Genomic DNA, 1,153,433 nt, shown 5'->3' with positions numbered 1-1,153,433 from the left:
TCCTATATTAAGAGCTTGAATAATATAAGCAGCTTCATCTAACATGGCTTATAATGTACATACATTTATCAGACTTATTGTGAACACAGTATGGGCTTAACATTTGTGGGATTCAAAGTGAATATCGCAAAAGTTCCTAACTGAGGGAGATTGGTGATTTTCTTTGACCAAGATGTAGTTAGAATTTTCTTTGGGCTGCCAATTAGCTCCCAAATTATGAATGCTTGGCCTTAGCTTAGGCTTGTCCCGCTAGCTCTTTTAACTCAATTTAACCTGTTTCTATTCATCTATGTTTTGCCTTGGGGCTTTTTACCTTCCTTTCATTCTATATGTGATACTTTCCTGCTTCCTCCATATATGTCTGTCTGTCTGGCCCTTGGTGTCTCCCTGGCATCTCCCTCTCTCCTTTTGTCTCCCTCTGACTCTGTTGAGCCTAGATTCCTCCTCCTACTTACTCTTTCTGCCTGGAAGTCATGCCTATACTTCCTCATTCACTATTGGAAATTCAGCTTTATATTAGACCAATCAGGTGCCTTAGGCAGGCAAGGTAAACAAATGCAACATATCTTTACATAGTTAAACCAGTATTCCCCAACACAAGACGCCTGTCCACCAAGTATAATTTGAAACTCCTTGAAAATATATTCAATATTGACCCAAGGTGTGCTAGAAATTTTATAAACTGAAAAAAAATCATCCTTCATTGTAAAATGTTTTAATTTGTCTAAATTGACCACCATGGGTCATTCAGTTAGAGATAAGAAATCATAGCCACACCTTGAAATACAAAATAAATTGAAATAAAAAGAAATCATATAGTATGTAGATGTAAAGACAATGCTTAAATGATGTTAAATTTCTAAGAGAAGGCTTTTTCTCTAGTTAATAAAATGTTTATTTTATATTCTTATTATGTTTCTGTGATATGTGCCTGTTAAGGACTGTGAGGAATGAATAAATCTCCATTTAGCAATCAAGTGATTGAGGGAATGAATAAACATATGGATTGTTTTGCTAAATATCCTTTAATAGATATTCTATTTATGAACAGTATAGTAAGAGCCCATCCAACTTTCTAGGGTGGAGACAGCCAGCTTCCTTTCAGCCCTGGTTAGAAGCAGAGCAGAGAGAGCACCTGATAAACTGGAAGCAGCAAGGTACACAGGCCTGAGATGCTGGCTCATCAACAAGACAGATGAAGCCAAACATGGAAACCTGTTTGCAAACTTCCCTGAGTAGTAAGTAGCCTTAGTGCCACCCCCACCACAGCACTGATGCCATCTTTCTGGGCTCCTCTTACCCTCTGTGTCTTTGAATATATAGCTTGCTATGAGAATTGATTGCTTTTCAAAATCAATGTAGATTTTACAGCATAGTATACATTGCAGTATTTGCTTATTACATATTGAAAATTCATTTTTTAATAAATATTTTATTTTATAATTAATTTAATTTTACATATCAGTCATGCATGCCCCCCTCCTTCCTTCTCCCACCCCTCAGCCCTCCCCCCCAACCCAACCCCCACTTCCACCTCCTCCAAGGCAAGGTCTCCCCCAGGGAGTCAGCCCAGCCAGGCAGCTTCAGCTGTGGCAGGTCCAGTCTCCTCCTCCCTGCATCAAGGCTGAGCAAAGTGTCTCAGCATAGGCCCTAGGTTCCAAAAAGCCAGCTCATGCACCAAGGACAGGCCCCATTTCCACCACCGGGGGGCCTCCTAAACAGTTGAAGCTCATCGACTCTCTCACTTATCCAACTTCCCATCCAGTCAGGTACATTTTATTTTCATAGTAGGTTTAACATAAAATTGATGTTAATATACTGTTCATACTTAAGAACTAAGACTTCTATGTACACCTTCTCCATACCCCCATATACCTGCACAATATGGCCATATTTTTAGTCTCTGTAATAATTGATAAAATATCTTTGATTCAATGAAAGGCCTTGGTTTATGCTCTACCATTACTTTTGTGTCTCTCATATTTTCAAGGATGCCATTCCCCTGTACTCTTTTCTGTTCTATACTGAATCTGTTCTTCCCATCAACCCTCATTCCATCCTAAGGACATCAAGTAAGTCAGAAAATCTCATCAGCCTTTTCCAGGTTTTTGTTGTTGTTCACTGTAGAAAAATTATCATTAAATGCTTTAGAATTCCATTGTGTTAAAAAAATACATTCTGTAGTTTGAACACCCCCCCCCCCCCCCACACACACACCAAGCACCAATTGGGAAAAAGTAAGGCCTTGATCTCCTGTCTGGATAGCCCAGTTCTCTACCCCCTAGGCCCCTCCTGTACTGACTGGGAAAAAGAGTGACCACTGGAGCCAAAAAACAACAAAAAAAAAATCAGGACAAACAAAACAATCCTGCACAATAAAGGATCTTCTGGAGGCATCATCATTCCTGACTTCAAGCTCTACTATAGAGCTATAGTAATAAAAACAACTTGGTATTGGCATAAAAACAGACATGTTGATCAATGGAACCAAATCAAAGACCCTGACATTAATCTACACACCTATGAACACCTGATTTTTGACAAAGAAGCCAAAATTATACAATGGAAAAAAGAAAGCATCTTAAACAAATGGTACTGGCATAACTGGATGTCAACATGTAGAAGATTGCAAATAGATTCATATCTATCACCATGCACAAAACTCAAGTCCAAATGGATCAAAGAACTCAACATAAATCCAGTGACACTGAACCTCATAGAAGAGAAAGTAGGAAGTAGTCTTGAACACATTGGCACAGGAGACTACTTCCTAAATATAACACCTGTAGCACAGACACTGAGAGCAACAATTAATAAATGGGACCTCCTGAAACTAAGAAGCTTCTGTAAGGTGAAGGACACCATCAATAAGACAAAACGTCAGCCTAAAGAATGGGAAAAGATCTTTACCAACCCCACATCTGACAGAGGGCTGATCTCCAAAATATATAAAAAAAACTCAAGAAACTAGACATAAAAAAATCAAATAAGCAAATTAAAAATGGGATGCAGATCTAAAAAGAGAATTCTCAGCAGGAGAATATCAAATGGCTGAAAGACATTTAAGGAAGTGTTTAACATCCTTAGCCATCAGGGAAATGAAAATCAAAACAACTCTGAGATACCATCTTAAGCCTGTCAGAATGGCTAAGATCAAAAACACTAATGACAGCTAATGTTGGAGAGGATATGGAGAAAGGGGAACACTCCTCCACTGCCAATGAGAATGCAGTCTTGTACAGCCACTCTGGAAATCAGTATGACATTATCTTAGAAAATTGGGAACCAATTTACCTCAAGACCCAGCTATACCACTCTTGGGCATATATGCAAAATATGTTCAACCACACTGCAAGGACACAGGCTCAACTGTGTTTATAGCGGCATTATTTGTAATAGCCAGAACCTGGATGCCCCTCAACTGAAGAAAGGATAAAGACGATATGGTACATATACACAATGGAGTATTACACAGCAGTAAAAAAACAATGTCATCATGAAATTTGTCAGCAAATTGATAGAACTAGAAAAAAATCATCCTGGGTGAGGTAACCCAGACCAAGAAAGACAAACATGGTATGTACTCACTTATAAGTGAATATTAGACACAAAGCAAAGTATAATCAGGCTACAATCCACAACCCAGAGAAGCTAGGTAAAGAGGAAGACCCTAAGAGGGACATGCATGGATCACCTCAGGAAGGGGGAAAGGGTTAAGATCTCCTGGGTAAACTGGGAGCGGGAAGTAAAGGGTAGGGGATGAAGGGTGGGAACATAAGGGTTTGAGATGTCCGACTTGGGGGGAGGGATGGAGAGGGAGAGCAATTAAAGAGATATCTTGACAGAGTGAACCATTAAGGAGTTAGTGAGAAATCTGGAGCTAGGAAAATCCCCAGGAACTCACAAGGATGTCCTCAGCCAAGAGTCAGAGGAATGGTGAAGAGGTGCTTGAACTAGCCTTCCCTTGTATTCAGATTGGTATCTACCCTAATTGTCATGGTAGAACCTACATCCAGTGACTGATGGAAGCAGATGCAGAGACCCACAGCCAAGCAGTTGGCCAGGCTCCTGTAGTTCAATTCAAAAGAGCAAGGAGGGGTTATAGGAGCAAGGTGGGGGGGTCAGGATTATGATGGAAAAAACCACAGAGGTAGCTGACACAAGCTAGTGGGAGCTCATGGACTCTGGACTGACAGCAGGGGAACCTTCATGGTACCACATTAGGCCCTCTAACATGGGTTACAGTTGTATGGCTTGATGTGTTTGTAAGTCCCCTGGCAATGGAACAAGGACATATCCTGGGTACAGAAACTGGTTTTTTAGAGATCATTCGCTATGGTGTGATGCCTACTCAGCCATGTTGCAGGGGGGAGGGACTTGACTCTGCCCCAACCTGGTATGCCAGCATATGTTAACTACCCAAGGGAGGCCTAATCCCCTATGAGAAGGGGATGGGGTTAGGAAAGGGGGAGGTGGGGGGAGTGGGAGAAGGGGAGGGAGAGGGAGCAGGGGTTGGTATGTAAAGTGAAAAAATTAAATAATAAAATAAATCCTATAAAAAGGAATATATATGTATATACAAATGCATATATGAATGCAATGACAATTGATTAAAAAGATCATGAATCTGAAGAAGAGCAGGGAGGGATATATGGGAGAACTTGGAGAGAGGAAAGGGAAGGAAAAGTGTTATTATATTATAATCTCAAAAATAAAGAAAAAAGTTACAAAAAAAAAGAAAAGGCATTTTTTTCTACATTGAAAGGTTGAATATACAAATACAATAATTCAGTTTTAACTGATGGCTAATGTTATGATACTTTATAGTAGCTTAAGGAAAGAAAATAAAACTTTATTCTATTTGTCTGAGAAAACTCATCAAACAAAGAAGTAAGTGGTGTTTCTTGTGTGGGGAGGCTGAGAAGATGATCCATAGAATGTGTGGATTGAGCTGTCACCGAGGGTGGATATTTGACACCAGAACCTGCTTCACACCTGCAGGCAGGGCTGCCAATTCCTATCATGTTTTATTTCTAAAACACTTAGCCAGGAAAGCTCAACATGGCAGCCAGGAGATTAGTGTCCTGTCAGCTGTGGGATTATAGACAGCTTTGTGGTCCATTCAAGAACGTTAATTGATAAAAAGTGTCATGGATGAATATGTATTTCTAGGGATGTTTGTCTTTATTCTGAGTTGGCACTGTGAGTGGGAACTGATCAGTGTCAGAGCTGTCTCCAGTGTTTCACAGTTCCATTATCTTTCAGAGAAGATTAATGCCCTAATCAGCTCTTGTTCACATGCTGATTCCTGGGAGATAACTGGTGGTTTGCGATGTGTGTTGTCAGTAGCAGATATGACCATCTCCCCTTTATATGCCACCCTTCATAGAACAACCAATGGAATCTTCCAACTTTCCATCAAAAGACCTCTGGTGAGTCCTCAGGCTAAAGCTGCAATCACTGATGATTTCATAAAGAAATTTAGGTTTTCAGCTAGTGAGTGACAAAGGTTCCCTTACAGGCCATGTGGAATTCTTCTTGATTCAGATACTTTCCTTTGCAACCTCTACATAGAACAGCTAGACAGACCTTGTCAAAACTAAATTTAATCATCTCATCCTTTTTAAATGATTGTCTACTTCAACTCTAGGTGCTTTATCACAAAATTCAAGGTAGTATATAAATTGACTTTGGCCTTCTTATCTGCACTCATCTGTCTCTCCTTCATTACACTTGAGAATTAAAACTTTGCAAAATGTCTACAATGTTGACAAGACAGCCAAGATTATTTTTAAAGCCCCCCCCCCCAGGGACACTAAAGAGTTTTCATGACCAGGAATTCCAGCACAGAAGCCTGGGACACAGACACATGCCTTAAGGACTCAGTACACATATCTCCATTCATCTATGAATAGTTTACACCACACTATTGGAACTTGGCAATTTGGAAGGTCTGCCAGAATGCCATGGCTTGTCTTTCTGTTTTCCTGGTGTTCCAGGCTTCTTCTCTCGTTAACATAATCATAGATGCTGACTCTTATGCCTTAGATGCTAACATTCAAGGTCTGTGCTGAGTTCTCTACTAAATCCCACCTCCGGTGGGATCTCAGCTTGATAGAAAATATGTCAGACTCTTAGTGTAAAAGCCCACAGTCACTCTCAGCTAAATGCAGTGTCCTGCCTCATCCTGTTCCTAGTAGTTCTGGCACCAAGTCCATCTTGTGTGTCCTGTTTCTCCATTTGTCATCTTTCTTGTGTACAATCTAATGTGATGAAAGATGGGATATGCCTTGGTCTCTGGTAGAGTCTCAATGTCTACTATAGTTTTTCATTTAAAAGGTATGCAGCCTTTGATGAATACCACTACAAGACTCTTTAAAATTATTTTCTTCAGGTACAGTTTCCAGTCTTTTCTAATTAAAGTGCCAGAAGAAAGCTGTAGCTGCTCCACTGAGTCATAATCTGTATGGTCGATTATCTGTCTGGACTAGGATGGATTTTTTTTTTTTTTTACAATGCCATAGTATTGGAGATCAGAGAGATCTTACCAAAGAAAATCCAGGCAAACTGACTTTATCTGGGAAACAAATGTACCAATTCTCCTGAAAAAAATTACCACCTTTTTTTGAAGTCCTCACACATGTGTCCAATGTTTTAAAAGATGTTACCATTACAGATTTCAAGTTTCAAACTACCCAATTAAGCTGCAAACAAAAAAGTCACACTTTCCAAATAGGTTTCTAATTCATGGTGGTTGTCACTCAATCTGCTTGTGTGTTGGTCCACATTCATCATGCTTGGTTGCATGTAATCCACTGACTGCAGGTTGGGTGTGTCTATCCCAGTCCCTAAAGCAACACTTCACTCACAGGATCTTCATACACTAACTTATTAAATGACTGGACTGAAGTAGTGGATTGCAGCCTCACTCCGCTTCTCTAAGATCTAGTCAGTTTTAAGATGACAAGCATTTGTGCTAGCATTGTGCAGCATTGACAGGAAGCTTTCTACAATTGTAGTCAAGATATTCAGGTATTCATCCTGATTTTATTCTATCTTCCACACAGGCACTCTCTAGCCCATCACTGCAATTGAACTCAGATTATCAGCCTTGTTGGCATGTTCCTTTATCTACTCAGCCATCTCCTAGCTTCAGTAGGTCAACTTGAAATGCAGCTGTTAATATTCTTGAAGTGAGAGTTGGGGTAGTAAGAAATGAAAATCTATAGGTGTAAATGAATGCAATATTGTCCCAATGCAAATAATTAAATTTTTAAGTAAATCAGGCTTGCGCTGCCCTTAGGACTGCTATCACCGGTAGGTATACTGTATCAGGCTCAGTTTTGTTCTGATTTGATTCACAGCTTCATTTTCTAAGATATGATGTGTTTTCAAAATGATTCAAATAGGAGATTATTTCACCAAATCTTAACAGATTAAATAATTGTCAAATTATTTCCTAAGACTAATTGAGAGTGTTAAACAATGTTAATGACAAATGCCTATAAGATATCTTCTTTAGTACCCCATTACTATATTGATATCTTGAATATTATATCTGGCCTTCACTGATAGAGAATTTGCTGGTGATGACATACTCTCCATGGATATTAGTGTATTGCTATGTTTATAATAATTAATTTGAATAAGATTAATATGCTGAATATGAATTTAGATTATACACTTACAGTATGATTGGACCTATTATTTAAACTTGACCATATCATATTCTTCAGCTGCACATGTATGCAATAACTGTAACTCTATATTTTATTCTGCTTAGCTGAGTTAATAAATTTATATTATTTATGATTGTACCACTTGTTATTAGCCTTGAATTAGTGGTTGTAGCTGCAATATTAGTATTTCAGTTAGAGACTCACATACATCCCCTTATATAAACATCATCCTTCAAGTCAACCAGACCATCTTAGTTAGGATTTCTATTGCTGTGAGGAAACACCACGTACATGGCAACCCTTTATAAAGATCAGTGCATTATCATCATGATGGGACATGGAAGCATGCAGGCAGACATGGTGCTGGAGAAGGAGCTGAGAGATCTACATCTTGATATGCAGGACAACTGTAAGTGATATGAGACACTGGGCATATCTTGAGCATATATGAGACCTCAAAGCCCTCCTCCAGAGTGACACACTTCTTCTAACAAGGCTATACCCACTCCCACAAAGCCACATCTTCTAAAAGTGCCACTCCCTTTGGGGGCCATTTTTTAGAACTACCACATTCCATTCTCTAGCCCCCAAAAGTTTATAGCCATATCATAATGCAAAAAAAAAAATGCATTCAGTTCAACTTCAAAAGTCTCCATAGTCTGTAACAGTCTCAATCTTACTTAAAAGTCTAAAGTTCAAAGTTTCTTCTGAGAGTCACACAATCTCTTAACTGTAATCCCCTGTAAAATCAAAATAAAAAAAACAGATTATATACTTGCAACATATAATGGCAAAAGGCATACATTACTCTTGAAAAACATGGAGAAGGGAGCATAGTGAAGAAATAACAGAAGAAAGCAAGACCAAAAGCCAGCTCTGCATCTCTATGTTGATGTCAAAATGCTCTTCAGATCTCCAATTCCTTTCACTATTGTTGATTGCAACACATTTCTTTCTCTTGAGCTGTTTCCACTCCCTGTTAGAAGCTTTCCTTGGCAGGATTGTCTCCAAGACAATCCAGATTTCACCTTCATAACTGTATGCAGTGGCCTCTTTAGACCTCCATTCAGGACACCCCTGACACATGTTTGACATCTGTGAACTTCCACAACCCCTTTCTTCTAGGCTTGACTATAAAGCCAGAACCATGTGGCCAAAGCTGCCAAGTTCTGCAGCTTGCTGAGGCTGGAACATGGGCCTCTCATGCAATTAAATATTCACCAGCTTTCTGTTTCCAATGGTTTCCTTCACCACCTAACCTTGGTTGTCCTGAAACTAGATTTGTAGACCAGGCTGACCTCAAACTCAGAGATCCACCAGCCTCTGCCTTCCAAGTGCTGGGATTAAAGGCGTGCACCACCACTCCATGTCTTAAGCTTTTCTTTAATTACTTTTTACAAGTAGGACACTTAGTTTGGTGGGATATTGCCCTAAAGTCACCATTCTCTTTATTCCATTTCTAATATGTTTACCTCCTTGAATACAGAACTTAGCTTTATTTTCTACCCAGTGCTCCTTTTCCCCTCAAATTTTACATTTTCTATTTTTCCTTGCTCAACTTACTACTTTTCATCATGAATCTTTATAAGCATGAACACTAGTACCCACACAACAGAGCCTATACTTGGCTCTTTTGAGATTTCCTCTGCCAAAAGAATTAATCTAATTCTCTTCACTTTAGCCACAGGAAGACTCTTTGGAAAAGGACAAAAGGTAGCCACATTCTTCACCAAAATATCCCAAGGATGATCTCTAGACCACTTATTAATATTCTCCTGTGTAAACTCTTGAGATTGCTCCTCACAGTTCAAATAACTCTTAGCACTTCTATTTTCCATGGCCCTTCTAGTATGGCCCATTAAGCAGTGCTTAATGCATTCCACTGCTTTCCTAACCCAAATTCCTGTAGTCCAAATTCCTCCAAACAATAACATGGTCTGGCATATCACAGTAATACCCCAGTCCCTGGTTCCAACTTTTGTCTTAGTTAGGGTTTCTATTGCTGTGAAGAGACACTATGACCATGGCGACTCTTCTAAAGGAAAATATTTAATTATGTGGCTCACTTATAGTTCAGTTTCAGCCCATTATTATCATGGTTGGACATGGCAGTATGCAGGCAGACATGGTGCTAGAGAGGTAGTTAAGAGTTTTACATCTTGTGCAGACAACAGGAAATGGTCTGAGACACTGGGCATGGCTTGAGCCTTCAAAGCCCACTTCCACAGTGACATACTTCCTCCAACAAGGCTGTACCTATTACAACAAAGCCACATTTTCTAATAGTGCCACTCCTTTTGTGGGGCATATTCTTTCAAACCAACACATAGACCTAGCACTTGATTAAATTTATTTTCTTATTTATAATATAATTAGTCATCATTTTAACAAGCTGTAAACTGAATACATTACCCTTCTCCTAAAACTTTTATGCATTTTTTCACTTCAACCCAACCACCCTCTTTCCTTCTCTTTTTCTCCATTCTGTATTATTTGTTATAATTATAAGGAAAGTAGGAGATATTTGATGAAGTTTTCCTTCATAAATTTCCAAAAAATGATTATAAATTCAATGAACTATGTGATTGTTCCTCCAAGTAATTCATTGGAGTTCTTCCTAGGGAGTATCATTCTGGCGTCCCCAAGCCTCTTTTATTCTGGTGATGCTTTCAAATTGTTGCACAGCTTTAAGCTTGGTTCTGCTAATATGACTTCTATGTTACCAGTATTCTTTACTTGATTATTCTTTCCTGGGTCTTGCCTTGTTTATCTCCACTTTTTTATTCTCTTAATTTTTATTGGAGTGTATAATCTGTCAGATAAACTGGTTAGTAAATTTTCTTTTCCTTTTTTTAAAAAATGTCCTTAAAATGGGTACACCAAGTTCAAGAGAGTTTAGCATCAATATTCCTGCAGTGGCTGCCTCACTTCATTTCAGATTATTCTTGAGGTGAAGTAAAAGGCCACTTTGTTTTATCACCACCATCCTCTGCATAGGCAGGGCTTGTGGCTTTTCTGTTCCATAGTAAGCTTCTGAAAACCCCTGGTCCCTTTGTATATTTCATATCATATCTAAGCCCATTTGTAAGTGTTTTAGGTTACTTAATTTTTGTCATGTTGCCTCCTGTTATCCTCCATTGAACACATGTTTATTAAAAAAAAAAGAAGAAGAAGAAAGAAATGTGAAAGCCAGACGTAGCTACATACTTCCTTAATTCATTGTACTGGCTGGTTTTGTGGGTCAACTTGACACAAGCGAGAGTCATCAGAGGAAGGAGTCTCAGCTGAGAAATTCTCTGATGAGATCCAGCTGTAAGGCATTTTCTCATTTAGTGAACGATGCAGGAGGTCCCAGCCCATGGTGAGTGGTCCCAGGTTCTATAAGAAAGCAGGCTGAGCAAGTCATGGAAAGCAAGCCAGTAAGCAGCCACCCTCCATGGCCTCTGCATCAGCTCTTGCCTTCAGGATTCTGCCCTGTTTGAGTTCCTGTCCTGATGTCCTTCATTGATGAACAACAATGCTGCAGTGTAAACTGAATAAACCTTTTCCTCCCCAACTTGCTTTTTTGGTCATGGTGTTTCATCATAGCAATAGAAACCCTAAGACAAATCCCATCAACCAAGAAACAAAGGCAGGTTAAGTATGATTTTGAGTTCTAGATGACACAATAAGACCTTGTCAACAAACTATTAATCAAGCAGTAGCAACAATACCCTGATAGGCCATATGTGCATGCACATGTTTATGTATAAATCAAGGTTTTATAGATAGACTCTCATTCTGTGGTATGGGCTAACCTGGAACTTGCTCTATAGATCAAGATGGCCTTAAACTTACTGAAAGCCTCTTGTCTCCACTTCTTAGTGATTAGATTATAAAAGTGAATGCCATATTTAGCTTGAATCAATTTTCCTAAGGCATACTGAGAGAGTGGAAGAGGTCCACAGGTGGGCTGCCCATCTGAGGTTCTGGGGGTAGCATGGCCTCTGGTCCAGCAGTGAATCTCTGCCTGAGTTTACTTATCTGCTTTTCTGGCTGATGTGGCTTGTACCTGTTCTTCTGACTGGTGTGATATGCTACAGTATGGGCCATGTATACCATCATAGCCCTTAGCAATAGCACAAGCCAAGGACATGAACATGCATCCAAGATACCATGGGCAAAGGACACCAAGACGGTCCCTGTGGCAGCATGGATCAGGGATATCAATATGGCTTTAGGCAGTAGCACAAATCATAGACATATGCATGGCTTTCAGTGGTAACATGGGTCACAGACATCAACAGGGTCCCTGGATGCAGCAGTCATGGATATCAACATGGATTCAAGTGGCAGCATAGAGCACAGGCATCCACATGGTCCTTGGTAGAGTTCTGCCTCTCCACTGCACACACCTCTCCATTCATCCATCTTTCCTACTTCCCTTTGCATATTTGTTCATTATAGTAGCACTGGAAACTGCAGTGTGTCACATAGTATTTACTTTTTCCCAAACTGCTTTACGTGCAAATCTTTATTGCAATGAGTTGCTGATCTGGTTCAAGGTTTCTGATTTCTGATGCACTATAAATCCTGGACCATTGAAGGAACTTGTCTTGGATTTCCTGCTGTTGTCAGAGTCAGGGTGATCTTGTGGCTAGGCAAGGCATCTGCGGACAAGTTTTGTGGAAGCTCCAGGCTACTGCATACCTCCCCAAACTTGATGTCAGCCTTCCTGAGGCTTTCTGGGGTCTACCTTTCTGTTTGTAGCCTTCAGGAAGTACTATTACTTATGGAATTCCCCACTAGTACCTGCCTGGTAGATATTTCTCCCAGGGTCCAGAAAAGATGCTTCCAGCAGCAGAGAATTACTCTGAGAGATATCAAATGAGTCTATGCACACTGAGCTCTTCAGTCCATTCACTTTATTCTTCTAAGTCAATTCTCTCTACACAGCTTTTTTTCTGCTCCTTACTTAGCTTCTCTTGCCTGATTCTCTGTACTTTCTTTTGCTGTTATCTCATTGTTCTAGCTTAGTTCTCTCTTTCTTCATCCCCCCACCCAGAGTCTCTGAGGTTTCCAGTTTATATACCTATACAATCAACAATTCTCTGGCAAAGCAAGTCACAAGACTTGAATTCAATTAGGTCATAAAAAGAGGTGATAAGATCCACATAATGAGCAGTGATTATCAGCTATCATTTGCAATCCAAAAGGAAAGTGACTAAAGGAGGTAGGGTCAACTAAGGGCTGGAATTGGTAAAGAGATCTAAAGAAGAAATTTATGTCTTCAGACTGTATTCTCAGAGTGGCTAGGAAAAATGTTAGGAGTCAACAATGTCAGTATAAGTCATGAATAAAATAAAACTGCCTTTTTTTCTCCAGTGCCCATATCTGTCTCAGCATATCTCTGCTGTGCGATTTTCTGGTAGGGTAGGGGAAATGTACTCAGTAGCTAGGCAACCTGCATTACAACAAGTAGCATTTGATTCATAAAGGTACTTTCCCTCTGAGTTAATAACTAAAAGGGGAATCTTTAGAATTAAGGATAACATTTGGGCTATGGGAAAAAGGAGGAATTAAGCTTAATTTGCACCAGAAACAAAGCTTTGTATCTATCATCCACCTTGCCTTGGTGGTTGTCTCAGTGGAAATATTTACCTTATCTCAAGAACTAGCAGATAGTCTGAATGATTATCTATCTGCATTCTGTCCTTAGAAGTTTGAAAATTATCTCAGATAAAATACTTTTGTCTGGAGATGGCTCTGGTCAGAAGTTTGCTAATAAAGATAATTACAGAAAGACAAACTTCTGAGTTTAATGCTAAAATGGAGAACAAAGGCCTGAAAAAGGGGTCTTGACTGTGTGAATGTTGTCAACACAGTTGGAGGATGCTATCCAAATACCCCAATTGTATAGGGGAATTGTGCCCAATGGATGATTAACCACACTATTAGAAGTTTTTGGCAAAAGCATCAAATGGTAAAGCTACAATTACACACAAGAGACTCACTTCAGGAAATAGCTAATATATTCAAAATCCAGTATCACCAAGACTCCTTGAGTTTTGACTTTCCTCTGGAAAAGCTCTTGACTCTTCCAGGTAATAGCTTTTGCCACTGTAAGCTTCCTACTTCATATTTCTGTAGCATGCAACAATTATCTCATGATGTCTGTCTCCCAGCAGGACAAGCAGCCTGTGCTGCAGCCAAAGCAGCTCCAAGCTGGGGGCCAGCCAAGCAGCCAAGAACTGGCCCTGGTCAGTGATGACAGGACTGGCTCCTCCATGAGCTCCAGCAGCTTCATAGTGGAGTAGCTTTCAGGGTGGATAGACTCAAAGAGCTGGATCTGGGCTTGGAGGGCAGCAGCATTGCTCAGCCTGGGCTTTCAGCCACCCACAAGGGGCTTCTGTTGCCTGAAGTTGAATAAGGTGAATTCTTAATTTATTAACAATTCTAAAAAGCCAGAAGTAATTTTAGAATTATAACATGCTCCTCATATAAACTGTTGTATTACATATAACCTCATATGAGCTTTACTCTTATATTAAGTAATCTAGCTCACAATAATTTTTAGAAGAAACAAGAATCATAGGGATATTTTGTATTCTGAAAGGCTTAAATAGCACAACACATTTTAAAAATGCTTGAGATTATAATTACATTTCCTCTGTCTTTTCCTCCTCCTAATCCTCCCAAATACCCCTTCCCAATCTGTAAGGAACATGTAAGGCCTAGGGTGAACAACCCTGGTCAGGAGTGATAAGCAATAGAATGACGTAAGTAAACCACAAATGAAGTAGTGATAAGCTATAAGCTATGTGTGGAAGTAGGGATAAGACTAGAAGCCTAGCCAGGAAAGAATATAAAAGATGAAGCCTCAGACACGACCAACAGAGCTCATCAGACCCTCGAGTGAGACGACTCTCCTCTGCCAGAGATGTGAGATCCTGTCCCCAGTGCAGATGTGGCTGACCTGAGGAAGGCTGACCCAAGATCCAGAGGAACAGACGTGGCGAGTCCAGACCTGTACCCCTGGAGAGGTACTCCTGCTTCCATTTCCATTTGGAAGACAGGATGAATATTGCTTGTAATCTTACTGCGTGAATAAATGAGTGTTATACCAAGCCTGAATCAAGAGTGATTATTCCTCCCGTGTAACTGGGGTATGTGCTCGCTACAGTTGGCATCATCCGCAGGATTTGGGGCTTAAAGCCTCCTTGACCACTGAGCACTGAGGAATGTAAAATAAGTAGATCTCGCTTAAATACAAAAGAATTGGCTATTACTTGGTGGAGTAACAAATTACAGGAAACTAAATAAAATAGCAAGTGACCTCGAAGCCGCTCTGAGAAATCAACTCCTCGAAGTCAACTCTGAGGACCTAAGGAAAATCTGAAGTTCCAAGGATGAAGAACTGGTAGGAGAGAGAGTATCAGAAGCAGACGGGAAACACCACCCTCCCTAAGGATGCGGAGTACCAAAAGAATACCAGAAACCTTGATGCCAACCCAGACCCCTGGGGAAGAACGGAAGGTGCTGGGAAAGAGCTAAATGAGGCGCTGGCTGGCCAAAAGGATAGAAAGGATTACGGATTTAAAATTTGAAAAATTGATAACTGATTCCTTGAATCAGTCTAGATGAATTAGTAACTGGGAGTGGTACCGTAGGAAAAAATTAATTAAATTTTTGTACAGCTTGGTATACCACTTACAAAGAATAGATTAATTAAAAAATTTAAGAAGACTAACATCTCCCCAGTGACAGGTAGAGAATACCAAGATAAGGTTGAAGAACAGTGGGGGAAAGTAGCCTCCAAGGTTAAAAATAAGGCTGGCATGAAATCAGTAAATGTGACTAACACATTAACAAATCCGGATGTGGTAGAACAATAATTAGAGGGATGTAGCAAGGCACAAACTACTGCACTGCTTATGAAAACGGTGCAGGATATTGATAAGGACAGATTAATGGGCAAAAGGCTAGCCTTAAACATAGTGAGGAAGGAACAGGAGCGTAGCGCTACTCCTGGATGGAACGGACGTAACACCATACCATCATTTCCTGTCTCTACCCAAAGTAAGAGAACTCCTATTAGAAGTACTATATCAGCTCTGAACCCCTTCAGCACTGGAGGAGGTAGTAATCATCCCAAATTTGAAATGGGAATGCAGTTTGAGGAAATCAGGCCATATACTACTCAGGAGATCTCAGAATTATGGAAAGATTATGCCCAAAATGGACAGAAAGACGCAGAATATATGTGCCGACTATGGGAAAAGGGAGCTGACACAGTCATGTTAACTGATCTAGAAATGAGGAAGATCAGAAACATAGTAGAGAACCCCTCAGTATTGGAAGCTCTAGAGCATGTAATTGAGACAACAAAAGGCGATACACATCCACTATTAGATTGGATTACTGCAGCTTGGAGATTTGCATTTCCAACACTAGACCTCACTCAATTTGAATCATCAGCACAGTGGACAACATACACACAAGCCATAAAACAATGTAGAAAATTAGGTATATTATATTTCATATACAACCAGGTACCCACACCTCAAGCCTCACCTTTTACACCACAATTTAAAAAGATCATTATTAAAGGAGCTCCAGCACACCTTAAAATGAGCCTAGATGGACCCCTGCAGGCATTTCAAACCATCTCAGAAGCCATGGAATTCTTTAAATCTTACAGGGAAATGGATATAGACAAGGTAGTATCATTTAATGTTAATAAGAAACAGGATAAGAAGAAAACTACACTATGATTTTCGAACATAAGACCATTTGGGAAAGCTAATCAAATGCCCATAAGACAGAATGCAAACAAACCATGGAACCCGATTAGTAGGTTGACAGGAAGGAAAAATATCCCATGGAAAGAGATACAGAGCAACCCATGAAGACAGACATAACAACCAAAACCTTTTTTAGGCAATCGAAATTTCAAACCAAAATTTTTCAATCAGAACAACCACAGGCCCCCAAGAGCAGGACCCCCTAGACACTACATACCAAGGCAGACTTGATCAACCCAGCTGGTAGACCATTTGTAGCTATACCTATAATAACTAACAAAGGGCCAAGAATACTAAAATGGTTAATAGATACAGTTTCTGAAATTAGTTTAATAACGGAATTTACAGAACATTTTAAAACCAACAAAAGGATTATAATACAGGGAGTAGCAGCAGAAACAGAAGTACCAGTAATAAAATTGAGACTCAAATTATATAATAAGGAATATGAAATTGAAGCAGCTAGCTTCAATGCACCCTGTAATATCCTAGGCATTAAAGAAATAAGAAAATTATTCCCAGACTTTCTAAATAATAAGAGAATAGCTAAGGTCAGATGTAATCTAGCAGAAGTAAAAATACAACCTATAAAATTACTACACACACCCCTGACCTTCACAGCACAATACCCTATCAAAGGAGGTATTAAGGAAATAATAGAGACTATACAAATGTTGCTAAGAGAAGCCAATATAGAGAAATCCCAATCATTCAATTATAACAGCCCGGTATGGCCGGTGTTGGAGATTTATGGTTGACTTCAGGAGAATAAATGAAAAAAACACCCAAACTTCCAGGACAACTTCCTGATGTGGAAGACATCTTTCTTAGAATTAAAAATTCGGCTCCAAAGGCAATGGCAACTATAGACTTAAGTGATATGTTCTTTGGAATCCCATTACACCCAACATCTAGGGAACTTACTATATTTACATGGCAAAGACAGCAATATCAATTCTTGAGACTCCCTCAAGGGTATTTGAACAGTCCTATTATTGTACACAACACCTTAACAACTACATTAAAGAACTTCGAACCAGAATCAGAATGTAACATATACACTTATGTAGATGATATAATGACAGTAGGACAAGCCATTGAAAAAGTACAAAGTACATTAGAGAAATTAATTTAACATTTAAGAAATGAAGGATGGACTATAAACCTAGAAAAAGTAAATAAAGCAGGAACAGAAGTAAAATTCTTAGGGGTACATTACAGAAGGACCAACAATACCCGAAACAGTAATAGACAAATTAAAACAACTTAAGCGACCCCAGAATAAAACTGAGGTACAACATCTAATTGGCCTATTTGCATATTGGAGGCAACACATCTCATACCTACAGATCATATTACAGCCTTTATATAAAATAACAAAGAAAGCACAGGATTTCAAATGGGACCAAAACTGCGAAAATGCCGTTAAACTGGTACTGGAATATATAAACCAGTACAGCCACCTATATTATATACAGCCCGGTGACCACGTATTTGGGGACATCTTGTATATGCAGGGCTATGGTAATTGGAATATATTTTCAAAAATAAAGACAGGGAAACGCCAATAGGCTTCTACTGCAAGAAATTCCCATGGTCAGAGAACAAATATTCGCTGTTTGAAAGAACCATATGGACAGCCTACGAGGCATTCAGGACAATCCACTCACTGCTCAAAGAGAACCATGTGACTCTCCAATCACATATACCCATTTTGGACTGGGTAAAGGCACCAGGAGAGGCATGGGCTGGACTACCCAAGAAAGGAAAGGTACTCCAATACCTCTGTCAGCAAAGGGGTCAGTATGGGCCATTGGGAGACTAGAGAGTATGATCCCTCTCTGGTTAATGCCTGGTTCACCGATGGATCAGCAACCATGGTGAACAACAAAGTGAGATGGAAAGCAGCCGCTTATAGACCTTGGAATGGAATGGTCATTACAGACCAGGGCACTGATAAATTAGCCCAACATGCAGAAGTTATAGCCGCACTACTGGCGATAAGACAAACTATAAAGGACAATTATAAACAAATTTATTTATACACCGATTCATGGTGTGTGGCAAATGGCATAGCAGTATGGTCAGGTAAATGGAGAAATAACGGATGGAAAATTAATGGTAAAGACATATGGTCAAAGGCAGCATAGCAGGAATTGGATGAAGCAAGTAGACTAATCAAAATCATAGTATACCATGTAGATGCACATACCAAGAAACAGGATGAGACAAGTAAAAACAATGAAGTAGTAGACAAACTAGCTTCAGCGTTAAGTATAAAATTACAAGGTACATGGAAGGCAAACATTGATCCAGAAACAGGAAAAGGTAAAATACAGAAAGAATGGATACAGGTAAGACCATCAACTAAGGACATACCTATAAGTACAGAAGAGATACTGAAAATCCATGAGCAGTTAGGACATATAGGTACTCATGCACTAAAAAGTTGGTTTGATAAAAGAAATCTTAAAATAACATGGCAGACAATAAGGAAAGCAATCAATAGTTGCAACAATTGCCCAAAGGCTATGACAAGATTAACACACAATTACCAAGGAATAATAGGACACTGAATGGATTTTAATATAATCTTACAAATAGACTTCATAGGACCATTAAACAGCTTCAAGGGAAAATATTGCTGTACCCTAGTAGACATAACGCCAGGGGTCCAGATGGCCCGAGAAAGCACACACCCAGACCAAAACACGACAATACTTACAGTCTGGGAATGGTGTGCAGCATGTGGAACACCTGATATAATACAATCAGACCAAGGAACTCATTTCACAGGAGCCAAAACACAAAGAATGGCTAGAAACTTAAACATTCAATGGGACTTACATAGAGCCTATACACGGACGGCAGCCAGAGCAATAGAAAGATGGAACGGAATGATTAAAAAACAGCTAGAGATGCATAAGGGAATGCCACTGTCATTAGCAATAAAAATAGCAACTTATGAATTCAATACCAGACCCAGAATAAACAGGAAGTCACCAACAGAAGAAGCTATACAAAAACAACATACAATAGATTATCCTACAGTTATAGATAGAGAAGTAGTAAGGAATTCTAATTTCCTTTACAGGAACCAGAAGAATAACAAATTATCCCCAGCAGAAATAATAGCACCAGGAACAGGAAACAACGTGTGGATAACTCAAGGTAAAAAGAACTTGAAATTAGCCAGGCTGGAGGATATAGCATAAATGTGTGTCAGGGAAGTGAGATTCATAAGGGCAACCCTCCTGACGATTTGGCTAATAGCCACTGCAGTATACACAGTACTGCTAATCTTAGAATTTGCTTTTCCCTTTTGTAACATTGTTTACTGAAGATATGACTCACACAATACAGTCAACAATACCAATCCTGGATACGCTTCTGCAGCATCCAGAGCAACCAACTTCACAGTATGCTGGATACACTATCTGCACAGGAGGCAATAAGAATAGCAAATATGATGTACACACTAAAGGCAAGTGAGCTATACGCTATTGGGGCCTTTGTGTGCTCATTTTTCTGTCTCAGGTTAGCAGATGCAATGGCAATAACAGCACACCAATGCCAGCACCATTGGACAGTACACCCACAACAAACAGACCCACCACCACACCACTTGTTATACAAGTGGGCACTAGGAAACAGAATACCATTGCTACACCAACAATTTATGATCTAGAAGGCAAATTACCACTATATTGGTCAGTAGAGCGAAGATTTACACATTATATAGGAAAAACACATAGTTTTTGGCAAAAATATGCAGCATGTTTAACATATGCCTGGTATAAGGATTGTGATCAATATAGAATGGCACTTAGCATATACCATCCAAAGAATATATGTTAGAATCAAGAGATGGTGTTAATACCTACATACATGAGCGGAACCCATTAAAATGCCATTACAATGAATTGTGGACCAACATTACCAATCATGCAGCCATATACAACATGTATTGGACAAAGAATTCACATATCAGAACAAACACATTAAGGGTAAACTCATAATATAGAACCAATACAATGGGAATAGAGACAGAACCAGAATTTGACTGTGAACTAGGCATGAATAGCTCCTTTGTGAGATAATATTTTGCACCAGTAATAGCACAGCAAATGGAGGAGATAGGTATGCTGTATAATAAGACATCAGAAAGGTGGGAAGAACAAGTGTATAATTACAATGATGATTATTATGATGGTGATTACCCTACTGGCACATATTCAACAACACCTAAAGTAACTACAACACCTATAAACCCATGCAACCCTATGAATTGGACAGTATGCAATGATGGTGAAATGGTAAAACCATGGCCAATAGTATCTGGAATAATACCATTACCCAAACCCTGAGGAAATAGATGTCCCAATAACTTATGGAGACACATTAAAAAATATAAATTAGATGTACCAGGACAAAATAATACTAACTGGTTATGTGTAGCAGACTATCCCAATTTACCATTCTATGGTAACTTCTCTGTATTATATAGCACAGATAATCCATCAGTAAAAGGAAAAGAATGGAAATGGGATGACTGGACAAAGATATTGCAATTAGGAGTAGAACATTGGAGATTTCCAATCATAAATATAGATATTATACAACAACCTTGGGCTTCAATGAGACACACAATGAACCCTAAATATGATTGCAATACAGACGCCATAACACACATCTGCATACTTACAGTAAATTCCACATTACACAGGGAAAAACACTCTTTTGCATATGCATGTATAAACATGTCCAAAGCAAATAAAAACATTAGACAAAACAACAGTACGAAAACCATAGTGGACCTACATGTAGGACCTTTATTTACTGGGAGAACATCAAGGTCAGTACAAGATTTAATAGCAATCACAGATACAATAGGCCAGGAAATACCATGGCTAGGAGTTTTTGTGGACAGTACTGCAAATATAACAGCTGCTAAACAGATCCAGGCAATAATAAGATTCAATGATGACCAACAGCCATATCCAACATATTTTACACAACCTTATGTACATATGTGGGATATATTCTTCCTCCCTTATACCTGTGAAATTGTATGTCTTTTGTTCAATTGCTCTGTTAAATATGAAGATATTTTTTGCTGCTACTTCATCTGTAGTAACATTGGCACTGACTTCCCAGGGTATGGGCATATCCAGTAAGTCTTTAGATTCGTAAAACCAGTAAATTGATATCTTACTGCCACCTAGCATGTTATGTATTTTATGTTTTGGTTCATGTATCATGCCTATGGTTAATATTGGTGTGCTATCAAATTTTTTAACCTAACCTTAGCAAAATCACTAACACAAGGTGCCACGAGCTTGAGAAAAAAATGATCATGCTTTACCGAAACAAATAATACAGCAGTATGGACTAACTGTACCACAAATAAAGCAACAACAATAATAAATTTGAATATATATGGTAAAATTACCATAATAAACAAACATATGTCACTAGTAAAATTTGATAGCACACCAATATTAACCATAGGCATGATACATGAACCAAAACATAAAATACATAACATGCTAGGTGGCAGTAAGATATCAATTTACTGGTTTTACGAATCTAAAGACTTACTGGATATGCCCATACCCTGGGAAGTCAGTGCCAATGTTACTACAGATGAAGTAGCAGCAAAAAATATCTTCATATTTAACAGAGCAATTGAACAAAAGACATACAATTTCACAGGTATAAGGGAGGAAGAATATATCCCACATATGTACAAATGACAAAAGCTATGAGAGTGAATAAGGTTTTTTTTATTGATCTGGATGACCTAATGGTACATTATAAAAATGGGATAACTAGATCAGGTAGTTTTTGGCAAACTTTGGATTATGAAATGGATAGAGTAGTTGAATTACAGCACCATAATCTCCCATATTATTTCTACATGTTAATGCCAAACCCACAATATAAAGAATGGAATAAGGCTGAATGGGTAGCACACAAACCTAGAGGATCAATGAAATCACATACACAATATTGGGATAAAATATATTATCTCCCGATATCAAGAAGTAAGGATTTTCTCAGCCAACATTCCAACACACCATTAATTATATTTAGAGGAAATATGACCAGACCAAAAAGGATACCTAATACCACCAGAAGGAACCCCAACAGTAGTCAAGGCACCAGCTATCATACCAGACTTAAAATATCCAGCTAAATTAATTTTATACCCTAGGATTAGAAAAATCGAAATTACAATAGATTTGACAGCACTGAAACCACCTATAGAATATTGTAGTGATGTGAATTTTAGACTATAACGTGATGATGTGTCAAATGTATTGAACTCAAATCAGTAACATGAATAATGAATTAAATAGTTTATTTAGCACAGGGTTAGGGAGAAGAACAAGAGAATATCAAAGTATACTAAACCTTGAATATGAAAGCTCACACACAGATGGATTATCCAATATACATAAGTACAGATCTTTCTACAAAATTCATTTTCAACATATCATTCCAAGGCGATACCACAGCTATAAACTGAAAGAACAGGAGTATCAGAATGGAACCACCAATACTTAGTACCCATAGACCATTACTTATGGACCAATATGAATGACCCACCGGTACACATACCATTAGAAGTCTCCATATCATTAGGAGCAAATACATACATTTATCCACATCTACCAGAAAGCACACTTGAAACTAGTCAATTAGCAGTATCCCCATAAGATACAGCACCCCCCTCCAGCAGGAAGTAGTAAGAGAAGCTACGCCCAAATTCCCAAATATACCAAGCTGACTTTGGAGATGTGTAAAGGTTAAAACCTTCCTTTTTAAGAAAAGAAAAGGGAAAGTGCTGTGGGATGGTCTGTATGTCAAGTGTGTTGCTGATTGGTCAATAAATAAATCACTGATTGGCCAGTGGCCAGGCAGGAAGTATAGGCAGGACTAACAGAGAGGAGAATTGAGAGAACAGGAAGCTGGGTGGGAAAGACACTGCCAGCTGCCACCATGACAAGCCGCATGTGAAGATCCCGGTAAGCCACGAGCCATGTGGCAAGGTATAGATTAATGGAAATGGATTAATTTAAGATATAAGAACAGTTAGCAAGAAACCTGCCACGGCCATACAGTTTGTAACTAACATAAGTCTCTGTGTTTACTTGGGCGGGTCTGAGTGGCTGTGGGACTGGCAGGTGAGAGAGATTTGCCCTGACCGTGGGCCAGGCAGGAAAACTCTAGCTACATGGATGAATGAGACTTTTGAAGAGGACATTATTCCATGCTCAAGCCCAACACTGGGAATTGTAAGATGAACCTGATTTTGGAGAGAAAGCTCCTGTCTATTCTTAGTTACTTGTAATGAAAACATTCACTTAGTTTCTAGATTATAATGTAGATAGATGCTACTGCCAGCTCTTCAGTGTTATTCAGAAGAGACTCTCAGAATCAAGAAAACTCCAGATGCAGCATGGAAGCCAGTACCTTCAGGCAAATTAATTTCATAGAATGAAAATCTAACAGGTAAATGCACAGAATGCTTCATCAGTGCAAATTCACAGGATCAGATCAAAATAGAATCCATCCTTCAAACTGAGCTCTGTCTAGAGAGTGTTTGAAGTAATGTTAGCAGAATGATTAGCATCCTGAATTGACAACTGTTGTTTGTTTTTTTAATAATAACTTTCTAATGTTAGTATGTACTAATTTGTACACACTAATGTGTACAGTGACACAATTTGTACTGGGTTCAAATTTTTCCCAGAAAGCTTCATGTGTTATATATTAGCTTGGCTTATACTGCAGTCATGTTGAGAGATGGAGGGACCCTTTGAAGGGTGTCTAGAAGGACATAATTAGATAGATAATTAAGGGCATCTCTTCAGGAAAATATTAATAATGGAGTCTTTTTCTAGCTTCCTGGTGTATTAATAGTTACAAGAGAAAAGGCTAACTGTACTGATTCTCCTTCTGGTATCTTTTCTCAACAAAGTGATCTGCATTCTTGCCCTTGGTATTTGGGAAGCCATCATCCTTGGGCTTTTACTGGAGAGGGATGGAAGGTGGAGATGAATGAGTCTCTTCCCATTACACATGACCCATCCTCAACTGTTCCATTTTTCCCTGAGAAGTAGACTATCATTCCTAGTGAGTAAAAAAAAATTCTGATGAATTTATTATAAAATTATAGAAAATAGTCAACATCTGTGTGATCATGTAAAATGAAATAGCACATGTAAGATTTTCAAATTCCTTATGTTCCCACGGTTGCTTTTGATTTTAACTTGTTTTCTGTCTTGTGTTTGAGTAACACAACTTTCCCAAATTTTATTACACAATCCTTTCATTTATGTTCTCAGTAGTTAAAATTCATGTGCTTAAATTATTGGCTGACAAATTTGGCATCTCATTTTACAATCACTCAGTAATATGTTATTGCTATTTTAAAATCTGGACACATAAATTGAATTTTATGTTTCAATTTTCCCCTGCTTATTTATTAAATGAAATGAATATAATTCTAGTTATCAGCTAGCATGATGATTCTGAATTTTTTGTGAGGTATATAAAACCTTGTTCTAGACATGCTGGCCTCCACCTACTACCCAGTGCTTGTGTGATGTGAGGTGGGGAAATTGGGGCTTTAGGAAAAGAATCCTGACTCAAAAGAACCAAGAAAACAAAGCAGAACTCAAATAAAATGAACAAAAATGGAAGGTAATTTATTCACATTTTTTGAGATCTGGAAGTGGGGCAAGAGGAGGAGTCCACAAAAAAGAAAAAGAAGTGAAGTACATATCTCTAGATGTCTATTCAATCTTCAGAGGAAAATCCCATACAATATATAATGCATTCCTTACACTAGTATAGGATGGCCATGTGATATGATGACTCATGTTGCTTTTGATATTTCTAAATGTACTCCTCTGCCATCATATAATTAGCAATATCATCTAATTTAATGCTCAAATGTGCCCCAGTTGTAATGAAATTTTAAATATTAATTTTCAGAAGTGTTTAAAAGTATTTGAATTTGTGCTTTGAAATTCAAGGGATTTTTGAGAATGATACTTAACATATAAAGTATACCCATGTGCAGGTGAGTAATGTGTCCATAGTAATAGAGCTTAATGAGGAAACTACTTTTAACTATTCCCACTGTTTAAATATTGTCTGGCTGGAGTGAGTTTTGATATGCATTGTGATTGCTACTAGATTCAAAGACCACGTTTCTTTATTTCCTGGCGTTACTCGAGATACTTAAATTACCATATATTGAGGAAAAGTCTATATGTAAAATGAAGCTAATTTTATAATGAACTTCCATGCAGCTAACACATCTCTCAATCTTTTTATCACTGGTCCAGCATTTCCCAGTTTGCTTATTCTTCTTGCTCTATCGTATCCTTTATTCATGGGATCATTATAATAATAATAAAAAAACCTGCACTTGATGTAAATTTGTGTGTAAATAGCTGAATACTCATCACTCTATAACAATTTCATATACAAGTAAAATAATGAGACTATAAAATGAGATCTTAATTGAATTTGCATAATTTCAATGTATGAGATTTTACTCTATAAAATATTCTCTTATACAACAATTAGGTGCTTACCAAGCAACACTTGATCAAATGTTTATTCTTTAGTCTGTCTAAAAAGCTAGAAGGCAAATATTATATCCACATTATATTAAAGGTGAGGGAAACTACTGTGATTTTAATTTCAAATTTTTGTCCCTCCAATGTTTCCTTCATCACCTTTGTAAATCAAGACTCAAAAAGGCACATTAATTCAGAAGACATATATTTTCCTTAAATAAACATTTCCAGATGTCTTTTGATCATTGTTGATAGCTACAGTCTACAATATCTGGTTGTCCTTATAAAAACTTAAGCATATATTATCATATTTATCTTTAACTTCCCTTTTTGAATTGAGTATTGTATCTTTATTTCATAAATGTTAAAAGCTAAGGCCAGAGATTCCACTTCCTGGATGTTAAATTCAGGAGCTCTACCCAGTAGCATAAATAAAGATGACAAAAATGTTTTCCAAAACTAATCTGTTTATAATTTTCTTAAGAGTACTCAGTAATTAGATATTTTATTTGTTTTTTACTCATTACATTTATGTATGAGTTTATGTACACAGTATTCATTTAGAAACCTTCAGAGTTCAGAAGAGGGCATAGGAGTCCCTAGAACTGGAGTTACAGGTGTTTTCAAGCTAAGATGTGGGTTATGAGAACCAATCTCACGCCCCCTGCAAGAGCAGCAAGAGGTCTCAATTTATGAGCCAACTCTCCAATCCCGGAAAATCCAGCAATTAAGAAAATGATTATTGCATAAAATAAAATAAACTTTAGTAAAAGATCAAGTTTGTGTAGCATTGAGCTTTGACCCATGCACCGCTGACACTTCTAAACTCCACAAAGCCTGGACTCCTACTCAGCGGATGCTGCCAAAGAGACCATTCCCCTCTTCACAGTTTTAAACCAAGCTCTGGATGTGACCCTAAGGGGCCAGCCAGTGTCAAATTCTTCCCCTCCAAGCTGAAAAGGCTAAGCTCCTGACACAGCACGTGACAAGTGACACATGGTCCTCAAGTCCCCAGCCTCTACACTGTGGGTCCTGCTGATTTGGGGGGTTCCACAACTAAAAGTGGGGAATATTAAAGGTTTGGTAACAGTAAATGGTTTCTGTACACAAAATGACCAAAATTAATTAAAAATCAAATAAGCATCAGATCTGGAGTGTATCTGGCCGTGCTGCTGGTGTTGTACACATAACTACACTGTGCTCTCAGTAGGGACCATGCATCTGCATTGCAGTGTGCATGCTCTCATGCCACCTGATGCCTGTGAACACCTTCCAAAAGTTTTCAGCTCAGATTCCAGGCTGCTGTTCAAACTGAACTGCAGTGTTCTTACCACACAAACATTTCTCCTTTTACAGCAACATCATGGTTTACTTATATGACTCTCAGCATATATGTATTAAATTACTACATCTTTGAACTCTATTGTATTAGAATGTTTAACTATGAGACAGCTATTTAAGTTGTTGACTTCATTATAAAAATGTTATATAAATTTTGACCTGGTATTAAAAACAGAATTTTCAACAATTTCAAAATGGTCCTAAATATATTTCTACCATTTTATGTATGCATTTATATAAGATGACATCGTCACCATTGACAATCATAAAGTGAAAATACTAATCAAATATAAAAAATGATTTGGTCATTTACATATAAAGACAGTCACACTCATTGTATTAATATGGAAATTTGCTTTCATATTTAGTAAATGATAAAATTAAATGTGTAACAAAGAACTCTTTACAAGTAAATTTCTTATAATAAGGAACAGTGGTGTGTAATCCCAGCAGGTGCAGAAGGATCAGAAATTTCAAGGTCATCCTCAGCTACATTGTGAATTAGAGGCCAGCCTAGACTACGGAGATGCCATTTCAAAATAAATGAAAGAAGAGTGAAAAGAAAAGCAATGTCCTTATGTTTTCAAGTAGTTTCAAAAACAATTTGATGTATATACATATATTACATGCTTGTTTACCTTGGATCATTAAAAAAAATATTTGGAACATTTGATTGGAAAATTGTTTCTAATGGTTTACCCTCAGGTAATGCCTATCTTTGGTCCTGAGGTGTGTTTCTTCATCTCAGAGATGCAGGGATGGTCCAACATATGAAAAACTGTCAATGTAATTCACCAGATAAACCGAAAGAAAGAAAAAAAACATGATTATATCATTAGATGTTGAAAAAGCCTTTGACAAAAATCCAAAACTACTTCATGATAAAAGTCTTGGAGAGATCTGAGGTAGAAGGAACATTCCTAAACATAATAAAGGAAATATACAGCAAGCCAACAGCCAACATCAAATTAAACAGAGATAAACTTAAAGCAATTCTACTAAAATCAGGGACAAGGCAAGGTTGTCTACTCTCTGCATTTTTATTCAAAATAGTACTTGAAGTTCTAACTCGAGCAATAAGACAACTAAATAAGTTCAACAGGATACAAATTGGGAAGGAAGAAGTCAAAGTATTACTATTTGTAGATGCTATGATAGCATACATAAGCAACCAAAACTATTCTACCAGTTAACATCTACAGCTAATAAACACCTTCAATGAAGTGGTCTGATACAAAATAAACTTAAAAAATATAAGTCAGGGGGCTGGTGAGCTATCTCAGTGGTTAAGAGCACTGGCTGCTCTTCCAAAGGACTTGGGTTCAATTCCCAACACCCACATGGCAGCTCACAACTGTCTATAACTCCAATTCCAGTATATCCAACACCCTCATATTGATATACATGCAGGAAAAAACACAAATACACATGAAATAAAAATAAATAATTAAGAAAATCAGGAACCTTCTTATACACAAATGATAAATGGACTGAGAAAGAAATTAGGGAAACACTATTCTCACAATAGCCACAAATATTATAAAATATCTTGGTGTAACTCTAACCAAACAAATGAAAGACCTGTGTGGCAAAACCTTCAAGTCATTGAGGAAAAAAATTGAAGAAGGTATCAGAAGATGGAAAGATCACCCATTCTCATGGATAGGTACAACTAGCATAGTAATGGTCATCTTATCAAAATGAATCTACATATTTAATGCAATTCCCATCAAAATTCCAACACAATTCTTCTCAGAACTTGAATGAACATAACTAAACTTCATATGAAAAAACAAAAAACCCAGGATAGCTAAAACAATCCTGTACAATAAAAGAAATTCTAAAGGTATCACCATCCCTGATTTTAACTCTACTACTGAGCTATAGTAATAAAAACCACATGACATTGGCATAAAAATGGACAAGTTGATCAATGGAACTGAATTGAAGACCGACCTAGACATAAATCCACATACATATGGACACATGACTTTTGATAATAAGCCAGAAATATACAATGGACAAAAGAAAGCATCTATAACAAATGGTGTTGGCATAACTGGATGTCTACATGTAGAAGATTGCAAATAGATCCATATCTATCACCATGCACAAAACTCAAGTCCAAATGGTCAAAGACCTCAACATAAAATCATATACACTGAACCTGATAGAAGAGAATGTAGAGAATAGCCTTAAAGACACAGGCACAGAGACAACTTCCTGAACAGAACACCAACAGCACAGGCACTAAGATCAACAATTAATAAATGGGACCTACTGAAATTGAAAATCTTCTGTAAGGTAAAGGATGCCATCAAAAGGACAAAATGACAGCCTCAGAATTGGAAAAGATCTTCACCAACTCCACATTTGACAGACAGCTATTCCAAATATATATATATATATATATATATATAAATATATACACAACTCAAGATGCTAGACATCAACAAACCAAATAATCCAATTAATAGAGAATTCTCAACAAAGGAATCTCAAATGGCTGCAAAAGACTTAAATGTTCAACGTCCTTATCCATCAGGAAAATGCAAACCAAGCTGCTGGGTACCAGCCCTGTTGGTTGACAGGTCTCAGAGAGGAGGTATGGAGTAAGTGAGTGAAGGATAAACCAGGCATGATGGTGGAGAGAATCTTGCTGCCCGAGAGACTAGCAGCTAGAGTGTTTCTTTATTTATACAGAATTTAGTAAGCAGGGAAAAATTCTTGTTGTTCTAAAACATGGATCTATCATTTTTGTTTTTGGACATGTGTTTCATTTCCTCTTACATATCTTTTAGTCATCATTGATAAACCATGACGGAACAAAGTTGTCTTTGATAATCATTTTCCATCAAGTTTAATCATCATTTATCTGTTAAAGTCATTTTTACTCATGAACCCTATAACCCAATTTTTAAGAATGTAGAGGCGTATGACAGCCTGCTCTCACGCTAAAAACTTTTGTGGCTACAAGGACACTAGACGAAAACAAAAATCTTACAGCCTGCCTGGGCAGATTGCTGTAGCTGAAGGTTTGCTGTGGCCTTAAGGTCCCGCAGCTGCTAAGACCCAAATGAACACACAAAGGCTTATATTAATTAAAACTGCATGGCCATGGCTCAAGCCTTTTGCTAACTAGCTCTTATATCTTAAATTAGCCCATAACTATTAATCTATGTATCACCACATGTTCTGTGGCTTTACCTGTGTCCCATTACGTGTAGCTTCTTGGGCAGCTTGCTGGCGGCTCACTGGTGTCTCTCCCCACTTTCCTCCTGTCTTTCTTTTTTTGGATTTGCCGCCTGCCTCTAAGCTGTCTTGCCATAGGCCAAACAGCTTTGTTTATCAACCAATCAGAGCTACACATATTCATAGTATACAGAAAGAAATCTACAACAGATTGCCATGGTCTAGTGTGTTATTAACTCTTAACAGCCAGAGTACTCAAGAAAATCCTCAGGCCAAAGCTGCTGCAGTTATTATTCAAATTATGGCATAATTCAATGTTCATATTTTATCTATTTATAAAATTTGTATGTCTAATACTGGCCTTCTGTTGTTCCTCAGTCATATGACACCACGGTGGCTCTGCATGTGCTAACTTTTCTAAGAAGGGAGGTCTTGACTTCTCATTCTTTTACCATCTTCCTACATCATTCTTTTCTTATCAATATAAGTCTGTGTGTTAGGCAGAGGAAACTTCAGCTAATCTAACTTGGTTGTTGATTATGCCATGTAATTGCCTGAGTATATAGTGGGAAGAGGCTTGCAATCTGATCCGTGGCCAACTTCTCTAGCCCACCAAATTGTTGACCTTTTAAAGTTTACTTTGTTTTGATTATCTTTTTCCTGACTAAGTACAGAGACAGGTGTTTCAAGAATATCTCACAGCCTTATAAAGAGACCTCTGGCTTCTTTATGTGTGTCACAACCTCCAAGGCATAAGAAAGACCTTCAAATAGATAAGTATAGCTGGAGGGGTGGTATGTTTAGTACTTTCCTGGAGAACCTTCAAGGCAATACTCCTGGGAGAAGGAATAAAAGATTTATAAGAAATTATCCATAAATCCAATATCCCCAAACTGTGCAAATATTAAAAGTCACCCAAGTATGCAACAGGGGGATGTCAAAATCAAAGGTGGCATGGTGGCCATCACACAGCTCAGCTTTTCTGAATCTTTGTCAAGCAGCTATGCTGGCTTTAGGACTTTTGTAGTTCTCATCAGGTGTGGCTGTGCCACAAACCAACTCTGAGATTCCATCTTATACTTGTCAGAATGGCTAAGACCAAAACAAGTGATATCTCATGCTGGTAAGGATGTGGCACAAGGGGAATACTCCTCCATTGTTAGTGGGAGTATAAACTTGTACAGCCACTTTGGAAGTCACTGAGAATCAATCTACCACAGACCCATACCTTGAGGGGAGCCCACCCCTGCCACTGCCTGGAGAGACAGGACCCAGGAGCCCAATAGCCCAGAGACCTAGGATAGAACCAAACATGACTGGCAAAAAAGAAAAAAAAGTCAATGAAATGATTTCTAATGACAGTCTGCTATACTCATAGATTGTTGTATAGGGGCTCACAGAGACTGAACTGCCAACCAGAGAGTTTGTATAGGACTGACCCAGGCTCTCTCTACTTATATTACAGTGGTGTAGTTTGGTCTTCTTGTGGGACCCCAACAGTGGAAGCAGGGGCTATCTCTGACTCTGGTACCTGGTTTTGGGACCCTTTGTTTCTATTTGGTTTCCTTGTCCATCCTTTATAGGTGGAGGGGGTGCCTAGTCTTACTGCAACTTGATATGCCATGACTGACTTATATACATGGAAGGCCTGTACTTTTCTAAAGAGAAAGGAGTGGGATCATGGTTGGGAGGGAGTGGGAGGACAGGAGAGGGGAAACTGTGATCTGGCTAGCAAAAAATTAATTAATTAATAAAAAATCCAAAAGATCAAGAAAGTACATTTTGAAATAAAATTTAAGCACAGCCCAAAGACCTAAGAAAAAACCAAACATGACTGGCAAAAAAAGAAAAAAAAAAAAGATTCCTAATGATATTCTGCTATACTCATAGATTGTTACCTAGCCCAATTGTCATCAGAGGCTTCACCTAACAACTGATGGAAACAGATGCATAGACCCACAGCCAAACATTAGATACACCTTGGGAAATCCTGTGGAAGAGGAGGAGGAAGGATTATAAGAGCCAGAGGGGCCAAGGAGAAAACACAGAGTCAACTGACCTGGGATCATGAGGGCTCCCAGAGACTGAACTGCCAACCAGAGAACTTGCATGGAACTAACCTGGGCCTTTTGCAAGTGTGTTGCAGTTGTGTGGCTTTATCACCTTGTGAGACTCTTGGCAGAGGGAGCAGGGGCTGTCTCTGACTCAGTTACCTGCTCTTGGTTCCCTTTTCTCCTGCTGGGTTGCCTCATCCAACCTAAATAGGAGAGAAGATGCCTAATCTTGCTGCAACTTGATATGCCATGGCTGGCTGTTATACACTGAAGGCCTGCACTTTTCAGAAGGGAAGGGAGAGGACACAGATGGGTGGAGGGGGGAGACTGGGAGGAGCAAAGGGAATGCAGGGAAAATGGGATCAGGTGGGGAAAAATGACTAATGATTAAAAAATAAGAAATAAAAAAATTTGGCAAGAAGGAATCATGAGTGTAAAATCATTAAGAAGCGTTAGTGTAGCCCACACATCCAATACTATGCCTGGCAAGATGAGATTGGTGGAGAATTGGTGACCTCACTCTGGCTCCCTCATGGAGCACAGCTTTATGGAGAACAAGAACATCACAGCTCACCCATTGGTCTGCACCTACAGTACTGTCAAAGGGATTTGTAGAAAGAAAAACAAAGGAAGAAGTGGACAGAGACACAAAACACATCCTCCTTTGAAGCATGGAAAATGCACATAGCAGGAGTTACAGAAAGCAAGACATAAGAGAAAGGGGAAAACAAACAAAAACTCGGGGGCAATAAATCACTGAAAAATTATCAATTTTTCTGAGGAATATTAACTTATATATCCAAGAAGTTATGAGGCTTTCAAGCAGAATAGATCACACACCTTGTAACAAAAAACCTGAAAGCAATAGAGAGGAAAAAATTGGTCACACAGAGGAAAACAAATGACATCATCAACTGATTTTGCATCCTGAGTAGCAGAGACCAGAGGCAGCTGGGCAGCACCAAGTGGCTATTTGACTTGACACAATGGTACTGTGAACCTGAGAAATGGGAGTTAAAGCTAGACCCTGCATTACACTCCTCTAAGCCTAGAATTTAGGAATGGAAGCAAGAGAATCCAGAATTCAAGGCCAGTCCTGATAGTATCAGACACTGGTTCAAAGAGCGAAATAAAAACAGAAAACAATGAGAGAAGTCCATGGATAAGAGGACTTACTAAGTTCAAGGACCTGAAATGGAATCCCCAGGACCCTTGAGGAAAGCTGGCAGGACTGTGCATCCTGTAACTGTAGCCCTGGGGAGGGGATAGGGGAGCCTGTGAGAGACAAATCCAGACAACTTGCCTGATTGCCCATCCTCATATGTGAGCCTAGGCTTAGTAGGAGAGGGAGACACACATGATGTCCTCCTCTCATCTGCATACACACACACACACACACACACACACACACACACACACACACACACACATGAACAGATTAACAAAAGCAGGGGATTGCGCCTAAATTTCTTTTCTGAAGTTGGTCTCAGAACCTAACCTACATAAAATTTACCACAGCGCTATTTCAAATGCTGATTTCCGAACTACAAATGTGAAAACTCTAGATTCAGGGAAGCATTAGGAATCCCTTTTAGTGGGCTCTGGAAGCAGCTGAAACGGTGGCTTTCAGATTCCAGGAAGTAACACAAGGGGAGAAGAAGGAGCCAGCCTGAGCTAAGCTATGACCCAGAGCCTGCACCAGCACCCTCCTTCTTAACTAGTGCCTGCAAGTCAGCATCGAGACGCAGAGTCCCTGAGGTTTCACTTGGATTTGAGTAAAAATTAAAAATTATGGTAGATGTAATGTGTAAGACTTAAGCAAATTACTATACATCATAACTGCCAGATCAGTAAGGCCAGGTTCCCCACCCTCCAGCTCTGGCATTACACTTTACCAGTCCCCTGTTCTGATGGTTCTTCCTCCAAACATGTGCTTATTTTTATTTCAAGTTAAAATTTGTCATTCAGTTCTTATGTCTAGTCTCAGCGTAAGAAAACATTAACTAATATTTCTCTCATTTGTTTATTGATTTGGTGTTTTGCTTTGCTTTGTTAACACATTTCTTTTATGTAGCCCAGGCTTACCTGGACATGCTACGTAAGCAAGCATGACTTCAAACTCATCACTCTTTGGAGATGATCTCCTGAATGCTGGGTTTATAGGTATGTGTCACCATGTCCAACAACAACAAAACATTTTCAAAATGAGATGTGTGCTTAGATTATTAGAAGGAGGAGTACAGGTATGAAATTCAGTTGGAAGTACAGAGAACTTCGAATGATAATGCTTCTATAGAAATGTAAATGTCTTAGTTCTTATAGTAAATCTAATATTGACAAATCTCTCAGGCAATAAATGACAAGTTTTTGTATTGAATAATGAAATACCTTCGGTAATTGTTTTTGTACTCAATGTGAACAGGATCTTTCTGTGGGTGTGCCTGCATGTGTCTGGATGTGAATGAGCATCACTCATGCTCAAACACTGTCATAGACACTGTTGTCATTAAGACAATCTAACTTGCATCCCTAAGGACAGAAAAAGCAATCAAAATTCTCTGTTAAGAGAGGCTACCCACAATCGAAAGTTTCTTCCATGACAAAATCAGCAAGAACAGTACTGAGCATACAGCCCACTCTCAAGTCTGAGGAGCTAGCTCCTCAGGTTTATATCCTCAGCCCTGGCATAAACACCTTCTGTGATTCTTGCTACTTGCTTTTAAATGTGTGGGTATTTATGATGTGTTATGATAACAAAAATATAATAAATATTTATATTTATAATAAACATATGATAAATAAATATACGCAATAATAAATAAAATGTAATAAACAACCTTTTTTGCTATGTAGAGTAAGACTTTCATAGGAATACTATGGTATATTTATTTACTTCTGCTTCTTTAAAAGAATCAATGCACAATACTGTGATTTGCAAAGGTGGGAAGCTATGATATGAGGAGCTATAAAAGGCATTCCATGGATTACTGCCAAGAGGCATCAGAGCTCTATATGACTGAAGTTGTATGAGACAGATTTTGCTAACAACCTGAATTATCTTGGGAGGAGACGTATCCTCAAAGGAGACTATCAGGTCATCTTCCCAACTAACACCTTGACAGCAGTATTTGGAAATACCATTTGGAGAGATCATCTAGACCACATAACTTCTAACCCCAGAAAAAATGGAAAATAAATGTAAGGCAAGTTAAGCTGCTTCATTTGTTGTAACTTTACAGCAACAGAAAATTAATATATTTCATTTCTGTGGTTTATATTCTCTTTTCTTCCTTGATTGCATGATCACATGTATTTTGAAGACTGGACAAATTCTTCATTACTTGAACTGTTTTTAAAAGGTTTTTCAAAATATCAGAAAAAAGATATAGCAATGCATATACAAATATATCCATGCAGTTTTAATTTCTAAGTACTTCAGTGTACATTATCTGACATATGGAATATATTAGATCTCTCTGTCTCTGTCTTTGTCTCTGTCTCTCTCTCTCTCTCTCTCTCTCTCTATATATATATATATATATATATATATCACACACACACACACACACACACACACACACACACACCAGTATAAGCAGAAAGAATTATACTTCTTTCACAGATAAGTAAGATAAAGTTTAGAAGTTAAAAATAATCACATTAACATGACCTAGGAATTAAAACGTTGGTAACAAGATTCAAGAGTCAGCTCAGGTAACAACCCTATGCTCTCACCAAGGGGTGGATTTAAAGAACATGTTACACATCCTTAAAATGGTGACACTCTGCTTTGCCTATGCAACTCAGGAAAGAAATTTAAAAAGTGAAGGAAAAATATTGGCGAGCAAAATTCTCTGCAACCTCTCTCACTCCACCAAATGCACAGACTGATTTGATTGTCCAACAGGTAGCTGCTGTGGATGTTGCCTTTTATGCTGTGAATGTGTTGCTCTGATTGGTTAATCAATGAAGTGCTGATTGGCCAGTAGCCAGGCAGGAAGTATAGGCAGGACAAGCTGAGAGGAGAATTCTGGGAAGAGTCAGGAGTCACCAGACAGACACAGAGGAAGCAAGATGTGAAGGCAGAACTGAGAAAAGGTACCAAGCCACGTGGCTAAACATAAATAAGAATTATGGGTTAACTTAAGTGTACAAGCTAGTCAGTGGTAGGCCTGAGCTAATGGTCAAGCAATTCAATTAATATAAGCCTCTGTGTGTTTACTCAGGTCCAATCGGCTACAGGAATGGCAGGTGAGAGAGATTTTTCCTGACCATTGGCCAGGTGGGACACAGGAGAACTTTAGCTACAGGTAGCATGTCAACTGAGTGAGGGACCTGTTAGGCCAGTGAAGTGCAGCACTGAGGCTTCTGCCTCTGGAGTTTCTCTCCAGCTCCCGCCAAGCCCGGCCAGTCCCGGAGCCCATTTATAAAATAAACACACCAACTCTTATATTATTTAAACTGCTCGGCCATTAGCTCAGGCCTACCATTGTCTAGCTCTTACTCTTATACTAAGCCCATTTTTGTTAATCTATATGTCACCACGTGTTCCGTGGCTTTACCTGTTGCCTCTACATGATGCTCCCCGGATGGCAGCTGGTGTCTCCCCTCCCTACCTTCCTGTCCTTTCCTTTCCTCTCTCTGTTAGTCCTGCCTATACTTCCTGTTGGCTACTGGCCAATCAGTGTTTTATTTATCAAACAATCATCCACAGCAATGTCCTATCAGCATCAACACCTCATGTTCACCCTTATAAAGGTCCTTTCTCTACCATGTTATGTTCTGTATAGGTGATACATCCCTGGTACAAGGTGGCAAGGGCTGCCACACAGCCTTCCTAGCAGATTATCTAAATTCTGGTTTGTGCTATCTCAGTTTTACTCTTTATATTAACAGAAGCCTGTAACTTTATAAAAAGCAATGGAACGTAAATTCAAAATCAGTACCTTCTTACTTGCCTGCACTCCATTATTGAGCCATAAGGTGAATGTCACTTATTTTCCTAAGTCGTCTTTCTGCACTTAACTGTTTACTCTTCACAATAAAAAAAAAGGCAGAAAAGAGTAATAAGATTCAGAAATTTTAATTATATAATAAATATATTTTATTTGGCTTCATTATTTTAGAGATACTTGAGTAGAAGTAAGTGCAGCTTTCATGTGACTTTTTCTCTCCCTAAGCTAAGCAAGCACAATGACACAGAAGGACTTCTGTGTGCTTTGTCATGGATCGCCTTCAGTGTTTGTGGTTTGTACATGGCCTTCTATATCCTCTCAGTAAGAAAGCAACTATACTCCTAACAGAGGCTGCTATTCAGTGTGTTGGGTCAGCATGAGGCCATTTTAAAGGGTGTGCACACAATGTGTGGGCTTGTTATTATCCAGAAAAGGAGTCTAGTGCACAGGGGGTAATGGTAATTTTCTCACCATGTCTTTGCTGAAGTTACATGGCCGAGGAGAGGATAAAGGAAGACAAAATATCTCAAATATCGAGAGTTACTAAGGACTTTTTGAATGGCCTAGGCTTTATTTCTCTATCCATGGCTTGTGCTTAAAAGAAAGTACCAGGAGCATTGTTGTCCTAAAATAATATTTTTAAGATATATATTTTATTTTTAGTTCCCTGTCTGCATGTTTCATTTTTCTTGTAAGTCCTGTTGTCCATGGAGGCCAGAAGAAAGTGTTGTGTCTAATAGAATTGAAGTGACAGGCTGCTCTGAGCTGCTAGTATTGGTACTGGCAACTCAAATCCTCTGCAAGATCATTCTAGGCCCTTAACTACTGAACCATGTCTCTGGTCTTGGAGGTAATCACCAATCTGTTCAGCACTGGAGCCTGGTGACTAAGATCGGGATCTTGTCACTGCCCAGTCACTTGCAATCCTTTCACTTTTGAGCACCAAACAGCTGTTTCTTCTAAATGAGGAGAAGGTGCTGAAAACAGACTGTGTAGATGTTGGTGCTGATCTGTAAGAACTTTAAGTCCTTGTTCAGGGAGATAAGGGGGGAAAACAAGAGAAGAAATTGTAGAAGCACTTAAGATCATGAAATGCAGATGAGATAAATCACAAATAGCTTTTTTACAGGCTGCTGTGGGGAAAAAAGACACATGGGGAAGTCTGCCATTCCCAAGTGCTGTTCCCAGGTTGCTATCTCAGGTTCCTGCCTGCAGCCTGAGGTATTATGCCTTTCAGAAGGTTCAATAAATGTTTCACTGTGGTAGAGAAGACAAAAAAATTAGTTTTAATTATGCAGCCATTTCCAAGTACTGGACTAATAACAATGCTTATGAATCCCAGTCTGTGTTCTTCTGTTCAAAGAAAGACTTGGCATTCACAGTTTTATGATTAGTCCTTTCATTTCCTTACTAGCAGTATTTACTGAAATCCTTTCAATCTGGAAGAAATCCAAAAAATATTACTACTTCCATTATATTCAGTGAATGTATTTTCAGTTTCACCATGTACATGTGCAAATCATTCTTGAAGAAACAACTTGGGGCTGGAGAGATGGCTAGCAGTTAAGAGCACTGGCTTCTGTTTCAGAGGTCCTCAGTTTAATCCCCAGCACTCACCTGGTGGCTAACAACCATTTATAGAACTTCACCTAGAACTATCACTTCACTGGCACAAACTCTATCCCTGACCCAGAAACTATCTCCAATTGATAACCACATGTAAATGAAATTTAGTTTTCTCCAAGGGAGAAACACTGGAGAAACAAACCACTCGTAGTGGTAGAGTGAATACCCAGCAGTAGATGGCTAACACAAAATGGATTCAATGAAATCTCTGGAAATTCCTTGTCTCATAATGTCATGTCAAGGCTTTGTGCCTTTCTTTTTCTTTTGATTTTTTATTATATATTATTTTAAAATTTATTCATTTAACATTTAGGTCCTTTCTATTTATATATTGTGGTTTCTGGGTTTGTTGGTTTATGGGATTCTTGAATGTGCCTAGTTTTTTCCCTCGTCTAAAGCGTCTGCCTGAGCCTAAAGTGAAGAGATTTGGATTAATTCCATTGGCATAGGAAATTTCAAAATAGCCTTTGTCCTGTGGTTATTAGTGTTAACTCTAATGAAGATATATAATGAAAAGAAGCAAGCTGAGAAAGGAAAAATAGAAAATGTACAATTTGAGAAGAAAGACAGTAAGTACCAGGAAGTGGAATGGAGTTAAGTCCTGTGTTCAAGGAGATAAACAGATTAAGAAATGGAATAAAGTGAGTGGTGGCAGCAGGACAAGATGGTGTAAGTTTCCAATCTGAGAAAAGGAATTCAAGAAAAGCTTAGTGCCCAGTGTGATGGACCACACCTTTAATCCCAGCATTTGGAAGGCAGATTGGTGGATCTCTGAGTTTAAGGCTAACCTTATCTACAGTTCCAGTTTTAGGACATCAAAGCTAAGGCAGTGAAGAAAATCATCAAAAACAGAAAGCTGGTTCAGATGTAATTGAATGAGGTAGCCATGTTCTAGCCCCAGCAAGCAGCAGAGCTTGGCAGCTTTGGCCACATGGTTCTGGCTTTAGAGTCAAGGATAGAAGAAGTGGGTTACAAGATTTGCCACAGATACTAAGAAAAGCCACTGAGGCTGGCCAGGCATGTGTCAGGGGTGTCCCTGGATGGAAGTCTAGAGAAGCCATTGCATGAAGCTATGAAGTTAAAGCCTGAATTGTCTTGAGGACCCCAAAGCAAAGTTGGAGATGCCCAGAGTCATGGGGTACCTGCCAAGGAAAGCTTCTAACAGGGAGTGGAGCCAACCCAAGAGAAAGAAGTATGTTGCAGTGAACAAAGCTGAAAGGAGTTTGAGATCTGAAGATCACTTTGACATCAGACATGCAGATGTAGTGTAGAGTTTGCCTAGCTGGTTTTTGGTCTTGCTTTGGTCCAGTATTTCCTCACTATGCTCCATTCTCTATATTTTGGAATGGCAATACATATCCTGTGCTATTATATGTTGGAAGTATGTGATCTGCTTTTTGATTTTGATTTTACAGGGGATGACAGATAATAGAATGCATGAATCTCAGAAGAGACTTTGAACTTTAGACTTTTAAATACACTTGAGGTATTTAAGACTATGGGGACTTTTGATGTCGTGCTGAATGCATCTTTTCATTATATGGCTACAAGCCTAGGGGGACCATGGAGTGGAATGTGGTAGTTTGAAAGAAAATGGACCCCATAGGGAGTGGCATAATTAGGAGGTATAGCTTTGTTGGAATAAGTATGACCTTGTTGGAGGAAGTGTGTTACTCTGTGGGTGGGCTTTGAGGTCATATATTTGCTCAAGCTATGCCCAATGATACAGCTCACCTATATTGTCTGCATATCAAGATGTAAAACTCTTAGCTGTTTTTCCAGCACAGTGTCTGCCTGCACACCACCATGCTTCCCACCATGATGATTATGGAGTAAACCACTGAAACTGTAAGCCACCCCAATTAAGTGTTTTCCTTTATAAGAGTTTCCATGGTCATGGCGTCTCTTAATAGCAATAGAAACCCTAACTAAGACATCCATAATTGGGAATTTTAGATGAAGAGTGAGTGGGTAAATTAAAGAATATTGGGTAGCAAAGCAAAAATCCAGCCCATGTTCTGACACAGAGCATGTGTTGGGGAGGTTTGTCCTTCACAGATCTCTTTAAGATGTTTCATCCTCAAACTTTGTCCTAACAGAAGGAAAAGCAGGATGGTTAGGATGTTCAGTACAAAGCACTTGTTTAGATCTGTAATTTCTGAAGGCCTTTATACTCCCTCCCTAATCACGAGTTCTGGTAATCTGTGCTTTTAAGAAGAAATAGAAGGTGTAGCCATAGGAAGTGAAGATTCCTCAGCATATTCTAGAGAAGATAAAAAAGAACTGCCTTTCTTCCCATCTTCGGTAGCACTTCCTTCTTCTGTGAACAAGATTGAAAATATGCTCCATTATTTTTATGACAAGGACCCCATGAGCTGCAGTTCTGATAATGTCCCTGACCTGTCAGCAGCTCTGTTCTTGATGCAGGTTGATAGTGCCACAAATTGGATCCTGGTTTCTGGTTCCTTGGTACCGCTCCTCTGAAATGAACAGCAGTGACCGAAAGCTATACACAGCACATAACTGAATGTGAGAGACACCTGGATACCTCACAGTAGCCAACTAGACTAACTCACTCCCCATCTCTCACCCCAGTTCCTGCCATCTGCCTTTCCTTCTTGTGTTCTTTCCTTTATGTATCTGTGGCTGATGGCCTTGTGTTTGGAGGTGCAGCACTAAATTTAACTTCCTACCTCTTGTCCTTGAGCGAGAATCCCTCTTTTCTCCTTCACCATCCCCATTCCTCACAGCCAGAGTAACCTCTGCTCAAATTCAGAGGCAAGGTAGAGATGAGAGCTGCACATTGTTCATAGCACTGTGCTCTCAGAAGAGTGCATGACCCCTTCCCAACACAGTGTCACAGATTTGCTTGGTCTCAGCCCAAGCCATGTTCAGATGAGGCTATGGAATACATGCACTTGAATATTTTCTCCTCAAGTTCTTCATGTGTCAACAAAGTGGCAGTGCCACCTAGGGCCACTGAGCACACTTCCACATTCTAGCTTCATTCATGAGCTCCAGTCCCAGCAGCAGCATGTTTGTATCTAAGAGCTGAGCAGTACAAAATCAGGACATATCCTCTGGTGTCCCTGGAAAGACAACTTGACTCCCTCTTTAGGATTGAAACCTTGGAATTTCTACTATCTTTCTTTTTCCTTGCTTTGCTGTTTCAAGTCACTTATTCCTTTTCCACCATCCCTCATCCTCTTTCAACTGATACACTGATTCTACCCTAACTCAGGATTTACCTCACTTTTTTTAATTCAAAATTTGGCAGCAATGCTTAAGCAATGTTTTGTGGTGTCCCTATTGCTGTGCAGTAAGTCCAATGTATTTCTTATATCAGATTAAGCAGGCAATACCACAGCTCCAGTGTGGCTTCTTTTAGTTTTAAGGATTATTTCACATGCATAATGTTATCTGTGGTGTTCTAAATTGAACTTGAGAGACTACTGTGAAACACACTTCACTTTTTAGGTTCTCTATCAATCATTCCAGATCCTTACAGGAAAGAAAGTATGAACAGATCTGAGAGACATAATCATTTATTTATTTTTATGGCCAAGGTAACTTGTGGGTCCTGACACTCACTAACCAGGAAACTTAATCTGTGTTGGGAATGGGTAAACTCACCCTATCAAAATTCCACAGAGTTTTTAGGCCTTGGTTCTAGCTAACCAAAGTAACTGTAGAATTTAACAGTGCATGCTGTTGCTGCATCCAGTTCTATAGATTTTCCTCTGACCTGTTTTCCACCCATGGTTTATTTTGAGTAAATTAAGAAAAATGAAGAATACAAGTCATGGGTAGAAAGGTCTACATAAAGGTGACAAAATTCAAAAGGTGTAACCTTCCTCCATGGTCACAAGGGGAGGGAACAGATATCAGGGTCATGTGAGTAAGTATGGATAAACTCCAAACGCCCTGTCTTTCCTCATGGTCACTAATAGGAGAAGAGAAAAAGAGAATCATCAGAGAACACTATGATTGGGTGGGGATAAGAAGGAATCAGGAGATACCTTAACATTCCCTTTTACTTGTGTAGATAGAGAGTCCTTTCTTTGACCCTCAGACCTTAACAAAAATGCCTGGCATATTTCTGCATTAAACCTGGCCTCAACATAAATAAGAGGATGAAGTAAAACTGACTCCAGAAGAAAATGTCAACTATAGTATTATAGGAAGCTACAATCTGATCTTTTGTAGAAAGGGGGACTGTAATATATTAAGTTGTCAGGTTTCCAGCTTCCACATTGCAAGCACATGCTGCTTGTGGATGGAGGCTTCCAAGCAGTCATCTGAAGTCTGGCCATAGAGGATCTGGCCCTCCTTGATCAGCACCAGCTGCCACATATCCATGGCCATATAAAATTTAAAGTTATCAGAAAGTGGCCTTTCCAAAGCAAATGTTCTTTCTCTGGTAGGAGCAAAAGTGAGACAAGGCTGTTCGCTGCCTCTTGTCTTTAACCAGTGTACATAACACTTAATGCAGAGAAAAATGTCCTCAGCTATTGCAAGGGAAGCAGCATGGTCAGCACACGTTAAATCATCCCAACAGATGGCACAAACAGTAAATAGTGAAGTTTAATGGGCCAGGGGCCAGATCCCAAGGAACTTCTGAGAACGGGTCCTTCAACAGGCTTTAATTGTTCTTAAAAATTTTGGCTAAATTTGGCCACCTATGTATCTTAAACACCCAATAGAAAAGTACAGCCAATGATTGAAATGATTCTTATTTTTCATATAGTCCGTGCAATCACACTCTCTAGACATTTGGACTCGTCTATATTAGATGCAATATGAGTAACTATTTCTCTCTCATGATTTTCTTTTTGGTGAAAGAACTGTTGTCTAGATACTGGACCTCATGGCTTTGTCTCAACTTTGACACTACAGCCAAGAGCAAGGCATAGTATTGTTTTAACCTCCAGCTCAAATGATAGTTAAATCTTCTCTTTCTCTTTACCTTCCCCAAGCCTACCTGGACAGGACTTCACACTGCCATTCTAGACAATGCAATCAAAATGCCTGAATGCCTGAAAGCAGATCATGGGCTCATCACTCTTGAATCAAGACTTAGAGGACAAAGAAATTAAAAAAAAAAAATCAAACAAACAAAACAAAAATACAAAGCAACCTAAAAAGCTAGGTATGGGTGGATGTCCTTCAGAGCCTATAGAGGGAATCTGATGGCTTTGGTATGGGCATATTTAAATGTTCTTTGTTCTGGCTTCTCCTAGTTCTTGGCTAGAGTTTGTAATGTTAAGGTTTTGCAAAAACTCATGCCTGCTTCCAGAAGGATGGAATTGTTTCCTCTGCCCAAAGGGTTCCAATTTCACCCCACCTTTCATCCTTCTCTTGCCTTTACCCTTTTCCCTGTATTTATTAAGACACCTGCCAAAAACTTCCTTGGAAATGGCTTTGGAATTGGTCTCTGGATTTTCATAGTAGAGGTGGGTTAATCCACTATAATCTTAGTAGTGATGACATGAATCTTTGGATTTTGTGAACCTGACCTTTGGCTTAGCTTTATTTTCTCTCCTTTATAGTATTCCCCATTCAGAAGGTCCTGCTGAAATCGAACACCATTTACCTGGGTCTCTCTGATAACCCTCAAAGTCCTGAAAGGCAGCAAGAGTAGAGACACCAAACCCTTCTATACATTTCAGCTCCTATCCTAAATGATTTTAGGTCTTAACTTTTTTTGTCTTTTATTGAACCTTGATTTTTTTTTCATACAGTACATCCTGATCATGTTTCATCCCACTCTACTTCTCCTAGATCTTCCACACCTCCCCTTGCATCTGAATCCATTCCCTTTCTATTTCTCATTAGAAAACAAACAGGTTTCTAAGGGATAATAATGAGATAAAATACAACAAAAACAAATACATAAGAATAGGACAAACAAACAGAAGGAAAGCAGTCCAAGAAAAAGGAAACCTTGTTCAGTTTTCATGAATTTGTAAGCTTCCTGTTGTTTATATTATTGTTGACTTCCAGTTTTAATTCACTGTAGTCTGATAGGACACAAGGAGTTATTTTAATTTTCTTGAATCTGTTGAGACTTGCTTTGCGTCTGAGTATGTGGTCAATTTTGGAGAAAGTTCCATGAACTGCTGAAAACTTTATTCTTCTGTGCTTGGGTCAAATGTTCTGTAAATAATTAGGTTCATTTGGTTTATGACATCAGGTAGCTCCAGAATTTTTCTGTTTAGTTTTTTGTCTGGATGACGTGTCTATTGGCAAGAGTGGGGAACTGAAGTCTTCTACTATCAGTGTGGGGGATCAATAAATGATTTAAGTTGTCATGTTTCTTTTATGAACTTGGGTATCCTTGTGTTTGGTATATTGATATTAAGAATTGCAATATCCTCTTGATAGATTTTTCCTTTGATGAGTATGTAGTGTCCTTCCCTACCCCTTTAGATTAATTTTGATTAAAGTTTATAATTGTCACATATTAAAATAGCTACACTGGTTTGCTTCTAAGATGCATTGCTTGAAATCACTCTTTCCAACCTTTCACCCTGCTGTGATGCCTATCCTTGAAGCTAAAGTGTGTTTCTTAGGTGCAGCAGAAGCATGGATCCTGTTTGTATATCCATTCTCTTAGTCTGTGTCTTTTTATTTTGGAATCAAGTCCATTGATATTGAGACATGGTTCATATTGCCCTCTCTGATTCTTAGGAGGGTGGCAATGTGTTACTTGGTTGAGTATTCTTCTGGGATACTGTCGGGTATGTTCACTGAGGGTTCCATGTAGAATGCATTTCTAGTTATAGGGAGCTTGTACTTAGGAATGGTGATAAGGGGTTAAGGAGGTCCACAGGAAGAAGGAAAGCAGGGTGTTCCACCATGGTATGCTTAGTTCCCTGGGAAGAAGGTTAGAGAATGCACAGAGGACACAATAGGTAGTCTTCTCCAGAGCTAGGGATGAAGCTGTGGGGTTGGATTTGGAGGAGAGGAGAGAAAGAGAAGATCTAAAGCTAGCCTACCTGCTTCTCAGGCCTACTTGGTAGGCTTGGCTGGCAAGTTCCTAGGGAATTCCTGCTGGAGTTAGGGCCTGAGACAAAGGGATAAGTGGGGAGTATGGCTGGAGGAGAAGGTCTGAGTGACCTGCTGGAAATGGGGGCTGAGGAGAGTGGACCCCAGCAGGTTGTTGCTACAGAGCTGGGGATTAGAGTGGTAGATTGGTTTTGGAGAAGAGTGGGGAGAGGTGAAGACCTGTAGTTAGCCTATCCGATCCCCTGGAAAGCTTGCTAGGTCAGTTTCCAGGGAACATTTGCTGTAGTTGGGGTCTGGGACAAGGGGAAGAGTTGGAGGAAGGGGAGTGAGAAGAGAAGAGCTGTGGGATTCCCTGATGATGAGGTGTGTGTGTGGTGGGGGTGCTGCAGCAGGTGCTATTTTATAGAGATGGGGATGCAACTGGGGAAATGGATATGAACGGGAGTAGGGAGAGGAAAAGAATCTGAAGTTAATCTACCTGTTACAGGCCGCCAGATGTTATGGGCCGGACCGTCTGAGCACCTCTTGGGGGAGGGGGAGAGAAGGTGCGGAGTCAAAGATAGAGACACCTGGAGTCAGGTGAGAAGCAAAAGACAGACTCATTTATAGTGGATATGAGGCAGGTCTAAATACCCCCTCCCGGCACCCTATTGGCTGTTGGCAATTTCCTTGGCTGTGTTGGCTTTTTCTCATTGACCCCATCAATCTGAAGTTCGCAGGTCACCAGTCATCAAGTGCAACAGCAGACTCCAGGTTGTCTTAAGGGAAGTTGTTATTGTGCATGCTTATACGCACTGCCAAGGCAGCCCCAGCCCAGCAGCCTGCCTGGCTCCTTTTCTCCCCACATCTACCTGCTGCCCTGGCTGTCTATTTCTCTGGCAACATCAGGAAGACTAAGATTACAATTACCGCTCCTTAAAAGTTAAAACTCTGTGTAGCTTTGCGCCTTTCCTGGATCTCGCTCTATAGATCAGGCCGGCCTCGAACTCACAAAGATCCGCCTGGTTCTGCCTCCCGAGTGCTGGGATTAAAGGCGGCGTGTGCCACCACTGCGGCGCAAAGCTACACAGAGAAACCCTGTCTCGAAAAACCAAAAATAAATAAATAAATAAATAAATAAATAAATAAATAAAGTTAAAACTCTCTGTACAAATTTAGCGATACCAGCTCTCATCTATCAAGAACAGTGAACTAAGTCACCAAGAGATTAATACTACCAGTCCTTGAAGCTTGCTTGCTATGTGATCTTGACATCTAGGTAGCTGTCAGGATCTGCTTTGATTATATTCTTAGATATTAATTATGTAAGTTCATCTCAGAATGATGGAGACCTCAAAACACAAAACCATCTATATGTCAATAACTTCTATTAATATTTAAGATAATATGTGTACATAGCTACCTTAATATAAACTTCACATATATCTAGCTACACAAAATAACTGTTATTCTATAGACAATTCCTAAATAATTATCTTTGATACTTTTTTCTGGGAAGCCCAAAAACTATAAATACATTATTGTTCATTTCAGAAACTTGTAGAAAAATAATTTTGTATGAAAATCAAGCTATTAGGCGTTTGAACAGAGAGCAATGTACTACCACTGACTGCCTATATTAGTTACTTTTCTTTCCGCAACAGAATACCTAACAAAAACATATTAATGCAGAAAATGCTTAATTTGGCTTGCAGTATTCCTACAGTTCTTCATGGCATTGTGGCCGGCCTGGAAGGCATGTTGGTACAAGCATAATGCAGCTGGTCACATTTTATGGTCAGGAACTACAGGGAGACAAATGTCAGCACTCAGCTTCCTTTTCTTTTATAGTCAGTCCACAACCTCAGGTCATGGGATGGTGGCACCCAGACTCAGGGTAGGTCTTCCCTCATGAATTAACCCGGTCTGGAAAACCCCCTACAGACAGACCTAGAGTCTTTTCTCATGGGTGAGTCTAGATCTTGTCAAGGTGGCCATCAGTATTAATGAATACAACTCTCAAGACTCTTAGGGACCTTTATTTCAACACTTCCACCTTGATATTCGCATTACTCCATCTTTATCTTAATCAAGACAGATTAAAGACAAATCTTATATAAGAATGTAAATCTTATAAAATATTCTGACAGTTCATTCCACATTTTGAGACACTAATAAGATTATCATTTATTCTCCTTAAACATCACAAGTGTCATCCCCATTGTCTTAGAGATGGGCTGTGTTTCCAGGGAACTGGAATCTGACAGTATTATCACGTTAGTTTTTTTTTTATGATGGCACAGGCCTACAATTACAAACTCTTGGTAGCTGATGCCAGAGGATTTGTGAGTTCAAAACTGTAGCCTATAGAGGAAGTTCAAGGCCATGTTAAAGGAAATTATGGAGGCTTGTCTCAAAATGAATAGGTTAAAAAAGAAATTCTAAGGGTATAGGTCAGTGGCAAAACATGCCTAGAATGTCAAAGGCCCTTGGTTCACTACATACTGTGACAAGAAACAAACCCTGAAAGTCATATCTGGATTGTGTTTGTTTATGCCCTTCTACAATCTAAAACTTAGAATTTTGAAGAAGATAATAGGCAGCATATGGTTATCTTACACACATTTTATACACACAGCTTCATTTTAAGAATGAAAGGACAAATGCATAGACACTGTGGGATTTCTTCTCCTTTTTTTTTTTTTTTTTTTACAGGGTTTCTCTGTGTAGCCCCGACTGTCTGGAACTCTCTCTGTAGACCAGGCTGGCCTTGAACTCACAGAGATCTGTCTGCCTCTGCATCCCAAGTGCTGAGATTAAAGGCATGCACCACCACCACCTGGCAACACTATGGAATTTAAATGTCTTGGCTTGTATACCGGTTCAAGACTATGTAACTACAATTTGAGGAACCCTGTCCTTTGGTTCCTGGGATATTGATCCTATGGGAAGTCAGAGTTTGTGAAAGAGATTTTGAAAATTAGGCATTTTGATCATCATCAATGTAATCCACTCATTCTGTTTATATATTTTACATGGCTATTATAACTTTTGCAAATTTAATTACTTCACTCCAATATATGAATTTTTAGAGAAAGGAAAAAGTGGTCTTCATATTTACATAATATTTAGCATGGACTCAGCACAATTAAGTATTCAGTAACCGTTTCAACTCAGGAGATGAATACAGGGGAGGAAATACAAGGGTTGAATTATGGTACACACTCCCTAATAAAGATGCACTCTGTATGCAAAGCTCTAAAGCCTATGATCTGTCAGTTTTCACTTACCAGAAGGAAAGTGTTGAAATATTTCTACAAGGGATGACAAAACGAACCGTAAAATGTTTTGGTTATCACTGATGCTTTCAGGGTTGTTTACTCAGAAAGCACTTTTGACATTACAGCAAAATTGAGCAATTATCATTACAAAGGAGAAAGACACACTGCCTTGATATTACAAGTGATTGCTGCCCTCAAACTGTGTTCTGATAGTTAACTCTTAAATATGCATATGCAAATCAATTCAGAAGAAAAATTTTAATACAGAGGTTAGGAAAGAAATTTTACTAATTTATTTTTAAAAATGATTTTATTATTTAAAACAATATATCAACATAAATAAAAAATTACAATATATCAATTAGTTTTTATTGTAGAAATTATTGGCTGGCTTTTTTGGCTACAGAGCAGTCAGAAATCATTTCTAAGCAGCAAGCCTGTCAACTTCAGTGCCCAATTGAGAACGTTTTATTTAAAATGGGTAACAGCAGGCTAATTGTCCCACCGAATACAGAAATTATTATGTCGTTGCAGAAATATTGTCAATGAATACTTATTGAGCATGAACATCCACAGTGTCATATAGAATAGAATTATAGATACTGCTCTCCCAAAATCTATGACTTATTTTTTCTGAAATAGCTGTTATGCAAGTCTATGCAGATGTATAAACCTTATGGTTTAATGTTCAGATAGATTTAAGTGTATGTTATTAAGCAAACCATCTTCCCTTTCACAATTACTCCCAATGAGTCTATTTTCATGTAGAAACTTTATGAATTTTATTTATTTGTGTCTTTTTCATAAGCTTTGAACTCTCTACTTGATTATCAAGTGTGGCATCTTAGATATGAAATAAATTCATACCATTGAAAGATTCAGAAATGAAAAATGTCTTGATGTTGCTTTACTGTGAAATAATATTTTTCAATTTTACATTAAATTATTAGAAAAACAAAGTCATTTTTCCTCAATAATCTGTTTCAAGTCAGGTCTTATCAATTTTCAAAATTATTTTGCTAAATTTGTAAGGCTTATGTAGATGTGGAAAATATGGTCAAAACTAAGTGGATAAGAGATACAGAGAAAATGGATTTCTACTCTGGATTAAAATAATGTAATTGTTTTAAACTGAAAATGGAAAAGCTCATAATTTATAGCTTTACAACAGGCATTAGGAACACAGCTGTCTGCTAGCACGTTGTATCTAACACGTGATAGAAGCTAACGTGTTAGGATTATCTCATATTTACCTAGTTTTCATGTGTGTGATATATTTGTGTGCTGATGTTTGTGTGTATCTGCATGGATGTGTGTACAGCTGCATGTACACATGTGTGAAGACCAGAGGGCACTGTCACTCTCTACCTTCTTTTTGGACAGGGTCTGTCATGTAACTTGGCATTCACAGAGTCACTTAAACCTACTGGACATTGAGTTCAAGTGATCTGCCTGTCTCTGACTCTCCAGGACTAAGATTAGAAGCATATTGCACAGGTTCTATTTTGGGTTGTTTGTTTAAGATTTATTTATATTTATTTGTGTTGCTGAGTACTCTACTTGCCTATATGTATTCATACCATGTGCATGCTTGTTGCCCTGGGAGGCCAGAATACAATATTGGATCACCTAGAACTGTTTGTGAGTATATTCCCTTGGGTGCTGGGAAATGAATGCAAGTCCTCTGCAAGAGCAGCAAGTGCTCTGAACCACTGAGCCCCCTCACCAGCCTCTACATGCCCAGTTTGTTTCTTTCTTTTGTTTTTTCGGTTGTTGTTGTTATGAGAATGCTGATAATTCAACTTAGGTCCTCATGTTGAATGTTAAGTACATTTCAACTGAGCCATCTTCTCAGCCCTAAATATGTTCCTGTATTTATAAATTGTCTCACCTAATCATGTGCAGGCATTATTCATTATATAAATGGAATGATTTCTAATCTCTAAGACTTGATTTTTCAAAACAAAGCAGATTGTATCAGGAACCTAAGTCTAAGCCATGGCATTTTCCAGCTTTTAAAGTATGAACACCAGGGAACAAGGATGTAGCACAGTTCACAATCCTTTCCTGAATGCATGAGGATCTGGGGTTGGTGCTTTTCACTGCAGGAACTGGACATAGTGATGCACACTGCAATCCTAGCCCTGGCAAGATGTGTACTTGAGGATCAGGAAGTCAAGGACAGCTTCAGCTATATAATGAGTTCAAGGCCAAGTTAAGCAACATTAGACTCTGTATAACAAACAAAAAACAATAAGTAAATAATAGAAGCCTTATTTTTAGATCAGTTTTATGGTCATAGAAATATTAGGAAGTAGGGAGAATTCTTTGGTTCTCTCAATAGCCCCACAGGTATTGTTCCCCTCTATCAGTACCAGTCAGAGAGTCATGCCTTTGCTATAACTGATCTATCCAAATCAACCCATCACTATTGTTCAACACCTTTAGATTCAGCAGTTCTTTTCCTGGTCATGTGCATGCTGCTGGTTTTGAAGAATGTAAGAAAGAATGTATACTCTGCTACATGTCACAGTTGGTCCTCTTACTTCCTCAGCTCTTCCCTGTAGTCACATTCTATCTATTTGTATAGCCCTCTTCTGTAGTCTATCAATTTGTCTTTAAAATCTGAACCTTCCAAATTGACATATATAGACTTCTAAAACACACACAAGATCTACATAGGTTCAAACCAGCCAAAATCCAAGTAATGAGAAGCAGAAGTGGACACAGAAACACCCCTAATCAATAAATTATTTGCAACTGATGCCCGCTGGGAAGGGGAAAATCAGTTTTCTCCAATGGAGTTCTGGACTCCAGGGTAGGCCAGTACTAAACAGACTCTAGGGTATTGATGGACATTTTGTTTCATTTTGGTTTGTTTCTGTATTTTTGTTTATTGTGATATTCTTCTTTTGCTGTTGTTGTTTTGAGAGGGAGAGAAAGAGAAGTCATGAAGTTAGGTATAAGAGAGGATCTGGGTAAAGTCTGGAGAGGGGAAAGGACACAATCAAAATACATTGCATGAAAAAAAACTTAAGTAGAAAAAAGAAGAAAGGATTTGCCTCAGGTTTATCTCATTGCATAAGCTGTTTTGAGATCTTGGATGGTGTATTCATTACTTTTCCATTGCTGTGATAAAACACTATGACCAAGACAATTTGTAGAAGAGTTTATTTTGCTCTACCATTCCAGATGTGTGAGTCCATCATAATGGGGAGGCACAGTAACAAGAGGTACACATGGTAGCAGAAGCTGAGAACTCACGTCCTAAAACACAGCATGAGGCAGAAAGAGTAAATTGAAACAAGGCAAGATTTTTTACTCTCAAACCCTGCCCTCAATGTCATATTTCCTCCACCAAGGTTGTAATAGCTAAACCTCCTCATGCAATGCCACCTACTTGGAAGCAAGTGGTCAAGTGCCACAGGCTATGGAGGACATTTCCACTCAAAACAGCACAGACAGATGGGTGGTATTGGAGGTATGCTGCCATCCTGAATTCTTTTTTATGTACTCCAACTCAGGAAAGTTCCACAGAGACTGTGAATAAAATAACTTTTCATTTTACATACAAATGTAACTGATTATTTGTCTTGAACGTAAGATAGAACCAAATCTCAATTCCTCTGCATCTCACTGTTATGTTCAAAAAAGACAGTTTGAATTTTAATTCAGGAACATTTTTTTGTGAGAAGGTTTGATAGTCATTAAATGTGTACCATTACAGTAATGCTTCTAATTGCCTTATGTAGCCATTCTACTCAACCACCAAGATGACACAGTATAATTATTCACATGATGAAATTAGAATGTACAATTGTGAGTGAATCATAATGATGTGTATGAATATATACACATGTATAGATACACTGTATTATTTGAAAAGTGTATTTTTATAGTTTGGGTTTTAGCTAGCGAATGAGTAGTACAGAGGTGATAGACACAACAGGAAAAATATCTGTAACATGTCAATCAAAAATGTAAAAAGAATGGATATGAAAACAAGATAAGAACAATGAAGGAGTCCTTTCAAGGTCAGGACCTCCAAACTGCCAAACCCTTAAAAGCTACTTTATAGTATGAGAATAAATTGAAATGCTTAGTGTAAAATTATTAATATGGTTCATTGAATGAAAATGTTCATTTCACTTAGTAGTGTTGTTACTGTTTCATCTATTTACACAGTAAACATCATCAAGTGACTAGGGTGTTGGCAATATTTAACCCTTATTGGAGCATTGGATGTGAGAGACATAGACACAGGACTATAAGCAACATTGAAACTGTCTAGGAGAAATCCACGTATCTATGCAAAACAAAGATGGACATCAGTCCTCAGACACACCCTAATCTTAAAAATATTTTTAAAAAATGATCATGGGTAGGTAGGGTTAAGGTTGACGGACACTTAATCAGTGGAGTTCGCTGATGTGATCAATACCAGATATAAAGTTATATTCATGTTGGCAAATACTTTATACATGTTTGATGGTTCCATAAGATTGAAGTGAAGCCAAAATTTCTTATGTTGTGCAAAAGATTCATGGGTCACATCACATGTTCATGATAATGTTGATGTAAAGATACTGCAGTTCCCTCAATTATGAAAATGCTTAGCACACAAAATCATGCATGTTATATAATACTTGACAATAAACCATTTTACTGACCCTTGTAAGTGCTATGCTATTTTTTATTAGATTGCACTGTGTATGTGTGTGTGTGTGTGTGTATGAGTCTAAGTATACAACAGCCCTAGTCAAGCTAAGATTGTACAGAAGAAGACACTATGACAGGATATGGCACAACCCCAATGACCATGAGCAGATATGGAAGACAGATAAACATGATTCTGATTCTCAGAGTCCTAGACTAATATCTATGCTTGTGTCTCCATTTTTATAAAAAAAGAAAACAACTTAAAAGTAAGATGTCTATGTGGAAAAAAAAGGTATAATAAAAGAATAAATATATAAAGTATTTTGTTATGGCTGTACACTGTGTTTCTTTCAATCTAAGAATTACTAATTGGACTCAGCAGGCTAAAAAAGTATATCCTGTTAGGAGGTAAGGTGTGTGGTGAGCCAGGGTGGTGGTGGGTATAATCAAAATTAATTATATACATCTATGAAATTCTCAAAAGCAAAATTATTTAAAAAAATATCTGAAGTATCAAGGACTGTATATAGTTATATAAATAAAAATCTACTCTAGGCTAAAATCAAAACACTAAGAATATAGTTAAAATTATTTTGAAGTAATTTTACAGTAATCTAAACATGCAATATTGATTGTCTTCAGTGTATGGCAGTGACTTGGGCTCTACTTTTTTTAATACCCCATCATTTATTAACCCAGTACTACTTCCAGACCAGTTTCTGCTTCTTAAGCTGCATTTCAGAGTCACTGACCTATACAGGGACACAATTTTTATCTTGTTATTTTATTGATGCCACACATCTTCTATATTTGCATGTACTTGCTTACACAGGTCCTACTGTGTTATTATTGTCAATACTACTCCTGACAGTAGTGTGTAGCTTAGGAAGGATCAACCAGACTGCAGTGGAGTGTTTGTGAAGCAATAATGTCACAGGTAAGTATATTTTCCCAGAACATATCCCAATGGTTAAATGGCACATGAATTTATATATGCGTTATGTGGAATGATAGATATCTGTACCTGTACATGTATGATTTATCTTGGTATGTATGTTGTGGTCTAAGATATAACATTCATGAGAATATTTATATCTAATAATGATACAGAAATTATTATGTAATTTATACAAATGCCCCATTGGGTAATGAATATTCACCTAAACAGAAAAAATGTTATTGAATATGGACAAATAACAGGTTTGAGCACCATCTTTAAATAAATCCCCTCCTGCTAACCAGTTCAAAAGAAAGCTTATTGGTGCTTTGATTGTCTCCAGTAATATAAAAGAACTTACACATGTTACTTTGGAAGAGGGTAGTTTCACAGAGCCCATCTCTTGAATTAAACCACTACAAGAAACTACAGGCTGTGGAAAGAGAAGTAAGCCCCATGGATGAACCCTTAATTGGTTATCCAATTCCAAGTGGTTGGCAATGAACTCAAGCACACATAAGCAATACTAAAAAGATTCAGTAGATAGACTGTATTTATATATTTATCTATTTAGACATATGTATAACAATAGCAGTTAGAGAAAAAGAGGCCATAAATTTGAGAGGGAGCAAGGGGTGGGGTAGGTGGCAGTGTTTGGTGAGAGGAAAATGTAAGAAAGAAATATGTAATATTAATTTAACTGTAAAAACTATATTATATAAAAAATGAAATTATAAACTGTTTAGGCAATTTTAATTTTGTTTTGGTTGGTAGTAAGACCATTTCAAACAGAATTATTTACAAATTATGTTGATATTTAAAAGAGATGAAGTAGATAAAAATAAAGATGAGTGTGGTGGAATTCCTCTCTTATTCCAGTAAATTAGAAACCTAGGCAGAAGAATATGGGGTTTGAAGTCAGCCTAGAAAACAGAAGTATTGAGGCAAGACTGGGATATATATTGAGAGTTTGTCTCTAAGAAAAACGTGAGCCTAGACTCCCATACTCACTGAATTAACAAATGAGAAATGTGAGCTGTGATCAGTTGAAAAGTCTTGCTACATTAAATTCTCATACAAATATGATGGGTTAAATACTTGAAGGCTAAAATTCTTATTCTAAAATGCTGCTATTATCACTTTATTTTCTCATTTTTAGTGTTCTAATTCTTGACACGCAGCAAAAATTGTTTCCCAGACTAATTAACTAAGAGGATAAATCAAAAGGTTATTTCCTTAGAAACACTAAAAATGTAAAATTAAAGTAAGGTATAATGTAATATAGATGTTATTTAAGTCACATGATTAAAATAAAAAATAGAAGTGAAAGTAAGAGAATTTTAAGAAGGAAGCAGGACCGACATGACAATGTGAAGACCTTCTATGGCCATACCACCATAAATGCACCTGATCTCATTTGTTTAAATCTTCAATAAATTGAGTTAGAGAATTGCAACAGTGACTCAAATACAGAAGCTCCCCATATTAAATATAATGGCTATATGACCTGGAAAATCCCAAGACACAGTTCGTTTATTCACTACAGAAAGCAATACCACAGTAAGAAAGTACTCAGCCCTCAGACACAGAGGGTCTAGCACTATGTTTCATGATAATAATGGTGGACATAAGTTTGTCTGGGAAAAAGTCATCAATATTTCTAATGCATTAATGTGTACATTGCTGTATTAACATAGTATTTCAATTTTTGTTTAATTATTTAAGCATGCAGTCAATGGTTACACTGGAAAGCATTAATAACATTGGTAATATAAAACACTCACTAAAATTATAGAGATGAAGTGTGGATTAGCTGCCAGATAGAAGACAATTGAAAGACTAAAACTTTAGAACTAAGGATTTACAAGGCCTTTTCTAGGTACCAGAAAAATTTCTAAATACTTTAGTCAGTAACTGGCATGACTATGCTTCTATCTGTCTGTCTGTCTATCTATCTATCTATCTATCTATCTATCTATCTATCTATCTATCTCTATTGTCTATCCATGCATCCAAAGATAAGGAAACACAAGTTAGAAAATGTTCCACCAGCCAAAGCAACAACATCAAAATCCACTTGTTTTAGTTTGAGAGGTTCCTAAAGACCAACCTGCATTTACTGATTTAGATTGAGAAATGACTGGAAAATTTACAAGAGCACTGGGAGGCCACAGCACACATCTTCTCTTTCAGCAAAGACTTGCTGAGCACTTGGAGTATATTCACTACCATTTCATCAATGGGCTGGATAAGCTTTGTGGGGGAGGGTAGGTCAACAATGGGAACCTGAAGAAGACAAACATCTCTCTCCTTGTGGGATGCTCTGTGGGAACTTGACAGCTAAAAATGTGGAGAATAGTGCAGAGGATGGAGGCCTGGTTGTGAAGTTTCAAGACACTATCAGACCATTTGTTATTTTGATTTAAGATTCTGTGGTTCTGGTTAGTTGAAGCTGAAGAATCAGTTGTGATTAACAAGATGCCAGAACCACTAAAATGAAACATTTGCATTTCTGTGACAATTGATGCTAGTGAGCTGGAGCTAATAAATTATTTGTGATTAAGAAGAGACCAGCATCACTGAGGTGATCTTCTGAGAAGTATTTCCTGAGAGCACAGAGAAGTTATGTTCCAGAGGCAGCTGAGAGGGCCAGAAAAATGTCATGACAGCCTGCCCTAATAACTCAGTTAAAAATTAGGCCTTAGTCCCTGCTTCTTGGAACTGAGCAGGCAGTTTATGAGGAAGCCACAAAGGACAATCAATCTCCAATACCCCCAACACCAAAATGAGGAGGCCTGGTACTATATGTATGAGGCCTGAGCCACAACAGTTCAAAGTGATAACCAAAAAAGGACAAAGCCTGGAACTTGTCCAGGCCTACCCAAAACTGGAAAAGCTGTAGCCTTAACCAGCCCCCAACTAACCCTAGCCAATTAGAATGTTCTAATATGATTGCTACTTGTTTAAGCCCATCATATCTGAAATGACCTAATTGCCCTAGGAACTCCACTTGGCTGTGCTTAAAAGGAGCCTGAAAGCTCCTCTTGGGGTTATCAGCATTTTGCCTTTATGTAGAATAGGTGGCCCCAGCATAATGGAATAATAAATGTTCTTGTTGATTGCATGCATGAATGGTGGTCTTTTGTGGGACTTCTTCAGCACCATAACAATGGCCAAGGTTGTACCTCATGCTGGCATCCAGACTTGGTAATGTGTAAGTGTTAGGCAGGTGGTACTAGTTTTGAAGACATGAAGGGGTTATGAAGAGCAGCTGAGGCTTGGCACTGTGAGACACCAGGAGTCACTATTGGTGAAAGTGCAGCCCAGTTGCAGTAGAAGATCCCAACTGTTTTGGAGATGCCAGTACCATGGAATGACCACCAAGAACAGCCGCAGGAGTGGAGTGGGGCCAGTTGGAGCCTAAAAGACAAGCCCTATGTGCTGCAGAGTGTAGAGCCAGAGAAAAAATTCAGAAGATTTTGAATGGATCCCAGACATTGGACAGTTGAAATTTGGTTTTGATTTGATTTTATTGTGATTGTGGTCTGGTTTTTCCCTCAAGTAAGAAAGTATTTTGCTGGAGACCACAGTTGAGAGACTTTTAATTTTAAAAGACTTTGGATTTTGAAAGAGATTGACTATTTTAAAGGGACTGAAATTTTAATGTGTTTGAATTCATAAAGACTGTGGGACTTTTAAAGTTATTTATGTTTTTCATGTGAGATCTTGGGGAAGAATAAGAAAGGAAGGGTTATGGCTTAATAGTGATGTGTCAAGTTGACAAGGGGTCAGTTGTACTGAATGGTTTTGTGTGTCAACTTGACACAAATGAGTCATCAGAGAGGAAGGAGTTTCAGTTGAGGAAATGCCTCATTGAGATCCAGCTGTAAGGTATTTTCTCAATTAGTGATCAACAAGGGAGGGCCTAGTCCACTGTGGATAGTGCCATCCCTGGGCTGTTGTCCTGGGTTCTATAAGTAAGCATGCTGAGCAAGTTAGGGGAAGCAGGCCAGTAAGCAGCACCCATCTATGGCCTTTACATCAGCTCATGCCTCCAGGATCCTGCACTGTTTGAATTCCTATCCTGACTTATTTCAGTGGTGAATAGCAATGTGGAAGTGTAAGCTAAAGTGTAAACCCTTTCCTCCTAATTTGCTTTATGGTCATGGTGTGTCCTTGTAGTAATAGAAACCCCAAGATATGGGGATTTTGTGGTTTAATACAAAATATTAGAGAAATATAAAAAGTCAGAGATTGGATAACTCTATCAAGTAAGAAATCAAAGCATAGATGCTCCACTGAAAATCTACTGGTGTTTGCAGAAAGAGAAGGACATGGATGCTAAACTTGAATTGCCTGAATAGAAAATCTGTTAGAACTGAAGAAAACAATTAATGGATAATTTGTGAATGACAGAATCAGTGAACATATTATACTTTCATGATCACTTTTATAGTTCTCTCACTAAAATTGAAAATACTTTCCTTTTATAAGTTGACAAGAGTTCCATATAGTTATGGGGTGCACTATGGTGTCTTGAAGTGGGATAATCAACCAAACTAACTAGTTTATCATTTTACTGGTTTACCAGTAATCTGTAGCATGAATTGTTAGAAGTCTTATTAACAAAAACAAACCTGGGACCAGGTATTGGGGTGAATGCTGAGAGATCAGAGAAACAGAACAAGCCACAGCTAACTTCACCTCCGCCAACTTCTCTGCTGATCTTGTTTCCTCAAACTGGAAGCCTCTGAGTCCTCACCTGAATGGATTTCAGCTGAACTGCTGCCCAAAAGCCTAAAAGCTTAAAAAGGCATTAGTTCCTAGTCCTCGTGCCTTATATACCTTTCTGCTTCCTGCCATTACTTCCTGGGATTAAAGGTGTGTGTCACCATGCCTGGCTGTTTCCAGTGTGGTTTTGAACTCACAAAGATCCAGATGGCTCTCTGCCTCCTGAATGCTAGGATTAAAGGTGTGTGCTACTACTGCCTAAACCTAGGTTTAATGTAGTGGCTGTTCTGTTTTCTGACCCCAGATAAGTTTATTAGGTTGCACAATATATTGGGACACAATATCACCACAGTAATCCCCATCACATTGATAAAATAATTCATATTTTTCAGACATTATTCTCATCTCAGTCAGATTTCAGGGACATGAATTATTCTCTACAGACTATAAAATAAAATTAAAACATAATAGTATAATCTTAAATGTAATTTATATAACTATATATGCAATTCAAAATAATACAACAGCATAATTTATTTTTAGTTCACAAGCCGTTTGTACTGTTGAACACAACATAAAGTGGTTGGACTGTCACTGTCTTCTCATTAAAGTGTCAAGCAGCTCAGGCATGGAGTCTCACACCTGCAGTCCTAGGCTATGTAAAGAGTTCTGGGGCAGCTTGGGTTACAATGTGAGACTCTTGTCTAAAAACAAAACAACAGCAACAGCAACAACAACAAAACACCCACAAAAAAAAATAAAGAATTAAGTGTATTCGGGATTCGGTATGCTAAGTGGGGAGAATACATGGATTTAGTCACAGAAAAGTGTATATGTGTGTGTGTGCATATGTGTGTGTGTGTGTGTGTATGTGTGTGTGTGTGTGTGTGTGAGAGAGAGAGAGAGAGAGAGAGAGAGAGAGAGAGAGAGAGAGAGAGGAGAAAAAATAGTTTGTTATGTAATAAAAGAAAATATTAAGAATAAAGCCTTAATATTGTCAACACATTGTTTACATAAACTACAAAAACCATTCTTTACTCCATGCTGATATCAATTTTAATTAGCTATTATCTGGTTCCTCCTTATTGACTTCTCTATACAATATTATTGATCCAGCCAACAATTATTTTATTTTTATTGAATTGCTCTTATTTTACCATAATTTTACTGAACAATTATTAAAATATTTATTTTACTTAAATGTATTTGTGCATGTGCTCATGCCTGCATAGGCCAGATGAAGTGTCAGATGCCTGGAGCTGGAATTATAGGCAGTTCTGAGCTGTCCATCCTAGGTGCTGGAAACAGAGCCTAGGTCCTCTGAAGCAGCAGTAAGTGTTCTTCATTGCTGAGCTGTCTTGTCTGCCTCTTACTATTATTGTTTGTAAGAAAATATAAGCAGGACTTAGTAAGTTAACTGTTGGTTTCATGTGCTGGGAAGATCCAGGGTAGCCAGAAGCTCCACCCTGAGAAACATGACCCCAAAGGAAGAGTGGATCAAGTTAAAAAGCAGGTCAGAAATGGTAGCAATCACAGCATTTATGAATGAAATAAAAAGACACAAGAATTCATTCACAAGTAAAACCTCCACAAGAAAACCAAATATTGCTTCTTTAGAGTAATCAAAACAATTGACAAATTACAGGGAGTTGAACCACCAAAAAAGAAAACAATGTGAAGAACCAACAAATGAAAGACATCATTACATTATTTTCAAGAGAATAAATTGTAATGAAAGAGACTATGAACAACTCTGTGCCCATGAATATAAAGTATCAATTAAAGTGGAAACTGTCTTTGAAAGGAATTTCAGGGAAAATGTTCACAGAGAAGTGTAGACTCTTATAGGCTAATGTGTACAAAGTAACTATTTTAATATATATGATACTCCCAAATAAAGTAAGCCAGATAGACTTGCTGTTAACTTTTTGCAAATGTTTAATCACATATGCCACTGTGTTATACTCATTCCAAACCATGGAATCACCAGGAAAACACTGTAACGTAATTGGTTGTTTTTACTCTTTGGCTCTTTGGGCTCTTTTGCCCTTTGCTCTTTGGGGGGCCTGCCACCTAGCTCCCAAATAAATACACGGAAGCTTATTTTTACTTAAAAATGCCTGCCTTAGCTTGGCTTGTTTCTTGCCAGCTTTTCTTAAATTATCTCATCTATCTTTTGCCTCCAGGCTTCTTCCCTTTCTTACTTCCATAATCTTACTTTCACACTTACTCTGTGGTGGGCTATGTGGCTGGCCTCTAATGACCTCCTCTCTTTGTTCTCTTGTTCTTTCATCTTTTTCTCCAAGATTTCTCCTTCTATTTATTATCTCTACCTACCAGCCCCACATATCCTTTCTCCTGCCACACTATTGGCTATTCAGCTCTTCATTAGATCATCAGGTGTTTTAGACAAGCAAAGTAACACAGCTTCACAGAGTTAAACAAATGTAACATAAAAGAATGCAACACATTTTTGCATCATTAAACTAATGTTTCATGGCATAAACAAATGTAACACATCTTAAAATAATATTCTTCAACACCCTAACTCATTCTGGAAGGACAGGATTACCTCTGTTCTAGATGCAGAATAAGATGACAGATTCTCTCAATTGTGCTGTGATTACCTAGCATGCAAAAGGTCCTGGAAAATTCATATAATATATTGTTACTTTGTAAAATGAATGGGTGATGAAACCATCTAAGCACTGAGTGGGATTTAAAAATTCATACTGCTTAGGAAATCTAAACAGTCTGAGTAGCTATGTACTTGATGAATCAAAGCCGATGACCTGCTGGAAAGCCAAAGCAATGGAAGCACTAAAATGGTTGCTTTACCCCAAACACTCTAAGGAACGGGTCAAGGCTGAACATGTAAAGCATCAGGCATGTGTTCAGGGCAGTGGAGATGATCTGCATTCTATTGTAATGGGGCTGCATGACTGTAGGCTGACATTTCTCTCCTGTCTGCCTGTTCCCAAATACCTGGCATCCACTTTCCACACAATTGACTCAGAGGCTTAATATTACTTACAAATGCTTGGCCTGTAGCTCAGGCTTATTAACCAACTAGGTCTTACACTTAAATTAGCCCATAAAACTTACCTATGTTTAGCCAAACGGCTTGGTACCTTTTCTCAGTATGACATTCTCATCTTGCTTCATCTGTATCTAGCTGTTGACTCCTGACTCCTCTCTTCCTCTTCCCAGCATTCTTAGTTTGATTATTCCACCTATACTTCCTGCCTGGCTACTGGCCAATCAGGGTTTTATTAAATCAATTTGAGTGACAAATCTTTATAGTGTACAAGAGGATTGTTCAGCACATGGCCATGGCACATTACTCAGTGAGCTGCACTGTACTCTAAAGGTCTTTCTGTGTCCTGCCTAATCCACAGCTGCTCAGAGTAAGTAAACACACAGTAAACACAAGTAAACACACAGAGGCTTACATTAATTAAAACTGCTCAGCCATTAGCTCAGGCTTACTGCTGACTAGCTCTTACACTTAAACTCAGCCTATTTCTGTTAATCTATATGTTGTCACATGTTCTGTGGCTTTACCTGTGTGCCATTACATGCTGCTTCCCAGACGACAGGCTGGCATCTCCTCACTCAGCCTTCCTCTTCTCAGAATTCTCCTTGTCTGCTTTTCCCACCTATACTTCCTGCCTTGCTACAGCATTTTATGAAGCCAGTGTACAAAAGCATTTTTCCACAGCACTGCACAGCAAAGGGGATGGTGTAGTTGGAATTTTCTTTGGACTGCTAACCAGCACCCAAATAAATAAATAGAGATTTATTATGAATGCTCAGCCTTAGCTTAGGCTTGTCTCACTAGCTCTTTTAATTCAGTTTAACCTGTTTCTATTCTTCTACATTTTGTCTTGGGCTTTTTACCTTTCATTCTATATGTCCTACTTTTCTGCTTCCTCCATGTCTGTCTGTCTGGCTCCTGACATCTCCTTTCATCTCCTTTTTCTTTCTTCCTTTTAGCCTAAATTCCTCCTCCTACTTACTCTCCCTGCCTGGAAGCTCTTCCTATACCTCTTCCCCCACTATTTTCCATTCAGCTTTTTATTAGACCAATCAGGTGCCTTAGGCAGGCAAGATAACACAACAACACATCTTTACATGGTTAAACAACTATTCTGCATTATAAACAAATACAGCACATCTTCACATAGTTAAACAAATGGAATACATTTTTGCATAGTTAAACAAATATTCTGCAACAGGATGGACTTGATATTGAATTAAAACAAAAATATTTAAGTAGCTTGAGGACTCCAGAATTTACTATCTTAATAGTAGCAATAACAATAACAACAAAAAATCTGCTGTTAACTAATCTAGCTTTCTAAAGAGATGTACAGACAAAAGCAATACTCACAGAAATGAAATAAAGTGAATGTGAAACCTAAACATAAAATTATAAACTAAAAGTTCCTAAAGTACAAAATAGCAGAAAATCAAGATAATACAATAAATACTTTTAGAAACATTTTGCCCAAAGAGCATCTAATGGGCAATCAAGATCTAGAAAAAGAGGGGATTGTTGTAGTGGGTAGCCATTCCAGCTTTGATCTGGAAGTTCCAACCCCCATTGAGACTTCGGCAACTGTCACGCCTATAAGGCAGGGACAAGAGAGGCGCCGGGAGACTCGAGATCTGAATGAGCAGCTCTCTCTGTTCCTGGACCCTGGACGGTGCAGGTGGACCGAACAGAGCTCCGGAGAACACTGTTGGACTGCAATACACCTTTCCCAGACCCTGCGACCTACCTATCCCTTCATTTGTAAGTTACCCACTAAATAAATCTTCCTTTTAACTATGTGGAATGGCCTTAATAATTGCACCAATAGATTGTAATCTCTATTTAACATAGAATGAAACCCTTATTGGTGTTAGAAAAAGAGGAAGGAGTCTTCATGTTTGATGTTTGATGTTTAGTGGGAATCTATGCCTGTTAAATGTCAAGATTTCAGACTTTACTGTCACCTTGCACACTGTGCCATGCATTTTTTGAAATGATTTAGTGAATTTTGGCTCTTCCTCAAAGAATCACATTTGCCATCCTCATCATCCTCACATCCTCACCATCCTCACATCCTCACCATCCTCACATCCTCACCATCCTCACCATCCTTACATCCTTACATCCTCACATCATCACCATCATCATCATCCTCACAATCATCACCATCCTCACCATCCTCACTATCCTCTCTTTATCACCACACTCATATCCTCACAATCCTCACATCCTCACATCCTCACCATCATCATCCTCACATCATCACCATCCTCATATCCTCACCATCATCCTCCTCCTCACCATCCTCACATTATCACCATCCTCATATCCTCACCATCATCACCATCCTCACATCATAACCATCCTCATATCCTCACCAAACTCACCATCATCATCATCACCACCATCACCTCCTCACCATCCTCACCATCATCATCATTCTCACCATCCTCATATCTTCACCATCATCACCATCCTCACCATCCCTACCATAGTCTTCATCATCATTATTCTAGGCCTCAGACATGGGTTTCTTGTCCTATATGTTGGCTCTGTTATTAAAATTGCATTCTGTACAAGTAGACAAGTTTTAAATGATATTTGGTTATTTTTGCAGTTGAGAATATTCTTTCAATAGTGAGGGTTGCAGGATGGGGCTCAAATTCACAGTCTGGCTTTCCAATTTGGGCTTATATAGAGTGACAGCACAAGAGGAAAAACAAAGCATACTGACCACCAGCATGAAGATGTATATTGTAGATATTTCATGTCAACTTTGATTTTAAAGTGTCTAGGATTTTATATGTCACATCTAATCTTTTCCAGAATAAGAACTATGGTGCATTATATTAACACTGAGTAAAAATGTGTCTTCCCTGGAGTTTCTGTCTGCCATTCTTTCATACTTAATTGAAAGTGATATAATGTCACATTCTTGACTGTTTGTTGTCAGCAAATCAAATAATACAATGTATTGTGGGAACACATTGAATTGAAGAGCAAGGGTTAGTGTCTTGATAACATCAGCCAGTGTTGACATGGAAATACATATTATCAACTGATGTAGGAAAATATTAATTGTGGCTGTGAAAAAAGCAGGGGAAATAATTTCTTTGTACAAAACTTTAAGAGTATTTAACTTTTTCTTCATAGGAAATGTGGAGGGTGATCAGTAATCTCCATTGAATAAGAAAAAGCAATTTGTAATGCAAAATAATCATTATAAACAAGCCTTGATTTTTTTTCAAATATGTAACACAATACTTTATTAATCCTTTGATTATTTCCATGCATGAGTGCAATATATTTTGATCAGATTCACTCCCTTTAGCCCCCTATAACTCCTCCTTGGACCTTACCCCCTGTATCATCACCCTAAATTCATGGCCTTTTTTTTTTATAATTCAATGAATCCAGTTAATGTCACTCATACACATGTATGGGGCCATCCCTTGGAGTATGGTCAATGTACCAGGGACCACATCCTTGAAGAAACCAGAATCTCCTTTTTTTTAGCAGCCATCAACTGTCAGTAGCCTCTCAGTCAGAGAGAGGTCCTCCATCTTCCAGGCTGTAACATTGAATGGCTTGATGCTGTGTGGGAATACAGATTCTTGATTTGACTCCAGAAATTATTTTTATTGATAATATGAAATTGACACGGCTGGCTTCTTACAGTCAAATAGCAGTGAAGGCTGAAAAATTAAATTATGTATATGTAGAGAGGTATATATGTGTGTTCTCTTCATATCATAACAAGTTAATATGAGTTTTATACTAATTTCAAAGCCATATATATATATATATATATATATATATATATATATATATATATATATTAGCTATATCTAAAGGAACATGTGAAAAAATAAAACTCTACAATAAGATATGAATCCTCGTAATGATTGAGTGAAATCTTTGTTAGATGCTTCTTTTTGTGTCTCCAAACTTGATGCAACTATATCATGGTGACAACTTGCAGGTGACTTTTTCTTCTTGCTTTTGGAAAATTAAGTTTGTGTGTGTATGTTTGTGTTGCAATCTTTACATCGTTTTCAAACTTGATGTAAGTACTCTCCATGGAATCCAGCTAGTTTAAAATGGTGACATTTCAAAATCACCCAGCTTTGTTTTTCTAGGTCTGAGCATTATCCTCCCAATAATAGAATTCTAGTGAGCTCGAACAATCTCCCACTGCTGATGTTTCAGCAGACACACTTTTCCCTAAAGCACAGTTGGAATTGCTTCTACCTGTCAAGGAAATCCAAAGAGATTATGTCTAAAGGTCTGTATTGTCTGTGCATAAGCAGGAGGGCTTAAGACATCCTTCTGTTTCTACTTGGTAACTGAACTTCCACACAGTGGTTGGGAAAGTAGAAGTTGAGTAATAAGTTTGTTAGATATGAATTTAGCATGCTATGTTAATGGGGATTTTTACTCAATTATTTTGGGAGACTGAATTGACTGAATTGTCAATGGGCCAAGAGTCTAGCTCTAAGACAGAAGATGTCAGAGGCCCAGGCTGTCATGTAAAGAGGTGTTATATCTGAAATGCTAGCATTAAATCCAGAACTAGACTAGTTTTATGTTTTCATTGCATTGAACAGGAAACCTTTCTATACCTGGTTATTCAAAATATAATTGTCTTATTCTAAAAAAAGTTCAATGAGATTTGCTGTTTATTGTGTAATATTTGTGGCATTAGCCTTCTGTCTATAATGTAATACTCATTGTACAAAACATCGTGTATTAATAGGTTATCAATGATGAATAATACTGATTTTAGAGAATTTTATAACCAGTCAGTCATACTTGTGTTAACAAAAATAAAAAGCATGGTTTATGAGCACACATTAACTTGGTTTCTTGGGAATTGAAACAAGTTTTTACTGAAGGAATAATATTTAAAACAAGTACCAAATTAGGATTTAGGAATATCAAGATAAATGAGAGAGCAATACTTCATATAAGAAGGACAGATTAGTCAAAGAAAATGTTATAGTTAGAAAGGAAGAAAACAACAGGGGGCAGATTGGAGTGCAGGATTCACAGATGAGGATGCTGTAGAACTGGGGGCATCAAGGTCAACACATCCACATGGATTCCACAGTTGCATCAGTAAAATACTAACAATGCCTTTTTGAAATCAGACTTATGTATATTTGAACTTTGCCTCTTTGCCTTGTTAATTCTCTTACACTGGGAAACAGTCATATTTTCTCATCCTTTTTAGGTTAAATAATCACAGACTGCTTGCAGAGCTTTTAGGAAGGTTACAAAGAATTTGAAAGAGTCTTTTTGAAGGAAAGAGGTTTTATTAAGAGTTGATACCATGAACTATTAGTAACTCTCTGAATGCCAAGGGATGATGTTACCTCAGAGCTCTTCAGCAAACTGAATACCAGAGACACAGTTTGTAGCTCTTCTGTTATGAAGAAACATTTAGTAATGTGTTTTTTGTATTTGAAACTGCTTCTTCCATTCTCCTCTGCATAAACTCCATGTTCTTATTCTTGCTGGATCTGATGCTTCCTGTTATTGTTCGAATTGCTCTGTTAAATCTTGACAGGGAGCATATTCCCACTTTCTGGAACACATGCAGAAAGGAAGAAAGAAAAAAATCCCAGAGGCTTCCAGAACAGTTGTGACTTTTGTAAAAAATTTACCTTCTGATACAGCTGATATTCTGTGATTTATTTGGGAAATGTAAGGTTTTGCTTCAAAATGCACACATGCAATGTACCACTAGAGGCCATGAGACACCTCTGCAAACAAATGACTGTATAACAATTAGAACCTTAATTACAGGCAAAAGTTTGTAGTCCGAGCAAGCACAGAGGAATTTTTCAGTGATGGTTCCAAACTTGAATGAGTGGAAATGAAATGCCATACTTTGTACTGTTTTCTCTGCTTAATGGCATGCATTGAATCCTCTGCATTCAATTGGCAAAAATAATGTACAAAAGCAGTTTGAAAATATTGAATGAGGATATTGTTTTTCTAATGAAGTATTGAGAGATTATTTGATTTTATTGTACATGAAAATGGGTAATGGAACTATGCTCAGATTTCAACTACTGACAAGCCAGGTCATAATACAGTTGTTGGGCAAAAGCCCAATTATGTAAGATAGAAAAATCATATTTGTGTAAACTATCAATTTAATGTTTGAAATCCTGTTAATCTATTTTATAAGTTTTAATGGACTATGAGTATACATAGATACAATATATTTATGGAGAAATGTGAAAATTTAAGTATGAGCTGTTGACATTGAGTTTTGAGTCTCGTAATATTAATCTGAAGGAGAAAAACATATGCTTTAACCATGAAGATCATAATTCAGTGGTATCACTATGAATTCTCTTCTAAATGAAATAAAGAAACTTATTGAGAAGTACACTCATTAAATTTACTGTAGCAGGTAGAACAGAATTTAGTGACTTTGTCAGAGAAGTAGGAAGAAGGTCATTCACAGTTGCTTGCTGTGGGATGTCTTTCTGTATGCTCTGAATATATGTTACTATCATTGGTTAGTAAAGAAGCTGCTCTGGCCTATGGCAAGACAGGTCATAGCCAGGCAAGAAATTCAAGCAAAGATACAGGGAGAATTAAGACAGAATCAAGAGAAATGCTGTGACCTGCCCAGAGGAGCAAGATATAATAGAATACAGATAAAGCCATGAGACACATGGTGATACATAGATTAATAGAAATGGGTTAATTTGCCGGGCGGTGGTGGCGCATGCCTTTAATCCCAGCACTCGGGAGGCAGAGCCAGGCGGATCTCTGTGAGTTCGAGGCCAGCCTGGGCTACCAAGTGAGTTCCAGGAAAGGCACAAAGCTACACAGAGAAACCCTGTCTCGAAAAACCAAAAAAAAAAAAAAAAAAAAAAAAAGAAAAAGAAATGGGTTAATTTAAGATGTAATAGCAAGCTAGGAATAAGCCTGAACCATAGATCAAAGAGTTTGTAATTAATATTAAGCCTCTGAGTGATTATTATAAAAAATGGATACTGTCCAGGTAGGACCAGGTGGGACTGAGAAATATCTGACTACAATTGGTGCCCACATATAGTGGCAAGAGATTCCACCTAAAACCTGAGAGAGCTTAAGAAGAGATTCTAGAACAGAGCCAAGAGCAGCTTCCTAGTTCATGTCGCTCAGTGCAGCTGCAGTACAGAGATGTTTACCACCACCACACAGAATCCCTCCCCTCCCACCCCATGGAGGGCTTCAGTGGCAACATGGTGGATTCCTGCTGTCTCTTACAGGCCATGATACAGAGAGACTTCTCTCAGCCACTGCCTGCAGGCTTGAGAGCACACCCTCGGGCTTAAGAAAACAGTTGCAGGCTACTTAATTCTGCTTCCCAGAATTGGGGAGGTAAGTGTGACTTGTTGGTACTTCTGCCATGTTGGAAAGCCAAGTGGAGTGGAACCAGCAGTCAGGGCTGCTGCTTCGGTCCTCTTCATGCCGTTTAACAGTTTAAAAACTCTCCTGGTCAGAAAAGAATTAAAGATATACAATAAAACAGATTCAGATGGAAAAAAATCTTTAAATGGGTTATAGTGTGTTTAAAATTATGTAGGCTTAGGAGAGAAAAAAAAAAGGATAGAGAAAGTCCTTAAAAAAGAAATATAGTAATAAAAAAAAGCCACATAAAGATGGAAAATACACAGAGAGTCTGGATACTGTATATTATTGTGTTGTCTTTGAGATTTTTTTAATGGTAGAGAGACATTTGGTTATAGGGGCTACTAAGTTAAACCAACATATGTATCTTAAAGGTATTTTGACTTCAAAATTTGGGTCTAAGGATATGTTGCTTTAGATATGTTCTGCTTTTGTTTCCATAGAAAACAAGAAGCTGTGGATTCCTTCCAGATTAACATGGTTCCATTAAGGAAGACCCCCTGAGAGGTCTCCAGACAATCCAACATCCAGAACAGCTTCAAGCCAACTGACTGAGATGATGCAGCCTCACAGACTACCCCAGTCAGGACTTGACTATAAACCTAAATTTTCTCAGGATACCCATAAGATTGCCATCAGCAGGAAGTAGTATAGAAAGCTACACCCAAATTCCCAAAATGCTGTTTATGAATGTTTGTTTTTATTTAAAGGAGGATATGATATAGAAATGATAAAAAGGTATATTATTGAATCTACTTTATTCCAAAAAACAACTGTTAATCGCAAAAATACTTTATATAATATGGAATTTTGGTTTATTAATGCAAATTTAAGGTCTATTTTGTTATACTATATGCGTATTTCTACTCTTGTTTAAGGTATTATGTTTATGCAACTCATTATGATTGTAATATATCATTAAGAAATATAAATTAATAGTCATCTATGATAATCAAACTTATAGTCATGTTAGTTAAGTTTTAGGTATAAAAAGATACATTTCAATTAGATAGGATATCTTCAAACACTTCAAATATCTACAGAATATGGCATTTAAAATGTTTTAAGAACTTAGACTTTTCTGGACAGTGAGACATGTCTGCTCCTGGCAGCACCAATTACTTCAAGGAGGATGATGGGCATTAAAGAAACTCGTTATGGAGTTTGCTTACAGTATAGAAAAGGCTAGCCATTTTGGGCAAGAATCTGCTCTTGCCTGGACTGCTTTACATTATGCTATATAAACTGGACATACAGGACCCATGGGAAAATGACCACTGAACTTTGTCAAAACAGGACAAGATGGTCCTTCAGTTTCCTGCTTCACAGAAGAAACTGCCAGACATTCTGCAGGACACAGAGAAAAGCAACTGATAAACCTTGCCAAAATAGGCAAATAGTACTCCAAATTTCCTGCTTCACCAAAAAATACGCTGCAGACTCTAGGCCTATAGGCTGAAGATTGATGTCTCAATATTACAGAGGAACTTTGGGTGACTGTCCAGACAGCCAGTTGTCTCTGTCATTTCTAGAATTTTGGAACTTGCTTACAATGTACTTCCTGTTTACTTAGGTAATATTATATCTTTCTGGGGTCTTTGATAAAGTTGAAGACTATATAGTTATAATTATAGTTTTCTTTAATCATGATTAAAGGTAAATTAGAGAAGAAACTTTTGTCTCACAAAAATAGGATAGATGATAGAATATTTTCTTTAATTTTATCAAATACAAAGACTAGATATTGTAACTGTAATTCTTGCTTGGTAACTGTTTTATATATATAGTTTTACTATGTTAAAGTTAAAACTTTCCTTTTGGTTAGATAGAAAATGGGAAGTACTGTGGGATGGTCTTTCTGTATGCTGTGAATATGTGTTGCTACCGCTGGTTAATAAAGAAGCTGCTCTGGCCTATGGCAAGACAGATTATAGCCAGGCAAGAAATCCAAGCAAAGATACAGGGAGAAGGAAGGTGGAGTCAGGGAAGATGCTGTGACCAGGCAGAGGAGCAAGATGGCAGTACATAAGTTAAAAGATATGGGTTAATTTGAGATGTAATCGCTAGCTAGAAATAAGCCTGAACCATAGACCAAACAGTTTTTAATTAATATTGAGTCCCTGAGTGATTATTATAAAAATGGCTGCTGCCCGGGTAGACCAGGTGAGACAGAGAAATTTACAACTACAGATACTTGTGTTTGTGTGTATGTAATGGACACCTAAGGATTAGGTTTAAAAATTGGCTATTTTATATCCTCCTGTGTACATCTTTGAATACAGATGATTTTATAGTTATAGTTACATCCAGTTTTCTTTCAGTTGGTGGTTGTGTCTCCGGGCAAGTTTTCATCTGTGCAGGTGAGGGGTGTGTGTGTGTGTGTGTGTGTATGTGTGTGTGTGTTTATATGTGCTGTGTGAGTATGTGTGTGTTAGTGTAGTATGTGGTATGTGTGTATGTATAAATGTGTACACTATAGTAAACATGTGGAGATGAGAAAACAAATTTAAATGTTTGTGCCTTATTTTTTTTCCAATTTCACACTCATTTGTTGGATTTCCCACATGTATGAGGAATTTACTCATTTTCCCACCTCTCTCCTCTTTCTCATCCCTCTCTCTTTCTCACTGAAGCCCATTTCTTCAAACAAGCCTCAGTCCTACCTCCATGTCATCCTTTTGTTTATAATCCACCAAGGTTCATGGAAGTTGCTTGAATGAGTCTTATTTGCATCTATCTATGTTAGGCTTGATGGCTGAGGCTTCCTGGGATTTCTCTCACTGTGCCTTCCTTATCCCTGAAGAAACCTTGGGGAATCTGTCGTTAACTTGGTTCTGAGACCTGAAGTCAGGTCTTAATACTTCATTGCAAGCAGTTTAGCCACTGAGACATCTCCCCAGGAAGTTATTTTGTTTCCTCACCCACAGCATTTCTGGGGTAGTCAGATGGCTCAATGGGTAATACCATTTGCTGAGGAAGCTTGATGTCCAGAGTTAAATCCTGAATCCTACATATTTGTCAAAGGAAAAAGCAGACTCCCCAAAGTTGTCCTTTGACCTCCAAACTCATTCCAACACACACACATCACACACTAATGAACAAATAATAAATTAAGTTAATCACAGCATTGTATTTTATTTTGGTGCCTGAGTAAATTAGGTGGACTTGGCAGAGATTTGTTTTGTTTGTTGGTTGGTATTTCTTCAAAGCATTTCATGGAAAAACTTGAAGTCTTTGGCTTGGCAGTAATGTCTCTCACTAACTAAACCTTGCTGAACACTTTGGTAAACATTTTGTGATTTATGAGGATTTTTGTAGAAACAAGGTCTAATTGTCTCCTCATATGGCCTCAGGTAACTTGGCTGATTTGGGGCTGTTTCTTTCTCCAGAGTCATACAGTTTAATTTTCCACATGCTTTGAATGATAACCAAGTGGAAGCAGCTGGGGGACCCTCTTCATATCCCTGGAGCCTCTCTCTGGATTCTCTGCTCCCTGCACTAACCACACACCCTTCTTTCACAGCTCTTCCCCCATTACCTCTGCTGAATGACTTTTTTCATGCTTACGTTTAGGAATCTTGCTGTTCTAATTTTCTCAACTTAAAGGGGATTTCAATTCATGATATTATATAGTGATCTTTATATCTCTAAACAGAGGACCTTGAGAACCCACCTATGAAGCAACTGTGCCTTCCTGGCATGAGACACAAATGATATTCTTCAGGCCAGACTCCAGATCATGCAATCTCACTTACCTCATTGTTTCTGTGCAATGTGTACTTTCTGTTTTCTAAATTCTGGCAAGTTCTGTTACTTCCTTGGTCAAGTAAAAAATATAAGCTTTGGCTTTCTATCAGCAATTCTTTGTATGACAAACCACTCTCAATAATAGGTTCTACAACTGAATCTGTAAGCCACAGGAATTCAGTTACTAGTTCTCTTTTGAAACTTCTAGAATTATGTGCCTTTGACCTTGTAATTAATTTGTCTGTAGAGAAATGAATAACATTAAGAAAACAATTGGTGAAGTGATTCTTACCAGATAGAGTGCCCTGTGATTTTCAACCTTAACAGTTTTCTTCTCTGTATTTCCTCTACTTAAGAATTACTTCTAAGAATAATTGCTAAGCTTTGCCAAATTCCGCAATTCAAGTCTGGTTGACTCTCTTACCTGTGTTTCTTTTAATAAAAAAAGTCTGTATTTGAGTCAAACATAGATTAATTTAGTTGTGTATTTCATTGTAAAACTAGTTTATTTGATTCAAGTGACTATAATTGGAATAATATGTTTTCACATTTATATAAAAATACATATAAATTTTTTATTCCTGATCCAGAGAAGGTAAGGAGAGAGTTCAACCATACAATATTGATGCTTCTGAATGCTTCAGTCAGATGAGTATAGGTCCCTTGTGAAGGAGCTACACTCCATTACATATTAAAGCAAGATGTACCATACTTATGTGAATGCTATAAGCTGTCATTGCTGCCAGAAGAACTGTCAGGTAACCACAACAAACATATTAAACTAATATTTCAGAGCCCAGGCCAGCTGAGGAGGCTCAGGTAACTAAAGCACTAGCCATGTCCAAATAAAAGACTTAGCAAGACAGATCACAGTTACTCAGTGTAACACTGGCACTCCCCACTCTATACGATGCTGGAAAGCCTTTATCTTGATGAGTTTCAAGTCGAAATCTCTAAGCACAACTCAGACTCAGAACATGTGGACTCAGATCTCTCTACCTAACCTGGCCAAATGCATGAAAACAAAGTTACTTTCTCTTTTTGACAGTGGCAAAACAAGTGTTCCCCACAAAGAGATGGGGAGACTGTAGGGTGATTCCCAAATTACATGGGAATAGTACCTTGACTGACCGATCTGTATATGGCATAACTTCTGAATTTGAGTATTTAAACTAGTTAGGAATGCAGACATTAAATACAGTGTCAAGGTGTACTACTGTGAGCTAACAAAATCACACTATGAAAGAGTTGTTCGAAAATGATGAACATCGTTTTTTGACATCAAGAGAGGATTAGATCTGAAGGACTGTAGAACTTAGGTGACATGTTTGTAAGCAAGCCTAGAAGGCAAAGATGCAGCCACATAAGATGCCAGATTGGGTCACTAGGTAGGGCTTAAAATTGAAGAAGGGAAAACAGGAGACACTAGAGGCATGAAGATGGTGAGGCTGACAGGAACTGTACCTCCGAGATAGACTCAGCAGTTTGGTGTCTTTATGGTTTTTTTTTTTTTGGTTGTTTTGTTTTTGTTTTTGTTTTGTTTGTTTGTTTGTTTTTTCCAGCTGGTATTGAATATGGGGTGAGGGAGGAACGGTGCGGCATCATCACTAACATGATCCCAGCACAGAGGAAGAGCACTGGGTCTGGACAGGAAGTGTGTTAATTTAGACAATAAGCTAGTGGCAATTGGTACATTAACCCAGGAGACTGTCAGTAAAACCTCATGTTCCTTCTAACATATCTGGCTATTTTGAGGTAACACAATCACAAAGCTTTTGTAGAACCAACCAATGCACCTGTATAGTTTCCTAAAACTCAACCCAGATGACAAGGAGCTACTTTAAAAGTTACACACAAACTTCTTGCAAGTGTCCATACCTTCCAAGGACATGTTTCTAAGGGAAACTTTGTCTGTGGTTCAAGATGTATCACCTTAAAATGACCAGAGGCCTGAATATGCCATTCCAAGTACTCCTCTGAGATTCTGTTTATTTCAAGATGGTCATTTAGCACAGTGCAGCACAGCTCTACTGAACTGTCCTCTCACAGAAGAAATTTCCATTAATAAAGGAACCTTTGCTTGTTAAAGGATCCGGATCTGGGAGAGGGATGCTCAGAAACCACTCACTAGAAAGAGCTTCCTTGCAGGATGTGACCTTCCTTCATCAAACATCGCTCTGCTCGTCTTCCAGCCATTTGCTCTCACCACTTTTGAGGAGTCCTGACCACCTTTCTCATTTGTACAGTTCCAGGTGCTCTTTGAGCTCCAACTACTTGGCTCTGCTCTCAGTCTTATACTTTTGGGATATTTTGTGGGAGTCTTTAGTATACACACTAGAATTGAAAGGTACTTTCTCTGTTGTTAGTTTTATGATGGTGTCATTTGTAGTTCAAGCAAAGAACTTAGAGGAGTAGAGAGAATCCATCTCCTCTGCACAGCACTCCCAGCATATCGTGTTTCTATTGTAATGTTTTCTGATTACATGTTCCATATCACCATCAGAGAAACCCAGTCACTAAGAACTGAAGCTTCCTGGTTATCTGTTCTCTGCACTTATTCCTCACCAACACATACTGTAGCCTTTTTATGAAACCTCTGTCTTCATTTTACAAATGATGGCATTTCCTTTGAAGCAAATTATTTTATATAATATGTAGCATTCATATCTTTCATGTCTTTAAAATCACCTCCCAGAAAAACCTCCCTTAATTCGTCCACACATTCTGTTGTATCTAGTATTTAATGCACGTGGCTGAACAGTCAACAAGGTCCTTGAAAACTCTTGCTTAGTTCTTTCATTTCCAAAACACCTCCATTTTGTAATGAGTCTAAATGCTGACAGGAACATCAAGGGAATAATGACCCAAATTCAAAAGGCAGCTAGATCTCTGGTGTACTACTAACCCAGTGTTCACCATTTTATCCTTTGATGAAGAAAACACAACAGATACAAGGAAAACCTGGGAAAGGTGTGGCTTGGTGGATACACTGGTCCAGGAAAGGTGTGGCTTGGAAGATACACTGGTCCAGGAAAGGTGTGGCTTGGAGGATACACTGGTCCAGGAAAGATGTGGCTTACTGGAGCCAAAGCTGCTAGAGCCATTCCTGGCAAGATCACTGGAAATGCCAGAGATGGATGGTGGAGCAGGACAATATGATACTCCAGGGGCCACAGTTGCCATGCCTTCCTTGCAATTTTGTGACTTTCACTTTCAGGAATCTTGCAGAGTTAGCAAAAGCCACCCCCATCCCAATAAAATACCACAGAGTTCTATTGGAGGGCCTAGCCAGGTGTGAGGTAAAACTACCATTTTTAAAATATGTTCCGTAGATTCAAAACACTTGATTTCTGGGTAATAAAAACTCTTTATTGCCTCACTCCCTCAGAGTGCAAGGTATTTATCTAAAAGAACTTGAATATCTTTGCTCTGACAAATAGATGCAGTAAGAGAGGATTAGATACATGTGTGTCTGTCCAACACTTGGATACAAGATCTCCACCATTTGCTTTAGTGATAAAACTCCATGAGCCTTGGGCTGGCTAATTTTGTGTCAGCCTGACATGAGGTGTAGTTATCTGAAAGCTGGGAACTTCAATTGAGAAAAATGTTCCATAATATCCAGCTGTAGGGCATTGTCTTAAATTAGTGATTGATGGAAGAGGGCCCAGCCCATTGTGGGTGGTGCCATTGTTGGGCTGGTGGTCCTGGCTTATATAAGAAAGCAGGCTGAGCAAGCCTTGGAGAGCAATCCAGTAAGCAACCCTTCCATGAACTCTGAAATCAGCTCCTGCTTCCTGTTTGAGTTCCTTCCCTGCTTGAGTTCCTGTGTTGGCTTTTCCCATTGTTGTATGGAGCATTGTGGAAGGACTTTGGAGAATCTGAGAGTCACTTAAAGACTCCTTGGAGGATTTGCATATTTTTGAGTTAAGAATCTATGGTTCTGCTTAGGCGGGGCTGAAGAATCTACTGTGACTATCAAGATAAAACAACCACTAAAGTAAAACCTTCGCTCTGCTGGGATAATTGATGCTGGTCAGTTGGAGCTGAGAATTCAGGAGTGTTTGAGAAGAGATCAGAATCACTGAGATGAAATCCTCTGGGAAGTGTTTCCTCAGAGTTACCTCACAGATGTTGTTTTCCATAGGTGGCAACACTGGATTTTGTGCTGGCAGCCAAACTTGGTAATGTATAAAAGTCTCCCAGGTGATACTGGTATTAAAGGCATGACACGGTCATGAAGAACAGCTGAAGCCTGGCACTGTGAGAGGCCAAGAGAAGCCATTAGTGAAGGTGTAGACTCAGTAGCAGTGTGAGCTCCAGGATTGCAGGGAACATGAAGAGAAGTTGGAGCTTGGCATCATGGAAAGAGTCCAGTAGAAGCTATTAACGGAAGTGCAGACCAGTTTCAGTAAAAAATGCCAGTACCATGGCATGTTCTTCAAGATCAGCAGTGGTGATGGAGTGGAGATGGCCTAAGCCTAAAAGACAAGCTATGTGTGTTGCAGAAGGCAGAGCCATGTAAGTGGCCCCAGCCATTTGCAAGAGACCAGAAAATTATAAGTGAATCACAGACTTTAAACATTGAGTTGTTTACACTTGGTTTTGCTCTGTTCAGATTGTGACTGTACCCCAGTTCTTCCACTTGAAGTATGAAAGTTTTCAACATGGTTTTGATTATATAGGAACCAATGGTTGAGAGACTTTGAACTTTTTAAAGTGATTTTGGATTTTAAAAGAGACTTTGGATTTTTAAAGAAAATGAATTAAAATTCGGTGTGTGTGAAAGAGTGGGACATTTTATGTTTGTAAAATGTCTTATATTATGATATGAAAATTAATGTATAATCTTGAGAATGAACAAGAAAGGAAAGGTTGTGGCTTAACAGCGACAAGCATTTAATTATGCTGGCAAGTTTTATGTCAACTTGACACAAGCTAAAGTCGTTGCAGAGGAAGAAACCTCAACTGAGATAATATCTTTATAATATCGGACTGTACTAAGCCTGTAGGACATTTTCTTAATTAGTGATTGATGGGAAAGGGCTCATCCCTTTGTGGGTGGTGCTACCCCTGGGACGGCGGCCCTGGGTGCTATAAGAAAGCTGGGCGAACAGGCCATGAAGAGCAAGCCAGTAAGTAGTATTCCCTCATGGCCTCCAGATTCCTGCGCAGTTTGAGTTTCTGCCTTGTCTTCTGTCAATGGATTGTAATTGAAAAGGCCACATAAAGCTGTTTCCCATAGTTGCTTTTTGTTCATGGTGTTTCATCACAGCAACACTAACCCTAACTAAGGCAAGCCTCTTCTTGTTCACATTATCCCACCACATCTAAAGTTCTCTGTAATGCTAACGATACATCCTAGCTAGAGAGCTACAAGATCTAGTACTTCTGAAAACATTCTGAGGAAAGCACAGAAATCAGCTGTGCTCCAGAACAAAAGTGTTGAAGTTACATTGACAGCAATCATTAAACAAGCCTATGTCCATAAAGTTAAACTGTCATTTTCAAAATACCTCAAATAACATATGTGTCCTTAATTCACCATAGATAATAAATCATAGATTGAGTGGGCCCTGAGATTACAAGGTAAGAATGCTCAGTAAAATAGGCAGTGTATCCCTCTCATGTAGCTAGTCAGCAACTACATCAGAGGCCATCTGAGCTGGACCCTTCCTTTACAACACCTTATCAGACCAAAGACATAGTCTGCAAGGTTCTAATTCCTGGTAGAAGAATGAGATCCAGGAACATCTCTCACCTGGGAATGAAATGAAATTTGAACTCTATGACAGGTACTTTATTTGCATCAGATTGACAAGAAATATAAACATCTGTCAGATGTTTGACACAAACTTGTCCAATAATTTTATTTTTAAAAATTATAAGATATTATATTACCCTTTGTGCCAGTTATATAAAATTACCTAAAGCAATTACAGCTTAAATCAAGAAAATAACCACTTCATAAAAATATTTGCTAAAACCAAAACAAACATCAGAAAAACTGTGAACTGCTATGTGATTAGAATCAACTGGGGAGGTTTAGTCTATAGTAAAAATGGTTGACTCCTGGGTTATTTATAGAAATAGCAGGAACTGGAAGGAAGCACAGAGGAGAATTCTGGACTGTCAGTTGCATTCCTTACATCCATCATAGAAGAAAGCAAGAAGAGCTATCATTGTATCCACATTTTTCAAGTAAACCCAATGTCATAGCCAGTATGTCATTTATTTAGGTTAAGAACTATTAGTGAACTAATGCAGGAAGTTGGAAACCTCAATTTTCCCAAGTTATTGGGCATCTATAAATAGAAGCCAAGGGCATCTGGGAAATGGTAGGAAGGCTGTGTGGTGGTTTAAATAAGAATGGCCCCATAAGCTCATATATTTGAATGCTTAGTGATCAAGGAGTGACACTATTTGGGAAGGATTAGGAGGTATGGCTGTGTTGGAGTGCATGTTGCCTTGTTGGAGGAATTGTGTAACTATGGGTTGGAATTTGATATTTCAAAACCCAAGTCAGGCCCAGCGTCTCTCTCTCTCTCTCTCTCTCTCTCTCTCTCTCTCTCTCTCTCTCTCTCTCTCTCTCTCTCTCTCCTACCTTTAGATCCATATGTAGAACCTTCAGCTAATTCTCCTGTGCCATGCCTGTCTGCACATGGCCATGCTCCCCACCATGATGATAATAGACTAAACCTCTGAAACTGTAAGCAATCCCACAAGTAAATGTTTTCTCTTATAAGAGTTGCCGTGGTCATGGTGTCTCTTCACAGCAATGGAGCACTGACTAAGATGGGCTGTTTTCTCTTATAAGAGTTGCCGTGGTCATGGTGTCTCTTCACAGCAATGGAGCACTGACTAAGATGGGCTGAGAGGCTGATTTGCAAAGAGAAAAATAGAACAGTGTAAGACTATTTGATTAGCCAGCACACCCGTCCTAAGCTCATATGGGAGAACAGATCTTCACCCATCAAGAACAATGAAAGCATGTAACTTGATATTTACTGGATTCCAAGTCATAGATTTGCAGAGACAGAATCACATGGATTCTCTTCATTACCTCCCAATAACAGAGCATGTACACCACGACACACACAATGAGGACAACAGCCCTCACTATTCCTCAGGATGCAGAGGAGGAAACCTGGAAGCCTGTGCTGAACAAGTACCCTATTTCTGAGAAGAATCTTTCCTAACAAAGGCTAACTGAGTTAACAATTATCCTTTTAATCACAAGGTCAGCTGTCATTTCCAGATCCCTGCAGAGGTTTTGAATTGCAAGAATGCAAGCCTGAAAAACTGCTACACTGCAGAAGTAAACACTTTCTCAAAAATATTCTTTTTCACCTTTCCTAGAGCTCAGCTTTTATCTTGGTCTATCTCCACCACTTTTATTCCTTTTGCAATATGTCATCTATATCAAAAGAGTAATCACATTCAATAGGGAGAAAGACCTATTGAATCCCAAACTCATCTTCTATGATCTATGCCTCTCATTTTTAAATTTCTATGCATTTAAGTTTCCTGGAACTATGAACCAGCTTGATTTGTGTTTCACACAGTAATTTTGATTTTCTATGATTGAATTGAGAATCAGAAGAAAATAAATATTTTGGCTCAATTTTCATTTAAATTTGAATGCCCTGTTGTCTCTTATAGATCTTCTGGCCTCTCTGTTGTCACAGCACATTTAACACAATATTAAGAATGTACCCATGGTGTCACAATTCATTGGATATGTACAAACTTTAATCATAATTTCCCTTGAGGCAGTATTTTGCCCTTCTACATCTCTAGTTTCTACAACAATTCCTAATTTATACAGAAGTTCATTCTGAAAGAGTTGAATACATGAATGAGGGACCATTGTCTTCAAAATGCCTATTGGGCAAAATATAACCAAATACTGAAAGTAAATTAATATTTTAGGACCACCAAGATGGTTTTATGCATACTTGCTTGCCACACAGGCTCAATGATATGAGTTCTACCTCTGGGATCAAAATGTGAAAGGAAAGAACTGGATCCGCCACGTTGTCTGCCCATCTCCATATGTGGCACCTGTGCCCACAAAGAATAATAATAACTAAAATAGTTTTAAAGAAATGAATATTTCAATTACAATGAGTCAGTCAGTCATTGGACAATGATATCTGAAGATAAGAGAGACTTAATAATAAGCTCAAGATGGACTGGTTCCCAACCAGAACCCACACAGTGCTCCCTTTAATAGCTACTTGACACAAACCTTTCTAATAGTTTTATTTCTAAAACTTCCAAGACATCTTACTTTATTGCCCTTTTAACAATCATTTTAGTTCAGTTTTACTAAAGTTCATTTAAAATAGATTTCTTCAGTGAAAACATTGACATTACATAGGGAGAATGTTAAATTTTAAGGTAGCAAGGTTTTAAAATTATGAAAATTATAGCATCGATTTCTATATATAGTACAATGCATTTAATATTACAGTTATAATATCATCATGGTTTAGAATGAATCAGACAACAAAGCCTGAAGTAATGACAGCATGTGTCTAAAGCCAAAGAGCATTTCAAATATCCAGCTAAGGTTATCAAGAGCTCTTGATGCCCTTTCAGCCTGAGGAGCCTCCTTTCTCCTGGGATTTCTGGTCCAGCTGTTAGGCTGTTACTTCTTCCTTCCTTGGCCTTTACATCTTGTTGGCTCAACAATGCCTCTCAGGATCACTGAATGATATTCAAGTGCTCCATGTCAGAACATTAGTGAAACAGATGATTTTTACCATAGTCAAGAATAAACATAAAAAACTGTATAATAATAAAAAGAATAACTTATGTGTTTATATGATAGTACCACTTCAAAATGCAAAATAATTGACCTGCAAGAATTTCTATTATCTCAGAAAAACACACAGCAGAGACTAGTCAGGAAGGAATGTAAAGAGAATAGAGAAGAAATTAACCTAAAAACAGGATATTGCTGTGAATTTCCTGTCACTATTCTTCAACCTTTATGCATTGAGGATTTGAGAATTTGTGTCTCTGACTGTCATGTATTTCACTATTTGAGCCTCTCAGCCAGTCAATTGTAACATTGCTGTAGGACATATATTTGACAGGTTTGAGGCTTCTGTGTATTTAAATATTTTTTTTAAATTGTATCTGATCTGGGCTAGTCTATGTCTATTAGTATTCTTGTTGACAATAATAGCCAAATTTACCAATTTTTAGACCCACAAACCTCCATTTAAAGAGGCCTATAGCTATTGTTTTATTAAATTATTCTAATAAACATGGGAAATGAATTACTTTTATTTCTATTTTAGAAATGAAAATAAAACTTTGGGTGATGAGAACACTTGCCCAGAGCTACACACTTAAGTAGCATCTTAAATTTGAAGTATGGATGTTTGTTATACTCTTTTTATCAAATGCATTTGTTTGTTTTAGATAAATAGACACATATAGTAAATACCAAATATGATCTTAAAAAGTGAACATTTTTAATAAGCAAAAAAGAAGAGACATAATCTTCTCACTAAAATATAAAAACGAAAAGCACAGAAACATTAAAAATTGTATTTTTTTCTCCATATTGTGTATGTGATGTATTTTGATACTCTCTAAAATAGCAAAAGAGCCCGAAAGCAAAAACACTCAGTCCTTGAGAACAGCAAGAAAGTGAACCATTTCCAACAGAGATTCCTTTGTTTAACCCATGATATAAAAACTCTTTTAGTGAGAAAGAAAAGCCAGAAGTTTAGTCACATAGAGCTCATCCATGTAGAGAAATTTTTAATGAGAATCCCAGCTCAACCTCCCCAAAAGGTGAATGCTAAATGTTGTGGGAATACAATTTAATGATTTTATTTCTCTGTGTTGGTGTCTGTTCCTCCACTTTGAAGCCTTATCCAAGGAGATACTCTGCTCACCTAGGACACTCCAGGACCTCCAGCAGCCTTCCTTAATGAAACTTCCTTAGCTATTTGCTACTGGACGTTTTAAGCCCTCAATTTGATGATGTCATCTTTCTGCGGTTACTTGTTCATTTACTTGAAAGGGGATGATTTGCTCTGCTCTGGACTTTCTAGATTGGGAAGTCCAGGTGGCTACTTTAAACTACTTTAAAGGAGCTTCTTCTGTTGGTTTCTGCTGGATGTTGTGAGATCCAATTAGATGATTTTTTTGTTACCTTCTTATCTATCTATCTATCTATCTATCTATCTATCTATCTATCTATCTATCTATCTGTCTGTCTGTCTGTCTTTCTGCCTATCATCTATCTAGATATAGATATCATCTATCTATATCCATAATTTATCATCTATCTATCTATCTATCTGTCCGTCTGTCTTTCTGCCTATCATCTATCTAGATATAGATATCATCTATCTATATCCATAATTTATCATCTATCTATCTATCTATCTATCTGTCTGTCTATCAATCAGCTATCTATTCTGTATCTATATATCTACCTATCATATATCTATCATTCATCTACTATCATCTATCTCTTGCTATTTATTTTTTTGTTCTGTCTTGCTACAGACATAATGCACTCACCAATTCAAAATCAAAAGTATGGCCATCATAGATCATTCTCTGGACCATAGAAGACAACATCAGTATGTGTATACTCAGTGTGAAGTAGTGACTATGGCTCCAGCACATTATATCTTATTAACCTATTTGTATCTTACTGACCTATAAGTTTCTATGCATTCATTTGCTAGTTTCCCATTGAGTCACTAAAGGAAACTGCCCTGTATACCACAAAGCATGAAGCCTAGTATTCTTCACTGCATTACTTTCCAGATTCTCCCTCTTTTTCCTTCTCTCCCCCTATCTCTCTCTTCCTCATTGTATGTATACAAGAAAGGCACAGAAAAGAAAAAGAGTGAAATTTCTTTGGAAAATATGAAGAAAAAGACAAAATTTGGATATATGTTTTCTAAACACACACACTCTCTTATATACAACACACTATTTACAACATATTGAATTATATTTGTTAAACATAATGGAAGAAAAATTGGTAAGGAAGTTCATGTCAGGGTTTGAGCAAACTAAAACAGAATAAGAAGAATAAATATTCACGCCAATCATCTTTACATTGTAAACATTGAGAAGCACCAAACTTTTACTCCCTCAACTTTTGGTGAGTATCACACCTACTGTTTACACTCACTTTTCCTTTCATTACCTGTTTCTGATTTTAGCACACACTCCAATTTATTGTAAATGTGTCTTAAGCATATCTTGCCAAACTCTGTAGAGCTAAGCACACTCCTACTTCAGCACACACGTCCCAGCATGAAACCATGTGATAGTGGAGAGAAACCACAGATTTCAGCGGCGTCCTCTCATAGCTTGCACAGATGGCATGTTCTTTCTGAGACATAATTGGGCCAAACTCAGTGACCTAACTGCCTCCCCCAACTCTGCTATAAAATTACCCATGATATCCTGTAAAAAAGCTTACACCACTGAAAATCATAAGGCCAAAACAAAGACCATATGTTACAGAATGGAATGAAGATCCTGAAGGTCTCACCTAGGGGAATTATTTTATTGTTGCCAGCCAAAAATAGCACGGAATCCTTGAACATGGAAACAGTGCCCATCTGGATCCACTTGGAAAGTGACACAATTTTCTGGAACTTTCCCCATGACAAAGGTGACCTAGCTCTTAAAACGAGATGTAGCATGCCACTAAATGTCTCTTTAGATTCCGGACACTCTGTTTAGAGAAGAAAGAAAATGTGTGACTGGAATGAGAGAAGATTCATGTGGGTGAGCTGTGTAGAGCAGTGATTGTATTAGTACAGTTTGCAACTCTCAGTTACCATTAGTGACATGAAGGAGCTGCAGGGTTTGGTCCTTTACAGAAAGATCTCAGGGCTGAGTTCACAGTCCCCAAGTCTGCTGATTGCTTGGTATACCAGCACAGGATGTTTAGGGAACTGAAGATTCTTTTGGGCTGTCAGCCCAGCAAGGTATACATACTCCAAGTCTACACACATACAGATCCCTCTCCCAAACCCAGCACAAATAGGGATGCATTGACATATTACTGATACACTTCTTAAATTTACCAAAAGCAAAAAAAAAAAAAAAAAAAAAAAAAAAAGTTAAGGGAAAGAGATATAAGTACTGATCTCTCAGAGGCAAGAGCTTGTATCTTCAGTGAAATTGCTGAGTGGAAGCACACAGGTAGTAGACAGTCTGCTCATAATACACCATTTCCAGCTCCTATGCCCACTGGATTGGAGTTGGGTTGGAGCTGGTCAGTGCGTTCTCAGACTATGTTTGTTTTCCACTATACTTAGAAATAAATCATTTTTCAGGACACTTGGTGCTTACTTTGTGGCTTCATCCTATGGGAAATCACCAGTGCTTAGAAATTTACTATTTTTCTTTTATTTCCTTGCTGGATTCCTTTCTCTCCAATATGTGGAGAAGACTGACAGAACAGGGAGAAACTGGATTATTTAGCATCTACAAACCCAGGCTTCTCTATTCAGAAACCGTTTTTTTTTTTTTTTCCTATACAGCTATCTTGCTACGAAGAACAGAAACAGCTTCATCCTCTCCCTTTTTTTAAAAACATGTGCTTAACATTTGCAATCCTCAAAATAGAACACCCGAGGTACTTTCATATAAAGTTTATCAATTCATTTGAACATTGATTATTGTAAACTTATCAGAATGCAAAAGACCCAGAATAAATGAATGGCTCCGAATGAATAAATAAATAAATAATCCACGACACTCTTCGTAGCAGACAATATAGTTTGGGAAATTATATCTCAGTAACATGATAAAAAAGCATGGTGTTCTTAGTTGCTGTAAGGATATAGGACATCTGAGAAACAGGAATGAAGTGCACCTTCCCCAGGGACCTATCTCATTACCCTTGACATGGTCTTCTCTGAGTCCCTGGAGTGGCCTTCTGGGTGGACAAGGTAAAGGTTAGTGCTTGAACCTGATGCATTTTTCATAGCAGCAACCCAGAGATACCTCATGGCAGAAACAGCAACTGATGCCAAGATGATTTGCATACGTTCCAGCTGCAGCCAGACCTTCTGCTGATTTCCCCAATGAACTGTGAACCTCAGAAGTGTTTTGCTGACCTTGTGTTGAATGTGCTTTTCCAGAATTCCCACATGGAAAGTGAGAAAATCTTTTTAACTCACACTGGCAGCTGTCTTTTGCTCACTGGTTAACCTGGCCAGTGATGGCATCTGGATCTGTTTCATTAGAACATCCTACTGGATAGAAAACGCCGGTGAAATTCTTAGAGAGAGGAAGAGAAGGAGGGCTGAGGTAATGGCATACATTAATACTGGAACTTTAAAAACTATAAGAACTTCACTAAACACTGTGGATTTGTTTAAAACAGTTATCTGAAATACTGTTTAATTGTCCCAAAGCTTCTACCATTCATAAAAACTGTTTTGCAACATTGAATTTTATTGTAAAATTCTTTATATACCTAGATAAATTACTTCTATTCATTTATTTCTTCTGTTGCACTGAGTATTAAGCTCAATGATAATGCATTAACACTATTGGAATTGCAAGGTGTTGCCATCATGAAGTCACAGCCATGGACTTTAAAATTATTTTCATGAAAGCTTAGCTTTAAAGCCCCTCAAAGGAAATTTCTGAAAGTTTATATATGCCATATCCTTCTGATAAAATCAAATCACCCCAAAGGGCACACTAGGAAAATCTACAGCTTCCATTAATATACTATTCTGAGATTCTTGGCTAAGATGATGGCAGACATAATGAAAATTTCCATTTGACATTTCCATCATTTGGAGGGAAATCTTTCCCCAAAGCCCTGTTCCAAACAAAATTCATCTGGAAAAACGTATCTCACAGTGTGAAAGTAAATAGATCTTGAAGTGTAAATTTTGATTTTACATAAGGTTATATTGTAAAGGGAGAATGGTGGTCATGCCTGTCTTGAGAGGTCTTTCATTAGCTGGTGCGGTCACTTAGCAAAATGCTAATTAGATTACCAATGCAGATAAGTTATGCATAGAAAGATTTGTAAAGATATGGATCAGCATGACATGATAATTTGAAAGAAGGCAGATTAACCCAGAGTAGAGATGAAGAAATAATTCATGTTCTGATCAACAAACATTCACTCAAGACTGGAAACTGTGGACAGAACTAACTGGGTCTAACAACTCACATGTATTTCATGGAATAAAAGACAGATTGAGTGGATAAGTGATGAATGAATGGGAGTCATTAACTGCATGAATGAAACCACATCAATGGAACACGTTCACAGCTGAGGAGGCTAAAGGTCAGTTAAGAATCTGCTTAATGGGGCTGCAGACAGGTCTCAGAGCTAAAGATCACAGGATTTTCTTCCAGAAGACCCGAGTTCAGTTCCAAGCACTCACAGTGTGCCTCATAACTGCTTGGAACTGCAGTTCCAGGGGACTGAAAATCTCTTGTCAACTCTGTGAGTACCAGACATGTATACAGTGCACAGATACAGATGCAGGCAAAACATCTAGACACATAAAATATCAAAAATACAAATGTGGAGTCATGAAGATAATAGACATCATTCCCTGACTCCACACACAAAATGCCTCCAAGCTAAATACATGCATGAATCTAAGAAGCATTTTAAACATATACAATAATGTGTGGCTGTAGGTGCCATTGTTAAGATTTATTAAACATGAGGAAACAAGTAAATACTGAGTAGAGTACATTAATTACCTCCAGTAGAAACTATTGTTGATAATCATAAGATTGACAGAAGGGAAGGTTAATGAAAATTCAAAGACTTTTGCTGTCTTGGAGTTTATACTATAGCAAGAGATAGACTGAAAAAATAAAAGTACATACCATAAATATATTATCACATATGTGAAGAGTCTGTGCATACTACAATAAAAAATTTAAAGTAGACAAAATATTTCTGCTGTAATATTTTTTAGACTAACAAGATTTCAAAAAGGGCAGCATGGATAGGTATTGTTGAATGCTGAGTTTTATCAAAGACTACAAAGAAACATTCACCATGAGGGTAACTCAGGGAAAAGAATTTCTGAGAAAAGTTATAGGCTGTGCAAAAGTCCTGAGGTATGACTATATTCTTGTGTCTCTGTGTGTCTATGTATGTGTGTGTTTTACTATGTGCCTATGCATGTTTATGTGTCTATGTGTATCTGTATATGACTATGGGTCTCGGGTATCTGTGTATATATCTGTTTATGTGTGTATCTATGTATAACTATATGTGCCTGTGCATTTATGTGTGTGTCTGTGTATCTATATATGCTTGTATGTATGTGTCTGTCTGCCCCCCCCCACATACTGTGTATGTCTATATGTGTCTCTGTGTCTCTGTGTGTGTGTTTGGGTGTTTGAGCAACTCTGTGAATGTCAATGCTGATGAAGCCGAGTGGCAGAAGGAAAGCTAATATCTCAGGTGCCATAGGAGGGACAGCTCTCATCAGGTAAAGTCAACCATTGTTTCTCAGGCTCACAGAGATCGTTTCTTATTTAAGCTAGTAAAGATACCAAGATATACTTTCTCCTCAAAGTTTAAAGTTTTGAGTTCTACAGGGATGTTTAGTCACTTGACATTAACAACTCTTCATGATAAAATTAAAAAGTAGATAAAATATAAACATAGAATAATTTTCTTAATGAAAGTCAACTATGCCATTACTGGGCTTCTGATCACCCTTCACTCCCTCTGACTTTGAAGGCCTGCTCCTGCTCCGTCAGGTCTTCATGGCCACCACCACCTCGCCAAGCCTTCCTGGCCATGTTTGACTTGTTGTCCATATATGCAGGATTATTTATTCTCTGTCATAATCTTGTTGTTGCCTTATATACAAAACAACTGCTCTTCTGTATCCTTGACTTTCTTTAAACACAGATGGTTTGAAGAGTCTGGGCGAACTGTCAGTTTCTTTGTTACAGTCTTGGTGACAGTAACTAAAGAGCTTTGTTCTAATCACTAACTCACACATTGGTTTGTTTTACTTTCACAGAGCAGTTTTGCCTCACAGGACAGAAAGAATATTCCCCTCTGAACATCCCTTGCCACAGAGCTCTGAGCAGAGGAGTTTCTCAAATACCCATTGAATTATTACTTTGATGTAGTTGAACATATTATACTCTGGTAATTCTCTCAGCAGAATAAAATCAACTTTTAAAATTTGTAGAAAAATTTAAAGTTAAAACTAAACTTATTTATGAGCTCTTTGCCTTTGGCTATTTTTGTTAATATTTCACACACTCAAATCCTCCAACATTCCCAGAAAATAATTCACATTGTTTGGTACTAGAGGAAATTATTTAAAAATATTTGTGTATGTATTTATATAAAATTCTATTAATGTTGATTACTGTGTAAAGGATTGCCCAGCAGGTAGAAGAGAAAGAAGAAAAATGGGCCTTTGATTTTTAAACTTAATAAATACAACATGGTACAGAGTGAGATGTGACTAAGAGAGACTTGATAAGCTAATTGTTTATTTGGGGTTTAATACTTGTAATCATTGTATGCTTACAGCATGTGATTAAAACGAGCAAATGTCACAATAACAAAATCAAGCACATGCAGAATGTGCAGCTGTCGACATCCATCATCAGTTGCCCATTCCTAAGCACTCCAGCATGACACCTCATGCAGGTGAACATCATTTACTTTCCTAGGCAAGCTCATTGCTTAACTCAGTCATCCCATCCCCCACCTCCAAGAGCTCCTTTGACGCTCTCCAAACTCCCCTGTGCTAACCAACAATCCAGATGTGTTCTCAAAGTACTCTTATGGAGACAGACTGTTTTTCTAAAGCCACATCTTCAGACCACATTCTCTCCAAGGGAATGAAAGAATTTGCCCCAAGTTTTGACTTATATTCCTCTTTTTTATATGTATGTAGAATCATAAGTAGAAATAGGAGTAATATTGAATTAACACAATTATTTACTAATAAAAATGAACTAAATGTACTAATATATTTTTATAATATCACCTCATAAAGAGTAAAGAGCCAGGTATAATGCAGCAATTACATAAATTTCTGGAGTCAGTTTTGTTTCTGGAGTCAAGTATTTCTGTGTGAAATATGGCTTCTCTCTCTGTCTCTCTCTCACTTAACCCATACTGTTGTGATTTAAAGGGGACAGTCAACCTCTTTGAGAACAATTCAGCTGATGATATAGTTAGGAAAATACAAAAGGTACAAATAAGTGTAGTGGAAAATAAAATACAGCAATGCGATACATGTTTTTGGCTAGTGTTAGAAGAACGGTGCTACTGTTTTCCAGTTCTTTTGACCCAAGGCCATTCCTGCAACTTTGTCTGGTACTTATCTCCTCTCTTTTCCATTTCATTCTCTCCTGTGCGTATCACCATCTAGTACTGCCATTCCTCTCTTCTCTTAAACAACCACAAACGCAGGGAGGTAACTTTTAACCGAAGAAGAGAGTAATGATTTCAGGTATTTATAATGTAACACAGTTCTTTGTACGTATGAAATAGAATATGGGGTTTTCATTATTCATATCATTCACAGGCAACCATATTGTTGAGACTTGATGGGAAGACTTTCCATGTGTGGTCTAGAAATCACTATCTAGCAGTAGGAATTTTGGCCTTCTAACACTTAGAATTTTCCCACCCTATCTTCTGTGACATTTCTTGGGTCTTGGGTGTTGTAGGAATGTCATTTGGGTCTAGGCACTCCACAATCACATATTCTCTATCTTCTAACAAGTTTTGACTCTCTGTACCAAGGTACCACCCAAGATAAAAAACTATAGACAGTCAAGGCTGCTGAGAGAGGGAAACCCTTTCCCTAATGGGTTATGTAATCCCAACTGGTCAGCTCTAAACACACGAATGCATGATCAAGAATAACAATGCTAACTAAGGAAGACATCATAAATGTGAAAGGGAATGTGAAGAAACATGGAAGGAGAAGGAATGGAGAAAATGATGAAAACACAATAGTTACACATGAGATTCTCAAAAAATAAAAAAAAAGTAAAAACCATAAAAACCAACATGGGTTTTTAATAGTCTTTGTTCAGCTCCTACCATTGGTAACAAATCCATTGTTTCCTCTAGTATGATATAATAAACTAGTCCAGGAAGCCCTACTATTACTCAATGTGAGTCAATGGTTTACCAGGGAAACATGAGATAGAAGTGGGATGAGAGAGAGCAGATGTAGGAGTAATAATGTATGAAACACATTTAATTTAATAAAAAACACAATTAATAAGCCAGTCCTAGGTTTCAAAAAGTTCTAATAATTGTACCATATACAAATACAGAGGCTCAGAGGGAGGTGAAAGTATAGTTCAGAATGAGCATCATGTATCATGACAACAATCTAAGTTCAGAAGCCAAGAGGAAATCTGGGAGGGAATAGGAACCACCAGGCATGGGCACTGCTTGGATTTAGACTTTCTGTATCCTACTCTCTGCTCCTTTGTCCTCTCTAGGTCCTCAGCTAACTCAGTTTACTTTGTTGCTGGGTGACCCAAAGCTTCTTCCCTAAAGTGCTCGGGCATCTGTACTGTAGGCATCACTAGGTGGCTTAGTTCTCACCTGGCTTTCACTGTAGAACATGTAAGTATTATGAGGGCCTGTCCCTGTAGTCTCCTTGACACTGTGGGCACAGCCAAAGGAAGCCACATGCTTAGCAAATGAGGGTTCTTGGCTTCAGTTAAGCCCTTCAAAACCACTAAAACAAAATAGAACAATTCTAAACTTGCCAGTTCCCAGAAGTTCCAGCTTTAATCATCATCATCTCCAGTCTAGAAACAAATACTGCACCATTAGGACTACAGGAAATTGTGTAGGTCCCTAGAGCACTCATATAAGTCCAAGCTAAATGCTAATCCCTATAGAACAGAGAGTATTAATGTTTTTCATTCCCAAACTTACATGGTGTGGCAGACAGCTCAAGTGTATTACACACATCCTATAATGGTTGTATAAACAAAAATAATAAATAAAAAATAAAACAAAGCATGGATCTTTGTTCCTGTGACAGCCTCTCTGCTCTGTGGTTACAGGAGTGTGGAATCATGCCCAGGCCCAATTAGTTTCTATATCAAAATATAAAGCATTCAAAATAGAGTTAGTTTTACGTCTCAATGCTGTTTGAAGAGAAATAAAATAAAAAAGTATCAACAACTCTACAGTTTATTTTTCAAACTACACATGATTTCCTGAGGCTTTCACTCTTCTTTCTAGTCTATCTCTCACCATCCCTAAATTGTAATAATGACAAAAATAATAGAACCACGTGTGGTGCCATGACATTTCACTATTGTGACTAAGAATGTCTATACACTTTACCTCTGTAAAAGTTGACAAAATGTTAAGCCAATTATTCAATAACACTACTTTTTTAAAGAATTAAGATAAAAGAGAAATTCTCTTGTCTTCCTCTCTGAATAAATAATACACATTTTAAATAATTAATCTTGAGCAGTTTGACATTTGTGGAATATATAGGAAATACAATTAACTTTCAGAGAATAAAGAAAGGTCTTGAACTAAAAGACAATATATGAGTCTCTAAAACATTTTAAAATCCATATATGGCTTTAATATGTAAAAGTCATGAAAATCTTTATTTTATGTTGCTTCATTATATGATACTCTGGTGTTGCCAATTAGTCTTATATAGATGTCATTAAATTTCTAAGCTTATGACATTTTAACACCTAAGAGAGTAAAGCTTCAGCACTGATGTGTATAAGTAGGACAATATATTTGATTTACAATAGATTCCTTGTATCATTTAAATATTTCTTTTTCTTATTCTTTTAAGCAGTGTGGGCCTGTATTGGGGGAGAAAGTCCATGTGGGTGAGAAGTCTTTGCAAGAATTGGAGGCCAACATCTGCTTACAAACTGGGGTAGTTATAGGGCATAAGGAGTGGGGATGAGAAAAATCTGTATTGAAACTAGTGCCTGTAATTTTTTAATCCAATAACAAATCAAGAGAATATGTGGGATTAGTCAACCCTGCAGAGTCCCTGATAAATCAACGAAGCAGTTCATGATGGCTATGTATATCAGTGTCCATAGAATTCAAATATTTCTGCTCTTCAGAGATTGTTAGCCATGGAATGATGCTCATTAGCTGGTCATGTTGGAAATGGAAGTACCCACCTACGGAAGAGTGAATGAGAACACTAAAGACTTAATCAATAAAAGAAAGCAGACTGGAGCCATGCTTGTGACTGACTCTATCTGCAGACCATATACAAAGACAGTCTTAGGAATTTTATTTTAAACCATAAATATCACTGGAACTAGACACACATTACCAGGTTTTCCAAGTATGTGAACTTGAAACTCTCCACCTTTAGCTTCTGAGGATGTTAAGGATTTTCTTGGTAAAATAAAAAATGGGAAAATGATTGTGATACACCAAAATAAATGACATTGTAATATTTTAAACTTTCTTTATGCAAATTCATGAGATCTGTGATATTTAAACTAATATAGGAAAAGCACAATATTTTAAAAGATGAATCCTTGGGTATTTTTTCACAAATACATTTTGATACTAAAGTAGAAATCACTCACTTTTACTTACAGCCTCCTTAGCTCTTTTGTAGAGATTTTCTGAAATTCATCCATGCCACTGAATCAAAACATCTCGGTAAAAGCACTCCGTAGCTGCACAGATTACAGTTTTATCCTGAATTCAGGTTGGACGCTCCTTGTAGAAGAATGCCAGATCTATTCACAGAACCACACTGATACCATTAATCATGAACCTTTTGGTGTGTACAGCCTTTCTCATTACCAGGCTCAAATTGCATTGCCTACTATAGCCCTGAGGTCTTTTCTGTTCTTTCTGAATTCCACCTCCATTGATGGCTATGAAAAGCCGACTCAATTGTAAACATTTCCTTCTGTAGAAGGTGTTTTACTCGAAGTCTTAAGGTCACTGTCTTTAGATATGCAAATAATGCTTGATGCTGTGAATAAATACAGCAACATTCTTTTTAGACAAACAGAAAAATAGAGGCAAGATAGCTATGTGTATTCTAGTTTCTAAACTCTGGGCTGATAAGGCAATAATCTGTTCTACTTATTTTTAAATTTTTATTACATTTTTAACTTATTATTTAGTGTGTGGGTGTGTGGAGATGTGTCCATCCCACATGGTGAATGCTTATGGGGAGATCCGAGAACTAGTTTCCTAGTCAAGCCCCTGCCCCTCCCACTACCAGGAAGGATTTTGTTGCTATTTTATTCATTTGCGTGTTTTGAATAAAGATAAAATAGGACATAATCCTGGTAAAATGGTTTAGATTAACTACAATAAAGATGTTATCTCATCTTTGGCAGTTTCTCTTGGGAAGATCCTCCTAATATTTGAAATTTCTCTAGTAACTATGCAACTTTTGGCATGTGAAACAGTGCCTTCAAATCACATCAGGGGCTGTGCTACCAAGATGGTTCCCATAGGGGCTGGTCAAAGAAGAAAGGCCAACTATGTGTTGAAAGGAGGAGAAACTTAAGTCTCAGTGTGGGAAAGCTGGACTTCTTTGTGAGCCAAGTGTGCTAGACACAATCAGTCCGGCCTGCGGAACAGACTCCTAGTAAACTCTCCAAAGCCAGATAGGCTAGATAGGCTTTCTGAGTAACAACACCCTTCAGGGTGTTTCACTTAAATTGGATCCCCTGGGGCTGGAATTAAAAGCATTTGTGTCTCCTGATATGGGTCCTGAGAATTGAACTCAGGTCCTTTGTGAGAGCAGCACCCAACCTTAACAGGTGAGCCATCTCAGCAACCCAAGTAGGGTGATATTTTAAAATCAATTAAAATGTATTTTCTATAACAATTCAATGCTTCAATTTTAGGCATACCTTAATTTTGTCCACAAACATTTTCTTCAATATGTGAGCAGATAAATCATCTTTATACACTGAAATACTGCTCAGCTATCCAAGAATAAATTCTTGCTGTAGCATGAATCTTAACAGGTCTTATTAATAAAAACAAACCTGAAGCCAGGTATTGGGATGAATGCTGGAAGATCAGAGAAGCAGAACAAGCCACAGCTTCTTCACCTTGCCAATTCCTCAGCTGATCCTGTTTCCTCAGACTGGAAGCTTCTGAGTCCTCATCCAAATGGATCTCAGCTGAAAGTCTAAAAGCTTAACCAGCTCTAGTGCCTGGTCCTCACACCTTAAGTACCTTTCTGCTTCCTGCCATCACTTCCTGGGATTAAAGGCTCTTGTTATCATGCCTGGCTGTTTCCAGTGTGGCCTTGAACTCACAGAGATCTAGATAGATCTTTGCCTCTGGAATGCTAGGATTAAAGGCATATGTGCCACCATTTTCTGGCCTCTATATCTAGTGGCTGTTCTGTTCTCTGACCCCAGATAAGTTCATTAGGGTACACAATATTTTAAGGAACACAATGCCACCACATCTTGCTTCATGAAAGATAAAATAATTTGAAACATGCTTTACTAAGGTTTTCAGAAAGAAAGCAAAATTCTATAAGAATAGATTAGATTACCCCCAAAACCCTTACAACACACATATATATTCACCCATGTGTATACTTACAGTACTAGGTGGACTCTTTGGGTTTAAAACAATATGAAAAAGAAGAGAGAGCATAAAATTGGTAAGTAGTAAAGGTAGTACGAATGGGGAGGAGCTGGGGGGTACAGGGTGATTTGATAAAAGTTTGTATGCATGTATGAAATATGCCATCAATAAAAAAGTAAGGAAAGAGCTGGACTCTTGTTTGCATTGCAATTTATAAAGGAAAAGCTGATAGATTCACAACACGCCCCCACAGTCGGGCATGTCCGGCAGACCTAGACACTTCCACCTAGCCAGTTCTGGGTCAAAATAGCCATTTCCGGGCCAAGGCGTCTCACGTGACCAGGACCCCATGGCTTTGCATGGTTGCATAAGAGCACACAACTCAACCATGTGATCTGCGCGCATGCATGGAGTAGCCACATGGACCTTTGTATGCATGCGCCACCCAGCCTTTATAAGCCAGCCGGTGCCATATTCCTGGCCTTCTTCTTCTCCACACAGGTGTCTCTTCCACAGGCCTGAATACTTGTCTGTCTCTCTTATCTTAATAAAGCTCTTGTTAGTGGATTCTGTCATGTTTCGTGACATTTCCTTGCAGGGTAAGAGCACCGCAAAATAACTAACATCTGGTAGCAGCTCCTAATGACCCATTTTGTCTCACAGAGCTTCCCCGACATTAGGGATAAACTTAAACATTTAGAGAACAGCCCTCTGACTCCACAGGCAGATGTGCTGGTGATAGCATTTAAGGTGTACCGTGGGAGAGATGAAAAGGCCCAGAAAAGGAACTGCAGACGCTGGCAAGCACCATCCGACTGGCTCCCTGAAAGACGTCTGGTCCCTGTTTCAAGTGCAGGAAAGAAGGCCATTGGGCCCGGGCTTGCACCACCACCCCACCAAGGGCACCAACAAGGCCTTGTCCAAAATGTTGCCAAAAGTGTCACTGGTCAGCTGACTGTCCTAATGTCCCAAGCAACATAGGAACGCCAGACGAAGACCACCCTCCAGATGACTTTCTAGGCTTGGCCTACAGCGAGGACTGATGCTGCCCAGTTTCCGCCCCAGCCACTCCCATCTCACACAGGGAACCTAGGGTAATAATAAAAGTAAATGGGCACCCCATCTCGTTCCCTTTGGACACCGGAGCTACCTGCTCTGTCCTGAGAGAGTTTTGGGGGCCCACCTCTCCTGCTCATCTCCCTATTGTTGGGGTTGGGGGACAGCCTTACCTGCTTCATCAGACACTACCACTTAATTGCATTTTCAGAGGCATCCCTCTCACACACACATTCTTAGTGGTGCCAAGCTGCCCTGTACCTTTAATGGGGAGGGACCTTCTAGCTAAGGTAGGAACATCCATTTCTTTCACTCCACACATTCGCCTCATCCCAGACACTCCAGCAGCTCCTCTTCTTCTTCTCCTAGCCACTCACTCTACTGACTCTAACAGTTCTTTTCCCTTGCCAGCCTCTCAGGTAGACCCAAAAGTCTGGGACACCCAGAACCCTTCTATCACTAGGCACCATCAGCCCATTACTATCCAGCTACAGGACCTACCAGATATATCACCCAAGCTCAGTACCCTCTCTCACTCCAGAACCTAAGAGGACTTAAGCCTATCATTTCTGACCTTCTCAGGAAAAAGCTGCTCCGCCTAACCTCTTCACCTTTTAACACCCCCATACTTGCAGTTAAAAAGTCTAATGGAACCTACCGCCTGGTTGAAGACCTCCAGCTCATTAACTCTGCAGTGGTCCCCCTCCATCCTGTAGTGCCTAATCCTTATACTCTCTTGTCCACTATCCCTTCAGAAACCTCTCACTTCTCAGTTCTAGATCTCAAAGACGCCTTCTTTTCGATTCCTTTCAGCCCTCAGCCTCAAAATATCTTTGCTTTCACCTGGACTGACACTCACCAGTCCACACAGCTGACCTGGACTGTTCTGCCACAGGCATTCAGAGACAGCCCACACCTATTTAGTCAGGCTCTGGCCTCTGACCTGCTTTCTCTGTCTCTCCCTGGCTCTAAACTAATACAGTATGTAGATGATATTTTACTCTGTAGCCCATCCTTACAGGTTAGCCAAACTAATACCTCTGCTCTCCTAAATTTCTTATCCAGCCGAGGTTACAGGGTATCTCCTTTTAAAGTTCAGCTGTCAACTCCCCAGGTCACCTATTTGGGTCTATCCATTACTCCAACTCACAAGGCTATTACTGTAGACAGAAAGCATCTAATCCAGTCTCTTACAGTCCCTTCTACTAAACAGGAGATTCTGTCTTTCCTAGGAACAGCTGGCTTCCTACGGTCTTGGGTTCCATCTTTTTCTCTTTTTGCTCACCCCTTATATGAGGCAGCTCAGGGCTCACCACATGAGCCCCTCCTCCTTCCTGTCACTAAACCTTTCCAAAAGCTCCAATAGGCTCTTCTTCAGGCCGCAGCACTTCATCTCCCAGACCTAACCCATCCCATCTCCCTCTATGTAGTAGAGAAAGAGGGATTTGCCCTGGGAACTCTAGGGCATCAGCTGGGACCCTCCTTTGCACCTGTAGCCTATCTGTCAAAGAAGCTAGACCTTACCAGTCAGGGCTGGGCACCTTGCATCCGTGCCTTAGCAGCTGCAGAGCTCCCTATTTGGGAATCAAAGAAGCTAAGCTTTGGGTCATCCATTACTGTTTTCTCTCATCATAATCTGTCCCATCTCTTAACTTATAAAGGTTTACAAACTTTACCTCCTTCCCAGGTTCTTTCTCTCCAGGTGGCATTATTAGAGGATGCCACACTTACTTTCCATACTTGTCTACCTCTTAATATTTCAAGCCTCCTCCCACAACCTAATGCTGACTATTCTCCTCATTTCTGCACTGAAACCTTAGAGGAACTGTTACCTCACCCTTCACACATATAGGAGGGCACATTGCCTCAGGCTACTTATACCTGGTACACAGATGGCAGCTCCTTTTTATATGAAGGGACCCGTAAAGTGGGTTATGCCATAGTGTCAGATACTGAGATAATAGAGGCACAGGCATTACCCACACACACCACTAACTAACAGGCTGAGCTGATAGCTCTCACCTGTGCCTTCCAATTGGCACAGGGACAATCTCTAAATGTTTACACAGACTCCAAATATGCTTTTCATATCCTCCTGTCCCACACTGCTATTTGGAGGGAGCGTGGCCTTCTTATAGCAAAAGGGGGATCCATATCTAACTCAGGCCAAATAATGGCCATGCTGGAGGCTTCCCACTTACCTCCCCAAGGCTATAGGAATTGTCCACTGCCGGGCTCATCAGACCGATAGCTCCATCATCTCTAGCAGAAACTGGGCTGACCAGGCAGCCAGGACAGCGGCCCTCCAGGGCCAAGTCTCACCTCACCCACCACAGGGAATCCATACAGTACAGCCTACACCCTCACAGGGATCTCCAGACACTAGACAAATTCTTTCCTATCTACACCAGCTCTTTCATCCTAATAATCTTGCTCAGTCTCAATTCACAAAAGCTCACCTGCAGCCCACTTCTGAGGACTTACAGTTCTTAAGAACTATTACTGCCTCTTGTGAGATCTGCCAAAAAAACAGATCCCAATACCAAATATAGAAGTCAGCCTTTTCCTACCCACCAGGCTAGAGGTTCCCTTCCAGGGACTGACGGCAGCTGCATTTTACCTATATGCCCACCGTCAGGAAAGTTAAATATCTCCTCGTGATGGTGGACTCATTTTCAAATTGGGTGGAGGCATACCTGGTCTCTAATAAGCGGGCTCAGACAGTTGCAGACCTCCTTCTCCGAGAAATTATTCCTCGGTTCAGAGTCCCTGCTTCTCTTCAGTCTGACAATGGCCCGGAGTTCACCTCTCAGATTTTCCCAGACATTAGCTAAGGCTCTTAACTTTCTTTGGCATTTCCATATCCCATACCATCCTCAATCCTCAGGAAAGGTGGAGCACACCAACCGGTCTTTAAAAACTATTCTTACTAAGATGTCACAGGAACTTCATCTCGACTGGGTAAGACTATTGCCTCTAGCTCTTCTCAGGCTCAGGGCTCTTCCTAAAAAGCCTCTTTCAGTTTCTCCATTTGAACTAATGTATGGAAAGCCAGTTCTAACACCAGGTCTTTTATCCAACCCTCCAACTGTTCCAGACAGGCTGTTAACTCCTCTTTTATGTCACCTAAGGTCTATCCTATGGAGCTACGCAGACTGTTCATGTGACAATAATTGTCCACCTCCAATCCACATTGGGGATCAGGTTCTTCTCTTCCCTCCAGGCCAGTGCCCTTCACCCCTTTCCCCTAAGTGGCAGGGACCCTTCAAGGTAATTCTTATGACTCCTACAGCTGCTAAACTCTAGGGCTTTCCTCACTGGGTCCACCTGTCTCATCTAAAACCTTTAACCTCACCTCCATCCCAGAAAAATCTCTCTTCATATAGTGAAACAAACAGGGCCTTGTACTCTCAAGCTCCAGAGGACATCAGGATCCACTGCCTTGTCACCAATTCCAGAGGAATAAGGTATCACCCCTTCTTTTCCCAACTAGGGCCACACAGAGCCGGAGACAAAAAGGACCATCAAAAATATCCAGGCGGTAAGGAAAAATGTAATACAATAATCTATCATTGTTCAATACTCAGCAACTGATCACCTGCATTTCCTAAATGCTAAACTAATGAAGGAAACAGGTGCCTTAAATAAACTACCTCTAATAAGGCTTGTCTCAGACAAAAATTAAGCAGAGTACTAAGGCCAGATCTACCTCAGATAAATGTCACATGTTTCCATCTGGGCAGGCTCGATCTACCTCAGATAAATGCCAACTCCAAAAATAAAATAATAATGATTCTTTTTTCTCTAAGCTTTTTCTATGTCACCAGCATCTTTTCAGACAAAAGGTTCCCAGCCACAGCACAGAGGATGGACAGCTGAAGAACAAGGGGACAGCAGAACTTCATGACCCACCCCCATCATCCCAGGACTTCACAAGCTACCCTCCCCATTTCCCCCAAGAGCCAACCGACACCCACTATTCAGCTGGAAGCAGTCTTTGAGAGAAACGTCGCCCCATACTCACTCAACCACAATTTTTTTTTTCCTTTTTAAAAAAGAGGAGTCAGGGATGATAGATTCACAACATGCCCCCACGGTCGGGCACATCTTGTGGACTTAGACACTTCTGCCTAGCCAGTTCTGGGTCAAAATAGCCATTTCCGGGCCAAGGCGTCTCATGTGACCAGGACCCCGTGGCTTTGCATGGTTGCATAAGAGTGTGCAATGCAACCATGTGATCTGTGCGCATGTGTGGAGTAGGACGTGGACCTTTGAATGCATGCGCCACCCAGCCTTTATAAGCCGGCGCCATATTCCCAGCTTCCTTCTTCTTCTCCACACAAGTGTCTCTTCCACAGGTCTGAGCACTTGTCTGTCTCTCTTACCTTAATAAAGCTCTTGTTAGTGGATTCTGTCATGTTTCATGACATTTCCTTGCAGGGTAAGAGCGCTGCAAAATAACTAACAAAAGCCACATATACAGGGATGCTCATCTAGAAGGCAGGAATGCCAAAAGACATGTCATTATATAAAGCATAAATGTTACAATAAAAGCAAAGAAAAACACAAAATAAAATATTTGGTTTTCTAAAAAAAACAAGAACATATCTAACTATAGTTTATCAGTATTTTAAACTATACTATAACTATAATTTATCTAGTTTTTAAACTAGAAAAGTAATAAAAAGCTTTGTGTTTTATGGCTGTGCAAGGTTATAAATTGAAATAAGAGTACTTACCCTTAGGGAATTTATTACTTTAGGATCTACAGCGAGTCAAAGGCTAAGCAGTTTCATGACCTCTGGTGTGCAAAGTATTGACCCAAGATAACTAACTGGGCAGTCTGAAAAGTAGGGAAGCTGATAACTGCAACAGGGGTCCAACAGCCAGAGAAGATAGAGTAAGATTTCCTACTGAGATTGACAGGAAGGAAACAGAAGAGGTGGTGAATGCAGGCAGGATCTGATGATGCCCAGGCACGTTAGAAGGGTGACTACCTCACTGTATCAATCAGTTCAATGGCCAATGGCATCTGACCACACCCTCACACACTTACACAGAAAGGATCTTTACCCTGGGAACCATGTAGCAGTCTAGTCCACATATCAAATTATCCATTACAGAAAGTCACCTCTGAAAGATGAGTATGTTCTAGTTTTATTTTTAGAAAGCCTTTGCTGCTATTTCATATAACACGTTGTTGGTTTCCTTATTATTTGAGGAGGAACTATAATACATGGTTTAAAATATTATGTGTTACATTGGCATCTGATAGTAAAGTTTGTAATTTAGATTTTGGAGCATGATTATAAGCTTTGATGCCACTTTTTAGTATTGGTGATTTGATCTTTTCAACTTCAAAGTGGGTTATCACATTTAACCACCAATAATAACAAATTTCCCAATTGAGCATGTAATACTGATGTTTTATTAAATCACACTGTGTTTAAACTGCTTCCCAAACATTACTTAAGAGCTGGAGCATGGAGAAGAGAATTATGAAATGCTCTTTGGGGGACATAAGGTGGCCATCGCAATCATGAAGACACAGCACCTGTGGCCACGGTCACCTTTACAAGACCTGTGCACACAAAAGGACATGGGTGCAGGTTGGTGACTACTCAGGATGAGGGGAGTCAGTAAGAGTAAATGAAGAGATGGTAATAGGGGCAATTTTGAAAACAGATACAAGATGGTAATTAAATCACAAAGAAATTAAAAAATAATGCCCCCTTTTGTCCCTTCTAAGTATTAAATAAATACTCCTAGTGCAATGGTTCTCAATCTCCCTAATGCTGTGACCCTTTAATTCAGTTCCTCACATTGTGATGACCCTCCCCCAACCAAAAAATATTTTTGTTGCTATTTCTTTATTATAATTTTGCTACTGTTACAAACTGTAATGTAAATACCTGTGTTTTCTGATGGTCTTAGGTGACCCCTGTGAAAGAGTCATTCAACCCTCAAAGGCATTTTCATCTACAAGTTGAGAACCACTGCTTTAGTGTTTTTGTTAGAGTTTCTATTTCTGTGGAGAGACACCATGATCACAGCAACTCTTAAAGAGGAATGCCTTTAATTGGGGCTTGCTTACAGTTTCATAGGTTTAGTCCATTATCAACATGGCAAGAAGCATGGTGGTGGGCAGGCAGACTGATGCTGGAGAAGGAGCTAAGAGTTCTACATAAGGATTGACAGGCAGCAGGAACAGAGAGTGAGCCATGAAGCCTAGCTTAAGCTTCGGAAACTTAAAAGCCCATCCTGCAGTGACACACTTCCTCCAACAAGGCCCCGCCTATTCTAACAAGGCCACACCTATTCTAACAAGGCCACATCTCCTAATAGTGCCATTCCTTAGTAACAAAGCACTCAAATCTGTGAGCCTATAGGAACCATTCCTATTCAAACCACCACACTTAGTATTATTGTACTGATTAGACATACAAGTTCAAAATTGAACTTTATGTATATACAACTTATTATGGTTGTTAGCATAAATAAAAACATTACAGGGTTCTGATCAGTAGCAATTTGAACTGTATAGCAGGATTTTTCATCCTGAAAATGCTTAGATTCAGTTTATTTCCATGATATTACAATGTCTGATATTTATCACCTCAAATTGCTAATAGAAATTATTTCTTTATAGCCATATAGTCAATAACTTCCCATATATTGCATTTAAACTGCAAAATATATGTGGTTTTATTTTCCTGATAAGAATAAAATGATGTTTATGTATTATACACTAGTTTATTATCATTATAATTTTAGCATATATATGGAAAAACAACAGTAATATAAAAGTTATAATGAGTATTTGAGTAAAGCATGATGAAATTTTATCTCCTCAAATGTATGCATGCATCTAACAAAGATAGCTAATCTCTTTTCTTATTTTGGTTTCAGGCATATCATAGTTAATAATGTGTGGGTATGTGTGCTTTTTGTCTATTACCAGTTCCATATACAAATTTAAAACAATGAGGCAACCTACCTCTGTTTATGTTATGTGAGTAGCAAGTATATATAACAAATATACAATCTGACTTTCTTATTGGTAAAACTAATTCATTCAGTCAATGAATGTATATTGCATTTGGTTAAATAGAATAGGATAAAGACAAAACCTTCCATTAAAAAAATAATCCAGTGTTTTGTGCAATTTTCTCTAATAGGTGAATGAAGAAGAAATACTTAACTTTTTGATTCCCCCTGTAAAAGACAGAGAAAATACAAACAATGTTCTTGGGTTTTTTTAAACACATGCAGAAGTAAAATGCATGATAACTACAGTGGACAAGCTGAAAAATAGAGCAAAATTAAATTATTGTGACTAGTTTTACAATATAGTTGAATTAATATATAACACCTAAAAGTATAATTAAAATATGTTCAAACTAAGGTAATATAAAGATACAATAAATCATCACTAAATTATAAATTAATACCTATATTTAAATTTAAACATAGAAAAAGAAAGCACTTTTTCAATTAATTCATTTTAGTTTCAATATGAGTGTCTAAACAGTGTGATCTAAAATTACCAAATGTAATTTTGTTTAAAAAAGGAAACAATAAAAATGTCTATAATAAACTGATTTTATAGGTATTTTCAAGGGTGGAAAAAGAGACTTTACTAAAGTCAAAGAAAAATAAATCAAAGAACTTGTGTGTAAGAAAATTACCCAAGGAAAATATTGTGAATTATAATCAGTTATTAAAATGTATTTAAGATTTATAAACATTTTTCTTCATAATTCCTTTCTTCATAGTACATGAATCAAAATGATAGAATTAAATAAAGAAATAAATCCGCCGGGCGGTGGTGGCGCATGCCTTTAATCCCAGCACTCAGGAGGCAGAGCCAGGCGGATCTCTGTGAGTTCGAGGCCAGCCTGGGCTACCACGTGAGTCCTAGGAAAGGCGCAAAGCTACACAGAGAAACCCTGTCTCGAAAAACAAAAGAAACAAAAAAACAAAAAAACAACAAAAAAAAAAACAAAGAAATAAATCCATAACTATAGTTAGTTATTTAATAGTTGATGAAAACCTTAAATTTACAAAATCACAGATTACTACTACTAATCTCATGAAAACTCACCACAATTAAAAAAAAAGAAATTCAACAATATGTACAGAGACTTTTATCTCATGATGAAACAATTTCAGCTAAAAATGCAAGGCTTTGTAGTTTAGCCACTCACAGTTTCACAGTTAATATTCACTATCAACCATGGTCACAATCTCACCAATGCAAAACTGTGATAGAAAAAATATACTAAATGTAACCTTGATTTCCATTGAAAATCTAACACCAGTTTAGGATTACAAAAGTACTTCCTCAACTTAATAAAGAGGATCTAGAAAACAACACTCTATCTACTCAGCTTAATGGGTGCTAGATCCATTATCTTCCGTCAAGAGGTGAGAACTTCTTTTCTTCGGGTTGCATAGTACCACACTTTGTATGTATAAGTGCATAGTCTGTTGATCCACTCCTAGACATTCAGACTGCAATTTTTAGCAAAAGTGCATGATGTCACAAAGAACATGTCAGCACTGGATCTTGTCGTTGGTTCCTTAGGATTAATAGTGAATTGAGTCTGCTAAGGACATGGTAGTTAAAAGTTAGGAGCAGTAAAAAAATATCTAGTGAGGCTCAGACGGAGAAACAAATTTTTCCTTTGCAAGTGGTTGTCAACAGGAGAGAGGTTCTGGGTTAGGGATGGGGTCTTGTGTCCACTTCCCCTCGCAGTGCTGGGACCCCATCTGGCTTGGCCCTGTGCAGGCTTTGTGTATGCTGACACAATCTCTCTGAGTTTCCATGTGTGTCAGCCCTGGAGTCTCAATGGTATACAAACCACACTGACGGGCAGGCCTCCTGTCCAGAATTAGATATTCAACAAAATGAACCCGATGTAATTTTTGGAGGTTTTTGTCTCATAATGCTTCATCTGAGAACTTGTTTTTAACCTTCCGGTTCTTTTGCTTTTATGTTGTGGTATTCCGACTTCATGTTTTTATGGGATTTTTGTGTGTGTTTGAGTGTGTCTGTGTCTGTGTGTGTTTCTTGTGCTTTTTCTTTGGCACTTTTTCTTTTTCTATTCTGTATTACTTTTAGTTGCTTATTTGTATTTTAATGAGAGATAGAAAAGGGTGTAGTCTTGGGTGGTGAGGAGATGAGAAAGATCTGGGAGGAGTTGGGAGAAGGGAAACAGTAATTGAATATATTGTACAAAAATCTATTTTCAATAAAAATAAAAATTGTGAATAAAAATGTACTTTTAAAATGTTGCATTTGTCTTTTAGCTTTTTCATGTGCTACCAATATCTGTATACAGATGATCTGTGTTTTTAAAAACTATATAGCTGAGTATTTTCAATTGAGCATAATTTTTAAGTGTCCCATTATGTGGTTCTAATTTATCCTATATTATTTTGAAAATCTATTGTTTATGTGTGATTTTAGCTGGTGCTGTGATTTTTTTAAAGACTGTCAATTGCCCACTATTCCTGAAAAAAAAAAGTAAAATATATCCACAGTCAGAATAGCTGTACTCATGAGTTAGAAGTATTCCATTGCAAAGGAAATAGTTGGTTCTCAGCACTCACGTGGCAGTTTACAATCATCTGTAACCCTAGTTCCAGGGAGTCCACTGGTTTTTTTCTCGCTTCTGTACCTACCAAGCATGCATGCAATACACTTGTATATATGCAGGCAAAATACTCATATGCATAAAATAAAAATAAATATTTTAAAAGAAAAAAATAATGAAAATATCTGTGAGATCATATCATGTTTGCTCACTCATCAATCACAAGGGAAGAGATTTCGTGATTCGGTTTCAGCTTCCAAAAAAATAAATAAACAGGCATCCACATTATTCTGGCAGAGCCTATAAAAGTGACTGTTTTGGAGTTAGACATCTCAGAGAACATTGCCTACAGTTCGGCCTTAAGCACACAATCATTCTTTGGCTGCTTTCTGTAAGAAACATCAGCTTACCCGGGATTTAGGCAGTCTTTATATTCAGAGATGAACATAGCAGATTGGGTGAAAATGGATACACAGAGAAATCTGGCCAACAGAGAAGAAAAATGACAAGCCTAAAAGGCTTAAGCATTAACTAACATTTAATCCAAGAGAGTGCTCTTCTTACTTATAGAAAAGCATCCCCAATTTTTGGAGTCCAGCTCCGACCTGTCAAAGGGTTCTTGGGGGGAGGAATGATGAATGAGGAAATATTAGGTAGAAATATAGACTGAAATGAAAAGAAGGACAGAGACACAGGATAGCTTCAGGAGGGCCCTGGGTCAATACCCTGACTTCTTCATGATGAACTTTTTATCCATCAGCAAGGGAAGGTGCAAAAGACCTCCCCCTTGTAGTAGAATATTATTTTAAGGTGTGTTACTTTTGTTTTTGTTACATTTGTTTAACTCTATGAGGCTGTGTTAGTGTGCCTGTGTAAAACACCTGATGGTCTAAAAAGAACTGGTCAATAGCAAGGCAGGAGAAAGGGTAGGTGGGGCTGGCAGGAGAGAGAATATATAGGGGGAGAACTCAGGGAGGAAGGAGATCTAGCAGCCAGAAAGGGACGAGGACTCCAGAGGCCAGCCACCCAGCTACGCAACCAGCAAGTCAAGGTGTAAAAGTAAGATTTACTAAGTAAGAGAACAAGAAAAGCCCAGAGGCAAAAGGTAGATGGGATAATTTAAGTAAAGAAAAGTTGGCCAGAAACTAAACCAAGCTAAGGCCAGGCACTTATAGTTAAGACTAAGCCTCCTTGTGTGATTTATTTGGGAGCTAGGTGGCAGGCTTCCCAAAAAAGTAAAATAATAACAACACCTCATTTAAGGTCAAGGTATAAAGTACCAACAAGTGTAGATGCTTCAAAACACCTAATAACCACACCCTTGGCCAAATCATCCCATTATGCAGCCCTGCTGAGCAAAGCAAGCTCAGACTTTCTGACCTTGAGAAAAGCCTTACTAGGGAGCCTCTGTGGGCCACCACACCCAACAATCCTAAATCACTGTAATTGAGTGAAAACCAACCCCACCAGTGAACATGCAATCTGGGTGAACTAGGCTAGAACATATAAACTCTATAATAGATGGAAGATTAGGGCAAAAATTGGCCCAACCTTTTCTTCCCTGGATGTGCTAATCATGTCTTGTTAGACTCACACTCCTAAATCTTCTTCCAACTCCCCGAATATGCATGCTAGGGGAGTACCCACATGCAGGATAGCCAGGAAAATCCTGACCATGTCCGTTGTGTCAGTTGTCAGCCATGCCCAAGTTCAATAATGTCCAGTCCTCAGACAACTTTACTGTGGTTCTTGGATATGAAACCAAACCTTGCATTTGATATCATTAAGCAGTACTTAGATTAGGAAATTCTTTTATATATGCTCTCTTGAAACCCAAGCATATAATAGGATTTTAGCTTTGAGACTTACACTGTCTCTCTATTGAACTGGGGAAACAGCCGTTTCCCGATCACTCCATGCCATCTCAGCACTTTGAAGAGTTAAGTTTATTTCTTTAAGCCACCCTACAATGTGAACTGACCCAAGTGAGTACCTGACAATGGACAGAATCTACCATTCCTGATGATCCACTAATTTCCCTGAAGCTGATAATTTCCATGCCTTATTTTATGTCTTTAAGTTAAATTTTAGTTTGTTGTATGAGTAGATGGATACTTATGTGTTCATATGTAAAAATCCAAGGATAGATTGCTGGCAACATTTCTGTTCATCATTTATTTACAAAATACTATTGAAATTCACCATTATGGTTTTCTTTCTCAGAGAGGCTCTTGCTACATACCCCAGGTTGGCCTTAAACTCTCCTACTTTAGGCTCTAAAAGCTTGCATTATAGGTGTGAACCGCCACACCCAACTGGTTGTTTATTATTATTATTATTATTATTATTATTATTATTATTATTATTATTATTGTTACTATTAGTGTCTTTAGTATATAAATTTGTGGGAAGGCTTTAAAAAATACCCTAAAACTTAAGTACAACAGATAGTTGAATAATTTACTTTTAGTGGCATAACAGGGTTCAAGCTCACCGACAGAGTTCCTTAGGAAATGTGTTGTTCAACTCATTTATTGTTGAGTAGAGTTTCCAGCTTTAATGAAGTTACTTGCTGTAGAATAATTTTAGTTTAAAACGTGCACACAAATTTTGCCTAGTTGAAAAGATAACAGTAAATGTTAAAGATTACTTCTCAGTAGGACATGACTCAGTTTTAAAAGTAATCCTAAAGCATTAATTTATCATCATTAATTTTTAAATTAAAACATAACCCCTCAAATGCAATTAGAATCAGTCTTAACATCTTGTAGTTTCTCCGTATTAACTAGTGATCTCAATAAAGTGACTGACCAGTGGCGTTTTACATTTGAAAAAAGTAATAATTTTATCTGCAGAAAATTATATATTAGCAGTTTTGAAGCCTCAACAAAATACCCAGAGGAACAGGCTTAAAGCACCCAATGAAAGCATGCCATTTGCCTAATGAGGCTGAACTTCTGAAATATTCTAGTGATCAAATAAACCACTATTATATGGCACTTATGAATATGGAATTATAAATTTGTGATAGAATACATGGAGTACTTAGGAGTACTTATGTAAAAATATTTATAATGGTATTATACTTTATATGTTCTAAATTTGAAAATAATTTCATGGTTTATAGATAATTTAAAGGATAAATTCAGGCTGGTATTCATCAAGCTACTTAAGGGATAATCATTGGTTATTTAAGTAATTTCAAAGTAAAATATGATGTTAAAATTGATTACTAAGCAGGCTTGAAGTTTACATTCCTTTACTTCTATATTTTACAAGGTACATCTCTGAGTGGCTCTTAATGACATGTTAATTTTTTTGGTATTCAAAGTTGAGAAAATAATATGGGTAGATGCAGAAATGTTGCATGTATTCATGACTTTCAGCTTTACTTACAATTGTACATATGTCTCTAGTTTATAACTACCTATGTTTCTCATAAAATACAAGTTGGTCACATTGTTACATTACGATTACTATCAGTCTTTCTGATGAGTGCAATAAGAGGCAGAGATTTTTTTTTCATAGTAAATACAAGATCACTTGGGAGGAAGATGCAAGGGGATTAGGAATTCAAAGTTAGGATCAGTTAATAGCAGTTCTGGGGCCAGCCAGGGTTACCTGAGACCCTGCCCTAAGAACAACTATAAACACTGAAAACAGCATAATAAATTTCCCTAACCGAAGAAAACTTGCAGATCAGAGGTTAGATCAGAGGAACACAGATTAGAGAGTTCACAAATTTTATCAGAAACTATATGCAAAGTGGAAGGCAATGGAACAGGATTTTGCAAGTTTGGGGAAAGAACAACAGCATGAAATATTTCTGGAATTAAAGGTAAAGTAAGATGATTTCTGACATAGTTGAGTAAACCCTCACCTGAGCTGAAGTAAAAGTATTCAAAAGAAGTTCTGTCAGATGAGAAAAACAAAAACCAAAAAACATTACAAAGAAAAATGATGTTGGAGTAAGCTCCTAGAATATGGCATGATAACAGAGGATCCTGAAGTTTCAAGTTTCAAATTATTTAGACGATAGAGTGTATAGCTTGAGAATCATGGATAAAGCCATGAGGGTTTACACTTGTAATTCAAGAGATAGGATAGTCTGGCAATGGTGGTGCATGCCTTTAATACTAACGCTTGGGAAGTGGAGGCAGGCAGGTCTCTGCAAGGTCTAGGCCAGCCTGGTCTACAGAGTGCGTTCCAGGACAGCCAGAGATACACAGAGAAATCCTATCTCGAAAAACAAACAAACAAACAAACAGATAAGTTGGAAAAGGAATGCCTCCCACAGGGAGTGGCACTAATAGGAGGTGTGGCTTTCCTGGATTAGGTATGGCTTTGTTGAAGGAAGTGTGCCACTGTGAGGGTGGGCTTTGTGTAAGACAAATTGTCTTATTTATAAAAACCCAGAGCCAGATATTGGAGTAAATTCTGAAAGATTAGAGAGACAGAACAAGCCACATCCAACTTCACCTCACCATCTCCTCAGCTGATCTTGTTTCCTCAGAATGGATCTCAGCTCAACTGCTGCTAAAGGCCTCTAGTTCCTGGTCCTCATGCCTTATATACCTTTCTGCTTCCTGCCATCACTTCCTGGGATTAAAGGCATGTGTTCTTCCCAAGCAAAGACATGAGATCTCAAGTGCTGGGATTAAAAGTGTGTGCCATCACGCCTGACTCTGTTCCCAGTGTGACCTTGAACTCACAGAGATCCAGACAGATCTCTGCCTCCCAAGTAATAGGATTAAAGGCGTGTACTATCTTTGCCTGATGGCTATGTTTAATACAGTAGTTGTTCTGTTCTCTAACCCCTAGATAAGTTTATTAGGGTGCACAATATACAAACCACAGCTTTGAGGTCTCCTATGCTCAAGCTATGGCTCAATGTGATACATAGTTCACTTCCTGTTGCTTGCAGATCAAAATGTAGAACTCTCAGCTCCTTCGCCAGCATCATTTTGGCCTGCATGCTGCTATGTTTCCTGCCATGACAATAATGGACTAAACCTCTAAACTGTAAGATAGCCCCAATTTATGTTTTCCTTAATAAGAGTTGCCATGGTCATGGTGTCTCTTCACAGCAGTAGAAATCCTAAGACAGGATAACCTACAGTTTGAGGCCAGGTTAGTTTATATAGTATATATCAACCATAACTGTATACTGAAACCCTGTCTTAAACAAACAAACAAACAAGCAAACAATCCCTGCACAAAATAAATAAGTAAAGAAAGAAAATAGAGAAAGGGTTTTAACTATGGAATAATGTTTGGGAAGTTACATGAATGAATTCATAATTTTCATTCTGAATATAGTTTTTCCTATCATTGCAACTCCAGTCAAGATAAATGGTGCTAATATCTAAGAATATGAAGCAACAAATAGTATTTTATGTGTATATGGTAAGATACATGAAATATAAATAAGTAAACAGAAGTTGGCTCATGTAATTAAACAGTTAGTGCTAAACCAACATGGAAAATGGAAAAGCCAAATATTTTTAAGAGCATATTTAATGTGATAAGAACACTGGGGAAGAACATAATAGAATGTATCTTAATTCTTAAAAAAATCTAGAAATTCTATTCTCTTTAGGGACATAGATGGTAGTGCATTGTTTTGTTTGTGCAACAAGGGAACTGGTCAGATCCGGATGGTGCACACACAGGAGTATTTACCCCCAGAAAGGAATCGTCTCTCTGGAGTCTGGGAACGACATCTGCTCCAGCTTGCTGCTGACATGGGACTTCACCCAGGGGAGAAACCCTGAGGGGATGGCAAGCTGCAGAGACAGGCTCCCCTCACATCAGCACAGCAGCTTTTGTGCAATGAGGCTTTGAAGCTTCAAAATCTCCTATCTGAAATTAAGATGGTCTTCCTAAGGCTACAAGGAAAATCTGCTTGTGTTTTATGAAGGATTGTGGCTCAAAATCTTCAACATATATTGTTTATTATGATCTAAGGTCTCAACTTCTGCAAAGCTCTCTTATGTCTCTCTCCATATATATGCAATTCAATACCCAGTATAGAATATATGGAGAGCAATGAATATGTTTTGAGAGTCTTCTTTAATTTTCCCATTTGTCGAGTTGCATCTATAACCTTAATGACAAAAATTAAAATTCAATCCAAAATTCATTCTCACTGTGTGAAGTTACTTTTTGTAGTTGCTTTGACAAAAGTGACTTAAGAAAGGAATGAAGGGTTAATGGTGCCTCACTGTTTGAAAGGGGTTCAGTCAGTCATGGAAGGGAAGCCTTGGAAGTCCAATGGGTGGATCCATGTTGCTTGGAGCCCACAGCTGGGACCACTCATTTCATATTCTGGAAGAACAGGTAGACAGGAAGTGGGGCTGGGCTTGTGAAACCTCAGAGCCCTCCAACATTGGTCCAGCTCCTCAGTGAGGCCTCACCTCCCAACAGCTCCACACTTGTCTAAAACAGAAGCATTAGCTGGTGGCCAACTGTGCAATCCCAGAGCCTGGGGGAGGGCTTTCTCTTCCTACTTTCCTTTGTGTAGCTAATCTTAAACATGCCCAAACCATGAAAGCTTTTGCATTAATGCATTTTCTCCAATGGAAACATATCAGTGTGCTTCTGAAGATCCTAATTCAATTCCCAGTGAATGAATAAATCACCCAAATAAATTTAAATTCTCAGTGTGGACACACCATATTTGAGAAATGACAATAGCACAAGAGTCCCATGTGTCTGTCATCTATTGCTAATAGCACACATTCCGAAAAGACAAAATTACACTGCCTTTTGTTTTCATTCACATACTCTCGAAAATAATCTTGCCACATAGCATAATACTTTCATTTTTTAAGATTTCATGCTTCATAAACAATTTTTGGCAGTTCAGCCTCTAGGTAGCACATGCAGTTATGCAACATATTCTTATTAACTGAACTAAGAAGTGTACCTAGAAATAAAATAGTCTCCCTTTCATCATGATACAGTTGATGTGGAAAATGTTTATATTACTAATTTAAGAGGTTTGTTTTATTTAAAATCTAAATGATTCATTCTTCCTCTAATTTTCCACTATTTAACTGCATAGTTTCTGATTATCTTTGAAAGATCTAGCTAATTTTAAGCAAGTACATGTGAATGTGGAAAAATATATATCTTATTTTGAAACACTTTGAAATAATTTTCCAGATATAGCCCATTGCTCCTTTTCAGTGAGAGTGTCTTGTTGTGTTGTTGTAGTTCAAGACAAGCAATACTGTTACAGACTAAAGTAAACACTGACACAGACACACCCACCCTCAATTTATTCTTTGAGAACTTGAAGTGCATGTATTAAGTGATAGGTGGTATGCATTTTTAATAAGTCATAAAGGGTTCTGTGAAACTCTGTGTGTGCTGTTATTAAGATTTGGTATTGTAGCTTTAAACCTATCCCTTCATGAATCACTTTGTGATGCTGGAGTTAGGACTCTGCAAGCCGCATAGCTTTGTCTGGTGGTTCCCAGTTAGACCCTGCCTAGTGGAGGACATGACATGGAAGGCAAGACGGGAGAGTTAGGAGGACTGAGGAATTCATCTGGTTCCTTCTGTTTGCTTCCTGTCCTTGCATGTGTCACAGAAGCAACAGCTAGTCACCAAAGTGGAAGTGGTTCTCAGTGTCAGAAGCAGCAACTGATTCCATTCACTTCGGCTATTGTTTGTGGCTCCTGGACCCCCAAGGACCACAACCAGGCTGTACTCCAGAATCCCAAATCCATGCCCAGTTCCAGTGGCTTCTCCTCCAACCACCTATGTTGTTAGTGCAGCCAACAGGATCCACTCTGCGAAGACCTCAATCCTAGTTTTGTCCTTCTTCCAAAACTCCTGGTTCCCTGAGTTCCGTGGAGGTGGCTGCAGTGTGTCACTGTCACCTGTGGAGCACCTCAGTGATGCACTTTCACATTTGGTGCATGACTAGACCATTTCATATTATGTCTATTAAAACACTCAGTGTGGCTTTGCTTTTGAGAGAAATTTAGCTGATATAACATGGCCAGAAATTAAGAGGGTAGTCTTCCACAGGAACATGGTTTTAAGACAATTTTTCATTAACTATATTTTAATAATGAATAAAAACTGCTATTTTAGATATTCAGACCACCTACACCACTTTAATATTTTAAAATAACTTTTTAAAATTTATATGTGTTTCTAAGAATGAATCTTTGAATGTATGATCTCTTTTCTCAAATCTCAAGGTCGTATCCAAAATTTCAGAGACACAAAAGGATAAAATCATCAACTCCTCAGTGGTAGTCAGGCCATCGATGTATGTATGTTCCAAAACCATTACACTGTAGGCTTCAGTTTGTTCACTTAACCATATATGTTAGGATTTTAAATGAGAAGTACACAGACTAAAACACTTGTTCAGAGAAATTGAAAAAAAAATCTTAAAATTCCTTTGGAGACAGTACAGACCAGGATACTCTAAACAATCCTTCAATAAATGTACTTTTCAGATTTTTTCCATTTCAGGAATATCAATCATTGTTATCAGTGAATCTACTGCGCATGTTGTGAAACAGTCATTTTATAGAAGTTCTCATTTTTTCTGGGTACCTTAATGTGACTTTCTAGGTTACTAAGAAACTGTAGTTTTGACTTAGTTAGACCTGCACAGAGAGGGGGCCAGATGTCTGTCCATAAACTGAGGGTAAAGGAAAAACATTAGTTGGATGCTACTGTGTGTTCCTTGACATCCTTTCTAGAGCTTTTAATCTTCTTGTAACTTTTTACATGATGAATAACTTATTAGTTGGGAGTAATAAAAGTTGAGGCAATTCTCTTTACAATTCAAGAAAGGAGACTATAACGTAAATGATTCTGATTGACTCTGCTGACTGCTTGATCATAATAAATAACTGTTACCTATCACATTTCTTAGATCAAAGAGAAATCTTCATTTTACTATTATGTATGAATCCTGTAGCTTTTATTACCTGACCCAAAAAAACATCAAGGAAACATAGGAGGCATTTTGCATATGTACATATCAGTACTCATCCACTCATAGAATGAATTAAAATTTTACTTAAAGTCATTAAATAAGATGTGGGAATTACCAGTTTAAGGGAAATTAGTGGATCATTAGGAGTGGTAGGTTCTGTCTGTTGTCAGGTACTTGCTTGGGTCATTTCCTATGGTCTGGTGCTTAAAGAAATAAACTTAACTCTTCTATTTTAAAAGTTCTGTGAGACAGCATGGGAAATTGTTTCCAAGTTCAATAGAGAGAATAGAGAATGTAAATCTCAAAAGCAAAATCTTATTTTGTGCCTGGATTTAAGGGGGACATATGAGAGCTTTCTTTAATCCAGACACTACCTAATTATGTTAAGTGCTAACAAGTCAAGTGGTGGATTTGAATAAAACACAAGTAATTTATTAATATATAATGATATATAATATAATAATTATAATAATATATTATATAATATATAAAATATATATTTATATACTTCAGAATCAGAGAATTTTGTATTCTCACTTTTATCGTTTATGGACCTAGCTAATTTTGATATAATGGTAGTTAGTATAATGAGGGAAAACAATAAGCACTCATCACATTTGGAATTTGGCTATGTCATACAGCAGCAGTTATGTAGTACAATTAAAATAAGAATGCATTTTTCTTTTTTCTGTTTAAGAATTTGTTACTGGTACCTGGATTTCTTTTTGGTCATTTTGCTCCAAAGACCCTGAGGACAAGGTGATACTGGTTGATAAGGAACAGAAATTTGTCTCTCACCATTTGAAATGGAAGTCCAACAAGGTCCTAGCATCTGGCTGGCTTAGGACCCCCTCACTGTGCTCTTCCTACACAGCAGAAGTCAAAGGGCAACTAGCCCAGTGCTGCATTCAAGGCCCTTTCATGAGGTGGCAACCTCACTAGCAATAGCTTCAGTTCTCACTCTCCAATAATTAACTTATCACTTTGACCAAACTGACACATTTATACAGTACATTCGAGACACGGCAGAATCTTCCAGGGTCCGTCCTATAGCAGCTTTCCTGTGGGTAATTTTTTGCATATTTGTATTATGATGGAGAGCATGTGAAAATAACTTGAGACAGAAGAGGGATTTTTAACCTGTTCATGGATCAGTGGCCTGCTGGAGTGAATCCCTGTTTAATGGGCCATACGTTCATGTTATATTCCCCACTCTCGCCATAAATAACACAAAATTACCGAATTAAAAATGACCCGTCTTATTGGCATTTTTGTCTTTTGTCCATGTTAGTCAGGAAAATATGCATTTGTACATTGTGAGTCTGTGCGACAATTAACAGAAGATTCGTCTATCAGGAGAAAAGAGCCTTAAAATTTTCAAGCACAGCATTCTGCCAGCCTCCCACCCCACCCCCCAACATAGGCGTGCATGCGCTACTTTCAAAGGCAACTGCTTTTCATCTCCACACAAGTATAGAGATTTCAAATACGGAATATATAATCTGACTTCAAAGGAATCACAGCAAAACATTAGTGAGTGACAGACATACCCTCATATAAAAAGCACAGGATATAATTTTAAGAACTTGAAGAGAATGAAATCAATTCTATCCCAAATAGTTTTTATGTAACTTTAGCATTTAATTTCTTGGCACTTGAGTATTTATATATGTACTTAACATTCAACAATAAAAATTATGCTCTATAAATAATATCATGAGAAAAATGATACTTGTCATTTATGTAGAAATTTATGCATAACAGGGCTTTTCATATAGTATTTCTATAAAGAATCAAATTAACTTTTAAATACTCTCCTTTAGTTTTTTTTAAAGGAAAAAGAAACTGGACATTATAATATTTAGTCACATTATTGCTAAGTGTGGTCTGCTATAAGTTCCAAGATTTGCCTTGAGCTTGAGTTAAGACACTGAGGGCACATCTCAGACACATTAATACTGAATGCATGCACTGAGGGATGAGAGAAAAAGCCTGGGATAAGAATTCACCTTTGTAGACTTCAAATGAAATGTTAGAGGCTGGAGAGATGGTTATGTAGTTAAGAGCACTTGGGTGCAAAAGGTTGATAACTTGAGGGCAACCAACAGTCTTTCCTGGCCTCTACTGGTTCTCTCTCTCTCTCTCTCTCTCTCTCTCTCTCTCTCTCTCTCTCTCTCTCTCTCTCTCTCTCTCTCTTTCTCTATCTCTCATACACTAGCACACACCAATGTATAGGAAGATACACAAAGGCAATGCTAACATTCCTGTATGATTGCATGGTGTCAAGCTGCCTCTGATGTGACCGCTTGAAAACACCACAGTCACCAGCAGATATGTGGATTACTCACATTGAAGATGTGGGTGTTTTTTTTGTTTTGTTTTGTTTTTATGAGGAGCTTGCTTAGTGGACAATGTTAAAGAGAGAGGTCATGTGTACAGTTCTGCTACTAGAATCTCAGCCTTAAATTTAGCTTCCTATAAATGAATACTAAAAGAAGCAGAGGGAGAATTAGCATAAATTAGAGCCAGAATTCTGAGTGCCTTTCAGAACCCATAATATGATGTCTCATATCCAAGCTAAAGTGAAGGTTCGTGGTGAACAAATGACTAAGGTTTTCTAGTCACTGAATATGTAAAAGTTTGCTGGGTTTAGGTGTTGAGGAATAAGTATATTCTGTGACTTCTCTATCAAATGATAGCTTACCTTTATGTAATTCTATCTTATAAATGGAATTTAGAAGATTATATCTAACATTTAGTGGTACCTTCTCAATCTAAGTTGTTGGAGCATTGAGAGAAGAAGCGAGACAAAGAGTTTGTTGGTGTCTTGCTGAGGGTTGGTGTTTTAGGCTCCTTCACAATTTTTGTGCTTATTTAGTCAGAATCCCTGGGCTACGTGTAACAAACACATATTAAATAGTACCAATGTCACACCAGCCCACTGTGCATTCCCATGCTTATTCAAAGACACACATTCCTATTCCTCTACCACATAGTCATTGACACACTGTGTTTACATAAGATAGTACTTTCTTAAAGTGTTTGGGCAGATCCTTGGATCAAGTTAATATGTCTTAAACTTAACATAAACATATGCATTCTAGTCAGAAGAAGAAACATACCTACATATATGCCTAAATATATACATATTTAATCCATGTGATATATACACATATGTACTACAGTTATATATTATAGATTTCCATGGAGTTATAGGATAGTAAATACACTCAAAAGTAGAATATGGGCAGAGCCTTGTTTCAGGCAGTTACATCCTAAGAGATGGATTTCCTATGTTAATAAGCAGTTGTGATAGATCCCTGCAAAGGTTGAACATGCCTTCCCTTAAGAGAGCTACAGCTGGTAGCAGAGAGGGTGTTTGGGTGAAGGATGGTCTTTATCTAGTAACTGACACAGGATATACAGCAGAGAAGTCTGCTTGTGAGGTGGCATTGACATCTGGAAGGAAACTGAAAGTCCGTGACAAGGATAATTCAAAATTGTGTCTGAAATACCTGGCAAAAGATCAGCTGCTGTTATAACAGGGACTAGCATAAGTGATTGGCTTCGGGGAATTGGTAAGCTGAGAGACTCTGTATGGGTCCTGGGTGCCTGAGAAAGTCATCTTCCTTCCACCCTCCAGAGGAGAGAAACAAAGCCACTCCTGTGCTTGACTTTTCTTAGGAAAGCCTTCTGAATTCTGAAGATATTTCATGAAAATGGCTTGAAAATCAGAATGCAGAAAGACATATTCACAGAAAAAATTTGAATTCTATGTGGTAGATTTTTTTGTTTGCATAACATAATTTGATTAGATAAACTATTAAGTCAACAAAACTATTGATATAGTACTACAATGAGATATATCATCTGTAGACATCAGTCTTTCTTATATTTGAATATTACTCTATCCTATAAATGGCTGAAGGCTGCTAACTAGCATTAATTGAAAATCAGGACCAGGAATGATGATGAAAACAGAGATCCCTATATCACTGTGAACCATTGATCCCCATATATGTCAGGTTTTCTCTATCTCAGAGAATGACCAAGAGAAAATTCTAATTGGGCTTCAGACCAATGGGTGGGCTTACAACTTCCAGAGGAATAACCACTGTAATGTCTACACTGTTGTTCTGTCATTCCAAGTGCACTCTGATTATTTGATCCTGAGAAATATTAATTATAAAATGTATGGTTTTGAGCCTTCTCACACAGTCTATATTCTTTACATTAGCAGAGTTTTTGCCTAAGCAGGTCAAAGAACAGAAACACTTTACATGCCATTAATTAAATGTGCATTTTGTCATGCTACTGAGTTCACACCCCAGTGATTGTGAAATAAATAATAGTTTCCTCAAATATTAGTAATTCTCAATTGGATGGCATTTCCATGAACAGTATACAACTAATGGAGAAATTAAAAATGTTCTAAGTCCCTTTTATTTGGTGATGCTTTTGCATTGCTATTGAAACAAATCACAAATCTAAGTAAAGATGAATTTATTAGTTTTAGAAAATGGGATGATATTACTATAATGAAGACTCTGGTGTATTCTGGTATGAAAGAATATAAGGACATTGATGAGAGACTTAGGAAAGTACATCTTTCATGTATACTGTGGCAAAAAGCCTCGTGGTCTGCAGCTGCCCATCTTTGTTTTCATCAGTCTTTGACCTCAACTGTGGTCTTTACTGAAATCCTTTCCTCTGGCTACTTAACAGAGGGGCTGAAATATTGTTGGAGACTATCCTTGAGTGCATTTCCCTTGCAGCTTTCATTTCCATTTTGCACCTGGATGTTGAGATTTCTTCCCCACCTCATCATTTACATTCTGTGAGGGATCATGTAAAACTATAGCAAAAAAAACCAAAAAACCAAAAAACAAAAAAATATAAAAACATAGTAAATAACAAAAGCATTAAAGATAACTTGAATTCCCTGCTTGGAATAGGCCAGCAATACTTCTCTGTAATATTTCATTAAATTGCCAAGGTGGTGTTGTATGTCTACAGGGAAATGAAGAAGATAAGGTTATGAAGAGGCTAAATGTCATACTTTTTACATATGTGAGTGTGTTTGTGTACATGTGGGCTGGGGCACATGCACCATGGCATATATATGGAGGCTAGAAGACAAGGTTGGGGTGTCAATTCTCACCTTTCCAGATTATGACAGTGTGTCTTTACTGCTGTGTAAGTCAGGCCAAGCTAGCTGCCTGACAAGATCTCCATCTCACAGCTCCTCCATGGACACACTGAGATCTCATAGGCCTGGCTTACTGTGCTCTGATTTCACGTGGAGTCTAGGAATCTGATCGTCAGAATGGGAAAAGTGCTTTACCCACTGATATGTTTCCCCAGAACTCAATAATTTTTTTTATCTCAGAAATGAAAAATAGCAGAGTGAGATTTTGTATCCACATGATCCACATGTGAAGATTAATATTGATTATCAATTTGACAGAATCATCCAGGAGACAAGCTTCTGAGCATGCCTATGAGAGGTTGCTTAGATTAGGTTAACTGACAGGGGAAGACCCACTCTAAATGAGATCAGTGACACTTGAAATCCTAGAGTGAATAAAAGGAGAAAAGCTGGAATAGCACAGCATTATTCCATCACTCAGTCTGTCCTGACTGCAGATTCCATGTGACTAGCCATATCCACTTGCTCCTAATACAGTCACTCCCTTCCCTGCCTTGAGAGACTGTGCTTCTTAGAACTGTCAGCCAAATAAACCTTTTCCTCCTTATGTGGCTTCTGTCAGGTCATGAAAACAAAACAAATAGCCGATAACACCATACTGCAAAGAAGACGTCCCTACTCTTCTTTAATTAAAAAAAATTAATTTTTATTACTCTTCCGATGGGAGGAACAAAACTCGGTATTTTACATTTAGGATACTTTCAAGCCATACCCCTCTTTGTGTTCATTTTCAAAGTCTCAGTTTTCTTCAGTCCCACCCCCTCACTCTACTCACTCTAGGAAAACATGATTTCATTTCACAGAACACATGGGAATCTCCTGCTAAGCCATCAGCTTAGGTCCTGTGATGGTTATCACATTGAGATTAAGGAATGTCAAGGCGTACCTTTGTGGCTATCTGAGGGGTGTTTCCTGTGAGAATCAACCGAGGAAGGAGATGCACGCTGAGTCGAGGCTGAAGCTGGTGCACTAACTCCATCTGTAGACAGGTAGCACCATCTGAGTGGGAAAGAACTAGAGAAGCCCTGGTGAGTATCATCTGCCATCTCTCTGCTCCCTGACTCCCCCTGATGTGAGCAACAGCCATATAACTCTATGGCTCCCTTGCCTCTCGAACCAGGAGCCAAATGAAATCTTCTCTCCCTTAAGTTATTCTGTCACATGTTTGGTCATGATAGCAAGATAAATAACCAGTGCAGGTTGTGGGACAACATTGGATCATTCATAATGTGCAAATTTTAAGAGATTACTCTCTCTCTCTCTCTCTCTCTCTCTCTCTCTCTCTCTCTCTCTCTCTCTCTCTCTGGGTGCTGTGCACCAAACCATAAAATATTTCAGTCATCTCTTAATCTTATAAAGCAAAAATGGTAGATAAGTTCTAGATAATAAGATGGATGCTAGCTGTCATTCTTAGAGTTTTATTGCTGTTTAGAGACACCATGACCACAGCAAATCTTACAAATAAAAATGTTTAATTGGGGCTGGCTTATCCTTCAGAGGTTTAGTCAACTATCATTATGATGGGAAGCACAGTATCACACAGGCAGACACTGCACTGGAGAAGGAGCCTAGAGTTCTATATCTGGATTCACAGGCAGCTGGATGAGAATGAGCCACTGAGCCTGGCTTAAGCTTCTGAAACCTCAAGGCCAGCCCCCAGTGACACACTTCCTCCAGTAAGGGGACACCTACTCTAACAAGGCCAGATATCCTAATCCTTTCTAATATTGTGACTCCCTATGAGCCTATGGGGCCATTTTCATTCAAACTACCACACTAAGTTCGTTGAAATCCCTTCACCATTCTAAATTTACTAAGAATATTGTTTTCAGGGCTGGAGAGAGGCCTGCACAGTTATAATTACTGGCTGTTTTGCACAGTACTGGGGTTTGGTTCCCATCACGCACATGGTGGCTCACAACCACTTCTAACTTCAGTTCCAAGTATCAGATGCCCTTTTCTGGCTTCTCTTCACACCAGGCATACAAGTACCACATAAACATACCTGCAGGAAAATGCTCATACACAGACAATGAAAAATTCAAAAGCATAGTATTTTGTGTTCAAGGGAGAAAGACATGAGAGGGGTAGGCCAAATGGGACCTGTGGGAACTGCCTAATTGTATACTCCTCAAATCCGTTACAAATTTTAAAGATATGTATGGTAAACAAAGCTGGTAAAGGTCATCTAAATTTCAATAGTTTTTCTTTGCAAAGCAAGAACTTTATGTCTGAAACTCTGTTTTTAGAGATGCTACATCTAGTAGCTACTTTTCATGTCCTTGATACTCCCATTTTTAAGTACCTTCGTGGCTCCTGTTCTATTCAAATTTCCTTTTTTTATGTAATATGCTTTATCTTTTCATGAGATCAACAGACTCCTGTAAATTCTTTTGGTATTATAAATTCTTAATTTATCCTCTCATTGTGGGATATTTTCTTATGGCTTTATTATAATTAATAATTAAGTTTAAAAAGACCCCCTTTTGAGTCTCACATTAAAAATACACTACAGTTAAAAACATAATAAAATAAACATTAAAATGGAATGAAATATTTAAAAGCTCAGCAAATGCATCAATAAACCAATGGGAAGAAACTTTCTTCACTGAGGCTGCTGAGAAGAGAAACCTGTAATCACATTTGGTGGGGCCTTATTTCAAAGGCAGTTTCTTTTTTTTTTAATCACCTCCTGATCTTGTGCCTTTTACTTTCTTGATTATTATTGGTTGACCTGTCATTTTGAAGGATGAATGGAAAAAAATATAAGGGACTTTGAACTATCTGAATGGAGACCTGGCTCCTCAAACAAAGTAACATTAGTAAATGTACTTAACAATCTTTTAATAGCTGAATTGGATGACTCTATGTCTGGCTTGATTTGACTAGATCTAATTTATATGATGCCTTCGGCATAATTAATTAGACAGTGTACTTTACTTAATGCCATCATTAGTTGCTGAAGACAATGATAACAAGAGTGGTATTCAGATTTTGGTTCTCCTTTGCCATTCAAATCAAATCAAGTTTTACTTTTCCAATATGTAAAATGAGAGAATACATCCTCTATAAATTGATAGTCACAAAGTTTGAACTGGTCTATGAACTAATGCCTGATGCTACCTCAAGATCTCTGAAAGGAGCAATCATCTCAGAAATCATTGAATATCAATATAGAACAAAAATTCCTAGATAAGAAACAATGATATTTTGTGTTGTCTCTAAAAATAATTGATGCAGTAATTTGTGATGGAAATCATAATTAAAGACTGAGCACACAGTTATAAGGATGTCTGTTTATAACTGTAGCCAATGGTATTTGTTTCACTTAGGGGGAAAATTACCCCATAAAGCTGACTCAAATATCTAGAAACCAGAGCCTTCATATGTTCAGTTAGACACTTCTCTAGTTCAGCAGCCAGAGTACGTACAGTCTCAGTCTTCCATTTATTCCCTAGTCTCCATTTTTACTCATCCTGGAATTTTATCAATATTTGTCCTGTTATTCAGTAATAAGGAAATCCAGGAAGTTAGCATTATTATCAAATAACCTGGCAAATTTTGATGTACATGTTTATATTAATACTATTAGTAATTAGTTGATTAATAATCAATAATATTAGTAGTTATTGTTTGGTTAATAATTGGTGCTGATATAATTATACTGTTTCTTTGGTGAAAATGTATCAACTGAAACAAGCCAAATAAAATAGCAGTGTTGCATTGACTGCACCGTAACAAGACACAGAGCAACGTATAATCTGGGTCTTGAAAGCATCAAGAAAATGTGAGAAAGTGGAAAGCTGAGGCTGCCTTTGGTAAAGACATTACACATCAGAGGTGAATGTGGGTCTCTGGTTGTTCTCTGAGGGGCAGAAGTGATACCTGGCTCACAGCCCCCTCGAAGTCAGGCTGTGCAAAGGGTGTTCACCTTTATTCTTCCACAGATGTATTTAATAAAGAAAACTACACCTCCATTTCGCTATTATCTCACAGTCAGCTCTTTGCGTAGGAAAGAGATTAGTTTCCTGAAAGGCTACCTAGTCATTAAGCCAATCTCTCCAACCAATTCAAGTGTCACAAATCAACTGAGCATCAGCTTCTCTGTAAAGTGACTATTAGAAATGTGGATATACCTCATCTATAGCATCTATATGAAACTACTTTTTAAACTGACAGTTGCACACTCTGTAGAGTGACAGACTTATGGAAGGAATCTCTCTCTCTCTGTCTCTCTCTGTCTCTGTCTCTCTGTCTCTGTCTCTGTCTCTCTCTCTCTCTCTCTCTCTCTCTCTCTCTCTCTCTCTCTCTCTCTCTCTCTCGGAATTTAGTGGAGTGACTTACAGGCTGCAGTTCAGCAGTGGATATTTATGAATGGAAAATTCAAGAATCTAGTAGCTGCTCAGTCCCATGAGGCTGGATGTCTCAGCTGGTCTTCTGTACACGCTGGAATCCTAAAGAAGTAGACTCCATCCATTTGTCTGCAAGCCTCATGATGTCATTGTTTTTCTCTGCTGAGTAGTATTCCATTGTGCATATGTACCACATTTTGTTTATTCATTCTTCAGTTGAAGGGCATCTAGGTTGTTTCCATGTTCTGGCTATTACAAACAACGCTGATATGAACATAGCTGAACAAGTGCTCTTGTGGTGTGGTTGAGCATTCCTTGGGTATATGCCCAAGAGTGGTATAGCTGGATCTTGGGGGAGATGGATTCCCAATTTTCTAAGAAATCGCCATATTGATTTCCAAAGTGGTTGTACAAGCTTGCATTCCCACCAGCAGTGGAGGAGAGTTCCCCTAGCTCCACATCCTCTCCAGCATAAGGTGTCTTCAGTGTTTTTTATCTTAGCCATTCTGACAGGCGTAAGGTGGTATCTCAGAGTTGTTTTGATTTGCATTTCCCTGATGATTAGGGATGTTGAGCAATTCCTTAAATGTCTTTCAGCCATTTGAGTTTCCTCTGTTGAGAATTCTCTGTTTAGTTCTATAGCCCATTTCTTAATTGGACTGTTGGGCATTTTGATGTCTAATTTCTTGAGTTCCTTATATATTCTGGATATCAGTCCTCTGTCAGATGTGGGATTGGTGAAGATCTTTTCCCATTCTGTAGGCTGTCGCTTTGCTTTGAGGTATCCCAGACTCAGAAAGACAAACATGGTATGTACTCACTCATAACAGGATACTAGATGTGGAACAAGGATGACTGGACTGCTACTCACATCAACAAGCAGGCTACCTGGAAAACAGGACCCCAAGAAAGACACAGGGATCGCCCAATGACAGAGAAATGGAATGAGATCAACATGAACAGCCTGGACATGAGTGGGGGTAGTGAAGGGCGAGGGTCGAGGGAAAGAGAGCTTGGGTGAGTGGGAGATCCCAGCTGGATCAACAACAGAGAGGGAGAACAAGGAATAGGAGACCATGGTAAATGAAGACCACATGAGAATAGGAAGAAAGAAAGTGCTAGAGAGGCCCACAGAAATCCACAAAGATACCCCCACAACAGACTGCTGGCAATGGTCAAGAGACAGTCCGAACTGACCTACTCTGGTGATGGGATGGCCAAACACCCTAATTGTCGTGCTAGAAACCTCATCCAACTACTGAGGGATCTGGATGCAGAGATCCATGACTAGGCCCCAGGTCGATCTCTGGGAGTCCAATTAACGAGAATGAGGAGGGTTTATATGAGCGAGAATTGTTGAGACCAAGGTCGGATAAAGCACAGAGACAAATAGCCAAACAAACGGAAACACATGAAATATGAACCAATGGCTGAGGGGTCACCAACTGGATCAGGCCCTCTGAGTGGGTGAGACAGTTGATTGGCCTGATCTGTTTGGGAGGCATCCAGGCAGTGGCACCGGGTCCTGTGCTCACTGCATGAGTCGGCTGTTTGAAACCTGGGGCCTATGCAGGGTCCCTTGGCTCGGCCTGGGAGGAGGGGACTGGACCTACCTGGACTGTGTCCACCAGGTTGATCTCAGTCTGTGGGGAAGGCTTTGCCCTGGAGGAGATTGGAATGGGGGGCGGGCTGGGGGTAAGGTGAGGGGGGCAAGGGGGGAGAACAAGGGAATCTGTGGCTGATATGTAGAACTGAATTGTATTGCAAAATAAAAATTAAAAAAAAAAGAAAAAAAAAGAAAAAAAATAGCAACAGAGCCAAAAAAAAAAAAAAAAAAAAAAAAAAGAAGTAGACTCCAATGCCAGTGAAAGAATAGATGTGCTGACAAGGTGAGGGCAAGCAGATAAAGAATAAACACACCTCCTTCCATCTTCCATTGTCCTTATGAAGGCTTCCAGCAGAAGGTGTGGCCCAGATTAACAGTGTGCCTTCCAGCCTCCAGGGCTGGATTAAAGGTGTTTCTTCCAGCCTCAATATCCAGATCAAGGGCATGTTGTCTTCTTGCATCAAAATCCAGATCACAAGTGTGCCTTCCATTTCTGGACTATAGTTCATTCCAGATATAGTAAAGTTGACAACCAAGAATAGCCATCATATAAACTATCAGTGTATTCTCTTGCTGAGTGAAGTAAAATTATTATTTTCTTCTTTCTTTGTAATTGAATATAGATTCTTCTCCAATACAATACATCCCTACCACAGTCCTCTACTTCTACTCCTCCCAGCTCTCCCCCATCTCCCATCTCCCCTCTCCCCTGAACCCACACCCCCTCCATCTCCCTTCAAAGAAGAGCAGGCCTCTAAGAGACAACAACTAAATAAAATACAATAAGACAATGCAGAAGCCCTTGCACTGAGGCAGGGGCAAAACAACCCAGCAGGAGGAAAAGAGTCCCAGGAGCAGACAAATGAGTCAAACATACACTTGCTCCCACTGATAGTAGTCTCACAAAGACACCACGCTAACAGCCACAGCCTGTTCATAGAGGACCTGGTGCAGACCCATGCAGGCCTTGTGCTTGCTGCTTGAGTCTCTTTGAGCCTGCATGTCCCCTGCTTAGCTGATTCAGTGGGCCAGTTCAGTTCTCCTGGTGTCTTCCATTCTCTCTGACTCCTATAATCTTTCTACCCTATCTTCCAAGGTCCCTGAGCTCCAAGGGGAGGGGCCCAATGGAGACTTCGAGTTTAGACTCTCTCTGCATAATGTCTGAGAGTGGGTCTCTGCATCTGCTCCCGTCTGATGCCAGAGGAAGCCTCTCTGACAACTACTTGTCAAAGCACTCCTCTATGAGTACAGCAGGAGTATCATAAGGAATCATTTCTTTTTTTTTTTTTTGGACTAGTTGTACTTGGTTCCACCTGAGGTTTCTGGGTTATCCAGTCCAGTTCTTGACCATCCAAGCGGTGTCAGGCATGGGCTCCTTCTCATGGCATGGGTCTCAAGTTAAACCAAACATTGGTTGGCCTCTTCCACAAGTTCTGTGCCTCAATTATCTCAGCACATCTTGTAGGAAGGAAAGATTTTAGATAAAGGTTTTGTGGCTGGGTTAATGTCCACATTTGTCTTTTGGTAGCCTATAGAGTGTCTTCCAGCACCAAACAGATTGGAACATAGGGATGAGGTTCCATGTTGGCACCAGCTCAACCTCTCTATGTCAATTTAGCTATGTGGATGTTGCCCCAGCAACGGAGTCCCACTGTGCATTTGTGCAGAGCAACCCACAATTCTAGCATCAGCCTGGAATGTTTGGGGATCTCCTTGGGACCCCCTCTGCCAATAACTTAACCGAATGCAGTCTAGTGCTGCCACTGGGAGCATTGCCTAGCTACAAGAGATGGCCAGGTCAGCCTCTGTGTCTCCCATAGCTGAAAGTCCTTACTAGGACCACCCTCATATATTTCAGGAAGTTTCCACTGCACTAGGTTTCCAAATGCGCCCCATTCCAACTTTCTCTCCCCATACTCTCTCCCACCATCCCATCTCTCTCCCACATGGGCCCTCCCATTCCTATCCCCATTTGCCCCCAGTCTACCCACAAAACATATTCTACTTTCTCCTCCCCAAGAGATTCATGCCTTCTCCTAGACCCCTCCTCTTTACTTAACCTCTCTGGGTCTACAGACTGTATCTTGATTATCAATCATTCACTTAAGAACTAATAACCACTTATAAGTGAATAAGTACCTAGTCTTGCTGGGTCTGGGTTTCCTTACTCAGAAAGATTTTTCTAGTTCTGTTTCCCTGCAAATTTTATAATGTCATTTTTTAACAGCTGAATAATAACCTATTGTGTAAATATACCACATTTTCTTTATCCATCTTTAGTTGAGCAACATCTAGGTTGTTTCCAGTTTCTGGCTATTAAGAATAAAGCTACAATGGACATAGGTCAGCAAGTATCCTTTTGATAGGATGGAGTATCTTTTGGGTATATGCCCAAGACTGGTATAGCTGGGTCTTGAAGCAGATCAATACTCAATTTTCTGAGGAACCACCATAATGATTTCCATAGTGGCTGTACAAGTTTGCATTTATACCAGCAATAGAGGAGTATTCCCTTACTCCACATCCTTGCCAGCATGAGCTGACATTTGTGTTGTTGATCTTAGCCATTCTGACAGGTGTAAGATAGAATCTCAAAGTAGTTTTGATTTGCATTTCCCTGATGACTAAGGACGTTGAACATTTCTTTAAGTGTTTTTAAGCCATTTGATATTCTTCCATTGAGAATTTTCTGTTTAGGTCAGTATTTCATTTTTTAATTGTATTATTTTTGATATCTAGTTTCTTGAGCTCTTCATATACTTTAGATGTTAGTTCTTTATCAGATATGGAGTTGTTCAAAAATATTTTCCATTCTGTAGTCTGGCACTTTTCCAAATAACTGTGTGCTTTTCCTTAGAGAAGCTTTTCAGTTTCATGAGGTCCCATTTATTAGTCGCCAGTCTTAGTGTCTATGGTATCGGTATTTTGTTCAGAAAGTCATCTATTGTTGAAATTATTAAGGCCACTCCACGTAGTTAAAAGGGAGATTTATTTAGTGGCATAACTTACAAATGAAGGGATAGGTAGGTTACACGGTCTGGCGAAGACGTAGCGCAGTCCGGCGGTGCTCTCTGGAGAATTCTGCTTGGTCTACCTCTAGCGTCCAGGGTCCAGGAACCAAGAGAGCGTGGCACATCTGGATCTTGGGTCTTCAGGGCCCTCTCTTGGCCCCGCCTTGTAGGTGTGACAGTTACCGAAGCCTCAATGGGGGTTGGAACTTCCAGATCAAAGTTGGAATGGCTACCTACTACAGTCATCTCCTGTGCCAAAACATTCAAGCTATTCCAAATGTTCTTTTCTATCAGGTTCCGTGTGTCTGGTTTGATGTTGAAGTCTTTGATTCACTTGGACTTGAGTGTTATGCAGGGTGATGAGTATGGATCCATTTGCATTCTTCCACATGCAGATCAGTTTGAGCAGCACCATTTGTTGATGACATCTTTTTTTTTTTTTTTTCCAGTGTGTGTTTCTGGCTTCTTTATTAAAAATCAGGTGTGTATTGATAGGTATGTGGATTCATGCCTAGATCTTCAAGTCCATTGCATTGATCAATGTATTAGTTTTTAGGCCAATACCATGTTGTTTTTATTACTAAAGTTTTATAGTACAGCTTGAAGTTAGGGATGGTGATACCTCAGGATGTTCTTGTATTGTTTAGTATTGTTATAGCTATTCTGGGTTTTTTTCCATATGAAGTTAAGAATTGTCCTTTCAAGATCTTTGAAGAATTGAGTTGGAATTTTGATGGGGATTGCACTGAATCTGTAGATTGCTTTTGATGTGATAGACATTTTTACTATATTAATCTTGTCAATCCTTGAGCATGGGAGATCTTTCTATCTTCTGACATCTTCTTGAATTTCTTTCTTCAAAGACTTGGAGGTTTTATCATACAAGTCTTTCACTTGCTTGGTTATAGTTATACCAAGATATTTTATATTATTTGAAGCTACTGTTAAATATGTTGCTTTCCTAATTTCTTTCTCAGTCCATTTGTTGTTTGTATATAGTAGGGTTATTGATTTCTTTGAGTTAGTCTTGTATTCATCCACTTCACTGAAGGTGTTAATCAGCTGTAGAAGTTCCCTGATAATATTTTTAGGGTCACTTATGTACAGTATTGTAGCCTCTGCTAATGATTCTTTGGCCTCTTCCTTTCCAATTTGTATTCCTTATCCACTTGATCTCCTTCACTTGTCTAATTGCTCTAGCTAGAACTTCAAGTACTATTTTGAATAGCAATGCAAGGAGTAGACAACCTTGTCTTATTGCTGATTTTAGTGGAGTTGCTTTGAGAGTCTTTCCATTTAATTTGATATTGGCTATAGACATTCTGTAAATTGCCTTTATTGTATTTAGGTAAGTTTGTTGTATCATTGATCTCTCCAAGGCTTCTATCATGAATTGATGTTGGATTTTGTCAAAGGAATTTTCTGCATCTAATGAGATGATCATATAGTTTTTTTTCTTTCAGTTTTTTTATATGATGGATTATACTTACTGATTTTTATATATTGAATCATACTTGCATCTGTGAGACAAAGCCTACTTCATCATGGTGGATGATCTTTTTGATGTGTTCCTAGATTTAGTATGCAAGTATTTTATTGAGTATTTGTGATGATGTTTTATTTGTGCTCTAACAAGTAAAGCTTGCCTGGGGAATCTGAGGACAAAGCCACACACTATTAAACATAGAAGTCAGGCAGTGGTAGCACATGCCTTTAATCTTAGCATTCAGGAGGCAGAGCTTCATCCAAAACTCTGTGAGTTCAAGGCCATACTGGGAATAGAGCCAGACGTGGTGGCACATACCTTTAAACCCAGCACTAGCTAACCATAGAGGTCTGGAGGTCTGTACAGACCGACAGGTAGTGAAAGAGCTTGGTGAAAAGTGAAAGTGATGTAGCTGGGTAGAGAAATAAACTAAGATGGCAGGGCACAGAAAAGTATATAGGCATGAGTATACAGGAAGTAGCTCTCTTGGGCTGAGGATTTCCTAGTGGTAATAACTTGTGACTGGCTTGTTCTATTCCTCTGATCTTTCAGCATTCAGCCCTATGTCTGGCTCCAGGTTTTTTTTTTATTAATAAGACCATTTAGCAATTCATGTTACAAGTATTTTTTCATGTATATTTATAAGGGAAATTGGTCTGCAATTCTCTTTCTTTGTTGAGACATTAGGTAGATGATTAGGTATCAGAGTAACTACAGCCTCATAAAATGAATTGGGGACTGTTCTTTCTATTCCTATTTTCTGGCATAATTTGAGGAGGATTGTTAGCTGTTCTCTGAAAGTATGTCAGAATTATGAACTAAAGCCATGTGGCCCTGTGCTTTTTTTGGTTGGGAGACTTTTAATGACAACTTCTATTTCACTAAGGGGGTTATAGGTCTATTTGAATTGTTTATCTGATCTTGATTTAACCTTGGTAAATGGTATATATCCAGAAAATTATTCATTTCTTTTGCGTTTTTCCAATTTGGTAGAGCACAGGTTTTTAAAGTATGTCCTTATGAGTCTCTGGATTTCCTTGATGTCTGTTGTTATGTCTCCTTTTCCTGATTTTGTGAATTTTGGTATTCTTTCTTGGTCTTTGAGCTAGTTTGAATAACAGTTTTCTCTGTGTCTTTTAGTTAGTTTGGATAAGGGTTTGTCTATGTTGTTGATCTTCTCAAAGAACCAACTCTGTTTCATTGATTCTTTGTGTTGTTCTCTGCTTCTCTTTTATTCAGCCCTCAGTTTGCTTATCACTTCTTGTCTCCTCCTCTTGGATGTGTTTGCTTCTTTTTGTTCTAGAGCTTTCAGGTGTACTGTTAAGTTAGTAGTATGAGATCTCTCTTTCTTTTTTTATGTATGTACTTGGTGCTATGAACTTTTCTCTTAGCACTTCTTTCATTGTGTCCCACAAGTTTGGGTATGTGGTGTATTCATTTTCATTGAATTCTAGGAAGGCTTTTCTTTTTTTCTTTCTTTCTTTCTTTCTTTCTTTCTTTCTTTCTTTCTTTCTTTCTTTCTTTCTTTTTTCTTTCTTTCTTTCTGTCTTGACTCATTTTTTCAGTAAAGAGTTTTTCAGTTTCCATTAGTTTGGAAGCTTTCTGTTGGATCTCTTGTTATTTATATGTAGCTTTAATCCATGGTGATCAGATAGGATGCAAGGAATTATTTCAATTTTCTTGTTATCTATTGCTTTGTGTCTAAGTATATGGCTGATTTTGGAGAAAGTTCCATGAGGTGCTGAAAGGAATGTATATTCTTTTCTGTTTGGGTGAAATGATCTGTAAATATCTTTTTGGTAGAATTTGGTTTATAATGTCTGTAAGCTCTAGAATTTCTATGTTTGTTTTTTTGTCTGGATGGCTTGTCTATTGTTGAGAGTTGGATAAGGATCAATATGTGTTTTAAGTTGTAGTAATGTTTCTTTTACAAAAGTGGGTGCCCTTGTGTTTGGGGAATAGATGCTAAGAATTGAAATGTCATCTTTGTGGATTTTTTTTCTTTGATGAGTGTGTGATATCTTTCCCTATCTCTTTGATTAGTTTTGGTTTGATGCTGAGATGTGTTTCTCGGATGCAGCAGAAAAACAGATCCTGTTTTTGCATCAATTCTGTTAGTCTGTGTCTTTTTATTGTGGAATTGAGACCATTGATATTGAGATATCAATGACCAATGTGTATTAATTACTATTATTTCATTGTTTGTTGTGGTGGTGATAGATGTGGTGTTGGTGGAGTTGGTGGTGGTGGTGGAGGTGGTGGTGGAGGTGGTGGTGGTGGTGGTGGTGTGTGTATATGTGTATTTTTGTGGTTCCCTTCTTTGATTTGCTTGTGTGACAATATTTCCTATATTTTCATAGGTGTAGTTAACCTCTTTGGGTTAGCGTTTTCCTTCTAGAACCTTTTGAGGGAGTGGATTTGTAGACAGATACTGTTTACATTTGATTTTTATCATAGAATATCTTAGTTTTTTTGACCCATGGAATTTTCAATCACCATTTCAGAATGTTCCAGATTTCCTGGATGTTTTGGGTCAGGAATATTTTAGATTTAACCTTTTTTTTGAGGGATGTTTCCATTTCCATTTCTTCAATATCTGTGATTCTCTTTTCCATTTCTTGTGTTCTGCTGCTGAATCTTCCTGTAGTTCCTGATTGAATTTCTAAGTTTTTCATTTCCAGAATTCCCTTTGTATTTTCTTTATTACTTTATTTCCATTTATAGATTTGAACAGTTTTATTCATTTCCTTCAAATGCCCCTCCTCTGGCTTTCTTTCAGGGATTTATTCATTTCTTCCAATTCTTTGTTTCTGTTTTCCTGGGTTTCTTTAAGGGATTTATTCATTTTCTCTTTAAGAACCTCTGCCATCTTCATATAGGTGATTTTAATGTCTTTTTTCTTGTGCTTCAGTTATGGTGGAATATTCAGAGCCTGCTGTGGTAATATAGCAGGAGTTGGTGGTGGCTGGGTACACTGATTCTGCAGTCTGGAGACAGAAAGAGACGAATGGTCATACCCAGCTAGCACTCTCCTTTTACACAGTTTAGGATACCAGACAAGGGAGTGGTGCCACCCACACTGAGGGAAATGCTTTCTTCCTCACGTCACCTAATCTCAATAATCTCTCACAGGAATGTTTGGAAATTTGTCCCTTTGGTAATTATATCTATCATTATTTGACAACTAATATTAACTATCATATACATGTTCCCTGTCAACACCTTTGACTGTTTATTCATACTTAGTAAAATAAAGCACACACACACACACACACACACACACACACACACACACACACGAAATAAACTACTTTCTACATCATGTCCCCAAAAGAGCTATTATAAAAATTTTGGCCAGTTTCCTCATTTAAACTTTATCTACAGGAGATTACAGTGAGCACATAATTTGTGTATTTTTACTTTCTTCTTAGACAGATCTCAGTTTGGCCTCAAATTCACGCTCTTTCTGTTTCATCCTAATATTTTTTCATTTTATTACCTAATATTATGAGAAATTATTTTTATAATATTTTATAAATTAAATTTTAATGATGTATGTGGTGATATTTTAATTGTGCTGAAATGTGATTTTACTTGTATGTTAATAAATAAAGTTTGCCTGGAGATCAGAGGTCATTAGCGAGCCAGGAATAGAAGTCAGGTGGTGGTAGCCCATGTCCTTAATCCCATCACATGGCAGGCAGAGTCTCTGTGTAGTCAAGGACACATCCAAGCATGGTGACCCTTGAGTCTTTAATTCTAGTACCAGCCATAGAGACCTGGAGGTCTGTATAGACAGGCAGTGACGAGAAAGTCATGTGACTGGGCTTAGAGCCAAATGAGAAGGCAGAACATTAAAGCAATAAAACATAAGAAACACGGGAAGAAGGTCTGTCTCACAGGGGAAGGACAACAGCCAGCGGTAAGCTAAAGGGAGTCATGGCTCTTGATCTTATCACTTAAGCTTTAACTCTGTATTTGGCTCTGTGTTTAGATATTTGTCTACAGGTGTAAAATATTTTATTGTATCTAATAACATTGTGATGTACTTTAGGCATTTTATTTAATATTGAATTTATTTTTACTAACATATTCCTTCTACATTGAATATATCTGTGTATTCATATCATAGGGAAAACCTTTATAGGAAATGACATAGAATTGAGCTAATTTTCAAAGTGATAATCAGTTCCTATTCCCTTACATCTAATCACCAATACATATACCTTTCCATGAAAATGCTTTGATGAAAGCAACTTCAGGAACATGGAGTCCTTCACCAGTATCCTATTCCTTCTATTATGGAATAAATTGTGTTAAATAAGAGGTATCTTGAAACTCTAACCTTGGGGATCTCAGAATGTGATGCTATTTGTAAATGGGTGGGGCTGCTGATGATCTAAAGAATTTAGTGAAAGGCACTTTGAAGTAGGGTAGAGATGTTAGCAACATGGCTATCTTATAAGAGAAGGAAATAAACAGATGGCCAGATAGGAGAGGAGCTGCAGAATACATGTAAAAATACCAAAGATTACAGTAAAGTCATGAAGAATGAGGAGACTTGAAAATATTCCTGTTTATTAATTACACAGCCAAGCATGTCCTTGCTGAATTCTTAGTTTCAGATTCCTGGCACCCAGAAATAAAAGATAGGTTGCCTTTTGTAGTTTATTATAGCAACTCTGGAGACTCTCTGCCATGTAAAACACATTCTTAAATACATGCTGTCCACTTCTTACACTGCTTACAAACACTCATGGATAAAAATGAATTTGGGTTCCTTATAAAGGATCCTACTATTTGACTTTAACTGATTTCCTCGTTAACCTCCAGATTTTAATAAGCCTTCATGCCAACCTATCAATCATTTTCATTGCCAAAATCTCTGTTGTAATTTTATTTAAACCATTCAGTGAAACATATTCTAAAAACATCTAGCCTCCTTCTAACAAAAATAATAAAATTTACATGAAGTTAGAAAGGATGGGAGGTTCTGGTGTGTTTACTATGAAAAGATCTGTTTTATGTATAGAGGGGAAATATCTCATAGCTACTATGGATGAGAACTGAACATATTCAGTGAGTTACAGTTTAGATTAACTTGTTATTTACATTGAAGTTTTCATTTTTTTTTCAGCTGAGATGTTTAAAAATGAATTTAAAAAAAATTCCCACTTATTCATTTCCATTGATTTATAGCCATGCTTAGGGAACTGAGAAACTTGATTAAAATTACTTGCTGTTTTATTTGTCATCTCGAACTATAAATTTTGTAGGAGTTTAATACTTCCTTTTGCTTTAATATAAGCCGAGCCTTTCATTTGCTTTAATTCACAAGTGGAGTTGAGCAGAAGGAGCAGGTACCCCATGTACACTTTATCAATTCCACTGGATCAAATTGTGAGCTTCATGAAGGGTGCTGCTTCCAGGCGCCTTCCACCCTCAGGCGCCTTCCGCTTCCAGGTGTTTTCCACACCAGAAAGAGCCTCTTGGTCTTTGAGCCACATCATTGTCCTTGCATTCTTTGAGTGACCAAAATTCCATCCAGCCTTTCTGAGCATTTTTTTTAAAGCAACTCTCAATCTGGGCTCTGTATCTTCCCTTGTGGAATATAAATTTAGATATGGGTGTGGTAGTGCAGGGTTATAATCACAGCAACCGGGCAGCTCAGCCAGGACAGTCATGAATTCAAGGTCAGCCTCTGCTCTGTAGTTAGTTTAAAGCCATCCTGAGCTACCTAGAAAAAAACCTGTTTCAAAAGAAGTAAACCAAACAAACAATGAATCAAAATCACACTATTAGCAACTATCCTTGTAAAACAATTTACTCTCCAGCCGCCTATTTCTGAAGAAGTTTCTCAGTCCAACTCTGGTCCCTCTTTCAGCAGCAACACTGTGGAGATAAAGGAGTTCAAAGCCTGCCTCACTCTCCCTCTGAGTAGTTGCCATCCATGTATACTCACTGTGCCTTTTTGCTGCATCCATGCTGACTTTGACACTAGACTAATTTTACGTGAGACCCTTTTTGCACAGTTGCAATAGCTTTTCCTTTCTTTCTTTTTAGAATTATTTATTTTGTCACTTTAGGATAAAGCATCTCACTCTATCTTTTTTAAAAGGTATAAAAATATTACTTTTTTTTTCATGTGAACAACTAAATTGGCACTCTGAAAGCTGATTTTCCATAGCAATTCTGCACAGTCTAGCTAAATCATAAATAAAGACACTTATGAGTAAGTCAATGATGTTTACATACAAAGACAATAGGGAGAGTCAGCTTTTTTGAGGGCGTAGCTCCTGAGAGACTTCCCAAGCCCCAGTCTTTGGCCCATGTCCATAATGGCAGCACTAAGTAGACACAACAAATTTGAAAAAGAAGAAAGCATAATCTTTGGAGGGAAAGAGGTAGTGGAGCAGGGACATGGGAGGAATTGAAGGGAAGGGAATAGGACGTGAACTTGAACAAAAACCGTTACATACATGTGTGACGTTCCTAATTTTAAAAGAACCTTGCAAAGGGAGAGGCTATGTGAGTCCGTGTCTCTGGGGAAGACTCAGAACCAAGCATATAGAGTTCTGCAGCCCCAAGTGGACTCAGAATAACGCCATCTTCAGTCCCTCTTCAGGAGGGATCATTCTCTGACAGTGTGTTCCACTGCATGTGGAAGTGCCATCTGTCCCATACTACATTATGTTGTTGAGATTGAAGGCTGGGGCACCAGTGCAAGCTGTTACTTTGGCTGCTGACTCTGTGATCTTAATGAACTATCTGTCATTGATCCACAGACAATATGAATTATAAACATACCTACTTACATGTAAACATCATGAATATGATCATATATGAATATTTAAATATGCAGTCATATCTTTGAACATACACATTTTCAAATCTATGAAGTATGTGTTTTTCCCAGTGATAGGCTTAGTGGTCCATATGGAAGTTAAAAATCCAAATATTCCTTATTTGACAATTTTGATTTACTCTATTTCTATTACACATCTTTAATTGTGATACAGGTTTAATATTGCTTGAAAAAAATGTTGATATATAAAATAGATATCAAATAAGCATTCGATTATAATGTTTATGTAACTAATATATTGATTTGATTTTTAAAGCTTTTTTTGTTTTATGTATATGAATGTTGTGCCTGCATGTTCAGATATGTACCATATGCATGCCACATATTTGCAGAGGCCAGAGGAGGGTATCAAACACATTGGAACTGGAGCTACAGGTAATTGTGAGCTGCTTTCTGGGCGCTGGGAACAAGGTTCACTCCACCTTCAGCAGGTACTCTTAGCTGTTGAGCCATCTTTCCCAGCCTCATTTTTGGGATTTGAGATATAGTGTGGTTATGTCACAGGCTGCCCTGCAAATTTGAAGAGTAGAGAAACATGAGGTCTGGGATTACAAGGAATTTAAAAAACTAGAGAAAAGAGATTTCTGAAGTAGCAAATAATCACTAGGAGAAAATCTATGGGGATTATACAGAAGTCTGTAGCTTGAGTTTTCTTACCTGGCCCACGGTCAGGGCAAATCTCTCTCACCTGCCAGTCCCACAGCCTCAGACCCAACCAAGTAAACACAGAGACTTATATTGGTTACAAACTGTATGGCCGTGGCAGGCTTCCTGCTAACTGTTCTTACAGCTTAAATTAATCCATTTCTATTAATCTATACCTTGCCACATGGCTCGTGGCTTACCGGCATCTTCACATGCTGTTTGTTATCGTGGCGGCTGGCAGTGTCTCTCTCACTCAGCCTTCCACTTCCCAGCTTTATTCTCCTCCTTGTCCCGCCTACACTTCCTGCCTAGCCAATGGCCAATCAGTGTTTTATTTATTGACTAATCAGCAACACATTTGCCATACAGCACATCCCACAGCAGAAGTCCCCAAAGATCATCAGGAAAACTTTTTGATGAGACATTTCTAAGTTCACTAGACTTTCCGTACTAATAGTGAATACCACTTGACACTCTTACTAGTGTTTCAAATTGGGTGAATTAAAGGATAATGAAGCATTCTAGTTTTGTTTCCATTGCTGTGATAAAACACTCTGATTAAAAGCTTGAGACACAAAGGATTTATTTGCTTTATACCTCTAGATAATAGTCAATAATTATGGAGTGTGAAGGCAAGAACTTAAGAAGAAGCTTGAGTTAGAAATCATGGGATAATGGTACTTGCTGGTTTACTCAGGGGTTTCATGCTTAGCTAGCTTTCTTATTCAACCCAGGACCGCACATCTAGGAGTAGTTCCACCTAAACTGGACTGCACCCTTCTCCATCAATTAACAAACAAGTCAATCACCCACAGACATGCCTGTATGTCAGTCTAGGCCAGTGTTTCTCAACTGTGAGTTGAAACCCCTTTGTGGGTCTAACAACCCTTTCACATGTGTTGCCATCAGAATACACAACTATTTATATTATCATTCATAGCAGTAGCAAAATCACAGTTATGAAGTAGCAATAAACTAATTTTATGGTTGGGGATCACCATAAGATGAGGAACTGTATTAAAGGGTCACACTATTAGGAAAGTTGAAGAACACTGCTCTAGACAATTCCTCAAGAGACTTTCTTCCCTGATAGATCTAGGCTGTATCAAGTTGATAAAGCTAACTACAACACAATTTAGAGTTGAGGACATACAAAGCTAGCATGTTTTAGGATTGATAAACAGAGAAAGAAGAAAGCCTGGACACCATTCCTGCTGAAGAAGCTGTCTGTCTTTAGTTTCACAGTCTTCTTTCTCAAGTGGGCATTTAACTGGAAAAACAGATACCATGTTTTCCTTACATGCAGTGATAACCCTGGGATGGAGAATTAGGTTAGTTTCATGTCTCTTCTTGCACATGTTGGGAAGTTTTAATTATGCAAGCATACAAACAGGAAAATTCATATTATTTTCAGCTACTAATTCAGTCATTAGGGACTGAATACATAATAATTGGCAAGGCTGCCTAAAATAGACTGGAGGAGGCAAGGAGATGACTCAGTTGGTAAAATATTAACCACACAAGCCTCATGATCTGAACTTAGAAAGAAAAAGGAGGAGAGAGAGAAGCAAAAGTTGTCCTCTGGCTTCAACAAATGCAACATGGCATATGCATAGCTGCAACACACATGCATGCATGCACATATAACAACAATAACAAAGTCAATAATAATAACATTAACAAATTTAAAAATACAAGTCAATGGTCTCACCCAGCGTTGGATCAGGCATGCTAAAATACGGACTTGCCAAGTGAAGAAGAAGCCCACATAGTTCAAGAAAATCTATGCCAGTTATACATCTGACAGAAGATTAATATCAGAATATATATACATATATATATATATATATATATATATATATATATATATATATATATATATATATATATAAAACCAACGAATCAAGAAAACAAATTACCCAACTTAAAAATAGGTTATACATCTGAACATACAAAAAAGAGGAAAAGGTGGCTATAAAATACTTAATGTTTAAAAGCCTTAGCAACTAGTGAAATGTAAAATAAAATTACATTTGCAATTCACTCATCCTGTCTGAATGGCTAAGATGAAGAAAACAGCTGATAACAAAGACTGGTGAGGATGGAGGAGAGAGGAATTCTCATTCCTCATTCACTAGTGATGGAATGTAGATCTGTGCAGCCACTATGGAAATCAATGTGGAAAAGTCTCCAAAATCAAAAAGATGTATCACTTCTCCCATGTGTACTACTCATCTTCATATGCCCAAGGGACATCCTGTTCTACAGAGCCTTTCTCAGCCATTTTTATTGCTATGCCATTCACATTAGCTAAGAAATGAAAGCAGGCTAACTGCCTTTTAACAGATGAATGGATGATGAAAATGTGATACATGTACACTATGGAATATTATTAAGTTGCAAAGAAAAATGAAATTTGCAGCTAAATAAATGGAAATAAAATATATTATACTTAGTGAAGTATCCCAGAAGAAGAAATGTAGGTGTTGCTGTGCTCCCTAATTTGTGGATTCTACCTAGTTTAAAATCTTTAGATGTGAGTATATAACCTGGAGTAAGCACAGAAATCAGGAAAATAAAAAGTGACCATCATGGTGGGCACAGAGGAGGAGCTCTAGAGAGGACATCCAGATGGGGGTGAAACAAAAGGGGGATGGAAAAAATTGGGAGAGGGACCTCAGCAGTGGAGGAAAGACTGAAGGCAACACTCAGGGTGAGGGATAGAGGAGCGATAAATAACACTGAGGATGTTTGAAAATGACATAGGGAACATCATTTTTTAAAACCTTTATTGATTCTATGTAGATTTCACAGCATGCACCCCAGTCCCACTCATTGCCCTGTCCCTTCATATCTGCCCTCTGCCCTTGCAACCTCCCCCTCAACTTAAAATAAAATTAAAAAACAATCTCATTGTGGAAGTTGTAGTGAGTCATACAGTATACCCTTTAGTCCATTCATCTACACTTGCAAATGTTTGTTGCAGTGAGTCCTTGGACTGGTTTGAGGCCTCTGGCTTCTGCTACACTATCAAACTGGATCCTCCCTGGGACTCCTCTTAGATATCCTGCTGCTGCCCCATGGCATAGACATCCTGCAGCTTTGGATCTGTAGGACCAGCTCCTTCACATGCTCCAGAAGTTCATAGAAAGGGTGCATGTTGGGATATTCCAACTCACAGCCCTAGATCCTGACCTGGATGATAGCTGAGTTGGTTAGCTTGCCAATTCTCCCACATCCTCAACACCAGGGCGAGCTCTCCAGTACTGGGCCAGATAGCTCACTCAATGCTGCAGGCATCAAGAGGTGGGGTCAGTTTCCTAGCTCTCATGCCCTCAGGGCTGACTCACCTGCACCCACATCACCAGGGCCAGCTCTACTGTGTTACTCAGGCAGGTGCATGAGGTGAAGGACCCACTCTCCTGAGTGCTGCAGCTCATTAGGGGCCGAGCCTACTTTCCTGCTCTCATGTCTCCAAGTCTAGCTCTCCCACATAGCCCAAAAAGAAGATGAATGCCTGCAGAATGGAGACCCACATCTGACTGGACCTGCCCTACTGTGTTTATTTCTCATCATTGGCCTTCCTGCTAATCTCTCAACTGAATGTGGTGACAGTTCAGCCATGAGACTGGACAACTCTATGTTGAATTATAGTTTTACCCATGATGTGTCTAACTTTGGCCAGAGTTTTATTACTTTTGGAAACTTTGGCTTGGACAAACACTTGAAGACACCCAGAGGTCCTGCCTGTCACCATGCAGAGTAGGCAGGAAGAGGACACCAGAGACCCCGCCCAAATGCATGGCCAGCCCACAATACAAGCCGCTACAACGTGAAAGTATAGGGTGGAGAGACCGGAGAGAAAGAGAAGTCCTGCAGCTTGAGTGTAATGAAGAGAGGTGGATCTGGAGAGGGTAGAAAGGAACAGCATGATATTAGCATCTTGCGAAGCCACCTGAGGTCATGGTGAAGTCCTGGCCTGCGCAGCCACTGAGGGCCATGTCTGGTCTGTGGCCATGCAGCAGCAGGGGTCGGTGTCGATGTCCATGGCCCATGTTACTGTTAAAGGACATGTGGATGTCGCTGTTTTGGACTGCTGCCTGATGTCTAAGGGCTACACAGAGTTGGTCCCATTTCTCACTGGCTGCAGCAGAAAGGAAAGCTGCCCCTGTTCCTCAGAAATCATGTCATTTTATATTTACCTAAAAGTGACCACTTGGAATGATAATGCTCCTTCCAGAGCCATAAACTAACAGAAACCCTAATGCCAAGCATGGAAAACCTCCCTGAAGTTCTTCATCAGGGGACTCCCAAGACACTCAAAACCATAGAATGCATTGTTGTTACCCTTGCTTGACTCTCAGAACTTGAAATTAATCCCCTATTGTTGAAAACACTACACACGTCAGACACAGGACTCGGAGGACTACAATTGGCACTGGCCCGAAAACTTCCTTCCTCAGAACTAGCTCTGGTAGTACCTGAGGGTGCTGTACAGGCTGCCATGGAGAAGAGCAACACAGCTGCAAAACCCAAGAAGCAGAGCCATGACCAGCTCAGGATGATGTCTTCAAGGATTCAATAGTAGCACTTATACATTGAGAACAACCAGAAACTGTCTAATTGGACTTAAGGATAGATCAATAGAAGAGAATTCGTGCCTGTTACTGTAAACTAGCCAACGATCAGTTCCTGGTGAGGTCATGTACTCTAGAGGAGAACCTACTACTACCACATTCTTAAAACCACCCCAACTGCATCTGAAATACTTGGTTTTTTTGTCTTGTTTTATATTTTACCTAAAGATCTGTGTATCTCTTATCCCTCACCAAGGAAGCTTCTTCTACAACAGACAGTAAACACTGTGTCAGCTCTTATAACGAAAATATTCAATTGGGGTAGCTCACTTACAGTTTCAGAGGTTCAGTCCATTATTACTGTGATGGAGAGCATGGCAGAGTGCAGGCAGATGTAGTGCTGGAAGAGTAGTTGAGAGTACTACATATTGTAGGTAACAGAAAGTTGACTGAGACACTGGTCTGTATTTTGAGCATAGAAAAGTTCAAAGCCCACCCCCACAAGTGACACACTTCCTCCAACAAAGCCATATCCACTTCAACAAAGCCACACTTCCTAATAGTGCCACTCCCTGAGATTATGGGGGCCAATTACTTTCAAGCTACCACAATATGGTTGTCTAACCAAGACCTGAAAGACCAACATCAGTTGATGTACCAACATAGATAGGGAAATCTCACAAGTCATTACCCAAAGAAGAAGAACTACAGCTACAGGCAGTTAAAGCTGCTGAGAAAGAAAGAGTCAGTCTTCTCCAGGGATGAGCCCCCGATAAGTTATGAAGTTCCAAGTGGTCAGCCATAAACACATACACATATGAACAACTCTAAAGTGACCAGTAGGGATGTGGGATATGTGTGTATAAAATATATGTGAGTGTATATATATATATATACATATATATGTATATATATACATATATATACATATATGTGTGTGTATTACTACCAATATATGTATCAGTATGTAAATGCTTCCAGTATTTCATATAATATACAATACAATATGTAATAATGCAAACTCAAAATATTTGTGTGCTTACAGTTGAGGAAAAGCAAGTTGTCAAACCCATTATATACCATTTCCCCTGTCTTTCTATCAATAATACACATAATACAGGTATACACTGTTTGAATGCTCACTTTTGAAGTCCTGTTTTCTGTGTTTAGTTCCTCATCAGAAGTCAAAGAACCTGTTCTCAACTTCCTAGATATTTTCTGAGTTACATGGAAAACAAGTACAGTGCTGTATAAGACAAGCTCACTTAAGCTTTTGCTATGGCGGGGCAAGGATTAGAGAAACTCATTTGCATTTTTTAAAATTACATTTTCACATTTTCCTGTGGCATGAGTCTGAAGTGACATATTGTTATCACACTTCTGAAAGCATGGTCACAAAAACATGTTTATGAGAAATTGAGATAAATAAAATGACCATACATACATAACTACAATTCAAAATATACACAAGTCAATTCTTCTGAGTTTATGACTTCCTGTTGGAGAATCATATTAAATTTGTAACTGTCATATTGATGTTAGCTCTGATCAGTACACGTGATACATTTGTTCATTCGTCCTCATGTGTTAGACAGCTTATTTTTATAGTCTTCATTGATGGTATTGAGTCTTCTGCCACACTCTACTTGAAAAAAATTGAAAATATCGAACTTGATTTTGCCTAATCCACTTGAAGATGGAGGGCACCATTTCACTTTGTGAAATTGGATATAACATTTTATTTTCTGCAGTGATCATTTTCATCTTCAAATCAAATTCCATCACAACAGCAGAACAGAGTTGGAGTGAAAGATGCTGTTGGGACAGGCTGGGTTAAAAATCTCTGCTTTGCTTTAGACCATTATCCTTATGACACCTTTATCTATCTTATGTCCCAGGACCTCATATGAGAAAGGAGTCTCTGTCCCATAGCAGGATGAAGAATTAACAAAAGTAAATCATATTAAACATTGAAAATTTTAACTTTTATTGAATTTAACACATAAAATAGTTAAGAACTGGATTAAGAACAATGCTGCTATACAATATTCCTTAGAGGATGGAACCAGGGACTCATTGCTGTCAGTAGAAACCACTTTCAAAATGTAACATTTTTTTAGTTTTCAACTTTATCATTATTATTAGTGTGTGTGCCCATGTGTATGTTTACGTGCATATTTAAAATTTTGAGAACAATTTTGTGAAGATGATTCTGTCCTTCTACCCTTATGTGAATTTCAGAGACTAAATACATGTTATCAAGTTCTTTTATTTCTTTGTTTTTGTTTTTGTTTTGTTTTGTTTTAGAGAAAGGCTTTCGCTATATAGCCCTGGCTGTTCTGGAACTCACTATGGAGACCAGGCTGGTTGCAAACCTGGAGATCCTCCTGCCTCTGCCTCCCAAGTGCTAGGATTAAAGGTGTGTGATACCACCACCTGGCAAGTTCTTTTTCTTAATTGTTTCATGTATGTATATGTCATGCTGGTGATCGTAGTGCTGACCACTTGGTCTTAGTAAAAACTCAGGAGTTTGAACCTGCAGAAAACTGATTGTCCTCACTGAACCACCTTCTCTCAGTAACAACTGATGGCTTGGGACACTTCTTTTAGGGAAAGAGACTTGTGAAGTTTCCTCAATTCAAATTGGTTTGTTGACTTGTGATCATTATTCATGCCTATTGTGATATCATGGGTTCAGCCTTCCTGTCATGTCTAGAAGACACTACCTTACAGAAGATGTTCTGTTTCTGTTTCTTATCCCCTCTCTACCCCCGCTGCCATGATGTTCCCTTGAGACTTACTTATAGGGTTATATGGTATATATACCCATTGAGGCTTGGCATCCACATGGTCATTTATTCTCTGCAGCTCTTTATATAATTATATACATATATCCATAGTCACTTTACAATATGAAAATGCAACATCTGAGGCATCTAACTTTATAAAGACCAAAGTTTGCTTAGATAACAACCTGGGCATTCCTTCATCAATCATTAATCAAGAATGTGCACCACAGACTTACCATAGGAAAATCTGAGGTTCCCTCTTCCAAAATAACTCTCGCTTTGTCAAGATGCTATGAACCAGCCAGCATGGACCTGCAGTGCTAAGCTGCCTACTTGCTGGTTTCTAGCTGAGAGTTTGACCTCTCCCAACTCCCCAGTGGAGTTTTTTGCAGCCTGACTTTAGTGACTCTAACTCAGAAATTAACTTTTTCTGTTTTCCCTCTTTACAGCTCTGTTTACAGATGCCAGACAATACCTTGAACCTGATTGGGCTGATCTTCAAGAGCCCTTGTGCTCTCTGAACCACTTCCAAATATAAGATAGACATTCTATGCAAACTTCTGTTGCTGAGCCTACCTGATTTGCTATTTGTTTGATTATGTTGGATTCCACAATGTCACTTTATGCAAGCATGTAACACACTCCCTGCATAGTTCCCACACACTCTGTCGCTCTCCCTGTTTCTCTGCTTCTCATTAGTTCTCTTTGTTTCCCCAGATAGTTTGCTTCCACCTTCAGATCAGCTAAACGTCTGTGATGTGCGCATCCAGATGAAATCTATGATCCCCAAATGAGCAGCACCATGATAGAATGTCTTTCTGAGACCGACTTAATTAATTTAATATGATTATCTCTATTTGTATCCATTTCTCAGGAAATAACATAATTTTATTCTTCTTTGTGGATGAAAAAAAATCCATTGTGTATAAAATAAATCCCCTTTGTCCCATGCTCTGTTGATGGACACCTAAGCTGGTTCCATCACTGTTGTAAACAGTGATATGATAGACATTGGCATGCAGTATCCCTGTGACAGGTTGGCTTAGGTTGGTGTCACTGCATCATGGGGTAGATAAGTTTTGATTTTTGAGGAACCGTCACACTGATTTTCAAAGTGGTTCGACCACTTTACAAAGCCAAAGCCTGCTTGTATTTCTGCATCCTTGCCAGCATCTGTATGTGTTTCTTGCTAAGTACTTCCCAGACCGGGTTGGATGGAATCTCAGTGTAGTTTTTACCTGTAGTTCTCAGATGGATGGTGATGCTGAACATTTTTGCAGCTTGCCTGCTTTTTTCACTTCTAACTCAAAAAGCACATCATTTTCCTTGTGTCTTTCCACTCCCTCCTCCTCATAGCTGCCAACATTGCCAGAGTGGCGACCCTGTTGTTTTCCCTTTAGGCTGCCCTAAATTTGTCCTTGAGTTTCTTTCCAAGTCTGTTTTTAAATCCTTTCATCTCTAAGATTAAGAACTTGCAAAAGAAATCTTGTCCCATTATGTTAAGTGGAAATCGGGACCCATTTGAACCATGGCATTTATTCTCCATTAACTATTATTTTGATGACGTGTTTACTAAAATCATTTTCCTTGTAAGAACACCACTATTCACAGTAAAAGGTGCTTCCTTAGTTGTCTGGTAAAGTAATTATAAATTGAATAGGATAATAACCATATTTAGTTAATTTTTACACACTTTAAAAATATTTCCAAAATCAATTCCTTAGAAATTTTATGAACTTCCATTGCTTAAATAAAAGTAGACTAAGATCCGTATCTAAAGGAAAAAACTTGTGAAGGCATTTTCACAGAGTGCTTACAGAGAAAGAGACTTTGTCTGTTCTCTAAAAAGTACCTGAAACACAAGCAATCAAGGGACCAGAGGAGAACCATACTTCACAGCCTAGTTTTACTTGCAGTAGTAGCTTAGTGGGAGTTCTAGCGGGCATTATTGTCTGTAGGCAAGGTTGACTTGTTATTTTTTAAATGGATTTTGAATGCATATTTAATTCTAAATATTTTTCTTTGTGGAGGAAGCACTTAAGAAAATGGATTATACAAATGTTTTTACTGGATGGATCAACATTTGTACCAATTCTTAAACTTCAGGAAGCAATAATATATCCTGTAAGTATCACGGATTACCACGACTGTGTGTTGTTTTCTGGGGAGACATGAGAATTATCTATGCATCTGGGAGAAGGCACTGAAACACAGAGAGAGAGAGAGAGAGAGAGAGAGAGAGAGAGAGAGAGAGAGAGAGAGAGAGAGAGAGAGAGAGAGAGAGAAAGAAAGAAAGAAAGAAAGAAAGAAAGAAAGAAAGAAAGAAAGAAAGAAAGAAAGAACCCACTTCCATCAATAAACTAGGTTCACCTAAGTTGAGAGTAGTGAACCAGTGAGTTTACAGGTATTATTTAAAGGAGCATGAGCAATTGAAAGACAGTTGTAGTACTGAGAAGTCCATCCTAACATGGGTGAAGACTCACAAGAGCTGAACACTGGGACTCCTATGTTAACTTCAGACAACTAAGCTGTCTAGAGAATGTCTTCTCCCCTGCAGTTGTAGTGCTCATATAACCTTCTGGTAAGTTCTTGGGGTTTTCTGGGTCCTGCACGCTGTTTTTACTTTCTAAGACATAAGTTTCACTGGCTTTCTGAGTCATATGAGATTCCTCCCTTCCTCCAGGAAGAGGTAACTCAATTCAGATAAAATAGATATGTAACAGGAAATAATGCATGTACCATAAGAACAAATTCACTTAAATATGACATAGAAACTTTATGCAAGGCATCAGCAACTTATAATGATAGGTGTTCTGAACCTGTGAGCACATAATATACCTAAAAAAATAATTTCAGACAATTGCAGGAATTAAATGAATGAAACAGAAGTGTTGGGAGCCACGCTGATCACAGCTTTCTCAGAGGCCCTGTGAAAGGACAGCGGGAACACTAGTTCTGTGTCCTTGCCCAGACTTGTCAGTGTGATGTCTGGGGCTGTGGCTAGGGTCTCAAAGGAGTTAAGGTTTTGTTTGCTGGACATCAAACTTTCCCATTCAATAGATACTGGAGTTACCAGTTCCAAGGCTGCTGAGCACTCGCTCTGTCTGACATGCTTGAGATATCCCATGTTTCCTTTATACAACATTGCTTGATTAGCTTCCTGCTGACTTTATCCCATTCTATGGTAGCTTTCTGTTGGCTTTGTCCCATTTTGCCCTGCAAACTGTGTAGAAGATGCTGTACTTCTAAATAAACTTTCTTGGCATAAGACGTAGCTTGTGCCAGAATTCCTGACCCTAGCTTTGTCTTATTTATTATTTCTCATTTCTTGGTTCTCTTTCTCAGTAACCTGTCACTGAAGAACAACCTGCTGATCCAGATCAAAGTGGAAAATCTAAAACTGCAGAAGTCACTCATAGAATCAGTTAAATAAATATCTTGATCATGAAAACTTCTTGTCTCTAGTCAAATTCATTGACACATAATGAGAAGAAGTTGATAAGTTGTGTCTATTTTAGGAATAAAAAATAAAGTTCTGAAAGTCTAAGAAAAAATAATAATATGATTCATTTCTTCTAATTTATGTTATCTCAATGTATAGATGAAAGTTACTGAACTCACCAAAATTTTCAACCAGAAGACCACTAACATGGTAAAACTAAATTAATTAGGGCTTATATAGAAACACAGATATAGGATGAAGTGCTAAACAGTCTTGTTAATAAAAAACCCAGAGCCAGGTAATAGGGTGAAAAACTGAGAGATCAGAAAAGCAGAAAGAACCTAGCCACGTTCTTACCACTTGGAGATCCTCTGTCAAAGAGACCTACTTCTTGTATACCCATGCCTATGTGCTTTTCTGTTCTGCATTTCACTTCCTCTCTCTGCCCAGCTACATTACTACCTCTTTCTGCCAAACTCTGTCACTTCCTATCTGTCTGAACAGACCTCCAGACCTTTATGGTTAGTATTGGAATTCAAGGTATGTGCCACTACACCTGACTCTGTTCCCAGGGTTGCCTTGCACTCAGAAATCCAGACAGATCCCTACCTCCCAAGTGATAGGATTAAAGGTGTGTGCTACCATTGCCTGCCTTCTATGTTTAATATATAGTGGTTGGCTTTTTCCTCTGATTCTTAGATAAACTTTATTGGGGGACATAGATAAAATATCACCATATTTCCCTTTTTTGTCTAATAGAAAAATAAAAAAATATAACTAATATAAGAAAAACTACATACAATAAGTACAATAACTATATACAATATATGCAAACAATAAATACATCAACAAAGTCTAGTCCATTTGCGTTTGACAAATTCAGAGAAAATATTCCATTATCTATCCTATTTTGATGAGTCCAAAATGTACCTAATTTTTTTTCCTATCCTAACTCATATTACCAACTGAAAACTATCTTTTGATGTCTTTCAAACATCTACACTTTTCACCTCTTACTGAGTTTCTTTTCTGATACTGTTAACGAGGAAAATTGTAACTACAACTATCTAATCTTCAACTCCCTCAGAGACCCGAGAAGGACTAAATATTACCTAGTAAAACAGGAAGTGCAAACAAGTGACTTCCAAAAAAGTATGAGTTATGACAGAAACAGCCAGCTGCTTGGACAGTCACCCAAGGTTTCTCTGCAATTTGGGGGCATCATTTTTGGCCTACAGGTTTAGCATATCTGATGGACTCATTTGTGAAGCAGGATTTTCTAAAAAGTCTTCCTACCTTGTCTCGGCAAGGATGGGCAGTCCTTTGTTTTTTTGTCCTGCTTGTCCATTTTGGACAGCATACAGTCAGCAGTCAATGTGAGGGCACTTTCTTTCCCAGTGGCTAACTTTTGCCACAATGAAAGTAAACTTCATAAGGAGTTTCTTCAATGCCCATCACTTTCTCTGAAGTAGATTGGTGCTGTCAGGAGCAGATATGTGTCATAGTCATAAAAAGAGAAAAAGTCTATGTCATTAAAACATCTTAAATATCGTATTCTGTAGATTTCTAAAGGGTTTGAAGATGACCTGTCTTTCTAAAATATATTTCTACTTGACCTTGAAAACATACCTAACATGACTACAAGTTCAATTGTGATGACTAACTACTAATTTTCATTTTTTTATATCCTAATAGTTTGTAATAATAACTTTCAAGGATTAGCAAATTGCATTACATTGTTAAATGAACTGTATAGGTACAATACCTTGAACAAGATTAGAAATATATGTAAATATATTCTAACAAATCAATCTCAAATTGGTATCAATATACATAATTCGTATACAATATACAAAAGTCCAATCTAATATAAAATATTTAAAACTAGCAATTGCCTTCTAAAAGTAGATTCAATAATCTACCTTTTTATCTATATCATATCTATATCTTTTTCTTTTTTCTTTTCATAGTAGATTCAATAATCTACCTTTTATCTTATTATTTCTATATCTTCCCCTTTTTTCAGAGTAGATTCAATAATCTAACCTTTTATCCTATTATTTCTATATCTCTTTTTTCAGAGTGGATTCAATCATCTACCTTTTATCTATATCTTCTTTTTTCTTTTTCTTTTTTTTAAAACAAGAACCCTGAATCTAATCTCCTTTGTTTAGCCTTTTTTCCTGACCATTAACAATTAACAACTTGTAACCAACCATTGTAAACAATAACAATATCCATAACTCATTAAAAGACCAAAACCCACCCACACCACCTCCTGGGAATGCGGGCATCATGTTCTTAAAATTACTTTCTGCTGTCTAGGGGTGAAGGTATCTTTAGGGAATCCTGAAAAGAAAAATTTTGGGTTAATTGTCAAGTCCTGGGTGAGGTAGCTGTATCATTTGTCCAGTCTCTGCATTATGGGAAAGTGCAGGGCTTGTCTCAAGTCCTTGCTCGAGTAGTCTGTGAGGCTGGATCATCTCAGCTAGCCATCTTGAAATTGTCTGAGCAGTTTGCAGTCCAAAGCCAATCTTTGGATGGTGTTTGTCAACTTAGTGGTTTTATTATCATTCCTGTGAAGTCATCATTGTAGGGACCCATCATCTTTCTGGCGACTTTGTAGCTAGAGTTTTCCTGCTTGCCCACAGTCAGGACAAATCTCTCTCATTTGCCAGTCCCACAGCCGCTCAGACCCGACCAAGTAAACACAGAGACTTATATTGGTTACAAACTGTATGGCCGTGGCAGGCTTCTAGCTAACTGTTCTTACAGATTAAATTAATCCATGTCCATTAATCTATACCTTGCCACGTGGCTCGTGGCTTACTGGCATCTTCACATGCTGTTTGTCATCGTGGCGGCTGGCAGTGTCTCTCTGACTCAGCCTTCCACTTCCCAGCTTTATTCTCCTCCTTGTCCAGCCTATACTTCCTGCCTGGCCACTGGCCAATCAGTGATTTATTTATTGACCAATCAGCAACACACTTGACATACAGACCATCCCACAGCAAGACTTCAATTTTGCTTTCAGGCATGGACATGATTCCCTGCCAAAATGGATACAGGCTAAAACATGAAAACATATACAGGCAGCTAGATGAAGCCTTTATTCCAGAATTAATTAGTACTCTATATGACCTTAATATCATAACAAAAGTTTAAAATATATGTATAATAAAATTCATACCTTAAGAAAAGTTTTAAAGAATCAAAATAGAATCAAAGAATTAGGAGATTAGTGACAATAGAATAGTCCTTTAATTTTGATTTTCTTCTGTCCCATATAAGATGACTCTTCTGACATGATAAAGAGATTTTGCATTTTCCTTTTAACAACCATGCTTAGATTTAGAGAAGGAGAGAGCCATTATCCAACTCCAAAGCCAGCTTTAATTTTTAACTGAACTGGGACTACATACAGATCATTTGTGTTAAGTGTCTGTAGAGAAGAGCAGAAACAAACATTAAGGAAGACTTATGAGAGTTCTATCATTATGGTTAGGGGATCACCAGAGTAGGTAAGTTCAGGCACTCTCTCAACCATTGCCAATAGTCTATAGTGGAGGTATCTTGGTGGATTTCTGGGGACCTCTCTAGCACTCTGCTTCTCCCTATTCCCATGGGGTCTTCATTTATCATGGTATCTCTTTCCTTGTTCTCCCCCTCTGTTCCTGATCCAGCTGGGACTTCCTGCTCCCCTAAGCTCTCTTTCCCTCAACCCTTGCCCTCCATTACCTGCCTCACTTCCAGTTTGCTCATATAGATCTCATCCATTTCTTTGTCATTGGGTGATCCCTGTGTCTTTCTTAGGGTCCTCTTTACTAGGTAGTTTCCCCAGAGTTGTGAGTTGCAGTCTGGTTATCCATTGCTTTACATCTAGTATCCACTTATGAGTGAATACATACCATGTTTGTCTTTCTGAGTCTGGGTTACCTCACTCAGGATGACTTTTTCTAGTTTTATCCATTTGCCTGCAAACCTCATGATGTCATTGTTTTTCTCTGTTGAATAGTACTCCATTGTGTATATGTACCACATTTTATTTATTCATTCTTCAGTTGAAGGGCATCTAGGTTGTTTCCAGGTTCTGGCTGTTACGAATAATGCTGCTATGAACATAGTTGATCATGTGTCCTTGTGGTATGATTGAGCATTCCTTGGGTATATGCCCAAGAGTGGTATAGCTGGGTCTTGAGGGAGGTTGTTTCCCAATTTTCTAAGAAAGCGCCATATTGATTTCCACAGTGGCTGTACAAGTTTGCATTCCCACCAACAGTGGAGGAGTGTTCCCTTTGCTCCACATCCTGTCTAACAGATTGGTGGAAGCAGATGCAGAGATCGATGGTCAAACCCCGGATGGAACTCCAGGAGTACAGCCAATGAGAGAGAGGAGGGATTATATGAGCAAGAGATATTGAGACCATGACTGGAGAAAGCACAGGGACAAATAGCCAAACTAGCAGAAACACATGAACTGTGAACCAATAGCTGAGGAGCCCCCATAGAACTGGATCAGGCCCTCTGGATAAGTGAGACAGTTGATGATCTTGAACTGTTTAGGAGGCCCCCAGACAGTGGGACTGGGATCTGTCCTTGGTGCATGAGCTGGCTTTTTGGAACCTAGGGCCTATGCTGAGACACTTTGCTCAGCCTTGGTGCAGGAAAGAGGGGACTGGACTTGCCTCAACTGAATCTACCAGGCTGGGCTGAATTCTCAGCCTTGGAGGAGGTAGGAATCGGGGGTGAATTGGGGGGAAGGCTTTGATGATGAGCTGTTGCAAGCTAGTATGAATCTGAAATCTTTCTATGTGGATTTTGTTTTCCAGGCAAGAATGGTTATGGCCCCCTTTTAAGTGTTCAGGAATGTGAGAATGCCATTGTCTATGAGAGCTGATGGGAGTATTTTAGATTTTCTCCTAGTAAACAACTCTGGGAATTTATCTCTTCATAGAATTCTGTCTGACTAAATCATCGATTATTTGGAAATATTGCCTCATCTGACCAATAATCAGAATCAATACAGATTTTTGCCTTCATCAAGTCTAACACTTTACAGAAATCTTGACTTTGGCCTTGAATAGGACACAAAGGATATAGGCAGTGTTTAAATAAGCTGCAGCGTGATGAATAAGGGGAACTTAGAAATCCCCAAAATATCATTTAGGAGAAGATAAACTTGACAATTCAATTGGCATAGCAATTCCCTGCTTACTGTGTAATTGGTAGTATAGTGGCACAAAAATGAAAACCTGTTTTCCTTTGTTCAGGATTGGGGGTGACAGTGATGAAGGAAGATTGGAGAAAATTCTGTGGACTGTTAGAAATACCTGCTGCATCCATAATAGATGCTGTTGGAGATGTGCACAATTTTCAGCTTTGTGGTGGACATTGTGTGCCAATATCAACATATATCTTCAAGATTTTTTTGGCTACTCAGAAAATTCTGTTTATGCATTTCACAGTACAAAAAATAGTAATAATCATTTTCCACTTCAAACAACTTTATTATTGCCCACTTCACTTTTTCAGCTTCCGTTTTGCTAACAGAAAACAACTGTTCATACAAAGGTGGTTGTGCCTGTGGGATCAGCTAGAATTCCCACAGAAGGACTTCATCCACGCTGCTTTGGATGACAAAGAACCAGCGGATTGACAAAAACACCCAATGGATTTTGAAGTGCACATGTTTGGCTCATGTTTGGTCAAGTGCACATGCTTGTGTTCTTTCTAAATGCTCTGCATAGCATTGAGGACCTGGCAGAAGGGACTACACAACACAGGATTCAGAAATAAACCTAAGAGAACAGAGCAGAATAATGTGTCAAGAAGCAAGGAAATACCGACTATAATGGTAGTAAAAAATGTTAAAATGTCACTAAATTCTAAAGAGTCACAAATAAGCTAAAGCTGTATAAAGTCCTTGCAGAAAAAAAAAAAAATGTTTCCTATAATCTAATGTTTCCTTTAGAACTGGCATTTAAAATATTTTCTTTGTCAAAAAAATCATACAACAGACAATATCATCTTAGTGATCTGTATGCAATCCTCTTAAGTGATGTCAAGGGTATTCAAATTGATTTGAAACTAATATCCACATTTTTAGACTTTGGAAACTGGCAAGCTGTATTTATTAAACACAGCTTTGTATTTATCTCTCTACCCCCGATACCAAGAATAGAGTGTGAAGAAAATTTAATTTATGGCAACAAGACAGAATTTTATTTTATTACAAAAATAATAACACTTTTATCCGTGGCTCTTAATATTGACAATACAAGATTCCAATTAGACAAAATTCCTAGAAAAAATGAGGTGTGGAGTTTGTGTGTAATGGAATATACCTCAACCAACAAGGGAACGCTGTTTAAAGATCATGGCCTGAATGTTTTATGTTCAAACATCAATAGCAATCTTGTATATCAACGCTGTGGTAAATAACTTTAAAGCTCTTTATAGAACCATGTCAAAATCCACTAAGAAATAGTTATCATGTTGTACTAAGGCATTTTGAGGCCAAAATCTATTCTTTCCTAGTTTGCCTATAGCAAACTAGGTAATGCACAAAACTCACTTTTTTTTTGTTCTTGTTACTAAAAGCTTTTTTTTTTCACCTAAATACTGTCTACTTCTTCTATTCTCCTCCCCACATTACCTTGAATCTTAATTTCCTTACTGTCCCCTACTGAGTATATTGACCTGCATTTAAGTCTTAATTGTGTCAAACACATTTAAACCCTAACTCTTTCTGACAGTCCATGGTGTTATGGGTGTGGAGTCAAGCTCCATACTTTCTCCTCTTGGGAAGCTGAACTCTAGTCTCACCAAGCACAATATCCTGATTTTGCACTGCCCCCAACCCAGGCAACTACTATTTGCTTTGTATTTCCATGAATTTGACTTTTACCACCATCTTTGACATTGGCTTCTACCATGTACATGAAGTATTTAGGATTTACTCAAGCCATGGTAAGTGAGAAGGTCTTCTTCCTTCTTGATGCTGAATATCATTCTTTTGTACATACATTTCACAATTTTTATTTTTAAACCATTAATATACACTTGGCTTGATTCCAAACTTTTACTATTGAAAACACAACTATTATGAATTTAGCATATCTTTGAAAAAATCTTGCATTCGATTTTTAAAGGAAATTCCTCATACTTTCCAGGGATCACACCATTTGCAATCCTTGTATGTAAAAATACATAATAACAAGACAACAGATACCAAATTTGTGGAAGCAACATTTTGTACACAGTCAATACTTAACTTGGGTTGCTTTGCAATTAACCCATGTTTGTCATTCTTAGTTTTATAGTGAAATTAACATTAAACTAGTTTAAAATTAAAGCAACCCAAATCCTCAAGGCAGACCTGCCTGGTATTTGCCTTTGTCTTGTGAATGATAGATACTACTCCCTGTCTGTACACTGTGCAAATGGTGATGTTTCAGCCTCATTCTTCTCTTGTTAAATCCTAATGAGAAGGATAAATTGTGCCCTCAATATTTTTTCTGTATGAAAGTTAAGATTATTTAATGCTAAAAAAATGTCATTTTCTTCTTTTTTACAATATGGAAATCCATTAACCATAGGAATCAAAGCATCGATCAAACTTGCACATATATTATTATAACCTTCCATTTTCATGTGACATAGATAAGCTTATACAATGCTCTCCAAAGCCTTTCTTATAATTGGACTTCAATACAAGAACATTTGTTTCAAACTTGTAGTAGGTGATTATGTTTGTAATAACACTTGGTAAATAAGTCTAATAAAATTACTTTTTTTAAAAAATTTTTTATTTTGCAATACAATTAAGTTCTACATACAAGCACAGATTCCCTTGTTCTCCCCCCTCCCACCCCCCTCACCTTCCCCCCAGCCCACCCCCATTCCAATCTCCTCCAGGGCAAAGCCTTCCCCACAGACTGAGATCAACCTGGTGGACTCAGTCCAGGTAGGTCCAGTCCCCTCCTCCCAGGCCGAGCCAAGCGACCCTGCATAGGCCCCAGGTTTCAAACAGCCGACTCATGCAATGAGCACAGGACCCAGTGCCACTGCCTGGATGCCTCCCAAACAGATCAGGCCAATCAACTGTCTCACCCACTCAGAGGGCCTGATCCAGTTGGTGACCCCTCAGCCATTGGTTCATATTTCATGTGTTTCCGTTTGTTTGGCTATTTGTCTCTGTGCTTTATCCGACCTTGGTCTCAACAATTCTCTCTCATATAAACCCTCCTCATTCTCGCTAATTGGACTCCCAGAGATCGACCTGGGGCCTAGTCATGGATCTCTGCATCCAGATCCCTCAGTAGTTGGATGAGGTTTCTAGCACGACAATTAGGGTGTTTGGCCATCCCATCACCAGAGTAGGTCAATTCGGACTGTCTCTCGACCATTGCCAGCAGTCTGTGGTGGGGGTATCTTTGTGGATTTCTGTGGGCCTCTATGGATGGACCTAGAAAAAATCATCCCGAGTGAGGTATCCCAGACTCAGAAAGACAAACATGGTATGTACTCACTCATAACAGGATACTAGATGTGGAACAAGGATGACTGGACTGCTACTCACATCACCAGGCAGGCTACCTGGAAAACAGGACCCCAAGAAAGACACAGGGATCGCCCAATGACAGAGAAATGGAATGAGATCTACATGAACAGCCTGGACATGAGTGGGGGTAGTGAAGGGCGAGGGTCGAGGGAAAGAGAGCTTGGGTGAGTGGGAGATCCCAGCTGGATCAACAACAGAGAGGGAGAACAAGGAATAGGAGACCATGGTAAATGAAGACCACATGAAGATAATAAAATTACTTAATGCTATCTGAGTTCACATTTTTAGGTAGTATTGGTTTCTTGCATGCCAAGAATCAAGTGGCATTCTCTGTGCTTATATTTTAACTTAAGAAAATATTTATTTGTCTCCCTTCCTCCTTTTTATTTTTTTGGCTAAAGTTAGCAAAGAAAGGGGAAAAAAGATGTTCATTTCTTTCCCAAATGTTATTATTAGAAATCAGCAAGTTATTATCTTTGAATTGGGGCAGAACAGAACAACAAACTCTTATATTTTGGGAGATAAATCACAAATGTGTCAATCATATGATAAACATAATTATGTAATTATTCTACCATTATTATGAAGAGTATTTTGTCCTTAATTGGGATGAGATTATTTCTGGAGGCTTTGTGGGAGAAAAAAGCTCAATCCTTGTATGAAGTATGGAAATAAAATGGGGGTCCCAGTTAGTCATCAAAAAGGATGTAGTGTTGTGACAAAGAACAAAAGAGGAGGGGATTTTTTTCTACCTTAGGAATACATATTTCTTTAGACCAAAGCAAAATGAAAATTTATCCTAGGTAATGATAAATAGTGTTAAATGTGTCTAAATCACAGTAGGAGCCAATAGGCACTGTCATAACCCTGTGGTGTGACACACTAGAGTGACAGCTTAGGAAAGAGTTTAGCAGTCTACTCATGTTGACTATTCATGAGTCATGGAAACTATATTCATACTTTACAAATATCCAACGCTTTCAATCTAAAGAATAGGTGGTTTATATAATATTAAAGACCTTGCTGGGTTCATATATACGCAAAAGTGGTTATTCACATGCACTGTGAGGTATGTGAGCTAGATGTCATGGTGAAAGTTTCTAATCTCAGCACTGGGAGGATGAAATAGGAACAGTACCCAAACTTTGAGTGCAACTAGGTCTCTAAAGTAAGACTGTTGTCTCAAGTAAATAAATAAAAACTAAAGATGCTTAAGGTGAGTCAAAGTAAAGAAGGGGATATATACTGATGAAAGGGTCAGCCAAAGAGGTGAATTTATACAACAATGACAAGCATGTCCACTCCTAGCACTGTTTATTCCATCCCCACCGCTCTCCAAGTTTTAGCTATTTCCAGATTTGCTCAAAAGTATAAGACAATAGACCTCTCCTCGAGACTCAAGGACTACTGCTTTCAGTTGTGAGACACTGCGAATTAAAATATACACATTTCTAAGGTTCTATGGCATGTTATTGATTTGGAGAAAACATTCTTATTTTAAAAGGAAGAAATAAAAAACGTAAAAAGAAATAATTGGCCCAGAGAAAATTGACACCCAGCTTGGCAGACATGACACCCTAATCTCTTAGTTTGGAATTGTTTTACTTCAGAAAAGAGTCTTACTGGACACCAGAGGCAGCCTGACCCTATGCCTTTGCTGTTGGGCACTCACATACCTCCTCCATAGTGTGGAACACTGGGATTTGTGGCTTTTGAAGGCTGGAATGCTATGCTGCTGCCTACTGTAACTCTACTCTCAGCTTCACAAGGTGACATTCTCTGCAAGGACTCCATCATGTGACTGATGTCTGTTGGTTTTCTCTGGCTTCACTTTGAAGTCAAAGTGAAAGTCCCCTTCACCTCACAACTCTGTTATTCTGTGTCCCTGAAAACTCAGTGCCACATGGATTTCACTAGGGCACTAGAGTGAGCTGTGCCTGTGACCGCTAGAACCCTGGAGCAGACACAGGAATTGTAGACAGCTCAATGAAAAGAATTGATTTTTGAAGCTTCCCAGTCTGTGAGCCCATGGAATATGTCCGTGGGTTCTAAGAATGAGTTTTGTTCTTGCAAACCTCTGGGAAACTGGTCGAAGTTATAACTTTGAAGATTTCCGAAATGCTTTACAGCACTTCCTCCAGCTGTCTTGATGTAAAGTGTTTGGCCTCTTATATCCACATACTTTCAATAGCAAACTGTCTATCCATATACGTGCCCCTTATCATGATTTCCTGCCCCCACTATAATCAATATAAGCACGTTTAAGAACTTAAAAAGGGGGAGATTCATTTGCTAAAATGGGTAAGGGGCATATGGGTGTCATTTCCTTCTTCTGGGGAGCTTATCCATATTTGTAAAAGACAACATTGTATGGGTAGGCACAATCCTTGCCATCTTCCAGTTAAGTTCCTAGAGCAAGTAGGAAAGCAGATGTACTTCTGTGCATGCTTTACCTCAGGCTCACAAAGCCTGTGTGAGAAGGGAAATGTCAGACAGCAATGCTTCTGACCAGCTTGCTTATGTTCTGAAGATGTCCGTGAGAAATATCCCTGAGCTCCACACCTTTCTTCCAATGCTCATGTGAAAAGCAGGAACACACACTTTGTCCACAGCCTTCTCTAAATGCTCACATGAAAAGCAGGAACACACACTTTGTCCACAGCCTTCTCTAAATGCTCACATGAAAAGCAGGAACACACACTTTGTCCACACTTTCTCCAAATGCTCACATGAAAAGCAGGAACACACACTTTGTCCACAGCCTTCTCTAAATGCTCACATGAAAAGCAGGAACACACACTTTGGGTGGTGCAGAGAGCAGTTTACAGTAAAGGTCCAGGCTGTCCTGAGCAGCTAGCACTTTCTGGATAGGCTTCACAGGGTTTGTCACTTTAAGTATGCTTAGAGAAACAGCCCCTCAGAGCCAAGTTTCTATCTCAATCACCTTTTAATGAAATAAAAAAAGTCTGAGGAAAGATAATTATGAATAAAAAGAGTTTCAGGTTAGAATTCTGGAGTCTGACACCCAAACAGAATAGCCCTGATTTTGGTGAAGTTCCCATGGTGAAACGTATATTGGGGTATCATTTGGAAGGAAGACATTGAATCATGAAGCAGGAAGCCAGAAGAACCAGCATGGGCAAAATCTCAGGCTATGATAATCTGTGGAAAGAGATAATGTTGCTATGAGAAATACCTCCATCCTTTTTTAGGTACATCCCCAACTCAGCTAAAGAAACTCTAGTAGGCTTCACCTTGTCTTGAAAAACAATTATATCATGAACATGGAATAATTCATTAAACTTTGGAATCAAATAAACAAGTTGTGTCACAATATTTCTGAATTGTATGTGCATTAGCAATAATTTAGGAGGTGCTTAGAGGCATGGATATGCCAAATAATATTTTGCTCAATGAAAGAAATCATATTTGATGTACTTCTACAACTCTATCCCCTGCTGCTGGTATAGCCAACATATTCTAAAGTTCATTCTGTGATGTTCACATAAGGATAGACTCAAACATCAACACATCACTATTAAGATGCTACTACCATTCAATTATGTGTGATTATATTTAAATAATATAAGAGATAATTTCATTCTGATTTTCTCTACAAATACCATGTATCACTTAAAGCTTCCAGAGCATTTCACTAATATTGTCACCTTAAATACTAAGCTCCCCAAACATAAATCTTTGAGGGGACAATAACACTTAACCTATAGTACCCCATTAAATTATGGACAAAGGATTTGAATGGATATTTTTTCCAAAGATGTTATAAAAATGACTAATATACATATTCTCATATTGTATCCAGGTCTTCACTATGTCTTGCAAAGGTATCCTGCCTTTGGCCCAATTTTCTACAAAATATTCCCTTCCTATTCCCATCAGTGTTATATTTACTGTCCTTCCCTCTGCTAGCCTTCTGCTCACTGCTGTCTAGTGACCTCTAAGATAGCCCACCCACCCAGCCCCAGCACTGAACATTAGAACTCACTACAAAACACAGATGTATGCCACCATGTAAAGCCTTTTCCTCATCACTAGGATTGTAAACTATCAGATGAGCAATGTGATGTACAGAGAAACAGAGGTACATCCATGCACCATTGCACACACGTGAAGTGTTGTGGCAACTTTGGAAAGAATCTGGTTGGTCCTCAGATAAGTTTCCACAGATGGAGCAATTCTACTCACATATTTATGATACACATGTTCACAAGTATGTCTGTATTAATGACTAGTAGTATCCCAAAGGAAGAAGCAATTAAGTATTAATCATTGAATGATGTGTATGAAAATTATAGTATATCGATATTATGAAAAAGAATAGAACACAGAAATACGGATCAATCTTGAAGCCATATGACAGCATAAAAAGAGAACAAAATTTTTCATAGTGTATATAATGCTATTCACATGAAATCCCAGAATGTAAGAAATATATAGACAAGGAAAATAATTTAGTGGTTGCTTATCTAGAAGGCTATGGAAGGGTACAAAGAGCCAAAGGATACCAGATTTCCTTTGGAAGTGATGGAATGTTCTAAATTAGACCACAGTAATGTTTGTCTCCACCTGTGGATATGGTAAAATTCATTAATTATATATTTTAAATATGTGAGTTGTCTCTCAATAGAGCTAGCAAACAGGAAGTCACTGCCACTTTTGCTGCTTAGAGTGTCTGTATCCAGAGGGTTTTTTTTCCATGCTGCCAACTATTCCAGTTTAATTGCCAACTTTACCTTTAACAGAAAAACAAGAAAGCAAATCCCACAAGAACAAGGCAGCAGATTGATTACATTAAAGAAAAGTATGTTTAGCAAACCCGTGATTGGTTAGAAATCATGATGTTTTGGAATGAAGCAAATAAGATGGGAACTCATCTTACACAGAGAACATTTATTCCTCACACATTTGAATTTTCCTGCTTCCTCTGACACTTGTGTTTCCTACCTCTGTTGACTTAAAACAAACAAGTTTTGACTTAAAACATCAAATGGGAGTATAATAGGAAGAAAGCATCCTTGAGACTAGGTACAGTCAATGCAAGCTTTCATATCCTGACATAATCAGCAATGATACAACAGCACAACAACAGCTTGGAAACAAACAGTAGTGTTTGGTATTGAATTTAATGTTATTAAAGATTATTACTTGTCAGCCGGGCGGTGGTGGCGCACGCCTTTAATCCCAGCACTCGGGAGGCAGAGCCAGGTGGATCTCTGTGAGTTCGAGGCCAGCCTGGGCTACCGAGTGAGTTCCAGGAAAGGCGCAAAGCTACACAGAGAAATCCTGTCTCGAAAAACCAAAAATAAAAATTAAAAAAAATAAATAAAAATAAAAAAAAGATTATTACTTGTCAAGTGTAAAAGAAACATACTTGTATATCAAACAAACATGTACATATATTCATATGCATATATACATGTAGGCATGCACAGTAAAGCATATTCAGTTACATATTAATATGTATGATTTATGTAGGAAATTGTATACCTGATTATGCAAATCTGGAGAGAGAAATGTGAAATGTGATTAGTAGGTATTCACATTGGAATCTGAGCCTTAAGTATAAGATATTTCATTTTTATATCTTTCTACTCTTGACCACATTTGAAATTTTCTATAATAATGTATTTTATAAAAATGTTCATGTATTGTCAATTTTAATGATATTTATAGATATATTTTTATTAGATTGGATTAGACACATTTAAATATAGCACAATTAGTTTCAAGAGCTTGAAATGGTATTTATAACTCTAATCAGCTCATATATGTGTCTTTTAAAATGCTATTTTGAGTAAAATAATTCTTCACATAAATCCATTTTCACATTATATGGCAGCTGCTTTTTGTATAGCTATCTGGTATAAATCAACATGGAAAAGGGACAAAATTTGGCTAGTCGTGGGCTAAAGGTGAATGTGTTTTGTTATTAATTAATGAGTGCTTGTATAATTATAATTAATCCTGTACCTTTAGTCACACTGATAGTTTTTAATTACCCTGATATGCCAAGTACCTGTCTAATACTACTTGATGAGTATTTTCTAACACATATTGCCACTTTACTATCATATCATTTGTGCTTCTTTGCGCTACTCTTTGTGAATAAACTAGGAATACATTTCCTACTCTCTCCTCTCTAAAGGGAGTGCCGTGATGCATTTTCCCGTGCTAGATGCAAGCATCAGTTGCAGCTTTCCTGGTGATAAAACAAGCAGAAAATCTGTTTTCAAGCCCTATGCTGCCATAGTGACAGGAAACGCATCCCAAACAGAAAGCCTCCCGAATGATGACACAGAGCTGTGCACTGGAATCAGAAAATGCTGGCAACAAGAAACCAAGTATTTACTGTGGCTAAATTAAAAGTGAAATAAAGTGCTGTCTTCTGAACCATTTAATGTAAGTCAGCATATTGGTCTTTATGTGTCTGTCCTTGTTAGGAGAGCATTTCCCTGGCAGTGGCAAAGACCTTGGGTGCCTCGGGCAATGCTTGGGGTGCTTCATTTCTCACTTGGTTAAATCCCTACTTTCAGAGGCAAAAAGCCTTGGGAAACTAATACACTGGTCTTATCTGTTCTAATATTTTTGTTTGGTTACAGCAAATTGTCTGATACTTTTTTTTTTTGTTTGTTTGTTTGTTTTTTCGAGACAGGGTTTCTCTGTGTAGCTTTGCGCCTTTCCTGGAACTCACTTGGTAGTCCAGGCTGGCCTCGAACTCACAGAGATCCGCCTGGCTCTGCCTCCCGAGTGCTGGGATTAAAGGCGTGCGCCACCACCGCCCGGCAAATTGTCTGATACTTATTATAGGAGTTAAATAACATTTTCCCTTGCTTTCTTCACACATCAATTTGCGTTTTCTATGATAGCAGAGGTCTTTAGTTTCTGCTCAAACAATAGTGAAAAATGCATTTTGGCTCAAAAAGGAAAGTATGTGCATTAATTAACATTAGCTGATGGACCAAATAACTGCAAAGCTATGCAATAGTCAGACTACATAGATATTTGTTTTGTAGTCTGGGAAATCTAAGAAGCTATTTTACAGTCAGGTATGATGCCATACAAAGAGCATATAGTCACCCAGACTGCTTCCACTGTGTCCACTGTGGCAGGTAGACCAGATAGCTGCTTTTATAGTTGCTTTCAGTGGCAGGAAGAAGCTGAAACCAGAAGGTCATGTGCAAAAAATACTTAGGAGTATTTGAATTACCTCTTCCCAAGAGTGTGCATTTAACTTTCGTTTACATAACATTAGTGAAGCCTTACAAGGCTCAGCTTAAGACCAAGGGGTGATGGATAATAAAGTCTTTGAGTAGATTCCTAACTCCTAGATAGAGCTCTGCAATTCAGAAGGTAACCAGAGCAGGTCAGTGGTGGTGCATGCCTTTAATTCCAGCACTCTAGAGGCAGAGGCAGGTGGAACTCTGTGAGTTCTAGGCCAGCCTGGTCTAGAGAGCAAGTTCCAAGACATCCAGGGCTACACAGAGAAACCCTGTCTTGAAAACCAGAAGATAATCAGATGGCTTTGTGGTATCTTTCTATTTCTTACCCAAGTTAATTCTCTCAAGATAGTAATGTGTGTTCGTTTGTGTCCATATCTGTAGATAGAGAACATCCATTTTTGAGCAAAGAGTATATATTTTCTGTGACTCACTTGACATAAACTGGAAACAATATTTTTCATAAGAGGATAATGCTTAGTTTCAGGGAGAGAAAATTCAGGATGAGGCTTGAGAGGGGACATCTTCAGTTTTGACAATACTCCTTTTAGGAAAAAAAACTCAAGGTAATGAGTTATATCTTTAATATATATTTGACCAACATATTTTATTTTAAAATTAAATTACTTTCTTATAAATAAAAATTTACTAGCTATATTAATACTGATTAGGAAAACAAAATATAGTATAGGTAAAATATTTAGTTGCAACATTACAAGACTCCAGCTGTTCACATAAAGGCACCTATGGAAAAATTTATTGCTGAGTGGAAAATTAATTTAAATAGGTGGCAGAGAACATTCTAACCCAGAATATGGCTAAGAGGGTAATTAATTAGTTCTGATAAGTAATAAATTTTGAAAAAACACAGAAAACTAGTAAAATAGAATGGTAGAGAAACAAAATGTCTTTAATACATGCTGAGCCTCAGCTTCATGGTGCCACTAAAGGATGGATAGGCTGTCAAATGAAAACGCACAAGTGATAGAGATGATGCAGCTGGTGAATGTTGCAATACTACCTCAACCTACCCACACGTATTTCTCCAGAAAAAAAAGAAACTGCAATTGCTTTCTATCATTGGGAAAAGCTTGGAATCCTTAAACTGTACACGTTGGTGTATACAGCACAGGAAACCACAGCCATTGTGCCCAGTGACAAAATATGATTTGCAGCTTATCAATTCTAAGTGCATATTACAGAGACAATCCATTATAATAAAAACAATCAGGAAAGAGCTCAAAATTACTTTCTTTAAACAAGAAAGTTCAATGAAATTTACACAGATTTAGAAAGTTAAGTGATTTATCATTTTTAAATTTTATACTGTTTTGAAATACGTAAGTCATATCTGCCTCTGGGGGAGAAAAAAAATGACTGTAGATTGAAGGTCCTTATCTTACTTGGGACTATAAGCTTTTTATATTTTTGAGTGTTTGAATATTTCATACAAGATTTTCTGTGACTGGGCAGGACCTATACCTGAAATGCATTGTTACTTCATGTATATGCATTATGAACCTACACAGATGGTCAGTTCATACAGTAATTTTAGTTCTTCTGTACCAAGACCAGTCACATGGGTAAAAATACAGAATTTTCCAGCTGTGGGGTTATAGTAGTACTCAGAGAGTTTCAGATTTTAGAGAGTTCAGACTTAGATATTTTGATTAAGGGTGCTCAAACTGTGCCAGTATGGGTAAGTGTTAAAAACAAAACAAAACAAAACAAAACAAAACAAAAAAAACCCCAAGAAACAAAATATGTGAGTCAAGTGACATAAAGCGTTCAGTCCTAACACAACAAACTCTTACAGACCATACCATTGCACCAGAATGCATTGCTACAGCACGGGAACCATATAATAAATTATATGCAATGTTTGAAAAGACTGAAGGGACGGTAAAAAGTACCTGGTAAAAGCACCTGGTGCACAAACGCAAAGCTGAGTTTACATCCCCAGAATCTGTGTCAAACAGGCATAGCACATGTGCAATCCCAGTGCTCCTACAGGGAGAGGGGAGGTGGAGACTAGTGGTGCCCAGAAGTGCAAGTTAACTTGGTATATGTAGCAGTGACCAACAAGGAGAAAATGTCAAAGAAAAGGTGAAATATGAAAACCACCTTCCAAGGTTCTCCTTGGACCCACATGAATGAACTGTCACATGCACACCCCACAGTAACTCATTTGACTGTATGCACCCCAGTATTCCTACATGATACACACATATACAGTAGAACACACATTACACAAAATGATAAAAAAAAATCTGTCTAAATTAAATTCCTCATTTATTATCTCAATAATAACCCATAAATATGCAAATTTAAATTTATTCATAGTTTATTTTATACCTAAGTGAGCAAGTGGATTTTTTCTGCTCTTTGGGTTACACCCATATCTCATACAATCCATATTTAGATTCTTATTTTTGTGGTTTCATTTATAGTCAGTTTAAATTATTTATTTCCTTTTTGTCTCTTTCTTGAAGAATAGGGTACTTTGATATATACTGTTTAATATTTAAAATGTTTATATTATTTTCTCCAATTTTCTGCTATTATTATTTCTAATTTAGTTACTTTATGGTCTGAGAATGCTCTAGGAGTTTAAGTTGTCAATTTTTCACTCAGTTATTTTTCATAACTCAGAGTTTAATCTGTAAATGCACTGTATGCACCCAACAAAAGTACATGTTTTCCTGTTGTTCGGTCCACTGCTCTATAAGTGTCAATCAAATTGACTGGCTGGTGTTGAGTACGACCTACCAGCCTCAGTGGCTTGCACATTACCTGTGTAGTTCACTGATGCAGAGATTGAAATCACACATCCCTAGAACTATAGATCAGTTCTGTCAATACCTGTTTTATATATGTTTTTTTGTGTCTTGTCTTGTAGGCTCTTGTTCCACTTATTGAGCAATAATCAAAATCCATACTATGCTTTTCTACCTTATGTCATTTTTCTAATATTTATATATTTGTTTAGATTCCATTGGCTATATATATATATATATCATGCCCCGTGCAATTCCTTTCATGCTTTCAAAAGTTCATTACAGATGTCTATCTATCATTTTTCTATCATCTATATACCGATTAATCTATCATATATATATATATATATCCATCTTTGTTACCTATCACCTGTCCATCTATCTGTCTATCTATCTATCTAATCTATCTATCTATCTATCTATCTATCTAGCTAGCTAGCTAGCTAGCTATCATCTCTCTGTCATCTATATCTATCTATCACATATCTATTGTATATCTGTCTATCATCTATCTATCTCTGTCATTCATCATCTGTCTAATCTGTCTGTCTGTACAATGTATTGGATCATATTCTCTCTCATTATCATTTCTTATCCAATCCCTACAGAATACCTTCCTGTTTTCAGTTTCCTGCTCCCATTTTCACGCCTTGTTTGTAGCCTGTTGCTCTTAATTAGGTTTGCTGTCATGAGCAAGCATGAAGTTTATTTACTAATTAACAAGAACAGCCTACCAGTGGCTACACATCTGAGAATACAGCTCTCCTTGCTCCAACAAGGATTAACTGCATATAGATTCCCAGGGAAGAGCAGGAGCTTGTGCATCCCCCTTCCCTCCATGGTGGGATGCTCAGTCATTTGCTTTTGACTGGTATTTGTCTTTTTGTGTACAATGTATTTCTTCCATGTAGTATAGAGTTACATTGTTCATTGTAATTGTGGCCTTTAATTGTAGTGTTTAAACTATGAATATCGTAAAGTTTAAATCTATTACTTTGTTCTTTATTTATATCATGAATGTTCTTTGTCACCCATACACTGTTTTTCTACATTTCTTTGGATTTATTAACTACTTTAATGTTTCCATGTTGGTTCTTCCACATAATGGACATTACTTCAGTTGTGGATTTAAACTCATCCACATAGCTGCTTATATAAATAACTTTATCTGTATTTATGGATGTATACACATATATAGTATATGGAGATGTTTTATATATACATGTATATATATATTTATAATACATATTTATACATGTCAAATAGCACAAAATGGCATATCAATACTCTGCATAATAATACATAAAGATCATACAAAATTATTGTGTAGAAGAAACTCTTGATCTCTTAATTATAAGCACTTACGTTACATACATTCTGTATTAGATCACTGTATTGTGTATAGATATTTGGATTGTATTGATCTTTAATATCAGAAACAATGTTTCAGAGAATATCGCTGTATACAAAATTTGTGCTCTTCTCCTCTCCTCCTGTGGTGGTTTGGATGAGAATGTCCCCGATAGGCTCTGGCATTGGACTATTTGATTCTCAGTTGATAGAGTTGTTGGGTAAGTTTTGGAGGTGTGCCTTGCTGGAAAATGTCTGTAGCCGTGGCTGAGATTTGAGGTGTAAAAAGCCCAGCAGCATCCCCAGTTCAGTCCCTGTGCTGCTTCCAGATGTGAGTACCCAGCTGTTTCTATCTCTTTTTCTGTGGCTTGCCTTCATTGACAGACTCCTATCCCTGGAACTCTAAGCCCAAACAAACCCTTCCCTCTATGAGCTACTGTTAGGTCATGGTGTTTTATCAAAGCAACAGAAAAGTAACTGATACACTTCCTTTCCCCTCCCCTCTCTTTTCTCTACTTCTGTTTCTTTTACTCTGTTGTTTTTTCCCCCTTGGCAGTCCCAATAATTTAAAACTTTAAAGTGCATTCTAGCCTCCAGTTATTACTTCCCCATGCAGCACTACTGGTCCTCTATTGTATCTTCTTTGAAGTTCCAATCTTTGGTCTCTAGTTTTGAAAGTACAAGTTAATCAGCTAGCATACCTTAGAAGTAATTTGCTAAGTTCTATATACAGCCAGTCGGCATGAGAGGTGATTACTGAGAGACACAAAGGAAGTGTCTTGCTAGGTTATGAAATTAAAAGCAAGAGCTCTGATTTTGCAAGGCTTCCTAAAGTCTGAAGCACATTTGAAGAAAAGTAGGCAGCCACTAAGATGGAGGCTCTATTTAACCCACAGTGTGCACAGCACTGACTGGAATAGGATGTGAACAGAGATGCAGCAGCTCTCTCAATGCTACTCACATTTAATATTTCAAAACCAGAATACTTTACTGTTTTCTTGATTTAATTTACACTGTGTCAGATATCTGACACTCAGATACATAGAGAAATTCCACAGAGATTTCAGAGTTGTTTGTAATATTGAAATCATGAGCTAGCTAGAGCATAGCAAACATGACATTTATTCTTACTCTGAAGGATTCAGCCCATTGAAAGTGAGATGACCCTCACAGCTCCAATCTGAATGGAAGGCTCCCCAAGGAAACATCAGTGACACTGGCTCTATCCTCCATACTCATTCAACTTCTTTGTTCATGTCACTGTGGTTCTAGCTCCGTGACAAGGTCTCCTGATGCTGTTTGTCATATGGTGACACCATCTTTCTGTGTCCTTACAGCTTCCCAGCTGTAGCTCACGAAGTTTCCTTCACAAATCTTCAAAAACAAATCTTTTACCAGAATGAGTTGACAACTCATCTGAGGCTGCGTGGCTGGACAGTGGGCTTGTCTTCCTATACACGGCCGTTGACTGTTCCCAGCGGTGCATCAAATGTCTCTACAGCACTTTTTCTCTTCCTACGCTCTCAAAGCAAACTTATCATGGTATGTGAGCATGTGAACACAGGGACTTAGAGTGAAAAGTGACTAGGAACGTCATTCTGAGCAGACTAGCACCTAGCATGCTGAATTAAATGAATTTAGAGGGAGTTAATTCGCTTTCCGCCGTGCCTGGGCACCAGGGACATGCTTTGTTGAAATGACTGAGAAGACAGGGTTTCCGTGAGTTTTCATCTAAGCAGCAGGACTTGCTGAATGCAGAACAGACACAGAGTCTTGTTAGTGGGAGATTAAGCTCTGACAAGCTGCTCGCCAATACATTTCAAATCCAGCATTGTAAGTCATTCAAAGGCAGCAGAAGCAATTAAAGTCAGCCCTTCCTGCCTTTCCTTTTGAATGGTAACTTCAAAAAACCAGGGACGCCCCCCAGGTCAGAGTGAACACCTGAGCCTGTCCACAGGAGATTTTTATTTTTTTAAGGAATGTGGAGTTGACAGAACTTTATATGTAGGGAAATCAAAACAGGAAAACCTATATTCAACAGAGCCACCTTTCAAGACAAAGCCAGGAATTTGCTTATCACCTCTAACCACCGGGTTTTAAGGAATTTTAATTGATTATGAAGCAATGCTGCAGTCATAGTCACATGAAGGGCAGTGAATAGTTTCATCAGGCATAAATACTATTTTTCCAGATAGAGTTCTGTCTTTCTTCTCTTTATACCAATTTACTTTTCCAGTGGTTTAGTCTGTTTTTTTGTTGTTTACTTCTCACTGTTGAACTGGGTATGCAGCAGGATAAATTGTTTTTGAAGGTATAATTCTTAGTCTCATAGGCTTACAACACTGAAATACTAAATATTCAAATAGGCAAGCTAGTCAACAACTCAGAATTTGCTGTGTATATTCTGAGATTTACCTTTTGTTATCTCTCTCTATATTTGCTGTGTACAGTTGACAGGTTGTTAGATGTATGAACTTGAGGATGGCGAGATGACTTAGTAGATAAGAACATTGCTGTTCTTCCAGAGGATATGAGTTCAATTCTCAGTATTCACAGCAGTCAACTCACAACCACTTATAACTCCAGCTTCAGGAGATACTATTACTTTTCTGGCCTCTGTGGGTCCAGCAAGAGCACACATGCTTACTTTCTTTCTCTCTCTCTCTCTCTCTCTCTCTCTCTCTCTCTCTCTCTCTCTCTCTCTCTCTCTCTCACTCTCTCTCACCATTTTAAACTTTAAGAAGCATACATTTTTCTCAATAACTCTCCTTTACTTTCAGAACTAGTTCTGCAAAAAGTTTATTTGTGCACAAAACTTAGCACATTGCCATTTTGTTTAGCTTCAGATTAACATCCTAAATAAACAATGGGTGCTTATAAAGCGCTTGTCTGTTTCAGAGTTTGTCCTGAATATATCATTATGCAAATATCTTCATACATAATTACTATTTAAAAACAATGGAGTCATTGGATATAGATAGATAGATAGAGAGAGAGAGAGAGAGAGAGAGATATGATGGACTAATTCATCATATGATATATGGATGACCATTTGAAATAATCTGAATACAGTATACAACATAATAAATTTTATTTTCTGTAATAATTTTATGCATCTGTTTAATATTTCAATACTTGAATTTCTCTAATTATTTAACAATCTTTTTGTGATGACTGCATCTGCTATCTCCATTACTTATTACAATGTACCTTTGACAACTATAATATTACATCTTTACCTACTATAATATGCATCTTTAACCTCTAATACTACTTATTATTATCATTATTATTATTATTTCTTATTGAAAATGAAGAATAGATTTTTTCAAAAAATTTATTTCCCCTCCCTCAACTTCTTCCCAGATCCTCTCCATCTCCTTATCCGCCCAAATCCACACCCTTTATTGCTCTCTCTTATCAGTAAGCAAACAGGCATCTAAAACATATTATTTTTGATGTATTAATATATAATAGCAAAATAAAATTTGGGAATAAAAATTCTAGATAAAATAAGAATTTTATAAAAAATCTTTCCAATATCATTCAAAACAGATGCATGAATTCCTGATTAATCAAGAGTTTGTCAGAGTATAAATTTAAATGTCATTTTCTTACTTCCTGGCAACAGTATCCATAATAATAAGGACTATGAAAAAAAATCTGAAATGTTCTTGTGAACCTGACTGTACTAGTAAGACATGTGAAGTTGTTCATCTCACACAGAAAAACTAAAATATTTATTTCCTACTACTGTTCATATTTTGTATTTTCCTATAGATATAAATATATTATTTTAAGATAATTGATCATTAAAAATAAATGATATCAGAGCTGAAAAATCATTTAATGACGTGCTTGTCTCCCAAGTCTGTGGACCTGACCTCAACCTCTAGTATCCATGTAGAAATGCCAGACACTGTGGCACTGACGTGCAGACCAGCACTGGGGAGATGGTGGCGGGAGGATCTCTGGGGCCCATTGTCACCACTGTCCCTGCTGCTGAGCTCTAACCCACTGAGAGAGCCTGTCCCAAAGGAGGTGAATGCTGTTCCTGAGGATGACACATGAGGTTCTCCTCCAATCTTTCTTTACATGCATATGTACATGTATATATCTACCTTCACACATTGCTGAGTGCGTGCATACATATAAACATTAATTTTTTAAAAAGCAAAGTGAAAATAAATAATATCATCTAAGCATATCTTCTTACATTCTTGAATATACTAAGTGTATTAACAGAAGTGGTAAATGTAAGGATGCAGTATTGGCGAAATTATTAAGGCCACTCCAGGTAGTTAAAAGGAAGATTTATTTAGTGGGTAACTTACAAATGAAGGGATAGGTAGGTTGCGGGGTCTGGGGAAGGTGTATCGCAGTCCAGCGGTGTTCTCTGGAGCTCTGCTCGGTCAACCTCTGCTGTCCATGATCCTGGAACAGAGAGAGCTCTGGCCCATCCAGATCTCGGGTCTCTCGGTGCCTCCCTTGGCCCTGTCTTGTAGGCGTGGCAGTTGCCGAAGCCTCAATGGGGGTTGGAACTTTCAGATCAAAGCTGGAATGGCTACCCACTACAATGCAGAATAGTAAGATATTTAATTTTTTATGGTATTTTTAGGATTGCCTTATTATGCTGTATGCCATTGCCTTTGTTATGTTGAGATATGTCCCATGTATCCCTAGAGTCTCCAGGACGTTTATCATGAAGGAAGATCAGAGGTCTTTTCCTTACCAAATGAGGTGATCACACATTTTCTGCCCTTTAATACACTTGCATGGTGGATTACATTTATTGATTTGTGTGTGTTGAACCATCCTTTCACAGCTTGCAGACAGCTCCACAGTCTGATCACTCACACTTTAAATGGTTTGGCTGCTCAGAATCTCTACCCCCAGCAACAATTTACTCCCTTAAGAATCTTAGAAGTTTTCATGTTCCCTGTCATGTGACCTTTTGTTTCTGTCTGTGACTGTGAGCCTCTTCTTTCCTCCTGGAGGAAATGTTTCAATTTGGAGAGAATGTTGTGTTTTTTGTTTTTGCTTTTTTTGGGGGGCAGGCTACCCAGCTCCCAAATAAATCACACACAGAGGCTTATTATTGCTTATGAATGCCCGGCCTTAGCTTGGCTTGTTTCTTGCCAGCTTTCCTTAACTTTAAATTATCCCATCTACGTTTTGCCTCTGGGCTTTTTCCATTCTCTTACTTCTGTAAATCTTACTCCATGGTTTGCTGTGTAGCTGGGTGGCTGGCCCCTGGAGTCTTCCTCCTCTTGCTCCTTCTTTTTCCTTCTAGATTTCTCTCCTTCTATCTATTCTCTATGCCTGCCATCCCTGCCTGTCCTTTCTCCTCCCTCACTATTGGCTGTTCAGTTCTTTATTAGACCATTAGGTGTTTTAGACAGGCACAGTAACACAGCTTCACACAGTTAAACAAACAAATGCAACATAAACAAAAGTAACATACCTTAAAATAATATTCTACAATAGTGTTGCCTTGCAGCACCTTGTGATCCAGCCCAATCACTCCTGGGTATGTACCAAGAAAAACTCACTGGGCCATTCTACAGCAACATCTATACACTCCTTTAATTGTGAGTTTTCATTCTGTTCAAATTATGAGGCAGGGCATGGTGGCTTACACTTTCAACCTCAGCACTCGGGAGGCAGGCAGATCTTGAGTTTCAGACCATTCCGGTATATATAGTAAGCTGGTTCCAGGCCAAACAGGGCTACACAGGTCTGACACAAACAATTCCAGAATGGGTCTCTAGGATCCTCAGCACCCAAACACTTTGCTGGAGATAGGCAAGCACCTGGAGTGGTTCAGGCAGCAGCTGGTAAATGCAGTCAGAGAAGAACAGGAAGGAAAGTTGAATCAGGTGGACAGCAGAATGGAGAGCCAAGGAAAGCCTGAGGCAGAGAAGTAGACGCTGGTCAGCAGAGACTTCCAGAGGAGTGTCGGCTTTTCAAAGACAACCTGAGAGCATGCAGGACTCAGGAGTGCTCTACTGCAACATTAAAGAGTGCCACTTGCCACCACCCCTCCAGCCTTTACTGCGCCTCTTTCTGATACTGAGGGGAAGGCATGAAGCCAGAGACCAGCTGCAAGAGCTTCCTGCCTACCAAGGATTTCTAAGCAGCAACAGCAAAAGAACCCTCAGCTGTCTGCTTTGTAACACATTTATTTAGTCAGCATCCGCTAAATTGTGTGGTAATTAATTAATTGCAAAGCACTATGTATCATTAATTTGGTAAAAGCACTCCTTTCTCTTGAGCCCAATACCTTGTTCTTGTAAACATCAGTCACTCTAGACCCCAAGACAAGCCTAGAAGCAAACTAAACCCAAACTTAAAAGCCTTATTCCCTTTTGGCAAAACAACGCAATTTATTTTATTTGGTCTTTATTTGGACAAGAAAACAGCTGGAAGTCAATGTGGAATATTCCATCCTCTCTCTCACTGGTCAACTGCCATTTTGCACTGTTTTTTTTTTTTTTTTTTAACTCTGCCCTGTCATGTCCTGGTCCATTCAGGGTACCCCAGCCTCCATTATCTGAGTGATGTGCTCAATAGGGAAGCTCCCCTGCTGTAGTCCTGCTGGGACCTCAATTGCTGCACAGGTCTGTTTATTTTCACTTCTGAACAGGTTAACAAAGTCTCACTGAACAATTTTGAAAATGATAAACTGTGTATGTTTCTCTTGGTTTTGAATCAATTGTACCTTCCAATATGCTTATCCTGAGTTTAAATGTGCCAGACAGTTTCAGAATTTATCAGAAAAGTATAAAACTAATTTACAAAGTTATTATCTGGTGACTTTAAAGACTGATTCCACAAAATAGGCTAAATTAAGATTAGTAACATTAACAGTCTAGTAGAAATCAGTGACATCAAGTGTAAATGCGGAGATTGTTTCCAGAACAAACACATGCACAGGCGCAACAGTCATATTTATTATCATTTCACCCCCATTTCTGTACTTGGTATTTATACCAGGACTTCACATACTCTTCCACTGAACTGCATCACCAGCCCTAGAAACAAATATAGAAAAAAGTGATTTCCAGCCTCCAATCAGTGGTTAGTATACATTTAAGCCCAGATTAACTAAAATTCACTGAAGTATTTCCAACACTGCTGGCTATCAAGAAGAACCCCGAGTGAAAGGATTAGTCCACTGCTGGCCTGAACCTCCTTCCAGGGTGGAAAGTCCTGTCAGTTTTCACATGCAGTGGAGAAAGAGCTGTGGTGAAATGTGATCGGAGAATTCATTTACGTTCTTTAAAAATATCCTTAAATTTTTAATTAAAAAAAGAGATTTTTTTCCTTGGAGATAATTTCATTTTCTGACATACCTTCCTGTTATTTCAGAATCAAGCTTTTATCTTCTTTATTTTGTGAGTGTGTCCTCACGTGTGTTCACCACCGTGGTGTTCACACAATGACAGTGGACAGTGGAGGTCAGTTCTTTCCTTCTGTCCTGTGAGTCCAGGGAAGTAAACTCAGGGTGGTCAGCAAGCACCTTTATCCATTGACCCATATGGCTAGCCCTAGAATTTGACTTAAAATATTAATATCATTGCTTACATTGTCATAGGAAATGTTTTCTAAAAGATTGAACATATGACAACAAAGCTACACGGCTGAATAATAAAACACCTTACATAAATACAATTCCTGTTCAACTCCCAGTGTTCCTCTCACAGCAATAAAGTCCATTTTCTCATCTTCATTGCAGAAGAAACTACCGACCTGGGCTCATGGCAGCATATCTCCAACACCTGGACTTAAATGCTTTTTGTTTGTTACTTTGTTTTGTTTTAACCTTTTATCCATTCTCATTCTGAGAGCTACAGGAGGTCATGACCTCTCCAGGAGAAGCTTATTTAAATGAGTCCTCTAGAAAAAATCTCTCTAACTATTCATATGTGTTTGTTTTCATGTTATACCCTGGAAATCTGTTCTGCTGAAGCAGGAAACCTGTGTCTGTTCCTCGGGGATGGTGTACTCGGGGCGTGCTTCTCATCTGCGTGGGGTTGGAGTGCTCTGTACTATGGTACCCACTGGCGCTGCATTCAGCATCTGTCCTGCATGCTCTCTGCAGTCGTTTTTCAAAGTTTGTTTTTTCTCATTAGCCGTGAATTTCTGACAAATCCTAACATTCTCTGGACTTAGCTGCCACCTCGACCTCACTGAGTACCAGTGATGGATAGGATCAAGGCAAGTCAGAAGAGCTCCATTCCCCCCAGTGCCATGACTTCCAATTTCACTTTTTCAAAACTATGTTCACACCATTGCCTCTGCTTCTCCCCTCAATGAAGAGAAATTTTATTTAACTTGTTTCTGAAGGACACTCAGTTTCAGTTAGAATCTGCTTCTCCTTGCTGAAATCAGTAAACATTTTATTCCTCTTTCATCTTAAAATGTCCTTTCATTTCCACTGTGGGGGTAGTACTAATTTGTGCATTTTTAATGATTTAATTTATTTTATTTATTTATGTGTGCACTTACATATGCGTGTACATACGTATGTTCACATGAGTGTACAGTGCTCACAGAGGCCCCTGGGAAGTGGTGTTACAGGCTTCTGCTGGGAACCAAACACGGGTCCTTGTAGAACCGTCAGTTCTTTGAACTGCTCAGCTGTCCCTCCAGCCTTGTACTTTACTCACAACAGATAATTTACCGCCACCAAACTGTCTTCTTCATCTTTGTCTAAATAAGGTTCAACTTACCAGTAAAATAATGCACAGTCATGTAGATTCAATAAGGGAATTGGTACAATATGTATAAAGCACATGCTTTTTAGGGGTGATCATGAAGGTGGATTCAGTAAAGCGGCAACTGTCAGTTTCAGGTAAACTATGGGGACCCTAATCAAATACATACACTTTGATACTCAGACGCATGGGGTCTTCATGTGCTTTATATACAGCTTTAATGTCTGTAACTGGAAGCTATACTTCAGATAATACTACTACACCTCTACTTTCTATTCCATTAACCACTCTTAAGTTTAAGGACTGCGACAGTAGTGTGTTATTTAACAGTAACTTAGGAGAATTTTCACTCATGTTACAAAATTATTGTGGCATTTACAAAGACTTCCCCAGAACTAAGAACTAATTTATGGTCCTGACATTTCCACTTCCTTTTAAATACTCCTGTGACTAGTTAGTCATATACAAAGTTTTAACTGCATCTTTTTTTAAAATTCTAGCTTTTTGCTTTTTAAATGATTTTATGGTCTGACCCTTTTAGATAGATGGCAACATTACACCAGAAAGGTATGAATTAGTACAGAAATCCTCAAACACTATGGGAACCCTTTATATTATGAAAGATCTTTTTTTTTTTTAACCAATGACTTGCTTTATCTCTTGTTACTCTGCCTCTGGGGTGTATATGATATAATGACTTTCATCACCAGTAGAACTTGGTTTAACCTTGTAATACTTTGTCTGTCCAGCACATTATATATATATATATATGATTGCTCTGGGAAGAGAATCATACAAGTATTATCTAGTGTCTCCTGAACTCTGGTGAGGATGATAAAGATGAGACACGTTTAGAGTAAGCAACAACCCCTGAAAAGATGGAGTAGGAGAGAATGTTCTTTCAAAACAACCAAAGTAAGGAAGTTCATAACGTGGATTATCAGGACACAAGAGGCTCTCATTTCACAGGCTGGAATTTATCCCTAGAGCAAACATTGCCTGGATTCTGCCTAAAACGCCTGTATAATTGTGCATAGAAGGTCCAAAATGATTTCAAGTACATCAACTTGATCAACTCCAACTAGAAAACTAAATTTATTCTCAAGAACGAAAGACAACACAAAGATTCTGATATCCAAAATGGTGAGATTTATGGGTTTTGACAGAAAAATAACAAAAACAGAAATGGCACTAGTAATTTAGGCTGCCATTCTAAGGGTCAGGGGGCAGGACAAAAGGTTAGATACATAGACAGATGACAGATGGATAGATGGGTAAATAGGTAGGTAGATAGATAGGTAGATAGGTAGGTAGGTACATAGATAGATAGATATGTGATAAGTACATAGTAACTCAAATCCTGTCCTAAAGTAACTTACTACGTCCCACAAAATCCATCTCCTAAAGGTTTTACAACCTGTGAGTGACATTTCACATTCAAATCACAACACTCTCAACCTTAGGAACTAAGATCACAGTGACAGCCATGAACAGCAGCACTGAGTGATCTGCCTGTGTCATCATGCTCTCTGAAAGCTCACTGAGCCCAACCTTTCATCCACACATGACATATCAACAGCTTGAGATAGCAAGTATGTAAAGAACTACTGTGAAGAAAGGTCCATGTTAAAATAAAACCTTTTATCTCTTGCAAGGAACCAGTTCAATGCTGGCTAGAACCCCTCCAGTCATGGGACTCTGATGTAAGTCACCTTAACATCAGTTATTAGGTTCCAAGAAATACCCCCAGAAATTAGATTCCTGCTCTAATTACACAAGATTGCTCTGGGATATTTTGATAGGACTCTGACAATCCAGAGAGTGCCCAATAAAGTTAGACCTTGAACCCGGGGACAGAGCTTGTGAAAAGCTGACCTAAATTGGCTATAGAAAAGCCAGCAATTTGGAGAGAGAAGACACACAGGAAGGAAAGGGCGGGGACTAGAGTTTGAGCTCACTTCCTTTCGGGATGAGGGAAGAGACGCACCTCTTTGGGGGGCTCTGCCAAAAAGCGGGTCAGCTAGTTGCTACTCAGCTTGTCTGAGCCAGCAGGTTTTACCCCAGCTTTTGACCCGAGTCTTATTGATAAATAGAATGACAGAGACGTAATTTAAACCTAAACATCGTGGCTGCAGCAGAGCCAGAGCTGCGGGACTGGAAGCCCCGCCAGGCTGTGGCCTGAGTGGACAGTGGAGTGCTGACTGAGGGGCTGTGGGTACAGAGACAATAATTAAAATATAAGTAGATTCATGTGTAGCCACTAATCCGACAGAAAGGAATCACAAAATAATGTATGTATCTGCATTTGATAGTTTGTGTGTTTCACACCAGTTTCTAAGAGTTTTGTAAACAAGAACACATGAGACTCTACAAAACAGTTACAATAGATAGAAGTATGAAATCCAATAATTGTGATGCATTAAGACATATTCTTGTTTCTCTTTACTCTTCTAAACATTGAAGATATCAGAACATCTGTGATCAATGTGAAATGCCCCAGCCATAGAGATAAGGAGGCATGTTTCATTATGGCAATGCACCAATTGTAGAAGAGGATTATTAACAAATTTCTGTCTTTTCCCCTAGAATGATATTGACTTGCCTGACAGAACCCCCTTCCTCTTTTAATCAAGAAGGACAGAGGCCTTACATGAGCTATGAGCTATAGAGAGGATGACAAGCAAGGATGGCAAGCTGCCTCTGCTTAGAGAACTAAGTAGTTTGTTCTGCAGATTAATCTGGCTAGTGCTCAAAATCCAACGTTGCTGCAGAGGTTCACAAACTGATATCAGTATGAGAAACAGTCGAAAAAGTTGGTTTTTGTATTATAGCTTGGCCATTTATATAGCTGATAAAAACATGGAGGTGGGTTTTATAATGTTTCAGATGTTTTCATTCTCCTATACATGAATGTTTCCAATTCATTTTCATGATTCATGTACATTTGGTTTGTATTCACAGAGTGTTGAAATTATGCTGAAATATATAAAATATAGTTTCTTGTCCTCAAAGCCAATTTAGGATTTGGAGAAGAAATGTATGGCTGAAAGTAACAACAAGATATTATTTTAAAAAAGAATGTAGTTAATTATATGTGTTTACCCAGAGGAAGGAGCCTAGATAATGAACTGTGAGTTGTTTAATTAGCACCTATTAGACACCTGCCATAGGGTATCAGATAAATACAGTTAAGATGAAAATGATTGGCCCCAGGCATGAATGAATTATAACTATTGTCACACACCTTAATGGAGACAAGTGTTCCTGAAATATGCTGCCAATACTTATGCTGATGCATCAAGCAAGTGAGGTCATTCAGCTAGTTCCAGAGAATTCTAACCACATCTCTAGCCAAACACATAGGTTTTGACTTAAAGCCTAACTATGTGGTTCTTTCCATCACGACGCTCTCTACAGTCATGCCATGCCATTCATCAGACACTCAGCCCAATCCCGAGGCTTGTTATGATGGAGTTCCATGTACTCTCTGTATTCCATCCACACAGCCTGTGAGCTATGACTTGGAAAATGAATCCTGATTTCAGTTCTGAGACATCTGCTCCAGTTCCTGCATCCTCATGCATCCCCAAAATGTTTGCTTTCTGGGCTACCAGAAGAGCCACCTGGATGGTTCCCTGTTTTTGTTCTTATACAGCATCCTTTAAATTTAACTTCCCTCATGATGTCCATGAATAATGTTAAATACATTTTTAAATGTTAAACAGCCTCTAATATCTGTAATAGTGTCCACAGCAACACAACCCTTCCTCACTTGAAACCGCTCACCTCTTTCTGCATAACTGTGGCCTCCTTCATAAAATCCCCTTGGTCACTCTGTCCTCATACTTGACATTCTTCATCTGCTTTCTGCATTTATTGCTCTCAGAAATTCTATTTGTGAACTTTCTTTATCTGTTACCATGGGTATTTGTCACTCAAAAGCAGATGTTTCATTAGCCGTGTCAGTGGTTATTTCCTCAGCACAAACATAAAAATGAGTTGGACATAGAACAAGATAACAAGTGTAAATGTTTCAGAAATCAGAATACATATGTGTTGAATAAAGAGAGAAGCAAGCTACAAACTTATTTTGGGGACTGAGATATATTTCATTAAATGAAAGAAATTAAAATTAAAATTCAGGCTTAAAAAGTCAAGTTTTAAATAGTATTTCAAGATGCATTACATTGATAATTTCTGATATCACTGATGCTTATTTGTAACATATTTAACTACTGAGTATCCTTTAAAAAGAAAGGTAGTTTAATAAAATAAGATTCTGTCATAAACTAAATTATCTGAATTAATAAATACAAATCGGACATAAAATTAAATTCAGAAAAGTAAATATAAATGTTTAATTATTGCATAAGATATACTTATGCTAAAATATTCATTATTAATCATAAACATCTACTTTATGGGCAATTTAGTTGTTAATTCATGATATTTTCATTTAACTGGATGTCTCACATTTTAGTGTAAAATCTTATTATAGACACATTTAAAATTCTCTGGATTTTCTCTCTCTGTCTCTCTTTCTCTCTTTCTCTCTCTCTCTCTCTCTCTCTCTCTCTCTCTCTCTCTCTCTTCACTCTTTGTTGTAGTTGTTTTTTGAGACAGGGTTTTTCCTGTGTAGCAGCCCTGGCTTTCCTGGAACTTACATTGTGGACCTGGCCTCAAACTCAAAGAGATCCACCTGCCTCTGCCTCCCACGTGCTGGGATTAAAGGCTTTTAGCATCATGCGTGGCTGGAATTAACTTCTTTAACAAAAATACCAGGGAAATGTAGCTCATTGGTAAAGTGTTTTTTAACATGTTCAAGGACCTGAGTTTAATCCTTGCACTGCAAATGATAGCAAGAAGAAACTCTCTACCATGGAGTAACATGGTATGGCAGGGCTAGAAATGTACAGAGAAAACGAAAGTCCTAGCTGGCTGTGGAGTCACACATCTGTGCTGCATGATGTTGGTTGGGGATATATAAATAGATACCCATTCACTCTAAACAGAGCACAAACAACTGACTGAAGAAACTATTCCATCCAAGACAGCTTAAAGAACTTATTTATTATTTGTTTATTGAGGTGACTTACAGGAGTGTGGATGAGAGGTTTCTTAAGAGTATGGGTGACTCAAAGTCAGCTGCATCACTGAAAATAAAATCATAAAACCCACCTTGGTTTGGGTGACAAAGCAATTTTGAAGATCAATGTACTGCTTGCAAGCAGCTCAACCAGAGCTGACTAGTCTCCCCAGCAATTGTTACTGCTTTGATAGCCTTGAAGCCATGCCTTGCTGTAGAACATTATTTTAAGATGTGTTACATTTGTTTGTGCTGTGGCATTTGTTCAATGATGCAAATATATGTTCCATTCTTTTATGTTGCATTTGTTTAACTCTGTGAAGCTGTGTTACTTTGTCTACCTAAAACACCTGATGGTCTAATAAAGAGCTGAATAGCCAATAGCAAGGCAGGAGAAAGGATAGGTGGGGTTGGCAGACAGAGAGAATAGATAGGAAAAAAGGAGAGAGGGAGGAACAAGAAAAGGAGGAGGAAAGAGGACATCAGGAGCCAGCCACTCAGGCACACTGCCAGACACAGAGTGAGAAGTAACGAAATGTGTACAGAAATAGAGAAAGATAAAAGTCCAGAGGCATACGGTAGTTGGGATAATTTAAGAAAAGCTGGCAAGAAACAAGCCAAGCTAAGGCCAGGCATTTGTAAGAACGAATAAAACTCTGTGTATTTATTTGGGAGCTGGGTGGCAGGCCTGGAAAGGAGTGAAGAATAAAAAGCCAACTACAAGGCCTTGTGATTCTTACAAGTTTAATTCACTGAGTCAACCTGTGAACCTATATTTACCTACGGAACATTAGGAATCTCCTACCTTCCTTCAGAAGAAACTGCTTCATTGACCTAGCATTTGGGAGGGTGATGCATGAAGACTACCATGGGTGACTGGCTAGCCTGATATGTAACCAGAGTAGCAGCCCACCACCTAGAGATATATAGAGGAATCCTGCCTCTTCCCCACCCCCAAATAGCAAGGAGGCTGGAGAGATTACTCAATGGTTAAGCATACTTATTACTTTTCCAAACAACTTGAGTTCTCTTCCCATTATCCTCATGGTGGCTCACAACCATCTGTAACTCCAATTCCAGAGGATTCCATGTCCCTTTATGGCCTCTGTTGACATTTGATGCATATGGTAGATGTGCATGCAGACAATAATGAACTCAACTTCAGTTCCTTTATTGTAATGACTTTATCTTGTAAAAATGGTAATATTTAAGAACTAACCCAGAAATATGACATCTTCTTTACGAGTAACCAGAATTTCAGTTAATATAAATCCAACAGAAGTGAAGAAAGAAGGACGTTTACAAAGCCAGTAGAGGATGCAGCTAACCTTTGAATACTATATAAGAAGAATAGATCAAACTACAAATTAAAAATGAGAAAGATGATCCTGAAACTTTCAGAGGGTCAGAAGCTCCTAGAAACTGACAAAGTTGATGAATAAAATATTTCCAAGAATACCATATGCAAATGTTTGTCATTGAAAAACTGTGGTTGTATACGTTCATTGGCTTTTGTGAAGTCATCAATGAAGGCCCATTAGGTCACAGAGCCAAAATCTGTTTTGAAAAGGGCAGAGTAAAAGTGGATCAGATGCTTGAGAAAAATCTGTGATAAGAGCCAAGAGCAACAATTCAACAATTAGAAAGTAATGTCTCTCTCTCTCTGAAAATGGGAATTCACAGGGCTTGTGCAGGTGCTATAAATCAAGCCCAGGAGTAACAAAACAGCATAGGAAGGAAAGATTACGTTTAAAAAAATGTAAAAGCATACAACATCCACATTACACAAAATGGAATAAAGTAAGTCCCAGATAAAGGAAAGAACTGGGTTGAGGTGGAGAACTCAAATATCAACACAGAGCACTTTTGAATACAGAATAAATTATCCTCTACATTGATAATAAAAAAATGGCTTTCAAAATTTTAGACTTGGGGGCATTTCAAAAGTAGACAAGAGTCAGTCAGGTAAATAAAATCAGATACTAGGCTTGACTCTGAGTTTGATATTTCTAGGAAGATAATTTTTTAAACTTATTTGTAATTTTCAGAGCAGGTAGCACTATGTAACCCAGCCTGGAGGCACAGTTTCTAGGTTTATGTCTTAGTCATGTGAATGCTATAGCGACATGCATGCAACAGGTTTCCCATGGCATCTTTTAGATAGTCATCTACATTGGTAACACCCACACACTGACTTTCAGACAATGAGAAATGCTATGTTCCGACAGAGGAAATTCAACTGCGATTGAATGTTGCTTCTTAACTGCCCAGCTCAGGTGTGCATTTCAAACACTATTTTCATCATTATTCCTTAATCCTTAGGAGATGATACTGATGTAGTTTTCTCCTTTCATATGAAATGCAATGTATAGGCATTGTGTGTGTATACACATGAGTGTAGATGCCCATGGAGGCTACAGGGTGTCAGATCCCCTGGTGCTGGAGTTACAGGAAATTGTGTGTATATATAGGTACTAGGAACTGAACTCAAGTCCTCTGTAAGAACAGCAAGCACCCTAACCACTCTGCCATTGCTCCAGCCCCCAACTGCTTTTCTTGTGCAGGTAGCATTATCCTGATGCTGGGAGGATATAAACTCCCTGAATTTCCTATGGTTTCTTTCACATGAAGATTAAAGTATGTTTTATCTATTTATCTCTAGAATGCAAAGGAAAGTTATGAAATCTTATGTGACTTCATTAAAAAGAAACAATTGCTAAGACTTTGGAGAAGGGTCTCCATGTCAATCACCAGCAATCTCTCTGGGGACATTTAAGGATCTTGACTTTGCTTATATTTAACCACTCTGTGCACTGGCCTGAGATGAAGAAGAAAAAAAAAATGCCTGAAATAATGAGCTGGCTCTCCCCTGAAGCCCAGCGTACATGATGCTCTGCAGAGCAAGTATATATTTGTATCTATGTATAGCTGTGTATGTGTGTATGTTTCTTTGACTACAGAATGTTCTTTGTGTAAAGGCTAGCAGGAAACTTTCAGATGTCAGTTGCTATGGAGACTACCTTTGTAAAAAAGTGAATTGTAGATTAAATAGCTTCATAAAACATACATACATGGTTAGCAGATAAACTACAGGTGCCCCGCAGCCACAGTAATTTAAACAAGGCCTTCAGAAACTTTTAAAAACTTCACCTCTGAAAGGCACATCTAATAATAAACTCTCAGTCGCTGCCCCTATCATCAGCTGAAGACCACACACTTCCCTCAGGGGAAAATCGTCCTTGCTAGATTCCACTGGAAATTAGAGGCAGAAAGCACAAAGGCTTTGCAGCAAAAGTTGTCATTGCCCTTCTCAAATTCTGAGAGCTCGCAGCTTTGCACTTATGTCCCCAGGGCAACACCCCGAACACTGTCCCTTTGCATTCCAGATGTCACGTTGCAACTGAAAGACTATACTCTCAGGCATTGAACACCTGGGCTAATTGTATTCAACGTTCACATTTTAGGAGACAGAGGAGTGTGCATGTATTATATGATGGCTTGAAAAGTCATGGACACATTTTTAACTACTAATTGATGTCAAACAGTTGAGAATGGAGAAAGGCAGACTTCTAGGAAATAGCAGTCAGTCAATTTTTTAGCGTAGTGCCGCTAAACTTTCCAGAACATCTTAGCTGTGTCTACTTACTTTTTTATTAGCAAGAGGAAAGTTTGTTTCTTTCCACTTCCATTGGCTCCTAAAGTAGGAAATACAAACACTGCACACATAAACATGCATAGAGTTGTACACCATAGCGCCTCTCTCTCTCTCTCTCTCTCTCTCTCTCTCTCTCTCTCTCTCTCTCTCTCTCTGTCTCTCTCTCTCTCTGTCTCTCTCTCTCTCTCTCTCTCTCTCTCTCTCTCTCTCTCTCTCTCTCTCTCTCTCTCTCTGTGTGTGTGTGTGTGTGTGTGTGTGTGTGTGTGTGTGGTTTTTACAGGTTTTTCATGTCTCCTCTTTCTTGGGCATTTTTTTCCTTCTTTAACCCAAACTCAGCTCCATGCTACATAATATCTACTCCTAGTGCTGCTGCATTTTGGATAAGTAAGCTTCCTTCTACAGGAACATCTCTCAACTCATTGTTCAAGTGTGTAGTCCCACATCTGCCAGATTTAACTGCATTCACATCTGAGTTGAAACCCCTAGCCTAAAACCTGGAATCACTGAGGGGGTCAGCAGCATGCATGCTATTTTCTCTAAGCTTTGTGTCTATGTCTTGTAATTTCAACTTAATGAAATGAACTAAACTACATAGTCTTACTTGTTAACTCCTCTTTAAGATACAATGGCAGCCTCTGGTATCTGCAGTTCCTGTTTTCCTGACGGGTTCTTCTGTGCCTCAAACCTCCCTTGTAAGACTATTGTGAATGTTAAATCGGATTATAAATATGAGAAACAATCTTTCACTTGCTAATAATTTTCAGTTGCTAGGCACAGTGTGTGAAGCCATGCAGTTACTATGCTGGCGAGACAGGTAGACATAGAGACCCTGCACACAGATGATCCTTTCGGGAATGCACTTTCCATCTGTAACACCTGGATCAATAAGCTGACAGCCTTGAGCTCTTTCCTCTTGTGGGGTTTGCTGTTGCTGCAGAGAAGCCCCTTGCCCAAGGCTACGCCTGTAGGAGAAGCTGTCACACAGTGATATAGAGAGGAAAGGCCTGTCCGCCCTATTCCAAGGCAGAAAGTTTAGATGAGCAGATTCATGACAGAATCTCCACAAATGGGCTGAGGACTCATCAGTTCTGTTTGAGAGTTTGACAACCCTCTGCCCAATTCCCAGCTTTCTCATGAATGATGGGCACTGATGTTGAGTGAGCATCTTGTGTCCATATTGTACATACCTAATGTGTAACACGGACCTCTCACAAGTTTTAGCAGCCATGAACCCAAAGTAAAGCAATGACATGCATTTGAAGCTGCTACCCTGGCTAGCATCAGCATAGCCGGATCCCATCATCTGAGTGCATATGAATTTCTGACCACAAAAACCTGGTCATCCCAAACTCACAGGTGACACGGAGCAACAGGGCAATAACCAACTGTTTATAGTACTTAGTTTTAAATGTTTGCTTATGATACATTGTTTGCACTTTCATGTAAATATTAGAATATGTTGGTAAATTGCTATTTACGAAAATCCTGCTGAGGCTTTTGATGCCCATCATAGTCAATCAATGAGATAATTTAGGAGTACTAAAAATGAGGTAATGGTGATGTTTTTCAAATTAGTTTTTGTTCCTAACTGAATGAAAAAGGAAAAACAACCCTATTTTAAACTCAGAGGCTGGGCCTGAAAATAAACTGGCCAAAGTCATACTATTAGGATAAAATCATATAAGTATTTCTCTGTTTTAAGTTTTACATGAAATAACACACTTATTTCAGGTCATACAGAAAAGACAGTCCTTAACGAAATTGTTTTAGGTATTTACAGCAACTGGAGAAGGATGCCTTAGAGGAAAGGAAAGGGCCTTCTGGGATTTCACGGCAGGAAAGAGGTTCTGTTACTGTTTGGTTTGTGTTTATACCTCTTGGCTATGTCTGTCTGTCTGTCTGCCTGTCTCTCTCTCTCTCTCTCTCTCTCTCTCTCTCTCTCTCTGTTCTCTCTCTCTCTCTCTGTGTCTGTCTCTCTCTCTCTGTCTCTGTCTCACTCTGCCTCTGTCTCTGTCTCTCTCTCTCTGATGAAACTATTTCTTGCCCATTACTTCTAGAAGTACAAGAGGAGGAATTATTGCTCCTTTTCTGGCAGATGGAAGAAACAGAGTTATTCCAACGGCTATAATTCCTCAATTGTCTTCAGCTCAAAATAATCCAGAAGCCATAGTGACATGATTAGGGTTAACACAGTTAAATTCCCCAAATTTCTTTCAGCAATATTTGTAGCTTGAGTGAGCAGGTTTTGCACTTATTTTGAAAAATTTATCCCTAAATATTTCATGCTTAGGGGTGGTAGCATAGCACAGTGGAACTGTCTTTTATTCCATTTTACTCTTTATTGCTGATTTTAGAGAGCAAGCATACTTATGTTTTCTTTACTACTAAGCAAATTAATTCTAACAGCTTTCCTTACTTGTTGAGGTAAGGCCCGCGCTACCACCACCCGTTCACCATGTCCGAGTGAGAGGCTGTGGATTAAAAAATAGAGACGAGAAACACCGAGTCATTCACCACAGCAGAATACCGAATGCCCTTTATTGAAGGAGGGAGGGACCCTTAAATACAGGCTTACAGCAAAATGGAGGATCCCGGAGAGCAGAAGTTCGCTACCCAATGTTCTACATTCTTGCATCTAAGCTGTTTACACCAAATGCAGGATACACAAACAAAGAACCTCCAGTGAGTGTTCAGGAAGAAGGAAACTGGCAGGGAATCAGCATAGGGAGGACATCTGGTCAAGGTCGGCAAGCAGGCAACAGTTTACCCAAGATGGAAGGGCCAGGGCCCTACACTTACTATTTTAAATTATTTATATTTTTCTATATTGTTGATATAATTCATGCAAATAACTAACTTTTAAGATTTTATGACTTAAATGCTTGTGTCTTTTTCTTCCTTCCTAGCCTGCCTCACTCCCTCCCTCTCTCCATCCCTCCTTCCTCCCCTCCCTCCCTCCCTCTTTCTCTCTTTCTCTTTCCTTCTCTATTGAACTGGCTAGACTTCCACAGATTATTGCATGATGTATTGGGAGAAGAGTGCTCTCATAAATAATAAAAACAGGTATCAGACTTTAACTTTCCATCTACAATCTGTCCTGCCTACAAGATGTGCTGGGGCAATGGTGATTTCTGAATTATGGGAGCAGCCAACCAGTGACTGGTCTAAGTCGAGGCCAATACCAGGAAAGGGAGCCTGTGCCTGACACTGCTTGGATGGTCAGTAATCAGAAACTGGATGGCCCAAAGACCTAGGGCAGAACGAAGCAGGACTGGCTAAAAAATAAAATAAAATAATTAAAAAAAAGAAAGAAAAGGAAAAGGAATGGTATGTCCTGAAAGTTGACACAGCAGGAGAATATGCTTGCCACTAAGCCTCATACCTCAGTCAAACCCTGAGAACTTCTGTGGTAGAAGAAGTGAAACAATTCCTAACGCTGTCCTCTGACCACTACATGTACACATACACAACATGCATAAGCACACACTCACATGCATGCATGTGTGCACAGCACAAAATAAGTGAATGAATAAATAAAAATGTAATAAATGTTCTGTAGAAGAGTGTCAGTGCCTGCATATTTCTTAGAGGCTCTTCCTCTGTATGAACTGCTCTCATCATTATGTATTATGAATTCTTACATCTTATTCCTAGATGTTGTTAAACATATCTTTGTTATCTATTGGTACTATAATACAATTTTTCCTAATTCCTTTATTTATATTTATCTTTTATTTTTCAATACTTTGGCATAATTTGATTAAGGACTTGGTTTGTATTGTTTAAAATTTTAGTATTTTATATAGTCATCTTGGTTTGGATGATACTGTATAGGACTGATATCACCTTCTACTAAGTTTTTAAGAAAATGAGCAGCAATTTAAACATCCACTTGGAAATTTTATGCAAGGAAGTTTTACTATTATAGGTAGATCTAGTTTTGTTTTGTTTATTTTGTTTGTTTGTATTTGATGTTGCCTGTGTGTGCACAAGCACATTCATATATGCTCTTGTGGAGGCTGGAGGTCAACATCAAATGTCGCTCTTAATCATTATCCTCCTAACTTTTGAGGTAGGGTCTCTCACCAAGTATGGAGCTTGCCATTTGGTCTAGACCGGCTAGCTAACAAGTCACAAGGCTCCATGTGTCTCTGCCAGCTAAAAGTGAAGGCAAATTATAGTTAAATGCTGAGGTTATCAAGCTGGGTGCTGGAGGTGGAGCTAATACCTCCATGCAGAGAATATATTTCACTGGTTGAGTCATCTTCCCAGCTCCTAGATGTAAGTTTTAAATAGAATACTGATCAGATTTTCTAGATCTTATATTAGTTTTAAGCTGAATTCTTAAAATAAATTAGGAGATGTCTTAGTCAGGGTTTCTATTGCTGTGATAAACACCATGGCCAAAAGCAACATGGGATGGAATTGAGATTACTTCTTCCAGAATGATCCTATCTTGTACCAAATTATCACGCATTGGCCTGAACAATTGCTCCATTATCAACTTGAAACACTAACACATCACTATTCTACTGAAACCTTTCTTTTCTCAGTTGTTTCCAAGATGGCATTTTAATATTAGCGCCACAATAGAAAACATTCCAGCTTTGAAAAATCCTACAGCCTTTAATATTTAATACTTTATATTTTCCATCTCTTTAAGACATCCAAAGTCTCTCTAAGATACCAAAGTTCCTCTAAAATTGCAAAGTTTCTCTCAAATATCCAAGGTCTCAAAACACTGTGTTCCCATAAAATTGAAATAAATTAAGTACTCTTATTCCAAGAGAGAAGAGCCAGGGGAAAATCAACACCAAAGACCAAGACCATAAAGACCAAAGACCAACAGCATAAAAACCTCAGTGGGATTCTCCTACTGTCCTCTGGTCTCAAAAGGGCCTTGTCTCCCTAGTTTCAGGATGATACATGCTACAACTCTTTTATCTGTGGTGGCCATGCCATGGTACTGTTATTGCCAATATTCTGGAAATCCTGCACTCAGTGGGCTGCACCTTCATCTGAGACTCTGACCCTGCCACATCTCAATTTCTTACCATGACCACTTAAAACTATAGTCTCAATTTCTTACCATGACCTCTTCAGTCCTGGACTTCTGCAGCAACTGAGGCTGAACATTGACCAATGACCTCTCCCAGCCTGTCGGAGCAGAAGCAGAGGCCAGGGAGGAGTGCTGCTTACTGAATGGCTCAGCTTGTTTTCTTGTAAATTTCAGGACCACCCGCTCAGGGTGGTCCTGAATTGGCCCACAATTGGCTGAACCTTCCCACATCAAACATTATCATGAAAATATTGGACAGTTGCTTACATATCAATCTAATCTAGGCATTTTCTCAATTAGCTGACAGAAAACCTTTTTAAGTTATCAGTTTAGTGGGCACAATGTTATTCTCAATAACTTCCTGGTGTTATTTCACACTCAAGAAAATGTTGAACTTTTTACCCATAATTAAAATACTACATTTTTTTCTTCACAAATATTTTACTATTGAAACGATGAGTCTGGTAAAAACCAATAAGCTGAACCTTGTCGCTTTATAGAAAATTGGCACCACAATTTATTCATACCACCAATCTTGAAATAGAGTTTTTCCCAAAGGCCATAATCCACTTATTCACCACAAATGATCATTATTAAGGTCATTTCAGAAACTACTCTCCTATAACATCAGAGAATTTGCGAACCGAAATAACTATTTGCATTTTCATATATTAGGATGTAATTGCCTCCACTTAAGCAAGAACACATAAAAAGAGCACTCAAGTGTAAATTATGACTTTGAATAGTTGTACAATAGTGATTATTTCCATTCTATCACCTTACATATACTCCTGTAATTAACATACTGATGAAGGTGTCTAATTGTTCTAATGAATCTTCCCAGCATAATTATCTTTTTATATGAATTAAGTTGTAGCCGTCCTGCAAAAACATCAACATGCTTAAAGAATTGTACAATCTTTCTGATGAAAGAAATAAACCACATATCTGGGCTCTGATTTATTTTAATTATGAAAAGCTGCTTTATAAACCTAGAACTAATTTCCTCAATGGTCAATTTTAATACATATTTAATATATGCCAATAATTTTAATGTTAAGTCAGTTGTGAGAAGGAAGCATTGGTCCTGTGATTTTTCCAAACAGAATATCTACATCTGTACCATTGTTTTGACAGAGAAATCACTTGTGAAGAATCTGAGCAGTTCCCATGACTTAAAACTACAGAGACATATGGACAGTTCTCATTTTTTAAATTCATTTCTACTCCCAAGTTGAGTGAACAAGGCAAAAACTTTCAGTCAAATGTTTTTTTTTTTTTGTATTTTATTTTTGTGTGCCCTGTTCAAAACAAATGTCCTTAATTGACTTGCAATGGTAGCAAATCGATTCTAGAATGTCAGAGATGTCGGCGAACAGATGGCTGTGTGGAAACCATTCCTCCCAGGGGTTATGCAGAGTTCCAGCTGTCCAGGGCTATGTGTAACATGTGCTGTGCTGCTCTCTGTTAGCTGGCAACTTCAGTGATGGATGTGTGTGCCGACCACCCTTTCCCTAGGAGAGCACTGCCCCCTTTACACACCATCTATATTGATGATATAGATGATATAGAGAACTGCATGAATTCAGGGAATACTAATGGGTTTTATTTAAAATGTGAGGGCATGCAAATAAACCCAATGTCTCAATTGATAAGCACACTTATTCTCTCTCCAGACTGTATCTGATACTTACAAGAATATCATTATCCTCTATTTTATTGCACAAAAGGGATAAACTGGAAGATAATAAATAAGAAACTTCTTCATGAATCCCGACCAAAAATTTTTGTTTACCATTGAGAACAGTGTATGAAACTTCAAGTGATCCTTGTTTGAAGAATAGGAAAATGATCTCACAAAACAAAAACATTGGCTGCCCATTAACATAATCATATGTTGCCTTCTATAAACATATATTATGCATAAAAACAACAAAATTCAAACCTGTTGTGTGCTAAGATGTTAGTGACAAGAGATATCTTGAAATTAAATAAATTACATGCTATATGCTTGTATACTCTTCTTGGAACAAATGTGTACATACAGAACTATGTTTAAAGTATACCGTGGATATTTATATGGGGTGATAACTTCAAGGGAAATTGTCTTGGGTTTCACTTTTGCTTTTCATTCTGTTCTCTGGAACTTCATATGTGTACCCTCTGAATACTCTTCCTCTCTCAGATTCTAGTTTGCTCGCATGACCACACTGATGGCTGACTCCTTATCTAGTCAGCACTTCCGTCTACTGGCATTTCAAAGACAGCTTCATCTCATTTCCTAACCTTGTTTGTTTGTTCAGAATTCCAAGATAGGGAAAAGTGAGAAGAGGGGGCTGCAAAGCTGGCCCAGTGGTCAAGAGCACTTGTTGCTCTTGGAGAGGGCTCTGTTCCTAGCACCCATGTGGCAGCTCACAACTGACTCCAGTTTCAGAATATCTGATACTATCCTGTGACCCCTGAGGATACCAGTTATGCATGTGATGCACACAGGCAAGTCTCTCATACACATAAAATAAATAAAATTAATAATTTTTAACAAGAATAGAAATGTGTATCTTTATGAATAGTCTGTCTTTTCTGCTACACTCTTCCTCACAACAAAGTCCCTTGATTTTCCATTTTCTTTTTGTAGCTATGTGTCTGAAGTACAAACCATATAACTGTCACAGGACTTTGGACATTCAAATGTGCAAAGTGAGAAATTCTGTTCATTCCTAATTACTGGTTCAGGAAATTCAGAGATAAAACCAGGTTAGCCACATCCTTCAAGGCCATATAACTATAAACTTTATACCAAGAAATGAATCACTCACACTTAACAAGCTTGCTGGAACTGATAAACCACAACATTATTTTTTTTCAAAATTATGAGCATTAAAAAAAACTTTACGTATAGCTATTTGTGGAAAAGCTGTGGAAATGACACATCAAATACGGTCTACCTAGGAAATAATTTAAATTGTGATCTTATGGGGGGAATACAACATTGACTCTTTAATTCTCCCTACCTAGAAAGCACATAAGACATGTAAATAAATCAGATCCAATTAACAAACAGAAAGTGGGTGTGCCCACTTCCCAGTGGATTAAACTCAAACCCTAAGGTTTCTTGCAAAAGAAAACCACATCATTTTGAGAATAAAATGAAGAGTCAAATTGTGGTTTTGGTTGTATAGACTGGGTTACTCACAGTATAAGCCAGTTCCTTAATGAGAGAAATGGGTGTCAGGCTCCTGACTGTGTGTGCCCTACATACAGACCACCTGGACACTGGCATAAGTTCATTATATAATGGACATAGCAACATATTCATCAACATAGATTGGTAAAAAACACAGAGACTCTGCACACACACATACATGCATACACACATAAACATATATATACACATATACATACAAACACATACAGATACACACATAAAGACACATAGGCACAACCATATATATATATATATATATATACACATACACACACACATATATATACATACATAGACAAACATATAAAATATGCTAAAAACACATATACACATATATGTGTAAATATACAAACATATATATATACACACATATGTGTACCTATATATCCCACAGCACAAATACATGAAAACACAACACAACATACACACACACACACACACACACACACACACACACACACACACATCTCTGGTGCATAGCCACACATGCAAACTCATTTGTGAATTCTTCCCAAAGCTGCAAGTTGGGCAAACCAGTGTCCATGGAACATGGCTATCTGTGCACACCATACTGAGGCATGATGATATCAATTTCCAGAGACAACACTGGTGCTATTTGTGGCATTTACAATGTCCACCCACCCATTACTCATCAGTTGGTTACAGGCATATTGATATGAAAATTGAAATCAATATTTCTTGTTTTTCACTTTCTGGTTGAATTAAGTTCTCCAAACTATGACTTTTATGTCAGATGACACTTCATTAGCACATATTCTAACTCTCTACATCTTTACAACCGTTTGGAAAGATGTCACCTCTTGACTTCTGCTTGTGTACCTACGTGGAGAAAGTGGAGGATGCCACATAGACTGGCTTTTCACCCTGGGCTTAATTCCATGCAGGGAGCCTGGTGTGGTGTTTGGGTAGCAGTCGTCATAAAGAGATTAGGAGACACAAATAAAATCTGACTTAACTTCTGGATTTTTCTTGTATTGGCATTGTTTCATATAATTTCGATAGGGTTGCTGAGATAACTTCTCAGCAATAACAACAGATCCAGGAGTTGTGATATCCCAAGGCTTGTATGTTCCTGGAGGAGAATCTTAGAGGAACTCTCTAGGAAGAATTTATATTTTTTCTGCAGAAGGACATGAGTTTTACTGAGAAAACTAAATAAAGAAATCCTGAGGACAGCTGATAAGAGACTCTGTCCTGTTTCCACCTGCCATATCTCTCCACATTCAAATACTGAATTTCATACTCATAAGATAGTTTTAGTAATCCATCAACCCTGCTTGACCCATCCACATTTAGCAGTTCAAAGCGCCAAAGTTATCACACTTCCTATAAATAATGGAAACTTGAACTGTAATATATTAAACCATCTCCAAATCATTTGGGTCTGTTTTTCATGAGTTTGAAAACTGTTTACCTGGATTTTGAAACTCTGACCTTTACAAATGCCTTGAAGCTTCAGGACTCTGGCCTCATTCTCTACCAGGTGAGACATTAAAAAGTGCTGCTTCTCAGTGGTAGAGGAATGTTCACAGCAGTGGGAGGTGACAGAGAAAAGGAGTTTGGAAAAAGTTACCAGAGGTGGGAAAGTAAAGTGAGAGAGGAATGACTTCAAACACAGGTGTTCCAAAAGGATGCAAAAGGAACAGAGGAAATAAATTCCTTATTTTAAAGTGTTTTAATCATTTTATATGTTACTAAATCCTTAATTTCTGAATAAATGGCAGTTTCAAATTTTAAATGAAATTCAACTTCTCAATTTTTTCTGAAGAATTCTTCTTAGAGATAATCTTGGAGTTTGCATGTTCAAGGCTCTTCAGGCCAATCAAAGATAGGCAGTTACTGAATATTTATAGTCTTCAATCCTTTTATTCTCAGCCACGATGTGTATAGTTAATTTTGTTAATATGCTGAAGTTTCAGAATAAATGCCCAAATTCAGTGTCCTTAATTTAAGTCCATACTGCTTCAAATATTTCAGGGTAACTGCTTGGTGCCATTGGTACCATAAAGCCTGTGCACAAAAGGTAAGTGGCACAGTGTAGGTATGTTAAGTGGTGGATGACTGCTTGTGTTCAAAGAAAATCAGCAAATGAGAGGCAAATACTCATATAGTCTTGTCACTATGACCGCATATCACTCATGAGAAGCCTGTGTCATGACACACATCAAAGACTATACCAAGCACATTTCAAAGGAACAGATAGTCATGTGGAACATTGGTGTACTGGCTGATGGGAGCAGAACTTGCCCTCTGACCTGTTCCTGGGACCCTGCCATGTTGGAGTGCTTGACCTGAGGAGCAGGGGACATTGTCTTTTTTAAGACACTACAGTGGAAAATGTGCAAGAAAGTGAGTCTGAGATTGCTAATTGTGAGAAATCCTGACGATGAAATGATCAAGAAAGTGTTTTGTCTTGGGAACAACAACAACAACAACAACAACAACAACAACCTTCATCAGATGAACTGAGAACTCAGTTGGTTTCAAGACACAGTAGTATAAAAATATGTTTTGAATGAAAGAAATGATTCTTGTGACTTCGTAGCTCTTGATTGGATAAACTGGGTTTATCTGGATAAGTACAGAGAAGAAGTTACGTTGGCAGGACTATGGCCTTTGGGATCTCCAATTTAATATTTTTAATACTAAAGACACAAGACTAATAGTCATTTAAAAAGATTAGACTAGGCTGGGCGGTGGTGGCGCACGCCTTTAATCCCAGCACTCGGGAGGCAGAGCCAGGCGGATCTCTGTGAGTTCGAGGCCAGCCTGGGCTACCAAGTGAGTTCCAGGAAAGGCGCAAAGCTACACAGAGAAACCCTGTCTCGAAAAACCAAAAACAAATAAAAATAAAAATAAAAAAGATTAGACTGCTTTCCAATGCTTAGGGCAACTCAAAAGCATATAATTCATATTACTGAAAAATGTTCACAGGAAACTTACAAAGCATGAATGGAATTTGAGTATGGCAATAGCATTTCCGTTTTAAGAAGCAGGATTTGAATCTATATCTAAGTCTTCCTTAAAACACCATGCTGCATATAGAATTAGGACAGTGGAGGAGGCACGTCCTCATACCAAGGAGAAAAGCATAATCCTTTGAAAAGGTATTAAAAGTAATCACGGCAGCAATGCCTCAACTTCATAGTTTAGGAAAAATCAGCATGAACTGTGGACTGTATAAGCTAAAAGAACAACAGCTAACTCAATGGATGTTGCATGAGAGAGACAAAGTACTAAAACTGTGAAGCATTTGGATGGAAAGAACATTCTAATATATCATTTCTTTTGCTTTTTGGTTAAAATGAGTATCACATGAAGGTGCTATTCCAAGTATTTAGGGAAGATGTAGAGGTAGATATGTTTCTGGGCTCCTATCTGTACAAGTTCAAACGTGGGAAGATAACAGATGTTTTCTGTCAATAATAATTGGATTGATCCAATCAACCACATGAACAATTTAAACAAAGGGAGACAAGATCGTTAGAATTCTATGAAAAGAAAAGGACAAAACAATTGAGTAGAGCAAAGAGGGTGTGGAGAAGCCACATTGCTATCCTGTTAATGTCTGTGTGTCTAACAGTATGTGCCAGAGTGGAAGAGGCACTCTTACCAAATAATGAGAGGACACTATTGTTGAGTCACTGAGATTCTGTGATGAGGAATTTATGCATGATACTGTTGACCCTGGTGAACCAAAGCCTGGCCAGGGTCTTGGTTCATCCCTAGACAGAGATCTCACTTTGCACTGCATGACACATACAGAAGCTGCAGTACATCCAGCAAATTTCCAAGATATTTTCTTTGCTAAATAATGGCAGTTTGATTGTCTTTCCATCACACATCTTATTACTGTGTGTGTGTGTGTGTGTGTGTGTGTGTGTGTGTGTGTGTGTGTGTGTGTAGTTGTATGTATGGATCTGCCTACCCACTCAGACACATATGGAGGCTAAAAACTGGCTTGGAATGTCTTTTTAATAGCTCTCCAGTCTATTTTTGAGCTGAGGTCTCTCACTGAACCTGGTTGCTTGAACTCTGGCTAGACTATCTAATCAGCAAGTGCCTGGATCCACTTGTCTCTGCCCCTAAACACTGAGATTGCAAATACTTGCAGACATGTCCAGGTTTCTCCTGGGTTCTGGGTACCTGAATTCTTCCTCATATTTGCTCAGCAAGTACTTTCCCCCATTAAAACATCTCCCCAGTCCCTTATCTCTTATTTTGTAATCCTTCAATTGTATTTTCTAATCTTCTTTAATTCCCATGCTCTTGGCACTGTGTTGCCAATACCAAGAATTGCATTAGCATACAGAGAAAGCTTTGTCCATTGTTGAACATGGAATTGGATCGGTGGTTCTTACGGCTCCTGAGACATTCACATTTATGTAAATGCATGTAAATTTATATGCTGTAGTTTCACACATTATCAAAAATTCCTACCATTTTCCTTTTCTTAACAGTGACTTGGGATGATATCAAAGCAATAACATTCATTCGACTGGGTTTAGTTTTTTCTTGTCAAGTATTAGGTCATCACTAAAAATCACATTATTAGAAAATAAAAATCGATGCACTCATGAACAGCTGCACTTGCTACCACTTAAATGTGCAGTAGTTTTGGGGGTGATATATGCCCATTTGTCACCCTCTGTAAGCTGATTTTAGTATTGCAAGCTGTCATTCTGAGAAAAAAAACAGGAAGAATGAGTGAAAGCCTTGCAATTCACAAATCATTAGAGTACAAATAATCTAAGAAAACAACAGTTCAAAAGAAGCATTTTGGATTTTATCTCCATAAGAACTTCCTGCTATGAATAAATACTGATAAGACACACAAACCTGTGTGTCTTCAGCATGGACATTAAAATAACAACTGTGTCCACCTGCAAGGTGGAATTAAGACGCTGAGCTATGAATAGCACACTTCTTTGTCCACTGAATTTTTGTCTCCAGTACATTTACATTTCTGAATATTAAGGAAGCATCAATGTGGTTCAGTGCAAATAATAGCATCTCTGCTTTGGGATTGAGTGTGGTGGGATGACTGTGATGGGAACTGGACTGATTCTCAAGTATAATACAAATTCTGAGCCTTCATTAGCATATTATAGAAACTACGCATGCATTCTTTTATTCAACAGAAGGTCCAGAGACCCTCAGAACATATTCAGAAATTCATCAACCTCTCCCCAGAAGGCTATAGAAAACCTGAAGACTTGATAAAAAGCGATCAGCTTTCTTCAAATTCGAATATCTACATGAACAGTCTAGGCTACCAATGGCATCTGTTAATGTTCTCTTGTCTGTGTTTCCTACTGAGCCCCCATACACATTTTTACCAGGATCTCTTGGTTTCCTTTAGCAGGACAGAGCTGTTATTAGAATGGAATGTTCAATTTTCCAAATGCAAATAGAATAATTAGAACCTAAATGATCTAATGCTATTCTAAGTGCATCTCTAGAAGCATTCTTTTAAGATTATCCAGTACCTTTAAGAACAGAATATAAACCTGGATGGTTAAATAACAGATTTTATGTTTTCATATTAAGAGGAGACAGCTTGATTTCATTCTTCCACTGGGCAGCATCTCATGGACATGGACTAGAAATTGTACAATGTGTCATTTCTCTAGGAGAATTCTTAAGGTAAAGTATATTTCAGCAATATTTCAAGAAACATTCTGTTGGTGAAGAAGTCACCATCATGTTTCTTATGAAATGTCATACATTAAGTCATTACTTCCCAGATTACCTTTTCTTACTGGCCCCCAAGTTGTTCAATCTGTTTTCATCAGCTCCTCAACAAATCCTACGTGGAGATCCTGGCTATTGAATATGAGCAAACTGAACTAGTTAGCCCCCCCAGCTTTGTCTTCAGAAGCTAATGATGATGATTGCTTGAGAACTTTTCAAGACCATGGTAAGCCATGGGAGACTGCACTTCTTTAGGCTACCTTCAGCCTGCCAGTTCCTAAGTACATCATTAGCATTCAGGACGAATGTTTAAAAAGATAATGATGAGAGAAAATAACCTTTCAAATGATGGCTGCTATATTTTTAAAGAATGATTCATTGGCAATAAAGCTTTCAAAAGATGCTGTGGTGCATATTGTGGGGAGCATGGACTTCCATATTAGAGAGTTGTAAGAATATTTCCCAGGAATGTGGACTCCACCTGACAGGGAACTCAAGTCATTACCGCCAGAGTGATCAATAACCACGGCTAATGTGTGCAGCTGGCGACACAGATCTGATCAATAAAACCTGCCACATGCTTTTGTTTTAGGAAATGAAGCCTTTTAGTTCTTAATTAAGGGAAAGACCTCACATCCGTGATGATGTCTGCAATGAATATTACCACAAGGCACAAGGGGAGGAATATGAGTTTCCTATTAAAGAGCTGTGTAAGGAAGGGAGAAAGCAAGAGCATAAAATAGAAGGCCTTGTTATTGTTTCCTTTCTCTGCTAAATTGTTATCCCATACAAAATCCTATTCCGCTCAAAGTGAGAAAATGATGAAGATTCAGTGTTAGAAGTTCAGGAAAAGAAAGCAAAGCTAATTTGCTTAACAGATTTCTTGTTTGCTTGTTTTTATTTTGTTGTTGTTTTCCTTTTATTGAAAATAGATTTGGTTTTTTTTCTCACATAATGTATTGTGACTATGGTTTTCCCTCTTTCTACTATTCTCTGTTCCTGCCCATTTCCCTTATCATCTCGGCCCACTCTCTTTCTGTGTCACATCACCAAAAAAAAAGAAAGAAAGAAATGGTTTCTAAGTGATAATAACAAAATAAAATAAAATACAAGATTTAAAAATAAACAATCAAATAAAAAAAAACAACCTAACACAGCAGAATGAGACATAACCAACTAACAGAAGGAAAAGAGCCCAAGAAGGCACAAGAACCAGATACAGAGACTGATCCACTTGTTCTTACACTCTTCTAAAAACAATAAACTGGAAGGCACAATATATATGCAAGGGACCTCTTGGTCCCTTGGTATATTTGTATATATTTCTGTGTATATATTAAAAATAAAAATAAGGTAACATTTTTACAAAGGGAAAGGCCCCGATCCAACATTATAAGGAACAAAGAACCTCCAAAGTTTCCCTTGAGTTCATTTTCTGATGTCCATCTACTGGACACGCAGCCTACACAGAAGAAGATTTTGTTTTCCCAGTGAGGCTCCCTTAGAGAAAACAAATATTTCATTTGAAAGTGGTCATCAGTTGGAAATAGCTTCTGGGTTAGAGATGGGAGCATGTTTCCACTTCTCCTTTCAGCTCACGGACTCCATCTGGCACATACCCATGCAGGCCCTGTTCATGCTGCCTCGGTCTCTGTGAGTTCAGATGTGTATTGATCCGATTGATTTAAAGAGTGTTGGATTCTTGGGGTCCTCCACCCCTTCTGACTCTTACACTTTTCTGTCTCCTCTTCCCCAGGGTCGTTTCTCTGAGCCCCGAGAGAGAGGGATTTGATGGAAACATCCCCTATAGGACTGAGTGTTCTAAGATCTCTCATTTTCTGCATAATTTTTTGCTGTGGGTCTCTGTATCTATTCCCATATGCTGCAAGAGGAAGCTTCTCTGATGATGGCAGAGTAAGGCCCTATGTGAGCATAGAATGTCATTTTGAGTCATTTTGTTCCTATGGATTAAAAAAAATCAAAAGCAAAACAGTAGTGTGGTGATATATTATATACCTTAATAAAATTTGCCTGAAGATCAGAGAACAGAACAAGCCACTAGATTAAACATAGAGGCCAGGCAGAGGTGGCACACACCTTTAATCCTAGCACCCAGGAGGCAGAGAGTCATCTGGATCTCTGTGAGTTCAAAGCCACCCTGGATTATATGAGATTGATTCAGTCTAGGAGAGAAGAGAAACAGAACCAGGCAGTGATGGCACACACATTTAATCCCAGAATTTGAGATCTCACACTTCTGTTACCAGTATTTGGGAAGCACACATGCCTTTAATTCCAGCACTAGGAAGGAAGTAATATGGCGGGGTGGAGAAAGTATATAAGGCAAGCATGAGGAGACAGGAACTAAAGCCCTTTTCGGCTGAGAGTCTTTTTTGGCTGGACCCCTTTTGGCTGAGGACTCAAAGACATTCGGTCAGAAGATTCATGGAGTTGGTGAAGTGAGAAGTAGTTGTAGCTTGTTCCTTTGTCTCTCTGATTGATCTTCCAGCATTTACCCCAATATCTGGTACTGGGTGTTATTAAAAGACCATTTAGCAATTCCTGTTACACAGCAGTATTTGGTTTTACCCTAGGTCTCTGGTCTATCTAGTCTCAAGTTTTTTGGTCACCATGTAGTGTCAGGTATCATGCAGTGGGCCTTAAGTCCAATAAGATATTGGTTGGTTACTCCCACAAAGTTGGTGACACCATTTCACAAGCGTATCTTACAGGCAGGAGAACATTATTGATCAAAGACTGTATAACTGGATTGGTGTTTACTTTTCTCCTTTGGTAGCATTCAGAGTGCCTTCCTGTACCAGAGTCTAGCAGTGGAGGGAAGGGTTCATGTGGGCACTTGCCCAATTTCTCCAGGTTCAGTGAGCTATGTAGGTGTTGTCTTCAGCAACAGGGCCTTGCCATCAGTTTGTGGAGAACAACCTATAGTCCTGGCAACAGCCTAGGTTGTTTGGAGGTGTACATGGAACACCTTTGGCCAAAAATGTAACCTATTCCTGGTACTAGAAGGTTCATTTGGTTACAAGAGATGTCCAGTTGGAGCTCTGTCTCCCCCGTTATTAGGAGATTTCATTTAGATTGCCTTCACATATGTATATTAACATATCTAAGAAGCTTCTACTGCATTGTTTCCATACTACCCCACAAATGGCCCTTAATTTTAGAAGTCTCTGCCAATTGTACCCCTCTTCCTTCCCAATCCTGACTAGCCACTGACTCCCCACATCCATACAGAAATATTCTATTTCCCTTTTCTAGGGAGATTTATCTCTCCCCACACCCCAGTTCCTTATCTAACCTCTGTGATTCTAGGGATAGAAGCTTGACTATCATTGATTAATAGCTAATATCCATATATAAGTGAATACATACTATTTTTGTCTTTCTGGGTCTGGGTTACCTCTCAGACGATTTTTTCTGGTTCCATCCATTTATCTAAGAATTCCATGACTTTTTTAACAGTTGAATAATACTCCTTAGTGGAAATGTGCCACATTTTTTTTGTTTGCTCTTCAGTTGAGCAACATCTAGGTTGTTTCCAGTTTCTGCCTATTGTTAATAGTACAGCAATCAGCATGGATGATCAAGTGTCTCTATGGTAGGATGAAGTGTTCTGTTGTATATGCCCAGGAGTCGTAGAACCTAGTCTTAAGGAAGATCAATTCCCAACATCTGAAGAGCTGCCACACTGATTTCTATATGGCTGTACAAATTTGCACTCTCACTAGCAATGGAGGAGTGTCCCACTTGCTCCATATCTTCAGCAGCATGAGCTGCCAGTTCTAATTTTGGTCTTAGCCATTCTGACAGGTATAAGATAAAATCTTAAAGTAGTTTTGATTTGCCTTTCTCTGATGACTAGGGATGTTGAACATTTCTTTAACTGCTTCTCAGCCATTTGGGTTTCCTCTTTTGAGAATTATCTGTGTTTTAAGTCGATTACTTGTTTTCTTGTTATCTAGATTTTTTAGTTCTTTATATATTTTTGATATTAGCCCTCTATTGTACATGTGGTTGGTAAAAATATTTTCCTATTCCATAGGCTGCTGCTTTGTCTGAATGACTGGGCCTTTGCTGTATGATGCTTTTTAGTTTTGTAAAGCATCATTTATTTATAGGTGATATCAGATTTAGAGGGCCTTGAACTCTTGAAGTGCCTATGCTAATGGTGTTCTATTCATAAAGCTGTCTCCTGTAGCTAGAGTTTTTCTGCCTGGCCCACAGTCAGGACAAATCTCTGTCACCTGCCAGTCCCAAAGCCGCTCAGACCCAACCAAGTAAACACAGAGACTTATATTGCTTACAAACTGTATGACCATGCCAGGCTTCTTGCTAACTGTTCTTATAGCTTAAATTAATCCATTTCTGTAAATCTATACCTTGCCACGTGGCTCATGCCTTACCGGCATCTTCTCATGCTACTTGTCATGGCGGTGGCTGGCAGTGTCTCCTTCCGCCTTCCACTTCCCAGAATTCTCCTCTCTCCTGGTCCTGCCTATACTTCCTGCCTGGCCACTGGCCAATCAGTGTTTTATTTATTGACCAATCAGAGCAACAGATTTGACATACAGACCATCCCACAGCAGTCTCCTGTGCCAATGCATGTAAGGTTATTCCCCATTTTCTATTCTATAAGCTTCAGTGTATCAGATTTTATCAGAGGTATTTGATCCACTTAGAGTTGAGTTTTGCACATGGTAACAAGTGTGGATGCATTTTGATTTTTCTACATGAAGCCATCCAATTTGACCAGCACCATTTGTTGAAGATGCTGTTTTTATTTCCAGTGTGTGTTTTTTGGCTTCTTTATCGAAATCTGGTTTTTAGATTCATGTCTAGGTCTTTGATTCTAATCCATTGATCATTCAATTCTATTCCATTGATCAACATGTCTGATTTTGTGCCAATACCATGCTGTTTTTACTACTATAAGTCTATAATATCATTTGAAGTTAAGGATAGTAATACTTTGAGGTTTTTTTTTTATTATTTAGGATTATTTTAGTTATCCTGGGTTTATTGTAATTCCACATGAAACTGAAAATTGTCCTTTCAAGGCCTGTAAAGAATTGTGTTGAAATTTTGATAGAGATTGCATTGAATCTAGAGACTGATTTTGTTAAGATGGCCATTTTTACTATGTTAATCTTACTGATCCTTGAGCATGGGAGATCTTTCCATTTTCTGATATATTCTTGAATTTTTTTTCTTCAATGACTTGAAGTTTTTAATCATACAGGTCTTTCACTTGCTTGGTTAGATTTACCCAAGGTACTTTATACTATTTGAAGCTATTGTGAAAGGTGTTATTTCTCTGATTTCTTTCTCAGTCCATTTGTCATTTGTATGTAGAAGAGCTACTGATTTTTTGTGAGTTAATATTGTACCCAGCTACTCTGCTCAAACTGTTTATTACCTGTGGGAGTTCCCTGGTAGAATTTTTTAGAATCACTTACATATACTATCATATCATCTACAAATAATGATACTTTGAATCCTTCCTTTCCAATTTCTATCCCTTTGATCTCCACAGTTGTTATTGCTATAGCTAAGAGTTCAAGTACTGTATTGAATAGGTATAGAGAGAGTGGACAACCTTGTCTTGTTTCTGATTTTAGTGAAATTGCTTTAGGTGTCTCTCTATTTAATTTGAAGTTGGTTATAGGTTTGCTTTAAAATGACTTCATAATTTTGAGATATGTCTCTTGTATCCCTATTTGTCTTTTAGTTTGTTTATATGGTGGAATATGTCTATTAATTTATGAATGTTGAACCATCTCTGCATCTCTGGGATTAAGCCTACTTGATTATGGTAGATGAGCTTTTTGATGTGTTCTTGGATTCAGTTTGGAAATCTTTTATTGAGATTTGCAAATAATTTATTGAATTTTTTATATCTAGGTTCATAAGGAAAATTGGCTTGCAATTCTTTTCCTTTTGGGGGTCTTTATGTGCTTTGGACATCAGGGTAACTGTGGCCTTGTCAAATGAATTGGGCAATGCTCCTTCTCTATCTATTTTGTGGAATAATTTGAGGAGTATTGACATTAACTATTCCTCAAAAGTCTGGTAGAATTCTTTGCTAAAACCGTTGGCCCATGGAATTTTTTTGTTAACAGACTTTTAACAACTGCTCTATTTCACTAAGAGATATAGATCTGCTTTAGTTGTTTATCTGATGTTAATTTAACTTTGATAAGTGGTATAAATCAAGAAAATTATCCATTTCTTTTAAATTTTCCAATTTTATGGAGTAGTAATTTTTAAAGTATGTCCTTAAGATTCTCTGGATTTCCTCTGTGCCTGTTGTTATGTCTTCTCTTTCATTTCTAATTTTGCTAATTTGTATGTTGTCTCTCTGCCTTTTAGTTAATTTGAATAGGGTTTCTCAATCTTATTGATTTTTTCAAAGAACCAACTCTTTTTTTAATTGAGTATTTGTTTTGTTTTGTTTTGTTGTTTGTTTATCTCTGTTTATTTATTTTTCCCCTGAGACTGATTATTTCTTGCAGTCTACTTATTTTATATGTGCATTCTTCTTTTTGTTCTAGAGCTTTCAGGTATACAGTTAAGTTAGTAGTATGAGAGCTCACTAATTTTTCATTGTAGGCACTTAGTACTATGAACTTGCCTCTTAGATTTCCATCATTGTTTCCAATAATTTTGGTTATGGTGCATATTCATTTTCATTCAATTCTGAAACATTATTAATTTCTTTCTTAACCCATTTTTCATTCAATATTGAGTTGTTTAATTTCTATGAGTTTGTAAGCTTTCTGTTGTTCTTGTTATTCAACTCTAATCCACGGTGGTCAGATAGGATGCAGGGTATTGTTTGAATTTTCTTGTCTCTGTTGAAACTTTCTTTGTGTCTGAGTATGTGGTCAATTTTGGAGAAAGTTCCATGATGGGCAGAAAAGAAGTACATTATTTTGTGCTCAGGTGTAATGCTCTGTAAATATCTATTAGATTTATTTGCTTTATGACTTCAGTTAGCTCCAGCCCTTTTCTGTTTAGTTTTTGTCTAGATGATGTGTCTTTGGACATAATGGGATATTGGAAACTCTCATTATTAGTGTTTCAAGATCAAGTCACAATTTAAGCTATAGTAGTGTTTCTTATCCCCTCTGAAAGGCCAAGTTCAGGTATGTAACTCCAGTTCTCTGAAAGTTGAAGCTTCCATGATCACAAATTCAAAGACAGTCTGACCAACTTTGTCTTACTGTATATTATGTAGTAATTTCTTTGAAGCCAAAATATTACATCCAGAGGAAAAACTTTTTTCGAGTCTGGGAGGAAACAATCCACTAAGCTAGGGAAATCTCTGAATCTTATCAGGTTCACTAGGTCCCTCCTTCCCCAAGTTTATCTAAGCAGTAAGAGGCTAGGCAGAGAGGAAATTCCCAGAGCAGCCAAAGTTCCAGAAGGAATATTATGACTTGTCTAGCTGTCTGTGTGGCATGAAAAAGACTCTGGGGATGCAGCTTCCATGAGATTTCACTCATGCTGGTGTGGGACTTTTGGTAATGTGGCTGCCTTGGAGTCATCCATGTTCCTGTATATAACTCTTCCATTACACTACAGTGAGTATGCTCAATAAAGCATTATTCATCAAATTTGACTATGGCGATATTATTATTTTGATCTGTGTTTGGTCCCCTACATTACGTGAGTAGGCATTTATTCACATGCCCAAGCTAAATTCATGTAATACAATACTTACTCTCAAAACAAAACAAAGAAACAACAAAAACTACTTTTCTTAACAGTCCTAGAACACTTGTTCAGTAGTAAAACACTTGCCTAGCTATACCCCAGGTTTAATTGCTATTTCAAGGGATTGTAGGGGGAAGTAAGGAAAAGAAAAGAGATTTAAGAACTTAATTAAGTTTTGGAGATTTTCCAAAGAAAGAATGCTGAGGAGGAAGGGGATGGAATTTCAACAGCTAATACGTCTTTTCCAGAGCCCTGGAATTTATCAGAATCTATCATATTCATATTATATAGTTTAACAGAGTTTAACTTATAATACAACCATATCTTTTAGAATATTAACAATTATGTACCCCAAGAACAAATAGGAAAAACAGAATTAGAATACATATTCTGTATGCACGCACGCGCGCGCGCGTGCGCACACACACACACACACACACCACTGAAATGGTACTGGGTTCAGCATCTGACATATATCATCATTAGCATCATCATTCTTATTATTATTATTTTGAACAAGAGGCTCTATTCTGATGAGCATAATTCTTATTTACTTCAAATATTTTATATGTACTGTGTTATCTGGATTGAACATGTTTCACAGTAGAAACACTGAGATCATGTACATCCATCTGTTTTATAAAGTGAGGTATTTAGAGGACTTATTTCAACTCAGAGTTCACATCTGTTCCTCCTTCCCTGGCATTTTCATAAAGTTATATATTGATTCTGGCTACATATGAGAGACACCCCTATTCATTTATTTATAAGCTGTAAGTTCGGGCTCAAGTCTTTATAAACAATTAATAATTGCATAGATGTGATGAAACATGTTTATCTAGGCATATTTCTTATTTTTTTGAAAAATATTTTCTGCTTATAAGTTACTTTAATTCTTGAGCTATTTTAAATGACCTATTAGGAGCCCAAGGACTTTGCTTTTTCCTTTTATTTGTTTTTTATTTTCTTGGCTTGTTACAGATTTAGATCAAATTCTGCCTTTGGAAGTTTACCTTTTTATCTACATGAAAGGCAAGGACAGATATTTTGAATGTTTCATCTACCTTTAAAAATCTTCCAGGCCCCTATTTTTCTATCAATGTGTAAATTCTTTTGCTTGCATGGTGTATTTTTAATCCTAATGACCACATATCAGCCACGCTGCCCAAACCACTACATTGTCACCACAGATGCTAACAAAGGAAAATGGGGGACAACGGAAGCCAATCACCAGGCTCAGAATATCATCCAGTAAACAGCACTTTTCTGCAAATGTATCCCTAGAATTGGAAAATATAATAATGATACTGCTATGATAATTCATGAGTCATGCATTTGCTCATATTTTGGAAAAAAATAATTATTTAATTTATTAAATAAATTAATATAACATGATAAATTTTATAGTGTGTATTTATATGTGGATAAATGGGGAAGGCATTAGAGAAAGGAGAAAAGGAAAGCCAAGAGGGTACTAAAATATAGGTAGAAATTTTTCTTAAAATATGACAATTTTAGGAAAAGCCTTTTGGGATCCATTTTGCCCATTCTTTTAAAACTCTGCCTCTGGCAAGTTAGGCAGTATTCTGCATCTCCCATCAATTGTCTCCTGTTGCCAAATTTTGACCAAAATGTCTTTTATTGTCATAGAAATTGGAGGTTTATAAGTGTTTTCACACACCTCTATCAGATGAACATATAAAATATGACTTAACCTATGATTGTTTCAAAAAATAGATTAGGGGTAAGCATGAACTAATCCTTTTATCAGTCAGCCTTCAGGGTTTTGGTGGTCACTCAACAGACCTCACAAGAAAGACTACTTTATATCACCCAGGATGTGTAGCAGGTTCTAGGAATTTCTTTAATTTGAAAATGTTGCAAAGTAAGTGAATCATATTACTTATGATGTGCATTTCCTCTTCCCACTCCTGTACATCCCAGTAGCTGACTTCAGAATGCAGAGACACAAAAGTGGAAGGAAAACAAACAACTTGCAAGAGATTTGCCTGAACTGTGCTACATAAGAGTTTGTTCAAGTATGTGATCTAACGATGTTCGGTTCACTTTGTAAGGAAAGGGGCTGGCTAAAGAAACCTACCCTAACCCTAGAGCCCAGAACGAGGGAAAGATGGCTCAGATCAGGGCAGAAAGAAACAGTTTGGCTCAGATCACAGCCATCTCTGCCCCTGGCCAACTGACCTGTGAAACCAACCAATCACAGCACGAAAGTAGCACCCTGGCCCTGGAACCCAGGACCAGGGAAAGAAACATAGCCTGGGTTTGGGACCTAAGCCAGAGAAATGAACACTTTATCCTCAAACCCAGAACCAAGGAAACATGCTCTGACTCTGAAACCAGTACCAAAGAAACACCCTTGGTCCCTAGAATCAGTCAGTGAAAGAAATATGCCCTGGCCTAAGAATTGGTGTCAAAAAGCCAAGAAATGCCAGTGAAAGAAACACAGTTTGGCTCTGAAACGAGGGCCATCTCTGCCCCTAGCACACAAAACTGATCAATCCCTGGTCAAGAAACAAAACAAAAACAAACAAACAAAAACAAACTAACAAAAAAACTAGCCAATCACTGGTTGACTCCACTCCCAAGACCTCCTATATAAATCACGCTGCCTGGTTAGTTGTGGGCTGTTCTCTCCACTGTGATAGAGGCAGCTACTCTCCTGGACTCTTTCCTTCCCAAATAAATCTCTTCCTTGAAAGAGTTTTGGGTGTGAAGATCTTCATTCACTGGTGCAGAGAAGAACCTTGCTGAGATGTCCCATAGTGGACAAAGCAAGGAGGAGCTGAAAAAGTAACACTTTTATCCAGAGCTTAAGGAGATTGTTACATTTCTGCAGGGGTTTCCCCCTTTGTAGAGTGAAGCAAAAGAAGCAACATCTTAGACTGGAGAAGAAGCAGAGCTCTGCTTTAAGTGGGGGCTGAGCAAAGCTCAGCTGTAGTGGCTCTTTGGGAGAGGAGCAGGATTGCTCTATGCTTCGGTGAAACCATCCCCCACCACACCAGGTATAGCCTGACTCCCAAACAGTCAGGATATCCTCCCTGGCTGAACTGTACTGGCAGTTCCAGGCCTAATTCTTCCAAACAGTCAGGATATCCTTCCCGGCTGAACTGTCCTAGTAGCTCTAGGCCTGACTCTCCCAAGCAGTCAGAGTAACTTCCCCTCCAGGGCAGAGTTGTCCTAAACAGCTCCAGGTATCTGGGATACCTCGCCCTCTAGAGCTGCTGTCTCACCACAGCTCCAGCTACCGCCTCTTGCCTGACTCCCCAAGTGGTCAGGATACCTCTCCCTCAAAGCTGCAAAACGTACACACTTTCTGTGCATGGTCTCTGTTAGGATCAGGATGGTATTATGGGATGTGCCAGAGAAGCTAGATGAAGCCTTTTTCTACAGTTAGTTAGTTAGTACTCTATATGACCATTAATATCATGACAAAAAGTTTAAAATATATATGTATATTAATCTTATAAATTTTGATATAATATTCATACCTTAAGAAAAGTTCTAAAAAATCAAAATAAAACCAAAGGATCATGAGATTAGTAGCAATAGAATAGTCTCTTAATTTTGGTGTTTCTTCTGTCACATATCAGGTGGCTCTTTTGATATAAGACAGAGATTTTGGAATTTCCTTTTAACAAGCATGCTTGGGTTTAGAGAAGGAGAAAGCTATACTCCATTTCCAAAGTCAGCTTTAATTTTTAATTGAACTGGGACAACAACAACAACAACAAAAAAAAAACATTTGCATTATGCACCTGTAGAGAACAGCAGAAACAAACATTTTGGAAGTTTTATGAAATTTTATCCTGTTGGAAATGTGATTTACCAATAGGCAATTTACTCTTTTTCTTGAGATATTTTCTTTGGATGATTCACTTTTTTTCTTCAGATGTCTCATTTGTCCAGTGATCTTCAGATTCCTTAGCTGGTTGCCTTCATTCTACTGGAAAGAAAAAAACAAAACCCTGCTCCAACCTTAGTTTTGGGAAGTTGCCATTTTGACAAGTTATATCTGATCAAATAAAAAACATTTGTTAGTCTGATAAGTTAGTTTAGACTAAATGGTCACTCTGGTTGATGAACTATCACCTTTCCTAATCAAGAGGTCTATTTTGTTTGAATCTAATCTTTATCAATTTTGATGGCATCCATAGCTTTTCTTCTCCTTTGGAAACAAAAGCAAAAGCTCTTCCTCAACATAACACATATCCTAGTTTCCATTCTGAGGTCATCACATTTTTAAAGTACACAGGTTGATTTAATTCAGTAGTATTTTTTTTCTGTTATCCAATGTCTCTCTGCAGCTGTTGTTCCTTTCTTGCTAGCATTTAGAAAATTTAAAGTTAATATGGATTGTGTAATCTATCTTGCGGGTCTTTATTGCACCTTTCTGTTTATTAAGCATATCTTTTAGAGTTTAATTAGATCTCTCTATAACTGCTTTCCCTGTATGATTGAGTGGTATACCTGTAATAAGTTTAATGTTGTAATATGCAAAAAACTTTTTCATTTTACTAGAGACATATACTGGAGCATTGCCAGTCTTCATTTATACAGATATACCAATGATGGCCATAACTTCTAACAAATGTGTGATTACAGAATCAGCCTTTTTAGAATTCAAAGCAATTGCCCATTGAAATCCTGAATATGTATCTATGGTGTGGTATACATACTTTACTTTTCCAAACCCTGTGAAATGAAATGTGTCCATTTGCCAAATTCATTTATTTGAGTACCCTTTGGGTCACTTCCTACATGTAGTGGAGTTTGGTTATATAAGGAAAAAGTAGAACATTTTCTTATCATTTCCTTGGCTGCTGTCAAGTGCTGGAAAAATCTTTTTTCAAACCTTTGCTATTGACTTGGTGTTATTGTTTTATGAAATTCTGAGGCTTCTAGCACATTTTCTACCAATAGTCGATCTATTTCATCACTACCTTGTGCTAGAGGGCCTGGTAAACCTATATGGCATCTAATATGTGTTATGTATTGTGAGGGTTTCTATTTCTGATAATTTCTTGTAATGGAATAAATAACAAAGTCAATTCTGTATCATCTGGAATAAATTCAGTGGTTTCAATATGTAAAACAACTCTCCACATATTATATATTAAAAGGTTCTGGAAAATCTAATAATATCATGAGAATAGCAGATAATTCTGATTTTTAAACAGAATCATAAGGACTTTGAGCCAATTTATTCAAATTTCCTGATTTATAACCTGCCTTTACTAATTTGTTTTAATCAGTATACAATTTAGGGACTCCAGAAATTGGTGTTTCCCATACAATGTGAGGAAGGATTCAGTTAGTTCTCTTTACAAACTGAATTCTCTTGATTTGGGGATATTTGTTGCTAATCTCTCCCAAAAAAATTACTTCAAGCTCTTTTCCAATGTTGATTTTCTGACCATAAAGAGGAAATTTCAGCATTAGTAAAAGGCAGTGAAATTTCTGCTGGGTCTATTCCTGATATTTGATGAAGTCTCAGTTTTCCATTTAGAATCAACTCAGAAAACTTTTCTACAAAGATCTTTAGTTTTTTACTCTGTGTGGTAAAAATATCTATTCTAAGATATTATTTTTTCTGTGTACTAAAATTCCTGTAGGGGATTGTATAGAAGGTAAAATAACCAGAGTACAATCAAGCTCTGGATCCAAACAATCTACATGTGCATCCTTTAATTTCATTTTTAGCAAAACCAATTCTCTCTCAGCTTCAGCTCATAGTTTTCATGGGCTACTTAAGTCCTTGTCACCTTGTAAGGTTTGCAACAAATTGCTCAGTTCTTGAGTTTTAATCCAATTGTGGGCCAGTTAATGTCTCCCAGTAATTTTTGAAAGTCATTACATGTCTACAATTGATCTCTTCTGATTAGTATTTTGGAGTTTGAATTTTTTTGTAAACCCTTTTTATATCCTAGGTAAGTAATAGAATCTCCTCTTTGTATTTTTTCAGGAGCAATTTATAATCCCCAACAAGGCAAAATTTTCTTTACTTCTTCAAATATTTTCTCTAAAGTATCTACATTTGAATCAGCTATTAAGATATCATCCGTATAATGGTATTTTATAGATTGAGGAAGTTGTACATGAATTATTGCTAGCTGTTGTAGAAAGTATTGGCACAGTGTGGGGCTGTTTAACATTTCTTGTGGAGAACCTTCCATCGGTATTTCTTAAGATGCTGAGAATTATTATAAATAAGCACCAAGAAGGCAATTTTTTCTTTATCCTATTCTTCTAAAACTATAGTAAAGAAGCAATCTTTTAAATCAACTATAATAAATTATCCTTTACATAATAGAGAAGGCAGGGGGAATTCCAGGCTGTAAAGAGTCCATTTGCTGAATTAACTTATTAATAGCTCTTAGATCTGTTATCATTCTCCATTTTCTAGATTTCTCTTTAATAACAAATACAGGAGAATTCCAAGGACTGTTGAATTCCTCAATATGTTGAGCAATTAGCTGATCCTGTACCAGTGATTTTAAGGACTGAAATTTTTCTGATATTAAAGGCCACTGTTCCACCCAGACAGGTTTGTCAGTCAACCATTTTAAAGGTAGGGTTGTTGGTATCTTTGATAGATCAACAGCTGTGTGGCCTCTTTTTGTACAACCTGAGTAGTCAGTGATTGTTCTTTATAATACCTTTTAATATTTTTCCCAGGAACATATGTTAGTTTATGGTTTATTTCTGAAACTGGAGGAATATTATTCTAAGTGTTACATTGCTGTAACAAATCAGGCTCCCATAAATTCATTGCTATATTAGCCAGATATGCCTTTACTTTTACTTTGTCCTTCTGGCCCTATATATTCCAGCCATCTTGCATTTTGTTTTATCTGAGATAAAGTTCCCATCCCTAAATACTGAATATTTACCTCCTAAAGAGGCCAATTTGGATGCCAAAATTCAGGTGCAATTATTGTTACATCTGCCCCTATATTTACGAGACCTTCAATTATAATGTCATTTATTAGTACCTTCAGCTTTGGTCTTTGACCATTTATAGAAGTCTGACAAAAATTCACTTTATGGTTTCTCCTGAAATTTTTGTTTTATCTTCTAAAGCTGTTCTATCATGCAGAGCAGTATTTTTTTTTTTTTTTTTTACAATAGGCTTTAGGTCATTTAATTGCTCTGGGGAGGAGTTTCCCCCATGGTGACTGAATGACTAAACCAAATTTACCGTGGGGGCTGCAGAAGCCCCCACCAAGGCATTTCCCAATGGAAAAGAGTTACCCTGTCTGTACCTGGTTGATCTGCTTTCATTGATCCAATGTCAGCCTTTGCCACACCTTCTACATACCACAGAAGACAAGGGTATTTGTTTGGATTATTACTCGAAAAAATATTGCTTCTTGAAATGCTCTTTCTACAAACTCTTTTTAGGTGACCTTGTTTGCTACAATTAAAACACATGACATTTTGATTTTTCTTCAAGCCTCTGGAAATCACCTCTCCTATCCAAGCACCATCATGGTTATGAGACTCAATATTGACTGTATCTTGGATCCATTCCTCTATTGGTGCTGATCTTGCCTTTAAAGGCCTAATTACCCTTTTACATTGTGAATTAGTATTTTCAAAAGCCAAGGTTTCAATTGTTATTTTTCTAGCTTCTGAATTTGGTGTTATTCTATTTACAGCTGAAGTCAGTCTTTTCAAAAAATCAGTCAAGGTTTCTTTGGGGCCCTGTATAACTTCAGTAAATGACTCAGTTCTCTTTCTGACCTCCAGTTCTCTCCCAAACATTCAAAGCTGCTGCACAGCAGAGAGTCAGGGTGTGATCATCATGTATAGACTGTCTTTGTATATCTGCATAATTATCTTCTACAAGAAGTTGGTCTTGGGAGATTTCAGTACCTCTAGTTCTACTTCAATGGTCCTAGCCTCATTTTTCCAACAGGTCCTCCATTGTAATTGAGGACCAGGTTCCAATACAGTGGTAATCAAGTCTTTCCAGTCTTGTTGGAAAATTCTGTTACTAGTTGATCATGAGTTTAACATCTGCTTCACAAAATGTGAATTCATACCATAGGAGACTATCACTTCCTTAAATCTCCTCAAATCTTACATTTCCACAGGATTCTAGTGAGTGCATCCATAGCCTTGGGGACACCTGCCATTTAGTGGTTATTCCTGTAGGGTTACTGGATAAATTAAAATGGATTGTTTGATAACCTTGGGCTGTTCCTCTCTAATTTCATAATGTAATGGTGAAGTTGGTTCTCCTTTAAAGTCATCTGTCTGTGTCTGAATATCTCTGTTATCAGTTTTAGTAAGTTTTTCTAAGTTTTGTAACTTTTGAATAGTAAGTTTTTCTAAGGTTTGCATGTTACCAGTCACCTTTTTGCCCTCTTCACCAGTAAATATTTCTAGAGCTTTCATCTTATCCGTAAAAAATTGTTAATCTTCTTAGTAATTATTTATAGGGCTTGTATATTATCACTAGTAGCCTTTTCTAAGGTTTGTATCTTTTGAACTGTTACTTTTTCTGAGGTTTGCATATTATAGTAACCTTTTTGCTCTCTTTATCAGTAAATATTCCTAAAGCTTTTATGTTGTCAGTCAAAATTGTATTATCCTCCTTATTAATTATTTGTAAGACTTGCGTATTATCAGTAGTAGCCTTTTTGAAGGCCTGTCTGTGTCTTGGCATTCATATCAACTAATCTTTTTAGGGATAAAACAAGAATTATCAAACTGATATTGTTAATAAATGATGTTACATAAATCCCACATAAGTTAATTATTCCCTCATTTAATTGTTTCATTTGAGGAACATCCAATGAGTAATCATACAGAGCCCTAACTCCCTCCATCATAATATTGTTTCCATTTTTTAACATGGGAAAAGACTCTTTTTTTAAAATCGAATTCCCCCTTTAAGAATTCCCAGTTGTCTCGACAAATCTGCTTCTGCTGCTGCTGATGGTGAAATGTGATGCATAGCACATCTGAGCTGAGAACACATGTGACTCAGCCTGACTGAGGACACCTGCCACTAATCTTGTGTCAGTAGCCTGAGGAGGGGGTCTGGGGAAAGCCCATAGACCATGGAGGGAAAAGAAGCCAAAAATATAGCCATCTGCATGGAGAACATGTAAAAATAGCTAACTCCAGCAATATTTGAAGCCTAACTACCTGTGACATTTGCTGTGGAGAGGCAGCAGCAGAAAAATCCCAGACTCGCTCAGAGGACTTGGGGGTGGGGAGAAAAAGGGAAAACCTAACCATGAAGGAGGTGCCTCTGGTGAGAGCCCTGACATGCAGCTCCAACATGTATCCATGGCTGCAAAGCCACTGGCAAGCAGCTTTTTCATGAATTCACGCCCCCAAAATTGAATGGCAGATGAAGCATGAACCTAATTGTCTTATCAATAAAAACCAGGAGTTGACTATCTAGATAAAAGATCTATAAAAGATCAGAGAAGCAGAGGTGCAGCCACCAGTGACTTCTTTCCTCTCTGGATCCTCTGACCAAAAGGGGCTGAAATGCTGTCTCCACCTCACCTCATTACTTTCTCTCTCCACCTTACAAGTGCTGGGATTAAAGGCACAAGCCTCCTGAGTGCTATGATTATAGGTATGAGCCTCTCAAGTGCTGGGATTAAAGGCATGAACCACCACAGCCCAGATTCTATAGTTAACTAGTGGCTAGCTCCACCCTCTGGTCTCCAGGCAAGCTTTGTTTGTCAGAACACAAACAAATATTGCACAACAGGCCTCTATCAACTTTATAAGTCTGTTTGGACTATGTAACCAAATCTCTATCCATGCCATATAAAAGGATGGCATGTAATAATAAATCATGCCGGGCGGTGGTGGCGCACGCCTTTAATCCCAGCACTTGGGAGGCAGAGCCAGGCGGATTTCTGTGAGTTCGAGGCCAGCCTGGACTACCAAGTGAGTCCCAGGAAAGGCGCAAACCTACACAGAGAAACCCTGTCTCAAAAAAAACCAAAAAAAAAAAAAAATAATAAATAAATAAATAAATAAATAAATAAATAAATCATGACAACTCTGTAGCCAACAAGATTCATCATGTCTCATTCAGTCTCAGAGCTGTTCACACATAGAGAGATTAACATATATGTTACCTGTTCTATAGTCTTTCTTGGTTTCATTTTTTTTATATGTGTAGCCAAGATTTCCAGGAGATGTGCCCTGTTCAAATATGATCTTCATTAATTTTGAAAAGAACCATAACTTACTTGTTCCTATGGAAACAAAGACAACCTCTCCCCCAACACAACGATTTTCTAACTTCAATTTTGAAGTTAAGACATTTTAAAAACATATAGGTTGGTTCAATTTAGCAATTTCCATAATCCAATATCTCTCAGCAGCTATTTTTACATTAGCATTTAAAAAATTTAAAGTCAACAAAACACCACATAGGATCCAGATACTCTGTGTATTTCCCAACTTTATGTGGCTTATTTTTTAATGTTACTTTAATTTTCCTTTAAAGACTTTATTACTTTTAAACTTTTTTCTATGACTGTCTATAAGCATTTTCTTTTCTTTCTTTAGCATCTAAGCACATTTTTAAACATATTGTACCATTTTAGAGATTTTTCTGTCTCTGGACCTGGCGTTACTGCAGTGTTCTTTGACCATGTGAGACAAATCTTAAACTGCCACATCAGCTGCTACATGGATCATCTTAGCACATAGTGCTGGTGCATGGTGCTAGGGGCTTGCTCTAGTCTGCAGCCAGTGGCTGGGAGCCCTATCTCTGTACACTGCAGATCACTGGCCTGCCTGAGAGAATGCACAACTAAGAATCCACATCCAGCTCCTTGTCCAGAACTTTTCTTATCTCTCTCAGGCCCTATGTTTGGATATTTGAGTCTCCAGGTTGGATACCATATGTAACAAGTCTTTCTCTGTCCCACCAGCCAGCTCCCAAATAATGGAGACTTCTTATTAATTGAGAAAGCTTGACCTGTAGCTTAGGCTTGTTCCTAAATATCTCTTATAACTCAAATTAACCCATTTATTGTTTGTTTGTTTGTTTATTTGTTTATTTATTTATTTTGGTTTTTCGAGATAGGATTTCTCTGTGTAGTTTTGGTGCCTGTCCTGGATCTCGCTCTGTAGTCCAGGCTGGCCTCGAACTCAGAAATCTACCTGGATCTGCCTCTGGAGTGCTGGGATTAAAGGTGCGTGCCACTGCTGCCCAGCTCCCATATTTTTATTAATCTGTGTTCTACAACATGGGTTTTTACCTGTATCACAGTCTATATGTCCAACTCATTCAGGATCTGGCTGGCTTCTCTTCCCTTCTTCTTCCCAGAGTCCTCTTTGTCCCTAGAAGTCCCTCCCAACCTCTTCCTAGCTATTAGCTGTTTAGCTTTTTATTACACCAATCACAGCAATACATTTTCACTAAGTGTACAAATATCTCACAACAGACAATGAACTAAACCTCTAAACTGTAAACCAGCCCCAATTAAAGGTTTTCTTTTATAAGAGTTATGGTAATAATGGTGTCTGTTTACAGCAATAAAGCCCTAATACAGTCTTTATGCTCAGTCCAAAAAATTTATTTACCATTTCAATACTTTAATGTGGATTTTATAAAATCTGTTTTTATTGCAGATTTACACTACTTTATAAATTTTATGAAATAAGATTAAATTCATGATCATCTGAGACCAATGAAAAGTATGCAAATTTTAACTTCTTTTTTTTAATATACTGGAACCTGTGATTGGCAGCTGAGAACAATAGATCATCAGGATATGAAGCTGTGATCTATGGAATTAGTATTTACTTTTTCTAGAAAAACACCAGCAACATAACCCAGAGGTACTGGGAATCTCTGCTTAGATATAGTTCATTACCATATTTTCAGATGGCCTATAAGAAAATGGTATATTTTTAAGATATTACAGCAATTGGTTTTTAATGGCCTTATTTTTTGGTGGCCAGCTGGAGCTGGAAAAATGCTTATGCCTTTATTTTAGGAAACAGACTCTCTCATCTTGTTACAAGCCTTGTCCTTCACTCCCATTTCAGCTCAACAGACAAGTTGGCATGCTAAAGTGGAGAGGAGAGTGACCTTAGGTTCAATATATGGTGACTATATCCATATAATATCTAGGACACATTGATTATTATATGCATTCCTGAAAACCTCATGAGAAAATAGCCTAACCTCAAATTAGGAAATTACTAAGCACAGTAGATACTGTCTCTTTTCAGCATTAGTTAACTTTAATTATCTGACTTTGAGATATGGAAAATCTAGACCGAAAACTGAAAACATTAATTTTCTTCCAAATTATAGGAAACCTACACAGCTCCTTGTGTTTCTCTGTGTGCACTAGCTAAATATGCTATTTTTAAAGTATGCCATTGAAGCTAATCTATTAAATTGTATGCTTTGTAAACTATATGTAACATTTTTGGAATAAGGAGTTATGCTGCAACTGTTTGTGCTGGTTAATGGCCATTTATTTACTCATTAAAGAGCCTTATTTCTTCTTGAATCCAGTATATTCTTTCTTGTAACTTCTAGGTATCATAATTAAGTGGGTAGCAGCTAATGTCAGTTGTTAAGGCTTACCCATTTAAGACTACTATGATTGGAAGGAGAAAATGAGACTTATACAAGACAAACTTCACAGCTAAGAAGTATTATAAACCTTTAGGAATTATTCCATTCTTAAGAAAAATATTTATGAGTTTATATGAACTTTACCTGATTTCAATGACCTGAAAGAGAAGTTAAAGAAAATGAACACTAAACCTTTAATAAAAGGTTAATAATTTCATATGTTTTGAAATCTATTTTAATTTTACAAATTTATGTAGCACAATGACGTACAACCAGATCAGGGTAATTTTGAGGTTAACCTCCTCTCATTGAGTCAACAGTGGTTACAGAAGACATGTCCAACACATAGTTGCAAATATTTACTGTACTTGAAATATTTCATAAATTCTCATTGGAAGCCTGAAATTTTCAGATACTTACAACATTTAAATGAAGTTCAATAGATCAATGACAATATTTTTATTGACCAGGATGTTTTACTTCTAACCTCAGAAATAAGTTGAATTTCCATGACATTATAACACAACCAAATGGTCTATTTCTATAACCCAGTGCCTTCAAGGCCCTCATAACTGCTACCATATTGAATTTTAAACATTGTGTAAAAACTGCATACACCACCAAATTAAAAAAAAAAACAAACATTGAATATCAAGAACTTTCATGAATGAGTATCAATCCATACATAGTTATAAGGGAAAAGTTGTCAACTGAAGTGTTGCATTAGGGCACTGGGGCCATGCAACAGAAAGTTTTAAAAGAAAAAGAAAAATGGGTGTTGCTTAAGACATTCTTAGAGAAGTAAGGAGTTCTGTGTCTTTGTGTGTGGGTAGGACATAGAGGAAGAGAGACAGAGAGATTATATACACTATACTTATCTATATATTAAATTCTATCTTCTCCCTCTTTCCCTTCCCATTCTTTGTGTGTGTGTGTGCGCGCGCGCACACGTGTGCATGTGGCACACACATGCACACACACACACACACAGAGAGAGAGAGAGAGAGAGAGAGAGAGAGAGAGAGAGAGAGAGAGAGAGAGAGTTAGAAATGAAAATGGACTTTAAAGTTCAACATACGTCTTTGGGATATCTCAACGTTTATAATGGAGTAATATGTATACACACACTCATATATATGCATAACTATATGTAATATGTTACACACACACACACACACACAGACACACACACACACACACACACAAGTAGCAGAGACTGGAGAGCTCTGTGTCAGCCCTGTAAAGACACAGTTAGAAGGAAACCAATGATAAGCCAGGAAAAGTTCCTCACAGACATCAACAACCTTCCTTCCGCCTTTCTCAGATCACAGAACTGGGAGGTTCAAGGCCCTGTTGCTTAAACCACCAGTTTTGTGTACATGGTTCTGACAGCCCACGCTGCTTACCACAGGGCCTCGAGAAAGGGACTATTTGTGGATGTGGTCAGGGCTTCTCTGAAACTGCAGTCCTTTACTGAGAATCTACATTCACTAGAGGGCATGGGATGATCATTCCTTTGTGCTGCCCCTTTCTCCTGCTGTCCTTTCCAGCCTGCAATAGCAGCAGGCTTGTTGTTAAACTGAATTGCTTCACAAGTTGGTTGGTTGGTGGTTTTGTTATCTGAATATCTAATATGTTGGATTAAAATTTTCATCTTGTAGATTAGTTTTGTGACCCACTAAGCAAGGCAGGCATCATCATGAGGGAAATCCCCACATTAATGTGCCTTTAAAGTGCCCTGTCCTTTACTTTCAATGAATCTTTCCCATGTTAAGGGAGCATTCTCTGAGGTATTTCTGCCATGACTTTAATCTTTTATATGTGTGTGCCATGACCTTTATTTGAACTCAATATACCCATGTACACACCTACCCTCTTTCCCTTTTCAATTATGATTTTTAACTGAATGTGTTGACTCCTGGCTATATAAATATGTCTAGGCTCCCTGAATAAATCTATACATTCTCATTTTTTGAGAAAAGTACTGTTTTAGAAGTAACCTACATACTTTTCATGATTTCTGAGGCTGATAACTCTACCTCACTGTGCCCCAACTTAGCTGCAGATATTTTGACTTTGTGTTCATGAAAATGTAAACACAGTGTGTTCAGTACTAGCTCTGGTGATGAATTCTCTATATATTTATTGTACTGAGAAAGTTTTCATTTGCCTCCCTTTAGGAGGATCCATGTGTGATCCTGAGAGTTGATGATGTATTCCAGTTATTTCTGCTTACCACCTAAGATTCCATTCACTCCATTTGCTTTAAAAAAAAAAAAGAATGTTTTTCTTTTTTATGAAAAGACAGTTCTTATTCTTCTGTTTTGAGATGTGGGTATTTCTCTTCTCTCCTCCTTTCTTTAAGTACACTGGCTCTGATTTTTAAGGAAATTTTTGTTTCTGTTCCTGTAATTTTTCGTGGGCATTCCCAAACGTCATTGAACATGTGTTAGTGGAAGTCATCAATTTTGAAAGTTTTTCAGGTGTATTTTCTTGAAGTTTCTTGTCTTTGTTCCATCTTTGTCCTGGGATACTCAAACTGACAATATTGACCACTTAATTCAGCTCACTCATCTATGACCTCCATATGAATGTACATACATGTACACCTCACATACATGTACATACACACAAGCACACACCACAAAATTCCACATATGTTACCATTTCCCTGATGGCTAAGAATGTTGAACATTTTTTTTATGATTCATTGGTTATTTGCACTTCTAAATTTGAAAAGTATGCAGTTTATTTTTGTGTTGGTTTGGAATTCACTTGTCATTTGGATTATGTTCTTTTGGGATATATTCATTCTAGATAGCAATCCCATGTCATGTGCATTTAATTGGCAAAGGCTCTTTTCATCTTATAGTTCATAGAGTGACATGATTATTTCATCTAAATAAATTGTGATATTTACAAAACCATAATATAAAATAATTTTTCCCATGCTGTATGTTCAGGAAAGGACTGGTCTGTATCGATAAAGAGAATGGCATTTGGATCTTGGCCAAATTTATTTTTGCTTGTGGAAAAGCTTTTTCTGGAAGTATGTCTCACATTCAGAAACCATAGTTTTGCCCAACCTTGCAATCAGGTTAATGATTTGCCTTGATACTATTTAAAATTATGTCATCAATATGACTCCCTACTCTGTATTCAGCCTCCTTAATTTACCCTTAGCAAACAAGGCAATCAATATTACCATGCCTTGGAATTCCTGTGTGATCAGCTTCTAAAAGCTAGACCAAATGCATGCTAAGCTCATACTATATTCCCCGTCTGTCCTCTTTGGCCCCACTCTCACGCCTCTGACCCAGAGTAGTGTGTGTGTGTGTGTGTGTGTGTGTGTGTGTGTGTGTGTGTGTGTGTTAGTCAAAAATAAATATAATGTCATTCATTAAAAGCAGGGGCATTCGCCAGGTGGTGGTGGCACACACCTTTAATCCCAGCACTCGAGAATCAGAGGCAGGAGGATCTCTGTGAGTTAGAGGCCAGCCTGGACTACCAAGTGAGTTTCAGGAAAGGTGCAAAACTACACAGAGAAACCCTGTCTCGGAAAAAAAAAAAAAAAAAAAAAGCAGGGGCATTGAAAGCAATGGTATAAGGGGTCAGTAAAGTCAATTTCCCTTGTAAAGTTTGATTATGTATTGTTTGTGCCTACACATACGTGAAGGTACACATGTATGAACATGCATGTGGAGGCCAGAGTCAACCACAGATGTTTCTCAGCAGCTATCCACAATCGATTTTTGTCCAAGAGTCCCTCACTAGAAACTGGGGCTCACTGATTTACCATAACATGTTTTCTGGGCTGTTTAAAAGATAGAGCAAAGCCCTTTGCTAGGGATAGATGAAAGACACAGAGGGAGGTAAGTGCTGGATTCAAATTTGAGTTTGCTTTTGGTCTACAGTATCCCAAAAGAAAGGCTTTTGCTTTTCTTTAGTGTTGCCCTACCACATTTACCTTCATTAATAAAGCCAAGTTACTTGTTCTAAATAGACCTTGTGTTCTTTAACAGCATAGCGGCTGGCTGGAAGAGTGCTAAGTGGGTATGGGTACTGCCAAGTTGGCTCAATGATAAAAGCTTCTTTAAAACTCTCCACTGAAAGAATACACTCCCCAGACATACTGGACAGAAGGAAGAAGGGTTTATAGTGGCCATTCACTTCCAGATAGAAACCTTAGCCAACACTTATACATTTAAAATTCACTACACACAGCCTCTCATAACCATTGCTTCGATGAAGGTGAAACATTGAAAATACTGGAATGGAAATATTCTGTGTAAATATACTTTTGGTAATTTAATGAAAAAAGATAAAAAGTAGTTCAGTCTATTTAGGTTTCCTCCTTGTTGTATATTTATCCATGTAAAATTCATTTTAGCTACAGTAGATAAGCCAGTAAAATTACCTCATCTGAGGAATTTTGGGCTGATTCCTTCAAAGAGAACCTAGTTGAGGTGGCAATTGAACAGAAATAAGAAATCACTTCTTATAGATATTCTAATGCAGGATTTTCAAATCTTCTATTTTAAATATAGCTAACCAATTTTCTTGAAATATGGTATAATTTTCCTTCCTCAAAAAAACCCTGCAATTTTACCGACTGGAGATGCATAGCTTCAGCTCATTTTTAATTAGACCAACAAAGTTGGGAGTGAAGTGGTTCTCATGCCTGTCTGAAAATTCAGATTTCCTTAGTCAAAGAAATGGAACAAACATTACTCACAGTATTTATATTACTGTATTGATCAGGGATGCTAAATACTAAAATCATGATAAAAACCTATATGTTTGTTGAAATTAATACCTTTTAAAGTCTACTTAAACTTAATTGATTTTAAAATGTAGGTATATTTATGTACTGCATACAAAAAATTCACTTGATAATCAGAGTTGATCATAGAACAAAAATGTCAGGCCAGTGCTTAAGGAGCCCATGTTGGAAGCCTAGCCCACAGCGTGAAGATTTTAAAAGATGTTTGATGTCTAAGGTTCTGGGAAGTCTTTAACCTAGTCAAAGCATACTTTGGAAAGATGTTTTAAAGAGCTCAGGTGACAACAGTTTGTCCTCTGTTGTCTGTTTGGTTTCTGTTACCCCCTGGTGATCTGTCTCTTTCACCACATGCCCCAACCGTGCTGTGTCACATGATGGGACACAGCCAGGCAAGCCCTCATCAGAGAACACCTCCTGCTATTTGGATTTTTAGTTTCCAAAATTGTGAGCTAACACAAACTCCTTTTCTGTAGTTATGATACCTAGCTTCGGGTATTTTGTCATAATCAAATATAAATTAATATAGATGGAAAAAAGATATTTCATGCTAATGAAACCTAAGACCAGTAATAGGAATAAGAAAGAATGATTTTTATATAGCTATAAAGAGACTAATTCAATTACAAGAATTTATGATTATGTATGTGCATATATATGCATATAGATGTATGTTCTTAATGTGTAGTTCCCCACTATTTAAGACTTCAACGGGGAGAGGGATGCCAATAAAATAAGAGCAAAGGATTTAAAACCACTCTTTAAATGATGGACAGGTCATTCAGAGAGAAAATCAGTGAAGGAACCGCCTAACTACCCCTACAGATGTCCTGTAAACATTCTCTTGGGTTACAGTATGTCCTACACAGCACAAAGTCAGTTGGTGACAAGAGTATCTTTTTCTCCTAGTTTACATATAATCTAGAGAGTTGACCTCATTTCAGTTGAGAATGGGATAATTCTTCCTAGGAGCTGGGAGAATAAGTAAGTGATTGGAAAAATGTTAATTGAAGGGTGTTCAGCTTCAGTTACCTGGGAGAAATAAGTTCTGATGCCACCACAGAGTAGGGCTCTCAGGGTGATGTCATGTATGATAATGTTCAAGACAGGTGGGGTAGAGGATACCAGTTGCTTTACTAACAGAACTGACACATATTTGAGGTGCCAGATCTAAATACCTTTACTGAAATAAATGCAGAATGAATGTATGTCAAAACATCACAGGAGATTCAAACATAAGCAGAATTACATCAGTTAAAAAGATAAACATATTTTAAGAGAAGGCAGGGCAGAGGAACATCATTTGCCAGAAAAGATTATTGTAAATGACCATCACTATATAGATGCCTGTAACTCATGTGCTTCTGCATAATTTCCTTAATAAAGATTTTTAATTCCACGGTGGGTAAAGGAATAAGACTGGACAGCCTTGTCCTCTTCCCCACCTTAGGCAGAGGATTCCAGTCTTTTCATTGAGCAAAATGCCAACAGGGATTTTGTGCATGTCCTTTACCAATCTGAGAAACATTCTTTCTTGTCTTACTTCATTGAGAGTTTTGTCTTGATCTGGTCAATTAAACAATTTTCTGTGTATTAAATTGACTGTGTATTTTTCTCTTTTTCTTTTGAGATAGTATAATATTTTAAGTGCTTTTTTAACTGTTAAATTTTATATCACAGGTAATTCTACCTTATTATGGACCACAGTAATTTTTATATGTTTCTATATTAGATTTAATAGAAATTCATTGATAATGCTGTATCCATATTCCTAAGAACCACTGATGTACACTCTTCAGGTTTATATTATTTCAATATGAGCACATGTAGACATACTCATAAACAGTGTTTCCCTTTTCTGTTTTTTAGAAGAATTTGTGAATCACTAGTATGTCATACATATGCATATTATGGATGATGTATCCTGATTTTAATAACTTAATGCCATTGGTTAGGTAGTATGAGATATAAATATAAAAGACTAAATAATGAAATACTACAAAGCTTTGTGTTTTAATCGGAAGTATAGGAAATGATAGTTACAGACCTGGGGAATTTGGGGATTAATCAAATGTTTTGAAAATGAGAACAAAAGAACTACATGAATATAAAACTATTATGAGCTTAAGCTATAAAATTTATGGAGAAAGTTCTCCTGTAATAATTATTCGTCTGTAGTTTGCTAAGTATCTGCTTTTTTAAAGTATCCAATTAAAACTAGTGTAGTCTTTCTCCACCTTAAACATTATAATATAACAATAAATGTTTAACAGATATTTCCCAATTCATAAATACTCTTTTCCTACCCAGGTTAAAGTATAATTAGCTATTAGTGTTAAGTAAAATTGTGGATTTTATTTTAAAGAAAAAAGTGAAGTTATTATTCTTTCAGGTAGCTAGTTGCTAATGACCCATGTACCTTTCATCTCACTTGTAGTATTGATCAAAAGAGGGACAGAGAAACTTTCACCTATAGAAACTTTTAGAAGCTGCTTGGACCAGTGATCAAAAGGACATCATTAAAGGCCCGATACTTGGGGACCATTTACTGTCTGGTGTTATGTACTGAGAAGGGCTCAGCATCACCTCTGAATTTAATTATGAAATCTCAGACAAATCTAACTGAGAGACAGTCTACAAACTAATTGGCAAATATTTCAAAACGTCAAAGTCATGAAAACTAAGGTTGGAGATCTTAGAAGATGCTAATGAGAAACAACTGTGATTTCTGTGTGGAAAACTTTACGTGGTGCTGGAGAACAGAAAGATGTGAGGGAAACATCACTTAATTTAGGGTTAGCAGTAATATCACATCACTGTTAACACTTTTGTTTTTATATATATTTATTTTCAAGTCAAATGAAGTCAGTTAGGTAAGCCACATAAAAATATACTGGAAAGTTGGGTTTATACTTTGAATGTTCTTTAAAAAAAAGAAATAATTTCAAATAAAGCATTACATATAGAAAGTAAAGATGAAAGCAAATTTTTATATGTTTTTCTTTCAGTTACCATTAATTGTAAAAGTTAGTTTTAAAAAATAATAAATTTACCTTAGAGGAAATAACATCTTTAAAATAGTATGGTGGTCATTTTCATAGTCCTTCAAAGATAGAATATTATTTCCTGAAAACTGTGAATATTTACAGGGTAATAGATCATTTCCAGGTATGAATCATTAAGAATCTTTAAATAGAGAAATGATCCTAGATTGTGTAGATGCCCCAAGGTGTTAGCATTCATTAAAAGAGTGAACTGAAAAATCAGAAGTAGGGGTGGTATTTGAAGCTAGCTTTGAATTAAGACAGAATGAAGGAATTCAGGTGCCCTCTAGAGGATGGGGAAAGCGTAAGAATATCCGCAATGGGCAGAGCTTTACTTTAGAGCTAAGTATTTCTAGTCTGAAAGGTAGTTCATGTGTGTTACTATTGGTGAAATTATTAAGGCCACTCCACGTAGTTAAAAGGAAAGTTTATTAATGGTGTAACTTACAAATGAAGGGATAGGTAGGTCGCAGGGTCTGGGGAAGGTGTATCGCAGTCCATTGGTGTTCTCTGGAGCTCTGCTCGGTCACCCTCCACCGTCCAGGGTCCAGGAACAGAGAGAGGTGGCCCATCTGGATCTCGGGTCTTCAGGGTCCTCCCTTGGCTCCACCTTGTAGGCGTGACAGTTACCGAAGCCTCAATGGAGGTTGGAACTTCCAGATCAAAGCTGGAATGGCTACCCACTACATCTCCCCTCCTTTTTGTCTAAATAAGAAGGTTCTAACCTAATACAAGACTATATACAAAGGAATGGTTATCAAATATTGTCCAGGAGTAATGAGGGATAATGACATAGATAAGATGGAACTACAACCAATGAGAACAATATCAAGCAAGAAACACATACTAAAATCCAGAGAAGTCTAGATAAATGGCATGTTACAAAGATCATTCCAAAAGGTGTCCTATCCTAAAGAACCTGAATCTAATACTTAATATGTTCTATCTAAGATTTTATATATATATATATATAATTATAACTGCTAGTCTTCAATCCCATCAAAGACCTGAGAAGGAGTATAATGGTACCTGAGAAATGGTAAATGGATGTGCTATGGATATGGCTCTATATAAATAAAACACTGATTGGCCAGTGGCCAGGCAGGAAGTATAGGCAGGACAAGGAGAGAGGAGAATTCTGGGAAGTGGAAGGCTGAGAGGGAGAGACCTGCCAGCCACCATGATGACAAGCAAGATGCAAGGTACTGGTAAGCCATGAGCCACGTGGCAACTTACAGATTAATAGAAATGGGTTAATTTAAGATAGAAGAAGTAGATAACAAGAAGCCTGCCATGGCCATACAGTTTATAAGTAATATAAGCGTCTGAGTGATTATTTTATATGTGGGTTGTGGGACTGCAGGGCTTGGTGTGACCTGGAGAGAAATTCCCCAGCTACATGTTACTTCTGGTCCACCAGTTTGTGATGATTTTGTGTTGATTGCTAACAATAGCAACAGAAGACTGAAATCTAATGTGGATGAAGTGCTCTCACTCTGGCTGGAAATTTTCAGACCAATCACTTTATTTGCTTAGAATAATTGTCCAGCCATTTCTGTTCCTAAAGTCTTCATGTGCTGCTTCTAGTTCAGTCTCAACAAAGACAAGCTTAGGTTGAAAGTTTTAATATGTAAAGTTTTTAATAATAATAAAAAAACTTGTATGTGTCTATATCTGTGTATGAATATGTTCATGTTGAGTATGATTGATCACAACAGCCAGGAAAGGGCATCAACCCTCTAGAACTGGAGTTAAAGGTAGTTGTGAGCTTTCCAGGAACTGAACTCAGGTCCTGTGGAAGAGAAATACAAGCTCTTCACTGCTGTGTCATCTTGCTCCATGGCCATCTTCTTACCTGAGAATTCATTCTACATCATAATCATGGTGGAAGCCTTACAGAAAACCTCCAATATATAGCATTCCATCATGGAGTAAAGATAAAATAAATACACTGTATAAATTGCAGGAGGCTGTATAGAAATAAGACATGGGTTTTAATGGGCTATGAGACAGAGTCCAACAATTCCAGAATTAAGCAGCTAGATCTGTATGTCAACCTCTGACACGAAATAGAGACAATTTGTGATCTTGATGATATATTACAAAAGAAAGAGAAGAGATGAGACAACTTTCTTCAATTATTCATCATTAGGAACAATTAGGAAAAAACCAAGCATCCAACATATCCCCACATTTTAGCCTTCACTAGAGAAAATATTCTCTAGACATTCTCAGAGTTATTCTCATTATCACCATCATTTTCATCACCGTCATCACCAATACCATCATCATCATCATCACCATCATTATCCAGCAGAAACACCAGTAGAACTTCAACACTCAGCTAAAGTAATCATGGACATTGAAACAATATTTATATTAAAATAGATATCAATATAATAAGATCATGAAAATAGTTTTCTAGAATTCATTATTGTTGCACATTTCTAGATAGCCATTAATCTTCAATAATAGTGACTACAACCTTACATAGAGGATATTAAATTATTTTTTAGCATGACCTCCTGGATATAATAAATAGCCTACCTGGAAATTTGTATGTATGTTAATATTTAAGTCATGAATAGTAACAACCTCTATATTAAATAACATAAATATTGATGCATAGTTTTTCCTGATTTTCATATGAGAATCAATAAACAGAATCCTCATTAGAAGCATTTAATCACTCTTCAGTGAACTAAAGGACAGTGCCACAGATGTATATTGTTGTATTTTGAAAATGCCTCCACTTTTGCCCTGGGACATCTTCTGTTCTCAGTCTACAGCAACTGTGTGAACCAAACAAGTACTCTGCAAACCAGTACTCATCCTAAGAATTAGCAAACCCAGACAGAAAACACAAAGGCAGAGAAGTCATGTGCATCACCTTCCAAGGTTGGGTGTGGGCCAGAGAACCAAGTAAATACAGAACAAGCAATATACAAGAAAACAAACGTCCTTCTTTCCTGCCACCAGGAGGGAGCCCCAGTAGAAACAGCAGTCTGACACTGAAAGAACTCAGAATCCAATTCTATCAAGATTCTGCAGCAAAAGTAAATACTTAAAAAAAAATCATGGTTCATAGGTTCTTCTTCATCCCTGATTCATAACATTGCTCAGCACATGTGGGCTGACTGGTGAGCATGAGTCTCTGCTGATTACAAATGCCACTAATAAAGTTTGGCCTTTTTAAGATCTACTTTCACATATTAAATTAACCTTAAAGCAAAAATTGCATTTTCTAGGTGGCAGTCCCTGGATTATAGTCAGGCATAACAATCTTTTCTAAATGTTGTAGTAAAGAAATGTTTAATTAAATAAGTGCTTCACATATTTTCACTCTGCTATCAATTTTAATTTTCATTCACCTTTTATTTTTATTTTATTATGTATTATATTCATTATAATACATTATCTCATTTAAATTTTGACTTTTACTAATATATTTTCTAACAATTCATGGAGATGGAAATCTAAAAAGAGTAAACTAAAAAAAAAATACTAATTCTAATCTATTATGATCTGTGACTGAATATAAACAAAATAAGAGGCAACCCAATACATAATTCAGCTCCATGAGAGAATGATAGATTGACTACCTTGCTTCTGAGGGCGTACATACTGAGGAATGAGGAAGAGTTCAGCACACAGTGTATGGGGGAATTGTTGCAGAAAAATGACACAAATAAAACGCCTGAGGATGTGGCAAAGCATGATGCTGCTTTCTATTACCTCTTGCTAAATGTAGAAAATAGTGAGAGCCAAAGGAGAATAAAGGGAGGAGTTAGTTTTCAGTGAACCAAAATATATCGTACTAGGTAAAACAAGTAAAAATTCTGCATCAACATTCAAATCCTTAAAGACAACTATACAATGCGATGAGCATGGAGCACCACCATCACAACAGTAAGAGACTAAGACAGTGTCCATGAGCTACCTGCAAAGGAGTTCAGACTTTAAAACAAATTGCTGTGAATTAACTTTAGCTATGCTTATTAGTTGAGGGGTAGTAAAAGGGTTAGGGTAACAAATGTCCATTAATATTCACAGTGTCCAAGAAAAGACTCAAGGACACACAACCTTGACCTCTGAATGAGTTCATATTCTTTTTGTTGACTTGTCTAGACACTCTACATTCTTATGACCGCATCCTCCCTTGTTCTCCTCTCCACAATGCAGTTGGTTAAGACCATAGGTGAAACCCCTGCATTCCTTTGGCCCTGGTATCCACTGTGGCCAACACCTCCAGTGTTTAATTTAACTCTCACACTATTAACCACCTACCACTCCACACAGCATCTGACCTCTCACCAAGTTATTTACCTCTTCAAAGAATTTGAAATAGAAACTTATTTCCTGATTATAGAGGCATCTTTATCTACAGTGGCTCTGCTCAGGAGGTTTGAATCTTCAAGTGCTTGAACAAGACTTCTTTTAGCCAAATTCCCTAGGAAATCATTATTACCACAATATCACAGGATCCTGTCCATGCCAAGGGAGCAACTGTCAAATGTGTCCCACATAGTTATTTCGAGACTTGAAACAAAATGTCACGAATGTGGATAAGGTACTTATAGGGAGGAATAGTAGTAATTGGAAGTATTTCAGAAAGGATAAGAGATTATAGTAACAGAATGCACTTTGCACACATATAAAATTATCAAAGATCAAATTCAATAAAAGTTCTTAGGAAAATGAACACACAAAAAGAGAATACCACTTGATTAATGTTGGTTTGAATCCATTGATAAAATTAAACAGTTCATTTGGTTGGGTTTTAATATATTAAAATATATATTAATATATTAATTTATATTTTATAAATTTAAATTTATAAAATTTATAAATTTATAAATTTATAATTTAAATATTTATATATTTATATATTAATTTATATTAATATATATTTAATATATATTTTAATATATTATCCTGAATGGAGATGAATTTTTGCAAGATATTCATTGACACACACGGCTGGGGTGTATGTAGTCTGGATATATGAATCTGAACCCCTAAAAGTAGAAACATTTAATACAGGACAGCAGAGTGAATTGATTAGACTTTTTACTGTAAACTTATAAATAAAACATGCTTGCAAATACTTTTGTTTTTTACAAGTGTGTAGTTTTAAAGTGTGAATCAAGCCTTAAGCAAAATTCCTACAATAGGCGACATGATGATGTTTTAAAGTGAAGTATTTAGCCATATCTGTTCTGTTGTAAAAGCTCAACTGTTGCTTAAAAAGGACCAATATTAGGTAATTAGTTTGAAGTAGTTAGGTTTTCATGTCCAGACTTTATCTGCTACTATGACTGCTAATTTGGCATAGAAAAGATGCATGTATTACATTAACTGTGGAAAGAGGCTAGACAGGGATTTTAAAATTAACTTTCAAAGAATTATTACATCAAACATTATTTGTTTGATAAAGAAAATCATATAACTGGAAATAAGAAAGAGACACCTTAATCAAATAATAACAAAAAGTTAATATTCTTTTCCCAGAAAATGCATGTCAGATTCTTGTCTTGGTCTATTGTGGACTAATTTATCCTCATACAGCTTCCATATGCTCAGAAGCATCCAACTGTGAGAGAGTCTTCAGATACAATCTATTTCTTATAATATTTAGAGTTCATATTTATGTATATGTAATATTACACATAGTATATAATATTGCATATAATATTATATATACATATATATGAACTCTTTATATATAGCAAACCTTTGCTGAGTACCTCCCATTCATCATCTGACTTCCATAGACCATGAAAATCTCTTTAATGGATGAAGAAAGAGAAATGATGGGGAATTTAATATTTGACCAGGCTTTCTTCTTCTTGTCTCAGAACTTGGTTTAAAATTACTTTGTGAAGTTATTCCAACTGAAATTCTCTCTCTCTCTCTCTCTCTCTCTCTCTCTCTCTCTCTCTCTCTCTCTCTCTCTCTCTCTCTTTTTCCGAGACAAGGTTTCTCTGTGTAGCTTTGGTGCCTGGCCTTGCTCTGCCTCCCTAGTGCTGGGATTAAAGTCATGCACCACTGCAGCCTGGCCATTTTCTCTAAATTTTCTAACCACTCATGTATAAATAAAATATCTAATTCTTAAATTTCAACATAAAATGTTCTTTTTTAATATTATTTATCATCAACTAATAGGTTTTGCATGCTTTTGGATTATGGTACTTTCTAGGACATTCTTTTGTTGAATTGTATACACTCTATCTTCTAATTCAAGGTTAATCTATTTAAGATCAGAGAGGCCTTAGTGATCTCATGTCTGTACTTTCATTGATTTTCACTCAGAACATGACCAGTAGGATGCTGAGTTTCTTTCTTACTACTAATGCAACATTTAGTGTCACCTAATGTCTCATCAAGATGAGGTGAACGGTGTCAGCATTTACAGTAGCACCCACACTCTCATCCTCCCTCCTTTGGAAGCAGCACATGAATATTTTATATACAGTTCTTTTGAAAAGGGTTTCCATCATGCTGCTCAGAACAGGTCTTCTGGTTATTGTTGAAGTCTTTTCAAGGGATTGCGTTTGCTGTGCTTATATTTTCCTAAGCTTTTCTGGATTTTTTTTTTCAATATGGCAGGAAAGGGCCAGTATGGTAGAAGAAAGGAACAGAAAAGATAATTAAAGCCAAGATTCCTTGGTGGTAAGTGTATTTTTTGGAGTTGTCATGTCTCCTCAGACACTGAGTGTTAATGGTCTGCCTGACTGCAGTTCTGCAAATGCAGACTTTAAGAAAGTGATTGAGAAGGAACACCGACCGTCCAGCAGGTCGGCAGCAGCTCTGAGCTACATGAAGCACAAGGCAGAAGGCATAGTCAGAGAAAGGATAAGCTTATTCCAATACTATAAATGGTTGTGATTTTTCTCTTTTAGTATCAGAACAAATTGCATGCTCCCCAAGTCCACTTAATGGATTGACCTCATCCACAGGCAGTGTACATCAATGTGAGTACTCACTGATTTTTCCTCTGCATAGAAAATATATTATCTTTTACTTTTGGCTAGGAGACACAAAAATGGTTAAGCCAAATAAAAGATAACTGCAAATGTAAGTGCTTTTATTTGTAAATTGATACATTTTAAAAGAATTTCTTATCGTCTGCTTTAAAAAGGTCAAAATACACACTCAAAAACCTAACCAGGTCATTGCAGCCATATGAGTCCTTCACTCTACCCTTGAGTCTGCATCCTAATTGTAATATAAAATTGATTGACATAAAGAAGCTGGGAAGAGGAGCCATCTAATAGATAGTGGATTTCAGGGTTGTAGAATGAACATGTGCTGGGATCTGCCTCATAACATTACAGATGCAATGCACAAGAAGGAAGGGGCACTTAATAATGACTAAATAAGTAAACACTGTGTCTTTCTTTCTTTCTTTCTTTCTTTCTTTCTTTCTTTCTTTCTTTCTTTCTTTCTTTCTTTCTTAATTTTTTACAAACTCTTTAAAACAAATTTTGAATGCAATTTTTTTATATTAGGTTAAAATATTCTATATACCTTTTAAAGGAAAATCTTAAATTTATATAGTAGCACTTGGTTTGATATTAAAATGTGGGAGGGCATGAGAGATGCTCTATAAGCAGGAGGAGACAGGTATGAGGCTGCTGTTGGTGGTGCACACCTTTAATCCCAACACTGAAGAGGCAGAGACAGGCCTCCCTGAGTTCAAAGCCAGTCTGTGGAGTTAGTTCCAGGACAACTAGGGCTATGCAGAGAACTTGGTCTTGAAAACAAATCAAAAGAAAGAAAGAGACAGAGACAGATAGATAGATAGATAGATAGATAGATAGATAGATGAAAAGATAGATGATAGGTAGGTAGATAGATAGATAGATAGATAGATAGATAGATAGATAGATAGATAGATGGATAGATTCAGGTATGGCTGTATCTCTGTAGCTTCAGCACTAGGCCATGAAGACAGGTAGATCCTGGGAGCCTACTGGCTACCTAGTTGATGCTGTGAGGGACTCTGATGCAAGGCAATAAGGTAGAGAACAATGAGGCTAGAACAGTGATTCTCAACATGTGGATCATGACCCCTTTGGGGATAGAATGACCCTTTCACAGGGGTCATCTGAGACCATCATAAAACATTATGATTCATATAGTAGCAAAATTATAATTGTGAAGTAGCAACACAAGTAATTTTATGGTGTGGGGGGGTTCACTATAACATGAGGAACTGTATAAAACGATTACAGCATTAGAAAGGTTGAGAACCACTGAGTTGGAGGAAGCACACAAAGTCCTCCTCTGACTGGCTCATTCGGGTTCACGTATGTGAGCACTTACCATTCAGATGCCACACATCTCTCTCTCTTTCACACACACACACACACACACACACACACACACACACACACACACACACTGCTCGAGGGAGGCTCTGATGGTCTACACGTAACTTAAAGTTCTGGTAGGTGGCATAGTACTGAAGTCATATCATACATTTGTTCATATGATGGGGAAATAATTGAGTATACTCATATCCAAATTGCTGCAGATGAAAGGTTTTGGACTGTTGGGACAGGAAGAAATACCATCTCAGCAAAACAATCACACACAAAATTCATCCTCTTATTAATAAAGCTTTATATGAGACTCTCCATTAAATATGAAATAGATATTAAGTATCAATGTGGAGTTTTGAACTACACTTAGGTCAAATATTTGGAATACATTTAAGTATTATATGTCATTGGCTATTGCATGTAGGCTAATAAAAAAATCCAACTAAAAGACACCAAATAAATATAATATTTAGACATCTTTTTCTCAAGTTACTGTGGAAAAAAACTGTCATTGAGTCTGGAACAAATCATAAGGCATCAATGCACCAGTGTTATCAGACTTAGGACTTTATATTTGCAATATATTTTCAAAACTATAAAATATCAATAGTTACTGTTATGAAGTCCCCTTAAGTAGTTCTCACATGTTATCCTGATGTTCAACATGCCATCTGCACATATCTGCAAAGAGAAATGTCTTAAGTAACAGTTCTCAGAACGATGCCTTCAGTCTTTCATGCTTAAGCTCCCAACACATTTGATTTCTTCCCTGTGTGTCTGCAATCAGCATCCTGGTGCAGGACTTTTCGGAACTGTTCAGGGCTAAACAACTGCTGCAGGCCACAGGAATATATCATAAGAACTCAGCTGGTTATGGCAAAGTTACTACCTGGAGGGATCAGGGAATTCCTCCAGAGGAAGCCAAATTCCAAGGAGTTTCTGGTGTTACTTGGCTTGTTATATATCAGCTGTATTCTGTTAAGAAAATCATGTGTGCCTTCATATTTTTCCCAATTGACTTTTCCCTAAGAAGGGCTAACAGTGTGGACTGATCACTCTCTGGACATACACATTCCAGGTATTTGGAGAACAGCCTCAGGAAAGGCTTTCTCTGGAATCAGATATCTCCCTTAGCCACTTTCAAGGACTACAGGAAACACCACCCAGGCGGGCGCCAAACTTCCGAGGACTAACAATGATAGCAGCCAACATGCAAGTCTCCTGACTTAAGGTAAATTCCACAAGGAGACACCGCCTAGGAGAGGTGGACATTAAGTAATAGCTTTACACAATTTAGCTTGGACCCTCCCTATATATACCGGGATTTCCAGGGCACAGGATGGAGAAGAGAAAAGAGAATGGAAGAACTAGATGGGTAAGAACTTGAGAGGAACAAACTGAGATTGTGAAGAACTAGATTGAAGGGCTAGAAGAAAAGACTAGAGGAACGAGATGGAAGATGAGGAAGAGCCAGATGGGGAAGAACAAGATGAGGAAGAGCCAGATGAGAGAGGAGATGGGAGAGGAGCTGATAGGGGAAAGAACTAGATAGATGAGCACCTAGAAGGGACAGAACTAGATGAAGGAATTAAGATAGAACCTAGAGGGGACAGTAGATAAATATAGAGAGAAATCAGGCAAGAAAAAAGCTAGGCATGAGAGCAGAATAGAAGCTGTGTAGAGAGAGAACTATCACAGAATAATAGTTTATGAACTAAGGAGTTTCGTGTACATGGGTTCATTTCTTTTCTTCAAAGATTAATTATCAGCTGGTTGTAGATTCTTCCCGGACCCTGGGAGGGGACTATTGAGGGGCTGGACCCCCATAGTCCCCGATAAACAACATAAGTGAGCATCTAGGCTTGTTACTACTGATTCATGAAGGAAGTAATAGAATTTGGAGATGAGCATCATATACAATGGAATTGACATTTTTAAATTACAAGGTACTGGGATCTCTCTGTCTCAACACTCCTGATACCAATGACTTCTATGTGATATGTGCTGCTAACACATGACTGAAAAACCCAAGTATCCCCTTGATTAGAGACCTAATGGATGAATGTATCTTCAGACTCAACTGACAGTGAGCCTCTCTTCCTGATAGAAAAGTTTTGTCAGAGCTATGTAATAGACAAAATAATAAAATAAGATTTTTTTCACGATGGATAATATTGGAAATCAACTTCCTTATTCCTTATCTTGTCTATTTATACTCTTTAAACATGAAATTGAAATGACAGAATAGCATAACAAATAAAAAAAGATAATAATTCACAGTCACAACCCTGCAAACATATACTCCGCTAGTAAGCGTGGGAAGAGGGATGAGCAGGAGAACAGGGTTGAAAACACAGCAGAGGCAAAGTGCCCTGAAAGCAACCGGATAGGAGAGGAGTTTGTTTGGCACAAACTTTAGTTTTAATTTGAATTGTACCAGCTAATTAAAATAAATGATAGTGTGTATGTGATCTCTAGACAGCACAGTTTACTTTAACAAAAGAAAAGTGATTTCACTGAACTGTGTGGGAAGAGGAGACACCTTGAACAAAAGGTATTTCCAAGAATAGAATTTTATTTGAACCTCAGATGAGAATGCGAAATACGTTTTGACAGATTGTGTATCAGCATTCAGTTCAATGGTATTTCATGCACGCATTTCCCTCTTTGCAGAAGATATTAGAATAAACTTACAGCCCCCATTATTCCTTCCATTTCCTATATTTCTTTTTAAAGTACATTTTATGGTTGTGTCAGGTTACGATCGCAGGCTGGTATTTATAGCAAGCTGTGAACATTATCTTGAATACATGTTCTCTGTGGGAAGCCAGCCTATCAGGTTCCCTTAAACTGACTCTGTTGGATTTATTGGAATGAAATAGAAAATGAAAATGTAAAGAGACCATTTATATGCAATGGTCCAATGTGCGTGGATGGGCAGACAAGTGTGTGGAAATATGTACATATGTGAATATGATGTACATCAGCATTTGTACATGTGAAGAGGTACTTATTTCTAATCAAGAAAAAGTTTCATGAAGGTTAAAACAGCAATCATGGCTGCTAAATTCTGCATGCCAGACCATAATGCTCTTGAAATGTTTTCCTTCCTTCCCTTGTGTCAGACACTAATGACCCTTCTGTGAAAATGCAGAGTGCAGCAGCACATGGATCAGGCAGCTTTTGCCATAGTCCTGCAGCTAGGAAGGGGCAGAGACAATATTTGCTTTAAGATGATCTGCTGCAAAGCAAGTGTGGAGAACAGTGTGCTGTGCTTTACCGAGAAGAACTGGGCAAGTGTGGGGGAGGGGACAGGAGAAAGCCCCTGGAAGGAGCTCCAGAAAACCACAGCAGTGGAGGAATATTAGGAGGAAAAATCAGCCTCAGGATGGGCTATGTCTTGTGCCTGAACTCACAGGTACAAAACTCAATTTTTCTCTACATTAAATTACTTAAAAATGAGATATTGTGTAGATATTTTTAGAGTTCTGAGATGGTATTTATAAGTTGTGCTAATCTGTAAAGCTCTCCTATTGCATAAAAATGTGAACTTACAAAAACACTGACATTAGAACCATGGTTGATAATGTTCCGGTGTAGCAGTTTCCTTAGAGATCAAAATATCCCATCAAAGCAGGAAGCTTCTTAAGGCACAGGATGTTGCAGGGACTTGTTCTAAGGGGAGGCAAAATGATCCAACCTGCAGAGAGGCTCTTTAAATTCAGGAAGTAAACAGCTCAAAATAATATCCATCTGGAAGTCACTGTAACTGATCGTGTTCACCAGGCCCCTCCACCCTGTTGTGTGTGAGCAGTAAGGACTGTTGGGAGACCCTTCACACAAGGTGAGCTGCTGGGGAGAAAGAGACCAGCCTAAAAGAGGCTCATTCCTATTAACTACCAGCAAAGAGCATTCAGCAGCCTGTTGAGCTGCCTACAAGCTGTGTAGTGTGCTACAGATTCCCAGCTTTGTGAGCTGTCACCCATGCTGGGGTGGGCTTTGGTGATGCAGCTGTCTTTGAGTCATTTCTGCTCTTGTAAGTAACCTCTTACCCATATTTCTGTAAGCAATGCCAATATAACTGATTAGTTCACCAAGATGCACTGTTGTATAACTGTATTTTGGTCTTTCTTTGGTTCCCTATCTGGAATGAGCAGATATTTGATCAAATCTTCCAAGTAATAGTGTCACATACCAAAATTTTACTTTTTGATACTATGTATAGATTATCATAATAGAAGATATTAAAATGGTTGATCCTCCCATCTTTTTTTAGCCTGTCACCAATGTGTTTTTAAACTATCACTGCAAGTTAAATTATCTTTTTCCTGATCTCTGAATATAACTCCCATGGTGGTGTGATGCTACAATGTACTCTCCAAACATTTTATTTGTAGTTTTTGTATGTACATGTAGATGTTTGTTATAAATATGGATATACCACTATCAAAAAATCTAAACATCTTCAGCAATTACTAATAGACATTAGGGGGAGATTGACTGTAGTACAGTCCCTGTCGGAGACATTGACACCTGCCTTGCATCAACAATGGCTTATTCATACCTAATACTAACAAAAACATGCATGTTAACATACCTGGAACTATTTAAGGACCACACCCCTGCAAATCACTGATCCAACATCACAGAATAGTCTTGTTATATGCATATGGAACATTTTCTAGGACATAGACTGGGACCAGCCATGTAGAGAGTGAGATTATATCAAATTTCCTTCCAAATAAAAATGAAATAAGAGATTTCAAATACAAGGGAAAGAATTTTGAAATTATGAAAATGCACAGAAAATGAACTGTTTATTTTTAAGCAATCAAAATATCAAGGAAGAAATTGAGAAATAATTAAAACAATTTAAAAATAAGAAAACAAACAGGCAAACAAAAAACTGGACATGGTAATGGAAAACATCCAGAAAACAGTGAAAGCAGCCACAAAATGACGGTAACAGCGTTAACATCACTATCAAGGAAAGAAGTGAGAAATTTAGGAGGAGCAAGCACAATCAACAGCTGTCAGCATCACTACCTGATAAACCAGCATGTCTCCATCTTAAGCTTAAAATCTGTCTCATTAAAAACAAACTAGATTCATTTCTGTTTATGATTAAACCTGTTTCTCAAGAATTGGGCTTTGTCCCATCTGTAACTTTAACTGTAAATAGTTCTGTACTACCTGATCAAGGAAACAGCACCCATGCTTCTATTTCAAAAGGTTATTATGATGACCTTGTTATGACCACCTTAAAATCATGTCTTTGTTTCAGGAGGCTGTTTTGACAAACTTGTTATGTTTATGTTCTGTTCTCATTATACCACCTGTTTTCCTGCCAAATCACCCATTTTGAAACTCTCTACTCCTGAACTAGAAAAGTCCTTATCTTTTCCATGTCCAATGCTGATCACTTGAACCCCACCTTAGGGAGAGACAGTTGATTAAAATTTGATCATGGTTTGGGTCAGAAGTCTTTCCCTTGCATCTGTGAGATTAACATAACCCCATCCCATATATAGAAAAGTTCACTATCCCCTCAAAATTCTGAATTCTGTCAGAATCAGTGGAAGAATCTAGCCATGTTATGGGTGCCGGGGGGGGGGGTATAAAAGCATTATATAGGCCTACACAGATTTACTTAAAATATACATCAATGAAGCCAATCATTTACGATAAACAAAAATAAAATATACAATAATGTTTATGCAGAAGTACAGATCTACAAAGTTAAAACTTATAAACACCAAGGGAAGATGTTGACGAGGCTAAGAGAAAGACAGAAACTGAAGGAATCAATGCTGCTCAGTTGTTTGCACCACTCATCATGACTTAAAGACTCAGTCCCTGCCAAAATACCAAAGGTATTTTCATAGAGCTAGGGAAAGAAAACATTCTAGAATCTGCAGGGACAACAATAACAATGACAAAATACACCACAAATATTTAAGTTAATCTTGGGCAAAAAGAACAAAGTGAGAATAACTTGCAACCTAACATTATAATGTACCCTAAAATTACAGCAATTAAAAATTACTTACATATATTTTGGCACACAGACTGATGGAACCCAATAGACAGCTTAGAGGTAACCACACACATCCATAGCTTTCTGTTTTTTCAACAAAGGGGCAAAGAACAGGCTTGGAAAGCAGCATTTTTAATAAATTGTGCTAGTGAAACCACATTTACACATATGGAAAAATGAAACTAAAATCCCTTCTCTGATCAGTTATAAAGACCAACTCCAAATCAACTCAAAATTAATTGACAATTTAAATGCAAGACAGAAAATGGAAAAAAACAGCTCGAAGAAAATATAAGGAACCCACTCATGAATTCTGAAATAGGCAGGGATATTCTGCAAAAAAAAATCAAGTCACGTGAGACAAAAGTAAGAACAAATTGGATTATGTACAAGTTAATGCTTAGCAAAAGAAACAAAATCCTTGAAGTGAAAACACCATTGTACATATATAGTAAAACTGTACATATATAGTAAAGTTTAACACCCAGAATATATAAGAAAAAACTCAATAGTATAACAGTCAGTCAGTTTTTTTAAGTGATTTATTTTTATTTCACACACATTGGAATTTTGTCTGAATATATATCTGTGTGAAGGTGCTGGAACTTACAGAGAATTGTAAGCTGCAATGTGGGTGCTGGAAATTGATCCCAGGTCCTCCAGAAGAGCTGCCAGTGCTCCTAACCTCTGAGACATCTCTCCAGCACCAGAAAATCATATTTCTAAAAAAAATATTAAAACACATGATGTTCACTATCATTAATAATCAGAGAAATGCAAATAAAAACTATGGTAAGATTTTCCTTACATTGGGAATAGTTATAGAAAACAATAACAATAACAAATCATAACTTCAGAAAGTGTTAGCAAGGATGTGGGGCAAATGATTGTGAACTGTGGGAAGAAATCCAAGAATTATCATTATGGAAAATGGTGTTCCCAGAATATTCAAATAGATCCACCTTATCAGGAGTAGTTATGGACATTGTAAGTTGCCTCACATGTGCTCAGAACTGAACCTGGTCCTCAGCAAGAATAATAAGTGCTTTTAACCTGACTCAGCTCTTCAGCTACATGTTTGGGATCAAAAAGTAAAGCTAGAAGTTGTGGAAGACATTTGACATGGATATTTGGCCTTGACATGTAAATGTTCATGTGTGCACACCTGAATACACACAGACCTGCATAAAAACACACAGGCACAGCATGCACACAATCACACACACACACACACACACACACACACACACACACACACACATTCACGCACGTACGCACGTTTTCCTTTAACTTAATTTCTTATAACAAAGCTACTTTTCAAGATACTGAACATTTTTATTACATAAAGAAGCACATGCTTCACTATTTATTTAAGTCATTCAAATACAAATGTACTTTTGTCTATATCAGCTTGTTGCTTTCATATTGCAAGCATTGGCATATGTTTTCATACAGCTCTGAAGACCAGAGTAGCTCAAGATAGGACTGATATGACATCAGCAGCTTGTCCTACTGAGTGCTGTGAACTGTCTTACTGAGTGCCTGTGAACTTCTTCCACTGCGTGCCTGTGAACTTCTTCTACTGAGTGCCTGTGAACTTCTTCTACTGAGTACCTGTGAACTTCTTCTACTGTGTACCTGTGAACTTGTTCTACTGTGTGTCTGAACTTATTCTACTGAGTGCTGTGAACTGTCCTACTGAGTGCCTGTGAACTTGTCCTACTGAGTATCTGTGAACTTGTCCTACTGAGTGTCTGTGAACTTGTTCTATTGAGTGCCTGTGAACTGTCCTACTGAGTGTCTGTGAACTTGTTCTACTGAGTGTCTGAATTTGTTCTACTGAGTGTCTGTAAATTTTTTTTCTACTGAGTGTCTGTGAACTGTCCTCCTGAGTGTCTTTGAACTGTCCTACTGAGTGCCTGTGAACTGTCCTACTGAGGTGTCTGTGAACTTGTCCTACTGAGTGTCTGTGAACTTGTCCTACCAAGTACCTGTGAACTTCTACTGAGTGTCTGTGAATTTGTTCTGCTGAGTGCCTGTGATCTTGTTCTACTGAGTACCTGTGAACTGTCCTATTGAGTGCCTGTGAGTTTGTCCTACTGAATATCTGTGAATTTGTTCTTCTGTGTGTCTGAACTTGTTCTACCTAGTGCTTTGAACTGTCCTACTGAGTGCCTGTGAACTTGTTCTACTGTCTGTGAGCTTGTTTTACTGAGTGCTGTGAACTTGTCCTACTAAGTGACTGTGAACTGTCCTACTGAGTGCTGTAAGCTTTTTCTACTGTCTGTGAACTATTCAGTCAGTCACCATATCTTCTAAGAAAAACAGAAATGACAAACTGAAGGGGTAAGCGGCCCAGGATAAAAAGATTTTAAGAAATCCCACCATAGAGATTCATCTCTACTTTTACTGTTAATTATTGAGAACTTGAACTGTTTTCTAATTTTAAACCAAATTAATTAACAATTGTCTTTACATTTTGTAACTGACCAAGGTTGAGCTCTAGTTAATTTGTGTGTTTATGTCAGAATAACATAATTGGCAGCAGATTATAGTCATACCTGTGGGTATTTGTGGTGATATTGAACCATGATTGCCATAGTAGTTGCACATCTGAGTTGGATATTGTTTATAAAACACATATACACACACCCACCACACTCATATACACACAAGCCCTCTCATTTTGTTTCTAGCTCCATCTTGCTTCTAGTCTCCTCCACACTCAACAGTACACAAATGCATTTTCTCAATATCACATTGCCCACCTTTTAAATATTCCCACGAGGAGCAATTAAGAGTATCTTTCACAAAACGTTTGTTGCAGTCTTTCCACATTTCCCACCTGGGTAGAGTCCTTACTTCTTGCTATTTCCCTATGTTCTGCTTATTACTTCCTCCAAGAATGACTTAACAACTTTGCTTTTATGAATTTAATGTCCTGATTTATTAGTCCAGCTGTTTGACTCTACAAGTATCTAAGTCCTCTTTTGATTGTACCAATGATTAAAAGCACGTCCCCTGCACCGATGACTCCCCACCCACATGTGCACACCATTTCCATGCAGAGGAGAGGTGTGGAGAGACAGCTGCAAACAGTTTACCCTGAAATGTCAGAAAGCTTGATTTGCTTTTCTTTGTCATCACCTTCAAAGCAAAAGGTAATTTGGAGAAAACTGGGGTAACTTTGTAACTTCGATAGAATTAGAGGGATTATAAAATAATATTTCCATATTCTGGAAAACAGTTTTACATGCTGCAAGAACCTACAATCATTTTTTGAACAAGTAATATCACTCAAGGCTGCCATTATACACCAACAAAATAACTGGAAATGTAAAGACCCATGACTAAAGATTTTCTTTGATACACTGTCACAACAATCAGCACATTCTGATTAGAAAAAAAATGAGTTGTGCATGGTGGCTTATGCTTTTCATCCCAGCACATGGGAGGGAGAGGAAAACGGACATCTATGAGCTTTTGGCCAGCCTGGTCTCTATTGGGAGTTCCACAATAGCCAGGACTATGTACAGAGACCCTCAGAAAAGAAGCAGTGTTATCATCAGTTGCTGGAAGAAGCCTCTCTGATGACATTTGGACTAGGCACCAATCAATGAGTATAGCAGAATATCTTTAGTCATCATTACATTGACATTTTTTTTCTCCAGTTGTGTTTGGTTCTATCCTAGGTCTCTGGGTCATCCAGCCTGTGGGTCCTGGTGCTTCAGGCAATGTCAAGGGTGGGCATTATTCTCCTGGCGTGGGGTTTAGGCTAGACCAGTCATTGGTTGGCCACTCCCCTCCCTCAACCTCTAGGCTACCCTTACCCCAGCACATCCCATAGGCAGAGCAGATTGTAGATTGGAGGATATGGGGCTCAGTTGGCATACCAATACTTCTATTTGAAGTTTTACCTGATCATAGGAGATGGCCAGTTCAAGATATGCATCCGTCATTGCTGGGAGTTTTAACTTGGGTCATCCTTGTAGATTCCTGGGAGATTCCCTTGTGCCAGGTTTCTACCTGACCCCAAAATGCACCCCGTTTCCAGACATCTCTTTCAGTACTCTTCCCATCCATATCCCTATCTGATTAATCATGTACCCATCACCACCCCTCTACCTGCCAGCAGTTCACTCATGAAATCTCTTCTATTTCCCCTTCCTAGGGAGATCCTGGCATCCTCCCTCTAACCCTTCTGGTTACCTAGTTTCTCTGGGTCTGTGGATTGTAGCATAGTTATACTTTATTTTATAGCCAATAACCACTTATGAGTGAGTACATACCATGTTTTGCTTTCTAGGTCTGGGTTACTTCACTCAGGATGATTTTTTTCTAATCCCATACATGTTTCTTCAAATTTCATGATGTCATTGTTTTTAACAGCTGAGTAATATTCCATTGTGTAAATGAACCACATTTTCTTTATCTATTCTTCTGGTTGACGTACATCTAGGTTGTTTCCAGGTTCTGGCTATTACAAATAAAGCTGCTATAAACATAGTTGAACAAGTGTCTTTGTAGTATGATTGACATCCTTTGAGTATATGTATGCCCAAGAGTGGTGTAGCTGAGCTTTCTGGTAGATTGATTGCCAGTTTGCTGAGAAACCACGACATTGATTTCCAAAGTAGCAAAACATTAGGCAAAGCTTTGGGAATCCTGCAGAAGATGGGGCAAAAGGATTATCAGAGCCAGAGGGTTCAAGGACACCACAAGAAAACCCACAGAATCAACTAACCTGGCTCATAGGGGCTCACAAAGACTGAACTGACAACCAGGGACCTAACCTAGGCCTGCTACACATATGTTATAGTTGTATAGCTTGGTTTTCTTGTGTGACTTCTAACCATTGGAGCAAGGGCTATTTCTGACTCCTTTGCTGGCTTTTGGGACCCTATTCTTCATACTTGGTCACCTTGCCCAGCCTTCATACATGGGAGGTGCTTAGTCTTATTGCAACTTGGTATGTCATGTTTTGTTGATTTTCATGGGAGGCCTGCTATTTCCTGAACAGAAAGGGTAATGGATTGAGGGGAGGGGAGTGGAGGGGTGAGGGGAAGGACTGAGAGGAGAGGAAGGAGAAGAAACTGTGGCCAAGGTATGAAATAAAAAAAAATGCAAGCAGAAAACATGGTGTGCTGTGGATATCACTCTGTATGCTGTGAATGTGTTGCTCTGATTGGTTAATAAATAAGAGGCTGATTGGCAAGTAGCCAGGCAGGAAGTATAGGCAGGATAGCAGAGAGGAGGATTCTGGGAACAGGAAGGCTGAAGCAGGAGACACTGCCAGCTGCTGTCATGAGAAACAAGATGTAAAGATATGGGTAAGCCATGAACCATGTGGCAAGGTATAGATTTATAGAAATGGGTTAATTTAAGATGTAATATCTAGCTAGCAAGAAGCCTGAGCCATTAGGCCATACAGTTTTAATTAATATAATCCTCTGTGTGTTTATTTGGATCTGAGCAGCTGCGGGCTCATGCAGGACTGGAGAATACTCCAGCTACACATGTGTTGTAAAAAGTTCAGTTGTTCTCATAGTCTAAACAAGCAAAGTAAGAGTAACATTCACACCCAAAGCTGGTATGAGCCAAAACAATCATGACTTATTTTGCCATTTTCGATACCATTGGTAATCCTACATGAGAGACAGCTGCCTCTCAGGATTTCCCTCTAGAAAAGAACAGTGCCATTAAGGGCTGGAATTGTAACTCAGTTAGTGGTGTCCTTGCCCAGCATACATAGCCCTAGGGGTCAATCCCTAGCACTGCTTAAGCCAAGCATGGTGGCACACACCTAGAATTTTAGCACTCTGGAGAATCAGAAGTTCAAGGTCATCCTGTGAATGCATTCTTAAGAAAAACAACAGTAAAAAGTATCCAGAAACAGTGTCAAATTGTTTTCTAAGTATCTCTATTTATATCCATAGACCAACACTGCCCTTTGCCTTCATGAGAGAACCCTCTCTGCAGTGAACAGCAGTTGATGCAGATACTCAGCATTGTTCAAAGTGCTGAGAATAAGTGACAGTCAATGGCTCAGTCTTAAAGAAGTCAGATATTTCATTCTCTCTAAGGCTATGATACCACTTTGGGAGAGTAGAAAGAAAGAATGCAAGAGCTGGGAAACCGAGAAAAAGGTTGGGAATGCCATCTTTTGGGCATGTAAAACTATTGTAAACAATGACCTCACATCAGCTGCAAAGTGGCCCTGTCACCCATTTGTCGTGAATGGGAGAGGAGCTCACAGGACCCTGGCCCTCCTGCTGAACCACTGACTACTGGTTAAGTTTGGGAGAGGAGGAAGAATCTTCATGATGAACCCACTGTGTGCCCACCAAATCCAAGTTCCAAATCCAGGGCCACGGAGAGGACAATGACTGACAAATCCAAACCAAAGGCAAAGGCATGAATGTGGGGGAGAGATCCAAGGGTGCTACCAGGGTGGAGGGAGATGAGCAAGAGCAGGACATGAGAGTTTTTGGAAAGCACTATGTACTATATGTGTATCAATATGGCGCTTTCTTAGAAAATTGGAAATCCATCTCCCCCAAGATGCAGCTATACCACTTTTGGGAAAATACCCAAGGAATGCTCAATCATACCACAAGAGCACTTGTTCAGCTATGTTCATATCAGCATTGTTTGTAATAGCCAGAACATGGAAACAACCTAGATGCCCTTTAACTGAAGAATGGATAAACAAAATGTGGTACATATACACAATGGAATACTACTCAGCAGAGAAAAATGACATCATGAGGTTTGCAGACAAATGGATGGATCTAGAAAAAAAAATCATCCTGAGTGAGGTAACCCAGACTCAGAAAGACAAACACGGTATGTACTCACTCATAAGAGGATACTAGATATGGAATAAGGATGATTGGACTGCTACTCACATCACCAGGGAGGCTACTTGGAAAACAGGACCCAAAGAAAGACATGGGGATCACCCAATGACTGAGAAATGGAAGAGATCTACATGAACAGCCTGGACATGAGTGGGGGTAATGAAGGGTGAGGGTGGAGGGAAAAAGAGCTTGGGGGAATAGGAGATCCTAGGTGGATCAACAACAGAGAGGGAGAACAAAGAAAAGGAGACCATGGTAAATGAAGACTACATGAGAATAGGAAGAAGCAAAGTGCTAGAGAGGCCCACAGAAATCCACAAAGATACCCCCAAAACAGACTGCTGGCAATGGTTGAGAGGCAGCCCGAACTGACCTACTCTGGTGATGGGATGACCAAATATCCTAATTGTCGTGCTAGAAACCCCATCCAACTACTGAGGGATCTGGATGCAGAGATTCATGGCTAGGCCCCGGGTGGATCTCTGGGAGTCCAATTAGTGAAAATGAGGAGGGTTTATATGAGTGAGAAATGTTGAGACCAAGGTTGGATAAAGCACAGGGACAAATGGCCAAACGAATGGAAACACATGAACTATGAACCAATGGCTGAGGGGTCACCAACCGAATCAGGCCCTCTGAATGGGTGAGACAGTTGATTGGCTTGATCTGTTTGAGAGGCATCCAGGCAGTGGGACTGGGTCCTGTGCTCAGTGCATGAGTTGGCTGTTTGTAACCTGGGGTCTATGCAGGGTTGCTTGGCTCGGCCTGGGAGGAGGGGACTGGACCTGCCTGGACTGAGTCTACCAGGTTGATCTCAGTCCTCGGGGGAGGCTTTGCCCTGGAGGAGGTGGGAATGGGGGGGTGGGCTGGGGGGAAGGTGAGGGGGGCTGGAGGGGGGAGAACAGGGGAATCCGTGGCTGATATGTAGAACTGAATTGTAATGCAAAATAAAAATTGAAAAAAAAAAAAGAACTTCCAAAAACAGATTTAATTAATGATTAAAAAGTCAGTGAAAACAAATTCTTGCCTGTTTCTTTTTCACAGGCTGACTTTGATTTTAACCTGCTTCCATGTGGAGAATGACTTGAAACATTCTATAAACTCAGAACTGTTTAGAAGGTGGTGAATATTGAAGCTATAAAATTCCTAGAATATTTAGCAGGGCTGTAAACAAGGATTCTCATGGGAATTATTATAATATTAGCTACCTGAAGCTTGAGCCTAGAGAACTTGCCAAACATCACACATGAAAGTGCTGCCTGAGTTAGTTAGGGAACCATGGCTGTAACGTCATAAGGAACGATCTTCAGTGCCCTTCTAGGACAAGCATATCGATGGATAACTAACAGACAAATATAACTGCCTTAAGTCTTAAGGGAAGAGACAATCCTGTCTTTGCTCTTACCAAAAGACCTCTGCTCTCATATTCTTTTGTCATATTCCCATGGTGATACAAATCAGAGGGTTTTTTTTGAAGCAGGGTCCCTCTGTGTAGCCTTGACTGTCCTAGAATTTACTGTATAGCCCAGGCTGGCCTTGAACTCACATGGGTCCAGTAGCCTCTACCTCCCTTGTGCTGGAATTAAAGGCATGCCACTATGTCCATGTAGATCTCATTCTTTTTGTCAGTAATCAAAGTCCCACACTTCTCATTGCTGGTTTTATAAGCTGTTGATTAGAGGAAGAGGTTCAGCCTCCATGTTCCTCAGGCTTGCTAATATCTAACTAGCTCCCTCTTTAGAGACACAGTGACCTAGAAGAAAAAGAAATCCTATGGATTTCAGGAGGCAAAATCACCCATGTTGTTAGTTTGCTTGAATCAATACCTAAGAAATTTAAGTGTAAAAATATAGTGACTGAAAGCCACATACAAAAGAAATGTTTGCAGGGAATAAAACCATCATAAGGACTCTGTGTAGGTAACTTTTTCAAACTAACTAATATCGACATTAAATATGTCTCATTCATTTCAACAATGAAATTATTCAGAATAAACTACAGTGCTCATCTTCAGTATTTTAAATAATTAAACAAGTTTAACTCCTCCATAATAATAGTTTTTTTCTTCTACCACTTTGTTAATTAAAAATGGAAACAATTATATTTTCTAGACATGTTTCATAAGGTAGAAAGAAAACTGCTACATTAGTAGATATATATCATACTGCCTTAGGTCAGTAAATATCAACTATTGACATGTTAATATCTGCTTCAGGTGGACATTGTTTCTCAAACAGGGTTAACTGTTTTATGACCATATTTCTTTATAATTCATTTAAATATCAAAATTCTATCCATTTACTCCTATTTAGACTTGGTGATGTTTGCAACATTTCTATTTGTGCATATGTATTATAATCACATATGTCTATAGTTTTACACATGTTGCTTGTTTATGATCATGTTTAATTTCAGTAGCAGCACACGTTGTAAGAATGCATCACCATTATTTAATCTATCTTATTTCAGTGCAGATGTTTTGCATTGTTCTGTTTGGACTATGAAAAGAAAGGTACCGTGCTCGTGCTCTACAGCCAGCAATTAGCAGCTCTTCGAAGCTGTAAAAATGGGTCACTTCTGGTTGCTATCTCCATGTGGTTTAATTCAAATAGTAATCACTCTCTGAGCCCTGATCATAAACCTACCATGTCTAGGACAATCTGCAGACATTCTGAGGTACAATTAAAATATATTTTTAAAGGGAATAGTGGTAGTGATGTCTGTAGTAAAGTGTTCAAGAAGTTAAAACATGGACCATGTTGAAGTGTGACCTTGGGAAATACTGAGCACCGATGGAGTAGTTCATTTTGACCAGAGAGACTGTGCTGTCATCTGATGGAGCCACTTATCATGCATGGCTCTCAAACACATGAATAAGCCTGTCCAAATTGTTGTGCTGCTCTTTAAATTACATACAAGATTTCAAACAGTTATTACTAAGGATATAAAATAGTCCATTGTTAATTTATATACTTACTCTATGTTGAAATGGTATTTAGAATACACTAATTTAAATAAAATAATATGGCGATATTTTATTTGTACTGAAATGTGATTTTATTTGTGTGTTAATAAATAAAATTCCCTGGGGGTCAGAGCTGATAGCAAGCCATAGCATAAGTCTGGCAGTGGAAGCACATGCCCTTAATCCTGATCACATGACAGGCAGATCTCTGTGTATTCAAGGATACCACCAGCATGGAGACACACGCCTTTAATCTCAATATCAACCATAGAAGACCTGGAGGTCTGTTTAGATAGGCAGTGATGAGGAGGTCATGTGGTTGGGTTTACAACCAATGAGAAGGCAGAACAGAAACTATAAAAAGACACATACACAGGAAGTAGGCTCTGGCAGAGAGGAAGGACAGCAGTGGCAGCAAAGGGTAAGCTCAGCTCTCAGCTACTGCTCTGACCTCTTGGGCTTTTAACTCTGCAATTGGCTCTGTGTTTCTTATTTAATAAGATTGTTCATCTACATCTGGTGCCCAACGTTCATGGTATGTACAGCCACTTGCCTGTGGCCTTTCAGGTCCCCACTATGAGAGAATATGGATATGATAAGATAAAAAAGGAGATTATGGAATCTACTTTTAAAAAGGAACTACTCGTTTTAAATAGGATAAGTAATGAAATTTTTTTTGAGTTTATCAAATGTTACTGGACTGGACATTGTTATATATTAATGGAGTTTTTTGTCTGAATCTATCAAATGTTAATGTACTAGACATCCTTAATGTAATCTTGACTGCGTATATTGTGTCTACTTATTGGATATAATTTTTCTTGTATTAGTTATAAGCTTTTTTAAATTTTAGACAAAAAAGGGGAAATGTGGTGGTATTGTGTTTTCCAAAATATTGTGCACACTAATAAACTTATCTGGGGTCAGAGAACAGGACAGCCACAATATTAAACATAGAGGATAGACAGTGGTAGCACATGCCTTTAATCCTAGCATTCCAGAGGCAGAAATCCCGCTGGATCTCTGTGAATTCAAGACCACATTGGAAACAGCCAGGCATGGTGACACACACCTTTAATCCCAAGAAGTGAGCCTTTAATCCCAGGGAGTGATGGCAGATAGCAGAAAGATGTATAAGGCATGAAGACCAGAAACTAGCAGCTTTTGGCCTGGTTAAGCTTTTAGGCTCTGAGCAACAGTTCAGCTGAGACCCATTCTGGATGAGGACTGAGAGGCTTCCAGTCTGAGGAAACAGGATCAGCTGAGGAACTGGCGAGGTGAGGTGGCTGTGGCTTATTCTGCTTCTCTGATCTTCCAGCATTCACCCCAATACCTGGCTTCAGGTTTGATTTAATTAATAAGACCTTTTAAGATTCCTGCTACAAAATATAAACTAATATCCCTAGTTGTATTTATAGTTTATGGTATTACTATGAAAAATTTGAAATTATGAGTCTCAGCTTATATGTGCATTATACAGCATGGAGCTGAAGTGTGAATAAATCTCTAAGATACAGCGAAGAATAGAAATACCTTTCCTCCTACATGGATTCTGTTGGAAAGCATAAAAATGAGAATAAATCCAGATATCCCATTTAAAAAATTTAGAAAACTGATTCACTGGCCTTTTTATAAAAATAAAAATGAAATTTCCTCAAATCTTTCAAAAATTCATTCAAAGTAAAATTTCCAAGGCTGACAAAATGAGAAAGGAAAAACAAAATGGAAATGCCATTGGGAAAAGGAAAGCAGCCTGCAATTAATACATTATTGAGTAAGTGGGAGGAAACAACATGCATTTTTAAAGTTAGTTTTGATAAAATACATTTGATTCTGTGCTCTTTGGAGGCTCCATCTGCATGTAATTTCAGATGGAACCTCCCCCTTCTGTCTCTGGCTCCATGGCTAATGAGGAAATGGAATGTGTTTTGGTCCAAGTAGCCTTGCTGGAGTTTAACAGTATTGATCTCCTCATGACCCACTCTTCATTTTAATGTACTGAGAGACAGGTGATCTTATTGGATGAGGCATAATGTGGAGGTCCTGACCACATGCATTCATTCAGCATCCCAGGATATTGTGCTGGAGAGCAAGATGCCTAGCATATTATCTGGCCCATTTCTAAGGTGAATAAAAGGAGTGTAATCATAAATTCTCTGTTTATGTTCAGAAAGAGGTAAATTTTATTTTCAGTTCTCTGCAAGCTTTTGACTATTTTCTAATAAATGGATATGAAATTTTATTCCATAAGTCCTTTCCTTTGAGTTAGTTGAAAGAGCATTTTAAAAATAAAAAAAAAATATATCTCATTACTACCCTGGGATTTTAACACAAAAAAACTTGGGTTATTGTCGTGTTATATATTATCCATTTGAGGAAGACAACATTTACAACTATAAAAATATGTGTAAAAGTATGATGATCTATATGACATCATTTCAAAGCTCATTTTGTCTTAGCAAGCAGATATTTACTAAATACCAATATCACATATGAGCATACTATGCACTAGAGACAAATAAATATGGCCATTGTCTTCAATAAGCTAAAATATGGTGGATGAGCCAAAAGAGAGATTTATAAAATCGTATGCCAGCAATAGTTACACATACAGGAAGGGAAGATGCTGTTTCTTATGGTGTAGTTTACTTTACAGCAGTACCAACTGCCTAATATTTTAAATTGACTACCTGGAACTCATCTTAAATTAACAATAAGAACAGACCTAATATTTAAAGGGATAAATCATTTACCATAAGCTTCCATCTAAAAATAGATTTGAAAGAGACCAAGAACATTGAAATCAAGATAATTTTTTTGTGTGTGAATTCCTTACATGTAGCCAAGTGAATGGGACACAAAATTACAACCATTCTACAAAGTGGTCCTTTCTTCAAAATTAAACAACAAAACTTATAATAGTTATTATTTGGAAATCTTTTAGAAGTCCTTATCAGTTTGCTGGGGCTTCCCTAACAAATATAGAGTGAGCGTTAAATAAATTAAATTTTGCAGTGTGTTGATTTCTTGTATTATTGCTGGGATACAATATATGATGAAAGAGGAGGAAACAAAGTTTATTTTGAATCGTGCTTCAAAAGTGTAGTCTACCATGACCTGTAGTCTGTGGTTCAGGAACTTGGCAAAGATGACTACACTGCATCTAAGGTTCAGAAGCAGAGTGAGGGAAAATGTGGCTGCTCTGTGGACTTCCTCCTTCTCCCTGGTCTGCCAGTCAGGGTGGATCTTCCCACCACAGTTAAAAGAGTCTAGAAAACTTCCCACAGTCATGCCCAGAGCCTTGTCTCCAAGGTTTGTCTATCCTGTCAAGTGGCTAGTCAATATAGATCACCACACCCAGTTTTGAAGGTCGGAAGTTCAAGGCGTTGATAGCAATGATTTCTTCTGTGACTGTTCTCCTTGGATTGCAGGGTTTCTTTTTCCTGAACATTTACATGGTCTTCTTCTCCATTTCTGTCTTTGTCTTCATAGCTTCCAGTTGTGAGTGCAAAGACACAGTAGAGTAGGATTCATAGGCATGGTCTCATTGTTCCCTAATTACAGTCTTGAGGGTATAATTACAATCAATCCTGTTCAGTTTATGGAGGGAATAACATAACTCAGTGCATATCTAAACATGTACATTAGTTTAAAATTGAACTTCATCCTTATATATGTAGCTAGTGTAAATAAAACAATTAAGAATAGTAGCTAAAAACTTGTCAGAATAAACTCATTTCTAAACCCATTGAGCAGTGTGAGCTATTTCTTGAGAGAATCCCATTTTAAGCAGTTTTTAATAAGAAAGATGACAATAAAAAGTAAGAGGCCTTACAGAAACACAGTAGCATGAAAATTAACAAAGGAGGGTATATAAAGAAGAAAATAAGAAAGAACAAGATGTTACAATTTGGGTTTCTTTATAAAATGAAATTAATCTAGAAAATCAGGCAGAGAGATGAGAGCAACAGAGATATCGTATAAGACAGGGCTCATGGAGCATTGAACACCTAAGTCAGACACTCAGAAGGAGGAAAGGCCTGAATTAAGTGATCCAGGATTGGAAGGAAGAGATAAAAAAATGGAGGCAGTGCAAGGAGCTGACTGTTCAGCTCTGTCTGGTGATGCCATATATAAGAAATAACTGACTTTGGAGCAAAGGCTTGGGAGATGCCCATAATATTAGTTATACACTGTTGCCTAAACAATGTTGCCAACTGTGCAATTCAGTAGTATGCAGCCATTATTTGTGTTGAATCCAAAAACATCTCTAAGATTCAATAATCTATTCTTGATCACACATCAAGAAAAATGTTAACATCTACACTTAAGTGCTGGTTCACACAAAGCCCATACACTTAGAAAGTATAGTTTTGAACTTTCAAGGTTGTAGCAGCTACAGAGGTTAGTTTCAAGTCTTTCCAGGAGAGGTAGGTAAGTTTAAAAAAAAAACAAAAAAACGAGATCTTCAAATCTGAAATAATACAGGGTTCTTGAAGTTTGAAGCAATACGTGTTTAGCATTTATATATTCCTTAGATTGTTAGGAGTTAGACAATGTGGACATCTTAAAAGTATGAAGATGGATGCACAGTGCAGTCAGACATGCCAACGGAATCCTGCAGACCCTGTCACAGTAAGATGCAGGCCCAGCAGGGGACTCCACAGCCTGTTTATCCTCGTATTACTTCCACTGTGCATCTCAATTTAAACACTAAATCCTCAGTTCTCTGCCAAATGCTAGTCTGACTGAAACATGGTAGGGCTGGGAGAAGAAAAGACCTGCTAAATGTTGTTGCAGCTTCAAGGTGTATGAGGGTTGAGACATCATTAGCTACTATATCCACCTCTCTACCAGTTCACTTGGAATATCTGTTCAGTTCATATACTCATTTCCTGGGGGCTATGCAATAGCCTGAATTTTTGCTTCTTCTCAAGATTCATGTTGATGGGCCTGGAAGATGCTGCCATGAGTAAGAGAATTAGATGTGAAAGCCAGTGAACTTGAGTTCAAATCTTTAGGACCCATGTAAACCCAAGCCCAAGCCCAGCATATCTGTGTGTTTTTGTAATTTCAGCATTGGTAGAGGGGTTGGGGTGCAAAGAAAGGCAAATCTTAAAGTTCAACGGCCATCCAGCTTAGAAAAAACAGACTACCTTAGGTTCAGTGAGAAACTATCTCAAAAAATATGGTGGGGATTGATAAAGCAAGACAGCTAGAGAACTACTTCTCTATTCTGCATGAGTATGAATGGGCATATGCACCAGTACATACATATGTGTATACACCTCACCCACAAGATCCACATAGTTAACTCAATTCCCAATATGATCATATATGGGGGAAGGACTCCTTGAGATGTCATTAGGCTTTGACATGAAGCCCTCATTGGTGGAATATGTGCTCTTATAAGAAGCCAAAAAGCTCATCCATATGTGGGTGCCAGAAGCCAGATTTCTGTGTCTTAAAGTGTTGGGGTGACAAAGGTCCTGTGCCACAGATCTTCAGAGAACCCAGGGATCTTAATCACCCAGGATTGTTCTTTTAAGAGGAAGGACATATAACCTGTTTTCACAGAAATGGGAACTGAAAGTGACTTACAGCCTGGTGATCTGCGTTGTCTGTTGGGCCAGGCCAAGTCAAGCTCCTACAACCAGGGACAGTTGTAATAGGAATTTAAATGACCCTTAGAGCCAGGGGCTCCCCCAAGCTCCAACAACTAGGACTAGGGGTGGCTAATAGGCCAAATGCCCTCTACACTATCTGTATGACTGACACCAGGTCAGAGCCTTCCCTAGGCCCTGTAGCTTGTGCAAGTAATCCATCTTCTTGGGAGAAATGATATACACTCTGAGTTAAGTTTCAATGTAATTATGCTTCCTTGTAGACCAGGGATTGTATCACACCAGGAAACTTTTTTTTCCAAATTATATTGTGTTTTAAATATGCTGTCAGTGAACTGCCTTGCATCAGACTCTTTAGAAGTCTTGATTCAGGTTGATGAATAGAGTTTTCATTCCCATCTCTTCATAGTTTGCTTTTCTGCCAGTGACCAGCAGATACCTCTTCATTGGAGGAGGCCCTTGACCCACATCCTAGTTTCAGAATTGTATTTGTCAGAAGGGTGAGAACAAGTATTTTTTATTAAAGCCACTAAGTTTATAGTCATTTATTATAGCAGCTCAAATAGACCAGGGCATGAAACCACAGCAAAGCATTAAAAATTGAAAAACTTAAAGAGTAAGCATGCATTGCTGCATACTTACAGAGGTCAGAACTGCAAAACGAGGTGGTAGCCATGGCGGTTGCTTCTGAGCAGTGTGAGAGAAGAGCCCACACAGACTTCTTGGGTCAGTGCATGGCTATGCAGGAGTTCACATGGCAGCATGTCTGTGGGCATGCTTGCTCACAAAGTCTCCCCTTTTAAAAAGATCCCAGTCAGCCTGAGTCAGAGTCCATCCTGATGGTTCAGTTTATTATACCTGTAAGAAAACTAATAACAAAAAGGTCACATTCTGAGGAACTGAAGATAAGGATATTGACCTTTAACTTTTTATTTTTTAGAGGTATTTTCAGCAAAATGTGTAAACTCACCAACAGAAATTGTTTCATCTACATAGAAAATGATTCAGCTATTTTCATAAAAAGAATTCATTTAGTATTATTAGTGTGTATATGTGTATGTGTGTGAGCCTGCATGTGTGTGTGTGTGTGTGTGTGTATGTGTGTTTGTGGACATATGCATGCATGAATGCACATCAGAGCAGTCTGAGGAGGTCAGAAAACAATTTATGGGAGAGTCAGCTCTCTTCTTCCACCATGGGAGCCAGGGATCTGAGTCAGGTCATCAGGCTTGTGCTGCAGGGGAGCACACTTTTAACAGGGAGCCACTTTACCAGGTCTCACACAATTGTTCTCTCTCTTCTTTCTTCCTTCCTTTCTCTCCTTCTTTCCCTCCTGCCATGGCTTTCTCTCTGCAGAAGACTCTGCAGACTCTCAAGACTATGCAGCCTTGATTCTGCCTGAAAATTGTTATTTTTTCAGGGCTGTCTTTGAACTCATGGCCACCTTCTTGCATCTGCTTCCTGAGTACAGAGATTATGGGCAATAGCCACTCTGCTCAGCTCAGCTAAATTTTTGAGAGTATACGTTAAGGATTATTTTGTTCTCCATAGCTTCTGACAGAACTTTGGTCAAGTCCTTCTGATTCTTTATCAGAAGATCTTTCACTTTCCACCAGTATTGTTTGTATTGATACATCAGCTCTCTGAGATAATTTGAGACTCCTTGATCATGGTGGTCTCCAACCTGAGTCTCATTATAGTCTTTGTCATCCATAAATTGATGGATTTATTGATAAAACTCGTTGTCATTGGGATGAAGATATTTTTGTCATGCCTCTTAAAAATTCTTCCAAAAATCTACCTGAATCAGTTCCATGTTTGGGAGACTCTATCATAGCAACACACAACTTACTATTTATCTCAAGAAATTGGCTCATATGGCTGTAGAGACTGATGTGGGAATTTCAAAGTCTGTAGGACATGCCATCAATAAAGGGAGCCTGACATGGACTGGTTAGAGAAAAACCTGAGTGCCACAGACCAAAGTCATTCTTTGTGGAAACCAGTTTTGCTTTTAAGGATTTTTATCTGATTGAGTAAGACAGTCTCAGATTATCTAGTGTCAAGAATAAGCTTCCTTTCTCTGTATAAACTAATTATTCTTTGATCCCCTTTAGGAAAGACAATTAGAGCAATATCTAGGTTAATGTTCAACAAAGGCACTGTAGCCATGCTCATGTGTGACCACAGCATCAGGGTTCTTTTGGTCTTAGATATTGAAGAATGGGAAAGAATGAGCAACCTGGAATAGGCAGTGGGAATAACAGCAAAAAAGTCCCAGTCAACATCTGCCTGTTAAAAAAAGCAAAACAAAAACAAAACAAAGCAAAACAAAAGTAGTAGAAACACTGTAAGCCAGAAACTTTAGATAAAAGCTGTTTACCTTAACCTTACTGCATCAATAGATGTAGAAGTCATATTTGTAATTTTCTGGCAAATAACAGTCACCTTTTGCAGTCTATTCCCTGAGAAGATAGAGGAGCTAGCGCTTTCTCACAGGGTCAGCGAGAATAAAGAGCCCCCACCACACACACACACACTATGTCAACAGATATCAAGGGGGATCCTGAAACCCCTCCAACAAGGCATTCTGTATGTCTCCTCAGAGGACACCCTCCTTTGTATCATGATAGATTATCAAAGGTCAGCAAGCTGGAAGGCCTCCCTCTTCTACAGGGGTGGTGTCTGTCAGGGAAAAAAGACAACAATCCCCAACCAGGAGCAACCAGGAGGGTCTGGCATGGAGCCTGAACTTTGACTTCCACATACACGAACATCATGACACGCTGCTTGCCTAAAACGTACCAGTGACACTCGACTTAAATAAGGCCCAAGCTCTGTTATTATTGTCCTCACATAGATCTGGGTCCTGCTCAGTCATTCATCATAAAATCTCAATGTGCACTGAGAAGAAAAGCAGCAGATGTGTTTTCTGTTGGGATTATGTGGTAAGTACTTTAGAGCTTCCATTATAAAACAAAATTTCCATCAAAATTAAAGTACTCATGAAAGTAGATGTAAATGGAGCCTTTCCATCAAGTTAGAAGGCATGACCATAAAGACAATGAAAAAATGCATTAAGATTAAATTAACAACAACAAATATTTACAGGAAGGATGCCTAGCAGAACAAATGGAAAGATGAAACAATGAATTAACATGAAAATGTACCAACAGGAATTACCCAGCCTAAGCAAGACAAAAACAAAACAAACAAACAAACAAAAAACATAAGCTGGAAAACATGAGCAAGACATCATGGTGTAGCAGGAATCTTAAAAGTTCTTATTAATAAAAACAAACCAGGAGCCAGGTATTGGGGTGACCGCTGGAAGATCAGAGAAGCAGAACAAGCCACAGCTACCTCACCTTGCCAATTCCTCAGCTGATCCTGTTTCCTCAGACTGGAAGCCTCTGAGTTCTCATCCAAATGGCTCTCAGATGAACTGTGCTGCTCAAAGCCTAAAAGCTTAACCAGCCAAATGCTTCTAGTTTCTGGTCTTCATGCCTTGAATACCTTTCTGCTTTCTGCCCTCACTTCCTGGGATTAAAGTCTCACTTCTTGGGATTAAAGGTGTGAGTCACCGTGCCTGGCTATTTCCAGTGTGGCCTTGAACTCACAGAGATCCATGCCTCCAGAAGACTAGGATTACAGGTGTGTGAGTGCCACCATTTTCTAGCATCTGTATCTAGTGGCTGTTCTGTTCTCTGACCCCAGATAAGTTTATTAGGGTGCACAATATTTTGGGGAACACAATACCACCATATCATGGAAAGGTAGAATTTTAACAATGGATGTAACTTTCTATTTTGGAGTCTTCAAAGGAGATACAAGCATGGGATAGAGAAGTTATTCAGGCAAGTAAGGGGAATCATATGCCAAAACCCTACAGACTCATCCACCCTAAATCAGACAAAAATCTACATATCCACTCTGCCACTCAAAAAATAAATCTGGCAAAACCTACTGGTTCACCAGGCTGGAAGAATCTGAAATGATGCTAACACAGATCTGCAGCAAGTAATCTGAGAACTAGAAACAGAAAACATCTGGGAAGGAGAAGTGACTCCTCACCCACTGGGGATTGTTCACCCCAAATTAGGCTGCATGGGGGTGCAAACAAGGATAGGGTGGAGCACCGCACCTCTTTTTGTGGTGCAGCAGACTCCGAGGTGAAGTTTTGTGTGTCTTTAGCCAAGGTGGCCCTTGGGGCCTGCTTGAATCACTATGCTCCTGTAATCAACCCCAGCACATTCATTGAATCACCACCTTGAGTGGTGATCACTGCTTGGTCTGTCCTTTGTCGTTCCCTTTCTATTTAGATCAAATAGGTGTAGCTGTGTATCTCGTCCGGAAAGTCATGCACCAGATCTAGAGAAGAGTTTAGTTCAGGTTTACTTATTCAAGTTTATGTATGTGAGTGTTCTATGTGTACATATGTATGTGAGTGTTCTGTGTGTACATATATATGTGAGTGTTCTATGTGTACATATGTATGTGAGTGTTCTGTGAGTACATATGTATGTGAGTGTTGTGTGTGTACATATGTATGTGAGTGTTCTGTGTGTACATATGTATGTGAGTGTTCTGTGAGTACATATGTATGTATCCAGAGTGCATGCCAGGTGCTGAGGAGTTCAGATGAGGGTGTCAGGTGTCAGAGTGTCAGAACTGCAATTACTGACAGCTGTGAACCACCAAGTGGGTGCTGGGAACTGAACCTGGATTCTCTGCAAGACCAACAAGTTCTCTTCACCACTGTGCTATCTATCCACTTCCCAAACTGTCACTTGTAAGTACCTTACCTCCCACAATCTACAAAGTCATCTACATAGCCAACTAAACATGTTTTAAAAGATTGCATTAGACAAATAATAATAGATTTACACATCACAGATAGTAATCACCCAATATTCCAGTGACTGGACAGAAATTTCTAAAGCATACTCTCTTTAGTTTTTAAATCTTCTGAAACTGTCTTTTCAAGGCACTCCTCACTTTTCTAGCATCTCCCAATGCTTCCAGAAAGGCCATTAAGTAGTGGTGCAACAAATGATAGCTTCCAGTAAATTCATTTTCATAGTTTTTTAAGAGTTTGAAGGAAAATTGCCTGGTTTATGCCTGACAACAAGGATTCCAGAAAGGATAAGAAGGAGGGTTAAGCTGTAGACTTGGGCATGCAGCCCTGAGGATGCTGAAGGGCATTACTCCTTCAGTTGGATGAGCATAACAAAAGCCAAATTGAGGATGTAAAGGAGGAAGTATCAGAAAATGAGGCAGAGGAGCAGGTGCAGGAGATAAGGCTGACGGATCAAGAATACTGCTTAAATATATTTGTATGCTGTATTCACTGCCCAAATTAACAGTATAATATGTGAACTCTGAAGAATTTTGAAAGTAGCATAAAGGATATTTACACGGATGCCAATATATTTTTGCTCCACATAAAATTTCTTTAGTTTGTTAAAAAATGACTGAGTTTCTCAGGAAAAAAGAAAATAATAGTTGCACTTATTTCGGAAGATAAAATAATCCAGAAGCAGACTGAAGTTTTTCAAAGTATATTTTCCTGTATAAAAATGCACACTTATTCTTAAGAATGAGTGAACTAAAGAACATATCATTTTAACTCATTTCCTTAGGATTTTTTCCCTTTTCATTAAAGTCATACCAACTTTATGTTTTAAAGATGTCTAAATTTGACAAGAGAATAAACGTTATTTTCCAGAATCCTTATTTCTCTGGAGTTTTCAGTTACAGTACAGCAGTCATACATGTCCCTCAAGTACTGTTGGGTTCTCAGCCGTTGCAATGGACCTCTGTTCTCTAGGTATGGCCATGTGTCTTAAAATCAGAGTGGTTTTGATACCTCCAAAGGTCCTTACAATTGTGCCTCTTAAGCCTTCCCTCACAGAACTGAGGTGCTTCTCAGGTCCTCCCTGGGATCTGTGGGGTCGTGTTCATTCTAATGGAAGAATCTCACATAAACATTGATAAAGTCTTGTCTGTTCTGGGTTAACCTGCAGTCATCTAAATGGCAGGCTCCAGAGGAAAGGAAGGTTCAGAACCCTGGTGATTGCAAACCCTTCCCTGCTGCAGAGGGACACTAAGGAAATGATACCCATCACATCAATCAGAAACAAGACTGACCACCTGACCAGAGCAGCGAGCTGAAAAAGTATGAACTCATTTCGCCCTCCCTGTATAATCTGCTGGTGTAAGGTGAGCGGGTGGGCAGATCTCTGGACAGTCTTTTGAGATTATTGGATCGGTGAATAAAATACGGCCTACAGATCCAATTTTCATATTTTGTCTATGTATCAGGGAATACTAAAGTTTTATAAAAATTATGTAGGTTTCAAGTAATAAAATTGTGTTTTCTCCTTAATTGTATGAAATGATATTTTAAGATATCATAACAATAGTATTACAAGGTGTTCTTATGAGTAAGTAAAGCTTTCTGACTCTCTTATTACAACTTGACAGTCCTCATAGACAGAGACTGCATTTTGCACACAGGTGCAATCCTCAGGCTCCCACAGCTTTACATTTAGTTCTTTGTAATTGATTTCACATTTCAAGTATGTTTCGATGTTAACCCAGTTCTTTGCGATTAAAAATTTAGTGGATCAATATATTTCATCTAGTTGATACTTCATGGTATCTTTTACCCTATCCATGCTTCTATTTAGAAATGACCTACTCAAAATGTGAGTATGTAAAATGACAATTAAAAACTGTGTATCTTGTTAATATTATGCAGCTAAACATTGAATATCTTGGAATAAACATTATATTTAGTCTTCAAATGCCCAGTGTTCTCTTGAAGAAGGTGAAGGTGAGTTGTATATCACATACCAGCTTTTCACTAAAGTGAAATTTATGCTAGCAATTGGCAAACTTTTGTACTCAAGAAAGATGCTATTTAGAAAAGGAATTTCCCTAGAAGCAGCCCCACCCACTGATTTACATATTGTGCATGACAACCGTTGTTATTCAACAGTGACAATTAAGTACTTGGGACAAAGATACATGATCCACAAAGTTAGACTGCCACGACACAGTATACTGAATAGAGTTGTAGGCCAAAGCTCCTAACAATCCTTCAGATGAATCCCTCATATATTGTTTTGTGCTTTAAAGACTAAAAAGATTCATTTTAACAAATTGTCTACTGACCACACAAAAATCAGTCCTATGTGAGGCCTTCTTTGTCCTTTCCTCCTTCCTTTTGTTTTAACATTCACCCTATCACATGACTCTCAGGGCAGGAAAATGTAACACTGTCAGTCATCTGCTGGAAACTAACTATGCAAAGCTTTCAGATAAATTTTAATTTCTTAGCATGTTTACATATGAAACGTGAAAAGACATCCTTATGACATCATAAAAGTTTCATTCACAAAACATATATAAGAAAGCTGTCAATCAATACTTGCATAATATTTGTTGATGTTTTATTCTATGTGTCTAGATTTCCTTACATGAAATATTTTTGCTCAAATGTGCTATTTTATATCTTTTAATCCCCTAGTGGAGGATTGGATATTCACAGTGCTCTGTGTTTGTGTAGACATGGGTATTACAGTAAAAATCCACAGAAGTTTTTTAAAACAAAATCAAATGTAATTCTTCTAGCATTGTATTAAATTCAAAGGTGCCTGCTTTGGGTTCAATCCAGAACATAAATATCCCAGACCATTGACATTAATTTGACTTACCTTCAGCTCCAAAATCAACTTTTTATGGAAATACAAAGACTTTAATAACAACAAAATTGAAGTGTGATTTTGTGGTTGACTGCCTTTAAAAATACAAATAACCTATAGATTACTAGAATCACAACATGGCTTTGAGATTCCTTAAATCCAGGCTTCCTAAAGGTCTGATGACATTTATCTCCAGGTGTGTGTTCTTGAACCACCGCAAGTTCTTCTGAGGGTCAGGCACCTTCCTTTAGCTTCTAGTAAATTCACAATGAATGAATAACTAAAAAAACTTTATACCTCCTGTGAACATAAAGGAAAGCTATCTTTTCAAGTTTTGATTCTGGATAGGCAGTAAAAAAATTCTCAATTGAGATACAGGTATAAGAAGAATTAAAAGTAGCATCCACAGATCTGCTTTCCAAGGTAACCATTCAAAACAAGCAGCTAACTTGATATCAGTGTATCTTGAACTCTATCTAAGTTAGTTATTGATAGGGTAAAGACATCCACATTATTCCAAGGTTTAAACCTACAAGTCATCACTACAGAGAAGGCCTTTCCAAACTTTACAGCAATGCTAGTCATTGTCACTGGATAGCAATACGCTTTAGGAGGAATGTGGTCACATAATGGGAGTAATTTTCTGGGATGATACCAAGAGGGTTCTTGGCATTGCTAAAAGTTTAACTTCGAAGTGACCAGATATCTTGCTTGCAAGCTCAGCTTTAATTTGCACTAAAGAAGCCTGAGATCTCTATCTGCAGGACTCTCTCTTCAGAGGGCACTGAAGAAAACACTTTGTTTGAAGGTCTTTTTTTTTTGGGGGGGGGGGGTTCAAAACATGGTTTCTCTGTAGCTTTGTGCCTTTCCTGGATCTTGCTCTGTAGACCAGGCTGGCCTCAAACTCACAAAGATCCGCCTGGCTCTGCCTCCCAAGTGCTGTGATTAAAGGCGTACGCCAACGCCATCACCCAGCTCTTGAAGGTCTTTAAATGCTTGAGATCTGCAGGCCGCTGGTGAATAAACCAACATTTTGCCACAGTGTATATGGGTTGCCATGTTGCCCTGCTGTCCATGGGAAGAGACAAGAGGCTGGATGTCAGGGCTTTTCTGAGAAGGCAGAGCTCTACTACTCACACAGATGCACCTGCTCCTCCTCCACTGCTTCAGTCTAAGAGAGACTGGGGATAAACTCCTCCATGTCCTCTTGATCACTGAGCCCTTAAAGGTTTTTGATGTGTATCACTGTGCCATTTGGAAAGTCCTTTTCACTAGAGATGACCTCTAGGTTAGAACTATACAATAATATGAATGGGTTTTACTCCATTGATAACTAACTTGGATAGAGTTCAAGGTATGCTGATACCAAATTGACTGCTCATTTCAAACTTTTAGCCTTCAGCATTGACTTTCTAATCATGTTCTTTACCAATATGAAAATTCAACTCAAATCCAGAATAAAGAAATTTTAGTATCACAAGCTAAGCAGTATTTTATAAATTAATAGTTTTTAATATCTATGAAGTAATGAAACAGTGAAAAGTAATGTAGGGGATAAAAAGCTACTTGATCTCTATAAATGCCTATACCGAGCCTAGAACATGCATGCACTTAGTTGACTTGGAAGAGCTAGGAAGGAAATAAGACTTTCTCTAGTTAGAGATGACTTCACACTTAAAAGCACTAGCTATTCTCCTAGAGGACATGAGTTTGTTTCCCTGGACCCACATCAGACAATTTATAACCACTGTAACTCCAACTGTGGGGTATCTGACACTCTCTTCTGGGTTCCACAAGCACTTGCACACATGGCACACGCGCGCGCGCACGCGCGCACACACACACACACACACACACATTCATACACACACACATTCACACATGGGCATGCAAAAACACAAATAAAAATATTAACAACAACACCCTACTATCAGTTGTGTTGGGAAGATAGATCAGCAGTTAAGAACTCATGGTGCTCACACAAACATGGTTCCCTGCATTCGTGTCTAGCTGTTCATATGTGCCTATAACTCCTGGTAATAGCTCTGATGCATTTGCCTTGTGTGGTCACCTGAACTCATGTGGATGTACCCACACAGAGACATACATGCTTTTATCTAATTTAAAACATATTAAAATAAACATTTTAATAAAATGAATTTCTCCAGTCAGAAAAGGTTAGTCCTTCAGGAGACTTTGTTCTGAATTATCATACTTGACCTCCAAGTCTCTACCACTAAAGTTAAATAGCAGGAGCATGAAGGTCATAGTAACCAAAATCTCATATGGCTAATGGCCTCCACAATCCTGACCTTCAGGGTTCCAAATAGACACTGACCAACCAACTCACTTTCATCTCCATTATGTAAGGAGGAGCCAGATGCACAAATCTAATAGCAAAGCTAGTGCCCCTGGCGCCAGAATTGAGATGACTAATCAGACATTCTTTTAGACATAAAGGCAGTGCAGGTAGCGTGACAGGAATAGAACCAGCCAGAAAAAGCTCAACATTAGACTGTTATTTTCTTAGCAGGGTGGTTTTCTACCATGATGGACCATGCTGCTGACTTTCCAGTAAAAGCAGAAATTCCCTGCCTGGAGAAGTCTACATATCACACTGAGCCCACAGGCAGTTAAAATTACAGACACCACATGCAAATGCATAACGAGATGCATAAAATCAAATCCTTATAGGAAAGTGTTGCTCCAGGTACAGATGCCAGAGGGACGGGGCCATTAGAAGCAAGATGAAGGATTAGAAGGCAGGAGAGCAACATAGTCCAGAGGTCAACAGAGGGCAATGGATCAGGATCAGTGAATGTAGACACACAGAAGCAACATCCAGTTAAAACTGGCAATACTAAATAAACAGCAAACTTGAACCTAGAAGGTCAATGTGTTTTCTAAAGAAAAGGACAATTTCAAGGTATAGGTAGACACTTATAATGTTACCATGGAAAGGGAACTGTAAAGACAGAAGCCCAAAGCCAGGGCAATTTCTAAACATAAATTGCTCCATGGAACACTAAATATAACCCATGACTGGCAAAGCAGTTTCACTTTCTATTTTTTTAATGGAGTGATAATGCCTAGTGTGCCCCCAGTACTTCAAGTGCCTCTCTGAAGGGTCATATGTGCAAAGGTTGGCCTTCAGTGTGGAAGTACTGAGAGAAAGAATGTTTAAGAACTGAAACTGTTAGATCATTAAGGGTACTGCATATAAGAGGGGATGTTGGTCTCTGGCAGTAGTTGAGTCATGATTGCCAGTTGTTGTAAAACTTTGAGCCTCACCTCCACCCAGTCTCTTTGGCTTTCTACCTCAAGATGTAGCAGGCTCCTCTGCGTGTGCTGTGCAATCTGCCCTCGAACCCTCATCTACCTTTGCCCTACTGATGGACTTTAGACCTCGAAACCATGAGCTAAATAAACTTAATTTCTTTATAACTATGATCTAACTCAGGTAATTCATTGCAGCAATAAAGTCTACTAATACAAAAACTATAGTGAGGAAATTTTTCAGAGTGTATTGAGAACACATCTGAGTAATTTTAATGACCAAGTATAAAGATGAAACAGAACAGCCATTTTTCTAGTTTAGTGTATAAAAATCTAATGTATCCCAACTTGAGTTTAGTATGTATTAGTATATCAGTGAATACAAAACCATGAATATTTGGACAGACATTTGAACTTACCTGGAGTGTATCTCAGTGGTATAACTATCCATAGAGTGGATATTATCTAAATAGTTTTACTTCAAAGTTACCATGACATCAAAGCAGATTCTTTCCATTGGGCATGAGGAAGGATACAAGGGCTTGGTTCTTCAGAGTACCTACTTTTCTTGATTTGCAGTTTTGACTTCTTCTACTAAAATTTGCTCTGAAACTATTCTCCTAAACATTATTTAAAATGAATTCTTCTAGGGATTAACACAGGGCTGAAGATGGTGGAGTTTCAGCTAAATACCCTAGACATATGGGCAGCGTTTCACTTATATGAATATTCACATATTTTATGATTTCAAACCTTCACAAGATTCTGTGTTAGAGAACTAAACATCTTAAGGGATTAAATATATGCACTCAGATGTCCTGGGATGTGTATTATGTGAAGATGGTTTAGCTATAAATGATAGGATCATATAATTAAATTGAATGTGTTTTAGCTTGCAAAAAATAGCCCTTGACTTCAAGTATGGTTTCCAGCAAAGACTTAAAAATGTCATTTTTTCTTCTAATTTCTTCCCTCATAGCTTTACTCTTAATATAATACTATAATCCAGAAATCAGATAGACAAAGGGATGATTTATTTTTAATATTTCTCTTTCTGGTCATTCTGGCAATTTTTGTTGGAGAATTCCATTCACCTATGTAGCTAGAGTTTTCCTGACTTGCCCACAGTCAGGACAAATCTCTCTCACCCACCAGTTCCACAGCCACTCAGACCCAACCAAGTAAACACAGAGACTTATATTGCTTACAAACTGTATGGCCGTACCAGGCTTCTTGCTAACTGTTCTTATATCTTAAATTAATCCATTTCTATAAATCTATACCTTGCCACATGGCTCGTGGCTTACCGGCATCTTCACATGCTGTTCGTAATCGCGGCAGCTGGCAGTGTCTCTTTCTGCCTTCCTGTTCTTTCTTTTCTCCTCTCTGTTAGTCCCACCTATACTTCCTGCCTAGCCACTGGCCAATCAGTGTTTTATTTATTGACCAATCAGAGCAACACATTTGACATACAGACTATCCCACAGCACACCTAGTTTTGCTAAAAGAACAGTTTTGTCTGGGAGTTGGTAGCCTGTGAAGTAGAGGAGGAGATGCAATAATAATTAGAAAACAACTGCAAAGCTGACCTGAGCAAAGTAACTGATTACCATGATCTTCCCCACATGGCTGGTGGTGCATTGCTATGTTTCCTTTCAGACTCTGCCTGCCATCCTTGTTTCTCCAAATTCTACACAGTTGATTAGCTATCATCTTAACAGCTTTTGATTTTATTTAAATATATATATACTGTAAAGTCACATACTGTCCTCTGTATAGTTTCATCAGTGGAAATTCCTGACATTTGTGTAGCTGAACTTAAGCTAAGTTCAGGTAATTGGCAAACAGGGCTGATCTTATCTAACATATGATAGTGTCCAGAGATCACAAGAAGAGGACTTTTGGTTTTCAAATGATAATTTGTCTTGTATCACAATCCACCATTCTTTACTAGAAGTGGATTATTCCAAGCAGAAGTGACAAGCTGTAATTGGGAGTCCTAAAGTGGATTCTGGGAGGTGGGAGGTCAGGACACTGCAACTTTTCTATCCAACAGGTGCCATGGACTTCAGAGACATAAAACACTAAGTGCCTGTACCACTGCTCTTTCCTCTGGTCCTAGGAAAGATGCTGCTTTGCCCCCAGCAATAGTTCCATGGATTTATGATCGAGACAGCCATTATTGAGTAAATAAAAGTGACTATAGAGGTAATAACTCTTTATAATCCCATGTATAGACTGAAAAGTCTTCATGATTGTAATAAAATGCCTCAGTTTATCTACTATTATAGATATTTCATAATAAAGCCAAATATGTTATCATACATCACAAGATCACATGTTCAAGAGGAAAATGGAATAGAAAATTGCATGCATATGCTAAGTACTACTAGCTCAAATTATGATCCCTTCATAACACATTTTCTGATCTGTGATGACAAGTAGACTGCCCAGACCCATTTGTACATACTGCCTTTCTATTACACTGTCGTGTTTCCTTGTGGAATAAAAGAACAGTTGTCTAGAGGGTGAAATAGGTTCTTAGGTTTTGCTTGCACACTCTCTTTAATGAAAAAAGCAATTGTTTTTTGTTGTTGTTATTGATCATTACAGCCTGATCAATTTATAAATAATCTACAAAAGTACTATTCCCCAAAAAACAAAATGTAAAATGTATAGGAAAAATGCAAGTTTTCAAATTTATGAATTACTATTAGAACAAACACACATAAAATTTCTGCATGGCTGTTGATGTTCATACACTGTTGCCTGTTTTCAGAGTGTGGCTAAGTAACAACAATGCCAGTCGTGGAAATGGTTTAGATGAATATGAAAGGTCAACTTATGCAGTTGTATTGACTCATTCATCAGTCAATTCCAGGAATACTGTCTTCTTACCTTCCTATCTGATGTTAGAACTTGATGACCACAAGGGGAACACCAAGAAGAGGAGCTGAAACCTAATGGTCACAAAAGACCAAACAGAAGCCTTGAACAGCAACGAGATCAGGACAGACTGCAAGCTGTCAGGGCTTGCTGTTTTTGACCGTAAAGTTGAGTATAAACCACAGAAAGTGGTACCCTGTGTTGCTAAGGTAAACACACACCTGATTCAGATGCTGGAGAAACTAGAAATCCAAGAAATCAGAGTAATTATGATCAGCTACTCCTTTATACTGGAGTGAAGCCGAGAGTGTTCTTTAGCCTATGTGAGCTACAGATGTGTCTACTTCTCTTCTGCTCTCCAAATCTCTGATGGGAGAAGTGGCTTCCCTAACTGGAAAATACAAGCAAGAGGATTCTGGGAAGCAAGTTTCAATCCAGCTATGTTGAAATATTACACAGCCAGCACAAAAGAATTTGGTTCACATTATGCTTAGAAGTAATATACTACTTATAAGTGACTGTAGGAGCAAAAGAATTTGTATTTGGTAAATATGCAAGAACTTATGAGCTGAAATATTGAAGATACCTGGATTACTCAAGTGAAGTTGGAATTGAGACATATGAGACAACTGTCACTTGTCAAATTTTGAAAACTTAAAAAGATAAGTTTAAAAACAGATAACACTACACAAGAAAAACAAATAGGTATGTGGGTAGAATTTAGGTCATAAACATTTTAAAATTCTGCAATGGTTTATAGGCATCTTGAGTGACATATGTTAAATTTATTTGAAGCTCTTGCCAACGTTTACACACACACACACACACACACACACACACACACACACACACACACACAGGCACACACAGGAACCACTTGGAATTTTCTGCTAGGATTTTAGACTCTGAAATAATGGTTTATATATGCACATCATATGCAAATAAAATTTAATTTTAGTATGATATTGGTTAATGTCAACTATTTATTTTAGAGCATCAGTAGACTTCACTCATAATCATAAACTTAGACTAAAATTTAGAGTACATTACTCCCTTTAGTTACCCGAATCCCCAAATTTTTAAATTCACTATTTGCCTTTTGGGTCATTTTTTTTTTCATTCCTTTAAAGAATGAATGACTTGCTCTGTTATGAATTATTTATGAACTAATTAAAATAGCATAAACCCCACATTTGTGATGGATACAGATGGGCCTGTGTATGGACAGCCCTCCAGGAGGGACAGTCTTGAAATGACCTGAACGTGTTCTGTAATTGCTATTTAGTAAGGCCATTAAGGATGGTAAGATTGCTATTTTGTAGCTCAGATTGAACCAGCATCATGTTGAATACCATATGTTAAACCACCTCTGCTTTATTTTATCTTACTGATGGAGCAGCTGTGCTGATGAGATGATTTCTCATTAGATCTCTGAAAATCAAAAAATCACAACAAAGTCAAAGCAAATCACCAGGAAAAATTGCTGAATCTAGGTGATGCACACATGTATGCATGCCTGCATCTATATTATTTCTACACTGTATAAACTTTGTGGGATAGAAGCATTTCATTTTTATAAAATACAGAGTTTTAAACAAACTTCTGTCTACAAAAGCCCATCTGCAGATTTGTTTCTGTGGTTGAGCAGAGCCAGAAGACAGTGTTATTCAGCACCAGTGCCAGGTACCTGAGTTCAAATAAATCTTAATCTGTTTTCAGCACACAGAAGGAAAAATCAGAAAATACCTATATAACCTTGCCATTGAAAGAGCAGTGAGAGTGTGGATAGTGGAAGGAAGGGCAGAAGGTCAGAGCTGGAATGATTCAATTTGGAAGCTAAGACTAAGTAACAACAAATGCAGAGGTTTGCAGGCATCCAATAATGGTGAGTGAAAGCAAGGCCTCTTGATAATGGAATTCAACACATTGTTTAGAGTTTCAACAAGTACTAAAGAAGCACTTAAGATCAAATAAAAGAGGGTGGACATTCTCTATTACTTTAAAAATATTTTGAATAGAAATCTTACATTGTCCGTGCTGGCCTTCAAGCCATTGGTTGCTCAGGTTGACCTTGAATTTGTACTACTTTTGCCTTAGCTTCCTAAGTAGTTGGAGACAGGTCTGTGCCACATGCCCCAGGTAGTAGATGTTTTCTCAGTTTGTGGACTTTGATTTCTTTTGGAGGAGTGGGTTGGTGGGCTGAACTGGAAAAGAGTTCAGGGTCTTACACAGGCTAGCAAGCTCTTACCATTAATCTCTATTTTGGATACTGGGTAGAATAGAAAAACTGCAGATTATGTCTTAGTAGCCATGTCTTCTGACTGTCACAGAACACCTTCATAGGCTGGAGAGATGGCTTAGTGGGATTAGAGGGATGCTAAGCAAGCATGAACATGTGAGTTTAAACGCTCAGTGTCCACATAAAAAGCCAGGTGGAGCCACACTTGCACTAGTAACTGTAGGAACTGGAGGTGAGATGATTTCTCCAGCCTATTGAGTGCATGTAGCTACAGGTTCAGTGAAAGACTATCCTTCAATGGGTCAAATGGAGAGTGATAACATAGTGCACCTGCATCAGCCTTAGACACATGCAGGGTGCACATACTTGCATGTACACACACACACACACACACACACACACACACACACACACACACAGAAAAAACAAACAAATGGTTCATGGTATAATTTCCTTGAAGCTATAGCTAGACTTTGCTCACTTCAAAAACCAAAGAACAAAGTCACTTTCCTACTTGCCATTCACTTGGCACTTTTGACATGACATGAGATTGCAATTTGCTCTTTTGCTGTTGCCAGAGGACTCAAAGTCAAACTGAATTTTAATGAAGTTGCTATAGTTTTAAACTTATTTGAATGGTATACAAAAATACTGAAATCTTGTAATTCTTCCTTGAAATCAAAGTTGTCCTTTTGGTTGTTCAACAGCTAACACTAGTGACCTGGTCCAATGAAGATAAAGGACTAAAAGTAAAGCCAATGTTTTTGGTTTTGGCTGTTCGGGTCACTCAAGACCCAGAAGATTACACCATTTCAGAAGGTCACCCATTAACTTAATGACTGAGATCATGGAGACCCTCAAGTTCAGATTTTAAACGTAGTACATCCTGCAAAGAGGAGGGTAGGGGTTAGGGCTCTCCCTTGCTTCCAAAGGAAGCCAGAAGATTAGTAATATCTTGAGCCATTCTTACAGATAATAAATTCAAAGAATGAAGGGTTAAGGTTTTTACGTAAGTCTCTAAAAATAGCATCTGACAAACCTTTATTTACTAAGCCAAAAAGTGGGAGGGAGGTGTTTAAAATGTGGCCATTTACCAGGAAAGTACAAGTAAAATAATAGTGATGATATTTAGCTGTATTGTTACAAAGTATTATTTAGCCAAGCCCAGTCAGGACTCTTGGCCTACATATAGGCTTTTGAGAGAAAACAGCAACAAGAAAAAATGAACTTCAAATCCTCTGTGCACATCCACTTTACAGCACAATGGGTTCCCCTCTTCTTTGATTTTTCCTACTGGATAAAAAATATTATCATACCAAGTCTGCTGCTCTGTGCCTTCTCAGTTTTTCTGCTCAGTTTTCTCAACTGGCACAATCATGACTTACCCCTCTTATGCAGAATCAATTTCTGCCTCCCTCAATGGCTAAGAAGTTTTTTTCTTCCAGAATTCAACAAATTCAGCATCAAAAAGTTATGTCAAAATATATTGAGCCATTTACCTCAGACCTGGTCCCAAGTACCATAACCTACACTGGATCAAATTGGATAAAATTCTACCAGGACCTCTGGTCAATGTATCACATCAGTTATGTTAACAAGCGTCTACTCTCAACAATACTAGCTTTAGTTTCCCAACTAGCACAAATAGCAGGAATGCTTGGTTTGTGGTTAGGGTCTATGGGCATTCTCAGCCTGAGGAAGTCACTATAGAAAGAGGCTTCTTCCTGCCTCTATTTAAATAAGATAAGGGTCTATCAGAGAGTGAAAGGAGACCAACTTGTTAAGGAATTAGATATACAATAATCAAGGAAATTTCATTATACATAAATTTTCAGTAGGATCGGGTTCATTAGAATAATTACCCTAGTCAGGCATAGTAGCTCACGCCTTTAATCCCAGTACTCAGGCAGAGACAGGCTTATCTCTGTGAGTTTGAGGCCAGCCTGGTTACAGAATAAGTTGCAAGACAGCCAGGGCTATTACACAGAGAAACTGTGTCTTGAAAAACAAAACAAACAAAAAAGAAAGAAAGAAAAAGAAAAAACAAAGAAGAAGAATTACTCTAAAGGGAGATCTGGTCTACCATATTTGGAAGGGAAAAACAAAGAGTTTTTTTGTTTTAATCCCATGAATATGTCAACCCTGCTGATAAATATTCCAATAAACTCTTTTATCAAAACCTGTGGGACCCACTGAAGTTGTAATTGCTTCTTGGGTGAAGGCTATTCTAATCTCTCTGTGGAGTGTATGCTTAACTTGGATTAGCCAAATTCTTTGACTTGCTGAGTGATATTGCCATGCTTCATTCAATGTCTTGTGTTTTTATTTCAGACTCACTCTGTTACGTGTTTCCTGTAGCTACCTTTACTACTTGTTCTAAATGTAGCAACTCCCAGTAACAGAAGCTTTGTTTCTCATACTTCAGGAAGCCAGAAGTTCAAAGTCAAGATATCAGTGGGCTTCAATGCCTTCAAGAACTCTAATGGCAAGAGTGTCCCTTATCTCTTTTCTGAATTTCAGTGGTTATTGGCAACCTTGGCACTCCTTGCCCTGCAAATCTATCAAAACCTTCCCTTCTGTAGCTCTCTTACATATATTGTTTTTTAAAATGGTAAATGAAGAATTTCTTGTTATATTAAAATCACCTTGTCTAACATGAGCATATCTAAAATTATGCCTTAAACATTGCATATCTGAACACTTGTATTTCTAAATAATGTCTTATCCCTACATTTCTTCTGCATATGAAGTTTGGAAGGAGACTCTATTTAATGAGATGTATAAGATCTTTATCAAAAATTATAAAAATCATTCAGTAATTTTTTTAGATTTCCTTTAAAAATACCCTCATTGTTCTTGTATTTAATTATGCAATTATCAAGTGATGTAAGATTTACATAGACGCTAATTATTTTGTTGAATGAAGTGATATCACAATGGGAAGGGAGGAGTGCCAATGAGAGCATAGAGAAGGAATAAGAATAGAGTCAGTAATGGGTGGTGAATATGAACAAAGTTCATGGTATTCATGAAGGACATGTATCATGAAACCCACAATTTCATGCAATGAACAATGACTAGAGAAAATCTGCTAAATCACTATGTAAGGCAATACTGTAGAGTTTTGTGACTTTGAGACCCAGCAGAGAAACATTAAAGTCATTTTTAATGTGTGTGTGTGTGTGTGTGTGTGTGTGTGTGTGTGTGTGTGTGTGTGTGTTTGGGCACACATGCCATGGTAAGTATATGGAGGTCAAAGGACAACTTCTAGAAGTTAGTTCTCTCCTTCCATCATATGGATCCTAGTGTATGAACTTGGGTCCTCAGGCTTGACAGCTAACACTTTTTCCAGTGAACCATCTTGCTGACCAGAAACATTTTTACACTATGACTTCTGTATACTACCCATGCTGGCTCTCTTTGGAATAACTCAGAAAAAACTATGTCTATAGAGTCTATTTTGTTTATCTTAATGAAAACTACTTATTGAGATGTCTCCATCTCTGTCTCCCATTCCATTTCTGCTTTCCCTATTCCTTCCCCCTTTGTTGTGTATGCATGTGTATGTGTGTGCATGTGGGTCCATCCATGTGTTATAGAATGACCTGTTCACTAGAGAGGAGGATACCGTTGAAGTTGCTGGAAGCCTTCATCTCTGACTCTCACCTGAGGCCCTGATCTTCCTAGTTCTTCAGGTGACTCAGTCAGTGATGTCTGAGAAGCCATTCTCTAGAGTAACAAATGCGTTCAAGTGATTTATTCATTTCTTCCTTGAAATAAGGCAGCAATTTCAGCATTACTGTCTTTCCTTCTTACAGACCCAGAGTAGAAGTCTCAGAGGTGAATTGGCTTGTGTCAGGCAATTCACTCAGGCAATGGCAGAGTTGTACAAGAGTTTGTTCATGTCTTCAAATACAATATTTACTGAATTTATAAACTGAACAATCTTGTTTTCTCAGAAACAAACAACATGTAGTCCGCCGACTTCACTAACCTGGGATCACTTGCACTTGATTTTTCTATTTTCTTTCTTTGCCTCTAGATATGGCAGGGAACACCAAAATGCCATCCTGAACATCAACACTGCTGCCTGCCAAAGCATCCTGCCTTCCTCTATTACGTTTGTCCCTCTGCACTGCATGGAGTCCAGGCACCTGGCCTGACCTCAACAGGTGTGTCACTTTTCCCCAACAGGGGACCTGTTGAAGCTCAACAGCAGGGAAAGGTTGCTTCAATATTTAGATTAGTGAGTCCTTTTCAAATGTGTATCTTGTGTTCACTGGGTCACGTGTGTGTGTGTGTGTGTGTGTGTGTGTGTGTGTGTGTGTGTGTGTGTGGTGGGGGTTGTTTCTTCTAAGTAAAGCAAAAAATGTCAGAATAAGAGGCATACATTGCTCACTGCTAATCAGTAGGAAGTATGTCTTCCCACTCTCAGAATAAACAGAATCTTAATTACTCTTTTTCATCCTGCCTGCTAAGCTTCACTTCTCATCTAGTAGTGGGAAAGAAATACACTAGTTCAAAATAAAGTGATTAATTATATGGATCAGATTCTATGGATGAGAAAAGAAGAAATTGAAATGGAGCTCTTCCACTCCATGCTGAACTCCATGCATTACCTTATCATAATGTGTATGCTGTCACATTTGTTAAAGGTCCCATGATAAATATTATCTGTCCAGTATTCATATTAGGACTGATATTATATTCATGAAGTGTCATTCCTTCAAAAAATATTGAGGTGTGATGTTTCCATCCTGAAAGTAACTTCCGATGAAGACTGTTTCACACCAATGGCCTGGGAATCACTATATTTTACAGTTCCAGAAGGGCTGTGACACACCTTGATCAGGGAAAGTCACCTGACAAGTATTAATTAGCAACACCATCTCACAGGTGCTATAAAAACTCTACATTCTAAGCAACACAACTCATCTAAAGGCTTGCAGGGTAAGTTGAAATTGTCACATTTAAAGACCAGAAATAATACATAAGGAGTTTCAACACAACCCTGATTTCTTTTTTCTTTTCTTTTTATTATTTTTGTTTGCTTTTTCATGATTAGCTACCTTCTTGGAGAATATGAGGCTTTTCATTTTTATGTCATATCATATACACACAAAACTGACCTCTATAAACTCCATGAGCTGATAGAGTGTCCACTTAACACAAGACATTGTGTATCAAAGCTCTCCATATGTGCATTGTCCTTGGTCACACACACAAAAAGAAATGATCTTCAATTATAAGGCAGAGCAGAACATCTGAATTGGAAATTCAGTACTTTAACCTAAATGTATTTTGCTGTTTCATTAAAAAGAATACAACAGTACTTGGAATAAACTGACATCAAATGCTATAAAGTCTTAAATGTAAGAACATTGTAATTTATCTCATAATGGCTATGATGTGAAAAATTAGTGCTCACTAGCCACATCATGACTGTTTACATTATATTAAATTAAATTCAGTATTCAGTTTTTGAGTAAAAACGGTCATATTTTAAGACCTCTGTAGACATTTGTGGTGAGTGGCGACAACAGCCAATTGCACAAAGAACACTGATCATCAAGTAGAGCCATGGAGGGAAGTGATGCTGTATATTCTTAAATCAAGCTTTGGTGTCAAGTATGGAGATGTATTACATTTGTTTCTAGGCAATGTATTTGGGAGTCAGCATGTAGACTGCATGCATGCATGACCAGTTGGTTCTCCCAGTGAGATTACCCTCTTAAACTTCCAAAGACTTGCTAGTCTTTGCAGTGGGGAGGTTTATTTCATGCCCCAATCACAGGTGCATCTATATCCTCTCTCAGAAATGTAGGAGTGGACAGAATTCTGCAAGGAAAATAGATTCTAGTAAGATGGTTCCAGCATGCCTTCTGAGCCAAGACAATGAAGTAAAAGGCTGTGTGCCTTGTTTTCACTCTTTCACACTTGTGTCTTAGGGTTCTTGATGGTATACACAGGAAGTATTCTATGCTAAAATGGTCACACTGGAGAAATCATGTGAGAGATGGAGTAGAGAACATGAGAGATGGATGGGCAACTCCAACTGTTCTGGTCACAGACTGCTAGGGTATCCCAAGCCCAGACAGCAAACATGACTATACTATACTACTGATGTTACCAGATTCTAGCTGATGTGAGGACTATGAGTAAGCCTGATGGGGTGGCACATTTGATTGATTTTTGGAGTGTTTTAGTACACCATTCTAGGAAAGTGCTACTATTCATGCTATACTATTAGTTAATACTGTAATTAGTTGTTATTACAATCATTTCTTTTTTTCATTTTTATTTATTTATTTATTTTTCTATTAAGAGCTTGATACAGTACAAATTATTATCCTAACAGTGAAATGTTTCATTGAGACTTGCCCAGTAATTGAGTAAAACCAAAACTTATTATAAGCCACAGTCATTCTAGGGTCCCCCCTGCTATATAGCCTCCCTGGTTCTATGGGTTGCAGTCTGATTGTTCTTTGCTTTATATGTAGTATCCACTTACGATTGAGTACATACCATGTTTGAAATCAGTATGGCGGTTTCTCAGAACATTGGGAATCGATCTACCTCAAGACCCAGCCATACCACTCGGGCATAAACCCAACTAATGCTCAATCATACCACAAAGATACATGCTCAACTATGTTCATAGCAGCACTATTTGTAATATCCAGAACCTGCAAACAACCTAGATGCCCGTCAACTGAAGAATGAATTAAGAAAATGTTGTACATTTACACAATGGAGTACTAATCAGCAGAGAAAAACAATGACAGCATGAAATTTGCAGGCAAATGGATGGATCTAGAAAATATCATCCTGAGTGAGGTAACCCAAACCCAGGACAATCATTTCTTTGTGTAGCCAATTCTCATATGTAAATATCTTAAAATCTGGAGTTAATTTTCATCTCCAATGCTATGATAATTGTGTGAGTAAAAGATAATGCACACGCCATACTTGAATATCTACAGGGCTGGGCTAGTCAAATGCTTCTGAAGAGGCATGAGGACTTGAGGTCAATCTTAGCACCCAAGTACAAAGCAGGGTATGGAGGCACATACTTGTAATTCCAGCACTGGGAGCCACAGAAAGGGGGCTCCTCAGACTTACTAGCTAGCCAGCATAGTCTAATTATTCAGCTCATTATTGCAGTAGGAGATCCTAACTAAAAATCCCAGTGTCAGTGGCTCTTGAAAATGATATCTGAGGTTGACTTATGTGCAGCAATCAGAGGCACACACATGCACATGAATATGAATAGCCACACACACACAGAGACATACCATGGACACAGACACACATATGTAAACATACATACACAGACACATGTACACACAAACAAATACACACACATATACTCATACCACATGGAGTAGAGTATCATTGTAGAAATTATTGAATCATGCATACTGCATTATCTCATCATGCTGCATACATTTATAAGCTATTGTTTCAACTAAAATTCATTAGAATACATAAAGAATATCCTTATAGAGACAGAAGGAGGGAAGTGAACCTTGGATGTCCTTGTGTCCTCTTCACAGCAGAGGTTCCAAGAGCCAATTATGAGCTGATCCGGCTTCCGAGGTGTGTCCTCTGAAGCCTGCTAGGGGTAACCTTGTAGCATATAAACTTTGGAATTTTAATTTGTCTTATTATCCTGGTATTAACAGTCTCTTCTTTGACTCAGAATCTAAAGTTCTAATATATAGGACAACTGATCCACTTCAAGACAAATGCAAAGTCATGGATTTTGTCATCTAGAAGCATATAGTATGGGAAAAATGAATATGCATAGTAATTATTAAAACCTGTCTAAACTGGGTCCAAAGCAGGTAAAAATGGGCTTTTCCTAGCTCTGAACTGGGCTTTACAATCTAGCTTCTGGTGCCTTTTCCTGACCCATTTGATGACTCTGCTTCCAACTAGATGACTCCTGAACTTACAGGGGAAGACTGACAGGAAAAGGGAGCAATGCTTTTTCTATAAATTCACTTTAATTATTCTTTAAAGCGTGTGTGTGTGTGTGTGTGTGTGTGTGTGTGTGTGTGTGTGTGTGTGTAGGGGTGGTGACTTTATGTATGAAAGTGCAATGGCCTCAGAAGCCACAAAAGAGGGTGTTAGAGCTCCTGGAACTTCAGTTATAGAGTTATAGGGCATGTGAGGTACTCAACATGGGTGCTGAGAATTGAATTTGGGTCCTGAGAACTGAATTTGGGTCCTGTGGAAAAGCAGCAAGCACCCTTTGTTTTTATTAAGAAATTTCTTATTCTTTTACATAACAATCACAGATCCCCCTCTTCCCTCTTCCCACCCCTCCAGCTTCCTCACACTCCCCACCCCATCCTCCCATTCCCTCCTACAAGAAGATAAGGACTCCCATGGGGAGTCAGCAGAGCCTGGTACATTCAGTAGAGGCAGGTCCAAGCCCCTCCCCCTGACTCAAGGCTGCACAAGGTGTCCCACCATAAGCAGTGGGCTCCAAAAAGCCAGCTCATGCACCAGAGATGCATGAGCTGAGAGATGCACCCCCTTAAGCAGATCAAGCAACACAACTGTCCCCTTATGCAGAGGGCCTAGTCCAGTCCCATGGAGGCTCCACAGGTGTCGGTCTAAGTTTCATGAGTTCCCACTAGTTTGCTTTGGTTGTCTCTGTAGGTTTCCCCATCATGATTTTGATGGCCCTGCAGCAAGCACTCTTAACTCCTGAGTCATTTCAGTATTCCTACAAACAACTGCTTTTTATTCTTCATTACGATTTAATTTTTCCTTGTTAACGTTGCCACAATCTAATTTAACTATGTTTGCATAAGCATTTCAATATACTTGATATTAATACAGAATTAATGCCATAAGAGTAAATGGGTAAGAACTTTTTAAATATTTCTTTAATTTTTGATATTATAAAAAATGTCATTTCTTCCTTTCCTTTTCCCCCTCCACTATATATGCCTCCTTTCTTTCATATTCATGACCTCTTGTATCATTCATTGTTGATACATGCATATATGAGTGTACATATATATTCCTAAATACAACCCTCTCAGTCTGTGTGCTACTTGTATATGTTTTAAGGGCCAACTGTTTGGTATTGGACAACCAGAGGAAGACTATTTCCCCTGCTCTCAGTGTTCCCTTGTTGCCTGTAGTTCTTTGTGTAGGGTTGTGTCTAAATTGTGCAGGTGTTTCCTACATTTTGCAGGTGTTTCCCCTACACTTTACCATGTCTCTTGGTGTTGTCCTTGTTCAAGTCATGTTAGTGAGACCCTGTGGCTGTAACTTCTGACATTCTTAGGAGACACAATCTCACAGCAAACTCTCTGCTCCTCTGACTCTTACAATCTTTCCACCCTCTCTTCTGGAGGGTGGAAATGGAAAACAACTCTTAATTTATCTCAAACTAGTGATTTATTTGTGTGTCCTCTAGTTTGTGATAAAAGTTGAAGTCTTGCTCCTGACTTATCACATATGTTTAGGACTTCTTGCATATGTTTAAACTTAAGGCTGTAGGACACACTGGCTACTGATTCCTTGCCTCACAATTTACCAGGCAATGTGCTTCCCAGGAAATAGCAGGCATTATAGTTCACATGTGTCAATTTTACTGTGCCATGGAATGCCAACATACTTTTAGAAATATTGCTAGTATATTCATTATCAATTACATAGCTTCTTCTTATTAAATAAGACTCTGTGTGTGTGTGTGTGTGTGTGTGTATGTGTGTATGTATGTGTGTGTGTGTGTGTGTGTGTGTGTGTGTGTGTGTGTGTTTCACCCTCTGCATCTATGTATTTGGCCAACCCTAAATCAAATATATTTTCTAATTACTTGTAATGAACACACTTACATTTATACTTTTTTGTTATTATTCCCTGAATAATGTAAGATGACAACTATTTCAGTAAAATGAATATTTTATTAGGTATCACAAGTAACTAAAAAGTACTTATAATTAGTGTACAGGAGGGTTTATGTAGGTGCTATCCAAAGTATCTTATATAAGATGCCTGAACATCTGTGGAGGCTGTTTCCTCTGGACGTAGACCCTTACTAATGCTGAGGGATAACTATGAGTGGGGTGTGTGTGTGTGTGTGTGTGTGTGTGTGTGTGTGTGTGTGTGTGATTCAGTTAAGGCCTGGGAAGTAGGACAATATGATCATTAAAACTCATTGAGAGAAAATAACTTTACTGTAATTTGGAAATAGAAAATTTGGAATGTCCAAAAAACTGACTTAGATGAGTATTCAAGTTCATTTAAAATGGTTCTATAGTAAACAAAAAGACTATTGAAAGAACATGTTACAAAAGTAACATTTAAGTTATTTATATATTAGCTATTTTACATAAAAATGTTTTTATAAGGCATTAAAGCCCAACACCAATTATTTCCAGGACCGTTTGGTGCCCTGAAGTGAACAATGTTTCATCCAAGGGAGTTTCCACTAAGATTTTCCCTCCACTTCTGTCTTGGCTCCCAGCTTGCTGTAACACAGCACCCTAGTCTGGGCAGCTTCAGCAACAGATAGGTCTTTCTCACTAAAAATAGTAGTAGTTGTGAGTGAGATGTCAGCAAAAGCACAGATTATTGTTAAGAGATCTTTTAAATATTTTTAAATAATAAAATAAATATAATAATATAAAACAAAAACTAACACGTTGGAATTGGACAAAACAAACCAACAGAAGGAAAAGAGCCCAAGAAAGGGCAGAAGAATCAGTGACCCACACATTTGCACATTCAGGAATCCAAATGAACACTAAACTGGAAGCTATAATCTATGCACAGAGGACCTGGTACAGTCCCTACGCATGGTGCTTAAGTCTCTGTGAGTTCATTTGTGCTTTGATCACGTGGATTTCCAGGGCTTTGTTTTCATGATGTCCTCCATACCCTCTGATCTTACACTTTTTCTGCCTTCTCTTCCACAGGGTTTCCTGAGCCATGGGGGAAATTTGATGAAGACATCCCATTTAGTGCCGAGTATTCCAAGGTTTCTCACTCTTTGCATATTGCCCAGCTGTGGGTCTCTGCATCTGTTCCCATCTGCTGCAGTAGAAAGCTTTTCTGATGATGGCTGAACAAGGAATGATCAGTGAGTGTAGCAGACCATCATTGCATCATTACGCATCATTTTATCAGTACTCCTTTTGGTTCTGGTTTTGGCTTCTTTTGTTTGTGTGTTTTTTAGAGCAGTAGTATTTGGTTTTATATGTTATATATTGGATTTATGGGCTTGAAGTACTCAAATTACAAAAATATTCTATTGCTTTTTACCTGTCTACAGGTTTACTGCAGTCTGAAAGAATATTTTTGTTTGACAGAAGTATGAGCTGATGGAAATTTTATAAAAAAGGGTTGGAGACATGGCTCAGCATTTGAGAGCACTTGTTGCTCTTTCAGAGGACCTGGGTTCAGTTCCCAATATTCACATCAGGTGGCTAATTTCAAGTATAACTACAGGCCATGGTGACTGAAACCTTGTTCTGTTGTCTTCAAAGATGAGTATGCTTGTGATGCACCCACATGCACTCAGGGACAAAAAATAAATAAATAAATAAATAAATAAATAAATAAATAAATAAATAAATAAATAAATAAATAAATAAATAATCATTTAAAAAAGAAAACTCGTGGTAGTCAGTTCTCTCCTCTGCCATGTGGGTTCCTGGGCCCGAAGCCAGGTTGGCTTTGAAGCAATCACCTTTGAGAACTAAGCCATCCCCCTAGCCACCTTCTAGCTTTCAAATATTTGTAAAGAACTAGAAAGTCTACAGGCTGCTTCAGAAAGCTTCTTCCTAAAGCAGCTTCAGGCACCCAAGATGTAAGGTAAATGCCCCAAGCAAGGAGAGCAAGAGAAAGACAATGACAATACAGGAGAAGGAAAAAGTATGTGGAGGAAAACAGAGCAACCCTTTGACATGTAGCAGCCATCTCCTGTTCTCTTTATATATTAAAACATTAGGCTATTGTGCGTAGTCATGTGAATATGGATAGAGCCAAGGACTGCCAAATAAACTCTGGAACAACCAGGTAGATTAGCTTCCAACATTGAAACCATTCCGTCTAAATAATTACGACCTTCGGCCAATGATTAAAGGATTCTTTCCTTTGCAGAAAGCGTTTTCATTCTCTATCATGGTAAATTACCTTTACAGTCCCCTCCCCATCTGTCACTCTCCTTATCCTCCCCCACCCTACTTTAGGTGGGAGTTCAGAATGGGGTCTCAAGTTGCTTATCTTGAACTTGTCATGTAACCAAGACTGGCCTTGAACTCCTGAACTTTCTTTACCCTCCTTCAGGGGATCACAGATATGCACCATCTGACTCAGCTTGCCATAGTCCATTGTGAAAGCAGAAATGCCCCGAACTAGCAAACATACAGTTATAATATTTTCAGTATTTTATTGAGTTATTTATTGTGAAACATCTTTAAACATTTAAATGCTATCTGCTAACAAACATGAAGATAACTTTAACAAGAAACACTTGTGGCAAGACAAAAGCAAGCCAACAACTTCCCATCATTCATGTCTTTGACTTTTAAGCACCTCCAGAGCAGGGTGAGGGCAGGGGCTGGACAGAGAGCCCAGTAAGTACTCACCTCACCCTGAGACAAGAACTTCTAGTGGTAGAGCATTCCACTTGCCTATAGTACAGATCTGAATGTAGACTTATTAAACATAGGTCATTTAATTAAGTTGAAATAATACATTTAATTAAATGTCATTAACCCATACTTGCACTCCATGGTGACTTTACTGCAAAGATGAAAAAAATTAAATAAAAGCTTACCAAATATATAAGTAATATAAAAGCCCACTGACCTTTCCCACCTTGGAAAGGGTGCTAGGAATGGTTTCAATTCCAGACCTTTATTATTCCTCAATTAAGTTAAAATTAAGCTAATATTCAAGCAATCCTGCTTTCCTGTGTGTTTCACGTTCTGTAGGAGGAAGCGATGTTATCATGGAGAGTAGTCAAAGTATGGCCCTCATCAAGTTTACCTGCTCAGGCATGCTCAAGTTTGGACTTTACTTTTCCTATGGATTGGGCTTTCTGGATTTTAACTCATTTTTACATCAACTTTTGTCTGGTGAAGAATCTATTGGGCATAGAAGAAAGTATGTCTGAAGGTACATCTAACATTTCTGGATTTATTATTCTGAATGTAGCCCTGTGACAAAAATTTCAGACATATACACATAGAGAGAGGAAAAGGGAAACAGAAAGGGGGATGGGAGAGATGGAGTGAAAGAGAAAGAGATGAGAAGGAAGGAGAGAGAGACAAAGAAAGAAAGAAAGGAAGAATGAAAGAAAGAAAGAAAGAAAGAAAGAAAGAAAGAAAGAAAGAAAGAAAGAAAGAAAGAAAGAAAAAAGAAAGAAAGGAAGGAAGAAAGGAAGGAAGGAAGGAAGAAAGAAAGGAAGGAAGGAAATGCACTCATAGAAAAAAATGCACACATAGAAACACTCAGGTATTAGATATTAGGCCAGATACGTCTTCTTCAAAGAAAAAGTTAAAGAGATGAGAACATTTCTATGAAATGTTTTCACAGTCTATCTTGTTTTGATGATAAAATTATTTCTGTTTTGGAAATAATCTAGTTAAGAGGTCGGTGGCTACCAGATGATCAAGTTGCTGTGTGAATACCAATTCTAATGTGTGGCAGCCCTGATGCTGCTCCTTGTCACAATTGTGACTGACATCATCTCTCAAGCAGTGTCTATCACATATGGATTCTGCCACTCATAATAATATGACTGCCTCAGGCCAGAAAACAAGGTGTCTTCAATCAGTGTTGACAAGTATATCCCTCATGGCCTTTCACTGTTTCTTCAGTGACTTATAACCTTAGTCCTGGATCACCCATTGCTCACACAAGAAACCAAGTGTTTTCTTGAAAGCAGCACATCTCACCAAAAAGAAAAAAAAGTGTTAAAGGCAGAGGGGAAAAAAAAACAAAAATATTTTGAATAATAAATTTATTGGTATCAAAATAAACTATTTGCTTTTCTGTGCAATCATGATGTCATTGTGGAATCTCTGACTCTTCTTTTTTTGTTGTTTGTTTTTGTTTTTATTTTTTTGGTTTTTTGAGACAGGATTTTTCTGTGTAGCTTTGGATCTCGCTCTGTATACTAGGCTGGCCTAGAACACACAGAGATCCACCTGTCTCTGCCTCCTGAGTGCTGGGATTAAAGGCATGCATCACCACTACTCCACCCTGCCTCTACTTATTGTCACTTTAATGTTGTAACTAGAGTCTGAAATGTCAGAGAATGAGTTTACAAATAAAGACAGAAAGAGGGCAGATTTGGAGAATTGGCAAGTGTTTTCAGCACACCTGAGGCTCACAGGGTTTTAGTGGATGGCGCCATTTAGGAGGGCTGTGGAGCCTTTGGTGAATGGAGTGGGAAGAACTGGGTCTCTGTGGGATACACCCTGAGTTTGTAACCAGGCCCTGCTGCCTGTCAAGGTCTCTCTCTCAGTGCTCTGAGAAAGCTGTCACCAACTCAGGACTCCAGAGAGCCAAACACCTCCATCTTCCTATGTACAATGGACTGGATTCCTTCAAACCATGATTTTTTTCAAACCCTCAATCCCCATTTGCTTATAGGTAATTAATAGGAAGTGAGACTTTATGTGGTTTGGTTGCTGCCCTGTGTTCAAGCTCTCATGCCCATTTTTTGAGTTTTTAATGAAGTAACCACAGAAGCCCAGCTCTAGCATAAACCTAACAGTCTCAGTGTGTCACATCACATGCTCGGGACATCAAACAACCTCTCTTGTGGTCCTCAGCCTTGGGAAATAAAAGACAGAGAGGCAGTTCTTGAGTATAACTGCAGAAGAAATTCTCTCTGAGGCCAGACAGAAAAACTCCTCATTGTTTCGTTTTTATTGGTGGTTGATTCCCAGTGACCTTCAGTCAGTGGCTGGAGAATGTTGGTATGTAAATGCCTCAGTTTCCTTCGCTTCTGACCAGACCAGCCTTAGCTATGCATTTTATACTTTGCCTCATCGATTTGAGTTTCCTACTGTGTTGAAGCTCCAGGTACCTACAGTGGAAGCTGGCTTCACAGCATGGGCTTTTCTTTGGTGTCTTATTTCTACTTTCTAGTCAGTCTTTTTCCTTTTGTCTTCCAAGTAAACATCCTTTACTTGATCTTTTAACTTTATTATGCAGCAAAGTTGCAAGTTAAAAAAAAATCACAAAGCTGTTTATTTCCAAAGAAGTCAAACAAAAAAAAAAGTATGTTCATGAGTGAAGAATTAATTTTCTTACAGTTTTTTTTCTATCAATATTACATAGGAACACAGTTGTTTGGTGTTGTAATGAATATCAGAGAAAAATCAAATTTAAGGAGAAAGGTTGACTTTGTCTTGTAGCATCTCTAGTTTCAGCCCACATTTGGTCCATTTCTCCAGTCTGTGACATGGCAGTACCTCACGGTAGACAGCCCATGGCAGAAGCGGCTGCTTACCTCATGGTTGCTGGGAAGTGATGAAGGAGAGTCAAGGAGAGCAAGAATCCTCATACCCGCTCCCGGAGCCTGGGTCTCAGGGAACCACCTCCTTTACTAGGTCCTACTATGCCTCACAGGTTGGACCAAGCCTTTTAGCACAAGGAGTTTACTTGTGATTCAAGTGACAGCACCCACAGGCACAAGCCACAAGAAGAGATGAGGCAAAAGAAGATTCCCTTTTCTTCATCCTCAGCCCAGGGAAACCACAGCTGTCAAATTCAAGGAGGCCATTTGTTACAAGCACTCTCCTAAGCAGTTCCATTCAGTTTGATTGGCAGTGTTTTAAGTTCTCAACTGAGATTTTTCTGAAATTGACTCCAGTTCTAGTCTGAGAGGCTAGATAACTGACCTGGACAGGAGTCTGTTCTTTATCTATAATATTGATACCTTTTTCTTTCAAATGGTTCCAGAGCATTCCACTCCAAAATATGACACATTGAGATGTTGATTAGTTTTCTCTACAAGTGCTTGAGATATTGAGCTTCCAGGGGGGATTCCTAATGTTGTAGTTCAAAGGCAGTAGAAGGAAAATCACACCTTACAACAGAACACCAGTGGGAGGTCTATTGGGGGAGGGGAGAGGAGGGTGTGCAGAGGCCAGCCTCTGAGGGAAAGAGCAGAGGAGAAAGAGACTGGAGGGGCTTGCCTTTTATAAGAGGATATAGTGCATGTCCACAGGGAGTTGCTGTAGCTAATGACGTATTCTGTCAGGACCCTGATAGCAGGCCAGCATAAATGCCTGAATACTAACATTCCTCATTTTGTTTGTTATAAAAAGGTGAGGAAATGGGAAGGGGTGGCAGATGAGGCAGGAATGAGGATATTGTGTTCTCAAGACTGCTTCCTGTTGACCTGGGGGTGCTGGCATCCTTGGGGGAGCTGAGAAAGCACTCATGAACATACTTTTTTTTGGTTTGATTTCTTTGGAAGTAAACAGCTTTGTGATTTTTTTTTAATTTGCAACTTTGCTGCATAATAAAGTTAAAAGATCAACCAAAGGGTGCTGGCCAAGTCCTGGGATAGCTAGCTGTTTCACTTAATTGTTCAGGCAAACTTCTGCTGCCACTTGAACCTGGCAAGTTCCTGGCAGAGCAGAAGATAAAGTTAAGTTTAGGTGAAAAAAAAAAGAAACATTTTCTTAGGTCCTAGTGATTGAAGAAGGGATGGGATATCCAAGACCAGGGAAAGGTGGGAAACTTAGGCTATTGATTGGCAGTACTTATCTGTAGTGCATCTGATTTGTTCAAAGTGCTTCCAAGTCGACTCCCTGGAGCTTGCAAGAATTTTTTGAGTTTACAAAAAGGTAAATTTTAGACACATTAGCTTTTCCACTGTTTATAATTTGTACTGAAATTTACATTGTAGAAACAGCAGTATACTCATACCTTCGAGTCATTAGAAAACAACCAAAGGAAATTTAAAATCCCGAGCTTGTGGCTATGAACTTATGGAGTCTTAATATAACAGCAGCACAGTGTGAGAGAGAAATCTTGAACATGTTTCATTCTTTTATACATCTCAAGTCACTTTCTCCTTATCATCACTTAAGCTTTCCTTTCTTCACATAAACAAACCTTAAAGCACCTGGTCCTTTCCCATCACCACAGCATCACCTTGACAACTTCTTTCTATTCAATTCCCCAGGAGACAGAGGTTGTTGATTACTGCAGGCAGTATTGTAGAGTTCATTTTCAATGAAGGAATAGTTAAAAAGTTACGTTGAAATCTGTTCTGAGTCCCTTTTTCAAGTCTAGGGGTATGGATATCTTTGGGGTGCTGTTGTTTCCTACCACCTGGGCATGTTTGGTAGTCTTTGTGACTCTGACTCTGTGGCTAATGTTTGGTAGTCCTGCAACAATAGCTAATTAGTTGTTTGATTAGAAATTTTTGAATGTGTCATTAGAGATACATAGAGAACATATTGATGAAGCAGGGTGGGATCAGTAGAGACAGGAGAACAAGGAGAAGGGTCAGGAAGAAAAGCATCCATGTCCACATGGGGTTCGAAGTCCAGTAGAGTTGAGCACAGCTGCAGGGTAATGCCTCATTTTTCTGGAATTGGGGACAAGGCGGTTGATCTCAGTGTCCTCTGAAACTTAAGGAAGCAGGGTCCTGTTGGGGTTGATGTGTATGAAGGGACATTTTCTTGAAGTGGGGGAGAAAAGGGCTTGAGGTGGGATAAGTGAATCCAATGAGGGCGGCCCTCAAGCTTAGTGGCTGTGGGGATTACAAGAATTACCTTGGAGGGGCCCTGCCATTTAAGGGAAAGGGGTGAGAGATGTTGGTCTGGAGGAAAGAGAAGGACCTGATCCCTGATGTTGATTGGGGATGGACAGGAATTGGCACATGGTTGAGGTAGGAAGTGGTCAGTAAAGTTCCATAGGAGAGAGCAGAGACGACAGAGTAAGGGAGTGAGTAGGTGATCAGGGAGATGTGAGGGTTTGGGTGGGAGATGGATGTTAGAACTGGCCTCCTATATGTGAACTTTAATGGCAAATGGAAAGGGGTCACTTGGGGAGAGCCTGGAGCCTGAAAAGAGCCAGAGGCAGGAGCTTTACCCAATCGAGGTAAAGTTCCTGGGACATTTTAACAAGAGTGTTTTTTAAGAAGCAGTTAGTTCATTCTATCTTTCCTGAGGACTGGGGATGGTATGGGATACTGAAGTACCAAGGAATGTTGAGGACTTTAGATAGGGTTTGGGAAATCTGGGAGGTGAATTCAGGACCATTGTCTGACTGGAGGGAGATGCAGATTCCAAATCAGAGAAGGATCTCCCAGAGAAGGAGGTCAGAGACTGTCTGAGCCCTTTTGTTAGTGGTTAGGAATGCCTCTATCCAGTTTGTGAATGAATGTGTCCACATTCCTAAGACCAGGAAGCATCTAACTCATCTGATTGTGGGCATGTGGGTAAAGTCAAGCTGCCAGTCAGTCCCTGGTGAGGAGTCTCTGGCCTGGTGGGTAGGTGGGTAGGAAAAGGAGGGCTTTGGTATTTGGAGATAGGGTCAGACATTTGGCAGATTTTACAAGAGGCAGTAATAGTCCTTACAAAATACAAGTTCTCAGGGGTGGGATGCAGATGGGCCTTGACAAAGTGAGACAGAGCTTGGCTATTAGGATTAAAGAGCTGGTATAGATAGAGTGTCAGGTAGTGACAGTGGGGATGTGGGTTGTAGTGCCAGGATTCCCTGCAGTGAGAGAGGTGGGTGTGGGCCTTAGAAGGCTACAGGTCTAGCTGCGTCATCAGCTCAGTTATTTCCCTTAGAGATGATGGAGTTGTTGGGCTGGTAGGACAGGCAGTGGACAATCAATCCCTTTATCTGTGGAGAGATGGGAGGCTTTTAGCATGGCCATAATTGGACCTGAGTTGGTTATGGACCCTCCTTTTGTTGTAAGTAGTCCTAGCTCTTTCCAGATGGTAGCATAGGACAGGAGGATATAAAAAGCATATTTGGAGTCTGTGTAAACATTTAGGGATTGTCCTTGTGCCAATTTGAAGGCATGGGTGAGAACTATTAATTCAGCCTGTTGATTAGTGGTGTAGACATGGAGGAACTATGCCTCAATCACATCAGTATCTGACACTATGGCATAGCCTGTTTTTCAGGCCCCCTCATATTAAAAGGAATTGCCTTCCATGTATCAGGTATAGATGGTCTGAGGCAATGTGTCCTTCTGTATGTGTGAGAGATGAGACAGTAGTTCATCTAGGATTTCAATACAAGAATGAGATGGGGAACAGTTGATGTTTGGTCAGGGAAGAAGATTTGAGATATTGAGGGGTGGACAAGGTTGGAAAGTAAGTGTGGCATCTTCTACTAGTGCTACCTGGAGAGAAAGAACCCAGGAAGGAGGTAGAGTTTGTAAGCCTTTATAAGTTAAGAGGTGGGACAGGATGTGAGAGGAGAAGATAGTGGTGGGTGACCCAAAGGTTAGTTATTTTGATTCACGGATGAAGAGCTCAGAAGCTGCTAAAGCACATTTGCAGGGTGCCCATCCCTGAGTGGTAAGGTCTAATTTTGTTGACAGGTATGCTACAGGTGCAAAGGAAGGTCCCAACTGGTGGCCTAGGACCCCAAGAGCATATCCCTTTTTTTCTGTTACATAGAGGGAGAAAGGATGGGTTAGGTCTGGGAGACGTAGTGCTGGAGCCTGAAGGGGGGCCTGTTGGAGCCCTTCTGAAAGGGCTTAGTAATGGGAGTGAGAAGGAGTTCACGTGGGTGGTCAAGGGCTGCCTCATATAAGGGGCAAGGAGGGAAAAAAGAGGGGATCCAGGAACATAAGAAGCCAGCTATTCCTAGGAATGATAGACTCTCCTCCTTTGTAGAGGGGACTGCAAGAGACTGAATTAGGTGTTTTCTATCCAGGGTAATGACTTTGTGGGTTGGGGTAATGGTTAGTCCCAAGCGGGTAACTAACCTGGGGAGTGGACAGTTCGGCCTTGGGGATGAGACTCTGCAGCCTCAGCTGGACATGAAATTTAGAAGAGCAGAGGTATTAGTTTGACTAATTTGTAGGGACGGGCTGCAGAGCAGAAGGTCATCTACATACTGTATGAGTTTAGATTTGAAGAGAGACAGAGTAGATCAGAGGCCAGGGCCTGGCCAGATAGGTGTGTGTTGTGCTGCAACCCCTGGGGTAGAACAGTCCAAGTGAGCTAGGTTGAGAGGTGGGTGTCAGAATCAGTCCAGGTGAAAGCAAAAATGTTTTCTGACTTGAGGCTGAGAATCATAGAGATCCAGAACTGAGAAATGGGAGGTTCCTGAGGGAATAGCAGAGAGTAATATGTAACGGTTGGGTACAATAGGGTCGAGTGGGACCAATGCAGAATTAATGAACCTGGTCTTGAACCAGGCAGTAGGTCCCACTGGGCTTTTTAACTGCAAGTATAGGGATGTTAAAGGGAGAAGTAGGATGAAGTAGTTTTTTTCCTAGGAGGTCAGAGATGATAGGTTTAAGTCCCCTGAGGCTCTGGAGTGAGAGTGGGTACTGGGCTTGGGTAATGTACTTGGTAGGGTCCTTAACTGAATGATGATGAGGGAATGGTGCTTATCAACAGAGGGGTTTTGGGTATCCCAGATTTGGGGGTTCACCTGGGAGGCTGGCAGAGGAAATGGAGTGTTGTAACCAGTAGGTTGAGTGGTTAGGAGGAGGAAGAGAGGAGCTGCTGGAGAGTCTGGGGCCCGGAGAATGAGAGGAGCAAAAGAAATAGAGGCTCCCACTTATATTACCTATAAACTGTATGGCCATGGTAGGCTTCTTGTTATCTAGGTTTTCTATCTCAAGTTAACCCATTTCTATTCATCTATACCTTGTCATGTGGCTTGTGGCTTACTGATACTTCACATCCTGCTCCTCATCGTGGCGGCAAGCAGTGTCTCTCTGACCCAGCCTTCTTCTCCCCAGCATTCTTCTCTCTTTTGTCCCAACTACACTATACTTCCTGCCTGGCTACTGGCCAATCGGTGTTTTATTTATCAATCAATCATAGCAACATATATTCACAGCATACAGGATATCCCACAGCACCCCCCTTTTCTGTTTTTTTCAAAAAAGAAGATTTTTTAACTTTAACATAGTAAAATTATATATAACAAAACAATCATCAAGCAAGAATTACAGTTACAATATCTGGTCTATTTATAATATCTAGTCTACTTGTATTTGGCAAAATTAAAGAAGATATCCTACCTATCTTATATTTGTGAGTCTAAGGTTTCATATCTAACTTATCTTTTATTATAACAATGGAAATTATAACTATCTAGTCTTCAACTACATTAAAGACCTCAGAAAGATATAATATTACCTGAGAAATGGGAGAAGGACACAAGCAACTTTCAGGAGTCTTACAGGGTAGACAGAGACAGCTGGCAGCCTAGACAGTCATCCAAAGTTCCTCTGTAAAGTTGGGGCATCTGTCTTCAGCCCACAGGCCTAGAGTCTCTCAGTCACATCTCTCTGTAGAATGTCTGGCAGTTTCCTCTGTGAAGCAGGAACCTGAAGGATCATTTTGCCAAGCAAAGTTCAGTGGTCACTTTCCTATGGGTCCTGCATGTCTAGTCAATCAAGCAGTCCAGGCAAGAATGGTTTCTTGCCCAAAAATGCTATTTTGGCCAAAAAGAAGAAAAACTCCATGTAGAGTATCTTTGATGCCCATCCTCCTCTCTGAAGTAAATAGGTGCTGCCAGGAACAGACATGTCTCACTGTCCAGAAAGTCTAAATTTTTAAATCATTTTAAATGCCATATTCTGTATGTCTTTGGAGTATTTGAAGATTACCTACCTAATTGAATTTTATCTATGTATACCTAGAAAACTTAACATGATTATAAGTTTGACTATCATGGAAGACTAATTATTAATCTGTATTTTTTATTATCCATTACAATTTCAAATGAGATGTACGAACATAATACCTTAAACAAGGGTAAAAATATACATACAGTATAACATAATTAAGTTTAAACTTATATCAATAAACTAAAATCTACAGCAATGTAAAACATTTCTAAACAAGCTGTTGCTCTTTAAAAGTAGGTTCATTAATCTACCCTTTCATCATATCATATCTAAACTATCCCCTTTTCTTCTTTAGAAAGAGATTGCATTTATAATCAACCTGCTTTAAATAAAAATATTGGTTTTGTTCAGTCCCACACCAGAGGGCTCTTCTGATATGGGACAGAAAAATCTCAACCTTTGTTTTTTTTTTTGGGGGGGGGGCATATGCTTGGGTTTAGAGAAGGAGTGAGCCAATTCCATCTCCAAAGCCAGCTTGGTATATTTGAGAATATGGGCATAGTCAAACTTGTAGCAGGAATCTTAAAAGGTCTTATTAATTAGATCAAACCTGAGGCCAGTTATTGGGGTGAATGCTGGAAGATCAGAGAAGCAGAACAAGCCACATCCACCTCACCTTGCCAGTTCCTCAGCTGATCCTGTTTCCTCAGACTGGAAGCCTCTGAGTCCTCATCCAGAATGAATCTCAGCTGAACTGCTGCTCCAAAGCCTGAAACCTTAACCAGCTAAAAGCTTCTAGTTTCTGGTCCTCATGCCTTATACATCTTTCTGCTTTCTGCCTCACTCCCTGGGATCAAAGGCTCGCTTTCTGGGATTAAAGGCGTGAGTCACCATGCTAGGCTGTATCCTTGAACACATGGATTTCTGCCTCTGGAATGCTAAGATTAAAGGTGTGAGTGCCACCATTTTCTAGCCTTTGTATCTAGTGGCTGCTCTGTCTCTGACCCCAGATAAGTTTATTAGGGTGTACAATATTTTGGGGAACATAATACCACCGCACATACTACTTTCTGCTGGATGAGGGTGCTGTATCGTGTGGGGATACAAAGAAAATTTTAGGATTATGGGGTAGTCCGTAAGGCTGTTTTTTCTGAGCCATTTGCCTTGAAACTGTTCTGGATGTTGGATCATCTGGACCATGGTGTCATCGGAGACCTTTCGGGGGTCTTGGCTGGTCAAACCTGATGTATCTTAATCTGGAACAAATCCATAGCCTCTGGCTTTCTGTGGAAACAAAAGCAGAGTCTCTTTTCCAAAGTAACATATCCTTAGATCCAAAATTTGAAGTCAAGATATCTTTAAAATATACGTATTGGTTTAACTCTGCTGCCTTTACAAACAAATATCTCTCTGCAATTAAAAATCCCAAAGACAACACAATCCAGATTCTCTGTATGATATTCATCTTTATGTGGCTTACTTTTTATATTATTTTTACTTTGTCTTTAAATAATTTATTTTTTTAAACTTTCTATTTCTTTACTATAACAGTCTGTATTCCTTTTTCTCTCTCTTCCAAGCCTATGTACATTTTTACACACATTGGAAACCATTTAAAGTCTTGTTCCGTCTAAATCTGTCTTATTGTAAATCTATTGCTTTAAACTGCAGCATTTCTAAGGCTGAAATGGCAGTTGTGGCTGCTGGCTCTGCCCATGTCACCTTTCCAACATGGCAGTGGTACGTTTACCCCCAGCTTTGGAGGAACCATACTCACTGCCAGAGGCAGAGGGTCTATGTCTCTATCAAAGCAGCATGTAGCCCAGAAACCTTTTTTTTTCTTCTGTAGTAGCAAAGGCTATATCCACCACAGCTTGCAGACGCCTCATTCCCATTGTCATACTGCAGGTTAAGCACGCATGCCAGGAAACTGCGATATAGTAGCTCAAGCCCACAAGGCTGTGTCTAACTTCAGAGAGACAACTAGGAAGCTGTTTTTAGCTCCATTTTAGAATCTTCTTTCTCAGGTTTTAGGTGGAAATTTTTGCCCCCCCCCCCACCATTCTGGTGACATTTGTAATTGGAGTTTTCTCCAGTCCTGCCTGGCCCATGGTCAGGACAAATCTCTCTCACCCGCCAGTCCTGCAGCCGCTCAGACCCAACCAAGTAAACACACAGAGACTTACATTACTTATAAACTGTATGGCCGTGGCAGGCTTCTTGTTATCTAGTTTTTCTATCTTAAATTAACCCATTTCTATTAATCTATACCTTGTCATGTGGCTCATGGCTTACCGATACTTTATATCCTGCTCCTCATTGTGGCAGTTGGCAGCGTCTCTCTGACCCAGCCTTCTTCTCCCCAGCATTGTCCTCTCTCTTGTCCTGCCTACACTATTCTTCCTGCCTAGCTACTGGCCAATCAGTGTTTTATTTATCAATCAATCATAGCAACATATATTCACAACATACAGGATATCCCACAGCACTTCCTAGTAAGAGAATGGGACAAGTTGGCACCATTGGTAAGGAATGAGTAAGAGGAATACCCATAAAAATGCAATTGAGTGATGGGATCTGGTGAGGTAAGTAAGGCTGTCCCTCTACCCCAACAATAGGGAAATGAGGAGAAGTGTGTCCCCAATACTCCATCAGGATTGAATAAGTGGCCCCAGTGTCCAGGAGGAAGGAGATGGATCTCCCTGATACTGTAATGACTATCTGGGGTTCCCTATCAGAGATGACAGTGGTCAGTCAAGGGAGCCTGGGGCCCTCCAACCATCCATGGCCAGACCTAAAAGTTTAGCTGGAGGGTGGTCTGCATCCAGCCACTAGTCATCCAGTCCCCATGCCACTAGTCAACAGCCCAATGTTCCTCTTGGTAGCCCCTGGGTGGCCTGCAGGGATCAGGGCTGACCCGGAGCCCTGTGACCCTCCTGACCACATTTGAAACAGGGACCCAGTGGTCCTCGAGCCCTAGGAGGCAAGGGAGCCCAGGCAGTCACTAAAGCTGGTTGAATGGCCTTGGCTGGCATCTAGTATTTCTGTTTATGGGCCTTTTCATCTTTCCTATGGTACATGCTCCAGGAAAAGAAATAGGTCATGAGGAGTTGTCTGCCCTCTGGGTTTGGGGGGGTCTAGATTGGTAAAGTGTAAGAGGGCCTTTGTGAGGCATTCTAGGAACTGAGATCAGTTTTCCTGTTTGTCCTAGACAACTTCTTGGAGTTTTTCAGAGGTAACTGGTTTAAGAGCAACCTTACAGAGACTAGCCAGGAGGCAGGTTATAAACTGATATTTATCGAGAATGCCTACTGAGGTATGGTAGTCCCATCGGGAATCCTGGTTGGGGACAACCTCAGCCCCTGTGCTGTGTTAGTTTGGTGGATTTCATCTGCATGTGCTTTAGCTTGCCCCCAAACTCACCCACATTCCTCAGGAAGTAGGTTCTTATCTAGAATTATAAACACATCAAGGAAGATGAGACTATATGATTGGGTGATGTATTGGATTTCTTTAATGAAAGAAGTAGAGTTAGGTGTACAAGACCCCGGTTTTTTTCTCTATTTGAGAGAGTTCACTTGATGAAAAGGGGACACATCCCGTAACCAGTCCATGTACCCTGGCAACCTCTCACACAGGGAGAACTGTGCCTGGGTTGAGCTGGGTGGAGAGAGATGGAAGGGATCTCACAGTAGAGTGGGAGGGAGGAACAGAGGGAGTGAAAGTGGTGCCACAGTTGGAAGTTCAGAATGGCTCATTACTGGAGAGGAGGAAGGGGCTGAAGGGGCTGAGTGAGGAGCAGTTGTATGTTGAGGTTGGTAGAGCTGGGACTCATTAGCAGGGTCCAGATTACTGGAGGATTCTTCTAGTTCAGACTTCATAGCTGGAGAAGCTGAGTGGGGAAACAGGAAGAATAGAGGGAAGGTTTGGAGCTAAGGTAAGAAAAGGCTTGGACACAGGATACATCCTTTCACTTACCTGATCACTGGCAAACGTTACAAAGGTACTGTATAATATTGGGATCCAGGATTCCAGTAAGTGGCCACTTTGAGTGATTATCTAATAGGTATCAGGGCCAGATTTGACTGCAAAGGCAGATAAGTTTAGAAGCCCTTAAGTCAGGTGCTAAGTGTAGAGGTCTGAGGTTTCCTGAGAGGCATCCCAGCAGGGAGTTTGGAAGAATGATGGAAGGCAAAGTTCCCATGGGTAAGGTAGAGACATAAGATCCTAAGGCCTGAAATTCCTAGCATCCCAGGAATCCAGGGAGAATAGGATTGAGTAGACACAAGCTGTTCAGTATGTCGTCACAAAAAGAACTGGGGACGAGGGCTGAGTAGGTACAAGTTCTTCAGTACATCATCATGAAAGAATTGGATCCGAGGGCTCTGAGCCCAAGAGAGATGTGGTTGCCTGCTGTCAGGGTTTGCAAAAGGCAATAAACCACACTTGAGAGAGTAACCTTAGTCATGGGAAATGACCACAGGTGAGTGCTGGCAAAGAGGATCAACCATAGCCTTAAAGATTCTGGTTGGGGGTTCCTCCACTTCCAGGTATACCAGAGGGGTGCCAGATGCTCAACAGTCACCCCCATGGATCCAGGAAGCGTTTATGCTGACTGGGAGAAGGGGAATTTACCAATTGTGCTGGTGTTGGATGGAGAGCCCAGAGATTAGTTAGGTGGAAAGCGTGCTTGTTGAGGCAAACTGGGACCAGGCAGTTTGAGGCTGGAGGGACTGCCAGGAGAGCCTGCTAGAGTCTCAGCACCAATGTTGTCGTTTAAAGGCGGTGGGAAGGAAGTCACACCATACAACAGAACTCATGTCGTTTGGGACATTTATTGTGGGGAGGGGAGGGAGCAAAGAAGCTGCCTCTTGGAGCGAGAGCAGAGAAGAGAAAGAGAGAGAGAGAGAGAGAGAGGAAGAGAGAGAGAGAGGAGAGACTTGTCTTTTATAAGGGGATGCAGTGCATGTGCGCAGGGAGTGGCTATAGCTGATGGCATATCTTGTCAGGACCCTGATAGCAGGCCAGCATAAATGTCTGAGTACTCACACTAAGTACTAATTCTCAGGTATGTCTTTCTTACCTAAAAGTATGTCATAAATTTTCCTATTAGAAAGTTACTGTATTAGAGTTCTCTAAAGGAAAGAACAGACAGAATAAATTTGTATATTAAAAGAGAATTTATTGGGTTATTTGTAGAGTGAGATCTGAAGAGTCCAGCAATGGCTTCTCTTGCTGGAGATGAGAATCTAGTGTTTTCTCACTCCCCGGGGCTGGATGTCTCAGGGGTCACAACCTACTGCTGAAAGGCTGGAGACTCCTGGAGAGCTATTGGTTTTCAGTCTACATAGAAAGTCCAGAAGTTTCTAATATTGGTAAAAGAATATTGCAGTAACAGGGTAGATGAACTTGCCAACTGGAATGAAGGCAAACAGGCAAAACTGGAAGTTGCTTTCTTCCATATCCTCTTGTTAGGGCCACCACCAGAAGATGCAGCCCACATTTAGGATGATTCTTTCTTCTTCAATCAATCTGATCAAGAAAATACTTCATAATAGTGTCTAGAATCTTTTGTTTTTGTTTATTCTAGATTCTGTCAACTTGACAGACAAGGTTAGCTATCCAGAAGCTATCACTATACCAGGAGGTAGAAAGAAGGCTTGTTAGTATCAGAAATTGGCATTTGATTTTGTAATGAGCATGTATGCCTCTGTGTATGTGTCTGTCTCCTACTAGTTTCAATGTGCTTCCTGGCCACATCTCACTAGTTACTGCCTCTAGCTTGAGCCCCTTTCTTTATTTTTGGATATCAAAAAAGGTATGTTTTTGATACTGGGTCCCACACTATAGCTCAGGTTGTTCTGACATTCACTATGTAGACAACATTGGCCTGAAACCCAACGCAAATCTCCTGCTTCAGTCTCATGGGTGCTGTGATTTCAGTCTTAGACCTCTTTGTTTTCACTCCTCCAGACCACCATCCCTTGCATAAAATGACAGTGAACTTATGCTTCTTACACTTTATCCAGGTCATACGTTTTCCCTCTGAAGATTCCTGGGCATATTTAAAATATTATATACATGCTCATATTTCTCCTATTTGCCATTGTTGTGTCAATCTAATTTTCAGGTTAGTCACAGAAATAACGAGGTCTACAGGAGTGAGCCTCCCTTGTTCTGAAGGCTCTAGATCATCAAATAGATTTCTGAACGAAGTTAGACATGGAACTTTCTCAGAGCAATATGTCCATATAGAATAGTGATATTTTTAAATATAATTTTTAAAAGCCAACCCTCATGGTATATATGGCTTACCCTACAATCATGAATTATAACCTATACAACATTGAACTGCTTATTGTTTTGCTCATAAATGCATGCACAGATATTTTAATCTCATCCTTATAAAAGGTCAAGTTTTAAAAATAATTAGCTAGTAACATCCTTTGACATGTATAAAAGACTATGATGTTATATATAGTTTTAATCTCTGAAGGTATCACTTGAAGATATTCTTGACAGGAATCCATACAGTGTCCAGATGGATCAGAGACAGAAAGCAATAGGGTAAGAATTCAAGCTCAAGGTTGAGTTTTAAATCAATCTTAATCTTTCTTTTGCTGCTATTGACTATTGCTATAAAGCAAACAGTCATTCTTAGAGAAGAAATATTAATGTCAGTGGATTGAGAATTGAGTACTACTTTAGATTACTTAACATAGATTATCAGTATCCAACAGGCATGGAATGTCAGTTCTAAAAGTAACAATACTCAACGATAGTAAGAATTTTCTAATGTTCTACCGAAGCACACCTGAAGAATCCCTCAGTGTTTTGAGTAACACATGTTCTCCATATGCTCATGTATTTGAACATTAGCTCCCCAATTGGAGACTCTATTGGAGAAGTTATGGAACACTTTGGAGGTAGAAGCTTGCTGGGCAATGAAGTATGGCACTCAAGTATGGATTTTGAAGGTTTATAGGTTGACCTTCTCCCTGGTCTCTTTTTTTCTGAGTCCTGTGTGTGGATAAAAATGTGATTAGCCAGCTTTCTGCTTTTGAGTGTTGTTATGCCTTCTGCACCACGATGGACTGTACCCTCCGGAACTGAAAGCCCAGGTAAACCCTTTCATCCCTAAGTTGTTTTTTGTCACAGTATTTTATCACAGCAGCAGGTGAGTCACTGATGAAAACCCCAAGATATCAAGTGAATATCTTTCTAGAATATTCATTGGCTATAGAGACACACGGAAAATAATTACTTGGGGAAAAAAGATGTTTAAGGACCTTACTTTCCTTTCCTCATCTATATGAAAATGTTGTAATCAATGCAGGCGAATTTCAGTTGGATTTTAGGCTTCAAATGAAGCATCAAAGCATCTTTTTTTTTAAACATTAAACATCTTTCATAGATTTGATAATTTAAGTATGGGTAACAAATGTTCAAGACAATGGTGTCAATGAATTTGGTCAAAGATACAGTGAACACAACTACAAAAGCCTCTGTCCCAGTTCAGCAGCTAGCAGTGACTCTGGGAAGCCTTTGTGTGAAATATTAATTTGATGCTTTTAGACACAATATGCATGGATCATGAAGCACATTTTAATTATTTCTTCTCTCAATGCTCAAATATAATAAAAATGTAGCAGCACAGGGAATCAGGTACCAGTAACAAGATCACTAGATGACAACAGCTACTTTGATTTGCTTATTCCCAAACCATCAGCTTTGAGCAAAACATTCCAACAGCATAAAGTGCTGGTTAGAAACCCATCAGAAGCTCACAAGTACAAAGGAACAGCAAACTCATTCATGTCGCCTCCTTCTTTCTAATGCTCACTTCTCATCCTCGGGGTGTGTGTGTGTGTCCACTCCCTATAAATGAGCATTTGCTCACACTGTGACTCTTCACATGTTTTTCATTAGGTTTAGATTGACCTGGTGGTGATGGTTGGTAAATTTCCAGCCTTCCTTACAACAGAGGTTTCTTCAATACTTTGTTTTCTAATTATATATGAGTCCATAGAGTTGACTCCTGTGGCCCTCCCTGTGATGAGAGGAAATTACATTTTCATTGAAGTCTACTACATGAACTAGCCAGCACCATGTAGAGTCCTGAGCTACAAAATTGATATAATTAGTCATGTTAAACTGACAATAACATACATACACAAACACACATGGTGAGAAAGGGCACACTCGGGTGAACTTGAATGAGGCTTTTCACTTTTAGAAAATAAAAGGAGAGCCATCATTTAGCTTTGCATTCTTGTCTGCAAATTATCTTATTTAAAACGTTCCCTTCATAATCAAATCTTAAAAAGAAAGGAATCACTTTGTTGTTTCAATTTCCTTATCCCTCCAGGGACCATCAGTTTCCTTTTTCTCTTATGATGGTGATTAGAATTCCAGCGGCAAACCTTGGAATCCCTCTTTCGGCCTTTCTGCAGCATTAAGTAGTAGGCCATCTTTCCCTTGCTATGAACTCCATTTCTCTTTGTGGTCCTCCGATCCTCTTCGTATTCCTTTTAGGTTTAGCTTATGCTTGATTCAGTTCTGGTCTGATATGGTTCCATTAAATCAATGGATCACAAACTGGATTATAGATCTGATGATATATGACCCTCATTTAAACTAAAGCAAAGCCCAACAGATTTGTTATCCTAATCAACAAACCAGAGCAAATGTTCAGTAATCTGAATATTTAAAATACATCAAATATTCTGAGGAAGTGGTTGTAAGACTGCCTCAGTTCAGCAGGCTTATTCAGGATGTCTCTCACTTCCTTTAACTCCCTGGCTCGTGACGGTCTACCCTCAACTATTTACCATCATTTTTCATTTTTCCATCCTCCTGTATCTAGAAAAGAATGCTTTCCTCAGTTCCACACTGAGGTTTATAGCTATTAACATCCTGAAGGAACCTTAGCTAAACACATCCCAAAGCAGGCACTCACTGATTCACTAGTTTGTTTTGTTTTAATGTCCCATTTCCTCTTTCTCCAGCTAACTTGGTCCTCATTGTCCCCATTTGTCCAGACAGTGAAGAGCTGACTTGATTTTTATTGTCCCCATATTATCCAGGCAGTGAACCCAAACCTCTTGAAAGAAGTGCCAACATTTTAAATGTCTTCACCTTCCACAAACTAACTATCAATGTCCTTACCAATTGCCCAGCCATTTAAAAAGCTCTTACTCAGAAAAAGGACAGACCAAACTAAACTTTCAAAATAGTATATACTTTTCAACATTGTTTGATATTCAGAATTTTGTTTTTCTTTAGTTATCTTAATTTCATCCAAAATACTTTTATTTTTTAAATTTATTTTATTTTTTAAATAGAAGGTTTGGACAATACATTCTAATCTAGTACATTTCTCTTTCCCAGTCTCCTCCCAGATCCTCTTCACCTTCCTATCTGTCCACCTCTATGCCTTCCTTCTCACTCTCTCTTTAGAAAACAAACAGGCAGGGAAAAAAACAAAGCAAACACACCAGAAATTTTTAAAAAGAAAACATTGAAAAATCATGAGAAACAGACAAACAGACACATACAAAACAAACAACCCCTCCCAAATAACACATAAAAACACAAAATCAGAAAATGTAATATAGTAACAAAATACCAGTAAGTTAAAAAAAAATGCCCAAGCAATGCATTATGAGACAGAAAATCTAAAAAACCACCCTTGAGTTCACGTTGTGTTGGCAATCTATTGCTGGGCATAGGACCTACACTTAAATGAGACTTGTTTGGAGAAAACTGATGTTTTTCTTTGCAGTTGATTATCTGTTAGAGATAGCTTTTTGGTTAGGGATGGGATGTAGTGTCAACTTCGGCCTCTCAGTACTGGGACCCTATCTTTTCTGAATCTGCACATGTCCTGTACATATTGTTACAGTCTCTATGAGTTCATATGTACATCAATCCTGTTTTGTCCAAAAGACATAGTTTCCTTGGTGTCCTCCATCTCTTCTGGCTCTTATTGTTAGTGTCTGAGAGAAGCCCCCAAGAAAGATCAAGAGTCACATATGCAATTTAGCAAGAGTGTTTATTTCCAACAGTTGGGGTGGCAAATAGTAACTCCAAATGGATACCACAAGCTCCTTTTAAGCAGAATTGGGGGAATTCCAAGGAGGAGGGATTAATTTGGTGCTGATGTGTGGAGAAAAAATTAGTCTAGGGGCTGATTGGTGGGAGGCTCTAGTGGTTGGGGGCCCATTGATGGTGGTGGGGTCTAGTGTCTAGGGGCTTGGAGAGGGTAGGGAAAGATATCTTTAGCTAGCAGAAGTCTGGGGTGGGTATCTGCTGAGCCAGCCGAAGGGGCTTGGGGGCCTGCTGAGCCAGCAGGAGGGGCTTCAGGGCACCTGCTGATCTGGCAGCAGGCTGGGGGCACCTGTGGAGTGGTTGCCCCTAAGTTGTGGTTTTCATGAGAATTACTTGCTCAGCTCTAGCCCATTCTAGTGAACCAAAACTAAGGCCTTGTCCATGTCAGGGCTGCTAGGGAAGCTTGTTTTGGCCCTTGCTTGGCCCCCGGGTCCTTTCACTTACAATCTTTCTACCTCTTTTTCTTCAGAGTTCCATGAGCTCTGAGGTGAGGAGATTGATAGAGACGTCCCGTTTAGGACTGAGTGTTCCAAAGTCTCTCATTCTCTGTATGTTGTCTAGTTGTGGGTCTCTGTACTAGTTCCCATCTATTTCAAGTTGAAACTTCTCTGATAAGGGCTGAGGGAGACATTGATATATGGATAGCAGAATGTCATTAGGAGTCATTTTATTGTTTTATTACTTTAGCAAAGTATTTGTTTTACCCCCTAGGTCCATAGCCTATCTAGTGTCAGGCTTTAGACTGCCCAAACAGTGTCAGGCATGGATTCTGTCTTATGGAGTAGTTCTTATATCTAGTTAGAGAGTGGCTGGTTACTCCCACTACATTTATACCACCATTGCACCAGTGTATTCCAACAGAGTTCTTCATAGAATTGAGAGGAGAATTTTCAGCTTCATATGTAAACACATACAAACAACAACAACAAACAGGATAGCTCAAACATCTTGAAGAATCAAAGAACTTCTAGAGTTATTGCCACCCCAATTTCAGGATTTGCTGCAGAGTTTATAGTAATAAAAATACTTTGTTGTCATAACAGACATGTTGATGAATGGAATCAAATTGAAGCCCCACATATAAATACACACACTTATGAACACCTGATGTTTTTTGTAGAAAGAATCCAGAAATACATCCTTCAAAAAGACAGCATCCTCAACAAATGGTGCTGGTCAAATTAGATGGCTACATATAGAAGTGTCCAAATAAATCCATATTTGTCATTTTGTACAAAACTCGACTCCGAATGGATGAAGGACCTCAACATAAGGCTAGATACCTTGAATCTAACAGAAAAAGAATGTGGAATAGCCTTGCCCAGGAGAAGACTTTCTGAACAAAACACAGATAATACAGGCATTAAGAATTTCTTTTTTTTTTAAGACTCAGTTTGTGGGAAATTTTAATTTGACCAACAAAGTACTGTCTTCTTTCCTTAAGTAAAGAACATTGTTAAAAAAACAAAAACAAAAAAAACAAAACAGGAAATATTTCTTAACTTTGTTTTGATTATAACAGATCAAATTGGTTTAATTTTCTTTTTTACTTTGCAAGAAAAATACAGAAGAATATATCTCACTCACTGTGATGGTTTAAATGTAATTGGCCCTCATAATCCCATAGGGACAGGCATCATTAGGAGGTATGGCTTTGTTGGCATGAGTTTGGCCTTGTTAGAGGGAACGTGTCACTGTGGGGGCAGGCTTTGATGTTTCCTATACTCAGGATAACACCCAGGGTCTCAGCCAACTTCCTATTACCTGCAAGATGTGGGATTTACAGCTATTTTTTCAGCACCACGTCTGTCTGCATGCTGCCATGTCCTGCCATAATGATAATGGACTGAACTTCTGAAGCTGTAGGTTATCCCTGCCACACACCCAATTAAATGTTTTTCATGTAAGAATTGCTGTGGTCATGGTGTCTCATCACAGCAATAGAAACATTCATATATTAATAGAACACTGTTTCTCAAGGAAATAACTTTTACTCATGACAAGAATTATTGATCTAAAGAATTGATTTTTCTTATATATGCAATCATAAAGATTTCTTGTAATTTCAATAAACAAATCTCTGCAATAATATTTTGACTTTTATACTATATTTTATCATGAAAATCAAAAGAAATATGTATAGTAAGCAGAATACTTTTCTAGAAATCTCTTTTATTATTGATTGAATAAAACCCCTTTTGCAAAAAAAATCAAGAATTGAATCTGTAAACAAATTTTTCCATGTTTAAAATAATTATAATGGTATAGAAAAATAAAACTCCGTGTATTTAAGCTCTTAAACTATTTCCTACACTGTTCTTACCATTCGTGTTTTACTTTTTCTGAAGTAATAATTTCCTGATCTTAAGTTAAATAATAAGGAAACTAGAGAGATTGTTTAGTGCTTAAGAACATCGGCTGCCCTTCCAGAGAACCCAGGTTCAGTTCCCAGTGCCGCATTACAGCTCACTACCATCTGCATCTCTAGTTCCAGGGGATCTGATACCTTCTTCTGGCCTCTACAGGCACCAGGCATGAATATAGTACACAAGCATACAGTCATGCAAAACACTGATACACATAAAGTGAATAAATAAAAAATTAAAAAATTGCTTAAAATGAAGATTAGTCAAGATAATTTTTAATTGATTTGAAGTAACAAACCTCCTGCATTATGAAGTATGTTTTCCCAGTCAAGTGTAAGTATTTCTTCTTTCCAATTGTATATTGCATTGCTTAAGGGTATAATTTTTGAAAGTGTTTTTCTCTGCCCATAAGTATTCCCTTATCCATTATCCCCGTGCCAGGAAAAATAAAATGATAATGGGATCATTTCAGTGTAAACATAGTAGCTACCATGCCATCTGCTCCCTGTGTCTAGATGAATCGGAGACTGGCCTGGTGCCATCTCAGGGTCCCAGGGCCACGCCAATCACCTGCCAGCAGGAAAAAATTAACTTACTAGATTATTAAAAATTTGCCAATGTTGGTGAATGTTGGTGAACTATAATGACAATTACCCTCTAATTATCTGAAATATTTCATGTGAGTTTCCTTTGTAGATCAAATGGACATTGTATGGCAACTTCGGTGCACTTCATGGCACTCAGCAGCATAATGTTGGGTCAGCCTTGAGCATAGCACATTTTAGGCAAGACTCACCTTTCCTCCATATAGGAAGGTGGGTCATTTTTGTGTGCATTTGCCCTTTGCTTTCTCCTGTTTGTGGTTTGTTCTGCCCTGTGTTCTATAGAGGCTTCACTTGAGCTTCATAACAATAGCTTCTCACAGGCTCCAGCCCAAACCAGGGTCCTGCCTAGGAAAGGGCCTGGCTGTTCTTCCTTCCTTATTTCATCGCTCATTGATGTTTGGATCTTGTTTATGCCATTTTTGGTTTGCACCTCAAATGAATCTATAGGTATACTCTTTAGGTCCCATTAAACAGAGTGCTTCTCTCTCTCTCTCTCTCTCTCTCTCTCTCTCTCTCTCTCTCTCTCTCTCTCTTTCTCTTTCTCTCTCTCTGTAATTTTGTTTATTATTCAAATACAATATTTTTTGAAAATTAATGAGTATATTTTCTCCTGATGAGAAGTATGGTTTCTCAATTTAATTGCCAAGATTTGCTTCTGTGTATATAATTACAACATGACCAAATAAAACCAATTTGTATCTGGCAAAATGAGCCAGTAACTAATTCATAATGATTTGAACTGAGGAAAAAATGTAAGAAAGACTGGGAATATCCATCTATTGCAAATTTGTTTAGCTTGTATAAGACCCTTTGTTCAATCAAAGAACTACAGGAGAAAATTCAACAAAACTATAAAAACTATATACTATCTTTTATTTTTAAGACATTAAAAGCACAAATGCTTGCTTTTATAATTTAATATGGCAGAAATATTTTTAGTGTAACAACCATGGTCAATTTACTGTTTTCAGAAAATTATATTTTCTCTCATGTTTTAATGCTTTATTCATATGACAAAATGGCATATATTTAACATAAAGCCTATCACATCAGTCTCAGGTTTCATTATGTTTGTAAGGAATTCTTTTATTTAGCCACATGGTTGTAAGAAAATCCTTACACATGTGATGCTTGTGCACACTACTGGTAGACTCATCTTAAGGATGTGTGTGCATATTCTGTGTATATGTTCATTGAACAAATGTCAGATTTTTTTTAAAATCAGTATGATAAAACAGTTGTAACTTGCAAAGTAAATATAATCATATGTAAACATACACTGCATGAACTTGGTACCCAAGGTGTGAATACTTTCTGGTTTCTATTGGCTTGACTGTGTTACTGTTGATGGTCCTTACTCTGCACTCATACCACTGACCTGTACGATCTCTGCATGCTGCAGATCGATATATTGGTGTATAAATGACTTTAACAAGAAAAAAGCAAATAATCAAGTCAATAAATGGACAAATGGACTGCCGTGAAGCATTAACTGAAAACTTACATATGCCATGTTTTCTATTGTGCCATTCACAATTTCAAGTTCTTGTGTCAGTCTAGTCACATCTCCATGGATAAAGACATGGTCAAGGTGGATTAGATACACTTATTCAAGCTGAAAGCAGACAAAGCTTGTAGTATTTGGAAGACAATGAATGGAACATAAGACATCATGTTTAATAAAATAAGCCAGAATCACAAATAAATATTCTATATTGTCCCAACCTGTGGAATCCCTGGAAAATATCAGGGAAGACATACAAATAAAAAGCAACTCTTTGGAACATGAAAGGAGAAAGAGGAAAAGAAGGGTGAATGAGACAGGACAATACAGGTTGTGACATTTGAATGAAAACAGCTCCCACAGACACATATACTTCCGTGCTTAGTCTCCAGTTGATGAACTGTTTGGTGAGGATTAGGAAGTATGGCCTTGATGGATGAGGTGTGGCCTTTTAGGTGGATGTGTGGCCTTGTTGGGTAAGGTGTGGCCTTTTGGAGGAGGTGTGGCTTTCTTGGTGTAAGTATGTCACTGGAAGTAGCTTTTGAGGCCCCAGCAGGCCCAGTGCTGTCTCCCTGCCTGATGCCAGTGAATTAGGATATAATCTCTCAGCTAATGCTCTAGTACTGTGTCTGTCTGCTTCCTGCCACGATGATAATGGACAAAGATTCTGAAACTGTAACAAGCTCCCAATTAAATGCTTTATTTCATAAGAGTTGTCTTGGTTGTGGTGTCCCTTCAGAGCAATAGAACAGTATATATATATATATATATATGTAAATGTCATAATGAAACATCTTTCCTTGTACAATATTACTATGCACTAAAACTAGAGTAAAATAGAGATTTCACAGGCATCTGTTCTGTGCTCTATTAGGCCTGAAAGAGTTTATCAAAAGTCTCCAGTAACAGCAACATTAAGAACTGTTTTCATGTCTCCTGGTGACACATATCTAGAGAGAAGCACAAAGATTCTTTTCCTTTATTTGTTGTTTTCAGATTTTCATAAAAGTGTCATCACCCAACATATACCTAGGCAGTTAAGGTGGGCCAAGCCACACTTACATTGGGAAATTTCTTATATTTCATTATTCTTTGACATTTGACAATCATGGTCAGAGGGTTAAAAACAAACAAAAACCTAGCAAAAGTAAAAACTACTGAACTTGATTCATGAAAGAATGCCTGGGACAGTTTTTAAAATCCAATATTTGGAGTACATATATGAACTTCATTGTGATTTAATTTTATTTCAAAATGTACTTTCTTGATCTTTTTGCATTTTTATTAATTAATTTTTTTCAGCAGATCATAGTTTCCCCTTCCTCCTCTCCTCCCAATCCCTCCCTCCACCTCAATCCATTCCTCCTTTCTCTTCAGAAAAGAGCAGGCTTCCCATGTATATAAGTCAGTCATGGCATATCAAATTGCAGTAAGACTTGCATCTCCTCACTTATTAGGATGGACAAGGCCACCCAGTAGGAGGAAAGGGTCTCAAAATCAGGGAACAGAGTCAGAGACAGCCTCTGCTCCCACTGTCAGGAGTCCCACAAGAAGATCAAGCTACACAACTGTAATATAGGTGCAGAGAGCCTAGGTCAGCCCATGTGAGCTTTTGGTGGATAGTTCAGTCTCTGTGAGCCCTGTGCATCAATCTATGAGTATAGCAGACTACCATTAGAAACAATTTCATTGCCTTTTTTGTTTTCTTTTCTGCCAGTCATGTTTGATTCTATACTAGTTCTCTGGGCTGTCCAGTTTCTGGGGCCTGTCCCTCCAGGCAGTATGGGGGGTGGGCTCCATCTCATAGTATGGGCCTCAAGCTGGGCCAGTCATTAGTTAGCACCTACCATAATTTCTGAATCACGTTTACCCCAGCATGTTTTGTAGACAGGGCAAATTGTAGGTCAAAGGTTATGTGGCTGGGTTGAGGTCCCAAGCCCTCCAGTGGAAGTCTTGCCTGGTTAAAGGAGATGACCTGTCCACACTCCATATCCCCTGATGCTAAGAGTGTTAGTTAGGGTCACCCTCATAGATTCCTGGGAGTTTCTATTGCATTTGGTTTCTAGCTCATCCCAGAAATGCCCCTGATTTCAGTTGTCTTTCCAGTACTCTCTTCCTCCATCCTCCCCTAAACTGATCCCTCCTGTTCCCAACCCTATCCCCTCATCAAGACCTGACCCATACACCTGTGATGTCTCTATTTCCCCTTCACATTGAGATTCATGTGTCCCCCCTTGTTACTTAGCTTCTTTGGTTCTCTGGATTGTAGCATGGTTATTTTATACTTAATGACTAATAGCCACATATAGGTGAGGACATACCATGTTTGTCATTCTGGGTCCAGGTTACCTCACTCAGGCTGATTTTTTTCAAGTTCCACCCATTTGCCAGGAAATTTTATGATGCTATTGCTTTTAACAGGGGAGTAAAACTCCATTGCGTAAATGTACCACATTTTTTTTAATCCATTCTTCAGTAGAGGGACAGCTAGATTGTTTCCAGTTTCCAGATATCATAAATAAAGTGGCTAAGTACATAGTTGAGCAAATGCGCTTGTGGTATGGTAGAGCATCCTTTGGGTACATGCCCAGGAGTGGTATAGCTGAGTCTTGAGGTAGGTCAATTCCCAAATTTTTGAGAAACCACTATATTGTTTTCTAAAGTGGCTATACAAGCTTGCACTCCCCCCAGCAATGGAAGAGTGTTCCCCTTGTTCCATATCCTTGAAAACATGAGCTGTCACTTGTGTTTCTCATCTTAGCCATTCTGACAGATGTAAGACAGAATCTCAGAGTTACTATGATTTGCATTTTTCTGATGGCTAAGAATGTTTAACATTTCTTTAAGTGCCTCTCAGCCATTTCAAATTCCTCTGTTGAGAATTCTCTGTTTAGATCTATACACCATTTTTAATTGGATTATTTAGTTTGTTAATGTACAGTTTCTTGAGTTCTTTATATATTTTGGATATTAGCCCTCTATCAGATGTGGGTTTTGCGAAGATATTTTCCCAGTCTGTAGGCTGCCATTTTGTCTTTTGCCTTACAGAAGCTTTTCAGTTTCATGAAGTCTTATTTTTTTTTTTTTTTTTTTTTTGGTTTTTCGAGACAGGGTTTCTCTGTGTAGCTTTGCGCCTTTCCTGGAACTCGCTTTGGAGACCAGGCTAGCCTCGAACTCACTGAGATCCACCTGGCTCTGCCTCCCGAGTGCTAAAGGCGTGCACCACCACCGCCCGGCTGTTTTTTTTTTTTTTTTTTTTTTTTTTTTGGTTTTTTTTTTTTTTTTTTTTTTTTTTCGAGACAGGGTTTCTCTGTGTAGCTTTGCGCCTTTCCTGGAACTCACTTGGTAGCCCAGGCTGGCCTCGAACTCACAGAGATCCGCCTGGCTCTGCCTCCCGAGTGCTGGGATTAAAGGCGTGCGCCACCACCGCCCTTATTTTTTTTTTTATCTTAGTGCTTATGTGATTGGTGTTCTGTTCAGGAAGTTGTCTCCTGTACCAATGCATTCAAGTATATTCCACACTGTCTCTTCTGTAAGATTTACTGTGTCTGGTTTTATGTTGAGGTCTTTGATCCACTTGGACTTGAGTTTTGTGCATGGTGATAGATATGAATTTATTTTCATTCTTCTATATGCTGACATCCAGTTAGACCAGTGCCATTTGTTGAAGATGCTTTCTTATTTCCATTGTGTATTTAGGGTTTTTTTTTAATCAAAATCACATGTCCACACTTGCTTTGATTTATGTCTGGGTCTTCAATTTGGTTACACTGATCTACCTGTCTGTTTTTATGCCAATACCATTTGGTTTTTATTACTATTGCTCTGTAGTACAGTTTGAAATCAGGGATGGTGATACCTCTGGAAGGTCTTTTATTTTACATGATTGTTTTAGCTATCTTGGGATTTTTGTTTTCCCCTATGAAGTTGAGTATTGTTCTTTCAAGTTCTGTAAAAAACAAATGTGCTGAAATTTTGATGGGAATTGCATTGGATCAATAGATTGCTTTTGGTAAGATGGCCGTTTTTACTTGTTAATCCTATCAATCCATGAGCATGGGAGATCTTTCTGATACTTTCTTCAAAAACTTGAAGTTCACTTGCATGGTAAGAGTTACACCAAGATATTTATATTATTTGTAGCTATTGTGAAGTGTGTTGCTTCTCTGATTTCTTTCTTAGCCCATTTATAGTTTGTATATATAAAATATATTGATTTTTTTGTTTATTTTATATCCATCCAATTTGCTGAAGGTGTTGATCAACTGTAGCAGTTCCCTGTTAAAATTTTTTGGGTTGCTCCTATATAGTATCATATCATCTGCAAATAGTGATACTTTAATTTTTTCTTTCCAGTTTGTATCCCCGTGATCTCCTTTTGTTGTCTTATTGCTCTAGCTAAAACTTCAACTACTATATTGAATAGATATGGAAAGAGTGGACAGCCTTGTCTTGTCCCTAATTTTAGTGGAATTGTTTAAGTTTCTCTCCTTTTAATTTATTTATTTTTTTTTGGCTTGCTGTATACTGATTTATTATGTTTAGGTATTTCCCTTGTATCCTTGATCTCCTCAAGATTTTTTTTTTTTAAATCAAGAATGTTGGACTCAGTCTGTGGGGAAGGCTTTGCCCTGGAGGAGATCGGAATGGGGGGCGGGCTAGGGGGAAGGTGAGGGGGGCGGGAGGGGGGAGAACAAGGGAATCTGTGGCTGATATGTAGAACTTAATTGTATTGCAAAATAAAAATTAAAAAAAAAAACGAAAAAAAAAAAGAAAGAATGGGTGTTGGATTTTGACAAAGGCTTTTTCAGCATCTAATGAGATGATCATCTTTTTTTTTTCTTTCAGTTTGTTTATAAGGTGGATTACATTGACAGGGTTTTTTTTTTTGTGTGTGTGTGTGTGTGTGTGTGTGTGTGTGTGTGTATGTGTGTGTGTGTTGAACCTTCCCTGCACCTCTGGGATGAAGCTTACTTGATCATGGTGGGTGGTCTTTTTGATGTATTCTTGGATTCAGTTTGTGAGTATTTTATTGAGTATTTTTGAGTCAATGTTCATGAGGGAAATTGGTCTGTAATTCTCTGTTGAGTCTTTGTGTGGTTTGGGTATCAGGGTAACTGTGGCTTCATAAAATTAGCCAGGGAATGTTCCTCTGTTTCTATTTTGTGGAAGAGTTTGAAGAGTACTAGTATAAGCTCTTCTTTGAAATCATGGATGAATTCTGTGCTGAAACCATCTGGTCCTGTTTTTTTTTTTTATATTTATTTATTTATTTATTGGTTAGGAGACTTTTATTGACTGATTCAATTTCAGTAGGGATTATAGGTCTATTTAAATTATTTATCTGATATTGATTTAACTTTGCTAAGTAGTATCTATCATAAATTTGTCCATTTCTTTTAGATTTTTTAATTTTATAGAGTACAGGTTTTTGCAATATGATCTAAATGATTCTTTGGATATCCTCAGCATTTGTTGTTATATCCCTATTTTAGTTTATGGTTTTGTTAATTTGGATACTCTCTCTCTGCCTTTTGGTTAGTTTGGATAAGGGTTTGTCTATCTTGTTGGTTTTTCAAAGAACCAATTTTTTGTTTCATTGATTCTTTATATTCTCTTTTTTCTATTTTGTTGATTTCAGCCCTCAATTTGATTATTTATTGCCTTTTACCTCTCTTAGGTGTGTTTGCTTCTTTTTGTTCTAGAACTCTCAGGCATTCTGTTAGGTTACTAATATGAGATCTGTCTGATTTTTTTTTTATGCAGACACTTAGTGCTATGAACTTTTCTCTTAGCACAGCTTTTATTGTGTCTCTTAAGTTTGAATATGCTGTGCCTTCATTTTCACTGAATTCTAGAAAAGCTTTTAATTTCTTTACTTCTTCCTTGACTCAGTGGTAATTCAGTAGAGAGTTGTTCAGTTATCATGAGTTTGTAGGCTTTGTGCTGTTTCTGTCATTGAAATCCAGCTTTAATTCGTGGTGGCCTGATAAGATACAGGGGTTATTTCAATTTTCTTGTATCTGATGAGAATTGCTATATGACTGAGTATGCTGTCAAGTTTGGATAGATATTGTTCAAATTTGACAAATAACAAATAAGTTATGAAATAGCTTATTTTCTCCATCTGTGGTGATTAAAAATTTTGCTGGGTATAGTAGTCTGAGCTGGCATATGTGATCTTTTAGAGTCTGTAAGGTGTCTGTCTAAGGCCTTTTGGCATTTAGAGTCTCCATTGAGAAGTTGGGTGTAATTCTAATAGGTTGGACTTTGTATGTCACTTTTCCTTTTTCCTTTGCAGCTTGTAATGTTCTTTTTTAGTTCTGTACTTTTAGTGTTTTGATTATTGTGTGGTGATGGGTCTTTCTTTTCTGGTCCAATCTATTTGATGTTCTGTATATTTCTTATACATTACCATTATAGGTACCTTCTTCTTTAGGTTTAGTGAAATTTTCTTCTATGATTTTATTGAATATATTTGCTGGGCTTTTGAGCTGGGATTCTTCTTCTTCTATCCCTACTATTCTTAGGTTTGGTCTTTTCATAGTGTCCTAGATTTCCTGAATGTTTTGTGTTAGGAATTTTTTTATATTTAACATTTTCTTTGACTGATGAATCTATTCTTCTAATGTATCTTTAATGCCTGAGATTCTCTCTTCCATTTTTATTGTGCTGTTGATTCTTGCATCTGTAGTTCCTATTCACTTACCCAGGTTTTTCACCTCCAGAGTTCTTTCCATTTGTGTATGTGCGTTTTTTTAATTGCTTCTATTTCTATTTTCAGGTCTTGAACTGTATGGGATTCATTAGAAGGTGTGGTCTTGTTGGAGGAGGAGTGTTGCTGGTGGTGGGCTTTTAGATTTCAAGACTGGCTCCATTCCTAGTGTCTCTGTATCTGCCTTGTTGTTTTGTTTCAAAATGTGAGCTCTAAGTTACCGCTGCAGCGTCATACCTGCCTGCCTGATGCCGTGCTTCCCATTCTTAGAGTGATGGACTCTATTCCTGTGGAATCATAGCCCCAAAGTAAAGCCTCTCTTTTTTAACTTGCCCTGGTCATGGTGTTTAATCACAGCAGTAGAAGATTAAAACAAACCTTTTATTAGTCATAATCCTGGAAGTGAATGACTATTAACAGGGTTTCTAAACATTTTCTGTACAGTGTTAAATACTCGGCTCAAGACGGAAAATTCCAAAGGAAAGCATTTCCTAAGATTCCACTTGCTAACGTCAGAATTGATAGAATCCATAATAATTGTTTTATTACAATGAGAATTGATAGTTTAATTACCATCCATGTACATCACAGATAGGATCTTGGTAGCTCATTTTTCTATACACTAATCTGTTTCATAAGTTTCCTGAGAATACTGCTTGTTTTTCTTAAGCAATTCTTGATTATTTAAGATTTTTAAAAATTGTATAATCAAGTGCATTATAATTTAGAAATGTAAAATGAGTTTTGATTTATGTACCCCCTACTATGGAGTATCTTGATTGCTCTTGAGTGAAGTAAACATTAAATTATGTTGGCATTTTAGTTACAAAATAAATCACACTTGCTATTTTTGGTTCAAATGTCAGTGAGAGAAATGCTCAGCAAACATTACTCTGGTGATTCTGAGCCAACAGTATCACTGCTGCTTAGATTTCTAACTTGTTTTGTGATCTGGCTTGAAAATAAAGTACAACAGAACAATTTACAATATTTTATTTACAAATACAAAATATAATAGAACAATTTGCAAAATATAAAATGTAGCATTCAATTTAAGAGCAATTAAGAACATTAAGCTAAGAAAGATTGCTATCATTTCAGAGGACCTTGGCTTGATACCCAGCACCCACATGGCAGCTTAAAACTTCCTATAACTCTAGTTTTCAGGGAACCGATGGTCTCTGTAGGCACTGCACACAAGTGATGTGCATACACACATGTTAACACATGTACATATAAAATAAGAACAAATACTTTTAAGTTACATTAAAATATGGTAGTGTAGTACTGAAGAGTCATTGTGTGGATCATAAATTAAAATGTTCTTCTGTAAACCATCTAGAATACAATCATCTATCTCCATTATGCTTTTAAGTTAATTTACAACACATTCATGAAAGTTTGTGAAAATCATCTTTTGGTTAAATAACTGCATCATAAATATCATTCTGGAATCCAATCAAGAGTTGGCAAACATTTTTTTCTTAGAAAAATCCACATAGAAAATTGTTTAATGTTTGACAATTGCACATCCTGTATTGCAACTATCAAATACAGCATTATTGTACAAAAGTAACCACTTGTTCTATATGAAGATATGCATGGCTTCCATATAAACCTGGTGATTGGCAGGACTTGGCCCATGGTTTCTGCTCTAGAAGATATAAGATATACTAAAGATGGTGATGGTCCCTGAGAAAATACATTCACTTAGGTAATAATAGACATAAAAATAAATAAATCCAAAAGTCAAAAGAAAAATTATATATAAGTTAACATTACTATTAAAAAACACTGAGACTTGTCAGAACTTTTGAATAATAAATTTATAGAGGCTTTTCAGCACCTCATTCAGCAGAAGGATAAAACCTTAGAGGATGCTTGGTAATTAAGCAGTATCAAGTGCCCTGTGTTTATAGCCACAAAATATCCTTTCTTGGATGGCTTACTCTGGTAGAGGGATGTATTGAGAGCAGTGTGTTAGGACATAAAGGTAAGTTTAAAACAACTTAAGGGATTGGAAATTACAAGATATATTTCGGGTAAGTGAATTCTCCTCTTTGACAAATGTTAGGGGCTAAATATTTTTTGGCTGGAAAAATAACAGATTAGTGTCACAAGCAGAAAGTGGATGGAATGTGTACATTAGTTCTCAGGAGATGCAGAGTCAGTATACACTGCCTGTGCGGCACAGCAATTGATCTAATCTGTGTTTAAAAGGAGATGCTACCGTTGTTTTTGATATGGTGGCCAACGGATACAATGGAGGTGGCCCTACACATTAAACAGAACTTCAGAGCCTTATCTATGAGAAAGACGAAAGGAGGAGAAGAAATGAAAAAGCAAAAGCCTCTGCAGGCACATAAATTGGGGGGTATAATAACCGTCAGCCATTTTTTTCTTTTATTTGACCCACCACCACCTTAATAAGGCAAAGAAGCCAGGCATTTCTCTCGATGAGTTTCTATAGCAATCTATGTGATTGCACAAGGGCCAGGAATCTAAATTATCCCACAATACCAACACTTTCCCCTTTAAGCAATAGAAATCAGTTTTTTCCTCTGAAAGTCCAACCCACGGCTAGTGAGATGGTGTTGTGTTGGTGAAAATAAAGCAAAGACTGTGTCATTCACCATGTGTGAGGTACCCTGCAAATGATGCAAACATGAACTACACTGGGCCCAAATTCGGGGCATGCTTGAGAAGAAATGAGACTTTTGGAGATGTAGACTGCTGGTGACAGTGTGTATGGACCTGTTTCCTGAGCTCCTTTTTATTCTGACTTTTTCACATAGTCTCAGAACAATTAATTCCTTTTTTCCCCTTAAGCTAACCAAAAATAACTTACTAATATAAAAACTGAAGAGCTGTAAACAACTATAGTTTTTGACTGATTAGACATGAGCAAAGTGCAGTATGGCAGAAGATATGGCAGTTTGGGTTTATATTGACTAAGGAAAGGGAATTCTTAAGTTCCAGGTAATTGATCACATGCATACTGAAGGTAACAGTAATGATATGTTCAAAGAGCTTGTACAATATTATAACAGGTACAGAATTTATAATAAATGCAGAGATAGAGGAGACTACCCTTCACAGCTGGCTTCATGACCGTGAGACTTGCACTCAGGATCCAAAGCTGAGGAGAGCTACTTATTTAATAACCTCCTATGATTTTCATTTTGAGCTTTTGTTTTCTAGTGACCCCACAGAGGAGATGCATGCGCAGAAGGGATGAATCATACGCAACTATTTCTGTGCTTTCACTTACACAAGATGTCTACTGTATAGTGAGATCACAGGACTCCAGTGGTTTACATGTGGGTGCTCAGGATGCCCTATGGGCAGTGCTCCTCAGTCACTATAAGTACCTAAAGGCAGTGACAATCCAAGAGATCCTTATGTCTATTTGAACTGAAACTCGCCTTTAATGCAGAAATAATATAGTCTCTCTGTAAGAAACACAGATAGACTAGATAGAATATACATGGTCATATTCTTGATGACACAAGTAACTCATGTTCCAAGAACCTACTAAAAAGGTGAATTAGAAGGAAAGGAAGAAACACTGTTCTCATCTCATGAAGGAGGGTGTTGACTAACAGAGCTACTCGAAGCTAGAAACAAGACTGTTTTCCAAATTATTGTTTCCTGAATCTATTTTCCCAGATTTGAGTTTTCATGAATGTCAAATGGAGTCACTTAAAATACAGATCTCACACCATGAAATGAATTTCTAGAGCCAAAGATGGCAATTTATTAGCAGATACACATTTACCCATGCAAAAATAAGAGCAGGGCTATTTAAGGAAGATTCAATTGCGCAGTGATTACTTGAAGTATAGAAGGGCCCTTAGAAGGTCACTTTCCCCTAGACACCAAAATTGAAAGGGATGGGAGTGTAATTTTGGTATGAATGGTTGTTTTAAGAAAATATATTTTTTTATCTGAGCAGTCCAACCCTTCTTGCTGATAATTTCTGAAGCAAATCCCAAACTGTCAGGAAAAAGCCATTTATCTCCATTTATGTCAGCTTTGTAAGGAAAAGTTATCCAAACATGGAGAGACGGCATGCATGAGCTATTTTTCTCTCATTCACAAACCACTAATGTGATTAATAGAAAGTGAAGTGAATTGTCAGTTCTTCTTGCATTTCATATACCTATTAATAATTTAAAAGCATCTTAAGATGCTTTATTTTTTACATTTATTTGGAACACACTCCAAAGTCTTTTTTAATATGAAAATTTGTGTGGGGATGAGTGAAAACTTATAGTAATGAATTAAAAACAAATAACAACAAACAAAGCTACTTTGTTCAAATAAGGGTTTATCATTGGAATGTTTTATGTTCTATTGACTGTGTCCTTTTTTATAATTTTTGCTTAAAAGTTATGATCATAAAATAACAGGACTCAGGGTGGAGCTCACTCAGTGATGAATGTATACTAGTTTAATCCCTACTCTTTCCTCCAACATATACACATACACACAGGCACATACACACATATGTATACAGAAACACACACTGCACACAAACACACACATATCATCATCATCATAATGAAATACATTTTCTTCTTGCCTTTGCTGAGACTGACCAGTTTATGACCACAAACTGGCATAATTGTGAAAAAAATTCCCCACCACTTTGAAAGGATTTTTAGTTGACCAGACCTTATATGACATATAGAACTGACCCTGGGAACTGGGAGGTCCATACGTATTATCTCATTTAGTACTCATAGTGACATCTGAAGGCAGCGTTGTTATTACCTGCACTGCAACAAATTGAAATCAGAGCAACAAAGTTGACAGGTTAAAGCATATCAAAGGCCCAAGTCACCAAGGAGGGCTCCACAGCCACGTTCCCAACTATTTTTAATTTTAGACAGTTAGGGTTGAAACTTTAGAATAAGAGTTTCTTTTCAACAAATGATAATACAAATTCTTTTTATTTGGGATTATGTGCACCACAAACTGGGTGATTTACAGGCCAGCAAAATATTCTCACAATTAAAATGGTTAAATGTCTGAGCCTGTTATGCTATCCACAAGGAAATTTTTCATAGAATGTGTCTCCTTGTCATCTTCTGTGTGTGTGTGTGTGTGTGTGTGTGTGTGTGTGTGTGTGTGTGTGTGTGTGTTTGTGTGTGGTCTTCTTCCCTAATCCATTCTTATAGACTTGAGTCATATTACCTTACACTTTATCACAATGATCCAATTGTCACATTTACCCTGGAAATAAGAGAAATATTCATATTTACCCACATTGTAGAGGCATTCATCACTCTCTATCTTCCTTAGTCTGACATTAAGTTTGATTTGGCTGAAAATCTATGACTGTCAGTCTGTCCTTCCCTCACTTCCTTCCCTCCTCTCTTGGTTTTTTTCTTTCCATCTTTCATTCTTCTCCCTGTGTGTTTCCTTTTCTTCATGGAAACCGTTGGTGGCTACGGGTTTGTTTGTTTAACGGCTTCATCTTTTACGAAGTGTTTTTGTTTCATGTCAACCTGATTTCATAAGATAATTCTGTCGATCGTAGACTTTCAAGTCAATTTCTTTTTCATCAGTCCTTGCCTACGACTTACACATTCTTTTAACAAGTAAGCCACTAGAAACCTTTCCTGTGTCTCTCTTATAATGGTCATTTGAGCTGGTTGCTAAGGGCCACGAGAGTGACTTGGTCATTTATCTGCACTCACTAAAATTATTCCATGGTTGTCACTGACATTTTGTTCTTGTAAAGTCACCTGACAACTATTAACATAGAGTTAGAATTACTTTGCATTAATTCAGATTAGTTGAATTTAGCTTAACTTGTATAGGCATTTAAGAATTTCCTCAAAGTGTTTGATATATACTCAGTGTGGAACTCACTGAAGTCAGTATTCATAAAGCTAGTTCTAAAGAAGAATTAGAGAGGAGCTGAGAGCATTTGCAGTGCTGTCCATTTTCGTGTCTTCTAGATTGTTTTCTTATTTCTTCCTAAATCTGAAATGCATTTCCATATATGAGTGGATCAAAAATTCTTACAGATTTTCAATAATATTCATCAGAATAATTTTTGTTTTGTGAGACAGGTTCTCAAGTTGGTCCCGATGTGTATCTGAGCATGACGTGGAACTTCTAATCCAGCTTCCTCTTGTTCTTAAGTGCTGAGAGATTGAGTGTTCCAGGTGTGCACCATTAGGGTCAGGTTACTCTCGTGCGGTGCTGGGCATGGAACCTAGAGATGTCTACATTTAAGCAGGGACTTCCCCAATGGAGCTACAGTCATAGCTCCTTCAGAATTGAGTCTTTTTGACACCGTGTTTTTTCAGATATACTGTCCACTTCCATATCCTCTGGAAAAGGGTAAAACCAGGAACAAACTAAGTTGAGATCTTTATCCTTTCAAGTCTTCCAAATATGCTTCCTCCTCCCTATCTTGTTTCCAGCCTGTCTCTTACAGTCACTACTCTAAAGATTTCATGGCAGAGGCTTTAAACTTCTGTGATTTTCTCAACCGAGTTATCATTTACAGGTTATTTTTTATAGTGATTTTAAAAGAAGGGAACTTTGGAGACTTCCTCAGATGTCACATGAACAGCAACTCACTCACTAATTAAAATCTGTGCCTAATAGCCTTTCAAGAAGCAGCTAAACCATACAGTTCCATTTTCTACCTAAAAAAAAACCAGCACTTGTTCTCATCTAATCAAATACTTGGTGCTCCTCTCTTTCCCAGGATGCTTAAATTCTCTTTTCAGGAGATATCACTGGAAAGCAACCTTGAGTTTCATTAGGAATAAAATTAAAATTTGTGTAAGATGCTATAGTACACAGAAGGATTGAATTTGGTGAAAAGCTGCATGACCATTCCACTTGCCTATAAAAATAGATACCCTTTTAAATTTGAGAATCACATTTTGTCCTTGAATACTCTTGGGGAGTTCAAGTGGAACAAAAGTTGACAAGAAAACCATTTTTTTTTTTGCCTTACAAAAATAGATTCATGGCACAGGTTCAAAGTTGAGAGTTTATAGGGGTCTAATTTTAACATTGTGTAGTTTTTAGAAAAAGAAAATCCCTGAAGTTGCAAACTCTGCCTTGATGTTTAGAATCTGAAAACCTAAAGGGAAGCCTGAGATGTTCATATGAAAACATGAAGATAATATATTGATTCCTGTCACCAAATTTTCCTTTGTGTATGGTTAGCATGTTGTTTTTTAGTGCACAAGTTATAGCTAATTATCACTGTAGCAACTATATATATATATTTAGATGTTGAAGAACATTCTGTAAATGAACACAGTTTGGATTTATTTTAAGACATGTTGGTGTTATTTTGAAAGCATAATTTTAAATCGTGAGTAATAGATTCTTTGTATTTTTACATAATAGCCACCATCTTAGACAAAATGGAACAAAGTAGTTTTGATTGTTAAACAGAGATTAGATCAATAATTCATGAACATCTGCACAGAGTGATCACTAAACTGTGTACATGTCACAAAAACACTGAATGGAAGCCATAATAAGAAATTATGTTCATTATCACACATTAAAATGGTTTCTCAAACCAGAAATGATTTAACCTACCTTAGTTTCAAATTTATTCTTGATAGCCCACCTGAAAGTTATTTTCTCTCCAATTGCTAATTTTTAAATCAATATGTTATATAGTATGAGAGGAAAATATATCATTATAGTAACATAAAAGTAACAAGGAATAATTATTCATATGTAAAGGACACACTTTTGAGATATGAGAAAAGTCAGTAAAACACAGGGGTTAGAGATAAGCACTTTTTAACTTGTGTGACACACTTCAACCTCATTATTGAGGTTGTTATTGTTATGTAACTTAGAAAAATAAAATCAGAATTTCACTAGACATTCCAGACAAGCAGAAGAAACTTGAGTTAGTTTCTTAATGAAAACGCCATATTGAATAAAACTTTTACAGTGAATTATTTCTATAATAACATAAAATTTATAATTTATAGAGATAAAATGGTAACTAATCCTTACATTTTCAAATATCTTACTAAAAACTCTAACAGAAGCATTGATTGGCATTTCTTTATTATAGGTTGTTTTAAGAGAACATATTTAGAAAGCATAAGAGTGATGTGATGAGGCTGCTACTGATTCTCATCAATTTATAACGTCAGATGTTTTCTTAATCTTAATTTTTCTATTGTGACTCAGTTTTACAAAGCAATATTTCCCTAGTCTTCTCTCAGTTGATAATTATATACTCCTTCCCTTTGCCCATGTGAAGTTTCTTGAAAATTTGCTGTGTAGAGAGAAGTCAGGCTTCATTTTAGGTGACGTGACCATGGGCACAAAGAGTCTCTTTTCATATGTACTTCTTCACTGAATGTGCTCTAGCACGAATTTGCCAAGGTCTGTTTACAGAATGAATTACGTCTTAGAATTAAACTAACTATCAAGGCGTATATGTGTGTGTGTGCATGTGTATATTCATATGTATATATATTCAACGGTGTATTAGTTACTTTTCTTTTTCTGTCATCAAAAGCGACTTATGAAAGACTATGACAAGAAATCCACAGTAGTCTGCTTAGTGGGTAAAAGGAATTTATTAGGATATAGATTGGGAAAGAAAATTCACTAAACAGAATAGGAAAATCATCGCAGGGTCCTGGAAGGCTGAGGTACTGCCCCATGCTGTTCTGCCACCTAAGTCAGTCCACACCATCCAATGCCATGAGAGAGAGAAGAGAGTGAATTCTATGTACCTCTCTGGTCTTAAGGGTAGCCCTGAGGCCACACTCCAAGGGCTGGTATTTCAAGGTCCTAGGTAGAGCAGATATCTACTACATCTCCCCCTTTTGTCTAAATAAGAAACTTCTAATCTAATACAAAACTATATACAATAGAAACAAGTATGAAGTATTGTCTAGGAGTAGAAAAAAATAACAAAAATAGAAATACAACCAACAAGAACAACATCAAGCAAGAAACATACACTAAATGTTCAGAAATGTGCAGATCATAGGTAAATGGCATGTTACAGAGATTGCTCCAATAGCTGTCCTTTCCTGAAGAATCTAACTTTAGTATCTAAAATGTTCTTAGCTAAGACATGAGAGGATTATAACTGTAACTATCTACTCTTCAATTCCATCAAAAACCTAAGAAGGGAAATAATATTACCTGAGAAAACAGGAAGTGCAAACAAGCAATTTCCAAAAATATTGCAAGAATTGACAAAGACAGCTGACAGCCTTGACATCATCTAAAGTTTCTCATCACCATTGGGGCATCCATTTTTGGCTACCTAGAATATCTGACAGACCATTATTAGAAGCAGGAATTTTGAAAGACCATGTTACCCTGTCTTGGCAAGGTTCAGCAGTTGCTTTTCCTTGTGTCCTGCTCATCCAGAAAGGACAATGTGCATACTGTCAGCAGATGAGGCAAGGGAAGTTCTTTGCCCACCAGGCTATTTTGTGCCAAGAAGAAGATAAACTTCCTTACAGAATGTCTCAGAAGCCCAACATTCCGTTGGGACTAGATAGGTGCTGCCAGAAGCTATCGTGTCTCACGTCAACAGAATTCTAAGTTATCAAAACATTTAAATGCCACATTCTCTAGGTATATGAAGTGTGCAAAGATTACCTGTCCATCTGGCATATGGTTTTATATATCTGGAAAACCCAACTGACATAACTATAGGTATGACAAGCATTAGTGACTATTAATTTGTAAGTCTTATCTACTTAAATAACCTAAAGACTAAGGTTTCACATGATCAAGGTAAGCAATTTGTAAACAGATGTACAGTATAGGGACAATGACCTCATGAGATGTTCCAGCTTTGATCTGAAAGTACTACCCCTAGTGAGGCTTCCAAACTGTCATGCCTACCTATGACCTGCCCATGAGGCGGGGCTGAGATGGGAGCCTTTAAGGCCCAAAATCTAGATGTGCCAGTTTTCTTGGTTCCTGATGATCCTGGATGCTGGATGATAGTCCAAGCAGAATTCTCCAGAGAACACCACTGGACTGGACTTCACTTCTCCTGGATACTATAACCAATCCCTTTACTTGTTGTAAGTTACCCCAAAATAAACCTCCCTTTTAATTATGTGGAGTTGCCTTAATAAATCCCCCATTAATCTCATCTTGGAATTGTCCTGCAGAGGTTTCAGTACAAAGCTGATAACTGAGTGGTGTTTTTTTGGGCTCCATCTTCCTTTTATAGACTTTAGAGATTGCTATTGGAAAGATTTATTTTTCACTGTGAAAAACTTGAACATTATTAATATCAAAGTAGAAAGCTTGAATTTTTGGATGGCATGACATGTCAGGGAGGATTCCAAGGAATCAAGAATAAGCATGGAGAGAAATAGAATCTTGACAATAATGGTCCCTAGATTATTGGCCTTCTTCTGTACCACACAAGTTGAAATTCTTTAGCAACATGCTTAGGTTTAGAGAAGGACAGAGCCATATTACAACTCCAAAGCCAGCTTTATTTATAATTGAGTCAGGATCACAACTTTTCTAGAATTAAAGAGATATTGATGTTAGGCAGTGAGATATTGCCCTGTAGAGTATATTGTACAAATAAGTCCCTCCCTTCTGCTATAGACATCTAGGTGTCCAAGAAGTTTTGAATTTTTGAAAATGGGTGTTTCTGTTTTCCTGTAAAAAAAACAAAAAAACAAAAAACATAACCCTACCCCTACCTTTGTTTGTTGAGTTTTACTTACAACTTGTAGAATTGTCACATTGGTGGATGAGCTATAATTTCTCCTCATCAAGGTGTTTCTCCTGTTCAAATCAATTTTTATTAATTTTGTTGGTTTCTGTAGTTTTTTCTTCCTGTAGAAACAAAAACAAAACCCCTTCCCCAACTTAGCACATATTTTGGCTTTCATTCCAAGGTCAACATACCTTTGAAGTAAACTGGTTGGTTTAGCTGAGGAGTTTTTTCTGTTGTCCAATGTCTATCTATAACTGTTGTCCCTTTCTCATGAGCATTGAGAAAATTCAAAATTAATAAAGTATTATGTAATTTATTTATTGGAGTCATTGTTACCTCTTTCTGTTTATTTGGCATATTCTTTAAAGTTCAGTTAGATCCTTCTATGATTGCTTGACTTGTAGGATTGTGTAGTATATCTATGATATATTTTATATTGTAATAAGCAAAAAACTATTTTATTTTACTAGTAACATATGTTGGAGCACTGTCAGTCTTAATTTGTACAAGTATTTTCATGATGGCCATAACTTCTAATAGATGTGTAATTACAGAATCAGCCTTTTCAGAACTCATAGAAGTTCCCAATTGAAATCCTGAATAGGTGTCAATGGTACGGTGTACTTATTTTAATTTTCCAAATTCTGCAAAATGAAACACATCCATCAGCCAAACTTCATTTCTTTGTATATCTTTAGGATTACTTCCTGCAGATAACGAAGTTTGGTTATAGAAGGAACAAGTAGGATTTTTATGATTTCCTTGGATTGTTGCCAAGTGATGGAAAAATCCTTTTTTAAACCTTTGCTATTTATATGGTTTTTCTTATCAAATTCTGAGGCCTTCAGCATGTTACCTATTAATAACTGATCAATCTTATTGTTACCTTGTGTCAGAGGACCTGGCAGACCTGTTTGGGATCTGATGTGTAATATATATATATATATATATATATATATATATATATATATATATATATATATATATATATGTGTGTGTGTGTGTGTGTGTGTGTGTGTGTGTGTGTGTGTGTGTGATGTTCCCTATTTCTGATTATTTCCTGCTGTAATTGTATAAATAGTGAAGTTAATTTTACATTATAGGAATACAAGGAGAAGATTCAATATGTAAAACAACTCTCTCTGCATATTGATAGTCAGTAACTATACTGAGAGGTTATGTGAAGTCCATTAGTACAATAAGAATGGCATACAGTTTTGACCTTTAAACAGAATTGTAAGGGCTTTGGACCACTTTACTTACAGCTCCTGATTTATATCCTGACTTTCCTGATTTATTTGCATCAGTATAAAATATGGGGACTCCAAAGATTAGTTTTTGTAATACAATATGAGGAAGGACCCATTTAGTTCTTTTTTATGATTTTTTCTTTTGCTTTGTGATAATAGTTGTTAATCTCTTCCAAAAAATTACTGGAGGCTTTTTGCCAATATTAATGATCTTTCCATAAAGAGGATATTTCCTCATTAGTTAAAAGTACTACAATTTCTACTGGGTCCATTCCTGTCAATTAATGAAGCCTTAATTTTACTTTTAAAATCAAATCAGAGATCTTTTTCACATATATCTTTAACTTGTTACTTGGTTTACATTGTAGAAATTCATTCCAATATAATATCTTCCCTCTGCATCAAAATCCTTGTAGGGGAATGTCTGGAGGGTAATATTATGAGAATGCATTTAAGTTCTGAATTCACATGATCCACATGTGCCTCTCATATTTTCTTTTTTTACTAGAGCCAATTCTTTCTCAGCTTGAGCTGATAATTCTCTTGGACCATTTAAGTTCCTATCCCCTTCTAGAATATTGGGAAAATTTACTAGTCCATCTACAGGTATTCCAATGATAGTCTGTAAGTTGGAAATGCTTCCTAACAATCTTTGAAAACCAGTAAGAGTACACAATCAATCTCTCCTGAGTTATACCTTTTGGGGTCTAATTTTTTATAGATCTATATTATATCCTAAGTAATTAATAGAATCTCCTTTTTGCATTTTTAGAGGAATCAATTCATAATCCCCAGCAAGGCAAAACTTTTTCTACTTCTTTAAACATGCTTTCTAAAGTATCTAACTTTTGATCAGTTAATAAAATATCATCCATGTAATGGTAAACTATACATTGTGGAAATTGTGAACAAACTATTTCCAATGGTTTTTGCATGAAATATTGACATAGGCTAGGGCTATCTAACATTCCTTGTGGGAGGACCTTCTATTGATATCTCTTGACTAGCTGTCATAGGTACTGTGAAGGTGAATTTTTCTCTATCCTTTTTTTTTTTTGTAGAGATATGGTAAAAAAGAAAACAGTCTTTTAAGTCAATAACTATAATAGGCTATTCTTTAGGTAACAGAGAGGGTAACAGCATCCCATTCTGTAGGGATACCATAGGATTAATTACTTTATTAGGGACTCTCAGATCTGTCAGCATCCTCCATTGTCCAGATTCTTTTTTAATAACAAATACAGGAGAATTCCAAGGGCTGGTAGATTCTTTAATATGTTGAGCATTTAACTGCTCTTGAAACAGCTGTTCTAAATCTTGCAGTTTCTCTTATGTTATAGGTCATTTCCCAACCCAGACAGGTTTATCAGTTTGCCATTTTAAAGGTGGGGCCATTGGTACCTCTAAGACTTCAATGGCAATTGTGCTGTGTTTATGTACAGCATGAATAGTTAGTAGCTGTTTTCTATAGTGTTTTCTAATATTATTCCAAGAAACATGAATTGGTTTATTGTCTGCTTCTGAGATTGGAGAAATATTAATCTGGGTAGTTCATAGCCATAACAGATCTCAGCACCATAGATTCACTGCTATGCTAGCCTTATATGTCTTCAGCCTCCCTCTCTGTCCTTCTGGCCTTATACATTCAACCCATCTCGAATGTTGCTTTACCTGAGATATAGTTCCAATCCCTAGAAATTGGACATCTACCTCTTGAAGAGGCCAATTTGGATGCCATGATTTTGGTGCAATTATACTCACATCCACACATATATCCACTAAGCCTTCTAGAATAAGGTTATTTACTCATACTCTAAGCTTTGGTCTTTGTTCATTTATGGAAGTCATATTTATTTTATAGTGTTTTTTGGATTTTTTATCCATCTATCAAAGCTATTCTATTGCCTAGTGCAGTATAGTTTTTTACATTAGGCACTGCATTATTTAGTTGTCCTGGGGAGGAATTTCCTCTACAGTGACTGGATATAATTGGACCACATTCAATTTTGGAGACTGCTAGTGGCCCCACAAGGTGTTTTCCAATGGTAAAGGGTTGTCTCATTTGCCTCTTGTTGATCTGCATCCTCAGTTCTGTATTAACTACCTTCTGCTTTCTCTAACTCTCCAAAATTAATTGCATGTCCTATTCTCCTAGCCTTCTATCTGATGAAAGGCAGCTAAATCACAAGCATATCCATGTTTAACTTAAAATACTTACTTGAAAATAGAGTTATATCATCAAAGAGAAAAAGAATTTTGGCTAACAGGAAATCTTTTTACCAACAGAAAGCCAATTTGCCCACCTTGTGATTTTATTTTTCTTTAAATATGTTCTTAGCTGTATGTATGTATGCATGTGTGTATGCATGTATTTTTGTATGATGGTTTAAATAAGAATGGCCCCATAGACTTATATATTAGAGACTCGAAGGTAAGGCCTCATTGGAGAACATGTGGCCTTGTTGGAGGAAGTGTGTCACTGGAAATGGGCTTTGGGGATTCAAAAGCTCAAACAAGGGCCAGTCTTTCTCTCTTTCTACTGCCTGAGAATCAGGATGTAGAATTCTAAGTTACATCTCCAGCACCATGGCTGTTTGTGTGCTGCCAAGCTCCCCACCATGATAGTAATGAACTAAACCACTGATACTGTAGGCAAGCCCCAATTTAACGCTTTCTTTCATTAGGAATTATCTTAGTCATGGTGTCTCTCTTCATCAATAGAACACTATCTAAGACAGTATCTATGTATACATGTGCATGCATATATATGTGTGCCTATATACATGTACACATGTGCATTCACACACACATATATTTATATATGGCTATATGTTTTAAGCATATGAACACATACACATGCACACATGTATATGGCAGTTTAAGTAGAAATTAAAAAGCAAACATGTTTTTTAATTCAGCACACAGCTACATATATTGAATAAGAATCAATGAATGAAGTAGAGATTGAGTTCAGTAGTGTAGGCCTATCCTTAGGGAAGTTTAAGACTTGTTGATCCTTTTGTGTGCCACCAGATAGCTACCAACCAGTGCAATTTCACAGGAATGAGCAGCCCATGCATGAACAGAACTGTGGGTTCAGCACAAAATATTGGCTCCCACAATCACAGAATACATATTTTATTAAAGAAAAACTAGATTAATTAATTTAAAAGAAAATGGAATAATTTGGATTACAATCTCATTATGGCTGATTCTAGAATTATACGTTTTCTTTTTTAAATCAGTCTTCATATTATCTATACATTAAATGTATCTTGGACTGGGAGATGGCTCCTCAGTTAAAATGCTTATCACAAAGCATGTGACTTCATTATGGATCTCTAGGACCCATGCAAAGCAGAACATAATGCCTATCAAATAAGAAAACACTCCAGCAGCAGGAGTGGAGATGGAGACAGAAGGATCCCAAGAGTCCCTGGGCCTAGAGCTAGTATGGCATACATGGTGGTAAAAAACAAAAGACTCTTTCCAAATAAGGTGGTATTTGATACCAAACAGACCCAGCCATCCGCTTCCCACTCCCCACACACCATAAACATATCCAGAGCAAACACTTTTTTAAATGTCTCCAGGAACTGAAAAATAATTTTAGGCTTCAAGTTTTTGTTGTGGTAATGAAAGTGAATAAATGATAGAAAATAAAAAATTTAATTACATAAAAATAAAATCTTTAATATATAAACCAAACTAGAGGATTTCTATTTGGTAATTTGGTTTTATTTTCTTAAAACAAAAACTTACATTAAAATTTACCAATATAATTTTGTGGGAAAGTTAAATATTGCTTTCCCCCATTCAAACCACTTTTACTCAACTTAAATTTGTATATGTTTCCATTTCCAGTAACAGCATTATAAAAATTGTCATAACTTTTAAATCTTAAAGCCTTGTTTTTTAATGAACATTAATTTAAAGTGGAACACAGAATGGAGGTTCTTATTTGAAATGAAGGTTCCTATATCCTACAGAAAGTAAAGAAACTCCAATGTGAGTATCCTATGGACCTGTCACAAGCAAAGGTGTAATATCCAAGAAATCCCTCACTGTGGAACTCAACTCCAAATGTGTTTCCCTTCTTCTTAACATTATCTTACTTTTACCATCCCTCTCTCTCGAATATTTCCTGTACTCCCTGTGGAAAAAGGGAGTACTTCTGTGCTCAGCTTCAGGAACCTTATCTCAGAAACAAGAACTCTTTAACATTAAAGCCCTTAGGCTTCAGGGTCTTCTAGATATCTATATTGGCATCTATGGTCATGTCTGTCCCTCACTTTTAACACTCCTTACTCTTTCATCTATGGTAACATCTCTTACAACACATCCAATGCTTTCTTTAATGATCTATCTAACTCTTATGTAACTGAGGTCCTTGACATGTGGACGTTCAATAGTCTTTTTCTTAATCCTGCTTAGTTATGTCTCACCATTTTAGAGTCTTCCCTACAACTACATGAATTTGGAATTTCTTGCTCAATTCTCTCACCAAACTTATTGTGATTTCCACTATTCGTATATGTTCAACTAATTATATCTTAAAATTTTTTCCAACATAATAATTTTATTGATTATTTGCAAATTTCATACAATGCACACATGATTCCCATGTCTACCCTTTCCACCCTTGTGCTCTCCTTCCCAAAAAAGAAAAAAAAATATACCAAGTCCAATTTGTGTTGCCCATATACCCATTGGAGCTTGGTAAACTCCCAGTGGCCAGCTACTTAAAGAAAACTGAGTCCTTTCTCACCTCCTCCACCCCCACCAAAAGCCATCAACTATGAAGAGCTGCACATCAAACATCTTTATCACAACTTTTAAGGACTCTCCTCAATGGTTTCCTGTCTGAATGGTTTCTCTTCTTTTTTGACAGGTGTAGGGCAGGGTGAGAAGTTGTCACAGAAGCATTTAATGTCTCTCATTCTCAATTATGAGTCTGGAGTCTAAGGATACCAGTGCAAAAGAAGTTTTTTTGCCCATAACAGCCAGCAACAATACAGATCATGGATGTCCACATGGTTTCCAGTGGCACCATGGGCCATGGACATCCACATGGCCTCCAGAGGTAACATGGCCCACAGATATCATGATCTAATAGTTTCAATGTTCTTTTAGACAGTTCCACAGATCTTGATATTTTTTCTGTCCATCAGATGGCATGCCTTCACCACATGACCTTGCTTATTCATAAATTCTTAGGAATCTCACCTCTAAATTCCTCCAACATCACCTTGTTGAAAAATTCCAAACTACACAGAGTTATAGACACATTTTAATCTCTGCATCTTTAGGTCAAAGCATCTAAAATGATACACATTGGATTTAATTTCACTTTCCAGAGGAACAATTTCACATATATTTTATTCAAATGTTTCTCTGTCTTCTTGTAATAAAGTCTACTTTGGTCCTCTTTTTAATTTATGGAGTATACTCTCCTGTAACTGTGTTCAATCTTTTACATGGCTGGCAGGAATATGTTTTCTGTCTTATTGTAACAAATGCTGAAGTTGTTTATTATGCATTTTCTTTCTAAAATCTACTTGCCATGATAAATATGAGGCTGTTTTACTGATTTTAGTGGAAGTATACTTTTTTGCTGGATAATGAATACCACGTGTGATTCCTTACTCCTCCTTATAGAAGACTGAGCTGGGTCCACATCTCACACAGGTAAACACATTACATTGAATATTTCTATGCTTGTAATAAAATGGCAGCTGTCACTTCTTTTGTCTATAAAAATCAAAAGAAACTTGGAATTTTCTTTGATAAAATTATTCACATTTCTGACTGCTATTATGTGAGTGTGTGAGATATATATATATATATATATATATATATATATATATATATATATATATGACAAAATATAAATTATCTGCTTTTAAAGCTATTTAATAGCAATGTAATCCTGATCTGGAAATTATATAATACATTTATAATCTATTATAGATTTATTAACTCTTATTTCAAATTCTGTTGTCTGAGTTACTTAACTCAAATATCATCCACATCTATTTCACCATCTGCTTTTATAATACTTGGTCACCATAGCATCACAAAATAAATTAAGTGCATCACCTTGTAATTTGTCCTTTGGGGATGTGTGATGAGAATACTTAGGATTTATTCTCTCAGTACATTCTGAGGAGGTAAGAAATGAAGAGATATTGGCTGTTGTTTCTCGGGGAGTTACTCAGGGTTGTATTAAAATACTAGCTCTGGTGTTCTACTCACACTGCTCTCCAGCTATGGAACCAACCAGTTAATTATCTCAAACTAAATTTGCACACATTTGTTTTTATCCATTGTACAAACAACATACCTATTTCTTGAGGATGTAAAACTGAAAAATTTAACTGAATTTTCTCAGATGGATATGGAAAATGGTCATATTTAAATGCTTGTTTTACTTTGCCTGTCCCAGAAAATTGTACACTGTTTTTACAACAAGCTGTAACTTTTTGCTAAAATAAGTTATTCTAGTGTCTCTGTGAAAAGTTGGACAGTTGTCTTTTCAAATAATATTCAAGCTGGTTTATCCAGGTAGTTGAAGTGTTGCTTTTTAGTGCTATAGCTCAAATGAGACTCCTCTGGGCTATTTTGTTCTTCTATTGAAATTGTCACAATAAAAATAAACAGTGAAAGCCCCCGTTCCTTCAGGCTGATCTCTACGCCCTGTCCAGCCATTCCACTAGGCATCAATAATAAAATGACATCTGTCACTTCTTTGGTTTATAAATAAGTTTTTTAAAAACCAAAGTTTTCTTTGATAAAATTGTTCACATTTATGATTGATGTTTTAGTGTATTTCTTCAAAAAGTTATGAGTTCTTGAACAAAGGGCACTTTAACTGTGGCGTGTTTATTTAGCCAACTGTGTGCAGCATTCTTGTGATATAGTTTTCCACAGGAGAGAAGGTTTTGTTTGTGTCCATAGGATGGCCATGGTGATTGACTCTGCATATACCTGATGCTGTCTTCCTCTGGGCTTTCATCTTCACGCATCTCTTCATACAGATGAATGGATGGTGGAAGCCCAGAGTGCTTCCCTTTTAAAAAAATAAACACAAAAATACCATCTTCTCTTGGCCATTTATCTCTAAAGCTCACATTGATTGATTTAGTTTACTTTTCAAGATCAATTTTTTATTTGATATGAATGTGTTAGTGCATGCACATACATGGCATGTGTACATGCCTCCTGAAGCAAGAAGAGGGTGATAGATTTCCTGAAGCTAAAGATGTTATATGGGTGCTGGGAATTGGAGTTAAGTCCTCTGCAAGGCAAGCAAGTGCTCTTATTTTACTTTTTGAGATTACAATAAAGTTATATTGCATTTATAACATTAAGTAATATTGTAATTAATTGTAACACTTATCCCTTCTTTTTCTCACTCTGAACCCTTTGTTATACTCCTCTATACTCTTCTGCAAATTCATTGCCTCTGTGTCACTTCTTGCTATTGCATGCTGTACTGTCTAGTTTCATGCGAACTTGATACAAGCTAGAGTCATCAGAGAGGAGGGAAATGCCTTCTTAAAACTTGACTGTAAGACATTTTCTTAATTAGCTATCAATGGGGGAGGTCCCAGACCATTGTGGGTAACTGGTCTGACATAAGTCAAAGAAAAGCATGCATGACATTCTATTATTCTATAACTGTGAATTGGAAGACTTCATGAATAAGCTACTTATTATGATTTTATCACTGCTCACCAAATATCATCTCAATTTCTTAATGAACTGAAAAAATAAGAATACAATGTATTGTTTCAGATAATAAGGCATTATTTGTCTTTTACCAACTATACAGCATATAATTCAAATATAACCATCTAGCTGTTCCCTCAGTTCAATCACCCAATCTCACTCCCAGCTCTGCAGCAGAGCACCTTGTGGCAGCCTTCCCTACCCCCTGGCTCCCATATCATTTGAGTACTAGGGATCTTCCCCTTCTAACTTCCCTATCCTACACATTGCTTTGTCCCAGACCCCGGAAACAGAAAGCATTCACATCCATAACCCAAAGGCTGCTCCTGTCAAGGCAACAAGTAGGCTGACAATGGATCCATTCTCCTTCTGCTCCTCTAAATATCTCCAGTCTCATTCCCAGCTCTAGCAGAAAACCCCCTGCAATTTCCCTTTCTGTCCCTTATGACACCATCCTCAACAGATCACAAAGATCTTATCCCTATTTTTTCTTTCCTCAAATCATCCCATTATCCTAGCCTCTAACATCAGCAGACATTCACTAGGAACACATCAACTGAGCAGGCCAGGGAAACAGGTAAACTAACTGAGGACTTTTCACTACTCTGCTCTCTCCTCCAAAAATAATCCCCCAGTCTTATCCCTATCTTTGCAACAGAACAGCTGCTGCAGCCTTCCTTCCCCTCTGCCCACATCTCTATGACTCCCCTCTTAACCCCCTTCTTCCCATTTATTGTCTTTCCCAGCCCCCAACTTCAGCAGACATACCCTGCTAACCCAGAGAACACTACTTCCAGGGAAGCAGGTAGCCTGTGTGTAGATCTTCCCTTCTCCTTCTGTTCCTTTTGATCTAAATCCTCAGGCTCATTTCCATTGCTAGAGCAGACCATTTGGGGTGACATCTCTTAACTGTCTCCCCCCATTCCAAGGAGATAAAATAAGCAGATCCTGGTTGAACATTCTTCTCTCCTCTCTCCTGTGAACCCCTTCAAATCCCTAGGCTATTTCTATTCTTAAGTGTCAGCTCCCAATCCCCAAAACACATTTTAACTAGAAATCCCAGTGGCCACAACTATAAATGCCAAAGAAAATTTCCCACCAAGTTACACACATGCATCACATTCTCTGAAAATCCATAGAAAAATCAGAAACCAAGGAACAAAACACCTACCTAGTGAAGACAAATCAGAAATTGGCACCTATGCCTGTAATCAACCATAAACCCAGATGCCCAGACACTAATGTAAAAACACAATAACAACCAGGGTAATATGTTCCACTACAGACCAACTATCCTACCATAGAAGGGCCTGAATATCCCAACACAGATGAAGCACAAGGGGGAAAAGATCTTAAAACATCATGTATGAAGATGATAGAGGTCCTTAAAGATGAAATTAAAAAATCCCTTGAACAAATCTTGGAAAACAAAAACAAAGAGTGGAAGGAAATGAATAAAATGTTCAACACATGTAAACTGAAATAGAATCAATGAAGAAAACCCAAACTGAAGGAATTCAGGAAATGAAAAGGTTAAGTATTTGAGCAGGAACACAGAGCAAAGCTTCACCAACCAAATACATGGGATGGTAAAGAGAAACTCAGGAATTGAAGACAAAACAGAAAAAAAAAATACGTCAATCAAAAAAAATGTTAAATCTAAAAAAACTCCTGACACAAAACATCCAGAAAATCTAGGACACTGTGAAAAGACCAAATCCAAGAATAATAGGAATAAATGAAGGAGAAGATTCCCAACTCAAATGCCCAGAAAATATTTTCAACAATTTCATAGAAGTAAATTTCCCTTAACTAAAGAAGGAGATGTCTGTAAAGGTACAAAAACATACAGAACACCAAATAGATTGGAACAGAAAAGGAAGTTTCCTTGCCACACAATAATCAGAACACTAAACATACAGAACAAAAAAAAGAATATTAAAAGATGCAAGAGAACAAATCAACAACAATAACAACATGTAACACATGAAGGCAGACCTATTAGAATCACAATCAACTTCTCATTTTTTGTATATTTTTCTTTATTAAGAAACTTTGTATTCATTTTACCTGCCAACAATAGATCCCTCTCTCATTTCTCCTCCTGCTCTCCCCAGCCACTAGCCCCCAATATACCCACTATCCACTCCTCCAAAAAGGTAAAGCCTCCCATGGGGAGTAGGCATAGCCTTGTACATTCAGTTGAGGCAGATCCAAGCCCCTCCCCACTGCATCAAGGCTGTGCAGGGTGTTCTACTATAGATAATGGACTCCAAAAAACCAGCTCATGCACCAGGGATAGATCCTGATTTCACTACCATGGGCCCCTTAAACAGACCAAGGTACACAATTGTCTTGATTATTATGCACAGGGCTTAGTCCAGTCCCTTGCAGGCTCTAGAGCTGTTGGTCTAGAGTTCAAACAGTTCCCACTAGCATGGATCTGTTGTCTCTGTAGATTTCCTGATTATGATCTTGATGTCCCTAGATCATAGACCCTCTTCCCTCTCTTCAACTGGACTCCTGGAGCTTGGTCTGGTGCTTGGCTGTGAATCCTGCATCTGCTTCCATCAGTTACTGGATGAAGGCTCTATGATGACAGTTCAGGTATTCCCAATGTAAGCCAGCTCAGGCACCCTCTCCACTTTGCTAGTAGTTTAAACTGTGGCCATCCTTGTGTATTCCTGGGAACTTACCCAGTACCAAGTTTCTCCCCACCCCCATGATGTCTTCATCTATCAAGATAGCTCTTTTATTGCTCTCTCACTCCATCCCTGTTCCAGCTCAACCATCCCTTTCCCTATGTTTTCATCACCCATTTCCTACCCTCTATTGTCCCCCTTTACCTCCAGTTTATGTGAGAGATTAAATAATATCTATCTACAAATTCAGCCCTATAGGGGTTAGAAAACTCCAACCTTAGGAGACTAACTTTACTCATGAAAACACAAGAAATAAACAATCTCACACCACCAAAATCAAAAGAAGTGAAGCACAAACACACACACACATACACACACACACACACATACACACACACACACACACACACACACACATACACACACTCACACACGCCACCACCAGAAACAACAAAATAACAGGAATCAAGAATCATTGGTTATTGATCTCTTTTAATGTCAATGGTCTCAATTTCCCCATAAAAAGACACAGAATAACAGAAGGGATGTGAAAATAGGATTCATCGTTCTGCTGTATCCAAGTAATACACATCAATACCAAGGAAGATATTACTTCAGGGTAGAAGATTGGAAAAAGCTATTCCAAGGAAATGTTCCTAAAAAGCAAGCTGGCATAGCTATTCAAATAATTAACAAAATGGACTTCAAACCAAAACTAATCAAAAGAGATGAGGAAGGACACTACATACTCATCAAATGAAAAAATACCACAAAGATGATATTTCAATTCTTAACATCTATGCCCCAAATACAAGAGCACTCGGGGTTGTAAAAGAAACACTACTGTGGCTTAAATCACATATTGACCTTAAATCACTTACTGATAGTGGGAGACTTCAATACCCCACTTTCACTAATGGATAGGATATCTAGACAAAATCTAAACAGAGAAATGCTAGAGCTAACAGATGTTATAAACCAAATGCACCTGATAGATATTCACAGTACATTTCACCCAAACACAAAAGAATATACCTTCTCTGCATCTCATGGAACATTCTTCAAAACTATCATATACCCAGAAACAAGCAAGTCTCAATAGAAAGAAGAAAATTGAAGTAATTCCCTGCATCCTATCAAACCACCAAGGATTAAAGATAAATATCAACAACAACAGAAACAATATAAAGCTTCCATACTCATGGAAACCGAGTAACTCTCTACTGAATGAATAATGGATTGAGATAGAAAAGAATTTAAATAATTTCTAGAATATAATGACAATGAATGCACATCATACACAGACTTATGAGACACAGTGAGAGCAGTACTAAGAGGAAATTTCATAGCACTAAGTACCTACATCAAAAAGAAAAGAAAAGAAAAACAATGGGAGAGACTTCATACTAGCAACTCAACAGCACACCTGAAAGCTCAAGAACCAAAAGAAGTAATCCCACCCAAGAGGAGTAGATGGCAAGAAATAATTAAACTGAGTGTTGAAATCAATAAAATAGAAACAAAGAGAACAATACAAAGAATCAATGAAACAAAGAGTTGGTTCTTTTAGAAAGTCAACAAGGTAAATAAACACTTATCCTAACTAACTTAAAGAAATGGAAAGAATATCCAAGTAAACAAAATCAGAAATGAAAATGGGAACATAACAATAGACATGGAAGAAATCCAAAGAACCATAAAGACATAATTTAACAACTTTCACTCCATTAAATTGGAAAATCTGAATGAAATGAATAATTTTCTCTGTAGGTGTCACTTTCCAAAGTTAAATTAAGTTCAGATAAGAAATTTAAATAGTCCTACAATCACTAATAAAATAGTAGTTCATTAAATGTTTCGCATCTAAAAACAGGCCAGTCAAGATGGTTTTAGCACAGAATTCTACGAGAATTACAAAGAAAAGTTAACACCAATACTCTTCAAATTATTCCAAAAAGTAGATACAGAATGAACACTGCCAAATTCATTTTTTGAGGCCGAAGTTACACTGATACCCAAACCACACAAAAACCCAACAAAGAAAGGGAATTATAGACCAACTTTCCTCATGAATATAGAGATAAAAATATTGCATAAAATACTTGCAAACCAATTCCAGAAACAAATGATCAAAATGATCATCTACCATGATCCATTAGGCTTCATATCAGAAATGCAGGGATGCTTCAATATGCAAAAGTCATTAAATGCAATCTACCATATAAACAAATTGAAAGAACAATAACTGCATTATCTTCTCATTAGATATAGAAAAGGCCTTTGACAAAATCCAATAATGCTTCATGATAAATGTCCTGGAGAGATTAGGGATATATGGAAAATACCTAAACACAATAAGGACTATTTACAGCAAGCTGATAGCCAACATCAACTTAGATTAAGAGAAACTCAAAGCAATTCCACTAGAATTAGGAACAAGACCAGGTTGTCCCCTTTCACCATACCTATTCAATATAATACTTGATATTTTAGCAAAAACAATAAGACAACTGCAAGAGATCAAGGGGATACAAATTGGAAAAAGAAATCAAAGTATCATTATTTGTAGATGATATGATAGTACACATAAATGACCCTAAAATCTCCATTAGTGACCTCCTACAGATAATAAACACTTTCACAAAGTAGCTAGATACAAGATTAACTAACAAAAATTATTATCCCTCCAGTATACAAATGAGGAATGAACTGAGAAGTAGGAAAGCAACACTTTTCAAAATAGCTTTGAATAATGTAAAACATCTTGGTCTAACTCAAACCAAGTGAATGAAAGACTTGCATGATAAAACTTCACGTCTTTTAAGAAATGAATTGAAGAAGATATCAGAAGATGGAAAGATCACCCATGATCACGGATCATTAGGTTTAACACAGTAAAATGACCATATTACCTAATGTCATCTATAGATTCAATGCAATCCCTTTCAAAATTCTAACACAATTCTTTATAAATCTTGAAAAGCCAGTTCTCAACTTCATATAAAAAGATAGCTAAGACAATAATGAACATTAAAATAACTACTGCATATCTCACCATTCTTCATTCTTGACTTCAAGCTATACTACAGAGCTATAGTAATAAACATAGCATGTTATTAGAGTAAAAACAGACATGTTGATCAGTGGAATCAAATTGAAGACCCAGTTATATATTTACACACCTATGGACACCTGATTTTTTTTATAAAGAGTTCAAATTACACACAAGAAGAAAAGACAGTGTCTTCAATAATTGGTGCTGGTCAACCTGCATGTCTACATGCAGAAGAATGCATATGCATCCATATTTATTACTCTGTCTAAAACTCAAATCCACATGGATTAAAGACCTCAACATAAAACTAGGTATACTGAACCTGAATTCATTGGCACAGAAGATTTTTTGAACAGAACAACGATATAATAGGCACTAAGATCAACAATTAATAAATGAGACCTCATGAAACCAAAAAGCTTCTGTAAGGCAAAGGACACTGGCACTCTACAGAATGGAAAAGTTTTTTTTTACCAACTCCATATCCAAAATATATAAGTAACATAAGAAACTGGATATCAACAAACCAAATAATCCAATTTTAAGAATGGGATCCAGATCTAAATTAAAAAAAATCTCACCAGAAGAATATCAAATGGCTGAGAAACACTAAAAAAATGTTCAACAACCTTAGCAATCAGGGAAATATCAATCAGAACAACTTTGTAATTCTATCTTACATCTGTCAAAATCACTAAGATCAATAACACAAGTGACAACTCATGCTAGCAATAATGTGGAGCAAGAGTAACACTTCTCCATTGCTGGTGGGAGTGCAAATTTGTGCATCCAATATGGAAGTCAATATGATGTTTCTTCAGAAGTTCAGGAACTAATCAACCCCAAGACCTAGCTGTACCACTCTTGAGCATATACCCAAAGAATACTCCACCCTACCCAAAGACACTTGTTTAACCATGTGCATTGTGGCTTTATTCATAGTAGCCTGATACTGGAAACAAACTTGATGCTTTTCAATAGAAGAATAGATGTGGAAAATGTAGAATATTTACACAATGAAATATTACTGAGCTATTGAAATAATGAAAATTGAAATTTGTTGGCAAATGGATTAAACTAGAAAATTATCATTCTGAGTAAAGTAACCCAAACCCAGAAAGATAAATATGTTATATACTAAATTATAAGTAGATATTAGCCATTAAGTAAATGAGAATCATAGATTCAGTGAGGTAAGATAAAGAAGAAGGTTCTGGTTTATGTGTGGGGAACTTGTATCTCTCTGAGACAGGGAAACACAATTGATTTAATGGGCAGAGTGGGGGTGGATGTAGGTATAAGCCAGTTATCAGGTGGGGGGGGAGATTGGGTGGAGAAACTGCCAGGAGAGACACTTGTAATTGGGGGCCTATGAGGGGATGTATGGGAACCAAATTAATTTTAAACTTCATAAAATATATGAAGGTGATTAAAGTGAGAAGTCCACAGGAGTCTGCTCAAGGAGTATTAGGGAATTTATTAGGATATAAATTGAGGAAACACGAATACAGAACCGAGTAAACAGCTGAAGTCATCCTCTGTTCTGACTGGAACTGAATGCACCTGGCAGTCCAATCATGCCAGGAAGCATGAAGAAAAGGCTTTGTGACTCCTCTCCCTTTCTTTTTAAGAGATCACATTCATGTCAAGAAGCATCACCTTCTTCCAGCTGTATAACCCAAAATCATGTGGGGTAGCAAATGCAACAACATGTCCTCTTTTTGTCAAAATAAGAAGGTTCTAAACCTAATGCAAACTATATACAATAAGAATGATTATCAAGTATTGTCAAGGAAAAACAAAGGGTAATAATGTAAACAAAAATGGAACCACAACCAACAAGAACAACATCAAATAAGAAACACTAAATTTTCTTTATGAAAAAGCTAAATTTCCATAAATGTCCAGATCATAGGTAAATGACAAATTACTGAGATTACTCCAATAGCTCTCCTATCTTGAAGAATCCAACTCTAGTCCTTAATATGTTCTTAGATAAGATATGAGAGGATTATAACTGTAACTATCTAGTCTTCAACCCCATCAAAGACCTGAGAAGAAAAATAATACTCCCTGAGAAAACAGGAAGTGAAAGCAAGCAACTTCCAAAAAATTGCAAGAATTGACAGAGACACCTGGCAGCCTGGACAGTCACCCAGTGTTTCTCAGATCTGTTGGGGGCATCCAGCCTTGGCTACATGCCTAGAATATCTGACAGACCATTTTCAGAAACAGGAATTTTGAAAGACCATCCTATCCTCTCTTGGCAAGATTCAGCAGTTGCTTTTCCTTGTGTCCTGTTCATCCAGAAAGGACAGTGTGCATACTGTCAGAAGTTGAGGCAAGGGCAGTTCTGTGCCAAGCAGGCCATTCTTTACCAAGAAGAAGACAAACTCCATACAGAGTGTCTTAGAAGCCCAACAACTTCTCAGGAGCAGATCAGTTCTACCAGGATCAATCATGTCTCATGTCAACAGAATTTTAAGTTATCAAAACATTTAAATGCCATATTTCCTAGGTCTATGAAGTGTTTGAAGATTACCTATTCATCTGATATATGTCTCTATAAATCTGGAAAACCTAACTAACATAACTAGAGATATGACAAGCATTGGGGACTATTAATCTGTAAATCTTTCTACCTAAATAACCTAAGGTTTAAGGCTTCACATCAACAAGGTAAACAATTGGTAAACAGATTTGCAGTAAAACGACAGTGACCTCAAAAGTATAACAATATAGAAAGTATCTTAAATGGAAATAGAAATATATAGGGCAATATGACAGCAATATCCTTAATATGTATCAATATACAAAGTATCCTAAACAGAGATAGAACATACAGACAGTATGACAAACATGATTTTACATTTGTATCAATATACAAAATATTTCAAATAGGAGTGGGGACAGGAAGACTGAGTCAGGAGTTGCCAGCCAGACACAGAGGAAGCAAGATGTGAAGGCAGAGCTGGGAAAAGGTACCAACCACATGGCTAAACATAAATCAGAATTACGGGTTAATTTAAGTGTAAGAGCTAGTCAATAGTTAGCCTGAGCTAATGGCTGAGCAATTTTAAATAATATAAGCTTCTGTGTGTTTACTTGGGTTTGAGCAGCTGTGGACCAGCTGTACCTGGGCAAGAAACTGTTTTTGCCTGGACTGCTTGATCAACTGGACATGCAGGACCCATAGGAAGGTGACCACTGAACTTTGCTTGGCAAAATGCTCCTTCAGGTTCCTACTTCACAGAGGAAAGTGTCAGACATTCTACAGGACACAGAGAGAGGTGACTGAAAGACTCTAGGACTGTAGGATGAAGACAGATGCCCCAACTTTACAGAGGAACTTTGGATGACTGTCTAGGCTACCAGCTGTCTCTGTCTCTGTCTACTCTCGCAAAACTCCTGAAAGTTGTTTGCATCCTTCTCCTATTTCTCAGGTAATATTATATCCTTCAGAGGTCTTTGATGTAGTTGAAGACTAGATAGTTATAATTTCCTTAGTTATGATAAAGGATAAGTTAGATATGAAACTTTAGACTCACAAATATAGGATAGGTAGGATATCTTCTTTAATTTTGCCAAATACAAATAGACTACATATTATAAATAGACCAGATATTGTAACTGTAATTCTTGCTTGATAATTGTTTTGTTATATGTAATTTTACTATGTTAAAGTTAAAACCTTTTTTAAAAAAAAAAAAGAGGAAGTGCTGTGTATGCTGTGAATGTTTTGCTTTGATTGGTTAATAAATAAAGTGCTGATTGGCCAGTAGCCAGGCAGGAAATATAGGTGGGACAAAGAGAAAGGAGAATTCTGGGAACAGGAAGGCTGAGTCAGGAGTCACCAGCCAGACACAGAGGAATCAAGATGGAAAGGCAGAACTAGGAAAAGATACCAAGCCATGTGTCTAAACATAAATAAGAATTATGGGTTAATTTAAGTGTAAGAGCTAGTCAATAGTTAGCCTGAGCTAATGGCTGAGCAAGTTTAAATAATATAAGCCTCTGTGTGTTTACTTGGGTTTGAGTAGCTGCGGACTGAGTGGGACACAGGAAAACTTCAGCTACATATCAGTGCAAATTATCTAAGACTGATAGTTTGCTAAATTAGTTTACTTGTAGGTACAGTAATCAACCTTAATATTCTATACCTTAAAATTCTATCCTATCTATTACCTTTTTTTTTTATTTTCCAAAAGAGAATCCTGAGTCTAAATTTTTTGTTCCATCCCCAACTCTATTAGAATTTATTCATAACACTGAGAAAACATAAACTTTTTGGAGTAGGGGTATTGTTTTCTTTAAATTGCTTCCTGCTATCTAGGGGGCAACAGTATCTCTGTGGGATCTTGTAAGAAACTAAATGGTTGAGTCTCAAAAGGAATAGCTGTAAAGTTTGTAGCCAGTCTCAGAATAATGGATAAGGTTATACAAAGTTCTCACTAGCAGTGTAATATGATGTATCATCTTATCTTGAAACTGTCCTGAAGAAGTTGTAGTCCAAAGATGATCATTGAATGGTGATTTTTGGTTCAATGGCATCATTATGGACTGGTTAAAGTCATTGCTGTGGAGCCCCCATCTTCCTTTAGGAGACTTCAGGGACAGCTATTGGAAAGATTTGTTTTTCACTGTGGAAAACAAGAACATTATTAATATCAAAATGGAAAGTTTAAATTTTTAGATGACATGACATGTGAGGTGCTGTGGGATGTTCTGTATGGCAAATGTGTTGCTAATTAGTCAATAAATAAAACACTGATTGGCCATTGGCTAGGCAGGAAGTGTAGGTGGGACAAGGAGGAGAATAAAGCTGGGAAGTGGAAGGCTGAGTCAGAGAGACACTGCCAGCCGCCATGATGAGAAACAGCATGTGAAGATGCCAGTAAGCCACGAGCTACTTGGCAAGGTATAGATTTATAGAAATGGATTAATTTAAGATATAAGAACAGTTAGCAAGAAGCCTGCCACAGCCATACAGTGTGTAACCAATATAAGTCTCTGTGTTTACTTGATCAAGTCTGAGCGGCTGTGGGACTGGCAGGTGAGAGAGATTTGCCCTGACTGTGGGCCAGGCAGGAAAACTCTAGCTACAGTGAGGAAGGATTCCAAAGAATCTAAGATAAGCATGGAGAGAAATAGAATCTTGACAACAATGGTCCCATGATTATTGGTTTTCATCTGTCCCACACCTGGTGCTTCTTCTGATATGAGACAGAATCTTTTAATATTTTTCTTTTAGCAATGTGCTTGGGTTTGGAGAAGGAGAAAGCCATATTCCAACTCCAAAGCCAGCTTGATTTGTAATTGAATTGGGACCACAACTTTTCTCAAATTAAAGAGATAATGATATTAGGCAGTGATATATTACCCTATAGATTATATTGTTACCAATAGGTCATACCCTTCTGCTATAGACATCTGGGTATTCAAGACCTTTTGACTTCTTGAAAATTGGTATTTCTATAATCCTGTAAAGACAAAAAACAAAAACAAAAAACAACAACAACAAAAACAGAACTCTGCCCTGACACTTGTTTGGTGAGTTTTCCTTACATCTTGTAGAATTGTAAAATCAGTGGATGAGCTATCACTTCTCATCAAGGGGTTTCTCCTGTTCAAATTGAATTTTTGTTAATTGTGTTGGTTTCCATAGCTTTTTTCTTCCTGTAGAAACAAAAGCAAAACTTCTTCCCCAACACAGAGTGTATCCTGATTTCCATTCTGAGGTCAGCATATCTTTGAAGTAAACAGTTTGGTTTAGCTCAAGCGTTTTTTTCTGTTCTCCAATGTCTCTCCACAGCTGTTGTTCCTTTCTTATCAGCAGTGAGAAAATTCTGAGGCACATTACCTATTAATAACTGATCAACCTCATCATTACCTGTGCTAGAGGACCTGGCAGACCTGTGTGTGATCTAATGTGTGCTATATAGATAAGATGTTTTCTATTTCTGATGATTTCCTGTAATTGTGTAAATAGTAAAGTTAATTCTGTTTTGTCAGGAATAAATTCAGCAGTTTCAATACGTAAAACAACTCTGTCTGCATATTGAGAGTCAATAATTATATTGAGAGGTTCTGTGAAGTCCATAAGTACCATAAGAATGACATAAATTTCTGAGTTTTATACATAATTGTAAGGGCTTTGAACCACTTCACTTAAATCTTCTGATTTATATCTTGTCTTTCCGGATTTATTTCCATCAATATAGAATGTGGGGACTCCAGAGATTGGTTTGTTCCTGTACAATGTGAGGAAGGACCCATTCAGTTCTGTATTCACATGAGCCATATGTACCTCTAATATTTTCTTTTCTACTAGGGCCAATTCCTTCTCAGCTTCACTTGATAATACCTTTTAGGGTATTGGCCAACTTTACTAGTCCATCTTTAGTAAGTCCATGCTTCCTAACAATCTTTGAAAATCATTAATAGTCCACAATCAGTCTCTCCTGAGCTGTATCTTTTCTGGTCTAATTTTTTTATAGCTCTATATTCCATCTTAAGTAATTAATAGAATCTCCTCTTTATATTTTTTGGGAGAAATTTGTGATCATCAGCAAGGCAAAACTTTCTTTACTTCTTTAAACAAGCTTTCTAAAGCATGTTTAAACTTTGGATCAGCTAATAAGGTATCATTCATATAATGGTAAATTATAGATGGTAGAAATCATGCATGAATTATTTCCAAAGTTTATGCATGAAATATTGGCACAAGGTGGGGCTATTTAACATTCCTTGTGGGAGGACTTTCCACTGATATCTCTTGACTAGCTGGGCATTATTATAAGTATGTACTATGAAGGCAAATTTTTCTCTATCCCTTTTTTGTAGAGGTATGGTTTTAGAAAAAGAGTCTTTTAAGTCAATAACTATAATAGGTCATACATTTGGTAACAGAGAGAGTAAGGGAATCCTATTCTGTAGGGAACCCATAGGCTGAATTACTTTATTAATGGCTCTCAGATCTGTCAACATTCTCCATTTTCCAGATTTCTTTTTAATAACAAATACAGGTAACTTCCAAGGGCTGGTAGATTCTTCAGTGTGTTGAGCATTTAACTGCTCCTGTACCAGCTTGTTGTTTCTCTTGTGTCATAGTTAATTGTCCAACTCAGACAGGTTTATCAATTAGCCATTTTAAAGGTAGGGCCATTGGTACCTCTGAGAGTTCAATGGCAGTTGTGCTCTGTTTATGTACAGCTTAAAGGGTTGGTGGCTGTTTATAGTGTCTTATGATATTATTTCCAGAAACATAAATTGGTCTATGATCAGCTTCTAAGATCTGAGGAATATTAATCTGGGTAGTTCATAGCTATAACAGATCACAGCCTCATAGATTCACTGCTACATTAGCCACACATGGCTTCAGGCTTTCTCTCTCTCCTTCTGGCCCTATGCATTCAACCCATATTGTACTTTGTTTTACCTGAGATAGGGTTCCAATCCCTAGAAATTTGACATCAAGTTCTTGAAGAGGCCAATTTGGATGCCATGATATTGGCATCATTATAATCACATCTGAACCTGTGTCTACTAAGCCTTCAGGTACCAGGTTATTAATTCATACACTAAGTTTTGGTCTTTGTTCAATTATGGAAGTCTGTAAAAATATTTCTCTTATGGTGGGTTTTTTTGGGGAATTTTTGATCCATCTATCAAAATTGTTCTATCATCCAGTGCACAATTGTTTTTTATGTTAGGTGCTGGATTATTTGATTGTCCTGTGGGAGAGTTTTCTCCACAGTGACTGGAAATGACTGGACCACATATGATTTGAGGGCCTGCAAGAGGCCTGTATTCATTGGTCCAATGTTGGCCTTTGCCACATATTCTGCATAATCCAGAAGGTTAAGGTCTTCTAGGTGGGTCATTTCTAAAGAAGCATTGCTTCTAGGAGTGCCCTGTGCAAAATTTTTTTTACATAGCCCAGTTTACCACAGTTAAAACATTTGACACTTTGATGCCTCTTTATACCTTTGGAAATTGCCTCTGCTATCCAAGCCTCATAACCATAGTTACATTGATTATGTGTTGAATCCATTCTTCTATGGGTGCTGATCTGATCTTTAAAGGTGCAAGTATCTTTTTGCATTCTATATTAGCATTTTCAGAAGCCAGTCATTGAATTAGTACTCATCTAACTTCTTGATCTGATATTGTTTTGTTTACAACTTTGGTTAATCATTGTAAAAAAAATCAGTAAATGTTTCTTTTGACCTCTGTATGACCTTGGTATATATAGCTCAGTTGGTTTCCCTGGATCTAGAATCTTTTCCCAAGCATTTGAGGCTGCTGTACAGCATATGGAAAATGTATGCTCATTAAAGGTAGATTGTGCATCTATATTAGTGAAGCAGCCCTCACCAAGAATTTAGTCTTGGGAGATTCCAAAACTTCTAATCTTATCTTGTTGTTCAAGGGTCTTAGCTTCTTCATTAACCAGCATTTTTATTGTAATTGCTGATATTAACTGATTCTAGTCATTTGGTGTGATCCTATTTCTAGAAGACCATGTATTTAACTTCTGTTTCACATACGTTGAATGTATGCCATAGGTAACTACAGCTTCCTTGATGTTCTTTGAATCTCTCATCTGTATATGTTCCCATTTATATCCTACATATCCTTCAGGATATTTTTCAGTTGCTGGATTTTCTTTTTTTTTTTAATTTTTTATTAAGAAAATTTTTTCATTCATTTTATATACCAATCAAAGATCCCCCTCTTCCCTCCTCCCACTCCCCAGCCTCCCCCTCACAACCCACCTCCATTTCCTCTCCCACAAGAAGTCAATGCCTCCCATAGGGAGGCACATCCAATAGAGGGAAGTCCAAGTCCTTCCCCCTGCCTCAAGGCTGCACAAGGTGTCCCATCATAGGTAGTGGGCTCCAAAAAGCCCACTCATGCACCAGGGATGGATTCTGATCCTACTGCTGCACAACCCCCTCTAGCAGATCAAGCTATACAACTGTCTTGCCATGCAGAGGGCCTAGTCCAGTCCCATGCAGGCTCCACATCCACTGATCCAACTTTCATGAGTTCCCACTAGTTTGATTTGGTCATCTCTGCAGGTTTCACTATCATGATCCTGATGCACTTGCTCATAGAATACCTCTTCACTCTCTCTGACTGGACTCCTGGAGCTCTGCCTGGTGTTTGGCTATAGATCTCTGTATCTGCCTCCATCAGTCATTGGAGAACAGCTCTGTGGTGACAGTTAGTGTATTCACTGGTCTGATCACTGAGGTAAGCCAATTCAGTTCAGGCACCCTCTCCACTATTTCTTGTAGTCCAAGCTAGGGTCATCCTTGGGGATTCATGGGAACTTCCCTAGCACCGGGTTTCTTTTTATGCTGATGATATCTCCCTCTATCATGGGATCTCTTTCATTGCTTTCCCCCTCCATCCCTGTTCCAGCTCAACCATCCCATTCCCTTATGTTCTCATCCACTATCCTCTACCCTCCACTGCGCACTCCTCAGCCCCAGTTTACTCATAGAGAGCTCATCTATTTCACCTTCCCAAGGCAATCCATGCATCCCTCTTTGGGTCTTCCTTGTTAGCTAGCTTCTCTGGAGTTGTGGGTTGTAGTCTGGTTATCCTTTGCTTTACATCTACTATCCACTCATGAGTGAGTACATACCATGTTTGTCCTTCTGGGTATGTATTACCTTACTCAGGATGACATTTGCATGCCTGCAAATTTCATGATGTCATTGTTTTTCTCTGCTGAGTAGTACTCCATTGTGCATATGTACCACAATTTCTTAATCCATTCTTCAGTTGCTGGCTTTTCATAAACAGTAATAGGATATATAGCATGGCTTGTGACTTTTGGTAAGTCATCTCTAACTCTCTAAGGCACTGATGATGTTATAACTTCTCTAACCTCTTCTTTCTGCATGTTAACACTTTTATTATCAGTTCTAACAGAATCATGTATAGCTTCAAATTGATTAACCACAGCTTTTTCTAAATTTTGTACCTCTAGTATCATAAATGATTCTGGTTTCTTCATGGATTCAAAAAGTTTTTATGTTCATCTTAAATATATGATTCTAAAGAGTTCATTCTATCAATTAATGAAGATTGTTCCTCCTTAGAAATTATCTGTATGTATTAAGATTGTCTTGCAGACTTAATATTCTATCCAATAATTTTTCACATTTATCTTCAATAGAATTAAATCTGGTTTTTCACACATTATTAGTGGACTGAAGTTCTTGTGGTAAATCAGCAGATTCCAAAGAAAAAATCCTTTGGTTTAAGTTCTCATTACCACTTTGCAAAGTCTGTATCAGTCCTATTAATGTCTCATATTTGGGCTGTTATAAAACCAATTTTTTAATTACTATGCTAATGGCCATTATGGCGAAAGTTATATAGGCCCCAGGAAGGTTGTATGTGTCTTGTAAAATTTCATCCATAGTGTAAACAAAGAAGTTTTTAAATTCCTGAATGTTTATATTATCTGCCATGGTGTAAGAAATATTTAAAATTTGCGAAGGAAAGAAAAAATGTATTTCCTAATCAGTTTAAGATGCAAAGTTATCACGCAATGTACCTCAGAGAAGATCCTTGAGAGATTATCTTAAGTGTCCTAGATATTTCATGTGTTCCATGCTCTTAATTAACCAGGTAGGGTGAACGGCTGGTTCATACCATGATTTTTGGATGTAGTAGTGATGCTTGGCCAGCAGGTGTCGCAGGTGTGGTGCCAAAGCAGGTCTAATTTGTGTGATGGTTTTGGAGTGTGGTAACAATGTTTGACCAGCAGGTATTGCAGGTGTAGCGCCAAGGTAGGTCCTGAAGCACTGTACCTCCCTTCTGGCTCAAGCTCTGAAGTTGTTTGACCTGTGAGCTTAAGCAACATGGGACAGATTTAAAAGAAAGAAGGAGCCTGTTGGCACTCCCACGTGCAGCGTGGTCACTGGGAAGCAAGCAGAATGCACCAGAGACTCCCACAGCAATCTCATGGTGGCCACTAGAGCCCACTCAGAGCGTGGCAGGTGCCAGTGGGAGGAATGCTGCCAATGTGCTCAGACTGCAGAGCAGACATGCTTGTATCAGATTGAAGACTGTGATCTGATTTGGTCCCTACAGTCACAGAACTAGAAAGATGGCCTATCGTGGGCACCTGTAGCTAGAGTTTTCCTGCCTGGCCCACAGTCAGGACAAATCTCTCTCACCTACCAGTCCCACAGCAACTCAGACCCAACCAAGAAAACACAGAGACTTATATTGGTTACAAACTGTATGGCCGTGGAAGGCTTCTTGCTAACTGTTCTTACAGCTTAAATTAATTCATTTCTTAAATCTATACCTTGCCACGTGGCTCGTGGCTTACCGGCATCTTCACATGCTGTTTGTCATCGTGGCGGCTGGCAGTGTTTTGCTTCATCGTTTTATGTTTTATTCTGTCAAGTTTGGTTGTGTCTTTTGGAAGTCTGTTCTTTTCTAGTGAGAGACAGAAAGGGAGTAGATCTGGAGGGGAGGAACTTGGAGGAGTGGAAGGAAAATAAAGGATAATCAGGGTATATTGTATGAACAAACAATCTATTTTCAATAAAAGGGGAAAAAGAAAACAAGAAATTTAGATCACATTAAAGGATATCGAGTTTATTCTAAGCTTAATGGATTTTCATTAAAGGATTCATGGGGTGGTTTTAGATGTGCTGATAGTTAAGTTTTTATAATTTAAAAGATTATTGTTCCTAAATTGTGAATAAATACTTATAAACAAGGAACATGATTGAACTTATATTCCAAATTTTTCCTTAGATAAGATCATTTATAATTTTTATCAGCTTTTTAAATAACAATCCTAATTGAAATATATACAAATTAGTTGGGCACATCATATTTCTATATAATTGTACTGTACTCTGTACAGCTAGGAGACCATATGTCTAATATTGGCTTCATTATTGATTACCAAGGGAGGCTTAACAAGTTCCTTAAATGCAATTGACCAGCCTACTCATCTTCCAAAAATGTTAAAATTGCCACCCATGGTTTTAGGATATTGTGAGATTAATGGCTACATTAATCTATGCAAATAGGCTACTTAAAATATGTGTGGTCATAAAACAAATTAAACATTGCCTTTTAAATTTTGAGTTTCAGAATGATCTACTGAAAATAATGAGTGAACTCAGAAACTGTGTAAACTGTATGGATACATGACAAACAAATAAATTAGTGCTCTTAGAAATTTGTGAAATTAGTGTGAGCATTTTGAACAACAGTTATATAACCTAGTGTAAAATATCATGTATATTTTCAATATTAAAAATGCTAACAATGTATAGGCAATAACTATTTTACTTGATAAATATATTTAGGATGAAAGTAATATATTAACCACAATTACCAACCATTTCAATTCCATCTCCTGGTACCATGCATTTTACTTTATTTTATGTGCATTCTGTTATTTTTTTATTGTGTATATGTGTACGAGTGCAGGTGCCAACTTGACAATGCATGCACTGGGAATTCTGGAAATTGAACTCAGGTTACCCAGCACTGTTACTCACTATAAGCTATCTCATTGGTCCAGTTCAACGTTTCTTAAAGCAGTGCCTCTCTCATTGCTTAGGAACCAGTCTATTAGATATACAACCTCAATCTCAGTATTTTTTTAAAAGCATAGCTAAGATGGAAATATTAAGAAATAAAATCGACCAATTCACAAATAATGGAATTAACTTACTCACTGTCCACATCCCTAATTACTTCTATTGCACCATGTGTTGTGCATGCTTTCGTCTCTTCCATAGACTTGCACACGCTGCTTGTGTGTTTGGAACTACCTGGGCTATTACAAGACTGTTTTGACTTATCTTTTCCCATAGTACCTGTTCTTAACTCTTTCTCTTGCTCTCCATGAGGAAAGTGGGGGGGGGTTCATTATGTAAATTTTAATTTCTGAAAACCATTAACTCAGACTGCTTACTTTTACTACATTTTAATAACTCTGGTTAAGGTGACCAATAACCAGTGTATCTTCATCAAAAAAGAGTTGAGTCTCCAAAGAATTTGATCTCTTGAATATTTAAAAATCTCAATCTCTGCTCTTTGTTAATCCCCTTTCCATTGACATCCTGGTGTGTTTTTATGTTGTTTGTACGTTTATATCCATGGAAACATTGCTAGCCCCTACCAGCTGTACAGTTGGAATTACATTTTGTTTTGCTCGGTCTCTACTTCCTTGTGCTCTTTTCCTTCTTCTCCTTTGCTTGGTTAACATGATGATTAATATATCCACAGTTTTAGTCTCATGTTTCTATCCACTGAGACTAGAGAGACAGGAGAATTAAAAGGAAGTTAAAAAAAAATCAATCAGGACCTTATTAGTGTGTTTTACTACCTGAGAGTCAAATATATCAACACAATTGGCTGGACCACTGCAAAGACCATCTCCAGAGAAAAAACACTTTTCAGGAGATATTCCAAGCAAGAGTATTAAGACAGGTAATGAACCTTCTTAGGGCCAAACTGTTTGTCTACTTGCTGTGACCTGTTTTTCAACTTTGTCTGCAGTCCTTTCTCATTTATTAAACCTAATTCCCCTCCCCAGAACACACACCCAGGCCACCTTATTTTCTCTTTGTCCAAAAGAAACTCTTCAATCACAAAAGAGAAGAGTTAATCAGCTCATCTCTGAACTTCAGTTTCAATTTTATTTGATGTTTAAACTTTCATGCATATTTCAATCTTGTTGTAAATGGTATCTTTTATATAACACAACTTAAAAAGCCATGGAGTGTTGTTGGATTCATTTACCCATTATTAACATAATTGAGTGTGTAACTGCCATAATGCCCATATTGTGAATCTGTCTTCTTATATATTTTCATCTTTGTTTCACACTGCCTTGCAGTTACAAACTGACTGGAAATATCTGGAACTCCCTTGTCTGCAGCCCTAAATTCAGGATGCCTCTTTTATTGTTTGCTGACCTTAGGACCCATTCCTGCATGTCCAAGCTAATAAGCAAGCATATTTACACACAGAATCTTTGAAACATAAGACTCCATGTTCCCAATAACTGATGCTATTCTACAAATTTTACATTTTTGCCAACTCTGCTCCTCCATCCACTTCTACAGATATAAACCATGAAGGAACCTGGGAAGCCAGTCTGAATTCCAATCTCAGTTACTCTACGTTGTTTAGAATGTTTGCTGTAGGGCTGTGCCTTGAGTGCTTTCATTTTGAAAAGTTTTCACATTTATCTATTTAATATGTGTGTGCTTCAAAGTACAAAGACAATTTTTTCGTTAGGGAACTTTTAGACAGGTTGATGTGAAGGCCCCTGCATGATTTGTCTCCTTTAGAAAACACTTGGTGACTATTACCCCAAATGGTTTCTCTTCAGTGATTCCTATAAATTCTAATATTTAAAGGTTTATTAAACCATAGAGTTGAATATTCTAGTGAGTCATGTAATTTCTTGTCACACCATAAGAAAGAGTTGATTAAAGTAAAGACCAAGAGACAGAGAGATGCTTTCAAAAGCCAATATTTCTACTGATAAAGTCTGTATGGGAAAGGTGATGTTGGTCTGTGAACAAGAGGACATGCTTCATTCTCTACCTAACTCTTTTTGAAACTGTTCACATACGCATGGGTCAAGTCATCTATTACAGGCTTCTTTAATGAAAATATGCTCCTGTGAAACAGATTACTTATAAAACAGGAAATTTCATGCTGTTTTTTGTATATAAATGAAAAGGAAAAAAAAGCTAGAAAGCAAGAGACAATCTCAAAGGTCTCAGCACTCACACCGCAACTCATCAGTCATATGAGTCATAGAAAAGAGGATCTCATCCCATGGAAAGAAGAGAAAATCAGTATATGTCTCAGCAATGCTTCTTTATTCCTTCTGTCACCAAAATATAAATATTGTGCAGGCAAGAAGAAAGCTAAGTTTCTAACCACTGAAAGATTGAAACTGCAATTTCTCAGTTTCAGTTATTATATATTAACCTATATATTAACCACACCATAGATTCCTGATGAGCAAAGAAGTAAACCACATAAGTATAATTAATTATAATATTATAATATGTTGTTAAGGAACATAAATAGTAGTAAGAAAATCAAAATTTATGTTACTAAGGGAAAAAGTAAATCATGTGATTATGGAATTAATTGCGAACAGAAAAACTAATTAATTTAGGTGGTTTAATTAAAGATATAAGACAAAATGATGGCATTTGGTGACTTCTCATTAAATGTGTGTTTTTATTTATTTATTTCAATTTCTGCTTTTCAGCATGCTTCCTGGCAAGTCATTTTAAAAGACTAAGAAGCTGGTATGTTTACAAGGAAACGTTACTGGTTACTGAAACAAACATCCCTTAATGTTAGAAAGAATAGAATGTAACATTCAGGGTCCGGGTTTTGGGGTTTTTGTTTTTTTTTTTTTGAGAGAAAACAGGACATCTTCCTTGAACTAAAAATCTAGGACAACATTTAGAATGATAAATGTAAAAATAGAATGATCTTCAGGTTAAAGACCTTTTTTTATTGAATTCAAAATTGTAGTTTTATAATCTTATATGCAGGGGGCTAAGAAGATAGTTTAGTGGGTAAATCACTTGCTCCACATATATGAGGAGCAGAGTTCAGATCCTGGTTTCCTATGACACTCCCATAATGCTGCGCTGAGGATGATGCCATGCCTTTAAATCCAACATGCAGGAGGTGGAGACAGCAGATGCCCACACAATCTGGTTACCCAGAGAAGCCTCTCTAGAACACTGCACTTTCAAATTATAAATGCTGCTTCAGTTTATAATGTGGAGAAAAATTGAAGGAGATACTAGATGTTAAATCAAGCCTGCACATGCAAATACACACAACTTCATGCACACTCACAAACATACATATCCTCAAACAATGGGACATGCCTATGCACTGATATGTACCACATATATACACAGGAAAAAAATTAGTATTCAATATACACCAACATACACAAACCAAAACACTTAATGCTTCTATGTAATTCATATAAGAAGTTCTTAACTAGTGCTGAGAGACATAAAAATACAATGTCCTGCTCAGGGAACTCTGTCATTTAGACCTTATTATCAACATAAAATCTGCACCAAAGAGCGTCAGTGTCAAACCCTCAACAGTGTTTTGAAATGGTCCTAGGAAGAGGAAATAAATGAATGAGATGTTTAGTAGGTCTCTGTTACAATTAAATAAAAAATCGTTAGCTGGGTAGTAGTGGTGCACACCTGTAATCCCAGCACTCAAGAGGCAGGGGCAAGTAAATCTCTGTGACTTCAAGGCCAGCCTGGTGTACAGAGCAAAATCCAGGACAGCCAGTGCTGTTACATGAAGAAAGCCTGTCTCTAAAAACAAAAAAAAAAAAGTTAACATTATGGAAATGAAGCATAATGAAGAGACTTGGAGCCAAAATGGTGTCAGGTACCATTTTGTACCCATTGAGCCAGATATGTCAAAACTGGTCTTTATTGAGAAGCACCGTTTTACTTCATCAATGAAATTTACCTATCATCCTAGGTCAAATATTATTTGATTATAACTTCATATAGGAAATAGAAAAGCAATGGAAGCTATATTGTGCTCTGAAGGAAATGAAATGTGAACACAGCCTCAGCACTGAGTGTGGACATCCAAGTGTCCACTGAGGCCTTTAGAGAATGGAGTGTCTTACTATTAATCAGAAAGTGGGACTCAACTTTCCCATCATGGGGAAGGCATGCACAGGGAGGGTAGAACTCTGTAGTAAGAACACTTTAGCATTCTGTACTCAGCCACATAGGAAGAATAAATCATTGGTTCCAACTAAGTGTATGCTGAACAGTGAGGCTCAGCCAATAGGACAACTCCAATTATCTTTCACTTGAAAGGTAAAAGTGGTAATGAAGACACATTTTTTATTCTAATGTATAAGTGGAACAAATAAATAAAACATATAAAAAGGTTTTAAGCTAAAACAAAAGACAAAAATTGCAGATATATCCAGGCTTCTCCATATTAAGTTTAAATACAAAGGGTGCAGCCTGAAACACACATTATGATAGAAAGGCAATGCATGTGTTCTTAACATCAGAGTCACCTCTAGAGGTTAACAGGAAACATTTGACTTTATTGATTCATGCTCTGGCATACTTAGCTCTTAGAGATTCACACACTGTTCTTTCTGGACATCAGTATGAAAAATTGAAGTCTAATTAGTTTATATCAGATAAAAATAATGTAACTATAGATTCCTGAGCTACTTGTAAGCAATAGTTAGAAATGACTCTTACTACTTGAATGTCCTCTTACATATGCAGATGCTATCAAGAGGGTGACAGTGGCCGGGCGGTGGTGGCGCACGCCTTTAATCTCAGCACTCGGGAGGCAGAGCCAGGTGGATCTCTGTGAGTTCGAGGCGAGCCTGGGCTACCAAGTGAGTTCCAGGAAAGGCGCAAAGCTACACAGAGAAACCCTGTCTCGAAAAACCAAAAAAAATAAGAGGGTGACAGTGATTTTTCTGGTTATATTTTAAAAGCAATAATTTACTAACTCTTTGAGACTTTCATACAATGTTTTGACCATACTCATCCTCCACTGCTGCCAGATTTACCTCTATCCCCCATCCACATAAATTCATGTTCTCTTTTTTGAAACTCATTGAGTTCAATTTGCGTACAATTTTTAAAAAGACAATAAAAACAAAAATCGTTGCAAATCATGTGAAACAGCAAGAGTATATATTTCTAAATGACTCAACAAGAACAAAGAACAAAAGTGGAATACATATCTAGTTACTTGCCTTCATTGAAAATATACTTAGCTTTCTCTTGAAATTAAGGTCAAACTGGAAAGGGATTTATAATATCACAACAGTGGTATAAATAAGATTTTTATAGTAAAAGAAAAACTGCTGTGGATATCGTTCTGCATAAATTAAACACTGATTGGCCAGTGGCCAGGCAGGAAGTATAGGCGGGACAAGGAGAGAGGAGAATTCTGGGAAGCAGAAGGCTGAGAGAGACACTGCCAGCCGCCGCCATGACTAGCAGCATGTGAAGATGCCGGTAAGCTACGAGCCACATGGCAAGGTATAGATTTATAGAAATGGATTAATTTAAGATATAAGAACAGTTAGCAAGAAGCCTGGTATGGCCATACAGTTCGTAAGCAATATAAGTCTCTGTGTTTACTTGGTTGGGTCTGAGTGACTATGGGACTGGTGGGTGTCAGAGATTTGTCCTGACTGTGGGCCAGGCAGGAAAACTCTAGCTACAAAAATCTATGGAGATTCAGGTTTCAGGTCCATTGTCATCTGAGAGAAAGTTAAAGTACACACATTTTTAAATGTTTTCCTCAAGTTTGATGCTGTCTAGGACAGAAGGTAATGAAGGGCCATCTTCTTTGTATTTACATTGATTATTTGTTGTCACGATTTCTGGTAAGGTTTTAAGAAATACTTCATGTAAAGGCATGACTCTGATTATCATATATCTTTATTCCCACAATAACATGAGTGTGGATTGAAAGGTACTGCTGATTGGTTGCCATCCCTTCACTAATAAGGTAAACAATGAAAGTCACAACAACCTAAAAAATAACTTGTAACAAATCAAACCTAAGAAGTCAAAGCTTCTGCAAAATGAAAACTTTAAGACACTGAAAGAAGAAACTGTAGAATATTCCAGAAGATGGAAAAAACTCGTGTGCTCATAAAATGGTTTAATGGATTAATATTAATGGATTAATATTTGTTTACTACTTTCAAACACTTATGTTTTCCAGGTCTATCCATGCTTACATATAAAATAATTTATTGGTTTTCTTATCAAAGGACTGTGAGCAATGTAGTGTTTAGTACTTCCACATGTACAGACCTGTTGAAGTATGCCCAGGCTCTCTTTATTACCTGGCTTCCTGTGTTATAACGTGTCTGAGCACTGGATGCTTTGCCATGTGCTTTCCCAGCATGGCTGTGTCCACCATGGCTGTTTGCACTTGTGTGGCTTTTGACGTTTCCTTGATCTCCTACATCTCATTTGCCTTGTCAGTTCCTTGTGCAAATTGGGGATATTGGGGGAGTTTTATGAGTGTTGCAAGTTTTCTTTGTCAGTTTGAGAATAAACTGAAAAAGGATTGGAAGAAGTCACTGCCTTCTTCCATTAGTCATAGGGACCAGGGCAGAGTGTGGCCTTCTTTCGTCTGATAGGTGGACTTACTGATGTCTTCCTGGCAGGACTTCTACATCAGCTACCTGCATGAATAAGGACAATTTTGGTCATGGCTGACAGTGGCTTACACATATGAAAATTCAAGAAGTCATTTCATATGTTAGACAAGAGGGGGCCAGGGAGAGGTCAGAATTGTATCAAGTAAGATTCCAAGTGTTCAGGTTTCCATGTGGCCTTTTAAAAACCTCTTCAGTTAATTGTCCCTTCCTAAATCTCTTTCTTTTTCCTATTCACCCATCCCCATTTTCATTTAAACTTCAAACCATTATTTTCCTTTACCTGTCCATATCACCTGTATTCTATTGTACCCTCCCTGAAAATCTCTCTTAACCCTCAATGGCATATATATATATATTTTTTCCCATTGATATTCAATTATATATCTATACTATACATATAATTTATCATTATAAATTTCACATTATATTATAATTAATACAATAAAATAATCATAGTAACATATTTGTATAAAATACAAATAAATTATATATATATATACATTTTCCCATTAACTACATATAATGAGAACAGATATGTGTATGTCATACGTCAAATATTAATTTGCTGAGACAGTTCTTCTTGCTTGGATGCTGAATTTATCATATATTTTTCTTTTGCAGCTATTATGATAATTACATTTTCTCCTTTCATCAATTAATATTCTTCATTTACACTGATATTTTCAAATTATAAAACAATGATGCCTTCCTGGAAAAAAAAAAAGCAGTTTCTCAGACTGACCTATCCTGCATCCCTTTGTCTGTATCTAGGCAACTTATATATAGTTTGTAATTCATTACACTTTTGGAATCATGCTAAAAGTTGCACATGTGTTTGCCTATGTGTATGTGTGTGCACTGTGAGCATTCACTAGGCTGCAGGAGACAGAAGAGTGAAACTGATCTCCCGAACTGGAGTGATTAGGCAATTATCAGCTACCATATCAGTGCTGGGAACCAAACCTGGAGCTATTATAAGAGCAACTGAACCATTTCTCCAGCCCCAAACTTTAAACGTTTTTAGATGTAAATCACAAGATAGAAATAGAACCCCTTTTCTTGACTTCTGTAAGATTAGCCTTTCCTGTATTTAAACGTTAGTGGAATCTGCTAATAAAGCCATCTCAGGCTGTAGATTGTGAAAGCATATGTGTGAAAAATTTTAATTACAAATTTAATTACTGTACTAATTATCCAATTTTGTATTCAACCGTATATCAAAATTTAGTACTCCTAAGCAACAACTTCAATTTTCAGGTCAGGAATGTGGGGAAAACTCAGCTTGGTAGTTTCTCACTGAGTAACTTGGGAGATGGTGCCTGAATCTTAGCTTGTGTGAACCCTGTAAGTGGGATGACATCCAGCCTGGCTTCCACAGGAGCTGTGACTTGACAAAGGCTTTCTTCTGGGTGCTCAGCTGAGGCGTCCAGTGCACACATGTGACCTCTACAGGTGGCTGCTGTGGGAGATTTTGCACACCTCTCCTTCAATCCAGTGTTCCATGGCAAACAGCATTGCATTTTATTACAACCCTCACTCAGTTTTGGAGCTTCTTTGTCAAACTTCCTGTTTCTACACTATTCTACTTTCTGTACCAGCTTACTACATGGAAAATTTTACTAAGTCTTCTTTAAACACATCCCCTGCCTTGGATTCCTTACTTCTCATGAATTCTATAGAAGTTGTCCAACTGGAAACCATTGACAGGCTGCTAGAGATTGGCTCCTAGTTTTAACATCTTCTAGGTTTAGGTGGATTCTATGATTAAATGGTCAAGGCTGCTGGCGTTGGCTATCTCTAGTCAGCTAGTGTAATTCTTAGCACTTAGTTTAGCATTGTCCTCCATTGCTTTACTTACTCCACTCATAGTTTCTTTTAGATTGTAAAGTTTTCCTTCCTACTTCTGGAGACTGAACCAAGGTCTTCAAGCACGCTAAGCAGGCACTGTACATGGAGGCCCCACACCTACTTTGGAGATCTTGTCTGCTCGTCTCATCATTCCTGCACCTTTCTCAGACGATCAGTTTTCCTCATGTTTGTATTTATTGGTGGATACAAGTGTAAGTCCAGAAATTTTCTTTTTGTTTTTGAAATTTATAGCTGTATAATATATTTTATATATTTAAATATTGCAATTTTTTAAAATCTTTTTCCTTTAATGAACATTCAGCTCTGCCCTAACAGATAATTTATCTATATTGAGAACATCTTGATTCAACCCCCCATTTGCTATCCTTGAGGATGGAGAAAGGACCTCCATTTTATCACACAAATCATTTACAAGTCACTTCTCTGTGCTCTGATGTTTGTTTATTTGTAGGCTGAGATTGACTTTAAACAATAATTAGAATGTCTGTGTTCTTATGGAAAAGTCTTTTAGGGTTTCCCCTGATTGCCCCATAGGCTGAACAGTTTCACACTGGCTGGTTGGAATTTAAGTGTCTTCAAGTCCTATGTGAGATTTTCCCTCATATAGTTCCAGATCATTCTTTCTTAGTCTCGTAGCACTTCACTCCATGCAAGGATAACAAAGGACTCAGAGTTCTTTGTTTTCAAGTTTTTGGACACTTTAATTAAATCATTTCCTTCTTTCTCACTATTTTCTCACCTCAAATCCTTCTGTTAGAACCTTTTTGAACGAGATCTCTAGAATCTTTCCTGAAGGAAGATGCCCATGCTTTTCTGATAACGCAATTTGTATTAGTTCTGATTGTCTGAAGTGTAGTTGACTCAAAGCAGCCCAGCCACACTTAGTAAACCGACAGTTGTGAACAAAAGCAGAACTGTGACAACCAACTTTACACTGGAAGTCAGCCAGCTGCACCATTTCCCTTCACAAATAATTCATTGTGAAGATTTTTATATTCAACCAAATATGCCTTAGCATATGCTTATAAAGCAAGGGGCGTTTTTCAAACTAACAGAAAACTTCAGCAAAAATACTAGATAATATCATCACTTACCCCTTAAAGATTATTGGTTTGTAAGTTTATCTAAGTAATAATACAATTACTACTTTTGGACTCTTATTAATGTTAGACTCAAATAAAGAGATAGGTGTGGTTTTCCATTATGACAGATATTATAACTATGTTTATTGATTATTTGTCTGTTTAAGGCTTACTGGGTACTTTTTCTTCTAAACCTCATTAAGCCAGAATAAAAAATTAAAATGCATCATGTTAATTTTTTATAATCTGTCAAGTGCATTTTCAGAACAAAGGTAGAGAGCTGGCCAATATCATGTTAGTTGGAAGAGAACTGTTATGCTGCCATGCTTAATGAAATACTACCCAGTGTTTTATGACTAAGAGCCCAGAAGTCAGACCAACTGGGTCCACTTGGCTTTTCTAGTTAGTCACAAAGAAATTCAGCAAGTTAATTAACTAATCACTTTCTTTACTTGAGCTGAGAACAAGAGTTATAACCAATACTGAGTGCTATAGAGCCAAAATCAAACAATATGTTTAAAATTTTAGTACAGTGGCTTCCACAAGTCAATACTGAAAATAGCCAAATAATGTAGAAGAGATGAATGAGAGGCAGGAGATTCTGTGCCACAAGGTATTTGAGCTATTTACTCTGCCGGTGTGCTTGAGACACAAATTAGCCAGATAACCCATTCACATTCAATGATGTAACAATTTCTACCAATCTCTAAATTCAGGATAGTATTGTTGATAGCAATTTAGTCATAAGAACAATGTATTGGGTAAATTTATATTGTCTAAATCTGTTTTGCAGCAATTGAAAATGCCATATATTTAGTGGATTATAAGCAATAAAAATTCACACAGAGCTGGAAGCTTGGAATCTAAGTATCTAGTTGCTGACCAGTAAGTTGTTGAGGAGGGAGGCTTCTTTCTTTACCCTTCTAGCATCTTCTCTGAGTGCTCACATAGTGGCGGAGACCAACTTCTAGGTTCATGTTAGAAATTCATGGATTCCATTTATGAAGTCCATGTCTTCATTCATAATAACTTCCCAAATCCTCCCTTAATCTTCTAATTCTGTCAAATACAGGTTTGGGTTTAAGTTCATGAATAGGAAGCAGTATCAACAGCAGTCTGTCCCTAGTAAATATCATTTCTGGTAGGGAAAAAAGTAGGGGGAAAAAAGAAAAAAAAAAAAACAGCACAGTGACCTACCTCAGAAGCTTTTCCCCAACACTGATTCTGCAGGGGGCTATATCTCAGTTCTTTCTAATGCAGCTCCTTAGCACTTGTCCTAGCCACCAGCATGTGCTATTCTGGGACGTTGCTACCTCTTCTCTCTCAACACAAGGTGAATTATTCTTGAACAGGTTTGCCTTAAAGATTTAATGTTGTAACTTAGCTTTTACTTTTCATGCAATAGAAACATGGTAGCTGTTTGTAAAAATGTACTTTGGATGATAAATTAATGAGGGAATGAGTGAACAAAGAGGAACTTCAATGTATTTTTCTTGTTTTTTAGTTATGTTTTAAAGTTTTTAAAAAGTTTGTGGAATGAGGGAAGATTTTAACCCCTATTTAAAGTTCTGTACAAAAAATTGTCAGAGATCTCCATATTGGGAGAGATATCCATACTCATTCATGGAAGCTTGTGCTTTTTTTCTCCTTTTTATGCTTCCTATCCATAACATAGCTTTTGACAGCTTAATGTTTTAAGGAAAGAAATGAACAAAATTCTTGTGAGAATGCCCTTACCAATGACTATAAAGCAATGATTCACTGATCCATGGTTTATAAATCCTTACAGCTCTTCAGCATAAAGTTAAAAAAAACTACAAATGCCCATTTCTTAGAGTACCTGTGTGAAAGATGCTGATTTTTACAATAAAAATAAAACATGATAAAGAATAATGAAGTAAGCAGAAAAAAGAAAGTCTAAGTTGTGCTGCTAGTACCGTGTAAATGCCTCCCTGAGGAAATGATTAGAAGTAAAAGAATTTAGCCTCTGAAAAGGTGGAAATTACTTAATTTATTAATTGTGGACTGAGAGAACTGGAATTTCATTTGGAGTATTATTTCTATATTACCTGCTAGGACAGTGCAGCACACACACACACACACACACACACACACACACCACAAGGGCTTGAACACATACAGACAGCAACTTGTTCTTACATTAGCGTCATCTGGGAGGGAAGGATTAGATGCTCTAAAGCAATAGAGGGAGGTTCTCTACAAACACTGTCAGTTACACTAAATGAAGGAGAGCTACTTTTCAATTCACAGAAAATAATTCCTGTGCCCAAATACTGCATTGTATGTAATATCCAGTTCTTATACAACCCTGATTTCCCAAAAGTCAGTGGTTTAGCTTTTGAATAATCATTCCTTTAGAGAAGACAGTTTAGTTCAACAGTGCTGGGATTAGATTCAAAATTGCCAGACCTAAGCACAATATTTGTGCATTTCTTACTATGTGACCTGAGGTAGGCCATTCATTTTTCTGGCATATTATGTGTATTTTCATAGACTCATGAAAGCTCTAAAGCACTCAATTTGAAAAAATAGTAAGTCTATAAGAGAAATCATGAAAGAAATAGAGAAAATGAACATAAATTCAGGCACTCACAGTCTTTCTGCATTGATCTAAAACAGGAGATTTTCCCAGTTTCAATCAGTTCAGCTAACACATGCATCATGCTATAATATTCTTGGGTTTAATGTGTGCACACTTACTTGTGCTAAACTACATAGTGACTGATGTGTTATCTATATCAGCACATAGGGTTCAGTCATATTTTCTTAATTTTTTCATGAATTTTAAATTTCAGCAAAATTTTATCTTTAGACATGAAAAGGGAAGTGGAATGGGCTGAGTAGGAAGTGACTTCTGATTCTCATACTCAGCACTACATGAGTAACTAGAAAGCAATTTGCATTCTAGGATCATAGAAAATAGGGACATTCTTGGCTCCTCAACTTCTAATACTATGATTTAAGATGTTCTAAATAGTCTATATTTCTTGTATTTAAGAAAGAGGAAATAAAAAAGTTAGCTTTGTTCTGAGGTCATTTTGGGTCAGCCATGTTCTATGTATTTTAAGCTTTTCATATTTCAGAATAACAAGTTCTCACAACACCTTATATATCAGGTGGCATAATTTCTCTTTTATTTAAATACAGGAGAAAATTAGGTAAAAGGGTTAAGTTAAAGAAAACAAAGACAAAGTGTGGCTAATGGGTAGTAGAGGTAAGATTTTGAAATTCCATCAGATAGACCACAGGGATACTGAGTTATCTCCACGGAGATTGCTGAAGGGAAACAAAGACATGCATCTGCAGGGGGAAGACTGATATAGTGAATTTGTCATTTATGGTATTACTAAAAGGTGAAAAGAAAAAGGAGGGGCAGGAATTGGGGGAGTAGGAAAGGGAAAAAAGGGAGGAGGAGCACGTGGACGAGGGAAAAAGAAAGACAAGGGGGAAGAGAAATCATTCCCGTGTCTATTGTTATTGGTGCTTCCCTCTTGTTGACTGTGGCAACAGCTAGAAATGGGCCTGCACCTTTAGCTCAGATCCCAAGGATCAGGCCCCACCTCCCTGCTGCTTTCCCTGGGAGACAGAAGCTGCCTGTCTGTGCGGAGGACTAGCAGCAGCTTCAATGGTTGGCTCCTCCATGCTCTTGATCATACACACTAGGTTGACCTAAATCACATGATGTGAAACTTCATGACTCTCCTAAAGCATAAAATATGAGACCTATCCTTTATTCTGGGGATTTGGTTCATAAAAAAGCCTGGGGGCAAGGTGCTGTAGAATTTCTCTGTGAGAACCCTGTCCACGCTCCCCACCACCTCTCACGCTCTTCGTCCTTCTTTTCACTCTGAATGAAGTCCCTCACCTTCCCTCTAAGGCATCATCATGTTAGATGTCCATATGTTCTACTGTTTCTGTCTACTGTGCTCCCTCGAGCCACATCTTGGCTCCCTGCCCCTTTCATCTCAAACCTTCTTGAATGCAATTGCTTCCTTTCTAAACTGCCTGATGCTCATTTTTGTCACAGCTATTAGGTTTTATACCTCTTCCAAGACATTTATAGATTTTAGTAATAATTTTATAATATATTAATATATGATTATTTTCATTTAAATCCGTATTTTAGATATTGTTACAGTGGTATGTCTCAACATCTATTTTTGAATACTGTATTTATTGATTTTTGAAAAAATTTTCATGTTTCATCAATTATAGCATATTCAGTTATGTATTATTTTTCAATCCCCAAGGACATTTGTTTTTATCAAAATTTAACTTATTTTAAAATGGTATGAGTCTTGCAACCAAGAGAATATCAAATTAGATACAACAATGTGATCTTTGATTATTATTGATTTTTGAAAGTAGATTAAACTGAACTTCTAATAGTGAGTCTCTCATTGGACAGTTGTTTGGCTATTTTCCCATTGTGTATCAGCCCTTGGTAAAATAGTTATAATATGTGACAAAATATGAAGGGAGACTTCATTTGATGTGCTCTATTGTGCATTGTTCCTTTGATTGGGGAAAATATAGATTCTTCTCATTTCCAAGCTTGAGTTATTTATTGTTAATTCATCACACTGCTTTAATTTTTTTATCACAATACTGAAAATGTGAGTAGGATAAATAAAACATAAATCTTATATAATTGATGGAGACTTTAAATTCAGGATTTGTTGACAAAACTTTACAATTCTAGTATGATCTTTTCTATGACCCTAGGGAGGAAGAGCTAGTCATGGCACTTACAGTCTCGCTGGTTTCAGTGATTTTGTTTGTTTTTTAAGTCAATATATGGGTAATAACATGTTAAATATTTGCTCTTGTTCATAGTTGCATGTTGGGCCCTGCCCTCCACCCCTCCAAATCCCACCTCCCCACTCCCCTACTCGCTGTCTTGTCTCTGTTTTTAATCCACAGCCCCTCGCTCGAACATGATGAACAGGTGGTAACGTGGGCACTACAGTTGCATCAATGGCAAAGCATGCTGCTTTCCTTTAAATAATTAGAGGTGCACACTTCTAAGTGAGCAGTGCAAATGCCCTCTTACAATGTGACATTCCTTGTTGATATTTTAAGTGAAACCACAGTTAGTGTGGCAGTCTCAAAAAATTACAAATTTTTTCCAATATGTCAACATTTTTTTCTGAAGGAAAAGACTTCTCCTTTAGATGGTATTGTGTTCTAATTTATGTCAGAGGAAGCTAATTTCCATCGATTCCTCCCTAAGGGATCCTAGTGAACAGTTGGTTCACCATACAGTGCAAACAGAACCCAATGAAACACAATCATCAGCTCTCAAGCTGCTTCACTTTACCAGAGCAGCTGAGAACAGTCGCTGGTCTTGTTACATTTTGCTGTAAAGTTTGGGTGAAGGATCATAATAAAAACTCCCCTTTAAGATAGACTTTATTCTTCAAGGTGAAGTATATTGGGTCCTGTGTTTGTGAAAACAAACCACTTGATGTTTCTTAGTCACCCATTCCCACTTGATTTTTTTCATGGGAAAGTCTAACAAATGTCAAGAATCTGTAGAATGTTTATGAAAATCAAGATGTTTTCTTTCTATTGCATACATTACCTCTGTCTATTACAGGAAAACTGTTTATCTTTGGGTTATAGGGAGGGAAACTAAAGAAATCAAAGCTATGCAATCTGCAGCTGCTTCTGTACAGTTAGGAAGCTGGAATCAAGATCTGTTCTTCAAAATTGGTTCAGAAGTATTTGCTCTTTAATTGTTATTCATAGTATTTTATTCTTCTAAATTTCACTCTAATTCATTTGCTTCTAAGAAACACCAAGAATAAGGACACTCTTATCTTACCTCATTTGCATTTTCTGTCTCAGAGAAGTGGGTTTATGCACACTGAATTTCAACATGGTTTTGTGAATAGATCTCTCTGGCCAGAATTAAGATATATTTACAGTATTTCATAGCAGAAATTTTGAATAAGAGGTCTTATATTTGCATACATTTGGCATATCTGCAACAAATATAATTACAAACATACAATATATCCATATATTGTATTATATATATTTATATATATTTATTTATTTTTGAGGCAGAGTTTTACTGTAGAGACCTGGCTACTAGTGAAGGAACTATGTAGACTTTGATGGACTAACTCAGAGATATATACCTGTTTCTGCCTCTTAATTACTGAAATTAAATGTGTGTGTCACTATTCTCAACTCTAAAATAATTTTAATGTTAAATGAAAATAACAAAATTAAAAAAAACTGTCTGAAACAATTATTAATGTGACACACTTTCCATGTCCCCCACTCTCTTGGTTCTCTTGGGCAGATAACCTCCTGCCCAATAACAGGCCATGTCTCCCAGATGACTCAGTGGGCTGCCTACAGATAGAATATCCTCATTCTCTAGCTTCCAACAGGTACAATCTTCAGTTGTCTTCTCCACTTCACTGTATCTCAGTTCCCAGCTCCAGCAGACATCCCCTACCTGCTGTGGGATGTTCTGTATGTTAAATGTGTTGCTCTGATTGTTTAATAAATAAAACACTGATTGGCCAGTAGCCAGGCAGGAAGTATAGGCAGGAAAAGCAGAGAGGAGAATGCTGGGAGGTGGAAGGTGGAGAGAGAGAGATGCTGCCAGCCTCCACCATGACAAGCAACATGTGAAGGTACCGGTAAGCCACAAGCCACGTGGCAACTTATAGATTAATAGAAATGGGTTAATTTAAGATAGAAGAACAGTTAGCAAGAAGCCTGCCATGGTCATACAGTTTATAAGTAATATAAGTCTCTGTGTGTTTACTCGGTTGGGTCTGAGTGGCTGTGGGACTGGTGGGTGAGAGAGATTTGTCTTGACTACAGGCCATCCAGGAAAACTCTAGCTACAAATGGCGCCCAATGGTTCGAGTTTCCACCTTAAACCTGAGAATATTTAATAAGCAATTCAAAATGGAGCTAAAAACAGCTTCCTAGTTGTCTTTCTCAAGTTGATGGGATCCTGGAGTGCGCATTTGACCAGCAGTATGGAGGGAATGAGGTGTCTGTAAGTGGCACATTACACTGCATGGTGGATTTAGCTTTTGCTAGTACAAATTAAAAAAAAAAAAGGTTTCTGGGCTACATGCTGCTTTGATATAACTGCTTCTGATAGTTGATGGTATACATGGCTCCAGACCCAGAGCTGGTGGTAAACTGTACCACCGCCATATTGAGAAGCTGAGGTGGGTGGAGCCAGCAGGCACAGAGGCTGTTTCAGACTTAGAAATGCTGCAATTTAAAACAATAGATTCACAATAAGACAGGTTCAGATGGAACAAGACTTTAAATGCTTTATAATGTGTGTAAAAATGTACGTAAGCTTGGAAGAGAGAAAAAGGAATATATACAGTTATATAAAGAAATACATAGTTTTTAAAAATAAAGTCTTTAAAGAGACAGTAAAGGTAGTATAAAAAATAAGCCATGTAAAGATGGATATTACACAGAGAATCTGGATTGTGTTGTCTTTGGGAGTTTTAACTGCAGAAAAACATTTGATCGTAAAAGCTGTTGAGTTAAACCAATATGGATATTTTAAAGGTACCTTGACTTCAAAATTTGGATCTAAGGATATGTTGCTTTGGAAAAGAGGCTCTGCTTTTGTTTCCACAGAAAGTCAGAGGCTATAGATTTGTTCCAGATTAAGGTACATCAGGTTTGCCCAGCCAAGAACCCCTGAAAGGCCTCCTATGATACCATGGCCCAGATGAGCCAACATCCAGAATGGTTTTAAGACAACTGGCTCAGATGATACACCCTCACAGACTACTCCATAATCCTAATTTTTTTTTGTGTCCCCATAAGATACAGTACCCCCTCCAGCAGGAAGTAGTAAGAGAAGCTACACCCCAATTCCCAAACATACCAAGCTGGCTTTGGAGATGGAGTTGGCTCACTCCTTCTCTAAACCCAAACATATTGCTAAAAGAAAAGGTTAAGAGATTCTTCTGTCCCATATCAAAAGAGCCCTCTGGTGTGGGACAGAGAAAAACCAATATATTTATTTAAATCAAGTTGATTATAAATACGATCTCTTTCTAAAAAAGCAAATGGAAAATGGGATATGATATTCATACAATAGGATGAAAGGGTAGATTATTGAACCTGTTTAGAAATGTTTTACATTGGTATAGATTTTAGATTATTGATACAACTTTTTTTTTTTTTTGGTTTTTTGAGACAAGGTTTCTCTGTGTAGCTTTGCGCCTTTCCTGGAACTCACTTTGTAGACCAGGCTGGCCTCGAACTCACAGAGATCCGTCTGGCTCTGCCTCCCGAGTGCTGGGATTAAAGGCGTACGCCACCACCGCCCGGCTATTGATACAACTTTAAACTTAATTTTGTTATACTGTATATATTTCTACTCTCTTTTGAGGTATTATGTTTATGTAACTCATTTAGATTGTAATGGATAATTAAGAAATACAGATCAATTAGTCTTCTATGATAGTCAAACTTACAGTCTTGTTAAGTTTTCTAGATATACATAGATAAAATTCAGTTAGGTGGGTAATCTTCAAACACTTCAAAGACCTACAGAATATGGCATTTAAAATGTTTAAAAAATTTAGACTTTCTCGACAGTGAGACATGTCTGCTCCTGGCAGCACTGATTTACTTCAGAGAGGAGGATGGGCATCAAAGACACTCTATATGGAGTTTATCTTCACCTTGGCAATAATAGCCATTTGGGCAAGAAACTGTTTTTACCTGGACCGCTTGATCAAATGGACATGCAGGACCCATAGGAAGGTGACCACTGAACTTTGCTTGACAAAATGGTCCTTCAGGTTCCTGCTTCGCAGAGGAAACTGCCAGACATTCTACAGGACACAGAGAGAAATGACTGAGAGACTCTAGGCCTGTAGGTTGAAGACAGATGCCCCAACTTTACAAAGGAACATTAGGTGACTGTCCAGGCTGCCAGCTGTCTCTGTCTACCCTGCAAGACTCCTGAAAGTTGTTTGCATCCTTCTCCCATTTTCCAGATAATAGTATATTCTTCTGGGGTCTTTGATGTGGTTGAAGACTAGATAGTTATAATTTCCTCAGTTATGATAAAAGATGTGTTAGATATAACACCTTACACTCACAAATATAAGATAGATAGAATATCTATATATCTATAACTGTAATTCTTGCTTGATAATTGTTTTGTTATATGTAATTTTACTATGTTAAAGTTAAAACCTTCCTTTTTGAAAAAAAAGAAAAAGGGGAAGTGCTATGGATGATTGATTGATAAATAAAAGATTGATTGGCCAGAAGCCAGGCAGGAAATATAGTCAGGACTAGCAGAAAGGAGAATTGAGAGAACAGGAAGACAGAGAGGAGAAGACACCAGGCTGCCATCCAGAGAGCATCATGTAAAGGCAGCAGGTAAAGCCACAGAACATGCAACATATAGATTAACAAAAATGGGCTGAGTATAAGAGTAAGAGCTAGACAATGGTAGGCCTGAGATAATGGCTGAGCAGTTTAAATAATATAAGCATCTGTATGTTTATTTTATAAGTGGGCTATGGGACTGCTGGGGCTTAGTGGGACTGGAAGAGAAAAACTCTAGCTACAACAGATGCCAGCCCAGATTACTACACCAATCAGAACTTTCAATCACTCTAGATGGAGAAAATAAGATATTCTATAATAAAGTCAAATTTAAAAAAAAAATCTATCTAAAAATTTAGCCCTAGAGAAGATACTAGAAATTCCAAACCTAGGAGGTTAAGTACACCCATAAAACACAAAAATCTCACACCAGCCAAACCAAAAGAAGAGAAACACACATACATACACAAACACAATCAAACACATACATACCACCACCAATAAGAGCAACAAAAAAATAGAAACTAACAAATATTGCTCATTTGTATCTCTCAATATCAATTGATTCAATTCCCCAGTGAAAAGACACAGGCTAACAGAATGGATGTGAAAATAGAATCTCTCCTTCTGCTTCATACAAGAAACACACCTCAACATCAAAGACAGACATTACCTCAGAGTAAAAGGTTGGGAATGGATTTTCCAAGCAAAGGGATCCAAGAAGCAAGTTGGTGTAGTCATTCTAATATCTAACACAATAGACTTCAAACCAAAACTGACCAAATGGGGAAGGACATTTTACACTTATCAAAGGAAAAATCCACAAAGATGAATATCCAGATCTTAACATCTATGCCCTAAATGCAGGGGACCCATGTTTATGAAGGAAACACTACTAAAGCTTAAATCACATGAGGAATGGAACCCATTGAATTGCAAACTTGGGACTGGTTATGAGACACAATTCTGCCACAAATACAATTGATATTGCTCCAAACCACAGAGTAGGAAAAAAAATCTGCAGTGAACCATGACTACACCTAACAGTGACTTTGAAGTCTCCAAAAAGATGACAGGATCCCACAATAATGATTCCACATGGACTGTGATAAAATCATCATATTGATTAACACCACCCAAAGATAGACTTTGGACTACAAACTGCTCAGGACAATTTTGAGTTGGCTAGCTGAGATGATCCAGCCTCACAGAGCACTTGAACAAGGACTTGAGACAAGCCCTGTATTTTCCCATTATGCAGAGACTAGACAACAAATGATACAGCTAACTCTCCCAGGATTTAAAAATTAACCCAAAAATTTTCTCTGCAGGATCCCCTAAAGATGTCTTTGTCCCCAGACAGCAGAAAGTAATTTTAAGAACACGATGCTCCCATTACCAAGATGTGGGGCAGGAGGATTTTGGTTATTCAATGGGTTATAGAAAATTGTCATTGTTTAGGATGGTTGGTTACAAGTTATTAATTGATAATGGTCAGGAGAAAAAGCTAAACAAAGGAGATTAGATTTAGGGTTCTTTTTTGAAAAAAAAGAGAGGATATAGATATGTTAAAATAAAAAAATAGATTATTGAATCTACTTTGAAAAAAGATATAGAAATGATGAATAAAGGGTAGATCATTGAATCTACTCTGAGAGGGGAAAAAGAAATATAAATGATGGATAAAGGACAGTATTGAATTTACTCTGAAAAGAAAAAAGAGAGAATATAGATGTGTTAAGATACAAAAAACATATTATTGAATCTACTTCTAAAAAGCAACTACTAGTTTTAAATATTTTATATTGGATTGGGTGTTTGTATAATGTATATAAATTATGTATATTGATACAAATTTGAGGTTGATTTTGTTAGAAAATACTGTACATATATTTCTAATCTTGTTCAAGGTATTGTACCTATATAGTACATTTAACAATGTAATACAATTTGCTAGTCCTTGAAAGTTATTAACAACTAATTAGGATATATAGAAATGAAAGTTAGTAGTCATTACAATTGAACTTGTAGTCATATTAGGTATGTTTTCAAGGTCAGAGATATATTTTAGATAGGTTATTTTCAAACACTTCAGAGATTTGCAGAATATGGCATTTAAAATATTTTAATAACATAGTTTTTTTTTATGACAATGAGACATGTCTGCCCCTAGCAGCACCAATCTACATCAGAGAAGATGATGGGCATTGAAGAAAATCCATATGGAGTTTACTTTCATTTTGGCAAAAGTTAGCCACTGGGCAAGAAAGTGCCCTTACTGTAGGTGGCAGGAAACAATCAAACTGAGGACTGAAATCAATAAAGTAGAAACAAAGAGAGCAATACAAAGAATCATTGAAAGAAAGAATTGGTTCTTTGATAATATCAACAAAATAGAAAAACTATTATCTAAACTAATGAAAAGGTAGAGAGAGAAGATCCAAATTAACAAATAAGAAATTAAAAGAGGACATAACAACAGAAACCTAGTACATCCAAAGAATGATTAGGTCATATTTTATAAACCCATACACAACAAAATTGGACAATATAAAAGAAATTGGATAATTTTCTTGATAAACACCACTTGCCAAAGTTAAATCAAGATCAGATAAACAACTTAAATAGACCTTTACCCAACCCCTAAGGAAATAGTAACAGCCATTAAAATCTACCAACCAAAAGAAGGTCAGAGTGAGCAACTTTCTGTGCAAAATTCTACTGGGCTTTCAAAGAACAGTTAACACTAATACTCCTCATATTATTTCACAAAGTAGAAACAGAAGGAACACTGCCAAATTCATTTTATGGGGCCATAGTAACCCCAAGACAGAAATCATACAAAGGTTCAACAAAGAAAGAGAATTACAGACCAATTTATAAACATAGATGCAAAAGGACTCAAAAAAATGCTCACAAAATGTGATCAACTATACTTCATCCCAGAAAGGCAGGGATGGTTCAACTTATGAAAATCTATCAATATAATACACTGTATAAACAAACAAAGAAAAAAGCCACATGATCATCTCATTAGATGCTGAAAAAGCCTTTGAAAAAAATCCAACATCCCTTTGCTATGGGATAATGCTTTTGTACACTGGTTTAATAAAACACTGATTGGCCAGTAGCCAGGCAGGAAGTACAAGTGGAGCAAGAAAGTGAGGAGAATTCTGGGAAGAGGGAGGCTGAGTCAGGAGTTACCAGCCAGACACAGAGGAAGCAAGATGACAAGGTAGAAATGAGAAAAGGTACCAAGCTATGTGGCTAAACATAAATAAGAATTATGGGTTCATTTAAGTGTAAGAGCTAGTCAGTAATAAGCCTGAGCAAATGGCCAAGCAGTTATAATTAATATAAGCCTCTGTGTGTTTACTGGGGTCTGTGTCAGGTGGGACACAGGAAAACTTCCAACTACACTCCTTCATAATAAAAGTCTTAAATTAGGCATACAAGGAACATACTTAAACATAATAAAGGCAAATTACAGCAAGCCTATATCCAGCAGCAAATTTAATGGAGAGAAACTCAAAGCAATTCCACTAAAATCAGGAACAAGACAAGGCTCTCCACTCTCTCCATCATTATTCAATATAGTACTTAAAGTTCTAGCCAGAGTAGTAAGACAACTGAAGGAGATCAAGGAGATACAAATTGGAAAGGAAGAAGTCTAAGTATTGTAATTTGCAGAGGATAGATAGTGTACGTAAGGGAACCTAAAAATTCCACCAGCAAACTCCTATTGTTGGTAAATACCTTCAGAGATGTAGCTGGATATAAGATAAACTAAAAAAAAAATCAGTAGCCCTCCTATATACAAATGAAAAATGGACCAAGAAAGAAATCAAGAAAACATCTTTCACAATAACCTCAAATAATATAAAATATTCTGAGATGACTCTAACCAAACAAATGAAAGACTTTTATAACAAAAACTTGGAGTCCCTGAAGAAAGAAATTACAGACAGAAGATCAGAGGATGGAAAGGTCTCCCATGTTCATGGATCAGTGCCAATTAACATAGTAAACTGGCCATTCTACAAAAAGCAATCTAAGATTCAACATAATCTCCAACATAATTCCTTACAGACCTTGAAAGGAAAATTCTAAACTTCATATAGAAAAAACAAACAAAACAAAACAGAATAGCTAAAATAATTCCTTACAGTAAAGGAACTTTCGGAGTTATCACCATCCCTGATATCAAGCTGCACTACAAAGCTATAATAATAAAAACTGCATGGTATTGGCATAAAAAACAGAGAAGTGGATCAATGGAATCAAATCAAAGACTTGGATATAAATTCAAACACCGAAGGACACCTGATTTTTGATAAAGAAGCCATAAACACACAATGAAAAAAAAAAGATTTTCAACAAATGGTGATGGTTTAACTGGATGTCTGCATGTAGGAGAATGTATATAGACGTATATTCATTACTCTGCACAAAACTCAAGTCCAAGAAGATCAAAGTCCTCAACATATAATCAGATACACTTAATTTGATAGAGGAGAAAGTGGGGAATAGCTTGAATGAATTGGCACGAGACGACTTCTTGAATAATTTTGGTAATTTAAGCATTAAAATGAATAATTAACAAATTAACTTATGAAACCAAAGAGCTTCTGTAAGTCAAAGGATACCAACAATATGACCAAATGGCAGCCTATAGAATGGGAAGAGATTTTCTTCAAATCTGCATCTGAAAGAGGACTAATATATATTATATATGTATGTATATTAGATATATAAAATCAAGAAAATAGACATCAACAAGCCAAATAAACCAATTAAAATAAGTGGTATAGATCTAAAGAGAATTATCGAGAGGGGAATTGCAAATTGTTGAGAAACACTTGAAGAAATATTCAACATTCTTAACCATCAGGGAAATCAAAATAAAAACTACTTTGAGATTCCATCTTATACCTGTCAGAATAGGTAATAACTATTAGTTAAAAACTAATAGTTAATAACTAAAGTGACAGCTAATTCTGGCAAGGATGTGCAGCAAAGGGAACATTCCTTCACTGCTGGTGGGAGTGAAAATGTGTACAGCCACAATGGAAATCAATATGGCATTTCCTCAGAAGGTAGAGAATTCATCTGTGGTGATATTTCATTTGTGCTGAAATATGGTGATATTTTATTTGTGCTTTAATAAATAAAGCTTGCCTAAAGTTCAGAGGAAAAAGCCAGCCACAACACAGAAGTCATGCAATGCTAGCACATGCCTTAAATCCTATCACTTGGCAGGCAAGATCTCTGTGTGTTCAAGGCCCCACTGGAAACAGGCAGGTGTGGTAGCACATACCTTAAATTCCAAAACTAGTTAACCATGGAGGTCTGGAGGTCTGTACAGACAGACAAGAAGTTACAGAGCTGGGTAGGGAGAGGAGGTGATGTAGCTGAACAGAGAGAGCAATCAGATGGCAGAACAGCAAGGCATATAGACATGGGTAGACAGGAAGTAACTCGCATTTGGAAGCTACAGAGTTGGTGAGGTAACATAGGTTGGTGGCTTTCCCTGTTTCCCTGTTTTTTATTTAACAAGACCATTTAGAAATTCAACTACATAGATCTACCTAAAGATTCTGCTTTATCACATTTGGTCATATACCAAAAGGATGCTACATCCTACCACAAGAAAACTTGTTCAACCATGTTCCTTGCAGCTTTATTCATGATAGCTAGAAATTGTAAAAAATCTAGGATGTCCTTCAACCAAAGAATGGATAAAAAAAATTGGTACATTTACACAATGGAGTATTACTCAGATGTTAGAAAATATGACATCATGAAATTTGCAGGCAAATGGATGGAACTAGAAAAAAAAATCATCCTAAGTGAGGTAACCCAGACACAGAAATACAAATAGCATGTATTCACTTACAAGAGGATATTAGCTATAAAGTAAAGAATAATTATGCTACAATCCACAGACTCAGAGACCCTAAATAACAAGGAAGGCTCTAGGAGGGGACACATGGCCCCTCCTGGGAAGGGTAAATAGATTAGATTTTTGTGAGTGCACTGCAGGAAATTGGGAATGGGGACAGGAGGGATCAGGAGGTGGAGGAAGGGATGGAGGGAGAGAGTGTGGGGAGAGATGACTGGAATAATGAGCCTTTAAGGAGCAATGTGGAAACCAAGCGCAGTGGAAACTTCCTAGAATATATGGGTGGTGACCCTAGCCAGGACTCCTAGTAAAGTAGTATATGGAACCTGAACAGGCCATCTTCTGTACCATGTGAGGCTTCCAGTGGTGGAACTGTGACTCCAACCCTGTGTCACAACCTTGGACCTACAACCTGTCCTGTTGCTGGTGTGTTGGTGGCTCAGAGCTTGTGGGAGTGGCCAAGCAATGACTGGTCTAACTGGAGCCACAAGATGGAGCCCATGCTCAATACTGCCTGGATGGCCTGGAACTGGAAGATGGACAGCCTAGAGACCAAGGGTAGAACCAATCATGACTGACATCAACAGTAAAAATTGAATTAAATGATTCGTAATGATATTCTGCTGTACTCATAGATAAGTGCCTAGCCCAGTGGTCATCAGAGAGGTTTCCTCCAGCTGCTGATAGGAGCAGATGCAGAGACCCACAGCCAAACATTGGGTAGAGCTTGAGGAACCCTGAAGAAGAAATGAGGGTAGGATTGTAGGAGACAGAGGGGTAAAGGACACCACAAGGACAAGGCCCACAGAATCTACTAAGCAGGGATCACAGTGGAGACTGAAACAGCAATCACAGAACCTGTATGGGTCTGTGCTAGACAGTGCTGTGGTTGTTTAGCTTTGGGTTTTTGTGGGACTCCCAACAGAGGGAATATGGGTGCTTCTGACACTTTTGCCTGCTCTCAGGACCCTTTTCCTCCTACTGAGTTGCCTCATCCAGCCTTGATATGAGGGTTGTGACTAGTCTTATTGTATCTTGAAATGCCCTGTTCATTTGATTTCCCTGGGAGGCCTGCTGTTTTCTGAAGATAAAGGGAGGAGGAATGGATCAGGGAGAGAGGGGAGGTGAAGGAGGAGTGGAAGGAGGGGATGTTGTGGTCAGGATGTATTTGTATTGTATGGGAGAAGAGTACATAAAAAGGAAAAAATATGGAAAAGTTTATTACTTATGTGACATGAGAAAACAAATGAAAGTATGGACATAATTTTTCAAGAAAGAAATTGTTTATAAGAAAAATGTTTATATTGATTATAACCTTGAATATATATTTTTAATTTTTTCATTTATTTTAATTTAATTTACAAATTTATTCTGTATTTATTTTTATTTTCTCTTTTATTTATTTTTATTAAATAATTTTTTATTCATTTTACATACCAAACACAGATCTCCCTCTCTTCCCTTCTCCCACCCCTCCAGCCTTCCCCTCCAACCCACTCACTATTCCCTCCTCCAACAAGGTATGGCCTCTCATGGGGACTCAGCAGAGCCTGATACATTCAGTAGAGGCAGGTCCAAGCCCCTTTCCCTGCATCAAGGCTATGCAAGGTGTCCCACCATAGGTAGTGGGCTCCAAAAAGCCCACTGATGCACTGGGGATGAATCCTGATCATTCTGACAGGGGACTCCTTAAGCAGATCAAGCTACACAACTGTCTCATTTATGCAAAGGGTCTAGTTCAGTCCCATGGAGGCTCCACAGCTATTGGTCCACAGTTTATGAGTTCCCACTAACTTGGTTCAGCTGTCTCTATAGATTTCCACATCATGATCTTGCTGCCACTTACTTATAGAATCCCTCTTCTCTCTTTGACTGTACTCCCAGGGCTCAGCCTGGTACCTAGCTGTGGATCTCTGCATCTGTCTCCATCAGTTACTGGATGAAGGCTTTGTGATGACAGTCAGGGTAGTCACTAATCTGACTACTGGGGCAAGCCAGTTCAGGCACCCTCTCCACTATTGCTAGCAGTCTAAGCTGGGGTCACCCTTGTGGATTCCTGGGAACTTCCTTAGCACCAGGTTTCTCCCTATACATGATGTCTCCCTCTACCGTGGTATCTGTTTCCTTGCTCTCCCACTCCATCCCTGTTCCAGCTTGAACCTACAAGTCCTTTACATATGCATTATGGCTTCCAGTTTTGTGTTTCTCTGGCATTCCTGAGTGTGCAAACAGCAGGTCTCTGCACCTATATCCATTCCCTGCATTTTCACGGGCTCCTTTCCCTCCTTCTGCTTAGTTTGTCCTATTCTTATGTATTAGTTTTTGTTTTATGTTATTAAATTTATTTTACTTTATTTTATTTCATTATATACCCTCAGAAGCACATTTGCTTTCTAGTGAGAGACAGAATTGGGGTGGATCCAGACAGGAAGAGAGAGAAAGTGAGGAAGAATCAGAAGGAAAAACCATAATCAGGATATACTGTGCTGTGAGATGACTTTCTATATACTGTGAATATGTGTTACCATAATTGGTTAATAAATGAAGCTGGTTTGGCCTATGGCAAGGCAGCTTATAGGCAGGCAGGAAATTCAAGCAGAGACAGGGAAAGGAGAGGCAGAGGCAGAGGAGACACAAACCAGCCGCTCAAGGCACAGCATGTAATGGGACGCAAATAAAGCCATGAAACATGTGGCAACTTATGGATTAATAAAAATGGGTTATTTTAAGATATAAGAGCTAGCTAGTAAGAGGCCTGCCATAAACCATACAGTTTGTAAGTAATATAAGCCTCTGTGTGTTTACTTGGGGCCAAGTGGCTGTGAGATGTGGATGGGAGAGATTTGTTTGGATGCAGGGCCGGGCAGAACCAGAGAAACTTCTGGCTACAATACTGTATGAGGAAAAAAAACTATTTTCAATAAAATGAAAACAAAGAAAAGAAAAAATAAATTTGCTAACTGCTATAATGGTTCTAATAATAAAAAAATAAGGGAAGTGTAAAGGATAGAAAACCACAAAATAAATAAAAGTATAGATATAAGTATCAATGAAAATATTTTATGGGCTATTGTTCTTACCGAGATAATCCATGGCTTCTTCATAACTAATGTATCAGATATTTAGGAAAACAGGGTTAAGACACTGGATTAGGAGACCTGATTAGACTGAAAGTCTCTCACTGTAGTCTCTTACATTGTTGTTGACATTGAATTCTGATGACTGATAGAAAACAGAGTAGGTAGGAGGGGGAAAACTTGATTATTTATTTATTTTGTGACTGTGACTGTGTGTGTGTGTGTGTGTGTGTGTGTGTGTGTGTGTGTGTGTGTGTGTTTCTGTGTCCACTTGTGATACTGAATATATGTGGAGGTCAGAGTACAGCTTGCAGATGTTGGATCTCTCCTACCATATGGAATCTGGGGATTGAAGGATTGAATCTAGTTTATAAGACCCTAAAATGTTTAATATTTCTGCAATATACTAAGTGACATTTTAGTAATTAATATATGACTTTGTTTTAAAATGTGAATGTTTAAAAATTCTGTTAAAACCTTTATTGTGTTTTCTTTTTACTTATGGTCAAGAATAATGAAAAGATAATTCTATTTAATTCTGAGGCTTCCATATGTCTGTATAAAGTCACACTTCAAGTATTGTGCATCTATTGTGTTATGTATCGTATCTATTGTGTACTGTGTATCTGTTTATTCCTTTAAACAGTACATCAGCAGCATTTATCACAAAGCCCTTATATGTGGTGAATGATATAAACAAGATGAGCATATATAGTAAGCCTCTTTATCCTGTGGGTGTTAAGTGACATTGAAAGGAATGATTAGCAGTGAATTCAATTCAATGCAGCTGACTTTTATTGACAGTCTAAACAGTTATGGGCATAAAATGATGAAAAGACTGCATCCAATCTAGAGAAGTTTAATGTATTTTTCTGGAGAGATGTTTTCACAACAAGATAGAAAAGAATATTTACTTTGTCCTAAATCATCAAATATTATTCAGAGATTATAATGCTCAATATTACATGTAAGGCTGTGTATAATGTAAAATCTCAATTTTGGCCTGAAGTTCAAGTAGAAATTTAATCTATAAAAAGGAAAGAGTCACTCTTTTGGCAAATAACTGCTTTGTGGAAAGAAAAGTACAATGAAACATTCCATTTAGTGATTAACAAGACACAAGAGAGAGAGAGAGAGAGAGAGAGAGAGAGAGAGAGAGAGAGAGAGAGAGAGAGAGTGTTTGCTTTCTGTGTGCGTGTATATGCTGTGTGTGTGTGTGTGTGTGTGTGTGTGTGTGTGTGTGTGTGTGTGTTTATGGGATTCCTGTGTGTATGAGTGTGTGTCTGTGTCTGAGTGTGTGAATATATGTATGTGAAAGTGCGTATGTATGTGAGTGTGTAGGTCTGTGAGAATGTGTGTGCCTATGAGAGTGTGTATGTCCATATGCCATGTGTGTTTTCAGGAAAACTTTCATGGAGGTAGTTGGTTATATTTGGTTTTCTTCTTTCTTGGAAACAGATTCTTTTCTCATATAATATGTCCTGATTACAGCTTCCCCTTCTTCTGTTCCTCTCAGTTCTTTTCTACCTCCTTTACCAACCATATCCTCTCCATTTCTGTCTCTCATTAGAAAATAAAGGCTTCAAAGAACAAAAAATATATATATAACAAGATAAATAAAAAACCGTCATATCAAAATGGACAAACAAACCAACAGAAAAAAAATAGGCCAAAAGAAGGCAAAAGAATCAGAAACTCATTTGCTCCCACACTTAGGAATCCCATAGAAATACTGAACTAATTCTATAATATATATTCAGAGGACTCACGTCAGCCTTGTGTTTGCTGCTTCAGCCTTTGTGAGTTCTTATGAGTTTTGCTCAGTTATTTTGTTCTCCTGGTGTCCTCCATCCCCTCTGGCTCTTATACTCTTTCTGCCTACCTTCTGAAGGACTCCTTGAGCTCTGAGGGGATGGATTTGATGGACACATCCCATCTAGGCTGTGTGTTTCAAGGTCTCTCTTTCTGCATAATGTCTGGCTATGGGTCTGTATTTATTTGCTTCAGCGGCAGAAGGAACTTTCTCTGATGATGGCTGAATAGGGCTCTGATCTACAAGTACAGTAGAACACCATAGCATCATTAGGAGTAATTTATCACCTCCCCTTTTTCTTGACTGGTAGCATTTTGTTTCATGCTAGGTTTCTGGGATATCTAGTCTTTGGTTCTTGATAACTCAAACAGAGTCAAGTATGGTTTTCCTTTTATGTAGTGGGTCTTAAGTCAAATGAGACATTGGTTGGTTACACCCACAAGCTGTTTGCAACCATTGACCTAGAATAATTTGCAAGCAGGACAGCATTGTATATCAAAGAGTTTGTGACTGGCTTGGTGATTACATTTCTCTTTTGGTAACTTGCAAAATACCTTCCTATACCAAAGACATTAGATCATAGGAATCAGCTCGAGTTCTCCATGTTCCATGAGTTATGTGGGAGTTGTCTTCAGCAATGTAGCCTTGCTGTCATTTTGTGGAGAGCAATCTATTGTCTTAGTAACAGTCTGGCTTGTTTGGTGATTTGGACCCCTTTGGCAAACAGCTCAATCATATGTAACCAATTACCAGTACTGGAAGCCTCCTTTGGTGACAAGAGATGGAAGTTGGAACTCTTTCCTCATTCTTTGGAGGCATCATTAGGATCACCTTCATATATTTTGGGGAGTTTCTATTACACTCGGTTTCTACACCATCCCTCAAATTCCCATCAATTCCAGCTGTCTTTCCCTGCATTCTCTCTCTGAATACCATCTCCCTCACCATGCCTCCTAAATCCCTTAACATGCACATTGCCTCTCTTGATCTATGGATTGTAGCAAAGTGGCGGCATACCAAATGGAAAAAGAGTTTTACTAACTTCACATCCAATACAAGACTAATATCCAAAATATATTAATAACTCAGGAAACTAGATATCAAGCAAAACACAAATAAATAAACCAAATTAAAAATGGGGCAAAGATATAAACAGAATACTCAAAAGAGGAAACTCAAAGACTGTGAAAGACTGTCTTAGTTAGATTTTCTATTGCTGTGAAGAGACACCATGACCATGGAAACTCTTATAAAAGAAAACATTTAATTGAGATTGGCTTACAGTTTCTGAGGATTAGTCCATTATCATCACGGTGGTACATGGCAGTGTGAAGGCAGATATGGTGCTGGAGAAGGAGCTAAGAGTTCTGTATCTTGATCCACAGGCAACAGAAGGAGACTGCCACACTAGGCCTAGCTTGAGCATATATGAGATCTCAATGCCTGCCTCCACAATGACACACTTCCTCCCACAAGACCACACCTACACCAACAAAACCACACCTCCTAATAGTGCCACTCCACATGAGTTTCTGGGGGTCATTCCTATTCAAACTACCATAAACACTGAAAGAAATTTCCAATATCCTTAGCCATCAGGGAAATAGAGATCAAAACTACTTTGCAATTCCATCTTACACCTGTCAGAATGACTAAGATCAATAACACAAGAAACAGTTCATTTTGGCAAGGATGTGGAGTAAGAGGAATACCCCTCCATTGCTGATTGGAGACAGATTTGTACAGTTATGGAAATTAATATGGTGTTCTTCAGAAAAATGGGAATGATAGTCCTTGTTTTGACTTGTTATATATTATTTTGTTATGTTGTCTTTTATCTCTTAGAAGCCTGATCCTTTCTAATGAGAGACAGAAAAGGAAGTAGATCCAGAAAGGAGAGAAGGTGGAGAGGAATTGGGAGGAACAGAAGTAGGGAAAACAGTAATCAGGATGTATTGTATGAGAAAATAATCAATGTTTAATAGAAGGGCAGATAAAATGTGTCTCTTCTCTAAATGGTAGAAGCCATGGAGGGTGTAGAGATGGTAATGCAATTTTCAACTATATAATCCTGAAGTTCCCAATAATAAGTAGAAAGAGACTGTTACGTAAAATGAGGCAGATGTCTTTTACAAAGGTAACTGCATATTTTCAAAACTGCCTTTCAGTGAGCCCATCCTTTCATTGTTAGGTATTGAAGTCTGTATTAATAGATTTGACCTACAAGGGAACTTATCAGGCTCTTTCCTTCCTTTCTTACTTCATTTCTACCTTTGTTCCTTTGTTCCTTCCTCCCTCCTTGCCTCCCTTCCTTTCTTCCCTCCTTCTCTTCTCTTCCTGTCTTATATGTGGGCACTAATGTGCATATTCATAAAGAGACCAAACATCAACATCAGATGACTTTCTCAATATCTCCACTTTTTGTTTGGAGACAGGATTTACATGTGAGCCTGGACCTCATACAGATCCATCTAGCCTGGCTAGTCAGGAGCCCATGGTGTACTACAATTTTTGCCTCCCCAGCTCAAGGTTCAGGTCCCAGCTTTTTTTTTTTTTTTTTTGGTTTTTCAAGACAGGGTTTCTCTGTGTAGCTTTGCGCCTTTGCTGGAACTCACTTGGTAGCCTAGGCTGGCCTCGAACTCACAGAGATCCGCCTGCCTCTGCCTCCTGAGTGCTGGGATTAAAGGCCTGCACCACCACCGCCTGGCGAAGGTCCCAGCTTTTGTTTGAGTGCTTGGGATCATATTTATATTCTCATCCTTGAAGAGCAGAAGTCTAATGGCTCAGTTATTTACTCAGCTCTGGTCCTGAATTTTCTAAATAATTTATTGAGCTTTATATACTCTAACTGTGTATTTGTTTGATTCATGTTTGGTTTTCTTAACCTGATTCCATAACTAGTGCTTTGCTGTTGTTATTATTGAATTATTATTATTATTATTATTATTATTATTATTATTATTATTATTACAGAGTTTCAGAATCCCTCACTGTCTTGGTTGTTTGGACTTAGCTCCTTCTTCAATACTTTTGCTGGGATTCAATTAGCCTTTCTTCATTGTCCTGATAATTTTCACAATTTTTTTTCACATTTTCTCTTCTTTTTTGGGTACCCAGTATACTAAGCTCAATTGTATCTGGCCTTGAATAGGTTTACTTAGCCTGTCTTGTGTGTGGAGCAATTAAAATCCCCCATTATTCTTTGCCTGCCTTGGGGACAATCAAATTTCTTGGTCATAATAGATAAAATTTGATATTGTGGGTTGGAAGAAATAAATATTGTATTGATACATGAAAAAATAAAAGGAAGAAGAAATACAAGAAGAATTGAATATTGAAGAGAGACAGTAATGGCCACTGGAAAGGGTCATACTTACACTTTATTAAGAAACAGAAATAAAAGGTGAAGAGATGGCTCCCTGCTGTTCCTGTAGAAGACCCAGGTTTGAGGTTCAGTTCCCAACACCCTCATTAAGTATTTACAATTACCTGTAACTCCAGATCCAGAGAATTCAATGACCTTTTTTCGCCAAGTACAACTTCACACACACACAGATAGACACACACAGACACACACAGACACACAGACACACACACACAGACACACACACACACACACACACACACACACACACACAGACTGAGATAAAGATAGAGACAGAGACAGAGAGACTGACAGGCAGATATTTACAGAGAATTTAAAATAAAATAAAGTTTGAAAAAAACAGAAATAGGTACAGTCTGATTACCCATTTAACTAAATAGGGTATTTAATTCATAGTTAATAATAATTATTTTTCGTAAAAAGCTGTACATTTACTGGAGCCTTTGTTAGCTCATGGAGTGTGATTATAACAAACCTCTGTTGATTCAAGCCCTGTGAAGAACAAAAGCTGGGCATTATACTCAGTTCCTACTCTGAGTCTGACATACCTATTGCCTTCATATGGCAGCTAAAGAAGAGCATGAGGGTTACATTCACACCCTTAACCAGAGGGCAGAGTTTTATTCTTTGGCTGTCTGGATTGGGCCCTTCAAGTGCAGCCTGTCCTGGATTTACTCAGACTGCCTAGAAAGGCTCTATGTTGTTCTTTATCACAAACTGATCTCAAGAATGCTCAACTCTGAATCATTTCAGAGCATTAAACATCAACATTGCTTATTTCAGCATTTGCTGGGTTATATGATGTCAAAGACATTTTTAAAAACGTATGACTTCCATAAATCAAGTAAAATAGTTAACACTGATGCAATTGTCTGATTAAAATGAAGCTTAAAGAAGTACTGTAATTCTCAAGATTGGTCCTATAACAGCATACACAAAAGAAAGTCACATGAAAGACATTTCAATATGTGGTAATTTCTAAATATATTAAAAAGGACAATATAATACTAGAAGACAGAAATCATTAAAATGATTTTAGAAATCATTAAAAAATAATCTGAGAAATTGCTAAGAAAACATCAATGGGAAGTGAGGAAAATCTCAAGTATGGTAGTTATCATGTGAACATAATTCAATAGACATTAGTATGGTAGAAAAACATGTTCTATTTTTTCCAATAAACATGAAACTAAGAGGAAAATGGAAGAACCATTGTGGCATATTTGAGTCTACGTATTTGTGCTTGGTACATCACCATTCTTGAAAACATACATTTAAAATTTGGCATATATATTTCAAGGACTATTTGAAAATTTCTAACTCTCTAAGCCCAAAATCAACCTTGGAAGATATGGATGCTTGTAAGTGTATGAGATTTGGGTAAATGCTGAAGCAAAGTGTGCCTGACACTGGCTTGTTGTACATTTTGAATGTTGCATCTCACTGCATCTGTCACATTTAACTGAACTCAGTAAGACTGAACTAGTTCTTAGAGCCATCAAATGAAGTTTCTACCCAACACAGCAGCTTCTATCCCAGAGAAAAGTGGGGGCTTTTCTTTTAGGAAACAGTGTGGGCTAAAGAGAAATAGATGCAATTTAAGCAGCTCTCCAGTGTTCTTGCTCTTCAATATGTCACAGTGGGTGGGAGTTTTCTGCCATGAATCCCTTTCTGTCTCCTTGACAGAAGCATGTCAAAAGAAACAACAAAGGTATCTCTTAATGCCTGCTGCAGTTTAGTGGATGAAGCTGTTCATCCTGATGGGTGAAGAATAAAGCCTCAGCCTCAAACAGGAGGAATGGGCTATCTCTCCAGGATCATTTAAAAGATCCTGAAAGGAATGCTAGGTTTCTGAAGGATTCTGAATTTTAGAGTTACAGCCCTGAACTATTCATAGTGTGTGAGCTGAGATGTTAGAGCTCAACATGATATAATCAAATTCAAAGGGGAAAGTTGGTAACTTTGAGATGCTCATATACCAAAAGGCTTTGGTTGACCTATCTCAGAAAGAAACTGGAATTATGTACGTCTGACCAACAAAAGGTGACATTTTTCCATTTAAAGAGCTTCTGGTCTATTAGATAATTAATAAATGAAAAAAGATGACAAAGTCTCCCTTATTAATTGACTTTGAGGGTCAGCATTATAATAGTGGAATTAAGTTGTCATATGATAACTCAGATGAAATTCACATTTAACATCCGAGTTTCGGGTGAAAGGAACTCACAGAGGAATACTTCTGGAAAGTACTTTTCAGCTGCTCCCATTGGAAAAGCTTCCTTCAGATTAGGGCTGTCCCAGCTAATCTTACTGTAATTTGACAAGTTATGGAAAACCACAATGTTTTCTTTTTCTGGGTAAAATTTTACTAATGACATGGTTTGTAGCGCTGTTAAAAGGGTAGTGACCAATGTATATGTGAAACTTAACACAATGATAGATGACACAATTAAAAATGGTGAATGTTGTGCTGACCACCTGGTAAGGGTAGCTCACTCCTTCCTTCTCAAAGAAAGTTCTTTTTGGCAACACATTGGGGAATATTATTGGGATCCACTACTGATCCATATGCAAAAAATAAGAGATCAGGGGTTGTTAAATGAGTGACCATCTGTTAAACCTGCAGTGCAGTTCTACAGGAAGGCTCAGGGAAAAGTGAGGAAGAGAGGTCAGGGAGACTGTCAGAACAGAGATGCCAGCTGTGAAATATTGCTCTCTGGACATGAGAGAAAAACTGAACTCATAAAATCTTAACAATATGGTTGCCTGAACAGGCCCTGCATAATGACAATAAAATGCTGTACTGGAGGGGGAAATTCCACAAGGCCTCCTCCCTATATAAAAAGCCAGGGTGGTCAATAGTTGCTGAGAAAGAGAGAATTCATTTTCTCTAGGGACGAAACCCTGCATAAGTGGTCCAATTCTAAGTGGTCGGCCATGGCATATAAGCAATGCTAAATGGACTCATACACATATATGTAATAATAACAATTAAAGAGAAAGAGATCACAGATTTGGCAGGAACTAGGGGGAACATGGACAGAATTAGATATGGGAGAGGGGGTGTAAATGCATTACCATGTATAAAGTTCTCAAAAAAAATGGTGAATGCAAGATGAAATATTTCATTTTTTTGAGCAACTATCATCTTGGTATTGTGGAGCTTATACACATGGATCCCAATTTCATGAATAGGTATAATTTATGATACAGTCAAATGACTGTTATAATAGACTTAAATAGAGAATGGAAATGGTCAGAAAGAAAGCACCAAGGGGCTGAGGAGATGGCTCAGTCAGAAAAGCTCTTGTGACCCAAGCATGAGCTTGAGGACCTGTGTTAATCCCTAGAACACATGTGAAAAGCTAGGCTTGGACCAGCAAGATGAGTCAGCACGTTAAGGCATTTGCTGCCAACCCTGAAAAAAATGAGTTCAATCCTTGAGACCTCACGGTAGAAGGAGGGAACTAATACTCACAAGTTATCTTCTGGCTGTGTTTTCATGTTATGCTACACACATGAACATACTTATAATAACAATTTAAATAAGTAAATAAATATATAAATAAATGAATATATCAATAGGGGGAAACCCCACTAAGGTTGCCAAGATGAGCCTGTACTTCCAGTGCTGGGGAGGCAGAGATAGGTGGATCCTTGAGGCTTATGTTCCAGGTACTCTATTGGATCAGTGAGCTCCAGATTCAGTGAGAGACTCTGTGTCAAAAAGTGTGTGATGGAGAAGCAACAAATAAGGATCCTCAATACCTCCCTCTGATCAACACACGTAAGTGCACATATGTGAGCATGTGCACAAGCTGACCCCACATATGTTCACACAGATGAAAACACACATACATACACACATGCATATGAAATGGGGAGAGATAGACACAGAGAGTGGGGGAAGGACAGAGAGAAAGAGGAAGAGAGGGAGGGAGGGAGAGAGGAGAGGAAGAGGGAGGGACGGAAAGAGAGAATTAAACCCAAAATGTAGTACTTGACTTAATTCACCTGTACCTCACTGATGCATATTTTGGGTAAAACATTCTTTGGCAAGTTCATGTAAATATTTTGTAAATGAAATAATAAGGCAAGTGACTAGAGAACTAACTGCCTGGAGGTCTCCAGCTAGTCCTGTAGAGCATCATTGCTACAGCTGTGAATAGCAGGAAGCTGTCCAGACTCCATCACAGTGTGGCATGCTGGCATTGGCAGCTACACACCTTATTTTGGAATATTCATTTCAGTTCTACAAAAAGATTTGTAGTGAGCATTACAGGTTATGTCTATAGTTTATTGTAGATTCTGTAATTAACCAAGTGAGTATTCAGAATACCTGTATGAACAGCTGTCATCATCTTATGAAGTGTGGCGGGAGTGATCATGGCCAGTAGTCACATCGAGCTGTCACTGGAGAGCAAGTGTGTGTTACAGCCAGAACCAGAGGTACATGTCTTAGTTGTAGATGCAGGCGTTTCTGCTCTACTCTGTCTGGTGGTTGGCACACTACTCAGTGTCCTTGTGCTTCAATTCCTTCACTTTATTATACCCTGGGATACTTGTGACAATTAAATTAATATGATTGTACAGATCATAAATTAATCTTTGCTATGAAATAAGTAATATATTTATCCTTATTAAACCAATATTCTTGAAAGAACATTATGCTTTTTATTCTCTTAAAGTTTTATAAAAAATAAAACAAATATTCTTGAGGTGCTTTAGAAATGAAAGTAATGTTTTCCATTATTTGCAATGTGATTATTATAACAAAGAATATGCATTGGGGAAACCCCTACTTGCCTCTCCCTAACACATGCTTCTCCCTTTGCTAAGAGCACACATTTTGGACATTTGACAAAGAAGAAAGTAGATGTGTACTCAATAGTTGTTTTGAGTTAAATTAATTTATTTTATTTTTATCACCTGAACTGTGTCCGTCCCTATGCTGATGTTTCCTTGACCTTGGGTTTTCAAGAACTGTCCCAAACACCAAAGGATAGGAAAGACAGCAAGGTTTTTATGTATAAGGAAGCTATTCCGTATGGATCTGGGGTTCAGTGTTAGCAGGCTAACCTGTGGGCATGGCCATCAACCATGTTTCAGTGCTAGTATTTTGACTTACCCTTGCTGAATATACCTGAGTGTCCTTTAGTTCATTTCTAGCTCAAGAGAAAGCAGTACTGCACTTTTGTGCCTCCAGTCCTAAATAAAACACACAAAATATTAAATCAATTATAAAATTTCATTGAGTATCTGCTCTCATACTTACTTATTAAAATATACACACATCTATTCAGAGAGCAAGCTTGATAAATAGGTCCATTCTGTAGCTGCCACTGAGCAGGTGGGTGCATGGAGATGAGATGACCTTTATCTTAATAAATACAGTGCTCACTAGGGTGAATTTCTGTCAAGATGCTCACAGAATTTAACAAAAGTCCTTAGTTTAGAGTTGAGATTAAATTGCTTGTTCCCATTAAGAACAACCTTTATGGCCTTTCCACATTTCTTTCCACAAAACTAAAAGCCGACAAAACATGGGTGACAGCACTTGGGAAAAGTGATTGTAGTGACATTTCAGATCTGTCAGCTTTTCTGCAGCTCCTGCACCATGGGTAGCCTAATGAGACACACTGTGTAGCCCACAGTGAGGAAATCCTTCTGAATTCTTGTTTCAGTCATTTGAAGGGGCCTGTGAAGGCCATGACTTCCTGCTGGGCCATATAATCTTCTGATAGATACTGAATTGGAGCAAAAGGCTCTTTAGTCATAGCTGCACAAAGTGTGTGCACACTGGACTTCTGTGGGTGACAAACATAGGTTCAACATCTATGGAACTAAACATCATACCAAGTGCAGTGTATTCTGAAAATTTACAGATTTATGTGACTCTCAAGTCCTATGCACAGAAAATGCAAAGTTGCTATTAAATTATTGAGCCTTTTTATACTAAAACCTTGCATTTTTCTGTCACAATAATAAACTTGTAAGTATTGAGAATAGTGCTGATGTTTGGACATTTTCTTCAGAAAGATGATAGCAAGAGGATTTATGTTCAGGATAATTGAATATGCAAAGCATCAGGTTTGAGGGACTATAGGAAAATAAGAAAATTGTGCATGCAATCCCAATAAATATGTATTAAGAATATACTTTATGTGATAAAGCATTCCAGGCACTATGGTAAAAATAATGATTAAGGATGTTTGCTGTAGCAGGATAACTAACAATGTAGTACAAAGTTTTTCTAACACAAAGCAAAATCAAGAAGCATAAAAATTCAGAGTACATGTATTTTTCCATTAATTATTAATTTCTACTTCACTTTATTTATTTCCCTTCACTTTACAAAAATTATTTGAAGATCATTATATGTATTTGTGTATATTTGCATATGATTAAAAAGTTACATTTGTTTGTGTATGTATTATGAGATTGAATAAAAGAGGTGGGTGGAGGCAGGCTAAGGGGTACCCCTGGGGAGAGAAGGCAATGAGATCAGGAGTTCAAGGCCAGTCTGAAGGTCACAGGGAGTTCATGCTAATGGAATTCTTGACACCTGTTAAAAAAACAAAGAAGAAAATACACCAACAATCAAAACCAAGAATTGAAAAAGAGACCTATGGCGGTATAAATATAAATTTTATCTGATGGACAGGTTTTATGTACTTACTTCTAAGAAGAATTATCATGTGTCACAGTTAGCTTCTGCTGTCAGCTTGAGACAACCAGGGTCATTTCGGTGAAGGGGCACTCAGTTGAGGAATCATGGCCAACAGATTGGCCTGTGAGGCATTTTCTTGATTGCTAATTGTGAGAGGGCACAGCTCACTATGGGTGGGGCCGTCCATAAGCAGTTTGGTCTGAGCTCTCTAAGAATTCTAGCTGATGAAAACCATTACAGAAAACCACAGCTGGTAAAAAGGCAGAGAGCAAGATACCATGTGTCTAGCAGCCCAAATGATATATCTACTACATGATTTTTGCACTTAATTTGTCGAACCAGATGAGTATCTACTGAATTTCCCTAATATTCCTGCAGAAAAACCATGTGTTACCAAAGGCTATCATTTTTCCACACCATACATCCAAGTGAGTACTCTGTAGAGCTATTCCTGACTTTGGATCTGATAGCTAAGACAGCTGTGGGCAGGTAGCATATGACACTTGGTTATGCTGCATGCAATTGTTAAGAACCTCCAGATGAGATAGGGTATGTTTGTCATACTACTGTGAATGGTGCTCTACTTAAAAATTCTGGATGGTTTTCTGGAAAACCTTCATTTGTGCTGTAAGCTGCAAAATTATATGAAGTAAGATTTCAGCTGGTTATGACAAGCTGATACCTAGAAGAAGCCAAGGGCCTTTCAGAGGACAAGCTGAGGCTCAAGGAGTCTTGGTGATATTGGCTTTTGATTATTAGCCATTTCCTACTATGAATTTCTTGTGTGCTATTGTAGCTTTTCCATCATTTATTGGGCACCATTTCCCCTTTACTAGTGGAATATTTAGATAATCTCTTGCACTGACAGCTATGCACAGCCAGAACCCCAATTCAAGCCTTCCTATAATTATTATCATTGGCAGCATCCGGCCAGGCTTATCCCCAGATGGAGGAAAGTACCTTATCAGAGATAACTCTGTACTCTTTAAGAACAGACTTAAGCGTCCAGACTACCTGTTTCAGAAGGCCTGGCAGATGTGCCAGTTAAGCTTAACTTTCTCCTTTCTGAAGTCTTATCTCTAGTTTTAGATCCACCCTTAACAATTATCTCAGAACTAAGGGTTCCAACTTACAGGTACATCTAGCTGTGATGGAAGTTGCCTAGCCAGGTTGCCTAGCAAACGAGCACACTTGCCAGAAATGGCAGGAGCAGAGATAGCTTGGAGAGATAAGGGTCAAAGCGATAAAAAGGCAGTTTTATTTTCAGAGAATGACTAAACGGAGAAGAGAGAAGAGAATGAGAGAACTAGATGGAGAACTTGAGGACAAGATGGAAGATGAGGAAGAGCCAGATGGGGAAGTACTAACTGGGTAAGAAAGAGATGAGAAGAATCTAGATAAGGCAGAACTAAGATGAGAAAATTAAGATAGACCTTGGAGTGGAAAGTAGATAAATATAGAGAAAAAACAGGCAAGAAAGGAGCTAGGCATGAGAACAGAACTGAAGCTGTGTAGATAGGATTTTATCCCAGAGGAATAAAGTAGATGGACAAAGAGCTTGGTGTACTTAAATTATTTTCATTAAAATAATTTTCACCATTCATAGTTTATCTTCTAGGCCCATGTTAAGAATATTATTAAAGCTAGTCCTTTAATAATATTTGAGACATTTGTCATTTCAGGCCACAAAACAAGACCAATGTAGATGGGAAGAGTACAGTAGTTAGTAAAGCTGTAATGGACATGGTTGGAATCTGCACGCTTAAGAAGCCAAGAGTACTTGGGACTACTAAGATCTTTCCCATCAGCTATGTTATTGTGTTTATTTTCTGAAAGTGAAGGTTTATAGTACACAGGTTGATAAGGAATGTTACATAACAGTTCAGAACGGAATGCTGAAAATAAATTATTCCACTCAAGATTTATTACCCTGAAAGAACATTTGGATAAACCTGCCTTAAGAATGTAAAATCATAGCTGTAGTAAGAACTAGCGTTTCTATGAGAAAAAATGAAGGAAATATTTCACCTTATTCACTTGTTTTAAAGATTTTTCTCTTAGGACTTCAGTGCAAGCTATTGGAGATCACAGGCTATATGCTACTGTTGTGTCCCCAGCACAATGCAGGGAGCATGCAAGGTTGATAATAGACTGAACCATATCTGAACAAAAACTATGCTTAAAAATTTAACATTTTCTGTTTTACTTTGGTACTACTCTTGTGAAGCATTTTTTTAAAATTCCAATTATAATTAATTCCATTTCTGTATCTATCTTACATATCAAGACAGCAGAGTTTTGTTGTCAAGAAATTTGATCAGAGTAGATAATCCCCAATTACTACTATTCTAGAATATGTGTATATAAATGTCCCAATTTCTCAGCTTTCTTCAACTTTTTTTATTTACTGAATGCCATGTGGGAAAATAATAGCTTTGATGGTAGCTTTATAGTTTATAGTATTTCTTTAAAATAAGTAAACTGTATGAAAAAAACAATCAGAATATCATCTATCAAATGATGAACAATTCATATTTAAGAAATTAGAAGAATTATTATATTAATATAGACTGACATATCTATTTATAAGAAGAGATACTATATTACTTAAGCAAATATTTTCCATTTTAAATAGCTCTTCTAAGCACAGAGCCACTGTCACATGAAAATGGACAGAAATAAATGAAAGGTGAAAGATGATTTTTGCTGGTACCATCCTTTTCTGAAGTCTATTTGCAAAACTTGACTAGGGACACAAAGCACATGTTTTTTATTTTGTTTTTTGACAATGGAGCATAACCAAAGTCATCTGTGTGACCATGAGTTTAGAAACTCTTTGTTGGAGTTCTAAATTCAGCGGTGGGTAAAAAACTGAAGACAATGACTGGTCTTTCCCATAATTTATAAATAGTCAATAGTTTAGCAGAAGTGGGTAAGTCAGTGTCATCCACTACAAAGACAATAGTTGACATGGCCTATCTCTTGTGGGCTCAATGCAGGGAGCTTCATCTTTCATGAGTTTATGATTTCAGTGGTTGTATTCAGTCTAGGGAACAGCACTTAGGAGTCCTTGGGCCGATATTCAGGCACTTAGATATTTCCCTCCATTCCTTCCTGAAGTTCTTTGAATCTTTGAGTGGTTGACACCATTGTCTTGTTTAAGGATAGGCCCTAACTTACTCTCAGCTGCTTGGGCAGTTATGAATCTCTATATTCACCAACACTTACCTCAAAGAGATGCTTCTTTTATTAAAGGTGAAAGTCTTTTGTCTGTAGCTATAAATATAGATATTCAGTCGGGCAATGGCAGCACATGCCTTTAATCCCAGCACTCGAGAGGCAGAGGCAGATGGATCTCTATGAGTTAAAGGCCAGCCTGGTCTACTGAGCGAGATCCGGGACAGGCACCAAAACTACACAGGGAAACTCTGTCTTGAAAAACCAAATAAATAAATAAATAAATAAATAAATAAATAAATAAATAAAAGTTAGATAGATAGATAGATAGATAGATAGATAGATAGATAGATAGATATTCAGAAGGCATTTTAACACTATATCTGTTTAGTTAGATAACAGTAACAAACTCCTTACTTGGATCTATGAACATCATGTGTATGAATCCAGCTTCTTTTTAATGTAACTGTTCCCAGAGCGATTGGATGAGCTTTTAAGACTTTTAAGAAATTCCAGAAACGTTATGTAATTCAGTCATTCATTTCTGCTTACCTACATAGGATGAGAGGACTTATAAAAAAAGATTGAAGGATTCAAGAAGGCCCTCTTATTTACTGCCACCATGTGAGATGTTATGAGACCATACAACCCATGAGAAATGGGTCCTCAGCACACATTATTGTGCTTATATGTTTTCAGACTTCTCAGCTTAAAGTTCAAGAAAAATGTCATATTGTTTATAACTTTCTCAGTCTAAAATATTTTGTCACAGCAGAAGGAATGGTCTAGGGCAGTGGATCTCCAACTTCTTAATGCCACAGATCTTCAGTACAGTTCTTCATGTTGTGGTGACTCCTAAACATAAAATTATTTTTGTTGCTGCTGTAATTTTGCTACTGTTATGAATCATAATGTAAATATCTATGTTTTCCAATGGTTTTAAGGGACCTCTATGAAAGAGTCCTTTGATTCCCCAAAGGGGTCACAACCAACTTGAGATGCAAGGGATAAATATATGGGTATCTGTTCTAGTTAGGGTTTCTATTGCTGTGAAGAGACACCATGACCATGACAACTCTTATAAAGGAAAACATTTAACTGAGGTAGCTTGAAATTTCAGAGATTTAGTTCGTTATCATCATGGCAGGAAGCATGGTGGAGTGCAGGTAGACATGGTGCTGGAGACAGAACTAAGAGCTCTATATCAGACCCAACGGCAGTAGAAAGAGAATGCCACATTGGATGTGGCTTGAGCATCTGAGACCTCAAAGCTGGCCCCAAGTGACACACTTCTTCCAACAAGGCCACATCTACTCCAACAAGGCCACACCTACTAATAGTTCCACTTCCTATGGGCCTATGGGGAAGGAATTTTTATTCCAAGCACAGCAGTATGAGAATAAGAACTTACAAGATTTAAACAGCAAATTCCTGAACTAAATTGCTTATAAGCATTGCTTCTTGATCGATCCAATGAAGTTTGCTAATGTTAAGAGTTACAAGAGGTAAGGACTCTTGAAGCTCAGAAACTCCCTTCCTTCCTTTCTTTCTTCCTTCCTTCCTTCCTTCCTCCCTCCCTTCCTTCCTTCCTTCCTTCCTTCCGTCTTTCCTTCCCTCCCTCCCTACTTCCTTCCTTCCATCTTTTCTTTATTTCTTAAAGATTTTATAGGTATTTTTAATTGTGTTTATATATGTGTGGTTGGTTGTGACTTTGTGCACTTGAGTAAGTGCAGTGGCTACAGGGGTTCCCTGGGGCTGGGGTTGCAGAAAGTGTACTGTTCCACTCAGATGCTAGGAAGCAAATCCAGGTCCTGTGCAAGAGCAAGATGCTTAGTCTCTGGGCCATCTCTCAAGCCTCTATTCCCTGCCTTAAAACGCAGGGATCTACAGAGAGATGAGAGGGGGTTGGAAAGAAGGAGATTGTTTTACTTCACACACTTAAGAGTCATTTGGCTCTCTAAAGATGGGAGTGCAGCCAGTTTAAATTTTTTTCATCTCTAAGAATATGTTACATTTATTCCCTAGAATTTTAGAGTTATTTCATCATAGAAATGTAAGATATTTATTGTATTTTGAAATATAATTCTGCTCTTGCTGTTTTTATCAGCTTATATCACATGCAAATGATTTCCAAGTCATACCCCAAAATTAAAACTTAGAAAACAAACCAAAGAATGATAATTTCATTGCAGAGAGGGTGAAGAATATTGGGGGGGGGAGCAGATAAACAAACAAATGTGAATTTGTCAATATAGGAATCAGAATTAAAAATAAAATCCTGTCTGATAATTTCTTTTGAACATTGGAGTCAGCCTAGGAAATTCAAATGAATTTATGGACACAACCAAATGCAATTCAGAAGTAATAATAATTTGGAATCCAGAAAGATTTGTGCTACAGAATTATTTGAAAATCAAAGATTTGCAAGTAAATTTTTAATGTCTTTTTAAAAATTATATTCTCAAATGCACAGAGGGGAAAATATTTAAAATGCATGTATTATTGAGGAAAAATTGTAAATTGGAAGAAAAATGCTTATTGTATTTGTCCTGTTTATAACATATCACAAAGATTAGATTCCTTCCTGAACTTGGAGAATGGACAGTAACTCTTTATGATGCAGACAAAACAATCATAGCCTCAGAAATCTTAAAATAACTCAAAATACAGACTCAGAATGTGTTTATAAATAGAAATGTGTTTGTATATGAATAGATATAAAATAATATATATAGAAAATTCCTGTTATTTTATGTCGATTGATATGGCAATAAGGAAAATGAGTTTTTGTAAATATAAATTAACATTAATTTGTCAGTTAGAAATGCTTTATATAGTGGTTTCTGTAGTTGAAATTCATTTGACTAGTAAAAGTTTGTTGTGTTTGATAAGGTTATCCAGGAGGCAGGCGCTTTAGAGACTTGACCTGAACCTTTTCTCTGAGTCAATTCTTACTCAGGAGGTTATATCAACTGTCAAAACCATCATCAGTTAGAGGTTCCAGACACAATCATTGGGTGTGGCCAGGAATGTAACCAGATGTAGGATGATCTTTTGCTCCTAAGGCCCATTTATTAAGCAGCTTAGATGGTTTTCACTCAAATACTTAGAACATGATGTAATTTCAGACCTTTATGAACAATGGGGCAGGCTCTTTATTCAATATTCTTCAAACCTTCAGACTGTCTTTTGCTGCTCTCCAGTGTTCTGGACATGTGACTTACATGGTCACATGGGGCCTGTGCTTAAAAGGCCCTTCCACTCTCTATCACTACCTTTACATTCATTTCTCAACAAGAGCTCCATGTATCTTTCACCTTAAACCTCATAAAAAGCATGCTGATTCTGTCTGTGGGCTTTTTGGAGTTGAAATATGGGCACCATTGCTATGTGTATTTCCCAAGGTGAAGTGTGGACATTTGAAGAAACACTATTTCAATCCATAAGAAAAGTCAATGTTTCCAAACTGACTCATGTCTCAGTACTGAACAGAAAAAAAAAAATCTAAAGCATTTGGAGTGTAGGTATAAATGTCAAAGGAGAGAGAGAGAGAGAGAGAGAGAGAGAGAGAGAGAGAGAGAGAGAGAGAGAGAGATTACTATAAGTCTTTCCTTCATTCCTCTGACTTTGGCTTGTAATGATTTTGTGTTCTGTTTACCATTATCTAAACTCTCTGAAGATCAATCCACATTGTTTCCCTAATTACCATGCCCTAGAACTTAGTACTAAGTAACACCATTTTGTCTCTTCTGCAAAATAGCGCCATCATTCCAACTGCAATCAATAAAACACTTCACATGGCTTTTTTTTTTTTTAATGTCAACATTGGTCCTCAAAAAAGAGCTACTGCTGAGAGCTACAGGGGTCAGTGCACACTGCTCTGCAGTATAATCCTCATGCATCCTTTGTGGCTGTCTCCTCTGGGAACAGTCCTCTATTCTGTTTTCCTGTCTCCTGAGCTGTGACAGTTTCAGCATCGTATCAAGCGATATGAGCACACATGCAGATGTGATTGTAGGAAGTGCCTATTAAAAAGAGAGGTGGAAACCTTGATTTTGAGGAAGACAACTGAGAGAAATGTTTTTAAATCTGACAGAGAAAAGGAACAAGAAAAAAGACAAACAGAGTATCAATGAAAGAAATAATCACTGCAGTATAGCTTGGGGAGACTGTGAAGACTTTAGGGAACTCAGGGGCAAGTGTCTACTATCAAAGGCTGTGAAGATTTTTAAGACTAGCCCTACCTTGTTTTCTGTGTCAGAATCATTAATAACACAAACACTTGTTGAGGAAAGTGTGAACTTGGCGCAAACATGGAGATGCATTTCAGAGTGTGGAACCTGTGGCTTTTTAATAATTACAGGTTTAACAACAGGAATGAAAGCTCCAGTATTATAAATTAGCAGCATGAGGGGGTGGACATGTAATCCTACCGCTCGCTGAGGAACAATTATCATTTGAGAGCTGCTGTGAGAGCGGAGTCAGTTTCTGTTTGTTTTAAAATGACATGATTCTGCCTAGGCTGACTGCACACAGGAGAAATGGCGAATCCTAAGACTAGCTGGCCAACAGACATCTGATGGAGGAGAAAAAAAGGAAAAATGACAAAGGATTCTCTAAATCGGGTGGGCATGGATGAGAGAGTTTAAAGCGTGGTAAGGAGAGGAATTGAGTGGGATAAACATGTCCAAAATATTTTGCATGAAATTCTCAAAGAAATAATAAAAATATTATTTTTAAAACTTTAATGTCTTAGGACTGTCAGTCAATTTCCTGCATTATGTATATACATTTCTTTACATGGATTCAATGACCAACTGTTCTACAATTTTCATGGACATTTCCCTCCGAAGGGAAATTCAGAGCTATAGTTATGGGGATTCATTCTGCAAAGCTTTTCAGTGCAGAGATCTGGAGGCACAACTGCTATCACTCTCTTCTTGCAGTCTGTTTCCAAGTTCTTCATTCTTACTAATCACTAGCACTTGGGCCTTGACTAGACAGACAAGCAAACTTTTCTTTCTCAAGGATCCAAAGCTTTACAACATTGCCTTTTTAGCTTGACTTTATCACATGGGTTTGTGGACACATAAACCATGAGGGTGTCAGAGGTGCTCAAATGGCTTAACACATATTCTTTTCAGCATCCCCCAAAAGGGCCGTTTTCTTTCCTGCTCATCATGTTTAGTTAACTTTGGCTATAGTTAATTTTGTAATTGCCTGCTAATTCCTGGGAATAGAATCCTGGCAGCAGCTATGATAAAGCTGTTATCTGGGGAAACCTTTATGTGTTGCCTGGCAAGTGTATGCTTCCATCGTGGTCTACAACAAACGACCCTACAGATTTGTGTTGATAAAAAAAAAAAAAAAAACAAAAAACAGAAAACCCTCTAGTGAGCCATTCAAAGCACTGTTAAGTGGGGCCTGCTTTCACCTACAGTGCCTTAAACTCATACATTCTTTCTCAGGAGAATAGGGTAACATGTGAGTGTCTTCTTGGTTTTATAAATACATTGGGTCCTAAAAGATAGAACTTCATAAACCCTGAGCTCTTTCTCCAAGCTAGCATTAAGCGCCACATTTCAGAGTCTAGCTGTAAAGCCAGATGTCTTTGGTTACTAAAGTATGGGGTGGACAATTGGTTTCACATCCTTAACACATCTGCTGTGAAGTAGTTGTCTGGACATATGCTGTGATGCATAGAATTATATAAAGCCCTTAAAACAGTACTATAAAGAAAAGAAAACAATATATACTAGGAATAGATGACATCCTTGTTAGAACAGATCACGCTGGAAAGACCTGATTACTGAAGCTCATTTTTACTTAGTTGCACAGCTCTTATGACCAACAGAGGCACAGTAAGATCTGTCTCAGGAGCCAGCGAATTCCCTTGTAAAAACTTATACTCTCTACTTTCTATTTTCGAAATGGCATGCCGACAAATACTTCATACTCTAAGTTATTTTAGTCTTGGGTAATCATTGCCTAGAGCCATCTCTAGAAGTATAGTCTTAGGTCAAAAGTAAAGGTGAGAAGAAACAGAGAGGTAAAATATATATATAAGCTGTAGAAGCTCTCCTTTACTCAGGAAGTCACTTTTTAGAGATTTGTTTTGTTTTAATTATATGCATTTGTGTCTCTGTCTCGGTGTAGGTTTGTACACAACCACAGGAGGGTGTCAGATCCCTGTAGCTGGAGTTATAAGCAGCTATGAGCCATCTACCGTGGGTGCCAAGAACCCAACTTCAGTCCTTTACAAGAGCAACACGTGCTTATAACTGCTGGGTCCTTTATCTCTTCAGTCCCCTGCAGATCACTTTTTAGGGGATGGAATAATTCTTTTTCTACATGAGGGAAAAGTAAGTTGTAATAGTTCACATGGCAATAAAGTGAGTGAGGTACTCCAGAAGAACATGATATGCATGCATGATGACTGTGATGTCCATATGCATAAATTACGAATACAGAATCATTTTATTATTCCCCATAGTGAAAGAAAAGCCTGACTTGACAGATTTGTTCAAAGCAGAACACTTATTTAATCTATGGCTGCTTTTAACCAATTAGATACTGTCAGGCTGGCAAAATTGTAACTATGACTTATTTTTATTTTCCCTTAGAATAAAGTTAACATTTTAATCTAAATCTTTAATAAGATGCTGCAGCCTTACAAAAATAAAGCAAAGTAATGTGGACCGAAAATGAGTTTATTTTCTCATAATTTATTGTTATGCCTTTTCATAAATCATCCATGTTTTCAACAAAAACTGTTTTAAGGCAATAATTCAGTGTTTGAAAAAGTAAGTAGACAGGTTTTATTTCTTGCTTTATAATCAATTGAGATGTCTTTTTCCTTTTACTGTAACTATGTGTTGAAAAAGACAGTATTTTGAGAAATTTGATGCTATGGAAATGGAAATGCCTATTTGGAAAAGATTTATTTTATTTTTTATTTGTAAAAATTTGCCTACATGTATGTATGTATAGCGTGTGTGTGACTTGATGAGGCCAGAAGAGGGCAGGCCCCCAGAAACAGAGTTATAGACAGGTGTGAGTTTGCATGTGGGTGCTGGGAACAGAACATGGGTTCTTTACAGGAGCATCTAATTCTCAATCCTGAAATGTCTCTCCAGTCCCTGACTAGGTTTTTAAATATTTGTTTCATCAACTCTTATGACAAATATTTTACACAATTTACACAGCATTTTCTTGCCTTAGCATTTCCATTGCTGTAGTGGTTTGGGTCATAATCTGGTCAATAGTGGCCTCAAGAAGCTAGACTAGGCGGCTAACCCCCAGTGGGCCAACTAAAGAAACAATTAATAATGATCATCAGTGGGGATACTGGGAGTATGATAAACTGGTTACAGTGACCCTGCAAGCACATATGTTACTAAAATGAGGTTCAGGTTTAAATAGAGGACAAGAGGCATCCAGTACAACACAGTCCTGGTTGAGATTTGGCCCCACCTACTACTGTCCCATCAGTTTGGCTCTAGTCTGCCTTTCAAGTGAGGAGGAGCAATCAATTGAAAGAACCATGTAAGATCATCTCTAGGCAGACACTGGGGCTTCAGCCTTTCCCTCCCTTCCCTCAGCACAGGATTTCTGGGGAAAGTTTTAAATAGTCTGATAGCCAAAGGAAGGGGTTCAAGTGTCTTTTTGGAGTATCTCCTCTCCTGCTTGACTGCCTACAGCCTCAACAAAATGTGGGTACCAACTTACTTTAACAGAGAGGGATCTTAGCTGGGCTGCTAGGCCCTTTACAACCTTTTTTTTTTTTTTTTTTTGAGATTATTTATTATGTATACACTGTTCTTTCTGCATGTATGCCTGCAGGCCAGAAGAGGGTGCCAGATCTCATTACAGATGGTTGTGAGCCACCATGTGGTTGCCTGGAATTGAACTCAGGACCTCTGGAAAAACAGCCAGTGCTGTTAACCATTGAGCCACCTCTCCAGCCCCTCCCCCATTTTGGTTTTATGTGCTCATTTTCTTCCCCTTCCCTTCTCAGAGAAATCTGGGTTCTTAGGCCTGGCAGTACAGATGCGAATGAAGGTAAGTCACGGGAGGACACTCCACAGTGGTGGCTCCATGCTGTCCACATTCCATGTGACTGATGGTAGACAGCTGTGGAAAATCTTTAAATGCTCCCTAATACTTTTTAAAATTTACATTATTACCTAATGTCATAGTTGAATAATCAAAAGAATATTCTACTCTGCTTTATACCTGATGACCATTAGATAAAAGCTTTAAATCAGATCTCATGTCATCTATCAAGTTTTGTAACAAACTTGACATTGTGTTTAAATGATTTTGTCATAAACATGAGATGTGTCAATTTACAGAAAGCTGAAGATTCTGAAACTGTCTTTAAGGAAATGACATTTATTTGTCTTTTAAAGGGCAATGCATATGCTGAAGCAGTTGAGAATGAAGCAAAGGGACTCCATTAGTCCTCATGGTATGTTCCGTTGCCACGCTGATACTACAATGTGCACTTACTTTACATTTCTTTTTTGTTGTTGTTTTGGTTTTGTTTTGTTTTGTTCTGTTTTTTGAGACAGGGTTTCTCTGTGTAGTTTTGGTGCCTGTCCTGGATCTTGCTCTGTAGACCAGGCTGGCCTTGAACTCACAGAGATCCGCCTGGCTCTGCCTCCTGAGTGCTGGGATTAAAGGCGTGCACCACCACCGCCGGCTACATTTCTTTTTGATCAGCCTAAAAATAGTTTAACTGACTGTCACAAAGTCCAGTTACTTGTTAATTAAATACAATAAACAAGTGGAGATTGTTGGTTATCATTCAGTTTATTATTTAGTAAGAAGCGAATATTTCCTAAGTGTAACCATATTTTTTATTTCAAATATATTACAATAATTGATTCATGTACCATGTTGACACACATTCATCAAGACTGCTTTTTATTCCTAAATTTATCTTCTCTGAAGTAGCAGCTGCATATCACATTTATTCACCTATACTAGAGTGAACTTTAGGGCACTTTAGGACAAAAATGCTGAGTTGTTTAGCTCTATTTCACCTTAAAGAACAAAATAAAGTTACAGTTATGTCATCTTTCCATTAAAGGAAAAGCAGCTGCCATATGCAGAATCCTGGGTCAAATGCTTAGGCTAAAAAGACTAATAGACTCAGACCCCGTTCCCAGAAGCACATGAAATAAATAGGAGGGGGAACCTGTTGGTCAGTGTGACGGCACCTGCCGCCTGCCTGACGACTTGAGTTTGGTCCTTGAGACCTATGTGGAGTACTTTGACTTGCACATACACAGCATGGCACACAGGCACTCTCACTCGTACACACAATGAATAAATGTGGAGTAATAAAACCAATGAAGAAAGCAGGTGTGTGGCTAAAATCCATGAATCTGAAAATAACATTTACTCCTTGGAAGAATATATATCTGTCACTGAAGTTCACTTTATTATTGATCAGCTCTGTGACAGTAAGCAAGTCCTTTAACATTCTACAACTCAGTTTGTCATCTACAAAACTGACACAATACACAAGTCCACTGTTTCCAAATTGCCACATACTTAAAAGAGATTAATTACATAAAATGGTCATCACTTGGTGACACTGTTGCAGGATAGCACCAACTGAAATTCAGGACTCGGAGGTGGCCCAGTGGGTAAGAAAACTTACTGTGCTAGCAAGCAAACTTGACTTCTAGTCCCTAGCAAGTGTGTAAAACTGAAACCCAGGGCTGGGGGATGGAAACAGGCAGATCCTGGCAACTTGCTAAGCAGCAAGTATAGCTGAAAAGCAAGCTCTAGGTTCACTGTGAGACCTTGTTTCAAGATAACAAGGTAGAGTGTGTCAGAGGGAATATCTAACATCCTTCTCTGGGCTTCACATGTCCATGCATTGAAACATCCACATATTTATGAATAATCATGTAAAACACACACACACACACACACACACACACACACACACTGCATTCTCTGATGTTTAACTGCTTTGTGTTGAAGTCTTCAAAATGCTCATTTAGCACAGAAATGGTATGTGAGGTTCACCCTCGGGGTGACAGGGCATCTTCACTGAAAAGGAATTTGAATGTGAAAGCATAAAAAGAACTGAGTTGGTTTTAGAACCAACACAGCATGGATAAAAGCAAAGAGGCAGAGGGTGAATCAAATTCCTTGGAAACATGTAATTAGAATTGGTGAGATAGTAATGAGAGTCAGGAAAGGCTGGATTATTGGACTATTGTAACTAAAAATCTCTTAGACCACCTTTCAGTCATGAAATTGTGTTGATAAGTAAGCCTCTAATATGAGTTTGCTGAACACATCATTGCCCTTCATCTCTCTATCTCTTTGGCTGTCATTTTATCTCTGAGTCTCTTCTACCATCCGCAGATCCTCTGTGTTTCCTATCTGATATCACCTTCCACTTCTATAATGTTTCCCTACATGTCTTAATAAAGATAATGTTAAAAACTGTCCTATAACCTCTGAACAGTCGTTGAGTTCCCAAACAGTTATTAGGTTCAGAATTGAGTTTTGGGTGATTTTCTGATTGAGGCATGAGCCATCACTCATATGACACTTAGGAGAGATCTCAGTAGGAATACATCAGTTAGCATATTGGTATATATTTTTATCTTTTAGTATTTTTAAAACTATGCTAATGAACAAATAAAATCTGTATATTTTATATACAGAGCATGATATTTTAAACCATGCATTTTTGTGCCAGTGCTAATTCAAGATGACTAGGCCATGTGACAATGCACAGTGTCACCAGTTCCTATGTTGTGAGCATTTACATTCTACTGTTTTCTATTATTTCCTCTATTTTTAATACTATGATATAAGTACATCATTTCTCCCTTCTCTTTCCTCTATTTAAACCTTCTCATATACCCTTCTTGGCTGTCTTACAAATTCACGTCCTCTTTTTCCACTAATTGTTCTTTCATTTTGTTAATTAACATATTGATTCCTAAATACAAACTGCTCAGATTGTATTTTATTTACTGTTACTTGTATGTATGTGTTTAGGGCTGACCATTTTGTATGGGATAACCACTTGGCGTGCTCTTTCCTGGGGAAGACTATTTCTGCCTCTGTCGTCTCCCCTTAATTGACTGTAGTCCTTTGAGGAGACTGAGGTCTGGCGGTCTTTCCCCTCCTCTATTTTTGGCATCTATTCCTGTCATCCTTCTTCAGTTCATGTTTGGCAGCCATGTTAGTGAGACTTGGTTGGTATGTTACTAGGGGACACAGCCTCACAGCAGGTTCCCTGGTCCTCTGGCTCTTAAATATTTCTGCTTCCTCTTCTACAGTGTTCCCTGAGCCTTATGTGCAGGGATGATTTTTACAGTCTACTTTTAAAAAAATAAACTATATTGTTACAACTATAGCATCTATGTTGTAAATGTATCTGTAACCTTGATTAATATCTTCCCATCTGAATGCATATGGGATGTATTGGCCCCAAATTGTATATAAGGCTGACTACTTAAGCGTTAGGTAAATTTGTCTTGCTCATTTTCAGAAGTTTAAAATATTGTTAATTTTTCTCATGTATTTTGGTAGAAATTACATGTTTTAGTTAGCTTTTCAATGTAGATTGCTTCATTACTATGAAAAACTAACCTATTTTATTGAGTTTAATAAAATATATTCTTGCTTCTCAATCAATGAATTTCATATTCATGTGGAGAACAGAAATTTTTAAAAGAACCTCTGTTGTCAAATGCACATAAATTTATTTAAAGGTGTGTAACATTTGTAACTGGAGAGTTTCTCTCCGTGGCCCGCCAAGCCCCTGCAATCCCGCAGCTCACTTATCAAATAAACACACAGATGCTTATATTATTCAAACTGTTTGGCCTAATGGCTCAGGCTTCTAGCTAGCTGTTCTTATATCTTAAATTAACCCATTTCTATTAATCTATAAGGATTTTCTGGATGTATCAATCTTATTTACTGATAAGTAATTTAAAGGCATTTTTCTATTGAATTTATATTTAATGTTTATAAATGTTCTTTTTAAATAAAGCTTCATTTTAATAAGAACCCAAGCTACTTTCCTGGTTTCTTATTATTAAATTGTTCTATTCTCAAACAGAAATTAGTTTTTACTTGTTTGTTATCAAATAATTACATTTTACTACATTGCAAGTTTTATATCATTCACTAGAAATTTAAATATGATATGATTTAGCTATAACAAAATTTTGTTTTGGGGGCAGGCTTTCATGAGAACACTGTACTGCTTCACATTGCCATGGGTCTTGGAGCTGGAGTGTGGATAGGAAGTCTCCTGTGAAATGTGTGTGCTATTTCAGTCTGTCATCTTAACCACTCAAATATTGCCACATCCACTATTTTCACTTAAATAATAGTGAGCAGCTGGAGAGATGGCTAAACAGTAAAGAATGCTTCCTATTTCTCCAGAGTACCCATGTTTGATTCCTAGGGTAAATGTTAGGTGGCTTACAACATCTTGGAACACCACACCACACACACACACACACACACACACACACACACACACACACACACACTTTTTAAAGAAAAAGAAAGCAATGGTATGTAGTTGGAATTTTCTTTGGGCCACCAAACAGCTCCTAAATAAAGACATGGAGACTTGTTATAAATTATGAATGCTCAGCCTTAGCTTAGGCTTGTGTCTTACCAACTCTTTTAACTTAATTTAGCCCATTTCTATTCATCTACATTCTGCCTCAGCCTTTTTACTTTTCTTTCATTCTGTATGTCCTACTTTTCTGCTTCCTTCATGTCTGAGTGACTGGCCCCCAATGTCTCACTGGCATCTCTTTTTCTTTCTTCTTCTGAGCCTGCATTCCTCCTCCTACTTACTCTCACTGCCCAGAAGTTCTGCCTATATGCCTTCACACACTATTGGCAATTCAGATTTTTATTAGACCAATCAGGTGCCTTAGGTAGGCAAGGTAAAACAGCAACATATCTTTATATAATTAAACAGCTGCAACACATCTTTGAGTAGCTAAACAATTGCAACACAGTTTTGCATAGATAAACAAATATTCTGCAAGTAAACAAATGCAACACATCTTTACATAGTTAAACAAATAGTCTGCAACATTGGCCAATGTTTTATATAGTACCCATGTCTCTTAGCATGTGGTGCTACACGTATTTTTAGCATATAGTTAGAAATTCAAATCTGCCTTGCCTTTAAGACTCTGAGTCTTCTTCTATGATTCATATATCCCTAGTTCCATTCCAAAGAACTCTTCCTACTGTAGATTTTAATATTACAGACTTGTGACCAGTAAGTTTTTTAGATCTTCTTTCCATACAGTTGTTTTCAACCATTATTTTAATATATTTCTTAGCTATTTTCAACTATTATTTTTGTTTTTTCTTTGCTGTCAAATTCTATAAATAACAAGAAATAAATTTAAACAGTTTTAATGTATACTGGGTAAAAGACTCATTAAATAGTGGAAATCTTTTGTTCTTTTCCTTTTAGAAGTGACTTTGCATAGTATAGACATTGCTGTTTGCATCTCCAGCTCACACTAGGGATCCACTGGCCGCACAGCAGGCTTCTCCATCTCCAGCTCACACTAGGGATCCACTGACCACACAGCAGGCTTTCTCCATCTCCAGCTCACCCTAGGGATCCACTGGCCAGCCACACAGCAGGCTTTCTCCATCTCCAGCTCTCACTAGGGATCCACTGACCACACAGCAGGCTTTCTCCATCTCCAGCTCACACTAGGGATCCACTGACCACACAGCAGGCTTTCTCCATCTCCAGCTCTCACTAGGGATCCACTGACCACACAGCAGGCTTTCTCCATCTCCAGCTCACACTAGGGATCCACTGACCACACAGCAGGCTTTGCCTTTGTACTCTCCTTTATCCCATTCAATCCCATTGTCAGGATTGAAATTCATGTCTGTGTACAGCTTTGAATCCAATATTGTTGATTTTCTCTCTCTTCCTTCTTTCCTTCCTCCCTCTTCCCCTTTCCTTCTTTCTTTCCTTCCTTCCTTCTTTCTTTTTTCTTTCTTTTCCTTTCTTTCTTTGCCAAACCCTCTTTCTCTAGGATTTTCAATTGCTTTTTGTTGTTTACATAAAAAATATGTTCTGAATTCTGATTTTTAGATATTTTTCTGGTTATGGATTACTGTTTTCTTCATATAGATATATGAAGCTCCTTAAAATAAAACCAAACAAAAAATTAGAGAGAGCAGAAACTATAATCAGGATATATTGTATGAGGGGAAAAAAATCTATTTTAAATAAAAGGGGGAAAAAAAGAAATAAAAAAATAGACCATGATCACAAGTGTAAGGATACTGTTCTTTAAATTACATCATCAGCCTGCAACAGCATCCCAGCCTGAAAAGTGGATGTGCCCTCCCACTCTCTCTCCTATTCCCTCTGTACTCCCCCTCAGGGTGATCTCTCTGCCTCTCTATCTCTCTATCTCTCCTTCCTCTTAATGAAGCTCTAAAAAGGTAACCATGGCTTGTGATTCTTTCACCACTGGCGGCCAGCCACGAGTGCCGCATTAACCCCTTCAACAGGGACCCCCAAAAGAATACCATGGAGACAAAATCCCTTACATAAAAGTGAAGAGCTTCTATTTCAAGCTTGGGGCTTGGACTTTCTGTCTGATACACAGTTGAGAGCATAGAGCTTTGAGCCAGGGCAGGGTGGGGTTTACATCAGAGTAGAGATTAGGGTGAGAGGATTTCTAGGGCTCAGGACCCTGATTGGCTAACATTTGTGTAGGCGTACAGGGAATGTTTGGAATGTCAGGTATTTCCTCTTACACTAAGGCCCTCCCTGGGTGGGGTCAGCTCATGACTTCTCCTGGACCTGGGTGTTGCCTGCCAGTAAGCCTGTCACAAAAGCTGTGTCTGGGCTTCTAAGCCTGTCATGTCAGTTGTGTGGTCCAGCTGCTTTTGGTCCCACCACAAGGACCTCGGTACAGTACCAGCACATATCACACTTATCTTTTCATTCTCTAAGTTGCTTAGAATCAAACCAGAACTTCAGGGTGCTATATCACACTTATCTTTTCATTCTCTAAGTTGCTTAGAATCAAACCAGAACTTCAGGGTGCTAAGTGAGCTTCCTTGTTTATAAATTATATAGCCTCAGATATTACGTTCTAGCAATAGGATACAGCATCTGTTCAGTTTGTTACTCTTGGGAAACAGAGTAATAGAATTTGTTTAATAAATTTTAGTACAGTATGTGTGTGTGTGTGTGTGTGTGTGTGTGTGTGTGTGTGTGTGCATTTATGTGTACATGTATATGTAGGTTTGCCTGTCTGTCTTTGTGCCTCTCTCTGTCTCTGTAGGGGTGTGTGTGTGTGTGTGTGTGTGTGTGTGTGTGTGTGTGTGTGTTTGTGTGTGTTTTAAGCCATGTTTGAAATTGGAAAGAAACATTGGAAGATGCTGAAAAGAAACACAGTATAAATTCTTAGCTAGATTCATTTTGAAGGAAATTTAGAATTTCATTTCAGTTATACAGTTCATCATAAGTAGCTCTCATTGTGATTAACTCTTTCTAGCTTATCCTTATATGAACATTGAAACCTTTTCTTTCATCAGCAAAATTTTTCTTTATTTTCATTTTTAAATATCCAAGAACCATCTGCTCAGCTAAAGAGTTTGAGTACATGAATGTTCCTTAGAGGGATTCCTGTATCTTTTCACATTCAGAACAGTATCTACTCCACTCAACTCTCTGCAGCTCTTAGGAATGATTTTCACCTTTTATTTAACCAAATTATTTCATTCAGGAATTTGACTTGAAATTTCTACAGTTCTCAGCTTGCTGGTGATTACTACTCAATAGCATTTACTTCCTCCATCTCTATTGTTAAATATAACTCCTATTTTCTCTTCAAAAGAGGCTATACATTTCAGCAATCTGTTTTTGTCATCCGTGAATCACATCAAACATCCGTCTGAAAGATCATGAATCCACTTTGTGACACCAGGGAGCAGTCCAAAACTCAGAACAAATGCAATGCTAAGCTCTAAGAGAGGAGTTTGGAAATACTATTGACAGTTTCTACAATGCCCCAGCAAAACACTGAGAATAAAAATACCCACCTGTTGTTTGCTTATGTGTCTGACTGCAATTCCTTTCAGCACATAGCCATGGTGGGATTCATTTGATCATCTACAGTATATATTAAAGCTCTCTAGAGAAAAATTTCATAGTCTTTTTTTCTTGGCACCCACTGGCCCTTTGATGATCTTTGACATAAGCCTGTTTCACATATATGAAATTCAAACCCATTAATATGGGTTCAAATTATTGAATCCCATACAATTGTAACAAACAGTACCTGGAAACTTAGAATGCAAGCCAGGTGTTCTTTAAATATTAACACAATCAAATGATTACCAAAAGAACAACATTAAGAGAAAATTTTGTCAATACCAGAAGGCTGTGTAGGTGTCTTGCTGGGGATGTCTTTCTGTATGTTGTGAATGTGTGTTGCTCTGATTTGGTTGATAAATAAAACACTGATTGGCCAGTAGCCAGGCAGGAAGTATAGTATAGGTGGGATAAGCAGAGAAGAGAATTCTGGAAACAGGAAGGCTGAATCAGGGGTTGCCAACCAGACATAGAGGAAGTGAGATGACAAGGCAGAACTGAGAAAAGGTACCAAGCCACGTGGCTAAACATAAATAAGAACTATGGGTTAGTTTAAATGTAAGAGCTAGTCAGTGGTAGGCCTGAGCTAATGGCCAAGCAGTTTTAATTAATATAAGCCTCTGTGTGTTTACTTGGGTCCAAGCGGCTGCAGGACTGCCAAATGAGAGAGATTTGTCCTGACCATGGGCCAGGTGGGACACAGGAGAACTTCAGCTACAGTGTCTAATGGAAGTTAAGGCAGATAGCTCAGTGGATGAAGCTATGCAAACATGGTTAGAGCTCACATCCCTATAAAGTGTGGATAGGAGTGGTAGCTACCTGTAATTCCAGCTCTTGGAAGGCAAAGATAGGAGATTCCTTAAGCATGAAGTTGGCAAGCTAGACTCATTAAATGAGCAAGTTTTAGGTTCACCTATAAGCTCAGTAAAAGCAAATCAAGAAAGACACCCACTGCTAACCTCTGGCCTTGATATGCACACACGCATTCGAACCCACACTCATGCAAATATAATTACACACATGCAAACATGAGTATATACTGGTACTTGCACCATATATACATACACATGCAGAGAATAAACAAAGGTGTAGCATCGTGAGCCTTGGTGTACTTGTGTCAGCCCCTTTCTCATGCAGTCTACACAGCTGGGCCCTGTTCTAGGTCTCACAATGGGTGGGTTGAATTAGCTGACGAATCTTTGGCTTATTGGATCCACATCTTTTCAGTCTTGTCAATGTTTGAGAGCTCATTGTTGCTGCTTAGATAGTATTCAACTCTTTCTTTTTATGCTATAATGTGAGAACTGATCCAAGTCCTTCAAGTTACAAGCATTTCAAAGACATATGATAACCACTTTTCATGCCTGTATTTCTTCTACAATTACACTTAGAAAGTCTTTTTGAAACAAGATCTAACAGCAAATAGAAATGTGACCTCAGAATAGGACATCAAAGAAATGGGATGATAATTCTAATAATTGCTCTGCCTTCTTCCATTCTTCAGTTATCAATACTTCTGTGTCCATTTCCTTTAAGGACTTCAGTGTTCCCCTGAATGACTGTATTAGCTACATGTGTTATCATTCACTGTAGAGGGGCCCAAACAGCTTGGCCATACAACTGCCATGACAGGCTTAGAGGCCCAGACAGAGCTTCTGTGACAGGCTTACTGGCAGGCAATACCCATACCCCAAAAAAGCCGTAAGCTGACCCCACCCAGGGAGGGCCTACATCTAAGGGAAGTACCTGACATCTCAAACATTTCAACCATTAGATAAGGTGGCCAGATGTCCCTGAATCTAGCACACATCTAATTTTGTTTTACAGATACACCTAGACAAATAAATGTCAGCCAATCAGGGTCCTGAACCCTGGAAATCCTCTCACCCCAACCACTGCTATGATAAAAACTCTACCTTCCTGGGCTCAGGGCTCTTTGTTCTCATCACTGTGTTGGACAGATGGAGAGACCAATCATTGGAGCTTGAAACTAAAGGCTTTTTGCTTTTACATATGGGATTCGGTCTCTGTGGTGGTCTTTTGTGGGTCCCTGTGATCTGGGCATAACACCACAGTACTTTTTCACAAGTAAAGCCGTGTAAAATTGAGAAAGGCTTCTGATAACTGTGCTGTCCAATCATCTGAAGATAGAACCCATGCACTGATTACACAATGCTAATGTATCAATCACAGAAACCACCTAAAATTGACTCTAATTCTAGGTACACTTTGTTTGACTTGTAGAATACTCATTTATTTTTAAATAAAAAGTCATGGTTATTTATCTTTATAGAGAAATGATAGAAATATATGGGAATACTACATTGAATTTGTACAATAATAATCCTTTTAAACATAATTCCTAAATTATACTTTCTACCATCTGTTATTGTCCCTATTGAACTGGTGTTACTATTCCCTATTATGTCCTGGTCTTGTCAGGCATCTGACATTGTTGATCCTGGTAAATGAAAATAATGAACAAGTAAAGACTGTCTTATCAATAGCCTTAAGCACTGATAATTTTTGAATTTCTGAATTCTCCAACTAATTTAGAATATCATCCATGTAAAAAACAGAGAAACAAAACCATGTGCAAAACAGAAATACAACAATGAAAGTAAAACCTTCTGCAAGCAATATTTAGTAAGGAGCATCTATATTCCTTGTGAGGTCAGGTTCTGACCTCTCCTACAGGAGGCTGGCATATGAGGGAACCCAATAGGTTGTGAAATCACCAGGTGTAGATATCTATCTTGTCTATGAAACCAAAATTTTTTCTTTACTTTTTTATGCAAATGAAATATTTGAGTCAGTCTACCCTGACTGTTGATTTCTAGTGTAACTTCTAAATCCTTTACTTACATGATCCACTAAAATTCTTGGTTAAATATAGCTGAGAATTCGCCAGTAATTTTGAAAAAAGATTCGAAAGAGTGTTGTACAGAGTCATACACTTGAATTAACTAAAAGGTGTGTATGTGTGTGTGTATGTGTGTGTATGCACATGTATATACACATGTGTGCAATTACGTTCATTATATTTTTGTAATTTGAATTTAGATATGTAAATCTAAAATATATTTGTTATTGAACAACTAAATACCAAGTTAATAATATAAACAGAAGTTAAAAGTCTCTCCCTATTTATATACTATAAAATAATGTGTAAAATTTATATCTTAGTTTATAGCTATGACCACATCCATAATTATCTTTCTTTATAGATGCCTTTGATCATACTTGTTATGCTAATAGCTTAAACTATTGTCATTTTAAATGCACTGTAATCAAATTTTCTAAATGACGTATTCATTCTGAAACTCTAATAGATCAAGAGTAAAAACAACTGCCTTCATGTCCAGTTTTCTTGACTAAACTTTACTGGGACCCAGTCAGTCTGGTAAACTGACAGATGAGCCATGTTTCCCTTCACACTGCAGGCCTAGGGTAGACAAGTTTTAATGGAGACATACGGCTGAGAGCACCAAAATTACACTAGATGACACCTTAGGAATTAAAAAATAGCCTATTCTTGCTTGATAGTGTTATGAATTATGCATGCAGGGGACCCCCAATGCTGATCGAATCAGGGCCCACTAGTGAGGGAAAACATGCTGGGCAGATGGGGCGGTACATGGGCACATGGAAAGTCATTCACACCCAGGCACTGCATCCATGTGGAGAGTTTATTATAATAGAGAGATGAAGAGAAAGATAGGAAGGGGGGAGAAGAGAGAAAGAGAGAGAGAGAAAGTGGAAGTGTGCACACCTCGTGGGAATAGGGAAAGAGAGAGAGCAGAAGAGAGAAGGGAAGGGGAATGGTTTTTCCTTTACATCAGGACACAGGGCAGCCCCAAGGGGCAGAATTTCAAGGGGTGGGTCAGAATACTGACAAATAATACTAAAGAAACCATAACTATGATCATGTAATTTAGCTCAGATATGTTTCCATACACATTAATGGATATACACTCTATATTTCACATTAACGATGATGTTATTTATGTTCTTCCTATAACTGATCATATTTTGGCAACATTTAATTTGTCTTCTTGCTTGCAGTCCACTTAAGATGAAATCTCTTGCCTTTGTGTTTTTCTTTATATGTATTTTTAAGCAATATTAAAACATTATTTTGATTTTTCAGATTTCTCTTCCTATGCATCTTTAATGACATCTTTCTTGAGCCACAGTGATGTGCTGATTTCTCGGTTATTATGAACAGTGTCTGAATTCAAAATATAACCAAATTTATTGATTCCTTAGAAGTTCCCCCATCCCCACCCATATGGTTTGCAGGTTAGGAACATAATAAATTAACAAGTAAAGGACCACAGAACACTAACCATAATTATTGACCTGAAATTTCAAAACTTGCCCCTAATAATTCATTTCAATCACTTAATATGACATGTATGTTCACTTTGAAAATATGACCCAACCATAATGGATGGAGTCAAACGCTGAGTCAGGATTTTGGAAGGAAATTATGTCTGACTTTGATTGCCAAAGAGAAAGACAAGTGTCAATACAAAGGTTAGGGGTCAATGCACTGGCATATGGACACAGTGTTCACGCTGGGCTTTTGTTGACCAGAAAATCAGGGAGAATTGCTTGATCAATTTAATTGTGAACCTGTGGGCATTGATTTTAAGAGAGAAAAGAAATAAAACCATTAAACTTAAAAGACTGAGTGAACACAAATAATTCTTTAAACTTTCATTTTGTTCATTTATAATAAAATGGATGAAAACTCAGAAAATCAAAACAATTTGCTAATTATACTTTTTAGAGCATTTTTGAGATTGTATTCTACTGTTAGAATACAGAAAGTATGTGTACGCAATGTTAAGGATTTTTTTTCTTTCTATTTTTGCTATCCGAACAATGAGGATCTGGAATAAATCACAGTCCCACAGCAGAACACACATATATGATACATATGCAATATAAGGGCTTTTTGTCTCATAAATTTTCTGTCCTGGTAGAGAAAATCAAATTCATTTATTTATTTATTTATTTATTTATGTTTTTTAAAAATATTTTTATTTTATAATTAATTTAATTTTTCATATCAGTCACAGATTTCCCTGTCCTCCCTCTTCCCACCTCCCAGTCTTCTCTCCCAATCTGCCCCCAATTCCCACTTCCTCCAAGGCAAGGTCTCCCCTGGGGAGTCAGCTCAGCCTGGTAGATTCAGTTGAGGCAAGTCCAGTCCTCTCTTCCCTACACCAAGGCTGAGCAAAGTGTCTCAGCATAGGCCCTAGGTTCCGAAAAGCCAGCTCATGCACCAAGGACAGGTCCTGGTCCCACTGCCTGGGGGCCTCCTAAACAGTTCAAGGTAATCAACTGTCTCACTTATCCAGAGGGCCTAGTCCAGTTCTATGGGGGCTCCTCAGTTATTGGTTCACAGTTCATGTGTTTCCACTAGTTTGGCTATTTGTCCCTGTGCTTTTTCCAATCATGGTCTCAATATCTCTTGCTCATATAATCCCTCTTCTCTCTTGTCGATTGGACTCCTAGAGCTCCACCTGGGGCTTGAAAAGAACCTGGAAACAACTTAGATGCCCTTCAACTAAAGAATGGCTAAATAAAATGTGGTACATATACACAATGGAGTACTACTCAGCAGAGAAAAACAATGACATCATGAGGTTTGTAGGCAAATGGATAGAACTAGAAAATATCATCCTGAGTGAGATAACCCAGACTCAGAAAGGCAAACATGGTATGTACTCACTCATAAGTAGATACTAGATGTAAAGTGAAGGATAATCAGACTGCAACTCACAACTCCAGGGAGGCTACCTAGTAAAGAGGACCCTAAGGGAGACACAGGGATCGCCCAATGACAGAGAAATGGATGATGAGATCTACATGAGCAAACTGGGTTGAGGGGGGTTAATGGAAGGCAAGTGTCAGGGAAAAGAGAGCTTAGGGGAGCAGGAAGTCCCAGCTGGATCAGGAACAGAGTGGGAGAACAAGGAAAGAGACACTATAATAAATAAAGACACCATGGGAATAGGAAGAAGTAGAGTGTTAGAGAGATCCTCAGAAATCCACAAAGATACCTCCATGATAGACTACTGGCAATGGTCAAGAGAGTGCCTGAACTAACCTACTCTGGTGATCGGATGGCTGAACACCCTAACTGTGATGAGAAAGTCAACTTCTATACCTCATCACACATACTCTGCCTTTCCATCTAGGAAATGGGTGGACTGTGTCTTCCTAGCAAGCTGCTTCATTCTCAACTGTGATCTTGATTCCATTCTACTTTCCCTATTTCATAGAGTAGTACTCTGACACTTTTCTATCTCCTTCATATTTCTAAACTGTCTCCCTTTCATACTAAATTTCAGTGAGTACTTAAAATATGTCAGGAAACACAATCATTTACACATTTCGTGACTCATGAATAGACATTAACCTGCTGGCTATTATCAAATGTGTAGAGTCAGAAGTTGAAACCAGTTACTGAGGCTCCAGCCTGTGTGACCTAAATACCCTGCTCTTCACATTGGCCTTCATTTTTAACTCATAAACTGACTGCCAAACTCTCATCTGTAAACAAACACCAAAGAGTCCTTGTCTCATTCCCCAAGCACAGTCACAGTCCTTTCATATGTAGGCCAGCAGTTATTTGACTCAGGAAATTCTAAGCCAACACCCTGCTGGGGTGATCAGCAGCAGTTAGCTCAACTGTTTATCCTCAGGAGCACAAATGAAGCCTTTTCACTCCCTTATATCATAAACCTTCCATTGTTTTTTTCTGACCAGAAGAAATCCATGCACCACAGGGTACAAGAGCTCTCTGGAGGAGGCCCTTACTGTCTCTGTCTCCTCCCTACCTCTCATTCTTGCTGATTTCACAGTAATTTTTTGGGACCTTGCCCTGCTATTTTTTTGAATGAGCATACCTAAGCTGGGAATACTTTTATGCGTGCATGATCAAGTCCTCAAGGCTGAAGTTAAATTCATTTTCCATGGATTAACCTGAACAGAAAATCTCTTAAACACAGAGACTAACAATGAGGCTCAGGTGTTGGACCAGTTAAATGTCCATAGGTGGTACACAGTCCATACAATTTAATCAAGATTCAGTGTAGCATCAGAAACCTTGGGTGATTGTCCCATCATGCTGTTACACTTTTTGAGACTTTATGGAAATACAGAATACATTTTCTAGTAAGTAGGTGTGTATATGTGCAAAAAAAATCAACTAGCATATGTGTGTGTGAGTGTGTGTGTGTGTGTGTGTGTGTGTGTGTGTGTGTGTGTGTGTGAGAGAGAGAGAGAGAGAGAGAGAGAGAGAGAGAGAGAGAGAGAGAGGTATTTCTTTTCTGTGATTAGCATGTAAGATTGCCATGATTGCTGATGTTAACACTGATCCTCATTGTTAGTCCAGATTTCTTGTTCTTGATATAAATAAAATGTTTTCAAAGGCAAAGTGATTTCCAGGTATAAATCTGGTGCTCTGCCATCCTGCCCTTCAGGGACTCAATACCAAAGACACCAGACTCATCATCACCCATTGCAAGATACTACGTATTTTCACTGTCTAGTTGTGTATTTTCCTTTAAAAGGTGAGACCAGCTTGGTCTACAGAGCAAGTTCCAGGATAGCCAAGGCTACATACACACAGAGAAACCTGTCTTGAAAAACAACAAAAAAATCCCTCAGGACATTATGGCTCTTTGTTGTTCTCTCTGTCTCCCTGTCTCTCTATCTGTCTGCCTCTTCTCTCTCATGTCCCTACTCTGAGACAAATTTTTTTCTCCCTCCTTCCACAGTAAACCTCTTATGTGAGTGAGATCTGTTGTGTGGTGTGATCTCTTTGTGGCACACGTTGGCCCAAACCCATTGAAGCTATCTTCTCTGTATAAGGTATGGTGGCTCATGCCAGTTATCCCAGCTCTCATAAGGCTCAGCATTAACTCTAGGCCCACTCGAGCTGTGCGGTGAGTATTAAGTAGAAGATGAATATAAGACAGGCATGAGATCCACCTGGAAAAGCACAGACCTTGAGTGATCTCAGAAGGAGGGAGCCTCTTGGGCTAGCTAGCTGGCTCTAGGCAAATATTGAATGGAAAATCCTGAGGAAATTCTTACACAAGTTGGCAGGATATATGGAATGGAAAAATGTGAGATTCTGTTTACACTTCTGACCCAGACCATAATTTGGAGAAAACATGGAAGCCACTTCTGTAGACAAGGTCTTTTCTGACTAATATAGTTGTTTTGGTCTTTTTATAGCCTTTCAGAAGAAAGAATGTTCTACCAAGGTAAAAAAATCTTAGAGGAGCAATAGTAAGTGCTTATGTGGAAGTCCCATGTAAACACTTACAAGGCTGTTTGTTGAAAGACACAGATCATGGAGAAACAATGCTAGAGAGTCATTTCAACACTGTTCAGGCATAAGCAAACTCAGAGAGGCTGGACTTCAACCCACTGATTCTACACCTTTGATAGTCTACTCAACTCAGCAGGAAAACCTAGTAGCATAAGCAGCTTTGGTATGTGGGGAGCATCCTGATTCTAGGCAAGTCATGCCGAAGACTCGCTGAGTGAGCCAAGGAGGTATGTCCAGTCTTTAGGACATTTCACATTGAAATGCACACACTTAACTTTCTCAGGCTCCCTGAACTAGCATCTTAAAAATCTGTAATAACTTTGATCCTCTGGGCCTAAAATGAAAACACATATTTCTAAAATGCCATGAAGGCTTCCAACCAATTATAGGCTCCCAGTTTTAGCTCCCAGCCTGATTATTTCCACTGACACTAAATCTTCACCTTTGGTTTGTTGCCTACACTCCACCTCTTTAGGTGTTTAGATGAAGCCTTTTGTGTTTGAGATAGCACTTTTGACACTGCTTCTAATAAAAGTACTTTCTGATTGCGTGTAATTATGTCATAAGATCTTTTGAGTTTCTTGGTAGATGGCCATGATTGCTAATTTTTTTGTCATTGCTGATGTGTTATCTTATCTATTGGCCCAACTTTTAATCTGAGTCTCTGATACAAAATTTTTATTACTATGTATTTTTCTCTGTGCAATCGAGGCATACATTACATGCCTTGTTCCATGATAAAAGTTCCCCAAAAGGATTTAATTAAAATTGGCTTATAAATAAACATGCATATAAACTTAGTCCAAATTATTTTTAATACATAAGATTTTTTAAAATCTCAAAGCTAGTTATTTCAAATATGTAAAAATTAAATGTCTGCAGGGCATTTAACAAATCTAACCTTTGCTATTAGTGTTGGATATTTAAAATAATGTCTCTACTTTTTATTTTTCAAATATAGCTGATGGGGTTTTATTAAATATTGAATTATTGATCTGTTATTGGTATCAATTAAAAATATCTTTAAAATTTTATACCTGTCAACTAAGAAAGTTGACTTTAAAATTTTACGTCTATCAAGGTAAGTACATTTGCTTACTCCCCAGTTTGCCTACTTAGAAAACCAATACTCAACAAAATTGAGATTTATTAAAAATTGCTTTTCCAAGTGTTATCCACCCATTATATGACAGCTAAATATGAGTTTGCTACCTGTTCTTAAAGATGGTCACAAGTGAGGATTCAACAACCATACTTGGATATTAAAGTCAATAAGAATAAAGGCCTAATCCAGGTCAGCCCAACCCTAGAAAATACTGAATATAGTTAATGTTATTGACTAGATAGAATTTAGAATCACCATACAAAGAAACCTCTGGGCATATTTGTGAGGAATTTTCTAGATTAAGTTGCTTAGGTCTGACCATTTCATGGAGCAGGGTTCCCAGAGAATAAAATAGAGACAGGGAGCTGCCAGCAACATTCATCCCTGTCTGTGTATTGGTTATGGCTATGTGGCCAGTGACCTCCTCTTCCTGAAGCCATGCCTTCCCTGCCATGATGGACTGCATCCCTGGAACCATGAGCCAAAACAAACGCTTCCTTATCAAACTGCTTTTCTCAGGTGCTCTGTCAATGAGACACGTGACAAACAGAATGACAAGTTCTGGAAGAGACTGACTCCCCCACCTCCCACCTCTTATGCCATTTTATTCACCTAAAGTGACAGAGCAGGTACAGTGTTTGCTTTTAAAGTTTGGTGGGTGTAATTGTGTGAGTTAATCCGAGAGGATGCATTTTCTTTGGCGTTTTTGGTCCAGATCATCTCCGCTCATCTTTTACCAGGTAAAACTGAGGAAAGCTGCATTTTTTAACCTTTCCTTGGGCTGTCTGTTTCCTTACTTCTCTTTGTCATGGGGCCAGTTGTTCCTGAACTACTCTATCTAAAAATATCTATCAATACCTGAAACAGCAACTAATATTAACAATATGCTTCTGTGACTTTCCTTAAATTAACAAGTTACTTATAGTTGATTTGTTTAATTAGCATGTTAGTTAAAAATCATAATGCCCAATTGCATCTATTTACAGAGTAAAGTGACTTGTGCAGGCTTTCCTCTGGCAAGGGTGAATTCTGATTTCATCCCTTCTCTCCTGTAAAGCCTGCACATCCCATTCTGAGCTGTGAGAATGCTTATAAGATGTTTTTGTCTGCCCTGAAACTATAGAAACACAACTATAGTGGGTGACTTCTAAGGAGTCTCAATCCTGCCTTAAGTGTGTGTTCATGGTGATGAAGAAACAGCTCTTACTTCACAGAAACAAAATAGTTGGTTCATTCCAGAGCCAGGTATGAGTGACCACTGCCTGGGACACAGATTCAGGGTTGCTCACATATCACATTCCAACATGGCAATGATTCTTTGGTGTTTTAAAGAATCAAACAAACGAAAAAACGTAAATCAAGACATTGGTTTGTTGGTATATTGGGCAGACATGTTATAGAAAAACAGAAATTCAACTACAAGCCTCAGATACAGTGTGTTGACTTTCATTTGATTGGTGGAAAGGAGGGTCCGTTTACACATTCCAAAGAATTTATCTACTATTCATGGAGATGTGAGGTCATACACAGAGCAGAGCAATAAATGGCTGTCAAAGGGGTTAAGGATGGCCCAAGATAATTTGTTGAAGACTTGCAACATCCCAACTTCTCCATACAACTGAAGTTCTAATTAGTTAATTAATCAACCACCATAGTAACAGCTTCTTTCCTGGATTTCTTCTTGAAGTATATATAGATAAATGGATTTGCTGACTAATGAAAAGGTCCTTTGTCCCTTTTGTATATTTTTTTTTGTAGTCATATTTGTTTCTTGGTCTTCTTTTCAATTTTTTTATTATTATTAATATTATTATTATTATTGATAGTAGTACAATTAGCATTTTGGCCATAGAAACAGTGGGTTTTTATCTTTCTTGTCCTTTTGATTTTTGAGCCTAAGCCTTTTACAGCTGATCAATCTCTCCAACCCTAAACTAATGTAATATTTAACTAAAAGTTTATTATTACACATAAACGTAGTTTTCACTGTTCATCCAAGAAACTTCTTTCTGCAACACGTACAAACCATACAGAGACACACCAATGGTTAAAATGCAGAGAAGGAGTGAACATGGGGTGTTCGGCACCAAGTGGTACACCTACAACAGAGCCCCATCCCTCGCAGAAAAAATCAGAACAGAGGTGCTGGGAAGACTGAAAGGGCTGGAAGATCTGCATGCATACTGCAAGATAACGCCTGGGAGAGTGAAGCCTCACCCACAAATCCCAACGATAGATTTGCCTGAACAAGACCTGGAAAATGACAGTACCAGTTGACTTGCCAGTGTGGATGCGGGGAATGCACTAGGAGCCCACCACCAGATGAGGCACTACAGGAAATCAATGGCTACAAAGAAAGGGAGACTCAATTTTCTTTAGGGTTGAGGCTGCTTACAAATTATCCAATCCCAAGTGTTTGCCCCTAGACACATACACATATGAGCAACACTAAATGGACTTTGATACATATATCATAGTTGAACTTTCTGTTTTCCTGTAATCTGCCTACATGATATACTAACCAATATATGTAAAAAGTGTCTTGATATACATTTTCTTTTTTGTTATTGTTGTTTGGTTGGTTAGTAAAAACATCATGGAATGTTGCAATGTTGTTGCCATTTTGGAATGTGGTATGTATATATTATATACATTAATATATGTATATAAAAGAAGAGATTGTGAATTTGGGAGGCAGTGGGTAGGGAGGCACAGGAAGAGCTGATGAGGAAAGGGAAGGTGGAAAAGACTCATATATTACTCATGTATGAAATTCTCAAAAATGTATAATTTTTTAACAAGGTCTTCATCTCAGGGGAGTAACAACCTTCACGCTGAGGTAAGAGTTGAGTTTACACTTGTTTATTTCCATGAGCTTTTGCCTGTTCCCAGAATTGCTGTTTTATTATTAATAGACAATTTAAAAAGCAGCTGGTAGGTTTTAAAAATAATTCTTATTTTCTTGCAGTCCTTTAAATCTTGACAGAATGATATCTATTTTGTTAAGTTGTTCAGCTTTTTTTAATGGCTTTCAGCATTTTAAAAATTAGAATTTCATGCTCTTTATGCCCATATTGATGTTCCAAATGTATTGTGCTAAATATCTTTTGTAAGACACTGTTTGATGACTTTTTTCTTTTCTTTCTATATGTAACTATTCTTTTAAAAGTCTGTAGTCATTGGCCGTAAAGTAACTTCATTTTATAATAGAGTTAGCTACACTATTTACTTAAGTGGATGGATTTCAAGGAATTCAGTTGAAGTACACACATTTAAAAATTTTGAAATTTCCCAGGTCAAATATTTGATTTTAAAGAAAATAAAGCAATAAAAGTACAGATCCTTAGAGATGAAAATATGTCTAACCATACTTCATTTGGTTAATGATAGATTTTTAAAAACTATTTCAATGGCTCTCTTGAGATGTCTCAGTGAGTAAAGGTACCTGTTGCACAATGCCTGGTGACCTGAATTCAATCCCTGGATTCCATGTGAACATAGAAAAGAAAAGACCCCACAAAGTTATTCTCTGACCTCCACACATGTGCCGTGGCATGCACACCCACACATACATATTGTAAATACACATTTGGGGTAATTGGATAACAATCCCCAGTTGTGTTTATTTGTCTTTAACATACATCTGGCCAGGGCCATTATCTAGACAAAAGTATTTCGGTAAAGATACCTTTTGCCAAGGACAAAACTGCACATAGATAAATATTAGCTCATCTCACCCACAGATAGAGAAAAGAACCACTAACAATTAAATCCTCAACTCCTTACCTTCACCTTCCATTATTTACACAAGACCTTAATTTAAGACATTTACTGCTCACTATCTTGGGATGATGTTTTAGTCATTTGCTAGTTACTGAGTTAAGGTAGTTATTTCCCATTGGCCCAAGGAGATTTTGCCTACAACGCCAGGCAGGTGATAGATGCCAAGCTTCTTTCTTGTGCAAATTAAGTTTTAATTCCTCTTCAGCCAGGTGCTATTCCTAGATTCCCTAATTGATCTTAGCCTTTAGTTGACCCTACCAGAGAACTCTCCTTTAGCCACTCCCCCTTTTGGGTTGTAATTGGAAGCTGACATTTATTGCTTTATGTGTGGATCCTTATCACCTCTCTCTGTGACCCTGAAAACTTTAAGCCTCCAATTGCTTTGCCAAAGAATTACTATTTGTGTATATATACTGGATCTCTGAGAGTACTGGGGACAACTGATTGAGAAGAACAAAGATGAGGACCGACATGGAAAGAACTAGATAGAATGATGAGAGGACAGCAGAAGGGACTGAGAGCAGGAGGGACTGAGAGGAGCTAAGTATGAGAACAGAAAAGAAACTGTGTAGATAGAATTGACTTAGAAGAATAAAGTCAATGGACTAACGAGCTCTGTTATATTCATTGAACATCCCTCAGCCCTTGTGTCTCAAGGGCAGACTTTATGGCATATGCATATCATGTTCTCACCCATCCAACTGTTACTGGTTCTTGTAATCCTCTTACTCTATTTGCTCTTTATGATTTTCTTTCTCTCTCCTACCATGGTTTCCATGAAATTAGAAATGACATTGAGATTGTGACAATGGCAGGAGTTAAAGCTGTTATGCAGGTCATGGGGAAAACACAGAAGGCTGGTGGCAGAAAACTGTAGATGGAGTGACACACAGATAGGATAGAAGACAAGAGTTGTCTAGAGCTAGTTAGAAGACAACTTGATGAATGACAGAGAGATGAAGATGGACTTAGGCTGAGAGAAAGCTGGCAGTCTGGTACCTTAAACCATTGCTTGTATTTCTGTGATTTCTGAGAAACCACAAGTAAATGGCCTCTGGGGTGATAACCTCAGATGTTCTGATAATTATTAACCTACAAAAAAATAAGCTGGTGTGCTTTGGCTTTCTTCCTGGGAACTTCTATATGCAATCAAGGGGCATGGGGTACACTTTGCTGATTTCCAAAAAGAACCTTTGAAACTATTGTTAAGAACCCAATCACCTGTTGAATTTTCTTATCCCCTATTTCCTTGTATTATTACAATAAAAGTCTGGGGTTGAGGCAGATCAAAAAAAAAAAAAAAAAAAAAAGGAGACAGAGAGGACACACATGTCCAGATCTGACAAGACTCATCAGCTTGCACCAACTCATGTATCTGAGTCTTTTCTTGCACCTGCCAGACATCTGTGCCCTTTGAGACCCTCGAAACTGCTGAGGCTGGTCCCCAGCACATAAAATAACAAAAGGGTTTGCCAGTACCCATACAAAATGATCTCTAGTTGCAAGGTCAAGGGAGCAGGCCAACTGCAGGAATTATGAACAGTTGGTTCTTGTTGTATAGAATATTTGTAATCACATTGTGAGAAACGTTTAGAAATCTGTCTATCAAGCCAGTGTAACTGAATCAAGGGTAGAACAAGGGGATGGAAGAAAATGCTTCCATGTTTTAGCTTACATTTTTGAAAGGCTGACTGATAAGAAAGAATTGAAAAATTTGAAAACATGAAATTATGTAAGTACAGGTATTGGTAATTGAGTTCTCGGTAGTGACCTCCCTGTTATCTTTAATTCCTCTTTTCAAAGTGTCAGTTACCTAAGGTCATCTACAGTTGGTGCCTATTAAGTGGAACATTACAGAAATAATGTGGAGGTTTTAAGTAGCATGCCACTGTAAATGTCACTTGCCCATTCATCCAGCATCATCTAGGATCATCAGACCAGCTGTCACAGCCTCACAAAGTTGTGTTTAGAGGTACCTTTTATTGTGGCCTAAAGCTATGCCCCAAAGCCTGTGCAATTCCCCTACTTCATTTCAGTACTTAGGCATTGTGAACTCTCACTTCATTACTAGGTCAAGAACAATAAAAGGGTTTGTTGTTGTTGTTGTTGTTGTTTAGCTACATGGACAGAAGAAGAAAGAGCAACAAAGCAACAAAGAGTAGACATTCACATTCTCAGGACATTTATTATGTTTTATATATTATGGACATATTACTACATTTTAATAAGGATACTATGTTAGTACTGTTTGTTGTCAATTCTGCCTGCCCTAGACAGATGACTATCTATTTATTGTAAACGTGTATGACTAGGAAAATGATGGTGCAGAATTTGTTACAGTTCACAGTAACCTTAGACATGTATTTCAGGAGTCCTGGGGACTTCAATAATTGCTGATTTTAAAGATCCTTCCCTGGGAAAGAATAAGCCAAGCACTGGTATTAGGCTCAGTGCTGCCCCCACCAGGAAGAAATCTTTCATAAAATGTGCAAGATAGTCTGAAGGTAGCAGGATGCTCAACCAGCAGTAACAGGGTTCAAATAATCCGTAGTTAAATAAAATTCATACTTGTTTCTACTTCTTCTATTTTAATTTGTGATTTTTATACTACTTCCTGAAACCAAATGTGTCTGACTCCATCTCTGTCTCACGTATTTCAGGCACCTTAAGTCTTCTTGTTTCCTTAAATTTACATGTCATGATTTTTAATGGATGGAGGAACAAATGGTTACAGAGAATCTACTACATTCTAAAAGCTGCTCTAAGGTGAAACCGTGGCTGCAAACAAAGCCAAGTGCTTGCTCTCCGGGCACAGATCATAACACATGAGACCTGGAGGTGTTTGTGGGCTCTGGCGGGAAATACAAGAAGAGGAACGAGGGCATCGGCAAAGAAACGAAGGAAGGTGCCGAGTAAAGCAGGGTGATCCCAGCAAGCTTCAGCAGAATTGTGGAAGAGGTCCCGAGGAGCTACAAGCAAACCACCGCTGACATTACAAACAGTGGCAGAGCAGCTGGTGTAAAGGCCTGAGCCGGGAGGAAGAGCAGTGCACATTAACGATCAACACGCCACCAGACTGGGAGGAGCAAGGCAATGAAGTCTAGAAGGAACTTCAGTGGCATTGTCTGCATGTGTTCAGGCTTGTGTGTGGGCACAATAAAATCTGTGTGGCAGGGTAAGGGATGGCTATTTCAAATAATCTTGAATGTAATTATATAAATAAAGTTTGAATTTACTGTAAATAAAATACAATGAAACCGTAACTGTACCCTGTTCATTAGGTCTTATGTGCAGTTGATTACACAGACACACACACACACACACATACACACACACACACACACACAATTAGTAGTTACAACAGGTGTTGTAACTGTTACAATGTATAAAATGTGACCATGCAGCACTTACAGCTTGCTGGCACATAAGGCCCTTGTAAAGAGTTTAAGAATGATTTGTTGGGGTTGGGGATTTAGCTCAGTGGTAGAGCGCTACTGGGTTTGGTCCTCAGCTCCAGAAAAAAAAAAAAAAAAAAAGAATGATTTGTTTCCTTTTGTAAAGGAACTGAGAAGCAGAGTGCTGGTGTCTTGTTTGTTAGTTTGTTGTTTCATTTTTTGTGAGGGCAACATGATAAGTGTTTTAGAGTTATTGTATACATAGTCAGACATCCTTGGAGAGTTTTAACTACAGCACTCTTCAAAAGGATTCTCTGTTTTCTAGAGAATATATTGTGGAATTAGCATGGAGAAGATAGTAATTAATTGAATGATATTCAAATTAAGAAATCCCTGAACCCCCACCTGTCAAGACATTTAGCAAATAAAAAGTACAAACAATGGAAATTTCTACTCACTTATCCAGTCCGATAAGAGAAAGCAAAAATCAAGCCATGTTTATGGCTTGGGCAATGGTTGATTGACAAGGATTCTGGGACTATTATATTTCAGTGAGGTATATGACTGCTAGGGTTATAATGTCAAGGATAAATATAGAATTTGCAAGTAGATGCCTTAGGAAATAAGGAACTCCAGAGTTCCTTTCCAATAATAAAAATTACTGGAAAGTAACTAGCTTGAAAAGGAAGGATGAGGATCTCCAGGAAAAAATATCTTGAAGAAGAAACAGGTGTTCCATGTGTAGCAGAAAAGCAGTGTGCAGAACGGAGTAGAAAAACTGGAATCCTGTCACAGACAGGCTTCCCAGAATAGCATGTGGGCATCCACTTTGAATTACAGCGCTGGGAAACAGAACTGTAAACAGGGAGAGTCAAGGGCTTACACAAACCTATTTTACAATACTGTGAGTCTAAACTGGGTGATGAGAAGTGAAATTTATTGAAGAATGATGAAAACAAGTCAGGATAAAAAAGGACACCTATCCATAAAAATAAATCTCAGACTAGAATGCTTGTTAACCAGATCATTCATGGTCCTTGTAAGTGTGTGCTACTCAAAGCCAAAGCTGACTTTGACTTCCCTTCATATACTTTGGGTGGGAGAATCATTAGAACCAAGTGTAATAATGCCTCATATTTATGCAGCATTTCATAAAAGATCTTCACACATATATCAGAATGTCTAAAAGTTAATAAATGGCAAACAGACCATTTCGTATTGTCTCACAGATTTAATAGATGAAGGAAATCTACCAGTAATGAAAGTGTCAACAGCACATATGAGGATGACACCTACAGAGAAAAATGGAAAATTATCTCAGTGAAAGCTGCCTTAGCATTTGATAAGTTGGACTTCTCTTTGGAAGAATCCCATTTATTTGAACTATACCGATTTGAGTGATATAAGAAGTTGCATTGTGCATATTGGATTATTTTTAAAACATCTTCTCATTTTCAGCTATTTATACTGCCTAGAATTGAAAAGCTGTAATATACACTGTCTGAACCTAGAAGGCACGAAGCTCTGTATTTACTGAAGAACCACTTGAGACGTGCAGTCTCTGACCTCCTATGAATTCTTTGGGATTTGGACTTGACACTAACACTGAGCCTCAGCAACAATAGGTGACACTGGAATAATCCTGCCTATTGGATGTTTTTCTTAAGTAGATGGCCCCTGGTTTTAGAGATGTATGATTCATATAATTTTAAGGGAGGGAAATTATCGAATGTTCCTTGCTTCAGTTAGAATATGCTCTCATTCCATGAGAATAGGAATGGAATTAAGCATTAACCATATTTCAAAATGTGTTTTGTAAATGTAAGCACAGAATCAGCAAGATAATCTAAGCATTAAACACGGGTAGTCCTTCACAAGTGCTGCTCTTGCAGAAGCGTTCCTTACCATAAAGTTCTCTGCAATTTACCAAGCTGTGCATTCTGACTGCACACCCAGCCAACTTAGCCCTTTCCTACTTCCCAAGAGCTACAGCAGAGAGGCTTCCTTTCTTACCACAGGAGTCAAACGCAGTGCCAAGATTCTCAGTGTGAACCTGTTTCTGGGATTTATGAACTGGTAATAATTCGAATTACAAACTGAACCAAATGTGTCTCTACCACAGACAGGAACATAGTTGTAGAAAAAGTAAGGTCAACTATGTAGAAACATGATTTAAAGGAATGTGGTGCCTGTGATGCTGATAAGAATTTAACAAAGTGGTAAATGATCAAAGTGTTTCTTAAGATTTTACTTTTAAAATTATGTGTGTTTGTATGTGTCTGGAGGTAGGTGTACAAGAATACAGGTGATTTGTGGGTACTGTGGTTTTTTAATTTTACTGTGTCAAAAAACCAACATTTCATATTTAACTTTTGAATACAAGAAACTGCTTTTAACAACTGGGGCAAATGTGGAACTATTAGTTGTTTTCTCCTTTGGAATTTCTCCCTAAAGATAATGGGACATGTTTTCACAGGGGGTCCTGATTTATAATGAAAAATATCAAATCCAGCGGGCTTTGGCCTTTATGTGAGTCTGTATGTGCCCCTGTTTACCATTTACATAAAAGGTTATCTGTCCCGCCTACCACTCACATTTGCTGGAGGGTATTGGCAGGTCTGACACTGACTGGCATCACCTCAATAAATCTTGCATGCATTAACAACCCTCCTGGAATTTCTTCCCTTGTCCTACTTTCGGAAAAATCCATCTTTTTATGTTTAATTTTTTTCTTTCAAAATATTGATTGCTTATTTATTTGTATATCCATTTGTATTTATGTACAGTGCATGTAGTCATATCCATATATATCTATGGGCAGTACACGTGGGTATATCCATATGTATCTACATGCAGTCATGTGAGTATATCTTTATGTATCTATGTGCAGTGCATGTGAGTATATCCATATGTATCTATATATAGTCATGTGGGTATATCCATGTGTATTTATGTACAGTCATGAGGGTACAGAAAAGGCAAGGGTCTTGTCAGACACCCTGGAGATTGAAAGACAGGCAAATGTATTGAAAACGTAGGTTCCCAGTGGAGGCAGTTCATTGAAGGGAATTTTCTGAAATGGCTGGATCATGAGGGCTCTGGTTTCATCAATATATTAATCTACTGGTAAATACCAAATTTAAATGAATTATTGGAACTTACTGCAACCATGGAAGTTGGGGTCTAGTTGAAGGAAGTGGTTCACTCTAGGTGTGCCCTGGAAAGAAGTACCTTGTCCCTGGCTTTCTCTGCTTCTTCAAGGATGTCATGAGATGAGAAAGGTTGCCCCATCACACATTACCACCATGATGGCATACTATGCAGGCTACATACGGACAACCCTTGAAACTATAAACCAAATACAAAATAATCTATTTTCCTCTAAGAAGTTTATATTAGGTGTTTTCTCAAAGCAACAACAGCTTGACTCCCATATGTTAATCCCAGACACTTCTGCGTAGTGTGGAGGATGCTTTGACAAGATCAGGCACAATCAGGGTAGTGTTGTAGTGGACTCAAGCTGCTTTCTAAAACAATGCATGAGAGTGAGGAGAGATTGGAGGGTTCCTGGATGGCTTTATTTCCACAGGATTGGTGGAAGCTCCTGTGGCTTCACACAGCCTGTCCTTTGCTTGTGTTCAGACTGCATTTGCTCTGGAGTGTGTAGAAGACCTTGACAGGGAGTGTGACAGTCAGTCATTGACAACATGGAATGAGCATGCAGTCAAGTCACAATCTTGGCTACAGACAGGCGATAACTGAATGCAAACGTTACCAATACCAGACCTGGTCCTCTTTGTGAGCTTTCCTGAGCCAAACACACTTGAGAAAGAATTGGAAAGAGAGGGCAAACTGTACCATATTGATCTAGGAAGAAAAAAATATGTAATAATGGAAAGGAGGGAGAATAAAGCATCCAGTCTTTCTACATAGCCTACGAACTTGAGTTGGTGAGAAAAATGACTCCAAGGGAGAGGAGAAGGGGCACAGCTTTTCACAATTAGTGCTGGGGACAGAAGAGCAACTTCTGACTGAGATAAGCAGGAGAGATGCATTATATAACAAAAAGAGAACTGCTGGGAGGTGAGCTGCACTAGTTCTAGAAAGGCATCCTGTGGGAATGAAGCTCCCGGAAAGCACTGAGTGCAAATATAGCAAGGATCCTAAGAGAAAAATCAGCAGTGAGGTTGCTTATTTGTTCTTGTTTTGTTTTGTTTTTTATGCTGAAGATAGAATATAAAGTGTGTAAGCAATCACCTTACACTGGGCACTTGGTGTTCCCATTCTTATCAAGGCTACACAGGAGGCACAGTTAGTCGTACGTTGAGAGAACTGAAGCTCCAGTACACGGAGCAGCTTGTGAGGACAGAGCTGCAGGTCCCCAAAGGCTGTCCCCTCCATTCTATCATGTTAACTTTTGGAGACAGGAACAAGTTGATAATTAGACCTCAGCTTTAGCATTGTTGAGTACGAAGATAGCAACCAGGCTGCCATTAGCTTAGTGCAGATTCATCGTGCTAGTCATAGTGTACAATATATTGGAGGAATTGTCGCATGTTCTTTGTGCTAGTTCAGCACAGATTCTGAGAGTAAGAAAACATGTTTAACCTAAACATTCTTCGATACTCCTTGTCCTGGGCCTGACTGGAGTACTGACCTTATACTAGGGAGAAAAGAAAAACAAAACAAAACAAAAAAACTACAACTAAGGCTGTTGAATCATCTAGAAAGTAAACCATAACCAATAGATACTACTATTGTTTCTTTCATGGTATGAAAATGCTTTCAGTGGAGACAAAAAGCCAGAAGCTTTTGTCTCCATCAATGAAGATTTTCTATCTGGAACTTTGGCATGATGGTATCTTCCCAGCTTCATATGATAAATGTTGTAAGCATCCAGTTGATGATACCACCTTTGCTTTCTTGTAACTGGACCACTCTAGCTGTCTCTCTGTGATGTGCGTGCCTGATGTTGAAAATGGTTTATATCTACCTGCTACTTGCTATGTACCTAATGAACTAAAATTACAGCTACTCTAGATCATTCCCCACCCAGAGAATGTGTGTGAACACACAGAAGCAGAACTGAGTCACTGTGCACTGTTTGTGATGAGGAACAGCTGGTAGGAGGAAGGAAGGAGAGAACACAGAGACTCCAGTAATAGAGAGTTGATGAAAGATCAAAACAAGAGCCAGCTAGACTGACTGGAGCCAGATTGGTAGCTCCGTCATCAGATAGAGGAGCACAGCGGAAAGCCTGGGAAGCCTACTTAAGTTTCAGTGTTTTGCTCTGCTTCCTCCCTCTTGCTGTGTAAATAAAGCAATACCCTGCTGCTGTTAGGATTCTAGTGGTGAACAGGGCTGAAATCCTCTCCTCAAATTTTCTTTCTTGTGAGGAAAAGATGTGTAAACAAATACTTAAATGAAATGGTGATAAGTGGCCAGGAGGTAACATGCAAAGGATTACAACATGCAATGCTGTACTGTTTTCTAGATTATAGGGTTGAGAACACTTGGGTAAAAACAAACAAACAAACAAAAAATAAATAAATATGAAGCAAAATACTCCAGAATACTGAATGTCCAGTCACAGCTATGGGTTAACTTTTTCATAGTGGTAATTTATTTTTCTCATCTCCTTGCCTTCCTACCAGAGCATAATGAGAGACTCCATCGCATTTCAGGATTCTCTTACTGGGGTTAGGAGACAGCTAGGTCTTTAAAGCATTTACTCTGCAGCTGTGAGGACTGTTGTGCCCAGATTGTGACCCCCAGAGAGACCACCAAGGACGAGCATACCAGAATGCAAAAGCAAAGTTTATCTTTGTTACAAGTTGCGTGACAGGGAACTCATCTCAAGCATTCACTGGCCTCAGCGCAGTGAGGCAGGGAGGAGTTACTCTTTCTTGGGGAAGTTAGTTTTTATAGGCAAAGAGGGTTAGTACAGGTCCATCCTTGATTGGTCCAGTTTTTCCTGGGCCTGGACTTTGTCTTCTTTTATCTTATCTGTTTGCCCGGTCAGGAGTTTTACAACTCATCTCCGGGGTCTGGTCATGTTATCTCCAGTGAGGGGCATCTCGTGGTTAATCAGCTACCACCAGACATCCTGACTTTGTTTTTTTGAAAACACCTGTCTTTACCCTCTCCAGGAAGGGGGAACTGACTCATTTTTAAGATATCTCTTTCCTCAGCTCCTTTTGGGTTTCTAGGGGAACTGTGTCTGGGTCTTTTATCTCCAGTGCTGAAATTAAAGGTGTGTGCCACCATATTCCCATCCCATTTGGTTTTGAGACAGGATTTCTATAGCCCAAGCTGGCCTGTGTTATGCCCAGATTGCGTCCCCAAAGAAGCCACTAGAGACTTTAGGTACGGAATGCAAAAGCAAGGTGTATTCTAAGTTTACAAGCCTCGGCAGGGAGGCTCAGCAGGGAGGCTCGTTCCAAATCTCTCACGCAGCAGGGGGGTTGGAAAGAGGTTCCCCTTTCTTTGTGAGGCTAGTTCTTAAAGGCACAGACCATATAATTCATTTTCCACAACCCACCTCCCTTTTTTAGTCTTTTGGTCGAATATCCTGACTCTGTGTTTTTTAAAGTCCCTGCAGCTGATACTGCCACCTGGGAAAAAGGGGTCTAAGTTCTTATTTACACTTAGGAATCCTGGTTTAAGCTTCTCTTTGTCTGTAGGGGATAGAGTGTGGGGGGCGGTTTACTGAGGTTTCACAAGGACCTGAGCATGACTCCAGAAGTCATCAAAAGCAGCCTTTTGGGTGGTACACTCTTGTAAATCAGTGCTGGGGTGATAAGAGAGAGAGACAGGCAGGACCCCAGAGCTCCCTGAATGGCTAGCCTAACATGTTTGCCAGGAGACCCTTTCTCAAAGGAGCTAAAGTTTGAACCTGGAGAGGACCTTACATGACCTCCAGTCAAACATTCACAGGCAAGCATGTGTTCCTTCACACAGCCCAGCCATACGAATATTCATGCACGCATGTGTTCACAAACACACCCAGGCACAGCATTTAATACTATTTTATGAATTATTATTTGAACAATTTCAAAACAAAGGTCTGTAAAAATAAAAACCCAAAACAACAAACAGAAAAACACCTTCAAATAATGGTATTTGGCAAGAAAAACTCATTTTTTTCCCCTATCAGAGTGGAAGGAAAACATTCAAACAATGTGGAAGCTAAGAATTTATTGAAAACAATGCTTCTGTCACAATCTGACAGACATGTCATGAATAACTTCTCGGCTGTCTCTGGCTTACCAGTCACCCAGAGCAATCAATTCTGATGGGTCTTCTTCAACACTAAGACACTTTTGGAATCCTGACCTTATTAGGGAACAGTAAGACAGGAGCACAAGTATCAGGAGAGCAGGATTAGCTGTCATCCACCTCGTCAAAACAGCAGAGAACAGAGCACTCAGATACATTCTCAAATATGCTGGATGCTGCTTTTAGTGATTTTTAACAGTACAAAATACTTCGTTCTCAATCAAAAGAAACACGAAATAATAATGATACAAATTGCCCAGCAAAGAAGAATGGAAACTTGGCATTGTAGATGTCTTTCCTCTGAGAAATAAATTCTATTTCTAGATCAAATTTTCCCTGTCCTCAGGGAACAGCTGTCAGAGGGCTCCTTGACTAACATGCAGACAGAGTGGTATAGTTGACTGAGTACTCTTAATGAATCAAGTCAGCTGAGTAAACACTTGTTGACTTCACTTGAAGGAAGAAAAGGCCCTTCACTGTTTCTCTGCATTTTGATGTTATACTGTGAAAGGGAAGTGGACAACGAAGAAGACCACAATTAATGATAGCCACTGCTTCATTGCTACCCCACAAATGTGGCTGTCCTTGGCAACACAAGCACAAGAAATGTGGTTGCACAATGCACATAGAGTGCCAGTTGTTCCTTTTCATTCCAAGGAAGTGAGATGGTGCAGTATATTTATTAAAGACAATATAATTACATTTATATCATTGGCCAAAATAGAGATTTATTTTTTTTTGGAAGGAACTTGTCATATGATACCATTTCATTGTATTTTGTTGCAAGTCCCCATGAAAACATACTGGGACAGTGTTTTCATAATGTACTGGAATATTCAGGAATGAGAATTCACATCCCTGAATTTAAGCTCTCAGCTTATTTCATGACAATTTTAAGTTCACAATTTTGTGCAAAGTTACTTCTAGATGAAGGAATAATAATTGCATAAAATTTGTGTTAATCTTGATTTGGTAACTAATAATAATTGCATAAAAATTGTGTTAATCTTGATTTGGTAACTGTTAACTTTCATTACCATATTAATTAATTTATTCAGCAATAATTGAAAGCAGCTCAGTCAGGAAAGGGCTTGCCTTGCATGCAGGAGGACTTGACTTTGATCCCCAAACACATATAAACAAACAAACAGAGAGCAAAAACAAAAACACAGGCCTGGTGGTATGCATGTGTAATCCCAATGCTGGGAAAACAGGATGTAGGTACATCCTGGGGCTCATTGGTCAGCCAATTTAGCCCTCTGGTTGATTTCCAGGCTAGTAAGGGTCCCATTTGAAAATAAAAATAAAAGAAAACAAAGATAGAGTGTCTTATAAACAGCACTGGAGGTTGAGGTTGTGTGGTGATACATTATGTATCAAATAAAGCTTGCCAGATATTAAACATAGAAGCCAGGCAGTGGTGGCATACACTTTTAATCCTAGCACTCAGGAGGCAGAGATCTATGAGTTCAAAGCCACCCTGGACTACATGAGAATAATTCAGTCTAGGAGAGAAACAGCCAGGCAGTGGTGGCACACACCTTTAATTCTAGCATCTCATGCCTTTGCTTCCACTCTTTGGGAAGCATACATGCCATTAATCCCAGCACTAGGAAGGAAGTGAAATGGCTGGGCAGAAAAGGCATATAAGGCATGAGGAGACAGGAACTAGAGCCTTTTCTGCTGAAGCTTGCAATCTGAGGATTGGTGGAAACAGGATCTCACCTTCCATTCAGCCTGACGATTCAGCAGTGGTGAGAAGTTTCTCTAGTGGCTTGTTCCTTTGTCTCTCTGATCTTTCAGTGTTTACCCCAATATCTGGCTCTGGTTTTTATTATAAGACCATTTAGGATTCATGCAACAAGGTTGTGCTTTGGTTTCCACATACACATTCATATAAAACATGCCTGCACATGCACAAACATGTACACAGATACAAATGCACACATGGAATTGAAGACTTGTATTTTGTAATATACTTGATAAGACTGTTGTAATCTGTTTTACTTAAAGTACATTTAAAACTCCCCTTCTGTCACTCATTTAGCAAAGTATGCTGTATGTGTGAAACTCCACCAGGTAATGAAACAGAGATGAAAAAGATACAGCCCTTCTCTAAGGCAGTTTGTAGACAGGATGAGGAATGTGCTTGTATAGAGAAACTATTGAGTCACCCACAAGTTTGGAAAGTGAGGTATTAAGGTGCAAACTGATGTTTAACAGGGAGTTATCACAGAGAAGAGCATGTGCAAAGACAGATGGTTGGAATATTGCAGTGCATTTGAAGAATTTGCAATATGCTGTAACTGTAATGGCGGTTGCTTGCTGAAAAGTCAAGGAAGACATTGTTTTAAACACTAGAAGAGAGCTGAAAGTATTAGTTGCTCATCACTGGGGATTAACTACTGAAGTCTGTCAAAGAGGTTAGCCTGATTTTAGATAGCATCTCTTTCTAAACAGCGAAAATCAGGCACTTTTTTTTCCATAATTACGTTTACATGACATGATGAGATGAAATATGGACAAGATAGAAGAAAAATCTCCCTCCTTCAACAGAGTTGAAAAGAGAAAAATGTATTTGTCAACAGATATATTTCTGAAAAAATGTGTACAAAATATAATTTCATTGGACATGGAAAGCCACATCCAGTCCCACACTTCTATGATGAAGTCAGTTACATATTGGTGCTTACATTACAACACTTCATTTGTGCAGACACCTAGTATTAGCAAAAATAAACCTCCTAGTCCCTTTGCAGTAACTGCCATGTGCATATCCACGCCAGAATCTGGAGAAATTGTCAAAAAATAGTATAAACCGATCCCCAGTTCAGAACGTGCAGACTCAAGTATAGGGCACAGAAACACTGAATTTATAAACACAACAGACATCTGTCTGAGATTTTCATAAGATGCCGGATTTGGCACCTCAGCCCTGTAAATGTTTCATACCATTCACTGTGTCACTCAAGTGTGTTGTTAGTGTGATGTATATAAATGAATTCTTGACTTTGTAAGGACTATCTGCTTACTTTTCTTATCAAAACTGTTTTCAAGCTGAGGGATGAGTGAGCAGTTAAGAGTGGGTAACATTCTTACAGAGGACCCACGTTCTGTTGACAGTACCTCTATCTGGCTCACAAACATATGTAGCTCCAGGTTCAGGGGATCCAACAACCTCTGCTGGCCTCCATGGCGTCTGCACCCATGTATACATGTCCATATACAGATACACAAATATACACCAAATTTAAAAAAAAGTAAATATCTCTAATTTGTAGTATAATTTAATCAATTGACTTTCAAGAACATATGTGACTGTGTTCAAAAATACATGAACAGTGAATCATTCTTGTGGTGATATTGTGTTCCCCAAAATATTGTGCACCCTAATAAACTTATCTGGGGTCAGAGAACAGAACAGCCACTAGATAGACAAGAGGTCAGAAAATGGTGGCACACACACCTTTAATCCTAACATTCTGAAGGCAGAGATCCATCCGGATCTCTGTGAGTTCAATGCCACACTGAATAGGCATGGTGACACACGCCTTTAATCCCAGGAAGTGATGGCAGGAAACAGAAAGGTATATAAGGCGTAAAAACCAGGAACTAAGGTTGGTTAAGCTTTTAGGCTTTTAACAGCAGTTCAGCTGAGATTCATTCTGGATGAGAACTCAGAGGCTTCCAGTCTGAGGAAACAAGATCAGCTGAGGAATTGGCAAGGTGAGGTGCCTGTGGCTTGTTCTGCTTCTCTGATCTTCCAGCATTCACCCCAGTACCTGGCTTCAGATATGTTTTTATTAATAGGACCTTTTAAGATTCATGCTACAATTCTCTTAGAGTTTATTATACTTTTCTCAGCTGTATAATGAGAAGACTTTACAAACTGTCTCCACTCAGTAGTCAATGAACAGTTTTGTAGATCCCAAGCTTCAAGTGACTACCTGATCTTTATCCTAAGAACAATTCAAGGCTTCTTAGATTATATGATACACAGAAGATTCAAATTAGTTAATCTGTTGTTTATATTATATCTACATGAGGTAGAAAGAACCACATTGTATCAAAATATTAGAATATTATATTTAAAAATCTCTAGTAATGTTCCTTTAAGGTCCCAATCAAAGTAATCTACCAAGAAACCGTTCTTCTTTTGACACTCATGTTACTTAACCAAAATATGTTAAAATTAGATTCAATCAACTGAGAATCTCTTAAAGCAATGTGCTGCCTTAGACACATACAGATTTATTTCTCATTTTTATTTAGTTTAATAAATGCATGAGATCAGTTTCCTTACTATTTTACAAGTGATAAAGTAGATGTTCCATATATAAGTCCTTGTCCAAAATCACCTGTTACTAACAGCACAGTCAGAGTTTTGGACCTTAGGCAGAATCCAGTTCTGTTCTGAGACTAGGAAGCAAGTCAGGCTGATTACACGGGAAGGCTTGAAAACCTTGGTACATTCAGTTGAGGCAGTCTAAGCCCCTCCCCCTTCACCAAGGCTGTGCAAGGTCTCCCAACATAGGCACTGGGCTCTAAAAATCCTGCTCATACACCAGGAACAGATCCCGATCCCTCTGCCTGGGGCCCCCCATAAACAGTTCAAGCTAAACAACTCTCTTGCCTATCCAGAGGGCCTCATACAGTACCATGGGGCTCCACAGCTATTGGTCCACAGTTCATGAGTTTCCACTAGTTGGCTGGCCATCTCTGTAAATTTTCCCATCATGATCTCGATGTCCCTTGTTTATAGAATCCCTTCTCTCTTATCATCAATTGGACTCCTGGAGCTCGGCCTGGCGCCTGGCTGTGGATCTCTGCATCTGCTTCCATCAGTTACTGGATGAGGGCTCTATGATGACAGTTAGGTTACTCACCCATCTGATCACCAGAGTAGGCCAGTTCAGGCACCCTCTTGACTATTGCTAGTAGTCTAAGGTGGAGTCATCCTTGTAGATTCCTGGAAACTTCCCTAGCACCCTGTTTCTCCCTACTCCCATGATGTCTTCATTTATCATGGTATCTCTCTCCTTGCTCTCCCGCTCAGTCCATGTTCCAGCTCAAACCTCTCATTCACCTATGTTCTCATCCCCCATCCCTTGCCCTTCGTTGCCCCCACCCCAGTTTGCTCATGTAGATCTCACCTATTTCTCTTTCACTGGGCAATCCATGTGTCCTTCCTAGGGTCCTCCCTGCTAGCTAGCCTCCCTGGAACTGTAGGTTGCAGTCTGGTTATCCTTCACTTTATATCTAGTAACCATTTATGAGTACATACCATATCTGTCCTTCTGTGTCTGGGTTACCTCACTCAGGATGATTTTTTCTAGTTCCACCCATTTGCCTGCAAATTTCATGATGTCATTGTTTTTTTACTGCTGAGTAGTACTCCATTGTGTATATGTGCCACATTTTCTTTATCCATTTTTTGGTAGAGGTGCATCTAGGTTGTTTTCAGGTTCTGGTTATTATGAATAATGCTGCTATGAACATAGTTGAGCATGTGTCCTTGTGGTATGATTGAGCATTCCTTGGGTATATGCCCAAGGGTGGTATAGATGGGTCTGAGGTAGATTAATTCCCAATTTTCTGAGAAACCACCATACTGATTTCCAAAGTGGCTTGTACAATCAGTTTTTATGAACATGCATATACTATATGAATACATATATAATTGGTCATTATATTATAAAGGTGATGCAAAATACACTTTTATTGTTTTTGCCAGAATGCATCCTTTTTGGGACATGATTAATAAATTTCCAATGTGCTCTGTCAATAACTTATCTGGATGACATAAAATTTATTAACTTCTTTAGCTTTTAGCGTTCACCTTAGAAATGAAAGTTTTATGTAGGATTAACACAGTATATTCATAGGCAAATTTTCAAATAATTTTATAGATTATCCTTTGGAAATGTTTTCTAGCACTTTCAGTTTTAGTTAATGTATAAAAATGATTTTGTATAGTCAAAACTATAGGCACCTATTTTTGAGATTTGTTTTAAACAGAGTTTCTATACTATCTTCATCACCTATATTTTATGAATGAACTGATTCATAAAAACAATTTCTCTATATATATACATATATATGGATATATACATATATATGGATATATACATATATATATATATATATATATATATATATATATAAACCAGCTCTACCTAGAAAATGCATTAAAGGTGGAGCTGACTTGAGTTTTTCTATATATGTGATGTTTGCTATAATCAAAACCAAATACTTGAACATTTAAAAAAAATTCAGTCAAATAAATTATCAAAAGCCATAAAAATTGATGATTTGGCTTCATTCAACCTCATATTCTTTAAAATTTCTACAAGTATTCTTATCCAGTTTGATGATTTGACTGATTATACTTCATTTCTGTTTGACAGGCTCTTTGTAAAAACACAAAATCAAGACTTACATCTTTGCAACTGAAATCCTTCACCTACACCTAAAAATAATGGGAAGTGTGTAGATGTATGTATTTGAACATTTCAATCAACAGCAAATGTTGGCCTTCACCATGAATGGGCCTGCATGTGCCACACTTGACACTGTTAAAGAAGATCAAGAAGAGGAAAATGCTGGCCCCAAGTTATTCATTTCCCCTTGTTCTTGTGTCTCCCAACCCCAAACTAGAGTTGCTGGCAGTTAGTTAATGGAGAGGCTCTGGCTTTCTCTATGCTCATAGAAATCAAAGGACACCATCACTTAGACATAGCCTTCAGAATAGGAATAGATTTTTTTACCAACTCCTTATTTGATAGAGGATTACTATGTAAAATATAAAAAGAATTCAAGAAGGTAGATATCAAAACCTCAAATAATACAATTAAAAATGGGTTACAAATCTAAACTGAGAATTCTCAAGTGAGGAAATTCAAATGACTGAGAAACACTTAAAGAAATGTTGTATATCCTTACCATCAGAGAAATGCAAATCAAAACTACTTTGAGATTTCATCTTATACCTGTCATAGTAGCTAACATCAGTAATGAAAGTGAAAGTTTCTGGTGGCAAGGATGTGGAGCAAGGAGAACATCCCCCCATGTGCAAACTTATATAGCCACTTTGGAAATCAGTTTGGTAGTTCCTCAGAAAGACAGGAATCAATCTACCTCAAGACCCAGCTATACCACTATTGAAAACACACACAAAGGATGCTCCATCCTGTCACAAGGACACTTGCTCAACCATTTACACTGCTGTTGTATTCACAATAGTCAGGAATTGAAAACAGTCTAGATGTCCCTCAATGGAAGAATAGATAAAGAAAATGTGGTGCGTTACTCAGCTGTTAAAAAAAAATGAAATCATGAAATTTGCAGGCAAATGAATATAACTAGGAAAAAAATTACCCTGAATGGGGTAAGCCAGACTCAGAAAGAGAAATATGGTATAAATTCACTTATATATGGATATTAGCTATTAGGTTAATGATTGTAACCAAGCTACAATCCATAGACCCATAGACATTAGATATACAGGATGGGACTAGGGGGCATGCATGGATTTCCATGAAGGGGAAATGGAATACATTTTATGGGTGTACCAGTGGTTGTGGGAATGGAAATAGGAGGATAATTTGGAGAGGAAGAGGGAATACAGGGAAAACCAGCTAGAACTGGGGGGGCATTTGAGGGGTGGAATGGAAACCTAGTACAGTGGTAATTTCCCAAAATACAGAAGACAATCTAATGAACTCTCCTAATAATGAGGAAGAAAGAGTCTCAACTGCCATCTCTTATCACCAAACAAAGCTTCCAGTACTGGAACTTGGTTATATTCAGTTGAGTTATTGGCCAAAGGGGTCCCATGAATATCTCTGAACAACACAGGCTATTGGAGATAATGGGTTGTTGCCCACAGACATCAAGGCCTTATTGCTGAAGACAATGCCCACACAAGTCACTGAATGTGGAGAGGTCAAGTGGTGCCTACATAGAAACTCACTCCTATGTTCTAGTATCTTTGGTACAGGAAGGTACTCTGCAGACTACTATAAGAAAAATTCAAACACCAACCCAGCCACAAAAATCTTTAATCTACAACGCTATCCTGCCTGCAATATGCTAGGGCAATGGTGGCACAAAGATTGTGGGAGTAACCAACCAATGTCTGATTTTACTTAAGACCCACTCCATGAGATGGAACCCATACTCAATACACTTGACTGACCAAGAAAGCCCAGAAAGCTTGAAAACAAACAAACACTACTGGTCTTAAAAACAAACAGACAACAACAACAAACATGTGCAGGGCCTGCACAGGTGAGCATCAGGTCCTCTGGGTGTATGGTGTGGTTTTCAGTTAATATTACATGGGACTCCTAAGGATGAGAATGAGGGGTTTCTGAGTCTTGTGCCTTCTCTTAGGCTCTTTTTCTTCTATTGGTTTGCCACATTGAAATTCAGGGTGATGGTTTTTGTTTTATCTTACTATATTTCATTTTGTTATGTTTTGTTGTTATCTCTTAGAAACTTGTTCTTTTCTAATGAGGGACAGAAAGGGAGTGGATTTGAATGGGAGGGGAGGCAGGAAGGAACTGGGAAGAGTAGAAGAAGGGGAAACTGTTAATGGGATATATTATATGAGAAAAAAATCTATTTTCAATTAAAGAGGAAAAGATTATACTAATAAAAATTAAAAATTAAAAAGTGTTTTCTTAAGGCATAGTAATTCTATATTCCTAGTCTTAGTTTAACAATTATTTTAGGGATAATATGAGGGGCTATTTTCAAAAACTGTTTGACTAAGGATTCTTGAAGGAAACACAAGAGTTATGAAGGAAAAAACTCACGATACATTATCAAAACTAAGAATTTCTCTTTCAGAGTTGATCTATAATTTAAGGTACATTAAAAAAAAACTATGTGCACCACATAATTGTATTTATCATTTTAATAATAGTTGGGCCAGTCAAATAGTTGGGCTGTTATTTTTGCACTGTGTAATTCCTGTTTTTTTTTTTTTTTTCTTCTGTTGGAAAGAATTCCAGCCTCAGACTTCTGTTGCTCCATGCACGCACAGTTAAGCACATTTCCTCTTCCTTTTTAAGTGACCCATTGCGTATGTTTGAAAGAGCAACTGTTCTGACTAGGACAATAAACTACTCAATGTTGCTATGGTGTTTGTCTATACAGTGAGACCTAGGTGTTGATCGATGAATGGTGATTATGAATGTGTCCTTTGTTTCCTCCCGTGTGTCAGTACAGGAGCTTGTGTGGCTGTCAGACCCCCATTAAGAACAGTTTTATTAATAGTTCCTGCTTACATAAGGGCGCTCCATTCATCAGCTTCATCGACTTCAAAGTGCTTATGCCACCAGCAAAGTCTGGCTCAGCCAAGAGGCAAAGAGAGGGAAGTTTCAGAAGAGTCCTATAACGAACCCAAAGATAGACCTCACTGTGTGGCTGAAGAGAGATGGTGAAATGTAAAATTCTTATAAATTTGGATTCTTAATAACGGCAGCAGTTGAGTAGTAACATACAGTGACATATTCCATACCATCGTATAATTTAATACAGTTCCTGGAGCTTCACAGGAATGCTTGACACCAGTATTTAATAATGTGTAATAAGAGAAGAAAGAAACATTTGTTTCATGTTGTTTTACAGCAGTCCCTTCAAGAATCTGTCTCATCTTAGGTCACTTGGTAATGAAGAATTAAATTTACTTTTTGCTGAAGGTGTAGCTCTATTGAGAGAGCACTCACCTAGCATGGGTGAAGCCCTGAGTTCCATCTCAGGTACAGAAGTGCAAACCTTTAATACCACACTCGAGAGCAGAGGCAGGAAGGTCTATATTCAAGGTTGTAATTGAGTTACATAGTAAGCACAAGGTGGCTTGTGATACATGAGACCATGTCTCAAACAAAACAAAACAGAACAGAATCAGATTTGATTGGATCTTCTATGTTAAAATTCACATAGAACTGTGTGCATTTTGAGGCATTCCTCGACAAATTAAGAAAGGCCTGTCATCAGTTCAAGATGATTGGTTTAAAGGTTATTCATATATTGGATAAATGCATAAAATAAACTCAGGTTTATTAATTTAAGATTATTGGTCCCACTGGGTGGGAAACAATTCTACCCTAGTTGTTTGTAGTTAATCAGAAATTATTCTTCTGTAGTAATTTAGCATATTAGTCAGAAATTTAGCATTTTTAGCTCAGCCGTGGGTCCTGCTCACATTTTCATCATTTTTTGTGATTTAAGTGTATTCAGGTTGTTTTGGAGTGTTTACAGGCAGAAATACAACTCTGGATATCTGCCCTGCTAAGCAGCACTGTAGGTTTGAGCTAATGCACAACTCAGAGTCTTTCTTTGTTTTAATAAGAAACTGATGTCAACTTAAATCTGTGTCTTTCCATTTCTCATAAAAATAAATATAAGCATACAGGCAAAACCAAACCTATAAATCACACATTTAGTAAAACAAAGAAAATATTTAAACTTCGAGTGGTTGAAATGCTGCTAAAATTGCTTACATTGCTCAAGTCAATGAAGACCTCACATAAAATATCATCATGTATGGGTTGGTTTTTTTAAGCACGTTTTTAGTTTTTATTCTACCCTTAAAGGAGAGTAATCAGCTTTTCCCCCCTGAGGTCCATCACCCAAACTTCCATTTGATATACTACAAGAAGTTATCAATAAAGTAGAAGGAATATAATAGAGTTCATATAGCACAGTTTATGAAATAGCACGCCAATAATGAAATAACATGGCCAATAAGCAAGAACTTTGAACTGTGATGAGACATTTGGAGTTATTGCAAAACAGCAAAAATGAGAATATTTCATATAAGCATAATAGAGGTTTTTGCAAGGTAAAGCAGAATGCAAAAGAAAAACATTCACATGACTTTTGAGGAGAATCATAGTGTGTCCTTGGTCACTTGCTGAAGAGGACATTCTTTAAAACCAAAGTAAACCTCATGGGGAAAAAAATTAAGATTTTAAAAGAATAAAACAATAGTACCTTAAGGCCCAGTCTCACGAAGGCACAGAGTTGAGTTGACACCATTCTCTTCTTGAGACTTAGACAGGGCTTGGGTTGTGGGCAGCTCAGAGCCACATTGCTGTTCAGTAAGTAAGAGACCCAGACTGAGTGAGGCTGATTCCAGATGTGGGAAGTAAGTGACTGAAACCACATCTCTTAAATAGTAACTGCTTACTGTTTGATTTGTGGAGCCCAAGTAATATGGAGTCTCACACACACACACACACACACACACACACACACACACACACACACACAAAAACCCAAAACAAAAACCTTTATATTTATTGTTCTTAATCATTTGTGTTACATATATACTCTAATACACATTTGCACATGTATTGATTGAATATAAAACTATCGGGGACTGTAAGACTGCTCACTTTTTGAATGGTGCAGTTAACCTGTACTCAAATCTGACCCCCAAAGCAGGATGTCAATTAATGGTTAGGATGGATTAGAGAGAATCAGATATGACCTTCTACTCCTTAAGACTTGGAGATAAGACATTAATACTGCCATTTCATCACCCAAGTAACAAGTGTTTGCTTCATGAATTCCAGTGGTTCTCAACCTTCCCTAAAGCTGTGATCTTTTAGTACGGTTCCTCATGGTGTGGTGACCCCCCCACCTTAAAATTATTTATAATGTTACTTCATAACTGTAATTTTGTTACTATTATGAATCGTAATGTAAATATCTGATATGGAGGATATCTGATCTGCAACTCCAAGGATCATTTGACTTCCAAAGGGGCCACGGCCCATAGATCGAGAACCACTGATATAGTCACTTAGCAAATCTGATGTTCAGAAATTTCTTCCTTCTGTTAGAAATTCCACTTAAAGTCAAAGTCTTATCACAGAGGCTGCCAAAGAGCTCATAATGTCTTTATGGCCTTTCCATTGACACTACTTCATCTCACCATCTGTATCTAGAAAGACACCTGTGTGTAGGACAGCCACCATGATTTTGCTGCTGGTCCCCCTCCTTCATCATCAGAACTCTGACAGCATCAGCACCACTGCCCACCAGATGAGAGACAGATTTGGATTTGAGATAAAGAAAAACCAAATGATGTCATACGAAACAGCTAGAAACCAGCTTACATCTTCATACACAAGGAGCCTTCATTTTCTTTCTGGGGAGAGACAGTGTCCTGGGGTCCTTGTCATGACAGATTGACCTCTTGCTCCTTACTGGTCTAGGAACCAACATGAAATCTCATGAAATTTCAGCATGAAATCTCAGAGTCATTGGTTTGCAATTTGGGAAATCTTTACTTTCGGGATTGAGTAAGATTTGGGAACAGTGTAAGTATGGAAGCAAGAAACTACTGAACACAGTCACTCAGTGGAGAGACTAGTTTAATGAAAACAAACAAAATACCTGGCTGCCTTGGGCAGTGGAGGACAGCTCCTAGCTGAAAAGTTATCTGGGTTTTATAGGGGTAGACAAGGAAGTGTACGTGTGTGTGTGTGTGGGGGGGGGGGTTCAGATGCTGGAAGAGCCAGCCAGTTAATGTGGGGACTCTTTCAGAGGAGGCACTGACAGTTGGGGTTAGTGGCATTTTGTCAGCCTTTAAGGCAGTGCTTCTCAACCAGTGGTCATGACCCATTATATATATATAAGTGATTTATAATAGTAGCAAAATTATAGTTAGAAAGTAGCAGCAAAATAATTTTATAGTTGGGGTGTACCACAACATGAGGAACTGTATTAAATGATTGCAGCATTAGAAAGATTGAGAGCCACTGCTTTAAGAGCTGCTGAGAAATGCTGTATGTTTCTGTTTCCCTGCAAAACCTGGTTCAGGTGCAGGTGGAGTTGTTACCCTAAAACACGTCCAGCAACAATGCCATTGGGGGCTGGTTAGTGATCCACCATTCTAACCTTTTGTTGATGATAATGGTCAATGGTGTTACGCCAGTACGCAGGCAGTACTTTGGCCTTCTCAGGGTCCTGACAAGGTCATGTGCTCATTGCTGCATGGTCTCTGTGTATATTCACTGCATCTTCTCATAAAAGGCATGGCCCTGCCCACCTCTTCCCTCTTCTTCTCTCCTCAACCCTGCCTGCTTTCCCTCTCTTCCTCTTCTTCCCTCCTCAGCCCCCGCCTGCATTCTCTCTCTTCCTCTCTTCCTGCTACTTCTCCTCTCCAAGGGCTGCTCTGTGTCTCTTCCTTTCCCTCCCTCAATAAATTCTCCATGTGAGTTCTGCCATGTGATGTGACTTTCTGGAGCCCCTTGGCTCCCACCTACCAATGTCACCTTCTGCCTTTTATAAATTATAACATCGGTGCTGTGAAACTAGGCAGGCTTTCCTGGCAATTCCTCCTGCCTGTGGGCAGTCTGAGGAATGCTGAGACCCTAGAACCAGTCTATATTAATATTCTGATGAGTCCCTTGAAATCTCACCTCTTGGAGCTGCCCTGTGTCCTGACATAAAAGTCTCATTCTAAGGAAAAACTCCTCCCCTTTCTCTCTCTCTTCTGCTTTTCTTCCCATGAGGTGTGCACCCTCGGCTTGTCTTCCTCCTTTTCTCTCTTTCTCTGTCTCTCTCTTCCTATCTTTCTCTTCATCTCTCTATTATAATAAACTCTCCACACGGATGCAACATCTGGATTGTGAATTATTGACCGCCTCCATGCCGGTGTGGCGTGCATCTACCCAGCACATTTCCCTGCATGTGCCGGTTACCCTTGGGGGTCCTCTCAGGAATAATATATCATAACATTGGTGCTAGTGACTCAGCAGGGGTCTCCTTGGCACATTTCTCCTGCCTGCCAGCACTCTGAGACATGCTAGGAGCTCTGGAACCTTCAACACTCACTTCATCCAACACGGGCATAATTGGTAAGCCTTCCTTTGGGCCATTTTTACACAATTGAGGATTATCTCATTTATGATACCGGTGCTCCATGTGGAGGGGTTAAGCAGCAGAGCTCCTGGTTGGCCACGGCTATAGCAGCAGCCGCGGTGGCAGAAGAGAGCGCTGGATGCTGTGGTGGTGGCAGAATCAGGAGCCATGTTACCTTTTTAGAGCTTTATTAGGAGGAAGGAGAGAGAGAAAGAGAGAGACAGAGACAGAGACAGAGAGACTGCGCTGAGGGGAAGTACAGAGAGAACAGAGAGAGCGCATGGGAGGGCAAATCCGCTTTTTAGGCAGGCTGATGACATGATAAGGACAGAATTGTTACATCCCAGACATTCACTTATTATAAAAAAGCAGGTAGATGAGAATAGGGGCATCGTTTCTCTCAAAAGCTGCTTCCAGCTGAGTGTTGGACATTGGTTGGCTCTTGGGGAAATGGGGGAGGGGGGTCTTCCGAAGTAGACAGGCATTGTGAGAAACTGTCCATTGCTCTGGAGATGTGTATCCCTCTTGGCTGTGGCTGGGAAACTTCTGTCTGATAAGATCCTGGTGACACAGAAAAAAGCTTAGAGAGAAAAGAACCATTATTATTTTATTTTTCTTGGAGTGGTCCCAGACAAGGGGAGTTGGCACTTTTCTGTGGTAGATCCGGCCAGTCCAGATGTATTTAAGCTGGTTTTGAAACATGTTAAGCTTTATCAGAGACAGATTATTTTAAAGCACCTGTTTCCTTCCTTACACCATGTCTTTTGGGCTCACAGCCCCTTGGCCTCTGCCCCTATGTGACTGCATATGGAGACAGACGGCCTGGGCCCACTCAGTTTCATGGCCCATAGCCTTTGTGATGATGGTCCATTGGATATCTTGCACCATTATCATAGTCCCTCACTGTCGATATAGGGATGTCGGAGGTCAGCCCGCTGGGCCTTATACTCCATATGGAAAAATGTGCCTATGGCCCCCTGCCCCCACCATTGCCACCAACCCATGGCTTGATTTCATGCCCACACTATGCCGCAGCCATTGGGGGGTCTCTCTCTCTGGCCCAGCTGCACTGCTACTCTTTTTTCCACCCTCCACAGCACCACCTCTGAGCTCCAATTTTTAACCATAAAACCTTCCAAAAAAAAAAAAAAAACTACTTTTCTTCATCATTCTTTCACAAAGTCTATTTCCCATATGCAAAAGAAAATGTATGATTGATATGGCTATCTATATTTCTTTCTGACTGACTTTTAAATGCTTCAATTTATCTGTTCCTTATATGCTCAGTTTATTTGGATTAAAAAAAAAAGCCACGTGACCATGTGGTCAGGAGCCATATTTGATAGGGGCGATTACCTGATCAGGCAAATCATGTGATCAAGGCACCATCTTAAATAAGGGCAACCATGTGGTCTAGTTGCCATTTTAGCTAAGGTCAAAACAGGCAGGTCATATGACCTCACCACCATCTTTACTAAAGGCAGTATGGGCTGGGCACCCAGCACTCAGGCTGTCAGTATGGAGGGAGATTAAAAACTTGCCTCCCAACATATATTGCTTCACAATTGTTTTATGGGCCCAAGAAAAGTCCTCTGGACTTTACTTGGCATTCCTCAGCTGCCTCTCTCAGGCTCCAGGCATCTGGGCAGGGCGGAAGTCCAGTTGAGGTTTGCCATTTGTTCCTCCACAGCTGCTCAGGTGGGCAGGGTCTGGAGATGTATAGGATCCCCTCCTGGGCATCAGCAGAACCACATGCAGGCAATATCATTATATTAAGATTTTAAATTTCAGATTTTAACATTAATATAATTCTGATAGACTCTGGGTCACAAGCTCAGGATTTTAAAAGGATTTAAAATTTTCCTTGGTTACTCATTACCTGCTGTTCTATGATTTGGATTTTAGTACTGATTGATGATACTAATTTATCTAAAACTTTTATTTTTTCCTCAGCTGTCTATTCCTAAGGATGTTATTTCTCTCCCTCCTGGTCTTTCTTTCCCAATTACTAAGACCATGGACCAAGAGGTACCAAATAAATTCATAAATTTTAACTCTCATCTCTAGTCTTTGTATTTCAGCAGGCTGGCAGAAACATCAAAGCATCAGTTGTAGACCACAGCCTGCAGAACTTTCCCTGCTACAGATGCCAGCAGAGAATCTTGTCTATGTGATGTGGATCAGCCCAGCCAAATGTAATAGTTCCCTGCCTCTACAGCCAAATCAGATAACCACATGCGTCTGATGAACTCCCCATTGCCCAGCCTTTGACTGGCCTCTCAGTATTTTGGGGGGCCCTGACAACAATGCCCCAACTTCAGTTCAAAGAAGTTCCAGAAGAGAATAAATCATCCCATATTCCCTGTCCAGAATAGGCTGAAATGGTGGATCAAAAGGAAACCCCCTGGCATAAAGGACCAATCGGCTATCTAATGACACTGATATTTATTAGTTAAAATGGTTCTGCAATAAGATAAGACACTTGACCTTCTTTATGCAGAACCATGGATGTATTGTATAACCTTAAGAAATTATTATTTCTACATAAATCATTCAAGATGGAGTTTATGGCCCACCAAGAGTATCCTTTCCTTCTCTCAGAGGGTCCTTTTCTCAGAGTTGGGCTGCACCCTGAATCACAAGCCCCTTTTCTCCTGCCCCCATTTGGCCTTATGATCTTTCCCCTGTCATTCTTCTTTGCATTCTCAGGAGACAGCTTAAGAAATAATTATTTCTATATAAGTCATTCAGGATTATAATCTGGCTGTACTCAAAGATGAGAACTACAGCTATAGGGCCTTAAAAATGGTAATAGATTCAGATATCACTGCCAATAGCTTAAAAAAAATGTTTCTCCTTACTCAAGGTCTATTCAGGTTTAAGAATGTGAACCTCCCTGTCCTTGCCAACTTCATTAAGCTGTAAGTAACTGGGAAACCTGTACATTCAGATTCAAGTCATTCATTCATATATATATATATATATATATATATATATGTATATACTCTCAACGTTATAAACATATCTAACAGATTTTGTTCCTCCAGTCTTCAAACAACTGTAGAAATCTGAGAATATGGTATTTTATACAAAATCTTTTTATGATGAAGAGACATGTCAGTTCCTGGCAGCATCCTGTATCTTCTCCAAGAAGGTAGATGGCCACAGATGAACTTGCACCTGGAAGCTTATGGCAAGGCTGGGCATGCAACAAAAAGCTGAGATCCTGTCCAGACTGTGAATAAGTGGAACAACAGAGAATCAGTTGCTCCATACTGCAAAGTCAAGGTGGGTCAGTCTCCCCAAATTTCTACTCCACAGAAAAAAATGTGTCAGATCTTTTGGGCCTATCAGCTGAACAAGTGCTGCTTTTGGGGCTTCTGCCTCATTCCCAACGACCACAGAGAGACTTGGGATTGCTGCCTAGGTAGCTGGAAAGCTGTCTCACTTCTTAAATTTATCCTTCTCAGATCTGACAATGTTTGATGACTAGGATGTATCAGTTTAATAGCCCCAGACTTCATGATACAGAATAGTCTGGTTTCAGATATAACTCCAAAGGTTCAAAGTTTTAATACTGATAAATACAGCTTTGATAAACTGATAGAATATTGACTACACAGAGTTCTTAAGAGTACTTAAATGGATATTTAACCTTTTTGTCATGTTGCACTCCATTCCAGCTGTCTTACAGATACCTACAGGCTCCTGGAAAAAGTTTTGCTACTGCATCAAGAAATCTGGTCTGATGAAAACTAACAATCTCCAGAGCCCATTTCTGACCCCACCTATTTTTCAAGCATATTTTACGGATTCACTGTTCGCACTTGACCTCCAGAGAAATAGCAGATGCCATGGCTTCTATACTCCTGATTTGGTGTGTCATTTCCCCCGCAAGCTCCTGGAACACCACTGTTGCAACCTGCCTCCTCAGCTCCCTCAAGGAACGTTCCTGAGATCTTCCACCATGCATGACTCCTGGTTCACCCCTCCCCATTTTGCCCCTTGTCAGCTTGAAGTAGCCTTGAGAGTTCAATGCCCTTGTTCCCCAACTTGCTCTCATAATTCACCTCTTTTTATAATAATTAAAATAGAGGAATGTTGATATTCTGATCTGTCCCTTGAAGTCCCACCCCTTGGTGACACCCTGTGTCCTGACATAAATGCCTCATTTTAAGGAAAAACTCCTCCCCTTTCTCTCTCTCTCTCCCACTTTTCCTCCCATGAGGTATGTACCCTCTTTATAGCTCTGTTTCTGTCTGCCTCTCTTCTTCTCTCTGTCTCTCTCTTTCCTATCTTTCTCTTCATCTCTCTATTATAATAAACTCTCCATGTGGTTGCAGGGTCTGGGCTGTGAATTACTGACTGTTGCTGATGACACCATGCCCTCATGGCGTGCATCTGCCCAGCCAGCCATTGCATCTGCCCAGCATGTTTCCCTGCATGCATGCGATCCCCTCAGGTGTTCTTGCTGCATAATATATCATAACAGTCTACCCACAACAGGCTTACCTTCTGGTCACCGATTGCTTAGCACCCCATCTACCAAGACCAACTGCATAAGTTTCCTTCAGTTTGTATAAACATTTTCCTGACTCTGAGGAAGTGACCATTGATTGTCTGGCACCCCTCTGGTACTGAGATGCAGAGGTACCCCACCCACTGTCCTAAAGGCTATGGCTGGCTCTCTTTACCTGACCCTACCTTCACCCTTGGGGCTGCAATCCTGCAGCTTCATTGAGCCCAACTGGGTTATTATGCTCCCTCCTGACCCTTTTTTCCTACCTGACCCACTTCCCCCAGTAGTTGCCCATAAGCCCACAGATCTTCTAGGCCCTTGTGGTTTTGTGACCCCATTCCTGACATTTTCCTGTGGACGAGCCCCCTCTTAGAGCTTGGTTCTTGTCTATGCCTTCTGGCCTCTATGAAAGCCCTAGTACCAGGCATGAAATCTCCTCTGGCTTAGTCAGGCTAAGCCTAACCCCTGTTGAGTAGGGTGATGATCCTCTAAAGTTTTGGTTATCCCTGACTCCTGGGGATGCCCACAACTACAGGCTGCAGTGCCTCTTTCCTTTCCCTCTCTCGTCCATGTCCATGAGAACGGTATCTTCCATACCCTCTCATTTCCCCTTGGGATGCCTCTTAGAGAACCTCCAGCCTCTACACCTGGCACCCAACCTGAAGGGCCCTAAACTCATTCACCTTTGCAATGAAATTTGGCTTCAATACCCTGTAGATAATCAGTCCAAATGCCCACTTAATGGCACCCTAGATCCAAATATTTTTGGGAACCTTTTGACTATTATGAGCAATCAGGGAAATGGAAAGAAATTCCCCTTTTCCTACATTCAAACTTTCCCTTTTCTTCACTCCAAGCCCTCTCTCTGTTCCTTTTTCCTGTTCCTCTACTCAGCTCTTGCTGTCTATAAAGCCTGTTAAGCTACATTTCCCCTTTCATTAAGTAACCTCTAAAGTATTAAAACAAACAAACAAAAAACTGGTGTCTCATATGTCTAATTCTGTTTCTTTCATTAAAGAACTCCAATGTTGGTTTCTGCAGCCACAGCAGCAGCCTGTCTCTGCCACCAAAGCAGTTACATGTCACTGGATCCCTTTCCACTACCAGCTATGGACATGTGCATCCTTTAAAAGAGTCTGCCAGGCAAAACTCATTCTCTTTACTTCTTCTGATGCCGATTACTTCTCTCTTTGTCTCTAATTTCTTTTCTGGCCTCTTCTTTTCTCTCTTGCTCCTTTTCCTCTTGTCTGCCTGCCTCTCTCAAGTCCCCACTCTGACACAACCTTTCATTCTTTCACCCTTTTGACTGGTCTCAGTATTCCTTGGAACAGACAGTTGAGGAACCAAGAAAAAAATCTCCACTTTCTTTCTTTTTCTTTCTCCAAGACCTGCCTATGTCTGTCTGCTCTTCCTCTCTAAATGTCCTGTCTGTTAGCTGCAACATGCTGGTCAGATAAGGAAGCCAGCTTCACCTCACTCAGCATGCACTGGATTTTCCCTTTCTCTTAATTTATTCCACTCCTGTTTAAGATATACATATGTGTGCATACATGTACACATATGTGACTTGGATTTAACTCTACATGTGTGAATGCAAGCTAGCTTTAACTCTGCATGTATGTATATGTAACTTGGATTCAACTGTGTGTATATGTGCATGTAACTATTATTTAGAAAAACATGTTTTAAACAGCAACCACATGGCTCTCTTCCATCTTGGCTAGTGGCCTCATTATGATGTAGGCAGCCACATGGCTTGCAACTATCTTTTCCTAAGGTTAAAGAGTACATTTCTTAGTCCTAATGAGCTCTCTGTTCATTGTATCTTCTTCTAGACCAAAGAAGCAACAAGCCTTCAATATTTTGGATTGGTAAGGACTTTTGTATGATGACAGAAATGTAAGCTTATATGGGATTCAACTTTGGTTTAGAATATACTCTATATGATGATAAAATTGTAAGGTTATAAAGGCCTATTCAGATTAACAAAAGCTAACTTAGAGCTTTATACCTAAGTACTTATGTCTTTGCCAAATGTTCAATACCAAGCTTCTAGAGAATTTAAATAAGTGGTGACATATGTTTGATAAACAAGATATATATTTTATAATGGAGTTTCTGGTCCCCCGAGAGGCCCCCAAGGCTTGTCAAGGGCAATGCTGGCTTCTGTACACCCTCAGTCCTGCACACAGGCCCCTTTTCTGTTCCCATTTTCCCCTGGGATCTTTCCCTGGTCACTTCCCTTGCCTTCTCAGGAGACAGCCTTAACAATTTGGTACAAACTTGTTCTGTTTTTACCCATGGAATGGCTATTCTGGTTTCTTTACTGAGTCTATTATCTATGATCAAAAGGTTTTATTTTGATACTAGAAGAATTTCAATTCAAAATCATTATTTTTAAGGCTAAGCCTGATGGAAATGGAATGTAAAGTCCTAGTCTTATGAAAGCTGCTAACATTGAAGACTGTTAGCGAACACAAGTAAATAGTCAGCCATACTTATAAATGATCAAGTTCTTTCATTGTAGTCATACTAAGTACTGACATAATTTATTTACAAGGACAAGCTTTTTTTAATCCCCTGTATATGTTTTTAGGGTTGAGCTTAAAACAAATGAATAGAAACAAAGTATGTTTGTACCTAATAGACAGTCCTCAAATGCTCAGAGATCTGCAGAATATGGCATTTAAAATGTTTAATTACAAAGCTTTTTGTGATAGAGAGACATTCCAGCTTCTGGCAGCACCCTCATTTCCTCCAAAGAAGATGGGTAGGCACAGAAGAACCTCCAACTGGAACTTGCTTCAAAAGTGGCAATGCCAGCCACTGAGCAAAAACTGCCTTCCACCTCAACTGTTACCAAGACCCTCTTCAGACTGTGGACAACAGAACACTGGGAATGGACTGCCTTGAGTTGCCTAGATAAAAGCAGGCTAGTCCCCTACAAGTTTCTGCTCCACAGCTGTCGGATCTACTGAGGCCTGGAAGGCCTAGCCCTGGCAGCCGTAGACTGATGCTTCTTTGAGACCTCTACCCTCAGTGATCATGGAGGACATTGGGGTGGCTGTCTATATAGCCAACAAGTAAGTCTCTGTCATTTTCAATTGCTAATTCAGGTAAAATTTATCCATCTCAGAACTCTGATGCTATTTGATGACTGGGCTAATGGTAGCTTTGTCAGCTTAACAGCAGCAATCAAGGCTTCAGCTGCCTTCTCAGTTCTCTGTGTAAAATTGAGGTCACAGCCCTCACTCTTCTAGAGCTAATACTAAGTCTATACACAGTTTACCTTGCTACCATGCTCAGAAAATCTATTAATCTAGCCCAAGCAGAGTACTCAACACTATACTCTACCACTATATGAGATCATAGCCACAAGCTCAGGATTTTAAATTCCTTTTGGTTGTTGTCTAACTATAGATTTAAAAGGTGCTTTTCATTGTGCCAAAAAAAAAAACCCCAAAAACATTTATCACAGTTTTCTGGATAGAAAAAGGGTGCTAATGCAATCAATCAAAATCATTTCTGGATCCAGTATGACTCAAAGGCATGAGTCTCTACAATATAAATTTCAGTACAGATTATAAACAGTGAGAATGTAATGTGTCTAAAACTTAACCTTTTCACAAACTCAAAGAATTCTTTTAAGCTCCAGGAAGTCAACTGGATCAACCTCAAACAGGTCAGATGCACCCCTCAATTAAGTACTGTCAATCAACAGCCTAAGCTTCCCATCTTTCCCTGGTCTTGGGATTCCCCTCCCTCAATAACAGGGACGTAAGAAAAAATTTTCCCCTAAATAACTTTATTCTCTGCTCTGACAGCATCTTGCCATGTCCATGCAGCACCACAGAACCTGGACAGCAATGAAACAACCACCTACCCCAGGATGTGGCCAGCACCCCAACTTTCTCAGGTTCCCCAAAGATGACCATCATTGCCCAAGTCAGCAGGAAGCTGCTTGAGAACTCGGTGTCTCATTCTGCCTCACCTGCCACCCCTAACTCCTTACCTTTTTTATAATAAACAAAAGGGAGGAATTTTGGCATTCAACCATGCCTGGCCCACTACTGCCCGCTTTCCCTCTCTTTCTCTCTTCCTGCACTTTTTAATTCCATAGGCCACTTTGTGTCTCTTCTTTCCCTTTCCCCCAATAAATTCCCCACGTAAGTTCTGTCATGTGGCATGACTTTCTAGGCCACTTGGCTACAACCTGCCAAGGTCTTTTTACACCACTTATAAACTATAACACACTGGCTTCTTCCAACTCAGTGGGGATGTTGGAAAAAAGGGAAATCTGGAGTGTTGCTCCAAAGCAGGTAGTCAAATTGTAATGTAGGATACCAGAATGAATTCCATCATTAGCATCTGGTTCACTGAGCATGGGCCAGCTCATTATTAAGTCTTTCTGGAAAAAAAAAACCTTGAAGAGACAGGGAGCAATCATTACTATGAGGATACTAGAGATCAGAAGAATAAGCCACGAGACCACAGGAGACCAAAAAGAAAGTCCTGTATTGGAGTCGGCTCCTGGGCGTCAGATTCTGTGTGCCAGCTACTGCAGGTCCTTAATCTGCTCTTTTACCTGACCAGAATGGTTTATGTAGATAAAACAGTTTTCACTGAGGAAGAGACGTGTGCCTCCTTTGGGGCAGTCATCAGGTCGAAGGCCCTTCGGTTATGAGGACAGCTGAGGCTGGGAGGTGAGCTGGTTTCAGAGCGGTTGTGGAGTTAAGGTTGATTCCGGGATGTTATCTGCCAGCCGGGCGGAAAGCTGAGGAGATGGGTAGAGACTGGACAGAGGGCGAAGTTACAGAGCTTAGGGGGAGTTTTCCCTTGGGTGCACATTTGATATCTTTAGGCCTATGTGGAGGCAGCCTCGGGGCTGTTGCCTGAAGTTGGTATTTCTGTCTATCATGGGAAGCCTTTTCCTGCTCCTTCCTTCCATTAAACCCCTTAAATACATATTCAGCAGATCTCTGAAAGGTTTGAGGGGCATTATCTAGGGCCTGCTTTTGAATAATATTTTATATTAAGCAAACCTATTTTTAGTAAATTTTTCAGGCTTAACTTTGAGACTATATACAAAGCACCAAAGTTTGTCCATGCAAATAAATTACATTTATACTTAGTATGACTAGAAACATAGTTCCAAGCACATTAAAGAATTTGATAATTTATAAGGTGTCTGACCATTAACTTAAATGTTTTATCTTTAACGGTTTATAATAAGTTATTACCTTTTATAAGGTTTTATAATTCCATCACTGTTAAATCTCAGTCTCAAAATTTATAATTTTGAATTGAAATTCATTTAGTATCAAAATAAACTTTAAACCATAAATATATTCCACAGAAGGACTAGGAACATTATTTTTAAATTTTTTATAGTATACTTTTACAAAATATCATAGTTTTCTATGACTCAGTTTTTCCCAAAGCTAAAGCTTATCAAGGTCAGTGAAGACCTAAGTGGTTACATCATTAGGTCCAGCTATCAAAGTACTGAAGTCCAGTAATCAAACTCCTCCTTTTGGCTACTCTAATTAATATTCCCAATCAAAACAAACCAACTCATCCTAACACAGGGTTTCCTTTTTTTTTTCCTTTACAAACTGCCACTTGCCCACAGGCCACATCTGTCTCTTCTCTATCCAGAGGCAGTTCTTTGTCTCTCTGGAGCAAATATCCCTTCCCCCTCTCCCTGTCCCCCACCCCATACCTTTCCCCTTCTCCCCAGTCCCCTATTACCTGTCTTTGTCTCTGTATCCCTGTCCTTTGTTTTTCTGGGACATATGAGTCTCCTTTGTGTTGAGAATGTGGTATTGGGGTGTCTTGCACAGGTTCTGGTCTTTCAATCAGCACTTTTGTTGCAAGTTTGGAGCTAACCTTCCTTTGTTGTTATTTTGAGAGCTTACATTACTTTAATCACTTGAAAATATTGAGATAAAGCAAGTTCACATTTCAACAAAAGCTTTAGAGTTAGTAACAAAACCAAGGAAAAGTGGGGAGGAGCTATTCAGAGTTAAACATCTGTGATTACACTTATCATTTATAACCTCTATTAGAATTGGTTTCTGTCAACTGTTTGCAAGAACAAATTATATTTTTCTGGGCTGTTTTGTTTTCCTTTTCTTTGTCACAGTCGGGGTGCCAGTCTGACCCAGGACAGAAGCTTTAGAGGAACTTGTAAACAAATGCACTTAGGTCCAGAGCTTGCAGGCCAAATCCCTTCTTTTTAATCCTTCAGAACCTGCTTTTTAATATAGTGGAATAACATGTAACAATATTGCATTATTATTCATACCCCAAAACATTTGAATCTCTGTAAGACTGAACTCAATGATCAGAGTGAAGGATGAGAGTGGACAGCAAAGAAAGCTTAGAGAGATGTGCTTTTTAGATCATTTTTCTGTGTGGTGGCAGAAGTTGCCACAATCAGTGAGCATTTGGAAATCGAATGTGCCATGTTTGGGCCATTGAGACTGGATATCAAGTTTGTATTGAGGCCAAGCCATATTGCAGTACAAACAAAATAAGATGTCAAGAATTCATGCGATTTTAAAGCTGCCATGAATGTACCATGGAGATATCTTGGAGAATTCAAGAGAGGAGAAGATTAAGGAGACAGGGAACAGGGGTGGTGGAATCAGGTTTGAAATAAGAGCATCCCATGGTTATTGAGACAAAGGCATCCTGAAAATGGGGCAACAGAAAAGGAACCCCAATATTAGTGCATAAAGTAGGTAGAACACGGCCAGGAAAAGCTTTTCCTTCCCATTTCAGACACTGGGGGCTATAACTAGAAGACGTACCAGAAGGAGGAGACCATAGGGTATACAAGGATAAGGAAATAGAATTCCAGCTCATAAGGATGGGGAGGAAGGAACAGTGAAGGGTAACTGTCCTAGGATGGAAACTCACTCCAGAAAGCACCACAAGTGGACTGACTGGTGTTCATCAAGATAATGCCTAGATCATCAGGAATAGGCACGCATCCCTGAGCAAGGAATGGATGCCAGAGGGACTGAGAACCTCCCCAGTTTTAAAAGTACCTGCAGCAGAGTGACTTTCAACTTCCTTCCCAGGTTATCTAAGGTGCTTTTGTAAGTATTATCACACTTGCCTTTAAGGAGTCATTTTTAGTCTTAAAGAGTTTGCATCCCTTGGACCAACAGGTGTTTTAGTCAGTACACTCCATCTATGGGCAAAGGAGTACAGAACCTAGAATCCATCTTTTTACTTTAAAAATCACAATTTCTATATCTGGAGTTTAATCCTTTTATCTCTGATGGTTAATTTTATGATTCAACATGTATAGCTACAGTACCAAGCCAAATGCTTGTCTAGATATGATACTATGAAGAGTTCTTTTAGGTTATTTTAGCCAGCAAATTTTAAATAAGGTCTGTTAGTATCTATAATGTAAAGAAGAATTTTCCCAAATATGGAGAAAATTACTAGTGTGCAGCTTTTGGACTGAAGTTGGGTCTCTAGTTGCTCATGTAATATGAGGATTCTCATTCTATCAGTCTGACTCACAGCCATGCCATGAGGCAACTGTATAAAATAAATTTCTCTTCATCTCTCTATTGCTGTCTGTTGGCCTCTGCTTCCCTACCCATATCATTAACACATTCACATATGCATACACAAATATGGATAGACATATGTTCTCTCAGTCATATGTTTTCTGTAGAACTGTAGAACCACTTTACCATTTTTTGAAGACTCTGCTCCAATGTCCATTGAGTTTTATGAATTTCCAAAGCTGATACTAGCTCTTCTTTAGTTTACATAAAAATATTTTATAAAAATTTCTAATACAGTGCACTGATGGTTTATTCATTGTTGACTTGACTGAATTTGGAATTTCCTAAGAAATACATCCCTTGGTGGTTTTAGGAGGATGTTTTCAGAGAGGTTTAATGGAGGAGAATAAAACCTGCGTGGGTATGGGTAGCATCATCCTATGAGCTGTATGTGGTCCTAGGACAAATGAAAAGGAAGTAAGCACCAGCACTCATCATCCTCTGCTTCTTGACTTGGACTTAGAATGAACAGCTACCTGGTGTTCCCTTTGCTATGCTTTCCACTGTGATAGATTGCATCTAGTCATAAACTATGAGGCATAGGAGTATTTCTTAGAGGCTGGAGACATGGCCTAGTGGTTAAGAGCACTGGTTTCTCCTCCAGAGGATGCATGTTTGGGTCCCAGCAACCATATCGTAGCTCATAAATATCTGCAACACCACTTCCAGGGGATCTAACATCCACTTATGGCCTCTGTGGACAGCAGGCATGATTGTGGGACATAAACATACATGTAGGTAAAATATCCATATACAAAAATAGGATAAATAAAATCATAAAAAATTAAATCCTCAATTAAATTGCTTCCATTATGTATTATGTATAATTAGGAAAGTAATGTACACATTTAAATGTTTTCATAAATCCTCCTTAGAACATTCATAACAAAGAACAGGCTCTACATCTGCCTTGCATAGTCTGAATGACCTAACACAATCTGTCTCACACTGAATGGTGTGGCTCACATGTTTTGAATGAATGAAAGATTGAAAGGATATGAGATTAATCTTAATATTCAAGCAATTATAAGTAACATTCCTTTGTCTCTCTCTTTGACTTATCTCCTCCCTCTTTTACTTTTTCACATGCTCCTTCTCTTCTATCTTTATTAGCACTATCATTTTAATATGTATGATGATTTAATAGCTCAGAACCTACAAGGTATTTTGAATGATGACATAGCCATCATATAAATTAAAGATTTCATCAATAAAGTAATTTTATTTAGCTTTAAACTGGTAGTTCTGGAAAGATGGCAGTATTAATGGGGTTGATGTTCTCACTACTGGGAGGATTTCATTTAGTGAGGGGATATGATTTTGTTTCCTCATAAAGAGGCCTTTCCCATAAGTGCCACAAAAAAAAAAAAATCAAATTTAATCCCTTGTGGTCCTGAATACAAACTGTTGTTGTCTTGATATGATTTTTCAATTCATTCTTTCCCTCATTTTCTGCATTTTCATTATGTTCTTTCGTGCATCTAACAGCCTACGTGTTTATAAACTAATAATTTTTTATGTTATTCCAATGAACTTTGCAGGATTTTAATAGTGCTGGCTTGGAGTCCCTCTGGATTGATGAGTTATTTTTTTTGTTCCATATATCTTCTCTTTCCCTGATGCCTTTGCACCTAATTAGCTGTGAATGAGTTCTCACTTTGCAGCAACAGTGAGCAAGTCCCTGTATTGGAAAAAAAAAAGAATGGATTTCCTGGTAGGACAATGGATATAAAAGGTTTGTACATTTTGGCTAGATTCCTGACCAAATAATTTATTCTAATGTGTCTATAGTTGTCTGTTCTACTTACATTAAAATTGTCTCTAATTAGTAAGTCTTTCCTCAGAATATTCCAGATGCAGACAAGTCATAAAGCCTCACTCCAGTTGCGTTGTCTGGAGGAGACGATCCAATTTGAGTAGAACAGCCTTCAACATCGATGGGAAGCGTGACCAAATCAAGTGTCTCACATTGTATCACGGGATTCTGCATGCCAATCTACACATTAGACTGTGTGTGAGGTTAGACCCAGGCTGAGGAGGCAGTTTTAGAGGAAAAATAGATGACCTGACTCGACATATGTCCTTCTCAAACAGTAAAGCAAAAGCAATGCGAAGTCAATGAATCGACCTTCTAGGCAGCACTCGTAAGAGTTCAGCGAGAACAAGAACTTGTTTGTGAAGAAAATTTGTTTGTGAAGCAAAATGTCCTATATCCAATAACAATAAAGAGATTATTTTATTTATTTCTAGCAGTGATTTTATTAGTTTGTAAAAATGCAATTGATTTTTATTTCATTCTAGCAGTAAAAAATGCTTGTTTGGAATAGTGTAAGGCTCCATTATAGACTGGAAAAGTCAGGACTCAAAAGGGAGGTACAGGCAGATCTGTTACCCAGCTGAAGCACAGATGTCCCTCTGAGAATTGTGGAGAAGAGTAGATAGTCACATACACATAGTGATGCCTCCGTGCTTAGAGGCCATTTGTAGTAGTTCTGGTGTTAGAAGGTCTTCACTACTGAGAAATCACCTGAGAATTTATCTGACAGGTGTCCCTTGGCCTGCGGTTCATGGCATGGTGAATGTTTTTTCCAAACATAAAGTTACTCAGGAACCAAAGGAAGTGGGAAGGTGTCATAAAGTGTATTAGAAGGACCATTCTTTTTGCTACTGCAGAGCCCCAAAGTGTACAGAAGAAAATATAAAGTATAGATTTTCAAAATCCACAAGCTTATGGCGCTAATATTTATCAATGTGAATTCTACACTGGGTCCAAATTAAATCAATGTAAGTGAGGAAAAGAAATCACTTGAGGTCTTTCCAGGGATGTAAGATGTGGTACAGAATAGAAACACATGAACTTAAAACTTGAAATTTAGTAATTCATTTGCACACTCCCTAAATGCCTTACCAAGATACTTATTGATTGTCTACTGGGTATGTGGTGACCGTTTAATTATATCTCTAAGTAAACAAAATATATAAATGAAAAGAAGAGCAAGTAACAAGGAGGCTGTGTTATCAAATTTGTTATCATTGAACTGTAGATTTTATTTAACAGATGAATTTTACATTTGCACTTTCTATATTTTTATAACAGAATCCTGCAAAATGCTTAAACATGTATATAGGCTGTACATGACCCTTTTGGGTGTTGTCATGGAGCTCATTACAAAATATAAATGCATTCTGGCCTTTCTTTCTGACATGAACGTGCTTGACTCTTAAATTGTCTTTCATCCTAAGGCTGAACCAGTAGCTCAAGCCCATTTCTATTTACTTATGAAGTAATATTTTACATTTTCTTTCTCATGGAGATTGTTCACATACAATTCATGTTTTAGTCCTTCAAATATCCTGGTGCTTTTTTTCCTTATTCATTGAATGTCAGTCTGGTTCTGACACTCATCTTGCTGTCTTTTTGGCTCCAGTAGATTTATCCTGAAAGTGCATTTCAGGCTCATTGAGGTCAGATTCCTTAAGCAGAAATGTTTCCCTCCTCTATTTTATAAAACTCAGAAGTAGTCTTTAACATAAATTTTTACAGTTCTTCAACAAAATCCATCATACATCCTATTACAGTCTGTGTACCTCTTGGAATTCTCCAAATCTACTGTGAACACAATTTAGATTTATCAAAGGTCATGATGATTGAACTATTATAAATACTCTTAACCCAGTGTGTAGTCAAATAGCACCATATATCATTCCTGTAGGCATCATTTTCCTGATGCTATGGAGCATGTGCTTATATATATGCACATACAAATATTCATGAATAACAGGCACATGATTATAACCTCAATCTCTATATTTTTGCTTTCTTGAAAAGCTGAGCTATTATATTCATTCTGGGTATTTTGGCCAATGCATTTCATCCCAATTACTCTGGTCACTACCATGGTCCCAAAGAGCCTATTTTGACAATGTTTGATTATGTCATTTATGTGTTCCAGATATAAATATACACAGGAACTATACTTTTGTTTATCTGCTATGCTACTGAAATTTCACTGTCCAGAGTTTACTGTTGGAGAGTCTGAAGTCTTTGGGAGTATACCTACTGGGGTACTCACTCACTTTCAAGGCTGAACTAAGCTGCTAAGTTCTGTCTCTTTGGATGGGAATCTACTTACGAAAGATAAGTGGCTTATTTCTCTTAGTTCTGCAATGTTCCTAGAAAGGCCTACTGTTTCTGAGCCTACTCATGAACTTTCTGCATTCCTATGCTTGTTCTATATGAAAAGAACCAGTCTATGTTTCTCTTTTGGTTACAGACTATGCATATCTGAAGCTGGTAGTCTTTTCTCTTGTGTTTATTTAGACATCTCTCAAATATGTTAGGTTCCTTTCTTTCAGAATACTCTATTCTCTCTATGACACTTGCATGTACACAGAAAGCAGGTATACATGCAATGGAAGGTAAATCTGAAGATGCAGTCATCAATGCCCCATGTGTCCCCCTTAGTTCCATTGGCTACTTAGTCCTCTCACCGTTCCCTCCTGGGTAGAGTTAATTTTAAGCTTCCTTTTTTTTTCTGCATAGTAAACAAATGTAGAGGTAAACACTTATTTATTTATGTTCTGTTCCAAATGTTAGTGATCATACTTTCTGAATCAGTGATATTACATTAGGTTTTCTAGTAAAATTGAAAGCGCATTTGGACTCTTGAAATGATAGGTAGACCACAAGACTAAGCTTTGAGTCATAATCTGTGATAATTGATAGTTATCCAATTTAAACTATAAGAATATACAGTAGCATTTCACATGTGGCTGATTTTTAGTCATAAAAATTATAAAATTATTATAAAATTAGTTTGTTAAAATTAATTTTATTTTATTTTTAAATTAAATTTAAAGAATATTATTTAACTAATTTAAATTTGAATATTTATTTAATTTTATTAAAATAATTATAAAAACAGAAAAATTATAATTTAAATAAAATTATAACATTCATAAAATTTTATAAATATTTAAAAATTTATAAATATTATTTACAGATTTTTTAAAAATATTTTATTTTATTTTTCAATTATGCGGATGTGTAGGGTTGGGGTGGGTGCACATGAGTGCACATGATACTGAGGCCAGAAGAGGGCACCAGATCCCCTGGAGCTGGAGTCACTGGTGGTTGTGAACCAGCTAATGCAGTTGTCGAGAATTTGCCGCTGGTCCTCTGCAAGATCTGCACCAGCAGATAACATGGAGTCCTTTCTTCAGCTCTTGCACCTTTCTTACAAATTATAAGATTATTCAGGCTATGCTTATTGTTCACATCTTAAAATAATTTATTATTTGTGCTCATGCATGTATGCAGGCATACCCATACGACAGCACACGTGTAGAAGTCAGAGAACAATTTTCAAGAGTTGGTTCTCTCCTTCCACCATGTAGATTGCACAGATCAGTCTCAGACCTCTCTTCTCTTTTTTATTTATATTTTATTTTTTGATTAAGAAATTTTTTATTCATTTTATACACCAATCAAAGATCCCCTTCTTCCCTACTCCTATCCCCCCAGTCTCCCCCTCCCAACCCACCTTCTACTCCCCTCCACAAAAAGGCAAGGCCTCCCATGGGGAGGCACATCCAGTAGAGGCAAGTCCAAGCTCTTTCCCCTGCCTAAAGGTTGCATGAGGTATCCCATCATAGGTAGTGGACTCCAGAAAGCCCACTCATGCATCACGGATGGATTCTATATTCTGTATTCAACCCCCCCGCCCCACCAAGCAGCTCAAGCTACACCACTGTCTCACTATGCAGAGGGCCTAGTCCATTCCCATGCAGGCTCCATAGCCATTGATCCAACTTTCATGAGTTCCCACTAGTTTGGTTTGGTCATCCCTGTAGGTTTCCCTATCATGATCTTGATGAATTTGCTTATAGAATCCCTCTTCTCTTTCTTTGACTGAACTCCTGGAGCTCTGCCTGGTGTTTGGCTATAGATCTCTGCTTCTGCTTCTATCAGTCACTGGAGAAAAGCTCTGTGGTGACAGTTAGGGTATTCACCTATCTGATCACTGGGGTAAGCCAGTTCAGTTCAGGTACCCTCTCCGCTATTTCTAGTAGTCCATGCTGGGGTCATCCTTGGGGATTCCTGGCAACTTCCCTAGCACTGAGTTTCTCTCTATCCCCATGACGTCTCCCTCTATCATGGTATCTCTTTTATTGCTTTCCCACTCCATCCCTGTTCCAGCTTGACCATCCCATTCCCTTATGTTCTTATCCTCCATCCCCTATCCTCCATTGTCCACCCCTCACTCCTAGTTTACTCATGGAGATTTCATCTATTTTCCCTTCACAGGGCAATCCATGCATCCCTCTTTGGGTCTTCCTTGTTAGCTAGCTTCTCTGGAGTTGTGGGTTGTTGTCTGGTTATCCTTTGCTTTACATCTAATATCCACTTATGAGTGGGTACATACCATGTTTGTACTTCTGAGTCTGGGTTACCTCTCTCAGGATATTTTCTAGTTCCACCCATTTGCCTGTAAATTTCATGACGTCATTGTTTTTCTCTGCTGAGTATTATACTTCATTGTGTATATGTATCACATTTTCTTAATCCATTCTTTAGTTGAGGGGCATCTAGGTTGTTTCCAGGTTCTGACTATTACAAATAATGCTGCTATGAACATAGTTGAGCATGTGTCCTTGTGATATGATTGAGAATTCCTTGGGTATATGCCCAAGAGTGGTATACCTGGGTCTTGAGGAAGATTGATTCCCAATTTTCTGAGAAACCGCCACACTGACTTTAATAAAACTATAATATTCATAAAATTTTATAAATATTTAAAAATTTATGAGCAATATAAATATTTATAAATAAATTTATAAACAAAATTGCTGAGAGCCATTCCTGGAGGTGAACAGGTCCCAGCAGAGGATGTAAGGAGTCAGCGGGGAAAAGAGTGAGCCAGGCAAGATGGTCCAGAGAGACTGACTAGCAGCCAGAGTGCTTTTTATTTATGTAAAATTTAATAAGCAGGCATAGATTCATGTTGTTCCAAAACATAGATCATATTATTTTTGTTTGGGAACATGTGTTTCACCTTTTCTTTTCATCTTTTAGTAATCATTAATAAACTATGACAGAACAGAATTGTCATTTCCAATAATTTTTCCTCAAGTTTTGATAGCATTGATGAACAGAGTTATCATTTTTACTCATTAACCAATAACCCACCTTTTAAGAATCTAGAGGCGTATGGCCTGTTTTCAAACTGGTAGGTTTGGTTGCTTCAAGGATGCTAGACAAAAACAAAATTTTCAAGTCAGCTCAGGCATATTGCCATGTCCCAACCAGTGTATTATTAACTCTTAATGGTCAGAGTGCCCAACTCCATACCCTTTCTCTCTCTCTCTTTAGAAAACAAACAGGATAACAAAAGATAGAATAAAATTTTTTTAGAAAAGAAAAAAACACAACACATATGCAAACCCCATGAAAACAGAAATTTGAAAACCATACTATATAAGCAAAAAAGATCAGTAAGACAAAAACAAAACACATGACCAAAGCAATATGAGACAAAAATGAATATGGCACATGATGAAATTTTACTCAGCCAGGAAAAAATGTGAAATTAGCAGGAAAATGAATGATTGTGAGGATTATTATATTAAATGAAGAAACCTATGCTCACAAAGATAAATATCACATGTTCTAGCTCATATTCAAATTATAGCTTGTTTGTTTATGTGCTTATATGATTATGAGTGTGGGTGTATGTTTTGAAACAAGATAAGAGACCATGCAAGGAGAAAAGGAGGAATAGGAAGACTGGAATGGAACATATGTGCCATGAAAATATGAAAGGGACTACTATAAGAGGAAAGGTGAAGTTAGCACAGGAGATGGGAAGAGGAGATGGGGAGGGGTGGATTGTCCAAAACAAAGCACGTTTGGAAATGCCATAACAAAACTGTCACTTGGTACATTAATTAAGTCAAGAAAATAAGAAGCTGTAAAATAATATTTAATTTTAAAAACTTGTCATGGTGGTGCATGTGTCTAATTCTTGTTACTTTGAAGGCTGAGGCAGGAGGATCACAAAATTGAAGTTTCTCTGGCATCTTAGAGAGATGCAGTCTCAAAACTAAGAGGGGCTGGTGATAGTGGCTTAGCATGTCTGAAGCCCTAGATGCTTGTAATCCAATGTGTAGTTTTTCTGAAGCCTTTCTTTATGCTTTGAAATAATTCTATAAGCACTGCTTGATGCTAATGCATTATGATACATGCATATGCTTTCTTCTAAGATTGGTGTGGTTCTAGTTTTTAACTCTAGAATTTTGATAAATTATAAGTGATATTTTTTAACTTGGTGCAGGTCCAGCTCACTTTATTAAACAGGATTATATACTCCCTGACTAAATTGCCTTGGGATTTCTGCCAAAACCACTTGATCACAATAGTGAATATTTATCTCTGGAATTTTATTTATTTATTTACCCTTAAAAAAAAACACATGGTGTCATGTTCTCTTCAGGTCCAGCCAAGCCCCTGCAGTCCAACAACCTACTTATAAAATAATCACACATACACTTATATTATTTAAACTGTTTGGCTTAATGGCTCAGGCTTCTTGTTATCTAGTTCTTATATCTTAAATTAACCCATTTCTATTAATCTATAAGTTGCCACGTGGTTTGTAGTTTACTGGTACCTTACATCTTCCTTGTTATGGTGGCAGCTGGCAGTGTCTCCCTGCCTCAGCCTTCCACTTCTCCCAATTCTCTTCTCTGCTTCTCCCACCTATTTTTCCTGCCTGGCTACTGGCCAATCAGTGTTTTATTTATTAACCAATCAGAGCAACACATTTGACATACAGAACATCCCACAGCACCCAGCATTGATGCTAACTCACTATGTAGCCTGGGATGATGTTGAACTGCTGCTGATCCCCCTATCTCATAATGCCCTCATAGAGTTCAAATAATTTGCCACATTCACTGAGCAGGTGGACTGAAAAGCTGATGCCCTGTCTCTAAAGTCTGGAGAATCAGTTTTTGAAGGAAATCAAGATTCAGCACCATACTATTAGAGTCTTGACTTGTGATTTTATTGTTAAGATCATATTTTACAAAGTTTTGCTGGCTTATTGGTCTTAACTTTTCTCTCGGAAGACAAACTCAGCATCAAACTCAAATGATGCTGGGGAGTTTTCCTTGTTGTGAAAGATGAAGAAGCTATACATTTCCTTGCATTGAAATATTATTTATTTTAATAAATGCTAATGTCTCAAACATGTAGGCAAAGGAAATACAAATATAAAAGAGAGATTTGTACTAAGAAATGAATACACAGGAAAAGCAGTCAACAATTACAGTGAGTATGTTATACGACATCAGGAAGCATTGCTGAGGATTTGAGAGATGACTTCCATAGGAACTGAGTTTGGTTCCTTGCTCTCCAGTTGGGATGCTCACTGTCCTTTGTGGGCACCTGCACTGCATGTACATATAAACACACACAGAGCCAATTACAAAGTAATTTAAAAATGAAATCTAGTTCTCTGGGTTTTATGCAGAACCTCACAGTAGACCCAGCCTTTCTCACTCACTCCATGCCATGTGTCAGCCACAAACACCTGGAAGTACTCTCCACCTGAGAACCCACTGTACACACCAGCCTTGATTAGGTAGGTGATCTTCAACTCTCCTTGAATTCCATTTCAAATTTCTCATTGCATCCTCAGTCCTGTAACGGGCCTGTCCTCCTTTTCTGCCTCCATTCCCTGGAGACTACACCAAAACTTATGGCAGACACATCTTTACTCATTCCTGTGGACTTTCTCAGGCAACCCCCATTCTAGCCTATTCTCATTCATTCCTATTAGCCCGAAACATGTCCTAACTGGTACCGGAGGCCATGGGAGTATACAGCAGGTGAAAATTAGTATTCAACAGGTCAATATACTAGATGAATTACTCTCTGATGAGGAACCTTCACTTGGCAAAGACGGTGGGGTTACTGCCTGTAAATGACTGGATGCTCCTATCTGTAATTTCTCTCATGTGCCACTATATTTCTTCCCTAAAAACTGCTTTAGGTATTTTTCCCACTGCTTGTGTGGTTATCATATAAATATTTCATCTTTTGGTCACATATATAGCTGTGAATGGTAAGGAGATGATCTCTGCTTAAGCTATATAATTCTCATGAATAGAAATAAGAGTAGGATACTGTTCATAACTGACATAGGAAAGTAACATTATTCTCAGTCACAAAGACAGCTAATTTTAAACTTCAGAACAAATTAAAACAGACTGGCTGCCCCTGGAGATGAATACACAAGGACAAATTCCCAGGTGTTTATTGCTAAAACAAGGTCAGACATGAAGCAACTTTGGTAGACATAACCCTATGCAGTAATTGACTTTCTGTACATACTTCCAGCCTCAGTTTATGTTACAGGACTCAGGGTTCAGCCAACTAACTGTTATTGTTAAATCCTGAATTTCATTGTCACTTTCTGTCTGAGAAAGAGCTACATGCATGGCCAAGCATTACTCACTGGCTGGTCAGTGTGACCCCTCTAGCCTAAGAAAAACTATGTGACTTATCATGTGTTACAAGAATGGGTCAGAGCCTGAAAATATAACATATAATTATCCAGGGTTTGGCTGTGGAAGAAGAGTATGTGAGTATGTGTGGATGTGTGCAGAGGGAGCTGAGGAAAGAGGATGAATAGCCAGGCAGAAAAGAGAGCAAAAGAGATTTTCAGAGAGGATTTTTTCAAGACGAATTAAAAGAGAAACTTACTATCAGAAAACATGTGTGTTTCTTTATTTTTCCTTCAGATAAAAAAGTCTAATCCTCAGATAGATAAGAATTTTTCCTACACTCCAACTACTCTGAGGTATTATTTTTGCTACCCTGGAACAGTTTTGGGAACTAGAATCTCAGGCTGTGATAACCTGGGACCCCGGCCCCCCTAGTGACCACAGAAGGCAGAGACTCAGAAGCATTCCCTACCAGGCAACTTACAGCCACTACACAATCCTAAGACCAAGAGAGGGCAACAGAAGTCCATACCCAACAAAGACAAGACCTTATGAACACCTAGAATCACAATCATCCCAAACCCAGATATCTAGAAACCAGCTCAAAAACAAAATCATTAATATCCAAGACAATATGCCTCTGCCACAATTCAGCAACCTTAATGCAGTAAGGCCTGAGAAATGGAATATAGCTGTAGGACAAGATAAGAACTTCAAAATAGTTATTATGAACATGCTCAAGTGCTGTGGGATGGTCTGTATGTGCTCTGATTGATCAATAAATAAAACACTTATTGGCCAGTGGCCAGGCAGGAAGTATAGGCGGGACTAACAGAGAGGAGAATTGTGAGAAGAGGAAGGCGGAGGGAGACACTGCCAGCCGCCGCCATGACAAGTAGCATGTGAAGATGCCGGTAAGCCACGAGCCACGTGGCAAGGTATAGATTTACAGAAATGGATTAATTTAAGATACAAGAACAGTTAGCAAGAAGCCTGGCATGGCCATACAGTTTGTGAGCAATATAAGTCTCTGTGTTTACTTGGTTGGGTCTGAGCAGCTGTGGGACTGGTGAGTAGCAGAGATTTGTCCTGATTGTGGGCCAGGAAGGAAAACTTTAGCTACACTCAAGAACGTTAAGGAGGATATGAATAAATTCCTTAATGAAGTTGGTGAAAACATAAATACTGGAATGAAGTGATGAAAACTGTTCAAGACATGAAGTAGAAATAGAATTATTAGAGCAAACCCAAACTTAGGAAAAACTGGAAGTGAAAAATTTTAAAGTCAAATAAAAATCTCAGATATAAGTCTCATCAACAGAAAATAAGACATGGAAGAAAGTAGCTTAGACATTGATGACAAAGTAAGATAAATGGATAACTCAGTTAAAAATAATGCTAAATCAAAATAAATAAATAAATAAACAAATAAATAAATCCATGTACAACATCCAGGAAATCTGGGATACTATGAAAAGACCAAATGATAGAAATAGAGGAAGGTGAAAAAATGCAGGTCAAAGGCACAGAAAATATTTTCAACCAAATTATAGAAGACAATTTCCCTAACCTAAAGAAGGAGATGCCTATAAAGGTACAAGAAGCATAGAGAATATCAAACAGACTGGATTAGAAAAGAAAGGCCCCATGGCATATACTAATCAAAATACTAAACATGCAGAAGGAAAAATTATTTTAATTGGCAAAGGAAAAGGACACAGTAATATATAAAAGCAGACCCATTAGAATAATAATGGAGACTCTAAAATCCAGAAAGGCCCACACAAATGTTCTATTAGTATGCTCAAAAAAATTTTTCAATCACAATAGATGAATGTCTTAGAATTTCTATTACTGTGCCAAAACACCATGACCAAACAGCAAGTTCAGGAAGAGAGGGCTTATTTGGCTTATACTTTCACAGCACTATTCATCATTTATGGAAATCAGGACAAGAACTCAAATAGGCCAGGAATATGCAGGGAGGAGCTGATGTAGAAGTCATGGAGGCGTGCTTACTGGCTTGATTCCCTTGGAATGTTTAGCCAGTTTTCTTATAGAACTCAGAACTACCAGCTGAGGGATGGAACCACTCACAATGGGCTAGGCTATCCCCTGTCAACCACCAATTAAGAAAATTCCTTACAGACATCTTATGGAGGCATTTTCTCAATTTAGGTTCTTTCTTTCCAGATAACTATAGTTTTTGTACCAAGCTGATACAATACTGGTCAGCACAATGGATAAAGAATAACATTCCATGATAAAAACAATTTAACACAGTATTTATCTACAAATCAGTGTCTGGAGAAGGTTCTAAAAGGAAAACTTCCATCACAAGAAGTTAGCCACATCCAAGAAAATACAGGGAATAAATACTATCAGTCCAGAAAATAAAAAGAGGGGGAAATACCCATACTACAACAACAGAATAACAGGAATCAACAAACACCACTCATTGATAACATTCAGCATCATTATTCTCAATTCCCCAGTAAAAAGACAGACTAACAGAATGGATACAAAAACAAGTTCTATCCTTCTGCTGCATCCCTAAAACACACCTTAACATCAAGAACAGACATCATCACCTCAGGGTAAAAGGGTTGAAAAGGATATTCCAACCAAATGGACCTAAGAAGCAAGCTGCCATAGCCATTTCAATATCTGACAAGACAGACTTCAAACCAAAACAAAACAGAGTAGACAGAGAAGGACACAACATATCCATCAGAGGAAAAATCCACTAAAAGGATATTGCGATTCTAAACACTTATGTACAAAAACAAGGGCACCAAGTTTCCTAAAAGAAACACTATGATAGCTACAATATCATATTGATTCTCACACATAATTTGTAGAAGAATTTGATATCTCACTCTTGCCAATGGACATATCATCCAGACAAAAACTAAACAGAGAAATGCAGGTGCTAAATGATGTCATAAATGATATGAAGCTAACAGATATTTACAGAACATTCAATCTAAATATAAATGAATATACCTTCTTCTCAGTAGCTGATGAAACAGTCACCAAATTGATCACATACTAGGACACAAAGCAAGTCTCAAAAGACAAAAAATTGAAATAACACCATGCATCCTCTCTAATCACCACAGATTAAAGCTAGATATCAACAGCAGAAGCAACAGAGAGTTTATAAGTTCATAGAACCTGAACATTTACTGAATGGAAAATAGGTCAAAACAGTAATTAAAAAAGAAATGAAAAACTTTCAGAATTGAATGAAACTGAAAACATGACATACCTAAACCTAAGGGACACAATGGAGGCAGTTCTAAGAGGGAAGTTCATAGCATTAAGTGCCTATATTAAATAATTGGAGTGATCCCACATTAATAACAGCACAATTGAAAACCCTTGGGAAAAAATAACACTCCAAACGTAGATGGTAAGTAATAAAATCAGAGCTGAAATCAACAAAATAGAAACACACATAATAAGAGTCAGTGAAACAAAGTTGTTTCTCTGAGAAAATCATTAAGAGTAACAAACCCTTAGCCAACTTAACTAAAGGGCAGAGAAAGAATATCCAAATTTTAAAAAATTAGAAATGAAAATGGGGACAGTGAGGTAATCTAGAGAGCCATAAGAACATACCTTAAAAACCTATACTCTACCAAACAACCGGGCGGTGGTGGCGCACGCCTTTAATCCCAGCACTCGGGAGGCAGAGCCAGGCGGATCTCTGTGAGTTCGAGGCCAGCCTGGACTACCAAGTGAGTCCCAGGAAAGGCGCAAAGCTACACAGAGAAACCCTGTCTCGAAAAAACCAAAAAACCAAACAAACAAAAAAAAAAAAACCAAACCTATACTCTACCAAATTGGAAAACCTAAAAGAAATAGATAACACCTACAAAAGTTAAATCAAGATCACATAAGAAACTTAAACAGATCTATAACTCCTAGTGTGTTAAGTTAGGCAGTTACTTAAATTCTTCAAACTAGAAAGAGCCCAGAGCCAGGTGGTTTTAGTGCAGAATTCTATCAAACTTTCAATGAAGATTTACCTACAATACTCCTCAAGTTATTTTACAAAATAGAAATGACATTGCCTAATTCTTTTAACGAGAGCACAATTATCCTGATGCCTAAACCATATAAATACTCAACAAAGAAAGAATACAGCAAACTAATTTTCCTTAGGAACATAGGTGAAAAATTCTCAATAAGATATCTGCAAACTGAATCCAAGAACACACCAAAACATCATTCACTGCAAGTAGGTTATACCCCAGAGATGCAGGGATGGTTCAATGAATGTAAATATATAAATTTAATCCACCAAATTCACAGAATGAAAGCAAAAAACAAACAAAAAACCAACCAACCAACTAAACAAACAAACAAACAAACAAAAAACCCCACACAATCATTTCATTAGATGCAGGAAAAGCCTATGGCAAAATCCAATACCCCTTTATAATAAAGGTCCTGGAGAGATTGGGGATACAATGGACATATATAAACATAATAAAGGCAATTTACTGAAAGCCTATAGACAACATCAACCTAAATGGAGAGAAACCTAAAGCAATTCTACTAAAATCAGAAACAAGATAAGGTTGTGTACTCTCCCCATATCTATTCAATATACTACTTGGAGTTTCAGCTAGAGCAATAAGACAACTAAGGGAGATTAAGGGGATATAAATTGTAAAGGCATTGAAGAAAGAAAACAAATATCCCAATTAGAATTATGGTGCAGATTTAAACAGAGTATCAGTAGCTGGAGGGGCCAGCCACCAGGGTATGCAAAAAAATCCACGAATGTGGCAAGGGTTTAGGAAAAATTCTTATGTATCAGACTATTGGAGGGCTAGATTTTTTTCTATCTGAGAGGAAAAATAAGGAAACACACATGCTTTCTGATGGTAACTTTCTCTTTTACTTCATCTTAAAAATTTTCTTTGTCTGAAAACCTCTTTCTCTACACAGCTACATCTATTTACATATATTTCCCTATTCTGTTACGTTCCTTCACACACTACTCCATCATTCATTCAGTCTTCATTCACTCACTGTCTCCCCCCAGTTCTCTGCTGTGGGATGTCTTTCTGTATGCAGTGAAAATGTGTTGCTATGATTGGTTAATAAATAAAGCTGTCTTGGCCTAGGGCAAGGCAGCTAATAGGCAGGCAGGAAATCCAAGACAGAGACAGGAAAAGGAGAGGCAGAGAGAGAGAAGAGACATAAGCCTACCACCCAAGGAAAAGCATGCAGCAGACCAGTAAGCCACGGAATATGTGGTAAAACATAGATTATTAGAAATGGGTTAATTTAACATATAAGAGCTAGCTAGCAATAGGCCTGCCATAGACTATAGAGTTTGTAAATAACATAAGCCTCTGAGTGATTATTTTATAAGTGACTAAGGACTGCAGGTCCAGGAGGAACCAGAGAAACCTTCTGACTACATTTCTCTATTCTAAATCTTTTGTTCCAATTCTCTCTAGTTCCAGTTATCTTTAGTTCCAATTCTCTCTGTCTCCACACAGCTACATCTCTCACACAGTACACATACACTTCCACTTCTGCCCAGATCTTTTCATAGTTCCTTCACATTCCTCTACACAGCTCCTCTCTCTTCACTGCTGCTCCTATTACAGACAAATTCTGGAAAATTATATGGTACATTTTCAGGGTCTAACCTATTCTCATAACACATGAAAAGTCACACAGTTTCTCTTAGGCTGGGAAGGTCACACTGACCGGCCAGTGAACAACACTTGGGTGGTGACATAACCTAAGTTGGTGAGGGTTTCCAGACAGAAAGTAAACAGTTGGCTGTACCTTAAGTGGTAGGGGTATGTGTAGAAATAGAATTACTGTAGAGAGTTATGTCTACCAAAGTTGCTTCAATTCCAACCTTGATTCATCAACAAACAACATCTGGGAAGTGATCCTTGTGTATTCGTCTCCAGTGACAACCAGTATGCTTTGTATATATTCTGAAGTCTAAAATTAGCTGTCTTTGTGACTGAGAATACTATTGCTTTCTTGTGTCAGTAAAGGAGAACATTATGGTATTATTTCTGTTCATCAGAATTATACAGCATAAACAGAAATCGTCTTTCTGACCATCCACAACAATAAGTATGCCCAAAGATGGAATATTTTCTCGAGATAAACACTTAAGCAGTGGGAAAATACCCATAGCGTTCTTAGGGAAGAAATTGAGCAGCACATGAGAAAAATTACAGACAGAAAATAACCAGTCATTAACAGTCAGTAACTCCATGGCTTTGCCAAGTAGGACTCCCCATGAGGGAGTGACTCATCTGGTGGGTTAATCTGTCAAACACTAGCTGTCACCTGCTTTATACTCCCATAGTCCTCAGCAACAGAGGCTCACAAACACTTTAAAATGTATTCAACATCCTCCATCACCAGGGAAATGTAAGTCAAAACTACTTTGAGATTCCATCTTAAACCAGTCAAAATGGTCCAGATCAGGAAGTTCATGCTGTCAAGGATGTGGAGTAAATGGAACACTCATCCATTGCTGGTGGGAGTGCAAACTTGTTACAGACAATATGGAAATCAGTTTGGTGGTTCCTCAATAGGCTGGTAATAATTAAACATGGAAATCCAGTTATAACACTCTTGGGTACATACCCAAAGGAGTACTCTACACATACTCTACGCTCTACTACAAAGACTCTTATTCAACTGTGTTCATTGTAGCTCTCTTCATAATAGCTGGAAATTGCCAACAGACTATATGTCCATCAACAGATGAATGAATAAAGAAAATTTGGTACATATACACAATGGAAAATTACTCAAGCATTAACAAATTATAAAAATTGCATGGAAATAGATGGAGCCAGGGAAAATCATTATGTATTTGCTTATATGTGAATGTTAGTTGTTAAGTCTTCAATTAGAAGGCTGCAATCCATATAACTACAGAGATTATGTATAGAGTAATCAGAGGGAATGGTTGGATCACTCTAGTATGGATAACTAGAAAAGATAATTGTGCATGGATGGAATAGGGCAGCAGTGGAAAGTGAATGTAAAATGGGATGGAGAAGAAAGAGGGCCTGGAGCAAAGGAATAAAGAGAGAGTCAGAATAAAAAGAGGGTCAGCTAAAACTAAAGGCCATTTCAGGAATCACGTAGAAACCTAATATAGTGGAAGCTTCCTAAAATATATGCATATGTAAAGGTGATCTAAATGGAATCACCAAATAACTAGGGAGACAGATCTCCAGTTGGAATCTATCAACACTAAATGAAGCCTCCAGTTCCAGGAATGGATTACATCTAATCAAGTAAAAGATGCCCCATGAGAACCCTCAAATAACCCCTGTTATTGCTAAGGCTATTAGTTGCTTTACACAAACTAATGACCAAGTCTTATTGCTAAAGACAACACATACACAACTCTTTGAAAGAAGGCCCTCTAAATACAGCAGGAGTATTGTGCACATGAACTCAGAGATTGTTGTAGTATGCACAGGGACTTTACATGTCTAACCCAGAGTGTTTTTTTCTGAGGATTTTTTAAACTTACAGGTTTTTGCTTATATATTATGTTTTCTGATTTTGTGTTTTTATGGGATTTCTGTGTATACAAATGTATGTGTCTCTCTGTCTACTTGTATTTCTTGTGATTTTCCTTTGAACCTCTCTTCTGTTTGTTTTGTACTGTTTTGGTGTATTTTATTTTAATTTAAGTGACTGTTTTCTCATGAAAAAAAAGATGTGCATTTGGATAGTTGATGAGGTGGAGAGGGTTTGAGAGTAGTTATGGAGAGGAAACTGTGGTCAGAATATATTTTTTGAAAAAAAAACTATTTTCAATAGAAGAGTGAAATATTTTTAAGAGTAGCATTATGAGTGTGCTTATGGATCCTGTGTGTGAGTTTGGGCTGGATTATCCTTCATTTCAATATCTCTAAGCATGACCTCTGTCTTAGTTTGATTCTCTGTTGTGATAAAAACAATAATACAAAGCAACAGGGGAGGAAAAGATTTGTTTGGCTTAGAAGTCACAATTCAACATCCAGGGTAGCCAAGGCTTAAACTCAAGGGATGAACCAGTTGGAAGGAACAGAAACAGAGGTCATGATCACTGAACTCTGTGAATTTGGTTTGAATGAGAAAAACACCACCTTCTGTGACCTCTGAACACAGCCCTCAGACCTCCTTTTCTTCTCCCCTTTACACCCAAATGTATGTATATGTGGAGTCTTGCCCCACTGGGAACTTAGGTCACCTCTGAAGAGGTGGCCTGGTACCCAGGAAAGGTAAGTGTACTGTTCACTTGTTTCCCAGCCTTCCTCTTATCTGGAGACAATCAGACACAGCAGGGAGTCAAGTCAAGCAAGAACTCATTTATTGTTAGGCAATAAGCCTCTTTTATAGCAAAAAACCTCAGAGCCCTAGGAGTGGGTGGAAGGAAGCAATCAATGTTTTTAAAGATCACCCTATACTCATTTTTTTGTTGTTTATGAGTTGTTTATGCACTGACATCATCTCCTGATCTTTGTATTTTATCTCAGCATAAACAACTTAAGCTAGCTTCCTCTCGGCACCATTGGTATCTAATCTCTGTGTAAACAACTTGGGCTAACTTCTTCTCAGCACCATCTTTGTAGATCATGTATGCCCCACATATATATATATATATATATATGTGTGTGTGTGTGTGTGTGTGTGTGTGTGTGTGTGTGTGTGTGTGTGTGTATCTCCTATCTAAAATACTGTTTTTATTGTTATTTATTAATTTATCTTGTTTTTCTTAAATTATGTAAATCCTGATAAAGCCCATAGGTACAGCTCTTTTTCTTTTAACATCAAATAACATCTTAAGTTTTGTTTATTAAATCTTTGAAAATTTCATACAATATATCTTGATTATATTCACCAATTCCTTTGAGATCCATCCCCTTTTCCTTCCCACCCAATTTTATTGTCTTTATTTTTATTTAAAATCCATTGAATTCATCTGTGCTGTCCACATACTCTTGGGTGTGTTGTCATTCACCGACTTACCAGGAACTACACCCTTATAGAAATGTGACTCTCACTGGGCAGTGGTGGCACACACCTTTAATCTCAGCACTTGGGAGGCAGAGACAGGCAGATCTCTGTGAGTTTGAGGCCAACCTGGTCTACAGAGTAAGACCCAGGACAGGCACCAAAACTACATGGAGAGACCCGGTCTCGAAAAACCAAAAAAAAAAAAAAAAAAAAAAAAAAGGAAATGTGACTCTCCTTCACCCAACAGTTACCAGCTGCCAATGGATCCTCATCTAGGAGTGGGACGTTAAGCCCACCTCCACTTTCCAAGCTGAGATTTTTATCCTGATTGAGGTTGTGTAGGTCTTGTGCATGCTGTCATATCTACTATGAGTTTAAGTGTGCAACTGGCCTTATGATTCTAGAAAATGTTTCTTCTCCCTCAGACTCTTACAATCTTCCTGCTCATTCTTCTACATAGGTCTCTGAGCCTTGGGAGGAGGTTATATGATAAATGTCCCATATAGAGATGAGCATTTTGTAGTAGTCTCTTTTACTCTGATCTTTGCTGTGTTAATCACCATCTACTGAATAAAGAACTTCTCTGGTAAAGCTTGAGAGATGCACTAACCCATGGGTATAAACCCAAGCCATCAGGGCTTAGTTTAATACTATTCCCAGGTAGCAGAATAAAAGTAGTTGGGTTTTCCCTAGGGCATATGGCCTGTGTCTACCCAGGTTTATGACACAGACATATTGCCACACATGGTTATCTTCTTTTGGAGAAGGCCACAAATTGAGCCAGAAAGTGGTTGGATACTTCAATCATGTTGTGTCTCAATTGTACTGGTGGGTATATTTTTCCAGGCTGGGGATTACTTTCAGTCCCAAGGATTACAGATGGGAGAGAACAATTATTCCTTTACTCTCCCAATTGCATGTACAACACCACAAAAGCTAACACTAGGGATGGCAGTTTCTGGTCAGTATCAACTTGATTCTCTATGTTCTATGACTGAGGTATGTGGTTTTATCAAGTTCAGGAAAGTAACTAAGAGAAATCACAGCATTCTGTAATGTTTTGGGGTCTATTGCTGTGGAATATTAGTTGAAGGTGTGTTAAATTTGTTTATGCTGAGGAACATTTGTTTAAAGATGCAAAGATGTGCTGAATTATTTTATATTGCTTTTGTTTAACTCTGTGAAGCTGTGTTACTTTGCCTGTTTAAAACACCCTATTGGTCTAATAAAGAGCTGAATGACCAATAGCTAGGAAGGAGAAAAGATAGGTGGGGCTGGCATGTAGAGACAATAAATAGGAAGAGAAGAAGAGTAGAAAGAATAAATGAGCAAAGAAGGAGAGAAAGTCACCAGCGGCCAGCAACCTAGCTACATAGCAGGTCACAGAGTAAGAAGTCAAGAAAGGTGTATATATAATAGAGAAAGTTAAAAGCCCAGAGGCAAAATGTTGATGGGGTAATTCAAGAAAAGATGGCTAGAAATAAGTGAAGCTAAGGCTAGGCATTTATGAGAAAGAATGAGCTCCTATGTGATTTATTTGGGAGCTGGGTGGCAGGCCCCCAAAGAGCAAAGAGTAAAACAAACAAATAAACAAAACAAAAAACCAAAACAACAACAACAAAAAAACCATCTATAGTCTACGGAACCTCATTGGCCAACAACTTAAAGGAGTTAACCCATTTTTGACACTGGGGCTTTTGTGTTTTTTGAAACATCTCTGCACTTGAACTTAATAGCAGGAAAGGCAGCTTCTTCATTCATTAGATTTGCTACTGAAGAAATGAAGAGATAAGACACAAAAAATGGTATTCATCAATCAAAAAGTTACCTGCATATCACCTGTTTCAGGAAACAAATATATTGCTACTCTTTTTCATTACTTTTGTATCAAGGACTAAGGGGGTCCAGCCCCTCAATAGTCCCCTCCCAGGGTCTGGGAAGAATCTACAACCAGCTGATAATTAATCTTTGATGAGAAGAAATGAATCTATGTACACGAAACTCCTTAGTCCATATACTTTATTATTCTGTGTCAGTTACAAGCTTATATTCTACTCTCATATTTAGCTCATTTCTAGCCTGATTTCTCTCTACACTTGTCTGCGGTCCCCTGTAGGTTCTATGTTTTTTTTTTTGTTTGTTTTTTTTTGTTTTTTAAAAGACTTATTTATTATGTATACAGTGTTCTGCCTACATGCATGCTTGCAGGCCAGAAGAGGGCACCAGATCTCATTACAGATGGTTGTGAGCCACCATGTGGTTGCTGGGAATTGAACTCAGGACCTCTGGAAGAACAGCCAGTGCTCTTAACCGCTGAGCCATCTCTCCAGCCCCTAGCTTCTATCTTAATTCCCTCATCTAGTTCTGCCCCTTCTAGGTTCTCATCCATCTTGTTCCTTCCCATATCATCTCCTCTCCCATCTCCTTCTCTCTCCTCATCTCATTCTTCCTCATCTTGTTCTTCCCCATCTGGCTCTTCCTCATCTTCCATCTTGTTCCTCTAGTACTCTCTTCTAACCCTTCAATCTACTTCTTCCCCATCTCAGTTTGTTCTTACCCATCTAGTTCTTCCATTCTCTTTTCTCTTCTCTGTCTCTTCGTGCCCTGGAAGTCCTGGTATATATACACTTACAAGCAGTATTCCCTTAGCAAAGCCAGGCTTCCAGGGTCAAATGGAGGGGTGATAAAAATCACATAGGGAGGCAATAACCGTTAATTATCATTTGCAACCCCAAAGGGAAGTGACCAATGGGGAAATGAATTAACTAAAGGCTAAATTCAGGTAATATCTAAGAAGAGGGCTCTTATGTGTTCAACTATAATCTTAAACATGATTAGTAGAAAATGTTAAGAATCTATAAGTTGCTAGGTCAATGGGAGAAAATAAAACTGTCTTCTTTTTTCCTGTAGCTCCTATCTGTCCAAGCTATCTGCCGTTTTTTCTGCAGGGTGGGGGAAAGTGTGCTTAGTCGCTAGGCAACCTGTGTACAGCTAGATGCCTCTGGTGACAGTTAAAGGGAGATCTGGAACCAGAGGTAAGGTTTGGGAAAGGAAGAAGTAAAGCTTAATTGGCACATCAGCCAGGCCTTCTCAAACAGGTAGCCTGGATGCTTAAGTCTGTTCTTAGAGAGTACAGAGGTATCTCTGATAAGGTACTTTCCTCCATCTGAGGATAGACCTGGCCGGATGCTGCCAATGATGATAATTACAGGGAGGCTTGAACTGGGGTTCTGGCTGAGCATAGCTGTCAGCACAGAAAGTTATCTAAATATTCCTAGAAGTGGTTAGGTAAGGAGTTAAAGGTCTATAAAGTTAGTAAGGCTGTAAGAAAGGAGGGTCCTAGCTAAATTGTGTAAAGCTATTACTGAACATCCACCTGACCTAGGTGGTGTCTCCTTGTGGAATTTGTCTTAAATCAGGAGACTTGCATGTGGACTGTTATTACTGCTAGACCTTGAAAGTGGCCAAGGGAGATATCTGATTCCAGAGAAAGCCTTTCCTGGGGCAGTTCTCCAAATACTTGGAATGTGTATGTCCAGAGAGTGATCAGTCCACACCGTTAGCACTTCTTAGGGAAAAGTCAATTAGGAAAACTATGAAGGCACACATGATTTTCATAACAGAATATAGCTGATATACAACAAGCCAAGTAACAAAAACTCCTTGGGATTTGGCTTCCTCTGGAGGAATTCCCTGATTCCTCCAGGTAGTGACTTTGCCATAACCAGCTGAGTTCTTATGATATATTCGTGCGGCCTGCAGCACTTTTGTAGTATATGTCTAGCTTTTGCTTGTTTCTGAGAACAAATAGAAATTAAAAATGCAAGTGCATAAATTGAGATCAAGTAGCAAGTATAATTTAATTTCACTTTATCTTCCCAAAGCCATATTTAAAAAATAGTCCTTTTCTTTTCATATTAGGAGTTAAAAAATGCAGTGTTGGGCCAAAAGCTGACAACCTGGCACCAAGATTGTGATTATCACTGTTATTACCAGAGCCAAATTCATGATGACACTCTGCTAACACTGCAAGAAAAAGGAGTTTTAATCAAAGCATTTATTTAAAAAAATTATTCCCCAGGGAGAAAATGTAATCTTAATAAATTAGTACTTTGAAAGTACGCCTGCTTATTGATGTTACTTACCAAGGAAAGCTAACCAAATGCATTTCCACCAAGATAAAATCCTTGAAGGCATCTGTCACCTAATCAGCTTTATTCATCTGAAACGTAAGTAAAACCAGCTTGCTTCTAGAAGTGTTAATTAGGAATGTAATACACATCATCAGATAAATGAATACAGGTTGATTTCTTGGTGAAGTTTCAAAATGTATCTCATTTTCAGTCAACTTACATACAAATCATTGCAAATATGTAGTTAAGATCAGCCTGAAGGGATAAAGCATTACTCTTATTAAAATATCTTAGAATCAGTGGGATCCAATATATTTCCTCTGCTGAAGTAATATTGTATTGATTAAAATAGTGACATTATCAGAAGTGGAAGGGACCTAACCACACAAACACATTGTTTTCTTCATGTACTTCTCATCATGAGACACTATCTATGCAGTTTAATAAAAATTATATGATATTCAGAGTTCACATAGGAATAATGAAAATCAAAATACCAAATAAAAAATAAGATTACCAAAGATCTTAAAATTCATCAAATTTTAGAGTAGATAAAAAACAAATTATATATATATATATATATATATATATATAAACTTAAGAGAGTGATATAAATTTGACATTATCTAGAATTAATACATACTAAAGGCCCTGTGACTAACATATTGCATGTATTATCACATTAAATCCTAGTAAAACATAAAGGGCAGTTTATTATTCTGATGACAATATTCAGGTTGCAACAAGTGATACATTGCCCACCATGGTGCATGTATTGGGACTTCTTAGTTGAAATATGGCATAAAGTTGATCCTGCCACAATGACACAAAAATATAAACTCCCAAATCTACAAGGTCAAGAGTATATTCAGACGAGAAGAAAGCTTTCTACTTTATTTCGGAAGTATTTTGGGTTTTTGTCTGGCTTGAGATTATGTAGAACTTGTTCATGCTACCACAGCTGCTATGAGGTCTTGTGGGCAACCATCCTGCTGGGTCTGAGAAACACTGTTCCCGTACAGTCATTCGGCACCATAGGCTCTGCCAGTGTCCTTGCTCCCTACTCTTCAGTGGTCTCTGAGCCTTGGGATAGGGAATGTGGTCAATGTCCCATTTAGACCTGAACATTCTGCAGTGTCTTTCCTCTGTACCTTTGACCAGTTGTGGGTGGCTGTAAAATAAATGTTACATTTTGGTATCGTAGAAAATGAACATTCAAAAAACAAAATTGGGAACTGCTAAGTACTGAGAGAGTTAGAAACTCAAATCTGAGTCTAATAGCATGCCTATTCTAGAGATTTAAAACTTGAAAAATCAAAACACAGTTTAATTGAAGCTGTCACACCAAGAACTTCACTCTTAAGTCCCCAGTTAAGGGGGGGACCTGCCTCCAGCCTGCACCACCACTCTTGCTACCCACTGGACTCTGTCCCTTTAAGACCCACCTGCCACCCAACCCCACACACCTGAACATCCTTCCCATGGCCAGCCCTCCCCTGTAACCTCAGCAGACTACATGAGCACAAGCACAACACACTCCAGTTGGAAGAACAAGTGAGTGACTGACCTCACAGCTGAACTGCCTCAAAGTCCAGACTCTAAACCCCAAGACATATCCTGTGCCCCACCCGCTTCCATCCCAGCACCAGCAAGGCAGCTAGGCCCTGCCCCCAACTCTGATGGAACTCCACTTCTCTAGTACAGTTCCCTCCATCCAGGAAGCAGGTGAGAGACCTGCCTCCAGTCTACACCACCCCTGCCACCCACTGGACTCTGTCCCTTCAAGACCCACTCTTCCACTCAGTCCCACACACCTGAACATCCTTTCTGCCACAAACCCTCCCCTGCAACCCCAGCAGATTACATAGGGACAGGTGTGTAGACGAAAGTTTTCCTGTCCTGCAGTAGCTCTCATTTTTTTTACACGCCCTGCTTGCTTGCTGGCTAGCTGGCATCTCCTTTTACTTTCCTGACTCTGCCCTTCCTCCTCCTCATTTTTTCTGGGTCAGGCTGTCTCACCAAATCTCCTCTTGCCCTGGCAATGAGCATAACCACAGTATTTCCCGATCTTTGTCTAATTAAAAAAGAAGGTTTTAACCTTAACATAGTAAAATTATATACAACAAAACAGTTATTAAGAAAGAATTACAGTAACAATATCCAATCTATTTGTATTTTGCAAAATTAGAGAAAATACTCTATTATCTATCTTAACTTTATGAATCCAAAGTTTTCTACCTAATTTACCTTTTATCATAACTAAGAAAAACTGTAACTATCTAGTCTTCAACTCCATCAAAGACCCCAAAAGATTGAAATGTTATCTAATAACAGGGATATTAGGCTGTCTGGACAGTCACTAGGTTCTTCTGTAATGTTGGGAAATACATCTTTGGCCTACAGGCCTAGAATATCTGACAGATTTTTTTCAGAAGCAAGAAATTTTGAAGGACTGTCCTACCTTGTCTTGGCAAAGTTTGGCAGTCTCTTTTCTTTGTGTCCTGCTTGTCCAGTTTGGACAGTATACTGTCAGCAGTCGAGGCAAGGCAGTTTCTTGCCCATATGGCTGGCTTATTCCATAAAAAAAGCAAACTCCATATGGAGTTTCTTAGATGCCCATTATTTTTGTTGAAATCTATTAGTATTGCCAGGAGCAGATGAGTCTCACTGTAATGAAAAGCCTTAGGTTATTAAACATATTAAGTGTCATATTCTGTAGGTCTTTGAAGTGTTCGAAGACCATCTTTTTATCTAAATATATTTGTGTATGACCTTGAAAACATACCTAACATGACTATAAATTTGACTATTATAGATGACTATTAATTTTTATTTCTTAATTATATATTATAGTTTTAAATGAGTTGATAAACACAATACCCCAAACAAGAGTAGAAACATACAGTATAACAGAAATAACTTTAAATTTGTATTAATAAATCAAAATCCATAGCAATATAAAATATTTTCAGATTAATAGCTGGTTTTTTTTTGGATTAAAGTAGATTCAATAATCTACTCTTTTATTTTTTACTTCTATTCTATTCCCATTTTTTCATTTTGAAAGAGATCTTTGAATTTAACTCTTTTGTTTTGCTTTTTTTCTTCCTATGACAAATAACAATTTCTAACCAAACCCCTTAAATGATAATAAACATTCATAACACATTTTTTGGGACTGTGGTCATAGCTTTCTAATGTACTTCCTATTAATTGGGGGCATTGGTAATTTTTGGGGGACCATGTGAAAATTGGAATAATAATGAAGTCCTGGTTAGAGTAGTCTGCAATGTTGGACCATCTTAGCCAACCACCTTGAAGCTGTTCTGGAGGAAGAACTCAGAAGAAACTTCAACAAAGGCACTCCTAGATATTGGATCATCTGGGCCATTCACTCCCATCAGAGAGTTTTCAAGGGGTCTTCCTCGATCAAACCTGATTTTTCTTAACCTGGAATGAATGTAGAGCCTCTCACTTCCTGTGGAAACAAAAACATAACCTCTTCCCCAAGGCAACATATATTTTTACTTAAATTTTGAAGTCAAGATATTTTTAAAATATATGTTGGTTTAATCCAACTGTTTCTATAACTCAAAGTCTCTCAGCCAAAAATTTTAAAAACAACACAAAAATATACAGAATGCAGACTCTCTGTATATTTTTAATTCTTTATGTGACTTAGTATATTTTTATTACTCTATTTCTTTATAAAGGACTTTACTATTTTATTCTTAAACTGTTTTTATATACTTTTCTCTTCTATCTCTCAAGCCTGTGTATATTTTTAAGTACATTGTAACCTGTTTAGAGGTTTTGTCCATCTGAATCTGTCCTTACTGTGTATCTGTAAACTTTTCTGTCTGTATGAGAAAAACCTCAAATCTGTCATGTAGCAAGCTGGTGCTGGCAGCTCAAGTCTAAAGGCAGCACCTGAGAAATGCCTCTGTGCACCATGGCCCATGAGAGAGATTGAGGAAACCTACCATGCTGCTTAGCTCATGATGGTTGGCAGCAGGCCATCTCAAGGGCATTTGTCTGGAGATGCATCTCTGAACTGTGCTTGGCATGAAAGACTAGGAAGCCCAGTGTGGCTCTGTTTGTGTGTATTCAGAACCTTTTTAAAGCTTACTCAGGTCTTATGTGGATCCATGCTTCACATTGGGCACCATATGTAGTCAGAAGTTTTCCTGTCCTGCAGCCACTCTCATTTTTCACCCAAAATATTCCATGACAAAACCAGATTTAAACAATACCTATACACAAATCCAGCCCTGCAGAAAGTACTAGAAGAAAAATTCCAACCCAAAGAAGTTAGCTGAACCCATAAAAACACAGGTAATAGTTAATCTCACACCTGCAAATCCCAAAGACAGGAAACACACACACACACACACACACACACACACACACACACACACACACTACCACCAAAACAAAACAAAACAAAAAAAAGGAATTAACAATCACTGGTCATTAATTACCCTTAATATCAATGGACTCCATTCACCTATAAAAAGATCCATCCTTCTGTGGCATAAAAGAAACACAACTCAACTTTAAAGACAAGTTTTATTTCAGAGTAAAGAGTTGGGAAAATATTTTCCAATCAAATGGACTTAAGAAGCAAACAGATGTAGCTATTCTAACATCTAACAAAATAGACTTCCAACTAAAGTTAATCAAGAGATAAAGAGATATTCATCACAGGAAAAATCCATCAAGATGAAGTTTTAATTCTGAAAATTTATGCCCCAAATACAAGGGCATTCACATCTATAAAAGAAACAATACTAAAGCTTAAATCACACATCAAACCCCACATAATAAGAATGGGAGTCTTTAACACCCCACTCTCAAGAACGGACAGGTCTGCCAGACAGAAACTTACCAGAGGAACAAGGGAGCTAGTAGATGTTATGACTCAAATGGACTTAATAGGCATCTACAGAACATTTCACCCAAACACAAAAAAATATACCTTCTTCTCAGCACATCATGGAACCTTCTCTAAAACTGACCACATACTAGGTCACAAAGCAAATCTCAACAGATTAAAAAAAAAATTGGAATAACCCCCTGTATCAAATTGGATCACCATGGCTTAAAGTTAGAATTCAACAACAACAAAAATTACAGAAAGCCTACTTATGGGACACTATGAAAGCATTGCTAAGAGAAAAGTTTATAGCACTAAATTCATAAATAATTTGGAGAAATCTCACACTAGGGACTTAACAGTACACCTGAAAGCTCTAGAATAAAAAGAGGCAAACTCACCCAGGAGTGGTAGACACCAGGAAATAATCAAACTGAGGGCTGAAATCAATAAAATAGAAACACAGAGAACAATACAAACAATCAATAAAACAAAGAGCTGGTTCTTTGAGAAAATCAACAAGATAGACAAGCCCTTATCCAAACTAACCAAAGGGCAAAGAGAGAGAATATCCAAATTAACAAAATAAGAAGTGAAAGGGGGACATAACAACAGACACTGAGGAAAAATCCAGAGAATCATCAGGTCATACTTCAAAAACCTGTACTCCACAAAATTGGAAAACCTAAAAGAAATGGACAATTTTCTGGATAGGCACCGTATACCAAACTTAAATCAAGACCAGATAATCTATTTAAATAGACTTATAATCCTTAAGAAAATAGAAACAGTCATTAAAAGTTTCCCAACCAAATAAAAGGTCAGGGCCAGATGGTTTCAGCTCAAAATTCTATCAGCATTTCAAAGAAGAGCTAATACCAATACTCCTCAAATTTTTCCACAGAATAGAAACAGAAGGAACATTGCCAAATTCTTTTTATGAGCCTACAGTTACCCTGGTACCCAAACCGCATAGAGATGCAACAAAGAAAGAGAACTACAGACTGATCTCCCTCCTAAACATTGATGTAAACATACTCAATAAAATACTGGCAAACTGAACCCAAGAACACATTAAAAAAAAAAATCTTCCACCATGGTCAAGTAGGCTTCATCAAAGAGAAGCAGGCATGGTTTAACATAAGAAATTCACTCTTATCAATGGAATGGTAGTAAGGAAAATGACCGATACTAACAGGGAAATTTAGTCATTAAATGCTTCCCAACTTTATAGTTATTCCTTATGCTACAAGCATACTTTTACACTTCACTTCAATGCTTTTAGTACTTCCACAATTTTATAATCTTGCACTCTTGAAATTACTGATTTTCAACTAGGAATTTGGCGACATTATACGTCTCTTTTAATATTATTTATTTATTTATTTTTCATTTTTTTAATGACAGGGTTTCTCTGTGTAGCCTTGGCTGTCCTAAAACTTGGTCTGTAGACCAGGCTGGACTCAAACTCAGAACTCAGAGATCCACCTGCATCTGTCTCCCAAGTGCTGGGATTAAAGGCGTGAGCTACCACCGCTTGGCCTTAAATATTTATTTTTATTTTGTAATTTGTCTGCATGTATGTCTGTACACCATGTGTGTACAGTGTCCTCAGAAGTCAGAAGAGGGTAAGGATGCTGGGTGTTCTGAAGTTGCATATACAGTTCTGAGCTTACCGGTGGGTATTGGGAATTGAACCTGGGCTACTGTAAGAGCAGCTAGTGCTCCTAACTGGGTTTCTAGTTTGATATTCTCCCTGTAATCAGCTGTGATAAAATACATTTTGGAAGATTTTTTCTTTTTATTTTATTTGCCATATTGTTGGACTAAAGTCCTTAGGAGAATTGCTTGAATGGGAAATAATTGTTGACATTACTAGTTTATACATAGTTTTAAGGCATTCACTCTGACATGGAGGGACAGGATTGATTTTAACATTCTATCATATGTAGTCTTGAGAATATTTATAAGAAAGTGAAATAAACTCAGCCCAACTTTTCGCGAATCTCCAGGAAAGAAATGGATCCTCTGGTTAAAGAGAAAGCGTAGCATGAATATTTTAGACCTTTGAAGCTATATGCAGCTTCCTGGGCAAAATATCTCACTTCATTATTCTTATAAAATATATGTGCCATCACTTATATAAACTATGCCATGGGAGGGAGCCCACAGAGGTTTCTAGTGAGATCTGAGCTTGCTTTACCCAGCAGGGCTGCATTTGGGGATGGATTGACCATGTGCATGGTTACCAGGTGTTTGGAAAGGTCTTGCACTTGGCTATTCTAGGGGGCATTTTTTTGATAAACCCCTTGGCATTCCTTTAAACATCCCTGTAGAAGAGACAGATGGGGGATTTGGATCTACGTCCTACTGAGGCTATCCTGTGTTTCTATCTACCTCTCTCTCCCTTCTATATTTCTATCTAAATCTCTTATCCCTCACTCCTCAAGAGTACCCTGGGGGAAAAGGTGGGGAGTCCCCCACACTATGCTTTCATCAATTAGTTTGATACTATTACTATTTTTGTTTTTCATCAAAATTACCCTCTATACAAAGTGAGGCACACTGTGAGATATGCCTATTTGTATGAAGGAAGAGGGGAAGTACAGATTGAAATGGGAAGAAAGAGATGGATCGTAACATTTGATGTCAATGTAATAATGTGAGATTCTTTCAAATTTCCCATTTGTGTAAATCATACCACCACATGTGTTGTGGCGTGGGGATGGCTGTGCATTCCTTTATAAGTCACTGCTATGGTAAAGCTGCAGCAGTGAACCACACAAATGGGGCAGCTCTGTGTGGTAGAGGGAAGTCAAGCAGGTAGAGAACCAGGAACTCAACAGATCTGTAAGACTTAACTCATCAAGCAGTGAAGCAGGGTGGAACTTCACATTAATTTTGAAAGGATTTGGTGAGTTCATTGGTGTCAGTAACATCAATGATATTTAAAAGAAAATGAGAAAGAAATGAATTATAGAAAACTGTGTGGATATGTGTATACATATATTTTAGTTTATTTACTGAAGTCTATTTACATTTATTTTTAGTATGAAAGTTTATTTACAAAGATTTCTTCTCTTGGGGTTTGAAGCTCACATGTACTTAAGCATAGTTTTTGTCATTTGTTTCTGTGAATAATAAAAATTTATAAAGCTTGTTTGAGAAACTGTAAATATGAGTGAGAGATGAAGATGTGGGAGACCTGTGTTAACAATGACTATAATAAAAATGAAAGTAAAAGAACTCACAGTCTGTTTTTTTTTTTTTTTTCCAGAAAGGAAAATTTTGTAAACAATCTAATTTGAACAAGGCACTGTCAAGACCAGTTTCATTACATCCAACATTTCGTGGCTGGAGTCATTTACTTAAGATCTCATTTCAAGGGGGCTGCCCATGTGGCACAGCAGTCAACGGCTTGGACTGCTCTTCCAGAGGACCTGAGATAGGTTCCCAATGTCCATATTGGGTAGCTTAGAATTGCCTGTAACCCTTCACTTCCAAGGGATCCAACACTCTCCTCTGGCCATTGGGTGTGTCTACACTCGCATACACTTGCACTCAATTGCATATACCCACACACAGACAAGTATGCATATATGTAATAAAAGTAAAAAATAAAAAGTAAAATTAAAACTATCACTTCAGAAAATGCCAAATTAAAAGAATCTCACAAGAACATGAGTAAGATGAATGAAATCTTCCAATTTTTGTTCATGTAAATATTTTGATAAAGAATAAATTAATTTTATTTGTCAGAAATTCTAGTATCTGTTGTCTTTGTATATGTGAACTTTATTATTTACTTAATTATGTGAATAGTATTTATATAATTATTTATGTAATTAATACTTGACTATTTACACAAAAGTTTATTCTCATGAAGTTTTAAATAAAGAATTCTACATTTAAGCCACTCTGGGAAAAGTAACATGAGTAACGAGTAACATACTTTGCATTATTTGCAAAAACAGCTTAAGCAAAGTAAAGATTGAATTGACAGCTAAGAGAAATGACAAGTTGCTTCAATAAAGTCTGGGAAGACAACCCACTTGCTTAGAAAAGTCAATGGTGTTAACAACTGCTCTGACCAACTGAGGAGATGGCTCAGGACATGGTGAGAATTTCCAGCTAAAGTAGAGAAATCTAAAAGTATCTGTGTATTTGTCAGCAAAGCACCAGAAAAGCAGGGCCTACTTCCAAAGAGTTTGCCAATGCTAGACACAAGCAGAGTCACACTGTTCAGGGTCATACTGTTGGGGGAAGTGACAGGGAGCTCACCCACGGCAGCTTTGTCGTCTAGACTGCTGCCATTGGCTCTGAGGTTTGGGCATGTTTGTTTTCTTTCAGTTTTGTTTTGTAGTTGTGGATGTTTATTCTAGCATATTCTGTTTGGTGTTGTGTGTTTCTTGTTTTGTTTCATGTTTTTGTAGTTAATGGGGTTGGGAATCCATGGCCTTGGGCATGCTAGACAAGCGCTCTACCACCGACATGTGGGAGCCCGTTCTCGGGTTCCTCGTGGCTTTACCCAGCAGGTCCTCATAGAGGATGATTAGACCACGGGCCTGAGTGCAGGTGTCTGAGATGGTCTGCACTTGGCTGTGCTGGGGGAGGAGGTCTTTTGCTCCACCCCTTGGCGTCTCTATAAAAACCCTGGGGCAGAGGCAGTCGGGGCGTTGGAATAGGTTCCAGGCCCTCTCGAGGCTATCCTTTATTTTCTATCTGTTTATCTCCACGATATTCTCCGCAATAAATCCTTCTATCTAATATTTCCTGCTGCTCGCACTCAAGAAAACTCTGGGGAACTGTGGGGGTGGTTGGGTAAACGCCCCACAGAATGGCGCCATGAACAGGGACTAAAGAAAAAAAAAAAAGGGACTAAAGAAAAAAAAGGGGGGACTAAAAAAGAAGGGGGGACTAAAGACAAATGAACAGGGACTAAAGACAAAGTAATAGGGACTAAAGATAAAGGAAAATAATAGTTTTATTACAGAGTTTTTGGCGAAAGTGCTGAGTTCAGCCCTGCCAGTGGATGAGGCATGCCGGTGTTATGGAAAATATATATTTTTTATATATATTTTTGAGAGGCAGGGGTTTTATCCTCGAGAGAAAAAAAAAGCGGACTGGAAGGATGTCCGATGCTGCAGCGAAATTCTCTTCTGTCAAAATTTTCTATCTTCTATCCCTTTCTCAATTTCTATCTGTGAAAAATAAGTATAAGGCATAGGGTAGTAAAATAGTGTAGGAAAAACTTAGAAGTGTAAGATTGTATAGGAGAAAATAAGTAAGGCAACTAGACAGAAAAATTCTTCAATTTTCTAACTTTGGGGGCTATAAACGTAAACTGGGGGAAAAAATCTTTGGGCTATTTGGGTAGTAAAAAAGCTCTTCGAGCTTATGGGGAAGAATAAGTTTCCTATGGAAGCTTTTGACCTGGGGCAGCTGAAATGCTAAGTCCAAGCGGCAGGAGAAAGTGATTTCTCCCTGAGGCAAAAATGGGGATGTAAAAAGCCAAAAAGTTTAAAGTTGGGAAGTTTTGGGAAAAGTTGCTCTTTCTCTTGGGGGGTAAAAACCTTTCTCTTAAAGCTTTTCTTGGAAAATTTGGGGGAAAAAACTCTAAAAAGCCTTCATCTTTCTCAAAAGCTCTTAAACTTAAAAACTAAAGCCTTTAACTTTCTCAAAAGGACAAAAATTAGAATCACCTGAAGATATTAATATGGGGACCACCTGTGATTAGCTCAAAGGGAAAACAACAAACTTAAGACAGCAAAACCTCTAAGTTCTGTTTTTCAAGCTTTAAAAATCCTCCCTGCAATGCAGGAGGCAGGGACAAGTTCCTAAAAACCTCTTCTAAGCTCTGTCTCTTCAAGCTAGTAAAAGACAGTGGGTCAGAGTACCCTGAGGGAAACGCTTGGGAGAGTGTGGGTAAAGAGCTACAGAGAGCCCAAAAGGGCCAGAAACTTTACCTGAGAAAAGCAAAAAAGCCAAGCTTTTCAGTTACAACCGAGCTGAGGCATCAAGGGTTTTGTTTCTGAGTGAGCGTTTCAGAATGAAAAGGTGCTCCTAATCGTCCTAAAGCAAAGATCCCCTGAAGCATTGTATCCTCGATTCTGACCAAAAACCCAGAGGTGACTGGCCAGCGTCTCTGAGTTGGGGTGCATTTCGGGGATACTAGGGTTCCTGCAGTGGTAAACTTCCTGGAGCACAGAGCTGAGGCAGGAAGGTGCACGACCCAGGGGAAGACTGCTAATGAACAAACAAAGCTAAAGCCAGTGGAAACGGCACAGTTGTCTGCTTTCCTACAAGTCCCGGGTAGATAGGTCCACAGCTGAAAAAAAGAAATCTGAGAAAAAGCTTTCCTATCAGAGAAAGGACCTTTCTGGGAAAACAGTAAAGCTGAACTGTGTCTGAAGCAGTCGTGCTGCTGAGTCAGAATGCTGTCTGGGGAAAGAGCCCAGCCAGGGCAGAACAGCACTATCCAGGAGTAAAGCTTTCTTTTCTGTCAGAGAAAACACCTCTTTGAGAAAAGCTTTGTTTCAACTGACTCCCTGAGATGAGGGAGTGTAGCCCTGAGGGGTGATTGCCTCTGGAATAAGCTCTGTCCTTGAGCACCCAGACAAGCAAACGCAACCCACTGGGGGACTGGGCCAGGTGAAGGTCTGATAAGGCAAAACACCTGTCCTAATGGGAGTTTAGAGATGGCAAAAACCTCCCTTGTTAGATTTTCAGTCTGTACGCAAACCACACAGACCCAGAAAACAAACGGACAAAAAGCCCCTACCTTCAGTAGCAGGGAAAGCCGCCACTGTAGTGTCGGAAACTGTTTCTGGGGTAGAGGGGATAAACTGAGACCAAACTGGGAACTGTCTGGGAGAAAAACTCTGAAGAAAGAGATGGGACATAATCCTCCCCAGAAAATATGTAACCTGAAAAAGCTGCTAAGAATTTGAGGCAGATTTGGGGGGAGAAAGCCCCTGCTTCCAAAGGCAGCTAGCAGAGGTACAGAGCCGCAGACAGATACCTGAAGCTCTGCATCTGGGGGGGAAGGAACAAGCAAAATGAGATAGATCAGTGGGAGAAAATCTCTCTGAAGGAGCTATGGAAAAGCTGTTGTAAATATTTGTTTTTCACTGACTGGCTAAGACAAACACAAGCCCCGAGGAAAGTTGCTATCAGAAATTGCCCACCTCAATGCGCGCTAACGAGGCAGGTGCAGTTCTGATTTGGGGGCCAGTGTCAATTAAAGGAGAGACACCTGTTAAAGCCAGCTGAGGAGAGACCAGAAACCTCCCAATGTCCCATAATTGAAAATGTAAAATGCTTGTTCAAATCTCCCGTTGTAAAAGCAAAAAACTTTGTTCAAACCTCCCGGGCAAGAATTTGTAAGCAAGTCTGGTAAAAAAGAACTTAAAAGTTGACTCTCAGACCCAAAAAGAACTATGGGAAATGACTGATGGAAAAATGATATAAAGGACTGATATAAGGGACTGATATTATTGACTGATATAAGGGAAATGCATTCTGGGAAAGGTAGTTTTTTCCGCTAAAGATGGTGACATTGCCCTGAAACACGTTTGTCAGCTCGAAAATATGTTCATGGTAAATTTAAAATTCAGCTTTTAAAAGAATAAGGAGGAAAATCATCTAAGAGTTTTAAGTGTCAGTTCCAATGAAATATTGAAAGGATATGGAACTAGGCACTTCGTGGTTTGGGGGTTGGTAAAAAGCCTTATTTACCCTAATAGCTGTGCAAAGTTTTTACGGTAGTTGGATGGCAAAAGGCTACCTTTAAGAGCAAACAAGCCACTTTAAAATCCTTAAGACAGCAAGAGAGAGCAGTTTATACACTGAACGTTGTCTTAGATATGAAAAAACTTATGTGAAATTAAAAGTTATTTACCTCTTGAACAAAGAACCTGCAATGAGTGATTCCTTTGCAAATCTAATTAAGGGGATAAGAAACAGGCATTCAAAAAAATGACTGCTTTATAGATGGGAAACAAACTTCAGAAAAGCTGTCTTACAAGAGTTGCTTCACCTGAAAGTTCCTTATAAGAAATCAATGCTAAATCACAGCTGCTAATAACATCAGTAGTTAAAGCTAATAAAATGAAAATGCTAAATCCTGAAAATGCTTTTTCTCAAAGTAAGCTAATGAAGGATATGTTTCATGAAAGAACATCTATGTTCTTGACTCCTTTGAATAGTAACAGTTTTGGTGAAAATATTGGAACTAACAACAATCCAGTCAAAATGTTTCAATAAATTCAAGATGCTATTCCACAAAAGAAAGCTGCCATGCTTTGTGGGCCATATTAGAGTTCACTCCAGTCTTCCTGGTCCTTTAGCTGAGGGTAATGAGAAATAGAAAGAACCCTGCTTGGGATTATGGAAGGGTACTAATCCTGTGTTAATATGGGGTCTAGGACATGTTTGTGTTTTTTCACAAGAGGAGAATGAAGCTCGGTGTTTACCGGAGCGTCTGGTAAGGAGCGTGGAACTAAGAAAGGTCAGCTCCAATGACGTTCCTACAAAGGAACCAGAATGAAAGTGGCTCGATCAGTGTTTCTGAGGTTTTGTCACTGGTTGATGCAAACAGTGAGGAAATAGAGTTCGGAGCTGTGCCACTTTTGGCTTTACTAGCTCCTTTGGAAAAATACGTTATATCGCCTAATAGCTGTGCGGTATTTGGCAAAGACCTTACAGCAGCTAAATATGGTAATTTCACCCTCAGTATGAAATGAAGTTTTTTCGGTAGAGCAAACCAAGAGTACTGCTATAATAGAAACATTTGTCTGAATTGAAGCACTTAGGGGAACTATTATGAATTTGGGTGAAGGGACAGCCTCTAGTTAAACACCGTCTACCACTGACAGTGCATCTCTGCTGGTTCCGGAACGGCTGAGAGAACTGGCAACTTTGGAGTGTGGCTTCGTCCCAAAAAGGTTACAGTCCCCTAGCAACAACTATCACAATTCTATAACAACACTCACTAAATCCCAGTGCTTTATAACAAAGCTGACTATACACTCTAAACATTAGCAATGATGTATGTACTTCCTGTCTAGTTAAGAATCTTTTTAATAGAGATAGTGATAATAATTAAGAGTAAGAAATAGAAGAAGATGAAAATAAGATATGTAAGTTTATAAAAATTCTCTTGTTAGATCTGTGTTAAAAAATCTTTAGGTGTTTGCTAAGTTAAATATATGCTAATGTAGCCCTATATAAGTTTGTAAAATAGATCTATAGATCCTTTAAGAATATAAGCTTGCAAGAAGTATCTAAGGTAGTCTTAAGACATGTAGTGATAAGCTTGTAAGAAGTAAAGATGTTAGCTGTAAATGTAAGTTTAAATAAGAATAAGATGGAATGAATATAAGAAATATATAAGTAATAAGAAATATATTTGCTAAAGTAGTTCTATAGTTTCCTTAAGGAGTATAAATAAGTAGATGTTAATACGTTATATGTGAGTTTGTAAAATGTAGATGTTGAATGTGAGTCTAAATGCTTTGCAAGGCAAAAGGTTATATGTGAGTTTGTAAAGTGTAAATGTTAAGTGTGAGTCTATTCTTAATGTATATGGTGAAAGAACCTGAGACACAGAAGGTAGTGTCCTACTAGACTGCAAAGCAGGCAGTCTGAGCGGTTTTTCAAAAGCTCCAAAAGCCGCTAAGAAGCTAAGAATGGCGGACGCCAGAACCAGCACAAGGCATCCGCAGCTGAGATCCGTGGAAAATCGACGCAACACAGAAAAACCTGAGCTAACATCAAAAAATGGTGCAGTTTAGACTACTACTGTCTAAAAAGGTCGGTCTGTGAGAACAAAAGTTGCAGAGACGCTTGTTTGAACTAAAATTGTTAACTGCAAAAAGTTTTGGTTGTAAAAAGTCTCTTCATATTTGGAAGTGAAAGCCTGATACCAGAATTTATTTCTTGTTTGAACTTTTTGAACTTAAAATGAGATAAAATTACAAAAAGACTTTGGTTATGGATTTCTTCATATTTGGAAGGCTCATACCAGAATTTATCATTTGAATTTTGGGACTTAAGAAATGAAATGAACAATAGAGATTTCATTGCAATGGGACAATTTTGAGTTTATTCATAAAAAAATGGAACTGTTTAAATGAAGAAATTTATTATTTCTACCTAGAGTCAAGATGCAGTTTTGTGTATGCATATATGCTTTATTAATTGGTGATTCATGAATTGTTTTGTGGAACTGTTTATGTAAAAATGAAATTACTTACAGAACTGGTTTTGTGTTACAAATGGAACTGTTTAAATTGAAACGTTTGGGTTTTCTAACTAGGCTTGAGATTTTGCTTAAATTATAAAGAAAGGGGGAAGAGTTAATATTCCTTAGTCTAATTTCAAAAGTTGTTTGAGTGGATTAATGTCATGTTATTGTTAGTAAGAAATGCAAATGGGGTATATTAAGAGACTACTTTTAAAGTATAAAGAGTTTTATTAAACTGCTTTTGGATGTTTTGCTAAGTTTTCAAAGTGTTAATGGTTAGATTGAGAAGACTGCTTTTCAATATGGGTTTGTAGGAATTGTATGAGTTTCTTCTAACTAGGTTTGAGGTTTTCTTTAAAAATTATAAAGAAAAGGAGGAGTTATGAGGTTGAATTATGTTTGCAGAAATTATATTTACCCTATTGATATTAATGCACCCTGGTTTTGTGGAGTTAAGAAATATTTAAGTTTGATGTGAATACATCGAAGTTTTTCCTATGTTCTGTTAACAAGAAAATTCAAATGATTGAGTTAAAGTTGTAAGACGGAGAAAATTGTTAACTATATATAGCACCATATATGCTAATTCAAATGGTTCTGTTAAGAGTTTGCTTTGAGTTGTAAGACTGAGAGAATTGTGGCTATGTATAGCAATGTTTATGTTAACCTGTTAATGGTAACGATGAAGCTAAGGGATTCTTTAAGTTTGTAGTCGCCTTAAGAGTTTTTGGCTTAGAAAGGGCTTGAGGCAGCTAAGACTGCTGTGGTCACCTTGGACCTAATTCAAAAGAGAAATGCCATCTATATCATCCTCTACTCCCATACTGGGAGGTGTAACAGCTATGGAGACTGCTGTAAGCCATTATTAGTTATTTTTTTATATATTAAGAAAGGGGGACCTGTGGGAGCCCGTTCTCGGGTTCCTCGTGGCTTTACCCAGCAGGTCCTCATAGAGGATGATTAGACCACGGGCCTGAGTGCAGGTGTCTGAGATGGTCTGCACTTGGCTGTGCTGGGGGAGGAGGTCTTTTGCTCCACCCCTTGGCGTCTCTATAAAAACCCTGGGGCAGAGACAGTCGGGGCCCGTTGGAATAGGTTCCAGGCCCTCTCGAGGCTATCCTTTATTTTCTATCTGTTTATCTCCACGATATTCTCCGCAATAAATCCTTCTATCTAATATTTCCTGCTGCTCGCACTCAAGAAAACTCTGGGGAACTGTGGGGGTGGTTGGGTAAACGCCCCACACCGACATATATATTTACCTACTGAACCCTTTATAATAGCCTAAAACTGTATTATTTTCACAGATGTTGAATCATTTATCAGGATCACAGTAATTTTCTGTAGGTTCATTTTTAAATATAACAGTGCAGACATACTATTGTCTTACAATGTTACCAAGCAACATCCAATGATAAGAAGACCCAACTGTATTACAGAAATCAACTCCAGAACTGCTGTTTGGCAGAGAACAGGAGGGAGAGCCTGGGTTAGAAGAAGAAGGTTGTAAATCCAAAGTCAGGGTTGAAAGCATGGATAAAAAACAGCAATCAAACCAAAGACGCACAGCTACAGAGAAGACCAAGAACTGAGAAGTTGTATGTTTTAAAGGGTTTGCTGTTCTGTCTCCCCCTCCTTGCTGTTGGCGATCGATAACCTTTGGGAGAGGGAGACTCAGCTTTCTTCAACAGAGGGTAACACTGGGTCTATCAACTACACCCCCGGGCAGGATCCATGTCAGGATTTAGCCAACACAAATTGCATTCCATGTAGTCTGCTTATTTAGTCAGTTAGTGTAAGAAAGAGAAAGAGCTTGGAAGGTGGGTGGCTAGGGTGGGGAGAAGAAAAACTATGATCAAAAAACATTGAATGAAATTTTCAAAGAAAAAAACTAAAACATAGTTACAACGTCTGCTGTGAAATAGCTGGCTATATATTCCCAAGATTCATATGAAAGTATAAGGTTTATAAAAGTAAACTCTCCTCTCAAATTATGGGGTATAAATGCATTACAATTTTAAGTTTTCTTAGGAACCAAATTTTTCAGTAAATTAGAATGGATTCAGTGTGAGTTGTGTTCATGTTTCTATATTTTCATTAAAACTAAACTGAAAGTATCATGCAAATGGCCCAAATCTACTCTAATATCAAGTAATAATGCTAAAGTACTCCCTACCAATTAGTTCTCACAGTATGAACTGAGGCTCATATTTTTAAATTGTTATGCTATTTTCTAAGTATTTTCCTTTCTATTGCTATTATACAGATTTAATAGCGGCTTCCCCATTGTATGAGAATGTGCCCCCCTAAAACCCAAGAAAGATAATGATAAGCTATCAGTTTTTCTAAGCCCTCTACAGCTCTCTGTGGGGATATAAATTTAGAAGGGCATCTGATTAACCATTACTCCGTATCTACCTCAAAGCGAAACTTGTGAGGTTTAATTGGATAATATCTGCAAAGTGTTTCAATTCCAGGGGAAAATAATACCCAAGAATAAGGAGGAAAGGTGCCAAAGTAAAATATTCCCATGCATGTAGCTGTAAGGTAGGTTTTGGGTCAAATTGTAACAGACCAAAAGTGGAACACAGAAATGAGAGGCTTTAAAATCTCTACAAATTTTATCCACCAGCACTCATGAAACTGAAGTATTATGGAAATACATTAGCCAGAAGGTGAGGTCACAGTAAATTTCATCCTCTGCTCTTTTCTTATCAACTGTAATGCTGACAGGTAAACTCTCAGACTGTTTTCTCAGCTTGACAACTCCCGCCTATTTCCCACACCTGCTGTGGGATGGTCTGTATGTCAAGTGTGTTGCTGATTGGTCAGTAAATAAATCACTGATTGGCCATTGGCTAGGCAGGAAGTACAGGCGGGACAAGGAAAAGAATTCTGGGAAGTGGAAGGCGGAGAGAGAGACTCTGCCAGCCGCCATCAGGACAAGGAAGATGTAAAGTACCGGTAAGCCACAAGCCACGTGGCAAAGTAAAGATTAATAGAAATGGGCTAAATATAAGCGTAAGAGCTAGACAATAACAGGCCTGAGCTAATGGCCAAGCAGTTTAAATAATGTAAGAGTCTGTGTGTTTATTTTATAAGTGGGCTCTGGGACTGGCGGGACATGGTGGCGGGAGCTGGAGAGAAATTCTCAAGCAACACACACCTCTGGTGCTAACACAGGGAAAAGCTTACATGAATTTGCTTGAACGTCTTCAGACATGTCTGTAAACGTTGCCTAAATGTCACAATGTAATTATAAACAAAATAATGTATGAATGTATGAATGTTTTGCTTGCATGCACGTATGTGCTCCATGTGCATGCCTGGTACCCACAGAGGTCAGAAGTGGGCATCGGATCCTATGAAACCAGAGTCGTAGTTAGTTGTGAGTCAAATAACCATTCTATTAGTCACATGGATGCTGGGAACAAAACCCAGGTCCTCTACTGGAGCTGCATCAAGTTTATTTAATTTTTAAAATTTAAAATACTTTATTTCTATTTATTTTTGCTTATTCTGAGGTGTTTTGGATCCCACAAAGTAAACTGAACCCCCATTTAGCAGCTGTATTTTTGCTCCCCAACCTCAGCACAACTTCATGGAGAATATTAATAGTGTTTTTTTTTTCTTATGGGTCTTCAAACAAAAAGATCTTCCATATATGGGTATGGTTTGAGTTACCAAGGAACAATTTCACGAGAAAGGAAATCTCTTTCCTTACTCCCTTCTCTAGTCCACACGTGAAACTACCTAGCTTAGCCACTACGAATTAATCCCTTTAATCGATTTCCTATAGCCTATAAAAGTAAGTCCTATATTTGTTTCTGCACAGGTTTCTGATAGTGGGTGCTGCTGGACACCACCACTACAGTTTGCATACTCCAGTAGTCACTGTTACACTACTCTGCCGTTAGTTTCAATACTTGATCTGGTCACGGTGCCTGTCTTGTCCTTCATTCTGCCTCAGTTTGCCTAGTTTATCAACTGTTTTTCCATACTGAGCACGTGAATTACATGTTTATGATTAATTAGTAAAGGGAGGAGGGTTGTGGTTTTTGTGTACCTATTATGGTTTCTTGCCTCATTTCGTTAGCTCTTATGAACAACATAGTTTGATGAGTGAGTTACGTTTGTATGAGTGTTGAGCATGGTGTGTAGAGACCAGCATGGTGTCTTAAGCATGCTTTTACTCCACTTCTCTGTATGCTAGATGGTGATGAAGAGTCTGTTTTCACACAGTTCCTGGAGTCGAGCCTGTGCTAAGCTGAGCTCAGTGAATGCTGGTTTAATATTAAGTCACACTCCTACTGCAAAGGAGAGTGTTCTAGATGGTACTGTGAAATTCTGCCTTTTTTCACTGGTTCTTAAGAACTGAGTTGCTATCCTTACCATTTATTTTCACCTCTTTAAGAGTGCTTTCTCCACTTCTACGTGCAAAAAGAACTAATTTTAATTAAAAAAATATGTTGTGGAATATTTGTTTAATCAGGCAAAGTTGTGTTACATTTGTTCATGCTGCATTTGTTAACTATGTAAAGATGTGTTTTGTTTGCATTAATTAGACATAATGAACCTGTGCTCAGAGAGGCAGAGTTAGCAGCTGGTTAACAGGAAGTAGTGGGGAGGAGCTTAGCATGTGTTTGGTTGTTTCAGTTGGGGAGGTGTGGAAGGGAGTAGCATCCAGGTTGCCAGGGAAGAGAGAATTAGCCAATTGCTGCTCTAACTCTCTGAGCTCGCATGTTTTTTCACCCTAGCCTTTGAATCTCCAGTATTATGAGAAATATAGAGATTTAATTAGAACTACCTTTAGCTGCAGCAACAGAGCCATTGTCTTAGGGAACAGAACTGCCCCCAAGGCTATGGCCTTAGCAGTCTGGTCATAGTTTAGAGCACAGCTACTGTGACGAAGGTAAAACAACAAAAATACATATTCTTTATGAAGTCATCTCTGGTCTTTCCAGATGGTTCTTCACCCACTGGATCATAAGGAATGTATTCTAAGTTCAAAAGGCTAATGTGTAACACAATCCTGTTCATAAATGTGTTAATGTTTCTGTGTTTATGTGCATTACTGTAGGCCATAAATTTTGTAAAAATATTGACTTTTATTCTCTCTCATTTGCATCCTAACTTACATTACTGATACAATAAATATTTTTGTGTGAAAAGTGAAATAGCCTTATGTATAATTTCTAAGGAAAACTGATATTAGTATGTGTGTGCACACCATTATCTGCAATGCATGGCCATTCTTAAGCTATTTAATTGCACATTGAAGAGAATCCCCAAACAGATTTTAAATCTTGGACATCATACACACTTGTCAGCTACTTAACCACTGAGTAACATCCTTAAACCCCTAAGTGGTTCAGTTTTTTATGACTTTCATATGGACATAGATGTGGATGGTTTTAATTTTATGTATAATGATGTTAAGGCATAAGAAAATTACCAATCATCCTCTACTATATTACTTAAAACTTTCTTAATACCTTACCTATAGCTGGAAATTATTTGATAGTGTTGAGTAATAAAGGAATGAAAACTTGAACTGTAGAGCATATAATGAATTTCACTGAAGGAAGTCAGCTGACCAGATTACTCATTGAAGATTGGCTGGCTCATATCACACAATCTCACTTCATTTTAAAGTTTATTCAAATTCAAATATAGAAATGAAAGGACTTATATTGATGATCAACAAAAATGAACATAAAATAGGTATGGGATTATTCTGCAAAGCATTCAACTTTCTTTGAATTCTGGAACAATGTGGGGCAACACAGAGGAACAAACCAGACAAATCTCCCTATCTCCTGTCTTGTACTTTGAAATTCTTTACTTGACATTTCTCTGCAACTGCAGTTTCTTTGACATCATGACCACCTAAGTCTCTGCCTTTTTGAGAAGAGTAAGTAGATTTGGGGGAATTGTTGCTAACATTAATTCCAAATAGACATTTAAAAGAGCACCTGCATAGTATTCTCTTGCCTAAGTGCTATGACTCTTCTAAAATAACGCATTGTGCTACACTTTTATAATTCCTCCCTACATCTTTTCTTGAGTACTGTTGTGATAGGTGGGTATTAAACATATTCCCACAATCCATAAGATAAAAATGAATTTTAAGAGGCAGACATTATACAGTGCTCTAACCTATAAATATGTCTTGGGACTTTTCTCCTACAGTTCTGAATGCAAATTACATTTTAAATTATAATAGCTTATACAATTTATAGTTTTCCCTCTTGTGTAATTAACTTTGCAAAACCCAAAGAATACCCTTATTGAAGATATAGGCAGAGCATTAAAGCGAGACTCAGATGTATTAAATACAGTCTGAGCTTTAGTGATAACACTCTTCTGTTGTATTAGCTGCAGCAAAATGTATCCCTTCGCCTGTCATTTCATTGTCTATATATCAGAGTTGCATATCCTGTTTATTTTCTACACATATAACAGATACCGATGAGTCTTATGCTTATGACAATATACCATGCATTACTGTAAAACCCAGCAGAAGAAAGAATAAAAGACAAAGTAAAACAACAACAAAAAAGAAACTATCTGAAAATGCATGCACCTGGATAAAAATGTGCATATGTATTAATTTTAAAAATTAATATTACAAAGAAAGTTAATGTAGTAGAAACTATATAAAAATAATTCTGACACTTAAACATTTAATGAAAATTTATGTCAGAAATGATCTGATTCTTGGCAGAAAGTCAAATAAATTAGTAAATAATTTAGAACTTAGCTGATGAATTTTCTACTGGCTTTCTCTTTGAAAGCTCCATAAGGTCATAGTTTAACTAGTCTTCTATAACTGAAGAAGGATCAAGTATTTCCTGCCACAGGAAAAGCATTTTCAAAGACTTATTTTTATTTCCTTTGTTGGCATGCACCAGTTTCTTAGCAACCTGGCATTCATAACCTTCAAATCCACTTGTGAGACTGTCTATCCATTAAACTCCATTTAGGTTCTTTGAAATGATTCTAACAACCTGGCTCTTTGCTCATCAATAAAGTGTATACATCTATATGTTGACATTTGCTCACTCCATAGTTGGGGTGTTGGGGTTACCACTGAGTGGCTAAAGTGGACCAATTGTGGAGTCAAGGATTCCAATTCAGGATGCTAAAGCTATCTTCCTTCCAGAAGAAAAGAAAAGAAAAGAAAAGAAAAGAAAAGAAAAGAAAAGAAAAGAAAAGAGACTTCATTTTGTAAACTCTTCTCTAGTTAATTCTCACTCCACTGAGATTCTATATTTTTTACATTTCCCAATTGTATGATGATTCATAATTTCATTTTAAGTTGTAATTTAGAGGTTCCTGTCAGTTGAATGTGAGGATCTACACTCTACCAAGCAAGGAGTGACAGAAAATGTGCTTGAGCCTGGTGTGTGTATAGCTACATATATGCACCTGGATGTTTGTCTGTGTGTGTGTATATGGTGTCCCTGTAAGTGACTGCATGTGTGTGTGTGTGCATGTGTAAGTGTGTGTGTCTGTGTGCACATGTGCATGCATGCATGTATAAGTGTGTGTCTGTGTGCTTGTGTGTGTGTGTGTAACTTCATGTGTGCATCTGTGCATTTGGCATGGATGTGCTTGTTTGTTTGTGTGTGTGTGTGTGATTGGCTGCAGGAAGATATACTCCAGATGCTCTAAGATCTCAGATGTAATTAAAGACACATTTATTGAGATATAACTCTAATTATCTTTGTTGAGTTTTCTTATTAAAAACCAAGAACCACAGAAGACTTATAAGATTTATCTTTGTTAAAAGCTACATTAATCTTGGTCTTTAATTAGAGTTCAATTAAAGGTTAACTGTGTTTTCATTTGGTAGTCTCTCCAGAAAGCTAAGAGTCCATCTTCCAAAGGAAAGCTTTGACTTGTGTTGATTTTATGTTCTCATAATTTACCAAAAAAGCAAATGGAGAGTCCCTACTTCTCAAAGTTTCTAATATTGTTTTCTTCTAATATTGAGATGGCTGCTCCATTCATTCACTCAGTTTTCTGTAGATTCATGATGCTTGTCATGGTCAAGTGATCATGTCTCCTGATAACTTAAGGCTAAAGAAATTACTCATAATTTCTTTAACAGACTCTGAACTTTCTCAGGAACTCTTGTAATCACAAATTTTTTTTTTGATGCTGTATGTGTGTGTGAGGTGTCTATATGGTCAGCATTACAAGAGCTGTGTCGCAGACTCCTGTGAACAGAAAGGTGATTTGGCTTTTCCCTGCTTGAGATTGCACAACCAAAACACTCACTGCCAAGATGTTGCTTCAGAAGCAGTGATGCATGGGGGATCACGGAGATTTCCTGCTGGGTCATTTTGTGAACAACACCCCTCCTTTTGTGGAACATGGATCCCCCATGCAATGCTTCTGCCTTATAAAGGAAAATTTGCATTCCTCTGCTTCTTCTTCAATGGCTTCGGAAATAAATTAGACACAGTCATTCAGCTTTATCAAGAACAAATGCCTTCTTTGCCCTTTATACTCTTTCTACATTCCTTGTGAATGTTTGGAAGTTGTGTGTTAAACAAAGAAAGATACCCCAGAAATCTTTGGAAGAATCAAACCAGATGTTCAGAAGTACCCTTTAAAAAAAATCAGAACAGGGCCGGGCGGTGGTGGTGCATGCCTTTAATCCCAGCACTCAGGAGGCAGAGGCAGGTGGATCTCTGTGAGTTCAAGGCCAGCCTGCTCTACAAAGTGAGTTCCAGGAAAGGCACAAAACTACACAGAGAAACCCTGTCTCGAAAAACCTAAAAAAAAAAAAATCAGAACAATCTAAACACTTAATTTCAGCTGAACATGGTTTTAAATTTGTCAGCAGAAATTACTGACGCAATATTGGAGAGGGGCAACAGCATGTGTGCAAACTGAGTTGACCACTATGATGACAGTAATGCCTGTCATTGATTGGGACTGCTGTTGATAACATTGTTTTTAATCTACTGGTACCTGAGAGTTAGCCCTTCGAGTTTACGGTTGGCACACTTGAAGACTCTGAAGAGTGGAGTTCTGCTAAATCAGAGCCTTTAGACAACATAAATATTGAGCTTGGTTTCTAGATTCAGTGTATAAGAACAAATAACTCCAGGCTTCAGGAGTGAGCTGAACATTTTCCAGAAACATTTCCAGGTAAAGGATAGTTCTTGGAAACACATCACTGACCACAAAATGCTAAAAACTGTCTTGAAATTAACCAGCATTCTTTTGAATCCTAGGTTTAAAACAGCTAAGCTTCATAAAATTAATCTATGACTTTATAAATTTTGATGATATAGTAGAATATTTTAAAAGAAAAAAGAGGAAAACCTATAGTGTTTGTGTGTTAATTTCCTTGGTAGGTTCAGACTGTAAGCACCAACTTGGTGCTATGCTAAAAACTTTGGAGTACATATATCAGCAAAGAATGTGTCTATATAATCCTGATGTGCACATACATGTGGTTATATGTATACATTGCTCTGAAAATCTATCAAATTTGAAAACATTCTAGTGATTAACTCTCTAAATCTGGACAGCCTAGAAGAATCACACTGAAAGGTGGTATAAAATAATATCAATGTTATTATCAAAAGAATATTCTAGAACCTAGTAAAAGTTACTGATTATGGAAATTTTACTTTAATGAGATAAATTATGTATCCAGGTTACTTTTTGTCCTCTTGACACAAAACTAATCACCTAGGAAGATAGAACTTTTTTGAAGAATCGCCACTATCAGATTGGCTTTTAGGCATTTCTATGGAGTGTTTTCATGACTGATAATGTGGGAGGGACTAGCCCATTGTGGGCAGTGTCTTCTGTGAGCAGATATTCTGGGATGTTTAAGAAAGCAAGCTGAGCCTGGAGATGTTGGCATGTGCCATTAATCCCAGAACTCTGTATGTAGGTAGAGGCAGGTGGATCTCTGTGAGTTCCAGGTCAGCCTAGGCTACAGAGTGAGTTCCAGTAAAGGTGCCAAAACTACACAGAGAAATCCTGTCTCAAAAAAACCAAAAAAAAAAAAAAGAAAGAAAGAAAGAAAGAAAGAAAACAACAACAATAATAATAGTAACAATAATAAAATAAATAAAAAGTAAAATAAAGACTGCTGAGCCAACCATGGAAAGCAAGTCAGAAGGCAGCATCCTTCTGTGGTCCCTGCTCTGAGTTCCTCCAAGGATGGACTGTGATTGGTAAATGTAAGAAAATTAAACCCTTTCTTCCCTCTAGGCGCTTTTGGTCATATGCTTATCTCAGAAACAGAAAGCAGTCTAGGACAAAGTCTTTCTAAGAACTCATCTGATATATAACCAAACACATGGGCTAGTTAGGTGGTTCAGTGGGTAGCCAGACTTACCACCAAGCTTGACAACCTGGTTTCTGTCCCAGGAGCTCATGTGGTGGAGGAAAAAAATTGACTCCTACAGAAACAGCAATATATAACAAGTAACCCAGGTAAAAGATATCGATCAAGGCGTGGTGTGTCAGAGTGTAAGGTCAGAAACTCTTTGTCAATATGCAAAGGTATTTATTGCTGAGGACTGAAAAGGCTAACTGCAGAATAGCTTCCAGACAAACCAGACATTCAAAATACCACATTATCTGCTATATTCATAGATCAGAGCCTAGCCCAATCATCATCAGACAGGCTTCCTCCAGCAGATGCAGAGACCCACAACGAAACATTAGGCAGAGCTCAGGGAACCCCACAGAAGAGGTAGGAGGAGATTGTAGGAATCAGAGAGGCCTAGGACACCAGAGGTACACATCCCAGCCCACAGAATCAACTAAAAGCAGGGCCCATAGGAGCTCACAGAGACTGAAGTGACAATCACAGATCCCTTAGGCTTTTGTGCTGGACTCTCTGCATACATGTTGTGGCTGTTTCTCTTGGGGTTTTTGTAGGACTCTTAACAGTGGGAGTGGGGCTGTCTCTGACACTTTTGCCTCTTCTTGGTATCCTTTTCCTCCTACTGGGTTGCTTTATCAAGACTCAATATGAGGGTTTGTGCCTAGTCTTATTGTAACTTCTTATGTCATGTTCAGTTTATGTCCCTGGAAGACCTGCTCTTTTCTGGGGAAATGGAGGAGCAGTGGGTCTAAGGGAGAGGGGAGGCTGTGGTTGGGATTTATTGTATGAGAGAAGAGTAAATAAAAAAATAAATAAAACAAAATATGATCATGTATTTAGGTTTTCAAAAAATTCCTTCAAGACAGAATATATTAACACAGCAGAATATTATAACAAAGTCAGAACACTGTGCTTAGAAATCAGTTTGAAAGAGTGGTTGCTAAGCTAGACCTTTCACACATACAGTTTGAAACTTGAATCATGCAAAAAAATCACCTTTTGAGGACTAACTATAAAAAGAATGCAAGAATGCACCACACATTAAAATCAATAATCAACTATGTGGCAAAGTCAGTTAGCTTGGGTATGTGGAGAGGCATTTCCATCCTGTGCTATGGAAAAACAAAAACCAAAACAACTCCATGATAGTTTGTGAAAAAGCTTTGGCAAACATGAGTCTCAGGAACCTGAGCTAAACATCAGATAAGATCAAGAGACTCCTGCTTATGATGGCACACTGAAGAGGTGATGCTCAGAAGGACCCGGTGTGTGCCTGTGATGGCACACTGAGGAGGTGATGCTCAGAAGGACCCGGTGTGTGCCTGTGATGACACACTAAGGGGTGATGCTCAGAAGGACCCGGTGTGTGCCTGTGATGGCACAGAGGGGTGACGCTCAGAAGGACCCGGTGTGTGCCTGTGATGGCACACTGAGGAGGTGATGCTCAGAAGAACCCGGTGTGTGCCTGTGATGACACACTGAGGAGGTGATGCTCAGAGGGACCCGGTGTGTGCCTGTGATGACACACTGAGGAGGTGACGCTCAGAAGGACCCGGTGTGTGCCTGTGATGGCACACTGAGGGGTGACGCTCAGAAGGACCCGGTGTGTGCCTGTGATGGCACACTGAGGAGGTGATGCTCAGAAGGACCCGGTGTGTGCCTGTGATGGCACACTAAGAGGTGATGCTCAGAGGGACCCGGTGTGTGCCTGTGATGGCACACTGAAGAGGTGATGCTCAGAAGGACCCGGTGTGTGCCTGTGATGGCACACTGAGGAGGTGATGCTCAGAAGAACCCGGTGTGTGCCTGTGATGACACACTGAAGAGGTGATGCTCAGAGGGACCCGGTGTGTGCCTGTGATGACACACTGAGGAGGTGATGCTCAGAAGGACTGGGTGTGTGCCTGTGATGACACACTGAGGAGGTGATGCTCAGAGGGACCCGGTGTGTGCCTGTGATGACACACTGAGGGGTGATGCTCAGAGGGACCCGGTGTGTGCCTGTGATGGTACACTGAGGAGGTGATGCTCAGAAGGACCTGGTGTGTGCCTGTGATGACACACTAAGAGGTGATGCTCAGAAGGACCCGGTGTGTGCCTGTGATGACACACTGAGGAGGTGATGCTCAGAAGGACCTGGTGTGTGCCTGTGATGACACACTGAGGAGGTGATGCTCAGAGGGACCCGGTGTGTGCCTGTGATGGTACACTGAAGAGGTGATGCTCAGAGGGACCCAGTGTGTGCCTGTGATGACACACTGAGGAGGTGATGCTCAGAGGGACCCGGTGTGTAATTTCTTCTACTATTCAATCCCTGTTCACGTGATTTGTGAGTTCCTTAAGGATATGTGCATTATGCTTCAAGTAGTACATTTTCTTCTTGTCCTTTCTATACTGCGACAGTCTTTTAAACAGAAGTAAGGATGATATCAATGAAGCAGTGAACACATATTGGTTTTGTGTCATGTGTCATATGCTGCTGAAAAGTAAGTAGAATGACTCATGCTAAAAGACCAATATTTTTTAAGAGATATAGAGTAGCTCTGTTTGTTGAACAAGGTGAAAGACACTAAAGGATGGTCAGGAACCTGGATGACCAGTACATCCTGTTACTTCATGTCAGGATTTCATATGTTACTTAAACCTTCAGTGATCGAATTACACACTAGACAGGATGTCAATCAGAGGATAGTAAAGGGTTTCACTATCAGGAAGGAAAAAACTCTCAAAAGTTTATGATGACTTCTCTTGGTGGAAATAAATCTATATATTTTTAAGTACTTATTATGTCTTCATTGATACATAAAAACTGATATACAAAGTAGTTTTGCCTTGAATACTTTTGTTATAAAGACAATGTTGGGGTGCTCCATAAGACCGATTTGTCAATTTCAACAGTGTTTGTTTCCTACCCTTAAGGTTGTATTATGACTTAGCACTAAAACACCATTGTATGTAAGCAATGCGATGTGTCATATGTGAGAGTCAAATAGCTCTAACTCTGAAGGAAACACTGGAGGAAAGGTGTCTTGAGGTCACTGCCACTCCTCTGTGAGCTGCTATTGTTTTAATACAAAGAGACAATGTGGTGGTATTGTGTTCCCCAAAATATTGTGTACCCTAATAAACTTATCTGGGGTCAGAGAACAGAACAGCCACTAGACATAGAGGCCCGAAAATGGTGGCACACACGCCTTTAATCCTATCACTTGGGAGGCAGAGATCTCGATCTCTGTGAGTTTAAAGCCACACTGGAAACAGCCAGGCATGGTGACACACGCCTTTAATCCCAGGAAGTGAGGGCAGAAAGCAGAAAGGTACATAAGGTGTGAAAACCAGGAACTAGGTTGGTCAAGCTTTTAGGTTTTTGAGCAGCACAGTTCAGCTGAGATCCATTTGGATGAGGACACAGAGGCTTCCGGTTAGAGGAAACAGGATCAACTGAGGAATTGGCGAGGTGAGGTGGCTGTGGCTGGTTCTGCTTCTCTGATCTTCTAGCATTCACCGCAATACCTGGCCTCAGGTTTGATTTTATTATTAAGAACTTTTAAGATTCCTGCTACAAGACAAAGAACAAAAAACCAAAGCAGCAACTGCAAACACCACCACCAAAGGTTGCAGAGGACTCTGGGCTGTGTGCACGGCACTGAGTTTGGTTACTTGCCAGCTCAGAAATGAGGAGGCAAGAGGCCGGCCCCCAGCTCCCAGCTCCCATCTTGCCCCGGACTTCCCTTCTGAAGCACAGCCCCACCGGGAAGGATCCCCTTCTCTAAGACCCCTGGCAGACCCTGCAGTCTCCACGCCCTGCCCCCACGCCCATCCGCCTGAGCCCCAAGCCTCTTCCTGAGACTTAGAGGCCGGCCCCCAGCTCCCATCTTGCCCTGGACTTCCCTTCTGAAGCACAGCACAGAGAGCTCCCATCTGGACAAGAGAGAGAGACTTCCTGAATCTGTCAGGTCTGTCTGAACCAAGTGTGCGGATAAGGCCAAGAACGAACCACAAGGAGATGGGCAGACGTCAAGGCAGAAACACATACAACAAAATGAATAGCAATACACCATCACCAGGCCCTAGCCCTCCTCCAACACCTAGACCTGAACATCAGAAATTGGAAGAAGCAGAAGAAAATAGCCTTATGAATGTCATCATGAAGAAGCTAGAGAGAGGCTCGTGTAGAGGAAAAGACAAAAAAATGTGAAGAATGCTGTAAACAACTAGAGGAAAGGGCAAACAAATTAGAAGAAATCAAAAAAGTCCTGGAAGAGAACAATAAAATACTGAAAGAAAATCAAGAAAAATCAATGAAACAAATGAAGGAAACAGTCCAAGACCTGAAAAGGGAAATAGAAAAAATGAAGAAGACACAAACAGAGGGAACGCTGGAAATAGAAAATCTGAGAAAACGATTGGGAACTTCAGAAGCAAGTATAATCAACAGAATGCAAGAGATGGAAGAGAGAATCTCTAGCGTTGAAGATACAATAGAAGAAATAGATTCATCAGTCAAAGAAAACACTAAAGTCAACAAAGTCATGAACCAAAATGTCCAAGAAATTTGGGACACCATGAAAAGGCCAAACCTATGAATAATAGGGGTAGAAGAAGGAGAATAATACCAACTCAAGGGCACAGAAAATATATTCAACAAGATCATAGAAGAAAACTTTCCCAACTTAAAGAAGGAAATGCCTATGAATATACAGGAAGCCTATAGAACACCAAACAGACTAGACCCCCAAAAAAAGTCCCCTCGCCACATAATAATTAAACAATTAAACGTACAGAATAAAGAAAGAATATTAAGAGCAGCAAAGGAAAAAGGCCAAGTGACATATAAAGGCAAACCTATCAGAATAACACCCGATTTCTCAATGGAGACTTTGAAAGCCAGAAGGTCCTGGACAGATGTAATGCAGACACTAAGAAACCATGGATGTCAGCCTAGACTAATATACCCAGCAAAACTTTCAATCATCATAGATGGAGTGAACAAGACATTCCATGACAAAGCCAGATTTAAACAATATTTATCCACAAACCCAGCCCTACAGAAAGCACTAGAAGGAAAATTCCAACCTAAGGAAGTCAGATACACCCTCGAAAACACAGGCAACAGATAAAGCCACAGCAGTAAACCCCAACGAAGAAAAGTACACACACATCACCACCAAAAAATAACAGGAATGAACAATCACTGGACATTAATATCCCTCAATATCAATGGACTTAATTCACCTATAAAAAGACATAGGCTTACAGAATGGATACGAAAGCAGGACCCATCTTTCTGCTGCATACAAGAAACACATCTCAAATTCAAAGATAGACACTACCTAAAAATAAAAGTCTGGGAAAAGACTTTCCAATCAAATGGTCTTAAGAAACAAGCGGGTGTAGCCATCCTGATATCCAGCAAAATAGACTTCAAACTAAAATCAATCAAAAGAGATCAAGAAGGGCATTACATACTCATCACAGGAAAGATCCACCAAGATGAAGTCTCAATTCTGAACATTTATGCCCCAAACACAAGGGCACCCACATATGTAAAAGAAACATTATTAAAGCTTAAATCACATATAAAACCCCACACATTAATAGTGGGAGACCTCAACACCCCACTTTCACCACTGGACAGATCCCCCAAATCGAAACTTAACAGAGAAATAAAGGACTTAACTGATGTCATGACTCAAATGGACTTATTCGACATCTACAGAACATTCCATCCTAACAAAAAAGAATATACCTTCTTCTCAGCACCCCATGGAACCTTCTCTAAAATCGACCACATACTTGGTCACAAAACAAATCTAAACAGATACAAAACAATTGGAATAACCTCCTGTGTTCTATCAGACCACCATGGTCTAAAGTTGGATTTCAACAACAACAAAAACTACAGAAAACCTACAATCTCATGGAAACTGAACAATACCCAACTGAATCACCAATGGGTTAAGGAAGAAATAAAGAAAGAAATTAAAGACTTCCTAGAGATCAACGAAAATGAAGACACCACATATCCAAATCTATGGGACACTATGAAAGCAGTACTAAGAGGGAAATTCATAGCACTAAACGCCCACATAAATAAGCTGGAGAAATCTCACACTAGTGACTTAACAGCACACCTGAAAGTTCTAGAACAGGAAGAAGCAAAGTCTCCCAGGAAAAATAGATGCCAGGAAATTATCAAAGTGAGAGCTGAAATCAATAAAATAGAAACAAAGAGAACAATACAAAAAATTAATGAAACAAAGAGTTGGTTCTTTGAGAAAATCAACAAGATAGACAAGCCCTTATCCAAACTAACCAAAAGACAGAGAGAGAGCATCCAAATCAACAAAATCAGAAATGAAAAGGGGGACATAACAACAGACATTGAGGAAATCCAGAGAATCATCAGGTTATACTTCAAAAACCTCTATTCCACAAAACTGGAAAACCTAAAAGAAATGGATAATTTTCTGGATAGGTACCACATACCTAAATTAAATCAAGACCAGATAAACTATTTAAATAGTCCAATAACCCCTAACGAAATAGAAACAGTCATTAAAAGTCTCCCAACCAAAAAAAGCCCAGGACCAGATGGTTTCAGTGCAGAATTCTACCAGATCTTCAAAGAAGAGTTAATACCAATACTCTCTAAATTGTTCCATGCAATAGAAACAGAAGGAACATTACCAAACTCCTTCTATGAGGCTACAATTACCCTGATTCCCAAACCAAACAAGGATACAACAAAGAAAGAGAACTACAGACCAATCTCCCTCATGAACATTGATGCAAAAATACTCAATAAAATACTGGCAAACAGACTCCAAGAACACATCAAAACAATTATCCACCATGATCAAGTAGGATTCATTCCAGGGATGCAAGGATGGTTCAACATACGAAAGTCTGTCAATGTGATACACCATATAAACAAACTCAACGAAAAAAACCACATGATCATCTCACTAGATGCTGAAAAGGCATTTGACAAAATCCAACACCCCTTCATGATAAAGGTCTTGGAGCGATCAGGAATACAGGGAACATACCTAAACATAATAAAGGCAATTTACAGCAAGCCAACAGCCAACATCAAATTAAATGGAGAGAAACTCAAAGCAATTCCACTAAAATCAGGAACGAGGCAAGGCTGTCCGCTCTCCCCATACTTATTCAATATAGTACTTGAAGTTCTAGCCAGGGCAATAAGACAACATAAGGAGATTAAGGGGATACAAATTGAAAAGGAAGAAGTCAAGCTTTCCCTATTTGCAGATGACATGATAGTATACTTGAGCAACCCCAAAGATTCCACCAAGGAACTGATACAACTTATAAACACCTTCAGCAACATAGCAGGATACAAGATCAACTCAAAAAAAAATCAGCAGCCCTCCTATATACAATGGACAAAAAAGCGGAGAAGGAAATCAGAGATACATCACCCTTTACTATAGCCACAAATGACATAAAATACCTTGGGGTAACACTAACCAAGCAAGTGAAGGACCTATATGACAAGAACTTTAAGTCCCTGAAAAAAGAAATTGAAGAAGATGTCAGAAAATGGAAAGATCTCCCATGCTCATGGATAGGCAGAACTAACATAGTAAAAATGGCAATCTTACCAAAAGCAATCTACAGATTCAATGCAATCCCCATCAAAATACCAACACAATTCTTCACAGACCTGGAAAGAGTAATACTCAACTTCATATGGAAAAACAAAAAACCCAGGATAGCCAAAAGAATCCTGTACAATAAAACAACCTCTGGAGGCATCACGATCCCTGACTTCAAGCTGTACTATAGAGCTACAGTAATAAAAACAGCTTGGTACTGGCATAAAAACCGACATGTGGACCAATGGAATCGAATTGAAGACCCTGACATTAATCCGCACACCTATGAACAAATAATTTTTGACAAAGAAGCCAAAAGTGCACAATGGAAAAAAGAAAGCATCTTCAACAAATGGTGCTGGCAAAACTGGATATCAACATGTAGAAGGCTGCAAATAGATCCATATCTATCACCGTGCACAAAACTTAAGTCCAAGTATATCAAGGACCTCAACATAAACCCAGCTACTCTGAACCGGCTAGAAGAGAAAGTAGGAAGTAGTCTTGAACGCATTGGCATAGGAGACCACTTTCTAAATAGAACACCAGTAGCACAGACACTGAGAGAAACAATCAATCAATGGGACCTCTTGAAACTGAGAAGCTTTTGTAGGGCAAAGGATATGGTCAACAAAGCAAAGCGACAGCCTACAGAATGGGAAAAGATATTCACCAATCCCACATCTGACAGAGGACTGATATCCAGAATATATAAGGAACTCAAGAAATTAGATATCAAAATGCCCAACAGTCCAATTAAGAAATGGGCTATAGAACTAAACAGAGAATTCTCAACAGAGGAAACTCAAATGGCTGAAAACATTTAAGGAATTGCTCAACATCCCTAATCATCAGGGAAATGCAAATCAAAACAACTCTGAGATACCACCTTACGCCTGTCAGAATGGCTAAGATCAAAAACACTGAAGACACCTTATGCTGGAGAGGATGTGGAGCTAGGGAAACTCTCCTCCACTGCTGGTGGGAATGCAAGCTTGTACAACCACTTTGGAAATCAATATGGCGCTTTCTTAGAAAATTGGGAATCCATCTCCCCCAAGATCCAGCTATACCACTCTTGGGCATATACCCAAGGAATGCTCAACCACACCACAAGAGCACTTGTTCAGCTATGTTCATATCAGCATTGTTTGTAATAGCCAGAACATGGAAACAACCTAGATGCCCTTCAACTGAAGAATGGATAAACAAAATGTGGTACATATACACAATGGAATACTACTCAGCAGAGAAAAACAATGACATCATGAGGTTTGCAGACAAATGGATGGACCTAGAAAAAATCATCCTGAGTGAGGTATCCCAGACTCAGAAAGACAAACATGGTATGTACTCACTCATAACAGGATACAAGATGTGGAACAAGGATGACTGGACTGCTACTCACATCACCAGGCAGGCTACCTGGAAAACAGGACCCCAAGAAAGACACAGGGATCGCCCAATGACAGAGAAATGGAATGAGATCTACATGAACAGCCTGGACAGGAGTGGGGGTAGTGAAGGGCGAGGGTCGAGGGAAAGAGAGCTTGGGTGAGTGGGAGATCCCAGCTGGATCAACAACAGAGAGGGAGAACAAGGAATAGGAGACCATGGTAAATGAAGACCACATGAGAATAGGAAGAAACAAAGTGCTAGAGAGGCCCACAGAAATCCACAAAGATACCCCCACAACAGACTGCTGGCAATGGTCGAGAGACAGTCCGAATTGACCTACTCTGGTGATGGGATGGCCAAACACCCTAATTGTCGTGCTAGAAACCTCATCCAACTACTGAGGGATCTGGATGCAGAGATCCATGACTAGGCCCCAGGTGGATCTCTGGGAGTCCAATTAGCGAGAATGAGGAGGGTTTATATGAGAGAGAATTGTTGAGACCAAGGTCGGATAAAGCACAGAGACAAATAGCCAAACAAACGGAAACACATGAAATATGAACCAATGGCTGAGGGGTCACCAACTGGATCAGGCCCTCTGAGTGGGTGGGACAGTTGATTGGCCTGATCTGTTTGGGAGGCATCCAGGCAGTGGCACTGGGTCCTGTGCTCATTGCATGAGTCGGCTGTTTGAAACCTGGGGCCTATGCAGGGTCGCTTGGCTCGGCCTGGGAGGAGGGGACTGGACCTACCTGGACTGAGTCCACCAGGTTGATCTCAGTCTGTGGGGAAGGCTTTGCCCTGGAGGAAATTGGAATGGGGGGCGGGCTGGGGGGAAGGTGAGGGGGGCGGGAGGGGGGAGAACAAGGGAATCTGTGCCTGTATGTAGAACTTAATTGTATTGCAAAATAAAAATTAAAAAAAAAAAAAAAAGAAATGAGGAGGCTGGGGGTAGGGGGAAGAGATTGTGACTCCCACTCACAGATCACAGAGTCCAGCAAAATAAATATTAAAAGATCATACCATTGATCTTCACAGAAATGTAAAATATATATGTATATATATATATAAATCCACAGATTTTAAGAATACTAGATATTACATTCTTCACTCAAAAAAATAATGTGTTCCTAAGTAAAGGAGGAGCATGTTCAAAAACAAAAATAAAGAAAACTCTTGGTGCCCAACATTCACTTTAACTACATATATGGGGTTTTAATGACTCATAAGCATAATCTAGAATGTGTGTCCTCAAGATTTTCAACGTCCAAAAGCGGAGAAAAATATCTTACAGAACTTTCACAGGATGGTGATGATTTATAAACGGTCATAAGTGAATGGAGGCAAAATTTAAAGAAAAAATAATTGGTAGTGCTTTGCTGTTGTTTTGCTTTTTGGTTAGTCCTTGAACTCATGGTCCTCCTGTCTCAGGCTCTAGTACTTGGATTACAAATGTGTGCCATGCTACCATACTGAGTTAAATGTTTTCAAAGCATAATATAAAGCCATTTCAATTTGCTTACAATAAAATTTTAGACTACCACTATTTTTTACATCTAATAATCACTCTTGAGTGGTGACTATGAAGGATGGATTGCTTCACCAGAGGGGGTGTACTGTGTCACTTATCTCTTGTATCAAATGCAAATTGTGTCAGGAAATCCTTAGACTGAAACCATTTCAAAGGTTAAAAAACATAGTGGTTAGAAAAACCATTTTACTGAGATAAAACCCATATAGCCCTGGCTGGGACACCTTCATCTTTGAGGGGCTCAGATTATAGGCTTGTCCCACCAGACTCAGGTTACAAGTAAACAGATTATATAAGCACGTCAGGAGTTTGGAACAGGTTGTGATGAAATGTCCTTATTGAAAGGAAGAAAGCAGTAGAGTAAGAAGAAATGATTGAGAGTGGCTTGACCAGAGATCCATCATTTTAAAGACGCTATTCTGATTCCACAGTAATCAGGACTGTACAGCCCTTGGTGGCTTGCTACATATATATGGAAAACACTTGGCTAATGGAGGAGACACTCTGTTCCTTAGTCTCTGTTTGACTTTCCCAAATCCATTCTCAGAAGGCCTGGGACAAACTCAAGGGAGAATATACCAAATATTTACAATCCATAAAAACACATTTTTATCTGTATGAATTATCTAAAAATCTACTTTAATTGAAACTTTCCATTACTACATTTCTATTCCCAAAGAAGTGTCTGAGAAGGAAGTGTTTTGTTCTTATATTTAAATGAAGCAAAGAACCTCCTGCATGTAAAGTCTCCAAAGACTGACTGAAAGCCTTACAGCTAATTATCATGGAGGTGTAGTTTGGTTCCTTCATTTCTAGGACCTCCAGGAGGAGTCCATGAGGTTTTCAGAAAGGAGAGATGCCAGAGTCCAACCTCAGCTTGAGTTCAGGTCCTGAGACTGGGAAGGGGCGTTGGTGCAAGTAAAACTTCTGGCCACCAAGTAGATTGCACTCAAGTGGCCCCAAATAGCTCAGGCAGTCTTTACTCATGCTTAGAGTTTTTCTTACCAGGGTTACATGAACAGCTTCAATATTGCCTTCTATTTTTGACTTTAAGAAATACATCATGCCAGGCAGTGGTGGCACACGCCTTTAATCCCAGCACTCGAGAGGCAGAGGCAGGCAGATCTCTGTGAGTTCAAGGCCAGCCTGGTCTAAAGAGCGATATCCAGGACAGGCTCTTTTTAAGGAATTTAAGGAATACATCGTGACCATTATGAAAGCCCCCATTGTTACCCTTTATGCTTCCTCAAATGCACCTTCCCACCCCCTGCATAACCTTATTACAGACATAGAGTTCAGCATTTTTGCAGGCTTAACTAAATATTGAGACAGACACATTGTGCTTTCGCAGTATTTATAGCAACTGGTAGCTACTTGCAGTTACAAAGTTAAAAAATAATCGATTTGGGGCCGGGCGGTGGTGGTGCAAGCCTTTAATCCCAGCACTCGGGAGGCAGAGCCAGGCAGATCTCTGTGAGTTCGAGGCCAGCCTGGGCTACCAAGTGAGTTCCAGGAGAGGCGCAAAGCTACACAGAGAAACCCTGTCTCGAAACCCCCCCCCCAAAAAAAATAATCGATTTGGGTACAATGTTTTAAGGACAACAATATTCAAACCCAGACAATTATTTTATGTCTGCAAGATCTGTTTTTATACAGTTCTCTTTTTGCAAGAAGGTCCCATGTCTCAATCTTTGTAAAAGACAGATTTTGATAAGGTACTCTTTTTTATCTCACCATACCATACTTCTTTTACCAATATAGACTCCTGTGTATCGTAAAGATGGACTTATCCATCCCACATTTTGTATTGTATTCTTTCCTCTTAGAGCCTATCATATCCTACCAATGATTCTATGCTCGATGTCCAGGGAACTTACTCTCAACAGTTGGCACTATGTGTATTCTTGAGTCTTTTTCCTTATTCTTTGTATATATGCCTTATTCTCCTTTCCAGAACTGTTACATTCTGGAAATAGACACGGTTAATGTTCCAAGTGTTGTTTTCTCATATGTACCTAACTATCTCTATTGAGTCATAAAATTTCCCAGGATTAGTTGTAGTTAGTAATTCCAGATAAGAGATTTGAGAAGCATTAGCTCCCTGCTGAAACTTAGGGGGTATTTGAAAAGGAACAGAATTTCCAGGGAAAATTATAGCTGTTGCATGTGTGACTGACAAAGTAAAACTAAAAACCACCCAAAGAATCACCAATATAATGAGAGAAAAAAAAGCCTGCAAGCTGCACAAATTTTGCAAATTCCTGTGCTATCCCATGGACTACTGATCTTTGCCAAGTGAGAGTCCACTTCCACAGGTGCCTTGCTTTGAGCAAACCTGTTGGACAGGTAGTCATATACTGATCCAAGACTAGGCTGCATGCCTCCCAACAGAGAGAAGATAAGACTGGGCCTAGTCCATCTGTTGGCATCAACTGTCAGCTCCCCTTTCTATAAAATGCCTGTGAGTCCTCTGTATGGCATTCTCATTGGGAAGGTTTAGTCTGAAAGTTAAAAGAAAAAGAGGTGCCCAGAAGAAAAGAATAAGTGGAAGTATGTGCTTCAAAAGGAAGAATAAGGGAGTAGGGTGGCCAAAGTCAATGCATGGGCTCCTCAAGGAATAGTAAAGAATGGATATATACCCTTCTGGTGGCTCTCAAGTTACATCTCAAATGGGTGTAAAAAATCACAAGTTCTTGGCTATGAAGAAAAACTGGACTCGAGCAGCTGGTAACTGTGTTGGAGCACTTGTGGCTGGCAAACGTATCTGCCAGATTCTAGGGCAAGGAGTTCCTTTCCCTTTGTCTGATCCCTGAGATATTCCTGCCTTTCTATACTGCCTTCAAGTGATAACTATCATCAACCACAAAGTTCTTTGAAATGGCACTTCATTACAACATCTAATGAAAATGTTCATGAAAATTTCAGTATTTGATTTGTTTTTATTTTACATTCACTTTAATCAGTGTTTTTCCCTAAGAAATTTCAGATGACAATTTAAATAAAAGTAAAACACTTCAAGACACATTTAGAATGTGGCATGAGTAATCTAAAGTAATGAAAAGCAGAACTATCTGATAATGCCTGTGCTGTCATTGATGGGCTTGGAGAGCACCTTGTACTTACACGTATTATTTTGTCATTAATAGTAATAGCATATAAAGGTCAAGAATGCAGAATACAGCTTTATCAAATTTCCCATAATGTTTTCCAAATGAGTTCAAGGAAATTTGATTTTACTCAGAAACTTGGTTACAGTGTCAGAGGCTAAGCCCCTTATCATCATGGCAGAGAGCATGGCAGCAGGCAGACATGGTTCTGGAGAAGTAGCTGAGAGTTCTACATCCAGAGAAAAATGGGCCTGGTATTGGCTTTTGAAACCTCAAATTCCATCCCCGTGACACATTTCCACTAACAAGCCCACACCTACTTCAACAAGGCCAGAGCTCTTCTCAAATAAATAAGCCTATGAGGGCCATTCTTATTCAAACCACCATAAAAGCTAATGTAAGGAGATGAGTAAGGGTATTAAGACATGGAGAAAAGAGAGAGGAAAAGAGACTGGGGGTGAGGCTACAGGGGTCAACTTGGGGTAACAGGTATGGGAAGTAGGTGAAAGATCTAAAAACATATTTTCACATATGTCATATGCTATCTAACATGTATTTGATGATTTTACAAATAAAATCATAAAAGGGTCTTTTTTTTTTTATAAGTTTTCACCTAATAGTCTCAACTAAAGTAATCAAAGTGATTAATTCTTGTCACAATTGTTGGCAATAGTGTGCTGTGTGATTGTTTAACCTTATTCCTAAGCTAAACTTAGTTGAGTGTGTACATGTGTGAGTATGTGTGAATAGGATGGGAGGAAATAAGGGCCCGCAGTTTAAAACTCGACAGAAGAGTGTCATAAAGTTCCAGCTGCATTTCTGCACTGAAGGTTTTAACTGACCAAGAGCCACCTTACAATATATGGCTTCTAGCGCCAACATCATAATTTTCAAATACACTCTTTAAAGTGCAAAATGTTTCAGAACTTCTAACAAATTAAACACACATGAGTGTTCGGTATTTATAAAATTTTGAAACTGTCCATGTGGCATGCTACTAATTGACATGATTTATGTTTTCATTTGACATAATTCAATATTTTACTACAAACATGAATTTGGAAATGTATCATAATGGAGAAATAATAGCTGGGAAAATAAAATAAGAATTATAAAAATTATGGCCTCAAATTTCCACATGTCAGAGGAACCATTAAGAAACAAATGTTCTTAATAGATTTAAGTAAGTTTCATTCATTTACTGAAAGATGTCACTACTATAAACATCAAAAGCATTTACACATCAGCCAAGCTCTAGGCAGTCACTGAGCCCTTAATGAAAACCAGCGTGCATTCCCAATATTGCTGAGAGACCCCATGGAACATTCACATGTCTTCACTGTTTTCCCTGTTTCCCCTCCCCATGACTATTTTCCAACAAATGGAAGCGGTCTTAGTTACAGGCACCAACATCTCCAGAAACCATGCAGTGTGTGCACACATTCACACACTTGAGCCAAGCAGTGGTTCTATATGTTGCCATTTCTTCTTTGTTTTGAATTAATCAAATTGGCTGGCTCTACGTGAGGCTCTTTTTTAGTTCCTTCCCTTATTTTTCTCCTCCACTATTCTCTGTAAATTATTTTCCTAAATAGAGTATCATTAATTCCCACAATGTGTGGGGTTTATTTTGTACTTCTGTGCCAGACAAGGTTTTCCTTTGAGATTCATAATGTTTATAAAATTGAAAAATGTTATGTTTGCCAAAGCCCTTTCTGAAATTATTTTTCTGAAATTCTAAGAAAATAAATATAGTCAATGACACCTATGCTTAAGCTTTAAAAAAACATTTATTTTGAATTTAAACAAAGACAATATTTATCAAATTATTTTACTTTTCTACAGAATAAATGTGTCAAGAAAAATAACTAAAATTACTGTAAGCATATCCTTAATATAAAATTTACATTATCTCTAAAGGATGTTAGAGTTTAATTTTTCCTTCCTTCCTTCTTCCCTCCCTCCATCTTTCCCTCCCTCCCTTCCTTTTTGTCTTCCTTCCTTCCTTATTTACACACATACATGTTTGGGGGAAGTGAATGTGGGTGTGTATATGAGTGTGGGTGTGTGAGTGTGGACACATGCCACAAATACGCACATGGAGGCCAGGGAACAACTCGCAGATGCCAATTCACTCCTTCCACCATGTGGGAGATGCACATCGTCATTCATGGAGAAATTGGCTTTCCCCAAGACTGTGCCCCAATTTTAACTAGTCAGCACCAAACACATGTATATAAGAGTAACACTAGTAGGTTGTAATATATGTGATATCATATTTATGATAAATATATATAGTGCATTTCAGCATCAGCTACCTAGATGTGGAGACAATGTATGGCAGTGAAATAAGTCCTGTATAATCTACCACAAAATTGTCTAGTTTTGTTTTAAAGGATGATTTGTACACAGAGAAAGATTGAACAAGACATTAAAAATTTGATAAACACTTGCTTTATTTTCCATGTGAGGCACACATTTAAAGATATTTATTTTTAAATTTTTGAAGGGATGTTTGTTTAATCAATATTCATTTCAGCTGGAATTTTTACATTTTTCATTTATAATGCTAAGTATCTGTCTATATGCAGAGCAATTCTGTACAAGCTAATTTTGCGTGTCAAGTTGACACATGTTAGAGTCATCAAGAGAAATAACAACCTCAGTTAAGGACATGCATCTGTGAGAACAAGCAGTAAGGCACTTTCTTAATTAGTGATCAATGGGGATGGTCCAGCCCATTGTGGGTGGCGCCATCTCTGGGCTCCTGGTCCTGGGATCTATAAGAAAGCAGGCTGAGCAAGAGAGGGGAAGCAAGCCAATAAGCAGCTTTCTTCCATGGCCTCTACATTAGCTCCTGCCTCCAGGTTCCCATCCAGTTTGAGTTCCTGTCCTGACTTCCTTTAGAGATGAACAGCAGTGTGGAAGCATAAGCCAAATAAACACTTTCCTTCCCAACTTGCATTTTGGTTATGGTGTTTTGTCACAGCAATAGAAACCTTAACTAAGACAAACTCTAAATGAATCATACTTTGAATTACTTTTCCTCTAAAGGCAATTTTATGACATTGGCTTCAGTGTGTTGTATCTATTTTCATATAATAAAGGTGAATATGGTTTGAGTTGTAATTATGTATTTGTATAGTTCTATATAATGTATACTTGTAAACATTTTAATAATAGGAAATCAATTTTTTGATAATCAGACTAATTCACCTGAAGCTTTTCTGCAAACTAGGTTCATGTACTTTTGCTCACTTGTAATCAAAATATTATAATTTGTATTAATTTCTATAAGAAATTACTAGTATTTTAAAGAATGTAATTATGTTTGAATGTTTTAATGGTCTCTCCAATATTTTAAGTATCCTGTACTTCAAAGTCTACTTCGTATGTATATTATGATAAACTTATTGACTCGCATCTCTGTTGTGGGAGTAACTGACAAACACACTTAAACACACTTAAAAACAACACACACAACTGTATTTTATTGTCATCTTTGCTTCCCTTAATTATTGTGTTGTGGTTTCAGTCATGGATCTTCCACAAAATAATTCAGAGAAATGTTGGAATTAACACCAATGCATATTTATAACTGATAGCACTGTGTGTTCCCACATAGACTCCACGGCTCCTTCTTATTGGTGTTTTACATCCTTCTCTGAGTGTGTTTGCTACTTAACATTTCGTGTTGGTTAAATCCCTTGTGTGAAGATTTTTCTCGTTTATTCACGAGTAAATAAAATTATCTTCAGGTCGGATATTTGGGTTTCTTTTTATAGTACATTGGAGATTCACTTGACCCAATATAGTAGCTCAGTAGATATTTGTCAAATAAAGTAATGAGCCGAGCAAAATGAAAACCAAGCAAAAGTGTGCAGTGCTTACTCATATGGTTGGCTCACCTTGATGAGGAGGGATCTGAGGGATCAGAACTTGACAGCCGGCCGGAAAGCAACACCATGTCATGCAGTGTGCGGTCAGACACTTCATCTGACTAATAGAATTTATTAGTCCTAGGAAACAATGAGTGTTCAGAATGAGGACGAGCCTTTGGTGACTGCGTGCTCCCTGGGTGCTATATTAGGTGCTGTACTAGGAAACAGGGAAATGCGTGAAGGGCCATTCATGCTGAAATAGTGTAATGGGGGGAGTGGAAAGTCAGCTCAAATTTAAATGAGTATGCAGCTCCTATTTTTAGCACATACAAAGTCAGGAAGTTAAATTTGGATTACAGTATAATATCCTTAAAAATGGAACAAATTTTGAAAGACTTTCTTCTGCAGAAATCACACACTCATCCAAAAACTTGAATGTGATTTTGCCAATTTTATTGGGCAAGTTTACCCAGAAACAATGTTGATTATTGTAGATTACCTCATATAAAAGAGACCTACACAGTCGCTATACACATCCTTAATGAGAGCCAAATGTCAAGGGGAAAGAAACCTAATTTATCATCATAGTAATTAAGATTTACACAGCCCATGTTCTGACCATTCTGACTCCCCTCCACATGCATTATTCATAGATGCATTTTTCACAATTTCCTGTTACAGCAGTGGCTATTTTTCTTATTCACAGATGACAAAACAGAGGAAAGCTTCTATGAATTACCCTACGTCACATAGTTAATAAGTGATTTACTTGCTCTTTGAAGAAAATAGACTTCCATTAAGTTTGTTCTTTGACAATTTGATACATGTAAATAATGCATTCCAATTACTCCTGCAGCTACCCTCACATTTCCCTTCCCCATGCCTGTTCATGTTACCTCCTCCCACAAATCCACTCTCCTTATTCATTGCTTCGGCTTTCTTTTGTGCTTCTTTATGTTTCATCTACGCTCCCTGAGTGACCATGGCTTGGAACTGTACAATGAAGCAAGAACACTACTGAAGATAATGACACCTCCAAGAACTCACTACTGTCGACCGGCTAAATTGGCATGGCTTTAAACTTCCTTCTAAATATTTGCTCTTAAGTGAAGATCAATTCATTTGATCTCATAGTGTCCTATAACTCCTATATTTAAATACATTTTATTTTCCCAAGTTTGTATCAATTCAACATTTTGTATACATTTTCAACTTTTATAAAACTTTTAGAGTTATACACATTTATACATTTAGTAAAATGTCACCATAACTGAAATTTTATTCCATGAATTATTTTTCATCAAAGAATCATGACATTATAGTGTGAATAACATCCCTCTGATCTCAGAAACAAATCATAAACTAGCACATGTTTCTGAGAAAAATGTTAGAAGGCATTATTCTGAGTGGTCACCAGCCATCCATATTATACAAGAACAGGGCACAACAACTGATGATCTCCCAAAGACACCAACAGCTCTACCTTTAAAATGGTTAACAGACAAGCCTGTATGGGTTCAGCAATGGCCTTTAACAACAGAGAAACTCCAGGCTTTAGAAGAGCTGGTAGAAGAACAGTTAAATGCTCAGCATATTGAAGAATCAACCAGCCCTTGGAATTCTCCTGTATTTGTTATTAAAAAGAAATCTGGTAAATGGAGAATGGTAACAGACCTTAGAGCAATTAACAAAGTAATTCAGGGCTCTCTACAATCTGGAATTTCTTTGCCTACTCTGTTACCAAAAGGATGGCCTCTCATAGTTATTGATTTAAAAGATTGTTTCTTTTCAATACCGTTACAAGAAAAAGACAGAGAAAGATTTGCTTTCACAGTGCCTACTTATAATAATTCTCAACTGGTTAAAAGATTTCAATGGAGGGTCCTCCCACAGGGAATGTTGAATAGCCCAGGCTGGCCTCGAACTCGTGATCCTCCTGCCTGTCTGTACAGACCTCCAGGTCTTCTATGGTTGGTATTGAGATTAAAGGCGTGTGTCTCCAATGCTGGCTGTATCCTTGAACACACAGAGATCTACCTAGTTCTGCCTACCAAGTGCTGGGATTAAAGGCGTGCACCACCAACGCCCAGCTTTTGCTATGGCTCTAATAGCTCTGACTCCTGGGCAACTTTATTTATTAACATACAATTAAAATCACATTTCAGTACAAATAAAATATCACCATATTTTCCCTTTTCTATTTTAATAAAAAGAAAAAAGGAAAAAGGTTATAACTAACATAAGGAAAACAATATACAAAAGTACAATAACTATATACAATATATACAAGTAATAAATACCTAAACAATGTCAAGTCCATTTGTATTTGACAAATTCAGAGAAAATTATTCCGTTATCTATCCTATTTTGGTAAGTCCAAAATGTACCTAATTCACTTTCTATCCTAACTAGTCTTCAACTATAACTAACTAATCTTCAACTATAACTAACTAATCTTCAACTCCCTCAGAGATCCAAGAAGGAAAATAATATTACCTAACAAAAATAAAAACAGGAAGTGCATGCAAGCAACTTCCAAAAAATTTGTGAGTTGACAGAAACAGCCAGCTGCTTGAACAGTCATCTGAGGTTTCTCCACGGTGTTGGGGCATCATCTTCAGCCTATAGGCTTAGCGTATTGGACAGACTCATTTGTGAAGTAGGATGTACACAAGGTCAACAGTTCAACCTCACATTGGGTGAGAGCAGTCCATGTACCAGAAACACCTGAATTCCACTAGTGTCCTGTTATGATTCAGGATTTTAAATTCTGGAAATTGTTGAGATTTTTTTTTTGAATTAAGCTGTCCATTCTTCTTGGCTGTGTATATGTGGCTTCATCTCAGCATCCCGTTCCTCTTCACATCCCTCTATTAAATGTCAGTCTACTATTGAGAGGCGTGAGCTTAGTTACTCTTCAAGAATAACTGTTTCAGCTGCTGTTCCATTGCACATCAGAAGCCATCAGCCCACTGCCTGTTTAGCTGCCTTCGAAGAAAAGGGCACTGTACCTTTTCTTGATTGCGAAGGCCACTTCAGGGATGGTGCCATATTGTCTATGAGTACATATTTATCATGTACCTTTTAAAATTTTTATACTTCATTAATGTTATATAATATAATTTATATAATTATATAATATAGTAATTATATAATATAATTTATATAATATAAGCCATCAGTATGTGAACTTTCATATTGTTGTTCCATTCAATCCATTTCTTTAGGAACTAACTTAGAATATAGTCTATATATTTTTTTGATGCTACCTACTATTTTACAGAACATATAGATGTCTTTTTAAAATCATTTACACATTAAACAACAGCTGGGATGTCTTCAACTTATAATCATTATTAACAAAGCCTTTGTAACATCTGTATATTGTTTTGTCATAAACATTTCTTAATTTCTGTATAGTATGTACTGAGGAATGCAATTGCTAAGTCATATGGTTGCTATTGCTATATAGTTAGCTATTCTGGCAATTGGAATATTGTTTTCCCTGAATGTGTGTCCAAGTCTATATTCCCACTAGTGATGGATACACAAATTACTTCCAGTATATTCTTCTAAGTATTGTTGATGCCACTTTAAATATTTATGTATAATATGTGTCTTATGTAAATGTTTATTTACATATATTTATATACATACAAATATATTTAATATAGTAATAATAATTATATATAATATATAGTCTTCACAGTAATTTTGATTCCACTTGAAAAAATATATAATATTTATAACATGTATTATCTATAATTTAAATGTATTTAATATAATAATTAAACATAACATACAATATTCAAATGTAAATTTAATATAATATATAATAATTATAATATATAATGCTTTATTTTCATTTAGAAAAAAATTGATGAGGTCTCTTGTATTTATTTGCCTCTATATCAAATCTTTAGTGAGATATTCTTCTTGTTCTCTGTTCATGTTCTAATAAAATTATCTAGATTTTTCACTATGTTGATAGGCTCTTCATAATTTATATAGTAGTCATTGATGAATACATGGCTTAAAACCATTTTCTCCAGATCAATAAATAGTTTTGTCATGAACTTATATTCTTATGGTAGCAAAAGTTTTAATTTTGGTAAAAATTTTTCTTGTGAATTATTATTTTAGTTGCAAGTCTTAGAAACCTTTGCATGCTTGAGATTCCAAAGATTTATGCTTGCTTCTCTCCATGGGAAAAATTTAAAATTGTGCATTTTGCATTTTTTTGATTATGTTCAATTAAAATTTGTGTGAAGTGTGGAGCAGTCAAAGCTTATCTTCTTACCTCTATATGACAGATCACTTGCTGCAGGTTCATTTGTCCACAATGTTGTCTCTATCTATTAAACTCTTCTGTATCTTTCTGTAAAATATGGTGGATGTACTTGAGTGAGTTCAATCCTGGGTTCCTCCCTCAATTCCATCTATACAGGCCTACACTTCTTCTCTAATCCCACTAAGCTTTGTAGATTCTAGTTTGATAGGATGTCTTGAAATCTGATAGATTCATTGGGCTGACTTTGCCATGTTTTGGGGAGTGCTTCATAATTTTATTTACTTTATCATTCTATAAACATTTTGCAATAATTTTGTCTATGACAACAAAAGTTCTTATTGGAATTTTATAATCCCTGTAATAAACCTAGTCATCAAATTGTGAGCACTGACATATTTAAATTGTGTAAAGTCCATCCAGGAACACCTTATGTCTCTCTATTTGTAGAGATCCTTTATCTTTTACCATGACCCTGTATTCTGTATGTAAATCTTTTATCTTCCTACTTATTTGTTCTTGTGTATTTACCTTCTGAGAAATTCTAAGTGGCATTGTACTTCAAATTTTTCTTTATTCATTAATTTTTCCTGCATCTCTTGCTAGCACAGAGAAACATGATATAGTTTTGCCTGCTTGTCTGAGATTTGTGACTTTATCATAGTATTTTCCTACCTCTAGGAAGGCTAATTTCAGAATTCTTTAAATCGCATGTGTTAGCAATCATGTTATTTGAAAACAGGGATGCATTATTTCTTCTTCATGAACTATATGTGCTTTATGTCCCATTTTGCCTCATTATAAAGTCTAGAATTTCCACTTATTGAAAGTAAGCGGTAAGAAAAGGTATCTTTGATTTTTTTTCCCCACAACCCTGGAAGAGATACATTCAATGTTTTACCATTTAAAACAATATCAACTGCAATGCTCTTGAAGAAGTCTTCCATCAAGTTGAAGAAATATCTCTATTTCTACTTTTCTTAGGGTGTGTGATGAGTAGTTATTAAGGCTTTTCATAATCATTTTGCTGCTTAGTATAATCTTAAACTAACACTAACATACCAATGATTGGAAATTATTTGATTGCATTCATTATACCTACAGATAGCCCATCTGCATTTTCTTCTTCCTTTTTTTTCTCCTTTATCCCTTTATTGTCTTTTTTTTTTAGTTTCATGTTATCTGAGCTTACAGAAAGAAAATAAAAACTTATGGCTTTCAAAAGGGTCTTCCACCTATGAGGAACCTTGAACTCTACATTCTGTCTTGTCAATGATTATCTAAAATTCCAACTACTTATCCTATGTACAATTTTAGTGAATAGGAATCTCTTTAATTATTCAAGTAACCCAAAAGTCATGGTCCCATTCATTATATTTGCATTCTTAAAGGGATGTGTGCCTATTCATTAGAGAGCTTAAAGACAAAGCTTTTGGGATTGCCTTCATCCACTTTCTTTTATTGTTTGCAGAGGAGAACTCAGGGAATATCAATGTATTTGTTTATTTTCAAGGTCTAAATGCTTTAAAATTTTCCTTTATGTATTTTTTGACAAATATTAAAAATTATTTAAGAAGATTAGTTGTATGTGATTCAAAGAGCACATCCAAATGAAATAGTGATATTTACTTTAGTAAACCTAATGATTAAATAAACTTTTAATTTCAAGGTAAATTAAGCAAAATCATTTTTGGCAATTTCAACACAAGGACAAAAGACAAAAATTAAATAAGAATGTATAGGAAGTGTAGGGAAATAAGATTCCAGTTAATTTGAAGAAAACAATGAGTTAATTAGTAATATAATGAAAAACAATATCCAAATGTCAACATATTTCAATATCACTTCTATTTTCACTAAACCATGTAAACACACTCCTGTATAAATTAAATTTATCTACTTTTTAATAAAATATAAAATACATTCTCTTTATACTAAAGTGACTTCTACTTCAATGTTAAATTCTTTTAATGATTTGTTTTGATTTTTTAAACTTTACAGTATAGAGGCAATCTAATTTATACAGTAACAATATCAAGTTAAATGCATGTGAAGTTTTAAAGTATCAATGCATCATACTTCATGTGTTCTATGCAAATTTAATTTTACTTTGACTTTTGATCCATATTCATTATAAAAAGTTTCTCTCTATATATATTTATTACAAAATTCTTCCACTTGAAGCATTCTAAAGTACTAGTTGAGTTATATTACATGATCTTTATCCTTGAATTGTTTTAGAATGAGGCAGATGTAAAGGTCACACAACAAAAATGCTCTTGACTGGGAAAGAAAGGATAGTTTCCATAGAGACCCAAATAAATTTTTCAAATCTCAATGCTTTAATCCAGATGCAAGGGTAAAAGAAGCCATCCTTTCTTGCATTTTAAACATGAATTCTGAAGAAACCAAAGAGAATTGTTAACATGTTTTGCTATATTAGTGGGTTATCAAAAGCCCCCCTGGGCGCCTGCCCCAAGGAGATTTCTTCTCAGAGTCTGGGGGAAGGTGCTACAAGTGGCTGGGATCTAATCTCAGGGATATCAAATGAATCTACATACATCACTCTCTTCCAGTCCATTTCCTTTATTGTACTAAATTCATTCTAAATCTACAGCTTCTTTTCTCTCATACACTTCTCTGTTGTTCTATCTTAGTTCAACCTCAAATCTCTAAAATTTCCAGTTTTTATACACATACAATTAGCAATTCTCTGGCCAAAGCAAAGTCACAAGGTTTGAGTTCTTTCAGGGTCATAAAAGCAGATAAGAGTTTACACCAGGCAGTGACTGTCAGGCTTTCTTTATGACTCAAGGAGGAGGTGACTTGTAAAAGCCTCAGTGAACTTTTTTTTTTTTTTCAGGTGGATGAAATGGATTTTTTTTAATTTTTATTTTGCAATACAATTCAGTTCTACATATCAGCCACAGATTCCCTTGTTCTCCCCCCTCCCCCCCCCTCACCTTCCCGATCCATGACTAGGCCCCAGGTGGATCTCTGGGAGTCCAATTAACGAGAATGAGGAGGGTTTATATGAGCGAGAATTGTTGAGACCTCAGTGAACTTTTAAAGGGAACAGGGTCAAATGAGAGGAAAAGAGACCTTAAATCAATTAGGGGAATGTAAGAACGAAAAAAAGGGAAATCCATATGTAATACTGCATTCCTAAGTGTGGTTAGATAATAAGCTGATCAGTAAACCAAGGTGAAAGTACAAGGAGTTAAGAATTTGTTAGTGTGAGGTTAGCTTGGGGCAGCACTTTCCTATCTGTAAACTGGGTGAGCCCAGGGCACACTTGGTCCTTATCTATCTAAAAGCTGTGAATCAACAAATTCAGAGATGTTGTAATTCTATGTCCTTGAGTATCTCAGAATGTCTCAAATGAGATATTTTGCCTGGACATTTAACACTGACCAAATGCCTGCCGTTGAAGATAAATGCAAGAAGGCAGACCTCTAAGTTTATATTGAAGAGAGGAACAAAGATCCGGTTGTGGGAAACAGGTTTTGACTGTGTGACTGTTTTCATACACAGCTAGGGGATGTTATCCATATACCCCAAATGTACAGGGGAAGTTTGCCTGATAAATGATCAGCCACACTGTTAGAAATTCTTGGGAAAGGAATCAAATGGGAAAGCTACAATAGCACACAGGAAATTCACTGTAGGAAACAGCTAATACATTCAAAACCAGTACCACCAAGACTCCTTAAGTTTTAGCTTTAACCTCCAACAGAACCCTTGGTTTTGCTGGGTTAGCCTTGTCAGAGCCAGCTGAGTTCCTATTTCCAATTTCTGTGGCTTGCAGAAGTAAGTACTAAAATGTTTACATGACTTTTTAAAAATAACAAATGAAATGGAACCTACTCCTAACACCTCTTTTTAAAGCTGGTAACATCCCTTTCAGGCCTTCCATAGAAACAGATTTGTGCAAAGGATGATTGTTAGCTCAAAGGTGGAGGTATTGAGCAAATGTGAGATGTATAGCTCAGGAAAGCACACTTGCTTTACAGTAAGTAACATGTATATATGTACAGAAGACAGATTGTTTTAACCAATTAAGTTATATTGCATCACATGTTTAGTAATAATAGTTACATTACAAATATATTAAATATAGTAATGTAATTTTATAAATATTATCATAAAGCAGACTATAAGAATAAATTTTATTCTTATATATGAGTTTAGCCTTTACCCCTTATTAAAGTCAATTTCAGATGTTATTTTGCTTTTGTACACAATCCAGTTTCTTTCTCTATAGCTCAACAAATTAATTGCAATATTGAAACTATTTTGAAACAATGCATCAATACCAAACATGCATAGACTATGTTTATCATCATTCCCTAAATAACATGGTCTAAGGGTGACATAATGCATTTATGTTCTATCAAATACTGTAAGCAATGAATGCAATGATGGGAGATTATGAATAAATTACATGCTAATATGAGGATATTTTATAAAAGATACTTATACATGCAGGTCTTGGAGCTAATCTACCATGATACTGAGAGATGATATGTGTGTGTTACATACACACTTGTATTACCATATATGAAAAGTACACATGCATAAAAGTCCCATTCAGAACACAAACTATGTATGTACATCTATTCTTCTATAATGATTAAAATACAACTTTATAAACTACATATTCTGTGCCTTATTCTCTATCCACACATGTATTTATATGTACCTGAACTCAAGAATATTAGAAAATGAAGTGGGTCTGTACGTAGGAAGTGTGGTAAAATGAACATTTCAAATCTTGGAAGATACACATACATACACACTATATATATATGTAATTTATCAAATATTTATCATTATCATTTATTAAAATATAATAAATATCACATAACAAATATATTTTATTAATATATGATAAATGCCACATGCAATATTTATTATAAAATTTAATCAATATACAATTTAATTATTATATTATATATTTATAATATATACAACATGACAATATTTTTTTTTTTTTGAGATAGGGTTTCTCTATATAGCCCTGGCTGATCTAGAACTTGCTCTGTAGACCACACTTGCCTCGAACTCAGTGATCTGTTTGCCTCTGAATCCTGTGTGCTGGAATTAAAATCAAGTACCACCACTTCCCAGCACCACATATTTTTAAAGTTGCTAAAGGCTTGAGTTTAATGCGATACCTTAAGTAAGCAATAAGAAAATTACTATGGTTATATTATACATACATTCATTTATGAAATATGTACATATGTCCAATTTATGAGATTACTTTGACTAAACTGAATTGTAAATCTTTTGAAAATTCATGTTCACATGTATTAAAATTTCAAATATTTGATCAATTAACATGCCTGAAATAACTAAGGATTTGAAAAGTTTACAAAGCATTTTTTCTAAATACATACAACAAAACTGAACTGTGTCAAAATAAAAAATTTAAATGATAATTTAAAAGGAAAAGTAAGTAAATTATGACCCTTGACTAATCACTACTAAAATTCTCTGATAAATATTCCTCATTATCCAAGACTAACTTTATTCCACGTATCTGGCTATGCTGAAAGAGCAGTTCTATTTTTGTTTATTTCTCCAATTTTTCCAAAGGTATTAAAAAAATGTCACTCAGGAATGATTTAATGAAAAAGTTTGTGTTTAAAGCTTTGAATATGTGAATAAACAATATCTTCTTAAAACTGAATTTTTCCTTGACCTGGAATTTTAACTACTTCTATACACACTCTTATTGACATATAATTTAAGTATGGTTGTCAGGAATTTCCTATAATAAGGATTTATTTCATCACATGTTTTTCAAGAAGGATTATTATGTCAATTCTTTTATTTTTGTCATTTTTGAATAAAAGCAGATTAGAATGTTTTCCTTATGTATTTAAGTGTCATTATCTGTAAGAAGAAATGAGTAACTTTTCTTTGTTAATATTTTTTACTAGTTTATAGTCTTCTTGTACTTGCTTGCTCATATTTGAAATAAATATTTAATTATATGTGCATGCAGTTGTCTGTGTGAGGGTTTGCACAAGTGAATGTGAAAGGCAGTTGTGAGTGACCCAAAGTGGATGCTGGGAACTGAACTCGGATCCTGTGAAAAAGCAGTATGTGCTCTTAACAGCTGAGCCATCTTTTCAGTTGCCAAATTTTCATAAATTTTATCTTATGTAACAACTCAACTGAATTCATCACACAAATCTAGTTATGGTCAGGTTTTACTTTCAATTTTTCATCCCAAGATATTAAAGTCTATCTAAGTGCTTTATATCATTTTTGATAGCTATTCAAAAAAGAATTACTATTCTCATTTTAAAAGAAAAAGTTTATTAAATAAATTAGTATAATATGTCATATATTTCTGACAGTTCATGGTAAAAATTATATATAAATAATTTTAATTTTATGGTTTAAGTTAAAATAACTTGCTCTCAAGAGAGGGCTTAACATAGTGATCTTAGTTAAATCTCTCTCTCTCTCTCTCTCTCTTTCTATATATATATGTTTTATATATATATATGTATATATATATATATATATAATCACTGAGACATATCTAGCAAAGTAGAAATTAACTGCTGTTGACTAATGATCCAAAAATGATCATTTAGAATTATTTATTGCACTTGTTTTGGTAAACTGGTTGTAAATTTATAAAGAACAAGTTTTTAGAAATAAAATGGGTATCAGAGGATGTCCAAGGTAGTAAGGCTTTTGTTCCCTAGTTAATAATTTAATTTTTTTAATAATACCTCTAATTTGGTACAGCTGAAATTTAATTTCAAACAGTAAATTAAGTTTAAAAATTCTATCTAATTGGGCCAAGAGAGTAAGTAAAAAGCTTTATATGAAGACATTATCATGGCAAGAATACATTTGTAATTATAAATATATATATATATATATATATATATTTCTATATTTATAAAGAGAATATTTCCAATGCCCATGCACTAAGTTCTTGGATATTAACTCATGATCAGTTATGTTTACTTATTTATTGAATGAAGGATCACTAGTTCAGATAGACATTTAATTACTTGATAAGGTACATCTCAAACATCTGTACCACAGATAACTGATGTGCCTATTAATGTTCATTAATATCATTGTGAAAAGTTAGTGTCTTATACCATCTCTATGTGGGTTCTATTCAAGAGTAATGATTAGACAGCTGTCAGTCAGTCCATTTACCTCATCCTTTATGTTCTCAGTAAATTTTCACCATAAATCAATACACCAATGTCACAGTGTATTGATAGGTTGATATGGGAAAGCCACTCCAGAACTTATATTAGGGAACAAGTGTTATATATAGTTTTGGCAAAACTGAAAGTCACCAAAGAATATGAGCATGTAATTGAAAGCTGCAAAGCACAGTGCCAGAAAGTACACCGTTCTGAGACTGCAGAAAATGGTAAGGAAAACAGGCAGCTTCTGTAAGTATTAGTGTGAGCTCACACAGACCAAAATCACCCAAAACACTTTAGGGAGTGATAGGAACCATTACACCTATTATTTTATGTTTTATTCTGGTAAAACTATTAGCAAGCCTTAAGAACATTTGACTTAGGAAACATTTAGAAAAGCATTATTTGATTCAAGCCTGGTATTGCCTCAAATGGAGAAAAAAGTCAATATTAATGCAATTGAAACCAATATTAGGTCATGTATTTAATCTTAATTCTTCAGAAAGGCTTTTTCTAAATTTGAGAAAATAGAGTTAAAAATCATTTCTAGAAGAGTAGATAAGAGAAACAGATGTGTAATTGTGTTTACAAATGTATCTTATGTGTATGAGTGTTTTACTGGAATGTTTATCTTTATGTCACCTTGTACTGCTCGAGGGGGCCAGAAGAGGGCATCAGGCCCCTCAGAACATCAGTTACAGATGGTGGCACCCATCATGTAGGTATGCAGAATGGAAACTTGAATTATCTGTAGGAATAGTCAGCTCTTTCATCCACTGAGACATCTCTCTGCCCACCCCCCCCAGACATGTAATATTTAGTACTGGTTTTATTTTCAATATTTTTCTATTTTTAGATGAACATCTTTATGGTAAAACACATAGAAAACCCTTCTTCCCCAGAATCTGAAGGCCTCTAGATAAAACTTTGAAATGGAAAAATGAATTCTTAAAAGTAGATCTTTATTTTGTAGGTAGCAGAGAACACAAATATCTTCTTCCAGATTATCGAAGGCACTCCATTAGCCTCTCTGAGTACCAAGCATGCATGTGGTACACAGACACATTCAGAAAAAACTACTGTGGAATAATCCCTTTCTACACTGAAGATTTGTAGCTGTGATTGGTTTAATAAACAAATGAACTAGCAAATAGCTGAATAGAATAAGGTTAGGCAAGAAAGCCAAACTGAGAATTATGAGAAGGGTGGAGTCAGGGGAGTCACCAGTCAGATACAGAAGGAGCAGGAGATGAACACACCATGCTAGTAAAGGTACTGCCATGTGGCAGAGCCATAGATAAGGAATATGGGTTAAATTAAACTATAAAAGCTAGTTAATAACAAGCCTGAGCTATTGGTCAAGCATTTATAATTACTATAAGCCTCTGTGTGGTAGTTTGGGAAGCTGCTGCCAGGTATTTGGGAACAGGTGATCTGGACAGGAAACATCCAATTACATATGATGTTCCAATGTGTGTCTGAAATTTCCACATAAAACTTGACAAAGTTTAAAAAAGGATTCTTGACATTCAAGAACAAAGTCAAGCTTCTTGGTAGCTGCCTTTTCTCTGGTGGACTCTGTTTGCTGGTGGTGAACAGAAGCAGAGCTTTTTAAGAGACAGCTTCCTGACTTGGCACTAGCAGCAAAAATGGGTGGCTCCTTTAAGAGGCCCTACCACCAAACACTTATATGGTATTTATGAGCAGTCGGTAGCGTGCTATTTAGTGGCAGCATGGACCCAGAAACTTCCCAGAGTAGGGAGTGGTAAACATAGCTTTCAGAGATGGTGGTAAAGGTGTCACTGCCGTGAGACTACACTCTCAGAGGGAGAGGAGGCAGCACCAGCAGGCCGTGATCTAAGTTACACAGCAGCTTTTTTGTTTTGTTTTATTTATTTTTTTGCTCACATAGATAGAAAAGGTTACAGATATACAGTAAGGATAGATTCAGACAGAAAAAAAAACTCTAAATGGGGTATAATGTGTTTAAAAAATATAGGCTTGGAAGAAAGAAGAGAAAGAGAATATACTGTCATAGATTAAAAATACAGATTTAAAATAATGTCCTTAAAAAGAGGAGTAAATTAATATAAAGGAAAGAAGCCATATAAAGATGGAAAATACATAGAGAGTCTGGATTATGTATATTATTTTGTTGTCTTTAAAATTTTTGACTGCTAGGAGACACTTGGTTATGAAAGCTGCTAGATTAAACCAATTTATATATTTTAGACATATCTTGACTTCAAAATTTAAGTCAAAAGATATGTTACTTTGGGAAAGAGTTTCTGCTTTTATTTACATAGGAAATGGGAGCTAGAGGAGTCATTATGGATTAAGAATAATCAGGTTTGATTGAGGAAGACCCCCTGAAAAATCGCCAATAAAAATGGTTGGCCTAGGTGATTCAGCATTTCAAAATGCCTCTGTTACAGTATCCTCAGAATTCTGCATCCAGAACAGCTTCACGGCTGCTGGATGAGATGATCCAGGCTCAGAGAGCACTCCAGTCAAGACCTAACAATTATCTTGATTTTCTCAAGGTTTTCCCAAAGATTACCAGTGCCCTCAATCAATAGGAAGTAGACCAGAGAACTATGTACACATTCCCCAAAAAATGGGTGATGGATATTTATTGTAATGTAAAGGGGATTGGTTACAAGTTGTTACTGATAAGGAAAAAAAGCTGAACAAAGGAGATTAAATTTAGGGGGGATTAAAAGGGGGGATATAGAAATGATAGGATAAAAGGGTAGATTATTGAATCTACTTTAATCCCCAAAAGCTATTAATCTCAGGATATTTTGCATTGGCATGAATGCCAGTTTATTGGTCAAATATAAAGTTCATTTTGTTGTATTGTGTTTATATTTCTACTCTTGTTTAGGGTATTATGTTTATGCAGCTCATTTAAAAATGAAATGTAGCTGCGTGGCGGTGGCACATGCCTTTAATCTTAGCACTTGGGAGGCAGAGCCAGACAGATCTCTGTGAGTTCAAGGCCAGCCTAACCTACAGAGTGAGATCCAGGACAGGCACCAAAAACCACACAGAGAAACCTCATCTCAAAAAACCAAAAAAAAAAAGTAATATAAAATTAAGAAATACAGATTAATAATCATCTATAATAGCAAACTTATAATCATGTTAGTTAGGTTTTCAAGGTCATACAGAGATACATTTCAGATAAATAGGCAATCTTCAAACACTTAAAAGACCTATGGAATATGGTATTTAAAATGTTTTAAGAACTTAGTCTTTTCTTGACAGCGAGACAATTCTGTTCCTGGCAGGACCAATTACTTCAAAGAAGATGATTGACACTGAAGAAACTCTATATGGAGTTTGTTTTCTTTATGCAAAAGCTAGCCATATAGGCAAAGAACCTGCCCTTGCCTCAACCTCTGACAGCCTGCTATCCAAACTGGATACAAAAAAGATGAGTGCTGAACTTTGCCAAGACACGCTAGGACAGTCGTTCAAAATTCCCTGCTTCATAAGAAAGTTTGTCAAGTATTCTAGACCTGTGGGGCAAAGGTGGATGACCCAAAGTTGCAGAGAAACTTTGAGTGACTGTCTGTCCAGAGAACCTGATGTCCCTGTCATTAGGTACCATTCCACCCTTCTGGGGTCTTTGATGGAGTTGAGGACTAAATAATTATAATTATAGTTTTCCTTAGTCATGATAAAAAGGTAAATTAGATGTTAAACTTTAGACTTACCAAGATAAGATAGATAATAGAGTATTTTTTCTCATATTGTCAAATACAGATGATTGGATATTGTTTCTGTAATTCTTACTTGATAACTGTTTTGTTGTGTATAATCTTATTATGTTAAAGTCCAAACCTTCCTTTTTACTTTGACTAAACAAAGGATGTGTTGTGGAATAATCCCTTTGTACACTGTAAAGGTTTGTCCCTGTGATTGGTTTAATAAACAAGCTGACTGGCCAACAGCTGAACAGAATAAAGTTAGGTGGGAAAGCAAAATTCAGATGCTAAGAAGAAAAAGGAGTGAGAGGCAGTGAGAGGCGTCACCAGGCAGACACGGAGGGAGCGGGAGCTGAATGTAAATAAAGAATATGAGTTAAGTTAAAATGTAAGGGCTAGACCAAGCATTTATAATTAATACAAGCCTCTGTGTGGTAATTTGGGAAGCTGCTGCTGAGTATTTGGGATCAGGTGGTCAGGATAGGAAATGTCTGATTACACAAAATGTCTATACATATAAGATAAAATATAATATTTAAACATAGTGGCAATGTTTGTTGTCCAAAGAATTTTCTCAACAGCATCATCCAGGGGTAACTACAAAGTGTCCCAAGATTTAACATTTCACAGAATGACCCCTTTACATTAGATTATCATTGCAAAGAATGGAAGAACACTGACTTCTGATTACAGATGTTATTGCCATCTACTTCTTTAGTCCAGTCAAATGTAACAGTTGAGTGATTTATTCTCTGCACCAAGAGATATTAAACAAGCTGCTAGTAATAAACTTGGAATTCCCTAGAACCTGAAAAGCAAACTTTTTACTTCCTAGAATGTGGGTTTGTAAGTTAATTCTACATTCACACAGCTACTTTCTAAACATCAGTGTTCATAGTAAAGGTTCATATTTTCTTTAAAATGTTCTCCATAACTGATTGTTTAACATTCTTTATAATTAAGATCCATGTATTAAAGAACACATGAGTGTAGTGTAATTGGATTTGGTCACTTATTTAAATGTTCTTCCCTTGTTTCTAGCGGGCTTTTGAATTTTTTTTTTAACATTTCTATCCCCATATAACTTTCCCTATGTATTCAACATATGTTTAAATATTTAGAAAATATTTTACTGAAATATTCACCAGTTTTCATTGGCATTTCACATCTTAAGTTTTACAACAGCATCTCAAGCATTTTGTACCCCAATTCTTTCAAGTTTGGGAATTTCTGTGTATTGAGTCTATACTTTAATAATAGTGTGTTGGTATATAGTGTTATTGGTAAATCAGTGAATGTTAATTAACTTTACTCACTAGCATTTAACATCATTGTAGAAAATTTTGGAAATGCATTTGAATTTTTTGCATCAAAGATCTAATTATGCAATATGGGGAAAACAAATTCCCAGTATATATAAAGATGTATTCAATCACACTGATGATCATGAACACAAATAAGATAATGTAAGATTAATTGAATGCCAAAATTCTTATTATGCACTTCACAATTTTAGGTCATTTTAATAATTTTGTTACATTTGTAGTCAGAGCAGAAGATTGGATAACAGAATTAAAAATTTCATTTCAGTGAGTAAGTGCTAGAATCTTGTGTCCCCTCTGTGTGTTTGTGTGTGTGTGTGTGTGTGTGTGTGTGTGTGTGCATGCGTAAGTGTGTGTGTGTGTATGTGTGCGCGCGCATGCATGTGTGTGTGTGTATGTGTGTGTGTGTGTGTGTGTGCGCGTGTGCGAGTGTGTGTGTATGTGTGCGTGTGTGTGTGTGTGTATGTGTGTGTGTGGGTGTGTGGGTGTATGTGTGTGTGTGCGTGTAGCACCTGTATATGTAGAAAATGTTGCTTGCTAATCTCAGACAAGTGTCTCAGCACAGAGAGATGTTTACTTCTTTTGTGTAATAACATGATGTTATCCAGAAAATTACACATAGACACAGTATATGCTGATTAAAGGCTTTGATCAGAAACCCTTTTATGTTTTCCTTCTTTACTCCTTAAGCTCTAAATAGAATTTTGGATGATGATGAGATGCTCTCCGTCTGCCCTATCTGTCACCACAGCCCCCAGAAACCTGTGACTATTAGATGGATGACGTCTTAATTTGGGGATACTATTGCTGTGGTAAAACACTATGACCCAAAGAAACTTTGTGAGGAAAAGATTTATCTAGCTTATACTTCTACATTACAGTTCATCATGAAAGGAAGTCAGGCTAGGAGCTCAAACCTGGCAGTTACCTAGAGGCAGGAGCAGATGCAGAGGCCATGGAGGGATGCTTCTTACTGGCTTGCTAGCCTGCTTTCTTATAGAATCCAGAACCATCAGGCTAGGCATGGTACTACCCACAATGGGCTATGGCCTCCTCAACCGCTAATCAAGAAAATGCCTCACAGGCTTGTCTACAACCTGATCTTATATTCATATATCAAACTGAGTTTTTATGAAATTTTATTTTGCATATCAATCAATCATTACTTTGCAATCAAATTGCATTTTATCAAATGAGGTTCCCTCCTCTCAGATGACTTTATCTTTTGTTAAGTTGATATAAAACTCTTCAACACAATTGGCCGCTTGTCAACTTGACACATAAACACACAGTTTAGCAGTAACCTTTCCTTTATCATTCATCCCTAAGATCTCACTTTAAAATATAATTAATTTTATATGTCCCACAGTTTTTGCAAGTTCAAACACATTAAAAGTTCTGTAGCTGAAGTTTTTCTGTTCCTGCCTGGCCTATGGTCAGGACAAATCTCTTTTACCTGCCAGTCCTGCAGCCACTCAGATCCAGCCAAGTAAACTCACAGAGACTTATATTGCTTACAAACTCTATGGCCGCAGCAGGCTTCTTGTTATCTAGTTCTTATATCTTAAATTAACCCATTTCTATTAGTCTATAAGTTGCCATGTGGCTTGTGGCTTACCAGTAACTTACATCTTGCTTGTCATGGCAGAGGCTGGCAGTGTCTCTCTGCCTCAGCCTTCCTGTTTCCAGAATTCTCTTCTCTGATTATCCCACCTATACTTCCTGCCTGGCTACTGGCCAATCAACATTTTATTTATACAGAGCAATATCCACAGCTAAGTTCCATCTCTCTAAAATAGCCATTCTCTTATTAAATCCAAACTCTTTCAAAATTCAAGGTCTCTCAAGTGTGGGCTCCTGTGAAACCAAACATAAATTAAATAGCTTTTTACTTCAAGATAGAAGAACTAGGACACAGTCACAGACAAATCAAAGCAAAACAAAATTCAAAAAGTGCAAATAACTCAAGTTCCAATATTTGGGTCTCACTCACAATTTTCTGGGCTCCTCCAAAGGGCTTGGGCCACTTCTCCATCTCTACCCTCTGCAATATACACAGCTTGTCTTCTAGAGTCCCCCTTGTCCACTCCACTGCCACTGCAGTAATTAGTGGTCATCCCATGTTACTGGCATCTCCACAATGCTGGGTCTTCTGCTGTAACTGGGCTGCACTTTCACCAAAAGTCTCTCATAGGCTCTTCTCATGGTGCCCAACCTCAACTTCTCTTCATAACCCACTCAATTCTGGGCCTTCAACTGCCACTGAGGTTGCACCTTCACCAATGGCCTCTCCTGGTCTTCAACAGTGCCAAGCCTCAGCTGCTCTCCATGACCCCATCATGCTTTCAAAACCAGGACCACCTGCGTGACTCTTACACTACAAAGTTCAGTTGCCAACACGAGGTACAATCTTGGCTGCCTCTGGAACACAACTTCTGTGTGCTCTTAGGAAACACTCCGGAAGATTTCTCTGAATTTAATGGTGGTAGTCTCTTTTTAATCACCTTAATTTCTAAACTCCAGCTGACCAGCTTTAAGTATCCTAGAAAAGTATAGGTTTCACTATAGTAGTTCTGGTATCTTGTTAATCATAGTCAATTATTTACCCCGGCTAACAACAAACATGTAATCTTAAATCAAAATAGCAAATGGTCTCAATAGTCTTTAAACTTCCCTCTGAAACTTCACAAGTCAGCCCTTCATCTTCCACATGACCCTCCACATTCTTATCTTCCAAGCTTCAACTGAACAGCTCACCAAAGCATTGATATTTGATGGATTTTCATGCACAAAGTCCCAAAGTCCTTTCACAGTCTTTCCCAAACATATCAGGTTTGTCACAGCAATACACCACTAGCCTGGTACCAACTTGTCTTAATTTAAGGATATTATTGCTGTCACTAAACACCACAATCAAAACAACTTGGGGAGGAAAGGGCTTCTTAAGCTTACACTTCCACATAACAGTACATTATTAAGGAAAATTAGGCCAGGAACTGAAACAAAACAGGAATCTAAAGGCCGGAGCTGATGTAGAGGCTATAGAGGGTTGTTGCTTAGTGGCTTGTTCAGTCTATTTTCCTCTAGAACTCAGGATCATCAGCCCAGAGATGACATCATCCACAATGGACCGGGTCTTCCCCAATCAATCACTAAGAAAATGTCATATAATTCTTTCATTGCTTGGGTAGAGTTACCTACAAGATATTTTATATTATTTGTGGCTATTGCAAAGGGTGTTCTTTCCCTGATTTCTTTCTCAGCTTGTTTGTCATTTGTGTATAGAAGGGCTATTGATTTTTTTTTAATTAATCTTGTATCCAGCCACTTCACTAAAGGTGTTTATCAGCTGCAGGAGTTCCCTAGTAGAATTTTTGGGGTCATGTATATAATTATCATATCATCAGCAAATAATGATATTTAGACTTCTTCCTTTCCAATTTGTATCCACTTGATCTCTTTTATTTGTTTTATTGCTCCAGCTAGAACTTCAAGTACTATGTTGAATGATGTGGAGAGATGGACAGCCTTGTCTTGTTCCTGATTTTAGTGGAACTGCTTTGAGTTTCTCTCCATTTAATTTGATGTTGGCTAGAGGCTCACTGTAAATTGCCTTTATTATATTTAGGTGTGTCCGTTGTATCCCTAGTCTTTCCAAGACTAAACATCAACAAACCAAATAATCTAGTTTAAAAAATAGGATACAAATTTAAACAGAGATTTCTCAACAGAGGCATCTGAAATGGCTGAGAAATACTTAAAAGAATTGTTCAACATCTTTAGCCACCAGGGAAATGCAAATCAAAGCTACTTTGAGAGTCTATCTTATACCTGTCAAATGGCTAAGGTTAAAAACACAAGTGACAGCTCATGCTAGCCAGGATGTAGAGCAAAGGGAACACCCTTCCATTGCTTGTGGGAGTGCAAACTAGTACAGCCACTATGAAAATCAGTATAGCGGTTCCTCAGAAATTTGGCAATCAATATACCTCAAGATCCAGCTATACCACTCTTGGGCATATGCCCAAAGGATACTTCATCCTACCACTAGGGCACTTATTCAAGCATGTTCATTTCAGCTTTATTCATAATAGCCAGAAACTGGAAACAACCTAGATGTTCCACAACCAATGAATTGATAAAGAAAATGTACATTTACATAATGAAGTATTACTCTTCTGATAAAAACATTGGCATCATGAAATGTGCAGCCAAATAGATCATCCTGAGTGAAATAACTCTGACCCAGAAAGAAAAACATGACAGGTGTCTAGCCAAATTCTCATGAGAGGGGTGTCATCTAGGAACTGATGGGAGCAGATGAAGACATGTGTTGTTCAAATCTAGATTGTCTTTTAATAAAGAACCCAGAGCCAGATATCAGGGTAAAAGCTGAAAGATCAAAGAAGCAGAACAGCCTTCTTACCTCTACAAAATCCTCAGCCTAAAGAGAGTGAGTTCCTGTTTCCTCATGCCTTATATACCTTTCTCTGCCCTGCCATATTACTTCCTGGGATTAAAGGCATGTGTGCTTCCCAAACAAATACATGAGATCTCAAGTGCTGGGATTAAAGGTGTGTGCCTCCACTGCCTGGCTCTGTGTCTAATCTAGTGGCTGGCTCTGTCCTCTGATCCTCAGGCAAGTTTATTAGGGTACACAATATATCACCACAGACACACACAGCCAGTCACTAGATGGAGCCAGTGGAACCTTGCAGAAGAGAGGAGGAAGTATCGTACAAGCCAGAGGGGTCTTGTTGAGAACATGACCTACAGAATTAACTAAGCATGGCTCACAGGGGCTCAAAGAGACTAAAGAGGCAATCATGGAGCCTGCATGGTCTGTGTAAGATCCTCTGCATATGTTACAAATGTACAGCTTGTTTTTTCAGAACTCCCAACAATGGGAGTGGAGGTGTCTTTGACTCTTTCGCCTGTACTTGGGATACTTTTCCTCTATTAAGATTGCCTCATCCAGCCTCGATATGAGGGCTTGTGCCTAGTCTTATTGTATTTTTGGTGGATATCCATCAGAGGACAATTCTTTTTTTTCTTTTCTTTTTCTATTTTTGGAAGAGAGAGAGAGGAGGAGTGGGTCTGGTGAAGAGGGGAAGCAGAAGAAGACACTGGATGGAGTAGACAGATGGGAAACTGCAGTCCTGATGTAATGTATGGAACACAAATCTTAAATAGTCTTATTAAATGTAAAACTCAATGTCAGCTATTGGGGTAAATTTTGAAAGATCAGAGAGACAGAGCAAGCCACAGCCAACCTCACCTGGACAACTCCTCCGCCAATCCTGTTTCCTCAGACTGAAAGAAAACCTGTGAGTCCTCATCCGAATGTATCTCAGCTGAACTGCTGCTGAAAGCCTAAAAGCTTAAAAGCCTCTAGTTCCTGGTCCTCATGCCTTAATATACCTTTCTGCTTCCTGCCCTCACTTCCTGTGATAAAAGACTTTCCCAAGAAAGACATGAGATCTCAAGTGATAGGATTAAAGGTGTGTGTCACCATGACTGGCTGTTTCCAGTGTGGCCTTTAACTCACAAGAGATCAGGATGTATCTCTGCCTCCTGAATGCTAGGATTAAAGGCGTGTGCTACCAGTGCCTAACCTCTATGTTTAATATAGTGGCTGTTCTGTTCTCTGACCCCCAGATAAATTTATTGGGGTTCACAATATATCAACTACAAATGTATAAGAGAAGAATAAATTTCGAAAGAGAAAGAAAATGTCTTGCATGCTTGCCTACAGCCTGATCTTATGAATGCAATTTCTAAATTGGGGTTCTCTCCTCTTAGATGACTTTAGTTTGTATCAAATTGACCTAACTATCAAACACATGAAATCTGGCTAGTGGCTCTGAAATTCTAACATCTTTGTTCCATCTAGATGTAGTCTCTTAACCATCTGCACCTGCTATGTGGTGACACTGTGGTCACCCTCTGAAATGATGTCATCCACATCTACTTCTTGATTCCTCTCCACAGAAATCACAAAGAAAAGAACTTCTTCAGGATAGAGATTGTGATTTCTTTGTGATGTTAATAAAGGAAAAATAAGTTTCACATTAGACAATGCCAAGAAAAGAATAATAGAGGGGAAAACCTCCCAGGGACAAAAGATTGAAGGAACATTTTCTTATATAAAAATAACTGTGTCCCATTATAACAGAAAATACATGTTATCATTCAGTGATAATATTACACATTGTCAACTTCCACTCATGAAGAGATCTTTGTCAGATCATGGGAAAATAATTGATTACTATATCATTACTATAATATGATTTATGTATATTTTCATGATAATGCAGTGATAATTTGTTAAAGATGGCAACATAAATAAAAATTAATAAAGCAATAAAATGACAGATAAGATATTCAATAACTATTAGGAGATTGCAAAGGAATTGTTGATTAACACCAGAGGACGCAAATTAACAGTGCTATTATTAAACACAGAGAATAGCAAACTTAAAAGGAACTACAATAACAAAGTTTTTATGGCATAGTTGACCTGATGTATCTAAATACAGACATAAGATTTGCCATGGTAACAATGAGAGGGGAGAGAAAACAGAGTTCAGGGAAGAGTGCATGTAGAGAAGAGGTTCTTGGTGAAGGCATTACTGGATTCTCTGTGAGCCAAATGCTAATAGTGGAAAGTACAAAAGAGATTTATACCACAGTATATATAATCCTATAAAAGCAACACAGAGTGATTATTAATTATGGATTATAGAGACAATATTAGCAGCAGTTGTTTTACTTATAGGACAATTTTCCATGATGTTTATGGTTACACTAATCACACCGAAGCTGAAATATTAATATTTGACTAAAATGAGTCACTCTAAATTTAATCTTATACACCATTAATTGAATGTTATTCATGGCCCACTTAATAAACTAGGTACTTGGGATGGGAAGGTCAATGATGCATATTTTTCAGCACTGAAGGTATTTCAAACTCTTCAAAGGAAATCTCTAATATAGACATGTACATTAAAATACAATGGAGTAATTTCCAAGGTGAATAAGGAGACTACCCTGGGGACAGGTCTTACTTAGGATGTGTTTATAACACCAAATAAAACTTCATTGTAGTGATCAAAATTCCACCCTAAATTTAAGAAATTTTATGTGACAGAAACTTGATGAGAAACACTACAATAAAAATGAAGGGGAACATTAATAGGTAGGTCTCGTCCACCATGCCTTACCTGCTGTGTTGGACTGTGATTCAATGCTTCTTCCTCCATGATAGTGCTTTGCCAGGTATTCATTCTTATCTAGGAGAAAAGTCACTGATAGGAATTATTTACTAATTTAAATAAAATAAAGGGCCAATCAAGGCCAGTCAGTCACCTAAGCTCCCTTTCTAAATAGTCCTACAAAAATAAAATAAAATAAAAAATAGCATTGCTGAGCCCAGCCTTCAAAGTAGATGGCCTCTGTTTTCAGCACCCTCCTATAGATTGTCTTTAATGAAACCCAGCTGATCCAAACAAAGCAAGCTTGAGTAGCTTTAATATTCTTCCAGTGATCTCTCTCCATGAGCATCTCATGTACAACCATGCAATCTGCACAGGAGTGTTGTTGTTGTTGTTTTTACTCTTTTGGGAGGCCCACCATCTAGCTCCCAAATAAACCACACATGGAAGCTTATTCTTAATTATGAATGCCCGAACTTAGCTTAGCTTATTTCTAGCCAGCTTTACTTAAATTATCCCATCGATCTTTAGCCTTAGAGCTTTTCCTGTTCCCTTACTTCTATAAATCTTATTCTTATGCTGTGGTTTGCTGGTTGTATAGCTGGGTGGCTGGCCCCTTGATGTCCTCCCCTTCTCCGACTCCACTCCTTCTTCACTCCTCCATCTCTCTACTTCTTCTGATCTTCCCTTCTTCCAGATTTCCCCCTCTGTATATTCTCTCTGCCTGGCAGCCCCGCATATCCTTTCTCCTGCCTTGCTATTGGACAGTTCTTTATTAGACCATCAGATATTTTACACAGGCACAGTAACACAGCTTCACAGAATTAAACAAATGCAACATAAACAAAAGTAACACACCTTAAGATGATATTCTACTACACAGGAGGATCCTGACTGTGAGGAGACACAGTGCAGAAGAAATATTCAGCCACTGTGGAAAGCACACATGTGAAGGCTCAGTGTCTCAACATCTAAATAAGGGGAAATTCTGCAGGTTTTGTGGTACTGTTTAGAGGACTCTGTCTCAGATAACCAGAATCTGACTGTAGCTTTACTAAGAACACTCAACTTAGTGTGGAAATCTTTTTCTGTGCAACTAGTGGACACATCTCAGTATTTATAACAATGGCTATTATTTCCCAAGCTGAAAATTCATAAACCTCGAATGTGTGTTATCTTCTCTCTCTCTAACTAAACCTCTACAAGTGAGATTTAATAGATTACAAAATTATTTGTTAAATGTCTAATAATTATTATAGTTGTATGTCTTTATTATGACATTTTGGATTTATATTTTATAATGATAAAATAAACATAATATGAGATCTATATTCAATGAATTTTAAGTGTGTAGCATAATGTCAGTTCTCATTATGATGCTGTATGAATTTCCAGAATTTGTTCTTAACTTTTATGAAACTGAACATTGTGCTGATATTTTCTTTGTGTAACTCAATAAACCTTATCTGGGGATCAGAGGAAAAAGCCAGCCCTTATATTAAACATAGAGGTCAGGCAGTGGTGGCACATGCCCTTAATCCTAGCATTCAAGAGGCAGAGATTCATCTAGATCTCTGTGAGTTCAGGGCCACACTGGGAACAGAGCCAGACATGGTGGCACATGCCTTTAATACCAGAAGTAGTTAACCATAAAAGTCTGGAGGTCTGTACAGACAGACAGGAAGTGATAGAGCTGGGTGGAAAGAGGAAGTGATATTGCTGGGTGGAGAGAGGAAGTAAGATGGCAAGGACAGAAAGGATATAGACGTGAGTTTTTGGATATTCATGCTCACATTTTATTTTCAATTGCAGTTTGCATATTTTCACTACCTTCTTTTTCGGTCTAGTTATACCCCTTTCAGATGACTATAGCTTGTATCACAGTGACATAAGACCAGCCAGCATAGTGTCCTTCTTCTGTCCATGCTGCATGGTTTAGAGAAAGCATCCCCATGAAGAAGTGAAGAGGCTCTTCAATTTAGGTGATGATGGGGATATATGTACACACCCTCCTTTTCTACTAAGTCCCTACAACTCAATTGAATTGTAAGGCTGACCGAGGATACTGCAGTCAGTGTAGTATTCTGAATCCAGTCTGTATTGTGCAACGCAATGGCCGAGTCCTACATTAGGGAACTCAAAGGAATTCAGCACCGTTCTTAATCCCACGGAGCTTGGGGCTGGTCATCACAGTGATGGTGCACAGAACTCACCATGTGGGATGCAGTTCTAAGCACTCTGCTGCCCTCCTTCAGCAGCCACTGGGCATCAGTAACAGAAACCTTCATCAGACCCCAAGATCCAAGGATGCTCAAGTGCCTGAGATCATACTTAACACAGAATCGGCTCACATTGTCTCATATGCTTTAAACATCGCTAAATTCACCATAATATCAAATATAATGTAAATGCTAGGTACTTAGTTGCTCTTCCTTGCTGAGGAAATCTGTTTTCTGTAGGTAAGCAATTACATCACTACTCAGTCTCCCAGCAATTTTTTATTATCTGTTGCTGCAGGCTTAAAGGGAACAACCACTCAATTTCATGAGTGTCTACTACTGTATGCTACTGCATGCACATTCCCTGTTCTAATTGACTGATTGAATAGGAGACTTTTCATTGTCTAAATCTTCATCATAATTAACATCACATGTAATAATTACTATCCACTTTCCTTTTTTATTTGTAAAATGCGTGTATGCAGTAAACTAAACTAAGATAAAATAGCAAGCTAAAGTAAAACTGTAACACCTCTGATACAGGTAAGCATAAACATACATGAGGTTTAAGGTTCATACATCTGTAGTAAACAGTTGTGACTTGCTACAACTCATACTCAGAAGTACATATTTCCCCTGCATTGTTTCTTTCAAGAGTTTTGCTAAAATAAATTCAAATTGCACTTTTATCACATTACCCACAGTGTGAAAAGAGTTGAAACTAAATATTTGAAAGTAAGATCACAGACAGTGCAAATGGCCAGCTCATTATAACACCTAAGCGAAAATTTTATTGCTCAATTAAATTATCAACACTTCTCACATTTCATAATAGGAAGAGAACATTTAACCATAAAGTACACCTGAAAAATAATTCTGGATATCAACTTTCCTTCCATATCAGAAGGGAAAGGGTCACCTTTGGACCCAGACTTTTGGAAATATTCAAGGTCTCTTCCTACCTAGACACTTGTGGTCAGCTGTGGTTCTGCACAGCTCTTATGACAAAGTCCACAGGTAATGCAGAAAAGGCTTTGCACTAAATACCATAGGTATTTTGGTCAGTACATTCTGAAGAACATTTTTTAGTAAAACTTGAAACTATTATTTCCAGATTTCATTAGTAAAATAAATATGAATGACCGTATCTATTGTCTGTTTTCATTCTACTATGAGTGTGAGTGTGTTTATCATAGGGAGTTTTTAGCACATGAGTAATAAAAATAAAATTAATAATTAAAATATATATCTACAAATCATTGCAATTCCCAAATTTATTCTGTGATTCATAAACCTGTGCTTAATTAAATGAATCATTCCAATATAGTTTATTAAGAATTTGTTTGAAAACAGACATTTTTCTCATTTCTTACTAAACTGTTTCTGTCAAGATCAGAAACCATTTCACATGTCACCAAATGTAATTATCAAGTTACAATGCAGTTCTAATTATTTTACAGTTGTTTTGGAATGCCTTTTATTGTGTAGCTCGTAGAACTCAGGAAGGTTGGTGGTATAAAGTTAACAGTTTTCCCCAGTGTTATATCAACAATAAGCAATTGCCAGGAAGAAGAGGCTCTGCCACTGTCCAAACTGCCTGCTCCACTCCACTGCTTTGCTTATTCCTTTAGATGAGACAGTCACATTATATGGTCATGGTTTGTGGTTATGTTATGAACTGAGGAAAAATCTACACTATAACATCAAATAATGAAATATTCAATCACAGCCATTCATACACTTCAGTTGTTGATAGATAGATAGATAAATAGATAGATAGGTGATAGATGATAGCTAGATGATAGGTAGATAGATAAATAGATGGATAGATAGATAGATAGATAGATAGATAGATAGATGATAGAGATAGTAGATGATAGATAGATAAATAGATAGGTGATAGCTAGATGATAGAGAGATAGATAGATAGATAGATAGATAGATAGATAGATAGATACATGATAGATAGAGATAGTAGATGATAGATAAATAGATATATGATAGATAGATAGAGATAATAGATGATAGATAGATAGATAGATAGATAGATAGATAGATAGATAGATAGATAGATTGATGATAGACAAATTGTCCCCATGGCTATGATATGGCAGAGTTTCTGAGTTATACTACCATGAGAGTTATTCCTAATAGTGCTGGTCTAACTACATAGCTAAAGAAATAATGCCTGTGTTTATATAATACAGTCATGTGAAAGTTGTCATGACTATTGGAATACGCTTGAGTATGTGGACTGCTATTCACCTTCCCCAAGACTGAGCAGAGGGTCACCTACACTTAAAACATTAAAAATACCCAATAACCTATGTCCACTTATTTTCACAATGATATGCCAACACAACCAATGGAGAAAGTCTTTACATGATTCCCCATGGAGATTGGGCACTGATACAGTGTGTTTCCCACAGCCCACCAGGTTTGGTTTTCCTTCCTGCTTTGTGGAAGTGCCTCCCTGGATTTCTGATGGCCACACAGCTTTGACTGTAGCTCCCTACTCTATTCCATCTGCTACTCACTTATTTCTCCACAGACCAGCCATGGTGCCATGCCACTTTAATTTCTGCTTTAAGCCCTTAACTGCTCCTCTAACTTTCCAGGCTGGCTGTTGCTCACCACACAGCACCTGCCAGGGAATTCAGTTGCAGTAAATGCGGCATCCTGGTGCTCATGGGATGCTTTCACAAATAAGGGGAATGCACTTGTGGAATTAAAGTCAAAACCCACTTTCTTTTTTCTAGCAGTTAATTGACTGTGTTTTGGTGGTGGTGGTGGTGGTGGTGATGGTGGTGGTTTTTCGTTTTTTTGTTTTTTTTTTCTTTGAGTTGCTATTTGTGTTACAGAATGCTTATGTGTACAGGGCCATGCTAGAAAGCAAGAGTTTTGGACACTGAAATTTCTAACTTCATTAAAAAAAATCACACTAAGGACCCACTCCAGTGGCACTGTCTTACAATAGCATCTTCCTGCTGATAACAAGTATCTATTCTTTCTTTTTTGTGACTTTGTCACCTATTGCAGGGAAGGTCAATTTTACAGTCAACACATCCTTGTACAGGTGCCAGGCTTAAGGAATTAAAGAATTTACTTCATACTAATCTTTAAACTGGCTATAGCTTTTTAGACAATGTCACGTATGGATTTTTGAAGATTCAATAAGAAATAAACATTAACTTATAGATGACATAGAATGAATGTTTATCTAAACAATATAAGAAATAAAGTTTAATCTGCAAAATATAAATTTTTGTTTCAAATAAAATAATATCTGCTGGGCAATGGTGGCACATGCCTTTAATCCCAGCACTCAGGAGGCAGACATAGGTAGGTATATGTGTTTGATGCCAGAGTTATCTACAGAGGGAGTTCCAGGATAACCAGGGCTACAGAGAAACCCTGTCTGAAAAAAACAAAACAAAAACCACATCAAAAACTAATTTTAATTCATAATTCATAGTCTTATCATTTTATTGGCAACAATAACATTTATATCTGCCTTTTAAAGAAATTTTCTTACTAAGATACATACAGAACTCAATTATATTATCTTTGATCTATTTGCTTTCCAGAAGGAGAGAGAAGGAGGAATTACCCATCCTTAACAAGATTCCTCCTGAACATTTAAGGAAGTTACTCTTGGATGATTTTATAGATAATGACTTTTATTGTTAATTCAGTAAAAGTCCGCTAACACAGGGTTCCTCTAATTCACAGTTATGACAAGAGTGGACATTGTTTATTTGAGGGTTTTTCTCTCTTTTCTGTTATTTTCTGTTCATTATAAAGCCCAAAATTGCCAGGCAGTAGTGGTGCATGCCTTTAATCCCAGCACTCAGGAGGCAGAGCCAGGTGGATCTTTGTGAGTTCGAGGTCAGCCTGGGCTACCAAGTGAGTTCCAAGAAAGACACAAAGCTACACAGGGAAACCCTGTCTCAAAAAACAAACAAACAAATAAATAAATAAATAAAGGCCCAAAATTATTCCTCTGTATTTTTAAAATCTCAATATCATGGAGCAAATTATATCTCAGAAGCTTAGCTCTATCCCTGAAAACAAAGAAGAGGCTACAGCTTAAAGACTTAAGATTTTCCTGAGATACAGCAAGACACAGGTGCAAGGAAAAGGATGCTTTTCAGAGTTCCTTTTTCATTTAGATAGTCTCCCTCAAGTAATTTGTTGTCAGGAAGTTTTTACTGTGAGAGGTTTCCATATGGCTTGTCAAAAGTCCTTCAGTATTAGCTGTCCCTCCTCATAATCCCTCCTTTACCCTGCTCTCCCACATCCATCCACATTTGATCCTTCTAGTCTATTTTCCCCTGTGTCTCTTTACAGCATTATGCTCTGTTTTCCATCCTTGCAAAAACTCTCTGCACCACCACCACCCCCGTCCCATACTAACTATCTAACCTTTGCAGTTGTTCTTATTGAGACTCATATCTGAGGCTTTAAACAACAGCCACATTTAAGAGAAAATACACAATAATTCTTCTCTGGGGTTTGCGTTACCTCACTCCAGATGGCTAAAACTATTCATTCCTATAAGCCGTTCCTCTTGCCCACTTTCCCGTTTGTCATTGTGTGACATGCTCTTGTCTCATCAAGTGCCACAAATTTCTACTGAAAGTTGGTCAATTTGGTAAAGTGTGGGAGCCACTCTGGATGTGAGTCTACCTCTTCCCATCTAAACTTTTTGTGAGTGCGTTTTTTGTTTCTTCTGGGATTCAGATAAAGCAGTGAAAGTCATCAGAGTTTGGTAAAGCTCATGTCTCCTGCAATGTCAATAACCTGGCAGGACCCTCAGAGGTCACAGTCTCAAGGGTGATGCAGTAACAGTAGTTTGAGCAGGCTCCTCCCTGTTTCTTCCCCTGGTCTCTTGGCCTGCTCACTTCAGTTAGTTTCATACTTTTCCTCTTTGTCTGCAATTGTTACTATCTGATGACTGGGTTGCCCTGGAACACAGAAGTCTATTAGAGTAAATTATGCAGGAGTAGTTTGTAAAGTCATTCTAAGCGGTCTGTTTGATCCTCAAGAGCTCTTCTTTGTCAGTTTCCCTCTAGCAAACAAGGCTTATCTCCCTGCACTTAATTAGGAGAAGCTGAGTATTCAATAAGATCCTTAGGCTTAAATTTCCTTAGTCCCATTCAGACAATCAGGTCTTTTTCACTGAGCCCTGGAGTGTTTTCTATAGAAACTAGCTACACCCAGGGCTGCTTTTTGTGCCATCTCTCCAGTCTCTGCACATAGTGTAACACTTGGGTCTTAACATACTCTCCAGTGTAGACAACTCGATTATATAATGATCAGAAGAAATGGTACCTACTGACCTTCTGTCCTGGCCTGCTGCATTAGAAGAGCAGCCCCACAGACAGAAGCTTAGCAGGTGGGGAGTGGTCTTCTTGTCTACTTTTCTGTCGCTGGAGCAATATTAACGTGGAGGTGAAAGGAGTAAGAAAAGTCAGTGGTTTTCTTGTCACAGTGAATCCTAGTAAGCCTTGCCTGAAAGTTGAAAGGAGAGGAAGGATTTTTCTTGGCCATTTTGGCCCAGGATGGAGCATCTGCCAATCTGTGCTGCAGCTGGAGGGCACTGAGGATGTAGATGATCGAGTCTCACTATTACCTTTAGGACTTTGAAGAAGGAGGTGAAATATTCCATGACAGAGGAAAGCTCCTTAAGACTCAAAGTAAATAGATAGATAGATAGATGATAGATGGATGATAGATAGATAAAAATGGAGGATGCTTCAGATTCAAGAAGTCAGTAACTCAGTAGCTTCAGGAAATTCCTTAAAACTGATGAGATTCACAGACCCATCCCTTCTTAAGCTTGTCTAAGCAGTAAGGACTGAAAGGAGACCCAGTTCAGCCGAACTGCCAGAGGAGACAATTTCTGAACAGTCTTGCTGCCTACAAATTGTGCACCAAGTTCCAGAGATGTAGTTTCTATGAGCTGTCAGTCAAGCTGAGGTGACTGCTTCGGCGATGAGGCTGTCTTAGAGTCATTTTTTTTTCCTTTGAGTAACTCTCATTCATACTCCTGTAAGTAAATAAACTTGCTTCAACCAGTAGGACTTTGGTAGCATCTTTTTTAATTTTTGGCCTTTTATTAATTCCCTATGAGAGGTGACAGTAGACATTTATTCACATGACCCTAGGGACAGAGTCAGAAAATACAAACCTCACTTTCCTTTTACATTTTATTGAAAACAGATTTTTTCAAACAGTATTGTAATTATGGTCCCTCCTCCACCAAATTCTCTCAAATACTTCCCATCTCTTTACCTACTCAAACTTAGATCCCCTTTTACTTTTTCTCATTAGAAAACAAGCATGCATCTGAAAATCTAAAAAAAGAGAGAAAAAATAAGGTAAAATTTAAAAAAGCCCCAATAAGATGAAATAAATGAATATAAAAGCAAGTAGTCAAAGAAAAAACACAAGAAACACATACAGATGTAACATATACATTGACATGCACAGAAATCCCCTAAACACACATGATCAGAAATCATAATACATAAGTGAAAGTTGTATTAAAAAAGGAAGAAAAGAAAGAAGGAAGGGAAGGGAAAAGAAGAAGGAAGGAAGAATAAAAGAGAGAGAGAATGAGCAAAAGAAAGGAAAGAAAGAAAGAAAGAAAGAAAGAAAGAAAGAAAGAAAGAAAGAAAGAAAGAAAGAAAGAAAGGAAGGAAGAAAGGAAGAAAGGAAGAAAGAAAGAAAGATGTCCAAAAGTTCCATTAAGTTCATTTTCTGTTGGGTATTTAGTGTAAGACCCAAGGCATGGTGTTTAAGTGTGGGTTGTATACCCAGCCAGATTCCACTAGAGAAAACTAATGTTTCATTTGTGGGTTGCTATCAACTAGAAGAGATAGTTTCTGTATTAAGAGTGTGAGCTTGTGTCCTGTTCCATTCTCAGTGCTTAGACACTATCAGGCCCCTACCTGTGCAGGCCCTGTGCATGCTGGCAGTCTCTGTGAGTTCTTGTGTGCAGTACTCCTGCTATTTCCTTGTTTCCTCCATCCTCTCTGGCTCTTGCAATATTTCAGCCTTCTCTTCCACAAGATTCCCTGACCCAGAAGACAGGGATGTAATGGAGACATCCCACTTAGGACTGAGTGTTCCAAGGACTCTGTTACTCTCTGTTTATTGTCCACCTGTGAGTCTCTGTATTTACTCCCATCTACTGCACAAGGAAGATTCTCTGATGATGGCTGAGAAAGACACTGATCCATGAGTATAACAGAATATTATAAAGAGTCATTTGATTACTACATTCCTTTGGCAGAACATTAGTATTTGGGTTTCCCCTAGGTTCTTGTCCTATCTGGTCTAAGGTTCTTGGCCACCCAAGCTGTTTCAGGGATGGCTTTTATTTCATAGAGTAGGTCTTAAATCCAAACATATATTGGTTGGTTAGTTCAAGAAGTTTTGTGCTACTATTGCACTAGCACAACTATAACACAGGTCACCATTTTAGACTGAAGGTTTTGTATATGGGTTGGTGTTTACCTTTCTCATTCAATAGCATACAGAGTTCCTTCTAATATATTGAAGACTAATCAGTAGGAGTGACCGTCAAGAAATCAATTAAATTACTGGGTACAGATTTAGATACAGAGTTCTCAAAAGAGAAAACACAAATGGCTAAGAAGCAGTTAAGAAAATGTTTAACATTCTTAGTCATAAGGGAAATGCAAATTAAAATCACTTTGAAATTTCATCGTATACCAGTAAGAATGCCAAGATCAATAAAGCATATGACAGCTCATGCTGGTGAGTACGTGGAGTAAGGGGAACACTTATTCATTGCTGGTGGGTGTGCAAACTTGTATAGCCACTATGAAAATCACTGTGATTGTTCCTCAGGAAGCTATGAATATATTTACTTCAAGATATAGTTATACCACTCTTAGGCAAATACTCAAAGGACACTAAATTCTACTACAGAGACTTTTGCTCAACCATGTTCACAGCCTTTCTATTCATAATATCCTAGCTGTCCATCATTAGATGAATGGATAAAGAAAGCATGGTTCATTTACAAAATAAAATATTACCCAATTATTTTAAAAAATGAAATAAAATTTACAGGTAAATGGATAGAGCTTGAAAAAAATTACTCTGAATGAGGTAACCCAGAACCCCCAAAAAAGATAAGGTATGATTTTTCTTATATGTGAATGCAAGCTGTTAAATGGATAAATAAAATGTAGTACATATACACAGTGGAGTACTACTCAGCAGAGAAAAACAATGACATCATGAGGTTTGCAGGCAAATGGATAGATCTAGAAAAAATCATCCTGAGTGAGGTAACCCAGACTCAGAAAGACAAACATGGTATGTACTCACTCATAGGTGGATACTAGATGTAAAACAAAGGATGACTAGACCGCTACTCACAAGTCTTAGGGGGGCTACTTAAAAAAGAGGACCCTAAGAAAACACAGGGATCACCAAATGACAGAAAAATGGATGAGATCTATATGAGCAAACTGGACGTGATGGGGGGTAATGAAGGGCAAGAGTTGAGGGAAAGAGAGCTTAGGGGAGTGGGAGATCCCAGCTGGATCAAGAACAGTGAGGGAGAACAAGGAAAAAGAGACCATGATAAATGAATACTCCATGGAATAGGAAGAAGCAAAGTGCTAGGGAGGTCCCCAAAAATCCACAAAGATACGTTCCCTATAGACTACTGGCAGTGGTCAAGAGAAAGCCCGAACTGACCTACTCTGGTGATTGAATGGCCAAACACCCTAACTGTCACGCTAGAACTCTCATCCAATGACAGATGGAAGCAGATGCAGAGATACAAGGCCAGGCCCCAGGTGGAACTCCGGGAGTCAAATAAGCATGAAAGGGGAGGGATTGGATGAGTGAGAATTGTTGAGACCAAATTGGAAAAAGCACAGGGACAAACAGCCAAACTAGTGGAAACACATGAACTATGAACCAATAGCTGAGGAGCCCCCAACTTCATCAAGCCCTCTGAATAAGTGAGACAGTTGATTAGCTTGAACTGTTTGGGAGGCCCCAAGGCAGTGGGACCTGTCCTTAGTGCATGAGCTGGCTTTTTGGAGCCTGGGGCCTATGCAGGGACCCTTTTCTCAGCCTGGGTGAAGGGAGGAGGGGACTGGACCTGCCTTGACTGAATCTACCAGGCTGAGCTGAATCCCCAGGGGAGTCCTTGCCCTGGAGGAGATGGGAATGGGGGATGGGCTAGGGGGAGGGCAGGAGGGGAGGAAGGAGGAGGGAGGAGAGGGGAATCCATGGCTGATATGTAAAATTAAATTAAATTATAAAATAAAAAAAGAAAAAGAACCTCAAAAAAACTTTGATAAGTAGGATATAATCCATATAACTATGGAGAACAGATGTAGAATAAACAATTGAGGGAAGGGTTGGATCACCCTAAGAAGGAGAAATAGAATAGATAGCTATGGATGGATGGCAGGTGGGGGAAGGGAATATGGAAAAGGACAGCTAAAACTAAGAACCATTTGAGGGGGGAAACATAATACAGTAGAAGCTTCCTAAAATATGTACAAGTATGGAGGTTATGGAATCACCAAATAAGGAAGGAGACAGAGCTCCAACAAGACATCTCTCATCACCAAATAAAATTTTAAGTCACAGGAATAGGTTGTATCTAATTAAACTGTTGGCCTAAGGGGCCTCATGAGAACCCTCTAATAACCTAGGGAGTTGCCAAGGATATTGATTGCTCTCCACAGACTGAAGGTAAGGTCATATTGTTAAAGACAACACCTACATGAAAAAGTCGAGTTGGTGCCTACCTAGAACTTTCATTTAATAAAATAAATGTTATCTCTTATATTTACTCAAATCCTTCTTTAAATTTACACCCAACAATCTCAAGATTCTGTATTATCCCTGGCAATGCTGTCCATTGGAAACACTTTCATATTTCTGAAATCTTTCTCATATCCAAAGTAAAACTTATCACGAAGTAATATCTCTACTAGAATATAGTAGAGATAAGATAACAGCTCCTTACTATGATTGACACTTTTATGATTAGTAAAGTTTCCTTAGCATTCTCCATTTACCCTCTTGACTATTTACCTCCTTGTTCCCCATTTTAATAATAGACCCCTTGATTTTTTTAATACTTGTTATCATTTATATTTCATGTTTTATTGCATTTTGATAGTAGTCTTTATTAAAGATGTCTTATAATTTGTCATCTTTAAAAACAGTGCTTTTGAGCTGTTAATTTTTTGTTAAACAGGAATCCTTGATTTTTACGTACAAAAACCATCATTTCCCTTATGGCTTCCACATTCATAATAATGACAGAAAATTCCCTATAACTTTTTCCTTTTAATAAAATTACATGTTCACAGATGTGGTTTTTTTGTGAAATGTCTAGTTCAATAGTTCAAATGTTTCTAGTTGAATTCTCTTGAGTCAAACTGTTCTCATATTTCTGAAATCTTTCTCATATCCAAAGTAAAACTTACCACAAAGTAAACTCTCTCACTTATATAAACAGAGGTTTTCTGTCCTGACTGCCCATTCCTGCCCCCCCCCAAAAAAAACCACACAGGTTAAATATAAATTATAAATGCTCAGCCAATAGTTCAGGCTTATTACAAACCAGGTCTTACATTTTAAGTTAACCCATATTCATTATTTATACTTTGCCAAGTGGTGACACCTTTATTAGCATGGCACATTCATCTCCTGCTCCCTCTGCATCTGACTGGTGAGGCCTAGGCTCTGTCCTTCCTTCTGTCATTCATAGTTTGGTCACCCCTCCTATACTTTTTGTTTGGATAATGGCCAATCAATGTTTTATTAAATCAACTTGAGTGACAAATCTTTACAATGTACAAGAGGATTATCCTACAGCATTTCCTTCTTTTTGTCTAATTAAAAAGGAAGGTTTTAACTTTAACATAGTAAAATTATATACAACAAAATGAGTTATCAAGTAAGAACTACAATTACAATATCCAGTCTATTTATATTTGACAAAATCAGAGAAAATATTTAATTATCCATCCTATATTGGTGAGTCCAAAGTTTTATGCCAAATATTTTCTTTAATCATAATGAAGAAAAATTATAACTAAGACAATCTAGTCTGCAACTCTATCAAAGACTCCAGAAAGATGAAATATTACCTAATGACAGGGACATCAGGCTGCCTGGACAGTCACCCAAAGTTCCTCTGTAACATTGGGACATCCATCTTTGGCCTACAGGCCCAATATCTGACAGACTTTGCTGTGAAACAGTGAATTTTGAAGTAGTGTCCTACCCTGTCTTGGCAACATTTGGCAGTCACCTGTTTGTGTCCTGCGGGTCCAGTTTGGAAATAACTGTCAGCAGTTGAGGACAGTGTCTTTGCCTACTTGGCTAGCTTTTGCCATAAAGAAAACAAATCAATATGGAGTTTCTTCGATGCCCATCATTCCCTTTGTAGTAATTGGTGCTGCCAGGAGCAGACTTGTCCCACTGTTGAGAAGCATCTAAGTTTTTAAAATATTTTAATTGCCATATTCTGTAGGTGTTTGAAGTGTTTGAATATTGCCTATATATCTGAAATATATCTCTGTATGACCTTTAAAACACATCTAACAACTATAAGTTTGTTATTATAGATGATTGTTAATCTGTATTTCTAATTATATATTACTCTTTTAAATGAGCTGCGTAAATATAATATCCTAAACAAGAGTAGAAGTAAGCATATAGTATAGAGAATTAACTTTAAATTTGTATCAATAAACCAAAGTCTATAATAACGTAAAATATATAAGATTAATAGTTGTTTTTTACATTAAAGTAGATTCAATACTCTACCCTTTTAGTCTATCATTTCTGTATCTCCCCCTTTTTTGTTTCAGAACAAGATCCCTGAATGAAACCTCCTTTGTTTAGCTTTTATCCTGACCATTATCCATAACAACTTGTAACCAACCCTCCTAAACAATGACAAACACTCATAATTTATTTTGGGTAATGTGTGTGTCATTCTCTAGGCTACTCCCTGTTGGTTAGGGGTACTGATAATCTTTGGCGGACCCTGAGAAAATTTAAGATTATGGTCAATTCCTGAATGGAGTAGTCTGTGAGGCTATATTATCTGAGCCAGCAGCCTTGAAGCTGTGCTGGTTGCAGAGGAAACTGCAACAAAGGCACTCTGAAACATTGAATCATCGGGGCCATCTGTTCCCATTGGAGATTTTTCAGGGGTCTTCTTCAATCAAGCCTTATTTTTCTTAACCCAGAATGAATCTACAAGACTCTCATTTCCTGTGAAAATAAAAGCAGGACATCTTTCCCAAAGTAACATATCTTTTGACTTAAATTGTAAAGTCAAGATATTTTTAAAATATATCAGTTGGTTTAATCTAGTGGCTTTCATAATCAAATACCTCCTAACAATTATCATTTATTCATTAGTAGTCCAAAAATTTGAAGACAACACAATAACATACAGTATCTAGACTCTCTGTATATTTTCCATCTTTACATGACTTATTATATTTTTATTACTCTATTCCTCTTTTAAGAACTTCATTTTAAAACTATATTTTTAATCTAAGACTATATTTGTTCTTTTCTTTCTTCTCTCTCCCAGGCCTGAATATATTATTTATACACACTGTGACCCATTTAGAGGCTCTTTTTGTCTGAATTTATCCTTTCCGTGCATCTATAACATTTTCTTTCTGCATGAGCAAAAAGACTGCTGTGTAACTTAGATTATGGTATGCTAGTCCTGGCTCCTTCCCCTCAGTTTCCTGAAAATTTAGTCTCATTTTAGAGACATGTTTATAGCCATCTCTGGGAGCCATGTTTACCACCCCATCTCTGGGAAGTTTCTAGGTCCATGCTGCTACTAATTAGCATGTCATTGGCTGCTCATAAAAGCCATATAAGTGTTTGATAGCAGGGCCTCTTAAAAGTGCTGCCCATTTTTGATGCTAGGACTGAACCAGGAAGCTATCTCTTAAAAGAGTCATTCCTCTGCTTATAGCCAGCAAAGAGAGACCACTGGAGAAAAGGCAGCTACTAAGAAGCTGTGTTTGGCTCTGTTCTTCTGTGTCTAGGATCCTTTCTTAAGCTTTGTCAGGTTTTATGTGGAAATTTTGGCCACATGTTGGAACACCATATGCAGATGGATGTTTCTCTCCCACCCACCAGTTCCCAAATAATTACTCAGAGGTTGAATATGAATAATAAATGCTCAGTCAATAGTTCAGGCTTATTACTAACCAGCTCTTACATTTTACATTAATCCATATTCCTTATTTATGCTTTGTCATATGGCAGTACCTTTATTAGCATGGCACATTCATCTCCTGCTCCCTCTGCATCTGGCTGGTGACCCCTAACTTTGCTCTTTTCCTTCCCATCATTCTTAGTTTGGTTGTTCTGCTATACTTCCTGCCTGGATACTGGTCAATCAGCATTATATTAAGTCAATTCAAGTGACAAGCATTTACTGTGTACAAGAGGATTATTTTACCTTCCTCCCTCCCTCTCTCTCTGTTTTTTTTTTTTTTTTTTTGAGATAGGATTTCATCATGTAACAAACTTTGCTTGAAGCACTCTATTTTTTTTCTTCAGTCATGTGGATCTGGGGATCCAAATCAGGACATCAACTTGCTGGCAAACACCTTTGCCCACAGATACTTTTTGAAGGTTACATGGTATGTATCTGATATTTTATTGGCAGATTTTTTTCTCATTGTGTAGGGAGTGTTAATACTCTCTTATAGCATCTCTTGCCACACAAATGCTGTTGATTTTATAAATTTAAGTACTTTTTTATTCCATTATAATGATTTTTGTGTGCTGTATTAGAAGGAACACACTCTTATGAGTAAAAGTTTTATGGCATTGACTTATGTATAGTTCTTTGACCTGTTTTAAGTCATTGTGTAAAGGATAAAGAACAGAAATCTGATATCCTTTTGAATAAACAGGTCAAGTTGTCTCAGGACAGTTGGTATTGACCCATCATACAAGGCATATTTATTATTTACTTTCATAAAAAATGAATCCTTGTCTTATAGCAAATTAAGCATTGCACTATTTAACAGTACTTATTCTCACTTTCTAGAACCACTGTTCAGTAGCAGACATAGAGACATGAAACCATGCAGCTTAGTTTCAAAAGCCATTTCTAAAATTTGTTATTAGCTTTAACTTTTCTCTCCATTTCTCATCCATCAAATGCAAATGATATTAGTTCTAACTCATGAGTTGTGAATAGTAATTGATTTATTGTTTCTAAGGCATTTAATTGCCATTTAAGTATTTTTTGTAACTATCATAGTTGAGAGGTTTAGATCACTGGAAACAGGATGTACTTACTCAGAAAGACGGAGAGATCTAACAATTGGTTAAAATGTATATACTCAGAAGCAGACTCTGATGTACAGACAACCTGATGAGATAGGTCTTGTCTTTGCTGGGGAAGCAGAATATATCAATAAAGAAAATTGCAGTAGGACCTTTATTCAAATCTATTCCTTTCCATTATGTATCTTGATTAGATGGTCTGGGGTGTTTTAGGAGATGTTTCCATCCTATTAGACACACAGCAACTCAGTTAATCGGCCAGACCACTGACTTCTGCCAAATAGCAATGATCATCACTCTTCCCACATTACTACCATTACATAATGCACATGAAGGCTTTGCATAAATGACAAAAAACTATACAAATGATATTAACACCAAAAATGGCTCTTTTATGGACGCCACTGTTCATTTATGTCCCTTAGTTTTTCTCAGCTTTTTGACCTCCCTATAATCACAGATGTCTCATTTCCCCACAGCTTTCTGTCTGTGCTGATAGGGAGGTATATCTTGTTTCTGGCCTCTTTATTTCTGTCTGGTCTCTTATCTTTCTCTGTCTGCCAGACATCTCTACTTAAATGTCTCCCTATCACATTAAATTCCCCATGACCAAGACAGAATGTCTGATCTCTCTCTGAAGTTCTTTCTTGTACTTCTTTCCTTTCTCTGTTGAAGATATAATGCTTTATCAGAGTTTAAATAAAGACTTATAAAACTGATCCAGAGCATATATCTCTGTGTACAGACTCCTTTGTTTACATCACAAAAATCTATAATCACTCCACTACTCTCAATGAAAAAATACTAGTATTAACAGTATCCTGTGGTCATATAAATCAAAATGTGAAATGAGGTTGTTATGATTTTTGTATTACTATACATCATAGTCGTAGTAGGCAATGATATACTTCCATGAACAATTAAACTTCATAGTGAGTATATAAAATTAGGTCTAATAAAAGGATGAGAAGATCAAATATTAAAACTATATGAAGATAAGATAAAGCAATATAAATTACTTAAATTAGTGAGATATTTGGGCTATAAGATTACAAAGTAACTCTTAAGAGAATCTCCTAAAAAGAATGTAAATAAAAATAAAGGTTGTGATTTGATATTTTCATATTCTATTTATACCAAACCAAGAATACTTTTCCAGGTGACTTTCATTTAAAAAGGGTTATTAACTTCTACAATGCCCTTGCTAATGTATTTTCTTTCATTAAGATGATTACTTTGTCTATATTGCCATTATTCCTTACCTAAAAGCACTGAGAAAAAAAATCTTCCAGTATGTAACTAATCTACATTAAAGGGAGGTATTAAGCAAAGCCTTATGATTACCTTAAGGATTAATTTTGGTATTTTGTTTACTTAATTAGTTTTGACCAACAAACTGAACTGGCTCAATTTCTTATGAATATGCATATTTTAAAGTCACCTTTTGTTTGCTCTGCCAAAATGAACAGCGTTCAAAAGGGTTGAAATTTGAATGCATACAAGGGTGTGCTATCTGGGGTCTAATGTAGACCAAGAGTAATAAGACAGGAGTGTGAAAGACGTGCCTCATCCTTCTCAGTGGGAGCATCAAGCAGTCATGTAGCATCCCAGTCTCAATTTAAAAGATGAAGATGTTTACTCCTCATGCTTGAGGAAAGGAGGGACTCCCCAAGTGGAAGAAGTAATGTGGGAAAATGGACTAAATAAACAAATTAAAATTTAGGTGACTCAATAAAATTTTATTTTTGAGTGTGCATCAGGAGAAATGAGGCTTAAGGTATAGGCTTAAGGTAAGGTTGGGATCAAGTTTAGACAAACTTTGTGGGTCTTCATAAACACTGCTGAATGTCTGGTGGTAAATGGGCACATTAGAGACAGATAGTAAAGACAAGGACTTACCTAGTACTCATTTACTATAAAAAAATGCAAATCCAGCTCAAGCCAGAGCAGTTTGCAGGTCTAGGATCTTCACTATGTAGCTGGGTGAAGTTGATGACTTCTCCAAGATCAGATTATGGTAGAAGTGATGCTGCTTATTATTCACAGATCAGTTTAAACACAATACAGAGACAGCTGTAGAAGTTTAAGAAACTGCTCTATTTTGTATTTTGTGTCTTAGAAAGTTAATTTAGGAAAAACAGTTACCATGCTGCACAGAGCTAAAATTCTTCATGTGGACATGCACAGCAGCATGAGAGAGATCCCAAACTTACTTGCTTACTAAGTTCCCACAACTAGTCCCTCTCCTGAAACCAAGGGAAGAAATGAACCTGTCCATATTGTTCTTCATGGGCATTAAAGCTATTTCATCAAAGTCAGCATTCTAAAAGCATTTCCACAATAAATCCCTGTAGTTTTTGTAATGTCTTTCCCTGTGCTAAGTGAGGTCAAAGGTAACTAAATGCCTAACCCAAGAACATCCCTGAAGGAGTGGTTAAGCTGGTATCCCAGATCCTATCTGAGTCTTCACCATAGACAATCCATCAGTTCAAGCACTTCATAAATATTTGATGCTGCCTTCATTAGATAGAGGATTTTGAAAATCCCTAATAACAGCTTCTCTGTGTGTCATTCTGCTTGGTAAATTCAACCATACTTTGTAAAACGAATACAGCATAGTTGTTAAACATGAATGGCACTGAGCAAACAGTGCCAACACAATAACTCCAGCTTGGAAAATTTTTAGTTATATTGTTATAAAACAACTTTACCCATTTTTAGTTTCTCTAACTTGATAAATGGGGATACTGGATGTAAATATCTTGGAGTTTGTTCCTGAGAATTCAATGAATTGATTAACTTTGTCCTGGGATTGGGGAATAAATTTTTAAATGTAAATTATATGGAAAGAACCTTCTTTCCATGCTATTTCAGTGTGGTGATATTTTATTTGTGCTCTAACAAATAAAGCTTGCCTGAAAATCAGAAGGAGGAGCTAGCCACTAGTTAACCATAGAGGTCTGGAGGTCTGTACAGACAGACAGGAAGTGATAAAACTGAGCTCCCTTTCTTTCAGCAAAGGATTCTGTAGGGGTAAGAACTTGCTACTGTGCCTCTCTGATCTATCAGCTTTTACCCCAATATCTGGCTCTGGATTTTTGTATTAATAAGAGTGTTTAGCAATTCATATTACATTTCCAATTGAAAATATAGTTCTAATTGACAGACAGTGGCTCCCATTAGTCTCTGCAAAGCTTATTTTTTCAAAGCAACAACTAGAGTGCCACATTTGTGTATGTGTGTGTATTTTCGTGTAAGTTCATCCACGTCTACTTCGTGTATGTTTGTTTAATTATCTTCTTTGGCAGACATTCCAAATGAACTAGGAACTCCCTCAGTGTCCCAGCTAGTCAGTGAGCCTGAGGGGTCCTTCTTTCTTTCCTTCCCTAGTGCAGGGATGACAAGCACTCTGCCATACCTGGTTATTTATCACATGGGTCCTGTGATAAAACTCTGGTCCTCATGACTGTTGTTGGTTGTTTTTACTCTTTGCCCTTTTGAGGGGTGTTGGAGTCAGCCAATAAATTGACTAGGGTAGCTGAGTAGGGCATGAGGCTGAGGAAAAAACAGACAGAAGAATAGACGGAGACAGAAATCAGTGCAGGGAGGGCTTCTGGTCAATACCAAGCAAGCCCTGAGTTTATTTCATAGCCAGATTGTATACAAACTAAAAGGCTAAAGTAGAACCAAGCACAGCACAGGTGGTCTAGCCTGTCCTTGATTCAAGGAACAGGCAGTTTTGTAATCTCAAACATATCCCATCTGCTGACATCAGCAGCCTGCCTAGAATTGTGCATTAGCTAGGTAACTAGTTCTTTTCCACATGCTAATCAGGATTTTCTCACAACCCCTGTACTTTTCCCAGGAGCCTGATCAGAGCTTTCTCACAGCTTCTGAAGAAACTAAACAAGCAAGCTTTGAACTCTTTTGGGTCAGAATGGACTTCGGATACTAACTGAGTCCCTGTGGGAAACTGAGTCACTGTGGACTCCCACAATTCCCTCTTTTTTATTTTTTAAGATGCCACCAAGTCTCTCAGCAGACTATGCCTGTTTTAGGTTGTTCCTTATCGCACTCCAGTCTTACCTGTCTTGGGAGCATGAATTCCATCATTCATGTCCTGTCTTAGGTGGAAAGGAGACAAAGAAAACTTGCCCATCTTTGACTATCAGCCTCTGGTATCATAAATCAGGGGAGTGTTCAGAGTTATACTCCATGAAGTTCCGAGCCCAATTTCCATAGTGAGTTCATAATCATCTTGAAAACTATAGGCAAACAGATTATGCCTGGTAGAACATATGCTCCAATAACTACAATGCTACTTAAGGGTGGAGTAAATGATGATCACGATGGAATAGCCTTTTAAAACTGTTCCAAAATTCTTCAGCTGTTTTAGCTGCATCAAAATCTAATTTAGCCCTTTTCATTTCTTTAATCTCTTGATGTAATTTAGCCAAATCTAAGGATTCATTAGAATCATGTAAAATTCTTTTCACATGTGCCTTAACTCTTTCCCATCCAACAGAAATCTCATTATATAAGAAGATGTAGTACAAATTCATTCATAATTAGCATGACATTTTAAAAGTACTCTAGTTTTCAGGCTTTGGAGCTCATCTCCCAAAAACTGCACCACCAAGGCATTCAATTTATGTTCCGTTTTCACACCTGTATCTTCCTGTGTTTCCAATGTCATAGAAACATTCTTAGAAAATTGATTAACAAAACTTGCTATCTTAATGGACTGAGACAAAGCCACTGAAGCAAACATAGTAGTAGCAAACATGTTAGCAAGAGCTCAAATTCCTGCTATAACTAATCCAACAGCACACTCATATTTACCTAAAGCTTTCTTAATTTCTTCAATCACTTGCAACCCTTTATCATCAAATCATAAGTCACTTACATACACTGGCAACATTGAAAAAGGAGGTTGTTTTAACACTATTACATGAGTGTGATTGTCCACTTGAGAAATACAATTAGTCAAAATGCAATCAAAACATGACACATTAAACACAGAACTATTCATAAAAATATTTGCCTCTCAAACTAAAAGAACACAGGGCAATTTAACACAAGCTAAAACAATTCCAATCAAACGACAAATAGATTTTGAAAAACTGGAATGTTCTGTGATTGTCCCCATGGTGGCAGCAAGTTTCCAAAGACAAATTTGTGAAAATCCCATACTGGAATACCAAATTCCAAGAGTAACCATAATCATCTTGATTTCCTGACCAGTCAAGAATATATCATTGTGTCCCTATGATGTTGTACTTTAAAGGAACAATGTCAGTACAACATCTCCATAACATTTGTAGTTCTTTTGTTTCTGAAGGAAATCATTGAGGAAGTGAAGTATTACTTATCCAATTACCTTGGGCAAACAATAACTTTGTAAAATGAGTACAATGTTTATCATGCCCCATTATTTGTTTTTTAAAAAAAACTCCAAGACATCCCTTCAAAGTAATTTTTTTTTTTTTGCAAAACATACAGGAATTCCTTTACCACATCCAAAATAAGAAAAATTGTGAGCAATTGGAAATTCTTGAGTGGCACATTGATCCAATAGCCTGGTATCATTGACTATGACCACAATCTCCTTTCCTTCCCAAATCACAGGATGTAACACAGGTGTATCAGGAACATAGGCCCAGTGTGTCTCATTTTGATACCTCTGGATGGCCATCAGCAACATCAGGACAAGCATTTTTCTCTTCCACGCATTACATCAAGTGTTCATTGGCCAATGAGCTTCATTTTCTTCCTTTGAAGAAATACAAACAAGCCCTCATCCCCATATTAAAACTAGGTTGGAGCCCTTCCATAAACCAGTAGATGGATCTTTCCATTTGACTTGAGCAAATTTTGTGGTGGTGCCTTCATGTCAAAACCAATCAGCTGTATATTTCACAGCAGCATCGAAATTTTAAAAATTTATAACAAATAAGTCATCATTCAGTGCATTATGTGGTAACTGAGGGTATAACTTCCCCTCTTTAAATTTTTGAAGCTGCATCTTGAGAGTGCCATGGGCTTGCTCAACAATACCTTGTCCTTGAGGATTTAAGGAATACCTTTTTTATGCTCAATTTTCCATTGAGAACAAAATTGCTAAAAAGTTTTACTAATATATAATGATGCTTTATCAGTTTTAATAACTTTTGATATCCTCATATAGAAGAAACATTTCAGGCAATGAGCAATTATATGTTTGGTGGCTTCTTCAGGTTTTGCAATGGCCATCAAAAATCCTGAGTAAGTATCAATTATCATATGCATATATTTACATAGACTACTTTTCCATTAGATGAGCTATCAGTAAAAACTAAAGCAGCATCCTTTATTGGAGTTTGCATTACTACTTTAGAAAAAATAAAAGAATGCATCTGAGCAAACTGTAATAATCAATCAGAAGGAAAATGATTATTAATTTGACCCCCAAAAATGAGAAAAACCAATAGCCCAAGATTCATTATTCAATAACCAATCAACATGCTGTTTGGTAAATGGAACATTTATAACATTTGATTCCTTTCCAAAATACCTTCTAGACTCAAGACTATTGCATTTTACTGTGGCTGATGCTTCTGGCAGCTACTACCTGGCAAAACTTTTAAGGTCCATAATTGCAATTGGATTCTCTATGGAACTCTAGAACTGTCATACATTTCCTCAGCTGTTTCCCATGATTCTGTCATGTCTTTAAAACCTATATCATCTGGATGACAAATTACAGAGTTTAGCTGCCAGAGCACGGTGCATTTGTGTGTGTGTGTGTGTGTGTGTGTGTGTGTGTGTGTGTGTGTGTGTAAAAGCATTGAGGTGAAGCTTTAATATTTTATCAAATAAATATTGATTTTACATCATAACTTTTATAAACCTTATTTTTATGACATGAATTATGATATAGAAATCTATCCCAATCCAAAATACTTAAGACTTGTTGCATCCTTAGTCTAAAAGGAGATACAATGAAAATAGAGCTCATTGGAAAAAGAGAGGTATTCTTTAACCTTAGTTAAAGCTTGCTGTCACTGATGTGGCTGCCCACTTCATGATGAGGTCACCAACCAAAATGGAGGAGGGCTATGTGGTTGCTGTTTAAAATTAAACAACAGTTACATGCACACAGTTGTTTCAAATGTTTATACACACCCATGTAGAGTTAAAGCTAGCTTATATTCACACATATAGAGTTAAATCTAAGTCACATATATATCCACATACATACACATTAATATATCTCTATTTTAACATAAACATTTTATGGTGTAGAATCATCAGCTATATTTTAAAAGGAAGAAAACCAAACAGAATCAACCTAATATGGTTAAATCTTCAAATTCAGAATAGCTTCCCTTCAAATTCAGCATAGATTACATCAGGTATAACATTTCAAACAAGAAAAGTAACATACATATATATGTTTTTTTGTTGTGATATGATATCACAACAAAAAAACATATTTGTATCAATATATAAAATCTATATCAGTGTGAAATATTTGAGATTAGCAGAAATTTTTCTTCTCTTAATCAATAATAATTTGCAACCAATTCTCTTAAATGCTCACAAGTATTTGTAACCCACTGAGCTCAAATGATCAAAATCCATGTATTTTTTCTTTTCCTGTGGAAGCAACAGCATAAGTTTTGCAAAATATAATCTATCTTTGACTTTTATTCTAAAGTCAAAACTTTTCAAAGTATGCAGGCTGGTAAGTCAACATCTTTTTTTAAAGCAGTATCAGAACAGAGAAGGGTTATGGTGGGAAGCTGCTGGCCAGCAGAAGAGACCTTGAAATTATCACAGTGGATAAGAACTTGGCTTAGGAAGGAAGGGAGGGGGAGCAGTGGTCACAGAGTGTGCTTTGGTTGCTAGTGTTCCTGAAAAAAAATGTTAACTCCTCTGACTATAGTAATAAACAACTAACTCCAGATTCCCTTTTTAGCATTTGTTCAGCTTCTCAAATATAGACAGTAAACTCCCTGCCACTCCACTTGTAGCTCCCACCTCTGCCCTTTCTGCACTGAGAGCAAATACCCCCCGCCCCCACATCACTTTTAATGAGAGCCACTGGCTGGTGCAGGCTTCTCCTACAGGCCAAGACCTGCCCTGCCTATGCTTTGGGCCTGATAGCAAGAGAGGTATGGAGGGAGGCAAGCCCCTGCCATTCCTGTCTCTCCTTCTCTTCCAAGAAAATGAGGGAAGATAGTAGACAGAAACAAATAACAATAGCCCAGACAATCAGGTGTGATGATATTTTATTTGTGCTGAAATGTGATAATATTTTATCGGTATGTTAATAAATAAAGTTTGCCTGGAGATCAGAGGTCATAGTCAGCCATAAACAGAAGTCAGGTGGTGGTAGCACACACCCTTAATATGATCACATGGCAAGCAGAGTCTATTTGTGTTCAAGGACACAGCCAAGTATGGTGACACATGCCTTTAATCCTAGTACCAACTATAAAGACCTGGAGCTCTGCATAGGCAAGCAGTGATGAGGAAGTGAGGTGGATGGGTTAAGAGTCAATGAGAAGGCAGAACAGCAAGGCAATAAAAGTGCAGGTTAGACAGGAAGAGGTTCTCTTGGGAAGCTATGGCAACATGGTGAACTAAGGTTAGTTGGTGGCTATCATTTTGATCTCTATGGCTTTCACCCCTGTAATTAGCTCTGTGTTTCTTATTTAATAAAACTGTTTAGAAATTTGTCTACAGTCAGGTACCAGTACATCAGCACTGAGATTATGGCCTCACTTGAAGCTATCTCATTTCATTCAGGAGGACTCAGTCCCCTTAAACACATGGAACAGAACAGTAACATAGTAGCAGTCAGAATACATACCAAGACAGAGAGAGCTCACATTTATGTTTACTGGCCAGCTGTGAAGAGATCTGAAAGTGAGACACCTGGCTAACAACTTGAGGTCACATCATGACCCACTTAATCTATCCAGAGGAACCGTTCATAGTCAGGAGTAGAGGAGGGGGAGAATCTTCATCATAATACTTAGCAGTTTCTTCCTCTAATTCCACCTCACCACTGGGATCTAACTGGTCATTATCCTCAGATAACTTTGTAAAAGCATCCACATAAAGTGGTCCCTCTGGCAGAGCAGAAGATTTAGTTTCAGGTTTACTTGATGTAGGTAACACTTTCTGCTTTTCAGAATGGAGGTCTAAACTGTCCTGAATAAGTGTCCAGAGACTAAAAATATCTATTGGAATTTTTTCTGGACCATGCTTATTATAATACTGGTATATTTTGACTCCAACATGCCCCCAAATATCTGCATCCAAGGTACCCTGCTCAGGAACCAAGGACAAATTTTCTCTACAAATTCTAAAAATGTACACAATTGCTAATATCCTACTTTGGCACCTCTGGCCTTCAGAGTATCTCTAAGTAAATGTATAAACAGCTGTCTACTATTTCATTGGTCCATGTTTATATTCACATTTTTACCTAAGTTACTCTTAATTTATATTTGCACTGCACAACTGTTTTAACCATGTATCTGCTTTTAATTGTATGACAATTACTCCCAAATTACTCGCCACACTTCTATTTTTTCTGAGTGTACTCACTTTACTCCTGTGGTGGCCTTCATGGTTATTTCCGGTATTCACTCCCAAGGTTGGTACCACTTGTTGGAGCCAGTGAGTCGACTAAGGTAGCATTCAAATTCAGGTATACCAGTGTTCCTTTTTTCCCCTAACAAAAATCCCAGTGTAAAAATTTCCTTTTAGTTAACTTTCTTTTTATTTTGTGACTTCTGAGATCCCTCAGTCTATTTTTATTTCTGTGGTGGGCAGGTGCAAGCTTAGTCACAATATCTAATTTCCAGATGTTTTCCTATTGTCACTGCTTCATGTACACACAACTTGTAATTTTTGGGGCAATTATCTCTGGTTCATGACTCCTGTGATTCCTGTTAACATTTCTGACATGTGTTAATGGTAATGATCTTCCCTAATAATCCAGTGCTTCTGCAGCTAATGCTACTTCTGACATTGATATCTCTTCTCTTGGAAATGGTTGTGCTGATGGGGCCTGATGCTATGCTAAGATGAAATCTTAGTATGGTGATACTTTATTTTTGTTCTAACAAATAAAGATTGACTGGGTATCAGAAGACAAAGCCAGCAACTATATTAAACATAGAGGTCAGGCAGTGGTAGCACTCACCTTTAACCCTAGCATTTGGGAGTCAGAGATTCATCAGGATCTCTGTGCGTTCAAGTCCACACTGGGAACAGAGCCAGGCATGGTGGCACATGTCTTTAATCCCAGCACTTGTTAACCACAGAGGTTTGGAGGTCTGTACAGACAGACAGGAAGTTATAGTACTGGGCCAAAAAAGGAAGTGATGTAGTTGAGCGGGAAGAGGAAGTAAAAAAGCAGGGCATAGAAAGATATATAAGGCATGAGTATACAGGAAGTAGCTCTATTGGGCTGAGGATTTCCTAGCGGTAAGAACTTATGGCTGGCTTGTTCTATTCCTCTGACCTCTCAGCATTCACCCCAATATCTGGCTCTGGGTTTTTTATTAATGAGACCATTTAGTAACTCATGTTACACCTTAGTGTGCAACACTCAAGAGGCCTACGCAGGGGTGTCGAAAGCCCAGTTCCTGCCATCTAACAGGTGTGAGAAGAACTCTATCTTTATCACATCATTGGTGTTAATATTTAAGGCTCTGTTGAAACTGAAGACTCTATGGAGGGATTGGTATAAACAATAGGAACAGCAAATTAAATTTACACTGGTGTGAAGAACCTCTGTGATTGTCCTTTACCAAGGAATTACTCACTTCCTTATAAGTCATAGTTTCACTTGAGTCAAGCACATATCGATGAGTGCAGAGCACTTGGAGTGATTTCTTCATGATTTTTTTAAAAGTAAAATTAAATGTAGGGATCACCTTAAATGCAAATAGTGATAATTTATTACAGACATTATATTTTTTATGTGACTAGGTACTGAACTGTGTTAAAGAGAATACTTGTTTCAAATTTGATCATATCAGTATACTGAAAAAGCCTGTGGAAAACATGAACTCTTTCTTCAAGAAAACATGGGAAAACAAAATTTCCATGTAAGACTCTTACAATAAAAACAAGTCTATCCTTTGAGAGAATGTCATGATTTTCAAACCAGATCTTTAAGCCTTATGATTTATAAGTAAACAAAAATTTTAGTTATATATATATATATATATATATATATATATATATATATATATATATATAATATATGGTCTCTGTCTTCTCCTGAGTTGCAAGTTTATCTGGAAAATGAATGTTAGTTTGCTTACACTTTTAATACTGAGGTTGTAGCACAGTATTGATCAGAGTAGGAATTATTGAATAGCAAATAGACATACTGATTAATGGTTAATATTGATTGTTGACTTTATAGGATTTAGAATTACCTTAGAGGCAGACTTTGGCCATGTTTATGAGGTTGATGAAAAAAATCAAAGGACCTATCCTGAATATGTCTGGCACCTTTTTGTGGGCTGTTCTTCTCAGCTGTATGAGAAGAAGAAATTACTCTTGGCACTGTCCCTTGTCTTTCTCTGTATCCTGATTGCTGATGCAGTGTGATCAATGGCCCTGCTGCAATGCCTTCTCCACCATAATGTACTGTACTCCCAAACCATGAGCCCAAAGAAACTTTCATACTTTATTAAATAAAATTTATTTTAACATCTTTAAGATTGGCACAACTATTCTTAATCATGAGCATAAGTGAGCTTCATGGAACAGCATTACATTTTAATGGGAATATAAGAAGGGAAGGCTTCATTGGTGGCAGCAATCATTTATCTGACAAAATTTATTACCATGAGGAATGAGTGGACTTGAGAAACATTCTCCATCGGAGAGTCACAGATGTCAGGGATGAGGGGTACCGCAAAGGGAAAACCATCACAGACACCCCTGGGACTGCTGTGGAATAAAGCATGTTGGCAGAGAATGCCCCCCCATCTCCCCACTGAGTGCCACTGACCTATTTCTATATTGTTTTCTTCCTTCTGCTTTAAGCAACATACATGTTAGAAGCCTGTTTACTTGGCTTTGGGATTAGCTTGTTGGTAGAGTACAGATGCAGATGTGAGAGTTCCTGAATTTATTCACAACACCAGAAAATAAGACATTTCTTTAATACTTTGGTGTTGTTATCAGATACTATTGAAAATAAAGTAATGCCGTTGTGTGCCCTAAACATTTGCTACATCTCCTAATACTAACTAGTCCCAGAGCTCTGATATCTGTCTGGTTGAACCATGTTGATATCAAGGCCGAGTTCATCAGTAGAAATTCTTGTTTGCTATGAGTTTTAGGGATTCAATCACATCTTGGTTTCTTAGGCTGTAGGTGGATGGTTTAATGTATGGCTCTCAATATCACAGAAAACTGAAGCTAACTTTTGTATTCTTGAGATCTGCTGGTCCTCTGAAATGCAGACTGGTAAGAGAGTTCCATACAAATGGTGACTACTCTCATGGAGGGTGGCTCATGTTAAAGTCTTTCTCAGTCCTGCAGGAGTAGACAACCTTAGGATAGTAGTCATTACAAACATGATAGAGACAATGACAAGTGCTTCAGTCTACAAACATTTAAACCTCAAGACAACTGGCACCATGGCATTGAAGTCAATATCAGAGCAAAATAGGATAAGAATCATCCATGCATCAGAGAAAAGGTTATTAATTACATGAAATTTTAAAAAAATGGTAAGATTGCTGAAGCATCTAGAAAAATCTTAGTATATGAACCAATAAGAAACAATGTGAAGGGCCAGGTGGTGGTGGTGCATGCCTTTAATCCCAGGACTCGGGAGGCAGAGCCAGGTGGATCTCTGTGAGTTTGAGGCCAGCCTGCTCTACAGAGCAAGATCCAAGACAGGCATCAAAACTAAACAGAGAAAACCCGTCTCAAAAAAGCAAGCAAGCAAGCAAGCAAGCAAGCAAGCAAACAAGAAAGAAAGAAAGAAAGAAAGAAACAAAGAAACAAAGAAACAAAGAAACAAAGAAACAAAGAAACAAAGAAACAAAGAAACAAAGAAGGAGTGAGAGAGAGAGAGAAAGAAAGAAAGAAAGAAAGAACAAAAGAAAGAAAGAAAGAAAGAAAGAAAGAAAGAAAGAAAGAAAGAAAGAAAGAAAGAAAGAAAGAAAGAAGGAAAGAATGTGAAGAATCCCTGGGACATGAAGTCAGGGTATTTCATAGGTTACAGACAGCCTGATAACAGTCCATGGAAATAGCAGCCAGGATGAAGCTGTTACTAGTCACAGAAGTACAATAGACAAGTAATTACACTTTATGTCTTATGAAGGAGATGAATGGTTTTGTGCTCACTAAATTCTGAAGTGACTTGGGAGTAATGACAGAGGTATAACACAGAGTAACAGAAACAAGTGATAGAGGAAAAAATACAAGAACATATGCTGGGAACAATGAAGTCTCATGAGCAATATCATTCCAATGTTCCCATTTTCTTTTCTGTCAGATAGTTATTTATTTTCACAGGATGATTTGTTTTAAAGAATGTGTTATTAATTCTTCAAGAATTTCATAGTGTATTTTTTATCTTATTCACCCTTAGTTCCCCCTTTAACTACTGGAAGATCTGCCCCTATTTCCCTACCTCCCAACTTTGTGCTTACTTTTTAAATGATCCATGTACTTCAGTTTGTGCTGTTCATATACTCCTAGGTACAGAGCCATCCACCAGCATATGCTGCACCTACCAGGAGCCACATCCTAGAAGAAAACTAACTCCTTCCCCGAAGACATCAACTTCTAAGTTAGGGTGAATGCCTTTTGTTCCATAATAGAATATTGACTGGCTTGTCCTTGGGCATTATCTTATGTAGGCAACTGCAGCAGCAACAAGTTTATGAGTGCAGGACACATTGTTTTGTTCATACTGTCCCTGACCTCTGTCTCTTGTAATCTTTCTTTCTCCCCTTCTGCAACTGGCCCTGAACCTTTGGTGTGGGTATGATGATGTCAATGTCTAATTTGCTTCTAACCATTCCACAGTTACTTCTTCTCTGTACATATACCAGTTGAGAGATTCCAGTAACCACCCTTTTCTATACAAAGAAATGTTTCTTATAAGGACAGGAAGTTCTGCTAAACTTCAAGCAGAGGGATATGAATGCAGAGGGCAGTTTTGCTGGGGATGTCTTTCTGTATGCTGTGACTGTGTTGCTCTGATTGATTGATAAATAAAATGCAGATTGGCTAGTAGCCAGGCAGAAAGTATAGTATAGGCAGGACAAGAGAGAGGAGAATTCTGGGAAGAGGAAGGCTGAGTCAGGAGTTACCAGCCAGATACAGAGGAATCAAGATGTAAACGTACCGGTAAGCCACAAGCCATGTGACAACATATAGATTAATAGAAATGGGTTAATTTAAGATATAAGAACTAGATAGCAAGAAGCCTGCCATGGCCATACAATTTATAAGTAATATAAGTCTCTGTGTGTTTACTTGGGTCTGAGCTGCTGCAGGAGCTGGGTGGACACAGGAAAACTCCAGCTATACAGTTTGATAATGTATCCATCTTGGAGAACAATAATAGGTTCATTGCTATTTATTGCCTATGAGCTCCTCAACCACCCAAGTCTTATTGAAAAATAAAAAGGAATATAAATGATCTTCCCTATATCAAGAAGTATACCAGAGTCCTTTCTGGTTCTAAAGATATGTGGAAGCTCAGAAAGTGTTCTCATACGAGAAAATACTTCAGGAGTGTCTATCAAAGGGTAGAAAAGAGTAGGAAGAGAGTGAGGGGATAGATAACAGATACCAAAATACAATTCTATTGGAAGAATGGTGTTCAGATTTCTGAAGAATAGAAAGTTTAATCTTCAACAATTTTAGGTACATTTCAAAATAACTGGAAGGGTCTGAAGGTCCCCACATATAGTTGGAAGTTTTTCTATGTCCTGCTCAGTCCCACAACTGCTCAGACCCCAATAAACACACAGAGGCTTATAATGTTTTCAAATTATGGCCATGGCAGGCTTCTTGCTAGCCAGTTCTTATATCTTAAATTTCTATAAATCTATACCTTGCCACATGGCTTGTGACTTACCAGTACTTTACATCTTGCTTCTCCTGGCAATGGCTAGCAGTGTCTGCTCAGCTCTGCCTTTCTCCTTCCTCTTTTTCCAGTTGGAATGTACTCCCTAACTTTATTCTGCCTCACCCTTGGCCAAACAGCTTTATTTATAAACCAATCAGAGCAACATGTATTCACAGCATACAAAAAGACATCCCATAGCACTTTCCTTTTCCTGTCTAATCAAAAAGGAAGGTTTTAACTTTAACCTAGCAAAATTACATATAACAAAACAGTTATTAAGCAAGTATTATAGTTACAATATCTAGTCTATTTATATTTGGCAATTATAAAGAAAATATTCTATCTATCCTATATTTGTGAGTATAAGGTTTCATATCTAATTTATCTTTTATAATAATCAAGGAAAATTATAATTGTAACTATCTAGTCTTCAACTACATCAGGAAATACATTATAAGCAATTTCCAAAATTCTGGAAATGACAGACACAGCTGTCTGCCTGGACAGTAATCCAAAGTTTGTCTGCAACATTGGGGCATCCATCTTTAGCTTATAGGTCTAGAGTCTCTCAGTCACTTCTCTCTGTGTCCTGTAGAATATCTGCCAGTCTCCTCTGTGAAGCAGGAATCTGAAGGAGTATTTTGCCTTGTTTTGGCAAATTCGGTGGTTATTTTTACGTGGGTCCTGCATATCCAGTCAATAGAACATTTTGTCAAGCAGTCCAGGCAAGAACAGTTTCTTGTCCATGGCTATTTCTGCCAAGAAGAAGGTAAACTCCATATGGAGTATCTTCGATGCACATCTTCCTCTTTGAAGTAAATCGGTGCTGCCAGGAACAGATGTGTCTCATTATGCAGGAAAGTCTAAGTTTTTTAAACATTTTAAATGCCATATTCTGTAGGTCTTTGAAGTGTTTGAAGATTACCTAACTAACTGAAATATATCTATGTATACCTAGAAAACTTAACTAACATGACTATAAGTTTGATTATCATAGATGACTAATTATTAATCTGTATTTCTCAACTATACACTACAATTTCAAATGAGTTACACAAAAATACTTTATGCCAGAGTACAAATATACATACAGTAGAACAAAATTAAATTTATATCAACAAACTAAAATCCATAGCAATGAAAAACACTTTGAGCAAGTTGTTGCTGTTTAAAAGTAGGTTCAATAATCTACCCTTTCATCCTATCATATCTATACTATCCCCTTTTCTTCTTTAGAAAGAAATTACATTTATAATTAACCATCTTTAAATAAAAATAAGCATAAACAATCTTTTGGAAATTTGGGCATAGCGTCTCATACTACTTCCTTCTGGTTGTGAGCACTGGCAATCCTTTTTTTTTTTATTTTGCAATACAGTTCAGTTCTATATATCAGCCACGGATTCCCTTGTTCTCCCTCCTCCTGCCCTCCCACCTTCCCCCCAGCCAACCCCCTATTCCCACCTCCTCCAGGGCAAAGCCTCCCCTGCGGATTGAGATCAACCTGGTAGACTCAGTCCAGGCAGGTACAGTCCCCTCCTCCCAGGCCGAGACAAGCGACCCTGCATAGGCCCCAGGTTTCAAACAGCCAACTTATGCAATGAGCACAGGACCTGGTCCCACTGCCTGGATGCCTCTCAAATAGATCAAGCCAATCAACTATCTCACCTATTCAGAGGGCCTGATCCAGTTGGGGACCCCTCAGCCATTGGTTCATAGTTCATGTGTTTCCATTCATTTGGCTATTTGTCCCTGTGCTTTATCCAACCTTGGTCTCAACAATTCTTGCTCATATAAACCCTCCTCTTTCTCACTAATTGGACACCCAGAGCTTTATGGGGATCCTGAGAAAATTTGAGATAATGATCAAGTCCTGGGAAGATCAGCTATAACCTTTGTTGATGGGCACCATCTCCTTAGGTTCAGGAAATCTAGCTTGATCAAATCTGATCTATATTTACCTGAAACAAATCCATCGCCTCTTGCTTCCCATGGAAACAAAAGCAAAGCCTCCTTTCCAAAGCAACATATCCTTAGATCCAAATTTTGAAGTCAAGATGACTTTAAAATACATATATTGGTTTAACTTAGCAGCCTTTATAATCAAATGTCTCTCTCCAGTTAAAAATACCAAAGACAGCACAATCCAGATTCTCTGTGTAATATCCATCTTTATGTGGCTTATTTTTTATATTACTTCTACTGTCTCTTTAAAGATGTTATTTTTTTAAAAACTACTTCTTTATATAACTGTCTATATTCATGTTCTTCTCTCTTTCAAGCCTATGTACATTTTTACACACATTGTAAACTGTTTAGGGTTTATTTCATCTGAATCTGTTCTATTGTGAATCTATTGCTTTAAACTGCAGAGTGGTTAGAATAGAAGTGGCAGCCTTGGCTGTTGACTCCACCCACCTCAGCTTTTCAGCATGGAGGTGGTATGTTTATCTCCAGCTCTGGGAGCCATGTGTACCACCAACTTTCAGAAGCAGTGGGTCTATGCCTCCATTAAAGCAGTGTATAGCCCAGAATCCTTTCTTTTGTCTGTACTAGCAAAAACTATATCCACCATGCATCATGCTGCGTGGCTTGCAGATGCCTCTGTGTACTGTGGTGGGAATCTGCAGCCATGCCACTTAGCTCATGGTAGCTGGCAGGCAGCTCTATCTTGGAGGCAGCTATTGGGAGATGAACCTTTGCTGCTGCTGGCATGAGACTGTGAGACTAAGAAGCCTAGTGTGGCTTCATTTCTGTGTGTTCAGAGTCTTTAAGCTTTCTTGGGTCTATGTGGATCAATGCCCAACAGTGATGCACCAATTGTAGTTGGAAAGTTTTCTATGTCCTGGCCGGTCCTGCAGCTGCTCAGACCCAAATAAACACATGGAGGCTTATATTGTTTTTAGACTATGGCCATGGCAGTCTTCTTGCTAGCTAGCTCTTATATCTTAAATTAACCCATAATTCTTATCTATGTTTAGCCATGTGGCTTGGTACCTTCTCTCAGTTCTGCCTTCACATCTTGCTTCCTCTGTGTATGGCTGGCAACTCCTGACTTAGCCCTTCCTCTTCCCAGAATTCTCTTCATCTGTTTGCCCCACCTATATGTCCTGTCTGGCTACTGGCCAATCAGTATTTTATTTATCAACCAATCAGAGCATCACATATTCATGACATATAGAAAGATATCCCACAGCACCTTTACAGAGAAGTGTAAAATGCTTGAGAAGATAAAAACACTAATTCGTCTGATTTGATCATTATACAAGCTAAATATTAATTAAACAATCCTCAATACTTCAGAAATATGCACAAATACCATGTGACATTAAAAAATTGGAAAAATAAATGTTTAAAGTAAAGCTGTAAGAAAAGGCAGTAGGTCTTGGAATGACTTTTCAAATTTAATGTACTCTAAAATTACTATGAAAAAGATTATTTGATGGCATTTTCCATGAGTTGAAACTATTGATTATAAAAATAAGATGTGGATATCGAAATATCAAAATCAAAAGCCAAAGGAAAAATCAAGCTAAATGTAAATGGTGATAAGAGAAGCATCCTCATGTTTCAAGAACTGACAAAAATATGACTAATCTGCTGATTTTTTTATTTGTTTGAGTAATTTTCTTCATTTTATTTATTTATTCATGAATCAAAGAAAGTGTCAGGCTTTGTTCTGGCTGATTTTCCTCCCTGTCTCTTCTTTCCTTCCACTCCCAGCAAACTTCTTTCCAGTTTCATATCACTCACTCTATCATCCTCTCATTGTTTTCAATGCCTCATTCTCTCTTCTCATGACTTCATTTAATTTCAAAGCTCACACACACACACATACACACATCACATACCACTTTCTCCCTCTCCCATCCCTCTCTCTCCCTCTCTCACATATACATACACACACACACCACATACCTCTCTTTCTCTCTCACATGCATACACATACACACACATACATAAATACACACACACACACACACACACACACACATTTTGAACAAATGTTTCTGGAAAAAAAAACTTACCTTATATTCAACCTTCTGATTAATTGATTAGAGCTCCAATGACATTGGAGACATTGAAATGTTGCAGGCCCACAACCTAATTACAGTTTATTTTGAGCTATCTGTAACCCCTTTACAGCCTTGCATGTTTACCTTGTACCTGGCCTAACATTCTTATGAATAATAAATGAAACCCTAATAATGTCATCAGGTAGCATTTAAGTGCTCTGGCTGAGATTCTGGCTTTGCTGTAACACATCTACCTGATATTCCCACTAACGTATTTAAAATGTGCCCTGTTATATGATTTTCTTTGATCTGTTCCTATAAAAACTTCACCAAATTGTATTCACCTTATGTATTGGGTAGTTTTGTGTGTCAACTTGACACAAGCTAGAATCATCAGAAGAATGAGCCTCAACTGAAGAAATGACTCCATGAGATCCAGCTGTAAATCATTTCCTCTTTTAGTGATCAACGCTGGAGGCCCCAGCCCATGATGGGTGGTGCCATCCTTGGGCTGCTGGTCCTGGGTTCCATAAGAAGGTGGGTTGAGCAAGCCATAGGGAACAAGCCAATAAGCAGCTCCCCTCCACAGCCTCTGCATCAGCTCCGGCCTCCAGGATCCTGCCCTGTTTGAGTTTCTGTCCTAACCCTCATTCAGTGATGAACAGCAATGCTGAATCCTAAACCTAATAAACTCTTTCCTCCCAAGTTGCTTTTTCATCATGGTGATTCATCTCAGCAATAGAAACCCTAACTAAGTCACCTTGGAACAGGGAATTCAAGAAAACATGAGTCTGTGTTCCAAGGCCGTGGTCATAAATTGTCTCTTATTCCTTTTGACGTGAGAGCTGTGTTTTTGTGTCAATAATACACATCTAAATATTAAAAGCTAAGATCTACATATGATAAAGAATTTATAATATTTGTCTTTCTGAGTTTGGGTCAACATACTTAGTATAATACTGTCCATCTTAATACATTTACCTGCAAATTTCATTATCACATTTTTCTTTATACCTACATGAACTTTCATTGTCTATAAATGTTACATTTTCAAGACTGAAAATGTTCACATATACTTTGATATTTTGTGTAGAGTGAATTTTTAGGGTCATCTATAGGATAGTATTATTATACATAAGTTTTAGCACTTTTTAATGGACCATATTATTATATTATCCATGGTTTTTATAGAAATCATTGATGATTCTATCTTTATTACAATTTCTATGGTATTTATATTTTTTGTGTTTTAAAGTTTTGTTTGTTAATATTCTAATTGCCAGTCATATTTCAAGATTAGGAATAAATATTCTATTCATTGGGTCTATAAAATGTAAATAAGCCAAACAAATTCTGGCCCATGAATACATTTAACCCACATTCACAATCTTCACTCAGGCTTCTCATTCTAAGTATGTATTTCTGTGTAGGGTGTGTATGCATGTGCTGCAGTGTGTGTTTATTTATTGTTGATTGTGTGGTGTGTGAGTATATGTATATGTATAGTATGTATATGGTATATGTGTATGAGTCTATATGTACGTGTATGTATGTGTATGTGTATGTAAGTGTGTGTGTGTTTAAACATGTGTAGTGTATTTTGTGTAGCAATGAAATGCTACAAGTTTGTATTCATTTGTGGGAAATTAACCAGTTCTATACAGAACTTTCACCTCCATGTGGAAAGACAAAGCCCATTAGTTTGGATTGGACTTATTCTCATTTTTTCCAACATAATATTTTTATTGATTTTTTGGGAATTTCACACCATGCACCCTGGTCTCACTCACTTCTCAGTCCTCAAAGCCCCACCCCACCCTCGCAATCTACCCATCTCCCAAAAGGAGAAGGAAACAACAACAAAAAAGCCTACAAGTCCAACTTGTATTACCCATATACTGACTAGAACACGGTAAACTCCCAGTAGCCAGCCCATAAAGAGAACTGAGTCCTTCTTCACCCATACCCCTACCAGAATCCCTCAGTTGCGGAGAGCTACACTTCAGCATCTTCTCACAATTTTTAAGAGTTCTTTGATGGTTTCCTATCTAGGCTGTAACTTTGGGGAGGGTAAGGGTTGTCACAGAAGCCTTCTATGTCCCTCTTTCTCAGATTTGAGCCTGCAGTCATAAATAACAAGGCAAAAGTAGCTTCTCTGTTCTTACAGTCAGCAGGAGTACAGATCATAGATGTCCACATGGTTTTTGGTGACAGCATGGATCATGGACATCCAGATGGTCTGTAACATTAACACATGCTATGGATTTCAGCATGGTCTTCGGTGACAGTACAGACCATGGACATCAACACTTGTCAAGGCTCCTCTGCTTCAGAAGGGTCAGGCACACCATCATAGCCCTTGGCAGCAGCACAGGACAAGGATATCAACACAGGTTCTGGGGCAACATTGGAGATGGACACCAATATGGTCCCCAGTGGCAGCCCACCCACAGACATCAATATGGTCTCAGGTGGCAGCACAGGTCACTCACATCAACAAGGCCTCTGGCTGCAACAGTACCACAGACCCTAACATGGCCCTTGGCTGCAGCATGGACTATAGACACCATCATGTTGTTCTGTGGCATCACAGGCTACAGACATCAATAAGGTTTCCCACAGCAACACAGCCTACGGACATCGTAACAGCTTCAGGAGGCAGCACAGACAAATGATACCCATCTGACCTTCAGTGGTAACACCTGCCAATCATATCAACATGGCCCACAGCTGCAGGAGTACCACAGAATCAGATATGACCCTTGTTGGCAGCATGGACCACAGACATTAATATGGCCTCATGGATTTATTCTACAATAATATATTAGCTTAGCTATCATCCATCTACGTGAATCTTCATCAAGATTACAGACAAAAGAGAAATCCACATACAGACTGAAGATAGAATGTAGGTCCCTAAGTGAGGTTAGACTCATTGTCCCAAGGGATCAAGGTGCTAACTACAAATTCTGAAAGTGAATATTTAACCCAGCTTTTCTCTTCCAGTCACATTCAAAACTGTCCCACTACACTGGCTATCTAAAGAATTGTGATGTCCATTTCTCTTAATTCATAGTTCAGTTACAGAATAAATAAAAAGCTACTGATAATTGGCCCATGGCACTGGAAATAATGCTAACTAAACTCATTCCAAAAACAGAGGAAAGGGGGTATTTTCAATAAACCAGTAAAATAAATTAAAAATTGTATTAAAAAACCTAAAAACGAGTATTGCATATTTTAACCAGCATAAACTGTTAAGATCATTTGATCTTCCTAAAATGCAACCAAAATTTCATGAATGTTCTAATTATCAAAAGTAGAAAATTATATTTAATATTGTCATATTTACCCTAATCAAACTCTTTGTACCAGGAACAAATCTGTGCAGCTCAACTGTAGAACCTTGACACACTTCATTCAAGTGGCTCTTCATTTCTCTCATTTTCACCAACTCTTCACAAAAGTGTTAAGTGCACTATGGGGTCCTAGGCATTTAGGTTGTATTTAAGTGTCAAATTACACGTGAACCTGCCTACACATAAATCTTAGGCTATTTTTCTGTAACAGATTTGGTATTTGTTTGGTCTATTGTGGCTTTATAATTATGGTGAGCTGGCCATTCCTCCATGTAAAGGAGAAACAGGCTCTGTTTAATGACTATGTTGAATTACAAATGACCCCTGAAAGGCTTCATAAGGTACTGGCTTTTGTATTTGGGTAATCACATGCATATATTGCTAAGCATATGCATATATTACTAGGCAGCCTGAGTAACATTAGGATTCTGAAGTTGGTAGATGTTTGTTCATGGGAATGTGATGCAAAACCTAAACAATCCATATAATACCCAGAGAATTGAGATAGTAGAGTACACAAATGTCTACTGCATTTCTAATCTTAGTAACTTTGGAATTTAGTATCAAGTTTTCATAGTTTTATAAAACTTCATGTAGTATATAATGCTGGAATGGAGTTTGGCTTACTAATGAAGAGTCTCTGAGAATTAAAAGTGCTATGGATTTGTACTGGAAGGAAAAAACAATATTCAGGAGAAAATGGAGTAATTACAGGTTATACACTATCTGGCTGGCTACTTGTGGTGTGTCAGGTGGCAATCTATAATACAGACTTGAATTGGGAAGTGATGAATCACACTAAATCATTTTCAACATCATTACTGGGACTTGACAGTTATTCCGAATATATTCTTTAATTTCTTTTTTTTGAATATATGTGTGATGAGAAAATATACAGCTACACTGTTTTCACAAGTGATTAAGAAAAATTCCTTCAAAACACTTGTCATGTGAAATACAAAATAATGAGGTGATGTTTTCCAGAAGAACAACCAAGAAAATGAGAAGTTGTGACTAATGCTTTGAACAGATACTAGTTTTTCAAAACTACTTTTGAACTTCAGCTGGTATTTAAGAAGAAACTCTACAAATTCCACATCAAATCTTACCTAAGGCTTCCTTCAAAGATGTGTTCACAGCCAGGAAAGGCCTTAGATGTGCATGACCCCTCTCTTCTCCATAGTCTTATGAAGAAGTCAAGTTACTTTTCTCTGCTGCTTTTGGAATGAAGCTATAGGAAAGAGAAACAAACATGGGTGCAGGAAATCTCCATGGAAAAGGCTGACCATTCTGCTGATTCCAGATGCAGTACTGCTGTCCTTGTGGGATTTGTTCCATTGGCACTTTTCCTTTTTTCCAAACATCACTTCCATCTCCCCAAATCGTAATGGCAGCTGGCACATGGGACTGTTAACAAAACACATGACTTTCAGTGATTTTGCAAGAATGCAGGCATTTGTATCAATGTAGTGAATGAAGTGAGTGTTTCTTTCTGGAAACACATGCCATAAAAGCAAATTTAGATAATCAGAAAGAAAAAATGCCCTCAAGATTAAGCTCTGTTCTTTGAATATTAGAACTGTGGGATTGTCCAGGATTTCTGGCAGATCTTAGGGGAAATCAGGGCAAATAATTTGTTAATACTAGATTTGATGTTATAGTCTTTTAAAATTTGAGCCAGGGACTTTCTCTCTGCAAAATATATAACAAATATGTTTACTGTGAGAAAATGTTCTAATATCACTTCAAGAACATGTGCAAGATAAAACTATTTATTGCTGTTTATGGTTATAATAATGAATTGTAAAAGCTCAGTCAGTTAACTCCCTCTTCCAGCTGCAGGCTGCCCTGCACAGGGGAGTATGCTAATTTCCCAGCACTGTTTCCTAGTGAATAGCTGTACTTAGCCTTCCCTGGCTTAGATTCCTGGAATTGCCTCATGAAGTAGACTGCAAGACCCTTAACAGGGCACTTGACGTCTCTTGTTTTATCAAGATGAGTGTTCCTATCCATCCAATTTCTTGGAATTTGCTTGCTCCTTTGAAAATGGATTGTCTATCACTCCCTGAACATGGTTTTCTATTGTCAACTGTTGCATTTATCATTCTTTTCTTAGCTCATTCTCTTTTTTTCCCAGAAGTTTCTACAATATTTTAATTATAATCTCCCATTAATACAGTGTGTGTATGTTTGCTGTTGCATTGAAGTTCAGATAAGATTGGGTTTTTTTGCAGGTTGCGTATGATGTCATCTAGAATGTGGAAGATGCTAACCAAACTATTGTGAATATTTGGCTGCTGGTTGTGTCAAATATTATAGTGAATAAATTATACTTTTTGGTGCATGTACTCAGTTTGAATAATAGTATTTCTACTTATTCATAGAAAATTATATAAATATATTAAATATTTTGATTATATGCATTTATACTGCCTCCCATCCAGGACTCCCCAGCTGATCTTACTCACAGCTTCCTCTTGATTATCAAGAATCTTCTGTGTTCAATTAGTGCTGCCCTTCTGTGCACAGACTTGAGGTCATCCACTATGGTCTGGGTACCCTTTCATCTAACACATCTCCAAATAAAAATGACTGTTCCTTCCTCACTGCCATCAACTGCCAATACTGCCTCTGCTAGAAATGGGGAGCCTCATGAGTCAGTCTTCTATCATGCTGGAATGTAGACTCTCTCTCCATCCTCTGGCTTTTATGTTCTTTCTGCCCCCTTTCCATGATGTTCCCTGAACAGGAAACAAAGCATGTTGATATATCAAAACCTTGACCAGTACAGTATGTTTCTTAGTGACAACAAGTAGATGAGTTTTTTCTTTAACTTTTTATTATTTTCTATTTCTAAGTATGTATTTTTATATGTATTTGTAAGTGCTTGAATTTATGTATACCATATACATGCAAGAATCTTTGATGCCAGAAGTGCATTGGGTATCTGGGGCTGGAGTTACAGGTGGTTCTTAAACTTCCTTGTAGGTGCTAAGAACTGAACTCAGGGCCTTTGCAAGGGCAACAAGTGCTCTCAGGGATGCTGAGCCATCTCTCTAGATCCTGGAACTGTTTTTAAAATTCTAGTTCTCCACTCTGTTGTTTGATTGGAGATGTAGAATGATGTGGATGTATTATTGCTACTGGGAGGTGTGTGCCACTTCCTGGAATTCTGTTTCACTCTTCTTCATGAGTTTGAGTAAGGTTTTCTTCTCCTTCTCTTGTTTTATTAGGAGTTTGTTGGTTTACCGATTTGAACATACTTCATTACTCCCCAACCATCACTTGTTCATCCATTTTTCTTATGTAGTTTGTTCTTCCCCATGCTCTCTGGTTAAAATTGCCATCCATGCAGGTTTCATTGAAGTATCTTCTGTTGGATTGGCTTGCTTGCCAAGCATTGCTTAGTTAGTGCTGATACTGAGAGGCCTTCATTTTGTGGTGTGTTTTAAAGGATAATCTGTGAGATGGAAATCTGGGTTGGTCATGATTCTTCTCAGGACTTTTCTCAAATTTAGCATTTCATGGATAGATCTGACATTAACTTGAGTTTTTTCTCCTAAACTACTGCTTTCGGCTTCTAGCTGTAAATATTCACTTCTCTGTATTCTTTATATATATATATTTCAACTATAATTTGATGTGATATGGAAATATTTGTATTCTGGTCATGTCTGCTAGGAGTCTGAAATGCCTTCTGCTTCCAATTTGATGTCAGTACCTTTCTGTAAATTTGGGAAATTTCTATACTATTTCAATAAGAAAATTTTCTCTTTCTGTAGCTTCTATCCCAGCCCATTTTTTCACCTTCTTGGGTGACTGGATTTGATCTCTTACCATGTTCCACATGGGCAAAATAGTTTTTTTTCTTTTGTTAGTCTTTGTTTTCTAGGTTCCCCTTCTTTCTATTTCAAATTTTTTCTTTTCTTTCCTTTTTTTTTCTTTCTTGAAGATCAGCTCCTCCTTGTCTGGAATCCATTGTTTAGTCAAAGCTGGATTCTTCTCTGTGACAGTCTTTGTGAGCCACCAGACCCACCTCCTTACCTGTGCTTTTGTTTACTGCCCTTTAAATGTAAACAATAGTCTCCAATATTCCATTTCTCTCTTTGATCTGATCTATTGGAGACATGTTGTAACATATGTTCTGCTGATTATTTTCTAAGTTTCACTGTAAGGACTCATTCTAAGATGACTTGTGACCTCAGCATCAGAGAGCTTTCTAGGAGAGCTGATTGCCAAGCCAATGTCAGCATGCTGTGCAGATCACAAGTCCCCTATACTGAGCTCTATCTTTGCTGAGCTCCCGGTGACAACCTGTGAGTCCAACCGTACTTTCCCTTTCCTTTTATAAAAACTCCTGCTGAGGTGGGAGGTACCTCATTCTTTCTCCTAACATTTTTGCTAGTTCCTTTTGTTGTATATTTCTGCTGTGTAAACCTCAATATTTCTGGAATTCACCTGAAATTTTTCTACTTTTTTTTTTCCTGAACCCCTGTGTCTTTGCATACCACTCATCTCTCTCTGTAGCCATGCAGTTGACACTCCATTTCAGATCTGTGAAGATGTGGAAAATGTGTGGTGCCTCTAATTCACACCCTTCCAAACAACTACAAACAATGTTGTATTTGAAATCTACATATTATAAGCTTGGTAATTTACTTCAAAGTTCATATTATTTATGAATTAGTTTGAAATGAAGGGACATTATAAAGATTTTTTTAAACAATGACAACCGTATTTATGTTCATTGTTTAGATCATCTTTGGCTTTTCTCACATATGATTTTTGTTGTTGTTTTGGGCACCCAGGTATATTAGTCATTTTCTTTTATTAAGTTTCATCATCTTACAGTACTTTATTTATTAATTAAAAGAAATAAATTCAATTGTTTATTATAAGATTTTAGAAACAAATTTGGGCATGGTACACTGAAAATTGCTATATTATCAATTTCAATTATTATTACAGATGATATTGTCTTGTAGATTATCCACAGGGGAATTCTATATAGATAAGGATGTCTTCAATAAGATAATTTTATTTCTTCCATTCAAAAACCATTGGTTTATATTACTTTCTTCACTTATTATAGTACATATAATCTAGAATCATTTCTCTGATGAAAAAATTACAGCATAATAGTCAATCAAGTTGCTCATATATACGACTAGCATACAAAGCTCTGGGGATCTCACACGTGCACACTCTTACTTCAGTCACTTGACAATGAACAGGTAGAGAACCAAAAGAGAACAGATAAATACGTTCATATAGTTTCAGTGTATAAGTAGACAGAGAACACAGTGCAGATTATTTAAACTCCCTGCAAGACTTGACCAAATTTTGAGTGATTCAGTTGAAAAGATTAAAATCTAATCCTAGATTTCTTCACTTCTTAAAACACCATGTTATTATGCTGGGAACAAGTGAAATGTAACTATAATCACAATGGCAAACGAAATGAAATGAAAGTGTGTGATGGTCTTCATAAATCAATGATGAATGTCAAAAATCTAGATATTTCAGAAACAGCAAAAGCAGTTTGAGATCATCCATGAGAAGTTGCTAGGGACTGTATAACTACTGTTTCATGGCTATGCATTTGGTTATAATCCATGCATAAATATGCAATTAGTAGATTTGTCTACTACATCTACTCACTCTTAATTACCATATTTATTCCTCTTTACATTTTATTTGCAAACACTTAACTGTATGTGGAAACAAAGAGATACCATTCGCTCACAAATGGAAGAATGTAGAAGTCTAAATTAAAGGCAGGCTCAATGGCACAGAAATTACACTGTGTGATGAGCCTAAGAACTCCAGTTATGTACATTTCCTCATAGCAACATCTGCACTCAGTATCATCAGTGTAAACATCTTTCTTTGGAAATATATCACTTGACTACTGTTTATTTTTCTAAAGTAATAGATGATAAGGTGTGTTTGCCTTACTCATTTACTTAATTTGATTCATAATTGTTTTGGTAATCCAAAATTTATAGTCTTCTTAAAGTGTATTTTAAAAATACAAATTTGTGCTAGCAATGATATAGTTTATAATTATAAATGATTTTTGTTTTTAGTTTAAAAGTACTTTTACATGATGATTTATAGGAATTTTCAAAATGTATATGGTCAAATAACCAAAATTTATGTTTTTGAACATGGCAGTGTTTTGTATGAATCATTAAGTCAATGCTACAAACAGTAACTTTGACAATTTGAAGTTTTTAAAATTAAACACTATCTTGTTTTAATCTCATATCTTTAAGAGGTAAAGAAAAACCTTGAAAATAACTGGCTTCCAGTCTCCCTGTCCAGCTAGCATGTACATCTTCTCTTGAAGAGATAGTCTCCTTTGAGGGTTTATGTGAAGCAGATGTTTGTTCAAGATCCTTTCAAAATATCCAATTACAGAGAAATAGCCTATTAGTAATAAGGAAAGTGAATGGCAACTCCTGCTTTGTTTGGGAGTTCAGTTTCATCCCCATAACAATAGGATGCATTCAAACTAGTGTCTGTATACTTTAATTCCTAAATTTGGTTTTCTGTAAGATTTTTGGAAGGAAGGGAAATAAACCTAAAATGAAGTCCATGCAATGAACAGGAGGCTCCCTTGCTTTTAGTGCCATTATATGACGTTGTATGAATTATATATAAGCACATATGGTGGGACTGTGGATGGGGTGAGTGTTTGCAACTAAAAGCAGATTTATTGTTGAAGGAGGCAGAGACTCCTGTGCTTGCATTTTTAATGCTGGTTGTGTATGTGGGGGGTTGGTTGTTAGCTGTCTCCTAAACATGAAAACAATATTAGGAAAAGTAAGAGGAAGATAATAGCAGCAGAATACTTCCCCTAAGAATAACGGTCTCTCTTCCTGTGATTTCTCAGGATTAGCTTCTCGGGGGTATTTTACCTTTGCATCACTCTATAGCGCTTCCCAAAGAGCAGTCACTGCCATCACATGACAACACATGCTAGTTCCAAATGTCCTGCTCACAGCTCCCCACTCACTGTTTGCAAGCCAAGAAAACAGAAGCCACAATGAGGAACATTCTTAGCATCCTTTACTGAATCTCCAGCCTCATATCCAGGCTCTGTCTTTCTCCTCTCATTCATTGCCTTAGTGTTTACAATGCTACTCAAAACACCACCCTCATTCCTGCCTCGGGTGGAAGGAACACTTTATTTTGACTGTTTGAATTTATTTTTATGTGTCCATTCCTTTGTATTGTTCAGACATCAATTCATATGTGTAGAATATTATTTTAACATGTGGTACATTTGTTTATGCTATGGAACATTTGTTTAATGACGTAAAAATTTGTTGCATTCTTTTATGTTGCATTTGTTTAACTCTGCGAAGCTGTATTACTGTGCTTATCTAGACTACCTGATGGTCTAATAAAGAGCTAAACTGCCAACAGTGAGGCAGGAGAGGGATTGGTGGGGCTGGCAGGCAGAGAGGATAAATAAAAGGAGAAATCTGGTGGGGGCGGTGGGGGGAGAAAGAGCAAGAGAACAAGAAGGAGGAGGACTCAAGGGGCCAGCCACACAGCCACACAGCCAGCCATGGAGTAAGAATGAAAGTAAGATTTACAGAAGAAAAGGGAAAAAAAGACAGAGGCAAAAGGTAGATGGGGCAATTTAAAGTTAAGAAAATCTGGCTAGAAATAAGCCAAACTTAGGCTGGGCATTTATAATTAAGAATAGGCCTCCATGTGTGATTTATTTGGGAGCTGGGTGGTGGGTCCCCCAAAGGGCAAAACAACAACACCACATACACAGGTAGATTTCACCGCAAGCAAGGACGAATGGAGTTACCTTCACAGTAACAATTCTTTTGAAATTTCACATTACCTCAAAAATAAGTATTCTGTTCTAAACTTGTAATTATTCTGACTTCTCAGGACAGTGGGGGAAAAATCAAACCAACAATCATCAGCAGGCTGATACATAAACATGCAGCATTGCCCATTTTCTCTATTTGTGAAAATTATACAAGACTATCTCATTTAGTCTTTATGAAAGTACTTTGACTGCATTTCAGAATTTTCTATGTCAAATCTGGAATTGAAAATCTTTATAAATGTTATGGTTTGTTGAATATTTTTGTTTGTCTTTTAGTTACCAAGGGATTTCCAATTTGTACAACAGAAAATTGTCTCTATTATGAACAGCTTAGATTAATGTGATGGATTTGCTACAATTACTGCCCTAATAGTAACATTTTATTTTAATAGCAGTTTAAAAGCAAAGCAGATAAATTTTCATGGTTTTTCAATGTGTGTTTAACTCTTCAGGTAGTGTAGGAGCCCACGTGCAGGGGTCAGAGAACAACTGTACGGTTGTTTCTCTCCTCCCGTCTGTCAGTCCCAGGGACAGCATTAAGGTTGTCAAGATGGTGGTAGGCAACCACATCTCTGTTTGCCCATTTTGTTTTTCTTAGTGATCACTTACCATGCCTCTGCCAGCCCAGAACCCCACATGTGGCACTAGACTATGTTTATTCATTTGCCTGCATAGCTCCCTCTTGGTTTGGACGATATCTCAGCATTTTTTATTCACTCCAAATTTGCTTCTTGTATATTGACATGAAAGATATGTATTTAATTGCATATCCCACAGTAAAAATATGCCTGGGATTCTTTTCTTTTTTCTTCCTTCCTTTTTTTGTTTCTTCCATTCTTTCTTTTTCTTTTTTTTTTTTTTTGAGATAGATTTCTCTGTAAAGTCCTGGCTGTCTTGGAACTCACTCTGTAGACGAGGCTGGCCTCAAACTCACAGAGATCTGCCTGCCTCTGCCTCCCTCCTGAGTTCTGGGATTAAAGGCATGTGCCACGGCCTGGCTTGAATTATTTTCTATTAGTAAAGATTTATATAATCCGGGATATAAGGGACTAAGGGGGTCCAGCCCCTTGATAGTCCCCTCCCAGGGTCCGGGAAGAATCTACAACCAGGTGATAATTAATCTTTAATGAAAAGAAATGAATCTGTGTACATGAAACTCCTTAGTTCATACACTTTATTATTCTGTGTCAGTTATCTCTCTGCACAGCTTCTATTCTGCTCTCATGCCTAGATCCTTTCTTGCTCGATTTCTCCCTACATTTATCTTCTGTCTCCTCAAAGTTCTATCTTAATTCTCTCATCTTAGTTCTGCCCCATCTAGGTTCTCATCCATCTAGTTCTTTCCCATCTTAGCTCCTCTCTCATCTCCTTCTTTCTGTCTTGTTCTTTCTCATCTTGTTCTTCCCCATCTGGCTCTTCTTCATCTTCCATCTTGTTCCTCTAGTACTTTCTTCTCACCCTTCAATCTAGTTCTTCCCCGTCCCAGTTTGTACCTCTCAAGTTCTTACCCATCTAGTTCTTCCATTCTCTTTTCTCTTATTATCTCCTTATTCTCTCTGTTCTGTCTCTTTGGGATCCAGTTATAAACCCAAGCAATAGCAATCCTCTGGCCTAGCAAAGTCACCAGGCTTGAATTCTATGGGGTCATAAAGGTAGGTAAAAATTTTCCTCAGAATTCCTAAGAATTTTACAACCGAAAATGGGAGTGGTAAAAGAGGAGGTCAACTGAGTGCTAATGACCGGTTAGTATATCAAAAAGGGGATCTATGTGCTCAGTCTACATTCTTAGAAGTGGTTAGGTAAGAAGGTAGGAGTCTATTATTAAGGTTGTATAAGACAAAAAGGTCTCACCCTAAATTGCACAAGAAATAAAGCTATCTGCCTGATCTAGGAGACAGGTGTTGTTTTGTATGGATTTGGAGGCTTGATAGGCATTTTAGATAAACACATTGTTAGGAGTTCTTGAAAGCATGCAAGAAACCATATATATATGCTAAAATATCACCAAGACTTCTTTAGCCATGGCTTGACCTTTGGAGAAGTCCTTGACTTTTCCAAGTAGTAGCTTTTGTGGTAGTAGCTGAATTCCATTATGCTTTCCTGTGGCCTGCAGCACAGGAACATATTGAATCAATGCTTTCTTTTTTTGAATGCTTCTCTGTTTTATTTTTTTAACCTAGTAAACATTTAGTAAATATTAAATAAACATACATAAATAAATTTAATTTGTTCACATTCAGTTTAATCTTCTAACAACAAATACATCCTGTAAACAACATTCAAATTAGCAAACAAACAAATATTTCTGCCCAGGAAGGAGCTATGTTTTGGTCTCCCAAAAATGGCTCCCACACACCAACAATGCCAGTAGCCAGCGTTGCAGTTCTACACCCGTACATTTTGTTCTGATCAGCTTTAAACACTAAATGCATGGACTGCTGTGGCATGTGGTCTTTCTTTCCTCATCTGGAACTTTGATCTGAGATTTCTGTGAGTCTATAGAACAATCTAGAGGAAACTGATATGTTAAAATGTCAACTCCTCTAAGATATGATTACTTCTAATTCCCTTAAGAACTTACACTGGAAATTAGTGGCTTAAACAAATAGATAACCATTTCTTCCTTTTTCCCCTATGTATCTTCAATCAGAGCAGGTGACCATGAATGCAGTTTCAGTGTGAACAATGAGAATTCAATGTGTCCTCCCTCTGGACACAGCTGGAACAAAGCAAAATGGACGGATGGCACTGGGTCAGCCTGTGAAGACTCCCGCCTGTGAATTTGGCTGAGGCTGTTGGGTTTAGGACTCTTTGTGGAGCTATGTGTGCCACACTACCAGTACAAAAGAAAACAATCTGCCATTGTTCAGCCATGCCTTTAGCCTTGAACCTGCAAGCAGACGATACCTTGTCTGTTATATTCCATCAGCTAAGAAGAGCGTATAAAAGGGTTTCTAGGGGACAAATCTCACTTCTTGGTGGGAAAGGTATTAATAATCTATGTTAATTTTCATTCCTGATATAATCTTTCAATATATTTCCCACCTAAGCATTCACTATTAGGCCAGTGAGGTTTTTAAGAATCTTGTAATATTTTGTAAGTGATATTTGTAATTACTTCTTGCAGACATGCAGAACTGTAGATGATTTTTAAAAATAATTTGCATTCACTAGACTTGGTAAACACATTTATTAATTTAAATTACTTTTCTATATATTGTTTTTGAATTGTTAGTTGTACACACAAGTTGTCTTTTAAAAATGATTATTTTATTTTTCTGTGCTAATTATTTCTTAAATTTATTAAGATGTACAGGAATAAATGGGTCCCATGTAACTTGTCATTTCCTAAAATCTGATCTTAAATAAAATTTACTCATTAATCTTAAAACCCAAGTTTTTTTCAAGCTAAACTGTGATCACTGGAAATATTTCTTCACCATGATCTCAGAAAGCTAGTGAGGGGCTAGGGAAAGTCTCTGTGGGTAGAAGATCTTACCATGTAATACTGAAACCTGGGTCAGGATGACCAGAACCTCCTTAAGAGCTGCATGGGTACAACAGCACAACAGTGATTGAGAGACAGAGACAAGCTGCCCCCAGAAGCTCAAGGGCCAGCTGTCTTGGCTCACTTAGCTAGGAAGAGGCTCTGCCTCATAACAGATAGGACAACACAAACTGACATCCAAGAATCATCCTCTGGTCCACACACACATTTTGGAGTTGTTTGATGAAGCCATTTGTATAGCATGCTCCCATTTCTTTATATTTAACTAATTTAAGAGGTGACTTTGTTATCTGAACACTGTACTACCAAATCACCAGTGAATGAGAAGGAGCCACAGTTATCCCTTTCTATAACCATGGAAAAACTCACTCACAGAGTCATTTCTCTAAATAGCTTCTCTTTATCTAGTAGCTGTTTGCTAAAATACCATATGCACAGCTATTAAATATGTGGGCCAAATATCCATGTTGTTGGACAAGTGATAAGGCCTTTATTTAATTTGTTTTCAAGATAAGGGTTGGAGAAACTAGTGTTTGGAATTTGTAGATATTCCCAAGCATGTTTTTTTTCTTCTCTGTTTTTCTAGAATTTCTCAGAGTAATCCTAATATAAATCTCAGAGATGATGTCAATTAATTTCAACTCATTAATTAATTAGCAAAGTTGACGTATTGAATTCAATCACCTAATTTTTTTTTTCATTTTGGAGGACTTTTTTTGTAGATAATTTCTCAGTTTTTAGTTCAGATTGGCATGGGTTTCATGATCACCTTACCTCCATATATTGATTGCCAGAATTGTGGAAATACACCACCGTGCCCAAAACATTAGGTGAAGTGATAACTTTTTAACTCATGGACCTACAGAGATATATGGGGGTCTTTAAGTAGAAAGCTAAGAAAATTGCATGTTTTGTACATTTCTTTCTTCATCTGACTCTTGACTTGGCTGTGAAAGGGGTGTTCAGCCCATCCAGACTCGGTACATTCTCCTGTTTATTTCTCATTTTCCACAAAATATTCCATCAATGTCTTGATTTGTTAATAAAGGTAATTATTGAAGTAGTTTAATAGCTGCCTTATGCAATACTCTACCACTTTGTAATTACACTAGGACATGAACTAATGAGCATTATCTGTCCAGACAATAGCGTTTCAAATGAAGCAAAGCTTACACTGATTTAAATATTAAAAATAATTCAATTTTTAGAGTGAAGTAATGAACATTTGAAATTCTTGTTTCAGTAATTGACATTTGGAAAACTCCAAGTATTTCCTCTATTTTATTTTTTTTCTTTTTCTGCAACATTAGAACTTCCCTGGGTTCATTCTCTTGGCCTCTTTTCCTGCCGCACATCATCTATCTTTTCATTATTGATCTGAGAGCTTCTTTCTCTTTGTATTTCACCCATCTGTTTCAGCTGTTTTGCACCAATCACTCACACATGATAAACTTTACTGTTTGTTCTTAAATTAATAGGAAATGACTCAAGTTTCATAAAATAGGCAATCAATATAGGGGTAAGACTTAAGGGGCAATTAATCAGTACTGACCTGGAAAGATTATTCAGAGTTTATCAATTATTATATCCATGTTATAAAATATGCATTTCCATCAGTAAAGAATTTGTATGTGCAGCTCATGTTTACTGCTTAAATAGATACCTGAAGTGCATGTTAGTAGGCTTCTGATATTAAAAATATGTAATATTTTAGATTAAGGGTTTCAGAAAGCAGAGATTTCAAAATGAAGTCACACAAGCATTGAGCACATTACTGTATTTTACAATGGACCTGAGTGGGAAGTCAGGCTGAGAAGGATGAGGAAGAATCTAGAAAAGTGGTGGTTTGATACAGAAAGAAAATTAATGAGTTCTTGCAGATAGGGTTCTTCATTGTTTAATAGAAGTAGAAATGACTGGTCCTGAATCGTTATTTGATCTCTATACCATCACATCATACAGAAAGCACACCCAGGATTGATGAGTTATATTGATATGCATTTGATTGAACAGTAGTGAATGTACAGCAACATAGACCCAACAGCTGCAATGCAGGAATCATTGAAGGATTTGTGAATAGACCCTCTTAGGCAAAGCTGGAAGTAAGAGATTAGAGCCGACCAAAACTCACATCTTGCCTAGAAATCTGAGATCACACAGAGAAAAAAGCTGACTTAGAAGTCTGAAATTAGAATTTTTGTCATTCTAAAGAAGCATTAAAGAGTGGAATAACCCAATGCATACTTGGATCCCTTTGTCTTGGAGTTCATGTTTCTCGTCTATGAAACTGAACTACAAGTTAAAGTATTGTTAATTTCCATGTCAAATGAAAAAGATAAGTTTAAATTCTATTCATTAGTAATTCTAGTCATAAATTTAACAGATGTTTAACAATGGGACTATTTTTAGCAATGTATGTATATAATATAATATAATATATATGATATGTGATAAATGGAATTAGGTTGATAAATGGTATTCATATATTAGATATATTTAACAACTTTTTCTATCATATATAATTGAATAAATTTTATTTATATGTAAATAATTGGATAGATCTAATATCTAATTTGTAGTATATATGTATAATACATGTAATATTGAATAGGTCTAAATAAAAATGTAACAATTATAAACTTTCAGATAAGTTATTATATAGAATCCATGTCTTCTATTTTCATTGTAGTTTATATGTAGGTGATTTTTATTTATTTTAAGAACTGTAAAAGTGTATTTAGACATTTAGAAAGCATTGAGGAGTGAATGTTGAAGGGGGATGGAGATCAATTCTTTATTTTCCATAAGAAACAGCTTGATGCCAGTATCTCTGGCTTGAGGATAAACATACAGTACTGATGCAAACATGGAGATGTTTGGGTTGCTTGCCACGGAACATGAAAGAAAAGAAATATAATTTAACAATCTGCGTGTTGGTGCTCAATTGTCAAAGTGTTTACCACATAAGCATCGGGACCTTAGATCCCTGTTATGATCAATCCATGTGAGTATATTCAATGGGTAATAGGGATTTATTAAGATATAAATTGAGGAAATACATTCACAAATACAGAACCAAGTAAACAACTGAGGTCGTCCTCTGTTCTGTACCAGAGTAAATGCACCTGGCTTCCCAATCATGCCAAGAAGGAGAACATGACCCCTCTCCCTTTCCTTTTATGAGGTCATATAAGAAGGCAAGAAGCACCACCTCTTTCAAGCCACATAGCCCAGCAGATCACTATATTTTTTTCTAAATAAGAAGATTATAAGCTTAATATAAACCATATACAATAAAAACAATTATCAAGTATTGTCCAGGAGAAATAAAGGGTGATAACATAAACAAAAATGGAAATACAACCAAGAAGAACAACATCAAACAAGAAAGATATACTAAATGTCCCGAAATGTCCAGACCATAGATGGCAAATTACAGAGATTACTCCAATAGCTGTCCTATCTTGAAGAATCTAACTTTAGTATCTAATATGTACTTAGCTAAGATATGAGAGGATTGTAACTGTAACTATCTAGTCTGCAGTAAACATACCTCTGCCATGTTGAGAAACCCAACAGGATGAAGCCAGCAGCCAAAGCCACAAATTCGATCCTAACTATGCAGCTTAACAATTTAAAAACTCTCCTGGTCAGAAAATGATTACAGATATACAATAAAACAGATTTAAATGGAAAAACTCTAAATGGCTTACAGTATGTTTTAAAATATATGTAGGCTTGAGAGAGGAAAAAAAAGGGGGGTAGAAAAAGTCCTTAAAAAAGAAATAGAATAATAACAAATATAATAAGTATGTAAAGATCAAATATAAATAGAGAGTCTGGATTCTGTATATTATTGTGTTGTTTTGGGGATTTATTTTTTAACTGCAGAGAGACATGTGATTGTAGAGGCTGCTAAGTTAAACCAACATATATATTTTAAAGGTGTCTTGACTTCAAACTTTGGGCCTAAGGATATCTCGCTTTGGAAAGAGGTTCCACTTTTGTTTCCATAGAAGATGAGAACCTATGGATTGCTTCCAGGTTAATATGGTTTGATCAAACAAGACACTCTGAAAAATCTCTAATGAGAACAGATGTCTCAGATGATTCAATGTTTCAGAGCACCTCTGTTTCAGTTTCCTCTGAGTTCTGGATCCAGTAAGGCTTCAAGGCTGCAGACTGAGATGATCCAGTCTCACATATTACACCAATCAGGATTTGACGCTAATCCTAAATTTTCTTTAGATCCCCATAGGATTACTAGCACCCTCAGTCACTAGTAAGTAGTCTAGAGAACTACGCCCATATTCCCAAAAAATAAATTATGAATATTTGTCATTTGTTTAGGGTGGTTGTTTACAAGTTGTTATGGATAATGGTCTGAAAAAGAAGCTGAACAAAGGAGATTAGATTCAGGGATCTCATTCTAAAAAGAATAGGTGATATAGAAATGATAGGATAAAAGTGTAGATTATTGAATCTACTTTAATCCAAAAAACTACTATTAATCTTATCTATTTTACATTAGTATACTGGGGATGTCTTTCTATATGCTGTGAATGTGTTGCTCTGATTGACTGATAAGTAAAATGCTGACTGGCCAGTAGCCAGGCAGGAAGTATAGCATAGGTGGGACAAGAGAGAGAATTCTGGAAAGAGGAAGGTGGAGTCAGGAGTCACCAGCCAGGCACAGAGGAAGTGAGATATAAAAGTACTGGTAAGCCACAAGCCACACGGCAACTTGTAGATGAATATAAATGGGTTAATTTAAGACATAAGAACTAGATAGCAAGAAATCTGCCATGGCCATACAGTTTATAAGTAATATAAGTCTCTGTGTATTTATTTGGGTCTGAGTGGCTGTGAACCTGGGCGGGAATGGAGATAATCCAGCTACATTAGTATGGATTTTGGTCTTTTGATACAGATTTAAAGTTAATTTTATTATACTGTATGTATATTTCTATTCTTGTTTAAGGTATTATGTTTGTGCAACTCATTTAAAATTGTAATATATAATTAAGAAATATAGATTAATAGTCATCTACAATAAGAAAATTTATAGTTATGTTAGTTAAGTTTTCTAGGTATACATAGATATATTTCAATTAGGTAGGCAATCATCAAACATGTCAAAAATCTACAGAGAATGGCATTTAAAATATTTTAAAAACTTAGACTTTTCTGAACATTGAGACATGTCTGCTCCTGGCAGCACCGATTTACTTCAGAGAAGATGATGACCATCAAAGAAATTCTATATGGAGTTTGCTTTCTTTGTGACAAAAGTCGGCCATTTGGGCAAGAAACCATGCTTGCCTGGACTGATTGACAGTATGTTGTATAAACAGGACATACAGGACTCATAGGAAAGTGGCCAGCAAACTTTGCCAAAACTAGGTGAGATGGTCCTTCAGCTTCCTGCCTCATAGAAGAAACTGCTAGACATTCTACAGTACACAGAGAAAACAACTGATGAACATTGCCAATAGGCAAGACAATCCTTCAAATTTCCTGCTTCACTGAAAAATATGCCAGAAACTCTAGACCTGTAGGCTGAAGATGGATGCCCCAACATTGCAGAGGAACTTTGAGTGACTGTCCAGGTAGCCAAATGTCTCTGTCATTTCTAGAATTTTGAAAATTGGTTACAATGTACTTCCTGTTTACTCAGATAATATTGTATCCTTCTGGGGTCTTTGATGGAGTTGAAGACTAGATAGTGAAAATTACAGTTTTCCTTAGTTACAATAAAAGGTAAAACAGATATGAAACTTTAGACTCACAAAAATAGGATAAATATAGAGTATTTTCTTTAATTTTGTCAAATACAAATAGACTAGATATTGTAACTGTAATTCTTGCTTAATAATTATTTTGTTGTATATAATTTTACTATGTTAAAGTTAAAATCTTCCTTTTTGATTAGACAGAAAATGGGAAGTGCTGTGAGATGTCTTTCTGTATGTTGTGAATATGTGTTTCTCTCATTGGTTAATAAATAAAGCTGCATTATCTTATGGCAGGGCAGGATGGAGCCAAGAGAGAGAGAGAGAGAGAGAGAGAGAGAGAGAGAGAGAGAGAGAGAGAGAGAGAAAAAGAAAAGCAGAGTTGGGAGAGAAGCTCTGAGATGCTGAGACACCATCAGGAAAAGCAAAATGTGAGAGAAGTGGTAATGCCCTGAAGCCATGTGGCAATGCATAGGTTAATAGAAATGTGTTGAGTTAAGTTGTAAGAGCTGCCAAGACTTCAGTTGTTCCCCAAGACAGATCCCACCAACACATGGTTGGACTAAGAGGTGAGTCTTTATCCTCATACCTGAACACTGCAGGCCCTAGGCTTTAGGCCCAGGGACACAACCCTGCACCCCCACACCACCACCCATTGCAATACCAGTTACAAGCCAGTTGGCAGGCAGACCTCCTGCTGACAGGTCAGACTACCAGCATCCCCCATCAGAGCTTATAACCCATAAGCCCCACCTCCCCCAAATCCCACTTACCCTCCGAGACTGCAACTGTTCCCTGAGACAGAGCCTGCCAGCACCTGATTGGACTAAAAGGTGAGTCTTTATCCTCATACCCAAACACCCCAGCCCCTAGGCTTTGGGCCCAGAGGCACAACCCTGCACCCCTATGCCACCACCCATTGCAATCCCAGTTTCAGGTGAGTCAACAGAAAGACCTACTGCAGACAGGTCAGACTACCACTATCCCTCACCAGACCTTGTAACCCATTAGCCCCACACCTCCCAACCCACCCACACAGTGAGATTGCAGCTACTCCCTGAGACAGAGCCTATGAGTGCCAATTGGACTAAGAACTGCTCCCTGAGACAAAGAGTCCATCAGAACTGATTAGACCAAGAGCTCCCACTGGGCCAAGAGTATCAATCAGACCAAGAGAGGTTCCCTCGGACACAGACACCACTTGCACCAAAAATACAGTCAACAACATAAAGACCAATATGGCACCATCAGAACCTAGTGGTGCTACATCAGCAAGACCTGAACATCCCAAAGAAGAAGAAGCAGAAAAAATAGACCTTAAAAATGACCTTAATATCAGGCCCTCTGAATGGGTGAGATAGTCGATTGGCTTGATCTGTTTGGGAGGCATCCAGGCAGTGGGACCGAGTCCTATGCTCATTGCATGAGTTGGCTGTTTGAAACCTGGGGCTTATACAGGGTCGCTTGGCTCGGCCTGGGAGGAGGGGACTGGACCTGCCTGGACTGAGTCTACCAGGTTGATCTCAGTCCTTGGGGGAGGCTTTGCCCTGGAAGAGGTGGGAATAGGGAGTAGGCTGGGGGGAAGGAGAGGGGGGTGGGAGGCGGGAGAACAAAGGAATCTGTGCCTGATATGTAGAATTGAATTGTATTGTAAAATAAAATAAAATTAAATTTAAAAAAAGAAAAAAAAATGACCTTAAGAACATGATAGAGTCTTTTAAAGAGGAAATAAAAACTACCCTTAAAGAATTTGAAGAAAAGACAAACAAATATTTGGAAGAAATCAATAAATTCCTTAAAGAAAGCCAAGAAAAAGCAATTAAACAGGTGAATTAAACAGCCCAAGGTTTGAAAACTGAAATAAAGGCAATAAAGAAGACACAAACTGAAGGAAGGTTGGAAATGGAAAATCTGAGTAAATGAAGAGGAACTACAGATGCAAGTATAACCAACAGAATGCAAGAGATGGAAGAGAGAATCTCTAATGTTGAAGATACAATAGAGGAAATAGATTCATCAGTCAAAGAAGACACTAAAGCCAAAAAAGTCATAACACAAAACATCCAGGAAATTTGGGGCACCATGAAAAGACCAAACCTAAGAAAATTAGGGACAGAAGAAGGAGAAGAATACCAATTCAAAGGCACAGAAACTATTTTCAACAAAATCATAGAAGAAAATTTTCCCAACCTAAAAAAGGAAATGCCTATAAAGATCCAAGAAAGTTACAGAACACCAAATAGACTGGATCCAAAAAAAAGTCCCCTCACCACATACTAATCAAACCACTAAACATACATAATAAAGAAAAAAACATTAAGAGCTGCAAAGGAAAAAAGCCAAGTAACATATAAAGGCAGATCCATAAGAATAACACCTGAATTCTCAATGGAGACTCTAAAAGCCAGAAGGTCCTGGACAGAAGTTCTGTAGACACTAAGAGACCATGGATACCACCCAGATTATTATACCCAGCAAAAGCCTCAATCAACTTAGACAGAGTATACAAAATATTCCATGATAAAAACAGATTTAAACAATATCTTTCCACAAATCCAGTCCTACAGAAAGCACTAGAAGGAAAAATTCAACCTAAGGAAGTTAGATACATCCATGAAAACACAGGCAATAGATTGTCCCACACCAACAAATAACAAAGAAGGGAAACATACAACACTACCACCAAAAAATAACAGGAATTAACAATCACTGGTCATTAATACCCAATTCACCTACAAAAAGACACAGGCTAACAGAATGGATATGAAAACAAGATTCATCCTTCCGCTGCATACAAGAAACACACCTCAACTTCAAAGACAGACACTACCTCAGAATAAAAGGTTGGGAAAAAACTTTCCAATCAAATGGATTTAAGATGCAAGCTGGTGTAGCTATCCTAATATCTAATAAAACAGACTTCAAACTAAAATCAATCAAAAGAGATCGGGAAGAACATTACATATTTATCACAGAGAAAATCTGACAAGATGAAGTCTCAATTCTGAATGTTTATGCCCCAAGTACAAGGGCACCCACGTTTGTAAAAGAAACATTACTAAAGCTTAAATCACACATAAAACCCCATACACTAGTAGTGGGAGACTTCAACACTCCACTCTCACCAGTGGACAGGTATGCCAGACAGAAACTTAACAGAGAAATAAGGGAACTAACAGACATTATGACATAAATGGACTTAACAGGTATCTACAGAATATTCCACCCTAACATAAAAGAATATACCTTTTTCTCAGCACCCCATGGAACCTTCTCCAAAATCGACCACATGCTTGGTCACAAAGCAAATCTCAACAGATACAAATCAATTGAAATAATCTCCTGTATTTTATTGGACCACCATGGCTTAAAGTTAGATTTCAACAACAACAAAAATTACAGAAAGCCTACAATCTCATGGAAACTGAATAATGCCCTATTGAATCACCAATGGGTCAAGAAAGATATAAAGAAAGAAATTAAAGATTTCCTAGAATTCAGTGAAAATGAATGTACAAGAGACCCAAATTTATGGGACACTCTGAAAGCAGTGCTAAAAGAAAAAAATCATAGCACTAAATGCCCACATAAAGAAGATAGAGAAATCTGACATTAGCAACTTAACAGCACACCTGAAAGCTCTAGAACAAGAAGCAAACTCACCCAGGAGAAACAGACACCAGGAAATAATCAAATTGAAGGCTGAAATCAATAAAAAGAAACAAAGAGAACAATACAAAGAATCAATGAAACAAAGAGTTGGTTGGTTCTTTGAAAAAACCAACAAGATAATTAAGCCCTTATTCAAATTAACCAAAAAGTAGAGAAAGAACATCCAAATAAACAAAATCAGAAATGAGAAGGGAGACATAACAACAGACAATGAGGGAATCTAGAGAACCATCAGGTCATACTTCAAAAACCTGTACTCCACAAAATTGGAAAATCTGAAAGAAATGGATGATTTTCTAGATAGGTACCACACACCAAAGTTAAATCAAGACCAGATAAACTATTTAAATAGACCAGTAACCCCTAAGGAAATAGAAACAGTCATTAAAAGTCTCCCAACCAAAAAAAAAAAAAAAAAAAGCCCAGGACCAGATGGCTTCAGTGCAGAATTCTACCAGATTTTCAAAGAAGAGCTAATACCAATACTCTTCAAATTATTCCACACAATAGAAACAGAAGGAACATTACCAAATTCTTTTTATGAGTCTACAGTTACCCTGATACCCAAACCACACAAAGATGCAACAAAGAAAGAGAATTAGAGACCAATTTCTCTCATGAACATTGATGCAAAAATACTCAGTAAAATACTGGCTAACCAAATCCAGGAACACATCAAAAAAATTATCCACCATGACCAAATAGGCTTCATCCCAGGGATGCAAGGATGGTTCAACATATAAAAATCATTCAATGTAATACACCATATAAACAAACTGAAAGAAAAAAAAACACATGATCATCTCATTAGATGCTGAAAAAGCCTTTGACAAAATCCAACACCTCTTCATGATAAAGATTCTAGAGAGATCAGGAATACAAGGAACATACCTAAACATAATAAAAGCAATTTACAGCAGGCCAACAGCCAACATCAAATTAAATGGAGAGAAACTCAAAGTGATTCCACTAAAATCAGGAACAATACAAGGCTATCCACTCTCCCCATACTTATTCAATATAGTACTAGAAGTTCTAGCTAGAGCAATAAGACAACAAAAGGAGATCAAGGGGATACAAATTGGAAAGGAAGAAGTCAAACTTTCACTATTTGCAGATGATATGAGAGTATACATAAGTAACCCCAAAAATTCTACCAGGGAACTTCTACAGCAGATGAACTCCTTCAGTAAGGTGGCAGGATACAAGATTAACTAAAAAAAAAAAAAAAAAAAAATCGGTAGCTCTCCTATATACAAATGATAAATAGGCTGAGAAAGAAATCACAGAAGCATCACCCTTTACAATAGCCTGAATGTTTATGCCCCAAATAATATAAAATACCTTGGGATAACTCTAACTAAGCAAATGAAAGACCTGCATGATAAGAACTTTAAGTCTCTGAAGAAAGAAACTGAAGAAGATATCAGAAAATGGAAAGATCTCCCATGCTCATGGATAAATAGAATCAACATAGTAAAAATGGCAGTCTTACCAAAAGCAATCTACAGATTCAATGCAATCCCCATCAAAATCCCAACATAATTCTTCACAGACCTGGAAAGAACAATACTCAACTTCGTATGGAAAAACAAAAACCCAGGATAACTAAAAGAATCCTGTGCACATACCTAAACATAATAAAGGCAATTTACAGCAAGCCAACAGCCAACATCAAACTAAATGGAGAGAAACTCAAAGCAATTCCACTAAAATCAGGAACGAGGCAAGGCTGTCTGCTCTCCCCATACTTATTCAATATAGTACTTGAAGTTCTAGCCAGAGCAGTAAGAGAACATAAGGAGATTAAGGGGATACAAATTGGAAAGGAAGAAGCCAAGTTTTCCCTATTAGCAGATGACATGATAGTATACTTGAGCGACCCCAAAGATTCCACCAAGGAACTGATACAGCTTATAAATACCTTCAGCAACATAGCAGGATACAAGATCAACTCAAAAAAATCAGTAGCCCTCCTATATACAATGGACAAAGAAGCGGAGAAGGAAGTCAGAGATACATCACCCTTTACTATAGCCACAAATGACATAAAATACCTTGGGGTAACACTAACCAAGCAAGTGAAGGACCTATATGACAAGAACTTTAAGTCTCTGAAAAAAGAAATTGAAGAAGATGTCAGAAAGTGGAAAGATCTCCCATGCTCATGGATAAGCAGGACTAACATAGTAAAAATGGCAATCTTACCAAAAGCAATCTACAGATTCAATGCAATCCCCATCAAAATACCAACACAATTCTTCACAGACCTGGAAAGAATAATACTCAACTTCATATGGCAAAACAAAAAACCCAGGATAGCCAAAAGAATCCTGTACAATAACACAACCTCTGGAGGCATCACGATCCCTGACTTCAAGCTCTACTATACAGCTACAGTAATAAAAAAAGTTTGGTACTGGCATAAAAACCAACATGTGAACCAATGGAATCGAATTGAAGACCCTGACATTAATCTGCACACCTATGAACATATGATTTTTGGCAAAGGAGCCAAAACTGTAAAAAAAGAAAACATCTTCAACAAATGGTGCTGGCATAACTGGATGTCAACATGCAGAAGATTGCAAATAGATCCATATCTATCGCCATGCACAAAACTTAAGTCCAAGTGGATCAAAGACCTCAACATAAACCCAGTTACACTGAACTTAATAGAAGAGAAAGTAGGAAGTAGTCTTGAAAACATTGGCACAGACCACTTCATAAATATGACACCAGTAGCACAAACACTGTGAGCAACAATTAATAAATGGGATCTTCTGATACTCAGAAGCTTTTGTAGAGGAAAGGACACAGTCAATAAGACAAAACAATAGCCTACAGAATGGGGAAAGATCTTCACCAACCCCACATCTGATAGAGGGCTGATCACCAAAATATCTAGAAAACTCGAAAAGCTAGACTTCAAAATACTGAACAATGAACCAGGCGGTGGTGGCACATGCCTATAATCCCAGCACTCGGGAGGCAGAGGCAGGTGGATCTTTGTGAGTTTAAGACCAGCCTTGTCTACAGAGCGAGATCCAGGAAGAACACAAACCTACACAGAAAAACCCTGTTTCAAAAAATAAAAAAAAAAAGAAAGAAAGAAAAAGCTGAACAATCCAATTAAAAAATGGGCTACAGAGCTGAACAGAGAATTCTTGACAGAAGAATCTCAAATGGCTGAAAGACATTTAAAGAATTGGTCAACATCCTTAGTCATCAGGGAAATGCAAATCAAAATGCCTCTGAGATCCCATCTTACACCTGTCAGAATGGCTAAGATCAAAAACATTGAAGACAGCTTATGTTGGAGAGGATGTGGAGCAAGGGGAACACTCCTCCACTGTTTGTGGGAATGCAAACTTGTACAACCACTCTGGAAATCAGTATGGTGGTTTCTCAGAAAATTGGGAATAAGTCTTCCTCAAGACCCAGTTATACCACTCTTGGGCATATACCCAAGGAATGCTCAATCATAACACAAGAACACATGCTCAACTATGTTCATAGCAGCATTATTTGTAATGGCAAGAACCTGGAAACAACCTAGATGTCCCTCAACTGAAGAATGGATAAAGAAAATGTGGCACATATACACAATGGAGTACTACTCAGCAGTAAAAAAACAATGTTATTATGAAATTTGCAGGTAAATAGATTGAACTAGAAAATATCATCCTGAGTGAAGTAACCCAGACTCAGAAGGACAAACATGGTATGTACTCACTCATAAGTGGATACTAGATGTAGGGCAAGGGGTGGCCAGACTGCAGCCCATGGCTTCAGAGAGGCTAGCTGACAGGGAGGGACCCTAGGAGAGACACAATTATAGCCCAGTGAAGTAGAAGTGGATGGAATCTGCATGAGCGGCTGGTGTTGGGGGTGTGGTGGAGGACAAGGAATGGTGGGATGAGAACATAGGGAAATGGGAGGGTTGAGCTGGAGCAGGGACAGAGTGGGAGAGCAGGGAAGGAGATAACCATGATAGATGAAGACATCATGGGAATGGGAAGAGGCAGGGTGCAGGGGAAGCTCTCAGGAATCCACAGGGATGACCCCACCTTGGAGTGCTGGCAGTGGTCGAGAGGGTGCCTGGACTGGTCTACTCTGGTGACTGGTCTAGTGAATACCCTGTCATCATAGAGCCTTTATCCAGTGACTGATGGAGGTGGATGCAGGGATCCGCAGTGGGGCACCAGGCTGAGCTCTGGGAATCCAGTCGATGGGAGAGTGGAGGGATTCTTTAGGCAGGGGGCTTTGAGATCATGATGGGAAGACATGCAGAGATGACAGGCCACAATGGTAGAGACCCATGAACTATGGACTCGTGGCTGTGGAGCCCCCATGGGACTTGACTAGGCCCTCTGGATATGGGAAACAGTTTTTTAGCTCGAACTGTTTGCGGAACCCCCCCCCCCCGGGCGGGGGGATTGGGATTCATCAGTGCATGGGCAGACTTTTGGGAGCCCAGTGCCTTTGGTGTGGCACCTTGCACAGCCTTGGTGCGGCGGGGAGGGGCTTTTACCTGCCTAGGCTCGGTGTGCTGGGCTCTGCTAACTCTGCGTGGGAGACCTTGATTTGGAGGATGTGGGGATGGGGGATAACTTGGGAGGGAGGACTGGGAGGTGCGAGAAGGGAGGAGGTGGGATCTGTGGGTGGTATGTAGGGTGAGTACAAAATTTCTTAATAAAAAAATGAAAAAAAAAGTTGTAAGAGCTAAGTAGTAATGAGCCTAAGGCCATAGGCCAAACAGTTTGTAATTAATATTAAGCCTTTGAATGATTATTTACAAGGGCCACAGGATTGGGAACTGGTAAGAGGGACACAGAAATGCTTCTGGCTACAGATCCCCAGAACACATACTAAAGCTTCTAAGGTTATTGCCCTTGGTTGTCCCTGAGATGTGGAATGTAAGTCTCTATTGCTGAAGATACCATGCACTTCAGACATGGCCCAGAGACACCTGAACTGGAACTGACCTGATTGTGCTCTCCCTGAGGATTAACTTTCATGGTACAAGAAGTGCCATGCAAGCTTCCAAAGAGGGAATCAACCAACAGTCCTGCTCGACTAACATATGCACCATAACAATTATCAGCTGCATCTAAGGATGCAGAAATAGCATGAGTACCTTGGTGCTAACCAACAGCTCTCTTGTCAAATCTAAGACCAACCTGATAAAGGGAAATCATGCCTGGTACTAGAAATGTAGTCCACTAATCACAGCTAGTGAATGCATGGATCTTGTGGGAGAACCCATATCTGTCACTTTATTAAACCAGCATAATCCCTAATCACATTCCAAACATTTTTCTTTATACCCACAGGTAAGTGTATTCCTCATCCTATAGCAAAAAACTTCTCTCCAACAGACAGAGAACATTACAGAGAAGCACAACCAATCAACATGTAGAGTTGTGGAGGCTAGTCCCAGTGGATACAACTGTAAAATATGCTCACACTGAAGGCTCGGAACAGTTCAGAAAAGGGGATGGGGAGATTGTAAACCAGAGGACCAGGGAAATTGCTCTAAGATTGTGTCTCTTAATCTTAGAAGTTACACTTGTAGAGTATCTCCAATATGACCAGCCAAATGTGAGCTAAACAAGAAAGGCAAAAATAGATACGCCAAATGGATGGGATGAGTAGGGAGAGCCTACACTTAACCCAACACATAGAGCTGTGGGCTAACGGGGAGTGCTGAGAGTGGGAGCAATGGTCTTCTCCAGAGGAGAGAAGACCATAACAATCTCCAATGGTCAGCCCTGAAGTAATACACGTGAGCAACGCTATACAGAATGAGCATGTTATAGTTAATAAAAATTATTTATGCATATGTATGCACGTAACAACAACTAATGAAAAAAGAGGCCATGAATTTGAAAGAGAGCAGGGAGGGGTATATGGGACAGACTGGATGTTATCTTAAGTGAACTGTCAGAGCAGAGTCCAAGAATGGAGTCATGTGAGGAGATTTGTGAGTACTTGTAAGAAAACTCCAGGAAACCAAGACAAGAGTCTTGTGACCTCAGTTTTTTCAGAAACATGTTCTTGGATTAGGCTTTCATGCCCCTCTCAGGTGTAGTGGATAGGAGTGAAGTTACATCAGATCATTCATTGCAACTGGCTATTGTTATTTGTTTATAAACATTTATGGAAAAACATGTTTTTGCCTCTTGCAGCTTGCCCTTGTGATTGGACCCTTGTTTTTCTTTATGTGACTCTTGTTATCCCTCAGAGTCCAAATTCTCTGAGGTTCTGAATGAAGTTGACTACTCACTCCACAGCTCTTTAATTTGTCTCTTTTGTGAGCTCCATTCTCCCAAGTCCCTCTGCCTCTAGAGCAATGATCAGTGGATCAGTGAACTCTTCCAAAATGACAGGCTGTGAGAAGGAATAATCATTCTAAATTGTTTTAATACATGCTATACTAAAAAATAACTACATTAAAGGAATCAAAACATTGTTCTTTGGGAAATACTAGTAACTAAGGAACACAGAGGCCATTTTAGAAACCCAGGTACATAGTGGCTTTGAGATGGCTGAAAATAATTTATTTTCAGCTTTAATCTGACTGCTTCATATTCTCAGTATTTGTCTTTTTAGGAAGATTTTACTGAGTGTTACATTAAGTATTTATGTCTTTTTCCTTTATATGAATCAAAGGTATCACCATCCCTCTTCTCACTGATTTTACAAATGAAACTGCATGACTAATCCATAGCATTTCCAGGGAAGAAAAATGGCTTGACACATGGCAGGAATATGCTCACCTGACAAGCCATCACTCTAAAATTTCCATTAGCTCAATCAGAAAACGGCTGGATAGTGAAATATATGGGGGCTTGGAGTCTATTACTCCCATGGCTGCAGTTTGACAGACTTACTAGTAAAGAAAAAAATACAATAGAAAAAAAGAAACCAAACAGCTCATTTTGCCCAAAGTCAGGTGACACTCCAACTTAAAAAGAAAATACTATCTTATATTTAGCACTATTTTCTCATGTCACAAAAACAAAAACAAGACAGAGAGGAGGAGAGAGAGGAAAAGGAGTGTGCAGGGATGGCGAAAAGGATGGTAAAAGAGAGCACAGTAAGAAGGGAGGAAGAATGCATGATATGAGGCCTACTGAAGATTACTGTCTTCTTCATACGGTTACCTCTCCTACACAGCCAAACTGTCCTACATTGACGCATCTTCACCTGGATCACAGCATACTCCGTCAGCCGTCTAAAAGACCTAGCCTAACAGTGATGTCTGTATGCTTGTGAGTATGTGAGTGTCATTGTAGAGACAGGGTCTTGCTATGTAGCCTAGGCTAACTTGGAACTCAGAACCCTCCTATCTCAGCTGACTAAGTGCCATAAGCAGTATACCAGACAAGAAGACTTGGGTGGCAGTATTGGGTCCTGTAGCCTCATAACTAGTTCTGTGCTGTGTGATATCTTTCTGTATGCTGTGAATATGTGTTGCTCTGATTGGTTGATAAATAAAGCTGCATTGGCCTATGGCAGGGCAGGATAAGATTAGGTGGTACATTAAAACTGAAGAGGAGATGAAGAAGTGTGGAGTCAGGGGAGACATCAGCCTGCTGCCCAAGGAGCAACAAAATGCCTGAAGACCGGTAACGCCATGGCCACATAGTAACATATAGGTTAATAGAAATGGGTTAAGTTATAAGAGCTAGCTAGCAAGAAGCTTGACCCATAGGCCATACAGTTTGTAAATAATATAAGCCTCTGTGTGGGTGGGAGAGGTTCATCCTGACAAGGCAGCCAGGCAAGACCAGAGAAATTTCTGGCTGCGGTTCTCTTAGTCCTATACACATGCTTATAAAAAGTTTTAGTAGAGTCTCTTCACTGACATCGTTTTCTATTGGGTTTAATCTACTAGAAATAAAGCCAGATTTAAATTCTCTCTCTCTCTCTCTCTCTCTCTCTCTCTCTCTCTCTCTCTCTCTCTCTCTCTCTCTCTCTCTGTATGTGTATGTGCGTGTGTTTGCATATAAGCTTTTCTACTATATTGAAATAATAAGAATGAAAAACCGAAATGTTCAATCATCTGACTGTTAAGGTTATTTAATTAAGACAGATTTCAAATGAAGCATTATGTACTTTTTCCTGTTCTGTGAGAGAGAATACCTAATTTTTATTGCTCTACTTTGTTTTTTTTAATATTCATTCTGTTCATTTTAAGTTCTTTAATTTGCTACCGTTTCCACCACTTCATGAAACCATTTTTGTGCTGACAGTTGTGTATTCTGAAAAATATGGGGGGGTTTACTTGAGTCACTATAGGTCAGGGTAGTAGTAACCTGGGGGCAGACAACACATTACCCGTGGTTTAACCCCAAAGTCAAAGCAGTGTCTCTGAATCAGAATGAATGTCAGTAAACAAATTACTCTGTGTATGTATAGTGGAAAATAACATGGATTCGCTTGCTTGATGAGTCTTCCCTTCAATGATTCCTGGCAATTCTGACTTCTTCTCTGCCTCATTGACCAATTTTTCTCTGACTCATTTGATGGCTGGCTCCTTCTCTTCCATGTGACTGCTAAGTTTTGGCAGGCCTCCTTAGCTGTACAATATTTAATATTTCCTCGTGTGGTTTTCTTGTTATATGTTTTCCCTGTAATCATCCTGGTAACTAGTGAGCCCCACATGCAGCTTCTTCGCTATCCTTATACTTTTTGATAGTTCAAGCTATATAACAATTATCAGTTGTTTTCATCCTTCATTGCCTCTCTAGCCTCCCTCTCCTGCTGGAAACCTTCTCAAATCATCTTTCATTTTCATGTCTTTTGTGTGTGTGTCTCACTGAGTTTAATCATCTTTAGAGTGGTAGATTATTTAATAAAGGCTACACCACTTAAGAATATACCACCCCTTCCCCAAGCAGTGTGAATGATACTAATATACAAACCAGATGGTAAAGCCATTCTGATATATCCCCTTTTAATCAATGTCTTTAAAACCCACGTGTATGAAACAGTTTCTAGAATATAGCAAGCTCCTTCACATTCCTTATAACTCTTAATACCTTGGGAGCCCTTATTTTCCTCAACAGGATTAACTATTTTCAGGGAGGCATTCCATGCCATCCTATTTATCACACAGCTGTCACACACAACACTCACTTTCTCAACATCATTCTACAAGGGTAAACCTGTGTAGTAATGCCACAGTAATAAATAAATATCTAAGAGAAATTGTACATGCTGCCATTTATGAATTATTATATGACTTATGAATAATCTATCTTTTCCACAAGAATGGAAACTACAAGAGAAAAAGCATCAGTACTCCATCCTAGTGAACACTGTCTCTATCACCCAGTTAATAAGACAAACATAAACTCAGTAGTTACACATTTCTGACTGAGCATTTATAAGCAGGTGCTTCCACGAGCACCTTTTTAGTAATAATTTTCTTTTTAAAATAAGAAACACTTTTGTTCAGTAATCTGTGAAAGATTATCATAGTTGATATGAGAGATTTTTATTTCCTATATGAATGTTTAAATGAAGTTGGCCATGTGAGTGAAATTAGACAATATAATTCATATTGCATTGCATTTTAAAAGAAAGTCATTTCAAAATGTTCTGGGCAGGATAATGATTGAATCTAACAGACAGTCAGAAGTGAAGATCAATTCTCTTCAGCATTATCAAAGTATCATCAGAATAAAAGGCCTCTGCTAATAAATACCCTGGAATTATTTATAATATTTCATATAAAAGCACTTTAATGATGATATAATTGGAAATGATTACTTTATGCCTAATTTTGTGATAACAAGAAAAAAATCAAGCACTAGAAAATGATGAGAACTTTGCCAAGTCATTATTGAATAAAGAACAGGTTGGTGCACATTCTAGGAATATGAGCATATACAAATCAGCAAGACGGCAAAGCCAATAAGTAAAAGAAGGAAACAGGTAAATATCCTGGACCACTTAACATATTTCTGGAAACTCCGAAGTAGCATAACACTGGGAAGCAACAAAAGCATGGTGTTGTCTTTATTTCAGTGAGAATAGAACATTCAGTGATGCTGGTATTCACAGGGACCGGATATGGGTGATAGAATCTTCAGCTGCAAAAGGAAAGAGTATTTTAAAATCTGTTTACTCGGAAATATCACTCCACCCACCTCAGGGTTCTGCATTGTAGTTGAATCATTGTGAGCATTATCATCATTATTTTGACATTAAAATACTTCCTCTTCACATACACTATCTCAGAAATATCATTAGCTATGTGTAATCAGGATGGAATCAAAACATAACCAGAAAATAGCAACTTCTATAAATGAAGCCAATTCAGAAACTGCTGGGAACTTGCTTATGAAATAATACTAAATTTGCACTTAATTCCGACCTCTTAGAGTGAGTAAAAAATAATCTCAGAAAAGGAATTCCAGACTAAAAATGCAGCTGTTTGTTTTGTTTGATTTAATTTCGGTGTTTTTCTTCCTTTGTTTTTTCTTTTTTTTTTTTCCTTTGTTTTTGATATTTTTTGAAACATGAGTTCACTATGAAGCTCAGGCTTTTCTTGAACTTTCCATCTCTCTTCCTCAGCCTCCTAAAGGCTGAGGTTACAGACAAGTGTTACCACACCTGACTAAAGTAGTTTTTAACAAGCTTGAAACCGAGGTCAGAAAGCTGAAAATGAGAATCTCCAAAGAAATCTCAATGAATATAGTTAGACATACATCATATGGTGTAAGGATAAGACTCACAATGAAACTTGAGTTTAGGACACCTTTGATCCCAGCACTGGGAAGATAGAGGCAGGCAGATCTCCAAGTCTGAGGTCAGCCTGGTCTACAAAAAGAATTACAGGCCAGGAGTGGCTATGTAATATGACCCTGGGAAAAAGTAAATTTTGCATACAAAGGATAAGCACCTACATACTGCTATGAGGAGCTGTATGTGAAACAACATGGAAACTCTGAAAACTGCACTAACCTCAGCGTGAGAGGAGGATTGAAACAAAAATTAACTTTGCTTCAAAATTCCAGACCTCAAAATGTGAAAGACTGTTCACCTTTAATCCTCTCACCCAGGAAACTGAGTTTCCAGCAACATGAAAGCCCTTCATGTTGAAGCTGTGCATTTGACATCATTTTACCTGGCATTCAAAATTAGACTATTCCAGTGAGAAGTTCTTTCTCATTTTCCATGTATACATATCTGCACACTTCTAACAGCATTTTGCCCTTGTCAGCCTTAGTGTCTTCCATCAAAAGACCTACTTACTTTGAACCTTTCCTCTTTTTTCCAACAGGAAAATTATTCATATTAAGAATATTCTACCTCAGAATGTATCAGTTGACTGTATGTGTATGTAGGAAAGATAAAAATGTATTTTTCATAAAAGTAGGGTCTCAAATATGTGAGAAAATGTGAAATTTGATCTCAAATTGTCCCCTCACATTCTTTATTTACCAAAGCCTTCAGGTTTCAGTTCAACTCACTGCTTCAGGACTAAGTTCTTCTGATACACTCAAAGGCTCTCCAACTCCATCACACGGCTTCAGGACTGTCGTCTCTAGACCCTCACTTCACAAGAACACATAGATTATGAGCATCAAAACAGGTAACAAGGAACCCATACACTACTATAATAGCCCTCAGAATGCAAGATGTATCTTAGGAACCTTAGGACAGAAGCCAGCCATTCTCACCTGATGGCAAGGTACAGAGAATACATGCCCCCCAATACACACACAGTGACCTGTCCACAGCTGAAGGGCATGACTACAATAAAATGCCATGTGGGTGTCAGTGGAGAGTGAAATGGGAAGTTTTTCTGCCAGAAGTTGTACTACACCTTGGATCTTTTTAAATTAATTTATTTATTCTTTTAACTCTTGTCTCTATTTAATCACATCCTTCCTTTATGATGAAGATCCCAGCTCTACTATAATGTTGAGGAAAGTGAACCCACAGAAGTCGTGCACTAGCTTCTCTTCGGAGGTGTGGGGCAAAGGCAGAAAATTCCCACTTTATATTCCCTTCATTTTCAAAAGCTTCCCAGAATATTGGGAGTCAATCTACCTCAAGACTCAGCTATACCACTCTTGGGCATATACCCAAAGAATGCTCAATCATACCACAAGGATACATGCTCAACTATGTTCATAGCAGCATTATTCATAATAGCCAGAACCTGGAAACAACCTAGATGCACCTCTGCCAAAAAATGGATAAAGAAAATGTGGTACATATAGCTGGAGAATTTTTCTCCAGCTCCCACCGCCAAGTCCCGCCAGTCCCGGAGCCCACTTATAAAATAAACACACAGACTCTTACATTATTTAAACTGCTTGGCCATTAGCTCAGGCCTATCATTGTCTAGCTCTCACTCTTATATTCAGCCCATTTCTATTAATCTTTACTTTGCCACGTGGCTTGTAGCTTACCGGTACTTTACATCTTCCTTGTCTCGGCGGTGGCTCAGGCCGGTCTCCCTTTCCTTCCTCCTTCCTCAATTCTCCTCTCTCCTTGTCCCGCCTATACTACCTGCCTGGTCACTGGCCAATCAGTGCTTTATTTACATAGAGCGATACCCACAGCAGGTACATATATACAACGAATTACTACTCAGCAGAGAAAAACAATGACATCATGAAATTTGCAGGCAAATGAATGGAACTTGAAAATATCATCCTGAGTGAGGTAACTCAGACACAGAAGGACAAACATGGTATGTACCCACTCATAAGTGGATGCTAGATATAAAGCAAAGTGTAACCAGACAACAACTCACAACTCCAGAGAAGCTAGCTAACAAGGAGGACCCTAAGAAAGACGTATAGATAGCCCATCAGAGGAGAAATAGATGAGATCTACATAAGCAAACTGGGGGTGAGAGGGTAATGGAGGTCAAGGGATGGGGGATGAGAACATAGGGGAACAGGAGGTTTGAGCTGGAACAGTGACAGAGTGGGAGAGCAAGGAAAGAGATATCATGATAAATGAAGACATGATGGGAATAGGGAGAAACAGGGTGCTAGAGAAGTTCCCAGGAATCAACAAGGATGACTTCACCTTAGACTACTAGCAATAGTCGAGAGGGTGCTGAATCTGATTACCTACTGCAGTAATCAGGTTAGTGAATACCCTAACTGTCATCATAGAGCCTTCATCCAGTAACTGATGGAAGCAGATGCAGAGATCCACTTCTGGGCACCCAGTAGAGCTCCAGGAGTCCAATCAATGAGAGAAGAGGGATTCTATGTGTAAGGGACATTGAAATCATGATGGGAAAATGTACAGAGATGGCCAGCCAAACTAGTGGAAACATATGAACTGTGGACCAATAGCTGTGGAGTCCCCATAGCACTGGACTAGGCCTTCTGGATAGGTGAGACAGTTGTTTAGCTTGAACTGTTTAGGGGGCCCCAGGCAAAGGGATTGCAATCTGTTCCTGGTGCATGAACTTTGTTTTTGGAGCCCAGTGCCTATGGTAGAACACCTTGCACAGCCTTGGTGAAGGGGGAGGGGCTTGGACTTGCCTCAACTGAATGTACCAGGTTCTGCTGACTCTCCATGGGAGACCTTGCATTGGAGGAGGTGGGAATGGAGGGTACATTGGCGGGGGGAGTGCGGGGAGACTGGGGTATGGGAGAAGGGAAGAGAGGGGGATCTGTGGTTGGTGTGTAAAAGGAATAGAAAATTTCTTAATAATAATAGTAATAAAGGCTTCTCAGTAGAATCTTTGCCTTCTGTGTTTTGTATCATCAGAAATTTCTAACCTAGACACTTTCCAATTAACTAGTGTATGTTATAGTCAAAATGTTTGGTACTTTTTCATATATTCCTACACTTGAGATTGTTGTCTTCTTTCAGATCCTAGGTCCATGAGTCATCTCAAGAAACTTCAATTCCCTTTGGCCAATTCACAGATTCCTCACCTGTTTGAGTCCCATAATCTCAATAGTTTCTATCTAAATCCCTCAAACCCATATTAAGTCCTTATTTCAAAAATGACATTCTGAACCCCACACCTATGATTTTCTCAAATATTTATTGCTCAATCATGTTATAAATGTTTTTAACACTCATCAAAAATTATTTATTGAATATCCCCAATTTAATCACTATATACCTGCAGTATTCCAGGATTTTTACTTGATATTGTAGCCTATGATAGAACACTAGCACACTTTGAAGACAGTCTTTTACTGCCTTAAATTTCTTACATATTCTTCATGAGAAATAGTACCCTCAAATTTTTCAAGGCTATCTTTTTCTATGCGTTGAAAAACAATAAAATGTCACATCTGAAAATACAAACTCTTTGACTGATATAATTAAAGGTCATTATGAAGATACTTATTTTATGACAGTATCTTTACTTACCCAAACACAAACTTTATAACTTAATTTCAACTTAACATTACAGTTATTTTTTTTATGTTTTCTTATTCACAATGAAATCAATATGTGGTGGTATATGTCCAAGTGTGTATACTTATTCCCTCTTTTCCTAGCTTGTCTCCCCTCCTTCCCTTCCTCCCTCTTTCCCTCATTCAGAAGAAACAAAAGGATTCATAAATGGATGGAGGTATGGATGAGTTGAGAATCTGCTAAATTTTTTTATTTTATCCATTAGGATCCATCATGAAATGAGCAGCAAAAGCAACAATAAATAAACAAACACAAAACAGTGAGATCTTAAAAAGAGACTTGAATATGGATTGATAATTGAATATGAGAGTCAGCTAGACTTTATGAAAACTTAGTATTTATAGAATGTTCAGCAATATAAGCACTACCTAGGAGTTAGATGGCATGAAAATTACATGTACTTTGAAGATACTAAAGATTCATCTAGGACAAAGCTGTTTGAGATACATAGGAAAATATTTATACGTAATAGTTTTCTATTTAATTCAAAATGATTAGGGACTCAAAGAGGGCTAGGGATGTACAGGAACATGAGTGCCTGAAGTTTGGTTACTAAATCCCTGTGTTGAATGTAAACTGAATAGCCTATTTTTCGTACTTTATTTATGATCAAAGCTCTCACCATCCAAATGTTAAGACTGATGATTTGATAAAAGAAATTTAAATAATCTCTCACAAAATTTTTGATAAGAGTTTAAATGATTCATGGGATAAGTGATATATAATTTAATCAACATAATAGTGATAATTCTATATTAATCCCTATTGTCAAATACTCACCTCTTATAGAAGGATTATATTATAGGATACTTGTCTTAAGAGGAGACTTTCTTTCCTCCTGTCTTAGTGACACATTGTAGTTATTTTTCAATACCAACACATTGGAAAAGAGCCAGCAGAGAGTAATCATGAGTCAGTAATATATCTTCTGCAGCAGTGTAGGAATTAGGACACAGAGTTGCCATAAATTCAAACAGAGACAAGAGCAACTTTGTTGTGTAAAACTCTACTTGAAATACCACTGCTCTGCACATTAAGGTTTATGACAACATTATGCAGACAGAAACTTGATAATAAATTAAAGTCACTGTGAATCTCTAAGACATGGCTGTGCAGAACTGGCCTTGCATCTAGACATGAAGCAGAATGGGTAACAACCTGAAAATAACAGGATAAATTGGCTGTGATCTGCCTCCCTCAGTGTTCTCCGTCTTTCTTCTCTCTCTTTTGTTTGTACATCCCAGTGTTGAACTAACACTCCTAGAGTCTGAAAGCACTTAGCCAAGTGTATAGAATCAGAATACAAAAGGCAATTTATGCTCTCAGTTAATCACATTTATTTAAACTAAATTCATCAAAAGTAGGTAAATACTTTATAAAAATACACCTCTACAAAACACCAAATGTAACAATTTTTAAATCCCATTTAAGCCTACTGTAGTGGGTAGCCATTCCAGCTTTGACCTGGAAGTACCACCCCCTTTGATGCTTCAGTAATTGTCATGCCTACAAGGCAGAGCCAAGAGAGGACCCATGAAGACCTGAGATCCAGATGGGCGAGCTCTCTTGGTTCTTGGATCCTGGACGCTGGAGGTAGACAGAGCAGAGTTCTCTAGAGAACACTGCTGGACTGTGCTACACCTTTCTCAGACCCTGTAACCTATCCCTTCACTTGTAACTTACCCCACAAAATAAACCTCCCTTTTAACTACGTGGAGTGGCCTTAATATTTAAACCAATAACCTACTTTTGAGAAAGAAACATTTTTGTTCTTCAGATTCCCAGTAGTTAATTGTGTTATAACTTCCACCTTCTTCAAGTATTTTGTTTCCTTATATAAGATAAAGTTGCAGAAACATTAGTGATATGCCAATCTCTGTGTTGATATTTTATTTGTGTACCCCAATAAAGCTTATCTGGGGATCAGAGGAAAATGCCAGCCACTATATTAAACATAGAGGTCAGGCAGTGGTAGTATATACCTTTAATCCTAGCATTCGGGATGCAGAGATTCATCTGAATTTCTGTGGGTTCAAGGCCACATTGTCAGGCATGGTGGCACATGCCTTTAATCCCAGAGTTAGTTGATCATAGAGGACTGAAGATCTGGACAGACAGACAAGAAGTGATAGAGCTGGGCAGAAAGAAGAAGTGATGTACCTGGGCAGAGAGAGGAAGTAAGATGGCAGAAAGGTATATAGGTATGAGTATACAGGAAGTAGCTCTTGCTTGGGCTGAGGATTTCCTGGTGGTAAGAATTTGTGGATTGGCTTGTTCTATTCCTCTGATCTCTCAGTTTTCACCCCAATATCTGGCTCTGGGATTTTTTTTTATTAATAAGACCATTTAGCAACTTGTCTTACACATCTCCTCCATCACTATTGCCAAATGACCAGTAAGTAAAAAGATCTTCAGTCTCAGGATTAGATTCCACTTGGACATTCTAAACTATAATTCCCTGGGTATAAATTAGTGTTTATTCATTTTCTTTGTTTCCAAACTTTTGTCTACACAGTAAACCTGAAACACTAGACTGATCATTCTGAAACTGTTCTTTTTTACATTAGTAACAATCACTGTACATTATGTTTCTGCTCTGAAGTATTTCCAAAGACTTTAGCTTGATCTCAGGACCTCAGTTTAATCCTTAAAAACCTTACAGCAAGCTCAAGGCTTTGAAGGTGATTTGCAAGTAAAATTCAAGCCTAGGCTCTCTGTAATTCTCAGTTTTTGTTGATGCACTACTATCATACCACGTGTGCTTTCTCCAGGGCAGGCGATTCTTTCCTTACCCAAAATCCAGTGTAAGTAAATCAGTAAGAAAATAAATTATCTATATTCTATGTTGTTCATATGTACACACACACACACACACACACACACACATATATATATATGGATACATAAATGTGTATTTATTTATCTACTCCTACCTTGGAATCATTTTGTTAAGTTGATCAGAATGTTGCTCTTTCTGTGCATTCACTTTATTCTATATCTCATGAATTCCCTACTAACATATTATCCCTGCTGCTATACACTTTTTTCCAGTTTTTTCATGATTTTGTAAATCTCATATCAGTAGCATGGTTTTTCTTTTTTCCACTAATTGGCAAGAGTTTAAGTATATCTTAATACATTACAGTAAAATATAGATCAGGTTGAAATCAGCAATTATTTACAACTTTAAAAATGTTTCCAAGTTAATTGCTGAAATGAGAAATACCCAAAGAATGATGAGAGACAAATCTATCACTTTGCATTAAGACTGTGGGACTACCTGATGACTCTTTTCTTCCCTTTGCCTTTCAATATATCACTATGTCTTAGCTAAAAGTTAAGCATCAGCCATTACCTAAGTGTTTTAATAGTAGTTGTAATAATTGATCTTGGTTGTCAACTTGACTATATCTGGTATCAAATAAAATCCAAACAGCTGGCCACACCTGTGAGGGATTTTTGGTGATTGAAACATTTCATATTGGAAGACTCACCTTAAATGTGGGTCACACTTTCTGGTGGTAGCATACATAAGAAGATCTGGAAGAAAGAAGCTTTTGCTCTTTGTCTGCTAGCCCTCTGTTGTGGTAGAGCCCACGCTACCACCACACATTCACCATGTCTGTGCGAGGGGCTGTGGATTAAAAAATAGAGACAAAAGACAGCAGGTCATTCGCCCCAGCAGAATGCTGAATGCCGTTTATTGAAAGAGGGAGGAAACCTTAAATACAGGCTTACAGCACAATGGGAGAACCCTGGAGGGCAGAAGTTTGCTACCAATGTTATACATTCTTGCATCTAAGATGTTTACACCAAATGCAGGAAACACAAAGAACCTCTGGTGAGCGTTCAGGAAGAAGGAAACTGGCAGAGAATCAGCATAGGGAAGACATCTGGTCAAGGTCAGCAAGCAAGGCAACAGCTACCCAAAATGGGGGCCAGGGCCCTACAGCCCTCACTCTCTGTGGCAAGTTCTCTAACATATTCCTGAGGTGTTCCTTTGCTGCATTAGAATGTACTTTTTTGGGTTCCAACACAGAGAAAAGACCAGCTAAGATATCCACTCTCATGGATGGAACAACCACATGATTCCTTGCTTTTCCATTGGTAGACAGCCATTGCTGGGCTACACTGTAAGCCACCATAATAATGACCCACTGAGATATATAGATAAATTCTATCAGTTCTGCTCCTCTACAGAACATTGACTAATACATTAGTGTTCATTTAGTATTGTGACATTTTACAGCTATTTAATCTTTACACTACACTGATGAATTTTAATTACTTTGTTATCAGAAAGTTACCTGTGTGATAAATCTACTTGATACCACAAATTAAAACCCTTACAAAACTCTAAATTTCAAAAACTGAGGAAACAAATGCATTACTGCTTACTCAGAAAGGACTTTTATTGGGCAATTTATTTATAACAAATATCATTGTTCAGCATAGCTTAGGCCTGGGAACCACTTTCTAGCTGGGATACACAGGCATAGATGCCTGGATCTTTTGTAGTGAGAGGATAGTTAGAATATTAACATCAATTGGGTTTCTCTTCTCCATATTACTTCATGTGATCAGGGCAACCTCTGTATACTAGATTTTTTTCAATATAACTTATGGCTTTAAAATGCAAAACAGTAGCTGCTTTATAAGGTGGGCCTGGGATTGAGATAGTATCATACTCCCCAACACTCTTTTCCACAAAACAATCACATGTTGCTTCAGATTGATAGTAAAAACAAAAGTACTTCACTGATGGATGGAAGAGAGGACACAGAATGGCATGCTTATTTATCCATGCAGAAACTGAAGTGAAAAGCATAATTTTCTGCAAAAAAAAACCAGATGGTTTTTAAAATGGCAAGTAATATCCCCATGGAATCTAGGGCATGCAAACTTCCTTTACAGAAGATTCTGTGGTATAGCCTGTAGAGTCAGCAGCCAACCAGGGCTAATTGTGATTATTCGTTTGGTTGGATGAAGCAACACCTTGTATCTATATCTGGGTGTATCAGGGAAGGTGTTTCCAGAGAAGCTTAACTGATAGAATTTATGCTCTAAACTTAGGTAGCAATGCATTCTCCTTTCTCTTTTTCATGATCTGCAGAGGCAAAGAGCAATTGGTGCCTGCCACCACAGATGTGAGATGGTCCTACTATAATTCCTTCCCTGCCATTTTGGATTGTATTCTTTCAACCTTGAGCCAACATCAACCTTTCCTCTTTTAGTTGTTTCTTCTATGGTGCTTCATCACAAGCCATAAGAAAAATACACTTCCCTACACAAAATCACCCCTCCATGGGGAAGCTCAAATCCACTGTACACCTACAGTAGACAGTCTTGTTGCTGATATTTCAATTCATAATGGTTCTCCATTGTTGTGGTTCCAGTTTGAGTGCTGAAATCTTGTCTTGTTTCCATATTACACATTAATTCCTCCATCTTTCCACATCACTTTCTTTCTTCACTGCTGTTTGCACAAGAACCATCAAATTCCTGCTAAGAAATTGAATTATGATTTTTTGGGAGATTAATCCACATGACCTTTATAATATATCTTAACCAGCTATGCAGTAACCTATAAATCATAAAGTACACATCTTTATTATGTGTTTTTGACATGAAACATACTATACATGCACAGTTTACCTCTGAAGTTCCAAGATCATCAATCACAGGAAAGAGTTTTATTTGAAGTTTGATATCTATCAAGTTATTTTCATAATTCTCATAATACTTTTGTAGGAAGCTGATATTTCTCTGCAGCCATTACTTGTGATTGAATGGCAGTCCACAGTGTTTGCCCCATGGTGCTTTCCTTCTTTGTAATAAAGTTTCACAACAACATTTCCTTTGCAAAAGTTCAAACACATTACAGTGCCATTATTTATAACACTTTGCTGGTCCATTGTCTTGTTTAAGGGAATTGAGGCTCATTTAAAAGCTAAACCCCACCATCAAGGAGCTTACAGCACAAGGTGGAGGGGAATCATAACTGCAGGAGGCCTGCAAATCACATTGATTTTAAGATTAAAGGTGTGAGAGTGAATGACATACTAGTAATTCAAATCCCAGGACAAACTCAAGCAAAATCATTCTGCTCAGCTGATAAAAGGTATTCTTGTTTTTGTTTAATTTTCTATTTATTTTTTCCTTCACCTACTTTTTGTTCCCGAGATTTCAATAAACAGAAGTGCTGATGGACACATTCAGACACTAAATATTTCGAGCCCAGGGGAAAAGCGTTAGAATAATCATATTTGAAAATTTCTGTGCAGATTCACTTGGCGACTCTGACTTCATCTGTCACAGGAGCCGTGTGCACTCACTCAGCTGTCTTCATTGGCCGCTCCTCATCACTGATCTTCTGGCCAGTTTCACTTCTGCCTTTGTTTCCAGTGTACTTGCATATGGTTCTGGTCACCAATGTTTTAACTTGCACACACTCTTCTGTTACTAATTTCCTTGCAAATATTGCATATACCTTACTATGCTAAAAAATCATACATTGTGTTTCTATTCCCATTTTATGCATACACAGCATTTCACTAAATATCTGTCTTCACCTCTGATCAATAAGACCAAAGCTTTCATCCTAACCACCACAACAGACAATATTTCCCAGGATTACTGAACAGATACTCAACAGAGTTTAAACACTGTCTTATCTTTTATATTTGTCTTTATTTATGTCTACATCTGTGTGCCTGACTGTTGCTGTGTGCACCACGTGTATACATGTCTCACAGAGGCCAGGAGAGGGTACTGAAACTCCCGGAGCTGGAGATAGAGGCAGTTGTTATCAGTTAGATGTGGGCCCTGGGAACTGAAGGTCCTCTGCAAGAGCAGCAACCTTTTAACCATCCAGCCACCTCTTTAGCCTCATGTTGCCATTTCTTTGAAAACTTTCTTTCTTCCATCCTTCATCTAAAGTCAAACTTCCTTGTCAATCCTGCTTAGTTTGTCTTGTTTAATGTCTTATGACCCCTTTCCTAGGTTCTTATACAGCACATGTGGAAGACTACTTTCTACCCTCTTCCCAGATCTTAATTGATTTGCAATATTATCTAGTTTCTATACTGGGATTTGGAAAAGGCTTCACCACAATGGTAGATATAGCAATCAAAGCCAAGAACTTTCTCTAAAAAGAAAAAAATAGTGTAAGATAGGAATTCAGGGTATTGGGAATATGAAGGTAAGAAAAAAATTTTCTGGTATCTTTAGCTATTTATTTTTTAATTTAAATAACATATCCATCTGTTCTAGTCCCTGTGTTTAATAGGCACCAACATACATAAAGGAAAATTTAATGATGAAGGCACCACAATTTCATTAAATAGAAATGACAGTCTATGAACCAGGGTGCTAGAGATGATATTAGTCATAAATGCATTTTAATAACTTATAGTAATTTCTCAGAAGCTCAAAGAGAACCATATAGAAGCCAGGCGGTGGTGGCACAAGTCTTTAATCCCAGCACTCGGGAGGCAGAGCCAGGTGGATCTCTGTGAGTTTGAGGACAGCCTGCTCTACAGAGTGAAATCCAGGACAGACACCAAAACTATACAGAGAAACCCTGTCTCGAAAAACAACAACAACAAAAAAAATAGCCACGTAAATGACACCTTAATCAAATGAGGTATACTTTTTGCCTTGAAGTATGCACTCTAAAGCCTGTGGACAATATTCTCAGTTAATCAGAAATTATGTTTTTTGTTATTGCTTTTGAATTTTCATAACCTTACATATTTTATATTTATAGTTCTATAAGAGTCAGATATAATTCTTATTTCTATCTCAGTTGACAATATTAAATGTCTCCCTGCTAACTTGTATATAGATATTTGTTGTATCATAGTCAGAATCCGAAGTCCTAATTCTTTCTCCACATGAATAATTTTCCAGCTTCCATCGAAGCAAATCCACCAGGTTTTAGCATTTATAATAATTCATCAAAACACTTCCACAGTTGCTTTGATTTCTTACAAAGGGGGAAACACAAGTGTGAACTTCCATTAAGAGGACTCATAAAGGCTGCTTTTGAGAAATCATGGGTTAGGCATATTATATAAAGTTCACTCTAAACAACGGATGTTAAACCTTCTTGGGCCATCCTGCTGAGGGTCTCCTGAAAACTCCCATAGCAGTGTACCCGTCTGCTGCAAGAGCTTTGATCCTGACCTACGCTGCTGTCTCTAGTGCTCTCAGTACAGATTCTTGACTTGGGCCCTGGCATCTAGAAACCATTATTTGAGTTAATTAAGATAATTGTTTTCCTAAAGATTGCTGTCTAAGAGAAAGTTAAATCACTAGAGAATTTCTCCTTTTGGATCATCTGTACGATGTTATTTGAAATTAATTACACTTCAAAGAGTTTGAAAATTATGTTTATTAGGCCTACTAATAGGAGTTCTGCTACTTAGAAGGGAAGGCAAATCCCTCCTACAGCCCATATATAATCTTTGCTGTATTCAATCCAGAATTCTTGCTAGACAAAAGAGCTCTTAATGCCATGTCCCCTTCAGCTAGAAGTGGGATGTCTTGTTGTCCATCTAATATGAACAGAGGTATTTTAGAAGTGCCACATGAAAATCAGTTAATTCCAGGCAAGAATAATATCCTTATACATTTTCAGGGTTACTTCTTCAAAGAAATCGAGATTAATTGTGCATATCCATTTTGTGCATACACAAATGAGCATTCTACAGTCTCTCCTGAATATTTTACAGCATTGCTTCAGTTCGGACTTACTATGTTTATTCTCCAGATGCCTCTCTTGCCTTCTATACTCTTTCTGTAATCTCTAAAGTATATAGAATATTTTGCTTTTGAAATTTGCTCTATCACTTCCTTCCAGAACTTCCATATTTCAGCCAAGCTTTTCCCTCTACAGAGGAGTTATGTTCAACTAACTTCAGACCTTCATATATTCTCTTCCCAGTTTCTCACATGTCCTCATTTTGGTGCTATCTTCCAACAGCTAACATAAATCTGAAAAAAGAGTTCATATTGGCTATGCAGTCCTTCCTGAACGTTTACTCTTCCTAATTACTCCCTGAAGCCATTGCATTGATTTTGCTATGCCTCTCTTGTATCCAGAGCCCTGATAAATTAGGGTGCTTTGCAGTCTAGGAAGGGTTTCAGGTATAGCAGATAGATCTTTATGCAGGAAATAAGTGTTCCATGATAGTCTTATTCTAATATCATAAGTTGTGGACATTGAACAAGTAATAGTTATGTTGAGAGGACTGATGTAAACTATATAAACATGAACCAGACTACTTGAGGTTCTGGATAAACTCTCCTTGATGCTCTTAATAAAAACAGCATGTAGAAGAGCACTAAGATAGTATATAAACATCACATATTTCTGGGAAAATGCAAGAGATTAAAGGAATGGCATGGTTGGGAAAAGATGACAAAAGTAATGTATTGTGTGTTGCACAGATCAGCTGGGATGAGGACAGCTGAGGAGGAAACACAAAGTGGCAATAAACAAGGCAATTTGAGAGATCCAAACAATTTAATTATATTAACAACTCATTAAATTTATAGTTTGAAAGAGCTCTTTTCATAGATTATTTAACATTTATTGAGACATGCTGGCACAGCCCCACAGGGTTTACTCCAAAGGTATGAAATATGTGTTCACTTCCATCTGCCCCAACATTAACCATTTCTATGTGTCTATGCATCTGCAGTGTTCTGAAATATATCTTTTATTATTATAGCAAAAACATAACCACCTGTGTAAAGGTGGCCAAAGGAGCTGTGGAAAGATGGGATTGGTGTTAGAGAAGGAGTGTTAAAAAGTTACAGTAATGACAAGAATGTGACAGGAACTCCAAATAGGTGGTGACTGGACAATTTTGAGATTTGTTGAACTATTAGTAAAGCAAATATGATGAATATGAGCAAAAGGAAAAAATAAAAATACTTATGCTTATCTGTTTGAAAGCTAGATGTACTATTCTGAGCTTTAAACAATTACATAAGAGAGAAGGTTCCTGAATACAGCAACAGTTATGGAAAAAAAAAACCTGAAAGTCTTGTGCTGGCAAAAAGTGAAGCTACCAATGGATATCTGCATACATGTGCATTTCTGAGAATAAATGAATAGTATTTATGAAATCATTTTTTGGCAGATTTCTACACAAAGTTGAAGGCTATCACAGTTTTTTTTTTTTTTAAATCCTTCAACCTTTCATGATTGAACATGGAACAGACACTAAAACCAGGCAAGAACTATTCTAGTTATGGAAGTAGATGTAAAGTTCCTTGACAAATTATTAGCAGGCTGAAATCAGTGATGTACATACATAAAATGATTTATCCTAATTCACATTGTTTCTGTCATCTCACGAGAATAAGGGCAATTTAGTACTTCACTGGTGACTTTCAGTGGATTTGATGTTGGGGACACTGTCTTACCTAGACTACTAAGATGAGCTACATTCACAGGTGTATGTCCGTGTGTTTATATATGTATAACATATGCACATGCTTTCATGTGCACATGTGCATGCCACACATTTGGGTTATGTGAAATGACCATGTTGAAAAGAAATTTAAATTTGATAATACATGAACAAAATTTATTCTATTTCAGCTAAGTAGTTTCCACAATATGACATGGAGACAGACTTTTATAGAATTAAGGCATCAGGCCCAAGTAAAGATTAGAGGACTACAGGGTAGAAGGTTTAAGGTCACATTTTGACCTTCTTACATCTGAATATTTCCTGAAATTCTGAGTAGGAAGACACTATATATAGTTATGATTTTTAGAGTTGGACTCAACTCTGAGCATTCCTAAAATACTAAACTTAAAATTGACTTTGAAAATTGAATTAATGTATGTTCTGTGGACTTCTGACATAAGTAAACATGTATATATCTCAATTTTAAGCAAATTCATGCATTTTTGATTTTTTTTAAAAGTGTGGACTAACAGGGACAGATTTACCACCCTACTTAAGGTGCTCATGATGGCCAATCTGTTTCTGCATCCATTGATCCACCTTGCCATTACCTATGATGGGTATGATCATACTGGGAGCCCCAGTTTCATCACAAGATTCCTTAGCCCTTCTCCTGTTTCCCTGTATACCTGCCTGGAAGGCAAGGTGCTCTGAGGTATCCTAGGCTGCTACACCTAAGGATCAAAGTGATTTCTAGTCCTTTCTCTACACAGTCCTCACAGTTAACCTGTTAACCCACAGCACACTATTGCTTTCCATCATATAACAGACATGCATGCATCATGCAATATCATAAACATTATTTGTGTGAGACTTAGTCATTTCCACATTATTTACTATTATGTTCCTACATTTTCTTGATAGCACAAGTCAATATAAATAATAAAATTAAGAATCAAAATTTCTATTAACTGTATTTAAAATAGTCAATATATGCATCTTAGAAGGGAAATAAGAACTTTCTTAGCTTTAATTTGTTTTTATAAATGCCTAGTATCTGCTTCAATTGAAAATTTTTAAGTAAAAATGGAACAGTACTTATTATCTATCTATCTATGGATATGGAGAGAGGTAAATGATTGATAGATGATAGATCAATAGATAGATAGATAGATAGATAGATAGATAGATAGATAGATAGATAGATGTATTTATAGAAGGATATAGATACATATACATATACTTATATACTGATGGAGTATATGTATTTTCACATCTTTGCATATATAATGTGTATATCTCAGACATTAGTTTAAGTAACTTATCTTTTTTACACTTATTACTAATATTATTTTTTGGTTTTGGTTTTGTTTTTCAAGACAGGGTTTCTCTGTGTAGCCCTGGCTGTCCTGGAACTCACTTTGTAGACCAAGCTGGCCGTGAATCATTGAGATCAACCTGCGTCTCCCTCCAAGTGCTGGGATTAAAGATGTGCACCACCACCGCCTAGTTTATTATTTTATTTTTATTATTTGTATGTGACTGTGTGTAGCATGTACAAGGGAGTGCATGTTTTCAAAGGCCAGAGATGTTTAATCCACTGGAACTGGAGTTACAAGTGGTTTTGAGTTGCCAGCTGGGGGTGCTAGAACCTGGACCCTCATCCTCTGCACGAGCAGTGTGTATTCTTACCTTCTGAGCCACCGCTTCAGGCCTTGGAAGCTCACCTGAAAATGTGACCCAGCCGGTGATGGCACATGCCTTCAATTCACTTCGGAAGTGGAGGCAGATGGATCTCTGTGAGTTCAAGGCCAGTTTATCTACAGAGAGAATTTCAGGACAGGCAAGGCTATTACATAGAGAAACCCTGTCTCCAAAAATCAAAAAGAGAATGTGACTTTGAAGCAGAATAAACTGTTATCCCGATGAGAGGACTTCATGGCCAATCAGGTTTCGTAGCTGTGTGTGGTTTGAGCTAGTGTGCTACAGCCTCCATAACTGCAATCTCTCTTACTGAAGGATCATGGGAATTACTTTACTTCAATGTCATTAGCTCCACTTTCTGCCATTGCACAGGTACTCTGAGGGAAATAGGTCTTATTACAGAGCACTATAATTGTGCTAATTTTTATTAGTTACTGTTAAGCAATTATTGTGTCTCATGCATCAATAACCAAGTTTATGAATTAATCTTTCTCACAGCATATATGTAGACAAAGACAGCATGTCTGTTTTGGCATCTGAAATTGCTACATACACATACATATATAAGTGTATACACACATATATGTATATACATACATGTATACATACATGAATAAGGATGACCAGAAGAAAACAGGAAGTGAGTTGATAGATATTCATATTTTTCCCATTTATTATAATTTTAAGATGTACTTCTTAATTTTATGAAATTTTTGAGCCATCTATAAATTCCCTGCTTTGGGTTTATTGGAAAACAGGTCAACAATGCAGTAGAATAGTGATCAGCCACCCACATGGAAGGACTAAATCTCCCTTGCTGACTCCAGGAGCTAATGACCTACTGGGAGAGAGCTGTGAGCTCCAGCTTCCCGCTCTAAAGGAAAAGCAATTAGAAACAGGCATTTAGGTCTTTGGAAACTACATCAGCATCTTTAATGGAAGAAATACTGTTTCTTCCCTGGCTACTGGAACATTTTTAACTGTTTTGAGAAACTGCTGACTTGAGAACCTCCAGAGTAGCCCTGATGACATTTATTCCAGTTGTTTATGTGGGCCATATTTGGAAGAGCCATTCTCTGTTTCCATCAACTTGCAGCTCACATTAATTTGAAATTGAATGTTGAACATATACAAATAAGAATTTGGGCCAAGTTCAACAGAGGCAGACACAGGTCTAGTTCTGTGCAAGACAAGATCCCTCACAGGAATATCTTATGTTCAGTGCCATTCCAATGCTACTTGTTTACTCTGGAAGTGTGTAATTTGATGGAAGCTCCAGCTTCCATTCTGAACGCCTATTCTAACTTTATAGATGTTTATGGAGTTGCATAGACTTTCGGTCTGGTTAATCTTAATGTGTGGTGTTTTTATTTATTTGCAAGTTATTTTTACAATGAAATTTATAAAGTTAAAAACACAGGTGAAGGAATCAGGATTGAGTGTGTGCCAAAGCTGAATTGTAACTCACGAGGTACCAGTTAATTCTACTAGAATTTGGTAATGGAGATGGGTTTTCAAATGTTCTCAATTACAGGTAAGGAAATGGGACCCAAACTCTGCTATGGTGTTGCCCTATCATAAAGACAAGACCCAATAGTTGATAGATCACACCTAACTGGGACAGTAGTTAAGGAAGAACTTAATTCTAGAAGTCTACAGACAACCCTAAAAGCATGGGACTACAGTCCCTCCATCATTATCTGTGATCTGAACACTTGTAAAAAGCAACCAGTCCTAATGACCTAGAAGCATGTGAGGGCCTGTGAATGTTAAAGAAGGTGCATTTACCTGTAGAAATGGAGTCCTGTGTAAGGAGGGCAGCCAACAAGAGTCAGTATAGAACACACCCAGATACCAAACTCAGCACAAAGGAAATTTATTTTCATGGAGGGGCAAACAGTTACAGGTGGTGGCCACCTATGGATCAGGCAGATGCAGACAGCAAGCAGCAGCCTTAGAAGCAAGGAGCAAGCAAATAGTTTTTGCAGGAGTGGATTTTTAGGGGGGGATGGGGAGTTTGTGCAAGGGCAAATTGGTAAGTCCTGATTGGATACATTAGCCAAATAATGAATTTTGATTACTGGACCTTGGTGTTTTGTCTCAGGAATAAGTCAGTGGTCAAATAAGGGAATGGATTTTTGGTTCTCGCTTTAGGAATATAATCTAATGGATTTTAGCAAGAAAGAGAGAAAGGAAAAAGGACAAAACCTGTCAGCAACATGGTTGCCATGCTCTGGCCTGCTAGAGAGCACTTCCTGGGTTCCCTCTATTAATATAGATTATTAATATAGATAATAGCTAAGAGTAGGCACAAGACACCTAATTCTGAGGAGACATGTAGAATCAGGGAATTGAGTTAGGATATTATTACTTTAATTCAGTAAATCACAGCACATGTTTAATAAACTTCATGCCAATTCTATTGCCCTAAAAGAAAAATAAAATGGAATATAAACTAAAATGTAAACTTCCTGTGAAAATAAAGCCCATTAGATTTTTTAGAAGCAGTGATCCTTTATTGAAAATTAAATAAAAATGTATCCTACAGCTAAACAGGGGCAGACTTAGAAGAAAGAATCTTGTGTTTATTTGAACATATGAGAAAGAATACACATTTCCAACATGACTTTCCTTTACTATCTTGAAAGACTACCCTGCTAAAGTACCTTGAATGACTACCCCGCCAAGAACCTTTGATATCTACTTTGCTCAAGTACCATATCAACTGTTTCAATTCAGACCCCTGTTAGCATTCACATAGACTCAGTAGTCCTGCTGGATCTGTTACATCAGAATGTGTATAATTCCAAGCTTTGCAAGTCATTACTCATGCTACCTTATAGGTCATTTCCTTATTGGGGTAAAACATGTTCGCATAGATGCATTCCACTTGCAGTTTCTTGATACCATCCACTAAATGAGTTCGTGGAGTGTTTTATTAGATGTACATTAATTTATATAGAAGATTTATTTTGTTTATGGTGTTTGTTTTCTAGGAGTCGTTTGCCCTACTGAAAGGTGATTAATCTGTACTTCTGATGATAGGCCAGGCTAAGCAAAATAAAAATGCTAAAGTAATAAACATATAATATACATTTCTGGGATGTCCTCTGCCCCAAATCACATTATTAACAGATGAAAATTAAAGTTAATTAACATATTGGTTTGAGAATGAGAAGGACAATTAATTTGTGAGTCCTGCAAATGAGAACATTTATCAAGATCATGTTTCTTGTTCTCTATTTAAAGGACAATTTAATAATCCCAGAGGTTGGTAGATTTATTACATTATAAAAGGTTATGACAGAAGTATTTTTACCAAAAGTTAGTGAGACTTAAGTTTCAAAGCAGAAAATTTGTGTGATGTCATCTGAAGTCCCCGAAAGGATATTTGCAATCATGTGTTTCATTTTTTTTTTTCAAAATTAAGATCTTTTTTGTTTTGGATCCTTGTTCTTTTTCATTTTTAAATTCTTTGACACTTTCATACATAGATGCATATTTTCATTATCTTATTTTCCTCATACCCTCCACCTCCCTTGCTCCTGGGCCTCTCCCCAGTATGTAGACCTTCCTCTTTCTTTCTTATTTTTTAGATAAACCAGTGACTCCAACTAGTTCTTTCCATTTGGGGAATTCGGTGGTGAAAAACCATGAAAATTTCAGGGCATCGATGGAAAAGCTATGTTCAGTTGGGTAACTTGGACACATAAAGGCAATTATCACCTGTTATCTTTCATATGAGGCTCCTAAGTTCAAATCTTTTGTTTGTTTCCTGCAATATGTGTGGGATCCAAAAAATTACAATGGCAGAACCATTCAACAAGTGGTGGGGATGGGGAATGAGGAGTGGGGAAGGGTTCACCAAAATGAAATGTACATGAAGAAGCCAAATGGCAACTCATTATCTTGCAACCCAAGTGAAAAATATGAGGGGGTGAAGCATTATTCTGATTAATCCTATCAATAAAAACTCAGGAGTCAGATAGCTGGGTAAAAATCTGAAAGATCAGAGAAGCAGGAGAACAGCCATAGTGACTTCCTACCTCTCTGGTTCCTCTGACCAAAAGGGCTAAGACCTTTCTTAGCCCTGCCTTACCACTTCCTGTCTCCTCTCTCTACAGTCCTCCAAATCTCTATGGTTAATTTAGGTCAGCTAGTGGCTAGCTCTGCCCTCTGACTTGAAGCAAGCTTTATTTCTCAGAACACAATCAAATATCACACAACAAAGATGATCATAGAATTGTGTGATATGAAAATGTCTGATAATGACTTTATTTGTTCTGGCTTCCTTACCATAATCCTCTCCTTAGTGTGAGGTAGTGTTGAGCTACTAGGAGGATTAGGAGACTCTGGCCAAGGAGAAAGCTTTGACTGTATTTAGTTAAGACGTAGTAGGCTAGCAATGCAAATCGGTGGTAAAGGGCCTACTAATCACACAGCCATTCTATGAACACACATTTATGAAACAATTTCTGTGCCAAGTCTGAGTAAAATACCTACCATGAGCACACTTATTTTCATCTAAAATATGAGCTCAAGTTTGTCATCCTTCTTGGTATCATCCATGAGATGTAATTGAACTTGAGTCATGTCTTATATTGAACAATTTAATATTAGTGTTATTTCTGTATACAAACATTTTGGAAGGAGGGCAAACTGTGGTCAGGATGTATTGTATGAGGGAAGAACCTATTTTTATAAAAAAAATAGTACATAATTAACTAAAAAACTAAAACAAAAACTAACAATTTCAACTTCAATCTTACTCTTTTTGCTCTTAGAATTTTTCGCAATTTCTAATATAGGATGCTATCTTAAAGTATCTTACTATCCTATGTCTATGCCCTGGAGAGTGATATCCTTTAAGGAAATATCCATTTACCTCATTGTTTATAATTTTCATTTGTATGTGTACAGTATTATATTATTTCTTTAAGATAATGAAAGATTAATTATTTAAATTGTTGTTTAAAATATTTAACTTAGAAAGATGACTAGTGAGATTAAAATATAGAAATTATGTCATATTGTCCTCACACAAGTCAAAGTCTAGAGAAATATTTGATGGCTAAGGCATGGAATAAAAACTGGTGAATGCCTTCCAATGACAGAAATAATAACCAGTACATTCAAGTATTCAAAAACAAAATCACTCAAATTAATTTTAAATGTAGCATTTATATAGACTCATGGTGAATACTGCTAAGAATCATGATTTTAATGTGTGTGGCATCATTTTCTAATTACCTAATATCTTTATTTATTATCTTCTATAAGATATGAACATTATTCCTGAATATGAGAGATTTAAAATTTCTAGGGATTTTTCTTGGTTGTGTGGAGTGACTGTAAGCTTCAGAAGATTTAAGTCTGTTAATTATTTCTCTGTAGGCCTGGAAACAGTAACCTTGCTGTATACAGCTGATCTCTAGTATTTACCTATCATCCATCCATCTATCCATCTATCCATCCATCTATCTATCTATCTACCTATTTATCATTTATCTATCATCTAACTTCATATATCAATCTCTGTCTATGTATCTATCTTAGTATTTATCTATCAATATTTCATCCATTTACGTAGTATCCATCTATTTCCATCTATTCATCTATATGAATAGGTGTTCATATATGTGCAAGTTCACATGCATGTGTGCATGAAGATAAGAGGTTGATACTGGATGTCTTCTTTAATTACTCTCTACCTTAATTTGTGAGAAAGAGTCACTCACTCAACCTGGAGCTCATACATACAGCTAGGCTGGTTAGCTAATAACCTTCAAGGGTAGTCTGTCTCCTCAACCAAACCCAACCCTAGGGTCACAGACACATGCAGCATTGTTTCTAGATTTTATGTGGATGCTAAGGATTTGTCTTAGGGTTTCTATTGCTGTGAAGAGACACCATGACCATAGCAACTCTTAAAAAGAAATCATTTAATAGGGCTGGCTTACAGTTTCAGAGATTCAGCCCATTGTCATCGTGACAGGGAGCATGGTGGTGTGCAGAAAAACATGGTTCTGGTTACCTCTGGATTAGAAGGCAACAGGAAGTGGTCTCAGTGTCACACTGAGTGAAGATGGAGCAAAAGAGAACTCAAAGCCTGTTGCCACAGTAGCATACTTCCTCCAACAAGACTGCACCTATTCCCCAAGGCCACACCTCCTAATAGTGCCAATACCTTTGGGGCCTTTTTCTTTCAAATTACCACAGGATCCAAACTCACGTCTAAATTCTTATACAGCTGGCACTTCAATGACTAAGCCATCTCCTCAGTCCTGTTGCTGTCTATGTAGTGTTGTTTATCCTCATTTGAAATGTTTAAAGTACACTAATTCTAACATTTGATGTATCAATTGCAAACAATGTGAAGACTCATTGACTTAGTACAATCTATTACAATGAAGAGAAATTATGTCAAAGAATATTGTCTTATGATTGTAATTATTATCTTAATCATATTAATTTAATTTTAGTCTAATTCTTAACTCAGATCCTCTGCAAGAACATTACATGATCTTAATGGCTGAGCCATCTCTGTAGCTCCTTAGCTATTGTTTTATTTTAAAAATTGTCTTTAATTTTAAACTCTATCAGCTTATTCTTATTTCCTCTGTGCCTCCTAGATACTTTTATTTTTGCTTTAATTTTATATTTGAAAATAAATAATGTTTTAATTCTGTAAAAAGCAGTCACACATTCCTAATCCCCCTTTTGTGGACAGTTGGTAGAGCACAGGGACTGGGCATTATGAAACATAAAATTGCAGATAGTATGTGACTTTAAATATTAAATAGAAACTAGCTGTCACCTGGACCTTGTCTCTTGGTCTGTCTTCAGTATACAGAGACATCATGCTGCAAGGAAGGCCTTGGAAAGTCTCACATGATGACTAACTGCAACAGTAACTGAACAGAGATGTGCATCCTTTGGGGCCTTGCAAAACAACTGTTGATAACTTTCTAAGAGCCCTCATACATACCTTACCAGTTAGAACTTCAAGTAAACATATCTACTTTTCTTTAATTCAAGTGAGAATTTAGTCAACATTTCTCAACAGCTTCATTAAAATATTTGGAGAAATTGACTTTATATTGCTTCTTTAATCCACTGTCTACTTCTAATTTTTTGAATTGCTTTTAAAGTTTACAACTGACTTAGGATGCAGGTGATTATTCCCTGACTTGGTGGTGTCTGTCACCTTGGAAATAACTGTCCTTGGTTCACTATTAATTTCAGGGCAACAAAATTGTTCTGTGTCTGCTAGTCTCATTGAGGTGAAATGTCAAGTCTTCTCATAATATAGAGTATTGACTAGTCAGTATATTTTTGCCATAGACTGCAGACCTGGCCGCTTATTTTCTGTCTTTTGTGCTTTCCACCATCAATGTATGATTTGTTTGCGTACATCTCTGCCCCTTGTTTATTTTGACAAAGAAGACTTTTATGTAATTTTCAGTAAACGTGCTCTCCCATTCATTCGAAACCTTTATTAAAATCTGTGTCCACTTTGCCCTGTAATATTACCTCTTTATATTCCTTGATCTTCAATGAATTTAGCAGCTTTTCCTCAGTATGCAATGCTAAATTTGATTACATATTCCAAATTTCAGGTTTTTCATAAATATTGCTGTCATTTTCAGTAGTTAATAATAGGTTTAAAAAGACTATTTCAAAGCTCCCTTTCCTCATTTTTAAGTTGAATTGAATTCTCATGGTCCATACACTGAATGCCCTTGAGCTTTGGATATTGCTCTGTATAAATAAAATGCTGATTGGCCAGTAGCCAGGCAGGAAGTATAGGTGGGACAAGCAGAGAAGAGAATTCTGGGAAATGGAAGGTGGAGGCAGGGAGACGCTACCAGCCACCGCCACGAGTACCAACATGTAAGATACTAGTAAGCCACAAGCCCATGTGGCAAGGTATAGATTTATAGAAATAGGTTAATTTAAGATAGAAGAACTAGATAACAAAAAGCCTGCCATGGCCATACAGTTTGTAAGCAATATAAACCTCTGTGTGTTTACTTGGTTGAGTCTGAGCAGCTGCGGGACTGGTGGGTGAGAGAGATTTGTCCAGACCTGGGCCAGGCAAGACTGAAGAAAACTCCAGCTACAAATGGTACCCAATGGTTTGGCAAGAGTTTCCACCTAAAACCTGAGAAAAAAAGATTCTAAACAGAACTAAAAACAGCTTCCTAGTTGTCTCTCAAATTAATGGCAGCCTGTGGGTTTGAGCTACTATGGCGGGTTCCTGGCATGCACGTTTGACTGGCAGTATGGTGGGAATGAAGCATCTACAAGCAGCACATTGTGCTGCATGGTGGATTTAGTCTTTGCAAGTACAAAAAAAAAAACAACAAAAAACATATTTCTGGGCTACATGCTGCTTTGATAGAAGGATAGAACCACTGTTTCTAAGAGTTGATGTCTCCCAGAGCTGGTGATAAACATACCACCACCATGTTGAGAAGCTGAGGTGGGCAGAGCCACCAGCCAAGGCTGATATTTTAGCCCTAGTAATGTTGCATTTTAAAGCAATAGTTACACAATAAGGTAGATTTAGATGGAACAAGACTTTAAATGGTTTACAATGTGTGTAAAAATGCACATAGGCTTAAAAGAGAGAGAAAAAGGAATATATAGAGTTATATAAAGAAATAGATAGTTTTTAAAAATAAAGTCTTTAAAGAGAGAGTAAAATTAGTATAAAAAATAAGCCATGTAAAGATAGATATTACACAGAGAATCTGGATTGTGTTGTCTTTGGGATTCTTAACTGCAGAAAAACATTTGATTGTAAAAGCTGTAGAGTTAAGCCAATATGTATATTTTAAAGATACCTTGACTTCAAAATTTGGATGTAAGGATATGTTGCTTTGGAAAGGAAGCTCTGCTTTTGTTTCCACAGAAAGCCAGAGGCTATGTATTTGTTCCAGATTAAGATACATCAGGTTTGACCAGCCAAGACCCCTTGAAAGGTCTCCGATGGCACCATGGCCCAGATGATCCAACATCCAGAATGGTTTCAAGCCAACTGGCTCAGACAATACAGCCTCACAGACTACCCCAAAATCCTAAAATTTTCTTTGTGTCCCCATAAGATACAGTGACCCCCTCCAGCAGGAAGTAGTAAGAGAAGCTATGCCCAAATTCCCAAATATACCAAGCTGGCTTTGGAGATGGAATTGGCTCACTCTTTCTCTAAACCCAGGCACATTGCTAAAAGAAAAGTTTAAGAGATTCTTCCGTCCCATATCAGAAAAGGCCTCTCCTGTGGGACAGAGAAAAACCAATATTTTTATTTAAAACAAGTTGATTATAAATGCAATCTCTTTCTAAAGAAGAAAAGGGGATATGATATAGATATGATAGGATGAAAGAGTAGATTAATGAACCTACTTTTAAAGAGTAACAACTTGTTTAGAAATGTTTTACATTGCTATGGATTTTACTTTAAACTTAATTTTGCTGTACTGTATATATATTTCTATTCTCATTTGAGGTATTATGTTTATGTAACTCATTTAGATTGTAATGGATAATTAAGAAATACAGATTAATAATTAGTCTTCTATAGTATTCAAACTTATAGTCATGTTAAGTTTTCTAGGTATACATTGATATAATTCAATTAGGTAGGTAATCTTCAAACACTTCAAAGACCTACAGAATATGGCATTTAAAATACTTTAAAAATTTAGACTTTCTGGAAAATGAGACATGTCTGATCATAGCAGCACCGATTTACTTCAGACAGGAGGATGGGCATAGAAGACACTCCATATGGAGTTTATCTTCTTCTTGGCAAAAATAGCCATTTGGGCAAGAAACTGTTCTTGCTTGGACTGCTTGATCGACTGAACATGCAGGACCCATAGGAAGGTGACCACTGAACTTTGCTTGACAAAATGGTCCTTCAGGTTCCTGCTTCACCAAGGAAACTTCCAGACATTCTACAGGACACAGAGAAAAGTGACTGAGAGACTCTAACCCTGTGGGCTGAAGACAGATGCCTCAACTTTACAGAGGAACTTTGGATGACTGTCCAGGCTGCCAGCTGTCTCTGTCTAATCGTGCAAGACTCCTGAAAGTTGCTTGCATCCTTCTCCCATTTCTCAGGTAATATTATAATCCTTCTGAGGTCTTTGATGTAGTTGAAGACTAGATATAATTTTCCTTAGTTATGATAAGAGATAAGTTAGATATGAAACCTTAGACTCACAAATATAAGACAGATAGGATATCTTCTTTAATTTTACCAAATACAAATAGACTAGTTATTATAAATAGACTAGATATTGTAACTGTAATTCTTGCTTGATAATTGTTTTGTTATCTGTAATTTTACTATGTGAAAGTTAAAACCTTCCTTTTTGAAAAAAAAGAAAATGGGAAGTGCTGTGGGAAGTTCTGTATGCTAAATGTATTGCTCTGATTGGTTAATAAATAAAACACTGATTGGTCAGTAGCCAGGCAGGAAGTATAGGCAGCACAAGGAGAGGGGAGAATTCTGGCAAGTGGAAGGCTGAGTCAGAGAGACTCTGCCAGCCGCTGCCATGAAAAGCGAAATGTAAGGTACCAGTAAGCTACGAGCCACATGGCAACTTATAGACTAATAGATATGAGTTAATTTAATATATAAGAACAGCTAGCAAGAAGCCAGAGCCATTAGGCCAAACAGTTTAAATAATATAAGTGTCTGTGTCTTTATTTTATAAGTGGGCTGTGGGACTTCAGGAGGCTTGGCAGGACACAGAGGGAAGCTCTCCAGCTACACCCTTGTGAAGTATGTCTTCATGTTTCTATTTTGCTTCATGAACAAGATGAAAGTGGTCCATGTAGGAGCATCTGTTCTGCACCCCTTCTTCAGCAATGCTTTCCCAGTCATTATTTGCTGTCAAGGTTATTTGTCTCATGGTTCCTTCAATCGTCCTCTGATTTCACTCTTGCCATTTTAAACAGTTACTCTTTTCTTGATCCTCCTTGCCTGGATCCTGCACTGTAGTCCTTGTGTTTTCTAAATATCTCTCCTTCTCTCCACTGATTAGTGTTATGAAAACTGCCTGCTTCATATTTTTTTTTCTTTTTGTAAGATGAATGCAGTTTTGCTGGATTAATTTCTCTTGTTCTAAAAAGAGTTGTGAGTTATGAACAAAAAAATTCTGTTTTATCTCTAGCATATTAAAATTGGAGTGTTTCCAACTTTAAAACTCCCCTGTGTGTTAACAACCTATAACTAGATTGGTCCTAGTCCTAGAGTAGAACGCAGTATTCCTAAATGGATATTAAAACCACACCTAATGATTATTGCTATACCCATAGATCATAACACATCTCAACATTAATCTGAGATTCTCTTCTTTGCAGTAGATGATAATTAATGCAGAGACCTTCAACTGGTCAAGTGCAGAGAAAAAGAGACTAAGGAGTGCTCAGCCCTTAAAAGGACATACAAACTACAACCCCTCCCCCAATACCTTCTAAGACACTGGATGTTTGCAGAAAGGGCAGAAAGATTGTAGCAAGCAGAGGTGGTAGAAAACGTGACAATATCAGGAAAACAATTGTTTCTAGACACAATGGGGCATGTGACCACATGAACTCATAGCAATTCTGACAGCAGCAAGACCCATACAAGGGTCTTGGGCATACAAGGGTAGTGGGCACAAAACCACATCAGGAGCTGAGGATCTGTTGACATTTGGTAGCTGCTCTGATAGGGAGAGTCAATTTTCTTTAATGATGTGATCTCTGGTAGGGTGGCCCCAAACCAGGACAGGCTCTACTCTCAAGACTGGCTGAGAAATAAAAACTGTACTTGATGGGGGAATGAATAATAATAGAAAGATGAAGAAGGGGAGGAGGAGGAAGAAGAAAACTCAACATTAGACTGCAAGCAAAGGGAACATGGAGAAAGAAGTTGTGGAAGGATTTGGCAGAATTGATGAATGTATTCAGATGACATTGCATGAAATTATTAAAGAACTAATAAAAATGTGGTTATTTTTAAACCTTATGATTTCCATAGCCACGAATGAAGCATCAATAACCACACCTGCTTCAGTAGTATCTCATTATTTGTTTATGTATGTCCAAGGCAAGAACTGATGGCAGACCAGTACTCTGGTGGAAGAATAGGCCTACCTTTACTTGAATTTAATTGAATAAATTAAATAAGGATTAGTCAAATCTAGAATACTGCATCTTTCTCTTTTCCTTCTTTTCTTGCTCTCACTTCTATGTATATTTCTCTATCTCCCCCTTTCCTTTCATTCTTATTCTCTTCAAAAGTCAAGATATTTTAAGAAGAAAAATATTTTTGTTATTCTAATGTCACTTGATTTTTATTACCTTAAATAATGTTCGTTAAAAAAACAACAATCACTAGTTTGTATATAATTCAACTAGAAATGATTAATAATATTGCATGTATTGTGTGTATCTTACCATTTGCTAGCTATCGATTCCAATTCCATCCATATTTAAATATTCTGTAGGGGTGGGCAAATAGATCATTGTGCACATTGGGGCATCAATGCACAACTGGTAATGGCTGTGAATCTCACAGTTAATTACTGGTCTGGCTGGAACTACAGTTGAAAATTGTCTTCAGAGTTCTTGTTGTAAGACACTGTGTTATCCTCTCTCTTACAGAGCATCACGAAGGCTTTGCAGGACACACTGGCTGTCACCAGTTATACTGACATAGTGCATAACAGATTAGATGACCAAGCTTCAGCAAGGTGTCTTATTTATGCTACATGATTTAGAGTAAAATTTTTTGTGTTTTAATCCATCCCCTGAATACAAAAAAACTGGCATACCTATAAGTGATATAAATGGATTGTTTGAATGCTTAAAAGCAGCTTTATTAGATATAGGAGATGATTTACATTTTTATTAGCTATTTAATGTTTCCCTTTGTTTAATAAATACATAAAATAATTCATTGCCCTCTTGGGATACATCTGTTTTACACTAATGATAAAATATCAATCAACACTTAAATAAATACTAGCATATACTTCGTTTAATATATATTTCAACATGTTTTTCATCATTGTTGTGAATCTGAATAGAAGAGATACATTATTAAAAATTAGAAGATTATGCAATCTTCTTAGAGTCTTAAAATAGAAACTATCACAAATCCCCCCTTTAGTAAATAAGGAGCACACATTTTACGTGGATCTCCCTGGCCCCAAGTGTAACAATTAAAAAAGAATGACTAATCTCTGTAAAGCAGTACTGTTGGAGAGAATGGCCATGGACATGATTGATTTCTGATGTAGCAACTGCAGTGTCAGGCTAATGACAATTCTGAGACGCCCCTCAAGCCATGAGGAAGTGAGGAGCTCTCTGTCCACTGCAGAAAGAAAACTGTGAAAGCCACAAAGCAGTCTTTACAGGACCTGAACTTAGCCCTCAGAACCCATGGGAAATACCTGGGCACAGTGGCGGCAATGGAAATGCTAGGTGTGGAGTCAGGTGTAATTCTGGATCTAGCTGGCCAGTTCAATTGAGAGGCATCTTCACAGCGAACAACAACAGCAACACCCAAAAATAAAAACAAAGAAAGAGACCAGACAAGGTGGAGTGCAATTGAGGAAGACACCAGATATGCACACATAAAAACATCTCCACAGATACACACACTTACACACCTCAAAGCCTTCAACTGGCCAATGGATATGGACTTATGAGGAAAACAACCACCTATTAACTTTACTAAAGCTTTGAAATTAACAAATATTAGACATTATGCAAACCTCTCCAGTGATTCAATGATTTGTTTTTGTGTTTTACATTTATATCTTTGTTTTGTGTATGGTATGGAGAAATGTTTGCCACAGAACTGGTGTGGAGGTAGAGGACAAACTTGACGGATTCTGTTCCCCTCCCTCCCCTGGGGTTCCTGGATAAGGATGGACTACACATCCAGGTTTAGCAGCAAGTGTCTTCTCTGCTGAGCCATCTCACCAGCTCTTATGCAATTTTTCAGTATTCTTATTTCAATGAGAACTACTGTTGTAATTTACAAAGTGTGTTTTCAGGAGGTAAGAGATAAAGAAATCATCTTTAAGAAGCGAGGCTTCTAGTCATGTGTAATTTAACTACTTGTGATGACTTGTTTGAATGTTGACTTACTACAAATTAGAATCACCTGAGTTGGAAACCTCACCTGAAGAGTTATTCTGATTGCCTTAGTTGATGTAGAAAGACCCACCCCAAATTTGAGTAGCATTTTCTGGCTGCAGCCCATGGGGAAGGGGCATGGCAGAAGGAAGATCATTTGTCTTTTGCTCATTGTTCTTCCCTCTTGCCCCCAAGTTAGTTTACTCATTACTGCTGCTGCTGCTGCTCATGTCACTGATATGAGAGTTGGTGTTATCTGACATCCATTTTTGCCTCGGGAGCAGCTGCTCTTCTGAAAACCTTCTGTTCCAGATTAGCACTGCTGAGGCAGCCATCCTGGAGGACTGAGAATTTACAGGGTTTCCAGCCACTCAGGTGTGAAACAAGCATCTGGATTATTTCAACATAAGCTGATTTAATAAATTCTTCTAAAACACACACACACACACACACACACACACACACACACACACACACACACACATTCATTCAATTGGTACTGTTCCTCTACAGAACCCTAACATAATTTGACAGTCATATTCATTTGAAAGATAATTTGCCATTATTTAAAATTCATTCATACAAGTCAAAATGTTAGATTTTGAGCTTTTTTTCTTTATATAATGAACTATATGTACTTCATGGGATATTTAATTATTTCTTTTATATTTAATTTTATTTTTAAGGTTTTTTATATTTATTTAGTGTGTATTTGTGTGTGTATGCTTGTGTAAGTGTTGCAGCTTATAGATGGACGTCAGAGGACAACCCATGGAAGTTGTTTTCTTCTTTCACTGGTGGGTACTGAGGATCAGACTCAGGTCATCATCAGGCTTGGCTGCTGGTACCCATAACTAAGCAGCCTCTAATACATTTTTAAAATCAGGCTCATGTTTGATATTGTACTATAAATGACTAGTTTCCAATTTATGATCAGATAATATACCTCAGATTAAAGCTTCAGTTTCTAAAGATACTATCTATACCATCTTTATATCTATGACATATGCTGTGAATATGTGTTGCTCTGATTGGTTGATAAATAAAATGCTGATTGGCCAGTAGCCAGGCAGGAAGTATAGGTAGGGCAAGCAGAAGAGGAGAATGCTAGGAAGAGGAAGAGCCGAGTCAGGAGTTGCCAGCCAGACACAGACACAGAGGAAGCAAGATGACAAGGCAGAACTGAGAAAAGGTTACCGAGCCACATAGCTAAACATAAATAAGAATTATGGGTTAATTTAAGTGTAAGAGCTAGTTGGTATTAAGCCTGAGCTAAAGGCCAAGCAGTTATAATTAATATAAGCTTCTGAATGATTGTTTTTTGATACAGGGTTTCTCTGTGTAGTTTTGGTGCCTGTTCTGGATCTGGCTCTATAGACCAGGCTCGCCTCAAACTCACATAGATCTGCCAGGCTCTGCCTCCCAAGTGCTGGGATTAAAGGCATATGCTACCACCGCCCCTGAATGATTATTTTATTAGCAGCTGAGGCACTGCACGGCTGGGTGGGACACAGGAAAATTTCCAGCTACAAGATATTAGTATTAATATGTATTGAATTAACAAGGGAATGGCAAAGTCCTGGTACTGATGAAACTGTATTTTTCATTCCATGGATGCAAGGTTATGTTTTATTATTTTTGCCAGATGATATGATGGATGTCTGCTATATCTGGCAGCACTCTGGAATTCACCCTCTTAATGAGATGTGCCTTCCAACTAGTCACTGTCAGAGAGAATGGCATTCTACCAAATGTGTGATTCAAGTTATCGTTGGGAAAGGTGTATGTGACAGCTGAAAACTATGGAGGACTTTGGGGATAGGGAAGGTTAATTGAAAATACTGAAGTTAACATTCTTTAATTTAATAAACAAAAGGCCTTTCTTTCATTGTTAAATATTGAGTGCATTACTTCCCTTCCATCTAATAATGCCTGTTATTCGTTTTCTGAGATTCACTTTAGATATGAAAATGAATGGATATAGAAAAGTTTTTAACAAGCAAAGGAGTATTCAAAAAGTTACCTTTGAAATCTTAATTCTTGAATTAATAATTCACATATATTTGATATAATCACCTGAGGCCTCTGGTTCTTTCTATAAATTATATTTTTTCACTTGAATTTTTTTTTATCATTCCACAACTAATAGTGATTGATAATAAGTTTTTTATTATCAAACTTTGTTCCATAAAATGCTTTTCATTCAATAGATTGTTGTGATAAATACACTGTAAAACATTAAAGACTCATTTTATCAAAAGTATAATGCTTATTAACATTCAAATGCATGGAATTTAACCTCAGAATATGTTGACTTTCATCTCCTTTCTTTTCTTTTCTTTTTTGTTTTTTAGACCAGGTTTCTCTGTGTTGCTTTGGAGCCTTTCCTGGAACTCACTCTGTAGCCCAGGCTGGCCTCAAACTCACAGATATACCTGCCTCTGCCTCCCAAGTGCTTGGATTAAAGGCATATGCCACCACTGCCTATACAACTCTCATCTCTTAATAAGTTTCAAAGTAACACATATGAAAATATGCTGACTTCTAGTTATCCAAACTGTAGGTAAAATACTCCTCTGTATATTTTTCCTTTAATTATCTTCAGAGAAAAGATGAAGGAAATACTATTTTTATAAAGATTACAAGTTATAAACAGACAGTTACTTGATTTGTTTTAACGTAATGAGAAGATTATGGAGAGCTGAAACTCTGCATGATAGTTTCTGTGTCACACAAACACATTTTCATGTTGACCAAGTGAAATAAATGAAGAGGGAGAAAATCTCATCAATTGGTGAGTTTATTGCAAACTGGTAACATTTAATTAAAATTTTATTTCATCATGATTTTAAGGTAACTTGCAAGTTTTAAAATACAATGCTGTTTCATTTTTTCAAACAATACTGGTTAGCATCTGAGGAAGTATTACGTCTAAATCAACCTTAGCATGTCCTATCATGCCCAGATCACAGTTAATTTTGCCATTTCTTATCTTTCACCTTTAACAGTTTGAGAACACAGAAGCAGATGTGGAAATAATTTTGCTTATCTCAAAATATCACAGTATATGGGATAGTCTATCTTTATGCTACATATACAAATGTATTTTGTTAATTTTTGTAGCACACAAAATAATGTTTCATTTTGACATTTGCATGCATGTCTATCATATTATTTCACATTTATTTGCCCTTCATTTTCCCAATATCCTACTACATCCCCTTTTTTGCTGATCACCAGCCTCTTTCCTAATGATTTATGTCATATATTTATGTGTATTTTTAGATCTGGACTAATCATATGAGAAAAATCATACAATATCCATTCTTCTTTACAATTCAATACTTACATGTTTATGTTCCTATTTTCATACACTGCAGACTCTCTGATGTTAACTCATTGTCTAGCTCTGTGGCAATGGACATTGTTTCCTTGCCATATATTAATACATACTCTGGTAGCATAAAATTAAAAGACTATCATAACACTGTCTTTCATTTTACCTCTCCTTATTGTTCACTATATAAGAATATTAAGAATATATCATGTATTAAAATAGTAATATATTATGAATATACATTTAAGAATATTTAATTATAGAACAAAATCCTAAATGTTAGTATTAGCTTTACAAACTAAAAGCCACACAATAGTTTGCACATCTCTTGATTGAAATTGGATCACATTTGTTGATTAACTTGGGTAAATTTAAGCCTTAGCAGTGTAAATATTCATACAAACAAGAGGAACCATGGACAAACTAGTTAAATTCTTAACTCCACTATATTCTCCAAAAGAAGTGTCTACAGAGACTCTCATAGTGATTAAGGTTGTTTAGATGGTGGTTGCTATTATGAATAATGTGTATATTCTTTATTTAAATAATTATTGTAGAAGCAAATAAGCTCTACTATAGTATTCTTGATACGTAGTAAATAAATAATATAACATACGCATGTCTGAGATTTACAACTTGATGTTCTGAAATATTTATATTGCAGAGTGCTTATGTAATCCAGTTAGTTAACTTCACATTCTCACTTTTGAGAAGAAAAGTTACAGAGGTCTCTTTTCTTTAAAAAGTTTCAAGTGTGTGCTGTGTTATCTCCAGAGCAGGTTGCCCATTGCAGTTCTAGTTCAGAATTCATTTCTTTGTAACTAATATTGGCAATATTTCAGGACTTCAACTCAGTTACTCCAACCTCTGTCTCTCACGCAATGGTTAATATTGTTGACTTGACAGGATCGAGACTAGAATACATCAGGCAGGAGACTTACTCTTACTTCTGGGTGACAACATTGCACGTGGTGCTGTGATCCCAGGATAGATAAAGAGAGGAAATTAAGACAAGCATTCGCCACACTGCTTCCTCACAGTTTGATATGACCAGCCGCTTCCAACCCCTGCTACTTTGATGATAGACGGTGCCCTTCAACTATGAGCCAGAATTAACTCTCTATCCTTAAGCTGGTTTTGTCAAGCATTGTCTTACCATAACTAATACACTGGTGACTAGGTTGCTGATGTTTGTGTACATTCTTTGGAATAGTTTAGGCTTCATGTGTGCAGTTTGCCTTTTTGTGACTGGCTTATTTTATGTGACCTAGTGACCTCTAGGTTAGTCCATAGTGTTGTAAATGACAGTGTCTCATTATTGTTTAGAATACTGAATATGCATGTGCATATTAACATTACATATGTATACAGTGTTGAACTGAGCATTTACAGTGCTAGCATAGATTTTCATTCACACAACCAGCCCTTCCTTGGATAATACATGAGTTTAAGCATCTTGCAGCAAGATAAAGATCAGGAACCCTCACAGAGATCAAATTTTCCCACTTCTGGGCTAAGGTTATTTATTTATACATGGAATATTTATGAGCACAAATATATATTCAGAAAATCAATAGAAACCTGCAATATTTCTCAACAAGATTTGTGTGTGTGTTTGTGTGTGTGTGTGTGTGCATCTGTGTGTGGAGCTCATGTGTGCATGTCATGTGTATGAGTGTGTACGTGCATGTGTTTTTGTGCATGTGCATCTGTATATGAGCTTCACAGGTACATGCTGTGTGCATATGATTGTATAAGTGTGTGTGTACATGTGTGGTGTGTATATGGTTTTTGTGTATATGCATCTACAGGTGGGGTTTATATGTTCATGTTGTGTGTGTGTGTATTTGTATGTACGTGGCTGTGATGTGTATATGATGTGTGTGTATGTGTGTGTATCTGTTGTTTGGTTCATGTGTGTATAGTGTATGTGTACATGTGGTATACATGTGTTTATGATGCATATATATTGTCTACATGTGGGTTTGTGTTTCTGTGTGGTATGTGTATCTAAATGGACACATGAGAAGTGCACGTGGTATATGTAGGTGTTATTGCCTACTCGAATCTTTCATAGAATTGACAACATGCAGTTCATCATACATAGAATTTCCACCTCCAGTAAACATCATATTGTTCTATCCAATTCTTATGGAATAAATTTTCTTGTTTTACCATTTCCTAATATATATTTTTCAGAGTTTCTATATATCATAAAATGTTTTCTTTTGTTTAACTTGCTGGATATGAGATTTGAGGCTTGACATTGTTTTTCCTCAGGATGCAAAAGATCATTTTCAAATATTTACTCTGCATACTCATTGCATTTACTTTCTACATACAGATTTTCATTTCTTCATGAGTATTCAGGGTTTTATATTGTATATTTTAAATGTTCCTGAATGTTGATGCAACACACACACACACACACACACACACACACACACACACACACCAGAAGTGTACAGTTCTATCACACTACCTATAAAGTTCCATACACTTGGTTCCTATGAGGCATCCAAACACAGCAGCTGTTCAGTGGGGAAGGCCATTCATAAGAATCATTTCCTTGCCCTCTCTCCTATCCCAACCTCCTCCTTAGTCTGCAGGGACAATTGAGAATGGTGCTGGAACAAATGGCATGCAGGGAAGACAAGCCAGAGCACTTCTTTCCTTGAAATTTCATCCATTAGTTCCTCATTGCTTTCACCTCTCTCTGGTGCTTTAAAAAATATGATTCTTCTAACATAATTGCCCTTTCTATATAGTCTGCTGTAGCTCCTACATCCTTCTCAGTTGCTCTTTACTATTTTGATCTATTATTATTATTATTATTATTATTATTATTATTTCTCCATGTTAATATTTTATTAGAATCACATCCAGCATTTGAAATTTTGTAGTCACCATACCAGGAAAACTGACATAATGAATGTTACATATTTGTGCCTTGAGAAGCTGTGAATCCTACTGCCTCAACCTGTGAAAAATTATCATTGATTAAAACTCTTTCAAACAAACATGCTATGGTCAATAACAGTTTTTCAAACAGGAAAGTCAGAAAAGAGCCTATAATCTGTGTGTTTGTAAATTCGTTTATACATTTAAGAACAAATAAAATAAAATTATCCTTCAGAAGCTGCTTTGTGTTGATCACAGGTGAGTTTAGACAGACACACATTCATTCGTTAGAATGCAATGGTGTTGGACTCACTGGTTCTTGTCCCCCAGGGAGGAAACCTGATGCAGAAGAAATGGCAAGGCTGTGACAAGAGCCATGACTGAAAGCCAGGGTGGGTAAAAATCTTTAGCAGGGAGAGAAGCCTGTTCGGTCATGACAGAAGGAAGGATGATAAAGAGGTTATACTTACGCTGTGACTTGAAAAGTGGCCGCTGGTAAGACTTCTCAATTTATGGTAAATTTTATGAGCATTTAAGACAAACAGATGGGACATAAAATTGACACTGAATTTTATTTTTCAGAAACTGAAAGATGTCAGGGCTAACATAAATATAAAGATAAAAATGGGCACTGTAATCTCAGCAAAGAGACAGGCTTTAGAAGAGAGAATAATTTAGATATTATACCCTGGGGAAATGGAATATTGAAGATGTAACTGAATGAGAATTGCTACAAAAGAAAGGCCAACCCAGAGGAACTGAAAAAATAACAGCAACAATAAAATAAAATAAAAATGACCAAACAAATATAAGAGGTAGCATGTTCCCTGGAAGCCCGTTAACAGAGTAGGCCAAAAAAGCAACCAGGAGGTGATTATTACACACTGGTGTTTCTTTGTCTGCCTCGCACACTCAGATCTACTTGTGAGGGTGTTCCCTTTGTGAAGGGTGTCCCTCACCTTTACCCTCTTGGTCACTCTACTGTTGTCGATTATCTCAAACTCTTGCCTGCTTCAAGTAACTAAGATTAGTTGCTTTCCTTGTTCCTTTTTTGAAGTCAGAACCATAGAACCATCAAATAAAGGCAAGAATGAAAAGTTTAAAATAGAAGTTAAAAACTGCAAACCAATTAGGCTAACACCAACATTTAACCTTTAATGGTTACCTATACCACTTATCAGGGAGTGTAAAGGCGTTGAATCCAATGTGATTTTTGGCATCCATGCCAGCTGAGAACAGTGCTTAAGTAACCATGATCTCATTGTTGGTTCTTGTACATGTCAATCACATGTAATGCTAAGACATTTCAGACAGGTATTTGGGTATACTGACTTCAAAAACAGCTACAGTTTTTATTCTTTCTATATGCACATGCTTTTATGAGAACCTGTGGCTAGACAGACTATGAGCATAGGGAGAAACATACTACTATCTTAATGTTAAATGAATATTAAGCCCACTCCTACCAACTTTTAGTTGTAGCCATAGATTAATGTAACTCCATCCTCATCAGAGAAGTTTCTATTTGCAGTAGACAGTAATTAATACATAAATCCACAACTTGTCAAAGTGCACAGAATAAGAGACTGAAGGATTCTCAGAGTAAAAAATGGACATCTTTATCACATACACTCCACCCAAGGCGCAGAAAAACTATAAGAGCCAGAGCCAGGGCATGCATGACTCTAAGGACACAATGTCACCTGGACATAACAGGGTACCTGCCATATTCACAGTGGTTGAGAAAACACTCATAAACCCAGTGTCAGCAATATGGAGAGAAGATGTGGATATGGTAGTTTGAATAAGAATGGCTTCCATAGATTTGTGTGTTTTAATGCTTAGTCAACAGGGGCTGGAACTCATGAAAGGAATAGAAGGATCAGGAGGTGTGCTTTGTTAGAGGAAGTATGTCACTGGGGTGGGCTCTGCGCTTTCAAAAGCCCATCCAGATGCAGATCCAGATCCAGATCCAGATCCAGTCTCTCTCTCTCTCTCTCTCTCTCTCTCTCTCTCTCTCTCTCTCTCTTTCTCTCTCTCCCTTTCCTCCCTCCCTCTGCCTGTAGATCAGGATGTATGGAGCTCTCAATGACTTCTCTAGCACCATGCTTGCAATGCCTACTGTCATGTTCCCTGCCATGATGATAATGGCCAATCTTCTGAAACTGTACACAGGGCCCCAATTTAAATGTTTTCCTTTGTATGAGCTGCTCTGGTCCTGTCTCTTCACAGCAATAGAATAGTGATTAATACAGGGGGCATAAATGTAGCTAGAGTTTTCCTGGTCCTGCCTGGTCCACAGTCAGGACAAATCTCTCTCACCCGCCAGTCCCACAGCTGCTCAGACCCAACCAACTAAACACACAGAGACTTATATTACTTAAACTGTTTGGCCTAATGGCTCAGGCTTCTTGTTAGCTGTTCTTATATCTTAAATTAACCCATTTCTATTAATCTATAAGTTGCCACGTGGCTTGTGGCTTACTGGTATCTTTTTTTTTTTGTTTGTTTTGTTTTGTTTTTTTTTTTGAGACAGGGTTTCCCTGTGTAGCTTTGCGCCTTTCCTGGGACTCACTTGGTAGTCCAGACTGGCCTCGAACTCACAGAGATCCGCCTGGCTCTGCCTCCCGAGTGCTGGGATTAAAGGCGTGCGCCACCACCGCCCAGCGCTTACTGGTATCTTAACATCTTCTCATGGTGGTGGCTGGCAGCGTCTCTGTGCCTCAGCCTTCCACTTCCCAGAATTCTCTTCTCTCGTTGTCCCACTTATACTTCCTGCCTGTCTACTGACCAATCAGCATTTTATTTATACAGAGCGATATCCATAGCACTTCCCTTTTTCTTCTTTTTTTTAAAAAGTAAGGTTTTAACTTTCACATAGTAAAATTACAAATAACAAAACAATTATCAAACAAGAATTACAGTTACAATTTCTATCTATTTATAATATCTAGTCTATTTGTATTTGGTAAAATTAAAGAAGATATCCTATCTATCCTATATTTGTGAGTCTAAGGTCTCATATCTAACTTATCTTTTATCATAACTAAGGAAAATTATAACTATCTAGTCTTCAACTACATCAAAGACCTCAGAAGGGTATACTATTACCTGAGAAATGGGAAAAGGATGCAAGCAATTTTCAAGAGTCTTGCAAGAGTAGACAGAGACAGCTGGCAGCCTGGACAGTCATCCAAAGTTCCTCTGTAAAGTTGGGGCATCTGTCTTCAGCCCACAGGGTTAGAGTCTCTCAGTCACTTTTCTCTGTGTCCTGTAGAATATCTGGCAGTTTCCTTGGTGAAGCAGGAACCTGAAGGACCATTTTGTCAAGCAAAGTTCAGTGGTCACTTTCCTATGGGTCCTGCATGTTCAGTCGATCAAGTAGTCCAGGCAAGAACAGTTTCTTACCCAAATGGCTATTTTTGCCAAGAAGAAGATAAACTCTATATAGAGTGTTTTCGATGCCCATCCTCCTGTCTGAAGTAAATCGGTGCTGCCATGATCACACATGTCTCATTGTCCAGAAAGTCTAAATTTTTAAAATATTTTAAATGCCATATTCTGTAGGTCTTTGAAGTGTTTGAAGATTACCTACCTAATTGAATTATATCTATGTATACCTAGAAAACTTAACATGACTATAAGTTTGACTATTATAGAAGACTAATTATTAATCTGTATTTCTTAATTATCCATTAAAATCTAAATGAGTTACATAAACATAATACCTCAAATGAGAATAGAAATATATATACAGTATAGCAAAATTAAGTTTAAACTTGTATCAATAAACTAAAATCCATAGCAATGTAAAACATTTCTAAACAAGTTTTTACTCTTTAAAAGTAGGTTCATTTATCTACCCTTTCATCCTATCATGTCTATATCATATCCCCTTTTCTTCTTTAGAAAGAGATTGCATTTATAATCAACCTGTTTTAAATAAAAATATTGGTTTTTCTCTGTCCCACATGAGAGGCCTCTTCTGATATGGGATGGAAGAATCTCTTAAACTTTTCTTTTAGCAATATGCCTAGGTTCAGAGAAGGAGTGAGCCAATTCCATCTCCAAAGCCAGCTTGGTATATTTGGGAATTTGGGCACAGCTTCTCTTACTACTTCCTGCTGGAGGGGGTCACTGTATATTATGGGGACACAAAGAGAATTTTAGGATTTTGGGGTAGTCTGTGAGGCTGTATTGTCTGAGCCAGTTGGCTTGAAACCATTCTGGATGTTGGATCATCTGGGCCATGGTGTCATTGGAGACCTTTCAGGGGGTCTTGGCTGATCTAACCTGATGTTTCTTAATCTGGAACAAATCCATAGCCTCTGGCTTTCTGTGGAAACAAAAGCAGAGCCTCCTTTCCAAAGCAACATATTCTTAGATCCAAATTTTGAAGTTAAGGTATCTTTAAAATATACATATAAATATATTGATTTAACTCAGCAGCCTTTACAATCAAATGTCTCTCTGCAGTTAAAAATCCCAAAGACAAGTAAAAGCAAGCATAACTAAAGAGCAGTAGAATGGGCCGGAATAACTCTTATGAGGCGCCCACATCCCAGAAGAATTAAGTCCTCCTCGCAGGTTGAAGGGTCACAACTAACTGATGTGTCACACTCAGCCTGATGAGTGGGCACAAAAAGGGCCATAGTCAGGAAAGGTAGGGAATGTGTGGAGGTACTGCCAGGAACCATTGGGGAAAAGATGTAAGAGAAGGTTGGAGTGTGGGGGTCCATAATGGGGGCAATTTTCAAAACTGGGAAATAAAATAAAAAGGAGAAGTGCTGTGGGATGTTTTGTATGTTAAATGTGTTGCTCTGATTGGTTAATAAATAAAACATTGATTGGCCATTAGCCAAGCAGGAAGTATAGGTTGGACAAGGAGAGAGGAGAATTCTGGGAAGTCCAAGGCTGAGTCAGAGAGATGCTGCCAGCTGCTGCCATGACAAGCGAGATGTAAAGTACCGGTAAGCCATGAGCCACGTGGCGAAGTATAGATGAATAGAAATGGGTTAATTTAAGATAGAAGAACTAGATAACAAAAAACCTGCCACAGCCATACAGTTTGTAAGCAATATAAATCTCTGTGTTTATTTGGTTGGGTCTGAGTGGCTGTGGGACTGGTGGGTAAGAGAGATTTGTCCTGACCCTGGGCCAGGCAAGACCAGGAAAACGCTAGCTACACATAAAGCCCCACACCTGTCTGAGGAGCTATGGGTAATGAATAGCTGCCAGGAGAGGACAATTTAGGTTCTTTTAAGAGTGTATTCACTGCTAAGTTGACCATGCTCTAGTGGAAGACCACACATCCAAGTGTATATGGGTAGCACAAATTATATTTGATGGATTTAAAAACAAACAGGCAAACAAATAAAAAGAAGGACACAAAGTTGAAAAAATGAATCTGGAAGGAGAGAGGAGGGAGTTAGTAGGATCAAAACATGATACATGAAATTTTCAAATAACTAAGGAAAATGTAATAAATAAGAAGAAAATCACAAAAAATAATACTTTATAAACTGATATCACAGCATATTCATCAAACACAGAAGAGTTTTCTTTCTCTTTTTTTTATTTCATTGTTTGACTTCTGGTTGAATTTATGATAAAAATGATCTTAGGTCAAAAACTAAAGCACAGTCATTGGACATTCATCTAGGTCACAACAGCCTAGGAGAATTCTCTCCCTCCCTGAACTCAATCCTGGGCTACCCTGTTAAACAAAAAGAATTTTTGTAGAAGAGGTTTAGTTTAATCTAGCCCATCTCCTGTTTAGGTGGACCTTTGAAAAAGATGCATAGCTGATTCTCTGGTAAAAATATTGTCCAAAGGATCCACCACAGACTCACAAAATCAATAATTAAATGATCTTACTTTTTAAAATTTGTTGAGTTTTATGAGTATTTTTGTTTTATCTTGTAATAGTTTAATGATAGTTTTCATATTTTATATCAATTTGCAATGTATTAACAGCTTTCTCTCTTCTTGTAGGCCTGTTTCTATGGTATATTTTCAAGTGCACACTTCTCATTTAGTGAATTATGGAGAGCAACATGAGAGCGAATGGTACTTCAACATTTTCAGTTATGTAATTGATCTAGATGAAGTCATGACAGAATGATCGGTGCCAAAAAGACTGGTGTGAAATGTGTTCTGTCGATTATCAAGTCATTACACTTGAATATATCGAAAATTCAGTAATTCAGTATGCCAGTTGATCAATGTCTCCCGCTTTGATGTGTAGTGTTTCATAAAGAGATTGAAATGTCTGAAATGACCCGCACAGACAGAAATTCTGATGATACTTTGTCCTATGTCTGGACTACTATGTCACATCACACTCAGAAATCTACCTCATCTTTCAAAAGGGATTGTCTGTTAAAGCATTCACACACTTAACGCCCAACAGACATGTCCATTGTTGATACTAGATAAAGCTGTGCCATTATGTTCTGCGATTATTATTTCAAGTTTTATAAACAGAAGCAAACCTGCTTGGTGGTACATGCTCGTAATATGAGCATTTGGGAGACTAAGGGAGGTGTTGCAAGTTCAAGGCTTGCCTGGGCTGTATAGAGACCCTGTCTGGAAAAAAATCAAAATAAAATGAAGCATTACAACAAAAACTCTAAGCAAACAAACAAACTAAAAAAACCTCACAAAGCCATATCTAGCTCCTTCACGAATCCTGAATAAGAAAGTGTTATCTGATACAGTTGATGAATGGTCTGGAGGAATAAAGCTGATAGCAACTTAAATGTCAGTTCATTCAATATCTAGAGATATAAAACAAACAGCATAGATTACTAATATATATCTTTCTAGCATATGCACTGAGCAAGTCTTATATTTGACAGGTTTCCTAACATTAGTATAAGTAGCATGACATTGAACTAAAATGTTATTGGAATTGATAGCGTATCAACTGGGAAAAGCCTTGGCCAGTTAGAGCTGTCATGGAGATCCACTGGCTGGTTAGCAGGATTGCCACAGAGACAAATGGTTGTCCCCTGTGCCTTGGCAAAGCTGAGGTACTTTGCTAACTTGTTGGGAAAGCTAAGTCTTGTTGAAATGGGTGAGACTGTGAAAAGCTCAGCTGATTCTCTCAGATGCAAATGAGGATGCATAGTTAAGGGGAGGGACGCTCTATCCCTGGCATAATGGAAAGATGTTAAAGGCAGTTTAAATCTTAAAAAAAAAAAAAAAAAAAAAAAAAATCCATATTGCCGTTAAGTCCCTCCGCTCTTACAGTGAGCATTCCTGTTGCTTATGCTTCCCCAACAGGAAGGCAATTTGGTTCTCAGGTTGGCACCTGGTGGGCTCTCTCTTTCCACTTATGCTCTTTTGGGCAAAAAGACAGTAAATCAAACGCCAGCTGGGCTTCCCTTAGCCAGAAGTAGCATTTTTAACTCTGACAGGAACCTTGAAAAGAAATTTATGTAAGGTTTTAGCTGATTATCGCCGATCCTGAAGGTGCAGACAGAGCCAGGACTGTTTTCAACTGTGTCAGGGTTTTCACCGTCACTTCCAGGCATGGCACATGACTCTGCAAGCATTCCATGTAGGCCACTGGGTGGCTTAGAAGAAAGCCTGCATTTACATGTGCTATGACTGTGATTGGTGCAACACAAGTCTTCATTTGCATGCGATATGCGGTGATAGGTCACCTTCTTTTCTGGCTGGGTGAGCAGACTCATATTCCCTTGGAGGAAGGCGCCTTTCAGTGCTGACCGGTCCAGTGCTGCAGTCAAAGGCTTCTTTAAAGGATCTTCTCTTGTCCCTCTAGCAGTGCAGGCTGGGCTGGTGGGAAGCATTAGTGACAGCTGAGCCATAGCAAGGCCAAGCTATGGAAGTGGGAAGGCAAGTGACCGCCTGAGGGCTGAAGGCTGAGGAGCTTCACAAAGCAGAAGGAGGTGTAGGACAGGAGCAAGAGGGATGGCAGAAGGAGGGAGAAGACCGAGCTGAGGCTGAAGAGTGAGAGGAAGCTAGAGCCAGAGAAGAGAAACCACAAAGAATGTTCCCGGAAGGCTTCCAGAGAGCTTCTGAGACTTCAAAAGCCTCAAACACCTCAGACCAGGAGCTATTACAAAAGCTGGAGAATCCCAAGAATAGCTGATGCTGTACAAAAACTACAATACAAGCTGCCATTGAGTCCTAAGCAACCGTGACATCCTTGGTCTACAGGGCCTGTAACACACGGGGAGCTAAGGGCTATAGTTCACAGGGCCCACATGAGAACCTCACCATGAGAGGGCACTACACCCCACCCCAGTGTGTAGTGGGTAGCCATTCCAGCTTTGTTCTGGAAGTTCCAACCCCCATTGAGACTTCGGCAACTGTCACGCCTACAAGGCGGGGCCAAGGGAGGCGCCTGTGGACCCGAGATCCGGATCAGCGAACGCTCTCTTGGTTCCAGGACGCTGGATGGTGGAGGTAGACAGAGGAGAGCTCCAGAGAACACCGCTGGACTGTGATACACCTTCCCCAGACCCCGCGACCTACCTATCCCTTAATTTGTAAGTTACGCCATTAAATAAATCTCCTTTTAACTACGTGGAGTGGCCTAAATAATTTCACCAATATCTGGCGCTCACATGGGGCAAATTCCAAAAGCCTGGGTGGCTCCTGCCCTCAGCCTCCTCCCCGGCTAGCGGGTACCTAAACCCGCCTGCAAAGTTCCATATAACCAGGGAACACCTACACGGTTCCATTCCCGAAAAAGGGAGCAGCTAGTCCGGTCTCAGCTCCCTAGCTTAGCCCCAGACCAGCAAAAGAGGCACTCCCCAGCTTCCTGAGTGCACGCACGCCAGCTGCGGCTCGGCTCCGCCATCTTGACTCCAGCGATCTGCAGTCAGCCAAGATCACCAGCAGGCCCTGCTTTGGAGCTGTACCATCGCCACCTGCTGGCTGAAAAGTGCTACTACACCCCCCAAAACCACGAAAGGTAAGTAAAAGTACCTGATAATTTTACACCTTAAAATTGACTGACAAATTTTGAGTAGTTCTGGTAATATGGCTGACAACATTACCTCACAAGAATTTGAAAACCTTTTTGCCTGTATGATGAATGACATCTTCCTGGAAATATACGACCTTCCTAAGGCATATCTGGCCTGTACCATTTTGGCATTCATTGTAATAATTCACACAGTGTTCAAACACTGGTTTAAAAACAAGAACAAAGATGAGTTATTATTGGGACTGATACAGGCTTTAAGTGAGAGCAATGAAGGCTTACAGAAAAAGATTCTCTCTCTGGAATCTGCTAACCAGGATTTACAGGCTTTCAAAAATAACAATGAAGGCTTACAGAAAAAGATTCTATCTCTGGAATCTGCTTTAATGGATAGCAATGAGACCTTAGAGAAAAAGATTCTCTCTCTGGAATCTGCTAACCAGGATTTACAGGCTTTCAAAACTAACAATGATGGCTTACAGAAAAAGATTCTATCTCTGGAATCTGCTTTAATGAATAGCAATGAGACCATAGAGAAAAATATTCTCTCTCTGGAATCTGCTAACCAGGATTTACAGGCTTTCAAAGCTAACAATGACGGCTTACAGAAAAAGATTCTATCTCTGGAATCTGCTTTAATGGATAGCAATGAGACCTTAGAGAAAAAGATTCTTTCTCTGGAATCTGCTAATCAGGATTTACAGGCTTTCAAAACTAACAATGATGGCTTACAGAAAAAGATTCTATCTCTGGAATCTGCTTTAATGGATAGCAATGAGACCTTAGAGAAAAAGATTCTTTCTCTGGAATCTGCTAATCAGGATTTACAAAACAGGCTTGTACCAAAAATTGATCTTATTGATAATAAATGTGAATATTTAATGGATAGAACACTAACTCTCCAGACACTATATAAGGAAGAAAGATTATCATTAATTGATAAGATAAGGTCCATGGAATCATGTGTTTCTGAGGAACATAAAAACTTCTATGATTCCATGAGAAATCTGGAGTCCCTTGCCAGAGAGGAGGTTCACTCCCTAGAACAGACCCTAGGTGCTCGTTTGCAGGCCTTAGAAGAAACTCTCAGTAAACATGACAAGGGACCTAATAAGCAGAAGGGCAAGACCATAGAGGTTGTAACATCTCCAAATGGCTCTCACACAATGGCTTATCCTGTTATCATCCAGGAGAAGCCAGCGGATGACACACACCCCGAGCCATATAATACATATACATTACAACCAATTTCAACAAGGGACTTTAAAAATATAAAGGAAGCAGTAGTTACGTATGGGATACACTCCACATACGTAAAACAATTGTTAAATTCATGGTCTACCTCACATAGAATCATCCCAGATGACTGGCATCAGTTGATTTCAGCTGTTCTAGAATATAGTCAGCAGCTACAGTGGAAAAGCTGGTTGAGAGAAGAGGCAAAAAATTTAGAACAACAAGGTAAACTCAGAGGTTTTGTGATCTCCCAAGATCAAATACTTGGTGAGGGATGTTTTGCTGACAGGAATGTACAAGCCATTTATGATGAACATACAATATCCCTATGCCGTACAGCAGCTCTAAATGCTTGGGAAAAAATTCCAGAACCTGGAAAACCAACTGAGGTATACACAAAGATATTTCAGGGACCACATGAACCCTTCACTGATTTTTTACAAAGACTGAACACAGCTATAACAAGAGCTGTATCAGATAAAGAATTAAGAAAAGTATTAACTGAGTCCTTGGCATTCGACAATGCTAATGCAGAATGCAGAAGAATACTTACACCATTAAAGATCAGATCAGCTCCTTTGGAAGAATGGATTCAGTATACTAATGGTGTTGAGTCTCGTAACTACAGTAATGAGGCTTGGATAGGAGAGACAAATCCCAGAGGTGAAAGAAGGCCCCGTGTTACCAAATGTTTTAAATGTGGTACACCAGGTCATATAAGTAAAAACTGTACATGGGGTACTCCTAGGAATAATACTCCTTTTAGGAATAGCCTAAACAGGAGACCCCAACCACCTCCCGGATTATGTAGAAGGTGTGGCAAAGGCCGACATTGGACCAGTGAGTGCAGATCAAAAATAGATATACGAGGTAACCCTTTACTGGCGGGAAACGCCTCAGGGGGCCTCTTGCAGGCCCCCAAATCAAATGTAGTACGAACATTCCCAGCCACTGTGGAAGAAATTCCTCTCCAGGACAACTGAATAAACCACTGCCTAATGTAAAAACCGATACTGCAATGGATGATAAAACAGCTCTGATGGATGGATCACAGTTTACAAAGAACACTATAAAACAAATATTTTGGCAGACTTCCATAAATGGTCAAAGACCAAAGCTTAGAATTCGAATTAATGGCCTGGTTATGGAGGGACTGGTAGACACAGGTGCAGATGTGACTATAATTACACCAAAATCATGGCATCCGAATTGGCCTCTTCAAGAGGTAGATGTCCAACTTTTAGGGATTGGCACCCTATCTCAGATAAAACAGAGTTCGAGATGGGTTGAATGCATAGGGCCAGAAGGACAGAGAGGAAGACTGAAGCCATATGTAGCAAATGTAGCAGTAAATCTTTGGGGCCGAGATCTGTTACAACAGTGGAATACCCAGATTAAAATTCCTACACTTTCAGAAAAAGAATACAGACCAATGCATGTTTCTAGGAATAATATCATCGCATGCTATAAAAATCAGGCACCAACCATTCAGGCTGTTCACAAACAGAGCACAACTGCTGTTGAACTCTCAGAAGTACCAACTGCCTTACCTTTAAAATGGCTAACTAATAAACCTGTCTGGGTTGGACAATGGCCTTTGACAAAAGAGAAGCTACAAGCTTTAGAACAGCTGGTTCAAGAGCAGTTAAATGCTCAACACATTGAAGAATCTACCAGCCCTTGGAATTCTCCTGTATTTGTTATTAAAAAAAAGTCTGGTAATTGGAGAATGCTGACAGATCTGAGAGCTATTAATAAAGTAATTCAGCCAATGGGCTCCCTACAGACTGGGATGCCCTTGCCCTCTCTGCTACCTAAAGAATGGCCTATAATAGTTATTGACTTAAAAGACTGTTTCTTTACCATACCCTTACAAGAAAATGATAGAGAAAAATTTGCCTTCACAGTACCTAATTATAACAATTCTCAGCCAGTCAAGAGATATCAATGGAAGGTCCTCCCACAGGGAATGTTAAACAGCCCTACTTTGTGCCAATACTTTGTGCAGAAACCATTGGAGATAATTCGTGTAAAGTTTCCACAATCCATAATTTATCACTATATGGATGATATCCTATTAGCTGATCCAAAGTTAGATACATTAGAAAGCATGTTTGAAGAAGTAAAAAAAGTTTTGCCTCACTGGGGACTGCAACTTGCTCCTGAAAAAATACAAAGAGGAGATTCTATTAACTACTTAGGATATAAGATAGAGCTACAAAAAATTAGACCCCAAAAGGTACAGCTAAGGAGAGATCGATTGAAGACTCTTAATGATTTTCAAAAGTTATTAGGAAGCATTTCCAACTTACTGGGTATCATGGGAATACCCAAAGATGGACTACAAAATTTGGCTAATACTCTAGAAGGGGACAAAGAATTAAATAGTCCAAGAGAATTATCAGCCGAAGCTGAGAAGGAATTGGCTCTAGTAGAAAAGACAATTCGAGAAGCACATGTGGATCGTGTGGATCCAGAACTTAAATGTATTCTTGTCATATTCCCCTCCAGACATTCCCCAACAGGTATTTTGATGCAGAGGGAAGATATTATATTGGAATGGATATTCCTACCACGTAAACCAAATAAGAAATTAAAGACTTATATAGAAAAGATCTCTGATTTGATTCAAAAAGGTAAACTAAGACTTCGCCAGTTGACAGGAATGGACCCAGCAGAAATTGTAGTACCTTTAACTAATGAAGAAATTTCATCACTATGGAAAGATAATGAATACTGGCAGAGAGCCTGCAGTAACTTTTTGGGAGAGATTAACAACCACTACCCCAAAAGCAAGAGAATAGAATTTATAAAGAAAACCGAATGGGTCCTTCCTCACATTGTACGACAAAAGCCAATTTCTGGAGTCCTCACATTCTATACTGATGCAAATAAATCAGGGAAAGCAGGATATAAATCAGGAGACTTAAGTAAAGTGGTACAAAGTCCATACAGCTCTGTACAAAAGGCAGAACTGTATGCCATTCTTATGGTACTGATGGACTTCACAGAACCCCTCAATATAGTCACTGACTCTCAATATGCAGAGAGAGTTGTTTTACATATTGAAACTGCTGAATTTATTCCTGATAATACAGAATTAACTTCATTATTCATACAATTGCAGGAAATCATCAGAAAAAGGGAACATCCTATATATATAACACATATCAGATCCCATACAGGTCTGCCAGGACCTCTAGCACAAGGTAATGATGAGATTGATCAGTTACTAATAGGTAATGTGCTAGAAGCTTCAGAATTTCATAAGAAATACCATGCAAATAGCAAAGGTTTGAAGAAGGATTTCTCCATCACTTGGCAACAGGCTAAGGATATTGTGAAAAAATGTCCTACTTGTTCCATCTATAACCAACTTCCATTACCTGCAGGGAGCAATCCAAAAGGTATACAAAGAAATGAAATTTGGCAGATGGATGTGTTTCATTTTGCAGAATTTGGAAGATTAAAGTATGTACATCATACCATTGACACCTATTCAGGATTTCAATGGGCAACTCCTATGAGTTCTGAAAAGGCTGATTCTGTGATTACACACCTATTAGAAGTTATGGCCATCATGGGGATACCTGTACAAATGAAGACAGACAATGCTCCAGCATATGTCTCCAATAAAATGAGACAATTCTTTGCTTATTACAATATAAAGCATGTTACAGGTATACCACACAATCCCACAGGCCAAGCAGTCATAGAAAGATCCAATCGAACTTTAAAGGATATGCTAAATAAACAGCAACAGGTAACAATGACTCCTAGAAATAGATTGCATAGTGCTTTATTAACCTTGAATTTTCTCAATGCTGATGAGAAAGGAACAACAGCTGCAGAGAGACATTGGACGACAGACAAAACTCCCGAGCTAAACCAACCGGTTTATTTCAAGGATGTGCTGACCTCAGAATGGAAACCTGGATATGTTCTACGTTGGGGAAGGGGTTTTGCCTTTGTTTCTGCAGGAGAAGAAAAGCTATGGATACCAACAAAATTAATAAAAATTCGATTTGAACAGGAAAAACCCCTTGATGAGGTGAAGTAAAAGATCATCCACCAATGTGACATCTCTACAAGTTGTAAGAAAAATTTAACAATCAAGGTTGGGGTAGGGTTCTGTTTTTGTCTTTCCAGGATAATGGAAATACCCATCTTCCAAAAATCATAAGGCCTTGGATATCCGGATGTTTACAGCAGAAAGAAAGAATCTATTGGTACCAATCTACACACGGTAAAATCTCACTGTCTAACATCTATCTCTCTATCAATATAGAAAAGTTGTGGTCCCAATTCAATTATAAGCCAAGCTGGCTTTGGAGATGGAATTGGCTCACTCCTTCTCTAAACCCAAGCACATTGCTAAAAGAAAAGTTTGAGAGATTCTTCAGTACCATATCAGAAGAGCCCTCTGGTGTGGGACAGAAGGAAACCAATAAAAAGGGACCATTGTCTTCTAGATTCTAATTCTCTCCATGCTTACTCTTGATTTCTCAGAATCCTTTTTTACATGCTATGTCCTCTTTAAATCCAAATCTTCCATTTTGATAACAAATAAGTTTTTCTAATAGCAATCTCAGAAGTCTCCAGAAGGAAGATGGGGCCCCAACAACAACTCTACCCAATCCAGAATGATGCCATGGTAATCATCATCATACTACACTTCTTACCAGAATTTCAGACAATCTTACCCATTACTCTAAGACTTGCTGCAGAACCTACAGTTAGTCTAACTGAAATTTAACTATCTGCGCTTTCTCACAGTACCCAACAGAGATAACATCACCCCCTAAACAGCAGGAAGCAATTCTAAGAAAACGACGCCCCTTCTCCCTTAGGTTTCATAATTCTCAGGGTTATGGATGATGGTTATAGGGTTGGGGGTGGAAGGAAATATTAAACTCAGTACTCCCAAAAAAAAAAAAAAAAAAAAAGGAAAAGAAGAAATGGAATGGATACGTATAAGACATTATGGTAGATTATTGTGTATACTAGTAAACAAATTTAGTAAAATAGCAGCCTTAAATAATTTGCACTGTAATTTGCACTGTTATGGATTCTTATATGTTGATACAAATGTAAACTATTTTTATATTCCTGTTTAAGATAATTTGTATATTGATACAAATACAGAACTATACTTGGTATAATGTACATATATTTCTACTCTTATTTGAAATGTTTGTATATTGATACAAATGTAAATTTATATCTGTCATACTTTATGTATGTTCTACTTCTGTTTAGGATATTCGGTATATTGATATATATTTAAGATTATTGTCATATTGCATATCCCACTACATACTCCTACCTCTGTTATAAATATTGATATATATTTAAGATTATTGTCATATTGTATATCACACTATACACTCCTACCTCTGTTATAACATCTTGTGTATTGTCACAACTTTGAAGTCATCGTTCTTTACCATACACTTGCTTATAGACTGTCTACCTTGTTTACGTGAAGCCTTAGTCCTTAGGTTATTTCAGTAGATAAGACTTGTAGATTTATAGTCACCTATGCTTGTTATCTCTATAGTTACGTTAGTCAGGTTATACAGATTTACAGATACATAGGTCAGATGGACAGGTAATCTTCAAACACTTCATAGACCTAGAGAATATGGCATTTAAAAAACTTAGAATTCTGTTGATGCGAGACACAATTGCTCCTGGCTGCACCAATTTGATCCCGAGAGAATGTTGGGCTTCTAGACATTTCCATTTGGAAGTTTGTCTTCTTGGCACAAAATGGCCTACTGGGCAAAGAACTGCCCTTGCCTCGACAGCTGACAGTACAAATGCAATGCTATCCTTTCTGGACAAGCGGGTCACAAGGAAAGCGACCACTGTACTCTGCCAAGACAGGGTAAGATGGTCTTTCAGAATTCCTGCTTCTGAAAATGGTCTGTCAGATACTTTAGGCCTGTAGCCAATTTGAATGCACCAACAATGCTGAGAAACATTAGGTGATTGTCCAGGCTGCCAGCTGTCTCGGTCTACTCTCGCAAGATTCCCGAAAGTTGCTTGCATCCATCTACCATTTCTCAGGTACCATTATATTCCTTCTCAGGTCTTTGATGGGATTGAAGACTAGCAGTTATAGTTACAACTTAGTAGATAGAACATATTAAGTATTAGATTCAGGTTCTTTAGGGTAGGACACCTTTTGGAATGATCTTTGTAACATGCCATTTATCTATGCTCTATACTTCTCTGGATTTTAATATGTGTTTCTTGCTTGATATTGTTTGCATTGGAAGTAGTTCCATCTTATCTAGGTCATTATCCCTCATTATTCCTGGACAATATTTGATAACCATTCCTTTGTATATAGTCTTGTATTAGGTTAGAACTTTCTTATTTAGACAAAAAGGGGGAGATGTAGTGGGTAGCCATTCCAGCTTTGTTCTGGAAGTTCCAACCCCCATTGAGACTTCGGCAACTGTCACGCCTACAAGGCGGGGCCAAGGGAGGCGCCTGGGGACCCGAGATCTGGATCGGCGAACGCTCTCTTGGTTCCAGGACGCTGGATGGTGGAGGTAGACAGAGGAGAGCTCCAGAGAACACCGCTGGACTGTGATACACCTTCCCCAGACCCCGCGACCTACCTATCCCTTAATTTGTAAGTTACGCCATTAAATAAATCTCCTTTTAACTACGTGGAGTGGCCTAAATAATTTCACCAATACCAGTGATCCTTCTGGTCTGTGCTGTCACTAATTTTTGTCAAACACAGGGACAAACAGGAGCTTCCAAAGACCACCCTGGGGGAGCTTTTCATTATCTACCCATGATTCCATCAAGGCAGAGCCAAAGACTCCAGCCCGGAGAATAATCACTAAGCACACACAAATGCATTCATTTACAATATCTGAATCAACATTAAATAGTTAAACATATCCATTCACAGAAACATTTACAAACACTTAGTATTAAAAGAACAGCATGTGGTTTGAAACCAAGATTGAGCCCCGCTCTTGCTCGTCCTAGCTTATATCCACATAGTGCTTAGTTTTGACTTAAACTCTCCTTATCAATGAATATTATTTTATTTTTTTATTTTTATTTTTTTGGAGCTGAGGATCAAACCCAGGGCCTTGTGCTTGCTAGGCAAGTGCTCTACCACTGAGCTAAATCCCCAAAACCATCAATGAATATTATTATATTTCCTGTTTATACAATACAAATAAGACTAACATTGCAACAAGTGCTTCCAACACACAAAGAAAAGCATAACTGTGAATGTGGAACACAATTTCTAAAGCTAACAGGGAAGATCTTACAGATCCTGACCCTGAATGAATCCTACCAATATATCCATCTCACCGCCTTACTTTGAAGACATTTCAGTTCAGCTCAAACATATGAAACTTGGAATGTGGGTAAGCTATGTCATTCTGAAACCATTGGGAGGGAGGAGAAAGAACACAAAACAAGATAACCAGCAAAGTGCTGCTATCAGCAAAAGCTCAAATTCCCCTGAAGGAAAAATAGCTTTAAAAGGTCTGGGGGAAATTTTCATATTTGAGTAATGATATAGGGGAAAAAAAGAGCACTATATAAATGTCCTAACACCACAATGAGGCAAAAGGACAGTGACTCTGGTGCAGGAGGAAGCCTACCTGGGCTTCTTTCAAGAAAGAGAGCCTGATGGAAAATTCTGCCATATAGGAACATGGGAGAGGAAAGCACTATGCAAATGATACGTGTAAGCTTACGTAGCCATGCATCTTCCTTTCTTTGCTGTCTTGGAGCCAGACCACCGGCCCATTCCGGCCCATTCCGGCACAGCTCCAGGATCTTACGTATTTCTGCTTTAATAAACTGTCCTCTACTGCAGCTACCTTTGTTTGCCTGTGCAGTCCACTGAACAAAAGCACAAGAAACTAGAGTAGAGCGGCTGGTTCATACTCAAATGTGCTCCTGCAACGACATCAAGGAGTTTTGGTTTTGAATTCTAGTAGCACATATCCCAAGAGCAGGAACCCTCTGTCTGTAAAGTCTGTGATAATGTATCTCTTCCTCAATGTAACAAAGCCCCTCTGTAAGGTGGGTGCTCATTGTGGATTTCAGTAAACAATTAGCCCTAACAACTATCCTAAAACAATCCTGTGCTTGCTTTTCTTTACATCCAATAATTGATCCACCTATTTTATATATTGTACTATGCATGTAAAGAAATAGCCAAGCAGTACATGTCATAGTGGTTAGCTTGCTGTAGTAATCATCTGCAGAGAAAGAGGCAAAGGAAATCAAAGTTGAAATAATTTAAAGAATTTGCTTTTCTCTTGATAGAAAAAAATTCAATATGTAACTGATAATTGAAATGAGAGACATTTGTTTATTCCTAATATACCCTTAAGTGTTTTAGAGCTGAAATGAACCCTATCATCATTTAAATATTTTAGTATTCAACAAAATGTATTGCACATAGATAAAAGGTTTTTTTTTCTGATTTGTAATAAAGTCTCCCAGAATCCCAAAGCACAGATGCTCATGCTTTTGAGTTATTGTACAGAAAATGAGTAGGAATTTAATTTGCCTGATAAGTGACTGCCTCTTGCTGAAACAGCATTGTGTCACCAAGAATGAAATGAATCCTATTAAAAAACAAGCCAAAACCAAGCATGAGAAAATGGCTGGGGATTTCCAGATCAAAATACCAATATATCTAGCTAGTGTGTTCACATCTGTGGAAACATCCTGTTTCTTCCTGTTAGTAATGTTGTATACAAAGAATAACTGGTGAATCTTCTCCATTTAAATGAGTTGATCTTCCACAGCTAGCATCTTCATATGGTGAGACATTGGCTATAGTCTTTCTTCATAACACAGGCTCTCTGTCTCAGTCAGAATTTTATTGCTGTGAAGAGACACCATGACCACGGCAACTCTTATAAAAAAGAAAGCATTTAATTGTGTTTTGCTTATAGTATCAGAGGTTTTATCCACTGTCATCATGGAAGGGAACACAACAGCATGCGTGCAGGTAGACACAGTGCTGAAGAAGTAACTGAGAGTTCTATATCCAGATCCACAGACAGTAGGAAGAGAGACTGAGCTTCTGAAACCTTAAAATCCATCCCTAGTGAAACATTTCTTCCAACAATGCCATAACTACTACAACAAGGCCATACCTCCTAATCCTTCTAAGTAGTGCCACTCCCTGATGACTAAGCATTCAAATATATATGTCTATGGGTGACATTCTTTTTCAAAACACCACACTCTGTAGAATTTGTCAGAATCTCAGTAGACTTACCAGAGCAAATGTGGTGTTTGTTTCTGATTTGCCTATATTTTGGGGGTCTATTATCTTGAAGCATTTTGGTATTCCAGAAGAAGGGATAATAAATGGATAAATGAAAGATAGATAGATAGATAGATAGATAGATAGATAGATAATAAATAGATAAGTAGATAGATGATAGATAGATGATAAATAGATGATAGATAGATGATAAATAGATGATAGATAGATAGATGATAGAAAGATAGGCACATAAACAATAAATAAATAGATGGCAGATAGATGATAGATAGGTAGACAAACAATAGATGATAGATAGATAATAGATTAAATGATAGATGATAGATACAGAGATAGATAGATGTTAGACAGATAGATAAGTATTTAGACTCTCCCTATATGTTGGACAGGAAAGAAGTTTCAGGAATATTGGCCCTAGCAACACTGTGAGCTCTCTAGGACCATTGCTCTAACAGACAGTAAGTACACTAGTCTCAAAGAAGAAATGACTTTGCTATGGTAACAGAAAACCACTGCCAAGCAGTATATTGCATACAGGATAATAATCACATTTGTATATAATTCCAGCTACCTCTCTACCTCTATCCTTACAAGGGTTAATCCATTTACTACTATTTGATACACATTCTCTGTTCAAAAGTCATTTATAACATTTTGGGAAATATCTTTAAACACTTGTGTCCTTTATCACTGGTCAAGTCTCGAAGGGGTCCTAAACTCAGTATGTCTAAACCCAAAGCCTTGGCTTACTGGTTCAAACTGAAAGGTCTTGCCACTCTCAGAGGTCTCAACATAATGAAGCCCTGAGTTACTCACCTGAAGCTGGGTTACTCACATCTAAAGTTCAGAGTTTTAGATCAATCCCTTCCTCACTCTAAGATGAAATTCTAGGCCATATAAAGCCTGGATTTTTATTCATAAAATCAAGCTCTATTCAACTGCCATTACCTAAACTAGAGCTAGCACAGCATGTGAACTAAACCATTTAGAGTAACTTTCTTCCTTACACCCCAACTGAAGCATATTTTCAACACAATAGCCACACTAACCGTGGAAAATACCCCAGGGCACTGCTTAAGACCAAGTGTTTGTGGTTTCCAGTGAACTTACTATTTTTTGTAATCAGATTCAATTTTAAGTTTTTCTTGTTAAGAGAGCATACTCTAGGTAATCTTAACACTAGCATTCATCAAAGCTTATATGGCCTGAAATGGCCTGTACTATCAATGCTCTATATGTATGTTTGGAAGAATATTTGTTCTGTGAATTTTGAAAGGAGTGTTCTAAAAATATCAAATAGACCAAAACCAAAGTTAGTGGTGTTAAGATTATCACTGGATTTGTTGATTTTTGACTGGGTTTTCTATTAGTGAGAAAATGAATTAAATTTCTTACTATGGTAATTAAATTATCCCTATCTATTTTTAAACTTCATTTATTCAAATTTTCTATTATTACTAAGGATTTCTATTATGAATGTGTCTTTTTCCTAATGTTGTAACTCTTTAAACATTAGCAATGTCTCTATTCATCTTAACTAATTGTTTATTTCAACTTAGATTTAAAATCTACTTTCCAATGTTAACAAAGCCACTCATCTCTATACATTTACTCTACAAAGTACTTTGTTTCTGCACATTTACTTACAATCTATTTTTTGTTTAAATTTTTATCTTTTATACAAAACAGAAATCTGTTGTTTTTATCACCCTTCATAATATCTTCATTTTACTAGGTGACTTTAGACAAATAGCATTCAAAGAAATAAGCCAAAGACTGGCTTTTGAAATGTATTGCTTTAGTTTTCATTTTCATTGCTTTATTTATGACTGTACTTTCTATTTTCATTCCCTTATCTTTCCTTTCTTGACCGCTTTTGAGTTCCTTAAATGATGTTAGCCTCACTCTGATGCTAAGTGCTAGTGAGAAACAGTTATGAGCGTCAGTTCTGAGAAATTTAGTATATCTAAGAAGTGTTTCAGCCATATTTTACTATCATTCATCAATATTTTCTATAAGTTTTTAGTGATTATATGATAGTATCATATAACAACAAGTTTGTTAACAATTAATAGTTAATTAATTGTTTGTTAATAATTAATAGTGTGCCACTCACATAAAATTACAGAACAATCCTATTTAGATTTCTCTCCCATCTTTCATATGACCATGATCCTAAGTATTGTATTAACATATTTATAAACCATATATGATGTTCTTACAGTTAAAAGTTGAGTCACACAGAAGTATACTGTAAATAAACATTGCTTTCTGTGGTATTTTCTCAAACAATTGTGATTTTACTGTTTTTGTAACATTCAGAAAGAAAAATGTTCTTCAGATAGCTAACATTTCTGATATTCTTAAACCTCCCCAGGTGTTGCTTCAGCTTCACCATCTGCTGCTTTTATTTATTTTCACAATCCTCATACAGCTAGCTTTTATTTCTTTTCCCTCTTGAATTCTTAGTTGGAATCAGCAGGAGAGATTGGCTGTTTGACATGTACAACCACTGAAAAAGTTGATTTCTATTCTAGAAGCTTTTGATGTATTTCCACTATTATTTTGGTCCAAATACATGCACTGAGGTTTCTACTGACCTGTGAGCTTGTGCATAGCCAAATTAGTAATTTGGAGGGGAAATCACTTGTTGTGGTTTTTTTATTATTATTATTATTTTCTATTTCAATTCAGAGAAGATGCTGTAAATTCTGAGCTCTGAAAGTTTAGAAAAACAGATTTTGTGAAAACATATTTGCTATGTGGCTACTGTTGTGATTTGAGTGTGAAATATCTCCCATATGCACATGTTTGTATACCTTGTTGCAGCTGATGGTGATCTTTTGGAAAAGGATAGAACATTCAAGCAGGAATAACCTGCTGAAGGAAGTAACTCATAGGGGCAAGGTTAGGGGTTTGATCACCAGGCTCTACTTAATGTTCACCTCTGCTTCCTCATTGCAGGTAAGAGTGACCCATGTATTCTCTCCTGCTATCATGCCTTCTCTGCCATGATGGACTGCATGCTTTCAAACATTGAGCCAAAGCATGGACCTCCTTCCTGATAGTGTGATATTTTGTTTGTGCTCTAACAAATAAAGCTTGCTTGGAGATCAGAGGACAGAGCTAGCCACTAGTTCACCATACAGGCCAGGCAGTGGTGGCACATACCTTCAATCTCAGTACTTGGAAGGAGGACGCAGGAAGATCAGGAGTTCAAAGCCACCCTGGGCTACATGAGATTGATCCAATTTAAAAGAGAAACAGCCAGGCAGTGGAAACTCATGCCTTTAATCCCAGCACTAGGGAGGTAGAGACTGTAAAAAAAGGTGACAGTAGACAAGAGCTCAGCCCCCTTCAGTCTGAGGATTCCTAGAGGTAAGAAGTCTGGTAGCTAGCTGCTCTGCTTCTCTGATCTTTCAGCTTTCACCCTGATATCTCTGGGTTTTTATTATTAAGACCAATTAGAATTTGTGCTACACCTGATCTTGCTTTTTGCCATACACTTGGTCCTAAGAACGAAAGAAGAACAAACACAGTCACTTTTTATGCCTGTTCTTTATTTACATAAGAAAAGAGTGTTTGGTTTCACTTCAAAGAATGTGCATATGCGCCAGCTTGGTCCAGTGGATTAATTTTGCTGTCAATATTCTTGGTCTCCAATGAGATATTGTTTGCTCTATTTTCTTAGAGGTACATTATAAATATACAGCAGGGTGTGGGATTTCTCTGTCACCTTACAAATATGCTAGAGTATTCAGCCATGGTGTGGAATGAGGAGTCTCTTCAGTTGTTAGTTAGTACATGCTAACATGTTTTACACCTGGCTGGGATTTTGTTATCTGTGTTACACTGGAGCTATGTGATATTGTAATTGCAAGATAATGATGACAGCTGCAACGGCTTATTTACCAGATGCTTTTCCTGGTAGAGCTGATTTTCCTTCATCTGAAATCCCTACATTCCTGTTATTTTTTTTGTTACTCTTAATATAGCTATTCTTTCGAAATTTTTTCTTCTTATCGGTATTGTATACCTCTTTTCATGGTTTAAACATTCATTATTTTTTTATTTTGTTGTTGATGTGTTTTAGTTGAAAAAGAATTATATCACTTTCCCTCCAAACTTTCCTCATTCCAGCTCCTACCAGATACCCTCCTTCAAACATTTCCCATGGCACCCACCAGGCTCATGTTGCTTGCCTGTCTTTCTTTTATTATTATTGCTACATTTACTTTTATTACTTTTGCACGTATATGTGATATGCATTCATATGTTTATGTGTGTTCACAAATGCTCAAGTGTATATGTTTTGCATTATGCATGATCATTTATGTACATGTGTGTTTAAACCCAAAGTTAACAATGGATGTTTTCCTACATCACTCTCTATTTACTGAAGTCTCTCTGAATTCAGAACTAGCCAGTTTAGGCTGGATTAGTAATCAAGCATGCTGTGAGGTTCCCCTTGTCTCAGTCTCCTCATTTCTGTGGTTATGTTACCCCCAATCTGTCAGTCTCCTATGTGGGTGATTTGAATCCTAATTCTGCTTCTCTCTGTATGCTAAGACTTGAGCAGCTTACCCCCTGAACCATCTTCCCAGCCCCAAAACATTTACTCTTTTTGTGGTGAGAATTTGCCTTTAGTTGGTTTATTCGCCTATCTGAAAATGTTTTCTTAGTTTGATTTTGTGGTTCTGGAAAAGTCTGGTGATTATATTCATAAATTATTAGAAATTTTATTTTCTTTAGACTTGATTAGGTTTATATCAGCAATCTTATTATTCGTTTCCATTTCTGTTTACTGTTATATCCTAGCCCCTTTTACTTCCTTCTATTTAAATAGATTGTTATTTGATCTCCTGTAATTTGCTCATAACATTTTATTCTTGTATTACTTCTAAGCATTTGCCCATAAAATATAATATACACTGAGACATACTAAACTATTTGTTAAATTATATGTTACATTTTCAAAATCTCAAAGGAAACTACAGTTTATGGTATTTCCTGAAAGTCTCTACTGCACTTAACCCTACCCATTTCACATAATATGCTCCGAGTGGCTCCTGGATGTCTAGTGATGGCCATTCCTGGGACCTGGGACTAAATAGCATTAATGCTCCTTGGACTTACTCTCACTCATATTTAAGGCAATTGCAGTTTGCTCAAACTAAAGTTTGCTTTGTAAGAATACATATGAGGCAGCATTTATCACAGTGAATTTAACCCCAGAGCAAGGTGTGAACACTTTGAAGTGTCTACCCACATATTGTTAAAGGTCCCTAAACACCTGATAACTTTTCTAGGTGTTTGTGTTCTAGGCAGTATTGGACCAAGGACACATAAATTGACAGAAATAGAGGCCACTTATTAAGAAAAGGAGAACATTCCCAAGTCTGAGCAAAGGAAATGGCTCCAGAGTCCTGGGCCATGAACCTTTCTAGGCCACTGAAATAATGAGCACTTGTCTCACTTCAGTGTATCAGAGGCTTTCTTTGTGCATGTGTTTTTGCTGTGTGAAGTCCAGGTTGGGAAGGACATTTAGTATTTCTCTGCTAATTCGCTTTTGTATATGTTACTCTTTTAATTGTTTATATTAATTAATTAATTGTGTAAGTGTGTGTGCAGGAGCATGGATGCCACGGTGTATATGTCCAGATAAGAGGACACCCCTTAGGAGTTAGTTCTCTTCTTCCACCATGTAGATTCTGAGATAAAACTCTGCTCATCAGAGTTGCTGCCAAGTTCCTTTGCTCACAGTCATCTTGTCATCCAAGCAGATATCAATGTCCACATTTCTCTCTCAAGGTCCCACTTTTCTGCCAGAATACAATGAGATCTGTCTATTCTAAAAGGTGGGAGGAAGGATACATGAACTATTCCTGGCACTGCATGAACTACTAGAATAAGCTGGTATATTTCTGATCCCTACTGTTTCTTTCCCAGCAGTGAGCAATTTCATTTTGCACATCTCAGATCTATATGCAGATAATGCCTAGAAATGAATATTCTCCCTCCACAAAGATCTCCAAAGCTCTCGGAGAAAGTCTTTTCTCTTCACCTCAGTGCTCATATCACAATTGAAATGTTTGGCTTTTTAGCATTCAGTGATTCCCCCATATCCATTGAGACAGCCAGCTCTGACTGTCCCTTCTTGCTCTATGACTCCAAACTGCCTCTAGGAAATGACTCTGGACAATGATAGCTTGCACTTCATTTGTTTACTTCCCTCGGGGATCACAAATCTGCTTTATCTGTTGTGATGCTCAGTATCTGAGGAAGTCACTTCACTTATTTAATTTGCTTTTCTAGTTGAGAGCAATTCTGGCACTATGATGACTGAGGTAGAAGTCTTCTCAATTTCATTTTGGAGAAAGAAGCAGTTTGGTAAGATATGAACAAAGACAGTTCTGTGAAACTAAACAAAGTAATTGAGACATTCATTCCAGAATAAGGCATCCCTGTAAGATACTGTTAACACCAAGAATCCTCGGTATTTCTAATTGACCACAAACCTGGCTGGCTTTGTCTTGGTTGGTCAGATTGTCCCCTGTCAAAACGAACTAAAATGACAAATGAATACAAAGAATTTGCTCTATGTTGTGTATTCCCTAGATGTGAGTCAGGAAAGAAACCAGTTTTCCCATAACAAGATCAGGTGCCAGGTCTGTGAGTCCATTACAAATCTCTTTAGTTTTTGCAAAGATAGCAAAATATCAATGACTCAGTGCAACTGAAATTTAAAAATATCAAAATTTGATAGTGTCTAAGATGTAGTAAACAAGCTATAAGTATTTTCCTCTAAATTAATGAAAGAAACAACATAAAAGAAAATGAAAAAGAATAAGGGAACATATTTCATTTTAGTATCATGTTATGGCAAACCATTCATTCTTTTCATTCTTGGATTTTCCTTTTTTAAGGACAGTCCCTAGAATGTCAACAAGTCAGATGAAGGAATGATTAATTTCTGGACTCTCGGAACATAAACACATTATGTTGTCCAAGATTAACAAGATGGGCTACATTGCAGCCGTTTCCTGTTCATCCTTTGTGACCCGTTAGAGACACCACATCTAGTAGGCTGTCTAATGATAACTGATGAGACCATTGATACAAAAAGCCAGTCCTTTGCTTCCCGGTTTTTCTGTCCATTGCCATCTTCAGATAATGAATTGTAGAGGAGGGCAGTATTTTGTTACCCATATTCATAGTTCTGTGAGTGTTAGTCACCCCAAGGTAAGTCATAATGGGGACAACAGCTTTAAATGTCTGCACATTTTTACTTTTAACCGTATCTGCTGGATAATTTTATTAGGGATTTTGTAGAAAATAGTATGATAAATGAAAGTTTTTACTCCTTCTAGTGTCAGGTGCTCAAGATGCCTAAGATGATAATTTAGATGATCTCAGATGATCAACTTCTATACCACACTAGATGCAGCAAGTGCTGTGCTTGTATGTTCATGTACGCAAATACATACATACATATGCATATATATGACAAAAGCATGTTAGCCGATCATACAAAATATTTTGGTTATATTCTTTTCTCTCAGATCCTCACCCTCTACACCAACTTTATTCTTCCTTTTTCCACCAAAAATAAAAATATGCCCTGTAGTATGGTTGATATATCCAGTTTATCTCCACTGGAGAAAACTGATTTTTCCTCTGCCAGCAGCTTTCCATTGCTAGTGTTGGGACTTAGTGCCAGCTCTCCCTTCTCCACATCGGGACATTGTCAGCTTCAAGTTGTGCAGGTCTTGTTCATGCTGTCGGAATCTCGGGGAACTCATATGCGCATCAGACCTGTTGTCTGGAAAAGAGTTTCTCTGGCGTCACCCACCACCTGTGCTTCTTACAACCTTTCTGCATCCTCTTCTGAAGAGTTCCCTGAGCCTTGATGGAAGGTGTGTGATAAAAATACCACATTTAGGGAAGAAGAAACTTCTCTGATGAGGGTTCCGTGACACAGCGATATATCATTAAGAATTATTTTGTTCCTGTGTTTCTTCTTGCTATTTTATAATTTAATTTAATTTTACATATCAGCCACAGATTCCCCTGTCCTCCCTCCTCCTGCCTCCCCCCCCCCCCGCCCTCCTCCCAACCCAACCCCCATTCCCATCTTCTCCAGGGCAAGGACTCCCCTGGGGATTCAGCTCTTCAGCTCAGCTTGGTAGATTCAGTCGAGGCAGGTCCAATCCTCTCCTCCCTTCACCCAGGCTGAGCAAAGTGTCTCAGCATAGGCCCCAGGCTCCAAAAAGCCAGCTCCTGCACTAAGGACAGGTCCCGTCTCCACTGCCTGGGGGCCTCCCAAACAGTTCAAGCTAATCAATTGTCTCACTTATCCAGAGAACCTGATCCAGTTGGGGGCTCCTCAGCTATTGGTTCATAGTTCATGTGTTTCCACTAGTTTGGCTATTTGTCCCTGTGCTTTTTCCAATCATGGTCTCAACAACTCTCCCTCATACAATCCTTCCTCTTTCTCACCGACTGGACTCCCAGAGCTCCACCTGGGGCCTGGCTGTGGATCTCTGCATCTGTTTCCATCAGTCATTGGATGAGAGTTCTACCACAACAGTTAGGGTGTTTGGCCATCCAATCACCAGGGTAGGTCAGTTCGGGCTGTCTCTCAACCATTGCCAGTAGTCTATTGTGGAGGTATCTTTGTGGATTTCTGTGGACCTCTCTAGCACTTTGCTTCTTCCTATTCTCATGTGTTCTTCATCCCTAATCATCAGGGAAATGCAAATCAAAACGACTCTGAGATACCACCTTATACCTGTCAGAATGGCTAAGATAAAAAACACTGAAGTCACCTTATGCTGGAGAGGATGTTGAGCTAGGGGAACTCTCCTCCACTGCTGGTAGGAATGCAAGCTTGTACAACCACTTTGGAAGTCAATATGGTGCTTTCTTAGAAAATTGGGAATCAATCTCCCCCAAGATCCACCTATACCACTCTTGGGCATATACCCAAGGAATGCCCAATCATACCACAAGGGCACATGCTCAGCTATGTTCATATCAGCATTGTTTATAATAGCCAGAACCTGGAAACAACCTAGATGCCCTTCAACTGAAGAATGGATAAATAAAATGTGGTACATATACACAATGGAATACTACTCAGCAGAGAAAAACAATGACATCATGAGGTTTGCAGGCAAATGGATGGATCTAGCAAAAATCATCCTGAGTGAGGTAACCCAGACTCAGAAAGACAAACATGGTATGTACTCACTCATAGCAGGATAGTAGATGTAAAACAAAGATGACTAAACTGCTACTCACAACTCCAGAGAGGCCACCTAGAAAACAGGACCCCAAGAAAGACACAGGGATCGCCCAATGACAGAGAAATGGATGAAATCTACATGAACAACCTGGACATGAGTGGGGGTAATGAAGGGCAAGGGTCGAGGGAAAGAGAGCTTAGGGGAGTGGGAGATCCCAGCTGGATCAAGAACAGAGAGGGAAAACAAGGAATAAGAGACCATGATAAATGATTTGTGTTTCTTTAATAGAATAATAGTAATAGATTTTTCCCTAGAGCTTATGACCCATCTAGTCTCAGATTCATGATCTCACCAACTGTGCCAGGTGTGAGTTCTACGTCATGTAATTGAAATTAAATCCAATCAAAAAGTGTTTGTTACTCCTGTAACATTTGTTCCACCATTTATCCCAGTGTACCTTGCATGCATGTCCCACCTGTTGCATACTGGGTTGGTAGCTGCATGAAATTGATGGTTATTTCTCCCCTTAAGTAGCATGTACAGTACCTTGCACCACTATGAATGATAGTCTGCAAAGGTGAGGCTTTTGATTGGTCACCGACTCTATTTCTCCATGTTTGATGACATGAGTATGTGGTTTTTTCAGCCATAAGGTCACACTACCAGGTCATGAAGAGCAGGCAGCAGTATTGACAGTAGACTGTAATGTTTAGGGTATGTCCATGGGACCCCTTTAGGCCACATAAAAAGCCTAAAGATTTAAACTCACATCATATATGCATATAAAATCACTATAAAATTAGAAGGTAAATAAATGGCAATGGCAAATGTTTTTCCCCCCAGGGACATAAAGTAAATCTAATCATTTCTTTAAAAGGTTTAAAAGGATATTCTATGTCAGTTTCCACCCTTTTTTCCTGCCTTTTTGAACTTACTATTTCTCCACGACATACCCATATGCTTTTAAGTATAATTCAGGATATGTAACATATTTTATTTCCCTAATGAAAATGAAAATTGTTCCAAGCCAGTGGAAATGCTCTAGTCGCTCTGTATAATGCCTGTTTGTATCACTAGCTCCAGAAATAAGTCACCCACCATATTTTATGGTAATGATCAGATTACAGCTCCCAGGAGCTTCTCACTTTCATGGCACTGTAGTTCTGGCCTCCGACTCCCTAAGCAGAGTATCCTGGAAGAGTTGCCATGAGTTCAGTGGGCACAATGTCCCATGCCTGTACTCTCAGCATGTGTGAGACCGAGGCAAGAGGACAATGAAATAAACCATAAACATGAAGCTGATTATTATGTAGCTATTTTTTTCTTCCAAGTTGAAACAGTCTCTCCAGAAAGGTTTCTCTTTGTGACTCAGGAAGTAAATAAAATGAACAGGACTTAGGAAACCGGTGAAACTGACAGGCTTCACAAGGTCCCTACTCTACTCAAAGCTAACGCACAGTAATGATTTCCAGGGAGAAGGGACTTTCTAAACTGCAGAGCTTCCTGCTTGACAGGTAGGGGGCACCAGAGGTGCAGCTTTTGTGAATCATTCCTGGGGTGGGCTTTTCATCTATGCACTGCCTTTATTGTTACACACTCCTGTAAGGAACTCCAGTAAGTTCACTAGACTAGACCTGAGTGGAACTGAGGTAAATCAATGTTTTTCACATCACTCCATAAAAAGTCATACAATATCATCCACTTATGCAAGTTTATAAACTCATAAGCGACTTTTAACAATGGCTCTGGGTTTCTCAACCTTTAGCTTTCATGGTGGCAGTGTGTCATGATTATTGTGTTCCTTGCCTACTGTTATGTAATGTGTGAGCCTGTGGACTTCAAGTTCAAGGTACTGTAACCAAGTACGAAGTCCACGAAGAGATATTTTGATATCAGATAAAATAAGCTTCTTGACAAAGAAACTATCAAAAACTAGAGAGAGATTTCTCAATAATGAAAATTGATTCATCAGAAAGACTAAAAATGTCTTAAATATCATCACTAACAGTGAAATTCAAAGTACAACGTGTAAAGCTATTGAAGGAACCAGAAGTAGAAATCGTTCTGTAGCAGAGTTACAGCACAGAGTTGTGACCTGTACTTTTACAAATTGAATGTCCATGTCCTCTACCAAATTTCACAGTTAAAGTGCAAAATCTCCTATGTGATATGATATGCATAAGAATCATTTAGTATGTAATTATATTTACAGTATCTCATAGGGTAGGGTACCCATGATGGAATTATTATACCAAAACAAAGCATGAGAGAAATGATCTCTGCTCCATCCTGAAGAGATACAAAGAGAAGATGGACTACTCTAAAGTATTTCTACTGCTTTCAGTAGACCAACTATTCTGGTACCATGTTCTGAGCCTGTCCAGCATGCAAAGCTGTGAGAAGTGAATGCCATTTGTTTAAGCTATTTGTCTCTGTAGTCCTAACAATGAGATAAACATAATCACCTTGACCTGATTGACCTTTGAAGGACACTCAATCCAAAATAACTGAATACTCCTTTCTTTCCATTGTATGTAATATTGTCACTGGAATAGGGTATTGCTCAGCCTTGAAAAAGTCAGAAAACTTATGCATATCAAATGAATACAAAATGAAATTATAGTTAACTGTTAAGTTACTTTAAAAATGCTAAATTACAGAAAAACATTAAAATAATTCACAGGTCAAAGATGAAGGCAAAAGGAACTTTGAAAAAAATAACTTAATACTAAAGTATATGTAAAACATACAAAATGCTAAGTCAGTATCAGGAAGGAAAATTACAGATTTAAATATTTATATTAAGGAAGAAAACTAAAGTCTAAACTCAGATTTGAACCCTAAGCTACAAAAGAATGGGGAAAACAAACACAAATAATGAAAGTAATAATGAAATAGCAAAAAATAAACATGCTAGCAAAAGTAGCAGAATTTAAACATGACAAAATAAATGGAGAGCAGAGAGTAAGCAGAGGCAAAAACTGGTATTTTGATGAGTCCCCAACATCAAGAAACTTCTAGCTCTGCTGATAAAATAAAAAGAAAACACATGCTGGGATTTCAGAACTGGAAGAGATCACAAGCAATAACTCTGGGAAATCAAATTACTATGAAAAAGTGAAAATTAAAAACATTTGTGCCAACAAACTTGACATCTGAAATAAAACTGACAATTTTTTTGAAATATAGTTTATTAAAATCCTAAAATAAGCAATAATAAGTCTAAATACTATTTCAATTATTAAAGACATGAATGAGTCAGTATGCTAACCAATTAGCAAATGTTAAGTAATGATTAATATCAATGAATATCAAACTAAAACTATACCCAAGTACTGACTAAAATTTGAAAATCTGATGATAAGAAGGGTTGGCCAAGGTTTAAAAACAGTGTTGTCAAAGAATACAGCTTGGAAAGGTTTGGCACATAAAGGAACTTCAGTTACAAGTATTGGCCGAAGGCATGCAAATGTTCCCCACAGGTGACTTCCCGGGTCTTTCCTAAAGTATAAACAGTACTGGTGCTAAGTGGTCAGAAATAAAAATTTGTGTTTATATTCTGTAGAATCGACTCAATAGTGAAAAGCAACAAAATATAGAGAGATTCAAGGACATTGGCGAATTTCAAAACTCTTGTTAGGTAGAAGGTGTGATAGAAAAGTGTTGCTTGCTTACAATTTTATTGAAATATAAATTTAGGAAATGAGAGCCAAGTTCATCATGAGAAATTTGTTGTCATGGGCCAGCATACTTGAAGACTGAAAGGAATTTCAAAAAACTTCCATGTAGATGATGAGTAATTTGCAGATTCTCTGTAATTTGATCATGATGATTGCAATGATGGTTTAGTGTGTGTATGTACATATCAACATTCATCAAATTTTACTACACTCTTATCATTTGAAATTAATTATATGTCACTTACACCCTAACAAATTTGAAAAGGAGTTGCTGAGAAGGAGGCTAACTCTAAATTGCTCCTGTAGAAGCATAAAGTCCCGAGTGGGACCCTCAACACTTATATAAAAGTTGAGCACACTGGTGTGCTGCTAAAATCCTAGTTCTAGAAAAGTGGAGACAGGAGAATCCCTGTCTTAGTAGCCTAGATAACCAGTGAGCACCAAGTTCAGTGAGACACCCTGTCTCAGAAACTAGGTTGGAGAGTGATTAACCTGGATTTTGGTATCCACAGGCATCTGCATGCACATGCATGCACAAAAACACACATGAGCATGTACATACTTCACATACACATCAAACAATAATGATGAGGATAAAAAGTAAAATACATCTGAAAAAGAGATATTCCATTGTCATTGAAAATTGCATTTTTTCCTTAATATTTTTGTCACTCTATGTAAAAGAAATGTAGCTTTCTCTTTATCACTCCCAGTTTTAGCCGTACCATTTCCTTTAGCCAGAAAAAAAAAAAAAAAAGGTGCTTATGACCCATCTTTGACACATCTGGGCCTGAACTTGCTGAGCCACCATGTGGTCCCCCACACTTTTTAGCTTCACCTGCCTCCAGATCACATTTTGCAGAGAAAGCCCACAGCACAGACATGAGTGCCAGACTATAAGGAAGAATAAAGAACAGCCCCAGAAAAATATGCAAGGAATGAACCAGAGAAAGGAACCGCTTAGTATTGTACATATCTGATATGGATACTAGTAACTACAGCACAGCAGAGAAAATGTTTTCAAGATTATCTCTTTTAAAAAATAGTCTATATTTATTTATTTAGTGTGGTAGTGTGTGTGTGTGTGTGTGTGTGTGTGTGTGTGTGTGTGACCGCATATGCACACTACATATGATGGTACACACAAAGGCCAGAAGAGCCTATTGGATTCCCTGTTACTTCTCTCACCGTTTTAGTTGAATTACCCATTTCCATATCATTTCTACCAGGTTTTACTTTGTAGATCCAAATGGTAACTTGTTAAAAGAATATATCTTTATAATTCTTTTTGGATGCTACTTACATGAGTTTTGAGTTTTGTGTATTTGTTTTTGGACTTGGGCTATCTATATCTTTACCACTAAAATTTTCCATCCCTGAATGTCATTGCCCCCCGCTTTTTTTTTTATCTTGTCTTATAATTTTTAGCTCTTGATTAGATGTTGAATCAAGCACAGAATCTATCCTCATCCTCTGCAATTGTTTTAGGGAGTCAGAGGATTCCAAAGTGAGAAAAGCAGGCCAGGAGCATTTCCATACGTAGCGACTGCATTATACCTGTTGACTTATCAGTATTATTCAGTGTTGCACAATTCTGAAAATGGTCTTAATAATAAAAAACCTAGAGCCAAATATTGACATAAATGGTGCAAAATCAGAGACAAAGGAACAAGCCATAGCTACTTCTCACCTTGCCAACTCCATGAATCCTCTGACTAAAAGCCCCTGAGTCCTCAACCGAAAGGCTTAGTTCCTGTCTCCTCATGCCTTATATGCTTTTCTCTGCCCAGCCATTTCACTTCCTTCAAGTGCTGGGATAAAAGGCGTGTGACTTCCAAGTCCTGGTTTAAAGGTGTGTGCCACCACTGCCTGGCTCTGTTTCTCTCCTAGACTGAATCAATCTCATGTAGTCCAGGGTGGCTTTGAACTCACAGAGATCCAGACAGATCTCTGCCTCTGGAGTGCTAGGACTAAAGGTGTGTGCCACCACTGCCTGTCCTCTATGTTTAATCTAGTGGCTGGCTCCGTCCTCTTATCCTCAGGCAATCTTTATTTGATACACAATATATCACCACAACTCAGTCTGCTACTGTAGTATGCAGGTATAGACAACATGTATACAAATAGACATAACCTAACACCAATAAAACTTTATTAACAAAAACAAATGGCCAGCCACTTCTAAGCCCTTTCCTATTTAAATGTTAAATTTATTCCAGAAAGGATACAGAGGGGAGGATTTGAAGCTCATGTGTAATGCCCTTATGCTTGACTACAGAGCACATTGAAGGGAGCATAAAGTTCTCCACAGAGGATAGAGAAGGATGCTGTGTGGGACTCTCCACATTGCTGACAGTAGGAACCATGGCAAAAATCTATAATGCATTTTAAAAAAATCCTTGCCAAGTTTTACTTTTTATAATAGTTCACATTATAGATTTTTACTTAAATATGGGATGCAAGTAGTCATGAGACCCGAACTGTTCACATAGAAGTGTGATTAAGATCACTAAATAATTAAATATGCATCAAAATTATATGAAGCAATGTTTTATTAAACAAAGATTGAATACACACATGTACATGCACAATTAGGATTCAGCAGGCTTGTAAACTATACTATCTACCATGATTATGTGCTCAGAACCTAAAGTACCAATTTCTCTTGAAATGAATTCCATTTTCTGATAATGGAGAAATAATAGGAGACAGATGGATAGATAGACTGTATAATAGATGCACAGGTAGATGATAGATGATTGACAGATGATAGGTAAGTACTAGCTTAATAAAGGTACATGATGCAGAGTGTTGTGGTTTCAATGTGAAATATCCTCAATGGACTCCTTCATCTGAGTATTTGGTCTCCAATGGAACTTTGTGTTACCTTCACAGATGGAGCCTCACTAAAGAAAGTGGGTCACTGAAGAGGGTTTTGATAACTAGGCCCTACTTTCTTTTTGTGGTCTGCTTCCTCACTGGCCTGCAGAGGGATCAATAGTGACCTCATCCTATTGACCTGCTCTCTCTGTCATGATGAATTTAAATCATGTAAAATTTTAACTCTCCTTTACTTGCTTCTTGTCAGAGACTTAGTCACATGAATGTGAAAAGTAACATAAATCTATGACAGACAGGAGATGGCCAAGGAGGATTTCCTATGGCTAAGATATAAGAAATGTCTGCTTTCCTTAAGTTATGCACAACATCCCAGCATTATCTGAATTGCACTATTGTCCCACTAAAGAATCTCTGAAGAGTTCTACTGCAAAGCAGAGCAGAAGCAACATTACTCCAGTGGTCAAGTACAACTCCCCCCTGATTGCATAGTTTTTAGATAGGGAAAGAGACAGTGATATGGAATTAAATAGACTCAAACAATGACTGGACATTAACAAATGAATAGAGTTAGGCTGACTACCTCACAGGACATGATCTTAGAACAAAATATGAGATGCACTTTTAGTCAAAATCATCAACTCTATTATGACAAAGGGAAACAGAGCAGCAATTTGAGAGTAAAAAAAAAAAGACATTGTGGAAACAACATGTAACTTTTCTTCATGCTCTGAGCACTTTATCAAACACCCTAGAGACATAGCAGGGCCCAGAGCTGTGGATGCACTTGGATCACAAAATCAACTTCTTGGAGACAGCTAAGGAGACTGGAAAGAGTGGCAATGGGCAGGGCATTCAGCACCACAAATAGGTCACTTCAAATCTTTGCACAGTAAATTCTGAATGATGATGTTACAGTATCTTGGGGTCTAACAGAGAACAGTAGTAGGTGAAATCTCCCAACATTCATCTAAGAACCCCAGAAGGCTAGCCTTTAGAGGACTCATTCTAGCCCCACAGATGTGGCTATTGAGATACAAGCCAATAGATATATATCCTCTTAAGTTGTAAACCAATAAAAGTACAAAAACCAAGACAATCTAAACAAAATGTCAAGGAAAGCAGAACACTGTCCAGAAAAAGATATTACAGCTTAAATGTCATATTAAAAAGGTTCCTCAGTGTCACACAAATAAGTATGATAAGACACAGAGAGACCAAACCAACAAGCATTTCAAGAAAAAGATTTGTCAATAGAACAGATCCAGACAGACATATGGACATATTCACAATTTAGGATTGCTGCTTCACAGTAAGACACATATCCAAATCCCAGGGACTTCTCAGATTTGTTAATTCTTATATGCTAAAGATATGTTAAATAACATATGATAACCTCACAATACCCTAAAACTGCTAAGAACACAGACATTTTACAGTCAGACTTAAACTCAAGTTATCAACAAAAAAGAATCTTGAAACTGCAAAGGGAGTTCTATGTCTAACGAAGTAAGGAAAATTAATATAAGTATGGTGAAAATGGATACTTAGTATTTTAATGTTTTTGGTATTACAAAACTTCTCATAACTTATATATCAGTATTCTAATTAGGCAATTTTTTATTTGACTTGAGAGAGTCATGTTGAATAGCTTCTATTTTCAAGCAGCTATGGTAATACATCACCTACATATAACATCTATTCCTTTTACATGTTTTTCGTGAGGTTCACTCAGCACATAGATCTGTAATCAGAGTGACTATAGTCATAATATAAAATATTCTTGACATAGACAATATTCTCCCTTCACTGGATCAAGGAGAATGTTTGTCCACAATTTCTGCTTGTTGTCACTCAAATTTGCCATTTGCAATCCCTCTTGTTTCTAATTTTCTTCCTGTTGTTCTGGTCAGGGCAGCTGGTTTTAGCCCTTTCTAGATGAGATGGAGAAAATTTTATTTTCAATATTGCCTATGACATGAGCAATAGTTTAATTTTGGTTTCACAGAAGATTCCATTTACCAGACTTAATTTTTCTGAATTTATTAAGATGGCTTCTTACTGTGTTTCAGAATCAGTTTTTGGAGTTTTGAAATAATTCTACTTCCATTAAGATGAGTGTACACAGCTACAACTCAGTCATCTGGGAGGAAGGCTCTCATGCTTGACATAATTTCCAACTGGAAGATTTCCTTCCACCCAGCAGGATGTGTATTTGTTCCTCAGTCTTTCTACTGTTAATCTTTGATTAAATTTTGTTCTAATACCCTTGGGGGTGTTACATCACTTCCTGTGATCTTGCTTTGGCTCATTGCCCCTCTAGCAGCACTACATACACTGTGGCCTCTGCTCATAGTGTAGGAGGCAACAGGGATAGGCGAGTGTGCTACCTGTCTTTTCAAAGCCTGCCATTGTGTCATGAAGATTGGCATCAGGCTTGTGTAACAATGAAAGTGTTCTTGGTGATTTCTCATTATTTGCATCACACTATTTTTGTTCATTCTGTTTTTTCCAAGAAGTACTTAAGAGAAGGACACAGAAGATATTTTTTAATTAAAATGGCATTTTCTTCATCTTCAGTATCATTTCTGAACACAATATAAACATGTGCAATAAAGCAGCATCAGAGTACATTTGTGCTTCTTTTTATTTTTTTGTTTGTTTTTTACCCCAAATATTTACTTTTTTTATATGGAAACTGAATTTTTAGTTATAGCAATTACTAAAATTCCTAGTTTTATCCTTGCTTTATCTGAAATTTTCCATCTTTCAGTATAAATTGAATATAAATTAAGTAGATTTCATGTTCAAAATGTATAATGTATAATAATGACTGTTTTATAACTCTTTTCAGAGTTTATAGAATAATAGTTTCTTCACCATATTCTTTTGTATTATGCCCAGTGATCCCACTGCAATTGAAGAATTTTCAACAACAATTTCAATTCAAGATGAAATTGTTATTTGAGAAGATCAAGGACAGGTTACATTGATCACAGAAAATGTGTTTCTTTTATTTTTATTTTATCTCATCCTTGTAATAGTATGGTAAGTAAAAGGCTATGACAATTTCATATAAGCTCAAAGCTGCTTTGCATGTATAAACACTATGAAATGGGCTGCATGTGGTATCCCACACTTATAATCACAGCATTCAGGAAGCTGAGGCAGGAGGATGGAGTTCATGGCTAGACTGATCTATATACAAGTCCCTAAATGATGGAGACATTGCTTAGTGTCAACTCTTCTGCATGTAAATTCACTCTACTAATGATGTCTCATTCTGAATGTCATTCTTTTTAACCTCCGTTTTAATGAAAATGAAATGTAATCTCTTTCTTCTGTGTATTAACTTCATAATATTCTTCTTATAAAATCACCATCTTCAAGATTTCCAAAATATTGCCAAATCACAATTACATTATGATGTCAGTCACAGCAACTATATTTCATATAAAGTCTATCATTACATATTATTTTCTCAGGACATCTCAAGTTCTTGTCTAAGGGTCTGTCTCTTTCTGCAGGTATTCCTGGGCTTAGCATCCTGTGCTCTGATCTCTCAGTTACTCAGTAAGGCAACTTCTGTGGACTTTGAAAACACATTGTCAAACCTAGATGTGAGGCCCTGAAAGCTATCTTAAAACTTATTGGAACATAAAGCAATTCCTCAGTAAAATTGTATCTCATGAATAATAACTGCATCAGTTGTTAAGAAAATAAAAATATTTCACATAAAATAGTATTTGGAAAAGAGGATTCTGATCTGCTGCTTTAGAAATTCACAGTAGAATTACTAATTATCTTTATGAGTGATTCTGGTAATTCTATCCTTGTGGTTTCTTTGGAGGAGCATAGAGAGGCACTGTGTTTGACATGATCACTGTAAACACGGTACCATGGTTAAGCTGGGTAACCTGCACACAGCCACCAACATAGCATTTTAAAACAACACAATGAATTCATTACACCACAGGATCCTTGGTTCAGGAGTTTCAACATGGTTGACTTAAGTTCTTTGCTGACTGTTTAATAAACCTGTCATCCAGATGTTACTAGAGCTGCAGTCTTGTCTGATGCTCACCCCAAAAAGAAATACTCTTGAAAGTGGCTTATAGCAGCTTTCTTCTGTGAACTGTTGGCTGAAGGAGGTGGCTGTAAGTTTTCTAGTGATATAGTGCCTTTCTTTCTCCAAACTAGCAGTATACAGTTTTACCTAATAAGGTGGTTACCATGATATGTGCAAGTATATATAGTCTCATAACTTTTACTGAAAACCTACTTGATACAAGAAGCCCCATCTGTTTTTGAAAATGGGCCCTTTCATGATACGAGTACAAACCAATAGAGTTATCTTGTGGTTTTGATCCACACCATCTCTTAAGATGATAAAAAGATTAAAATACCATACAAATAATTAATACTGACAGTGTATGTAAGGAATTTGAGAAAAATTGAAAATTGTTTTAAACAAGTATTTCAAAAAGCAAAATCAAATATTGCAGTTACAAAATAGAAATGGAAACCCTGCTCTCCTCCTTAGATATACACAATAGCAGATTGAATGGCTCCTTAGTTGTTTACTCTAGTATCATGCATACCAGTACTGACTAAAAGACAAATGTTTTAATTGTGTTAATTTTTGTGTGTTTTTTGTGTGTGCCTGTGTGCCTCTGTGTGTGTGTGTGTGTGTGTGTGTGTGTGTGTGTGTGTATGCATCTCTGTGTGTCTTTGCAGGTGAACTCAAACAAATGAGCAAAGTACAATGCATGTATATCTTTTATACAGAATAACAAATCTGAGGAACAATTATAGGATAAGCAGATTAGTGGACTGAGCTAGTCAACCATGGAGATGGTCCTTGGAGAGATTCTGGAGAGTGGACAAACTGCAGGAGACAAAGGATGAGTGGTTTTATTTGGACTCAAGAAGCTCCAGGTACCTCCCCCTTGAGAAGACAGCTATTTTCTAGCCTTGGTTATAAAGGACCTTCTCCTAGAAGAATTAGACTGACCTGATGGTTTTGGGAATGCAGTACAAATGGCTCTTCAGGGCACTGCATCTGCTTAAGTGTGTTGTTTGAGCTAATCAATATCCCAGTTTGCTGTATGTTGAGATGGCACATCTCAAAGGCTTCGCAAATTGCAGCACCAAGAAGGAAGAAAAGGAGGAAATGGAGTAAGTACACTGAATCTCCTGTTGTTGTGATAACAAATGACCATAGATTGTCTGTTGAAGCGAGCATCTGTTTCCAGTCTCCGACTGTGCAGCCTGCACTGCGAGCGAAGAATCACCCCACTGTTAATCTCCAGGTTTCATAATGAAGAAGTTTTAAAAAAGCCCTGCAAGTCTGTGTTTCTTTCTAGATGTTCTGCAAATGAACCCCTTTCCAACTTTTGTGGCAAAGGCAGAAATCATCTCATGTGGTTATAAGACCCAGGCTTCCTTTGTCTAAGGTGCTGTTTAAACAGAGTCCACATCCTCCCAAATGCCACCCTTATTCTTTGGCTCATGTTCCCTTCTTCTTCTCCTCCCATGCTCTAGCAACACTTTACGTGCTTTCCTCACTTCAAATCTCTCTTCTCTCCCTTCTGCCTCCTTTATGGTTGGCTTACAGATATGGAAGATTTTAGATTTTACAGGATAATGTTATTAGTTATGGACCAGTGGGAAACTGTGTTTCCAATTCTCAAACTCTAATTACAACTGTAGAGTGCCTCTTACTGGACAGCCTATTTAAAGTTTGTGGGGTTCTGAGAAGGACACCTTTTGTAGGGTGATGTGTTTTCTTAGTGAGTTACAGGGGATTAAAGTCATCATGAGGCTTTATTTGCTCTGGGGAATAAAGACATTTGGAATACTGTTCTGTCCCAAGGAAGCATACAATAATAATCTTAACAGGAGAAGACTTTGTGCTGCAATCTCAGTTTTATCTTAATGAGTGTAGTTCCTTCTAAATCTGTTGGCAATGTGTCTAACTTTGATGGCAGGGTTATCTTAGGAAACTGAAAACTATTTGTGAAACATGTAGACATCTGCTCTATACCTTTTCAGCAGGTACTAGATTCTGGGGACAGATGTGAAGGAAGTCCCCAAACTTTCTCTGCAGAATAGCTCATGGGATGGTCAGCAATAAGACTATTAATTTCCCCCCAAAGAACCATCACATTTTTTTTTTGCTGAAAACAAATAAAAAACATTGACCCCTTTGGGGTGGTTTCGTTTCATCTGTATCCTGAAGGGCATCAGCAGTTCTCAAAAGTCTGATGACATTTTCTGTGGGTTTTTGTGAACTCTGTATTTAGAACTTCATGATGCTTCAAGATGAGAGTCACAGGACGAAGTCAACTATGTGCTGATCCAGAGATTGTATTATCAAATAGCAACAATAATAGATTATGTTGCTTGAAAACTTCACCCAAAAAAAAAACACTGTGCCAAGCACTCCCATGAAGCATCCCATGGATTCTGATAGAATATTGTGTATTATTATAGTCTCAAGAAATTGAGGTTAAAATGTTAAAACTCATTGTGCTAGGGAACACAGAGAGGGAGGGAGAGAGACTTTAGCAGAATATTTTAAGAGTGATGATCTTCCTTTGCCCAGACCTTGGTATACACACCTGAATGTTCAGAAGATGCCAGATTACTGGATTGACAAATGTTTTTCTTTCACAAAATATCCACATATATTCTTTCCAGATTTTTATGTTCTCCTTTTGAAATGAAGCTGTGCTGTTACTTCTGGAAGAGCCTCTGAATATACAAATTTAGCTGGAATAAAGCCGTGATGAAGATGTGTGGATAAGCCAGAACGCAGTAAATTACAATGTAAGAGATGCTGCTGTTCTGTGGATGCCAGCTGTCATCAGGGGCATTTTGTTGAAAGAGATGTTAAATGAACTTCTGAAAGTTTGAAGTATTTGGGACAAAATACACTGGCCATACTCCAAAATTGCAGGTAATTGAACTAAGATCCTTTAGAGGGAGTAATTAAGCTTAATTTGAACAGGTGAGGTCATGTGAAAAACTTTCTGGTGGAAAATGAAGCTAATTGAGATTAATGACTCTTAAATACATTGTTTCGCTATTTAGCATTTCAAAGCAATACTACCTGGAGAATAAAATATGTTCCTATAAATCTGTTATGGAGACATTCTCTTCATTCTTTACCTTATTTTTATTACACAACACTGTTAAATGTTTCTAAAGTATATTCAGTGTTTAATGAAAACTTTAAAAGTTTTTGTGTCTGTGTATGTGTGTGTGGGGTGTACCTATGTCTATGACTGTTGATATATATGTGTTGGCATGAATATGGGGCAGTAGGTGATGTAGGGTGTTTTCTGTGATTGATCTCCATTTTATCTCTGCCTGAACCCTCAAATTTTACACCTTTGACTAGTCTAGCTAGCCAGCTTGCCTAGGGGATGCATGTCTCTCAGCATGGGTTCACAGTTGAAGGGCACTAGTAATCCAAACTCTAGTCCTCACCCATGCATAACAAACACTTTCCCCACTGAAACATGTCCACCGCCCAGGAAACAAATTCTGAAAGTCTAAGAACAGTGATCAATTTTTAAATTTTAAAAGTTTCACCTGTTTTTTTTTTTCCTACTAAACTTCTTCAGTTTTCTCTATACTTAGAGTTGTTTTCTTTTTCTCACACATAGCTCATGAATTTTTCATATATTTTATTCTTTTAAAACTGAAGATGTTGCCCTTCACCCCCATCCATCCAACCCAGAGAGTCCTGTCTCTAGGCCCTAGGCCCTGGGGTACAACCCCTACCCCCAAACCCACACCTATCACTGCCCCAGTTGCCAGCCAGCAGGGAAGAATCCTACAGGCAGGCCTTCCCACCTACACCCCCCATCATACTCTGAAATCTACAAGACCTACTCCCTACCCCAAACCTACCCATCCACCTGCCACCTCAGCAACTCCCTGAGACACAGAATCTACTAGCTCCAATTATACCAAGAGCTCCAACTGGACCAGGAGTGGCCCCCTAAGACACAGACAGAGCAAGCATAGATTGGACTAAGAGCAGCTCCCTCAGACACAGACCCCTCTTGCACATATTGGAGGAGGAGATGGGTAGATGCCAGTGCAAAAATATGTATAACAACATAAAAAGCAATATGGAACCACCAGAACCTAATGGTTCTACAATAGCAAGACCTAAACATCAAAACATAGAAGAAGCAGAAGCAAGTGACCTTAAAAATAACTTTATAAAGATGATAGAAGTCTTTAAAGAGGAAATGAAAAATTCTCCTAAAGAAATTGAGAAAAAGACAAACAAAAAATTGGAAGAAATCAATAAATTCCTTAAAGAAGAACAAGAAAAAGCAATTAAAAGGGTGAAAGAAACAGTTCAACACCTGAAAATTGAAATAGAAGCAATGAAGAAGACTCAAACCACAGAAATGACAGAAATAGAAAATATGAGTAAATGAACAGGAACCACAGATGCAAGCATAACCAACAAAATACAAGAGATGAAAGAGAGAATCTCTGGCATAGAGGATACAATAGAGGAAATAGTTTCATCATTCAAAGAAAACACTAAAGGCAAAAAAAGTCATAACACAAAATGTTCAGGAAATCTGGGACACTATGAAAAGGCAAAACCTGAGAATAATAGGGAGAGAAGGAGAAGAATACCAATTCAAAGGCACAGAAAATATATTCAACAAAATCATAGAAGAAAACTTTCCCAACTTAAAGAAGGAAATGCCTATGAAGATATAAAAAGCTTACAGAACACCAAATAGACTAGACACCTCCCAAAAAGTCCCCTTGCCACATAATAAACCACTAAACATACAGGATAAATAAAGAATATTAAGAACAGCAACGGAAAATGTGGGATGACTCATTCCTAACAGGCCTGAGGGCCAGCTGACCCAAACCAGTAATAAGATACTTTTTGAAAGCCAACCTGGGTCTGCTTAAGGGCCTTAGCAATAGCAACGAAGACATGATTTGGAGATGACCTGGCCTAATGAGAGACAGCCATGTCACACCAGCAGATGCACATTCATCAGACCTTCCCCTGAGGTGGGGTGGAGGGTATATAAGGCTTGCCTTTTCCTGAATAAACTGAGCTTGTTGTTTCAACATTCTGCAAGAATCTGTGTCATTGACTCTGTGCCTACTCACTCCCTCCACCAAAGGAAACAGCACAGGACTCTGCCACAGGAAAAAGACCAAGTGACTTATGAAGGCAGAACCATAAGAATAACACATAACTTCTCAATGGAGGCTCTGAAAGCCAGAAGATTCTGGACAGTCATTATGCAGACACTAAGAGACCACAGATGCCAGCCCAGACTACTACCCAGCAAAACTTTCAATCAGCATAGATGGAATACACAAGATATTCCAAGATAAAACCAGATTTAAACAATACCTATCCAACAATCTAGCCCTACAGAAAGCACTAGAAGAAAACTTCAACCTAAGGAAGAGAATATCCAAATTAGCAAAATCAGAAATGAAAAGGGAAGCATAACAACAGACAACAAGGATATCCAGAGAATCACCAGACTATACTTCAAAAACCCATACTCCACAAAATTGGAAAATCTAAAAGCAATAGATAATTTTCTGATTAGGTACCACATATAAAAATTAAATCAAGAGTAGATAATTTAAGTAGACCTATAACCCTCAAGAAAATAGAAACAGTCATTAAAATTCTCCCAACCAAAAAAAGCCCAGGACCAGATGATTTCAAAGCAGAATTATACCAAAATTTCAAAGAAGAGCTAATACCAATAATCTTCAAATTGTTCCAAATAATAGAAACAGAAGGAACATTGCCAAATGCTTTTTATGAGGCTACAGTTACCCTGATACCCAAACCACACAAAGACGCAACAAAGAAAGAGAATCACAGACCAATTTCCCTCATGAAGATTGATGCAGAAATATTCAATAAAATACTGGCAAACCAAATCCAAAAACATTTCAAAAAATTATCCACCATGATCAATTAAACTTCATTCCAGAGATGCAATGATGGTTCAACATATGAAAATCTGTCAAGGTAATAATACATCATATAAACAAACTGAAAGAAAAAAAAACCCACATGATCATCTCATTAGATGCTGAAAAAGCCTTTGACAAAATCCAATACCCCTTCATGATAAGGGTCTTGGAGAGATCAGAAATACAAGGAACATACCTAAACATAATAAAGGCAATTTACAATAAGCCAGCAGCCAACATCAAATTAAATGGAGAGAAACTCAAAGTGATTCCATTAAAATCAGGAACAAGACAAGGCTTTCCACTTTCCCCATATCTATTCAATATAGTACTTGAAGTTCTAGCTAGAGCAATAAGACAACAAAAGGAGATCAAAGGGATAGAAATCGGAAAGGAAGAAGTCAAGCTTTCACTATTTGTAGATGACATGATAGTGTACATAAGTGACCCCAAAAATTCTACCAGGGCACTCCTACAGCTGATAAACTCCTTCAGTAATGTGGCAGGATACAAGATTAACTCAAAAAATCAGTAGTTCTTCTATATACAAATGATAAACAGGCCAAGAAAGAAATCAGAGAAACATCACACTTTACAACAGCCACAAATAATATAAAATACCTTAGAGTAATATTAAGCAAGTAAAAGACCTATATGACAAGAACTTTAATTCTCTAAAGAAAGAAATTGAAGAAGATATTAGAAAATGAAAATATCTCCCATGCTCATGAATAGGTAGGATTAACATAGTAAAAATGGCAATCTTACTAAAAGCAATCTACAGATTCAATGCAATCCCCATCAAAATCCCAACACAATTTTTCACAGATCTTGAAAGAATAATACTAAACTACATTTGGAAAAATAAAAATACCCAGGCTAGCTAAAACAATCTTGTACAATAAAAGAATGTCCAGAAGCATCACTATCACTGACGTCAAGTTCTACTATAGAGTAATAGTAATAAAACATCTTGGTATTAGCATAAAAACTGACATGCAGACCAATGGAATTGAATTGAAGACCCTGACATTAATCTGCACATCTGATTTTTGACAAAGAATCCAAAACTGTACAATGGAAAAAAGAAAGCATCTTCAACAAATTGTGGTAGCATATTGAATGTCAACATGTAGAAGATTGAAAATAGATCAATATTTATAGCCACGCATAAAACTAAAGTCCAAGTGGATCAAAGAGCTCAATATAAATTCAGTTACATTGAACCTCATAGAAGGGAAAGTAGGAAATAGCCTTGAACAAATTGGCACAGGAGAGAGACTACTTCCTAAATATAACACAAGTAGCACAGACACTGAGAGTAACAATTAATAAATGGGACCTCCTGAAACTGAGACGTTTCTGCAAGGCAAAGTACATGTTAAATAAGACGAAACAGCAGCCTACAGAATGGGAAAAGCTCTTCACCAACACCACATCTAACAGAGGGCTGATCTCCAAAGTATATGAACAACTCAAAAAAGTTGACATCAAAATACCAAACAATCCAATTAAAAAAATGGGTTACAGAGCTAAACAGAGAGTTCTCAACAGAAGAATCTCAAATGGCCTAAAGACATTTAAGGAATTGCTCAACATCTTTACTTATCAGAGAAATGTGAATCAAAATGACTCTGAGATACCATCTTATACCTGTCACAATAGCTAAGATCAAAAACACTGATGAGAGCTTATGATGGAGAGAATGTGGAGCAAGAGGAACACTCCTCCACTGTTGGTGGGAGTGCAAACTTGTACAGTAACTTTGGAAATCAATATGGTGGTTTCTTAGAAAATTGGGTATCAACTTTCCTCAAGACCCAGCTATACCACTCTTGGCCATATACTCAAGGAATGCTTAAACATACCACAAGGATACTTGCTCAACTATGTTCATAGGAGTATTATTCATAATAGTCAGAACTTGGAAACAACCTAGATGCCCCTCAACCAAAGAATGGATAAAGAAAATGTGGTACATATACATAATGGAGTATAACTCAGTAGTAAATAACAATGATATCATGAAATTTGCAGGCAAATGGAAGGAACAAGAAAATATCATCCTGAGTGAGGTAACTCAGGAAGACAAACATGGTATGTACTCAGTCATAAGTGAATACTAGATGTAAAGCAAAAGATAATCAGACTACAACCCACACCGCCAGAGGATCTAGTTATCAAGGAGGACCCCAAGAGTGATGCATGGATCACCCTGGGAAGGAGAAATAGATGAGATCTCCATGAGTAAACTGGGAGTGAAGGAGTGCAATAGAGGGTAGAGGAAGGGAGGTGAGAACATAAGGGAACAGGGTGGTCGAGCTGGAACAGGGATGGAGTAGGAGAGCAATGAAAGACCTCATATGGATAGGAGAAACCTGGTAGTAGGGTAATTCCCAGGAATCCACAAGGATGACCCCATCTTAGACTACTAGCCATGGTGGAGAGGGTGACTGAGCTGGCTTATTTCGGTAATCTGATTGGCAAATATTCTGTCATCATAGAGCCTTCATCCAGTAACTGATGGAAGCATATGCAGAGATCCATAGACAAGCACTAGGCTGAGCTCCAGGAGTCCAGTAAAAGAGAGGAAAGAGAGATTCTATGAGCTAGGGGCATCAAGATCATGATGGGGAAACCTACAGAGACAACAACAGAACCAAGCAATTGGGAACTCATGAACTTTAGACCAACAGCTGTGGAGCCTCCATGGGACTGGACAAGGTCCTCTGCATAAACGAGATAGTTGTATATATAGCTTGGTCTGTTTAAGTGGTCTCTGGTAGTGAGATCAGGATCTATCCCTGGTGCATCAGCTAACTTTTGGAGCCCATTACCTATGGTGGAACACCTTGAACAGCCTTGATGTAGTGGGGAGGGGCTTGAACCTGCCTCAACTGAATGTACCAGGCTTTGCTGACTCCCCATGGGAGCCCTTACCTTTTTGGAGGAGTGAATGGGGGGTTGGTTGGGGAGGATGGCTGGGAGGGGCGGGAGGAGGGAAAAGAGGAGGATCTGTGGTTGTTATGTAAAATGAATAAAAAGTTTCTTAATAGAAAACTGATGATAGTGATACTAATGAAGATCTGTGGGAGCCCGTTCTCGGGTTCTTTGTGGCTTTACCCAGCAGGTCCACATAGAAGATGATTAGACCACGGGCCTGAGTGCAGGTGTCTGAGATGTGGGGGGAGGAGGTCTTTTGCTCCACCCCTTGGCGTCTCTATAAAAACCCTGCGGCAGAGGCAGTTGGGGCCCTTTGGAATAGGTTCCAGGCCCTCTCGAGGCTATCCTTTATTTTCTATCTGTTTATCTCCGCGATATTCTCCGCAGTAAATCCTTCTATCTAATATTTCCTGCTGCTCGCATTCAAGAAAACTCTGGGGAACTGTGGGGGTGGTTGGGTAAACGCCCCACAAAGATCTAACTACTATTCTGCCAATAAATGATTTTAGCACAGGGACTTAAACCAGATCATATGAGTTGCTCAAACCAACACAGGGCTAAATTCTAAAGAAATCAACCCTAAAATATGTGCCAGCTTGTCTAGGGCTGGAACACAGTCTGGCTCTCCCTTTTTTTTAGGTGGGGGAAGATTGCTGTTCTTTTTATGTGCTTCTTACCAAGTTAAAAGTATGGGAAAATGAACTCGTGCATTTGTTCTGTGCTGCTTTATATTACGTACAGACACAGGAAGGCACAAACAAATTAGATGAGAAAATCTATCAGCTTATCAATTTTCTTTAAAAAAAAAATCGAGTGGTAACTATTCAGAGAGAAAAGATAGATATTTGCTTGCTGTAGCTACAGTGCCCTGTGCTGCTCAGGCCTTGCAGATGCTGTTACCTGAACCATCAGTATTCTCACACTCAAAGATGGTGGGTGTGCAAGGGGGAGTGAACCTGTGAGTCTCAACGAAGTGCACAAATCTAAATTACTCACCATGCCAGTTATTAAAACCCAAACCTCAAACACTGATCCAATGCCCAGCTGTGGACTGAAAAGTGTCTCCCAGGATTCATATGTTGCTATAGCTACCTGCTAGACCTCTGACAGCGTACTTAGAAATGAGGCCTTCAAAAAGACAGTAAGGTAACCTGAGAGTGTTAGGGAGGGCTTCACCCATGAAACAAGGATTATTACACCCATGCACAGAGAAGGGAAGGGATTGGGGAGGAGGAATGGGATGAAGGGAAGGCGGAAGAGAGGAAGAAGCAGGAGGGAGAAGAGGAGAAGGGAGATTGCCACAGTCATTTTTACAGAACTCGACGGAAACCCCGGTCATTATGTTTCTGTTGTTATTGTTTGTTTTCTAACATTACTACTGAAAGGGAACAACAGAACTTAGAGCTTCTTGGGAGTAATGTTACAAACAAAACCAGAGGGGAGGAGTCCCAGAAGCTAGGAGAGAAAGCACAGCCCCAGGGCCAGGAGGGACAGATGTGCTCAGTGTTTCACTGACTTGACTAGTGACTCAAATTGACAGGTTTCTTCGGCTTGATTCTGCTTTGTGTTTATTCTTTGGTCATTTTTTGTTGCCATTCGTTGCTGTTTTTCTTTATTCATCTTGTGTTTGACTAGTTTCGCTAGGGTCTTCAGTTCTATAAAGATTGGGATTGAATAGAACAGTTGATGTACCACACAAATACTTATATTTCTCTGTGAATCTTTCAAAAAGGATGTTAAACAGAACAGTCATGCAATGAGATGATAATGTACAGTACAGGCCAGTTGTTCAAGCCCATCTCCTCTGTCTGCATTGAGTGTTGTGACAAGAGAACACTCTGTGTTCTCTGCTTCTGATTCTAAAATACAGACATACTTGAATACAGAAGTCAAAATAAAGTTACATAGGTCAAATCAATGCATGTGTGCATCTGTTTCCATATGTGTCTGTGTATGTGTGCCTCCATGTGTGTCCATGCACATGTCTGAGTGTATAATATTTAGAAGATTGCCAGGTATGCTGAAATACAATTGAGTGTTGGTCTCTCTAAATTTCCCCAAATTTACTTGCATTCATTCATTAATTAAGCATATCTATTATATACCAAACAACTGTTAAATATGTTGGCTTTAATACTATTCAATTATGTGTTTCTTGTCCTGACAGAATGGTAAAACAGACTAAAATGCAATGACTTTGAAAATCTGCTCATCAAGTTTGCTGCCACTCTGTTCTGTGCAGTTAGTATTTCTATCTCTACACAGAAGCTCCGCTGATGAGCTTTCCACTTTCTACCTCAATAAATTTCCTTTTGAAAGAGTCTACATGTAAATGAAATCATGCTATACAAGTCCTGGAATATAACCACGGACTTTGATTGAAGTTGTGTATAGTGAGGAATGGACACCGTCCCTCGTCCCTAACTCACTTTTTAAGACAATAAGAGAAGGTACATTTTCAAAAAAGTGAAAGTAAGAAAATGAGGTAGATCTTCAGAGAAACAGCATCCAGGGAAGAATGGACTTAGAAGAAAAAGCTGGCTATCCAGTGGTTGGGTTCACTGTAGCCTTTGTTGAAGCATGTGTGTAAACTACATTTTGCCCAGGATGACCTGAGCTTTAGACATAAAATCGTTTCTGCCTGTTTGGGCCAAACGAGAGAGAAATTTTTGCGCTGTATTACTGTTTGCTTTAACTTGACAGTCAATTAAACATTGCTCTATTTTGCATGAAATCAAGGGTGGGTGTTTGAGATATGGGGCATCTAAAGATATTCATCACTGCCAGCCGACTTTTAATAATTTAAAGTCTCCAGTATAGACTCATTGTTCACCTGTCAGTTACAAGTCCTAAGATTTTTTCTGGGACATTTTTTGAACCAAACAGCAGTAAGGAGTTGGAGGATTGCCTGCTGAAAAGTTAGCCTTTGAAAGTTCTAAGTTCTCAAAAGATGAAACACAAATGGATTAGAAACACTTAAAGGAAGGTTCAACATCCTTAGTCATCAGGGGAACAAAAATCAAAACTACTATTAGATTTCGTCTTTCACCATTCAAGTGGCCAAGATCAATAAAACAAGTGACAGCTCAAGCTGATGATGATGTGAAGTAAGGAAAACATTTATCCATTGTTGATGGGCATGCAAACTTGTACAGACACTATGGAAATAAGTGTGGCATTTTTCCAGGAAAGTGAGAATAGATCTACTTCAAGATCTAGCTATACTACTCTTGGGTGTATACCCAAAGGACTCTACATCCCACTACAGAGATACTTGCTCATCCATGTTTATTGCTGCTCTGTTCAAAATAGCCAAAAATTGGACATACCATAGATACCTATCCCCAGATGAATGGATCTGATATATTTACACAATAGAATATTACTCAACTATTGTAAACCATCAGGAAAGTTGCAGGTAAGTGAATGTAACTAGAAAAAATAATCATCCTGAATGAGGCAACTAACACCCCCCCACACACAAATAACAAATATATTATGAATTCTCTTATATGTGAATGTTAGATTTGAGCTTTCAGCAGACATGCTACAATTCATATAACCACAGAAGTTAGGTATCAGTTAAGGAACTAGGTCGGGAAACCCTTCCAAGTAAGGGAAAATAGAATATACCATTATAGAGAGACACGGGATATTTTAATCAGAGGACTGAACAGAGAAGGTGAGGGAAGAGGAGGGTAAAGGATGGAATACTGGTAGAAACAGCCAAAACTAAGGGCCACCTGAGAGGTTATACAGAAGTCTACTATACAAGAATATATACATATATGAAAGAAATTAAAAGGAATCACTGAATAACAGAGAAGACAAAGTCTCAACAGGATAGTTCTTACCACCAAGTGAAATTTCTAGTGGCCTAGACAAGTCCCCTAAAGGGAACCCTCCAAACAACACAGGTAATTTCAAAGGCTATTATTGGTTGCTCTCTATAAACTGATGGTAAGGCCCTATTGCTTGAGATAACACCTACATAACTATTGACCATGGGAAGTCATGCTGGTGCTAAACTAGAGCCTTAACCCCTACTGACTAGTGCTTAGAATATTACAAGATACTCTGCACACTACTGGAGGAGAAAGGCAAATGCCAGCCCAGCTACAAATCCTTCCAATCTATAAGATGACCTTCCTGCACGATAAGCTGATGCAATAGTGGCACAAACATTTTGGCAGTAACCAACCCCATCAGATTGGATTTAAGGCCATTCCATGAGATGGAATCCACGCCTGTCAATGCTCAGATGCCAAACAATCTGAAACTAAATAAAACATGGACAAGGGAAAAAACTAAATATCTTTGTTCTCCTAAAGGAACATAGCAATAAAATGACTCCTAATGGCATTCTGTCATTCTCATAGATCAGTGACTTGCTCAGCCATCATCAGACAAGCTTCTCCTGAAGTAGATGGGAACAAATAGAGAGCCACAACTCAACAATGTGATGAGAGTGAAAGACCTTGGAAAATCTAGTTCTAGATGGGATGTCTTCATCAATCCCCTCACCTCACAGCTCAGAGGGATATGGGGGAAAAGGAAGAAGAAAAATTTAAGAGCCAGTGGAGATAGAAGACACCAAGGAAACATGGCCTTCCAGACACAACCAGACTGGTGCATGTAAGAAGTCACAGAGACTGTGGAAAATACAAAAAGCCAGCATAAGTCCAAGCTAGATGAGATCTTAGAGTTGAGAGTCAAATTGGACACCAGTCCCCATTCCTAACCCAGAAGCTGTTGCCAATGGTTAAATTCTTGCAAAGGAAAAATTCATTTTCTGCCATGGAGTTTCACTGGGTACACAAACCACATGCAAGGGAGGTTCCATGTCCAGCATTAGATGACCAACACAAATTACTTCAATGGAATTTTTAGGGATTCTTTTGGTCTCATAATATTTTGGTTGGGCATTTTCTAACTTACTAGTATTTTGCTTATATGTTATGGTTTCTAATTTTGTGTGTTTTTTTTATGTGGTGTGTGTGTGTGTGTGTGTGTGTGTGTGTGTGTGCATGTGTCTCTGTGTATATATGTGTTTCTTGTGCTTTTTCTTTTTTTTCCTATTTGATTTTCCCCTTTATTTTATTCTTCTTATTTTTGCACTTGCTTGACTGTTTTTAACGGCTCATTTGTTTTCTGAAGAGAGTGAAAGAAGATATAGAGTCGGATTGATAAGGAAGGAGATAAGGGAAAGGAAACCATTATCAGAACATATTGTATGAGAAAACATTTTCAATAACACATAGATTTAAGCTGCTTTGTTGATAGTCTGCTAAGTCAGAATTTCCTAGCTCCATGATTAACCCTTTAAGCATGATATTTGGTATTTGAATTTCTTTATGCCTGAATATTTCAAAATTATTGTTTGTTGGATAAAAGCGAAATTTTAAATAAGTTAAAAATCAAAATATTTAATCCTAGAATTGAGCAATAGTCATGAGTATTGGGACTCAAGTGCGTATGGCTTGAAATTGGTGAATCATGAGTATCTGGGCCTAGAAACAACAAAGAAACTTCAGAGTAGACATCAGCTCATGTGGACGCAAAGGAAGGGTGCAGCACACATGACAAAGAAGTATAGAAATGTAAATAATAGCTAATTAATCATATATAATATAATTCGCATCATGACACAGTTTTGAAGTTTTCTTGAATATAAAAATATTTACAGAATACCCTATGTATAGATTTTAGGTTATATATGATTTATATGTAGATATTTTCTCTTCTCACACTAAATCTGTATCTTAGTATTGAGTAACCCAAAAACTTTATCTAACTGAAAAATATAAGATGTGAATACAATAGGTCAAAAAGTAGTTTATGGACACGAATTTAATTAAAAGTATAGAATTACATTTTCATTAAGTTCTTTATTAGTTTCCTTAAAATAATTTCTATAATATATTTTTAATTGTGTAGAGCTTCAGTGTTTTGATTAGATTATATAAAATGTTATTTAGTAACAATGAAATTTATATGTCCTTCAAAATTCAATTTATCTCTAATTAAAATGTTTACCTAGTTTAATGGATTAATTAATTGACTAATTAATTAACTGTTATCCTCCTCCTCAGTTGTTGATAACTTTTTCAGTGAATCATTGGGCAATTTTCAAAGTGTATTTAGCATCTTCTAATGCTTCTCTTTGTAGCACAGTATAGTGCTCTACTGGGGAGCAGATTACTCACATTTTGTGCAAAGAAATAGTATCTTCATTAGGGACTCTTGGCCACTGTGCTCTGTGTCTCTGAGACTCTAATTAAAGTAAAGGCATTAGTTGATATCATCATTGAGGCAGATCTGAGGGTCCAGCACTGTCTGGAGTCTGGGACCAGCCCAGGCCCTGTAGACTGTGCCGAATACTGGTAAGTACGATGGTGGTGCTAGTCAAGACTATTTATGTTTATCTTTTCCTGTAAGCAGCTTGATGCTTTTCTGTGACTAAGAAAAGCACAGGGAGTGCACCATTTTGAGCAGACTACGCCCACAATTATGCCGAGCAGCCTTGTGCAGAGAGTTCTCCAGAACTAGGCAGCACTCCAGCTTCACGGGACGCCACAGCCTGTTGAGATTTCAGCCCTGCTTCAAGGAGGCTGTTTCCTTCACACTCAGCACCAGGGCCAGGATCCTGCATTCTAGGCAAGCGAACCTCTGAATTGCAGAGGTTGTGTCACGTATAATTGCTGAATCCCAGAGAAAAGTCAGAGACTGACAAATGGAGCTTTGTGCCTGTCTGCTGCTCCCATTGGTAGAGGAAACTGCAAGATGTTCTGTGATTGTTGTGAGCTAAATCAAACCCTTCTGTCAACTTACTATGACACACCTCTCTCCGACCTCATAATATGGGAATTTCTTTTAAATTTTGAGGCAACTAGAAGATACTTCTGACAGTTTTTCAGCCTTAGGTTTTATAAAAGTTTCTTCTGAGCTGTCTTTTCCTGTCATCTCTTGATCTTTCTCACTGGTGTGGAGGGTCTGCTGGTATCTTGAAGAGGAGAGACTGGTTGTCATACTTGAGGCAGCAGTGTGAGCAGCAGTGTGAGCAGCAACGTCAGCAGCAGTGTCAGCAGCAGTGTGAGCAGCAGCAGTGTGAGCAGCAGTGTGAGCAGCAGTGTGAGCAGCAACGTCAGCAGCAGCAGCAGTGTCAGCAGCAACGTCAGCAGCAGCAGCAGTGTGAGCAGCAGTGCGAGCAGCAGTGTCTGCAGCAGTGTCAGCAGCAGTGTCAGCAGCAGCAGTGTGAGCAGCAGTGTCAGCAGCAGCAGTGTGAGCAGCAGTGTCAGCAGCAGTGTCAGCACCAGCAGTGTGAGCAGCAGCAGTGTCAGCAGCAGTGTCTGCAGCAGTGTCAGCAGCAGTGTGAGCAGCAGCAGTGTGAGCAGCAGTGTCAGCAGCAGCAGTGTCAGCAGCAGTGTCAGCAGCAGTGTCAGCAGCAGTGTGAGCAGCAGCAGTGTGAGCAGCAGTGTCAGCAGCAGCAGTGTCAGCAGCAGTGTGAGCAGCAGCAGTGTCAGCAGCAGTGTCAGCAGCAGCAGTGTCAGCAGCAGCAGTGTGAGCAGCAGTGTCAGCAGCAGCAGTGTGAGCAGCAGTGTCAGCAGCAGTGTGAGCAGCAGCAGTGTGAGCAGCAGTGTCAGCAGCAGTGTGAGCAGCAGCAGTGTGAGCAGCAGTGTCAGCACCAGCAGTGTGAGCAGCAGCAGTGTCAGCAGCAGTGTGAGCAGCAGCAGTGTGAGCAGCAGCAGTGTCAGCAGCAGTGTCAGCAGCAGTGTCAGCAGCAGTGTGAGCAGCAGCAGTGTGAGCAGCAGCAGTGTCAGCAGCAGTGTGAGCAGCAGCAGTGTCAGTAGCAGCAGTGTCAGCAGCAGTGTGAGCAGCAGCAGTGTCAGCAGCAGTGTGAGCAGCAGCAGTGTCAGCAGCAGTGTCTGCAGCAGTGTCAGCAGCAGTGTGAGCAGCAGCAGTGTCAGCAGCAGTGTGAGCAGCAGCAGTGTCAGCAGCAGCAGTGTCAGTAGCAGCAGCAGTGTCAGCAGCAGTGTCAGTAGCAGCAGCAGTGTCAGCAGCAGTGTCAGCAGCAGTGTCAGTAGCAGCAGCAGTGTCAGCAGCAGTGTCAGCAGCAGTGTCAGCAGCAGCAGTGTCAGTAGCAGCAGCAGTGTGAGCAGCAGTGTCAGCAGCAGCAGCAGTGTCAGTAGCAGCAGCAGTGTCAGTAGCAGCAGTGTGAGCAGCAGTGTGAGCAGCAGCAGTGTCAGCAGCAGTGTCAGCAGCAGCAGCAGTGTCAGTAGCAGCAGTGTGAGCAGCAGTGTCTGCAGCAGCAGCAACAGCAGGCATCAGGTAGCAGGGGGCAATGTCAGTGGCAGCACTGTCAGCAGATGGGTGACTGAGGAACTCCCGACAGGGGCTGCTGACAGAAACATTGGGAAACGGGCAGCGACAAGGTTTCAAGACCACAGAATTGCAGGGATGGAAAGAGATGATGACGAGCCAAACCAATGGGCTGCTTGTCAGCAGAGGAGCCCCAGGGAGCTACAAGCAGTTAGGGCCCCGGGTCCCACACCCAAAGCCTGTAAGAATAGGCCTGTTTAGGAGCAAGGGCCCCACCACCCATGGCACGGAAGCTGTAAGACTGGCTCGCATCTACGGTTGTCAGCAGCGTCTTTGAGCCGTGGATCACAGGCTACGGACTGCGAGACTGCTGACGGTGAACATCCAACTTCTGGGCAGACAACCTGCACCTGTAAGTCTCTGACCATTAGAGGTGGAGGCCACAGTCTTCAGTTCCCAGGACTCAGGCCTAGGGTTTTATTTGTAGAGCACAGACCCTTTGCACTCAAGGCCTGATCAAGTGGTTCTCTGCTGCTCATCATTTATGTGAAGGGTGAGAGAACACATTTTGCCTGATTTATTATGATTACTTGCTATACATCTTCAGTTTTTCTCAAGAAACTTATATCTGAAATAAATAATTTCCTGACAATCCATGAGACAGCTGACATGGGCATCCAACTTGGCTTTAACTTTTCCTTCCTGAGGTGCTTATATTCATGAGTATACTTTAACAGTCTCTATCATTATCTAGAATATGCCAGGAAAATGACAAAATAAACTCAATCTTTAAGCTAATTAGAACAGTGTGAAGTTATAAAGCAATAAATGATAAATAAAAAGGCTACAAAATATTAATTAATAGATGACTTTATAGTGCTAAGTACAAATTCATGGTTAGGATACTAGTTAAGCAAAAGATTATTATTCTATTTAAAAAGTATTTTATAATGGATAAAGCTTGAAGATGCACAAACACAAAGAGGCTAGTGCTGTCTTTTGTCCCCTGAAAACTACTCATTAAACGTTAAGTTATTTTTCTCACCAGTACATTGGGTCCAGTAATCAAATTTAAAAATTACTGTAATGACGGAGAGGTCTTTGCACCTCTCACTGGCTTTGCTTTCTGGTTTCTCAACTCCTGCATTAACCCGCAGGAGGAAGGGTCTGAGGATGCTTTGAAAAATGTGTGGAAAGAACATATAACTAAAACCAATGCATTATTTTAATAGAATGTCATTTTAAATGATAATACCTCAGGAAACCACTGATTGGCTGGGCGGCGGTGGTGCATGCCTTTAATCCCAGCAGAGCCAGGCTGATCTCTGTGAGTTCTAGGTCAGTATGGTCCACAGAGAGAGATCCGGGACAGGCTCCAAAACTACACAGAGAAATCCTGTCTTGAAAAACCAAAAAAGAAGAAGAGGAAGGAGAAGAAGAAGAAGAAGAAGAAGAAGAAGAAGAAGAAGAAGAAGAAGAAGAAGAAGAAAAGAAAGGAAGAGAAAGAAAGAAAGAAAGAAAGAAAGAAAGAAAGAAAGAAAGAAAGAAAGAAAGAAAGAGAAAGAAAGAAACTACTGATTAGACTCTACACTGTTTGACAGACTTCTTCACAGAATTACTGTCAGAGTTAGAAACCTCACTGGCCTTTTACCACTATTTTTTCTCTTAAATAACTGTGTTCTTTCATCTTTTCCCCAGATACTATCTTATTCATAGCAGGAAGATTGACACGTGTCCCCTAGATGACACTGTCATCAGGAGTCCACAAATACTCATATGTTTAGCCACCAAAATACCCTATGTTCTTACCGAAATGAAACTAGGCTGCCTTTGGAAGCCCCTGGAGGCCTCTTTCCTGAAGAAACACTTCTGTTTTTATCTCAGTAGTTGCACAACTCAGGGTGCAAGCATTGGCTGGTCATTGTTTATATTGCCTCCTGACTTATACGTTTTTATGTCTACATTAAAACATCCAAAGTGGAGAAGATGGAGCCAACATCCTGGTAGAACACATCCACTATTTTTCTACTTAGAAGACTTTTTTTTTTCCTTTTCAACTATACCTAAGCTATACTTTGGTTATTTCCTCCTATCTTTGGACCATAAAACAGAAGTCCACATTCTCTGAAATAAGAATTTAAACATCTTACCTAATTTCACTTTCAGATATCATATATTTCCATGATGTAAAAATTTTTTTTAATATCTTGGCCACTTTCAGTCATCATCAGATGACCTGTTCCTTCCTTCTCTCTCTATGCAATTTAACAATAGACATCAAATTTGCAATTGTATTTTTTGACTGGCTGCCTTCATGACAATGCGGTCTTAACTAAAAACTTGTTATTTTAATATGGCATGCTTCTGACCACCCTACACAGAACGTGGTGGGGGCATTTTCAGAATACACTTTAAGATATCTGGAGCTGCCCTGTGCTGATCTGATAGGTTTACATTCCCATTTTGGTATGAGATAATATTTTAGCCTCAGCCCAGAATCTCTCTGCCAATTGCTTGGATTCTTACTCCCAGATACAAGTAAAAGCAAAGTAAATATTCATGAAGCACTTTTTCTTGATAAGCATAGCCCTATGTGGTTGTCTCTGCTTCCCCTTCAAAGATATAACTTCTCAGCACACAACATTTAAGTCCATATTTTAAAATGCCCTTTGCATCTAATTGTATCTTTACTCGATTTCATGCAGAGGGTTGGGGAGACAGCACCACATTTAGCATGCTTGTCCTACAATTATGAGAGCCTGAGTTTGGATACCCAGTACTTATATATATATAAAAAAAATCACACATGAAGGAGCATGTATGGAGAGCCTAAGATTAATGGAGTCCCACAGCTCATTGACCATCCAGTCTAGTCAAATGAGAATGCCAGATTCACAGAGAGACCTTGTCACAGAAATTAATATAGAGAGTGGCAGAAGAAGGTACCAGATATTGACCTCTGAACTCCATATCCACAGGTGGGAAAACCCACAGAGAAACACACACTTATCTGTACAAAGGCACAATACACTCACATTAACCCAGGTGTTACCACACACACTCATATAAATGAAGTCACATACCACATACACAGGTACTTGCACACGTGGACATATAACACATACATGAACATACACACACCCACACACACATGCCTCTCACATCTATACCCTTTTCTGAATCATTACTTTTTCTTTACCATATACCCTAATATTTGCATAAACAGAAAATATATCTCTGATTTTATAATGCATCCCCCAACCTATTTCCAATAACTGATCAATCTTCATGATAGACAATCTTCACAAAAGGTGTTCATATTCAATGTTTCTAGTTCTCTGTGTTTTATTCTGTAAATTTTCTCCATCCCCTCTCAATATCACTTTATTCAACTCTAACAATGGCTTTTATTTTTGTTGTTGAGAGTATCAATCTGAAAAACTTAACTAGTAGGATATTATTTATTATAGCTTGACAACAACAGCCACATTTACTCAATTTTAATTATTCATGTTTTCATCTTCCTTAAACTTTCAACTGCCTTGATGAAATCCTGGCTGCCACCTGATTGAAAGGCTTTAATGTCGATTATTAAGTTACTGCAAAGAAACTTGCATAGCCATATTTTCTCATTTAGTAATGAAGATAATTAGCTTGAAACATTGTTAGGATTAATATAAGTATTAATCCATATATGTCAAGGTATACATACATATACATATGGCATCTAATGCCTGACTTTTATGAGGGAGTTAATAAAAGAGCATAATAGTTAATCCTCAAAGCAACTCTGTCTTGTGTTAAAGCTGATTCTTTGTTTATGAAATGCAAGTTAGTAGGAAATTTTCTATTTCTTATATTATCTTAAGTTCAAATTTGAGGTCACACAGCAAACTGTCTGAGCTATCTCAAGAGCCCATTGAGTGATAGATAGAATGAATTCTACTCTTGTCTCAACTCATTTTTGTAACAAAGAAGCAACCATCTAATAAATTCCCACTCTCCTTTCACAGAATGACGGGTGGAAATCGCCAAGGGCTGTCACCCCAAGCAACACCTAGCTTCACTCTTGTCAGCAGAGTTCAAAAGACCCTTCAGAATTTTCCAGGTAGAGGATTTTGAAGACTTTATTTCTTCAGAGAACAGAGCTACAGCCTTTTGTTGAAGGGACACTAGTGAAGTCTTTCAGTGTTTTTATCACTCTCTGAACTCAAAATGTGTTAATTCATAAATTGTCTCTTATTTCTCATTGCAAACTTTGTTCAATTAGAACTTAAAATACTAACATACCATTGAGTTGGTTGTGTCTGTACAGAGGCACATTCCAGATAGAAAAAAAACATTAATTCATATATGTCAAATTTCAGTGCTTTAACTCTGTTATTCTCCACCTTATATCACCCATATACTGAAGTTACACAATAGTAGTGATTAGTACGGCCCATATATAGCAGCAGTTCCAAGCTCTGCGTCCATGCTCTGGATTTTGTAGTTCTCTATGAACTGTGATCCCAGACATTCTAGCTTCTCGTGACAGGTAGGCTCTGTGGATTAACTCATTATGAAAATAACCATGCCAATGTAACCACATGCCTTTTAATCAACTGTACTTACATCAGTGCTCAAAAAGGAGATGAACTTTATAGCAATAAGCTCCTTATATGACAGTTGTTTCTTGTGAAGATATAAAGGTGAGAAGAGAATAATTTAAAAGCTGATTTTGTTGGTTAATGTACAGCACATGCAGTTTTCTGGTAGACAGGTAGCATTGCTTCCTCTGCCTTGGTGCCTCATTTGTTCCGTGAACTTTTTTTTCTCACTTGGCCTCAGATATAACAGCCTTTTCTGAATTTCCCCTTTTCTCCATAAATGATGAGCATGTTTGTGAAGAGTGAGCCTGTCTCCTCCAGGCTCTGCTGATGTTTATTCTCTTGACACTGGGAGAAATTTCAGGAACACACCATGTTCCTTCCATCAGCTACACTTGTTTTGTGTAAATGCATACACAAGCTTCCTTTTCTATGAACACTGATTGTTTCTGGACTTTAACCTCCAGCCTGGGCCCCCTGTCTGATATTCAGACTCACATTCAACATTTTGATATGGCTACTTGTAGGAAGGTCATATTTGAACTGCTCCCGGAGAACATCATTGATTCCTAGTTTCTCCAACTGTATCTCCTATACCAGGATTCTTTTCTCATTATAAGTCAATAGTACCCTCCATCGCTCAGGTCAAGCCATTTGATTATCCATTTTCTATTAACTTTCTTCATCAGTAAATGATACTATATTTTCTCAGTAAATTCATCACTATAGACGGGCATCATTTGAAACATCCTAAATGTTCTCTTTCCCATCTTTTTTCTACTCTCAAGCCTCAATAATCCTTAAAAGCAGGAGTTAATTCTGTGTCACTGGCTTACTCTGTTAAAGTAGTTTTTTAAAGGACAAAAGAATCTAACGAAGGAGAAGATTTGCCTTCCACTGTGAGCCCATTCCTTTGGTAGGAGACACAGGGAAGTAGCATCATTTCCTCCAAGGGGATCATTGTAGCAGTTACAGTTTTGTTTGATAGGCAGGATGATGCCAACTAATTCTCTTACTTCTGACCAGTGAAAGTTTACACACATTTTAAACATTTTGGCCCATATGAAATGATTTCTGTGTTAATTAAACACTTTGTCAGGATGTTAGTCCCATCAAAGACGTACCTGGAATCTCACACAAAACAGCATTTCTTATCATTTTTCAGCTTGATATTTTGACAGCTTTTATCAAAAGAGCAAGAAAGCATTGACACACATAAGACTTACTACTCACATTCAATGAATTTTCTTTTTTTCTTTTTTTTTTTTTTTTGGTTTTTCGAGACAGGGTTTCTCTGTGTAGCTTTGTGCCTTTCCTGGGACTCACTTGGTAGCCCAGGCTGGCCTCGAACTCACAGAGATCCGCCTGGCTCTGCCTCCCGAGTGCTGGGATTAAAGGCGTGTGCCACCACCGCCCGGCAATGAATTTTCTTATTGAAGGTCTTTAACAGCTTGACTCTGTTGCTCCAAGGGACTTTAGTTTAAGAAGAAAATCATTTAAATATGTTATTGTTTTCTTCCCTACTTCCTGAAAATCCATTTAACTAAAGAGTGATAGTGAAATTTCAAATTGAACATATCAGAGGACAATTCCCTTCAAAATTCTAACTCATGTCCTCCCCCTCCAAACAATCTCCTTTCTGCATCCACTGATTCTAAAGAAGCCTGTAGATTACACCCAGTATTTGCTAAAATTCCCAGTGAGATGCTGACTTAAAAGTAGATCACAGAGTACAATACAACATAGCACAACAAGACACAACACACTATAACAAAACATAACATAACACTACACAAAGAATGTTGTTGGTTCTCTTTTTTCTGACAAGCGATTACACAACACCAAGACTCTGAGAGTTTTGCCATGGTGAGCAATAGACTCAGGGTAAACAATATATCCTATGTTCCCCTTGAGGAGACAGCATGAAATATTTTTATATGCATTGCTATGTTGATTTCTTCATCATTGAATTTATCATGTGTTGAATCTACATCAAGCATGTTCAATTATTTCTCACATACTTTATCACATAACATGATATGTATATATGTACATATAAAACACTAATAACAGCACTTTATGGACTTGTATGCTTATTTCTCTTGGTAATATAAACATAAAAAAGGAAATAATTCAAAGTATTTTCCATCATAATATTAATAGTACCAAAAACAATGTCAGTCCTAATCAATGTAGTCAAATGTATATTGACCGACTTAACAATTCTTTTCTGTTGGTTGTGATTATTTTTTTCACTAAAAGTATACACTCTTATTTCTAACTTATCTACCATCTATGTATGTATGTATGCATGTATGTATGCATGTATCTATCTATCTATCTATCTATCTATCTATCTATCTATCTAATGTGCATTGGTGGTTTGCCTGCATGTATGTCTGTGTGAGGATATTGTATCCCCTGGAACTGGAGTTCCAGACAACTGAGAGCTGTCATATGGATCTGGGAATTGAACTATGGTCCAATGGAAGAGCAGTCAGTGCTCTTAACTACGAGCCATCTTTCCAGACCTCATGAACTTCACATCTCTGACCTAACACAACAAAATCCTCAAGTCATACTCATATGGGAACACTTTTAAACTCTGCCAGTGAAGTAGCAAGATGTTTTATGAAGATAACCCATTAAAATTTAATTCAATTTTTCTGAGATACATCCCTTATCCATATAAGTATATAAATAGGAAGGTGAACTTCCTCGATAAAATATTATTGTTCCATTATAAGACATGAAATAACTGCAGCATTATCTAAGAACTGGGGAAATAAACAGGTAATTAATTATCTGGTGCTATTCTATTGTTGATGTTCATTACACATTTGCATATTTCTATTATTCAAGGAATCTATAGGAAACAGAAAAGCAGTAGGAGGTGATGTGCAAAAAAAGAGATGAAGATTTTTATTACTTTGTAAAATAAATGGCAGGTAGATGTACATAATGATTGGCAGTTCCCTTACCTTTGCATGTGAATAAAAAGAAAATGTGCATCTTGTGATACTTGGAAACTTCAGAATTATTATTTGACAAAGTTCTATCAGTGTCTAGGTTTTCCCTCTAGTATCATTTTCTGGGCACATGGATGATCTAAGGTAGCATAATATAGTAGATTTGTAATGTGAGTTAAATGTGTGGGGCTGTACTGCCTTAAAACTGTACATGAATATGAAAAACATGTAATGTCACATCATTTTAATGATATCATATCTAGTCAAACTCATACACCATTTTATCATGTCAATATTTAATAAGACAATAGTACTAAACCACTTTATTTCCTTTTATACTCAATGTTTCTTGAATTTCTGTATTTTGAACCTGTAACAGATCACAATGCATACACAGTCTTATGAGCAGTGTTCAGTGTCTACGACTAGACAGCTTATGACACAGGACACCCCTGCAACTCCAGAAAGCAAATGTTCCTCCTTTACATTTTGTCACTTCTCCCTCAGCCCCCAGAGCATCATAGGAGATTTCCAAAATACCCAGGGCTCCTCTTTCTGTGACAGCGGTTCTTAAATAAGTTGATAACATTTCTTTAGGTTCAGTTGTTCAGTTTTGTCATCATTGTAAAACTGACGACAGAGCAGGTATTCAGCTGGCAGACACTGTGAGATATCATTTATCCATCTAAAATGTGAAACATTGCTATTGCTTAAAGCTGATGAAATACTGCGTTTAATTCCCAAAGAAATCCAAAGTTGTTATTATAGATTGCCTCCTCCAGCCCTCTCTTCTTTTCTTTATTTCTAACATATAAAGGTCATGCTTTTACATGCGCCTATGTGAACTAAAGAAAACCAATAGTGTGTTGTGATTGATTTCTTTTCAGTACAGGTACAGTGCAGGCAGAATGAAGATCTACAACAGAAACCAAAAAACTAGAAACTAGAAACTTTAGCTTGCATTTTGAAAAGGATCATATTTTTATGGAATTCTTTCATTTCAGTTCTTGCTACTATCAAAAATTATCTTTTTCTTACCCAAATAAAGTACACACTGTTGACTTATGAACTGCTTTTCACTTAAAAATTCATCTTTAACACACAGCATGGTCATGATAAGCTAACTGCATGCAGCTCAACTCCATCCATGGAAAGCCATCTTACAAAATGAAAATTAAGCTTTCCAATTCAATATCAAAGTGAGTGCTTGGAATGGCAGGATATGAATTGGCCAGAGGTAAATCAAATTTTGCCAAACAGGGACCCTGAGTGTTTTTAATCAAATTATAAATTTGCATTCCCACTGAGGTTCTTGAGTTTCAAAGCTGGTACAACATGCATGACGGAAATCACTTCAGCTGGGGGCTTGAGAGAGCCACCAAGCTTCGGTTTGTTGCTGTTTTATTATCAGGACTGACAGGAGAGTTCTTTATGAAGTCGTTCCCTGTTTCTGTCTGCTTATGCAGACCACTCAGCTAATCAAAGTATTTTATTTCTCCTTTATACTTGCTTTCTTTATCTAAGTATGTTAGGCTTCCATTTTTATTTCTGATTGAACAAAAGCAATGAGGCACACAGTTAAAATTAACAACTAATTTCTGTATTTTACCAGGAGCTCTCCAGAAATGACCACTAAGACACAGTGTATAGCTGATTGAAAGTCTTTATTCCAGCCAGCTGGAACCACACCCAAGTGTTCAGGGACTTAGGAGTGGTCCAAGTGTCCAGAACACAGGGTTTTTAAAGGCAAAAACCATGACCTGGCATCTCATTTGGCAGCCATCAGCATCCACAGGGGGCTTCGCAAAAGGAAGCAGTTCTAACAGAAGCTAAGAGATAAACAGTTAGCTGGAGGGGGTTCCACACAAACAGGCATTTTCACTGAAGCTAAGAAAACCTAGCTAGGACATCCTGACCTTTGGTTCCTAGAATAGAGTTGTGTAATTTTCCCTGGGATTCTCCATCAAGGAGATCAAATTCTAGTTAAACCTGAAATGGCCTTTGCAACAATACAAGATGGAGGACCCTTGTCTTGCCCAGTCACATGTGAAAACAAAAATAAAAAGCAAACAAAAACTGCAATGGGAATCAGCAAGATAGATTAGTGGGTAAAGCAACCTGCCACCAAGCTGGAAGGCATTTTTTCACTCCCTTGGTCCAGCATAGTAGAAGGAGAAAATAATTTCCTCTGTTGTCTTCTAACTGCCACAAACACAGGAGCATGCTCATGCACATATATGCACACAAAATAAAATGTAATCAACGATTATACAATAGATATCTGAGCTATAAGTCTGTAAGTCTAGAATGAAGTTCAAATGTCTCCTGATGTGACCAGTGCAAATCGAGGACTGCTGAGTGACCATAGGGTGATCTGAGAATAAAGACTTATAATTGTTTACTATTGTTTCTACTGATCTCTAGTATGCTTCAGGATGGAAAACATTTTTCCATGTTAGAAAACAGAACATACTATCCCCCCACAAGGAGAATGAAAACAGACAGCATAAAGTTTCTTTTAAAATGTCCAGGATCTTTAGCCATGAAAAAAAATGAATTGAAAACTCAGTTAAACTTGATATCCACATGTATGTCCTCTGGAAAAAATAACAAAGAAACCACTGATCAATTTCCATGCTGAAGAGAAGTGCAAATATATATATATATATATATATATATATATATATATATATATATATATATATATATATATATCAATAAAATAACTGTAAACTGAATTCAAAAACGCATTAAGAGATTTAAACACCGTAACCAAGAGATTTCCTCTTCAGGGATTCAAGGTTGAGTGAATGTACAAATATATACATATTTGTATATAAAATCACTGAATTTAGTACAGCACATAAACAAAGAACAGAAGTCATACGTCATCTTAACGAAAGCAAAAAAAAAAATGCTCAACATGACTTCATGTAAAAAGTCCTGAAGAAACTATAAATTGAATGAACTTTTAATTATTTTTACATTTATTGGATTGGTTGATTTGGGGGGAAGGCACATGTGTGGAGGTCAGAAGATAACATGTAGAAATCAGTTCTCCCCTTCTAGATTGTGGGGCAAGACTTGGCAGCACATTCGTTTCCACGCTGAGCTATTTCCTTCGCTGCAGTTGTTTAGCTCTTAACACAGAGCCTCACATATCCAGCTGGTATGAGCTTATCTATGCAGCTTGGATGACCTTGAACTTCGGATTCTCCTGCCTCCACCTTCAGATTGCTGAGACTAGAGGTGTGTGCCACCACGGCTGTTTATGAGGAGCTGGCGATGGACACTGAGTTCACCTGTGTTAGGCACTTTACTACCTAAGCCATACTCAGTCCTAGGACCTTATCATTAAAACAAACAAAAATCCCTACAAAACCACTAAAGACTATTAATACTTTCAGGAAAAATAACAAAGAAAATAAAATCAACATAGCACATCAGTGATTTTTCCATACATGAAGTCAAAAAAAAAAAAAAGAGAGGAGACCCCACACCCCAAATTTTCAAATATAAACACTTGGGAATAATCTTAACTACGAAGGCAAAGATTTTTACTTTAAATAACTCCAGAGGGAAATTGTAGAGGTGATTAAAATATAGGAAGAAGTCTTCTGCTTATAAATTGGCAGGATTAATATTTTTAAATTACTTATATTTTGAAAGTCATCTACAGATGCCATGCAATGAATGTCAGAATCTCAACATTCTTATCAGAGCTAGAAAAAGCAGTACTGAGTTTTATATGAAAGTCCAAACCACCTAATAACAATGGGATTCTAAGTAGAAAGAGCCAGGCTGGACTTATCATTACAATCTCAAATTGTACTACCGAGTCACTTAGGAATTGCCAAAAGTGTCAGCAAATATATTGGAGAAGAGATCTTTTTTAGCAAACAGTGCTTGGAACAATTGGAATTAACATATGGAAGAGTAATTTGATGCATGAATCACCCTATACAAAAAGCCATTAAAATGGAGTAATGTTCTTGATCTAAGACCTAGAATCCACAACTTCTTGTTGAAAATGCAGAGGAACTTAAAATAAGCACAAGCTAGGGCTTCATGAAAAGCAGCCTAGCAGCACAAGGAATAATGGAAAATGAAAAATGGGAATACATAGAATTAAAATGTTTTTTCACAGGAAAAGAAGGGAACAGCAGAGTAAAGAGATAACCTGTAGAATGGATGAAAAGTTTTGCCAGTTATATACTACAGGTGGGGTGAATACCCTGAGATTCTAAAAGTAACTGAAAATAATTCAAAACCAAAATCGTCATTCAGTAAATGAATAGGCAGATGAATTAAACAGGCATTTCTCAAGCAAAGAAATAAAAATGGCTAATACATATTTGGAAAAATATGATAAAATATGATTAACTATTAAATGTAGTTTGATATTCCTTCTGCTATTGTGTTAAAATCCTGACCAAACCCTGACCAAACACTGGCCAACACTTTCCTACTTTGGGGTAGGAAAGGGTCTACTTGAGTTACAGGTTTGGGCCTATCATTTAGGGAAGTTAAGTCAGGAACTCAAGACTACAAACTGGAAGCAGAAACTGAAAGAAACCAGAGCAACAGTTTTCTATGTCATCAGCTTCTGCTCGAATTGTTTTATTTTATAGTTCAGGCCTACCTGCTGGGGATGGTATGGCCTACATTGGGCGGGGCTTTCCTACATCAATCAACAATCAAGAAAATTACCTATGGACATGCCCACCAGTCAACCTGATGTAGACAACTCATATTCCCTTTTCCAGATACATCTTGTTTTGTGTCATGTTGACAAAAATAATCTATGATGTCATCATTCACAAATTAGAACGGCTATCATTGCTAAAGACCTTTTATTCATTGAGTACAGGGAAGCTGAGCAATTGCCTCTCTAGAGCCTTCACCCCTACTGACCTTACTTCACCATTAGTGTTCATGGTACTGGAAAGTACTTTCAACACTACCAAAGGAGAAATGTAAACACAAATCCAGCTGTAAATACTGAGATCTAAAATGATGACCTGTTGGTAAGATATACAGGTAAAATTGTGGCACAAAATTTGTGAGAGAAATCAACCACTATCTGGTTGCAGTTAATGTCCACCCCAAGAGATAGAAACCAAGCCTGAAACTGCTCAAGTGGCTAAGAACTTCAGATTAGATAGGCCATGGACCTAGGGGAAAACCAAATATTACTGTTCTCTGAAAGGAACATAGCAATAAAATGACTGCGATTAGCAAGATCAGTGTCTGCTTTAGCTATCACTGGGAAGCTTCCTCCTTTAGTAGATGGGAACTGTTGTAAGCAAGAAGAAAGATACACATAGTATAACAACATTATACTTTATTAGCCTGAGGGTCATCACACAAGGTTCACACTATAATTCCTAACTACTATCCTAAGCCTATCTTCCCAAGTCTGCTTACCTCAAGGTCAGGTCTAGTCTCTAATAGAAGTCTCTGATTGGAAGGTCAAGATTCTGGGGAAGACTCTCCAGTCACAGGGCAGATCAAGGTGATGTCTCTAGATAGGCAGAGCAGAACACTGCTCTTGGTCTCTGCTTATACATAGTCTAGTGAGTGTCATGGGGTTCTAGGACTGTGTCTTGAGTGAGTGATGTCACTAGGTTCTGGTTATCAGGTACAGCTTTGGGTGTAAGCTATTTTTACATGTCTAAAAGGCATTTTTTAAACTATGCTTGTTATGTTCTATCCACTGCTCCTTGAGGCATACATTGTGCAGATGAGGACCACATATAAGAATTAACAATTTCACAGCAGTTTGAAAACACAGGCCATAAAACTCCCAATAGCTAATAAATAGAGAAATGTAGAAAAATAAATCTCAGGCACTAAAACATATAATTAGTAAGCAAAATGGTCAGAACAATGTAAATTACAAACTATGACCATGATCCCTATGGCATATATGTAATTTCACAGATATAATTTCTCCAGGGTTTGGTATGCACCAAGTTGACAAACACATTCAGAACTAAAAGATAATGCAATCACTTTCAAACAAAAATATTGTAGAGTAAAGAGAAGCACAATAGGGTTGGAGATGTAGGACTTTGAGTTAAACTCATAGAACATCATCTTAATTTGATCAGCGCCAAGTAGGAATATGTGAGTCATGGACATAGGCCAAATATTTCTTCTTTTACTAATGAAAAGAGCAATGAAGGGTCCAGTAAGCTTCATAATTAGCTTCCAATGTTGCTTCTCAGGTTCATGTATGGTAATATTATGGAAAAGTAAATGATGAATATAAAGCATCACAAAGACTGGTGAGTCTCCAGAGGGGTCTATCTCCAGTCTAAGGCCAATGTATACAGACCATCTCATTTTTGCAAAAATGGCAATTACTTTGTGGGAAATAACTAAGAATCTGGAAAACAATATTCCTGGACTGAGATGTTACCATGGAGATGAAACAGATCCTGGAGAAGTTTTTCAGTCATGGTTTGGACAGATGTGTCTTCTAGTTTGTTCCTTCTGATAGTAGTTGCTGGATCTCCTTGTCATATTTCCTCTTAAAATGAAATTTATTAAAGAAGCCCAAAACAATTATAGGAAATTTACAAGCCAAAAGGGTCAATATAATGTACACAAAAAGCCAAAAGCTGTCCTTTATCCATCAGAATATGTTCCATGTGGGGAAGGATGTACAGTCAAATATAAATATTCTACTGATCACATTGAATAAATAGCATTTTTTGAGGTTGCTAACCTTACGGATATAGACAGGAGTGTCTGCTTGGAATGCAGCTAATAAATGGTGGACTCGTGTCTATCTGTCCTCCCAGGGTCTCGGTATTGCTAGCAATCTCATCATCCATTGACTGTAATTTTGGTATGTTAAAGGAGAGGAGAGTGGAAATGCCATTAATGACTTTCCTAGCCTTTCTTAGTAAGTCATCTTCATGTTCATTGTTATCTAGGGTATCTGAGTCAAAAACATGTCTCTGTTCAAAGGTTAGGCTGGAGATCTTGGATATGTTTACCTGTTCTGAGAAATGTGCTGTAAGGCTAGTAGCATTGTATATAGCCAGACAACCAGGTTCTGCAGAGTAAAAGTGGAGTCCAAGGTATTCACGGTGATGTTATAAATGTCTATTGTGAGTGCAGGGGGCTGTGGGAAAGTACAGCAGTGACAACTAGTGTTTAACAGGTCGGCCCACCAGACACATGATTCCCTGTTGGGGGCCCCAGTTGGCAAAGCCGTGGGGTTATTGGCTGTATACAACTGGTGGTTTTCTGTCCATAACTTTTTCAGGCGCCACTGCTATGCCTCCCTAGTAAGAACAGCTGTGGGGGTCTTTCAGTGTTATGTTTTATACTTATTGGGCACACATACAGCTGTGGATGTCTGGAAGATGATTTCTGTTTAGGCTGTATAATTTCTATGTGTAGAAATAATAGAATATTTTACATTACTCTGACATAGGATTCTCAGTCACAAAGACAGCCTTTTACACAGACAGCTAAATTTGGACTTCAGAGCAGATTCAAAATAGACTAGCAGCCCCTGCAGAAAACACACCAAGACTAATTCTCAGGTGTTGTTTATTTCTAACCAACTGTTTCTAGCCAAGCTGTTTCCATTGAGACATGCTCCTTGCAATAGTTCTCTTTCTGCACATACCCTGACAGCTCAAGTTTCAGCCAGTTGTTACTGTCTGGGATCCCTCACCAACATAGAGCTATGCGCATGGATCAATGTGGCATTACTAGCCTAAAAGAACTACATGACTTAATTTGTGTTTTGAGAATGGGCAGGGCCACAAGAATATAACTTATAATTGTACAGAGTTTGGTTGTGGGGCAGCAGCGGTGTGGAGACAGCTGTAAAGACCTGGGTGAAAGAGCTGCTGCCATAAAGGAAGAGTTATGTGAAGGAACTGTGGAAAGAGCTGAGTAGTGAGTGTGAGTGTGTGTGTGTGTGTGTGTGTGTGTGTGTGTGTGTGTGTGTGTGTGTGTTAGAGGGTGAGTATGTGAGTGTAGAAGGAGCTAAAGAGAGAACATGAATATCTAGGCAGGAGAGAGAGAGAGCAAGAGAGATTTTCAGAGAGAAAGGGGGGCTGTGTGAGTGTGTATGAAAAATGTAGCTGTATGTAAAGAGATGTACCCATGTGGAGACAAAGATTTTTTCAGAGACAGGATTTCTTAAGCTGAAATAAAAGAGAAAGTTATCATCTGAAAGCATGTGTGTTTCCTTATTACTTACCCCTCAGATAGAAAAAAATCTAGTCCTCAGATATACAAGAATTCTTCCTAAACCCTTAGCACATTTGTGGATTTTCTTGCATTGCCTTGGAAGTGGCCTTGGAGCAAGCTTTCATAAGGCTACCATTGTGTGGGATTGAAGGATTTCATTTCTCATGCAGTCAAGATTCCATTGCCAAGTCAGTGAGTTGGTTTACAAAGACCGAAGGGGTCATTTCTGACATTTGGAGTTCACTGGACAGAGAGCGTATGGCTGCAAAAGTGTTGGCCCCAAGTGAGATGGTATGTTCCTCTGGGTAGTAGACATCTTCTGTATTAGGCCAACTAATCCTTACGAGAGAATTAGTAGGTAAAACCAATCCATTTCCAAGTTTCCTAGGCAATGGGTGTGTGAGATAAGCTGGCTTGCATTGTCTGTATAGACTAACAGTAAATGTATTTTTCAGAATCCATGCTCATACCAAAAGGCTTGCCTTGGGTTCAGTAAAATCTTGTAGAACTCTGTTTCTGTTCAAAATTCTGTAGAAAAGAGCTGAGACATGTCTGTCTCTACTCTGAAAAGTAAGTCTTCCTTAGATATATTCTTCTCTTTGTCTGCTCAAAAGTTGTATCAGATAATTTAGAGAGATCTGATTGTCTACTACAGCTAGTCTCTTCAAATTTTCAACTGTATATTTGTTAGTATCTGCAACAATGATTACTTTAATAGATTTATTCCCCAAAGAAGGCTTGTAGTCAGTTTATGAGCAGTGGCTAGTCCATCAGACAAGGCATTAATAGCCAATGTTTGTTGTTTGGTAAGATTTCAGATGTCTGCTATACCTACATTGATGTCTGAAAGAATAGAAGACTCTATGCCAGCTCCAATAGGGAGCCAGCCAATGTAGCTCCAGCAAACATCAATTGTAAATGTTTCCATGCAACAAACCTATTCTCTGAGGAGTAGGAGAAGACTGTTATTTTCCGAAATTCAGTCTCAGAGCAGTGTCTCAGGTCGGAGCCATGATCTGAGGTTGAAGGTAAGTGAGATATTCTGGATCCTAGGTGTAATTATAAGTCTTGCATGTAGAATAAAGTCAGGGTTCATCATGGATAGTTAGGTAACCATTGGTGGGGAGAGAGTGGTGTTGACAAATGCTGCCTCATAGTAGACTGTGAAGAACTTGTTGGTCTGCTCCCATCCTCCTTTGTCAATGATGCATGGTGTTTGCCTGCCTTTTTGACTCCACAGGACTTCCAAGGTGTGGGACAGACATATACCTCATCAAATTGGGGTCCTTTCTGCAGAGTTCCCGTAAAATTGGGAAGTCTATCTTTTCATTGTTATGGAGTATATGCATGATATCACAGCTATGAAATTTTTTCCTCATTTGGCAAGGAGAATTTTTTGGTTTAAAAGATGAGTTTCAGCATACCATTGATAATTAGTGGAGTCTGTTGTTCCTTTGGTTTCATAATTCTCCTCTAAAATATGTCAGTAAATGTAGTTATCAAATTGTGAATCTCCAGTAGTGCTGTATGAAAAGGTCTGGTAGGTCAGTTAGGTCAGTAGTTACTCCATTGTTTCTTTCACTATTTAGACTTGCAGTTTTGTTGGTGGTATATTAAACCTTGTATAGTGGTGGTCCATTTGAAGTTAGAGTCATTGATGGACTGCAAGGAAATTTGAATAGATTTACCCTCACATGTTAAGTATGAATTTATTGAGTATGTTGAGGGGTTGACCCATATGTAAGAGGTAACATTAGTCAGTACATTAGTCCAGTATGTATCAGTTGGAACTCATCCCAGTAATTCTATTATGGGGATTGAGACCTGTTACATCAAAAACAGGTATTGTATATAGGCTGTGTTTATAGAAAATATGGCTGGCTGTGCTATGATATAGTCTGAGTTCTGTAGAACACCATGTACACACAATGTCCAGGTGCCTACATGGGTTTTCCTCAGTTGATGGAGCTTCAGTTTCATAAAATGTGAAGGGCTTTGGCAGTAGGACAGTCAAGATCAATGGAAATCTGTAATGTGTCCTCAATGCTGTAATTTCCAGCCAGTCATTAAAAAGTGCAAATAAATGATTTTCTGCCTTCTATTATCATATCCATCTTACTATAGTAGGGCATGTTGGAAATTTGACCCACAAAATACAGTCACCTTGGCCTTATTCAGTTGTGGGCATAGTCCAAAAAGTGAATTTGGGCATCTGATTCTATGGTGTTCTCCTATCAGTGTATAGATCAAAGGTACAATTCTGCTGAATCATGGGTTCACATGAGTTTTGTTGTGATTGATGTTGATGTCTTCTCAGTCAACTAGTCCCAATACAGATAATCATACATTCTCATTTGCAATCCCAGTAATTTTATTGTACTGGTAACCAAACACAGGATTCATCTGCCAATATGTATAAGACAAAGAATGATGAGAGTAATTTTATGTTTGCTGCTATTTCACAGTCAAATGTGAAATCCTTCATGTCTTCTATCTCAAAACTTTGTTCTTCATTGCAACATGAAAGGATTTAAAAGATATTTCTCTGCAGTGGAAGTTGTACATGGCTGTTGCTGCTGCTATATTTCTCCAAATCTGTTAAATGGCATTTCAATTGATCTCTTTCCTGAAAATTGGTGTGTTCAGTTTCCTCTTGGTCATTGGTGACTATGGCTCTCAAAACTGGTGCAAAATGGGCATTTGCCTTTCTCCATTCATCAAAATAGCTATACCGAACTGTATTCGCAATAGCTTCACAATGAGCATATTGAGCATAGAATGCCTTCCTGGTGTATGCGAGGTTTAGGAAGTATTCACGGTCAGTATTTTGGTAGGAATCTATCCAAGGTGTAGCAGGATAAGTCACCAATATAGTACTTTGCACTTGTTTTATTTGTTATTGTAGCTGTTGGTATGGTGATTGCTACATTCATTGTGCTTGTTGCTTCTGATATGGCTGTTGATGAAGGTGATGGTGTTTCTCTGAGTCTGATGAGCTCAATGCTGTTGGTGATGCTGAAGCAAACAATGGTGTTGTCAAGAGCCTGAACTTGACTCACTGGATAATGGTAAACGTATAGAATCCAACAGGAGGAGTCCCAGGAACAATGTCTTGTCTATCTTGCTCCAGCAGTTGGATATCATGGTATTTTTACATCTGTGTTCTCTTTTATTTTCTTGTTAAAATTTCAATGAGGCACAGGGTGTAATTTGTTATGGTCATTCTTTGCTATGTTCTATTTCCCTTTCTGTATGGGTAAAAGATATAACGCACTGTTAGCACCAGTGCTGAGTAAATTAATGCTAAAACTATTACTATCCTTACGAAAATGCTTATCTAATATATCATATTAGGCCCTAAGCACAGTATGCTTGTAGATCATCTAATTTTCTAAGGTTCAGATCTGTGGTTTTTCTCATCTATGGTCCAGACTATGTTGCCTGTTCTGGGTACCACAACTTCTGTCTCCTTTAAGTTTTGAGTATTTCTGTCTCTATAACACATTTAAGGGAAATTATTCTGCATGGCACAGAAATATCTGGTGGTTGTTCTAGCTCTAAATCTGATTTAATAGCCTCTTCTAAGGGAGAAGCTCTATTCAATCTTGGTCTAGTATTCAACTCATAGTATATAATTTCAGTAACTTTTTTCAAGCAGATATCTTGGAGTTATAATAACTTTGTTTTGAGCAGTCTACCCCATCTTTTTATATTACAAGCTGTAGTTGAGTTATATGCTAGATGGAAGTCCTATTACATGTCCAGAGTCTGGGATCACCTCTGAACTTTAGATCCTGTAGACTGTGTTCCTTGATCTGGTTCAATAATTATTGGGCACCCACATCTGGCTACCAACACCAGAGTGCATATTTTGTGGCCAACTGCTCTGGTCTATGACTTTCTTTAGCTAATCCAAGCCCTGGGCTTACATCTACAAGGGTGTAAGCTAATAGGCCCCTGTAAATATTCAAGGGTTCAATGCAATCTGTTTGTAGTTTATAATTAAATTGTTTAGGAGACCACATTACAGCTGGGACTTGAAGTCAGAATCTAGTTTTGAGTGCTTGACAAAGGTGGTGGTCTCTAATGGTCTATTTACAGGCCTGCCAAGATACCTTGAGGTTCCTTTTATCAAACCAATGGAACAAGGCGTGTGTACACATATGTCCCAATAGTTTATGTAATCATAGGATTTCTTCCTAACTAATTGTGTTTACATTCTCAGGTTTCTTAATTTTCTAGTCTGGACTCCTTTTAATAGTTACTATCATAGGGTTGTCCCAATTTATTTAGTTCTCCATTTTCCATCATTTTTTAGTGTTAGGGATACACTTTGAAGTTTATCAACTGTATGATCTATCAGCATTGCTGATTTATTGTGAATTTGTTCCATAGGAAGTTTTAATACTCTAGTCTTAACTGAACATGATACCAATTTGTCTGCAATTTCATTATTTTTAAATGTCTTGTCTGCCTTGACTATGTGGGTGTCTGCATGAGCGACAATCAGTTTTGATGTCTTTGCTAAATTTTACCATTTCCGTCTATTCCCCTCTTGACCAGACATCTTTACCATTTATCTGCCAGTTAGTGGTTTTCCACTTTTATGACCATATAGCTATACCATTGCACATACATAAACACACACACACACACATACACACACACACACACACACACACCATGAATCAGCGAAGATGTAGATTTTCCTTTGCCTTCCTTACCTGTTTGTCTTATAGCCAATAGTGCTGCTATTACTTCAGTGTGTTATGTTTTTTTGGTGGTTCCTTCCTCAATAATAGCCATTCCCTCCTCTGGTCTACAGGCTGCTGCTTTCCATTTAGCTTTGGTTTCATCAGTGGTTAATGAGCCATCAGTAAACCGTGCATTAGCCAAATGTTGTGACCATTTCATTGGTCCTCACAGTTTAATAGGCACCTCTTTTGGGGGAGGAGTGAGTTGTTTAGGGATAGGGATTATAGGCAACTGAGCTATTTCCTCAGTCTGGGAAGGCATAGATACCTTCCTGATCTACCACATCCTGGTAACAAAGGAATTCAGATAGGTATCATGCCAAGTGTAATACCTTTCTTTCATGGCTAAGCCTGGGAAAGACTTTGCCTTTGAGCAGATCCAATCCATTATAGGAATGGGGCCCTTTTAACCATATGATGGTTAGCAATAACTGAGTGAAGGGTTCTGCATGCCTCATAAAATGTCCAGATTTGTTTCTCAAAGAGAGGTTATTTATTCATGTATGGGAAGTGTTTTCAATAGAAGCCAACAGGACAATCTTGGTTGACTCCCTTTCACTTTATGAAGGAACCCCAGTTGCCACATTCACCAATAAATATGATATCCTATAAACAGTGTATATCTCATTTAAATATTGGTCAGGGTTACATGCTCAGAGATGAGCTTACAGGCTGTCTTAAAAACTTCTTTTCATTACTGTACCCATTGGAAATCAGCTGCCTTTATACTAACCCTGTAGAAAGCTTTCATAATAATGTGTAAATATAGTATGCTATTCCTCCAGTATGCAAACATACCAATTAGGTGTTGTATCTGAATTTTTTCACTGGGTGGGGGATATTTAAAATCTTATGCAATATGCCACTGAGAACCTTGGGTCCTTCGGATGCCCATAACACTCACAGAAATTTTGTTGAAGTATCTGATCGTTTCACCTTATCTTTATCAGCTATCATGTATCAGGGTATCAATTACTATCTCCATATACTTATGAACAGTGTCCTTATTGTATCCTGCAATCAAAATATCATCTACAGGTCTCCATGCCCTGCCCCCATCCCATCCGCCTGAGCCCCAAGCCTCTTCCTGAGACTTAGAGCCCTGCCCCAGCTCCCATCTTGCCCCTGACTTCCCTTCTGAAGCACAGCCCCACCGGGAAGGATCCCCTTCTCTAAGACCCCTGGCAGACCCTGCAGTCTCCACGCCCTGCCGCCACCCCCATCCGCCTGAGCCCCAAACCTCTTCCTGAGACTTAGAGGCCGCCCCCAGCATCCATCTTGCCCCGGACTTCCCTTCTGAAGCACAGCCCCACCGGGAAGGATCCCCTTCTCTAAGACCCCTGGCAGACCCTGCAGTCTCCACGCCCTGCCCCCACCCCCATCCGCCTGAGCCCCAAGCCTCTTCCTGAGACTTAGAGGCTGGCCCCCAGCTCCCAGCTCCTATCTTGCCCTGGACTTCCCTTCTGAAGCACAGGTGAGTCCCCTAAATTGCCCCCGACCCCATCCCTGGGCACCAGCCACTCTGGGAAGACCTGCCCAACTTGGCCCCAGGTTCTGGTCACTGGGCAGGTTCCCTTCTAGCCCCACCGGGAAGGATCCCCTTCTAGCCCCACCGGGAAGGATCCCCTTCTCCAAGACCCCTGGCAGACCCTGCAGTCTCCAGGCCCTGCCCCCACCCCCATCCGCCTGAGCCCCAAGCCTCTTCCTGAGACTTAGAGGCTGGCCCCCAGCTCCCAGCTCCCATCTTGCCCTGGACTTCCCTTCTAAAGCACAGGTGAGTCCCCTAACTTGCCCCCGACCCCATCCCTGGGCACCAGCCACTCTGGGGAAGACCTGCCCAACTTGGCCCCAGGTTCTGGTCACTGGGCAGGTGCCCTTCTAGCCCCACCGGCAAGGATCCCCTTCTCCAAGACCCCTGGCAGACCCTGCAGTCTCCACGCCCTGCCCCCACCCCCATCCGCCTGAGCCCCAAGCCTCTTCCTGAGACTTAGAGGCTGGCCCCCAGCTCCCAGCTCCTATCTTGCCCTGGACTTCCCTTCTGAAGCAAAGGTGAGTCCCCTAACTTGCCCCCGACCCCATCCCTGGGCACCAGCCACACCGGGGAAGACCTGCCCAACTTGGCCCCAGGTTCTGGTCACAGGGCAGGTTCCCTTCTAGCCCCACCGGGAAGGATCCCCTTCTCTAAGACCCCTGGCAGACCCTGCAGTCTCCACGCCCTGCCCCCACGCCCATCTGCCTGAGCCCCAAGCCTCTTCCTGAGACTTAGAGGCCGGCCCCCAGCTCCCATCTTGCCCCTGACTTCCCTTCTGAAGCACAGGTGAGTGCCCTATCTTGCCCGCAACCCCATCCCTGGGCACCAGCCACTCTGGGGAAGACCTGCCCAACTTGGCCCCAGGTTCTGCTCACCGGGCAGGTTCCCTTCTAGCCCCACCGGGAAGGATCCCCTTCTCCAAGACCCCTGGCAGACCCTGCAGTCTCCACGCCCTGCACCTATCCCCATCCGCCTGAGCCCCAAGCCTCTTCCTGAGACTTAGAGGCCGGCCCCCAGCTCCCAGCTCCCAACTTGCCCCGGACTTCCCTTCTGAAACACAAAGAGCTCCCATCTGGACAAGAGAGAGAGACTTCCTGAATCTGTCAGCTCTGTCTGAACCAAGTGTGCGGATAAGGCCAGGAACGAACCACAAGGAGATGGGCAGACGTCAAGGCAGAAACACATACAACAAAATGAATAGCAATACACCATCACCAGGCCCTAGCCCTCCTCCAACACCTAGACCTGAACATCAGAAATTGGAAGAAGCAGAAGAAAATAGCCTTATGAATGTCATCATGAAGAAGCTAGAGGCTTGTGTAGAGGAAAAGACAAAAAAATGTGAAGAACGCTGTAAACAACTAGAGGAAAGGGCAAACAAATTAGAAGAAATCAATAAAGTCCTGGAAGAGAACAATAAAATACTGAAAGAAAATAAAGAAAAATCAATGAAACAAATGAAGGAAACAATCCAAGACCTGAAAAGGGAAATAGAAAAAATGAAGAAGACACAAACAGAGGGAATGCTGGAAATAGAAAATCTGAGAAAACAATTGGGAACTTCAGATGCAAGTATAATCAACAGAATGCAAGAGATGGAAGAGAGAATCTCTAGCGTTGAAGATACAATAGAATAAATAGATTCGTCAGTCAAAGAAAACACTAAAGTCAACAAAGTCATGAACCAAAATGTCCAAGAAATTTGGGACACCATGAAAAGACCAAACCTACGAATAATAGGGGTAGAAGAAGGAGAAGAATACCAACTCAAGGGCACAGAAAATATATTCAACAAGATCATAGAAGAAAACTTTCCCAACTTAAAGAAGGAAATGCCTATGAAGATACAGGAAGCCTATAGAACACCAAACAGACTAGACCCCAAAAAAAAGTCCCCTCGCCACATAATAATTAAACAATTAAACGTACAGAATAAAGAAAGAATATTAAGAGCAGCAAAGGAAAAAGGTCAAGTGACATATAAAGGCAAACCTATCAGAATAACACCCGATTTCTCAATGGAGACTTTGAAAGCCAGAAGGTCCTGGACAGATGTAATGCAGACACTAAGAGACCATGGATGTCAGCCTAGACTCATATACCCAGCAAAACTTTCAATCATCATAGATGGAGTGAACAAGACATTCCATGACAAAGCCAGATTTAAACAATATTTATCCACAAACCCAGGCCTACAGAAAGCACTAGAAGGAAAATTCCAACCTAAGGAAGTCAGATACACCCTCGAAAACACAGGCAATAGATAAAGCCACAGCAGTAAACCCCAACGAAGAAAAGTACACACACATCACCACCAAAAAATAACAGGAATGAACAATCACTGGACATTAATATCCCTCAATATCAATGGACTTAATTCACCTATAAAAAGACATAGGCTTACAGAATGGATACGAAAGCAGGACCCATCTTTCTGCTGCATACAAGAAACACATCTCAAATTCAAAGATAGACACTACCTAAAAATAAAAGGCTGGGAAAAGACTTTCCAATCAAATGGTCTTAAGAAACAAGCGGATGTAGCCATCCTGATATCCAGCAAAATAGACTTCAAACTAAAATCAATCAAAAGAGATCAAGAAGGGCATTACATACTCATCACAGGAAAGATCCACCAAGATGAAGTCTCAATTCTGAACATTTATGCCCCAAACACAAGGGCACCCACATATGTAAAAGAAACATTATTAAAGCTTAAATCACATATAAAACCCCACACATTAATAGTGGGAGACCTCAACACCCCACTTTCACCACTGGACAGATCCCCCAAATCGAAACTTAACAGAGAAATAAAGGACTTAACTGATGTTATGACTCAAATGGACTTAATCGACATCTACAGAACATTCCATCCTAACAAAAAAGAAGATACCTTCTTCTCAGCACCCCATGGAACTTTCTCTAAAATCGACCACATACTTGGTCACAAAACAAATCTAAACAGATACAAAACAATTGGAATAACCTCCTGTGTTCTATCAGACCACCATGGTCTAAAGTTGGATTTCAACAACAACAAAAACTACAGAAAACCTACAATCTCATGGAAACTGAACAATACCCACCTGAATCACCAATGGGTTAAGGAAGAAATAAAGAAAGAAATTAAAGACTTCCTAGAGATCAACGAAAATGAAGACACCACATATCCAAACCTATGGGACACTATGAAAGCAGTACTAAGAGGGAAATTCATAGCACTAAACGCCCACATAAATAAGCTGGAGAAATCTCACACTAGTGACTTAACAGCACACCTGAAAGTTCTAGAACAGGAAGAAGCAAAGTCTCCCAGGAAAAATAGATGCCAGGAAATTATCAAAGTGAGAGCTGAAATCAATAAAATAGAAACAAAGAGAATACAAAAAATTAATGAAACAAAGAGTTGGTTCTTTGAGAAAATCAACAAGATAGACAAGCCCTTATCCAAACTAACCAAAAGACAGAGAGAGAGCATCCAAATCAACAAAATCAGAAATGAAAAGGGGGACATAACAACAGATATTGAGGAAATCCAGAGGATCATCAGGTCATACTTCAAAAACCTCTATTCCACAAAACTGGAAAACCTAAAAGAAATGGATAATTTTCTGGATAGGTACCACATACCTAAATTAAATCAAGACCAGATAAGCTATTTAAATAGTCCAATAACTCCTAACGAAATAGAAACAGTCATTAAAAGTCTCCCAACCAAAAAAAGCCCAGGACCAGATGGTTTCAGTGCAGAATTCTACCAGATCTTCAAAGAAGAGTTAATACCAATACTCTCTAAATTGTTCCATACAATAGAAACAGAAGGAACATTACCAAACTCCTTCTATGAGGCTACAATTACCCTGATTCCCAAACCAAACAAGGATACAACAAAGAAAAAGAACTACAGACCGATCTCCCTCATGAACATTGATGCAAAAATACTCAATAAAATACTGGCAAACAGACTCCAAGACCACATCAAAACAATTATCCACCATGATCAAGTAGGATTCATTCCAGGGATGCAAGGACGGTTCAACATACGAAAGTCTGTCAATGTAATACACCATATAAACCAACTCAAAGAAAAAAACCACATGATCATCTCACTAGATGCTGAAAAGGCATTTGACAAAATCCAACACCCCTTCATGATAAAGGTCTTGGAGCGATCAGGAATACAGGGAACATACCTAAACATAATAAAGGCAATTTACAGCAAGCCAACAGCCAACATCAAATTAAATGGAGAGAAACTCAAAGCAATTCCACTAAAATCAGGAACGAGGCAAGGCTGTCTGCTCTCCCCATACTTATTCAATATAGTACTTGAAGTTCTAGCCAGAGCAATAAGACAACATAAGGAGATTAAGGGGATACAAATTGGAAAGGAAGAAGTCAAGCTTTCCCTATTTGCAGATGACATGATAGTATACTTGAGCAACCCCAAAGATTCCACCAAGGAACTGATACAGCTTATAAACACCTTCAGCAACATAGTAGGATACAAGATCAACTCAAAAAAATCAGTAGCCCTCCTATATACAATAAACAAAACAGCGGAGAAGGAAATCAGAGATACATCACCCTTTACTATAGCCACAAATGACATAAAGTACCTTGGGGTAACACTAACCAAGCAAGTGAAGGACCTATATGACAAGAACTTTAAGTCCCTGAAAAAAGAAATTGAAGAAGATGTCAGAAAATGGAAAGATCTCCCATGCTCATGGATAGGCAGAACTAACATAGTAAAAATGGCAATCTTACCAAAAGCAATCTACAGATTCAATGCAATCCCCATCAAAATACCAACACAATTCTTCACAGACCTGGAAAGAATAATACTCAACTTCATATGGAAAAACAAAAAACCCAGGATAGCCAAAAGAATCCTGTACAATAAAACAACCTCTGGAGGCATCACGATCCCTGACTTCAAGCTGTACTATAGAGCTACAGTAATAAAAACAGCTTGGTACTGGCATAAAAACCGACATGTGGACCAATGGAATCGAATTGAAGACCCTGACATTAATCCGCACACCTATGAACAAATAATTTTTGACAAAGAAGCCAAAAGTGCACAATGGAAAAAAGAAAGCATCTTCAACAAATGGTGCTGGCAAAACTGGATATCAACATGTAGAAGGCTGCAAATAGATCCATATCTATCACCGTGCACAAAACTTAAGTCCAAGTGGATCAAGGACCTCAACATAAACCCAGCTACTCTGAACCTGCTAGAAGAGAAAGTAGGAAGTAGTCTTGAACGCATTGGCATAGGAGACCACTTTCTAAATAGAACACCAGTAGCACAGACACTGAGAGAAACAATCAATCAATGGGACCTCTTGAAACTGAGAAACTTTTGTAGGGCAAAGGATACGGTCAACAAAGCAAAGCGACAGCCTACAGAATGGGAAAAGATATTCACCAATCCCACATCTGACAGAGGACTGATATCCAGAATATATAAGGAATTCAAGAAATTAGATATCAAAATGCCCAACAGTCCAATTAAGAAATGGGCTATAGAACTAAACAGAGAATTCTCAACAGAGGAAACTCAAATGGCTGAAAGACATTTAAGGAATTGCTCAACATCCCTAATCATCAGGGAAATACAAATCAAAACAACTCTGAGATACCACCTTACGCCTGTCAGAATGGCTAAGATCAAAAACACTGAAGACACCTTATGCTGGAGAGGATGTGGAGCTAGGGGAACTCTCCTCCACTGCTTGTGGGAATGCAAGCTTGTACAACTACTTTGGAAATCAATATGGTGCTTTCTTAGAAAATTGGGAATCCGTCTCCCCCAAGATCCAGCTATACCACTCTTGGGCATATACCCAAGAAATGCTCAACCACACCACAAGAGCACTTGTTCAGCTATGTTCATATCAGCATTGTTTGTAATAGCCAGAACATGGAAACAACCTAGATGCCCTTCAACTGAAGAATGGATAAACAAAATGTGGTACATATACACAATGGAATACTACTCAGCAGAGAAAAACAATGACATCATGAGGTTTGCAGACAAATGGATGGACCTAGAAAAAAATCATCCTGAGTGAGGTATCCCAGACTCAGAAAGACAAACATGGTATGTACTCACTCATAACAGGATACTAGATGTGGAACAAGGATGACTGGACTGCTACTCACATCACCAGGCAGGCTACCTGGAAAACAGGACCCCAAGAAAGACACAGGGATCTCCCAATGACAGAGAAATGGAATGAGATCTACATGAACAGCCTGGACATGAGTGGGGGTAGTGAAGGGCGAGGGTCGAGGAAAAGAGAGCTTGGGTGAGTGGGAGATCCCAGCTGGATCAACAACAGAGAGGGAGAACAAGGAATAGGAGACCATGGTAAATGAAGACCACATGAGAATAGGAAGAAACCAAGTACTAGAGAGGCCCACAGAAATCCACAAAGATACCCCCACAGCAGACTGCTGGCAATGGTCGAGAGACAGTCCGAATTGACCTATTCTGGTGATGGGATGGCCAAACACTCTAATTGTCATGCTAGAAACCTCATCCAACTACTGAGGGATCTAGATGCAGAGATCCATGACTAGGCCCCAGGTGGATCTCTGGGAGTCCAGTTAGTGAGAATGAGGAGGGTTTATATGAGAGAGAATTGTTGAGACCAAGGTCGGATAAAGCACAGAGACAAATAGCCAAACAAACAGAAACACATGAAATATGAACCAATGGCTGAGGGGTCACCAACTGGATCAGGCCCTCTGAGTGGGTGAGACAGTTGATTGGCCTGATCTGTTTGGGAGGCATCCAGGCAGTGGCACCGGGTCCTGTGCTCATTGCATGAGTCGGCTGTTTGAAACCTGGGGCCTATGCAGGGTCGCTTGGCTCGGCCTGGGAGGAGGGGACTGGACCTACCTGGACTGAGTCCACCAGGTTGATCTCAGTCTGTGGGGAAGGCTTTGCCCTGGAGGAGATTGGAATGGGTGGCGGGCTGGGGGGAAGGTGAGGGGGGCGGGAGGGGGGAGAACAAGGGAATCTGTGCCTGTATGTAGAACTTAATTGTATTGCAAAATAAAAATTTAAAAAAAAAATATATCATCTACATAGCCTAAAAGTAGGCAATCTGTTTTAGGTAGATTTACAGTCACCATCTTAATGTCATATGAGCCTTTATACTAACCTTTACTAATCATTATTGGGTTATTCTTATAGCCTTGGGGCACTCTCTTGAGTCTGTATTGACTATAATTCCATGGAAAAATAGTAAAGTCTCTAGAGTACACATGAAGTGGTATGCTGAAGAACATGTCTGATAAGTCTATGGTGTCAAAGCGTTTGGGGTTGTAATTCCTATGAATTCTTTAAGAACATATCTTCTATATCAGGTAAGTTTCCTGTTATTTGTGGGAAAGCTGATTAATGTTCTTAAAGTCTACTGTGACTCTCCATTGACCATCTGGCTTCTTTCCTGCAAAACCAGGACTATTAAAGAGGAAAAAATGTGTGAGTTCAATAATATCTTCTTTCAATAATTTATTTACCATGTCAGCTATGGCTTCATCACATCCCTTGATAAGGTACTGCTTGGTAAATGATCACTTGATTTTAGGGAACTCCATAAGAGGAATTTGTACTTGTGGATGTTACAGCCCAAGGGTTTAAGTTTTTTAATGTAATGCCGTGGGGGAAGTAATTTGGGTATGACATCCATTCTCAGCATACAATTAGATGCTGATATAAATATTATGGGGATATTTAGAGATAAATTATAAACTGATCATTCTATATTTTCTATTCCTGTTTTAAATGGTTTTCCTGTTACTCCTTCAATAATTACATAATTTGGGGGGATTTGGTAAGGGTGGGTTGAGGGTGCAAATTGTCATCTTATCCCTGTATCTATCAGCCAATTTGTTCATTGGACCTGATCTTTACTGGGATCTGTATGAAGTGTCTGGAGTCTTTCCTTGATTCTGAAGTTGTGAATTCCATATATTCTTTGGACTGCCTAGAAATCTGTTTCTGAACCCTCCTCCTTGGGGCTGTCTTATTAGTACTTTATCTCATCTTCCTAATGGTCTTATATCCTTGATTTTCTGAAATAATGGAGGGTTGGTTCTGGGCGGTGGTCTTGCCCAGCCTCTGCTGAAAAATGGCCACCTCTTAGGTCAGTTTTCCATGGTGCTGTTTTAGTTAGATTCTGTACATTAGACTGGAGTGAAAACCATCTTATCTGTCTCAAATTCTCTAGTCTGTTTGAAAAAGTTAATAGCTCCTCCAACAATTTGGCAATTGGCTAGAGTTGGTGCTAATAGCATTCTCAAATGTGGAGGGGCACCCTTAATTAGAATTTCTCATGCTGGGGAGCAGCAGAGACACCTGTAGTGTTGGGCTGTTATGGTAAATTAAGTAAAGTATATTCAACTTTCTAGTCAGTTCAATTGCTTCTTTCATAGCTTTCCATTGTCCTTCTGCCTCAAACTGTTAGATCAAGTGTGTGGAAAGCCTGGCTCCATGCAGCCATTACCCAATCTAATAAAGGGAGGGTTTCACCTCTGGCTATATCTAAATTCATTCTAGACCTTCAACTATGTGAGAATTTTCTAGAATTACTTTGATTCCCTTCATTTCTTCTGAGGTTAACATTACTGTATCAGCTCCCTTTTTCCATAAGTGAGCTACATAGGATATATTCTTATCTCCTCTTTTTGCAAAATTTTGTCTAATTTGCTACAGCTCTGTCCTTGTACATGGTCTGGATTCTACTTCAGTGGTCACAGGAGTGTGACTGGTTGAATGGCTAGGAATAGCCTTAACCTTACTGGCAGTTACAGGTAGAGAGATCTTAGGTCATTGAGGCAGCTGACTGGGCCCTTATGACCCGCCTCCAAGTCCTCTATGAATGGCTTGTTTCTCCATCTTTCTGCCAAGTTGCTAGCTAGCTGTTTGCCTTTCATTCTGTCTGAGTCAATGTCTTTATTTATTTTTCATTAGAACACCGGGACCTCTGAGGGGTCTGCACTATCTAGCAAGGGCTCAGCGACCACTGGGGTGGACAATGGAATATTGACCTTAAGTTCCTTCCTGAGCCTATGTAACTTTTGTTGTTCCAAGGGACATGTTTTGTCCCATCTCTACCCCTGAGATGGTTCTTGTCATTTACATTCATTTTCTTAATTCCTCTCATTAGTGTCTGCATTCTGTCAATTTGATTGCCTAATAATGGAGGAATTTGTCTTCTCTTTTTCTGAAGTACCAATTTAGGTTGCTGGAAAAGTAGGCCTGATTTTCCATCTTTTCAAATTTAAGATCTTCCCATCTTACTATTCTCTTGGCTATCCAGTCCCTTAACACTGAGCGAGCTGCTCCTGCCACTCAGTCTTAGGAAGAAGCCTGTGCCTTCATGGGAGTTAGTTCCTGACACAGAGGTTCCTCCTCAGGGTTCTGGTTTCTTCCTTCCTGCAACCACCTCTCCACTACCAAATCTTAAGACAGAAGCCTGTGGCTTCATGGAAGGAAGTCCTATAGTCAGGAATTCCCGTTCTCCCTGGGGTAAATCTGGAGATGCCCTTGGAACAGCAAGAAGCCACCTTACTTTCACCTTTTCTAAGGATCTTCTAAGACCCTGCTGACTAAGCCAACTGTCCTAAGCAAGAAGGTAGATACACATAACTAATATAACAAAAGGTATGTTTTATTATACTGAGGGTCATCATACAAGGTTCACACTTTAAATTCCTAAGGTTGTAAGCTTATCTTCCCAAGGCTGCTCACCTGTTTGTCATATCTTAGCTGAAATCTCTAACGGAAATCTCTGATCAGGATCCTGGGGAAGACTCTCCAGCCACAGCAGATCAAGGTGGTATGTCTCCAGATGTGCACAGCAGAGCATTGCTCTTGACCTCTGCTTATATACTGTCCCATGGGCATCATGGGGTTCTAAGACTGTGTCTGGTCGTCTTGAGTGAATGATGTCACTGAGTTCTTGTTATCAGGTGCAGCCTTGGTTGTAGTGGGGATCCTGACTATGCGATTTTTACGTGTCTAAAAGGCATTTTTACTAGGCTCTTTACAGGAACAAATATAGAAACCCACAACTGGACAGAATGCAGAGAGTGAGAGATCCTGGAACACTCCGTCCTGAGTGGGATGTCTGGGAACTCTGTGGAAGAGGAGGTAGACAGAATGTAAGAGGGGATAGAGAACAAGGAAACAGCATTCCAGATATGACAGGATGGACACACTTCTGTGGCAACATCCACAATGCCTGCACATATCCAAGCCAGATCGGGTCCGAGCTCTGAGACCTGAAGTGAACACCAGCCCCCATTCCTAATCCAGAAGCTCTACCCAAGACTGGCCTTTTGCAAAGGGAAATTCATTTTCTCTGATGCAGTCTCACTGGGTATACAAACTACTCATTAGGGCAGGCCCCATGCCCAGAAGTAGATGGTCAACAAAAAACAAATACAGTATTATTTTTGGAGGGTTTCCTTACCCTCCCCCTTTTTCTTCTTTTTGTTCTTTGTCTCATTTGTTGGAGCATTTTCCCTCTTATAGGTCTTTTGCTTAAGTATTATGGCTTCCAAATTTGCTATCTTTATGGGATTTCTGTGTGTGTGAATGTGTGTGCCTCTGTATATGTGTTCCTTGTGATTTTTCTTAGGCTCTTTTCTTTCCTGTTTGTTTATTTGTTTTGAACTATTCAGGTTTGTTTGTTTTCCTTTTCTATTATTTTATCTTTTTAAATGCCTCTTTGTTTTGTGAGAGAGAGGAAGAAAGGTTGTGGGTTTCAGTGGATGGGGACGTGGGGAGGATAGGGAGGAGTTACAGTAGGAGAAACCATAGCAAGAATATGCATGGAAAAAAACTATTTTCAATAAAAGATAACAAAACATAAACAATCTCAGTTTTTTTTTGTTGTTGTTGTTTGGAAAGCAAATGACAAAAATATGCTGGCAAGAATGTGGGAAAAGATATGGGGGAAAAATCTCACATTTTCTCACCCATGGAAATCACATATATGCTATCCTAGCTACTTCTCTGTTCTTATGATGAACATTGTTACCTGAAGCAACTTGGGGGAACAAAGGGTTTCTTCTCTTACACCGCTGGGTCACCAGCCATTAATAAGGGGGGTCAGGGTAAAACCTGAGGGAAGGAACACGGAGTCAGGGGCCGTGCCGGAACACTGCTTGCTGACTCTCCCCCACCAACCAGGGTCAGCCCAGGACCACTTGCCTCGAAGATAGTGCCCCCTGCAGTGGACTGTGACTTCATATATCAACTAAGACAATCTTGCATAGATATACACAGGCAACCTGCTACAGATAATTACTCCCTTGACACTTGTTTCTCTAGGTGATTCCAGTCAAGTTGCCAGTGAAAACTAGGACAAATGCGTATAGGCACATGTAATATAAACACACTACACACACACACACACACACACACACACACACACACACGCACGCACGCACGCACACACACGCACGCGCGCACATGAGCAGTCTGTATGGATGGGGGAAAGAGATGGTAAGGAGGAAAGTAAGATGAATAAGGAAGGATAGTGACAAGCTAAGAGTATGTTACAACTGCAGATATAAATATATGTATGTGGATATGTCATAGTGAAACTCATTATTTTGTATACTAAACCATTAATAAGAGGCTTTCATTAAGTCAGCAATGTTCTAGAATTACTTTCCTGGTGCTTGGTAATATGGGTGGGAAAACTCAGCAGGAGAGGGCTGGTGTAGAAACCCTGGAGCAAATCACACTCATAGGAAACAGGAACATCACGTGTTTCCAGAGCTGGGGAGGCTGAAGGTGATGGCGTTTTCATGTGGTACTGCCAAATCCTCCTCTGCCTTTGGAAGACTACAAATGAGTAGAACATATGCTGCATGTGGCTATCAATCAATTAAATTAATGCCTGCTCCTTCACTTCCGTCTCAATGTTATTCTGTTTATATAAATTGGAAATTGTGGATTGTGAAAATTATGCTGGCCATCTGGAATATTTTTGTACTTAATCTTTGTGACATCTGTCTCCTTCCTGCATGTGGATGGAAGAATATAAAGATCTGTTTATTAGAGCCCATCAGGTGGTTCTCAATTTATTTTTGTCAAAACCCATTAAAATGTACACAATGTATAAAAAATTATTTATTTATTATTATTATTTGTGTGTGTGTGTGGTGTTTGTGACAGTGCATCTATACACAATATGGCATGCAATTAGGGATCAGATGACACCTTGCAACATGAGTCCCTGGAATCAAACTCCGGTCTTTAGGGTTGTCGGCAAGTGCCTTTACACACTGAACCATTTTACTGGCTTTATGTGCATTATTCTGAGGTGACTAAATGTACTAATGCAAATTATAATTTTGTCACTAACATTTATTGTCATTGGGGAATGTAAGTCATGACTATAGAGAAATTTTTAAGAAGCTAATAACAATGAAAATGTAATTCTCTTTCAATTCATACTTTAGCTTTATTGCAACTGGACTCCTGGAGCCACTAAACTGCTGCAGAGAGCTGAGCTGGGCTCTCCAGAACCACTCTATCTCTGTTCATGCTTGCCTTATCTCCTGGCGTCCTATTACTTCACAAGCGCTCACACCTAACATGTACTTGCCAATTCAACAGCAAGGCAGTGCCAGTAGGAAAACATAGAAAGGCAGACCCATCACCCCCATGCCTATGTCCATGCTCAGCTCCAGGACCAGGACATTTTCTCCTCACACAAAGCTGTAGGCAGCAGTATAGGAGCTACAATACATACAGGCCTAACAGCAAGCTACCCACTAATGAAAGCCCACAGATGAATTCAGAAGACACTAGTAGATCATGGTGTTCTGAAAATTATTTTTGTATTTGCTATAACTCTTGAAAGAAAAGGTATTTAGGCCTTTGCGACCCTATGCCTTGTGCCGGGTCACCTTGCCCAGCCTTAAGGCATGGGGAGGTGTGGGGTCCTGCCCCACCTGGAACTTAGGTCACCTGTGAAGAGGTGCCCTGGAACCTAGGAAAGGTAGGTGCACCTCTCGCTCTTTTCCCAGCCTTCCTCTTACCTGGAGATAATCATTGCAGCAGGGAGTCAAATCAAGCAAGAACTCAGTTTATTGTTAGGCAGTAAGCCTCTTTTATAGCAAAAACCTCAGAACCCTAGGAGGGGGTGAAGGAACTGACCAATCATTTTAAAGGTCACCCTGTATTCATTTCTTTGTTTACTAGTTGTTTATGCACTGACATCATCTCCTCATCTTAGTATCTTATCTCAGCATAAACAGCTTAAGCTAAATTCCTTTCAGCCCCATCTTTGTAGCTTATGTATGCCCCACAGGGAGCTGCTTAGTCTTGCTGCAACTTGATATGCCATGTTTTGTGGATACTTATAGGAGAGCTGCCCTTTCCTGGACAGGAGTGGAATGGGGGGAGGGGTAGGAACAGAGGAGGGATGGAGGAAGGGGCTGGGAAGAGAGAAGGGAGGAGAAACTTTGGCTGGAATGAAAAATAAATAAATAAATTTACTAAAAATAAAGTAGCTATAAATTTCAAGATAGACAAAAATATAAATTTTTCAAATTTTGATACAAAATATAAAATATAAACTGGAGTTAATGAAGTAAGGGTGTGGAGCTTTTCAATGTCATTAAAGTATTTTCTTTAAACAGTTTAAAACAGTCTATTATAACTCTTATTCTAGGTAAGTTTAATAATAACCGTAAAACAGACACATAGTAAATATGTAGCTTATGTTTAAAGATTATAACAGTGTCAGAACATGCTCCAAAGAATAACTCCTGGTGAACATACCTTGTGGAACTGTGAGAAAGGCTCCAGGAAAAAAAAAGCTGTTTACCTGGTGCGTTTTGTTCCCTGGGTTGTTCTTGGATGTGATTTTGTGCCTCCTGTGTTAAACATTTGCGTTCAGTTTGTAAGGTATGTTTGCTCTTATTGGATGTCAGATCTTAGCTATAGAACCCAGTCTGATGAGAAGCTATACTGAGTGCTGTCCTCAGTGTGCCCTGAATCTGGGTACGGCCTTCTGCCTTGCTTTCATGCTTTCCCAGATAAAATCTACAGTATGTGCCAGACAATTGTGTTAACTGGTCTGTCCTGAGAAAGTTCTGGGGAAGGGCTGCTCTGTTCATAGTAAGTATGTGCTTACTGACGTTTATCTACATGTTTTTCTGAACTCAAACAACCTTCCTTGGATCATTGGTTTCTTTGTCATATTCATGTATCAATGTACACTGAAACTGAAGGAAAGTTATCTATAGCATTAGACTGTAGTCTGCCGCATCTTTAAGACCCTCAAATCTCGAGTCTTGCAGACAGATCTGCACAGGTCGGTAAAAAGTCAATAATAGGTAAAGTTAAAGAGTGTAAATATGTTCAAAAAACATTATATGAAATTCTCAAAGAATTAAGAAACAGTAGTTTAAAAATTAAAACAAAGGCAGCAATACAGAAAAAAAATAGATAGCCACATAGGAAGATGATTTGAGAGTGGTCAAAAGGATAGTAAAATCTATAAAAAAAAAACAGAGAAACTGAAAAAGCAGTAGGAAATATTTACCTATCAATGACTAGCTGAACATGAGTGGTTTATGCTTCCAATCATAAGGCAGATGCACCTGAAGAAGTGACTCAGCTATTTACTGACTGGAATAACCTCACTTCATCTTCAAGAACATGTACAGATCAAAAGAGGGAAATGCTAAAGGTGAGTTTTGAAAGTAGAGATTAAAATTATCTAGGATGTTTTCATCTGTATTATTATTACATGCATAAAATACATATAAGATGGTATACACTGAGCCCATAAAGTGATTAAATAACAATACAGAAATCAACTAATTGAAAGGATATAAATACATGTGGACATAACACTGGGTAACTTAAATCTATGTGGCAAGTTTTACTAGATATAAACAGAAAGGAAAAAGCTGTAACACAGACTTGGTTATATCACTCTAAGTGATGGCAATTGCCTAAACAGGAAGTTGCTAAAAACTTGGACTTCAAGTTTTAAACTAAGTGTGTATAATGATAACTGCAGACCTGTCATCCAGGAAAAGCAGGATCAACATTTTTTCTAGCCATACATGGAATGCTCCACATGTATTTCAGGCTAAAAATCAAGTCTTAGCAAATAAAAGAGAGTGACATTGGGTCAAGTATCTTTTCTAACAATAATGGAATCAGACTAGAAATCAATATCAGAAATAAATTTAGAAAATTCAAAAGCATAGAAATGCCACCTCCTTTTTCTGAAAACAGAAATAAAACAACAGCAAAAGCCAAACAGCAAATCAAGAAAAAATAAAAATAAATTAAAACATCTTAAGACAAAAATTAAAAAAAAACAGAACTGTCAAAATTATTTCAATAGAAATACTATGAGAAAAACATATAATAAATTACTACATTTAAGCAACAAAAACTAAAACTAAAAATAAGGTAAATGAATCAAATATTAGTAAAATTCTGAGTATATACAGGCAAAATAGAGAATAAATGTGCAAAATATAATTTTTTATAAATATAAAATGGACAAAAATTAGTAAGACTATACAAGAAAAAAGAAATATTCCAATAAAATCAGAAAGAAGACACTGATGTCATTGACATGGCTAGAGTCAGAAAGGACCTGTGACATCATATTGTGTGACACGGAAAGACTAATCAGTGCTGAGTCAAGAAGACATGGGAAATTTATTCAGAACAAGGACAGCAATCTCCCATCTCACCAGGAAGAGACATCAAGCCCAATGAAGACTTAGGAAATAAATAATACTGATTTTTCTTAAAATATCTAAAAAATTAAAAAGGATGCCGCCAAGTCTCTTATGTGGGGATCAAATTACTCTAATATCTAAATCAAACAGAAGAAAATTATATTACAAAATGGCACTGATCATAAATTTATAAAGAAATGTGCAGTGAAACTTTAGAAAACCATTTTCAGTTACATTTCTATAAGGATCCTTAACTACTGAGTCAGATTTATCTCAAGGATTATAAGTCCATAATACATAAATCCATAAACATTGAAAATAAAATATGCTAACCTATAAATATAATACAGGCTGTAGACAGGATTAAGAATATAATCATGTGATCATTGCAATGGAAATAGAAAAACATTTCACAAATTCTGTCTCCTTTCATATTTAACAAATTCACTTAAAAATAGCTTTTGAAGCCAGGACACTCATTTTGAGTAAAGTGTTTGCTGTGGAAGCATCAAAACCCAGGACGATATACCTAGTGCCCATGTAGAGTCCCACTCGGAGTTTTGTGGCATTTCTGTAATCCCAATACTGAGAGGTGAAGACACGAGGTCACAGAAGCTCCTCATGTGATTAGCTCTAAATACAGTGAGACTTTGTCTCAGAAAACAAAAACGTGGAGAGAGCGGTACTCATCATTGACCTTTGTCTTCCATATGCATATGTGTGCACAGGAATAAACCCATTACATCTCTTCCACAAATGCCACTACCACCACCCCCAATAGTCAGGTTTAGAAGAAATGCATGCATTTTAGCACACCAGAGTCAGTAGGGGAAAAATGAAGGAAGTTTGCATCTATAATCAAATATTGTCAACATTGTCCCCTCTTGTCACTTTTTACTAAACATAATGTTGGTGGTCTTAGCCAAAGAAATATTCATGAAACACAAAATTAAAAATGAATAAGTAATTGTCTCTGTTTTCTAACAATGTTATTAAAACTACAACAAAATTATTATAATTAGCCAGGCGGTGGTGGCGCACGCCTTTAATCCCAGCACTCGGGAGGCAGAGCCAGGCGGATCTCTGTGAGTTCGAGGCCAGCCCGGGCTACCAAGTGAGTTCCAGGGAAAGGCGCAAAGCTACACAGAGAAACCCTGTCTCGAAAAACCAAAAAAAAAAAAAAAAAAATTATTATAATTAATTTAGTAATGGAATAAAGTAAAGTCATCATACAAAATTCAGTAACATCTCTATATACTCACATTGAATTATCTGCAAAAGAAATCAGAAAGTTCAACAAACAAAGAAAATACTCAGAAACAAGCTCTGGACGTGAAGATTCCACACACTGAAACCCGAGTACATTACATAAGAAACTGAGGATGACATGAACAAATGGAAGATAGCCCGTGTTCATAGATCGGAAGAATGCATGTTTTAAAAAAACATAGTAACAAACTTCACATTCCATGCCATCCCTACCAAATTCCATTGACATTTTCCCCAAATAAAATAAAGTGTCTTAAAATTTGTGAAAAAAATATCAAAGATTCAAACCTGCTAAAGTAATTTTCAGCATAAAAACAAAATGAACACAGTATCTGATTTCAAATCTACCAAACAATACACTAAAATTACGTTGAGTATAGGCAGCCATACACCATTGGAGACTTCTGATGGCAGGCATTTACTGAGAGGGTCTTTGAAAGTTAAAAGTGGCCTCTTTATTGCCAGCGTGTGTGTGTGTGTGTGTGTGTGTGTGTGTGTGTGTGTGTGTGTATTTATTTTTTGGGGAAAATTCCTACAGTCCACTTGTCTCTGTACAAAAAAAAAAAAAAAAGGATCTACACAACACAGAGATCTCCTCCTCAGGCATGGTCCAGGCATCCTGGGGACTTGACTTGGAGGGAGCAGAGCCAGATGAACTTGTCCCCAGCTGTCCCCACCAAATTGTCCCCACAGAATAGAATGAGACAAAACAAAGAGAAGGTAAAGAGCCCAAGAAAATGCATAGAAGACAGATGTACATGCAGAGACCCACTCTTTCACACACTCAAGAATCCCATAAAAACACTAAATTGGAAGAGATATATGCAAAGGATCTTTAGGGCAAAATTATATATATATATATATATATATATATATATATATATATATATATATATATATGTGTGTGTGTGTGTGTGTGTGTGTGTGTGTGTGTGTGTGTGTGTGTGTATGTATATACTTATATATATAACATATAATAAAAATAAAAATTGTGATAGAAGTAAAAAAACAAAACAAACAACAACACAAAAGAAAACAAAGACAAATCCTGACAAGATGTAATGAGACAGGGAACCTCTAAGAGCTACTCTTCAGGGTGAGCAGCATGTCCTGTAGTAGATGGCAACAGAAGCAGCATCTTTGGAGGCAGTACTATTTAAACAGCTGGAGAGCATCAACTGTTTACAAACTGTTCGACAAAAGGATTAGCTTTCATCAGAATCAGCTAACACATTTTTTTTTTTGCTAAGGAGGGCAGGAGGAACAAGGGAGTACAGAGGAATGGAGACCAGGAAGAGACAGGTGGGGTTCTAGGAACTAAATTTACCTTTCAAAGAGAGTCTACCGAGGCTGGAGGGATGGCTCAATGGTTAAGAGCACTGCTTGTTCTTCCAGAGGTCCTGAGTTCAATTCCCAGCAACCACCTGGTGGCTCACAACCACCTGTAATGAGATCTGTTGCCCTCTTCTGGTCTGCAGGTGTACATGCAGATAGAGCACTGTATATGTAATAAATAAATAAATCTTTAAAGAAAAAAAAAGAGAGAGAGAGAGCCTACCAACTGGTACTGACTAGATCACACTTGATCATTGCTTCCCTGAAGAATATGTGTAAAAACTCACCATTCCCTTCTCAACCATTACTCACTTCATCACCTCTTCAGGCTGCTAATGACAAAATTTGCTGGTTTTACATTTCATTAACGCAGCTGAAAAGATGGTTGAGTGGGTAAGAGCACTCACTGCTCTTTCAGAAGACTGCGGTTTGATCCTATCTCCCACATTAACAGTCTCTCAACTGCCTGTAATTCCTATTCTAGGCATTCTGATGTGCTCTCCAAGCCTACTCAAAAAGGCAACTAAATGCACATGGTACATGTACTTGTAGATACTCATACACATATAATGAAAATAAATATTTAAAATGCACAAAAATCATAATAAATGGAATCATTGTAATGAGCTTAAAGTATGACAATGTCATTAAATTATAATGCTACAGAATAATCATAGCTCAAAATATGGCTTATGTAATTTAGATTTGGAAAAGTTATCTTAATGATATATTTAATAAAAAATTCTGAAAATGATTCTGAAAATTACAAATGTGAAAAATTTGAGGTCAGGAAAATATGCTGATATAATGCTTATGAAATAGTGTATGAAATGTGTAATGATTATATTATAACTACTATATACAATTTAACATAACTAAATTGCACTGTTCTAAATTATGAAACATGATTACTCTCAGGAATAAAAGTCAGTAAGCTGAGTATTTAATAAATGACATTAGATGAAAGCAATAGATGGAGATACAAGTATTGACATTTATGTTGATTATATAATGATTTACACTATATTATAAATGGATATCTAAGGGTTAGTAAATGCTCCAAAAAAACTAATAACAGTGAAAATTTGGAAAAGGCATTGGAATAAGCTAAAAATGTCATGGGCAGACAGAATAGATGACATTAGACTTAAGAGATAAGAAGGCATTCTACAGCAATTACACTTTTGTATATATATGACAGAAACAAAGTGAAAATATCTTAGAATAATAAATAACAAATTCAAGCATATTAGTGAATGCTGTTAAAGTACATCCCTAGGAGGGACATAAATCAATGTCTACCCCTCCTCCCAAGGACAAATTGAGGCACTTTCCACTGAACTCACTCTGGGAAACTAATTAATTTATTGGGCCTCCCCCAGCACCTGGCAGCCACATAGGTGGAGGCCGGGCTGTGCTGGCTAGTCCTCTGTACACTCCAGGCCTTGTGCATGGTGCAGGTGGTACAAAGCACCTGGGTATTCAGGTGAGGGTTGGTTTTACTCCACTCCTCTATTAGAGTTGCACACTGTCAATATGCCCAGCTGGGGTAATCTTTTACACAGGGAGGGCACAGCTGAACTCTCTACAATAGTAGATGCTTGGCTTGAAGGACAGTCGCTCATGATAGTGAGATACACAACAGCATTCCAATACCGATACAGTCAGGGAAAACGAATTTCTATGAACGAAACACCCAAATTCGGTAACAGCAAGATCTAGATTTAATGATTGGAATTCTTTTAAGAAAATGTGGCTAATTTATCCCAGAGAGCAAGCTCTCAAAATATTAACAAAAAAAAAAAAGATAATACATGACCCTTTGATAAATTTAGGAATCATTTTATTGAAAATATAATTCTCTAATCAAAGCTAGAAAGAGGCTATCCTAATCTATTTTAAAAGTGTCACTGAAAATGTGTAATTGAGCTAGGCTTAGTGGCACATAACTTGAATCTGAGAAGACAGAGACAGGGCAATCACTGGGAGGGTAAGGTCAGCCTGATCTACATCCAGAGTTCCAGACATATCAGGGATACACATATAGTGACATCTTGTCTAAAAACAGTCCAGCTGCCTAGGAATGTGGATGTAGGTCAGTTGAGAGAGTGCTCATCTATCATGAAGTAAGTTCTAGGTTTTTTAATCTCCTAGTTTGCTGGCACATGCCTATCATCACAGCATTCAGGAGGCAGGGACAGGAGGTTCAGAAGTTCAAGATTATTCTTGAGTGTCTAAAGAATTTGAGGATAACCTGAGCTAAATAAGACCCCAACTCCAAAAATCAAAGCAAACAACAAGACAAAAACAAAAGGTGAGTAAAATAACATTTTCTAGTTATGGTACTTTCAAAGTATTGTCTTAAAAACCAAGAATAAGGACTGGCAAGGTGGGTATTATAAAGTGCTTCCTGCATAAACATTATGCTATGACACTCATGTAAACATCTGGGTGCACAGTAGCAGCACATGTGGATAATCTCACTGTGTTGAAGTGGAGACAGAGAGGCCAGGACTGTGTGCAGTGACAGACTTGCTGAATGACTAAGGTACAGGTTCTGTCAGTGAGAGATCCTGAGCTGGAGACAGATCAGTGGCTGAGAACTGAAACAACAAGACAAAGTTCTTGCCTTGCTCCCTGCAGTCTGGTCCTTAGACCAGCAACTGTAATTCCTCCTGCTCACCTTGGAAGTTCTTAAAGCAGTAGAAATCCTATGCCCAAAGAAAAATGATGTTTTAGAAACTGCTTTGATTGCTCACAATAAAATGTACTTTTAAGCAAAATAATCCATATTGATTTATGTGGTACTGAGATATATTCAACTCTATCTCTGTCTATTTTAATGTATTTCCCTCTGACTTATTTCCTTCATAATGAAGTAGTAACAGGTGTGACAAAATACCTCAACACTGTTTATTCTAAACTCGTCAAAATGGAGACAAATGAGAAAAATGAGGTTTCTATGTGCAGTGCAGCCAAGTGGAAAGTTAGTAGTTTTGATTTTCCGAGATCCCAGAGTGGGAGGATTTATAATTAAGGTGCCTTTTCTTCCTTCAATTGCCTCTGATTTTTGAGTCGACTGATATGCATTTCAGTGACACCCAATAGAGAACCTAGGTTCAAATAATTTGCAGTAAGTGGGAAATGTTCTCACCTTGATGATAATTGGTATCTTGGGCTTTGAAAACAACAAATTACTTCTGCATTGACTTTGGCTCCTCTAACCTCTCATTGATTCTCTCTACTGTTTTCATTTTCCCAGGAGGCAGATTTGGGGATTTGAATAAACTCTAGGTCAAGAAAGTGATTTAAAATTCATTCATTTTTAAATTTACTTATTTATTTCTTTGTTCATTTTATTTGTAATGGTTACATAGTTGAATATGCCTAGTTGAACACCCAGTTTGATTTTGATGTGTAAATTTCTAGAAATTTTTCAAATACTGCCATTCTCTTAAAATCATGAAATACTTTTAACTAGACAGTAATATTTTTGGAGTAGCATATTAATTTCTTTCATTGTCTGTTTATGAGTAATTTTCCTTATGAAAGAATATTTTATGTGATCATGAATTGGGGTCTACAGTCATTTTGACCTGTGCTCCAACATAGGTTTGATGTTGTAAGGCTGATATATAACAAAGGGTTTTCTCTCTGAAGTCCTGCTAATTTGCCATTAGTGTGCCATTCTAATGACGGTTGCCCTGCACCTGAGGGTCACTTAGAATCGTATTGAAAAAGCTGACAAATTATAATGACCAAGTTAAGGAGAATCAGACAGAAGGGAAAGGATGCTTAGGGTACATTCTGAGACTCTTTTCCCTAGGAACCGCTCATGCAAAGACATTCCTTGGAACATGGACTCGATCAAGGCAGAGGGATTGATCTAGAAGATGGGGTTAAGAAAATGTGAAAAGATACCTCAATCATCCCAGTGATGCTCCAATGGGACTGCCTTAAAATGCAAATGCTTACTTTGTCTCTGATGGAAAGGAGCCCAAGCTGGTAACAACTGTTTATGCTCAATTATTTACTGTGTTTTATCTCCAAGGACTTGTTTTTTTCCTGTTGTTGTTGTTTTCTGCCTTTGATCTTTTCAGAAAATTCTTCAACCAGTCTTTTAAAATCAGCACCCATTCAAAATTTGTAACTGATCATCAATCATCTTTGTTTTCAAGTTTTGTATTCTATGTAATGAGACCAAAATTTTACCCTGAAATAATGTAAAAAGTGGGCCTAAACTATCTTAATAAAGAGCATTCAGGCCAGACCTGCCCTGTAATTGAAAAGTAATGATCTATAACCTTTCGTTGTTAACTGTCTACCCCATTCTCAGGATTCCTGACTGTACCTCATTACAGTTCTAATTAACTTCACTTTAAGGAATTCCTCTTTACAGTTTTAATTGACCTTGCTTTAGGGAATTTGTGAATAACATTTTTAGCATAAAATGTTGACAATTTAGTATTGTGATTCAAGACTTCCATAGAAATTGAAAATAAAATGTTCAACACTAGCAAGGTTGATATGATTGGACATGGCTCTAATCCCAGTGTTTGAATGGCAGATTCAAGCATAATCCTAGAATTTTCTTTATGTCCCCATAAGAATACAGCACCCTCATCCAGCAGGAAGTAGTATGAGAATCTATGCCCAAATTACCAAATATACCAAGCTGGCTTCGGAGATGGAATTGGCTCACTCCTCCTCTAAACTCAAGCATATTGCTAAAAGAAAAGGTTGAGAGATTCCTGTGCCCCAATCAGAAGAGCCTTCTGGTGTGGGACAGAGAAAAAAACAATATTTTTATTTAAAGCAGGTTTATTATAAATGCAATCTCTTTCTAAAGAAGAAAAGGGGATAGTATAGATATAATAGGATGAAAGGGTAGATTAATGAACCTACTTTTAAAGAGCAACAACTTGATTAGAAATGTTTTACATTGCTATGGATTTTAGTTTATTGATACAAGTTTAAAATTAATTTTGTTATACTGTGTCTATATTTCTACTCTCATTTGAGGTGTTATGTTTATGTAACTCATTTAGATAGTAATGGATAATTAAAAATTACAGATTAATAATTAGTCTTCTTTGACAGTCAAACTTGTAGCATGTTAGTTTTCTAGGTATATATAGATATAATTCAATTAGGTAGATAATCTTCAAACACTTCAAAAACCTGCAGAATATGGCATTTAAAATGTTTTAAAAATTTGGACTTTTGGGACAGTGAGACACATCTGCTCCAGGCAGCACCAATTTACTTCAAAGAGAAAGATGGGTATCGAAGACACTCTGTACGGAGTTTATCTTCTACTTGGCAAAAATAGCCACTTGGGCAAGAAACTGTTCTTGCCTTGACTGCTTAAAAAATATTGACTGGACACGCAGGACCCATAGGAAGGTGACCACTGAACTTTGCTTGGCTAAATAGTCCTTCAGATTCCTGCTTCACAGAGGAAACTGCCAGACATTTTACAGGACACAGAGAGAAGTGACTGAGAGATTCTAGGCCAGTGGGCTGAAGACAGATACCCCAACTTTACAGAGGAGCTTTGGATGACTGTCCAGGCTGCCAGCTGTCTCTGTCTACTCTCACAAGACTCCCAAAAATTGCTTGCATCCTTCTCTGTTTCTCAGGTAATATTATATCCTTCTGAGGCCTTTGGTGTAGTTGAAAACTAGATAGTTAGAGTTTCCTTAGTTATGATAAAAGATATAAAACCTTAAACTCACAAATACAGGCTAGATAGGATATCTTCTTTAATTTTGCCAAATACAAATAGACTAGATACTATAAATAGACTAGATATTGTAGCTGTAATTCTTGCTTGATAATTGTTTTGTTATATGTAATTTTACTATGTTAAAGTTAAAACCTTTCTTTTTGAAAAAAAAGAAAAGGGGAAGTGCTGTGGATATCATTCTGTATGCTGTGAATGTGTTTCTCTGATTGGTTAATAAATAAAATTCTGATTGGCCAGTAGCCAGATAGGAAGTGTGGGCAGGATAAACAGACAAGGAGAATTCTGGGAAGAGGAAGGCTGAGGCAGGAGTTGCCAGCCAGACACAGAGGAAGCAAAACGTAAAGGTACCAGTAAGCCACAAGCCATGTGGCAACTTATAAATTAATAAAAATGGGTTAATTTAAGATATAAAAACTAGATAACAAGAAGCCTTCCACAGCCATACAGTTTATAAGTAATATAAGTCTTTGTGCTTAGGTCTGAGTAGCTGCAGGCCCAAGAAGGACTAGAGAAAATTCCAGCTACACAAGCTAATCTCTATGAGTTCCAAGCCACTCAGCATTATATACTGAGATACTGACTCATCAAAACAAGATGAAAAATGTAGCAATAATTTTAAATATAATAACTCAAATAAAAGTACATTTTTTAAAATAGATGCTAAAATAACATAATCATCCTGGTTTGTCACAGAGAATGAATTTCAAACAGAATGTTTGTGACTTTGATGACATAAAATGTGACACTTTCAAAAAAATGTGATTGCTGGAGGCCGGCCCCTCAGCTCCCATCTTGCCCCGGACTTCCCTTCTGAAGCACAGGTGAGTGCCCTAGCTTGCCCCGGACCCCATCCCTGGGCACCAGCCACTCCGGGGAAGACCTGCCCAACTTGGCCCCAGGTTCTGGTCCCCGGGCAGGTGCCCTTCTAGCCCCACCGGGAAGGATCTCCTTCTCCAAGACCCCTGGCAGACCCTGCAGTCTCCACGCCCTGCCCCCACGCCCATCCGCCTGAGCCCCAAGCCTCTTCTTGAGACTTAGAGGCTGGCCCCCAGCTCCCATCTTGCCCTGGATTTCCCATCTGGAGGAGAGAGAGAGAGAGAGAGAGAGAGAGAGAGAGAGAGAGGAGAGCACCCATCTTCCCCCGGACTTCCCTTCTGAACAAGAGCTCCCATCCTGCCCCGGACTTCCAATTTGGACAAGAGAGCTCCCATCTGGACAAGAGAGAGAGAATTCCTGAATCTGTCAGCTCTGTCTGAACTAAGTGTGCGGATAAGGCCAGGAACGAACCACAAGGAGATGGGCAGACGTCAAGGCAGAAACACATACAACAAAATGAATAGTAATACACCATCACCAGGCCCTAGCCCTCCTCCAACACCTAGACCTGAACATCAGAAATTGGAAGAAGCAGAAGAAAATAGCCTTATGAATGTCATCATGAAGAAGCTAGAGGCTCGTGTAGAGGAAAAGACAAAAAAATGTGAAGAACGCTGTAAACAACTAGAGGAAAGGGCAAACAAATTAGAAGAAATCAAAAAAGTCCTGGAAGAGAACAATAAAATACTTAAAGAAAATCAAGAAAAATCAATGAAACAAATGAAGGAAACAGTCCAAGACCTGAAAAGGGAAATAGAAAAAATGAAGAAGACACAAACAGAGGGAATGCTGGAAATAGAAAATCTGAGAAAACGATTGGGAACTTCAGATGCAAGTATAATCAACAGAATGCAAGAGATGGAAGAGAGGATCTCTAGCGTTGAAGATACAATAGAAGAAATAGATTCATCAGTCAAAGAAAACACTAAAGTCAACAAAGTCATGAACCAAAATGTCCAAGAAATTTGGGACACCATGAAAAGACCAAACCTACGAATAATAGGGGTAGAAGAAGGAGAAGAATACCAACTCAAGGGCACAGAAAATATATTCAACAAGATCATAGAAGAAAACTTTCCCAACTTAAAGAAGGAAATGCCTATGAAGATACAGGAAGCCTATAGAACACCAAACAGACTAGACCCCCAAAAAAAGTCCCCTCGCCACATAATAATTAAACAATTAAACGTACAGAATAAAGAAAGAATATTAAGAGCAGCAAAGGAAAAAGGCCAAGTGACATATAAAGGCAAACCTATCAGAATAACACCCGATTTCTCAATGGAGACTTTGAAAGCCAGAAGGTCCTGGACAGATGTAATGCAGACACTAAGAGACCATGGATGTCAGCCTAGACTAATATACCCAGCAAAACTCTCAATCCTCATAGATGGAGTGAACAAGACATTCCATGACAAAGCCAGATTTAAACAATATTTATCCACAAACCCAGGCCTACAGAAAGCACTAGAAGGAAAATTCCAACCTAAGGAAGTCAGATACAACCTCAAAAACACAGGCAATAGATAAAGCCACAGCAGTAGACCCCAACGAAGAAAAGTACACACACATCACCACCAAAAAATAACAGGAATGAACAATCACTGGACATTAATATCTCTCAATATCAATGGACTTAATTCACCTATAAAAAGACATAGGCTTACAGAATGGATACGAAAGCAGGACCCATCTTTCTGCTGCATACAAGAAACACATCTCAAATTCAAAGATAGACACTACCTAAAAATAAAAGGCTGGGAAAAGACTTTCCAATCAAACGGTCTTAAGAAACAAGCGGGTGTAGCCATCCTGATATCCAGCAAAATAGACTTCAAACTAAAATCAATCAAAAGAGATCAAGAAGGGCATTACATACTCATCACAGGAAAGATCCACCAAGATGAAGTCTCAATTCTGAACATTTATGCCCCAAACACAAGGGCACCCACATATGTAAAAGAAACATTATTAAAGCTTAAATCACATATAAAACCCCACACACTAATAGTGGGAGACCTCAACACCCCACTTTCACCACTGGACAGATCCCCCAAATCGAAACTTAACAGAGAAATAAAGGACTTAATTGATGTCATGACTCAAATGGACTTAATCGACATCTATAGAACATTCCATCCTAACAAAAAAGAATATACCTTCTTCTCAGCACCCCATGGAACCTTCTCTAAAATCGACCACATACTTGGTCACAAAGCAAATCTAAACAGATACAAAACAATTAGAATAACCTCCTGTGTTCTATCAGACCACCATGGTCTAAAGTTGGATTTCAACAACAACAAAAACTACAGAAAACCTACAATCTCATGAAAACTGAACAATACCCACCTGAATCACCAATGGGTTAAGGAAGAAATAAAGAAAGAAATTAAAGACTTCCTAGAGATCAACGAAAATGAAGACACCACATATCCAAACCTATGGGACACTATGAAAGCAGTACTAAGAGGGAAATTCATAGCACTAAACGCCCACATAAATAAGCTGGAGAAATCTCACACTAGTGACTTAACAGCACACCTGAAAGTTCTAGAACAGGAAGAAGCAAAGTCTCCCAGGAAAAATAGATGCCAGGAAATTATCAAAGTGAGAGCTGAAATCAATAAAATAGAAACAAAGAGAACAATACAAAAAATTAATGAAACAAAGAGTTGGTTCTTTGAGAAAATCAACAAGATAGACAAGCCCTTATCCAAACTAACCAAAAGACAGAGAGAGAGCATCCAAATCAACAAAATCAGAAATGAAAAGGGGGACATAACAACAGACATTGAGGAAATCCAGAGAATCATCAGGTCATACTTCAAAAACCTCTATTCCACAAAACTGGAAAACCTAAAAGAAATGGGTAATTTTCTGGATAGGTACCACATACCTAAATTAAATCAAGACCAGATAAACTATTTAAATAGTCCAATAACCCCTAACGAAATAGAAACAGTCATTAAAAGTCTCCCAACCAAAAAAAGCCCAGGACCAGATGGTTTCAGTGCAGAATTCTACCAGATCTTCAAAGAAGAGTTAATACCAATACTCTCTAAATTGTTCCATACAATAGAAACAGAAGGAACATTACCAAACTCCTTCTATGAGGCTACAATTACCCTGATTCCCAAACCAAACAAGGATACAACAAAGAAAGAGAACTACAGACCGATCTCCCTCATGAACATTGATGCAAAAATACTCAATAAAATACTGGCAAACAGACTTCAAGACCACATCAAAACAATTATCACCATGATCAAGTAGGATTCATTCCAGGGATGCAAGGATGGTTCAACGTACGAAAGTCTGTCAATGTGATACACCATATAAACAAACTCAAAGAAAAAAACCACATGATCATCTCACTAGATGCTGAAAAGGCATTTGACAAAATCCAACACCCCTTCATGATAAAGGTCTTGGAGCGATCAGGAATACAGGGAACATACCTAAACATAATAAAGGCAATTTACAGCAAGCCAACAGCCAACATCAAATTAAATGGAGAGAAACTCAAAGCAATTCCACTAAAATCAGGAACGAGGCAAGGCTGTCTGCTCTCCCCATACTTATTCAATATAGTACTTGAAGTTCTAGCCAGAGCAATAAGACAACATAAGGAGATTAAGGGGATACAAATTGGAAAGGAAGAAGTCAAGCTTTCCCTATTTGCAGATGACATGATAGTATACTTGAGCAACCCCAAAGATTCCACCAAGGAACTGATACAACTTATAAACACCTTCAGCAACATAGCAGGATACAAGATCAACTCCAAAAAATCAGTAGCCCTCCTATATACAATGGACAAAAAAGCAGAGAAGGAAATCAGAGATACATCACCCTTTACTATAGCCACAAATGACATAAAATACCTTGGGGTAATACTAACCAAGCAAGTGAAGGACCTATATGACAAGAACTTTAAGTCCCTGAAAAAAGAAATTGAAGAAGATGTCAGAAAATGGAAAGATCTCCCATGCTCATGGATAGGCAGAACTAACATAGTAAAAATGGCAATCTTACCAAAAGCAATCTACAGATTCAATGCAATCCCCATCAAAATACCAACACAATTCTTCACAGACCTGGAAAAAATAATACTCAACTTCATATGGAAAAACAAAAAACCCAGGATAGCCAAAAGAATCCTGTACAATAAAACAACCTCTGGAGGCATCACGATCCCTGACTTCAAGCTGTACTATAGAGCTACAGTAATAAAAACAGCTTGGTACTGGCATAAAAACCGACATGTGGACCAATGGAATCGAATTGAAGACCCTGACATTAATCCGCACGCCTATGAACAAATAATTTTTGACAAAGAAGCCAAAAGTGCACAATGGAAAAAAGAAAGCATCTTCAACAAATGGTGCTGGCAAAACTGGATATCAACATGTAGAAGGCTGCAAATAGATCCATATCTATCACCGTGCACAAAACTTAAGTCGAAGTGGATCAAGGACCTCAACATAAATCCAGCTACTCTGAACCTGCTAGAAGAGAAAGTAGGAAGTAGTCTTGAACACATTGGCATAGGAGACCACTTTCTAAATAGAACACCAGTAGCACAGACACTGAGAGAAACAATCAATCAATGGGACCTCTTGAAACTGAGAAGCTTTTGTAGGGCAAAGGATACGGTCAACAAAACAAAGCGACAGCCTACAGAATGGGAAAAGATCTTCACCAATCCCACATCTGACAGAGGACTGATATCCAGAATATATAAGGAACTCAAGAAATTAGACATCAAAATGCCCAACAGTCCAATTAAGAAATGGGCTATAGAACTAAACAGAGAATTCTCAACAGAGGAAACTCAAATGGCTGAAAGACATTTAAGGAATTGCTCAACATCCCTAATCATCAGGGAAATGCAAATCAAAACAACTCTGAGATACCACCTTACGCCTGTCAGAATGGCTAAGATCAAAAACACTGAAGACACCTTATGCTGGAGAGGATGTGGAGCTAGGGGAACTCTCCTCCACTGCTGGTGGGAATGCAAGCTTGTACAACCACTTTGGAAATCAATATGGCGATTTCTTAGAAAATTGGGAATCCATCTCCCCCAAGATCCAGCTATACCACTCTTGGGCATATACCCAAGGAATGCTCAACCACACCACAAGAGCACTTGTTCAGCTATGTTCATATCAGCGTTGTTTGTAATAGCCAGAACATGGAAACAACCTAGATGCCCTTCAACTGAAGAATGGATAAACAAAATGTGGTACATATACACAATGGAATACTACTCAGCAGAGAAAAACAATGACATCATGAGGTTTGCAGACAAATGGATGGATCTAGAAAAAATCATCCTGAGTGAGGTATCCCAGACTCAGAAAGACAAACATGGTATGTACTCACTCATAACAGGATACTAGATGTGGAACAAGGATGACTGGACTGCTACTCACATCACCAGGCAGGCTACCTGGAAAACAGGACCCCAAGAAAGACACAGGGATCGCCCAACGACAGAGAAATGGAATGAGATCTACATGAACAGCCTGGACATGAGTGGGGGTAGTGAAGGGCGAGGGTCGAGGGAAAGAGAGCTTGGGTGAGTGGGAGATCCCAGCTGGATCAACAACAGAGAGGGAGAACAAGGAATAGGAGACCATGGTAAATGAAGACCACATGAGAATAGGAAGAAACAAAGTGCTAGAGAGGCCCACAGAAATCCACAAAGATACCCCCACAACAGACTGCTGGCAATGGTCGAGAGACAGTCCGAACTGAGCTACTCTGGTGATGGGATGGCCAAACACCCTAATTGTCGTGCTAGAAACCTCATCCAACTACTGAGGGATCTGGATGCAGAGATCCATGACTAGGCCCCAGGTGGATCTCTGGGAGTCCAATTAGCGAGAATGAGGAGGGTTTATATGAGCGAGAATTGTTGAGACCAAGGTTGGGTAAAGCACAGAGACAAATAGCCAAACAAACGGAAACACATGAAATCTGAACCAATGGCTGAGGGGTCACCAACTGGATCAGGCCCTCTGAGTGGGTGAGACAGTTGATTGGCCTGATCTGTTTGGGAGGCATCCAGGCAGTGGGACCGGGTCCTGTGCTCATTGCATGAGTTGGCTGTTTGAAACCTGGGGCCTATGCAGGGTCCCTTGGCTCGGCATGGGAGGAGGGGACTGGACCTACCTGGACTGAGTCCACCAGGTTGATCTCAGTCTGTGGGGAAGGCTTTGCCCTGAAGGAGATTGGAATGGGGGGCGGGCTGGGGGGAAGGTGAGGGGGGCGGGAGGGGGGAGAACAAGGGAATCTGTGGCTGATATGTAGAACTGAATTATATTGCAAAATAAAAATTAAAAAAAAAAAAACTTAAAAAAAAATGTGATTGCTTTTTGAGAAAGTCTTGTTTTGTACCCTTGGCTGGTCTACATTCCTCCTGCTTAGACATTCCTGTTCTGGATCATTACATCACAATGACCATGTAGATATGTAATTTGTTTTAAAAGTGTCATGTTAATGGTTTAAATGACTTTAAAAAAGAAAGGGATATGTTATAAATATCTATGAAGAATAACCCCAAATAGAATTATGCTGTATAATGAGAAGTATACTTTGTCTAGATTCCATTTGAATTTGGATGATTTGAAACAGGATGAGTCTGCACATGTCTACATAAGTGACTACATGCCTGCCACGCTAAATTTGAATTTACACTTACCTTCTCCACAGAAACAAAAATATCCAAACTTTTCTGTAGCTCGTTGTTTCCATTTGTCATGCCAATTCTACCAACACACATATGCCTAGGTCATCCCTCCTACCACACTGCTCCAAAGCTAAGTATCATTCCTTTATCAGCAGGTTTCACAAGGTAGTTATTGGTTTTCCTCCTGAGAACAAATGGTGAATTTATTTCCAGCTAAACTGCCTCAGCTAGTGAACTACTAACTTATATATAGATGGGGATGGCATTCACTAATTTGATGTTTCCTAACATGCACGAGGCCCTAGGTTCAATTCCTACTCCTGGCAATAGTGGTGATTACAGCAGTGATGGCATCAAGGTTTAATTGAACCCATGAAATTTTATCAATAAATGTGATTATACCTCTTATTTATTTATACACACCTATCCCTGGTCATCTTAAGAAAGTGGTTTCTACCGTTCCTGACTTTCTATTTTGCTAGGGCTTTTGGTAATTGTAAATTTTAGCCTTGTCTTGATTTTGTGCTTGAGAGTTAAACAGAATTACTTATTTTTATTTAATTCCTTTTCAGCAGTCATGTGGGAAGTTCCTATCAATATCATTATTTGCATTTATAAACTTCCTTACATTCAACTATTCTTAGAAATCTACAATAAATTACACAAATCATGGCATTAATCTAATATGTGAGCAGAAGTTCCCAGAAACATAACCAACTGGGGGCTCTTCTGGAGGAAGTCTACTTTCCCCACTCTCATTATTCCTTGGTTACCTGTAGTTCTTTGTGTACGGCTGAGACCCCACAAACTTCCCCTTCTCTGTCAGCATGTCTGTTGGTGTTGTTCTTGAGCTCTTCTTTAGCAGCCGTCTTGATTATAATTCAGAGCTTCCCTGACATTTCAAGGAGTCACAATCTCAGCAAACGTCATGTTCCTTTGGCTCTTAAAATCTATTTCCTCTTCTATGAAGTTCTCAGACCCAGATGCAGAGATTGTGTTGTAAATGGATCAGCAGAAGATGAGCACCACATGACTTTGTTCTTTGCTTTTAGATGAGTTGCATTCTTTGCCTGTACTTAGTGATCAGCCTGAAAACCATATATGTGTGTGTGTGTGTGTGTGTGTGTGTGTGTGTGTGTGTATAATATAGATTGAGTAGATTATACATAATATGTGTGTGTATGTGTGTGCCTTAGTTATATTTTTATTGCTTGAAGAGATACCATGACCATGGCAACTCTTACAAAGAAAACATTTAATTGAGGTAATGGCTTATAGTTTCAGAGGTTCAGTCTATCATCATCATAATGGGGAGCATAGCAGCTTGCAGACAGACATTGTGCTGGAGAAACAGCCAAGTGTTTTACATCTTGCAGGCAATAGGAAGTCTACTGACAGTCACACTGAGGGAAGCTTAAGAAAAGGACCTCAAAGCCCACCTCCACAGTGACAAGCTTCCTCCAACAAGGCCACATCTCCTAATAGTGCCACTCCCTTTGAGGGCCATTTTCTTCCAAATGACCAAACTGTGTGTGTAACAATAATTATATAAAAAGGCCAGAAACCATAAATTTGAGAAAGAGCAATAAAGAGTGTGGCAGTAAACTGATGGGTTTGGAGGGAGGAAAGGAAAGGGAAATTATTGCAACTATATTATAATCTCAAAAAATAAAAATAAACCTACTTTAGAGAATGTTTTAAAAGAGGCTTTAAAAGAATAGCAAAATTTATTGACCTAGAAATGAATGTAATTCTTAACTTTATCTTGCACTGAAGGTATTTTGTATCAGACCAAATCTTTTCTCTCTGTATGGATATATTCCTTGCTGTTCATTTTTTAACTCTGGTTTTGTTATGTCTTATTAATAAACAAACAGCTTTTGTTAAGTAAAGAACATAAAACATTTTCCTGTTCCGTTTACTCGGATGTTCCAAGCAATGTTCAAGTTGCATAACTTAACAGTGTTATTATTCTTTTGTGAAATCACATAGGGTTATAGATTTAGCAACAGAAGTGCATTGAGAAGTTCTTCGTTTTCTTCTGTGATAAATGGTGTGTTTGTAATTCATGTCTTTGTCATTCTAGTCCCTGTCTTCAAACACATCTGTTTGATTATCAGTACTTCTATGGAGAACAGTGTCTTCTCTTGCTTGGAAAGACAAGATTGCCTACAATTGAGTGTCTGATAGCTCCCTGTCATGGAGAGTTCTTAGAGTTGAGTGTCTGATAGTTCCCTGTCAGGGAGGGTTCTTAGAGTTGGGTGTCTGATAGCTCCCCTTCAGGGAGGACTCTTAGGGTTGGGTGTCTGATAGCTCCCCATTAGGGAGTGTTCTTAGCTTCTTCCTAGAGCAAGAACAGCAATCCTCTCATGTCAGCCTTTTGTTTAAAACAAAAACCAATGGAAGCAGAATCTAAGAAATTTGTTAATGTCATGGAAAGATATTTCTGTTTTAACTATCAAAATACTCCAGGAGAAGTTGAGGGAATAAAAGGTGCCTTGTTAATGAGGGAAACAAACACAAAAACAAAAACCTTTTCTTGACACTCAATGGTAGAATAATAAAAATGATATTTTAACCTGTCTAATAACAGTGGATTGCACTCTTGATGGAAAACACACTTTAATTACTTATTCATAGTACTTAACTTTATTATGACTTAATGTATCCTGAAGAAGTTTTGTGTGAATTGCATATCATTATCTTTTCTAAATACATGGTTGTTATATTTCTCTTCTTTGATATCTTATTCACCTTCAAGAAGAGAAGAAGAAAATGAGGAATGTTGGAGTGACCTATTGAGGCAAGAAAGAAAGAATGGAGAAGTGTAAATTATTATTCAGAAAATGAAAACAATTTGGAGCAGCATCTAAAAGCAAAGGATAAGCCATATGTTTTTCTTTCTTCTTAAGCCACATATAACTTGTATAATATTTAAGATATTGAAACATTTTATACTTGCCTTTTAATGATTTGCTATTCTTTAATTTTGCTGTGTTCACTCTATATGCAAACACGGCTTGTATAAGGGCCACTTTCACTCCTTTAATACTTTAAGCCTCAGTACTATGCAACCAGAATACACCCAAGGACAAAGTGTCATTTTGAGTGTCCAACACTCTAAATGTAAAAATTCTAATAACAAATTTTTTATTAATTAATAATTAATTACTAATATATGGCTATTTTACTCAACTTATCTTGATCACATTCACTCACTCTCCTCTCTCAGATCCTTCTGGAACCACCCTTTATTCCATCTCCTCCACTTCTAGTCTATTTGTTTTGTTTTAGAAGACACTATCTAATAGCAGATTGTCCTGGTCATCTGGCTCTTAAAACCTTCCTGACCCTTCTTCCACCATGTTCTCTAAGCTTTAAGTGCAGGGTTTGTGTTGTTAATGTACTAATTTGTGACAAGCACCCCACCATCACTGGATGTCTGCATTTTGACTAGTTATGGCTTTCTGTAGTGATCTCTGTCTGCTATAAAAAGCAACTGAGTTTGATGATGATAATTACTAGTTACCTTTCAATATACAGATAAATATTTAAATACAATTAGAGATTATAGTGGCTTAGAAAAGGGCAGTAGTACATTCTCTTTTAGGTTGCCAGGCCTTATCAGGCACAGGAAATTGGCTAAGTTTATAGTGCCTGGCATGAATTCCTCTCCTTTGAGGGAACGGTTCATTTGGGTAGCTGTCTGTTTCTCTTGAATAAAAGTGCCACCGTTGCCCCCTTTGGGAATATCTTACCTGTGTGCACGTGTGTATGTGGTGCAGTGCCTGCAGAGTCTAGAAATGGGAGTCAGAGCCTCTGGAGCTGGAGTTGGAGGTGGTTGTGAGCTGCTTGGAATAAGTACTAGAATTAGAACATGGGTCTTTTTCCAGGAAAGTGCATGCACCAAACTGCAGAATTATATCTCTAGCACCAAGTTTTTAACATTCTATTCTCTCAGTAATGAATGCTTGGTTTTTAATAGGCTGCAGCTCTGTAGTCTCACATATGATTACTTGAAATAGAAATTAATATAACTTGGTTTCCTGTATAATTATGAAAATAGAAGTTATTGGAAATTTTAAAGCCCATTTAGAAATCAATGACAAAAAGAGATTATCTAATTATTTGCCTTGCTCTATTAATAAATTAACTGTACAGATACAGCTAAAATAATCTGAAAATGAATAGTTTTAATCTACTTTCCTACATTAAAACAGTAATATTATCTAGTGCAATTCTGTAGTAATTTAGAATCTAATCTGCTTTGTCAATGGAAATAATCTGCCTTCCTTCATTGGATTTGGAGTGGACAGAGCGATGGTGCAGCAGAAATGAAACAAAGATTGTAAAATAAACTACTATAAGCCATTTCCTTTTAAGTTAATGAACTCAAACAATTTTTGTGCAATACATAACAAACTACTTTATGTGCCCATTGTAGAAAATCCTTAGCCTATACCTCATTTACTATTATAAATGTGCCAGGAGGCCTTGGGTGACAGGGAATTCTCAGTGCAACATGCTGGACTAACTGAAGCAGAATGAAACAGAAGAAGAGCAATCATGAGTGATTTTACATTCTGCTAACTTCCTGGATTGAAGGCAATATCTTCTTCCAAGGGAAAAATGCCTTGGCAGCCTTAACCCAAACCTTCGTCACCTGGGGTCTCATTAGAAGGAGTGGGATACAACAGCACTGTTTTTCAAATCAGGTAAAAGATACCTAAGAAGGAAGGGGTGTTTATGTACATAGGACTTGAAGCCAGCACCCGTATAAATGATGAGTGGGTGTGAAGGCCCAACTATAACTCCATTGCACCCTGGAGAGCAAGAACAGGGATCCCTCATGCAAACTGGCTAACTAGATTCATATAGTAGTAATACACAGTAGTACTATAGTAGGTGAGCTCTGTGTTTGAATGAGACCTAGTCTGCCTCAGTGTGGAGGATGGATAACAAACACAGAAGACATGGAGTATCTATATGTGTGCACAGAAATGTACTCATAAGCCTACACTACACACACACACACACACACACACACACACACACACACACACACACACTCATATCCATAGATATATGCAGGCATATCACATAGATAATTAGACAATAAAATTACAAATATAAGTAAAGAAATTAAAGAAGGTAAAGTAGCACAGATAGAATGAACTCTATGCCCTGTTCTGGGCATCTCATCTGCATTCTGCTTTATGTTTATTTATATGTTTATTTTCATAGTTATCTCATTTGACCACTTTTTTCTTGTCTTAGAGAAGTTTTAAACAAAAAATATTTTATGTAAATTAATAAATCATGTCATAATTTTAGTCAATAATAATGTTCACATTAAATGTTCTTGTTTCATTTGGACCTCACAAGGTCCAAAGGCTTATTTGAAGAAAATCTGGGACTTCTCAATGCATGTTTGAGAAGGACTTCACTAGACAACCTGCACATTTTGAAGAAATAAAAGCCATCTTTTCGTAAGAGAGAGAAGAAATGCTGAGAGTTTAGACTTCTGATTGCAATCTTGAGTCACGACATTTTCTTTTGCATGGCAATCGATGCTATTTTTTCACGGTTTTTAAAAGTATTAAAAACTGTTTAATTTTTTTGAATAATACTTTTTTGAAGGAACACAGTATGGAACATTTGCCTCATTGTCAAAACAAAGACAGATTTATATCGCATTTTGAATCTCAGCCTTAAGCAACTTCTATCACCATGCACTACAATTAGTTATTTTAATAATGAACATAGCTGTAATAAAAGTGAAATATTACATCATCCATTGCTTGCCTATTACTGCAACACTGAATACTCCACTGTCCTTTGTTTAAAGAAAATATGAGTGAACATTTCCAGAAAAGACAAAAGCATGCTAACTATGAGGGCAGATCTGTTTATGGGTGGAGGAGAATTATTCAGATAAACTGAACTTTATAAGAAAAATACATGGAACAATTCATATATAATGTTCAGAAAAGGCTTTCCTTACCATGTGAGATAGAAGATGTGATATATACATGCATAGAAACAGCACATAGTAATCTTGAGTGAGTAGGGGTGGTCAGAGTCAATGACAAAACAATACTAAGGTTGAAGAGATGGTTCAACTAGTAAAGGCACCTGCTGGCTAGACCGATGGCTGCATTTGATATTTGGGACCTGTAAGGTAACAGGAGAAAACTAACCTTTAAAGTTGACCTCCAACCACCAAATGCACACCATGACACACACACATTAAATAAATAAGTAAATAAATAAATAAATAAATAAATAAATAAATAAATAAATAATAACCAAATGGATAATAAATAAATACTTTGTGTGATTGCTCTAATTTTAGGCACAGCAAATCCAAATGGCATTATCTAATTGTTAAGCAATTGTTTTTCCATGTAAAGTGGGTCATTTCAGAGGACAGTGCCAGACATGTACTTGTTATAGTTTGGAGAAAAGCACATGTTATGATACGTGTGTTTTCCCAAGTAGATCAGAGCGGAGACACTGTAAGTAAAGGAGAAGGAGGAGTCAAGGCTTAGGCTCCATGGTGAGAAACAGACACCGGCCACATTCAGGAACAGTAAATAAAGCACAAGCGTCTCTGCAGAGCCACACGTTGCCAGTAATCAAGAAAACCTGATCAAGGAATCTTGGTACTTTATGTGTGAGGGAAACTAGATGTTAAATAACAGTTATGTACGTGTTAAGTGAAGTTTATGAAATGGCATATTTTGAAGTTATTCGTCCTGTTCTGGACTCTCACACCTTCCACAAAAGTCTATCCAAATCAGTTGTGTTGGTACATTGGACCAGACAAGAACAAGACACAGCATCCTCAATACCAGGCAGATATATTTCTCAGGCAAACAAGCTGTTATATATTTATGTTAAGGGCTGGTGAGATTCCTTAGCAGCAAACAAGAAAGGTACAGCAAACAAGAAAGCTGGTTTTGTTTCTGATCGTTCACCATCCTGCATACATTATAGTCTCTCTTTTTCTTGTTTCCTCATTCTCTAATGTTGACATGCACTGTTTTTTTGTTGTTGTTGTTTGTTTGTTTGTTTTTGTTTTCTATTTCCCATTATTTAATGTTAGGAGGTGATTTTGTAGATAGTCTTTACCAGATACAGGAAGTAAATTTCTATTTTTTTCATCACGTGTGTGCGTTAATCATGAAAGGTGTTGACATTTACCAAGTGCCTTTTCTATGTCAGTTCACATGAGTATGCCATGTCATGATTTCTCTTTAGAACTGTACCTTTGGTGACATATTCACTTCTATATGGTAAACAGACAGCACTTCTAGGATAAAACTCTCATGGTCATGATTTGTTGTCCTGCTACTTCTTGCATGTATCGATAATCAAAATTCATTTTTATTTGTAGATTTATTTTATTTTTCTGTTTATGGCTACAAAGCAATGATAGTCTCAACAGTACCCACAGCGAATATGCTGGGGTGTGCTCTGTCTTTAGAAGAATTTGTGAAGGAATGGTGTTAGTATTTGCCATCATTTTATTCCTATCTTACTTGAAACTGTGAACTGAATGCCCATTTCTGTGTGTCCTGACACTGAAAAACTCAAATCATTTGTAAAATTCCTCTCTAACAATTTCCATCATTTTATTGACATGTATGAGGAAGGTACATTCTCTGTAACTTGTGAAGAGAGAGGGCTTGTCTCTGTCTTTCTTCACTGTTTTTCATGTATCTCACATCCTCTGCTTTAATGTGCTTATCCATCACACTCTCTTTTGTATCATGTATCTTGTGCAGTACTTTATAATTGTTTTCCTCCTAATTCTACATTTTTGAATTAGCTTTGTTATTAGTTGCCTGGGAGATTACACATAATATCTAAATTAAAAAATCACTAATGACTAGATTTCAAAATGCCTGTGGACATTTTACTATTTCTGGCTCCCTTTGGAGTTACGTTGCCATGTAGCATCAGAGATTACTCTCCTCTGCTTTCCTACTTCACAGAATTCCCATTCTTCTCCACAGCAGATGTACAGCCCTGATAGATGCCCACTGACCCTGTTAACATGTGTCTGAGATGTTTCCATGGACACTGAGGAACATAGAAGAGGGATGTGATAGATGTCTACTTCAGTCTTTCTCCCCATTCATTCAAGAACCATTTGTCCTCCAGGTACTGTATTTCTGTTTGTATCATTTGTCTAGAGGCCATCATTGTTTTTATAAAAGTATTTTCTTTACTGAAAAACTTCCATAGATGAGCTTTTTAATCAATTAAAACCCACACATCTCCAGATCCATACTCATCAAATAACAAAGAAAATGTCATTGCACTTACTATTTTAACACAAAACACTCTAACTTTTTATAATTTCAGAAATATAGATAAGACATGTTTTAGTATTGCTGTATTCCCAACCTTTTCCTTTCAGGACATTATCGTCATTTTTGAAGCTTACCTTCTTTTTAAGAGCATAATTAGACAACACAGGAAAAGTCTATGTTAATGAATCCATTTTACCCACCATTAAAAGAAATGAGAAACACTGTAGTGTTTTCATAAGATTCTCTGTAAAATTGTCTTAGTGTGGTATAATATCTTATTGTCTGTTCAACCACGAGACACTAAATGAAATCTGCAAATTTGATCATCTTTATTTATACTGATTTGAATTCCTCAAAGTACATGGCTAAAGAGTAACTTTTGAGGAGCTTTTCCTGACCACTTCAGGTGACAGCTGTTGACTGACACATTCTCTGTTTTCTTTAGATTTAAACTTTCTTCAAGACAAACTTTATTAGCTCCTGAGAAGCTTTCAAATGTGTGCTTATGAATATAATTTCAAATGTGTTACTATGAATGTAGTTCTAACTGAACCCATTTCTTGATCAGAATCACTGTGGGACACTGAGAATCTATGTGACTTTTTTTTTTATTTAACCAAATCTCCAAAATTCCTACTAACAAAATTATTTCCAGTTCTTCTTTTTATCCCATTAAGAAACCCAGGGCACTAAGGTAGCTGTGAAAAGAAGCACCTGTGAATGAGATTCCCAAGCTTAATATTATCCAAGTCTCTGGTCGGTGGATAGAAACCAGGAGAGTTCAAATTCTGGTTGTGTGTCCTCACCCACACATGACCCCTCTGGTCTCATCTTAGTTCTGGTTGTATGTCCTCACCCACACATGACCCCTCTGGTCTCATCATAATTCTGGTTGTATGTCTTCACTCACACATGACCCCTCTGGTCTCATTTTAGTTATGGTTTATGTCCTTACTCACATGTGACACCTCCAGTCTCATCTTCTCTCCAAACGGAAGCGTTAATTTCTCATTTGCATTTCCTGTTTCCTTTTATATCCAGTGCTTCTCTTAGGACTCATAGATAATCTGTTCAAATAATGTGTGGGTTTTCCTGAGTTTGATACTTTCATGATTGGAATATATAATATTCTTTTGTTTAGTATTATAAGAAAATATATGTGCCTTTAGCAAATAATCGAAAATTGTCTTTTCCTACAAATTCCAAGGTAAAAATAGCTTGAGGGACAGATAGTATTGTAAGATACTCGAATGAATTTTAAGTTAAGATTCCTTTCAATCTAAATCTTACAAATGTACTAAAAATATAATTTTACTTTTAACACTAAGAGACTTGTGTCATATTTATATAGTTAATTCAGTCTTCTCTAAGTTTTCAACAGCCATCTATAATTGTACCAGAGGATTTGATTTTTTTTTTTAATTTTTATTTTGCAATGCAATTAAGTTCTACATACAGGCACAGATTCCCTTGTTCTCCCCCCTCCCGCCCCCCTCACCTTCCCCCCAGCCCGCCCCCCATTCCAATCTCCTCCAGGGCAAAGCCTTCCCCACAGACTGAGATCAACCTGGTGGACTCAGTCCAGGCAGGTCCAGTCCCCTCCTCCCAGGCCGAGCCAAGGGACCCTGCATAGGCCCCAGGTTTCAAACAGCCGACTCATGCAATGAGCACAGGACCCGGTGCCACTGCCTGGATGCCTCCCAAACAGATCAGGCCAATCAACTGTCTCACCCACTCAGAGGGCCTGATCCAGTTGGTGACCTCTCAGCCATTGGTTCATATTTCATGTGTTTCCGTTTGTTTGGCTATTTGTCTCTGTGCTTTATCCGACCTTGGTCTCAACAATTCTCGCTCATATAAACCCTACTCATTCTCGCTAATTGGACTCCCAGAGATCCACCTGGGGCCTAGTCATGGATCTCTGCATCCAGATCCCTCAGTAGTTGGATGAGGTTTCTAGCACGACAATTAGGGTGTTTGGCCATCCCATCACCAGAGTAGGTCAATTCGGACTGTCTCTCGACCATTGCCAGCTGTCTGTTGTGGGGGTATCTTTGTGGATTTCTGTGGGCCTCTCTAGTACTTTGTTTCTTCCTATTCTCATGTGGTCTTCATTTACCATGGTCTCCTATTCCTTGTTCTCCCTCTCTGTTGTTGATCTAGCTGGGATCTCCCACTCACCCAAGCTCTCTTTCCCTCGACCCTCGCCCTTCACTACCCTGACTCATGTCCAGGCTGTTCATGTAGATCTCATTCCATTTCTCTGTCATTGGGCGATCCCTGTGTCTTTCTTGGGGTCCTATTTTCCAGGTAGCCTGCCTGGTGATGTGAGTAGCAGTCCAGTCATCCTTGTTCCACATCTAGTATCCTGTTATGAGTGAACACATACCATGTTTGTCTTTCTGAGTCTGGGATACCTCACTCAGGATGATTTTTTCTAGGTCCATCCATTTGTCTGCAAACCTCATGATGTCATTGTTTTTCTCTGCTGAGTAGTATTCCATTGTGTATATGTACCACATTTTGTTTATCCATTCTTCAGTTGAAGGGCATCTAGGTTGTTTCCATGTTCTGGCTATTACAAACAATGCTGATATGAACATAGCTGAACAAGTGCTCTTGTGATGTGGTTGAGCATTCCTTGGGTATATGCCCAAGAGTGGTATAGGTGGATCTTGGGGGAGATGGATTCCCAATTTTCTAAGAAATCGCCATATTGATTTCCAAAGTGGTTGTACAAGCTTGCATTCCCACCAGCAGTGGAGGAGAGTTCCCCTAGCTCCACATCCTCTCCAGCATAAGGTGTCTTCAGTGTTTTTGATCTTAGCCATTCTGACAGGCGTAAGGTGGTATCTCAGAGTTGTTTTGATTTGCATTTCCCTGATGATTAGGGATGTTGAGCAATTCCTTAAATGTCTTTCAGCCATTTGAGTTTCCTCTGTTGAGAATTCTCTGTTTAGTTCTATAGCCCATTTCTTAATTGGACTGTTGGGCATTTTGATGTCTAATTTCTTGAGTTCCTTATATATTCTGGATATCAGTCCTCTGTCAGATGTGGGATTGGTGAATATCTTTTCCCATTCTGTAGGCTGTCGCTTTGCTTTGTTGACCATATCCTTTGCCCTACAAAAGCTTCTCAGTTTCAAGAGGTCCCATTGATTGATTGTTTCTCTCAGTGTCTGTGCTACTGGTGTTCTATTTAGAAAGTGGTCTCCTATGCCAATGCGTTCAAGACTACTTCCTACTTTCTCTTCTAGCAGGTTCACAGTAGCTGGATTTATGTTGAGGTCCTTGATCCACTTGGACTTAAGTTTTGTGCACGGTGATAGATATGGATCTATTTGTAGCCTTCTACATGTTGATATCCAGTTTTGCCAGCACCATTTGTTGAAGATGCTTTCTTTTTTCCATTGTGCACTTTTGGCTTCTTTGTCAAAAATTATTTGTTCATAGGTGTGCGGATTAATGTCAGGGTCTTCAATTCGATTCCATTGGTCCACATGTCGGTTTTTATGCCAGTACCAAGCTGTTTTTATTACTGTAGCTCTATAGTAGAGCTTGAAGTCAGGGATCGTGATGCCTCCAGAGGTTGTTTTATTTTACAGGATACTTTTGGCTATCCTGGGTTTTTTGTTTTTCCATATGAAGTTGAGTATTATTCTTTCCAGGTCTGTGAAGAATTGTGTTGGTATTTTGATGGGGATTGCATTGAATCTGTAGATTGCTTTTGGTAAGATTGCCATTTTTACTATGTTAGTTCTGCCTATCCATGAGCATGGGAGATCTTTCCATTTTCTGACATCTTCTTCAATTTCTTTTTTCAGGGACTTAAAGTTCTTGTCATATAGGTCCTTCACTTTTTTGGTTAGTGTTACCCCAAGGTATTTTATGTCATTTGTGGCTATAGTAAAGGGTGATGTATCTCTGATTTCCTTCTCTGCTTTTTTGTCCATTGTATATAGGAGGGCTACTGATTTTTTTGAGTTGATCTTGTATCCTGCTATGTTGCTGAAGGTGTTTATAAGCTGTATCAGTTCCTTGGTGGAATCTTTGGGGTTGCTCAAGTATACTATCATGTCATCTGCAAATAGGGAAAGCTTGACTTCTTCCTTTCCAATTTGTATCCCCTTAATCTCCTTATGTTGTCTTATTGCTCTGGCTAGAACTTCAAGTACTATATTGAATAAGTATGGGGAGAGCGGACAGCCTTGCCTCGTTCCTGATTTTAGTGGAATTGCTTTGAGTTTCTCTCCATTTAATTTGATGTTGGCTGTTGGCTTGCTGTAAATTGCCTTTATTATGTTTAGGTATGTTCCCTGTATTCCTGATCGCTCCAAGACCTTTATCATAAAGGGGTGTTGGATTTTGTCAAATGCCTTTTCAGCATCTAGTGAGATGATCATGTGGTTTTTTTCTTTGAGTTTGTTTATATGGTGTATCACATTGACAGACTTTCGTATGTTGAACCATCCTTGCATCCCTGGAATGAATCCTACTTGATCATGGTGGATAATTGTTTTGATGTGGTCTTGGAGTCTGTTTGCCAGTATTTTATTGAGTATTTTTGCATCAATGTTCATGAGGGAGATCGGTCTGTAGTTCTCTTTCTTTGTTGTATCCTTGTTTGGTTTGGGAATCAGGGTAATTGTAGCCTCATAGAAGGAGTTTGGTAATGTTCCTTCTGTTTCTATTGTATGGAACAATTTAGAGAGTATTGGTATTAACTCTTCTTTGAAGATCTGGTAGAATTCTGCACTGAAACCACCTGGTCCTGGGCTTTTTTTGGTTGGGAGACTTTTAATGACTGTTTCTATTTCGTTAGGGGTTATTGGACTATTTAAATAGTTTATCTGGTCTTGATTTAATTTAGGTATGTGGTACCTATCCAGAAAATTATCCATTTCTTTTAGGTTTTCCAGTTTTGTGGAATAGAGGTTTTTGAAGTATGACCTGATGATTCTCTGGATTTCCTCAATGTCTGTTGTTATGTCCCCCTTTTCATTTCTGATTTTGTTGATTTGGATGCTCTCTCTCTGTCTTTTGGTTAGTTTGGATAAGGGCTTGTCTATCTTGTTGATTTTCTCAAAGAACCAACTCTTTGTTTCATTAATTTTTTGTATTGTTCTCTTTGTTTCTATTTTATTGATTTCAGCTCTCACTTTGATAATTTTCTGGCATCTATTTTTCCTGGGAGACTTTGCTTCTTCCTGTTCTAGAACTTTCAGGTGTGCTGTTAAGTCACTAGTGTGAGATTTCTCCAGCTTATTTATGTGGGCATTTAGTGCTATGAATTTCCCTCTTAGTACTGCTTTCATAGTGTCCCATAGGTTTGGATATGTGGTGTCTTCATTTTCGTTGATCTCTAGGAAGTCTTTAATTTCTTTCTTTATTTCTTCCTTAACCCATTGGTGATTCAGGTGGGTATTGTTCAGTTTCCATGAGATTGTAGGTTTTCTGTAGTTTTTGTTGTTGTTGAAATCCAACTTTAGACCATGATGGTCTGATAGAACACAGGAGGTTATTCCAATTGTTTTGTATCTGTTTAGATTTGTTTTGTGACCAAGTATGTGGTCGATTTTAGAGAAGGTTCCATGGGGTGCTGAGAAGAAGGTATCTTCTTTTTTGTTAGGATGGAATGTTCTGTAGATATCGATTAAGTCCATTTGAGTCATGACATCAGTTAAGTCCTTTATTTCTCTGTTAAGTTTCGATTTGGGAGATCTGTCCAGTGGTGAAAGTGGGGTGTTGAGGTCTCCCACTATTAATGTGTGGGGTTTTATATGTGATTTAAGCTTTAATAATGTTTCTTTTACGTATGTGGGTGCCCTTGTGTTTGGGGCATAAATGTTCAGAATTGAGACTTCATCTTGGTGGATCTTTCCTGTGATGAGTATGTAATGCCCTTCTTGATCTCTTTTGATTGATTTTAGTTTGAAGTCTATTTTGCTGGATATCAGGATGGCTACACCCGCTTGTTTCTTAAGACCGTTTGATTGGAAAGTCTTTTCCCAGCCTTTTATTTTTAGGTAGTGTCTATCTTTGAATTTGAGATGTGTTTCTTGTATGCAGCAGAAAGATGGGTCCTGCTTTCGTATCCATTCTGTAAGCCTATGTCTTTTTATAGGTGAATTAAGTCCATTGATATTGAGGGATATTAATGTCCAGTGATTGTTCATTCCTGTTATTTTTTGGTGGTGATGTGTGTGTACTTTTCTTTGTTGGGGTTTACTGCTGTGGCTTTATCTATTGCCTGTGTTTTCGAGGGTGTATCTGACTTCCTTAGGTTGGAATTTTCCTTCTAGTGCTTTCTGTAGGCCTGGGTTTGTGGATAAATATTGTTTAAATCTGGCTTTGTCATGGAATGTCTTGTTCACTCCATCTATGATGATTGAAAGTTTTACTGGGTATATTAGTCTAGGCTGACATCCATGGTCTCTTAGTGTCTGCATTACATCTGTCCAGGACCTTCTGGCTTTCAAAGTCTCCATTGAGAAATCGGGTGTTATTCTGATAGGTTTGCCTTTATATGTCACTTGGCCTTTTTCCTTTGCTGCTCTTAATATTCTTTCTTTATTCTGTACATTTAATTGTTTAATTATTATGTGGCGAGGGGACTTTTTTTGGGGGTCTAGTCTGTTTGGTGTTCTATAGGCTTCCTGTATCTTCATAGGCATTTCCTTCTTTAAGTTGGGAAAGTTTTCTTCTATGATCTTGTTGAATATATTTTCTGTGCCCTTGAGTTGGTATTCTTCTCCTTCTTCTACCCCTATTATTCGTAGGTTTGGTCTTTTCATGGTGTCCCAAATTTCTTGGACATTTTGGTTCATGACTTTGTTGACTTTAGTGTTTTCTTTGACTGATGAGTCTATTTCTTCTATTGTATCTTCAACGCTAGAGATTCTCTCTTCCATCTCTTGCATTCTGTTGATTATACTTGCATCTGAAGTTCCCAATTGTTTTCTCAGATTTTCTATTTCCAGCATTCCCTCTGTTTGTGTCTTCTTCATTTTTTCTATTTCCCTTTTCAGGTCTTGGACTGTTTCCTTCATTTGTTTCATTGATTTTTCTTGATTTTCTTTCAGTATTTTATTGTTCTCTTCCAGGACTTTTTTGATTTCTTCTAATTTGTTTGCCCTTTCCTCTAGTTGTTTACAGTGTTCTTCACATTTTTTTGTCTTTTCCTCTACACGAGCCTCTAGCTTCTTCATGATGACATTCATAAGGCTATTTTCTTCTGCTTCTTCCAATTTCTGATGTTCAGGTCTAGGTGTTGGAGGAGGGCTAGGGCCTGGTGATGGTGTATTGCTATTCATTTTGTTGTATGTGTTTCTGCCTTGACGTCTGCCCATCTCCTTGTGGTTCGTTCTTGGCCTTATCCGCACACTTGATTCAGACAGAGCTGACAGATTCAGGAAGTCTCTCTCTCTTGTCCAGATGGGAGCTCTCTTGTCCAAATTGGAAGTCCGGGGCAGGATGGGAGCTCTTGTTCAGAAGTGAAGTCCGGGGGAGGATGGGTGCTCTCCTCTCTCTCTCTCTCTCTCTCTCTCTCTCTCTCTGTTTCTCTCTCTCTCTCTCTCTCTCTCTCTCTCTCTCTCTCTCTCTCTCTCCCTCTCTCTCTCTCTCCTCCAGATGGGAAATCTGGGGCAAGATGGGAGCTGGGGGCCAGCCTCTAAGTCTCAAGAAGAGGCTTGGGGCTCGGGCGGATGGGCGTGGGGTCAGGGCGTGGAGACTGCAGGGTCTGCCAGGGGTCTTGGAGAAGGGGATCCTTCCCGGTGGGGCTAGAAGGGAACTTGCCCAGTGACCAGAACCTGGGGCCAAGTTGGACAGGTCTTCCCGAGTGGCTGGTGCCCAGGTATGGGGTTGGGGGCAAGTTAGGGGACTCACCTGTGCTTCAGAAGGGAAGTCCGGGACAAGATGGGAGCTGGGGGCCGGCCTCTAAGTCTCAGGAAGAGGCTTGGGGCTCAGGTGGATGGGCGTGGGGGCAGGGCGTGGAGACTGCAGGGTCTGCCAGGGGTCTTGGAGAAGGGGATCCTTCCCGGTGGGGCTAGAAGGGAACCTGCCCAGTGACCAGAACCTGGGGCCAAGTTGGGCAGGTCTTCCCCAGAGTGGCTGGTGCGCAGGGATGGGGTCAGGGGCAAGTTAGGGGACTCACCTAGATTTTTTTTTTAATTCTCTAAAAACGTAGAGGAAGAACCAGGCCTGGTCTGATTGCTACTAATTCTGGTAACAGTGATGCTGAGATGTTGGAAAATGAACACAATACTTTAAAGGAGGCAAGTGCTCTCCCATGGATCCACACCAAGCCCTTAAGTTCTTGATATTGGCCAATGGTTAAAGATGGTGATGACCCAGACAACCCCACAGTACACTTCCAGGCCTGAATTAATGAAATGCCAACTCAGCACTTCACAAAACACTTTCCTATCTCAGTGACTCCTTTTGAGTCACTTCTTAAGTGACCCTGCTTCTTGATGTTAGAATCAGGTAAAGTCAAAATCACCCTGAGTGCTAGTCACTTTTCCTCCAACTATGCCAGACAGGTTGTCTGTTTTGTGCTTGCCTGTCCACGTAAATATTAAAAATTATTCTCCTAAGGAATGCCCTCCACAAGTGAGAAAGAATAGGAGGAACTGGTGATGGAGAGATGGGAGTGATAGAAGAGCAGAGCGGTGGGTGCACTGTGGAAAGACGTGGAACTGGTGATGTGGCAACAATGACGGGCATGAGAGAAGACTGAGGTCGACTATGGATGATGTCATGGCCCTGTGGAGTCTACAGTATGGTGTGCAGCAGCCTAGAGTTTAAGCAGACACAGACTCAGTCCCTGAACAAGCTGCTCCCCTGTGGGATCGCCCTAGCTCTGGGCAATGACTGAGGCCCGAGATGAGGAATGGTCCACTTTTTAGATTGTATCTCCTCCGATGTCTGTGGTCTGTGCAGCAACCTGAAGCTACGTTGATGTTTGTCAGCTGTGCTGCCACCAGGGGCCATGGTGATGTCAGGATTGGTGATGCCACTGGAGGCCACGTTTGGGTCTGTCGTCTTACTGTGGCAGGGTCTGTGCTGATGTAGTGGCTCGTGTTGACACCAAAGGCCAAGTGGATGTCCATGGTCTATACTTCTACCTGAAGCCATATTGATGTCCTGCGCTGCTGCATCCAAGGGCCATGTCTGGGTCTGTGGTCCTACAGCAACCAGGGGCCCCAGAAACAATGTGAAAGCCCACAATCAATGCTTCCATAAACTGCAAAGAGCAAATAAGCTACTTTGTCAGTGATATAGATGAACGCCAACACACATTTGAGAAAGAGAGACATGGAATACTTCTGTGACAACCCCTACCTCCACCCCCACCCCACAAAAATAGTAACAGCCTAAACAGGAAGTCATCAAAAAGAGCTCTGAAAACTGTCATAGGATGCTGAAGTGTTGTTCTCCAGGGTAGATGATTCTATCAATCATGTGGGAGGGGAAGGACTCAGTTCTATTTAAAGGGCAGGCCACTGAGAGTTTGACCATGCTCCAACTGAGTATATAGATAACACAAATTATTTTTTTTGTTTTTTTTTTGTTTTTGTTTTTGTTTTTTTGTTTTTTGTTTTTTTTTTTTTTGCTTGGGGGAGGTCACAAGGGCAGGGAGGTGAGGAGCAAAGGACTTGGAAGCAATGTGATAGGGATGTATGATGTGAGATCCCCAAAGTTTCAATAAAAATATTACGTTAGAAAAAAAAGTAATAACTGTCTAAAGCAGCGCTTTGGGAAAAGGAATGTTGGTCTCAACTTCTGATGAAATGATTACTTAATAGTTATATGAAAACAGCTTTTTGTAGAACAGGAGTTGAGGTTTGGCTTGTTTGTTTTACAATACAGGCTGTAGTTCTGGCTGTCCTGGAACTCACTTTGTAGACCAGGCTGGCCTCAAACTCAGAGATCTGCCCACCTCTGTCTCCTGAGTTCTGGGATTAAAGGAGTGCTCCACCACTGCCTGGTTAAGATTTGACTTTATGCAGTGGTGGACTTAAGAAGCATATCCACAGCAGTATCTCATTTTTATGGTGTGTGAAATGCCCTGACCACCAGCTACATTTGAATGGTGTCTTTGCATGATCTAACTCAGCCAGCATGACAAATCCTCTGCTATTCCTGGGTTTTTCCAAGTCCCCATTATCTGTTATGTGTTAGTCTATCATAATGTTTACTGTAGTATATGTTTTGCCCAATAAGCCAAACCTCTTTGTGTTTGGAAAGTAATTTATTACTCATTATATTTTGTAATCTAGCCCTGAGAATTGTTCATTAATAGAAATAATACTGTACTTTGCAATGATCTAACAAGGCAATTAATTAACAAATAAAAATGACAGAGAAAGCAGTAGCAACTGATCTATATAAACGAAAACTGCCCTCCTAGAGTTCCAGAAATTCTCATATCTTCACTACCATTTCTTATTTTTCAATATGTTATCACACAATCCCCTTTCCCATACCACAGAATGCAGGAAGTGAGAAGAGAGACTCTTCATTCCCAAGGAGAAGACAAGAGGAGCTCAAGGGGATCCCAGACATGAAAACTGAGTATAGAATCTCACTGCTAAGATGAGCTCAGGATGCTACATTATTTCAGAGTCCTTCCATGAGTTGCCTTGGGACTAACCAGTTCTCTCTATGACAAATTTAACTCTCTTTTTAATAAATGTTAAGTACCCTTCTAGAATAGAATGCAGTTATGTGCTGGCATTTTTTGGGGGGGAGGGGGTTAGAACAACTGTGCCTCTGGAAGCAGAAACGATGTCATCTTCTATCTTATACTTATCTTCAGACAGCATACCTCTCAGTACATTACAGAAAAGGGTTATGTATGCTGATGTGCAGAGGACAGGATGGAAACTAGAATCTAGTCAGCAGAGTCAGATAGCTCAGGTTAATATAGAAGAAAAAAGATACCCAGTGGCAGTAAATCACAACTATATATAGAGTATTTCATATATAATAAGAATGCACACATGTGTATTTATGTGGGAAATCAAAAATGTAAAAGAAATGAAAACTGGAGACATTTGTTGCAGGACAGGGCTATGTCTTGGTTGACAGAGTGGTCTTCTAGCATGGAGATAACCTTGCATTCTGTTCTCTGTATCAAATAAGCCTGATTTGGTTTCAGATTTCTTTAATTCCAGGTCTTGGGAGGTCAAGGTAGGGTGATCAGGACTTCATGATCATCCACAATGAGTTCAAGGTCAGCCTAGACTAGAAACTTTATCTCTAAAGAACTTTAATTCTACAGTATGTGAACTGTGGATGTGTGTGCTAACCTTTCCACTCTTACAGATTCCACACTGATGTTCCCAAATTTGTGTTTTGTTTTTCTTTTACTTATATTTCAAACTGATTTGAAGCTGATGTTAAACTCTGGATGAGGCATCATCTATCTTCTGCTCATTCTTTCTAAGTGGATTAATATTTTTAGTTACCAAATAGGCAGTATTCTGTTTTCCAGCTCTGAGTGAAATTGGATGGAGCTGTGTGCAGTGTATATATGGAATGGCTGATGTGTCACTCAATCTACTTTTAGTTTATCTCATTGCCATGAAATTCCTACAGTGATAAATAGAGACCAAAGACATCACTGACTAGAGCTGATACTTTTCAAACCAACTTGCTTCTTGATAAAGATGTTCACATAGAATCAGACACTATCAACGGTTAGCTTGTCTCTTCTCTCCTCTCCATCACACTCTTGAAGTTAGCACTTTTCATTGTAACTGTGACATTGTGTTCATCTGGGAAATTTCATTCTGTATCCCAGGAAAGTGTGAATCACTTTGAGTAACTGGAAAAGACCAAAGAATTGTCCAAAGAACTGGACTCCCATCCCTCACTGGCTGATCAGACAGTACTGCTCATAATCAATGTCAGATGCACATTTAGCAACTAGTTAATACTTAGTATTTTAAAATTAAATTCCCACCACTTACTTTCCTTTTTATCTGCCTTTTAAATTGTGTGTGTGTGTGTGTGTGTGTGTATGTGTGTGTGTGCATGAATATGCTATGGTGCAGCACTCAGTTAGAATCTCTTTTGTTAAAATCAAGTTCTCAGTCTGGGAGGCAAGCAACTTTACTAAATAAGCAATATGTCTTACTCTTTGTTTCTAATTGTGAAGAAATCACTCAAAAATCCCATGGATCTGTGAAGTGTTGTGTACATGTGAGTGTGTGTGTGTGTGTGTGTGTGTGTGTGTGTGTGTGTATGCCTTCATGTGTACTAATCAGAGAAGAATGTAACAGTATCTTAATTTACTTGGATTTGTTCTGTAGACAGGTCCTGAAAGAAGGTTCTTACATTTGTGGCAAAAGTCAGTAAAAGTAAATTTAAGTATTATGAAGCATGAGCACTCATTATTTCATTTTCCTGTATCTGAACTTTTGAGAACTTGGTTATTTTATTCCCATCGGATTATATGCAGGAGTTCAAACCATTTGCTGAATTGGAGACATATACAGTGGTAACAGCATCAGACTCTCCTGAGTCCTCTAAATGTGTCTCCTCTTGCTGTCCTCTCCTTTTTAACAAATGTTTTGATGGGTTAAATGACTAGCTGCTTCCCAAAAGTGAGAAAGTGAGTGGTGCAACACGAGAAAGCTGATTTTTTGAATGATTGTATGGAGCTAAGGAGGGATCTCTGGAAACCACTGTTGGCTTTTGCTGGGAGACTTTCTTCAAAGCCTTTGTCAAAGTCTTGCTAGAAGGTAGCAGGCCTTTGAAATACATTATCAAAAGCAGGCTGAAAATTCACAGGCACTTGTAGGCACAGACAGTCTTCCTGCAATGTGAATTAAGGGAAGCAAATATTCTGCAGGTTTTCACTGCACAGATTTACAAAGAATCAAATCCCTTTGTGCAGAAACACAAGGTCACTACCCTCTTCACGTACCAAACATTGGGGACCAGGATACCATAATCAATGAATTAAGGAGGGTAAAGTGTTCCTAATTAGAGCAAGATATTCTGACAGCTTAACTTCTTTGGATTTTTCACTGTATGTTTCAGTGTTATGGGCTCTTATTGAAAATAAAAGTCACTATGTTACTTAAAATTGCTGTATTTTATTTATTTTTGCATTTTGACATAGCATAACTCAGAGCTGGAAGCTTGGGGAAATGTCTTGAACAAACTCATAAGAATAAAAAAAACTGATTATTGACAAGACTTACTGACAGAGTTTTATAAAGGATCCTAAAGGAGGTGGTGATAAGGGCGACAGTACGTGGAGAAGTTTATGAAACACCAGATTCCCGATGCCCCGTCTTTCCCACAGCTTCAAATCTGAGGTACTTGAGACTGAAGTAGACAGGCTCCACAAGGGGAATCTCTCCAGACAATAGTGTGCTCTGTGTAAAACAGACAAAGCAAAAATGCATGGGCAGGGCAGTCATACCCATATACTATGTATATCATACTGCAAAATGGAGTTTGCATCAAAATTTGATCTACTTTTTCTGATAGGAAATTTTATTTAGTTTGACGCAGTTCTTATCCAGGCTGATATATTTCAATATTCCTATTGATACAACTGTGTTCTGAATGATACTGTTTACTGAACACAATATCATTTGCTACAATATTCCATTCACTTCTTTTTTTGGCTATCTTTAACTTCTTTTCCATGCTGAGTCCCACGCTTTCTAGACAATTAATATAAAGATTGTCGTGTCATGGTGTCCTTTATATCATTACTGCTGACTGATTTGTTGGTTTTGGTTCTTCTAGGGACTGAACCTGGGCCTCATGCATTCTTGGCAAGTGCTCCACCACTGAGCTACACCCCAAGGCCCCAGGACTGCAAGAGTACATTTTTTGGTCTTGTGTACACAGAAATAATTTTTTACTGACTAATTCATAGGTGTATTAGTCAATTGTATATATTTCCCCTATATTTTCTATCTGTCTTTTCCCTTTCATAGTAAGATACAAATGTTATTCTGAGGTAAAAAATTCTGTTTTCTAGTAAAAGAAATATACTATGGTTGAGATATGATAGAAATTTTCATCTAAACTCCTAAGGATGATTTAGAAATATTTTTATCTATATTGTAACATAGTCATTCTTTCTTTAAAATGGCTACAAGAGATTGCCTGTCTTTGCCATGTTCCTGGTTTACCCATTCTGGTTTTTGGAGATAGTTTTGTGTGAATCCTATGTAAACTATAACAACATCTTACTTATTTTAAAAGTTATTTATAAACATGCCCACTAAATCAGCTATAGATCATGAGACTCCCAAATGGAACAATTACACCCTTTAACTGGAAGGGAACACTACAAAGAATGTTTCTCCTCTTTAGATGGTATTTTATGCTCCTCACTATAGAGTCTCCAAAGAAATACACATCATCTATCAACTTCATTGCAAACAGTGTTTATTCTCTCGAGCGGGTCTTGGCATAGACAAAACCAGGTGTTCATCATATAGCTCTGCTTTGAGTATAAGCTATGCATTCCCAGTCATACAGTCACATCTGAACCATATAAAGGTGTCTTGTGCTACAAACTGGAACATGAGCAGACATAGTACATGTAAAGTAAGCCATCTCTGACGCTGGCTGCTCCTTTGAGCATAGCTATCCAGTGCTCAGTCTCATCTGTTTCTTCCTTGAACATCTATGTTCCAGAAGATTTCACGTCAAGAGTGAACAGGAATGGCTCACCACTACAGGGACAAAACTTGTTTAAGATACAAACATTCACAGTGTTAATCTGCTGAGACAAGAAAGGTGTTGCATAGCAACTTAGTATATCCAATTCTAATACTTGTGCTTTGGGATTTTATCTAACTTCCAGCTCATTTTTCTCTCTGGATTCTTCCCTTTAACTTCTCTTTAATTTGATCCAACTTGTATCACCAGGCCCTACTGTGTGCACATTATGAGGTGCTCATCAATTCATACTTTTTCTCATAATATTTTGCTATTTAGTATAAAATCAACTGAATATTTGTTTTGTGTTGCCTGGGATATCTTATGTATCCTCAAATTCATGAAACTCCTTGGGCCTCAGAGCGAATGTTAGGATTTCAGGCATGCACTACCATGCTCCCCTTACTTACAGTATTTTAAGTAATAATGTTTTCTTTCTTTTTTAAAAAAAAAAAAATCATGCTTTTCCACTGATCTCATCCTAGAGTCTAGAGATTCCTTCACTTGATCCAGGCTCTGTATTTTCTTTCTTTTTTTTTCCTTGACCACTTCTCTTCATTCTATGGGGTGGGGGAAGTTAAGCAAGTACACAATAACAAGAAACACAACAAAACACATTTCCTCAGAAACTTCATGCAACACTATGGACTGTGTTCATGCTTTTTCTGGTGATATCATGAAAAGCTCATGATTGTATTAATTAACTTCACCTTTAATCGTCTTCTAAGTTTTTGAGTAGTTTCCTCAATACAAAATCATTTAATTTACAAATCATGTCACCAAGTACAACAAGTAAGCAATAATCGAGTAGCTACATGGGAAGCTTAGAAAGGAGCATTGCTTGAATCAAAAATTCCATGAGACTCCATCCTCTCCCCCTAGAAAGGTCAAAGATCACATAATATTCAAGAATCATTTCTATAACTTTTAAAGTATAAGTTATTACAGTTTGTCACTCAAGTTAACTAGGAATTCATTATTTATTCCAGGTTGTCCTGGAACTTGCCATAATTGTGTATGTGTGTGTGTGTGTGTGTGTGTGTGTGTGTGTGTGTGTGTGTGCTGTGTGTGTATGTCTGTGCATGTGACTGTGTGCACACATGCTTTATTGGGATTGCATGCATGACCCTAAAAATGGTAGGCAAGTGATATACCGTTGGCCTACATCTAAAGCCCTAAGTTTTCATAATTTAAAATAGCTCATCTAAAAGCAGCACAACACACACATATATGCACACACACACACACAAACACACCCCACACTGTACACACATATGCACACATGTACACACACACTATCCACAGACACATGTGGTGATATTTTGTTTGTGCCCTAACAAATAAAGCTCGCCTGAAGATCAGAGGGTGGAGCTAGCCGTTAGTTAACCAAGAGGTCTGTAGGTCTGTACAGACAGGGACAGGATGTGATATGCCTGGGCAGTGATATGCCTGGGCAGAGAGAGGAATATAAGGTGATCTGAGGAGTCGTGGTGGTAAGAGGTGATGGTGGCTGCTTCTTTACTTCTCTGATCTTTCAATATTTACCTTGATATCTGACTCCAGGCTTTTAATCATTAAGACCAATTAGAATTTGTGCTAAAAACATGCATATATATGCACAATATATACAAACACATGGACACATGTTATGTACAGTGAATTGAGCCTACAGCACTGATTCATCTCAATTAGAGTAAGGACCTCTTATCTAGGGCTTTGAGAATGTTCAGAGTTGATTCTCTGTCATATAATTCTATGACAAACTCTGCAGGGAATAGGAAAAAGAAAAAAAACATAAAACCAAACAGATAAATTCAGACGGACTAATCAGAAAAAGAGAAACCAAGATTTTTTTCTGAGTTCTCTGAGACTTCTGAAGGACTCCTTTCTCCTTAGCTTTTGTACTGACCAGAAATAAGTGGACCTCCTGTCTAACCTTGATGGGGTGATACTCTTGGCACCATTTGCATCCATTCAGAACAAACCACACTTGTGTTTGCATTTGTCTTGCCTCTGGGGATATAATAGTCTAAATACTTGTAGTAATTTGGATTCACATAACCCATTAGTGCCCTGCATCATCCATAGACAACAGTGCGGCACATGACTCAGACTCATGTGCAAAAAAAGCCTAACTGCAGGTGTCCTGTGTTTCTTTGTTTAGATTTATGGTGGTTGTTGACAGGTTTACTGGACTTGGGTCGCTATGGATATGCTATGAATCTGTGGTATAAGCAATACATATTTAGATTCCCTTAGGAAAATGTATCTTTCTATTACTGAGAAGACATCCAGGAAATTTCCCTGTCACAAGGACAGCATTTAGACTCTACTAAGAAAAGAAATATACATTTGGAGGGGTTCTAGTTAGACTGAAGTTGACAAAAAGCAATAGGGATGAAATATTCCATAATAATTTTGGAACTGGGATAAACTTAACTTTAGATAGAGCTAGTTTTTCTTGCAAAATCACTGAAACATAAATAAAAAATAAAATGTCAGCATCTGGTGGACTATACCACCAATTATATCATTTTTTCTTTGTTGTAGTTTTCTTTGTGTAGTAGACAATAAAGGTGAATTTTACTGTAGAATAAGTTTTACATGACATGAAAGAAGTGAAGAAAGTCAGCTAGCTCATGTATTGGAACAGTTATTCACCAGTTTGTTGTACTGATTGGGAAAGTTATGAACCCTTTAGGGCCTGGAGCTATATTAGAGGAAGGACATCATTGGGCGGGTGGTCTTTGAGGTTCTGGAACCTAGCCCCACTTCCTGTCCTCCCTCTGTTTACTGTGGGTGGATGAAACTATGACCAGCCAGCTTCCTGCTCTTGTCACCACCTCCATGCTCGCTGCTTTGCCTTCCACACCATGATACACCCTGTCCTTCTGGTGCCACAAGGAAAAGAACAAGCCCAGACCCCTGTAAGCTTCTTTTGTTCAGAGAGTTTTATCACAGCAAAAAAAGGAAAGTAATACAGCTATTGAAAGCTAGCAAACACATACAGTTGACAGGCAGTAGCGGTGCATGCCTTTAATCCCAGCACTCGGGAGGCAGAAGCAGGTGGATCTCTGTGAGTTCAAGGCCCACCTGATCTACAGAGTGAGTTCCAGGACAGCCATGGATCACACATAGAAAACCTGTCTTAAAAAAAAAAGAAAGAAGGAAGGAAAGAAGAAAAGAAAGAAAGAAAGAAAGAAAGAAAGAAAGAAAGAAAGAAAGAAAGGAAGAAAGAAAGAAATCACATACAGTTATATGAACAATAGTAAAATTTTCTTAAATGTCACAAAATAAAAAAAGATTTTCATCTTTCCTCAGATGATACCATCCTCTGACGTGGAAACTGCCTGTAAGACATAGTCCTGCTTAAAGCAGCTGTTAGATGCTAGTCAGAAGTGTGAGTAATTTCTGTTGATGTTTAAATTCTGAACCAAGACATTATCCTATAACTGGATAAAAAGAACAATGCTGAAGCATTAAAACAATAACAATAAAATGCTACACCAGAGAGAGAAGAATTAACAGAGAACTAAGTGATGAGAAGTGAAGCTGGAAGACTTTTGGATATAACTTTCTAGAAGACCAAGTATCACGGAGAGATTAGAATCTGTCTTAGTTACTTTTCTACTGCTATGGCAAAACATCACAATAAGAAAGCATTTAATTTTAGTCTCCCCATTACAGAGGGTAGTAAAGTCCATGACCATCATAATGTGAAGAACATGGTACCACACAATCAGTCATCACCCTTGAACAGAAACTGAGAGATTACATCTGATCCAAGAGCATAAGGGAGAGAAAGATCCAATTGGAATGGCAGGGCTTCTGAAATAAAAGAGCCAACCCCCAACAACATACTTCCTCCAACAAGTCATGCCTACTAATCCTTCCCAAACAGTTTCACCAACTTGGACCAAGCATTGAAACATATGAGTCTATGTGGTGTATTTTCAGTCAGAACATCACAGACTCTAACAAACTATTTATTGACTCTGTCCTCAAGATTAATTCAGTAATTGCTAGAGTTTATTTTTCTCATTTGTAAAATAGAAATAACACTACAAAACATTATGTGGTTGGTAAACACCAGTATTAAACCATAACTAGGTGCTATTAATTAGTATTATTAAATGCATAAATTTTTAGATCAAAATAGCCACACATACCTACTATCTATCAGACACTCTACACTAAGCACTTGGAATGTAATGACAATTAAGATGAAACCTGCCATTGACAGAGTTCTTGATTGTGCAGGAAGAGGAAAAGTATGCATCTTATTGCAGAAGGCAGCACTATATAATACAGAAAATCTGTAGATGGGCAAACTGAACAGTCAGTTTTACTGTTGGGGTTAAGGCTTAGAAATGTCACTTCAACATAGTTTTACAAAATTAATTGTATTGAGAGAAGCTTTTGCCAGGAGACTATGCCAGAAGGACATAAGTTTTCGACTCTAGTTATCATGGCCTAGTAGTTAACACTGAAATCATATAGGAGGAAAATAGAAATAATTGAGAAATCCCTGGTTAGTGTCTTATTATTCAAGTTCTTAGAAGATAGATTAAAATGAAAGTATTATCTGTATGTGTTTGGTTAGGTGATGTGTTCATAATTCTTTACACTAAATGATGTGTAAATAATCAGCACTCAAAATCACGAGAAGAATAAAGAAGCCAGTCAGTTGGTTTCAGGAAATTAGGTTGAAACACTTACTTGCAACCTTAAAATTTAGTCCTCCATGAGGTCTTTATTCTACTATGTCCTGCTATATCATCACTACCAATATATCAAAGATTCTAGTGACATTCTCTTAGTGCAGCTCACAGAATTGGCTCACTATTTTTGGAAGCAGCTTATTAAGTTGTTATCAGGGTGAGTAGCTCTGGGCAGACTCCATCCTAACTCTGCCAATAAAACTAAATATTTTCTGACTGAGTAAGAGCACAATTTTTTTTAGCTTTTCTTATCTTGATTCTTTTCTACATTTAGATAGGGAAAATAATTTTCTAAATATTTAAACATTTTGGCAGCTCTATTTTTCTGATTCTGCCTTGAACAATTTTCTCTTTGTTTCCAGTGGTGAGTATTGTGATCAGGTAAACACCTGCCCTGCACAAAACCTTGACTATTTTCCATTGTTTCTTATGGCTTTTAATTTGGTGTGGGGTTATGCTTGCTCCATTTTACACCCTGCCTCACTATGCTAGATGAACTTGGCAGTAGGTAGCCCATCATTTTGATATTACTAAGTTTCTTCATACATGTTCATTTCAGTTGGCTCTTACTGTCTAATCATGACTCCATGTCTTGCAAACATCACAGTAATTGATAAGCTCCCTATTGTTTAGAGCTCCAAGAAGACGTGGAGACATGTCACTTCCTTTCCTTTGCAACACCCTCTGATGGAGCTGTCAGGCTGTAGATTGGAATTATTTAAAGGCTTCCTCAGATCCTAGAGACTGAAGTCAGAACAAAACAAGAAAGCTCTCATTGTTGTAAAAGCAAAGGGACTTCTAATTTAAAACTACTGATTAGGTTAAAAAAATTCCAGAGGAACTATTTCAGAAAACTGTATACCAGGATGCTTCTCATGAGCCCTAGAAGATGCACTTCTTAGACATTCAATAGCTTTTTATGCTTATTCTCACCAGAAAAACAAAAACAAAAACTAAAACAAAAAAAAACCTCAGTGTGCAGGAATCTCAATGTATTGTAGGTAAAGACTAAAGCTGGAGGCATCATTCCTGCACTTGTGTAAGAACTGAACTAGGGCTCTGGTGCTGGGCTGTCCTGCTTAGTCAGCTTGACAGTGTAGTTCTCACCATGTAATGATGTGTTACAGTGTTAAATACTAAACACTATGTGTGGATAAGTGTAAGAAAGTGACTGTTTGTGGGTAGCATTTTGTTCAGCCCGGAACAATGGTGATGTAAACAGAGAATGTCTGTGGCTAGATAAGATGGCAGCATCTGTGCGTAGCTGAGTTCACAATATCTTTGTCTTTTATGATAGTTCAAGGTGCATAAATGCAATTTTACAAAAAAATTGTAATCCCTGTACATCCATGGGGGTGAAGTTTGTTCAAAGAGAAATTACCTGACATACTGCAGCTCTGGATTTGGTCTTTGGCATGGAAAACGAATTTCATATAATAATAAATGAATATTGTATATGCTTATCTTTAGACCATGTCCAGAAGACATATGTGAGTAACAAGCTAATTTCTTGTGTATGCTGGGGTTCCACTCCCAAGATAAAACAGTACATACCTATAAGCATTCTAAACTGAAAAAATCAACAATTTATGACACTTTTTAACTGTTTCCAGTTAAGGATTTCCAACTCATGTTACTATAACTCATTAAACTAGTGACTGATTCACTGAAACATTGTCTTTAAAAATACATGGTATCTTTGCCTTGTTAATGATATGGTAACATCCAATGGCTGTCTCTCTTTGTCATGAATGATTTGTGGCTTTTTTCAATGGCTCTATTTTCCATAGTTTTTCTATGCCACATATACTATGTTCAGTAAAAGGAAGATGTTTTGACATCCTTTTTGTTGGGAACATATTCAACTATTAAGTTCTGTTTAGAAATGTGAGTAGAAAGCTATTACCCATTAAATACAATGCCTAGTTCCTTCAAAACTACTATTGAATATTCCCAAGGAGCAAGGATAAGGAACACTAATTGATGGCATTATCACACAATCATCAAGTAAGCTAAATCACATTGAACATTATCTGCCCTGAAATCCTCTTATTACAATGAATACTGATTGTCATGCTGCACACAAATTAGCAACAATGCTGAGATACTTGCAAGTATTGTAAAAGATTTTAATTGTCCAAACTACTTCTGATCTGGAAGTTGGTTTACATTCATATTGCTTTAAGTTTTCAAAACCACACCTCATAGCTATAGTTAATAGTTATATTTTAATTCATTAACTTTTTCTAAGAAGAATAGTTCTCAATAATTTATAAGCTCTGTTTAGCAGGATGGGGATTTCAATCATAAGCTGCAGCCCTAGCTTTTACTAAGCTGCGGGATAAAGATGAATACTAACTCCCAGGCATGACTAAATGGGGACTAAGATACTGAAATAAAATACTCAGGTTATGAAATATTTGAGAACTTGTTATGAATAGAGCCTTTCACTGTAAATAGATTTACTTGTGTGTTTTCTCCATACAGACACATTCGTAATCAATAAACACTTTATAAAGTAGTAGCATTAAATGGACAAAAACCACTGGGGAACTGCAAATGTGTGTGTGTGTGTGTGTGTGTGTGTGTGTGTGTACATATATATATATATATATATATATATATATATATATATATATATATGAAGAGAGTTAATATATATTAATGAGCACTTGGAAAAGAATTTTTCAAGAAAGCAAATACAACTGTTTGCTTAATGAGGGCAGAAGGCTCTAGAATAGTAATCTACACCTTCTTAAGAAAACTGAGCAAAAGATGTGGGAGTTTGCAAATTCTGACCAAACAGAAAACTTGTTTAATCTGGTCATTATGACATTTTATGGCCGCCAGGGTGTCCTGATGACCTCTGCACAGGGGAAGCATAGCAAACCCTCGCCATGGTTTGGGTTAACGATCGTGCAGCAGTGAACACTACTGTATGCACTCAGAGTGAGTGACAGGGCTGGAAGGAACCTGCCTAGGTTGTCCTGGAAACTGCTTGCAATTCACGGGGCCATCTTCCCTGCTGCTTTCTCGCCATGCATGTTGTCGCCAGCTGTAGCTCTCATTAAAGACTCGCCGTGAGTTGCAGTCAGGATAACACTTAAAAGGGGATATTCCTGGGTTAAAGATGAAGGTGAACTGAATTTATTTTTGTGCCTGGTAAATTGGACATGTTGAATTCAGTGTGCTTTGTTAAAATACAAAAATAAAAATTTCACTTGCAGTTATTGGCTCTGTCCTTACCATGGAAGAAAAGATATTACACTTTTTATCTTAACATGACTCCTTGATCTAACTTAAAAAAATTAAAACTAAAATCCATTTTATATACATACTAAGTATGTACTAAAAATTAATTTTGCCAAATCATTTATTTGAATATTTTCCAGCCTCCAAAGACAAAGTTCAAAGGTGTTTTTGCTTTGAAAGTAATATGCTTAATATCACAGTGGGGAGGGATGTGCCCTCCTTGTTCATACTCTTTAAATACACTGTAGTAAAAAAGAGGACTTTTACTTCAGAAACTTCATGTTTTTTCTTTAAATATCACCAAGTTTGTTCAAAACCACACATGTTGTATAGACAAGACATTAGCTGGTGCTATTGAAGGACTCCATGTAGGGCTTGGAGAGTAAAAGCATGCACTATAGAGTTTGTACTCAATTAACCACGTGAGCTGTAAGGAGCATTACCTAGGAGAAAAATCAACAACCACAAACATATTATACAGATTTTTTTATCTTTATCATCTGTCTGTCTGTCTCTATACATTCTGTAATCCCAAACAATTGGAAAGGGAAGAAAATAGCATGAGTTGCTTTTGGATCCTAGAAAGGCTACTGTAGCTTTAAGGAAAAAGAGAAAAACAAAGAAGAAAAATAAAACACAGACATTTTGTAGCTGAGGACACTATTCTCTCCATGAACTTAAATGATAGTTATGAGGCAGCTCCTGAGATGTCAGGATCAAAGACCTGCTTCCTGATCTGAAATGAGAGAAGAAAAAGCACTGTACTGGCAGGGCTTTCCAAAGCTGCAAGGCTTATATCACAGAAGACATTATTAATTTTGATGTCTGCTTAGTAGAATATATATGGCATAGGTAGAGCACTAGCTATACCCAGAGTTACTGTGACATTACTGGAAATAAACCTCATCTGTCTGCATTAGCCTCCCTTCTGTTATGGTGATAAAACACCCTAGAGAAGCAGGCTAGGGGAGAAAGGGTTAGGGTTGGCTTACAGTTCCAGAAAAACATATATAGTCTGTCACGACAGGAGAGGTATGAAAGCAAGACTGATAGAAGTCAGACACTGTGAAGCACAGAGATACTAGGAGCCAAGCTCTAATACCTAGAAGCCCTCAGCGATGCACTTCCTTGGGCAAGGCTCCACCATCTAGAGGTCTTGTAACCTCCTGAAACAGCCTCAGAAGTTGGGGACCCTGCTCAAACACGTAAGCTCATGGGGGACATTTTATATTCAAATAGCATTTGCATAGTAGAAACAGGATCTGGAAGTTTTTGGACAATTTCAGCCTCTGAGACTCAAGACACATGTCTACCCTGAGACTGTCATTGTGATATGATCAAAGCATTATTTTCACCACTTACAAAAAATGATATATGGGAAAACATACACACTCATTCAAATGCCTTTAACTAACAAGTATGCAAATCAGGACTTGAACTCAGACTTACCAATTACTGTCAATGCTATAAGCCCAGGGCAAGCCCTAGCTTTTCAGTAAATTCTTCAGAATCCCCACAGTATTCAAGATTGGCTCCTGAGGCAATGTGTAGCATGTTGTGGGGTAAGAGGTACATGATTTGTGTATGTTGAAGGGAAGAGGAAACCATATTCTTTTATTTTTAAGATTCTGAAACTGGGACTATATGAGTACCATACAGACTTAGACAAATATTCACAAATATGAATACCTGTAATGGAAACAGAAGGAATTCTGTATTAGAAGTTAACAACTGACACTGAGAAAGTGCTGAAGAAGGATATGTCTAACTGACAATTCAACACATGGTTGTGTTCCAAGGACATCATCTAACAAGGGTCACATTAGGTAACATTTCTAGTTGATATTTATATCTAGATGAAGCTAAAGACTTTCTTGAGCTTATGAAATGTGTGCTGTCATACTTGCTAGATCAAAAACAACAGAAATAGATTATATATGTGTATATATTATATGTATATGTAGGTGGAAGTTTTCCTGTGTCCCACCAAGTCCTGCAGCTGTTCAAACCTAATTAAACACACAGAGGCTTGTATTACTTAGAAACTGTATGATCCATGGCAGGCCTCTTGCTAGCTATCTCTTATATCTTAAATTAACCCATTTCTATAAATCTATTCTTTGCCACATAGCTTGTGGCTTACCAATACCTTTACATCTTGCTTCTTCTGGCGGAACCTCACAGAGTATGCCTTGCCTCTCCTTTTTCTTCCTCTCTATCTGTTTGGATTTCCCACTTGCCTCTAAGCTGCCTTGCCATAGGCCTAAGAGCTTTATTTATCAACCAATCAGAGTAACACATATTCACAGCATGCAGAAAGACATCCATAGCATGTATATGTGAAACCAACAATCACAGATTGGCCATATCTTTTTATGAAAAAGGAAAAAAAAGAAACATAGCTTATAAAAATTTAGAAAGTAACAGAATTTCATTGGTACTAGAACCCCAATATTATAATATTCTTGAATGATTATTTTTTATTGTTAAGTTGCCATACTCATTGACTTTATAGTTAAAATAATTCATTTTTTGGTAAAGAAAATATTGTTCTTGTTTGGTCAATTTTGGTTGATTTGGAGTTTTGCCTTAAATATGCTTAGACATTTGCCAATGATGAATAAGAGTTATTTACTGGACTTTTCAAATGACCGTACATTTTCACTAACTTATTTTAATTCATATAGTGTTAAACATCCTAAATAATGCAGCATTCCACTCTCTGATAGAGGGGTACTATTCTCAGAGTGCAGCAAGACGAAGCAAGCACATAATAGGAACTATTACAATAACAAAATATTACAAAACCAAGAATTCAGGTTCTATTTCTGGAAATTTAACTTAGAAAATCTAATACTTTTATCTGCATCTGAGAATCATCTTCAGAGACAGGGCTGAATATAAAAATAGTGATTTCTGTCACAACAGAGCTGTCTCCAGAAGAGCTGGAGAGTCTGTGGTGCTGAACTTTGGGCAGAGAGAAAGCCAGACAGTGGACACCTGGTCCTGACAATGCTGTGGTCCTCTCTGTGTAAGCTGCAGTGAGAGGATGGCATGCTAAGTGAGTTTTTCTATGGTGATATTTTATTTGGGCTGAAATATGATTTTATTTTTATGTTAATAAATAAAGATGCCTGGAGATCAGAGGTCAAAACGAGCCATAAGCAGGAGACAGGTGGTGGTAGCACATGCCCTTAATCCAATCACATGGCAGGCAGAGTCTTTCTGTGGTCAAGGACACATCCAAAGCAAGGTGACCTGAACTTTTAATCCAGTACCAACCATAGAGACCTGGAGATCAGTATAGACAGGCAGTGACAAGGAATTCATGTGGTTGGGTTTAGAGCCAATGAGAAGGCAGAACAGAAAGGCAATAAAAAGACAAGTCAGACAGGAAGAAGCTCTCTCTCTGGGGAAGCTACTGCTGGTGGTAAGATAAGGTAGTCGTGGCTCTTGATCTGATCTCTTTGGCTATTAACTCTGTATTTGGCTCTGTGTTTCTTATTTACTAAGACTGTTTAGAAATTTGTCTACATTTTTCCAGTCTCAGAGGGATGAAGGATACTGGTATATAAGATTCAGAGAAGGGCTACACCATTCTCAAGACTCCAGATTATTAATGGTTAAGTAGAATGATTGAGAGAAAGGAAATAAATCATGTCTGTGTGGATCAATGAAGTAAACAAGGCTTTCAACTATTTATCAGAATTTCAGTTTTTGCAATTGACTTTGTAGCAAATAAACAGGCATACAAATTCAATCAGACTGAGGACATAAATGAGAACATATAATATGGGGTATTCACAAAGTTCTTTAAAAAACTTAAAACCTGGATGCTAAAATAGCTTTATCCAAATTTTCAGTTGAATTTTAAAATGAAAATATTATTCAGACAATTGCAAATTAAAAGAACTTTTATGAAGCAATGCCCAACTATGTAACATGATTACTGAATTTAATTTGAGTAGTATAGTAGACATATAAAAATGGAATTACTGAACTAGAAATAAAGCAAAGATCATATTCCACACTAAAAGGTACAGAAAATATAGTAACATTAACATGGCAAAAAATACTATGGTACTTTAATTGGAATATCATAACTGGAGTAGAGACAGAATGTACATAATATTTTTCAGACTCCAAGAAATAAGGAAATCATGGTAAATAATAGGTTCAAGAAGGATTCTAATTCCAAACTGCCCAAGACACAGCAACATTCTGAAATCAAGTAACCAGGATACCCAATAGCAGATTAAAAAAAAAAAAAGTCTCACCTTTAAAAAAGCAGGAAGCCTGCCAGGCACTGTGATATGGAGTAGCGGCCCAGTAAGAGAAAGTCAAGTATTTCCAAAATAATTAATGAAAAATACCAGTATAGACATCTATATCCAGTAATTATACAATTTAAATACAAATCTAAAAGTAAGATTTTTTCCTAATAACCACTAGATCCAAATTAGAGAAATGTTACCAGCAACACTTATCTTCTTTCTTTGAGTTAAAATACACTTGTCAGTACTTTAAGGACCTACTTCCTATAAAACAATTTTATAGATTTGCTTGGCATTACAAATGACTACCAAAAGTCAGAGACAGAATGTACAGTTCTCATTCATGGATATGAATATGCTTCTAGGTACAGTAAAAATGTCATCAGCCTCTGTGATGGGGAGTGGTATTATCAAAATGATGTGAAAAACTTTACAATGGAAGATGCTTAAGACAACCAAGGGGAATACCCATAGTTATGAGGAAAGTCAGATATCCAGAATTGCTTCCGTGTGGTTCTCTCTGATCGTAACAATGCCATCCTGAGTTCAGCGTCACTGTTGCAGTTTTACAGGGGTGGAATATGACCCGTGTGAACCACTTGTCTGTGAACCTGCCTAGTGGAAGTGCAAACAGTTCTGGTTACATGTTACTTTGCTCCCGAAGCACTGGCTCTTCTCTCATCCCTAGAACCAATTCTTTAGAAAGTGTTTGGAAATCAAAAGTCTTAGCATTTTTTTTTGTTTTTTTTTTAATAGACCAATTTTAATTTAGTTTGAGAAAACAAATAAGGCTCATCACAGAGGTTCCATATGAAAAGTTACCAGCATGATTATATATTATTACCATCAGAATGTTCAAGTACTTAATACACATCTTTGACATAATACAATATAGGAAAAACTAATCCTGGCTGGGAATCTGGCAGTGAGGGAGGTCTGCTTCTCTAGACTCAGGATTTTCAAGTTTGTAAAAGCAGCCTTCAATAAGTGATTGTCAGTCCACTGTTACCTCAAGTCAGTAGAAACGAACAGAGATGGTAAGCTGAAGATTTAGAAAACAGTCCAGTCAGGGGTAGCTAATAACAATTTCTCTCACTAAGAGAATATGTACAAGCTAGATCTAGTGGCAGTCCACATGCCTGTAATCCCAGGACTTGGTAAACTAAGGTAGGAGGCTAAGAAGTCTGAGGCCAGACTGGGAGGCACAGCACAATTCTTTTTTCTAACCATAGACAAACTAACAAATAAAAACAAGAACTAAAATGAGAGAGAGAGAAAGAGAGAGAGAGAGAGAGAGAGAGAGAGAGAGAGAGAGAGAGAGAGAGAGAGAGAATTTTCAGGTAATATGATTTACCTATTTAGCAGAGTCATGGACTCTCATTCTTAACTGAACCACAGTGGGAAAAGGAAGAACCAAGCTCTTAGGAAATTAGTCTATCTCCTACAAAAAATAACTGGAAAGTAAAATAGAAAGTTTGTAGAAACTGAGAAAGGCTACTCTTAACCTAACACATAACAAATATACATTACACCTGACTAATTTGCCACATTACAGATCACATAGCTCAATAATTACAATTTAACAAGCTTAAGATGAAGCAAGTGCTTCAGACCCAGGAACAAGGACCACAGCGAACTTGCAGGAAGACATTAGCCATTAACACACCAAAATACTCTCTTCTCACATCACTGTCAACTCAGTTTAGCAAGTAAGTATATGAGAAAATTTGTGCAAGGCATTGGACATCTTTATATCTCTCTGTTCAAACTCCATAGAGACAAGATATTTAGTTATCATTAAGGTAGTGAACAGTGATGTTCAATTTGTCTGAATAAGTCAATGCTAATGGGAATTCAGACATCTGGACGGTAACATCTTTCAGACTGAAATAAACAACCACTAAACACAAAGCAAGGCATATTAGGTTGTCCAAATGAGCCTTACTTTAGTCTTGAAAATGGTGCTGACATTCAGCCGCACTGGGTGTTTATCCCAATAATCTTGTACTTTTTTCAAATAAATATTTACATATAAATTGCTTTGCAGAATAGGTTATCAGCCCAGAAGGTAAGAGAGACTTTGAATTAATTTTAATCCTACTTGAGCTACGTAGCTCTAAAGTTTACTACTGAAATAAGAACTTCTGAGAACTTCCAATTTTGTAAATATAGTTCTCATTTCTTGGGCTTTAAAGCTTTGAGCAGCTTCTACACTGCAGATCACATTCACTTTAAGTATCTTTATATGCATGTCTGTTCTTCGTGCCTGGAATATATGTTACCATGAAATCCAAAGGCTTCCAAAGAGTGCCACAATGCTGATTTCTCCTGTGCTCCTAAATGTCATTTTCCAGTTCCACTTGTCGTAGACAGGAAAAAATAGCATCTCAAACACACATAGATGCAAGGGTCGATGAGAATGAATTAGGTAGCCAACACCTGTTTATAAAGGTTACACTTGTCTCATCTCCATATTTCTCTGTAAAGTATATTATGAACATAAAAGTAGTGTTAAGTTCCTTTTAAAAACGCTAATGTGTATTTTATATAATTACATGACTCCTTTAGAGTAAAACAGGAACAAAATGATTTTTAGAGATCTAAGGCAGTAATAGCAACAATATTTGTATCGGACCATGTAGTTTTCAAAGTACCTCAAACACACCACTTTATTTGATGCAGCAATTCTGTGATAAAGAAAGACAATCAATATTATTGATATTATTACAAGGACAAGAAATTCTTAAACTTATTGTCTTAGCAAACTTCCCTTGTTGTTACTCTTAATTTTTATATTTTTTATTAACACAATGATAAAAGAGATATCTAAATTTATGTTTTAAGTCATAGCCATATTGGCCAGGTTCACAGGTGCAGAATGTGTTGAATGACGTTTTACCTAGACACAAAGGGAGAGACCATAACAGGGTTTTTGAAAACACATTACTACAGAAACTCTCAGGAGGATTTTTCACAATGTAAAACTGGGTGGGGTTTGTGAGTCATGGTCTTTGCCACCCAATATATGTATGTATGCCCACTGCTCAAAAGGAAAATCATTGCTAATTATCTTCATAATCAAGCACTATAATGACACAATACTAGTTATATGATAAAACCATGTATATTTCTTATTAATGATATATTAGTCCTTTATAATAAACTTTGCTTTCATTAACCTCATTCCACACCTTTAAATTAAAGTGAATAATGTCTTAATAAATCCTATATGTGTTAGTGTTTATTCCAGATAAAGCTTACTTTGTTTATCAAAGACTTAACACTGTGAAGAACTTGGAAGGTATAGGAATGATGCTATAAAATTGTTGAAGCATTATTTTGAAAAGAGAAGTTTAAATATGGGAAGAGAGATCAAATGTGTGCTGAGATGAAAAGAAACTTTGATAAAACAGAATAATTGAAATCGTGAAGAAGAAAAAACTCTATTCTAGGCGTTCCATAGGGAAGTGGCAGTACCAGACGAAGTGAGACTGGATTGCATCAGCACCCAGGATGCAATATTTTAAGTGAAGTGACTATGTGCATATTTTTAATTAATTTGAGATGATAGGTAAGTGATGTGATCTTTCAAGATTTAGGTGTACCAAGTACACATCTGTTTTTAACTCAATACAATAGCCTCTCATTTAGGAGGATGCCTAATTTGAACCCAATTGTTCCTTGAAGATAACATGAGAAACAGAAAATATGCTCAAAACCTGTAAAAATGACACATTTTACTAGATGATTGTTTATAATGACACTTGATTTTAGAAAACAGCCTGAAATAAATACTGGGGGGAAAAAGACAGCATCTTCAGCAAATGGTGCTAGTCACACTGGACGGCCTCATGCAGAAGAATGAAAATAGATTCATACTTATCACCCACACAAAACTCAACTATAAATGAACCAAAGACTTCACAATAAAGCCAGAAACATTGAACTTGACAGAAGAGAAGGTATGGAATAACCTTAAATTTACTGGCACAGGAAAAGACTTTCTGAACAGAACATCATTCACATAGGCACTAAGATTGACAATGAATAAATGAATCTCTTGAAACTATAAAGCTTCTGTGTGGCAAAGGCCACAATCATTTGGACAAAGTGATATGCTAGCGGGCGAGAAAAGACTTTAATCAACTATCCATCTGGTAGAGGACTAATAACCCAAGTACATACAGAAATAAAAACATGGACATAAAAAACCTAAATAACCCAATTTATAAAAAACGTGGCACAGATCTAAACAGAGAATTCTCAAAAGAGAAAATTCAAACGATTTAGAAGCATTTAAAGAAATGTTCAACAACCTTAGTCATTTTATTTGAGGAAACTCAAATAAAAATCACTTTGAGATTTCATCATACACCTATCAGAATGGCGAAGATCAATAAAAAGAATAACAGCATATACTGTCCAGTATGTGGGGAAAGCAGAACACTAAACCATTGCTTGTGGGAGGGAAAGCATGTATAGCCACTCTATAAGTTATTGTGGTGGTTCCTTGGGAAGCTGGGAATTGATTGACCTCAAGATCAAGTTACCACTCTTGGACATATACCCCAAAGATGCTTCATCCTACCACAGAGACATTTGCTCAACCATGTTCATTGCTACTCTATTAATAATAGTCAGAAATTAAAGACAATCTAGATGTCTGTCAACAGATGAATGGATAAATAAAATGTGTTACATTTACACAATGCAATAGTAGCCATTAAAAATAAAATTGGCAGGTAAATGCATAAAACTAGAAAAAAATCAACCTGAGTAAGGGAATCCAGGCCCAGAAAGACAAATATAGCATGCATTTATTTATGTGTAGATGTTAGCTGATAATGTCACTGATAAGCAATCTATAATCTGCATAACCAAAAAGGTGAGGTATAGAGTAAGTGATTAGGTGAGGAAAGATGGATCTTCCCAGGATGGGAAAATAGAATAGATAGCTATGGATAGATGAGGAAGGACTGGAACAGGAGGATCAATTAGAGAGTGGAGGAGAGAAGGGAGTAAAAGGGAGGGAATACAGGGAAGAACAACTAAAATTAAGAGCTATTTGAGGGGTCATACAGAAACCCCATAGAGTAGAAGCTCCTAAAAACATAGCATATATGAAGGTGATCTAAATAAAATTGCCAAATAACATGGGAGACAAAAACCCAACTAGACATCTCTGGTCACCAAATGAACTTCCCAGTACTGGGAATGGGTTATATCTAACTGATTTTTTTAGTCAAAAGAGTCCCATGGGATCTCTCAAACAGCACATGCTATTGCAAAGACTGTTGGTTGCTCTCCACAACTGATGTAAGTTCCTATTGTTGAAGACAACAACATCTATACAACTCTTTGAACACTGAAAAGTTGAGCTTGTGCCTACTTAGAGCCTTCACCTCTTGGTGCTAGTGTCTTTGGTATAGGAAGGTACTCTGCATAATATCAGAGAAGAAAGCTAAACCCCAGCACAGCTCTAAACCATTTGATCCTAAATGGTGTATTGCCTGCCAAATATACTGGTGTAATAGTGGCACAAAGTTCATGGGAGTAACCAACCAAACTTAAGACCTACTTTATGAAATGGAACCCATATCTGACACAGCTTGGGAGGCCAAGAACATGAGACTAGACAGGCTAGGGACCTAGGAGAAAACCAAACACCACTGTGCTACTAAAGGAATATAGCAATAAAATGACATTCTATTGTACTTATAAATCAGTGACTTGCTCAGACGTCATTATAGAAACTTCCCCCTGTAGCAGATGGGAACAAATACAGAGACCCACAGCCAGACAAGTTCAGAGAATAAGAGACCAGGAAACATTCAACCTTGAATGGGATGTCTCCCTCAAATACCTCCTCTCAGTGCTTAGGAGATTCATTGAAAGAGGAGGCAGAGAATATAAGAGAGCGAATGGAGGACACCCAGGAAACAAAGCCTCTAAACACAGCAAGACCAATGCATATATGAACTCACAGAAACCGTGGCAGCATTCAGAGGGTCTGAACTGGTCTGCATCCAATGGGGCCCTACAGATGAGTGAATTGGATACATGCCTCATTCCTAACCCAGAACCTATTTCCAATCGATAACTACTTGCAAAAGAAACCTCAGTTTCCTCCAAGGGGAGTCTCACTGGGGAAACAAACTACTCTTATGGGGATGCTGTATGGCATCTTTGGAGGTTCTTTCTCTCATGATGTTGTGTCAGAGGTTTGTTTTTTCAACATTACAGGTCTTTTACATATATATTATGGCTTCTGGTGTTGGAATTTCTTTGTATGCTGATGTGTGTGTCTCTGCATCTATGTGATTCTTGTGCTTTTCTTTCATCTCTTTTCTTTGTTTGTCCCATTTCAATGTATTTGCTTTTGTATTATCTTATTTTACTTATTTTATAATTATTCCTTAGATGCCTAATTGTTTTCTAATAAGAGACAGAAAGAGTGTAGGTCTAAACAGGAGGGGGAAAAAGTGGTAGACCATAATCAGAATATATTGTATGAAAAAAAAAATTCAAGAAAAGAAAAACAAACAAGCAGAATTCCCAAGGAAATTAGTAAGAGCTGTAGAAACTAGTTAGACACTTGCTTTCACTCACACAGAGGACACAGTATTTTGTGCTGACTAATTTTTGGCCAGCTTGATGCAAGCTAGAGTCATTCAGCAAAGGGAACGTCAATTTAGAAAACAACCCTGCCATACTGGCCTATGGGCAAGACTTTTGTCGCACTTTCTTGATTCATGATTGATGTGGGAGGGGCAAGACCACTGTGGGTGGTGCTTTCCTTAGGCAGCCCGCTGATCATGAGTTGTATAAAAAACAGGCTGAGCAAGCCTGAGAGAATAAATAGTATCTCTATAGTCTGTGTTTCAGTTCTTGCCCCAGGTGCACTTCTTCAAGTCTTGCATTGACTTCCCTCAGTGATGGACTCAACTGTAATCTCAAATAAATCTTTCCTCCTCCTTGAGTAGCTTTGGTCATGGTGTTTTGCCACAGCAATAAACACCTTTAGAGGTAGCCAGTTCTAATTACATACCCACCACCACCACAGATGTGTTAAAGTTTGAAACCAAATCGGAACTCATTTCTTCCCTCTCACATATGTTCTCAAATATCTCTACCAACCTGATGGATTTATTTTCTACAAAGGTAATTAATTTTAAATATCTCAATTTAGTGGTTTCTAAGGGTGGTTATTATTGTCCTTCAAATATTTATAATGCTATTCTTTAAAGAATACTTTCCCTTACCCATGCATGCCTAGTAGTGCTTCCTTTGTGTAACTGAAACAATAATTGTCACATCAAACATCAGTATTTATGCTACCATAGATGCAGTGAATGAATTTCTTTTTGTTGAGGTTGTCTGAAATTACTTATCGTTCATTCATGCAAACATTAGCTTGCAAACAAAATAAGAACCAAAGCAGCCTTATGCCACATGAATGGAGAAGTAAGCCTGTTGGGAAGGCAGAGAGCCATTGAAAATCCTCAAGGGCTTCTTAGTTGACTTACTTTCTTCCACACATGATTGCATGGGCATTCCATTTTGTGCCAGGTATCCATTTTAACAGCTGTTGGTCTCTGACCTAATTTCTTAAAGTTTCTGACTCCTTACTGTGTCCCTTAAACTGTGTAACTGTTGTGAAGTGATTAACCACTTGCTCTGGCTTCTGGATTAATGCTTATTGCTGTGGGCAATGGGAATAATAGTCCCTTATGTAGTTGGGGACTGGGGCAATTCCTAACATAGTTATGAATTCCACAGAAGTGGAGTAATTGTGGTGTTCACCTTTAAAATCCTTTCTCCCATCACATTTCTTATTTGACTTAGAAACATCTGCCCTGCTAGCAGAGTTAGTAAATTTGACTAACAAGTGTGTAGTTGAACTTAATTTGTAATTTAAAACCATTCATTGAAATACATCTTGCTGAAATACTTATATCTTTTAACTACCTGAAAGGTCTAGTTTTCCTTCAACATTAGTGTACTAGCTGTACTAGTTGTAACCAGAAGCAAAGTAGAATGGCAGTCATTTGCAAGTAGAGATCTACTCCATGCCATTGATACCGACAACAAAAATTGTCTTCAGTTGCCAAAAGTCCTCCCTATTTAATGTGAGGTATCGTTGCTCTACAGGACATGCCTGCTACTGGCCTCACAGGAGACTGAAAGGGACTGACAGATGAGATATTTTTACCCAGTGACTAGAAAGCTGGAGCATTCCACAATCTACTATTACACACACACAATGTCCTGTGAAAAGTTCATCAGATACGACTGGCATCATTTCATCAATGCAGAGCTTTTCTGATGGGAAAGCTCATGATTCCTAGCACAATGATGCTAATAGTAAGACGCAAAAAAAGATCCAGATATAACAAAATCAGAGCCTGACCACACCTAGAGATAAAGGAAAAGATCCTCATGGCTACTTCAGGTGAAGAGTATAAGTGAAAATGTAAAATATACTATGGTTAACAATATAGCACAGGATAGGAGAAAAGCAAAAATTACTATTCATACTAATGAATATAATCCAAGAAATAAAGAAATAGCAACAGATGGCCAAGCAAAAGAAAGGGAGCCAAGACTGTTTGAAGGAAAACAAACAACACCCTGAGGCATAGTCAAAGAAATGTGCACAGTGTGAAGAAAAGTGTAGATGACAGTGTGGGCAGAAATGGAAGGAAGCATGCTGGAGTTCTGTATTAATCTCTTCTGGGCTGCTTTTACAAAGGATATTGTGCTGAGTTTAGCTTGGAGACTGAAATCCTCAAAATTGATGAAGCAAATATATCAACAGAAATCCAGATATAATTAACCAGTTTAAATGGTTTGAATATTGAATGTTAGCATAAACACAAGAGGATCTGCAGCTAACAAGGACCTGAGAGTATAAGGGATTTATTTCCTTTTATTTTTTTTAAGATTATTTTATTTTACTTAGAAATATACATATTTCCTCCATGTCTTTTCATTGTTTTTAATGGTTTCTGGATTTCTTTTCTTTTTTTCTAATTTATTTTTTTTTAAAAGTTTGGTTTTTTTTTTTTCATTTTCCATACTAATCCCAGTTCCCTCTTATTGTGCGTAGTTGTTGTAGCTATGACCTTGAAGCACTGCCCCTATTGAGACAGCAGGTAACTGCTATACCTGCCTATGACCTCGAAGTACATGCTCCTGGGGCATGGCCACTCAGGACCCTTAAGACCTGCGATGCATGTAAGCAGTTTTCTTCACTCCCTCATGGTTTGGATGCTGGGACTGACCAGGCAGATCTTAGATGAAGATCAGCATAGGACATAGCTCAGCTTTTCCAGACCGTAAGACAAATAAATACCCATGCTGTAGTGAGTTAACCCCAATAATTTCCTTGGCTCATTAAATAGACTCTGTGAATTTCTCACTTTACCTTCTTCCTCTTCTATCCTGTGAGGAAGAACCAAACTACCCTTGAGAATGATGCAATTGATGTAATAGCAAAATAAGAATCTGCTGATCATATTCATTGTGGGTAACAATTATCTAAATCTCTTAAAATAACTCATTTATTACAGTCTTGTGTTTTTTACAAATAAGAACACAAGATTATAACAAAATTCTGTGTAAAAACATCAATGATTATGCAAGGTCATAATATTTGAAAATCAATAATCAGTGCTCGTGTTTGAGTGTGTGTGTGTGTGTGTGTGTGTGTGTGTGTGTGTGTGTGTGTGTGTGTTATTGTCAAGGAAAGAAGCAAAACACGAAAAGATATGAGGAACATATACTTTGTCACACAGGTAAGATGTTAGCAAATCTTTTACAAAACTTTAAAGAGCCAGAGAGAGAGAGGACTAAATAAACACGGATGGACACCAAGGAAACAAGTTTTTCTTTTTTTGTTTGTTTGACTTTTTTTATTTAATTTTATTTTATTTTACAATACAATTCAGTTCTACATATCAGCCACGGATTCCTTTGTTCTCCTCCCTCCTGCCCCCCTCACCTTCCCCCTAGCCTACCCCCTATTCCCACCTCATCCAGGGCAAAGCCTCCCCTGAGGACTGAGATCAACCTGGTAGACTCAGTCCAGGCAGGTCCAGTCCCCTCCTCCCAGGCTGAGCCAAGCGACCCTGTATAAGCCCCAGGTTTCAAGCAGCCAACTCATGCACTGAGCACAGGACCCAGTCCCACTGCCTGGATGCCTCCCAAACAGATTAAGCCAATCGACTATCTCACCCATTCAGAGGGCCTGATCCAGTTGGGGACCCCTCAGCCATTGGTTCATAGTTCATGTGTTTCCATTCGTTTGGCTATTTGTCCCTGTGCTTTATCCAACCTTGATTTCAACAATTCTTGCTCATATAAACCCTACTCTTTCTCGCTAATTGGACTCCCAGAGCTCCACCCGGGGCCTAGCTGTGGATCTCTGCCTCCAGTTCCCTCAGTCACTGGATGGGGTTTCTAGCCAACAATTAGGGTGTTTGGCCATCCCATCACCAGAGTAGGTCAGTTCGGGCTGTCTCTTGACCATTGCCAGCAGTCTGTTGTGGGGGTATCTTTGTGGATTTCTGTGGGCCTCTCTAGCACTTTTCTTCTTCCTATTCTCATGTGGTCTTCATTTACCATGGTCTCCTATTCCTTGTTCTCCCTCTCTGTTCTTGATCCAGCTGGGATCTCCCGCTCCCATGCTCATGGATAGGCAGGACTAACATAGCAAAAATGCCAATTTTACCGAAAGCAATCTACAGATTCAATGCAATCCCCATCAAAATACCAACACAATTCTTCACAGACCTGGAAAGAATAATACTCAACTTCGTATGGAAAAACAAAAAACCTAGGATAGCCAAAAGAATCCTGTACAATAAAACAACCTCTGGAGGCATCACGATCCCTGACTTCAAGCTCTACTATAGAGCTACAGTAATAAAAACAGTTCGGTACCGGCATAAAAACCGACATATGGACCAATGGAATCGAATTGAAGACCCTGACATTAATCCGCACACTTATGAACATATAATTTTTGACAAAGAAGCCAAAAGTGTACAATGGAAAAGAGAAAGCATCTTCAACAAATAGTGCTGGTATAACTGGATATCAACATGTAGAAGGCTGCAAATAGATCCATATCTATCACCGTGCACAAAACTTAAGTCCAAGTGGATCAAGGACTTCAACATAAATCCAGCTACTCTGAACCTGCTAGAAGAGAAAGTAGGAAGTAGTCTTGAACGCATTGGCATAGGAGATCACTTCCTAAATATAACATCAGTAGCACAGACACTGAGAGAAACAATCAATCAATGGGACCTCTTGAAACTGAGAAGCTGTTGTAGAGCAAAGGATACGGTCAACAAGGCAAAGTGACAGCCTACAGAATGGGAAAAGATCTTCACCAACCCCACATCTGACAGAGGACTGATATCCAGAATATATAAGGAACTCAAGAAATTAGACATCAAAATGCCCAACAGTCCTATTAAGAAATGTGTGGTGTTGTATTTCCCCAAATATTGTACATGCTAATAAACTTATCTGGGGTCAGAGACAGAACAGTCACAATATCAAACATGAGGATAGGCAGTGGTAGCACAGGCCTTTAATCCTAGCATTCCAGAGGCAGAAATCCATGTGTTCAAGGATACAGACAGGCATGGTGACTCATCACACCTTTAATCCCAGAAAGCAAGCCTTTAATCCCAGGGAGTGGTGGTAGAAAGCAGAAAGGTATATAGGCGTGAGGACCAGAAACTAGAAGCTTTTGGCTGGTTAAGCATTTGGCTGGTTAAGCTTTCAGGCTTTGGAGCACAGTTCAGCTCAGAGCCATTGGAATGAGAACACAGAGGCTTCCAGTCCGAGGAAACAAGACCAGCTTACAAGTTGGCCAGGTGAGGTTAGCTGTGGCTTGTTCTGTCTCTCTGACCACCCAGCATTTCACCCCAATAACTGGCCCCAGGTTTGATCTTACTAATAAGAACTGTTAAGATTCATGCTACAGAAATGGGCTATAGAACTAAACAGAGAATTCTCAACAGAGGAAACTCAAATGGCTGAAAGACATTTAAAGAATTGCTCAACATCCCTAATCATCAGGGAAATGCAAATCAAAACAACTCTGAGATACCACCTTATGCCTATCAGAATGGATAAGATCAAAAACACTGAAGACACCTTATGCTGGAGAGGATGTGGAGCTAGAGGAACTCTCCTCCACTGCTGGTGGGAATGCAAGCTTGTACAACCACTTTGGAAATCAATGTGGTGCTTTCTTAGAAAATTGGGAATCAATCTCCCCCAAGATCCACCTATACCACTCTTGGGCATATACCCAAGGAATGCCCAATCATACCACAAGAGCACTTTCTCAGCTATGTTCATATCAACATTGTTTGTAATAGGCAGAACCTAGAAACAACCTAGATGCCCTTCAACTGAAGAATGGATAAATAAAATGTGGTACATATACACAATGGAATACTACTCAGCAGAGAAAAACAATGACATCATGAGGTTTGCAGGCAAATGGATGGATCTAGGAAAAATCATCCTGAGTGAGGTAACCCAGACTCAGAAAGACAAACATGGTATGTACTCACTCATAGGAGGATACTAGATGTGGAACAAGGATGACTGGACTGCTACTCACATCACCAGGGAGGCTACCTGGAAAACAGGACCCCAAGAAAGACACGGGGATCACCCAATGATGGAGAAATGGATGAGATCTACATGAACAATCTGGACATGAGTGGGGGTAATGAAGGGTGAGGGTCGAGGGAAAGGAAACAAGTTTTTCTAAAGAGAACATAACTGACATATATATGAACTCACAGAGCCTGAGGCAGCACACATAGGACTTGCACGGGTCTTCACCAGATGGAGTCCTAGAGCTAAGAGGATAAGTGAACACACTCCCTCATTCCTAACTCAAAAGTAACCTCCATTTCATAACCACTTACCAATGAAAAATGCGTTTTCTCCAAGGGAGTCTCACAGGGGAAACAAACCACTCCTAATGGTAGGCCGGGTGTCCAGTAGTAAATGGCCAATGCAAAATAGACTCAATGCATCTTTAGCAGTTCTCATCTCATAATGTTGAATCAGGCCTTTGCTGTGGAATGGTCTGTATGTCAAGTGTGTTGCTGATCGGTCAATAAATAAATCACTGATTGGCCAGTGGCCAGGCAGGAAGTATAGGTGGGACAAGAAGGAGAATAAAGCTGGGAAGTGGAAGGCTGAGGCAGAGAGACACTGCCAGCCGCCATGATGACAAACAGCATGTGAAGATGCCGGTAAGCCACGAGCCATGTGGCAAGGTATAAATTAATGGAAATGAATTAATTTAAGCTGTAAGAACACTTAGCAAGAAGCCTGTCACGGCCATACAGTTTGTAACCAATATAAGTCTCTGTGTTTACTTGGTCGGGTCTGAGTGGCTGTGGGACTGGCAGGTGAGAGAGATTTGTCCTGACTGGAAAACTCTAGCCACAGGCCTTCCCCCGGCAACCTTCCAGGTCCTTTGCATATAAAGTATGGCTCTGGGTTTTGCATTTTTATGGGATTCCTGTGTGTGTGTGTGTGTGTGTGTGTGTGTGTGTGTGTGTGTGTGTGCACGTGCGTGCGTGCGTGCGCGCGCGCGCGGACGCGCGTGTGTATGTGTGTGAACATGTGTGTTTGTGTCTCTATGTGCGTTTCCTTTGGCTCTTTTTCTTTTGTTTGTTTTGTCCTATTCCAACGTGTTTGTTTTTGCATAGCTTATTATACTTTATTACTGTTCCTTAGATATGTGTGGGTTTTCTAAGAAGAGACAGAAAGGGTGTGGATCTGTATGGCAGGGAATGTCAAGTGGAATAGGGGGATGAAAAAACTATTATCAGAATATACTGCATAAAACATATATTCTCATAAAATAAAAATTATTAAAACTTAGGACCACTTACTATTTATTATAATTATTACCTAAATATTATAATCAAGCAGGTAAGAAAATATATACACAACTCATCTCAACTCTCCACTGAAGAATTTGATATTCTGATTGTAAAGTGTCCCTTGAGTACTACTTTAACAAAGAGACTTGATTAGGATAATACTCATTTTGAAGCATTTCAAAGATATTGGGAAAATTCACAGCTGTGATGTGACTGCGAGTCCTTCTGGCAGTGGTGTTCTGTCAGTCATTTCCAAGTTACTCCAAACCTGAATACTTTGGTCTTAAAAGTCAATGGGGTTGCTTACTCAATTTCAATGTCATTTGTGGGGATTTGCTTAATGCACTCTATCCTGGACTGACTATAAAGCTTAGTGACAGCCACAGATCACCGGAACTTTGGTGCGCATGCTCAAGGAGAATGGGTTTGCAAGTGGGTCATTGGAGTCTTCCTAGAAAACACAACCACTGCTGTGTGCCATGCTGAGCCAATTTAAAACAACAGAATTGCAAATAACTTTAAAAAATGTTTCACACCTATACCAAGCCCATGATTTATGCATTGTTAGGTAAAAATTAAACCCAACTTTGGGAACTAGGAGGAGGAGATGAAGATGATGGAAGAGACCGCTTGCTCTTCTTTATTTCTCCATAAACATTTTCTTTGGTCCCAAAGGTCTGGATATTACAGGTTAGTCTGTCTGAGGTGTGCTCTCCATGTGGCAGGACTGTTTACACACATCACCTCAGCAGTAGATGCTAGCCCAGGAATTCTTGTCATCAGGCTATATCTTGCCCCTCCTCATCCATACAGTGATTGCAATCAGTTCCAGAAATATGTTGTAATTGTTCAATGTCTTTTGTTTTGTCTAATTCACCATAAAACACATTTCTAGATGACTACTGTGGTTCTGGTTTTTACCTTCAAGTATAGTCACCTCTTGTTTTTTCACTTTCTCACCAATGTTTTGTTCTCCCTGAATCTCAACCAATCAGTTTAATAAATGACCTGGAACAGTGTATTCCTTAAAAGGTTCACCACAAAAAGTCATTTGATACATCTCTCCCTGGCTAGACATGCCTATTTTTTCAAATTATCTCACTCCATCCAAATTTCATTACATTCCTTTTATTACATATTCACCACTAGTCTGCCTGCCTGGTTTGTAGCACTCAGTTGTTTACAGCTACTTAACACTCAGCACCAACCAGATGCTAAGGATGCTACTTTGGAAGCAGCTCTCAGTTTTATTCTCTTATGTCCATGTTCACTCTAATTCTTGGCACGAAGCACATCTAATTATTGGAGTCTGTCACAAAAGCCTCATCATGAACATTTTATCACCTCCAACTCATTCTTTCTCTGTGGTTTTAGAACAAACTCTCAGGGGAGGGGACTGCATTTTCTTGCTTGATGTTGGGCTAAAAGCTTTATTCTGTCTCACAAGGGTCTTTCCAAGGTCTATGCACTCTCATGACAGCTGAAGTCACCCATAAAGCCTTATCAAAACATTCTTATTATCTTGTTTCTTTAATTCCACAAAGATGTGACTATTACTATGGAATAATGAAATATTCTGAATGGGTTGGTAATGTATTAGACGAAATATGTTCATTTTGATAAACATAGAACTATAGAACGATACATGATTGTTCTTTATTCTCAGAAATAAGATTCCGGTTGGAGTGAGGTAGAAGGACTTAGGGACAGGGAGACAGGAGGGAACTGCTGAGCTAATCAAAAATTTGATGGAAGAGACATCTCCTAGTACTTCTGCTCCAAGCTGACAAAATGGTCCTGGTGTAGCCCTGTAGCTTTGTTTTGGTTCAAACAACTCTTTGTGTATCTGTTTCTCACTGAAAACTGATCAAATGGTTCACTAGGTAGAAATGAAAAGTCCCCAAGAGTGCAATCCAATTATGACTTCTGAAACTGCACTGTCTAGAGTCATAAACAATAAAAGAGGAGAAAATACAGCAGATTTATGTTTTATTTTATTTTATACACATATCTGGACCAGACTCTTTTAGTGTCTTCTTTTAAAGGGCAAGGGGAATTTCAGATGCTTTAAACATTTAGTTTGAACAAATTTATTTTAGGTAAAACACTTTGTATTTTCATTTTATGCACCAGGATGTATATTTTTCTTCTTACTACAAATAACCACTAATTATCTATCTATCTATCTATCTATCTATCTATCTATCTATCTATCTATCTATCTATCTCCAATCCATGTATCCTGTCTTCAATCATGATATACAAATACTTAGTTTTCTAAATTTCAGAACAGTTTTGACACATAGAATGTTTTATATTAAAAATGAAATGAGCTATAAATCCAAAGAACACTGCAGAGTGAATTTTATAATTTGAAATAGTTAGAAGTTGAACTATGTGTCAAATAATGAAATATTTTTGTCATTTAAGAATATATAGCATTTCTACGTGGTGATGTTTTAGGTAAGCAAGAACCACGTTCTAGTTCCTATGTAAGACACAGGTATCTCGAAGCAAATCACTATCTGAGATCTGTGGCTACATTCAATCATAAGAGAAATAAGAATTGCGTTAATATGAACAAATCTAAAAAAAAAAAATCATCAGGAGATGTTTCCCAAGTTTCATTTCTGTTTCTGTGACAAAATACTCTGGCAAAAAGCTTCATTTGGGAATTAAGGTTTATTTAATCTTGTAGCTCCAAGTCAGCATCCATTGTATAGGGAAGTGAAGGAATTTCCAACAGCTAGTCACATCACACCAGCAGCCAGAGCTGAGAGGAATTAATGCACAAATGATCCCTTGCTATATTCTCGTACTCAGATAGATTTTTCCACTCTAATACAGTCCAGGACCTCCCTGCCTAGGAATACTTCCACCCACAGTAAGTGTTCCCACAGAAATTAACTGACTCAGACATTTCCACAGAGCAACCGAATGTAGACACTTCCCATTGAGACTCTTTTCCTGGGATTCTATATTGTGTGAAGGTGATAAATAAAATTTATTGTCACAGAACCTAAAATGAAAATACCCTTAGATAAGATGATATAAACTTTAAAAAAGTAACAGAATGTTAGAGTCAGACCTCAATGAGATAGATAATAAAGATGGATACAATGATGTAGATAACTAGAATAAAGTAAGATAAAAATAGAAAACAGCCGGGCGGTGGTGGCACACGCCTTTAATCCCAGCACTCGAGAGGCAGAGCCAGGCGGATTTCTGTGAGTTTGAGGCCAGCCTGGGCTACCAAGTGAGTTCCAGGAAAGGCGCAAAGCTACACAGAGAAACCCTGTCTCAAAAAACCAAAAAAAAAAAAAAAAAAAAAAAAAAAAAAAAAGATAAAAATAGAAAACAATTCAGTAAAAGGGAGTCATGTCATGAAAATGACAGCATCAGTGATGGACAAATAAATTTTTATTGTCTAAGGTGTAACACATTATGTCTCCTGTTAGAAAGTTAGCAGTGGCACTACTCCCAAGAGCTACAGACTCAAGTAGCTCCTAAAGCTTGTCTGCATAAAAAGACAACCATCATGGTGCATGCCCACAGTTAATCAATGTGCAGCATTGAAGGAGCCTGGACCAAATCCACAGAGAACACTATGATTGCATTTCAAAAACATAACTGAGTTAAAGATAACATTTCATAAGGATAACTGCATTAAAGAAGTTGCATCTAAAAGAGTAACATTGAATAACACCACATAAGGCAATATTGAATTCAGCAAAATTAATCTATGTAACTAGACGTCAAGACAGCAGTTTACTTTGAAACACAGGTGATAAAAATCAGGAGACAATATAAGAGCTTCTAGAATATCCCTCTTTGCTTCTTGTGCAGGATATAGGTTTTGAGTTATATTCATTTTATTGTATTGAAGCATTATATGTACGTAATTTTTATCTCTAATAACATTTTAAAATAAAATTAGCTTTACTATTCATGTGAATTCACATATCATTGTTTGTAACATTTTATATGCATATGGTGTTTATTTTTAAAGAATGTTTAATGCTTCTGAACACATGAAACAATTCTAGGTAAGATCCTGTGACACTGTATTGCCATTGAAATACTACCAGTGACCACTTTAATGTACAAAAAGAAAAACATGAAGCATCTCTATATAAAAAGATTAAATTAAAATAATACAAAAATGCCATGAGGAAATGACTGTCTTAAGTGCACTTTTGTCTTATGTTGTATGGAAAGGTAATCCAAACCCACAATCCATCCTAAGCTCACAGTTTAATCTCATCATCCTCATTGATTAAACAAACAAGACAAATGTAAATCCAATTTTGCTTGATACTAATGAATGCTTCAGAAATGTCTAAATCGTATTGTGTCGATGGAAGCAGGAATGGATAAATGCATCTGGAAATGAGGTTCCTGGCTTCCCAATTACATTTTTGTTGACTTCCCTTCTTACAATGGTCATATGACTTCCTTGGCCAGAGGGATAGCCTATCCCCTGTATTTGAACTGTTGCAGGTTTAATCAGAACCTCTAAATAGTCAGTAATCTGACTTTAACATAGATTACAGCTATTTTTGTGGCTTATCTTCTTTGATTTTTAAGTTCGAAAGTTCATGGACACGTCTTCCCTCATATTCTTCATCTCTAAGAGAACTGACCTCAAGACTCAAACTTGGGAAACATCCTATAATAAATGATGTATTTTCATTTCCAGTAAGAAAACAGAATCATGATGGAGACTATATAATTTAATTTAGCATTTCCTGTGATAAACCATCTAGTTGAGAAGAGGATTTTTCTCATGTGTTTTATTCCTATATACTGTCATTAAAAGTAGCTTTGGTAGTACTTATATGAATTATATTATATATGTTTTAGGATCACCTTAGCAATTTGAGTTGACACATGTTCATGCATTTCTTAAAAACATACTAAAAAGATGAGAAAGTAAAACATGAATTTCTAAAGGTCTTATTATAAAAAAAAAAAAACCTGGAGCCTGATATTGGGGTGAATGCTGAAAGATAAGAGAGACAAAGGAACAAGCCACCTCTTCCTTATAAGACTACTCAGCCTGAAAGGCGTTCCTCAGAGGAAAGACTTTGGTTCCTGTCTCCTCACACCTTATACACCTTTCTCTGCCCACCCTATCATTTCCTGTCTCAACTTTCCTAGTGCTGGAAGTAATGGCGTGTGACTCCCAAGTATTGGGATTAAAGGCATGTCCTACCACTGCCTGGCTCTGTTTCTCTCCTAGATTGAGTCAATCTCATGTAGTCCAGAGTGGCTTTGAACTCACAGAGATCCAGACAAATCTCTGCCTTTCTAGTGCTAGGATTAAAGGTGTGTGCCACTACTGCCTGGCTTCTATGTTTAATCTAGTGGCTTGTTCTCTGATCTTCGGGCAAATTTATTAGGGTCCACAATATATCACCACAAGAAAGCAATTTTTAAAATGAAACTATAAGTAATACTTTGCAAGACATTAGTTGTTTATCATATAATTTAAAAAATCTAGGAAAGACATTCAATTTTTACTGGTCATTCAAATGCCTCCTATTTCCTATATTCTCATTATTTGCCTTAGAATCTAAATGACTGGTTTCCTCCGGCAGTGGCTTTCAAGTGCTGTTACTGCCAAAGGCAAAATTTGTGACTTATTTTCTATAATATAAACCTGAAGCTGCCTCTGACGCCAAGCTCCAGTGGGGCATACCATGATCGCAAGGCACACGGCAAATCAAGAAACAGTGCTGCCAAGACGTGGGGGACACAGGAACCATTCTGCAGACACCCCTGCAGTTATCCTTTGACGGACTTGGGATGTCTTTGCTCAAGGGGATTTTGGATATTCTGGACATGACAGACTTGGTAAGCCTACCCTGGTGCCATGTTCTCCGTCTTCTATCAGTAGCTCAAGAAGTGAGCATTCCTTGATGACAGGCTGAGGGAAAACACAGTCATTTTCTTTATCCATGATGCATTGCTGGAGGCCAATCCACTCCAGAAATAGATTTACTGACAGCTGAGCCAGCTGAAATGTGAGAAGCTTCATTTGCTTACATGTAATTTGCTGATCGTAGAGGACATGTCCAACATTTTTGTAATGAGCATATTTTATCCTCAAAGTGGCAGTAATAAAAGTGCCATTGTTTTTACTCTTAGTTTCTTCATAATTATAAATTAAACAATACTGATTTTTACAAAATCTAATCCAACTCCTGGTAAGAATCAGAAAACGTTTGACAGTTTCACAGCCAACAGGAAGCTGGTGTAGAAGTCTTTATTATCTTACACATAGATAGAATATGGAGTAGTCACATGATAATCTTTAGAGTTACCTAGAAGTCATTTGCAGACCCACAACCATGATAAAAAAAAATGAGACAGATAACTTATAACTTATAGTGTACTCTTGACAGTTTAAACTTTTTTTTGGTAGACCCCAGGATTATTGTTTGGGGCTGTTATGTGGATGGGCAACAGCCTGTATTCACAAAACCATCAGTGATACATAAAATTAAAATCAAAGAGACCTTAAAAACACATGGGAAGGGTTCTTCTCAAATAAAGAGCCCTCTGTGTACTTTGTTATTTCATACTCCAGAGGAAGAACCACTTATGAATTTTAAGAAAGGCCTTGGATGTGAACTCACAAATCTCTTGATCCCGGGGTTTATGTGCAGTATCCTACATTTTGAGCCAGGAAGATGACCTTTATCATCTGTGGAGTTTGAACTCTTCCAATTGTTCTATCTCTAAAATTCAATTCAATCATTGATGCTTAATGTATTTCCTTTAAGTGAAGTGGCAAATTGCTGAATCATCCATCAATTTATCAGAATGGATGTATGTCACAGCATTACCAGTTGCAATATTCCATGCATTAATATCAAAAGGTTCTGTAAGGATTAAGGCTAAATTTTATAATCTTAGGTATTAGGAGTGTTTTTAGAAGTCAATTTCTTCTCATATCTGTTAATTTTGTTACAAAGCCAAACTGCATCCATAATATCTAAAGGAAAAAGATACTAAGGCACCAGGCTTTCACTTCTGCTCAATTTCTATGTCTGTCATCTACCTTACCACAACAAAGAGTCAGGGAACTCCTTTCCTTCCAAAGTATCATCACCACAACCATCAAGAGCAATACCAACAACAGCATCAAAGAGAGAGAGAGAGAGAGAGAGAGAGAGAGAGAGAGAGAGAGAGAGAGAGAGAGAAGAGAAAATTACTAAGGCTAAATGAGTGACTTAGGATGAATCCCCCAAATTTACAGTGTTTGAATCTTCCCTGTGAAGGCTTTCTAGCGTAATGGTTTCTAATGAAGGGTTAGGTGACTACTGAGCTGTATTCTTACCTGTTATTGTTCATAAATTTAAACAAAGGCTTATTTGCATTTGAAGAATATGGTAATTTATGATAAAAAGCTTAATTAACTAGATCTATTAGCCTCATGTTAGGATACTATTTGATCACTTATTGATTGTCCAACTTATGCCATGCTGATTTATAAATATCTGGTATAAGCTGGGTTACTAGAAACTCCTTCCTCAATTTTTTTTCTAGATATCCCCACCTCAAGTAAATCCTGATTGTTTACCTCACAGATGTCATAGTGGATTTCTTTTATTTCTTCCTAGGATATATAATGATAGCTCAGGTATAAAATTAAACAAAACATATGATACCAAAAATTAAATTGGTCTTTTCTCTGTGAGGAAAACTAGTATACCTTTATGCAAAAGAAAAATTTGCAAATATCACCACTGGAGTTTATAGCTTTTAATATGTTTCCCATTACCTGGATGCAGTATTGTTGGAGACACTAGACTGACAGGTTAATTATAAAAGATGTAAAACTGCATGTTCAGATAGAAAATCAAAGGAGCATTCATTCACTTGGCACACTACCAGAAAGCTGCTGACAACTTCTATTGGGAACTATTTGAGGATACGAATCATACAATGCCTGACATTGAAAATCCCAGGACAAGTGTGCTGTGAGGCTGCCAGGAAATTACTGATTCACATCCAAACACCAGTGTATGGAGAAGGAAAAAAGCGCCTAGGTTCCCTTCAAAGCAAATGCATTTTCCCATTAGGACAGGGTTCTCTGTAGTGTTCTGCACAGCACCCTGCCCCTGGAATGTGCTCACCTTCACACATTACCACTACCACACTGATGTCTTGACATAACCTGAAAGTTCTATTATTTCTTTTGTCATTTTGTACTGAGAGGTGTAAATGCACCTGTAAGAAATTTCTTGATCTACTGTATTCATGTCAGTGATAAAAGTTAGTCCACATTTATGCAAAGAAATTCTCCTTGCTGTGAATGCAGTCTGGACTTCTGAAAGCAGGAACTAGGGATACCTGTTTGAATAAATCTATTTTGAACACATAAAACTTCCACAAGAGATTATTTCAATTTAAGATGTTGATTTTCTTGAACATTATGTAGTCCTTCAAGCTTTGGCATTTATTAGTCAGGCTAGAAATTATCCTGCTCTTTCATGTTATCTTGGCTTACAAATGAGCTTTTAAGACATCCAAGCCATATTTCATAAATGTAGGAATCTCTATGTTCTCCTTTGCCAAAAGAGTATCTCTCCCTACTGTGACTCCATATGTTCTCTGCAGAGCATCTACTTGGCTCCAGCTATCAGCCCTGAAAATGGCCTCATTTCAGCCGTGAAGTTATCCCTGCAGGTCAGGAGCTTGCTGGGTGCTTTGGGGCCTCACCAAACGAGTGGATCTATAATATTTAAAGCTATCGGATTAATATGATATTGCTTTCAAGTCTAGCCAATTCACAAATGGCACAAATTAATATATTCTAACATTAGATCCTCAACAGGAATGTAGTTTGAATATTTTTCTCTTTAATTGTAGTGCTGATTTCTGGTGGATAACAAAAAAATGGCTTTCTCTCTTTTTCCTTCTGTCTTTCTTTTTCTTTTCTCTCCTTTCCTTCTTTCCTTCTTTCTTTCTATCTTTTCTTTTTTCTGAGGGCAGAGAACAATCAAGAAAGAAAGCTAGAAAAAAAATGTCATGTTTGATTTCTGTGGCTGTGACAAAGTTCCTGTGAGAAACAATTCAAAACCAGGAAAGCTTTGTTTAGCTTTGTGGGTAAAGTACATATGTGCTCAGCCTTATCTCCTTAGATTTTTGATAAAGCAGAAAACTGTGGAAAGGAGCACGCAGTAGCTCCAAGTTGCTTATTTTATGTATTAGAGGAAGCAGAGGGCAAGAGAGTGAGAACAGAGGTCAGGAAACAAGATCATGAAAGGATAAGGGGCCAGAGGCAAAACAGCCACCAATGACTCTCTTTCCAACCAGACCCATAGCCAAAGTGTGCATTTCCTCATGTTATCTGAGTCCATTGCTGAGGTCAAAGCCTTCGTGAGCCGATCACTTCCCTCAAGTCCAACCTCTGACTGCTTCTGCTAGGGCAAATCTTCACCCATAACGTGGATGGATTTAGAGTTGGTTAGGACACACACCTTTGTCCATGTCTGTGAGGAGGTTTGCAGAGAAGTTTGGGAAGGGAAAACACCCGCTGAGTAGGAGTGGCAGTTTCTTATGTACTAAGATCCCAGCTGAATAAGACAGGAAAAAGAGGAAACGAGCCAAAAGTACCTGCATTCACTTCAGCTTCTTGACTGTGGATGCCGCCTGACCAGCTGTTTCTAACACCCTCTGTGATGCCTTCCCTGAATGATGGGCTTTCCCTTCAAATCATGAGGCCAAAACATCTACTAGTCTTTAGATTTATTTTTATTTTTATCCCCCCCCCTTTTTTTTTTGTAAGTACAGCAATGAGAAATGCAATGAATTCAGTTTGAGGATCAAATCTTCAACAGGAGTACTTGAGAGTCTGATCAAAACCATACCCCTCCTAACCGAATTTAGTTCCTGCATGGCTTAGCCTTCAAGGCCATCAATGACTCACTCACTGAGAATTTTGTGTATGACCTAGGCTGCCTTCTAAGAAATTTGGATGTATTCATATGTCCCTTATAACAGTTGTATGGAACAAGGCCTTTAATTTTCATTTTTCAGAAGAAGAAAAATTTCAGTTAAGTTGAACTGATTTATTCCAACAAATAATTCCATATTTGCTCAAAGTAGGCATACTGGAAAGCTACTGAAAGTGGTAGCTCATAGCTTCCTTACAGCAACTCCTGTGAGAGAAAACTGAGATGGTGATTCTGGTTGTGTCATATCTCTTGGTATTTAAAATGTATTATTATTTTAATAACAAAGAATTAAGGAATTCCTATAGGATTCAGCAGTCAAGGCTGCTGCATGCTTAAGAACATGCACTGTTTCTGTGGAGGGCCCACATTTGGTTTCTAGCACCCAAATTTGATCATGCCCAGCCACCTGTAACTCAACTCCTCCTCTGGCCTCTACAGACACATGCACACATGTGCACATATCTGCAAAGGGACACATGCAAATGTATAATTAAACATACAGTTAAATCCTTACAATCAGATTTGATTGGCACAAAGTTTGTGCCCTCTTCTTTCAATTGGAAAGCATATCCTCCCAGGTGTACACTCCTTTGGAGCCCCTGAATAAAGAAGGTGATAAATAGCTGAAATTATTTCTTATCATCTGAGAGTCTGGGAAGTCTAACCCAGTGGCATCAACACATTCCATATCTGCTTAGCACTTTCTAGCTCATGGATAATATTTTCTGGCTGTGTCTTTACCTGGACAATGAAGTTTCTCTTCAACCTACTTTAGAAGGTAGTAGTTCCATTCCTGAAGTTTCTGTTCTCAAGACCTAAACATCTTTCAAAATCCACACCTACTAATACAATAATCTCCTCAATGAGGATCTCAAATCATGAATTTGAGTAAGACCTGAATACACAGCATTAGAAACAAACAACAAAAACAAAAACAATGAGTTAATGTCCTAGAGACTACAGAATATATGCAAATGAAGTGGTCTGAACTACCCTTCTGATCTCAAAGAATTCAAAGTCTCATTACAAACGTGTGGCACAACACAGAGATCCAGAACCAAAGGTCAAAGAGTGACCCAGTGCCTCAAGTTGCTGACTGTCTGTCAGAGCTAGGTCTAAAGATGGACTTTGAAAATTAGCAAGGGTAGAATAAGTTGGAAAAGTCTTTCTGGAAAATGTGACACAGTCCATTACCAGATTCATACCGTAGAAAACCTTGTCTACTACATCTACAAAATTATGTCATCCTTAAATATAGAAGTGACAATTTATTTCTAAATATAGACTGCATTATATTGCTAGTATTACTATCAAATGATTAATGTAAAACATGACATATTTTCTGCCCAGTTCTGAAACTCATCTATATTTTATGGATTACTAACATAACAGTGATGCTCAGAATACTGCTTTACATAAACCATTCCCAGGTAGCTGTGAGACCAAAAAGTTTGTTTCTAAAGGTTTATAAGGATGACATAATTTTGTAAAGCCATAAATTCTTAAATATCCAGTAGAACATTTCACTATTTAAAAATAACACTAGAATAACTTTATTATCAGGTAAAATTAGTTTTATTCATCTGATGAATGAGGTAGACTAACTATACCTTGAGGCACACATTCATGAGTCCATCTCTTATTACATATACTTTCGCTTAGTCTTATACTCACCAACACCTATACTTTTGCATAATACTATACTCATCAACACTTGGTGAGTTTGCATCATCTCCTGGTGAAATTTTACATGACTAGAAGAATATTATTTATCTCAGTTTGCTCTGGGGTATGCTACTTTATGTTTATAGCCAGGGTTGATGTAAGTATCCAACAGGACTGAAAAGCCTCTCATAAATGACACTTTTGTACAATATCACATCGGGTAGAGTTGGATTTCATAACCAATAACATCAAAATGATGATATGTAATAGTCAGATCTAGATAAAGAGAGTTAGCTTTACTTTTCTTTTAGCTTCCCTTCTCAGGACAAAGCCTGTTTATGTATTGTGGAGATCTGTTATAGCCACAGGAACAGCTCTGCATGAAGATTGAGATGGCAAGTAACTATGTGTGTTACAGTCCTTGGAAAGACACACCCTAGTTACCCTTCAGATAGCCACATTCCAATTCATCCTGATGGCGACTCATGATATTTCTAAAGTCAGAGTCACAAATGATGTGAAATACCAATGTGCCTTTCTCTAAGAAACTGTTAGTTTGCTATATAGAAATAAATAATAATTGTATAACTGAAGGTTTTCTTTTAAACATCCTGATTCTCAAAGCTAAGTACAGTGGATTCATCAGCTGTTCAACAAGCTACTTCCTTCTTTACAGAATATAGCCTACGACACAGAAAACTGGTACCATCTGTGGGCTTGCTATCAATGCAGACTCTCAGACAATATTGTGAAACTAATAAATCAAAATTAGCAGTTACAAGGTCCTAAGGACATTCAAAATTCTTTGAAACTTGAAAAGGATAAGAGAAAATTGGCAATTCAACTAGGCCTGGCCATTTAATAGCATATTTAGGTTAAAACAATACATTGACTCAGAGAAATGATGGTTGTATCTATGACAATGTGGTGAAGACTTTTATTATATTTGCACACTTTGCAAATATAGTGGAGACCTAGATGATTGAGGACATTTGTTTTATAGTAGTGATACATCAGCTGCCACACTGTATCTAAGTATTTCTTTAGCACTGGGGGCAAGCATTTTGCTTATTTTCTATTTACTTCTTCACAAAAGAATGTGGGGGTGTCTTGCATCTGTCTTGTATGTACTTTATTTTCACCTCATGTAGTGACACCACTTAACAGATCATTGTATGCCTAAAGGGCCTTTCTTCAAACAGTGAGCTCTCAAGCACTAGTTAACACCAAGAATTTGGCAATTACAGGCCCAAAGAGTAGTGAAATTCACCTCTGTTCTGTCAAATCTTCTCTGTAGTGTCAGACTTGAAATTGCTCTGTATTATAAAATTAAGACAAGTAATATATTAGGGGGGTTATCCTAATTAAAATTCTATTAGTGTTGTCAAAGTGGTCACCTTTATTATTACTTGACATTATTAACTGCTTTCTTTGTTCCTTGCATTGATGAATAAAATTATCTTATATTTTCCTTTGGTGACTGCCTTCTTTTCATCTGTCCTCCTCCATCACTGCCCCTCACATCGACTTTCTCAAGCTTTGCTGCCTTAGCCCTTTCTGTAGGATTCCCCGACCTCCACATGCTGATGCTATTCCTGCAGAGATTTCCAGCCCAACCTTCTTTCTGAATTTTGCCCCCTTAAACTTTTCTGCATGTATCAAAAATACATATAGCATGTTAAAATGTATAATTTTTATTATTAAAATATAAGTATTTAAATGTAAGTATATTTTATATTCTTCATATTTTTTCAGGAAATAAAATAACAGGTATATTATTTGTAACAAGTATTTATCTTTTGCTGTAAAACAATTCTTTAGTGGTATCACAAATTAAAATTTATTATATGTAATACTAAAAATGTGCATGTGCACATTGAAAGTTGTCCAATATATTCCTAAGGTCAAAGTATGTTTTTAAGTCAAGTGCTTAGTCCTCATTGACCTATTTTAGAGAAACATTATCAGTGTCATTCTGGAGGAGAGAGAGGGCTGGGGCACAGCATCTGTCTTCATTTGGAGTCTTTAACACAGACTTAGGCTGAGTTGAGTCTTCAGTTCTGATTGGACAACATTTCCCTCCCTTGTGAGAAAAGGGAGTTCACAGGGTATGAGTGATGCCGTCCTCAGGAACACTTCCAGGACTGCAGGGAAAGCAGGTCAGTGCTGTGGCGGCCACTATTGCATGCCCTCATGGCCCCTGTGAGAGTGAAGAGCACATGGCCCTACTCCCGTTCCCCCACAGGCACAGTCTTCTTCCAGCCTCAGCAAGACTGGTCACCTCCCCACTTTCTCATACGAATGTTACTCATGCTTCTCTGGGAAAAATTTTCTTTCAACTAACTTTTCTAAACATTTTTGTAGGAACGAATTCTGATTATGCAATCTAGCTGCGGTATTTCCTGTTGATGTTCATCAGAACAAAGACTTTGTTCCTGTGTGAGCAGAAGACCAAAGTCTATCCAATTCACACTGTCTGAAAAGAGGACTGAGTATAGTGATAAGGAGTCCTCATGATTCCACATGATAATCCTAGCTCCTAACCCCACTCTTCATGGTTTTTTATTTTCCCTAGTATATTCCCTTAATATTACTCTCAACTATAAGTGTTTAACCTAATTCTGTATTAGTCACCCTATTTCCTCTCTAGTTAGCACTGTATCTCTCTCTGAATAACACAAAGTCATAGAACCTAAAATTAATCTTCCATGTCTCAAACAACAGCAACAAAATGACTGAAAGCAGGCAAATAGGTAAATCGAACTACTTTTATGTTGTGAATGTCCATCCTTCCTCATTTCACTGTCCCTCTTGGCTGTAATACATATGCCATTCTGAATATTGACATCCTTTCATTTCTATGAAAGTTAGACCATTTATATTTACATTTAATGAGCTGAAACTACTTGTTCATGAGGATCCTTGAGTATTTGTTGTGGAAACACAACTAAAACTAAGGAATAAAAGATTATTTGACAAAATCTGTGGTTCAAAAGGAAAGTCAATGAAATAATGGAGACTTAATTCAGAGTTTTCAAATGGTAATGAGATGCATAATGAATGGTGTTTATTAGAAGCAGTATGAAGATGTCTGTGGTGAGTGTAAGGTTGCTGTATGACTTGCTAATGCATTTGAACATTATAACATTATGAGGAAGTTTAGGAAAATGTCACAAAAAATAATCAATATATTATCAGTGGAAATTCAAAAATATCTCATAGTAATATGAAAATTACAGAGTAGGTAAGGAAAAGTTAGAACACAGGTGGAACGGTTAAGGAGACGAAGAGGTGGGTTTGAGAAAGCATGAAGAGAAGGCCCTGTTGCTGGCAAACAGCACCATGGGAAACTCCTAAAACTGCCTTCCCAGTTTACTGCCAAGGTAGCCTCTTCATTGGCCCTGATCTCATAACTGATGTAAGCAGCCTCTCAGATACATCAGAATTTTATGTATTTGAATTACCATGTAGCATCCCTACCCAGACCTCTAGTACTAAGTCCATTCAGTGAAGATGAATAGATGCTACAGGTAAGCCACTGCCTTAGGACTTTCATCTTGTAGGAAATAAAGTCACAACATATAGTAGTGATGCTTGTCCTTCTGATTCATAAAACATAAAGGATATAACCCCTGGAAAGCAAAGGGTATAAGTGTCCAACACACAGAGGGAGAAAATTCCAGACAGGAATACTCTCTACCAAAGAAGAGAGTGACATATCCTACTGGATTGTAAATATGACACAGAAAATAATAAGAACATATCAGCAAGCACAAGTATAAACAGGTGTTCTATGAACAGAAAGAAAGACTCTAAATGGAAAAAGGTACTTGCATTCAATTTAATTGATTAGTTTCTATGTGAGGAAATAGGTTTAGAGGAGGCCTCTTGTTTGGATGAATATAAAATGTAACAAGTTTCATGATTCACAACTACTGTCACCATCAGAAAAATTATAGAAGAATTTTGTGTGTCCCACAGAAGTCTGTACATATCCTGATTTGCGATCAACATATACTATTAATGACACAATCAAGCATCAAAAAATGACATGGCATGGCTCTGTTGGTTAGTAAGATTGCTTGGTGGATAGAAAGGCCTGGAGAGCTAGGAATGAAGCACAGTGTTGATGTGCTTACCAAATATACTCCCTGGGTTCAATCATACACACACAGACACACATACACACACAGACATACAAAGACACACACAATCATACACAGTATGTTATGTGGATATGTGATAGAAGCATTGTTCTTTTGTATTTGAATTGCATATGGACGCTAATAAGAGCAGGGACTGGAGGATGAGAAGGAGCACAGGCATCAGGTCAATGGCTATGTCTGTCTTTTGTCTTTGGCATCAAGACAAAGCAGCTCCTTTAAGTCATAGATGATACTGTAAAGGTACCTATTTCACTTTACGATGTTCACAATACTTCAAGGTCACCCAGAAGATGTTGCTTTTCTTTAACTTCAGTTATAGAGGTTAATGGGTAAGATTAAAAACAGAAAAAAAAATGGAGATTATTACTACTTCCTTGCCTGGGGACATCCAAACCCAAGGAGAATGAAATTAAGCTTGCTGCTCTATTTTTTTTATATGTCACTTAAATTCTTCTCAGGAAAAAGAAAACATCAAGGAGCTGATTTCTTTGCAGCTCATTCATGTTTAAACATTCTGCCAACCATTTACTTCATATTTCATTTAAGGTGGAGTTGAATAGCTAAAAGAAAATCACTTCAGCTTGAATTTGATGCTAATTAGGATCATTATATTTCCCTCTCTTCTTCCTTTCAGCTAAAGTGATCGGGGTACCACATGCATACCAAGCCAGTAATACACAATATTGCAGCTTGTTTTTGAACAACAATGTGCTTTCACTTTAGAAAAGAACATCTTGTTAACGGGTTTTGCCAATCCTGTTTTCAGATACCATTAGGTTCACATGGGTAATGGCAACATGGAGAACTGCAGAGCATATCTGGATTAAAATAGCAAATCAAGAGTGGGTCATTATTTCTCCACATCCATGCTTCTAGCTTCATTTTTACCCCTTTACCATAACGACAAATTGACAATGCATTAATTTAAACGTTCAATTTAAAATCAGCCTTGGAGTTAATGCATTTAAATTGGTAAAAGCAAAGATAACAGCAGGCTAAAAGCTTTATGTAAATTGAAAAGCTATCAACCCAATTTAAATAATTTTGGTTCTTACATGCTTTGTCTTTGTCACACTAGAATAAGGCTTGCCTGCCTTACCTTGAAGATTTGGAAAGCTCTCTTTGATGCCATTGGAAAAGAGGGTTTGGGAAATTCACAGAATTCATTAGAGTTTTTTAAATAGCCCTTCAAATAAAAATAAACTGACACTTTTAAAATCAGACATTTAAATGTAGGGGTGGAATTATAGTTGAAAATGGTGAAGGTACAATGGCATTTAAATACAAAAAGGTCACAATGGAACCCAAGTTTGTGTGCTAACCAAATAAAATAAAAATACAAAAAGCAACTCATAATGTTTCTGCTTTAGAAAATCACATTTAAGAACATTTCAGATGTTGCCGGGCGGTGGTGGCGCACGCCTTTAGTCCCAGCACTCGGGAGGCAGAGGCAGGCGGATCTCTGTGAGTTCGAGGCCAGCCTGGGCTACCAAGTGAGTTCCAGGAAAGGCGCAAAGCTACACAGAGAAACCTTGTCTCGAAAAACAAAACAAAAACAAAAACAAAAACAAACAAAAAAAGAACATTTCAGATGCAATAAGTTATACTGTGAAAGTGATTTAAAATGTATAAAATGCATAGGTAAATATGGGCATAACTGTGTTACAAAACCAAAGCCTACATAGTCTGGAAGCTTCATGGGTTTAAGTACATGCATTTAGTTGACCTGAAGCTGGTTCCTTCATATATAAATAAGTACTCATCAGCAACAAGAGTTCTAAATTTTATGTAACCAATCACCATCTAACCTGAGCATGAGGCAAAACTAAAAAGTTATATTTAAACAAGTCATAGTAACTAGAGAATCCAATTAACCTGGTCTCCAAGGTAGAAGCTTTCACTAGACACTTTACCAATTGTTTGCCTAAGAATCTTGGTCTTGTGGCTTCTAAAGAGCCGTTCTTTTTACCTCATATGGCAAGAGCAACTTTGTGGGAGTCTTGGCAAACACCAAAGCCAGCAGAATCGGGAGTCAAGAAGTAAGTTTTGTTCAACTTGACTCAGTGGCCAGTGTTAGTTCAAACTTCTAGAGTATGGCACCAGGCAGTTTATTTTAGGCATATATAAGTATAGTACAATCAGTAAAAGTTTTGTGGTGACAATTCAATCCCATGTGTGCAATAAAGTTTAAGGCTAGTTAAACTTCACTATACTCCATATCGAAACTCTTTGTAAAGTACATTTAAACTCTTTCATAAAGATGGGTTCTATAGATGGACAACAAATGAAATCTTAAGGGTCTGGAGGAAGATCTGATGTAGACGTAGTCACACAAATAGCTCAGAGGTCACCAGGCTATTAACCACATCCGTTTCCAGCCTTCTGAGCAGAAAAACAGGTTATATATCTCTTCTTTGAAGAGACAACCCTACATGTTTAACATTCTTGGTTTCCCTAGTGCTTATCTGTGAGCCCAATGATCTCATATCTTCTACTGTGGGAGCCCGTTCTCGGGTTCCTCGTGGCTTTACCCAGCAGGTCCGCATAGAGGATGATTAGGACCATGGGCCTGAGTGCAGGTGTCTGAGATGGTCTGCACTTGGCTGTGCTGGGGGAGGAGGTCTTTTGCTCCACCCCTTGGCATCTCTATAAAAACCCTGGGGCAGAGACAGTCAGGGCCCATTAAAAAAGGTTCCAGGCCCTCTCGAGGCTATCCTTTATTTTCTATCTGTTTATCTCCGCAAGATTCCCCGCAATAAATCCTTCTAATATTTCCTGCTGCTTGCACTCAAGAAAACTCTGGGGAACTGTGGGGGTGGTGGGTAAATGTCCCACAGAATGGCGCCATGAACAGAGACTAAAGAAAAAAAAAAGGGGGGGGGGCTAAAGACAAATGAACAGGGACTAAAGACAAAGTAATAGGGACTAAAGATGAAGGAAAATAATAGTTTTATTACAGAGTTTTTGGCAAAAGTGCTGAGTCAGCCCTGCTAGTGGAAAGACATGTTGGTGTTATGGAAAATATATATATTATATATATATATATATTATTGAGAGGTAGGGGTTTTATCCTCGAGAGAAAAGGAAAGCAGACTGGAAGGATGTCCGATGCTGCAGCACAATTCTCTTCTGTCAAAATTTTCCATCTTCTATCCCTTTCTCAATTTCTATCTGCAAAATAAGTATAAGGTATAGCGTAGAAATACAGTGTAGGAAAAACTTAAAAGTGTAAGATCGTGTAGGAAAAAATAAGTAAGGCAACCAGACAGAAAAACTCAATTTTCTAACTTTGGGGGCTATAAACGCAAACTGGGAAAATCTTTCTTCGGGCTTTACGGGTAGTAAAACTCTTCTTTGAGCTTATGGGGAAGTAAAAGTTTCCTATGGAAGCTTTTGTCCTGGGGACAGCTGAAATGTTAAGCCTAAGCGGCAGGAGAAAGTGTTTTCTCCCTGAGGCAAAAATGGGGGTGTAAGAAGTCAAAGTTTAAAGTTCAGAAGTTTTGGGAAAAGTTGGTCTTTCTTCTGGGGAAAAAAATCTACTAAACTATAAATCTTTTCTTGGAAAATTTTGGGGGAAAATCTCTCTAAAAAGCCTTAATCTTTCTCAAAAGCTCTCTTAAACTTAAAAACTAAAGACTTTAACTTTCTCAGAAGGACAAAAATTAGAATCACCTGAAGATATTAGTATGGGGACCACCTGTGATTAGCTCAAAGGGAAAACAACAAACCTCTTAAGATGGCAAAACCTCTCCAAGTTCCCTTTCAAGCTTTAAAAATCCTCCCTGCAATGCAGGAGGCAGGGACAAGTTCCTAAAAACCTCTTCTAAGCTCTGTCTCTTCAAGCTAATAAAAGACAGTGGGTCGGAGTACCCTGAGGGAAATGCTTGGGAGAGTGTGAGTAAAGAGCTACAGAGAGCCCATAAGAGTGGGAAACTTTACCTGAGAAAAGCAAAAAAGCCAAGCTTTTCAGTTACAGCCGGGCTAAGGCATCAAGGGTTTTGTTTCTGAGTGAGCATCTTTGAAAAGGTGTTCCTAATCGTCCTAATGCAAAGATCCCCTGAAGCAATGCAAACTGTTAGCATTGTATCCTCGCTTCTGACCAAAAACCCAGAGGTGACTGGCCAGCATCTCTGAGTTGGGGTGCATTTCGGGGATACTAGGGTTCCTGCAGTTGTAAACTTCCTGGAGCACAGAGCTGAGGCAGGAAGGCGCAGGATCCAGGAGAAGATTGCTAATGAACAACCAAAGCTAAAGCCAGTGGGAACAGCACAGTTGTCCACTTTCCTACAAGTCCCGGGTTGTTATGTGGGATTACGCAGTGTCCGCAGCTGAAAAAAGAAATCTGAGAAAAAGCTTTCCTATCAGAGAAAGGACTTTTTTAGGAAAACAGTAAAGCTGAACTGTGTCTGAAGCAGTCGTGCTGCCGAGTCAGAACGCTGTCTGGGGAAAGAGCCCAGCCAGGGCAGAACAGAACTATCCAGGAGTAAAGCTTTCTTTTCTGTCAGAGAAAGCACCTCTTTGAGAAAAGCTTTGTTTCAATTGACTCCCCTGAGATGAGGGAGTGTAGCCCTGAGGGGTGATTGCCTCTGGCATAAGCTCTGTCCTTGAGCACCCAGACAAGCAAATGCAACCCACTGGGGGACTGGGTCAGGTGAAGGCCTGATGAGGCAAAACACCTGTCCTAATGGGAGTTTAGAAATGGCAAAAACCTCCCTTGTTAGATTTTCAGTCTGTATGCAAAGCACACAGACCCCGAAAACAAACGGACAAAAAAGCCCCTACCTTCAGTAGCAGGGAAAGCTGCCACTGTAGTGTCGGAAACTGTTTCTGGGGTAGAGGGGATAAATTGAAACCAAACTGGGAACTGTCTGGGAGAAAGACTTTGAAGAAACAGAGAAGGGACATAATCCTCCCCAGAAAAATGCATGACCTGTGAAAAGCTGCTAGAATTTGAGGCAGATTCGGGGGGAGAAAAAAAGCCCCTACTTCCAAAGGCAGCTAGCAGAGGTACAGAGCCACAGACAGATACCTGAAGCTCTGCATCTGGGGGAGAAAGGAACAAGCAAAATGAGAATAAAATCAGTGGGAGAAAAAATCTCTCTGAAAGAGCTATGGAAAAGCTGTTGTACATGATCTTGTTTTTCACTGACTGGCTAAGATAAACACAAGCCCCTAGGAAAGTTGCTACCAGAAATGCCAGCCTCAATGCCAGCTAATGAGGCAGGTGCGGTTCTGATTTGGGGCCAGTGTCAAATGAAGGAGAGACACCTGTTAAAGCCAGCTGAGGAGAGACCAGAACCCTCCCAATGTCCCATAATTGAAAATGTAAAATGCTTGTTCAAATCTCCCGTTGCAAAAGCAAAAAACTTTGTTCAAACCTCCCGGGCAAGAATTTGTAAGCAAGTCTGGTTAAAAAAAAAAAAAAAGAAAAGAAAAAAAAAAAGAACTTAGAAGTTGACTCTCAGAACCGAAAAGAACTATGGGAAATGACTGATGGGAAATGATATAAGGAAAATGATATAAGGGACTGATATGGGACTGATATTATTATTATTATTATGGACTGATATAAGGGAAATGCATTCTGGGAAAGGTAGTTTTTCCATTAAAGATGGCGACATTGCCCTGAAACACTTTTGTCAGCTCAAAAATATGTTCATGGTAAACTTAAAATACAGCTTTTAAAAGAATAAGGAGGAAAATCATCTAAGAGTTTAAGTGTCTGTTCCAATGAAAAATTGAAAGGATACGGAACTAGGTGCTTTGCAGTTTGGGGCTCCATTGGTAAAATTCCTTATTTACCCTAATAGCTGTGCAAAGCTTTTACAGTAGTTGGATGACAAAAAGCTACCTATAAGAGCAAACAAGCCACTTTAAAATCCTTAAAACAAGGGAAAGCAGTTTATACACTGAACGTTGTCTTAGATATGAAGAAACTTATGTTGAAATTAAAAAAGTTCTTTGCCTTTTGAACAAACTGCCTGCAATAAGTAATTCCTTTGCAAATCTAATAAGGAGACAAAGAAACAGGCATTCAAAAAGAAATGACTGCTTTATAGATGGGAAACAAACTTCAGAAAATCTAGCTGTCTTACAAAAGTTGCTTCACCTGAAAGTTCCTTATAAGAAATCAATGCTAAGTATTACAGCTGCTAATAACATCAGGAGTTAAAGCTAATGAAGTGAAAATACTAAATCCTGAAAATGCTTTTTCTCAAAGTAAGCTAATGAAGGATATGTTTCATGAAAGAACATCTATGTTCTTGACTCCTTTGAATAGTAACAGTTTTGGTGAAAATATTGGAACTAACAACAACCAATTCAATGTTTCAATAAATTCAAAATGCTATTCACAAAAAAAAAAAAAAAAAAAAGCTGCCATGCTTTGTGGGCCATATTAGAGCTCACTCCAGTCTTCCTGGTCCTTTATCTGAGGGTAATGTGAAATGGAAAGATCCTTGCTTGGGATTATGGAAGGGTCCCAATTCTGCATTAATATGGGGTTGAGGACATGTTTGTGTTTTTTTTCACAAGAGGAGAATGAAGCTGTGTGGTTACCGGAGCGTCTGGTAAGGAGCGTGGAACTAAGGAAGGTCAGCTCCAATGACGTTCCTACAAAGGAACCAGAATGAAAGTGGCTCGATCAGTGTTTCTGAGGTTTTGTCACTGGTTAATGCAAACAGTGAGGAAATAGAGTTCAGAGCTGTGCTGTTTTGGGCTTTACAAGCTCCTTTAGAAAAATACTTTATATCACCTAATAGCTATGCAGTATTTGGCGAAGAGCTTTACAGCAGCTAAATACGGTAATTTCACCCTCAGCGTGAACTGAAGTTTTTCAGTAGAACAAACCAAAAGGACTGCTGTAATAGAAACATTTGTCTGAATTGAAGCATACTATGAATTTGGGTGAAGGGACAGCCTCTAGTTAAAAACTCTACCACTGACAGTGCATCTCTGCCGCTCTGGAACGGCTGAGAGAACTGGCAACTTTGGAGTGTGGCGTCATCCTGGGAAAATTACAGTCCCCTAGCAACAACTATCACAATTCTATAACAACACCACTCACTAAATCCCAGTGCTTTATAACAAAGCTGACTATAAACTCTAAACTTTAGATATGATGTACATACTTCCTGTCTAGTTAAGAGAATCTAATAGAGATAGTGATAATAATTAAGAGTAAGAAATAGAAAAAGATGAAAATAAGATATGTGAGTTTATAAAAATTCTTTTGTTAGATCTCTGTGTTAAGAAATCTTTAGGTGTTTGCTAAGTCAAATATATGCTAATGGTAGCCCTATTGTAAAATAGATCTGTAGAGTTCCTTTAAGAATGTAAGCTTGCAAGAATATCTGAGGTAGTCTTAAGACATGTAGTAATAAGCTTGTAAGAAGTAAAGATACTAGTTGTAAATGTAAGTTTAAATAAGAAATAAGATAAGTATATAAGAAGTAATAAGAAATATATTTGCTAAAGTAGTTCTATAGTTCCCTTAAAGAGTATAAATAAGTAGATGTTAATGTTATATGTGAATTTGTGTAAAAAAAAAAAAAAAAAAAAAAAAGTGTAAATGTTAAGTGTGAATCTATTCTTAATGTATATGGTGAAAGAACCCGAGATACAGAAGGTTAGTGTCCCAGTAGACTGCAAAGTAGGCAGTCTGAATGGTTTCAAAAGCTCCAGAAGCCGCTAAGAAGCTAAGAATGGCGGACACCAGAACCAGCACAACAAGGCATCCGCAGCTGAGATCCGTGGAAAATCGACGCAACAGAGAAAAACCTGAGCTGACATCAAAAACGGTGCGGTTTAGAATACTACTGTACCTAAAAAGGTCTCTGGCTTGAGAATAAAAGTTCAGAGATGCTTGTTTGAACAAAAATTGTTAACTGCAAAAAGTTTTGGTTGAAAAACTTCTCTTCATATTTGGAAGTGAAAGCCTGATACCAGAATTTATTTCTTGTTTGAACTTTTTGAACTTAAAATGAGATAAAATTGCAAAAAGATTTTGGTTATGGATTTCTCATATTTGGAAAGCTAGTACCAGAATTTATCATTTGAATTTTGGGACTTAAGAAATGAAATAAACAATAGAGATTTCATTGCAATGGGACAATTTTGAGTTTACTTATAGTAATGACCTAGGAACTGTTTTTCTGGAATTGGGTTAATAATGGAACTGTTTAAATGAAGAAATTTATTTCTACGTAGAATCAAGATGCAGTTTTGTGTATGCATATATGCTTTATTAACTGATGATTCATGAATTGTTTTATGGAACTGTTTATGTAAAAATGGAATTACTTATGGAACTGGTTTTGTGTTAGAAATGGAACTGTTTAAACAGAAAAGTTTGGGTTTTCTAACTAGGCTGAGATTTTGCCTAAAAAAATTATAAAGAAAAGGGAGAGTTAATATTCCTTACTCTATTTAAAAAATATTTTCTTTGAGTGGGTTAATGTCATGTTCTGTTAGTAAGAAATGCAAATGGGGTATACTAAGAGACTGCTTTTAAAGTGTGTAAAGAGTTTTATTAAGAAACTGCTTTTGGAAGTTTTGCTAAAAGTTTTCAAAGTGTTCATGGTTAGATTGAAAATATTGCTTTTCAATATGGGTTTGTAGGAATTGAAAAGTTTGGATTTTCTAACTAGGTTTGAGATTTTGTTTAAAAATTATAAAGAAAAGGAGGAGTTATGAGGTTGAATTATGTTTGCAGGAATTATGTTTACCCTATTGATATTGATGCACCCTGGTTTTGTGGAGTTAAGGAAATATTTGTTTGTGAATATATCGAAGTTTTTCCTATGTTCTGTTAGCAAGAAAATTCAAATGATTGAGTTAAAGTTGTAAGACGGAGAAAATTGTTAACTATATATAGCACCATATATACTAATTCAAATGGTTCTGTTAAGAGTTTGCTTTGAGTTGTAAGATTGAGAGAATTGTGACTATGTATAGCAATATTTATGTTAACCTGTTAATGGTAATGATGAAGCTAAGGGATTCTTTAAGTTTGTAGTTGCCTTAAGAGTTTTTGGTTTAGAAAGGGCTTGAGACAGCTAAGACTGCTGTAGTCACCTTGGACCTAATTCAAAAGAGAAATGCCATCTTTATCATCCTCTACTTCCATATTGAGAGGTGTAACAGCTATGGAGATTGCTGTAAGCCATTTATATATATATTAAGAAAGGGGGACATGTGGGAGCCCGTTCTCGGGTTCCTCGTGGCTTTACCCAGCAGGTCCGCATAGAGGATGATTAGGACCATGGGCCTGAGTGCAGGTGTCTGAGATGGTCTGCACTTGGCTGTGCTGGGGGAGGAGGTCTTTTGCTCCACCCCTTGGTGTCTCTATAAAAACCCTAGGGCAGAGACAGTCGGGGCCCATTGGAAAAGGTTCCAGGCCCTCTCGAGGCTATCCTTTATTTTCTATCTGTTTATCTCCGCAAGATTCCCCGCAATAAATCCTTCTAATATTTCCTGCTGCTTGCACTCAAGAAAACTCTGGGGAACTGTGGGGGTGGTGGGTAAATGCTCCACATTCTACATTTTTCTTTCTAATTTTTTTTTTTTTTAAAGAAAAGCAGCTGTAGTAGAGGCCATGTTTGAATGCATTGCCTCCATAGCTAGTCTAGTAATTAAAGGCAGACATAAGAGAATTATAAGAACAGCTAACAGAAGACTGAGGAAAAGAGAAAGCCATCCTAACCATGGTGGCCACTCAGCCATTCAAAAGTCACCTGAGAGATTTTGTCTGTCTCTTTATGCAAATCAATAATTTGACCGTCAAGAATGTGAGAAAGCTCTCACACATTAAAGCAAGGCATTTGTGGAAACCGTTGACAACCAAGACTGCTTCAGCACAAACAATCTATAGTAGCTCTGTTTTGTAACTGTGGTCCTCAGTTCACCCATCACTTGATTAATTTCCGCTAAATTTTTTGTTGTCGTATTACTAGTTTCACTAATCATATAGGCTATTTTTGAGGCCTTTCTTTGTATCCGAGCAATATTTCTTGGACTGGCAATATAAAAAAAAAAAAAAAAAAAAACAAAAAACAAAAAACAAAACTCTACACAAACGCTGTTTGGTTAAGGCCTTTTCTTACTGTTCTAATGGCATGCTTATTATTATCTGAATAGGAAATAGTCCTGATAGGCATATTTGATTGAATCTTTGATGCCCAGTTGGTGGCAGTTGTGAAAGGGTCTTTAAATGGTAGAACATCTAAAGAAAAGATGTGTTGCTACTGGTGGGACAAGTATTTATAGCCAGCCTACTTTCTCCCTGGTATTTGCTTTCTATTTCAAGGAGATGTGAAGTCCTAGACACATATTTCTGCCACCATGAACTCTGCTAACCTTCTGTGGCATTATGGGACATTCTTGTTCCAAATATAGGCTAAAATAAATCCTTCCTATGTTAAGTTGCTTTTGTAGAGTATTTTGCTAAATAAATGAGAAAGGTGATTATACAATAGCTTTGTTACTAGTACATTTCCCTCGATGACTAACATATTACTTTACTGCATTTCCTTACGACTTCAAGGAAATAACATGCATCCTTCACTCATATACAATATTATGATCTAACTTATACCTGAGTAATTTGTTTAAGAGAAAAATAATCCCTTTAAAGAGGAGCTCTAATCACTGTCCAATAATGGGTTTGGATACATTGACCAGAAAATAACATGTGGGTTGACAGCGAAGACCACAAATCAATGCTTTGGCAAGCTAACATTGAGTTTCATCCACAGCTCAAATGATTTCCTAGTATCTTAAAGGCAAAGACACTGTCTTAGAACAGACTCAGGAGCATAGAGAGAAGCCTAAAGGGCATTTTTAATTTTTGCTAGAATAAGAAAATCAACTAATGATTTATCAGAGAGACTGAAGATTGACATACATAACTATGTGTGTGAACCATGAGGCTGAGCATTTTTAAGTGAACCAGTTTGACAAGATCATGTGCCCTGCAGTTTCATTACAGGGCAATCTTGTGAAGAAAAGCTATTGCTGAAGAAATATTTATTAATGAATTCCAGGTAAGTGTTAGGGAACCATGTAATGTGTCAATAGCAGGCCCTCGTGAGTGGTAGAACTCTTTCAAATTCTACTTGTACCCAAGGTTATAAGAATTTGTACATGTATGAAAACTCACTGAGATAAATTAGCAGATAATATTAATTTCATTATATAATAATATGGGCTTACAAAGGATGCTTTACTAAGGCTTCAATAAAATTTAGACTTTTAAATTGTCAAAAGATTAACATTTAAAGAAAGAGCCCCAGGTTCCTGGATTTAATAGAATAATATGGTCATGGTTATCAGTTAATATGACTCATCCCTTTATCCAGTGTATTGGAGTCTGAGGAAGAAAATGAAAGAGTAAATTGACTGGAAATGATCATAAAGGAAATCTATGAGTATTTATAAGTCACTCAGAAAATAAAAAAACGTGAGAGTAGAAATACATTATAACTTTTGGAATTGAAATAATTTGCTCCTAATTACACATTTGTAAAGTACTATAAAAGAAAATAATAAATAGATTAAAATAGTCAACAACTGTGACATATGGCTATACTTGTGAATCTAGTTTTAAAATGTGTATCAAAGAAATCAGGAGTACATGAAAAGTCCTTGCAGTCAACAGTTTGCAGTTTGCATAAGTAAATTGGAGACTATAGAGTTCATGTTCCTTTAATCTTTCACTATCATTTAAAATGTTAGGGGTTTGTGTGTGTGTGTGTGTTGAATAGTATCTTGGCCTAAACTTGTTAGGTAACCCAGCTTCTCTGCCAATGCCAGATCTTCCTGAATCCACCTTCCATTTGCTGAGATTACAGTCATATACACCACACAGCACTCTGCAGTTATAATTTTTGTCTCTTCTAATACTTTAAGATTTCCTAATGAGACAGCAGTTAAGAACTGAGAACTCTATCATATATAGGATCTTCATTTAAACGTATAGATTTAAATTTAGTTCATAACTTGAATTTTTAAAAACCCAACCATTGTCACTTAGATAGTCAAGAAGGAGACCACTGAATCACATTCAACTTATTCCAAGAAGGCTGAGAAAGCAGTTCAGAGACTCTTGTCTTTGAAGGTTCAGGAAAGCTTTCAGCAGCACCTGGAAGCTGACTTCAGAACTCCTCTAAACCTGTTCTTTGCCTGTCCTGATACCAGCCCCAGGGAAAAAAGAAAAGAAAAACAACACTCTGCACATGTTCCTGAACATGGTGTATCAGGGAGCCTTCCGTGTCTATGTACAAATACCTGAGATCAATAAATTATAAAGGCAAATAGTGATTTTGCCTTATAGTTTTGGAGTTTCCAATCTGCATTTGGACATATGTATTGCTTTGGGCTCCAGGTAGGTGTGCAGGAAAGAAACAGGAAAGATTGTTCTGAAACAAATTAATAATATCATTGTTGGTATAGCTCCAACTAAACTCATGTTACATATCCACATACATGTGGAGGTTATAAAATAGTACGTTCCTATGTGACTTTTAAAAACATCTTGGAGTTAGTTATCCCTCCTCTCCCAACCTCCTTCTCTGTCCTAATCTTCTTCCATTCTCTCCATTTAACCCTTCCATTTTTTCTCTCTCCCGATTCATATCATTTGTTCACTATTCTCTTCTCTTCACACAAATGCCCCCTTTCTAGTTTCTTGGATCATATAAGTCTAAAGCTGAATGCACAGATCTAAAAGAGACTTCCCATAGGACCTACAATAGTAAGAATATGTAGTGTGTCTTTGTGGGTTCCAGATACCTGACTGAGCACAAAAGAGATAAAAAGTTGGAGGAGATGGATGTGGAGAGGTTAGGGCAAGGGGTGATGGTCGAATATGATTACGTTATATGCTAAATTGTTAAAGAATTAATAAAATACGTTATTTGGAATAGAGGAAAAAAATGACCTTTTATGCAAGAGATGTGGCTCAGCATTATAAGACATGTTCATCCTGTGAGGGGCACTGGGCTCAATCTCCAGTACTACCAATAGTCAATAAACATTTTAAATAATAATCAAATGTGATAATACTGGTCATCAACATAATCTCTTCCTTCAAAAGTACAAAAGCCCTTGAACTAGAACATAGGGAACGTTTGCATAATTTAAGAGATGGTGGAAATTTACATTTCTACACCACTCCTTGTCTATTCCTACAGGTATAGATAATGACACCAACTGATTTTGCTCTCCATCAGGGCGCACTCCGCACTCCATAGACCATGTGAGCAATATATTTGATGAAGGTTTAAACATCTAAAGAGTTACATGTGAATTTTGCTCTGAAGCCTATAGTTTTAAGACTGCTTGAAATTAATAATGATAAACTGTCTATTTTTGGTGAATGATTTGAACATGAGGCTCATCAGCACTGGGTACAAATGTATTCAAATCAACACTAAGGAAGCCATAGATCTCTGATGTGAAACACACTATAGTATTTTTCAGAGTTCCAGGGACGTTAAAGAAGATGAAGGTTTTTCTAGTACCACAGTGAGAACGCAAAATCAAAAGCACAGCAGCAGTTTATGAACTGCGCTTGCGTGATATAGGATGTGGTATCTACATTTACAGCAGACTGGGTTTCTTGTAATGGATTTTAAGTGATACGTGAATCGATGGCCTCTAAAAGGAAATGAAACGAAGAGAAATATGTTTTTAGAGACAAAGCAGGGAAAGTATGGTAATTCCGAAGAGAGCCTCCTCACAGCTGGGACCTGAGAAAACCCAGGTTGGCACTGCTATGTGACTCAGTTCTTTCTACTCTGGTCCTTGAAATAAGCATTCCTAACATCCTCACTCTATAGTAGAGGATTCTTGAGAAACCAGACAATTGACTCCAGTGATGCAGTTAGCAAAAGACAGAGGGATAGCCTGAACAAACCACCTCTCTGAACTAAAAGTCCTTGCACCAAGCATCTCGTGCCCCTCCAAAGATTCATTGGCTGCTCCCCTCCAAAAGGAGCCTTTGAAAAACAAAGCAGACAGTTGTTTTAAATGTTGAGTAAATATGGGTGCTTATCAGTTGTGAGCATCTTCACTCAATCAGCCTCCAGCTAAAACCATTTACATTGTCTTAAAGAAGCAACAAGAACCTGGGAAAACAATGCTTCCTGGAAGGAGGTCTCTGCACTCAGAGCCTTTGCTCTAAAGCAAACAGGAGGAAGAGTCAAGTGAATGAAGGCACTGTCCTGTGCTTACTGAACTGGCAGTGTTTATTTGATGTTAAACAAAAAACAAAAATCAATACTAAACAGAATAACTATAAAATGGGTCCAGTGCAGGGAGGTGCTGGGTGTTTGTCTAAAGCATTTCACATTTCCTGCTCAGGCAAAGTCAGAATCCCTCAAATCTGACTTTCTGTTTAGTAATGGTTTAAAAGAGTGTGTCTAACCCAATAATGCGAGCCTTCATTCTCTAATTTAGGTTCTTTTACTGAAATTTTCTTTGTTCCTTCTTTTCTTCCTTCCTTCCTCTCTCCCTCCCTCCCTTCTTTCCTTTCTTCGCCCCTGCCTCCTTTTCTTTCTTTTTTCTGTTGGATTTTCTTAATACTGTTTCTTTTCCATTACCTTCTTGCCCATACCCACCCTGTCCTTGCAGAGAGGGAATGTGCTTAGAAAATATAAATATTTTATACAAGTGTCTGTATTTGGATAAAATTTTTCATCCAACTTGCATAGTTACCTCCCTGTATTTCTTATATGCAAAGCAGTAATCAAAAATTTTCTTGTTTTATTGAAGTATCCTGAAATATTATTCAAATCTGCAGTTAAACTTGCTTACCAAGAAGCTTAATTGGCAGTGAACTTCTATCTGAAATGGGAAAGAATATATTATTTCCTATAGTTGGATGAATTCATGATTAAGTATATTTATAAGTAAGAGTTTTTTTGGTTTTTTTTTTAATGCAGAGCTGAATTTATCTTCTCTGTTCACAATTCCTCACATCAAATGAGAGGAACAGTTTTGAGCCCATCTTCCAGCACTAGGCATGTGAAATCTCATCTCCCTCTACTTCTGCACTCTAAAGAGGGTTTAAATAACACATCTGGCTTTCCATTTTCCTATTTTGATTCTACTGAGTCAGTAAAGTGGGAGGGCATTCCTAGAATCTTTTTAATATTGAGATTACTAGAAATAACTTAAGCAGAACACTGATTGTGAAGCAAATGAACACAAACTAAATTTGTCAGAGCATGTACTTTGCTTAGCTAGATCCTAAAAATGCCTACAGCCACTTGAAGTCACCCAACAAAAGAACATTCAGAAATGTGATAAGTGGAAATCAGGGGAAAAGATGCAGCCTTTTTAACTGTGATCAAAATATCTTGCATCTGTAAATTTAAAAATTAGGACTTCCAGGACATATTTCTATGTTTATTTCTAAATATGGAGTTCTTCCCTTGCCCACCAGTTTCATGATTTGTAGGCCTATGTCCATGAGAAACACAAAATGAGAACTCTGGCCTTGTTTTCCTTCATTTGTTTTTTGTCAGCTGACATTTTGATTCTTCTTTTACACCTGTATGTCATAAATGGTGGTTTTCCAACCCTGCATATTTCAAATCTAAAAAAGCTTTTCAGTGTATACTTACTTCCTCTTTTTAACTGTAGCTTTTAACAATGTTGATTGGGGTGACAGTAGCAGGGATCTAGGACAATGCAAACACAAGATCACATTTCAGAGAGGTATCTTGAATTTTTGCCTGAGCATACTCCCTGCTATTCACAGGAGGACATTATCTGACAAGACCTTCTCAGAACATACTTCTGTCTTAAAGAGACTTATGACTGACTGAGTGTTTTGATTCTAGTCTTGGGGTATTGTCTTTTATACCATGGTGTTTCCCAACTCACACCTACTGCTCCAATTCTGGAGAATTGTGAATCATATATGGTTATCATATCAAGTTTCTCATAGAATAATTTAGGTCTCTGACAGCCTTTTAGTTCAGTCTTTTAAAATTTACACTTGTCTTATGAGTTTAACTCAAATTATTAAACTACACTTCAAGGACCCCTTTAAACTCACTTCATTTTATTTCTTCATAAAAGTGTGCTCACAAAATTCTTGAGTGTTTTATTCTTTCCTGGAGACCAGAACTTGTTTGCTTAGAGGATCATAAATCCCTAGAGCACTACCTTATGTCTCTCCATTTCTGATGAATTAAGAGCCACTCAAAAGGAAGCATCTCTTTTGCTTAGTCTTCAGTCATGAGGGCAGGTTAGTGGTGTGACTGAAACTAAGAGAAGAGCTTAGAGAAGGTGATTGATGTATATATTTCATATGCTCCCAAGCAACACTAGGGTATGAAGTATTCTCAAGGAATGGCCTTGAGCCCCTGATCATAGATGCATCTTCAACAAACGGTAGTGAACTCCCAGAGATGTACCAAGACAAAACCAAAGGAAAGAAACTTCCTAAGCACAAGTCCTCACACATTAACAGCAGGTAAGGGATGCTCAGGGAATGGGTTAGCAGAGTCCTCCAGAAGCTTTTCCAGCCTTGGGGGGTCTGAATTTGTTTTGTGTAATTAACCTTGGAAATGGATGGTAAAAATGTGTGTGTGTGTGTGTGTGTGTGTGTGTGTGTGTGTGTGTACACATGTGGATGTGTGATCTGTGTGTTAAACTTTTATATATAAATTTGGTTCACAATTTTCGGCAAAAAGGAGAAGATTAGTGCATTGTTTTATTTTGATTTTTCTGTTTTATTGAAAATATAATTTTATCATACAATATATTCTGATTATGGTCCTCTCTCCCAACTTCCTCAAGATCTTCATCCACAACACAATAAAGTTCATTTCCTTTCCTTTTCTCAGTAGAAAACAGACATCTAAAAAAATAACCACAGTAATAATCAAGATAAAGTAAGAACAAAAATCTTGAATAGGACAAAACAAACAGAGGAACAGGGGGAAAAAGCCAAAGGAAAAGCACAAGAAACATATATACACTCAGAGACACAGACATTTGCTCACACATAAATACCAGAAAAAACAAAATCAGAAACCTATCATATAAACAAAAGACTTGGAGGGTTAAAAACAAAAACAAAACAAAAAATCTATAAAAATGCAGACACAACATTATAAGACCTAAAAGCCTCCAAGAATATCACTCAGATCATTTTGTGTTGACCATCTACTGCTGGGTCTGGGGACTGACTTAAGTGTGGTTTGTACGACCAGTGAGACCCCACGACCAGTGAGACTCCACTGAGGAAACTCATTTTCCTTTCAAAACGGTTATCAAATGGAGATGGCTTCTGGTTTAGAGATAGGGATGGGGACTTGTGACCATTTCTACTCTCAGCACTGGTTTGTGCATGCTGCTACAATCTCTGTGAGTTAATATGTGTGTTAATCTAGGATGTCTTTAAGGCCTTGTCTCCTTGTTTGCTTACATCCCAACTGGTTTATACAACTTTGTTTTCTCTCCCACAGCATTACCAGAGTCCTGAAAGGAAGAGTTTGATGGCAACTTCCCATTTAGGACTAAATGCTCCATGGTTTTTCACTCTCTGCTCTTTGTATAGTTTTGGATCTCTATGTTTGTCCCCATATACTGCAGGGAGAAACTTCTTGGATCATGACTGAGCCAGACACTGATATATGGGTATAGCAGAATGTCAGTAAGAGTCACTGTTTTTGCTACATTCCTTTAGCAGAACAATAGTATTCTGCTTTCCCCTAGGTTCATGACCTAACTAGTCTTAAGTTCTTGTCTGAGCAGTGTCAGGCATGGGCTCCATCTCATGGAGTGAGCTTTAAATCCAAACATGTATTGCTGTAACTCCCACAAGCTTCGTGCCATTATTAAACTAGTACATCTTGCAGGCAGGTCATCATCGTAGATTGCAGGGTTTGTAGCTGGGTTGTGTTTATATACTCTGGCTGCATGCAGAGTACCGTCTAGTCCATGAACACTAGTCAGTATGAGTACTGTTTGAGGTACACACCAGCTCAATTTCTAAGTGTTCAGTGAGTTATAAATGTTTTCTTCAGCAATAGGGCTTTAGCACTAGTTTGTATATAACAACCCATGGCCTTGGCGATAGTGTGGGTTTGGACAAATTTCCGTGGGACTCCCTGGGCCAACAACTTAATTAGTTGTAATTCATTCCTGACAGTGGAGGTTCTGTTTTGATGGCAAGAGACATCTAGTTGCATTTTGTCTCTCCATTATTAGATGATTCCATTTAGACTACTTTCATACATGTATATATTTTAAGAATTTTCTACTGGAGTAGTTATCTGTATATGCCCTCAAATCACACCTAATTTTAGCTGCCTCTCCTGTATTCCCTCCCCTACAAGCCTCTTCCCTCGACTCTCTATTTGATCCACTAGTTTCGGTCTCTTCCTAACCCCATTATCTATGGTATTTTCTCTATGTCCCCTTCCTAGGGAGACCCCTGTGTCCTAACCTCCGTGATTATACGAATTGTAGCCTGCTTTTCAAAAACTTAAGAGCTAATGTCCACACGTAAGTGAATACATACAAGATTTGTATTCTGGGGTTAGGATTACCCTCATCAGAATATTTTTTTTCTATTTCCATCCATTTAACTGTGAATTTAATAATTTAGATTTTTTTTAAATAACTGAGTAATATTCAATTGTGTAAATTCACCACGTTTTCTTTATCCATTTATGGATATCAAAGCTATGGACATAGCTATCGATCTATGGATATCTAAGCTATGAACAGCTAAGCTTTTTAAAATTGCTGTCTGTTATGAATAGTGCAGCCATAAACATGAGTGATAAAATGTCTCTGTAGTACAAGTGGAGTCCATATGCCCAAGAGTGATAGAGCTGGATCTTGAGGTAGATCTGTTTCCATGTTTCTGAGGAACTGCCACATTAACTTTCATAATGGCTGTACAAGTTTTCATTCCCACCAGCAATGGATGAGTGTTCCTCTTACTTCACATCTTGCCAGCATGAGCTGTCATTTTTTTTTAATTTCAGCCATTCTGACTGATATAATATGAAATCTCAAAGTAGCTTTGATTTGCATTTCTCTGAAGGCCAAGGATGTTAATATTTTGTTCAGCATTTCTCAGCCATTTAAGTTTCATCTTTTGAGAATGCTCTGTTTAGATCTGTACCCTATTTTTTCTTTCTCCCCTTTTTGTTTTGTTTATTTTGTTTTGTTTTGAGATAGGGTTTATCTGTATAACAGTCCTAGTTTACCTGAAACTTGCTCTGTAGACCAGGCTGCCCTTGAACTCACAGAGATCCTCCTGCCTCTGCCTCCTAAGTGCTGGGATTAAAGACATGTGTCACCACCACTGGGTTCTGTACCACATTTTAATTAATTTGTTGTTGTTGTTGTTCTTTACTTGATGTCAAGTTTTTAGTTCTTTATATATTTTAGATATTAGACCTCTATGGGATATATAGCTGGAAAAAAAACTTTTACCATTCTGTAGTCTGCTACTTTGTTCAAATGATTGTGGCCTTTGCCATACAGCCATACAGAAGCTTTCCCATTAATGAGGTTCCAATTATTAATTGTTGTTCATAGTGTCTGTGTTATCAGTGTTTCATTCAGAAAGTCTTTTCTTGTGCCCATGAGTTCAAGACCAATCTCAGTTTTCTCTTCTATCAGAATCAGTGTATCTTATGTTGAGGTCTTCGATCCATTTGGAGTTGAACTTTGTATAGGGTAGTAAGTATGAATTTTTTGTATTCTTTTCCATGCAGTTTCCCAGTTTGTCCAGCACTGTTTGCTGAAGATGCTGTCTTTTTTCCAGTGTCTATTTATGTTTTCGTTATCAAAAAAAAAAAAAGGGTATCCATAGGTGTGGGGACTTATTTCAATTCCATTGATCAACATGTCTGTCAATACCATTTTTTATTATTATAGCTCTGTTGAACAGCTTGAGACCAGGAATAGTGATACCTCAAGCAGTTCTTTTATAATTCAGAACTGTTTTAGCTATTCTAGTTTTTGAACTATGTACGTGTCTGTCTGTGTCTGTGTGTGTGTGTGTGTGCGTGAGTGCACGTGTGTGTGTGTGTGTGTGTGTGTGTGTGTGTGTGTGTGTTCCATACACGGCTGAAAATTGTCTTTTAAGATCTGTGAAGCACTGTGTTAGAATTTTGACAGAAATTGTATTGAATCTATAGTTAGCTTTTAGTAGGATGGCCATTTTTACTATATTAATTCTCCCAGTTCATGAGCATAAACGATATTTCTGTCTTCTCATATCATCTTCAATTTTCTTTTCCAGGTTCTTAAAGTTTTTATCATGCAAGTCTTTTGCTTGCTCGGTTAGAGTTACATTAAGTTGTTGCATACTATTTGAGGGTATTGTGAAACAGGTATTGTTTCCCTGATGTGTTTCTCAGTCTGTCATTTACATATAGGAAAGCTAATGATTTCAGTGAGTTACTTTTGTACTCAGCTAATTTGCTAAAGCATTTATTAGCTATCAGGGTTTCCCAGTAGAATTTTTGCCTCCCTTGTATATACTATCATATCATCTGCAAATAAAGATACTTTGACTTCTTTCTAATTTGTATCCCCTCAATCTCCTTTGCCTTTTCTCTAGCTAACACTTCAATACTATACTGAAAAGATATGAAGAGAATGAACAAACTTTCCTGCTCCTGGGTACAGAATTGCTTTGAGTTTCTTTCCATTTAAAATGATATTGACTATGTGTTTGCAGAAAGGTGTGTTCATTATGTTGAGGTATGACCCACGCAGCCTTAATTTCTCTAGGACTTTTATCATGAAGAGGTGTTGTGGTTTTTCAAAGATCATTTTAGTATCTAATTAGATGATTATGTCATCTTTGTCTTTCCGTTTGCTTATATGGTAGATTACAATAATAGATTTATGTGAGTTGAACCATCCCTGCATCTCTCCAATGAATCCAACTTGATCACGGTGGATGATCTTTCTGATGTATTCTTGGATTTATTTTGTAAGTGTTTTATTGAGAATTTTTGCATGTATGTTCATGAGGGAAATTAGTATGTAATTTTCTTTTTCTTTGTGTCTTTATTTGACACAAACATTTGTGCAATGTTCCTTCTGTTTCTATTTTGTCAAATAATTTGAGAAGTGTTAACATTAACTCTTCTTTATAAATCTGTAGAATTCTGGACTGAAGTAATTCTACAATTTTGGCCTTGGGTTTTCTTTCTTTCTTTCTGTTTTTTTTGTATTTATGGGGAGACTTTTATTTACTGCTTCTATTTCAGTATGGTTTATCAGTCTGTTTAAATGTTTAAAATGCTTATCTGATCTTGATTTAACTTTTTAAAGTGATATGTAGCTAGAAAATTTTCCAATTTTGTGGACTACAGGTTTTTAAAGCATGTCTTTATGATTCTCTGTGTCTGTTTTATGCCCCCCTTTTCATCTCTAATTTTGTTAATTTGGATAACTTCTCTCTGTTTTATAGCTAATTTGGCTAAGGGCTTGTAAGACTCATTGATTTTTCCTAAGAATCAATTCTTTGTTGCATTGATTCTTTGTATTGTTTGGTTTTTATTTTGTTTCTATGTTATTGTTTTCAACTCTGAGTTTGATTGTTACTGTCTACTATTTTTGTGTATGATTTCTTCCTTTTGTTCTAGAGCTTTCTAAGTTACTTTTTTAATGGAGGCACTTAATGCTATGAATTTGCCTCTTAGAACCGCCTTCATTATGTCCCATAAGTTTGGGTATGTTAGATATTAATTTTCAATAAATTCTTGGAAGATTTTAATTTCTTTGTTAGTTTGTGCCTTGACCCATTTCTCACTGAGTAGTGAGTTTGTCAGTTTCCATGAGTTTGTATGCTTCTGTGTTTCTGATGTTCTTTGTATCCAACTTTAATCCATGGTGATCAGATAGGGATGAAAGGTGTTATTTCAATTTTTTTGTATCTGTTGAGACTAAATGTGTCTGAGTATGTGTTCATTTTGGAGAAAGATCTATGTCGTGCTGAGAAGAAGGAATATTCTTTTGAATTTGGGTGAAATGTTCTGTAGATATCTGTTAGGCCCATTTATTTTGCTTATAACTTCAGTTAGCTCCAGGATTTCTGTTCAGTTTTTTTGTGAGAGTGGCATATTTACGTCTCCCACTATTAGTATGTGAAGGTCAATGGGTGATTTCAACTGTGGCAATGTTTCTTTTATGAACTTGTGTGTTTTGCGTTTGGTGAATAGATTGTAAAGATTGCAATGTCTTCTTGGTAGATTTTTTTCCTTTGATGAGTATGTTGAGTGCTTTCTTATCTCTTCTGATTAGTTTTTGTTTGAAGTCTATTCTGACAGATATCAAAATGTTTACACCAGCTTGCTTCTTAGTTTATTTGCCTGTAATGCCTTTTTTTATCCTTTTACCCTGAGATGATGTCTATCCTTGATGTAACAGTGTATTTCTTAGATGCAGCAGAAGAATGAATCCTGTTGTTACATCCATTCTGTTAGGCTGTGTCTTTTTATTTGGGAATAGAGATCTTTGATATTGACAGATATCAATGACCAATGATTGTTAGTACTATTATTTTTTTGTTAATGTGGTGTGTGTATGTGTTGTAGTAGTAGTAACCTAGGCTGGTATCTGTGGTCTCTTAGAGTGTAGATCATCTGTCCATGCCCTTTTGACTTTTGGATCTCCATGGAAAAATCAAGTGTAATTCTAATAGTTCTGCCTTTATATATTATTTGGTCTTTTCCCTTGCAGATTTAATAAACTCTTTTGTTCAATATATTTTGTTTTTTATTATGTTCCTTGACTACTTTACTTTCTGATGCAGTCTATGATGTTCTGTATGCTTCTTGTACCTTGATAGGTATCTCCTTCTTTATGCTAGAAAATTTTTCTTTTATGATTTTGTTGTAAATATTTTCTGTGACCTGGGTTTCTTTTCCTTCCTCTATTGCTATTATTCTTAGATTTTGTATTTTCATAATGTCCTAGATCTCCTGCAAGTTTTATTTTGAAGGGGCAGGACTTTTTTGATTTAGCATTTTCTTTGTCCCAAGTATCTATTTCCACTATCATGTTTCAATATGTGAGATTTTTCTCTTCCATCTCTTGTATTTTGTTGTTGAGCTTTGCCTCTGAGATTCCTGTTCAAGCTCCTAAGTTTTTCATTTCTAGGTTTCCCTCATTTAGGGTTTTCTTTATTGATTCCACTTTTTCATATTTCTAACTCTATTATTAATTTCCTTCCATTATTTGTTCCTATTTTCAAAGATTTATTTAAGGGTTTTATTCATTTCCTCTTTAAGGACCTTATAATATTCATAAAGGCTACTTAAGGTCTTTTTCTTCTGTTCTAGATTATGTTGAAATATGCAGAGTCTACTGTGGTAGGGTTGCTGGGCTCTAGTGGAGATGTATTATCCTGGCTGCTATTGATTGTGTTTTTACCTTGACATCTAGGCATCTGGGTTTGGGAAGATTGTAATTTTATGTACTGCTGTCGGGTCTTGCCTTTTTTGTATGGATACTTCTACCTTGGATTCTGTTGCCCTCTCTGGTTCTTAGGAGAGTGTGGTGTGTGTGTTTCCTGATAGAAAACTCTTCTAGGATCCAGATTGGTGTAGCCATTTGGGTTCCAGGGAAAATATGTTTCTAGGTTTTGGGAGCTAACACTTAAGAATGGTGATGGGGGGGGGGGTAGAGAAGGTTAGAAGTACCCCAAAGGGAGGGAAGCAGAGTGTTTATCCAGGAACTATTAAACCATCTGGGAATGGGAGCAGATAATATGTAGTGGTCAAAGCATAAGATCTGCTACAGAGCTGGATATTGGAATGGGGAATTAATTTTGGAAGAATAGAGGGATAGGTGCAGATCTATAGTTAGCCTATATGTTTCCTTGGGTGGAGTTGCCTGAGGGTTTCCAGGAAAGTCCTATGGAGTTGAGGGTAGGTATAAAGCAATTAGTTGGGAGTTGTTAGGAGGGGAAGATTCATGTTATTCACTGGATGTGGGAGTATGGGGGAAGGGATGCACCATTAGGTAGTTGACTGTAGAGCTGGGGATGAGAGTGAGGGGCTGGATTTGGAGGAAGAATAGATGAAGATCTGCACTTTTTGGGTTTTTTTTTTTTTTTAACCTATTTGCCTGGTCAAATGTAGTACAGATTTTTAAAGTATGTCCTTATGATTTTCTGGATTTCCTTAGTATCTTATTTATGCCTCCCTTTTTCTTTCTAATCTTATTAATTTGGAAATGCTCTCTTCATCTTTTAGTTAACTCAGCTGTGGGTTTATCAATACTATTCCTTTTCACAAAGTTCCAAGTCTTTGTTTCATTGCTTCTTTGTATTATTCTTTATTTGTTTCTATTTCATTGATTTCAGCCCTGAGTTAATTTTTTGCCATTTATTACTTTTATCTCTTCTTTTTATTACTTCTTTTTGTTCTAGAATTTTCAGATGTTGCATTAAGTAACTAATATGAGATATCTCCATTTGTTGCACTAGTGTGTGGGCACTTAGTGCTATGAACTTGTTTCTTTCTTTTTTTTATTTTTCAAGACAGAGTTTTTCTGTTTAGTTTTGGTGCCTTTCCTGGAACTCACTCTGTAGGCCAAGCTGGCCTCGAACTCACAGAGATCCTCCTGCCTCTGCCTCCCAGAGTACTGGGATTGAAGGCATGCTCAACACCACCCGGCATGAACTTGTTTCTTAAAGTCATCTTCATTGTGTCCCATATGCTTGGGTATGTGGTGTTTTAATTTCTGTTCAATTCTAAATCATTATTAATTTCTTCCTTGATTTCAGTTTTGACCCACTTTTCACCAGTAGTGAGTTGTTCAGTTCCCAAGGGTTTGTAAGCTTCCTGTTGTTCTGTTGTTGTTGGTGTCTAACTTCAGTCTGTGACAGTCAGATACTGTGCAGGGTGATATTTCCATTTTGTTACGTCTGTGGAGACTTGCTTTGTGTTCATATATATTCCATTGGCTTCTGAGAAGAAGATATATTCTTTTGTGTTTGGGTAAAATGTTTTGTAAACAATTGTTAGGTAAATTGGTTCATATCTTTTAGCTCCAATATTCTTTGCTTTCACCTGGATGACCCATATATTGGCAAGAATGAGGTGTAGAAATCTCACACTATCAGGGTGTGAGGGTCAATATATGATTTTAGTTGTAGTGTTTCTTTTATGAACATGCGTGCCCTTGTGTTTGGTGTGTAGATATTTAGAACTAAATGAATTTTCCTTCAATTTGTATGTGTTGTCCTTCCTTAACTCATTTGATTAGTTTTTCTTTGAAGTCTATTTTGTCAGATATTGAAATTGCTACATCAGCTTGCATCATTTTGCTTGCAATATCTTTTTCCATCCCTTTTCCTAGATGTTATGGTTATTTTTGATGTAAAGTCATGTTTCTTGGATAAAGCAGAAGGATGGATTCTGTTTTCATATCCATCCAAGGTGTTTATTTTTTGTTGTTGTTTTTTTGTTTGTTTGTTTTGTTTTTTGGTTTTTTTGAGGTGGGGAATTGAGACTACTGATTTTAAGAGAGATTAATGAGAAGTTTATTGATTCCTGTTATTTTGTTGTTGTGGTGTGAGTTTTTGCATCCTGCCTCATCCTTTTAATTTGCTTGCCTTGAAATTATTCCGTGTTTTCTTGGGTGCTGTTAACTTCTTCAGGTTCATTTTTCTTCTAGTGTCTTATATAGAACTGGATTTGAAAATGGACACTGCTTATGTTGGCTTTCTTTTTGAATGTCTTTCTTTTTTCCATCTATTGTGATTGAAATCTGTTTTGGGTATGGTAGTCTGGCTGGCATCTGTGGTTTCTTATCTTTTGTAGATTATGTGTCGAGGCCTTTCTGGCTTTTAGAGTCTCCATTGACAAAACAGGCATAATTTTACTAAGTTTAGCTTCATGTATTATTAGGATTTTTACCATTACAGCTCTTAATAGTCTTCCTTTGTTCTGTACATTTAGTATTTTGATTATTTGTTGTGGGGAATGTCTTTGCTGTTCCAGTCTATTTGGTATCCTGTATGGTCCTTGTACCTTGATAGACACCTCCTTCTTAGGTAAGGGACATTTCTTTTATAATTTTGTTGAAAATATTTTCTGTATCTTTGACCTGGGTTTCTTTTCCTTCATTTATTGCTATTAGTCATAGATTTGTTCTATTAATAGTGCCTGATATTTCCTAGGTGTTTTGTGCCTGAATACATATATATATATATATATATATATATATATATATATATATATCTCCAAGACATACTTACACACACACATATATATATACATGTATATATACATATACATTTAACATTTTCTTTAACCCAGGTATCCTATCTTATCTTCGGAGCCTAGGATTCTGTCTTCCATCTCTGGTATTAGTTAGTGAAAACTGCCTTCTGAGATACTTGCTCAAGTTCCCAAATTTTTCTTTTCTAGGTTTATCTAAGTTTGGGTTTTCTTTATTGATTCCAATTTCATGTGTTAAACAGTTTTCTTCATTTAATTACATTATTTCTGTGTGTTTACATAGCTTTCATTAATGGATTTATTCATATCCTTTTTAAGGTCCTTGTATATATTCATAACATAATAGCTATTATGAATCCTTGTCTTGGGCTTCATTCATTTTCCATTTCTTGGGGACTACTACTGTAATAGAATTGCTAAGCTCTAGTGGAGACATATTACCCTGGCTGTTATTTATTGTGTTTTATGCTCATGTCTAGGCATCTGGGTTGGGATGATTGTGATTCTAGGTTCTATATTTTGTCTTGTGTTCATTGGATATGTGTTCTCTTCCTTGGTTTCTGTTGTTGTCTCTGATTATTAGGAAAACATGCTGGCTGTAGGGTTGCCTGGTAGGAAATGCTTCTAAGATTCTACCAGGTGTTGCCACTGGAGTTCCTGGTTAGAAAGCTGTTATTGGTACTGGGAGTTGACACTAAGGAATGGGAATAAGCTAGAAGGGGTTCGCTGAAAGGATCCACAAGAACAGAAAAGCTGGGTGTGCACTCACAATATGCATAGACCTATGAAAATGGGCTCAGAAAGGAGAGCCACAGTAGATGGTTTGCTACGAAGCTGGCAGTGTCACTGGGAGATTGAAATTGGAGGGGAAGAGGAAGAATGAAGATCCACCTACTTGATTCCCTATAAAGCACGGCCGACGGGTGGTTCCCAGGGATTGTCTACCGCAGCTGGTGCCTGAGACAAAAAGTCAAAACTGTCTTCATCACAAAGAAATACATGGGAGTAGCATGCCCTGGTTTTCTAAGCAGCAATGCACTGAACTGATCCATTATCAATGAATTTTCTGAAAGAGTACTTCTCTGAAAGTTATATCTCATATCATCCAAGTGTCTGGATGTTTGCAGAATAAAATTATGTCAAGTCCATACATTTTTAGCTTTTGCCAATTAGAATTTATTTATGATGATGGACTTCAGAAGTATCCAGAACTTTACATGCATACACCTTAGTTAGGGAATACCATACAAAGAAGTTATTGCTGTATATATCTCTTTGGGAAATGAGATTTAGTCTTTATCATCAGACTTTGTTTATTTCCTCTATGTTCTATTTACGATTTTCAAATACATTCTATCCCTCTATTTAAGAAATGACTAAAATGTATTCTGGAATAATGCATAAACAATATATAACTTCCCCTCGAATTTCTTCCTTATCCAATAGATGTTTCCCATCATTGTCACAATAACCTTTTTAAATAAATGGTATTTTTGTTTATTCCTCATCGAAAATGTTTGAAACTTGCCTATTGTGAATTGTTTTCAAAACATACCTAGAATACATATTCTAGGTATTTTTCCAGATATCAATAGAAGATGACATGTTGAGAATTAGAACTATAAAACTATGAATGAGGTTTTTCAGGTGGTTAGGACTGTGCTGTTTGGGCCATGTCGCATATCCAGTGTGTATATTTTTAGATACATGTATTGAATAATGTATATCATATCTATTGCTACTCTACTCCATTCCACACCAAAGGAGAATATTGCTTGACACCCTGGTACAAGTCAGACTCATTCATGAATGGTCTCAGTGTGTATCAAGAAGTTTACACCTCCCATGCAGCCTAAAGTGGCATGCATCCCAATTCTGGCTGTATCATAGCTGATCTCATAAAGGTCAGGGGAATTAGAAAATCCCATTATGGCAAAAAGTAAAATAATAAACAAAGGACTGGAAGAAAATCAAGATTGTTTTTTAGGACACTACTGACAGGGACCATCTTTTTTCATCCCAATTTATAGCAATAAGTTTTAAGTAGTTGTTGATCTTTTCACAGCCCATATGTTTCAGGAACTGGAAAGGATTTTAACTTCTTTGTATTTCATGCTCTTTTGAGACATCAGCCTTGTATCAGAGTCCCATCTGGAAAGCAGAGATACTAAACCACCAAGACTACAAATATTTTTTTACTTACTCTGAATATAGCTGAAGAAGATATGTGGAGAATTAATCCAAAATTATCATTACTGACTTTACCTGAAGGATGAATGAAGAAGTCCATGCAGGATTTAGAATAGCCAGGGGATGATACACATCCATTGGCAATGGTATATCTTAAAAAGAAGTTTTATCTTTCCAAGGAAAGTTGTGGTCTCCATGTAGTACCCATTTCTGTGGAAATAAGGACTCAGTTAGGAGTCAGGAAGATGAGTGGGATGTGAAAAGAATGTGGAGAGTATATGGTTGTGAGCACATTTAAACACAAGGAGACTTCAAAATTCAAGTTGGTGTGCTTCTAATTCATCTTCCAAAATGTAGGCGCTGTCTTTGATGTCCACTAAGCTTGCCCCTGCTTGGGAAAGGAGATTTCAGGAAATAGCTCAGTCCTCAGCTGATATCATACATCTCAGTATCTCTTAAAATCCTTGTCAGGTATGAATCTACAAGTTCTTACCTGCTGGTCCGTGCTTTCTGAAGGAAAAAATAACTGAAAATGAATATGCTGATGTATCTTTGCCAATTTCTACTGCACTACTATACTCATGTGAAAGACAGAACTCAGAATAGGTGAAAAAAGCATCTTTTGGACCAATATGACCCAAGTCTGAATTGTTACTGCTTTTCTTCCCTACTGGTTTTTATTTACTTCCTGAATTTGCAACACAGATTTTCTCTGTAGTATCTACCACCATGCTCTGGTATTGACTTAAAAATCCATAGATGCCTTCATTGTATTTGAAATATTTTTATCTGTAAATTTAAGTATCTATTTTCATATTCCTGACAATTTCATATAGTCATCAGGGGTTGTCCCACCTCCATTGATGATGTGTTGACTTCATAAAACCCATGATCAGGGCAGGGTGATCCCCTTCATTTGGCTCAGGTGAATTTTTCAAGAATTTAAAATTCATCTAGAGAGTTATTATAGCAACATGAAGGGTGAGCAGTTTAGCACCTCTGGAAAAAGTGCCAAGAACTTAGTTGAATTTTGTAATGAGTCTGAATGTAATTCAGGTGAGAAAATCTTTATCTTACAAGATGAAATCTAGTCATTTATGGCTAATAATAAGTCTTCCTACAGCATCAGAGTACAGCCACAGTGTCTGAAGGAGAAATTAATAAATACTGTGGCTTACATGAACATGAGAGGCCCATTGTAGTGGCTGATTGAAAGTGGCCAGAGCATATTAAATAAATAAACTAGCTGTCTGTCAGTGAAACACCCACGCTGACTACTGTGTCTTTTCTTTTAAAAGCTCTTTATTTAGTGACATCTGGAAAAATTTTATCTTAAATCAATGTGATTCCTTTTTGTTTTGGAAGACACTGGAAGTAACCTTGTTCAATTGTTCTTTCTTCAGGCCTGTGTCTAGTAGTGTGGCTGCACAGGCCTGCCTATTTTTAATCACCTCTTCATTAAACATTTCTCTTCCTCTGAGACTTAATGAAGTAACTTAGCGGCAAAAGTAATGCTGTACTTTTACCTATGTACAAAGGACAGTGAGCTGGATAAGAGGCTTAAAAAGGAAACATCCACTTGCAATGTGTCTGGACACAATGTTAAAGGCAATGTGTAATACTTAAAATAAAGAGCATTTATTAGTATACAAAAAGTTAAAATTGCCTTCCAATATGTCTTTATGTCTACAATAATCTATCTGCATGCATTTGTGTGTCATTTCTAATCTCTCTTCCTAAACTTTTAACGTTCTGTTTTCCAAATCAAGTTTTGTAAATTTATTTAAAAGAACAATAATATAATAATTTTAAAAAAGTAACTAACCAGAACCAGGCAATCGTGTGTCTACTTAATATTCATAAATTTTAATTGTGTAGATCCTAAATAGACACATTTGATTCAAAATACATCCGGCTAATTGTGGTTTGTTCTTCTTCTTGTTCTTGTTCTCAGTCTCATTCTCCTTCTTCTCCTTCTCCTTTTTGTTCTTGTTTTCCTCCTCCTTTTCCTCCTCCTCCTTTTCCTCCTCTTCCTCCTCCTCCTCCTCTCCCTCTCCTCCTCCTTCTCTTTCTTCTTTTCCTTCTTCTTCATCTTCTTCTACTTCTACCCTATCAAACATTCTTTGAGTGATATTAACTGTCATGAATGAGTGTCTAGTATGAAAAAAATGTGCATTTGAAAATGCCATTTTAAGACTGTCTGGGTCTTTTTCTTTTACGATACAAATATTCAGTTAAAATGTCTGGCTCTTTGTTCCTTCACGCCTTTTCTAGGTTGCTATCACTGAGTTAAAATGCCGGAGAATGGCCAAGATGCCTGTTATCATGATCATATTTCAGAGAAACAAACTGAAAAACAGAATTCTTAACCTTTAAAAGTTCAGTGGTGTTGGGGCTTGACACATAGCTCAGTGATTAAAGTCACTTACCTCTTTTGAGAACTGGGGTTTGGTTATCAGCTCCACATAGCAGCTCACAATAATCCCTAACTCCAGTTCTAAGTGAATCAATGACACTTAGTCTCTGCTATCACAAGACATATAATATAGTACACATAAACACATAAAGGCAAAACATTTATACACATAAAATAAAAATAGATACATCTTTAAAACCAAGATTCTGAAGTGGGTGGATCAAGATATATCTGAGGTTAATCAAGGATTCTATTATTGTTTTCCCACAAAATCTCTAGCTAGTCATAGATCAAAGTATCTTCACAAGAGCTAAAGATACCAGATGGAAGACCACTGCATATGATTTTGGTATAAAAACCTAGAAATTCATATTAAAGAAAACAGGAAGGAAAGAGCTGACTTCATCACTACTCCATCAGAGACAGACACACTCACTTTGTATGGGGAGGAGAGAAGATGATACACAAGCCTTAGATATAAGTGTTGATTCCAGGTTTATCATAGTGAAATGGTCAAAGTCCCAGAACCTAAGAGTCCAGGACAATTCCCATGGAATGAGATGCTCAAACTGCTATAAGTTCAGGCAAATGAAATTTTTGTTGTCCCCTGGCAAACTCAGGCTGCAGAGATATGCATAGAGCTCTACTCTCTACAGTACAGGGTGTGAAGACTAATACAGAGCTCTTAGTATTAGACCCAGAGACAAGCCAAACCACTGAATCTCTTCACCCTCTTGGCTGAAGGCTGTTAAATGTGGCTAGTATTCACAGGCAAAGCCTCAGGCTGGCCAAGCATCAGATAGACATATACACTAGAGCTTCTTCAGATATTATTTCTAGTAGTATAATGGGTCTGGGACACATATTCCATTCTTTGCAGATCAGAAAACACACCATAGCTGTAAGACTCAAGCATTTATCATCTTAGTATCAGCAAAGGTGGCCAAGGAACCGTCTCTTCTACCTGTCTCCAATGTCATGCATAAGAGCTGTCACCAAGCTGGTTCTTAAAAATAGAGATAACAGAATTACCCTGTATCAGGAAAAAAACTGCTCCTCACCAGCACACTCATGCTTTATCCTAATTTCACAGCCATGGCCAGCTATGTAACTAACACCCAGGGCTCTGGAAGTCCTCGTGATTGTGAAACTCAGCAGGACACAACTGAGAGTCAAAGTGATGTCAAAGGTCTGCCTTCACCAACACTAGCCTGTCTTTGGTATAAAAGCTTTTAGCTGGGCATCAGATGCGATATGAGTCACCAGCCTTTGGCCTGGAACTTAGTGATGAGCTGCACAATTATAAGATATAAATAAACTGAATAGATAACAAAAATGTAGGTCTAAGTATGTGTTGATCATATGAAATTCATGCAGTCTAAGGATACATTTTGGTTGAAATCAAGGATTTGAATTACATGTTCTATGCAAATAGTATACAAGAAAGCAGGAATACCCATAATTACATTCAATAACACAGACTTTATATCAAAATCAGTACAAAGACACAGGAAGATCAAAAAATGATAGCAGGTTCATTCAGCAAGAGAAAATAATAATTCAAAATAGAACCCAAAGTGTCACAAATATATAAATAAAATGCTTACAAACTTGAAATGGATGATATATTCCAACATGAAAAATATAACATGTCAAATTCAGCAATGAGCAGACCATAAAGGCAGGAACTAGCATCTGGGAATTAGCTTAATTAAATGATACTCTAAACAAAATTATCTTAACAGATGTCTCATGTATCACCTTGTTGGCAAATGCATAATTTTCTCATCTACACGTGGAACACTATCCAGGATACATTATAAGACTGGCCACAAGATTCTCAATAAATTAAGAAAACTCCCCTGATATCACATTGGGTATATTTTATGAGTACAATACAGGAGAATTAAAAATCAACTAGACAAGGAAGCTTGGAAAAACTATAGAAATACATAAAAAATTAATAGCTTACATATTTAAATTGTGGATAGATTATGGGAGGGAATAGAAAAAGGTACGAAATCTCTCGATTCAAAGGAAAACAAATACCCACTGTACCAAATTTATATGACACATCAAATACAATCAAAGATGGGGACTAATTGCAATTAATATTACTTTGAAAGCACCCTCTGCTAAGCACAAGAGACTCCAGTGAATACTTCCAAATACATAACCACACAGATGACCTTGGCTAATCTCAGTGTGGGCTTACACCTGTGTCCTCAATTCTACTCAATAGATTAATATGTCTGCTTTTTTATTAATTTTTTAATTTATTTTACATACTAACCAGTTTTCCCTCCCTTCTCTTCTCCCATTCCTTCCCCTGACTTCCCTTCTATGTCGCCCCCTCCCTGCATTTCTTTGTCTCCATTCAGAAAGGGTAAGGCCTTCCATGGGAGTCAGCAAAGCATGGCATAAAATTGAGGGAGGACCAAGCATCTCACCGCTGCATCAAGACTGGATGAGGCATCCTACCATAGGGAATAGGTTCCAAAAAGCCAGCTCATGTGCCAAGGACAGGCCTTTTTCACACTGCTAAGTGTCCCACAAACAGATCAAGCTACACAGTTGTCACCCACATGCAGAGGGTCTAGGTCAGTCCATTCAGGCTCCTTAGCTGTCAGTCTAGAATCCATCCTGATTCCTCATGTTCCCATTCCCCAACCCTTCCCCTCCACACCCCACCCCTGGCTGTTTACCTAGTATATCTTATCTATTTCCCCTTCCCAGGCTGATCCATGCGTATCTCTTAGGGTCCTCCTTGTTACCTAGCTTCTCTGGAGCTGTGGATTATATCTTGGTTATCCTTTGCTTTACATCTAATATTTACTTATGAGTGAGTACATACCGTGTTTGTCTTTCTGGGTCTGGGTTACTTCACTCAGGTTGACTTTTTTTTCTAGTTCAATCCATTTGTCTGCAAATTTCATGATGTCATTTTTTTTTAAACATTGAGTGATAGTCCATTGTGTAAACATACCACATTTTCTTTATCCATTCTGCAGTTGAGGAGCATCTAGGTTGTTTTCAGGCTCTGTCTATTACGAATAATGTTGCTATGAATATAGATGAGCAAGTATACTTGTGGTATGATTGAGGATTGGTGTATATGCCCAAGAGTAATATCACTGGGTCTTGAGGTAGATTGATGACCAATTTTCTGAGAAACTGCCATACTGATTTCCAAAGTAGCTATACAAGTTTGCACTACTACCATCAGTGGAGGAGTATTCCCCTTACTCCACATCCTCTACAATATAGGCTGTCATTAGTGTTTTTTTATCTTAGCCATTCTGAGAGGAGTAAGGTGGTATCTCAGAGTCATTTTGATTTGTATTTCCCTGATAGCTAAGGATGTTGAACAATTCTTTAAGTCTATCTCAGCCATTTGAGACTCTTCTGTTTAGAATTCTGTTTAGCTCTGTAGCCCATTTTTAAAAATTGGATTATTTGGTATTTTGATGTCTAGCTTCTTGAGTTCTTTATATATTTTGAAGATCATCCCTCTGTCAGATGTGGGGTTGATGAAGATCTTTTCCCATTCTATAGACTGCCTTTTTGCTTTATTGACAGTGTCCTTTCCCTTACAGAAGCTTTTCAGTTTCAGGAGGTCCTATTTATTGATAGTTGCTCTCAGTGTCTGTGCTACTGGTGTCATATTTAGGAAGTGGTCTCCTGTGCCAATGCATTCAAGACTACTTCCTACTTTCTCTTCTATCAGGTTCAGTGTAACTGGATTTATGTTGAGGTCTTTGATCCACTTGGATTTGAGTTTTGTGCACAGTGACAGATATGGTTCTATTTGCAATCTTCTACATGTGGAAATCCAGCTATGCCAACACCATTTGTTGAAGATGCTTTATTTTTCCGTTGTCCATTTTTGGCTTCTTTGTCAAAAATCAGGTGGTCATAGGTGTGTGGATTTAAGTCAGGGTGTTCAATTTGATTCAACTGATCCACATGTCTGTTTTTATGCCAATACCAAACTGTTTCTATTGCTAGAGCTCTATAATAGAGCTTGAAGTCAGGGATGATGATACCTCTGGAGGTGTATTTATTATACAATATTGTTTTTAGCTATCCTGGGTCTTTTGCTTTTCCGTAAGTAATTGAATATTGTTCTTCCAGGATTGTGAAGAATTGTGTTGGGATTGTGATGGGGATTAAATCAGTAGACTGCTTTTGATAAGACTGCCATTTTTTACTATGTTAATCCTACCTGTCCAAGAGCATGGGAGATCATTCCATTTTCTGATATCTTCTTCAATTTCTTTCTTCAAAGATGTAAAGTTCTTGACATACAAGTCTTTCTTTTGTTTGGTTAGAGTAACCCCAATTTCTCATTTCTATATAGGAGAGCTACTGATTTTTTTTTAGTTAATCTTGCATCCTGCCTCATTACTGAAGGTGTTTATCAGTTGTAGGAGTTCCCTGATAAAATTTTTGGGGTCAGTCATGTATACTATCATACCATCTCCAAATAGTGGAAGTTTGAATTCTTCCTTTCCATTTTTTTATCCCCTTTATCTTGTCTTTTTTTTTTTGTCTTGTTGCTCTAGCTAGAACTTCGAGTACTATATTGAATAGATATGGATAGAGTGGACAGCCTTGTCTTGTTCCTGATTTAAATGGAATTGCGTTGTTTCTTTCCCTTTAATTTGATGTTGGCTGTCAGCTTTCTGTACACAGATTTTATTATGTTTAGATATATTCCTTGTAGTCTTGCTTTCTCCAAGACCTTTATCATGAAGGGGTGTTGGATTTTGTCATGGATTTTTCAGCATCTAATGAGATGATCATGTGGTTTTTTTTTTTTTCTTTCAGTTTGTTTATATGGTGGATTACATTGACAGATTTTTGTATGTTGAACCATCACTGAATCTTTGGGATGAAGCATACTTGATCATGGTAGATGATATTTTTGATGTGTTCTTGGATTCTGTTTGCCAGTATTTTATTGATTATTTTTGCATCAATGTTCATGAGGGTATTTGGCTTACAATTCTTTCTTTGTTGCATCTTCATGTGGTTTGGGTATCAGGGTAACTGTAGCATCACTAGAAAGAGTTTAGCAATATTCCTTCTGTTTCTATTGTGTGGGAAATTTTGAGGAGTATTGGTGTAGCTCTTCTTTGAAATTCTGGTAGAATTCTGTGCTGAAATCATCTGGCCCTGTGCTTTTTTGTTGGGAGACTTTTAATGACTGCTTCTATTTTCTTAGGCATATAGGTCTATTTAAATTGTTTATCTGGTCTTGATTAAATGTTGGTATGTGGTACGTATCCAGAAAATTATCCATTTCTTTTAGATTTTCCTATTTTGTGGTGTACAAGTTTTTGAAGTATGATCTAATAATCCTGTGGATTTCCTCAGTATCTGTTGTTATGTCCCCCTTTTCATTTCTTATTTTATTAATTTGGATATTCTCTCTCTGCCTTTTGGTTAGTATGAATAAAGTTTTGTCTGTCTTATTTTTTTCAGAGAACCATTTCAATATTTCATTGATTCTTTGTATTGTTCTCTTTGTTTCTATCTTACTGATTTCAGCCCTCAGTTTGATTATTTCCTGCCATCTAATCCTTCTGGGTGTGTTTGCTTCTTTTGTTCTAAAGCTTTCAGATATGTTCTTAATTTGCTAGTGTGAGATTTCTCCAAATTCTTTATGTAGGCACCTAGTGCTATGAACTTTCCTCTTAGCACTGCTTTCATAGTGTCCTGTGAGTTTGGGTATATTGTGCATTCATTTTCATTGAATTCTTGGAAGACTTTAATTTCTTACTTTATTTTTTCTTGACCCAGTGTTGATTCAGTTAAGCATTGTTCAGTTTCCATGAGTTTGTAGTCTTTCTGTAATTTGTGTACATGTTGATTTCTAACTTTAAGCCATGGTGATCCAATAAGATACAGGGGATTATTCCAAATTTTCTGTTTCTTTTGAGATTTGCTTTGTGACCAAAAATGTTGTCAATTTTAGAGTAGGTTCAATGAGGTGTGGAGAAGAAGGTATATTCTTAGTGTTTGGGTGAAATGTTCTATAGATATGTGTTAAGTCCTTTTGAGTCATAACATCTGTTGGTTCCCTTATTTCTCCATTAAGTTTCTGTCTGACACACCTGTCCATTTGTGAGAGTGGGTTTTGAAGTCTCACACTATTAGTGTGTAGGATTTGATCTGTGATTTAAGCTTTAGTAATGTTTCTTTAACAAATGTGGAAGCCCTTGTCTTTAAGGCATAAATGTTCAGAATTGAGACTTTATCTTGAGGGATATTTCCTGTGATGAATATGAAATGTCCTTCTCCATCTGTTTTGATTAATTTTAGTTTGAAGTCTATTTTGTTAGATATTAGGATAGCTACACCAGCTTGCTTCCTAGGTCTATTTGATTGAAAAGTCTTTCTCCAATCCTTTCCTCTGAGGAAATACCTGTCTTTGAAGTTGAGGTGTGTTTCATGTATGCAGCAGAAGGATAGATCCTGTTTTTATATCTATTCTGTTAGCTTGTATCTTTTTATAGGCAAATTGAGTCCATTGATATTAAGAGATATTAACGACCAATGATGGTTAATTCCTGTAATTTTTTTCGTTTGGTTGTTGTTGGTAATGTGTGTGTGTTTCCCTTCTTTGGGATTTCCAGATGTGAGATTATCTATTGCCTGTATTTTTGTGAGTGCAGCTAACTTCCTTGGGTTGGAGTTTTTCTTCTAGTACTTTCTTTAGGGCTGGATTTGTGGATATGTATTGTTTAAATCTGATTTTGTCATGAAATATTGTAGCTGAAGTATTCTCCAGTCCTGCCTGGCCCACAGTCAGGACAAATCTCTCTCACCTGTCAGTCCCACAGCCACTCAGACCCAACCAAGTAAACACGCAGAGACTTATATTACTTATAAACTGTATGTCCAAGGCAGGCTTCTAGCTAGCTGTTCTTATATTTTAAATTAACCCATTTCTATTAATCTATAAGCTGCCACGTGGCTCATGGCTTACCGGTATCTTAACATCTTCTCATGGTGGCAGTTGGCAGCATCTCTCTGCCTCAGCCTTCCACTTCCCAGATTTCTCCTCTCTGCTTGTCCCGCCTATACTTCCTGCCTGGCTACTGGCCAATCAGCATTTTATTTACACAGAGCGATATCCATAGCAGAATATCTTGTTTTCTCTGTCTATGGTGATTGAAAACTTTGCTGGGTATAGTAGTCTGGGCTGGCACCCATGGTTTCTTAGTGTCTGCAAAATGTCTATCCAGAATCTTCTGGCTTTCAGAGTCTCCTTTGAGAAGTCAGGTGTAATTCTGATAGATCTGTCTTTATATGTTACTTGGCCTTTTTCCTTTTGCTCTTTTTTTTTTTGTGTGTGTGTATGTGTGTGTGTGTGTGTATGTGTTTTCGAGACAGGGTTTCTCTGTGTAGCTTTGTGCCTTTCCTGGAACTTGCCTTTCCTGGAACTCACTCTGTAGACCAGGCTGGCCTTGAACTCACAGAGATATGCCTGGCTCTGCCTCTCAAGTGCTGGGATTAAAGGCATGCTCCACCACCACCCAGCTTCCTTTGCAGCTCTTAATAGTCTTTCTTTATTCTGTATGTTTAGTGGTTTATGTGGTAAAGGGATTTTTTTCTTCAGTCTATTTGGTGTTCTCTAAGCTACTTATACCTTCATAGGCATATCCTTTATTAGGTTGAGAAAGTTTTCATCTATGATTTTGTTTAATATATTTTCTGTGCCTTTGAGCTGGAATTTTTCTCCTTCTTCTATCCCTATTATTCTTAGACTTGGTCTTTTTATGGTGTCCCAGATTTCTGAGACATTGTGTTAATAATTTGTTGAATTTAACATTTTCTTTGACCAATGAATCTATTTCCTCTATCATATCTTCCACACCTGAGATTCTCTTTTCCATCTCTTGTATTCTGTTGATTATGCTTGCATCTGTAGTTCCTATTCATTTACCCAGATTTTCCATTTCCAGAATTCCTTTGATATGCATTTTCTTTATTGCTTCTATTTCAATTTTCAAGTTTTGAACTGTTTTCTTCACTTGTTTGAATGTTTTTTTCTTCGCTTTCTTTAAGGGATTTATTGATTTCTTCCAATTTTTTGTTTTCCTTCATTTCTTTAAGGGAATTTTTAATTTCCTCTTTAAGGGCCTCTATCATCTTCATAAAGTTATTTTTAAGGTTTTCTTCTACTTCATCTGCATTTAGATGTTCAGGTCTTGTTGTAGAACTTAGTTTCTAGTGGTACCATATTGCTCTTTATGTTATTGAATGTATTCTGACATTGCCATTTTACCCCATCTAGGTTTGGAATAACTATAGGTACAAGAGTTGATTCCTGTGATGTCTTTATTAGATGGGTCTTTTGTTCTTTTATTGTCTGTTTCCTTTATTTCCTTTTGGCCTGAAAGGCCAAGAGTTCTGGTGATTGGCTTATTTTCAGGTTGAGTAGTGTTGTCTCAGCTGAGGTGTGTGGGGGTTTGGGTGCTTATATCCAGTGTATTATCCAGTTCTTCTGGCTGGTGTGGACTTTACTTGTGCCTATGGGATCTGTTCTTTCATCTGGTTTGGGTTGTGCCTGTGCCTGTTCTTCCAACTGGTGTGGGTGGCACTTGTCCCTATATGGTCTCCTGATGTTGCTGGAGAGGGCTGTTTATGGGGAGGCTGCTGGGGTAGGTGGGATTGGGCAGCAGAGTCGGTCTGTTCTTCCAACTGCTGTAGGTGGAGCTTGTGCCTCTAGAAGATGTTGATGTTGTGCGGGATGGTTGGCCAAGGGGAGGATGATGGGTTTGGTGGGTTTAGGCAACAAAGTGGGTCTTAGAAGTTACAGAATCTAATGGTTAGTGGCAGTGGTGGGATAGCGTGCCCACAGGACTCTCACCTGCTGACCAGCTGCTGGGGCTGAGATGGAAGGAGGAGGGGTGTGGGATGTGCCCTGGGGCTTGGGGCCTACAGATTGGGGCAGTTTAGCTGGGATATTACTGACTCACCTCTTCTTCCAATTGGTACAGGTAGTACTTGTACCTCTAGGGGCTGCTGATGTCGCAGGGGATGGGTGGCCGGGGGGTGGAGGGGAGGATGATGGGTTCAGTTGGTTTGGGTGGAAGAGTGGGTCTTGTAGGTTACAGAATCCAGTGGGTGGTGGAGGTGGTGGTTTGGCCTGCTGGCAGGACTCTTACCTGCCAGCCAGCTTCTGAGGCCTAGTGTGTCTGAAATCAGGAACTGTGAACTTTCAATCAGTGTTATTAGTGTTCAGAATTGATTTGGTTACACTAGGTCTTTTCTGTTTCCATATATTCTAAGATTGTTTGTTCAAGTTCTATGAAAAAATGCATTAAAATTTTGATGATGGTTATCTTGAATATAGTTTGTCTGTTTGCTTGTTTTATGCAAATAGAGAAGCAAATACTATTCATTTCTGATATTTTAGCATCTGAGTCTTAATCATAACTGAAGCATGATGCTCTAATAATATGATAAGTATTGAATGGTGTCTGAAGTCTCAAATTTTTACCAAATAAACACTGAATTTTTGTACTCTTGCCCAACTTACCCCAGTTCACATTTCAGGGAAGAAAAGACTTGGTGGGGAGTAGGAAATGTTTTTTCTACCTTTGTACAAAACTCGGGGTCTGCTTTATCCACATTTGCTTGATTCTCACTAAGAAAAGTCTGGAAATGTGTTATATTGAGGACTCTAAGTATAATTACAAAGAAAAATATAATGAAGACATTGCAAACTCCATTAGAAAGAAATTAAATAAGAGAAGTGACCACTAAATATAATAGTGATAACTGGGTGGACCATTCCTAAGAAAGTATAGTTTGACAAAGAACAGATTCTGTTTTGAACTCTTCTTCTGTTTTTTTTCTCACTATTGATTTTATCCATTTTAAATATATATTATCTCATGCTGTTTCCTCTCTTTTCTTGTCTTTTCTAAATCCAGACATGATATATTACTATTTGCTACCATTGTTGTCTTTCATTTTTAACTTGTGGTTGTTATGAATAAATGAATTAAAATTATCTTAATGTGTACAGTTGAAGCAAAATATGCCAATTTGGATGCTTTCACAAATTTAACTGTAGAGTTCCTTCAAATAATTTGTAATGATTTTCAAATATAATCAATACTCCTTTCACAAAGAAGTAGATAATATTATCATGAGGGAGAATGAGTTTTTAGTAAATACTATGAAAGACTATTAGATATTGCACAAGATAATTTTCCTGTTAATTGGTATTTTTAATGGGAAACCAGCTGACATTTAATTTTCAAATATATTAAAATGGAAAATCTTTATAGGAATGATATTTTCAATTAGTTATTGAAGTATTTTAGTGTTATTTCAAGTGTTACCTCTGATACACTCTTGCCAATCATAACTGAATAAAATATTTATCATTCTGATAAACTTTTAATAAATAGACAATCTAGTTATTGTGTAGCTTACTGTGAATGGCTAATTGTTCTTGAAATAATACATTCTTCCAGCATATTATATTTGAGAGCTGTTACAGCAATAATAGAAATATTGCATAAATTGTAAGAATTGATAATTTTCAGCTCATTTCATGAGGAAAATCAATGTTATATGATTTTATACATTTTCAATTAAAACCAATAATAAATTAATTTACATTCCACATTCATAGCACAAGAACATAAAATATAGGCTTTTATATTCCTGCTTCATTCTATTGGAGAGATTTTATGGGTCTAATTATTGTGAATTTGGAACATCTGGTCAATTATCATTTTGTTCATTAGAAAACACTGGAAAGAGTTTTTGTTATGCTTGCTTTTGGCATGTTCTAAAAAAATTCAATCTCATACTCACTTTTCATACTCACTGGGACCATATGCTCTTCTTATCTAAGTGAGGTCACCAAAAGGCAAAGAAAAGTGGAATTTTACAGTGAAATGGTTCTCAATGACTTGCACAGGGGCAAGAGCATTGTAAATTGTGAATCAATAAGTTAACACCTTAATCTACTCACGTCAATATATATGTTTCTATTATCTTTACAAATGGAAAAATAAATGTGCCTTTATCCCCTGAATATTTGATTTTTCCCTAACTTGAAAGTAGAAAAAAAAGTCATCAGAAGGCAGGGCTCAGGCATACGATAAAGCTAGATGAAGCTCTTGTCAGACATTCTATTTCCTCTGTAGAGAAATGACTGAAGATCAATAAGGGATTGCCTGAAACAGCACAGGCAATTGCTGCTGCTCTTGGCTGCCTACCAGAACCAGAATATAAGACCCAACATCTGAAGATGCCACACATTTAAATGTATAGGATGCAGAATAATCAATCTGGAACAGGACATTAAATGACCCTGCTGATAACTGGCATTCATAGTGCCAGAAGGTGCTGTTCTGGCTGTTGGGATAGAAAGTCATCAACAGTGTAAAACAGCTTTGGAGTCTGTACAGTACAATAATGACATGTCAGTCAAGGATATGCTCCTTCATCCCCTGCTTTCTCTAATTTTGACCACTTTAAAATTATCTATCTTGCAATTCATTTTGTTTTCATTAAATGAAAACGAATGGGTGTTATTAGGTAAAAGGTTTTTCTCTTTCCTACACCAGTAACACTTGAAAGTGGATTTACCATTCTATTTAGAGGATTGTGCTATATATTATCAAATGTAAGAGTGGTCCACTCTTTTCTGGCATCTCTGGAGATTTCTGAGTCACAGCTTTGGTATCACTTCCCAGAGGCCAAGAAAATATGAACAATATTCACAGAGATCCATTCGAATTTGTACAGTAAAATTCAGGTTTTCATACCAAAAGTTCTAATGTAAAGTTCCAGAAAAAAATCTAGAAAGTGAATGGTTTTCAGGAAAAATAAACATTAAGATTTGGAAATAAACATCCAATGACAGCATTAATCATAGTGCTTTAAAGTTACTGTGGTATACAAAAGCAACTCAATTCCTTTTATGAATGAATGAGTGATTTTGAAAGTAGCATTTTAAATTAACGAATTAATAAAGGGATGAGTGAATTTGAAAATGGTGCTGTCAATCAATGAATACCAATGCAAATTATGAAGTTTGAAGGGGCAAAAATACAGAATAGAGTAATTTTCTTTAGCAATGTAATAAACTAATTTATATATAAAACAATACAGCATACAATGAAATTATTAATGATGTAGTAGGTGTAATACTTTTTATTACCAGAAATCTGGAATCCATTAAGAGCTGGTCTAAGATGGAATGCTTCATGATAAGTTGACCATGTGAACTCAGTCATTTAAGGAAGGATTTGATAGAGCCTGAGATGAGGGTCTTGAGCACAAGAACAGACTCATACTCTCAATACTTGTGAGGATGCATGTCTCAGTTTTGCAAATAATAGCCATGAGAAGTAGAAGCTAGACAAGGATAAGGAATGTTTACTGTTGGTGGAGAGCATTGGGCTCATTCTGGAATTTCATAAGAAATATTTCTGACATACAAAGATATAAACCACTAACTCTGACACAGATTGTGGTGGTTTGCATGAGATTGGCCCCCAAAAGGAGTGGCACTGTTAGGAGGTGTGGCTTTGTTAAAGTAGGCGTGGCTTTGCTGGAGAAAGTGTGTCACCATGGGGATGGACTTTGAGGTCTCTTTTTGCTCAACCTTCACTCAGTGTGACACTCAGTCCAGTTTCTGTTGCCTTCTGATCATGACGTAGCCAGCACCATGTCTGCCTGCACACTGCCATGCTCCTCACTATGATGATAATGGACTGAACCTCTGAAACTGAAAGCAAGCCACCCCAATTAAATATTTTCCTTATAAGAGACATCATGGTCATAGTGTCTCTTCACAGCAATAGAAACCCAAACTAACACACTGATTTAGTTAAAAATAAAACTAGTAATTTGACTTTACATATGTGCTTGTTACCCTCCACCCCCTTTCTCTGAATTAGTTTAGGTATAAAATTGGAAAAAATAAAACAACAAAAAAAGCATCTTCCTCAATTAAGTCATTAGTACTGTAATAGGATTGCACTTCATGAAAACTTAGAGATGAGTCAAATAGAGAGAGCAAATTAACTACCTACCCCCTATAAGGCCTGTTGCCCGGGGACCTACAGGTTACTGCTGTATGACTCTTAGAGGCACTCACTATTACAGTGTGGTAAGGGATTAGCTGGTATCTTGTCTAATCTTCTTGTTGTGGGATTTCATCGTCACATTTCCATGCTGTCTTCTGAGTAATTGTATTCTCAGTCCTTGAATATAGCTCTCTTGGAAAGAGTGTGTTGTTTACTCTTCTTATTTTTTGAGTTCATTACAGCCATAAGAAGGAGGTAACACAGGAGAACCTCGGCAAACCTCAGACCTTTGGGCAGTGTTAGGACAGCTTGACCTTAGAACACCTAGGTATATATGGGCAAGACTTAAGTTACCATGGTGAAGGAAGTACAGCAGGGTTGCTTTTGGACAGTGATGGGTATTTGAAGTGTTTTAACTGCAAGATATCTATCCTCAACTCATTTATAAAGAATTAACAGACAGACAATATTTAACCAGTTGCTTTTCAGTTCTTCCTCAGTAACTGCAACATCCAGGTGGTTGTCTTGAGCCTGGCCTGGGTTTTCTCCCTGAGAATGGGTAAGCTTTCCTTAATCTTTGTATGCCTAGTAACTTGGTATGTATTTCAGTCATAGTGTGTGCTAATTTACTAGGCATTTCATGGCCATGTACCATGAAAGAGAAATAAAATCTCTGGTTTTAATTAAAATTTATGTAGAGATTGGTGACTCACTCACTATACAATGCAATTTCAGTTATGGGTCCCTAACATATTTGGATGGAAGCAAGTAAGGGGCTTGAATAGAAAGATTAAGATTGTAGTCGACTGAGGCTCAGGGGGAAACAGTACCAAAACTGAAAAGCCTAGAGACTGAAGAGACTGGAATCTTGGTACCCAAAGAAGGTTAATTGTTAATATCATGCCTATCATAAGTTATAAAGCAGAAATTGTACCTGATCAATTTGTTGCTTCAGTAGAAGAGTATAAAAAAATCAAATGTTAAGAAGAATCTTTTCCTAGGTTAGTGTGGTAGATAGTTTTATGTCAACTTGACACAAACTAAAATTATCTAAGAAGATGGAACCTCAATTAAGAAAATGCACCCATAAGATCAGGCTGTAGCAAACTTGCAGTGAATTTTCTTAATTAGTAATTGATGGAGTGAGCCCAGCCCATTGTGGGTGATACTGGGTTCTATAAGAAAGCAGGCTGAGCAAACCATGGGGAGCAAGCCAGTAAGCAGCACCCTTCCATGGCCTCTGCATCAGCTCCTGCCTCCAGGTTCCTGCCCTGTTTGAGTTCCTGTCCTGAATTCCTTTAGTGATGAACAGTGATATGGAAGTATAAGCCAAATAAACATTTTCCTCCCCAAGCTTCATTGGTCATGATCTTTCTTCATAACAATAGTAACACTCACTAGGACAGAAGTTGGTGCCAGGATAGTGGGGCATTTCTTCACAGACATGATCATGTTTTGGGGAGGATTGTTGGAAGACTTTGGAACTTTGGGCTATAAGAGCCACTGAGTGTTGAGAGCTCAGTGGGCTGTTCTGTTGAAGCTTTGAAGATAAGAATATTGAGAGCGTTTCAAACTGTGAGTTCTAGCTTGAGTTTCTGGGAAAAGCAAAGAATCTACTGTGCCATTTGTGTGAAGAATCTGTGATTTCTGGTCAGCTAGAGCAGAAAAATCAATTGTGATTGAGATCAGAACCACTGAAGTAAAACCTCTGTTTTAGTGGGACAATTGATGCCAGTTAGATGGAGCTGAGAAATTAATGGTGACTAAAAAAGGATCAGCATCACTGAGGTGAAATCTGGGAAATGTGTCTGAGGATCTGCACACAAAAGCTGTGTTCGAGAGGTGGCTAAAATGTACCTTTCATTGGCAACCAAACTTGATAGTGTAAGAGCCACCCTAGCAGTACTGATTTTGAATGTACTAAGGGATCATGAAGAACAGCTGAGGCTTGGCACTGTGAAATGCCAGGAGAGAGGTCACTGGTGAAGGGATAGCCTCATAGCAGCAGAATGCCCAGGATTGAATGGGTCGTCCAGAGAAGTTGAGGTTTGGCGCCATACCATAAAGAAAACCAAGGAGAGGGTATTGGTGAAAGTGAAGCGCAGTTATAGAAGAAGACCCCAGTATGTTGGAGATGCCAGTGCCATGAAATGACCACCAAGAATAGCAGTAGTGTGGAATGGGGCCTTGAAAGACAAACCCTGTGTACTATAGAATGTGAAACTGGAAAAGTGACCCAAGTTCTTTGGAAGAGGCTAGAAGATTGTGAGTAGATTCTAGACATTGGACACTGAATTATTTACACTGTTGGGAGTTTGATTTTGTTTTTATTTGATTGAGACAGTGCCCAGGTTATTCACCCTTGAAATAAGAAAGTATTTAATTAATTATAATTTTTACAGGAGCCCACAGGTGGGAGATTTTGAACTTTTCAAATAAATTTTAGATTTTTAAAGAATGGATATTCTAGAGACTAAACTTTTTTTATTTTATTTTACAATATAATTTAGTTCTACATATCAGCCATGGATTCCCTTGTTCTCCCCACTCCCGCCCCCTCCCCTTCCCTCCAGCCCACCCCCCATTTCCATTTCCTCCAGGGCAAAGCCTCCCCTGAGGATTGAGATCAACCTGGTAGACTCAGTCCAGGCAGGTCCAGTCCCCTCCTCCCAGGCTGAGCCAAGCATCCCTGCATAAGCCCCAGGTTTCAAACACCCAACTCATGCAATGAGCACAGGACCCGGTCCCACTGCCTGGATGCCTCCCAAACAGATCAAGTCAATCAACTGTCTCACCTATTCAGAGGGCCTGATCCAGTTGGGGGCCCCTCAGCCATGCATTTGAATTTGTAAAAACAGACTTTTAAAGTTGTTTATGTTTTTAATATGAACTATTGGGACTGAATGAGAAAAGAAAGGCTATGTCTTAAAGTTGATGTGTTTGTGTGCCAAGCTGTCAAGTGAGCAATTGTTCTGAGTAATTTTATGTCAACTTGACAAAAACTAAAGTCATCTGAGAGGAGAGAACCTCATTTAAGAAAATATCTTCATAAGATTGAGCTACAGGCAGTCTTATAGGTCATTTTCTTAATTAGTGATTGACAAGGAAGGGACCTGTCCATTGTGGGTGTTGCTGTCCCTGGGTTAGTGGTCCTTGAGTAAGCCATAAGGAACAAACCAGTAAGCAGAACCTCTCTGTGGCCTATCCATTAGCTCCTGCCTCCAAGTTCCTGCCTTGTTTGAGTTCCTGTCCTGATTTCCTTTGATGATGAACAGTGATGTGGAAGTGCAAGCCAAATAAAGCCTTTCCTCCCAAGCTGTTTTGGTCATGCTGTTTCGTTACAGCTATAGAAACTCTAGATGAGACAGTTAGTGTGTTAAACATTAAAGACAATTATGAACTGTAAAGGCCAGGAAAATAGTAAAGCTTAGTAATTCTGACACTTGCAAAGTGTTTCCAACAGTTGCTTCTCATACAAAACTGATAAAATATATAACTTAGAACTTTGTGTGTGAATAAATATGCCAGAAATAGTCAGTGACCAATGAAATGACAATACACCACCATTTAAAAAGTATGTTTGCATATCTGTGATACATGGAAGGCTAAAGTCAATGCAAAATAAGAATATAGTAAAGTCTGATATCAAGGGGGAAAGGGAAGAAGAGAGTTATGTTTGAATGATTTCAAGTAATAAAATGTGCATAAAGTAATTGCATTAGTTTGTAGAGCCTTGAAGAGATGAGTTAAGAGAGGGAAGCTAGGTGCATTACTCTGATAAGAAATTAAAATTAAATTAGGTGGTTTACTGGAGTTTTTAAAGGTCACAGAGTTTAAAGACAGATAAAATATTGGGGAGCGCTAGGAGGAGTGGAGTAATGAATTTCCTCTTGACATTCTCAAGCATCTAAGTTCATGTTTGAGTATACAACTAACAATCCTATGTTGACACCTACATAACACATTGCACTGTTTGTGTCTTGCTTAGGAAACTTATTTGTCAAGTCCCTGTGAAATAACATTTTGATTGAGAGTAAAATGCTCTGTACATATACTTTTCTCTCTTTGTATTCTCAGCAATCACTTCTATGTGGCAGTGAAGGCAACATTTTCTTTCAAAGAGTAATTAGTATATATGGAGAGTGTTTCAAGGTGGAAGGGATGTAGGATGCACAGAATATGTGGATATTTAGGGCTCAAGAATTACATGTTGTATCTTCCTTCAATGAACATCAGAAAAACACAAATACTTTAAAAGAAAACAAATACTTAAGAGCATGAGAAGTTGAAGACATATTTTCATAGTCAAAGCACATGTGTTGAAGAGACTTTTGCGATTGAGGTATTGGAAAACAAGCACTTGCTAAAAAGAAACACTCAGTGTCTCAAGAAAGCATTACTGGGTCTTGTCTATGTGCTGGTAGATAGACAGTCAATGGCTCCTCTTTTTGGCATCCTTCTATTTCTGTGACAAATTTGTTTACTTTTCATAATTTGTAGCTTGCATGTTTCATTAAAAACACAAGGTACAATTTTCATTTCTGACTACTACTCATATGTCTAAATATCAATATATCACTTATTTTAACTTATAAATGAAAGCAGTATTTTTAAGTTTATCTTCTCTGGGTCTCATTCATTCCCTCTGCTTCCAAGGTAACATCCTCTTACTCACTCTCCTAGTTGCTTACTCAATCTGTGTTAACTGTTGTTCTTGTTTACTGTATTTGTGAAAATTAATTACTGTTTGCCCCAAATCAACTCTTCACATCATGCATGTTGGTGTTGTTATTACTATTATTATCATTATTATTTTTTAACTACACTACCATGCTTAAGGTAAGAGTATTTTTTCTCCCTCCACCTTCTGTCATCTTTAAAAGATCAACTGTTTGCTTCCCATCCAAGTCTGGCCTATCCTTTACTTCTCTCTCCAAATCACTTTAATTACTGTTTAAGTTTATAAACTCTTTTCTCCCTACCAAATACTGCATTGACTTTACTGCTGATTCCTTCACAGATCAGGATGATCATTTCTCCTTTCAATCTAATAATGGGCCTCTGAGACTACATGCTTAAGTACTGAAGAACAATGTCAAAAGTTTACTAAATGTGTTGGTATTATTGTCCTATGATGTGTAAAAATTGGATGTTTGTACTATACCAACTTTATCATTCATTCTAAATAATCATCTGATTTTACATAATAGATGAAATCATAAGCATTGATGCCTTATTTCCATGATCTCTTAATATCGAGAAGTCTTGAGAAAAAATGTTTTTTTCCCAATGGGAGACCATTCCAGACTCTCCTGATCTCTATGCATGCTTATCCTCTAAGAAATAGTATCAATGCTCCTATGCTTAAATTTTATTAAATCCTATATTTCAAGTCAAGATTTGTTCTAAGGGCTCCACAGTCCTATGCAAAATTATCTGTCTATGTGGCATTTTCACTAAGATGTCTAATATTATTGCACACAGTAATCATTTTAATTTTTTATGCTTCATGAATACTTCTGTGTTAATCAATTGTAGTCATATTACATAGTTGTCTGTTAGGCTTTCATCCAGAAATCTCTACCAGCATACAGTTCAACTGAATCATGAGGTATGGGCTTTCTTCATGGAGAACCCCTTCTCTTTGAGTCTGGCTTTACAATACTTTTCAATTTGAACTCTTCACTACAAATGTAGGAAATGGAAGTGTACAAGTTGTGATCTATCCCTCATCATCTCTTCTGAAAACAATATACTGCAGTCTGAATTACATTTTTTAAATTATAATAATCTACATCGTATCAGCTTATCTTTAAGTTCAACAAGGCATACTGGAATCATGTTGTGATGTGTTCTAGCATTTCATCTAAATTCTTCCATTCTACTTATGTGGTAGTCAACTCTGTCTCTGTCTCTGTCTCTCTCTGTCTCTCTGTCTCTCTGTCTCTCTCTCTTTCACACACACACACACACACACACACACACACACACACACAAACATACACACATGCTGTCTTGCTTATTTCTTCTCTTAACCACTTTTCTTCTTGCTGAATTAAAACATTCTGAAAAGAATAAACTTAAGAAAGAGTTTATCTCAACTCACAGTTCAATGTGCAGTTCATCCTGTTGGAGAAGTCAAGGGAGGAAGAGAGTGAAGCAGCAGAATATATCATATCCAATTGCGTCAGATGAGATTAATACAATTTCCTAGTATATATATATATATAACTTCTAAAAGACCACAAATGAGTCACACTTAGTTGTAATTTTTAGACAAGTCACTTCTAACGGATCACTAATGAGTCAGACTAGATTGTGTTTTAAATATGTCAAGTTTCTTTGAAGGTTGGTAAATTGAATGTGTTGCAATCTCTTTCTAGCATCATCAAACTTCTCCCAGCTTCATTGGCTCTCTCTCACTCATGGTCATTGCTTTTAGTTAGATGATTGGTAGTAATATAGATAAGTAAACAGACAGATTCAGAGATATTTTTCTGTGATTGGCATGAAATTATACAACATCTTGAAGTTACAAAAAAGATTTTGAATTTAAATGTAACTTCAGTTGAACATAAAACTCTGTCCCCATTTAATTATATATACTTATGCCTATTAACATGGTTACTGATTATTTTATACAATTGTCTGTCAGGTTTTGTGGAAAATAAAAAGTGACCTTATGTACAGACATTGGAATGTTGCTGGTTCTGTACTTGTCTGTGCGTTGATTTTACAGGGATGCTTGTGTCTTCATCTCAAGTTACTGTCTATCGTCTGTTCATTTCAACCTCAGGGGTTCCATTTGACAATTTTAGCAGGGGTAAATGAACTCCAAAGCTTTATTTTACCTGTGAATATCAGCAATTCTCTGTGACTGTGGCAGTACATTTTTGTCATATTGAGAATCCTGTTAGTGGGTCTTTGTTTTATTTTGTGCTTTCTAGTGGTGCTTTAAAGTAATCTACCAGTCAGTTTCCCATTTCGAAGCTTTCTGCTGAAAAGTCAGCTGAGAATCATGTTCAGCACACTTTGTGTGTGACAAGTCACTTTTCCTGCTGTCTGATTTCTCTTTTTGTCTCTGACTTAGAAAGTTTCATTGTACTGTGTCATAGTGTAGATTTATGGATGATATTACCTGGAGTTGGTTAAAATACTTGAAATTTTAGATAACAGGTTTCTTAATATTTCTTGTTTTGCATTATCATATCTTTAAGTCACCTTTCATTCCTTGTTCTCCTTCTCCAAAATGCACATCACATATACACTGTCTCATTTGTGTGTCCCATAAATTGTTTAGACCCTTTACTTCTCTTCTTTACCTTAGATGCCCCTAAATTTGATACGTTTGTGTAACTTGATTATAAATCACTTTATTTATTTCTTTTTCACCTGTTCATATCTGCAAGTGAACATTCTAGTTCAGCTCAACTGAAATATTTGACTCCTCATCTTCAGATTTTCTGTTAGTTCCTTTAAAGAGTCACTACCTCTATCGGCATTTTTAATTTTTTTCATATATCTGTGTTCTAGTTCAAGTGTATACTTTGTCTATACTTTTCTTTAGATCTTTGAACATACCTAAAGCCTGTATTCAAAATCTTTATCTAGCTTATCTGGTGACTTTAATTCTTTAGGGATGTCTTCTAATACATTATTTTATCCCTTTAATACTCTAAGTTTCCTCATGTCTTCCATGCTTTATTATTTTTATCTAGAAGGCGGCTATGACCTCTGGCTTCGTAATGCAGCATTTCTTTTAGCTTGGCATGCTCTGAGTCTGCAATCAGCCTGGGTGCAGACACAAGGTCTTCTTGGTTTGGTTTGCTCATTAGTGTTTCCCATTCTGACTGTGGGTCTTCAGATTCCTTGCATACACAGCTGCTATTTAATTTCTCAGCTACTTACAGACTCAAAGTAGTTTCTCAGGATCTTCAGTATCTTTTGACTTTTGTCTTAAGCATTTGTGGATCTGTAGCTTTCTCAGTCAAAATTTTCTGTAGCACAATTTATCTTTAACCTTTGACTGTGATCTGAGTTAGAAGATACAGAGAATAGTCCTGGGGAAAGTTAGTAAGTTGTAGAGTACTTGCCTAGCATTCACAAAATCCTGGGTTCTCTTTATAGCACATTCTTTTAATATAGAAATGAAGAGGTAAATGTAAGATACCAGGAGTTAGTTTATGGTCCATGTTAGCTACATAGCATGTTCAGGACTAGCCTAAGCTACATGCAAACAAAAATAAAATTTACAAAAGAAGGAAAATATACATACTGAATATTCTGGTCTCTATGTATCAGGCTTCCAGATAGATGAGATGAAATAAAAGAAATTTTATATTCTTTCTTTAGTTTGAGGGAAGGAATTTTGAAGTGAATTCTTAATTCTGCATTCCACAAAACAGAACTCTAATATTATATTCATGGGGTATAGGAGTTGAAAACATAACTGTGATGAAATTTTCTGCTATTTTGTCTCATTTTTATTAGTTAGTTGAGAAGTTCACACAATGGAATTTGATCATATTCACCCCTCCCTCAATTCCTACCAGAGGTACTCTCCTTTCCCTACCCACCTAGTAACAAGACCTGTTTTAATCAAACACACTAACAAAGAGCAGTATAATTTTTATTGCCTCTGTACTCTTGGGTGTTTGGTCTTCTACCTACCATGCTGATCTACCCTGATAGGCCATATCCATTAAGAATCTAACATCCTCACACAAATATATGTGCAGGTAAAACACCAATGCACATAAAATAAAAATGAATAAATTATAAAAAGAAGAAAAAGAAAACTGACCTTTCCTCTCTCAGTATCTATCAACTGCCCACACTTTTCCTCCTCCTGCTGCGATTTTGAATGGCTTGATCTTGCACAGGTCACATGCATGCTGTCACAACCTCTGTTCTAAAATATAAGAAAATTTAAAGAAAAGAACACAATATATTTTCCCAAGTAAATATCATTTTATTCATCATATGGAAAGACAAATATGTAATCTCCAAAACCTGAGAACATTTATTCATTTCAAGAGATTAAATATATTAAGTTCATGTGGCTGTAATCAAAATCTTTAGAACTAGGATAGTATATCCAGACATGGGAAAAAATGTTTATATGCATTATTTCGTGTGTGTGACAATATAAAAATTAAGTAAGGCTCTGGGGTTTAAAAAGTACCCAAAAGAACACTCAAATATGCTTCTCACCAAAATGATGTTTAACATTAGACCATTTTCCCCTTGTAGGGTAAAAGGGCCAGCCAAAGAAACATACCCTAGCCCTGAAACCAGAGACAGTGAAAGAAACACTTTGGCCTTGAAACTAGAGCCAAAGAAACACACCCTGACCCTGAAACCAGAGGCAAAAAATAGACTTTGGTCCTGAAACCAGAGCCAGTGAAAAAAACACACTGTGGCCCTGAATCCAGAGTCAAAACGCTAAAAGGCCAATAAAAGAAACACTCTGGCCCTGATAAACACAGCATGAAAACCAACCAGTCCCTGAGCATGAAACCAGCCAATCCCTAAGCATGAAATCCAGCCAATCTCTGAGCTCCAAGCTCAGGAATTGAAATCTGACCAATTCCGACCCTGAAAATCTTCAATCTGGAAAACCTCCATCCCTAAGGGAGTCCTATATAAGCCCTGTACCTGTTCAGTTGGGGGCTGCCTTTTTCCACTCTGGCAGAGGCAGCGGCTCTCCTGGATTCTTCCCTCCCAATAATCTCTTGAATGAGGTTTGGATGAGACCTTTCTTCACAAGACTGGAGTGAAACAGAGAAGTAGCAACTTTTCTTTGGAGCCTGAGCAGGTGGAACAGAACAGAGGAAAACAGTCACAATTTCACCGGGAAAACCTTCCCCTAGCAGAACAGAGTTGTTACACTCCGGAGCGGGCCTGAGGATCTGAGCAGAACTGTAGTAACTTCGCTGGGGAAACCCTCCCCTTTGGGAGCAGAGTTGTCACGTTGGGGAAACTTTTCCCTGGAGCAGGTGACTTTGTTACATTCCTTGGGTCCTGACTGCCAGGATCCCTTTCCAGCCAAGCTGCAATGCTCATACCCCTTATGCATCTATTGCCTTCTGTAGATAGTTGATCTACAAGGGAAATTACAGATGGTGTTTAGATTTCTATCTCCAGCATGTATTTCTTCTGTGTAGCGTGGGCGTATAAAATTCCTTTCTGCTCTTACCGTAGGTGAGTTATTCTATATGTTCTTTCATTGCTTGTAAATGAAGTCTGGACCACCACATTTAAAATAGCATATTATGTCGCTACAGATAAAATGTTAATAAATTAACATCAAAAGAAACTTTTTGCTTAGTTTAATGTATACAGTAATAGGACTAATTAGGAAAACATATTGATTATGAAAATCAATAAAATTTCTATTTGCTGGTGCCAATGAGTATGTATTCAGCCTCTAATAATAATGCCCTCAGCACCATTTTCTCCCAGTAGAAAATGCTAATATTCATTAAGGAAAAGACAGGGGAAGCTGCTGGATAAATGTTGTGTGTTTTCTCCATTTGGTCACGCTCAGGTAATGGTTCCATAACTTTTTTTCCCCAAAACTCCCCAATCTTTTGTTTTGTTTATCCCTGGCCCTCATTGCACTGTGCTCTTTATTTCATTGCAAATGGAGCTAAATAAAAAAACAATTTTTTTAGCCTATGTATTTCATAGCTATTCTTCACTGCCAGTAAATCTCACCCTTTATATTCACTTGTCAGATAAGGACCATAAGCAGGAAGAAGGAAACACAGTTCCACTCCTCACGATCATCTCAGCAATCCTTCACCAACAGTTATGAGATACCTACAGGTTAAAATAGAATCTATCTCAAATGTGATATCACAGAGGGTTGGAGAAATTGCATTTCTCATGGAAGAAATATAGGATAGTTTTCCACCTTTCAAAGGAATTCCAATGACAATGAAAATAAGAAAATCACAGTGTGAAATGGGAAGGTGTCATCATAACTTAGGACAAAGTAGAAGCATGTTTGACTGCATGGTGGAGAAAAGGCATGACAGACCACTGGCCTTCAATTTAGTGTGCTGCGTGTTTATGACAACGGGACCCAAAGAATTTCAATAAACTCAGTCAGAGAATGGAAGGGATCGCTAATGAATCAGGCAACCATCTTTAGAGTGATTTTTAAATTGCAGGCAATTTAAATTGCAGGCAGAAAAGAGTTCGTTCTTTTTATGTTATTGTTTTTATTAATAGACAAACAAAAAAGGAATAAATTAGGAAAATGTAAAGAAAAGTATCTGAGATCATAACTCATAGTTACAAATACCACAAACAGTCACTAACATTTTGGTTAAGCCAAAATAGGTAAATAAGCAACATGATAAATGTGAACACAATTTTATAAAACTAATGTTTATGCTCCAATGTATTATAAAATGATTTAGTATAACAATAGACATCCTACATTTTAATTATTTCAAAGAGAAATGCCACAGGATTAACTTTTATTTTTAGCAGTTATTTGAATATAATACAATCAAACTTCAGCAACTGTGGACAGTACCTGTCTTTTCATTATTATTTTATCCATATGCTCTTTATCAAATATTTAATATGAATTTGGTATTATGGACTAAAATAAGTTCTGTCTCAGCAACAGCAATTCAAATTCTGGAACTTCTGCATGTAACATGATTACATCTTCAGAGTAACTTAAGTGAAAGGGGATAGTGTTGTTTTCTACTAATTTGTATAGTATCACAAAGGAGATGTATTTGTTTAACCATTAAACAAAAAGCGTTTAGTGTAGCTAGAGTTTTCCTGCCTGGCCCACAGTCAGGACAAATCTCTCTCACCTGCCAGTCCCACAGCCGCTCAGACCCGACCAAGTAAACACAGAGACTTATATTGGTTACAAACTGTATGGCCGTGGCAGGCTTCTTGCTAACTTTTCTTACAGCTTAAATTAATCCATTTCTATAAATCTATACCTTGCCATGTGACTCGTGGCTTACCAGCATCTTCACATGCTGTTTCTCATCGTGGCGGCTGGCAGTGTCTCTCTCTGAGCCTTCCACTTACCAGCTTTATTCTCCTCCTTGTCCCGCCTATACTTCCTGCCTGGCCACTGGCCAATCAGTGATTTATTTATTGACCAATCAGCAACACACTTGACATACAGACCATCCCACAGCAGTTTAGCCTTTTCTTGTGCTAATTATAAGAACGTGAATCTTTTTCCCTTTGTTCTTATAAGCAATATTTATACAATTCAACCTGATGGTAAATAATTGACCAGATTCTAGTTTTCTACTAGTGGAACAGATATGAATAAAGAGAAATTAAATTATAAAAGTAATATGTATAAAACAAAAAATATATGTGAATTCTTTTACTATTTTTATAGTATCAAATATTTCTTCTTGATTTGTATTTTATACAGTTGGTAGTTAATTGTTACACACATATTGCCTAATAAAAATGAATGACATAAATTTGAATATTGTATATGAATTATTGCATACTTTCAGAGGTAATCAGTTGGCCAGCTTAGGTCTTTTTGCTCTATTTGGATAGAAATCACACCTTTAGTGAGTAATTTTTCTTGTGTTCATATTCATTGGCCTTAACACTGTGAAGACTTGTGGGATATTCTGACAGAGTTAGGCTTGAAGCTCCAGGCCCTCAAAACTACAGACTTAAGCCCACGGACCTTAGAACACAGAGATACATAGCTCTAGGTGCTCAGGGTACATTTACTTGAGAACAAAATACAGGCAGCAGCTACAGACATCAGCAAATGGCCACAGCAAACGTCAATCAATATTACATTGCCCCAGTGCTCTGGTTTTAATGGCCCTCATCCATTATAGAAGCTGCTATGTAGTTCTTGGGACTCTGAAATCCTGACCCTTGCCCTTCAAATCCTGGTTATGCCCAGAAACTTTTCAAGAAACCATAGGCTTCTTACCCATCACCTTTTGAGTGGCTTACAGGATGTGTTCCAACTAGTCTAACAGTGTGTATCTTTCTGTAGAAAGTCCAGAAAGCCAATAGTTGTTCAGTCCACAACATTGGATGTCTCTGATGGTCTTCAGGATACATAGGAATTTGGAAGAGGTAGGCTCAACACCAGTGAAGGAATGTCTCAGCAGCAAAGAGTGAAGGAAAGCAGGCACAGTGCAAAAGCTTCTTTCAGCTGCCACCAGAAGTTGTAGCCCAGATTAAAAAGGGATCCTTCTGCCTCAAATAATCCAATCAAGAAAACTCCCCTGCAGGTATATTTAGCTGCTTGGGTTTTAGATATAGTCAAATAAACAACCAAGAATAGTCTTCACATGAGATATACAAATGAATATTTAAATTTGCACCAATCATAAAACATCTTCTAAATCTAGCAATGACAGTTTGTTCATGAGGACAAATCACAGAACTTTGACTAATGGACATTCTCACTCACACATTAGATAAATCATGGGCTTTCTCTTGAATCACTGAGAGAACTACTTCCCTTCTGGATGGAATGGGAAGGGCTTCAGGGTGAATAGTTATAAGCACTTCATGAACATGTCTCTTCCAGTGTTTTCCTCCAAAACTGGTACATGTGTATGGAGTGGCCTTTCCTAGAGCAAGGCCTCCACTGATGAAGTCAAGGCTTCAGTTGTAGGGTTACTGGTAGTAGGCATGAAATGTTATTCAGAACCCTTGAAAGAGCCTAGATAAGTCAGAGGCCTTTTGATTGGTTGCCAATGGGATGATTAGTGAAAATTCCTCATTTGACATGGAAGGAATCTGACAACCTCAGAAGATTGATTGTATTGTTTGCAATGCTTTAATCATGAGGGACAAAAGCATCAAGATAATTTACATCAAAGAATTATCAAGAAATTACCATTCTTAAAAGTCATTACCTGAGTTTCATTCTTCTACTGTTGAAGTGTCTTTAATCTCCTATTAAATGATCCAGGGAGCCAGAGTCCCTTTAATCTGTCTCACATGTTTTCTTCTAAAGCAATATATGATTTTACTTATTTATGAGGTGGGTGCTAAAATTATCCCTACTGAGAAAGAAAAGAGGCTAGAGAAGCAGGCAAGTGTAGCAGCCTCCAGAAACAGAAAAATAGTGACATAATAGTGTTTGAAATTGGGCAGTATAGCTTCAGAGATTCCCATCTTTTGTACTGACAGATGATGCCTTCTTCAGAAGAAAAGGAAAATATTTCTAATGTCAGTTATGTAAATAAGATCTTTATGCATATGCTGAACAATGTCTCCTATCAATTCCCATGTTTAGTATCTAGCCCCAAGTATCTCAGAAAGGGAGTATATGAGAGCAAGTACTTTTGAGGAAGTCCTTAAGATAAAATGAATTCATATGTCTGTTATATAAATAAGAGACATTGGTGTGGATTTGGAAAAAGAAAACTCCTAGGAGAGCATACAGCAAAAATGAATCCAACTGCAAATGAAGAGAGATCTCAGAAGAAATCAAATCTAACGGCAGCAGCATCTAGGATTTCTAGTGTTGAGAACTATGAGAATTATATTTCTTTTGTTAGAGCCACACTAGAAAATGATTAAATAGGTATTTGCTAACTTCTTTTGAAGGTTTTGAGTAATGGTCTCACTACGTAGCCCTGGCAGTCCTGGAACTCACTAGGTAGATCAGGTTGGCACTGACCTCACAGAGACCTACATGCCTCTGCTTCTTGAGTGTGAGATGGAAGGCACTACCACACCTAGCTATATCTACGAACTTCATGAAATAATATAAACAAGTATCTATTACATTTTGAAAGGCATATCTGTAATGCCATCATTTTGAATATGATGAAGCTTTGTTAATGAATAAAAGCTTGTCCTTGACTAGGATTAAAGACATGATAAAGTAAATGGGTTTTTCTATACACCGAGAAACCACAGCTACCAAATATCAAACTCCAAAGAATGAAAGTCTTCCAAATTAAACATATATTTAACACTCAAGAAACTACAGTTTGCAGAGTAGATTAACTTATTTTTAAAACTGTTGATGATAGTTTCTGTCTTCCACAATCCTTAACTGGCTTTAGATTTTAGTGAGTTTGTTTTGTTGTTGTCTTTGTACTGGTGTAATGGTTAATCCTGTCACAAGGTTTGGTTAGAGGTGCCCGGAGAATTCCCAGTCTGTGAGTGTTTCCAGTAATGATTCAACTATGATGGCTCTGATTCAATCAGTAAATTCATAATGTAGTACCAATTGAGAGTGAGTCTCACTGGGGGAAGAATGTCACTCTAGCAATCTCCTGCTGTGGGATGTATGGCAAATGTGTTGCTAATTAATCAATAAAACACTGATTGGCCGTTGGCTAGGCAGGAAGTATAGGCGGGGCAAGGAGGAGAATAAAGCTGGGAAGTGGAAGGCTGAGTCAGAGAGACACTGCCAGCAGCCACGATGAGAAACAGCTTGTGAAGATGCCGGTAAGCCACGAGCCATGGTGGCAAGGTATAGATTAATGGAAATGGATTAATTTAAGCTATAAGAACAGTTAGCAAGAAGCCTGCCACGGCCATACAGTATGAAAGCAACATAAGTCTCTGTGTTTACTTGGTCGGGTCTGAGAGGCTGTGGGACTGGCAGGTGAAAGAGATTTGCCCTGACTGTGGGCCAGGCAGGAAAACTCCAGCTACAAATGGCGTCCAACGTGGTGGCAAGAGTTTCCACCTAAAAACTGAGAAAAAAGATTCTAAAACGGAGCTAAAAACAGTTCCTAATTGTCTCTCTCAAATGAGCGGCAGCTGCCAGTTGGAACTACTGGTGGGAATGAGGCCTCTGCAAGTGGCACATTAAGCTGCATGGTGGATTTAGACTTTGACAGTACAAAACAAAAAAAGAGGTTTCTGGACTACATGCTGCTTGGATAAAAGCATAGACCCACGATAGCTCCCAGAGCTGGTGGTAAACGTAGCCATGTTGGGAAGCTGAGGTGGGCAGAGCCAGCAGCCACAGCTGCTGCAGTTTAAAGCAATAGATTCACAATAAGACAGATTCAGGTGTAATAGTTTACAATGTGTGTAAAAATGTACGTAGGCTTGAAAGAGAAAGAAAAAGGAATATATACAGTTATATAAAGAAATAGTTTTTAAAAATAAAGTCTTTAAAGAGACAGTAAAGGTAGTATAAAAAATAAGCCATGTAAAAATGGATATTACACAGAGAATCTGGATTGTGTTGTCTTTGGGATTTTTAACTGCAGAAAAACATTTGATTGTAAAAGCTGTTGAGTTATGCCAAAATGTATATTTTAAAGGTACCTTGACTTCAAAATTTGGATATAAAGATATGTTGCTTTGGAAAAGAGTCTCTTTTGTTCCCACAGAAAGCCAGAGGCTATGGATTTGTTCAAGATTAAGATACATCAGGTTTGACCAGCCAAGACCCCCTGAAGGTCTCCAATGACACCATGGCCCAGATGATCCAACATCCAGAATGGTTTGAAGGCATCTGGCTCAGACGATACAGCCTCATGGACTATTCCATAATTCTAAAATTTTCTTTGTTTCCCCATAAGATACAGCGCCCCCTTCCAGCAGGAAGTAGTAAGAGAAGCTACGCCCAAATTCCCAAATTATATGTAATTTTACTTTGTTAAGGTTAAAACCTTCCTTTTTGAAAAAAAAAGGGGGAAGTGCTGTGGGATGTATGGCAAATGTGTTGCTAATTAATCAATAAAACACTGATTGGCCGTTGGCTAGGCAGGAAGTATAGGCGGGGCAAGGAGGAGAATAAAGCTGGGAAGTGGAAGGCTGAGTCAGAGAGACACTGCCAGCAGCCACGATGAGAAACAGCTTGTGAAGATGCCGGTAAGCCACAAGCCATGGTGGCAAGGTATAGATTAATGGAAATGGATTAATTTAAGCTATAAGAACAGTTAGCAAGAAGCCTGCCACGGCCATACAGTTTGAAAGCAACATAAGTCTCTGTGTTTACTTGGTCAGGTCTGAGAGGCTGTGGGACTGGCAGGTGAAAGAGATTTGCCCTGACTGTGGGCCAGGCAGGAAAACTCCAGCTACAATCTCCTGAGGACTAGAGCTAGCTCTGGCTCGTCTAGATGTCCCTTCTCACTTTCCTTTTCATCAGGATATTATGTGTTCTACTTTGCCATGGTTTTCACACACTCACGAAGAGGTGTTTATGAAACTATGATGAGAAAGTAAGCCTTATTTCCTTCTAATTTGTTTATATCAAGGGTTTGACCCAGCAATAATAAAATCTGATTGAAGAAAACTTATGCAGAGCTATTCACTTTCTATTTGTAAGCTTAATGAATGCCTAATATCAATAAATAATAATCCTTTATATTAAACCTTGAAAAAATGACAATGAATATCTTATAAAAAATGGAATTGAAATTATTTCTTGTTACGAACATATGACAAGGCTGTGAACATAAACCAATATTGGCATCATTATAAATCTATAGGAAGTTTTAATATATTTGTGATTAGTTTTTTGTTTAATTGAATAGCTGGGATCACACTCCAGACATTATAGATGCTAGACAGTATGATTTTTAATGTTTGAGTTTATTAGTGGGAGATATACATATGTAAATGTGAGCATACTTATATAATAAATACAACTTTTACACTCTGGATTATCATTTTGCTCTTTACAGAAATCTAGAGCACTCCAGGAAAAAAAAAAAACTAGTATGTAGAAATAAGATGAAAATTGCACAGACTTTGCAAGATATATAGCTTATCTTCTAAAATATTCCAGAGATAATGAGTTAAATGGTTATAATTGTTTTAAATTGTATTTCCCATCCATTAAGCAGATGATCTCATTGTGAGGTGATTATAAACTAGAGAATGTCAAAAAACTTAAAAATAGAGCTATAACTGTAATCTTTGGAATGGTGGTTTAAAATTTAGCTGTAGATATTTATTTCTAATATTCATTCCTTTCAGTTGTTTTATTTTCACTTGGTTCCATTTTGTTAATCAAATTCTACAAGAGAAGCACAAAAATAGCATAGTCAGATTCAAATGAATCTAGCTTTGACTTCTAGCTCCAAAATTATTTGCCATTAAGAGTATGATACCAGTAATAGTATAAAATATAACACCCGTAAATGAGAGAAAACTCATAATATTTAACATGTTTGAGATCGACTCAATTCCCTTAACATGATTTTCTTCAATTGCATTTTTTCCCCTGCAAATAACATAAGTGTCTTCTTTTTTATGGCTGAAAAAGTTCTATTGTGTGTATATACTACAATTTTTTCTACATAGATAAATAATATCATATATGCAGATATGACATGAGAGTAGAAGAGAAACTGTCTAGAGGAAGAGGAAAGTGTTAGGAAGGGGAAGTAGGAGGGAATGAAATACGTTTGAGATATATACTTTTATGAAAATGGCCTTATGATACCTAGTCTTACCTAGTCTAATAATTACAAGAATGCACCATATGGTAGGAATTTTCAAAATGATCAACCATTACAGTGTATGCTACAAATGGAGAGTCAGTCCAACCAAGTCCAAAGTGCTGCTGTCAACTAGGTACACTCTCTCAGCACAGTAAACGACTTAAAAATTATACAAAACCTGAAACTTGTTTGAACACTGAGGTAGGAAACTGTAGGGATCAGAATATCATCTGGGGGCTCCATGTGGTTTTGACTAGGCGTACATTCTTCTAATAATGCAACCTGAGACCCTTATCTTTATATACTACATGCCCCCCCTACACACGCAGAGAGACAGAGAGACAGAGACAGAGACAGAGAGTGAGAGAGAGACAGAGAGACAGAGAGAGAGAGAGGAGAGAGAGCCCCCAACAAGAAACCTAGAAAGTTTTTGGTGACTTGGGACTATGCCCTGCATTAAATAATACATATACCTGCTTTAAACAATGGGAATAATTTACTCCCCTTCTCAACCCGTTGATAACAACACTCCATTTCCACTCAAGAGCACCCTAGAACTCAGTTAGGAACTACAGGCAAGGAATCAATCTAGCCTGGAGGTTTTGAGCAAATGTGCCCTAATGAAAAATGTAAGAAACTTTTAAGAATTCCCCATTTGCTATCTTAAGTATGGGCATAATTAGATGTGCATATGATTATAATCAGGTGTATTATGGGAAGAGCATGCTCAGAGATAAGACATTAAGTAACTTGTCTGTCAATCAAAATAGACAACAACTCAAACTATACCCTTTTCTCCCGACTACTGCTTTTATAAGATTTCATGAATCAAACTCAGGGCCCTTTAGTGCCTTTATTCATGTGACCTGCTATTAATCTTGATGGTATAATTTTTACCTCTAAAGGTAAATATACCTTTTTATACCTTTAAAGTTACCTTGTAACTTTGCTTGATGTAAAGTTTCCCTGCTCTGTTGAAATCTATAGGAGCCTTCATTTCAATTTCTTGCATCCCAGTCCCCAAACCTGGAAGCAATCAGCCCGACTCCAACCAGTGTTAATGCCACTATGCCAGATTATTGTCCATGCTACTGAACTTCAGTGTAGGTTCACCCAGACCCACTAAGTCAGATTTCAGTATCAGTCTTTGTCTCCAGTCTTTGGTTAGTTTTTCAGTACATATATGGTGATATACACATCAATATTGATCAAAACATGTTTACCATCAAGGAAAGGACACTGGAAATCTTACCTACTTGAAAGCTGCTATAAAGGAGAAAAGACTAGAGTAGAGAAAAGATACAGGAAGTATAATTTCATGGCATCTTCCAGTTGAGACCAACAAGGGCTAGAGCCAAGGGGAATATAGGTGCCAGCTGTTCTCCATCAACTTCACACTTCCATGTTCCTTGGGACATTCATTTCATGTCTTCTTTTGATTTCCCTAGATGCAATGTCTCTAATTAGGACCCCTGGTTCTATTGTGAATTTTATGTTTGTTGTTGTTGTTTTTGCTGAACCATTGAAAGACAGCATCAGTAGTTGCTTCTTTTATTTCTGAATTGTGGGTCTCCTTTTCCTTAGGAGCCATGAGCCCATGAGGGCAAAGGGAACAGAAACGGTTAGCAAGGTTAGGACAGCTGTAAGCATGATGGAAATAACTTCAGGAGTCAGCTTCAGAAAAACAGCTCATTTTATTGTTCTAAAAGTAAGGTATGTAAGAGTTCTAAGGGTTACAGGTGGGAAGGGCTGAGTGGTCATGACACGACACCTAATTATCATAGGAGTGGGAGGAAAGAGTGGGACTTATGTGCTGACTCATACAGCATTTGCAGGGACCTCTGCGCAGGGTCATCCTCCAAATACTGTCAAGCATCTGAGCTCAAAGAAGCTCTTCAAATAAGATTAGACAGAAAAGATGAAGGCCCATTGAGAAAGGGGGTCCTCCACTTTGCTGTGAGCTCAGAGAGCTAGCCAGACATGGTAGACTGAAACCTTGAATGCAGGATTCTCCAACATTGAGTCATTAATTATTCTGTTTTAACAGCTATTTCTCATTAGAAGAAATACACCATGCAATGATTTTCTATCTTCAAAAATAAGACGAAACCCAATCAATTTGAAATAGTCTCAGGCATAAATCAGAAAAAAATATCAGATACCACCAACACTTCTTAGAAACACAATCATGAAAATGATAGCTAACACATTGAAATCATGAAAATGACATTAAAAAAAAAGCATTGCTAAATTACAGTAGGAAAATCATTGGAAGTCAGGAACTTCAAAACCAGAAGTTCCCAGTGGGGTCGCTAAGGGTGAAGCCAAATTTTCCTCTGTTTGCCTTTGGAGTATTTGCCAGTCACTGTTAGTACAGAGCCTTGGTTTCAGCCAGCTCGTTCGTTCTGGTTCTGCTACCAGCACTCACTCTGAGGAGTGGAGGGCTGCTGAGAGATAAGTGAGCATCAGAGAGACTGGAAACAGTAGATATGATCATGATAAAGATCATGAAGAAAGACAAAGTTTGGGGAGATAAAGAAGGAGGAAGAGCAGGAAGAAGTGGCGGGGAGAAGAAGGCAAAATTCAGAGGAGGAAGAGAGAAATGAAAGAATGAAAAGAAAAAAGGAAGAAGCAAAGAAGGATGAGAAAGAGGGAGCAAAGAACAAAGGAAGGAGAGAATAATTTGCACCTTTAATTTGTTTAAGTTTTATATTATGTGTTTTACTATGACTGCTTGAACCAAAATAAGGCCATGACCCAGCATGAGTTTCTGAAAATACATATTCAATGATGGAGAACACACAGCAAGTAGGACACTAATAACTGTCATGACTGCAGATGCAGTCCAGTGACAGTTAGGGTCTATAAATATTACTTATTAAGTGGTGTGATAAACTATAAACTGCATTTTTTTGAAAATGAAGATATTAAACAGGGGGCTGGAGAGATGGCTCAGAGGTTAAGAGCACTGGCTGTTCTTCCAGAGGTCCTGAGTTCAATTCCCAGCAACCACATGGTGGCTCACAACCACTTGTAATGAGACCTGGTGCCCTCTTCTGGCCTGCAGGCCTACACGCAGGCAGAACATTGTTGTATGCATAATAAATAAATAAATCTTTTAAAAAAAGGTATTAAACAAAAATACATCTTATTCAGTAAAGTCATACCAAACCTATCAAGGTAAATAGTGAAATGTAATGTAACATTTTTACCCTTTAGACTTGGCACTTTGCAATACTGCAGTATGCAGTAAAATGGATAACTAACACTAGCATGATGTATTTAATCCTCCTTCTTTTTACATTTCCTATTTCAGAGTTATCATTCTATGAAGCTGGCAGTAACAACAACAACAAACATACATTTAGAATACCAAAATGTGAACAACAAAGGTCTAATAACAAAATGCAAAGAAAATTAAGTAAGGGGCTAGTGATGTAGATGGAAGTTTCTCAGTCCTGATTGGTCCTGCAGCAGCTGTTTCTGTAATAATCACTCAGAAACACACTGTTTGGTCTATGGCTCAGGCTTCTTGCTTGCTAGCTCTTTCATCTTAAATTAACCCATTTCTATTAATCTATGTATTGCCACATGGCCATGGCATTATTGATCTGCTGGCATGTTGCTCCTTGGGTGGTGGGCTGGTGTCTACTCTGACCCTACCCTTCTTCATCTCAATCTTCAGTTTGAATGTAACCTAACCTTATTCTGCCTCACCATTAGCCAGACAGCTTTATTTATCAACCAATGAGAGCAATATATATTCAAAGTATACAGAAAGGCATTCCACATGGAACTACATAAAAAATATAACTGAATGTGTCCAGTTCCCAAATGATTCCATTATCCTGACCTTTGATAACTAATTTTTCTATATTATGTTACCTACACATATGCCAATTATTTACCCTTTTAAGTTATACACTTAACCTGAAAGACTAATTATAGTGTCTCTGTTATCACCTTGACATTGTTCATTTAAAAGAAGTTTATTGAATAATAATTAAAACATTACTATTCAAAGGTTCTCCTCAAGCCTGCTTAAGGAATATCCTCTTTGCCTTTGTTTTCTTTCCTTTCTTAAGAAAACAGTTGGAATTAGTGGGAAAATTAAGTGAATAAAAATTGTATATTTGAATGATTAATAAATGAGAGTTAGAATAATCTTCAGAAAATGAAAGTGAAGCTATCTTAATAGATACTTTTCTATTTTAGAACGTATTTGTGCACATTGAAGGTATAAACAACAATGTACTGAGATATATATATATATATATATATATATATATATATATATATATGACTGAATGAAGCCAAGTGATACTATGTGTGTTCATGTGTACACCTGTGTATAAGTTTGTGTATGTTTGTGTGTGTGTGTGCATGCTCATAAAATCTACTCCCAGAAAGAACTTTCAGATTGTTGGCATCCTCCATTGCTTCCCTTTCTCTCTGCTAAACACCATTCTATTTTTTCTTTATCAGTATTCAGACTTATTTTCAGAATCTATGTAAGAATGAAATCATGCCATTTTTTTTTTTTGGTTCTATGTTTCTTTTAATTTGTTTTTAAGGATCATCTATAATTCTTTCCACAATATTGTATCAATAGTGACCATCTCCACCTTAATTTTGGTGAGTTTTCTTTCTACTCACCTTTGCTAATACATATTATTTTTGTCTTTTCTATGATTTTCATTTGAGCCGGAATGCAAAAGCAAGGTTTAATTCTGGATATCCAAAAGCAATACAAGCCTAGGCAAGGACTTTGTCCAATATATCCAATGCAGTGGAGGCTGGAGGAAGTGCCCACCTATCTGCAAGCTCAGCTTTTAAAGGGAAAAAATCACAAAGTTACATCATTTAGGGGTGCTAGTACGGGTACAATTCTGATTGGCTCGCTTCTAGGGACTTCTAGAAATTACTTCTAAGGAAGTGGTTGACTGCCACCATTTCTCATTGGCTGCCCTCAGGTGGGGGCATTTCTGTGGTCAGTTACCCTGGAAACCAGGGAGAGGACATTCCATAGTCTGGCAGGCTTTACCTTTTGACTATCTTGTGACTCTGTACTTTTACACTTCCTGGTTTCTGGAATCTGAACTGACTGGTTTCAGTAACTAATGGCCTATTCCCAAAAGGAGAAATCTTAGGCCTTAATTTTAGGGTGAAAGCATTTTGGTCTTATTTCTAAGATGGCTCATTTTGGTCTCACAATTGGAGAAGAATTTTAGTATGTTGCCTAGAGATTGTTCTTGTAATATTTTGGTGAAGAATGTGGCTGCCTTTTGTTCTTGTCCAAAGAGTCTGCCTGAGGTTAAAATAAAGAGTTTTGGATTAATTCTATTGGTAGAGGAAATCCCAAAACAGCCTAGTGTAGACTCTGTTGTGTTGTTAGTATAAGAAGACTTATAATGAAAAGGAGCAAGCTGAGCAGGGTAAATTTAAAATTGTAAAATCTGAGGAGAAAAGGAGTACCAGGAAGTACATTGGAGCTAAATCCTGTGTTCAAACAGATAAACAGATTAAGAAATGGGAATAAGGGAGTGGTGACCTCAGGGCAAGATCCAACCCAGCTAAGTTTCCAATTTGTAAAAAGTAATTAAAGAAAAGTTTAGTTCTGAGTGTGGTGGTGCATGTCTTTAATCACAGCATTACAGAGGCTGAGACTGATGGATCTCTGAGTTTGAGGCCAGCCTGGTCTATAGAGCAAGTTCTGGAACAGCCAATCTTAGGCAAAGGGAACCATCAAATACAGAAAGCTGGTGAATGTGTAATTGAAAGATCTTTGAGTTCAAGGCCAGCCTGTTTACAGACCCAGTTTCAGGACAATCAAGCTTAGGCAGTGAAGGTAACAATGGAAAGCAGAAAGTTGGTGATGATGTAATTGAATTAGGGGACCATGTTTTAGTCCCAATAAGCAGCAGAACTAGGCAGCTTCAGCCATGTGGTTCTGGCTTTAGAGTTAAAAATAGAAAAAAGAGTCTATGGAATTTGCTTCCATGACTAAGAAAAGCTGCTGAGGCCAGGCATGTGTCAGGGATGTCCCCGAATGGAGGCCCAGAGAAGAGGCCATTGTATGAAGCTGTGAAGATGAAGCCTGCATTGCCTTGAAGACACCAAGATATTGGAGATGCCAGAGCCATGGGATACCTGCTGAGGAAATCTGATAACAGGGAGTGGAACCAAGGGAAAGACATGTGTTGCAATCAACAAAGATGAATGGAATTGGAGTTCCAAAGATCATTTTGACATCAGATGTGGAGATGTAGTTTGAGGTTGGCCCATGTGGTTTTTGCTCTTGCTTTGGTCTAATATTTCCTCACTATGCTCCCTTCCCTACACTTTGGAATGGTAATGTTGATCCTGTGACATTATACGTTGGAAGTAGGTGATCTGGTTTTTATTTTGATTTTGTAGGGGATTATACATAAGAGATTGCATGAATCTCAGAAGAGACTTTGAACTTTATATGTTTTTGCTTTATGATATGGCTATAAGCCTTTGGGTACCTGGGAGTGAAATATGGTGGTTTGAAAGAAAGTAGCCCCCAAAGGAAATGGCACTAATGGGAAGTTTGGCCTTTTTGAAGTAACTGTGGCCTTGTTAGAGGAAGTGCATCATTATGGGTATGAACTTTGAGGGCTCCCATTCTCAAGCTACTTCCAGTGGCAGAGATCACTTCCTGTTGCCTGCATATCAAGATGGAAAACTCTCAGCTCCTTTTTCAGCACTATATCTGCCTGCATGCTGCCATGTCTCACCATGATGATAATGGACTGAACCTCTGAAAGGGTAAGCTACCCAATTCAATGTTTTCGTTTATAAGAGTTGCCATGGTCATGGTGTCTCTTCCTAGCAACTGAAATCCTAACTAAATACATAATCTTATTAATTTGTTAATCTGTGTCAGAAGTGTATACACAGGTTTTAATTACCTTTGTATTTTTTTTAATATTTTTCCCTCTTTTCTTGAAAGTAGATTTTTTTCTCATACAACGTAATTTTATCATTTTACCTTCCTCAACTCCTCCCCACCTCCCCTTCCATCAGGATCCAATCCATTTTTTCTCTAATTGGAAAAGAATAGACTTTAAAGAGATAACAACAAAACAAAACATAATATAAAAGAAAACTATCACATCTAAATTAAACAAGGCAAACAAACAGAAGGAAAGGAGCCCAAGAGAAGGCACAAGAATCAGAGAACCACTCATTCAGATGCTAAGGAGTTCCATACAAATACTAAACTGAAAGCTATACACAGAGGACCTGGTACATATCACTGAATCCTAACAGCTCCCTGAAGGGAGGAGGTGGCAATGGCACTGACACTGGGAGTCAGTTGAAAGCAAACATCAGACTTATCTACTCAGTAATGGGAAAGTCTTTATATACCCTCCTCCCAGAACCCTAGCTATGTCCCAATCTGGTGGCATTGCATGGTCATCCCTCATTGATTGGGCATGATCAGGAACTGTGACAGTAATCAGGAACTATGACAGTGATCAGGAACTATGACAGTGACTATTGCTAGGTCCTCAGGCAGACTCCAGGTTGGCTTAGGTACATCTGGTTGAGCTTGACATCTGGTTTGAGCTGATTTCCTCAACCCTATGACCCTATGGGCCTATCCTACTACATATCCACTCTTTTATTTTATTACATGGACACTCAGTGGGAGTTGGAGTTCTTTGCTCCAGCCTTGTTTGTTGCGGTAGCGCCCACACTACCACCAGCCATTCACCATGTCCAAGCGAGGGGCTGTGGATTAAAAAATAGAGACAAGAAACAGTGAGTCATTCGCCCCAGAGTTGCCATGGTCATGGTGTCTCTTCATAGCAGTTTATTGAAGGAAGGAGGAAACCTTAAATACAGGCTTACAGCACAATGGAGGATCCCCAGAGGGCAGAAGTTAGCTACCCAATGTTCTACATTCTTGCATCTAAGCTGTTTACACCAAATGCAGGATACACAAACAAAGAACCTCCAGTGAGCATTCAGGAAGAAGGAAACCAGAAGGGAATCAGCATAGGGAGGAAATCTGGTCAAGGTCAGCAAGCAAGGCAGCAGCTTACTCAAAATGGGAGGGCCAGGGCCCTACACTTGTTGACCCCCACCTCAGAGGAGCTCAGCAACTGGATTGTGCCTTTCTTATGTTGAGTTGCCAAACAAGCTCTTACCCATCATTGACTATCAGCCCTCAAAGAGCATCCATCCCTGGGGAGTCACTCTGTGCAGAAAGTCATGCAGTAACCTTTTGAATTTCAGAAGGCCAGGTATGCATGACATTCTGTGCAGGATGAGTTGGATGTCTAAGAGCCATTAACACCTGTAGAGTCACCTTAGTGGCTGCCTGTTGTTGCTGGATGTGCTATGTGAGACACTTAAAAAGGAAAAAGATTAAAATCACCACCCCACCAGTCAAAACATAAGTGAGAATCCAGAAGGGATCAAACAGCCTTTTTATATTATGTCAAACTTTTTTAAAAAAATAAAGAGTCAAAGGCCATAACCTCTGCCCTTGTCTGATTTAATTGGAAAATTTCATGTGTTAATTGTAATGAATAATACAGAAACTTAGCTGACCACGGGCCCTTAATATATTTAGCTAACTCCCAGTCTGCTAAACTAATGTTCCTCATCTCAAAAGGCATCATACAAAATGTGGAAAAGCAAGGGTCCACAAGTCTTCAGCCTTTAGAATGGCAATGAGAGCAAGGAAGGGAAGTATATACATTACCCATCCTGGGTTATTTCTTCCTTGCTGGAAGTTAGCTGATATATGGCCAAGTGCACATTTCTTGCTGGGACCTATATGGGAGTAGTGGCACTCTAAGGAAAAACACAAGCATACCCTCTCCCACAGGTTAGCAAGGGGGCTGGTATCTGCTGTGGAAGATATAGGAACTTTGCATCTTACCAGGGGCAGGAGCATATTCTTTGGCAGAGATGACCAGTGCTTATAGGCTGATCTGAGCCCCTTGTCATCAAAACTGAGAAAGTTCATTCCAATCTCTTGGGTTAACAAATATGGGGGTATTATGTTTACTTGTGGATAGTTCTATGTGCCCCATCTTTAGCTGTTCTGCAACTAATTCCTTTAGAATTGACAGCATGGGTTCAATTATAGGCCACTGTTCCACCCATACTTCTTGTTCTGAGAGCCATGTCAATGGAATGGGGCTAGGGGGCTCAATCATGGTGATTCTCATGGGGACAGTGGCCCTTAGAATTAGGGGTACAGATTTTGTACAGGGTCATGGACCATAAAACCTACCTTTTTACGGACCTCTGTGTCATCAAAAAGTCCCTGTCATCTGTTGTTAGGACAATATCCATATCCTCCAAAATATCTCTGCCCCACATGTTCCTAGATACAGTGGAAATGACAGGGCAAATGGCTCCCTGATTGCCATCAAGATTCTTCCAATGGCCAGGTTTAAACTTCCAGTGAGGGAAGCAAAGTGCCTCAGTCTTGATTAAAATGGTGACATCAGTACCCATGTCAACCAAGCCTTCAACAGCTTGTCCATCAAGATAGATGGTTAACATTGTGGAGTATGGAAAAGTGAGCACTGTCCAATAGATGTTTGGATTACCAGAGCCTCCTCTTACTGACAGGGTAGATGAGCACCTGCCAGGAGTTTAAAGGGGCTGGTGTTTCAGCATACTGTGACTTGCAATCCTTTGCCCAATGAAATCCCTTATTGCATTTGGAGCATTGGGTCCTAGGTTTTGCCCAGAGACAGTCACACCTCAAAGGGCTTGGTTTGCCATATCCCCAGCAAGTTCTATCTACCTGGGGTCCCTTGTGAGTATCATTAGCACACTGCTTGCCAATGAGGAGAGTCCAGGGAGGTGGTAAGAGTAGTGAGGGGACTGGTGCTGGGGTGGAGATCTCTGGTGGCTTGCACCCATTTATATATGTCCTTATTGTACATGGCTGCAACCACATTATGGGTATGGGCATTGAGCCTCTCCCAAGTGAGCTGTTTAATCAACATATCTCTAGTGGGGCCCGCATCTACTCTGTGCTCTTCTGCCTCATTGACATGGGCCAGGAAGTCAGTGAAGAGCACCCCTGGCTGTTGGCTAAGATTTCAAAAGTAAGCAGAGAATACAGGCTGTAAGGGCCTTGAGGGCCAGGTCCAAGACCTGTTGAAAATAGTTATTCAAGCCAATCCATGCTCTCTGAGCATATCATAGGTCACCAGGACATTAAGTAAGATGTTTGTCCTGACCTGGGATTCTGCCTGGTCATCATAGACTGCAGGATCCAACACAGCTTTAAGCAAATTGTACCAATTAAAATAAGTTTGTAACTTCATGAACCATTGATCAAGGACCTGCTGAAAAGAAGGGGAATCTGGACCTGACTTATTGGCTGCCTTCTTGATGAGGGAGAGATCAGCTATGGGAGTGGTAATCCAGGACTGGGCATCAGCATTTGGGCCCACATTGACTGGGAAAGGCTTCTATGGACCTATTAAGTGACAGTAGTGCAGGCTGTGAGGGCTGTAAGGTGCCTGGCACTGTGGGAGAGTAACCACATTCTGAGGCAGGTGGGTATTTGGATAGATTACTGCAAGAATATCACAGCAGAGGTGTAGTTGCCCATGGTGGTGGTGGAGCAGAGGGGTGAGCAGTGTATGACATAATGACAGCTGTATTCTCCTTGACAGATTTCAAAGAGCCCAAATTAACAGCTACATTCTCCTTGAGAGATTTCATGGGGCCCAAACTGACAGCTACATTCTCCTTAAGAGATTTTGCAGGGCCCAAACTGACAACTATGTTCTCCTTGACAAATTTCATGGGGCCCAAACTATCTGCCTCCTCCTCATCTGATATCGTGGAGATATCCAGCATGGAAGTGTTAGGAATGATGAAAAGATTATCCATTTTTTAGAGGGAAACAGCAGGCAAACAACAGTCAGAGAGAAGATGACAATCAACAGGGGTGAAAGTTTGTATCAGGCCCTATGCCTTGTGCTTAGTGGAGGACTTCTGTGGTTCTTGAGGCCATGGCTATGTGCCCACATGGTGTCTCTGGATGAGGGTCAGTGTTTGGGAGCTGAGCCTTGATTCCACCTCCTGGGGAGTCATTCCTTATGTAGAGGTGCCAGGTGAACTGAAACAAATAAAAAAAACATGCCTTCCTATTGGGATGGGCAGACAAACATGATAGACAACACGAAAGAAGGAAAGAAATAGGAGTCTCAACACTTACCTGCTGAAGGGATCAAAAGAACACAACATTGAGGAGTCTTCTCACCAAAACATACCATCTTGAGGCTGCTGTCAAGCACTGCCAGTGAAGGGAGAGAGATGATCAGAATCTGCACCTGGAAAGAGAAAGCAACAGAAGTCCCACATTGGGTGCCACAGATGTTGCTTGATTCTAATGGCTCCCTTGGGTGAGGGGTGAGAAGGCATAGCATCAATGGCACAGACACCAGGAGTTAGTTAAAGGCAAACAACAAACTCATTTATTCAGTAATGGGTAAGTCCTTATATACCCTCCTCCCAGCACCCAAGCTGTGTCCCAATCTGGTGGCATTGTATGGTCATCCCTCATTGGCTGGACATGATCAGGAACTCTAAAAGCTATCATGAACTCTGACAGCACCTATTGCTAGGCCCTCAGGCAGACTCTGCATGATCAGGAACTCTGACAGTGATTAAGAACTGTGACAGCACTTGTTGCTAGGCCCTCAGGCCGATTGCAAGTTGGCGCATAAAGAAGTATGTTATATGCATGCCTTTGCAACTGGGCTGAGCCAATTTCCTCCACCCTATGGGCCTATCCTACTACAGGTGCATAGTCCTATAAGCCCTCTGCTTATTATTTAAGTCTCTATGAGTTCATAGGCATTTTGCTCAGTTGATTTAGGTGGCCTTGTTCACATGTTGTCTTCCATCTCCTCTTGCTCTTGCGTTCTTCATGTCTCCCCTTTTGTGGGGTTTCCTGAATTCTGAGGGGAGAGATTTCACGGAGACATTCCACTTAGGGCTGTATGTTACAAGGTCTCTCTCTCTCAATCTTCTCTCTCTTTTTCTTTCTGCATAATGTCTGACTATGAGTCTATGTATTTGTTTCTACTTGCTGCAGTAGGAAGCTTCTTTGTTGATGGTTGAATGAGGCACTCATCTATGAGTATAGCAGAATATCATTACTCTAGTCTCTGTTTTTTGGTTAACCAGGCAGTGTAGAGTATAGGTTCCATGTCATGGGATGGGCCTTAAGTTAAATCAAACGAGATTTGTTATTCCCACAAGCTTTGTCCCACTATTGCCCTAGCATATTTTGTATACAGAGCATCATTGTAGATCAAAGAGTTTGTGTCTGAGTTAGTGTTTACATTTATCTTTTGCTACTCTGCAGGATACCTTCCTATACCAAAGAAACTAGAAAGTAAGGATAAAGGTTCTATATAGGCACAGACTCAACTTTTTAATCTTTAATGAGTTGTGTAAGCATAGTCTTTGACAATGGAACCTTGTCAGTTTTTAGAGAGCAACCTATAGTCTTGGCAGCAGCCTGGGTTTTTTTGGGGGGGTTGTGTGGGGCTCCTTTGGCCAACAACTCAGTTTGCTGTAACCCAATCCTGGTACTGGAAGCTTCATTTGCTGACAAGAGATGCCCAATTGTGGAGGTGTCTTCCCTATTATTTGGTGATTATATATATATATATATATATATATATATATATATATATATATATATGCTTCCCTTAATTTTAGCAGCCTCTCCCTCCCTCAGTACTCTCTTCACTTCCTCTTTTTGACCCCCCTGTTGCAGTCCCCCCATCCAAAAATACTCCATTTCCCTTATATACACCAGTTACTTTCTTTATACCTAAGCTCTGTGGCTCTATGGGTTATAGCTTGGAGCCTTCATTAGGATTACTATCATATATTTAGGAAGTTTCCATTGCACAAGATTTACACACCACCCCTCAGATGTCCCCCAATTCTCACTGTTTCTCCCCAAATTCCCTCCCTCACCTCCATCTCCCTTCCCCTTCCCAATGTATCCTCTGTTCCTATCTTCCCAACACCCAGTCCACCCATAAAATCTAGTCTAATTCCCTTTCCCTGGGAGATCCATGTGTCCTCCCCTAGTCTTTTCATCTATACCTGACTTTTCTGGGTCTATGGCTTACAGCTTGGTTGTTTACTTATTGGATAATATTAACATATAAGTGAATGAATGACATATTCCTCTTTCTGGATCTTGTTACCTCACTCAAAATGATTTCTTTTTCTACCCCCATCCATGTTCCTGAAAATCTCATGTAACTTTTTAAACAAGTGAATAATACTCCATTGTGTACCACATTTTCTATATCCATTTTTCTGCTGAACTACATTTAGGTTCTTTCCAGTTTCTGGCTACTATGAATAGAGCGGGAATTACAATGTTTGAGCAACTGTCTTTGTGGTAGGATGAAGCATCCTTTGGGTATATGCCCAAGAGTGGTATAGATCAATATTGATTTAGATCACTTCCCAATTTTCTGAAGGAACTGCCATATTGATTTTTATGGTGGCTGTACAAGTTTGCAGTCCCACCAGCAATGGAGGAGTGTTTCCCTTACTCCACATCCTCACCAGCATGAATTGTCACTTGTGTTTTTACCTTAGCCATTTGGTAAGTGTCAGAAGGAATCTCAAAGCAGTTTTGATTTGCACTTCCCTGATGGCTAACAATGTTGAATGTGTCTTTAAGTATTTCTCAGCCACTTCAATTTCCTCAATTGAGTGTTCTCTGTTTAGGTCTATGCTGCACTTTTTAATTGGGTCAATTTTTTGATATCTAATTTCTTGAGTTCTTTATATATTTTGAATATAAGTCCTCTATTCGATGTGGAGTTGATAAAAAATCCTTTCCTAGCCTCTAGACTGCTGCTCGCTCTGAATGAGTGTTCTTTGCCTTTTAGAAGCTTTTCAGTTTCATGAGGTCCCATTTATTAATTGTTGATCTTAGTGTCTGAGCTATCAGTTTTCTGTTCAGAAAATCTTCTCCTGTGCCAATGAGTTCAAGGGTATTCTCCATTTTCTCTTCTATCAGGTTTTATCTTGAGGTTTTTGATCCATTTGGATTTGAATTTTGTTCAGGGTAATAGATATGGATCTATTTTCATTTTTCTACATGCAGACATCCATTTTGACCAACACCATTTGTTGAAGTTGCTGTCTTTTCCCAGTGTGTATATCTGGCTTCATTATAAAAAAAAAAACAGGTGTCCATAGGTATATGTATATATATATATGTATATATATATATATATGTATATATATATATATATATATGTTTGAATTTTTCAATTCAGTTCCATTGATTTTCATGCCATTACCATGCTGTTTTAATTACTATAGCTCTGTAGTAAAAGTTAAAATCTGGACATAATGAGACCTCTAGCAGTTCTTTTGTTGTTCAGGATTATTTTAGTGATCTTGGATTTTTTTTGAGTTTCCATATGAAGCTGACAATTGTCGTTTTAAGATCTGTGAAGAATTGTGTTGGAATTTTGAAGGGGATTGCATTAAACCTGTAGATTGGTAGGATGATCATTTTACTATGTTAATCCTGCCAATCCATGAGCATGGGAGGTCATTCCATCTTTTGGGAACTTAAATTTCTTTCTTCAAAGACTTGAAGGTTTTATCAAACAAGTCTTTCATTTTCTTGGATCGAGTTGCCTCAAGACATTTTATATTATTTGAGGATATTGTGAAAGGTATTGTTTTCCTGATTACTTTTTTAGTTTGTTACTTGTATATAAAAAGACAAATTTTTTTGCAAGTTAATTTTGTATTCAGCTACTTTGCTGAAAATTTTTATAATCTCTAGGAGTTTTTTGGTGAACTATTTAGGCTTATTTATTTATAATATCATATCAATTGCAAATAAAGATACTTTGACTTCTTCCTTTCCAATTTGTACTACCATGATCTCTTTTTAGTTGTTTATTTACTCTAGTTAAGAATCGAAGTACTGTATTGACTAAGTATAGAGAGAGAGGACAACCTTGTCTTATTTCTGATTTAAGTAGAATTGCTTTGAGTTTTTCTCCATTTATATTGATGTTAGATATGGGTTTATAGTAAACTGCCATTATTATACTTAGATATATCCTTTATCTTGCTAGTCTCTTCTGGCCTTTTATCCTGAAATGGTGTTAGATTTTGTCAAAGGCCTTTTATGTATCTAATGAAATGACCATCTGGTATTTGTCTTTAGTTTGTTTATATCATGGATTATATTTACTAATTTTCATTTGGCAAGTCATCTCTGCTTCTATTGGATGAACCCTAATTTATAATGGTGGATGATCTTCTTGATATGTTGTTGGATCTGGATTATAAGTATTTTATTGAATATTTTGACATTATTGTTTGTAGGGAAACTGGTCTGTAATTTTCTTTCTTTGTTGTGTCTTTATGTATTTTGGATTTCAAGGTAACTTTGGCCTTATGAAGTGAATGGGGCAAAATAATTTGAGGAGTATTGGCATTGACTGTTCTTGAAAAATCTGGTAGAATTTTGTTTTTAAACCATTTTTCCCTGGGCCCATTTTTTGCAGGGGGAGGGGGGCATGTTAGGAGAATTTTAATAACTGCTTCTGTTTCACTGGGGGTTATAGGCCTATTTGAATTACTTATATGGTCTTGATTTAACTTTGTTAACTGGTACCTATGGACAAAATTATCCATTTATTTTACATTTCCAAATTTGGTCAAGAATAGGTTTTTAAAGTACATCCTTGTGATACTCTCAATTTCCTCTGTATCTATTACGTCCCCCTTTTCATTTCTGATTTTGTTAATTTTTATATTTTCCCCCCACATTTTAGTTAATTTTAATAAGGGTTTGTCAATCTTATTGATTTACTTAAAAACCAACTCTTTATTTCATTAATTCTTTGTATTCTTTGTTTCTACTTTATTGATTTTAGTGCTCAAATTGATTATTTCTTGCTGTCTACTCCTCTTCGGTGTGGTTTTCTTTTGTTTTAGAGCTTTCAAGTGTCCTGTTAAGTTGCTAGTGTATCTCTTTAGTCTATCCTTGATGTTGATGTGTGTTTCTTGGATGTAGCATAAGGATGGATCTTTTTTCACATCCATTCTGTTAGTCTGTGTCTTTTTATTGAGGAATTGAGCCCATTGATATCAATATCCAATGATTGTTTATTCCTCTTATTTTGTTGTTGTTGTTGTTGTTGGAGGTGGTGGTGTTGGTGTTGGTGTTGGTGGTGGGGTGTGTGTGTGTGTGTGTGTGTGTGTGTGTGTGTGTGTATGAGTGTAAATACTTCCCTTGTTTTGATTTTGCTGATCTGAGATTATTTATTTTCTGCATTTCATGGTTATAGTTAACCATTTTAGGTAGAATTTTCCTTCTAGTATCTTCTGAAGAGCTTGATTTGTAAATAAATGTTGCTTACATTTAGTTTTGTAATGGAACATATTATTTTCTCCATCTATGGTGATTCAAATTTCTGCTCAGTATAGTAGCCAAAGATTTCATTTGTGGTATCTTAGAGTCTGCAGCACATCTGTCCAGGCCTTTCTGGATTTTAGAGTATCTGTTAAGAAGACTGGTCAAATCCAAAATAAATAAATGAATGAATAAATAAATAAATAAATAAATGTCATTCAAATTGGGAAAGAAGCAAACTTTACCCTTGTTCCACATACATTATCCTGTGTGAAGAAATCTGGAGGCTCCAGCTCATCAATTCTTTCTACATAAGCACATAGAATTGGCAGACTTAAAAATACTTTTTCAAAGTAGTTAAAATTCAGTATTAATCAGTAATAATTTTAATTGAACTTAAATGATATTATTGACCACTTGTAACACACTGCAGTGAGTACTCAGAAGAATGCTAACGTGACTACTATTCAAATCTCATGAATCAAACGTTTGCATATTATATAAATGATTAAATTCATGCAAATTAACTCTATTAATATTGTTTATATGATGATAAGGATACTTTCTAAAAACAGTCTTGACATATTGCCAGTTCAATAAAGCAAGTAACAGGAAATCTTTATTTCTATGTCTAAAACAAAAATGCAAATTTTAAAATCTTTTCATCAATTCTTTGAGAATCACATACAACATAGCTTCATCAAATTCAATTTTGAATCTTGAAAATGTTTCTTTTCTTATCCTGGGACAAAATGTCTTCCAAAGACAACTAAAGAGTGGGAATATCTGTTTGACTCATGGTCTATGGGGATAGAGTCCATCTTAATGGGAAAGGCCTGGCTGCAGTACTGATTCTAAACTGTGGTTGAGGAGCTTGCTTACTTCTGGGTTAATAAGAAAGCAGAGGGATGTGATAAGAAGGAGGTCTGGGCAAGTATTACCCTTAGTGATCCCCCTCCTCCAGTGATGTGCCGCTTCCTAAAGATGGTGCTTCATTTGACTTTATGTTTGCTTTGTTCAAATTCTACTTGAGTTATGAATCTTGAGTCTAGTCCTGGTCAGATTCCTTTGCTATAGATTGTATTCCTTCCATCTCTTACTAAATTTTGAATTCCATGTTCACTTGTCAGACCAATTATCTGTTTATTCCACTAATGCACCATCAAGTACACTCAGTGAGACAAGAAAGCTCGTGTGCTATTCTTCAAAATCTCTAGAGAAAAACTGTAATTAGAAACAAAATAGAAGCCAAAAATTATTGATCCAGCAAATGATTAAATCATCTGACTTTGACTTTTTGGTTCTTCAGAATTTATTATTTCCTTTCATTTACTAAAAGCTTTCACAATATGTAAATTAGATTAATCAATCCTTCAAGCAATGTTATTCACTGACTTGCAAGGCAAAAACTATATTTTTAAGCAGTGTATTTGACTGAGTATTATAACTCTTCTTAATGTAACTTTGTTATGGCAATGACTAGTTTAAATCCAACTTTTGCTAAGCAGAAAGGACAAAATTTCAAATTCTTTAAAACCACTTTTTGTTTCAACTATTCATAAGAACAAACTTTCCTTAAATGAGATACATAAAGGTGATATTATTATTTGTTGTGATGTTTAAATTATTTTTCAATTCTAAGTTTTTATGCACCTGTATGTCCTCTCAAGTCCATGATGTTGTTTGTCACGATACATAAATGGCCTTCTTAGGATGTTAAATTGTTCTAACAAGAAAGCATCATATCTTTTATAACCTGAATCAGTAGTCACTGGAAGGCTTTAGACTGATGCCAAGACTCATTAACCTGAGTTGTGAAGCAGCAGTGAAGGAAGCCTTGCTTTAGAAGGGTAACCCCCCCCCCCCGACCCCCACACACAGCAGTTTACCTAAGGACCATATATCACAGTCTCTGATTCAAACAGTTAAGGCTGTTAAAAATTTATAGCATCTCCACCTTTCTCAGGGTTATCGAGATGCCCTTTCTGCTGTTTGAAGTCGATATAGTTTGTGTGTGTGTAAGACTATCTAATTTGAGAGGCAGCATCTTTGGGAAGATAGAGAACCATTACGAGGCATTCACAAACAGATTAAGATTTATGAAGTTGGCCATGCTCTGTAGAATATCTTTGTATTCAAGGCTTCATGCCAAGACTAGCTATTGACTTCCCTAGAGCAAGGCCAGGACACACCATCAGGAAGCAATTGTACAGGATAAATCACGTTTACTTGTTGGCTTCGACTTTTGCTGAGAATGTTTGATGACTTCACATACAGTGTTTATCCTGAAGTAAACAGATTTGAGCTGTAGGCACCTTTCTAGAAATGCTTACTTTAGATAAATGAAGGAAATGTAATAAAGATGTACATACCCCATATAATTTAGAAAGTAATTCCATCAATAAAATTTCTTTCTTGAAATCATTGGCTTTCTCGATATTTGCATTACAATTCACAACAGAAGCAACAAACATTCTAGTTATAAAAGAGCAATGAAAATAAATTTATGGTTGGGGGTCACTATAACATGAGGAACTGTATTAAAGGGTCACAGCATTAAGTATCTCAAAGAATCTTGTATCTTCACCTCCCCACCTCCCGAGTGGTAGAATGACAGACAGGCCCCCACATCCCCTTGGCATTTCTGCGCATGCTGCAGATCTGTACTCCAGTATTTCTATTCCTTAGTTTCCTTCCATCGGATGTCTATCAAGGTATTTACATTAAGGTCCCTCTTCTGAGGAACTGAAGAACAGCCAGGAGCCTGCGGTCTCAAGGGACGGTGCAGAGATAATTTCACAGCATGCCATCTGACATAGCCTTGCTGCAAATATCAGTGTTTCATGATCCAGCTGACTTCAATGCCCCCCATGTATCAGGAGCACAAGGATGACTCCTAGCCTGGTGATACATTTGAGGTTCCTTCAGAGGTGCAGCTGCAGGGAAGGGAAATGCATGTGGCCAATGTATGATTACAGCCAGGAAACAGGAACTTGTCCAAAACACAGGATTACAGGCATTCCTTCAGAAGCCTTGTGGCAACTAGTGGCTTTGGCACAATGCTTGTTGGCAGTAGATGCCTCGCTGGGGTAATCAGGGGAGAACCACGGCGTCCAGCCAGGCCCTCATTTCTGTAATATCTTAATCTCCTTTGCATTAATTTCCATTTTGTCTTCTGTGTTATTAGAAAGGTTTATTGTTCGTGTTTTTGTTGTTTTTAGAATTGTTTATTTGTTTTGGAGACAAGATCTCACTCTGTGGCCCATATTGTCTGGGAGTGACTTTGTCACTTTTCTCTCAGGTTCACATGTCACACTTGGGAAACACTGCTCATTTACACAACTTTTTTTCTAAACCTGGAATATCTTTCCCTCTCCTTATCCCTCTTGTTATGTCTTGTCATGTAGACGATACCACTTCCTTTTTGTTTTTCTGAAGTTTAATTTGTAAAATACATTTTAGTTCTTGGTATGGCTTATAGTTAATACTGAGAACATTCTGGTGTGAGTAATAGTTCTTGAGCTATGTTTTCTTTGTATATTGAAGTTGGATCTTGCTTTGAGTTCTGGCATTTCTGAGGTGATTTGAGAGGAGGACATGAAGGGCTGGTGTAGGGTCAAGGCCATACACACCTCATGGGGAATATCGAGGAATAGATTTCTTAGCATTTTGTTAAATTACTTTTGCATTCTTTGCAGTAACTCATATTGTTTCTCTTACTAGTTTAGATTTATAAATAAGGAAATGTTTTGCAAACTTAACAAATTGCTAGTTTTTAACCAAGCTGTACATGGTTTGAGTCCTATGTTTTGAGTGTTCTGCTTTCGATACTGCACAGTGTTTTATCTAACTTATTTTGAGCAAAGATATTAAATTCAAAGTCACAGTGAAACTCTGCAACTGAATCTGTTATTCTTTGATTATCGAAATAGACAAATTTCATTTCAATTCTGATGGGGTTTTCTGTTCATTTTCTATTTGTTTTGGTTGGGGGACAAAGGAAGTAATTAGTGTCTTACTCTGAAACATAAGCTGTCTCTTCCATGTAACTCTCCTGTCTCACCCACATGAGGTCTGAAGGTAGTTTACATATATAGAAAGGCTTGAAATATTGTTCCAAATCTCTGGTAAATATTTTTAGTCATAAAAAAGGACATTTATAATTGTATAGAATATTGAGTAGCTATTTATAATATAAACTTATCTTTCTTCTAATCATCTTTATTTAATTATTCATTTAAGTCTCAATGTTTATTGGCAAAATACCAAAACATTAATTTAAATTTATTAATACATAAATTTCAGATAACAATGATAATGTCATCATTCTTTGCTTCACATTACTTCCTGCCAAATATCTATCATGATTATATTTAATATAAAAATAATGTCTCCTATTTAATGTTCCTTTAAAGTAATATTAAAATAATACATGACATAAATAAATCATAAGTGATACAAGCTTGGTATTAAAACATCTGCTTAAAATATCAGCATTTAAAATTCATAGTATGAATTTAAAAATCAATTATATATATATATATATATATATATGCTTTAGAAAATTCACATAATAAATCTACAACTTTCTCTACATATCATCTATACCTTGGTTACCTGTACTTGATTCAAAAGCTATGAATCCTATGAATTAGGTGGTTATTTGGAAGTTCTGCATTCATTCCTCTTCCAAAATAGGATTCCACTTTTTAAACTCTGCTTTTTGAGAAAGTGTCTTGAAAAAAATCTCAAGTTGGCTTGAAACGGGCCCAGGGCCCAGGCTGTTGTCCTGTTGTCAATCTTTTTTCAGCCATCCAGTGCTAGGATTACAGCACTGTGCCACTGTGCCCAGGAGGACACATTTACTGTTTATGGAAAAAGAAGTGAGGTAGTCAAGTCTCTTTGTAAGCATGCTAATGTCAGACATACTGAAATACAAACTCCTGCTGTTTGCAAAGGAATGACACCTTACCTACACAATGCTTTTATTTGTCTAGCTTTATTTATTGCATGCATGTGTCTTTTTGTATGTGTGGGACACATATGCATGGGTGCTGGCAGAGGTCAGAAAAGTGTGTCAGATCCACCAACAATGAGGTTACAAATGGTTATATATTTTCTGACATGAGTGTTGGAATTGACCTCTGTCCCTTGGAAAAACAAGTACTCTTAACCACTGAGCCATGCCCCCAGCCACTGAATACTTTTAGATAGGTATATCTGTTCTCTCAACTAAGGCTTATAGTAAATAAACATGGACTTTTGATTTCCAGAATACAGAAAAAAATCATACATGCTAAGTAACTAGATGAGTATAAAATGGAAATGTACAATAATAGAAGCATTTCTTGTTTTGTAATAACATCAATACAGAATTGTCATAGGATCTCAGAGTATTGTGAAGAGAACATCTAAAATAACATGCAAATATCTGAGTTGAGTTCTAATGTTTCTAAGCTTCATCTGTACCTCACCTACAGGTATCTGAATTCTATAACAATTTTTACCAGTTGATAAACTCACTGACTTAAGGTTTTGTTCTCAGCTGTTGCCATAAAAAACCTATGCTTTCCAAACTACTAAAGTAACATATAATTTAGACGTCCTTCAAGAATCATTAGTATTTAATTACAAATTCTTGCTTTCATTTGGGAATGTAACTTAAAGTTATAATCAAAAGAGAACTATGGAAAACCTGGAAATATAACTTTGAGATGGTGCGTTTAGCTCCATTTTGTAAATTTGTAATGTTGTGTAATGGCCTGTCTAGTAGTTTTTTCACTCTGGAAGTATCTGTTTAATTCTACATTAGCTGGGGATTTTGTTGTGTTTTGTTTTGTATATTTTGGTTTAGTGTCATTTTGAGACAGGATCTTGCCGTGCATTTCTGGTACTCAATACTTAGCCCAGAATGGCCTAAAAAGGCAGTTCTGCAGTTACAGACATTAGTCACTGCTCCTGACTACTTGTTCATTGTATTTTGTTGTTGTTAGTTTCTTATGCATTTAAGTAGAAGACAAGTTTAATCAACTCCTTTATTTTGCCACAATAAACAACTTATGATTATGCTTTAATTTTAAAACTTGAAGTGAGATAGAAGGGCCTAGTATGAACCCAAGAATTTTCAGTTGCCTTACTTAGTGAAAATGAGAGTATTTGAACAGTCAAAAACAAATTTAGTAACTTAAATGATAAAAAGTTATCTTAAATTTACTTGCTTTATATAGCTAATGGATAGAAGATAATGTCTATGTGAAGGTGTAATACCATAATTTACTATGATAGTGATGCCCTGTGATTTAATTAGTAATTATACAGGAAATTCTACCACTTGTTCATAAGCTGTCCCTTTATAATGGCTTACAAAAAATTTGCTTGTATCTGCCGGTGGCGGTGGCATATGCCTTTAATCCCAGCACTCGGGAGACAGAGCCAGGCAGATCGCTGTGAGTTCAAGGCCAGCCTGGGATACAGAGTGAGTTCCAAGAAAGGTGCAAAGCTACACAGAGAAACCCCATCTTGAAAAACCAACATATATATTGCTTGCTAAACTTGAATATCAAACTTTGAGGAAATTTAATAAACTGTATCTACAAAAGTGAAATAAACTAATAACAACAATAAAAAATTAACTAATAATGAATAAAGCCAGTCACATATTCATATGCATACACATACACACCACACAGGTGTAGCTCCAGATTGCAGAGAACAGAGAGTTTATTTGATAAATGTTTCTAGAACCATCGGTTATCTATGTTAGAAAATATATGATATCTTTATGGTATAACATACATGTAAATAAATCCCACATGTAACACTACCACAAAAGTGAAAAGTAAAATCTAAACTAATGTTTGAATCTTTTAGAAAATGCAAAGATTTGGCATATAGAGCAATTTACTTGTTTTTTCAAATCATGTAATTAGACTAGGTCCTCAGAAAACAGTACTTAAAGTGAATTACTAATAAGAACACATAAAAATGTCTGATTAATAAGTTAAATTCCAACTACTTATAGAAAAAAATGACATAAAAGAAAAAATGAGTGAAATATGTGATATATCAATTATGAGGAAAATATAAATAGGAGCTAGAGAAGAGTCACAGTGGTTAAGAGAACATACTGCTCTTGCAAAAGAACTAGGTTCATTTCCCAGCACCTATATATGGTGACTCAGAGCACAATTTCCAGGAAGCCTAATGCTCTTTTCTGACCTCTTCGTGCACCTGCACTGAGGCATACATACACAGCCCAAAACATGCAATTTTTGAAAAAAAAATAAATAGGAAAATATATAAGTAATGACCAATAAACATAAATTGTAGGGTAAATTGAATAAGTGATCAATAAAACACAATTTCATACAAATAAAATATTGAAAGGTCATTCAGAAAACATGGCCTTTGAGCAGTGGCTAGTGCCAAGGTAGAGGAATAGTAAGGCATGTCTACTGCTAACAGAATCACAAGTAGATACAACAACTTTGGACAAATTCAAGAATCATCAAGCAGAATGACTACATGTTATGCTATGTCCTATAAGCTTACAAAATCATATTGGCTGAATAAGAGATACTTGTGAGGATTGATTATAAACTTTCTAGTGACATTAAAAGTGAAAATAAACATAAAACGAAGGCAGGAAGAAACCAAACAAACACTAAATGAAAAATACTGTTTAATAGATGTAAATTGATGACATTAGACAGATTAAATGTGAGGAATGAAAAGCATAATTGATGGACTGAGTACCAAGTCCATAGGTATATGACTTAGTTCACAGTATACACTTGTATATTATCTATGATATATATAAAACTTTAAAGTAAGCATGTAATTATACATAACTCCAGACATTTGGCTGAATAAAGAGGCTAGAAACTGATTTCTTAGAAGAAAATAAAGACTCATAGGGCAGTGTCTCTTCATTGTCTCAGATAATTTTACAGGTCTCAACTAACCAAGTTCCTCCTTTCCTACTCATGGTTATAGAAATCTTTTCAGAATGTAATCTCTGAATAAAGGGCTGGCTGAAGCAGCCCCATCTTTTTTTCAGCTTCCCTCCTCTGCACAGCATGCCCCAAAGACTCTCATCTGCACCAGAGGGCTTGGGTTTAGATCCCTCAATAGTGGTCCAATCAAGTAGTATGTTCAGTCAAGATTCCATGTTGGTGGGAAAACTTCTCTAAGCTCTGGAACCTGGCCCAAGTGAACCTTATGTTATTGTAGCCCTGTGCTCTTATCTGTAGGAATAAATCCATTATAGGTAGCTGTGATGGTGAGTTTTTAAATGGCACCTTGTCAAAGTGCAGAAACACCTGAGAAGAAAACCTTAGTTGAGAAACTTGCTAGATCAGGCTAGCCTTGGGCAACATTGTCTGGGATTGTCTTGAGTTTCAATTGAGGTGAAAGACTCTGAATGTAGGTAGCACCTTCCAATGGGTTGGTCACTGGACTGGGTGTTAGTAGGCAAAACTGGCTGAGTGTTAAGCAGGTGGCATGGACATATTCTTGCTTTTTGTTCTTGACTATCTTGACTGTAAATGTGGTATGACATACTCTCTCAAGATCCTTCCTCTGTGACTAGCTGTTAGACTTCCTATCTTGCCTTCTGCTGAAAGATGGGCTGCAGTTTTAGACTGTGGTCTAAATAAAACCTTTTCCCCTGTGTTGCTGTTTGTGAGAGCAACAGAAATGAAGTTTGAACAGTAACCAGTCACATACAGAAGACATTCTGCTTACTAGCATCTGAGTAGTGGGTAATTCCTACACATGTGGCTACTTCACTTCTAAGGAAGATAGATCGTGATGTGTGCTTTAGCCTGATGAAAATTATTAAAGATAAAGGGAAAGTTTATCATGTATGAGAGTGAGTGGCTAATTTTTGAAGTTATGTCTTTGAGTAGAGTTCAGTGAAAGGAGGAGATCCTTGGGGGCAGGTTTATAATTCATCTACTGTAACCAAGAAACAACATTGAAGAAATAGGCAGATGGATTAAAAATGTGAACAAAGCCTCATTATTACCTCTCCTTTTGAAAGGAGGTTTTTACTGTTATTTATTTTCCTTTTACTGAAATGGAATTTTTTTGTCACATTGTGTGTCCTGATTACAGTTTCCCATCCCTCTATTTCTCCCATCTCCCTTCCCATCCAGATCAACCAAATTTCTGCCTCTCATTAGAAAGCAAAAACATTTCTAAGGAGTAATAAAAAATAAAATAGGAAGATAAAACAAAAAACTAACACATTAGAATAGGACAAAACAAACAACAGAAGGAAAAGAGCCCAAGAGAAGGCACAGGAAACAGATATAGATATGGAGACCTACACATTCACACACATAGGAATCCCATAGAAACAATAACTAGAAGCCATAATATACATGCAAAGGACTTGTAAGATAAGAAAGAGAAATATATATATAATAAAAAATAGGACTTTTTCGTTCTGTTTTGTTTTGTGTTTTGTGTTTTGTTTTTAAAGCTCTGGTATGACATTGTGAGAATAGGAACCTCCAAAGGTGCAGATGAGTTAATTTTCTGTTGGCTATCTACTCCTGAGCATATGGCCTACCTTTAAGGGTGATTTGCTTCTCCAGTGAGACACACTTGAAGAAAACTAAATTTTCATTTGCAAGTGGTTATCAACTGGAGATAGCTTCTGGGTTACAACTGGGGATGTATATTCACTACTCCTTTCAGATCTAGGACCCCATCTGGTGAAGACCCACACAGACCCTGTGCATGCTGCCTCAGGCTCTGTTCCTGAGTGCATTCACACTTTTGTTGTTGTTTGTTTATTTGCTTTCTTTGTTTCTTTGTGGTCTTTGTTCTCTTGGTGTCCTCCATTCTCTCTGGCTCTTACATTCTCTCTGCTTCCTCTTCAGTGGAGTTCCCTGCACCCTGAGGGGAGGGAATCTGATGGAGTTTCAGAAGCAAAATTATTCACTGATATAGAGTAACTATAATTATACAACAAGATGTCTCTCTACTCTGCTATTTCCTTTGCTTTTATCCCAGATTTTAAAATTTATACAAAGACAGGAATTTTTGAGTTACATATGTCAATATTTACTCTGTTTTAAGTTCTAAAACAGAGTAAATATAACAATATCTATCCTATTTTAAAAATAAACAGGTTACATGTTGACATATAACATTTGTATGTTAAACTGATTCTATTTGCATAATGAAACATTTATATAAATAGCAGCATTAATTACTTCTTTGTTGCAAACAAGACATGATCAATGGTACCATCTGCCTCTTGATCAGTGTATACCATTTTTAGTAGAATCAATTATAGATGAGTAGAGGACTTCCACTCAAAGAACTACTTTTATCAAATGTGTGTTAATAGGCCATTCTAAATATAATAGTAATAAAGAATGAGTATACACAGAATTGTGTTATTCAACTTTTTGAACAAGAGACAGTAAGTGCATTTAACCATCCTGCAAGCCATATCAATCTTGACTTTCATATGTGAGTCACCATGACCAAGTCACAGAGAAATGCTTCAGGGAATGGAAAAGTTAATTATCCAGTCAATGAAAGCACAAAGGAGTCATGGAAGAAATGAACAGTTTCTTTGTCTATTTTAAGAAATTATTCTTCACATATAAAATAACTCAAACTGTTGCAAGAATTGAAGAAAGTATTGAATTTTTATCTTTGTTCTATATAACTTACTGTGTGAAAATGAGAAGAGTGGACATCTATCAGGCTTAGACATCTGTTCTGTTTAGATCTACTTCAGTAGAAATGCAAGAAGAATGTCAACAGGGAAAAGATATTTGGAGTCAGGGAGAGAACATTACCGCAAACATAGAACTCTACATATCTCCTCACCGTCTCTGAGTCCAAAATTGCTTCACTATAAATTGATTACAAAATAGCTGTTACATGGTGAGATGGGTGAATTAAATGAAATAAACTATTTAAAGTTTGCAGTATCCTTTTGTGGCATGAGTATTCATTTATACAGCCATTTCCTTTGTGCTCATTGCTTTACAACAATTGCACTAGAAACTTGCTCTTTGCCTATCATATGAACTAAGCTTTCACTGGTTGTGTGTCTCCTCACAAAAATCAGGTCTCCCTACCACTGCAATTCAACATATACTTTGCAACATGTATTTAATGAAAATAGATGTTTTATTATCTATAGGCATATATATATAAATATATATATATACAATTTTATTAGGATCATTTATATCTTATAAAATATTTCAATGAGGCCATGTCTTTGAACACTGTTTAATGGAGTAGACTGCACCAAGAATAAAAGACCACCAGTTTAATCATGTGACTTCCAACTTCCTCCAGTGCATTGCCAGGTATAGTGAGTGTCTGCCATCTGTTTCCTCATTTGCATGTGCATTGGTTTTATTGGTATGCTCTGTATGAATGAATACTCTGCTGATTGTTCATCTAATTGAGAGGATGACAGGGTTGCAGCCATCTTAGAGAAGGGTCAGACTTGGTGGCAGCAGGCCCTGGGAAACCCACCAGAGGATGTGCTGCCCCAGACCCAGACAATTATGAGCCACATAAAAAACAATTTCCAGACATTTTCTGCCATCACCTAAAGGATATGATAGATTATATACCATAGCTGTCAGAGGGAGCAAGTTTCCTGCAGATAAGAAGTGGGATGTCTTATTGCCGGAGAAAAACGGGTCTGCTGATGATATAAATTGCTAGAGGATACGGCAACTTCCTTACAGCTACAACTCTCCAATCAGTTCAAACCAAGCATCTTTAACCTAAAGTAAACACCAGTCCTGAGCTTGTAACTATATAGAGTTGGAATTCCTCCAGACCCCCTACCCTAACCATTATAAAAACCCTGCTTGATTGCTACTTGGGGTCTCTCCTGCTCAGCTGCTGTGTCAGACAGATGGAGAGACCCCGGTTAACTTGAAACAATAAAAAGACTCTTTGCTTTTGCATTGGATTTGGTCTCTTGGTGGTTTTGGGGGGATTCCGGGTACAACGTAATGTTATTGAAGGTATTGTCTTTAAGGAGAGAGATCCCAGGTTTTACTTTGGATACAATTGCTAGTTGAGGGTTTCATTTGGGAAGCTGTCTAAGAATAAGTGCACCAAAGGACATTGATAGTAAAAGCTAAGCTAGGGAACAAAATCATTGCTCTATGTGTTTTCCACTATGAAAAGTGACTAGAAAGAGGGCTCTCTAAAGAGCATTTGTGCTCTCTCAGAGGACCTGGGTTGTGTTTCCAGTACCCATATGCAGCTGCAAATGGAGACCTGTAACTCCAAAGGATCCAGTGAAGACTTCTGGCCTCTGTGGGCACCAGACACAAATATGGTGCACATTCATGCAAACAAAACATAAAATTAAAATAAATAAAACCTTTAAAACTACTTATTAATAATTATCAGAAAGTAATATAAAATATATTTTCCCAAAGATAACAGAGTCTACAATAGCTTATAATGTACTGTTTATCTGCTTATACACATCAACATCCATTAGGCAGTTTGACTGCACTAAATACTGTTCTTAATGAAAACTGTTCCACCTGCTGGACACTGAAGCTACAAAACATCAGAGCAAATACTGATCAGGTCCTCTGTGTAGGTTTTTCTTTTTTATTTAGAGCAGAGGAGATAGTTCCCCTCTCCTTCCTCCATGTATGTCTTCAGGGACATCTGCTACACTTTCCGTAAGTTCACCTGTAGCTTTAACCTTCCATGATAGTGAACATACTTTAAATATAATCCCTTTAAAATTAAATAGATAAGTAAGATAGTGTCATTCAGTTCCACATCTGGAGAATAATCTGAAGGAGGAATTTTAAAACTAATTTGATCTCATCATTTACTTTTCTAAGAGCCTTTCAAGTTATAATTAGCCCACTAGAATGGATTTCCCTCATCCCCGACTGTGTCCTTCTGTTCCTATAGAAATTCTCATTCAAGTCAACTTCCCATCCATGTTTGACTTTTGAGGAGATATTTTAGCTCATTATATTCACTCATTTTTTAAACATTTATTGAATTTTTGTTTTGAAAATATACTTTCTGGAATGCAGGGGAAATAGTGATAGTCTGGCTTATAGGAAGGTAAATTCTGTAACTGTAAAATAGTTGTAAAATTCTGGGTGCAAAACAATAACATTTATTTAAGATAACTGTAGGAAAAAATATTACATGTGTGGCTAGAAACATCATCTGTGTTGTAATATTTTTGTAATAATTCTGTTAAAAGTAGAGATTTTAGAAACTGTCAGAAAATTTCAGACTCAGTTGCTGTGATGAGAAAAAAACAATCAGAGTGGGCACATGATATGATGTGGGAGGAGCTGGGGGTGGGAGGAAGAAAACTTCAGATTCAGTTGCTGTGATGAGGAAAGAACAATCAGAGTGGGCACATGATATGATGTGGGAGGAGCTGGGGGATATGATCAATGCAATGGAAGAAATTCTCAAAGAATTAATACTAATATTTTACAGTGGTATTACAGTAGACAGGAATATTTTATTCATCAGAAGTATTGTGCAATTAGGTATGTAACACTTCACATATCGATAAATAGTCTCAAAGTTCACGGTTAGTTTTGGTGCTTGAGAAAAAGTAGGAGATAAACTTATATGTTGAGGGCTATAGTCCGAATAGGAAGGGTGTAACTGCCACAATAAAGGGAAAATATTTAATTTTTCACAATAGGTTGTCTTGAATTTTAAATATGTCCTAAGTAGAGGGAAATCTGACAAGACTCTATAGTCACAGTCAGTTAGTTGTTAGGAGGTTTTTTAAAGTGGTCTAGAACAATTCAGTTATTTTAAGCCAGGTGTAGATTGAATTAATTTATTTTGGGAAATGAGGCTCCACTAATTAGGTTCAGCCCTGAGGCCTGTGGCAAGTTGTCAATATGGATTTTCATGTTGAAGGCAAGGGACTCCTTGTTGTACTCACCTGTGGGAAATCTTGCTTTATCTGCTGATCTGCAGGAAAGTTAGCGCCAACCTCCACCCTTTGATGGACAATTAGAGAGCAGTGGACTGTGAGAAAACAGGTAGATTTTGTAAAATGCTAGCCGTTTTCAACTCCAGGTGGCTCTGCTTTTTTTCTGTAAATAGGAGGAACCTCAGATGTTTTAGAATCATACAGAAAGCATTTTTAGGAAACATTCAGCAAACTTGGCCTTGAAATATAGCATTGAAACATGTGAAATATTTTACCATAAAGGAAAATGACTCTGAAAACTCTTTGAAAGATGTAAGTGGCTAAAAATTAAGAAGTCCTCACTCTCTATTTTCATTCTTACTAATTATCTATAAAATTACATGATAAAACTTGTCTGCAGAAATATGAAATCTAGTTCATTTTCCCAGTGCATCTTGTTCTATTCCAACCATGTAGTTTAATCAAACTGTTCTCCCTCCCTCTCTCTCCCCCTACTTGCACTCTCTTTTTTCCTCTAGCTCTTTCCTTCTGTCTACCTATCCTCCCCTTCCATCTCTCCTTGATTCACACTCTCCTTTCCTCCATACTCTCTTATTATTCAGGAGTCACATGGCCTCTTTACCTCCTGGCTAGATCTCTCAAGTCATTTTGCATTAATCCACTTTGAAGGGGCCTGTAGATTCCTTGAATTGAGCATGGCTGACAAGTGGAGCATACCATTTAGGTGAAAATCTTAGAGCAGAGGTAGAGTGACGAAAGCTGGATGGAAGATGCTTTTTCAGCAGAGTGTTGCGGTTACAAGTAATGAAAACTGCTGAAGATTGGGCAAAGAATTGCATCCATCAGTGTTTTTACTCAGTTATCATCAGAGAAGCTTCTTCTCGCAGTAAATGGGAACTAACACAAAGACCCACAACTGGATAGTGTAGAGAGACAGAGACCCTGGAACACTCAATTTTATTGTGTATGTACTCATCAAACCTTTCCTTTCAAGGCACGGGGAGCTATTCAGATGAGGATGAAGAAAGGTTGTAAGAGTCAAGAGGGAGGTCCAAGCCCCTCCCCCTGCATCACAGACTGAAGTGGGCTCCAAAACTCCTGCTCATGCACCAGGGATGGATTCTGATCCTACTGCCAGGGCTTGGACCTGCCTCTACTAAATGTACCTCCCCATAGGAGGCCTTACCTTCTTGTAGGAGGGAATGGGGGGTGGGTTTGGAGGGGGAGGCTGGAGAGGCGGGAGGAGAGAAAAGGGGATTTTGGTATGTAAAATGAATAAAAAAAATTCTTAATTAAAGAAAAAGAGTCAACAGGGATTGAAGTCACCAAGGAAACAGTTTCTTCCAGACATAACTGGACTGATGGACAAAAGAATTCACAGAGACTCTGGAAGCATACACAGGGCCAGAAGAGGTTTAAGCTAGATGAGGATCCAGTACTTAGAGGGAGAAGTGGGCATGATCTACCATCCTTAATTAAGATGTTGTCCCCAAATTGACAGCTCCTTGCAAAGGAAAAATTAGTTTTTTCCAATGGAGTCTCACTGGATATACAAACCACATTTAAAAGCAGGCTGCATACCCAGCAGGAGATGGACAACAGAAACACACTCAGAAGTATTTCTGGAAAACTTTCTCACATGACTTTGTTTGAGCATCATTTTTTTTTTATTTTACTTGTCTTTTGTGTGTACATTATGGCTTCTGATTGTTGTTTCTAAAGATTTTGATGTGTGTGTGTGTGTGTGTGTGTGTGTGTGTGTGTGTATGTGTGTATCTGTCTGTCAGTATGTGTGTACTTCGTGTGCTTTTTTTGTTTTTAGTTTTCTTTTTACTTGTTTTGGTCTCTTTGTTCTCTCTCTATATAGAAAACATGCATGGAGTTGGATGGGTAGAGAGGTGAGGAGGATCTGAAAGGAAATGGAGGAGAAAAAACATGATCAAAATATATTGTATGAATTTTTAATAAAATATTATAAAAGCAAAAAATAAACAAAAAAGATCACAGTGATCCACTCTAACTTGAGGTTGGAAATAGACATTTTCCCTCCAGCTATGGAGGAAAGTTTGGTTCCCAGCTCTTGGAATAAAGACTCAACAGATGAGAGTGTTCCCACTCCTGGCTACCAAACTTTAAACAGGGCCGGGTGATGGTGGCGCATGCCTTTAATCCCAGCACTTGGGAGGCAGAGGCAGACAGATCTTTGTGAGTTCGAGACCAGCATGTTCTACAGAGTGAGATCCAGGAAAGGCACAAAGCTACACAGAGAAACCCTGTCTCGAAGAACAACAACAACAAAATAAAAACAAACAAAAACAACAAACTCTAAACAGAATTTTGCTCTGTTGGATAGGCTGACATAATATTACTGATTGTTCCCCTGCTTCAGGCCTCTGAGTACTAGAAATATAGTCATGCAATATCATGGCCTAGTCAAAGCAAATTTAAAGACACCAAAATGCTCTCACAAAACTTGTCTGTGTCTAACTGGGCAGCTATAGTATGCTTTACTAGTTCTGTGCTGAGATCTCTGGCCATTGGTGTCAGAAGCACAATGTATACTCCTCAGGATGTTTTTTAGATGGATATGAATCATGTGTGGAGTTTTTTCTCTATTTCAGAGGTGTTACATAGTCATGTCTCAGCTAGTAGTTCAAAACTGTCATGATAAGCCAAGGCAAAGTACTTCTCATACTACTAGACCATCCATAGGACACTTTTCTTTACATCCTTGCTGTGTATTGGGTCCTTTAAAAGTCACAGAGCCTGCTATGGTAAGTCAGAAAAAAGCATATGGTTGTCTTGGAACCAACACCCTACTGGAGAAGACTCTAAGATGGAATCTCAACTATTTCACTAAAAAGTATTTAAACAGGAATTACTTAAAAAATTAGCAGCATGAGCTAAGAGATTGATGAGATAGCACACACATATATGGACTCCATTTTATTTTATTTTATTTTATTACTTTTTTGAGGGGTAAACTTCCAAGGATCCAGCGGACAGCCATTCTGAGAATATTTCCCAATTCAACATGAGTTTATTTGTATCTGTCATAGGTGACAGGCTCAGCTGTGGCTCTATAAACCCAATAACTGGTTAACATTTTTAAATATTTAAAGTTGAGCTCAGCAGCTGTCTCTGCTCAGCAGTACTATCCTTAGAGAGAACTCTCTAACAGAAAAATAAGAGTTACGATGGGTATGGCTTTAGATGTAATTATACTTGGTATATGGTTACACACCTGCATGAAAAGAAGCTGTTTCTATGTTGGGCTTATTTCCACCAAGGACGAAAAGAACAGCTTGTTAATTCTCTTTGTAGAGACTAAAAATGTGTCTAAGAGGAATTTTCCTGTCGTTATTCCTGTTAAACTTTTAATAAAATGAAACCCATGCCACTATAGACATGTTACTGTTAGATATCATTTTCTTAAAATAAATTTAGAAAAAAATTAAAATGGTATGAGGTGAAACTTTTTAATATACTTATGAAAATTAGGAAGGAAACAAAAATAACATGAAAGTTGTTCCTGATGTATTAGTTCTTTGAGAAATTCATGTGTTATAACTGTATTTACCCTGCTCACCAACTCTTCTAAGACCCGCAACTTCCCTACATATGTTTTTTTGCAGTCTTTGGGACAGTTTAGTATGTCACATTTGCCTTTCATTTCTTGGAGGATGCACTCTGATTTTCTGGGACCTCATTCTCCTTAATTTTTATTTTTATTTTTTATCATGTTATTTTGTGATTTGACAGGTTATTGCCACAGGCATGGACTTCTTCACTGTTTTTAGGTGTTCCATTCACATCTCAGGACTAGTACTTTCTGCCATTGTATCTTTTTCTGTCAAATATGTCAAACTTAAGTTATCTACTATTTCTATTCTGTCACCAAAAGCCTGATTAAAGCTGACTACAGCTTTTCAAGAAAAAGCAGCCCAGAAGACTGACTCCTTCATGTGGTTGACAGGTTGAGGAGAGTGGAGTGGACATAGTGGACACACACTTCCTTGAAGAGATACTATCTAGGTGTTTCTGCTGGATGGTTTTAATGCCAACTTGACAAAAACCAAAGTTGTCTGAGATAAGGGAATTTCAATCAAGAAAATGCCTCTGTCTTAGTTAGTGTTTATATTGCTGTGACTAGACACCATGACCATGGCAATTCATATAAAGGAAAACATTTAACTGGGGATGGCTTACAGTTCACAGGTTCAGTCCATTGTTCTCATGACAGGAAGCATGGAGGCACACAGGCAGATATGGTGCTGGACAGGTAGCTGAGAGTTCTATATTTGAACAGGCAGGCAGCAGGAAGAGAGACTGACACACTGGGCCTGATGTAAGCATCTGAAACATGAAAGCCCACCCCTAGTGATCTATTTCCTCAAACAAAGCCATGCCTACTATAACAAGAACACATCTGCTAATAGTGCCAGTCCTTATGAGCCTATGGGGCCATTTTCATTCAAACTACCACAGCCTCTATAATACTGCACTGTAGGCAAGCCTGTAGCGCATTTTATTTAGTAACTAATGGGGAAGGTCCAGCTCGCTGGGGGTGGTGCCATCCCAAGGCTGGTGGTTCTGGGTTCTATAAGAAAGCAGGCTGAGCAAGCCAAGATGAGCAAGCCAGTAAGCAGCACTCCTTCATGGTTTCTGTATCAACTCCTGCCTCCAAGTTCCTGTCTAGGTTGAATTTCTGTCCTGACTTTTTTTGGTGGTGAAGTGTGATATACAAGCATAAACTGAACAAATCCTTTCTCCTTAAGTTGCTTTTGGTTATGGTGTCTCATTACGGAAGTAGTAACTGTAACTAGGACATTGTCAATAAAATCTGGCTGGGTAGAAGTTATAATTCAAGTTACAAAGTTCCTATTATTTCATCTAAAGGCTTAATATTACAGTAAGACAATTAAATCATATAATCTGCATTAGTGCAGTTGGAATTTCTGAGTTTCTGCAGGAGAGAAGTGTTTTTCTTTTAATGTGAACTTCCAAAATCATGAATTTAAGGAAATGGTAAATTGCACCTCACCTTTCCTTTTATGCTGAATTATTTTTCATGTCAGTATTTAGAGTTGCAAAGAAGATTATGGAAAAAAGACACATTATCTACCCACAGTTTCTATTTAAAAAAAACACCCAGGCCTGCATCCTCACCTACACTTCAGGAAGGATACGTTGGACAATAAAGCACCAACTGTGGGTTAGAGACAAACAGCAGGAGGAGGCAAATGGGAAGCCAGGGACTTAAGAACTTTTACTGTACTCTACATTTTTGCTTCTATTTTAAAATGTTTTGACAAATATCATTTAAGTATTTAAAATTTACTTGTTCGATATGACATCCATTAGTGGGAGTGTGTGCTATAGCAGTAATCTCAAATATTTATGTTAAAAATTAGAGAGTAATTTTATTGAACAATGTCCTTTTGGCTGGAAGCCTTCACCAGGCTCAGGTCTCTGACTCTGGTTGATTACTCAGAACACTGGTACCACGTCTAGGGTCTGTGCTCAGTTGATTCTTGACCTTTGTGTAACATACTTACCTGCTTCTTGGAGAACACATGTCTCTGTGTCTCACACACCAACAGCCAAGGCTCCTTCTTCTCTGTCACACAATAGCCCTACTGCATTGTCCTAGTTTTCTGAGCAGATCCACTAGAAAATTCCCCATGACCTTTAAAACATGCTAGAGCGACGGAGGATAACATTTAATTTAGTACGAACTTGACTATAGTTTCTTTCATTTCTCTTAAGTACAAAAACTCCAGAAATTTACTGCAAGACAGGAAAGCTTAGATGCTTGTGCCAAGAAATGTTTGGAATTCTTCATGGCCACAAAAAATTGAAATTTGAAACTCTGAATAACTGTGCCTGAGTCATCACAGTAAAGACCAAAAGCTCAATTGACCCTGAGCATCAAAAGCTCTTTAGATCATGCTGCAGCAGACAAAAAGGTGATATTGGAGTAGCCAAAAGAGGAGAGCTACAAGGGGGTGGTGGCATTATTTATAATGTTCATTTCATAGTGGACTGTGAATGTCATCAGGAAGTATACCTTCATCAGGATTTTCAGTTAAACACATACAAATTCATCACCAGTACTATACTGATATTAAAGAAAGTTTACTTGAATAATTGCCAGTGGCAGCATTCTATGGCATAAATAAGTAAAGCATAAAATGTTAAAGGGGTCATCTGTCCATGTTACATTCCACAGGGAAGAGATAAATTTTTATAAATTTAAAGCAGGCATTATAGAATGCCACATTACTAACTGTGCCTGAAGTTATCAGAAGGTAAATCCACAAGCAAAAGCTAGTCATAATATGGCAATATATGAGTCATTTCATGCTTCACATGCTCATGAGATTGGCAGATTTACAGACTCAGGATTGTTTGTTAAAGTTATAATAAATAAAAATTTCAAAGGATATTGGTTCTTATACAGAGACATTTGCATAAAAAGAATAAACTGAAATGTATATTAATTTTGGAATATAAGAGTTCTACTTAATTGAGTCCTTTTTGAAAATTTTATTCATCTGTTATCAGCTAACAAAATAGACAAAAAACCTATAACATGGGTCTGAGTCAGGGAGGACAAAGGGAGAGGGAAGAGGGCAGGAGGGAGAGGAAGAGAGAGAAAGGAAGTAGGAGAGGGAGAGGCTCAGTGAGGTCGAGGAACATCGAGAAAGACGGGGGTGTAGCATTCCTTTTTCAGAATACAGGGAGCTTGGCACAGCCACTTTGAAGACACTCTGAAATCATTTTTCTCCCCACCTACTGAAATCAAGGACCTTATTACTGTTATAGCACAGGGACTTTCAGCAATGTCCATGTGATTGCAGTGGCTTCATATTGAGTTATTTGCAAACCAACAAAAATGCAGCTACAGTGATTGTGGTAGTAACTGACTATGATAAGGAACTAGTGTATGTTGACTGGATTTCGGAAAAGATTCTGTACCATCTGTCCTCATCTCTCTTCCTAAACATTCCCCTGTTTTGTAAACTGGTAGATACAACTGTGCTAAAGCACAGTTGCCCCTGCAGTGTGCTGAATTTGCTAGAGCATATACATGGTAAGCTGTCTACTTTTTTTTTTATTATTTGTTACTTCTCTGCCACAAGACACATACCAGACATTACAGGTAAACTTACAGGAAACATTGTTTTTCCAACACTTGAATTCATCAAATTCAGTGCATAACATTTATTGTACTTTGTATTTTAAAATATACTGCACAGTACTAGGAGTCAAAGCAACATGGGACAGGAACAGAACAAAGATTGTGGCTAATGTAACAGGATAGAGAGCCTAGAAAGAGTTTACGATTTTACTGTCAATGGATTATTAAACTTTTCATTACAAATATTTAATGCAAAAGATGTCTTAGCCTATTTTCTCCTCTAAAACTGACACATTTTATGCTTAAGAAAAAATCTCTTAAAACTGGTAGAACTATTCTAAATTTTTAAAGTTTTACATACATGTGACAAAATTATTTGTCGCTGTATTGTGGGCTTATTTCAATGTCTTAATTAAGTTCATCTTAATTCACCTACATTGTTATAAATGACATAATTTCCTTAATTTCATGAATATTTAATAACTCCTTGTTGATATATACTACATTATCTTTTCTTGTTTACCATTTGGTAGACTCATTATTTATATATCTTGGATATTAGCAGAAATGCACACTTGAGAAGGGATGCAGATATCCTTCCAAAATACTAATTTGAATTCTTTTGCATAATTTTCATGAATTATGATTACTTGGTCATATCACACACAAATAAGCTTGCCATTGTGCTTTAATTTTAATATTCTAGTGTATTTTGAAGTTTTATAGTGTGATGTCTCTTTCTTTGATCTTGGTCACAATTGTTTTGATATTCAAGGTAATATTTTGTTCTATGGAATTCTAATGATTGTTTCCCCTATTTCTGTTAATGATACTACTAGAATTTTGATGAGGATTTCACAGAAAATTTATGCAGTTCCTGAACCCACATATCTTTTCAATGGTTTGTATTTTCTTTAATTTTTACTTTTCATTCTTATTCTAGAAACTATAGTTAATGGCACTATTGTATTCTTAAATATTGTGAACTGGGAAAGTTTATGGTTCTCACTAACACAAAAATAGTATCTGCTCTAGTTAGCTTTTGTGCTGTGTTTAAATACTCTGATTAAATCAACTTAAGGACATAAGGGTTTATTTGATTTATACTTTCATGTCATAATTCAGCACTGAGGGAAGTCAGGTCCTATGTCTCAACATAAGTGTGCCATGTCTGCAGTAAGTCCCTACTTACCTGCCACTTCTGAGAGGCAAACAAGGGCAATAGCAATAGCTTTTGTTTTGGGAGTCACCTGGACCACCTTGACCAACAATTCAAATGGAGGGTCTCATGCTTGCGACTGGGGATTTTATTAGATAGATATTTTGTATGGAGCAGCCCAAATGGCATCACACACACACACACACACACACACACATACACACACACACACACACACACACACACACACACACACACACACACACACCAGTAAAGGTACAATGGTGGAACTCATATCTTGGAAGTAAGCAGCAGATAATTGGACTTAAGACCCACTCAACAGGAAGGAAATCATGATGACTGGTACTAGAGAGGCTGAAGAGGCCATGGTTCTTGAAGAACCTTATATTTTTACTTTGCTGGAACAACAGAATTCCTGGCTGCATTCTACATGTTATCTTATACCCATAGATACATGCAGCTCTCACCCGTCATCAAAGAAACTTCATTCTGTGGCAAACAGACCTTACTGAAAACCACAACTACATACATAGCAGGGATCAGTGGATACATTTTCAACACAACTTCTGTACCTAAGACTCAGGGAATATCACAAAAGTGAAGGCAAAAATACTGTTCAAGGCAGAGGCCTGGGAAGTCTGAACTGAGATTGTATTTTCTAGACATGGCTGCTTAAATGAAAACTGAACAGTGAGACTATCAATGGCCATGCTAATTTGGAAGGGAAAAAATTTTAGACAACCCTTAGACAAAAAATTACAGGCAACTCATGACTGCCGACAGAGAATGAATTTCTCTCTTCCAGGGATGAGCCCCATAATTAGTTGTCCAATGCACAGTGGTCAGCCCTGAAATCATATATACACAACCATCAAAAACAAACTCAATGAGTTATATTTATGTATTTGTGTATGTGTGTGTGAGTGTGAATGTGTGTGTGTGTGTGTGTGTGTGTGTGTGTGTATAATCAAAGAAAAATGGCCATCAATTTTAGAAGGAGACAGAGGTGAAGACATGGGAGGGGCTAAAAAGAAGAATGGGATAAGGGGAATGTTGAAATTATATTTTAATTTAAAATGCATTAAATCAAAAACTAACCAGGATAAGGATGCGATGTTATTTAGTTTCATTATGCTGTACAATGTATACCCATTTTAGAGTAAAATATTGTAGAGGATAAATATACATATTTAAATTTGTATACTTAAAATAGGACTCTTATGAAAATTGTATTTCAAATAAAAGGCACTGGTAATTTGTAAATGACTTGACATCCAATTTGTTTCATTATATGACGAATTATAATCCCACAGCATAGCATGGGTAGATATTTTGATCCAAAAGATGATTCAGAATTTGATCATGTCTTGATACCTAAAATATTTCAACTTGCATATTCCATCACCCTAGACAGTATTGTAAACTTGGCTTCATATACACAAACACATTTTCAAAACCACTTGTTGCTGTCTTTGGAGAAAGTCCGTATTTATCAAATGCATCTTTCTTAACTAATACTTATGTCATCGGTTCATGTACCAGGATCAGCTGTAATCATTTTAAAGATGCTGACTCATTTCTTCCTTCTGAAAACCCTACTGGAAGCATGCTGTTGTTTTCCCCTTTTGTGGAGATGAAGATGAAGTATATAGAGGTCAATCCACTTGTCAAACTGTCATAGCAAAGGAGTGGCAGGACCCAGAGTCTTCAGTATAGACCAGACTCACCAACAAGAGCTCCTTGAGATAAATATCTAGAGACAACTCTATTTCCAGGGAAAATAATGACACCTTAGCAGCCTAATCAGCACAGCACATGTGCATGCTTTCTATTGGATCCTGGGCATGTTTGGATAAAGATGTGGTGGTCCTGGAATCCACTGCATCATCCATTGCTCTCAGCCATTCATCAACCCCTACAGATCTTGTCACTGTAGTTCAGGACTGTGACTGAAGAGCAGATGAAGTATAAGAAGACTTGTTTTATAAAAGCAGTTATAGGAATTAAAGGATGGGATTACACAGACGATGTAGTTTGAAAACTGTCACTAGATGGAAAGACCATGGTCAGAAAGATGAGATGACCAATTTTCTACCATTCAAAATAGATGATTCTGACCAATTTTTATGGAACCATAAGAAAATAAACAGGCTTTCGCTTACATTAGTGACTGAAATAAACTAACTGTTGAAACTCTCTGCAGAAGTGACTAGATAGAGCACATTTACATTTTTGGGGTTTTTGTTTGTTTGTTTGTTTGTTTGTTTGTTTCAAGACAGGGTTTCTCTGTGTAGCTTTGCACCTTTCCCGGAACATTTACATATTTTTAATAGCCCTTTTCTCTATTTTTATTTTCTCTTCTTTCAAGGGGAAAAATAAGGCCTATTAGTTAATGCTGCAAAATGAAGAATTTTTTGAAAGATTAAGGATGTTTTAATGCAAGTTGGTTACTAACTTTAAAATAAAATTTTGATATGTGTCTCTAGGGAAGAAATATATAGCTAGACTTTATTATCCTGTTTCTCCTGGCAGTATTGCTGTGTACCAGCTAATATATGAGGAATGCATAAAAGAAGGAAAATAACATACTCTCTAGACAGGTAGGTTAAAGGCTACTATAGAGTTGTGGTTTTATGACATGTCTCAATATGATGAGTTGTCTCTTACTTACTCTGAACATTCTTAAGAAGCACAATGGAGCCTCACAGATGGTTGACTTCTGCAGTGGAAATCAGCGCTTGCACCATTACTGCCTGTGTCTTCTATTCTCAGTAAACTATTAAGCAGCACAACTTCACATCTCCAGAGCACTCCAGAGCCATCTGCTCGTTCCTCACCAAAGTATGGAAATGCAAGTTTTTCCTCTCATCTCTTGCATGTGATTTTCCTCTTTTAATTTAAATCTCCAGGATCCAATGTGAATTTCATGTTCAAGAAGCCTCTGAAACCAGTGACATTTTGCAGTCTGTTCTGCTTCAGCAATAAAATACAGAAATGTTTAAGTCATTGCCGTCTGCCAGGTTCCTTCATAATATAAATTTTCACAGCATGGGTAGTGTCTGTAGTAAACATCCAGTTGACATAAAAATGGAAACAATGGCAAGAAAGTGTCAGAGAAAAATAAAACAATTGAAATGGGAGTCTAGATTTGAGAAGGGGTCTAACTGTATGGTGATGATAAACAGGCATCTACCTCAATATGTAATCGTGAGGTTTGAAAACAAAATTTGACTTTGGAATTTATAATTTTTCAAATAAAAAGTTTTTCTTGTTTAGTCAGGCAATAGAAAATAGTCATGGTTTTTTAAAAGTTAACTAAATAACATCACCTCAGAACAAATTAGCATGAAAATCTTTACCACAAAAGCCTCCCACCTCTGATTCTCAAAGCACTCAGTGTGGTGTCTCACTGGACAAGCACTTCCTTGCTGGATTCTGGGTTTCTATTGAGTCCAGCATAACTTGCTCATAGAGAGAAAATACCCAAGTTGTTAGAGTTACAAATCTTTACGTATCTGAGAAGTCCTGTAACTTATTTTATACTTTTAACACGAAAAAGAAAATCAAGCCGGGCGGTGGTGGCGCACGCCTTTAATCCCAGCACTCGGGAGGCAGAGCCAGGCAGATCTCTGTGAGTTCGAGGCCAGCCTGGGCTACCAAGTGAGTTCTAGGAAAGGCGCAAAGCTACACAGAGAAACCCTGTCTGGAAAAACTAAAAAAAAAAGAAAAAAAAAAGAAAATCACTTCTGATCATGGACTCACTTCCACCCAAACACAAGAATTTAATCACTTTCGGGGTTTTCAAAGAAGCATGTTTTCAAGCTGTTCTGTTATAAAATTCCTCTCATTACCAGCTTGCCCATCATCAAATAAACTGATTTTCCACTTAGTAGAAAGGTTTGTGAAGGTTTACCTGTTCCACAAGACTAACATTTCAGATCAAAATGATTTAAGCCGCTTCCCATTCCAATTCTAAGAGGATTGGTTTTAAAATTACACTGAGGTTTATAGTAGTAAACATTTCACAAAGCTCAAGAGCAGGCACCAGATCTCACTGCCTCATTTCTACCCTTACATCCATGAGTTCTCAGGAGGAAATTTAGATCCTCAGGATGGCAGCAGGCACTCTTGCAAACAGACCATCTGCTACCTCTTCCCTTTGTCAAAATGCCTTTCTTTAAGACAATAAATATTTTATACTCAGAACACAGGCTGCCAGGGTTCCAAGTAAGCAACCTGCTCACAATTCACCCCCAACCTCTCAGTGCCTACCTACGCTACTCCCAAATGTCCCTCCTCTCCTTTATATAATATCCTGGCCTCTATCTCCAGCAGAGGCACCCTGTTGGACCAGAGATCTTACCAGGCAACCATAACTCCAGGTAGGCTGCACACCCTGGGACAACCCTCACATTCTCAATCCTCACTGCCCCATATTGCCAATCCCCACCCCTCCCCATTGCCATGTCCCAAGCTCCAACTGAGGCAGGAAACCCCCTTCTCAACAAGAGACTACCCTGGCCATCAGAAGTCCAGTCCCTAACTCATATGGAGACCCTCTATTCTACTGAAGGCCACTCCAGCCAGAAGACCAGATAGGAAACTGAAACCAAGGAGAAAAAATCCTTCCAAACTCAGAATTTGGCACCTAGACCTATAATAACCCCAAACCTAGATGCTTAGACTCTAATGTAAGAACACATTCCACAGCCAAGGCAATATGTCACCATCAGAACAAGCTATTCTACTAAAACAAGCCCTGAATATTCCAGTACAGCAAAAGCACAAGAAAATGACCTTAAAACCAACTAACTTTATGAAGGTGATAGAGGTCATTAAAGAGGATATGAATAAATCCCTTAAATTGGGAAAAGACAATCTAAATATTGCAGGAAATGATGAAATCCATAAAAAAACAAAACAACAACAACAAAAAACAATTGAAAGAAATGAATAAAATTGGTGAAGACATGAAATTAGAAATAAAAGCAATAAAGAAAACACAAATTGATAGAATTCTGGAATGGAAAATCCAGGGAAGCAATCAAGAAGTACATATGAAAGTATCACCAACATAATACAAGAGATGGAAGAGAGAATCTCAGGTGTTGAAGATACAATAGAAGAAATAGATACATCAGTTAAAGAAAATCTTAAAACTAAAAATTTCCAAGCAAATGAATGTAAGAAGCAAGGTGGTATAGCCATTCTAATACCCAACAAAAGAGACTTTAAAATTAATCAAAAGAGATGGGGAAGACATTCCATACTCATCAAAGGAAAAACCCAAGATGATCTTTCAGTTCTTAAAATCTGTGTCAGAAATGCAAGGGTACCCATTGTTGTAAAGGAAACACTACTAAAGTTTAAACTACACTGTGGTGATACTTCATTTGTGCTGAAATGTGGTGATATTTTATTAGTATATTGCTGTGGGATGTATGGCAAATGTGTTGCTGATTAATCAATAAAACACTGATTGGCCGTTGGCTAGGCAGGAAGTATAGGCGGGACAAGGAGGAGAATAAAGCTGGGAAGTGGAAGGCTGAGTCAGAGAGACACTGCCAGCCGCCAAGATGAGAAACAGCTTGTGAAGATGCCGGTAAGCCACGAGCCATGTGGCAAGGTATAGATTAATGGAAATGGATTAATTTAAGCTGTAAGAACAGTTAGCAAGAAGCCTGCCACGGCCATACAGTTTGTAACCAATGTAAGTCTCTGTGTTTACTTGGTCGGGTCTGAGAGGCTGTGGGACTGGCAGGTGAAAGAGATTTGCCCTGACTGTGGGCCAGGCAGGAAAACTCTAGCTACAGTATATTAATAAATAAAGTTTGCCGGAGATCAGAGGAAATAGCAAGCCATTTTAAGTAAACACAAAAGTCAGGCAGTGGTAGCACACACCCTTAATCCTATCACTTAGCAGGCAGGGTCTCTGTGCATTCAAGGCCACACTAGGGAACAGAGCCAAGCATGGTGACACCCACTTTAATCCCAGTACCAACCATAGAAACCTGGAGGTCTGTGCAGATAGACAGAAAGTGACAGAGCTGCGTAGGAAGAGGAAGTGAGGTAGCTGGGCTAAGATACCAGAACAGCCAGGTAATAAAAGCCTCAGTAAATAGGAAGTCATGATGGCATTTTGGAAGCTGCAGAGCTGGTGAGGTAAGTTTGGCTGGTGGCTAATCCTATTTCCCTGATCTCTAAGGCTCACTCCTATATTTGGCTCTGTGTTTTTTTTTTAATAGGACCATTTAGAAATTTGTCTACACCACACACCAACCATCATACATTGATAGTGGTATACTCCAGTAACCTACTCTCACAATGGACAGGTAATCAAGGCAAAAACTCAACAGAGAAATACTGATGCTAATAGACTTTATGGCCCAAATGGACCTAACAGATATCTACAAAACATTTCATTCAGATACCAAAGAATATTCCTTCTTCTCAGCACCTCATGGAACTTGCTCCAAAATTGACCATATACTCAGTCACAAAGCAAGGCTCAAAGATATAAGAAAATTGAAATAACCCCCTGCATCCTGTCAGATCATCATGAATTAAAGCTGGATTTCAACAACAATAGAAACAACAGAAAAGTTACAAGTTAGTGGAAACTGAACAACTCTCTATTTAATGAAAAATGGGAGAAAACAGAAATTAAAGACTTCCTAGAATTCAATGAAAATGAATGTACAATTATACCCAAACTTATGAGATGCAATAAAAGAAAGTCTAAGAGAACTAAGTGCCTAAATTAAAAAAATAAATAAATAAAATGGAAAACCTCATACTTGCAAATTAACAGCCTACCTAAAAGCTTTAGGAACAAAGAAGCAAGCACCTCCAAGAGGAGTAGATGGCTGGAAATACTCAAACTGAATCAATAAAATAGAAACAAAGAGAACAATGCAAAGAATCAGTGAAGCACAGAGTTGGTTCTTGGAGAAAATCATTAAGATAGACAAACCCTTATCAAAACTAACCAAAAGGCAGAGATTGAATATCCAAATTAACAAAATCAGAAACATAAAAGGGGGATATAACAGGTACCAAGGAAATTCAAAAAATCATTAGGCCATACTTAAAAACTTGTACTCCAAAAAATTAGAAAATCTAAAATAAGTGGATATATTTCTTGATAGCTACCACTTACCAAAGTTAAAGTTAAAACAAGAGCAAATGAACAATGTAAATACAACTGTAACTCCTAAAGGAACAAAAGCAGTCATTAAAAGTCTCCCAAAAGAAGCGAAACTCAGGGCCACACAGTTTTAGTGTAGAATTCTACCAGACTTTCAAAGAAGAGCTAATATCAATACTCCTCAAATTATTCCACAAAATAGAAATAAAAGGAACATTGCTGAATTCATTTTATGAAGCTACAAGTCATTCTGATACCCAAACCACACAAATATTCAACAAAGAGAATTACAGACCAATTTCACTCATGAAAAGAGATGCAAAAACACTCAACAAAATACTTGCAAACTGAATCCAAGACACCTCAAAAAGATTATCCACAACGATCAAGTAAGCCTCATTCCAGAGATACTGGGATAGTTTAACATATAAAAAATCAGTCAATGTAATTCACCATATGATATTCCCATTAGATGCTAAAGAGCCTTTGACAAAATCCAATATCCTTTCATGATATAAGTCTTGGAGAGATTAGGAATAAATTTGACATAGTTAAACATAGTAAAGGCAATATATATCAAACATAAAGCCAACATAAAATTAAATCGAGAGAAACTTAAAGAAATTTCACCAATATAAGAAACAAGATAAGGTTGTCCACTATCTCCATATCTACTCAGTATAGGACTTGAAGTTCTAGCTGGAGCAATAAGACAACAAAAGGAGATCAAGGGGATACAAATTGGAAAGAAGGAAGTCAAACGTTTGCTATTTGCAGATGATATGATAGTATATATAAGCAACCAAAAAAAAATTTACCAGGGAATGCTTATAGCTTATAAACATTTCTAGTGAAGTGCCTGGATACAAGATTAGCTCAAAAAAATCTGTAACCCTCTTATATATAAATGGCAACGTGGCTGAGAAAAAAAATCAGGGAAACAACCCCATTCACAATAACCACAAACAATTTTAAATATCTTGTAGCAACCCTACCCAAGTAAGTGAAAGACTTGTATGAGCAAAACAGCAAGTCTTTGAAAAAAGAAATTGAAGAGATATAAGGAGATGGAAAGATCTCCCATACTCATGGATCAGTAGGATTAACAGAGTAAAAATGGCCATATTAACAAAAGCTATCTATATATTCAACACAATTACCCTCAAAATCGCAACATAATTATTTACAGACCTTGGAAGGACAATACTCAACTTCATACAGAAAAACAACAAACCCATGATAGCTAAAACATTCCTGTACAATAAAAGAACTTCCGCAAACATCACCATCCCTAATTTCAAGCAGCACTACAGAGCTATAGTAATACAATCTGCATGGTTTTGGCAATATCTCTCACCCCACACAAAGCTCAACTCCAAGTGGATCAGAGACCTAAGCAAAAAAATACATTGAGCCTGATAGAGAGAAAGTGAGGAATTGTGGTGATATTGTATTTCCCAATATATTGTGCATCCTAATAAACTTATCTGGGGTCAGAGGACAGAACAGCCACTAGGTAGATATAGAGACCAGAAAATGGTGGCACCCACGCCTTTAATCCTATCACTTGGGAGGCAGAGATCCATCTGGATCTCTGTGAGTTCAAAGTCACACTGGAAACAGCCATGTAGATGTAACCAACCATCTTATTAAATAAGAAACACAGAGCCGATTCAGAGAAGAAAGCCAAGAGGTCAGAGCTAAGAGCCTTACACTTCCTGCTTCAGCGATCCTCTTCAGCCAGGAGAGCTCTCCGAAAAGGACCTACTTCCTTTGTGTTTGTCTTTATATAGTCTTTCTGTTCTGCCTTCTCATTGGTAGTAAACCCAAACACATGACTGCCTCATCACTGCCTGTCTGTAGAGACTTCCAGGTCTTCTAAGGTTGGGATTGTCTCCAGTGCTGGCTGTATCCTTTTACACACAGAGATCTACCTAGCTCTGTCTACCAAGTGCTGGGATTAAAGGCGTGCACCACCACTGCCACGCTCTTGCTATGGCTCTAATAGCTCTGATTCCTGGGCAACTTTATTTATTAACACACAATTAAAATCACATTTCAGTACAAATAAAATACCACCATACAGCCAGGCATGGTGACTCACACCTTTAATCCCAGGAAGTGATGGCAGAAAGCAGAAAAGTATATAAGGCATGAAAACCAGGAACTAGGCCTGGTTAAGCTTTTAGGCTTTTGAGCAGCACAATTCAGCTGAGATTCATTCTGGATGAGGACTCAGAGGCTTCCTGTCTGAGGAAACAGGACCAGCTGAGGAACTGTTGAGGTGAGGAGGCTGTGGCTTGTTCTGTTTCTCTGATCTTCAGTGTTCACTCCAATACCTGGCTCTGGATTTGTTTTTATTAATAAGACCATTTAAGATTTGTGCTATAAGGAATAGCCTTAAATGCATTTGCACAGAGATAGCTTCCTGAACAGAACATCAATAGCATGGGCATTAAGATAAAAAATCAGTAAATGGGACCTCATGAAAATAAAAAGCTTCTCTAAGGCAAAGGACACCATCAATAGGACAAAACAGCAATCTACAGAATGGGAAAAAAAAATCTGACAGATGACTAATATCCAAAATATGTAAAGAACTTAAGAAACTAAACATCAATAAAACAAATAATTCAATTCAAAAATAGGTTACAGATATAAATAGAGAATTCTCAACAGAGGAATCTCAAATGGCTGAGAAACAAAGAAATGTTCAAGATCTTTAGCTATCAGGAAAATGCAAATCAAAACTACTCTGAGATTCCATCTTATACCTGTCAGAACAGCTAAGATAAAAAAACACAAATGACAGATCATTTTGTCAAGGATGTGGAGCAAGAAGAACACTCCTCCATTGCTGGTGGGAGTGCAAACTTGTACAGCCACAATAGAACTCAAAATGACAATTCCTCAGAAAGTTGTGAATCAATCTACCTCAAGACCCAGCTACACCACTCCTGAGCATATACCCAAAGGTATATGCTCTACCATACCAAAGGGTGCTCTACCATATCACAAGGATACTTGCTCAATTATATTCATAGCAACTTTATTCATAATAAGTAGGAACTGGGAGCAACCTAGATGCCCCTCGACAGAAGAATGGTTAAAGAAAATGTCATACATTTACACGGTGGACTATTGAGTAAGAGTAAAAAAAAATGACATCATAAAATTTGCAAACAAATGGATAGAAATAGAAAAAAAATCATCCTGAGGTAGGTAATCCAGACACATAATGACAAATATGGTATGCACTCACTTAAAGTGGATATTAGCTTTTAAGTAAAGGGTAACCAGGCTACAATCTTCAGACCCAGAGAAGAAGCCCACCCCTGACACTGCCTGTATGGCCAGGAACCAGGGACAGGACATCCCAGAGACATAGGATAGAATTAAATATGACTGGCAAAAAAAATCAATGAAATGATTCATAATCATATTCTACTATATTCGTAGTGTGATATCAGAGAGGTGTTATCCAGCAAATGATAGAATCAGACACAGAAACCCATAACTAAATACTAAACAGAAATCCTATTTTTCATAACACCAAATAAAATTTGGAAATAAATTCAAATAAGTCATAGTTTATTTACTTTCTGATATTTCTTTTTAAGTTTTAAAAATTTAAACTTATGAGAACTTTGCCTGCATGTACTCATGTGCTCCATGTGTGTATAGTCCCCGTGTAGACCAGAAGTGAATATCAGAACCACTGAAATAGGAGTTATACATGATTGTGAGCTACTATGTCCTGGGAATCACAGATCTCAGGTCTCCTTCAACCCTGAACTATCTCTCCACTTCTTTCCTTTGAATTTTCAAAGGAAAATAGGTGGTTGTAAATGCGTACAAATTTTATTAGAATAAGATATATTTTTAGTAGTCTAGGAATTTTAATTATTCATCACAATTTTATTCACATGTGAAACAATGCAGGATATCAAACACTCCAATATAGTGAGAAAAAGATATAAACATATATTATTTAAAATATTATGTACATAAATACAACTTTGGTATAATCAATAACTTTAACGAATATAAAAAGTCTCAACGTAGATAAATTCTATCAAAAAAGTAGCTTATATCAGTCTAACTAGCTCAAAGAACACTGGAGACATGTAGGCAAAACACACATAAGAGTCTGGGAAAAACAAAGATCATTTGTGGGATTTTCTAAAATGGCTGCCTGTTGTGGACTCCTTCTTCAGGAAATAGACATGCAGACTTCTTCCAAGAACACTGCATACAGATTCCACAAAAACTTATAGACCTCACACACATCAACACATGTGCTGTGAGTGTCCATGAAGCAGGGCAGGAAGATCAGAGATCTTGGAACTGTGTTCAGCACCTTAGTACAAGAAAAAGCAATAAAACTTTGACAAAACTATGGAAATAAAGTCAATATGCATAACAATATTTGAGACTACATAACACCCTAAAGAGATGTTCAGGCCCTGTGTACAAGGACCACACCCTAGAGCAAAGAGTGAAACAAAGCCTAGATCCAAATCAAGCAATTTTAGGGGAAATCCATCTATAATATGTTCTCTCTTCCTCCATTAAACATCTATTGAAACATTATGATATCATTTCTATAGCAGAATATTTTATAAAGATTGTTATTAAAAAAAATCAATCCTGCCAGTGTTTTGAATGTTGAAATCTCAAAGACACATTGAAGTTACTCTAGGCAACTAGAATCATAACTTTCAATTTTAGCTTTCATTCACCCACCAGAAACTAGCAAAGTGTTCTTAAAACAGAAATATATATTCATGTGTGTGTGTGTATGTGTGTGTATGAAACTACCATTTAAAAGAATTAAACATATTGCATATTGACATAATATATTTGGCAGTATAGATAAAATAATAGTAATGTGACCAACTAACAAGTTTTATCTTTATAGAATATAACTCAATAAACTCATTTTAGAGTTTTTTTGGGAAATTAGAATATTTAGCAAATTGGATATAAATCAGTGCCCAATCATCAAGATTGAAAGAATAAAATAATAAATTTTCTATTAACATAATGGTTTAAATAATAGAATAGCTAATAAAGATAGCTAAAATATATCCCCAAACGCCTGGAAGTTATAGCTTTCTGAATAAGCTGAGAGGCAACCATTATAACAATATTTGACTTGAAGGCAACAAGATGGGTCAACAGACAAAACTTTTCAATGCCCTGACTGACAACCTAAGTTCAGTGTTTAGGACCCATAGGGTGGAGTTAAAAAACAGACAGTTCTGAACTGCACACTGTTTCAAAGTATATAAAATATATGTCATGAATAATAAAGGCAAAATTAGTTCTTCAAAAATAACATACACCTATATCAATCAATTACTAAAAGAAAGAAATTTCATGTTTCCAAAAACAAGGTAAATAATTTTAGGTCTAAGCTAGCTAAATGTTTAGATGAGTAAGAAAACAAGTACTATTTAAGCATTAGAAACAGAAAGTGAAACACTGATGAACTATGACTAGGGATATATATTTTCTTTTTTCCTTTTTTTATTAATAAGCAATTTTCTATTCATTTTACATAGCAACCACTGATCCCTCTCTCCTCCGTTCTCTGCCCCCCTCAGCTTTCCTCACCAACCCACCCCCCAATTCCCACTTCCTCCAAGTCAAGGCCTCCCATTGGGAGTCAGCAGAGCCTGGTACATTCAGTTGAGGCAGGTCCAAGCCCCTCCCTGCTGCACCAAGGCTGTGTAAGGTGTCCCACCATAGGCACTGGGCTCCAGAAAGCCTGTTCATGCACCAAGAATGGATCCTGATTTAACCACGAAGGGGTCCCTTGAGCAGATCAAGCTACACAACTGTCTTGCCTCTGCAGAGGCCCTAGTTCAGTTTCATGGAGACTCCACAGCTATTGGTCCACAGTTCATGAGTTCTCAATAGTTTGGTTTGGTTGTCTCTGTAGATTTCCCCATCATGATCTTGATGCCCCTTGCTCATAGAATCCCTGTTCTCTCTTCAACAGGACTCCTGGAGCTCAGCCTGGTGTTTGGCTGTGTATCTGCATCTGCTTCCATCAGTTACTGGATGAAGGCTCTATAATGATAGTTAGGGTATTGACCAATCTGATTACTGGAGTAAGCCAGTTCAAGCACCATCTCTACTATAGCTAGTAGTCTAAAGTGGGGTCATCCGTGTGGATTTCTGCGAACTTCCCTAGCATGCTGTTTCTCCCCATCATCATGATGTCTCCCTCTATCATGGCATCTCTTTCTTTGCTCTCCCACTCTGTCCCTATTCCAGATCAACCATTTCATTCCCTTTTGTTCTCATCCCCCATTTCCCACCCTCAATTGCCCCCCCATCCCCAGTTTACTCATGGAGATCTCATCTGTTTCCCTTCCCAGGGTGATCCATGCATCCCTCAATAAAGAGTTTTATACAGTGTTTCTATGGGAACATAAAAACGTAACTTCCATTATACATCAATGTGTATGTACAAGGATCTATATGTACATCATAAAATTAAAAAGGATAGCCCAAACCAAAATACATTTCAATGATGTAAAGATTTAAGAGATGGAATAAAATATGTGCTTAATTTTATTTAAAGCAAATAAGAGAAAGAAAACTATGTATAAATTCAAGGATAAACATGACCTCACAATGAGGCAGTGAAAATATTTTCCAATATATCAATAGTTTTAAAAAATAGATAAATGTTACTGGGTGAAGAGCATGGGCTGTAGAAGAATTTAATACTAATGTTAAAATAAGTTATATTTCACCTGATGGACCAGATACCAGAAGACAAACTATGACATTTGAGAGCAAACATGAAGGAAATTATTTAACTATATGTCTCCATTTTCTACCTCAAATCATGAAAATATACAATCTGTTCATGTAAATTTGTCCATAGTGTCTCAGTTAGAACTAATACCTATTGCATGCACTAATTATAATTATCAATTTTTGAGATAGCCATTGTGGTAGCATTAATGGTAAAATTATTTAATATTTGTTCAAGCCTACACGATTGTGAAGAAATCATTTGACGTATGAGGAAGTACCACACGAAGTTTTCTGTATAGAAATGTAATTTAACATCTGCCAAAGCATTGCTTTATGATATTATATTATAAAATCTTATGTTACTCATTAAGAAATACCCATCTACTGTTGATTATGACATCAAACATTAACCGTATTACAAGATCCTGTTAGCTGGACAGATTCATGTAAAATGACACTTGATATATGTTCTGAAAGAACCCATCTTTCTCCTTATATGACATTAGTAGTGCATTTATATCTACAATTAGATTTGTAGAACTATAGAGATGGCATGTTATAATTCTTTCAAAATATATGTTTACTGTATACAAGTCAATGTGCTTCAAATATTCTACTTTTCTTATGATTCACAACATTATAGATAAATCATTCATGAAGTACCATCATAAAAATCTTCAGTTTAATGTATAATTTCATTTATATTGTATACATCTTTATTTTGGACAAAATGGCCTCAAACTAGAAACTATACGTCTCCTTCAGTGTTTCAAAGACACATTAATGAATAATGCTAGGAACCATGGGATCCTGTGTTTTACATACTTTCATAATAAATTCATTGCTCAAATGAAATGTTAAACATTCTACTAGATGAATTTATATAATATTCATCAATGTGCATACTATAGAAGTTCTCTATTGGTAGATGAAAAAATAATATTACAACAATAGAAATTTAAATTTTATAAATTTTCTCAGCAATATTAATTTTATAATGCTATAGAATTTTAAAATGCTAAAATATTTGAGATTGTGGAAAATAACAAATCAAATAATGCTACAAGAGTGTCGTCCCCTCCTGAGCCCTGTGTTTTGCCTCTGGAGGAAGGAACCTGGTCAATACTAGCTGTAGAAGTTTGCTTTGGTGCTGGGTCAGTGTATGCACTTTTCCATTCTTTCCTCATTGGTTAGAAGTGTCTGTTGTTATTAAACTGGTCATATTTCACTGTTGCACACTGACCCAGAGCCTCCAGATCTGCTGTCTAAGATGCCATTGTTTGTCTACCGTGACCCTTTTGACATGGGCATGGGAAATAGTATTGAGTGAGGAAATTATTCAATCTTTTCTATGTCAAAAACAATTTAGGAGTCAAAGAAAATTTTTTTTAACTTCTGATTTTTTTCACTAATATTTGTTCTTTGAGAATTTTAGACAACAAATTTTGGACTTATTAATACACACCCCCAACTTCTCCATGATCTGTTCCTCTTCTCTTTCTACCCAAACTTCTATCCTTTTTATTAACCCATCCAGAACAATTTGTATGACCTAAATGTTCTTTAAAGAATGTTCTTCTGCTACAGTGCAGTCCACTTGCCAGGGAATATACTCTTAAAGAAAACTGGCTTTCGCTCTTTGGGCTGCTATCTATAGGCAACAGCTCCTTTGCCAGGGAGGACCTTCATGATAACCCTGTATCTTCCTTCACATTGAGATTTCATTTGACTTAAGCTGGTATAGGTCTTAAGCATGCTGTCAAAACTGTTGGGAATTCATATATGCAGCTGCCCCACTGTACATAGAAAACACTGTCTACTTGTAGTTATGTACTGACTCTAGCTCTTACAGAATTTTCTGAAACCCCTTCCACAATGATCCCTGAGCCTTTAGAGGATGCATTGTAATGTAGATGTCTCATTTAAGTGTTCATTCCAGAGTCTCTTATTTTCAGGATCTTAACAAAATGTGAGTCTCTGAGTTCATCACTATATACTTAAAATAGGAGCTTCTTGAGAAATGAACTAATCTGTGGTCATGATTAAGTCACAGGAAGATGACTTATTATTTGGTGTGATGTAAATGAAAAATGCACCAATAGGCTCATATATTGGAATTCTTGGTTCCCAGTTAGTGGAACTGTTCAGGAAGGATTATGAGCCAGAAGTTTCTCCAGTCCCACCCAGCCCATGATCCTGCAATCATTTATAAAATAATCATTCAGAGGCTTATATTAATTACCAATTGTATGGCCTATGTCAGGCTTCTTGCTGGCTACCTCTTATAACTTAACCCATTTCTATTAATCCATAAGTTGCCACATGGCCATAGCATTACTGGTCTGCTGGCATCTTGTTGTTCCTTTGGTGGCAGCAGTGTCTCTCTCTCTCTTCTCCTTTCTTCTCTCTGTATATCTGCTTGGATTTCCCACCTGCCTCTAAGCTGACTTGCCATAGGCCAATGCTGATTTATTTATTAGCCAATGGAAGCAACACATATTCACAGCATCACACAGCAGAGATTGAACTTTGAGGTTTCAAAAGTCTACTCAGATCCAGTCTTACTCACTTTGCCTGATGCCTGTGGATATATAACACTCTCATCTAATCTTGCAGTGCCATGGCTGTTCACTTTCTGTGCTAGTGATCATGGACTAACTCTCTAAATCTCTAAGCAAGTGCCCACTTAATTTTAAACAATAGTTTGTAGCTGGAGAGCTTTTCTCCAGGTCCCACCAAGCCCCACAGTCTCACAACCCATGTACAAAATAATTACTCAGACGTTTATATTACTTATAAACTGTATGGCCATGGCAGGCTTCTTGTTATCTACTTTTTTATCTTAAATTAAACCATTTCTATTAATCTATAAGTTGCCACATGGCTCATGGCTTACCGGTACCTTACATCTTGCTTGTCATGGTGGTGGCTGGCAGGTCTCTCCCACTCAGCCTTTCACTTCTCAGAATTCTCTTCTTTCCTTGTCCTGCCTATACTTTCTGTCTGACCACTGGCCAATCAGTATTTTATTTATATAGAGCGATATCCACAGCAATAGTTGCCTTAGTTATGGTGTTTCTTCACAGCAATAGAGTAATAAAATGTTATTTAGCAAAACAATAATAGTAGGTTCTCCCTTAGGATTTATGACCAGTCTGAACACAGGTTCTTTGTCCTGCTGATGGAGCCAGGTATGGGTTCATCTCATTGAATAGATTTTTTCATCCAATGAGAAAGTAGTTGGTTACTCTCATGATGTTCAGGCCACTGTTGCATCAGTGGGCATATCTTACCAGGACAGTTGTTATTGTAGCTCACAAAGTTAACCCCTGAGTAAGACTGATAATTATTTTTCTCCTCTGGTAGCATATGTAGCCTTTTTCAGCACTAAAACAGCTAGCCAGTAGGGATGAACCTTCCAAATGAGTGCAAACCAACTTGATTTCTCCATGTTCTATGATTCAAGTTTGTGGTACCTTCATCAATAGGATTTTCCCCTAAAACATTAGTTGGTAATGTTCTGAGCTCATTGAAAATGCACTAATCAACAACTCCTAAATGATGTGACCTATTTCCAATATCGAGCTTTTTATTTGTGGTGTCTAGGAGTGATACAGTTGCCTGGTTTTAGGATATCTCCACTTAATCCCTTAGACAGAGAGAGAGAGAGAGAAGGAGAGAGAGAGAGAGAGAGAGAGAGAGAGAGAGAGAGAGAGAGAGAGAGAGAGTTAGGAAGTATTGTGTATTTTACAAAGATTATACACTAGTAAGTTTCATAGATTTTTCAAAATATTTTTAGTGTTAGTTGTCCTCTCCCAGTATTAAATCCTCTACATTTTCCTCCCATTCTCTAACCCAATTTAACACTTTCAATTACTTCATTATCTTTTAGCCCTTTGTATCACTGCATTCTACCTTCCCTATATTGAAAGCCTCCTTTCTCCTCACATGATCTCTTACTAATATCTTGAAACTCATATAGTGATGATTGGTAGTTAACATCTAGAAATGAGAGAAAATATGCAACATTTGACTTATTGAGTCTAGAATACTTCACTCAGAATGACTGTTTCTAGTTAGATCCATTCTAACTAGAATGTGAATTTTATAATATAACTTTTAAATATTTATTTTACAGTTTGAAATCATGCGTGTGTCTATGTGGGTATGTGCACATTTGTAACAGCAACCAAGGAGGCCAGAAGCGTCAGATCCCCTGAAGCTAGAGTTACAGGCAGTTTTTTTTTATTAAAGAATTTTTTATTAATTTTATATACCAACCACAGATCTCCCTCTCCTCTCTCCTCTTGCCCCTACAGCCTTCTCCCCAACCCCCCCATTCTCACCTCCAACAAGGTATGGCCTTCCATGGGGAGTCAACAGAGCCTAGTACATTCACTACAGGCAGGTCCAAGCCCCTCCCCATGCATCAAGGCTGTGCAAGGTTTCCCACCATAAGTAGTGGGCTCCAAAAAGACAGCTCACTAACCAGGGATGGATCCTAATCCCACTGCCATGGGGCCCCTTAAGCAGATCAAACTACACAACTGTCTCGTTTATGCAGAGGGCCTAGTCCAGTCCCATGGAGGCTTCATAGCTATTGGTCTACAGTTCATGAGTTCCCACTAGTTTGATTTGGTTGTCTCTGTAGGTTTCCCCATCATGATCTCGATGCCCCTTATTCATAGAATCCCTCTTCTCTCTCTTCAACTGGACTCGTGGAGCTTGGTCTGATGTTTGGCTGTGAATCTCTCCACCTGCTTCCACCAGTTACTGGATGAAGGCTCTATGATGACAGTTAGGGTATTTATTCACCAATCTGATTACTGGGATTAGCCAGTTCAAGTATCCTCTGGACTAATGCTAGTAGTCTAAAGTGGGGTCATCCTTGTGGATTCCTGGAAGCTTTCCTAGCACCCAATTTCTTCCTATCCCCATGATGTTTCCCTCTATCATAGTATCTCTTTCATACAGCAGTTTTAAAGAATCATATTTGGGTGTTGGGACCTGAACTAGGGTCTTCTGCAACCTTCTGAGCCATCTCTCCATGTCTGATTTTATTTTTTCTTAACAGTTGAATAGTATTTCTTTGTAGTAATATGTTTTTGTCATGTATATATCAGTTGATGGACATTGAGGCTGTTTTCTTCATTTCATGGTTATTGTAAATAGAGCAGCAATATTTGGTGTGGAGTGTTCTCAAAAAGCTATATCCACATTACCCATCTTTATGAGCCTTGAGTATATACTCAAATAACTTTATATTCTAAAGCAGACATACCTGCTCATACACAGTATCTTTCATCAAGTAAGGAACTATCCAAACTCTTCAAACACTGTCAATTGGTGCTGTGTTCATCCCTCCTTCTAAGAGTGAGAAACTGTGAATCCCAAGTGGCACTTGAAGTTCGAGCCTATATTTGATAATTTATTCAGTCATTCTGTGAGTAATTACATTAGAAAGAGCAAAAAACATAGGAATCTGATCTTTCTCCTTGATCTTGAAAACATTGTTGATGAAGTAATTGCAGGTCCTTGAACTAGGTGTGTCTCTTTCTATCTTACCTGGACTGTACATGGTAAGCAGTGCTGAATCCCAGAGGGAAACCCACAGTATCTAACCAGACTACAGAGTAAAGAGTGATGTGAGTTGCTCCACAATATGAACATATAATTTATATTTAATTCCTCTAAAATACAAAAGGTCCACACAATGTGTGGATAATGTACTAATTCACTTTCTGTAGGGTCTTTAAAGAAGAGATCAATATAACTTTTGATTTTTAATATATGGCTATTGACCTTGCAAATTCCTTCTTTTCAATTCTAATCAATAGAACAAGATCACAAAAGTTTCCTATTTGGTAAGAAGTATAGAAAGAAGCATGCTGTCTTCTGCCTAGGGACCCCAAGTGTATTGATCAGTTTTAAACTGTGTACAGCACACAGATTTACTGCAGGGATGGAATAAAAATTGAACATGGAAAACATGAGTTGGTAAATTCTCCAGGTGGTCTTTTAGTACATGAGTGCTGGGCAGGGAAATGTAGAACAAATGTTCCATAGGTTGCATGAGAACAGACATTTCTGAAATGACTGCCGCTTGAAAAACAACTGTTAAATAATGTAGAAATTAAACACCTGACTTTTGAAACATAAACTGATAATCTACAAGGCATGACCAATTCAGACTAGGTAATGTCAATTATCTGAGTCATCAAAAGGAAAAAAATCATTCCTATAAATACATGACACAAAGGAGAAGACTTATATCCTCTCAGCAGGAATGTAAATTAGCACAGACATTTCGGTTAAGTCTAAGAAGATTCTTTCCTCCACTTACAGCAAAATAGCCCTGTGATCTACCTGTCCAGGCATTTTGCTCTCTAGACAGAGATTGAAATCTATGTAGCAAAAGCTGAGTTATGGCCTATGCTCATTGCAGTTACAGCAAGAGTAGCTGAGATATAGATGCTCTATATAGATGAAAAATGACTAGATAAAGAAGATGTGGAATATATGTGTAATAGAATAGTATCCAGCCATTCAAATAATAGATGTTTTTCAACCAAAATGGATAGAACTGCAGGGATTTGTGTTCAGTGAAATGAGTCAGCTAAAGTAAGATGAAAACTGCATTCTCTTCTTTTGTGAGTGATGATAAAGCTCTATCAGAAACACTGGGAAAGATGGCAGGAGGAAGGGTAAGAAGCAGTATACTATTTTATAATGTGTTGCTTTGACTTTTCAGGTTTTCATCTGGCTTTTGTGTTCCTGCCTGCATTCCGCAGTGAGTTTGTTATATCCTGCAGCTCTTTAGAGTACACACCCCAACCTCTCTAGCAATTCCACTAGTCCCTCTTTAATAGACTGTATTGAGTCTAATCCCTAGTTACTATGTCACACAACTAGTCCAAGGGGATGTCAGAGAGGCTGACTCACATGTATATATGTGTGTATATATTTTTGTTTCATTCTTTTTGGTGTCATGCATGCTTTTATGAATCACTGAAGGTGGAAAGATACAGCAGCTTGTGAATGTCATCTTGTGAACATGAAGATTGCAACAGCATTTTCAGCTTCCAAATCTGCAGACGTATGTCTTGTGAATGCATGGAGCAGTATCCTCACTCAGCACCCAAGCATTTTACTCTTTATGGTCAGGGTCAGGCCTGATGAGTGAGTGTTAGAAATGAACCTGGAGATCTATTGCTCTAGTTTAGACCTCAATTTTGGCCTTCTCTACTGCCAATAAGTTTATATGTCTTTCACCTTTAAAGAAAATCATGCTAAGCATTTTATTATCTCCCAGAGAAACTTGAAATCACCATAGCAACAGGCATCTAATCCACCTTTCCTTATAGCTAGTACTTCTTCCACTTTGGAGGGGTGTTCTTCTCACATGTCACAAGCAATGTTTCAGGAGTTCCAATATTATAGCCCACACTAAATCCTTTTCTAGCAATCTATGTCCCTGTTGTCACAAGTCCAACATATAATCCAGCTGCAAAATACCAATGCAGCTGTACTTTCCTGGGCTGCACTTTGAATCTCTGCCACATACTTTACTCTCAAGGAAAAGCAGAGCCTGGGGGCTAGAGTGCAGGGAGCTGTAATAAGGATTCTGTAAGATTCACATCTCCTTTTGAGGAGAAACACTGGCAGAAACAGAAATGGATATAAGGACTGCATATTCAATGGAAGTTCTTAAGGCTGCAACTGTCCCTGTGTTATCACAAGGTGCCTGAACCTTTGTACTGTTGCATTAACACAGTGGATTGAAGGCTTTCTAAGCAGGGCAACAATACCTATTAGAAGTTGGCTCTCAACTCCTCTCAGCTAAAGACAAGCCTCTAGCATACCGAGCTGTTAACAAATCCTATATCTTACTTCTTAAGATGAGGATATACAATTCCCTTAGTCTGAAGCTAAAACAAGTACCAATGGCTGTTTGTATGTTCTTTATATCAATCAGCACTCAGAAGTCAAAGAAGGACCATTTCCTTGGCAGAAAATATGAACTGGGATCATCATGAAGTGCTAGGATTGTGAGCACATGTTGGGTGAATGTCTAGACTTGTGAAATTCTGTGTGGAATTATTTGTTTACAGGCCTTCTGAAATACATGAGTGAAAATTTAAGAAGACATATTGTAATCAGGATAAGACAATTAAGAACTTGGATCCTAGGGCTGGAAAGATGGCTCAGCAGTTAAGATCACTGGCTGCTTTTTCACAGGTTCTGGGTTCAATTCTCAGCACCCACATGGTGGTTCACAACTGTCTATAATGATAGTCCCATGGGATCTGATGCTCTCTTCTGGTATGCATACGCGAAGACAAAATACCCCCACACATAAAAATACAATTTTTAAAAATAAATAAATCTTTTTTTTTATAAAAAAAAAAAAAAAAGAACTTGGATCCCAAATCATGAAGGCTTAAGTTACATAGCTAGGGAATTATTTTCCATAGCTGCTTTTCCTCTGATAATTAATAGAAATCCAGATGAGCTGGTAAACAAGAAAATAATGGCTGTCAATATCAGGTGCAGTACTGGGTCTATAGCATGCCTCTTTAATTCTTGTGTGTTAAGCCTTTCATAGAGATGTCATTACCTGGAAGTCTCATTGACACAGGGCTGTAGAGAGTGGTGGACTTCTGAATGAATACTCACTATTGTATAAACATACTTTCAACCCCACTCCTGATTTCAGGCAGTTTGAAGTATTTGTTTCCTTAGAGGCCTGAGTCCACATAGCTTAGCATCATCTACTGTCTCCCGTGAGCTCTGTGCCTCTGCTTCTTGCCTGTGGGCTTCTAAAAAATGTAGACACGGGTAAACTTTTTTAAATATAAAATTTTCAGTGGTGCTGATATACCAGGTGCCAAAATTCAGCTAGAGAAAGACAGCTGATAATGTGTAAATGATCTTTCCATGACTTAGTCAGATAATTCTGTTTGATGTTTATAAATTAACTTGAGCCTCAAAAAATAGAACTCAAGTTTTGTAGTGCCTTTTTGTAGCACGAATTCAAAACAGTCTTATAATAAAAACCTGGAGCCAGATATCAGGGTGAAAGTTGAAAGATCAGAGAAGCAGAGCAAGCCGCCTCTTAAATCACCAACTCCTCAGCCTGAAAGAGCCTCAGCCAATAGGCCTCTAGCCGAATGAGCTTCCTCAGCCAAAAAGGCTTCTAGTTCCTGTCTCCTCATGCCTTATATACCTTTTTCCACCCAGCCCTCACTTCCTGACATTGAAAGCATGTGTACTTCCCAAGCAAAGACATGAGATCTCAAGTGCTAGGATTAAAGGTGTGTGCCACCACTGTCTGGCCTCTATGTTTAATCTAGTGGATTGTTCTATTCTCTGATCTTCAGCCAAAGTTTAGTAAGATACACAATATATCATCACATCTTTTGATATCAAGGTCTACATTATAAATCTTAACAATGAAGCTACCTGTTAACTTGGTTACCCATATCACATAGCTGTGCTTAGGAGTCCCTGAGTATCAGGTGTATTTGGAATGCAAACTTTTGAAATCTCTGTTGCTTAAATGGACATGTTTTCTTTCTTACTATTGTGAACATTATATTTAATGAAGAACTCCTATGGCCCCTTAGTCTTAAGTCTATCATGATAGGGATGACATCTTTGAAGGCTTAGCTATCTCAAGGCAACAGGCTCCAAGCATCACTTCATGTACTTACTTATCACTCTCTTCTTCCTTTATCTCAGTATCACACAGAGTGTTTGTTGAGTTCAAAGGAGCCTTCCCTACATGGACTTAAAAAAAGCAGAAAGCACCAGGAAGGGAAAATCAAGCACATGCCACGCTGATCCCATTTTCCTGTTCTTCTATTCTGGCAATATCAACAGGAGTTATTTTATCCAGCGAACAGAACACATTGAAACAGAACAGCCCAAATCCTACTAAAAGACTCTTTGGAAAATTTAACTCTATGTACAATTAAAAATTCACTCTACTGAGGAACCATTACTTTAATTAGAAACAGAAATTATAGTCATTTACTGACAATTTTTACATTTGTGAACATTATGAGCAAAACGTGACATATAATAAAATTTTTTTAAAAGTAGATAAAATTTCAATTTCCTACTGTTTTCCATATAATAATATTAAATTAGTATTTGTAAATAATATCACATTTTATCCTACTATATAAACCAAAAATAATTCAAAATTTTTTATTTTCTTTCTTTGATTTAAATGCTATTTTTCACAATCCCTTCTCCATATGTCATTCCTAGAATACATAGCCTTCTGTATGTAAAAGATGAAAGCTTTTTTTTATAGATGTGTTAAATAAAATGATGACTCATGAAGTCTAAACATATCTGAACTTACAACTCCTTAAATCTATAACATTTAAATTTTACAAAAATACTCATGCCTGTTGTGTAACTATTATAGAAACATACATGCCACGTATGACATGGACATTATACTCTTGAGTTCTCAGCAAATGTGATCACCCAAAGGAGACTGCAGAAATGAGGTGCAACAATGGTCCTTTATAAATGGAGGGAGTGGCTCCAGAGGCCCCAACCCTCCATGAGTGTGTACAGACACTGAACTGCTTTTGGGAAAAACAGAAAAACATTATCTTTGGTGGAGTAGCTCCTTATAACTTGTCCAATCTCTTGTAAGTAACATTACATAAACCATTTGTAGTGATTTAAAAGAAAATGACTCCCAAAGCGAGAAGCACTATGCGGCTTTGTTAGATTGGGTATGGCCTTGTTGGAGGAAGTGTGTCACTGTTGGACAGGCTTTGAGGTTTTCTGTCCTCAGGATACCACCCAGTGTCTCAGTCAAATTCCTATTGCCTGCAAAATGTAGGACTTTCAGCTACTTCTCCAGCATGTCTGCCTGAAACTCACCATGCTTCCCACCATGATGATAATGGACTGAACCTCTGAAACTGTAAGTGAGCCATCCCAATTAAATGTTTTTATTTATATGAGTTGCTGTGGTCATGCTGTCTCTTCACAAAAATAATTCACTAAAACAGAAATTGGTACCAGGGACTGGAGTATTGCTATGATAGGCCAGACCATGTTTTTTTTATTTTGAGTACTATGGGCTTTGGGAGTTTGGATTATGAAAGCAGCGGAATGCTTTAAGCACTGCTTAATGAGCCATACTAGTGGGAGCATAGAAGACAGTGGCGTTGAATGTGATTTCATGAAGTGTGGGAATCAAGATGTTTCAAGGTGAAGAATGTTAGTATGTGGCTCGGAGACTGGTCTTATGATATTTTGATGAAGAAAGTAACTTTTTTGTGGTTGATATATTGTGTACCCCCAATAAACTTATCTGGGGGTCAGAGAACAGAACAGCTACTATATTAAACATAGAGATTAGGCAGTGGTAGCACAGGTCTTTAATCCTAGCATTCCAGTGGCAGAGATTGATCCAGATCTCTGTGAGTTCAAGGCCACACTGGAATCAGTTAGGCATGGTGACATACACCTTTAATCCCAGCACTTGAGATCTCATGTCTTGCTTGGGAAAGATTCATGCCTTTAATCCCAGGAAGTGATGGCAGGAAGCAGAAAGATATGTAAGGCATGAGGACCAGGAACAAGAGGCTTTTTAGCTTTTAGGCTTTTTAGCAGCAGCTCAGCTGAGATCCATTTGGAATGAGGACTCAGAGGCTTCCAGTTTGAGGAAACAGGATTGGCTGAGAAGTTGGCAAGGTGAGATTGGTTATGGCTTGTTCTGCTTCTCTGATCTTTCAGCATTCACCCCAATACCTGGCCCTGAGTTTTTTATTAATAAGACCATTTAAGGTTCATGTTACAATTTTTTGCCCTTTTCCAAGGAGTGTGCCTGGGGCTAGAGTGAGGAGTTTTGGATTAATTCCATTGACAGGGGAAATTTCAAAATAGCTTTGTATAGATCCTGTCATATGGTTATGAGTCATAACTCTAATGAATTTACAATAAAAAGAAACAAACTGAGCAGGGTAAATTGCAAAATAAAAATTTTGAGGAGAAAAAGAACACCAAGAAGTGAAATAGAGCTAAATTCTGTGTTCAAGTAAATAAAGGGATTAAATGGAATATAGGGAGTGGTGACCTCAGGGCAAGATTCCACCTAGCTAAGTTTCCAATTTGTGAGAAGGAACTAAAGGATAACTTATAGCTGGATGTCGTGGTGCATGCCTATAATCCCAGCACTGAGAAGTCAGAGGCTGGCAAATCCCTGAGTTTGAGGCCAGGCCTGGTATACAGAACAAGTTCCAAAACAGCCAAGTTTAGGCAGTAAAAGACAGAAACTTGATGAAGATATAAATAAAGGAGGGGATCATGTTCCAGTCCCAATAAGCAGCAAAACTTGGCAGCTATGGCCATGTGGCTCTGCCTTTAGAATTAAGAATAGAAGAAAGGGGTTTATGGAATTTGCCATCGAGACTAAGGAAAGCTACTGAGGCCAGGCATGTGTCAGGAGTGTCCCTGAATGGAGGCCTAGAGAGGACATTGCATGATGCTGTGAAGGTGAAGCCTGAAATTGTGTTGGAGATCCCAAGATCTTGGAGATGCTAGAGTTGTGGGATATCTGCAAAATAGAACTGCTAACAAGGAGTGGAACCAGCCTAAGAGAAAGAAGTGTGTTGTTTTCAACAAAACTAGATAGAGTTTGAGATCTGAAGAGTGTTTTGACATCAGACATGGAGATGAAGAGTTTGGGGTTTGCCCAGGAGGTTTTTGGTTTTGCTTTGCTCCCTTCCCTACATTTTGGAATACTAATAAATAGCCTGTGCCATTAGATGTTGGAGGTATATGAACTGCTTTTTGATTTTAATTTTACAGGGCATTACAGTTAAGAGACTGCTTTGAGTCTCAGAAGAGATTTTGAACTTTGAAACAAGTTTGAGACTGTTATAGTCTATGGGGACTTTTGTAGTTGGACTGAATTTACTTTTACATTATGGTATGGCTAAAGTCTTTGGGAGCCAGGGAGTACAATGTGGTTGTTTGAAAGAAAATGGCCCCTGAAAGGAGTGGCACTATTATGAAGTGTGGCTTTGTTGGAGTAGGTATGGCCTTGTTGGAGGAAGTATGTCACTGTTGGGGCAGTCTTTGAGGTTTCCTATACTCAGGATACCACCCAGTATCTCAGTCAACTTCCTGTTGCCTGAAAGATGTAAGATGTAGGACTCTCAGCTACTTCTCCAGCACCCTGTCTGCTTGCACCCCACCATTATCCCTACCATGATGATAGTAGACTGAATCTCTGAACATGTAAGTGAGCCACCCAAATTAAATGTTCTCATTCATAAAAGTTGCCATAATTGTGGTATCTTTAATAGCAATAAAAACTCAGACACCTCTGTTCACCAGTCTATAATTGGGTGGAATCCTTCCTTGTCCTTGGTCTGTCTCTACATTCGTGCCTCATCTGGGCTGAAGAAATGGTTGTTCTTTCCTCAGAAAGAGAAAATAGAGTAGTAACTTACCAATTTGTAATGCTAATGTTACATATTATACATGGGGAGTTTTTCAGGTGTACATTTCTGAATGATTTTTCTTTTGGTTTAGTAAGCAAGAAAAGATTTTGTATCTCCCCTTAACTCTCATTGTTGTTATCTTTGACTTTTGTTTATTATCTAGAAGTAAATACTTATTTCTGCACTTCTGTAGAAATAAGCAAATAAATTAAACACAAATAAATACATAAATAAATTGTTAAAGTTGTATTTTCAATCCCTAAGCCTTTTATGCCAGAATGTGACTATAGTTTGACATATGATCTATAAATAGACAAATCAGTTTTGGAACTGTGAGGAGTGCCCATTATCCAATGAGGCAGATGGATTTGTAAGAAGAGATCAGTACAGAGAGAAAAAACAAGAAAGGCAGAAAACATTAAAAATGGTATAATATAAATTAATATAGTATATATACATGCCAATATATTTTATTTATTCATTTATTGCTAAATTTATTTTATTGATTTAGATAAACAATAATTTCTAATACATGGCATTGAACATCTGGAAACTGTATTGTTTCTTAATGCATGTGTATGAACCTTTTCCCTGCATGTATGTACGTGCCACTTGTGTTGATTGATGATATGGAGGCAAGAAGGGGGTACTCAATCCCTTGGAATTAGAGTATTTGGCAGTCATGGGACATTATCTGATGTGGTGATATTTTATTTGTGCTGAAATGTGGTGATATTTTCTTTGTGCTTTGATAAATAAATCTTGGCTGCAGATCAGAAGGAAAAGGCCAGCCATTTTAAGTAAACAAAGTCAGGCAGCACATACCCTTAAATCTGATCACTTAGCAGGCAGGGTCCCTGTGTGTTCAAGGCCATACTAGGGAACAGAGCCAAGCATGGTGACGCATGCCTTTAATCTCAGTACCAACCATAGACACATGGAGGTCTGTACAGACAGACAGTGACAAGGAAGTGAGGTAGCTGGGCTAAGAGGCAATGAGAGGGCAGAAAAGCAAGACATACAAAGTTGTGGGTAGACAGGAAGTAGCTCGCATTTGGAAACTGCAGAATAAGGTGAATAAGATTGGCTGATGGTTCTCCCTATTTCCCTGATCTCTCTAAAGCTTTCACCCCTATATATGATTCCATGTTTTTTATTTAATAAGACCATTTAGAAATACGTCTACATTTGGTATCCAATTGTGGGGTAGGAATTCATAAAAAAGCCACTTGGCTATGGCTTTGTGGGCCCCAGCTCCACCGGAGCTGAACACTGCACATGGCCAGAGCTGCAAGCAGCTGGAGCTACATGTGGTTGGACTGCTTGTGGGCTTACAGAGCCCCTGGATCCCAGTTGCATGGCTCAGGCCAGAGCATGTGGCCAGATTTTTTTCTCCTGATGGGTAGTAGGCTCGTTCTCTCTCTCTCTCTCTCTCTCTCTCTCTCTCTCTCTCTCTCTCTCTTTCTCTCTCTCTCTCTCTGAATTTCCATCTTGGATTGCCACCACACTAGGCAGCTGCTTTGAAATTCCCTCAGACTTCTAGGGTTCTATGCAGTTGACAGATTTGGTAAGTCAATTAAGATATCTTAAAGGGTGAAATTAGTTAAAAAATAATTTTTCCCACATTAAAAAATGAGTAATATTTTTACAAGGGAAGGAATTTTATCTCTGATAACACATTAGACAGTCTGAAAGTGGAACAATTAAATGAGAGGATAATTAGTGTTGATGGGATATACATAACATCAATTATGAATATTATTTGTTTAATCATCTTTATTTTAGTATTAAAAAGGTTGTTCAAATTGGTGACAAGATAAAAGCTTTAGGAAAACGTATTAAAATGAATCATAGAGAAATTCAGACCCAGACAGAAGAATTTAAAGGTGAACCTAATTCAGGATTGACTTTAGAAAAACCTGTTAAAATAAATTATAAAGAAATTCAGACCCAGGCAGAAGAATTTAAATGTGAAATTATTTCAGGATTGAATTATATAGTTACAAAGAGACAGCCTGTTTTCAAACAACCAAACTTAATCTATCCAGTAACCTTACAGGAACTACCTGCTCAAGGGTGTGTACAAGCTAATTGGACTCCAGTGGAAATTTTAGATTTAAGTAAGCTATAGTCTTCTATGGTATGCATTATCCATTTGTAAAGCAGATATTAAACTCATGGTCAACTTGTAATAGAATTGTCCCCCAGGAAAGGAAAGAATTAGTTATAGCTGTCTTAGAAGCCGGGGCACAATTACAATGGTGAACATGGTTTAAACATATAGAACAACAATGTAGGACTAGAAGTGTAGAAATTTCCCAGGATCAGCTTCTTGGAGAAGTTGAATATGCTGATATACAAGGACAATGTTTATATGATAACCACACCTTAATTCTATGCCACATGGCAGTTATGAATGCATAGGACAGAATTGAGGAAGCAGGAAAAAAAATTGAATCACTTACAAAAGTTATGCAGGGCCCCAGAGAATCCTTCATGGATTTCTTACAAAGATTATTGCTGTGGGATATTCTCTATGCTATAAATGTATTGCTATGATTGATTGATAAATAAAATGCTGATTGGCCAGTAGCCAGGCAGTATAGGTGGGACTAGCACAGAGGAGAATTGGGGGAACAGGAAGATGGAGTAAGGGAGACACGGCCAGCCACTGTGAGGAGAAGCATGATGTAAGCCAAGAGCCATGTGGCAAGGTATAGATTTGTGGAAATGGGTTAATTTAAGATATAAGAACAGATAGCAAGAAACCTGAGCCATTAAGCCAAACAGTTTAAATAATATAAGTGTCTGTGTGTTTATTTTATAAGTGGGCTACTGGACTGTGGGGGTTTGGTGGGACCCAGAGAGAAACTCTCCAGCTACAGGCTGTCTTCAGCAGTAAATAGAATGATGCCAAATTCAGAAGTAAGAAAGATAATAATGGAATCTTGGGCATTTGAAAATGCGAATGCAGCATGCAAAAGAATAATCAGGCCATTAATGGCAAGGTCAGCACCCTTGGAGGATTGGATCAAGGACACAATTAATATTGAGTCTCATGACCATGATGAGATGTGGATAGGAGAGGTGATTTCAAAAGCTCTGAGGAAAAATAATGTCATGTTTTGGTTGTGGTAAACAAGGTCATTTGAAAAGGGAGTGTAAACAGGGCATTCCTAGAAAGAATATTTATTCAAGGAACAATGGCAACAGAATGCCCCTCCCTTCTGGATTATGCAGAAGGGTAGTAAGGGTAAACATTGTACCAACGAATATAGATCAACAAGGGACAGACAAGGTAATCCTTTGTCTTTGCCCTTGGGAAATTCCCAAAGGGGCTTCATGCAGGCCCCCACAACAGTTCAGTTCAGATCTTTGTTGTCATCATAGAAGAAACCCCTTCTCAGAGCAATTAGATAACCAAATGCCTATTGGAATAAATCAGGCTTCTCAGGGTGATAGAACAGCTATAGCAGAGAGAATAGGAAATTCAGGAGAAACAATAAAGCAGATTTTTAGGCAAACTTCTATAAATCAACAAAGACCAAAATTAAAAATATGAATAAATGACATTCTCTTGGAAGGTATATTAGACATAGGGGCAGATGTTATAAGTGCCCTAGAATTTTGGCATCCAAATTGGCCTCTTCAGGAGGTAAATGTAGCTGTTAGGGATTAGAACATTATCTCAAGTGAAAGAGAGTACAAAATGGCTCAAATGTATAGTTCCAGAAGGACAGAGACAAAAGTAAAGCCATATGTGGCTAATATAGCTATGATCTATTACAACAATGGAATACTCAGATTAACATTCCTCCAACCTCAGAAACAAACCATAAACTAACACATGTTTCTGAGAGAAATATTAGGAGGTATTATTATCATCAAGAGTGGTCACCAACCATGCAGATTGTACAAGAACAGGGCAAAACAACTGCTGATCTTTAAAAAACACCAACAGCTCTAGCATTAAAATGGTTAACAGACAAGCCTGTATGGGTTCAGCAATGGCCTTCCACAACAGAGAAACTGCAGGCTTTAGAAGACCTGGTACAAGAGCAGTTAAATGCTCAACATATTGAAGAATCAACCAGCCCTTGGAATTTTCCTGTATTTGTTATTAAAAAGAAATCTGATAAATGGAGAATATAAACAGATATAAGAGCAATTAACAAAGTAATTCAGCCAATGGGCTCTCTACAATCTGGACTTCCTTTGCCTACTCTGTTACCTAAAGGGAGGCATCTTATAGTTATTGATTTAAAAGACTGTTTTTTTTTAATACCCTTACAAGAAAACGACAGAGAAAGATTTGCCTTCATGGTGCCTACTTATAATAATTCGTAGCTGGTTAAGAGATATCAGTGGAGGATTCTGCCACAGGGAATGTTGAATAGCCCAACCCTGTGCCAATATTTTGTATAACAGTCATTGGAAGTAATATATAAACAATTTCCTAAATCTATAATTTATCATTACATGGATGATATTTTATTAGCTGATTCAAATGCAGGTAATTTAGAAAGAATGTTTGAAGAAGTAAAGAAAATTTTACCTTTTTGGGGATTACAGATTGTTCCTGAAAAGATACAAAGAGGAGATTTTATTAATTATTTAGGATATAAAATAGGTCTACAAAAAATTAGACACCAAAAGATGTAAATTAGGAGAGATTGATTATAGACTCTTAATGACTTTCAAAATTTTTTCAGAGACATTTCCCATCTATGAATGATTGTTGGGGTGAAAAATGATGAACTGAGTAATTTGTTCAAAACCTTAGAAGGTGACAAGGACTTAAATAGTCCAAGAGAATTATTAGCTGAACCTGAGAGAGAAATGGCCTTGGTGGAAAAGAAAGTACAGGAAGAACTTGTGGATTGTGTGAATCCAAAGCTTGATTACATTTTGGTTATTTTACTCTCTAAGTATTCTCCTATAGAAATTTTAATGCAGAAGGAAGATATTATGTTAGAATGGATATTTCTAACAAATAAACAGGTTAAAAAATCAAAAACTTGTGTGGGAAAGATCTCTGACTTGATTTTAAAAGGAAAATTGAGACTTTGTCAATTAGCAGGAATAGACTCAGTAGAAATTATCATATCTTTAACTAGAGAGGGCATTGAAAAATTATGGGCAAAAAGTGAACCTTGGCAAAGAGCTTAAAGTAATTTTTTGGGAGAGATTAACAGCAAATATCCCAAAAGCGATAGAATTGATCTTATAAAGAGAACTGATTGGATTTTTGCCTTGCATTATGTGGAAAACACCCCTATCTGGAGCTCATATGTTTTATACAGATGCAAACAAACAAGGAAAGGCAGGTTACAAGTCAGAAAATTTAAGTAAAGTGGTTCAAAGTCCTTATAATTCAGTCTAAAAATCTGAATTGTATGCTATTCTGTTGGTAGCCATGGATTTTTCAGAACCTCTCAACATAGTTACTGATTCTCAGTGTGCTCAGAGAGTGGTACTACATATTGAGACTGCAGAATTTATCCCTAATGAGTCAGAACTAACTTTATTATTTATTTAGCTACAAGATATAATCAGGAATAGGAAGTATCCTTTATATATAACTCACATCTGATTCCATATGGATGTGCCAGGCCCTCTAGTACAAGGTAAGGATGAGATTGATAGGAAATGTGCTGGAGGCCTCAGAATTTCATTAAAAAAAGTCATGTCAATAGTAAAGGTTTAAAAAAGGATTTTTCCATAACCTGGCAACAAGCCAAGGAAATTATAAAGAAATTTGCTACTTGTTCCTTCTATAATCAGACTCCATTACCAGCAGGATGTAACCTACAGGGTACTCAGAGGAATAAAATATGGCAGATGGATGTGATTCACTTTGCAGAATTTGGAAAACTGAAATATGTACACCACATTATTGATACTTATTCAGGATTTCAATGGACTGCTTTGGGTTCCAAAAAAGCTGATTCTGTAATCACGCATTTGCTAGAAGTTATGGCCATCATGGGTATACCTGAACAAATTAAAACTGACAATGCTCCAGCATATGTTTCTGTTAAAATGAAACAGTTTTTTTGCTTATTACATTATAAAGCATATCACAGGTGTACCACATAATCCTACAGGCCAAGCATTCATAGAAAGGTCAAATCTAACTTTAAAGGATATGCTAAATAAACAGAAAGGGGTAATAAAAATCCCCAGAAATAGATTACATAATGCCATATTAACTTTGAATTTTCTAATGCTAATGAGAAAGGAACAATAGCTGTGGAGAGACATTGGATAACAGAAAAAACTACTGAATTTTATCAGCCTATATACTTTAAAGATGTGCTGACCTCAGAATGGAAACCAGGATATGTGTTAACTTGGGGACAAGGTTTTGCTTTTGTTTCTACAGTAGAAGATAAGCTGTAGACACCATCAAAATTGATAAAGGTTAGATCTGAACAAGAGAGACATCTTAATTATAAGAAGTGATAGTTCATCAACCAGCATGACCATCCAATGTAAACTAATTTATACCACTAACAAATGCTTTTTATTTAATCAGATATAACTTGCTAAAGAGGAACCTCCCCAAAGTTAGACTTAGGGATGGGTTTTGTTTTGTCTTTCATGAGAATGAAGTCTAAAGAATATGAAGAACACTGGACAAATGAGACATCTGAAGATAAAGGACAAATCATCTAGAAAAAAAATGTCGCAAGAAAAAGAGTAAATTGGCCTATTGGTATATCACATATAAAATTTCATAAGTCTTCCTAAATGTTTTTTTTCTGCTCTTCTCTACAGATACTTAACACAAACGGGCTTTGTGTAGTCCCAGTTCAATTAAAAATTAAAGCTGGCTTTGGAATTGGTGAATGGATTTCTCTTTCTCTAAACCCAAGCATGTTGTCAAAAGAAAAATGCAAAATCTCTGTATCATGTCAGAAGAAAGAGCCATCTTCTGATATGGGACAGAAGAAAACCAAAAAATTAAGGGACTATTCTTGCCACTAATCTCACAATTCTTTGGTTCTATTTTGATTTTTTTAAACTTTTCTTAAGGTATGAATTTTATATCAAAATTTATAAGATTAATATACATTAATATATATTTATGATATTTTGTTATGATATAAATGGTCATATAGAGTACTAAGTAATTCTAGAAAAAAAGGGTTCATTTAGCTGCCAGTACATGTTTTTGTGTTGGAGTCTCTATCAGTTTTCTGCAGGTAATCATGACCAGGCCTAATAGCGAATTTGAAGTTTCCAGAGAGATGGTGGGCCCCAATAACGATGATTCCACATGCACAATAATAATCCCACTAAGCTGGCAAACATCACCAAAAGATCAACTTTAGACTACAAACTGTTGAGGATAATTTCGAGATGGCTTGCTGAGATGATCCAGCCTCACAGACTATTTGAGTAAGGACTTGAGATAAGCCCTGCACTTTTGCATTATGCAGAGACTGGACAACAAATGATACAGCTACCAATCTAGAACTTGGCAATTAACCCAAATTTTTCTTTTCAGAATCCCCTAAAGATGCCTTCACCCACAAAGAGCAGGAAGTAATTTTAAGAACATGATGCCCGTATTCCCAAGAGGTGGGGCGAGTGGTTTTTGGTCTTTCAGTCGGTTTCAGATTTGGGATAGTTGTCATTATTTAGGAGGGTTGGCTACAAGTTGTTGTTGTTAATGGTCAGAAAAAGGGCTAAACAAAGGAGATTAGATTTAAGGTTCTTGTTTGAAAAAAATTAAAATAAGAAAGAGGATACAGATAAGAGGTAGATTATTGAATCTACTCTGAAAAAAATAAAGAAATGATAGAATAAAGGGTAGATTATTGAATCTACTTTTTAAAGACAATTACTAGTTTTAAATACTTTACATTGGATTGGATTTTTATAAATTGCATACAAATTATATATATTGAGATTGATGTTGTTAGAAAGTGCTGTATGTATATTTCTAATCTTGTTCGGGATATTGTACCTATACAGTTCATTTAACAATGTAATACAATTTGCTAATCCTTGAATGTTATTATTGCCAACTACTAAGATATAAAGAAATGAGAGTTAGTAGCTAGACATTACAATCAAACTTATAGTCATATTAGGCATGTTTTTAAGGTCAAGCAGAGGTATATTTTAGATAGACAGATCATCTTCAAACCCTCAGAGATCTACAGAATATGGTATTTAATTTTTTTTTTTAATTTTGCAATACAATTCAGTTCTACATATCAGCCATAGATTCCCTTGTTCTCCCCCCTCCAGCCCCCCTCACCCAAGCACACCCCCCATTCCCACCTTCTCCAGGGCAAAGCCTCCCCCAGGGACTGAGATGAACCTGGTAGACTCAGTCCAGGGAGGCCCAGTTCCCTCCTCCCAGGCCGAGCAAAGCTATCCTCCATAGGCCCCAGGTTTCAAACAGCCGACTCATGCAATGAGCACAGGACCCGGTCCCACTGCCTGGATGCCTCCCAAACAGATCAAGCCAATCAATTGTCTCACCCATTCAGAGGGCCTGATCCAGTTGGTGACCCCTCAGCCATTGGTTCATATTTCATGTGTTTCCGTTTGTTTGGCTATTTGTCCCTGTGCTTTATCCAACTTTGGTCTCAACAATTCTCACTCATATAAACCCTCCTCATTATTGCTGATTGGACTCCCAGAGATCCACTCGGGGCCTAGCCATGGATCTCTGCATCCAGATTCCTCAGTAGTTGGATGAGGTTTCTAGCACAACAATTAGGGTATTTGGCCATCCCATCACCAGAGTAGGTCACTTCCGGCTGTATCTCGACCATTGCCAGCAGTCTTTTGTGGGGGTATCTTTGTGGATTTCTGTGGGCCTCTCTAGCACTTTGCTTCTTCCTATTCTCATGTGGTCTTCATTTACCATGGTCTCCTATTCCTTGTTCTTCCTCTCTGTTGTTGATCCAGCTGGGATCTCCCGCTCCCCCAAGCTCTCTTTCCCTCGACCCTCTCCCTTCACTACCCCCACTCATGTCCAGGCTGTTCATGTAGATCTCATTCCATATCTCTGTCATTGGGCGATCCCCGTGTCTTTCTTGGGGTCCTGTTTTCCAGGTAGCCTCCCTGGTGATGTGAATAGCAGTCCAGTCATCCTTGTTCCACATCTAGTATCCTGCTATGAGTGAGTACATACCATGTTTGTCTTTCTGAGTCTGGGTTACTTCACTCAGGATGATTTTTTCTAGATCCATCCATTTGTCTGCAAACCTCATGATGTCATTGTTTTTCTCTGCTGAGTAGTATTCCATTGTGTATATGTACCACATTTTGTTTATCCATTCTTCAGTTGAAGGGCATCTAGGTTGTTTCCATGTTCTGGCTATTACAAACAATGCTGATATGAACATAGCTGAACAAGTGCTCTTGTGGTGTGGTTGAGCATTCCTTGGGTATATGCCCAAGAGTGGTATAGCTGGATATTGGGGGAGATGGATTCCCAATTTTCTAAGAAAGCACCATATTGATTTCCAAAGTGGTTGTACAAGCTTGCATTCCCATCAGCAGTGGAGGAGAGTTCCCCTAGCTCCACATCCTCTTCAGCATAAGGTGTCTTCAGTGTTTTTGATCTTAGCCATTCTGACAGGCATAAGGTGGTATCTCACAGTTGTTTTGATTTGCATTTCCCTGATGATTAGGGATGTTTAGCAATTCCTTAAATGTCTTTCAGCCATTTGAGTTTCCTCTGTTGAGAATTCTCTGTTTAGTTCTATAGCCCATTTCTTAATTGGACTGTTGGGCATTTTGATGTCTAATTTCTTGAGTTCCTTATATATTCTGGATATCAGTTCTCTGTCAGATGTGGGATTGGTGAAGATCTTTTCCCATTCTGTAGGCTGTCGCTTTGCCTTGTTGACCGCATCCTTTGCTCTACAAAAGCTTCTCAGTTTCAAAAGGTCCCATTGATTGATTGTTTCTCTCAGTGTCTGTGCTACTGGTGTTCTATTTAGGAAGTGGTCTCCTATGCCAATGCGTTCAAGACTACTTCCTACTTTCTTTTCTAGCAGGTTCAGAGTAGCTGGATTTATGTTGAGGTCCTTGATCCACTTGGACATAAGTTTTGTGCCCGGTGATAGATATGGATCTATTTGCAGCCTTCTACATGTTGATATCCAGTTTTGCTAGCACTATTTGTTGAAGATGCTTTCTTTTTTCCATTGTGTGCTCTTGGCTTCTTTGTCAAAAATTATATGTTCATAGTTGTGCGGATTAATGTCAGGGTCTTCAATTCGATTCCATTGGTCCACATGTCGGGTTTTATGCCAGTACCAAGCTGTTTTTATTACTGTAGCTCTATAGTACAGCTTGAAGTGAGGGATTGTGATGCCTCCAGAAGTTGTGTTATTGTACAGAATTCTTTTGGCTATCCTGGGTTTTTTGTTTTTCCATATGAAGTTGAGTATTATTCTTTCCAGGTCTGTGAAGAATTGTGTTGGTATTTTGATGGGGATTGCATTGAATCTGTAGATTGCTTTTGGTAAGATTGCCATTTTTACTATGTTAGTCCTGCCTATCCATGAGCATGGGAGATCTTTCCATTTTCTGACATCTTCTTCAATTTCTTTTTTCAGGGACTTAAAGTTCTTGTCATATAGGTCTTTCACTTACTTGGTTAGTGTTACCCCAAGGTATTTTATGTCATTTGTGGCTATAGTGAAGGGTGATGTATCTCTGATTTCCTTCTCCACTTCTTTGTCCATTGTATATAGGAGGGCTACTGATTTTTTTGAGTTGATCTTGTATCCTGCTATGTTGCTGAAGTTGTTTATAAGCTGTATCAGTTCCTTGGTAGAATCTTTGGGGTCGCTCAAGTATACTATCATGTCATCTGCAAATAGGGAAAGCTTGACTTCTTCCTTTTCAATTTGTATCCCCTTAATCTCCTTATGTTGTCTTATTGCTCTGGCTAGAACTTCAAGTACTATATTGAATAAGTATGGGGAGAGTGGACAGCCTTGCCTTGTTCCTGATTTTAGTGGAATTGCTTTGAGTTTCTCTCCATTTAATTTGATGTTGGCTGTTGGCTTGCTGTAAATTGCCTTTATTATGTTTAGATATGTTCCCTGTATTCCTGATCGCTCCAAGACCTTTATCATGAAGGGGTGTTGGATTTTGTCAAATGCCTTTTCTGCATCTAGTGAGATGATCATGTGGTTTTTTTCTTTCAGTTTGTTTATATGGTATATTACATTGACGGACTTTCATATGTTGAACCACCCTTGCATCCCTGGAATGAAGCCTACTTGATCATGGTGGATAATTGTTTTGATGTGTTCTTGGAGTCTGTTTGCCAGTATTTTATTGAGTGTTTTTGCATCAATGTTCATGAGGGAGATCAGTCTGTAGTTCTCTTTCTTTGTTGTATCCTTGTTTGGTTTAGGAATCAGGGTAATTGTAGCCTCATAGAAGGAGTTTGGTAATATTCCTTCCATTTCTATTGTGTGGAACAATTTAGAGAGTATTGGTATTAACTCTTCTTTGAAGATCTGGTAGAACTCTGCGCTGAAACCATCTGGTCCTGGGCTTTTTTTGGTTGAGAGACTTTTTATGACTGTTTCTATTTCGTTAGGGGTTAAAAACTATTTAAATAGTTTATCTGGTCTTGATTTAACTTAGGTATGTGGTACCTATCCAGAAAGTTATCCATTTCTTTTAGGTTTTCCAGTTTTGTGGAATAGAGGTTTTTGAAGTATGACCTGATGATTCTCTGGATTTCTTCAGTGTCTGTTGTTATGTCCCCCTTTTCATTTCTGATTTTGTTGATTTGGATGCTCTCTCTCTGTCTTTTGGTTAGTTTGGATAAGGGCTTGTCTATCTTGTTGATTTTCTCAAAGAACCAACTCTTTGTTTCATTAATTTTTTGTATTGTTCTCTTTGTTTCTATTTTATTGATTTCAGCTCTCACTTTGATAATTTCCTGGCGTCTGTTTTTCCTGGGAGACTTTGCTTCTTCTTGTTCTAGAGCTTTCACGTGTGCTGTTAAGTCACTAGTGTGAGATTTCTCCAACTTATTTATGTGGGCATTTAGTGCTATGAATTTCCCTCTTAGTACTGCTTTCATAGTGTCCCATAGGTTTGGATATGTGGTGTCTTCATTTTCGTTGATCTCTAGGAAGTCTTTAATTTCTTTCTTTATTTCTTCCTTAACCCATTGGTGATTCAGCTGGGTATTATTCAGTTTCCATGAGATTGTAGGTTTTCTGTAGTTTTTGTTGTTGTTGAAATCCAACTTTAGACCATGGTGGTCTGATAGAACACAGGAGGTTATTCCAATTGTTTTGTATCTGTTGAGATTTGTTTTGTGGCCAAGTATATGGTCGATTTTAGAGAAAGTTCCATGGGGTGCTGAGAAGAAGGTATCTTCTTTTTTGTTAGGATGGAATGTTCTGTAGATATCGATTAAGTCCATTTGAGTCATGACATCAATTAAGTCCTTAATCTCTCTGTTAAGTTTCAATTTGGGAGATCTGTCCAGTGGTGAAAGTGGGGTGTTGAGGTCTCCCAGTATTAATGTGTGAGGTTTTATATGTGATTTAAGCTTTAGTAATGTTTCTTTTACATATGTGGGTGCCCTTGTGTTTGGGGCATAAATGTTCAGAACTGAGACTTCATCTTGGTGGATCTTTCCTGTGATGAGTATGTAATGCCCTTCTTGATCTCTTTTGATTGATTTTAGTTTGAAGTCTATTTTGCTGGATATCAGGATGGCTACACCTGCTTGTTTCTTAAGACCGTTTGATTAGAAAGTCTTTTCCCAGCCTTTTATTTTTAGGTAGTGTCTATCTTTAAATTTGAGATATGTTTCCTGTATGCAGCAGAAAGATGGGTCCTGCTTTCATATCCATTCTGTAAGCCTATGTCTTTTTATAGGTGAATTAAGTCCATTGATATTGAGGGATATTAATGACCTGTGATTGTTTATTCCTGTTATTTTTTGGTGGTGATGTGTGTGTACTTCTCTTCATTGGGGTTTACTGCTGTGGCTTTATGTATTGCCTGTGTTTTCGAGGGTGTATCTGACTTCCTTAGGTTGGAATTTTCCTTCTAGTGCTTTCTGTAGGGCTGGGTTTGTGGATAAGTATTGTTTAAATCTGGCTTTGTCATGGAATGTCTTGTTCACTCTATCTATGATGATTGAAAGTTTTGCTGGGTATATTAGTCTAGGCTGACATCCATGGTCTCTTAGTGTCTGCATTATATCTGTCCACGTCCTTCTGGTTTTCAAAGACTCCATTGAGAAATCGGGTATTATTCTGATGGGTTTGCCTTTATACGTCACTTGGCCTTTTTCCTTTGCTGCTCTTAATATTCTTTCTTTATTCTGTACGTTTAGTTGTTTAATTATTATGTGGTAAGGGGACTTTTTTGGGGGGTCTAGTTTGTTTGGTGTTCTATAGGCTTCTTGTATCTTCATAGGCATTTCCTTCTTTAAGTTGGGAAAGTTTTCTTCTATGATCTTGTTGAATATATTTTCTGTGCCCTTGAGTTGGTATTCTTCTCCTTCTTCTACCCCTATTATTCATAGGTTTGGCCTTTTCATGGTGTCCCAAATTTCTTGGACATTTTGGTTCATGACTTTGTTGGCTTTAGTGTTTTCATTGACTGATGAATCTATTTCTTCTACTGTATCTTCAACGCTAGAGATCCTCTCTTCCATCTCTTGCATTCTGTTGATTATACTTGCATCTGAAGTTCCCAATCATTTACTCAGATTTTCTATTTCCAGCATTCCCTCTGTTTGTGTCTTCTTTATTTTTTCTATTTTGCTTTTCAGGTCTTGGACTGTTTCCTTCATTTGTTTCATTGATTTTTCTTGATTTTCTTTCAGTACTTTATTGTTTTCTTCCAGGACTTTATTGATTTCTTCTAATTTGTTTGCCCTTTCCTCTAGTTGTTTACAGCGTTCTTCCCATTTTTTTGTCTTTTCCTCTACACAAGCCTCTAGCTTCTTCATGATGTCATTCATAAGGCTGTTTTCTTTTGCTTCTTCCAATTTCTGGTGTTCAGGTCTAGGTGTTGGAGGAGGGCTAGGGCCTGGTGATGCTGTATTGCTATTCATTTTGTTGTATGTGTTTCTGCCTTGATATCTGCCCATCTCTTTGTCGTTCGTTCTTGGCCTTATCCACACACTTGTTTCAGATAGAGCTGACAGATTCAGGAAGTGTCTCTCTCTTGTCCAGATGGGAGCTCTCTTGTCCAAATGGGAAGTCCAGGGCAGGATGGGAGCTCTTCCCTCTCTCTCTCTCTCTCTCTCTCTCTCTCTCTCTCTCTCTCTCTCTCTCTGTGTGTGTGTGTGTGTCTGTGTGTGTGTTCTCCAGAAGGGAAGTCCAGAGCAGGATGGGAGCTGGGGCTGGCCTCTAAGTCTCAGGAAGTGGCTGGGGTCTGGGCAGATGGGCGTGGGGGCAGGGTGTGGAGACTGCAGGGTCTGCCAGGGGTCTTAGAGAAGGGGATCCCCGGGCTGGAGCGATGGCTCAGTGGTTATGAGAGAAGGGGATCCTTCCCAGTGGGGCTAGAAGGGAACCTACCTGGTGGCCAGAACCTGGGGCCAAGTTGGGCAGGTCTTCCCCGGAGTGGCTGGTGCCCAGGGATGGGGTCCGGTGCCAGCTAGGGCACTCACCTGTGCTCCAGAAGGGAAGTCTGGGGGTATTTAAAATTTTTTAGTAACAGATTTTTTTCTTTTTTTATGACTATGAGACAAGTCAGCTCTTGGCAGCATCCATCTTCTTCAGAGAAGATATGGGCACTGAAGAAACTGCTCATGGAGTTAACTTTCATTGTGGCAAAAGTTAGCCACTGGGCAACAAATTGCCCTCATATCAACTGCTGACAGTACGCTATCCAAAATGGACTAACAGGACACAAAACAAAGGACTACTGATCCTTGCCAAGACAAGTGTGGTTGCAACTTTCGCAACAGGCCAGGACAATATGACACCATCGCTAAAGTAGCTTTGCAATCTAGAAAAGGTACAGTGCCCCCTTCTTTGAAGGCAGCTGAACAGGCAGTGGACCAATGGCTTCTGGTGTGCAGTGGAACAATAGCTGAAACAGTTAATCTTCAAGGAGTAAGTAAGCTAATGGAGTCTAATCTCTCAATGGTAGACTACCATTTAATAAAGGAGATGAAGCCATCCACAAGCCAAGAAGAATGGATTGTGGAGAAGAATGAGATGCTGAGATAAAACCACCCACAAGCCAAGCAGAATGGGATGCCACGATGAAGACACCCACAATTTGAGAAGAATGCGCAGCTGAATTCCAAAAACACCAGCAATTTCCAGAATTTAAAATCCTGAATCACTACAGGACACTGGTGGAATTCAAGTTTATCTGGCACATGGAATACTCACATGAAATGTGAGGTTGAGCCATAAGTCTTGTGTAAATCCTACTTTACAAATGAGTCTGTCAGATACGCTAAGCCTGTAGGCCGAAGATGATGCCCCAACATGCAGAGAAACCTCGGGTGACTGTCCAGGCAGCTGGCTGTTGCTATCAACTCACATTTTTTTGGAAGTTGCTTGTTTGCACTTCCTGTTTTACTAGGTAATATTATTTCCTTTTTGGGTCTTTGAGGGAGTTGAAGAATAGATAGTTGTAGTTACAGTTTTCCTTGTTAAAAATTTCAGAAAAGAAACTCACTAAGAGGTGTTAAGTGTATAAGTTTAAATGAAATCATAAGATAGTTTTCTGTTGGTAATATAACTTAGGATAGAAAGTTAATTGAATACATTTTGGACTCACCAAAATAGAATAGATAATGGAATATTTAATCTCAAATTGTCAGTCTCAATGCTAATGGACTAGACGTTGTTGATGTATTCATCGCTTGTATATAGTTATTGTACTTATTATATATAATTTTTCTTATATTAGTTAAACTTTTTAAAAAAATTTTATTTTTATTAGACAAAGAAAAGGGGAAATGTGGTGATATTTTATTTGTGCTTTGATTAATATATCTTGCCATGAGATCAGTGGGAAAAGGCCAGCCATTCAAAGTAAACAAAGTCAGGCAGCACACGCCCTTAATTTGATCACTTAGCAGGCAGGGTTCAAGGCCATACAAGGGAACAGAGCCAAGCATGATGACACATGCCTTTAATCCCAGTACCAACCATAGAGACCTGGAGATCTGTCTAGACAGACAGTGACAAGGAAGTGGGTAGCTGGGCTAAGAGCCAATGAGAGGAGAGAAAAGCAAGGCATATAAAGGCATGAGTAGACAAGAAGTAGCTCGCATTTGGAGGATGCAGAGTTGGTGAGGTAAGGTTGGCTGGTGTCTCTCCCTATTTCCCTAATCTCTCTAACACCTTCACCCCTATATTTGACTCTGTGTTTTTTTATTTAATAAGACCATTTAGGAATTTGTCTACAATCTGAGTGATGGAAATCGAAACTGAGTTCTATTCATCTCTCCAGCCCAACAATAGTTTCTTTAGCTGTGTGGGAAGTATGTGCTAGTTTTCTTAAGTGCTACATGATGAATGGGAAATCTGCTAGATACTGTTTGAGTTATCTCCCAAGTCTGTTGGTGGTTTGGGGCTATTTGATCCTAACCTATAGAAAACTGGTTAAGGCTAAGCCAGTTATAATGTGTCTAAAATGAACTGCAAGATAACTGGAAATTTGCAGATTAAATTCATTCAGATCCTATCCTTCCTGGTGCTTTGTAGAGTCCTTATTCAGCTATTTTAATCTCTTCCTCCAGACAATGGAAACTTTCATTTTCTCTGTTTGAAGTTACTGTACCTCTAGCACTTACATCAATACTGCTATGTAGAATGAATTTAACAAATATACCATAAGTAAATGAAAAAACAGTCATTTATTAAATATGTGTGTGTGTGTGTGTGTGTCTGTGTCTGTAGTAATATATTGTGTACCCCAATAAAGCTTGCCTGAAGATCAAAGGACAGAGTAAGCCTTTAGATTAGACATAGAGGCCAGACAGTGGTGGCACAAACCCTTAATCCTTTCACTCAGGAGGCAGAGATCCATCTGGGTCTTTGTGAGTTCATGGCCACATTGGAAATAGAGCCAGGTAGTGGTGGCACACACTTTTAATCCCAGTACTGGGAAGAACACATGCCTTTAATCCCAGGAAGTAATGGAGGGGCAGATAAAGGTATATAAGGCATGAAGAAACAGGAACTAAAGCAGTTCAGGTGAGATACTTTTGGGTGAAAACTCAAAGGCTTTCAGTCTGAGGAAACAGGATGGGCTGAGGAGTTGGTGAGGTGAGGTTGGCTGTGGTTTGCTGTGCTTCTCTGATCTTTAAGCTTTCACTCCAATATCTGGCTCTGGGTTTTTTAGTATAAGACCATGTAAGATTCAAACAACTTACATGCATGTGTGTGTGTGTGTGTGTGTGTGTGTGTGTGTGTGTGTGTGTATTGGCTTTCTGGGACACTGTTCCAGGATGAACATTCAGATTTGGGGAATATACATCCTTAGGAAGATTTTAAAAAGCTATGAGAGCAGGGTAACATGTCAGGGTAGGAGAATATGAAAGAGATATTCCAGGGAGTAAATAAATATATTTTTGATAAGCAATATGACTATAAAAATTGATAAAGACAATAGACAAAGGTTGGATCAGGTGACAGGGCATTAGCTGTGAAGAAAAACTGAATTACATTCCGGTTTTATTAGGAACTTGTATGAAGGTTTTTAGCTGAAAGGAGAGCAATCAAGTCATCATTATACTGATTGCCACTGCTATAAAGAAGCTGACTTACAGTGATGAGGGGCCACATAGGACATAATATTAGTCACCTTTATAGTGAGAACCAACCGTGCATTAGTTAGAAACACTCTCACTTTCACTGATGAACTTTATACTACTTATTGTTTTCAAATACAGTCACATGAATTTCTTATACATTATGAAAGAGTTTTCTTAGTCTAGCAATTATTGAATGGATATCATTAGTAATTTCATATTAAAAACTCAATTATTCATGATGATTAAAAGTCTGCATGTCTTATAGTCAAGATCACACATTTCAGAGATTTATATATATTTGTATACATACAAACATATATATGTACATATATACATATATATAATGGATATCATAGATAATAATTACAAAAACCCAATATATCAATTTATAAGTGTTTACTACAAATATTATACATAGTATATTATATATATATGTATATATATATATATAATGTTATAAATAACACCAAATTATAGAACGGGTACTTGACAATAAACTTGAATGTTTTTATGGCATGCATTTATATTTTCATTGTGTTTTCTGTTATCTAGTTCTCATTTTTTCCTTGCTGAACGAGGATACAGTACATTAGCTAAGTGTATGGACCATGCCTCAATGCAGACCTTCAGATGTCTTTGAGAGAGTATTTTGTCCTATTGTGTTTTGAGGGCAAGATCCTCTGAGTTGCTAATCTTCTTTTCTTGTTCTGATGAAATTTTTGGCTAGTTTTATTGTTTGTTTCTTTTTTGTTGGTTGTGGTATTTTTCCCCCTATGAAAGCTGCTCTCCATAGACAATTAAGCTTTGAGATTCTCCTGGTACAACGAAAATTGTTCCAAAGCCATGTGTATAGCAATATATTCCTAGGATGAAAACCAAATACCAAAAAAGTTGGCAAAAGTTATATGACTTTCTCTGACCAAATATTTCCACTATTCAATCAATTTTGTGTTCATTTGAACTTAGTCACATCTATAAAGTATTTACAAGTATGCAGCACCCTAGGATGCAAAAGCACAAACTCAACTCTGAAGCTAAATTTACATAGATAATCATACTAAAAACTCATATATCCACTGAAAAGTGCTTGCAACAAGTACAGTCTTGTGTTTAAAACAAATGAGGATTTATTACAGGATTGAATCCCCTTTAAAATGTCTTTGTGTGGCCATATACTTGGAAAAGGCATCTAATGGCATTCTATAGCACACACAATCCTATAACAATATATAGTTAAGGTCTGGGAACTAAGCATTTTAATGCATGTGGTGAGGTTAAGCATAACAGCATTCTGACATCTTAAGAGCAGGTTGTGTTCACATCATGGGAATATGGACATAAACAAACATACTAAAAAGTAATGTCTCCCCTGGAAACACAAGCTTTCATTTTGTGGGTGTTTATTCTAAACAGCAAGCTTTTTAGAAATGATTAGGATCAGTGCAAATTGTATTGAGTTGCTTGGGATACAGGGCTATAACAGCTGTCAACAGTGTTGTTCACTAGAATTAAAATGACATTCAATGAGTGGACAAAATGAATTACTCATTTTTTGTCCATAAATCCTGTGGCTTACAATATACATGAGCAGAAAAAATTTGATAAAGACCATACCTTTCTCCAGACTCTTCTTTCTGGGTTTAAATTTTAGAGGTCACTTCACATGCACATGTGTATGGTGTGCATATGTGTGTGCACTCAGGTGAATACGTGCCACAGTGCACTTGTGGGGATGAGAGGACAACTTCCGGTTCCAGTTCTCACTCCCCTCCTTGCTTGACTCAGCACCCTTCACTTTTTGCCACTGTGTATGCCAGGCTGGTGCCTCAGGATATGGATTCTGAGGTTCAGACTCAGAACCTCATACCTGGGCTGAAATCACTTTACTCACTGAGCCATTTTCTGAGGCTCAAACTCGTCTTGATGCTTCAATGCTCACACAATTACTGTGAAGGTTTACGGGCTCTATCTGAAGGTTGTCCTCTGCACAGAGATCGATCTACTTATGTCATCCACTAATCCTGTCTTCAATTCAACACTACTTAAGATATACCATGTTCAAGACAAATGGTGTTAAACATTCAGAAATCATCAGCCCATCAGTACCCTTCTTCAGTTGTCATATATTCATTTCAATATGCAAATACACTCATCAATATTTTCTTTGTTTAAAAAACATGAATAATGAATTGGAAAGATGGCTCAGTGATTAAGAGCACTTGCTGTTCTTCCACAGATCTAGAGTCCATTTCCTAGCATCTACATCATGTAGATAGGCTCAGAACTAGCTTTATATATGTATATAATGTGATTTTATCAAGTCCATACTCCTAAACCCACCCCCTTATTTCTTCCCTGTAATCTACACCATTTTTTCCTCAATTTAATGGACTTTTTACATCTTTTAAAGCACTCTGAATTCACTTAGTGCTGCCTATATGTGCATGGAGGTAGAAGGACCATGCACTGGAGCACAGGTAGCCCCTCAGAGGCCATACTCCTGAAGGCAATCAAATTTTCCTCCTACAGTAGTCACCAGTTACCTGTAGCTCCTAAACCACAGATAGAAGTTCTTGAGCCTTGTCTACCTCCATGCTGAGATTTTGGATGGCTTGATATTACTTCAGTTTTGTGCACACAGCCATGGCCTTTGTGAGTTGTGTGTCAAGGTGCTGACATGTCAGGTAAATATTGTTTTGTTGAAAAGGTTACCAGTGGAGCAGAGTGTCTTTCACCCCTTACAGAAAATCTGCCCTTTGCAGTAGATACCAGTTACTATGGAGATCCAAAGCTGGTCACCATGCAGAAGCTATGACTGTGGAGAGCTCAGCTCTGCATGTGACATCTCTAACACAACCTCTCCTCCACTGCTCAGGATTCATCAGGAAAGACAGTGCAGTAAAAGTGTAAGAAGTGGTTTTTTAACCCTCTGTGAGCAAGAGATGTATTTCTTCTATGCCAGTGGTTCTCAACCTTCCTAATGCTGCAACCCTATAATAAAGTTTCACATGTTGTGGTGACCCTCAACCACAAAATTGTTTTGTTGCTACTTCATAACTAATTTTTCTACTGTTATGAATCACAATGTCAATATCTGTATTTTCTGATGATCTTAGGCAACCCCTGTGAGAGGTTTAACAAAGAGGTTGTGACCCACATGTTGAGAAACAAAGTTCTATGCTGTAGTGGGTAGCCATTCCAGCTTTGGTCTGGAAGTTCCAACCCCCATTGAGGCTTTGGTAACTATCACGCCCACAAGGTGGGGCCAAGGGATGGCCATAAGACCCGAGATCAGGATGTGCCATGCTCTCTTGCTGCAGGGAGCCCAGACTAGAGGTGGACAGAGGAGAGTTCTCCAAAGAACATCGCTGGACTACTGGTGCGTCTTCCCCAGAACCCTCAACCTACCTATCCCTTCATTTGTAAGTTACACTATTAAATAAATCTCTCTTTAACTACCTGGAGTGGCCTTAATAATTTCACCAATATCTGGCACCCAACGTGGGGCACAAACCCACGACCCTGAGATTAAGAGTCTCATGCTCTACCGACTGAGCTAGCCGGGCTCTCCGAAGCAAGAGAGTGCGGTATGTCCTGATCTCAGGTCTTTAGGCCCTCCCTTGGCACCACCTTGTGGGCGTGATAGTTACCAAAGCCTCAATGGGGTTTGGAACTTCCAGACCAAAGCTGGAATGGCTACCCACTACACTATGCCCTCTGGTTGGTGTCTTTTCCAGTTCATATGCTGAGATTCTGCAACCACAATATAGATATATAGTTCATAAAAACAATAGTACAATACACACACAAATCACACTGAAAGAGAACATAAATTTATATACATATATAGAAATATATATATTTGTACTGTACTTGCATAAGTATATATGTTTATATATTTTTATACAAATAAACATATAAATATACACATAAAATTTCATGTACATGTAAATATATATATACACATTTTGAAAGAGAATATGAGTTTAATATACATATTTATATATAAAATTCATACATATATATAAACATACAGATAGATAGATATAGATGATGATGATAGATAGATAGATAGATAGATAGATGATAGATAGATAGATAGATGATAGATAGATAGATAGATAGATGATAGATAGATGATAGATAGATAGATAGATAGATAGATAGATAGATAGATAGATAGATAGATACATAGAATGAACCTGAAATTAAGGGGAGGATTTGGCTCTCTCATCACCTGATTCTGGCCAATTCCTCTGGTGGAATCCCCCTATTCTACCAGAGGTCAAGCCAGCATCCTGAACACTACTAAGTAAGACTGCCCCCAACTCCACTGGCACTTGCCAAACATAACTCAAACTGCCCCTCTTTTCCTCATTACCACATTCTGGCCTATACCTCTGGTTGAGGTCTTCTACCCTATCAGAGGCCAGACCAACATCCTAAACCCAGAGATCAGGCAACTCCCTGAAAACCAGGTAGAAACCTCCTATGCCACATTAATCTAGGCCAGGGTCCTGAATCCAGACCCCTAGCCATATCAGAGACCACACACATAGTCAGAAGTCCAGCCCCAAACTTGAGCAACAGCCCCCTGCAGGATCAGAGGCCATCCAGGCCATCAGAAGTCTAGCTCCAAATATTGAGACTCTCAACTTCACAAAGGTCATGGCAAACAAAAGACAAGAGAGGAACCAGAAACCAAGGACAAAAACACACATTCAACAATGACAAATCTAGAAATCCCTAGAACTATAATCATTCCAAATTCAGATGCCTAAATCTAAGTGTAAGAGCACAAAGAATAAGAACCAGGACAATATATCACCACCAGAGCCCAGCCTCCCACTAAAGCAAGCCCTGAATATTCCATCCCAACTGAAGCACAAGAAAATGGCCTTAAAGCCAAATTTATGATGATGATAGAGATCCTTAAAGAGGAAATGAATAAATCCCTGAAAGAAATCAAGAAAAAAATCAAAAAATTGGCGGAAATCAATAAAACTCTTAAAGATTGTCAAGAAAACCAAGAAAAAACAAACAATTGATACAAGTAAATAAAACCATTTAAAACCCAAAAATGGAAATAGAAGCAATAAAGAAAATACAAACTGAGGGAATTCTAGAGATGAAAAATCTAGATAAGCAGACAAAAAGGGGGGGATGTGTAACTAGAGTTTTCCTGCCTTGCCCATAGTCAGGACAAATCTCTGTCACTCGCCAGTCCCACAGCCGCTCAGACCCAACCAAGTAAACACAGAGACTTACGCCGCTTAAACTGTTTGGCCTAATGGCTCAGGTTTCTAGCTATCTAGTTCTTACAACTTAAATTAATCCATTTCTATAAATCTATACCTTGCCACGTGGCTCGTGGCTTACCGGCATCTTCATATGCTGTTTGTCATCGTGGTGGCTGGCAGTGTCTCTCACTCAGCCTTCCACTTCCCAGCTTTATCCTCCTCCTTGTTAGTCCTGCCTGTACTTCCTGCCTGGCCACTGGTCAATCAGTGTTTTATTTATTGACCAATCAGCAACACACTTGACATACAGACCATCCCACAGCAGGGATAGGAAATGTCAGATGTAAAGATCTTCTATGCTCATGTGTTAGTAGGATGACCACCTTACCAAAAGCAATCTAAAGATTCAATGCAATTCCCATTAAAATCCCAACACAACTCTTTATAGACCCTGAAAGAATAATACTCAACTTCATATGGAAAAACAAAAAACCTGGAATAGCTAAAACAATCCTGTATAAAAAGAAACTTTTAGAGGTATCGCCACTCCTGATTTCAACTCTACTACAAAGCTGTAGAAATAAAAACAGCATGATATTGACGTAAAAACAGATAAGTGGATCAATAGAGTCAAATAGAAACCCTGATACAAGTCCACACATCTCTGGGCACCTGATTTTTGACAAAGAAGCCAAAATTATATGATGGAAAAATAAAATCTTCTTCAACAAATGGTGCTGACCTAACTGGATGTTGGCATGTAGAAGAATGCAAATAGATTCATATCTATCACTCTGCATAAAACTCAAGACCAAGTGGATCAAAAACATCAACTTAAAGCCAGATACACTGAACCTAATGGAAGAGAAATTGGGAAATAGCCTTGAATACATTGGCACAGGAGACAAGCTCCTGAATAGAATAACTAATATCAGAAATTAATAAATGGGGCCTCATGAAACTGAAAAGGTTCTGTAAGGCAAAGCACACCTTCAATTGGACAAAATGGCAGCCTACAGAATGGGAAAATACCTACACCAAATCCACATCTGAAAGAGGGCTGATTTCCAAAATATATAAGAATCTCAAGAAACTAGACATCAAAAAAAAAAAAGAAAGCAAATAATACAATTTTAAAAATGGTTTACAGGTCTAAACAGAATTTTCAAGAGAAGAATCACAAATGGACAAGAAACACTTAAGAAATGTTGATCATCCTTAGCTATCAGTTATTGAAAACAATAGAGGTCCAGCGCCTTTTGCTTTCTCCCACGGTCTGTGGAAGAATCTAACAACCAGCTGGGAATTTAATCTGAGAGATATTAAATAAATCTAAGCACACTGAGTTCCTTAGTCCATTCACTTTATTCTTCTCAGTCAATTCTATCTGCACAGCTTCTTTTCTGTTCTGATGCTTAGCCTGTCTCAGTCCCTTCTGCTGCTGTTCTCTCACATCTATCTAGTTCTGTCCATCTTTTTTTCTTCTTTGTTCCCCCAGCATATATCTCCATTCATTAACAACTTGTTAGTAAAAACTACAAAGTAAACTCTCAGGAACAGGCATTCTGATAAGAGTCACACTTGGTAAAGACTTGGTCAGCTCAACTGGTGAATGACAACAGCTGTAGGTTGTAAAAAGTTCTGGCTATCTCTTAAAGGGATAGCTACAAGGGTTACAAGGGAAGAAAGAAAGCCAGTGAGAGATGTAAGGAAAAGGCAAAGAATACTATTTTATGTGATTAATAATATCCAGACATGGTTAGTCAGTTAACAGCCTTTTTCTGTTAACCACTTGAATCTCAGGACATATACATAATTAGTCTGCTGAGACTAAAATATTGCATTAAAAACTGGTGTAGAAATAAATACAAAGTGTTAATTGTTATTTGAATCAGAGTGGGGAGGTGCCAGTGGAGGAAGCTTAGGGCAACGTAGGTGCTGTTGATCTCTTGAAGGACTAAGACATACCACGGCCAGACACTGGCACTATCACTTCTAGTTCGCTATAATTCTTCTGAAAAGTTTTGATCCAACAAGGCCAGGCACCTGCAGTTCTGCACTGCGAAAGTTCTATGAGGACACTTTGTTTTGCCAACTTTGCCTTCTCAGTGGGTAAGGATGGAGAACAAGACCTCTAAGTGTCTACAGTCCACATGAACCAACAGCCTTGTATGAAGCATATTTTAGTAGGTGCCTATTCATAAAAATTGTACAGTTAAATATGAAACCTTCTTTTAGACCACCCACAATTATGTGTGCCCATAAGATTGAGATATAATCATGAAATTACATGTACATATAACATAGAAATGCATGGTAAAGGGGGAGATAGCATAGCTGTTATTGCTCGAGAAGTTTACAACAAGAAATAGCCAGTTTGCAGGCAGTGGTGGCACACACCTTTATTCCCAGCACTCGGCAGGAAGAGGCAGGCAGATCTCTGTGAGTTCAAGGCAAGCCTGGTCTACAGAATGAGTTGCAGGAAAGGTGCAAAGCTGCACAGAGAAACCCTGTCTCAAAAAAAAAGAAAAGAAAAGTAGAGAAAACAGCCAGTTCATTCAAAAGGCAGTAATTCCATAACGCCTTGCATGATGGTTTCCTCTGACAGAACCCTTGGTTCTGACAGGTTGACCTTCTGAGCACTAGTTGTCGCCTGCTGTATACTCCATGGTCTTTTACTACCAGCAGTTCTCAATAACTAGGAAAATGCAAATCAAAAAGTCTCTGAGATTCCATCTTACACCTGTCAGAATGGCTAATAAAAAACACAAGTGACAGTTTAAGCTGGAGAGGATGTGGATCAAAAGGCACAGTCCTCCATTGCTGATGGGAGTGCAAACTTTTACGGCCAATTTGGAAATCAATACGGCAGTTTCTTAGAAAACTGGGAATCAATCTACCTCAAGATCCAGCTGTACCACTCTTGGGCATATACCCGAAGGATGCTCAATTCTACCACAATGACACTTGCTCAACCGTGTTCATAGCAGCTTTATTTGTAATAGCCAGAACCTGGAAACAACCTACATGTTCCACAACTGAAAGATGGATAAAGAAAATGTGGTACATTTACGCAATGAAGTATTACTCAACTGTTACAAACAGTGACATTAGGAAATTTAAAGGCAAATAGATGGAACTAGAAAGAATTGCTGTGAGCTGCAAAAATATGAAGTAAGAACTCAGCTGGCTCTGACAAGGCTAACCAAGCAGAACCAAGGGTTCTGTTGGAGGTTAAAGCCAAAACTTAAGGAGTCTTGGTGATACTGGTTTCGAATGTATTAGCTGTTTCCTACAGTGAATTTCCTGTGTGCTATTGTAGCTTTCCCATTTGATTCCTTTTCCAAGAATTTCTAACAGTGTGGTTGATCATTTATCAGGCACAACTTCCCCTGCACATTTGGAGTAAATGGATAACATCCCCCAGCTGTGTATGAAAACAGTCACACAGTCAAAACCTGTTTCCCACAACCAGGTCTTTGTTCCTCTCTTCAATATAATCTTAGAGGTCTGCCATCTTGCATTTATCTTCAACGGCAGGCATTTGGTCAGTGTTAAATATCCAGGCAAAATATCTCATTTGAGACATTATCAGACATAGAATTACAACATCTCTGAATTTGTTGATTCACAGCCGTTAGACAGATATGGACCAAGTGTGCCCTGGGCTCACCCAGCCTACAGATAGGAAAGTGCTGCCCCAAGCTAACCTCACACTAACAAATTCTTAACTCCTTGTACTTTAATCTTGGTTTAATAATTAGTTTATTGTCTAACCACACTTAGAAATGCGGTATTACACACAGATTCCCCTTTTTTCCATCTTAGATTTTCCTAATTGATTTAAGGTCTCTCTCCTTCTCATTTGACCCCATTCTCTTTAAGTTACAAGTCACCTCCTCCTTGAGTCATAAAGAAAGCCACTTCCTGGTGTAAACTCTTTTCTGCTTTTATGACCCTGAAAGAACTCAACTCTTATGACCTTGCTTTGGCCAGAGAATTGCTGGTTGCATGTGAATAAAAACTGGAAACTTCAGAGACTTGAGGTGGAAGTAAAACAGAAGAAAGAGAGAAGAGCAGAGAAATGTATAAGAGAAAAGGAGCTGTAGGTATAGAACGAACTTAGGACAATACATGAATGGACTATGTAGATTCACTTGATCTCCCTCAGATTAGAATTCCAGCCACTTATAGTGTCTTACCCTGGACTCTGGGAAGAAATCTCCTCCGGGCTTTCAATAAAAAAAACATCACCCTGAATTAAGGAACCCAGAAAGCACGCATAAGTGGATATTTGCTCTTAAGTAAAGGATAACCATGCTACAATCCAGTAGACAACAAGGAGAGTTCAATGTGGGGACACTAGGCTCTCTTGGGAAAGGGAAATATAACAGATTTGATGGGAAGACTGGAGGTGGGTGGGAATGGGAACATGAGGGATCAGGTGGGGGAGGGGTTAATGGGGAGAATACTGAAAGAGACGATTGGAAATGGGTAGGAGAGTGAATTTCAGGGTCTGGTAAAAACCTGATCCAAGGGAAACTTCCAGGAATCGGCAATGATAACCCCAGCTAAGACCCCAATAGGGATATGTAGCCTGAAATGGCCATTTCCTGTGTCCAGGCAAGTCTACCAGTGGAAGGATAGGGTCATCAATCCAGCCACATAACCTTCAACCTGTATTCTGTCCTGCCTATGGGATGTGCTGGAGTAAGGATGGCACAGAGATTGTGGGAGTGGCCAACCAGTGTCTGGTCCAGCCTCAGACTCATGCCACAAATGAGCTCAGCCCTGATACTGCCTGTTTTACCTGGACCTGGAGCTGGATGGTCCAGAGACTTAGGATAGAACCAAACATGACTGGAGAAAAAAAATTCAATAAAATGATGCCTAATGATATTCTGCTATACTCATAGATTGGTGCCTAGCCTAATTGTTACCAGAGAGGCTTCATTCAGCAACTGATAGGAGCCTATGCAGAGACCCACAGCCAAACATCAGGTAGAGCTCTGGAATTCTGCTAAAGAGAGGAAGGAAGAATTGTTGGAATCAGAGGACTCAAGCACATCACAAGAAAACCACAGAATCAACTGACTTTGGCTCATATAAGCTTAAGGAGATTGAACTGATAACCAGGGAACCTGCATAGGACTGACCAAGCCTTCTGCATATATGTGACAGTTGTATAGCTTGATTTTCTTGTGGGACTCCTAATAGTGGGAGTGGGGGCTGTCTTTGACTCTTTTGCTGGCTTTTGGGACCCAATAACTTATACTGGGTTTCCTTACCCATCCATAATACATGGGGAGGTGCTTAGTCTTACTGTAACTTGATAAGCTATGTTTTGTTGATACTCATGGGAGCCTTTTTCTGAATAGAAATTGAGGAGGGGAGGATTGAAGAGGTGAGGGGCAGGGAGGGAGGGACTAGGAGGAAAGAAGGGAGGGATAATAGTGGTAGGGATGTAAAACAAACAAATTTTAAAAAGTGTATCAATAGATATAAAAACAAGAAAGAGAAGAATTTGAAGACAGAGTTGTAGGGAGACTTAGTAACTATGAAGAAAATACATTATTCATCTATGAAAATCTAAAGAAGAATAAAAAGAAATATCTAAGTAGGTAAGAACTATATAGATATATAATATTTCTTTTCTAGGGTCAAGTAAGTCAAATTTATTAAGTATTATTTCAATTCTAATCCATAAAATTTTTAATAAATTAATTCATATAAACTATTTTAAAATGCAATAAGTTGTCAAAAGTATATTCATACAGTACCCATGTGCTATGTTTGATGTAAATAATGTAATGCTTAAAGAAAAAAAGCACCATGAATATATTTAATTATTAGGGTACAGAGAATTCATTTTAAGCAAATTTTAATTTCACATTCTTTTCAAGAAAATCATGTTTGTTCTATCCTGGAGTAAATGATCTTGTCTTATATTTGTACTGGATTCAAATCTCAAATAGTTAAAAAAAAATGAAGTGAGCATAAACATCACCATGGGAACTAATATCTGGCCTATCACAGTTTAAGAAAAATTATGCTGATTTCAGTGTATTTCCTTTGAGACTCATCAAAAACAAGAATGACTGATAGATGAACACAGAGACAACTAGCTGTCTGAAGAAAGCAATTACAGCATCAAGTTCTTTTGACTATGCTTTGAGAACGAGAGTTTACACTATAAGCATTTGAAATAGTGTGGGATATTTAAGCATCAGAAATCTGTCTGTTAGAATGTGTCTCTACTCCTCACCTGTGACCCTTGGTAAGTAGGTCTTTCAACATTTGGCAATAACCAGGATTTGTGTATTCCTGTCACACAAACTCACCAGGGGTCTGTGTATCTGTCACACACCCTCACCAGAGGTCTGTGCATCTCTGTCACATACCCTTGGTGGCCTCAGCAGCCTCTTTGTCTGATATGCTGATATTTGTGGTTTTGAACACTGCCTTCTCCAAGAGCTGAGAAGTGCTTGGTGATATTGACTTTCTTTTTTCTGTAGCTATACTACATTAAACTCTGCTCTTCACTGCAAACTGGCTTGAACATGAAGACACAGAGTAATTGGATCGCTAGTGCTGAGAGCTGGCATTATATAGAATTCTGATGGGCCAGAGAAATGCAAATTTAAAATTTTTATTATAGCTATTTGTCATTCTATAAAGAATTGTTTTCAAATCAAAACATATAATTTAGAAAACAATAACATATTAGAAGAAAATATTTTAATAACTACTTACTAAGTGGCTGTCTCTCAAGAATTCTAATATTTCCACATGCCCTTTAGAGCTATTTTATGTAAGTGGGTTTCCACTAATTTTAGGGTAGATGATTCAGGCAGTAGTTTAATTATTGTTATTTGTTGCTACTATTCTTTCAAATCTTACTGTGATTAAACATTTATTAAGATTCTGCCATATGGTGGCTACCTCCTCCAACTAATCAGATGTTTTGATGTGTGCTAGTGACAGATTTGTGTTTCCTCTGTGTTTGATGCTGTTTCTCATTTTCCATTTAAACACCACCCTGTGTTTGGCACTTTTAATTTCTGGTTGTTCTCTAAAACTATAATCAGGGAAGTATGATCAGAAGAGCTTCAGAACAGGAGTGAGAAGACTGAATTTCTAGAAACTAATTAGGAATTTTGTAGTGTGCCTGTGTGTGGGCTTTTGCATATGACACAAATGTTTCTGATGTTTTTCATTTCATTTCTAAATTGAGGTGGCAAACATAGATGAATATGGTACCACCTTCACCTACAACTGAACCCTTTCATTGTGTAAAACCACTGTCAAATATCTAGAGAAAAACAAAATAATCCACTTCAAACTCAGGCTTCACAATTATTTAATTGACAATACTTTATTTTTAATAATGATTTGTATACTTTTCACAATTTTCTGTTATTTTCTGTTATTGTTATAATAAAGTTTGTTGGTGAATAGTCTAAAGCTAAGATTTATTTATAGTTGTTTATACATTTTATTCGGTTAGTCATCTGAAGTTATATCTATGCCAAGATAACATGTAATTAGGAACTTGATTTCATAGAATTTTTCTTTGCTCTTCTACATGACAAACAGGAGGAAGGCTAAAAATAACACAGTAAAGGAGATGTTTTACCATCCAATCCAAGCCAAGGAATGTTCTCCAAAGATGGAAGAAAAGAAAGCAGTCTCTCCATCTATACAGAGACTGCTCTGATGAATGTCTAATGTGATTGTGTACTGGGCTGTGGATTCTACTACATGCTTCCCAGCAAAAAGTAAATGTTGGATAGCAAGTGTGCTACATTTAACCAGTTTTTTTCATTTCATACATTTACCAGCAAATTCAATAATTAAAATTTTATTTACAGCTGAGTGGTATTCCATAGTGTATATGTACCATACTGCCATTATCTGTTGAAGGGCATTTAGGTTGTTTCCATTTCTTAGTTATTGTCAGTAGAGCATCAGTGAACACATGGCTGACCAAATGTCTAGAAGAGGACACTGAGTCCTTTGGGCATGTACCAAGAAGGATATAGATGCAGCATATGGTAGCTCTTCTTTTAGGCTTTTGATGATTCTCCACACTGTGTTCCACAGTAACTGCACCAGTTTTCAATACCACTAAAAATGAATAAGGGGGCCTTTCCCCACACCCTTGCAAACATATTTGATCAGGTTTTTGTTTTCTTTCAATGTTACTAAACAGTTATGTAATATTAACCTTTTAATTGAATTTAATATTTATTTTATTATCTTATTAAATTATTTGACTCCAGACACATCAGAAATTGAGATGTATTTGCATTGCAGTTCACTTCATTATTGAAAGCCTTATATATTATTATATTATATTCAACCATATTAAAGACCAAACCAATAATCAACACTTTTTCTAAGATGAATGAATTTGACATAAATTACACTTAGAAATATAATTCAGGTTGATGACATCAAGAGCCATGCAGACTATCACATGTAGCCTGTAGTCTGTTTGCTCAGATTAAAGCTCCCAAGAAGATAATCTGGGTTAAATGTAAACAGCAACTCCATTCTTAAGAGCAATGAAGCAACAGTTTCTTTAAAATTAGGCTAAAACTGTGGACTGATTTTGAAAATTTTGCTTTTATTGTGACATTTTGCCTTTATAGATTTTTTATTACTAAAATATTTTTTTGACAGTTTCATATGTGTATACACTGCATTCTGATTACTCTCAGGTCTCACAACGGTAACTTATGACCCTCCTACCTGCCGCCTTCCATCCTCTCTACAGGTGCCTTTCCTGTGTTGGTATCTTTTGTGACTCACCAAGTTTAACCTGGACTGTCTATAGGTACAGATACAGTGTTAGTCAATGAAAGTCAAAATGAGTTTGAGGCCTCTTTGTAACCTACAAGACAATATGATTTGTTGAATATTAACTGGGTAAGCAGCTAAATGACCTTTATTGCAAGGACATTTTAGTATAATTCCAAAGATGTAGCTCATGAAACAAATTATCAATGGTCTGAGTTACTTTAAAATTTATAACTTCTGCTCTGTAAAAAGCAATGCCAAAAGAGTGAAAAATAAAACAAATAAAAACATCAACATCAACATCAACAAAACCAAGAAATGAGTATGGAGGACACATTTTAAAAGACATGCTGTTATTTCAAATATAAGGAAATTACAAATTTAGCAACCTAAAATAAGAAATAAGGACAAAAATACTAACTAGATGCTTCATCAGGGAGAATGTCAATCATGGAATCACATAATGACATGTTCAATATGCACAGTTTAGTTACTTCAAATACAATGGCAATGAGATACTACTCCAGGCCTGTTAGAATGACCAATCCAGAACACTGACACACATGTGGACAAGGGTATGAAGCCAGAAGAATTTGCACTGTGGGAAGGCAAAAGAGGAAACCCAGAGCCACCTTAGGGAAATTTGCCAGACTCTTGGAAAGATAAATATACTCCTGCCTTCTGATGCAACAGTCACCTCATTTGGTGTCTACATTTTTATTATTCTTCTAGATACTACCAGATATTCCAGGATGTGTTTATTAGTACACAGAACATACAATCAGGAATGACTCTCAGTAAACTGTGGACTTAAGCAAGGAAGATATGTGAGCGTAGACTCCTTGGTTGTAGCAGGTGTACTTCTCTGACTAGGGATCTGAAACTGAGTGTGCGTGTGTGGGAAAGCTGGGATGGGGAGTAGCTCTGTATCTCCTGCCTAACTTTACTATGACTCCAAAATGATGCTTCAACGGTGAAGTGTGGTGGTATTGTGTTCCTCAAAATATTGTGCACCCGAATAAACTTATCTGGGGTCAGAGACAGAACAGCCACTAGATACAAAGGCTAGAAAATGATGGCACTCACACCTTTAATCCTAGCACTCCAGAGGTAGAAATCCCTCTGGATCTCTGTGTGTTCAAGGCCACATTGGAAACGGCCAGGCATGGTAACACACACCTTTAATTCTAGAAAGCAAGCCTTTAATCCCAGGGAGTGGTGGTAGAAAGCAGAAAGGTATATAAGGCGTGAGGACCAGAAACTAGAAGCATTTGGCTGGTTAAGCATTTGGCTGGTTAAGCATTTGGCTGGTTAAGCTTTCAGGCTTCTAGCAGCACAGTTCAGCTGAGAGCCATTTGGATATGAGGACTCAGAGGCTTCCAGTCTGAGGAAACAAGATCAGCTGAGAAGTTGGCCAGGTGAGGTTAGCTATGGCTTGTTCTGGTTCTCTGATCTTCCAGTGTTCACCCCAATACCTGGCTGAGGTTTGATTTTATTAATAAGACTTTTAAGATTCGTGCTACAAGCCGGGCGGTGGTGGCGCACGTCTTTAATCCCAGCACTTGGGAGGCAGAGCCAGGTGGATCTCTGTGAGCTCGAGGCCAGCCTGGGCTACCAAGTGAGTCCCAGGAAAGGCGCAAAGCTACACAAAAAAACCCTGTCTCGAAAAACCAAAAAAAAAAAAAAAAAAGAAAAGAAAAAAAAAAAGATTCATGCTACAGTGAAGGAAACTGGAGATTTTGGCAAATATTGTCTTTTAGAAATGTTAGGTAACCATGTGTATTTGTGAAGAATCTGTACAAAATGTCAAAGGATATAAACAGTATATTGTTAAACATAAAATACATATAAAACTTTGGATTTTAAAAATATTTCAACAATGATTTAATGTGCTACATGAACAAATGTTTGTCTATGTGTCTATGAGCATCTTTATGAATGAGTGGTTGTGTGTATCACTTTGTGAGTTTATGTACATGTGGGTATATATATGTATATATGTCTTTGTATGTACATGTTTCTGTGTGTATATGTGTGTATGTGCATATATATATATTTGTGTGTACATATGTGTGTATTCTTTAGTGTGTGTGTGTGTGTGTGTGTGTGTTCGTGTCTGTTTAACCATAGGTAAGGGTGTGTATTTGGTGTGTATATTTTTTCTGTGCTTCTGTGTTTCTGTGTGCCTATGTGTGTTTTTATTCTCACAGCTGTGAATTACCACTGTAAAGAGTGGGCTATTTTAGCTCTTTCAGTTAAATAATTGCAAGAAGTCATAAAGAAAGAGCTGATTTGCTCTGTTTCATATCCCAAAGCCTAACTGAAATGTCTACCCCAATCATTTTTATATTCTTCTGACTGTTATCTCATCTTTCTAATCTCAATTAAATTGACATAACTTGCCAAAAACTTTTTTCCTCCCATGTTCACAAGTCTGAGTGTTCTGAGTTAAGGCCAGGATTTCAGGGTTAGACACTTGACCATGAAGGTAGACTCCTAGGGAGAAAACAGTCTCTGTGTTGGGTGAAAGCGTGCACTCGGATTCCTTGTTGGACGACTACCAAACTCATGTCTGTGAAGGAAGGCCAAAACACGCCTGGCAGTTTGCCAACTCTAAAGGATTCTATAAAGAAAGGGGACTATTCTGCATGATTTTTCTTTTAAATTACAGCAAATGTTTGGCTCGAGAAGCCAGGCCCAAACCCAACATTAACAAAAGAAAAGGTCCTTTGCTGACCATTCATATGAATTTAGTTTCTTTGGCTTCAATACCTGCAGAGTATATTCTTCAAACCTTTGTCTTCTCTGTGGGCATCATTTTATTTTTATGAAAGAAAAAAATGTTCTGGGAAGAAAATTCACTATTGTGTGGAGACAGCCGGCTGCTACGATTTGGAACAAAAGCAGCTTCACCAGCCTTCCTGCCTTAGGGAAGTGGTTCTGGGCAGAAAAGTTAGGAAGTAAAAGCAAAAGTAAAACAACAGCACAAATTTGTCTTCATAGAAAAAAAAAAGATGAGATTTTAGAGACACATACTTTGATGTCAAATGCATTCAACAGTGACTATAACTGTCAGAAGTAAGGGCATCCATTAAATCTCAGAAAATTCCAAGAAATATATAAAATCTACAGTGATGAAATCACTTTTTAGCATCAAATATTATATTTGTTTCATTATCCTTCAAATTATTTGGAGGACTGTCTCATTAAGAACCAGTAATTTTAAGGTTTTCCTGTGGCAAGTCCTTGTCTGATGATTATGCCAGATAAAGTGGTAACAATGATATCAAAGTAAATCAATATGGGTAAGCTTTCTAATTTAGTGTTACTTAAGAGTTTATATTTATGTCATATCTAGAATAATGTCCACAGGACAAATGATAAGTGTTTATTTTTCATACAGCTTCATCATAAAAAAGTGCCTATAACACAAAGGTATAACCCAATTTTTCAAAGTTAGACTTTCTGATGGGCAATTTATTTATTTATTTTTATTTATATTATTAAATTTTTTTAAATTTATTTTACATACCAACCACAGTTTCCCCTCCCTCCACTAATTCTGTTCCCTCCTTCACCTCTTTTCTATCCCCCATCCACTCCTCAGAAAGGGTAAGACCTACCATGGGAGTCAACAAAGCATATCAAGTTGAGGCTGGACTAAGCTCCTTCCCACTTCATCATGGCTGAGCAAGGCATCCTACCATAGAGAATATTACAAAAAATCTAGCTCATGTGCCAGGGACAGATTCTGGTCCCACTGCTGGAGGCCCCACAAGCAGACCAAGCTACATAATTGTCACCCACATGAAAAGATCCTAGGTCAGTCACACGCTGGTTTCCTAGCTGTTGGTCTAGAGTCCCTGAACTCCCAAGAGCTGGGTTGAATGTCTCTATGTGTTTCCCCATCCTGACCTTGACCCCTTTCCTCCCTCTCTTCAACTCGATTCCTGGAGCTCAGCCCACTGCTTGGCTGTGAGTTTCTGCATCTGCTTCCATCAGTTATTGGATGAAGGTTCTATGATGACAATTAGGATAGTCACCAATCTGATTACAGGAGTAGGCCAGTTAGGCACCCTCTCCACTATTGCTAGGAGTCTTAGCTGGGGTCATCCTGTGGATTGCTGGGATTTTCCCTGGCACCAGGTTTCTCCCTAAACCCATAATGGCCCCCTCTATCAAGGTATCTCTTTCCTTTCCCTCCCTCTCTGTTCCTCCCCCAACTCAAGCATGTTGTTCCCTTTTATTCCCATCCACCCAGCCCTCACCTCTACCTCTCCTCCTGCCCCCAGCTAACTCAGGAGATATCATCTATTTACTCTTCCCAGGATGATCCATGTCTCCCTCTTAGGGACCCCCTTGTTGCATAGCTTCTCTGGGGCTGTAGATTGTAGTCTGGCATTCATTTGCTTTACATCTAATATGTACTTATGAGTGAGTATATACCATGTTAGTCCTTCTAGTCTGGGTTACCTCACTCAGGATGATTTTTTCTAGTTCCATCCATTTGCCTGCAAATTTCAGGATGTCATTTTTGTTGTTGTTGTGATTTTGTTTTTGTTTTTTTTACCAAGTAATACTCCATTTAACCACATTTTCTTTATCTATTCTTCTATTCTTCGGTTGAGGGCTATCTATGTTGTTTCCAGGTTATGGCTATTACAAATAATGCTGCAATGGACATAGTTGAGTGAGTGTCCTTGTGGTACAATTGAACATCCTTTGGGTACATGCCCAAGTGTGGTAATTCTGGATCTTGAGGAAGATTGATTCCCAATTTTCTGAGAAACCACTATACTAATTTCCAAAGCAGCTGTACAAGTTTGCTCTCCCACCAACAGTGGAGGAATGTTCCTCTTGCTCCACATAAGCTGTCTTTTGTGTTTTTTACCTTAGCCATTCTGATAGGTGTAAGATGGTATCTCAGGGTGATTTTGATTTGCATTTCCCTGATGATTAAGGATGTTGAGCAATTCCTTAAATGTCTTTCAGTCATTTGAAATTCTTCTGTTGAGAGTTCTCTGTTTAGATCTGTACCCCATTTTTAATTGGATTATTTGGTATTTTGATGTCTAGTTTCTTGAGTCTTTATATATTCTGGAGATCATACCTCAGATATGGGGTTGGTGAATACCTTTTCTCATTCTCTAGGCTGTTGTTTTGTCTTATTGACAGTGTCCTTTGCCTTACAAGAAGCTTTTAAGTTTCAGGAGGTCCCATTTATTCATTGTCAATCACAGTGTCTATGCTACTGGTGTTATACTTAGGAAGTAGTCTCCTGTTCCAATGCATTCAAGGCTACTTCCCACTTTCTCTTCTATCAAGCTCAGTGTGACTGGATTTATGTTGAGGTCTTTGATCCACTTGGACTTGAGTTTTGTGCCGGGTGATAGATACAGACCTATTTGCATTCTTCTACATGTCCACATCTAGTTATGCCAGTACCATTTGTTGAAGAGGCTTTCTTTTTTCCAGTGTACAATTTTGGCTTCTTTATTAAGAAATCAGTTATTCGTAGGTGTGTGGATTTATATCAGGGTCTTTATTTTGATTTCATTGACCCACATGTCGGTTTTTATGCCAATACGAAGCTGTTTTTATTACTATAGCTCTATAGTAGAGCTTGAAGTCAGGGATGATGGTGCCTCTGGAAGTTCCTTTATTGTACAGGATTGTTTTAGCTATCCTGGGTTTTTTGTTTTTCCATATGAAATTGAGTATTGTTCTTTCCAGGTATTTGAAGAATTGTGTTGGGATTCTGATGGGGATTGCATTGAATCTGTAAATTGCTTTAGGTAAGATTGTCATTTTTACTGTGTTAATCCTATCAATTCAAGATCATGGGAGATCTTTCCATTTTCTGATATCGTCTTCAATTTCTTTCTTCAAAGACTTAAAGTTCTTGTCATACAGATCTTTCACTTGTTTGGTTAGAGCTACCTCAAGATATTTTATATTGTTTATGGCTATTGTAAAGGGTGTTATTTCTCTGATTTCTTTCTCAGCCTGTTTTTTTAATTTGTATATAGGAGGGCTACTGATTCTTTTGAGTTAATCCTGTATCCTGCCACATTACTGAAGGTTTTTATCTGATGGGCAATTTACAACTTGATAAATAGACAAAAATGAAGAGTTTTAAGTGCTTATGGCAACTTGCGCTCCTTACTGAGAGTGACATCATCCTTTTCTTGGGTGGGTTTCTTGACAGCCGTAATTGGCAGGTTCAGAAGTAGTTTTTGTTATTGCATCTCATGAGCCTGATCTCATCAAGAGGAAACCATCACTGTTTCAGTTATCATCCCATTTTGCTAGGCAAACATGAAAAAAGAAACAAACAAAAATCCCCACTGACTTAGTGTCCATTCTGTTATTTTGTGAGGGTTTTTGATTTCATACGAGAATCTCACATCTTCTCAAAGGCATAAACCATAAATTCTGATGTTAGAAAACAGAAAGAGGTGGTATGTGCCGGCCCTGCCATTTATTACTGTGTTCTGTGGCAGAAGTGTAGGGACAATACTCTGATCACAAGGGGGAATAATAAAGAACTTGACAAATGTGCCTCTATCATTTTTGTTATTAAAGCATTTAATAAATCAACATGGAATTCCTGTGATGGTAAAGCCTTGATTGCAGGTGTTTTGTTTGCTCTTGCTTTTCTTTTGTTTTGTGTTTACACAGACTAAATACAGTTGTTCAAACATTTGAAGAAGTATAGTTTAATCAATCGAATTATGTCTTAAAAATTGAGTAACAGCTATAACATTACTTGACTTATTTTATGCTGTTTTTTATTTATTTTATGTTTCCTTGCATTGTGTATGAGATTAGAGCATTCTAGAAAAAGAGTTCTAGGTGTTTAGGCTACTGTCATAATTTGTAGACCTTAGCTGCTAGAAAGCAGGAGTAGCTAGCAACGGTGAATGCCAAAACCTTCTCCAATGCCTTGTTAACCTGACTCCTCACAACTATAAACCATAAGATGACTATCATAATAAAAGGAGGCTATGCTTACTTACTCATTCATAGACCTTGTTAGGGTTGGTTTTAGGAAGTAGAGGATGACTAGAGCTTTAATAACCACCCGTCATATCCAATGGTAATTTTATGTTTTAAAGGCACAAGCCACAAGCCTTTGAAATATCCTATTCTCTCTTCTGAAAACAGTTCTCATTCCAAAATACAACCCAGGTCTTTCTCTCCCTCTGATGGCACCACATGGACCCCAGACAGCAGCATCCATTGCTTCAGTTATTACCAAATTGTCTCATCTCCCCCACGTCTATTCTTGTCTTTGACTCTGCTATTGGTGTCCAGTACCCAGACTGTTTAATCCCTGGGATGGAGTCACACTACAGATAGGTTTTTTTTTCAACCACACAGTAGCCACTTCTTCAGAAGCTCCATGTACTTGGTCTTTGTAGTATGTCAGCTCTTGCTGCTGAAAGAAAAAGCCACATAATAAGCAACTCATGTCTCATTGGAGTACCCCTGAGTGCCTTGTGACAACCAGCAGCCTCCATCCTCCATACACATTGCAGTGAAGTCATGTTCTCCATAGAACATGTCACACCACCACCGTTTTATATAACACATGCATAGTACATGTTCTAGGGAGTTACTGAGCAAAGAGTGCAATGCTTCATACAGTCAGGAAAAAGTAAATTTTGAGTTGTATTTCACATCAGAATGACTATAGTCAGTAATACTGTATAGAAATTTGGATGTCAGGTGAATAAGTTGCCACATATGTTAATAAGTTTTGTTTAATTACACAACAATGTATGCAATTTTTAAAAATATTTAGTGTGTGTGTGTGTGTGTGTGTGTGTGTGTGTGTGCACAAGTACAGATGTGAGATCACGGACTTGCTACTGCATGCTCGTGGAGATAAGAAGACAGCCTTAGGTATTAGTCCTTGCCTCCCCCTTACGGTGGGGTCTCATTTCTTTGCCACTGAGCTGCACTGAGTTACACACTGCAAGATAGCTGACTCCACAAAATTTAGAGCATTCTTCTTCTCTGCCTTTCACTTCACATTAAGAGTACCCAGATGCCAGATATTCCACTGAGTTCAGCTTTTATATAAGTTCCTGGGAACAGAACTTAGGACTGTGAGGCAAGCACTTTTCCTGGATCCTCATGTGTCCAGCCCAACAACATATAAATTATGAAAACATCACAATTGTCTTCCATAAGCATAATACAATTAACATTTGTCTGCTGAAGTATAAAACCAAAATCTTTCAACTTTTAAAAACTACCACTTGCAGTTTATTAGCTTCATTTTAGTAAAAAAAAAAAACCAACCATAGTTCTTTTTTTTTGGTTTTTCGAGACAGGGTTTCTCTGTGTAGCTTTGTGCCTTTCCTGGAACTCACTTGGTAGCCCAGGCTGGCCTCGAACTCACAGAGATCCGCCTGCCTCTGCCTCCCGAGTGCTGGGATTAAAGGCGTGCGCCACCACCGCCTGGCCAACCATAGTTCTTGATGAGAGATGATCACAGGAAGATGCTCAAGTACATATGATATACAAACAAAAGGAGGTTTGGGATTCCAAATGGAATCTTATACCAATGAGGCCAACAGAAGTCATTGTGAGCCCTGGAATTAGGAAGATATCCTCAAGGAACAACTGGGATGAAGCAAGGTTGAGAGTGTGAGGCTGATTATATCAAAGTGCAATATGTTACCAAAATTCACATTCTGGAGAAAATGAAGATTGGAATTCAAATTGAAATATTCCATATAAAACATATAATATTACCAGAAAAGGGGTATGATTGTGAATTTGATGTCACTATAGGTTGTTTTCCATCTACTCGCCATGTGACAAAAGGAGGTGGAAGCTGAATGTTTCCTAAGATAGTGAAAACAGGGAGGCAAGCAATTGACACTACAGTGGTTACAGCTCAGTGTTCTGATACTAGAGTGACCACATAATCATAAGACCTTGAGTTCGGTATAACTTAAGGCACTTAAAAAAAACTGGCTGCTTGAATTTCTCATAGGAGCGCTTAGACTCATTCTTCACAGAAAGAAAAATGCTGCAAACAAATATACATAACATTTTTCCTTGGGGTAAAAGTAACACTTTAAAATGTGAGAAACTGACAAAGGATATTAAAATGCTTCAAGTTGTCTCCAGGTCTTTGTGTAGGATTGAGGCCTCCTGAGGTATCTCAGGTCCATGTTACATGCTCGTTGGTGTTGGTTGTCCTCATATAGCTTGTGTTTGCACTTGTGTTGGTAAGACCTTACACATGTAGTTCTGACGTTACTAGGAGACACAATCTCAAACAAACTCCCTGCTGCTCTTGCTCTTAAAAGTCTTTCTTCACCCTCTTTCACACTGTTCCCTGAGTCTTGTGTGTGTAAGTCTTTTGTAAACGTGTCTATTGGGACTGAGTGCAGCAGCTCTGCATTTTTTGTGGTTTTTGGTAATGGTCTCTATATTTTAAGGAGAAATTTCCTTAATGAGGGTGAGAACTACATTTATCCTCATGGAAGAGTACATGAATTGTTTATCCAATACCAAAATGTCAACTTTGAAAAGATATACATATAGGTAATGTTATACAGACAGGGCAAGATATTGCAACAAATGAAGAAAAAGGAGACAATGAAATTGACAGAGAGTAAGAAATATGTGCGAAGGTTTGGACGGGAAGAGCAAATGATGTAATTGTATTATAGTCTCAAAGCCAGAAAAAAAAATATTTTTAAATGCTTCAAGATTTTGAGGGGATATTTGGTTCCAAGCATCCAATCTTTTAAAAACATGCTTTTAATTCAGCAATTCCATGAAGTTTATATATTAGAAAATGGAGATAAAAAACCAAGAACTAAGCAGTGGTGATTTCGAGATGCAGAAAGTTTAAGTGCAATGTTAAGCTGCCCAGCATCAGAACAGCTGCTTAACTGTGTAGAAGTTTATTGTGATGCATAGATTTTGGGTCTGGCTCATTTTAGTACTTGATGTTTTTAATATGCAAGTTCCGTATGTGAAAGTTTTAATACAAAATCAATTCAAATATTTTAAAATATGACTTATGAAAAGTTTTTACATCATTCAATGTGTCAGATTCTCACCTGTAATATTAAATCTAAACCAATAATCATATATTTGGGAATACTTTGAATGTTAAATATTTTTTTATTTTATAACATGAACAGAAGAAAATGAGCTACCATATTCAATATCATAATAATTGTTTTTATATACTTACATATTTTATATGCATATTTGTGGATGGATGGATGGATATAGTCAGCATTCACAAAGATGCCCATCAAGGCCAATAGGACATTGGATCCACTGCAGCTGAGTTACAGGTGATTGTGTGCTGCCATGTGGGTGCTAGGGACTGATCCCAGGTCTTCTGAAAGAGCAGCAATTTATCCTAATGGTAGAGTCATTTCTCCAGCCACATCATAGTAGTTTTTATTAACACCATGACCAATGTATTTACAGTGACAACATATTATTTCAGAAGAAAATAGAACGGAAATCATAAAAATGTGTTTTCCAATGGTATTATAATGAATAGAAGAAACTGAAATATTTTCAGTCTTCACTTCTCTTGTTCTGTACATGGTCAAAAAGAATGTGTGTGTCTGTGTGTATGTGTGTGTGAAAGAGAGACAGAGAGAAACAGACAGACAGACAGACAGAGACAGAGAAAGAGAGAGGGAGAGGGAAGGGAGGGAGAGAGAAAGAGAGAGAGTAGTGAGGTATTGTAATTTTCACTGGAAAAGCTTAATACAGTTCTATTGTAAGATATTTGGGATAAAGATTTCGATAATGAAATAGGGATCAGGGATGAAACATCAGGCTATTATTTTATACTAAAGTGCTGTACCCTTTCTTAGTCTGACTCTCTTGTAATTTAACCACATTAGGAGTGGTGGTAGCAAGACAAAGAGGGAACTACATTTTATTTATCTTTGGAAATTCAGAGCTCAAATCTATCTCCATCACGTATTTGTATGTCAGGAAATCTAGATTGCCACAGTTGGGGCAGGTTTTATATCAAAAAATTAAATCAACTTCTGAGGCTAGACAGATGTCTCAGTGTATTCAATTAAAAACTAAATATGTATTTATGAAAACAATAACATTTTGAAACTCTGAAAATGACAATGGGTGTGTGCTTGTGAACATTCATTTCTGAAATAAAAATATTACTTGTTCTTCTATTAAACAGAGAATGGTTCAAATTTATAGGAGATGGTTGGGTAAATGATAAATAAATTCCTAATGTACTGACTTGATACATGTTTGATTTGGACATTAAATTACAAGATCATGAAATTTCAGAGATAATCAAACTCTGTTGATAGAAGACACTGGGATTAATAGCTATTTAAATGTGAAATCTTGAAAAGGAAAATAATCCAAACCCCATTTCCAGACTTGGAAACGTCTCAGTTACCTCTGCTTGTAAACTTTCCTGGGTCTTGTCAATCAAACCTCTTCTTGAATATTTATCAGAAGATGAAATTCATGCATCACACAGATACCAATGTATTTGAGTAAGTGATTGAAATGCACAGGGTCTCAACCTCATGAATTCCATTAATTTATTTGCCATGTAATTTAATAATTTTACTCTATTTTGCTTTTGTGAATACATATTAAACGCCATCAAATTATTGTACCTTAAGTGAGTCTTTATGGATGGATCCACACCACTTACTATCCAAATCAGAAAATGGAACATTTTCATCACCACAGAGAAGTATAATGCATCTTCTCTATTTCATTCTTTCTTTTCCCCTCTTTTGCGTTGTTATGCTGAGCTTCACCCCACTCTAGAATCTTCTCTGTAACTCAGGCTGACATTTGACTTGTAATATCCCACTGCTCATCCCCATAAGCAGTGAGGTTACTGCTTTGATTCACTACTCCAGGCTGTGGATGTAATCTTAGAATTTCCTTTTGTTATAGTCACCAAGCGATGCTTTGGTTTGTACCAGCATAAATGATGTATACATGCTCTTTACCTTTTTCTGAAGTACTTATGCAAGATGTCATTGATGCGGCTTTTGCCTAGTTTCTCCCATTCAACATACTGCTATCAAATAGCTACCTTGTTTTCTGTGCCCCAGAATCTCATTCCCTAAGGCTATTACATCAAGAGATGGCTTCAATATAGCCCCTTTGATGAGTTTGTGGGTTGTTTCTACTTTGGAATTTTATGTATAAAGGTACTACATATTTTCTTACAAAATTATTTCCTGCTACTTTCATTTCTGCTTCATAAATTAAAATTATAAAATTGCAGGATAGAAATATGTATAGCTTTTAATCATTTGCCAACACCTTTATAATATAATTATACCAACTTTCCTTCAAACAAAATTGTTTAAAAAGTTCAAGGCCAGACATGACTAGTGTAATGATTTTTCAGACCAAATTGAGAGACATGGTGAGGACTTAAAAATACATAAATAGATTTTATCTCTTCTGTAAAGAATGTGGTACTGTCTTTTTGTAGTGACATTCATTGGCTCTCCAGGATAGACAATGATGGAGAGTAAACACAAGTGCCACCTAACCAAAGAGTCATTTTGCTGAAGTGTCTGAAGTGTGCTGTACATCTATGTGGAAGCGTGCTGCACAGATGTATGGAAGTGTGCTGCACAGATGTGTGGGAACTGTGCTGCACAGATGTATGGAAGTGTGCTGTACATGTGTGTGGAAGTGTGCTGCACAGCTGTATGGAAGTGTGCTGCACAGATGTATGGAAGTGTGCTGAACATCTGTCTGGAAGTGTGCTGCACATCTGTCTGGAAGTGTGCTGCACATTTATGTGGAAGTGTGCTGCACAGATGTATGGAAGTGTGCTGCACAGCTGTATGGAACTGTGCTGTACATCTGTGTGGAAGTGTGCTTCACAGCTATATGGAACTGTGCCGCACATCTGTGTCGAAGTATGCTGCACATCTGCACAGCCATTTTCTTTCACAACAGATGGAGAAGAGAAGTTCACAAATTGTAGAAACCATTCTAAATTAGGAATGGATATCACTACGGCTTTCTCAGCTTGAGACCTTTTTTTTTTTTCTAAATGGAGGATTTTTGTGAGGAATTTGTTTCTGTCATTTTGATAAAATGTTTTAAGCTTTAAATTTTATCTTTTAAATCTTATTTTGAAGTGATATAGTAAATAATGCTATCTGTTTTAATGAAACACATTGAAATGTCTGGAGTCCCAAGTACACTGTGTGTTTTAAACTTAAAAACAAAAAGAATTTGAAGAAAATATCAAGATTCTAGGAACTTCCCATCTAAAACAAAACAAAACCCTACCTGTTTCTCTAGATGGTAAAAGCTTCTGAAATCAAGACTTTCTCTAAGGAAAAGTTCAAATTCAGTTACAAGTATCTAGATCTTCAGATTCTCTGTTAGCCTGCAGAGGTTTCAAGCATATTGCTCCCTGTGTCCTTTCAGCTGACCAAAGGGCTTCTAAGCACACGAAAGGCATTTTCCACTGGTTTCAGTACGCTCCATTCAAGACAGGAAGTGTTTGTTTGGGGGGCTGAACGATGTGGCATTTTTCTTTGTAGGAGTGGATTATAATTTGCCACATAAGAATTTTCCATGTATTAAAGAAACTTGCATTGTTAGGATCACCTTTTGTGTGGTGTGAAAGAAAATGTGTCTCTCAGTACAACAGCTTTCAATGTCTATGTGCTAAAAATGTATATTTAATCATTCAATATTTTCAAGAGTGTCTCATGTGGGGCATGCTGGTCTGGGATTTATTATATAACCTGGGGAGGTTGACAGTCCTCATAGGCCCAATTCCTGAGCATTGGGATTACAGGTGTGTGTTTCCATGCCCGGTATATATGATGCTAGGGATGAAACCCAAGGCCAAGTGCATGATAGGCAAGCAGTCTACCAACTGAGCTACAGCTTCAGCCCTATATTTATATCTTAAAGGTAGAAATTATTACTTTAAATAAATTGATGGGGTAGGGGCTGAAGCTATGTTGAAACAAATGTTGTGCTATATGCAATTATTTTGAAAACTTTGCTTATTGTCAATAAAACATACATGAATATTTATTATTGTGGGAATAAAGAATACTTGGGTCTACTTGGTGTTAGCCAAAAAAGAAAAATTATCAAAGTTGTCTTCTCAACTACCTGCCATGTTCTGTAGGCATTGTCAATATTCTTCTTGAACGCTTTATAGATTTTGCTATAAATTGAAGGACTTGGTCACACATAATATTATGGACAATATTATTCCAGGAGATAATGTGGTGATATTTATTTGTGCACCCCAATAGAGCTTATCTTGGGATCAGAGCAAAAAGCCAGCCACTATATTAAACATAGAATTCAGGCAATGGTAGCACAAGACTTTAGTCCTAGCATTCGGGAGGCAGAGATTTATCTGGATCTCTGTGAGTTCAAGGCTACACTGGGAACAGAGCCAGGTGTGGTGGCACATGCCTTTAATCCCAGTGCTAGTTAACCCTAGAGGTCTGGAGGTCTGGACAGACAGACAGGAAGCCATAGAGCTGGTCAGAAAGAAGTGACGTAGCTGGGCAGAGAGAGGAAATAAGATGGCAGGGCACAGAAAGGTATATAGGTGTGAGTATACAGGAAGTAGCTCTCTCTTAGGCTAAGGATTTCCTAGCAGTAAGAACTTGTGGCTTGGTTTGTTCTATTCCTCTGATCTCTCAGTTTTCACCCCAGTTTTTAGCTCCAGTTTTTTTTAATTAATAAGATAGTTTAACAATTTGTATTACATCTGGTGCCCTAATTTTGTGGCATGAAATCATAAAAAAAAAGCCAGTTGCCCTTATAGGCCCTGGCACAAGCCTGAACTGCACACTATTGGAGTCTCCACCCTGCTTGGGCCAGAGTCCTTAACCTGCTGGATCTGGACTGGCTGGATTTTTTGCTTCTTCTGTCTTCATGGGTTGTGGGCTCTCTCTCTCTCTCTCTCTCTCTCTCTCTCTCTCTCTCTCTCTCTCTCTCTGGATCCCCATCTTGGACAGCTATCATACTAGGTAGCTGCCTTGAAACTCCTTCAGGCTTCTATTGTTCTATGTAGTCAGCAGACTTGGTGAATCAATTAAGATATCTTAAAGGGATAAATTAATTAAAAGATAATTTTTTTTCCACATTGAAAAAAATAAGAAACATTTCTACAATGGAGGGAATTTGGTCTCTGTTTACTAACATATTAGGCAGTCTGAAAATGGAACAGTTAAATGAGAGGATAATTAATGTTGATGGGATTTACATAACATCAATTATGAATTTTTTTGTTTGGTCATATTTGTTTTATTATTAAAAAGGTTGGTTAATTTGAGTGCCAAAATAAAAAGTTTTAGAAAAACTTGTTAAAACAAATCATAGAGAAATTCAGACCCAGAGAGAAGAATTTAGGTGAACCTATCTAAGCATTGAGTTATATGGGTACAGAGAAACAGCCTAATGTTTTTCAAACAATCAACTTTAATATATCCCATAAACTTACAGGAAATGTCAAATGTTCAAGGCTGTGTACGAGCTAACTGGTTTCCTGTGAAAATATTAGATTTGAAGAAATTTAAAGAAGCTATAGTCTCATATGGTATGCATTCTCCATTTGTAAAGCATATGTTAAACTCATGGTCAATTTGTAATAGAACTATCTCTCATGACTGGAAATATTTGGTTACAGCTGTCCTACAGGCTGGTCTACAGTTACAATGGAGAACCTGGTGAAAAGAAGAGGATAAGACTATAGAACAACAATGTAGGGCTAGAGGTATGGAAATTTCCCAAGATCAACTTCTTAGAGAAGGTGATTATGCTGATATATGAAGAAAATCTTTATATGATGGCCACATCTTAATTTTATGCCAAATGGCAGCCTTGAATGCTTGGGACATAATTGAAGAAGCAGAGAAGAAAATTGAGTCATTTACAAAAGTCATACAGGGCCCAAAGAAACCTTCATGAATTTCTTACAAAGGCTGTTTATAGCAGTGAATAGAATGATACCAAATCTAGTAGCTAGACAGATAATAATTGGATCTCTGGCTTTTGAAAATGCTAATGCGCAATGCAAAAGGGCAATTAGGCCATTAAAGGCAAGATCAGCACCTTGGAGGAATGGATCCGTGATACAATTAATATTGAATCTCATGACCATGATGATACTTGGATAAGAGTGGTGATTTCCAGAGGTTTGAAGGAAAATAATAATGTCAGTTGCTTTAATTGCAGTAAACAAGGTTACCTAAAAAGGGATTGTAAACAGGGCTTTCCTGGAAACAATGTTTTTTCAAGGAAAAATGGCAACAGAATGCTCCTCCTTTCTGGATTATGCAGAAGGTGTGGTAAAGACAAACATTGGACTAACAAATGTAGTTCAACAAGGGACAGATAAGGTAATCCTTTGCCTTTGCTGTTGGGAAACTCCCTGAGGGGCCTCTCACAGGCCCCCATGGCAAATTCAGTTTAGTCCTTTCCTGCTATCATAGAAGAAATCCCTTCTCAAAGCAATTGAAGAATCTAATGCCTATTGTAAAAAATCTTACTGCTCTGGATGATAGAACAGCTTTAGGAAATAAAACAAAAATTTAAGTAGAAACCATAAATCAAAATTGAGAAAAATTAGATTTTGAAACTCCTCAAAGTTAGGTTTGGGGAAGAGTTTTCATTTTTGTCTTTCAGGAGAACGAAGGCTAAGCAATCTGAAGAACACCGGGCAAATGAGACATCTGAAGAAAAAGGACAAGTCATCTAAAAAAACTGTCCCAAGAAAAAGATATACCTATTGGTATATCACATATAAAATTTCATAAGTCTTCCTAAATGTTTGTTTCTGCTGTTCTCTACAGACACTTAACACAAATGGGCTTTATGTAGTCTCAGTTCAATTAAAAATTAAAGCTGGTTTTGGAGTTGAAGCATGGCTCTCTTCCCCTCTAAACCCAAGCATGCTTGTTAAAAGGAAAATCCAAAATCTCTGTATCATGTCAGAGGAACCATCTGATATGGGAAAAAGAAAATCAAAATTAAGGGACTATTCTATTGCCGCTAATCTGATAATTCTTTGATTCTATTTTGCCTTTTTAAAACTATTCTTAAGGTATGAATTTTATATCAAAATTTATAATATATATATTAAACTTTTGTCATGATATTAATGATCATATAGAGTACTAACTAATTCTAGAAAAAAAGGCTTCATCTATCTGCCTGTATACGTTTCCATGTTTGAATCTCTACCAGTTTTCTGCAGGTAATCATGACCATGCCTAACAGTAAATCTGATGTCTCCAGAAACATTATGGAGCCCCACAACAATGATTTCACATGGACAATAATAATACCACTAAGCTAACAAACATCACGCAAAGGTCAGCTTTGGACTACAGACTGCTCAGGACAATTTTGAGATGGCTAGCTGAGATGATCCAGCTTCACAAATTACTTGATTAAGGACTTGAGACAAGCTCTGCATTTTTGCATTATGCAGAGACTGGACAACAAAATCTCCTAGGACTTGACAATTAACTCAAATTTTACTTTTCAGGATCCCCTAAAGATGCCTTCACCCCCAGACAGCAGGAAGTAATTTTAAGAACATGATGCCCACATTCCCAAGAGATAGAGTGGGTGGTTTTTGGTCATTCAATGGGTTATGGATAGTTGTCATTGTTTAGGATTATTGGTTGAAAGTTGTTATTGTTCACGGTCAGGAAAAAGGTTAAACAAAGATTAGATTTAAGGTTCTTATTTGAAAAAAAAAAGAAAAATAAAAAAAGAAGATGTAGATAAGATGTAGATTATTGAATCTACTCTGAAAAGAAAAAAGGGGAAGATATAAAAATGACAATAAAAGGTAGGTTATTGAATATACTCTGAAAAAAGAGGCAGATATAGATATGATCGGACAAAAAGGTAGATTACTGAATATACTTTTAAAAGGCAACTACTAGTTTTAAATATTTTATATTGTATTAGATTTTTATAAATTATATACAAATTATGCATATTGATAAAAATTTGAGATTGATTTTGTTAGAAAATACTATACATATATTTCTAATCTGGTTCAAGGTATTGTATCAATACAGTTCATTTAACAATGTAATGCAGTTTTCTAGTCCTTGAAAATTATTACCAACTATTTAGGATAATAAAGAAATACAGGTTAGCAATTAGTCATTACAATTAATCTTGTAGTCATATTAGGCTTGTTCTCAAGGTCAAGCAGAGATATATTTTAGATGGACACATCATCTTCAAAAACACTTCAGAAATCTACAGAATATGATATTTAAGATGTTTAATTAACATAGATTTTTTTCTTTTTTTTTATATGAAAATGAGACATGTCTGCTCCTGGCAGCACAAATCTACTTCAGATAAGATGATGGGCATTAAAGAAACTCCATTTGGTGTTTACTTTCATTGTGGCAAAAGTTAGCCACTGAACAAGAAAGTGCCCTTGCCTCGACTGCTGACAAAATGGACAAGCCGGACACAAAAGAAAGAACTGCTGATCCTTGCCAAGACAAGGTAGGAAGGCCCTTTAGAAAATCCTGATTCACAAATGAATCTGTCAGATATGCTAAGCCTGTAGGCCAAAGACGAGTGCCCCGGTGTTGCAGAGAAACCTTGGGTGACTGTCCAGGTAGTTTTTATCATTTTCCACATTTTTTGGAAGTCTCTTGTTTGCACTTCCTGTTTAACTAGGCAATATTATTTCCTTTTGAGATCTCTGAGGGAGTTGAAGATTAGATAGTTATAGTTATAGTTTTCCTTGTTAATAATTTCAGAACAGAAACTCACTAAAGAGGTGTAAAGTGTATAAGTTTGAAAGCCATCAAAAGATAGTTTTTGGTTGGTAATACAAGTTAGGATAGAAAGTGAATTAGGTACATTTTAGACTCACCAAAATAGGATAGTTAATGGAACATTCTCCCTGAATTTGTCAAATGTAAATGGACTAGACATTGTTGATATATTTATTGCCTGTATATATTATATATATAGTTATTGTACTTACTGTATATAGTTTTTTTTATATTAGTAACTTTTTGTTATTTTAGACAAAAGAAGGGGAAATGTGGTGATATTTTATTTGTGCAACCCAGTAAAGCTTATCTGGGGATCAGAGGAAAAAGCCAGCCACTATATTAAACATCGAGGTCAGGCAGTAGTAGCACACGCCTCTAATCCTAGCATTCGGGAGGAAGAGATCCACCTGGATCTCTGTGAGTTCAAGGCCACACTGGGTACAGAGCCAGGTGTGGTGGCACAAGCCTTTAATCCCAGTGCTAGTTAACCATAGAGGTCTCAGATCTGGACAGACAGATAAGAAGCCATAGAGCTGGATGGAAAGAAGAAGTGTTGTAGCTGGGAGGAGAAAGGAAGTAAGATGTCAGGACACAGAAAGGTATATAGGTGTGAGTATACAGGATGTAGCTCTCCCTTTGTCTGAGGATTTCCTAGTGGTAAGAACTTGTGGCTTGGTTTGTTCTATTCCTCTGATCTCTCAGTCTTCATCCCAATATCTGGCTCCAAGGTTTTTTTTGTTTTCTATTCCATTAATAAGACAGTTTAGTAGTCCCTTTTGGGTCATCACTTCATGCACATGCTAGCCTGTTAGATAAAAGATTCTGAGACTGAGTTTTTATGTCCTGTAAACATCTACTAACAAAGTCAGAAACTAGTGTCTGTTGAAACATACTTTTTTAAAAATGCTACACATGGGGCTCACAATATGGCTCATAACATAGAGGAGCTTGCTCCCTGACAAGCCTCAAGACCTTGAGTTCAATCTTCATGACCCCAATGGTGGGAGGGAGACCCAACTCCCACAAGTTAGCTTCTGATCCAAAAGGGACTGCAGTCCTCTCTTTTTTTCTAGTTATTCCATCCCAGAAATGTTATAGCATGGAAACTGAAGCATAGTAGGTGCTATGCTAGTGCTTGGTAAATGGAAGTCTAATGCATTGGCTTAGTTAACTAAGTAATTCACTTCATAATGAGTAGTTCGAGAAAAATTCACTTCAGCAAGATTGAAATAGTAAAATGACACTTGGGGACATATTTTAGGAAATTCCTATTCTAAACAGAACTTTAGGGTTCACATCTATGAGTGATGTCCAGGTTGGCATGTCTTCTAAAATGTTAGCAATTAATTTTGTTTTGCTTAACATTCCATGCAACTCCACAAAGAAGTGGACAGGCTTATGTTGAAAGTTGACTTTATCTCAAGAATGTGTGTGTTTGTTTGTTTGTTAATGTGGAAATTTCCAGAATGTGTAGTAAATCTACTAGTAAATTGCAGTGGTTAACTGCAATGTTGTTTTCACATTCACTGATACTATTTAAGAATACACTTTATGCTACGTATATGTATATATTTCACACATTCCTGTGTATGTTACATAGTTAATGATTTTTGTGTATATAAAAAGTCATTCAATAAAGCCAGTAACTCTTTTGTTTATTTAAAAAAAAAGACTTTTTAGCAATTTGTTTTACAAGAGAAGGTTAAATGGACATCCCTGAGTAAGTGTTCTGATGAAGCATTTCAAGGAAAGTCTGTATTGTACTGATTCGTGGTAGATCAAACCACTGGTCCTCTCATGAGAAAGCATCCTTGTGTGGTCATCCTGCCACCAGGTAGCTAGCAGCTGTCCCCAGGTGGTATGGGCATATCTAGGGCACTGTGGCCCCCTCTGTGTCTACAAGATTGGGCTTTTAGGTGGGAATGTCAGAAGACTTGCCGTGCATGGTAAGTACCTTTGGATGGCTTCCATTCCTGTCTTCACAGCATCATTCTCTTGAGTAAGAACAAGAGTATACAGGGAAAGTGGTTGGCTGGCCTTCCTATAACATCTATTTCTTTCTGATAGTTCTAAAATGTATTCTCTACTGAGGTGGCCTATGGTGAGCACTCACAAAACACAGTTTTACTCTCTAGAGGGACATTTGGAGAAATTTATCTACTAGCTGTACCCCATATTTCCTCAAGTCCAAATTTTTAATATTTTAATACAAGCTTATGTCCAACTATAAAAACCTTTTTCTTAGTATTTTATAATCCATCTGTCTGTTTTTCCTTCCAGAGACATTTTACAACAATGCACATTGTTCAAAGGTCTATCCACTAAGAATTTTCCTTCAATTCTGTCTTTCAGGAATCTCCAAGGAAAGGGCTATAGTGGCACAGTAGTCCATCCACGGTGTACTGAGCATCTGGAATCCAGGCCTTGGACTGTCAACTTCTGCTATAAATGACCTTAAGAAAATCTCAGTGATGTCATGGGTATTAGGTTAGAGAGAGAAGGCAGTGCACCAAGACTCAATACCGTGCTTACTTGGGCTAATGTTCATGAACCTTATTGTGACCTCAAGGCCTCGCAGCAGCCAGCAGTGTCTGTCCCACTTTGGTTTATTAATTATCTGACTTTATGCATGTCCACATTTATGGGGTGTTGGGTCAGATAATACTCAGAAGTTCAAGAACAAATTGGTCAAGCTTTAAATATGTTCCAAGGCTCCAAAGATTCCAAGGATTAGTATAAGGACAGGATGGTTAGGATTTTGCTCAAAAGATTCTAAGAACTCAAGCTGTTATTTACTGATAGAGGCTGCCAATGGCTCCAGGCAGCATCCTTATCTGCCACTGACACTTTGAATGCCACTTGATCTGCTGGATCAGATGGCCTATGCAGTGGAGCATATCACACACCAGCCAAGACTTGCTTATTGATTCATTTTAGTTGTTGTTCCTCATAGCAACTAATACGTTTTAAATTTATAAATTATAATGTTTATGAATTCTGTATACACAATGATACACACACACAATGATACACAAAACACAGATGTACATGCACACAAATTTAGTGACACAGTTTTACCCATGACTCCAGGTACACATCTGTCTAAAGGAAGTATGCAATCAACCCATCTTAATTAGGATGACTTCTGGTTAGGCTTTAAGACAGACATAAAGAAACAGACATGTGTTTCATCAACAGTTATATATCAGACACCAAGGGATGTGTTCATTTGCACAAGCAATGAAAGTAGATCTAAGGGAGCAGCTACCAGGGGAATCAGCAAATGGGTGTGTGTAAATAACTCTCTGGAACTCTGCAGGATTCATCTAGCTAATTCCTGGAGCCTCTAAATCCTTCATGGAGGCACTGATTTCAAAAGGCCTGTGTGTGTGTGTGTGTGTGTGTGTGTGTGTGTGTGTGTGTGTGTGTGTTGTGAATAGTGTGAGAGTGTGTGTCTACATATGTGTGTACATGTGTGCATATGTGCATATTGATGGTGTGTTAGGTATGTGTGTGGTATATGTATGTGTGTGTATTTGTGCACATATGGGTATATATGTTACACAGCATGAGTGGTGTGTGTGTGTGTATGAGAGAGTTAATCCTAATGTGGCGTATGTTGTGTACATATATGTGGGCATGTGACCATGTGAAGTTGTCAGAGGAAGATATAGGATGTCTTCCATTATCACTCTACACCTCACTTTTTGAAACAGAGCATCAACTGGAACCAGAAGCTAACAGTTTGGCCAGGCTGACAGGCAAGGGAGACCCAAGATCCAGCTGTCTCTGACTCTCAACTCTGGTGTTACAGGCAAGTATTTTTTATGTGGATGTTGGGGCTTTGAACTCGGGTCCTCTTGCTTTCACTACAGCTGCTCGCATAGGCTGAACCACCTCCCCAGTTTGATGCAGTGTTATTTTTTCTTTACACATTTCTCTGTTAGCCTCTTCTACTGCCTTCCCTGTGTTTTGCCAGCATAACATTTCTGAGGTAAGTCAACGTGTAAAGGTACATTCTGTCTGCTGAGTCAATTGATCCAAGTGATCCATTTTATCAGCATTATTGGTCCAACAACTATGGGATAACACTGGCTGAACTTCAAAATGCATATTAATTTTATAAGCCGCCACTCTGACGAGTGAACCACAGTGATGTCTTTGGCGTCTTGCAAATAATTCTAATACAGAGCCAGTGTACAGTATTAGCATCCAAATTCTGAATTATTTCCTTTCCCTCGATACATAGATGTCTTAGTAAAAATCTTTAAGTCCCTCTGGAGAAAAATCAGAGGAAAATGATCAATGTAAATTTCCATTGCTGTACCAAGGATCCTTCTCAAAACAAACAAACAAACAGCAACCACCACAAAAAACCCTAGCCTTCATTTTCCTCCAGTTAGGAAACCCCAGTTCTGGAGCTGGTGAGTTGGCTCAATGTTAAGAGCACTGGCTGCTTTTCAGAGGACACCAGTTTGGCTCCCAGTTCCCACATGGTGTTCAGAAACTACCTGCAACTCCAGTTCTAGGGGATCTGATGCCCTTTCCTTATCTCTACAGGCAAGCAGACAAACACACGCTGTAATTGCGTACGTGCAGGAAAGGTACACATACTAAAATAAAATTATAAAACCTAAAGTTTACAGGACTCTTTCTCTTTGAACCAGCTCATGAGTGGGTATTATATGAGTGGGCCTCTGACTCACTGTCTCCGTAGTCCAGTTTAGCCATATGTTTATTACACTCACATATATTCTACTCATGTGGGTATCTTCAGTAGCATAATTGGTGCCAATTATTTAAACTCAACCTCACAATTTCTCTCTTGTCTTATTAATAGTTAAGGTACTTGTGAATTTCATTAGGATTGGCCAACAATTTGCTTCTTTCCTGCAATTTTGTTGTTGTTCACTTATTGGGCTTTTGTTATTGCCTTTGTTTTTTGATATGCTCTCTCAGTATATAGCCCTGGCAGGCCTGGAATTCACTCTGCAGTCAAGACTGACCTCTAACTTGAAACAATCCTCTTGCCTCCCTTTCCCGAGGTTTCAGGGATTATGGGGTTGTCACCACACCTGACTTTATCCCCTTTTAGGGTCATAGACTATGTAAAGATTATATACACTAAACACTGTATAATATACACTTAAATATTCTGTTTTTGTGCATTTTAATGGCCTCTCTAGGGAGAATGACAACAAAAAAGTTTGTATCTAGTTTTTACTTAGTAGTGAAAGTAATAAGAAAACCACACCTACAGTTCTGCCAGTGCCAGTGATAGTCTTATGTGTTTTATATCTATAAAATTCACATTAAACAAGATGTTAATGTTTTTCTTAGAACAATGAGTTCATCTCTGAGGGACTTCAAAGATGAGCACTCAGTCATCTTTTCTGTAAGCCTCACAAGTGGGATGCCTAACACTTCCATTGCCTTCTGAGCGCCAGCTTCTCCTGTACTGTCACTGTTCCTTCTTAAGCCTGCATGAGTTTGATTGACAGTCTTTGTCTCCTAGATAGGACAGTAGCAAATCTCTTCAGCTTTTATGTGAAATTTTTTTGTTTCACCTCTATTGTTTAGAGACATGTCTATTGAATGTAGAATTCTTGGTTTGCTAAGTGTTTTCAGGGTCTCAGAGATTTCCTATTGTTCTGTGGGCTACAGCTCTGATGTTCCCTACGGAGTGTTTTATTCTCACTGTTTGGAAATTTTTCTCTTGTATTTGATTTTCAGTAGGTTGACTATAAAATGCTTTGTATTTTTTTCTCTCTCATTCATTTATCTGTCAAATGTTTACAGACCTATTTGAATCTGTGGATAAATAGATGCTTTTATTACATTTAGGAAATGCTACTTTCTTATATTGTTAGAAATTTTCCAACTAAGTTCTTTTTCTTGATAATTATTTTACAGATGCTAGCCACTGTCTTGTTTATAATATTTGCCTAAGTATTTCTTCTCTGTCTCTAATCTGAACCTCAGCTCAAAGGATCAAAGACTTCAAGATAAGACCAGATACCCTAAATCTGATAGAAGAGAAAGTGGGAAATAGTCTTAAAATCATTGGAACAGGCAAACACTGAAAAGAATACCAATAGAAAGAAGCCTTAAGAAAAAAATGGGACCACAGGATACTGAATGGCTTCTGTATAGCAAAGGCCACCGTTATTGGAACAAAGCAACATGTCATACATAGAATGGTATAAGACTTTTACTATGTGTATATCTGATGAAGGGTTATTATCTAAAATATATAAAAAACTAAAAAAGCTGGACATCAAGAAAATAAATAACCAAATTAAAAATGGGGTATAGACCTAAAAAGATTTATAAAAAAAAAAAAAGAAACTCGAATGGCTGAGAAACACTTAAAGAAATGTTCAATATTCTTAGTTATCAGGTAAATCCAATGAAAACTATTTTGATATTTCATTTTATGCCAATCAGAATGACCAAGATAAATAAGAGGAGGGATATATCTCTGTAGGAAGGAAAAATACAATAAGTAGATAGTTGTACTCAGAAAACTTCCTGTGTCCTGCCTGGCCTGTGGTCAGGACAAATCTCTCACCCACAGTACTGCAGCCTTTTGTAAAATAATCACACAGAGGCTTAATATTATTTATAACTGCTAGGCCATTAGCTCAGGCTTATTACTGACTAGCTCTTGCACTTAAATTAGCCCATAATTCTTATCTATATTTAGCCATGTAGCTTTGTACCTTTTCTCAGTTCTGCCTTGTCATCTTGCCTCCTCTGTGTCTGACTGGTGACCCCTGACTCTGTTCTTCCTCTTTCCAGCCTTCCTTTAGTCTGCTTGTCCCACTTACACTTACTGCCTGGCTACTGGCCATTCAATATTTTATTAAATCAGTGTACAAAAGCATTATCCCACAGCATTTCCCCTTTTCTGTCTAAACAAAAAGGAAAGATTCACTTTAACATAGTAAAATTACATATAATAGAACAGTTACCAAGCAAGAATTGTGTTACAATATCTAGCCTATTTGTATTCAGCAAAATTAAAGAAAATATTTTATCTATCCTATATTTGTGAGTCTAAAGTTTCATTCCTAATTTATCTTTTATTGTAACCAAGGAAAATTATAACTATCTACTCTTCAACTACAACAAAGAACCCAAAAGGATATAATATTATGTAAGTAAATGGGAAGGGCATTTTAGCAACTTTAAAAATTCTGGAAATGACAGAGACAGTTGGCTGCCTGGACAGTCACCCAAGTTCCTCAGTCTGGCCTCTCAGTGGTAGACTGGCAGTTAATAAAGGAGATGAAGCCACCCATAAGCTGAGAAGAATGGGAAGCTGAATTCCAAAATCACCAGCAAATTACAGGATTTAAAATCCTGAAGCATGACAGGACACTGGCGGAGTTCAAGTTTGTCTGGTACATGGAACACTTGCACCAAATGTGAGGTCAAGCCGTAGGCCTTGTGTATATCTTACTTCACAAATGAGTCTGTCAGATACGCTAAGCCTGTAGGCCAAAGATGATGCCCCAATGTTGCAGAGAAACCTCATGTGACTGTCCAGGCAGCTGGCTGTTTCTGTCATAACTCATTTTTTTGGAAGTCACTTGTTTGTACTTCCTGTTTTACTAGGTAATATTATTTCCTTCTCAGGTATCTGAAGGAATTGAAGATTAGATAGTTGTAGTTGCAGTTTTCCTTGTTAAGAAATTCAGAAAAGAAACTCACTAAGAGGTGTTAAGTGTATAAGTTTGAAAGACATCATAAGATAGTTTTCTGTTGGTAATATAAGATAGGATGGAAAATGAATAAGGCACATTTTGGACTTACAAAAATAGGATAAACAACGGAATATTTCTCTGAATTTGTCAAATGCAAATGGACTGGACATTGTTGATATATTTATTGCTTGTATATATTGTATATAGTTATTGTACTTATTGTATATATTTTTTCTTATATTAGTTATAACCCTTTTTATTTTTTTAATTTTTTTTATTAGACAAAAAAGGGGAAATGTGATATTTTATTTGTGCTTAAATAAATAAAGCTTGCCTGGAGATCAGAGAAAAAAGCCAGCCACAATACAGAAGTCATGCAATGCTAGTACATGCCTTTAATCCTATCACTTGGCAGGCAAGTTCAAGGCCACGCTGGAAACAGAACCAGATGTGGTGGCACATGCCTTAAATTCCAAAACTAGTTAACCAGAGGTCTGGAGGTCTGTACAAACAGACAGGAAGTGATGTAGCTGGACAGAGAGAGCAAATCAGATGGCAGAACAGCAGGGAATATAGGCATGGGAAGACAGGAAGTAGCTTGCATTTGGAAGCTGTTGAGTTGGTGAGGTAAGGTTAGCTGTAGCTTTCTCTGTTTTCTTGATCTCTCTCAGGCTTTCACCCTTATATCTGGCTCTGAGTTTTTTATTGAATAAGACTAATTAGAAATTCATCTACAGATAGTTATAGATGGACTGGGAGGTGGGAGATGAGATGTGAATATTGGGAAGGACAGCTAAAACTAAGGGCCAGTTGAGGGAACATATGGAAACCTTATACAGTAGAAGCTTACTAAAATACATACATATATGAAAGTAACCTAACAACCCAATAATGGGGGAGTAGGAGCCCCAACTGAACATCTCTTGTCATCAAATGAAGCCTCCAGTTCCAAGAATGGGTCCCATATAATCAGGTGTTTGCCAAATGGGCCCTGTAGGAAGCCTCAAGAAACACAGGCCATTAGCTTTGTTTGCTTTCCTCAAACTGATGGTAATGTCCTGTTGCTGAAGGCAATACCTACACAACTCATTGAACATGGAAAAGTTGAACTGCTGCCTACCTAGAGCCTTCACCCCTTCTGATGAGTGTTCATGGTACTAGATAATACCCTGTACATTACCAGAAGAGAAAGATAAACACCAAAGCAGCTACAAACACTTTGATCTAAAGTGGTGGCCTGTCTGAAAAATACACAGTGCAACACCACAAAGCTGGTGGGTATAACCAATCAATATCGTATTGAGTTTAAGGCCCATGCCATGAGATTGATTTTATATCTGACACCACTTGCTTGGGTGGCCAAGAACCTGGGACAAAATAGGTCATGGGCTTAGGGGAAAATCAAATGCTTCTGTTCTGCAAAAGGAATGTAGAAATAAAATAACTCTTAATGACTTTCTGCTACACTGATAGATCAGTGTCTTGCTCAACCATCAGGCAGGGACACATACAGTGACTCACAGCTGACAATGCACAGAGAGTAAGAGGCCTTGGGATATTCAGGCCTAGATAGGATGTCTTTGTCAAATTCCTCCCCTCAGTGCTCAGAGAACCTTCCAGGAGAGGAGAAAGAAAGATTGTATGAGCCAGAGGTGTTGTGTATATTGCTCTGTATAAATAAAATGCTGATTGGCCAGTAGTCAGGCAGGAAGTATAGACAGGACAAGCAGAGAAGAGAATTCTGGGAACAGGAAGGCTGAGTCAGGAAATGCTGCCAGCCACCGCCATGAGAAGATGTTAAGGTACCGGTAAGCCACAAGCCACATGGCAACTTATAGATTAATAGAAATGGGTTAATTTAAGATATAAGAACAGCTAGCTAGAAGCCTGAGCCATGAGGCCAAACAGCTTAAATAATATAAGCATCTGTGTGTTTATTTTATAAGTGGGCTGCGGGACTTGGGAGAGGGGGGCAGGCTTGGTGGGACCTGGAGAGAAACTCTCCAGCTACACAGAGGAAATGGAGAAAACCAAGGAAAGAAGATCTTCTGAACACAACACGGCCAATGCACATATGAATTCACAGAGACTGTCAGCATGCACAATGGCTGCATTGATCTGGACCTGATGGGGTCCAAGTTCTGAGAGGGGATAGAGACATAATTCTCACCCAGAGACTATCTCCAATTGAAAACCATTTGCCAAAGAAAAAACAGTGTTCCCCAACACAGTCTCACTGAAGATATAAAGGATGCTTACAGACAGGCCCCATGTCCAGCATTAGAAGGACAACACAATGGCATTTTTGGAAGTTATTTGTCTCATAATCTCTCTCTCTCTCTCTCTCTCTCTCTCTCTCTCTCTGTGTGTGTGTGTGTGTGTGTGTGTGTGTGTGTGTGTGTGTGTGTGTGTGAACATGTGTACCTCTGTGTCTGTATTTGTTTCTTTGCTTTTTCTTTGGATCTTTTTATTCTGTTTGTTTGTTTGTTTTTTCCTATTCTGTTTCATTTCATCTTATTTTATTTTATTATTTATTTATTATTATTATTTAGATGCTTGTTTGTTTTCTAACGAGAGAGAGACAGGGTGTGAAATTGGGGGAGGAGAGTGGGAAGGATCCTCATGTGTTGGGGGAAGAGAAACCATAATTAGAATATATTGTATGACAAAAATCTATTTTCAATAAAAGAAAAATAGAAAAGATACAAAATAAAATAAATAAAAATAAACATTTTATTTGACATATTTTAATTTATAATCCTAGAGTAGACATTTGTTTATTCCTATAATAATATTTTTTTACTAAGTTTCTTAACTATATCAATATAGACAGAATGATAAATAGTACTACCTTGATCATGTCTGTAGTCTATGTTTTAAAACGCTGTTCTGAATGTTCTTATTTTGTATTTATGTAAGATTTATTCTTGAAAATATTTTTGAGGAAAAGGAAAAAACAGGGTTTCTGTTTGTAGTTGTGGATATCCTGGAACTCATCCTTGTAGACCAGGTTGACCTAGAACTTGGAGATCCACCTGCCTCTGCCTCCCAAGTGCTGGGACAAAAAGCGTTTGTCACCAGTGCCCAGCTATTTTCTGTTTCTTAACATAACTAATAATTACAATGATGTTCTGACGACAGAGATTACATCACTGAATATTTTTTACTTTTCTTTCTTTATTGATTGTATAAGATCACAGTATTTAGGCCAGACTGGCCTGAGTATGACAATACATCTGCCCCAATGTCTCATGAGTGAAGATTATGGGTGCAAGCCACCACACCCGGCTAAATTTTTAGATTATTTTCTCTTTCTCTAAATGTTATTTATCTTGTTCTAAGACTTACTAAAACTATTTCCTTTTGACCTGTGCTTACAAAGAGTTGATCTTACTTCTAAGGTCAGTCCTAAATTTTGGACTACACCTTTGATTCTGAGCTATTGTCTTCTATGCTCCCAAGAAAAGGCTGCAGTTCTGTTCTGTTTTATTTTGAGACAGGATTTCTCTGCGTAACCCTGGCAGTCCTGGAACTTACTCTGTAGACAAGGCTGGCCTCAAAGTCAGAGGTTTACCTACTTCTGCTTCCTGAGTGCTGGGATAAAAGGTGTTTATCACCCAGACTTTGAGGTTCTCATCTCTCTTTGGTTTGGCAATAATTGAAATTACTTTTAATCTATGTATGCAGAGATGTATGCCACCTCTGAAAGCAAAGCTATTGTCAGAGAAGTTGCCTAATTAAGTTCTTGCTATTGTGCAATGCACACTGTGCCTAAGTGTAAAACCCAAATAAATGTGATTGCCCTTCATGTTGATACAAGTGACTCAGTGACTGAGCACTCAGGAGGTCCATTCAAATAAAAACAGAGTACAAGCTAACAGTAGGAATTAGCAGAGAATCATTGAAATACATTTTCTTTCATGCTATTTCTTCCAGTGGCTTTAGAGCTATTTACCATACACTTCCATTTCTGAGGAAACATCTCAGCCATTATAAGCTCTGGGGTCACCCAGGTAGCCTTCCTCACTGCAAGGTAGAGTTAGATCTCAGAGCCTTCTTGGGCCTCTGCTCCTTCCACAACAGGGGGGAAGGGGAGAAGATCTTGGTAATGATTTCCATGATGTGCCCCCACAACAGGAAACCAAGAACACCTCGTTGCCACAGCCCCTATTGTGATGTCTGTCTGAATGGCAGCATCTAGAATCCATTTACAGATGATATAACCCCATTAGACAGATCGTTTCCACCTGGCTCACTGTTTCAGCTGAGGGAGGATACAGCAAGAATCCAGGAAATTCCAGTCCAAGGTCACTCACCAGAAACTGAACCTGCAGTACTTGAACTGGACCTTCCATCCCCAAAATCTGAGAGGAACAAACATTTGCCGCGAAAAACTGCCAAGTCTAGTTTTTGTTTCATGTAAGAGTCTCAGATATATTTCTCAGGCTATACAGACCAAAAAAAAAAATGTCAAGTAAAAAAGAATACGTACCCAAAAAAGGAAGAAGGAGGAGGAGGAGGAGGAGGAGGAGGAGGAGGAGGAGGAGGAGGAGGAGGAGGAAAAGGAGGAGGAGGAGAAGGAGGAGGAGAGAAGAAGAAGAAGAAAAGCAAAGCAAGGCAGTGGAGGTGCACACCTTTAATCCCAACACTCAGGAGGCAGAAGCAGGTGAATCTCTAAGTGTGAGACCAGCCTAGTCAACAGAGCAAGTTTCAGGATAGCCAAAGCTATAAAGAGAAACCCTGTTTCAAAAACACAACAACAAAAAAATGTTCTATTTTCTTCATCCCAACATGATGTTTCCTTGCCTTACAGAAATAAGGAAGACCTTCAATACTATGCTGAAAAGGAGTACTTTCATTTTTCATTTTTTTTCATTTAGTTGTGTTCTCATCAGGAAAGTTTAGTGTTGAGCTTTTAACATTATGATAACATAATCATTGTTGCCTATGAGCCTCTGTCTTTGCATGAGGAGAGGGCAAGGTCCAATGCCTCACATGTAGTCTCCACTGTCCTTGTTGAGATAGTCTTTCACTAAATCTGCAGCAGGCCAGCCTTGTGAGACTAGTCACATGGTTTTTCCTAGCGATGGGTTTCCAAATATGCAGCTAAAATGGCTGCATATTTGTGAATATCAACAATAAGCCACTGTGTATAATTCTTCATAAATTTGATAACATTCAACTTGTCCTCTTTTCTATTGAGAAATTTTCCTAGAATTCTGCCTTAAACATCTGGGATGATTCACCTGTGGGCCATGCAGATGTATTGCTCTTCTTTGGAAGACTGTTACTGGAACAACTCCTTCTATAAACTTACTAGGACAGCTGTTTGTCTCTGGTGTGAGTTTTCACAGATTTGGCCTTCAAGGAGCTGAGCAGCTGTGTAGGTTTTCAAATTGCTCAAATATCTAAGAAACACAATGTTGTTTTGTATTTTTTCTATTTGTTTTTGATATTTCTAATTTTCATCTCTTCTCTCTGTTCTTAGGTGACAGAATTAGAAGTCTGTTTTTCTTCAAAGAACTAGCTTCTATAGTTTTTTTTTTTATTGTTGTTAAATTTTGGCTTTCAGTTTCATTTATTTTATGTTACTGTTTTTACCATTTCCTTTCTCTTAGCTGCTTTTGACATAATTTGTTGAGTGGTTTCTGTTGTTGTAGTTGGCTTGCTTTGTTGTCTCTTCCTAGATTTTAAGGTAGAGTCATGGGCAATTGATTTGAGATTTTTTCTCCTGACACATGCACAGTACGATACAAATATGTCCAATGATTTCCCTACCTTGAAAAAGTCTAATATATCATATTTCTACTTTCATTTATTTGAACATATTTCCAAGTATTTATTTTTATTACTTATAACTATGTGTCTGTGTATGTGTGAGTGACAGCGCTTTCAGAGTTCTGAAATGGCATTAGATACTCTGGAGCTGGAACTTCAGTGGATTTTCAGCCTCTCACATGGGCACTGGCAGCTGTCCTCCAGTACACGATCTAACAATTGAGCAATCTACCATCCCAGCTGAATGTATTTTTTTTCCTTGAGATTTCTGCCAAGACTTGTATGTTATCTAGAAGTCTGTTTAATACTAATCTTTACTCTCGGTAATATAAGTTTGGTTAAATAGTTGAATTGTCAAAAACAAAGCAAACAAAAAGCAAGCAGATCCACCAAAATGTAAGGCAGTGAAAGAGACCCTAGAACCTGAGAGTTTTAACAGTCATTGAACAGGAAAAAATGTAATGACTGCAATTATTTGCTAAACTTCCTGACAAGTTTCTAACAAATAAACGTATTTGTTTTAGATGTTTTTGTAAAAATGTTTGTTTATGCATTACAATTCACCAAATGATACTAATTAGCAAAGGTTTTTGTTTACTAATAATCATTTTTATTCTGAAGTATTTTTCAAGTTTAGAAATATACAATGCATATAATTTTTTTCTTTTCCAGAGCAATAAATATCTACCATTAAAATTAAATTTAAGATATCTCTCAAGGCAACTCAGTAGTCATAACTATGCAGAGATAGATGGGAACATGCTTACTGGACTCAACTGCCAATAATTTTCACAAGAGAATAGTAACAATGCAGGCAACCAACCTGAACCAGCCAGATGATGTACAGGAGGATGGCAGTCACCTACAATGGTGCACGTTGTAACAAAAGGCATGGAACAAGTGTGTAAATGAGTGTGTGTGTGTGTGTGTGTGTGTGTGAACTTCTGCAAGTCATATGTCAAAATCACTGTTTTCCCAGTGCCTCCCATTTACACCTCAAAGCAACAGAGTGGAGCATGAAGAATTGTTTTTATTTTATAGACAGAATTCCAGAAAAGGTTAGTTACTTTAAATCACATTGTGATTAAACTTTATAGCTAAACTTCAGGTACGTATACAACTCTGTAGAATTTTGAAGATAATTTCTTTTTCTATGATGCTATGAGAAGTTACAACTTGCTAGTGTCAAACAAACACTTGATAATTGTATAGGTTATAACCATTGGAAGAAAGCAAAAAAATAATTGAAAATGGCAGGACACTCTGATATGCAGATGGAACCCATAGAAAGAACATTCAAAACTGAATTTAAGTTAAGTATAGAGAGCACCTACTACAAATTGAGAGAACTGAAATCAAATGAGTATCCCGGCAAGCTCTTCAATGAGATCATGGGAAAGAAAAAATTGCAAAAATCTCCTGCAATTTAGTGATTTTACTATCACATACATGCCTTATTAAGTCTCAGATTCACTAAGACTTCATGTTGCATTGATGACATTAAAAAAAAACCCTTTGTTTTCTGTTAATCTAAAATAGTTAAATGCTTCAAAAGTGAAGAAATACACTAAAGGGATAAAATTGGAGAGTAGATTTTTTTCAGTAATTATTTTTTCTAATCCACTGCAAAAATCAGCAATATAATTTAAAGACTATAATTTGCTTGTTTAGCGCAAAAAGTAATTTGATTCAAAATAATCTCTTTAAGTACTTGAATGTATTCTATTTCACGAAAAGGTTATATGAGAAGCAGAAATTAGTAAGGAAATGCTTTTGAAAAACTAAGCTGTTTTCAACCCTTTTGCAAAATATGATCAAGGATTATTCCAAATGAGGGGGAAATAAGGATATGTTACTTTATTTGTCTTATAATCTACTACAGGTGTGGCCTAATAAAGAAATGCAGATTCATTTACCTTTGAGGATATGGGGAAGCTGGGATAGATATTCTGACAACCAGCAAACCCATCCTGAGAGCACACAATAGAGTCACTGGTCTTACAGTGATTGTAGTTGAAGTAAACAGATGTTCCTGTAAGCACTGCTGTAATCAACAGCACAATTTTACTAAAGACTAGAGAAGTACTGTCATTACGTAGAGAATTAAATATGATCAGAAGAAAATGGAGAGAATGGGAAAGGAGGAAAGGGAAGAAGGGAATTTCAGGATTCTGATATCTACAGTTCATGTCCTGTGTTCTATTTAAATCATCCTTCCAGTAGTTCTTGACACATGTTAATGTTTATGAAGCATTTATTGAGACTGAAGAGAAAACAAACAACCATGCTGGCATGAATTCTCCAATGTGACAATTGCTACTGATTTTAAAAGAAAATTAAAAATGGATATAAGTTAAACATTTTAGGTCATTTTCATCTAGAAAACATTCTCTTTTGTTTTAAGATCAAGTAAATAATAAAAGCAGCTTGTAATTCATTTTATCCACAAAAATATAAGTAGAATAAATGATTACAAAAGAAGAGAAGGGATTAAATAAAACAAAATTATGCATCATCTGAATGCAGTGTGACAAATACATATACCAACTTTTATCTTTCACAATTCTATGGTTAGATGAAGATGAGGAAGCTTCTATAACTTGTCTAGCAGAAGGCTGTAAATACACAGGATTCAGAGGCTTGCTTGGTTGGAAGCAAATTCATAGTAACAATTCATGTTAGCAGTAAGCTAGTTATGTCTGGGATAAGTAGTAAGAGTCCAATGTCATGGAGCAAGCATGGTATAATGAAAAAAGTCTTGTTTATACAGAATTTTCCCATATACACAGTACAGCACCATGTACTTTTTCTCCTCTAATCATTATCCCTACCATAACCCACCACTTGTTTCAGTCAGTAAACTATTGACGCCTATGGGTACTATTATCATATCATCTTTCTGAATCAGACATCACTGGAGGAAGAATGGGAGTCAATACAAGGCTAAGGAAGTAGAGAGAAAGAGGTGGAGCCAGGCCTTTGTTCTTTCTAATTCACTTAAAGTCAAGCGAAGCTCACATGAACTAACTACTTTACATTTTCTGTAGTATGGACCCCCACCCTTATCTCATAGGAGTCTAGGCTTATCTTTCAGTTTAGGCAGAGAAAATGTTCTCAAGCTGCAGGTGTTGCTAGGGAAATGCATCTAGTCAAGTTACAGAATGGCCAAAAGGAAGAATGTGGTATTCTGCAGAAGAGGACAAAAGATGAAGTCTTTCCTGGTACAGTGACTGACATACATAGGCTGTAGCCTGAGGAGTCTTTCCAACCTTAGGGAACTTCACCTGGGCATGAGTGAGATATTTCGATTATGCCACAGAAAGGGATTTTAGATGAGTCTTTGTGATGCAGAATTGATTTTCTTAAATAGAGATAAGAGAGATAGTATATCTTAAGATCTGTCTATAAGAAGTTGGAAGCAGGGAATCATCTAAGTGAGTTTACAATAGATTAATTTTTCAAGTTAAGTTGATCAAATGGTATAATATATGTTGAGGTTCAAATTTCAAGCATAGTTTTAAATAGTTTAAATTAAAAAAAAACTGCTTGAAATAACTCAGATATCAGTATTTGGAGCAGACTGGTGTCCAATACTTTATAATAAAATCACTCTCACAATTGTCAAGTTGGACTTTCAAGCTCCACTTACAATATGTGGGTGAGAAGCTACTCTTTCTGAATTTTCTTTGCAAGCAGAAGGCAGAAAAAAAAATGTGTTCTCTCCATTTAAGTAAAAGGAATTTATACAAAGGCAGTGGAAAAACTTTGAATAACTTGAGAGAAAAACTGGCTTTAAAGGAGGTCCTGTTCTTCCAGAAGTAGAGTCTTGATCAGGACTCATGTGCACATAATTTTGAAATGAGACATTGCATGAGACACCAAGGAGGAAATGGGGAAAGAGAATGGAGAGGAAGCCCACCCATAGGAGGATTTCAGACAGAGTTGCACCATCAGGCTAGCCCTACAGGGAGTGCTGGATAATAAATACACCTTAGAGTTTGATTTGTGACTCTGCAAACAATGGACTTTCTGTGTCCCAAGCAGCAAACAACAGTGAGATATTTGCTATGATTTTATTTCCTTTTAAGTTTTTAGATTGCTTAAGCATCTCTAGAAGTCATGGACAATTTTTGTAGAGGAGGTTGCATGTTGCCATAAACAATTAGCAGGGAAACATGAGAGACTGAGAAATAAATGATGGGATCAGATGAAGAAAGATTTGGGGAACCAGAACAGAAATCACTGTGTCTGATAAGAAGATGGGTGCTAGCAAGCCACAGAAACAAAAGAGACAAGATAATTAATGAATTGGACATGTATGTACGTTTCCTGTTTCCAACAACATTTGTTGGATTCTTGAGTTGGTGCTTATATAACAGCTTCCTGTACAATAGGAAAAATGCACTGTTAGATCCATATTGGGCCCCTAGAATGACAATCTTGCTAACAGGGCCCTAATAAGACTACTTTGGCATAACCCAGAGGGAATTGTGACCTGGTAAAAAGGATTGTTATTAGGTAAACAGAAATCTAAACTCAGCATTGCTCAGGAATTTCTCAAGGCAGTTTTCTGTTTACCAAGACAACCACTACTTCCTTTATCCACAACCCCACAGTCAGCCACCTTGGGCAAGGGTGTCTAGGTCCTGATTACCCAAAGGCCCCACTCTGCTGTCACATAAAAGCCGCTTACTTTCCTGCCCAGCTGCTGCTTTCTATTCCTGTGAGACAGCTCTTCAGTTTGTTTCTCAATAAATTGTTTATTCTATCGACAGAGTGGTCTAGTTTGGTGGCTCACTGTGCCTCACTTACATATGCACAACTATACTGTGAAACTGAGATCATCTATCCCCTCAAAGGATTCAGTAACTTTGGTTTAAGTGTACTTCTTAGATTCACATTCCATAACAATCCAACAATAGGGGCCCTTTGTAAAATATGCCATTTTTCCTTAATGGCATTTAAAACCTGGAAAGATAAACTTAGTTCTCAGAAGAGAGCAACAATGCTGGGTATTTAGCATCAGCTCAAAACTATATCATAAGCACACATTGAAAGAGCCTATCCATGTATTCCTCCTGTTTTACATCTAGATTTAGAAAAACATCATAGTTTTAAGGTATAACAAAGTATTAATTTCAGAAGTAATAATATGGCAAATGTAAATAGAGAAAAACTGAAACTGAATCTTTACAATTCTCTAGGATGAGGATGATAATTAAAATTAATATTTCACAGAAACACATATATGTATAGATGTGCCCTACAGATATTAAAATTATCTAATTTTTCCACCAATCAATCTGAAATGTTCTAATTTCTGGCACATGCTTGTTAAATAATTATGTATGCTCACTTGCATGCTTAATTATCAAGACAGATTTTCTTAAAGGCTCATCTTTTGCTCATTCTTTCCACAGAAGCAAAGGATTAAATTGCTTTTGTTCAAAGAAAATAGTTTCATTAGAGTTATTTCCACCTCAATGGAAACTAACCAACATCTTTCAAAAAAACATAATAGGTGTCTTATAATTGAAAGAGTCGGCACATTTTTCCTGTGATGGCACAAATCCCTCTTGTAAAGTTTTAATACATGTAAAATTTAGAGAAGAGAACTCCTCTTTGAAACTAAAACTGTTGATTCAGTACTATTGCAAGCAAAAATCATCACTTAAGCCAGACAATGATTGACAGTACAGACTGTCACATATAAATCTAATCAATTTCAAAATAGGAATGAAATCAGAAATGCATTTTGCAAAATAAATAACATTTTCATTATAATATTCTTCCCTGTAGCACTCCAAAAAAGAAGAGAAGCACCTCAGACTCAAATAAGGGATGTTCTATATCATAAACAACATGCAAGACTACAAACCACTGTGTATTAATATTATATGCAAAGGAATTATTGGCTTGCTCTATTCCAATATTAACTAAAGAAAACTGTATATTTTTTGTGTATTTCTATGAAAAATCCCATTGACAGCCAATATTTTTTATTTATTGTAAATTTGTCACTTAGGATCTTTGTGATTTACACAGTATTACATAGTTAGCAGAGAGGTGTCTAACTACTGTGCCTCTGCTGCTCTCACTGATGTCTCACATACGGATGACACAGGAGCATTTGTGACAGGGAATCAGTATTGGTGCCTTGGTAATTGTCGCTGCTCTAATTTCCCTGCATTGTGATGTGGTTTGTTTGTTCTGTGTTCCTTAGGCTCTTCTTGACTGGCGAAGTTTTCAAGATTTCCTTGATTCTCATGATCTTGCTAGCTATTTGTTTCTTAGGATGAACTTCCTTTGGGGATTTGTCTGATGCATTTTTCATTACTGAACAACTAAGTACAAAGGAGGCCAAAAAGTCAGCCACATCAATAGTAGAATATTACACCATATCAATGTAATGAACTCTCAGTGTGGTTTTACAGATTGATATTGTCTTGGACACAAGTTTGGGATTGTCAGGCTTCTCTACCATGATGTCTACCCTTTAGAAATAGGAAGTTAAGTTCTTAGTGCATTACTCTCCATTAATTCACTTATGTTGTCGAAGTTATCTCCAGTCCCACCTGGGCCCGCAGCCACTCAGACCCAAATAAACACACAGACATTTATATTATTTAAACTGTTTGGCCTAATAGCTCAGGCTTCTTGCTATCTAGTTCTTATATCTTTAACCCATTTCTATTGATCTGTAAGTGGCTTGTGGCTTACTGTTACTTTACATCTTACTTCTCATGGCAGTGGCAGCTGGCAGCTTTTCCTGACTCAGCCTTCTACTTCCCAGAATTCTCCTCTCTTTTTGTCTCACCTATACTTCTTGCCTGGCTACTGGCCAATCAGCATTTTATTTATCAATAAATCATAGTAACACATTCACAGCATACAGATATCCACAGTACATTTACTTATTTATTTCTATCAAATATGTGAATATTTGTTTTATGTTTTGAATTCAACTCAAAATTTTTCAACCCTATTATTATTATAACTCAACCCAAAATTATTTGCTTCATCACTCAAATTGTCCCTATTTTGGTCACTGTGATTCCTTTTAGCTGACTCCTATGTCTCTTTGGCATATCAACCATCATTATTTCTTTTTTTTTTCTCCTGTGATTCCTTACTTCCTGGACTTATAGTAAAGTAGTAAAAGTTATTATCATGTCTTGTGGCCCATGGGTTCTGACAGGATTTTTATCTTGTTATTTTGTTTTTATACAGCTTTGATGTTCTGAACACATATTCTTGTTACAAAGTTTTCTTTTCCTTATTTGTTTTAACATTTTTGGGTAAATCAAGAACTAAGGGAAGCAGTAATTGGATACATCTGAGCACTGTGGATTTAAATAGAGATTTTATGAGCATTATATAAGCAGACCATGAAATTAGCTATTACTCTGCCACAAGAAAATATATAAACTGGAAATCTTGCAATTAAGCACTTGTCTTTGAATTAGTTATTCTCTCTATAAAAGTAACTCACTAAATGTTCTGGAAGTCATAGCAACCACAGCTGGGACATCAATCTTTATATGTTGAGCAATTCTTTGTATTTATTCCTTTGCCACTGAAACCTTTGCAAGCATATTTTTGTGGTGCCTCAAGAACCTGCACTGGGAAATTGGAAACAAACTAATCTTTAACTCATCTCTGCTACTAAATGTTCATTCAAAACTGTTCTTCAAGATCTCCAAAATACCCTGAGCTCTTCCAGAGTTCATTGTTAGCAGTAATAACATTGCCTCAATTTCTCTGAGGATCTTCTATTTGATAACTCTTTGTGAAACATGTAATTGCATATTATATAATTTGATAGTATGGGACACATATATTTCTGAAACTCAACTTAGATAATATTCTAGGAACAAGAATAAGAAGTGGTACAGAAATTCTAAACTCCCAGTAAGAGCACCCTGTTGCCTTTCCCAGATAGTATTCCTGAGGTTCCTCATGAGAGGGTTAGAAGGACTAACAAGGAAAGGAACTGAATCATGCCACATTGAAATATTAGCATTGATTTTTTAGAGATTCTTCTTCTAGTTTCATAAATGAATGTGTGAAATGACATATTATTTCTCAGAATCTGTATTTTTCATGCCTTCTAGGTATGAATAATGGAGTTCAAATTTTCTGAGACAGAAAATTCTTTAGTTACAAAGTAGGTGGTACCCAGTGTCAAGCCACAGAGTAAATCTAATACTAGTAATCTAGCACTACAAAAATCAAACATATTTCTTGAATTCACTCAGTTAGTGTCTGCCTTGATTGCTCATGTGAAAAACAAAGATTATCTCAGTGTCAACCATGTATGGATAAGATGTCAATGAGATGACTGTATTCAAATTCTAAGGCTCTTACTTTAATCAGAGCCAAATCAAATTTATGTATCTATATATTTATTTATTAATATTTATTTATATCTGTGTGTGTGTGTGTGTGTGTGTGTGTGTGTGTGTGTGTGTGCATGCTTATGCATGGATGCCATAGTGTGTGTGTGGAGGCCAAGGATAACATGTAGTAATTTTTGTCTCATTCTTTCATGTTGGTTCTGGGAATTGAACTCAGGTCTTCAGGCTGGGTAGCAAAAGCTTTTAGTCCCCGAATCTTTTGCAACCTCATTGCAGGAGCAATTTAACACCGATCACATTTGTTTCCTGATGATCTATGCTATCTACAATGACAGAATTCCTAAATACTATTTCTTTCTTTACTTCCTAAAACATTTTCAGCATGATTACCAGATTCCTCAAATAACAATTCTTCTTCAGATACAAAGATGTTTCAGTTCCTCAGTCTAGATATTTGCAGTTTCCCTCAAGGACCTGCTACCTATTAGTATCTCAATAGTAGCAACTTATCTGTAAGTCGTTTGTGAGGAGTCTTTTCAAAGGCTGTGCTTCCGTATCATCTTATTTGGTATAGCCTTTGTGAGTTGATGATTCCCAGAAACAGTCACATGGGCTTCTGTCTACCTCCTGCATCTGTGGACATGGGGTGGGTGCTTCCCTGGTGATAAAGTCAAGAGAGCTAAGAATAAGAATAATACCTACCTAGTTTCCTTTATTACTAAATTATTTCCATTTTGGTATAGAATTTATTTTCTAAACTGTGCTCAAAATCATGGCTTCTACTATTTCCCTTGCGCGTCCTCCATTTTTTTTATCATAACCTTCATGTTACCATTTAAATATGTTTGCCTACTAAATCTCATAAAAGTATTTTCTCATAGCTTGTTTTTGTACCTATTCTTATTCTCCAAATTCATTGAATGCACACATTTGTTGAAGTGATTTTGCATAGTATTTCCTCATACATTCCCCTCTGTTTAGTTCTCTGAAATCAAATATGCTCATTTTTCTGTTTCTTGTAAAAGAAATTAAAGAAAGAACTTTAGCCTTCATGTGAAGGCATCATTTCTGTTTGACAATACTTACCATCAGTAGCTTTGTGCCTTCCTAGGGGAAGTTCATTCCCTAAGACCATATTTTTCATGTGCCCCTATTTCTACTTTTGGAAGGTTCTGAGTCTATCTCCTGCTATGTCCTTTCCATCACACCTAATGCAAGTTTTCCTGTAAGGACTGAAATAACAATTACAAATTAGAACAGTTATCATTGGTGTGTGCTGTAGGGAGGCTACATCATTTATGAAATTTATTATCCATGTCGTCTGAAGGTGACTGTCAATTATAAGCTCAAGAGAAATCTCTTCTACCTTTCAACATGTGATCTCATCTCCTCCCTAATATCCGTGCTGACTTCTTCCATTGGAAATAGACATATTGTTATATGATTTACTTTCCAAGGTTGAATGATGATGGCAATATAAAGATTTTACCATTAGGGTTGAACTATAAATTACAATTTTGTACTATGGTAATGGGAAACTCATTTTTATCCCATTAATATTTGAGGCTATTCCTTTTCTTTTTCTTTCACAACTAAATTATATGGTAGGCAGGTTACATTTGGCATGTTGGAGCAAATTCAGTTAAATATTCAAATAAATTTAAAAACATTTAATATAGTCTAATAAAGTAATCTTAAATAGAATGCAGAAGAGAGGTGAGTGGGAGTTTGTAAAACAATGAGGAAAGAATCAAATGAAAAAAGTTATCAAAATATAGCAAGAATGTATCAAGATTGGAAAAAGAGAGCATGTCCATGGAAGGATGACAAAATTTATCAATTCTTATTAAAATATTTTGTTTAAGAAATATGTTGAGTTCACTGGTAGAATTTTTAGGATCACTTATGTATATGATCATATCATCTACAAATAAAGATACTTTGACTTCTTCCTTTCCAATTTGTATAACCTTGATCTCTTTTAGTTGTCTTATTGCTTCAGCTATATCTTCAAGTACTATATCTAATAAATATGGAGTGAGTAGACAGCTTTCTTTTGTTCCTGATTTTAGTGAAATTGCTTTGAGTTTCTCTCTGTTTGATCTGATGTTGGCTATTGGCTTGCTGTAAATTATTCTTATTATGTTGAGGCATGTCCCTTGGATCCCCAATCTCTCAAGAACTTCTATCATGAAGGGGCATTAGATTTTGTCATAGGCTTTTTTAGCATCTGATGAGATAATCATGTGTTGTTGTGTTTTTCTTTCAGTTGTTAATATGGTGGATTCCTAATGATATTCTGCTATATTCATAAATAGGAGCCTTGGATAATCACCATCAGAGAGGCTCCATCCAGCAACTGGAGGAAACAGATGCAGAAACCCACAGCCAAACATGAGGCTTAACTCAGTGAATCCAGAAGAAAGGAAGGAAGAATTGTAGGAGCCAGAAAGTTAAAGAAACACCACAAGAAAACCCACAGAATCAACAAACCTGGACTCCTAGGGGCTCACTGAGACCGAACAAATAATGGAGAGCCTACATGGTTCTAACTTAGGCCCTCTGCATACATGTTATAGTTGTGTAGCTTGGTGTTTTTGTGGGACTCTTAACAGAGTGAGTAGAAGCTGTTTCTCATGCTTTTGTCTGCTTTGGGACCCTTTCCTTCCTACTTGGTTGCCTTACCCAGCCTTAATATGGGGAGAGGTGCCTAGTCTTATAGCAACATGATATGCACTCTTTTGTCGATATGCCTTGGAGAGCTGTCTTTTTCTGAAAGAAAATGGAGGAGGGGTAGATGGGGAAAGGGTAGGGGAGGAACTAGGAAGAGAGGAGGAAGAGGAAACTACAGCCAGAATGTAATACATGAGAGAATAAATTAATAAAATAAAGAAATATTTTGAGTCAAAAAATTAACTAAAATTAAAGTGAAAGACAGACATTTTAATTACTTTATTCATAAAAATACTTTTCAGTATAATATGTAAATTATTCCAAGTTTAGTTAATATTCAATATGTAATTTTCAAATAAATTTCTCCAAAAGATACTCATGTATATATGAAACCATGTAGAATTCTCACTAAATATATTAGACTTTGTTCATAAATTTCCTGTATATCCATTCAGGAGTTAATAAACATGTGCATATTTTCAAATATTTTTAAATTATGGTGGCTATTTAGTGGTTTTTGTTAGCAGTAAAATTTTTAAAATTCCAACAGCTTTCCACATCTTTTTGAGCTTCTCTATCTTTGGCTAGCTTTACCTGAGGCAAATGATTATGATTATTGGTTTCTCAAAAAAAGAGAGAAGCATTTAAAACCCCAAGCAGGAGCCTCATGAGATATGAATATTAACGCTTTGAGTATCTTATCACTTTGATCATAAGTGATATTATTCATAACCACATACCTGAGTTTCTATTTCAGATTATACTTTGGAGACTGAACTAATGGAGATATGCTGCCTGCCTGTCTAATCACTGTTCTATTGCTGTGAAGAGAAATGATGACCAAGGCAGCTTGTTGAAGGAAGTATTTAGTTGGGGACTGTTTACAGTTTCAGAGGGTGAGTCCACAATCATCATAGTGGAAAGCCTGGCACTTCGTAGGCAGGCACTTACAGTGCAGGAGAAATAGCTTCTGTCTTCTTTACAAAATAGAGGAAGAGAGCAGGATTGAGCTTGGATTGGACTTTTGATACCTCAAAGCCCACTCCCAGTGACAGACCTCCTCCAAGACCACATCTTCCAATCCTTCCTAAACAGTCCACAAACCTGGAAATCAAACATTCAAATATATTAGCCTATATGGGCCACTCTATTTCACTCTCTGGCCCCCCATAGGCTTGAAGCTATATCATAATGCAAAATGCATACAGCCCAACTTCTAAAGTTTCTATAGTCTTTTATGATCTCAAGATTGATTAAAAATCCAAAGTATCTTCTGAGACTCATGGCAATCTTTTTACTGTAACTCTCTGTAAAATTAAATTCAAAAAGCAGATCCCATACTTCCTAAAATACAACAGCACAGAATAGGTATTACCATTCCAAAAGGGAGGAAAAAGAGTATGGCGAGAAAATACTGGACCAAAGCAAGGTTAAAAATCAGCTGGGCAAACTCTAAATTCTGCATCTCAATATCTAATATCACAGTCCTTTTCAGATCTCCCACTTCTTCCGGCTTTATTGGCTCTCACTTATGCTGTTTTCACACCCTGTCTGAAGCTCCTGAACAGATATCCCATAGAGCTGGCATCCTTATGTCCTCTGTAGATCTCCATGCACAGGCTCTTCTTCCACATGCATCGCTTCAGGAGACTTTCCCTAGCCTTGGAGAAAGATTATACAGCCCCCTTTCTGCATCCTTCTTGATAACACCAGAACCACATGACTGAAGCTGCCAAGTTCTGCTGCCTGCTAGAGTATAACCTGCCCCTCCCCCACCCTCAAGACTTAAAATTGCATAAGCTTTGGTTTGATGACTATGTAGATTGAGGAAATCCTTCCAATCTTTACATTCCACAGGTTACAGGATTACCTTGATGGGGTCTTGCCCTGAGGGCATCACTCCTTTTATCATTCAGCATCAGGCCTTTCTTTAAAAGTCTTATCTCCTAACTTTCCTTTTTTTATATCTTATTGCCACACTTGTTCTTTTTCATTGTAGACTTGCATAAGTGTGATCACTTTGTAACTATATGACACAGTCAATATTAGGTTGTTTTGTAAGTCAAAAGTCTTCAATTTGCCTCTGGTAGATTTTTTGGGGGGCAAGGGCAGAAAGCAGCCACATTCTTTGCCAAATTATCACAAGAACTATCTCTAGGACAGTTGTTAGTATTAATATCGCCCCCCTCTGAAATCTCTTATCTGGGCCTACGTAGTCCATATTGATCTCATTACTGCTGTCTTCCATGATCCCACCAGGATGGCCCATTAAGCCCCACTTATAGCATGTAATGGCTTTTTTTAGTTCAAAATTCCAAAGTCTTCCACATTGTTCCAACAATCAGCATGGTCCAAACTGTTACAGCAATGCCCCAGTCTCCGGTACCGGGCTGTCCTAGTTACTGTTCTGTCAAAGAAGCACCATGCCCAAGGCAGCTTATAAAAGAGATGATTTCATTGGAGGGCTTCTTCACTTTCAGAGAGTTAGTGCATTATCAGCGTGGTGGAAAACATGACAGCAAGTAGGTAAGCAGGCAGACATGGTACTGGAGTAGTATCTAAGAACTTACATCTTATCTGCAAAATGGAGCAAGAGAGATTACTGGGCCTGGATTGGGCTATTAAAACTTTAGAGCCCACCGCCAGTTATACACCTCCTCCAATAAGTCACACCTCCTAATCCTTCCTAAATAGTCCACCAACTGGGAATCAAACACTCAAATATATGAGCTTTTGGGGCCCATTCTTATAAAAGCCTTCATAATATCAATATTATTTATAAAATGAATCAGACTGTATCTATATTCTAAAATCAGAATAATGTTTATAAATTTTAAATGTATTAATTTGTTTTTGTTATTCTACACAACTTGATGGTAAGTCCCTTTGCTGAAGACACAACTTACTTATGTCATTGAACATACAGAAATTGAGTGGTACCTTCACCACTACTGAGGGGCATTCATGGTGCTAGAAGGTACTTTGTATGCTGCTAGAAGAGAAAAATAATAATCAATATCACCTAGCTACAAACCCTGCAATCTATAACAGTGGCCTGTGGACATACTGGTGCATTAGTTATGGGAGAAACTAACTACATCTTGATTGGATTTAAGGCAGACTCCTTGAAAAGGAACATGATACTGCTAAACTCACCAAGAACCTGCAACTAGAAAAGTCATGGACCCTAAGGGGAGAACTACTGCTATTATTCAGCTAAAAGAATATAGCAATAAAATGACACGTAAGGACATACTGCATAGACATCTGTGTAGACCAGTGTCTCTCTTAGGCATTGGATGTTGCCTAACAATTTTGACAAAACCTTTGGGATATGAATTAAATCACCAACTCCTTCAGTAGATTTGTGAGCTGCCAATCATTTACTTATGCTTTGGAGTAGATTCTAAATTAATTTTAAAAAGAAAGGCTAGCAGACATTCTAAACACTCTCAGCATATCTCTGTATTAGGTTCGGGGTAATGAAGACAGAATAGGCAGAAAATTTTCCTTCTAAGTGAAACATGTCAGGTATTTGACATGATTGGCCACAGTCACAGTCACTTGCCAATCAGGAATAGAGTACCGATGTCTCCAAAAATAAACTACAAACTGTTTAAGCAAACTCTTACTGTTTTTTTTAAATCTTTATGTATATAATAATACTGCTGATATGGTAAAAAAAAAAAAAAGTCCTTGACAAAATTATAAAGTCCTTCATAAACTAAGAACTTGCAGATGGTGCCATACACCTGAAAGTTCATCAGATTGACAAAAGAATCCAATTCAGATTCAAGTTCCATGACTTAATAATTGAGGAATTCTTACTAAATATTCTATCTCCTCGAGTTTCGTTTTTTTTCTTCTGCTAAACTGAGATAATTAAGCCTGGCCCATCTGTTACAACATGTGTTTGTGAGGAGAATGGTGGGGGTATTACACATGAAACATTTAAATGGCAATGCAAGAGCGCATTGCTGGTAATTGTAGTCGTAACACCGGTATCATTAATGGAAAGGAATAGGAGATAAACGCAGAACTGACAACAGTCCACAGAAGATGTGATGTTAGGCAAGAGCATTACACATAGGCTTTATCATTAAAATGCATTAATTAAGAACTTACTATAAAACAAATCATGTTACCTCCAAAAGAGTGAGAATTAACAGACAATGGTTCACCTTAAGTTTTCACTGTTTAAGAGGCCATATACAGAGCAAATATGAGGTTCTGTAAGAACAACAATGCAGAGTAGCAATGTGAAGATTGTTAAATTTTATTACATAATTACAATTTTACATTAAGGGGTTCATAGTATTCAACTTTGCATTTTAAAGAATTTTATGGTATTATACACAAGAAAGGGAATTATAATATCTCAGAGAGTGGATCAAAATTGCCCTACAATAAAGAATAATCTTTGCCACACTAGGATATTTTCAGCTTAACAACTTTATAATAACCACTGTTTTCATGATCATTTTTTTCAGAGAACTGTGAAAATACTCGATTAAGAAAACACATTTCATCCATTGAAGTTTGGAAAACCAAGAGTTTGAAAACACAGTGAAGTGAGTAAAAAAAGTGTGGTCAACTTTTCCATATACTCATCCCAAGTTTTGTTGAAGTAGCATACTCATGAAACAGTTACACTGAGACTGAATCTGGAAAGTGTCAGGATAACACAGGAAGGAGCAAAGGTACAAAGGGAATTCTGTGGCTCAGTGATTTCACTGTGCAACTTTGGAGACAGACAGTAGGTTAAATATAGCTCTGTGTTTGGATACTGGGAAAGCCATTAGGCCTCTCAAACATAATCATATAATGTGTGAAATGCATCTGGATAATTGTGATTAAGATAATTAATGCAAAGACTTCAATGACATCTGTATATTTTAACAGTGGGTCAGTATAAATCTTTCTTTTCACTCTTCTCCACTAGCCTCTTTTTGATTTTCTTCTTCTCCCTTTTATTTTATTTTAAGTGTCCAAAGAAGTAACATAATGAAGACTGTACAGCCACTTAGCAAACACAGTGTGGTATCAGCCCATGTTCGAAGACTCCTGAAAAAAAGAGAAAGGATTTTAGATGTGCTAAGCATTTAAGAATTTATTGTCTGTGTTCCTAAAGAAGGTATTTCAAATATTATGAATGAAATATTTGATATATATTAAGCAAGAATTATGTTCATTTAACAGTTTCTATCTCTGATATATATAAATATATACATATGTATATGTGTATATGACTGAAATACTATAAAATACAGAAATTATGATTAAAATAAATTCATATATCTTCATTGTAGGGAAATTAAAATATTGGATAATAAATTATTCAGTATTTGCATCATGTTTAAAGTTTTAAAGGAAGGGAAAATGATTAGCTGAATTTGTTAGAGAAGGTTTATTGATCTAAAAAGATTGTTTATGTAGTAAGGTCAAACTAGATCAACAGCAAACACAAAGCTCTGCTGAAAGTACAGTATTGGAGGCACTTACTGGCCAGGAAGAGGATGCTAAAGGCAGGTTTAGTTAAGTAAATCATAAATGGAAGCTTTGAGTTCTGGTCTAGAGAGAAATTTCTTAGCTCTACAATTAGCAATGTTGATAATAACCAAGAAGAAATGCATGAGTAACTATATTTGTCAATAGAAACAAAAGTGTAAATATAAAATCGATAGATAGCAATGTTTTGTTTTAATAAATGATAGCTATATACAAGAAGTTAATCTACTCTTAAGATCACAAAGAAGTGGGTAAGCTTAAGGTATAAAACACTCAGTTCATAACAAAATGTCAAGACCCTGTTTGTAAAGAGAAGCCATAGATTTACCCCTTGTTTTGAAGACAGCTAAAGCACACACTGACAAGCTGAAGAGATATAGAAAGATCAGGTACTTATAGCTGGTGATGACAGTGAAGGCATAGTTTCCAGTGCAGTATTTCTTGAAAATTGAGCTGGGGAAACAAGGCTAGATGTCACACTTCACATAGAAAAACACTTGAAGGTTGGGCACATTTGTGAGCACGCTCAGTAGAACAACATAAAGAAAGGATGACAAACATCCTTTTTTAGCCATACATTTTTAGCCATACTTATCTCACAGGCATAGAACACATACCATAACCTTTAAATGTACAAAAGAACACTTCTGGAGATGCTCAGCTTGCATCATACATCTGTAGTTGAAATAAAAAGAAATGCTTTGAAGATGCATTGAAATATGTCTTATATCTCAAGGTGCCTTCCTGTACAGGCAGCTAGTACCTTCGTGGGTAAAGATTTATATAATTTTAAGTGGTGTTTTAGGCTCATGTGTTTCACAATTGTGCCACTGGCACAGTTAATGATGGCTGATCACAGAGAACATCCAATAGTTCATCAGTCTACTTTGACCCCAAGGACAATGACAGGTTCACACTCTTCTCTCCTGAAAAAGCCCAGTAGAGATATGCAAATAGAACAAAGCATGGTTTCTTGATGACATTTTCACTATACAGCTTCCATGAGATAGAATTTCAGCATAGTCTAAATCTATTCTCAGATAAGCCTGGTCCTTTGGGGGTGCTACTAATAATAAATATTAGTAATGGACATTAGGAAACAATAAACCATGCAAGTACTTAGTGTATGAGGAGAGGATTCTTTACCCCAACTTCTTATTCTGGAATGTATTGATCATGAAGATTATTTTTCTAGGTTTTGCTTTTTTTTTTTTTTTTTTGCTTTTTCGAGACAGGGTTTCTCTGTGTAGCTTTGCGCCTTTCCTGGAACTCACTTGGTAGCCCAGGCTGGCCTCGAACTCACAGAGATCCGCCTGGCTCTGCCTCCCGAGTGCTGGGATTAAAGGCGTGCGCCACCACCGCCCGGCCTGGTTTTTGCATTCTTTTAATTTTATTATATTTTATTGATTCTTTGTGGTTTTCACATCAGGCAACCTGATCCCACCCAGGCCCTCATCTGTCCTCCCTCTGCCCTTGCAACCTCTCCCACAAAACAGAATTTAAAACCAAAACCAACTAACCAAACAGCAAAACAAAGCAAAACCAGAGAGAAGAAAAAAACAAAAAAGACTCTCTTCATGGAAGCTGTGGTGTTCATTGCCAAGAGTCATTCCTCTGGCTTCAGGCCTCTGCCCTTTGTCATACTATCAACAATGGGCTCTCACTGGAGCTGGTCGGGACTTCCTGCTGTTATCCTGTGTCCTGGAAACCATGCAGCCTTGGATCTGCAGGTTCGCCCCCCTCTCATGCTCCAGCAGTTCGTAGAGGAGGTGGATGTTGGGATGGACCAACTCATAGCCCTTGTCCTGGGCCTAGGTGTCAGCTGGACCAGTCAGCCTGCCGGCTTACTTCCATTTTCACATCCCCACCCCCAACCCTCCCCTATCAGCACGGCCGCTGCAGTTGAAATAGCCTTCATAAATCAACTTGGTCTCAGGTGGATGACCAGACCCCGGGAATCTGCACTGCCCTTGGTGGCACCAGGAGCTACAAATGTCAATTCAGACCCTGGCTACAGTAGTGCCACGAACCCAGACATGAACCTCAGTAACAGCCCAGGTCCAGATGACACCATGGCCCCGAGAGACAGCACACGCCATTCAGATCAGCTTGGCCCTGGTGGAGGCATAGCCCTTGGACATGCACATAGTCACAGGTTGTGGCCTAGATCTCTGGTGTCCCTATGGCCTTTTGTGGCAACATTGACCACAGACATCAGATAGACCCAGGCTGTGGTAGGAACATGGACCAGGACAGGGTCCAAGGAAGCAAGCCAGGCTTGGAAGTAACCATGGCCCTGGGTGGAAGTGCAGGCCATCAGGTTTGGCATGGCCCCCACGGCAGACACCAAATGTCCCCAGGCTGCGGCCCTGACCACCCACCATCAGCCTGACCCTCTGTGGTATTAGCAACAACGGGGACATAAACGCAGACCCCGGCTTCAGTAGGGCCATGGACCCAGACACGGCTCTCAGCTGCAGCCCATGCCCAGATATCCCTACGGCACAGGTGAGAGCACAAACCACTCAGATTGGCATGGCTCCCTTAGCAGCATGGCCCTCGGACACCAACATGGCGCCAGGTAGTAGCTCGGACTACAGATCCCCGCTTGGCCCTTAGTGGCAACAGGGGCCATAGACTTCTCAGGACCCCTCGGCTGCTTTAGGGACCTGGACCAAGACTTGGTTGGCTCATTGCTATAGTTCAGGCCCAGACATCACCTTGGACATGCGTGGCAAGCAAGCCATTCAAGTCGGCCTGTTCCTCAGCAGCACCTTCACCTTTTCAACTTCACATCTCTCCTCAGCCCATATCCCCACTCCCACCCTACCCCTGTTCCGTTCCACCTCCCTACTTACTTATGATAATAGTGCCTAACTACCCAGCTCCTGGAGTCCTCTCCCAGGCCTAGGGCTACAACCCCTGGGTGGCATTTGGGTGAATCCTGCCTGTCCCAGCCTCATGGCATGGGGTAGAGCTGTTGTTTGCTTATAAATTTTTTTTTTATTCAAGTTATTCACTAACATCTGTCATAACTACAGCTGGACAGAGGATGAAGGTCTCTTCTCAGGAACAGGAGTTACTTTCCTCTCTGGAAAAAAAGGGTGTTGTAAGAAAAAGTCTATATATGCTAACAATATTCAAACAACAGGGTAGATTGTGTGTGTCTAGAAAATCCTACATGGTATTACAGTAAAGGTAGATAGTTAGCATTCGTCCTTTACCCTAAATAGTCCCACCTACTTTCATGCTCAATGAGAGAAAGACAAAAGAGGAGGCATTAATATGAGAGAAGCTCATGGCGCCCATGTGTGCTCCTGTCAAAATGAAATATATTAGTTTGTATTCTAATTTTAAAGAGGAGAGGCAGACCCAACGTAAATTGTTTAATAGTGCTTCTAATTATCTTTTATCAGACTTACCATGATAGTTTTTCAAATATTCAACTTGGCAGGCTGAACTTTGTACTTTTTGGAAAATAATTTCTCTGTGGCACACAAGAAACCACACCAAACACCAGATATTTGTATCAAATACTGTACAAGTACCTTTTACAGTAAATTTATGTTTATATAGCATTCATTAACATGTAAATATTTCACATTGATCAAAAAGTCAAATTACAAAGCTAGATCTATCAGCATCTGCTATCAAGCTATAAAAATTTTCAACCTAATTCAGAAATAGTTAGGTTAAGAATGAAAAAAATAACTTTTTGGACAAGAATATGTTTGCTAGCTGTTTTCTTTAAGCAACAAAACTGTAGAAGTGCATGGGGGACAAGGGCTAGACACCTCATAGCTGTACCAACTAGTAAGAAGATGTGGTGTTCACAATGTGACCAGAAAGTTCTGCATTGTCTACAGGAGGTATAGTGCTGGGACTCATAATAGCCGTGCCCCTTTCCATGTTATATTAATATTTCCATTTACCACTATATTAATATGTAATGTGATCCTCACTAAAAGCATGATAGTCTCAATTCCCTTGCAGAAACCATGCTCTGGAAACCTGAACAGTAAGTGAGTTTTTACTAAGGAAACTGAAGCACAGCAAGAAATAGAAAACTTGCTTATGTGTGGCCAATAACTCAGAAACGGACTTCTGAAAAATAAACTAGTAGGGTGCATTGACTTAGCCCTTAAGGGATTATGTTTTGAGGTAGAGGTATGAGGATTTAAGGACAGCCTACAATATGTAACAAGACTCTGCTGTAAAGAATAAAACAAATAAAACATAACAAACAAACAAACAAAAAAACACTTTAAAAAAGTACTTTTTGAAAAGGAAAACCAGCCAAGCATTATGTCATTATAAGGATATGAGGTTATCTCCACATGATTCCCTTGTGGCTTTATTGAATAATACAAGGAACTACAGAAGTATTAAGCTATAATTAACTTTACACGTGATTATCCATGTGATATGTTTGGATGGGAAATGAATGGTTACAGACTGTTGACTCAGAACTCCAGATTCCTCAGGTGTGACAAGTAAGAAGGTAAATATGTATAGTTGGTATAAAAGAAGTTGTATTTTATAATGCCAAGGATCTTTATGCAAAGTTCACACTCTAAATTTCTAGTTACAGTCCTAAGCCTATGTCCCCAAGACTGCTCACCTATGTGATATGTCTAGACTGAAGTTCAGGTCCAGTCTTTCACAGAAGTCTCTCATTCAAGGGTCAGGATCCTGGGGTAGAGCCTCCAGCTGCAGGACAGATCAAGGTGGCATCTCTCCAGATGTGCAGAGCAGAGCATTGTTCCTTGGTCTCTGCTTATAGACTGGTTCTAGGACTGTGTCTGACTATCTTGAATGACTGATGTAACTGAGTTCTAATTATCAGGTGCAGCCTTGGGTGTAGTGGGGTTCCTGACTAAGTTGTGTTTACATGTCTAAAAGGCATTATTTTGCTATGCTCATTACATTCAGTCTCCTGGCCTGAGTGGCATACATAGTGCCAATGAGGACCACATATAAAAATTATTATTAATTTCACAGCAATCTGCAAATTCAGGCCATAACAGGAAAAAAAGAGAAAACATTTAATAAATATCCCAATCACTAATAGAGAAGCAAATGGAAAATAAATCTCAGACATTAAAATGTGCAATTATTAAGCAAAATGGTCAATACAAGTAAATCACAGGATATTGCCATGATCCCTATGTCATATATGTATTTTCCCAAATTCATATTTTCTCCAGGTTTGCTATGCACCAAATTGAAAACCACATTCAGAAAGAAGAGGTAATGCAAGCACTTAAAAAGAACATTGTAGAGTAAAACGGGGAACAGCAGGGTTGGAGCTGCTCTCTGAGCTGAGTCAATCATAGCAGAGCATCATCTTAACTTGATCAGGGTCAAGTAGGAGCATGTGGGTCACGGTCACGGACCAGATAGTTCTTCTTTTATTAATGAAACTAAGAGTCCAGTAAGCTTCATAACTAGTTTCTGGTGGTGTTTCTCAGTTTTATGTATGGTAATATTATGGAAAAGCAAATGATGAATATAAAGCATCAGGAAGTCTGTTGAGTCTCCAGAGGCATCCATCTCAGGTCTAAGAATAACATATACAGATAATTTTTCTTGGAAAAAATGGCAATTACTTGGTGTGGTAGAACCAAGAATCTGAAATACAAAATTTCTGGACAGAGGTGTCACCATGGGGGTGAAACATCTCCTGAATAAGTTTTTTCAATCACAGTTTGCACAGATGTGTCTACAGGGATTCTACATAGCTGGTTTGTTCCTTCTGGTGTGATAATAATCTCTGGAGCTTATTGTCATAGTTCCTCCTAAAATGAAGTTTATTAAACAAGCCCAAAATAATTATAAGGAATTTATACAGAAAAGGTAAATATAATGTATACAAAATGCCAAAAACTTTCCTTTATCCAATGGAATAAGTTCGAGGTGGGGAAGCAAGTATAGCCACATCTAACTATTCAACCAGTCACATCAAATAAAAAGCATTTTTTAAGGGTTGATAACTTTATGAGTACAGGCAATTGTGTCTGTTTTGAGTGCAGCTGATAAATGTTAGACTTTGCCTATCTGTCCTCTCAGGGTCTTAATATCCTTAGTAATCTCATAATTTACTGACTGTAATGTGGTATGTTAAAGGAGAGAACAGTGGAAATGTCATTAATGACTTTCCTACAAGGTTATCTTTGCTTTGTGTTCATTATTTTCTTGTGACCTGAGTCAAAAATATGTCTCTGTTCAAAAGTTATGGTAGAGATCTTGGGCATGTTTACCTGTCCCAAGAAATGAGCTGTAATTCTAGTAGCATTGTATATAGCCACACAACCAGGTTCTGCAGAATAAAAAGTGGAATCTGAGGTTTCTATGGTGATGTTATAGATGTCAACTGTGAAGTTGAAGGCCTACATTGGAGTGTGCAGAAAAGAGTCCATTGCCAAGGTCTCTGAGTTGGTTTGCAAAACTGAAGGAGTCAGTTCTGATATTTGTAACTATTGGAAAGAGGGTGGATAGGCATAAAGGTATTGGCCCCAAGTGAGATGGCTTGTTTTTCTGGGTATTAGACATCTTCTGTATTAGTCCAACTAGTCCACAGGAAAGAATCAATGGATAAAACAAATCTGTCTCCAAGTTTCCTAAGCATTTTGTGTGTGTGTGTGTGTGTGTGTGTGTGTGTGTGTGTGTGTGTGTGTGTATTAAACTGGTATTGCATTGTCCATATAGGCTAAGACTAAACATATTTTGCAGAATCCATGCTCACACCAAGAGGCTTGCCTTGGGTCCAGGAGAGTCTTGTAGAACTCAGTTTGGAAAGATCCATACCTGCAGTTTTCCACTAATGTGAGTTTCTGTTGTCTGCCTTTTTATGAGATACCTTGGCACAAAGAAGTCATAGGATCTAGGGCATTCTCTAGTTGCAGTTTATATCATTTCCACTCGGGTTTGTACTCAATTTGGTAGCCAGTATAAATCAAGGATGTGATTGGGAACCAATGTTTTGTATTGGGGGGGAGTGTGTATGGTGTGGCAAGTCACAAGGAGTCCAGCTGTGTATTAAAGCTATACCTTAACCAGGCCAAGGGTCAGTCAAGTGGGAAGCCATCTAGCAAGGACTATTCGGTGTTATACAGCTTAATATTCAGCTGTGCCTTGTTATGAATTTCTTGTGTTCACAATTCCCATAGAATGTGTGTGTGAACTTCCTGCTCAGGCTAGTACTTGGATAAGGTCATATAGGCAGAGCAAGCAGGTGGTAGACGCATAGCTTTGTTTCTTGTGCAAGTGAAGCTCAGACCATCCCCTTGCCTTGAGGCCTAGTGACTCTCTAGAGTAATTGACTGAGAACAAAAGAGGTTTTTATATATCAAGGTAGAAGGTAGGGTGGAGCAACGTTCCTGAGGAGGCAGAGAACCAAATGTCAGGGGAAGAAGATACAGGCATTTTCTGTAGAGGCAGACAGAACAGTATGACCAGGGAGAAGGGAAGAACACAGAGGTTTTCTAGATGGTAAGACAGAACTCTTGTAGATTTCACCAGAGCCAGGAGTAGAGAGCAAGTAGAGATGGAGATGGAAGAAACAGAGGCTAGAAGCATAAGAGCTTAGTTGTTAGCAGGACTATGAGAGGGCAATAAAAGAGGGGACAAAGAGGAACTGAGTGTCAGGATGGAACTGAAGCTATGTATACAGGATTTCATCCCAGAGAAATAAAGTAAATGGACAAAGAACTTGGTGTAGATTTATTCCTTCCCTGAATGCCTGATGGAGCTGTAGCTGTATAGATAGAATTTTGTCTTAGAAGAATAAAGTTAAAAGACATAAGAACATAGTGTATATAGTTTTTTCCCCTCATATATCCCACACCGGGTGTAGCATCTTCCCCAGACTCTGGGTAATCCATAGTAAGGCTCCTGGCATGTATATTCAGAGGAATTGGGAAGTCTGTTTCATTGCCATAGACTATATGCATAATATCACAGCTCCAAAAATTCTTCCTCATTTGGCAAGCAGATTTTTTTGTTTGTTTAAAAAGATGGATTCTAGTGTATCATTGATAATTAATGGATTCCATTGTTCCTCTGGTTTCATAATTCTCCTGAAAAATATATCAGTAAATGTAGTGTCAAGTTTTAAATCTTCTAGAGTGGTGGATGAAAAAGACTGATAGGTCAGTTAGGTTAACTCCATTGTTGCTTCCACCATTTAGACGTGTGGTTTTGTTGGTATTGTATTAAAGCTTGTATAGTGGTAATCCAATTGAAGCTGGAGTCATTGATGAACTGCCAAGGAATTTGAATAGACTTGCCCTTACATGTTCAGTGTATATTGGGTGGTTGTGTTGAGGGATTGTCCCATATGCAAGAGGTGACAATAGCCAGTACCTTAGTCCAATTTGTATCATTTAGTACCCATTCCAGAGATTCTATTATGGGGATTGAGGCTTGTTTCATCAAAAACTGTAGTGGAATATAGGCTGTGTCTTTACAAAATATGACTGGCCAAGCAGAACTATACCATGGCATTGTTCCATTTTGTATTCTCTTTTATTTTTACGTTAAAGATTCTATGAGGCACAAGGTGTAATTTGTTATGGCTTTGTTTTGCCATGTGCTATTTCCCTCTCTGTTGGTTAGAAGGTATAATGCCCAGCTAACATCAGTGCTGAGTAAAGTAATCCTAAGACTACTACTATCTTTTATTAATGTGTAAATTGAATGTATTGGATTAGGTCTTAGGCACATTTTGCTTGTACATTATCAAATTTTCAAAGGTTTGGATTTTGCTTCTCAACTATGAGTATTCAAGGGTCAAATGAAATATATTTGTAGTTTATAATTAAATTGTTTAGGAGACCATGTTACAGCTGATACTTGATGTCAGAATCTAGTTTTCAGTGCTGGACAAAGGTGGCAGTCTCTAATGGCCTATTTACAGGCCTGCCAGGATACCTTGAGGTTCTTTTTATAAAACCACTGGAATAAAGTATGTGTGCCTATATGTTCCAATGTCTTACGTAATTCTAAGATTTCTTCCTGACTAATTGTGTTAACATTCCTAATGTTCCAGTCTGGGTTCCTTTTAATAGTTATTCTCATAGGGTTGTCCTCTTTTAATTTAGTTCTCCATTTTCACTCATTTTTTTTTTTTAGTGTTGGGATAATCTTTCAAGTTTATGAACTATGCGATCTATCATTCTTGCTGATTTATTCTGAATTTGTTCCCTAGCAAATTTTGATATTATAGCCTTAATTGAATATGATGCCAATGTGTCTGCTATTGCTTGCATGGGTGTCTACATGAGTTACATTAATTTGATGTCTTTGCTAAGTTTTACCATTTCTATTGATGCCTTCCTTGACTGGATATCTTTGCCATTTTTCTGCCACTTAGTGGTTTTCCATTTTTATGACCATACAGCTGTACCATTTCACAGGTATTATGAGTTAGAGAATATACAGATTTTCCTCTTGCCTTCCTTAGCTATTTGTCTTACAGTCAACAGTGCTGCTATGACTTTAGCAAGTTGTGCTCATTTGGTGGTTCCTCCCTCAGTAATAGTCATTCCATCCCCTGGTCTGTAGGCCACCACTTACTATTTAGCTTTGATTCCATCAGTGGTTAATGAGCCATCAGTAAAATATGTGTTAGTCAAATATTGTAACTATTCCATTGGATCCTACAGTCCAATAGGTACCTTTTTTTCTGGGGGATGAGTGGTTAGGGATGGTGATTATAGCTATTTCCTCAATGTGGGAAGTCACGGATCCCTTTGATACCACATCCTGGTCATGAAGGAATGAAAATAGTTACAATTTCCACTATAATACCATTCTTTCCATGGCTAAGCCTTTGAAGGACACTGCCTTTTAGCAGATCCAATGCATCACTGGAAAGAGCACCCTTATGATCATGAGGTGGTGACTGAGTGTAGGGTTCTACATGCCTCATAAAATGTCCAGATTTGTATCTCAAAGAGAGAGTATTTATTCACTATGTATGGGAAGTGTTTGCAATAGAAGCCAACAGGCAAATGTTGCTTGACTCCATTTCACTTTATGAAGAATCCCCAGTTGCCCTATTGAACAATAAATATGGTATCCGTAATTAGAGAAACATTTGGCTCAATATTGGTCAGGATTGCAAGCTCAGAGATGAGCTTACAGGCCGTCTCAAAGCTTCTCTTCATTCCTATCCCCATTGGAAATCAGCTGCCTTTATACTAAACCTGTAGAGGGGTTACATAATAATCTGTAAACATGGTATATGATTCCTTAAGTATGCAAATATACCAATTAAGTGTTGAATCTGAGTTTTATCCCTGGATGGGGGGATATTTCAAATCTCATGCAATATACCATCTGGGACCTTGGTTCCTTCAGATGTCCATAGCACATCAAGAAAATTTGTTGAGGTATCTGGCCCTTTCATCTTGCCTTTATGTACCATGTACCATCCAGCCATCATGTACCAGAGTGTCAATTATTGTCCCCATACAGTTTTGAACACTGTCCTTATTGAATATTACAATGAAATTATCATCTATTTATCTTAAAAGTAGGAAATATGATTTAGGTAGCTTTCTTTTTTTATAAGTATTTTTTAGTTTATAATTGATTTATTTTTACATATCAGCCATGGATTCCCCTGTCCTCCCTCCTCCCATCTCCCAGTTTCCTCCCCAATCCATCCCTACTCCTACCTCCTCCAAGGCAAGGTCTCCCCTGGGGAGTCAGCCCAGCCTGGTAGATTCAGTTGAGGCAAGTCCAGTCCTCTCTTCCCTACACCAAGGCTGAGCAAAGTGTCTCAGCATAGGCCCTAGGTTCCAAAAAGCCAGCTCATGCACCAAGGACAGGTCCCGGTCCCACTGCCTGGGGGCCTCCTAAACAGTTCAAGCTCATCACTGTCTCACTTATCCAGAGGGCCTGGTCCAGTTCCATGAGGGCTCTTCAGCTATTGGTTCACAGCTCATGTGTTTCCACTAGTTTGGCTATTTGTCCCTGTGCTTTTTCCAATCATGTTCTCAATATCTCTTGCTCATATAATCCCTTCTCTCTCTCTCTCTCTCTCTCTCTCTCTCTTGCCAGTTGGACTCCTGGAGTTCCACCTGGGGTTTGGCTATGGATCTCTGTATCTGCTTCCACCAGTCACTGGATGAGAGTTCTATCATGACAGGGTGTTCGGCCATCCGATCACCAGAGTAGGTCAGCTCAAGCACTCTCTTGACCATTGCCAGTAGTCTACAGTGGAGGTACCTTTGTGGATTTCTGGGGACCTCTCTAGCACTCTGCTTCTTCCTATTCCCATGGGGTCGTCATTTATCATGGTATCTCTTTCCTTGTTCTCCCACTTTGTTCCTAATTCAGCTGGCACCTCCCAGTCCCCTAAGCTTGTTTTCCCGGACCCTTGCCTTCTATTACCCCCTTACCCCCAGTTTGCTCATGTAGATCTTATCCATTTCTCTGTTGCTGGATGATCCCTGTGTCTTTCTTAGGGTCCTCTTTACTAGGTAGCCTCCATAGAGTTGTGAATTTCAGTCTGATTGTCCTTTGCTTTACATCTGGTATCCACTTATGAGTGAGTACATACCATGTTTGTCTTTCTGAGTCTGGCTTACCTCATTCAGGATGATTTTTTTTTTAGTTCTATCCATTTGCCTGCAAACCTCATGATGTCACTGTTTTTCTCTCCTGAGTAGTACTCCATTGTGTATATGTACCACAGTTTATTTATCCATTCTTCAGATGAAGGGCATCTAGGTTGTTTCCAGGTTCTGGCTATTACAAATAATGCTGAGTGATGATATCCAGAATATATAAAGACTTCAAGAAATTAGACATCAAAATACCCAACAGTCCAATTAAAAAATGGGCTATAGAGCTAAACAGAGAATTCTCAAAAGAAGAAGCTTAAATGGCCGAAAGGCATTTAAGGAATTGCTCAACATCCTTAATCATCAGGGAAATTCAAATCAAAACAATTCTGAGATACCATCTTACACCATCAGAATGGCTAAGATCGAAAACACTGAAGACAGCTTATGTTGGAGAGGATGTGGAGCAAGGGGAACACTCCTCTACTATTGGTGGGAATACAAACTTGTACAGCCACTTTGGAAATAAATATGGCACTTTCTTAGAAAATTGGCAATTAACCTTCCTCAAGACCCAGCTATACCACTCTTGGGCATATACCCAAGGAATGCTCAATCATACAAGGACACATGCTCAACTATGTTCATAGGTAGCTTTTCTAGTCACCAACTCTATGTCACATGAGCAGTGATTGGGCTATTAAGGCCTTGAGGCACAAGATGTCTCTAGAGTACACATGGAGTATGCTAAAGAACATGTCTGATAAGTCTATGGAGCCAAAGAATTTTGAGTTGGAATTCCTAATCTTTAAGAATGTATATTCTACATTAGGCAAATTTCCTGGTATTTTGTGGAGAAAGCTGATTAAAGTACCTATAGTCTATTGTGAATCTCCATCAACCATTTGGCTTCTTCACTAGCCTAACAGGAATATTGAAGCTGAATTTTTCTGTGAGTGAGTTCAATAATATCTTCCTTAAATAATTTATTTACAGTCAATATGGTTTTATCACCTCTCTGGATTGGGTATTGCTTGGTAAATGATCCCTTAGCTTTAGGTAGTTCTTTGGGAGGAATTTGTACTTGGGTCATGTTACAGACTAAGATTTCATGTTTTTAATGCAATACTATTGGGGAAACAATTTGAGTGTGACATCCATCTGCAGCACAAATTACAACAGAATCTACCAGTCTAAGATGCAATTTCAGGATAGAAAATGGAGATATTTTGTCTGGAGGCATCCTATAGAGTAGAAGAGATTGAATTTATTTAGTTTCTGTGGTAAATTTTGGAAAATTATTGAAACAATCTAAATTCCATAGGAAAAATCATAAACCCTTGCATACTAATCTGTAAATATTTCTCTCCTTATTTTATTTTTCCCTTCATTTTCCTTTCTGTGATCCATAAATTCATTCAGAGGACATGGTTAAGATCTATTATATTCAAGTTAATATTTAACTGCTTTAGAGAAGCAGCTAGGAGATGCGTTTTTTTTTTCCAAAAAGCACCAGTTACTCAAATAGGAAAAATATAATGAATCATTTTATGAATATAAAATAGATTAGTTCAAAGGGCAAAGAAAATAATTGAAATTCTAGAGTAACAAAGCAAATTTGTGAGAAATGGCTATATAGAGACTGGATACTTAAGGTACTCAAATGAACAGAAGGAATTTTATAACTAGCGAGTCAAATTGCCTTGGCCATTAAGGACAATATATTCTAAGAAAGGAGGTAAGAAATCATATAATGAAACATAATGCTTATTCATTAATTTTTAAAAACTTTATTAAGTGCTTTCTACTAGACATTGATGATAAATAATCAAACTCTGCAGAATAGAGCTGACTATGATGAAATTTAATGTAAATAAAAATGGATAAGACAATGCAGCATACTCTTGCTTCTACAGGAACACTTTCCACATCTTCATCCCTAATGTTGCCACCAACCACACATGAACAGTATTAAGCTTCCTGTATACTGATTTTTTCTGCATATACATACTTGTGATAACATGTTTTATGAATTAGATATAGTAAGAGATAAACAATAAGATGGAGCAATGGTTACAGCAAGTTGTCACTGTCATCACGCTTGTTTTTTGGGGCAAGTATTAAGCATAACAAGGAATTCTCTAGCAGTCTGCTCCTGGAATAGTACACCTAATAATGGGGATGATCCCCAAGGAACTGATTGGCAGCTGGTGTATACACAGCCAACACACTGGACAAAGATCAATTTACATTTTAGGAGGATGGAGTGAGGTGGCATTTGATTTCATTAGACTGCACAGAACTGAAATAATGCACAGCTTAAAATTTATAGCTTATTTCTTGAATTGTTCATATTTTCAGCCTGCCATTGCCTATGCACATAAAATAATAGAAAATAATAGATGTTTTTAATTAATATATACATTAGTTACTTCTCTCCTTTCTGGACATAATGACAGACAGGAAGCAGATTCAGCAAGGAAGGATTATGGTGGAATGTTCCTTTACACTGTATGGATACATGTCACTTTGATTGGTTTAATAAAGAAGCTGACAGGAACATAGTGGAAAAGAATAAGATTAGGTGGGAGAGCCAAACTGAGAATGTTGGGAAGGAGAAGGGCAGAGTCTTAGAGTCACCAGCAGATGCTGAGAGAAGCAAGATGGGCATGTCATATTAAGAAAAGGTATCAAGACCCATGGCAAAGCATAGATAAGAAATATGGGTTAATTTAAATGTAAGAGTTAGCTAGTAACAAGCTTGCACTATCAGCTGAGCATTTACAGTTAATATTAAGTTTCTGAAAGGTTATTTAGGAGTGAGCAGTAAGGGCAAGAAATCTCTGTCGACAGAGTACTATGGCTTTCATTTGAGAGGACGGTTTCCATCATGGCAGAGAAGGCATGGAGGAAGGAATGGAAGGCCTGTTGGTCATATCCTATGTGCAAGCAGGAAGCTACAAGAGAACAGGAAGTCTGGCTTGTCAATCCCAAGTGACCCACTTCCTCAGCAAAGTCCACTGAATAAATATTCCATAACCTCCCAGAGATGTCCAGCACCCTGTGTGGTACATATCACACTCAAAACATGGCTCTACACTAATTATGTTCCCTAGGAAGGAGTTTAAGAAGAGATGGCCAACTTCATCCAGTAACTGATGGAAGCAGATGCAGAAATCCACAGCCAAGCACCACGCTGAGCTCCAGGAGTCCAGCCAAAGAGAGAGAGAAGGGATTCAATGAGCAAGGGCATCAAGATCATGATGGGGGAAATCTACAGAGACAGCTGAACCACGTTAGTGAGAACTCATGAACTTTAGACCAATGGCTGTGGAGCCTCCATGGGACTGGACTAAGCCCTCTGCATAAGCAAGACAATTATGTAGCTTGATTGGCTTAAGGGCTCCCCTGGCAGTAGGATCAGGATCCATCTGTAAAGCATGACCTGGCATTTTGGAGCTCATTACCTATGGTGGGACACATTGCAGAGCCTTGATGCAGGGGGAGGGGCCTGGACCTGCCTCAGCTGAATGTACCAGGCTCTGCTGTCTCTCCATGGGAGGCCTTACCTTTTTGGAGGAGGGAATGGGGTGTGGGTTGGGGTGGGAAGGCTGGGGGGAGGCAGGAAGAGGGAAGAGAGGGAGATCTGTGATTGGTATGTAAAATGAATAAAAAAATTCTTAATAAAAAAAAAGAAGAGATGGCCAAGCAATCACATATCACACAGTGAACTGACATGTACTTCATAAGACACTTCTTTTAAAAGGCAATTAAGAAAGCATGCTTCAGCCCTGGTCATTTCAGATAGTTTTTTTCTTATGGGAGAAAAAATGCAATTGTTAAACATTTTGCTTGTCTCTCACATTTCTGTTTGTTTTTTTTTTCCAATCTTTATTTTTACTGTATGAATGGTTTGCCTACATGTATGTCTGTTCACCATGTGTGTACCTGGTCCCTGTGGAGGGCAAAAGAAAGCATCACCTCCCCTAAAACTGGAGATACTGGAAGCTATGAGCTGCCATGTGTCTACTGGGAATCAAAGCAAACTCCGTAAGCTCAGCCAGTCTTCTTAACTGCTGAGCCGCCTCTCCAGGCCCTCACGTGTTTCTTATACATTTTATTTTTTAATTTTTATTCTATGTGATTTATTTTGTGAATTTACACACAGACACATTCATGCACGTGCACACACACACAGATACACAGAGACAAACACACAGAAATACATAGACACACATGTGTGTATGAACTTCATTAATTCTCTCTATGTATTCCATACATCATTAAATCCATCCTATGAATTTTTTTATTTTAATGTCACATAAGATGTGTCTCAGTTGAAAATTAAATTTTATTCTTTCCATGAAATCACAAATTGCATGACAGAATTCAATAAATATTTGGATTTATTAAAGCACTCCATATTTTTACATTAATTTTATAATCCCTCTCATTTGCATAAATTTAGTATGGCTATTTCAAGTTATCTGTTTCTAATGTCTTCACTAAGAATGGATTCATCAGCTATATACTTTATTCTTCTGTGTTTAGTTATCTGATCCAACATCTTAGAATGCCATAATTTTTGCCTGGATAATGATATTGAAAGAAACAGTATTGAATGTGGATTTTTATCGTCTTTTCTAGAGAGCAATAAATTCAGTCCTGGTTTTCTTGTGGCATTGATTGCTATGTGATCACACTCCTTTGTTGGTTTTAAAGGTCTAAAAGTTTCCTTGGGAGTTTTTACCTTTGTAGACCCTTAACAAAAAATAAGACAAATTAGTTAAGATAGCAAAAGTGTATCACAGGAGATATATATATCCCAAGAAAGTTAATTGTGCTCCAGGGTCTTATAGATTTCAAGCCAATTTTAAAACAATAATAATGCTTGGGGGGTTACATATTGCTTATTAAAACTTCAGTATAAGCAGCATAGGAAGCTATCATGTAAGGAAGTGGATACTTTAAAGAGCATACTCAGAAAGGAAGCAGTATGGAGTAATATAAGAAAACTGTCAGGAAAGGAAGAAGTCAGGGTGAGACAGTGATACTTTGAGCTGGGGTTAGACATTTGCTCAAGAGGAAAAGGCACTACAGGTGAACCACAGAGGCTGCACGGAAGTGCTCAGGACCAAAGTGAATTTGGAGGTCAGCATGATCCAAGTGTGGTCCCAGGGTCTCCTGAGTCTCGAATTTTCAGACAATGCCACTGCCTGTCTGTTTAATTTTAATTTCTTCACACTTCTTGGGTACAGCTCTCACTCCAAGCCTGTGTGTTGCCAGCTACAAGCCCACACTGTTTGTCTCACCTCCGCCACCTCATATGTTCTTATGAACAACCTCAATCTCTTTTTTTATTTTTTGCAATAGTAGTTCTTAAAACACATTGCCATCCACTTGCAACTGTACGACCACAAGTGTAAAGGATGACCTGAGAATGAACCACTGAACTGGATTATGTGCAAGTTTGATGAAATCAAATTTATTTATTAATTTTTCACTTTACATACTTTTAAAAATAAGTTTAAGAGAGAATTCTCAGATTTATTTTACAAAGCAGAAGCCCTGAGAGCTGTCAAACAGAGTATGTGTTGGTGAAATTATTAAGGCCACTCCGCGTAGTTAAAAGGTAGGTTTATTTTGTGGGGTAACTTACAAGTGAAGGGATAGGTTTCAGGGTCTGGGAAAGGTGTAGTGCAGTCCAGTAGTGTTCTCTGGAGAACTTTGCTCTCTCTACCTCCAGCGTCCACGGTCCAGGAACCAAGAAAGCCGGCCGATCCAGATCTCGGATCTTCAGGGTCCTCTCTCAGCCCCGCCTTGTAAGCAGCCGGTTACCAAAGCCTCAGTGGGGGTTGGAACTTCCAGATCAAAGCTGGAATGGCTACCCACTACAGGTATGGATAAAGGAGTACATTTTCCATGCTGCTCCTGTTCAAGCAAGGTCTTCTCTTGGCATTTTTGCCTTTTGCATTGTGTACAACTGTCACACTGGGCTGTGTGATGCTGAGCATGTGACTGACAATTATGTTGCTTTTAGAAAAATCTGGAAAATGCCACAGAACTTTATTGTGTGAAAAAAAATCTAATTTATAAAATATGATGTCTATGTAAAAGAAATGAAATTTATAAACATGCTATCCCTGAAAATAAAAGATTATAATCTATAAAAGGAAAATATTATGTATGCACACAATTTATCTTTATCAATAGATTCCCCAGCCCCTCCTCTCAATGTGCCAGCCCATTTTCCCAACATGCCTCACTTAGTTTCATATGTATGTTTTAAATAACCAGTATCTAGTTAATACTGCCTGTATGTGCATGCATGTGTGACAATACACTCATCGTGATTTCTAATTATCTACAACCTCTGAAATCTCTGGTAAATTTGACCCTCCCAGCTATTGTTTTCTGAAAATCGTAAAATATTACTTTCATTATGAAAGCTTTAGGAATAATAAATTGAACTTTTTATAGACCTATCTATAATTATTCATCTACAGGTTTAAGTTAAATCACAGGTTTTGATGTAATTAAAATACAATTTTCCCCAGTTAGGTATAGCAATTGTATTTTCCCCATTGATTATACTTTGCACATGATGATTTGGTAATATCTCAATGAAAGACATTACACTGAATATGACTATTCCATCTCATATTCCCTCTGCCACGGACTATAGTCCCAGCCTTAACAGTCACTGACTTCTTTTCAACTCCTACATGAAGCCATAGTTGTTAATTTAATTATTTAATTGTTTTTCTATAAAAGAATTCAGTCTCTTAATACACTGGTGGGGACATTTATTTATTTATTTGTTTCTTTATTTCCATGAAACATTCTGGCTCCATTGCTGTCTAAGCCCTGAAAAAGTATAGTCTTCAAATCACTTTATGGTGATATTTTATCTGTACTAAAATGTGATTTGTATGTTAATAAATAAAGTTGCCATTTATGTTAACAAATAAAGTTGCCTTAGCAGAAGCTGAGTGGTGGTGGTGCACGCCTTTAATCCCAGCTCTTGGGAGGCAGAGCTAAGCGGATCTCTGTGTGTTCAAGGAGACAGTCAGCACAGGCAGACAGACGCCTTTAATCTCAATACCAACCATAGAAGACCTGGAGGTCTGTACAGACGGCAGTGATGAGGTGGTCATGTGGTTGGGTTTACAACCAATGAGAAGGCAGAACAGAAACTCTATAAAAAGACAGACACACAGGAACTGGGTCTCTTTTTTGGAGAGGTAGGACAACAGTGAAAGTGAAGGGTAGGGTTTTTAGCTCTTAGCTATTGCTCTGACCTCTTGGCTTTCATCTCTGTATTGGCTCTGTGTTTCTTAATTAATAAGATGGTTGGTTACATCTACATCACTTCTCTGTGCCTGTAAACCCCCCCCCCTGGACTTAGTGTAAACCAGCAGTCCTTCTCCATGGGTGAACATGTTTTGTTTCTATACCTTCTCCCAATTGCATTCTGATTTTATCCACTCTTCTAAGTTACAATGGCAATGGGTTTTTTTGTAAGCATATTGTAATTTTGCGATTTATCTATTAAAATTTCTACTCATTCCATAAAAGATAACCTTTCCCACCAATCACATTTACATAGTTGGGGGAATTTAATGATTATGCACCTGTCTACTTTCTTAATACACTACGATGAAACTTTGTTAAGCTGTCAGAATTGACATTTTTAGGAAAATTTTTTAGTTATAAAAGAATAACATTTGAAAGTAGACAGAAATGAAACATTTTGTAAGAAGTACTGTTAGATCTTTTTATATATATGAGAATACCTGCTAAGATCTTCAATAATAGTAAAAATATGTTGAATATTAGAAAGATAATAAGAATTGAGTGCAAAATTTGTGAAAATTATTTCTTTAATTTACGTGTGAATGTGTGGCTGTGTGAGCATACATTGCATTTCAGTAGGTGCCTGTAGAGATTAGAAAAGGATGTCTGATTACAGTTGTTATAAACCCAACATGGGTGCTAAGAGTGTAACTAAGGGCCTCCAGAATAAGAGAAAGTGTTCTTTGCCATATCTCCATGGCAGCAACCAAGTGTGGATATAGGATATAGTATTGACTTTGTCCTTGGTATGAATGTGGCAACGGTCTCATCCCTATCAGCAAGCCTGTACAAGGGAGAACATCAATGCTAATCTACACTTGCTAACTGATTGGATGAATTACATCAAGCTCTTGCAGTTTGACATTCTCTGCGCTCAGTGCTTTACTCATAACGACTAAAACTGGACTTTCTTCTAGATTACTTTCTCATTAACTTTCTTCATGAAAGAATGAGTGAATGAATGAATTATTCTACTATAAACTATAAATGGTTGGGACTGGTAACATAGCTCAGCATGAAGGTTCCTTCATGCAAGCATGGTGATCTGAGCTCCACTCCAAGGAAGGGAGAAAGAAAACAGACTCTCATGTGTTGTGCTCTGAACTCAATATGCATACTTGACATGCATGTACCTCGCACATGCACACCTGTAGTCAGATTTCTCTGGTCCTGCCAGTCCTGTGGCCTGCTTATAAAATAATCACTCCGAAGCTTATATTAATTATAACTGTTTGGCCATTAGCTCAGGCTTATTACTGACTAGCTCTTATACTTAAATTAACCCATAATTCTTATCTATGTTTACCCATTTGACTTGGTACCTTTTTTCAGTTCTGCCTTGTCATCTTGCTTCCTCTGTGTCTTGCAGGCAACTCCTGACTCAGCTCTTCCTCTTCCCAGAATTCTCCTTGTCTGCTAACCCCTCCTATAATTCCTGCCTGGCTACTAGCTAATCAGCATTTTATTTATCAACCAGTCAGAGCAACACATACATATTCATAGCATACAGAATGACATACCACAACACACACCCATGCATACAAAATTAACAAAATATAAAAATATAAGTAGTTGATTTCAATATTTTGTTTTACCTTTTTTTTTTGAAGAAAACTTCATGTAAGTGTGTTTTTCTTTATATTCCTAGAAATTGGCTGAGGGCTCAGCAATGGAGTTCTGAGTATTTTACATAGCTTAATTCACTGTATTTGGGATGGTAGTTTGTTTTTTTTTTTTTTTTTTTTTTTGGGTTTTTCGAGACAGGGTTTCTCTGTGTAGCTTTGCGCCTTTCCTGGGACTCACTTGGTAGTCCAGGCTGGCCTCGAACTCACAGAGATCCGCCTGGCTCTGCCTCCCGAGTGCTGGGATTAAAGGCGTGCGCCACCACCGCCCGGCGGGATGGTAGTTTTTAAATTATCAGTTGAACCCTATTCTATCAATCTCTGTCTATCTTTTCAATATTGTAAAAATGGTGACTTTATAGCTTATCTCTTTATATTTTCATTTTTTATTTCTATTTTTGAAACAGGTTGTCACTATACAGTTCAGGCTGAATTCAGACATACGGCAATCCTACCAAGTCAGAAGAATGACAAGTTTTATCTTTGAATAGTTATTGTGATTTTTAACATTTTTTTTCTATTTCATTTTAAGTGTGCATCTATTTCACCATAAGACTAGCAAGTCATTTTATAGTGTATCATTTACATTTTACACTTTTAATTAGTTGCTAACTATATAGCTGCTATCTGTTCTCTAAGAAAATTATTTTGAACATTCCTTACATTCATTAGTCAAAATAATGCTCATTTTTGTGCTGAAGTTTTCAATGTTATTAGATATTTCCCACTGTTAATCTCTCCACACATTGCATTATAGCTTTTAAATAGGAATTTTATTATTTTTAAAAATCAAGTATATTAGTATACCTACTTAAACACTGGAGGAACATACACAGATTTACTGATAAAATTGTCAGAAAGAATAAATATCACTACAAATTAATTGTTATAGTGTATATATCACTATAAATATCACTATAAATAAACTGTTATAGTTCATTACTATTCAAAACATACAAGTCCTAGGCTCCCATCTCTATTATGTGTAGAACAATTTTACAACAAATATTTTTACCTGAGTTATTCTGGTAAAAGAATAACTGGTAACTTAGGACAAAAAATAAATGAATCAGTAATAAAAGGGAAGTGATCCTTAGATAAATGATCATCTCTTTGAAGGTATTTTCTGTTTCTTTAAAATTCAACATAATAGCACAAAACAGGTTGCTAATAAATCATTATGTGGCATTTTAAGGTGATTATCAGAACCACCCATGTTAATAGACATCAAAGATGAAATGAATCCGACAGTGAGGAGAAAGGTTAAATGCCTTTTGAAGTACAAAAAACATTTATCAGAACTACTGCAAATGTTTGCCCATTTATCTTCTGTCAAAACAATAATCTGTCAAATCACAATGAAATTCTGAAAGCTGGGCGTGTAGCTCATCAATGTGCCATGTGCTTAGAATGCTCATAGCCTTTTAATCCCAAGCACCAAGACATTGCAAACGGAAGCAAATCAAACAAACAGAAACATTATTCTATGCTGGTAATTAAGGATCATTTCTTTCTTAGTTACAGGAACCGAACTGTGTAAACTCAAGTTTAAAGGAATGAGTACATGTTTTATTAATGGGGGGAAAGGCTTTACAATCATAATTAGTACACAAAGACACACTCCCCACATCCATATCAGCAATAATACACAAATTCATTCTAGTTGATGTCGAAAATACTCCACCTGTAGCATCTCACTCTATAAATACTATAACCATTACAGTTTCTATACACATCCCATGAGAAGGACTGGGATGTGACCAGAAGGACTGAGCACAGCTGATTAGGGCCTGCAGACTATAAAGTACTTTCATTGACACCTTAGACTCCACATTAATTACTCTTCTTGCTGTAACCAAATACCCAGTTTATGGGAAGCAGGATTGTTCTGGTTCATGGTTTAAGAGCCTATGGTGCCTTGTGGTTGGAAACCATGGCAGACTCATGGTGGTGGAAGCATGCTGCTTCCATATGTAAAACCAGGAACCAGGAGCAGGGAGAGCTGACCCTCAGCTGGATCTCTCCTGGTCTCCTTTTTATTCTATCCAGGATCCCAGTACAATACGATGGTGCTGTGCCTCATTAAGAGTGCATGTTTCCCCTTCAGTTAAATCTCTCTGGAATTACCCTCAAAGGTAATTCACATCACAGAAACCTTATATACCCTCATTGTGTATTTCTGTATCACTTTGTTCAACAAGAATTCCTTAATATTGTCAAGCATATCTGAGGTAAAACTCATCTAAACCAGACCTTATTAAGTTAAAAGATGTTGTAGAATATTATTTTAAGATATGTTACATTGGTTTAATAATGCAAAGATGTATTGCATTCTTTTATGTTTCATTTGTTTAACTCTGTAAAGCTGTGTTATTTTCCTGTTTAAAACACCTGATTGGGGGGCCAGGCGGTGGTGGCGCACGCCTTTAATCCCAGCACTTGGGAGGCAAAGGCAGGCGAATCTCTGTGAGTTCCAGGCCAGCTTGGACTACCAAGTGAGTTCCAGGAAAGGCTCAAAGCTACACAGAGAAACCCTGTCTCGAAAAACCAAAAAAGAACACCTGATTGGCCAATATTGAGGTAGGAGAAATGGTAGGCATGACTGGCAGACAGAGAGAATAAATAGAAGGAGAAATCTGGGAGGAAAGGAAGAAAGAGTAAGAGAACAAGGAGAGGAGGATGCTAGGGACCAGCCACTCAGACATCCAGCCAGTAATGGAGTAACAGTGAAAATAAGGTATGCAGAAATAAGAAAAGAAAAAAGACCAGAGGCAAAAGATAGATTTAAAGTTAAGAAAAGCTGGCAAGAAACAAGCCAAGCTAAGGTCGGGCATTTAAAATTAAGACTAAACCTCTGCATGTGATTTATTTGAGAGCTGAGTGGTAGGCTTCCCAAAGAGCTAAGAGTAAAAAAAAAAAAAAAAAACAAGCAACAAAAAGAATACCTATTCATTAAATCAAAAGCTTTTTAAGTAAGTAATAATCACATTTAACTTCATTCTACATGGATATGCTGATAGATTGTTTTGTGACAATATAAATTCCCTCACTGTTCTCCCAATTATTTTTTTCTGGATGCTTGGTTGCATTATGTAGTTTGGAAGAGAGATGCCTTGAGTTCTTCTTTAAGAAAAAAAAAATTAACCCCCAAGGAGAATTGTTAAACACCTTCAATATTTTAAAACATTTTTATTTAACTTACTGCTTTTGATTTAAAGAAATACATGAACCTGGGTCCTCTGGAACATCAGTCAGTGGGCACGCCTTTAATCCCAGCACTTGGGAGGCAGAGGCAGGAGAATCTCTGTTAGTTTGAGGCCAGCCTGGTCTCCAAAGCAAGTTCCAGGAAAGGCTCAAAGCTACACAGAGAAACCCTGTCTCGAAAAACAAAACAAAACAAACAAACAAACAAAAAGAGTAAAGAAATACTTCTCTCTCAAAATTTCTTTGGAATTTAGTCTGAACTGCAGCAGCAGTGGGAAAAACAATGATAATAATAATTTTGTCACACTGGAGGTGATACAGTTTTGGAAGTTGTGGTAGATGATAGTGATATCCAGCATGTCTCTTAGCCCTAAAATCTTCACACATTCGACATATAAGTCTTCATTGGGGCTCACATGACTGTCCCTAAGGTCTTTCTTCAGCTGCAGAGACCCAATTCCCCATCCTGTACTCCAGCTCAGAGTAGAGAAGGAAACCAGGCTACCTTAAGCACCCGTCGATCAACTGAAGAGAGTTGGTGGTCTCACACAGTTCTCTCAATACAGAGACAAAACATACTTGAAATTAATGCTGAAAGTAGCATCAGTAGTACCTGTTGATGCTTGCTATTATTAACTCAGTAAAGAACTGCCATCGTCCACTTTTCTCCCTAGTGCTTGTCCTCATGCCCCTGACATCCCCTATCCTTAACCTCACAAATTATTCACAAGCATGTGAGGATGTGCTTCTGAAGGGTTAGTTTGTCATCTTTTTGTTGATCTATAAAATCTCACCTACAGTGGGATTGTCTTTCTGTATGCTGTGAATATGTGTTGCTCCCGTTGGTTAATAAATAAAGCTGCTTTGGCCTATGGTAAGGCAGGATAAGGGCCAGGCAGGAAATCCAAGCAAGGATACAGAGGGAGAAGAAGGGCAGAGTCTGGGAAGATGCCATCCAGCTGCTCATGGGACAAGATGCCAGCAGACAGGTAATGCCATGGTCATGTGGCAAAATATAGACTTATAAAATGGGTTAATTTAAGATGTAAGAGATATCTAGCAATAAGCCTGAGCCATAGACCAGTTTGTAACTAATATTAAGCCTCTGAGTGATTATTTTATAAGTGACTGCAGGACTTGCGGGACCCCAGACTGAGCAGGACAGAGAAAAGGCTCTGGCTACGCTCACCAACATTCTTCTAGATTTGGAGATATGTGCAACAGTCAGTCATATGTGTCGCATATAAAAAGCTGTGTGATTCAGACAACTGTGACAGAGATCCCTGTATTAAATAACCCAACTAAAAGCCTAAATTCGCATTGCAGGAATGATAATTTTTCATGACAATTTGTCAAACTGAAGTTTCTAATTTCTTTCTCTGAACTACATAAATACTCAATATTCCTGACTAGAAGCATGAAATATGGTTTGCATTTTTCCTCTCTCTCTCTCTCTCTCTCTCTCTCTCTCTCTCTCTCTCTCTGTATGTGTGTATGTGATCACATGCATGTGAACTTGAGCACATGGGTGTGCATACATGCTCACATGTGTGCACCACAATGATGTGTTGATGATGCTGTGAATTACTCAATAATATGACACTTAATTCTTATTAATTTTGGACTTAAGTACTTTTAAATTTGCTTTCCTAAATTACAAAAAAAGTCTTAAACACATCTTCATGATAAGGTACAAATTAAAACCTTTATCTTGGTTTCTTGGCAGTAATAGTAGACCACACAGGGATTGAGGCTGCCTAGAAGCCCACTTGATTGGCATTTTATTATAATTTGTGCAAATACCTTGTTTATTCCAATCATTTATCTTACATTTTGACTATAATTGCATTAATATTATACATCAATTGACCAGTTTCAAGATATGTTATTATAGTAAAAAATAATCTAACTGCTCTTTCATTATAGATTCACAAGTTTTAGGTAATCAAAACCTGTGAACTACAGTTAGTATGTGATGTCTATCCTGACTCATTAAAGTGCTCCTATTTCTGTGGCAAAACAAAGCACCCATTCAACTTCTAATTAAACCTACCACTTAGGCAGAGGTTCATAGACACAGTTTTCTTCTCTTTGTTTCAATATACATTTTGGACATATTTTATTCTTAGAGAATTTTTAGGTTTACCAGAAATTTACTCAGAGACTTCAGAGTTTGCATGTCCTGCATCTTGCCCAATTATTTACAGTTTCTCTCATAGAATCTCTATGGGTTTGCATTTGTCATCACTTAAAACCAGTAGAAGCTAAATACTGTAAAGTAAAACCTGTAATTAGACTGCAGGTTCTTGTACAATTTACAGGTGTGTGGGCTTTGATAAGATATGCTCCATCTATCCATTACTATTTTGCATAATATTTTAAATGTCATCTTTGGAAATTATATTCATGGAGAGAATGTGTTTTATTCATATACACCCCACACTCCTCTCCAACTCCCCCCATTGTCAGAAGATGGTCCAAGAACAGAGACTTGTGAGGAGAATTCTTAATACTTGTGAGAAAACTCCAAGAAAACAAGACAAGAGTCTTGTGACCTCAGTTTCTTTAAAACATGGTATTTTTCTTGGAATGTGTTTACCTGCCCCTCCCAGGTGAAGCAGATAAAAGTGAGTTTACTTCAGATTATTCATTGCAACTGGCTATTGTTTGTTGATATGGCTCCATGGAAAACATGTTTCTGCCATCTGCGACTTGTCTTTGTGATTATATATTATACTCATGTGATTCTTCTTAATCCTGAGTGTATAAATTGTCTGATGCTCTGATTAAAATTGGCTATTGTATGAGAATTTAGTTTACCTCATTTTTAGGCTCTGCTCCTCCTAGTGCCACCACCTCTAGAGAAGTAAACAAGCAGTGCCATGAATCAGGAAACTGATGTCGCCTATGAAATAAGAATGGAGACTGTCACAGAAGGTGAGTGAGATAATGAACCAGAAACCAGGGAAGGCTTTGCCTTATGTCAAGCTTGTGCATCATGTTTTATAGAAAGGATGAGTACAAGTATCCAAATCACAATTATTAGATTGCTTACTAGTTGTTCATTGTCATAATCCCTGTTTTCCAGAAAGAGTAACTTTAGACGAAGAAGTATGGGATAGTCCAAAAGAATATTGAAAAAACATATAAACATGTTTGATTTTGAGTCACTTGAGCATTCAGACTGTTATCAAAATATTTAAGGAAGATAAAGAGGATATTAAAGAGATGGCTAATTTCTTGAATGAATAGAAAGTGGATAATCAAATCTTACAATTGAGAAAAGAGGGAAAAGAGGAATTTTTTTTTCCTTATTCAGACAAAATCGTCTGTTCATGGGGCTCCTAGAGGTGGCATCAGGACCTGTCCCTGGCACTTGAGCTGACTTTTAGAAACCTGTGCCCCATGCTGGGTTGCCTCATCCAGCCTTGATGCAAGGGGAGAAGATTGGTCCTGTCTTGGCTTGATATACCATGCTTTATTGACACCCATGGGAGGTCTGCCCCTTTCTGAGTGGAGACAGAGAAAGAATGGATCTGGAGGCAGGTAGATGGGAAGCAGCGGGAGGGAACTGAGGAGAGGAGGGAAGGGAAACTGTGGTCTGTATGTAAAATGAATGAAAAAATTTAATTAAAAAACAAAGGAAACCCAACATCAACACCAACTATGCCAGCCCCTGTACTGTTCCCTCCTTTAGAATTGTATCCTCCATTTCTTGAAAACGACTCTGAAGATAAGAGGAATGTGATAAGCAATCTAACCTTGAATTCTCTCCATTTTTTAGTAAGAACCTAGGAAAGTGTATGAAAATGCTAACTTTACAGTCTAGGCAAGCTGGGATATGGCAGAAAAAAAAATTAATTTACCAAGCCAGACTAAAAGAGGCATTTGCATATTATGGGTATCCTTCACTTCCTTTAAACAGACTCATTTTCCCTATTGAATTGTCTCCTACAGGTATTATAGCACAAAAGGATAAACCATTGGAATGGATTTATTTACACCATAAGAGTCATAAAATATTAACTGCTTATCTTACTCTTCTTGTTCAGTTAGTAAATCAGGGGAGGACCTGATGCCAACAATTATATGGATCTGATCCTCGTTGTATTACCCTTAACTAACACTCAGTTTTAAAGGTCGTTACAGAACTCTATGGATTTTCAAAATTTATTCACAGATTACTATGGAAGGTTAGGAAATTATTATTCAGCTGGTAAGATATGGGGTTTTCTCATATGGACTCAGTTTATGATTACAAAAATTGTCTAACCTTCTCCTATTCTACAGGCAGGTGCTTACTTACTGATGGTTCATCGAAGGGTATAGTAGGGATTCATGACCCAGATATTCATAAATTTACTAATATTTTCTTTTCCTCAACACAAGTAGAACTTGCTGTTTTGTTTCATCTACTTCAGTTAATTCATAGGTCCTAAAATACTGTTTCAGATTCTGCTTATGTTGTAGGGTTATTTCCAGCAATAGACTCATACTCATGTGTGGTGATTTTTTATTTGTGATGAGATGTGGTGATATTTTATTTGTATATTAATAAATAAAGTTTGCCTGGAGATCAGAGATAATAGCAAGCCATTAACACAAAAATCAGGCAGTGGTAGCACATGCCCTTATCCGATCACTTGGCAGGTGGGGTCTCTGTGTGTTCAAGGACACACTAGGGAACAGCCAATCGTGGTGACTCATGCTTTTAATCCCAGTACCAACCATTGAGACCTGGAGATCTGTATATCCAGGCAGTGACAAGGAAGTGAGGGTATCTGAGCTAAGAGCCAATGAGAGGGCAGAACAGCAAGGCAATAAAGGCACAGGTTAGACATGAAGTAGCCCCTTCTTGGTAGCTGCAGAGCTGGCAAGGTAAAGTTGGTGACTATCACTATTTCCCTGATCTCTAAGGCTTTCACCCCTATATTTGGCTCTGTGTTTCTTATTTAATAAGACCATTTAGAAATTCATCTACACTCATGCACAGTCTAACTTCCCTGGTTTTATTGCAGAAGGAAATAAGCAGCTGATACATTAACCTGCTCTACTTTCACTCCCTTAGAAGAGAACCGGGAAGGGGTGTGCATCTGTCATTGCAGACGGATCCACTGAGATATTGTGGATTCCTCTTCAGCTCCTCAAGCCCTGGGTAATCAAGGACAATGGCAGAAGGGGAAGAGACAATGGAAGTCACCAGAAAGATAGTAAGACTCCAACTAAAGGGCAAAAAAAGATATGGAGCATGACCATATCATCAGAAGTCAAGTCTGCCCACCTGGGGCCAAGTTCAGGCCCTGTGCACCATAGGAGAAGTTACTTTACTAATGACTGTGTGGAACAGTAATAGACTCATTCATCAACCTGGAGAAGGGACTCTATTTTAATTTCCTTGGGCTTCAAATCACTTCCACTTTGCATAAGATATCATGACATGTGTGTTCCAATTAAAGGGCAAATGTGGGCTTACATTCTAAAGGATACTTTTTAAATTTTCTCTATTTTTCTGATTGATAAAATAATGTTACTAATAGTACTAGATATAGTTTGGATCTCTGTTCTTGGTGGCAGCATATTGCACACAATGATTTTATTGTTCTAATATATTGTAATTTGCTTGTTTATAAGATACTCATGCATCAAATAACAATCACATTGTTTATCTACATCTCAAACCACTCTGAATATCCTGCATTTTAAAAATAAAAAGGGGAGAATGTCAGGACATGGTCCAAGAAAGGAGATGTGTGAGGAGAATTCTGAGTGCTTGTGAAAAAGCTCCTAGAAAACAAAAGTCTTGTGGTCTCAGTTTCTTCAAAACATGGAATTGTTCTTGGATTGTGTTTTCATGTTCCTCCCAGGTGAAGCAGATAAAAGTGAGTTTACTTCAGATTATTCCTTACAACTGGCTATTGATATTTGTTTTTATGTCTCCAGGAAAACATGTTTTTGCCACCTGTGGCTTTTTCTTGTGATTATACATTTTAGTCATCTGATTTTTCTTAATCTTCAGTGTATAAATTGTCTGATGCTCTGAATAAAGTTGGCTGTTAAATGAGACTTTGGTCTGTCTCACTTTTAGGCTCCATTCTTCCAGATTCTACCACTTCCAGAGCAGTAAACACCCCATGACTTGCCTATCATGCCTCTTCCCAACTTTAGTCATATTTTTATTTTTTAATACCTACTTGTTTTTATTTTGTTTATTAGTGTTTGTCTGCATCTGAGTATCACATGAATGCAGTACCCATGGGGGTCAGAAGAGGGCATCAGATTCCCAGCACTGGAGTTACAATTATACTCCCATACATGGGTTCTGGGAACTAAACCTAGGTCCTCTGGAAGAGTAGCAAGTAAGTGCATTTAAGCAGCTGCTGAGCTCTCTCCAGAAGTTTTATTTCAAGATTTTCAGGTTCAAGAAGTATTCCTAGAGTAATCTAAGAGTAATAAAGAAAAACTACATTATCCTCAAATTAGTAATGAATGTTTCTAAACAAATAATGCAAGGGCAGAATTTTGTGGTAACAGTGTGCCATGGGATATTGTTCTGCATGCTGTGAATATCTATTGCTCTGATTGGTTGATAAATAAAATGCTGATTGGCCAGTAGCTAAACAGAAAGTATAGGCAGGTTAGGCAGACAAGAAGAATTCTGGGAAGAGGAAAGGCTGAGTCAAGAGTCACCAGCTAGATACAGAGAAAGCAAGATGACAAGGCAAAACTGAGAAAAGGTACCAAGCTACACGGCTAAACATAGATAAGAATTATGGGTTAATTTAAGTGTAAGAGCTAGTCAGTAATAAGCCTGAGCTAATGGCCAAGCAGTTATAATTAATATAAGCTTCTGAGTGATTATTTTATAAGCAGGCCACGGGACTATGGAGGCCTGGTGGGACCTGAGAAACCTTCAGACTACAAATGGTGCCCAACATGGGCCACGAATTTCCACCTAAAACCTGAGAGAGCTTCAGAAGAGATTATAAATGTAGTTAAGAGCACCTTCCTAGTTCATGTCGCTCATAACAGGCCGAGGTACTGTGATGTGTCCCCTGGCTGTGGTGGGTTCACAGCATGCAGGCCAGAGCTACAGCATGGCAGATTCCCACCAAGTTACACAGAGGTTTCTCCACGTCATGCAGTGCACTATGTGGCAGATTTAGCTTTTGCTAGTACAGACAAAAAAAAAAAAATGGTTTCTGGGCTACATGCTGCTTTGATGGAGGCATAGACCCACTGCTTCCAAGAGCTGGTGGTAAAGTACCTCTGCCATATTGGGAACCTGAAGTGGGCATAGCCATCAGCCAAGGCCTCCACTTCAATACTAGCCACTGTAGTTTAAAGCAATAGATTCACAATTAGGCAGATTCAGATAGAATAAGATTTTAAATGGTTTACAGTGTGTATAAAAATGTACATAGACTTGGAAGAGAGAAGAAAATGAATACAGACTGTTATATAAAGAAATAGTTTTTAAAAATAGAATCTTTAAAGAGACAGTCAAGATAATAAAAAAAATAAGCCACGTAAAAATGGATATTACACAGAAAATCTGGATTGTGTTGTCTTTGGGATTTTTAACTGCAGAAAAACATTTGATTGTAAAGGCTGCTGAGTTAAATCAACACATATATTTAAAGGTATCTTGACTTCAAAATTTGTGTCTAAGGATATGTTGCTTTGGAAAAGAGGTTCTACTTTTGTTTCCACAGAAGATGAGAACCTATGGATTGCTTCCCAGCTAAGATAGTTTGATCAAGGAAGACCCCCTGAGAAGTCTCCAGATGTTCCAACATCCAGATCAGCTTCAAGGCAACTGGCTCTGACAATGCAGCTTCACAGACTACTCCAGTCAGGACTTGACCATAATTCTTAATTTTCCCAGGATCCCCATAAGATTGCCAGTGCCCCCATCCAGCAGGAAGTAGTATGAGAAGCTACACTCAAATTTGCAAAATATTGTTTATAAAAGTTTATTTTTATTTAAATGGGGTTAATTGTAAATACAATCTCTTTCTAAAAAAGAAAAGGAGATATAGATATGATAGAATGAAAGGATAGATCATTGAACCTACTTTTAAAGAGCAACAACTTGTTTAAAAATGTGTTACATTGCTATGGATTTTAGTTTATTGATATAAATTTAAAGTTAATTTTGTTATACTGTATGTATACTTCTACTTTTGTTTAAAGTATTTTCTTTATGCAACTCATTTGAAAATGTACTGTATAGTTGAGAAATATAGATTAATAATTAGTTGTGTATGAAAATCAAACTTGTAGTCATGTTAAGTTTTCTAGGCATACATAGATATATTTCAGTTAGGTAGGTAATCTTCAAACACTTCAAATATATCCAGTCTATTTGTATTTAGCAAAATTAAACAAAATATTTTATCTGTCCTATATTTGTGGGTCTAAAGTTTCATATCTAATTTATATTTCATATCTAATATCTAATATAAATTAGATATTATAACTGTAATTCTTGCTTGGTAACTGTTTTTGTTATATGTAATTTTACTATGTTAAAGTTAAAACCTTCCTTTTTGATTAGATAGAAAAGGGGAAGTGCTGTGTGTAGCTAGAGTTTTCCTGCCTGGCCCACAGTCAGGACAAATCTCTGTCATCCGCCAATCCCACAGCCTCTCAGACCCAACCAAGTAAACACAGAGACATATATTGTTTAAACTGTTTGGTCTAATGGCTCAGGCTTCTAGCTATCTAGTTCTTACATCTTAAATTAATCCATTTCTATAAATCTATACCTTGCCACGTGGCTTGTGGCTTACCGGCATCTTCACATGCTGCTTGTCATGGCGGCGGCCAGCAGTGTCTCCCTCAATCAGCTTTCTGTTCTCTCAATTCTCCTCTCTGTTAGTTCCGCCTATACTTCCTGCCTGGCCACTGGCCAATCAGTGTTTTATTTATTGACCAATCAGAGCATTTGACATACAGACCATCCCACAGCAGCTGTGGGATGTTTTTCTGTACATTGTGAATATGTGTTGCTCTGATTGGTTGATAAATAAAATGCTGATTGGCCAGTAGCCTGGCAGGAAGTATAGGCAGGGTAGGCAGACAAGGAGAATTCTGGGAAGGGGAAGGGGTGAGTCAGAAGTCATCAGCCAGACACAGAGGAAGCAAGAAGACAAGGCAGAACTGAAAAAAGGTACCAAGCCACTTGGCTAAATGTAGATAAGAATTATGAGTCAGTTTAAGTGTAAGAGCTAGTCAACAATAAGCCTGAGCTAATGGCCAACAGTTATAATTAAGATAAGCTTCTGAGTGATTATTTTATAATTGGATCATGGGACTGCGGGGGGCCTGGCAGGACTGGAGAAACTTTCTGATTACAACAGTGTTGATAAATATCGGGTAAACCTCTTTCCTTTGTAAAACACAGGCATAAAATAATTGCTTCAAAAATTTTTAAATAATTTAAATTTCAGTCCCAAATAGTAAGTAAAAGTCGAAAGTTATAGCTGTGTGAGCATTCAAGAAAAAGAAACCTAAATAGACTTCAATGGAAACATATTCAAAACCATGGTACTCTCTGGCCAGCTAGAAAACATATTTCTTCCAAGAATTTTCACATCTTAATAAAACAATTTCACTGTCAAAGTCTAATAAATGATTATAACATTCAGCATTACCTAAACATGTTTTCCCTTTCAAATAACCACACTGGGGGCAAGGAAGTCATCACTGTTTCATAATAAACACTGAAAACACTATGCTAGGAAACAACAGTCTGAAGAGTGATACCCTCGCTGTACCTTCCTGCTGTGCATATTATAATATAAGGATGCCATGTTCCATACAACTATGTGTGACAGACTAAATGGATTAAGCAATTAATTTATTACCTCCTTAAAGCACTACAAGATAAGAACTGTCATTTCTGCTTAATAGGGCAGAGTGGTGAAGTTATAAACAATTGCTTAATATGCCCAGATCACATGCATTAGCAAATGTGAATTGTTTTCATTGTGGTGAAATCAACATCGCATACAGCTTTCCATTTTAATCATTTTAAATGCTTAATACAGTGGCATTAAATTTATTAACAATGCTTAGTAACAATATATGGTCTTTTTAAAATTTTAAACAGAATCTTTGTACTCACTGAAAACTAAATGCAAATCCTCTCTCCCCCAAAGCACTTGTAGCCTCCATTCTACTTTCTGTTTCTGTGATTTTGTATCTTCTAGGAAACTGCTATGTGTAGCAAGCAGGCTCTGTCCTTTTGTGTCTGTTTCACCTGAACTGCAGCTTTTGTGTTACGCATGTGGAAGTACATTTCAGAACTTCACTCTTTCGAGACTGGAGAGAAATCTCAGTAATTAAGAGCACTTGCTACACTTGCAGAGGACACAAGTTCAGTTCCCAGCCCTTACAGTAGGGGCACATGAGCATCTGTAACTTTGCTACTCTAGCGTGACCAGGTGATTCTTAAAATGAAAAGATACTTTTCTGGCTTCCACAGGCACCTGAACTCATGTGATCATATGCAAACAATACATACACACATACATACATACATATAAAATAAAACAAATATATAAAGAGAATTTTATTCCAACCTAGGTCATAATATTCATTATAATATGCATATAATATGTGTATATGTATATGCTATAGAATATTCATGTTAATAAACATCTGTTTTCCTTTTCCCCAATATATGAAAAACTGTGTGGTTCAAAGGCCCATAGTCGTTTGTCCAATTTGTTGTTGTCTTACTGAGGAGTCTGTAGAGTGTTTGATAGATGCCATGTAAAGATTTGATAGGAAAAAGGGGAGAGAAAAAAAGAACATTGCACTCAAAATGTAAACACATAATCTGACATAAATTCATTCTTATAACCTCACATCAACACTGTATGAAAAATACAGTAAGTTTTTTCCTTACTCTTCAGACTGTAGTAAGACCACAATTCCTTAATGATAGAATGTATCAAAATTAATATTTACTAATAATTCAGTGAAGATTAGCTAAAAGTCACAGAAAAGTTTATAAGAAAATGGAGTCTGTCTTGTTTACTGTGGTATTGCCCTTGATGAACAAAGCTGGCACAAAGGTGGAGCCCCATGAAAGAGTCTTGAGTGGTTGAGTGCATGGATGGATGACTGTTGGTTTCCAAGTCTTATTTGCTTTAATTGCAGTGTGGAGATTGGCTCTAAAGATAGAGCAGACATCCAAACAGTCCATAAGCAGCTCAGTCACTGATGAGATGCTTCTTGGTGCTGCCACTTGCCTTATGCTCTGACCATTTCTACATTTCTATTGTTGTGCTACATTTGTTTTCTGAACCATTAGAGAATCCATTATAGATATGGTTTTTTATTACAGGTACCATAACATATTTTTAAAGACTAAAGGTATGCACAATGTATTTGTCAAGATCTGGTATTTATAATGGATACTATGCCATTATCTAATCCATGGTACATGATGAAGTTCCATCAATTTACAATACAATGTCCACAGCAACTGCGTGCTCACAGTCTGCACTCTGTTTTAGAATCTCACATTGAAGCAGGATGCCATCTCATTTCAGCATTCTTCACTGTGGCACATTTTCTTTGTAGGCTATCTTTGTCTTCCCTGACCTTTACAGTTGAAAGAATTCAGGCTTGTTATTTTATAAAGTTTCCTACTAATCAGATCGCTCTCATTTTTCCTCCTTGGATTCAGAAAAGTGTGGCGAACATTTGACCTCTAACAAGCACACTCCATTCACCAGAGCTATTTATATACTCCAATTCTTTGATCCCATTCTCTTCTGCTTCATTCTCCTGGGATAATGTCAACTCTAATTAAAACCAACATGGAAAGATGTAGCTACGGATAACTTTTATGAAGTTTGCTCATGGATGAAATATTTAAGTTATGATAAACTTAGACTATTAAGTGAGAAACTTAGTGCTGACTATTAATTAAGTCAGAGAAAACCTTTCTCTACAATGGACTGGAGAGATGACCCAGCAGGTAAAAGGGCTTGCCTCTCAAACCTGACTACCAGAGTTCAGTCTCAGAAACTCAAGGTAGAAAGAAAGGAGCAAATCCTGAAAATCATTCTCTACATGCACAGAGACACTCACATTCTCCCAAAAATTAAACAAAAGTATTAAATAGAAAATCTTTTAAGTGTATTCAGTACAACTAAAGTCTGTAAATCTATATTTCACTATAAACTCTGTTAAATCTAAGTACAAGTAAAAAAAAAAAAACTGGAATCAAAATTTCTTTCAAAATGAGGTCCAATGCATCCAAAATATGCAGTCCACATTTGGAAGACATAGCACAAAAAAACTAAAGGTAAAAAAATGTACCATTTGCATTCCAAGGATTTTGTGTAGTAAAGTCAGTTGTTGCCAACATCATGAGAAGAAGAATGTTTTGAGCAGTGGCACGTAGTAGAAGGTTTTAGAAGCCAGATTTGTGTCTCTTGACAATCAGATTCTTATCACCCTGGAATGCTTCTCTGGTGATATTTTATTTGTGATGAAATGTGATATTTTATTTGTATGTTAATAAATAAAGTTGCTTGGAAATCAGAGGTCAAATAACCATTAAGCAGAAGTCTGGCGGTGGTAACACATGCCCTTAATCCAATCACATGGCAGGCAGAGTCTCTGTGTGGTTAGGACACAGCCAAGTGTGGTAACATGAGCCTTTAATCCCAGTACCAATCATAGAGACCTGGAGGTCTACATAGACAAGCAGTGACAAGGAAGTCATGTGGCTGGGCTTAGAGCCAATGAGAAGACAGAACAGGAAAGCAATAAAAATACAAGTCACACAGGAAGAAGCTTTCTCTGGGGAAGCGATGGCGGCGAGGTGGTAAGATAAGGTAGTTGTGGCTCTCTGATCTCTTTGGCTATTACCTCTGCATTTGGCTCTGCATTTCTTATTTATTAAGACTGTTTAGAAATTTGTCTACATGCTTCAACTTGAGAGTTATTATAATCCTCAGGGTCTAAAAATCAGTGTGTAGAAGCCATGGAAAACATCAGTGAGCAGCAATATGCAGCATCTTCTTGTATTACAGATCTGACAGTTCTTAGGTTTTGGGACTCTTACATATATAATAAATGCAATATCTCTCGAGGCTGTAAAAGTCTGAGTCCCCTGGCTCTTCAGCCTTTACCTCTCTCTTGTACTTTTCAAGTTCCCCTGCAGTCTTCAGATACCCCATCAGTACTGCCTTCACTATGGTTGCATTTGGTTGGTGCTGGCCACCTCTACTGATGCCCCATTGCTACTACTGCACTGTACAGTTAATGTTGTACTGAACACAGCAGCATTCATGATGACGATGTCTTAAAAATTTACTGTTAAAAATTCACCATAACCTTTTCCTTGCTGCAAAGGTACATTTCCCAAGGACTCATCTGATCTCTTAGCAACTTCACTGTCTGTCTTTTATTTTGGAATTTTGTCAGACATTAGATGCTGTACACTTCTGAATGTCTACATTAGCTCACAATATTGGTAACAGAGAATTATGTATAAAGTAGCTAAGATCAAGAAGGATCTCATGTATTTGACTTTAAAATGTGTCAAACATAGAAATGCTTATGATAAAATTAATACTATCACCTGAGAATAAAGACTTAGAACACTCAGCACAGATGAGGATATGCCAAGGTCTATCAGCTAATTAAAATTCTGCTTAAATATAAATGTAAATTATTCTATTGTAATTAAACTCATCAGACATGAAGAGGCACAATTACCTGTTTAACTTAAGCTTACTATTGCATTTTCTTAAAGAAAGAATTGTAATGTGATGTCCTTTCAAACAAATCCCTTGGATTTTACCAAGGGTAAAAACATCAATATGAGAGTGGATATTCTAGAGAAAGTTTTGTACTTTCTCTCTAATACACTAATAACAGATGAAGCACAATTATAGTGCTGTGTCTCATTTGTGCAACTCCAGAACTTTCCAGAACAGATATCTGCCTGACAGAAATGCAGGTAAGCTAAAGTTGCTTTTAAACTCACTATTTGTCTCAGCATGTAAAGTTAAACTGAGCAATATATTCATTGGAAGACTTCAGAGGTTGACTTCTAAAAGCTGATACTTAGATGGGTTATTTGTACTGAGTCTGCTCATGTTAGACAAAGGGAAAAAACAGAGCAATACCTTTAGGCACAGATGTTCAATAGTAGCGATAAGCACCAGGGCATTTATAAATCAATGTTCATGCTAGGAGTATGAGACCAATTCCCTAAACACGTGACTGTTAGTTTGACTTGGATTTACCAGATTAAAAACTTTACCTCTAGAATCAAGGGTATTTATATGTCTTAAGAGATACTTGTAGCTAGGGAAAGATATCTATGTGATGGTCTTTTGCTAGTGATGCCTTTTAGAATGGCTGATTATTACTTATTATATACAATTTTTGCAATATTAATGAAAAATCTATAGGAGAAATTTTCTTCATAAATAATAATACCAAAATGATTATATTTATTTGCTTAACAATAAACCTGCCTATATTAAACATTCAATTAATTACTATCCAATATAGCATAACAAATTTAAACATTTCCTAGTGTATTAAAATGATAAGGGTTACAATTTAATTTAGCAAATACACCAAGAAGTTGAATGGATATAATTAAAACTCACTTCGAGTAAATTTTCTATGGTGCATGATTCACCAGTAGCCTTGAGCCTATTTTAATGCAGTAGATTTGGAAAATAATAATATCTAAGGTAAAAGTCCTGTGACTTTTTTCCTGTGACTCAGAAGCTACTGGGAAACATAATTTACTAGTTTCCCATCAGAGGTCATCACCTGTATAACTCTAGGAAAAACAAGCCCATAATACTCTCTTTTATATAACTGTCCTTCAGCCTCCTCGCCTTCCTTTGTACCTTTTCCACAGTACTTAAATTTGTCATTTAGGAGGGATCAAATATAAGACTGACTGGTTGCTCTGTTTTGTTTCTCCTTTTTAGGGAGCTAAATCAGAAGGTCACACCATAGACCTGGCTAATTTACATGTTCATTTATTATGTGTTTCGGTTTAAGGGAATTGAAAGTGTCAGTGTGAGAATAATGGTAGATTTGCCTCTGTTTTCCTGGAAGAGAACTCTTCTCTGCAGCATATGGCTGCCAGGAAAGGAGATGCTAACTTTAAGCATGCTCAGATCATCCTTTCTCTAATTCACCTTTAGGGCAAAGTGAAAGAGTCCCCACTGTACTTTTTTCTTGGATTACAAAGTCACCTCTCTCCCTAAAGAAAGATAATCTCAACACTCAATTTTCTTAGGAGCTATTTTGAGAAACTGAAAGTTGAAAGAATCTTTTAAAGGACAAAGCTCAACACAACACCAGTGGGGTTAATATTTACTAGGTGTTAAGAGTAAAGTGACAAATTTCCTGTCATCCCTCAAAGAATAATAAAAATCCAACCTGGCTGGTAACCATGTAACACCATCATTACCCTCTTCATTAACTAACATATTTTATCATAATACTTTCAACCACAAATTAAAACTATGTCTGTATTATACAATACTAATTTACCATGCCTGAAAAACTTCTGAAATAAGAAAGCCACAATGTTTACTAAACAAGAGTCACAACAACACTCCACGTGTTTTTGTTAATTGTATAAGATTGCCTTTTTCTATATATTGAAGTAGAAAAGATGTGAGGAAAATATGTAAATAAATATGGACATATTTAATTTATATGAGCTTTCATATTTGCTTTATGAGGTAACATGACAGGAAATGTAAAAATATGAATATATTTTCATATCAAGGTTGTAAATGAAAAGATGAGACAAAGTATCAAAACACTTAGAAATAACAGCTTTGATCATTTAATATATTTTATTTTTAAAATTAAAGATGTAGTTTCATAATATAAACATTAAAATTATAGCATCATTAAATATCTTTGACCACCGAACATGCAAGTGGAAAGGAATATCAGATGATGCTTTGCATGGGCTGCATTTTCTTTTATACATCTCCAAAGCACTGACATAGTTCCTTATCAGCTTGACATTATCATTTCTGTTTTCCTTAATTGTACCCCTATCCTTATTTGCTGTCTTCCTTTCCATAGGGTGAAAAGTCGGTGGAACTTCAGACCTTACATATTTTATACACTTACCATTACTGTTATGATCATAATTAATCTGATACAGATAGTTTATGCTGGCCTATAACTATATTTTGCAGTCTTGTCTTGAATTTAGGAGCACCTGCTTCAACATCCCATGTATTTGTGATAATGAGCCAGTATCTTTACTCAACTAATCATTATCATTTTTAATCCAGTAACTCAGTGGATCAGCAATATGTTCCTTTACCTACTCAGACTTCCTTGAAAAGGAATTTTACAAAGAGGATAGAGACATAAGTTAGCATCTGTACTCTAGCTGAGTTACGTGGACAGAAGAGAGTTCAGGTTAATGAATAAAGTTGGAGACATGGCTCAGTTAGTAGAGTGCATGTCAAGCTCAGGAATGGATGCTCCCCGCTGTATCATGCAAACCATGTGTAGTAATATCTGCCTGTAATCCCTGTACACAGTACTGGGAGGGTAAAAGCAGAAGAATCAGCAGCTCAAGGTCCCCCTCAGCTATATAACAAGTTGGAGGACAGCCTGGACTATCTGACACAAAATCAATCAATCATTATCTTTGGTATTTTTCTATTGCTGCAAAGAAACACCGTGACCAAAGACACTTATAAAATAAAGCGTTTATCTGGGACTTGCTTATACTTTCAGGGGGCATGTACATGGCCATCATAGTGGGAAGCGTGGCAACATGCAAGCATGGCACTGGAGCAGTACCTAAGCGCTTACATCTACCCACAAGATGGAGGCCAAATGAGAGAGAGCCTGGGCCTAGCATGGGCTTGTGAAACTTCAAAGCCCACACCCAGTTACACTCCTCCTACAAGGCCATATGTCCTCATTCTTCTCAAAACAGTTCCACCAACTAGTAACCAAGCAATCAAACATATGACTGTATGAGGACCATTCTCATTCAAATCACAGTAAGTTCTGAAATATATTTTCTTACATTTATGTTATTTAATCCATACCCCTGGCAGAGGGGACTACTTCCCAGGACAGACTAGGCAATCTTTCCAGAATTTATAATGCATGTGTGTGTTGATTTATTCAGCATTGAGAGTTTCTTGCATCATGGGGTATATTCACAACTTTTGAAAGCCATGTATATATTTACACATACATGGCTACCATGTATATGGCTTTAAAATCTATATTTGGAAAATAATTCAAAGACTTTACTAGATACAATTTAGTAACTGATTCAAAACTCTACTTCTTGATTATTATTTGTAGAAAATAAAATCATGTACAATCAAGCCTGAGAACTTATACTCACACCGTCCCTAATGATTATTGACATATAATAAACATGATTTGAGATTCATAGATAAAACATTGGGTTTCTATTCAGAACTTACTCTGCATATGGAAAATATCAGCCATATGTCCTGTGTGTTATGGATGAACTTTCAACAATAGTGCAGTACCTCAAACTCTGTGAAAATATAACATCCTAAATGGATTTATGAAAACCAAGAGGATCCACCAACTAATGCTCCAGTAATTTTCTTTTAAAACCAGACAGTGAATCAGGAGTTTAGAGAGCAGCTTAACTGCTTATCTCTCTTTTTGAGAGCTCAGCTGTAAGACATCCATATGTAGGAGAAACAGGTGCTTTATGGTTGTCTTGGAAAGAACATGAATTTGATTATATGTACACTTAGACACTTACCTTCATCTCCAAAATTTACCAATGTACTTTACACATAATGACCCTGTAACGACAAAATGCTGTGGGGGTTAGAAGGAAGGTCTCATTACTACACTTGGCTTCTTATTTGGCCTCCTTTAGTGGTCTTCTCAGCTAAAGCAAGCTATCTGTCTTCAGCCTTCTGCCCCATCTATGGGGTATAGATTCACCTTTTACGGAGTGCTACATTCTGCTACTGCTGTCATGAGGCATGAAACATTCTTAAAATAATTTCTGACAATGTCTATTCTTTCAAGATCCTTTTTAATGTAATTTATTTACTTAATACCTCTGTCTCTATTTCTCTGTAAGCAAGGAGATTATCATGTACAACACAGAACAACAATGCAAAATATTTGTGCATAACAAATAGTAAGGGAGATGAGGTTTGGAACTTTCTAATTTTTTTAAATTTATCTTTTATTATTTGAGAATTTCATACAGGATGATTATACTTATATTATTACATATTAAGTAATCATAAGTGCAACCTTAGAGACCATTTGATGTTGATCACACATATATAGTCAAGGCCAACCACTGGGGAGTAGATTACCTATGAGGATGCTCTTCCATGGAGAAGACTGGCTCTCTATTTCTCTCATTCTCTCTCTCTCTCTCTCTCTCTCTCTCTCTCTCTCTCTCTCTCTCTCTCTCTCCCTCTCTCTCTCTCTATCTATCTCTCTTTCTCTCTCTCTCATCAAACTATGGTTTATAGCTCTTTTCCTGTTCTCTACCCCCACCTCCTGTCTATCCACACCCATCCATTCCTCCTCCTTTCAGAAAGGGGCAGGCCTCCCATTGGAGTCAACAAAGCATGGTATATCAAGTTGAGATAGTACCAAGCTCCTCCCCCTGCATAAAGACTGAGCTAAGTATACCATCATGGAGAATAAGTTGCAAAAAGGCAGCTCAGGTGCAGGGACAAGTCCTGATCCCACTGCTAGGGGCCCCCCAAACCGACCAAGCTGTACAACTGTCACCCACGTATGGAGGGCCTAGGTTGGTCCCACGCAGGCTCCTTAGCTGTCTGCCTAGAGTCTATGAGCTCCCACTATCTCAGGTCAACTATCTCTGTGGGTTTAGCAGTCACAATCTTGATCCCCCTGATTCATATAATCCCTCCCCCCTCTCTTCAGCTGAACTCCTGGGGCTATGCCCAGTGCTTGGCTGTGGATCTCTGCATCTGTTTCCATCAGTTACTGGATGAAGGCTCTCTGATGATAATTAGGGTAGTCACCAAACTGATTACAGGAGATGGCTAGTTTAGGCACCCTCTCCACTACTGCTAGGAGTCTTAGCTGAGGTCATCCTTATGGATTCCTGGGAGTTTCCCTGACACCAGGTTTCTCCCTAACCCCAAAATGACTCCCCCTGTCAAGACATCAATTCCATTACTCTGCTCTTCCATCCTGCCTCCAACCTGCCCAACCTGATCCCTTGTTCCCATGCCCCCATACTCTCCTCTCCACTCATTCCATCCATTGCCCCCAGTTTAACCAGGAGATCTCTTCTATTTCTTCTTCTCAGGAAAATCCATATGTCCCTTTTGAGACCCTCCTTGGTACCTAGCTTCTCTGGGGCTAAAGTTTATAGCCTGATTATTCTTTGCTTTACATCTAATATCCACTTATGAGTGAATACACAGCATGTTTGTCTTTCATGGTTTGGGTTATCTCACTCAGGATAATTTTTTTCTAGTTCCATTCATGTGCCTGTAAATTTCATGATGTCATTGTTTTTTTTTGTTTGTTTGTTTGTTTTTCCCCTGAGTAATACTCCATTGTGTAAATGTACCACATTTTCTTTATCTATTCTTCAGATGAAGGGCATTTAGGTTGTTCCCAGGTTCTGGCTATTACAAATAATGCTGCTATGAACATAGTTGAACAAACGTTCTTGTGGTATGATTGAGCATCCTTTGGGTACTTGCTCAAGAATGGTACAGCTGGGTCTTGAGGTAGATTGATACCCAATTTTCTGAGAAACTGCCATACTGATTTCCAAATGGCCCTACAAGTTTGCCACCAGCAGTGGAGGAGTGTTCCACTTATTTTGCATCCTCTCCCGTTAGTGTTTTTGATCTTAGCTATTCTGACAGGTATAAGAATTCTTTTGTTTTGCATTTCCCTGATAGCTAAGGATGTTGAACAATTCTTTAGTGTATCTCAGACATTTGAGATTCTTTTGTTGAGAATTCTCTGTTTAAATCAATACCCCATTTTAATTGGATTATTTGGTATTTTGATGTCTAGTTTCTTTATATATTTTGGAGATCAGCCTTCTTGCAGACGTGGTATTAGTGACTATCACCCTGCACACAACTCAAGTCCAACTGGATCAAAGACCTCAACTTAAATCCAGTTACACTGAACCTGATGGAAGAGAAAGTGGGAAGTATCATTGAATGCATAGGCATGGGAGACAACTTCCTGAATATAATACCAGTAGCACAGACACTGAGATCAAAAATTAAAAAATGGGACCTCCTGAAACTAAAACATATATCTTTAGATACAAAAATTACCAAGAAAAGTAACTGAGACTGGGTTTATTCCCATTTTTTTTGTACCTCAAACATGCTAATGACATACTTTGTACTGAATAGTGTTATTGCTATAAGGACAAGAAATTGAATTTCTTAATACTTGTTTAATTTTTATAATTTAAAAAAGTTTTAAGAATTATATGAATTTGTGTGTGTGTGTGTGTGTGTGTGTGTGTGTAGCTGTGTATACATGAGAGGAAAGGTACATACAGAGGCCAGAGAAGAGCATCAGATCACTTGGAACTAGATTTGAAGGCAATTGTGAGCTGCCTGACACAGTGCTGGAAACCAAACTGGCATCCTGTTCAAGTATATGCTTCTAACCCAGCACTGAGCAGTCTCTCTAGTCATAATCTTGATTCTTTATGGGTTAATATTGATACTTTGTCCAGCAAAAATCACCAAAATCTACATAGAAGTATATCTAATTTTCAGAAGACACAGGCTCCAGTGATGAGGTTCTTTTCTCAGCATGTGCAATATTTCTTATGAAATGTGTAGTATAATTTATGACATATATAAGAAAAATAGTTTAAACTCTGTCAATATTTTTCTGTATATCATTCCAACAAATGGATTCATGAAGCTGATTATTTTTTTCATTTGAAGTTGACTTGTCTTGAAATTATAGCATAGTCTTAAAATTAATAATAATTGAGTCTAATGGTGGTAATTTACAAGTAACAGTAGGACCATGTGACCTAGCAGTCTGGCAGAAACAAGCTTTCCCTTGTAAAGAAGGTGACAGAGATCAATATGGAGATGAAGCTTGCTTGGAAGCAGAGCACAAGTTCAAGTGAATATGCAAGAAGAAGTAAATTGAAGTTTCCTCATTATACATTCATATATAAGCATTCACACATAGGTTAAGTTTCAGTTAACCTATCCAGAGAACAGCAATTTATACCCCATTATGGCCTAACTGAAAATAAAACAGGAAGATCCTAACACACTTGTGACATAAGACAATTATGACATACTCACTAACACACAAAAAAAATCATAAATAGTTACGAATGCTGAACATGCTCATTGTGTTGAAAGATTGGTAAGCAAAGGATCATATGGAATCATTTTTTCTGGTGCTTTCTATATCAGCAAGAAATAAAGTTGTGGACCAGGAGAAGTTTCTCCATTGAAAACTAAAAGCTCTAACCAACATAAACTTAAATCAACAGAAACTCAAAACAATTCCATTAAAATCAGCAATACAAGTTTCACCACTTTCTCCAGACCTATTCAGTATAATACTTGAAGGCTTAGCTAGACCTATAAGAAAACTGAAAGAAGTCAAGGTGATACAAATAGGCAGGAAAGAAAGCAAAGTATCTTTATTTGCAGATGATATAATATTATACATAAGTAAGTGTAGATATTTCACCAGGAATCTCCTACAGCAGATAAACATGTTCAGCAAAGTAGTTGAATACAAAATTAACTAACAAAAAATAGTAGCCTTTTGTATACAAGTAATAAACAAACAAAGAAAATATTGAGGGGAACAACACCTTTCACAATAACCTTAAATAATATAAAATATTTTGGAGTAACTTCAGCCAAGCAAATGAAAGTTTTGTATGATGAAATCTTTAAGTCACTGAAAAAATGAAATTGAAAAAGATCTAAGAAGATATAAAGATTGTCCATGCTCATGGATTAGTAGGATTAACATAGTAAAAATGACCATCCTACCAAAATCAATCTACAGATTCAGGGCTAGCCCCATCACAATTTTGAACACAATTCCTCACAAATCTTGAAAGGACATTTTCCAGCTTTATATGGAAACACACACACACACACACACACACACACACACATTTAATAAAATAAACAAACAAAAAATAAAATAAAAAATAAAATAAAAAACAGGATAGCTAAAACTCTTTTGAGTAGTAAAGGAACTGCTATAGTAGGACATTCCCCAACCTCAAAGTGTACTACAGAGCTACAGTAGTAAAAAACAATGTTGTATTGGAACAGCAACAGACAAGTTGATCAACAAATTGAATTGAAAATCTGTTGGGGAATATTATTTTAAGGTGTGTTACTTTTGTTTATGTTACATTTTCTTGTGTTTCTGTGCCTGTCTAAAATACCTGATGGTCTAATAAAGAGCTGAACAGCCAATGGCAATGCAGGAGAAAGGATAGATAGAGATGGTCAGCAGAGACAATATATAGAAGGAGAAAACTTGAAGAAAGAAAAGAAGTAGCCAGAGAAGGAGGAGGACTCCAGGGGCCAGCCACCCAGCTACATAGCAAGCCATGGAGTAAGAGTAAGATTTACAAAAGTAAGAGAATGGGAAAAGCCCAGAGGCAAAGGGTAAATGGGATAAGTTAGGTTAAGGAAAGCTGGCAGGAAACAAGCTAAGCTAAGGCCTGAAATTCATAATTAAGAGTAAGCTTCCATGTGTGATTTATTTGGGAGCTGGGTGGTAGACCCCCCAAAAGAGCCAAAAAAGCAAACAACATCAAAGACCCAGACATAAATCCCCACACCTATGGATACATGATTTTGGTAAAGAAGCCAGAAATACAGACAGGGACAAAAGACAACATTTTCAACAAATGGTGCTGGTCAAACTGGATAGATGTATATAGAAGAATCTGAATAGGTCCATACATATTACCCTGTATAAATGTCAACTTCAAATGAACCAAAGACCTTAACATAAAGTTGGAGACTCTGAACGAGATAAAAGAGAAAGTACAGAATAGTCTTGAATTCACTGGCATGGGAAAAGATTTTTTGAACAAATGTACCTGAAGTTTTCCTGTGTCCACCTGGCTCCTACAGCTGCTCAGACCCAAGTATACACACAGAGACTTATATTACTTATAAACTGTATAGCTGTTGCAGGCTTCTTGCTATCTAGTTCTTATATCTTAAATTAACCCATTTCTATTAATCTATAAGTTGCCACATGGCTTGTGGCTTGCCAGTACTTTTATACCTTTCTTCCTCTGTGTCTGGCTGGCAACTCCTGACTCAGCCTTCCTGTTCCCAGAATTCTCCTCTCTGCTTATCCCGCATATACTATACTTCCTGCCTGGCTACTGGCCAATCAGCGTTTTATTTATCAGAACAACACATTCACAGCATACAGAAAGACATCCCCAGCAAACAGAACACCATTATCATAGACACTAAGATCAATAATTAATAATGTCAGTTCAGGCATTTCTTATTTTCACTTTTTAAAAATATATGTATCTTATTTTTCATTTTTATTTTATTTTGTTTACACATTTATTCTTCTTCTCTCTTTTTATACCACAAGTCCTTTGTGTATATATTATTGCTTCAAGTTTAGTGTTTTTATGGAATTTCCGAATGGGCAAATGAGAGAGTCTCTGTGTCTATATCTGTTTCTTATGTCTTTCTTCAGCTCTTTTCCTACTGATTATTTGTTTTGTCCTATTTTGATGTTCTAGTTTTTGTTTTATTTCATTATATTTTACTATTATCCCTTAGAAGCCTGTTTTTATTTTTCTAATGAGAGAAAGGGGGTGGATCTGGGTGAGAGGGAAGATGAGGAGGTGGAAGAAGTGGAGAGAGGGAGAAACTATAATCAGGATATATTACATGGAAAAAATGTATTTTCTTTTTTTTTTAATTGAAGATAGATTCTTTACTCATACAATATATACTGACTATAGTTTCCTCTCCCTCTACTCCTCATAGTTCCTTCTGGATCCACAACCTTTCTGTCTCAGTATAAAAGAACGGGATTCTAAGAGTTGATAAGCAAACTTGACAAAATAAAAACAATATGACAAAGTAAAAACTATCATATTGAAGTTCGGCCTGGCAACTGAATAGGAGGAAATGTCCCAAGAGCAGGCACAAGAGTCAGTGACCCACTTGTTCTCATAGTCAGGAATCTCATAAAAGTACTAAGCTATTAGCTGTAATATATATGCACAAGACCTGTTGCAGACACCTGGGCTTGCTACTTTAGTGTCTGATCTCATATGTGCCTTGCTTTATTGATTTATAGGGCCTTGCTCTTCATCCTCTGGCTCTTAGAATCGTAATACCAGCCTTCTCTTCCAGAGGATTCACTGAGCTCAGAGAGAAGGGATTTTATGGAGACCTACAATTTAGACTCTCTTTCTCTGCATAATGTCTGGCTGTGGGTCTCTTCATCTGTTCCCATCTGGTGCCAGAGGAAACCTCTCTGACAATGTCTGAAAAAGGCACTGATTTATGAGTATAGCAGAATATCACTAGGAATCATTTTACTGATTTTTTTTTAACAGTAGTGTTTTATTTTACCCTAAATTAATGAGCTATCTAATATTTTGTTTTTGGTTACCAAAGCAGGGTTTGGTACGACTGGAGTGGCCTTAGGTTAAATCAGATATTGTTTTGTTGGTCCCACAAGCTTTGTGCTACCATTGCCCTAGCATATTTTGTAGGAAGGACATATTGTAGATCAAAGTTTTTGTGACCTTGTTTGTACCCACATTTCTCTTTTGGTGGGCTGCAAAAGTACCTTCTGCACCAAAAGGACTAGAATGTAGCGGTTCAGGCACCATGCGGCACCAGCTCAACTTCTACATGTTCAATGAGATATGCAGGTATGTCATCAGCAATAGGGCCCCGCTGTTACTTTGTGGAGAGCAACTCAATGTCTTGGCAACATCTTGGGCTGTTTATGGATTTTCATGAACACCTTTGGTCAACAACTCAATTGATTGTAACCTGGTCTCACCACCACAAGCCTTACTTGGCTATAAGAGATGTCCAGTTGACATTATTTATTCCCCATTATTATGATTCCTCATTAGGATCACCTTCATAGGTAGTTTCTGAAGTTTATGAAAAACTCTATTTTCAATGAAGGAAAAAAAATAAACAAATAATAAGAGAAGTAGAAGAATGTCACAGTGGAAGTGCTAGTGAGTCCAGGTGAGAACATTGAAGTCTAATGACACCTGGAAAAAGGAGCAGCTACAGTTATATGCCGGCAAAGAGAAAAACGAAGACATTGCCCTTAATCTCATCAGCCAAATTTAACTGTAATTCAGAAACAGTATCTTAGAAAGTATATTGTAGCACACAGACTCAGTGAAATCTGAACTATAGGGAAATAATCCATTGTCCTAAACAATCACACTGCAGGAAGAGGAGGAAAGAACATGCCATTGTGGTAGTTATGTGACTGATTTTTAACATGCAGAGTTAGGTTAGGGTATACAGTTTCATACTCTGTGAATGTGGAGGCCTGAACAAACTATATAGTCCAGAAATGCCTTGAATTGGTGGCAATCTTTCTGCCTCAGCTGATTTTAATTGTGATTATAGGCATGAGCTCCCCTGCCCGATTTGGGGTCCAAGCTTCATTCTTTTATAATAGTGGTGTAGAGCTAATTGATGTCAATTATCAGTCTCACTATTAGCAAATATGCCAGACACAGCTTTCTGGGCAACTTATGTTAAAGCTAAAGAATACAGACAAGGTAAGCTGTGAAAAAAATAATTAAATAAAATGAAAACCCTCATGACTTAAATCTAAGAATGCATTTCTATTCATGAATAACTGAGCAAGATTTTATTTTATTAATACCATTATTAAATGCTGAAGATTTCCCACAGTTCTAGGGCCTGGAAAGCCCAAGAACAAGGCACTGACAGGCTTGATTATCTAGGAAGGAACCTCTCCTTTCTAAAGACAGCTGTTATAATGCTCTGTCACTGAGGGTAAAAACAGCACTCAACTCATATGGCAGAGGAAGGCAAAATAGAACCCATCCCATGGGACCATTTTATAAAGGCATCTCATCATGAGTCGCCATGACTCAACATCCTCCTGAAGACACCCCTTGACCCCTCCCAAGACTGAAGCTGTGGGTCTGGATTCAGTTACCTCTCCTCCCTCACTCCCCTCCCACCCTCGTGTGTGTGTGTGTGTGTGTGTGTGTGTGTGTGTGTGTGTGTGTGTGTGTGTTACATTGTTTGGGCATATGTGCTGAAACATAGCTATGTAGAAGTCAGAGAACAGTTTGTGGGAATTGATTCTCTTCTTCCACCATTTGTGTCCCAAGTATCAAATTCAGATGATCAGGGTTGGCAACAGTTTCCTGTATCTACTGAGATGTCTTGCCCTCACTTAATACAGGAAACATTGAAACCAATAAGCATACAAAGTAATTATACTTGCCCCACATGCAATAGTTTTTCAGAATTCAATGTCTTTAATCTAATGACAGAACAACAAGAGTGTCTTATATCTGTGAGATGGGCCTTAGAAAACCAGAGATGAAAGTAGAATGGACTTCAAACTGCATTACCACCACTAAGTTTTCTGGCAGAACACAAGTTTTACTCAGTTTAAGCAGTGTAAGGTTTATTAAGCAACAATTACTAGAATGTTATAAATTAAAGACACTTAAGGGACTTAGAACAAAATTAACAAAACATTCCCATGAATATTATGATTCTATTCCTCTTAAGGTGGAAATATATTAATATCTTAGTAAAAGCCTAGAATCCAGTAATCATCAAATGAGAATCTTTGAATTAAGATGAAACTCTAGAGTAAAACGGGTCTCCAAGTCTTCTCAGCAGACCCCACATCAAATCTGGCAAGATCACAGCAGGAAATAGAGTTTGTACATTGAGTTCAGGGTCTTGAAAATGCCTTGGGATCATAAGATGTTTATTTAAAAATGAATCAAGACAAGTTTAATGTTATTCATCTATAACAGAGGGGAGCCAAGGCGATTAACAATCCTAAACACAGCTTCAAAACTCTGAAGAAAGAGTTCGAATTCTCTTGACCTCTATCCCTGCAAAACTGGAAGAGGTGTTTACCTATGCGCATGCCTGACAGCTGCTGGAAACTGTTTTCCTCACAAATCTGGAGAGTGAGGAAAGCAGCAGCCCCTGGCAGCGGCCATTCTCAAATCCAGCCTGGAAATGATGAATTCCCTGAATGGCTCTCCTGGATCTGACGGCATGTTTTCTCTTCTGGCATCTGCCCCAGCCATGCGTTTTATTTTCTTTGAAAAAGATAATAATAACTTGTTGATACCTTAGTAGTTTGCAGACATCTTGGAGATGGTGTCTGTTTTTTTTTTTCTCAAGATATCAGTACTTTCATCTTAACTCTTGCACAACTTTGATTGCCTTCCAAATCACTTTAAATTTCACATTGGATAGAAAATACAATCAAATATTTGTTCCTTAAAAGTCTCCTCTGAAGAGAATGCTCAGTACTTAAGTTCCATGGAAGTGCTATTCTTTGATTGAGAGGACCTGTGAGGTACACATTTAATTTCTTCTGAAGGGTTTTTGTCTTCCTGGAAGGTTCTCAGAGAACAGCACTTTGACTTTTCTGAGGAGTTAATAAAAGATTTTATAGCCTCACTCCTGTCTTTACCCATGGAGAGTATCACTCCTGCAATGCCCTGCATTTGATCTTCACTCACAAGTCCTTTTTTTTTTTTTCTGTGAATTAAACATCGTCTGCCTTCTGAAGAGGACAAGAGAATTCAACATATGCACTAACTTCCCAGTATTTCCCAATTTTCCAATCTTCTTTCTTTATAGTTTACTCATTTTTGCATTGAATTTTGCTCTAAAACTTGAAGATGGTAGCAGGTGACACTTGGGTCATTAAACTCTTCTTACATGGCTCTCCATGATCATTCAATATAATTTAACTTTCCACATAGCTTCTAGTAGATGCTGAGAAATATTTTTCTGCCACATAACAATGATCTCCTGTTCTCTAATTTCCAGTAACATTTTCTTCAAACTATACTTAAATTAAAATTTTTATAAATTTCAGATATTTTGTTGATGTTGTGGTTTTTGTTTATTATTTTTTAATCTGTTCTCAAAGAATTCCAAATGTAATTTCCTTCACTTTGGCTTCCAATTATGGTAGATCCTATTTACAGTTATTAATATTGATGATGTTAATTGTCTATTGATGAAGTATTATTAATACTCAACAGTTAAAGTTAAAAAAATAAAAAACTTACCAACTCATTATTTTAAAGTTAAGATTCTCAGAATGTCTTTAATGTATTTTATGTAGATAGACAACAGGCTTCACAAATGTGTACTGTGGATCTTCAAAGTATCCAGATCTAAATCTAATTAATGAAGTAAGATACTTCATTTTCTTAGTTTGTGCCTTTGTAAATACCAACCATGATACTAATTCTCTTCCTGAGAGTGATTGAAAGACTTATAATGAAACCCCAAAGATGGGGCATCACAGACTTTTATATCCTAGCAACGGAAGTGGTCGTCAAGTCACTGTTCTCCATTCAGTAAATCCAAAGTGTTCTGGGGGCCAGTGCAACAGCTAGGCGTTGCTTGCTGCCAAGCTTGAGGACGTGAATAAGACCCTAAGGATGTGCATGGTGAAGGGAAGGAACCAGCTCTCACAAGCTGTACTTTGACTTCCATATAAGCATAATGATACGCATGATCCTGCACACACACACACACACACACACACACACACACACACACACTAAATAAATAAATAAACAAACAAACAAACAAACAAATAAATAAATAAAATAAACACAGAAGTAAATAGTCCACAATTTTCTGGTAACTTCTAGGTTAGAATGACAAATAATAAAAAGAATTTGGAAGATTTAAAATAAGGTATATACATTGTCCTGGAGTGTATGTCATTTCCTCTGGGCTTTGTTATCATCTGAATGCATGGCAGAAACAAACCCACTCCAGTGACCTACACCGATTCCTTCTCTCTTCTCTTAGAAAGGGTTTTGTGAACTTCTCTAAGTCAGGATACTAGCATATCCTCCAATTCACCTCCATCACCTCCATTGTCCTCTTGTTAGGGACAATGAGACATTAGCACAAGTCCCTTTCTTTGCTATCAGTCCTGCTGGATACCTAGCGTTTCTTTTTAGATGTTGGCTCTATTGAAATATCACAGCTATGATTTTAATCATCTTTATTTGTACCACTGTTGCATTAAGTCAAACATTTTAGTTATTTCCTTTATCCACATCACTAATAATCTTTCTACTTTCTTATAGAAACCACATGATAACTCCAGGGACCCTTGGTCTAATTAATGAAAAGTAGATCAAGAAAATTTTTAATATGTAAATGTTATAGTGCCTGCCTTGGTGTATTTCCTATTGCCTTGATAAAATTTTTGACAAAAGCAGCTTATGGAAGAGACGGTTTATTTTTGTTCATAGTTCAAGGACACAGTCCATCACAGTGGAAGCATTAAAGAAGCAGGAACTTGAAACATCAGATAATATTGCATACACAACCAAATATCAGAGAACTACTAACTCTTGTTCTCAGCTCACTCTCTCAGCTTTATATAGTTTAGGATACCAACTCAGGGAATGAGGCTCATAGGAGAGTCTTCTCTCATCACTTCACCTCATCGATGTGATCACCCATGGGCATGCCCAGAGGTTGACCTCCAAGGTGATTCTGGACCAATCTAATTGACAAAGGGCTTAACCATTACATTGTTCTGATGAATGAATAGCACCCTATAATCCTCCAGATTCAGGAGGAGACACCACATTCCATCACCAACACTGCTAAAGGGGATGTACTGCTTGCATTTTTATCTCCTCTGTTTCAAGACCAATACTTGGAAAAAGAAAATCCTGAAAAGACAAAATATATGTGATATATTGATTGTGCACCCTTTAAATGAAAATATAATGTGTGTATGTATGAGTGACAGGGAGAGAGAGAGAGAGAGAGAGAGAGAGAGAGAGAGAGAGAGAGAGAGAGAGAGAAGGAATGAAGGAAGGAAGGAAGAAAGGAAGAAAGAAAGAGAGAGAGAAAGAAAGAAAGAGAGAAAAAGAAAGAGAGAGAAACAGTGATAGAGTCAGAGTTAAAGATAAACTAAAACAGGTAAGTTATAACATTTGGATACTGCAGTCATTATTTTCAAGATGAAGAAATTTGCTTAACAAGTTGATGAGAAGAGAATTCAATGATTTCCAGCAGCAGAAGCTGTACCAGGCTTTTTATTTTGGGCCACCAAGCAACTCCCAGATCATGACATGCAGACTTATTACTTTTAAATGCTCGGCTTTAACTTAGCTCATTTCTGGCTAGCTCTTTTAACTAAAATTAATCTGTTTTTGTTTATCTACCTTTTGCCTATGTGTTTTTTACTTTTATTTCTCTCTCTCTCTCTCTCTCTCTCTCTCTCTCTCTCTCTCTCTCTCTCTCTGTGTGTGTGTGTGTGTGTATATATATATATATATATATATATATATATATATATATATATATATATATATATATATATCTTACCTTTGCTGTTTACTGGCTGGCAGCTGCCTAGTTTCTTGCCCTGGTATAGCCCTCTCTCCCCTGTTCTCCCCTCCATCTCCTCATTCCTTTCTTAAGCCTAGATTTCTACTCCTATTTATTCTCTCTGCCTGCTAGCTTGACCTATCCTTTCTCTGCCTAGTTATTGGCCATTCAGCTCTTTATTAGACCAATTAGGTGCCTTAGACAGGCAAGGTGAAACAAATGCAACATACCATTTTGTAATTAAAAAAATGCAACACAAACAAGTGTAACATCTTTACACAGTTAAAGTAATATTCTGCAGCATAAAGAAATGTAACACATCTTTGCATAGTTAAAATAATGTTCTACAAAAAGAGGCTGTGGGTATCAAGTTCTTCTTTATATCACTATTTTCTGGTTCAGTTCCTGGCACCTGGCACCCAGATGGCAGAAGTGCTTTGTTATTTGACTAAAAATATAATTCCATGATTTATCCAAAGATTACTGCTAATTTGGTTTCTAAGCAAGATTCAAACTGATGACTGCATGGGACAGTCCATTCTCTTTTGGTTCTTCAGTACTACTCCACAGTTCATACTCCTCTTTCTCTTCCTTATTTTCTTTCTCATGATTCTGCCCCCTTCTCTTACATCTCTCTCCACCACCCCCTTTTCTAATCCAGCTCTTTTCTTTTCTTTTTTTGTCTCTTCTTCTTCCTATTTTTCTCACTTCTCTCTCTCTCTCTCTCTCTCTCTCTCTCTCTCTCTCTCTCTCTCTCTCTCAATACTGTTGTAAGGCAGGGGTAGAAATTGATCCATGCATTTAAGAAGAAGGAAATGTCTTATTCAGAAATCCCAAATATAGCACATGGAGTCGAGGCTGTGCTGAGCAGTATAAGCAGTGTGTGAAAGAACGAAGCAGAGGCATGAAGACATGTGTATCTTTCTAACTCCCATCTGTCATAAACCAAAAAATGATAATGCAGCACAAAATAAATAATTTCCAGGAATGTTCAGATTAGTATATGAAATAAAATATTGTGGCAAAGTGATATAGAATGAGAGTTAAGTAAAAAGAGTCAATTTAATGAAAATATTTCATTTATGATTGGGTTCCACTTTACTTTTATGAGGAGTTGTTTCTCTTGCCTTCTATGGTGCTCTGTAGGTTCTGAAAAATCAATTTTAAGAAATCCTTACATTTTCTCAGTGGTACTGAAGCTGTCTTTAGCTGTTAACACATTTGTGGTTAGGACCTGAGGAAATGACAGCAAATGCACCCACCATTTGATGGGTGGGAGCGTCTGCTCTGCACTGTCGCACTACAAGGCTCTGTCCTACAATGAAAACCAGTGTTTGATTAGGCTGCCACAGTGGGAGGCGAAGCTAGAAATAAGAAGTATTAGAGATTAGTGCTTTCTTTAGCAGCTACTGAAGATTCTTTTAATTTGGTGGATTAAAATGCTCTTTATTGCTTATAGAGACAGACTCTGAAGATGCTGAATGTTATCAATCCACCTATGGCATGAATGGTATAGACTTGGGCCACAGTCTGTCTTGGCTTTCTTGTTTGTAATTAAATAATGTGTGTCAATGTGCTGCTAAACCTATTTTGAGTATAAAGTCAGGTGACAGGCTGCACTGAGGAATCTGTATTAACTAAGCAGGTGTAGTGTGCACCTGCACATATTAGATACCAGACTCCAAGTCCCTGGAATAGCACACTGTATAGGGGTCTCCTCTTTGTTTACCTGGGCAGGTCAAGTATCACCCAATCTGAGTCTAGTTATCTGATATAAGGTAGGGAATTTGAGACAGAGCAAGTGAGCATCAATCTGAAAAGTGAAGTCATTAGCTTGAGCCTTCAAGAGCAGCTGGTCAACCTGTAGATAGCACAATGGCTCATGTGTGTTTTCTCAAGAAAAGGCCATTAGGGAGTACCAGAATCCATGATCCCTGGAATAGATGATGGCCAGTAATTGCACAATTTGGTATTCCACATTGCTCCTTCTTTTTCCTTTCTTTGACTGACTTTAACGTATCTTCTTTCTAAACAGAACTTTGTAATCACACACGCTTTCTGAATTTTGTGTGATTTAAGAGAACTCTTGAACTTGAAGGGTCCATATGTTCCACAACATTTACTTATCACATTGGTGGCTAGAATCTTGAAGATGGGGTAACTCATTACAAATTAAGTTGGATTTCTTTTTCTGGACATGGTATATTGCTGCTGCACCAATGAAAACTGATGATTAAAAACTTAAAATGACTTTCTAAAATATATCATTTTCTTGTACATCATATGTATGTTCATCATATTGTACAACATCATATTATATTCGTCTTATAATTCATACTATGAAAATGTTTTCAGATGAATTATATATCTAATTTATGGAAAGTACAGTGCACATTATCAAATGAATCTTTTTATTTCATTTCATTTGCTTCCTTCCTTCATTTCTATTTATTTTGAGATGAGTATCATATATCCTATGTTGCCCTGGATCTCAGTATGTAGCTGAAGATGATCTTGAATTCTTGATCATCCTGCCTCTACCTTCCAAGTGAAAGAGATACATCTTGCACCCTCAGGCTCAGTTCATGAAGTGCTGGCGACTGAGGCCTGGGCCTTAGGTGTTCTAAGTAAGCATTCTATCAACAGACATCTACAGTCCTTCAGATTATCTTAAAAACATATGGAGGTAGTATTAAATTTAAATCATCCCTTTCATTAAATAGCCATTATAACGAAAGCTCATTATAAAGGCAAGGCCGGAAGAAAATACTCACAGTAAATGGATCTTCTGAAAACATATATATATAAAGCAGGCTTTCAAGTCAAGAAAAAAATGGTCAGCTTCAAAAAAAATTATCAGTGGGAGCCAAAGAAAAGTTTCATGAAACTCTAAGAATGAATTTTAAACGTAGATATTGATTTATGAGTGCAGGTTAAAAATCTTCCTTAGTTTCTTTCTCTAAGAAATGATAGGGAATATCACCCATGATATCCTAATAATATGCCTCCCTAGATAAGACGTGAACAAGAACCGTACCAATTTACATATTAATGTACAATGAAAACATATCACAGGGTCTTCCTCCTAGACAACGACCTGCAGGAAACTGAGGAATGCTGAGAACAGGAGAATTTCCCAGGAATGAACCAGTTTCTCTGGCGAGCTGGAAGCTAAGTGGAGATTCAGGTTATACCACAAACACTCACAAAAAAAATCAAAGTAATGTTGAAGAGCTGAAAGTATAGTGCCTGAAAAAGAAGTTTGCCCAAAAGATGTTTCACAATGTAAGAAAACAGCTTACATATGCTGAAATTCGGCACTTCTCCCAACAAATATAGGCGTATGCAGAGAACAGAGACTCAAATGGCCACAATGGGAAGAACTGCTTGCCACCACTGAATGCCTGCAGATTTGAGTTGACTATTCCATCAGAATCTCAGGTGTCAGTGGTGCTGTCCCAAATATCAGCAAGGATTTCAGCCACGTGACCTTCAGCAAGCCTTCCATGACTTTGTGCCATTAGCATGCTAGGGACTGTGGAACCTCCTGATAGGTGGAATGCTCCAATCTGAGTCCAGGAAGTCAACTAACCTGTGGGTCTGCTTATAACAAGGTCAGTAAAGAAGTGATTTTTCTTGTTAGATACCTGCCTGCTCCATCTCTTGCTAAGTACAGTGTACTCTGCATGGATAGTCTAATTCGTGAGCTCTAGACTCTTAGGAGATGTGCTAAGGAAACTGACAGCATCTTCTGAACCTTCAGAAGATCTTGCTCAAGAGCTGAAATGAAGGAAAAAGACAACTCATCCTGTCTAAGGTGATGGAACAGGGATGATCAACCCACTGTTTAGAAGGCAGAACTAAAGTGTCAACTGAACAGTTTTATACTCAGTTCATATACAATGACTGTTTGCAAATTGAAGAAAGAAAAAATCCATTTGCTCCTCATAATATTTTTGAAGAAAGATCAATGAGTGTTTTAAAATTTGTTCAAACTATTTCATTCAAAAATCTCATAAAGAAATTAATTTTATTTCAGTATATGTGTGTGTGTGCACACGTGCGTGCGTGTGTGAATGTGTGTGTGCATGCGTGTGTGTGTGTGTGTGTGTATAGATAGATCATGGATAGATGCAGATTTAACTTATTTGGTTATTTTTCCAAGCCTACTAAGAGCCTAGGAAGTAGAGAGTGGGTAGGAGCTTAATGAAAATGTCAAATCCAGCAACCCTTTCTAAAACTGCTTCCCCACCCCCATGACTTAAAATCATCTTCTCCACAGTGCTCTCTTCTCTTTTTCAAGCCCTTTGGGTTATACTCAGTTGTCCCCCAGGGCTTCTTGTCATCTTAAGTGCTGTCTGTTCACTTCCCATCTGCTGTTCTCCCCCTCATCTCCTCCCTTGGCAAGGTCTCATCAAATTTCCTAAGCCCACCCACCACGTTGACTGCTTCAGCTGTCACTCATTCTTAAGTACTCCAAAGTTTCCCACAGGGTAAAAGCCACTAAACTGGGACAAGCCAGTCATGCCTTACTCCCCTCTGAGGCTTTAGTGTCCACAAAGTGCTGACACATGTCGTGTTCTCCCAGATGCCCAATACTTGACTGTATCATGCTTCAGAAAACTTTCAGTAGTGTTTAGGACAGTGGTGAATACCTACACAATATAGAACAAGACATTATAAAAACTTCTCTATCACATATAATGAACTAAATGGACACTAGCTATACATTTTTTCTGGGACTCTGAAAAAATAATTCTTAGTATATTTAAACATAGATCTCCAACATTTGAGAAGTGTTCCTCTGTGTGTTGATTTGATATGGAAATGCTGACAGGAATGGCTTCATGCTCAAATGCACTGTTATGTATATTTTGCCTCATCTACCATTCATATTGTTCTACACCTCAATTAAAAAGGCTTTAATGATAAGCAGAGGCATGAGCCAGATGGCTTTCCTGGTAAATGTAGTCATGACTAAGATTAATAACCTGACTTCTATCATAGAATCAGCATGATAGAAGGGAAGAACAAACTTCTGAAAGTTGTCCTCTGATTACACACAGACTCTTTAGCACATATGTGTTCCTTATTAACACACACACACACACACACACACACACACACACACACACGCACACACAAAAAAAATAAATGCTTAAGAAAATTTTAAAGGTAGCAAAGGAAAGAAAATATTGTAATCATAATATTTCTGACCAAAATACACAAACAATGCACCTTCTAAATATCCCATTTTCAAAGAGTTAAAATAATGCCATTTAGGTGGGTGATTACAAACATTAAATCAACTTATAATTCCTGTAGAAATGGACTATAAAAATTGTAGTTATATAAGATTAACCAAATACATTTAATTATAATAGTTATTCTAACATTAAACTAAAATTATTTTCATAAAAGATGCTTGAGGAAAAGAAAATATTACATATCCTGAAGACTGTGTGACAGGAGCTCTATTCATACTAGCTGCCTAAGAAGAATTGCAGAAATCCACAAATTCTAAATGTACCTTGAGAATATTTATGGCTCATTTGTCTCAAAACACCGACTCTTACCAATAATTCTGGGAACAAACACAAAAACTTTCCAGTTATCTGATTTTGCAATAGAATTAGCAAAATTCAAATATTGGAGTATCAAAAAATCCTCAAAAGTAGTCAACCTGCTGAAGAGTTGAAGCACAATGAGCCTTTGGAGAATGGGTAGCTCCTGATAGATTGAGCAGTGGCCTTCCCACAGTGAGCCCATCTGATTCCAGTGAAGAGCTCCACACCAGGAATCACAGCCAACCTTTCATAAACTTAATTGGTCACAAAATAAACAAAAAAGACAGGGATCTGGGAAACAGATGTGAAGAGGGGCCTTGATTGGGATAAGAAGGAAGTAGGAGAGGGTGGGGCTAGAGAGTATTCAGAATGCATTTTATAAATGAATGAAATTATCAAACAATGAGTGGAATTAAAATAGGAATGTGTGAAAGCAAGCACTGGGAATGAAACATTTTAAGGATTTGTCTTGTTACAAAACTGATTTTTTTTAATTCTAGTACAATAAACTATTCAGTAACTCGTCTGTCAATATAACATCATTGGGGACTGCTGGGACTATTACATGTGTCTGAGTTTTTTGTGTCTTATGAAGTAACCCAGTAAACCTGAACAAGGGGCTGAAAAAGAAGATTTTATGGCTCTTATGCAGCTGCATACAGAAAAGTAAAGGGTGCCCATGAGAAAGTGGGCAACCCAAGAGTTAGTAAAAAGGTAAAGACTAGGGCAGCCAAGAAAACGTGTGTGTGTGTGTGTGTGTGTGTGTGTGTGTGTGTGTGTGTGTGTTGAAAAAGTAGACAGAAATTTTCAAATATCTATCATACATATATAAAGTAACTTATAAGTTAAAAGAATTAATGTTTTTTACTTCAGAGTAGAAGAAAATGTTGCATCGAATGATTTATAGAATAGCGTTTCACTTAATCTGAAGTTCTCCACCAAGCCACTGTTATACCCATGAAGAATGGAAATGGAGGAATTTAGTTAGCTGTTCCCTGCTGTCTAAGAAACAATCAGTAGCTTAACCTATGTCTCCTATGTCTTAAATGAACAGATATGATTTATTCCACCCTTTATTGTGTATTAGATGCAATCTACTCTATTTCAGAGTCTATAAGGCTAGGAAAACTTCAGTCAAGATCACTGCTTATCCATCTTTAGTGCTCCTAAATTTCCTTAAAAGCCTCCCCGCCCCATTTAAAAGAACTGTTGAAATGCATGTTCTATTTGTGCTGCTTCTGCACACACATTCATCATCAATACCACCGTGATTAATAGAAGGCAGTAAGTGAATTGTTTTGAGAATTGTCAATGTTTGTCAAGTCATGGGTTTCATCTCCACACGGTGTTCTCCTCTGGAGCTGTTTTACTGGAAGTGTCAAGGCAGTGCAAAATGGCTAATTTGGCAACGGAGTGGCTTACTTGTTGTTAACCAGATTTTAAAATGTGCTTCTTTTTCAAACCTATGGCATCCCTTGTGGCCTCAACCGATCACCTGAATCCCTGCTTTCCTGGGAAAAATTTATATAATGCTCATGATTAGAATTAGGGAAAATAAATTCCAAGAAAGGAGTTCACTTTGTAGGAAGATTATGTATAATTATGTAAAATATACTACAAAGATATATTGTGTATTGAGTATCCTTTGAGCACAAGAGTTATGAAATAAGAAAAAAATTACTACCATTATAACATGTTTCATAATTAATCATACCCCATTCTGTGATAGTAAACTCAACTCCAATTGTGAGGTTTTGTTTGTTTATTTACTTGTTTGGTTAGTTGTTCTGTTTGGTGGTGAGTTGGTTTGTTAGCAAAGATCCTTGGTTGGCTAGTTGGTCGGTTGATTTTTTGGATAATTTGTTGCTTTTTTGGTTGGTTGCTTTCTTGGACAGTCTCTTGCTTATTTGGTTGGTTGATGAATTACTCTTTAAAGAACAGAGAAGAGACAAAATGCTGAAGAAAAAACCTCTCTTACAGCTTCTATAGCTAGTCATTGGACTCTTTACCATTTCTAAGCTTATGTAGGTAATGAATTGGCTGTTGCTGAAGTGTGAGGATCTCTCTCTATTGTTCCTGGAAGTACCAAGCTATTCTTATGGTCCACTATACAAGCACCAGTCTGTCACGCTTTCTTCACTGTGAATTTGAAGATATTCCTACCTGGTTCTTCCTTTTGAATTCTTATGAAGTTTTAACTGTTTACAGCACTTTAGAAAATACTTTCACTATTTTTTTCAAGTGAGCTTAAAAAGTAATGACTTAAGTTATATAATTTCATATACATAAATCATTAAATGATATCATGATTTGTCTTTTTACACATCACAAGCTCTCTCTATCCCTTCATTCATCTTCCTGGTCCTTCCCCCACCAAATTAGTCCTTCTCTGATTTCATATCTACTATATTACCCATTTTTATTTCCCTTCTCCCTCCCCATATAATTAATATACTCCACACATACACACTCACAAATACACATATTTGCAGACATATATTAGAAGAACAGATATATATTAGGTTTTCAGTTACAGAACTGGTAGTTTTTCACATTATTTTGTAATAAAACAAAGTTGTGAGATCTTAGGCAGTCATTATCTAAGTTATGTAATAGGTTTGCCTAAAAATATTAAATGTTAATGATGCCTGGGCTCCACTCATTGATTTAGAGGTAAAGCCTTTGAGAATTTCTCTGGTGTTTTTAAATGATCATAGTGTATTTCATTATAGCTGTGGTCATGATGAATTGTGTGAGATAAGAATAAAAAAAAAACATGCTGCATCTCTCCATTGTATAGTGAAAAATAAAAGAGACATGTCAGACTTGCTACAATTTAGTTTGTCTTTTGATATTTTTAAAGACATAAACTCAATATGCCACTATATTGTTTAATGAAAGAAATAATATTTTCTACAGTGAAATGTATCACTGTTATCTTTTAACAAATCAAAGATATCCTTACAGGAAACAATTTTTTAAAAGCTGTTAGGTAAATAACCATCTTTCATGGTAGAATAATAAAAAATTTCCCTGGAAATATAACATTCAGATATAAATTAGCTAAGTGAAACACAGAAATCACCTTGACATGTAATATCTATTTCAAATTTCATTGGGAGATATGGGTTATGTTTCTTACAAACTTTAATAAAAATCCTCTTCCTCCATTTTATAGGTGGAGGTGTATTAATGAGAAAACTTCTCTCTGCAAAGGCATCAGTGACAGATTCAGTGAGAGAGAACATGGCTGTAATGGGGGAAGAAGTAGAAGAACACAACCCAAATGTAAAATACTGCTGTGCAGAAGGGTCAAACAGTGTGGCAAGATTGAAAAGCATGCTTGCTACATCCATTGAGTCTCACCATCATGACTGCCCATATGTGAGCTGAACAAGGATGATGCCAATGGACATGCCAAAGTGCCTTGTGAAAAGCCCCCAGGGCTACCACTCTACACAAAGAACTACAGGGAACTGATTAAATTTTGGAATGGGAAAAGTGGCCTTCCCTAGGGAAGGGCTACTTGGTTGTCCAGTGCCAAACTTCCAGATCTGAAAAACATACATTAAAGTAACCTGCAAACTGAAAAGGAATATATATAAATAGATACACATGTGCAATAACAATTTATGAAAAAAGAAGTCATGAATTTGAAGGAAAGGGGGAAGGAGTATATGGGAAGTTTTGGAGGGTGGAAAGGGAAGGGAGAAATGTTCTAATTATGTTACAGTCTCAAAAAGAAGATAAAAACATGCTCAAACACTGTGATTTAAGATGACATACTAGGATTGTAATTCTGCTTATGATATTAAGTGGATTGATGGCATTCTGTTTCCTGGTGTCATCTTTTTTTTTTTTTTTTCATCATTGGGATGGTTTGAATGTAATTGCCCCTAATAATCTCCTAGGGAGCAGCACTATTGGAAGGTGTGATTTTGTTGGAGTAGTTATTGCCTTGGAAGAAGAAGTATGTCACTATGGAGGTGTGCTTTGAAGTTTCCTATGCTCAGGACACTGTAAGATAAATTGCTAAATGGTCTTAATAAAAAACCTGGAGCCAGATATTGGGTAAAAACTGAGAGATCAGAGGAATAGAAGAAATCAAAGCCAACCTCACCTTACCAACTCCTCAGCCTCCAGAGACAGTTACTCTCTGTATACTCATGCCACTATACCTTTCTGTGCCCTGCCGTCTTACTTCCTTTCTCAGCCCAGCTTCATCACTTTCTCTTTCCACCTCACTCAATCACTTCCTATCTGTCTGTCCAGACCTCCAGACCTCTATGGTTAACTAGCACTGGGATTAAAGTCATTTGCTACCACACCTGGTTCTGTTCTCAGTGTGACCTTGAACTCACAGAGATCCAGATAAATCTCTGCCTCCCAAATGCTAGGATTAAAATGTGTGCTACCATTGCCTGACCTCTATGTTTAATATAGTGTCTGGCTTTTTCCTCTGATCCCCAGATAAGTTTTATTTGGATGAAAAAATAAAATATCACCACAGGATACTGCTCAGTGTCTCAGTCAACTTCCTGTTGCCTATAACTCAATATATAGCCAGCACCACAACTGTCTACACACCTCCATGCTCCCTGACATGATGATAATGGACTGAATCTCTGAAAATGTAAGAGCCAACCTAATTAAATTTTTTTCTTTGTAAGAGTTGCCATGGTTATGGTGTCTTTTCACAGCAATAAAAACTCTAAGACAAAAGTTGATACCAGGGACTAGGGTACTGCTGTGGTAGGCCAGACCATGTTTTTGTTTGGAGGAATATGGACTTTGGTACTTTGTGTTAGGAAAGCATTGGAATGCTTTATGCACTGCTTAATAGACCATAGTAGTAGAAGCATGGAAGACTGGTACTGAAGGTGTTTTGATGAACTTGAGGGAATCAAGAGGTTTCAGAGGAGAAGAATGTTAGTATGTGGCCTAGTATGTGATCTTATAATATTTTGTTGAAGAACATGCCTGGTATTTGCCCTTGTCCAAAGAGTCTGCCTGAATCTAAAGGGAAGAGTTTTGGATTAATTCTGTTGGCCGAGGAAATCTCAAAAGAGCCTAGTGTAGACTGTGTCATGGTTATTAGTGATAACTATAATGAAGATTTATGATGAAAAGGAACAAGCTGATCAGGCTAAATAACAAAATGTAAATTTTGAGGAGAAAAGGAGCACCAGGAAGTGGAATGAAGCTAATTCCTGTGTTCAAGGAGAGTAACAGATTTAAAAAAAAAAATGGAATATAGGGATTGGTGACCATAGGGCAAGATCCTATCCAGCTAAGTTTCCAACTTGTGAAAAGAAACTAAAGAATAGCTTAGAGCCAGGTGTGGTGGGGCACACCATTAATTCCAGCACTGGAATGGCAGAAGCTGGAAGATCTCTGACTTTGAGGTCAGCCTGGTTTAGAGATCCAGTTTCAGGACAGCCATGCTCAGATAGTAAAGGACAGAAAGCTGATGAAGATGTAATTGAATGTGGAGGCCATGTTCCAGCCCCAGTAAGCAACAGAACTTGGCAGCTGGGGCCATGTGGTTCTGGCTTTAGAGTTAAGGATAGAAGAAACAGGTTATGGAATTTGTTTTTTACACCTAAAGAAAGTTGTTAAGGCCAGGCAAGTGTCAGGGGTGTCCCAGAAGGGAATCCTAGTAAAGAGGCCATTGCATAAAGCTGTGAAATTTAAGCCTGGATTGCCTTTGAGAACCCAAAATGTTAGAGATGCAAGTCATGGAATACCTGCCAATGAAAGCTACTAAGAGGGAGTGGAACCAGTCCCAGAGAAATAAGTGTGTTGCTGCTATTGTGCATTCAATACACCTTAAGCAATTGCTGTCCCAACTGACAATACAGCTCAGCAGTTACCAGCATCCCTCCCACCCTTCTCAACCCTCCCCACCCCCACACCACCCAGGTCGAAATTCTGTTCCTTCAGGCATAGGCTTGTTCTATCACAGCTGCTAAGGGAAACTTTATCTAAATCTCTATCCCTCTATAGAACTCAGGATTCAAAGGTTGAGTTGAAATCCTGCTTACTCAGAGAGGCTAAATAGCAAGTACCTAACCTCCTCTCCTTTCTTGAACTCCCCTTCTGATCAGCCCTCACTAAAGAACCCTTGCTATACTTAGTTCCTCCCTACCAGTTCTTGTCAGCTAATGCTGGCTCAGCCCCCAGGTTAATTTCATTTAATCAAACAAATGTAATGCATCTTTATACAGTTTAAATAATCTTCACAGCATGTTTCAGTCAACAAAGCTAAATGGAGTTGGAGATCTGAAGTGTTTTGACATCAGACATGGAAATGCAGAGTTCAGAGTTTGCCCAGATGGTTTTCAGTCTTGCTTTGGTTTAGCATTTCCTCACTATGCTCCCTTCTCTACATTTTAGAATGCTAATGTATATCCTGTGCCATCATATGTTGGAAGTATGTGATCTGTTTTTTTGATTTTGGTTTTACAAGGGATTACAGTTCAGAGATTGCATGAATCTCAGAAGAAACTTTGAACTTTAGAATTTTAAAAATTGTTGAGACCATTGTGATAGACTATGAGAACTTTTGAAGTTTCACTAATTGCATTTTGCATTTTGATATTGTTATGGGCTTATGGGGGCCAGGGAGTGAAATGTGATAGGTTAAATTTTATCAGCCCCCATAATCTCATAAGGAGTGGTACTATTAGCAGGTGTGGCTTTGTTGGAATAGGTATGGCCTTGTTGGAAGAAGTGTGTCACGTTGGGGGCAGGTTTTGAGTCTCTTATGCTCAGAATACTGCCCAGTATTTCAGTCAGCTTCTTGTTTTGTACAAGATACAGGAATCTCAGCTACTTCTCCAGCACATCCACCTGCATGGTGCCATGCTCCCTGCCATGATGATAATGAATTGAACCTCTGAAACAGTAAGTGAGCCATACCACTTAAATATTTTCATTTGTAATAGTTGATGTGGTCATCATGTCTCTTCACAGCAATAAAACACTAAGACAATCATTAAGTATAATAAAACATGTAGCTGTGCTGCATGCCTCACACAGCTATGTAAACCACCTTCAGTACCCTACCCAATGAACACCTCCACATTTTCTTAAAATTATCAAGTAAACATGACAAAGCAAGCAAAGAAAATTGAGTAAAAATGTGTTTTCTATGAAGCACTAACATGAACACCCAACATAAACAATGGCAAAAGTCAACTCAAATCAACAAACATATGAATGCACACACACAAAAAAAAAATATTATCTTAACTACTAGTAAATGACTTTCTATTTGCAAGCATCATTACTCATGCTGAGGTACTGTCTCCATTTCAACTGTGGCATGTTGTTTTTTCAGTTATTTTTATTCATTGATAAATAAGTGACCAAGAGAGGGGAAATGCTAACACTCTGGGGAACTTAAGGAAAGGTTGCAAAACATATTTTACAGCAGTGCAAATATTTAGATATAGAAAGATGAACAAATGCAGTAATCAATCTTTGAAAGTTTCTTTAATCAAAATTTGATAGTGGTATTATTTAAATGAGCAAATGATTTCTATGTTTGTGTATGGGGGAATTAAGCAAATGGCAACATAAAATAGGAAAGTTGTATATTAAAAATCCAGGAAAAGAATTGTGAAGAGAAATTATTAGTGATAAAACTAAGAAAACACTATTACTGTGTAGTGTATTTGCTGTTTACTTAGTTACTATTTGTATATTTAGGGAGTGATGGTATAATTAAGAGAAAGAGTTTTAAATTACGTAGCCATGATGTGAAATTTAGGCAAGCAAAAATGGTTATATCCATGCTAGGAAAATGTATGGTTAATAGAAACAATATTTTCTAAAAGGATTCAGAGTGTTGCTTTCTTAAAATCTACCATTACCATTCAGAATATTATTTTTTGGAATTTCATTATTTTTTCTTAATGATGCATTTTAATGTTCTTGGAATTTTTTGTTTAAGCTTTGTTGTTTAGTGGCTGTGTGATTACTGTAACTACAGTTAGTGTTAGTAGTCATTCATACATTTGATTTTTATTGTAGATGATGCCAATGCTGTACACTATAAGATAAGATTAATGATCACACATAATCTTTCCTCTCAAGGAAAATGTGTGACTTATTTTTATTAATAATTTAAAAATATTTGACAAGATTTTGTCACCACATTAGAGAACTGGCTGGGTTTCAAATGTTCATTCTAAGTACACTGGTGTTGAAATGGGTCTTTAAATTCAGAATCTACGGGTGAGAAAGAAGAAAGAACAGCCTTAAGTCTCTATTATGAAAATGAATATTTTATTGCAATTGAAACAATGAATGACACAATATGGCATAGCAAGAAGGATATGTTTTACTGGTCCAGGCAGGAAACAGCTTTAACTATCATTCACTCTAGATTTAGGCATGAACTCTACAAACTTTGAGAATAGGAAGCACTACCTCATAGAAAAAGAGGGAAAATAATTTCTAACTATATCCTTTTTGTACTTATTCCAAGGCAACACTGTATAAACCAAACTCAAGGAATGCTCAAACCTCATATATATATTGCAGAGTATTTACATGTAGCCCCATATCATTTGTAGATTATATATCATACAAAATAAGTGCTGATGTGCTGAGGGGATAATAAAAAGAATGCATGCTGGGAGAAGAAAGATGACTCAGTAGTAAAGGGAAATGGCTGCTCTTGAAGAAGCCCAGAGGTCACTTCCAAGTACCCATATGCTGGCTTACAATAATCGTAGCTCTAGTTCTGATGAATCTGATACCTGATTCTAGCTACTAGGTGTTCCTGCATACATGTGGCACTTATATATGCTTTCCAACATACACACACAAAAAAAAACCATAAAATAAAATAAATAAACCGGTGCTAGTATTGGAAGGACACAGAAATAAACTCACAACAGCAGTTGGAAACATCAATGGTCCTCTCTCATCAATTAGTAGAAAATGTAGAGGACAAATTGTGACTTAGAAGAGTTCAACTTTGTCAATAACAACAGCATGAAACAGACATTCACCAAACAATAGGGCACATGACTTTTCACTTTTTCCAATATCATATTCAAGAGTGGGTCAAAGACTGAATTACAAAATATATCTCAACAAATTGAAACAAACAAAAATTGTGTTCTTTCAATATAGTAAGCTTACAGTGGGAAGTAATAATGTCCAAACAACAATAAATAAATAAGTTCCACAAGTTTAGAAACTTTATAATTCTCAATAATACATTAGTCATTGATGAAGTTCAAAGGAAAATTTAAAATGTTAGAATGAAAATATAGTAAATCAAAATGTGATTGTCATATGCAGAGCCTTGGACAGGTACATTTTTAGCTTTAAATTATTGTATTGAATATCAGGAAAATCTAAGACAAATAATTAGTGTGGATTATGATCATTATTAATAATAAAGCTGATTGGCTAATGGCTGGGCAGGAAGACATTGAGCATGAAAGCCATACTAGGAGAATTCTGGGAAGAGGAAAGGTAGAGTCAGCGAGATACCAGCCAGCCACCAAGGAAACAAGACATGTAAAAAATGAGGTAACAAGCCACAAACCACATGATAAAACATAGATAAGAAATGTGGGTTATTTTAAATGTAAGAGCTAGCTAGTAATAAGACTGAGCCATTGGCCAAACATTTGTAATTAATATAAGCCTTTGAGTGGTTATCTCAGAATTGGCAGGCAAGAGAGAGTCCTCTGTTTATATACGGTGCCCACTATCTGTCTGGCATGGATCCACATAAGACCTGAGAAAGCTTAATAAAGGTTCTGAATGCACAGAGGCACAGAAACTGAGCTGAACGTGGCTTCCTAATCTCAGTTTCATGCCAGCAGCAGCATGAGTTGCATCTCCTGATAGCTGCCTTAGAGATGGAGCTGGCTATCAGCTGCCATGAGCTGAGCCACATGGTGGGCTCCCCGGTCTCTCACATGGGCCACAGTACAGAGGGGCTTCTCCCAGCCCCTATATGTGGGCTTAAACTATCAGCACAAGCTTGACAGCATGCTTCATCGTAGGGTTGGAGTTTTTCTTATGCAGACAGAAAAGGAGTATAGATACACAGTAAAGACAGACTCAAACAGAAAAAAAAAATCTCTAAAGGGCTGCAATGTGTTTAAAATATATGTAGGCTTGGAAGAGAAAAAAGGTTAGAGAAAGTCCTTAAAAAATAAATAGAATAATAAAAAATATATAAGCCACATAAAGATGGGAAATACACACAGATCATGGGTTATTTGTTATTTGTTATATAACAGAGCTATATGTTATGTTGACTTTATATTTTTTATTATAATAGCTGCTGGATTAAACCAATCTATGTATTTTAAAAAATATCTTGACTTCAAAACTTAAGTCAAAAGGTATGTTACTTTGGGAAAGAGTGTCTGCTTTTATTTCCCCAGCAAATGAGAGGATGTAGATTCATTCTGGGTTAAGAAAAATCAGGTTTGATTGAGGAAGACCCCTGAAATCCTAACTACAGACATGAGAAAATAAATCTAAAGTAACTACAAGACATGTAATGTGTATTTTACCTGCCCAAATATAAAGCAAAAAATTATTTTTGACTGGCTTAAGAGTGGAGAGAGATGGCTCAGTGGTTAAGAGCAGTGACTGATGTTCCACAGGACCCGAGTTCAAGTCCCAGGCCATTTGGTGTCTGATTATGCCAGGATTAAAAAAAAAAAAAAGAAACCCACATGATCCCTCTCCCTTTCTTTTTAAGAGGTCATGTACAATGGGAAGAAGCACTGCCTCCTTTGGACCTTATAGCCCAAGGTCATGGGTGGAGCAAATACCACTACAACAGTTTATATTTGTATTAATGCAGATATGTATGTTACTTTTAAAAGTTTATATATTTTCAGAACAAGGAGACCAGCTACCAATAGAAAATGATGGTCCAGATGACCCAATATTTAAATACATCTCTGTTACAGTTTCCTCTGAGTTCTGCATCCAAAACAGCTTCAAGGCTACTGATTGAGATGGACCAGCCACACAAAATACCACAGTCAGGACTTGACCATAATTTTAAATTTTCTCAGGGTACCCATAAGATTACTAACATCCCCAGTCAACAGGAAGTAGTCTAGAGAACTACATCCAAATTCCAAAAACATTGTTTATAAATGTTTGTTTTCATTTAATTGGGTTGGTTATAAATTGTTATTGGTCATAGTCAATCACTTTTTAAAAGAAGAAAGGGGGATATGATATAAAAATGATAGAAGGGTAGGTTATTATGATGGGAAAAAAGGGTAGATTACTTGTGGGGTGTTTACCCAACCACCCCCACAGTTCCCCAGAGTTTTCTTGAGTGCGAGCAGCAGGAAATATTAGATAGAAGGATTTATTGTGGAGAATATCGCGGAGATAAACAGATAGAAAATAAAGGATAGCCTCGAGAGGGCCTGGAACCTATTCCAACGGGCCCGACTGCCTCTGCCCCAGGGTTTTTATAGAGACGCCAAGGGGTGGAGCAAAAGACCTCCTCCCCCAGCACAGCCAAGTGCAGACCATCTCAGACACCTGCTCTCAGGCCCGTGGTCTAATCATCCTCTATGAGGACCTGCTGGGTAAAGCCACAGGTCCCCCTTTCTTAATATATAAAAAAATAACTAATAATGGCTTACAGCAATCTCCATAGCTGTTACACCTCCCAGTATGGGAGTAGAGGATGATATAGATGGCATTTCTCTTTTGAATTAGGTCCAAGGTGACTACAGCAGTCTTAGCTGCCTCAAGCCCTTTCTAAGCCAAAAACTCTTAAGGCAACTACAAACTTATAGAATCCCTTAGCTTCATCATTACCATTAACAGGTTAACATAAACATTGCTATACATAGCCACAATTCTCTGTCTTACAACTCAAAGCAAACTCTTAACAGAACCATTTGAATTAGCATATATGGTGCTATATATAGTTAACAATTTTCTCCGTCTTACAACTTTAACTCAATCATTTGAATTTTCTTGTTAACAGAACATAGGAAAAACTTCGATGTATTCACATCAAACTTAAATATTTCCTTAACTCCACAAAACCAGGGTGCATTAATATCAATAGGTTAAATATAATTTCTGCAAACATAATTCAACCTCATAACTCCTCCTTTTCTTTATAATTTTTTAAACAAAATCTCAAACCTAGTTAGAAGAACCCAAACTCATACAATTCCTACAAACCCATATTGAAAAGCAATCTTCTCAATCTAACCATTAACACTTTGAAAACTTAGCAAAACATCCAAAAGCAGTTTCTTAATAAAACTCTTTACACTTTAAAAGCAGTCTCTTAATATACCCCATTTGCATTTCTTACTAACAAAAACATGACATTAATCCACTCAAACAACTTTTGAAATTAGACTAAGGAATATTAACTCTCCCCCTTTTCTTTATAATTTAGGCAAAATCTCAAGCCTAGTTAGAAAACCCAAACTTTTCCATTTAAACAGTTCCATTTGTAACACAAAACCAGTTCTGTAAGTAATTTCATTTTTACATAAACAGTTCCACAAAACAATTCATGAATCACCAATTAATAAAGCATATATGCATACACATCTTGACTCTAGGTAGAAATAATAAATTTCTTCATTTAAACAGTTCCATTTTTAACCCAATTCTAGAAAACAGTTCCTAGGTCATTACTATAAGTAAACTCAAAATTGTCCCATTGCATGAAATCTCTATTGTTCATTTCATTTCTTAAGTCCCAAAATTCAAATGATAAATTCTGGTACGAGCCTTCCAAATATGAAGAAATCCATAACCAAAGTCTTTTTGTAATTTTATCTCATTTTAAGTTCAAAAAGTTCAAACAAGAAATAAATTCTGGTATCAGGCTTTCACTTCCAAATATGAAGAGACGTTTTACAACCAAAACTTTTTATAGTTAACAATTTTAGTTTAAACAAGCATCTCTGAACTTATTCTCAAGCCAGAGACCTTTTTAGGTACTGTATTCTAAACCGCACCGTTTTTGATGTTAGCTCAGGTTTTTCTGTGTTGCGCCGATTTTCCACGGATCTCAGCTGCGGATGCCTTGTGCTGGTTCTCGCGTCCGCCATTCTTAGCTTCTTAGTGGCTTCTGGAGCTTTTGAAACCATTCAGACTGCCTACTTTGCATTCTACTAGGACACTTCCTTCTGTGTCTCAGGTTCTTTCAGCACATACATTAAGAATAGACTCACACTTAACATTTACACCTTTTCACAAACTCACATATAACCTTTTTTGCCTTGCAAAGCATTTAGACTCACATTCAACATTCTACAAACTCACATATAACATATTAACATGTACTTATTTATACTCCTTAAGGAAACTATAGAACTACTTTAGCAAATATATTTCTTATTACTTCTTATATACTAATATTCATTCCATCTTATTTCTTATTTAAACTTACATTTACAGCTAACATCTTTACTTCTTACAAGCTTATCACTACATGTCTTAAGACTACCTTAGATATTTCTTGCAAGCTTATTTTATTAAAGGAACTCTATAGATCTATTTTACAAACTTATACAGGGCTACCATTAGCATATATTTAACTTAGCAAACACCTAAAGATTTCTTAACACAGATCTAACAAGAGAATTTTTACAAACTCACATATCTTATTTTCATCTTTTTCTATTTCTTACTTTTAATTATTAGTACTATCTCTATTAGACAGATTCTCTTAACTAGACAGGAAGTACGTACATCATTTCTAAATTTTAGAGTTTATAGTCACCTTTGTTATAAAGCACTGGGATTTAATGAGTGGTGTTGTTATAGAATTGTGATAGTTGTTGCTAGGGGATTGTAACCTTCCCAAGATGACGCCACACTCCAAAGTTGCCAGTTCTCTCAGCCGTTCCAGAACCGGCAGAGATGCACTGTCAGCAGCAAACGGTTTTTAACTAGAGGCTGTCCCTTCACCCAAATTCATAATAGTTCCCCTAAGTACTTCAATTCAGACAAACATTTCTATTACAGCAGTACTTTTGGTTTGTTCTACCGAAAAACTTCACTTCACGCTGAGGGTGAAATTACCGTATTTAGCTGCTGTAAAGTCTTTGCCAAATACCGCACAGCCATTAGGTGATATAAAGTATTTTTCTAAAGGAGTTAGTAAAGCCACAAGTGGCACTGCTCCGAACTGTATTTAGTATTTTCTCTTCATTAGCTTTAACTCCTGTTATTAGCAGCTGTAATATTTAGTATTGATTTCTTATAAGGAACTTTCAGGTGAAGCAACTCTTTTGTAAGACAGCTAGAGATTTTCTGAAGTTTGTTTCCCATCTACAAAGCAGTCATTTCTTTTTGAATGCCTGTTTCTTATCCCCTTAATTAGATCTGCAAAGGAATCACTCATTGCAGGCTCTTTGTTCAAGAGGTAAATAACTTTTAATTTCAACATAAGTTTCTTCATATCTAAGACAACGTTCAGTGTATAAACTGCTTTCTCTTGCTTTCTTAAGGATTTTAAAGTGGCTTGTTTGCTCTTACAGGTAGCTTTTTGTCATCTAACTACCGTAAAAACTTTGCACAGCTATTAGGGTAAATAAGTCATTTTACCAACCCCCAAACCGCAAAGTGCCTAGTTCCATATCCTTTCAATGTTTCATTGGAACTGACACTTAAACTCTTAGATGATTTTCCTCCTTATTCTTTTAAAAGCTGTATTTTAAGTTTACCATGAATGTATTTTCGAGCTGACAAAAGTGTTTCAGGGCAATGTCGCCGTCTTTAGTGAAAAAACTACCTTTCCCAGAATGCATTTCCCTTATATCAGTCTATAATAATATCAGTCCCTTATATCAGTCCTTTATATCATTTCCCTTATATCAGTCATTTCCCACAGTTCTTTTCGGGTCTGAGAGTCAACTGGTTCTCTTTTACCAGACTTGCTTACAAATTCTTGCCCGGGAGGTTTGAACAAAGTTTTTTGCTTTTGCAACGGGAGATTTGAACAAGCATTTTACATTTTCAGCTTTGGCACGTTGGGAGATTTCTATTCTCTCCTCAACTGGCTTTAACAGGTGTTTCTCCTTCATCAGACACTGGCCCCAAATCAGAACTGCACCTGCCTCGTTAGCTGGCATTGAGGCTGGCATTTCTGATAGCAACTTTCCTAGGGGCTTGTGTTAGCCAGTCAGTGAAAACAAAAGCATTTACAACAGCTTTTCCACAGCTCTTTCAGAGAGATTTTCTCCCACTGATCTATCTCATTTTGCTTGTTCCTTCCTTCCCCAGATGCAGAGCTTCAAGTATCTGAGGCTCTGTACCTCTGCTAGCTGCCCTTGGAAGTAGGGGCTTTTTTTTCTCCCCCCAAATCTGCCTCAAATTCTAGCAGCTTTTTCAGGTCATATTTTTCTGGGGAGGAATCGGTCCCTTCTGTTTCTTCAGAGTCTTTCTCCCAGACAGTTCCCAGTTTGGTCTCAGTTTATCCTCTCTACCCTAGAAACAGTTTCCGATACTACAGTGGCGGCTTTCCCTGCTCCTGAAGGTAGGGGCTTTTTGTCCATTTGTTTTCTGGGTCTGTGTGGTTTGCGTACAGACTGAAAATCTAACAAGGGAGGTTTTTGCCATCTCTAAACTCCCATTAAGACAGGTGTTTTTTCCCTCAGGCCTTCACCTGGCCCAGTCCCCCAGTGGGTTGTGTTTGCTTGTCTGGGTGCTCAAGGACAGAGCTTATGCCAGAGGCAATCACCCCTCAGGGCTACACTCGCTCATCTCAGGGGAGTCAGTTGAAACAAAGCTTTTCTCAAAGAGGTGCTTTCTCTGACAGAAAAGAAAGCTTTACTCCTGGATAGTTCTGTTCTGCCCTGGCTGGGCTCTTTCCCCAGACAGCGTTCTGACTCAGCAGCACGACTGCTTCAGACACAGTTCAACTTTACTGTTTTCCCAGAAAGGTCCTTTCTCTGATAGGAAAGCTTTTTCTCATTTCTTTTTGCAGCTGTGGACCTATCAACCCGGGACTTGTAGGAAAGTGGACAACTGTGCCATTCCCACCGGCTTTAGTTTTGTTCATTGGCAATCTTCCCCTGGGTCCTGCATCTTCCTGCCTCAGCTCTGTGCTCCAGGAAGTTTACAACTGCAGTAACCCTAGTATCCCCGAAATGCACTCCAACTCAGAGACACTGGCCATTCGCCTCTGAGTTTTTGCTCAGAAGCGAGGATACAATGCTAACAGTTTGCATGCTTCAGGAAATCTTTGCATTAGGACAATTAGGAGCACCTTTTTTCGTTCTGAAAAGCTCAAACAAAACCTTTGATGCCTCAGCTCAGCTGTAACTGAAAAGCTTGGCTTTTTTGCTTTTCTCAGGTAAAGTTTCCTGCCCTTTTGGGCTCTCTGTAGCTCTTTACCCACACTCTCCCAAGTGTTTTCCTCAGGGTACTCTGACCCACTGTCTTTTACTTGCTTGAAGAGACAGAGCTTAGAAGAGGTTTTTAGGAACTTGTCCCTGCCTCCTGCATTGCAGGGAGGATTTTTAAGGCTTGAAAGAGAACTTAGGTTTTGCTGTCTTCAGAGGTTTGTTGTTTTCCCTTAGAGCTAATCACAGGTGGTCCCCATACTAATATCTTCAGGTGATTCTAATTTTTGCCCTTTTGAGAAAGTTAAAGGCTTTAGTTTTTAAGTTTAAGAGAGCTTTTGAGAAAGATTAAGGCTTTTTAGAGATTTTTTCCCCAAATTTTCCAAGGAAAGCTTTTAGTTTGAGAAAGATTTTTTTTCCCCAACTTTTCCCAAAACTTCCCAACTTTAAACTTTGACTTCTTACACCCCCATTTTTGCCTCAGGGAGAAAACACTTTCTCCTGCCGCTTGGACTTTGCATTTCAGCTGTCCCCAGGTCAAAAGCTTCCATAGGAAACTTTTTCTTCCCCATAAGCTCAAAGAAGAGCTTTTTTACTACCCGTAAAGCCCAAAGAAAGATTTTTTTCCCCCAGTTTGCGTTTATAGGCCCCAAAGTTAGAAAATTGTAGAATTTCTGTCTAGTTGCCTTATTTTTTTCTACACAATCTTACACTTCTAAGTTTTTCCTACACTACATTACTACGCTATACCTTATACTTATTTTTCACAGATAGAAATTGAGAAAGGGATAGAAGATAGAAAATTTTGACAGAGAATTTCGCTGCAGCATCGGACATCCTTCCAGTCCGCTTTCCTTTTCTCTCGAGGATAAAACCCCTGCCTCTCAATATATATAAAAAATATATATTTTCCATAACACCGGCTTGCCTCATCCACTGGCAGGGTTGAACTCAGCACTTTCGCCAAAAACTCTAATAAAACTATTATTTTCCTTTATCTTTAGTCCCTATTACTTTGTCTTCAGTCCCTGTTCATTTGCCTTTAGTCCCCCCCCTTTTTTAGTCCCCCCTTTTTTTTCTTTAGTCCCTTTTTTCTTTCTTTTTTCTTTAGTCCCTGTTCATGGCGCCATTCTGTGGGGCGTTTACCCAACCACCCCCACAGTTCCCCAGAGTTTTCTTGAGTGCGAGCAGCAGGAAATATTAGATAGAAGGATTTATTGTGGAGAATATCGCGGAGATAAACAGATAGAAAATAAAGGATAGCCTCGAGAGGGCCTGGAACCTATTCCAACGGGCCCCGACTGCCTCTGCCCCAGGGTTTTTATAGAGACGCCAAGGGGTGGAGCAAAAGACCTCCTCCCCCAGCACAGCCAAGTGCAGACCATCTCAGACACCTGCACTCAGGCCCGTGGTCTAATCATCTTCTATGAGGACCTGCTGGGTAAAGCCACGAGGAACCCGAGAACGGGCTCCCACAATTACTAAATACACTTTAATCCAAAAAACAACTGTTAATCTCAAAATATAATACAGATTAATAGCCATCTATAAAAGTTGAACTTATAGCCAGATTGGTTAGGTTTTCTAGGTATACAAAGATATATTTCAGTTAGGTAGATAATCTTCAAAACACTTGGAAGACCTACAGAATATGGCACTTAAAATGTTTTAAGAACTTAGACTTTTCTCAACAGTGAGACACATATGCTCATGGCAGCACCAATTACTTCAAAGAGGATGAAGGGCATCAGAGAAACTCCTTATGGCGTTTGCTTTTAATGTGGCAAGGCTAGCAATTTGGCCAAGAAATTGCTCTTACCTTGAATGCTTGATAAACTGGACATGCAGGGCCCATAGGAAAGTAACTGTTGAACTTTGCCATCACAAGACGGGATGGTCTTTCAAGATTCCTCCTTCACAAAATAAACTGCTGGACATTCTGCAGGATACAGAGAAAAAAAATTCACTAACTTTGCCAATATAGGTGGGACAGTCCTTCAGATTTTCTGCTTCACTAAAATGCCTGCCAGATACTCTAGGCCTTTAAGCTGAAGGTGGATGCCCCAATGTTGCAGAAGACCTTTGGGTGACTGTCTAGGCAGTCAGTTATCTCTGTCATTTCTAGAGTTTTGGAAGTTGCTTGCAATGCACTTCCTGTTTACTCAGGTAATATTATATCCTTCTGGGGTCTTTGATGGAGTTGAAGACTGGATAGATAGTTTTCCTTAGTTATTATAAAAAGTAAATTAGATATGAATCTTTAGACTCACAAAGATAAGATAGATGATAAAATATTTCTTTAATTTTGCCAAATACAAATAGGCTGAAACTTGTAACTATAATTCTTACCTGATAACTGTTTTTGTTGTACATAATTTTACTATGTTAAGGTTAAAACCTTCCCTTTTAATTAGACAAAATGGGGAAAATGATGTGGATTATGCTCATTGTTAATAATAAAGCTGATTGGCTGATGGCTGGGCAGGAAGACATTGAGCATGAGAGCCAGACTAGGAGAATTCTGGGAAGAGGAAGGGCAGAGTCAACAAGATTCCAGCCACCTGTCAAAGAAAGAAGACATGTGAAAAATGAGGCAACAAGACATGAACCACATGGCAAAGCATAGCTAAGAAATGGTTAATTTAAATGTAAGAGCTAGCTAGTAATAAGCCTGAGCCATCAACCAAACATTCATAATTAATGTAAGCCTCTGAGTGGTTATCCTGGAACTGACAGGCAGGAAAGAACCATCTGTTTACAAATAATATTTACTTTTACCTCAATAACAACAAAAGTAGAATATAAGTAAAGAAAAAACCAGAAGGAAGAAGGTAGTAACAGAAACCGTTAAAAGAGAAAAATGATAGGGACACATCAATCATGCCAAGAATCCCTTTGGGTGAAGTTAGTAAGTGCCTATTAAGATTGAAATACACACACACACACACACATATGCATATATAATATACATATAATATATATAAGAATATATAAAGAAACAATATTAGAAGTAAAACAGAATATAAGAATAATTATTTTAAGCTCTATTAGAATGAGTCAAATTATGATTTAAAATTCTTATAGCAAAGACATTTCAAATACAGGTGGTTCCATGGAAAATTTAATCTAATATCAAAAATATAATTAACATCAACTTCACACAAACATATTAAGACAGTAGATGAGATAGATTTCTTTTTATATCATTAGAACTTTATTATAAAGAATTTATAAATTATTTCAAAATTTGCATTTTTAAGCTAACATCACATTTTACTATGATGTTATATGTTACCAATACACACATAAGAGTATATTCCAATATCTCTCACAAATATGGGTACAAAGTCCTTTTAAAAGGTATCAAACATTTGATATGTAGCCCATTGGTTAGACTTTTTGAGTATATTGCACAATTTCCTGTGTTCACCTGCCAGCACAATGTAATTTACACGTGGTGGTACAGGCCTATTGTACCTCTATTTGGAATATGGGGAAATGTAGATCTGAAGTTCAATGTCATCCTTATCCTGTCTTGGATGCATAAGACTCTATCTCACATACAAATAAATAAAGCAATTAAATAATAAGGCAAAATGGAGAATGCACACAAAATTAATAGGTAGTATTTATTTTGAATACAGAATATAATATAATATGCAAAAATAAGTATGTGTGCTCCATCACATCAACATACTAAATAAAAATGCATGAAATAATTTAACAATGCAGAACAATCTTTAAAATTCAGCATCTAATAGAAAATATTATCAGATAATACAGGAATACATTAAAACTCTCTCAAGCCTATTAAACTATTTACAGAACAACTATAGTTGGCTTTATATTAAAAGGTAAAGAATGAATCTTTCATCCTTAGATTAGTAAGAAAGCAATGGTGTCGTCTACTTTCATGACTATTACTAGAATATTGCATGAAAATTCAGCCAGTACAATAAGGTAAGCAAAGGAAATAAAATAAGACCAGACTACAAAAGGAAAAATGCAAACATTTGTCTTAAAGAACATGCATATTTCCAGACAGATATCATTAGTTTTCTAGAGAGAGAAAAATTAAGAAGTTATAAGCATAAGAACAGTTGAATTTAAAGAAACAATACAATTTATAATTGCTACACAGAAAAAAGAAGTGGATACATAGCATCCACTATGAAATTTGGAGAAATAGTCCCAAATTTTGTGCAAATTTTTTGTATACTACAGAAATAGTATGACCAAGGAATGTAAAATAATGTGAAAAATAGAAATTTTTTAAAAAAAATACTAAAACCATATAGTAGCAACGCTCATACTCTAAGTAATAAAATAATAATTCTGAGAGGAAAACTTTTCTTTGAATGAAAACAATAACTACAATGAAACAAAAATGACAGTTGTAAAGACACCACCAAAGTATGTATTGTCAAGTATATAATTTTGCAATTATTTTCATTAACTAAATTTTAATAGTAAAGGAAAATCTATAGTATATTGTGTTAATAAAGAGATAAATTTATTTACCATGGTCTCCTATTCCTTGTTCTCCCTCTCTGTTCTTGATCCAGCTGGGATCTCCTGCTCCCCCAAGCTCTTTCCCACATGAGAATAGGAAGAAGCAAAGTGCTAGAGAGGCCCACAGAAATCCACAAAGATGCCCCCACAACAGACTGCTGGCAATGGTCAAGAGACAGCCCAAACTGACCTACTCTGGTGATAGGATGGGCAAACATCCTAATTGTCGTGCTAGAAACCCCATCCAATGACTGAGGGATCTGGATGCAGAGATCCACGACTAGACCCCAGGTGGAGCTCTAGGAGTCCAATTGGCGAGAAAGAGGAGGGTTTATATGAGCGAGAATTGTTGAGACCAAGGTTGGATAAAGCACAGGGACAAATAGCCAAATGAATGGAAACACATGAACTATGAACCAATGTCTGAGGGGCCCCCAACTAGATCAGGCCCTCTGAATGGGTGAGACAGTTGATTAGCTTGATCTGTTTGGGAGGCATTCAGGCAGTGGGACCGGGTCCTGTGCTCATTGCATGAGTCGGCTGTTTGATACCTGGGGCTTATGCAGGGTCCCTTGGCTCGGCCTGGGAGGAGGGGACTGGACCTGCCTGGACTGAGTCTACCAGGTTGATCTCAATCCTCGGGGGAGTCTTTGCCCTGGAGGAGGTGGGAATGGTGGGTGGGCTGGGGGGAAGGTGAGGGGGGCGGGAGGGAGGAGAACAAGGGAATACGTGGCTGATACGTAGAATTAAATTATATTGTAAAATAAAATAAAATTAAATTAAAAAAGATAAATTTATCAAATAATATGAATAAACTAAATACATATTCTGAGAAAAAGTATATATAACAATTGTAAGTAGTAATTTATGCCTAAAAGCTATAAAAACTTTCATGAAAGGTAAATTTCCAGCAAATGAACAAAGATTTCTCTACAATTAGATACTATAAGCCATACCAGGTACACTGGAACAAAAATGTACTTAGGTAAAGTTTAATAAAAATTTGGATTAGGAAATCAGCTTTAATAGACATATTCTTAGTGGCACCCTTAGTTCATTGATGGATGATGGCTATAGTGCTTTATGCAAAGGATTAAGGAGAAAAGTGGCAGCCAAAGCTTCCATGCCTCGAATACTTTGTTCTCTCATTGTCTCTCTCTCCCTTTCTCTCTCTTCCTCCCACTGTCTCTGTCTCTGTCTCTGTCTCTCTGTCTCTGTCTCTGTCTCTGTCTCTCTGTCTCTCTCTCTCTCTCTCTCTCTCTCTCTCTCGTGTGTGTGTGTGTGTGTGTGTGTGTGTGTGTGTGTGTAAATAGGTAATCCTCCAAGCTAGCCTTATGGCATCCCTCTGCAGTGCTAGGATTAAAATCTGTACCACCACATTGGATATGTTAAGGAAAGGGGGGGGTCTGTGAGATTTACCTTTTGTGACATGCATGCTGCACTCAGCATTGCCCTGAGTGGCCTTCTGATTGCTGGGGATTCAGGCAAGCACTTAATTGATAACGGATCCTTTGTGTTGGGTACAGGGTACAGGGTACAGGTGGAGGCTACGAGAGCTGATTAGGAAACAGCAAGGAAAAGGAAAACCACATTCCTTATAGTGAGTAATTCTCACTGTAAATAGGAGAAAATAACTGTTAGCATGAAAGCAATGTCATTTTTTTTAACTTAAAGCCTTAATATAATTATAAGTACTTTATTACTAATTATGAAATTACATTATTGTGTAACAGGAGTAATGAAGAATCCTTGAGGCAGTTTTTAATCATAATCTTGTTTTCCAAAAATAAATAATTTAATTAGAGCCTTGTTACTAATTTAAGAACTTTTAATTAATGACTTATGGCCTAAAGGATTTTTTGCACCAGTATATAATAAACTTGTTGTGTAATTAGTAAAAATTTATTGGTTCAACTGCCAATTTCCAAATTATTGGGTTTAATATGTTTTTGAATTAAGAATATTACATTTTATATTAATTTAAAAATTTTTAATTTAGATATATGAGTCATCAGGTCTTAACTATAAACTTTATTAGATGAATGAATTCCCTTCTGAATAGACTTTTTAAATTAAAGAAATCATACAATAATTGGACACTTTTGCTTTGATTAATTATAAGATTCTACATTGTTGTTTTCTATATCTAATATTCATATGCTTCTATGCTTTATGAGCATTCTGTTTAAGTATAATATTTTGATGAAGTATCATAATATGTATAAGAATATGACTGACTGAACATCTCTGGGGACACAAACTGTTTGGTAGTTTTATCTTTTCTGGTTCCACTTTTCTTCTTCATCGTGTTAAGCATTTCACCCTACTGAACAGGTGAACATAGCTTATTTCTGATGTCTCATAGTTGTGCAGAAATCACAGCTCACTAAATGTGTTCAAGGCTTGGGGGAAGCAAAAGGCTAGTTCCCATGTTTTGCTTGTCTTTGTGTGTTATGGGGGGTTCTTCAGAGAAGAGAGCCAGCAAGGTATTCAAACATTACTATAGACAAAAGGAATTTACTGTGGATATTACCTCATGGTGTGATAGAGGCTAAGAGACACAGTGACTCCTTCCTGTAAGATGAACCTGGGAATCCTGTGATCCTGAGAAAGGATGAGGAGCAGTCATGGGATGGAAATATGGAATGAGACACTGTCTGAGTCTGAGTGCTTGAGAGCTGTGAACTGCTGTGCCTAAGGGCAAGAGATGATGGATATCTTAGATAACATAGAGAACAAATTTGTCCCTCCTTGTTCTTATCTAGAGCCTCAATAGATTGGATGATACTGAACCATTTGCTGTACCCCAGTTCCCCACTTTGTATGCTTGTAAGAGATGCACTCCCATACATACCAGAAGTGATGTAGCTAATTGAACACAACTTTGCCGAGCAGTATGAGTAGATGAAATGAATCTATACACTTCACCAGGTAGGAGAATCTCTTATGATATCTCTGAGACAATGTTAAGTTAGCATTGTCTGCCATAATTCTATAATTATAACATAATTTTTATATGCCAATTCTAAAGACAGTTGTAAGAGGAGGCCTCTGGTTGCCATGGTTAGCTTAGACAAATCATGACATTCTCATGAAAGAAAAATGGGACTTTCGATAGACTAGAATAATATGTTATCATTTAATGCTACAATGACTAGTTATCAGTCACAGAAATAATGCTCACTTTCAGTAGGGCAAGCAGATAATATTTATTGAAGGCTTGCCTGTATAATAATCTTTGCATAGTTTGAAGGAGAAACTCAATCTGATCTTTACAGAATAATGATCCTGCTAAACTTTGCATTTCTTTTGTTTTCCTTAAATGCTAACATCCTTAAAATATTTAATATCCTTACTTATTTAAGTGTTAATTCACATAAAGACATGACTTCAGTATAAAGGACATTAAGAAAGAGTGTTAAAGGAATTTATAGTAGATCTACAGACACTATTTCATTTTTAATTATTCAACCATTATGGAAGAATCATGAATTTGAGTAGTTTGGCTATAGACACCAGTGAAATGTCTTTAAAAATTAAAGATAAGCCTCATGTCTAGCAATAGTTGGCCAACACAACATGAATGCAGTGGCATCTTTGGAGATTCTTTGTCTCATAATGGTAAATCAGGGCATGATTTCCTACCTTACAGGTCCTTGGCATGTACATTATGACATCCAGTTTGGGGTTTTTATGTGATTCCTGTGTGTGTGAGCATGTGTGTCTTTGCTTTTCTTGTATTTTTTCCCCTTTGGCTCTTTTTCTTATTTGATTGTTTTGTCACATTCTAATTTGTTTGCTGTTGATTTATATTCATTTATTTTCTTGTTGTTCCATAGATGCTTGCTTGTTTTCTAATGAGAAACAGAAAGGCTATGGATCCAGATGGGAGGGGAGGGGAAGAGGAACTGGGAGAAAAACTGTCATCAGAATGCATTGTATGAAAAAAATCTACTGTCAATAGAAGGAAAATAAAAATATGCATAAGAGCAACTCTTGTGTGTTATTGGATCACTACCTTGACAAACCTAAATATGTAGTATAAGTAATACATTATAGTAAAAGTTCTTAAAATGCTACAGAGATTTTAGACAGAGAGAAGTTTCTATGTGAGATGAATTTATTTCTTTCCAATTCTTGGCTTGATAAAGAGAGAGAGAGAGAGAGAGAGAGAGAGAGAGAGAGAGAGAGAGAGAGAGAGAGAGAGAGAGAAGAATTCCTTCACACAGCTCCATTTATGGAACATTTATGGAACACTGTATTCTCAGGAACTGTCAATGACACAAGCAGGAGTCATTTGAGAGGAGAGAACCTCAATTGAGAAAATGCCTCCAGAAGAACTGGCTGTGGCAAGCCTATAGGGCATTTATTAAATTAGTGGTTGATAGGGAGGGCCAAGCCGATTGTGGGTGGTGCCATCTCTGGGCTGGTAGTCCTGTGTTCTATAAGAAAGCAGGCTGAGAGAGGCATCGAGAGCAAGTCAGTAAACAGCACCCTTCCATGGCCTCTGCATCAGCTTTTGCCTCCAGGTGCCTATTTGGTTTGAGTACCTGCTGTGGATAGTGATTCAACATATGTAAGCCAAATAAACCCTTTATTCCACAAGTTGCATTGGTCATGCTCTTTCATCTCAACAATAGAATCCCTAAGACAATAGGTGTCTCAGTTTCTCTATCATACATACTGTGTGACTCTTTGTATTGTCTGCTAGAGCCCTTACTCTTCCTTTCTTCTGGCCAACCTCCCTGCATCTACCTATCTTCAAATACACTTACTCTTCCCTTATATTATATCCTGAAATACATGCAAGTTTCAAATATGCCTTACTGTTGCATATATATTCTGATATAAAGACATACTAAAATACAGCTTGAATCATGGAAACTGTATGCTGAGTGGAATACTGTGGAGGATTAAGGAGAAACTACTGAGAGACTACAGAGGAGCACTGCTACACATGGAGATATTGGGAGAGAACAGGTCGCATGTGCCCTAGCATTGTATACTAATGATTAGGCCTGTCAGTACCATCTTCTGTGTGTTCTTGAGTGTATTCCTAAGTTTCCTTAAGACTTTGAGGCCATATAACTTAGTTTTGATCCAGATCAGCACCAGCCTTGTGGGAATGGACTGCCATCACTAAAAACACTCCAGTCAGGAGGCAGCTTGGTACATGGGAGGCTGTAACCATAAAACTGTCCCAGAATTTTGTCCCAGGCTAATAAACCTGGCAGACCCCAAAAAACAAGCTCTCTAGGTCTACCTGATGTCAACTGGATCAATGGTAGTGCTAGGGACTTTCTGTGGCCCTTGTCTATCATATTTATTAACTGATAATCATTCAAGTGGCTGTAGCTGTTTAGGGCCATACAATATAGATGATGATCTTATCTGTTGACTGTTGCCAGTGTAATTTCCTCTGAACTCAAACATCCCCTTCTGTAGGGAGAAAGGAGTCTCAGAACAGACAGGAAGTAAACACAACTTAGACATTTCATAAAACTGATATTTAGAGGATTCATATGTCAGTCCCACCTCCCACAAGGTGACACAAGCCACTGCTCGGGAGAGGAGACTCTCCAACAAACCAAGCTGTCTGTAAGAAACTTTCTGAGCTTTCAGCTGCCTGCTATTTGTGAAATGAGCCCCAGGAGGGCATCTTTCCTCCATCTCACAGGCTGAAGTGGACATCTTGGTGATGATGCAGCTGCTTTTAGCCACTCATACATCTGTAAGAAGCCCCTCACTCGTGTTCCTGTACATAATCCCAGTGAACTCATTGGTTGGCCAAGTTAGACTTTGGAGGAGTAATTTCTAATATCTGTGGTTAATAGATATTTGCCCTTGTCTCCTTAGGAAAGATCAGACAGCATACTTGAGTTTTTTTGTCTGTTTTGTTATTTGTGGGTTCAGGTTGTTACATAGCTTGATTTGGGTGACTGTGTTGATGACAAAGAACACAGTGAACACACACACACACACACTGGACTATTCAAAATACACAGTGGAAAGTGAAAAGTAAAAAATAATGAAAGTTCATGTGAACTTTGGGGGTAGAATGCAAATTTCACTCAGTCAAATCTACCCAAGACTTAATTATTTCTCTAAAGGTGAATAATTAAGAGAAGATTCCAAAGATACAAGAGAAATGATTCTTAGAATGCCAGCATGGCATAAGAAAAACAAGCCTATCATTTAGGAAACTAGCATTAAAGACTACCTTTGAGAAGTGAAGCATAAGTAAACACAACGGCTAGAGTGTACCTGTACCATTCTTGTCCAATGAGAGATGCTAAGGAATGTTCTATAGTTCAGTGTAGTCACACATCGTGAAAAAAGAAACATAAGAAGGTATAAAATTATATTCTAATGATAAACTAACAGATTTGGTATGTCTATTGAAAGTACAGTAGTAGACAACTCCTCTATCTTTGTCATAAAATAAAAATATTATTCCAAAATGATGCTGCCTCAATGTATTAATTGATAAGAAATTTTAAAAAATATAAAAATGGGATTTTATGATTTAAAATCTGAGTGGAAATTGAATGCAAATTTAGATTTTTTTATTAATATATTCTCCTGATCTTTTCCTGTAATTTTTGTTTGTAGTTAAATTGTTTTCATTTTTGATAGCTTGCTATAATCAAGATGTGATTTCTAATCTTTGAGATAATCACAGATCAAAACCTATAATAAATAAAAAGATAATAACCAAAAAGTCAAAACACACTGCTAGAACAAATCACTTAAACATAATGTAGATAGGGAGAAAAGAAACATAAAAATCCAGAAAGTATGCTACATAATGGCAGTATTAACAATTTCCCAGGAGTAATTGATACCTTGAATGTAAGTGGATTAAATGTTCCATTTAAAAGACAGTCATATTCCAGTCTAGTATAGGCATAGTCTCAGCTACTTCTAAGTAAAGGAAAGAGGATCCCAAATGCAAGACTGTCCTGGCCTATACCTGCATTCTAGTCTTACCTAAGCGACTCAGTCAGACTCTATCTTGAAATATCTAGTTGTCCTAGTGCATGTACACAAGTCACGAGAAGCATTGATAGTGTAATGTACCAACCTGAAATCAAACCAATATATCTACTTAGAATTTACTATTTAATCTTGCTATGAGTGATGACTGATATCTGTCATGATTGGACTTAAATAAACAGTTCACTCTGAGGATATTGTTTTCAGTAGAAAACATGCTGAATTCCACTAATTGCCTTTAGGGCTGCTTCTGACAGTCGCACACTTTGTACATGCTAATAATCTTATCATCAGCTGCTGTTGAGCTAATTAAAATTCATGTCTACAAGCACAGGCCAAAACAAAAATATGCATTCTGATCACTGTTCCACATATATATAAAAATGGTAGGAGATCAGTTCAACTTTTTATTTTTAAAAACCTGAGAAATATATATAAATAATATATATGTTTATATATATTATATAATATATTCCAAATGAATGGATGGCGAGTTCAAAAGAAACTTCAAATTACAAAAACAAGTTTACAGTATAGTAGTTAGGAATTATTCCAATCAGTTTCTTTCTATGTAAAATAGAGCTTAACAAAGAGAATTATTCATGGTTTGAGCTAGTATATATTGTCCTCTTCAAATATCAATTTATTTATTTGCTGAAAATATTTAAAATCATGTTAATTTAGTTTTTACAAACCCCAGAATACATTTTTGATATAGATTTTCCTTATATTTTATTACTTCAAATTTTAGGAAACTATATTTAAATAAATTATGAGTGGATAATTCTTGCTTTCATTTCCTACATAGTATTATATAGATTGTTCTTTTTATATCAACAATAATTTAAACTTTTAAATTTCATTATTTATAAGCTTAATAATTAGTAATAAAGAACATATTATTGATATTACATTACAGTCAACCATGTCACAATATTTTTTCCTAGAGTTATTTATGATTTTAATAATGAAATGAAGGCATGATTAAATTTAAGCAGGTAACACTTCAACAAATTGAGTCTAATTGGGATAAAAAAAAAATTGAGCATACATTTTCCTGGGTTTCTTGTTTGCATGTAAAACGTTCAAGCTGTCCAGACTCTTTCCTTTAGAAACTGGAAAGTGTGTTGCTACAACTTCATACAAAACTACACAAAGTACTCTGTGAGACAAATTGATTTTGTTTTAAGATTAAAGCCTTCTTAACCAAAGATGATCTTTTACTTTGAAGTCTGATGCAGGAGGATCACAAGTTAGAGACCAATCTAGATTAGGTGGGGAGGACCCTTCTAAAAACCAAACCAAAATAAAGACAACAAAACACAAGTAGGATAAATCCTTCTTTAAATATTTAAGTAAAATGTTCTTTACGAAAATATAGGCTTTCACACTATACACACTTTATTTTATATAGAGAGTAAAAACTAGCTGTAATTTCTAAAAGTTAGTCTAGGACTAGCACCTTCTACAAGGGAGAGTGGGATGATTGATTTGAAAAACAGTCCTCTAGGAAAGAAAGCAAAAGCCACCAAAGTCCCCCAAATATTGTTCCTGTGCAACCCAGGTTAGCATTGACCAAATGAAGAAAATTGAATTTGGTTGAACTTTTCTGTCAGTCTCTTTCAGACTCATTTTTCATTACAACAAATATATCGAGCTTTTGGTGATTTCTCATAAATAATATTCATTGCTTTGGTGACATTTTTCAAAACTGTGTTTTCTACCTTCTCCAAACTCTGTCTTTCTCTCACTTAGCATTTCATTGACATATTCACAACTGCCGGCCTTTGGCAAAGTCTCTTTTGCTCTGGTTTCCTTGATATCCTCTCAAGGGACATTATATCTACCTTGGTGGTACTGCTATTTCTCTCCAGTATTATCTGTTCTCATTTGTCTATGCTGATTATTGGAGTTTTCCCAAAGCCCTAATCTACAACTCTGACCTCTTGCCATGGCATCGAAGAACTGCAGAATTTCTTATACCAGCTCCATTTGATTATTGTCAAACCAACAGCTCAGCACTTTTATCAGGGATATTCATTATTATTCAATGTGGTTTCCTCAAAGAGTGCACAGCTCAACCCATGTCACAGTGTTTAAAACTTAACTACTTATTTAACTGTTCAAAATACATTCTCTACCTCAACTAAACCCATGATGTTGAACAAACAGAGTTCTCCCTGTGTTCTACCACCACAATAGACGAAGGACATAGTTCTACCATCACAGTAGAGGAAGGACAGTGGTTCTACCATCACAGCAGAGGAAGGACAGCTATTCTACCATCACAGTAAAGGAAGGACATGGTTCTATTTTCACAGTAGAGGAAGGACATGGTTCTACCATCACAGCAGAGGAAGGACATGGTTCTACCATCACAGCAGAGAAAGGACAGTGGTTTTACCATCAAAATAGAGGAAGGACATGGTTCTACCATCACAGCAGAGGAAGGACAGTGGTTTTACCATCACAGCAGAGGAACAGCAGAGGAAGGACATGGTTCTACCATCACAGTAGAGGAAGTACAGCTGTTTTACCATCACAGTAGAGGAAGGACATGGTTCTACCATCACAGCAGAGGAAGGACATGGTTCTACCATCACAGTAGAGGAAGGACATGGTTCTACCATCACAGCAGAGGAAGGACAGTGGTTCTACCATTACAGCAGAAGAAGGACATGGTTCTACCATCACAGCAGAGGAAGGACAGTGCTTCTACCACCATGGCAGAGGAAGGACAGCTATTCTACCATCACAGTAGAGGAAGGACACGGTTCTACCATCACAGTAGAGGAAGGACATAGTTTTAACATCGCAGTAGAGGAAGGATCCATTTTGCTTGGCTAGATACACCATTAAAGATCAGTTTTTCATAGACTGAGTCCATTTCTTGTCTCTAAGTTTGCTATGCTTTAATGTCAAGAATGGATAGAAGCATAGAAGGGTAAGCTTTCTTTCTCACCTTCTCTTAGTCTTCTTTGTCCTCCCATCTCCTGAATCTTCATTCTAAAGGCCTTTGCCATCTATTTCAAGAGTACATTTTTAGCTTGTTGATTATTTGTGAGTAATTTTAGCACCATAACTGATCTTTCTCTCTCAGAGCTATTAACCCACTGATGCACCACCTCCGGGTTATACTTTCAGTGACTCCAATTATCTAAGCTGGAATACACCATTCCCCACTCATTCAGCCTCTGTTCACCATTATTGTTTCTTAAATACTTCACCAATGTTTATATTTCTCTGAGAAGGAGAGGATTTTTACAGAGCTTCCACTTTCTTCTTTGTAATCTCCTATTCTACACGTTTCAGTACCTTCAGCATCTAACCATATACAGTTATGTTAATTTTCCTGAATGTGTGAATTTGAAACACCCACTATACTGTTATCAAGTGGGGAAGGTACAGGCATTGATATAAATATAGTGTGGACGATGCTACAAATGCACATAAAAACACAGACACAAAGGTGTGACTATATATATATATATATATATATATATATATATATATATATATATACATATACATATGTGGGAATGAAGATATGGATAGCTCAGTCACATTGAAACATTACTTCTATTCATTCTTCTGCCTGTGTAGAAGACTTTACTTTCTCTTAAGGAATAAAAGTTCTTTATGTGTCCCCAGAAGACCTTGTAAATGTCTCTGTAAGCACATTTCAGACATTGGTCTATTTTCTGGACTGTAAGTTGCCTGAGCTAGCCTGGGCAGTGCTGAAGAGCTTGCCCTGGTATTGAGGATGAGGGAAAGCTGCCAAGCTGACCAAGCCAGCTACCACCTGGGCCCAGAACTAGGGCTATGTGGTAGCCCACCCCAAAATGCACCTCAACTCTGAAATGCTAGAGTATGTGAAGGGACTGGTCCTGCAGATCCAAAGCTGTAGGATCCCCATGACACAAGGTAAAAATAGGGTGCCCAAGAGTAGTCCCAGTGAGGGCCTAATACTGAGAGTGTACAGAAGCCAGAGGCTTGGGACTAGACCAACGACTCACTGCAATGAACACTTGCAAGGAAAAATGTATGAGCTACAGGGTACTGTGTAACTCACTGTGATACTACAGTCCACGCCAAGATTCTTTTGTTCTGTTTTTGTTCTTTTGTTTTTCTTTCAAATTTTATTTTATTTTACTTTGGGGGAAAGCTTGCAAGGGCAGAGGGTGGATATGAATGGACGAGGAGATGAATGGAATGCTTGATGTGAAATCTACAAAGAATCAATAAAAAGTTAAAAAAAAAGGAAATGAAGATGGTGCATCAAAATTTAATAACAAAATGTTTCCTGAAATAAGACATGAACTACGGGCTGAAGAGATGCCTTGGCTATTAAGAGCATTTATTGCTCTTGCAGAGAACCTAGCTCCAGTTTTTACCACCCACATGGTGGCTCACAATCATCATTAACTTTAGTTCCAAAGGATATGATACTACCTTCTGACCTCCATGGCCACCAGGCAGACACATGGTTCACATATCTATCTATATATACCTTCAAGCAAAACATCTATTTACATTAAATAAAATAAAGAAATTTAACATGATTTTAAAAAGCAGGGATTAAACAATGTCAATCTATATTATTTTTACTGTATTAACATGCTTATTAAAAAGAAATTTGAAATTGAATGTTTGACCTCTGTGAGTAGTATTGTTGTAAAGTATTGAGTCTCCAGAAAGAGGCAGAAATTCCATCATATAAAATTCAGCATGTGAGTATGTCTATATCCTGATTTTGTAGTTTGTTAATTTTAGAGAACATTTTATATTAAATAATCTCCACTGCTGAGAACTTTATTTTAATTAAAACTCAAATTTCTTTGACAGATATTCTATTAAACTATGTATGTGCATATATGTATATTATATACTGTATTAAACATAGTATGTATTTTTTCTTTTATAGAAGATTATAAATGCTAGTTTGAGAAATTTCATTTTGTTTGGCCTAGTATTATCTTGCATTTATAATAGAAAGAAAAGAAGGTTACTACTAAATAAAATAAGTCACACTCAGGAGCAAATATCTAGCATGATGTTGTGTATGTGTCTAACTAATAACATTGAGTTATACCCAGGATGCACCATGTTTTGTCAAGGGCAGACTGGGACTGATATGATGGGAAGCAGAGGAGGGGCTCAGAAAGTCTGACATCAACTAGGAAAAGTAAACAAATAAGCACCCAGTACACACTGTGAAAATTGAACTTGTTGATATTTTATTTTAGGGTAGAAATGTGCTGTGAAGTTTCATGTATGCTTACCTCTCTCCATCCTGCATACACACACACACACACACACACACACACACACACACACTGTGTACTTTGAAACTGTGGAACATATTGAGTAATTTGAGCTTGATTATTTAATTGTTATTCAAATGTAGATCACACATTTAAAACACTGCATTGTGCACCTTAAATATACACAATGAAATGCAAACTGCCATTTAGACATTAGTGGAAGACAAAAGTCACAGTATTGTTTGCTTTGTTCTTAATGAAGGGACTCTAGCCAGCCCAAGCATGGCACACATGGCTGTGGCAGGCCTTTCCCTTGTCCCCAGTCCCCTCTGCCTTGCTCAAAACCATTACATTACATTCCTAAAGCTAGCCACCAAGGTCTACTCCCTTATTTAGCCAAACCCTCCTCCTGAGGCCGACTACCAAAGTCCAGCTGTCAGAGTATTGAATGAAGTCCAGCAATCAAGAGTTCCCTTTGGCTGCCCTAGTTAACATGCCCAATCAAAATTAAACACCTCATTCTAACATGGAGTTTCTCCTTTTATCTTTATAAACGTCCATTTGCCTGTGGGCCATATCTATCTCCTCTTTGTCCAGAGGCAGTCCTTTGCCCCCCACCCCCAGGGACAAATACATCTGTCCCCTCTCCCTTGTTTCCTTCCCCTTCTCCCTCATTCTCTGTCTCATGTCTTTGTCTCTTATTCCCTTTGTCATTCTGGGGCAAATAAATATCCTTTGTGTTGAGAACTTGGTCTTGGGGTACCTGAGCTCACAGCGAGGTCGCTATACTCAATAATCAAGAGTTGACTTCATGATGAACAGCCAATAGAGGGATCAGAATCCATATCTTCTCTCATCAGATCATATACACTCTCTTCCATGTTAAACATGGTTCCCATACTTTTGTTCATATCTGCGTATACTGTCTGTAGTCAAGACATAGTGACATTTGAAACAAGTAGGTTTCCTCAATACCAGAACAATGACAAACACATTAGTTGGAAATATATATGTATCCATCCATTTATGGAGTGACTAACTCAATTAAAATCAACAGGTGATAAAATTAGTATTTACACCAATCAGTCTAAGAGAAGTTGAGTGGGTAGAATTTTAATTCAGTTCACATGAGAATCAAGATAGTGAGAAGGAAGCAGTGGATAAAAGTTTATGATTCTGTGTTGGGTTGCAGAGATGAGAGAGGACTGTAGCCTGCTAACCATAGAGGGCTGCCATGGATTGTGTAGGGAGAACAGGAATAAAGGATTTACAGAAGGTATACCAGACCCAGAAAGAAATGGTAGTTCCTGGAGTAGAAATTGACTATACAGACGCCAGTCTTTTCATTGACTCTTCCATAAATTTGAAAATTGGATTATTTATATTTTTATTATTTTCCCTCTTATCCTAGTAATACAAAGCTGTGGTTTAATGTCTTGCTGCCTTTGCTTCCAAGCTTCTGACCGAGCCATACAGTACTCACTAAAGCAGTAAGAGGCTCTCCTTAACTGCCTTGATCCCCACTGTAAAGCACCCAGAGTGGCCACACTTGGAGACATCTCACTGTGGATGGCGTTAAGTTCACTGAGAGTTTAGACCCTTGGCACCAGCTTCTTTGCAATGAACACTGTGGTATTGCTTTTTATGTTTTCTCGAATCTGAGATGTTTTTCTGTGCATTTTGGTTTGATCTCTCCTGCTGCTGGGTTCACTCTCTGCTTCTTCATTAGCAAGCATTATTTAATGCCAGTGCCCAGGCAATTGGCTGCCTCCTTGCTAGGCCTTCAACTTTCCTTGGGACTGTCCAACATAGCCTCCTTCTTTTTGCTATGAGGAGACTGTTAGCCCTTTGTGAACCTGTATGATAATTAATAATCAATTAACAGTTGATAACAAAATTGAACTCTCTTGTACTTTGGCACCACAAGTAATTTATTTTCATTGCACCAGTAACTCCTGTCACCAGCTGCACGAAAGCCCTTACTGGCTGTGATGCTTCCCTTCCCTGGGAAGTTGGTGGAAGTGGAAATAACGAGATGCGTATAAAAGAGGTGTCAGAGAGCTGTAAGATATTGCTTAATTTTTGTTGCCACATGAAGCAGACTCGGGATCCTTACAAGGAAGGTGCTATTTAAGCACAAAATATTTGTGTTGTGTCTGTATTCACTTGTTTATAAATTATATCTGGAGATTTCATAGACACAAAGCAAGTTTATACCAGTCAGCAAGCAAAGCCAACAGGCTTGTTCCAGCATGAACAAAGCAGTTACCAGCCGAGGTCTAACACCTGTGTCATTACTGGTTTCTGATAAGAGGCTGATGGTGGCTCATTAGCAAGATAAGGAAGGCTGTCTCCATCTCTGTGTGCCCAGATGAATGTATACAGTAATAGGGAAAAGGCAATCTTAACATATAAGGACAGGAAATTGTGTATAAATAACCCTGACCCTAAATAAATGAGATACAACAAAATTTCTTTTAAAGAGAAGAGCAGTTACTATTAAAATGAGGCCCACTCTCCTAGATTGTGGCTTGCTACGTGTCTGTCAGCTCATTAAGTAATTCATTATTTGGGTTAGATGCTAGAATGGTAGATTATACTATTCACTTTCTGAAGTATATGCAGAAAATTCTTCTGTTCATTTCTTGTTTTTGAATGCATTCATCCCGGGTTGTGGTGACACATGTTTATAATCTCATCATTGGGAAGGCAAAGGCAGTGTATGGGGAAAGGGGGTGTTGCAGTGAATTTGAGGCCAGCCTGTGGTGTCTGGCAAAACCCAGGCCAGAATTGACTAGAGAGAGAGAGACCCTATCTCAAAAATAATTAAGTAAAACTAGACACCAAAATTCAGTTAATTTTTTAATGGCACAGAGCAGTGGCTTCCTCATAAATGCCACATGAAGTGACAGAGATTGCCACCTCACCAGCTTTTCTGCTATTGAGTCTTCTGCTTCTGTAGGAGGACTGCCTTGCACTTGCACATCGGTGTGGATGAGACCTGCCTCTGACACGGTTTCTCTCTCTGTGGTCTCACTGTTTCATCTTAGTGGGAGGAGGGCTGGTTGTTTGGTAACCATGTCGAAACCCTCAAACACAGGCATCTGCTAGGGTTTGCGTCCCTGTTCCATGACTGGAGCTCAGCTCAGATGTGCTTGTCTGTGTTAATATCTGGTGTGTGTGTGGGCATGCCCCAGGAAGTGAGAGATCAGCTACAGAGCAGTCTGGCATTTTGCCTGTCGCCAGTGTGCTTTGTTAATGCTGCAGGTAAAATCATGTATACAGTTCTGGTAGCATCGTTTCCTAATTTGGGGTTCCATTCAGTTGCCTAAAAAAATCCAATCAAATCAGAACATCCCCAGGGCAAAAACGCAAATGGCATTGCTAATTAGAACACGAGTGCCATCTAGTGGTGAAGACAGCTGCTACAGACTTACTGGAGAGCAAGACAGGGAGACAGGCAGATGGAGTAGTCTATCCAGCAAGTTCCGGGCCAGCCGGGGCTACACAGTAAGACCTGTCTAAAAAAGAAAAAAAATAATAATAGAAATAATAAATAAATAAATAGACAGATAAATAATGAATAGATGTATGAATGAATAGATGTATGAATGAATGAATAGATTATAAATAAAAAAAAAAAAAAGGAAGGGTGCCCCGGGAAGCAAAGAAAGCCAAAAGCTTTTTATGGAGAATTTCCTCGGAAATACTCTTCAATTCTATAAAAATGTCATGAGCCATATGAAGAGAATTTCTGTCATGGACTAGGAAGGACCAGAGCCTGGATGCAGATGAGACAGTCATCTAAGTAGAACGGATGTGACACTGGACAGAAACCTTAGAAGGGAAGACTATTTTCATGTAAGCCCAAAGCCAAAAGATGAAGTGAGGTGGCCAGTGGGCTTGCTCAGGATTCCGTAGGTGAGAGACTGACCGTTTACCCACACCCCCATGACAACCCTTCAGGACCAGGCATTTGATGGACTTGATGGATACAGGAAACATTTGGAGACATTTAGTCCAGGTTGAGAAAGCTGGTCGGTAAACTGGCTATTTGGCAGCCATTTTCTCATGGGTATATGGATCCTCAAGGTTTGTTCCTATATTGATACAGTGTTATAAGTGAAGATGTACTGAGAGAATTCTATATAAAGTAAAACATATCCACCTTTAAATGTAAACTTGGGGGTCACAGTGTGGTGGAGAACATCTGAAATTCCAGCAGAGCAGCTGTGATGGGAAGATTGTGAGGACCTAAGCCAGTCTGGGTCACACAGCAACTGCAAGTCCAGCCAGAGATACAGAGTGAAATTCTGTCTCCACCAAAAGTCAAGATCAATACATCAAGATAGATAGGCACTTTGAGATTGGAAACTGACCCAAGAATAAAGATATACCAAAGGAAGTTACTGGGTTAAAAGCAAAACAAACAAACAAACAAATTGCAAATTTTGTAATCTGTCAACATTTCTTCCTATTTCCCAGAGTCTTAGATGCATCAGTCCATTATCTCTTGCTTCTTCAATCCTATCCTCTGTCCTCTCCCCGTCCCCATTCTCCTTCTCCTCCTGTCTTCTCTTGCTTCTTCATTCCCATCCTCTCCTCTTCATTCTCTTTCCCCTCCTGCCTTTGAGGAGCAGGTTTTATTAGACCGCTGTGTCACAGAGTCTGAGCATGACTTCCACCCAGAGGAAGAACTCTTGCACCCTAAGTCTGTGCGAAGGGACTCGGCCACCAGAGCGCTGGTCCGAGTGCTGTCATCACACCTCTCACTAGTCACAGTCCTGCACGGTATCTGGACATTCTCGGTGGCGCAGGCAATGCTCTTTGCTGCTGTTGCTGAAGCAGCTGCTCATTATGCTGACAGATTCTCAAAGTCCTGTTAGGATTTGTCTATTCTGTTTCCTGAAATCAGCTCGGATAGGAGTAGGAGGACAGATGATTTCATAAACCTAAACAAAAATGAAAAGCACACTTCGAGAAGTGTGCTCATTTCAAATAAAAGTTGACTTGAGTTTTTGTATTTAATTAGCACTTACTGACAATGCAACCTTTTCATTTCTTTAACTGTATTTTTCTTTAAGTACATCTTTTGTCCCACGCTGACTAACAATGTTACTTCGAAGATCAGAAAAACCACATGGACAATGCAAATAGAAAATATAGACACAATAAGTAAAGATGGTGGGCCAGTGGACCTACATAATAAGTAAATATGGATCTGCTCACTGCCAATTTGTAGTGCTATGTGATAGTTTATAGTAATAATTATGATCATTTAACTGGAACACAGTAGCTCACATGAGCAACTGCAATGAAAAAGAAGAGAAAGTGTGATTTAAAGGAAACAATCTGTAACACAAACAAGACAAGAGCGTAGACATAAGAGCAAGGCCACTTTTGCACTGCATCTGTGGCTCACCCACTGCGGACTAGGAGACAAAAAGATTAAGACATTTACACAAAGGCAGTTGGACAAGATCAGAAAAGCAACGTGACAGCATGATGGAGGCACTGTGAGGGTGGCTTAGAAAAGCTTGTCTTCACAAATAATAAGTTTAACTCATTCAGTGATCAATATTTGATCAAAGTACAGAATGGACCAGCTCATCCAAAATGTCATTGACCCTATCAAATACAGAGAGGTGATGTTTTAATAATATTTTATCAAGTCTGAAGCATTGGGGTTTTATAAAGGGCATACATGGTTTTGTATCTTTTAAACAGACATCTTAAATCAAGACCACATTTTTTTAAATGCTACTTCCACAGGACAGTAATAAAAGTGTCATAGTGATAATATTTGTGAGCACATTTGAAAAGTGCTCAGAAAGCATGAATTAGTTTGTGTTTCTTCATGCAAGGGGATATTTTCTTATTTTAAACACCACTGTTTCCCTTTGCTTATACTCCAGCCCTGTGGCTATGGCAGAATAGAAGAATGTACATAGTGTACACAACTTTCACTTTCCAAGAAAAATAAGCTCCAGATGCCCACATTCTAAGCTTTACTTCACAAAGATGAAGCTAGACAGATTACTATGTATGTATGTATATACATGTATAAATTAATGGATATTGATATACAATATACATTTATAAACACTGTAAGTAATCAAAGAAGCAAAAAATCAGTCTATACACTCAGGGTTCTGAAGAAATGTAGCTGAGTAACTGGTCAGTCCCAAGCAATGACCAGAGGCCATCATTCTCAGTTTGAACTGATAGAAAGAATTCTTACTATCCCTAATTAATCAGACTCTCACATATTTTTCATTCTCAAATGATCAGAAAACCTCAAAAGGGAAAAATACTATCACATATTACATTGTTACACTAAAAAATTGATAGTTTGTCTTACATTTATTTTGTTTAGAGGGGGCAAGATTTAATCCATCTATAGAATTCTTTTTGTTTGTTTAGGTGTTCAATTTGAGAATTGCCTGACTGTGTAGCCCAGGTTGGCCCCAGATTCATGATCTTCCTGCTTCAGGCTCTCTGAGTGTTGGGATTACAGGTGTGCACTCCCAAGCCTGCTTCACTTCCGGTCTTGAGAGGCAGATTTTCTCACTCATATTGATTAACTGTGGGAACACTCCTTGAACCACACGGCAGACATCCATCCTTCTCCTCACTGGTGTCTGCTAATGTGAATGATAAATGAAGCATGTTTTGTAAGAAAAGACAGATTAAATTTCATCATCACCCTCCTTTCTGCTTCATCACATCTTCTCATCTTTTTGGGTATTTCTCAACCTCATGCCTTGGTTTATTGGGCTACAGTCATTATTGACTGTAGTGAATAAATTTCTAGAAGTCAACTTTCATCCTTTCTGGATCAAGGTTAGTTGAAAGAAAATTTATTAAATAAAGGATTTAATGACTCAAAAAATAACAAATCATCCATAGTTGTATTCTAGGAAGTGTAGTGAGGGGGTGACCAGCAGGCTCAGTCTCCCACACCTGAAAGCTGTATGTGTTCAATTATAATAAACATTTAAAAGCAAAACCTCGTTGCACAGTTAAAAACAAAAAGCTTTAAAGCTCGTACACTCTGAATCTCTCTTGCAATATATTTACAGAGCTTATAAAACCCTGGTGATTCTCTCCCCTAACCAACAGCCTGCTGTAGGCATGGGGCCAGCAGAGCAGAGAAACCGCCCAGAAAACTTGACTCTCTCCAACAGTCGCTCAGCTAACACATAAGGAAAATAACCTAATTACTGGACAGCAGGAACAAGAAAATAAAAAGTATGGAAGGGCAGAGAAGCATTAAATACAAACACACAAAACTGTCTTTGCTGTGAGAAAGAAGCCAGCCTAGATCCTGAGGGTAGCCATTCAAAACAGCCTTGGTGTTTGCGGAGCATGTGAGAAGAGCCAAGGACCAGAAAAACGACTAATTTTAATTACCAGGAAAGCTGTAAGACCAAGAGCGGAGAGCTCCAGTAGTATCTGGCTTCCAGCTACCGTCTCTGTGCGCCTTGCCAATTACAGCCTTTCTTAGCCCACTGGGGGCAAAAGCCGTGCGCAGAGGATCCATCACCCTGAACGCAGGGTTGGGCTGGACTCATACACGTGTGAACAGCGTGTACCTCTTGGTACAGATGCAGCCCATGGCTCACGCTGAGTTCTGAGTGTAGACAGGCTGGCAGAGAAGAGAGTGTGTGTGTGGTTTCCAGCCTTGTCACGTACAGGTGCAAGCCACATGGAGTTGAAGGCAAAATATATGTAACAGAATTTATTTCATAAATACTCAATTACCACCAAACACATGAAACTGGAGCACTCAAAGACAGGGGAAGTCCAGAAATCGGCAGATCAATGACATTAAAGCTGCCACCTCGGACTTACAACCTGAGCTATTTTTCCAAATATGAGCATTGTGATAGAAAATTTCAGAAAAAAAAAACAAAAACAAAAACAAAAACAAACAAACACAAACAAACAAGAAGCTAAACCTGCTATTTCTTTGACTGTTCCAGAACTGGCTTTAAACCACCACCACCACCACCACCACCACCACCACCACCACCACCACCACCACCACCATCCCCCATCACCAACGACAAGTAGTAACATAGCCCCAAGCCCATCGTGGTTAGATCGAATTCACATACATACACAAAAGAGAATTGCCTCCCAGTTAGAACCTAACCACACTCTCTCAAGTGCCAGCTCCCCTCTGGAGCCCGCATAAGTGTGCGCCTGGGTCTGAGCCTTCCCTGCTTTCTGAGCTATCAGCACAGCCTGGCTATCAGCAGGGACAGCAGCAGGACAAGGGAGGAAAGGACCCAGAGTCTGACAGCTCCAGGGCATCCTACAGGCAGCACGTTCGCTGTCACTGGTGAACGTGAAGCTTCCAGAGGCGGCCAGGTAGGGGTAAACAGCCTTCCCGACTTTGGAGAGAAGGTGTGAGGGGGCGGGGGACGGTACTGGTTGGCCAGTGATGCAAGTGGAGTACCATGTGAAAAAGAAAGAAATCCAAAGCCCTGCTTGAGGCACACAGTCTTTTACAGGCGGGGACATGCTAAATGAGCCTTTGCAGCGCGAGGCAGCGAGGCGCCTGGCGACGGTGACAGCGCGGAGCGGGAGGGGCGCGGGCCGCTCCTGGAGGGACCCAGCCAGTCAGGGCGCGCGGCGCGGGGCGCGTGGACGCATTGGAGCATTCGCGCGAGCCCGGAGCAGCAGCGGGAGGAGGCGCCCACCTGCACCTGCCTGCATCTCCCAACTCCTCCGCCCCGTGCAACTGCCGGCAGCCAAGTGCCATTAAAGCCGGCGGCCAGGAGGATGCCTCACCTGGGCCCCCTCTGCTGGGAGAGGCAGGGCAAGCCTGAGGAGAATTCCCAGTGAAGGACTCAGAACTCTGCGATTTCTCTTCTGCCACAGGCTGAGAAGCACCCAAGGAACTGCTCCACCTGAGCTGCGCCCAGGGCAGGAGGATGGGAGAGCGGGATTGAGAGTCCCCGAAATGGACAGAGGCAGCTGGGATCTCATTGGTAAGTGGCTGGCATTCCTTCGCTGGTGACTGCTCCCTGTGATGGTGCACTTCGGCTCCCAGCCACTTAGGGTTTTTGACACAGTCGCTTCTGCAAAGCCATCCTTTCTTGCTGTTGCCAGAGGTAAAAACTGTCCAATGATGCTTGTTTAAAGATGGGAAAACAGTATTTTTCTCTGCTGGGATTTTATATTGAAAAGTTGAAGCAAGTATAGAATCTATTTGTGTATCTCATAAGGCCGCCCGAAACAAGAGGAAAAATAGGAGCAAGTAAATTTAGGGATGGCACATGCCGGGATGGGTAAGAATGATTTTCACTAAAGCAATACAATGTTTAAGGAAGAAAAGGAAATAGAATGAGGTTCTCAGGTCATGGCTGAGCATCTCATAGACGGAACCATCTAAGAATAGAGACTAAATCTAGCGGTGCTGTGACTTGTTAAAATTCAGTAAAGATGCAAGGAGAGTTCTGCAAAGTTTGGGGAACTCAAAAAAGCAGTGCCTTGAATTATGCGGAGTTATTTTCCCCTGCATGCTGTGCATAGATGTGTCTGCTGAATACGTGCTCCCGAATTCTTATTTTCATAGGAAAGCAGGGAGAGAATATTAGTTTGAATATCTATGACTGTGATATTCAGTGAGCTGAGGATTGCTATGACAACCTAAAAATTTTTAGGTGGATTAAATTTTTTTGTTCCAAAAAAGAAAATGAATCCACTAATATTTCAGAATAATTTTATGTAAACTTAGCACGAGTAAGAAAATTTAGTGTGATAATCTTAGGGCAGGCTTGGAAGAGAACTTTCATAATGTTCTGTGTGTAAGGCTTTCCCCATTTTCAGTTCATATGCTTTTTTTGAAAAGAAGTCACTAGGTAACTCATCTCTCTGCTCTGATTCTGAGTCTTAGCCATGAAAGAGAAGAATGAAAATAGTACCAAACCTTAAAATAGCAGTATCATAAAAATGAAACATGAGTTAAGCGAACAAACTGTTGTAAATGTAATCGGTTGCTATTGGGCTGCAGCACACCTCCTGAATTACCTCTAAATGTCACAGCGGCTACAAGGACTGCATCCTGACTAATACCTAGACTAAAATGGGGCTAAGACATGAAGAAATGCTTACAAAGTGTCAGTGGCCAGTGACAAGCAGCTCACCTATGGTTCTTCCCATAATTTCTCATTTAATGCTGAAAGTATTTTAAGATCTTCAGAGGCACAAGCCCCAAGTCTTAAGCCTGGCAGGCATGCTTACACTGATCAGATGATAAGCACATACTAAATGATTATATCAGAATAGATTTTAAAAAGCGATTGAAATCATGGATATATAGTGTTAAAAAAAGTCCATTGAATCTAATTAATTGTAGATATAACACATTTCAGAGTGAAAATTTAAAACAATATATGTAATATAGAAAGAAGACTTTTTGAACTATCTCAGCTGGAATGCCAGATGATATTGAGAGATGTTGCATCACCAGCAGAGTGTTTAATGTAAAGGTTAAGGTTTGGAGGCAAGGGTCATTAACGTTACCTAAAATTTCTGAAAACTAACAGAGGAAAAAAACAGTTTTTAGACTTCTCTCTGGTTACATATGCAACTAAAAAGAAAGTTAGAATACGTAAAAGTTAAAAAAAGTGAAAATTATTAGGATGATAAATGGAATGCTAGACTGTGGCTGTGAGTCGGGAGTTTCAGTGCCTGTAGGAAGCTTTGGGGAAGGTATCTGGAAAGAGTTGTGGAATTTTTAAATGATGGCTGATACGCTTGAACATTTCTCAAGATTTGTAAAATGACTTCGACCATTAGGGGGCCTGAAACCTAGTAGTTATTGGATAGTAAGAGAGGAAAACTTAAATTTTACGAATAGAACATGTTTATTCATTAAACATTATAAATCAGTTGTGAAAGAAAATATATTTAAACTCATACTTTAATAAAAGCCTGAAAGTTGTAGTTCATTTGCAAATATCCATTTCTTTAAGTATCTTTTTATTTGACCATTTGTGAAGCCTGCACTCCCTTAAAGGCAGCAGGTGAGAGTGTGCTTTGCTGGCCACGCTGACTGAGCAATCAGGACCAGAGGGTGTCAGTGAAGGGCAGAGTGCTTGCCAGAATCAGACATCAAGTGGGTGCTGTGCTGGCAAAGGTATCGTGGACTTTTCTTTACTTGTAGATACAACAAAAGATACATTTTTGTAAAGATTAAAATGAAATCACAACAAATTGTTTACATATGATATTGTGAAGATGACTTTGATATATAGAAGTCAGGAATGCTGAACACATGTTATAAGAGACATAAAGCCATGTCATCAAAAATTCTGTTCTAAAATTTTAACAAAGCTGAGATATTTGAATGATTGCAATTTATTTCATCCACACGTCACACATACTTGGCTACCTATTATTTTTAATCACCTGTGAAATATATTTTGATACTGTTACTTGAAGATTGACAGTTGATTTTCCCGAAAAGACATATGCCTTTATGTGTTTAGACTCTCTAATTCTGGCATCAAAGGCTTATGTACATGCCTGTGTGCAGTAAGCCAGTTCTGTGTTCTAAGATAATATTTTCCAGATGAGTGTTAAGGATATGCTAAGATGTTCCATGAACTTTTCAGCACTCTAGAGGGAAGCTGGTTGGAAACTAAGAGCTATCACATCCCTGCAGGTCTGTTTCCTGAGCCCTTGTGATTGATAACTCCACACTAGAGGCTGCTTCACTATAAAACATAATGAAGTTTATAAAACTCTTTAACAGTTAAATTTGGATTATGAACTTTTCTAATCTCCCTGCTGTTTCAGAGTATTGAATATGCCTATGTATGTGATTAGTAGGTTATGATAAATAGGATTTATTATTTTTTCAATTAGTCTGAAACTTAATTTTTTTAATAAATGACTTCTATTAAAAGTCAATAAAATAAATTATACTGTTTCAGTGCAATGGCTATTAGGATAATTTTAAATGGCTTTACTTGACATAGACTCACCCTTTAAAACACCGCAGATTACAATTAATTAATCAAAACTATGTTTCCTGAGTTAAAGTCATTGAACTTGCTTTTCCAAAACTATTTATAAAATTTACATTGTTTTACACTAATTTCTTTTTGCTTAACTTAAATGTAGGTGACGTTTGCCACTATTGATCCCATAACTTAAAATGCAAAATATTTGAGCATGTACTCTGAAGCATTATGTAGCCTCTATCTGCCGGTGAAGCCCCTTCTGCACTGTTCAGAAAGCCGAGCATCTGGCCAAAGAACAGGAGTTCCTCTCTCCTCCACTGCAGGCAGTGACACTCTTTAAAGTCTAGGAGACAGTGGTGTGGGTGTGTCATCCATCACCACCTTTATCAATTGCAGCCTTTGTCTTCTTTAGTATGTTTCTTAATCTGAGAGCTTCCATCACTGCCATGTTTTAAACAGTTCCAAATAGAGGTTCACTGGGTAACATTGAGTACATAGTTATGAAGCCTATTTTCCCTATGATTTTAAAATCAGTAATTCCTTCAATTCATAATGACCTAAAGAAAGGACCCAGCAGTCTGGGTTACCATTTTTAAAACTTGTCAATAGACTTTTGTTAATAAATTGACAACATCCTATGGTCCATGGCTGCCAGCTGTAGTTCCAAGGAGTCCACAACTCAGGATGTGCAAACTACAGAGTTTAGGTCTTTTTAGAAGTGCAGCGGCTAGTTCATGTGAGTGTGTGTGTTTATACTAACACAGATTAGTAATCCCTGTGCATGTTAGAAAGTGTGAGCCTGCTTCTGTCTCCATCATGATGAGAACTGAGAAGTTTATCTGAGTTATAGGTAGCTTGACTTGGGGCCAGGATGACGATAAAAGGGATAAATTATCTGAGCCATCAAAAGGTTTCTTTACCGTTAGATATAAAAGTCTTATTACATATACAAACATGACAGGCGAGTAAGAATCCACTGGTCTTATTATCTCTGTAGATGTTTTCTTCCACTCCCA

At 37.9% G+C, this 1,153,433-nt stretch overlaps 1 protein-coding gene, 1 long non-coding RNA gene and 1 other non-coding gene across 3 annotated transcripts; 2 read left to right on the top strand and 1 right to left on the bottom strand.

The window, feature by feature from the left end:
- Nucleotides 1-64,487: 64,487 nt before the first annotated feature.
- LOC131914055 (uncharacterized) lies at nucleotides 64,488-71,066 on the top strand. Its single transcript, XR_009380065.1, has 2 exons — nucleotides 64,488-64,622; nucleotides 70,721-71,066. It is a non-coding gene; the product is annotated as an uncharacterized LOC131914055 (long non-coding RNA).
- Nucleotides 71,067-680,292: 609,226 nt separating this feature from the next.
- On the bottom strand, nucleotides 680,293-680,367 carry Trnaa-agc (transfer RNA alanine (anticodon AGC)). Its single transcript has one exon. It is a non-coding gene; the product is annotated as a tRNA-Ala (tRNA).
- Nucleotides 680,368-710,700: 30,333 nt separating this feature from the next.
- LOC131914608 (uncharacterized) lies at nucleotides 710,701-719,862 on the top strand. The gene is made up of 4 exons (XM_059267218.1): nucleotides 710,701-710,734; nucleotides 718,197-718,335; nucleotides 718,388-719,477; nucleotides 719,599-719,862. The coding sequence occupies exons 1-4, from the start codon at nucleotides 710,701-710,703 to the stop codon at nucleotides 719,860-719,862; spliced, it is 1,527 nt and encodes a 508-aa protein (XP_059123201.1).
- The last annotated feature ends 433,571 nt before the right edge of the window (nucleotides 719,863-1,153,433 follow it).

The sequence above is a fragment of the Peromyscus eremicus genome, chromosome 7 (assembly GCF_949786415.1).
Source record: "Peromyscus eremicus chromosome 7, PerEre_H2_v1, whole genome shotgun sequence".
Taxonomy (NCBI): Eukaryota; Metazoa; Chordata; class Mammalia; order Rodentia; family Cricetidae; genus Peromyscus; species Peromyscus eremicus.
Note: the sequence above shows the minus strand (reverse complement) of the source record. Positions and strands in the feature narration are given on the sequence as shown.

Excerpts from the sequence above, each read along its gene's own strand:
- LOC131914608 (XM_059267218.1), top strand. The coding sequence starts at position 710,701 with ATGGTGGAGAGGGTGACTGAGCTGGCTTATTTCG. Across the intron at positions 710,735-718,196 it reads GACTGAGCTGGCTTATTTCG|GGTCTGCTGGTATCTTGAAG; the intron begins GTAATCTGATTG and ends ACTGGTGTGGAG. Across the intron at positions 718,336-718,387 it reads GAGCAGCAGTGTGAGCAGCA|CAGCAGCAGTGTGAGCAGCA; the intron begins GTGTGAGCAGCA and ends CAACGTCAGCAG.